Source organism: Chiroxiphia lanceolata, chromosome 16 (assembly GCF_009829145.1).
Source record: "Chiroxiphia lanceolata isolate bChiLan1 chromosome 16, bChiLan1.pri, whole genome shotgun sequence".
Lineage (NCBI taxonomy): Eukaryota > Metazoa > Chordata > Aves > Passeriformes > Pipridae > Chiroxiphia > Chiroxiphia lanceolata.
Genome location: NC_045652.1, coordinates 15,039,229 through 16,151,539, shown reverse-complemented (window position 1 = coordinate 16,151,539; position 1,112,311 = coordinate 15,039,229). Strand labels below are relative to the sequence as shown.

Genomic DNA, 1,112,311 nt, shown 5'->3' with positions numbered 1-1,112,311 from the left:
CCACAGCCTGTCACACACGTATGTGGCTGCTGACGGGCTGGGCATCCTTGCCCGTGTGGCTTTGCATGTTGGGCCGTGTCATTTGTGTCCAGGCTCTGCCACAAGGTGTCCCAGTGCATTCACACACGTGTCTGCAGAGCACTGAAGGGACTGTGCCCCTCCTCTGGGGGGTCAACCTCACCCAGCCTCAGGGGTCCCCATCTCGTCCCCTGAAAGGGGAAATTTAGGTTAGATATAAGGAAGAAATCCCTCCCTGGGAGGGTGGGGAGGCCCTGGCACAGGTTGCCCAAGGAAGCTGTGGCTGCCCCACTCCTGGAGGCGTCCAAGGCCAAGTTGGATGAGGCTTGAAGCAACCTGGGCTAGTGGAAGGTGTCCCTGCCAGTGGCATAGGGGTAGGACTAGATAATATTTAAATACTAAGGTCCCTTCCAACCCAGGCCATTCTAGGATTCTGTGATTCTCTGTGTGGTTCTGCCCTGAGGGTTTGCTCACGCCAGAGACAGGAGAACCTGCTTTTCCCAGGAGAGCTGCCAGTTTGATTTTCCTCTGTATCCCTGCACTCGGCTGCCACTGCAGAGCACGTGGCAGATGCTCATTGTGCTCTCCCAGCAAATCCAGCCTGGCTGGAGACTCTGGGAACAGGGACACCAGCACGAACAGGGCATGAATACAAACCCCTGTAGTGCTGCACCACAGACACACGGGGTCCCAGTTCCCTCTGGGGGACCCCAATAAGCTCAGGCCATGCAGCAGCTCTTGGGACTGGCCATGGGGACGGTGAGAGCCAGACAAATGTGCCACTGACACGTGGTCCTATTGGGTAACCTGAGGATCACTGCTGCTGCACGGGCAGCCAGGGGGGCTGTGACCCATCAGCCTTCTACCAGTAGGTTGGGGGGACCTGCTGGGGGACTGGGATGGGGGTGCCCTGCAGGGGGGGTTAGGGGGTGCCCAGGGAATGTGCACCGTGGGGAAGCAGAACTCACGGAGGAGATATTCGGCCGTGTCTTGCTCGTAGTCTGCATCCTCAGGGAAGTGGTCGATTTTCTTGCACACTCCTCGGAAGGTTCCTGGGAACACACAAGCCAGAAAACACTCAGACCTCCCTGCACTGGCTGGAGCTCTGCAGGATGTGCAGCAGCCCAGAGGCCTGAGTGTTTTAAACAGGGAAACTGAGGCACAGCCTGGGACTCCTCTGGAGGGGCAAGGTAAGAGGAACTGCAGCATCTCCCTAGAGAAAGGGGAGCCCTCTCATCACAGTGGCACTGGAGAACGTGGTCAGGTCATGCTGGCTCTGTCCCCTCTCCCATGGGAGCAGGATAAGACATGTCCCCAGGGGACAGGGCTCCAGGCAGGAGAAGCCCACCCTCACAGTGTCCTGCACACTCTCGGGCTGCACTCAGGGGAGCTGAGCGTCGTGACAGGCATCAATTAAAGCTTGGAGATGAAGCTCTGGAGGAGGCAAGCTGTCATCCAGAGGGAGACACGGCATCCGAGGGAGAACCGCCTGCTCCCGTTGCTTTGGGAACTCTGGGAGAAGGGGATGCACTGGGCACAGCAAGGACACACCAGCTGCACAGCACAGCCCCCAGCCTCCTCTTCCTCTCAGCTTTTGGTTTCCACCCACGTTCTCCCGGTATCCAGAGCCAGCAGGCTCTGCCCCACTCACCCCACAGTCACCCCCCATGTGTCCCTCTGCTCTCCAGCCATCAGGCACTGCCAGAGGGGGCTGCACCAACTGAGCCCTGCTCTGAGTGGGCACAGGCAGGGCAACGTGCCCGGCCGCCCAGGGGGAGGGGGTGGGCAGGGGGGCAGCCCCAGCTCCACTGCAACTATCTCACGCTCTGACATTTATTTTGGCTCCTTTATTCCCTCTGTTCATCAACTGATGCTCGTTGCCATGACAATGCTGAGCCACCTGACACACAACTTCAGCCTCCAAACACATACCACAACAAGGCTGAAATCCCAAAAAGCCCCCCCTGACCTCCAGAATGCTCCCTGAGGATAGAGTCCTGCCTCAGGGAGCTGTGGCTGGAAATGGCTCCGGGGATGGATGAAGCAGCTGCTCAGGGTCAGCTGGGCTACATGGCACATCCTCAGCCATCAGCTCCCCATCCCCTAGTGATGGCAAATGAAATTCCAGGTATTCCTCTCCCAGCTTTATAGCTGGGCCTGGGCTACAGCAGCAATACCACATCATGGACAGCAAAGAAGTGGATTTTGTCCAGGTCCTCAGCTTCTGGAGTCTCCTGCTCTGTCTACATTTCCTTAGCAAGAACTCGAGGCAGCAGTGATGCCAGATTACCTGCTCCTGGATCACTGCTCCTGGCTGCCTCTGACCCTGCCAGATCCAAGGCCACAGCTGTGAGCTCAGGCAGAGGATGTCCTGCTCCAGTGCTGGCCAGAGCAGGACTCATTGGGACACTGTCTCATCAGGATGGTGTCTCACTGGGATATGTCCTGGCTCAGGTATGGCTCAGCCACTTGCTCTGGGCACTTGCAGCCTCAGCCCCTACTCACACCTCGCCTGGGCACACCTCTCCAGCCCTGGGTGTGGATCCAGTGGTGGGCACAGCCCTGGGCACGGCACCAGTGTGGCTCATGCTGGTCCGGGGGGCTGCTACCTCCCACCCCAGACACCTCTCCCCATGCTGACATCAGTCAGACCCCCCTCTCAGCTGGGAGCACACCAGGCTGGTGGTTCCAGCACATCCTAACCTGCTCCCAAGTCCTTTCCCAGGCGCTGGCCGTGCCTGTGCTGCAGCCCCAGGCTGTGAGAGTGAATCACACCTCGGGGTTGGTTCGTCTGCCGGGCGAGCGCCAGTGCAGGCAGCGCTGCCGCCGGGACTCGCTCCCTGCTCGGCTGTCTCGGTGCTGGATCTGCCTAATTTCCTCTCCCTATTAGTATGAATCCCAATTAGGTAGCTTGGCTGATCTCCACAGTTCCCTGCCGGAGCCTGGCACGGCAGCAGCCGGCTCTGCCCCGAGCCCGGGGCTGTGCAGGGATCCCGACCTGCTGACTGCCCTGGCCCGCCCTGGCACCGGGCAGCACAGAGGAGCTACACCTGCCTGTCCCATCTTCCAGCTGGGTTCTGCTCCAGAACCCCCGAATGCATCCAGCAGGTTGACAAGCTTGGCTTGCTCATGCAAGGACACGTGCTGGGCTCCCCCAGACCCACAGACAGGCTGGGACGGTTCCTGGCCAACAGGCACCAGCAAGGAGACATAAGAACAATGTTCTGAATCAGCTGGAGACGTGCCAGCCCCAAAGCCTGCAACGTAATCCTTTGCCACATTCCACAGCTCTTCCATTTTACATCCCTGTTTTCTTTTCCAGAAAAGCATCTGCAGTTGCACAACCCACCACCGCCTCAGTGCTCTCCTGTGGCCAACATGGACACGTTGGCAGTGAGAAATGCTGCTGCCACGTCCAGGGAGAGAGGCACAGCCCTTGAGGTGGCACTTTGAGCCTGAACAAGTCAGCGAACAGATCAGCAACATCACCAGAGTAAGTGCCTGGGTGAGCCAGGCAGAGCGGGTGGGAAGAGGAGCACTGGGGATGAGCTGTGCTCTCTACCACCAGGACACTCATGGTGGCACAGGGACAAGCGTGTTCTTCAAACACTTGCTGTGTGCTGTGGCACTGCACGCCCTGCCCAGGCTACATTAGAACCTCCACCATGAAGCCAGAGCAGCTCCTGACTCCCCTGCAGCATCTTCCACATAAACAACTGAGCTGCTCCATAGAGGGGAGCAGCTGGAGGAGCTCGGTCAGGAGCTGAGACTACCAAGCCCCAGTTGGGGTCTCCTGCTCTGCCTCTCCCTGGCCCTCCTGCCTTTTGGGGTGCCAGGGGTACCTGGTCATGGCAGGGTTAGTGTGAGCAACCCCACCTCTGCCACCAGTTGGGTGCTTACCTCTCTCTTCACCCTTCACAGCAGCTACACACCCCTGGCCAGGAGCAGAGCACATCCACCCATGCTTTGCCCCACCTTCACTCAGCTGCAGGTCAAACTCTCCATGCAATGGTCTCACTTTAACCCAGGGGTGCCCTGAGAACCTGCAGGGATGGCAGGAAGCCCTCTCCAACTGGGAAATCTTCTAGGGCACGTTGTACGTGTCAGCAACAGGACCGTGGGCTGTGTGGTACCCATAACGTGTCCCTGCCCAGCACCTCCAGGCTCCCTGCAGTGAGCCCTGTCTTTAGGTGACACCAGATTCAATTTGGAAGCAATGGACTCGTCCAGCACACTTTGCAGTCACTGTTTTCTACGGGCATCCCTTCCTTTCCTGCCCCACCCCCGGGGCTGTTTGCATCCCATACTCCGCAGAATCCTTCGATCCTTTCATCCCCCCAGCTGGGAGCTCCACCAAGTGCACATTGGAATATGTGAGTGGTGGCTGCCCCCGGAGCCCCCGCTCCCCCCTGGAGCCCCCACTCCCCCCGGGGCCCAGGGCAGGGCGTTGTGGTTCCCCTGCTCTGCTCACTCGTGTTTCTCTGCACACACTGAGCTCCCGGCCCCGCGGTTATCGGCGCATGCAGAGGCAATTAATTGATTTGATCTCAGGTCGTTTTCCTCTCAGAGCCCTTTTCCCCAGAGAGGCCTGGGGGGAACAGGGAGGGGGTTGCAAGGGAAGTACGATGGTGTAAATATGGCCAAGAATATCGATCCCAGCCCGGCGAGCCAGAAGACTAAAGAGCTCCAGTTACGGTGTTAAAATCTCATTACTTTTCATCCAGTGGAACAGTTTTTCAGGGACCATTCTGGGTGTTACTAGTGTGTGCAAAGGAAGAGACAGGCTGGGAAGGATGAGCTAAGACCACTCTTAAATGAGAACAAAATTCCTTGCTTCCCTAATTCTGGCTCAGCTAGGAGGAGTCAAGGTCACATTCCAGCCCTCAGCTCTCTACTCCCAATAAATCCAAGTGAGTTATCTCCCAAGTTGTGGTTTCCAGTAATGGCCTTCCTAAAGACACTACATTACACCAAACCCATTTGGAGGCAATGGCAGTCATTGTGATCTAAGTTCTCTGAAAAATAGTATTTTGGAGAACCAGTGGTCGGAGTTGAGCTGGGAAGTGCTGGGGTAGGAGCCTGTGGCACATCCCAGGGATGCTCAGGCTCTGCATGCACTCCCTGAGTAACAAGAGCAAGATACCTAAATATCTCCAAGGAATTAAAACTTCAGGGCTCATCTTTTTTTACCTCCCACCCACCTCCCAGATGCTTGGAGAGATGGAAAGAAATTCATCTGTGTTCCTTCCCTTCCCCAGCTCCAGGCTCTGCGAGGAATCCTGAGGCTCTTTGCACAAGGTCCCTGGTGTGAGATTGCAGAGCCCTGGGGTTTTGAGTCTTTGTTAGCCATGGCCAGCACCCAGTGGCCACTGTGAAGGGCTCAGTGGGTGGCATTGAGCAGCTCCTGTCCCCTGGGAAGGGCTGTGGGGGTCCCAGCAACCCCCCCAGCACCTTGTTTGCCTCCTGCTGAATTTTCAACACAGCCCAATTTCAAAGACACACAGCAGCTTAGAAAAGCATCAGGGAAGGCTGGTGGGATGGCTACAGACCCCTGACCTACAGCTCAGAGCAACACAGCTGGAATTGTTGCTGGAGCCAAAGACAAGAGGTGCTTACCCCCCAGGGCAAAGAAGACTCGGGGAGCCAGGTGAGGGACCTGTCCTGGCCATTACCTGTGACTCCTCAGACTGTTACTGTCACCTGCCTCCTCACACAAGCATCTGCTGCCCTCAACTCTCCTGGAGAGTGGCTGAATTAAGGCAAAACCTGTGTGCTCATTCAACAAAAGCCCCAGTTCTGCACTACCCTCTAGCCAGGATCTCCCCATGTCGGGATGGGTGCTGGGCTCCCCAGCACCTGGCAGTGGGAGGAATCCTCCTCCTCAGGACCGAGTTCTCCTGCAGCACATCCCCATCGCCCCGGCAGCCCCACACCAGCTTCCCACCGCGGCACCGGCGTAATCTGGCTCCATCTCCACTTCACACCCTCTCCCCCTCTCTGCAGTGGTGGTTTGTGGCTGAGCAGAGGCACCTACACAGATATGCTTGTTCTGAAGGACTTTTTTCCTGTTTTTGTAAAAAAAAAAAAAATAACAGTGGAAAAAACCCAAGTCAGATGAAAGGAGCGCAAGAGCGAGGAGGCGGCAGAGGTGGCTCCGCTGTGCCGGTCGGACGCCAAGGCCGGTGAGAGCACACGCCTGAACACACACAGCGGGGAAGAACCGAGCCCCCCGTGCCTCCTGACAGCTCAGCAGGGGGTGGGGAGCAGCAAATGCCCCTGACGGGCATCCCCCCGGGGGACACCGAGGGCACAGCCTGGCACTCGCACCAGGGAGGGCTGGGAGCTCCCGCCAGCTCCAGCCCGCGAGGTGCCAGCGATCGGCGCGTGGCACAGGGACTTCACTCCCTCGGTGGTGCTAAAAGGGAAAAAAAAATAATAAAAAAAAAAAAAATCTACATTTTGACAGTGACTCATCATCTCCCATTCTGGAATCTGTGGGGTTGGTGCAACCTACACAAGGCAGTTCAGAAAAGCAAAACAATTCTGAATAACAGAGGAGGAGAAAAAAGTTTGCAGCTGATGGGTAATTTCCAGCCCTCCACTCTGAGGGTTTAGCTGGGTTTTCTCATTAGAAAAGTAGTCAGGTAACGCTCTGGAGCTGCTTCCAGGGGCTCCTCTCGTGCTCCCCGGGGGTTCCTTCTTCCCTCCATCTTGCCGCCTTCCTCTTTCCATCCTTCTACATTTCTGGAGCTCATGGCAGGGACACACCGCGCTCCTGGGAGATGCTGGGATCGGGTAGGAAGGTGCAGGGGGCTGAGGTGAGTGTGGGGTCCAGGGTGGCCCCTTCCCTGCTGTCCCCTCTGTGGCACAGCGATGGCAATGGGCAGCAGCTGCTGATGCCAGGAGCCCTCACATCGTGCTGGGGAGGAGAGCACTCATCAGCATGTCTAAGGAAATCATTTCATGTTTTATCTTTAACAGTGAATAAACATTGATTTTTATTTTAAAAAGTAATTGACATTCCTATGAGAGTGCAATGAGCACTGGAGCAGCCAGAATCAGCGTAAATAAGCCATGTGCTAGAAATTAATGAGCTTCACTGATTGAGTTTATCTGTTTAAATTAATACAATTTTAGCAATTAAAAAAAATAATGATCTTTTGTTTGTTTGCCTGCTTGGAGATGTTGATGGTAAGAGACGGGGCAGAGCAGGAGCCCTGGCCCCAGTTGAGCATCCCAGTGCCTGAGGCAGCAGGACCTCTGTCCGTGCAGCCAGAGCAGGATCCCCCTCTTCCTTGTTTAATGAACATTTTAGATTCACTCGGGTTAACTGATGAGCTTCTGGGAAGGGTTTGCCTTCCAGCCTCCTCCTTGGCTGTAACAGGGATGGCCAGCTCAACCCTGGAGATTCCTGGACCACACAGCTTTTTGCTAACAGGACTCGGGGAAAGTGGGTCCATCCTGCACCATAGGAGCTTGTGCCTGTTTGGGAAAGGGGACTTGGGCTCATCCCCATCCTCTCCTTCCCACCCCTCCTGAGAACTGGCTAGAGCTGGCAGAAGCTCACAGTCCACTACTGGTGTGAGTGCCTGGTCTTTAAGGTCCCTTCCAATCCAAACCATTCTGTGATTCCATGATTCTACCGTCCCAGCCACCAGCTGGACAATTAACAGAAGGATCCAGACTCATTCATTTGTAGGAGTGAGTATGACCCATGTGGTGTTTCATGGCCAGAACACTGAAAACTGATGATAAAAACTGCCCAGATGGGACCAGAGGGAAAAACAAGAGTCAAGAGTGTAAAACCTGAGATCCTCTGGTTAAATAAGCTGCCAGTAATCCAGACCAAGAGAGTCTGTGGGAGTGGGTGCTCCGGTGTCTGCTCACACCCCAAGCTGTGCCAGAGGCCGGATCAACCCCAGGCTGCTTAAGCACCTATTTATACTAAGGAGGAGAGAAGCTGCGTTATGATGGGGAGCTGGAGGTTTCACTTCACCAGTATTAAAATGTCCTCTGAATTTCTAAAAAACCTATAAATGACAATTTCATAGCTGTGAAGCGTGGCATCCAGCACAGGGGAGTGCTATTTTCGACTCTGTGTTGACAGCTGAAGGGGAATGGATCACAGAATTAAAAACTAGTTGCAGCTCAAGTCCAAGCAATCACGGCTTGATTACACTTCTTATGGGCACACAGAGGCAAGTCCAAGGCACCAGCACAGACTCCTGGTGCTTTGAGAGGTCAATTCACAGAGCAGAAAACAATTATAAGCCAAATCAGTTAGGAGAATGGATTTAAACATAAAAACATGACTGTGAATGGAGAATGATTTAAGAGTGTTTTGCCCCAAACTCCATCACCACGATGGGAGTTTGTATCAGTTTAGAAACTGCCTGGCTAATACGTAAACAGCTATAAAAATAAAAACAGGCCCAACAAAGAGAAGAAAGGAGATATTCATAACTCTGAATATAAATCAGAAGCACAGAATTGTAGAGCGCTGATAAAGGCGCAAACAAACAGCAGAAAACCAACCAAACGTCCTTCCCCGGTGCACTGGGCTGAGCAGCAGCAGCAGAAAGGAGCAGTGCCGGCGCCCGTCCCCCAACAACGGCAGCAGCGTTAGTCACAGGCCCCAGGAACGTTAAATAACCCATCACAGCCACAGCACTTCACATCCAGCACAGGCACATCCCGGAGCTTGGGGAGACGCGGGGAAGGAGCCGGCTGAGCAACGAACAGCTGCTGGAAACGCCGCGCCGGGAAGGGTGAGGAGGGAGACGCTCCACTGCCCGCCCTGCCCCTGCTCCAGCCCCCAGCTGTGCCACTGCATCCCTCTCGCTGCTCTGGGTGCCTGGGATGGCACCTGGTGGCACCAGTGAGGACTCAAACAAGGGGACAGGCCATGGACACAGAGTGACGAGATCGCTGGTCATGGTTGCTCCAAGCCCCGTCCAACCTGGCCTCGGACACTTCCAGGGATGGGGCAGCCACAGCTCAGGGCACCCTGTGCCAGGGCCTCCCCACCCTCAATGTTCCCTATTTCAAGCTGAAGCAGCTGCTCAGATTTGTGACCAACACTACAGCCCATGTTTGAAGGAAGGTGTTACTAAACTCAGAGGGGGCTCAGAGGCAGAGGTTCGGGAGGTGCCGGAGAAGCCCAGCAGGCAGTGAGCCCCTCCATGCCCTCAGCACAGCCTGACCTCAGCCCAGCACTGCAGTTTGAGGGCTGCTAAAAGCAAATCATTCTCCAAAGGAGCCCCACTGTGCGGAATATCAGGACTAAAAATATGTAAATCGTCATGGAAAGCACTGTCAGAGCTGCAGCGAGACGAGCCAGTTGCCAAAAGGCAATTTTGAATTTCCAAGCTCACTGCACGAGGCATTAAAAAGGTCACTATTTCTGAAATAAGGATCTTTACAAATAAACACATTTGCCGAGGCCTCGGTGAGTCATTCCAGAGCGGAGCAGAGAGCATTTCCACCCTAATGCTCCTGACAGGCCGGGAGCAGGGGAATCTTTTCATGTTTACAGTTCATCAATAGTTATTACAGCTGCACAGTCAATCTTTAAAGCACATTTAGCCTGGGAGGAGGCTCGGCAGGTTGTTTTCCCTGAAAAACTGATATTAAATTTATTACATTCTCCCTCTTTTATAGCATCGATTTGAAGGTAAGCATTTGAACTTCAAATACGTGACTGCCACTCCAGTACCTGCCTTTTTTTAAATATATCTATACTTCTGTCACATCTTCCTGGTATAAATATTTGAAGTTTTCGGCTGATGCGCTAAAAGGGCCTCGATCCATCACAGCCTATTTATTCCAGGGAATGCAGTGGGCATCGTGCTGCTGCTTTGCTGGTGCAGGAGGTGGGTGCTGGCATCCTGCAGCCGCAGCTCCCTGCTCCCCTCCCCGCCGGTGCCGGGCTCGCCCCGGGCCGGGGGTGCGGGTCCGGGCCGGCGCTGCCGCGGGTCCCGCGGGTCCCGGCACATCCAGCACCGCCGGATTTAGCTCTGCCTGCCGGGAGGCTGAGCCGCCTCCTCACCATCTGCGGGAGGGAAGCGAGCCCCGGGGAGCGGCTCCAACGGCCCAGATGGGGAAAGCGACATTCGGGAGTAGCACCATAGTTTCACTCTTGGCTTTTTTTGGAGAACAAGAAGGGACTCTCCTTCCAGACAGAGCATCAGGAGAGAACTTTGCTGGTGAACAAGTGAGTGACGCCAACCTCACCTTCTCCCTCTAAGAAATAAAAGCTGCCTTCCTGATCCGCCCAGAAATCCGGAGCCATTCCCATGGCACAGCACTCGCCCTGCCCTGTGCCTTTGGGAGAGCTCTGCCCTTGGGAACACCTGCACAGTACCAGACTAGCAGCAGCTCCCTGCCTAGGGCAGGGACAGGGGATGGTACATCTTGTCCATTACCCATCACTTTGGGATTTTACAGCACCAAGAGACCTCAACACATGACAACCAGCTGCCCTGGACATCTGAAACACTCCCCTGCCCCCGGGCAGCCCGTGGGACTCCTCTGTCTCCAGCTCTGCTGTTCCTGCCCACGCTGCAGCCCCAGCACTGCAGGCTCCACATCCAGCCACCCTCTGGGCAGGGAGCAGGACCCCCCTCCCAGCTACAAACCAGTTCCACTCCAACACGCGTCAGACCCAGGCAAACTGCTTCACAGTCCCTGAGCTGCTCACACCCTCACCTTGGCCATTAACCAGCCTCACCCTCCCCAGCTTCCCAAACCTGGCTCAAAGCACAAAGTACTCTGCTGGAAGAACTCTGGTCTGTGAAACAATCCCAGTTCCATGGTAGCCCTGCCATTCCAGGAGCAAAACAATTCCAGTTCCCTGTGCCTCTGCCCTTCCAGGAGCCAAACAGAGCTCTAAGGGGAAGAGGAGTAACATAGGAAAGCCCTTGAGATGATGGCACACAGAGCTTCACCACTCATACAATGCTTTCTATCTTCTGCCTCTTTTGCATTCAATCACAGAGACAGCCCATCCTGCTGCTGCTCAGCCAGCTCTGCCACCAGCTGTGAGGACAGTGAGACCATGCCAGGCTGCCTGCTCTGGTTCCACCAGCACCAGTCCCCCAGAACTTACCTGGGGCTGCCTCTGTGGATTCACTCCCCTATTTTCATCTCCAGCTTGTGCCTAGGATGTGGCTTTGCCCTCAGCATGGCTCTGCCCACAAAGCATGTTCCTGCGGGGAGACCTGTGCCTGCAGCAGCCCTTTAATAGCTCTGTCCCAGCTGCAGCCCAGCAGCTCCACCTGGTTAGTGCTGACAGCACCCACCTGCCCCACTCTGGATGATGCACCGGCAGTGTGGACCATGAGCTGGATGGGGAATGGATGGAGAACAACAGCTCTGAGGAGAGCTGGAGAGGGACTTTGGACAAGGGTATGGAATGATAGGACAAGGAGAATGGCTTCACACTGACAGAACAGGGTTAGATGGGATATTGGGAAGAAATTCTTCCCTGTGAGGGTGGTGAGATCCTGGCACAGAGAAGCTGTGGCTGCCCCATCCCTAGAAGTGTCCAAGGCCAGGTTGGATGGGTCTTGGAGTAATCTGGGCTAGTGCAAGGTGTCCCTGCCCATGGTAGAAGGATGAGTCTGAATGGTCTTTAAGGTGCCTTCCAACACAAATCATTCCATGGGTCTATGATTCTGTTATCCCCAGTTTACAGATGGGTAGTGGAGCACTGGAGAGATCACAAGCATCTGCTCATTTTGGTGCTCAGCTGGAGCTGTGCAGATTTCACAGCCTGTTCCAGGCTCTGCGCGGGAGGTGACGGCGCTGTCGCAGCCCAGGCAGCGCTGCCGAGCCTGTGCCACCAGCGGGGCTGAGCCCACACCCGGGAACCAACTTGGGAGCTCATGGGATGTTCTGCTTCTCCTATTTTCTGGAAGACTTCTCATCCTGGAGGGGAGATCTGTTCAAAGTGACATGGCAAGTAATTTCTGAAGGCTGGCTGAGCTTGTGTACCTTGCCCAGCCCCAGCCTAAGGCACGGGGCTGCCGCCGGGACCCTCCGGTGAGCGGCACGGGCAGTGTCACACGCACGGCACCAGTGCTGGGCCGCGGCGGTGGAGAGCAGCTCCCGCAGGGCCGATGTCACCGCAGCCGTCCCCTGCACGCTGCAGTGGCACAGGGGCCGTTCCGTGGGGCGGTCCCCCAGCCCGGGGTCCCCCAGCCCGGGGTGCCCCAGACGGGCCGTGCCGGGGCAGGATGGCTCAGGTGCGGGGGCGCCGGCACGTCTGTCTGTCTGTCTGTCTGTCACCTCAGCCGCGAGCGAGCCGCGATTCCCAGCGCAGCCAGACGGACTCGTCTGGGGGAGGCAGCGCGGCTCCGCCGGGGGGATCGAAGGGATCGGGGGATCGGCCCCGCAGGGGAGAGTGGGCGGTTCCTGCCCAGGAGCTGCTGCGGGCTGAGGGGGGGATGGCAGCGGTGGGACTTGGGGCAGGTTGGGGCAATATGCAGAGAAGATCCTATTTAATGTTATTATCTGTAATTATTTAAAACATGCACACCGCCTCCCCCGACTTCTCTGCGGTGCCCTCACAGGACCACACTTTGATGCCGGGTGAGAGAAGCAGAAGCCGCGGTTCCGGCTCCTCCCCAGCCGAGAGGTCTCACACCCCGCTGCAGCTTTCCTGCTTCCTATGCAAGGCGCGATCGCTCTGATCCTTCTCCAGCTTCTCACGTTGGAGAGAAGGCCAAAGACTGATGTACAGAGAACACTTTCATCCTCGGCTGGAGCGTGCTGAGGAGCGACAAGAGATTCTCCCGGCACGGGGAGAAGGAGTCGCGGGGCTGCGAGAGGCTCCCAGCCCCCGGCAGCAGCCCGGGCGGGCAGGGGGGAGCAGCACGTCCCCATCTGGAGGGGGCCCCGCTCGGCTGCACGTCGGGGTCCCGCTCCCAGCCCGCTCCGCCCGGCACAGCTGCTGCACCGCGATAAGGGCTGCGGGGCTGCTCAGGCAAATGGAGGATTTGGCAAGGATGCCCTGCATCCCGGCAGGAATGACTGCTCAGGTGGCCGGACACACAGCCGGGCTGCGGCAGGAACAGCCGCCGGGAGGTCACAGTCCGCCTCTCCAAGTGACAGTGACCTTTCCCAGCCAGGCAGCGGCCCTGGGCCGGGGTCGGACAGGAGGCTCCCGGGGAAGGCGGCCGATGACTCCCGCAGCCCCTTGCAATGTTCGTGCGGTGACGTTGTGTGATGCAATCGATGATGCTGATCCATCACATACTCTGACAGCTGCAAAAATAACCCTAAGCTGTTGTTTAACCTCCAGCTGAGCATCCCCAGCCTGGCCCGGGAGTTCCTGCTCTGTGCTGGGAGGGAGCCCAGCCCCACCAGGGGGACAGAAGTGCCATCCCTGGGACCAGGGGAAGTTCTGCAGGACATGAGCAGCTCACTGGTGCCAGCAACACAACCCAATGCTGATTTCAACAAATTAAAATCAGGAATACTTCAAATGGCTCATTGCTTGTTGATAACCTCTCTGGGGGTGCTCTCCCTTCCCCTTGTGATTCCAGGCACGAACTGAGAGTAAAGGTGTTATTAGGGGACAATTACCAAATCACCAGTGAAATTGGAAATGTGAGGGTTTGAGAGGCACAAACCAAAATGTCACCCTCAAATGCCACCTTCTGCCACTGCTCTCCAGTGCCTGAGTCCCACGGGGCACATCATCAATGCCAACACCCCTGAGGGTGCCCAGCAGCCCCCAGAAAGGCTGGGAGGTCACATGTCCCTCCCCTCTCTCTGTGCCCACCCTGGGGCTCCTGTCCAGGCCCAATTCTCCTCCTTCAACACGAAGTACTTGGCAATGAGCAAATACCCAGAGCCTTGTGGAGTGTGGCAGGATGGCACGAAGAGCTGCCCCACTCCCACACCTGCCCTGGCATTTCCTTATGGTTCTGCACAATAAAACACTACCATTGCCAAAGATCTGACGTGGGAATGGCTCAGCCCTCCTCTGCTGCCCACCAGCACGAGGTTTGTCTGCAGACTGTGGTGTCCAGAGATAAGAGAAAGGCAATATCTGAGAAAATCATCACGTGCTATAACCCATCCAGCAGCCACGATCCCTCCTCCTGCCTCTGCCCGCTAGGACTGTGAAAAACCCCACTATGTTCCAGCACAGTCACTCACCAGTGAGTGAGGGATTCCTGCAAGGGGCAGGGGATGAGTGAAGCCCAGCGGTCCTGACACGTCTCAAAAGGGACCAAAAGCCTGCTGTGAGAAGACCCTCCACTCCTTCTCCTCTGGGCAAGTGATCATAGAATCACAGAACCCCAGAATGTTTTGGGTTGGAAGGGACCAAAGGACATGGGACAGTTCCAAGCATGCAGCACACCCTGGCCTGGACTTTTCCTCTTGAAGACACTGTTAATTACCTGCTGCAGGTAGATGGCTGGAAGGTCACACCAGTGTAGAATCAGAACATTGCACAGCATCCCCGGTGTCCCGGGCTGACCCAGCGGCTGGGACACGAGGGGTGTTTCACAGCAGGGTTGTGTAACAGGTCTGGGAACGGGACGCAGCCCCTGCTCCTCCTCGGCTCCTCCCCGCGCCGCAGAGCTGTCAGCACACACACGCCGGGGGAGAAGGCACCCGTTGTCACCCCGGCACTGTCATTCTTTATCACAGCAGGTGTCTTCTTAATCAGAGCCTTTATCTCGAGCTGCCAGTGCCACACTCCCCGAGCGAGCCACGGCTCCTCACAGCCTGCGTGGGACTGAGCAGAGCTCCTGGGTCCTCACCCCAAGGAAAGCTACCCAAAACCTCTGGAGCTGAGCCTGAAGAGTCAGCCAAAGCAAACCCACCCAAGAACCCTCAGGAAGGACATGAAACCCCCCCCTCCACACCAAGCACTAACCCAAAATGCAGCCACCAGCTCCAGGAATCTGATTCCGAGGGTCATTTGAAAGACTGAAGCGGGTTGTAGATGTTGTAGCCCAGCAGCAGCCCTTCCTCACAGGAGCAGGGCAGTGGGCAGGAGCCCTCCTTTCCCAGTGGGGAGTGGAGCAGCAGGCAGGAGCCCACCCTTCCTGACAGGGAGTGGGGCAGTGGGCAGGAGCCTCCCCACCTCCTCCAACATCACAGACGTGTGGAGAAAGCCCTCGCTGAGCACACAACACTGCTCCCTCCTCACCTCCCCAAGGGCACTTCACAGGGACTCTGTACACAGGTGGGCACCTTGGATTAACCCACCCCCAGCTCGTGTCAGTGCCCTGTTAATGACAGTGGATACTGGGCAGCTGCATCCTGCCAATGCTGTGAGTCAGCCAGTGACACTCATCAGCAGGTGAGGCAAGGATGAACCCCCCACACAGGTGGGACCCCTTGGGCAGGGCAGCAGGTGAACCAACCCTCCCTCCCCCATACTTAGGGGTTAGTGCATTTATGTAATTTTAAGAGCATTTTTGATTTTCCCCAAAAAGGAGGTTAATGTCTATTTATGAAGTGCACACTGTGTTCATTAAAAATCCATGGTGAAACCCATGTGAACAGGAACCATGGAGACATGAGAAGCACTGAGGAAGCTTAATGCCTCAGCTGCCTCACCTCCCTCACCTCACCTCATCCCAAAAGGCTGAGCATCACAGGTCTCTACCCCTGGCCCTTCACCCTGAGTCACTGTGCCACAGCACAGCATGGCCCAGGGAGGCTGTGCCAGTGGGCACAGGAGGGTCTTCACCCTGTGGACCCATGGTCACACTGCTGGCAGACTTTTCCAGATCCATGTGAGATGAACGCTAATGAATCCACCTGGTCTCACCTTACAAAGGGCAAAATTCGTGCTGAGAGAAGGGATTTACCAAAGGCCAGGTAGCTTTCGGTAGCAGAACTGGGCATCTCTCCCTGCTCCCTGGCTGCTCCAGCAAACATCAGCACTGGCACCTCCCGGCCAGTCCCCTTCTCCCTGAGGACCAGAGGATCCAGCATCCATCCGTGGGCATCCTCCCCAAACCACAGCTATCCCCAGCCACCAGCCCCAGCACCAGGGCTCGCAGCCTTCATTAGCCAGCCCTAATTATTTACAGCCTGCGTGGAGCTGGTGACCTTGCATGGGAAAAAACCCACTTGAGCCTCATTCAAATTCAGCCTTCCACCTCTATTACACGGGAACAGCTCTGGAGATGACAGGCTCTGCACCACGCCTATGCAGCAGTAAAATGCCTCTTTCTGAGCTGTTCACAGCATACATTTTACTCATCACGTGCTGCTCGCAGGCAGTGAGGGAACCAGCTCTCTAACCCACCCCAGAAGTCGTGATTTTTGCCCAGAAAACACTGCAGCCTCCCAGGAGGGTGAATTTTGCACCCTGTGCACAAAGCAGAGCTGGTGGCAGCGAGCTGAAGCGCAGCTCCACCCCGGACACTCTCCAACCAGCCGTGGAGCCGAGGAACGGCTGCCTGGGGCCACGGTGCCAGCTGGCAGTGGCACGGGACCCTCGGAGTCCAGAAGGATTTTTATGGCTCGTGGCATTTGGCCACGTGCCACAAGGACGTGGGTCTGGAGCAGCCCGAGGGTCCAGCCAGCCTCATTTCCATCTCCATTAGAGGACAGTAATTCACGTTTATCCAGCACATCCTCCACCAAGGCAAGGCTCAGGGATTCCCCAAGTCTGAGCTGTGCCTGGATACCGTTCATACCCGACCCCTCGCAGAGCCCCGTGCCCAGGGCACGTGTCCAGTCCCATGTGAGTGCAGTGCCAGTGCCAGGCATGGGGGCTGTCCCTGCTCTGTGCTGTCTTGGCAGAAAGGCTCGCTGGGTGTCAAACCTGCAGCCTGGTGATTCCACCAGGGGGTCTCAAACAGGTAACTGGTCCCTCTCCACCTTCATCCATCACCTCACCTTTGGTGCCTCCATCACATCACACCCTCTGCTCCCATCACACAGGTTAACTCGACGCCTCCCAGCTCTCAGGTAACGAAGAGCGAATAACCCCTCTCCACCACCTCCCCAAACCTGCCTGGCTGTACAGACCAGCCCTCTATCACCTCCAGCCCACGCTGATGGTCCCCATCCGTGGATTCCTGCTGGCACAGCTGCCATCCCTGGGCTCTCCTTGCCGTGGTGCTGGAGCCAGCAGGCACCCCTGGGCAGAGCCATGGTGGCATCGGGGCAGGGGGCCATGCCAGGGGTGGTGGGCCAGTGGGCTGGGGCAGGGTGGTCAGTGTGGCCACAGAGGGCAGCCTGGCAGCCACAGCCACACCATCACCAGCGCTGGCACCGAGCTGGACCGAGCACTGTGGAGAAGGGCTCGATGGCTCGTTGGGGTGTTGATGAGAATCTATCACAGACACCGACCAGACAGAGGAACAGGATGAGCAGCTCCTTAAATACCTGCCTGTAATGAGTAGCGAGAAAAAGTGCTCCATCATGGGTGATTGCAATCTCAGGGACATTTGCTTGGCGCTTTTAAAAATTAAAGATAATAACTTTCTAACAGAAACAATCTTGCTGTCACCTTGGGGAAATTCTCTGCTTGGCCTCACTCAGAGGGCTGAAGAGCTGGAGGCGGGGGAAGAGCTGGTGGCTGGCCAGGGCAGCCGCTTCCAGCCCAACTTAATGCCTCCGCTCAGCAGAGCCAAAAACCAGCCAGACAAAACCAACAGGGGAAAATTCAGGAGCAAAGGCAGGTGCCTCCCTGCACCTCACGCCTCTGCTAGGCCTGCTGAATGGAAAACTGAACAAAAAATTAAAAATCAGGGATTTAGATATGGGAAGTAGCAGGACACTCACGTGGTCGATGGGAGAAGCTGATGGAGTCAGATAAAATAAACCTGTAACCAAAAGGTCAAGGAAAACAAGGAGGTCTCCTGAAGGTGTAAAATACCACCAGATCATGACAGGGCAACTGTCAGTCATGGAGCAGAAGTGACACATTATTATTTATTCATTAGATACTTCTGTTCTGTACTTGGAGACAAATAGGCTCCTGTATTCCAGCAGGAGCTGGGGGGATGCTGAACAGCGACTGCGATGTGTAAACATGGAACTGGGAGGACTAAAGAACTTCCTCCCAGGAGCATTCAGAGAATAGGCTGAGAAGGTTTCTGAAGATCTAAAATGGATTTTAATAAGCCTTGCAATTCTGTTGAATTTCTAGAAGATGAGAGAAGTTGGTTTAATGCCAGGAGCGGTGGGATGGGCAGTGGCAGGAGCTGTGTACCTGGCACTGCCCGTGGGTTAGCAGAGGTGGGAACTGTGGATGAGGAAAATGTCAAACAGCCTTGTGGAAAATAGATTAATCAAAGTTCATAAATTTTTCTTGATACGGTTACAAATTAAGTTGATAAAGGAAGTCGGTGACATAATACATTTAGAGTTCCACAGGGTATTTGATTTAGCTCTCCTGAAAAACTTAAAGACCTGTATTACACAGAATCAACAGTGCTTTATTAATGGGACTGGGAGCTCACAGAGACAGTCCCTGTCATCCGAGGGATGTTCCTGCACAGCATCACCTGTTACCAGAACAGTGTTGAACTATGACAACATCTTTGTTGACAGTACTGAAGAAAACATGAAATAATTGCGGGTGAAAGAGGGGAAAGGCAGAGGAAAGACTGATGGGGATATTAATGAAAAAGGGAGCCAAATTTGGGCAGCTCAGTACCACGGGATCATTCAGCAACAGCCATCTTTATACAGTCAACTCCAAGGATTAACAGCGAAGAACCAGGAGAGCAGGTTCCATTTTGCGGGGGGAGGTGATGCTCAACCACACAGGATGGGCCGGGCGCTGGGGTGGGAACTCCCTGTGAGGGGCTGCAGCCAAGGGGGCTCAGGTGACCTGCAGGTGAGCAGCCAGAGTCACAGCAGGCAGGATTAATGACAAACAGCTGCATGACTACGGGACAACTGGGTATCAGAGATCATTCCTTATGCTCAAAGAAGTTTGACGGACCCTCCACCCACCACACACCCTGAGCCACACAGGAGCTGCAGGGCAGGTGTAGAAATAACTGGGCAGGCTCCTGAGGGCTGTGGGGTCAGCTGATGACACCCACAGTATTATGTTTCAATCTAGACAGGATCCCTCCGAAAAGACCAGCCCCAAGCAAGGCTCTCCAGGCTTGGCAGGGAGGAACTGCCAGTTGGCAAAGGCCACGCTGGAGCTGCTGTGGGGGACACTGGAGGGGCCAGGATGGGTCCAAGGGGGACAGTTTGGCTGAGGAACAGCTCTGGGACATAAGATGTCTGTCTCCTGCAAACCAGCCTGCATCCCACCCCAGAAGGATGCAGGATGCTGAGCATCCTCCATGAGGGAGGCAGGCAGAGCAACGCTTGGCCTCCTCCAGAAATGACAGAGCACTTTATTCTGATGAGGGAAATGAGGGAGGAAAGAAAAAGTACCACATCGCCTTAAAATATGGTATTTTGAGAAGCCTCGGCCAAATCCTCCTGCTCCTTTTGCCTGTTTCAGCTCCGCATGATGCCATGGAGCCAGTCCCAATCTACACCACGCAGCAGGGAGGACACGGAGCCTCCCTGCATTTAATGATGCTGCATTTAATGATGCTGAATTTAATTAAGTTTGATGAAAACCAAAGTTCTTTTACTTTCTTAAAAAACACCACCAGCCTAAGCAGCTATTTCTCAACTTCAGCTCTCTCCTCAAAGTGCCATGTCCGTCCCTCCTTTCTGACAAAGCAGGAACAGAGGAAAACAAGTGACGCTGAAACAGCAGTGGGGACAGACACCGACCAGCGCTGGTCACGCCTGAGTGGGACACACGAGAGGACACCTGCTAAGGGTTTGCATATTGTAAAAGCAATAATTAGGATCCAAATGCTGCGAATCCAACCAGTCTATCCCAGCCCAGCAGTCTCGGAACACCTGCCTGGGCTCTACATATTGAGTCAACCGCTAATTTGCGTTTCCCAGTGTGGGTGTCTCTCCATGGGTCTGCAGCGGCTTCATTCAAGATTTATCTGCTCTCGCCGATGGGCTTGTGATGCTCACGTGGTGCAGCTCCCACGCAGGCGCTGCGCCGGGGCTGACACGGATGCACAGAGCCGGCACTCACGTCGGGCAGCTTCGGGATCTGCCCCGCGCCCAGCCGGGAGAGCCACTGGGGCTCCACACTTGATTCCTCCCTCCCTACACACACTAAACCCCTGTTAGCGGGGGAAAGTTCAAGGCTGAGGTGGTTCCCGACGGGCACAGAGCTCTGCTCAGTGCTAAGAGCATCTTCTGCACCGCAGAAGAACCGGTCCCTCCAATCGATCGAGCTCGGTCCTGGCACAGGGGGATGAAGCCTCTGTCCCTTTTTCAAACCTGGTACAGTGAGTGCACAGAAAACAGGAGGCAGCGAGGCCCTGCAGCAGGGATCACACAGGACCTGCTGCATGTATCAGGTACAGGGCTCAGCCCCCAGCGCTGCACTGACCATCCCCAGCTGGGGGGTTCTCAGGCCCTGCTGCTGCGCGGTCCTTCCCCCGTGCCAGCACGTGAGCTCTGCACAGCTCTGCTGGGCAAGTTTTCCCTTCCCAGCATTGCACCAGTTAACAGCCTGCGAGGCACCAGTTAACAGCCTGCGAGGCACCAGTTAACAGCCTGCGAGGCACCAGCGCGCTCCTCCCGCACAGCCCAGGAGGGTGACGAGCAGCCCTGTCACGTCCCCCCAGCACCATCACAGCCCCGTGTGTTCCCCCAGAGTGCAGGCTGGGACCCTCCCTGCCCTGCCACCGACTGTGTGCTGCAGCCCCCTGCAGCCCCACTGCCACCCACGCCCACACACAGGGGTTGACAGAGCCCATGTCCAGCGCGAGGCCTCGGCTGTGCCGCAGGGATGGCACCGCAGGGATGGCACCACAGGGATGGCACCGCAGGGCTCCCGCTCCCACTGCCACCACAGCAGCTGCCAGAGCACCAACACAGGGTAGGACGTGGAGCTGGGAGCACTGAACCCATGGTGAGCCCATGCCCTGCTGCTCTCAGCCCCACACCTGGGCTCAGGGTGACGGGCTGTGATCCAGCTCCAAGCTCTGCCATGGTGCTGCCAAGCCCTTTCCGAGTGAGCTGTGCCCAGGGGAGCGGGGCCTCTCTGGCTCCTTCCAAAGCAGTGATTGATCACAGTGAGGGAAACATAAAACATTGGCTGGAAAAAAAAATACAGCTAGCAAACCCAAGAATTTTGGAAATTACTCATGCCTCCAGCAATTCCATCTTTCACAGCCCTGGCTCCTGCCTCCTTGGCTCCCTCAGCCCAAGAGGGGAGACAGATTATCTCAAATTATTTATTACAGAATTAGAGCATGATCCAAACCCTCCTTGAATCAATAAGAAAGCTCCAACTGACTTCACCGGGTTTAGGACCAAGCACCAGGAAGAGACCGGGTATTTCTGCATCCATGGCCATGACTCACCGAGAACTTTCCAACGTGGAGGAGCAGTTTGGCGTCGTGGCTCGTCTGCCCCCACCATTGGAGGGGTCACTCCTGGGCTGGGGGAGCCTGATGCCCCTGGAGCCCCACAGGACAGTGGGGCAGGTCCCCTCGAGCACACAGCACACCCACTGCTGCCACTAATTTTAAAAGTTAGGGCCCAGAGTGATGCCATCAGCCATTTTTTTGCTGCGCAGGTACCAGCACCTGGCTCTGTTCAAGCTCATCTTTGAGCACAGCCCATGGGTGCTCAGAAACACCTCAACCAGCAGCTTTGGGGCAAAACTGCCCCAAAGTGTGGCCTGTGCTGCAGGAGGGCAGCAGCTGCCAGGGCCTTGCCAGCCAAGCACCGCTGTGGGAGGGAGGCAATGGGGCAAAGCAGTGAGGCCAGGCAGGCAAGACAACGTCCGTGAGGCAGCCGTGGTGGGGCAGCCCAGCCCTGAGGCAGCTGTGGTGGGGCAGCCTGGCCGTGGGGCAGCCCAGCCGTGGGACGGAGGGACGAGATGCAGCTGGGCAGCAGCAGCCCAGCTTGCCCCACTCTGCCGCTCGGAGGGGAAGGGCTGGTTCTGGTGCTGGGGCTCAGCGATGACACCGCCTGGTGCGGTGTGTTTTCCGGTGACAGGGACGCGGTGCCCGTGCAGCCTTGGAGAAAGACAGCGGCAGCGGGGCTTTGCTCGCTCCCACTCCCACAGCCCCAGTCGGGAGAGGGACCTGTGGCCCCTCAGTCCGAAGCTCCCCGAGAGCATCCCCGGGCAGACACAGCGCGGCTGCCGCCGCCAGTGCCAGTGCCCGGCACGGGGGCGACCCCGCAGCCCCACTGCCCCCGGCCCCGCCACCCGCGTGGAGGAGCCCCCGCGAGCTTCCACCGCGGAGCGACTGCAAGTGCCCGGGAAAGGGAGCGGAGGGCGGCAGCGGGGGGCGGCGGGGCCGCCGGGCAGGGGGGATGCTGGGGTGGCCGGAGGATGCTCCGCTCGCCGGGGATCCGGCTCTGGGGTGGGGGGCCCCGCGATGCACCCCCTCCCCCGAAGTTTTGGGGCCGAGGGGGTCGGTACCTTCCAGGCAGCACGTCCTCCAAAGCCCCGAGTGGGTCATCACCTCCTCGTTCTTGCGGCTCGTGTCGTTGTCGCTCGTGGACTTAGTCCTACACACGCCGCGCGAGTAGAGCCAGTAGTCAGTGCCCACGGCGATGGTCATCAGGCTGAAGGCTGCGAAGGCTCCCACCGTGGTGACGAGCATCTGGACGCCTCTGTCACACATCCTCATGCTGCTTCATCCTCCGGCGGCGGCTCGCAGGGGAAGGGCCGGCGCCGCCGCCCGCCGCCCGCCGCCTCATGCCCCCGCGGCCGGCGGAGCGCCGGGGCCCCGCGGCGGCGCGGAGCGGGGCGGCCCGGCCCCGGGGAGCCCGGCAGGCATGGCCCGAGCGGAGCCCGCGGAGCGCAGCACCGAGCCCGGCGGAGCGGCTCCGCCGTGCGCTCCCGCCGCCTCTCCCGGCGCCTCCCCCGCGCCGCCCGGCCAAGGCAGCGGCGGGGGGCGGCGGGGGCGGGACCCGCGGGGGGCTGCGCCGCCGGGACACCGCCCCCCGCCCGCACCGACCGGCCGGCGGCGGGGACAGCGCCGGGGACCGGGACGGGGAGGGGGACGAGGGGACCGGGACTGGGCACCCACCCCGGGGTGCCGGAACTGGGCGGGGACCGGGGCTGCTCCGGGAACCCCACTCCGGGATGCTGAGATCGGGACTGCCCCGGCGGATCGGGAGAGAGACCCTACCCCAGGACACTCGGGTCGGGCGGGGGAACCCCACCGCTGGGTGCCGGGACTGATCGGGGACAGTCACAGTGACTGCCCCGGGGACCCCGCCCCGGGGCTCTGGGACCGTACCGGGACTGTAACAAGGGACCGCGACTGGGTGGGAATGCCCACCCCAGGGTGCCAGTACCGCAGACAGTCCCGGCAGACACCCACTTGCCGCAGCCCCCTGGCAAGGGGCAACCCGCGCCTCCCCCCCCCCCCCCCAGTCCGCACAGCACTGGAACTGCTGCACCGGTACCGGGCACCGGGTGGCATCTGGTGCGAGGGGCTGGGGGCCACACACCCACAGAGCAGACCCAGGGAGGGCACAGCCCCTGCCCACACTGACACAGGACTGTCCGTGCCCCGGGGACACGATATTTAACCCCTGCCCAAGCACCAATTCATCCCGAACATCCCTGATACCCACAACCCGCTCCTGAACCATTCCTACCAGTCAATCCCCCTGTCCACTTCCTCTCCACTGTCTCCTCATCTCCCTCAAACATTCCTCAGTCGGTTGCATGAGCCCATGACTCATACGACCTTTCCAACAAGCCCTAGAACACACTTACCTCTTGAATTCACAGTCCTGTGAGGGCCACGGGTGAGACGGGAAAGCGAATGATTTACGCGACGGCGTGTGCTTCCCCAGCCCTCATCTGTATGCACTCGCATGGAATTACTAGTTATTTACTCCAAAAAGGCAAACAGAAAATTATGAAGGTACCGAGAAATTAAGAACGTGAAAATTAAGTAGCTCCTCAACCTGAAATCACCGTCTGTGCTACTCCCCAGGCAGGATACGCTGATTGCTGCCCCGCCGCGCTCCCTCCCCGGCTTCCCGCTGGCTCCCGGCCGTGGATCACCCTGGTTCATTCCCTGCTTCCCCACGGCCCCGTGCCTGGTTCCCAGCTCAGGCTGGAGGCGGTGCAGCTCTGCCCAGGCTCTCTGGGCGCACAGCACCAGCTCCTGATTCTCAGCATTTCCATCCGGAGAGTGGCAGTGCTCCGTGGGCTGGGGGAGGACACAGCCCTCTGAGGAGTGTGAGGATGGGGCCACAAGGGCTGGGGTCAGCAGCACCCACCCAACCATCTTTCCTGTGCATTTTTGAGGAGGGGTTATCCCTGAGCAGTTCCTGGGACTGGTGCTGAAGCAGCACACAATGGTCACAGGTCACACCTTGGTGTCACAGGAGGCTGGACACTGAAATGAGCCCTGCACGTGGCTGCACTGGGACACTGGTCATAGAATCATAGAATCCCAGAATGGTTTGGGTTGGAAGGAATCTTAAAGCCCATCCAGTCCCACCCCCTGCCACGGGCAGGGAAAACTTCCACCAGCCCAGGTTGCTCCAAGCCCCGTCCAACCTGGCCTTGGACACTTCCAGGGATCCAGGGGCAGCCACAGCTTCTCTGGGCAACCTGTGCCAGGGCCTCCCCACCCTCACAGGGGAGAATTTCTTCCTAATAACTAATCTAAACCTCTCTTCTTGTAACTTAAAACCATGCCCCCTTGTCCTGTCACTGTCTGCCCGTGTAAGAAGCCACTCTCCATCGTTTCCAGAAGCCCCCCAGTCCTAAACAATCCCACGGGTACCACAAAGGTGGTTTGGGGCACAGTACAGGAAGAGCCCAAGTTTCCCTGGGGCATCTGCCTGAGCCGTGCCCGACGCCCCCATCCTGCCACCCCCGGTGCTCCCCCGCTCACCCCGCAGCGCGTGGGGCAGCGCCTGACGCAGCACCCCCAGCCCGCGCAGAGGCAGCAAAGATATCTCCCACCCACAGCTGAGGGGCTGCAAATTGCGTTGCAAGTGGGGGATTTTGCAGCCTTAATTGTGTTATTTTAACACAGCGTGTGTAGGTGTGAGCAGAGTGCACATGTACCGTTTCCTAGGCTTTGAACAAAGCGAGCTCAAACAGAAGCAAAGTCCGTGGCAGATCGTGTTGGCCCTTGTAGGGTTGGTGGTGGGGGCACCCTTGCCAAGCCCTGCACCCCTCTCGCTGCTCCATGGATGGAGTGTCAGCCCCGGGAGCAAGCTCAGAGCTCTGGAGCAGTTGCCCCAGGGTAGATTTGTAATGAACAAGAATTTGGGGACCCTGGTGTCCTGCTCTGCAGCTCAGACGGTGGTAGGCAGGGTCTCAGCCTGGCACCCTGCCCTGGGCACTCCGGGCTCCTCCAGCTCCTGCTCCATCACCTCTTGCTGTTCCCTGCCCTATCCATCGGCACCTACCTGCTCCTGGTCCCGGACCCTTCTGCACTGGGCAAAGTAGAAACAAATAACAACATCCAGCCCACACTGCAAAGACTGTATGACTCTTGCGAGAAGAAGGCTGTCCTTGCAGGTAAAAATGTCCTAACACAAGATCTGTTAGGCTTTGTCCTCCCAAATCCAGCCATGAAAGCTCTGCTGCATTTAAACTGGCAAAGTGACAGGAAGTAAGTAGTCAGAAATAATCCCTAGCTGGATTAGGTTTTTCCTTGAAGGAAGAGAGGCTGATAGAAGGCTAGTTTGGGTCATTAGCAATGCAGAGAGATGCTCCAGCCTTGCCTAGTCTTCACTTCATTTCCCTGCTCCCAGGGGCTGTGAGGGTATAAGGGCTCCAGAGCCTTTGACACATGTGTTCGTCCTTCCCCACTCCTACGAGGGGATTATTTATATCTGCACACTCTTTGGAAGTGCTGGGTGCAATCCACTGGCTCCAACAGGACTCCAGTGGGGAGGCTGGTGTGCCCCTGTGTCATGTGCTGCTGAGCTCAGTGGCGTTCTAGGAGTGACAAAGGGCAGTGATGCCACATGTGCCACCAGCCCTGCTGCTGGTGGCACGAGCTGGTTCACTCAGTGCGTGCTGGTGCAGTTCCCTCCCTGCTCCACAGTCTCTGCTGGACTTCCGACAGTTGAGTAGCAACAAAAATAGCAGGGGAGGAACAGAAATCCATTCTGATTAAGCCTCTTTATTCTGAGATGCAGAGGGAGCAGGGGTGGCTGTGCGTGGGCCAGCAGCAGCAGCTTCCGGGGACTGGGCGACCACACTGGCAGCAGCTGCGTGCCTAAACCCAGGTTATTTTGCCCACACTTGTGACATTCCATCAGCTTTTTTTTCCTCTGTATCGATGCGTTTTCAACAACTCCCTGACAGGAGGGTGTAGCCAGGTGGGGTCAATCTCTTCTCCCAAGTAACAAGACAAGAGGAAACTGCCTCAAGTTGCACCAGGAGAGGTTTAGATGGAATATTAGGGAGAATCTATTCACCAGCAGGTTGTCAAGTGGTGGAGTCTCCGTCCTTGGAGGGATTTAAAAGTCATGTCAATGTGGCATTTGGGGACTGGGGTTAGTGGTGGCCTTGGCAGTGCTGAGGGAACAGTTGGACTCGATCGTCTTAGAAAGCTTTTCCAACCTGAATGATTCCATGGTTCTTTGATTCCCTGGCAGACAAAACAAGCTGAGGAGAGGGAAAGGGATGACACAGGAGAGCAACCATTATGGCAGTGCCCCAGGGTTCCTCCAGCTGCTCTGGGCAGGTCAGCAGCTCCCCATCATCCCCATCCCAGGCTCTGTGAGGGAAGCCAAGAGAATCCCTTCCCCAAGGTCATACAAAGATCAGGCTGTGCATGGAGAATGCCTGCATGGGATGGGTGGGAAGGACAGACTATTACCAAAGGGATCTGTGGGCAGTGGTACCCCAGAAGCAATAAAAGAACAAACAGCAGAAGATTAAACCCCTTCTGTAGCCGGGTCCGGCCGGACCACGCTGAGCCACAAGGAAAGGTTCACTGCTGCTCCAGCCGCCACAATTTAATTGATTTGATTTAAATCCTTTGAAGAAGAAGTGGATAAGGAATAATGAGGCAAACAGGATTGTAATGCAAATGAAAGAGATGAAAGATGGCTTCAGGGAGACGCTCTTGAAGGTCAGCGCCCAACGCAGAGCTGCTCCTGGTCACTCACTCCGACGTTAATGAGGCTGTGTTTCCCTGGGTGCTTTGATGGATGGACGGACGGAGCAGGAGGCAGCACTGGGATGTCTGGCCTTTAATCCCCTCACTCTGCTCCGGGTGGATCATCCTCGCAGCCGTGGGGAGGGTTTTACCTGGCTGTCACAGGGACCGGGTTCCTGCTGCCCGTGTCACGCTGGGGAAGCAGACTTCCTAATCGGGTTTTTCCAGATACTCCAATGGAGGCTTGAACTTCAGAATTAATTAACTTCACTATCAAAAGCTGAGTCATTTGTCACAATGGTTTTGTCATTAGCTCCCATAATTAAGGAAAGTGTCACAAAACCAAATGTTTCACTTACACAAGCCAAGAGAAGCAAAGCTCAGGAGCGTTTCTGATGTGCTGAGAAAGGGCATGGCAGTGAATCTGGGGAGGGGCTCAACCAGGCACCCTGAAACCCTGCACTGGGGCTGAGGGGCACCTTCCTGGCATGGCTGGGGGCTGAGAGCAGCAGCAGAGGCAGCAGGGACTGGGGCCTGGAGGGGGGCGGACAGAGCAGGGCTGCCCAGTGGGAGAAGGGATGCTGGGGTACGTGGGCAATGCTGGGGTACATGGGCAGTGCTGGGGTACGTGGGCAGTGCTGGGGTACGTGGGCAGTGCTGGGGTACGTGGGCAGTGCTGGGGTACCTGGGCAGTGCTGGGGCTGGTTGAGCGGGGCAGTTTTCCCACCCCCAGGTGAATTGGGGTGGTTCCCAGTGACCACCTGCCACACCAGGTGGAAGAGATGAGGACATCTTACTGAAAGCTTAGCTGAAGTCCTCAGAGATAGGAGGAGAAGCCCTTCCCAACGCACTCACCAGCTTTCACACGGACACTTCCTAAAAAAGCAAAGTTCCTCGATGGAGAAAGGCAGGTACAAGCTGTGGAGCTCTCCTGGGAGCGAGCAGAGTGTGATGGTGCACTTGGCCAGGAACCCCCACGGGCCCTGGAGCACGTGCAGGCTCTGGGGGATCCCAGAGGATTGAGATCAGCTCTGCAGAGCTCTGATCTGCCCTCGCCTGCTGCCCCCTGACCTCGCTGCCAGACATGGTGCCCACAGAGGGGCTGCTGGGCACCCAACCCCCCAGTGCCACCAGCTCAGCCCCACAGCCCTGCACCAGCTACACAGCCTGGGAACCAGTGCTCACAGGGTGGTGAGAAGAGCCTCTGCAGCAGCATTAACCCATTAACTAGCAATTAACTGAAGATGCAAACAACCTGCACCTTGCCCTGCTCCCCCTGGTCCATCTGTACCTTGAAGTGGCAGCTGAAGGTCTCCACTCCAGGACCTGCACTTGGGCAGCTTCATCAGCTGATACTCTCCAGCTGTTCAGATATGCAGCTTTTTGACCAAAACCCTACAACTTCTCAGCATGCCAGGGCTCTGTAGAGCTCCTCCTGGTGACCCCGAACCCAGAATCCCTGGCTAGGACCCCTGGGCATGCCCAGCCACTGGCTCGCCCCTGGAGGCTCATGGGGAAAGAAGCCAAGCTCTCAGGGTTTCTTTAAAATTATATATTTTATTTTCTCATACATGCAGCAAATCGAATCAAGAGTATATGCCCATCTAAAAGGAGATCTTAATGAGAACCGTTTGACAACACACAGCAGGTAGTCTAGGATGTAGAAAAGTCATCAAATACTTGCAGGTGAAATCAAATGCACAAACACAAACTGTTCAACAATAAACATTTTTCTTTTTTTCCCCTTGTTTTAATTGCCACTTTGAATGTGATCAGAAATAAACAGCTCGGGTGACACTTCCATGCACAGATCCAGAGGCGTGTGGTCAGACAGGCTCACCTGCTCCTGCCACCCTGGGCAAGTCACAGAACTCAGCAGTGGGAGAGAGTTCCACCCTCCAGGTGCAATCCTAACCTTTGGAACAGCATGATCCTTGTGTTCTGTGCTAGAACTCCCCTGGTTCTTCCCTTAGATCAGAGCTCTGGGATTCACAACCATCAGAGCACATTGACTGCCCTGTGCTTGCTCATCTTCCACCCTTGAGGCTCTCTGTCTACATGGGTTGGCCACTGTGCAAACTCGCACTTATTTATTAAATGGATTAAATCAATCGATAACTGCTTGGGTGATGGGACCCAGCATGAGAAGGCTGCTCAGGGCTCCAGCCAGGGGAGGCAAGTGCAGCAGCAGGTCCCCAGCCCCATGCAAACAGAGCTGCACTGGGAGCAGGAGTGGGGCAGGTTTTGTGCACGGAGCAGCCACCGGCCAAGGTGGAACTGTCTGATCCATCCTGTCCCAGGGAAACCACCTGAGAGCCTGAACCCCACTTACCTGCAGCACTAGGATGTAATCCAGCCTTGCACAAAGTCAGGACTTGCCATCTTTGCAGTGCATGTCCTGCCCCCTCAGCCCTCCCCCTCTGCCACTGGCAGGACCCTGCTGCCAGTCCCACTGCATCCAGGTGGGACACCAGACCTGCACCCACTCCCCCAGCAGCAGCAAATGGCCAGGGGCACCCAGCAAGCCCCCCCTGCATCAGCGGGCTGAGGTGCCACCTCTGTCCCCCTTGAGCATCCTTCTCCTGCCTCACACTGTGCCCTTGTCCCCAGCACTGCTCTGACACACACACAGCAGTGGGGACACCATGTGCTCCAGGTATGGATTTACTGGTATGGATTTACTGGGCTTTCTCCATCATTAGAGCACCTGGGGATTGGTGAATGGGGCTCTCCTGAAACTCAGCTCTGAGCATCCTCCTGCAGCTCTGCTCTCCCCATCCAATAGTGAAGAATAAATCATCAAATTACAGTAAACAGTGACTCAACCCCTGTCACCCTGCCCTTCCTTGGAGGAGTCCACACAGATCTGAGCGTCTGTGCAGGGCCAGGCACATCCCATTACACGTTTCTCCACAGAAGAAACAGGTCATCTGGAAATAAACCTTGAAATAAGAGTTTGGCAAGCAGCAGAATGGACAACATCAGGAATAATGAAGGTATGAGCCCTGTGAAGAGGACCCAGCCCTTGCCAAACTCTCCCCAGAACATGGATCTCAATCCCAAAGCTGCCACCCAGGCTGCCTGGTGCCAGCCCTGGCTTCCCCACAGGTCCCCTCCAGGGCCACCCAGTTTGTTCAGTGTCCAGCAACGCCTGCTCCACACACGAGTGTCACCCCAACACAGACACAGAAGTCCTAAACAGAAAAGATGTGACTCTCCCCGCAGCAGCCCCTGCACGTGCCCACAGCCCCGGGGTGCCCCTCAGCCCTGGAGACCTTCCAGCAGCATCCTGGGCAGACCTGGGAGCGCCTTCAGAGCCGAAGATACGGAGATTAAAAACATTCACCACTGAAGTAATACTAATTCTGCAGCAACAGGTTTGAAGGTCACAGTAACGCACATGCTCTGCCATCAGCTGTGGGCTGCAGAGGATGGTGGGACGTCCTCGGGAACAGCGCCGGGCCCACGGGAGCCCTCACCAGCCCCCAGCCCCCCGAGCCTGCCTGGGCCTCTCATAAACACCCTCCTCCATCTGGCACAATTTGCAGTTTTTCTGGGTTTGGTTTGGTTTCCTCCAGCCCAGGGCAGGACCCGGGGCCGCGGGCTCAGCTCACGCCCCAGCAGGCACAGGACAGTGCCCGTGGCTGGTAACAGAGAGGACACCTGTCCTGGCACCGGGACATCGGCTTCGCTGCCCGCAGCCTTTGTTCTCAAGGAATCATCAAAAGAAAAGAAAATTTCCAAAGGTATAGCTTGATGTTTATAAAAGATCTAGAAGGAACTCCTCCTGACTGATAAAATCCCACCCCAATTCCCCATGGCATGGAGGAATGGCTGTGCAGCAGAACCGCTGCTGGTTCAGCAAACACACATGTGGGGGTTCTGCAAACCAGCCAGACCGGGCTGGGACGGGAGTGGGGACGGGGATCCAGAGGCCTCTGTGTGCCCAACAGCCAGAGCCACTGCCCAGCTTCTGATGGGCAGCCCCTGCCTGCCCCTGTCCACATCTGTCTGTCCCTGACCACCCCTGCCCGCTCTTGCCCACACCTACCTGCTCCTTCCTACCTGCCCCTATCCACTCCTGCCCTCATCTGCCTGCCCTTGCCCCTGCCTGTCCATTCCTGACCTCCCCTGCCTGTCCATTCCTGACCTCATCTGCCTCCTTCTTTCTCCACCTGCCTGCCCTTGCTACTATCTGCCCCTGCCCACACCTGCCTGCTCCTACCTGCTCCTGCTTGCCCTTGTCCCCTCCTGCCTGCTCCTGCCTACCCCATCCTACATCTGCCTGCTCCTGCCTCCACCTTCCCACTCCTGACCACCTCTGCCTGCTCCTGCCTGTTGTTGTCCCCTCCTTCCAGCCCCTGCCCACCCCTGCCTCCTCCTGCCCACCCCTGCCCTCCCACACACCACGGCTCTGCCTCATGAACAGCTACAAAATTGTCTCTTCTCATTCATTTTTTTTTTTTTTTAAATGATGCAGAAGGTCCTGGATTACTGACTAAAACCCCCAGGAATTTTGGTGGAAATCAGGGAAATCAAGATGCTTGTGAAATCCATGGGTTTGGAGCCTGGAAGAGAATAGCAGAGGGTGTAAAGTAGAAAAGTTTCTGTTATAAATAGCCCTCAGTGCAGCCCTTTGGTCTTGGGCGTGTTTTCAGTTGGTAAATTGTAAACCGAGAATATAAATGTGTTCTGTTTTGGTAGAATATTAATATCCTTTACAGAGCTGTTACATCTCGACAGTGTCTGCGAAAGATTTACGCGAGTGCTGACAGAGCGTATCAAAACTGCAAACTGTTCCAGATGTTACAAAAAACCCCCCACCTTTCACTTAGAAAAAGATTTGCTCTGATTTACAAGAACTGGCATGGGATTGGTTTGGAGTCGTAATGCCCGAGCACGGGGAAGGCGGATGGTGGGGGAGGACACTCCAGAGAGCCGGGCTGACCCTATAGACAATGCATTGAAAAATATAGGTCTATAAGCAGATTTTTCCACACTGATCAAATGTATCCATGTCTTGAACAAAAGGCTCCTCTAAGACAAGCTCACACTCATTGCAAGCTTCAGCACAACGCTTTAAGCGATCAACCATGCTTAGCATTCCACAGCAACGCTTTGGGAGTAGCTGGGTCACTGGGATCTCAGCATTCCACTGCAAAAATTACAGAGACTGTAGCAATTTGGTATATTTCTGTTTGAAAACTCTATTAGTCACCACCAACTATAGTTCCTAGAAGTATCACTGATCGGTAACTGGCACCCCGGACACCTCCGGCTAGGGAAACCAAGCTAGCGAGTGGCACGGACATGGAGAGGCCTCCTAGGAGAAGCGGTCGGCGTGTGTGGCGGGAGGGAATGTGTGTCTGCACTGCTAATCCCGGAAGACTAGTGTCGGTATGTACAAGGCGACCTGGAGTTGGGACAGCGAGGAGAGGGCTGGCACCGCGACTACACGTTAATGACAAACTCGGGGTTAGTGTAGGAGAATCCAGCAAACTCGTTCTGGTCCAAGTTCATGATGAAGAGTTTATCCGTGGGCGTGAGCTCCACCGGCTGCCGGGTGAACTCTTTGTCGAAGTTGGAAGTGTCGCGCTTGTCTTTCTGTTAAACGGAAAGCACAGAGTTAAACTGGGAAAGGACTGAGCCAGCGAGCAAGAGAGCATGGCAGCACCCAGGGGTCGTGGCAGCACCCAGAGCTGCACAGCCATGGGAGCTGTGCTGTCCCCAGGGAAGCCGTGCTGTCCCCAGCACTCCACATTCCACACCAGTTTCTCAAGCTGCCACCGATGAGGAACTCACCGCCCTGTACAAAAGAAGCAGCCCCACACCACCAGCAAGAAGAGAAGAAAACCAGTTTAACAGGCCTGGAACACACAACCGGGACACAAAGGGACACACGAGAGCTGAGGGTGTTGGGGAGGGAGCACCCCTCCTCTCCTGTTCACTGTGAGAGAGAACACAGAGCAGTTCTTAGCATGCAGAACCCCCACTGCAACCAGAGCTTGGCACCGCACAGGAGGAAGGAGCCTGGAGGAAGCAACATGCCTCAAAACAATCGGTACAATGTTAAAATTTAAACAAAATAATCAGCTGTGAGAGCTCTTTCTGCTTTAAGCTCAGTTTTTGAATGATGTCATGATATGGTGTTAACCAACACTGGTTCATTGATGGAGGATGTGATTTGCTCCAGGGTTGTACAGGGAAAACACACAGCACTTCAAAACCTCCAAGAAGGAAAATTCCACATAGGCAACCTTTTCTCCTTTTAATTTCATAAGAAGAACCACTTTGCAGCTACACCCAAGCCAAAAAAGGGAAAAAAAAGGACGTTAGTGTCAGGATTAGCGCTGGGAACCTGCTATCAGCACTGCGGAGCCAGCGCTGGCAACGCGTGGGCTGGTTTTCTAAACCCGTGTGGATCAGAGACCGCCTGGCTCAGGGGTGTCCCACTGTGGGAGGTGACAGGGCCGTGGCTGAAGGGGTGACTGAGCACTGAAGGTACAGAACAAGCACCCAGGGTCCTTCATCCACAGCAATGGGAGGTGGGGGGACATCGGCAGCCGGGAAACTGGCTCTGCTTTGCCTCATTACTAAAGCCAACAGGGACAAAAGATCTTCTCCATCCCTTCTTCCATATCTCTGCATAAGAGAGACCCCAACACTGCGCTGGAGGTGACCTTCCCCTCCTATGACACCGGCAGGACCCTGTCACAAATTCAGTGCCTCGCAGAATCCTGCAATATATTTTTTTTCATTTTTCCCACAGTTTGCCTTTGAAGGGGGCCCTGCTCTGCTGCACCAGGATTTCCAACCCTGGGTTAATCTGTCAGCTCGAATGAGAAAAAGAACTGTGGGGGTCCTGCAGGTCCCACATCCCACCCTGCTCCCCCCACCTCCTGCTGCTGTCCTGGTGAAGGACCTGGCAGCCGAGATGCTGTGTTCTCCCTGCAGCCCCTCTCGTTCCAGCAGCTGCCACTGTCCCAGAACTCTGGGCAGAGCCATCGGCATCTTCCTGCCTCAAGCAGGAGCATGGCCAGGACACGGCACAGAGAGAGGTTCTCCTGCCAGCCCCAACAGGCAAGGAGCAGCACAGCACAGCTGCAGTCAGACCGAGCCTCGGGAGATGAGCCAGCAACGGAGCACGACCTACAAGGGTACTCAGAGACCCCACTCATCACAGGAGACATCCCATCAGGATGGCTTTAGCCTGGTGGGAGGAGGATCAGAGAGAGGCAAGGGTGATGCAGAGGAGACGAGGTGGGAAGAAAAACAGGGCTGGATGGAGCTCAATGAGCAAAGAGAGAAAAGCCAGGAGAAGAGCCGGGACGTGGCTGTGCCATCAGGACTCAAACACGTGGTGAAGCTCAGGGCAGGCACCGGTGTCTGTGGGTCCCAGACCGTCCTTGAGCCATCAGAGTCTCTCCAGGGCTCCACTCCCAGCACAGAGAAGGAAGAAGATGCAGATCTGGGGGCACAGAGCAGGAGCAGGGAAGGGCAGACAGGGTGAAGGAGCCGCCTTCAGGTGCAGAGTTCTGCAGGCAAAGGGTGAAGCAGTTGAAGCGCGAGGACAAGCCCACCTTGATGGCAGCAGGGTCCCCCCAGGGACGAGGGGCTGGGTGGTCCATGGCAGGTGCTGTCCTTCGCTGCAGAGGGGGTGGGCACGGGGTCCTTCCTGCACCCCAGCCTGTGTACAGGGAGCTGATGGTGGTACTGGGCTGCTGCTCCATTCCCAGAGGGATGCTGAACTGACCAAATGGTTCCTGAAGGCCACATCCATCCAAACCAACATGTGCCAGGACACCACCATCCTACCGAACCAGGAGCTTCTCCTGCAGAGGAACACTGTGGGATGCTGCAAAGGGGAATGACACATCTACACCTGCCACTGGTGCAAGTTGCCACCATGGACCCCAGCCCTCCAGAGTGCTCAGCCTGGGGGCCCTGGGGTGGGAAAAACGTCCTGCTGCTGCTTTTTGGCAGCAGAAAGCTCTGGAAAAGGCAGTGATGTGCCCTGGAGGGGGCTCAGTGCAGCCCACCCCCGTGTACTGCCCTCTCCAGCAGTCCCCCACTCCTTGGGGGCTCAGCTGGGAAGCTCTGAGTTCAGCAAAGTGGGGTTTGATGGTTTCTTACCTTGAATTTTGTCTGAATTGGTGGCAATTTGGCTTCTGTCAAGATGATGAACAGCCTGGGAACAGGCACAGAATGGCTGCATGGACCTGGTATGGAGAGAGAGGAGGGCAGGGGACACTCTGGGCTGAAAGTGCTTCCAGCAATGGGTGAATTGACTTTGGGAGGTGACGAGGAGCACAGTGGGACACCCTGGGCTCCCACTGTCCGGGCACAGCTGGCCCAGAGCAGTGTTTCTGCCTGGACCACAGGGATGGGAGTCCTCCCTATCCACTGCCCCTGAGCCCCTTCCCCATGGCAGAGCTCTGGGGCTGCCCGGGTGCAGGATTCTGGGGTCAGGCCCTGCCGGTGCTGTCGGTGCCGCCGTTCGGTGCTTTCGGAACAATCTCGAGTGTCCAGACCCGCAGAACTCGGCAGAAGCGGAATCCCAAAGGCAGGAGGGAGGTTCTGCCGGCACTCAGGAGGGAGGTTAACAGGAACCTGTAATCCCTCTTTAGCTGAAACTGCCAATTGCTTTGAACAACTGCTCCTGGGAGAGCGGGGCAGGGATGAGTCACCGGCACACGCCGGGCGCTCGCCTCTGCAGTCTCCAGAAATCCGAGGTGATGCCGCAGTCGGCTCCGCTTAAGGCGTTGGAAGACATTCCCAAGTGGCAGAGCTCTGCCATCCTCAACCCCAGATCGTCCTTCCTCCAAGGGTCATCCCAGAGAAGCTCCTTCCCTGTCCACGCTGGAGTCCACGAGCGAGCGGGGCCGTCGTTGTGCAGCGTGGGCTGTGCAGGGGACTGTGGGCAATCACCCCCTGCTTGGACGATGCTTCCAGCACATCCCACCTCCGTTTTTTTGGGACAAACGCTGTAGAGGAAGAACAGGCCATGGCTCCAGTGCTGCCTGTGCTGTCCCTGAGCCGGCATCCCCCTGTGTTCAGGGAACCTTCCAGCCCTCAGTGCGGTGCAGCCTCAACTCCTGGAATTGCCTCACTGAACTGCAGAAACTCATTATTGCCAAACACATGCAGGTTTCTTGGGCATAGTTTCTCACTTTTTATTTTATAATCAGTGTCAGAAAAAAAAATTGGCACATTACAAGTCAAAGCAGATTGATACAGTGACAGCCCACAAACATCTGCAAGGGCATAGCAGGAAGTGGTGTGATTGTTGTTGTTTCAAGAGAAATTCACCCTTCCCGAAATGTTTCCTTCAAGGCTAGAAACAAAACTCAGGCCAGTTAAATATCTAGTGGCAATTTTTAAGAGTAGGACTAATAGTTGAAACAAGTTTCTTTACAAGGCTCATATCAGAATTCACAATACTGGTCAGAGTTAAATAGGTCCCGTTTGGGTTAATACCATTTTTTGACACATTTAAAGCACAAGTAACAAACTTCATCAATTGCTTTGGCATTTGAAAAGAAGAGGAAGTTTCACTATAGAACTGGTGTTGGTGGTGTTTACTGGGGTGACCACGGATTCAAAAGCAGTTCTTCCAGATTTCTCACTTAGCACTGGATATTGTTTGTTTTGATTAAAAAAATGCCACTTAGGAACTGCACAATCAGGAGAAACCTTTGTCAACAGCAGCTCTGCCTTCCTGAATAACTTATGCCATTGCTGAGGACCCAGCACTGGGAACATGCCATCCCAAAGCATCTTTGGAGGGAAGGGGAGCTATGGTGGGGCTGGACAGACAGCAGGACACAGCTAAAAAGGAGCCAGAATCAGCATCTTGGCTCTCCAGAGGTTTTGGGAGGAGCCAAAAGGCTCTGGGGAAAGGTTCCATTAAAAACACTTACTTGCCACTAAGGCTAAGAAGGCAAAATACAAAATTTTCATGATTATATTAAAAGACTAGAAAAATGAAAGAGCAGGAATTAAAACACACAGTGAAGGGATTTCTCCCAGTTTTCCCTGTGTCTCTGTTTTCCTTCCATCATCCACTGAACTGGTCCTATTTTCTACCAAAAAAAACCATCACAAAAGCCCATTTGCAGCATTTCCTGCACATCACCTCCCCTCCAGGGACACCCCAAATCACAGGAAGACACTTCTGGCTTTGAAATATGGTCACTCTAGTAAGGGACTGAAGAAAATCCACGGATGCAAGTTTCGCAATGGAAAATGTCACCACAACGGCAGCTGGGACTGGATGATGGATGTGGGGATGAGATCTACACAGCTACTTAGCTCTTGGCTTCAGGCATAAAAAACTCAGAGTTAAAAAAGGAAAATCCTTCGAATTCTGACTGGTCAATGTTCCTGATGACTTCCTGGTCGGGAGGTGTTAGCACGGGTGGGTGGCGAGTGAAAAACCGGTCGAAGTTTTCAGCGCTGCGTCCGCACTATGAGAGGGAGAAAAGAATGGATGGTGGGTGGGGCAGGAAGTGGTGGGATGGGTTTGCACCAACCCCCTGTCATGGCACAGCCACGTCAGGACAGGAAAAGGTGCAAAACACACCTTGTTAGTCACAGGGTGCTGGCATGGCATGGCGTGGCACAGCCAGGGACTGGCACAGCCCCAGCGGTGCCACGGGAAGCGGCTGCAGCAGGAATGGGATGGGGTGCAATGAGAACAAGGGCCCTGGAACTGCCCAGGCTCTGGGTTGTGATTCACTGGACTAACAAGAGCAGTAGTTCACATCAGTGGGTGCCAGGTCACTGCACAGCTCCAGCCCAGGCTCAGTTCCTGCCTGTCACACGTCACATCCCCACAAACAGCCTCCTCTGCTCCAAGGGCTGGGGACTCTCCCTCCTGTCACACGCAGCCAATGCTCTCTGGGCCCTGTTTCCTCCAAGAAGCTGCTCAGCCAGCAAATCCCAGTCCCTCAGGTCTCTCTCCCATTGCCCCTGAGAGAACACACGCTCCAAGTGCTGCCACAATCTTTCCTGGTGTTTAACTTTCATTTGTTAAGTAAATAGATTTGCAATTTTAATAAACGTCAGACTAAATTTAATAAAATATTAACGACAAATACATGTAAACTTCAACATTTCCCATTCCCTCCTCTGCTCAGAGGTTTCAGGGAAGACAGTGTGAAAATCCATCAGCCCCCATCGCACGTTCCTTTGGCAGCTCTTATATGTCCTTATAGCACCAAGTGAGAACATTCTTCTCAAACCTCTAAAAACCAGCTCAATGGGTCATGCTTGAGTTGATTTAACTTCAGCCTGAGCCCATCCTTCCAATCCCATGGTTCCCCCTCAGGTTTGTATGGCCACATCTTCACATTTCTAGTCTGGCTTTGTTAAGCTTCTGCTCCCAAAAGTGTCTCCTGCCCACAGCCATGAGCTCAGCCCAGACACGAGTCCAGCCCTTCTCCCCTCCTGCACCTCTCCTGGGCTGTGGCATCCCATGTGCTGCAGCCCCAGCCCCGGGGACCCCGCAGGAGCCCTTGGTGGGGCTGTTGGGCAGCCTAACACCTTCCCAGAGCCATCTCATTAACATCAAACCAGCAATTAAACCCTCCAAATGGGAGCTGCCACTTCCACAAAGCCCGGGGGGCCAAAGGCAGGACACAAGGAGCCCAGCTGGGCTTTTCTGGGCCACCAGTTCCCCCCGAGCACTGGGATAACACAGACCCCCAGCAGGATCCCTGGGAAAGCTGCAGAGCTCCAGCCACCAGCCCAGGGACACCACACCTGGCAGGGGTTACCTGCCCCTGCCATCAACCCCAACACACCCTAGGAGCCTTCCAGAGCCTCCCAACCCCACTGTCATTCCCTATTAGCTTCAGAAGACCTCAGTGCAGACACTCAGGGCAGCTCATGTGCAATGTCTGACAGCACCAGATGCCTTTTGGCTACAAAGAAACGTGCTGTCTTAAAAAAAAAAAGTATTAAAAATAAAAAAAAAAAATCAAATGAGCAACCCCCTCGGGAAGATTTAAAAATTAATCCTGACGAGATGCTACCAGTTATTGTAAAGAAAGCACAAATATATTTTAATATGCATATTGGCAAGCAAGAATTTCTAGCTATCATGCAATAAGTTAAGTATATGTGGATGGAAAATCTGAAAAGTTGCATCTATCCATAGTATTTCCTGTCCTGCTGTGTGGAAATCGTGGACTTTCTATTTGGATATAGATAAAATGGATGGATAAAATCAATACTTTAAAGCTGAAAATTAGGTTTACAGAAGTCACATCCAAGCCCATCCCTGAGGTCTGAAGGTGGTGACCTTGCCCTGGCTGTTCTCACTCCATGTCCCGAGACAGCTGGGGGCTCTGGGAACGGAGCAGGGTTATTCCAGCCCAGCTGGAGTTCCAGACTCCAGGTTTGAGCCACCCCTGTGATAAGGGAGAGCAGGAAGGATCTGTGCCACTCTCGGCAGCAAATGGTCTCTATCTGCAGGAGCACCTTCTTTACAGCTTCCTAAATTAAGTTCCATGTTATTGGACAGGAGATGCCATGTGAATTTTTACATTTATCTAAAGCCACCTTGTGAAAAATCTGCCTCCTTTTAGTTTGATATTAATGTACAGGCATCACTCCATCCCGACTGGAGAAAGGGGGAGGGTGGGAATTTATCTTACATAAATCCCAGCGTGTCCTGTCTAATATTTATAGCCAGCACAGAATGGCTTTTCTTCCTGAGCTGCAGAAATAAACCTGTCAGCTCCGAAGATGGCCTTGTGTTTTATCACTTTCCTGCTTGATTTCAAATAGAGACAAAAGGCATAATAAAATATTTTCCATTGATCCCTGGGATGCAATCAAGGACCATAAGAAGCCAAGGATGCTGCTGCCACCGGCCCTCGTTCCCAGCACCAAGGAGAGGTACAGCCACAATCCCACTGGCCTTGCAGGCATCTCCTGGGCAAGTCTGACCTTCCTGGTGCTGCTCTGGGTCAGGAAAATTGGTTCCTTGTACCCCAGGGAGGATCAGGGCTTTTCTGGCAACCGTGTTTAGGGAGATTTGGGTCACAGCAGGAACTTGGGGCCAGGCTGAGCGCCCCTGTGCTCATCAGGAGGGATGATGGTGCTTTGGGATGCTCCAGCGCATCCCTTGATCCCTGTTGCTGGCAAAGGGAGCATCTGCTGCAGGGGCTCCTGATATAGGGCCCTGCCTTTCATCCAACTCCTATGGAAAAAGCCAAGTTTCTGCCTAATGTACCGAAAACAGTGGCTGATTAGTCTGGGGAATCTCAGAGAAAGTCTTTACAGGACCCTGGGAATCCCAGAGCAAATCCTGACTGGATTACCAGAGGAGATATTTAACCTTAGCACTTCCACCTGCCCACTGTCAGCCCCCCTGAATCCTTAAATCCCACCTAATTAGGAAATTACTTATGCAAACATTGGAACTCACCTCGTACAGACTGAACTAAGGCTACAAAACCCCACACGCAGGGAACCAGCCTTTTACACACCCAGGTCTATAAATGGCATTTCAATATTAATTAACTCAAGGCAGCCAGGGGAAAATTAATTTATGCAATTAAAAATTATTAGATTAAAAGCCGTTTTTTTAACCCCCTCATCCTGTTGTAAGTAATCCTGGGCTCTGCCATGTGATTTCAGTACTTTCAAAATGAGACTTTTCAAATCACTAGGCTTTATGTAAAGTAAAGGAGTAATTAGATACCAAAAACAATAATTATCTCAACGAGAGACAGGGAGAGCAGAGAAGTGTAAATACACTGCCAGGGTAACTGCAGACCCAGGGAAGGAATTGTTATGCACCAGCCAAAGCAGGGAGCAGCCAAGCACAGCCCCACGTCAGAAGCACCAAAGACAACCCAGCCCCTGATCTGTCTCGTTCCTGACTCTCTGATAAAGGTTAATCAAGCACAAAGCAACACAAGAGCTCTTGGGAATTCACTTCCAGCTCCGGGCACGGAACAGCCCAGCCAGGCAGGGGCTGCAGCCTCCATTTCCCTGTTGGGGTACAATGATTGAGGGTTTTGGGAGGGGTTTGATGCCCTTCCCAGAAGCAGGGCTGGGCAGGCACAGTGAGCCCTCCCCAGCAGCTCTCCGTGCCCTCCCAGTACCCCCCTCAAAACTGCAGGGATGCTACAACATCAGGGAAATGTGTGGAGACGGGGTGTGGATGAGGAACTGAGCCACCAGCTCAAATCAAACATGAATTAATGACACTTCTGATAAGCAAAATGATGCTACAGACAATTGGAATGGGTCTCTGCTCCTCTTGGCTGGTGTTCCTGGGGCTGAGCATGGGCTGGATCAGGGGATGGCTGGGGGCAGACACCCAGCCCTCATTTGTGTGCTATGCCTTATTTTGAGGCTCGGGATACAAACAATCCCTGCAGCCTGACCTTTATAGACATTAATTTATTTAAAAAAAAAAGAAAAGAAAATAGACTTAAGCCAAGGGGAAGAGCCAGGTTAGCAACAACTCCTCTGCAGCAGTGCTCAGCCCTGGTGTGACCCCTGAAGGTCACAAACACGCAGCAACATCTCCCCTTGTCACCCCCCACTCTGTCAGTGCTCCTGCTCCTGCTGCTCCGCTCTGCACTCACTGCTGGCACGGAAGAAACAGCTTTTTGCAGCACAGAGGCACTGCTGGAGAAATATCAGCTATCAGCAAGTACCTGAGTTGTCTTAATCCTCCCTAAATCCCAAATCAGCTGCTGTTAATCTCCCTGTCCTATCAAACGAGGAATTTTCCCGGCGCCAGCCGCTGGGTGAAGCGACAGCCGGCAGCTTAACCAGCCCCCTCCCCAGGCCGGTGTCAAAGGGATTTTTAAAGAAAGAAGACATTTAAAGCAGGACAAAATTTGCACATTTTAAAGCAGAAGAGCAGTAAGGAAGTACTTTTGATGGAATTCAGTTGTTTTTCACTGCAAAACACCAAACACCAATGTTGTGCCCCAGTCCAGGGCAGGTGACACTGGGGACCTGCTGGGGAGGAGAGGGACAAGGTAGAGAGGGGACACAGCAGCAGCAGCTTCACTGGAAAACAGACACAGAGAAAGGTGGGAAATGGCAGGAGCTATGGATTTACCTTTGTGCCTCAGCATCCCTGGCACAAAGGTCCGACCTCACCCCCAGAAAAATCACGGGGTGCACAAACAGCCCCAACCTCTTCACACTGTTACACTCTGGTATCAAAGTTAACGCTGTCCTGGTAACACTGTTCCTACACAGTCCAATGGCTTTAAGATCCCCTTCCTTCCCAAGGAAAGGCAAGCAGGCAGCTATCCAGACCCCTGGATAACCATCCCATCTGCTTCCCAGCACCTGGGTCTCCCCATTTCTGAGGCAGGCAGGGAGAACAGGAGATTATCCCTCTGCAGATGTGGGGACAGCCTGGGCCACCAGGCACAGAGTGGAAATGAGCAGCTCTGAGGACAGGACCCCGTGGAGCTCCCTGCAAAGGCATCATTGCCAGGAGTGAACTTGGTAAAAATATCTGCCTGAAACCAAGACAAGTAGCCCCAAATGTAGGCAGGGCATGGCTGGCAGCTGCCCAGGTCAGCACCCCTGCCCTACCTGTGCCACGTGCTGGAGGGAGATGGGGCTGTGGAGGCTCAGACACGGCCACCAAATGGGTGGATTGTTCCTATTTGATCAGTCAGAAAAGGAGCTGTAGGAGGGAGAGCTGCTGGAGCAAAGAGGCATTGAGAGGGAGCAGAGCTAAGGGTGCTGAGCACCCTGCACCAAATGGACTCCCACTCCATGTGTTCCCTGAAAGCAGAGCTTTTCCAAGCACCAAAATGAATAGAATAACTGTAAAGCAGAGGAAAAGCAGATGTGTATGAGGCAGTGGGACAGGGGAGGGTTCAGGTAAATACATGGAGCATCTCTGGACTCCCAGTTGTGACCCAGGACGACGGATTAAGGGAGCATGGAATGTCCCCACCCTCATCTCAAATATCAGCCATGGAGATCAGATTAACTGTGGATTCAGTTCTCTGTGAGACACCAGTGCCCAAGTAGGGTACAGCAGCCAAGAGGCACCTGGGGGGGAAGCACATGAATAATCCCAAGCCTTAAGGAACTGGAGCACCACAGAGAGCCTTGGACATGGCTGTGACCCTGCCAGTCCCACCAGTGACAAGGAGAAATAGAGAAAAACCAGGGAGAGGCATCCCTGTTCCTGAGCCTACACAGTCATTGCTTCCTGCATATCCTCTCTGGGGGAGGGCAGGGAGAGCACAGGGAGAGAGGGGGCCTCACAGAGTTTGGAGTCACAGAGCAGCCACAGCACTGCAGGCAGGAAGACCCACAGTGGGGTTCAGGCTGCACCCCTGCACTGGTGTTACATGGTCAGATGTTGCTGCAACGATGGCTGGACAAGGAGCAGTCAAGTATTCCCATCTTTTTCGACAAACAGGTTTCTGATTGCTCCTGCCTCCATCTCCCTTTGGTTCTGGCAGCTCATTCCCCCCAGGCTGCACTCCCAGCACCTCTCTCGGGCAGAGCCAGGCAGGACTGAGGGAGAGCAGCCAGGCAGGATCCCCTCACCACAGAGCTCCCTCCACCTGCGAGCCAGGCTCCAGCTTTCCACCTTGGAGAGACACTGTGGGGTCAAATTCAGCTCCACTGTCCTCTCAGGCAGGCTGAGCTGATCTGGTGCTAAAATAAAGTTGAGATTAAAGAAAAGAGAGACCTGGTCAGCTTGAGAAGAAGGAAGGAAAAACCCAACAGAGAGACTGAGCCAGGATGACAGACAGACAGTGCTGCAACACAAAGGGATCCAGGAGCTGAACATGTGGAGCTTCCATCCCTGCAAGCCAGAGTGGGACCAGGCATCCCCAAGTTCTCCTGCCACAGCAGAGCTCTGACACGTGCCAGACCCCAGGAGAACCGATCTTCCAGGCAGACAGAGAAATGGCACCTCCAGGACGAGCAGCACCCGCCCGTCTGCCCGTGTGTCCCCACGAGCGGGAGCAACCCTGGAGGAGAGCCCGGGCACACGGGAGGGCAGGACAGGGGGCACGGGACACTTACAGCCTTTGGCTTGAAGGGGGGCTGGATCTCCTTGCGCTCCAGCTTGTCCCAGTCGATGTAGCGGAAGAAGGCGTGTTCCTTGATGTCCCGCTCCCCCTCCGGGCCGCAGCCCAGGCGCTTGGCGGGGTGCTTGGTCATCAGCTGGGGGAGAGCAGGAGAAGACACGGTCACTCACAGGGTGTCCAACTGCTTCCCACGTCCCCAGGGAGCTGTGATGTCCAGCTGGACAGGCAGCACCGTGCGGCTGCTGCCCCGGGACACCCCAAGTCAGGGTCTGTACCCCAGAGGGGTCCTGTCTGCTCCACCTGCTTTTGGGGCTCCAAGCAGAGGATCGAGGGAGAAGCCAGAGCAGCTCCAGGGACAGGGAAGGTTGACAATGGCTTATGAAAGCAGGTGGCAGGTACACAAGCACTGGCAGGATGGGCACATCCCCTTTCCCTCTGGGAATGAAACTGGTTCACCAAGAAACAACCTCAGGGTGCTGGCAGAGCGCCCCACAGTGCTGCAGCCTCTCCTGCTGCAGTGGGGGGCAGGACGGGAGCAGAGCTGCCTCTACTTGGTACAAACTTCTCAGCATCTGCAGAATCAACTCTAAAACCCCCTGCCCATTCAGGATGAACAATCTGCCCTTCAAAATTTTCATCAGCCCTCCTCCAGTAGAACCTCCACTCCTCCAGAGCTGTGGTAGCACAAACATGAGGTGGATTTCTAACGAAAGAGTCAGTTTGGAGAAAAAAAGCAGAAACAGTCCATTAATGTTGTTTATCATCTAAACTTCTCCTCTTCACTGGCTCAGTAACAGAAAGGGGCCCCAGGAATTAAGGGCAGCTGTACAACATTAATATCCTGGGGCAGGGTTTGAGCCCCATTCAGAGATCAGATGGAGATTCCAGAGATTCACAGGACGTTGATAAGGATGGAGAATATGAGTTATATACCTGCAACAAAAGCACTGCTTTATTAAAAGCAAGGCAGTTCAAACTGGTCCCAGGGCTGTGCAGAGGTTGCAGGAAGTCTGACTCTGTGTCCCAGGGCTGGGGGAGCCTCTGGGAGGAAAAGGAGATGCCAATGCTCCAGCCAGAGAGCTGAGGAAAGAGTTTCAGAAGCAAGCAGAGAAGCTGTGGCTGCCCCATGCCTGGAAGTGTTCAAGGCCAGGTTGGATGGGGTTTGGAGAAACCTGGTCTAGTAGAAGGTGTCCCTGCCCATGGCAGGGGGTTTAAACAAGATAAGCTTTAATGTCCCAACCCAAACCATTCTAGGATTTGCAGACCAAAATAAGCCCATCAGCCCAGGCAGCCATTGGCAGCACCCACCACCCCATGGGGATCTCACAAGCCTCTGCCAGGTCTCCATCCAGGGAGAGCTCCTCTGCCTGGGGTGCAGGTGTTGGATACGAGTCAGTCCTGCCACCCCTGACGGTACAAAACAAACTTGCTCAGGGAAGTTGATCTTTAACAGCAGTGCTGCAACAGCGTGCTGAAAGCAAGGAAAACTCCAGGAAAAAAAACCCCAGAACCCTAAAAAGACAAACTCCAACAAATATGAGGCAAGAGCAGAGGCATCAACCACTCTGTGAGCAAACAGCTCTACATCCCTGTCCCCCAGCCGTGATGCCATCTGCAGCTGGGAGAGTGATGGAGCGTGGCTTCCCTGGATCAGCATCCCCCTGGAAAGCCCATCTGCAGACAGTGAGGGCCTGGCAGGCTACACAGGCTGGACCAGGGATTTTCCAGCCTCTGCTCAGGAAGAGGATGTGACTGGCATCAGCATCAGCTTTGCAGAGCCTGTCCCTGTTGGAGCAGCCACGCTGGAGCATGGCCAGTGGGCCCAGGAGGGAGGGCACAGGGGGCCAGGTGGCAGCAAAAACAAAAGCAAGGATTTTTTTCTAACTTGTTTTTTGTTAATAACCAAGTTTCCCTTGGCATTGCAGCACAGAGCCCTTTATAAAATAAAAACCCAACAACAAATCTCAGAGTAAGAAGCCTGAGAAGGTGGTAGAGGTAACATGTTTTGGCCTCTTGAACATGTGGGGCAGCAGCACGGACAGCAGCTGTGATGGGCTTTTCTCAGGCACCAGCACCAGGGGAAATGGTACCCAAAATACCTGTAAATATTCCCAAAATGCTGCAGAAAATGTGCCATTTCATGCCTTTGCTGCCAGGCAGAGATTAAAGAGGGAGCTGATAGTCACAGACAATCTGTTCCCCTGGAAAGGGCTGATTTGCTCAGGCACCATCAAACCCCTCCATATGGGATGGAAAAGGCTGAGGGTCTGTGCCGGTGCCCACGCGCTCCTGGGGCCAGGACAGGAGTCTGGCTCCTAATAACCAAACCTGAGCTACCTGCCCATGGAAACAGCAGCTCCAAGATCAGCCTTCAGAAACAAATCCGAGCTGACAGCACAGGAGGGAAATGCTCCGTTTGATCCACTAATTGCTGCTGACTGGAGAGTCCTGGAGCCACGTGCCAGTGAACTCTCCAGTTTCCTTCCCAGCCAAGGATCCCTGATTAATGCTTGTCTCTGGGCTCAGGCCGGTTCCAGGCTTTCAGGATCAAACACGTTTCATCTCTGAGTGGTGCAGGGATGACTGGCACCAGCACACTGGAGTGAAACCACGAGGGAACAAGGAAATGCGTTTGGAGAGCGCGGCAGTGCAACACCAAACCTCTCGCAGGTAAGGGCAAAGGCTTCTCCAGTGGCTTGTTCCCTGCACTAATGTAACACCAGGTTTGTGCCCTCCTGGCAGACCTACCACACACCAACACAACCAGTTCAGCCTCAGAGCAGCTCACCGAGATGTATTCCACTGTGTTCCAGGGCAAAACGTACATACTTAGTTCCCAGCTTACTAAAAAGTTCTTAAATCCTACACAGTTTTAATTCAACTTTCGGGTGTAGCAGTTTGGTGGTGGCAAAGAATGTCAGGAGGTTTTGAAACAACTGTAGTACAGAGGGAACCACCACTTTGGTACAAAAAAAATCTGGGAATTTATAGAGAATCAACCCTCGGTGCGTGGCCAAATATCCTCCCATGCAGCCAAATATCCTCCCATCTCCAGAGTGAGAAAAGCCATCGCAGCTACACCCAGCAGACGCTGCAGTCACGGTCCCTGCTCATCTATTTACAGCACCTACACTGTGACTGATGCAGCAGCAAACAAAGCTGACACTGAGCCTGGTCCCTGTTCCAGCCTCAGGGACAGCGATGCTCAGCAGCACCAGGCACCTCCCGCCTCCTGCCTGACCAGGAACACGCTGGATTCTCCCTTTACATCCCCAACATCACAGTAAGAGGATGAGAGACGGTGACAGGGTCAGTGGGAATCCCCCTCTGACCACCCGTGTGGTTTCTAAATTAAGGACTTGATTTTCCCACATTCTGCTGATGGTGGTGGGGCAGCACCCCTCCCTGTGCCCCATTCCAGGTGGGAACACCTGCTTTTCCCCACAGGACAAGCGAATATTCCTCTTTAACACCAGCTCAGAATCCTGGCAACGCCAGGAAGAGGCTTTGAAATGCCGCAGTGGGAGCGTGAAGCGCAGGATGTGTCATTTGTAGATAGAAACACTATTTTGAGAGAGAGAACATTCAGATATTTTCAATATTAACTATTATAAGCAAACATTTCTTAAATTCCTACACAAACACATATTTATAGCAGTGTGTGGCACTTGGGGGTGAGATGAGGCTCAGTCCCAAGCACAACAGAACAACATCAGGACCTCGCCAGCCTTTATCCATCACATCCCAAATTAACTCAGGCTGCATTTAAGTCATGACTAGGCCCAGTCCATGGGGAGGTCGGGATGCTGGGCAAGGCAGAGCTTCACTGCAGATTAAGAGACAGGATAATGAAAATACTGCCCTGACACCACAGAGATACCATCAGCACTGAGCTTCAGGTCATCTTGAAGGGTGACATCAGAGCTAAACAGAAGGATGAAAGTGTCTGATCTTAGAAAAACTATTTTGGGATCACGTTCACTTTCCCTGAGCATCATTTTTCACTTCAGGCAAAGATTTATAGAGCTGCCCTGTCCTCACCTGATGGGGCACAGGGTCTCTGGGGATGCCCTCCCTTCCCACCTCCCAGCCCACACCCCAATTCCCTCCTGAACTTCACCCAAGCCCTCAGAGCAGCCCCTGAGTCCCAGCTGTATCTCTGCTCAGTGTAACAGTACAGAGAGGATGTGGGTGTTATTTTTACCTGGTTTTAGTACACACACACACACAAATGACATAGGTTGTAGTTTTAGGAGTGGAGAACCCACCCAGGTGTCAGATCCCCTCGCGCTGGGGAGCAGGGGCTGAGCTGGGACCCCCAGGTGTGCAGGATCTCACTGCTCCCACTGCCCATACACCCCCCCAAGCCAGCAGAGGACCCAGCCCAGCCCTTACCCCTTTGCAGATGGCCACTGCCTCCTTGGACATGGACTTGGGGTAGGCGACGTTGTGCTCCATGATGGACTGGAAGAGCTCGTCTTCATCTTCTCCCTCAAAGGGGGCCTAGAGCAAAGCAGACACAGGTTCAGTGGCATTTCTGGGTCCCTAAGCTTCCATGTGCTGTTGTTGTCCTTGGTCATGGACCCAGCCCTGGCTGTGCCATGCAGGGATGTGAATCATCATCACAGTCCCTGGGGCTGCACCCAGAGTCGCCCCAAGCTCCTAAGAAAATGCCCCAGCTGTGTGCCAGCAGCATGGCAAATTCCACATCAGTGAATGCTCAGAATGGAATGTAACACAGCCCAGAGGAATCAATTAAACTCAATTACCTGGCCAGCCAACATCTCATAGAGCAGGACTCCAAACGCCCACCAATCCACAGACTTCCCATAGGGCTGGTAAGCAATTATCTGCAAACAAGAGAACAGCAGGATTACACTCCCAGGTCTGACCTGGTGGCACAAGGCAAAGTGACTCCAAGCTGCAGCCCAGGTGACAAGGACGAGGTTGTTCACTGGGACACGTTTCAGCACTGAAATCCCTCGACCGCGCACACTCGGAGTTCCTCCCACCTGCTCTTTACCAGCGCTCTGGGAAAGCCAGGTGTGAACTGTTCACATCATAAGGGCCTTTAAAAGGAAAGAGCACTTAGAAGAAATCCTCTGTCCTGTGAAGTCCCCACCTGCCCATTGGGGAAGGTCAAAGCCCAGCAGGTGAGGAACAGCTTTGTTCAGCGGGGATCGCACGCAGGGCTGTTCGCACGCAGGACCTGCCACCTTGGCATGCAGAGCTCTGGCTTGGAATAGGAAAAGTCCTAAAAATGGGTCAAGCAAATCACAGGACTGTTTTACCCCGAAGCCACGTTGGCCTGAGCACATTGCAGCTCCCTAAAGGAGGAGGCAGGGAGCAGCAGAAGGGCCTGGGCTGGAGCGTGGTCACCGTGCCACAACCTTATTGCTATTCCCAACGAGGAGGTGTGAGATCACTCCTCTGAGACCCACTGCCAGCAGGCTTTAATGCCATTCCTGGGTGCCACAGTGATCTGCATCCTAATTTCCTATTTTCTGTTTTTCTTTTGGAAAAAAAAGAATTAGAGCAAGGAGAAGAAAATAAGAGTTAAAGTGAAAACACTCAGGCAAATACTCAGAGAACTGGTCATCTGTCCTGCTTTGAAGGAGCATTAATCACCCACAGCAACCAGCTCTGCACCAACACCCCCAGTATTAATCCTGGTGGGATGAGGGGATGGAACACATATTTGATCCAGTAATTGGAAACCTCACTGGCTGCAGCAAACACAACATGGTTTAGCACACGAGTGCATCGATGTCCTAACAAAGAGAATCTCTTTCCCTAAAATATTTACATGCATAAATATTAATCTCATTATTTCAAATTCAGCAGTGACAAGATTTTAGAGGGATGTTTTTATGCGAAGGAAACAGACACTGGGAATAATTATGCCCCTGAATTTCACAATTGTGCCCATGCAGCACCTCATGGAAGTGTCATGTTTGACTCCATCCCATCAGTAATAACCAAATGCAAAGTCATTTTGGGGTGATCTAGGGCCACGGATGGGGAGTGTCTCCCCATCAGACACACGGCCTCTCACTGTGAACAGTGAGCTGGATAGATCTAAGGATTGCCACTTCACAGGGAAATATTATCCACTGGTAATTCCCTGTTTCCCACTGGTCATGTTGTGCTGGAGGTGTCACACACAATGAGGGACAAAGCTGAGCTCCTGAGCTCTCGTCTTTTCCAGGAGCAAGGGAGTAGCCCATGGTGGTCTGAGTGTGCCAAGGGTCAGACAGGCGTGGAGCTGCCAGCAGGACATGGGAAAAAACCAAGAGAGGGAAAACACACTGCAGGGAGAGCAGCATGAGGATTTGCTGCACTTTGAGGGGAAGCAGGGAACAGTCCAACAAAGACACAGATCCAGTATCCCTGCTTCCTTAAGGTCAGCAGGAGATGGACAGCGCTGAGGGGATGAACTTCCCAGGCTGATAGTGAATCCCTTAATGTCCCTGTTTCAACAAGCAACTGCCCAAAGCAAGGTTGTGCAGTGGGGAGGAGCAGCAGGGAGGCTGCCGGGCCGTGCCCGGAGCAGTGGCCGCCCTTCCCAGCTCACCTCGGGCGCGATGTAGTCCGGAGTGCCACAGAAGGTCTTGGTGGTCACCCCGTCCCAGATGTTCTCCTTGCACATGCCGAAGTCTGCGATCTTTATGTGCCCCTCGCTATCCAGCATCACGTTGTCCAGCTTCAGGTCTCTACAGAGTGAGAGCAAACCCATGACACAACGGACGACACGAGTCTCCCGACTCCTGGAGCTCTGCTGGACTGCTGAGCTCCAGCTTTGTCTCACACCCCAGACTCTTTGCAGGGGAAATGAGTAATAATAAGTCAGAGATCTGTCAGGATGGAGTGTTTATTTTACTTTTAACCCACAGGAACACCATGCTGGGCACAGCGCTTTGAAGTGTATGATGGAAACTACTCATCTGGCAGGGGATGGATTGAATTGATTTTGGTTTTTTGCTCCTATGAAAATCAAAGTGCACTTAAAGCTCCCAGTGATGAAGAAGCCCCTATTCAGCACAAGTCCCTGTCTCACCTGTGCTCTGCTCCCCATGAAATACAAATCAGCTGTGTTTCTCTCTGATCCTCACCCACAGAATACCTGTTTGTGGTACCCAACTTCCCAGAAGCTCTGCTCCTTAGAACAAGCTGCAGGGATGGATCCAGCTGCAGAGCCTCGGATCCAACTCCCAGCCCCAACTCGGAGGTGGGTGCTCCAGCCTCAAGGACACTTCTGTAGCAAACAGTATTTTGGTGCAATTTCTACACTCTTGCTGGTTTTAAGGCTGCTTTTCCCAATTATCATGTCAGTGCTTAGAACTCCGACAGGCCAAAGGCAGATGGACAGGAGCTGGGATTCAGACTTGGAGGAAGGAAGGAAGCAGGGACACTGGGGACTGACAAACCAAGAAATCTCTCTGCAGTAGAGGATGGCAAAAAACATCCCTTATGTCAAGTTTGCTCTACTTCTTTCATCTCCAGCATCTCCCTTTGCAGGGCACTTAATGGTATCTGACACTCATTAGGATGCTCTGCTCCACCCTGGGCTCTGGGAATTCTCCTGAGCAGGGAGGAGCAGTGAACACTGGTTTCAGAGCTAAACCAGCAGCCTCTGAGCCTGGTCTGGCACGTGGCAGCGACCCAGATCCTCTGGGTGCTGTAATCATACTGGGAATAGCAAAGGAGATGCAGTGGCTGAAGCAGAAGTGACACTCACACTGCAGAGCTCAGAACCAGCCACCGGCGAGCGCTTCCTCCAGTGTTAATGGTACGAGAGAGGTGCCCTGAGGGGCTGGGAGCTGCTCCAGGCTGCCAGCCAGCATTTGTGTTGTGTGGAGAGAAACACGTGGAACGGGGGTAAGAGAGAACCAGAGGTGCCTTCCTATAAACCGGGATAAAGCAGGAGCCTCCTCCAGGGGAGGGGAGGAAGGAGGAACCTGCTCACCTACCGATAAATGATGCCTTTGCTCTGCAGGAAGAAGAGGCCAATGGCTATTTCTGCTGCGTAGAACCTGAAATGGGAGAGTCAAAAGGAAGGCTGATAATGAAAGGAGATGAATCAAAATGAAAACCTTTCAAATCCGATCGCAGTGAATGAAGCATCTGAAGGTTTTCAGGAACACATCCTGCTCTGTCCAGCTCACAGGGGACAGGAGCCAAAAGGCACCAGTTAACACTCAGGCTGGCCATCCCAGCATAGACCCAACACCCAGTGTCCTTTTTGCCCCCCAGGGAGGGGGAGAAGCCTCCAAAACCTCCCTGCCTTGTGCTTTCATTTACATAAATTTATTTATTTAGCTCAGTTATTTACAAGTGCAATGTACCTCAAAGGTGAGGTGGAGGTACCAGCATCCTTGGCAAAGACTTCTCCTGCTTCTTCCCAGTCCTGTTGTTTCCCCTCCCTTTCTGCCCAGGAATTGCACCGCAAAGCCTGTGCCTTGGGCTCTATTTCCAGCCACATGACACAAATACATCCCATACCTACCCCAAAGGTGCCAAACTACTGCACTTACACTGCGTGGGGCTCCTTGAACCTCCCAACCTGCTGGATCTGGTACATCAAGTCCCCACCATTCACATATTCCATCACAAAATACAAGCGATCCTAAAGGAAAAAAGAGACAATTAACAACAGAATTATCAGAGCAGGGAACCTGCAGGGGCCAGAAACAAGGACTGAGGCGATGGGCAGCTCCAATCTGTATTTCCATGGCAATACAGTCATCATCCCTGTGCTCCCCACGAGGTGCAGGGGGCTCATGTTCATACAGAGCCCAGAAGTGCTGATTCCTTTGCAACACTCGGGGCTGAAGCTCTGTACCTCTGCAGACAGCTCTGCTGGAGAAGGCAAGTGGAGGAATCCCTAAACCAGAGGATTTTCACTTCCCAGGAATATGTTTGCCCTTCTTCACGGAATCTGTTTTCAGAGAGTTGGTCAGGCAGCTCCTCGCTGGCATTTCCCCACACACTGCATGGCTTCAATTAAGGGATGCACAGGAGACATGAGCACTTCCAGTGGGGACCAAACTCCACCCATGCCCACCATGACTTGGCAAAGCACCAGGAGGACGTGTGACATTGCCAGCCCTCTCCTGGGCCAGCAGTGCCGGGGCTGCACAGGTCTGCAGAGGATCCAGCTGCCCCTGATCAAGCTGGGGAGGCAGGAAGGAGCTGCACCCCTTTTCCTCACTCCTCCCAGCCTGGTCTGAGGGGCCACCTCATTTAACCACATATGGTTAGTTGAGTCCTGAGGAGTTCAGAGGTGCTCTGAGGGCTGGAGCCCCTCTGCTCTGGAGCCAGGCTGGCAGAGCTGGGGTATTCACCTGGAGAAGACAGGGCTCTGGGGAGACCTGAGAGCCCCTTCCAGTGCCTAAAGGGGCTCCAAGAGAGCTGGGGAGGGACTTTGGACAAGGGCACAGAGTGACGCATGCCCTTGACACACAGGAGCCAAAGGACACTCTGAGCTGGCCCCATCCCAGCTCACGGAAGGAAGGACAGAGGCTGGAGCACTGAGAGCTGCAGGTTGGCAGCTTTACATAACAGTTCATAATATTTCCTCATTTCCTCCCTAAATAAGCTTTGTCCTGCTTTTCAGACAGGAAGGACAAGGAGATCCGAAGAGATGCAGATGGAGCACTGCCATAAGAAGGGCCATGGAGGAACTGGGGTCATGAGCTCCAGCACTCCACAGGGCACAGCCCAGCCTGGCGGTGCCCAGCCGGAGGAACCGGAGTCATTGGCTCCTGCCTCCTGGCACAGCCCACCCAGACAGGGGGCCAGCACCAAAGGGAATTAAATAGAGCACCAAAGGGGCAATTGGGCCGTGTAAAACACGTGACACTGATGGGAGAGAAGGGCAAATTCAGTTTGGGGATTTTGGAGCCCCCCACTCTGTAAGGGACTGTCCTGCCAGCCCGCGGGGGAAGCACGTGCAGGCAATGTCACCTTGAGCAGGCAGAGCCACGGCAGCCAGGCTGTGACAGCCACGGGAGAGCAGAGCAACGCTGTGCTCGGCTGCAGCTGCTTCCTAAATATATCGATCGGCCTCAAGAAGGAAGAATATTAAAAAGACGGTCTCTTGAAACAGCCAGCTGAGCTCTAAAAGCAGGAGCTGAGCTTTCCTCATTTGGGAGGGGAAGGGAACGCTGGTGCTTCAGAGAAAAATGCCATGAGTAAAGCAGGCAGATGGCTGGGCAGCCCACGGGCTGGGAGGGAGGGATGGATGGGCACAGAACGCTGTCCTGGCTCCTGCTGGAGGCAGAAAGGACGGCGTCTGTCCAAGTCTGGAGCATCCAAACTCACTGAGCAACAGCACAGTTCGGAGATGTAAATCCCACTGCAGAGCCTGGCATGGAGCCAGTGACACCCCCCTTTGCTGGGCAGACAAGGTGCAGCTCCCAGGCTCCTTCCAGTGCCCTTCTCCTAATTAACCACTTATTAACCTAATTACCTGTTTAGTCCATCCCCTGTCCAACCCCACACTGGAAACAAGTGGCAGTGCCAGGACAGCACCCAACCCCTTATTAGACACTAGGGAGAAATCCATCCCTGTGAGGGTGGGGAGGCCCTGGCACAGGTTGCCCAGAGAAGCTGTAGCTGCCCCATCCCTGGAAGTGTTCAAGGCCAGGTTGGAGAGGGTCCCTGCCCATGGCAGGGAGTGGAACTAAGTGATTTTTGAGGTCCCTTCCAACCTAAACCATTCCAGGATTCTGTGCTCCTGTGATTTATCATCTCAATGTTGCTGCAGCTACTGTGCCCTTTGTGCTGTGCCCCAGAGGGAACTGAGGTCACCAGTGAAGGCACAGCTCACCTGGGGACACCCAGGGACCTCTGGCTCACACCCTTCCCTGGAGCCCAGGATCTCACCAGGATCTTTCAAAGCAGAGCACCCCAGGACACGCCAGCACAGGCATCTCTTGCCCTTCAGCCCCAGGCAGGAGCTCTCTCTCTCATTGCTCATCTTCACTCTTTCTTTAACACAGACTCAGGGCTCGTGTCTCTCCCGAAGCCGCTGAGCCAACAGCCTCGGCTGAGAACTGTGCTCTGGACTGTGCTCCCAGAAATCAAAGTGCTTTGTGCCAGCCTTTGATAATACACCCTGCTATACATTTTGATTACATTACAAATACGATTACTATTAAGCTACTATAGGTCTGCCAGGAATAATCCCGCGCTGACTCACTTCAGATGCCAGTGAGATGCTGTGTGAAATAGCTGCTCCTGCCACATTCTGATTACTGTGCTGCAAAGCCAGGCCGCAGGCTTTAAACACTCAATGTGTTTGGTAAATGAAATTTCTGGAATAATATTAAAATGTAATCCTCCTGGAAAGCATTGTCATCGTTCTAAAGGACTCTACTGATTCCCTCTCCCGGCTCCCACTGACACGGGCCTGGACATTCTCATTCACAGGTTGCTCGAGGGCTGGGCAGGAATTGTGTTAAAGGTCCCCTGTCCCCCTCTCCACTCCTGACTCATACAAACCCAATCACATGCCCGTTTCAAACTGGATTTCCTGTGGTTTGGATTAGGTTTCTCCCTTTACTCAGGGTTTTGATCACAGGGATGAGTTCTAGGAAAAACTGCAGCACTTGGCAATTGAATCATAAGGGACATTGTGGGCTGGGGGTGCCTGAGGGGCTGGGAAATCACTACTAACACCATGAACAGCTCCCTGATGAAAACATCTCAGGAGAGTGCAGCTATTGGACATTACACTCTCATTTCACACACCCACATTTTGTCATGGAGACACTTTTGCCAGAGAGGTGGACAAGCTGTGAGGTTGCCAAGGCAGAGAATACAGGGCTGCTTTGGCAAGAGCAGTGATGTACAGAGAATCAGGGAGTCCCAGAATGGTCTGGGTTGGAAGGGACCTTAAAAATCATCCAGTTCTACCTGTGCCATTGGCAGGGACACCTTCCACTAGCCCAGGTTGCTCCAAACCCCATCCAATCTGGCCTTGGACACTATTGCAATCCATTTGCCAAGGGTCAGGCTCCCAGGGCTCAGGGTCCACAGTCCCTCCTGCCCCTTGCCCAGGGACAAGCTGTGGCACCAGCACTTACCATGGTCTGGAAGCAGGAGTGGAGCTGGGTCAGGAACGGAGGCTTCCCGGAGAGAGCCAGGACGCGCTTTTCCACCATCGTGCACTCCACATCATCATCCTGGATAACAACGTCCTTCTTCAGGATCTTCACAGCATAGAGCTCGTCTGTGCCCTTCCTCTCCGCCAGCATCACCTACTCAGGGTGGAGGATAAGTGCAGGATCAAGGGAAATGTGGATTTTAAATGCCTTGACCTTAAATAGTTAAACTAACGGCTTGCTTATTATCCTGCGGCTCCTGTTACAACCCCGAGAAGAGCTTCAGGTGCCAAATGATGCAGAAAGCTATCAGGGGTATTGCCAAAAGCATTTAGGGACACCAAGTCTAATGAGTAACAAGTCTACTCTCTCACCACCTCATTGCCCAGAGGAGCCCATCCCAAGGGTTTGCCGATGTCTGAGCCCAGCTCACCCCCCAGCACCCCCAGCCCTGAGTCAGGGCCCAGGGCAGCACCCTCAGAGTGTCACCAGCAACAGGGGAGGCTGTCAAGAGTCTGAACACAGAATCCATCAAATTACAAAGTGGTAAAAATTTAAAGTGGAAAAGAGTCAGTCTATAGTGAATAGTAAGGAAAAAACCACACAATTTTCTCTGTTTCACCCTGCCCCTCAACAGTGACCAAACCCCACTGTGTGCGGGTCCATCCCCCAGCCAAAGCCCCTCCCAGCCAGAAGAATCCATCCAACCTCTCATTTCAAACCAGTCTCACCCATTTACAGGTTTATTTATTGCAGTAAATGGGATTCACTGCTTCTGATGGTGCAAATTCCCCGGGTTAATCCCATCAGCCCAGCGAGGGTCCCCATCCCGGCCCACCACGCTCCATCAGCCTAAGCTGCTCCTTGTGCTGCCAGCAACACAAACTGACTCTGAAACCACACTTTGCCTCCCATTTTCCCTCTTGCACTCTCTCATCACATTAGATTGGAGTGCTGGCTGGAAATGAATTGCTTTTCATTTGAAGGAGTCGGCAGAAATCCTCCAGTCACATTGGGAACAGCAGCTCGGGGGTTTTGGAAATAAATTATGTGAAGTCAACACCAATAGGGTGGAACTGAAATGCACTTCAGGCTGGGGCAGACTGGCAGAAGACACACAAGTGGGTCTCGGGATGACTTTTGAGACTCTAAGGACAACCGGATTAACCCTCTTGTGTTCCAGCCCTGGCACAGCTGCCTAGGGCAGGGGTGGAGTCCCCATCCCTGGAGGGATTTAACAGAGTGTGGATGTGGCACTTGGGGACATGAGTTAGTGGTGGCCTTGGCACTGCTATGGGAAAGGTTGGACTCGACGATCTTAGAAGGCTTTTCCAACCTCAGTGATTCTGTGATTCTGTTCTATGACACAGCCCAAGAACCAGGGATGACAAGGCAGGGACACAGCCCAAGGATTGAGGTCTTCATTGCCCACCCACTTGTTTGAGTGAAAGTACCAGCGGGAGAGGGAACAGCCCCTCCCGAGCACACACGGCTCCGGCTCGTTCCCGGTGCTTGGCCCTGGGGAGCTCGGCTGTCCCGGACACGCTGCCCGTCAGGATTAGCTGGGAATGGCGCTGGAGCTCCTCAGAGCCAAGTGCTCTGGAGAAGGTGCTGACATTTCCCTCTCATCAGCGGGGTGGGACTGCAGCGGCCACACACCGACTCATCCCTCACAGGGCTGGGCCGTGGGCTGGCGGCTCAGGGACCTCGGCAGAGCATTGATTCACTCGCTGGTGCTCGAAAAACACTGTGAGCCCAGAGCAGCTCGTTGTGCTGCTGGGACGGAACCCAGGAAGGCACAGGCACTGGGACCAGCTCTGGGCTTTGCCTTTTCCCGCTACCAGTTCCCTGAGATGTTTGCAACAGCCCTTTGCACCACACACAGGCACGGACAGACGGACACCCTGCCTGCAGCCACGGAACAGTAACGACAGGACAAGGGGGAATGGCTTCACACTGCCAGAGAGCAGGGTTAGATGGGATATTGGGAAGAAATTCCTCCCTGGGAGGGTGGGGAGGCCCTGGCACAGGTTGCCCAGAGAAGCTGTAGCTGCCCCTGGATCCCTGGAAGTGTCCAAGGCCAGGATGGATGGGGCTTGGAACAACGTGGGCTAGTGAAAAGTGACCCTGCCCATGGCAGGGGGTGGGACTGGATGAGCTTTAAGGTCCCTGCCAACCCAAACCATTACATGTTTCTCTGCCAGGGCAGCAGACACAGCTGTCTCACATGGAGTCTGCACCTCTGCCCTCCCTTCTGATTCTGCCCAAACTGAATTGTTTTGGTTCATCGCCTCCATTTATCACCATTTTTACACAAGTTGAGCTTTACAAGGTGCTGTACACAGGTGCTAAAACCAGGGCTGATTTCTAAGTGATAAAAGCAGACAGGCTTTGCTGTTCAAAATTGGCAGAAAAGAAGCAACTGCTCCAAGAATAGAGTTTGTGGGAAAATTAAACCTGTTACCTGGGAGTAAGGGCATTATATACAATATTAGTTATATACAGACCTGCCCTGCTATCCATAACCCTTTCAGAGGAAAGTTAACTAAACCAGGGAGTCTCTGAGCCTGGCATCTGCTGCTGCCCTGAAGGGACCTTGCTGGGGACGTGGCTCCCACCCCCCTGTGCAGCGAGGCAGAGGTTGGCTGGGGTACCACCACAAATGCAAAAAACTGCTCCAGGGCACACATGGGCTGTGAACACTTCGTGCAGCAGCTTCCCAATGACACAGCAACCCCCAGCACAGCTGAGCCAGCCCTGCTTCGCTGGGATGTGAAAGGCAAAAGGACCCTCCAAGCTGCTGAGAACCAGCGGGTGACACACGGGGGACCCCGGTGTGAAGTGTGTGCCCGGGAGTGCAGGGATGGTGGAAACCACCCACTGCTCTAGCCCTCAGTCACATCCGAGCTGTGTTCCCCTCTCCTGTGCTAAAGAATCACAGAATCATTGAGGTTGGAAAAGACCTCCAAGACCACAGAGTCCAACTTATGACTGATCCCCACCTTGTCCCCCAGCCCAGAGCACTGAGTGCCACATCCAGTTATACCTTGGACACCTCCAGGTGGACACCTCCAGGGGACTCCACCACCTCCCTGGGCAGCCCCTTCCAATGCCTGACCACTCTTTCCATAAAGAAATTCTTCCTGACGTCTTTCTGATGTCCTGATGTCTGGAGGTGTTCAAATACCAAGAGATGCAAACAGGCAAATGCCCCAGCACAGTCAGTGATGCCCTGACCAGAGCCATGCACAGATTGTGGTTGATTATCACAGCACATGAAAACTGTCTTCCATTGCTCTGGAATCCAGAACTGCAGCGGCCAAAGGCTCCACCCTGCTCAGCAAAACACCACAAAACCCCCCAAAAGCCTGACAGCTCGAGAGCACAACAGATTGATTAGCTGCAAAAATATGAGCAAGCCACGTAATTTCCTTTTCCTCTATTTATATTACAGCAAAGCAAACCCAGGGTGGGCTGTGCCAAGTGCTGCCTCCCTCCCTGGGAAGGTCTCCCTGCCCATGCCAGCCCATGGAGTGCTGCCATCAGCCACAGTCCTGGGGGCTTGGTGGGACTCATGACCAGGGGAGCCCCAGGGAGATCCCAGAGCACCCAGGAGCAAACAGGGCCACCCTGTGTCCTGGGGCTGAATGCACCAACCCAGGATTCTGCACACCCAAGCCCCTAATTTCCAAACCACATCCATTTTCCACCCCCTAAACTCTGCTGCCTGGCTCGGGGGACCTCCATCTGCCAGCACACTCGCTGGGAAGCAGATTGCATTCTTTTTTAATTTTTTTTTAGTGCAGAAAAAAGCTGATATTTAACTTGATTTATTCCTGTAATATAGACTATTGTTTGGGAATGCTTCAGCATAAAAACTGGAGATATTCTGAACATAGAGAAAGCAAGTTTGTTAAACTCCACCGAGGCCAACATATTGGTACTGCTGACCCGGACTGCCAGAGTGTGGAGAGAGGAAAATACCAAGCAGTAAATCTGAGATCCTGATGCCAAAGAGTTAACAGAGAGAGACAGAGACTCACTAAAACAGTGTGGTTATAGTCCAAGAGCTCTCACAGCCAGCAGGGACTGGGAAGAGAGAGGCTGGCAGCAGGCAGCCAGCAGAGGAGCAGGCAGTGCCAGCCCTAGGAGGGAAGGTCACAGTGCCAGCCCTGGAGAAGGACAGTGATGCCACGAGCACATTGTGGGCTGCTGGGCACACCAAGGGCTGCAGGGGGCTGAGCCCGGGGCTCCCTCCCCTCTGTGCCCCCTGCCTGGCTCTGGGCACACGCCCTCACTGTCCCTGACCAGGAGCAGGCACAGCCCCCTGTGCTGTGCCAGCCCGTGCCCCCGAGCAGGGGGATGCCGTGGGGAAGTGCAGGCACACGTGAGCGGGAGGCTCTGCCCGCAGAAACCAATGGTGCCGTTTTAATTAGCGCTAATTAGCATATTTATAACATGCTGTTCCAGGGAACAGTTTCTGTCACACATTCCCTTATATAAGCCACGGAGCCAACTGAAGAGTTTGCTAATGTTTCTCAAATTTAAGGAAAGAAGGCGGGGGGGCTACACGATGCACAGCCACAGTCTCCAGATGCCAGCGCTGAGTTTGAAAGGGATGAGGTGTTGGGAGGGAGGGAAAGGGGACATGGATATATTTCTGTGTGAGCAGCATGGGCACGAGGCTTTCCTGCTTCCCAGGATACCAACCCACAGCAAAGGGGTCCGACGGTGAGTTCTGGGCAGGAACCCCAGGCTGATGCTCTGGGTGCTGGGGACCATCAGGACCTCCCTGTTTTCCACCTGTCAAAGGTGTTTCCATGGATCTCTGAGCTCTCCATCTCCAGAGAGGGAGAAAACACCCAAACAGAGGCTGGGACCTCCCCAAGCTCCACGGCCACCAGGAGAAGGTTGAGGGAGGGAAGGGGTGTCCCTGCTGCACCCCTGTGCTCAGGTGATGGGGCAACATCACTCCTCTGCACACCCTCCTCATCTTCGCTACCTGCCCAAGGAATGAGTCTGTTGGCAGAGCAATATTTCCTGCAATTAAGGGGGAATTCACTAATGACACTGGTGTTGGGCCAGTCATCACACCAGCAGACACCAGGCCAGTGTCCAGTGAGAACCACCCACCTCCCGTAGAGCCCCAGCAGCCCCTGGAGCACTGGGATCCCAAATGGAAATCACGAGAGAGTTGGAAAGACCCCAAGAAAAATGAAGGCTCTGAGTCACATAATTATCACAAGAATGAAGTTCTGCTACCGCTCATATATCCCACATATTTGTAATTATTAGGAAAAAAAAAGGCCAAATAAAAAAGAGCTTTAAAGACACAGCTCAGCCCCTCACTTCCCAAAAGGGGCCAGATGGGTTTTGTGATGGTCTCATCAGCCATCTCAGGTGTTCCCCGCTGTGACCCAGAGGTCACAGCCCAGAGGGAGCCAAGCTGGGCTCCCAGCACCGTGACACCAGTGCTCCCAGTCAGAGCACGGACAGGTCACACTGGAGCAGCCGCACGAAACTTATGGGAAATATAGACAGTGTCAAGGAGAATTTGGTACCTCACCTTCCCAAAGCTTCCTTTTCCCAGCACCATCAGGAAGTTGAAGTCCGAAAGCTTCATCCGATCTCTGCTCCCGTTGTTGTCAAATTTGGAAATGGCATTTCTTGTCTTCTCATCCGCGGCCTTGGACCCAGTCCCGATCTTGGCTCTCTGCAAGGTGGACACGGGACAGGGAGAAAAGAAAACACATTACTGAAAACAGCAGGGAGAAAGGGTGTTACAAACCCAGTTTTACCCCCCCAAAATCCCACCTAATCAGCCCTTTCCCAGCTCAAACACCACCCTGAGCTTCAGGAACCTTTTCCATCACATCACCAAGAAGGGCACTGGAGGAGTTACCAGCACTGGCACATGGCACAGATCCATTGCTGCCCAGTCAACCTCTGCCAGAGCAACTGGGAACCACCTCTGCCCATTGTCACCCCTCTCCCCATGCCAGAAGGTAGCCTGCCACGCCGCCCCATGCTCCAGGTCATCCAAAGCATAGAACAGAGCCTTAAAGAAGCTTTTTTTCTCAAAACAAGCTTCTGTCTCTCACCTCCCCAGAAAAGGACGGGTGAATATCTCACAGAATATTTCACAGAATATTCTGAGTTGGAAGGGACCCACGAGGATCGAGTTCAGCTCTTAAGTGAATGGCCCATACAGGGACTGAACCCATAACCTTGGTGTATATAAATATATTAAGGCAAAACACAAGGTTTTTTATCCAGCTCCACCTCCATTACTCCCCTTATGGGTCCCTTCCAACTTGAGGTATTCCATGATTACATCTGATGCTGAAGAGAATCACACTCCTGTGCCAGTTCAAGTTGAACATAGGAAGCCCCAAATCTATTTGGAACAGCAGAGAACAGAGAGCCACCCTCTCACACCTCCAACCACCCTCACAACCACAGCTGCTCACTGAGGACCCCCATAACCCCCCATGTTTAAACACCAAACCCCACCAGCGTCCTGGCACCTCCTCCCCAGGCCAGGGGCTGTCTGATGTGCCGAACCACTGCTTGAAGAAGCTATCTCACAATTTATTCTCTTTTAATTTATAGAACTGTGTGGCAGTGTGAGGCCTGTGCCGAGCTCAGCCTAGCATGAAATTCCATTAACCCGATCCCGGCGGTTCAATTTGGCTGCTGCTGGCAGCCCCTCCAGATAGCACCTCACGGGTAATCTCAAGCCTTTGCTGCTGCTAATTGGTTCTCACAAGGTTCTCCCTGCTGCTGAATTCCCCACTCAAGGTCACCTGCAGCACCTACGAGCATCTGAAAAGCTCCTGCACTGAAAACCGAAGGACTGGTCTCTGGCATTTTCAAACACCATTGGTGGGACCACAGCTCTGCCCCGGGAAGAGGCTGGAACCCCAGGATGGGACCTGCTGCTGTCACTGGAGCCACACATATCCCGTCTGCTTCCCAATGGGAAAATATTCATACAGCGAAAAGGAAATAAAGTCACGTCTCCCAAAGCACAAGGTGTTTCCTCAGAGTCATCTTCAGGCTTTTCCAGCGTCCCCAAAGGACAGGGAGACCCAGGCAGGCGCTGTACTGACAACCAGCTCAGGTGACCAACAGCAGCTCTGACACAGCCCAACGTGTCTCATTGAGCCCAACCAAATCACAGAACCATGGAATGATTTGGGTTGGAGGGACCTTAAAGATCATCCAGAGAGGATGATCAAAGAGGGGGAAATAAGAGGATTTTCTTTTGCTCCATCCCAGCAAACCATCCAGCCTCAGGCCCAGCACCAGCAGACACGGGCTGAGCACCAGCACCCAGACATGGGGTGTCCTGGGCTCCCTCCTGAGGCTGTGTCTGAAGAGGGGCCAAGTCAAACCCAGTCAGTCCAGCACTTGACCTGATATGCAGCACCACAGTATGTTCAGGAAGATCAGATGAGGATATAAACATAACCAGGCCTCCCTGATAGAGCAGGCTCAGGGTGTGGCTTAGCCAGGAGGGTGAAGGTCTTCCCAGAAAAGAGCCCAAAATAAGAGCTGGGGCAATGTAACGACCAGCACTCCCAAGGGAAGGGTCTTGCTTCTGCTGTCAAGCATCTCTAAGGACCCTAAGTGAACACAAAAGTCCTGTAACCTCTTTTTAATGCACTCATAACACCTCCACAATCTCAAGACCTCTTTGAGGTTTACAACCAAAGCGTGCCAAGTATTGCTCACTGACTTTTTTTAAAAAAAAGCACTTGACCTTCGTTATCCAACTCCATTTGTCACAGTTAATTTACTACATCTGAATTTATGCAAGAGCAGCTGACAAACCCATCTCTCCAGCTGTCCCAGTGAGGGGCTGATAAAGAGTGAGCAGAGCTGGCAGGGATGTGGTGCTGGGATGTGGTCCTGGGATGTGGTGCTGGGATGCAGCACAAGGTTCCATGCTGGGCTCCTCTCAGATGGTCCTTGTCCAGCCCAGGACGTGCTGGCTGTGACATGGCTGCAGGGAGCACAGCAGCACCTTGCTCAGGCTGTGGAGAGGGGCATGGCTCTGGCAGCAGCTCCACAAGCTTCCAGGCAGCTCTGTGTCCCCCAGGCTGGCACTGTGTCCTCCCTGCCAGGCTCTAGCACACTCCACTCCTCCCTCCCAACACCAGCACCAGCCATGGCCCAGCTGGAAGGAGATCCCCTGCCTGTAACACTGACTTCCTCACAAGGGAGGAGGGGAGACACATCAAGGTCAGGGCACGGGTGTACTCTGGCACCTCTGGACAGTGTGTTTTCTGATCTGTAGAAAACTCATCATCTGACTTCCAATACACCATTTTAACACCACTGGAACATCATGAAATGCAACAGAAGACAGTTGTTAGTTCTTTATAGAGCCAACAACCATTGTTTGTAGCTAACTGTTGTATTAAAACTGTCTTTTCTTGTATACTCAGGAAAGTTGTACATAAATAAGATAAAAAAAGAAAGGAGAACTCCAGTCTCTGCTACAATTATGGAGTTCATGCTGACAACCATAAGGGCAATTCTTTTATGTATGGCTCATTGCATGTAAGTCTCCAGATGTACCATGCTCATTCCCAAGGTTCTGGGGAGATTTTAGCTACGCTGAGAAATGGCAAAGACCTGTTAATTCAGCAATGTCTGGATCAATCATTCAGCAAGATCTTCCACGGCTTATTAAGTAGTAAATAGACATTTCTCCTTGAAGCCAACTCCTCTCCTTGGGGAGTTGGACCCTACTCCATGTTCCCTGTGCTGCCAGGGAAAGAGCTAGCAGGGAAAGCCCCTTGCTGAGGGCACTGCAGGCAGGCAGCAAAGAAAACACCTGAGTACAAGAAAAATCAATTCACCTCAAATTTCTGCCTCAGTTCCTCGTTTCCTTCTTCTCCCTCGGGAGGCACTGGGACGTTGAAATACTCCCCCTCCTCCTGGCTCAGCAGCTTAAACCTGGAGGGAGAGTGAGAATGTCAGGTCAGGATGGCAGGTGGGGCTGCAGGTAGGCAGGACCACAGGCAGGACCTCCCCCCTGCTCCAAGCACGGCATCCAGGTGAACCTTCCCCAAGGTCAGAAGACGCCCCAGACCATGCCCCTCAGCAAGCCCCTGACTCTCAGCCAGGTGGAGGGATGTTTCTGGGTCCCTCGCTGTGCTGGGGACCCCCACAGCCCGGGGAGCACATCCACTGCCTGCTGTGGGGGGCACACAGAGCACTGACATCACTCTCAAATGAATCCTGACCCCAAAACCCACAGACAAAAGCATGTCTTTCTCATGACAGGCACAGGCACAGGCACAGGCATGGGCAAACCCCCTCTCCATCAGCTGCCCCCCAAGGACAGCACGTGGAATGTGCCAGTGCCAGGCTGGTGCTGCCAACCCTGAGAGCACAGACAAGATGCTCCTCAAAAGAAGGAAAAAAGCTTAAGCAGCAATTATCAGAAATCATGGAAATGCCACTCAGAAAAGAGGCATTCCACCCCATTAGGAGTGAAGCCCAGCTCTGGCAGCCAGGAGGGTTCTCAGCTGGGTGTTATCCCAGAGGCTGCTCCGAGCAACAAAGCCCTGTCCGCATAACACAGGGACAGGCTCTGCCTTTGAGCTTGTTTTCTCCATTAACTGCAGTTGTTTGGATATGAAATATAGATCAGAGCTCCTGCTCCTTCTCCAGTTTACTTCAACCAGAGCCGTGACAAGGAAAATTACTTAGATCTCCACTTACATGATTTTTAAAAGGCTGGAAAACGCTCAGGCTTCGGGCTGCGTCAGAAGCCAGCAGCACATGACACACATGCACCCTTACAGGTGACTGGGAATTTGGGGGGAAGTGACAGCTCCCTGCTGTTTTCCAGAAGAGGAGCCATGTCCCCATCAGGGTCTGGTTGGTGATGAGGAGGCTGAAACCCTGCCACGTGTCCCTGTGCTGTACCAGGTGCTGCCCACCTCATCGGGGGCAGGGAGGGGCTGGACAGTGACAGGAGCACCCCCAGCTCTGCCCTGGATGTGCCAGGGTGGGGAGCAGTGGGTGCCCCCTCCAGTCCCCTCCTGCACTTCCCAGCTCTCTCTGGGTACCCAGACTGCCTAATTCCTCCTCCTCCTCTCCATTCTCTGCTCAGAGGGAGACACATCCAGCTTCTATGGTGGGAAAATGCAGTCTGGGGCATTCACTCAGCTCATGAATGCAGATTAACAATATGCAGGAGTTGGTTTCCAAAAGACATCTAATATCTCTTTTCAATTATTACACTCGCCATGGACAGGTAACACAGCTCCCAGGCACCAGTGCCCGGGGAAAAAACAGGGAAATAAGGCACTGTGTGTCCTGCTGGGGGAGATAAAATGAAAATGGAGAGACCCACTGAGGGGTGTTCCAGCCCTGCTGTGTTCATCACTCGTGTGGTAACGAGCGTTGGCAATTACACACTTTGGTGGTTCCTCCTTGTACTGAGCTGTGCCCTCCACACCAGCACTGCAGCCCACGTGCTCCAGCCAGGAATCACAGCTCCAAGGTGTCCCCACCACCACCCCCTCACAGCCCTGCTCTCCCACATGCCTGAGGAAGCCACAGTGCCTGCCTGGTACAGAAACTGATGGGAATCCAAGCAGAAAATGCTGGAAAATGCTGCCTTGGCAGATGAGGGCAGGTGATGCTGGCTCCTCCCAAAGCCCACGCAGTGAGAGCCCCCGGGAGCACCAGCCCTTCAGGAAGAGCAACCCTGGGGCTGGGAGGGGAGTCTGGAGGAGGGAAAAGCCCCACACTCCCCCTGAGCAACCCTGCAAGGAGCAGGAGGACACGCAGAAGGTGATGCTAAGCCAGTCCATGCTGAGCACCCCTACACTGTCCTGACTCCACTGGGCACCCCATGGACACCCCACACAGCACCAGCCACCCTCTCCAGCCCGAGAGGTGGAGCAGCACCTTACACAGAGCCAGGCCAGGTGGGCCTGGAGCAGAAGGGAGCTGGTACAAGGGGCTGTCACGTCTCTCACCCCCACAGATGATCCGGGCTGCTTTCTGCCCATGGTATTTAGGAAACAATTACATCTTACCATCCATCCACTCCCGACTTCTGCAGCTCAGAGATCCCAAAGGACAAGGAGCCCATGAAATCATTCCTGCTGGTCAGATCCCAGTCCCAGATCTCCACAGACAACCGCCTGTCTTTGTCTGCCTCTTTCAGTTGGCTGGAAGAGAGGAAAAGGGACGGTTTTATCCTGGAAGATGTTGCCACACCACCCTGTCCCTCCATGCTCTGCAGGAATACGGATGCAAAGTGAAGGGATGCTCCTCGATGCCTGTTGAGGTCTCCAATATTTAATTGCCCAACCACATCTGACTCACATGGAGAGCACAGAGTTCGTGCCCAAACACTCAGCTTTGATCGGGGTCAGGGCAGAGGTTTGAGTGTTTCTGAGTCACTTACTGAATAAAAAGAATCATTTCTCAGTCGAATCAGTTCAGTGCCTCTGAATAATTAAATAAGAGCAAATACAATCACATTAATTCTTGGGGGTGAGAAAATTCAGCTTACAAATTTAAACATTTTCCTTGTACTTACAATTTAAATGTCTCGTTCCACTCAGGATTCAGGGAGCACTTGATAGTTTTGGTCTTCTGTTTGCTTTCATTTTTGGGGTCAGGGATTAGTTTAAGCTTCACGTAGGGATCTGACAAGCCATTAGGGTCCATAGGAACTAGGTTTTTAGCATCTCTTACTGGGGAAGAGAAACAGGATTAAATTCAGTATTCCAACTATAAAAATACCCGACAACTGACAACTTCCCTGCGTGCCAAGAGTAAGTGTGAAAATAGTGATTAAAAGCAGAATTAAACTGGATCTGTGCAGACATGGGCACTACATGAGGAACGACATAATTAACGCAGAGCAAACGCAGCTCTCGTGGACGGGGGAGGCTGAAGGTCGACTCAGGAGATTATTTTTATTTTCTGGTAGGATGGTTTTTTGTTTGCTCTCAGTTCTAAGCAATTTAAAGCCGGTTTGTTTCCTCTTGCCCCTTGGGAAGAAGCATTGCACTGATTTGGTGGGAGCACAGAGATGGAGCTTTCCTTGGAGAGTGGAAACAGCAACGTTAACGCCCCAGGAAGGGGAGAGCAGGGACCCAAAGGCACCAACCTCCCCACTGGGCCCTCCCAGGCTCAGCTGGGGCCCTGAGGGAGGATGCCCACAGGGCATCATCACCTGCCCACTTGGCAGCATCACCCCAGCTCTGGGAGCTGAAGTGTCTCCTCTGGGAAGCAGGAGGAGAGAGGGAAGAGCAAACCTGAGGTGACTCGGTTGCTTGTAATTGGATTGCAGCTTGGACAAATTAAATACAGCCAGGCTGAGCTGAGGCTCTTTGCCCAGATTAAGTCAAAAAGGGTCTGTCTGCCAGGAGAAGGGTCTTATCTTCCCTCCAGCCCAAATGGAGATATCAGAGATGGAAAGCCTGACGGCCACGATGGAGCTGAGCTGTAACCTGCAGAAAAGCTGTTTCAAGGAAGCCCAGAGCAGAGCTCCCCCCTCCCCAGGTCCAGTGCACACCCCAGGGATCAGGCACGGCGGGTTGTGCCATGTTGGGAACAGGAACTCAGTGCTGCCTGAAATTCCACCAGATGCCACCAGCAGCTCGCTGTGAAGGCACAGCTTCACCCTAAAATCCCAAGGAGGAGGAGAGAGGACTCTGGCTCTGTGTGTGGCACCACAGGACATCAGAAGATACTTTTAGAGTCAGAAGAGTAAAAACAATTGCCTACTTCCCAACTCACCAGTAAGGCACTTCTGATGAGGTTGGGAACCAGAGAGTTTTGAAAAGCAAATCAATGCCCCAAAATCTGCCCTCTAGTGCTGTCCTGCCAAAGCATTGCCCAATTTTCAGATCCATGGAATCAAACTTGCAGCCAAAATGCAAATCTGCATTTATAAACGAGCTCATTTATCAAACGTGACAGCCCTGCCAGTAGCTCGTGAGACGGGGAGAGGCGGGAGCCTGCTGGGAACCACCGCCTGCCACTGCAGGAGCCAGGCAGCCCCAGCCATCCTGCTGCTCTACGTGCTCCTCAGACTCCTGGGATGAGGCAGCTGCAGGAGACAGTCACCTCTGGCTCCTCTGGCAGAGGGGGAAGGATTGACTTCATCCCTGCCCGTGGTACACAGGGACCTTGCCGGGGATGCCGTCATAGAATAACCAAATCCCAGAATAGTTGGGGTTGGGAGGGACCTTACAGCTCATCCAGTGCCACCCCTGCCACGGGCAGGGACACCTTCCACTAGCCCAGGTTGCTCCAAGCCCCGTCCAACCTGGTCTTGGACACTTCCAGGGATCCAGGGGCAGCCACAGCTTCTCTGAGCAACCTGTGCCAGAGCATCACCACCCTCCCAAGGAAGAAATACCTTCCTAATTTCTATTCTAACCCTGCCCTCTGTCAGTTTAAAACCACCACCCCAGGGCTCCCTGCCTGCACCCCCCCACACTGCCAAGGCACGGGGAACAATGCCCCCAGTGCCCCACTGAGCCAGAGCCTCACCACACCCTCCCCCTGAGCTCTGACTGCTTTTTATTGCCTTCTTGGCCTTAGAATTATCACACAAATGTGTTTCAGTGCCCCTGCCCACCTGCAGCACTCAGGCCTGTGGGAGCCTCAGGGAAAGTGGGGGACAACCACTGCCACTCACAGAACCACTTACATTGGGATGTTGTGGCACCAGGCACCAAACAGTGCCCACCCTGACCCCAGAGCCCAGGGCAGGAGAGTGGGCACAGTCTTCGCTGGTGACCATCACCCCTCACCTGCCCTGGGGTCAGCAGAAACCACTGAGGACCCTTCAGATCTCCTGTGTGAGCAGCAGAACCAGCCCAGGGGCTGGAAGAAGCTGCTGGCTCTGGGGTCTCACACCAGCCAGTGTCCCCTCACTGACAGGAGATGCAAAATGATGTCACACAGAATCAGCTCCGGCTCTGCTCTGTGTTTCACCATCCCAACAGTCAACACAACATCCTCTGGAGACTAATGAACCACCCTCCATCGTTTATCAGGCCGTCCTTCGCTTCTTTAAGGAACAGGAGAAGTAATTCCTGACCCTCACAGTTAATCAGTTTATGCCCTGAAGCATGAGATTTGATTACCTCATGTTATTATCTCAGTGTGCAGACCTCACAATTTCATTAATGGGAATAATTTTATCTATTCATTTAAAAAAACAAAATGCTTCTGCTTGACCTCAAGAAACTTTCTAACTTTTCAAGCAGAAATCAACAATTAAGTGAAGGGAAAATAAAAACGTGAAGCAGCACAGCAGTGATACCTCCCAGCAGGAGAGTTGCGCTCCTTCCTCGCCAGTGTTTATGGAATTTATTTGACAGTTAAATTTGATGTAAAATAGTTTTACATCTGTCATACCCTGACAGTTTTGTGCATCATTAAGAAGTAGTAACATCATTATTAACGGTGATGAGTAAGAATATTACGATCCCATTTAAAGCAGGACTTAAATCACTGTGGGTACCAAGTGCGGCCAAGGAGCTGCCACTGTGGCCTCAGGCCATGGGCAGGATGAGGCATCCATAAGTCTTGGACATCCCCGGACTAGGAGGTTTGGGGGGGCAGTGGTGGCAGTGCCCACCTCCTCCACACCATTCCCATGGCAATGGGGACACTCCTCCACTGCCATAGGAAGGAGGCGTCACCTGCTCTGCCTTGCAGGGCCAGGGCAGGTAGAGCTGGGTGAATGATACCTGAATAATTTATTCTGCAAACAGCTTCCTAATAAATGATTCAGACAAGAACTTTTAACTACTCAGGCAGCTGTAACTGCAGGAACAGGCTTGGGAAGAGACACTCCCATTTCTGATGGCAAATGTGGGGAGAAGCCTCACTCTGCCACCTGTGCAAAGCAGGAGGGAGCAGGGCCTCTCCAGGCACTGCAGGCACTACAGAGGGCATGTCCAAAGCTCACTGTGGATATGGGAGCAGGGCAAGGCCCTTCCTCCTACTCCCAGGTCTCCAAGGGAGGGTAAGAGTAATATGGTGGATAAACAAGGACCAGAAAGTTCTTTGCTAAATATGCCACGGGGGGGTCACTTTTATGCTAAATAAAAAAAGCCTACAATAAATCAACTCCTACCCCACTCTCCAGATAGTTCCATGGGCTGTCACAACCTTTCTCCTCCTCTCTGAGCACGCAGGGCCATGGAACATGTTCAGTGCAGGGAATTCTGCTTCTTGCTGCCCTCCAAAGGGCACAGGTTGCCCAGAGTAGCTGTGGCTGCTCCATTCCTGGAAGTGTCCAAGGCCAGGTTGGACAGGGCTTGGAGCAACCTGAGCTAGTGGGAGGTGCCCCTGCCCATGGCAGGGGATGGAACTGGATGGTCTTTAAACCAAACCATTCCAGGATTCTATGGTTCTATGAAAAACCCTTCCAAAGCCCGGCTCAGTGCAAGGAGAGGTTAGAGCTCTGCCACCTCATGCCAGCCCATCACTTCTCCATGGCCGTGCCAGCAGCACCCCCAATTCCACAGCTCTTGGAGGGGATTTTGGAGAGGGGAAGGCTCTTGGGCTGGCCTGCAGCACTCATCTTCCTCCCTCCAGCAGCACACACCATCCCCAGCCAGGAGCAGCCCCATCCCAGTCAGTGCCCGGCACTCAGATGAACACCCTCGCGAGTTAAAACATTTAATTAATGCTCTGATAAGAATATATTTGCACATGCTCATACAATGAAAAAGGCACAGGACTCATTACAGCTGCATCTGCCTGGGCCGGTGATTATTAATTAACACACTTCCAGCTCGTTTATCTAATCACAGCATAATTGGTTTCAGTTTTGGTCAATGTTTTCTTTCAATCAGCTCAGTAAACAGCGAAGCTCTGTCCCAGCAGCCTCTGCCATGCTGCAGGAGCATCGGGGTGTTGGGCTCGGCTTCGCAGGAGCCACTGGGGGCCAGGGCACGGTACCAAGGCTCACAGGAGAGAAGAGGGAACCCAACATGGTCCCCACACTCAGCAGCCCTGGCACGAGGACAGGGTACACTCTCCTTCCCATGCACAGGGTCAAAGGGACCCGGACGCGCTGAAGAGTCTCCATCACTCAAACACACCCTGTCCTCGCAGCATAAACCCACCACAGCTTTTCTGCCTCCTCATCCCTGTTAGACTCTCTATCTTTTAGGTCTCTTTTTTACTCCAGCACTTCCCTGAGAGATGAACACATGCTGGGCTGCACTGGCACACGGCGGGACACACCTCCCACCTGCCTGGGGTGGCAGAGCCAGCTCCTGGCTGCTGGAGAGGAGCCACACACAGAGTCCTCAAAGCAACTTCCATCTTGGAGCAGCAACAGCTTTAATGGATTCCCAGCCCAGCCTTCACATTCTCCCACTCCTCCATTTCCCAGACTCAAATATTCATGTCCCTTAATACGACAGGCTCAGAATAATCTGCATTTGGAAGCTTTTCTGTTACGGAAGCCAAAATGCACAACGCCTTGATGACACTTCAATTTGCTGTGATTTCCCACTTTATTCCTTAGTCTTTTCCCACTAATAAGACACTTGATCAAAGCCCAGAGCAGAACATGGACTGTGAACATGCATTTGCTCCTGCCTCATTTCACATCTCCCTCCCACACTGGGGGTTCAGAGACACAGAACCCACATTCTAAATATTAGGAAGAAAGTCTTCCCTGTGAGGGTTGGGAGGCCCTGGCACAGGTTGCCCAGAGAAGCTGTGGCTGCCCCTGGATACCTGGAAGTGTCCAAGGCCAGGTTGGAGCAACCTGGGCTAGTAGAAGGTGTCCCTGCCCATGACAGCGGGGTGGAACAAGATGAGCTTTAGGGTCCCTTCCAACCCAAATCATTCCAGGATTCAATAATTCTATGAAAAACTGTGTCTTCCACTGGGAGGGGAAGATTAGCTTCACAAATAAAAGGAAAAAATTAGAGCAAGAGAAAAGAAACCCACAGAGCTGAACAGCAGCCAGCAAATTCCTGTTAAATTTGTCAAGCCAGGAAGAAATCAAAGCCCCGAGTGGGTCCGCGTTGGCCGTGCCCGTGCTGCCACCTGCAGGCACCGGCCCTGCCCTGCCAGCCCTGCCTGCTCCTGCCAGGGGCACCCGGGCACCCTTCACACTTCATAGCTGGGATCCTCTTTGCCATGGGAAAGCTTCCGGAATTCCCGGGCAAGGGTCTCCCCCCTGGTGGCACAGAGAGAAGGTCTTGCCCCACCGCCACTACCTGTTTTTCCCTGTGCAGCAGGACCAAAGGGGGGCTCAGCCTCCTACCCATGCCAGGCTCAGGGGGCTGCACCACCCCCCTGCCACCCACCACTGCACTGTCACTGCTGTTCTCGACAGAAATCCACCCCCTGCCCGCCCCAAACTGAAATTCCTGCAGAAAACGTGTAAAGGGCATTTTCCACCAGAAATCTGCTCAGAGGAATCCTGGCTGCTGCCTCCACCCACTGCCTCCCTGGGCTGGGCTGGGGCCCCAGTGGGGACACTCTCCAACTGTGCCCCCCTGGGATGGCCAAGGCAGGTCCTGCAGGAACTGTGTGGGTTGGAAAATCCCTCCAAGATCATTGAATCCAACTGTTCCCCCTGCTAAGGCCACCACTGAGCCATGTCCCCAAGTGCCAGACCTACACAGCTTTTAAACCCCTCCAGGGATGGGGACTCTGCCACTGCCCTGGGCAGCTGTGCCAGGGCTGGACAGCCCTTTCCATGAAGGAATTTTTCCAATATCCAACCTAAACCTCCCCTGGCACAACCTGAGGCCATTCCCTCTCTTCCTGTCCCTTGTTCCCTGGGAGCAGAGCCCGATATCCCCCCCAGCTCCCCCCTCCTGTCAGGGAGTTGCAGAGCCAGAAGGTCCCCCCGAGCCTCCTTTTCTCCAGGCTGAGCCCCCCCAGCTCCCTCAGCTGCTCCTGGTGCTCCAGCCCCTTCCCCAGCTCCCTTCCCTTCCCTGGACATGCTCCAGCCCCTCAATGTCCTTCTTGTTGTGACGGGCCCAAAACTGACCCCAGGATTCAGGGTGGCCTCCCCAGTGCCCAGCACAACATGAGGTGGTTCCATCTCCCAAGGGCTGGGTGCCCACCCATGCTTTGGGGGGCTGGCCAGGCTCCCCAGTGTCCAGCCTCTCCTCTCCCAAAGCATCCCATTCCTCCAGCAGCTCCACAGCAGAGCTGGAGAACTCAGCACGCTTCCCTGCCTTCTGGAAAAGCCAACAGCTGACATGTTTTCACCAACACCTCCATAAAGGGCCAGAAATAAAACAGCCTTTCAAAGCCAGTGGAAAAAATGAAAATCCAGCTGCACAGAATGGGGCCAAGGGAGCTCCTCCCCTGCCTCCAGAGAGGTGGGAACACAGTGCCAGGGAACTCATGGTGCCAGTGGGAGGGTGAGCTCTGTACCCCACTGGCATCTGATGGAGGCTGGGTACCAGTCCCATCTCACCCCCAGAGGGAATTACAGAATCATTAAGGTTGGAAAAGACCTCCAAGATCACCAAGTCCAACCTTCAGGAAGGTGCCTGGGAAGCAAGACTTCTGAGAAACATAGTTCTGCCTGGTTCACTGATGCTCTCCTTTAAGGACAAATCAAACAAAAAATAAATTAAAAAATCCTCCACAACTTCTTTCAATTTTTCATTAACATTTTCAGCAACTTGGTATTTTTCTTGAAAATACTCCCGATGGCTCTGTAGGCCAGAAGGATCCTGGCTCTCCTGCACACTCCTGGATCATACCTGAGTACCTCCTTCCATGTGGGTGAGGTGACCTGTGCCACCACTTGCCCAGGCTGGGGCACCTCCTGTGCTGTGCCCACCATGGACCAATGCTGCCCTCTGCCTCCCACCCCCCAGGGGGTTGGCTGGGCTCACCCTCCCTGGAGCAGAGCAGGGCTGGAGCCCTGCTGGGTCACAGCAGCCACCCCTGTGGGATGCGCTCGGCCGAGCCAGGAGCCAGCCTGGAGCAGCAGGACCTTGGCAGCCTCTGCTCTCCCCAGGGAACAGGTGCCCGTCAGAGTGACGAGGAGCACCACGGGATGCACGGAGACAACCCAGTCCCACAGAAACCAACCCTGGGGCTGTCACAGCACCTCCCGCTGCAACACGAAACCAGACTTCTCCATGGAGCCGGTGGGATGGTGGAGAAGGATCTGGTGTTGCCATGGATGTCCCAGCCCAGTGCCCCCTCAGGGGCACTGCAGGGGGCACTTCACAGCCCACGGCTTTAACTCATCCAGGAATAACCGCGACAGCTCGGCCGCCCCTGCGGAGACCGCGGCACCCGGAGTGTCTGGGCACCAGCGTGGGCAGGACCTCCCTCCCACACAGCACCGGATCAGCCCCGGCAGACAAGCCCCAGAGGGACTGACAGTGCCCACGGGGAGCAATCCCTGCCTCCAGCCCCCGCTCCATGAGACACCCGTGACCAGCATCCAACAGAGCCACAGCTCTGCTCTGATCTCCTTGTGCTGGGCACAGGAGGCTTCACAAGGACATGGCTTAATGTTTGGGGGGATGCTCAAAGGTCATGGGGGAAGCAATATCTTTTGGGAACTCAAAATCTGGGTGGCAAAAGTCCTTAAAGACGGGATAGTCCTGTTTCCTGCCACAAACTGGGAACAGAGGAGTTTCAGGACAGAGAAAACTGGCACTGGGAACAAGGTGTTTCCCCATGGATGGCCACCGGGCCCCTGGGACACTCCAGGCAGGGAAGGATCCTCTGCTGAGCCCGGCACCACCTGGCTCCCTGCAGGCTCCTCCAGCTCCATCTCCCACCACTGGGCACATCCCTGCAGGTGGATGCTGTGGGATGGCTCCTGCCCATCATGGCTGGTTGGATCCTCTCTGCTCCCCCTTCCCGGGGTCCCACGGATGCTGAAATTTTACAGCATTTAAAAAGCAGTTTGAAAAATCTGTAACTGCTGTTGATACATAGAACCCCTGGAGCCCCAGCCAGGCTTTGCCAGAGGGCAGGAGGGTGCCCAGAGAGGCTCAAAGCCTTGTCCTGCCCTGCCAGGCATCTGCTCCTGGGCGCTGACACCGGGCACGGCGCTGCCTGGCCCTGCAGGGCCACCAGGCTGTGGGTGTGCTGTCCCACACTGTCCCACACTGTCCCACAGTGTCCCACACTGTCAGTCACACACGTACCTACGACGGTGAGCACGTCCTTGTCGATGTCTGCCCGGATGTATATCCGCCCCCGGCGCTCCGTGTGGTCCGTCCCGCACAGGCTGGGCACGTTCATCACACAGCGCTTGTGCACGTTCATCATGCAGGCTGGGGACAGAGGGGACACACGTTCATCAGGCAGGGTGGGGACAGAGGGGACACACGTTCATCATGCAGGCTGGGGACAGAGGGGACACTCTGCACCCGCTGCCACGGCGCGCTCAGAGGGATGGGGAGCACCTGTCCTCCTCCTAATGGGATGCTGTGAGGGATTCTGGGATAAACATGCAGCAAATGGACCTCTGAACACAGCTGGAGACTCTGCAGAGCCCTGCCTGGACACGGGAGCCCACGGCAGCAGCTCTGGGTCCTGCCTAAGAAACCCCAGGGCTTTGAGCCCGTTCTCTGATCACTTGAGTTTTGCTGACTCATTAAACTTTTCTTCCATCACACCCAGGGTACAATGCTGGATTCACCAGGAGCCCAAGAAGGGGCATTAAAAATTTGATATATATAACATAGACAGATATAAATATTTATATTTCAAAGCAATCCATTTCCCCTTGGTAAGATTCCCAAGGAATACCCTGCTCCCACAACAGCCAAGCCTCTCTATTCCTGAGCAAGGACCAGCCGAGTTTGCTGCTCCTGCTGCCAGCACACACTGCACGTCCCAGTCCCTTTAAATGGAATGTACAGGATTAACTTGGAAAATTACTGATTCCATCCTCTCCCTCTGCTTCCAGTCCCCTGTTTTCTCCTCTCCACTGGCAGCGCCGAGCGCCGGGAGCGGCAGCGCATGGCACGGCCACACGGTGTCACTCGGAGCCAGCGGGAGCCGAGGGGATGTGCAGGGGGATCCTGCAAGGACGCTGCAGGGGGAATGTGGGGGCACGCAGGGCAGGATGTGGGGAGCGGGAATGCCGCAAGGATGCTGCGGGGGGTGCTTCCCGAGGGGATGTATGGGGGGATGCGGCTGCAGTGGGATGCAGGCAGGCTCCCCCCCAGCCCAACACCTTCCCTCTCCCTGCAGCCATGGTGGGGATGCCCCACACCGGGTGAGAAGGTGCCCACTCACGCCCCTCGTGCCCCCAGCAGCCCCACAGTAGCTCTGCACCACGGCCAGAGGGAACGGGCTCTTGCCTATAACTCAGGTGGGTCGGGAGCCCCTGCCCAGGACCTTGGGGTGCCACAGCCTCCCACGGGGTGCCAGAGCCCCCCACTGCTGCAGCCAGAGCCCCTGGTGCCATCACTTACTGTCACATTTCATGCCCTGGTGGATGAGCCCGTACAGCAACGACCCGCAGTGGTCGCAGAAGGTGGGGCTGGAGTACGTGTGGATTTTGAATTTGTGCTTGCTCCGGGGATCCTGGGAGGAAAACAAAGGATAAAGATTATAAACTTGCATCAAATATTGGCAAGACACCCCCGCTCTGCCCATTCCATGTGCCAGCTGGCTCTGGAGGTGCTGCTAATGGACTTCAGTCAACTGCCCCCGACTCGTGGGGACTTTTCCAGTAATCACCAGGATCCAGCTTTATTCCTCTTTCTATATGTTGCCATAACAATGAAAAAGCAATGCATTGGCTTGTCTGGGGATTTATTCTTTTTCAATAACTCGGTCTTAGCATGGAAAACACCAGGTGAAACTGGTAGGTACGAACCAACAGAAGGGCTGGACACTGCCCAACTTCCATGCAGAGCAGGACAAACCATCCATGATTCCATTTATATTAAGCCTGCCCAGGAAACATCTCTGTGCTCCAGTGCCAGCCCTCCCCAGCATGATCCCATGGATTCAAGCTGCTTGGGGGATACTTTAATATTTTGAGCTTTCTTAAAAGCAAGGGAAGATTTTTCTGCAGCAGAGTGTGCAGACCCAGAAGAGCCCAGTTTATCCCTTTATTCCTTGTGCAGGCACCAGGCAAACAGGGCTGCTGGGGCTCCAGCAAAGGCAGCAGGAGTTAAAGCCAAACAAACTCAAATCATAGAATCCTGGAAGGACATTGAAGATCACCTCATTCCACCCCCTGTCATGGGCAGGGACACCTTCCACTAGCCCAGGTTGCTTCAAGCCCTGTCCACCCTGCCCTTCCAGGGATGGGGCAGCCACAGCTTCTCTGGGCAACCTGTGCCAGTGAAATAACCTCCAGAAGAAACAACTTCTCAGCCAGGAGATAGGATGAAGCACTGAGGCATAGCAAGGATTTGGTATCTCTTGGTATCTTCCTTGCATGAAAAGACAATTCTGGAAGGCCAGGAGAGCCTAGAGCAGCTGGGCTGTGCAGAAGAGGGCTCTGGGGCTTCACACCTCTGGGAGCAGCACAAGCTGGCCAAGGGGAAGATTCCATCATGGAGCAGCTTGATTTCATCTCAGGTTAATTGTTTAAGGGTTAGGGATAAGGCACAGCTCCTGCTCTGTCATTTGAGCTGAGCAGCTTTTTAATGGCCTGGAAAGCTGCCCAGGTATTAGCAAAGACACCTTTTCAGGGCACTGAGAGCAGAGTAAATAAATAAAGAGTGGAATCAGAAGCGAGCTATAACATCACTGCCAATATACTCCTTCCCCCTGAAATTAATTTCCCAGCACTGTTGCATTGAAGCTTCCAGCTGCATTAATCACCAACATCCTGCTTTGTTACTCAGCACCACAGATAACCCCAGGACACCAGCCAGGAGCAAAACTAACGGAGCTTCCTCTAACTCGACCTGTGAAGTGCCAGGAATCAGGTACAGGCTTCAGCAAATTCGTTCTGAAATGGGAAATAACTCACCTTGTACCCCAAGCAAACCACTTCTAGACACAGAGCCCAGTGTAGCTCTGCCTGGCAGCTCACTCCTGTGCCAGCTGTGGCACAGAAAAGCCAAGGGGAAGAAGGGTCATGATCAACCTGCCTTCTGGACACCTCAAAGAGACAGTTCTTCAAGTGACACTATAGGTTTGAAAGCCTTTTGCGTTCCTCAGAAACATAAGAGAGCAGAGAAAACTTAAACCTGGATTTTTGGCTAGAACGGGAGGTGGGTGGGGAGTTCCCCCCAAAAAGCTTGGGGCAGGCAGCCTGGGCTCGACTTTACAGGATGGTCTGTAAGGTTCCTTCCAACCCAAACCATGCCAGGATCCTGTGATTCCCTTGCCACTGTCCCAGGAGAAAGGGGGTCTCTGGCTGGCTGGTCCTGCAGAGCCCTCCGGGCATCAGCCACAACTCCTGACCCTCTGTGGCAGCAGGACAGGGCGAGAGGGACACGGGGCAGGGTGAGGGGGACACGGGGCAGGGTGAGGGGGACACGGGGCAGGGTGAGGGGGACACGGGGCAGGGCAAGGGGGACACGGGGCAGGGCAAGCAGGAGCCCTGTACCGGCGTGTGACACAGGGAGGAATCGCCCCCAGGCGCTCCAGCTTCTGTGTTCCCTTCTAGAAATACATATTCCTGTTTAGGCAAATGAAAGCTTTAGTCATTCATAAAAAACACAAGCCTTATGCAAAAGGAGACAATTCCCACTTCATGCGAAGGATGTGAAATTCCCACTGGAACCCGGAGTTAAAGAAGGCAGAGCTGGAAAAGCAAAGTGTGTGTTGAAGCACACTGAGCTCCCCAAACTCAGCACCACAGCCCTGTGGGAAGGCAACCCCTGCTGGGAGGGGCTAAATCCCTTATGGGAACACTTCAGGCTTCACCTTCTGCTCCCATCTGCCCAAGGGGCTGTTCTGGAGAGACCCACGCACAGAGGGGCAGAGCCCAAAGGGTGTGAGGGTGATGGAGCAGTCAGGAGCAGGGAGGCAGAGCTGGTTTTCTGGCTGCTGGGATGTGTGGGGCCCGTGTCACCTTGACCAGTGCCTTAGAAAGTGCCAGAAACTGGCAATTCTGGATATCATTTTTGACCAAGGCTGAAGTCGCTGTACAAAGAGACTATTTTTGTACCACCGAGACAGGGATGACGAGAACACTGCGCATGCAGATGCTGAGACTTAAAACAAGAATGGTTAAAAAGAAGTTTGCCAAGAAAAGAAAAAGCACTTCTCCTCCCCCAGCAGCACAGAGCCGGCCTGAAGAACAGGGCAGGAACAGCTTTCTTTGGAGCAGAGCTGGAAAATGCCATTTGGAGAATGTCAGTGCACGGCAAGACTCTGCCCTTCCCAGGCAGCGCTGCCTCAGAGGGGTGTGAGCCCAGGGCAGGGAGCCAGGACGGGAGCCAGGGAAGAAGAGGAGCTGCTGCTGGCTTTGACCTGGTGCCCTGCAGGCATCGACCCTGCAGAGGTGGCAGAACCCATCCCTGGCCAGCTTGGATGAGGTTTGGGGCTAGTGGAAGGTGTCCCTGACCCTGGCAGGGCAGTGGAACTGAATAATCTTTAGAGTCCCATCCAACCCAAACCCGTCTATGATTCTATGAAATAACCCCCCAGGCCTCCACTTCTTCAGTGGAGCCCTGGGAAGGGGCAGCCAGACCCACACTGATGGCTTGTTTGAATCCTCTGTACTGACATTTGCTGGATTTGACAGAACACAGCTTTGCAACAAGATCACAGGTGGCTGCCTTCCCCGTCTCATTGCAGAGAAAGCTCTAAATTATCTCTCCCAAAGAAGAATTAACACAGTTCCCATGAAGAGACCATTTAAAAGTGAATTTCATAGCAATTTAAGCAGCATACTAGCAAATAGAACACAGCCAGAGCTTACTGCATGCACTCAGTAAGCCTGGGCAGGGGACAACCCAAAACCTCACACTTGGTTCCCATGATTCCCATGTGGAAAATCCCCCCGGCATGCAGGGAACAACTCACAGCAGGCAAAGGTGGCCTGTCATCCCTTCCAGGGAAAGACTGGATTACAAGAGGTCAGGGATGAGAACGTGACGGCTCCAGGTGGCATCCTGGCACTGTGCCAGCTGTTCTTTGGGATGCCAAGACGGGGCAGGGGAAGATGTAACAGAGACCACGGCACCCACCAGAGACAGGGAGCCCGGGCTCCAGCAGCACTGGTCCATCCTGTCTGGGAGCTGCTGCCCTGGGGATGCACCTCCTGCATCCCCCCACCTGCCTGCACAGGGCTGGAAAAACACCTTTGGTGAGAAATAGCTCGAGTCTCAGCAAAAAAACAAGCAAGGAAGTTCAGGAACAAGGGCACAAGAGCGCTGGGTCTTTGTTTCAATGAGAAGAGCCACAATAAACCAGAGACTCCATGGAAAGGAGGTTACAGGCAGGAGGAAAACACAGGTCCTATTCAAGGTGAGACAGCAAAGATTTGGGGCTCTATCAGGTGTCCTCACCCATGGCAGAGGGATGGTCCCTTCCAACCCAAACCAGTCTGTGATTCCAGGATTCTGGAGCATCTTTTCTACCACCACATCTCCTCGGAAGTTGCCTCAGTGTGCCACAGCTCAGAGGCAGGTGGACATTGCTGTGCCAGTAAGTGACACCAGAACTATTTTTCTGTATTTTACAGCATTCCAGCCACAGAGAAGCTCACAGAGCACAGGGCCTGGGGGCACAGCTGTGCAGGCAGCAGGATCCTGGCAGCAGGATGGAGGCAGCTCCTGGGGAAGAGCCAGCAGAGCAGCACGGACACGGCTGTGGGCACAGGCACCACAGCGGGGCTGCTTCCATGTCAAACAGAACCTGCCCCTGACAGCTTCCAGCCAGTAAATACATTTTTATTGACAAAAGATCTCATCCTCTCGTCACACAACTGCAGTGGGATATGGACGACAGTTGTTCTTCTCTTGCTGCTGACAACACTGAATAAAACGCTTTCTCTTGCCAAGCAGCAAAAAAAAAAAAGCCAAACTCAGCTTCTCTCCCAGAGCAGCACTTGCATCTCGACACCCTTTAGACATGTCTGGTATCTTGCACATACCTTGAGAGTCATTTTATTATACCTCCATGAGAGTGGGGCTTCCACAGCACTTTCCCTGCAGCCTCTGGGTGCTGGAACAGCACAGAGACCCCTGATCCACCTCCTGCCTGCAGGACCCCCAGCTGGTGCCACCTTGAGCACAGGCTGCACCACCCACCTCATTACCCACCTCAGACCCAGCCCTGGTACCCTGGAGCCACAGGGAGGGCACAGACCCAGCCATCTGCTCCAACCTCTCCTTTAACCAGCGGCCGTGTCTGACGTGAAGTAACCAGACACAAACACGCTGAGACAACGAGAGAAGAGCTTTCCAATGCCAGGGCTGAAGCCATGTGCAGGCTGGCAGGAGAAAGAGCCGGGCTGTGGCGGAGCCAGGGAAGCACCAGAAGGTGCTGGGAGGGAGCAAGGCAGATACATCTTCATCCCATGGGAACTGTCACCGGCTGCTGGAGCAGCGAGCAGGTGCCCGCCCTCGAGGGGCAGATGGCACAGCACGAGAGCTGGAGAAGTTAATTAGCAGCACAAAAGCAAGCAGAAAGTTGCAGGAAGGTTGTGAAGATTTGCCAGAGCACTGGACAGTAAATCCCAGAGGAATGTGAGATGTGAGGAGGGATCAGATCCTGTGCTCTGAGGCAGTGCATGGGCAAGAGGGTGCTTGGAGTCACCAGGAAGGTCCTGACTCAATGGGCACATCATGGAATGCTTTCCATGAAGAAATTCCTCCTGAAATCCTCTCCTCATGCTGCAAAAGGGGACAAACTACAAGCCAAACTGAAATGTAGCTACACTGGCCTGTTACCTTCCAAGAGCAACTCTGATATTCATTAATGCATCCTGATTAGATGACCTTTAACAGGATCATGCAAAGAAGGTCATTTTAATGATTATTTTGTCTACAATTTAAATAATTATGCATTCTACTAATAGCTCTGGCTATAATTAGGTTTCCCAATGGGAATACATTACACATGCCTGACTTCAGTTCCTGGAGACCTCGCTGTGGGTCAGAGTGGTCATGGCAGCTCTGCCTCCTGCCAAGAGGAGACACAGGAGTGCCAGAGCTGGGAATGAGGAACAGCAGAACTGGACAGGGGAGGCAGGGCTTTGGGCTGCCAGCCCCTCTGAAGCACCTCACCAGTTCTCACTTGGGAATGCTGGGGAGAGACCACAGCCTGGCAGCTCCTTAACGTGGAACAGAAGTCCTGCCCTGGCCAGTGTCGCATGAATGCAGCCTGATGTCTGCAGCACCAACATCTGCAGCTACAGCCTCATTCTCTGCTGCAAGAAGCAATTAATCTTTCATCTTTTTTCTACTTAGAGGCCCTATCATGTGTAATTAGTCCTCTCTCCTAGATGCAAGGCTCCTACTCAGCAGGCTTGGCAAGGTTAAACACACAACCACGCTCTCACTCTCTACAAGGAGGTTCAAACACAACCAGATCAAAAAGAAACACCCCAAAGCCTGTCCAGTCAACACTAGACAAACTCTGACATTTCAGTGGTCTCCAGGGATTCTGCTCTGCTCCCCAAGTGTGAAACACCAGCTCACCCCAGGTCACCTCTGCATGCATCAGCCTGCATCCCCCACAGCACTTCAGCACATCCTGAACTTCAGACTGAGGAGTTTTATTTCAGTAATTAGAATTACACAGGTGTTTAAATGTTCAGATAGAGGATAAGCACTGTACAGGGACAAAAGGGTTTTCTCCTTGATTCTCCTTGATTCTATGAAGACACAGAGATCAAGGAGCAAAGTTAGAAGATATTTTTTTAACATATTTTTTTCCCTGGGCTCCAGGACCAGGCCAGAGGAAAGAGCAACTCTGGGCTGCAAACCAGCAGGCAGCTGGCACCAGGAGCCCCAGCAGCCCTGCACTGCTGAGCTGTGGATGCCAGTTCACTGCCCAGCTCCCTTCCCTCTCCAGCTCAGCACAACCACGGGGCCCACTGTGAGGATGAACCCACTGCGAGGTTTAACACATGCAATAAATTAAGCTCCTTATTTCTGCTGGATTCTTTGGAGATTCATATCTGGGGAAAAGTTACCAGCTTGAAGCACCAACTGAAAAAACACATCACTGTAACCAGCACAGCCTGATGGCACCAGATCTGACACCAGCACAGGTGCCTCTGGATTCACATCATGGTTATCAGCAACCACAGGGCATGGGGAAAGTCCAGCTTTCCATCAGTTCAAAGCAAAGCCCCTGGCTCATTCTAAAGCTGACAGGGCATTGCTGTGTGTTGTAGTTCTCCCTCTCCTGATTCAAAGCTCCTTAAGGATTATATGATTATGTAATTATAAATATCATATATTATAAATATAATGATATTGCTGTAAGAGCATGACTGACTGTGCAGGAGGAAGGAATTTTGTCCTGCATTCATCCCCCAGTGACAGAGGGGCAAGGGTACAGACCAGAGGGGCTCTGGGGGGCTTTGCTAAATAGCAAAAAAAAAAAAAAAAAAAAAGCTGTGAAAGCACCATTTTCTCCCTGCTTTAGTCCCAAGCACCTGCATCCCTCTTCATTTTCAGAAATTTTGTAATAAGAGATTCACTAACAGCACTGGGCAGCTGTTACCTGTCTGAGGGCTGTGCCATGGTGGCAATACTCATCCAGGGATAACAGTAAGCAACAGGGAACGTGACCAAGGGTCTTTACATCTGCCCTGGTATTGTGGGGCCTCTTAAACTGTGACAACTTGGATTTAAATTAGACCGTTCCCTTCCCAGGCAGAGGCTGCCCACAGTCATCCAGAGCTGCTGGAGAGACCAGCTGGGACCTGGCTGCCCAAGGGTTCCTCCTGCTCCTTGTGTGCTCAGCCTGGGCAGGGCTGCTGGGGAGGGACAGCAAAGCATCGTGTCCCCCATCAGCCACAGCTCCACGGGGACAGGAGGAGCATCCCCATCCTGCTGCCCCTCCCGTGGGCTCACACTGCTCTCCAGCTGCCCAGGCAGTCAGTGCTGGGCAGTGCCAGCTGCCAGAGCTGCTCCAGAGGTGGCAGCTGGATCCCAGCCCTGCTCTCCACTGCCAAACCTCATCTTCCTTCAGCAAGGCTAAGTGCTTTCAGCCTTTCCGTCTCTCTTGGCATCAGAGTGCCCTGGGCACCCACCCAGCTGCTCTCAGGGCCCCTCACAGCTGCAGGGCTGGTGCCCCCCTCACCCACTGCTGTCACTCCCTGGGTGCCCACAGCTGGGGTGGGAGCCAGGGCTCTGCTCAGGCTCCAGCTCCTTCTCCATCACACTGCACCTAAAGCAGCCTGAGCAGCAAGATTCCATCTCAGCACACACAAATATCTAAGCACTGACCAGAGCAGATATTTTGCAGAGGTGCCATCCCCCCACAGCCCCAGGCAGGTCAGCAGGGTGTGAGATGGACTGTGGGTCTTGCTGCTGCTGCCTTGGTGTGTTTTACATGACAGGGAACAGAGAGAAAGTGTGAGTGTCAGAGCTGCAGCCACATGGCCAGAGGGAACTTCACAGTGTCACATCATGTCACAGCAAGGGTCTGCAAACCTCCAGCACTGCAGGCTCACTGGAGGGAGCCCAGCACACACCAGTGGCACCCACAGCCCAAGCACTGGCACTGCCCAGAGGACACAGACCCCTGTGCTGCCAGGGTGGCCAGGCTCAACTCTCAGGGAAGGGATCCCCCTCCACCACTCTCCCCTCATTTCTCCATGCCTTCTCCAGCTATCCTTGCCCTAGTTCAGTGGGCACCTGCTGCAGAGGGGCAGCAGCAGAGGCAGGGAGTGAACCTTCCCAGAAAAAAAAGCAGAGGCGGGAAGTTGAGCAGTCTAAGGGCATCACTTCCCTCTCCTGCAGCTCCATCCCCTCGAGTGACCTGCTCTGGGCCAGGGCTCTGGGACAAACACCGTGCAGGCACGCTGGGTATGCACACACACACACCCCAGTGCCCCCCTGTATGGACCCTGGCTGTGCCCGGGCACCCAGGGATGGGAGAGCAGGGCTTGTGTTCCAGCCAAGCCTCGCCCTTGGCCTCACTCCAAGCAGGCAGCAGCTCCTGCCCACACCTCCATTGGTAGGCACAGCTTGTCCCTGGCACAGCAAAGCCCTCAGGGGCTTTTGTCCTGTGGGTGCCAGCAGTGCCACTGTCACTCCTGGTGTGCTGTCCCGGCGCAGGAAGGGCCGTGGGTGCTGCGCGGGGCAGAGGCTGCCACGGCTCAGGCAGAGGGTTTGGCCTCACCCGGGCCCAGGACAAGCCCACCCACTGCTGATGGCCCCGGGAGCCTCACCCCTGCAGGCCCCCATCTCTGCCCACCATGGCACACAGCCCCAATTTGGGAGGGCGACCGACAACATGTGTTTAGCCTCCACCTTCCGCAGCCTGTTACACCTCCTGCTCCCACCACTTCTATTTTTAAGGGTGAGAGTTGTGGTGCTCTGTCGTTTCCCCAATTTGAGCTCTTTTCTCCCAGCAGTTCCCCAAATTAGCCAGTTTCCACGGTAAAGCACAAAACCTGCCAGACGGACCTGAACGGTGCTGGCAGAGCCCAGCTCTGCTGCCCCGGCTCCCACTCACCCCAAAAGATCCACTGGGAAAGAAAATCCTTGTGAAAATAAGGATGGGGACTTAGATAGCAGGCATTTGGGTGGTTTTGTGAAGCAAGAGATGAAAGGACACTGGGGCAAGGCTGTGGGGTCAGCCCCAAAGGGAACTCTCTGCATCCCCACACATTCTCCCTGCTCTGCTGAGAGCAAGTTATTGGGTGACTTAGGTGTTTTAAGTCCCAGAAACATGAGAGTCCCCATAACTAAGGAATCACTGTCCCTGGAGGGATTTAAAAGCTCTGTTGATGTGGCATTTGGGGACATGGGTTAGTGGTGGCCTTGGCAGTGCTGGGGGAACAGTTGGACTTGATCTTGGAGGCTGGATCCAACCTAAACTACTCCGTGAATCAGAGATGCCTGTGAAGTAATGGCACAGAAGTGCCCTCAAGCAAGGAGGAACATCTTCTCCAAAGGGCTGTGAACCACAGTGAGCCCCTGAGCACCATGCTGTGCCCACAGCCGGGGCATCAGAGCTGTACTTACATCAGAGGCAGGGCCTTTGTCGGCGCCAGGGCAGGAGAAGGTGACGAACTCATGGCACCGCTTGTGCACGACGAAGCAGCAAACTGGGAAGAGAAGACAGGGACGGGGTGAGGAGCATGTTACAGGATCAGCACCAGGAGAACCGAGAGTTAACAAAATAAAATGCGGCTACATCTGATTCACGAGCAGAGACCCCACAGCCTGAGCAGGTTTTTTAAGCCACGGCAGAGTTTCAACCCTTATTGAACATCACTGACCAGACCAGGCTATTAGTAAAAGTCAGTAGAACAAAGTGTTGAGCAAATGTCAGAGGAGGGCTGGGAACCCTTCTGTTCCTCTGAGCTCATTGTCACTCGTGGCACACGCTGAGGTCACCGCCGGGAATAAAAAGAGGGAGAATCTGGCGTTCGCGGGTATCTGAGCTGAAAAGTGCATGTGTCCAAAAATGGAAGATTGTACTGAGGGAACAGGTGGGCAATTTTCCTCCCACAGCTCTGCTTTTCTTCAGCATCTCCCCAGCCTCCGTTTGCCAGACCAGAAGACACGCAAGTCTTCCTCCCCTCACGCACGTCGACGACAGTCGCCCTTCTGGGAACAGCACAGGGAAATCAATCCCGACATGCCACTACCCAGACTTCCAAGCAGAAGTATCCAGAGCTAAGTCCCCATCCCCTAAACTACCAAACCCTTCCAGCACATGCCAAACCAAAGCTGCCAGTGCTATTTCTGTAGTTTTTGCAGTCAAAGCACCGTACTTCAAAGCTAATGTTTTCCCTAAGTGACAAATAAGCACACCACCTTCAGTAACAGACCTTGAAGAGCCATTTGGCACTGCAGGGAACCTCAGCTGGTGGCCCAGATCTTTTTCGAGGGTCTCAGCCCACCTCACCCTGCAGCTGGAGGTGGCAGCACTGCTTTGAGGAGCTGGGATGTCCCAGGTCTGGGGAACAGGCACCACCTCACACCCCACGTCACGTCCTCCTGAGTGCCAGCTCGTGCCTGGGTGCACCCACACTCTGCACCACATCCACACTGTGCCCCATCCCTAGGGATGGGACCTCAGCTCCCAGGGGCACCACTGTGTCCAAAGGGAGCCCAGGCAGGAATGGAGCAAAGGGAACAAGCACTGATTCTGAGGGGAAGCCTGGGCACCACTCTCTGCTCTGCCTCAGGGGTCTCACCTGCCACATCCTTTTCCAAAGAGCCATGGTTACACTAAATAAAAGGCTCTTTGGAAGATGAGCAGGCATAGAGGTTTGGAGACAGAGCTCAGGAACCAAACTGAGCCATGAACAAGAACAGAGCAGGTTTCAGTTGCAGCACTATGGGACATTTCCCAAGGAATAAGGAAAAGGTGAGTGACATGGGCCATGAACCTCACAATCCCCTTTGTGCTCTGCTACATCCAGCTGTAAATTCCTTTCCCTTTCCACATTTTTCATTGTGAAAGAACCAAACCCAGAAGCAAAGGCAAAACATCTGCCAAGAGCTCTCTCCTCGCAGGACCTCTCACTTGCTTTTCTGAGGCAAACAAACAAACATTTTCTTGAAAGCGTTGCTCACCATCTCTGTCATTTGTATATGGAGACAGAAGCATCTGGGAAGCAGGAAGGAAGAAATTAGAACCATATTAGCAAGGTTTTCTCCTGAAGTGTGTGCATAAACTCAATAACTGTGACACGCCGGAGCTCAGGCGCCGTCGGGAGGGTGCTCTGCTGCCAGAGCCTGGGCTGCAGCAGGAGCTTCCCAGCAGAGCAGGGGTAATTCCAGCTCAGCAAAAGAAACAAGATTGCTACTAGGCTGAATTTATCATGGAATGGTTTAGGTTGGAAAGGATCTTAAATATCATCCCTGGTAGTGTCCAAGGTCAGGTTGGACGGGGCTTGGAGTAACCTGGGCTAGTGGAAGGTGTCCCTGCCCATGGCAGGGGGTGGCACTGGATGGTCTTCAAAGTCCCTTCCAACTCAAACCATCCAGGATTCTCATACAGATTGTAAGAATAATATAGACTGTAAAGAGAATCCACTGGAGGACAGTGGAGCAGAACACTTCCCTTTGCATCCAAGCACAAACTGGAGCTCTCTGCTGATGGCACCAGGCTGGGCTTTGCCTCCAGTGCTTCAAAGGAAGCTCCACAAGCCTTGGAAAGATCCATTGGAACACTTCACACATGCTTAGGTGAATGCTCCATCCGTGCAAAAAACAAAAAGAGGGCCAATAGAATGAGTCAGGTACAGGGTCTCATGTCAGTAAACCCATCTCAGCTCCCAGACATGCATCCCACCCAACAGATGTGAGGAGTTTTGATAAATCTTTCCACTGCTGTACCCTCCTGCTGTCATCACACTTCAGCAGTTTAAGCCCATGTCTTTGTCAGTTTAGAAACCCCAGCACGAGCAGCAGCTTTCCCAGGTTGCTAATTAGACAGTTAATTTGTAAATCTTATTATTTGGATAATAAAGTTATCAAATCCCACTGGTGAGCTACAAACATCCCAAGTCATTTGTATACAACAAGAAGGAAAGTTTAACCTTTCCCATTCCCTACTGCATAATGCGAGAGTGTTTCCTGGTCCTAAATTATCCTTCAGAGCCAGCTCGAGCCAGCTCCACTGCAGGGGTCTCAGGAGTCATCTCTGTCCTGAGACAGGATCCAAACCCTATGGAATCCAAGAGGCAGAGACCCCCAGCTCAGCAACTCTCCACAACCTTATGAGACTTGCTGGAACACATACCAGCCCCAGCACAGTGTGTCACATCTGAAGAGATTTGCACCAAAGTATCAGGGCCAGATCACACACATCCCATTCCCTGGGATCCTGACACAATCCTGGGAAGAAAGGTCTTCTGTAAGGTTGGGTTTGAGGGCTAAGAAATCACAATAGGAACAGGGCATTTTCAAACCCCAGGAAATAATCTTATTGTGGAGGATGAAAAGAGAGAAAATGCTAGAAAATGCTAACACAGTATTGCTTAAAAAAATATATACACACACATACATGCTGAAAGGCTTCTTGGCTTAAACCACTGCTCAAAAACCCTCCAGAAAAACATAAAGCAATTTCCTAAACTGATCCCAGAACCTGCCAATCAGAAAAACCTCATCAAAATGTGTTCCAGGAGTTTGAAGTCTGCAAAGCAAATGTCTGGCATGGGAAGGGACTTCCTGGGGATGGGACACCCCGGGGAAGGGACCTGCCAAGGCAGCGAGGGTGAGCAGGGCAGCTCAGCAGAGCATCCGCCAGCTCCGGGCTGCCAATGGCCAGAGCAGCCCATTCCCCTGAACACAAGGGGACAGGCTGCAGAATCACAGCTCTATCTGGCAGCAGTTGGGGCTGGGAGCAGTTGGCTGCCTGCATGTTTTGGAAGGATGCTGCCTGTTCCTGCAGCAGCCAGAGGCAGCCGAGCAGCTGCTGCTCCCATGGGCAGCGCGGCCGCTGCTGCCCAGAGCCCACACGGGCACCTTCCTGCTGCAGAACGTTCCCCTTTCTCCTCTTTACAACATGTAAACAAACTCCAAAGTGTTTCCCTGCCATCTCTCACCTCACAGGCTCCTTCTCCCCTCAGTCAGGCACTTTGCCCAAAGACACAACAATGCCCAAAGATTTGCTCTTAGAATACAAAATCCTTCCCAGGCCAGTCGCTTCTGCCCAGGGAAAGCCCTTTAGCAAAGCTTTAAGCTCCTTATACTGGCATCAGGCTACCCAGGGAGCCAGCCCAACACAAGCATAAGCATTCCTGGGAATATCAAAGCCCAGGAAAGGCTCAGGTCAGCATATCATTTGCAGACCCCTGAGACTGCTGAGCCTGTCCCAGAGAGCAGCAGAGCAGCAGCCCCTGCCTGTGCTGCTACTGCCAGGACACACGGCATCAGAGAATCCTGGAATGCTCTGGGTAGGAAAGGACCTCAAAGCTCATCTCATTCCAACTCTCTGCCATGGGCAGGGACATCTTCCACTAGCCCAGGTTGCTCAGAGCCTTGTCCAACCTGGCCTTGACACAGTGGCCAGTCCTGCTCAGAGCAGGTCTTTTGTGGTATTTTGAGCACTATTTCTCCAGCCTACTTTGTCCTGGCTCTGGATCAGGTATTTGGGATGCTACAAACACACGAGAGAGGGAAAGCTGTCCTTGCCCATACCATGGCTGTGCTGTACAGATCTACTTGTGCAAAGAAAACAGATCATAGAATATCCTGAGCTGGAAGGGACCCACAGGGATCGAGTCTAACCCCTGGATGGGCACAGGACTCCCTAGGAATCCCACCATGTGCCTGAGAGCTGTCCAAACCCTCTCTGAGCTCTGGCAGCCTTGGGGCTGTGCCCAGTGCCCTGGGGAGCCTGGTCAGTGCCCGACCACCCTCTGGGGGAAGAACCTTTTCCCAATATCCAACCTAAATGACTGCAAAGGCTCACAGACAATGGAAGAAAAGCCGTGGCATTGGGCCACCCAAAGCCCCACATCTCCACAGAGCCCAGAAAAACCCAGGAGAGCCCCCAAACTGCCTCCAGCCCTTGTGGAAGCTCTTGGCCCTCTGCAGGGGGACCTGGCACCAGCCCACAGGGAGAGCACAGACCCACAGCATCCCTGGCACACAGAGCAGGGCTGGCCCGGGGTGATAAATCCTCTCCTGCCCCTGCTCCCAGCCTGCCACCCGAGCTGAGATCAGCCTCCTCTCCCACATGGAACATCCTGAGCTGCAGGAAGGTGTCCAGCCCTCCCCAGGGCCCAGCCACTGTGAGAAACTGCTCCCTGCAGGAGTGAACCCTGCCTGGCAACCCACGGAGCAGCCCTGCCTTCCATTTGATCTCCATTTGGTGCTCTAATTTCATTGCATGCACTCCTTCTCCTGATGTTCTGAAGAAGGGGATAATCAATTTTCCCTGAGTCCTTCACAAAATGAATAATTCAGTGAAGTCACCTCTGCTGCCTCCCCTGAGTTCATCCCTTCCCAGAACACACATTCCCACTGAAGGGAAGCCTTCGTCCCCCTCGTTAGGCCAGGGAGAGGTCTGGAAGCACCAGGAACAGTCTTGGATACAGCATGTCAAGTAAGGGAGACAGATGGAGAGTTAACAGAGACAGAAGAAGGTTCAAGTAAGATTCATCTAAAAATCAAAGCCAGGGAGGAGTTCAGCCCTCCCCAGGGAGCTGACGGAGCCGAGCTCTGGCAGATGGTTCCAGTATCACGAAGCTCAAAGATTATTTCGAGCATATCTCAGTGTGTAGCTGCTCCCTTCCAACCTGTGGATATTCTCATTTGGATAACGTCTCCACTTCCCAACTAACAACAGACTCAGGAAACAGCTTGGAATTCAGATTAGCAAAACTGAAGAAAACAAAAAACACCAGAAAAAAAAGATTTTTTTTTTTTAAAGAAGCTTTGTGTTGATCCACCTACAGTGGGCAAACCCCCGGGGTCAGAGGCACTGCCCTGGGCTGTGCCCCAACGAGGGACTGAAACGCTCCAAAGCCAGAGCTGCCCACGATTTTCCATTCCAGATCAAAAAAAAATAAATCAGACTCACGACATCAAACAGAGGCAGTGAAGCGTGGTAATCATAAAATAAGGGGAAATAAGGGCTCCAGGAGGGGAAGTCCTCAATTTCTGACAGCACTTTACAGCTTTTAATCACTTAGAGCACACAGAGAGAGAAGCTGAGCTAAAATTTGTGCTCTTTGGATTTAATCCCCAGCTTTGGTTAAAAGCTTTCTGGGGTTCTTACAGCACAACAAATGTCTTCAGCTCCTCAGACTTCAGTGGTTTTCCCACTGTCAGCTCCAGAGAGACACAGTAAAAACAACCATGATCCACAGGGATTTTCACATAGCACTGGGAACAGGGATGGGGATGTCAGGATCTGGGCTGATGCATCGGTTGCTTGGTGGTCGGAGGATGAAGAGAGTGACACAAAGGACCTTGCCCACCCTCCCTGGGTCTGTGCCTGCTCCACCACGGCCCAGCAACCACAAGGAATGATGAGAAACTTCTGTGCCCTGGAAGACACTGGAATTTTGCTGATTTGCCCCATTGGGCACACGGCCCAGGTACAGCAGCATCCTGGCACTGGGATGAGCAGAAAGGTTAAGGCAGAGGACAGAGACCATGGGGGACCAGGAAGAAGGGGAGAGGTCACTGATTCAAGTAAAAGATGAAGTGATGAAGTGAGGTGCAGGGGTAAGAAGTGTGAAAAGGCATTTCTGCCCAGTTTGGTCTTGTTACAGAAAAGGAAACAGCTGTTTTCCTTAAGGAAAAGGGGAAAAAATAGATAGCACAAGACATGAGGCTTCTCTTTCATGAAGTCTCCTGAGCCTGTTGCTCTAGAAGGTTCTGATTGCCTGGACAGCTACAAAGATTTCAACCCCAGGGAATGATTCTCCCCCAGACCTGTTAATCCTGCAGCAGTGGGACACAGAAACCTCTGTCACAGACCTGAGGAGGCCCAGCCTGGCAAACCAGCGCTGGGAGAGCTGCCATCGAGTGCCAGGCAGAGAAAACTGCATTTCCTGATATTTCTGAAGCAAAAGCAGCAGGATGTGTCTTTTTAAAGCTGTACAATCTCTCAGCCATTACAAAAGCAATTCTCACTGTCCCTTCTGCTCTCTGGGAGATTCTGGCAGCAGTGGCCGGAGTTGGGACCACTTAAGATCCTACATAACAGGTAGGGCTTTTGCCCACCACTACTCATCCCAGGCTGGCTTCTGGAGAGGGATGGAGCATGGACACAGACATGTGGGATCAGGGATCACACAAGGATATCCCCTTTTGCAGGGAGAGGAGGATGTTCAGGTTCCTCTTGGCCCCCCAAGGTCTTCCAGGTCAGGAGCTCAGCAATAGGGTCTATGTGCCCGAAGAGCTGGAATCCTCTTTTGTGCACATCCCTGTTAGGAAAAGGGCACACTGAAATACCCTAATTTATTTAGGCTCCTCATCTGCCCAAAAACCCAACTCCAGGCTTTTTTGCTCACATGTCCTATTGACTCTACAGGGAAAATTCCAAGAAAACTGCCCCCTCACTCTTCTGCCTATTTGCTCTTTGGGAGGGGAAGAGGAGCAATGTTGGCTCTTAAACAAGAAACCCAGGATGCTGCAGAAGAGCCTCGTCTCCCTCATCCCGCGATGCCACCGGCCAGCAGCCCGTCCATCCCAGGGCTGGCAGCTATTTCCACAGACACAGAGACATTAATTTTGCATTAGAGAGCCTGTCCTGGCTCTGAGAAAATCGGCTCAGAATTTAAATACTTCATCAGCATTTCTCCCGGACTGAGCTGTAACAGAGATTCACTTTCAGGCTGAATAATTTAGCCCCGCGTGTGCTCCCGGCCGGCGCGACACGCGGAGCAGCTCCTGCAGATCCACCGGCTGTGCTGGAACCACCCATGCTGACAGGAGTTCTGGGAGCCCACCAAGACCCCCCGCCCCAACAGCACGGGCAGGGCTCGAGATGGTTCTTGGCAGCAGCACCGGGCTCTGGCTCCAGCAGCAGGAACTGCCACAGCCTCCAAAACTGGGCAAGAGCCCAGAGCTCAGCTTTACCCCTTTCCTCTGTGCAGTAAAAGTTTTAGGGCTCCTCAGAAACATTTGTGTTATTGATACCCTGGGATGGGGAGGAAAACACTTCCAGTACCAAGGTCTGGGGGGCTCCTCACGTTGTCACAGGCTGAGAGCTCTGGGTGGCTCCTGCAGACCCATCACTGTCCACTGCTGAGCTCCAGCAGCATCCAGGGTCAGAGCTGGGCACAAGTGGCACCTGCTTCTCAGGGTAAGACCTTGTCAGCAGAACTCAGGTGAATCCAGTGCCTGCAGTGCCCAACACCTGAACCAACCCCAGCAGCTGCACTGAGGAGGGGGAGGAAGGTTCTCCTGAAAGGTGTATCTTTAACATTCCTCCTTTTCCATTGAAAGGGGTTGAGTATTTTGAGCCCAGCCACGTGCTTTCAGAAGGACTTGAGCCCACATGAACAAACACCCAGAACTGCCTGCAGCTTTTCCATGACATACCATAATGAATTGACAACATCCTCTGCATGACAATGAATGTGCTGGAGCCAGGCAGGATGAGGAGCATCAATCATTTCCAGCAGTGGAAGAGGAGTGGGTGGGGACAGGGACGATGACAGCATCAGAGCTGGGATGGGGAGAGAACTTCATTCTCCCACTGCATGTGCCAGAAGAACACCTAAAGCCACATCCAGGCTACCAGGGACAGGGTTGTCCAGGCAGAGGGTGGTCCAGGATGCCAGGGACAGGGTGGTCCAGGCCCCAAGGGACAGGGCTGTCCAGGTAGAGGGGTTGTTCCAGGAAACAAAGTCCAGCTGGCCTGGATTTTGTGACTCTTGCTGGTACAGAGTTCACTGGACGTGGCAGAGGGTGAATTCCTCCACCAAGCTTGGGCCAAAAAAGCTGCTTGGGAGCAGCAAGCAGAGCATCCCAGCATCCAAAGACACCCTATAGGAACTGTTCTTTCACCCCACCATGTGCCTGTTCCTGGACCATGCAGGTCCACAGCTGCGTCCCACCACAAAACAAGCTACTGAGAGCCCAACAAAAGCCCCTGGCAGAACCCTCACAGAGAGGCTGTTTGCAGCGTGGGGGTGACCACGGGGCACACAGACACTGAGCTGCAGCACCCGCCCACTCCCCAAACCCAGCTCCCCCAGGACACAGCCAAGGCCAGCAGGGACGCTGAAAGCCATGAGAATGAAGCCACCAATGTCTCCCCATGGACACCTTTCTCCTCTGCTCCGTTCCCTGTCCCAGGTGCCGCTGCACAGACCCACACAAGGGCAGGGGAACTCGCCGGGTTGTGCTGCCCACACACGGCCCCGACAGAGCCCTGAAGGAACGGGGGGGAACGTGCTGTTCCCCATCCTTAATTATAGCCCGGCCACACACTGCTGCTACACTAACAGGTAATTTCACAAGGTGGAATTTGGTTCTTCCCATGTTAACAGTCCCCTCTAACCTGTTTCTTAAAAGCCTGAATCACGAGCCTTGTGACACGGCATGGAGGGAAGGCTGGCACAGGGAGGATGGCCCCGAGGCAAGCAGGGACAGGGACATGGATGATTTGGGGATCACAGGCACTGGAGGAGGAGCAGCCAGGTGCTGGCCAAGGTCAGGCAGAGGAGACACTTCTCGAGATGCACAGCTGATGGACAGACTTGCTTTGTACTTGGACAATTGGGGACAGGCATCGAGGACACTGCTGCAGCCCCCACAGAGCCCTGTGCCTTTGCAAGGGGCTGGGGGCTGGGTCCCTGGGGACATCCCTGGTGCCTGCAGCCAACTCTGCTCACAAACACCCACACACCAGCTCCAGGACCAGTCCCAGCCCCCCAGCGACACCCTCAGCATCTCCACCAGTGAGAGATGAAAAATAAGCACTCTGTGATTAATCAAAGCCCCGAGGGAGCAGATTAAACAGTCTTGGCAATTAGTTCTGGATTTCTTACGAAGGCGCTGGAAGACAGTGGAAAGCTGCTGCAGTCCCTGAGGATGAGCACCGAGTCCTCCTAAAACCCTGCACCAGTTACACAACTCGCCGGCGCTGTGGCGATGTGTTAAATTACAGATGGTCTCAATTAAAAGTGCAGAGATGGAAAGGAGGCTCGGAAAAAAAAACCCCACATGAGAAGAAAGAGAAGATCATTAAAAACTTGGCAGCCTACTTTGACTCTGGTGACCTGGTAATTTAATATTGTAATTGAAACTCTGGGTCAGGCTCTTGAGAGGAGGGAGAAATATGGAAAGGTAGCCCAGCAGGATCAGTGCTGCCCAGAGAACAGGTCAGGCATTAAGAAGAGGGCAGTCCCAGTGGCAGATAACCCACCACCAGCCCAGTTATGACTCTTGTATCTCCCAGCCTGAGAAGATGCTGCCAGCCTGCTTTGAAGCCATTCCTTTTTGTCACAGTGTATTAATCCTGTTCAAGGCAGATAAAAACCCAGTCCCCAAAGTGCTAATAATGTAACTCAGTTAAAGCTGGATTTCGTTGCTTATCTTCAAGAAGAGAGGGGAACTTCACTTCCATTTTCTTTCTCGTGTCCCCCCTTGCCCTTAAATTTTAATATTCTGAGCACTGTCGTATTTCCAAAAGCAGAGACCAAGTCTCAATGCCCCAAGAACACTGCCTGCACCTCCAAACAGGCACTGAGCCACAGGGACACCAGGCTGGGGAAGGGCCTTTCAAACATCACCAACAACACCCCTTGTTACCAGTGCCATGTGCCCATGTCCCACCCTGTCCCAGTTCCACCTCTGCAGCCTGGAGTCCACCCAGTTCTCCCAGCACAGCCAGTGGCAGTGGGAACGAGCCCCATGCACTGCCCTCATCTATCCATTAGATAGGATACCAGGGAAAATTTGCACGGATCCATCTGGGAATGTTACGGTTTCATGTCCCTAAAAGAGCTGGTGTCACACACACCTCAGTGGTGCTCCAGAGCTACAGTGAGAAATCACAAGAGGTGGTTCCTGCCCAGGGACAGGGACACCTTACTAAGGAAAGGGGATTAGGGAGCCTTTCCTACAAGGGGCAGGTGTCAAACCAGTTTCCTGAATAAATCACAGAGCTGCATATGTTTGGAGCACCTCGGGATGATGGGATCAGAGGGTCAGCCAAAGACATCTCAGCAGAGACCCAAATCCCCCCTCTCTCACTGGTGCCCCCACCACACCAACTGCCCCAAGGCACTGTGGGGTGGGGTCCAGGTGTGCCCCAAACAGCCTGTGCCTCCTCCTGAACCTGGAGCACGCTGGAATCCATGGATTTCCGTGAGGATTTCATTGTGCTCATCCTAAGCCTCCTCTGGCCAAGAGGCTTCACAGTCCTGATAGGAGTATTGATTTTCCCTGGCACTGGAGATCCACAGACTGAGCTGCTTTTTGCCCCTGCAGAGCAGCAGGAGAAGTTTATGCTGAGTGCTCACAGTGAGATGCTGCACTCGTGTCCTACAGCTACTGAGGGTAGAGAGTGGAGCTCATACATGGGGGAAACCTCTCAAGTACCCCTGGCCAGAAGTGGTGGTTTTTTCCAGAGCACTCACCTTCCCTCCAGAAGCTCATCACCAGTGAGCCAAGGGCCTGGAGTTCAAAACCAGCCCTACAAATGTGAATAAATGAAGCTCTTTGACCAAGACACCATCGAGAGTAGACCAAGAACACAGAATTACCACACAGCAAAGGCTGGGAGGCATTTATACACTGCTAAAGAGATGGTATGGGCTGTACTCTTGCTCCTCTGTGTATTTCTAAAAAAAACCCAGAAAGCTGCATGGTCCCTTGGCTTTTCAGGAAGCACAAAAAACCAAAATAATCATGAATACAACAGGAACATATTTTTTTTTGTCTGATATGAAGAGTAATGACTTCCCTGCTGCTGCCTCAGGCTTATTTTGAGCTGGCAGCATCTTGGGAGGGTTTGTTCTCCACACACTGAATGATGTTTGAAGGGTTTCTTGAACACCCAGGAACGTGAACAGCTCAATTTAAGTACAAGTGAAAGCAGCAGTCAGCCAGGGTCCTGGTAAGGTGAAGCTGCCTACAGAGGATATATTTAGTGTTGCACAGCCCTGGGCTTCCGACACAAAACACTGACCGTGTCCCCTCTGCAGCTGCACCAGCAGCACGACACCTCCCTGGTGACCAAGCACAGCAACCCATGGCATGAACTTGAGGTTTTTAAGGTTCCTTCCAACCCAAACTTGCCCTGGCAGCGCTTTAAACACAGGCACAAACAGCTCCTGACATTAGCACACCTCCTGTCCATGCCACTGATCAAACCAAGCGTCCAAACAGCCTCAAGACATTTTTCCATCCATCTCTGGCCTCTCTCTCCTGTTGCACACCAGGTTTTGCCCCAGCTGGGCAGTCACCAGCTCGCTGCTGGGCACCTGTGCCCCAGTTTGAGGGTTGGAACCCAGTCCAGTGTGTCCTTCAGCACCTCCACTTCCCCCTGGTCAACATCCAACGGGCTGCCCAGAGGAGCTGTGGATGCCTCATCCCTGTTCAATGCCAGGCTGGATGGGGCTTGGAGCAACTTGATCTAGTGGAACGTGTCCCTGCCCATTGCAGGGCCATTAGAACTGGATGATCTTCAACAGTCCTTCCAATCCAAACCATTCCAGGATTCTGTGAACTAATCCAGACAAACATCAGCCAGCATGATTTGGAGCTTCCAAGCCCATGAGACACCTCAGGACCTGCCAGACAGCAGGAGATAAAGCTCTATCCCTGGTCCTGCATGGTGGGAAGCCAGAAAACACCCCCATGAGCCTGCTCTGCTTCCTCAGCATGGCCACCCATGGCAGGGACGTGGGACTGCAGTGCTGCCCCTGTGCCCCGGCAGAAGAGAGTGGTCAACTGGACTCCTTATTTCAACCACTTCCTCCAGCAGCACAACACAGGCTCAGTGCCACAGCTGAGACACAGAGCAGGGGTTCCCTTTGGGTTTGGACTCTCCCAGCCCCTCCAAGAGGAGCGTGTCCCCCAGACCTCAGCAGCTGGCAGCAGGGGGCTCAGAGGGACCCCGGGGCTGGAGCCCGAGCGCGGCAGCACCACCAGCCCCTGCTCCCGGCAGAGCTGTCGCAGCAGCTCCATCTGCACGGGCAGCTGCTGACTCACAGTGCCCACGCTCCACCCCGGCCCCCCACGCTCTGCACCCTCCCACAGCACCAGCACCCCCCGCAGAGGGGGGCCCAGGGGGCTGGGCACCCAGCAGCCACCATCTGTGAGCCACGGGCTCAGAGAGAAGCTGTCCCATGTGCATTAAGGCTATTTTAACATAGGGATAAAATTAAATCAAGCATTTTGTCCCCACTGTCTCTACTTTAAAAAGATCTGGCAGGACCATCAAATGCCGCAGGCAAGGAAAGGATGTTCTCCATCACCCGCTGTCACCGCAGGATGTCCCCAAAAAGCCACCAGCAGGTCTTCCCCCCCACCACAGTTCTCCAAACGCCCATCTGGCAGGACCAGGAGCCAGTCAGTCCCCAGGAAAGCAGCAGCAGCCCAGGGCACTGGACCCTGGCAAAGGGAGGGGACACCAGGCAGCCCTTGGGCAGCCCTTGGGCACCCCCAGCCCCCTGGGGAGAGGGCTCTGTGCTGATGTGACACTCGCTGCAGGGACAGGCGGGGGTGGTGGCACACGGGGCAGGTGACACACCACAGGGTGACACGTCAGGGTGCCCCCACTGAGGAGCCTCCTCAGACCCAGCAGACCGAAGCAGGGCACAGACTGCCAGCCCACAGCGGGGGATGCCCATCCCCAGTGTTCATGGTCTGAGTGGTGAAGGGCCCAGACGCTGCTCAACCAGCAATCACCTGATGAAGGCTAAAGCTCACCTGGAGCTGCTCCAGCTGCAGCAAGTGAGCACGAGCCACGCAGGGCATTGGGAGGGTACAGTAAGGGAAGAGCAAACCTTGAGCTGCAGCCTCACCTCGCTGTCAGGTCCCAGCAACACCACTAATTTGATGAGCTCCACTCTCCAAGGCCATTCTCAATCCCTCCCTCGTGCTGCAGTGGGGACACAGGGACAGCAAATTCCCTGTGATGGGGCTGGGCAAGGCAGCACAGGAATCCCTACCCATGTCCTCCTGGACACAGCCACATTCTGCAGCACCACACAGCCCTCCACATGCTTGGGACAGGATCCTATTTCCACTCCTCTCATGTTCTCTACACAGAGGGGATCAGACCTGCACCCAAGCCCCCCTCCCACCACCAGCCCCTCTGTGGGGCACCCCTATGGGTTGGGCAGCAGGTCAGGTTATCAGCAAACACAGCAGCAGAACAACAGCCAGAGACTCTAATGGGCATCAAGGCCCTGCCACACACACCCAGAGGATGTTTGTCTGTCCATCTGGAGCCAGGATTTGTCCTGAGCCACACACCAGGTCTGTGGCCAAGCAAAGGACAGAGCATGGCTGCCCCAGTGCTGTCCCAGCCTGAGCAGACACCCTGTGATGCCATGGAGAGCAGAGGCACAGAACCTGCTGGGGAATTGTTCTGCTGACGCTCCTTAGGAACAAGTTGCTCCTATTTTCCAAATCCTGTTCAAACCATCGGCAGCCAGGTCAGCCAAAGGTTTCTTCCAGTGATGCATCTGATGCACTGGGCAGGATCCAGCCCCTAAGCAGCACCCTGTGAGCAGCCTTGCACCCCGGGAGCCCTCTGCCAGCCTGGGCTCAGCTCCCAGCCCTGTCCCACAGCCATCACAGCAGGGACTGCAGGCAGCACCCACCAGTGCCCAGCAGGAGCACGGCCGAGCTTCAGGCTCTCCCAAGGCAGGGAGGAGCTCCAGCTTTACATAAAAAACTGGATGTTACCAGGGGAGGACTCGCTGGGGTAGGAGACACTGTGGATGAGGCTCCCATGGAAAGCCTCTGCTGGAGGCTCCCGAGGCAGCACCACAGTGTCCGTGCCAAACCCACTGGAGCCGCAGCACACAGGACTTGCCAGGGGACAGGACAGCAGCCCTGGCACTGTTTGCAGGGGCAATTTGCTATTTTGGCAACACATTGCCTGTGCCAGGTGCTCTGTTAACCCCATCACACAAGGCTGACCCTCCACTGCCAAAATGCCAGGGAACAGGAGTGAGGGGAAGCACAGGACTAACGCTGACAGTGTTAGCCCCCCAGACCTTGAGGGCCTTTGGGACCACCTGACCCTTCACTACAGCACATTGGGCACGAAGGAGAGAAGAAGGCAGGGAGGGAGGGAGGATGCTCGCCGTGGTGCTGAGCACTCTCCTGGACTCCAGCCAGGAGATGAATGTTCACTTCCCAGGAGAGGTTTGCCAGCAGCACCACAAACAGCAAAACCCCTCGGCGCTGACCCTCGCAAGACGAGCGCTCCCACACTGCAGCCCCCACATGCCGCAGGAAGGGGAGCAGATTACACGGGGTTCTGTTGTTTTTCCTCCCTTGAAAACAGGCCATTATCTCCTGACAGGCTGGAGCGCTGTGTGTTATTACACAGCAACATCGCTGCCTTGAAGACATTCAAAGGGCTGCAGCTGGCAAGAGCGCTCGTGTACTTGGCACCGCGTTTGATGCTCCACGGATAAGATATTAAAATAACATTTCCAACATGCAGAATTACTGTGTCTGCTCGCTCCTCATGCTCCAGCCGGAGCCGCTGAGAACAAGGTTTTATTGATGCTGCCAGACAGGCAGCGCCGAGCACGGCGCAGGCTGGAGGAGTCACCTTGCTGCAGGAGAGAGGGGGCAGCTCTGTCCCGGGGATCCGTCTGTCCCTGCCCCAGGGTTTCCTGGGGGAAGCTCCGGGATGCAGCACTGTGTAGGATGGACTCAAAAACCTGTTCAAGGTGATGGCCATGGAGAGGCGGAGCAGAGAGGCACCAGCCCTAGGCCAAGGTCAGCAGAGAAGGTGGGAATCAGACACTACCTGCAGTATCACCTTAAGAGAAGCATCTTAAAACACGGTGGAGAGGAAGAAAGCAAACCTGTTTGGTATTTTACCTTTTTTTTTTTTTAAAAAAAATAACATTTAGGTGAATTTTGTTTTAACAAAGCGGAGGAAACGCTTGGCTTCCGCTTCCCTAACAAAACTCCATCAACCCAGGAATTGAGTTTGCTCTTCTTGGACAACAGTCCTGTGCAATTACACACCACTGGGTTCAGTGAGAACATTATCTGGGCTGGCAGCTTTCGGAGGAGGAGAAGAGAAAAGAGAGGAGCCGTTTTATTTACACGGAGCTCTGCAAAGAGCTTTCCTGGCTCACTCTCCCCGTCCACGTCCCTGCCGGCCAATACGACTTTATTAATGTTTACGATATGCCCTACTTTTTAATGCGGCTCTGTCCCGGGGAAGGAATCCATTTGCATTTTTAATGAAATTTGGATAAGCAATTTAGCCAATCCCCTGCACACCAGGCTCCCAAACCCTCGCACAAAGAAAGCCCAGGTAGCAGCAGCCCCCCGGACACCCCTTGGACAGCCCCAGTGTCACCCCGAGCAGCCGGGGGTGACATCTCATCCCGAGCCGGTGCCGCTGCAGCTGGCACAGCACCCGCACCCTCCCTGCCATCACCACCTCGCCCAGAGGCAGCTTTACATCCAGTCTATTTTAATAAGGCAATAAAGGGGAAAGCTCCATACATAAGAGACTAAATGGGACAATAAAAATCTGTGAGCTCGCCCGAAATGTCTCCCAGCTGTTCTGCAGCACTTCAGAGAAACAAAATAGGGCAAATTTCAGAAATACTGAGTTTTGCTTGTGCATTCCCAGCAAGTCTCTCCAGTTCACATTGGCCTCTTCCCGTTTCCTCTCTGCTACACAGATAAAGAGAGGAACCTCTCTGCTGAGCCATGAGGAGCTGTCAGCAAGGCTGGGAGGAGAAGGAACAGAAGTTTCCAGTAACCCGCTAGTTGCAGCACCAGCCCCCAGCCGTGTGCTCACCCTCAGCCCCAGACAGACCACACTGGCTCCTCTACACCGAGATCTGCCGCGACATCCAGCTTGATTTTTGGAATAAAAACCTGATCTCCAGTAGAAGAGACACTTGCCCTTCACCTCTGCCTTACTACAGGTCCATGCCACCTCACCAGGGCAGGAAAACGAGCTGCAGCAGCTCAATCAAAAATTCCAGCCCACCTCCCAGCAATCTTTCCATGTGGTGTTTCCCCTTCCCCTTGGAGGGGAGCACGGTGCAGCATCCCCCCCAAGGCATCTCACTCACCCTGCAACACCTCCCAGCACATGCAGAGCCCAGGGAAAGACACAGGAATGTCCCCAAAACTGCTCTGCACAACCACCTCTTGCATATCCCTGAAGGAAGAATAATGTTCCTGGGAGCTTAAAGGCCACCCGGAACTGTTGGGGTTGAACGAGGAGGCACAAACCCATCACCACCGAGGGGATGTTCCCCCACAGACCAGGGCATGGCTCCCCCACTATGCTGCCTCCAAAGCTCCCACAAAGCCACCCAGTGCTCTTGCAAACACAAACTTGTATCTGTTTGAAGAGTTTGGGGTGATAAAACCCCTAAAAGAGGTGCCTGCCCAAGCAGATTTTGTTTAACCCCCCGTCACTCTGCCTTCCAGCCTGTCCTTTGCCCCAGCACCCCACTGACCATCCTGAAGGTCCCCCACCAGCCCACCCAGCCCTCAGCTGCCAGCTTCTGCCCTTCCACATCAACCACATCCCAGATCCAGCCTCATCCCAGATTGGCAGCTGCTCGGGGGCGGCTTTCCATTTCTGCACGCACGCACTCGCTCCTCAGCACATGATCGAGTAATAAATATTTGGAAAGATCTGTTATTTTTACATAAACAGCCACAACACGCTGTAGAGGCTGGGGAAGGAGCCTGCTCCTCACTGCCGAGCCCCAGGGTCACCTGCTGCCCCTTCCCCACCTGCCCCAGCACCCGGAGAGGGAGCTCTGAGGGATACTGGACACAGGACTCACTCATCCCAAGCTGCAGAGGCTCCTGGTGCTTCACTCTGGATGTCAAACAGCCCCTCTGAAGCCCCTCCAAAGTTTTGCCAGAGCACAACACATGCAAACACCTCCATCACCTCTCCCAGGTCCCTTTTCATAAAATCACGGAATGGCAGAGGTTGGAAGAGATTTCTGGAGGTCCTTCTGTGCAACCCCCTGCTCAAGCAGGGCCACCACGACCATGTCAGGGTGGTTTTTGAGTATTTCCAAGAAGGCAAACTCCACAAACTCTCTGTGCAACCTGTTCCAGCCCTCTCTTTGCCATGGGAGTGCTGTAACACGGAAAACCTCAGGCTCATCTCCCCTTCCTCCTGCTCCCATCTCCCAACACCGGCAGCCTGACAAATCTGCCAAAGAACCCAGTGCCCACATACAGCTCTGACCTGGAATGAATTCCATCTCTCTGTAAAGAATGGCCTGTCCCACAGGAATCCTGGGAATTATGGAGACTGGAACTACAGAAGAGGAAGCAGGTTCAGCCCAGGACTCAAACTCACTTGCCAGCCACCCCCAGGGAAGCACTTCTCTGCCTTTCAGACTCCAGGAACATCAAACACACCCACCAAAAGGTGCTTCCCAAAAATTCATGTTTTGCACCCTGCCAGGATAATTCACTGCAAAGTGGTTCTCAAATACAGTACATTTACACGGCTGCATCTCCTAGACTGCGGGTTTTCCTGCCTTACATCATCCTTCCTCCTTCAGCAGCTCCAGGACTTTCCTCCCCTCCCACCCTCACCGGGCACCACTGCTGGGCCGTGGCCCAACGTGACACCCACTGCCTGCGTCAGCCCCCTTCCCACCTCAGGGCCATTAATAACAATTACCTTATAATTCTATTTCATTATAAGGTTATTTTGGATGGCAAAGGCTGAGCCCAGCACATTCCCATCACTAATGGAATTACGGCTCCTTCCACAGCCTCGAGCGCTGGGGGAGCGGGAGATGCAGCCCCGGATGCTGGACCTGCTGTGTCTCCACCTCCACGAGCTGTGGGGATGAAGCTGCAGCTCTGGGGTTTTGTCTTTGCTCAGTGAGCAGCTATTCCCACCCACATCGACTCACTCTGGGCTCCAACTCCAACCTGCAGACACCTCCTGTGCCATGATCCCTCATGTGAGCATCCCTACAGCTCCTCCAGCAGACAGGCTCCAGCTTTAGAGAGCTACAGGCTCACACAGTGCCCAAAAGGGAGGAGGGGACGACTAAAGGAGGACATTGATGCTGCCTCAGCCTTTTTTTCCTCCAAGGTTAGTGTTTACAGACCCATAGCCCCTGCTCCTTACCAGCCCCTGGCTCTCCAAGTGCTGTCCCAGTTCACATCCTGGGATACAAGGAAAACATCAACACGCAGGACTGTCATTTCAGAGGAGTGCTTTTCTATCAAGTTATAACTCAACACAAATGCTTTTTGCTGCTCTTTTCAGTGAGCAGGTTACCAAAGGAGCAGGAGTGAGTGGCAGAGCCCTGGGGAGCACGGGGGGCTTGAGAAGGGCTGTGGAGCTGCAGTCCCAACACACGCACCCCGTCCTCATCCTCACCTAAACAAGCCACTGCCATGGGCCTTTGGAAAGCAAGAGAGGAAAGCAAGCTCCCTGAAGGAGAACACAACCTCCCACAGTGCTGTTCTGAAGCTGCAGTGCCCTTCAAGGGGGCCAAGGTCACCAAGAGCCCAGAGAGATTTCAGCTGGGCAAATGTGACTGAGGAACAACTCTGGAGCTGCTTGCCCTAAGTCCAGGATCTGGCCGACATAAAATCCTTTCGCTCCTCGAGAAGGCTGCTGACATCCCTCCAGTGAGGAAGGAACATTCTGGATGGTATCTTTTAGAAAAAACAACAAATGTAAAAGTGTAGCAAGAGCTTTGAGCATCACCTCCATCCTGCAAATTACAGGCTGGCTGAAGGCCTCCCCTCCTTCTGTACCTGCCACTCGTGCACCTGACAAAGGCAGCAGCCCCTGCAATGGTAGTTTTATAGAAAAATATCCCAAATATCAATTGATGCAATATTGGAAGGCAAATACTCTCTATGGCAACCTGAAAGGTCTTAATTATCCATGCAGGTGGCATAGAGAGCAGCCCCACACACACCGAGCTGGTAAACTGGGCTTTTGATAGTGGGTATTGAGGGGAAAAATCCCATTCAACTCCTTGAGAGTTCAGGCAGGTCCTTCATTAGGGAAAGATATTCTTGAACTCACTGCACCACCCCAAAAACTATTATATTTGCGACTTAAAACCCATCTGAGTGTTTTAACCAGGAGGGAGCTGGGAGGAGAAGGAATTAAATCAGGTTTCCAACCCAAGAACGCCCGTTCCCGTAGCAACAGCAGCACCGCGCTGGCGCGGACAGGCAGGAATGCTGCATCCAGAGCCTGCTCCAACCCACCATCCAGGGCCATGGGAACCCCAGGACAGGCAGGAATGCTGCATCCAGAGCCTGCTCCAACCCACCATCCAGGGCCATGGGAACCCCAGGACAGGCAGGAATGCTGCATCCAGAGCCTGCTCCAACCCACCATCCAGGGCCATGGGAACCCCAGGACAGGCAGGAATGCTGCATCCAGAGCCTGCTCCAACCCACCATCCAGGGCCATGGGAACCCCACGGCACAGTCAGTGCTGGACCCGGGGCAGGTCGGGTCGGGTGGCTGCAGAAGTCACAGAATCCCAGAATGGTTTAGGTTGGAAGGGACCTTAAACCCTATCCAGTGCCACCCCCTGCCATGGGCAGGGACATCTTCCACTAGCCCAGGTTGCTCCAAGCCCTGTCCAACCTGGCCTTGGACACTTCCAGGGATCCAGGGGTAGCCACAGCTTCTCTGGGCAACCTGTGCCAGGACCTCCCCACCCTCACAGGGAGGAATTTCTTCCCAACATCTAACCCAGATCTCCCCTCTGAGTTTAAAACTGTTCCCCCTTGTCCCATCACCATCTGTCCACGTAGAAGTCTCTGAGATAAGACATATCCTGGTCTTGCAGGAATCCCAGTGCACAAACTGGCTGGTTTTTAAAGACGTGCTCTGATGGCTCAGAACAAACAGAGGAGCACCTGCAGGAGGAGAAAGTGTTTAACCACCACTGAAACAGTAATTGCCTCCAGGGAAAAAGCATCCAGGCGGGGCACACATGAATTGAGAGTTCCTGTGTAGGAACATTTCCTTTGGGAATTTCCAACTCCCCAGTGAATTCCTGACCAGTTAGTAAGACAGTGCTTAGACATCATTATTTCTACAGACACACCAACCAGAAAAAAAGAACCAAACAGCTGTAATCTTCAGCAGAATCAGCCTGAAGTCAACTTCCAGGAGAAATTTGCTGAGTGACTCTGGAACAGAAAAAGCTCCTTTTTAATTCCTCCCTGTGAGGGTGGGGAGGTCCCGGCACAGGTTGCCCAGAGAAGCTGTGGCTGCCCCATCCCTGGAAGTGTCCAAGGCCAGGTTGGACGGGGCTTGGAGCAACCTGGGCTGGTGGAAGGTGTCCCTGCCCATGGCAGGGGCCTTGGAACTTGATGGTCTGTAAGGTCCCTTCTAACCTAAATCATTCCACAACTTGGCAGCTTTCCTTCCCCCAACACTCCTGTTCCTTGCAAACACTCTCCATGCAATTGTTGAAAATATCCAAAATTTGTGCCATGTAGGTTTGGGTACATCTGACTGCAAAGAGACAGGAACACAGTTCTGCTGAGCTCTGCAAAGACAAGACACCTGGGGGGACAACACCTCACCATCCACCTTCGGCTGCCAACAAGGCCACTGAAAACTGGTTGTGAGGAGCAGCTTTAGTAGATGCAGGACTCCAGGTTCTTACAGAAGCAGGCAAGTGCCAACCAGCCCAGCACACAGGGCAGGAAAGATGCAGCAGAATTTCAAAGCTCCAGGCAGGTTACAGTGATGCTGATTTGGAAAGGACAGACCCACTCCTGCATTCAACAGCATTACAGTAGCATTGGCACAGCCTTCACAGAACTGTTCCTTCTGCAGGAGCATGGCAAGAGACAGGTCCATGGAAAGCCCTGGGTCCACTCTGTCCATCCCTGATGTCTGACAAGTCTCAGCACTACCAGAGCACTCACACACTGACAAGCAGCTTCGTTACAGAACATCCCTGAACCGCTGTCTCTCTGAAATCTGGGTTTCCACCTCAAAGCCCAGCCCCAGGGCTGTTGCTTTATACAACCCCAGACCATGCTCAGCAGATCAAGGGAGCTCCTCCTGCACACCCCCAGACCTTCCATCAGCAAAACCTCCTACAAATTTTATTACCAGCTTCTAGTAACAAGTCTGGAGCAAGGAATTCTTCAGGCAAAGGCTGGGGAGCGAGCCCCGCTCCCACGCCATCCCGCTGCTCCTCAGCACCCATGGGAACCGTCCCGAGCGCTCCTCGCCCCCGCTCAGGAGCTTTCACCACAGCCCTTGCATCCTCCACCGTATCAAGAGGCAAATGGATCGTTCTCACGTCAAGGGAAAGACGGACCGAGTCAAAACAGAGAAGGATGGCTTTTAAACGGCCCCATTGCGGGGAGGGTGCCAGTGCAGCTGCTGGGGATGACAGAACCAGGCAGTGTCCCCAGGGACGCAGCTCAAGACAGCTCTTCGCTCACTCGAGTACAGAAGTGGGAGAGCAATTAGGAGGAACAGCAAGGAGCTTCTCCCCCTTCCAGCCTTCCCACTCGAACACCCTCCATGGTGCCGCAGTGCCGAGCGCGGCTCCCGCCGCAGCAGGGCCCCCCACGCCCCCCAGAGTGCAGCCCCAGCCCCCCAGCCAAGCCCAGCCAGGGGCCCTGATCCTTTGAGCAACAGGAGGTGACAGTCAGAGACGTCAGGAGGGTGCAGAAGGGCTGGGGATGGAGCTGCTGGTTGGTCTCACCAGCGGCCAGGGTGGGCTGTTGGAGAGCCATTGGTGCCAGGAGAGGACAGCTCAGTGACACTGCTAAAGCAGCTCCCCAGCCCCAGCTGCGAGCTGGGGGTCAGCACAACAACCAACATCTGGCTTTTAAACTGAGCAAGTGCAGAGCAAAGGCTGCACAGCAGCACAGTGAGGTGGCAAAGAGTGCAGGGGAGGGAAGGTGCAGAGCTCCTGGGGTACCAGCCATCACCACACCCCCACAGAGAGGCACAGCCTTGGCTTACAAATCCTGAACCATCCTCACAGGTGGATAGATCACAACAAGATCTATCTTGGCCATGATGCCCCAGTTCAGAAAGCAAAGGAGGTGAATCCCATGCTACTGACAGGGAGGATCCAGGAGAACAATGCTCCAGCACCAAAGGAAGAGGATGAACAGAGCCAGAAACCACACATAGCAGCAAGGAGATGCTGAGCACAGCACAGAGATCCTCTGTGAAGGGAAGGACTCTGAGTGCTTACCAGGGGAATACCCAGGGGCTTCAAACCTCAGTCACCCAAGAACAACCATGTGCCAGCCACTTCCCTTCTGCTGCAGGATTTCAAGGAGCAAGAGCAGAAAGCAGCTGGGTGTGGGGTGTCCAGGCTTCACCGTACTCCCCAACTGCAGCTGCTTGGCACCTTGTATGTGACCACCAGCACAGCCACTGCTCCTGCCCCAAAAACTGCTCCTTGGAGCAAGGACGAGCAGGACCCTGCACAGGACACACTGTCACACCATGGCAATTAGTGCTCAAGCCCTGCCAGACACAAAGCAAGACAAGTTCAGGCTGCTCAGTGAGAACCTCCAGGCTCCACAAATAGCTTTGGGGAAGTGATACTACAGACAGTGCTGCGGGGCACACACAGGGACTTCTTGGGGCACAGCTCCTGGCACTGCTCTGCTGCTGCAGCTTCCTGCTCTCCCACGGGCACCGGTGGGACCATGGACCCGGGACCAGCAGTGCCAGGGCTCGGTGGGCAGCTCAAATCCCAAAGCCCTCGCTGAGCAACTGTGCTGCAGGAAAACCGAGAGCAAGCTGAAGATGCCATTGCTGCTTCTCCTCCACCTCCAACCCAGTCCCCTTGTAGCTGCTCTGAGTGGAGCTTGACCTTGGGCTTCCCCCAAAACCAGGCCCCCAGCACAGCCTGGCTCACGCCAGTGCACTGCCACCCTCCCTCATTGGGATTTCTGCTCCTCTGCCTTGCCACAAAGTCATGTGTTGAAGTTATCAGAGCTGGAAGTGAGTCAGCACAGTAAACGACAGCCTAAGAATGCAACTAATTAAAACTATTCACTCAAGCCAGCCTGTTCCAACATACCCAGGACCCCACATGGAGCCAGTTGCACCAGTGGGACACAGGATGCCATCCCAGTACGTTGGTTCCTGTCTCCTGCAGCACATGCATGAAGAGTGAGTCCTTCCTCACGCAGAAGTCAGGGCCCGTGTTCCTCACCAGACATTGGAGATGGGCTCGGGGGAGCTTTACTTCAGCCTCATGACTGCAGAAGTCGTGCTTCAGTTGGTGGAACACCTGAAGCCACCAGCAAACCACCCAGGGGTGCTTGTACAAGACAGGACAAATTGGTGACTTGGAGGAAGCAAGTCAAACCAGCAACAGGAACGAGCTGGGACTCACCTGCAGGCCATGCAGGAGCAGCAGGCCAGCCAAACATCTCACTGACTTTAACATTTAACCCTCCCCTTCCCTTTTTCAGGAGTCAGAGTGCAGTTTGCTGATCAAGACTAAGAAACCTCAAGGTTACACAGGTGGCTTTACAGCAGAACAAGCATTTCCCAGATCCAAAAGCAGGGAAAATTAGGTCTGAGCAACTCCCAAGAACTGGGCAGGACCTTAACACTCCACTGTCACTGACTGGTGCTGCTGGTGTTATGGAAATGCTGTGCCAACAGATGCTGGTAGATCCATTTGCAGGATGATGCCCATGGGGACGGGACTGGAAAGCTGGGGAGAGGGGAGTGTGTTGCTGTGCCCATGGGCATCCCCCAGCACAGCAGCTGCAATAGGGCTGCCTCGGTCCTCCCCCCTCAGACACAAAACAGGGACCCCCCTCACTGTGAACAGAATCATTAAGGTTGGAAAAGTCCCCTGAGCCCATCAAGTCCAACCATTCCCCCAGCACTGCCAAGGCCACCACTGCCCCATGTCCCCAAGTGCCACATCCACAGGGCTTTTAAATCCCCCCAGGGATGGGGATTCCACCCCTGCCCTGGGCAGCTGTGCCAGGGCTGGACAGCCCTTCTGGGGAAGACATTGCTCCTAATGTCACCAGATGAGTGAGGAAGGCACCTTCCACACCCCACTGACATCCAGGCAGGCAGCTGGGCCAGTCCAGTGCCACCTCACAGCCCAAACCTGCCCATCCTGGAGCTCAGGAGCACGGCAGAGAGAGAGCACTTGAGTCACTAACTTACATGACTAGAAAGTATTTAGTTAAACCCTCTCTGCTGCCAAGAGTGTTTCCTTTATGCAGTTGAGATGGAAAATGAGCACGAAACCTAATCGGGTCAGTGCAGCAGGCAGGAGGGCAGCAGAGCCCAGCTGTGGGTACTGGCTGGGGCAGGTCCTGGGTGGACAGCGGTGCCCCCTGAACCCAGTGATGTGCCCACCACAGCGAGGGAGAAGACAGATTTACAAGAATTCTGTAGCATTTTTTTTGGCATTAAAACAGAAGAGATGCTGAACACTTTATCCCTCGTCACGCTCCCAACCAAGTAAGGCAAACCAGATCCAAACCCCTATAATGGATTTATTATTTAATGCCACTATGTAACAAGACCCAGCTCATGCTAACAAAGTTTGACAGAAGATAAGTAACCATCCAGCCACAAGAGCTGCAAGAATCACACCAGACAATTAAACAGCCCTTCCAAAAATAGCCTACCTGACCTGCTACCACTCCTGACTATCAATCCAGCTCTCCCTGCAGAGAAGCTGCTACAGTTGAGTCAAACCTCAAAATACTCCCTCAAAATAGAGCTGAACCGGTGCCGTGTCTGTAAGTGATCCTCCCCTTCCTCAATTTAGATCTCTCAGAAACCTTCACAGAGAGAAAAATCACTACGTGTCAAGGCAGAGCAGAGACAGATATTGATGGCAACAACGCCAGCAGTGGAGGGAAGGCTGCAGAACCCGGGAGCAGCGGGAGGGAGCTGACAGGGAAGGCACAGGCAGTGCCCAGGCATCATCAGCACAAGGTCACTGGGGAGCTCAGGAGGTTTGGTAAGAAATTAGGAGTTTGAAGTCTTCATAGTTCCTCTGTTGGTGCTTTCCAACACTTTTTATCTCCAATGCATGGGAATGCCAGGCAGCACAGACTGGCTGCCTGCGTGGGCACACAGGGCTCTGCCTGCACCCCATGGGGCTTCCAGCACCCACCGTGTTGCCTCCCCCACAATCTCCCCCTTGGCTCTGCTGATTCCCAGCTCCTTTCCAGAGTGCTGTTTCACACTGGAGCTGATCCTCAGCTGCTGAGGATGAGGTGGGCTCTGTGCCACAGGCTCCTCAGCTCAGGTTTGTAACCTCTGCACGCCTTGTTTCACCCCAAAGCCTGTACACAGCTCCTCCTGCCTTCCAGCTCTAATGGAAACAGTGGGAAGGTTGTGCCTGAGGAAGCACCCGTGCTCCTGGTTCCAGAACTGTAGACTGCTTTGGGTTGGAAGTGACCTTAAAGCTCATCCAGTTCCAGCCCCGCTGCCATAGCAGGGGCACCTTCCACTAGACCAGGTTGCTCAGAGCTCCACCCAACCTGCCTTGGACACTCCCAGGAAGGGCCATGCAGTGCCAGCTCCATGCTCATACTGGGCTGGCACAGCCTGCCACGAGCAGTGTTCCTGTGGGAAGGCAGGGCACAGTGACAGTGAGCTAAACCACGCAGGAAAAGGTTGTAACTGGGTATGGTGACACCAGAGAGACTGGGTGTCACCTCCCCCAGACACACAGATGAGTTACCCCGTGCCCCAACAGAGCAGGATCCTCCATCAGTCACATAGAGGCAAACAACCTTAAAAAATTGACCATTTCACACACATTACACAAAGACCTGAAACACATAATTTGATTCTTCATTTAATCCCTTAGATTTTTCAAAGGCTGTATAGTTTTCATTCCTCTGCCAGTGAAAGTCTCTTACAGGAAGTTACTCCACGGTTTCCGTGTTACTTCAGCACAGCCCTGCTTACAAGACCTGAGCCTGGGCCACAGAGCTCCACAGTGAGCCCCAGGAAGGGACCAGGGCCACTAGAACTGTCCTGCCAGGATGTGCCACCTCCTGTCCAGCTCACCAGCAGCAAGGGGGACACCACAGCTGGCAGTTCCCAAAGGACAGACAGCATGGCAGCAGCAGGGGAGCCCGAGGCTTTGGAGGAGACGAGGAGCACCCTGACCTGCAGTTCCACATGGAGCAGGGCAATTATCCCATCCATCCTTCCCCCTCCAGAAACAGCCACAAGGCAGCAGTGGAATGTTATTTGACAGCAGAGCTGAGCTCTGCTCCTTGGGAGGGAAGACATCAGGGAACAGCACACGAGCATCGCCAAGGAGCCCCAGTTTGACCACACAGAGGTCAGAGGTTCCTGCCAAAATGTGCTATTATCAAGTACAAACACGTGATTTGAGTGTCTGAGCAGACTCCACTGTTGGGTCTGACTGTCCTTGCAGAGCATCACCCCGCAGGCTGCCCCACTTCCACCCAGAGCTCATCCCCTCCAGCAGCTCCTTCCCCCCTCCGCCACAGAGGGGTTCACTGCACACCCCAACAAACACCAACAGCTTCAACAGCAGAGGAAATGTGGGGGTTTATCCCATTCATCACCAACTGCCACTTTCCTGAGCTGCTTCAGCACAGGTTTGTACAGTCTCAGCAGGCACAAGCCTGGATTGGCAGCAGCACCCCCAGTTCCACCAGAGGACCCCCACAGCTCCTGCTCCCACCCACAGCATCGACCAGGCACAAGCCCCTGCAATTAAGCTGCTCGTTTCAGTGTAATGGCTTGGTAGGACCTGGACAGCAAATAAAACCTGAGCAGGACAAGACCTGAATGTGCAATAACCCGATCAAAGGCACAGCTGTCCTGACAGGCAGCCACCTCCCACAGCCACTGCAGAGCAATTAAGAGCCCAACCATCTCCACAGCAGTGGAAGATGAGACACGAGCTCTTTGTTAGACATCCATTGGCCCTGGCTCATTAGAGGAAAAGCACATCAAAACCAATGGCCAATAAACTGGGATTTAAACATAAGCAGCAATATCCATGTACAGACACCTCTGGTACTAAAATACCAGGTGATTCCACAGCTCCAGCACTGCCAGCACACAGGCACGTGCCCATCAGCACTTCCACGCTTCAGGATCACACACCTGCCCCAGAAATTTTATGACTAAGAGAAACTGCCTGACCCCAGCTCTCCTGAAAGTCTCGTTTCAGCCTTGTAATAAATGGACGGGTGATAACAGATCCCCCAAATCTGTAGGATGTTCTAACAACAGAAGATCGTGGTCCTGAGAGTGCCCATCCCAACACAGGTGCCCTGTGGGACCAAGCCACAGGCACCTCCGGTCTGGCTCCAGCCCACCAGCATTTTTATTTCCTAAACTGTCTTCCCAAAGCCAAAAGCTTTAGCACCCTGTGCAAGTCAGCAGGGAGCTGACAGCTATTATTTTAGGAGTCTCCATATGGACCCATTGCAGCATCTTGCTGCTCTAATTTAGGGCACAGGCTGACGGGGAGGGGATGCTGCTTCCACCTCCAGAGGATGTTGATCTTGGAGCACCTGCCAAGAGGGGTTCCAAGAGAGATGGAGAGGGTCTTTGGCAGCTGCAGCTTCCCCATCCCTGGAAGTGTCCAAGGCCATGTTGGGTGGGCTTGGAGCAACCTGGAACAGTGGAAGGTGTCCCTGCCACGGGTGGGACTGATGGTCCCTTCCAACCCAGGCAGCACCACCATCCTACTGGTCCCACAGCATTTTCCTGAGTGTCCCAGCACAGGGCAAGGAGGGCAGCCCAGCCTGGGAGTCCTTTGCTTCTGCCTTCGGAAGGGACCAGATGGGCCACGTTATTTTGAACCCTCTCTAAGTGCTGACACACCACTGCTCCCTCACATGACTGTCCTCCTGCTTTTTAAAGAAGTTTTCTTGTTTCACTCTGACATGGTGGAAGCAAAATTACAGCCCAGGCAGCAGCGATAAGGGAGGAACTCGCTGCAGAGCCTGAGGCACCCGATTCAGGAATAAGATAAATCACCAGGCCTCGGAGCAAGGAAGGGGCCCCTGGGGCTGGGGGGATGCAGGGCAGCCCCTCCACCCACAGCAGAAAAGACTTGCTGCCCCCAAACCCCCAGGGAGCAGGAAGAGGTCCAGAAAAGGGTGACATGACCACAATTACAAGTTGGTTGTGTAGTGGAGCATCCAAAAGTCAGTCAGCAGGTACCTGCTGGAGTCGGTATTCCTTTACAAGAATCCCAGCCTTATAATTTCTGCAATTAAAAAGGGAGTTCTTCTACCGTGAGCTAAAATAGAAGTTTTTGTCACAAATTACCAGCTTTCACTCCTCTCATACCTGAGCTTAAACTGAAACTTAAATGGAAATTTACAGGAGAATGAGAAAGTGAGTCAGCCTGCCCTTCCCAACAGGCATTTATTTTCATCTTTTCGGACTCAGTTAATAGTAACAGCAAAGAAATTAAGTTTATTCCAAATTTACAAAGCCCAGAAGAGGGGAGGAGGTTTTGGAAGGAACTCTACCACACCAGGGACCATTGGCAGTACCAGGATTTGCTGTTGGCCAGGGATGCTGTGCTGTGGCTCCTGTCCCCATCCCAGCAGGCCCAGTGGGATGCAGGGAGGGCTCCCTGCTCTGTCCCACCCTGTGGGACCTGCCCCCACAGCAGGAGGTGCCACAGTGTGTTATGTCACCCATGTTATCCCACTTTTCCCACCCACACAAGCAAGTGACACTTCCACCAGCCTGGGGAAAGGGCTAAAGTGACCTAAAAGATAAATAACCCTCCTGCCTCATAACGAGCCAAAATGCAGTTGGGTGAAGGCAGGGGGACTCTGCCTCCAAAACGTGGCACAGAGGCCAAAATAGCCAGAGATTTCCAACTTCCATTTGGGAAAGGAACAACAGCCACTTGCAGGGAAACCTTTGATGGAAGAAAAGCAGATCCTCCCACGATGCAGAGCAGGACCCGGGCAGGGTGAGGAGCTGCTCCCCAGGAGGGCCAGCCCCAGGTTCTCCATAGCCCAGGTGAGCAGGGGGCCAGGGGCAGCTTGCAAGGCTGGAGAAATGGTCACTCCTGCCCAACACAAACCACAGAGCCACCGCCCTCAAACACCCAAGCACCACTGGTCTCACCTCTTGGGTGATGCCAGTGCAGAGTCTGGAGCAAGAGCCAGCCCAAGAGTATGGAGGCTTGCTCTCATTTTGCACTTGTGTAAGCTGACAATGCAGAAGAAACCAAAAAGAACGTCCAAAATACATTTCAAAGCACCTTATTCCCCCGTAGCAGCAGAGCTGAGGTTCAGGAGACACACTGCAAAGCTTCCTACCTTGCTACATGTCTCCTGGGTATTTAGGTCAACAGAGGGGCTGCTGGTAGAGCAGAAAAATCCTTTTAGGTGTATAATAAGGGAGAATTTAATTGTGCTCCAAGGTGGAGAGACACAAGCCATTTGTCATGCAGCATTTGCTGACAGGATATGTCCACAGCCCAGCCCTCGCCTCCTTCACTGCAGAGCCAGAGCTGCAAACAAAGGAATTCAAACCCAAAGTGTTTGGCACCAAAACAGATATTCCCCCAGCTGCAGAGAGAGAAGAAATCTGAACTATAGTTTAAAGTTATTTTCAAAAACTTCTCTACAAGGGTTCAGCACCCAACCAAAATGCAAATCACCAGCACGGCTTCCTGAGCAAATGAGCTATTGCTGCATTTTTTCCAGTCCGGCAGCATCTTGCTCTGAAGATCTAATAGCAGCCCTACTGAGCAGCAGCTAATTAAAGCCTTTCCTCCTGCCAAAACCCCAGATTCAGAGTCTCTAAGTGACCCAGTAAGTGAGACTTTTTCCACCTCAGAAGCCCTGGGAGACACCAGGTCAGCAGCTCTGTCCTTGTCGCTGCTGTGCCTGTACAATGGGCTGTGCCCTCCCCACTAATGGCACCTCGGGCAGAGGTACCATGGGCTGACCCCTGCTCCTCTTACACACCCACAAGCCTTCTTTCCAGAAGATTCTGGCCCTGAGGCACCTCTCCATCAAGACAAGCGGGTAAGACAAATTTGGAAGTTAATGGACTGAGCTACTGGAGACAGCCCTTAGATCCATGATCACACAAATGTGAATTAGTTCAGTTTTAGAGTTGTTCCTGGGGCAGGAAGCAGTAGAATCTCCTGTGACAGGTTTAGGGGAGCACAGACAGGTCCTGTTCAGCCTTTCTTCCCCTAATACACAGGGATGTCCCCTCTTGGCAGCTCTACCATCCTCAGAAACCCACTGCCAATGACAGCTGTTCCATGAGAGGGCTCCAATGAGACCCCCCCAAAGGCAAGTTATTCCATCAAACTCTTCAGAAACCAAGTGACCATGGAGATGTCAACCTCTCCCCCATCAGTGCTGGTTTCCCAAGGAGCCCATACAGAATCCAGAACAGGCAAAAGCAGAGCCTCTACCACAGCCCATCTCCAGAACCACGGCACAGCCGAGGTTCCTCCGCAGCAAAAACGGTGCCGAGCTCCAGACAGTCTATAAATAACCATTTGGGGGGATTATTTCAAGCTGTGCATGAATCTTCCAGGTGACAATGCACTGGCTGATCCTGAGCGACAGCTGGGCACGGAGGGGCTCCCGTGCTGTCCCCGCCACAGCCTGGCACAGCCTGGCACAGCTCCCCTCCACAGTGGGCACAGCCTGGCACAGCTCCCACTCCGTGGTGGGCACGGCCTGGCACAGTTCCCCTCCACAGTGGGCACAGTGCATCCGCCTCAGACAGCGGGGACACACACCCACCGGTTTGATCCCTCAGGCAGCCTTCCTCCTCTTGGTTACTCTCAGTTAAGGGCAGGTTATGGAGTATTGCCAAATATTTTTCCTAAGCCAAGTTAAAGTACTTAGTGTAACGAAAGCAAAGAATGAAAAGCTCTAAAAACAAATTACTCAGCCTCTTGGGGCAGGTACAATGCTAACAGCCTTGACAAGCACCATCATTTTGCTTACAAGGCAAGTGCTAACGGTCCCCACCAAGTAGAACAGGGAGCTGTAACCATTTCTGAATCAGCCTCTCCAAACCACCCTGCTGAGAGAGGCAACAGATCTGGAGACACAGTAAATAATGACTTTGCACTGCGTCAGGAGCTAATCCACTCAGTGATGCAAATGAAATTCGTGGGCCACTTCCCCCTCACTCCGGCTTCTCACTGATATTATAAAACAATCTTTGCACTGACTCCTGACTTCATTGCTATGTCACCACTGAAGCTGCATGAAGCCATTCAGAAGAGCCAGGACGACTTTCACTCCTCTTCACAACCTCACTCTCTCATTCTTCTGCTATAATTGGAAATCATGAAAATGCATTTGCTCATGTGCTTGGAGTGTCAGCTATTCAATGAGCTTCTTCTCTGTTCAGACCATCAGAATAAAGGTATTTAACTGTTCCCCCCCAAAGGTGAAGCTATTACTGCTGCATCCTTTCAGATGGCAACAAAGGACTGGGAGGAATCCACCGGCAGGATGGGCTGGAACGCACCCGCGTCACAGCGCGAGGAAGAGGAGGAGCAGCTGAAGGCTGAGATTTAGACATCAGAATCTTTTTTAGCTTCCCTGCTGCTGACTAAATACCAAATGTAGGAAGACGGGATCAGAACTACAAGAGACTGAAGATTTTAAACATAGAATCGTAGAATCCCAGAATAGTTTGGACTGGAAGGGACTTCAAAGCTCATCTCGTTCCAATTCCCTGCCATGGGCAGGGACACCTCCCACCAGCCCAGGTTGCTCCAAGCCCCATCCAACCTGGCCCTGGACATTTCCAGGGATGGGGCAGCCACCACTTCTCTGGGCAACCTGTGCCAGGCCCTCCCCACCCTCACAGCCAAGAATTTCTTCCCAATATCCCATCTAACCCTGCCCTCTGGCAGTGGGAAGCCATTCCCTGTGTCCTGTCTCTCCACCCCTTGTCTCCAGTCCCTCTCCAGCTCTCCTGGAGCCCCTTCAGGCACTGGAAGGGGCTCTCAGGTCTCCCTGGATCCTTCTCTTTTCCAGGTGAACCCCCCCAGCTCTCCCAGCCTGGTTCCAGAGCAGAGGGGCTCCAGCCCTGGCAGCATCTCCGTGGCCTCCTCTGGACTTGTTCCAACACATCCATGTCCACAAACACACGTCCTGACAGCAGAGGCAGAGCCACCCTGAGGAGGCAGCAACTGCTCCAGCCCAGCAGCTCCCAGGATCTCCCTGCAGAGACACCAGTTATCTCCTCATTTTCCCAACCATCCCCTAAAAATCATGCACCTCTTATCTCCTGCTTAGAGAGAGAAAGCTTCCCTTGTTTCAAAGATTGCTCTGGGGAGGCAGCTCCCACCCAAAGAGGAGAGCTCCAGTAGACTGAGTCTTTGGAAAAATCCAGATTTAAGTGGATGCAAAGAACCAATTTACAGAGAGCTCAGCCATAATGAGCCTCAGGTTTGCAAATCCAGTAATTTCCATGTACTGGAGCCTATTAATATTGGATCTTTTGGCAGGCACTGCCTTGTCCAGCTCAGATTAGCAGCGAGTATATTCTGCTTGTCAGATTTAAACGAGATGTATAAATCTGGCACAAAAGCAAGACCAAATATGGAAGCAAATTATTTAAACTGACAAGATGTAACTCAAAAGCGTCGGGCACTCAGCAGCCAGTGCCCATCAGCTGGGGCAGAAAGGCTCCTGCTCTGGGCACAAGAGTTAAACTCCAAAAGCAAGAGGTCACCTGTGTTCATTTCAAACACTCCCTGATTCTAGTATCAAGCTGGATTGGAATTTTTTTTTTTCCCCACGTGATGGGAAAAGCAGAATGTCTATAAACAGGTGAGGAAGTCAGCCCAAAATCCCTCAAAAGCAAACAGCTTGAGCAGAGCTGCAATAGTGCCTGAGGTCAGTGCCATGGCACAGAGCCTTGGCCAGGCAGCACATGGGCTGTGCCATCCCCCGAGCCAGCCCCTGTCCCCTCCCCACACCGGATACACTGGGCAGGCAGCTCAGGCAGGGAAAGAACCACAACTTTGTCTAAACAGCATTTATCAGCAGCCAGAGCCAGTGCCCAGCCTGGACAGCTTCCAGGAGAGAGGCATTCCATGAACACGGAGAGAAGAGACCTTGCTCCCAGGAACCTCTTTGCAGGAGGGTGACACGAGTCCTGTTCCCGTTTGTGCCCCGGGGTTGCAGGGGATGCTCCCCAGTGATTCCATGCTGAGAGCAGGACGTGCCCAGCACTCGGTGCCCAGCACTTGGTGCCCAGCACTCGGTGCCCAGCACTCGGTGCCCAGCAGCTGCCGAGTGAACAGCAGTGGGAGCAGCAGCTCCATCTGCACCGTGATGCTGCGGGAGCAGAGCTGTCATGTCTCATGAAATGCATTTCCTTTCCCAGGGAACTGGGATCAGCTGTCGGAAGCGATGGCAGGGGCTGACTTATGGCATCAAGAGGGACCCTGGGAGGGCTCGTGTGCCTCCTCCCCTATCAACGAACAGCAATAATCCTGAACAGGAGAAAAAGGAGTGTTGCAGGCAGGTTCTTAACTACACAGACTTCAGGTGCCTACCCATAAGAAAACATTTTAATTTATTTTTCCAGGGAGAACAGGATTCATGAACCCTTCCCAGCCTGCATCAAGGCAACCACAACAGACCAGGACTGACCACGGAAAAGCCACACAAGCCACTTCCAAGCAGGAGGAAGCTGCTTGGCTGGAGCCATCCCTTCAGCCACTCCAGCCAAGCCTCGGCCACACTCAGGGGAGGACACATTTGGGGTGCTCAGAGCAGGAGCTCCCAGGGCACAGTTCCCCGTTACCCCACACACTCTGGGAGCTGCAGCAGCCCCTCACCACAGTCAAAGCCATTTGCTGCCCCTCAGCTCCTTGGGATGAGATCTCGAGAGGGAACAGAGCATTGCCCGGGAGAGACCCTCCAGCTGCTGTTCTCATGGTGCCTGCAGGGATCCTGCTCACCCTGGGAACCCCAGCTCAGCACTGACTGCCCCTGCCCAGCTCCAGGTGCAGCTCAGCAGGAGCAGGTCGTGGCTGGGAATGCTGCCTGCCCTTCCCAGGAACAGCTACAGCCAGCACAGCTACTTCTGGGAATTGCCTCTGCTTGACACAAAGCCCTTGGCTGCTCCCGAGCACCACACCACTGGAGTTTCTTCCCATCTCCCCCACCCCTCCTGTGGCTTTTGTGGAAAAACTGACTTCTTGGTGCTGGCTGCTGTAGGCTGGCAGGGCAGGGCCAGCCAGGGTCACATCTCTCCCCTTCCCTGCTGGGGCAGCAGCCCCTGTGCCTGGGAAGCAGCCTCTGACAGGGCTGAAGAGCTCCAGGGAGATTGGCACCTTCATCCATTGGGTCAGTGTCTGGAAAACTCAGCCACTTACTGTGTCATTTTACATCCCTGGTGTTCCTATCACCTCTCTGCCTCCAGGGACTCCTGGCCAAGGCACAGAGGCCACCAAGACCAGCCCAGCCCTGGATGGATGAATGGTGGGTTGGCTCAGAGCGGGGGAGCAGCAGCCCACAGTTGTCCTTTCCCTGAGGAATGTGAAACCAAGGGACAGCCCCTGTCTCCTGTCACACTCAGGCCCAGATGTCCCAGCCCCACATCTCTGCTTAGGTCCCAGGTGTGTCACCCCAGGGAGCCCCTGAAGGATCCCGCTCCAAGGAGCACAGTGGCTTTGCTTTCTGGGTATGGGACAACAGCAACCCAGGGGATGAACGAGCCCTTGGCCAGGCTTCATTTCCTACAGCATCACCTGAAAAGCCTGGAGGGGCTCTGACCCCTCCCCTCACCCAGCTATGGGGACATCACACCTACCACCAGCATGGAGGGGGCTTGAGGGGCAGCACACAAAGCAGCCCCAGAACACAGCAGTGGCAACCCAGGGCTGCACCCGAGATCCCCATGCAAGGGCTCCTGCTTCCCTGATTTTGTTTTATTGTCTTTTCCAAAGGCAGCCTGCAGCCCTCGAAGAGCACAAGGAACACGCTGCCCAAAGACCTGCAATTACTCCTCCCCTACAGGGAGCTTCTTACTCACCTTTTCTAAATGGTTCTAATCTATGGACTTTTGGAATAATGATTCATGAAGCCATGAATCCCTTCTGCTGGAGGGATTAACTGCTCCCTCCACACACTCCGAGCTGCCCTTTGGGACTGAGCTGGACCACAGGCACACACAGGCACCAGCCCACGGTGGGGTCTGGCAGGTCCTCAGCTCTCTGCTAACACACAGCACTAATCCTCTCACAGCTGGCTTCTGCAGGAAAAATCCACCCAAACACTTCTCCTGAACAACGTCCCATCCCACCCACCATTATAAACATCCCCTCTCGTTACCACAAGCTCCAATCCAGACCAGGGGATGGCACTTCCACCTTCCCCTCCTGATTGCACACACATTACAAGGACGTGTTTCAAGCAGTTCTGCCCTCAGCTAAATTATGGGCACAGCTAGAAGTTAATTTCTGAGTCACTGTGATCCTGCAACTTATTTGCTGATAGATCCGACGGGGGCCTGGATGGCACTGAGGAGCCTCTCCAGCCTTTTTAGGTTTTTGCCTGTTGAGCTGCAGGCAGGAGGAGGAGCTGTGCTGGCCGGGAGGGAGGGCAGCAGCACACCACAAGGGCTTGTGCAACCCCTCTGCTCGAGTTCCTCCATAAAAACCCAGCAGTTAACAGAGTCCACAGCAAGTCTGAGAGGAGACTCAACCCCACCTCCTGTTCCACAGCAGATACCAAACCCTCAAGGTCTTGCTCTGTTTTGCAGCATCTTGGTCCCAAGACAGGTGAGCGCCTGCCCACCCCTCACTGCCAGTGATGGTGCCCTCTGCACCCTCCAGGAGCCCGTGTGCTGCAGGAATTTGCAGGATCACATGTGTGTGAGCGAGCAGGCGTGCAGAAATGCACTGTTTGCTGAGAAATCTCCTTAGAGACAGCCCAGGCATCAAATTCCCCAGGAAGACTCAATAGCTGGAGGATAATCGTGGCAGAGGCTCGTACACCGGGGTGATCCAACCTGTGCAGTGGAGCCAGAGCTCACAGGCACCAGGTAGACGTGCTGCAAACCCTCCTGCCACCCCCAAGGCACCCAAACCCTCGGGCAAGCTCTGAGCCCCTCTGCCCAGCTTCCCACTGCTGCCACGGGTCAGCAACGAACACCCCGGGGAGGAAAGAGTCCACCCCATTATCCGAGCCCCAGATCGCTGGAGGATGACAGCTATCTCTGCAGATAAGAAAGAAAAATCTACCCTGCTAACAGCAGAGGGGGAGGGAAAGAGAAACCACTTCCACTGAGAGACTCAAGCGAGCCCTTCTGCACTGCAAGGGGACACTGATGGGCCTGCACACAGAGTGGTCCTTGCTGAGCCCGACAGCTTTGGCCTCAGCAGGTCCAGATTTCCTCCAAAATCTCCTTCCAAAACAGATCTCCACCCCCTGCCCCTCCCCTGAGCCGCAGGTATCCAGCGCAGGAAAGAGCAGGATTAGGGAAGCCAGCTCAGGTGACAGGCTTTAAAACCAGCCTGGGAAGGGGCACATCTTCCCATTTTCCCTGTCAGCTCTGTTTGCACTCGGTTGTGCAGGACACAGACCATCTGTGCAGCGCAGGGCCCAGACCCACTTCCCCTTTCTATTTGTACCTGCTCCCGACACCGAGGACAGGGCTCCCACTGCCCCGGGGCTCCAGCACCAAGAACTGCCTTATCACCACGAGGCACACAAAAAAAACCTACCAAATCATGTTTCCAATTTCTGCAGCATTATATAATTAGCATCATTTGTGTTGCAAAAGTAATTGCAGTAACATTTTTAATTAGTCTATTTGAACACTAACATTTCTCCAGTGCGCATAATATGTTGACACGAAATTACTGGGTTTGAGGCAACTCTGAATGATTGGAGTTTGTTTTGCTTTTGTTTCTTACTTGCTTAATGCAGTCAATAAGAGCCGGCAGTGCACGGTGAGGAGCCCAGCCCGCAGCACACAGCGAAGTGTGATGGGTTTCACTTCCGTCTGGAGGGCAGAGAGGGGGAGGAAGGGTGGGTTGTGAAGGCTGAGAGCAAGAGAGAAACACTGCTCGAAAGGTAAGGCCTGGGTGACATTCTCCAGCTGCTCAGTTTTGGTCTCAGATGTTGAATTGTGAAAGCACAAAACAAGACGAGGGCGCTGGCCTTGGAGGACGGGGAGAGGAAAAGCTGGAGGGAGGAATTCTATCTGGTATGAAGTTTAGGAAGATTTAATCTGAAGTGTGTCTTTGCTTACCGAGTCATAACCAGGGACAAGAAGTACACATTCTCCCCAGAAAAGTCACTGCATGAAATCCAAGCACCCATTACCAAATGATGCTTCCCCCCCCTTCTCTTAAGGACACAAGATTTTCCTTTCCAAGATCTTTTCTACTTTGTACACATGAAAGCTGTAACAGATGCAGATTATTTTTTGCTCCCAAGTGTGAATCCCGTTACATGGCTCCTCACCTCTGCAGGGACACCTCTGCCCAGGCCCCCGGGGTGACAGCCCAGCCCAGCCCAGCCGCTGCCACAGAGACTCCAGCTCGAGCAAACAGCTCTTGGGGACCCGTCCCCCTCACCAAATCTCCAGCACAGCCAGTACCCCGATCCACAGAGGGACCAAGAGCTGCTTGGACAACAGGAGAAACAGACCCTGAGGATGCCAAGGGGGGAACACCAGCAGGAAAGACAAAGAGAAAGCTGCCAGTTCCCAGGAGCAGCACATTCCGAGAACGAGAGCAAGAACTTCGCTCAGCTGCTCTCAAGCCAGTTCCCTTTCCTTTACCATCCTCACAGCACTTCCTACATCAGGAGAACAGAGACAGAAAGCCACCAGCTGCGACTGGCCACACGTTCCCTCTCCAGGACAGCCTGCAGATCCGAGGGGCTGCTCTCTCCCTCTTCGTGCATTCCTTGGTAATGGAACTGGACAGATGGATCCCAAAGCCCAGGAAGGGAGAACACGTACACCCCCTTCTCTTTGTTACTGATGAGTTCATGCACCTTCCAGCTACAGCAGGTCCTTACAGCAGGGCCAGGAAGCCACTTTGTGCCAGGGGCTGACAGGCAGCCAGGGCACATGGAGCTCATCTTCCAGGCAGCTCCAGGCACATCCTCAGCACTCCAGCCTTCCAATGCCCACAACGTATTGATATTTTCTGTTAACCTGCAGCACCAGCCCTGTTCTGGGCTGCCTGTGCACAGACCTCTCCTGCCCACACTGAAAGGCTTTCTGGCTTGGGAGAGAGAAGTTGGCCCAGGAAGTCTTCAGATGCACACGAGGATAAGGAGGGGATTGCATACAAGGATAAGAAGCAGATTAGCAGGCAATTAAGTGGCATTTGTGGTATCCATTAGTATTTCAAGATACAAAGAGTCAGTTTCTGCTAACTTCCTGCCAAAAGTCACAAGTAATGAGCTAATTAACAATCTAATTATTGCAAATGCCCTAGAAAGAAATCAGGGCACAGGTGAAAACCTACTTAGAGTGAGCACAGCAGTAGGAACAGCTGAGAACCCAGACAGGCGTGTGCCTCAGCTGCATTTCCAGCCATCCCACGGAACAACAGGGTAAAATACTCAGGGAAGTTGTGAAAAAGTTGAATTAAAGCTGCATTCAGTAAGGGGAGAGCTAGACCCCAACATCAGAGCTTACTGCCAGCCCTGTGGGGCTGAAGAACTCCTAAACAAAAGCCAGCCCTGGGGTTTTCTGCTTCCATGTCAGCATTTACCGAGTCCAACAGCAGCTGCAGCACAACCTGTGGGGCACAACCCCAAAGCTGGTGGTACCCACATGACCCAGGGCACCCAGGGCTCTGGTGGAACAGTCTGACCCCCCGGCAGCGTGCCAACCCTGGCACCCCAAGTGCTGCCTCCCACCACAGGAGAGCTGCACCCCGGGGTGGCTGTGATCCCAGAGCAGATGGCAGGAGGGAGCGACTTCTCCTCGTGCTCGACTTCCAAACCCGGGAGTGTTCTGCAGGGAGACACAGTGTGTCCTCCACCAAGGGGCACCAGCTGCTCTGTGCCCCCACTGAGATGGGCATCACCCACACAGCTGCCACACCAACGGGAGCACTTTCACCTGGGCACCTCAGCACCTCGCAGAAGGGAGGTCTCTGAAAATCCACAGGTCACTGACTGTAGGAAAGGAAGGACTGGGCTGTTCTACAGACCCAAATCTGCAAAATCTCCTATTGCACAGTAAGGAGGTTTTCATGTCTGTAATACCAGAACCACCTGGAAAGTGGTTTCTTAAAGCAGAACGGGATGTCACAGACCAGCCACACACCCCTGGAGACATCACTGAGCGCTCCTGGAAATGCTACTGGTGTCACTGCAGCCTCACAAGGGCTCCTGCCCCACCACCCAGGGACAGGACTCTGCCCAACATCTACTGGTGGGGGGAAGACCCTTCACCTGTGCATTGGCAACTCTGAGACCACCTTCATGGACCCACCCACTGGCCTTGCACCGAGGACTGATTTGATACTGGTTACAAACACGTAAGGATAAACCTTGAAGCAAGAGCACAGCTCCAGGTTTGGATAATAGTTCCTGACAGCTGGATGAGACTTGGAAAGGCTCCAGCTATCCAGCCCTGGATGTTATAGGTAGAACTGAGCAAAGCTCTAGAAATAATGCAGGAAAACCCTGCCCTGCTAACACATGGTCCCCTCCAGCTTCTCCAGCACACTCCAAATTTCAGGGGCATTGTGTTTGCACCGTAAGGAAAGCCAGGGAATGAACAGCCAGGTAAGGCTGGGAAGAGCCACAACAGAGATACAAGCTGCACAAAACTCCTCTGAGTAATGTGACTGAACTGCCCATGTGTGAAACCTCAGGTACCAGGGGAAGCTGTGACCTTGAGAAACAGCCCTAGGACATGTTTTAGTCTCCATATCTGCTTTCCACTGCTTGCCAACACCTGCCCAGGCCTTCGGGTGGGGGGTTGGGAGGCAGCAGGGAGATGGTTTTGGTATTTTAAGGTTATACTCCTAGGGCAAGCGTTAAGGATGAGTACCAGTATCATTTAAATTGGATTAGACTTACACTGCTTGTACAAGCATCTGCAGAGATGCTCCTGAGAGCACCCAAGACAGAGCCCTCCTGCCTGCAGGTACAGCTGCCCTCGAGATCCAGACCCACCACAGCACCCCGAGCCTGGGCTCTGTGCCACACCACAACCCAGACAGCTGCCAGGAGGAGCAGTTCTGGAGATATTAGTGCTCTACAGCCAGTTTGTTTTCATGCCAAATACCTCCACCTGGGATTCAGCCACCCGCCAAAATAAAACTCTGTCCCAAATATTCACAAGAGCAAAATTTCAGTGCCAGCAGCTGCAAGTACCAGCCCCACCTGAACCCCACAGCCAGACCTGGACCCCACACAGGTGGGACCCACAGGGCAGGATGAGCTGCAGGCAGGAACAGCTCACAGCTGGGTTGGCAACGAGAGCAACCAGATAACGCCTGGCTAATTCATCCGAATTTCCCAAGAGGACATCACCAATCCCTAAAGAGCCCCTCCAGAATCCCAGCATTATCAGAACAAAGAATTCTGGTCGTAGTAACCCAGCTACTGCATCATATTTTGTTGTAAAGCCTCATTTCTTTCCCCAGCAACACAACTAAGCCATTCAAGTCCTTGCAGGCTGCGCAATTCCAGCCCTAGAGGAGCCCTCACCCAGCCCGTTTGCCAGCCAAACACATGTTTTCCTGTTAAGTTCATTAAAAACCAAGTCCCCTCTGCCTTTTTCGGGGGATTTCGCTGAAGTCCTGGGCGCTTATCTCTGGAAACGAAACCCGACCGGCTTAAAGGCAGCGACCAGTTGCTCGGTTGATTAAAAAAATGACTAAGCTGCTTCCCCGGCTCCGCGGGGATGCTCGGGGACGGTGCCGCGGAGATGCTGCTCGGGTGCCGCGGGGACATTCAGGGCCGGTCCCGGGGGACGGACACGGTGTGTGGATCCCCCCAGCCCCCCCGGCACGGCGACACTCACCTTGACACTGGAAGCCCTGCTTGCCGAAGCCCCTGCGGAGAGAGAGGCGGAGTGAGACACCGGCACCGCAACCACCCTGCCCGGAGCGGCCGGCGGGAGCAGGGAGCGGGCGGGACCGGGATGGGATGCGGGGGGATGAGGGGACACGGGACGGGAGCGGAAGGGGTGCCCGGAGGCGGGCGAGGATGAGCTCCAGCGGGCTGGGCGAGGACGGGCGTCCCGGAGCGGGATGGGGATCTCGGGGGGGGTGCGGGGAGGTCCCGGGGAGAGGGGGGGGGGGGGGGGTCTCACCAGATGAAGTCGGTGCAGTGGCTGCAGAAGGTGGGCTGCTTGAAGAACCGCGCCGTGAACTTGTGGTTCTTCACCTCGTGCACGTTCTTCTGCCGCAGGGCGCCCTTGCGGGCGAAGCGCACCGGGCCCTCCTCGCCCTCGCGGGCCGGCGCTGCCGGCGGCTCGGCCATGCTGTGCGGGGGCTGCCGGCCGCCGGCTCGGCTCGGTGGGGCTGTGCGGGGCTCGGTGCCCACCGGGCCCGCTGCCGCTCGGTGCCGCTCCCGCAGCCGGCGGGAGGCTCCGACACCCGCCCGGGCGGCCCCGCCCCCTCATCTACATCGGCTCCCGCCCCGCCCCTCATCTGCATCCCAGGCCACGCCCCTCAACGCTCTCCACACGAACAAGCCCCGCCCCCCCTCCGGCCGTGGCCCCGCCCCCCCGTGCTTTGCATGTCATTTGTATATCGCCCCTCGCGGGGCGCAGTGGGCGGGGCTTAGCCCGCCGTCTCATTTGCATACAGCATCTGCATCCCCGCGATGATGCTGCCCCGGCCCCGCGGGGACCGCGGCGGGACCACGGCCCCAGCCCGGCCGGGCAGGGACACCGTGAGCTCCCGCTGCCCGTGCAGACAGCGCTGGAGCCCGCAGAGCCGGCGGGAGACAGACGCGCGGTAATAACAATGGCGGTAATAACGACGGTAACAAGAACAGCAAAAACAACAATAAAGCCAGGGAAGTCCCGACTTCATACCAGTTGTGGTGGCACCTGCCCGACACCCACCGCAGATACCCACCCCTGTACCCACAGTGACAACGACAGGTGTTCCCCGACTCCCTCAGGAGTCCCAGACCTCCCACTGCTAAGGCCAGAATTATTTTTTTCTGCCTTGATTTTCTGCACAACACGAGTCAGCAGCAGGGGCAGCAAGTCTGGAGGGGATCCAGGCAGGAGCTCAGACACAGCAGAGGGGCATGGCTCCATGCCAGGCCGGGCACTGGAGTGACCATGGCTTGGGGCAGCAGGACTGTGGCCACGAGCAGCCCATGCAGGGCCACGCTCCCAGGGCTCACACACGGGCACAGGGACACAAACCTGACCAGCTCAGTGGTCCTCTCTGAATGATTTTTTAAACTTACAGTTGGAATAATGATCTTCTTTTACCCAACCCACTGCAAACACCTCAGCTGGCTGGCATGGAGGAATTTTCCAACCACATCCACCATTCGTCTCTCTCACTCCCTGCCAGCACTAACAGACATGGAAAATCAGATCCATCAGTCTCCTCTGACATCCAGGTTTCCCTGTGCCCACCTCGTGCTGCATCATCCTGGTCTGAGCACTGAGGAAATAAGAATTCAAATCAAAACAGGAGACACCTTCAATGGAAGCATAACCACAAAAATAATTCTGTGAACAACAGATCTTTCTAAAGTCTCATTTGTGGGATTTAATTCTGGCTCTGTGGCCACGTGATCCTCTTCCTTTGGGGCCCAAGACCATCCCTGCTCTGCTGGGATCCATCCTACGTGCTCTTTCTCTGAAGAAAGCCCCTCTCCCTTCGTGGAATTAAATGCCCAGGAGGCTTTCTCAAAATAGGCTCAGGGCTGTTATTATATTGCTGTTTCAAATGGTTCATTACAGTAATAACATGTGGCCGACCTGTCCTGCTGATGTCACCCTGCTAGAAACAGGCAGGCTGGTACCAGCTCCCAGCACCATCTGATTTTCCTGCTAAGAAGGAGAAACAAATTGCAGGCGTCCCTCCTCGTGCTGCGCTCGTGTCGGGAGGGAATGAAGGGAAGGTTCCTGGCGTGCCGAGAGCGTGGGGGCTGCAGGGGATGCTTTCTGTGCCCATCACAGTGCCAGCCCTGCTGCGGGGTCCCCACTGCCCCGGGAGCCCCGTTCCCTGCGGGCTCACACACAGAAACCTGCGCAGCAGAAACAACCTTCCTGCGTGGAAAGGAACCGGAGCAATAATGGAAATAATAACGGGGCATTTGGACTCCTGCCCCGTGTACTTTCACGAGGAGAGTGGTGTGTTACCCTCAGTGCTGCTGCACTGCTCGTGTAGCCACACCAGGCTGAATTCTACTCATTTTAATTGTAAACTCTGGGCTTTGCCTGTTTCTCCTTTGTTGTTCTTTTACTGTATGTTCCCATTTCCCTGCATAGCTGCTGTGTGTGGAACCCAGAGAATATGGCTTTAGTTTGCCCCTATGAGTATAAATAATCATGATAATAATGCACAAACTTTTGTCACTGCTGGGCCAAGGAGTACAAAAGCCAGATCCTGCTCTCAGGGGATTGCTTTCTTCTTTCCTTAGTTTACATCATATTACCTTACTTTACCCTTTTCATTACTTAGTGTACTCTGAATCATGTCATATTAAAGGCAGGATTTTCATGACTGTGTTAATTTTCGTGGAAGCTGAGGATCCAGATCCCCTCAGCACTTTGAAATGTTGGGATGAACATCCCAGCAGCTCCTTCCTCTAAGGAAACTGTTATATTTATTAATGCAAGTGAAGTCCCCACAGGTGTGACGAGGGACTAACACAAACAACCCTGAACCCTCACTCTCAGGGGAGCACAGTGGTGGAGCAGAGGGGAAATCAGCCCAGTTCATTCCCATTTCCATAAAAGTGCAGGTTCTGGTCCTGTTTTCCCCTCCATCTATAGAGGAGGGCACCAAAACCCAGCCGGTGGTGTGGGCAAGTGGTGACCCCATTCCTTGCCACGCAGGGCTCTCCACGGAGCTGTCAAATCCAAGCTCGCCTTTCCCGGCGGATCTGCAGCCTCCCTCCACTGCGGGGGGTGGGAGAGCAGCCCCACTCTGTGGGAGACAGCGGGTGCAGGAGCAGACTCCCAGAGAGACATGATTCACATCCTGAGGAAGGGACCTCATCCTCCCACCCGGCAGCGAGGAGCTGCTCTGGGGAAGGGAAGGTGCCGAGCGCCTCAGGGCTGGGCTGGGGAATGTGGGAGCAGAGCCCAGCGTGAGGCTGCAGGGCCGGGGGGGAGGAGACCGGTAACACAAGCCCTTTCCAGTCAAATCCCCCAGCCCCGGCTCACAATCCCCAGGGGTTCAGGTCAGGGACCCGCTGCCATTGCAGGATCCAGCTCCAGCCCCACAGCTTCGCTTCACGCTGGGTGAGAGCCCACACTGGTGAGAGTCAGCCAGCCCCAAAGCTCAGCAGAGAGACAGAATCCCCCAAATCCCCCAAACCGAGGCGAATTCTCCCCATTTCCTAGGCAAGCTCTGCCTCCACACGAGCAGGAACCCCTGCAGCGGCGGGTGTGGGAGCACAGCGAGCGCCTGCAGCCTCCAGCCTCCTGCTGATGTGGGGATGCTGCTTCCCTCATGCCCACACTGGCTTCCTCTAAAGAATTCAAAGAAGCTGGAGAACAGATTTGGCTCTTTTTTTTCAGCTTTCTTTTCTTTGGGACCTAAATCCACCACAGGAAACAGGTGGAGGAAGAGCCCGACTCTAATTAGATATCAAGGTGTCTCAGCAGCCTCCACATCCGTTTGTGGATGTCCTCTTGCCCCCACTCCACATGCCAGGAGGGCCAAGGCCAGGAGAGCGGTCCTGGAGCAGGAACAGGGATATTGGAATAGGAATGGGGACCCTGGATGTGGGACAGGGCACCGTGGAGCAGGAGTAGGGATCCTCTAAGGAGGAAAACCCTGGTTCCACCAAACTTTGGAGGAGCTTCTCACTGCCCACAGCAGGCAACTCTCAGAGGCTGCCCAGGGGGCCCTGGAGATCATGGGGCAAAGGGTCTGGGAGAAGAGACACAGCTGGAGCTGCAGTCTGGGACATCCTGGTTTGGGGCAGCACTGGCCCCACTGGGCACCCACTGGGGGAGGGGGTTCTGCCCTGGGTCCCATGGGGACACTGGGGACAGAAGGGGTGACAGGCAGCCCCCCCGCTGCAGGGTGACATCAGCTGTGCTGGTTTTTCCCTTTCTGCTTTCACAGTTTTCCATGTTCCACGGCCTCCGTGCAGCGAGGATGCAGCGGGAGAGAGACGCTGCACTCGTGTGAGGAGAGACCCAGCTCCCCACCCACCGGCGGCAGGAGATCCTCCACAGCAGCCGCTGGGGAGAGGAAGCCCAAGTGTTGGTGCCTGAGCTCACAGAGAGCTCAGGAGGGGCCGGGGAGCGCGGGAGGAGCCGCAGAGGCAGGGGCAGGGCACGGCTGGAGCAGCCCCTGCTCCACTCTTGGATGCAGAAATCCATCGTTTCCATTTCCCTCCTCCTGACTGTTCCAGCAGCCTTGTTTCCCCCGGCAGCAGGGATGAAGAACAGTTGGCAGCTCTGGGAAGCAGGGATGTGACGGAGAGGGATCAAACCGGGCTGTCACGGGGGCATCGGGATCACTGCCCGCGGTGGCAGAGCTGCCGTGGGGCACGGTGGGCTCCAGCTGGCCATGGCCCCCCAGACCACCTCTGCTCACCACGGGGGTCAAACTGAGGGAGCAGAGGCAGCCAGGTGTGTTGGGAAGAGAGGAGGAAACCTGGGCAAAGCAAACAAAGGAATGTCAGCCCTGATGGCCCCCTGGGAGCAGGTGATGCAGTGGTTGGCAGAGCTGGCACAGGCTGACCCTCCACCCAGGGGCAGGAGGGCACGAGCAGATGAAGGGGCTGCAGTAAGTGGTTAACAGGGCTCCATCTCCCCCAGCCCACCTGTGTGGGGCAGGGCAGGCAGGATGGCATCTCCCCTTTGCACCAGGGAACACCATTTCCTGCCGAAGCAGAGCTCATCTCCTGTTTCCAGGCTCCCAGACAGTCTGTGCTCCTTTGCCCAGCACTCATGGATACCCAGGAGCAAGCTGGGGAGCAAGGATGTCCTGGGGATGCAGTTCCCGGGCTGTGAGGGGCAGCAGGGCTGTGCCAAAGCAGTCAGCCTGTTCCCAGCTCAGCACACAGACCTGCAGTGCGTGGTGCTGGGGGCTTGTGTAAATACATCCCTGTTCTTCAGAGTCGACAGCATTCCTCCATCCTTCCTCAAGGCAGAGCTCGCTGCAGATGAATAAATGAGATGAGAAGCTTGTGTTGTTCACTGCCCAGTGGTTGTACACCCTCTGCCCCCTCTGGTGAGGGGCACAGGCACCAACCCTGCCCAAAAGCTGCAGACCCTGAATTTCCCACCCTGTGTGCTCAGGCAGCAGAGGTACATCGGGTGCCTGCATGGCTCGGCACATCCCAAACACGGTTAGGCTGTTTAAATATTTCATATTCCTGGCTGCTGGCTCTCAGGGAGAACAAATTAATTCTGTTTCATGTACCCAGAAACGGCCCACATCAAACTGCCTTCCTGCACAGTTGGTTAAGCAAAGTTTGTGGTAAAATCCTTGGGGTTTTGCTGCTTGGTTCCCAAACCATCTGATCAACAAGTGACTTCCATATCCTATGACTCTTGGGGAAGTGCTGTTGATCCCCCCTGCTATTGATCCCGTGCAGGGGGGATTTCCCGCTGCCGTCCAGGCTGGGTTGGTGCACGGTGAGGTCGGTGTGGTGGCAGGAGCACAGGGGCACTACCACCTTCACATGTGTCACCAGGGTGCAAAGGGGAGCTCCGGGCCCCAGGCAGCCAGGCAACAACTTGGAGATTTAAGGACAGCATTGCATTTCTGTGCTGGGTAAAGAAAGCAAGACCCAAACTGAACAGCAGCAACACCGAGTTGTGAGCGATGGGCTCGAGCTGATGCACGATGAAGAGAAGGCTCTGGGGAGAGCTCAGAGCCCCTTCCAGTGCCTGAAGGAGTTCCCACAGGGCTGGAGAGGGACATGGGACAATGGATGGAGAGACAGACCAAGGGAGCAGGGCTAGATGGGATACTGGGGAGGAATTCTTCCCTGTGAGGGTGAGGAGGCCCTGGCACAGGTTGCCCAGAGAAGCTGTGGCTGCCCCTGGATCCCTGGAAGTGTCCAAGGCCAGGTTGGAACAGCCTGGTAACACAGCCCAGCTCTGGAGGCAGAGCAAAGCCACCAACCCTCTCCCATCCCTGGGCTGAGGCTGCAGCACCTGCCTCTTCTGGGCTGCAAAATAATTCTGCTTGTGCCATGGCAAACTCCAGCTGCTCTCCCCCAGGAGCTGGATTTCTCTGCAGCCTCCTTCTCCCGAGGGATGGCTGGTTTTATATCCATCATTCATCACATCTCTCAGAAAAATCATCTGATGATGAATTCTTCACCCAGCCCTGCCAGGAGCCTCATTTAAATAACAACGAGGCTCATTAACAGCACAGAGCTGATCCCTGCACAATGATTTCTTCATTAAGCTTTGCCTGGGAGGGTTTTCCTCCCAGCCGAGCCAGCAACCCCTTCCCTTACAGCCACTCTCTGCTGCTCCACATCCACGAGTGCCAACGGGCCCAGCTGTGAGCAGGGGTGTACCCAGGGATGCTCCAGAGCCTGTTTTGTCAAGAATCCTCTCTCCTGGGTGCCTCAAATCCTGGGATACGGAAATTCTCTGATGGATGGATGGATGTTCCTGTGATGGCTTTGGCCTTTGTCCACTCCCAGCTTATCCTGGCACAGCCATTGGTCTGCCCTGGGCACGTAAATCCCTGCACACAGATGCTCCACAGAAAATCAGTTGGCTCTTCCCTGCTGGTTCCTCCAAGTGAGCACGGGGCTCATTTGGTTTGTGCTGCTGGGGCATCGTGCCCTGCTCCCTTTCCCCAGCAGCTCCACTCCTGGCTCTCTCCAGCTGCTCCAGTCTTTCCCCAGCACAAACAAGCCTGGGATGAAGCACTGGGTGGGGGTTGCTGTTTCTCACTGCATTTATCTCATGGGGTTTTTTCCAGTGGAGATTATTCCAGCTTGAGGGGGAGCAGGCAGGCAGGAGCTGTGGGCCAGACATGCCAAGGTCCTGCCTCTCTGGCCCCTGATGTCCCACTGGCCACCCTCCCCTGCCCCTCAGTGGGTGGGACTGTGCCTGGGCAGGGGGCTTGTGGAGGCTTTGCAGCCAGGGATGAGGGTTTCCCTCCTCCATTCTCCATTCTCCATTCCTCTCCTTCCTGCTGTTTCTGCCTTCTCAGTGGCCTCACCCTCGACAGCCTGAGCACACACACACACACTTGCCCTCAATGCCCCTACTCAGCTGGCACTCCCCCATTCCCCAGGCACTGAGCCCACCCCAGCTGACATGTCCCCCCACTGCTGGTGGCTGCCAGGCTGTGGATCCTTCCTTACACACAGATTTGTGTCACTGGAGCATCCCCAACACCCTGTGACAGCTGTGACATCCCCCTTCCTTCCAAGGAGAGGTGACCCTGGGAGCTCACCCCTGGCTTCACCACTGACACCACTGTGGCATCACATCCCTGAGGCTTGTCCCTACAGGTCGTCTCCAGGAGGAGAAGCAATGAAAAAAAAATTGCAGACAGAGGACAAGCTACCTGTTGATGAATTTCCAGAAATATTTGAAAAAGTTTCATTAAAAAAAAAAAAATCCCCCAGAAAGACCTGGTGCTTCACCAGTTAAGAAACCAAGAGAATTTTGGAATGGAAAACATTTGCATGAGGTTTTCCCTCCTCTCTAATGAAATGACTGGGGCTGGTTTGGGCCAGCAGTGCCTCAGCTGCTCTTGGGTTTCGTTGGCCCCAAGGGCATCCCTGGGGCAGCAGGTGGGAGGATGTGGATGCCCAGTGGCCCCAGGGTGTCCCCTGGGTGCCAGGGTCCTGCCCCAGCCCCTCACACTGCCCACCCCGGCGCAGGGGAGGGGAGGGAGCCAGCACTGGCCGAGTGGGAATTCTCTGCAGTAAATCACAGCAGGTTGTTTTACTCCATGAGCTCCGAGGTTTATTTATCCCTCCCTCACGCTTGCTCATCTGTGTTTGTCAGCCAGATCGCACCAGTTGCCATCTGCAGGAAGCTGTAAATTGTTTTCTGGCTTTTCCCTATCGACCGCAGCTCCTCCAGCTCCTTCCTGCTGCCCTCGGAGCTGGGAGCTCTGCAGCACCTGGGAACAGGCAGGGCACGTCTGGGTGGGCACAAAGCTCCTGTCTCCAGGTGGTTTTTCCTTGGACACCAGGCCGTGGCAAACACTCTGGCTGTGCCCAGCCCGGGGCCGCTGTGGTGTGCTCAGGTGAACATCTCACAGGGGTCACTCACAGGGGTCACACTACTCTCCTTCTCTATTCTTTTTTCCAACCTCCCCATGAAACTCAGTTGCTTCCCTACCCCCGGGGCAGAGGACAATCCTCAAGATGTCACCTTGTGCTTCCCAGGCATCCTCCCTGCTCCAGGGTGGTGAATTCTCCACAATCCCAACTCAGTCTGGATCACTTCCATCAGGTCCTGCGGGCTCCTTTATCACCGCACATTTGGATATTAAGGGCCATCCTGCCGTTCCCCCCGTCCCCCGTCCCCAGCCCGATTCGTTCCAGGCAGAATTTCCTCTCCTGAAAGGACTCGCTGGTCTGGCAGCAGGTACCTAAATGTAATTAAATTCCACTGCTCTTTTCGCTGGAAAGGGAATGCTTTAGGGGAGTTCCCTGCCCGTGGGACGCCCCCATTCGTGGGATCCCGCAGCCGTGGGACCCCCGCCCGTGTCCGGGGCGGCCCCGGGCATCCGCGCTCCCTCCGCTCCGCCCGGCTCGGGATGTCACCGTTCCCATGGCAACGGAAAGGCTGCAAAAAAAAAGTAGGAGACGGGAAAAGGAGCTGAGGGAAGAACCAGAATGGGGGGGGGGGGGGAAGAGGCGAAGGGGGGGAGCAGGGGGAAGAGCAGCCGTGGGGGGTTCGGTCCCCAGAGGCCACCCCCTCCCCACAGGGACATCCCCGCCACGCTGGGGGAGGCTCAGGGTGCGTGAACCACGGAGGGGACCCGGCACAACCCCTGCGCCCACCCACAGGTCCGGCACCCTCCGACCGGCAGGATCTCCGCTGCTGGGGCAGGGGACGGTCACCCCCCGGCACTGCACGGCGGCAGCCACGTCCACTGCTCAGAAACCAAACCCGCGCCGTGAGCGGCGCTGGGCAGCTCAGCAGCTCAGCAGCTCCTGCCCAGACCTCCCGGGTCCCCTTTTGGCTGCGCCTCACTCGGGCTGAGCTGCCAAACCCTGCTGGTCCTGTTCCCCCCCTTCAGCCCAGTGTGGGGACCCTGGTGCAGGAACCTCATCGCAGGGACCCTGATGCGGGGATCCCAGAGCAGGGCCCGCTGCTCCACCTCACCCGGCACTGCCGAGGCTCTTTGCCACCTCCCCACTGTGGTCGCACAGCAGAGGAGGCAGCACCGAGGTGCTAATTCCTCCTCGATTAGCAGCCCATGGATTCCTTTATCAGCCCTGTGCTTTACTGTATCGTGTTGATCATTTTGATGGAGCATTTGTTTTAATTTCCCAAATGAGGAAGCAATCTTGTAAATATTGTGCAGTAATTAAAATGGCTATTTATTGTGCAGCATTCTGGCTGTTGCCAGCACAGAACATGATTAGCATTCCCCTTCCGCCGAGCCTTTGCTCCAGCCGTCCGGCAGCTCCAGACGGCTCCGGCGCCCTCACGCCTCTGGCTCCAGTGTGGGAAGGGCTGGTGACACGTGCCTGGAGCACCTCCCCACCCTCAGGTCCTGCTGCTCGGGGTCCTCGCTGCTAAAAACAACTGGAGGTTTGATATCGCCCAGAAGCTGAGGAACACGGCAAGGAGAGAAAGGAACTCTCGTTGTTGAAGCAAAACCCACTCCTTGGGGTCCTGCTGGTGCAGTGGCTGTGAGCAAATCTCTGTGTTGGGGACAATAGAAGGGCTGGAAGGGGGGTCTCCTGGGGCAGTGATTCCTTGGCCAGCTTTGAGCTTGGGTGAGGGGGTTCCTGCCTGCTCTCTGCCCCCTGACCTGATCCATCCCCACTGGCATGGGAGAGGGGTGCACATCCAGACAGAGGAGCCTGGAGGGATCCATGGCCCCAGGAGCAGGATCACAGGCTGCTCACACACCTCCACCACTATCCTCACACTCAGCCGTCCCTCAGGGTTACCTGTCTGAGCCCAGACTGCCACTCTCACCACATTTGCATGAGCACAAGTGAGTTCTCCAATGCTTTGCCTGCTGTGGTTTCTGTCTGTTATTTCCTCTTCACAAACATTCAAAGTGGCAAATGCTGAAAAAAATAACACTTGGAAATAAATGTCCGCCCAAATCCATTTTAAACCCCCTTTAAAATGTAAATCCTTCAGCAATGCCGGGCACAGAAACACTTCAGAGCTGGGGAAAGAGAGGCTGGATGTCAGCGGGGGTGCAGGGAGGGGGTGCAGCCCCCGCTGCCTCCAGCGGCTCTCTTCCCTCTCCAGCCGAGGGAAGCAGGGCTCCGGGGGGAAGCAGGGCTCCAAGGGGAAGGGGGGCTCCGGGGGTCCCGGCTCCCACACTGCCCCGGTCCCAGGGGCACATCTCTGTGCCAGCTCCTCCCCAGGGAGCCCAAGTGGGTGGCCTATGCCAATAAGAAGTGAAAGATCGAGAGAATGAGGAGTAGAAACAGGAGCAGGGTGGGAAGGAGGAAATAATCCCCTCTTCCCACATTTCCTTTCCTTTCCGTGCTCCAGAGCCTCTCCTGCTCTGCTGCAGGAAACAGGACTGGGACCACTGGGGGAGGGGGAGCTGGAGATGTCCCTCCCTGACCCCGTGCAACAGCCCAGGTCTCTGGCAGGAGCCCCGGAGCTTTGCATGTGGTGGGGAGGCTCGTTAGTGCTCTTTGCATACCTGCTGATGGGCAGGGGGGGCTGCTCCAGCTCGGGGGCCTTGCTCGGGGCAGGAGAGCAGATGCAGCAGTGGAGGCTGGCACAGTGCTCCAGGACTGTATGGTGGCACAGTGGCGAGGGACATGGCACGGTGGTGGGGGACATGGCATGGTGCCAAGGGCCTTGGCATGGCAGCAAGGGACATGGCAAAGCAGCGAGGGACATGGCACTGTGATGAGAGACATAGCATAACAGTGAGGGACACGTCACAGTGTCAAGGGACATGGTACATCATCAGGGGACATGGTACATCATCAGGGGACATGGCACAGCGGTGAGGGACGTGGCAGAGCCATGAGGGATGATGCCCAGTCTGGGGGCACAGTCCTCATCCAAGGCCAGGAGGGCAGGAGCCCATCCCCATCCCTGTGCCCGCTGATGGCGTGGCTGTAAAAGCTTCCCCAGAATATGTCCCGACTCCCACTCCTCCATCCCTCGCTCCCGGCTCCTACATGCAGCTGCCAGCTCACGCGCAGCGCTGGCTCCGCACGTCAGCGCCCACCTCCGCTGTCCCCGCGCCCCCGGCCCTGCCCACGCAGCCACCCAGCACCCCGGCCCGGCTGAGCACCCCCGGGAGCTCCCCGTGGCACTCGGGCAGCGCCGAGGGCTGGCACAGACACTGGGGGATGAGCTCGGGGTCTGCCCTCCGCAGCCACTGCGGATCCGCCCGACGGGCAAAATGGGCTCAAAGGATTCATTCACCTTTCCTTTTCAGGCTGTGATTTCTCCAGCTGCAGAAAACCTTTAGAACCGAGCAACGGGAGAATTCCCAGATGCTCTCATGGGGCATGTTCTAAAAGCATTCATCCATCCTACCCTGCCACATTTGGGCACCTCAGTGTGCTGCCTCTGCTCAGGGGTGCTGCTCTTTTAAGACCAGGCTTTGGGGGAATACACTGGCAGCCCCCCTAATCCTGTTGGGAGAAGGATTTGGAAGGGAAAACTCTGGGAGCTCCTCCTTTCCCAGACTGCAGGAGAGGGCAGGCAGGCAGCGGGCACAGGAAACAGCTGGGTGTTGTTCTGCCCGGATGAAAAGCCTTTTGTGCGGGAACACGGCCGGTGAGGCCCCAGCACCGAGACAGCCCCACCACGGGGACAGCCTCGCCCAGCTCCCGGCCCTGTGGTTCCTCCTCGTTGCCTGATTGTTGCTGACACACAGTTATCCCTCCTTCAGCCCCTGGCTCCCCACTGTCCCTCCTGCAGGCGAGACCAGGGGTGCTCGGGCATCCAGCAACAGAGCTGGATCCTCCCAGCCAAGGGACTTGTGTGCCGGTGTCTGGGCTCGCCAGGAGCAGCCCCTGGCACAGGCTGAGCTGTGCTGCCCTGGGCGTGGGCACAGAGTGATTCCTGCCCAGCTCTGTGCCAGGGCAGGGGCACCCAGTGCTGCCCCTCGTTCCCCCCAGCTCCCCAGCCGGGAATTCCCTGTTCCGGGGGGGCTGCAGTGCAGCAGATCTGGGGAAGGGGGGAGGCTCAGCCGTTCATTCCCGCATTCCCGGGCTGCACATCAGCACTTGCAGTGCCAGGAGCTGCCAGCGGCCGTGTGCCCACGGCCACCAGCCGGGGACCAGGGACCGGCTGCGGGTGGGGGCACAGGGCAGGACATGAACCCCCCTCACAGGGGGGTGGGAGCCAGCTTGGACTGGGACCAGAAACCAAAGTCAGGGCCACAAGCCGAGTCGGGCTCAGCCAGTGCCAGCCGTGCTGTGGGCGAGCAGCTCAGAGCAGTGGCTGTGCCACGGACCCGGGGCTTTGGCAGGAGCCTCTGCCATGGCCAAGAACCTGAGCGTTCCTGTGGCTGGGCTGGCACCGGGAGCCCGACCACAGGGCGAGCACGCCTTTACTGCCCTGTTCCCTGTCTGTCCAGGGTGTTTATCCAGAGTGAAAGAGCTGCAGTGTGAGCGCAGGAAGGGCGGGGGCAGAGACAGGGGCACACAAACATCCTTCTGTGCTCCTGGAGCACACCCTGATTTTTTTCCCTGTGTCCCCAAAGCGCTGGTGCCAGACGTGGCTGGCAGTGCCCAGCCGAGCACGTGCCCAACGTCTGCAGAGCCTTTGGCATTCCTCTGAAGTGCCCTGGGCTCTCCCAGCTTTCCATCGTGAGGGGGGAGAGTGTTGGTGTCCTCAACAGCCCCACACCTCGGTGACAACCACTCCACTAGTGACTCCACTAGTGCCCACAGCATCAGGGCCCCGTGCCTGCCCTGCTCCCGAGCAGCATCTCCATCCCAACAGGAGCCATTTCCATCCCAACAGGCACCCAGAACCTGGAAAACACCAGGCAACATCCCAGGAGATCCGTGTGCCGAAAAAACATGGTGCAGACCCGTGTCCAGGCCTGATGCAAATTTAATTGAATGGGAATGAGATGTATTTTATGCCCTTAAAGCACATTAAGTGCTCGGAAGTTAATTGGTATTTGATTAGCATATATTAAGCACTTTAATAATACTCAAAGAAAAACAACGTGGCGCTACAGATGCTTTACCAAAAGTCACCCTGACAAACGAAAGATGAATGTGCTGAACACAGCAGCAGCCAAACAGGGGGGCACTCGGGGCTATGTCCCCTCCTGCCTCCCCTGCCTGGGGACCACAGGCAGCAGCATCACTGCCCCAGGGGGACCTGCTGAGCCCCCCTCTCCTGCACCCACTGGGAGAGGTGCCTTGGAACAGGGGTGCAGCAGGGAGATGGGGTGAGGGACAGAGCTGGGGTGCAGGAGGGAGCTGGGGTGCAGGAGGGATGGGAGTGCAGGAGGGATTGGGGTGCAGGAGGGATTAGTTCAGGAGGGATGGGGGTGCAGGAGAGAGCTGGGGTGCAGGAGGGATCAGAGTGCAGGAGGAATGGGGGTGCAGGAGGGATGGAGGTGCAGGAGGGATTAGTTCAGGAGGGATGGGGGTGCAGGAGGCCCCCCCGTGCAGAGGCAGCCGCAGCCAAGCACGTTTCCTGCGGGGCCGAGGGGCCGAGCATCCTCTCGAAAGGGGAAGGGGGGAACCCGTCACAGCCCAGTGACCTCAGCCCCGCTCCCACAGATCTGCACCCTGAGCAGGGGCAGGTGAGGTCCCCGTGGTGACTCCCCACAGCACCAGCTCCCACCAGTAGCTGCTCCCCCCAGGCCCCTTTTAGGGAAGAAACAGTGATTCTGGTCCATGTTTGGTTTGGCATTTTTTGTGGTGTTGCCATGACAACCATCCCAGTGACATCTTCATGCTGTTTGTCTCCATCTGAGGGTTGCATCATTTTCCTTCCTGAGTGAGCAGCTGCTGGTTCCCGGGCTCACCTGGGGCCCAGGGTGCCCCCGGGCCCATGGACCTCCCCAGCCCCCAGAGCCGCCCAGGGCAGGGGTGCAGCAACCCTCCAGCTCCCAGCCAGCAATGCTCCAATCCAGGCATTCCCTCACTCCAGCATCTCTACAGCATTGTCCTCTGTGAGCACATCTTTGTGTCTGTGTCCCTGTGTGGGTCACCTCCCGGGCTGGGAAGTAGAAAACAAGCTGAAAATAGAGAGGTGACATTGGCAGGGCTGTGCCAACCCCACGGGGACAGGGGAGAGCTGGGAACTGCCCTGCCACAGCAGCTGCGAGGAGCTGCCTGTGGAGAGAGGGACAAGCATCTGCCTCACGCCAGGGTTTCCTCCAGACTGCTGGGGAGGGGAACAGCCCGAGCCCAGCACGCAGCTCCTGCCCTGGGGAAGGTGCCATTGCCCCACTCAGGGCAGCTGGGCCCTCTCCTACTCCTGCCTCCTCCTGCCCTCCAGCCCCATTCGTGGGCAGGGTGGGGGGCACAGCTCTGCCAGCACAACCCCTGCCCAGGGCCAGCCCAGGGCACCTCTGAGCCGTGCTGGGAGGGGCTGGGAAAGCAACAGGCATTTCCAGGGTGAAAAATTTGCAAAATTCAGAGGGTCTAAATCCAGGGAAGAGAGGGGGTCCTGGCTGGGGCGGGGAGTACTCACAGTGACACCCTTGTGCCCGTTCACCACCCTACAAGCCCCTGGGGGGGGAAGCCAGTGAAGCCCCCGGGGGAGGCTGGGGAGGCCGCAGGATGAGTCAGGGCAGCTGCTGGAGGGGACGGATGCCCGGCTGACGCAGAGCTGCTGTGCTGGCTCCTCTCCCCCTGCCCACACAGCTCCAGTGCTTCCCTTCTGCTGCTGCTCCTGCCTGTGGCAGCACCCCCTCTGCCAAACAGCCCCCCCCTCGGCCCCTACCCCACTCTGGACAGGGGAGGGATGACCCGCCCTGAGCTCTGGGGGGGTGTTTAACTCCCCCTACCCCTGTCCTTCTGATGCCCAGAGGGGCAGAGATGAGACTGTCCCCAAAGCTCCCTTCTTATGTCCCCCTCTGTGGGATAGTCCATGAGGCAGGCCAGGGGCAAGAGCTGCTTGGAACATCCTGGACAACTTGAATGGGGGGCAGCAGTGCCCACCCAGAGGGCACAGGGCTCTCTGGCACCGCAGATGCCCAGGGACACCCCTGGGGGACAGACACTGTGCATGGTGATGCCGAGGGAGGCTGGGGCACCACAGGCACCATGGCTGCTCAGAGGGGGCTCACACTGAGCTGGTCTCATGGCAGAGCCCTGGCAACCACGGCTTGGCTGGGGGCTCCCATCCTCCCTCCAGCATCCAGGGAACCATTGCTGGGCCACAGGTGCCTGGGAGATGCGGAGGGGAGGCAGGAAGGTGAGGAGGGAGCAGGAGCAGGAGGTTTCACACGGGCTGTGCTGAGCCCCACTCATGGCAGGTCAGGGCCCGGTGCTCGGCATCACCACAGGAGCAGGCGCGTGCTCCGGTCACCCATCAGGAGCCTTTGGGGAGGCAAAAGAGAGAGGAATCCAAGGTCAGCCTTTCTGCCATTGCAAGGGAGCAACAGGGACACGGCAATGGCAGCAGCCCAGCACCAGTCGGAGCTGGATTCACCACACAAGACATGGATGGAGCAAACACAGGGATTTGGACACAGGTTGGAACTCTGCTGTCATCTGGTCCTCATGAGAAGGAAAAGGGAAAGGACTTTCCAGCCCTTGGACACCTTTCTGGAAAAGTGTCTGCTTGCAGTGTTGGTGTAGGGAGCAGAGCAGCAGCACAGGGGACACAGGGGGTCAATCTGCATGGCCCTGCTCCCCCCATCCTGCCACAGGCACCACGTACCTCACCAGCACAGCGACCAGCAGGGCAGCGACCATGGGCCCTACCCAGTAAACCCAGTGGTAGTCCCAGTAGTTTGCCACCAGAGCTGGTCCGAAGGCTCGGGCAGGGTTCATGCAGGCTCCGGACACGCCGCCCCTGGAATGCAAACAGAGCAGCTGTGTCACTGGGGGGGACATGGGACCAGCACCATCCCCTGGCTCAGACCACCCTGGTCCCATCCCAGCACGGCTGCTTGGTCGTAGGGATGGTTTTCCTTGGCAGCCCAGACTCGTGTGGCTGCTCAGCTGCCACACAGGGACCAGCCCTGGGAGCGGCCACTCACCAGCACCAGCCTTCACTCATGGCACTGGTAAGTTACTGGGGAAAACCCAGAGTGAGGTAAAAGCACCAGTGCTTTTATTTTGGGACATCCCAGGAGCCAGGCTGTCAAACAGGGAAGGCTCCATGTCATGCACAGGTTGTGGAGCAGGGGATGGGGATGGAATCAATTACAGGCTAAAGAAAACTGCAAGGGATAAATATTTGCCAAGAGGTTTGTGCTGTGTATAAACATGGGCTCGGGGTCCCACTAGAGCAGGTGGGCACTGCCTTAGCCCAACACCCCCTTACCATTCCTAATTGCATGTGCTCATTATCCCATCACAGTGGCACCGGAGCTGGGCTGCTCTCCCGACACATGGAGGAAGCTGCAAGCTTGGCAGCACTTCCAGCAGCCATGGGGACATGAAGGACATAAACCCTCTCCTGTTTGCTCAGGGCTTCCTACAGCAAACATGGCCCAGGAGGACCTGGGGTTTATCACCCACCACTGGTGCCCGTGATGGCTGCGCCAGCTCCGGTGCCACGTGCCAGGATGAGCTGACAGACACCCCTGTGCCTGGCCAGGCTGCACACCATGGCTCTCCCAAAACTGCCAGGGCACCCAGTGGGCCCATTTGACTCCTTCCTGGTGTGCCCAGCTTATCTCAGTTTCCCTGGACAGCAGGGCCTGTGTTGTGCTGCATGAGGGCATGTCCCACCCCACCCCACCCCAGGCACGGGCACTCTCCTCCCTGGGGCACAGTGCAGCTGGCTGAGCAGGGGAGCCCTGACTGCGGGTGTTCAGAGCTGCCCCTGGGGCTCCGAGCACCAGCTCCATCCCCACAGCCAGTGGTCCCACCCTGACCCCCTGCCTGGTGACTCAGCTGCTGGAGTGGTGGCACTGGATGGCACCGTCTGCCCGGCAGGAACGGGCACAGGGCTCAGGAGCTCACCCTGCCAGGATGTCGGCCGTGACGGTGAAGCCGATGCAGAACGGTGCCAGGGGGGTCTTGGTCTTCCCGTTGACGGTGCCCATGCAGACCACCAGGACCAGGAAGGTGGTCAGGACGAGCTCTCCCACGAGGACAGCCGGGACCTGCTCGTCGGCCGTGATGCCCCCGAAGGCTCCCCCGCTGGCGTTCCCGTAGCGCTCGCTCGGTGCCACGACCTGTGCAGGGGGAGCCCATCAGGGAGCCTGTCAGTGCCCTCCACGCTCCATTTGTGGCTTTACCGGGCATATGTGCTCACTGTCAGGGCAGCGTGGGCGGGCGGGTGGGTTAAAGAGGAGCTAAACTCAGCACTTGCCTCCTGAAAGCCAGCCTGGCAAACATCAACTCATCGGCAAGGGCTCTTAATGTCTCCTGGGATAACGAGCCAGGCACGGCTCTCCCGGCGGGATGAGCCTCACCCAGTCACCCAGGGGGTTGTGGTGGCCAGACCACTCGGTGCAGGTGGGTGCTGGCTGCCAGGGTGGTGGGCATGGGCAGCACCAAACCTAAACTGACCTTGGGTGCAGTGCCAGAGGTACAAGTGCAGGGAAACGCTGTGTGAGAACACGGCAGGGGCTGCAGGGGGACCATGTGTGTCCTTCTGTGCCTAATTAGTGTAGCACAGCAAACCTCTGGAGAACAGCTGCAGCTATTCATTAGTTAATTAGCCCGGCCTTAGAGCCCGGGGCTGTGGCAGGCTGGGGTGGTCAGGCCAGCTCTGTCAGAGCAGGGAGAGTCCCTGTGTCCCAGCCCTGGGTGGAGAGGACCCCGGTGTCCATACCTTTACCAGGCCAGCTCCTATCACCCCTCCACAGAGCTGGGAGAGCCAGTAAGGGATGAGCATCATCATGTTCAGCCCCCCCACCAGCCACACGCCCAGGGACACGGCGGGGTTGAAGTGGCCTCCGCTGCAGAGGAGAGAGGAGCATCAGCAGGGGTTCACTCCCAGCACAAGGTTCCCGCCCCGGGGCTCACCACGGGCTGGAGCCACAAGTGCTTTTCCAGTCCTGTCGTGGGAAGGTGCCACATGCTCCAGAAGAGCAGAATCCAGCTGTTTCCTCTCTCTGCAGTCACTGCTTCAAAGCAGCAGCATCGTCAGGCTGGACACCCAACCCATCCTGCAGTGCTGGCAGGGGAAGTTTCAGGGACAGGGTTTGGGGACGGGTCTCTGGAGACCCCCAGGAGCTTCCAGGAGCTCTGGCAGAGCAGGTGTGAGGAGAAGGGGTCTCTTCCAGAGCTGCAGGAATGCCCTGGGGGGGCTGGTACCCAGCCTGGGAGGTCACACATCTGCAGGGAGGCAGGGACAGAGCAGGGCTGTCGGGCTGGGCACCACAGTACAAGACCTAAATCATTCATCTTGAAGACCACAAGCAAGACAGACTGAGACTCTCTAATTAAAGCAGATTATCATGAGACACGCTAACGAACAGGTTTCATAACCAATCAGCCCCGATAATTGCTGGTGAGGGATGAGTCAGAGTGTCTGGGAGCGATAATCACACCTCATTCCTCAGCTGGAATAAAGACCCATCACGAGAGCAAGGCATTGTGCTGTTCAGGGCAGCAAATGCTTCAGCTGGATGGGGCCTGGGCTGTGAACACCCCAAGGACAGGAGGGAGCCTGGGGGCTGCAAACAAACCCCAGCCAGAGCTCCCACCTGCTGGCATGGCTGGCAGCCTGGCTAGGGACCCCCATCCTGAGCCAGGCCCCTCTCCAGCCTCTCTGGACACAATCCTTCCCTGGGAGGGTGGGGAGGCCCTGGCACAGGTTGCCCAGAGAAGCTGTGGCTGCCCCTGGATCCCTGGAAGTGTCCCAGGCCAGGTTGGATGGGGCTTGGAGCAACCTGGGACAGTGGAAGGTGTCCCTGCCCTTGGCAGGGGGTGGGACTGGGTGGGCTTTAAGGTCCCTTCCAACCCAAACCATTCTGGGATTCTGTGTGAACCTGATTTAAGATTAAAACATCTCCCTGTGCAGGACCCTGAGATGGCTCCTCTTTGTTTCAGAGCTGATGGGGGACCCCCAGGACTCTTCTGCAGCCCCTCACCATAAAGCTCCCCTGTCCTGCTCCCCTGGTTCAACCAGGCCCAGGGCTTGGGGTGCAGTGGGGTCTGGCTTGGCTCTGCCAGCACAGGCACCACGGGATCACTGAGTCCCCACTGCACAAACCTCACCTGGGGCGTTTTCCCTGCTGATCAGGCACTGCTAAATGATCAGTCAGCTTGCTCTGGACGCCAGGGCTCGCCCATGACCCCAGCCAGGACACCCAGGACAGCCTGGAGCCATCCCATGCCTGGGCTGTGCAGAGCTGACACCAGGGAAGGGAATAAAACTCCTCAAGGACTGTTTCAGCTCCTTCCTTGAGGATAAATCTATATCTTAGCACCAGACAACACTTTTTTCAATGAGCAGGTTTGTCTAAATGTTGCTTTTGGGGAATTGAAGCCACTTGTAAATGGGATCTAAATCTTTCACCTGCAGATACCCAGTGGAGTAGCACACTTGGGTCAAAATGTTTTGCTCTGACATCCCTGTGAAAGGAATTGCCTCAGCTTTCCAGAGAATCAGAGAATCATAGAATGGTTTGGGTTGGAAAGGACCTTAAATATCTTCTTGTTCCAACCCCCAGAAGAGGATGTTTCTATTTCAGCTTCGACAGTTTTTATTAAAAGGGGCTAAGAATTAAAATGGTCAATCCGAAGCCAGGTGAACCCCCTCCAAACCCACAGCATTATGGGTGCCACCACCAGTGCCACCACCACCACCAGTGCCACCACCCCCACCCCCCAGGCAGCCACGCCACTGACCAGGGGCTCTGTGGCAGGGCAGGGGTGCTCAGGCACCGAGATTTGGGCAGGGAGGGTCCTAAGGGTGGTGTGTGGGAGCCCCCAGCATCCCCCCTGCCCACGTGTGGGGCTGTGTGGGCACTGCAGCGGGGTGCGTGTGCCACCCCAGCCGGGGGGACGTGCAGCCCCAGTGCCAGCCCCCCTTACCTGATGTTCCCCAGGACGGCGACGGCGGTGCCCAGGGCCAGCCCGTGTGCCAGGGCGGGCTGCAGCCGCCCCGCGCCCCCCGTGTCCTCCACCACGGCCAGGCAGCCGATGAAGATGAAGAGGGCAGTGCCCAGCAGCTCGGCCACGCACGGCTGCACGTGGTGCTCGTACCAGGGTGGCTGCCAGGCCTTGGCCTTGACCTCCATGTCCAGCAGCTCCCGCCCCGTGCGGGCTCCGCGCTCGGCACCGGCCATGGGGGCACGGCAGGGGCAGTCCGGGGATGCTGCGGGGCAGGGAGTCAGTCCGGGGATGCTGCGGGGCAGGGAGTCAGTCCGGGGATGCTGCGGGGCAGGGAGTCAGTCCAGGGATGCTGCAGGGCAGGGACTCGGTCCGGGGATGCTGCAGGGTAGAGCCTCCAGACACCACACTCGCAGGACTGAGGTGCCTGGTGCAGGGCCAAGGATCCTGCCTGTCCTGCCACGAGGCTCCCCCCGGACCTCTGTGAACAGGCAGCGCAGGAGAGGCTCTAAAATATGGATTGGATTTGCATTGCTAAGAAAAAAAAAAAAAGGAGAGGGGCAATAAAAACTGTTGGGCCGGCCCCCAGGGATATAAAAACTGTTATCATTGCCAAGCCTTGGTTCAAGGCTTGGGGGGATTTTTCCTTGGACTTTATTTTTTTCTTCAGTTTTAGGTTTTTATGCCAAATTCAGGATGTGATTCCTTTCATGCAGAACCCCGTGTGCAGCCCAGCTGGCCTCCTCACCTGCTCGTGCTGCCAAGAGGCAGCACCTGCCAGAAGGGCCATGGCATCGGGCACACGGATCCAGCAGCACCCTGGGAAATGGCTGGTGCAGCTATCCCAGAATCACAGACTGGCTTGGGTGGAAAGGGACCTTTAAGAAACAGTTCCAACCCCCTGCCATGGGCAGGGATACCTTCCACTAGCCCAGGTTGCTCCAAGCCCTGTCCAACCTGGCCTTGGACACTTTCAGGGATGGCGCAGCCACAGCTTCTCTGGGCAACCTGTACCAGGGCCTCACCACCCTCTGAGTAACAACTGTCAGTCAAAGTTTCCCTAAAGCTCAGTCCATGTCCTGCCCAGAACTCCCAAAGCTGGGGGTCTGTATCCCTCTTGTACTGCTCTCAAATAAAAGATGCTGGCAAGGGACCCAAGGGATCCACCAGCAGCTCTGAAAATTGACATTGATCATAACACTTACACCCTCCCTAAATCCTCCTTACCCCAGCAGGGATCACTCCCTGGAACACCAGATTCAGCCAGGGCAGAGGGAATAAGGGGACGACTGAGAGCTGGAACCACTGTCCCACAACCCACAGCTCCCAGCACAACCAGTTCCATTGGGAGGGATTCTAACTTGGGCAGAAAGAATCCAGATTTAAATTATTTTTGGGGTATTAATTATAAGATTAATATAACCCATATCCAGTGATGGGCACAGCTGATGCTGCCCGAGCGATGCCAGTGCAGGTCCCTGCAGTGCAGCTCACCTGGAGCAGCAGGAATGTGCCCACTATCCAGGCAGGGATCAGTCCAGCCCCCCAGGGTGTCCCTGCCCTGTGTCACTGCCTTGAGCAATCGCCTGCAACGTCCCATGTTTGTGGTGGGTGATTAAGGATTGCCGTTTATAGGGATTTTTTTCTCTCGTAAGCAGGGTAAAGAACGCCAGGGATGGTTTATGATGTTGTCACAAGGCACTGGGGATGGGAAGGAAATTTCCACTTGCCTGTCTCTGTTGCTGACCTCACCACAGACAAGGGGCAGGCCAGAGAAGCCCAGTCCAGGCCCCTCTAAATGAGCCTCCATCAAACCATTTCCCCTCCCAAGAACTTGGTTCCTACAGACAAAAGCTCTCAGCATCAGGTGATAGAAACCACTGGGATGTGGAAGTGAGGGCCAACTTGGGCTGGTCTTGGGCTCCTGTGAACCCTCTGCATGGACCTGTGGAACATGGCTGGGACTCTGTCCATACTCTGTCTGCCAACAGAGTGGTGGCTTTGGAGCACTGGGAGGTCACAGCCCAAAAGCAAGGATTAACCCTGTGTCCTTGGCTTTTAAACATTTACCATTCTTGAGGGAGTGGGATGTTTGCCTGAGCCCTCCAGAGGAAACGCTCCACGTTCATGCAACAAAGGAATTAATTATTACTGAGCACAGGCCTGCAACAGGACAGAACAAAGGAGCAGTCCTGAGGGAATGTTTTCCCTGGTGTTGGGAGCTCCAGCCAAGTGGTTCTGCACCCAGAGCCAGCCAGTGCTGCCTGGGCATCCCGTGTCTGCCATGTGGGACTGAGGTAAAATCCTTGGAGAAAGCAGCCTGGGAAATTTCAGTGCTGTGCAAAGCCCTGACTGATTTGTTTTGGAAGATTAGGGAGAGGGAAGGTTTTTTTGCAGGGCCATGGCTGATGTGCCATGGCCCTGGGACTAACCCAAGAGCCCAGGGAACACTGCTCCTCCCTAACTACTGCTGGGCATGAGGATGGTTCCAAGGGAAACCAGCACTCCCTGCACACAGTTCCAGTTAACCCAAAAAACAGGGACAAAACCAAACCAATAAAAGTAGGATGATATTTTCAACACCTGCCAGCTCTGACTCCTTGAACACATAAATTCTCAGGGAATCTCCTGATGGATAAGCGAGGTCAGGTGATCACCTGGCTCCTACCAAACCCTCCCAGCACAGCCAGCAAAGGGGCAGGACCAGCCATGGAGGAATCACCAAAAGTGCCACACCAGGAGGTGCCAGGGGAGTGTGCAAGGAGAAGGGTGGTGGGGGTGCTCTGTGAGGTCACAAGTCACTGCCAGCGAGATGAGGGTGGGCAGAGCAGGGGACTGGAAGGGCACAGCATCCCCCCAGCACTGCCCTGCCCTCCCACAGCCAAAGGCTCACAGCAGCAGATACCTGGCCTGGATTTACCAGGGGGTGGAACAGGATAATCTTTGAGGTCCCTTCCAACCCAAACCATTCTGGGATTCCACACCTCAACCCAGCCATCCTCCTGTGTCCTCCTGAGCAGAGGCTGCCCCAGCATCTGCCTTGTGTTTAGAGGTGCCACAAACATGTAAAGACAACAGCCCTGCTCTGAGCAGCCTTTGCCCCTCACAGAGATGAAATCCTTGGCACTAGGGTTTGCTTGATAAGCTACATGGAAACTCTGCCCGTGGGAAAAGGCGTGGGGATGAGAACAGATAAATCTGTTCATATTAACAGACACTTATTTTTGTCCTTGTTTGGGCTTGCACCGATTTGTTAAACAAGTGACAACAGCAACTGTGTCAATGAGAACAGGAAACAGTGGGACCAAACGAACCACAGCTTCCAAAAACCCTTTTTAGGAATCACAGAGAACATTTCCTACATCCATCTACCCCAGCAGAAAAGTCAGAATACCCCTATTTTACCCACCCCCTGTTTTCCATTGTTTTCCTTTGCTTCATCATGCAGATCTGCCACCTTTCCTTTGTTTTTCCATACAATCCAAAGTACCCAAACTGGGGTTTGTATGGAAAAGCAGACTTGGGGATTGGAACTGGGTGATCCTTAAGGTGCCTTCCCATGCAAACCATCCTGGGGTTCTAAATCCAAACCACTAAAAATCCGAAAAGCACATAAGCAGACTCTTAGGGACATGATCAAGTACCATTAACAGCTAATTACAGAATCCCAGAATTATTTGGGTTGGAAGGGACCTTAAAGCCCATCCAGTCCCACCCCTGCCATGGGCAGGGACACCTTCCACTAGCCCAGGTTGCTCCAAGCCCTGTCCAACCTGGCCTGGGACACTTCCAGGGATGGGGCAGCCACAGCTTCTCTGGGCAACCTGTGCCAGGGCCCCACCACCCTCACAGGGAACAATTTCTTCACAATATCCAACCTAAACCTCCTCTTCCAGCTTGAAACCATTCCCCCATGTCCTGTCACTTCATGCTCTCCTAATGCTCAAGTGCTCTCTGTGGATCAGTGCTGGCACATTTCAAAGGCCCCAGTTCTGCCTGGATTGCTATGAAAAAGTTATCAGGAAGAATTTTGGTGCTGCAGGACGTGCTGCTGCAAGGAAAGACCCCAGCAGAGCCAGCATCAGGGTCAGCTCTTTCAAAGAGCCATAAAGAAGCAGAAGCAATTCCTTTGACACTGCCTTATCTTTCCATGTTTATCTTGGAGACGGATAATCCCCACGATTACTCAACTGGGGCTGAAGGAGAACTGGCAGAATGATTTGCAGCTGGGAGCTGTGGCACAGGTGAGGTGACCTCTGCCCCTCCTGAGAGCCCACGTTGGGTAAGAGTTTCCCTTCAAATCGCTACCGTAACGCTCCAGTGTGATGGAAATTTCCAAGGATTCCTAAGACAGACTTACCCCCGTCTGCTGGAAAACAGGGACAGATTTGGGTCAGTTCTGCATGCACAGACTGGTTTCTGAAGAGGGAAAATAACCAGTAGGATGAAGCCACACTTAGACCTTAATTCCGGTATTGAACATTCGTAGTTCTGGTGTTTAGCGTTAAAATCCCCCGAGCTCTCACAGAAAGGATGGATGCTCTGGTCCCACACACACCTGCACATCTCCCCTGCAATGACCTGGCCCCTGTTTCCCCTGCCTGTCCTGTCAGTCTGATGACAATGGAGCGTTTCCATCCTCACAACCACATTTCCTGTGCCCCGGCAGCACAGAGACCTGGAAACTCCTGTCAGCTCAAAACAAGGAGCTGTAACTCTGCAGAGGGGTTGAAATGCTGGGCACTGAGCTAACAAGTGCTTTTCATTCACTACTGGGCAATCCCAGTAAGGAACTAAATAATTTAATTTCCTAGAAGGTAACTTCTTTTATCCATCTTTTCAGAGTGAGCAGGTGATGCTCGGGCAGGTAACGTGGGTGGGACACACATACAGTGAAGTGTGATCATCCACAACGTGCCTGGGCCTTGGACAGAGCAAGGACCAACATCCAGGACTCAGCATGGACAGACAGGAGGATTCTGGGGTACCTGTGGGAACAATTTGTAACAGGCAGCTCACAGGCAGGGCCCACGTGCCACGACTCCCTCACTTTGCCATGGCAACTGGACTCAGCATCCTGCTGTGCAAAGCTTCCCAGCCACAGACTGGGGGAAGGAGAGAGGCCTGACAGCACCCAGGAACAGCCAGCTGGGCTGGAACAGGAGGGAGAGGCAGAGATCCAGGGACAGCTCCAGGGAGCCCCAGCAGCCACACCCGGCTCAGGAAGCAGCAGCAGAAGGCAGAGGCCACCTCTCCTGGCTGGAAAACCTTCCTCAGCCAGCAGCTCCCAGCAAAGCAGTACTGTTTCAGCAGCACCAGGCACCCTCCACATCCAAATATTCCCTGGAGAGTGGTGAAAGATTTACCTCTCTCAGTCAGTGGAACCCTGAGTGCTGGGCTGCCCACACCATCCTCCCCACACAGCTCCCAGGGAACCACACACTCCTTTGATCCTGCTGTAACCCTGAAGCACAAGGTGACCCACTTTCCTCACCACTGATGGCAACTGAGACAGGAGAGACTCTGGAATAGCTTTTGCAGGAATGATTTCCCTTCTCCTAGCTGGATGCTGTTCAGCTCAGCAGCTGCAAATGGAAAGTCAGACTCACCCAGTCAGAGGGTGATCAGGCCACCATTGTGTTCTCATCCCAGGGCACAGCTCTGCTCCTGTGCCACACTCTCCAGTGCTCCCCTTGGATGAACAAACAATACAGGGACTTAAAAGAGAAGTGATGAGCAGAAATTCCTCCAAGATCTAATCCAAACCCATCTTCTTTCAGTTCAAGGCTGTTTCCCCTTATCCTATCACTACACACCCCTTCTGTTTACTGCTTCTGTTCCTCTGAAATTGTGACTGTAACTTCCAAAAACTGTTTACTTTTCCTGATATCTCAGCAATATCCATCCCTTCATCTCCAGTCCAGGCCCACATCAATCTTTTCTTAAGTGCTCTCACACTACAGAAAGTCACACCCAGCACAGAAATGGTGGCCTGTCACAGAATCCCAGAATGGTTTGGGTTGGAAGGGGACCTTAAAGCTCACTCAGTCCCACCCCCTGCCATGGGCAGGGACACCTTCCATTAGCCCAGGTTGCTCCAAGCCCCATCCAACCTGGCCTTGGACACTTCCAGGGATGGGGCAGCCACAGCTGCTCTGGGCCTGCCTGCAACTACTTTAAAAAAATACTCTTGGTGAGGCATTTGGTGAGAAGAAACTTGTAATCGCTAAATCAGATATAAATAGGTAATTTCTAGTGAGTAAGACAGGAGACAAATTATAAATATTAAACATTTATTATTTTTCTTATAGGAAGGTTGCAAGATTCAATTTCAAATAACAGGACAAGGGCTTTCGTTACTCTTGGGATTTTGTTTTGCTTCTTTTAAGGGGAAAGAAGAAACTGGTGTAAAGATACTACCAGAAGCAGTGCAAATTGAGATTAATTTCTTTCTTTCTTTCATCATCCCAGTGCTGAACTGCCAAGCTAAGCCCTTCCCAGTTAAATAACATCTACTTTCCAGTTTCTTGTACACCACTGAACAAAATCAGGGCTCCCCTTCTCCTTTACCCTTCCCCTACAAGAACACCCAGCACAGTGACAGCCTTGTACAACAGTGAAGCCTGGAGAGGCCAACACGGTGACACTTCATCAAAATTAGACCTGAAGAGAATGAAAATGAACCAAATTGCACCTTCCTGATCAGCCATGCACAGTGCAGGTACCCAGTGCTGTAGCTCTCCAGCATTGCTCTTCCACCTTCCTGTCACAAACACATGTTACACATCCACAAAAAGACAAAGGAGGAAAACCAAAGAACCCAAGAACACTTTCAGCTTTAAACTATGGAAGGCAAGCTTTAGACAGGAATCACTGACACCTTGTGAAAGTCCATCATTAGACATCTGGGAATGGAAGGCAAGTCCTGCCTCATAACAACTGCTCACAAAGAATATTCCTCAAAACCACCCAAAGCCACCAGGACAGTTCCCAGCACCGTCACAGGGACACAGACTGGGGTTGGCACATGCAAAGTCCATATTTCTGGATCCTGGCCCAAGCCAAGGCAGTCACTGGGGCTCCTGGGCTCCCTTCCCTCCAGCCAGACCCTCAGAAGTCGATGTTTGCCAGACCTGTGTGAAGAGAAAGAGGGATCAGGGAGGAAAAACAAGTGTTTATTCTTATCCTACCAGTCCTTCACCACTATTAGGACAGTCAGGCACAGGAAGAAGGATGCTTTGAGAATTACTTAATTTTTTTAAACTTAAATGTAAAGGATTTGGTGGGAGGATTTTTGATTGTGATGAAGCAATTAATTTGAATAAGCTAATCTGCAGGAATTGTTCATGGCAGAAGGAACGACACAGAATGTTCATGAACCTCAGATTCTGCCCATGAAATTAAAAAGAGAAATCTGGGGAGAGTACCCTTACTGAGGGCAGTGAATTCACATGGATTTAAACCCCCTGCTTTAGATTAAGGCATATCCATGCCATGTCCAAATGCCCATTGGACATCTGATTATCTCCTTTGAGATTTGTCTTTTTTTAACTTTTGAGATACCCTGCACCACTCAACCTCAGTCCCCAAAACTGTTCTCAGTCTTTCTCTAATCACAGCAAAGAACAATGCTGAGATCCCAAAAGAGTGGTTACTATGAATATTTTGCCCTTAGCTCCCCTAGAAATATGTTGTGTATTACAGTCATCACTTTTTAGCCCTAAGAAATGAAATGGAAAACATGGATTTTTGAGCTCAGGACTATGGAGGCTGGAGGATTCAGGTGACCAACACCACAAGGCAGCAGCTCTGCTACAGCAGCAGCAACAGCGTGTTGAAGGTCTCCTTTCACCAGATGCTTGGCTGCTCAGAGATCACAACTATTCCCATTTGCTGGGCCTAGAACAGCGTGGTCTTCAATCTGGACAAGTACAGGCTGTAGCCATCTATCCCTCACCTAAACCACAGTTCTCCTGATTTTATTATTTGTTAAGCAGCAGCAACATAGAAATGCTACAGAAAGCATGAATCGAGTCCCTCCATTTCAAAGAAATCCCAGTCTAGGAGAAAGAGAGTTTTAAGACCAAAAAGAACATTTAAAAGAGTTAATTTGAGAGGGAATTTTTTTCCCTGGGAGAAAGTGGTGTGGAAAACTCCAGTGTCAGATGGCTGTAAATGGGGACAGTGCAGAAAAGCCTGGGATAAGTAATACAAATTTATTTTTGTGTTGTCAGGACACTGTGATTTCATATACCATGTGTCCATATGGCACTTCCCATGCATAGGATTTGTAAACCTTTCAATTAGCACTGATAGGATAAAGCAGGCAGTTATTTAAAGTAACCCATACGGCATCTTCTGGTGGAAAAATTCCAACTCTCCTCTACTGGACAGGCTTCCAACTTGGATGCCCATGAACCCTCCAAAGGCTGTGGAGAAGCAATCACCAGCTGGGAGGTGCTCCCAGCCCCAAGGACAGAGCAGCAGAGCCCATGCCCGGGACAGGGTGTCTCTATCCTGCACCCAGTGTAACATCCCAATCCCAGTCTTTCCACATAAAATTCCATGGGAAGGATCACTCCTGCGTGTTGGAGAACATTACCCAGGTTGCTGCTGTCCTTTGAAGCCCAGCAGATGCAGTAGTGCTGCATTAGTTGTTCGAACAGTTCCTTTTCATCCAGGAATTCAAGTGCTTCTATTCTGTAGGAACAAAGTAAAAATTGGGATTCGAGTTGGAGTCTCAGTAGAGTCTTTAATAAACTCTTCACTCCTCAGGAGTGAAAACTCTGGCCAGTAAGGCAGTTACCTTTCCAGTCAATCATACAGGAGTTTGTCCATGGTGCCCCCACCTCTCCCACCCTTGCTGTCCATGTATGAATCAAGTGACCCACGGGATGTTTTCAGCTTCTCATTCCTGGACTAATATTTCGTATTAGTCTGTACTTCACAGTTCATTTTCCAGGACTAACCTGTGTAGCTTCTCACAAATAGCAGCATTTGTCTTCCAACCCCTTTTCCTGCAGATATCTGGCCTTGCTGGCCCTGAGCAGCCACAGCAGTGCAGCCCAATGGAAGGAGATTTATCCTGACCAAGGGACGGCAGGGAACAGCTGAAGACTGTGTTTTCTCCAGAGAATCACAAGTCCATACCATGTCTTGGGAGAGTGATGAGTACAGCAGTGCAGCTCCCAACAGCTCTCCCACAGGAGCCCATGATGAAACACAAACTCAGTGGTACAAATAGAAGACCCAAGGAATTGTTTTCCCTAAAATGGTTCCCACCTTCCTAAAGGAAGGTCTTTAAATGTCTTCCCCCAAATGGGAGATTTTCTCCCGAGCTGTGCCTGCTCTACAAAGCTTAACCTGGCCCATTCCTCTCCCCCTCCAGACTACTTGAATATCAGTGTTTATTTTCCATGCTAAATATTTGGAAGAGCTGCTACTGAGGATCAAAAGAGGCTGAGGGGCAAAAGTTTCAAAATACACTCCCAGATGTAAGTGCTGCAGAAGAACACTTCTGTAAAGACTTTTATAAATAAAAAGCATTATTTGCCTCATTAATACTGAAGGACAGAGTTTACATAACCTATTTCCTGGCATTTGGAACAAGTGGAAGGAGCTGAACAGATCTAAGGTAGTCAAAAATGCTGCAAAGAAAGCACAGGCTCTGTGTCTCCACCAGTGCCATCTGGCACCACCACACACCACTGTTCCTATTTAAACCACCTCTGATTTCCACCCTCACCTGTTCAGTTCCAGGGTTGGAGAAAACCCCATATGTGAATATTTGGACCAAGGTAACTTGTTCAGCTAATTCAAACTATAGTTAATGACTCACAGCAATTCACATTTCATATTATATCCCTAAGTTACTCCTTAAAAAGTTTCATGTTTTTTAGTATTTCTTCAATGCAAAAAAATTAACAAAATCCACGCAAATTGTGTTAAAATTTGTTAAAGACTGTTAAAACAGCCTTTAGTTACCCCCTCTGTTCTCTAAGCTCTGCAGACCCAGCAGTTTCCCTCGTGAAGATGATTTCAACGTGTTGTGGTTTAACCCCAGCCAAAATGTGCACAAGCAACATCTCAGGGACTGCAAAAACTCAACACAGCACTTTTGGGGCATCTTTTGTCTGCAAATTCCTGTCATGAGATGCTTTATATTGCACCCAAATCAAACACTCCCATGGCCAGTGGATCATTAATGCTGCTCCAGGCACAGCTTCACACTCAGCCACGGCCAGCAGGTGCCTGCAGCCTCCTCTGTTAGAGCAGGGAATCCCACACTACACATGGATGTGAACAGCCTTGGAAATGGCACCTGAGGATGACTTTTGGTTCTGAAATGAATACCTTTTGACATCAGCCTGTGGCAGGAAGCTGTACACCTTCATCATGTCGATGGCCCGTGCGGTGTCCCAGCCGCTGGCCAGCAGCCGCTCCCTCTGCAAAACACAGCACAGCTTTGAGGGCCAGGAAAAAATACCAGAGGGCACTTGCTCCCCCCAAGGATTTCGTAGGGCAGCTGCTTGACCTGTTCTCTGAAGAGCTCAAAGTCTTTCCTAAGCATGTGCTGCTGATCTCTGTGCAGAGAGGGCAGGGGGCAGGCAGGGCTGGGCTCTGCTCTACTGCAGCTTTGGGACAACCACTGACAGTCAGTGGGATCAAAGAGAAGGCGCCAGGGTGACCCAACTGTGGCCTTCCAATACCTGAAGGAGCCAACAAGAAAGATGGAGAGACACTATTTACAAGGGCTTGGAGTGACAGGACAAGGGGGAATGGCTTCAAACTGACAGGGAATAGGTTTTAGATTGGATATTAGGAAGACATTCCTCCCTTGTGAGGGTGGGGAGGCCCTGGCACAGGTTGCCCAGAGAAGCTGTGGCTGCTCCTGGATCCCTGGAAGTGTCCAAGGTCAGGCTGGACGGGGCTTGGAGCAACCTGGGCCAGTGGAAGGTGTCCCTGCCCATGGCAGGGGGTGGCACTGCTCCAACAGGGCACACCCAGACAGAACGTGCAGACTAATTAATGTCGATATCCCAGCCCCCCAGAGCTCTGTGCCCCTCTCACCTGGGAGTCCAAGGACCTGCAGACCTCCACCCCAGCCAGGTTGCACTGTCTCCTCTGCAGGTTCTCGATCATGATCTGCCCGAACCGGTCCGTCATGTTCACCTCAGGTAGAGAAGGAGACAAAAGTGTTCCCCCTTCTGCACCCAACGTGACCGTGGGGAACAGCAGGGCCCTGCTTAAACTCTTGGATTGCCTATGCCATAAAATGTACAGGACAACAGCAAAGTGAGTGCACATCCTTACACTGGGCCTCATTCCCACTGCCACCACCTCCTCAGCTCCCCCCTGGTCACAGCCTCAGCGCCACGGTGACAGTGCCCTGCCCTGAGACACAGGGACTGACATGAAAACTGATCTGCTCTGAGCTCTCAGCAACTTGCTTCATCTCTCCAGCAGTGATTTACAGCTTGGAAGATCCTGTTACTAATTCCTGGAGCCACCTAGTTCCCCCGAGGCAGCGTTTAACTTCCACTGGGAGAAGCAGAGTTCGTGCTGATGTGATTTTTGCTCCACTTTGCCAAAGAACAGAGAGGTAATTATGTAATGTTATACACTCAGAGCCAGCACTCAGCATCATTTCTTTTTCCTCTGTCTTAGCTAAACCAATATTCTATGGTTTTCTCCACATATGGATTAAGTCTCAATTATTTTGCTTCAACATAGCCCAGAAATTGTCTTTCAGAATAGCTGTATATTCTTTCTAACAAGCTAAGCAAGCTACAAGTTAAAACACATTACTACAGAAATTCAGAAGAAACTGCTGTCTCTACAAAAGGACACAGCCCACTCCTATTTCACAACAACTCCCACCTTGGAAAGCAATTGTTATGACAACAATGCAGGTCTGAAAATGCCATTTTGGTTTTACCTGCTCATAATTGATAAACATGGCCACGGGAAAGGTGCCTGCTGCCCACTTGAGCAGGTTTGCAGACTGCTGGGGGGTCATGTAAACCAGCACACACTCTGCCACCAGCAGTGTTGGCAAACTGCAAAACAAAACCAAACCACAGAACTATTCACAGCAGAAGAACAAGACAAATCTGTAAAGAATTGTTAGTGAGCAGTCATTTCATGTCTTGAAAGAGCTACATTTTTTATGAACTAGACACTGAAGTTTGAATGAAATCTCTTCATCAAGTTGACTAGAACTAGGCTTTCTGGCAGCTCATGAATTAATTAACCACAGGAGACTTCTGTGGTTACAAACCAGAGATTTTGGGAAACAATCTCCTCTAAGCCAGCCCTGAACACAGAATAATGTGCATTCTCTAAGTCTTCTCTTACAGCAGGAACTGAGGAGTCTATTAAAATTCCCTTTGCAGAAGAACTGTACTCTGTATACACAATCCACACTCTTCTAGAGATCAGTAAAATCAGGAATAAATTAAAAAATGAAAAAAAAAAGTTTTTACGAAAGTTCTAAGAATTTTAATTAGTCAAATTTGTTCAGTATCTGTAAAATACTCTTCACATATTATTATCTAACGAAATGCAATCCATGGTTTGCACGTTGCCTCTTCCCCCTCCATCCACAAACCAACAAAAATAGACATCTACACGAGTGATTTTCTTCAGAATTATTGAGTTTGCTTTTAATTGCTAGAATGAAAGGGAAAAAAAAGTCACTAGAAGCAGGAGAAATTCCACAAGGAGCAGCAATGTAGGCAAGCAAGGCAACATTTCAGAAGATGGAAGTGTAAAGAATTAAATGGCAATTTGATGCATTCTGCTTCCCCATATGCTCTCTCCCACCCAGCCAGATCGCTGCTATTTATACAGCTCAGATTTGAAAGGTCTGTCCATCATCCACTCAGAAACTCAACTCCTGCCCCCTCCAAAGCCTCGTGTTGAACAATAAAACCCCACAGAGGAGCTTCCGGACTCAGGTCCACGGCAATCCCTCCACCAAAAGGTTTAGGGAACAACAGGGGTTCAAGTGGAGGCCACAGAAAATTACAAAGATAAAACTCTAAAGTCACAGAATGGCTTGTGATGGGTGGGAAGGGACCTTAAAGCCCATCCAGTTCCACCCCCTGCCATGGGCAGGGACACCTTCCACTAGCCCAGGTTGCTCCAAGCCCCGTCCAAGCAGGGCTTCCACAAGCCCTCATTAAAAAAGAAAAATCAATTAAAAAATATATAATCTTACTGCTTATCCAAGTTGTGTTTCTTTAGCTTTTCCTCCAGATCTGAGGAGAAACGGAGATCTGCTCCTACAATGGAATATCGACTGGAGTCAAGGCTGTGGGAATCTGCAAGGGGAATATTTGGAGAGACTAAGGTTACAAATAGGAGGGATGCTGAAATTATGAATTAAAAAAAAAAACAGCACAAGAATACGTGAATTGGAAGCCAAAGTTTGGTCTGTTATATCTAACTATGAACAGCAAACTCTTCTTTTTAAAACATTAATTTCCCTTATACTTGTGGTTTACAGTGATATATCACCACCAGACCCTGCAGCGAGCCCACTCTTTCCCTCTGAAGCCACTGTGATGCAGAGAGGTTATCCCAGCCGTTACCATGGCTCCCAGGAATGCAGAGAGAAGAAAAATGTGAAGATTAAAGACAGGATTTTCATTGCATTTGTAGAGTCTTTTTAGATGACCCAATGTATGTACACAGAACTACATAAAAGTACATCAATTTTTGAAAACTGGAGTTAAGAGTAACGTATTTCAAACATTAACAACAGATACAGCCATATAAAATATTTATTTTTATAGTTATAGAATGTATATGGGGATCAGGCACAGATTTGGGGCCAAAAAATGTTACCATTTATACTTTTGGTATGATTTAGTGATGGTATTCAAGCAAAGAGTCAAATTAGAGAAGGTATTCTGAGAAACAAATATTGCCCAGGGATACAACAGGCCTCACGAAGCAGGAACAAATCCCAGAGGCAAAGGACACTCTGCCATCCCAGCACAGCTGAGGAACCAGCAGAAACGGAGCCTCTTGCTGTCCATAACTCTGACACCCCTTTGCAATCAACCCACCCAGGGGACCCAGTGCCACAGACAGCACTTCACAAGGGCACCAGTAAACCCACTCGAGCCCTGCAGAACACACTGGGGGGCTCTGGCACCTCCAGCTTTCCTGGGGTGAAGGCCCTGAGACAGAGGAAGGCAGAATGTCCCCCCTGTACCGTGTGAGTACGTGTGAGATGGGCAAACAGTAAAAGAAGGAAAGCAGTGAAAAAAATCCCCAGAGTCAGAGTTTAAAGTGGCTTTGGAATGGCCAGTGTCCAACTGCAGGAGCAGCTCCCACAGCTCCACGTGGGACCTGCTGCAGACACAGCTCCTGAATGTCCCATGGGAGCAGATTCACAGAATCCCAGGATCACTGAGGCTGGAAGAGCCCTCCCAGCCCATGGATCCCCCCTGTGCCCCAGCCCCACCTTGTGCCCCAGCCCAGAGCACTGAGTGCCACAGCCAGGCCTTCCTGGGACACCTCCAGGGATGGGGACTCCAAACCTCCCTGGGCAGCCCCTTCCAAGGCCTGACCACCCTTTCCAGGGAGAAATTCCTCCTGATGTCCAACCTGAACCACCCCTGGTGCAGCTGGAGTGAGGCTGGCTGAAGAGGGAAAGGGAAGCCAAGTGGCTGAAGAGACAGGATGAAAGGGGATTCCAATTCCAGAAAGGGAAAAAAAAGTTTGGGGACCAGTGGGGTTTTTTCCAATTATTATATCATTTATTAGATCAAGCAGTGACCAAACATTCCAGAGAGTGCACCTCTGTTTAGCTTTCAAGTGACCAACTGTCTGAAAGTGGGGCTAGCAGGTGACAATAGCTGCCTTTCCTAGAACATTTCTGAGCAGCTCCAGGAACCAGAACAGTTCATAAAGAGAGTTACAGGGCAAAAAAAAAAGGGAAAAAAAGAAGTTGTGTGGCAAATGATTCAACATTTTGAGTCAAGGCTTTTTCCATGTGCATGTTCTGTAATAGCTTTACTACTTCCCACACCCTTCTATTTCAGTGATTACATCAAGGCCATGATAATGGCATCAAAAAAAGCCACCCAAAAACCCCACCACACACAGGGAAGTATTTAAATAGGGATTGGTTTCTGTCCATAGATAGGGCACAGCGAGCGTCAGCCACTACAATTAGCAGGGAATTATTGCCAGCTCCTTGTCCAGCTTTAGAGACTTGGATACAGAAATACATTAATGAAGAACAGAAATAAAAGCCAGAAATAAACTACAAAACTTTTTAAGTGATCCAATAAAAAAGGAGCACAAACACTCCGAGGTGGAAGTAAATGTCCCTTGCTCACACCACATTGACTCAAGCATTTTTACTCCAGAATCATAGAATGCCTGGCTTAATCCACTGAAAATCCCATATTCCAAGCACTAGTTCCTACCCAGGCACCAAGACTTCCAGCTGGTTTCCAGTAGGGTTGTTGGGTTGGGATATTCTCCTCCAGAGCACATTCTCTAGGCATTCTCTAGGGTATTCTCCTACCTTGTGGCTCTGTGTGTGATGCTCACACCCAGTCAGTCATGTACAAAGACTCTCTCTTGCACTTGAAATGAAGGTCTGAGAAATACCAGACTCAGATTTAATTTGAGGGATTCAAGGGAGGGGAGAGAGGAGGAGAGAAGGAAGAGCCCCACCATTCCAGCCCACCCCATCCACCCCACACAGGCTCTCCCAGCCCAGAAGCAGCACTCAGCTATCCATGGATATCAACAGAAAATGCTTTGCTCTGATCACACCACTTCAACGTTTATTTTTCATGACTTCTGGCACAGAAATAACAACACAAATGGCTCAAATTTCATAGACTCATAGAACAAGACATCCCTGCAGTAATGGAACAGTAGCAGGAGCTGCTTATAGTTGCCTTTTGACCTCACTGCAATACATGTTTTCTTCACATAAATGTTAGGAACGAGTAACTGCTGTGTTTGAGGATGGCCCCAGGCCCTCCCCTGGCTCCTGGAGCAGCGTTCCAGCCTCACAGGCTCAGAGAGCTCAGTGCTTCCTCTGCCACAAGAATTCAGTTTGCTTTTCCTACTCCCTTCTCACATTAGTGCAACAATTTCCTGGAGGTTTTCCAAGAGACAGAATGCAGGATACTATTGACTCAAACTGATTTCATTAGGATTTTCATCCTAAGGTATCTTTGGCAGCTTTACAACCCACCAGCCCATACAGCCTATTCCACAGGCGGGATATGGCTCTGCTTTCACTCAGCTCCTCGTTCACTACACCAGAGCAGGGCACGTGCCAAAACACAAATCTGGTTTGCCTTGGAAGCTCAGGATCATCCCCAACACAAGGCCTGCAAATCACCAGGACAGCAACACCCCTGACACCTGCATCAGGTCACAGGACAGTCTGGAAAGGGAGGGAAAAGGAAGCTGAACCAACCAGGTCCCAAAGCTGGAGTAGGCAGGGCAGAAGGTGTGAGAGGCACAGGAGGGCAACAGTTCCCTGAGTGTAACTGGCACTTGCAAAGGGAACAGAGGTGGGGCACTGACTTCCCAACACGAGCAACTGCATCACCCAGACAGTGGAAACAATTTACTGTGTGCTTGCCACAGCAATGTCAAACTGCTGCACAAATCACTGCTTTCCCTGGAGATCCAACATTCCCCAGGAAAGCACAGAGCTGTGCAGTGACAAGTGTCATCCTGCTGCATCCAAGGGCAGAGGCCACCAACATCTATATCTGAACTGCACACCATGCAGTCTCTGCCTTGTCCAAAGGGCAAGCACAGCAGATGCTGCCCTGAAGCCAATAAAGTTGTCTATTAGCTCCAGCTTCATGGAATGAGAACATTCAGGGTGAGCAGAAGAGCAGTGAGAGAACAAGAATCATGTCAATCCATATTACAACAACTCAAAAATTAAATTCCAAACAATCCAAACAAATTATTCCCGGTACACCAGAGACAGCAGAGTGGAACTTATGTGAGGGAGCAGGCACAGGATGGGAGAACCTCCTCCCCAAGATTCTAAAATCCTGGTCCATACCCCCACAAAAATGGGTAACATTTCCCTACCTGGCAATGCTGCTTCACTGCAGCCCACTACACTCCCTATGTCAGGTGGTACTCCCTGAATATTCCACAGTCTAAAAGCTGTACCAGGTCAGACCAGAGGTCCCCCTGGTGTGATATCCTGCCTCTCACAGAGCCAGCAGCAGCTACAAAGGGAAAAGTCAAAAAAAAGGGTAAACGCGTACTAACCAGCTGTTTTCTAGGTTTTTCCCAAGAATGCTTAAACTTGATTTGGATTTCTGGACCATTACTGAGCTCGTGCTTTCATACATCTATTTATTCTAATACCCAGATCCTGCAGGAAGGCAGCAATAATCATTTACATGTGAGGCACAAACTATTTTTTCCCCCCATGTGCATCACTTTCTATTAATCCACATTGAATTAATCATCAAGTCACTAATTTCACAAGATTCTTCTACAGTTCTTTGCCACTCTGAAGAGTTTGGATTTGCCAACAAGCTGCCATTTACTAATCACTGTATTTTCACAATTATTCCTTAGTGTTGAACAACAACATATCCTTAAGCACAGATCTCCATCTCCTCCATAATGAAAATTAACAACATATGCTCACCCTCCATCCCAGCTCCTCATCCATATGAGAACCATTCCTTCTCCACAACCACTGTGCCATTTCTTTGGCACACTTTGGTAAGGGACACTGTCAAAACACATTTTTGAAATCCAGGCACTATACTGATGTCCTTTTCCAACAGAACTGCTGACTCAGAGAACTCCAACAGGTTTGTGAGACATAACTCACCCTTCCAAAAGCCATGGTGAGTCTTTGTCAACACATTCTACAATTTCTCTTCTGCACTAAGTCTGTCTGTTAGAATTCCTATTAATTTGTCCAGTAGAGTCATCAGTCCTACTAGCTTGGGGTTCCCTGATTTCTCCATTTGAGTCAGAGCCACCACCTTCCAGTTGGAAGTAAGTTTTAAAATGAGAGGGTACAGACCAGTCAGTAGCTGAGCAAATACACTGTCAAGTTCCCTTAGACCTGTAAGAAATCTCTGCTCATCTGTTTGATTTACCAAGTTATTCCACCACCTCTTCTGGTGGCACTTCCACACGAAGCAGTTCCATTAATATATCCTTAAATGAGAGTTCCCACATGGATCTCACTCCAGCCAACCTGTGGTTGAGTGTCAGTTCAAACTGGGATTCCACAACATGCTTCCAGCATCTCCAGGTTATCCAGACATGATGCTACACCCCAGAGATGTCGGTGTAGCAGATCCTACACCAGCCTGGGTACAGTGAAATTGCTACTCTGAGGTTTTAAAACCCAGCACTGAGAAAGAACCAGAGAACCAGCTTTAGACAAACCAGTCACTCCACTCCACTCCCCCAGTGCCACAGTAATTGCTGATCACTGCTCCGAGTTGCTATTAATAGCTTTTGATCACAATACAGCCCTGCAAGCTGATAACTGCAGTTGTTGTGCTGTACCAGACACATTTACAGCTGTTCAGGAACACAAACAGACACAGCCCTTCCAAAGGCCCAGGATGCCTTTGGAACAGTGCTTATGCAGCAGATCCCACCGTGGGCAGGGGATGGCACAGGCAGGGGCCCGGCCAGAACCCAGGGCTCCTCAGGAGCCCTCCTCCTCAGGTGGGGCACTGGACTTTCATCTTCTGAGGCCTGAAGGTACAACAGAAACTCCTGACACCTGAAGGTAAGTTAAGACACTCTAATGTGCAGCGAGAAAATCTGCATAACTCTGCCCCAAGAAGGCAGAGTGTGGCAGTGTGGCAGCACTGGGATCCCAGGGGCAGCCCGGGGGTAAAACCTGCATTTTCCCACTGGAACACGAGCACACCTCCTCACTCTGCTCTTCCTCACCCTTTGAGCCCTGGGGGTCAGGAAGGCCAGTGGGATCCTGGAGGACATTGGGAAGAGCCTTCCCAGCAGATCAGCCCTGGGGAGGCACATCTGCAGTGCTGTGTCCAGTTCTGGGCTCCTCAGGACAGGAGGGACATGGAGCTCCTGGAGCAGGTCCAGAGGAGGTTGTGGAGATGCTGAAGGGATGGAGCATCTCCCTTATGAGGAAAGGCCAAGGGAGCTGGGGCTGTTCAGCCTCAAGAAGAGACACTGAGAGGGGACCTCCCCAATGTCTGTCAGTGCCTGCAGAGGGGGGGCAGAGGATGGACCAGGCTCTGCTCGGGGGTGCCCAGAAATGGGACAAAAGGAACGGGCAGGAATTGATGCCCAGGCAGTTCCACCCGGACAGGAGGAAGAACTTTGCTGTGCAGTGACAAGTGCTGAACAGGCTGCCCAGAGCGGGTGTGGAGTCTCCTCACGGGATATTCCAGACCCCTCTGGACACACTGTGTGCCACGTGCTCTGGGCTGGCCCTGCTGGAGCAGGGAGGTGGCACCAGTGACCCGCTGTGCTCCCTTCCAGCCTGACCCGGTCTGGGATTCAGTGAGGGCCCTTTTAAGCCCTCCAGACCCTGAGCTAGAGTTGTGCTTAATAAAAGCACCAGTCCAGGTGATCACTCAGGAAGCAGCAAACACGATGAGTTCTGCTTTAGGGTCACACCTGCTCACACAAAATAGTTGCTATCCTAGATGGAAGTAATTAGTGTTCCTCGGGATGGGGAGTCTACAACATCCTGTTCCAGAGTAAGGTTATAAGCCAAGGCAGTACAACCACATGACACCACCTGAATTTATTACCCTTTTAATACTAAAATATAACAAACAGCACTGGCTCCTGAGCTTGGACTTTGCAGCTGTGTTTCTACTGTGAAGACTCTGCTAAATGTAAAGACTTGTTCTCCTAATGAGACAGAAAGAAGATAAACACTCAATAGATATTTTAATCCTGTATCCATGCCTCTCAGTAGCACTTCTTCTTTTCCTGTGACAGAAAACTTAAGCTACATATGAGAGAAAAAGAAAAAAACCCAAAAACTTTCTGGCAGAATAAAACCACTTAAAGAGAAGACATTTCTAACATGACACAGAACGAATGGGCAGAAGTCTGTAAGAGAAGAAAAAAGCTTCTTTTCCCTCACAATTCTCTGTCCAAACAGCATTTCAAACATTAAAAGCCTGCCCACATAGCAGAACAAAATGATCAGAAAAGTTTTAAAAGTGCTGCAGTACATCACTGACTGAGTTTGAAGATGACTCACCTATTAGAAGAGAGTCCCCTGAATGGGATTCCATAATTGGTTTTGACAGGGGAGGTTTTGATCTGTGGGAAGAAGGAAGAAGCATCTCAGAGCAGCTAAGCCTGTTTAACAGTGTGCTTACATCTTTTTTTTTAACATATATATATATATCTATGTGTGTGTGTGTCTGTGATAAAAGCAGCCAAGAGAATATCTCTGCCCTCTACTGGAAATGAAAACCTTTGCAAGTTTGTGAAAGTTGCAGTTGCCTTTTATACCCGATTACTCCTAATTTCTGAGGTAATCTTTCAATAAAAATCCAGATACTCTGTATGTATCCTCAATAAGCCTTAATGGATTCATCCAAACAGAACATTCCCATATAGCACCAGCTATCCTACCTCTCTACCTGAACAGGCAAGTCTGGGAATTTACTGCTGTCTTCAACAGTAAGAAAAGACTTAATCACTTCTAATCATCACGAGACTTTCCCGGCCCCAGAATGAGGTCTGCTTGGCTCCCCACAGCTTCCACATTCCACCTTCTCCAGTTTGGAACAGTGGCTGCACAGTCACATGTAGGAACTTGCCTGCATAATGAACCTTTACTCTACACAGAATCCCAGAATGGTTTGGGTTGGAAAGACCTTAAAGCTCATCCAGTGCCACCCCCTGCCATGGGCAGGGACACCTTCCACTAGCCCAGGTTGCTCCAAGCCCCGTCCAACCTGGCCTTGGACACTCCCAGGGATGGGGCAGCCACAGCTTCTCTGGGCAACCTGTCAGTGCCTCACACCCTCACCACCCTCATAGCCCAGAGCATGAAATGTTTCTCAGCAGAGAGATGAAATAATGACACTGACTCACATCCAGGCTCACACAGACAAACACAGGCCTCAGACTTACTTGATATTATGTATTTTTCTTGCAACGATCATTGGAAAATCCACTTCAAAATATTTTCTAGGGAGAAGATTTTCATCCTGGGAATTGGAGGGAGACACTAGAATTAGGGAGACTCAGGTTTCACATACACACAAGAAGATATAACCTCAAGTCCTGAACAGTTCTGGCATTTCTAACAATGGTATAACAATGTCCTACAGCTTAAAACAACCTAAAACCCAACAAAAAGCAGTTCACAGACATCAGAATGTTCTCTAGGCATTAAGGAAATTATTTAACATTTTATGTAATCACAGAATCCCAGAATAGTTGGGGTTGGAAGGGACCTCTGGAGATTATCTAGTCCAACCTCCCTGGGGACTGGATGATATTCAAGGTCCCTTCCCACCTAAACCAGTCCGGGATTCTGTGATTTACATATATAAACTCACATTTATACAGTTCATTCAGAAACATGTACACAGAGCTGTACAATCCTGTGCTTTGGTACATTGTTCCTGTTTTCTTATAGGATAAAACAATGAAATCTAAAGGTTGAAAGAGGACAGCAAACCACGGTATTCCTGCTGCTCCTGGAAGCCCACTAGAGGTCAGTTCAGTGTCACACACTTCTGGGGAAGAGCCAGGGCAAACCACAGCCCCTTCCGAGCTCTGAGGTTTAAAGGCACCTGAACTGATTCTAAACAAGCAGAGAACTGAGGCAGAGCAGCCAGACATTGGGATCCTGGGGGGCATGGGAAGAGTGGCCAGTGGGTGAGGGAGTGATCCTGCCCCTCTGCTCAGCCCCAGAGAGGCACATCTGGAGTGCTGTGCCCACATCTGGGCTCCAAGAAAGACAAGGAGCTCCTGGAGAGGGCCCATCCACAAAGGTGTGAGGGGTCTGGAGCATTTCTCTGCTGAGGAGAGACTGCAGGAGCTGGGCCTGGTTAGTCTGGAGAAGGGAAGGCTGAGAGGGGATCCCATCAATCCAGACAAATATCTCCAGGGGTGTCACAGGATGGTGCCAGACTCTGCTCAGTGGTGCCAGTGACAGCACGAGGAGCAATGGCCATAAACTAAAACACGAGTTCCACCTCAGCACGAGGAAGAGCTTCTTTCCCTGGAGGGTGGCAGAGCCTGGAACAGCTGCCCAGGGGGGTCATGGAGTCTCTCCCTCTGCAGACATTCCAACCCAGCTGGACAGTCCCTGTGTCACCTGTTCCAGGTGACCCTGCCTGGGCAGGGGTTGGACTGGGTGGTCTCCAGAGGTCCCTTCCAACCCCAACTGTTCTGTGACTCTGTGACAGCCTGTGCAGTGCTGCCTCCCTGCCCACCTCCCCCTGGGTGACAGAACTCAGCACTGACAAGCACAGAAGGGCAGCTCAAACCTCCCCATGGACCTCAGTCCTCAGCCAGGCCTGTCACCTCAGCTCTCCTCACCTTCAGTCTCCAGAACAGGGTGTCCATGCCAGCCCCAAGGTTAACAATTTGACAGTTGCATTCTGTCTTCTTTAGAAAAGCTTTAATCAGATAACTGACTCCATGAACACGAGCATAATAACCTGTTAACACACACAAAAGCTTCGGTTTAATTATTATTTTTATGTAATACTTGATGTTTAACACTCATGAAGAATTTCAGGTAGCCTGTTTGAACAGTGGTGTTTCTTAGGAAGAATAATGCCCTCTTTTTGAGATACCTAAGGGCTTTTGTTTTTCTTTTTTAATTTCTAACAAAATCTGATGCACTGATAAAACAGAATTCATTGGGTAAATAGACATTCTAGTCAAGTTTCACCTCAAAAAGAGCAAAATAATTCTGGTTGGTGTCCACACTTGCAGAGACCAGAGCTGACATACCCAGCTGTCCTGGGAAAGAAACATTTCTGACTGCTTTGAGGAGATTTCTGCACACTGAGACACACAGTCACATCCCACTTAAAACAGAGAAAGCAAAGGATGAGAGCACTGATTTACTAAATAATATTTAAAAGATCAGCTGCAATATGGAATCATTTCTGTGAAGAAAACTTGTCTCACTCTTTCCTGTATTCCCTACCCCCCTAACACCCAGCGTACATGGGTTTTGTCAGCCTCAAGACCAGTTCAGTGTCTCCATCCCCATTCCAACTTGCCTCTATTGATCTCAGGTGCTTTCCTTTCCTTGGCTTGTCTCACAAAATACTGGATGTAAGGGTCCTTCCAGTAGCCAACACTGACAGCAAACCTGTCCAGGAGTGGGGAAAAGAAGGAAAGGATTAGGAAATAAGGCCACCAAGGGTACACCTTGGTGTACCCTAAAAGCCTGTGTACCCCAAAAGATACAGAGACTGGTAAGGTCCCTCTGCCCTGGGTGTGCACATGCAGACATAGACTAAAAATCTGTTCCATACGTGGAACCATTTCAATTAAGAGATTATATAAAGATTAGTTAGAAAATCTGGCTGTTGCCATACTAAAGAAGCAACTTTTTAATGGGCTCTGTGCTGTTGGGTAAAATTCTGTGGGCGAAGACCCGAATCTCAGGTGTTTCCTCCTGGAGGACCCAGCAGGGGAATTGTCTCCAGGTCCTCAGACAGGCACAAATCAGGCTTTACTTCCACCCTTTGTTATGCCACGAGCTGTTTGCACTTATTCCAGAGCTTAAACACAGCACTTTAACACAGACAAGTATTATTCTGTTCTAACAGAACCCACTGGTTTTCCAACCGATTCAAAAAGGGAAACTCTCAAGCCAAATTCAACCACCCAGCAACCTCCTGCTGCAAAAACCAAGAGCGACAACACAAGTTAAATTCACGCCCAGGCACAAGAGGGCAACCAACTCATCCCCTCGCCGCGCCCGTCCTACAGGGGGTAAAGAAAGAAACCTGAAATATATAGAGACAGTTTTTCCCAGAGATATCCAACACTACTGGAGTTTCTGACCCTGCTGTGAGGTGCTGGCTACCCCCGTACGCTGCTTTATCACCCTGAGCCGACCCCGCACAGGGCTCAGACACGACCAGGGGTCCGCGGCACCACTCGGGGCACACCCCGCCCTCACACGGGGAGTTCACCTCCGCACCCCGTGGCACCAGCTCTGCTCTCCCGGGGCACCGGCACCGCACGGGGCTGTTCCCGCTCCCCTCCAGCGCCGCTTCCCGGGAGCCGCCCGTGCTTCGCTCCCCGACCCAGCAGCGCCCCGGTGCGGCGCGGGGACAGAGCGGAGGTGCCCGTCCCGCCCGCCCCCCCGGCCGGTACCGTTTGCAGACAGACGCGTCCTCGCAGGTGCCGCGAACCGCCTCGTCCGCCTCGTCGGGGCCGCCGGCGGCCGCCATGGAGCGCGCGGGGCCCAGCCGCTGCCACCGCCCCTGCGGCCCGCCCCCCGCCGCCGCTCATTGGGCCGCCTCCGCCGGGGCTCGGCAGCGATTGGTCCGTGGGCTCGTCCGTCCCCACAACGCCCAATGAGAGCGCGTGGGTCGCAGCGCCCCGCCCGGGAAGCGGCGGGAAAACCGCAAGGCACGCCGGGAGCTGTAGTCCCGGGGACGTTCGGCTGTACCAGCGCGGGCGCGAGGCTGGGGCTGTCCCGGGACGGGCAGTCCGAGCAGCGATCCCGGCCCGGTCGCCCCGCAGAGAGCAGCAGCGCCCGAGACTTCCGAGAGAGCGCCGGAGGCACCGCCGTGGTGGAGAGGAGCTGCCACATCCGGTCCGCGGGCGGGACATCCGGTACGTGGGCGGGGCCGATGACGCGAGGCGGGCGGGGCCGGAAGGGGCGGGGCGGGGCCGGGCGGGCGGTGCTGGGGCGGCGGCGGGAGCGGCGGGGCCGGGGCAGCCCGGGGGGAGCAGCGGCGCCGGGGGAGCCCCGGCAGCGGCCGCCGCCATGAAGAAGCAGTTCAACCGCATGAAGCAGCTCGCCAACCAGACCGTGGGCAGGTGCGGGCCGGGCCGGGCCGGGCGCGGCGGGGGCTCCGCGCGGGGAACAGCCGCTGTGGGCTCGGGGCGAGCGGGAGGGGGCGGCTGCGGCCGCCCGGGGCTGAAGCAGCGACGGGACGCGCTGCCCTGGGCGGTGGGTCCGTCGGTCGCCGTGGGTCGGTCCGTCGGTCCCCGCCGGCCCCGGGCACTCCCCCTGTCCTGCCCCCGGTCACACCGGACCTGGCTCTCTCGGCGGGTTCGACAGAGCCCTGGGGGTCCCCGGGCCCCCCGTCGAGCCCCGCAGGGCCATTTGCATCGGGCTCTTCCTGTCTGGGTTTTGGCGAGTTTCGTTTCCTTTCTCTCCGCGTTAATATTGAGGTATTCGGTCTGTTTCTCGCTCTTTCTCACATTTAAGAAGTGCTTCCTGGGGAGTGCCTCCCCCAGGACTTAATTTTAACAAAAGTAACAGGAGCCCTGTAGGTACAATTGTCACCAATTTCCAGCTGTTGGAGTCTGGGAAGGACTTGAGTCTGTGGAAATAAATCTGTGCCCAGACACGTGAGCTGAACATGCAGATATCACTGCACTGGGTTTCTAGTAGAAGTCAGTATTTTCCCCCAGAAACTCTTCTCTGCTTTTAGTAGAGATTTAATCTGAAAGTTTGCACCTATACTGAAAGTGTAAACTGAAAGCCTGTGCTGATACCGAGAGTATAAATTCATTTATTATCTGAGTGTATTTTGGTGGCATCCTCTCCAGTAACTCCCTTAGCAGGGTGTTTGTTTTCCTCGGGGCCCACACAAACCAGGGCAGGTGTGTCAGCTAATAAAGCCCAAGGAGTAAATTTTTAATAGGTTTGTTTTGCTAGGAAAAGGGAACAACTTCCCAACCAACCTCCGTCCTCTCATTCCATATCAACTAATGGATTTTTTTACATTGTTGGAGGGATTACTGGCATTCCCTGTTTGCATGTGTCAGCCCCTCAGCTCCAAATCCTGAGTGGAATTTCGAGTAATCTGGGTTGTACTGAGTAGGATAAACAGCTCGGGGTGCTTTCTGCTTCCAGGGGAAAATGCAGCTGAGCTGTGGAGCAGTGTTTGGAGCAGGGTGTGTGGGGAGGTTGGGCACTGACCTTTGGCCATGGGCAGGTGAGGGCAGTGGCACCGTGGGGTGCTCGGGGTGTGGTGTCTGGGCAGGTTCTTGCTCACACAGCTGTGCCAGGGAGTCTGGGGTGCCCTGGCAGTCTGAGCATGTGGGATGGGGGGTTCCTGGTTTCATTAAAACACGGACAATGCTGTCATTGTTTTTCATTTTGAACTTTTTAAAATGATGCCGAGTCATGTGTTTTTATAAGCTTGATATTAATTGCAAATATTTCATATTACTCAGCTCCTTACATTTCATGTACTAGCCAAGCATTCCTGTACTCATCAGGGTTCTTGTAAAACCATGTAGTGGGGACAAATTTTAACTGGTTTCACTTGCAAATATCAGGGCTGAGGCTTTCAAATGTGGTTTGAGAAGTACTGCAGGGCTCTTGGAAGGCATTCAGTGGGATCTTGCAGGCAGTTTTATATGTTATATTGAGTTGGTTAACTCATATATTAGCTTTTTATGCTGGGGCAGGATGAGGAGACAGGCCCTGCATAGAGGGACCCGCTAGTTCTGGAGCTGCTTGAGGAGGTGATGGCTCAGTGTTTCAAGAGCCTGGATGCCCTTTGGGGAATCCTGTAGAGGAATAAGCTGCTCCACAAGAGGAGCAGTTTGGGATCTGTGCTGAGGGGTCACGTCCCCCCTCACTTGAGGTGCTCAGGGATGTTGGGGGAGCTGCCCCTTCCCACTTACCCTCCCTGGGATGTCCCCCTGGGTGTCACCTCTAGCTGGCTGTTGTGTTTCCTGGTGGTGTGTTTGGAAGGGGTGTCTCCTCCTGCTTTGCTTTTCCCCCATTTAGGGTTTTTTCCCCCATAACTGGGTGTGTGGAGAGCAGACACTCCCCCAGGAGGTCAGCAGAGCTCGGCCGTGCCTCAGCGATGCGGCTCTGCCTGGGTTTGTGCTCTTTAATGAAGGGGTGTTTGAAATAGTTCAGGGGTGAAGGTGGGAATGACACTGCCCTTCTCCCAGCCCACTTCCAAGGTTGGCATCCTTGGCCTTGGATCCCACATGTGTGATTTGGGATCAGGGAAGTAACACCTTAGTGTGGAAAATAAGAAAAGATGGGCAAGAGCTCCATCAAAGCCAAAGAATGGCATTTATGGGAAGCCTGTGAGTCCATGGATAGGATTATATGGAGTTGTAAAATACATGTAGGAAACTAATTAAAGAGGGGATTAGCTGAGTGGAACAGGATTCCACAATAATTAATGGATGTGTTAAATATTTTGCTGCAATTGTCTGGTGGATGTGGTTGGCTGCCTTAAGACAAGTGTTCAGTCTGCTGTTGAGGATATTTTATATATCTGCCAGATTTGTTGTCAGTGCTGCTGAGGGGAACAGCTCAAGCTCTGGGAAACCTGAAAAGTAAAATATCAGTCACTGTCAGAGTGTGGGCCAGGTGACTGAGACAGAACCTGTCACTGGAGGTGGCATCACAATTTTCTCAGGGCAGCCTTAGCTGGAGTAGTGAGTGAGTCTTGGGATGTGTTGGTGCTCATGCTATTGTGAAGGCTCTCTAATCCAGCCAGGATAATTCCCAAAAAGCAGGGCTGAGCGTGCAGGTGAGCAGAGGCAGGGCTTGCCAGGAAATCATTAGTTCCACACGAGCTGAATTAATGCATGGGAAAAAAGTGGCACCTTGCCCGTGACAGGCACACAGCTGATCACCCAGAGGAGCCAGCTCAGAGCTGGCTTTGTCTTGAGCTACATCCCAAATCCAGCTGGAAGCAGCTTGGAAGTTTTAGATAGGCTTCAAAACTAAATTGGGAAGGGAGGGGAGAAGAAAGGAATAACCTTAATTCTGATTGATGAATTTCAGGTGGTCTGTGATTCCTTAGAGGCCACGTGCCGGGATTGCTTTTAATGGGATTTATGTACTAATTCCTCTAAACCTTCCTCTCTCCTGAGGACCACGGCTCACATCCCCTGAGAACAGCTGTGTGTGTGCTTGGCCTGGGCACAGGGCCCTGTGACATGGAGCTGTGGGCTGTGTTTCAGTCCGTGCTGTCTCACAGATGTGGGGAGGGGAGGTTCCCCTGCTGTTTGTACCTTTGTGCCTGTCCTTGGGACGCTTCCGGAGCAGCTCCTCACTCCAGCAGAGCAGCTGAGTGTTAGGCTCAGAAATTAAAGTAATTATGTGATGTATGATGTCAGCAAGGTGATTCTTCAGATATCTGTGAGTGCTTGTCTTAGTTTTCATACCCTTTTATAAATTACAAAGGAGACAGATTTGATTAGAAGCTCGGGAATATTCTCCTTTAAGCTGCAGTCATCCCTAATGAAAATAAACCTTCAGAGCTATTGTCATCAAAGCTTTGCACTGATACACTAATAAGCATTTGGAGTACATAGCAGAGTAATTTCCATGAGGAATGAGCCCACGGAGGGTCTGGATCGTGCTGTTTGCTCACAGAACTGGGGCTGTAATTAATGGCATTGCAGGCTGTGACAGTCTCACACCAGTTGGGCTGCCCGGCCCCTGGGGACCAGCTGCTGCTCTTGTTGCCATCAGGTTCTTTTTCCATCTTTTATGTGCAGTCACCAGCGTACCATTCAGATTAAAATGATTCCAGACAACTGGTGTGGGAGGTTTAGGTCTGGTGAAGTCACCCAAGATCAGACAGGTGGATATTCTTACTGCCTTTACTGGGAGAGATACTCGATCTGCCCCGAGGCTCTTGCAGTAATTTAAACCAGGGACAGACAGCTCTGACTAATTAGAAATCTGGAAGAGACCACAAACTGCCTCAGAAAGCTCTGCTTTTATGCAAGAAGATGACTTACCATCACTTCTGTGCTTTTTTTCCCACTGTCCCAATGCAACTCCTTGTGTACAAATAGGTTTTTCCAGGGCCTGTACTCATGGCATTGCTGTGACTCACACGGGGCTTTGGAACACGGCTTTTAATAGCTCATGTCCTGCATGAAAGTTTCTGTGCTGAACTATATTTAGTGTTTCTTCAAGCCACTTGGCAATGTGTAAGTCTTGAGCTGGAACTGGAGTGGTTGTAACATAATTATTACATTAAAGTGAGTTATGTTAAAATGCCTGTTATTGGATTGTTGTACAGGAGGAGCTGCCTCCGTTTATCTGTACAGGGAAAACCTGCTGGAAAGCAATAACTTCTAGTAATACTTCATGGAAAAGGGGAATGGTCCAAGTTATTCTTTTTTTTTTTTCCTGCTGAAGCATTATCCACTGATTCTGGTCTTTCTCAGAAGCATTTTGTGAATTATTACTTGAGGAAGTTCTTTTACTTCTTCATTTTTTGTTGTTAGTACTTTGAAACTAGCTTTTTTAAAGCATCCAGAGTGATGAAACAAGAGTGCACTCATCTCTGTTAAGTCCAGAATACTTCCATCAATATAACATTAACCCTACAGTGCCATTTAATATCAAAGAAATTCTTCTTTAATGTTTTTCTAGTTCTTGTATGGAGAAAAAAAAGAAGGAGCATGACCCCAGTGTTTGAAAATTTCTGGCTCACCCAGACATCCTTTAAAAGAAGTTAACTTTGCTAAGTGTTATTTATTTGCAGTGCTTGTTGTCTTTGGCAAAGATATTTGAAAAAAAGTGGTAAACAGCACTGAAATATGAAATATTTATGGCCAGAGCAAAGTCCTCTTTGTGCTTGGGCTCTAGGTTGGCATTTGTCTCCATCTGAGTGCTCATGAAGAGAAAAATCTCATTTCAGTGTTTATAATCGTTATCTTAAGCATTTCCTGTTTATCTCCAAATGAAGTTCCAGGTCTCCTTAATTAGAAAATTGCATGAGATCTCTGGTTGGCAGCTGAATTCAGTGATGGGCTTAAAGTGCCCAGTGGATTGAATTAGGGCAGGTGTGTTCCTGAGCAGGGCAGGATTTGGGGCTGCAGGTAGGGCTCTGAGGGGAATGGAGGGTGTGTGAGTGCCAGAGTACTGGGAAAACAGCCCAGGAATCACTGTCTAAAGAAACCTCTGGGGGGTTTGGCTGTTGGACACCCAGCTGCAAAGGGCCGGTGCCCCCGGGCACTGCCAGGGTACTGTGGGCTCTGCAGAGGCACAAAACTTGGCAAAGTGGGGGTTCCATCCCAGAGGGAGCAAGGAAAGGGCTCAGCCACCCCATCAACACAGCTCAGCCTCGGCAGGGTCAACAAAGTCTCTCGGTATCAGTGTATTTGTCTGTTTCCTGCACCCCTTGGGGAGCTCTGACACAATGTAATGGGTTGTGCAGCTCAGGAATTGGGTTTTTCTACCAGGACAAACTGCCAATTACAGAAAAACGTGTAGCTATTTTGTGTTCAGTTTGGGGCTGCTGCTGGTGGGGAAACTTGGCACTGGCTGGGATGTTTGGAACTTTATTATCACAGTCACAAACAATATAAATCACAGATTACATAAATAATACCATAAATATAAATGTATAGATACAGATTGGGCCCAGGCTATGGTCTAGATCAAATTTTGTGGGGGTGTCTGTTAATCTCATTGATTAATGTCCCTTTCAAAGCAGATTGCTAAAGCCAAAGGAAAAATCACCTGAATTTGCCTGAGGTGAGGACTTTGGGGTGACTTTCTTCAGTTGTTCTGTCTTGGTGGAGGGTTGGGAGCTGGGTAGACCTGTGAGTCTGAGCTGCTGCTCCTGCTGAGCAGCTGCATTGCTGTGCTGGAACCCCTGGTAGGTGAGAGGTTCTGGCTGTGAACAGAAAACAAAGCACTGTGTTCTGGCCTAATTTTGGTGTTCCCTCTAAGTTTTGTGAAGGCAATCAGTTCATCAGGATCTCCTAATTCCTCAGGGACCAAGATGATCTCGTGTTTAAAGTCCGGGTCATTAAGAATCCTGAAGATTGGAAGCTTGAGAAATTACGTTGTGGTTTTAAGAAACTTTTTTCTCTGCAGAACTCGTAGCCTTACAAGGGCAGCAACAGGTTTTAAATCAATGAGTAAGGATTTGCTCAGCCCTCAGTTTAAAAGCTTGTGATCTTCTTCCAGACCACATGAAAACCTGGGAATGCCTTTCCTGGGCTGCCTCTGCCGTGCCCATGTCCAGGAGCGGTGACGTGGGCAGGGTGTGGGGCTCAGGTATCCCGTGGGTGGCATTTCCCACCTGTGTCCTCACAGACCCAGCTCTGAGCAAGGGGTGGCTGCTGAGAGCACCAGGGCTTCCCAATATCCCATCTAACCCTGCCCTCTGGCAGTGGGAAGCCATTCCCCCTTGTCCTGTCACTCCAGGCCCTTGTCCAAAGTCTCTCTCCATGTTTCTTATTGGCCCCTTCAGGTACTGGAAGGGATCCCTCCAGAGCCTTCTCTTCAGAGAAGACTAAACAACAAACTAAGTTCTGTTGGCTTGAGGATACCTTAATAAAGTGGTGTGAATTCCAGGGAACCAGCTAAAGCCTGTTGGTCAGAAGAAAAAAGTTATTATGTAACTTTGTGTCCCACTTATGTGTCAAGTGCTGAGTGGGCAGTGGGTAAAATAGTTGAGATTTTTGTGGCAGAGAAAGAAATTAAAAGATTCCAAACTCAGAGATTTGGGAAATATTAATCGTCCATTTGCTTATGTGTCCTCTTCTCCTTTGGCTCTGCTGCTGCTCGATGAAGCAGATGAGAGGACTGATAAAATATTCCCACACAGACACTGTGGGATCTGTTCTGCCTGGATCAGCTTGGCCTTCCTATTTTGCTGGGGGGTCAGGACAGCATGACAAGGATAAAGGGAGAGTCTGTCTCAGGAAAGCACCATCTTACCTTGCCTTCAAATGGTGAATGAAGTGTCACTCTCCTGTGCAGGTGTTTCTCAGGGGGTTTGGGGAGGTTTTGAGGGTCCAGGGCAGCAGGAAGGGTTGTGCCACCCCTGGCACGCTGAGCCTGTGGCACAGCACGTAACCAGAGCCAGAGTCACCACTCCTGGGCAGACCTGCCCCACTGCCAGGGGGAAGCACACAGGGAAGCACGGGGAGCTGGAAGGGTAGGAAGGGATATTGTCCAGGGGGGTTAGGTGTGTGCAATGTGGAGGTTTTGGTGTCTGACATAACAGCAGGATAGGGGAGGTAAAAATACACCTGAATGTACTTTAGTGGCAGCTGCTCAGCTGAAGGCTCGGAGGTGCTTTTTTTCCTCCTGATACTTATTCAAATAAACAAAATAATCCTCATCTCTGGGAATGAAGCTGTGATTCCTTGACTCTAACTTGATCGGATGGTGGATCTTCAGAACAAATAATTTTAATGTCAGGTTATGCCCACAGTCAAAATCTCGAAATAGTAATGATTTGATCAGCTAAAATAGCCAGAAGTGATGTAACAGGCTGTTTCAGCCTGATACTGTAATGGGATACACTTGGAATTGATGGAAGCAAATATATTTCTTAGACACTTGCGTGGTATTTTTAGGTAATGATAATGGATCTGTGGCCAGAGCTGCTTTTCAGAGATCATTAAATTAGCAATGATGAAATGCCAAAGAACAGGATCTTTTTAGGATGGGATTAAATAACAAGTGTCTTAGTGTGTTAGATATGTTTTCTAATATTGTGCACAGTTTCCAAAAAGAAAGGAGTTATAATTTAAATGGAATACCTCCATTATTTAGCATTTTAAAACTTTAAAACATCTTGTGGCCTTGAGCCTGACCTAAGGCAGCAGTTGGCCATGGCACAGCTCTGACCTGAAACCTGTGGGAGTTTAATTAAACACCAATTAAACTGAGGAAGGAAGTCTGATTTCAGTCATTCAGAACCGAGTGCCTTCGCAGCAGTTGGTGGTGACAAAGGGAGGGATTTTAACACATCACTCTGCTCGATTCCCTTGTTTTTTGGGGCTGTTGGATTGTTACAGGTACCAGTCTTGAAGGCTTAATTGGATCTTTGCTGACACTGTCGTGCCTCAAGCAGCACTGGGTGTCTGGACAAGGAAAAATAGGGAACTTTGGGATATTGTTTTTAGCTGCAATGTTGCTTTATTGGCTGAATTAGATCATTTTAATTAGATATTTCATCAGGAACTGCAGAGACGGGACAAGGAGTAATGGGTTCTAGCTGAAAGAGGGGAAATTTAGGTTGGATTTACAGAAGAAATTCTCCCCTGGGAGGGTGGTGAAACCCTGGCACAGGCTGCCCAGAGAAGCTGTGGCTGCCCCATCCCTGGGAGTGTCCAAGGCCAGGTTGGGCAGGGCTTGGAGCAACCTGGGATAGTGGAAGGTGTCCCTGCCTGTGGCAGGGAGATGAAACAGGATGAGCTTAAGGTTCCTTCCAACCCAAACTGTTCTGGGATTCTGTGATTTTTGTTTAAATTTATTCCTTAGACACCAAATAGCCCTAAAAGTTTTGGGTTTGCAGTCTCTGTTCCATGGCTGATCCATAGGATAGCAGAGTTAATCGTGTGTCTTCTGCTTAGCCAGTGCTGCCTCTCACCAGGAAACGACTCCACGGTCCTGGGCCAGCTGGGTGAGGTCACAAATGCCTCTCTCAGTGAGGTGGAGCCTTTTTTCCCTGACAGGGATTGTTTTCTGGTGAAGTTAATTGCATTGCAGTGTGACAGGAACATCCTGGAGTGACTGCAGCGGAGTGAATCAAAGGGCCAAGGGGTCTGCAGGCACTGAGAGTGAGAAGGAGCAAGAAAGGAGTTTTTTCCTTCTGTCTTGCAAGCTGTCCTGTGCTCAAGATAGCTGCACTGAGATTTTTGTGTGCATAACCTCACTGGCTGTTTCTCAAGGTCCCAATGACATTTCCATATGAAAATTAAAATTAATAAAAGGAAGAGTGGTAACTTGTACAGCTGAGTGTGGCACAGACAAGGCAGGGCAGTGCTGGGAGCTGTTAATTCTGTTGTACACACAGGTACACACATCCTGGGTGACACAGTGTTAAGGCTACAAAAAGCTACTTTAGCCAGTGACAGGAAAATGAAGTTCAAAGATCAGCCCTTTCTTAGAAGATAAATTGTCCCGTGGGCAGGTTTCAAAGTCACTGCTGGGACATGGCTGTGGAAAGTACAGCAGTTATTCAAATTCAGACTTTTGGCATCTATAATTTAATTAAAAAGCAGTTGTTAGGAAATGTCAATCCCCTGGTTAAAAGTTATGTTTTCTGTAGGAAATGGAGCTAGAAAGGTGGTGTTCTCACACGGAAAAATCAGTGTGTGAGCTGAACTTGCAGCTTGTGTTTGGGCCGAGCATTCAGCTGGGCTGCCCTGCTGCAAGGGGATTTAACACGCAGATTAAGTGTTCTGAGCTGCTGTTTTTTATACGAGTGGAACAGCAGGATAAAGTAATCCTGGGTTTGTACCAGCAGGTCCGAGCGTGTGTTGAAGTGCGGGGTAATAAACGTCGAGTAGTGCGAGGCTCGCGTTTCCCTCTCTGCAGTCCAGGGGCTGAGTTAACTTTCACTTTGGTGCTGAGCTGCAGGAGCCTCGTGGCAGGGTGGGAATGGCACAGTCTGTGTGTTGGACACGTTTGGTGCTCCTGTGTTTGCTGTGTCTAAGCAACCCAAAAACAGGCGGCGGAGGGCAGGCCGGGATCCCGGGAAGGGCTGAGCCGTGGGGATGCCGGGCTGGGTCACACGCTCACCTTCCTGTGGGTGAAACATAATCAGGGGCTCAGCCATTAATTGGTAATCATGGCCACGCTCAGGAAATCAGTGCAGAGGCTCTGTTGTGAAATTGTGGGCATAGGGAATAATCCCTGGTTTGTCACTAGCCTAGTAGTTGATTTTATGTAACTTCAGATCCCTGAATTCCCTTGTAGTCTTTTTACTGTTGTTTCAAAGCTTCCAGCTCGTTTTTGCAGCCTCACTTTCTATTCCTGCTTCATTGTTCTGCCTTTTCTGTGTTTCCTTGTTTTACTTCTTGTGCTGATTCAGTTTAGTTCCTTTTCCAAGGCTTTCTCTTGCCAGTTTTGTGAATCCCCAAATTTAAGAGACCTGGCTGGGCAGTACATTAAATAAGAGCAGCATTACCTTTGGTGAAATGGTAATTTCTGGACTGGAGATTTTTTGACTCTTGTGCAGGGTAACAACATGTGGCTGAAATCATTGAATCCCAGAGTGGTGTGGTTTGGTTTGGAAAGGACCTTAAAGCCCATCCAGTCCCACCCCCTGCCGTGGGCAGGGACACCTTCCACTAGCCCAGGTTGCTCCAAGCCCCGTCCAACCTGGCCTGGGACACTTGCAGGGATGGGGCAGCCACAGCTTCTCTGGGCAACCTGTGCCAGGGCCTCCCCACCCTCCCAGGGGAGAATTTCTTCCTAATACCTTATCTGTTCCTACCCTCTGTCAATTTGAAACCATTCCCCCCAGTCCTGTCAAAGTGCAAAAAAACAAACAAATGTGCAAAAGACAGCCACGACTTTTTTAGCAGTTCACTGAATTTTGTTCATTCTTGTAGTGCATATTTTTCGTATTCAGACATGTCTGTGCTGTAAAAAGTTTGTCTGTGCAAAAGGCAGTGCTGCTTCTTGGAGTCTTTTCCAGGGATTGACAATGCAGGACTTCTGGGTAAAGAAACCATAAAATTTAGAAATGTCCTGAGTTGGTGGCAATCCACCTGTTTTGTGGCTAAAGTGGAAAGTAAGGTCCTGTTTGGCAGTTCAGGAGATGTTTCAGGTGTTTTTCAGGGTGTTTTGGTGAGGTTTTTTATTCTCAACAGTGGAGGAGTTCTCATGTCAGCAGGTGGTTTGCAAGGGGACTGGACTTTGCTTAAATGTAAAAGCTGCCAAACCCACATGTAGAGGATCCATGAGCTGTCCTGTTTTATCCAGAGCCATCAGCTGCTGCCTTGGCTCTGGTCAGACCTACACCTGCATCAGGCTCTGCAGCACTGCTTGGATTTCTGCCCAGCTCTGACTCCTGAGCTGCCCTTCCACTTGTTCCCACTCCTTTGTGCTTGCACCTCTGGTCTCTGACTGGAAAATGGGGTTTATTCCAACCAGGTGAGTGTTGAGCCAGCTCAGTTTGAGCTGCTGACTGGTGGGGATGCTCGTGCTGGGCCCAGGAGATGGAGCAGGAGGAGGAAGGACACAGCCACTTCTGTCAGCAGCTCTGCCAGCTGGTGTCACCTCGTGGCAATGGAATGTTGGCCCCAGGCTGCAGTTTCCTGATCAGTTGAAGCTGATTTTGAGTAGCTGCTGTTGCTGAAAGGGACAGATTTCCCCTGTTCCTGCCCAGCCTGTGTTGATCCCACCTCCCCTGCCCTCGGGCTGGCCAAGGAGAGGGCCAAGACAACAGGGAACCAGTTTCTTTTGTTGCGTGATTCCAGTCTGAGCTGCTGCTGGTGCAGGAGAGGGATGTGAGGACCTGCACCTGAAGTTTGGGGAAGGACTGCTGCAGGCAGGGCTCCTGAGGGGAGAAAGGGTGTAGGGAATTGTGTGAGGGTGAATCCAACACTTGCTCCTCACTGTGGGTTTGACGTGGTGGTGCCTGGAGCTGGCCCAGATCTGGGCTGTGAGGGCCAAGGTGAGCAGCCCTGGAGGGGCAGCCTGGGAGGGAGGTGGCTGCAGGATGATTTGTGGCTGCTGCTGCCCAGGCTACATTTCACCACTTCCCCTTGAGCTGTGCCCTGAGTGCTGCCAGAGCACAAAGCGACTGTTCTGGCAGCACCTCTGGTTGTCTTGGCACACAGGGGTTGTAAAATTGCATCTGAGATTAAGGAATAATTCAGTAATTATTTAAGTTCCTTTCTGCTTGACTGTGTCCTCTGTCAAAATTGTACCCAGCTAATTTTAGGTGAAATGATTTTGCATAAGTAAAAAGTTGTTGCCTGCTTGTAAGGGAAAGACCTGGTGTGGAAAGAAACTCTTCAATGTGAATAAATACCAGGCAGTTCAATATTAAAACCAGTTACTTGCCAAGACATGGTGTGGGGGTCTCTGTATGCATTTTTTAAATAAATTATATTAATAAACTGACATGTTTGGAAAGTTCAAGTTCTGTAGTAGAGTGTAACATGAGAAATGTTTATTGTAATACTTAAGGGGGTAAAGCAAGGCATAGACAGTACATTATGATATGATAAGCTTAGAAAGTTTCCAGTGTAGCTTAGCTTTGACTCAGGTTCTTTAGGGTTTGTTATCACTAATTTATGACAGCTTGTCATAGGAGTTTTTACTTTGGGGAACAAAACACGAAACCACTGCTAGATTTCATCCTGCCTGGATTTGAGCAGTTAGAATGTTAATCCCCTGCAGCAGCACTTTGCCTTTCCTTCAGAAGTTATTAATACTTTCACAAATCAAATGTACTTTATTAAAGAAGCCACATTGTTATGTTGGCCTGCCAGACACTGGGAGAAGAGGTTTGGGGCTTTTCAAAGTCAAAAAGAATAAGAGGAGAGCTTTAACAGCTACAACTTTGCCCATGGTATGAAATAGCAGGTTAGCAATCAGGGTCTGATTTGCTGGGACAGTATTTCACTGAAAGCACCGAATTGTAAATCGGTATTTATACCCAGAAGTTTACAAGCTGCTGGACTGATCGAGCTGCTCTCTGAATCATCACATCCTCCCTCAAACCAAACTTTAAATGCGGTTCTACATTTAAACCACAGTTGTATTTTTGCCATATAGAAAGTTCAACTTAAATTAATCTCAAATTTTCAGTGCTGTGGCTCAAAATTATCTGCCTAGGTTTGAAACATAGACTTAACTGTGTGAACAGTGATTTTGTTAAACTGCCCCTTGTTTGGTGTAATACTCAGCTCTAACATTGCAAGCACTGCGATGTGTGTTTTACAAGAAGGCTGTGCAGGGCCTCGCTGCTGAGCCCTTCTCTGGGAGAGTGGCCCGAAAATAGGATTTGGCTTGAGCTGTGGTTGTTCTAAAGAGCTAAATTTACTGCCTCGCTCCAGAGAGGAGCCTTGGATCCATTTCACCAGGGCAGGAATTTCAGATCCACTAATGTGAACAGTCTGTCATGGGTTTCCCTGCACTGCCCAGGAACGTTCCGCCTTCCTTCCAAGGTGATTATCCCCCTAAAGCTGCTCTGCCTTTCATCAGAGCTCCGTGCTGCCACATCCACGGCTGACATTACAGGCAGGATCAAAGCTGCAGCTTTTACTTGGAGTGACCAAGCACAGTTTGATGGGGAACTCTGGAGAAAATGAAGGAGGAAGACAAAGGAGCAGAAATCTTTATCCATTTTTTGAGACCTGAACTGTAGTTTTGTAGCTCCAAGGTGTCTGGTGCCTTGGAGGTGATGCACCATTTTTAAAGCCATTCTAAAGGACTGGAAGCACAGAATTTGCAGCTGGTGGGTGAGCTCCAAAACAGCAGCCTTTGATGTGATTCTGAAGCATCTGTTGTCACCAGATTTACGATGAAATCACTTTTAATACTTGTACAGAAGTTTATATTGTTAATCTGGGTAAAAAATGGGGTAGGAGGCAAACCGAAAGTCATACTAGTGACTGGTTGTGTGTGGTGTTCCCTAAACACTAATACTGAAAGTAGTGACTGTCATCTGACAGTTTTCTCTGAGTTATTTTTAAACATTTTAAAGCCACTTCAAAATGTTGATACTTACTTTGGGTTGTGTTGGCTTCCTTTTGAAAATATTAGCACAAGGGCAAACGGGGAGGAGTGAGCTTGTGGTCCTGAAACACCTTGAAGCTGTATTTTCTATGAAGTTTTCTTGGTGAGTGTTAAAAAAGCAAACCTTTTTGAAGGGCAATTGCCATCATTAATTCTGGATTCCTTGTTTTGGAACAGAGTTGCTGATTCTTCCATTTTTCCTGGCAGCAAGTCCTGTCTATTGTATGTGGAAAGCAAGGCAGGATGTGCTGCCAGCCCCGCGAAGGTGCTCCCAGTGTTACCTCACCAGCGAGCTGAGCTGGTTACTCCTGGTAACAAACACAGGCTTTGTTTGAGGAAAAACCACCCAGCAGGGAAGGCTGGCTTTACTTCTGTCTCCTGTGTCGAGTGGATGTCTCCTGCTTCCACTGAAACCTTTCCAGAGTTCGGGATCGGGGCCTTGTCGCTGCCCTCCCCTGGCATCACCTCTGCCAGCGCCACTGCCCAGCCGAGCGTGAGTCAAGGGTTCTGTTTCCACAGTGACATTTCAACTGAGTCACTTGTTCTGCTGGGAATGGCCAAGGTTTTATGGCTCTTAGATCAGGTTTGCCCTTGTTCCTTCCTGGTTCGCCTTTCAGGAGTGTGGATTTCATGGAATCATGGAATGGCCCAGGTTTGAAGGGACCTTGAAGTTCATCCCGTTCCACCCCCTGCCATGGGCAGGGACACCTCCCACTGGCCCAGGTTGCTCCAAGCCCCGTCCAACCTGGCCTTGGACACTTCCAGGGGTGGGGCAGCCACAGCTTCTCTGGGCAACCTGTGCCAGGACCTCCCCACCCTCCCTGGGAAGAATTTCTTCCTAATATCCCATCTAACCCTGCCCTGTGGCAGTGGGAAGCCATTCCCCCTTAACCTGTCACTATGTGCCCTTGCCAAAGGTCCCTCTTGCAGTGGTTCTGTAGCTTTGACCTGCCTTGGAGATCAGGACTGATGCCCTGGTGATGGGTAGGACCAGTGATATCTCAGATATTGTTTAGCTGAAGATTTATTTTTTTAAAATCTCCGGTGTTGGTTTAGTGGAGCGCCTTCGTTTTATACGTGGAAATGTAAATTCTTTCCCCATGGAAGATAAACACTATTATCTGAGGAATTCCCATCTGCTGTTTCCAGATGTGGCCTGAAAATGTGAAGGAGCTGAAAAATGACCCAAGTGAGGAGACCAGTTTTAAACCCATGGGGTGGGAGCTGTTCTGCCCACCCTGCTCAGGGCTGAGCCAGGCCTTGAGCTGCAGCAGAGCCTGGCATACTGGGTTGGGCTTTGGGCTGGGCTGGGCTGGACCAGAAGGAAGGGAAAATAAAAAGAATTATACCATAGAATACTGAGAGGCTGACTGGTGGCACATGCAATACATTTTTAAAATGTCACAGCAGGCTAAGTTATTGTAATTAACATGTCTAGAACAAAAAAAAACAGTCTTTCCTCTGTAAAACCAATTGGTTTTTGTTTGGAGTGAGTAAAGGCAATTATTCTGGCCATGCCATCCCCAAACAGGAAATGGCTCCAGCTTTGATGTTCTGTATCATATTTCATGTCAAGTACGGCACTTGCTGTCCTGAAAAGAAAATTTGCTTGAAGAAACAAGGGTTTTATTAAAGATGACAGTTCTCAGTGTTGTGGTGTCCCAGAGTGCAAAGCCAGCTCTGCTCAGGGTTTGGGCTGTCCCTGAGGAACCTGCTGTTCACATGCTCAGAACCTGCCCTGCCCTTCGGTACCTTCCCACTCCGAGCTGTGGCAGGGAGGCTGTTTGCCTGAAGGGTGACCCTGGGGAGCTGATCTGGCTGAAAAGCAGCTGTTTCTGTGACATTATTGCAGTTATTATATCCCAGCTGAACCAGTGGTTGTATCCATGCAGGAGAGGAACAGTGCATGGACATAAGGAGCAGCTTGTGGAGCTCTGCACAGTGGGCAGGACTGTGGGAAAAGCAGTTTAAAAGTACTGGGTTTAAGGAATTCGGTAGTTTTATCCTCTTTGTTCATTAATGGGGTGATTATAACCATAACAAAATGATTGTTCAGTTTTGGTTTTGCAATCAGTCTTTTAAAATGTGCTGCTGACTTTTATTAAGACCTTGGTACCAGTTGATTCATGTCAAGGTTCTGGTGTTGTAGCAGAGAAACTTCAGTTCTCAGAAACCTTCTTTCCCGGGGGACCAGCTCTGTTCTGCTCCAGTGGAGCCCTGCCAGCCTGGCAGATATTTTGGCTGTGGGCAGCTGAAGGCCCATGTGCTGCTGCCGTGGTGGTTTGGGATGTGTGCCCGGTCCGGCATTCCCGGACTGCTGCTCGTGCTGTGCTCTGTCCCGTCTGCCAATACCACCTCTGACACCTCTGGGAATGCCACCTCTGTCACCAGAGGTGTTGGGAGGCTCTGGGCTGGCCAGGTCCCGGTTTTCCTGGGGATCCTGCCCTCCAGAGGCACAGGGCCAGCTGCTGACCATGGCGGTCACGGTCCAGGCGTTGGGGCCCGGGAGGGGCTGGGGCAGGGCGTGCTTTCCCCATTAGTAATGGCTTGGAGGGACCTCGTTTTGCAACCCAGAATTAACTGTTTGGGCTGTGTGGAGTTGAGCTCTGGGAATGTAAACAGCCCTGGCTGGAGTCTGGGCTTCAGAAGCTCAGCTTGGGTTAGGCTGGGCTGTGCTCAGGGTGTCTCCTGGGGGAAGCTCCAGTGGAGGGTCTCCAGGCTGATGGCCAGAAACCAGCACTGCTGGGCTTGGGAGAGCCCTGGGGAACACTCTGCTGCTCAGTCTTCCAGTTCTTAGTTCTTGAGTCCAGAAGGATTTCTGCATCGCTTCCATTAGATAAGATGCAAGTAAGCCCTGCCAAGGGCTGAGGACAGAAGTTTGGTAGTGAAAAAGAAATTCTGTTTTTTTTCTAGAAGTTTACTGATTCCCTGGTTAGCCAGCAGAAGGAATTAGCATCCCACAAAGCTGCAGTTGGGTGTAAACTTTAAACTGGTCATACCTGTAATTCCGAGGGAGACAGGTCCCTTTGATGGTTTGCTGCTTCCCCTGCTCAGAGAGGAGATGGGCTGTGCTGCTATCACAGGGTTGCATTTTTTCTTTCATGGTTGTGATCACCGAAAAACAATATTATTTAGTGGCTCTCTCTTGGCTTCCTCATTAAAGGTGGAATGTGGGCCTGCAGGAAGGGTGAGGTCTTCCCTTGCTTCACTTCCGAGCCTGACATCATCATCAGTGGCTGTTCTGACCCGCCTGGCCTGGCCATGCTCCTGCTGCCACCCAGGCCTGGGAGAGCATCCCTGATTCCAAGGACATCCAGGGTGTCCAGCTGGGACTTTAGATCCTTGACAGACTGGTTCAGTGTACAAAGAGTGCTAAAGATAAACATATAAAATTATCCATAGACTGTGGGTGGCCAGATTTAAAATGGGAACAAAGTTTTGCTAGCACAGTTCTGAGCTGTCATTGCTTTTCATTCCAATGGATATAATTTCCTAGGAAAAAGGAAGGGAAGGAGAAATCTATTCATGATTCTAAAGCTGAGTGGAAGCTCTGTTCTGTGTGGTGGGTTTTTCATTAATGTTGTGGCTAAAACCATTCAAAAACATCCAGTAACTTTATAGTAGTCTAATGGAAGGTTCTGTAGAACACAGATAAGGAATAATATTAATAGGAGCTCTTTAGAGTTACCTCTAAAGATAACTGATACAAAATGCATTTTGTGATTCCCAAGAGCTAAAAGTGAATTTCAAATCCTGTAGTGGTTTGCCTGTTGCTGCAGGGTGGGAGGAGTCCCAGGAGCTGTCAGTGCTCAGCAACTCTGTGGGTTAAGGATGTGCACGTACCCAGCTCTGAGGGCTCGGCCGGTTCTTAGAAGTTGTTTTGAATTGCACCACCCAGGGTGGCTGTTTAATTTCCCAAACTGCTGGTTGGGTTCAGGCTGAGCCTTCTGGTCTGTCAGATCTTGGCTCTGTGGTGCCTGTTCTGGAGCATGTCAGGGTAAGTGTGTCAGCACCGGGGGAACGACCTCCTGGAACGCCTCTAATCTGCCTTTCCCTGCTCCCAGCCCAGGGCTGGGGACAGACAGGGCAGTGGGAGCTTCAGATTTCTAAACAGATTTCTAGCTCATCTTGTTCCACCCCTTGCCATGGGCAGGGACACCTCCCACTATCCCAGGTCACTCCAAACCCCATCCAACCTGGCCTTGGACACTTCCAGGGATGGATCATCCACAAATGTATCTGTGTAGTGGAGATCCATGTACAGATGATGATCCAGATGTCTGTAACAATGGAGAAGGTGGCTGCTCTCCTGTTCCTTCTGCCCCAGTCTCAGACACACTTAATCCCTGTACTCCTCCGGAGGCACTGCCCTGTCTCGCTGCTTTTCCAGGTTACCTTGGGAGGGTCGAGCCCACTGGCAGTTGAGCTGCTGGGGCTCCAGCAAACTGCCTTGGTCACCTGCTGTTAAATGCTGGTTGTTTCAACTAGAAAATCTTAATACATTTGGAACTGGCACAGGGTGCCCAGAGAAGCTGTGGCTGCCCCATCCCTGGAAGTGTCCAAGGCCAGGTTGGACGGGGCTTGGAGCAACCTGGGATAGTGGGAGGTGTCCCTGCCCGTGGCAGGGGGTGGGATGAGATGATCTTCAAGGTCCCTTCCAACCCAAACCATTCCATGATTCTCCTATCAAACCAGTTAGCTGACTTGTGGGGTAGCTGCCACTTAAGGTGAGATCAAAATCTGTTTAAGAATGTGCTGCTCTAACTGGGGTGTTCTTACAGTGTAGTACTGCCATGTAATTTCTAGTAATTTTGCAGGGCTAAAAAAATAAAAATAAATAATTACTCTCTAACAGGATGTAATTTCCATCAGACAAAATATTTCCGTTTGGGTGAGAGAAAAGTTTATCAATCTGGTCTGTGTTTTCCTCAACAAATAAATATTCAAGTGCTGTCAGAGTATTTCAGGGTGTTTCGTTTGAGTCTGGTTGATGTTTTGAGCATTACTTTATTCTGGTATTTAATTATTAAACACCTTCTGTTTCACAACTAGTTCAAGCAGATAATGTGCCATGAAATTAAAGTCAAATGCCTTAAAAACACGAACCCAAACCTGAAGGAATCTTGTCCTTGGAGGTGTTCAGGGTGTTCAGCTGATGAAGCCTGATCAGGAAAATGAGCTTTCTGTACATGCCCAGGCTTGCAGTGGCTTATTAAACAGATTGAGGATCAGATAAAGTCTGTAGGAGCTGAGAGACTGACAGCAGGGAGGGGAAACTCTCTGAATAGGAGAAGGGAATCCCGGAGTCCCTCCAAGTGCTCCATGGTGTAAAGGTGTAGTAACAGTGAGCAGCCGAGTGGAAGAGATCAGGGAGAGCTGGGTTTGTCATTGTTGCAAAGGTGGGGTGGAACACTGTTAGAGCCAGTGAGCCAACAACAAATAAATCTGTGTCCACATTAAACAATTCAATGTTTATGTGTAAACTGGGATCAGAAGGAGGTGTGGAATTGTGTGTGTAAAGGTTGGAGTATGTTTGTAGCAAGTGAGAGTATTTTATCTGGAAGTGTGTGTAAGTATTCAGCATTTTTCTATCAAGGTTAGACCTTTTCTGTGATGAGCTTTTTAAGTACCAAATCTTTTCTATTGTTTTAGTGTTGTGGAATTCAGCAAAATGAGGCAGTGGGAGGTTTCTGGTGAAGGGGAGGTGTGTGTGAGGTTAAGGGAAGGCTCAGGCTGCCCTTTCCACTGGTTGCTGATGGACAAAGCTCTGCAGTGCTCAGATACAAAAAGATGAAGGTGCCTCTCCTGCTTTTCTCATGTCTTTATATTCCTTTTCATTCAAGTGTACTGATACAAGATGTTTTAAGGTGGATTACCAGCATGGAGTGAAGCTCCAGTTGCCTCAGTACTCCTGTGCACTCAGTGGAGTGACTCAGGGCTCTGCTTTGCTCTGGGTTCATCCATGTGAGGCTGGAAGGACCATGGAGAACTTGGTGCAGAGGATTTGTGCTGCAGGCTGGGATTCCAGGAATGTCAGGGCTTCCCAAGCTCCCTGTGCTGGGAGTAAGGGCTGTGTGTGACATGGTGGACATGGGGGCGTTTCCAGCAATGGTTGTAATGGGATTCTAATTTGGAACTGAGCAGGTTTTATTGGAATTGTTGAGGCAATCTTTGACCCTGAACTTGCCAGTTGTCTGACAATGTCTTTTTTCTTCCCCTAGGGCTGAGAAAACAGAGGTACTCAGTGAAGACCTCTTGCAGGTATTGTAACACACTTCTTATGTGTTCTTTAAGTGCTCCTTGTGAAGTTTGAGCCTTCTGAGGTTTGTGGAGTACCTAATGTGGGGATAAAATCCTGCACGTCAGGGATAGAAACCTGGATGTCTTTGACTTCTAAACACATGAAAAAACTGGGGATACATTTTGAATAAAAAACCTCAGTACTTCTATTTCTGAATCCAGTCACGTGGCCTGATACAGTGAAGGAGGGAGCATTTTCTTTTAATTAGATGAACGAGCTTGATAAGCTCACAAACCTCTGGTGCTGATACTTGCCAGTCTGTGGTGGAGGGTGAAGAAGCTCTGACTGGGCACGGCAAATTTCTGTCCTCACTTCTGTTTCTCTTGAACAGGCCTTAAGAGAAGTGGCAAAAAAACCATATCAACTGCTTGCTAGTAGAGAATGGCAATTTATTTCCTTAAAGTCTGTTATTGCTTATTGTTATAAGTGTACAAATCCTTCTTGTTTAGCTTCTGATGTTAAATAAATGTACAAATGCTTCTTGTTTAGCTTGTGATATTCGTTCTCAAATTTGTCACGCTGACAGTTGATTTGTTTGCAGACTTGTCATCTTTGTGAAAAGGATATCATTTCATCAAACATGACTTTCATGGTGGAATTTGAGTTGCAACTGTCAGATTAACAAGGGTGACTGACTACATAGAGCAAATTTAAATACAGTCTTGTCCTACATAGTTCTCTTCCTCTGGTTTCTTTATGAGAGACTTGTGAAAGGAACACAAATTGTGAGGGAAGGCTGCTGTGGCACCTCGAGTGTGCTGGTTCTTTCTAATGAATTCCAAAGCAGCTCAGGGTGCCTGAGGTCAGGACCTGTGCCTGGGACAGGAAGCCAAACAGATGATGCAAGTGCTTCTAGTTCAGATCTCTCCAGCTGCTCGGGTTCAAGGAGAAGATGAGGGAGCGTATCAGCCTTCAAACTTGAATTAGGCACATTAGAGGGGACTTTAAAGCTCATCCAGTGCCACCCCCTGCCATGGGCAGGGACACCTTCCACCAGACCAGGTGACTCCAGGCCCTGGCCAGCCTGGCCTTGGACACTTCCAGGGCTGGGGCAGCCACAGCTTCTCTGGGCAACCTGTGCCAGTGTAATGGTGGAATGAGCTGACCTGAAACGTTTCACCCCGTTTTCAGGGGACTGCTTTGGTTAAACTATAAACACCTGAACAGTTTGACAATCCTGTTCTTATTTTCTGAGCAGATGTACAATGAAATGACATAAAGGATGTTAAACACCTTGATAGCTTGCAAGGGCCCATCTGTTTTCTTGCTTAGCTGCAGAACAGTAAAAAGAAGTGAAAGCCAAAAGCCCTGCTGCTTGTTGCCAAAAAAATTTTGCAAGCAAGGCTTTCCCAGGCCCTGAGCAGCCTGGCTACACCCAAGTGGAAGAATTTACTCACTTGTTTGTTTGCTCTTGGGGGCTTGTAGAGGGGCAGGAGGCTCTTATCTAACCCAAGAGCTTGGAAACGTGGTGCTGCTTGCTTGATAAACATGGTTCACAGTTGGCCTCTTTTTATATTTAGCTCAAGCTTTGCCTCAGGATTGTCATGGCTTTTTTTGTTCTGTTTTCTGAAGGGTTGTGCTCCATCTGAAGTGTCTGTTAAATGTGTTCCTGTCTGAAGACAAGGGATATAATTCAGTACTGGAAGGGCTTGTACAATAGCCCCACTTTCTGGCATGGCTTTGTAGCAGATAATAAAGCAATTGTGTGATGTTCTGCGCTCTGCAGATGCCCTGAGGGGACAGACAGCGTGGCCTGTGGGTCACATTGTTGGTTCAAAGGTGGCTTGAAGGAGATTAATGTCCTTTATGGTTTTCCTGACATCTTTGAACTAAAAAGCAGATCAGAGAGGAGAGTGTATTATCATGAAGTTCTGGGGTCATGTTCCTCCTATCAGTCATCTGCCCTCTGAGTTTGGCATTTAGGGTGCCTGGAAAGAGCCTGTTAGGAATGTGTGTGCTCCAGAGTCTTTCTAAGGAACATGAGCCACCAGGCAGGGCTGCCCTGGGCTGCAGGGATCCCTGAGGTGCTGCAGGGACAGGGTGTCACCATGTGTCAGGGGTGGAAAAACCCTGTGCTCAGGATTTTAAGAAGTCTTAAAAAGAAATTAATTCTTTCATAACTAGTGGAAGGTTTAGAATGTGTTGGGGGTATTTCTTCCCTGTGAGGGTGGGGAGGCCCTGGCACAGGTTGCCCAGAGAAGCTGTGGCTGCCCCTGGATCCCTGGAAGTGTCCAAGGCCAGGATGGACGGGGCTTGGAGCAACCTGGGCTAGTGGAAGGTGTCCCTGCCCATGGCAGGGGGTGAGACTGGGTGGGCTTTAAGGTCCCTTCTCTAACCCAAACCATTCTAGAATTCAGGCATTTAATTTTGAAGATAGCACATCAGTATACCACAAACAAGATCTTCTTTTTCATGTATCTCCATATGGGCTGGTTTTTACCTGGACTTAATTTTGAAGTTGTTGCTCCATGCTCTGTAAATAAAAGATGAAGCCTTGTGCTTTCAGAGCAGTCCCTGAGCAGTTTCTCTGCACCTTATTTTACTCTTATGGATTTTTACTGAGCTTTTTGAGCACTTCAACTTGGATTCATCTTGCCTCCTGAAAATATAACTGAAGTAATTTTAGAGCTGTATCAAAAACTGGAGTCTGTTCAGATTATTTCTACAGATGAAATCTACTTCTTTTTCCTTGCTTTTTAAATAGAATCCATTCCAAAGGGCCTCCTGTTATTCTTGGTGAGTCATCAAAATGCAGATAAACAGCATTCTTTGGGTGCTGTGCACAGAGGCTCGGTGCCATGAGCAGTTCTGTCCCACTGCTCATCACTTTGTTTGCTTTTGATGTTCTTTGAAATAAAATAGTCCAAATTCTTTACTTAAAATCCCTTAAAAGAAGAGTTTACCATGTATATATTTGTCATATTCACTGTCTGTGTATTAAGCCATGTTTGAATTATATGTTGATAAATAGAACTCTTGTTTGTACTTTGACACTTATTATTTTAATTCCATATCCCTTTCGAATCCCATTAATCTCTCCCTGAAAATACTGTATTGCTCATCATGTAGGAGCTTTGTCCTTGTAGTTAACAGCCAGGGAAGGACATGCAGGGGGAAGCCTAGAGTACAGTTCACACTGTGAATGAGCTGTCAGACATGTCTTCGGCACCTCCTTTACAAGGTCACAGTGAAAAACCGAGTTTTCCCCCTAAATCAGTGTCTTAGATACCTGTGTGTGCCATTCATCTCAGATGGCAAGTGTCAGCCTGATTCCTTTGGCCGAGGTGACAAGCAGGGGCAATGTTTTCTCCCGCTCTGCAGTGCTGTGAGCTCTGACTGAGCTGCTGTGCCACTGAGGAAAAAAAACAATTTAAATCTCTGTCCAAGCATTTTTGCTGCCGGGCACTTCTGCTGAGCAGCTGAATTGTGAGCTGGAGAATTTGAGAAAAATGCAACCCGGAGCGGAGTGTGGTGCGGGGGGAAGGTTTTCTGCTGAGGCCAGGGAAATAACTTCTGTTTTCTGTTTGGTTTTCTCTTCCTCCTCCGTCCCCCTCGGGCCCACCAGATCGAGAGGCGCCTGGACGCCGTGAGGTCCGTGTGCCACCTGGCCCAGAAGCGCCTGATCGCGTGTCTGCAGGGCCAGCATGGCACAGACCCCGACAAGAGACACGTAAGTGCAGCTGCCAGGGCCTGTCTGCCCAGGGCCTGTCTGCCCAGGGCCTGTCTGCCCAGGGCCTGTCTGCCCAGGCTGGGCTGGCGAGGGCTGGCCCTGAGGTACAGCTCGGCTGCTCTGCCCCACATGAGCCAGGGGAGGAGAACTGTGCCCAGTCAGCTCACGTGTGGGCATTGGTGAAATACCAGCTGCAATGCCCCATCCAAGCAAAACAGCACAGCCTTGGAATACCTTGGCAGTGTCAGGACACTCACTTATCTCTGCAGTCCCCTGAGTGCTCAGAGCTTTCAGGAGACCCAGCTAAGAGCAGCTACTCTGCAGCTCTGATCAAACCCCTCATGTTTAGAATTGCCTTTTGGGCACTGACACCTCCAGTTGACTGTAAATGTTTTTCTGTACACATTTGACTTCTACCACTCTTTAGTAAAGCCATAGGTAGTTTTTCTTAAAGCATTAGAACCAGAAATAATTAACATTCAAGTTTTCTCCTTTTACTGAGTAACAGAGACCTGAAAGCAGGGGCACACAGAATCTCTGGGAGAGAGATGTGACAAGCTGGTTCCTTAAATCTCAAGTTAAAGCTGTTTATCTCTCATTGGCAGTAGTTGAGATAAGTTTTGGGCCAGTCATTCCAGCTAAGACTGAAAAGAAAGTGTTTTTCAGAGTATCAGAGAACAGGAGTCTTGAGGCTTGAAACTTTCTGTGACTTGGCATTTTCTTCAAGTCCAAGAATGAGCTGCGTGTGTGTGTAATAGAAACCATATGGAAGAGGAGAAAAGCTTAGAGGGGATGTACTGGGAAAGCTGGAAAGAGTGACTAGCACTAAGCTAAGCACTGTTCCTTCTGTTCCACAGAAAAAACTTCCTCTAACAGCTCTAGCTCAAAATATGCAAGAAGGATCAGTCCAACTGAGTGATGAAACTCTGCTGGGGTAAGTATTTGCCTTCCTTTGACTTGCAGTCTGACATTTTATTGCCTGCAGGGCTCTAATTAGAGACTCTGGGTGCACAAAGCCTGGTTTCAGTGTAATGAAACTTAATATTCCCAGATTCCTTCTCTAATCCAAAGGGAGAAACAGTGAGCAAGCAGTTTTTCTGGAATGATTTGGGGGCAAGTTTTAGGCTGAATTGCATTCCAGAGGATTCCGATTCTCTGCTATCATAAAAGCTTTTGAAAATGGCTTTTGTCCTGGTGGATTAGCTGAATTATTATCTCCATTTGAAGTTTAAAATGTAGTGTATTCTACAATGAAACTGCATTTTTATTATATTATGAACTGCATTCTCAGGTTTGATTTAATGACTTAATACCAATTTGTATTAATGGCTTCTAGTTTAAAATAATCCCAATTTAACTATCCTGGCAAAGTGGTTATTTGCAATTTACAGTAAAGTGGCTGAAACAAATGAACATCCCATATTCTGAATTCCTAGAGCAAGTGGGTTTCCTCATTGCTGTTGGTCATGGTAGAATGACCTTAAAAACCTTTGTGTATGTAATTGTGAGCCACTGCAGGAGATGTAAATGTGGATAAAACCCCTAGGGAATAGGGCTTTTCCTTAGAACAATCTTAAAATTAAGGTCAGATCATGGGTTTGGAGCCTAAGACTGTTGCATATGGGGTTGCTTGGCATTAGGGTGTTAAGACTTTCACATTAAAAGGGCTTAGGAGAAAATCAAATACTGCATTGAGCAGTTTTCCTGCATCTGGTGAGATGGAAGGATGGGCTTGGAAATAAATACTGACTTCTGTGCCTTTAGGGCTGGTATAATCACCTGGATGTCTTAAAGCCTCCAAAATGTTGTCATGGCTCAGGAATTTTAGAAGAGACAGGTTTAATCACACTCCTTGCCTGTCCCAGGTTTGTCCCTGACAGCACAGAGTGTTTGGGTTTATGCCAGTGAGTGATAATTTGCTCTGTACAGCACAAAGCTTCCCAGAAGGGCCCCCACTGCTCTGGTCTGAATCTTTCTTCTTCAGTCAATAGTAACTCACTTGACAATTTCCTGTAATTCTTAAAGGAAAATGCTGGATACCTGTGGGGATGCAGAGAATAAACTGGCAATGGAGCTCTCTCAGCATGAAGTACAGATTGAGAGAGAAGTTCTAGATCCACTGTGCCTGTTAACAGAGGTGAGTCACCTCAGCCTGACTGAAGAAATACATCTGGATTTGTGGATACCCTGAGCAAAAAGGGTTTCTCTCATTGCTAACAATAAAACTGGTTTAAGGAGCCCTGTGTGGTGGAAAGTGGATGTGAGGGCTACAACATGGAGTTTATTGCAATGCACAATTTAAAAATCTAAATTCTCATTTTAGACAGAGATCCCGAACATTCAGAAGCAGAGGAAGCAGCTTGCAAAGCTGGTGCTGGACTGGGATTCTGCAAGGGGAAGGTAAGAAAGAATTTTAATTACTGGGTGCTTTTCTAGTCATGTGAACTTCTTGTTGGCATCTCATGGCATCTGATCTGGTACTTGCTTTTGAAATGCTATTGTGTGCAAGGAATGCTTAGGTGAGAAAAGACAAACTTACATTTAAGTTGCACCTAAAAAGAACCCATGACTACTAGATCCAAACAGAATCAAGATCTTGGAGCTCTTAGATGCCTGTATATAGTTGGGAAAATGTCGGAAATTCTTTTTCTTTCCAGTTCACTTCAGTGTTCTGCTTTTCTTCCACAGATACAACCAAGCCCACAAGACTTCAGGAACAAATTTCCAAGTACATCCTTCGAAAATAGAATCTCTTAAGGAAGAGATGGATGAAGCTGGAAATAAAGTGGAGCAGTGCAAGGTATGGACAGGAGGAGTGTCCTTCCCACATCTCCCATTAGCAGGAGCAGCGATCGGAGCTGCTGCTTCAGCCTGGAACCGCCCGAGTGCTGCAGCTGCAAATCATGTGGCTGTTCAACTGATTGTCTTAAGGCTATTTTAGTGCCAGCTGATCTCTGAATTGCTTTAATTTAATGAGGAACTCTGGGGATTTTTTTAAGTTGGGTATTTTACACTGTTTTCTGTTTCAGTCTGAGGCAGTTCTGAGGAGGAACTGTGTCCCAGCCCTGATGAATGTCAGGGTGCTGGGTGCTCCGAGCCGTGGAGCAGCCGTGCAGTGGGAGCTTCCTGGATGAAATTCAAGCTGTGCCATCCAAGGAACACTGTGACTGTTACAGCTCCGAGCAGCTCACATTCAGTGTCACTTCTCAGTTGGCAAATACTTCATTATGCTGCAGCTGAGCTGGGGACCGAACCCGCTTTTATTAGTCCTTGTCTTTGAATGCCATAAATATCATATTGCCATTCAGTCCAGTTGTTGACTGAAGTGGGCAACTGCTTTGCTGTATAAAGCAGTTAAGCATTTTGAATTCGTTTTGCTTGAGGAATACATGTAGCAGAGCAGGTGCATTTCTGCTTCCTGTAGTGCTTGAATTGACAGTTCAAACTTACTGCAGGCAAAGTAAACACGGGGAAATCTGTCTGTCTGGGTAATTTGAAATGCTCCTCTAAATTTGATGTACTATTTTACATTCTTCTCTTTCCCAAAGGATCAGCTTGCAGCAGACATGTATAGCTTTGTGTCCAAAGAAGGGGAATATGCTCGATGTTTTGTTATGGTGAGTATTTTCAGTATGACTCTGACTCAGCACATCTGTGCACAGACACTCAGTTCTCAAAGATGACATTTTGAGTGCTAAACCTTCTAGTCTTGTCTTATGTGCTCATCAGAAGCTAATGCTCTTTTTGTTTTTAAAATGTGGCTTCTGTTCTCAGTTATTAGAAGCACAAGCAGATTACCATAGAAAAGCATTAGCAGTCATAGAAAAGGTCCTTCCCGAAATTCAAGCCCATCAAGGTAAAGTAACCTGTGCTCTGGCTGATGCTTCTCCTTGCCTGTGCCACCTATGCACAATATTCTCCTCCTTTATCTTGATTCTCTTGCATGCACACTGATTTAATAAGGCCATTTTGATCTACTTAACAATTTTACATTCCCAAGCATAATTCCATCTTCGTGTTCTCTGGAGTTCTCCAGCCATATTTAACACACTAATAAAATATGAAGGATCTCTCTGATACCTCTGATAGGAGGGTAAAGGAAGGATTTTTCTATTTGCTTACACTTCTTCCTTGTTATCATGTGCCCTTTTGCTGATTCATACCTGGCTTTTTAGGCCAATGAAAGTGTCGTTGTGATTTAGGAACATATTAGGGGTCCTTGGTTCTTGAATGATTACCAGGTGATTATCAGGAAAACTCCATGTATTTAAGGAGCTTGATTTTTTTTTTTTTTCCCCCCCCTCATTTTGTGCAATCCTCTTTCCTGGCATGCACTTTATGCTGGAAAATGGAGGGTTTAGGTTCTTGTGCTGATTATCAGCTGTTTAAAAAAGGGTATTATACAGCTTCACTTCTTCCCTAAGAAGAAATGGAACTGCTGCAAAGCTTCCTGCTGTCAGTAAGAGCTTAAGGTGTATCACTGATATCACTGAGGATTTGGGATGAAGATGCACCATGTGTTTTGGAAACTGCTCTCCTAAAAACTGGCTGTGCTGGCCCTGAATTTTCTGAGTGCCTTGGAGAAACAGGTGAACAAAGTCTAAGAAAAATATAATCTGAGCTGAACAAGGCTCAGTATCTTCAGTTGTGGGTCACAGGCAAGTTGTAAAAGCTGAACCATTTAATACATAAATAAAAGGGAGCATCATGCTGGAAGGTGGTACAGAATATCTGTACCCTGTCAGTTTGGAGATGAGAGAAAGCAAGCAGGTGATGTCTGTAGAGCAGCAGGGCTGCAGAAGGGCTCTACAGAAGGCTCTTCATCACTGCTTTAAATTTGTTATTGTATGAAAAGTTTGTACAAAGCAACTGAGGAAAAAGTGTTTCAGAACTGGCCTCCCTGGAAGGTGGGTTGGGAGCCATGGTGGGTGAGTGCTCCATCAGCCAGGGTAGGGAATTACCTCAGCTGTTTTTCTAGCTGCAGTGGAAATTGGAATCACAGAATCCTGGGATGTTTGGGGTTGGAAGGGACCTTAAACTCATCTCGTTCCACCCCCTGCCATGGGCAGGAACACCTTCCAGTACCCCAGGTTGCTCCAAGTCCTGTCCAGCCTGGGCTGGGACACTTCCAGGGATGGGGTCTGAGACTTACTGTGACTTTGAACAAGTACTGAGGTCTCTTTTCCTAATTTTTGCTGTAACTTGCAACTCTTGGGAAATGCCATGTGCATCTCATGGCGTGTTAATGAATGAGAAGGACTAAAGCCTTAGGAGGGAAGTGGGTGATGTGGTTTTATAAAGAAAAAGGGTGAATTAAATCTTTTGCAGAAACACTTTGTATCTTCAGAGCACTCTTTCAAGTCCTCTGAAGTTTTTGTCTTTCTTGGCCTTTTTTCCACGTAAAAGAAATAACGCATATATACTAACAATAACCTTTTACATCTGCATTTTTTTCAGTTAAAACAGTAGAAATGGGTGAAAAAGTAAATTATAGGAAAGAATAAACTCGTGTTCAATTTGGAGAAACTTATGTCAATTTGAGTTAAACAACAAGTAAGGAATTGAACTGAAAATTTGTACATTACAATGCTGGGCTGTCACCATGGTGGTTCTGATGTGAGGCACTGGGGCTGTTAATGTTCATTATAAGTTGCTGATTTCAGGAATCACATTTCAGGAATAAACTCTGTATTAACAGCTCAGTTTTTATTCACCTTTTATACAGTTAAAATGAAAATCAGCCCAGGTCATGCAATCTGGACAAAATTTTTCTCAGATTCTTGCAAACTGAAGCCAAATCAATGCAACTGGAAAGTGCAGCTGCGTGCTGGCACTTGTGTTGAGCTTTATTTATAATTCCAGTTACACACAGGATTTGCATGTGATATTCCACCCAGAAAGATGCAGAAGTATTTTTTTCTTGACCACCAGCAGCTTCATTTTCCCTTTCCTCATGATACAAGGGACTTTACCAATCAAGGGCTGTAAAACTCCTGCTCTAGTCTGAACTTTTCTCTGCTGTACTAGAGGCTTTCTTCTCTTCTTGCCTGGGGCTGTAATTCAAGGGTTTGGTAGATATTCTGCTCAGTGTTTTGATACTCTCCAACTAGACAAATGGACTGAAAAACCAGCTTTTGGAACTCCATTAGAAGAGCATCTCAAGCGCAGCGGGCGGGAAATCGCAGTCCCTATTGAAGCCTGTGTGATGATGCTTCTGGAAACGGGGATGAGAGAGGAGGTGGGTAATTCCAGGTGGCATGCCAGGAAGGATGGGAAAAAGAGTCCAGTCGAGCTCGTGGACTGATGTCTGTGCTTGTTAATACATAGCTGAAGTAATTTGTTCATTAATGTAAATGATAAATGTTTTGCAACAGAATAACCTTGAGCACTGGTTGAAGTATCTTTGAGATGAATTCACATACAGTGAAAATCAGGGATGAGCCAAGGGTGAGAGGGAACTAAAACATGGTCAGGTGACAGTGACGTGACACATTAGGGCTGTAACACTGTCAGGTGAAGACACCAAACCTGAAATGTTCTGAAAGAGGCTGTTACAAAACTTCTGCTGTTCTGTGCTTGTGCCAATGCGTTGTTACCAGTCAGTCAATTTTATTTTTATGATGCAGGGCTTATTCAGAATTGCTGCTGGAGCCTCCAAGTTAAAAAAGCTGAAAGCTGCCCTGGACTGTTCAACTTCCCAGCTGGACGAGTTCTACTCCGACCCCCACGCTGTTGCAGGTGTTGTGAATGTTCCGAGTCAAAACCAGCTGGAAACTGATACAACACAGCTTTGTGCTGTTAATTTAATTGCTGACCTGCTGCAGTGTGAGATGTCAGTCTCTGCAGATAAAATAGGAGGGAAAATAAATTGAAAGTTCCCTTTGTTGCACAGTTTGACACAGATAAATGTAGGGTGCCCATGCTCAGCACACCTGGGATATCCTGTCTGTGTGACACCTGTAAAATTCAGGTGATTGGCATAATCCAAGTGTCACATTTCCTTTCATGACAAGAGTGTTAATGTGATCAAGGGAGATTAGAGCCATGTGTACACCTTTGAGAAGGTCTTCAGAAGTTCTTTGCTCTGATGAGATGATTCAGAGTTTTAGAACACATGTTTCTGTTAAATTACAGTAATTACTGACAGACCTTTTGTGTTAGGATTTGAGCAGCTACACTGTGGAAGTGTTGGGTCTTCCCACTGTTTCCCTGCTACTTGGGACCTATTGCATAGATAAAACTGCAAATCCGAGGGCAGAATTTGAACTGAGGTCTGAAGGCAGTGGCTGAGGAGCCAACCTGTTCCTGTCTGCACTGCAGGTGCCTTGAAATCCTATTTGCGGGAGCTGCCAGAACCTCTGATGACCTACAGCTTGTACGAGGAATGGACACAGGCTGCAAGGTGAGCATGCTAAAAATAGCTGGAGAGGAAAACATGCTGCATGTTTTATCAAATTTGGTTCTTCATAGATGAATTCAAAAGAAACAACCAAGCTCACACAGTTACTTTTCCTATTTCTGCTTTAACAGGTGTTTTGTGTAACGAATTATTTTAAATTTTATGGTTCGTAATCCTAATTATACAAAATGTGGTGAAATATCTACTTTTTGTTTAACCATAAGGGCTGCTTCATACTGCTGGATGCACACTGTTGATACCCAAGCAGTTTTCTTTCGTTGCAGGTAGAGATAATTCAGGGATCTGACTGGCAGGTTACTGAGTCCAAAACAGTGCATTTATTTGGCATAAATGGAGGGTTACACCATCATCTCTTTGTCACTCCAGAAACAAGAAATTGCTGATCTGAAAATAAGATATAATGGAGTTTATTTTCCTTTCAGTATTCAGGACCAGGATAAGAAGCTCCAAGAGTTATGGAGAATTTGTAACAGGTTACCTGAGCATTATCGTGTTAACTTCAGGTATGTGTGAACATCTGTTGGCTCAGCTGCTTTGATGCTGAGTTACTGCTTCTCAAAGCTGATTAACCAAAACTCAGATGCAGGGATGCTTTCATGGCCAGATTCAGTGAGATTTATAAAAATACATCGTATTTTATCCAGCAGTCTGTATGCAGAGGTGATGGTAAATTTTTCAGTCAGGTTAATTCACTGTTGACTGTCAGGAAATAGTGATGCACGGAACCCGAATACTTAAGGGTCATGCTGTGCTCTTCTTTGTATTTGCCAGTCTTAGAAATCATGGGAATTTATCTTAACTCATTTTTCCTTATGGTTTTGCCTTTTCGGAATGAATTGGAATAAAACCAACTCTACTGATTCCCAGAAGCTTGGAAGTTCCATTACAGGACATGAAACTAGCTGAATCTAAATGTTTTTCTCAGAAAATATAATAGTTCTCTAGTTTCATTTTGCTAAGGTGGGAGCTGCTTTCATGGCTACCCAGTTCAGCTTTTATGATGGATGAGTAGAAGCTGAGGGCCAGGTGCCAAGCCCAAGGCTGCTCATCTCACTTCTGTGTTGTTGGGAGCTGTTGTTACAAGTTCTTGAGTTTTTATTTACTTGCTTTCGACAAGAAATGCTCTTAGTTTCTACTGTTTAATGATTTCTTTCCTTTTTGTAGGTATTTAATCAAATTTTTAGCCAAGCTTGCACAGAACAGCGACGTTAACAAAATGACTCCCAGCAACATCGCCATAGTCCTGGGCCCCAACTTGTTATGGGCAAAGAATGAAGGGTGAGTTCTTCAGGAAAGCTGCACAACAGAACTTCATCAAGCTTTCTTTTAAATCTTGTAGACTATTCACAACAACAGACTGCATACCTAAAAAATATTTCAGGTGTTCTTTCAGCCTGTGCCCCCAGGCTGTTTTAGGCACGAAGCACTTCGGGGGTGTTTTCAAAAGCTGTGGATGTTACTGGAGTTCAGCACAGTTGCTCTTTATATGGTACTGAGGAGTCAATCCATCATGCTAAGCATAAGTTGTCATTTAGGTAATATGAATTTTTAGTTTTCTTACTGTGATAGAACTCTGTATAAAGTGTTCTCCAAATCTCTCCTGCAGATCCCTTGCTGAAATGGCAGCAGCAACTTCAGTCCATGTGGTAGCAGTTATTGAGCCAATTATTCAGCATGCAGACTGGTTCTTCCCTGGAGGTAAATTCCTGCCATAGTTGAAAGAATTTTATATTACTCTGCACAGGTAAACCTCCAGTAGCTTTTGCAGTGAGGCACCATTTGGCATCTGTGTGTCTTAGGATGTATTGTCTGTCTCTCCTCTAGATGAAGATTTCAATGTGTCTGGGGCATTTGTGGCAGTTCCTGCTGTTAATTCCAATCACTTGTCACACACTGGGAATGACTATGAATGTGGGACACTGGAAAGGAAGAGGCCTCTCAGCATGACTGTGATGGAAGGGGATTTGCTGAAGAAGGAAAGGTAGGTGTGACTCACAGATTAGGTGTCAATTATTAGCCCTCTCCTGAGGAGGCTTTAATGACACACTTTTATTGGTCTCAGGAGAGGAATTTAACAGAAATACTGTAGATAACAATAGTGATTTATTTCATGTTGTTGCAGCCTGAGGATGGTTCAAAGGTAATGTACTGTTACTTCCATTACACTCCATGCATGGTAAATCCCAAGCAGATATTGCTGCTCCCAGTTACCATTTTCCCAGCACAGACTTGGGGGGTCTAAAATTCACTGCAACAGAAGTGTTTGTAGTAGCATCTCTCAGTCTCTAACGTCTGATATTCCATGGCTTCTCTTTCAAAGCCCATAAGCTGAGGTGGTGTTACCTGGTGCCTTCATGATAAGACTTCTGAGTTGATGATGGTACAGTATTGCCACAGCAAGCAGTAGAATGCTAAAAAATACCAGTAAAACGTGCTGTTTCCCATATAACATGTAGTGTAACGTTCATTATTATCACTCATCATGGATATTCAAATGATGTGCTGTTTTGTTTTTAGCTGTTGATGCAAATGTTAAGTTGTTACCTGTTAGCTATGGCCAGCCACATGCAAATTTGTCAGCACTCACAGAGGAAGAAGAAAATCAGTTCAAGATTCAGTCTTTAACACAAGAATAAAATTAAATTCTAGAATGAATGTGCTGTATGCATTCTAAAATCTGTTAGATTTGGGGTCTATTTATTTGTAGTTGTCCTTGAAACACAAATAGAATCATAGAATGATTTGGGTTGGAAGGGACCATAAAGATCATCTCAGTCCAACCCCCAAATCACAGCCTACATCCAGTAGCTTTTTTTGAATCTGTACTGCAACTTAGTGGGTAACAGAAACAAAATTCATGTGGCAGAATACATTCAGTGAGGAACTACTCTGGTGTGCGAGGAAATGTCTGTATTTACATGTGAAACTCTGAGTGCTTTGACTTCATTGTCATCAGTGTTTGTCTTCAAATGTAATGGAGTAGTTTGTTCACTTATGTTTAGCTTATCCCTCTGTGTGGATAAGCCAAATCCTGTTGCATGTCTTAACATTCCTGGTGTTCTGCAGCCCGTGGAAGCTTTAACATTGTGGTGTTCTGCAGCCAGTGGAGGCTTTCCTTGTTGCTGCTTTGCATGCGAGCGACGGGGGTTTGTCTGGGGGGTGTAACATCCCGTGTCCTGTTGCTGCAGAGCCTGGTGTTGGCTGCTTGGTGTGTTCACTCTCTCTTCTCTCTGTAGCTTTGGTGTGAAGGTTCTGGACTTCCCTGGGAACCCTCGGAGATGTGGCACTGTAAACAGAAAGCACACATCCCCGGCCTTCCAGCCCCCGCTGCCGCCCACCGAGCCGGCCGGGCCCGAGCAGCACCCGCCGGCTGCGGGGGCTGACTGCACCCCCGGGGGGGCTGGGCTTGCTCTCTCTGCTGCCTCAGCAGAATCCCAAGCTCAAGGCCCTGAGGATGGCAGGTAAGAGGCACAGCTTCTGCTGCAGTGGCTTGGCGGGCGGCTCCAGCAGCAAACCATGTGTCCCCTGTGTCTGCTCTGCCACCTCTTCCACCTGGGGTGTGCTTTGTCAGGGGTGAACCTTTCAGGCCTGGACAGCAACACTGCAGGAGCTCTCCTGCCATGCTTCCAGAATTGGTCTTTTGAAATAACATATGTAGTCCTGAATGTCCCTGAATTAATTTTCCAGGATAATGGAATTCTTGGGGGGAAAAAATTGTGATGAAATACACAAAAAAAGACTCTACTTCTGCTTCCCACATTGACCTTCCCTGGTTATACTCCAGAGGTGTGCACACAGGGTGATATCAGTTTACTGCTGAAAGAACAAAACCTACCCGTGGCAATACCCATTGGTCTTGTTTGTTGTTTCTTACACATGTTATCTGGATATTGTCTCTTGTTTTGTTTGTTTATTTGTCTGTAGCAAGTATTAGTGATAACCAGACTTCCTTGCTAGAAAACTGGAAGTCAGTCTGTCATATTTCAGTATTAGTTTCTTTAGGACAAGTATTGTAGCCAGGTTTTGTGCTATTTAATTACTATGGAAGCTCTGCAGTCGTGTCCCCAGGGTGAATATACCTGGACTCCAAGGCTAGTTGCAGTAACCTGAGCCTTCCTTCCATGAGAGGTGAAAGCAGCACTTTGCTTTCAGTACTTCTGTGGTCTGAGAGGTGCAACAAACCACGTGTAAAGCCTGTGGTGCTTCCAAATGTCCACCTCAGCACCTGGGGGTGAAGCCCCACTGTGGAGTTGGATGCAGCACTGACTTTTGCATAATAAAGCTTGTTCTCAGGTGACAAACTTACAGAAGCAGCTGGTGGAAATCCCCTGCAGACCATTACTTCCTCCACAGAGCTTTTGTGGCAGAGGCAGCTAAAACGAAACCTCGGGGGTAGTGCCTGAAAATTGCACTTAAGATCTGCACAGACTCTGTTCGAGTACTTTCACTTTATTGACAGCATCTGGAGAAATGAGGATTGAAAGGTGCCAGTAGATGTGACTGAAAGTTACTCCTTTTGAGGACTAAATTGCTACAGGTGACTAAATATAAAGAGATGAGTGACAATCAGCAAGTCCAACCATCAGCCAGCACCCACCACCATGTTCACCATTAAACCATGTCCTCAAGCTACATCCACACATTTTTTGAACACTTCCAGGGATGGGGACTCCACCACTGCCCTGAGCAGCCCCTTCCAGGGCTTTACAACCCTTTCTATGAAAACTGTTTGCTGATATCTGACCTGTAGCACAGATTGTGATGAAAACGGGACAGGTGCAGCTGAGCTGGACAAGGCATGTTATCATCATCTTCTAATGCAGGACTTTTAATTTTCAGTACCTCAAAATCCAAGGACAGCACGTCTGCAGCCACTCCTCCCCCGGTGAGGAACGGGGGGCACGCGGGCACTGCCCCGGGCCAGGCAGGGAGCAGCAGCAGCCAACTCTGTGTGACCCAGCCCCAGAACACGGCAGGGCCCAGTCCCCATGCGCTGAGGAGAGGTGGGTTCTTATTGCCTTTCAAGCCACTGTGTACCAGCTCTTGATGTACTGCAAAAATGCTACTAAAGTAACTTTATTAGTATCTCTGCCCTTATTACAGACAGCGGGTTGAGGCCTGGCCATAAAGCCTCTGCGACTTCTGCCCTCTTTGAATGCTGATAGGGGTGTCACCAGTGCTGTTTAACAAACTCTCTCAAAGGCTGTTGATTAGTAAATGTGTGCACACTTCTGTAGTTTCCTGCTGCACTTGATAATACACCATTGGTCTGATTACAGACCTTCTGTCTGGTAATGTCTTCCTTTGGGAGCTTGGTCTAGAATCACTGAATCCCAGAATGGTTCGGGTTGGAAGGGAACTTAAAGCCCATCCAGTCCCACCCCCTGCCATGGGCAGGGACACCTCCCACCAGCCCAGGTTGCTCCAAGCCCCGTCCAACCTGGCCTGGGACACTTCCAGGGATCCAGGGGCAGCCACAGCTTCTCTGGGCAACCTGTGCCAGGGCCTCCCCACCCTCACAGGGAAGAATTCCTTCCCAGTATCCCATCTCTCCCTGCCCTCTGGCACTGGGAAGCCATTCTCCCTTGTCCTGTCCCTACATGCCCCTGTAAGAAGTTCCACAGTCCATGATGTTGAAGTGTTCCCTCTTCTCTCCACAGCTGTGAAAAAGCCGGCACCAGCCCCCCCCAAACCAGCCAACCCCCCACCAGGGCAGCCAGGAAGCCAAAGCTCTTCCCCAGCTGCTCAGCCACCTTCTGTCTCTCCAAAACCACCTGCCAGAAGCTCTTCTCCTCCTGCGCAACATGCAAACCAAGGAGCAGCCCAGACCTCCGCCTCCCAGGTTTCTGCACCTCGGAGATACTCCAGCAGCCTCTCCCCAATCCAAGCTCCCAGCCACCCACCCCCTCAGCCCCCAACACAGGCAACTCCTCCCCTGCAGCCCAAAGCCAACAGCCAAGCATCTCCCGGCGCTGGCAGCGAGCACGGACCAGAGCAGCCCTGTTACACCCTGCCTCAGACCCCAACCCCACCTGACACCCCCCCGCTGGGGAAGCACCCCAGCAGCTCCCCATCGCCCCAGCCAGCGACTCCAGAGCCCTCCCAGGCTCCCTCCTTACCTCAGAGTGGCACCCTGCCCCGGCCACGGCCCGTGCCCAAACCCAGGAACAGACCCAGTGTGCCCCCTCCGCCTCACCCTCCCTCCCAGCTGCCTGGAGATGGGATTGTTGCAAATCCCACGCAAACAGCTTCCAAAATAGTCACAGGTGAGTGGATCCTTCCCTATTTGATGTCTCCTCGGGGAGTGGAAATAAAGAAAGTAGTGCCTATTGCTGGAAGTGAATATGGAGGGAAACCTGAAAAGCACAAATAACGGTTAAAATGCTAAATAGCTCATTTCCAGTTAAGTGCCCAGCCAGCTGCTCTGCACACGAGGGTTTGGGGCAGTTCCTCAGTGAGGGTTTCATTCCTGAGGCAGAAAGGTTTGGGGGCAAGTGGAGATGAGCTTGTTTTATTATTTTTTGTGTTGAACACAAAAGCTGAACACTGATAGCAGCTCACTGGGGCTGTCTCCAGGCTCAGATCTTGGCAGGCAGTTCTGCTTGTGCATCTGTTGCCAAAAAGCAAATATTTGGAGGAGGGAGAAGATGTAGCCAAGGATAGTGGATTTCAGCACATACTAAGATAAGAAAAGGGCAAAAGTGGTCACTGGCATGTGTTCTAATAGTCAAAACACACAGAGAATGTTTTAAAAACCTTAGGAGAACAGAGTCTTCTGATGCTCTTTTATGTTGAACATGCAGAAGCTGAAGATTCACTTACACTCAGCTGTATTTCTTAGGTCAGTACTTACAGAACTTCATATTGTAAATGCAGTCTTTCTGTTTTGAAAGAATTGTAAAGTAAAGAGGAATGTTGTCTTCTCACAAAAACTTCATGAAGCTACTAGTTGCTAGTTTGGTAGGGATAACGTTAATTTAAGTTAATAAAGTTAATTAATTAAGTTTATTTTTTTTAAATGTAATGCTGAGGCCATTCAAAACCAGCTGATTTTGAAATGTTCTCCTGCTGAGTTGCTGTTTATTCTGGGAAATTCTGAAGGAGGAGATAATGAATGTAGAGACTAATGCTTTTAAATCGACCTATAATTAATAGTGGTTAAAACTTTCCCATGACACTGCTGCTCTAGAACTAGACTAATGTATTGGAATGCAAAGTATCAATTCTGTTGCCTAACAGCTTTACCCCAATGCCTTCACAGGTGGGGATGGTTACTGCGAATAAGGTTTGTACTCACAGAAATGTGCAATATCAGCTAAACTGCTCCTGTTTGTAGCTTGAGTTTGGACATGCGCTTTGGAACATGTGCTCTGTCAACTCTGTGTATCTCATCCCTACATAGCATTCTGTCTGTGAGAGGGTTTGAGACCTCTGCTGCTTCATTTTAATAGTCCTGTGAACATTGTTACTCCACAAGTACCTGTCAAGAAGTAACAGTTCACGCCAAGTCCCCAGAACCAGTTCCCAAGTCAGGTGCGATGAGTGACCCGTTCCCAGCAGGTTTGTTCTCCTCAGTGCAGGCAGATACTGCAGCCCATGTTTTTCCTGCAGTTTGGTGGGTTATGGTTACGTTTTAATGTAGGTCTCACTTTAGGTTTGCACTTACTTTTAACCACTTGGAATTTATTTGGCAAAATCCACGTTGCTGTGACTAAACCCGTGGCAGAACAGCCCCAGCAGCACCTGCACTGTGACACGTTGGCATTTGCACGTGGCAGCCCCAGCCTCACTAATAGCACCCGTGCTCAGTCCCAGCCCCAAGCACACCTTCCTCAGGTGGAAGGCCTTGGGGGTGCTGCTGCTGCCCTGCTGAGGGAACAACTGCATGGCAGACTGGGAAAGGCAAGGCTGTGTTTGGAATCATCTTGAGACTTGGCTGTTTACAGCAAAGACACTGGAGTCAGTGCTGGATTGAGAAGTCACACTGGAAATAGTTTGGGTTTGTTTTTTTTTTTAGTTGGAGAAACAGGTTGCCCAGAGAAGCTGTGGCTGCCCCATCCCTGAAAGTGTCCAAGGCCAGGTTGGACGGGGCTTGGAACAACCTGGGCTAGTGGAAGGTGTCCCTGCCCGTGGCAGGGGGTGGCACTGGTGATCTTCAAGGTCACTTCCAACCCAAACCATTCTATGATGAAATTAGCAGTAAACAAGCTGCTTATGCAACTAAAAAGTAGCTTTGCTTCTTAAATAACTGACTTTTCCTGATTGTACTTCTGTTATTTTTGTCAGTATATTTAAGTACATTACAAATCCCAAGCTCAATTCAGAAATAAGGCTGGGCTCTGGATCTTCACAGCACTTCTACACACAGTTAAATAAAGAACAGCAGCTGTGCCAAGGAGTCAAACTTTAAGGAAAGACTTAACCTTTTTGTCTAAGTGTTTCATAGTTTGACTGTGTGTGTTTTCGTTTTGAGGTTTTCCTGGTTCTGAGGAAATTGCTTTAATGATGACAAACAGGGAGGGTTTGTTTTTCCCCAGTGTAACTGGAGGAATCCTTAACTTCTAAATCCCAGCCAGCTGGTGTGCAGGGGCTGCTTCATTAGTGGGGGAGTTGGAACTGGGCAAGGCAAGCACCTGCCAGGGGGGAGTGATGGGCACAACTTAATATCACTCCTTTCAAGTGCAAACCATAGCAAATTGGCCAAGTTGGGTACTGTAAACACAAAAAGAAGTTTCCAGGAAAGGAAAGCTGCTGAGGAAGGATTCTCTCCAAAACTGGCAAAGAGACCTAGAAAATACAGTCAGTTTTGCTAAAAACCCCTTGGGGAAGAGTTGAAGTGATACTCAGGCTCACCTCCAGCAGGACACTGTGCAGGAGCATCCACCTTTTCCAGATCAATCTGCTTTTAAAGGATTAGTATTCTGAATTAACACCACTGCCTGTCACGTAAGAGTATGTGCTCTAATATTTACACTTGCATATATAAGCACTTATAGACTCACCTAATTCACAATGTACAGTCGCTGTTTTTATTTTAACCTGAAAGAGCGAGGAAACAACAGAAGCCAAAATTTAGGTTGCCAGCAGACCTCATAATAATACCAGAACAGGAATTCTGAATTGTTCTCAGTATACTGTTGATTCCTTTGTCCACGTCCTGGGCATTAGCAATACCTCAAATTCTATTTATGGTGTTAAAGGAATAAGCCTTAGAATATTCTAATCAAGAATTTTATTAAATAATCCAGATGTTTGACCAGCATTCAGTAGGAACTGTATTGGCAAGTTCAATGGTAAGGAAAAGGCACCTGATTGGCCAGAGCTGTTGCTGACTGATAATCATGTGTGTGCTAACCCCAGTACTAACCCTGGCACAGGAGCTGCTTGCTCGTGTCCTGGGCAGGCATGGCCCAAATGTGGCTGCTGCTCTCACTAAACCTACTAAAGTGCTGCAGGCAGAGTGTGTGGCTTTGGTGTCTCACTGCCCACTGTCACTTGTGCTGTCTCATGTACACAGATCTAGACAGGGTGTGTTTGGTGCAGAGGCTCCTTCTGTACCAGATGTCACTGAACCCTGGGGTGTCACAAATGCTCCTTCCCTGTGCCACAGAACCACGGAATTGTTGGGGTTGGAAGAGAAGCTGTGGCTGCCCCATCCCTAGAAGTGTCCAAGGCCAGGTTGGACGGGACTGGGAGCACCCTGGGCTAGTGGAAGGTGTCCCTGCCCATGGCAGGGAGTGGGACTGGATGGGCTTTAAGGTACTTCCAACCCAAACTATTCTGGGATTCTGTGGTTTAACTGCCTGATCAGTGTCAGGCCAGAACATGATGGAATTCCAGCTGCTGTATTACAGTATCCTGGAATACAGATCCCTGCAGGCTGTGTGAGGCTGTGATGGGCTCAGAGGAGCAGGGGAGGCTGTGCTCCTGTGCTTGAAAATAAGGCCTTTATTTGGATTCTTTATTGATTTTAAGTGATCTAAATTACTTTCTCTTCGGAACAGCTGCTGGGTTGCAGTAAGGGATGTCGTGACATATTATAAATCAGCTTTTCCAAGCATCGACAATATTTTCAGTTATCTTTTTTGAACTCTTAGGGATTTTTCTGGTCTTATAATTCTAGCTATTAGGGCAGTCAGTCACCAGAAATGCAGCATTTTGGGGTCCTTCTTAGACACCTTGGCTTGAACAAAATTCTCCTCACCTTAGAAGTGGCAAAGACCATGATGTGCCCTGTTACACACAGGGGAGGGATACAGGGCTAAGCCAGGGTCTGTAGGAGAAGCAGCTCCAAGCTGTTTAGTCTGGCTCACCTTTTGTGCCCACCTGCACAGGGTGCCAGCCCTGTTGGAAGAGCCTTTGTTGATCTTTCCCTTCTGTGTCTAAGGAAATGCCCGGGAGTACCCGAGTGAATGAGCCAGCCCTGTCCTGGCTGCTAAACTTGCTGTTCCCTTTTTGTGCAGACTCTAATTGCAGTATTCCAGAACCACTTCCAAACCCTCCTTCAGAGCTTCCTCCGGAGCCAGCAAGCAGAGAGCTGCACAACCACCTCCTGCTGGACCTGGACACCGACACGGAGAGCACCGCGCTGTGACGGGAGCGCCGCGGCTTCCCGGCCTCCTCTCCTGGTGGGAAAACCCTCAGACCTAACAGGGAAAAGCTTCTTCTGACCACATGGCAGAACTGTGCACAGGTGGGACTGGGGCATCGTGGAGATGTGATTTACGGACTCATTTGGGTGGGAAAGGCCAACCTGTGGCCAGTCTCCGATTCAGCTGCTCAGAAGAAGTTTGATGATCTGTGTCTTGACAAGGGTTTTCAAACTCTTGGATGGAAGGAATGAATTCCTACAGGAACTCTCCTAGGAAGCGTAATCAGTGCTGATACAGGTGGTATTAGCAGAAATTCCAAAAGAATAAGCAAGCAAAACATTAGTTATTTAAAGTGCATGTATGTATTATGGAAATAATCCTTTTAATGTCACGGTTAGATTTTATTTGTAGTTCTTAGCCCGTACCAGGAGCTGCCTCGCAAGGGACATTCCCTCTGGGATTTGCTGCACATTCTTCTTAAACCATGAACCAACCCCCTGCCCGAGTGCTGGTGGTGACTGCTGGTTATCAGTCACCCTGTCAAACTGTGGATGTATCCAGTGCCTTGAAGGACTGTCGTGCTGTAGGAGGAACTTTCTGTCTCTTTAATAATTTCATTGCTACTTAGGATCAGTAGTTACCCTCATTTCATAGTTATTTGTATTAACCTGGTTTTATTCATGTGCAACTGGCAACTGTTCCATGAGGAAACTGTGGAAGTGGGGTTTGTGCTTTTATTGCAAACGGTTGAATTTCGGAAGAACTTTGAAGCAGCTGTTTGGATTCAGCAGTTGGGTGAACATGTATAAAATTAAAGATTGTCTTTTGTCAACTTAAGGCTTCTTTTTTCTAGTTTTGTTGCTTCCAGTGGGCCCTGAAGGTCACAGTGATCCCCTGGGCTTTGTTGCTCGGAGTCACTGGCTGCTCAGCTTGGTTTTCCGTGAGGACTGCAGTGGAAGCACCCTAGGAGTGCACATAGGTTGATTCCTTGATGTGTAGATTCATGTTAAACAGACTGCACCCAGCTGCACGTTAACCCAGCCCCAGAGGGGCCTGGGGCCACGCTGTGCCCCAGGCCTTGGCAGCCCCATCCCCACAGACTGAGGCAGGCAGGGAGCAGCTCTCACTCTTTATTAAGTTTATCTGCAGCTACACAAGGCCCCAGGGTGGGAGCAGGGCACTCATCCCCCTCCTGCCCAGGCTGCCCCGGACGAGGGGCCAGGACAGGCGTTGGTGCTCCTGACCCAGGGCTCTCTGTTGGATTGCTCCCAGAACAGCTGGGGGGGTCCAAGCAAGGAGGGGCTACTGCTGGGCACCCCTGCCCTGGCAGCACCTGCTGGGTTTGGGCTGGTCTAGGTCCTTCAGGTGCCCCTGGAGGCAGTTGTGGGGCAGTTTCCACGCTGGGTGCTGGTGTTGGTCGGTGTCACTGTCAGACCACGAGCAAAGGTAACTCAGCAGGAGCTCCCAGGACGGGCCCCTCAGCGCTCGGTGCACACAGAGAGGAGGCTGAACAGGCACAGCTGAGCCAGTGAGATACAACAGAGCGTGGACAAGGCCTTTGGCCTCTCCTCTGGGCACTCGGAGCTGCCACTCGCCCCTCAAGGCTGGAGAAGCTGAACCAAAGGGGACCCAAGTGCTTGTAGCTGGTTATAGAGGCATAAATAGGAAAAGAATCCAGACTTCCTGAATTCCAGGCACTGCTCTAATGCCAAAGAGCAAATTTAAATATTTAAAATAACCAAACCTTCCTCAGCTGTTTGGGGCCAATTGGGGTCTGACAGTGCTGGTGCCAAGCACTCAGCCCTGGTCAAAGCCAAGCCCTCATTACAAATAAGGAAGGGATTAGGAAGAAGGATCTGTCTTCTTAAATAAAGAAATAAAATTTAGAAAGCATTAAGAATTACATTAACCCTCTGCTAGTTATTAATATTTACACCAATTAAAATTAGTTGATGTCACTGGACTTGCATCCCCCTGGCTATGCGAAGTACGCCCAGAGGAAGACCCCAGCACACAGACAGATGAGCAGGTTGATGTTGAGGATGTGTTTCACCAGCGGCTTCTCCTCCAGGGAAGCCACGGGCAGGGGCTCAGGTTTGGGTGGTGCTGTGCTCTCGGTGCTCTCCTGCCTGTGCTCCATCCCACAGAGCCACAGGAAGGTGCTCATCAGCTTCGAGCTCCCTTTGGCCTCAGTCGCACCTGAAAAGAGAGTCAGGAGTGAGGGATGAATCTCATCAACAAAGCAAATCCCAGGAATGTCCCGTGTGCTCCTGTTCAAAGGGTTTTGATGCAGAAATGCACCAGTGGTGTCTAAGTGAAGACTCTCACTACACTGAGCTGTAGGAACCCCTTCAGTCATCATCTTTTGGGGCTGCAGTACCTGAACTCAGATTCTGCTGTTCCCAACAGTTTAAGCCGTGGGAACAGTAAACCAAACCTCAAAACTGAGCTGTGGCAGCGTCCCTGGGCAGGGCCCTGCTGTAGGCCAGGGGGGTTTTCTCCATGCCATACACATGTAAACTGAATTTGCCCAGCTCTGGTATGGGTTGGGACACAGGGCTAAGTGCTGGGAAGGCAAATGCTTGTGCACAGCAAACTCAAGACTTCCCAGCAGTGGGAGAGCTGTGCCCTAACTCATTAACTTACAACAGCTTTTATAGATCAAAGAAACACTCAGCAAAAGCTGCAATGTTACATAAACAGAGTCCCAAGCCTGGCAAAAACAGGGGATTCAGATCATCACTGGAGAATGCAGTGGGTCTGCACATGGTTGTACCTAATACCGACAAGTACAAGTTTTAAAAAATGCAAATCCTCCTTCACTGATCTGTCAAGAGCTCGGCCCAGGGCTCTGGGTTCTCCCTGCTGCTAGAGCCGATCAGAAAACACCGCTGAAAAACAGAAATGGAATTTCATCAACATAGCTGTGGTTTTCCTCCACCCTCCCCTTCTCCAACCAGTTCTCCTGGCAGCAGGTGCCACAGCACTGGTCACTGACGTGGGATAACGGGCATGGCTCTGTATCCCATCCAGCTCCTTGGTTTCAAGCTTAAGTAATGCCATCAAAAGATGGGAAAGAGATTAAACTCCTGCTTAGGTAAAATGTCAGGTAAAGCCTTTCTCCACCTGGACGAGACTGAGGTCAGACCTCACCAGGGTCTGCAGCTTTTTCCCGAGGGGCAGTGGAGGGGCAGCTCCAATCTCTGCTCTGGGTGAGCAGTGACAGGACCCGAGGGAACGGCTGGAGCCGTGTCAGGGAGGTTTAGGTTGGATCTCAGGAAAAGGTTCTTCCCCCAGAGAGTGGTGGGGCACTGACCAGGCTCCCCAGGGCAGTGGGCACAGCCCCAAGGCTGCCAGAGCTCCAGGAGGGTTTGGACAATGCTCTGAGAGACAGGGTGGGATTGTTGGGGTGTCCTGTGCGAGGCCAGGAGTTGGACTGGATGATGCTGATGGGTCCCTTCCAACTCAGGATATTCTGTGATTCTCTAATTCTACGATTCTTTCAGCACACCCTGAAGCTACGGAATTCCAGAGGAAGGAGTTTTAACGTCTCTCGTCTTCAAAGCCTCTACGAACGCCAAGGGTTGTTGGGTGTGGGGTTACTGAGCACGACGTTGGAGCACTTACATTTCTTCTCCTCTGCACTACTGCCAGAGGCAATGTTTAGCTCAAGCTGGAGAGCGGGGCGCTCGGCGTCGCTGGGGCAGGGGCCGACTGCCAGGTCTTGCTTGGGCGGTGGGTCCCCACGCGTGAACCAGGTGAGCCGACTTATCTGATGGCATGAAGAGGGGTGTTAAAGAAACTGCTGTCACGGCGCCCAAAGGAGCCCCAGGGCTGCCTGCAGGGAGAACACGTGGCTGGGCTGAAATCTGCCCTCCTGCTCTGAGGAGCAGGGGAACAGCCGAGCTCGGCTGTGCTGCGGGGTGACGGTCACCGTCAGAGGGGGTTTGGAACAGCACAGCTCCACCTCAGGAGGATGAGTCTTCACTCTGTACTGAGGGGACATTTCTCTGTGGGCCCATCCCTGGGTGCAGGCTGAGAGTGAGTCAAGAAGGAGCAAAAAGAATGGAAATTGTGGCCAGGGAGGGACGGCTCAAAGAACTGGGGTTGTTGAGAAGAGATGACAGGTAGGATTGTTTTCTTCAAATATCTAAAAGACTCATTAAAGAGGGATGTTCTCAGCAATAGTGTGGATAGAGAGGGATGAGCACAACATGAAGCTGGAAAGATTCACGTTGGAGATGAGGAAAAATTGCTACAGGGAGGGCAGGTGAGCTCTGGATTGATCACACACCTCTGGGGCATCTCCCTCTCTGGGGATTTCTGAGTTCACCAGGACTTTTGGGTTGGTCCTGTCTTGAAGCAAGAGGATGTGCTGCCACATGATCCCTCCAGCTCCCCTGCCCCTCCTCCTGTTTCTCTGTAGCCTCAGTACATCTACTGAAAATAGTCAAACTGGCACAAACCTGGTTCAGAGGAGTTGTGCTCTGTGCCCTGGGTTTCTCTTTCCTGCGAGTAAAAATGGTTCCTCACTAAGTTAGTAAGAGAGTTGGTAAAGATGACCCAGAAGCTGGAATTTCTTGGAAAATAGAGGGAAAAAGGCTAATTTGTCGTGGATTAAACACACATGCTTGAACAACAGCTCTTGGTAGCATCTACTGTTGAGCAGTTTCCAGGGTGGGATTTATGGGACCCAAATCAGAGGCGGCAGCAGAGGTGCTGGAGCAGAGCAGGGGTTGCTGCTACGAGTGTGGTCATAAATAAAGGACGAATGGAAACTTCCATCTCCAGGTTATTTCTCCCCACATTATTCCCACGGGTGGAACGTGGGGCATCCTGGCAACCACATAAGCAAAGAAAGCAGGAGGGGTGACGCACCATTTCGGGGGCGGGGGGCTCGGTGGCCACGCTGACGAGGAGCACGGTGAGCGTGGAGACGGCCGCCAGCACCATGGAGAAGTACAGGTAGTGCATGTACTTCACCACGCCGGGCCGGGCGTCGGCCTCGCCGCACCGGGGCTCGGGGAAGATGAAGTCCAGCACCAGCCGAACGACGCCCAGCAGCAGCCCCACCACCAACCCCCAGAAGGCGCCCTGCAAAGGAAGGGAATTCCGAGCTGGAGCGAGGAGCAGCACCCGCCCCGGACCCGGGGTGGCCAGGCTCCAGTGGAGAGGTTACCTTCTCGTTGGCTCTTCTCCAGAAGCAGCCCAGGATAAACACCATGGCCACGGGCGGCTGCAGGTAGGAGCTGATGGACTGGATGTAAATGAAGAGCTGCCCACCCTGGCCAGCCTGCACCAAGGGGATCCACAGGATGGAGATCACAGTGAGCAGCAGCACAAAGACCCTGGGCAAGACAAGGATGCCTTTACTGTGGGCATCTTTACTGTGGGATGTTCTTTTCCAGTTGCTCAGCGTGTGAGACTCTGACTGAGCTGCCTCACAGCCATAACTCATAACTCCACTCTGGTCCTCCCCCCAGCCTGTGCAGGGTGAAGGTGTTCCCTCAGCAGGCTGTGCCAAGGTGTCTCTGACACGTCCCAGTTGTCCGTACCTGCCGACGATCATGAGCTCCCACTCGGAGCAACGCGGACGGAAGTGTTTCCAGAGGTCCATGGTGAAAATGGTGCTGGCACTATTAAAGATGGAAGTCAGGGAGGACATGAGAGCTGCTATCATCACTGACATCATCAGGCCCCTGAGTCCTGGAAACAGAAGGAGAAGTAGAGCTGCCCTGAGGGACCCCCAGTAGCTCCACTGCAAGGTGACCTTGAGGTGACCTTCTATGAGCTAGAACAGACTTTTAAAAGTGGTTTTAGCTCCAATTTTAAAATAACAGTGATAGGGAATTTTTAGCCCTTGATTCTCATCATTAAACATCCGTGCTTTATCTCTTATCCAGATTTGACTGAATGAGGCTCTGGATAGGGGATCATCCCCTCTCTCTCCTGTTTCCTGCTGCCCTTTGCCACTCTGTCACCAAACCCAACACAAACCCCACTGAAATGAGTTTCAGGGTATTTTCCTCTCTGAACTTCTCTCACTCAACCTGTGGTTGGAGTGTACAGAACCCACCAGTGCCAGCACCAGCTCTTACCTACAGGCAGAAGCTCCAACACCAGCTTGGGATAAGCGATATCAGAACAGCCAGAGGGGTTGCCACAGATTTTTTGGCAATTTTCCGGATCTGCACAAGCCACCAGATCTGAAATAAGCAGTGGGGAGTGAGAGGCAGCATTCCCCAGCCACAATAAACCATGTGAATAAACAAGTTACTCTGCTGAATGCTGTAAACTGCTTTTTAAGGAAAATACTGGAGAGCTTGGGAAGCTTCCAGGAAATGGCAGAGGACCATCTCAACACAGAGATGTCTGGGGCTGCTGTAGCAGGATCTGCATTCTCCAGATTGTAACTGGAAGAAAATTTTTTCATACATTGGGCATTTGATGCATTGGAACCTCTCAACTTATTCAGTAAAGGTGCTCCAGCTCTGTGGAGGAGGCAGAGCCAGAGAGAGGGAACAGATCTCTCCCTCAGCACTTACCTGGGAAGAGAACCCTGCTGATCATGCCTGGCATTACCATCATAAAGAGGGGCAAAATCTTCAAGTAGGAGGTCATCAAGGAGCCTCCTTTGGCGTGGGAGAGGTTTTTGGCAGCAAGGGACCTCTGAACAATGACCTAGGAATGAAGAAATGGGTTGGTTGGCTGCCAGCAGCGAGGAGCTGGCTGGGATGGAGCGATCCCGACTTTGATCTCCACTGAGCTGTGGCAGTCCCAGACGGGTGATCACACGGCTTGGCTGTGGCTTTATGGTTGTTTTGGATCCCGAGCACCTTACAGGAACACAGACCTGAAAGGCACTGCTTGTGCCATCCCAGCTGAGCCTGGCAGGACACTGTGCTGCAGAACCTCATCCCCAGCTGACCACACTCAGAATTTTCTATTCTTCCTGCACTGGGGAATTCCCTGACCCTACGGATAAGCCTGGCCAAGGCAGCAGCAGGACAGAATCTGAAATGAGCAGAGTGAGTTAAATAAAAGAGCAAGAAAACACAATAGCAACATAAAAAGGTGACTTAGAGCTTCATCTTCCTGGCTCTGATGGTGTCACTAGGAGGGATGGGAGACAGACCCCTGGAAAGTTGAGAAGGGGAATTCACAGGTGGTTTGCAAGGAATGAAAGGTTCAAGTTAAAAAACAAACCAACCAAAAAAAATCTTTGTAGACTGAGGTTGACTCACAAACACATTCTCACCCCTTTTTATGTTGAGATGACTCCCAACATTCAGTTGTGCATATCAAGTTTTGCATTTTTAGTATTGAAGCAACCAGATTTTACTAAATCCCCATAAGAAACAGTAAATCAGTCCAGGTGATTTTGCAACCCCAAGGTTTGTAATCAGCTTCAAACAACCAACAGCATTTTCTTGAAACCAACCAAAGAAACAAACAGGGACCCACCTGGTCTGTGCACCAGTACCACAGGGATGGGATGGTCATTCCCACCAAAACTCCTGGCCAGGGAAGGTCAGAGTGAACAGGGTCTCTGAAGATGTGAAAAGCATCTTCTCTGGGCAAGCCACAGCTGCTGTTCTCCTTGCGGGTGCTGGGAATGGCACTGAAGTATTTTGTCTGCAAACCTTCCAGGCCACCGACTTCAATAAAGCCTAAAACGGGTCATGAGAAGCTGTTATTGCATCTTCCCAGGTCAGAACTCTGATTTCAGTGTCTAGTTGGCTGTGGGTAATGTTACACAAATGGTCATCCAGTCCCACCCCCTGCCATGGGCAGGGACACCTTCCACTGTCCCAGGTTGCTCCAAGCCCTGTCCAACCTGGCCTTGGACACTTCCAGGGATCCAGGGGCAGCCACAGCTTCTCTGGGCAACCTGTGCCAGGGCCTCCCCACCCTCACAGGGAGGGATTTCTTCCTATTATTTAACTTGATAAAGCTTTTATCATATTTTTAGTGATAAACCCCCAGGGAAACACTCACTGAAGACCATGAGAGTCACGGCCCCGATGAGCATGATGAGGGTCTGCAGAGCATCCGTGTAGATCACAGCTGCCAGGCCACCTGGGGGAGCAGAGAGGCACCACACTGGGGTAAACTGGGTTTGTTCTGTTGGAGCAGCTCACACTTTGCAGAAGTTCTTGCCCAGCAGCACAAGCTGAGCCCCCAGCCTGGCCAGGGGGTTCTCACTCTGCTGAGGGGCAGTTTGGCCAAAGACACTTTGGCTGGAATTTCCAGTGGTTTGAATCATCATGAGTCACCATTTGGTCGCTAAACATTGAAGTCCAGTAGAAATAATTCTACGGGAAATACATGGAAAAACTCCAAAACAAAGCCCAAGCTGCAAAAGGAGGAGAAGAAAGAAAGAAAGGAGGGGTGATTTTTCATCACTGGGGGTGAGCACTGGGAAAGCAATAACCTTTCTTTGTTTGGGATCTCTTCTTGCTCCGTGCGTGGCTGTTTTCCATTTGGCCACTCATAAGCCCTGAAAGGGCATCCAAGACTGGAGTCTTTCCACATTACACGGCTCATTGTCCTGTAAATCCCTCACACCTCCAGAGAGCCCGAGGAAAACGGATCCTGCAAATGCCTGGACTGGAGCAGAGCTGCTCCTTAAAGCAGGGCTGACATGATCCCACCTAGGGTGGCCTGTGAGGGAAGTTCACTTACTCTCACCTGGCAATTTTTTCTAAAAAGGGGAGTTTTCAATTGGTTCCCCCCCCCCATCCCAGTATCCATATTCATGGCAGAACCAGGCTGTAGGGGATGCAGGACTCCTACCCCAAGGACACAGTGCATGGCATGAATCACAGAATCCTGAAATGGTTTGGGTTGAAAGGGACCTTAAAAATCATCTTGTTCCACTCCCTGCCATGGGCAGGGACACCTTCCGCTATCCCATGTTGCTCCAAGCCCCATCCAGCCCGGCCTGGGACACTGGCAGGGTGTCTCCCTCCCTGGGCAGGCTGTGTGGTGGGCAGCCCTGGCACGTACCCGACACGGTGTAGATGGCAGTGATGGCCAGCAGCCCCACCACGGCGATGTACAGGTCCCAGTGCAGGGCCTGCTGGATGAACAGGGCCCCGGCGTACATGTCCACCTGCAGCAAAGGACAGTGGCACAGCTGCAGCCATGGCCTTACCAGGCCCTTCAAAGAGTGGACATTCAGCTGGCCAAGCCATCTCCTGTGCTGAGCCCAGCCTGGCTTGGAGCTGCTCGTGGCCCCCCAGCTCCCCTGGGCACAGCCCCTGCAGCCCCAGCCCCTGCCACCCTGCCCTCCACCAGCAGGGCCAGGCACAGGTCACTCTGTAGCCAGTTCATTGTTATTGCTGGTCACAGGGGTGACAGTGAGGGGAGGATGGGGCTGTCACAGGAAGGGGAGCGTGCACAGCTCTCTGTGAGAAAGGCATTTGGGTGGGGTGAGCTTATCTCTTCCCCGAGCACCAGTGAGCAGGGTGGGGAGCTGGGCTGGGCTGGGGGGGACTGGGGCACCTGGTGCAAACTCCCCAGGCACCTCAGCACCCATCTGTGGATTCCTCCCTGCTGCCGTGGGGACAGGGAGGTCACCAGGAAAAGTGTCCTCGGGGCTGGGCCCAGCCCTGACCAACCAGCTCTGCAGCTACGTGAAAATGCTGCGGTTTGGGAGAGTTTAGGACAGGCAAACTGCCAACCACAGGAGGACAGGCAGGTGTAAAATCATCCTGAACACAGGAATCGTATTATCAGACATTCCATCAAATAGTCAATCTTATCTAGAGGAGAACCTGAGCCTTCCTCCAGCTGCCCAACCTGGCCTTGGACACTCCCAGGGATGGGGCAGCCACAGCTTCTCTAGGCAACTGTGCCAGGGCCTCCCCACCTTCACAGGGAAGAATTGCTTCCCAGGATCTAATCTAAACCTACACCCTTTTAGTTTAAAGCCATTTCCCTTTGTTGAAAGTTTCAGGGGGGACAGAGGGAGGGTCACACACCGTGTCCCACTGTGGCCCCTCTGTGCAGGAGAAGCCCCAGCAGGATCTATTTTCACGGATCCGTGCCCTGCTGGGCTGTTAATGAACAGCCACCAAGGTGTTGTGCAAGAGTTGATTCAGTTATGTATTCAAACAGGTGCAAAAAATCACTGAACACTTTTCTCCTAACCCTAGACCAGTTCCTACGTCGTTCTCCATCCTAAAAAACAGCACCTGGTGTCTGCACAGGCAATAAATGGGCAAAAGGGGAAAAACTGGGTGAGCAAAATCTAACAACAACCTCATCCACACTCACAGCTCCACCTTTCCAGGAACTATTGTTCAGGACTGTGGAGGAGCAAGGGTTTCAGGCATTCAGGTGCTTAATGGGCAAAAAAAGAAATTGTTCTTTTTTGAGTCGGTTCTCAAAACAACTACAGTCTCTCTTCCTTGGGCATTTTGGTAATAAACCCTTCTCTGCTCACCCAGGGAAGTGCCACTGGTTGAATTTCTCAGCCTCACTGCTCAGCCCACGCTTCCAAAGTGAATCAAATTCAAGCCATTTCCCTTTTTTTCTACTTACCGATATTTTGGTGAAGATGTAGATGAACAAGTAGAGGATTGCCAGGAACATCTGAATCCTTTTGCCTCCGAAACGTTTCCTCAAGTACTCGGGCATGGTAGTGACCTGTGGAGAGACACAGCTCAGGGGAGGGGGGACGTGGTTGTTCCCAGAGCTGCCAAGGGCTCACCCAGGGAGCCATGTGGGTGTTTGCACTGGTAGGAGACCAGAAGGGCCCTGAGAGCTGCCCTGGGCTGGTATTTGACTCGCAGTTGCTGACTTAGGCCAGCACAGCAGCTTAGCAAGCACTGGCTTTGCTGTGATGCCTGGCACAGGGCTCACTATAAACCAGGATACGGGGGTGTCCATCCACCTCCTCAGGAGAAGGAGCAACTCTACCCATTGCCAGGGGCTACAGAGCAGTCTGACCCCCCAAACCCACTGTGCTGACCCCAGGGAGCAGCTCTGCTGCCTGTTAGCCTGGACAGTGGAGCAGCTGCAGGAGCAGCCACTGGAGCAGCCACTGGATCAGCCACAGGAGCAGCCACTGGAGCAGCCACTGGAGCAGGCAGGTGCCCCACAGCTCAGTCCAGGAGCCACAGGAGAGGTGCAGGAGAGGTGCAGCCCGAGGCACACCAGTGGTACAGATGAAGAGCAGAGGGACACAACACCCCCCGACCTACCCCCGATGCGATGTAGATGGGCAGGAACAGCCAGGCCAGCACCAGGACACAGAACATCCCCTGCAAACCAAGGGACAGGGAGGTCAGAGAGGCAGGTCCAGGCTCTGATCCCGTGGATCAGCAGGGACACAGGGACTCATCTCCCCCACAGCTGGTGACTTCAGGCTCGGGCAGCAGGATCTGGAGTGCCAGAGGTGCCAGGGCTCTGCCCTGCTCTGGTGACTCGTTGGGGCCCCCTGTCCAGCACGGGGAGGGCTCTCCAGCCCCGGGCACACTCACATTCCACTCATAGGCTGTTGCAGCAATTCCCGAGGCAGCTCCTGACCCAGCCAGGCCGATGAAGTGGCCACTTCCAACATTGCTGGCGAACAGGGATGCACCCACCTGGAGAAACACAGAAAATCAGGTCTGGCCCTGGCACAGGGCGTTGTTCTCAGCCTGGTGAGAGCACAGTGATGCTGTTCCCCACTCATGACCATGCAGGAAATTAAATCCTTGCCACCCTCTGCCACCTTCTTCTTTTGCCTACAGGTTCAGTGACTCTGGCACCTCTGTCCAGCTTCTTTCACTGTTCACTGCCTATTTGTGGGCATGTTCAGAATCATGCTCCTTCCAAAACAGCGTCTGAATCTCTTACAGGAGAGCAGAGCAGAAGGTGGAGGGAACAGGTAGAAATGTCAGGTCCTGTTATCAGCACATCCTCAGGGACCAGCCCAAAGGAGACACCCCAGCCAGCAGCCTGGCTCAACACAAAGCTGTGTTCACAATGGGGACCCCCCAGTTAATTGTGGAACTCTCCAGAGCAGCCAGGCCTTGTGAGGCATCGGGCTGGCCCTCTCCCTGCAAGTCTCCACTTCCCAAGTCTCAAATGCAGGGGCAAAAAGCCAGTGTGTAACTGGGTCTTTGCAAAACATGGGAGTGATGTTTATTTATTTACTTCTGTTTGGACAAACAAGCTCTGCTTGGGCAGAGATGCTGGTCAGTGTGGCTGCAGCCCAGGGACACGGGCAGGGTGACCACACAGATACTCACAGGCCACCAGACCATCTGTCCTCCTGCCAGGAAATAGCCTTTGACGGTGCTGCGCTGCGTCTTCCACATGGACTGGGGAGCAGAAAACAGGGACATGGATTCAGCCATCGTTTGGGGGCTGCTCAGGGCATCACCCAGAGATTTCCCCACAGGACACTGAACTGTCATCAGGTGGGAGTGAAGGGTTTCCTGAAGGACAGTTGCTGCTGGGAAACCCTGGGGGAGGAGGGATGGGACCAACCAGTGCCCTGAGTCACGCACAAACTTTTCCATCATCTCAGCATCCTGATTGAATGTGATAAGCAAAATAAGTCCCTCCAGATCAGAAAGGAAACCAAATACTTTTGGACAAGACCTGTGGAATCCACAGGTATTAGGTGCAACCAGGAGGAATGCTTGACATGGCAGGTATGACCCATGGACTCCTCTTCCTCAGACAGATTCATGCAATACCCTGAGAGTTATGCACCGCGTGTGAGGGGAGCAGCTATTCATCTCTGCCTCCTGACAGCCAGGTTGTGCTCTTGCTGTTACAAAAGCCATGCCAAAGGATGTCCTTCTGCCTTAATTATACACAGACAGCGTTTTTAATTTATGGAATCTGCTGTCGGGACCCCTGTGGACAAGCACAGGTGATTTATAGCACAGCAATTCCTTCCTGGATGAACAAAACATTATTATTAGCAATACTGTGTACTCAGACAGCCTCTTCCTCACAAGGGTTCTCAAAACCTTGGCAAACAGAGGGCTGACCAGCTCTGCAATGGAGCAGTCAGGACACTTCCCCAGGCCAAGGTCAGGGGAACAACCTGTAAACTCCCTCTTTGCATTTGTTCAGTTGAATCCAGCGAAGTGAAGCCTGACTCCAGCCAAAGTAAAATAATTTGAGGCCAAGCCAGCCATGTTTTTCAGCCTAACAAGGCACACAGGAAGGTTTTAACAGTGTTTGCTTACCCACAGCCCGACTGCGAGGACGAAGAGGAAGTAGAGCACGAGGACAGCGATGTCGACGGGCTCCAGCGTCTGCTGGGGGAACGCGTCCCACGAGGGGGTCACAGAGCCTGGGGGGACACTGGTGGGCTCCATGGCTTCCCAGGCAGGCTGAGCACTCCTTGGTCCTGGTGCATAAACCTGTTAAAGAACAGGTGACATGCTTAGAGGAGGATGTGGCAGCCCAGGGAAGGTGGTGACTGTTCCTTTAGGAGTTCAGGGTTCTCAGCTCTGGCTCCAGCTGCTCCTGCTGGAGCTGTGGGGAAGGGTCTTGTCTCTGCCACTTGACTTCACCCTTTCTGTGATGTGGAGATGCTGTCAGCAGTCAGGACAGCACAGCTTGGTGAGATTTCTTATGCAATTTTCTAACTGAGGAGAAACAGGTGCATTAGAGAGAAGGTAGAAATAGCTGAAATACGAGGAGGAAAGGAGCGGGATGTGGCAGAGCTGGTGATGAGAGCTTGAGGGTCCCACTGCTGCAGCGCTGCAGGACTGGCCTCAGGGAGCAGCTGCTGCCAGAACTGTGCCCATGGAGAGCCGTTGGTGTGAAGCCGTTGGTGACGAGCCGTGGGAGGTGAAGGCACATGAACTGCTCCAGCAATTTCCGCCTCCCCTCAGCTCAGCTCAGCCACACTTTGAGAGCAGGACAGGAGGTGAACGGCATCCAGGGCCACCTCAGACAGCCCCTGGCTTGGAAATGGCTGCTGTCGGTCCCCAGAGAACCCTCAGTGCCACACAGAGCAGGTTTGGGATTGTTCCTCTTACCCTGCTGAGCCAAGGAGATGATTCCTCCAAAGAGGAGCAGGACCAGCACTCACCAGCCCTGGCACTGCCTCTCCCCGGCTCAGCCCTGGCCCCAGCCCCAGTGTCACTGGGATGCCCGTGCTGGGTGTCTGCTGGTCCCTGCCTGTGCACCTGGCCGTGTCCTTAGGCCTCTCTTGCACTTGTAAGGAGACACTTATAAGCCTACCCCCTGCAAAAAGCTGAAGAAGGTGGGGCGGGGGGTGGCCTGCAGCAGCCCGGGGCGCTCGGCACTGGAGATGGGACGAGCAGCCAAACGAGTTCTGCCTCTGAGCCCCGGGAGTGCGGCACAGCCCGGACCAGGACCTGTCCCACAGCCACGTGTGTCACAACTGCCACTGGCTTCACCCGGTGCTGAGGTGCAGGGACTTGCAGCACCTTGACAGAGCCTTTTCTGTGCCTTACAAACCCCCTGGATCCCGCTCCCTTGGGAGCTTCTGCCTGGCAAGGATGCAGAGCACTGATGACTAGATCAGTGCTATCTTACCTCTTTAAGAGCCAATGTGTCTTGGCTGCTGCCGAGTTTTTACTGGCATGCTTATCCTCTAACTAGGAAAAGAAAAACAGGGTTTGGTATGTCAGCCTGGGGAAGTTGCTAACCCCACTCTGACACCTCCCACTTTCCCTCTGATACTGCTGTTTCGGGAGGCCATAGGATGACAGAATCATGGAAAGGACCCACAAGGGTCATTAAAGTCCCACCCTGGGTTGCACTGGAGGGGCAGCCAGTGCTGCAGCTCCACACGCTCACTCACACTCGGGATTCAGCCACACGGGTGAACAGGGTCATGTCTGCTCCCTCTGAAACACGTGTGGAGCAGGGCAGAGCTCTGCAGGCATCTTGTGCCTGTCAGTAAACATGGAGAGGTGGGATGAGCTCCAGGGGAGATTCCCAGAGCTGAGCACAGGTGCCTGCTGAGCTCCTCCTGCACTCCCGAGCCCGCACACAGGCTGGTGGTAGGAAAACAGCAGAGGCGGCTGCTCTGGTTCCAGGTCCCAACTCTGCCACGGCCCAGTGGAAATTTTGCCCGTTTTGTGAATTCAGCTCACAGCCTGCTCTCCCTCGGTGCCTGGCACAGGCGGCGGCGCTTTCCTCGCCAGAGATTGTGAGGAAGGAACATCCGTGGCATTGAAATGAAGCCGCTGAAGCTGCCCTTTATCGACGGTGCCGGGGGGACGCAGCCCACGTGGCTCTCGAGGAACCCGTCGGCACCGTGGCGCTCTAAATGCCTCCTCAACAGGTTTTTTTAAAGCGTTCCCAGGTCCATCCACCTCCTACAGACACCACTGCTCACCCAGGCCGAGAGCAGCCCAGCACCAGCCCCGAACCCGACCGGAGCTCCCCCACTCGAGGTAGAAGCCGAAAGGAAACTTACTGTGCTCAGCTGGGTCTTATTCTGCTCCCCGCGCCGGGCACCACCAGGGCTCTGCCAACTGACAGGCAGCTTAAATATTGCCAGAGAATCGGGGTTTGCCAGCGTAGCTGTTAACAGGGTCACAAGGAATGAGAAGGAATATTTATAGTCAAAGTTAAACTAATTGACCGAAGTTACTCTTTTGGTCTCCTGTGGTTCTGGTGAGAAGTGTATTATTTTCACTATCAGGGCTCCCGGGTCAAACTCCACAGAGTGCCATTCTCTTAAGCAATCTGTGCAGCTACAGAAGGGACACAGAACAATAAGAAATCCGTGCTGATGTTCTCTGGAGCTGACAGCCCGTGGTACAGGGAGGAGCTGACCACTGGTCCTGTCCCTGTGTTTATGCCTGAGCCTTACAAAGAGCAGGATCCATCTGGGCTGGGATTTGTAACACACTGCTGAGGCTGTAGGTTAATCCCAGAATCAAATCCCCCTCTGGGCCAGGCTGGAGATTTGTCTTCAGCATCATCTGTTTGAAGATCCTGATAAACCACTGGGGCCCAAACACACAGAAAGTGATGATGAAGAGGGACCTCTCAGCACAGAGACCACGGCAGGAGGCAGCTCACAGACCCCTGGATTGGGGTGTGTGGAGCCCGAGGCAGCATTGCTGAGAAGCCCCTTGCTGGGCAGGTAACCCCTGGGCTGGGGGGGCAGATGGAGCACGAGCACTGTCCTCACACAAACTTAATCCATGTCCCAACAGTGGAGTTACCAATGGGAATTTTACTGTAGGTGACCCCCTAAGGGCATGTTTTAACCTGAGAGTGGCAGGGTTAGATGGAATATTGGGAAGAAATTCTTCCCTGTGAGGGTGGGGAGCCCCTGGCACAGGTTGCCCAGAGAAGCTGTGGTTTCTCCATCCCTGGAAGTGTCCAAGGCCAGGTTGGACGGGGCTTGGAGCAACCTGGGCTAGTGGAAGGTGTCCCTGCCCATGGCAGGGGGTGGAACTGGATGAGCTTTAAGGTCCCTTCCAACCCAAACCATTTTGGGATTCAATGATTCCATGAAAAACCCAGTATCTGTATTTGATCTCATGTTTCCCACTCACAGTTCTGATGAACATAACAAGGCCTCTGAATCCTGCCATTGGAAATGCTTTAGTTTGATCTGCTACAATTTGGAAACCCCAGATTTTCCTAAGTCGTGTTAGAACAAGTTGGATCCTCAGGGGCTGCAAGTGCTGCCTCCCAGTCTGTGCCGCTTTTTCCTGACCCCCAACCCTTCCAGCCTGAAGCTGAGATCTCTGTTTGTCTCTTTGGCATTTTTCTTGGCACCTGGAAAATAATTAGAGATTGTGGCCATTCAAACCATTATCCAGATACTTGGAGGGAGGGTTCGAACGTGGTTCCACTTTGCCCAGAGGTGCCAGCCTGGAATCCCAGCTCTGATCCTCTTTTCACCGTGACTTACTCAAGTTTATCATTTCCTCTTTGAGGTCTTTTTCACCTTCCTTGCAGGAAAGAGTGAAAAGCCTCAAATAACCCAATGTTTGGGATTTCCAGGGTCACTGTTTCCCATCTGTGCCAGGGGATGGCAGTGGCACCCCTGGAGCAGGAGCAGCCACGGCCGCACTCCCGGTGCCGGCCCCGGCTGCTGCCCAAGTTGTTATTTCCTTTCCAAGGACAGGCTTTCCTGTGAGGACGATCCCGTGACAGGGCTGACGCAGGAATTCTGTTCAGGCTGGGCTGAGGCTCCAAGGAGAGTGCCTGGCCAGTGCCAGGGCCAGGGAGGAATTACCTCATGTCTGCAGTTACCAAACCCAGCAATGGGAGCGTGCAGGGAATGATGAGGCTGTTGTGTGGGACACAGTGCAACAGGGGCTCTGGGACATCACTCTGGGGGTGGTTTGTGGGCAGTGGGAGGTGTGACAGCCACACGGGGCAGCTCAGGCTCCTGGGGCTGCAGCAGAGCCAGGTGGGACCAGCCAGGAGGGCTGAGGAAACATCAGGAGGGCTTTGAGCACTTCAAACAGAATCAAAGGATGGTTCAGGCTGGAAGGGACCATGGGAGGTCACCTAATCCAACCTCCCTGCTCCCCTGGAACATGTCACTCAGGACTGCGTGCAGATGGGAAGGAGATGCACATGCTCAGCAGGGGCTATTTTGGATGACTCTGCACAGAGCCATGTTCCAGCCTCTGGGGAGCACCCAGGGATCGAGCAGGTGCTGTAAACCAGCTAATCTACAACCAGGACATCTGATATGGAGCTGCTCCCTATCTATCTTCCATTAGTGTCAGGGGAGATAAATGGCTCCTGGGACATAAACTCAACCTCAGCCAAGAATTCCTTTTCAGAGGGGAACAATTCACTGGCTCATATGCTCATTAAATGTTTTCTTCTGAAGGCTGGAGGAAAAAATCCATACTATTTTAAGAATTTGCTGCTCATATTGATCACACCAGCCTGGATGCTGAGGTCCTTTAGGCAGTGATTCTGCCCATACCAGCCCCAGCCCAGGCAGGTGAGACCCTGTATCTCTCTTCTGCAGGTGTAAAGGGCCAACATTAACAAGTGCAGTTGCACAAGTGCCAGATGCAGAATTCCTCACACCATCACGGCAGCAATTTTGGACAGAAGACAGAGGCCCATAAAGTCAGGAGGCAGAAGGCAGTAGCTTTATTTTAGGAGTAGCACATAGGCATTGGGTTGAGACTGAATTGTGAATATACAGAGTCCCATTATCAAATCATATAACCAGAAGTTCTGGTTCTTTGAAAATATCACATAAAAATACCAAAGGGGTTGGAGTTCTAACTATCTCGGAAAGTTACAACATGTAGCAAAATCTATGTACAGCAGTTACTGTCATGACAGCTTCAAAAGAACCTCCGGTGGTTTAAACAATGAATGTATTTAAAAAAAAAAAAAAAGAAAAGAGAAGAAAAAAATCAATGGAATGCAGTGTGCAACATCCAAGAGGGAAAATGGAGCAGAGGGAGCGTGGCCTTGTCACCTCCATCGGGGCAGGGACAGGTCTGGACCTCTGGGAACACAAGGCTACACACTACCTGGCACTTAAAGCTGTATAAACGGAGAACACTTGTGAAAATATACTTCACTTTCTACAGCAGGGTTTAAAAAAATACCAAAACCTGGAGATTGGATGGTCGTAAGGTCTCCCATAAATAATGCACCGGTTGGTGGTCGTGTCCTTGAGCGGAGCTGCAGGACGAGCCCTTGCTCTGGCAATGGGGGGGGGTCCCTACACTATGGTTTGCTGGGGCACTGCCATGGGGTGGGATGTGGGAGCGGGACAGGCTTGGAAGGCAACAGATGTGTTTTGCACAGGGTGATGTCTCACAGCAGCAGCGCACTGGGGGTCTGCTGCCAGCAGCTCTCGGGGCACCCTGTCCCTCTCAGGTGCATGCACTGGCCATGGGGTGCTGCTCCCCTTCCATCCCACATGGGAATTCAGTGACAGCCAGACTCGGTGAAAGATGGGCATGCACCTTGACAGAAGGACGTGGACACTGGAGGATGGATGTGCACAGCTCTGGAGCTCCCTGGGACGGTCACCATGAACAGTAAAGGGATTCAGGACTCTAGCTCTTGGAAGTGACTGGAGGAGGGCAGGGGATGCATTTCCTGCTGTCTCTGCTGTGCCTTGGAGAGGCACTTGGGGCTGCAGAGGACTCCCACTCATTTTCAGGCTACCAGGGGTTCTGTGCTTTCCAAGGAGGCACCAAAATGCTCAGGGATTTCTGGCTGCTGGTGAGTTCCAATAAGCCTTGTGCTGATGTGTTAAACTCTTGAGAAGTTTTCAAGATCCATCAGCCTCTGGCACAGCTTTAAGCAAAGCTGATGGGCGGGATGAAGCTGGGTAGGATTAGACCAGATCCATCCTTGGGACCACGTGGACATGTCAGAAGGGTTCTGCAAGGTCCTATTGCTTTCCATGGCCACTGGCTGGCAATGGCAGGGAATTAAAGCCTGCAGACCACCTCCAGTGATGTCTGTTCCACTGTTACAGTCTGTTCCACTGTTACAGTCTGTTCAGGTGGAGCTCCAGCCCCACATGCTCTGCTCCAGGGCAGACAGGACTGGGGAGGGACTGGAGAGCAGCTCAGCAGCATTGTTATGCAGGGTCCCGGGGGAGCAGGCACTGGTGGCCTCCCTTCTCCTCATCCCCCCACATCCCCTCCCCTGCCTGACCTGCTCGGGCTTCCCAGGGACTCTGTGGCTGGGCTTTAACCCCAGCCCCAAGGCTGGCAGGGTGAGTGGTGCCTGCCTGGGCAGAGCCCCCCGTGCTGGGCCCCCCGTGTGGGGAAGTTCTCTTGTTCTGGAAACTCGAGCGAGTGGAGTTTCACCAGATGGGTCTGAAATCCTTGACTCAGGAATCCACTGGAGATGGAGGGTGCTAGAAAAGCTGTCATCAAGCCCAGTGCAGTGTTTGCCTTCGTGTCCCTGTGCCTCACCCTCACACCACCCACTGTCACCCGCGGTGCCTGCTCAGTGCCCACCTGCCCCGGCCCCTCCGCCCGTGGCTCTGCTGGGTGGGAGCAGGTGGCAGCAGCGTATTTACAACCAAACTCGACAGGAGCAAATTGCACTTTGTTGGCAATGAACTGTGGCAGCTCGGGTCACCGCAGGCCCCTCACCAGGCGAGGGGAGAGGTCATCCTGGGGCTGCGCTGGCTCTCGCCCGCCTGCACGTCACTGAGAGCCCGCTGTGGGGAGAGAGGGAGAGGGTGAGTGTGGGACACGGGCTGGGGGGAGAGGTGGAAGGTGTCCCTGCCCATGGCACAGGGGTGGGGCTGGATGGGCTTTAAGGTCCATTTCAAACCAAACTGTTCTGGGATGCTGTGATCAACTTCATTACCCTCCCTGGGGCTGGTGCTTGGACCATCAGCCGTCCCTCAGCCTCCCATCCCTGCCAGCCAACTTGGATGTTAGAAAAATTGCACTTTATCAGTGTTATAAAAATTGCCCTTGCAGACACTTGGGTATAGGTGCTCACAAAACCCCATCTCATTCCCACCGCTCACACCCAAGTAAAACACCTCACTGACACTTCACAGGGGACCCCTGGCTGGCTTTGAAAGGTTCAGCTCACCTCAAACTTGCTCATGAATTCTGCAAAGATGCCAAAGAAAGCTTCAGAAGTTGTCATTTTTGAGTCTTCCCCAAAAAAGGACAACACCTTGCTGAACTCTTCCATGGCCTTGTGCTGCAGGTCATCCAGAGACCGCATGGCAGGCTGGGCACTCTCCAGGAAGGACTGAGGGAATTGGCTTAAGGACAAACAGCCGTTCTGTGGGTCTGGTACGGATCAGAATCACTTATCAATCTCTTATCAGTGGCTGGATTCCAGCTCAGGTGTCAGCACGGACCTGCTGCACACACACGTGTGGAGGTGCTGGCACGCTCAGCTGTCCCTGATGGTGCTTCTCTGAGGGACAGACAATCCAGCACATTCCCTGGCACCATGGCACATTCCCTGGCACTGGGGCTGTGCCATAGAGGGGCAGCTGAGCCGGTGGGCACCACAGAATCTGTTTCCCTGCTGGCTGAGAATGAGGGAGTTTTCCACAAGTACTGAGACCGTGCCAGACATGGCCCGGCTGCTTCCCAAGGAACCACAAAGACAACAGAATGGTTTCACTGGAGGGCACTGAGCCACCCTGGTGACCTGCCCCTCTGACAGAAGGATACAGTCATGACAATGGCGAATCTGTCCTCCGCGGTCGCTGGCATGTTGTGACAGGCCAGCTGGATGTCACTGACCGTGGTGTGCAGGTCCTTCAGGTCGGCTGTCAGTGTCCTCTGGTTCACTGCAGGAGAAGACAGGAGTCAGCAGTGTTGGGGGCACAGGTTGGGTTGATTCCCACGGCAGAGCACAGACAATGAGCATGGGCTGTCAGTCAGGGGGTCGGGCTGTGTGTCTGCAGGGCTCTGCACAACCTGTCCGTGCTGTCCAGGCACAACCAGACTGTCCTGATGGGATCAGCACATTGCCAGCAGCTGTTGGTGCTCAGACCAAGAATGTCAAACCTGGACCGTGCCAAGGACGAGGAGCACGTGGGACTCACCAGCATGAGGGCAGTGACGGACACACAGGGACTTGGAAGGGGACAGGGGGACACAGGACAAGGGGTGACACAGTGGCAGGAGCTGGGAGCCTCCAGTGACAGGAGTGTCATTTAACAGTTAGGCCAGATACAAACTCCAGCTGGGAAAGCTACAGGTACAGACCTTCCTCAATTGGAAATGTCCTGCTCCAGGCCTGAATTTGCTCCTCTATTTATCCACTGTAGCACTAATTCCCAAGGGAATTGCTCACAAACAGCAGGGAATGGTGTGCAACAAGAATGTAGCTTGTGCTTTGCAGAGATTCATAATATAATTTAAATTCACAGAATCGTGGAATCATTCAGTTTGGAAAAGCCCTCTAAGATCATCCAGTCCAACTGTTTCCCCAGCACTGCCAAGGCCACCACTAACCCATGTCCCCAAGTGCCACATCTACATAGTTTTTAAATCCCCCCAGGGATGGGGACTGCACCACTGCCCTGGGCAGCTGTGCCAGAGCTGGACAGCCCTTTCCATGAAGCAGGTCCCTACTCTGTCCTCTCACTCAGGACTATTCCTCACTTGTTTTGGCTCCCATCCTGCTCATGCCAACGCTGTGCAGCTCATGGCTGACCCCAGACCCAAACCAAACCACGAGGCAGTGCAAGGGGACACGGGGCTTGCAGGTGCTTCTCTTCCTTTACCTTTGGCAGCGAGCGGCACTGTCGGAAGATCCTTGGCAAAGCCCAGGAGCTCTGGGAAGTGTTGGCTAAGGGATTTGGCAAGAATGTGCAGGAAGGTGGATTTCCCATCAACAGTCTTGGTTGTGTTCAGCTGCAGCAAAGCAGAAGCAGTGAGGAGGTGCCCCTGCACAGGGGGTGGATCTCCCCACACGCTCGGGGTGTCCCTCCCTCGGGGTCCCGGCTCACCCCACTCACGTGCACGGCAGTGCCCGGCCACACCACGTGGTTAATGGTTAAATGGCACATTTAATGTTCACACAGCAGCGTGGAGATGCTCCCTCCCACAGGGCAGGGCTGCCCCCCTGTCCCCCATCCCTCAGGATTCCCACCAGAACCCACGTGGGATGAAAACCTCCTTCTCCCACCCCACAGCTGTGGGCTCTGACCAGCCTGAGGCTGGATTCCCCAACACACTGAAGCACCAAACCCCCATTAGGGTCTCTCTGAAGTCACCCCTATGGGTCAATCCAGCTGCCTCCCCCGTCCCCCCTCTGGCAGGCGCTGCACTCAGGGGTCTTTTAGGACAGGTTTGCTGCACGAGACACTCAGAGCTCCCAGTGGTGGTTCCTCCTGCCCAGGAGGAGCCTGCCCTGCCTCACCTCAGTGAGGAAGTTGATTTTAAAGCCCGTTGTTTTGCTGGTCTTGGGCTGCCCGTTGTTCAGGTAGTTTCCCATCGCCAGCACGAACTGCAAAGAGAAAACCAGGGAATGAGGGGCTGGTGACCTCCTGCACCTCTATCATCCCATTTCCCAGTTCCTGGGGCTCTGAATTCCTGTTCACCACCCATTAATGTGCAGACAGCCACTGCCCCCCAAGGATTTAAGGAATTGTTGGGGGGTTACTGGCCAGGAGCCACTAAGGAGATTCATCTCTCCTCTGGAAATGCATTTGGTCACATGGTGACCTCATTTATCCCACCTGCTTTTTTTAAAGGCAAAACCAAATGAATTACTTAATGACAGTAATTTGGGGCAGCTCGTCTCAGGAGGGTCAAGGACGAGCTACAGTGGGATATACTCTCTCTCTGCCAGGCACAGCCTGTCCCAGAATGCCAAAATCACCTGTGGGGACCCTGCCCACACCACAGCAGGGCTGGCACAAGCCCTGGCCATGCCCAGGGACCTGCCTGAAGTGCTGCCCAAGTGTGGGACACACACAGTGACTGCTGGGACAGACCCAAAACATCCTCCAGCCCCAGCACAGCCCAGGACAGCCTCGGTGGGCTCTGCTGTGTCCCTGCCTGGCAGGTTTCTGGCTCCTACAGTCTTCCCTGTGCTGCAGGTGGGTGTTTGGCCATCGGTGATTCTCCCTCCCACATCCTCCTGAGGCCAGGACCCCCACAAGCCAACACCAGGGGATGGACCCTGGCCCAGCTGGTCCTGGAGGGGCCCAAGGCTGGAGCTGCCCTGCAGCTGCCCAGGGGTGCTCCTGTGGGATGCTGAGGGCCCACGGTGACTGTTACAGGAAGGAAGGACTGCTCTGACCTCCAGGATTTTTGCCAGCTTCTTGCTGCTTTTCAGCTCTAGGGAGGCCTTGCAGATGCACTCGTAGCTGGCTTTGATCTCCTCTGTCTTCTCCTGCAGGGTGGTCTTGAAGTGCAGGCTGCGCAGGCGGATCTTGTACTCGGGTACTGACAGCATCTGGGAGCAAAAGGAGCAGAAAGGGATCGTCCCCATTAGCCACAATCCCTCCTACACGGTGCTTTTCCTGGCATGCTGCCCTGTACATGGGAGCAGGATGCACTTGCTTGGCACAGGTGACACGTGGAGCAGCTGGGCCAGTTTGCTGCCACGGGACGGGGAGTTTCACGCCCACGTCCACGAGTGACTTTGGCAACAGAAAGTAAATCAGAGCTGGGCGACGTCACTCTCACCACGGAGCAAACGTGGGGGTAACTCTTCCGTTCCAAACCAGCCCCCACGGGAGCTGCCAGACCCCTCAGGCATCACCCCGAGCACCTCTGCCCCGCGGTCACAGTGACCAGTGCCACCAGCTCCTCCCGTCCCCCCCGTGCCCGGTGTCCTGCTGACAGGGGACACGGCACACGCAGCCCCCCGCTCCCGCAGCACGTCCCTGCCCGCAGGTACCTGCAGCACAAACTGGTCGGGCTCGCTCAGCTTGCCGGGGTTCTCCTTGTAGCTCTGGAAGCGCTGCACCTCCTCCCCGTCCGGCGCGTAGAGCAGCAGCTGCTTGATGTGGGAGGGCTCCAGCCGGTCCGTCTCCATCGTCATCAGGATCTGGCGCAGCTCGATGTGGGACAGCTTGAGGTGGGCTATCAGGATGGCTGGGGGCAAGGGAGGCACGTCACTGGGGAGGGGAGGAGTGTGGGACCCCTGCCCCGGGCTGGCTGTGCCGGGGACAGACCGCCTGGCAGGACTGGGACAGGAGGTGAACTCGGTCCCTTCACCCTGTGCCCACTGGGACAGGAAGGGCTTTCTGCTGCCACAGCCCTGCAGAGGCTGCAAGGGGACCTTAAGAGCCACTCTGGTCCTGCAGGCCCCTCCAGGGCACTGCATCACCCACACAGTCAGGGTGGGCTGCACTGGAAACAACCCCCACTCCCACCTTCCCCGCAGCCAGGGGATCAGGGGATCAGGATCTTGTAGGTCCCACCCAGCACTCTCACCCTCCTTCCTACCAGAAGCACATCCTGGAGAAGCAGCACTGCCCCACTTCACCCCAGGGGGGCATGCAGGCTCTGCCCCCTCCCTCCCCAGCCAGTGAGTCACATCCCATCTCCAGCCTTTCCCATAAAAGTGACTTCTTCCCCTTAATGGGGTTGAACCCAGTCTGGAGGGGCTCTGGGCTGCAGGAAAAGTCCATCCCAGCCAAGCTGTGCTCGTGGGATTGTGCTCATGGGATCATGTCCATGGGATTGTGCCCATGGGACTGTGCTCATGTAGCCTCCTTCCCTTTACCTTTCCAGTTCTCTACATCCCTGGTCCCACCTGGCCTGTTTTGGGGGGTACCTTCCCTGTGGAGTTTACTTACATGTGTTGTAGGCCTTTTTGTGGGACAAAATTTCAACCACGTCTTTCTTTTTAAAGTTTTCAGGCAAGAGAGTTGGCTCTGGAAGAGAAACTGAAAGATTTAATCACAGGTAAGGACGGGCTCAGCCGGCTCCAGAGAGAAGAAAACTGTCCTGAAAGCAATGAAACCATGAATGAAAGAGGAGAACTGATGCTTTGCACACAGCAGTGGCTCCGGAATCCTTGAATTCTGTGATTCAAAGATCTCCTCAATGGAGGACTCAGTTGGAGCTGAAAAAGGTAAAACGAGAGGTGAAACACACAGAAAATCTCAGACTGCCCAGAAACATCCCCAAAAAGGTGTTCCCTGAGAAGAATCCCATTTTATCCCACCTCCACTGGCAGTTGGGCACAGTGTCCCTTGCAGGAGGGCTCAGACACCCCACCGGAATGTTACCCCAGCCACCACCACTCTGCACCTCCAGCCTGGACCCCCTCTCTGGGTTTGTGGTACCCAGAAACTCCGGTGGGTGGGATATCCCAGCTGGTGGGGCTTCAGGAGACCCCAGTGCCAGAGCAATGGGGGGCTGCCAGGCAGGGAGCTCCAGTGCCCATCGCAGCTCTTGGGGGAAATCATCAGCAGATGTGTGTAAAAAGAAAAGTGCTGCTTGTGATGATTTCTATGGACACAGGAATGTTTTCATGGCTTTTTCAGCTTTTTCAGGGTTCTCAAGCACCGGAGCTGCAGTTGGTGAAACCCTCCAGCTGAGTTTCACTGCCCAATGAAATGTGGAGAGAAAACAGGTCATGGCAGCAAAGACAATTAAGAGAGAGAGTGAAACCATCTCTTCCTTAATGATCCACTGTGCCACCAGCCACAAAATCCTGAGTATGAACAAATTCATGCCATGTGTGATGTCACAGACCAGGCATTGCCTTGCTGCCCATCAAGCCCCAGTTCCTCCCAGTTCTTCCCAGTTCCTCCCAGCTCCCCCCAGGACCTATTTTGGGGCTCAGGTACTTACTTGTGGGCTTCTGTGTCCCAAAGTGCAGCTCCAGGTCGAGGTATTTGACCATATCACTCAGCTTGTCATAATCTGAGTCTTCACCGAGCTGCAGGAGGAGGAAGAGTCAGGAGCTGTGCTGGCACAGGCAACAGCCTGACAGTGCCTGCCTGTGCTGGGCCTATTCCCTGTCCTCCAGACCAAGCTCTGCATCCCCAGAAAAAACCAGGACAGGGTGCTGGCATCATCCTGTGACTGAAGACTCGGCCACTGCCACGCAGATTGACTCCTGGCACAGCTGAAATCCTGCAGAGCATCTCTGCCTTCACTGCTACTTGGGCACTGGTGGATAAAATGGGAATTCCAGAAACTTCAGGAATTTTTTGCTTTAAAAAAAAAAAAATCACTGGGAAAAGCATCTTTCTCCCTGGAGTGACAGAGAGAGGGATCTGCAAGATTTCAAGTGCCTGTGGGACTGGAAGATGATCCCACAGCTTCCCCCTCACTGCTCAGGGCACAGAAAATACAGCATGTGCTGAACATCAGGACAGACACAGGCTGGGACTTAAAGCCCAGCAAGGTCAGTTCTGCACCACTTCAAGTCCACGGTGCCAAAGGATTGTCACGTTTTGTCTCACCCTTCATCTCTGCTTCCCCCCTCCAGTGTTCTCCCATCACTCTGCTCCAACCATCTTCATTGTTTCCCGCTGATAAAACCTCCCACAGCTGCAGAACCCCTCTGAAGGCAGCTCCTGACTCTGTCAGCCCCCGAGGGCAGGAAAGCACGTGCTCCCCAGGACACTGCAGCCTTCCCAGGGCCTCTTCCCAGTTCGGTTCAAACAATTCAAAGGATGAAAAGAAGGCCCGCACAGGTAACCAACCCCAGAGCACGGTGGGACCCCCACCCCCGCCCCGCCCCCGGGCCGTACCTGTCCCCAGATGGTCCCTTCCGAGTTCTCCACCTGCTCCCAGCGCAGCCTCTTGACGCTCATGTGGTTGGACTCGCTGCGGCGGTGCAGCAGCCCCCGGTGCAGGGGGGGGGCACAGGGCACCGGGGGGGGCGGCGGGGGGGGCGGCGGGGGCGGAATGGGGTGCAGGTGGCTGACGAGGGATTTGGGGGCGGGTGACGCGCTGGCCTTCGCGGCCTCCGCCTTGGTGGGGACGGTCTGGGGGTCGTGGAACTGCAGGGGGGGCGGCGGCGGCGGGGGGCTGAGCGGCGGGGGGGGGATGTGGTCCGAGAGCGTGGAGTAGGTCAGGGAGCTGCCCTCGTCACTGCTGCTGATGTACTCGCTGCTGCTGACGTCGTTGGTGACATAGCTGCCCTGGTCATCCTGGAAACTCATCTGGGCGAGGGAGAGAGGAGAGGCTGGAGGTGGCACCTCATCCTCCATCCACCCGGCCCGCGGGGTGTCCTGCCCCCCTCTGCCACCCGCAGAGCCCCAGAAGCTGCACGATCGAAGTCCACGCCCCGAACACCCCGTGCCGCGCTCACCTCCTCGTAGTCATTCTCGGGAGTGAGGAAATCATCCACGATGGTGACGCGGTGTCCCAGCTGCTCACTGAGGGCGTCCAGGAACCGATCCGTGTCGCGGCTGCGGGGGGGCCTGGAGAAGGTGAAGAGCTTCTTCCGTCGCGACAGAGGGCTGAGCGAGTAGTGGCGGTGCTTGGGGGACGGGGCCGGGCTGCTGTCGAGGCTCACGTAGGGGTTGGACTCGGTGCTGCACGGGGAGGCCACGCTGCTGTGCAGGCGGTAGTAGCACTGCTGGGAGCCCAGCGGCTCGCTCGGCCACGACAGCCCCATGCCCGGCCGGCGAGCTCCTGCGGGACAGAGCGCTGCCGAGGGTCCTGCACGGCGGCCCTGCAGCCCCCGGGTGCAACGAGCCCCTGCCCCGACGGAATGTGGGGAGAGGGAGAAGGAGAGGGAACCTCCGCGGGCAGTGCCCTGCGCTGCACAGCAGCACTCCGGAATCCCACAGGATTCACCACCCCACCCACCCCGCTGCCCTCCTGCAGCTGCAGCTCTGCAGGGGCGTCACACGTGGCACTGTCACTGCTCCATTAGGAAAGGGCACTGAGAGGTGCCAAGAGTTGTCTTCTCTTCCACGTGCCTGAAGAGCAGCACCCACCATCACCTCCCCAGAGCGCCCCTGTCCCGCCGTGGGCAGCCGGAGGTACCTGGGGCCGGTGCCCGCTCGGGGGCCGGGGGCGATGTCCTGTGCAGGGCAGCGTTCCCCACCTTGCCGGCAAAGCCACCGATGAGGCGGTTCTCCAGCTCTGCGTACACGGCCGACATCTGGGAAAGGGCAGAGAGCTGCTGCCGTGCCTGAATCGAGACAGGGCTTGTGGACCCCCGAGACCTGCAGTGTCCTGAGGACAGGACAGCCCCCACGGACCCACCAGTCCCCCTCTCTTACTCTTTCAAGGAGGATTTCAAGGGGCTTTTCTGAACACCGTCACTGTTCATTAATTAACTGTCTGTTGATAAGGCAGACACCAGCCTCATTAAAGGTGACTAATTGCCCAGGGAAGTGACCTCAGAGATGGGCTCCAAGGCAGTGACACTGTCAGCCAGTGGCAGGTATTTACCCACATCCTTCCCCATTCCCTTTTTCCTGCTTTCCTGTGTTAACAGTAGTGGAATCAAACTGCTGGCCCTCCCCGTGGATGCAATGGTCCCAACACACCAGCAAAGCTCTCCCCAGAGTCCCCCCCCCATCACACCATTTTGGGGTTGGGTGTCTCCGGGAGGGATGTGCCATCACCAGCCTGTCTCTCTCCAGGGATCAGGCGAACTGGGACCTCCACGGTGTCACTGCCTGGGGAAGGAAGAGGCAAACCAGTCACTCCTCTGCCTGTGCCCCCACCTCCCCATGGCTCTGGCCTATCAAAGTCCCCCTGTCTCCTGCTGGGACCCGGAGTGACCTCCCTGCCCCAGCTGCCGCCTCTGGGGGTCCCAAGGGACTGGCACGGGTGGGCCCGAGGTCAGCACAGCAGTTCCAACCTGCTCTGCTCTTCCCTCGGGGCAGCTGAGGACAGGGCTGCTCCCCACAGCTGGTGAACATCTGCCCAGCCAAGCAGCTTCCCTCCAGCACACACAGCTGTCGGATGCTCTCCGAGCTCTAATCCCAACCAGAAAGGCTCCTCAGGTTGGAATATCTCCTCTGGGAAATGTCTCAGACCCCCCTGACAGCTGAGGAACACCACATGGCCGGGAGGTCCTGGCAGGGAGGTCATGGGGAGGTCGTGGTGGGGAGGTCCTGGTCAGAAGCCGTGAGCACAGACCAAGGGCCCTTTGCCATCAGTCAAGAGAGATGGGGGATAGGCAGGATACCGTGTCCTCTGAAGGGAGGGAGGGTTTGTGTCCTGAATGTGGTTCATCAAGAGTCTCAAAGTGGCCCTGAACCATGATCTTATTCCTCACAGGGATTTCACAAATGCTGTTTTCCCTGTGAATTTGATGGGGTGTGAGAATATTCACAGGGAAGCTTTAAACTGTGTCCCCCAGAAGGGAGGGCTCAGACCAGCAGGACCAGTTCACATCCAAGCAATGGAAGGGACTGGAAACTGTTCAGCCTCAGACCAAGCACCATCTTATTCAATTGGTTATTTCAGGTTATTTCAGTGTGGAATCGCTGTCCCTGGAGGTGTTCAGGAAATGACTGGACGTGGTACTCAGAGCTCTGCTCTAGTTGACAAGGTGGTGATTGGTCAAAGGTTGGACTTGGTGATCTTGGAGCTCTTTTCCAACCTTAATTATTCTATGATTCTAACTGTTTCTGAAAACATGGATTTCCAGTCAAAGCCTCAGTGCTGGCTTTACTCTGACCTCAATCCTTTCCTCCATCTTTTCCCACTGTTCAAGCTTAGGAATAGTTCAGGCTTTTGGCTTGGGGCAGAGCAGAAAGACACCATAGGCACAATCCCCCCATCCCAGCCCCCTCCTCCCCACACCCCCATCACCCACCTGCTGCCCCCCCTTCCTCGGGGCGGGGGGTCCGGAGGCTGCCCCGGCACAGGGAGGCCCCTCGGACGGAGCTGCGGAACCGATCCTCCACCTCTGCCTCGGCTGCAGCAGGAGACACCTTTGTAAGGCAGGGCCAGACCCCACAGCTCCCCTGACCCTATCACCACAACACAGGGCCCCCCAGCCCCAAGGGACCGGGGGCTGCCATCTCCTGGTACCCACTCCCTCCATCCTACACCATCCCTGGGGAGCTGAGCAGGTTCCAGATGCTCCTGCCAGCACAGGGCAGGGATGGATGCCCAGAGATGGGACATCCAACTGCTTTTTCCAGCAGGATGGGCATCGACCAGCTCATGGGGTACATGAAACTCCAGCTGGTCCCAGCAAACTCCTTCCTGTCCTCACAGGGCAAGAGGGAAGTGGGGCCAGCACTGGAATGCTGCTGCACACTGTGTGTGCATTGTCCACATGCAGTTCAGGGTGGCAGCTTGGGGAGGCTCAGGCTTGCAGCAGGATGGAGGTACAGGAGCATGTCCGAGGGACCCGACAGAGCAGGGCTTGGACAGCCCGGCACAGACACCAGAGATCGCCGGAGTTTGGGAGCCCGGGAGAAGGACCAGCCCAAATTCAGAGATCTCTGGCAGTGCACTTCCAGGCACAGACACACAGAATGGACCAGAACAACCAGAACTTCTCATGGTCAGAGACTGCCCCGTTCACCTGAGAAACTGGGAGGAGCCAGGGACCAGCTGGGAACAATTGGGAACAATTCCAGCCTGAAACAGTCTGGGACAGAGAGACTTACTCCCGTGCTTCCCTCCTCCCCTGGCCGTGGATACCTGGCCTGTATTCCTGAAATACAGCTGCAAATTTCTTCATTTATACACTAATAAATCCTTGGGAATCTACAGCCCCTCATGCAGGCTGGGCCATGGTTCTGCACACACAAAGCAGAGGTGTCTGAGAGTGCAAACCCAGGGTGCAGGAGCACAGCATTCCATGCACAGCAGGATTGCACCAGGACTTGGAGGTAGGTGTTTATTGCTAAAATAACTGTGTTCCTCCAAAAGTCTCTCTTCAAGCAACATCTCTTTTAACTTTACTGAGTCTAAAATGAACACATCAATGTAAACAGCTGAGAGCAGAAGAATTTGGAAGCAATTAAGGGCCCAAATGCACAGATTAGACATTTCATTCCAAATTTGCCCTCAGCAAACAAACCACTGCCGAGTTTGTGCTGCCACAGAACCAGGTGATGGTGAGGGGACAGGAGGACCAGGGAGAAGGGGGATCACCAACTGCCCTCCATGTCTTTTTGGGAGAGCAGCACCTCGCTCCTCACCTCCTCCAACCACAGATGCCTGTGTGACTGCTGGGAACATCCCGAGGGACATTGTGCCACACTTACTTTACCTCTCTGATCTGAACACTGCCCTTAAACCAGATACTCCCTTCCTGGACTTCCTCACCTCTAACAACCTGAGCAGCTTCCAAAAGCCTTTGCTCCCAGAGACACCCTCTCAGGTGCCATCCCTCCTCTCCGTGCAGAGTTTCATTCCAACACCACACAGCTCCCAGTGCAACGGGACATGGGGGGACACGGCGTGTCCGTCTCGGAGCACAGGGACTTTCCTCTCACCTGCCAAGGACTTGTACCCAAGAAACCTGTCAATCTTTTGCTGGCAGTGCTCCTGCTCCTCGTACGTCAGCAGCTGGTAGATAAACTGCCAGATGACTTGCTTGGCTGGTGTGTCCAGCACCGGGTACACATCCACAATGAGAGTGTCAATGTTCCTGCAGAACGGGAGAGAGGGGGCTGGGCAGGGAGTGCATCCCCACAGCACAGTCCCCCCATGCTGCTTCCCGGGGCTCCGGCACCTCCCAGCCTGTCTCCACCGGGATCTGGGCTGCGGGATCACCTCGGAGCCTCCAGCACGAACCGATGGTTTCACAGCACAGGTGCAGGGGTTAAAAGCTGTGTGGATGTGGCACTTGGGGACATGGGTTAGTGGTGGCCATGGCAGTGCTGAGGGAATGGTTGGACTCGATGGTCTCAGAGGGCTTTTCCAGCCTAGGCAATTCCATTATCCTGAGTAAAAAGGGTGAGGAAGCACCAGAAAGCAGAGAGAAACCCTGGAAAGACCTGAATTTTGGCGAGCAGCAGGTAAGCAGGCTGAGGGGCAAATGCACCAGGGAGGGTGGCTGGGCTGGCAGCCTCCCACGACTGAAGATTTTCATCTCATTTTGGCTCTGTGGTGTGTAGAGATGGGGAAAGGGCTGTTGGGAATAGCAGGGCCGAGCACCTGATCCAGGGAGGAGGATAAAACAGCCTACGACAGGAAGAAATTCCTCCCCTGTGAGGGTGGGGAGGCCCTGGCACAGGTTGCCCAGAGAAGCTGTGGCTGCCCCATCCCTGCAAGTGTCCAAGGCCAGGTTGGACGGGGCTTGGAGCAACCTGGGAGAGTGGGAGGTGTTCCTGCCCATGGCAGGAGGTAAGACTGGAAGCCCTTTAAGATCCCCTCCAATCCAAATCATTCCATGATTTTGTGACAGGCCTCAGTAAAAGACTGCTGGAAGACCAAGCAAGGGCAGGAAACAAGGTCACTGTTGAAATCCAGAATGTGCCAGAGGACCAGTTTGGATCCCTGCAACAGGACAGGGGGCATGTGCTCCATGGCAGGACAAGGGCTCTGCAGCCACAGCCATTCACGTGCTGCTTCCAAGGGAATGCTGCAGCTGAGATGCTGAGAAGAGTGAGAAGACGAGGATGGAACATGGAGAGATTTACTGAAAGAGGTGGAACAGGATCTGCAGCTGTCAAGGACAGCTGGACAGCACGACAGCCTTCACTGGGGGGACCAAGGGATCAGGGGTGACCAAATTAACCTGAAAAGCTGAAGGGTCTGCCCTGCCCTCAGGTGGGACACTGGACAGAGACGGGCTCGTGCCCTGCGGATACACACCAGGGAACACCCAGCTGGGGACAGCAGAGCTCACTGTGACTGACCCCCAGCCCAGCTCTGCCTCTGCTGACACCAGCTCTGCCTCTGCTGACACCAGCTCTGGCCGGGCACTGCCACAGGCCGGGCACCAGCACGGGAGGAGTGGAGCTGCCATGGAGTTACCGGTGTTGGAAGAAGCCTTCCAGCGCCTTGCAGATGGTGTAACGCTCGGGTGGGGTCAGCAGGTGCTCCAGCTGCTGCGTGAAGGTCCTTCCTTGAATCTTGATGCTAGAGGGGAGAATCTCTGCAACCCACTGCAGGGAGGTGAGGGAGGAGGAGCTGCTCGGGGACTCAGGAGAGTCAGAGTCTGCAAAAAAAAATTCCGTCTTTTCTTGGTTTCTTTTGAGGGCAGTGGAGCAGTTTGAGTGCCACTGGCTCTGTACTCTGAAGGAGGTCAGATTGGATGGGGTTTGGAGCAAGCTGGTCTAGTGGAAGGTGTCCCTGCTCATGGCAGTGGGGTGGAATGAGATTATCCTTAAGGTCCCTTCCAATCTGAACCATTCTGGGATTCTGTGGTTATATGAAGCAGGGGGTTGCTGGGTTTTGTTTCTGGCACACATGCAAACGAGTTGGCATCCCAAGGCTCCTAATGTGGGATTAAGGGCAGCCCATTGCTGCTCCAGAGGGAAGAGCCAGTCCCTAATTCCTGGGTCTCTGCATTGTGGAGCAGCACCCCAACAACACACTGACCCTCCTGCCTCCACACGGCTCTGGAACCGCAGCAGCGCCCGCGCTGTGCCCTGGGCTGGGGTCCTGCTGACACCACCCCACTGCCCCACACACCCTCAGCTCCTGCTGACTCCTCACCAGCAGCGAGTAAATTATTGATCCCAGCAGCAGGATAATTATCCTGCAGAGCACAGCCCATCCACAGCCATGGGACTGCGCAGCCACCGTGGATGCACAGGGTTGGGTTACTGCGGCCAAGTACACGGCACAGACTGCACGGAGAGGACATTGCCAGGGGACACCAAGGACAATCACACAGCAGGATGAGCCCTCCTGGAGAGCAGCCAAGCCTGAGATCCAGCCTGATCCCAGAAAGCAAGGGCTGTGTGCCCCGGGGAGAGGAGCAGCCCCCAGGCAGCGCCTGAAACCTGCTGAGCCTGTGGAGGTGCTCAGCAATTCCCTCCTGCACCAGGAACTGAGGAGCTGCTGTGGGCTTTCTGCTGCTCCAGACCCTCCTCCCCACTCTTACCATTGGAGATGTTGACGATCCCCTCTTCCACCACCAAGGTGGGCATTGCCCCACTGCCCTGCAGCATCGACACCACCTTGTCGTGGGAGCAGTTCCTGCGGGCACAGCAGAGCCGGGTCAGTGCCGCCTGTCCCCGTGGGCAGCACTGTGGGCAGCACTCCCAGGAGAGCAGCAGGGAGAAGGAGCTTGCAGCTGCCTTCATTTCTCTTGGAAAAGCCTCCTCGTGCTGCTCAGAGCCGTGTTTGGGACCTGCTGTGATTCCCCTGGTTTCTCTCAGTCTTTGCTTGCTTTCACCTGAGCTGCACAGGAAGGAGCTTCCGAGAGAGAGAGCCTGGATCGTGCCCCAGGAGTGGTCTCCTCGCTCTACCTGCCCCAAGGAATAACCACAGGGATTCCTGTGGAGCTCATGGCACATGAAGCCAGTGTTCAGCTACATCCAGACCCAGAAAATGAATTTTCCTTTAAGTGACACAGTGCTGCGGGTCTCTCCTTGCCTGTCCTAATTCCACGCGATAAGAAAATGCAAGGTGAATATAAAGTGTAATTTTGTAGGCAGAAAAAAGAAAAATCTTGGTCTGCCCTTGGAGAAGGGTATGGGCTGGGCTGGGACAATGACTGCCAAAACAGGCTCAGAGGACAACCCTCAACTCATCTCCTCTATTTTCTGGCAATGCTGCATCAGCCAACAGTTTGCTGGATCAGCTGAAACGTGAGAACCTGAGCCCTGACAGAAGCAGCATCAGATGTTTAACCTTTAAATATTCATCACTCTCTCTTATCCTACAGCCTCCTCTAACCCTTTGCTCTTGGTTTTTGTGTAGAAAGACCAACCAAGGACACAGGGGCTGCTGCCCTGAGCTGGTGAGGGCCCCTCTGATTCCATTGCTTTGGTGCACAAATAATATACGGAAGAATAAACTTCTGGGTGGAAACGTGATTCCCATGTGGCTTTAAGCCTGTGATCCCACCCTGGAAGTGATTCATGGGCTGGATGGTGCTCTGCTGCTTTCTAAAGCAGGTGTTTAACATGCACAGATTAACTCAGAGAGGCTCAAATTGGGGTCTAGGGTTGGGCTGCAGTCGGGACCCCAGTCATATAGAGTGTCCTGCATTATACATCGTTATTTGCACAGAGAAATCAGAGGAGGAGCAGGGATGGAGAGAAATGCTACTCTTAGAGCAAAATTTTGTAAAAGAATATTAAAGGAAATGTCCCCACAGGGCAAAACCCCTCGTGCACCAGAGCAGACACCTCTCCAGGCCCAGCAGCTCTCATTTCTGGGGCACCAGAGTGACCCCACATGTGTGCTCAGCCCCTGCCAGCCCAGCCCCTCACACAGGGGTCCTGCAGAGCTCTCACCTCATGTCCAGACCGTTGAGGAACAGAATCCTGTCTCCAGCTTTGAGAGCAGCCTTCTCTGCCGGGCTCCCTAAACACACAGGGACAGGAGGGGCTTCAGCTGGTGGCACCTGCTTGGGAGGGGGTCCCAGCTCCCCAGCCATGCCCAGGACACCCCAGGCAGGGCACCCACTGCTGCTGGGTGTCCTGGGACCCTTCACCCAGCTGGGTGCCAGCACCCAGCCTGCACTGGGAACACTGGTGTCACGTCAGGACATTCACTGAACACACACTTTCCACTTTTCACAACAACGAGTGGATGAAGCCAAATAAATTGTATCAAAGATGCTCATTATTCCACTGGGAAAACTCCATCACAGAGCCTTGGAAAAGTCCTTTTTGCTCTTTTCTAGCAAACAGCACTTCACATTTCAAGTTCAGAGCTGAGATCAATAAATGACTTTGAATCTCATGGCTGGAGCTGTTCTTACCTGGCAGGACAGACTCGATCCACACTGGGGCATGGCCACGGAGTGTGAAGCCAAAGCTCCTGTTGCCTTTATAAACTCGCACAGTTCTGCAGGACAAAAAAGCAAATGGGATGTGAGAGTCCAAAATTTGGCCCTTGTTTCCTTCCCCAGCCCCTCCACAACCCTGTCAGCCCAGGTGTCTCCTGAGTGCTCAAGTCCCCAACACTCCCAGTGTCCCCACAAGGTCCCCTTTGATACCAAAGTCTTTCAAATGTTGTTTTAAAGTGAAATGTGGGCTAAATATACATATGTTTAAAGGAGATATATATGTATATATATATATATATCCAGTCTGTGATTCTTTATTATACAGAATTAGAGGGACAATGTGGTTTAGGGAGCAAAGGTCTCATAGGCTGAGGTGAGAGGAATTAAATTCTTCTAGGAAATTTTGGAAGGAGCACTGGGAAATCTCCCTGCTGGGAGGCTGATTGGAGCTGGGAGTTGTTCCCGCAGGGAGCTGGGGGAAGGCAGCATTACCAGCAAGATCCTGTGCTGGCAGGGAGGGAGACTGTGCTGGAAATGGGTTTTGGACAAGTCACATGGAAATTATCCTGGCAGGAAGGCAAGCTGAAGACAGACACCCTGGATTGCCCAGATCCTGCTCTCTTGTTGGTGAGACGGAGCTGGATCAGAGCAGGAGCCACGGCCAGGGCTCTGTGCCCTCCAAGGCTGCTGAGGTCTGGCCATATGGGCACGGGAAGTGGGTTAATCCCTGTGCTCCAGGGATTGTCTGTCCTTCCTCCCACGGCCTCACACCCAGACACTTGCTGGGGCAGGGCAGGACCAGCCATAGACTCACAGAATCATGGAATCGTTTAGGTTTGAAAAGACCTTTAAGATTAACAAATGCAACCATCAACCAGCACCACCACCACATTCACCACTAACCCATGTCCTCTAGTGCCACATCCACACGGTTTTTGAACCAGTGATGGGGACTCCACCACTGCCCCAGGCAGCCTGTGCCAGGGGTTGACAATCCTTTCTGTGAAGAAATTTTCCCTAATACCCAATCTAAACCTCCCCTAGCAACTTGAGACCATTTCTTCTCATTCCATCACTTGTTATCTGGGAAAACAGGCTGACTCCCACCTGGCTACACCCTCCTGTCAGCCTGCTGTCTGCTCAGGTACCCTGCATCCCACTGGCACAGCTGGGCACCCTGGATCCTGCTGGCACAGCTGGGCACCCTGGATCCTGCTGGCACAGCTGGGCACCCTGCAGCCCCCCCAGCAAGGAACCAGCACCTCCTCTCAGCCTGCTAGTGCCACCTCAGCTCACCCCAGCCAGCCCTGCAATGCTGAGGGGACCCAAAGCTGTCCCAGAGCCAGGGCGGGGCACAAACCTGCCCAGAATTTGAGAGGGAGGGGTGTTTGTTCATCCCGATCCCAGGAGGGTTTCACAGGGGACACATCCCCTTTCCTCGCGCCCCTCCCTTTCCCTGGCATCCCTCCCCCGTGCTGCCCTCCGCACCGCAGCAGGCGGTGCTGCCACGACCCGGGGGGCACCCAGGAGAGGTGTTACCTGCGGGCAGCCCCCGAGGCCACATTGCTGGTGACGAGCGAGGTGCTCTTGCGCAGGCTCTTGCTGAGCTCCTCGTGGCTGCGGGGCACGGAGCTGGCGCGGGTGGACACGAGCAGCCGCTCCTGGTGGTCCTCGCTGCGGCTGCGGCGCAGGCGGTTGCTGTGCTGCTCGCTCTTGGAGCGGCACAGTTTGCTGATCAGGCTCTGAGACACCACCTCGTCAAAGCGCTGCCGGTGCTTCTTGGGGATGAAAATCCTGGGGAAATGAGACGGGGAGTGAGGAGCGGGGCCGTGGCAGCTGTGGCACAGAGCTCCGGGTCCAGCCACGCCTGGAAAGGAAAGGCAGAACCCCTCATGTGCTCTTGACCCCAGTCCTTCAAGAGTTGTAAGTGCCAAGGCTGAGGACACCAGGGGTGCTAGGGACACCAGGGACACAAATGCACCTCTTCCCCCATCCCATGCACAGCTCCACTGGGGCAGTGATGTCAGACCCCTCCTTACAGACCTGCTTCTTCCCCAGCGCATTCTGGAACCCCCACAATGTTGTCCACCACCTCCTGCCCCAAACTCTCTGCTGGGAGCTCTGGACTTTGCTATCCTGGGCCCCTGCCATGCACATCCCCACATTCCAGCTCTCTCCACAGCCGGGCAGGAGCCTCGTGCCCTTTGGGAGATGTTGGTGCTGGAGGGGTGGGTACGGTGACGCTGCACTCAAGGGGACAGCACTGGGAACTCACTCTGTTTCAGGTCACCTCCCCTCTCCTCGCAGGAGCAGCCAAGTGGCCTTTGTGCCCCCACAGGGACCCCCAGGATGCTCAGGGGGTGCACAGGGGATGCAAAGCAGGACCCCAGGAGGGTGCAAGAAGGCCCCGTTGGCACAGCTCCCACCTTGGCCAGGGTGAACCCCCTGACCCCAGGAAGCACTTCTTTTCTTTTGCCTTCTGCCATCACAACAGCGAGATGCTGACACCTGCTCACCTACCCCTACCCTCTGTTTGCACATTTAGGGGCTTCAGGAGGAGCCCTTATCCCTGAGTGTTTCTATAGCAACCCCTCCGTGCACCTCGCAGCTGCGGTGGCTCGTTAGACAAAACCATCTCGTGGGGTTCATTAACGCTCCTCACCTCGAGCTCCCTGTGTTATCACAGCCTCACTGGGGTGTGAGCACATGTGAGCACACTCCTGGCTGCCTGGGGATCACGTCTCCCATGGGAGCAGGAACTGGGCCAAGCTGGTGTCAGAGGACCCAGAGGAATCTGCTCCGAGGGGCTGCACCAGCGGGACGCGGCTGGAGAGGCTGGGGCTGGTGGGGGGATCTCACAGGGCTCCCTTGGGCAGCTTCACCAGGGGAACACAAAAACCTGGGTGAAGCCAGAGGAGGAGGAAGGGGAGGCTTCAGATCCCAGATCTACCAGAACCAGGACATCTTTATTTCCCCCCAACAAAAGGCAGAACTCAAAACAAGAGCTGCTGCAGGAGGAGAAGACACATCACAAGCCACCCAAGGCTGGCAGATGCTCACATAGAGCATCTGGTAACAATTTAAAACAAGTAACATATTGGTGCAATTCCCAGGCGATGTGTGATTAAGCAGCAACTAGAAAAGAGTGAAACTGTGCTAACAAATAGTTCACCCAGATGTGAGCTGTGGGACAGGGCGGCCACAGCCCTGGGGCAGGGGAGGATGTGGGTCCCCCACACCTCTGCCCCAGGCTGGGCACCCACCAGGGAAAAGTCTGGGTTCCTCCCAGGCAAAATGAGCACAATCCCATTTAATTGGCCAAATTAAATCGGCCCTGCTCATTCCAGCAGAGCTGTCCCACTTTACACCAACCTCTGCTTCACCACGGGGCTGCCAGGCACCAGGATGGAGCACAGGTCCCTGCCCAGGCACGAGGACATGAGCTGCACCATCCACTGCCTTAGTGCTCCAGGTACAACGCTGCCTCAGCAAGGAGACAGCTGAGTGACTACAAATAATCCCACTAAACATGCAGAATAGTTCCCTTCTCCAAAACCTGGATGGCCCTGTGCTGCTCGGGGATCCCTGATTTCCCTGATCCCTGTGATTCAGCGGGTGCCAATGCCCAAAATGTGTGCCCAGGTCTGGTGCATCAAAGGGACCCATCAAAGACAGCATGTGGGGGGTCATTAGAGTGGATGCCTCAGGTCCAGCAGGATACCACCCATGAACCACACACTGACACTGACACCAGCACCGGCCCGGGGCAGGTGGTGCCTGGGGCTTTGCAGAATCCTGCTATCCCATGGGATAAACCTGGTTCTACCCATTGGCATGGCACAGAGGAGCAGCACCCAGCTGGGATGTCCCTCTTCCAGCCAATCCCACCGGGATTCATGGAGCAGGGATGCACCCACCTCATTTGAGGAGGTCAGCCTGGGAGCAGCAGCAGAGCCATAAAGCACTGACCTCATGCACCTCTTCCTCCTCCTGGGGTGCTCCAGGTCAGCCCTGGCTCTGTTTCCCGTTGGAGCAGGGATGGGAAAGGCATCCCCATCCCCGGGCACTGCAGCCCTTCGCCCGCTCTGGCCCGTGCAGGGTGTGCTGAGCCCCAGGGTACCAGCCCTCCTCTGCAGTGGTTTGGCACCCGCTCGGGAGGATTCCCTCTGCTCCAACACACAGATGTGAATTCAGGGCGTTTTCCAGGCCAGGAGAGGCCCCAGAGGCTCCAGCCTTCTTCACCTTCACCCCATCCCCAAAACAGCCAGGCCAGGACAGTGGCACAGTGCTGTGGGTTGGAAAAGCCTCTGCCAGTGCCCGGTGCCCATCCCCAGGGCTCAGCTCTGCTCAGGCCTCCCTTTGGCATGTTCAAACACATCTCAGTCTGTGTCACACTCGCTATTTTTCAGCTCCTGGGTGGGTCAGTGGCCGCCCACCCCCAGGCAGACAGTCCCACTCCTGCAGCCCACCCTTGCTGGGAGCTGGCTCCCCGATTTCCCAGCCCAGCACTCTGGAGAATCCCCTCTTCCACACGCACATGTCCTGTGATGGGTGCTGAGCTCACCTGGACGGCCCCACCCCAGGATGCTGAGCCTCACTGGAGCAGGATGTGTCCCCCTTGGGAGGGCAGCAGGGTCAGCTCCAGCCCTGGCTGGGGCAGGTGAAGATGCCCCAGGTTTGCTCAGAGCTCATGCTCAGCCAGGCTGGGGGCGAGGGGTCCCCGGGCCTCGCTCCATCACACCCAGCACCCCAAGACCCCTCCTCACCACCCATCCCTTGGCTGGCCTACAGCCACAGAGACAAAGCAGGCCCAGATGGGCTCTTCCTGCTGCTCCCCAGCATCCCCATCCCAATTTTTCATCTGAGCTTCGCTCGACTCCCCCCAGCAGCCTGTGCCACCACCACGGTGGGCACGGGGCAGTGGCAGGGCTGCCCCGGTGCCAGAGCAGGGTCCCCACAGCCCCGAAGGCAGCAGAGCCCTCGTGGGGATGCCCGTGGGGCACGAGGCTCTCCCAGCACCCCCCCATCCACGGAGCCCGCGCGGGGGAGCGGAGCAGGGACACGTACCGAAAATGCCGAGAGAAACTCCGGTCCTTCCCCATTTGTCAGGGTGCGTCGGGAACAAAAGGGAGATGCTTCAGATCCTCATGCAGCTGAGCCCCAGCCTCGGCTCACGCCCACGACGCGGCCGGATCCAACAACCCAACCCGCGCCAGCCGGTGCCGCCCTGGCGCGTGGCACCCCCGCGGTGCCGGGACCGCAGCCAGATGGGCCGGAGCGCCAGCGACCCACCTGGGCCCAGCCCTGCCTGCCCTCGCCTGGCTCCCGCCACCTCGCAGTGCCAGGTGGAGGTTTACCATCGACCGAGAGCCTCCGTCCGTACCCGCCGGCCCTCAGTGCCACTTCTGCCCTCCCTGCCCGGCTCTGCCCCGGCTCGCAGGCACCAGCCCTCTCCCTTTCCCTAAAAACTGCAGTCGCTGTGATTTCCAGCTGGAAGGATCTCGTAACAGAAAGGAGGGCACGGCTCGGCGCCGAACTCCGGGGGGATGCCTCCCTGGTGCTAATTAGTTGACTTCTAAAGTGCTTCTGTTTAAATTACGTGCTGCCGTAAGGGGTGAGAAACCTTAAAGGCAAACGGTGGTGGGTGTGTGGATGTGGGTGTGGAGGTGGAGCTGCCGGGCTGCACCGGGATCAGCATCAGGACCAGAGTCCTGGGCCCAAACCCCCCCAAGGAGCATCCTTTACCCCCAGGGTAGCACAGCAGTACTTTGCAGCAGGAATAAAAGATAAAACCTCATCTCTAATTTAAATAACGCCATCTTTAAGTGCAGCACTGGTGTTTGATGAAGAGGATGTGAAGCTTCCCAGAGCTGCCAACATCAGATATAATCTCCAGGTAGCAGCAAAGGAAGGAAAAATGAAAAATGTATGATTTAGCCTCAAAACAACTAGCAAAGACCTGACCTTGACTCTGTTAGTTGTGCAGAAAAACACGTCCCAGGGTGGATTAAAACACTGAGCTATGCTCGGATTATGTCTGAACTGTGCTATGGAATCAGCTACTGGTCTGGAAAAGCCCTTCTGCCCTGGCTAAATGCTAAAATTTGGCCTGTTGGCTTTACCCATGGAACAGGAATTCTGCTTGTGTACCTCAAATTCTGCTTCTCAAACCTCACGTGCACAGGAGGGGGTCACAGCCTTGCACTGGCCTCCAGCACCAGCAGCTCCCACAGCTCCCACAGCTCCCACAGCTCCGGGGGGATGTGGTGCCTCCAGACCCTCCCGCACGAGTGGGACTCGCTCCAGCCCAGCAGCAAGCACGGAGCTGTGATTTCCACGGGGGCTGCTATCCCATTATCCCGGTGCTGGGAGGCTCCATAATCACTCATCTGGCTGCAGGTGTTCTGCAGATGGGACTGTCATTATCATTAAAGAAGAATGAAGGTGCTTTTCCGCCCGGGAGTGCAGACAGGGTGGGATGCAGTGGCCATGCACTGGGGCTGGGAGCCCCTCCCAGCCCTTCCCTGGCCACCCAATTCATCCTTGGGGATAGCCCAAGACCCTCGACACCCCTCGGGGAGGTGACACCTCCCTGCACCAGCTCCAGTAGCGACTGATGGAAGATTCCCCCTGAAGCAGTGCCACAGCCCGTGCCTGGCTGGGGGTGCCCCCTCCCCATCAGCCCTGGCACCCTGCAGTGCTCTCAAACCCGGTGTCTCTGAGCCAAAACCACACTGTGCACCAGGAGCCAGTGGTTTTGTCCCTGTCCTGGCAGGGATGGGCAGCCCCACAGCTTCTGGGGACACACCAAACCGTCAAAGAAACCCCCAGAAAGACCTTTTCTGCAGCTTCCACCCTGCCTGGCATCACCCCACAGGTACTGGGGACAGCAGCCAGGTCAGTGGGTGCAGATGGGGCTCGAGGCCACCCCACCCTCATGGACAGGTCCCCAGACCCCCTGTGACACAATAGGGAAGACACAGGGCCATCTTCAGCCCATGTGCACCCTGTGTCCCACACCAGCACCCTGGGGTGCAGAGACCTGTGTCACCCCCACTTTTCAGACCACACCTGCTGCCCCCCCCACACTTTCTGCCTGGAACAGCAGCACAAAAGCAGCTTTTCCTGTTTTCTTCGAGACACTGGAAAACTTGGACCAAGCAACCACTTCCCCAAACAAAAGTTGTGACTCCAGCAGGGTGCAGGCGGGCCAGGCTGATCCCATCTGCATCCCAGCCAGACTTTGATTTGACAAAGGAAATTAATCTCCTATCAGGAGATTTTGCACTGAGGCATTTTGGTCATGACCTATTTGAACTCCACCAATAAAAAAGGAACTCACTCCCAATTGTCTCACTGGTAGCACGTTTTGTTCCCTGCTGCCCTAATTCCCTTTTTTTTGGGCAGTTGAGCATATGCTGGGCTATCAGATTAGGGATTGTTTTTAAATGGAAGAAAACAAGAGCTGCTTTTCCTCCATTACTGTCCTGCCAGTGGCTTTTCAGTGGGAGTGCTGGGGCCCTGGACAGCAGGACAGTGTCCCTGTCAGCAGCAGGGGCTCAGGGGGTCACACGTGCTGCATCAGCATCCCAGAGAGCCGGGAAGCTCCCCTCAGCCCTGCAGGAGTGGGTATGTGGAGGGGAGGGATGACAAGCAGGGAAGCAGCACAATCCATAATATATAAATCCTGATGGCTACAATGAAATTTCTTACCCAGGCACGGTCACAGATGGTTGGAGTAGTTTAATACGGGAACACGCCAAGTGATTTTATTGCCGTGCAAAACAAGCTGAGACAAATAGATTGGGAGTGTTATTAACAGGAACTCGGTGGAATTGCTCCCATAATGAGGGAACCCCTGATGGGCAGCAATTTCATCTGTGTCAGGGGGATCAGAAGTGGCTGCTCACCTTGGCCCATCATGGCACCCTCTGGCTTTCCTAAAGGAGAAAGGGGCAGGAGCAGGGGCTGCTCGGGAAGCAAACGGAGCACAACCTAAGCAGTGAAGTACAAACTACCCCCAACTATCCTCCCTGCAGCACTGAAGCACAACATGACTTGCAGGAGATCCAAGACAACGTCTCACAGTCCGAACAGCCCCAGAGTTATCCCCCAAGGATGTGGCCAGGGTGAGGGGCTGGATGTCACACACATCCCCCTGTTCCAATCCAGGTTACCAGGACAGTATCTGTGTAACCATCACTGCCGGTGGTTTATTCACCAGCAATGTGGGTTGGGGGGGAGGAGGGGATCTGGGTTTCCCACCAATCCTGCTGCAAACAGATGTTTTTCACCTAAACAGTGCTGCCAGAAGCTGGTGCATCTCTGGTACTGCCTGGAAAACGTGCTGTTCAATGGGAGACGGTGCCCAGGACAGCGGGGTGGGAAAGTACCACAGCCCTGGGAGATGCCAGAGGGGATCCTGCTGTCCCACTCAGCTTGGAGGGTCACTCTGAGCCCCAGAGCCCAGGGATGAACCCTGGGGTGGTTGTGCCAGCACTGCAGAGCACTGGGTGCAGAGCTGGTGCCACTGGAATCGCAGCTCTGCCCTGCTTTGAAACCAGCTCAGAAATAAGAGCAGCGCTGAGAGACGCACACCCCTGGGACCCCGACCTGCCCAAAATAACCCCCTCCCCTCCCCAGGTCGGTGTGGGGCACAGACAGGCCCTGCACACACATCCCCAGCACACACATCCCAGCACACACAGCCCTGGCACACACATCCTGGCACACACAGCCCCGGCATGGCTGAGGGGAGCAGAGGAGACAAACCCGGGGCCAGACCCAGCCTCTGGCATTGCAGGTGATGGAATAACCCAAATCAGAGCTTCCCTCTCCCGGCAGAGCCCCTGACCGGAGCAGCTCTGAGCCAACACGGATGCTAAGAGTTAATTAACTTCCAGCACCCCTTGTTTTTGTGGTGCCAGGAGTTGCTAGATTCCAGAATGGACCTGATTTAAACCCATTGCCCTCACTCCCAGGAACGGTGCGCTTGTTACTCACCCGAGACAGCTCATCTTCCCCCCTGGCAGCCGGATTTCAGCATCCTTGAGCAGAACTACAACTGTGCACTTTGCCTACACACATCAGCCATATGGGCAGGGGATGGGAGCGGGGAGGACCCGGCGCAGCACGTGCATTATCCCTGCTATCCACAACCAAGCAGATGAAAAAATGTCAGCAAATTAAAATCGGCAGGAGCTTAATTCTGGGCAAATGGGATGAAATCCATTTGAGATAAAAAGAAAGAAAGAAAAAAAAAATCCAGTACTGGAAAAGCCCAGCTCGAGGACGTGTCTGCAGCACCGGCTGGATCTGTGTGCTGAGTCGGGGGGTCTGGGGTTATGCTGAGCAGCAGCACTTTGCAGGGAGCACGTTAAAGCCTGGGGGGAGCCCAGGGAGGGGACAGCAGGGAGGGAGGACAGCCGGCAGCAGCAACAGCCCGAAAATAAATACAGCTGGTGCAGAGGGAAGATCCAATCAGGCCAGCGCGAGGGTCAGCGGGAGACGGGGACGTACCGGCCGCTGGCTCTGCATGGCAGGGGACACACGGACACCCGCGGCCACCACCGTGTGCCCACAGCGGGGCTCGGGCAGCTGCCCGGGGCCGGGGGATCGGGGGAACCCTTAGTGGCATCAGCCCAGCATTGCCCCCAGCATCGCCCCACCATCCCTGCCCGTCCCTGGCCGATGGCACTCCCATTACTGGATGGAAGTGGCTCACCCAGCCCTCCGAGGGCTCCTCTCCTCCAGGCTCTGCAGGGTGAGGCCACGGTCTGGGCTGTGTGGGACTGCCCCCCACATCCCGGGTGGAAAGAGCTCACGGAGAGCTGGGCACAGCCTCGCAGGGATGCCGATGGATACCCCCCTGATCCCAAGTCCTTCATGGGGTGTCCCACAGGACAAGCCCCAGGACACTCCCTGGGTCAGCTCTGATGGGCTCTGCTCACCTGAATGCACCCACACCCTGCCCGAGGGTGGCTGCCCTGTGCCCTGGGGACAGCACAACAGCCACACCAGCACCCCCACACTGGCACCCCACTCCTGGGCACGGCATCAGAGCTGGGACCCCCCTGCATGGACCCCCACGTGGCACAGACCCCAAACCCCCTCCTCAGTCACCAATGGACTGAACCCGTTTGAGCCATGTGGAAATCAAGGAATTTACAGCACCTCTAAATCCAGAGCACCCGGGAGCCCTCACCACCTTCAGTGAGAGTAAAACACGGAAAGCTCTTTCTGGGAAGCAAACTCGTCAGACAGACGGGAGAGCCCGGGATCAGCACCTGGGATCAGGCATGGCAGCACACACAGCACTGCCCCCCAGTACCCACAGCTGGGAAACCTGGTCTCCAAAGCACCTTTTTTTTATTTTCCTGACTTCATTTCATTAAGATTATATGGTAAATCTTTTCCCTGAGCTAAATATTTCATTTCCATTAAACCCAGATTAGCTGCCTGATCTGGGCGCCTTTTGCCCAGGCCCTGGCGTTAACATTTCACACGAGGGCATGGGCCAACCAGGGGGGTTGACCCCGTTTTTTGGGGTGCTGCCCTACAACATCCTGGGGTGGGTATGGGGCAAGCTCTGCTCCCCTCGGGGGGACAGCGGCACCAGCTCCAGCCACGCTCCCCTCACTGACATGGGGATTTCTGGCATGGGGACACCCTGGGGGGAACCTGCTGTGCCCCCCACAGAGGGGCTTGGGTCCAGAAGAAGATTTGGACACTTACTCAAATCCCCTCTGTGGGGGGAAGTAATCCCGTATAATTCCCTGAGGATGATGACAGAGGGGATAGTGAAGGCATTCGAGGCATTTCCATGGATCTTGCTGGGGAAAAGAATTTTCCTGAACTGTGGGGGTGGGTTTCTTTTTTGATTTAGTTCAGGGTGATGGCTCAGACCTGGCTCGGTGCCATCCACCCCTGCCCCCAGCCCCAGCTGTTTGCAGGCTGGGTCCCTCCAGGATGCCCAGTGGGGACAGGACAGCCTGGACCTGGGCGCCTGGACAAGGTGGATATGGGGAGATGATGGTCCCCTCTGCACCCTGGCTCTGCAGGGGTCTGTGCCATCATCCCCAGGTGTGGGGGGCTGTAGGGGACCCACATGCAGTCACAGCAGAGCAGTGGGACGCTGCGTGACAGGGCCACCGACCCGCTCCCCCCGTCCTCCCAGCGCCAGCCCGGTGGAGACCCCGGCACCGGGGCGTTGTTATGGAAACTGTAATATCTTACAATTCCACTGATTAAAGCAGGAATTGGAAAGCCGGGCCCGGAGCGGGGCCAGATGGAGACCTGATTCCCTAATGGCCATCGTCTCAGCCTGGCCATAATCCCACCACGTGTCCCTGTGCCAGCACCAGCTCTGTCCCCAGTGCCAGCCACGCTGCGGAAGAGCAGCAGATCGGCTGCACCGGCTGCACCCCCTTGGCACGGCTGCTGCTCCAGGGGCTCCAGAGGTTCTGGGGACCCGGAGCCCCAGGGGAGCATTGCCAGAGCACCCTGGGATGTGCAGCCCCTGCCCAGCAGAGCTCTCCCAGCTGCTCCTGCTGCTGGAGCTTCGGCAGCCCTGGCTGAGCCCTCGCCAGCCTCCAGCTCTCACCCTGCAGAACTCAGTTTATTTTTCGGCCACGCTCTTGGAGAATCTCCAGTGGTTCTGCAGCTAATCCCATCTCCCTTCCCAACAACAGCCAGGAATGGGAGCCCTGTCCCCTGCTGCAGGCAGGGGTGGTGGCTCTGTGGGGCCCGTGACCATGGCTCCTGGTAGGGGGGATGTCCACCCATCCGTCCTGGGCAGAACAGCCACCCAGGCTGGCAGGCACAGGGATGCCAGGCTGAGATGCCACCAAGCTCAGCTCAGCTGTCCCTTGATAAGGGAGCTGGCATCCTCCCTGCAGGATCCTCTCAACCCCTTCCCAACAGGAACCTCCCAACCCATGCGTGCACCGCTCAGCGCTGCTCACCCGTCACGGGGGGCAGAGGGATGGATGCCCATGGTTTGATGGCACCACGGCAGCAGGGAGGTGGCACCTCGTACCTGATGTTGTCAATGAGGTGCTGGTGGGACTCCTGGGTGAGGACCATGCAGAGGGCATAGGCCAGGCACTCCACCTTCCTCTCGGCCGCGTACTGCTTCAGCACGGTGAACACCCTCTCCTTGAGCTCTGGCTGGTCTCCGAGGATGTCGTCCACCTGCCACGTGGGAGCCAGGAGAGGAGAGGGAAGGGGCCCTGAGCAGTGGAACTGTATGCACGGAGGAACATGCCACGTATGCACGGAGGAACTGCCAACTCCCTGCACCACCTGCTCAGCACACGAGGAGGGAACCACGCAGGGAGGAGAGGGAACTTCGGACAGCAGCCCATCACACAGCACTGCTGGAGTCTCACACACAACCCTGGAACTGCTGTTCCAAACATTTCACCAGGACAGTGGCATGACCCCAAACCCCACACTTTCTGGGTCACAAGTGGCCCCACAGGAGTGGCTCTGGCAGAGCAGGGATGGGATCAGTCTGGAGTCTGCCTGGCAGAGGACACTGCAATGAGCTTTTGGAGCTATTTAAGCTTCATACTTCATCTATCACTCCCTGATGCCCTGCACTGTCCTGCCTTTAGTGCTGGGAAGCTGCTGGGAAATGGGGAGAGGGAGTGTGAAGGTGAGCATCAGCCCTGGAAACAGCACTGGCAGCTCCCACTTGCTCTCGTGTCCTCTCCACCTGCCACAGGCAGAGTAATTACCTAATTACTATCGAGCCAATTACCCTGCATGGGACCCTCCTTATGTACCTCTTCCCAGGCTGGGGGGCTGTCCCTTTTCCTTGGGCAGTGGGAGCTGGTCCCTCATCTGGAGCATGTGCCCAGAATGCAAGAACTCCCTGTGAGTGCCCCACCACACCTGTGTGTGTTTGATTTTCCTTCAAGGGGATGTTTTTGTGCTGACAGCAGGTGTAACTGCTGGGTTTAACAGTAGGAAGCAGAGAGGAGCCCCTCACCCTTGCCCAGGGCACTGGGGAGGGTGTGCAGGGCTCTGTGTGCACCCCTGTGGTGGTACTGCCAGGGAGCCAGCAGGCATCACCTGCCCGGGGAAGGGGGAGAGCCATTCCTTCCAGGTGCTTGTCCCACTTGGCAGCTCCCTGGGGAGGCCAACAGCAGCACCGTGACCCCAGCACAGCCCCCCCGGCTCTGCGCAGGCACCGCGGCAGCGCCGGCAGCAGCAGCACTTCAAGGTCACCAAATCTGGGGCAGCCACGGCAGCAGCATCCCCTGGGCAGGCTCGTGTGTTTCTCAGTTCCTGAGTCCAGCACAGGAACGACAGCCCGTGGTGTTCCTGGTGGGATGCATCCCAGAGGGCTGCTCTTAAATTTTTGCCTGGGCTGAGATTGCAGGGTGGGTGGGAATCACAGAATGATTAAGGTTGGAAAAGACCTCCCAGACCGTGGAGTCCAACCTGTGACCGATTCCCACCTTATCCCCCAGCCCAGAGCACTGAGTGCCACATCCAGTCATTCCTTGGACACCTCCAGGGATGGGGACTCCACCACTATGGGGGTGCTGACACCCTTCATGTGGCCCCCAGAGTGTCCCCGAGCATGCAGGGGACAAGAGGAGATGTAGACCTGGGACTGAGACCATGATCACCTCCATTGCCTCCTGGTGATGCCCTCAGGTTACTGGGACACTGGACCAGCCCAGCTCCAGCCCTGCCCCAACACTGCTGATGTGGCCACTGCTCCGTCTGCCAGGCAGGTGTGACTCAGCCCAGGGCTCCACAGAACGAAGGAGGCTGGGAAAAAGTGACCTGTGGGCAGTGCAGGTGTGAAACACGAGCCACCAGCACCCTCTGACCTTCCAGCCTGGTGCTGGCTGTCGGCAGCCCCTGCCAGAGCTGAGCTCCCAGGAAAGCAAGGGGGTCAGGCACCCCTCTGGGTTTGTTATTTTCTACCTCATATGAAACAAATGAAGCCACTTCAAACATCTGCCCTGTTCATTCCCTCTAGAGAGGCATTTGCCAGCTGAGCTGTGCTCCAGCACCCAGAAGCCAGTGGCACAATGCTCCGTTCTCTGCAGTCCTGTTTCTGTCCAGGTCCTCTGGGGTTGTCACAGGTAGCTTTGCTCAGCAGGGCAGGGAGGTGGCAGAGGTGTTGTGGGTGCTCATGCTCAGCAGTGAAGGGAGGAGACAGAGACTGATCAGGTATTTGCAGCACTATAACAAACTTGCTCTCCCGTGGTCACCCAGGAATCTTTTGCTTGGCTTAATGTGGCTTCATGAGATGGAGGTGGATGGAACAACCTCCCCTCCTCGATGATCTCCTGTAATCAGCAGGTATCTGTTTCCCGTGCCATGCTCAGCCCTATGAATCCAAACCTCAGCGTGTATTTGTAAATCTTTAATGTAGAAGCTGACTGAGGGGATTTGCCTGATACCCACAAATCTCTTTATGGATGTCTTGTTCCTTTATTAACTTGGGATCAAAAAAAAACCCCACCAGCCTGGTTATTTTCATAACTGCATTTTAAAAGGCTACTTTGAAATGGAAATTAGAAAGATTGAAAAAACAAGTGTGATCAAATTTATAATTAGCACGAGGCAATGTGTTTGGTAAAACACCCACTAGGAAACTTTCGGGAACACAATGAAGATGTAATCACATTGATGTTTTCTCTTTTGCAACAAAGTAAGAACTAAAATGTCTGCAGGGTGACAGGCTCAGACTTTGAAGGGACATCCAGACATGAAGCAGAGCAGGATCTGCCCCTGTGAGTTTCCCCAACACTTGTAATGCAAAGGAATGAGTACTTCGGGTCACCCCCAGGGGATCTCCAAGCTCTTCACACCATCCATCTGTTCTCCCAAGTAATTCTCTCTGGTGTTCATGCCCCAAATCCGCACCCCAGGTTGGTGACCCAGCCAGGAGCATCCCCCCATCCAAGCACACTGCTAAATGGAAGAATCTCCAGACCTCGGCTCAGAGGGTGCCCAGCGCCCCAGCCCTCTCCCCATACCCGGCCTTACCTTCCTGCTGAATTCCTGCGCTTTCTGCCTCCTGTCCCTGCGCACGGCATCGCCGCTGCCCGCGGGGTCCCTCGTGGTTGCCCCGCGCTGTGGCCGCAGCAGCCCGAGCCGCAGGGCCCGCCCGCCGCACGACCCCGCCAGGGCGGCCGCCGCCTCCGGCAGCATCACCGGCATCCCATCGACCTCCAGCACGTAATCCCCCGGCTCCATCCCGCAGGCCGCAGCGGGAGACTCCGGGCTGACGGTGGCCACTCGCGGGGGGCTGCCGCTCGCCAGCTCGAAGCCGAAGCATCCCCGCGGGCCGGGCGGGAGGCTGGCGCGCTGCAGCCGGGACACCACGCCGATGCTCGGGGGCACGTTGCCGCAGCTCCGGGCCAGCGCCAGCAGCGCCTCGCAGCCCAGCTCGGACACGGGCTGGCCCTCGATCTCCAGCACCTCGTCCCCCGGGCGCAGCCCCGCCCGCGCCGCAGCGCTGCCCTCCTGCACCCGCAGGATGTAGCACGGGCCGCAGCCGCCTATCTGGAAGCCGAAGGACTCGGGCCAGCCCTGGTTGGTTGCCGGCATGGCTGTGACTGGAAAAAAGAGGGAAAGAAAGGAGTTGTGGTGGTTTTCCCGCCCCTAAATCGTTCCTGTAGATGCCATGTGGATCCCATGGCACGGGGGGTTCTAGTCTGTGCTGTGCCCTCCTCACTGCGGGAAGAAATGCCCCAAGATACTGGATTTGCCCTAGATTTCCCTAAAATAACAGCCTTTATTCTTCTATCACTGGCTGCTGGCAGTGCCATTAGCAGTGAGGAGGCCACGTTGGCTGGAAAGGTTGGGGCTACACATGGCACCCAGACCACGGCCTGGCACAGCCTCTGTCTCTCCTGTCAGTGGCACCCACCTACCCCCTCTGCCCTGGAGGTGTATTTAGGCATCTGCTTGTGTTTATTTCTCTGGAAAAATGCTTATTTAATTTTCCTGGCAAAGCATATTAATGAACAGATGATCCAAGGACTTAAAACCACCTGATTTTAACCAGCTCTTCTCAACACTCAGTATTTTAGCTGTTTGCAACTATAAAATTACTGCAAATTCATTAGAATTTGCCAGATCCTCTCAGCTCTCCCCGGAGCATTTCTTTGTGCCTCCCTGTCCTGTGTATGGATTGTCCTGATCACAGCATCCTGAAATGGCAAGATGAGGATTTTCAGAAGGACTTGTTTGTGATTCATGAGAAGGACTCAGACAGGCTTCATGGATGCTCAAGGAGAAATCGGGCACATCAGCCCTGAACATCTGCAGGAGCTGTCTTTGCCCAAGGTAGATCTGACCAGCTGATGTGCACAGTGCACTTGGGTGCCCTTTCCATGCTGCTCATGCCCAGATGACCTCACTGTGGTCCCTTCCAACCCTCCCACTCTGTGACTCTGTGATGTGCTGACCCTCACTAAAATGATCCCATCTGTCTGTAAAAATGCTTTTTACTCCCATGTTTATTCCATCTGTGTTACTGAACACACATTAAGCTCTTTCAAAAATGAAACCAAGCTGTTTGACCTGGACAAATTGTCTTACAAGCTGTGAAGACTCAGCATCGCTCAAGAAAACATCCTCAGGAACACACGTTTGGTGCTCTTCAGATCAAAAAGCCTCAAAGAGGCACAGAGCCCAGCAGCAGCCTCAAGGCAGCTTTTGGGGTGTCCCCCCCCCACGCCTGGGCAGCCCAGGAGGTCCCAGTTTGCTCTGGTCTGTGCTACTGCCAGCACAACAAAGGCATCCCTTCACCCCTTCACCTCACCTCTGCTGGGGCAGGTGGCTCTCTGGGCTCTGATCTGAACGACCAAAGACATTTCTTCTGCTCTTTAGACCTGGAAAATCTTGCTCAAAATTCACTGCTGCTGAAAACACTGTTTAATACCCAATTGCAGACGAGGGAGAAGAAAGGAGCTCTTCTCATGCCCATATTCAGCAGAGAAATACGGCCCAGCTTGCTGGGAGAGCAGGATTGTGAGGATGAGCAGGGAATGAGGCATCACCACAGAAATCTGGGTTCACAACCTGAGTCTGCTCTGCTGTTTCAAACAGCTGCTTCAGGCTGTGTTAGAGGGCACTACAAGTGCCACGTTCATCAGAAGATATTAATAAGGACCAATACACTGTGACTAACATTGTAAGTGTAATAATCTCATCCTCCTTTGTGCAGCAGTGCTGGTCAAATACTACCTAAAAATTAGGGACTACGGTTATTATTTAAAGAGAAAACAAAGCTGTTTTCCACATTAACAGTGTGGATGTCAAGGACCAGAAGGGAAGAGCTGAGGGTGAAGCATGGGACAGCAGTGGGATGAAATCCATCTGCGACCAAACACCATCCCTGGGGCTGCTGAGCACAAGTTTTGACAGCTCCAGCAAGAGCCCAGTAAGCTCTGGGACAGCTCCAGCCCCACTGCTCCGGGCTGAGCTCCGGGGAAAAGCCCAGCAGAGCAGCGGGGAGCTGCACCCCCCTTCCACCTCTGCGCCCGTCGGCTCGAGCACTTACAGAAGTCTGCAGCCATCCGAGCGAGCCGGGGGCTCTCACCGGCAGCAGGTTTGTCCCACTAAGGGGTCGAAGCTTTCTCGATTCTCCTCCATCACCCCTAGAAGCCAGTCCCACCTACCCGCAGGGCTCCCGGGAGCATCTTCCCGGCTCCCCCGTCCTCGCTGTAGCCCTCGGAATTCGGGCCCAGCCCTCGCCGGTCTGGGGGTGGCAGAAACGGCTCCTGCACCAGGGCAGGGGGTGGCTGCCCCTTCCTGCACTTCTCACGGGAGCCCTGCGCCCTTCTGGCCGCTCCGGGTCAGCGCCAGACACGCACTAAGGTCTTTCTTGCCTTTTCCTTTCCTAATTAACCTTATTTCCATCGCAAAGAGAAGCCTGGACGGAGTAATTGCCGTGCTCGTCCTGGCTGAGCCTGTTGCTGACCTGAGCCTGCAGATCTGGGGGGAATTAGGAGCTGGAAGGAGGGAAAACAGATTAGCGCCCGTGGAGGGAAATCCTTTACCCACAGGGCAAATCTGAAGCGACAGCACTTTGCAAAGCAGCAGGGACACAGCGCCGGGGGGACCTGGGAGTGCTGGGACCTCGCTGGCAGTGCGAGTTGGACACCGGGATTTTGGGAGTACAACCAACACGCGGTTTGCTGCAGGGTTATGGGGGACTGGACCAACTTCGGGGCTCACCAGGAGAGCTGTCCCCATCCAGGCTGCTCCAGGCAGGACAGCAGGGGGCCCTCACAGCTGAGTATTTGGCCGCAGGGCCCCCCGTGCTGACACCGACTGTCCCTTAAGCTGCTATTTCTGATTTTCTCCTCGGCTTCCTCAGCACTCAGGAATCCCAGGGCTTAGCACACTAAGAGGTTTTAGGGAATTACACGTCCTGCTGTGGCACCATCTCTTCGTGGACCACACAGCAAGCCAGCCTTCCCTTGGCTCCAGCGTGGGCTGTGCAGTGTTGGGAAAGGTGGGAAACAACCTCCCCAGGGAAACCTGGGAGAGCTGACATGGGATCAGGTAAAGCCTTAGGATGGAGAGCTGCAGGGACCTGCTCTGCCCAGCCTGAGGGTGAGCAGGATGTGCTGGAGGGTCTTCCTCCCACTCGTGCCCTTCATGGTCACTGCTGCAGGGGATTGGAGCCCTCTTTCCTCCCACTCCTCCTCCTCCTCCTCCTGTCCTCTCCAGCTCCTTTCTGGCAGGTTCTCCTGCACAGATCTCCCTGAGCAGTGATCCCCAGGCGTAGGGGATCTGCCCTCCTGTGCTGACACAGACACACACACTCCTCCTACAAACCTCAGGGCATCTCCCACTATTCCCTGCCCAATAGACAAAACTGCAATGAATTCTTTTTTTCAGCCAGCAAAGTAATTGCTTCTTTCCCCCTCCCATCGCCCCATTTTTAAGTGACTTGAGCATTTTAAACACTGACAGTGAATTTTAATCCTTGCAAGAACAGAGTTCTGGGTTCCCAGGCTAGTGGAGATGGTTTCCTCGAAGATCTTCTGCCAGATTTTGACCAGCCAAGACTTTTTAAGTCATTTTCACAGTGTTTGGACTGAATGAGCTTCATCTCTCTGTGTCTCAACCTCTCTTAAGGTATTTGCTGGCAGGTTTGTCCTTGGGCACAGCCAGTGAGGGCACCAAGAGTGGACAAGCTCCTCAGAGGTGCCGGTGTCAGTGCCAGTGGTGCCCTCCCTGCAGCTCCTGCCCTGGCTGTGCCCAGGGGCCTTGGCACACAGACCCTGCCTGTCCACCCACAAATAACCCACCACGTGCCCACCCCCATCCCTTCTGTGCTGCCAGACTTGCCAGGTGACACCCAAGGTCCCAAACCAACCTGTTTCTGTACCTGCAGAAATTTTGATGCCTCAGTAGGATGGGAAAAAATGGCTTTTCCCCTCCAACCTCCATCAGGAACCGAGTGTCTCAGGCTGCACGCCGAGCGAGCTGTGCCCCAGGAATATTTTGGCTGAATTTCTCTCTCTCAGGGTCTGGTTTGGTGCATTGGGGGCCTCGAACTTATCGGGGGAAAAAAGTCCCTTCCTGAAACTTGCCCTCCTCTGCTGCCTCCAACCAAGCCCATTCATCTCCTCTGGGTGCCAAAGCCCCCGGAGCACCCCTGGAGCTCTTACCTCAGCTGCCCCAGCTCCAGCCAGCGGCACGGCAGGACCCGGAGCTGGGAAAACCATCCCAGCAGTTGGGGAGCCTTTGGGTCGCTGACGCGGCGGCCGCGACCGGCCGAGTTTCTCTGGCAAATTCCAGCCGGGCACCGTAACCCAATCGGCCCCTCGGCGGCTGCACGGGCGGTTTCAGTTGTCAGACACCACGGAGGGACGCGGCACAGGGCTGGATCCTGCGTTTTCCCACCTCATCCCGGCCCCAGGTGAGATCCAGCAGGTGCTGGAGCAAACCCACCTCACCTGCAACAGGGCAGGGTGAGGAGGCTCCGGGTGAGAAGGGAACGTAGTGCTCAGAGCTCTGATGAGGCACGAGGATTTTGCTTTAGACATTCCCACAAAGGCCACAAAACTGAAGGAATTACTGGAAATTCCTAAGGCATGGTGAAGGCTGGGCCAGGGCAGCGCCACGGACCCTCTGGGGAGAAGGAAGCAGCGCATCGGCTGCTCGGGCTCCCCCGGTAACTGCCCGGGGCTGCGAGAACGCGGCACGCGGCGCTGGGGTTATAAAGTCATTTAATTTACACTTTGGCGGCTTTAACCCTCCTCCCCCGCCGCCGCCCCGGCGCCCTCCGGAGCCGAGCGCTGGTTCCTCGCTGGGGCCGCTCCGGGAACGGTCCCTGCGGGGCCGCCGGGGCGCGGGAGGGCGCTGGAAGCCGCTGGAGAGGCTGGGAAGGGCCCTTCCGCAGGGCTGGACGGCGCGGACCGGGCGGCAGCTCCGCGGTCCCGGGATCCTGTGGGATCCCCCCGGATCCCCCCGGGGCTGGAGCGTGTGCGGGGAAGGGAGGGGAGCTGGGGAAGGGTCTGGAGCACCAGGAGCGGCTGAGGGAGCTGGGGGGGGCTCAGCCTGGAGAAAAGGAGGCTCAGGGGGGATGCCAAGGGAGACGGGAGGGGGGAGCCAGGCGGGGGTCGGGCTCTGCTCCCAGGGAGCAAGGGACAGGACAAGGAAACGGCCTCAAGCTGTGCCAGGGGAGGTTTAGGTTGGATATTGGGGGAAATTTCTTCATGGAAAGGGTTGTTAAACACTGGAAGGGGCTGCCCAGGGAGGTGGTGGAGTCCCCATCCCTGGAAGTGTCCAAGGAATGACAAGGTGGGGATCGGGAACAGGGGGGACTCCATGGGCTGGGAGGGCTTTTCCAACCTAAAGGATTCTGTGAATCTGTCTTGGCCCTCACAGAAATACTAAAAACCTTGACCTCAGTCCTGTGCACCGGTGGAGAGGACTGGGATGTGCTGGTGGAGGGGACTGGGATGTGCTGGTGGAGGGGACTGGGATGTGCTGGTGGAGGGGACTGGGATGTGCTGGTGGAGGGGTCCAGGGGGCCCTACCTGGGCTGGGGCTGCTTCATTCCCATGGTCAGTGAATCCCAGGCCCTGCTGCAGGGACTCAGCCCCGGGGGGCTCTCACAGCTGCTTCTCTTTCGTTCCAGGGCTCGGGATGGACTTCCTGACACTCTTCTTGGTTTACCTGTGCTTTGTGCTCCTTGTCACTGCTCTGCTCTGCCTCTGCTCGGGAAGGAAGGAGAGTTTCCTCACAAGGAGTGTCACCAGGGCAAGCCAGGTAAAGAACTGGCCTTCCAGGCAATGAATGAGCTGCCAGGTAAAGCACTGAGCTTCCAGAGGAACCATCATCTCCTGGTCTGGTGGTCTACCCTGCTTCATTGTGCTAAAATTAGTGCAGCTGCTTTATTTCTGCTCCCTAAGAAATGCCAGTGTATGTGGTTAGAGTGATAATATAGTGTATTTCATATTTCATCTTGTTTTGACAACTGCTCTCAAGGAAGTGGGGCTGGAAATAGAAATAAACTTCCTTTCAGCTGTTTAAATCCTGCCCAAGCAGGTAGTAAAAAACCATTTGAGTCTCACAGCTCCTGTCCCTGCCTGTGCCTGTCTGAGGTGGGGGTGAGGATGGAGCTCCTCAAAATGCTGGAAGCACCTTTTCTGTGACACCACAACATGTCAGCTTTGAGAAATTAAATAATAATCAGGCCCCGGGAATTTTCATTTTTATGTTATTTGTTGCTGTCATTGAGGGGAAAAAGATGGGGGAGGTTTAAGGATTAAAATAGAGAATTATAACTGGTGGCAAATATTTTAGGGGAAGCTCTTTAATGTGTGTACTAATGCTGCAGGCTGTTATATGCTAAGAAAGAGGGAGGAATGAAGAGTTTTAAAAGAGGATTAAGAATTGGCATTTTATTGTCAAAACGGAGAATTGGAAAAGCACCAGCTCATTTTTCTGTCTGTTGGGCTGTGTCTGAATGAAAAGGGAAAAAAAGCTGTAGTACTCCTGGAAGGGAAACGATGACAGAATTATCACTTCTCTTGTAAATTATATTTAATGCTGTTCACAGGAGTTCAGACAGACTTTGATTTTCATTACTAGTATTATACTCGATCTTGGTTTATGGACACACTGTGCAGAGAAATTGATTATTTTCCCCCATTTCTTAATAGAAATGTTTAACAAGCAGGAATTAAAATACTGCTGTGGAGCCACTGTCTGGAGGAAATTAATTGGTATTTGTACATATGAAGTAAATCCATGTGAATATAATCAATACTTTACCTGAACAGGCTCCCCAGGGCAGTGGGCACGGCCCCAAACCTGCCAGAGCTAAACAGGCATTTGGACAACGCTCTCAGGGGCAGGGTGGGATTGTTGGGGTGTCCTGTGTAGGGCCAGGAGTCGGATTTGGATGACCCTCCTGGGTCCCTTCCAACTCAGGACATTCCATGGTTCTGTGATTAAATAGTTTCTCAGGACAATATTTTAAATTCACTTCTAGCTGTAATTGATGAATGTAAATAATGTAAGTATGTAAATAACGAAGTGTATAAGCCTGGAAGGCTGCTGTGGTTGCACTCAGGGTGCTTTCCTGCTGGGTTGTGTCTCCTCTGGCAGCAGGCTTTGAAAAGTCTCTTCTCACAAACACTTGCCCCTTGAACCGCTGAGACGAGACGCGCCAGTTATCACCAAAATATTTAGCATCTTCTCAGCTCCACATATGCTTTTTGCCTCCTGGTCTTTCACATCCGAGGCAGGAAGCTCTCGCTGCATATTTTCTTTCCATGTCAGCCAGAAATAGGCTCAGCTGCTCTAATTCCTCCTCCAGGAGCTGTGTGTTGCTATAGAGATGTGTGGGCTCGGAGCAGAGTCAGGCACAGGCACAGGCCATGGCTGGGGATTCACCCCATGAGCACAGGCAGGTCCTCCCTCACAGGCAGGTCCTCCCTCACAGGCAGGTCCTCCCTCACAGGCAGGTCCTCCCTCACAGGCAGGTCCTCCCTCACAGGCAGGTCCTCCCTCAGCACGTTGGACTGTGCTTGAAGGGGCAATTAGACATGGAGCCATCGGGCTGGATCAGACGAGTTGAAGAAACCAGATTTTGGGGGGTTTGGTTGGGTTGTGGGGTTTTTTTTCTTTTTCTGGAGGCCAGCAGGCTTTATCCCTTTGCTTATCTTCACTTGATCTGTCAGATGGCCTGATGGAGCATATTGTAGCTGGGGAATTGCTCAGTTCTATCCCCTGCTTAACCAGTGCCCAGCCTACACCCACCCTAAGCTCCTTAGAACTTTCACACATTAACCCAGATACATTTGTTTGGGCTCCCAGGAATGTGGAACCCCAGCAGCATGCCTGCCTCTGCCCTTTCCTCATGGAAAGTGTGGAATTGGAGCTGCCCAGGGAGGTGGTGGAGTCCCCAGCCCTGGAGGTGTCCCAGGAAGGACTGGCCATGGCACTCAGTGCTCTGGGCTGGGGGACAAGGGGGGGATGAGGCACAGGGTGGACTCCATGGGCTGGGAGGGCTTTTCCAGCCTAAATGATTCTATGTGTGTTATGGTTGGGCTGGATGATCTTGAAGGTTTCTTCCAACCTTGATTCTGTGATGAGGAGCTCAGATGCTCCTGAAAATGAGCCTCCTCCCCGGTGCTGTGACAGTACAAACACAGAACTGAGGGGCTGGGGGCTTGTGTTTAAATTTGAGCTTCCCCAAGGCAGAGGTGATGTGCAGTTCAGGTAACACAGCCTCTCCATTTCCCTCAGGTGCTCTCGCTGGTGATCCCCACCCAGCTGCAGAGGGTGGCACACAGGGTGGCACACGGGGCACTGCACAGGCTCTTCCACACCAGGTATTGCCCTTTCCTGCCTTTGGGGTTATTTTTCACTAATATTTGTGGTTGCTGTTGGGCTCTCCTGCCACCACCAGAGCTTCCATTATTATCCTGAGATGTTCCCTCTTTGTTAGGGATGTTTGTCAGGGGTTACAGGTTCCCTTTAAGGTTTGCCACGCTGTTGTCTCTCTCTTCCTTGCTCGTTGTTTAGAAGGTGGTGCCCTGAAACGTTTGAGCATATTGACAAATGAAGATAATGTGGCTCAGTAACAGATGTTGCTCATCACACTGGTGGGAGCTGTGTCCCCACAGGAATTACCACGGCCTCTGTGGCAGCTGCAGATGGAGCCAGACAGACTCACAGGCTCCATCCTCTCCCTCAAATCCCATTAGTCCTAGTCCAGCAGCCTGGATGTCCAGGTGGCTCGAGGGAAGCTGCCCAGCTGCCAAAGTGCAGCCTGCTGGATTCAGGTGGATTTTGTAGGGTCTGTAAACTCCAGTGCTTCAGGAATCATTTAAATACCTTTCCCTGGGGACAGGAGCTCCAGTGTGACAGACACTTCAGGGTGTAACATCTCCAGCTGTGCTGTGAGTGCTGGGCTTGTTGTGCTGCCTGTTTTGCAGATCCTCTGCTGTAACCCAGCCTGGGACAGAGAGGTGACCCCCCATGCACTGAACTGCTGTCCACCCCTGCCAGCCTCCTGCCACTCTTACTTCATGCAGCAGCTCATATTACTACAGTGTTTTTAAGGTTATTTACTGGAGTTTTCTTTGCTGTCAGAGCAGCAAATGTCTTCTGGCAGAATGTTTTATGGCCTGTTACTGTGGCATGTTTTGTCAGCAGCAAAGTGATTATGAGACTTTGTACTGACAGGGAAGAAAAATCCAAAGGGCGTGGAAATAATGCAGTGAATTTAACTGGCATATTTAAAGGAGTGTATGTGGGAAGAAGAGAAAGAGAAGCCAGTGGATGGAGAAAACACTATTAATATGCAATCCATGCTGGCCTGAAAACCTAAAAGAGGTGTCTCCTTGCATTTGGAAAGTCTTTGATCACCTCTGAGTGTACTTGACCTGTTAATCAGGATGCTGAGTATTAAATAGACTGTCCCCTTTCTGTTCCAGGAGCTGTTTGTTTGTTGTCCTGCACATAGCCTTGCAGGCTGCAGTGTTTGGGGAATACACCTGGGAAGTGTTTGGGTACTGCTGGGAGCTGCAATTCCACCTCCTCCTCCTCCTCCTGCCCTACCTGCTGCTGGCTGGGAACATGGGCTGCTTCCTGCTCTGCTCCCGGGCCAATCCTGGTAAGCTCATGCTCGTGCTGGAGCTATTTGAAAACCAACCTTGGAAATTCTATGAAAACCTCTTTTTTTCACTGTTTTCCTTGTTTCTTTGACAGGTATAATAACAAAATCCAACCATGCATCCCTGGTTAAGGTTTATGCTTATGATGGTGTGATGTTCCAGAGAGGCACCGTGTGCCCCACGTGCACCATGGAGAAGCCAGCCAGGTCCAAGCACTGCAGTAAGGGCCTGAGCTTCCCTGAGAAGTGATCCTTTCCCAGAGGAATCCTGCACCAGGAGCTGCAGTTCACACTACAGCTGTTCTGTGATGAGCTCAGTGCACACAGGGCTGTGCTTGTTTTCCTGGGGTCCCAGCTCATAGCTGCATTTGCCCAGCCCTGGAGCTGCTCTGTTGCTCTTTCTTCTCACAGAAATTGCCAGTTCTGATGGTCTAATTCAGGGTCAGGAACAGCCAAGTTTGTGAGCAGCTGGAAGTTAAATGACAAATTATCACCTGTCAAGACATAAGTTCAGGATTTTGTGTTTCACAGAATCATAGAATCCTGGAATGGTGGGGGTTGGAAAGACTTTAAAGACCCTCTTGTTCCAACCCCCTGCCATGGGCAGGGACACCTTCTACTATCCCAGGTTGCTCCAAGCCCTGTCCAACCTGGCCTTGGACACTTCCAGGGAGGAGGAGTCCACCACCTCTTTTTCAGCCAGAGAGTTTGCTGTTATCTAAAATAAAGGTGGGAGCTACAATCTCTGCCTTTCAGGTGCTTTGCTGTGCAGTTCTGTCCGGGAAACCAAAGCCTTGGTGCTGCTGCCTCGGTGAATAAAAGAGGAGAGGGGACACATGATTTTTCTTACGATATGTATCTGTAATTAATTTCTTTGGCTCAGAAGCTGTCAGCTAAATCCCAACCATCATCCTCCCGTATTTTCGAGTTGAAAGCTATCCCAGAGCTTGTAAAAATCAAACTGGTTCCTTGGCAGCCCCGTGACCAGGCTGCTGTGGTGTCCCTGCCCCCAGGTGTGTGTGGGACGTGCGTGCATCGCTTCGACCACCACTGTGTGTGGCTCAACAACTGCGTGGGGGCCTCCAACGCCGCCTGGTTCCTGCTCTACCTGCTGTCCCTGACGGCCACGGCCACCGCCCTCGCTGCCATCACCCTGTCCTTCCTCAGCCACGTGGTGCAGCTCTCCAACCTCCTGCACAGCACTTACCTGGATGCCCAGGGCCAGGAGCACCCCGTGGAGATTCCCTTCCTCGTCCAGGTGAGTTGATGCTACGGAAAGTTTGGCCTCGCTCTTTGCTGTCAGGGATCTTTCCCCGCTCCCTGCAGTCTGTTCCCATCCTGAGAGTTTTAGCAGCTCTGCACAGCTGATTAGGTTTGGAAAGCTGCCATGGCAGAACACTTGAAAAATGTGGGGGTTTTCTCTCGGCACTTCCTTGTGCTCTCCCGTTCTTTGGGTTTCTGTCTCCAGTATCTGTCACTCAGCAGACCTGGTTCACAGAGAATGAATTTACATTCCATGGCCTCCCACTGCAGTAACATTTAGGAAACAGCTGACAATCCTTGACATCCTCATGGAGATGTTAAAGCAGGACCCGCTACCCTGGAATTTAGATACTGGGAATATTTTCTCTCACATGCAAGCAGAGGGTGACTGTGAGTCTCTCTAGCACTTGAGTGATTTTTATCTCAGTCCCCTCATCCCTGTAGTGTGGCAGTGAGGTGATAAGTACCAAATGCTTTATCTTTTCCTCATCCTAGACAGCAGATGTTTCAGCCTTGGACTCTTACAAAGGCATCCTGGTCAGGAAGTGTTTGAGCAATGCCATTACCACTCCCCAGGAGTGGGATTTGACTCAGAAAAGAGCTGCTTAAACTGTATCATGTCAGCAAAACCCAAAGTTGTACCAGATTGTTGCCCCTTCATTTGGCAGTTTGTTTTCAGATGATTTATGTTACTGTTTTGCGAAGTAAAACAACGACAAAAAACAAACAAGCAAAACTCCAAAACAAACAGTTGGAAATAGACGGGTGTAGAAAATCCTCCCACGTATTAGCAAGGCTTGGGAGAAAATACATGTCTGGAACTCTGCATGCTCTGCTCAGAGGTTCAGGTAGAATCATGGAATTGTTAAGATTGGGAAACACCTTTAAGGTCATCAAGTCCAACCATCAAGCAGCACCTCAGCTCTGTTCACCACTAACCCACGTCCCCAGGTGCCACATCCACACGGTTTTTGAACACTTCCAGGGATGGGGACTCCACCCCTGCCCTGGGCAGCTGTGATAATGCTTTGCAACCTTTTCTGTGAAGAAATTTTCCCTAATATCCAACCTAAACCTCTCCTGGTGCAACTTGAGGCCGTTTCTTGAGGGATGGAGCCTTGCTGAGCTGGGTGGGAGTCGGGGCTGGGACCTTGTTCCTGGGGCTCCCCCACAACTCCATGTGCACATGGATGTTCATTCCAGCTGGGGTTTTACAATGGCCATGTGATTTTAATCCTCCAGTTTTTTAACTAAGTTATTTTTCTCTTTCCTTGCAGCACCTTTTCTTGACTTTCCCTAGGATTGTCTTCATGCTGGGGTTTGTTATCCTGCTCACACTCGTCCTGGGTGGATACAGTGCTTTCAGTCTGTACTTGGCCTTCACCAACCAAACCACCAATGAATGGTGTAAATCCAGAAGATTTGGGGTGTCCCACCATCTCTCATCACAGCCCCCTGACAGACAAGTTGTCTACAAAAACATTTATTCTAAAGGAATCTGGAGGAATTTAAAGGAAATCTTTAGGCCTCCTACAGCATTGGAAAGGAAGAAGAAAACATGAAGATATTTGTGCATCTTTAAACTTTTTTGGTAAGATTTTTATTCCAGCAGTGGGTTTGGATGCCCCAAACAGCTTTTGGAACAAGATTACTGCAGAACTCGGGTTGATGGTGCCCCAGCAGAGCAAGGTTAAGATCCCTCCCTCTGTGAGGTGTCTGAGGTTCAGCTCAGTCCTGTCTGCAGGATACAGGGACCAGTAGGAATTTCCTGGGATGGAGAGGCTGGTTTGGTCCATCTTCCTGCAGTGAATGTTCCTCTCTGGGAAGGGCCAACACAGCTGCTGTGAATTTTGAGGAAGCTGCACCTTTTGTGAGTATCTTTGTGTGGGAAATGATTAACCCATTACTGTAACAGTACAACAGGTAGTATGTATTTAACTGGAAAAAAAATGGTTATTGACAGGATCTTAACCTACAGAGACCATGTTCTGCTGCAGATTTTGTACTAATGTGGAGCACCTTCATTTCAGGAAGGACAATTAAGTGCTGCATCCCCTTACCTGTCTCTTCCTTGATCCCTGTTTTCAGCTCCTTCACAATGAGATGCCATTTCAGCCTGAAAATTGTGAAAATGGGAAAGTCTGGACTGAATCCTCATACCCATCTCTGGACAGAGAAGGGTATCACAGATTTGATACCGAGCTCTGGACATACAGATTCCAGACTTAATCCTTCTGGCATTTCCCATCTTTATTCCATTGTTTGATTTTAGGCATTTCTCTGTATTTTGGGCACTTTGCTGCTGGGGAAGTTGGAGTTTCCAGGGCTGCCCCCCTGCAGTCACTGACCAGGCCACATAAAAGCACAGCAGTGACTAGTCCCCCACTTCTTAAGCATGATATAAATACCCCCATGTCTTTCTCCTTCCAGAAATTCTTCTGTTTGTGTGATAATAGAGCAGAAATTAGAAAAAAAAATATAGTAAGAACTTTAAATAATTTTATTTTCAAAAATGTATTTATTTACATGCTGAATCTGTACAATATGCAATTAAAAATCCATATATGGTTTAAAAAAAACCCCAAATTCCTATACAATATGGCTTTCCAGCCCCCAGACTGGCTCTCAGAGCAGCCTGGCTGGCAGTGCAGGGTACAAGGATGCACTCAGAGACCAGTACATAAGGCTACTTGTCCAGGATATCAAATAAAAGAGAAATACTGCAGTACCATGCCTTGGGAGGCCTGAAGGAGTGAGGTTAAAGGCATGAGAGTGTTTGAGTGGTGCTCAACACACCCCACAATTCCTTAGGTTTGGTTTTCTCCACTTGTTTTAAATGCATATGATTAAATAGTCTCTTGTGAGACCCCACACTTTCTGAATCCCTCTAAAAACCAGACCACTGCTGTCCTGGGGACAGTGGGAACTGATTCCCAAAGGCTCCTCCTTAATTTGAGGCTGCTGTACCCAACAGAGAGCATCCCCTGTGGCCTGTCAGTCCCTTCCCCATGTGACCATGCAGAGGGTTTATCCCCTGGTGCTTGTTTTAAACTGGGAGCACCTCGGGCCCGTCCCACCCTGTCCCAGGCCTGGCCTATCCTGCCAAGCCACCTCCCTCCAGCGCGTTCTCTCGCCAGGGACGGGTCAGGGCTGCCCCAATGCCCCGGGCTGGGCCCCCCAGCTGGCTCTGGGTGCCCTACACGATGACAGTCTGCACCTCCAGCTCCCCCTCCTGCGCGGCGATGACGAACTCGCCCGCGTGCTCCATGATCTCGATGTCCTCAGATGCCACCATGGTCACCGTGGCCTCCTGGGCGGCGACGGCGCCGTCGGCGGCGAGCACGGCCCCGTCCCCGATGGCCGAGGCCAAGGTCATGGCCACCTGCTCCGTCAGGCTCTCGGGGGTGGCGATGGTGATGGTGTCGGCGGCGTCCGCGGCGGCGCCGGCGCCCTCGGCCACGGTGACGTTCTGCACGATGATCTGGTGGCCCGAGCTCGCCTGGTTCACGATCTGCTGCACCACCTTCATGATGTGGCTGTCGACCTGCGCGGGAGCAGAGGCACAGGCGGGCTGTGTTCACCGGGAGCAGCGATGGTTGGTGCTGCACAACCAGCCAGCCTCCTCCTGCTGGGAGTTCTCATCACCCCAGCACTCTGCAACCCCTCACCCGCATGGCACTGGAGGTGGGTCACTAGTAAAGTGCTTCCTACAGAAAGTCAAACTACTGTTTGTAGAAAAGCCTCAACAGTCCACACCCAAACTTAAACTGATGGAATCAGTTCAGGAGCTGAGCCGGGTCTGACTCTGCAGCAGCCCTTGTCTCCAGCATTCAGGAATGCCTTAGAGGATCACTTCCCCAAGGGTAGAGTGTTACTGTACAATTTACCCAGCTGCAGCTCTGCTCTTGTGTCTGAAGCCCCCGAGTCACCATCCCTGAGAGGGTCTGGGGTTATCAAACCCACAATGAGCCACATTGTGTTTTCAGATCTGCAGAACTAAAGGTGTGGAGTCACAGAATCCCAGAGTGGTTTGGGGTGGAAGGGAACTTAAAGCCCATCCAGTCCCACCCCCTGCCGTGGGCAGGGACACCTCCCACTAGCCCAGGTTGCTCCAAGCCCCGTCCAACCTGGCCTTGGACACTTCCAGGGATGGGGCAGCCACAGCTTCTCTGGGCAACCTGTGCCAGGGCCTCACCATCCTCCCAAGGAAGGATTTCTTCCCAATATCCCATCCAGCTCTGCCCTCTGTTAGTAGGAATCCATTCCCCCTTTTCCTGTCACTCCAGGCCCTTGTCCAAAGTCCTCCTCCAGCTCTCTTCTAGGTAGGTAAATGAATGATTTGAAGTTGGGTTTACTTAACATGACTCTCAGCCACTAAAAGTGACTCATTTCATCTACATCAAGGCCCCAAAATCACAGTTTGTGTGGCTGCTTTACCTCATGTCTTGTTCCCTCTATTATTTCAGTAGCTTCACTGGTCTCCATGTCTTCAGTAGAAGTCTTGAAAGACAAAATGAGAGGATTCCCTTTTTAGGTTGTTCCAAAAAAATCCTTTGTTACCAAAATATAATTCACTAAGATCTTTCACACAAGTCTTTCTGTCCCCCCCCCATGATGCAGTAGCTACTCCAAGGAGACCTCCAGGACATTCCCTCCAAATCCCATTATCATGAGCTACTTAAAATTAATGCAAAATGGTCACACATAACTGGAAGAGAACCTCCTCTCTCAGCAGGATTTGGCCAAGCAGCAAATTTTTCTCCTATTGGAGAAAAACTATGGCAGCACTAAAGGAACTCAGTAACTGAGCTCTGTTATCCTGCTTGGATAAGAACTGGCTCTGTGTCATGAAGAGGGAGAAAGTGAAATACATAATTCATTGCTTTTGGCAGCCTCTGTTAGAAACAACAGAGACTATCTAGGACAAAACAAGCTTAACAGAAATGGGAGAAGAGAATAGGGAAAGCTGAAGTGAGTTTGTGAGGCCGTAAAATCCGGTGTGTCAGAAGTTTCCCGACTCAGCCTCCTGCTGAGGCACTGTCACCCTGCCCTGTGTTCTGCTTTTCCTGCCCATGTCACACACAGCACCTCTGGAGGGTGAGGAAAGCTCCAAGTGCTTTCCTTCCAAAGCAGGTTAATCCTACTGACTCCCAGGGCCCTGCAGGTAGGGGTGATCCTGTTTTACCTTCTCCCGAGAGCCCAGAGGAGGAACATGTACAGCTGCAGTTTTCCTGAGCAAATCCTGTGCTAAATTCCGCAGGAGCAGCCGTTTGCCCCCTCTCACCTCGATGATGTACTCCTGAGTGTCAGCCACCACTGAGGAGAACTCCACCAGCACAGTGTGGGGATCCTCCGAAATCACCGTGGCCGCCAAGTTGTCCGCTGACTGACTCTCCTCAGACACCATCACTTCTTCCACCTCTTTCATAGCAACGAGGCAGCCACCTGGAAAATTCCCAAAGTGCCAGAAAAACATCACTTTTCATGGCCATCTCACATAGTACCTGGAAGGTGCTACACAGCACCAACGAGGCCTCTTCATGGGATGCCAAGGACAAGTAAGCAGTGTCACACAAGAGGCTCTCAGCACACCAGGACAGGCCAAGGAACAGCCTAGGAAAGCCCTGTGTGACACCAGGCAGCTGAGCCTCAAGCAGAGCAGCTCTCCAGTGCAATACCAAAAAGTACACAGTTAAATTCAGATGATAAAACCACATAGGATTTCAAAAGCTGTCTGTGAAGAACCTACAGGAAGAGTTTGGGTATACTTTAAGTCACTGTTCTTTTCTGCTGATGCATTTCAGTATCTCCTAGGAAACTTCTTTTTCCCCTAAAGTAAGCTTGTAGTGTTCCTTGGAACCTAAATATATGGTCAGCACTACCTGAAGGAGTCTGGAAACCCATGCTTAGGAGCTAAAGGAGCAGCAGGTCCAGTGCAACTAATCCCATCAAAGAAGATCATCTGTGAGAACTTTACTCAAGACATTTTCCCCACAGAACTCGTAGGCCCCTTCAGATACCGGAAGGACTGTTGGGAGCTCTCCACACAACCTTCTCCAGGCTGATGTGACCATCTCCAGGCATCTCCTGATGCACACACGGGCACAGGGCACATCCACCCCAAGGATCATTCCCTCTCAGCCAAAGAGCAGCTTGTCCAAAGCCCAGCCCAGCCCCGGAGCTCACCTTTGGTGCGGAGGTGCCTGTTGAGCGTCCCGTGCTCGGCGAAGCCGCGCCCGCACTTGTAGCACTTGAAGGGCTTCTCTCCGGTGTGGTGGCGGATGTGGCGCACCAGGGAGCCCTTCTCCCGGAACCCCCGGCTGCAGAACTGGCACACGTACGGCTTGTCCTCCAGGTGCGTGCGGAAATGCACCTGCTGCGCGTTCTGCACACACAGGGAACAAGGGGAGGGTGCTGAGGGGCACGGCAAACTCACGGGGAGGGATTTCAGCTGCCGGGGGGAGGCTCAGTGTTTTGAGGAGCTCTCGCGCAGGACACAGGGATTGGTTTTGTGGTGGCGTGGTTTAGGGATGGCACTCCCCGATTTAGTGCTCCCACTGAGACTCTCCAAAGCGTGAGCCGCTCGCTCCCCCTCCCTCTGCAGTGGGATGGAGAGAGGGGGAGGCACAAAAGGGGAAGATCGTGGGTTGAGGTAAGAACAATTTACTGGAAACAGCAATGAGATAAGAAAATGAACAGTAACAGCAACAATACCAACAGCAGAGGGTGCAAGAAAGAAATGAACGATTCCCACAAAAACCTGCCAATAACAGACAACACTGGACAGCTCCATCCACCACTGTTTTCTCAGCCCAAAGGAACTCCTTCTGCCCAGGAGAGACTCCCTTCCACCGCCCCCAGCAATGACATGGGTGGTACAGAATAACCTCTGTCCTAGCCATGCCCCTCCTGGCTAGTGCAAAAATTAACCCTGTCCTGGCTGGAACCAGGACATACTGTTATTACATATTTGTTCCACACATGAAAGAAGAGTTTCTTCAGAAATGAGACAGTTTTATGAAGACTGTCCTTTTGCCCACTAAACCAAAACCTCCTTTTGGTGTTTCACATTATAGAATCCCAGAATGATTTGGGTTGGAAGAGACCTTAAAGCTCATCCAGTCCTACCCCTTGCCATGGGCAGGAACACCTTCCACTAGCCCAGGTTGCTCCAAGCCCTGTCCAACCTGGCCTCGGACACTTCCAGGGGTGGTGCAGCCACAGCTTCTCTGGGCATCACATAAGAGGCAGGTGGCACTTGTTCTTTCAGGAGCAAAGCCTCCTAAGCTCTCCCAAGCCCTGGCTCTGGGAAGGGCAGTCTGCTGCCAGGCTGCTGTGAGGGGGACACACCTTTGTCTTGTAGCGCTTGCCACACTTGGGGCAGGGGTAGGGCCGCTCGTCCGAGTGCACCCGCCGGTGCCCCTTCACGTGGGCGATGGTCTTGTAGAGCTTCCCGCACTCCCCGCAGCGGAACCGCCGCTCGTTCACGTGCACCTCCTGGTGCTTCTTCAGCAGGTAGGCCTTTGTGAACTCTTTGCCACACTCCTCACACTTGAAGGGTTTGTACTCTAGACAGAAAGAAAACGTGTGGTTGGGCCAGGACAACCAGCAGCAGCAGCAGCAGCAAGGATCCAGTACAGGCTGTAACCAAATTCTGACCAAAAACTAACCCAGACAAGGAGAGGAATTGTATTTCCATCTGCATATGTGGGCTTTCATAGAATCCCAGCTGGGTTGGAAGGGACCTCTGGAGATCATCCAGTCCAATTCCCTGCCCAGGCAGGGTTACCTGGAGCAGGTGACACAGGGACTGTCCAGCTGGGGTTGGAATTTCTCCAGAGAGGGAGACTCCACGACCCCCCTGGGCAGCTGTTCCAGTGCCCTGCCACCCTCAAGGGAAAAGTTCTGCCTCATGTGGAGGTGAAACTCCTTGTGTTTTAGTTTATGGCCGTTGTTCCTCATCCTGTCACTGGCACCACTGAGCAGAGTCTGGCACCATCCTGTGACACCCCTTGGAGATCCTTGTATGGATTGATGGGATGCCCTCTCAGCCTTCTCCAGACTAACCAGGCCCAGAACCTCATCAGAGAAATGCTCCAGACCCCTCATCACCTTTGTGGCCTCCACAGGACCCTCTGCAGCAGCTCCTTGTGTTTCTTGAACTTTATCTCAATCATACACGAATTCTGGTCAGAAGTGGCTCTGTGAGCCACGGCACGTGTCAGACAACTGCACCAGCACAGCTTTACCTGTGTGACTTTTGATGTGTGTCTCCAGGGCAGCAGTTTCACTGAAGGCTTCGTTACAGTGAGGGCAAATGTACCGTTTGTACCCGTTGGTTCTTTCTGCAGGTGCCTATTGGAGAGAAAATGGTAAAGCTTCACTTTGCTCGTACTGGTGTGCAGTGTAAGGATTGCTACCCAAATTCCCATTTAAATACTCCAGCTTTGACAAGAAAGAGATCTCTGTTGCTGAGAGACACTGCACTTAAATTACACGTGAAAAGTGTAACTATAATGATGGACACAAAGCCCCAGGCACCAGAGAGACACGTGAGGACAACACAGGGGAGTGAGGCCAACAGTGCTGCCCACAACCAAATACAGGCAAGGAAGATTAAAAAATAATCTATTTATGGAATACAAACATACAGACTCTGCTTCTTCTAATTTAACACACTGTTCTCCACACGGCTCCTCTTCTACTTCCACCACTTCTAGTTCTGGAGCAGCTCCAGCAGGTTCATCCGGCTTCTGCACCTCCTCCACAGCAACTCTCTCGATCACAATTCCCGAATTCCTCATGGCCTGCCTCAGCAGATTCTCACTGTTCACTTCCCCCTCACAGGGCAGCTCCTCAGGATGCGACTGCTGAGGGAACAAACAGGAAGTTTGGCACAGCAAATCAACAGTTTGCCCTTTCTCACAGCAACATTGCTGCGACAGTCACACTCTGTGGGGTGTCTAATGCTGTGCTACGGGGTTGAAAGATCAACCAGGGAATATCTTGGGCTGGGGAGGAACACGAGGTGGATCTGTACTCTGAAAAGCCAAGGGATGACAAGCCTTTGCTCCTACCACAGTCTTGTAGCAGGGAATGGTCAACAAAAACATCCCCTCATCCTCCACACCCCTGTAATCTACCCACTGCTCAGCTCAGCAGCAGAAGGGCTCAGGACAGAGAACAGTGCCTGCCCACGTGGAAAAGAACCTAATTAACCACTTAATTCCTACACTCAGATTTATTCTGAGCACCCATGAAGATTTTGTTCGTGAGGTGAAACATCCTTTGCACAAAACACACAAAGGGTGTTTAAGAGAGACGACACTCACGTCTGGGTCCAGGGGTTTTCCATCCACCACAGGAAGTTCCTGCATCTGGACATGGACTTCGTGGAGAACGTTTCCCTTTGCATCTGTCACGAGGTGGATGACGGGGGAGGCCTCGATGGACTCGCTCGCTATCGATGAGACCGTGTCTGTGTTGGAGCTGCACGAGCCTGCAGGGGAACAGCACAGTGAACCTCGTGGGGAACAGCCACCCCTCAGCTCCCTGGGCCCTACAAAACATCTGCCTCAGAACAGTGAGTGCTTGTTAACCAGCTTCTCACACATTCCTCAGTCAATGCCTGGCTACAAGCACTTCGGGGTAGTAGTTTTGCTCCATAAATTACTTTTTCCTGTATAAAGAATATAAAGTGAATACCATAGAATTTGGGGGTTTTTTTCATAAATGAGGTTCTGGGAACGGTTTGTGTTGGAAGGGGACCTTAAAGATCATCCCATTCCACTCCCTGCCATGGGCAGGGACACCTTCCACTAGCCCAGGTCACTCCAAGCCCCATCCAACCTGGCCTTGGACACTTCCAGGGATGGGGCAGCCATCTGGGCTGCTTCTCTGGGCAACCTGTGCCAAAAGGAATTTATATTCCAAGTGCAGGAGAGTTTGGCTTTATCAGACACAAGGTAGGTCCTGACAGCATCACTGACCTGATGGCAAATCCTCTTTGTTGACAACTATTTCTTTGGTCATGTTGAAGCGAATCTTTTCGGTGCAAGGTGTCAGAGATTTAAGGTGCCGAGTCAAAGCTCCTGATTCTCGGAAGCTTTTCCCACATTTCTTGCATTTGTAAGGTCTCTCATCTGGAAATGACAAGGATCAAAACAACAACATTATGCCCTGCCAGGATCAGCTCTGTGTGTCAGGCTGCTGGAAAAACATGTTCAGCTTCCTACAGCACACCGGCTGTGCTTATCCCAGAACCTTCCACTGCCTCCCAGCACCCCAAATACTGGGGAGCTCAATGGCCTCAGCTCAGCAGAAGGTGGAAAGCACAAGAAATTCCACTGGAAGGCAAACAGATAACCACACACAGCTCCAGCAACGAGGAACTCTTATTTGGAGAGCCCTTACCAGTGTGCCGCCGGTGGTGTCGGATCAGAGACCCCTTTGTCCTAAAGGAAGTTCCACAGAGTTTACACTCATAGTCCTTCCTGCTGCTGTGAGTGATCATGTGAGCTTTGAGGATGCTGGCCTAGGGAAAGAATTTCCTTTAAGACATTTTCCAAATGGTTTCAGGGTTCTATATTTCAACTACGGAGAACAACAACGCTCCTTGCGAAAGCAGAACTTCCCTGTGGGAAGAGTGTAGCAGGCAGCAGAGAAGCTCATTCTCATTCTTTTTGAGATCTCTTAGCTGACAACTCCCTGACTAAGTCCCATGAGCAGAGATGATACTCACAGTTTTGAATGTCTTCTGGCACAGCCCACACACGTATCGCCCCTCCTTGTTCACCTGCAGCTTCACCTTGACCAGCTCGCTGGGAACGTCCTGCTCCTGCTCCTCGGGGCTGCCCTGCTCCTCACCCACCTCCCCGTCCACGGGCCCGTCTGCATTCTCAAAGACATGGTCTCCTGCTACAATGACTTCTTTGATGTGCCCGCTGCCTGGGAAAAGGGTGGGGAGACACTTGGGTTCTTTACAGGATAGAGCTTTACCCAACAAACAAGTCACTGTTCCAGCATTTCGTGCAGAAAGAAGGGAAAAAGGCACTTTAGATCTGCAGCTCAAGTCTTTGCAACCCCCTAGTTATTGCAGTGTAAGTATTAAAGTGGGCACTCCTGGAATGGAGCTTTAAATCTAATTTGCATTAACTTATAACTCTAATTTCTGTGAATTGTTCGCACTAATTAAGCTGAAAGAAGTCAGATTTAGGTTGGATGTTAGAAGGAAGTTTTTCCCTGTGAGGGTGGGGAGGCCCTGGCACAGGTTGCCCAGAGCAGCTGTGGCTGCCCCATCCCTGGAAGTGTCCAAGGCCAGGCTGGACGGGGCTTGGAGCAACCTGGGCTAGTGGAAGGTGTCCCTGCCCGTGGTAAGGGGTGGGAGCTTTCCAACCCAAACCTGGGTTTGTATTCCCTGATCCTAAAGCAGAGAATGGCAGAGCTGACCTGGGGATGCCTCTCACAGCTCTGAGGGAACACCCAGCCCCAAATTCCAGTGCCACAGAAGTGCCACAGACCAACCACAACCCAAACCCACCAGAGGAGGACATGGACAAGGTATCAGGTTCCAAACTCCCTGAGGTGCAAAGGCAGCCCCTCCGAGCTCACCTACGATGGTCGAGGCACTGCTGATCTCCTCTGCTATGGAAGAGGCTTCAACAACAATGTGGGCGACAGTGATGGACTCCTCGACAGCAGGAACCCCCTGCTGGCACACGGACCGTCTCAGCAGGCAGGTTTTGCTTTCTTTAAACACAGGTACCCCCCTCCAACCCACCAGGCCGCTGCATCCCAGTTATCTGCAACCCCGGCGCGGAGCAGCCGCTGTCACCTTTTGTCCTTCCTGGCCGAGGAGCCCGGCGAGCGCGTCGGGAGGGCGCTGGCAGCCCTTCTGCAGCTTGTGCTGCACGAACTCCTGCAGGGAGCTGAACTCGGCCTGGCAGCGCCCGCACTTGTGCACGTCATCCTCGTCTGCGGGGGAAAGCTCCGTCAGCGGCGCCGGCACACGGAGCCACCGGGCCGGGCGGGACCGCAGCGGGTCACTGCTGTCCCCCCGCTCCGGCGGGGCCGTCCCAGATCACCCCCGGAGAGGGACACCCCACACCCGCCTGGGCAGCCTGACACACCGACAGCCGCCGCTCTGCCCGCCTCGGGAGGTGGGAGGAGAGCGGGGCGGCCTCGGGGGGGGCACACGGACCCCCGCCCCGCTGGCAGCACCGGCGCAGCCGGGCCGCCCCTCAGCCGGCGGGCGGGGGCGGTGCGCGGGCGGTACCTTGCTCGGCGAAGGGCGGCGGGAGGCCGAGGAGCGCGGCGGGACCCGCGGGGGCCGCGGCCCGACCCGGCCCGGCCGGTGCTGCCGTAAGCGCCGCCGGCCCCGCGCCCGTTGCCATCGCGGCCCCCGTGTCGCAACGCGCCGCAAGATGGCGGCTTTACGGCCGTGTCGTCATAACAACGGGACAGGGCTCGGCGGGGAACGCGTCCCGCGGCGCGGGGGTTCCGGGGCCCGTGCGTGTTGTCGGGGCACCGTCCCCGCGCGCCCTACGGCAACCTCTGAGCGCCGTGAGCCGGCGAAGCGGAGCCTGGCGAGCTACTGCCGGATTACCGGGGGGTTATCAACGAGTTACCACAGAGTTATCCCAGCGCGTTACCTAACGAGCCCCTCAGAGCCCGCCAGCACCGCGTGGCCCTGGCCAATGGCAGCGCGTGGGGGGCGGGCCCTCGGAGAGAGCGACCAATGGGAGCGTAGGACGCTGGGACGGGCGGGCGGGGCGGCGGGGACCGGCTCCGGCGGGGGGCGTGGCCGCCGGCACCGCCACCCAATGGGGACGCGGTCCGTGCGGGGCGCTGTCAATGGGGAGGCCGAGGGGGCGGGCCCGGGGCGCGGCGCGGCCAATGGGCGGCGCGGGGCGCTGAGAGCGGCGGGCGGTCATGGCGGGCACGGCGGGGCCGCGGCGCTGCCGGCGGCTCGAGGGCGAGGCGGCGCGGGCAGTGCTCGCCAACGCCGACACGCTGCTCTTCGACTGCGACGGCGTCCTGTGGCGGGGCGACACGGCCGTCAGCGGCGCGCCCGCCGCGCTGGGCCGGCTGGCGGCGGCGGGCAAGCGGCTGTGCTACGTGACCAACAACAGCGGGCGGACGCGCGTGGCCTACACCGAGAAGCTGCGGCGCCTCGGCTTCCCGCCCGCCGAGCCCCGCCACATCTTCGGCTCGGCCTTCTGCGCCGCCCGCTACCTGCGCCAGGCGCTGCCGCCCGGCGCCGCCGCCTACGTGCTGGGCGGGCCCGCGCTCGCCGCCGAGCTGGAGGCCGTGGGCATCCCGCACCTGGGCCCCGGGCCCGCCGCCCTGCCCGGCCCCGCGCCCGCTGACTGGGCAAAGGCGCCGCTCGACCCCGCCGTGCGCGCCGTGCTCGTGGGCTTCGACGAGCACTTCAGCTACGCGAAGCTGTGCCAGGCGCTGCGGTACCTGCTGCAGAACCCCGACTGTCTGCTCGTCGGCACCAACCGCGACCACCGGCTGCCGCTCGAGGGCGGCGCCGCCATCCCCGGTGCGCGGGGCGGGAGGGCGGAGAGGGTGGTCCCGGTCCCCCGGCTCTGCGGGGCTCCGTGCTCAGCTCTAAATCATCACATCTCAGTGCTGGCTTGATAAAATAGGAAGTTGCACCTCGACATGAGGAAGAACTTCTTTTCCTTGAGGGTGGCAGAGCACTGGAACAGCTGCCCAGAGGGTCATGGAGTCTCCCTCTCTGGAGACATTCCAACCCCACCTGGACAGTCCCTATGTCACCTGCTCCAGGTGACCCTGCCTGGGCAGGGGGTTGGACTGGATGATTTCCAGAGGGCCCTTCCAACCCCAGCTATTCTGGGGTTCTGTGTGGCAGCCCAGGTGTCTCAGAGCCTGGACTTTGTCTCACAGCACCCCTGCAAGAGGGATAATCCATGCTGAATCTTTACTCGGGGAATAGTGGTTCCTTTTTTGGCTGAGTGTGGGACAGAATTCCAGCCTCCCGAGAGGCCTCATGTGCCGCCTTTGCCGGGGCTGGCCCGTCCCTGTGGCTGTAAAGCCAAGCTGTTGTGTCCCCAGAGCCCTGGGCGGGTGTGGGTGCCGGGAGCCCTGTGCTGGCCCTGACTGTTCCTGCTGTCCCCAGGGACGGGCTGCCTGGTGAAGGCCGTGGAGACGGCGGCGCAGCGCGAGGCCTTCATCGTGGGCAAGCCCAACCGCTTCATGTTCGACTGCGTGGCCAGCGAGTTCCAGGTGGACCCCGCCCGCACCATCATGGTGGGGGACCGGCTGGACACGGACATCCTGATGGGGAACAGCTGCGGGCTCACCACGCTGCTCACCCTCACCGGTGTCACCGCGCTCGACGAGGTCCAGGCACACCTGGACAGCGACTGCCCCGCCAGGCACAGCCTCGTGCCCGACTACTATGTCGACAGCATCGCCGACCTGCTCCCGGCCCTGGGCGAGTAACGGGGCAGCTCTGCCCCAGGGACAGCCCCTGGGCTCGCCCTGTGGCAGTAACCTACTCACTAGGTACTCCCCGGAGTTAGCAACCCTTAGCTTCTCACCTCTCTGTCCTCTCGGTATGATTCTGTTTACATCTCACTCCTGAAATGCACTTTGGAACAAAGGGGGCATTACAGTGGCCCCCAGGGCTGGGGGCTTGGGGCTGGTTTTAATTATAAACACATCTCTCCAACATTAGTGATGCTCCACGGCACAGAGTCCTCTGGACTGGGCTGGGGAAGTGGAGCTGGTTGATGTGAGGAGAAGGGCTGTGTTCTGGCCAGACTGGGCCGTGGCTCAGCCTGGTTCGTTCAGGGAAATGACTCTGGGGATGTGCAGGACCTGTGGCTGTGTTTGGAAACACTTGTGGAGCGGGTGTTTGCCCTGGGGATGATTCTTTTTCCCCTGTGTTCCAGGGCACAGCCCCATGTCAGGTCACAGAAACAAATTTGTCTCCTTCATTTGACCCCTGCAAATTGCACCTGTGACACAGGTGGGGACAATCCCACACGAATCCAAACCATGGCTGCTGCACACTGTGTCTATCCGGGGTCAGGTGTGTGTACAGCACATACACACGGGCACTCCCTGAGCCTAAAAACAGAGCAAAATATATTTAAATTATAAATTTAAGCAGAGTCTATGATAATATATCTTGTTTCCCAGGAGGGAGGATGAGAGGAATGTATTTACTGATGACAGTAGCTATAATTCTCCTACATGCAGAGTCTGTAGCCATACAGGACTGTCCTTCCCTCCTGCTGCTTCCCAGGAATACCCAGATCGATCCGTACCGAGTTCTGTGCTTCCCTCAGCATCAACACAGCTGCTTGCTTTGGCTTTAGCTGCAGACCCCAGATCCTGCTCAGTCCCTGGATGGGTGTGGGGCCCAGGGCAGCTCTCCCCAGGGGCTCCTGTGTGTGACAATGGTACGTGCTTCCTTCCCACCCTGAGGTGCTGATCTTCCGCGGGGCCGGGCGCGGTGGGGCTGGAGGAGGGCTGGCTTGCTCAGGGATGATTTCAGTTTGGTCTCCAGGTGGGGTTGGGTGACAAAGGGCTCAGCCATGGGGTGGGATTCTGTGCTGGCTGAACCCACTGTATAAGCTTTTGCATTATAGAATTAACTGAAAATTATATATGCAAATAACACACTTCTATTCCATAGATTCCAGTATCTACAGTTCGATTTCAGCACTGGTTTTCCTTCCTGTCCTGCTGTCCAGCTGTGGCAGTGCTGATGCCATTTCCTGCTTGGTAACTTGTCACCTTGCTTGTACAGCAATAACTCTGTGGTCCAGAGGGTCTTGGGGTTCCCACTGTGTTGGCTGATCCTTTAGAAGGGTGTTTGTTTGTAATCTGGAGTTGTGGCAGGAACTGTGGATGATCTCTTCCCTGCTCCTGTCTCAGCTGGAAGGACTGTGTGAAGTCACCCAAGTAGAACTTGCCCTGGACCTGGATAATGTGGAAATGGACATTATGGATTCACTGCAGGTCGTGTCTGATGTAACCATGTGTCTTTGGATTCAGTCCCTGTATCTGGTGCTTTTGGTGTCAGGAAAAGGCCAGGAGAGGTCCAGCCTCCCTCTGGCAGCTCTGCCCTGCCGAGGGTTCTCTCTGGCCAAGGGAGCTGTTGCCTGGACTCAGGGATGCTGGAATGTGCTGATGGCGCTGTCAGTTGTGCTTCAAAACACTCTATCAACTTCCAAATGGTTTTTAATCCTCTACTTGAATTCCCATTAAACTCTCAAATGTGCTCTCCCTGGTACTGTCATTTTGTGGTCTCGTCTCCACAAGCTTTGGTGCAGCTGTGCAGTGGGAATCCTGGGACTTAGGGATGCGGTTTGGAAGGGACCCTGAAGATCACACAGTTCCACCCCCTGCCATGGGCAGGGACACCTCCCACCAGCCCAGGTTGCTCCAAGCCCCGTCCAGCCTGGCCTTGGACACTTCCAGGGATGGGGCAGGCACAGCTTCTCTGGGCAACCTGTGCCAGGGCCTCCCCACCCTCACAGGGAAGAGTTTCTTCCCAATATCCCATCTAACCCTGCCCTCTGGCAGTGGGAAGCCATTCTGCCCTGTCCTGTTGCTCCAGGCCCTTATCCAAAGTCCCTCTCCAGCTTTGTTGTGGGCTCTCTTCAGCCAGTTTGGTCAGCCCTGGGTCATGCTTGGTAGGAGAATGTCCCAAAGCTTCACTTTCCCTGGGTAGACACCACGTGAAGGAATTCTGAGCTTTTCCTTGCCTCCACACCTCGGTTGTGTCTGGCCGGCAGGTCTCAAACGCTCCGAGGGCTCCTGGACTGCGCAGGATCTGGTGATCTGGGAATGCTGTTCCCTGGGGTGTTTCCCAGGGCAGGACACGGGTGGTGAGGGTGACACTGTGCCAGGGCCCTGCCCGGGCTCTGAGCGAGGGCTGCAGGCGGGACAGGGGTGTCTGCGCGGGGCAGCGGCAGCGGCGCTCGGCGGAGCACAGAGTGCTGCTGGAACGTGGGAGCAGCCGCTGCCAAGGGCAGGCTGCCCCTGTCCCCTGCCATCCGATCCCTCAGTGAGCCCTCCCGGGCCCTGCCAGCCCCGGGGCCGCACAAAGCCCCCGATTGTGGTCCCGCAGGGGCAGCGGAAGGGCCGCGCCGGGCACTGACAGCAGCGCTGGGCTCCGCGCCGGGCACACCTGCGGCTCCCGTGGGGCCCTCTGGCTGCGAGGGACGGCTATTTATGTGTGGGGGATGCACGTTCTGGTTTCCCAGGTGTGCCTGGAGCCGGGATCATGCCCAGTCTGCGCGTGGGCAGGAGGCAGAGCGGCAGCAGCAGCCGGGTCCTCGCCTGAGGAGGAGGATGGAGGGTGGGGACAGCACCAGCCCTGCTGCCCCTGCAGTGAGTATCCCTGTTCCCGGCAAATCCCAGGCAAAGGCTGACTCTGTCCTTCCTCTGGGACTTGACTTTGGACAAGGGCGTGACAGGACAAGGGGGAATGGCTTCCCACTGCCAGAGGACAGGGTTAGATGGGATATTGGGAAGAAACTCTTCCCTGTGAGGGTGGGGAGGCCCTGGCACAGGTTGCCCAGAGAAGCTGTGGCTGCCCCATCCCTGCAAGTGTCCAAGGCCAGGCTGGATGGGGCTTGGAGCAATCTAGGCTAGTGGAAGGTGTCCCTGCCCATGGCAATGGGGTGGAACTGGTGGGCTTTAGGGTTCCTTCCAACCCAAATCATTCCAGGATTCCATGATTCTATCACAGACAGAGCCCCTGCTCTGTGCTTGCCTGATTCTGCTCTGAAGTGGCTGAGATCCCCCCATTCCTCTGGATCCTGGTAAGGTTTCGTTCGTTCCCCAGCACCCCCAGTTCAGCTCCTGTAAGGCTGTCAGCTGGATAGGTTGGAAGTGCCTGGACTTACAGGGGTTAAACCTGTTGGGTAACAGGTCAGAGGTGCCAAGGAAGCCTGGTCTGACGCTTGGGATGAGTGTGAGCCGTGACCTGCCGAGGGCTGGGAGCTGCTGGATTGCTCTATTTGCACCTTTCCCACCTGAGGGAATTCCATTAGCTATTGAAAACCTGCCAGTTACTGCAGGGCTGGGGCTCTACTCTGTTGGAATCAATAGGATTTCAGATATGTGCAGTTTTAACTCGCTGCTTTTCTGGGGAATAATCTGGAAGTTCCCTGTTTCCAATCAAGATCTGTAACTGCCCTGAAGCTGGATGAGCTTGTACAGTTGGAGCACATCTAACCCTGGGCATGGATTGAATTTCTCTGTCTCAGAGAACTGTGAAACATGTTAATTTTTTTAAGTGTGGCTTGTGTTTGAGATTATTGAAAGCACATTTTCTGCTTTGTGAAAATCCTGTTATGTACCATGAAGTTAAATTTAATTGCTTTAACATAAGAATTAAAGTAAATTAATAGAGCCAATGGAAGCGTCACAGGACTGCTGAGCTCTTTTGCTTGGTCTCATGGACAACAACTTAGCAAGAGAATTCAACACGACCAAACACAGGGAGGAGCATGGAAGCAGGATCATTCCACATGGGGTCTGATTCCAGTGCTGGTGGCTCCTCTGGGACTTCTGCTGTAAACCAAAATAATTTAATTTGTGGTTCCCTGTGTGTGGAAAGCTGCAGCTCCAGCCCTGCCCTGAGGGTGTTGCAGCTTCTCTGGCCATGGCAGTGCTGGTTACTGGGATGTGGGATCTGGAATTCCAGCACTGTGGGATGAAAGCTCCATTATTCCAGGTGCTGTGATGGTTTGGCTGTTCTGCGCTGCAACCAGTTTGCACAAGGATTTGTGTCATGAGCAGGAAGCGTGTTTGATGATGAAGAATTGGCAGAAGGGTCAATTTTAACTCCTGTTCCTCCTTCCTTTGCCCGGTTCCCAGGACAGGAGGGCCACAGCACGATTCCCAGCTCCCCCCAGGACCTTCTGGATCACCCTGTCCATTGCCTTGATATTTTTTGCAGTTGTTGGCATCAGTGTCGTGGGGGTCCTCAGCTTGTCCCCCAGCTCTGCCCAGGTAAGGGATCCCGATCCAGGCAGGAAGCCCCTCCTGCCCACAGCCCTGGATGGTGTGGGAAGCAGTTCCCAGGAGGGATAAGCGGGGTGAGATCAGGGCTGGGTTTGGCTGGATCCCATCCTGGAGGAGGCAGAAATGTGCCAGCAGGCTGCAGGCAGGGCTGTGGCAGTGGCTGGGAGTCCCCTGGCCCTGTCCTCCAGCACCTGGTGCCTTTGGCATGAGGGGCACTGGTGCCTCTCCCAAACCCTGCATGATGGAGAGCAGGCTATGACAGATCATCCTTCCTGTGGGTCAGAGCTTCCTTCTCTCCGTTCCTAAATCCTCCAGGCAAGCAGCAGGGACCAGCACAGGGCCCGAGGGGGGATGTTGGTGGGAGATGCTGTGCATGAGCAGCTGCTGGTGGGTGCTGCCTTTCTGCTCCTTGTGCCCAGGTTGGCTCCCAGCTCGTCCGACTGACCCTGCAGGGCCAGCAGGACCCTCTGAGGAATCAGACAGCCTTGGTGGACAAGTCCAGGAACACTGTCACCTACTACATCACCTCACAGAGCAACCTCAGCGCCGTGGTGCTGTACGACAGCAGGAATGTGAGTGCCTGGGGCTGGGGGGGGTGAGCAGAGCAGTGCCTGGGGCTGGGGGGGGTGAGCAGAGCAGTGCCTGGGGCTGGGGGGGTTAGCAGAGCAGTGCCTGGGACTGGGGGGGTGAGCAGAGCAGTGCCTGGGCTGGGGGGGTGAGCAGAGCAGTGCCTGGGGCTGGGGGGGTGAGCAGAGCAGTGCCTGGGGCTGGGGGGGTGAGCAGAGCAGTGCCTGGGGCTGGGGGGATGAGCAGAGCAGTGCCTGGGACTGGGGGGGTGAGCAGAGCAGCCCAGGCTGCTGGAGTGGGAGCAGGAGGTGTGAGCCAGCAAGAACACCCACCAGCTCCTGCTTGGTGCCTTTCTCTGCACCTTTAGTCAGAAAAGACAATGCAGGGGAGAGGAGGAATGTCCTGCCCACTCTGAGGGCTGTCTGTCTGTCTGGCAGGGCTACGTGTGCTACAAGCCCGTGGAGCAGAGCACGTGCTACCTGAGGAGGATGGACCCCTGGGACCTGCAAACCCTGCAGGCAGCTCTCAACGTGTCTGAGCAGAGGGTGAGCAGCTGCTGTGGCAGGGGCAGCTGTGGGGATGGGGGATGGACTGGCCTTTGAACAGGGTCCTGGCTCACTGAAGGCACTCTCCTGTGTGGATTTGCAGTGGTGACTCCCCACAACCAGCACCCCAGGCATGGCTGGAGGGCAGGGGCTCTCCCAGCTGAGGGGAGCAGTGTCAGCCCCCTGTTCTCTGCAATTCCTGCCGGGGGGGCTGGCACAGGAACAGGGCTGTGCCCACCAGGTTGGGCTCTGGGTAAGCTCAGAGCAGCAGCTCCCGGGTTTGTCCATATCCCAGGTTTGTTGTGGCACAAGGAGGCATTCCAGCTCCAGGCCTGGGGACAAACAGCCCAGCAAGGGGCCCAGGAGGAGCCACGTCCCCTGCCTCCAAAGCTGCAGGGATGTGGAGGGCTGGGGGCTGTCCCTGCTCCAGCCTCACTCCAGGAGGTGGGACAGGGCAGCTGGCAGGAGAAACATGCCCGGCTGCCAGGGTACAGACCACTGCCAGGGTGCCCTGGAGGGCAGAGCAGGTCTCTGGAGCTGGAAGGACAAAGTGCCTTGGGAGGATTTAACAGGGATGTTTCTTTCAGGCCGAGCAGCTGCTCCATCACAACAACCAGACCAAGTACTACCGGGAGTTCCTGGGCATCCTGCCGGGGGAGCAGGTGGAGCCCAAGGGCCTGGGGGAGGCTGTGCAGAGCCTGTGTGAGCACATGCCCATCTTCTGGGTCCGCAGAGGGCAGGGTAAGTGGGACAGTCCCCTTGGCAGGGGAAGCACAAGCTTTTCTCACACCTCTAAGAGGATCAGGCTCTGCTGCACAAAAGCTGATGCATCCCTGGACAGGCTGCCAAGGCCCAGGACAGGGACAGGTGACCTCTAGTGCAAAATCAAACCATTGTTCACCATCCCCCTGTGCTGGCTCGCACCCACACCCTGCCCTGGCTGGGATGGGCTCCAAGCCCCCACCTCAGGCAGCACAGCCCGACTGCACAACACAGCCAGCACACAGAGCTGTCCCCTGGGACACTGCTGCCTTCATCCTTCTCACCTTCATCCTCACCACAAGCAGCCTGCCGAGCTGTCAGTCTGCTCTTTCTTGCTCCAGCTTTAATGAGGAGGGTCATTCCCTGAGGCTTTCCACTTGCTTGGCTCCCCAGGGAGTCGCAGCTGCAGCATCCAAGCATTCCTCTCACCTGCTCCTGTCCTTGCTTGTTGGCAGGTCCTGGGAGGCAGCGGCTGATCTACCTGTGCATTGACATCTGCTTTCCAAGCAACATCTGTGTCTCTATCTGCTTCTATTACCTCCCTGAGTAAGTGCTGAGCCGTGGACACCCTCTTGCTGCCCTACATACTTGAACTGGATTCCTGAAAAGCCTCTGATTTCCACAAGGAAGGTAACACCCACACCATCCCCAGAGCCTCCTGCTGATTTCATGCTGCACCTCAGGAAGGTTTAGAGAAACAAGAGGCCTCTGCTCAGCACTGTCAGCACAGACAGTCCCTGCAGCTCTGCCCCAGGGCTGCCACATCCATAGGAATTAGGAGCCCCAGGCCTAGAGGAATCCCAGGGAGTAGCTGGTGTTCTGGGGCTCCATGCCCTGCCCAGCACAAGGTGGTTACATTTGTTGGGGTGGTTGGCTTTAGGAGAGCAGCTCTCCAAGTCACTTTGTGAGACACTTTGAATAAAGGGATTGCAAACCAAGACAAGAGCTGCCTTTCCTCTTTGCTCAGCCTCTTCCATTCCTTAGAAAGTCTCATTTTTATTTTTCTCCCACTTTGGGGTACAAGAACATACCAAGCTGTCAGCAGCTGATGCCACAGGGACTCCTCCAGCTCAACTGTACCTGTCTCCCTGCAGTGGGATCGTGTCTCCCTGTCCCATTCCCTCCCTCAGAGGCCACAGACATTTCAGCAATGTCCTGCTCAGAGCTGAAGCCTGGTCTCACCCCAGGCAGCTGCAGCTGCTTCTGCCAGAGCCCAAGCCCTCTCCATCAGGGAGGGGATGGGCACAGTGCGTGTCCTGGCTCTGCAGAGGGTCCTTGTCACTGCAAGGCAAGGGGAAACACAGAGCTCCTCTCCTTCCCACACGTGCCCATTATCCCAACACACTGTCGTTGAAGGCAAGGCAGACCACGGCTTTCTGGTGGCCACTGTACTCCCTCTTGATCTCTCCTGTCTCCACACACCACAGTCTGGCCAGGTTATCAGAGGAGGCTGAAACAAAGAGTGAAAAAAGGAGTGGGATGTATATCATTACATTTTAAACTTCTTCCTTTACTATTATTATTAGAAATAGTTTCCTCTTGCTTCATTCACCACCATCCTTAGGGCTGGTGATGAGCAGCAAGGCAGAGCAGCTCAGTGCATTTCTGTATTAACTGGGATTTTAATAAAGAGCAGTGACTGTGGAAATCACCACAGGTTTGTTTTGAAGGGACAACCACACTGCACACTGCAAGCAGCACTGATCCCAGGTGAGACCAACTGCAACCTGGAGCCCCCCTCTCTGGTTTAAACAGGTGTCTCTTGCAGCACAGGCAGAATGCTCCAGGGAGTTCAGCAGAATGTGCTGGGGGGGTGAGCCTGGGTGCTCCCACCCCACCCATGCCCAGGTCTGGCAATGTCTCAGCCACAGGAACTGGCTGACCCTGTGCAGGTGCAGGGCCCTGGCACGGCCCAGGTGCCTCACCTGTGACAATGTACTGGGAGTCCCCGGAGAAGGCACAGTCCCACATCCAGCCCCGAGACGTCTCCCCGGGGTTGTTGCTCTTAATGCTCAGCTCTGTCATCAGAGAGAAGTTTGAAGTCCTCCAGATCTTGCAAGTCTGATCTGCAGAACAGGTAGCCAAGAGCCTGCAAGGAGGAGCCATGTGAGAGTAACCTTGTCAGTCACACTGTGCACCTACAGGCCTCTGGTCACCATGGGCCTGGCCAGTGATGGCCTGGAGACCTGCCTTCACTGCACTCACTCACATCTCCTTACGCCTGTATTGTCTGATTTATGAGATTTCAGCTGAACAGACTCCAGGAAGGAGCCCACACTCTGCTCCTGGAGATCAGCAGTGGGATCCCAGCTGCAGGAACAGCTCGTGGCTGTAAACCTTGCCGAGCTCAGGGAGCACGAGTGGGACACGACTGAGAGCAACCCCGTGGTGACACATCCCCTGCCTCCTCCCTGGGGCCCTGCAGTGTGGAGCCAGCATCAGCCACAGCTGGGGGCACAGCTGGGCTCTGCCTGCCCGGGAAGGCCCGTGTTTCCCATGGGAGGGAGGAGAGGGCTGCCCACACTCACGTGGAGTCGGGGCTGAACTTGCACTGCAGGGCGTAGCGATTGTGCGCCGGGATCTTGGTCTTGGGGATCAGCTGCGTCACCTCCTCGCCGATGCCGCCCGTCAGGTTCCACACGTAGCAGTTTCCCTGCGGAGGGACAGTGGGATCTGTGCCCCCCAAAGCCAGCCTGGATTTCCCCGTCCCGCCCCTCGGTCCCCGAGCTCACCGAGCTGTTCACAGCCGCCATGTAGCTGGCGTCGGGGTCGATGTGCACAGAATTCACCGACACCTCGGGCTCCGGGATGAGCTGCTCGTTGTGGTCGGTCTTCAGGTCCCAGATGTGGATGGCACCGCTCTGGTCACCCACAATCAGCTCTGCCTGCAAGGGAACAGCCCCCCGTGAGCAGCAGCCCTGAGCTGACACCCTGATCGTGCCCATGCAGCACGATCTTCAAAGCTCTGCTTTGAAGCATCAGGGTCCTGTTCTGCCTCCTTTCTCCCCAGCACAGGGCTGTTCCACACAGTGGCTGCACGGAGAGCAAGCCAAGCCCTGACTCCTGTTACACTCTGCAAAAGGCTGTTTCCCTTCCCAGAAGTGTTTGTTAATTTTCTAAAGCCCAGAGCACACAGCAGCTGCCTGAATTCCAGAGCTGTTGCACACCTACAGCTCCAAACAAAATCTACAGGAGCCAAGTGATTTTCAGCACATCTGAGAGGAAGCATTTAGATGCAGATTGGCCAGTGAACAACTGAAGCACTCAAGAGTGCACAGATACCTGAAAAACACAACCTGGAGTGGTTTTTTTCTCTCTCTCACGCCTTCTCAGGGGAAGGACAAGAGCCAGCTGAAGGGCAGAGTCCTGGCTCTGATCCCACGCTCAGAGCAGAAGACAATGCTGGCATCCCTCCACTCAGGCAGGGCTTTATCAACGGCCCTGCACTGCCCACAACTCCAGCAGAATCCCTAGAGGAGATCAGGTCATCAGGCACAGCTAATCCTGGGCCTGGGAGCACAGCCTTGTTCTGAGGAAGACAAACACCACTGATATATTTACCTGACTGCACAGAAGCCTTTTCTGGGCACCTTAATCCTCAGCCCCTCTTAGCAGGTGTAAAGTGCAATTCCTAAAGCCATCATGATTTACCCAGGCCATGAGCAATGTGGGATAACTGGAGCAGCGTCTCTGCAGAGGGAATTGCAGAGCCATGGACCTATCTGAAGAAATGCTGCCACCTTCGGCCTAATTAACAACGTTCTGCTCACAAACCAACACTCTGCACCTCAGCAGCATTTTGGTCAGCGATTATTTCCCATCTGAGACCTATGTGCAGCAATACTTTTTTTTACCATAACGTATTTTCACAGCACTGACACTACAGGAGCATTTGGGTAAAGTCTGGTCCAAATAGCTGATCTCAAATCTGGTCTGAAATTCCCCATTTGCAAAATTAAACCTTTGCCAAATGAAATGCAAAGGAACACTTCCATTACTCAGCACTTTACAGAGGTCTGCACTGCCCTGTCTGCAGGCAAACCCACAGCCCTGCAGCCCAGCAGAGTCATTAGCACTGCAATGATCCTTATTGATTTCCCTGCTAATGCACCACATTCCCTTCAGTCTCATTCCAAGCCCCAGCCCTCCCTCTGCTCAGCAACAGCTGCTGAACCCACTGGTGGATCTCAACCAAACCTGATGGGAATTGTGGCTGTGGGCCCTGAGATGCTTTTTCTTGCCAGCAGTGCCACCCAAAGCTCCTGGCACCAGCAGCTTGGCCAGGCAGGGGGCAGATGGGGGGTGGGAAGGAGGCTGCTGCCCATCCTGCGGTGCCACCAAGAGCCCATGGGTCTGTGCCACCAGGAAGGTCACCCATCCCAGCCACCCTCCCAAAATCTTCTGCTGGGATACAACTCTGCAGCCTCTCAGATTTACCCAGAGGAGCTACATAACAACTTGTCCAGAGTAGCTGTGGCTGCTCCATCCTTGGAAGTGTCTGAGGCCAGGCAGGACAGGGCTTGAGCAACCTGGGATAGCAGAAGGTGTCCATGGCAGGGAATTGGGACGAGGTGAACTTGAAGATCCCTTCCACAGGATTCAGTGTGCTGGGAGCCCACAGAAGGAGCCAGTTTGCTCACCTGGTTGGGGTGCAGGCAGACACAGTTGATGGGAGCGTTCACCTGGAAAATGCGCTGGCACTGGAGGTTCCGGGACCTGCAACAGCCCGTGAGGAAGGGGCGTGTTTGGGAGCCTGGGATCAGCCCCGCAGCCCCAGGACACTGCTGGAGGAGGGGAGCCCCCCGTGCCCACCTGAGGTCCCAGATGCGGGCCATGCAGTCCTCGCCGCCCGTGTACATCCAGCGCCCGTCCTCGTGGAACCCCACCGACGTGATGTTCTTGCTCACGCCGTCGTAGTTGATGACGGGGTTGGGGTTGTTGGAGTTGAGGTCGTACATGCGGATGTGCTGGTACCCTGCAAGCACCGGGCAGGGCGTGGGCGCCGTCCCCGTGCCCGGTGTGCCCGGCGTGCCCGGCGGGACGGGCGTGCTCACCTGCGGCTGCGATCATGCTCCGGTCCGGCGTGATCTCCAGGGCGTTGACCTGCTGCGGGCGCCGTTAAGGTCGGTACGGAGCATCAGCCGGGCCCGCCCCGCGGCGCCCCGAGCCCCGGGAAGGATACGGAGTCCTGGTGCTGCACCGTGCGGGTGCAGATGCCGCTGTGCGCCTGCCAGAACCGCACGGTGTGGTCGTAGCCGGCCGTGGCCAGGATGACGGGGTCGCTGCCCACCGTGCCCTGGGCCGCGTTCATGCTGCCGCCGCGGGGCCCGCTCAGGCCCCCCGCACTCGCGATCCCGGTGCCGCCGCGCCGCTGGCACCGGCAGGGTGTCTCTGGCACCGGCAGGGTGTCTCTGGCACCGACGGGGTGTCTCTCACAGCGGTGGGGCTCCCCCCGCTCCCTTCCCTGCCCGCCCCCGCTCCACCCTTCCCGGTGCTCCCGGTGCTCCCGGATCCCTCCCGGCTCCCGGCTCTGCGCATGCGCGCGGAGCAGGCCCGGGCCGCCACTGGCGGGGCGCGCATGCGCGGGAGCGGGGCGGCGGGACATACCATGGGCGGGGTGGAGGGAGGGGGGTAAGGTGAGACCACGGAGCACGGGGAGGGGGGGGCAGCTTCCCGAGCCCGCGCCAGGGGGCGCAGTGATGGGGGGAGAGGGAACGGGATGTGGGATATAGGGGGTGGGATTTGGGATAGGGGATATGGGGTATGGGCTATGAGATAGGGGACATGTGATGTGGGATATGGGAGATGGGACACACACCGGGAACCGGGTACACATTGGGCATGGGACATGTACTGGGCGTGGGACGCACCGGGCATGGGGCACACACTGCACACGGGGTACCCAGTGGGCACGGAGCACAGACGGGACACACACCAGGCACACACGGAGAGCACACCGGGCACTGCGGGGCGAGGCGGGCACTGGACACGCAGCGGGCACCAAGCACCGGGCACCGGACGGGCAATGGGAGCCGGGCACGGGGCACGCACCGGGCACGCACCGGGCACACAGCGGGCACACAGCGGGCACACAGCGGGCACGCACCGGGCACACAGCGGGCACACGGCGGACACCGCGGAGCCGCCCGTTGTGCCGGTGCGGCCCCGGGCGGGGCGGGCGGCGGCTCCGCGCGCTGCCGGTGGTCCCCCCGTGCGGGGTCGTGGGCACGGTCCCCGCTGGGTGCGGCGGCTGCTGAGGCCCCGCCACCCCTCCTCTCCTGCCGCACCGGCGGGCACCGGGCCCTTTAAGAGCGGCGGCGGCCGTGCCCGTGCCCGTGCCCGTGCCCGTGCCCGTGCTCGCGCTCACACCCGCTCCCGGCGGTGCCCGCGGCCGCCCCGCACCTGCCGGTAAGAGCCGGGACAGCGCGGGATGCTCGGGGCCGCGGGGAGGCCGGGGGGATGCGGGGATGCCCGTGGCCGCGGCGGGGAGCGGTGACGGGAGGATGCGGGGATGTTCGGGAAGGATGCAGGGATAGCCGGGGGGATGCAGGGATGCTCGGGGCGATTGCAGGGATGCTTGGGGGGATTGCCAAGATGCCGAGCAGAGCTTGGAGGGTAACATAGGGCACGGGAATGCCCAATGGATACCCTTGGTGTGGGCATTGTGGGGTGCCCCAGGTTTGCAGGGTGCAGGTAGTGCCCCACGGCACAGAGGGCTGGGTGGGTGGTGGAAAGGCCCAGGGGGTGCCTCAGTGTCCTGGGGGGATACAGGATGGGACAAGGGCCAGCTCTGCCCGGGGACTGGGGGAACAGCCCCTCCTGCTGCCAAGGGGCTGTAGCCCCAAGGGATGTCCACAGCCTCTCCTCGCAGGAGCCCCGGGCTGTGGGGCTGCAGCACCGTGGCCTCTGGGGAGGGGCAGCTCATCCTGTGGGGTGGCACAGGCTGGGAATACAGAATGGCCTTGGCCAGGCTGGCCATGGAATGCTCTGGAAGCACCTGAGCATGTGCACATGTGAGTGTGCAGATGTGTGAGTGTGCACATGTGTGTGTGCCCATGTGAGTGTGCACATGTTTGAATGTGCATGTGTGTGTGTGCACACGTGTGAGTGTGCACGTGTGTGTGTGCACACAAGTGTACACGGAGCAGTGTCACTCCTCCCACAGCCGCACTGTCGTGTGTGCGGAGGGAGCGAGGGTTTGGCACGGAAACAGTGGGAACACTCAGTGCTAGGCAGCTGAGTGGCACCTGAAACCCTCACTGCTGGTCCGTGGGCTGCAGTGGCACCTGCAGGTACCCAATGGGCAGCAGTGGCACCTGCCACCCTGGGGCACTCGGCTCCATCCTCCCCATGGCCTGGCACTCTCCATGCGCAGGTTTGGGTTTGCTTCCATCTTCCTCGGGGCTTGGGGCTGAGGCAGGTAGGTGAGGAGCTGGGCTGGATTCGGGGAGCTGGAAGCAAAATCCACGTGGGCTGTGTGGAGGCAGGGAGGAGGGTGAGGGTCTGGCCCCTCCCATCACCATGAGGGCATTGAGTCAGACTGGCCGGTTGTGAGGGGCCGTGGGCTCTTCCGAGCCTCCCGGGGACTGTGGCAGTGCCATCCCCGAAGTGTTGGCAGCAGAAGATGTGACATTAATAAATATAGCGGGTGCTAGCGGCGAGATGGGTTAGAGGGGCAGCATCCATCAGCTGAGCCCTCACTGCCAAGGGATCTCCCGATGGCACAGGGATGTGGTGTCCTGGCTACCCCCATCACCCCTTTGTGCTGCCCCCCCCCCCCCCTCTGGCCAGCACCCATCCCACTCCCCTGGCTGCCTGGGAACTCAGACCCTGGGAACCTGCCCCATTTAAATAACATAATGTACATTAAAAACGCCGAATCCTGGCGAGCTGACAGCATCTGTCTAAATATTTATCCCTGTTCCGGTCAGGCGCTGTGTTCCCATGACAGCCCCATTAGCACTTGGCATATTTATGGCCTTCCTGGGTGCTGGGCTCCCCATACCATGCGCCACGGGGCCACTGACCCCCCTCTCATGTCCCCTCTGTGCCTTCCTGTGCGCTTGGGGTGACCCCCAGACTGGCAGCTGTCCCCAGCCTGGCACATCCCTGCTGGGCTGTGCTGGAGCTGCCAGGAGCATCCTGGACAGGGCAGGAAGTGGGTACCACACTTATCCCCTGGAGCACAGGAGGTGCAGTGTCCGTGCAGGGAAGGGAGTGCAGGGAACAACCTGCTCCCCAAAAGCAGGCTCCTGCCCCCTGTCCCTGCCTCAACAAATACAGCAGGACTGGAAAATAAAAGAGGGGGGGAAAGGGCGGAAATGATGCTTGTGTGCGGCTCCCGGGAGAATCTGTGCTGCCTCCTGCCTGTCGTGCTGCAGGGCCATGGGAGATGTGCTGCCCACAGGAGGGCAGCTCTGGGCTCCTGGGGTAGGAGCTGGCATCACCGAGGGTCCCCTGTCACCTGGGAGCAGGGCTGCGGGTGAGGAGGAGCCCGAGGGGACTGTTGGAGTGGAGGACACGGGGTGCTGTGGTGTTTTTCCAGGGTTTGTGTTGGGGCTGCAGAGGCTGGTGGCTCCTGGGGCTGGCGGGAGTGGTGCCCCAGTGACAGCAGTGTCCCCAGCGCTGCACTCACCAGGGTCTGGCCTGGCTGAGCATCTCCTGCTGCAGCCACAGTGCCCCTGTGTGGGACACTGTAGGCAGTCTGGGAATTGGGGCTGGTCATGTGCCACTGGATATGGAATTTTGTGCTGTCCCTCAAGCTGTGGCTGTGGGAGATAGGGATGAGGCAGCTGCCACCTCCTGCTCCATGGAGGCTGCTTTGATTTAGGCTCACTTTCATCTGAGTTGAACTCCTCATCTCAGGAGTTCTCAAAATTAGTTTACAAAGAAAATATGTCAAATGAAATTTATTCATCTTAATTGTGACACCTCTGTGACATGAGCTCATCCCTGCAGCCTGCATGGCCTGTCCTGTGTCCTGTCAGGGATTGAGCACTGCTTTAACTGGACACAGAAAGGTTTCTCACATGGCCCCTGTGGGTGCCAAGGGGGTCCAGGCTGCCACTCTCACCCCGCTAGTGCCCATGGCTGTGCCGGTGCTGTCCTTGGAGCAGCCCAGTGCTGACGTGTGCCCGGGTGGTCCCCAGTCACCTCTCCTCCATCAGCAGGGCTGTGCCGTGCCCACCCCCTGATGCCACCCCACCCCGCCGCCCTGTGACACAGCCCCCATCTAGGGGGTGACCCCGCAGCCGGAGGGGATCCCCGTGGAGGACCTGCCCTGCAGCACCGCCCTGTTTGCTCTGGCACTGGCCACGCCCTTGCAGGCAGAGGGAGAGGCTGATCCAGCCGCTGGCCCCACGCTGGGGCACACGAGGTAGGAGGGACACGGGGCACCGCTGTGCATGTCCCTGATGGGGGCCAGGGTGCCGGAGGGGTTGCCCCCATGTCGCCTTTCTCTGGGTCTCATGCTGCCCCAGTCAGGGGAGCAGGGCACGGTACGTGGGGCTGTGCAGGGTCACCTGTGCTTGGGGTCCCTCTGGCCACTGCTGGACCCTGTGTGTGTCCCCAGAGATGGCCTTCCAGCGGAGCCACCGCCTGAACCTGCTGCGCCTTGTCGTGCTGCTCCTCATCGCCTTGGCCGGCATCAAGTTCCTCTTCCGTGACAGGTGAGGTGACAGCAGGACCCCAGGGGGCTTGGGGGTCTGTGGGGAGCCCCTGGGTCATGCCCAGGTAGGTGCCTGGTGCTGGGGAGCAGCTGGTGCCCTGTGTCACCCCCATCCCTGCTCCACTCCCTGCAGCTTTACCCTGGAGCTGCACAAGCACGTCAGCAAGGACAGCGGGTTCTGGGGGGACACAGGTGACATCATCCAGGATGTCATCCCCCAGAGCCAGGTTCTGGAGCTCCCTGAGGCGAAGATAACGGCCCTGAGGCAAGAGCCTGGGCAGCAGGTCCCCAGGGATGTCAGTGCCACCGAGATGAGGCTGGTCCACTTGGACCTCAAGGGAGCTGCGCCCAGGGTCTCCTACCTGGAGCAGGTGAGAATGCCCAGCGGCAGGGAGAAGGTGCCAAGGAGGGATGTACTGGGGGTGCTCAACCTGCCGTGCTGTCCCCACTGCTGAGCCCACCCTGCCCACCCTGCAGGTGTTCCCCTTCCTGTCCCAGCTGGGAGCCAACGGCATCCTCATCGAGTACGAGGACATGTTCCCCTTCAAGGGGGAGCTGGAAGTCCTCAGGTCCCCGTACGCTTACAGGTGAGCAGGGCTGTGTGCTGAGCTGCCCAGCGGGGTGGCCCCGGCGGGTCCTGCTGTGACAGGGCTGGGTGTGACCCACCTGGCCCCGTGCCTGCGATAACCATGGTTGGAGTGCCAGGCTGTGCCGCCGGCAGACCGGCTTCCTGCCCTGCTGGGACAATATTTGTGCCCCTTAGTAAAGTCCACACATGTGTGGGGTGGCGGGGGCCGTATGGGCAGGGTGCCAGAGGAGGAGAGGAAGTTCCCCAAGCTCTGCCCTCTGCCCTGGCATCCCCCGGTGAGCCTGTCCCTGCCCTCCCAGTGAGGAGGACATCGAGCGGATCCAGCAGCTGGCGGAGCAACACAAGCTGGAGGTGGTTCCCCTGGTGCAGACCTTTGGCCATGTGGAGGTAGGGGGTCCCGGTCCTGCTCCCCATCCCAAATCACAGGGGGTTCCCCTGGAAACCCTCCTCATGGCTCCTTCCCGCAGTTCATCCTCAAGCACGAGAAGTACCAGCACCTGCGGGAGGTCGAGCGCTTCCCCAACAGCTTCAACCCCCACGTCCCCAACACCCTGGCCCTGCTCAGGAGCGTCCTGGCGCAGGTGATTGAGAAGCACAGACGCTCCACCTGGATCCACATCGGCGCAGATGAGGTGGGCAGTGGGCTGTGCAGGGACCCCAGCCCTCGCCCCAGGGGTGCTCCCAGGGGTGCTGAGCATCCCCCTTCCCCCAAGTCCAGGTTTTCCATCTCGGGGAGGGGATGGACTCCAAGAACTGGATGAGCCGCAACAAGGGCGATGTGGGGACCATGTTCCTGAAGCACATCAAGGAGGTGTTGGGCTTCCTCTCTGCGCAGTACTGGGGGCTGCGGGTGCTCATGTGGGACGACATGCTGAGGAAGATCAGCGTGGGAGCCCTGCGGGGTGAGGGGACAGGGACGGCAGTGGTGTCTGGGGTGTCAGCCGAGGTCTGTCCTGTGTCTCGGCAGTGCCAGTTCACGTGGCTGCCCTGGCACGTGTCATGCCTGGTGCTGGCAGGAGCCCATGCCTAGCCCTGTGGGAATGTGGGTCTTGGGCTGAGGAGTCCCAGGCATGCTCCTGCTGCTGGCACCAGTGCCAGTGTCCCCGTCTTGCTCTCCCTGCAGAGTCTGGGATAGCGAAGCACGTCTCACCCGTGGTGTGGTTCTACGCACCCGACTTCGAGGCTGAGCAGATCGGTAAGGTGACGTGCCAGGCTCCTGGGGATGCTGGGAGGATCTGCCCCCAGCTCCCCACAGCCTCCTGGGCGCAGTGGCACTGACGGCTCGTGCCTGTCCCACTGCAGGGCCGTTCCTCACCAAGTATGCAGAGAGTGGCTTCGAGGCAGTTTGGTTTGCCAGCGCCTTCAAGGGCACCACGGGGCCGGCACAGACCTGGACCCCCCTGAGCTACCACCTGAAAAACCACCTGAGCTGGCTGAAGGTGATGCAGGCCCTGCCACGGCTGGCCCCGCTGCGCTTCCAGGGCATCGTGCTCACCGGCTGGCAGAGGTGAGGGGCACCAGAACCCCCTCCCTGCCACCCCGGTGCCCACACACCATGCTGGCAGCAGTGCAGGAGGCGATGGCATGGCTGTCCCCACCCTGCAGGTACGATCACTACTCGGTGCTCTGTGAGCTGCTGCCCGTCGGCATCCCCTCGCTGGCCATCTGCCTGCAGACCCTGGTGAACGGTGAGCCAGCGACCCTGCCAGCACAGCCAGGCTCACCCCCACCTCCCACTGCCTGCCAGAGCCTGTCCTGCTGGGAAGGGGACAGGGGGGAGGTGGGAGGCAGGGGAGGAAGAGCTTCAGTCTCTCCAGTTTTGGGGGTGTGGTGAAGCCAGGGATGAGCCTGATTGTGGGGTGGCCCAAGCCTTTTTGTCCCTCTCCTCACCCTTCCCAGGGGGCTTCACGGAAGAGGCAAAGAGGAAGGTCCTGGATGTGCTGGGCTTGGAGAGTGTGCAGCTGGAGCAGAGCACCTGGTGCGTGACCACCCCAATTGCATCAGAAGGGATGCACTGGAGGGGACCAGGGAGTTGGTCACCCAAATTCCCCAGTACCAGACCCTTCTGGGCTGAGGGTGGGCACCCTGCAGCCATGCAGAGTGCTGGGGTTCACCCAGTCCAGTGCATCCCACATGCTGGGCTCTCACCTTGGCCTCCCCTTCCCCAGCGACGGCAGGGGAGCGTTCCCTGGTGTGGAGATCTACCATATGGTGGAGCAGGTTAATGGTCACCTGAGGGAGAGCATCCTGAAGGCTCTGGAGGAGGAGAGGTAACAGGCGGTGGGAGGCAGCGGGATTGGTGGCTTGGGCCACAGGGCTGGAGTACGAGAGTTTTTCCATGGGAGGGGACCTGCCTGACATGCAGCTCCCCATCCCTGGCCCCTGTGCCCCCCACTCCCTCGTACCTCCCCAGTGCCATCAAGGGCTGGTTCAGCCCCTACCATCGGAAGCACCACTTTGGGAACCCCCGCAACATGGAGAGCTTCGGCAGCAAGGTGCTGAAGTATGTGGTGCTGGGGGCTGGGAGCCCCCCCGGGTGCCTCTGCAGGGCTGGAAGGGGTCCCAGGCTCACAGAAGGGAGCTGGACCCCTGCTGTCCCCCCACCAGGCTCCATGAGGACTGGGAGAGTTTTGTCCGTGACCTGCGTGCCCAGCTGGAGAGGGTCTACTTCCCAGACACGGTGGAGGAGTGGATGGAGGAGAACGTCAACCCCTACCTGGACCAGCTGCGGGACCTGGTGCGGGACTACCGGGCCATCATCCGCCTCAACGGCCGGCCCAAGGCCACATAGGGGCTGCAGCCCCCCAGCTCTCACCGCCCCCCTGGCTGGTCTTTGGGGGCCAGCACCACGTGTCTGTTTGCTGGTGACGGCGCTGCCGCTCGTGCTGTACAGGGCCCTGCACACCCAGCTCCACAATAAAGTATTTTCATAGATGCTGCTGGTGCTGGAGGGGCCATGGCTCTGTGTCATGGCCCCCATGGAGGGAGGGGGAGCTGGGGCCGGTGTGGAAGGTTGAGGTCTGTCCTGGGCCCCTGCTCTGGCTCTGCTGGAGCTGGAGAGGTTGGCAAGCCTCAGGGCAGAGTGTGACAGAGCTCATGGGGACACCTCGTGCTGGCCTCCAGGGTGGCCATGCCCTCCCTGCAGGCGGGATCCAGCTCGGTGCTGGGGCTGGGTGCTGCATGGCACAGGGAGAGGGCTGGAACCCGGGATGGGGCAGTGACAGGGGGCTGTGCAGGGGCCCTGTCAGGCTCCCACCAGCACCCACTCCCCAACCCCATGTCTGCTTTCAGCCACCATGAATCCCTGGTCGCTGGGAGGGGGGTGAGCGTCCTGAGCCAAGCCATCCTCCAAACCCTGCCTTCATCTCTTCCCTCCTCTCCATTAATCCAGGGCCCAGGGCCCCATGTGTTCCCAGACCCCTGCTGCCTCCTGCACCCAGGCAGGGGCCTCAGTGCACTCCTTTCCCATCGGAAAGGCAGCTGGGGGGGATGCGTGGGGATCTCTGCGTGGGACGAGCCCTCCTGCTGCCGGTGGTGCCTCCGGCTCCCACAGTCGGGTTTCCACGTGCCTGTTCCCTGCAGTGCCCACCCCAAACCCACCGTGCCTGCGGCTCTGCCCGTTCCAGGCGCTGGTTTCTCTTGGCGTGTGCAAGGCAGGAACAGGGACATTTCACTGCACATTCTTCTGCTCTGCAAAGAGCAACCCGACTTGGCAAGAGCCCGAGGGAGCCGCAGGAACGCGAGGCTGGAGCTCCTCCTGCAAAGCCTGGCACAGCCAGAGAGGAGGGACAGCGTTGGTGCACCCCACTGGCCCCACAGAGCCCCGTGTCGTGTCCCGGTCACAGAGGTCCCAGTGCCCGGTGAGGCCACCGGGGCAGGGGCTGCCCCGTCCCGTGCCTGTGTTGGGTGACTGGGTGTGGGAGCCCAGCAGGAGGGAGCTGTGGGGCACAAAGGGACCTTTGTTGAGGAGCCTCGTTTGTTATCAGGTGGTGGCAGATGTGAAGGAAGCCCCTGACCCGGCGGGGCCCCCGGACGCGTGCGGAGCCCCGGCCCCAGCCCCCAGCCCGGGGAGCCCCGCGGCGGCTCAGGGCCCGTGCGGCCGCCCGGCTGCGGGATTAGAGGGTAGATTAGACGGCGTTCCGTGCTGGCAACCCAAATGTCCTGGATTGGAAAGTGGGGGTGGGGAGAGGAGACGACCCCGCCGATCCCGAGGCGGGGTCAGCCTGGAGGTGGGGACTGGGAGGGACTCAGGGGCTACAGAGGGAGCTGGGGGCTGCACAGGGAGTTGGGGGATGTGGAGGATCCTTGGGCTCTAGCTCAGGGGCATGGGCCAGCACGAGGCGGGCAGGGGGCATCAGGAATGATCTTAGTTCCCTCCTCCATCTTTCCCTCTGCCACGGGCACACACGCGGGGCTGCAGCCGCCCGTCCCCCTGCACCGCACACAGCCGTGCACCGCATACACCAGTGCACTGCACCCATCAGTGCCCAGCGCTGCGGTGGCCAGCTGGCTACCAGCCTTCTGGCTCAATTGCCTCAACGTCGCTTTGCTGGAGCCGGCACTCCACAAGGCTTTTATCCAGCTACTCGTCCGGGAGGGGAAAAATTTGGGCTGATTTTGCGTGGGTGATGACCGTGCTCTGCCCTGAGGGCACTGTGGGGACATTAATGACTTGTCCATCACTGGCCCTATTTCCCATCGCGTTCCTCAGCGTCCTCATTCCGGGAACACCACACCTGGAATGTCTCCGTCATTTCAGCCTTAAAAGTGAAAGGGACGAATGTCACCGGCCACTGTGTCAACAAAAGTGGAAAATGACGCGGTAATGAGGGCTTTATTTACAGAAATGGAACAGTTGCTCCTGCCCGGGTCCTTACCGGCACCGCAGGCTGCCGGCCGGTCCCTGCGATGTCCAGGCGGGACGGGGATAGGCAAAGGGCACCCTGGAGAGGGACTGGGGAGCACGGGGTGCCCTGGGTGGGGGTCTGCCGGACCCTCTTCAGGTCCTCCTCGAGGAGGAAGAGGCCCCGAGCAGCCGTGTTCCCTCTCCTCTCCTCCCGCCGAGACCCGCCAGCTCGTTACACGCCACGGCTGCGCGGCGGCGGCGGCGGCTCCCACCGGGGCGTCCCCCGGGCCCCGGCACCGGGGAGGGGGATCCCGCGCTCCGCCCGCAGCACCGGGAGGCCCCCGCCCCCTCCTCCTCCTCCTGCTCGTCCTCCTCCTCCTCTTCCTCCCCTCCCGCGCTGCCCCCCGCCCTCCCGGTGCGGCCCCCCCGTCCCGCCGCGCCCCGCCCCGGGCGCCCGCCGCCGCCGCCGCCCCCGCCCCCGCCTCCGGAGCGGGCGGGCTGGGCGGGGGGGCCGCACCGTGCCGAGCCGAGCCGTGCCGAGTCGCCCCGAGCCGCCCCCCGCCCCTCGCCGCGCCGCGGAGGATGCTCGGGCCGTGAGCCCGCAGCCGGCAGCCCCGGCGCGGCGCAGCCATGGGCAAGGACCAGGAGCTGGTGCAGGCGGTGAAGGCGGAGGACATCGCGGCCGTGCAGAAGCTGCTGCAGAGGCCCAAGCCCGGCAAAGCCAGTGAGTGCGGCGGCGGCGGTGGGGCCGGGGGGGGGGCGGTGGCGGGAGGGGGACCCGGGGGGGGACACACACGGACACCGGCGTCGCAACAGCAGGCGGGGCGGCTCGGGGCCGCATCCCAGCGCTGCTCCCGGGGCCCGGCCGCGTTGCCGCCCTGCCCGCCCCGGAGCATCCCCGGCCCCGGAGCATCCCCGGCCCTTCCCTGGTTGCGGCGCGTCGCAGGCGGGCGGGGGCCGTGGACGTGCCGGGGACCCCCGGTGGCGCCCCGGGAGGGGCGGGGAGAGGGCTGCCCGGTGGGGGTCTGAGCATCCCGGCGGGGCTCGGAACATCCTCGGGCGCTGCGCGGGTGCTGGGCGCTGCACAGGGTCCCCCGCCGGTCCCGGGGTAGCTCCCGGTGCGGCCGGTTCCCAGTCGGGCTGCCCTTGTCCCGCGGCCGGGACCAACTCCCGACCCCCCGGGAGCCGGGCCCGGTGCCCCCGGGATGTTTGGCCTGGGCAGGGGCTGCGGCCGGGCGGCGCCGGGCACATCTGCGTGTGCGTGGAGCGAGTGTGCCCGGCCCGCGTGTGAGCCCCGGGGCTCAGCGCCCGCACACCTCTGCGTGTGTCCGCGCTGCCGCGGGTGCGTGTGCGGCTGTGTTTGGGTGCGTGGGGTGTTTGCGTGGCGGTGTGTACCCTGGCATCTGTGTGTTTGGCTGGGCTGTTGGTGCCTCTCGGTGTGGGGGTGTTTGGATGTCGCTCCGCGGGTATCTCCCGGTGCGTCCCTGCGGCTGGCTGTGCACGGCTCCCGTGTGTGCACCGAGTGTGCGTGGCCAGGTGTGAGGCTGCGGGGGCGTGCGTGTGGCTGTACGTGTGTGTCTCCAGCTGTACGTGTGTAGCTCCATGAGTATCTACTCGCTGTAGGATATAACTGCTCTGTCGAGGCGTTCCGCCCCGGAGTGAATAATTCATGGTGCTGATGCAGCCGCAGGTTTCAGGCCTGGTGCATGGGATGAACTGGGGGGCTGGGGACTGTCACTGGGTATGGACAGGGACCTCATGTGGCATCTGGACACACAGCCCCTTCATGGCTGCACCCAGTGTCCCTCCCTACAGGGCCAAGCACTCCCCGAATGCTGTTTTCCTGGAATTGTGCAAGGCTGGTGTGGTGTCCCCCATCCCTGGTCATGCAGGGGTGTTCCTGGCCGAGCAGGGCCAGCGTGGTGTCCCCTGTGCTCTGGTGCTGGGCAGGCACCCCCCATGTCCCTGCTCTGGTGTGGCATCCCCCATGTCCCTGCTTTAGTGTGGCATCCACCATGTCCATAGTACCACTTGGGGCCAGTGTGTGTTTCCTTGTGCCATGCAGGGCCAACATGGTATCCCCCCATGTCCTGGTGCTGTGCAGGCCTGACATGGTGTTCCCTAGGGCCCAGTGCCATCATTGCTGTCATTGCTGAGGGACTGTACAGGACAAGAAGAGCCTCCAGCTCAGAGCCCCCTTCATTCTAACCTGCTCCAGGTGCTGCCACTGCAGTGGCCTCTCGGAGTGACACGTGGGGATGGAGACAACACTTGGCCTGTCCCCAGCACTGTCCCCCACACACCCCTCTCCAGTCCCTGCTGGCAACAGCCAGAGATGCCAGAGTGCCACCACCTCCTCCTGCATCTCTCTCCTTCCCTGTGCTCTGCTGCATCTCCCACTGCTGAGCCCTCCAGGTACCAGGTGGATTGGCCACGGGTGGCCAGTGGTGCTCCCCATGTCAGGATCGCAGGGTAGGGACAAGGGACACCCAGTGAGGCTGAGCCTGGTCTTGGGCAGATTCCCACTGTAGGCCTGGATGCTTGCCCCATTCCCTGGCTGGGCTGTCCATCTCCAGCTCTGCTGAGCCCTCCAGAGCCAGTGCTGGGCTGCTCTGGTGCCATTTCCCCCTGGACCCGGCTCTCTTGCCTGGCAGAGGGTGCCACGTGTGCGTCACAGGTGCTGTGCTCCCGGCCTGGGGTGCATGAGCACCTCTGACCATGGCAGTGAGGCTGGAGGAGCGGTACGAGGAGAGGGACAGCACTGAGCAGAGCTGTCCCCATGCCGCCCCATGTCCCCTCCAAGTACCAGTCCCACACATGCCTGTGGTGCTCCCCGCGCTGTGCGGCACCAGGAAGATTTGTAACTTAGCTCTGTTATCTGGATAATATCCTATTCATGTGGGGTTTAATAAATGAGATTTTAAAAATCCTTGCGTGAATTAGCGCGGGTTGCCATGGCGACATGGGGCCCGGTGTGGTGTGTGGAGTGCGGGGCCGGGGCCCGGGCCGGCCGCAGCGAGCACCGCGCCTGCTTCCCGGGCATCCATAATTGATGAGGTTGTCTGAAAGTTGCGCAAATCAGATGCAGGGATTTGGCAGCAAACTGTTTCCCTCCCTGTCCCCTCCTTCCCGGTGCTACCTCGAAGAATTGTAGTGACTTGGCGTTTTCCCCTTGGCTCCAGAACCATGGGATGGGATGGGATGGGATGGGATGGGGCCCTGGGGTGTCTCCAGTAGCACCCGTGCCCACTGTGCCATCCCTGTCCTGGGCACCCAGGGCTTCAGGCAGTGGGAGATGAGCCGTGCTGTGCTGTGCAGGGAATCCACAGCTCCTCGGCCATGGAGAGTTGGAGCGAGCTGGTTCCTTCCCCGTGGGGCCAGTGCTGCCAGTGGCTCATCCTCTTTGGAAATGGCTTCTGTGTGGTGCTGCCAGTGCTGTGTGAGGGACCTCGAGCCGAGGGTTGGATCCTCTGTCCTGGCTTCTCCTCCCACTGGGCTGGGGGGCTTTGTAAAGCACTTCCACACGTGGCAGCTTCATGTGGCCAAGGAGACGTCCCAGCACGTGGCCCTGTGGTGCCAGGATAAGCATCCAGCGTGTCAGGGGCTGGCTGTGCGGGCGGAACACAGGGCTGTGTCCTGGGGGGATGTGCTGCCCACCCCGTGCTTGGTCCTCAGGGCCATCCTGGTCCCCCAGGCTGCCATCAGGACCCGTGTTCTCATGTGCTGTTGGAGCTCTGGGTACCTCGCTCTGGGACACCCGGGGATGGGCAAGCCAGGCTGACTGGCTGGGATTGGGAACTGGGCATGGAACTCTGCAACCCTTGTGTCCTGCCATGCTGGGGTGACCCAGCCCAGGCTGGTCTCACTGCCCGGGGGTGCTGTGCTCCAGCCCGGGCAGCTCTCCGGGTAACCATTCCCACGCTGCCGCCTGTGCAGGGCTCTGCATCCTGCCCTGCATGTCACTGGCAGTACTGCTGGCATTTCAGGACTTAGCCCAGCCAGCCCTGGCCCTGCTGCCATGTGCCAGGAGCAGGTCCTGGCCTGCTTGGGCAGGGACCTCAAAGCTCAGCAAAAACTCCCAGGCTCATCACCCTCTGGGGTGCTGCTGTCCCGTGGTGAGACATCCCGGGATGTGAGTGGAGCTGCAGTGGCTGAGTGGGATCATTGCTTCTCCAGCGCTCCAGGGAGAGTGGGAAGCAGAGCCAGACCCCTTGAGAACATGGGCTTCTGGGCAGGGCCTCAACCAGCTGCCTCCTGCCCTCCAGAGCATCCTCTTGCACTATGGCCAGTTAATTCTGGGTTTTTTTGCCTGCATTTGATTGCATTAATAATCTCCTCTGATAACAGTATTTAATAAAACCGGGCTAATATGGCGCAGTTAGGAAATGTCTTTGACATTTTACAATTCAATTTCTATGCAGTAAAAGGCAGGGCAGCTGCAAATCCAATTGTGGTGCAGTGCCCAGGGCGTGTGTGGCCGGCAGCCACCGGAGCTGCCCAGTTCCCCCTCAGCCCTCTGGGAGAGCAGGAGCCTTTCCTGGGAGGCAGCCACCCCGATGGCTCCCCTCTGCTGCTCCCTGGTCACAGGCACTGGGCAGACCCTCCTTGCTGACAGAGAAGCCCGGGTAGAGGGGAGCAGACAGTGCTCACCCATGTGCCAGAGCCCCTGGATGCTGCCAGCCTCTGGAGCCATTGGTGCTGGTCAGGACATCTGGAGTTGAGAGGAAGGGGCTGTAGGACCAGATCCTGTGGCAGCTTGGCCAAAAGGGTGCTGGGCCCCCATGCATCCCCTGTCCTGTGGCCAGGAGCTGCTCCTATGCCTCTCCCAATCCCCTTGGCATGGATTAACGGGTGGAATGCCAAGGGGGTGGGCTGGGATGCAGGTGATGCCAGCGTCGGGTGATGCTGGTGCCTCCCAGCCGTGTCCCAGGCACGGGGCTGTGCTCTGAGTACCACTGGCAGGCAGGCTCCCGAGTCAGGGCCGAGCAGCTCCGGCTGCTGCCGTGCTCATCCACGTGTCAGCGGGTCCCTCATAAACTTCTTGGGGTTTCCAGCCCACGTGTGAAGCTTCGCTCCCAGCAGGACTTGGCAGGCGGATGCGGGCTGGAGCGTGCCAAGTTTCCTTCCAGAGGGGCACTATTGCTCAGCCTGGGGTGACTTCTCCTTATTTTATATTTCTTGCCTCTCTCTGTGGCTGGGCTAAGTTGTGGGTGCAAACCATCCTCTGCCACCCGCCCCCAGCACAGCCCCCATGTCCATGCTGGCTGCCGGGTCCCTGCCCACCGGGAATGCTGCAGGGCACCCGGGACTGTTGGCCACAGCCACCGAGGAGCAGCAGGGTTGCCGGCCAGCAGCTCTGTTCCCAGCTTCCTTACTGGCCTGGATTTTCTCTCAGCAGTCCCAAATTCACCTGGCTTGACACCAACCAGCCCTTTGCCAGCAGCGGGTGGCCCCTCGTGCTGGGGCTCTCTCACGGCCGCCGGCTCCGGCTCTTCCCCGCACCGGGACCTTGCTGCCGGTGCTGTGGTGCCCCTTGCTGCCCGTGCACTGTGGGGTGCTGCTGTGGGGGATGTGGCAGGGCCAGGCTCCACCCAGGGGTAATGGTGCTGGCAGTGAGCAGGGCTGGGTGCTGTGGGTGCTCCTAGCCCTTCTCTGCAGCCACCCCCATCCGTGCCAGCCCATCGTGGTTTCCAGTAGCCAGGCTGGCGCTTGGCTCCTATCCTCTGCTCTGCACTCCCTTTAACTCTTCCATCCACTTCCCAGCTGCTGGGAATGGCTGCAATCAGTCCCCTTCCCCTCTTGGTCTGCCTGGGTGCCCCCAGCCCCTTCCCATTCCCCATGTGCCTGCACCAGCCACAGCAGCAATGCCCATGGATAGCAGCTCTGTGGTGCTGTGCCAGGGCACTGGGTGTTCCAAAGCAGTGGTGAGAACTCAGGGAATGTATTCCTCAGGCACATGGCAGGCAGGAGCTGTGACATTGCTGGCAGGGTGAGCAGTGGACGGGAATGCCCAGCTCTGGCTGATGCCTGAGGTTGTGTTTGCCATGGTGCTCTCTTCTGCCCTGGTGCCGCTGAGAGAGTGGTGTGTGCTGGGAATGGTGCTCAGGCACCATTGGGAGAGTGTTGGAGAACAAATTTGCTGATATTTAATGACAGGTGCTGTTACTATCAGGCTCCTATGGGCAAGGGAGAGGCATTGGGAAGCAAAACTCAGGAGGGCCTGCACGGGCACTGTTGCTGTCACCGCTTTGTGTCCCATCCACAGCCAAGTGTGCTGTGCGGACAGGCCATGCTAGGGACATCATCAAGCCAGTGTGCAGTGCTGATGTCACCTCTGCCCCGGGTTACCATCCTGTCCCGCAGCTGGGGCACGTGGGACTCACCCTCCTGGTTCCCCTCTCCCCAGAGGAACATGGCCAGCGCAGCCCACCTGGCGCAGGAGCGATGCTACCAGTGGCCCGGCTCCTTGTGCCAGGCTGAGAAGGATCTTTAAGCTCTAATGAAATGTTAATAGTATTTTCCAACTCAATACGGGAGCAGAAAATGAGGTGTTTAACGCTAGGCTCTGCAGCGACAGGAGCAATCAGCCTGAGAAATGGGAAGCTGGGATGCAGTGCCGGCCTCAGCTCGGCCTGACAGTCCCGTGCTGCTGGGACCACTCTGGTGATGGATGGGTTCCAGTGCCGGCACAAGCCATCCGGTGGGGAAGCACGGTGCCGGGAGGGCGTGGGAGAGCGTCTGGCTGGGAGTGCCAGCTCTGCCTGGGTCTCCTTGGGTCTCCCCACCAAGGTCACTGCTGGCTGCCTGGAGAGCACCGAGCAGATGGAGGCAGCAGTGGGGCCGGGGTGCCCCAGGGTGCAGTGGGACACAGGCCCCCAGCACTGTGCCCTGCCACGGCCTGTGTCAGCTGGAGACAGAGTTGGCTGGAGATGGTGCCCGCAGCCACCACAGGCACGGCCGAGCTCTGCTTCTCCGAGCACCGGCAGCCAGGTGCTCTGCCGGTGTGCCTGCATGTGCCCCGCTGCATCCACGTCCTCCCTTGCATCCATGTGCACGCATGTACCCGTGTGAATGTGTGCATCCATGTGCACGCATGTACCCGTGTGAACGTGTGCATCCATGTGCACGCGTGTGCCTGCGTGAATGTGTGCATCCATGTGCACACATGTGCCCGTGTGAATATGTGCACCCATGTGCACGCGTGTGCCCGTGTGAATGTGTGCATCCATGTGCGCGCATCGGCCCCTCTGCATCCGTGTGCCGTGTGCCTCCGTGCACGCGTGTGCGCCCTGTGTCCATGTGCCCCTGCCCCGTGCGTCCGTGTGCCCGCGGCCGCCTCCGCTGCCCGCGTCGGCCCTGCCTCCTCCCCGGCCTGGCGTGGGGCTGGCGCCGGGGACGGCCGGCCCGCGGCGGCGGCAGCCGGCTGATCCCTTCCAGATGTGGCTGCCGGAGCCCGGCTCCGCGCCGCCTCCTCGGGAGGCCCCCGCAGGTTGTCGGTCCGCGGCCGCCGGAGCCGCTGGATCAGACAAAGCGCGGCTGCCCGGCTCCTGCATTGCAGCTGGGCTGTTTACGGCAGGCACGCTCCTCGCAGCCCTGCGGCTCCGCAGCAGCTCCGCTCCAGCGTCTGTCCCGGCCGGTCCTGCGCTGCCCCTGCCAGCCCCCTTCTGGGGGACACTGGGGACACTGGAACGGGTGCTGAGAGCCCTGCGCCTCCCCTGCAGCGGTGCCAGCCCGCTGGGAGCGGTGTGAGGCCTCTGGCCGCGCTCCCGGTGCTCCTGGATGATGCACGGCACCGCCTGGCCGCACATCCCCGCGCTGTCCACCCGCCCCGGCACAGACCGCGGCACCCCCGAGCTGCCAGCCCTGCAGAGCTGCCGTGACCGTGCCCGTCCTGCCCGCGGGGTCCCAGGCACACCACCGTGGTGCAGAGGGTGGGCACGGTGCACCCACACGCGTGGAGCCAGGCTGTTCCGTGCACGAGGACAAACGATGGCTCTAAAATAGACCCTCGGGCCTGTTTTGCCGGCGTGTGGTGGGGAGCTCAGAGCTGGTGCTGCGGCAGCACCTGGTGCCTCTGATGGATCTGGGCTGCCTGCACACACACACACACACACACACACACACATGTGCACACTTGTGCACATGATCTGTGTATGCCAGGAGCTCCTGCCAATCCCCAGCGCTGCTGGACTGCACTGGGTTCATGGGAGGCCAATGATGAAGACTGTGCGTTAGTTAATGATGCTTTGAGATGCTCAAAGCTCCTGATCCCTCCCTGCAGCCAGCGAGGCCAGCGCTGGTCCTCCCAGGGATCCCTGATGCTGCAGAGGGGGCAAGGATGGGGAGGAGGTGGGGAGGATGAGGATGAGGCAGGACAGGATGGTCTCTGCTCCCATGTCCCACAGGGGTGTGGTGCTAACCATGGTGAGATGGATGGATGGGCAAACACAGGTGACAGTGGCCCTGAGCAACCATGTCCCGTCCCTGCCGTGCCAGCCTTGCCGTGGCAGCAGTGACTGCTTCCAGCCAGGGTGATTAATGAAAATTACCTGTTTGCCACAGGCTGGCAATTAGGGCTCCCTGGCAGCAACACCAACACGCATTTCTGCACAGACGAGGGTGGGCGTGCAGCTGGCACCGGGCACGACGGGCAGGTGGGACGCTCGGTGCTGGTCCCATGGAGCTGAGCACAGCACCTCGTGTCCCACCTGTGGGGCAGAGCCAGCGCATCCCTGCGCTGCCCACACACCTGCCCATTCCTGTTGCTTCTTCCCTGCATCCCTGGGTGCACAAGGCCGAGTCACCAGCAGCCACTGCTCAGCAGAGCCCCGTGGCTTTGTGTGGTACTCGGGGGGATGGGGGGAATGGGGCTGCCCCAAGGGAGTCCGGCTGGTGCAGCGTGGCTTGGGTAGGCTCTGTGGCACCACACAGCAAAGGTTGGGTGAGGATACATCTTGGGAATACAGGGAGAGCAGGGATCCTCACAGTAGCTGCTGGTTCACCGTGGAGTGCTGGGTCCCACTCCAGCCCCAGTGGTTTGGTTCTGTCCTGGGTACACTTGTGTCCCCTGTCCCCGCCTGCCCTGGCAGCCCTCAAGGGCAGCCCCTCACCCTCCCTTGGGATCAAAAAGTTTCCTTTTTGTAAAAATAAAAGCATCACAGCGGAGTCCCCGCTGCCTCTTGAAAGCTGCATTTAAGCTGCTTCCTGTGGCCCCAGGGGACAGCCCTGTGCTGCCATGACTCAGGCTGCCAGAGCCCAGCCAGCCTCCAGTGCGGATTTCTCCACTCCCTGGGGAAGGCTTCGCAAGGGCTGGGCATCCAGAGTGTCCGCAGGTGTGCTGGGCACAGGGCCAGCGTCCCCCAGGAGTGCCTTGGGATTTGGGGAATGGCTGGTGATGGGCAGCAGGGCACCCAGCTGTGGGTGTGCACTGCGATGTCCAGATGTGATGGACAGTTGTTATCCTGCTGTGTTGGGCACTGGGGCGTCCAGTACTGATGAACTGTTGTTGTCTGGCTGTGATGGGCACTGGGGTGTCCAGTACTGATGGACAGTTGTTGTCTGGCTGTGATGGGCACTGGGGTGTCCAGTACTGATGTACAGTTGTTGTCTGGCTGTGATGGGCACTGGGGTCTCCAGTACTGATGGACAGTTGTTGTCCAGCTGTGATGGGCACTGGGGTGTCCAGCTGTGGTGAGTGGTGTGTGTCCAGCTGTGGTGGGCAGTAGCTACCAACTGTGTTGTGTACTGCTCTGCAATGGCTCCATCCCATCCCAGCTACCTCTTAGCCCCAGGCAATCCCTTTTCCTGTACAGCGGTGCATTATTTATACAGTCCAAATCGATCGGAAGATGATAACGGCTTCATTAGCATCTGAGCATCGCGCCGGCCTCAGCGCCTGACACGACCTTGGCTGCAGGAGTACAAGCTTTTCCCTGTCAGGACCAGCTCCCTGATGTCACCATCATCACTAGACCCAGCCAGGGGTGCTGTGCCCACTCGGTGGGGTCCCCACACTGTCACATGCTGCCATGGGGAATCAGACCCACCCATGCCAGGGCTCCTCGTGCAGCCCCGTTGTTTGCGTGGCGCTCGTCAGCAGGGATATAATTAAGAGCAGCTATTTTGGATGCTTCCTTTATCCGGCAGCTCCCAGCGATGCCACTGCAGGATCCTCCCTCTGTCTCTGAAACAGGCGCTTGCCTTGAATGTCTTCCCTGTGGATATTCACTGCCTGTGGGGTCCTGTTGTGTTTGCGGGAGGGCACACGCAGGGGTCCGGCTGCCCACGTCAGCTGGGGAGTAGGTTACAGCAGGGCTGGGGTTGGAGGGGAGGGGGATCACTGCAGAGGGATGATGGAAGGGATGGAGAGGAGCATTTGGGGGGGGTTCTCCTGGCTCATCCACTGCCACCATGCTTGGGGGGGGCAGCCATGCTTTCCCCTCATTAAGGAGATGTTGATTTAGCAGAGGCTGGAGCCATCTGCTTGGAGCAGCCGCCTGCTCCTTGCTCCCTGCTCCCTGCTCCCTGTTCCCTGCCGGGGGGAGCTGGGTGAGGATGTGCTTCGTCAGCGGAGGCTTGGCTGGGGGCCCCCAGCCCTGGCTGGGCATCGATCGCTGCTGGCGCTGCACTGGCCGCAGACACAGGGGCTGGTGTGTGAGCACGTGAAGGGGTGCTGGGAAGGGAGAAGAGTCCCCCCCAGGCACCGAGGAGTCCCACCATGGGGGGCCATGGCCTCGGACATGTGTGCAGGGATGGGGCTGGAGCAGCTGGGAATGGGATTCTCCCACCAACAGGTATTGGGGTGCCTGGAACTGTGGTTGGTCTCAGTCTCATCATGGCATACACCGGGGTGCCTGGAGCACCCTGGAGCTGTGCCTGGAGCTGGGCACAGGGGTCTCCATGCAACACGTGCTGGGATACCTGGAGAAGCAGGGGCCCAGGAGTCTCCCCACAGCATGCACTGGGATGTGTGGTGCAGCAGTTGGGTGTGGGGGTCTCCCTGTGGCCGTGCACTGGGATGCCCAGAGCTGTGGCTGGGCACAGGGGTCTCTCCCCAGCGTGCACCAGGGTGCCTGGAGCAGCTGCCAGGCCCGGTGTGAAGAGCCAGGGTGGCGCACGGCTGGGCCCTGGGGTCGGGCAGTGCTGCTCCCCCGTGCATGCCCGGCTCTGCACGTGCGGGTGGCTCGTGCGTGGCCCGTCGCGGTGCCCGTGGCCGCTGCGGGGCCGGCGCGTGGCGGGGGAGGCCGGGCCCGGCCAGGAGCTCGCAGCACACGGAGCGCCAGCCTGAATGCAAGCGTGCACTGAGCTCCCGAGCTCCCTGTGTTTAAGTGGAGGCATTTCTGGGAGTAGTGGCAGGGCTGCTCCCCGCGGCGGTGTTTACTCTGGCAGACGCTGTTTATAGCTGGTGTCGATGGCAGACGCTGCGGCTCCCGGTGCACGCAGGAGCCGCCGGCTGCAGCCACATCCGGAGGTGCTGGAGAGCGCTGGATGGATCCCGTGTTTCCCCCTTTCATGGGGCCAGTGATGTGGTCCTGCCCTGGGATGCTGCTGGGGTGCAAGGTGCTCTGAGAGCTTTGGGGAGCCGTGCCAGGAGAAGGAAGGGAGCCCTGTGCTCCCACATGGCAGAGTCATCACCTGAGCAGCCTGTGGGGAGCCAAGAGGGGACACTGTGGTGTCCCAGGGATGGAGGGGGGGCTTAGGAGGTCAGAGCAAAGAGCAAAGAGCCACCCCTCCCACAACACCTGCCTGATGGCATCTGCTTGTGTGTGGAGAGGGCAGGACGGTGGTTACAGGTGTTCAGTGGTCCCCGACACCCCTTCAGTAGTCTCAGCAGAGGGGACAGCCAGGAACACGCTGGGTGCCCACTGGCAGCATGGCTGTGCAGGAGCCCTGCTTTCCTCCCTGCTGTGCCTGTCTCCTTTTGTAGCTGATATTTTTAATTAGAAATGCTCAGGTCCCTTCTCTCTCCCTCGTTAGTGGAAGAGTTTTCCTTGTGCTTCCCAGCCATTAATGAGCTCTCACAGTTCTTGCTGCCCTCCGACAGGCTGCAAATCCCACTATGGGTCTGGTGATGTGTCAGGTCCCCATCCTGCTCCCCTGCTCTGGGAACTGGGGTTATTCTGAGACCCCAGCTGGGTTCCATGCTCCAGCTGCCTTCAGCATGCTGGCGGCCACTTCCAGAGCTTTAAGGAAAGTCAAACCACTGCATGGCTGGAAGTCACTGACTAAGCACTTGGCACGGGCAGTGATGGAAGTGCTAAACAGATTTTGGCAGCCGCAGCCTCTCCTGCAGGTGCAGGGAGGAAAAATTTGCCGCTATGGTGTGTTGGAGTGCCGGTGGTTTGGGTGATGCCGGGGTGGCACACGTGCCTGGGGATCGCCAAAGGCGTCACTGCCGCACCTGCCACCCCGATCCCCGGGCACTGCCCCGTCCCAGCCCCTTGCTGGGATCAACCCGTGGGAAAGGCCAGGCACCGCAGACCTGCTGACATCCGTCCGTCCATCTGCAAGGACCGATTAGCCGGAGCGGGGCCCGTCTCGGGGCTGGAGATCGGAGCCAGTGCCGGGCACGGTGCCGCTCCTGCGCCCACCGGCTCCCTTTGTCCGCTGGCCCTTTGCATCCCTGGGGGGCAGCCTGGCCCCCTTCTCCTGGGAGCTGGTTCTTGGCGTGGGGAGGCAGCGGAAGCGGCGCTGGGCTCCTCTCCACCGGAGCTGAATGGCACCTTTGTTGGGGACGCTGGCGGCAGCTCGGGGCTGGCGGGGACCCGCTCGACCCCGGCCACTGCCATCGGTCCCAGTGTTGGGTCAGCTCTGCCCACCAGTAATGTCCGATTCTTGCCAGAGGAGCATGGGGATGTTGGGGCAGGGGTGGCATTTGGGGCTTCTGTGGTGTTCCTGTCTCTTCCCGCACTCAGGACCCTGCAATGCCCCTGTCCCTCCCTGCGCCCTGGGGACCATGTGGTGTCCCTGTCCTCCATGCACCCTGGGCATCCCATATACCCTCATCCCTCCCTGCATTCTGGGTACCCCTTGGTGCCTCTGTCCATCCTTGCACCTTGAGACCCTGCAGTGGCCCCTTCCCTCCCCACATCCTGGGGACCTTGCAGTGCCCATCCCTCTTCACACCCTGGAGAACCAGTCATGAACCATCCCTCCCTGCACCCTGGGGACCCCACAGTGCCCCTTCTCATCCCACAGCCACCCCATGGCACTGCATGCCAGGAGGAGAGCCTGGGGACCCAGGGGCCAGAGGCTGGTCACCGTGGCTGATGGAGCCCATCCCCGGCAGCTCTCGCCTGTCACACTGGGCTGTCTCAGCGTTAGCAAATGTCCTGCAGCTCAGGCTGTTGGGCAGCCATGGAGGGAGGGAGGGAGGGAGGGAGCGTGGGCAGGGGGAAACCTCTGCCACTGTCCCAGCCGCTCCTGGGACCACGTGCACCATGTGGCACAGGCAGGGCTGGCTCAGCCCAGCACCGCTCCCCAGGCCTGAGGATCAGGGCTGGACACAGCCACCCTTCCTGCTGCTGCTGCTCTGTTTATCCATGTGGAGGCTTGTGCCCAAGAATTCAGTATCTCACAGGGATGCTGACAAGGGAACATGGTACAGGGAGCATGAGCAAGGCCATGGCTGTGGTGCACAGGGAGCATGTCTTTGGCCCCATATCCCTCTTCCCTGCCTGAAGTAGCCCCTTCCAGTTGGCTTCTCCTAACGAGAGCTTGTCCCTGGCATCCTGGTTCCTGGCATGCATGCTTCCAGCTGAGCTTCTGAAGTGAGGATTCAGGGGAGGAGGATGGCAGGGTGAGTGACTTTGGCTGCCCCTTCTCCTGGCCAGGCCATGCCACCTCTGGGTCATCTGCCACAGACTTATGGCTGTGCCGGTGCCATCTCACTGTGGGGGACACAGAGGCTGCTGTGTGGGCCCCCAGCCCGGGGCTCTGCCAGGCTGAATCCACCCTCCTCCTCCTCCTCCTCCGGCTCCCGCTGGGGGAAGAGCAGCTCACTGGAAAGCCTGAGTGGCATTTTTCGGGTAAATCTTATGTAAATCTGGCTCCATCCTTCCTCGTGCTGCTAATTGGATTGCCCCGACGGGGTTTAATTTCCCACGCAGGGAAGCGTGGGGTGGGCAGTGCCGGGCGGGGGCTGCAGGGCAGGGGCTGTGCTGGGGGGCAGGGGAGGGTGCTGAGCTCCTCCCTCTGCCAAAGCAGCCCAGTGTGAGCCCCATGGGGAGCCCCAGGCACGTGAAGCAGCCTGGGAGGGAACCCCAGGCAAACCAGGTGAATGGGGAGAACCTGGTGCCAGGAGGGGCCCTCAGGCTCTGCCACCTTGAGGGGGGACCTCCACCCTGAGCCCTCCTGCCTTCACCTGCCTGCAGCTTCGGGCAAGCCTCACGCAGCACCTGCGGAGCTGCAGGGAGCCCCAGCCTTGGTAGGGAGGGAGACCTGGAGCTGCCACCTCCCTGATGTGTTCCTGCCCTGGCCACCTCCTCTAACATGCTGTCCCCTTCCCTCCCAGAGCTCCTTGGATCGGCAAAGAAAGTCAACGTCAACTTCCAAGACACCGATGGGTGAGTGGGAGCCCTGTGCCCAGATGTGTGTGCTGTGGGGTGCACAAAATGGGGGGTGTGCTGTGGGGTGTACAAATGGGGGGTGTGCTGTGGGGTGCACGAAATGGGGGGTGTGCTGTGGGGTGCCATGAGCAGGTGTGTGTGTGCCATGGGAGCCTGGTCCATGCAAGAATGCCAGGCACTCTGAGCGGTGCAGCCGAGCTGCTGAGTCTGGTCCTGGGGCTCTCAGCCCCATTAGCCCACGTGGCCGAGCCCTGCCTGCACCCAGAGCCAGTGGACTGGCACGGAGCTGCCGCGGGACCCAGAGGAGGCAGGAGGTGAGGGCTGAAGGGCGGAGGAATGGCCATGCTCCACATCTCACCACCCCTTTCCCAGCCCTTTGGGGCCCTGTGGGCGCTGTGCAGGGATCAGCCCTGCAGGGTGCCGGGTGGGCGAGCCGTGACCCCGCCGGCTGTGCCACCGGCGCTCCGCAGCCGGCATCCAAGGGGCGGGAGCAGCGGGAAGGGACCGCGGGCTCACGTCCCGCTAATCACGCTAATGAGGCCGCCGGCACAGGGAGGCAGTCGGGGCCCCGCGCAGGAGGGGCTGCGATGGGAGCGATGCTTGTGGGGCTGGGCAGCAGCTGCCCCTGTGTCCTCGGGCTCCCCCCGCCCTGCGATCCCACCCCTTGAGCGGGCCAGCAGGACGATGCCACTTGGTCCCTGGGGATGGCTCTGCTGTGGCCGTGGAAATGGCAGTGAGCAGAGGGATCGGGAATGGGAGGCCATGCCCTGGGGAACATGCAGCCACAGCATCAGGGACTGTCCTCATCCCCATCACCGGGGCGGTGGCAGCGGCATCCCCTGGTACCTGTCAGTACATCAGCTGTGCCCGTGTGCACGTGTGTGCGGGCACACACAGGCAGCACATGTGCAGCCGAGCATGCCTGGCCACGGGAGCATGTCTGTGTGTGCCGTGGGTATGCACAGCGTGGGGCAGCAGTGGGGCGGGTGGGCACGACCGTGGGCAGGGTGAGAGGGGCATCACCCCAGGGGCCACCTCGTGCTCCGCAGCGCTGGCAGGGGGAGCTGCAGGCAGGGCCCTGCTCGTGTGCTGCTCATATCCTGCCTATGGATCCTGGATGGCTTGGGGCTGCAGGAGCAACAGGCAGCAGCCTCCAGCCTCCAGCACTGCTCCTGGGAAGGATTCCCCCGGGAAGACACAGGGCAGACCGAGGCTGCAGCCTGTGTGTGCTCTGCCCTGCCGCTGGCGTGGACTCAGCCTTGGTTTCCCCATCCCTGCTGTGCTGGCTGATTCCTGGCTGGCGGACACCGTGGGCAGGCACCGTGGGCAGGCACTGTGCTGCTGTCCCTGTGCCCGCCCCGGGGACGGTGCCCTGCGTGTGGAGACGTGGCCGGCTGGGCCGTGCAGTGCCCGGGGGAAGCCCCCAAGGCAGCCCCGGGGAGGGCTGCGATTTGCACCATCTTGAGCGGATTTGAGCAGGGCGCTGGAGCGGAAAATGTTGACATTTCCCAGGCAGACGTTGGGGATCGGCCTCCTGTGCAAGCTGTCTGCTCACATCGCCGCTCCCCGCCGGGGATCGCAGGCAGCAGCTCCGTGGGGATCGTGGTGGCCAGAACATGTTCCTCACGGGGGTGTGTCCCCCTCAGCTGGGGGCCTGGGGATGGGGGGCAGAGGAATTGTTATCCCACCCCCACCTCTCGGGCACCGGGCAGCCCTGGGGGCCCCACTGGGGTCCACAGCCCATTCCCATGCTCCAGTGACACCGGGGTGGCCCCAGGGATGTGATAAGGATACTGTGCATCACCGGGGCCCAGAGCAGTGGGGTGGTGGGTGCCAGCACAGCCACATGGAGGATGCCACTGCTGGGAGCAGCAAGTAGGTCAGCTCCTGGCCTGCTTCCCAGGCGTGAGCCTTGGGGCCGGGTGCTGTAAGAGCAGAGCAGGGTACAGCGCCAGGGCCTTCCCCCGCCCCGCTGCCCGGCTCAGCGCCCGACAAGGGCACCACTGCCATCTGTGCTCGTGGCCGTGCTGCCGGGGCCAGGCTGGGGGAAGTGGGTCAGTGGGGAGTGGGCTCTCTGGCACCGTCACCCTCCATGGGACACCCCTGTGCCTGCCCTGCCCACCACCTTCAGCCCTGTGTGGTCTCAGCATCCTCAGGGAGCTGGGTGTAAGCTCAAGGCCACGCTACCAGGTGGACAGGATGTGGACTTGGGTCCCTGACTCCACCCTGGTCCCCAGGTTCTCGGCCCTGCACCATGCGGCGCTCAATGGCAACACAGAGCTCATCTCACTGCTGCTGGAGGCACAGGCTGCTGTGGACATCAAGGACAACAAAGGCGAGTCCCCGGGTGTCCTGGCCATGCCCCCCCCGTGCCCCTCTGTGGGCTCTGCCCTGGTGTGTTGGCACACTGAGGGGCTCACGGCGTGCCCGTCCTGCCCCTGCAGGCATGCGGCCCCTGCACTACGCAGCCTGGCAGGGCAAGAAGGAGCCCATGAAAATGGTGCTGAAGGCAGGTTCCTCTGTGAACATCCCATCGGATGAGGGCCAGATCCCCCTGCACCTGGCGGCACAGCACGGGCACTACGATGTGGTACAGCAGGGCAAGGGGGTGGCGGGGAGGGGACGGTGCCACCCCCCTCCCCTGCCCTCACTGAGTCGGGGTCTCACTCCCCCACAGTCGGAGATGCTCCTGCAGCACCAGTCCAACCCCTGCATCATGGACAACTCGGGGAAGACACCCTTGGACCTGGCGTGCGAGTTTGGCCGGGTTGGGGTAAGTCCTTGCAGGGCTGGGACCCCCCCGAGGAGGATTGGAAGAGGACAGGGCATGGCAAGGTCCCTGGGGGTGCTAAACAGCTCAGGGGGAAGCACAGGGCAGCCCCAGAGGTGGCCAGCACTGGGGACCTGCGGTGCCACCACTGCAGGGGATCTCCTGCCACTGGCAAGAGGGCAGGTGGGGGCCGGGGGCATCGGGAGGGCCAGGGAGTCACCCACAGCCCCGGGGGGCGGCCGAGCCACCCTTGCAGCCCTGCTCCATCTGTGTTTGCTGAGCCAGGTGGTCCAACTGCTCCTGAACAGCAACATGTGCGCGGCACTGCTGGAGCCCAAACCGGGGGACACCACCGACCCCAATGGCACCAGCCCCCTGCACCTCGCCGCCAAGAACGGCCACATCGACATCATCCGGTGGGTGCTGTGGGCGGGGGGGCAGCGCCGGTGCCCCCCATGCCCTGCTGACCCCCTGCCCCCCCGCAGGCTCCTGCTGCAGGCTGGCATCGACATCAACCGGCAGACCAAGGCAGGCACGGCGCTGCACGAGGCTGCTCTCTGCGGCAAGACAGACGTGGTGCGGCTGCTGCTGGATGTAAGGGCCCCCTGGCATCCCCAGACACCCCCTACCCAGCCAGGGACTGCAGGAAGAAGGTGACCCTGCAACTGGGGGCTCAGAGCAGCTTGTGCAACTTCACCAGGGAGTGGGGCTGAGGGTCCTGGAGGGGATACACTGAGGCAGTGAAGGTCCTGGAGCGGGGGGACACCAAGGCAGTGAGCTGTGCCCTCCAGCTGCTGGTCTCCTGGTGGCCCACAGGGTCTAAGGGGGTGGCAGGACAGTGGGCAGCCTCCTCCCAATCCCTCTCGGTGCCGTTGCAGAGCGGGATCAACGCCCACGTCAGGAACACCTACAACCAGACAGCTCTGGATATCGTCAACCAGTTCACCACCAGCCAGGCCAGCAAGGAGATCAAGCAGATGCTGCGGGGTAGGGGGTTGGGGGACACATGAAGGCCGTGCTGGTGTGGGGGGGCATGGGCTGGGGGTGCCAACCCCTGTGGGGCGGGCAGGGGGTGACGCTCCCGCTCTGTCCTGCAGACGCCTCCGCCGCTCTGCAGGTCCGGGCCGTCAAGGACTATTGCAACAATTACGACCTGACCAGCCTCAACGTGAAGGCCGGGGACGTCATCACCGTGAGTGCAGTGGGGGGGCCGGGACACCCCGGTGTTGGTGCTGGCCCCTGACCTGGCCCCTGCCCGCAGGTGCTGGAGCAGCACGCGGACGGGCGCTGGAAGGGCTGCATCCACGACAACCGCACCGGCAACGACCGCGTGGGATACTTCCCCTCCAGCCTCGTCGAGGCCATAAGCAAACGAACAGGCAAATAATCCATCCCCGCCTGCCCCCACCCCAGGGAGCCCCGTGTTGGTCTGGTGGGGACCGGGGTGTTTGGGGGTTGCAGTGGTGCCAACAAATTGGGACAATGCCCCGCTGTGCATGTGGGGTCCGTGTCCCTGCTGTGTGCATGGGGACAGTGCCTTCGAGTGTGCAGGGTCAATGTCCCTGTTGTGCACGTGGGGCCAGTGCCCACCTGGTGCCTGTGGGAGTTGGTGCTAGCACCCCCAGGGTGTTCATGGGGCAGCCCCAGGCTGCCCTCAGAGGGAGGTACTTGTGGTGCTGGGAGCTTGGTGCATGAGGAGACCCAGGGGCATCACTGTGGTTTCGGGGGGCCAGCGCAGCAGTGGGGTCACAGAACCTGGTGCTTGGGATCTGCACAGGTGGCTGGGCACCAGTGCCAGGGACCTAATGCTGCTCCATGGAGACCTTCTCCCCAGCCAGGGGCCGTCCCAGGGGTCGGACCCTGCTCCTCTGTGCAGTGCTGTCTGTTCCTGTCCCCATTCCATCCCCATCCCTTTAGGGTCCTGGTGGGGTGCATGGCCCCCTTGGGATTGCCCATGGTTGTGCCCATTGCCAGGAGCATCGTAGTAGGCTTTGAAAGGCCCCATATCAACCATCTCATCCCCTCTCGGGCGTGTGGACCTTGGGGGCAGCCACATTGTGGGGACACAGGCAGAGAATGGTGGCAGTTGAACAAGATCTCAAGGGAACAGTGGCATGAGTACTGACTGGCTGCTGGGCACTCCACACCAGCTGCGGAGGTGCCAGGCGCTGGACAGGCGGGGACAGAGCCACCCTCCCGGTGTGGGTCACGTGCCAGTGCCACGGCATGCGGTCCGTGGCTCCTGGAATGCGATCTGGGCTGCAGTCCGTGGCTCCTGGGCTGCGGTCCGTGGCTCCTGGGCTGTGGCTGGCCCCCCAGCAGCATTAGCCAGGCTATGAGGTTCCATAGCCACCCCATCGGCTGCAGGGCTGGCAGAGCTGGGAGCGAGTGCTGAGCCAGGGCTCAGCCAGCTGGGCATGGGGGTGCCGGCACTGCAGCCTCCGGCCCAGCCGTGCCTGCAGCCCTGCTGCCCCGGGATGCCTCCATGGGGAACAGGACCCCCATGAGCCCCCACACTGCCCCATGTGTGGGGCTGTCCCGATGTCCGTGTCAGATCCACGGGATGTGCCCGTACCCTGCACCGGGCTGGCCGTGTCCTGAGCTCCCGCTGCTGCTCCTCGGCTCGGCTCTGCATCGGTTGGGTCTCAGTTCTGGCTTCTCCACATCCCTTTGGTTGCTTTTTTGATTTGCTGCTTTTTTTCCCCCTTTCTTTTATTTTCTTTTCTTTCCTTTCTTTTTTTTTTTTCTTGGCGGCACTGAGAGTGTCTCTATTATTTTGATTCTTTTCATTTTGTCTCTTGTTATGTTTTATTATCAGGTTCATGGGAGACTGTAACAATCCCCCAACACTTCCAAAAGATCCCGCTCCCGGCTTACGGGGCTGCTGTGCTAAACGGTGACGCCTCGTCCCATCCGTTCCATTCCCTGCCTCCACCTCCACCTCCACCACCACATTCCCATCAGACTCTTTTCAGTTCCTTTGGCTATCACAGGCTCTCCCCTAGCAGTGCCGACGAGCCGCATTATGGACAAGGTAGTTCACCGCTCGCTTCGTGCTCTCCATGGATTTTTCTTTCTTTTTCTTTGAAGCGTGTGTCGAGTCTTTTCTCTCTGCTCGGCCTCTCCCTCCTGGCCGGGGGGTTTGCACGCGGGTGTGCACAGGCGTGTGCACGGGTGTGCATGCAGCGTGTGCATGCGTGTGCGTGTGCATGTGTGCAGTGGGTGCAGTGGGTGCACACACGTGGCACGCGCATGCCATCGTCCCCCTGCCCTCATACCCGCGCCAGCGCCGCTCTCACACCGTGTGTCCCACGGCTCCGCTGCCAGCACATCCCACCCCCCCGCCCCGGCGTCCCCGTGCTCTGCCCATGGCCCTGCACTCCTGTCGGAGTGCGTAGGGACCCCAAACCACCCTCCCAGCTCTCTGCCAGGGGCAGGACTGGCAGCACAGTGCCCAGACGGGAGCCACGGGCACAGGCACCCTCTGCCCGCCTCAGCCTCCCTGCAGGGTGGTCGATTCCCAGCTGTGGCTGGGTTGGGACTGCACACTCGGAGTGGGAAGGGGCTGTGGCACCGGGGGGCTTTCCCAGGGAATGCTCCTGGGGCTGGCCCAGCGCTGGTAGAGCCCAGCGAAACCCTGGGGACCATCCCCGTGGCACAGGCAGGTGATGGATGCTGTGGATCTACGTGTCAGGAGCGCCCTGGAGCAGGGGGATTGCAGGGGTGCAGCCCGTGCTGTGCCCACAGGGCTGCCCCAGCTGCCTGGGGCCAGGATCTTTGCATGTTCCCTGGTGGCAGCGGCACAGGAGGTCGTGTTGGGGAGCACCGGGTGACGTGCTCGCAGGGGGGACAGGGCAGCACATCTTCTCCCGGGGCTTTCTCTCCCTGTGGGGTCACACGGAGCCACACGCCTGCCCAGGCTCCTCTCGGTGTGACCTGGCATGTGCAGCTCAGGGATGTCCCAGCCCAGTTTGTTGTGGACGTTTGTTCCCCCTGTTGCTCCTTCAGTGACTTTATCACCCTGTACCACCTGTCCCCTGCTATGCTTGGCGCTGACGGGGTGAGGGCTCCGTGAACAGAACCGGCCTGGGTGGCAGTGGGGTGGCAGTGGGGTGACAGTGTCCCACGGCTGGCAGGGTGGCAATGCCCCATGGCCAGTGGCAGGGTGGCAATGCCCTGTGGCTGGCAGGGGGCTGGCTGAGCTGTGGTGGGGCTGCAGCAGCACTGGCCTCGTAGGGCTGTTGTCCATGTCATCTGATGCTGTTTTAACCCCTGGGCTCAGATGGGTGTGCCTGGTGCGAGTGGGACCTGGCAGAGGTGGGCAGCATAGAGGGTGAGGAGCCATGGCCGCGGGTAACCCTCAAGCTGTGCCTTGCCAGGAGGATTGGATCCTCTTACCCACTGCTGTGTCCCCTGTGTGTTCCTGGGGTTTCACTGCTTGAGTTTGCCCAGCTTCCTTTGCTCCCTGCACCAAGTCATGCCCCCATCCTGCTCTGTGCAGGGACAACACTGTCATCATCCCCTGCCCGGGTTCAGCTGGGGCACTGGGACACCCCACCACATCTGTCCCTGGCTGACAGCAGGGAGGGGATGTCCTGCAGGATGGCATCCTAGGGCTGGTCATTGTCACCCTGTGACAGCTGCTTGGGAGGGGAGCAGCCAGGGGGACAGCTCTGGTGCCCTTGGGCACGGCCGCAGCCGGGATCCCCACGCCTTGCCTGTGGGGTTCTCCCTGCGTGGGGCAACACCAGGCCTGGGGTGGTGGGTCCTCCGCCCTGTGCCCACCCCAGTGCGAGCCAAGCGCTGAGCCACGCGTCTGATGGCCCTCTCTCTGCTCTGCCACCAAGGCTCTCGCGGGGCCGACATGAGCCCGTCCCACCTCTCGCCGTCGCAGGGCGGATCGGCCGCGCCAGCCCCCGCCGAGGAGATCTGGGTGCTGCGGAAACCCTTTGCAGGTACAGCGAGCGCGGCCGGGCCCCTCCCTGTCCCCGGGGAGCTGGGGTCAGGACGTGGTGGGGGCTCTGGGGGGGCATGGCCGCACCACAGCGTCCCCTGACCGTGGGGCTCAGCGCCCTGACAGCCCTTCCTCTCTCTGCAGGTGGTGACCGCAGCAGCCTGGGCAGCACGGGCAGCGTGGCCTCTGCCCGCAGCTCGGGGAGCGGGCAGAGCGCGGGCAGCGGGGCGCACGCCCTGCACGCCGGCTCCGAAGGCGTCAAGGTAAGGCAAGCCCTGAGGGGGCCATGCCAGCCGCTGTGGCACTCGGCTCTGGTCCTGGCAGTTTGCTGCCCGTGACCTCGGCTGGTATTGATGCTTGAGCGGGTGTTGTGCAGTCCCATCGGTGCCCAGCGGGCCGCCAGCCGCGCTGTCACTGGCAGTGGCCACCAGCGTGTTCCCTCTACCTGGCCCCTCACTGCTGCCCGGGCCTGGGCTCAGCCCCCGGCACGACATTCCACAGGTCCACCCGGAGCTGCCGCGCCTCTGCCGCCACTCGCAGGGGCCTCCGCACTGCGCTGCGCTGCCCACGCTGCTGCTCCCGGCACCGGGCACTGCCCCCGGACCCAGCCCTGCACGGCACAGCGCCCACCGCCCGCTGCGCTGCTGCCCCCGGCACGCACCGATGGCACACAGCCCCCTCCCTGCACCGCGTGTGCTCTGCCCCTGGGCTGTCCCATGCCCGGGCTGTGGCACAGCCCAGCTCCCCTGGCATCCCTCCTGCGCCATGCCCACGTGCCCCCGGGCCGCACCGCGCTGCCAGCCAGGGGGGCTCTGTTTCGTGGGCACGGAGGACCCCGCAGCCTGCACCAGCAGCCTGGGCTGGGCACATGCCAGGCTGGATTTGGGGTGCGGTGGTGCCGCGGTGCCGTGGGCTCCTGCCGCCGGCAAAGCACCATCTGCTGCTCCCGCGGCTCCATCTCTTCCCGCTGCAGCCGAAATCTGCTGCAACCCTCCCTTGCCCACCCTTGCCCGGGCTGGCGGCACCCGCAGCACCCACGGCACCCACGTCACCCGCGGCATCCGCAGCACCCGCGCCACGCGCCCCCCGCGCCCCCGGCCCCCGCCGCCACCTCACTCCTGCCTTGCTCTCCCCCCTTCCCGGGGTGTTTTTCAGCTGCTGGCAACGGTCCTTTCCCAGAAGGCTTCTGCGCAAGAGTCTGCCGTGGGCGATGGGCCGGCCAAGGCGCAGGACATCCCCGCAGGTGCGTGCTGCGGCCGCCCGGCTGCCGGAGCAGGAGGAGCCCTGGCCGTGCCGTGGATCCAGGGATTTGTCTTTTTTTTTATTGCCACGGCACCCATCGCCAGAAGAAAAACGTGTGGGTAAAAAATGACTCTCTCGCCTTTCGGCTGCTGCCAGGCCTTCTCCTGCCTCGGTTAGTGGGGGCCCGTGGGGGGCGGGGGGCGGCGTGGGCGGGCAGGGGGGGCACCGCTGCTCCCCGGCCCCTTCCCTTCCCTGGCCCCCCGCCAGCCCCGCCGGAGCCCGAGCCGGGGTCCCCCCCGCCACCGCCGTCTGGGGGGGCTGCGGGGAGCATGGCCACGCCGCGGGGGTGGCCACGGCACGGGGGTGGCACATGCCTGGGGAGGGGGATGCACACGTGGGGGTGTGTGCGGGGGAATGTGTGAGCTGTGGAGAGGGACAGGCAGCGGGGAGAGGAACCCGGGGAGGGGGATGCGCACACGGAGAGGGGATACACACATGGAGGGGATGCACACGCGGGGAGGGGGGTGCAGACGTTGCCAGGGAGGGGGGAAAACATGCTGGATCGATGCAGACACAAGTGGGATGCAGACGTGAGGGAGATGCACATGGCAGAGGGATGCACATGGGAGGAGGATGCCCACGCGAGTGGGAGGCCACCCCCCACACACAGCAGGGAGGTGCATACACACACACACAGAGCAGAGGGATGCACACACCCACACCCACAGAGCAGGGTGATGCACACACACACACACACACACACACACACACACACACACACACACACGGAGGATGCAGTTACTGGTGGGGGGAAGGATCTGCTCTTGCTCATCCTGATCAGAAATATGAGGCAGAAATTTCGGGGCAGCCCCCATCACACCCAACTGGAGGGTGGTACCATGGGGTGCCTGTGTGGGTGTCCCAAGTGGTGAGTAGCTCGTGCCAGCCTGCCTGGTTGGTGACGTGGCTGGAGGAGCAGGGCCAGAGGGTTTTGGGCAGTGGGACCCCTCTGGCCGCTACCTGGGGAAGAGGGGCGGCCAGGAACACCTGCTCTGAAGGAGAGGTCCAGCTGGAACCTGCTGCCCAGGGCTGGATGGAGGGCACAGCAGCCCCCCGACCAGGCTGGGGGTTCACCCACCCATCCCAGAGGAGCAGACCCCCTGTCCAGGGCACCCCAGGGTGCTCCGGGCTGCTGTGCCGGGGCAGGTGTCGCTCTCCTGTGCCTACCCTGGCCCTGCCAAGCTGGGGGCTGTGCCATGACATCCCGCCTGGGGTGGGGGCTCGGCTCCCCCCTCCGCGTGGCCGGAGCCCAGGGGTGGGAGCCCCCCCGCTGACCGCTGCCCCTCCGGCAGGTTCGTCGCGGTCGCAGAGCGTGGCCAGCTCCCCGTACGCCCCCCAGCCCCCTGCCGAGCCCCAGCTGAAGAAAATGGAGCCACCGTCAGAGGGGAAGGTGAGTGGGAACACTGGGGTGCCGTGGGGAGCACGGGCAGGGTTGGTGGGTCCCTGTCCCCAGAGCTGCCTCGACCCATCTGTCCCTCTCACCCCAGAGCTCGGAGGCCGTGTACCAGTGGCTCTGCAAGTTCCAGCTGCAGCTCTACGCGCCCAACTTCATCAACGCCGGCTACGACATCACCACCATCAGCCGGATGACGCCGGAGGTGAGGCCACGGGGCCGTGGGAGGGAGGCAGGGCTGGATCAGGGTGGCACTGACCCCCCTCTCTGCCCCAGGACCTCACGGCCATCGGCGTCACCAAGCCGGGGCACAGGAAGAAGATCGCGTCCGAGATCAACAACCTCAGCATCCCCGAGTGGCTACCAGAGTACAAACCGGTGAGGGCTGCGTGGGGCCGTGGGGCTGAAGCCACATCCAGGACAATTAATCCCCTCCAGGGAGGGGGTGGCACAGGGGGATGAGGGTGGGAGCTGGCTCACTGCTGCCGGATGATGCACACATCCTGGAGCTGCTCATATCCCTCCCCACAGCTCTGCAGGGACTGTCAGGCTGGTGCCAGCTGTCACCACGTGGATGTGACACTGGTGTCTCCTGACACCCCTCCTGCCCCATCATCTGTGCGCAGTGAGGGGCTTCCCATGGGAACAGGGCTGGGCATGGCCCTGGGTGCTTGTGGGGCACAGGGACAGCACAGGGACAAGGGAAGTGCCCTGGAGCTGATCCAGGAGCAAGATCGGATCTCCTGTGTGCCTCAGGTACTGGGGTGCCAGGGGTGTCGGGGTCAGACCGTGGTGCCAGCTGGTGCTGAGCCGTGCCCTGTGCCCCACCCCAGGCCAACCTGGCACTGTGGCTCTCCATGATTGGCCTGTCCCAGTACTACAAGGTGCTGGTGGAGAACGGCTATGAGAACATCGACTTCATCACCGACATCACCTGGGAGGACCTGCAGGAGATCGGCATCACCAAGCTGGGTAAGGCCCTGCGCACAGCGCTGGCTGTGGTGGCCTTGGCGGTGACACTGATGCCCTGTGTCACCCCCAGGCCACCAGAAGAAGCTGATGCTGGCGGTGAAGAAGCTGGCAGAGCTGCAGCGTGCTGAGTTGGGCAAGTACGAGCCGGGCACGCTGAAGAGGAAGGCGTCGGGGCCGTGCCCAGAGGTGCTGGCCATCGAGTCCCCCCCACCGGAGCCACCTGAGTGCCAGTCGCCCAAGATGACCACCTTCCAGGACAGTGAGCTCAGCAGTGAGCTGCAGGTGGCCATGACGGGCGAAGCCCCCGAGGAGCCCCCTGAGAAGGCGGTGAACCCCGCGGCCCCCGGTTACCGCTCACCGCCGGGCCTGGGTGGCCGTGCCAGGCTGATGAGCAGCTCCCAAGAGCTGCTGGGGGATGGCCCGCGGGGTCCTCCTGCCACTGCCATCTCCAAGAGCCAGGAATACCTGGCGGAGGGAGCCGGTGAGGGCCCCCCTGCGCCACCCAAGGAGGGGCGCCCGCCCCGGCACGGCCACCCCGTGAAGCGTGCCAGCGTGCCACCGGTGCCCGGCAAACCCCGGCAGCCCTTCCCGCCCTCCACTGGGCAGCTGACGCCACCACAGACCCCCGGCAAGGCGCGGCCCCCCTCCCCGCAAGGGCCAGCTGTGCCCCACGCCACCGCCAAGGTGAAGCCCACCCCGCAGCTGCTGCCGCCCGGCGAGCGCCCCGCGTCGCCCCGCTCCCTGCCCCAGTCACCCACCCACCGCGGCTTCGCCTACGTCCTGCCACAGCCCGCCGAGGGCGAGGGGGCACCCCCGGGGGTGCCCGTCCTGCCTGTCTCGGTGCCGGTGCTGTGCCTGCCTCCGGCAGGCGAGGGCGAGGAGGAACCGGGGAGGCCGAAGAAGCGGGCACACAGCCTGAACCGCTACGCCGCCTCCGACAGCGAGCAGGAGCGGGATGAGCTGCTGGTGCCGGATGCGGGGCCCTACGCCACCGTCCAGCGGCGCGTGGGCCGCAGCCACTCGGTGCGGGCAGCCGCCGGCGGCGACAAGAACGTCAACCGCAGCCAGTCCTTCGCCGTCCGCCCCAAGAAGAAGGGACCCCCCCCACCCCCTCCCAAGCGCTCCAGCTCTGCCATCTCCAGCGCTGGCATGGCTGAGGACTTCCCCAAGGAGGGTGAGGGCGAGGCGGCTGTCGGACCCCCGAGCGCTGAGGGGGAGAGCCGGCGGGAGCAGCGGCGGGCCAGTGACCTGGGCGGCAGCGTGGACACGGGCAGCGCCGGCAGCGTGCGCAGCATCGCGGCCATGCTGGAGATGTCCTCCATCGGCGGCGGAGCCCGCGCACTGGCCCTGCAGAAACCGCACGTGGCTGGTGGGCCTGGGCCAGCCAAGGCACCCGACGGCTACTACCTGCAGCCGGGGCCCCCCCCAGGCAGCCCTGACCGTGCCCGTGTGGCCACCGTCCTGGCCACCGTCAAGCACAAGGAGGCCATCGGGCTGGACGGGGAGGTGGTGAACCGGCGCCGGACCATCAGCGGCCCTGTCACCGGGCTGGTGGCAGCCGCCCGCCGCGAGCGCGCCGACAGCGTGCGGTCGGAGGCGGGTGCCGACAGCCCCGGCGAGCGGCTGCGGGTGGAGCGCGGCGGTTCCCCCGACGGCATCCCCTTCGCCGAGGAGGGCACCCTCACCATCAAGCAACGGCCACGGCCCCTGGGGCCGGCCCGGGGGGAGGCGGGCGAGGGGCTGTCCCCAGCCCACCGCCATGGGGAGCTGGCCAAGGTGGAGGCCAGTGCCACACTCAAGCGGCGGATCCGGGCCAGGCAGAGCCAGCAGGACGGCGTCCGCTTCGTCCTCACCGAGTCCGACACCGTCAAGCGCCGGCCCAAGGCCAAGGACAAGGAGCCGGCGCTGGAGCCGGCCACACTCGCTGTGTACCAGAACGGCACCGGCACCGTGAAGCGGCGGCCGGCCTCCGAGCTGAGTGGGGCTGAGCCACCCCCAACCCCGCCACCCACTGCCCGCCCCGACGGCCCTGACTACATCCCACCGCCTGCCGAGCCCAAGAAGCCCTTCAAGCCACCGGTGTCCCCCAAGCCTGTGCTGACGCAGCCACCTCAGAAGGTGCCTGGGCCACCAGTGCCCATCCCCAAAAAGGTGCCCATCCCGAGCCCTGGCAGCCCAGGTAGGTGCCCCACCAGATCCCTGGGACAGGCTCTCCCCAGGATGGAGGCCGGGGGTCCCAGCTGGCCCTGCCGCCCTCCTGCCCCTCTCTCTTTTCTCCGCAGAGGTGAAGCGGGTCCATGGCACGCCGCCCCCAGTGTCCCCCAAGCCCACGCCGCCTCCCACGGCACCCAAGCCCCCCAAGCCCCACGCTGCCATCCAGTCGGTGAGCGCCAGCTCCACGCCAGCCCCATCGCCCGCCCGACAGCTGGGCCCCGCGGGCACCAAGCCCTCCAGCACCCCGCCCTCGCTCTGCTCCAGCCCTGCCAAGCCCCTCTCGCCCGGCGCGCAGCCCCAGCAGGTGCCGGTGAAGCCGCCGCGCTCCACCATCGCCAGCCCCTCTGTGGACAGCGCCGGCCCCGAGCTGGCACAACAGAAGCTGGAGGAGACGAGCGCGTCCCTGGCTGCTGCGCTGCAGGCTGTGGAGGAGAAGATCAAGCAGGAGGACAGTCAGGCAGAGTAAGGGGGTGCAGGGGGTGGTTGTTCCATGGGGAGGATGCGGGACCGTGCGGTGCCACTGAGCACCAGAGGCCACAAGCACTGCAGTGATGGGAGTGGGATGGTGCCAGGAGGGATTCTGGGGGACACTGCTGGAGCATCAGGGGACCTTGGCTGGAGCTGCACTGGGGAGGTGACACTGGGGGACACCGTGGTGGAGCAGCATGGGCAGCGAGACCTGGGCATGGGGGTGCACTGGGGGCTGTCTTGGAGAGGGGACATTGGCACAGAGCACTGTGTAGCAGCCCTGGGGTCTGTATGGACAGTGACACTGGGGACATTGCTGAGCACGGAAGGGGGGCAGGAGGGCTGTGGCACGGGATGGTGGGGGCTGTGTGGTGTCCTCATCCCGCGCGTAGCCCTGACCCGTCCTGGTCACTCCCCAGCTCGGCCGTGGAGTCAAAGAGCACCGTGAGCATCCTGGACGACATCGGCAGCATGTTCGACGACCTGGCGGACCAGCTGGATGCCATGCTGGAGTGAGGGGCGCCAGGGCCCCGCGAACCTCAGGGCTTACGTGGGCACAAGGGCACAACGATCCACGACCCCCCGGCCCCGCCGCCCTCCCCCCGCTCCCTTTGTACAGCCGTCCCCTCCCGGACATCCCGTCCCTCGGGGTTTGCACAAAGAAGAAGATACCTCAGGATTGTGCTCACAGACTCGGCGCCGGCTCCGGCAGGACTCCCTTTTGCAGAAGCAAAAAAAAAAAAAAAACAAAACCCACAAAAATAAAACCCAACAGAAGAAACAAAGCAACACGTCCGGACCGAACCGCTGCCGGGGCTCTGGGAGGCTCCGGGGGGCTCTGGGGGCTCCCGACCTCCCTGTCTGGTGGCCGCCCGTGCCCTGCCAGCCCTGGCGCCGCGGGTCACCGCGACCCGAATGTAGCACAAGCCCTGCCCGGCGGCCCCGGCAGTGGCTCCGCCAGCCACGTGGCACCGATGGCGTTTGCAGGTGGCGGGGCCGGGTGGGCAAATGCACTTGGGTTTCTTTGCTCCGTTTTTAATTTTTATTTTTTAAACTTTGTTTTCTTTCTCGGTTGGGGTTGGCGGGGGTGGCCAGGGCAGCTCCGGGCTGGCGGCTCCCCGGGGGCAGCGGGACGTGCCCCTGCCCGGCCCCTCCCCGCCTGGGGACAGGACGGTGATAAGCTATAAAAGAAGTATTAATTTATTGGAGGGGAAGAAAAAAAAAATAAAAAAAAAAAGATATAAAGCAGATTTCCCCCACCCCCAAAATAATAAAAAGAAATAAACTTTAACAAATATATATTTAAAAGATTTTAAAATATTAGCAATTATATATAAAGCAGTTTAAAAGAAATCAAGAGAAAACTGGATTTTAGCTTGAGAAAAACTATTAGATTATACTAAGCTGTGTGTCTTGTGGCAAACTCATTCTACGAGTAGCACAATATTTACCTTTTCTCTGGGTGGAAGGTACGTGCGAGCGGTTCTGGTCGGGTTTTCCGTTGGGATTCAGTGTCGCGTCTTTCTTTTTTCCACCGTTACGAACTCAAAGGATGTGCCTTGTTTTATGGAGGTTTTTGTTAATTCTTACACCGGAGGTGTTTCATTTCTTTTGGAGTGTCTTCAGGGTTTGGTTTAGGTTTCTCCTGGTTCCTTTTGCTGTCGGTATTTGTTTGGGGTGTGTGTGGTGTGCGTGGGTGTGCACGCGGGGTGCGTGTGCTCGCGTGCGTCCTCCGGGATGCACCGCTGTATATTCCTGTATAAACTGGAGTTGGAGTCTGGTTCAGTCGCTTGAGTCCTGATGAATGCATTTTTTGCTTGTGGTTTCCAAACAAAAGTGTTGCTGTTCCTTTCTTTTCTTGAGACGTAGAGTGGTCTCTCCCCTCTTCTCTCTCCCCCCATCCCTCTCCCCTCTTCCCTCTCTCCCCGTCTCTCCCGTTGTGGTCGCTGATCCAGATGTGTTTGGCACAACTTTGAAATTTCTTTTAAAAAAACAAAAAATCAAAAACAAACAAACAAACAAAAAAAGACTTTAAAAATAATTAAAAAAAAAAATAAATCACCCGCCTGAAAATATCTGTTGAAAAGAAAAAAAAATATGTATCTTAAAAAAAAAAATCCATAAAGTTCTACATGATGGATATATACATATATATATTTTTTATGATTAAGTTATGGACTCTGTATTGTATCCCATCTGTCCAGCTCTGCATCTTGGTGCTGCTCCCTGCTCTTCTGTGCTTAGATTTCACCTCTACTCGTCCTTATTCTTCCTATTCTGAATAGTAGATGGCTCGTGGTGCTGTGAAGACGTTTGCTCCTATACCAAGTCTGGCAACAAATATTTAAAGAAAAATAAAAAAAATAAAACCCCTGCCAGGCTGCCACCACTGTTTGTGTCCCCAGAGCATCCTGAGTCCTCGTGGCGTGGTCGTGTCATGCCGGGTGTTCAGTGTTGTGGGGGGTTTGTGCTGCACGGTCTGGGGGCCCCCTTGGGTGCCTCTGTGGGGTGCTGGGGCCTGGCTGGCTGGGAGCTGCTGTCCCCAGCCAGGTGCCTGGTCCCTGCATCCCAATTTTCACCCCACAGGGCCAGTGCTGGTCCCTGCAATAACTCACGCTGGGCAGGAACAACTCTTTCTGCTTTTATTGTCAATGAAGAAATAATCAAATCTATATTACAATCTTAAAAACAGTAGAAAATGTGAGTAAAAATGCAACGGAGGCTTTTTGTCTTTAATGTGGAGACCATTATTACAGGGTGGTGAACAATGGGCTTGTGGAACTTGATTTGAGAACTAGCTGTGGCATAAAAATCGTACCTGGCTACTCAAGGAAATACCTCTTCCCGGATGGATCGGCCCGGCGCCTTGGCAGTAAAATTAAATACTAGAGACAGAAAGGGGTCAGGTGCCCACCTAGGGCAGGGCCTAATGCTCAGTCCTACCATGGCCAGGGGAGCAGCCTCTCAGTGTCACCACTGGGACACGCTGATCCATCCAGTCCCATCACTGGCCAAGGGCTGTGCTCGCCCAGCCCGGAGCCCTGGGGCCCAGAGTCACCCCAGCCCCGGCCCCAGGGGTGTCCCCAGCTGGGGGGACACAGGCAGAGGAAGGCACTGGCATTGGAACTGCTTCCTCTGCTTTTCCAATCATCTCGGGCAGATCTGGGGGAACATCTGGAGCATCCATGGGGCAGACCCATCGGGAGAGCCGCCAGCCGGGATCCCTGTGGGGGGGGCCGGCCCAGGGGCAGCAGCAGGCAGTGGTTGGTGCAGGAGGAGCTGCAGCAGTCATTTCGGAGGATGTGGTCACCCACAGGCCGATGGAGGGGAGAGTTTTTGGTCTTTCAGTGTGCAGGACTAGTGTGAAGCTCTCACTAGCACGTCCAGACCTGCGGAGACAACAGAACCCATGGCAGTGACTCCTGAGCAGCTCTGGGGGCTTCTCTTCATCCTCCCACAGCACCTCCTTTGGGCTGCCACCATCCACAACACCCTGGCCAGGAGTGGAGTCTCCCACCTGTTGACAACTACCCCCTCGTGTCACAGAACCACACAACCATTTAGGTTGGAAAAGACCTCCCAGCCCATGGAGTCCACCCTGTGCCCAATCCCCACCTTGTCCCCCAGCCCAGAGCACTGAGTGCCATGTCCTGCTGTTCCTTGGACACCTCCAGGGATGGGGACTCCACCACCTCCCTGGACAGCCCATTCCAGTGTTTAACAACCCTTTCAGTGAAGAAATTCTTCCTGATGTCCAACTTGAACCTCCTCTGGCACAGCTTCTTGTCCTGTCACTTGTTGCCTGGGAGAAAAGGCGGATCCCCCCACCTTGCTACAACCTCCTGTCAGTTTGTTTGAAGACAATTCCTAACTCATTTAATGCCCCGATTCCAGCACTGGAAGAGCACAGACCATGCTGGAGCAGGCTGGGGTGACCCACCTTTACAGTGCTGTCCACAGCGCCTGAGAAGAGGCGGCCGCGGGACACGGCGAGGGCGGTGACGCTGCCCTGGTGCCGCAGCAGCGTCTGGGTGCAGATCATGTTGTCCATGCTCCACACCTGCGGGGACACGGCAGGCGTGAGCCACAACCCGGGAAGGGGATCTCATGTCACAGGCCCCGAGGCAGGTGCCACACCGAGGGATGGGGATCCCCGTCCCCCTTCCCTCGTGGTCCCCCGTGTTGTCACAGATTGCTGGGGCAGCCGCCCCTGAGCACACGTACCCTGAGCGACCGGTCGTAGGACGCGCTGAAGACTTTGGTTTGATCTGGTGTGGAGATGACAGCGAGGGCATAGACCGTCCCCACGTGCCCTGTCAGCGTGCGGACCTGCTCCTTTGTCTCTATATCCCAGACCTGCGGGGGAAGAGCTGGGCTCGGAGCTGTGCTGGGATGAGGCCACCGCCCTCTCCTCCGAGAGGTGTTTCCACCTCCACGCACACTCCAAGGTGGGTGCTGTGCCCCTGCGCTCCACGTGTGCCAGGGGGGACAGCAGGGCCAGGTGCCCATCTCCATGCCCCTCTCCCCCAGGCTCACTGCCAGGAATGCATCCCAGCCCGTTCCTTACGTGGATGAGGTTCTCGTAGGTGCCGCACACGATGTGGTGGTTGGTCACGGCGATGGAGTACACGCTGCCCCCGGACGTCTGCAGCACGTGGACACACTCCAGGTTGCGGATGTCCCAGATCTGATGGAGACACCGGAGCAAAGGCAGGATGAGACCCCTGCAGGAACCCCTCTCCAGGGGCGAGATCCCTTGCAGCCATTCTGCCACGCACTGAGTCAGCCTGGCTCCATGTGTGCCCAGATCACACCTTCAAGGACAAATCTATCCAGCTGGGAATGTTCAGTACTGATGATGAGCAAAGCCCTGCTGTCTTAATTGGCTGCCCAGCTTTGAACATCTGGGCTGAAAACGTTGTGGAGGCTGCTCGCCCCGTGTGTGTGACTACACACACATGAGCACACACAACCCACTCCTTGATAGCACTACAACCTGATGCAGACAAACTAACAGGGATTTATTAGCACTGAGGAGGGCAACTTCCAGTTCTGTGTCCCCCAGATGCTGAGAGGTGAAGTATTCATCAAAACCTGAGCCAGCACAGAGTGTGGAGGGCACTGGGAACCCTCACAGATTTATGGTAACTCTGCAGCCAGCCAGTGACCTTGCCCTGTTATCAGCAGCAGTGGGAGCACAGATAAGGCTGTGGCAGCCGCAGAGGCGGCACGAGGTGCCAGGGCTGAGGCCCCAGTTTATCCCAGTGAGCCTCCCCAGCAGCCCCCAAGGCCCAGCCTGCAGAGATGCAATCAGCACGGGAGAATCCCGTGTGTCAGCAGTCATCTCACATCCCAGCAGCTGCCTCTGGTCCTGCTCCACAGGGGAGCAGAGTACAGGGGGGCACCGGGAGAGCCGCTGGGTCCCACCAGTGCCAGGGTCCCACCTTGATGGTCTGGTAGGATCCACTGTAGAGATAGTTCTGGGAAGCCACCAGCGCTCGCACCCAGTGATTGAGACCTGTCAGCTCCTTCTTCAGCTTGAGCTCGGTACCTACAATATCCCAGACCTGTGGAAAGCACATACAATACACAGAGATATGGAGGAGAATCCCAGTGGGGCTGGGCAGAACATGACCAGTGCTCCCCACCCATGCCCACCCCGCAAGAGGCCCTCACAGCTTCTGTGGGGATCCTTGTGCCAGCTCTGCTGCCTGCTGGGAATGGCCTGAACCCACTGACTTGCAGACAAAACACAATAACTGCTGAGTCAGCACGTTCCCTGAGGGAGCCAGCCTGGACACTGCATTACTGCTGGCAGAGACCCTTCCCTAGCACAGCCACGGGCTTGAAAACCTAAACCACAGCTGCAGTAAGGAACTGCCCTGAGCTTCCACTCCCAGCCTGTCTCCACAGAGCTCCATTCCCAGTCCCTGGCGTGCAGGGACTGGCAGATCTCACTCCCCCCACTCTGAGCAGCACTCCTGGCCTGCTCAGCTCATCTGGCAGGAAGTGGCTGGGGATGGCAAACCCAAAAGGCCCCATATTCTCCTTCTGCTCAGTCTGGCTGCTCCCCCAGCCCTGAGCTCTCCCCAGAGCCGAACCAGTCCAGGTCCTAGTTAAAGAAAAGAGCACACATCCCCTTACAGATGGACGGGCCCATAAGCTGTCTCACCAGGAGCTGGAAGCAGAACCATGGGAATCCAGCCAAGGCTTTAAAGGGCAGCTTGCAAAGCTGTTCTCTGATTTCTGCATGTTTTAGGTAGAGAATGCAGACTCAAGATTCATTGGAGGCGGTTTCAAAACAGGCAGCCTGAATCCCCAGCCAATTCTGGAGCCCAGACATGATTCCCAATGGTCTTAGCAGGTCTGTTGGGGGCCCAAGGACACACACACTTGGGACTTGCCAGGATACTCCACCTGCAGCCTCAGGTTTTCAGAGTTAGAAGAAATAAACTGTTTTTGGAGCCAGGTCCCAGAACACCTTTGACTTGAGTGCAGAGCATGGGCTAAACCTCTGCAGTGCTGGCTTCTCTGTGGCTCAGGAGAGCGTAGCAAGGTCACCCGCAGATCAAAATGCCACTTTCTTCCTGTTTGGACACTTCTGCCTGACAGTTTGTACCCTTGGTCCCACACCAGCCCCGGAGGAGGCCCCCTGAGCTGTACCTTGATGGCTTTGAGGGAGCCACTGAAGAGCATGTTGTGTGAGGAGACCAAAGTGCAAACAGGATTGTCGTGTGCTCGGATCGTGTTCACCTTCTGCAGGTTTTGAATATCCCAGACCTGCAAAGGAGAATCACAGAATCACGGAAGGGTTCAGATGGGAAAAGCCCTCTAAGATCATCGAGGCCAACTGTTCCCCCAGCACTGCCAAACCCACTAAGCAAGAGCACCCATGAGGGGCAGGGCAGGTCCCTTGTGCTGAGGCCCTTCTTCTCTGCCTCTGGAGGCAGGGAATGACGTACAGGTAGGACAGGGCACTCGCCCGAGCCACTGTCCTGGCTGATCAGGACCAACCACCCTGTCCCAGCTCACAGCACCAGTCTCCTGCTCCCCACACAGGAGCAGGGACTGGGAAATCCAGCCTGTAGGAAACCCCCTAATCCAACCCATGAGTGACTTGGCTGAGGCAGTGGGTACAGCACACACAGGTTATCAGTCCCACACCACTGGCAGCTGAAGAGCCTTCCAGAAGAAGGTCCCTGCTCCTGAGCAGCCTGTGGCTCTCCCAGCCCGGCTGCAGAGCAGGGTCAGGTACTCACAATGATGGTGCAGTCAGCAGAGCCACTGTACAGCTTGTTCCTGGAATGTCACCAGAAGACAAAGGGGGGTCAGGGGATGACAGCACCATGTGCAGGGTCCCAGCTTGTCCCCAGGCACTGTCTGGGCCAGGAGCTGCAGCCCCACGGCCTCACTGGGACAAGACTTCACACACCCACCCTGAGAGCGGGACTCCTGGCTCATGGGAGGTCAGGCTGGACTGGCCCTTGGAGCAGGAGGCCAAGCACCCTGCTGGTGACCAGGGACAAAGCCAGGACACAGGGGACACCACAAAGATGCCGCTTTGCCCATTTTTAAAAAGCAAAGAGGCAAGATGTGCCTCTGATGCACAATTTTGGCCTGTGCAGGCCAGAGGATGGGAATTGTCAGGGCATGCTCAGGAGCCCCCATGTTCTCCTCCGCTCTCCCCAGGGGCAGATGTCCCTCTCCACTCACCCCTGGATGCAGAGAGCCAGTACAATTCCATCATGACCCTCCAAGGTCTTTTGGCACTTGTATGTGGTACAGGTATCCCACACCTAACAGGAAACACAAGGCAAGGTTGGGGAGCGGGCAGGATGTCAGCAGCGGAAGGAGGAAACAGGCTGTCTGTCACCTGGGCACTGCCTGCCGAGCCCTGGGCACGGATACACTTGTCTGGGAAAGGAAATCTACTGCAAAGGGTCAGGCTGAAGTCAGTGAGACCCAGGACAGCAGCAGGTATCAGCCCTCTGCAGCTCTGTCCTCCTCAGCCCAGGCCAACACAACACACCAAAGCAGAGGAGCAGCTCTCAGGCTCCTGCTTCAGCAATTCCCACCCTGTCCCGGTGCTCCAATGGCACAGCACAGCCTCCTCTGCCACTGCAAAGCTTTCCCCCCAAGCACACTCTGCTCTCTCAAGAGGGAATGTGGTGCCCAGAGCAACCAGGACAGGGGAGTTTCTTTCCCTAAAGTACAGCAATACCCCTTTTCTTCCACGTGGCTCTAACCAAGGAAACTAAACCAAAGCTCTGCTCCTGGCAGGATTAGTCGTGGCAGCCCGTGGGGGTCCCCAGCCCAGCCAGCAGCCACCACAGTGACATTGGGAAGGGCTGTTTAAGCTGCACCAGAGCAGTGCTGTCAGTTTGAGTTACTGCAAACAGGACAAAGGAAAACAAACATGCCATAAAATGGGAAAAGGACACTTCGGACCAGGGACAAATGTTTTGTTCTAAGATGACTTTTTATAAGAAAGGAAAATAAAATCAGAAGCTGAAATAGGCTTGAATACCCTAAACACCACATAAAGCAAATCCAGCAGCAGCAGGAATGAGATTCTAATCTGAGCTTTGCAAAAATAACTCTTGACTCTCAATTTCGCTATCAAGTAATGTTTCCTCACAGAGAATTTTGCCCAACTATAATCACAAAGAATCATTTAAGATTCTTTGGGAGAAAGTTTAGGAAGTGACATCCCCCCACCCCACAAACTGAACTCAGCTTCTGTCCCACGTGACAGCGCAGAAGGTGCACGGAAGAGACAAGCTCTTACCTTAATGGTTTTGTCTGAGGATCCACTGAAGAGCAAGTCTCCTATGGAGTACACACACAGACACCACACAGGGCCCTGGTGGCCCACAAAGGTCCCCTTGCACTTGAAGATCTGCTGAGGATCATAGGCTGCAGAAAGGAGAGGGCAGGTGAGAGGTGGGAGGACAGTGCTGCTCCTTTGCACACCTGTAAACACCGCCCAAAAGGGCTCCCTGGGCCACCACCCACACCCAGCCCCAGGGGAGGAAGCCCACAGGGATACTCACATCCAAGGATGCCCATGTTGAGCCGAGCATTGATGTGGGAGAGCTCATCCTGAAAAACAGAACAAGCCGTGTGAGCTTTCCACAGGCAGGGTACAGTGTCCCTGGCAAGTGTAAAAGGCCCAGGCTTTGGAGCAGAGGGTTCTTGCTGCAGGGTTCCTTTCCTCTGTTAACACATTCCCAGAGCAACAACAGGCTGAGAAAAGGCAGCAGATCCAGTTCCAGCAGCAGCCCAGATGCAGTGACCAGCACGTGCTCCCCGGGCTGCCTCTGACTCAAACCCTTCCCCAGACCTTGACTGCAGTACAGGCAAACCAAACCTGGTGTGAGCAGAGCCAGCAAGCAGGGGGGACCCCGGAGCCCCTCCCACTGCAGGACAAGCCCAGCTAGGAGCTGAGCCAGCTAACACCATGCAATCCCTGCTCCATCCCAGGGCCCCTCCTCACATTCAGCATGGAGGCGTCCCTGCGGAATTCCATCAGGTCCTCGCTCAGCTTGCTCTGGTTCTCGTCCAGAACATCTACAAGAGAAGGTCAGGCCCACAGTCACTTCAGAGCCACTGAGGGCATCCCAGGGAACAGGCAGAGGACACCCAACTGCCACCCAACCTCTGAACATGGAGGGAGGACACACTGCTGCTATCGGCCGGGAAAGCAGGAGGGTGTCTGCTCCTCAAATGGAAGTTGTACCTGGATGCTAAGAACCAGCAAGTCTGGGAGCACAACAGGGCTGGCACAGCAGGGGTGTCCGAGAGCCCTGCTCACTCCATGAGAGCTGCACGATTTGACTGGCTGATTTTTACAGGGGCCTGTGCCCATGGACTGCACAGGAAAAAGCCACAGGAGAAAGGCGGCAGCTGCCTGCAGACATTTCTAGGACTTGCCACGTGACCAGTGACCGCGGGATTAGGTCCCAGGATGTTCTGGCAGCAAAGTCAATGGAACCCCTATTTGTCCCTCTGCAAGGAATATCTGAACCTCCTGAAACCTGCTCAGCACCAGTTTTAAACATGGAATGAGTCCTGTAATGCATCATCCAAACAAAGAGCTTCCCTGTCCCTACAGCTCTGACCAGAGAGCTCGTCCAGAGCAGACTCACCAAACTTCAGCTCCAGGTTCTTCTCCAGCTGGTCGATTTTCTCAGAGAGCTTCCCCAGCATGGAGCGCAGGAAGGCGATCTCCTGGTCCTTCTGGGCCATTGCCACCTGCATCTCATGGAAGCGATCGTCTGTCTGCTGCAGGAACTCCTTCAGACCCTCGAACTTGCACGTCTCCAGGTGGGTCTCATAAGTGTCTTGGTTTCCTATGAATGTACACCTGAAGGGAAGGCAGATGCTGGCTGGAGCAGGGCTCCCAGGGAGACTCCTTGCTCAGCTGGCTCCTCACTGGAGCTCCAAGGCCTGTGTGGCTCCCAAGCTGTCCTGCTCTTCCCACCAGCAGCAGGGCTACTGTGGTTCACTATCCTTCAAAGGATGGATTCAATAATTCTGGATGTCTTTTCCAATCTTAATGATCCCATGATCCTGCTGGGTGCAGGCAACTGCAGGGCAACATGGAGGCCAAGCAGCTCCTCTTCTTCCAGCCAGAGCATTGGCCCCAAACCAGACTGTCAGTCTGGGTAGTTGCAAGGAAAAGCAGATCTTGGGCAAGAGACAGTGTGGTGTCAGTTTATGTGCTCACCAGGAGCACCAAAATCAGTGGAAAAAACTGGAGCTGATCTCAGCAGATGCTGACTTGGGCCTGCAGCATGGCAGGGAGTCAGGGATGCTCTGCCAGGACTTGTCTTACCCTGCCTCTGCCAAGACATGTCTTAGGATCATACAATCACAGAGCTGTTGAGGTTGGAAAAGGCCTCTAAGACCATCGAGTCCAACCATTCCCCCAGCACTGCCAAGCCCATCAATAACCCATGTCCTCAAATGCAACATTGGCTTTTAAGTCCCTCCAGGGATGGTGACTCCACCACTGCCCTGGGTGGTGGGCTGGACAACCCTTTGTGTGAACCCTCCTCCTGCAGTAACCCCAAGCAAGGAACCCCCAGCCCGAGCTGTCCCCCTGCTCTGGTGACAGTGAACCCTCTGGGGCAGATCAGCACTTCCCTTGCCCTGCTTGGCGAGACACTGCCACGGTGCTCAAATTACTCTTGTAATCCTCCTCCCTTCATGCTCTGACTCTCCTCCAGCTGTTCTTCTGCCTCCTCACACCTCACCCTCCTCCTGGGCTCACACCTGGGAACCAGGACCTGCCTGTTCCCACCAGGAGAGGGGTTCAGGGGCTGCCTCCTGCAACCCCTGTAACCCTGAGCTCAGCCTCAGGCCAGTGTACAGCACTGGGGAGAGCTGCTCTGAGTCCTTGGGGCCACCCCAAGGCTGCAGTGACCAAAAAGCAGCTCAGAAGTTACCTCAGTGCACTTTCCCCACTCAAAAGCATCAGGTCCTTACCCGTACTTGGAGTGGGGACACTTGATGTGCTCGCACTCCTTGAGGTGTGCCTCCAGGTTCATTTTGAGCAGAGGAGGGCAGCTGGGGTTGTTGGGGCAGCGCACGGGCCGGTAATCACAGCTGCTCTCATGGTCCCTGCCCACGGAGAGAAGCAAAGGGAGGGAAAATCAGCAGTGAGCAAAAATTAATGGAAGCAACACAGGTTGTCAGGAAAGGAGCAAACCAGCCCTGTAAGGCTGTCAGGTCCAAAGCCTCCTGCTCTAAGGCTGCAATTCCAGCTTTTAATTCTCATTTGACCAGAAAATTGAGAGTAATAACAGGCCACGTTTACACAGGGTATATCTACTTCTGCAGCTGAAGGGCTGAGCCTCCAGGCACCCACAAACAACAGCTTTCCACAAGCAGGGAAAGCTTGTGGAAATCCCTCTCAGTCCAATCCCTATCAGCCAGGTGATAGGGAAAACAGGGAATGCATTTAGGAGGGAGAGGGAGACAGATTTCAGATTCTCAGGATATAACTAGGATAATTCCTCTCACAAAAAGAATCCCAAGGTCTCTGCTTGACCATATCACAGTGTTTCACCCCAGAAGTGAGGGGGCTGCTCTCACAGCGTCCCTGTCCCAGTGCTGGCACTCAGGTAAGCTGGGAGCAGAGAACAGCATCCTTCCCCTGAGCCAACCCATGTACCACCATCCCAAGACTGATTTACCCCTCCACCCCCCTGCCCACTCCCACTCCCGGCAGCGCTGGCAGGAGCGGCGCGGCCCCGGAGCCGCAGGGCAGCTCAGGTGTCGCAGGCTGGCACAGCCCTTTCCCTGAAGAGGCTGGAACAGGGCACTTACTTCCTGGCACTCAGCTTGATGGTGAAGGGGCACCCTCGGGGGTCCACCTCGAAGGCGGTGGGCTTGCTGCTGGCCGCGGCTCGGCACCCGTACTTGCAGTGGATGAAGAGCTCCCCGATCTGCTCGGCCACCGCGATGTTGTTCACCACCACGGTCAGTTTGGCATTGTCCACGGGGCACTTCTCTGCCAGGGAGGGACGGAAAACACAGTCAGCAAGGACTCAAGACAGTGCAGGAGCATTTCCAGGAGCCTCTGCATGGAGATTTTGTTCTTTTGCCTTCCCTGGCCAAGTCAGCCAAGTCCCAGGTGAGTGGCCGTGGAACGAGCCATGAATATTACACAAGGTCTGTGAGCCACTATCTTTAGCTAGTCTTGGGGCTTGGAAAAGTTACAGTCTTTGTTAAACCATGATAATTTGAGCAAGCTACCAATGAAGGATGGCCACACTGGGACAGGCTCCCCAAGGAAGTGGTCATAGCACCAAGCCTGAGTTCAAGGAGCATTAGGACGATGCCCTCAGGCACATGCTGGGATTGCTGGGGTGTCCTGTGCAGGGTCAGGAGCTGGACTCAACGATCCTGATGAGTCTCTTCCAGCTGACCATATTCTATAATTCCAATTCAGACTACCTTGTGCCTAGTGAGGTGTGAGTGTTCACAGGCAGAAGGCCCATCCATAATGTGCTCCCTCACCCAGGCCTGGGCTCAGCTCCTGCTCCCAGCAGCACCATGGGCCAGCAATCACAGAATCATTCAGGCTGGAAAAATCCTCCAAGACTAATGACTTCATGCTTTGACCGATGTCCACCTTGTCCCCCAGCCCAGAGCACTGAGTGCCACGTCCAGTCCTTCCTTGGACACCTCCAGGGGTGGTGACTCCATCACCTTCCTGGGCAGACCCTTCCAAGGCCTGACCACCCTTTCCAGCAAGAAATTCTTCCTGATGTCCAACCTGAACCTCCTCTGGCACAGCTTGAGGCCCTTTCCTCTTGTCCCATCCCTTGTTACTGGGGACAAGAGGCCGACTCGCATTTGGCTACGACAGAGGCAGAAACACGAGCTTGGAGGGCAGGAGCAAAGCTGAGCAAGTTGGGATTGCAACTGCAAAGCCTTCTGCTACAGAACATGTGGGTTGGGATATAGCAAAGCACAGTGAGGGGATTAGCATGCAAAGCAGAGGGACCCCTCACATGTGGAAGGTGAAAATTCTAAGGCAGAAAGAGCTGCTTTTCTGCAGAACTTGCCCCTCCTGGGCTCACTGTGCTGGTAATGCCAACAGCTTGGCTTTGTGCTGAACAACAACTTGCCAAGAGGGGCACAGGCTTGTGCCAAAAAAAGTCTTTTTTGCAGTGCAGAGTCCAATCCAAGTGGGAGCTGGTTATCCCAGGCCAGCAGCCAGAGGCTTGGGCTCCCTCAGGGTTCTGGAAGAGCTGGGTGAGCTAAAGCAGCTCTGTGGGGCACAACCAGGGGCCAGAGCGCTGGCACTGAGGGGCTGGGGGAGGAGGGGTTGATGGGGCTCTGCCAAACACAGCCCCCCTGTTCCTTAGCCAGGCAGCCACAGAAAGCTTTCTGTCTGAAATCAGTGGGTCAGCTCTGGACGAGACGTGTATTATCCTGGGATTATCCATGGCATACTCCATGATTTGAGAACATCCTGTGCCCAAGAGCTGGGCCCAGTCCTCTCTCCAGTGCCCAAGCTCCAGTGTGTTCCATGGGAGCTGCATGGCCCCCGAGCCCCAGCCCCTCACTGCTGCAGTGGCAGATCTGACTGACAGCTTGTTTTAAGCCCTTTGAACATTTTTCTGCAGGTTTCTTTTTAAGTGAAAGCAAACAAACCAGAAAATAACAGTGTTTTGGCTGCATCACACAAGAGCAGTTCTGTACTCACCAGATGTTAAGGCACATCTTCTACAAAACGTGTGCTGTGGAGACAGAGAGGAACAGCAGCGTCAGCGTAAAACGAGAGCAGGCTAATTATTCCCTGTGGACAATGATGGGAAAGGTGGAAGATACCCAAGCCTGTGGCTCAGGGGCCTCGGCAGCTGTTCTGCCTGCTTTAGCTCAGCACCACAGGGCAAAGCCCAGTTGCTTGCTCAGGGTGCAGCACAGGTCCTGCTCCTGAGAGTATTAAACTTTGATGTTCTGCCCCGTTCAGGATCAGGCCATGATTGTGGTGACAGCCAAAGCCACAGGCATGTTCTGCTACACTCTGATATTCACAGAATCACAGAATGGTTTGGGTTGGAAGGGACCTAAATATCATCCTGCTCCAACCCCCTGCCATGGGCAGGGACACCTTCCACTAGACCAGGTAGCTCAGGGCTCCGTCCTGCCTACTCTTGAACATGTCCAAGTCCTTCCTACCCTCCACATCTGCATGGGGTTTCCCTACTTTTCACCTTCCACTTTAGCCCATATCATCCCTCTTACAACCCTGAGAAGTCCTCCAGGGAAGGAGCAAGGGGAAGACTGGCCTCTCTCTGTCTTTGCCCAGTCAGCCCATTAAACATATGCCCCTGAAACTCTTCTAAGGCAGCTGGTGCTGCCCTGTCCTGCTGCCAGGAAGATGGAACAGCTGGTTTGTGAGTCCATTAAATGCTCTGCAAATTGCAGCACGTTAAATAGCTCCCTCTCTCTGTTCTTGTAGTTTAACTTGATGAAGTAACAAACACAATCTACCACACTCACGAATATAAAGGCTGCAGCATTTCACTGCTCCTGACCTTGCCCCATGGGCTCCCTGGAGCCTCCTCAGCCACATTCCCCTGCCACAGGGCCAGCGCCCGGCAGCGGCTGCGAGTCCCTCCCCAGAGCTGTTATCTGTTATCTGCTGCCCGGATCCTTTTCCTGCCCGGCACAGCTGCACAGAGCGCCCTCCAGAGCTGCCAGACCAGGACTGCACACCAAGCCAGGCTGCTTCCTGCAAGTGGGGTTTTTTCCATGTTATCCAGTGCATTTCAGCGTCTCTGTGAAGAGCTGCTTTCTGAAATGGTGCAGCGAAACTGCACCAATTTCCAGCTCTTTTGGGGAACAGCACCCTCACTGCAATAAACAATCCGGAGCTGTTGTTGCTACAGCCCCATCCTGGTAATCAGAAGCACATCACAAGCATTAGAGAGCCCATCTCGAAGCCATCTTTCTTCACAAGTAGCACAGAAGCAGGAATAATTTACAGCTTCTATTAAATCCCACTAAAATGGAATCCAGAAGAATATTCATAATGCTCTGTGCCTTTCATTTGAGGATCTCAAATCCCTTTGCAAGCATTAACTACATGAAGCTTCAAGCCATTTTTGTTTTATAAGCAACACTTCCCTCCCAGCTGAGGAGCAGCCGTTCCCGGGGTGCCCTGGAGCTCCCTGCAGAGCCCTTCAGGACAGACTGAACATGGCCAGGACAGGGCAGCTCTCCTGGGAAAAGCCATAGCCAGGATTGCTGGACAGTCAGTGGGGACAGGCAGGGCTTGGCACTGGCTCACACAGGACACGTGTGGAACCCACGCTGGTGATTTGAAGAGCTCTGCCTTACCCCACAGGTTGTGATGACTGGATCCTTAAACACACTGCAGCACAGCTGGCAGCACAGCTTCACAGAGGGCTGCTCAGCAAACACCAGGGGCTCCTGCAGGGACAGAAAGGGACAAAGACAGCACAAGGATTAGTCCAAACACAAGAGCCTTCCTCTGCAGAAGGAACAAAATACTCCTCAGTCTCGGGGAGCCTGGGGCACTGGGCACACTGGGGGGTTCACTATCTCAACCAAACAACCTGTCTGGATCTGCTGAGCTCCAGTAAGAGGCAGGGGAAGAACAAACTTGGGAATGGCTGGAGATCCTCAGCTCATCACAAACTGGGGGCCACCAGCATCTAGCAGGATCAGGACCTGACAGCAAACTGCTCAGACCAACTTCTCTGTCAGTGACTCAAGTCACCAGACCTGTGTGAGCTGCACTGGCTGAGACTTTGTGCTTGGTTGGACTGAACAGAGCGTTGTCAAAAATGTACTAAGCCTGGAGTTTGAAAGCAATTTTAGAGCAGCCTGCCCTTTTGTATTTTTGAAACATCCTGGAGGAAGGGCTCTTTCATTCCCTTATGAAGCAGAAACAACATTGTTTCTGCTGCAATGGGCCCATCTCTCCAGTTCTGTTTACCAACTACGACTGCCAGCACGGGGCTCTGAGCACGTCCTCCTGGAGCAGCCTGGCTCTCCAGGGCTCCCAGCACGTCCTCCTGGAGCAGCCTGGCTCTCCAGGACCCTGAGCATGATCTCCTGGAGCAGCACAGCTCTCCATGCCATACCAGAGCAGGGCTTCACATTTCAGAGCATTTCAAATCAATCTCTGCAGCTCAGTCTCTCTTTTCATCCCATACTGCTCTCAGAAACGCAAACACAACCCCCTGGGTTCCTAAATATGAAACACACTTTTATCCCAGATCAGTGGCAAAACGCCACCTGACCTTTCATTCATCCAGTCTGGGGTTAGTTACTGGGTCACAAGCTAAGCTCAGCTTAAAAGTGTCCTCTACTAACATGCAGACAACTCCTTGCACTCTCCAGGGGCTTACAACCAAGTCAGTGGGGTGCCACGCAGCCCTGAACGTGGGATAGGGCTCCAAATCTGTGGGGAATTGTATTTCTCTTGCTGCCTGGGGCCAGACCACCAGCCTGAGCCTTGCAACCCCCACTGCTCTGCAGCAGAGCCAGGGAATCACACAGGACTTTGCAAAGATTTATAGTTTATCTGGGAAGCAGAAAAGCCTCACCATTGTCCTTGCTCCACAGACAGGGAAATGGCTCAGAAGGAAGCAAAGCCAGTGGTGGAAACAAAGTTAAAGCCGGAGTCCTGACAGCCAGGCATCACAAAAAATCTGTCTGTGACAGCTCTGTGTTCTCACAAGAGTCCACTGAATTACTCTTCTGACACTGCACTTCCTAATACTGCTCCTTCAGACAATCCCAAATACCTACTGGCTCCTCCTCTTCCTCATGGAGTGAGAACGTCGAGCGCAAGGACATGTTGGACTCGGAGTGCAATGAACGGACGGAGATGGCCGAGTCAGAGCGGCGTGGGGTGCTGATCGGGGGCTTCAAAGAGATAAAACCAGCTCTGGTTAGTCCAAGTAATTCCCAAACTCTCTGTGAACACTTCAAGTTCAGTCCTATCCCTCCCAAAACTACGCTGCTCCACTCCAAGCTGCACTGAGTGGCCCTGCTGCTGTGTGCCCTTCCCTGCACTGTGCTCAGAGACAGGATTAAGGTTTAACTTCCTAAACCGGGCTGACATCTAAATTCCAGGCACGTCCCTTTCTCCAAGGTGCATTCGCTGTGCACTTACCGTGGGCACCCGCAGAGCAATGGTCTGGAAGAATTAATCCTTCATGGAAAGCTCTGTAAATCTCCCCCAGAGACTGCTCCAGCTCCTGCCCTGTCTCCAATCTCTGCAGCAGCACTTGTTGTTGCACTCGCTATCTAACTTCTGCCAAATTTCTTTGCGTAAGTGTGGAGACTTCCTTCTATTGAATTCCCTCACAGCCCGGCTCAGCCGCTTCCTGCTCAGGAGGGGAGAGCGGAGCGGACACCGCGCACCGACCAACGACAATCCCCCTGGCTGCAGCGGCCTTGGGATTGGCTTTGAGGGAATGCTGCCTCGGGAATATTAACCAGCACGGCACCTCTGAGGGGGGAATATCAACCAGCGGCACGCAGCCAAGATGAAACTTGGCGTCAAAGCAAAACTGGACACTCTTCAGATCATGAAGTGTCTGGATTTGGGGGTCCCAAATCCATCTGGGAGTGCAGCCAGGGCTGGGTTACTCGGGAAGAGATGCTCCTGGTAGACTGGGAAGGGTGCAGAGGGAAGGAATAAAGGTAGTCGTGGAGCAGAATGGATGTTTTGACAAAGAAATGGGAGAATGAAGCTGTAAGCTTCCGACACCCGGCACCAGGAGGTGACCGATGGCACCTGCACACGTCACCTCTACATGGCTTGGATGTAGCTATGTCAGCCACCAGCTCTGAGCAGTGCTGGCTGGAAGCAGCTCTGGAGACCACTGGCTGGAACTGAGACTCTCCCTGACCCTGGACCAGGCCAGCCCTGGCACTGCCCAGCTGGAACAGGAGAAGCTGCACGGACCAGACTCTGCTGCCCTGGGTTCCTGTGCAGCACCCTGGGAGCAAAACACTTTCATTTCCCTCATACTCTATCTGAACCTTGTGAGCTGCAATCTGTGTGTGTACCCTGGGTCAAAGGGGGCGACATCAGACTCAGGGACGGACAAAGGCAATGTAGGAGGGCAGTGGGGCAGTCAGGAAATCCAGCAATGAAAGCTGTAGGATGAGGTTCCGAGGCTGCAGCCTGAGTGCAGCCTGGCTGGGCTGCAGAAGAGGAGCAGACCAGGATCCTGCCGGTTCCTCTGCTGCTTCAGTTTTATGATCCTACGCTCCCAGGAGCTCAGAACTGCTGCATCTGCTCAGAAGCCAAAGCATAAAGCTTTTTCTTAAAGACAGCATATTTATTGGCTAAACAGGTAAACCTTGAGGAGGAAGGGTTATAATGAGTAAATCAATTTTATGTGTATCCATTCAGCTTATTATTTTCCTCCACTAGTAACAGAAGTTATTAAAATAACAAGAATGACTGCATAGTTCCCACTCTGGAGGTGACACGGAGTGGAGGGCAGCACAGGCAGGCTCTGCAGGGAGGCAGGTTTATCACGAGCAGCATCCTGGGTGGTCAGCAATGGAGAGGGGGGGCTGCTGCCCAAAAACATTTCCAGGAGAAAAGAGGTGTGAGACACAGACTTTCAAGGCTTCTGTAATGCTGTGGGCTCAGAGCCCTGTGTCCTGGTTGGGGTAATGCTGGTGTTAACTACACAGGGGACAAATCAATGTGCTGAGAAAGCTCCCTCATTCCCTCGGCTGCAGAGACAATGTGGAATGGCAGAGGATGTGCTGGCATTTACAGACCCTCTGGGTCTCTTCAGCCTTGGTTCTTGCCGAGCAAACAAGGACAAGACTTGAGAGACCTTATTTCTGCACTAAACATCAGGTGCATCTTCAAACAGCCCAAGGATGGAGCACCCAAATCTTCTAATGGAAGATGGACAGTTTTTGGCTGGTAACTCAGTCCAGCCTCCAGTTCTGAGGTGAAGATCCCTGTAAATAACAGACTTTGGGCAGCCAGGCAGCCTTCATCCACTAGTATCTATTTGTGCCAATGTTCAGCTGTAACCTTTAGCTGCAGTTCCCATCACCTCAGCTACAAGAGCAGGCTCCACGTGAAGGCTCCAGCAGAGTCCTCACAGGGACCTGTGGCACTATTTTCATGGAAAGCTGACAGCATCTGCTCAGTAATCCCTGCCTTGCACACAGAACACACTGCTCTGCTTCGGGTTTCATTAACAGAAGCTTTAAAAAGAAAGAAAAAGGGGTGGTGGAGGTCACAGAAGGGCTCTGACGCGTCTCCAGCTGTCTCACTGATGGCTGACAAGCCCTTGGCAGCTTCTGGAGGAGGGAAAACTCAGTGATGAGGAAGGGAAATCCCAGATTATTTCTTGACAAAGCAAATGAAGCTTCCTAAAAGGGTTAGTGAGTCTGTCTGGAGCAGCAGGCAGAGCAGGGCTGGGGTGGTTCCGGATTGCCAGCACCTCATGCTGTTTCCTGAACCACTCATTAATTCTCCTGCTATTTTTGCTTAAGAACATTTAGCACTCCGGGGAAGGTGGGCTGAGACTGTCCAAGAGGATTGGGGCTGGATCTCAGGAGAGATCTCCCCCATTTTTGGCTGCACACCTCAGTTCGTGACACTGGGGTTTTCAAAGGAGCTTTTCCACCAGACGTGGCTAAATGAAGTATCCCCAGCATCCCCTCCTCAGCAAAACTCCTCCCCTCTGCCCTGTGAGAACTGCCCAGCTCATGAGAAGGGCACAGTGAGCCCAGCACTGAGCCCACGGGGGTCGTGCTCACAGCCAAGGGTGGCCTGGAGCAGTGGCCCAGCTCCGTGGGGTCAGTGAGGGGATGGAGAGCTGCACTTGCCAAGGACACCAGGCAAATGTTCAAAGGACTTGTTAGGAAAAAAAACAAACAAAAAACCCCATAGGCTCACATAAAACACAGCAAGATGTCTGAGCAACAGAAGGAACTTTATAGGATGCTGACAATAAAGCTCTTTGCAATCTGGTGTCAAATTTATTTTCAGAAGTGTTGTAGCTCCATACTGTTGCTGACCCCAGTCTCTGTCAGGGCATAACTCCAGCAGCAGGGATCCCATTTACCTCTAGCTTGGAAGCTGGGTCTTGTAACCTGACTAAGTCTACAAGTACTTTATTTGAAGTTTACTATCAACATGCTTAAATCTAAACAGAGCTTGTGGTTGTGAGATGTGGTTGGAGCACCAGGGACAGGAGAAGGTCCAGGCCTCAGAGCTGCCCATCCTTTTCCTGAGGTTTGCTTTGCTGTTGCTGTTCCTGATTTAATTGATTTAGCTGATTTAATTTCTCTCTAAGCACCTAACCCTGAGGCCTGTTGAATCACTAAATTCCCCAAAACCAGCTTACTCAGAAGTGAGTAAGAAAGCTGGATGCAAAATTGGGAAGTGCTTTTCCGCAAAAATATTGGGAGACACGGGAATGGTTTGTGTGAGAAGCCCCCAGGAGCCCAGTACAGTCTGTAGTGTCCAACATCCCACTCTGCAGGTTCCAAACCCGCTCCCTGTGGCCAGAAGCCCCATCTGGAGGTGGGAATAGGAATGGATTCTACGGCCTCAACTGCAGAGCCAGCTGGGATCCATCCAACAGACTGCCTGGGCTCAGTCACAGCCCAGACATCCCTGGCTGTGCCTGTTTCCTCCCGAGCACCTGTTCCCCCAGAGACAGGTACACCTCACACACAGCTCTGTGGGATCTGTACTTCCCAGGCTTTGAAACCACATAACCATTTCAAGCAGTGTGAAAACGAGCACCAGCAGCACCAGCTTAAAACCCCAGGTCAGAATCAGCTGCTTCCCACGGCACCAACCACAGGAGCAGCCAGGAATGCTGAGGCTGGTCCTGCCCCCGGTGCAGGAATCTCCCTTGGATATAACAGGGCACGGGAATGATAAGGGAGGCAGAGGACTCCAGAGGAACACCAGACATCTCTCATCTCTCAGCTAAGCCAGTCAGGAAGGCCCTGGCAACACCTACCATGCCATCATCCTCATCCCGTGGGGAATAGGTGAGTGTGCTGGAGGAGGACGGGGTCCGGCGGTGCTGCTTAAAAGTGTTGGTCCCGTCAGCTTTGAAGGGAATCAAAGAAAGAAAAACAAGCATTTAGGCTCCTCAGAAACATTTCCAAACTATGAGTCAGCTTCTGTAGCTGTAAGTGTTCCTTAGAAAAGGAAAAGACTCGGGATTCTCCAACTCCTTCATGACTGGACATATCAGCACAGGTAGAACAACCCTATCTCTGAGAGCTTGCCCAGAAAAGAGCACAGGTCATATTCTGTCAGGTCCACAGGGTAAAAACACTATTAAAAGGAAACTTTATACTACCACATATCTCAGTCACCAACAAAAATTGCTTGGATCCAGGAAGGTCTGGATACTCTTGCAGCACAAGGGAAGCATGGTAAATTAAATATGAGTATTTGTATAGAGATTGCGTTACTGACTCATGTAAAAGTTTGAATGTAAATATTCAGGAGTCCAAAATCATCCAGAGTCCAAGACAAATGTAATCCAAACATCTTCCTCAGGCACATGTTAATTTTCTTACCTAAATCAGTGTCTTCTTGTTTCTACTAAAGGAAGGATATTTTTATTCCAAAATAAAAACAGACCTCTTCCTACATTCACCCCACGTGTCAGGCCTCAGGCTTCCCTCACCTGCCGAGCTTTGAGGAACAAGGCACAGGAATTCTAAATAAGTAGAGGCATTTGCATCCTCTCCTGCCTGAGCTAAAAACGGCCATGGGGGTTTCACCAAAGCTCCAGAGTGACTCACAGTCAGGCACAAGAGTGAAGATGGAATTTTCAGTGCTGGTGATGATTGTCACAGGGATCAGTAAGATTTGGTGCTGAAATCAGTATCAAACCCTGCTGTACTATCCCAATTTCAACAGGAGCTTCCCAGTGGTGCTGCTCAGTCTGCCTAAGGGGAGACAATTCCTGTGCCTTCTCATTTCCTTCATGTCTGGACACTGGGGCTGCAAAGCACTAAAACCAGCCCCTGGCTGATGAACACAGTGATTCTCCCAACAGCTTTATGGTTTGTAGAAAACAACAACAACCCTGGAATCACCCACAGTGCACTGGTGAGATGCTCCAAGCATGAGATACTCACGCTTTGTGATGGTGGTCACAGCAGAGTAGGCTGGTCCAAAAGTTGTTTCCATTCTCGTCTGAAATATTGAGGAAATGAAGGTCAGGGCACATAAAGGCTTCAGATCTTTCCCAAACCGGTGAAAAAATGTACATACATATTCCTAACTTTTATCTGTGAATGCTGAGAATTTTAAGAGGCAAGGAAATACCATATTTCAGAAGGCATCTAGTCCCTCTGCTCTGCCACCAGCAGTGACCTTACCCCGTTAGTGTTTTCTGAAGGAGTGATGTTTGTTGTGCCACTGGAGAATCGATTGTAGCGAGCGTTCTTGTTTGAGCTCATAATCTAGGCCAGCATCTGTTAGTCATGGGAAGCTTGCTCTGGGGAAGAAGGGAGACAGAAAGGGAATTAGGTTCATTGTACGTATTTTCCTGGGCTCAGAGAACACTCTCCTGCAGCACTAAGTCCAAGTGTTTACCTAAACTCACATAAACCTGGATTTTCAGGAGGAAGAGGCAAGGACAAAGTCAGATTCCTTTGAAACATTCCTGGATGAGAGTTCAGCATTTTCTAAAAATATTATCTTTTAAAAAGGGGCTCATTTCTCTTTTTCCACTGTTTACACAGACTTTCACTAAGCTCAAGTTTGCAAAGTCAAGAATTCCACAACAATAACCTGCATAAACACCTGGAGTTTGCTTTCTTTAACCTCAGCTGGAACCTGATGGTGCTTCAGGGCACAATCATGCTGTTATCCCAGTGGATCTGACAAGATGCTCTCAGTCTCCTTCGGAGCCAGGTACCCTTAAGAAGGAGTTGCACCTCCTCTGCCATCACACGGAGGCACTTCTGGCTCAAGCAGGAGTTTCCCTGAGAGAAGCCAAGGGCTCAGCTGGGCACTGAGCTCTCCTCCCAGGCTCCATCCCTGCAGCTAACAGGTTCTGCTTGCACTCCCAGGCTCTCCCAGCCTGCCCAAGGGGCCCTGTGCTCTGGGAATAAGCTGCTCCACAAGGATCCTGACTAAGAGACCCCCTTCTGTCCAAGGTGAGTCTTGGTATTTTCACTGCCAGCAGCAGAGTCCAGGGGCTAAACAGACACACACCTGCAGTGAGGACAGACAGGCCAAAAAGGGTTTACTGAGACAACAAAAATCCCTTTCTGCAGGACAAGAGTCTTGTAAGGAACATCCCACAGGTGTCCCCAATGCAGAGCTCCTGGTCCTGTGAGATGGCTCTGCCCCAGCCAGGCTTCCACACTCCTGCTGCTCCCACTGCCAGCTGTTGGGAGGTGAAATCTCTCAGGGGTTTCCAGCAGTTGGTTTTCCCTGGTCTGGAGGTGACAAGTCCTAAATCTTCAAGCTCCTTACAGAACCACCAATGGATTTCTCCACTTTACAGAAAGGGAAACTGAGGCTCAAAGAGAGACAGGGTCCCACCATGTAGCTGTGACTGGGGACTTGTCCAGGGATTCCCCTCCCTGGAGAGCCCTGGCACAAGGTTGCCTGCACATGGGGCTGGGCACATCCTGCACCTGCATTTTAAACACTGCAAAGGTGACACTCGAGCTGTCCTTGACCAAGGCTCTGCTCAGGGCCTGACACAGCACTTCCTGGTGCTCCCTGCAGCTCTGGATCCAACAGCTGTCAGGCAGCCAGAAACAGCAGCAGCAGAATCCAGGGAATTGCTGCTCAGGACTAAATTCTCAGAAAAAGCTACAGTCTAAAACAAAACAAAAAAATCCCACAGAAATTCCAATGAAAAACCAAACAAACAGAAACTCCGAAGCCAAACCCAAAACCATCTTAAAACCAGGGATCTGGATAATGTTTTCCACACATGTGACAGCACTGTCCTGGCTCTTTGCAAATGCCAGATCCCTGAGGAGATGCTGAGCAGAGTTGCTGGAGCTGTCTCAAAACCAGCAGGACTGAAGCAGTGTTGTGCTGCTGCATCAGGGAGACCTGCCGAGTTTAAAGCTGGGCTCCAGCAAGCCAAAGTTTGGCTGTGGCATCAGATCCTTTTATTCCTGTCAGTGTTCCTTAGGGCACAGAGATTAGAGGGAACTGGGAGGGTGGGTGGTGGGAGAGGGCAGGCAAAACTTTTGGGTAACACTGGCTGTGGCCCCATGAGGTCTGAACCCCACCCAGCCTCTCACACTCCTTGGACCAACCCCTGGAGCTCTCGGCTTCCTCCCAGCAAAAATTCACCTCTTCTGCACAGCATTTCTGGACTACAAAGCCTGAAGATCAAAGAGTCAAACAGGTCTCCAGCTGGGGTCTCCAGATGATGCAGTGCTCATAAATAAAGCAAAGCCAAGTACTTCCACGAGTGATGGCACAAACTGCCACATTTCCTGGGGTCTCACGTCTCAAGGCTGCATTATCTCATCCTTAATCATCGCCTGCATGTATCCCTAAATTTCCCCTCTCCCTAGGTTCCCTATGTGTAACAATGCAGCTAAGCTCTGGTCATTTCCACTAAGGCAGAAATAGAGGGACTCACTTTTCAGGGATATGAATCCATGATTCTTTCTTCAGAGAACCTCAGCAACATCTACCCAATGACCCTTTATCCTGCACTGCTCAAAGCCAAGAGCAGGGATATGCTCCCACCTCACCATTCGTGTCAGCGTTAAGGGAACCACGCATCTAAAATATTCCTATTGGGTTTTAGGGCAAACAATCATTCCCAGATGGAAAGGGAAGAAGCCCATCCTAATGGTGGATTTGGGGCTGTCTGGAGACTCATACAGAAGCTTCATTCCCTTCTCATTTTCAGGGTATGTATCACCTTCAGATGTAACAGATGGAGCGATGGGAAAGCACTCGGAGACAGGGAAAACCAAAAATGGGGACAACCAACAGCTTGAGGAGTTCTGGAATATCCTTAAACGTTGGATCAGACGTGCAACCAACAGTGACTGCAGGCACCTGAGCCACTACAATGACCCCTACAGCACCTGCCTGGGAACTTCCCAGGGATAACCCACAGGCCATGGAAAAGTGTCCTGGAGAGGCACTAAGGAAGCATGTCCAGTCTCACCCTGCCCCAAAATCCCACTGAAACAGATGCAACAGAGCTTGGATAAATCCGAAGTGAGAAAGAGAACGGGGATTTTCCACTCATTGTCTATAAGCACAACCTGTGCTCTAAGCTTGGCTGAGCAACCTACCTGCAAGCAGCAGCAGAGACCTGCTCTGTCTGCTCTGAACAGAGAGCAGAGGAACATGAGCAATGGGAAAAATGCTGAGTGGAATATCAGCCAGGCTGCAGAACACCAGCAGCCACAGGAATATCTGATTTCAGCCCAAATCTCTGCACCCACCATAGGCAGGAGCATTTCAGCAGAACAGACACCTCCCCAGAGCACTGTTGGGCAGCTCCTCCCATCTTCCCAGAGGTACTGAGAAAGGCCTTTTCCAACTGGTATCAAGCAAGTTAAAAGGAGGCAGAAAAGAGCTGATCCTGTCAATATTAATATCAGATTTCTACAGCACTTGCAAAAATCTCTGCCAGATTTCTGCACCTTTGCCTGGCATCTGAACCCTGCCTGCTACACTGTCCTGTGCTCCCAGGCCTGGAGGATGAGTGTCCCTCCTGGGGATCCCAGCCTGTGACCCAGATCTCCTTGCCTGGAGTTAATTTTTCTAATACTTTTTTTTTTTTTTTTTTTTAACATGCAACTTCAGTGTTTTTTACAGTAAACAAAGAGGGGAAAAAAAATCTACCCTGGAAAAGGAAGCAGTGGGGACCGGCTATCCAGTAAATCCCACGGCTGATCGTAAGCAGATGCGAGGGAGGGGAAGGGATGAGTTTCAGCATTTGCACACCACGGGGATCAACTCAGGCTTTTGAGACTCAGCGAGAAGAAAAGCCTTAAAATCCTTCTGTAGTAATCCAGGCAAGGAAAAACCCAACCACCAGTAGCTGCAGAGGCAGCTGGGGGAAGCAGTGCTCTTCCTACTGCTGAGTGGAGATCCAGTGGGATCAGCCACGGATCACACTGCTGCCAACCCTCCCACTGCACCTCAAAGCACTCAAAGTAGGGAGAAGAATCACCTCTGGGACCAGTGGCCTGGCTAATCATAGAATCCTGGAATGGTTTGGGTTGGAAGAGACCTTAAAGGTCTCCCAGTTCCAACCCCTGCCATGGGCAGAGAACCGCTGGCCATACTGAAGAGGGGTCTGGTGGCATCTGCCTTCTCTCCGCCCCCAGAGCAGTTATTCCCAGAAGATCCTTACAACCAAGCACAAAGGCCAAGGCTTTGAAGGGGGACATGGCACAAGGAGAAAGGACAGCAGAGTATCCCAACCTTCACAAACATCACATAACCTGCCTGGTCCTGATTGAGAGCCAGTTCCCAGTGCAGGAACCCCACCTTTGCAGGCACCAGGGCACTGCTGGGCTGTGTGCTCTGGCTCCTCTCCAGGTGAGCCACGGGCACGGCAGTGGGTCCTGCAGGTGACACATGCCACGACTGGCAGCTGCAGTGTCCCACAGTGTCTCCCTGCCAAGACACCAGCAAGAGTCTCCTTTGCCTTACGCAACCGCCAGCCCGTGACGCTCAGTGTGTCCTACATCTGCCGGTTCTTCTTTCCCCCCTCCTTCCTCTCTCCATTGAAGCCCTCTCCAAGGTTATTCACCCCCAAGGAAACCACTGGAGCAGCAAAATCATCCACAGCAGGAGTGTTTGCCAGCGGGAAAGACAGGCATGGGTTATCCTGCTCCGTCTGGAACAGCCCCTGGGTGATGTGAACTTCCTTATCTCACAGCCTGGGTATTTATGGCATAAGAGCTTCTGTTCCTCTTACAACACCACAGTGAGGACGAGCAGGGTTACACATCCTTGACAGTATTGGCACATCCCCACGGAAATACTCTAAGAAAAGCTCCCACAGCCCAACTCCACAGGACAAGGGGAAGGCACACGGGTGCCGAGAGCAGGGGGTGGCTTTGGGGGCTACCCCCACTTCCTTGTCCATATCCCAAGCTCTCACACATCCAGGGCTCCTCTGGGGGAGGTCACAGGGCCAGTATATCCAGCCCAGTCAGGGCAGGCTGTCTACCTTGTCCTTCTGCAGGACCAAGGTGTTGCCCACACGTTCTGTGAACTGGTTCTTAGTGGCCCACAGCGACCAGCAAGGGAACGTCTCAAATCCCAGGACAGCCCGGTGACAGTCACACTGGCTTCCCTGGTATCTGTGGTGGAAATAGCACCCAAAAGAGCTTGTGAGCTGCATTAACAGGGCTTTAAGAACATGGTTACCTGCTCTAGGTGACCCTGCCTTGGCAGGGAGTTGGACTAGATGGTCTCCAGAGGTCCCTTCCAACTCTAATTAACTATTCTGTGACTACCAGTATCTCATGGTGATGAGGACTATCAGCATCTGGTCTGACTTGTAAAACACAGGCCTCAGAATGCTGAGCTACCCCAGATCCCTCAGATAGACACCTCTCAAGTCAGTCACTAGACAGGAAGCAGAGGGTGGAGCCCAATGGTCCCTCCTCAGGTTAGGGTAAGGTCCTTCCAACATAAACCATTCCAGGATTCCCTGATTTTCACAGCTGCTGAAGACAGAACTGATGCTCTGACCCAGCAGGACATTTCTTACACTCTTTGGGAGGCCTCTTGAAGGCCAGGATCATATGCCAAGATGTGCAGTCAGTGCTAGAAGGACACAAAACAAGAACAGAAGTTCAGCCTTACTGACAGAACGTGGCACCTCCATCTGGTGGGCGTTGGGTTCTGGGGAACAGTCCTTGTATTGTTCAGAAGTTTCTCCTGTAAGTCATACAAACTTTCCCGAGACCAAAATTGTATTGAGCTGTCATCAATAAAAATAAAACTGATATTTTTAATTGCTGCTGCTTTTACCAGTGCTTCCACCAACTGCAGGGCTGTGAGAGCACATTCAACAGCTGCTTGAACGTGGCCATGCCTTTGAGCAAACGGGGTTCAGAATGGGAAATCATGTCATATGGTGCTTTTCCTAATGGATAATGACTCCTTGGGATAGAAGATTTTTTTTGTAATAGTTCATGTCAAAACCTGAAGCAGTAACTTTCAGATGTGCCCATAACTGGATCAAAAGTGATTGCTCTGGTGGAACAAAGTATCTCACTTTTCCCCTCCCCCCAAAAAAATGAAGTTAAAAGGAAGGACAGAGGCCAATGTTCAATACTGTCCCATGACACAAAAGCTACATTTGAAGCTTTACTTCCATTTTTGGTAACCTGGAAGCACCCACCTACTACACCATTTTTGTTTTGCAGACCAGGGCTCAGTAGTTCTGACCCCTCCAACCGAAATTGCCGTGTCTGGGCTCAGCAGCTGCACAGTCACTGCTGGGCAGCCAGGCTGGCAGGAACAGGCACGTCCAGAGCTCCTCCACACAAAGACTGGAATCAAAAGGTGCTTTAAAAGTTGGCCCTAACGCTGCAGCTTCGTGCTGTGCCTCTCACAGCCTGTGCTCTTCCACAGCCTCCCTCAAAGAACAGGCCCACTCAGACACCATCACATTGTTAAATTGGGGATTTGGTTAAGGAAAAAGAATAAAACCCCAACCAAGCCCCCAAACCAACAACATCCTACCCCTCCAAGGCAAAAATCTCAGTCCTGTTGCAGTTCCTTGGGAGGAAATGGCCACCCCTGTGTTGATAAGAATTATCAGGCTTTAAAAGCTGAGAATAGTCACTTACACCACTCACACCACAACTGGTGCTCACTGGTGCTCCTCAGCCTTGCTTGACAGAGAGACCAAATGGCTGCCAAGACCCCACAGGGACCTGTGGGCTGGCTCAGGCCCTGCTGCTGCCAATCTGGTTGAGAGAGGGGCTTGCAACTCATCTAAAAAGCCTCTAAGACATGGCAGGTCAGCAGCAAAGCCTGGGGTATGGAGAGATTCAGCCTCTGTTCTCCCAAGGGAGCCAGAGGAACATTTGTCTCACCTGGACCCTCCTCCTGGAGCCCTGCTAGACCCAAGGCAATCACAGCTCCTCCTCTCCTTCATTCCTCGAATCCTGTGCCACCACTAAGGCCTTTTCCAACTGCTTCGCCTTACTGGCTGCACTGCACTCCTCTGGAAAGCTGTAACCACCCCATCACATTATAGGATTCTTCCAGATTAAAGTCATAAGAAACCTGAGCCCATAAACATAAATCAAGAAGCACAAAGTATCACTTCCACCCCCTGCTCCCCCCCAACATCCTCCAAAGCTTTGAAACTTCATGACACACTCTTGCCCTCTGGGTGCAATTGGAGCACTTCAAAGATCAGGCTGAAACACATCAGTTCCTTCACAAAGAAAAATAACCCAGTAAATTCCAGTTACCTGCTCTTTTTTTTGTACAGTTGCCTTGGACTTTGCAGTAAGAATAAGCAGGAGGCACAACACAGACACCTACATTCATTGATCAAACTGTGACCCTCAGAGAAACAAATGCTGAATCTTGGATTCCAAAAGGAATCAGTGGCTGTGGACACTTGCACCATGGCAAATCTATGGACACCTTTGAGACAGCAGCACTGTTCAGCATCCCACAGCCCCCAGACACTCCCCCACGGTGACTCAGGATACAAAGGGGAGGCACCTGGACACAGCCTCTCCTCACAAACTTGGCTTCATGCTCACAACTCTGCCTAAGGAAAACCGAGGACTTCCCAGCCCTGAAACCACCAGGAACAGCCCCGGAACACACTTGCTGAGTGGCAGTCAAGAGTTCCACGTCCTCGCAAAGGTCACTCTGAAGGATCATAAAACCAGCACAGCAGGGCTCTGGCTGTTGGACAGGCCACAGGTACCCACTTCCAAACTGGTGCTGGATTCCAGGTCTCCACTAAGGGATGGAAACAGTTCCTCCCTCCTTGCTGTGGCAGTTGAAGCAGAGCAGCTTCCCAGGGAGCGCTGCCATGGGCTGACACCCAACACCCGGAGCAAACCCCTCTCCTGGGGGACACTCACCCTCGGCCATCCCGGCTGGCCCGGAGCGGCAGAGCCCGGCAAGGCGCCTCCATGCCCAATTCCTGAGCCGTGCACAGGCTCTTCCCGTGCACAGGCTCTTCCCGGCCAGGCCGTCCCTCCCGCTATCTGTGTGCGTGTGTGCATCGCTCCCCAGTGATGTAAACACAAAGGCATGCGGAGCAGTGGGCGAGATGTAAATCCAGCTGGAAAATCCCACAGCTCAGCCAATCTCCACGCTGCCTCCCAGCATTGCCCTGGCTGCTCCGGGAATGCTCCCTTCCCGGTTCAGCTTAGTGCAGGAAAAACAACCCTCTCTGAGCACACACGGATTTATTCCCCCGATCCAAGAAAGGGACTGCTCGCTTCATGGGAAGTTTGGATTTCTCTCCCTCTAAAGAGAGTTCCCAAACTGTTCAGAATTCTGAATATCAAACAGCAACACGGTCTTTGCTTGGAGAGACAATCCAGGGGAATCCAGTTAACTAAGAACCACCACAAAGGCTGAGCTGGGGAGCAGGATTCATCCAAAATACAGGCACTGACAGTGGGGGACTCCTACTGCCAGGACACCCACCCCCCCAACAGAGGGTTTCCCAAGAGCGGGACTGCCCCACTCCAGCCCAGGACACCTCATTAAAAGCTGATGAAACTCTGATGAAACTCTGAGCTTGGGCTGTGCTAAAGGCAGAGCAGGAGCAGCCTCAATATGTAATTTGGGGTGCTGCTGCCCTGGGCTCCAGGGGGACTTGCTGAGCTCCAAAGAAGGGTGACACGTACCCCTGTGAGCAACCAGCCACCTTCTTCCTTGTCCCAGCTGCCACTACGTCCCTCAATCCAATCCATGGATGAGGGGATGTGCCGGTGTGTCCCTCACCATGCCCATGGCAAAGGGTCACAGGCAGGGAAGGGCTGACAAAGGGAATACAAATCAGGAGGGATGAGTTCTGACAGGCTGAACCTGTCCACGGAACCCAAGTGCTGAGGTAGTGAAACCACGAAGAATTTTCTCTCCAGCACCTTTCTCCTGGTGCAGCTGGGCTTGGCTGAGACAACCTGTGAGACAGGTACAGTCACACTCCAGGAAATCCCACAGTGATGGCCAGCAGGGCCTGGAAGTTCCCATGGAAGAGGGGAACGCTCAGCCCACGAGTTGACCGATGGCTGAACCCCAACGGAGGCTACAGAGTGCTCAGCACCACCCAGGGCTACCCCCAGTGCTGCTCAGCAGCAGCTCCTGGCAGGGTAGAGCTGGCTCCAGCTCCAGCTCCAGCTCTCAGTGCTCAGCAACACCCCAGAGCCTGGGGGGGTCCCTGCGGCTCTGGCAGCGTCGGGATTGTGGAGCCCCGGGAAGGGAATGTTTGCCTGCACAAAGGTTCCAGCCAGCGGGCACAAACTTCCATGTGGTGCTTCACATGTGGCTTAAGGCCCTTGAAGGCTGTGCTGCCACAGGAACAGGCAGGTTTGGGCCCGCCCTGCAGAGCAGCCGGGATCCCCCAGGGATCCCTCGGATCAGGGAACCAAACTGCCTGGAAACTATGGATTGGGGATTTTTCCCCTTGGGTTCAATCAGTATCCTGAAAATTCATGTTGTGGTGTCAACCAGTGAAGGTACCAGTGTTTCTTGACAGGAAACTCCACTCTGGCTCAGGTTTCCCAGAGCCACTGGGTAAAACTGAACCTCCCTCAGGGTGAAACAAACGTTCCTTCCCTTGGGGAAGTCTCACCTGCACACAAATCAAACCCCAGCATCTGAGATTTCTGGCTGGACTCACCCTGTCCCTTCCCTGCTCGAGACAGCAGTGCCCTGGGGGGACCCCAGGACATGGAGGGGGACCCAGCAGAGTGTGGACAGCCCCCTGCTCCTACAGCTTCCTGCATGACCTTAGGAAATCCCAAATTTCTCTCACTGGGGGTAGGTTCAGGTTGGACATCAGGAGGAATTTCTTCATGGAAAGGGTGATCAGGCACTGGAAGGGGCTGCCCAGGGAGGTGGAGGTGTCCAAGGAATGACTGGCCATGGCACTCGGTGCTCTGGGCTGGGGAGACAAGGTGGGGATCGGGCACAGGGGGGACTCCATGGGCCTTTCCAGCCTCAGTGATTCTGGGATTCTGTGTTCTCACTACTTTTGCTCAGCCAGGGCTTTCTAGAATCATCCTTCAGTCCACAGTCCTCTCCTCACAAACCCTGTTGTGGCTGGAAGCTGAAACCCTGACAGACAAACACTCAGACCACAATGCAGCAGCTGCTTAGAGGAACACAACAGCTTTGTCCAGGCTGAGAACACATTTCTGGGAGGGAAATGCACAGAGAGGCAAAATTAGAGCACTGGGATTGAAACGAAGTCAAAGCAACTCTGTCAAAGTGGAAAAAATAACTGCCAGGCCACAGTTCTTAACACAGCCTGGCCCTGGCAGGGACAACAGCCCACACACCAAACCTGAGTAACTCCTGTCCCGGCTCCTCTCAAACTCAGAGCAGCACCTCAGCCCTCGTCTTTGACCCCACAGGGCTCTAAAGCATCTGAACACAAAGGGAACCCGCACCCTGGGCTGCCCTGCACAGCCCCGGCACAGCCCGGATCCAGCAGGAGCAGGGACAGTGCCTGTCACCGGGAGCAGGACCCAGAGCATCGCCGGCACGGGAACACAACAACGCCCGTGCCTGCCCCGGGACCCGCGGGACCCCAAACACCCCCATCCTGAACCTCGGGAGAGCAGGGCACGGGGAAACGAGGGCACCGCGAGGGCAGGGGAGGACAGGCAGCGACACGTGCCAGGGTCGGGCAAGGGACGGGGCAGAAAAAGGCAAAACTGGGCAGAGTCTGCGATGAGACCCGGGAAACACACCGGGAGGGCACGCGGGGCAGAGAGCAGGGCACGGGCGGGATCCACCGGCACCGAACAGCGCGGAGACGGCGCTCGAGCCCCTCTGAGCGCCCGCACGGCCCCGCCGGCACCTCCGAACACACTGCCCGGGGCCGGGACCGGGCGGTGGGCACGGGGCAGCGCCGGGAGCCCCCGCGGGCACTCCTCAGCCGTTCCCCCCAGCGGGACCCGTCCCGCCCGGCCCCCCCGTCCCGGCCGTACCTGGGAGCGGCGGCGGCGGCCGCAGCGCCGGTGCCCGGTGCCGGCACATCGCGGCCAGGCCTGCTCCCCGCTGCCGCCCGGCCCGGAACCGCCGCGCGCGCCGCTCCTCGGGACTTGTAGTCCCACGCACCGCTCGCCGCTCGCGCGGCCACGCCGCTCGCACTACAACTCCCGGTGGCCCTCGCGGCGCGGGCGCTTCGCCCTACAACCGCTGTCGCCACTGGCTCGGCCCGGCCTCCGGCGGTAGCCAATCAGACGGCGGCAACCACCGCCTCGGGCCACGCTGCGCAGCGCTCCGCCATTGGCGCGGGGGAGCGCGGCGGCCAATGAGCGCCGGGAGGGGCGGGGCGGCAATCACGCCAACCGCTAACGATTGGCTGCGCCCACGGCGGCCTGACCAATAGCGGAGTCGGGGAGGCTATAAAGCCCGCGGCGGGGAGGTGCCCGTTCTTTTTCCATGCGGAGGTGAGGGAGGGGACAGAGCGCGTTAGGGCGCGCTGGAAGGGAAGGGAAGGGAACGGGGCTGGTAAAGAGGGCGGGCCGCTGATGATCCATACTGACCTTTCTGACACCTCGTCTGAGGGCGGCGGGCGGCCGCGGCCCCTGCTGAGCAGCCACGGCTGAGGCCCGCGGGAGCCGCGGCGGGGCCGGGCCGGGCGCTCGGGCCCCCCCTCACGCGCTGCCTTCTCCCCTCAGGGCTCGGCGGGAACCGGCGGCGACGCGGGACGTCCGTGCCCGGACCCCGGCTGCTCCCGGGGCTCTGAGCAGGTCAAACGCCTGTGCCGGGTGTGCTCTGTGGTAAGTGGGGCTGAGCCCCTCTGCTGCTGCTGTACAACAGGGGGGTCAGGGCGGCTCTTAAAGCACAAAGATGCGGCCGCAGAATGGGCTGGAGTGCAAGAAATCATCGACTTTCACTCTCTCACGTGGGTTAGTTCCAGGTGAATGCCCTGAGTGCGATAGTGTGGGTAACTGAAAGCATTTACGCTCTACGGCGTGTAGATCGAGAATTTAAATCTTTATTCTGCTTAGTTGTGTGGAATATAACAAGTTATTCCAGCAGTGTTCTTGCCCCAGCCTCAGATCCAGCCTTGTCATTAAACTCTTTGCTGCTGTACCAATTTTTTAGCTTGCAGGTTAATAAAGTTTTCAACGACTTGTTTGGCTTTTGTCTCCGTTATTCAAAAAGCCCATGAGTGACATGTAAAACCACTGACTGACTTTATTTTTGGGCACCCAGCAGGACCAGGGTGTATTGAAATAAACTGCAGCTCAGCCCAGCTCCCTTTCATTGGAATCTTGGAGTCACTTAGGTTAGAAAAGACCTTTAAGATCAAGTCCACCTGATCCCCCAGCACTGCCTGGGCCACCACTGAGCCATGTTCCCAGGCGCCACATCCACACAGCTTTTAAACCCCTCGAGGGATGGGGACTCCACCACTGCCCTGGGCAGCTGTGCCAGGGCTGGACAGCCCTTTTTTGGGGGGAAATTTCCCCTAATATCCAACCCAAATGGGTCACATCCCCTGGTGGTTCAGCCATGTGGATCCAGATGGGTTCAAGGCAGGTGAACTATTTGAGCGCTCTGTGCTGCTGTGTTTAGACAATCAAAACACCGCTGTAGCCACAGAGATTATAAAAAATTTTATTAACAGGAACGAACCAAAAGCTGTAAACAAGAGCCAGCAGAAACGAGAGCTGAATGTACCGAGCAATTAACGCTGCATCAAACAATTAATGCTGCACTGAGCAATTCCTGCAGCATCGCGTGATGGCAGCAAAGGCCCGTGGAAAAATCCCAAATGGCCACGTGAGGAGGAGCTCTGGGGTCAGGCCACTGTGCAGGCACTGGGAGACCAGTCCTACATTGGGAACTGGTGACTGGGAGAGATGGGGCTGTCTGCTCAAAGCTTGGGTCTAATACCACAAATGTGGCTGTGAGGGCTCTGCTCTGGCAGAGTTTGCTCCCCACAGGTGGGTTGGAAATGCTCCAAAGGGAAGCATTTAGATCTTCTGAAATCCCACTCTTTTCCTCAGGCAGCAAGTGAATGCTGCAGAGCCCAGGGTGGGATTCTAAGAAGCATTGGGGACACCTCAGTACAGCAGCAGTGGGAGCAAAGTAAAGCTCACCCAGGCACCTGGAACAGCGAGTTCTACACATTCCTGCACAATTCCTTGTCTGAGCCTCTCTCAGAGCCTGCCCTGGGCTCTGCTACCTGCTAACAAATCTTGAGAGCACCTGCAGCAGGTATTGACACTTTTCAGGTGAAGAGAGTTGCTCCAGTTATTTTAGGGAGAGGCTCGCTGAGGAACGGACCAATGCTGCTGCTCCAGTGGGAGTGTTGGCCACTGTGCCAGTGCTGGCCATCCCTTGGATCTGTGGGATGCTGAGGGGGGACATGGGGGGCCCTGACAGCCATCCCTCACCTGCCTGCTCCTGAGGGACTGGCAGCAGGGTTTGCCAGGAATGCAAACATTCCTGCAGGAATGGGTTTTCTGCAGATTACTTTAAAATTTAAATCAGACAATTTTGAGACTTGTCTCTCCCTAAAAAAAAACTAGGAAAAAAAATGCTCTGTTCTCAGTAGGTTCATTTCAGGATCCTTTTTCATCCTGTGGAGCTGTAGCTGCTTGTGTTGTTGCAGCTCACAGAGGAGCTTGGAGGCTCCTTGTGCCCATCAGGAAGGGGGTGCTGGAGCCAAAATTCCGAGCAAAACAAGGGGCAGGGCTGTCTGAGCCAGCTGCTGGGGGGCTGGCAGTGGCTGGAGGGCAATGGATGGGTTACTTCCTTTCATGTGAAGTGGCCCAGGAGGCTCAGCACAGCAGGCACCTGCTGATGTGCGCGGGGAGTTTCCAAAGGAAAAAACTGCCAAAGGCCAAACACTTCATCCAGATTCAGATTTGTACTTAGAAGTGCAGCTTGACAAAAAAACAGCCAAAAGCCTGACACAGACCAAAGGGGTGAGGAGGCCCTTGAAGAGAGCTGGCAGGAGTCTGCAGCCTGTAAAATCACTGCCTGCAGCTTCCCCCCAGCTCTCTGCGGCGAAAAGAAAGAGCTGCCCAAGAGAACTTTGAAGATATCAAAGCGTTGTTGCATCTGAAAACGCCATCACACTTACAGGAAGGTATTTAGAATAAGCTGCAATACATTAGATTTCTTCTCAATTAAAGTACTAGAAACGGCGGAAGGAGGAGAACCAAAGCCTTTCCTGAAGGGATAAACATTCAGGAATCTCTGTACACAGCCAGGTATGCAGGAGCTCATCCAGACAGACAGCCAAGCTCTGTGTTTGCAGGGAACAGGAGAATCCCTCACCCTGGAGGGGTGTCCCACCTCACAGGGATGCACAGACAGGAGAAAGCAACTACAAAAATGTTTGCCTTCAAACACATCCTTCCCGCACGCCCCAGGCCGGGGGCTGAATTCCAGGGATGCAGGGAAAGAAAGGGGAATTCAGGTGGGGAGAAGGTGTTGGTTCCCCTGCGTCGTAGCACGACTCTCACTAAGGTAACAGCAGCCTCACAGAGTGGGCACAGCTGGCCCTGGGAGGAGAGCCCAGCCCAGCCCAGCCCCTTCCCAGACGGCCAAGCTCCCGGCCGGGAGCCAGGCGGGAACACCAGGGGACAGAGCCAAGTGCTCTCAGCGCCCATGGCTGTGCTGGGGCTCGGGCAGCAGCGCCCAGCACGCGGCTGCAGCATCCCAGAGAGCTCCTCCTGCTGCTGCTTCCATGGCCCACGGCACAGCTCACCTTGGGGGCAGACACAGACACGACAGACAGACATGCACACACTGCCCACGGGAGCACGGAGGGCACGGCCAGAGTCTCTGTACAAACAGCATTAGGACCTGCAGCAGCCCGAGCCTCGCACTTCCTTCTTCACGTAGTCGTGGAGCTTGAATTTGGGCTCGTTGGGCAACTTCATGGACCTGTGCTTCAGCTCCCTGTGGGAAGGGGGAACACGGTACTCCTATGCTGCCTGCTTCTGGGTTAAGGGATTTTGTCTGGAAGAAGCTGGGGAGGGACTTTGGACAAGGGCCTGGAGGGACAGGACAAGGGGGAATGGCTTCCCACTGCCAGAGGGCAGGGTTAGATGGGATATTGGGAAGGAATTCTTCCCTGGGAGGGGGGGGAGGTCCTGACACAGGTTGCCCAGAGAAGCTGTGGCTGCCCCATCCCTGGAAGTGTCCAAGGCCAGGTTGGGCAGGGCTTGGAGCAACCTGGGCTAGTGGGAGGTGTCCCTGCCCATGGCAGAGGGTGGGACTGGATGAACTTTAAGGTCCCTTCTAACCCAAACCATTCCAGGATTCTGATTCCAAGCTGGCCCAGCTCAGTAGAAGTCAACTTGGCCAGGACACTTCGCTAAAGCTCCCCCTGATGAGACATTTCATATCTCATGTGAGAGGGCAAGTTCTTGCCAGCACAAGAGCTGAAGGTGGGACCCAGGGCATGAAGAGGGGGTGACAGTGCCAGCCGTTATCCCAACGGCTGCTGTGTCCCTGCAGGAGAGGTGTCCAGCACAGCTGCTGCTCCAGGCACTTACTTTGCAATGGCTGTGAACGCTAATTCCACATTGAGGCCACTTTTCGCGCTGGTCTCCATGAAGGGCACCCCGTACTCCTGTGGGACGAGACACAGCAGCATCAGGAATGTCACCTGGGATGTTCCCAGGGGCTCCCAGGCTCTGGCCAGTACCTGCCTAGGGAGCTCATACCCTGCCATGGTGGGCAGGGAAAACTGAGCCAGGGATCACAGCTCAGGTAACTTTGAGAATAATTTTTGAGGACAAAGAAACAAGAAATGTTAGTGGAAGCTTAGAGAAAGAAGGTGAGGAGGAAGGGGAGAGCACAACGAGGAAAGAAAAGCAAAGTGGTCCCAGGCATATTTTGGGTCAGACTGGTCTCCAGGTGACCATTTCCTGGTGCACATCCTCAGGCACCTCACCTACCTTGGCAAGTTTCTCTCCATCTTCCCTTTTCACCACTCTGTCCTGGGCTGAATCCACCTGCAATGGGAACAGCAAATACCAATAGGTAACCTCCACATCCCCTCATGCCCTGCCAGGCTCCCCTGCCTGTGGCTCCACCGTGGGAGGAAGAGGAGGCTCTGGGAAGGTGGGGCCGGGCTCACCTTATTTCCCAGTAACATGAGGACCACGTCCTGCTGTGCGTATTCATGGATCTCTGTCAGCCAAGCCTGGAGGGAGACAGCCAGAGAGAGGGGTTGGCAACAGCCCCAGGGGGAGGAGGAGGAGAAGGGGGAGCTGCCCCAGTCCTGGGCATGGACACCCTCTGTGGGAGCCGCTGCCATCCCGAGCAGTGCTGGGGATATTCCGTGGATGAGCCCTGTAGACAAGTGGTGCCCTGGGGTGCCACTGAAGGGCCACTGTGCTGAGCAAGCCCAGCATCTGCTACCAGACCCCCATTTCCAAGGGTAACAGCAGCCTTTCGACCCTACTGCCTGCTCTGTCTGCCCACAGGTGCCTCTAAGAATTTAACCCCAATTTCCCCTTGGTTGGGACATTCAGACTAAGACTCCTTTTCGAGGGCAAGGCCAAGAACTGGCTTTGGGATGTGCACCGTGCCCATGTCCTGCACGTGCTGCCCCCATGCACAGCACACTCATCCCAGCAGGCCCCTGAACCTGCCTCCCTGAGCCATGGGGTGGCTTCTCTGCCTTCTAATCCAGCCTAATCTAATCAAACCTGCCCTAATTCCCTGTAATCCCTGACCCTGCAGTGTGAACAGCCGCTCGCTGCCTCCTGTGCCGACACTGCGCTCACAGCAAGTGCCAGCGATCCCCAGCGATCCCTGCTCCACCATCCCCAAATCCAGCAGCATCCTGCATCAGCACCCAGCCAGGGAAGCGAGGGATGATTCGGGATCAGGGTGTGTCACTGACAGTACGTGGGAGCCCAACACAGCAGCCCCGGGACCCCATCACACCCCGGGGGCTCAGGGTGCTCAGTTCCATGGGGGGCAGGTCCAAGGGATGCAGTCACTCCCGACTACACCCCTCAGCTCCCTTCTGACTCCACTCCTGCTCCACCCCTCATTGCCAGTGCTGGCACAGGTGGCCCCCAGCAGCCACAGGGGACTGGTGGGGTGAAGGGGAGAGACACTGAGTGCCTGGGTGCTCCTGACCCCCCCACAGTGATGTGCCCAGGGGCAGCATTTGCTCTTCCCCTCTGCCAGGTTTAAGAGCCCTCTGCTCCAACATCACTCCCCAGCACCCCTGGAGGACCTGCAGGGGGTCTCAGGGTCAGCTGGGGGGCTGGGGGTTTGGGCAGGGGGCAAACTTGGGCAGCACAAGGGACCCCCACAAATGCCATCAGTCAGGAGGGGCAGGTGGGCTGGGGATGGGCAGCAGGACGTGACCCTCTCCCTGCCAGGTCTGGCACTAAGGTGGAGGGCAATGAGGTCCCCAATCCCGACCGGTTGGGACCTGAAGGAGCAGAGGGGAATGAGGGAGCAGCTTGCTGGGGAAAGCTGCCCATGCTCAGCAACTGCAGCAGGTTCTGTGCCAGTGCTGTAATTACACAGGTTAATTGACCAGAGCAGTGAATCCATCACCCCTTTTATTTGCTGTGAGAGGGAAAACCTTCTCCACCTGTGCCCTACCTGTCCTTGTAAGTGCTCAGAATTCAAGGAAGCCCTTCTGTAAGTGCCCACTGCTCCTGCCTCCATCACACCCCTCCTCCAGGTACTCCCTTCCCTGGATCAACCTGCAACCAGCCCGGCAGGAGGGGCCAGGGGTGCTGCTGTACCTGGATGTTGTCAAAGGACGCTTTGTTGGTGACATCGTAGAGCAGGAGCAGAGCTGTGGAGAGAGGGACAGGGCATTAATGCTGGCTCTGCTCCGGTCCCCATGGCAGGTCACCCCTGGGGACGGCAGGTCCCTGCTGGGAAATGTAAAACAACTCTAAAATCCACCACAGCAACACCTCACGCTGCTGGTGTTTGCACCTCGAGCCTCCTCCATCCTGGGCGGCTGCTTCCCATGGGAAACTGCTCCGGTGATTCCCGACTCACCTGGCCTGGAGTGGCAGCTCCAGGGGCTCCCCCCAGAGCAGAGGTGGCCGTGCTTACCGTGGGCATCCCGGTAGTAGGCGTGGGTGACGCTGCGGAAGCGCTCCTGCCCAGCCGTGTCCCAGATCTGGAAAGCAGACGGGAGCAGAGGGGTCAGACGTGACCAAGACCCACCAAAACCAGCCCAAACAGCACGGTGCAACCCCAGGAAGCCTCTCCAGCTTTTGCTTCCAGGGACATCAACAGGAAAAACAACAAGAGCAATAAATATGGAAGCAGCACCTCCTCACTCCTCAGCACAGGGACACGACAATGAGTGGCCGAGGGCTCCTGACACGGCCCTTAATCAGAAAATCCATGGATCAGATGGATGCATGGGGTCTTGCTAATGTGATTTATCAGTCTTTAATGCAGCAGGAGGTTTGCAGAGTGCCACGCTGCTGCTGGGGAGGATCCATGCTAATGGTGTTACTGAGCTCCAGGCAAATGGTCAGGTCTTGGGGGGGCTGGAGCAGTTCTGGACACAAAATCTACATTTCCCAAGGGCTGGATGCTGGCTGAGCCAGGGAATGTGGATCCCTTCAAGGATCAACCATCCTTTGGCTCTACCAGAGCAGGAGGTGCCTGGAAAAGCTGAGCAAACCCCACAGGTGCTGCTCTGGTTTCACTGTCTCCAGCTGCAGTCACGGAGCAGCAGGGAGGCAGCGGGCTGGGACACGGATCACCGTGGCCAGAGCAGCCCCCAGCCCCGAGCAGGCTCCCACCAAAGGGGCAGAGCAGCCAAAAGGCCTGCAGGGCTGTCCTGTGGCAGGAGACACAACGGCAAAGGCTGGAGAAGGGGAACCTGTGTCAGGGGTGCTCCTCTGCTGAAGGGCTCTGCCCAGCGGGGCGAGGGAGCTGCTCCCAGGGCCACAGGACGTACCTGCAGCTTCACCTTCACCCCATCCACCGTCAGCACCTTGTTCTGAAAGAAAACAGAAAGGGCAGTGAGGGGTGAGTGTGGCTGTGGGACACCCAGGACCCCAGGGAGAAACAAACACCCGGCCCCCCATCCCAGACAGAGTTTCACCAAACCCTTGGGCTGATCCCTCTCCTGCTTTTTAAACTGGCACACATTGGTCCCAGTGCCTGCAGAGGCGTTTGCACCATGGCCCAGCCAGAGGATCCCTCCCTGTTTCACCACAAGCTGCATCTATTTGGGTACCTAAACCCTGATGGTACCACGAGTGGCTTGGGCTGGAGACCTCTGGCCATAAATTAATGAGCACCAGCATCCCACCTTAACAGCCTTCAAAAGACAGAGCCTACCACTCCATATAAAAATAACTCCTCCTCCTGCCTCTTGTACCTGTTTTTCTCCTAATTTCTCTCTCATTTCCCCCCCCCCCCCATTTTTCTTGGTTTTAGGAAAGGTGGAAAGGAGGAGGGGAAGGGGCACACTGGGTTTTCCCCAAAACAACGGGATACTTTCTGCAGAAGGATGCCCTGGCAGAGTTGGGAGCAGTGTGGGGAGCCCATTGGTGCCCCTCCAGGCAGCTGTGCTGGACAGTGAGGGCAGGGGACAGATCCTGACTGTGTCCCAGAGCAACCAGCAATCCAGTGAGCCTCACCAGGCTCTCCAAACACAAACCAAACACAACCCTACAGACCAGCAGTCCCAGGTGAAGGAGCAGAGATTAATTTGCCTGCCAGATGCATAGAAATTAGCACAGTAATCATTGGAACGTGCTGGAAATGCAGCCAAGGAACAGCGCACCAGGGGGATGAGGCAGCCGGTCGCTGCTCTGGTGATGATTTGAGTCCCATTTCCTCCAGAACTGGCATGGGGTGCTTCCCTCTCCGCAAGCACATGGCCATGGGATGGTCAAGGCTGCCCTGACCCTGGGCTGGGCTCCCCCAGCTCAGCTCTGGCTCACCCACCTCCAGCCCTGGACACGTCACCAGCTCCGGTGCCACCAAACCCCTCCAGGCACGGGCCAAGATCCGTCCCTGCACATCCCACACTGCTCAGCACCAAGGACCAGGCACCTCGTGCTGGTGCCCATCCTCACCCCACCAGGACAGTGCTGGTGAGGCTCTTCATTGATGGTTTTAATGAGGGCACAGGGAGCATCTCGCTTCCTGCACATCTACACTCGGATACAGGCAAGGAGGAGAGGGCAGGAGGAGCCGGAGTGCTGCATCCACCGTCTGCTCAGGCAGGCGCAGGGGAGACGGTCGAGGTTTATAAATACCTTCAAAGGCAGCGACTGAGACGGGGGAGCAAAGTGATTCACAGCCCAGGAGCGGTAAAAATAGGCAGCCAGGATGTGGGGAGGGGGAGCTGGAAAGTAGTTGGGGAGCAGCCGGGGGCTTGGGGAGCTGGCTGGGGGCTTGGGACTCACCAGACACGGAGCTGAGCCTTTCCCAGGATGGGAAGCCGAGGCTGCTGAAGGCTTGAAGTGCCTAAAACCCAGGGTTCCCACTGCCATGAGGTGCCTCCTGGACCCTGGTGCCTCTGCCCAGAGCTCCCAGGTGGGTACAGACCAGAGCCATCCCCAGGGTGGGACCGCGTGCCGTGGTGATGCTGCTGAGCGTGTCCGAGCTGCACCTTCACCCTCATCCCAGAGGGGGCACAACAGCTCTGCCCGGCCCCTGTTCTGCAGGTGAGACAGGGCAGGTTTACAATCTGCAGAAGATCCACTCTGAGCTCACCTTCCCCTCAGGTCACAGAATCACAGACTGTGCTGACTTGGAAGAGACCCACAAGGACCATCGAGTCCAACCCGTGGCTGGTGCCACAGGGAGGCACCGGCACATCCTGCAGGGTGCAGGGGCTGGGAGCCCCAGGCTCTGTGCTGGCACAGCGTTTGTCCAAATGCCATTCCCAGTTGGCAACAACCAGCTGCCAATACCACCTGCCAGGGACTGTGCCAGGGCCACCGTGCCAGGGGCTGCAGAGGAAGGAAAACACTCGGCACTTCCCCATTGGCCCTGGATCTCGGCACAAGCACCTTGCAGGGGAAAAGGACACTTGGTGTGATGGATGAGGACAAGGACACCAGGAGCTTCACGTTAAAACCAGCACCAAAGAGGTGCCCTTCCCCATGGCAACACCAGCACGTCCAGCTCAGAGCAGTGTGAGGCTGTGCCTGGGGACACAGCCATGTCCCCAGCGTGGCCGTGTTCCAGGGGTGACCGACCACCACGAGTGGGAGGGAGAACATGGCCCAAGCCCTGAGCATGGACCATCTGAGCCAAAGCCACCTTGAAGCATCTGGTGAGCAGCCGAAAAGGGTGAAGCTCCAAAGCTGCCCTTCATGCACTGACCTGCACTTCAGGAGTTAATTAACACAGAGCCGCAGCAGCAGGAGTGACACTAATTACGACTGACCTACATTTTAGGGGCGGAAATGCTTAGACCTAATTAAAGTCTGCACATGGATCCAGGTGCTGCTGGACCAGGCTGGGGAAAAAAATGGATTTCCTGGGGTTTGGGTGTGGAACAGAGCGGGTTTCCAGGGCAAGGAGCTACAGAAATGCTCCTGCAGGCAGGAGACACAGCCAGAGCCATCCAGAGCATCACTCCTGCTGGCACCCCTGCCTGCATCCCAGAGACATTTGCCAAGAGAAACTGTGGCTGCCCCACCCCTGCAAGTGTCCAAGGCCAGGCTGGACAGGGCTTGGAGCAACCTGGTCTAGTGGAAGGTGTCCCTGCCCATGGCAGGGGGGTGGATTAAGGTCTCTTCCAACCCAAACCATTCCAGGATTCTGAGACCCCTGGCTGCCCCCAGGCACAAGGTGGCTGCAAAACGTGGGTGAAGAAGGCAAGCAGAAGATAGGAGGAGCAGGATGGGAAAAGGCAGGATCTGGGGTGGGAAAGGGCAGGAGCTGAGGTGGAAAGAGGCAGGAGCTGCTGCCAGCAGCACAAACTGGTGTGGTTCAGATGAATCAGATGCTCAAGTCTCCCCCCATACCACGGCTAAAAGACTTTCCAGCTTCCAATTATTATTATTATTATTTTTTTAAGGAGCTGCCTCAATTCCCTCCTGACAGCCTTTCCAAGGCACAGCTGGGGGCTGAGCTACTAATAAGCATCCAAAGACAAAAGATGACGTGTGTCAATGCACTGAGACATGAAATGTGCTGCCAGCCCTGCGGGCAATGGGAGTGCTTATGGTGCTCAGGGCTCATTCCTCATCTCACACAGTTTGTTATAACAGAGGTAACACTCCCAGCAGCCTCCTGCCATGCAAATTCGGGCAGGAAAACCATCCCTGCGACTCAGCTCTGCTGTTGCCCTTCCCAATTTCAGATTTTAATGTGTCCTTTTTCCTGGGGCGATGACAGTGTTATTAAAATCTCGTCTAGCAGGGGCTGCAGTGGAACGCCTGGAGTGCCTGGGCTGGAGAACACGAGGCTCCAAAGTTAAATAATCCTCAGGATGTCAGATAAACAAAGTTGGAACCTTGCAGATGTAGGAAAAATCAAATTACCAAGTGCAGATGGTCCTCAATTAAGAGCAGCATTATCGACACGCCGAGGCTCCGCTGGCTGCAGCCCTGGCACGATCCCACCCCCTGCCCGGGAGCAGCCGTTCGGAAGCAGAAAGGATGGAGGAGAAGGTGATGGAGCAAAACCACATTCCCCAAAACATCCACCCTGCAGCAGATGCTCCCACCCAAATCAAGGTGCTGCTGCCCCGCTCTGCTCTCGGGGCAGCTGCAGGATGGGGAACTGCCATTCCCCTGGTCCACAGGGTCCCCACGGTCCTGGTGAAGCCCACTGGGAACGACCAGCACAGCCCAGCCTATCCCCAGGTCCCTGAGCCCACGCCAGGGAAGGCTGCAGCACCATCCAGGGTCAGAATCACAGACAACCCGGCCTCCCCCAGCTTTTCCACACATTAACTCATTAGGCAAAGCCTTAAAAGTTAAATTGGATACATGGATTAATTTGCTTCACAATTAAGTGGACTAATGGGAGCTGCTCACTGACACCACTAGGGCTCCAACCAGGGGAGCCCCTGCCCTGGCTCCCTGGAGCCTCTGGTGGGTGTTGGCTCCAGGAGCTGCCCAGGAGCACCCACCATCACCCACCCACCCAAGCACCCCCCTGTGCCGGGGGCTCCACTTTTACCATGTCATTACTGGGCCTTGGAGGCAGCTCCTGCGGCCAAGTGGGGGAGAATTCCTGCCAAAATGGGAACAAATGGCTTCAGTGACTATAGATCAAACCAGGCCCCGGGCAGCAGCTGAGTTAATTAGTGGCAGTAATGAGCTGTGGGACTGACAGTGCAGCCACCCAGAAATGTCATTAGGTTGTGGTGTCACCCGGGGCAGGTGGCTGCCAGGTCCCCATCGCTGCTCAGGGGTGGGTGGTAGGCTGGGTTATCCTTTCTTCTAGGAAGCCAGGAGGAACCCAGCAGCAGCAAACTAACTGGCTGAAGGGATGTCGGAGCACCCCAGCCCTGTGCCAAGGCAGGACCTGGATCCAAATTCCCCTGCGAGCACAAACACTCCTGTGCCAGGAGGAAATGGGATGAGTTGTGATGGGGCTGTAGCAGACACACAAATAACCACCACCTCCAACAGCGGCTGCAAAAATAGATTAAGGATCGATATGGAAACCTGCCCAAAACAGCAGGACACTGCATTAAATTTGCTCGTTAAAACCCTGAGGTTTTCCCACACATGCGCGTGCGGCTGCCAGGGAGTTGGTCCTTGTGGCTCAGCATCTCCCCGGGCACAGCACCGGGCTCAGGGACATCCCGGCCCTTTGCCAAGGCCAGGGATCAAGGAGCATCCCCCCCTTTGCCCCCTCAGTACAAACAGTGCTCCAATGTTGGTCCCTCCAAATTCAAGCCACACTCGTTCTGCCAGGCCATGGGGCAGCGGGTCTGGCACTGCCCGGCCATGCAGTGCCTCCATGGAAAACACAGCCAGCCCACCACTCCAGCCTGGGGAGAACCCTTTCAGGAGCACAATCCCTGCCAGAGAGCAAAGGGAACAGCCCGGAGCCTGCGGAAAGCTGCTGGGAACGGGAAGAGTGGGGCAGGGACATGGGCTGGATGCAGAGCTGTGCCACGGTGTGGCTGGACATGGTCCTGCCCCAGCCATGCTGAGTCCTGCTGGAAGATATCCCAGGTACTGGGAATCATATTCCTCCTCTCCTCAGCTATGCCACCACCAGAGACATTCCTGAGCATCCCTGTCACCCATCCCAGGGGACACCTGGGTGGCCAACACGCCCAGCAGGGTTCCCTCCACCTCATCCCGTAAGTCTTCCACTTAGAGAGAAATCCCAACCATTCATCTCTCAGGGCAGGTGATTAATTCCTCAGCAGCTCTGTGCATTTGCACTCTGCAGCTAAAAATAGAAACTTCTGCCTTGTTTTTTTCCTCCCCAGGCCTTGCACACTCCACACTCCCACCTGCAGCGGAGCTGCTCCAGAGCCAGCGCCGGTCCCCGGTGCCAAGATCCCTTCAGAGCCCACAACGTGTCAGCACTCACTGCTCAGTTCCTGAGCAGATCCCGTGAAAAGCAGATTAACACCACGTCACCTCCCAGCACACGGTGCTTCCAACCCGCTCTGCTGCCGGAGCCAGCCCCGTGTCCCCTCCACACCTCCTTCCAGGGGTCACCACACGTGTCCCCTCTGCCCCGCACACCGGGTCCCTGCCAGGAGAAGCCACAAGCCCTGTCCTACATAAATGACCCTACCTGTGGTCTCCAGGTGGGCATAGCCCCTTCCCTGCAGCACCCCAGGGATGTCAGAGCTCCAGCCTTTGTCAAGAGCCATGTTCACTACATTAAATCCCAATTAACATCTCCCTGGTTGCCAGCCCTGCAGAGATAAGAGCCGAGGCTCTTGTTGGAGCAGACACACTGAAGAATTAGTGACTTATCATCTTCTATTCACATCAGTCTGCAAATAAAAGGGTTTTCTGGCAAGAAGAGAATCCTGTCTTAGGGACAGATTAGAGGTAAGAGGATCTGCTCAGGATCCTGCATTTTAAAGTACAGCCATGCTCTGCTTCTCGGCATCGCCCGCGGCAGCCACGTCCTGCATTCCTTCCTCTGCCCGGCTGCTCCATGGAACCACCTCAGTCCTGGGATTATTGGAGGGTCAGTCCTTGAGGGAGGTACAGGCAGGTGATGCTTTCAAGCCCAACAGGGCTGCTCAGACTCATCCCAACAGGCAGAAGACACAGCCATGCAAGGCTTTGAGGTGTCTCTGCCCCATCAGAGCGAGCCTGTGCCCCAGTCCTGCAGGCAGCCAGGGAAACTGGGGTTTCCAGCCTTAAAATTCCATAGGACTGGATCTGTTACAGCCACCCTGGAGATCAGAGCCACCAAAACGCAACAGTCAGCAGGAAGGCTGCAGCCCATCCCTGCAGCTCCAACACATGGTCGGCTTCCAGGATGGGATGGAGCCCACGGCCACATCCCTCCTCCACACCCAGGGATGGTCTGTGTGGCTCCCCCAACACCCTGGGCTGCATTACTCACCCCTTACATCTCTTTTTTCCCTACTTTATGATAGAAGAGATATTTTTAAAAATATCCCTGCTTACTTCCAAAGCAGGCAGCCTTGGAGACAAAGGGGGCAGAGATGGCTCACGCAAATCGGTGCCAATACCGGGAATAAGTAACGTGGCACTCCACATATTTATCTTCATTTTCCTCATCAAGGACACGCCACACTGCACAGCGGAACAGGGATCTCCACAGAGCATTTGCTGTGGGATCATTTCTCATCTGCAGCAAACACGGCACCGTCAGTGCCGTGGGGATGAAAAATGGCTCATCAAGTCCTGTTAGACAGGGAGTCATTTATCTGAGGGGGGAACAAAGCCTTGCAGCACTTTTATAACCTTAAAGGTCTTTTCCAACCTAAACGATTATAGGATTCGCCTCAGTGACTGCAGCCAGCCCCAGGTTGTGCCCTGGGCTGAAAACTTGCCTAAAGTTTCTCAGAAGACTCTACAATCCAATTAAAAAAAAAATCAGGGCTGAACATCCAGCAGCAAACACCTCGGCAGCAGCATCTGCAGACAGCACTGCAAACAGCATTATTAAAGAGCGCTTCTCATCCCTAAAGAAAATAAAAACCCCAGAGACCTGACAAAGGAATCTGTAGCTTTTTATCCCAAGCACACCCATCCTTCACCTGCAGCCGAGGCAGACAGCTCCCGAGCGCCGCGCTCTCGCTGTGCAGCAAACCCCAGCCCAGACAGATCCTTCAAAGGATTCGAGGGAAAGGGAGAGACTCAACAACTATAATGAGATTTTCTGATGGCCGTAGGAGTCCAGTCAGCCCCCAGGACTGGCATCCATCAGGTCCCAGTGCTCCCTGACACCCATCAGGGGTCCCAGTGCTCCCTGACACCCAGCCCATCTCTGCACAGTGTGGTGGCAGCAGCGACAGCAAGGGCTGACGTCCAGTGGGCTCAGTGGGCACAGCCCCTGTCCCAGCACCTCTGTCAGCTCCGGGGTGGTCGCTCAGATCCACTCACTGGTGGCACAAGGAGGAAGCCACGGCACGAGGAGCCCTCCTGATGCTACCGGCACAGAGCTGCACCAGCCCAGGCACTGTGGAGTCAAAGCTTTGATCTTTGCAAAGCTTTTCCTTCTTTTCAGCAGCAGTCCCAGCTCTCCCATTTTCTGCTCTACTAGAGCAGGCTCTTCCCAAGGTTTGGGCTCCACTGAAAGCCCCGGGAGATGGAGAGGTGTAAGGAAGCACAGCACACTCGGCACATCACCGGCACTTCCACACCAAAACCATCCCAGTCAGTCAAACCAGTTTGTCTAATCCAACTCCACCATTTGCTCTCCCAGTGTGGGGCACTGGAGCAGGGCTGCAAGCCAGGACTGCGCTGGGAAATCACCCCAGGCGGGCAAAACATCCCAAATCCTGCCACTGTGGTCGCCAGGAGGTTCAGGCAGAAGCACCAGGACAGGAACACAGCGCAGACAGTGCTCCTGGACAGGCAGGTGCTCTTCCAAGACATTGCCAACCTTGTTACAAATAAAACTGGACCAAACCCCACACACAGTTGCCTTGTTGCACGCTTGGAAAGCCCATCTTCAGCCAAGAACTCCAGCTGGAGCAGCTGGGTCCTCAGGAGAGGATTTCCACCCCTGCACTGGGCTACGGGGCAGATCCCTGGAGAATCAACCCCCCAAAGCTGCTCTGCTCCTGCTGCTCTTCCCTGTTGGAATAATTTGACCTCACGTGTGTATTATTCAAGGGGGAAAAAACACATCTGCGAAGCATTAACGCTTGCTTGGGAACAAGGTTATTTTCGGCACTGCCGAGCACTTCTCCCGTTAATTCATGCACATTTATAAGTGCAGCTCGTTAACATGTTGAAGGAAGTTCGGGCTGAGCCACAGAGACACTCACTGAGCTCCAGCCCTGCCTGGAGCCACCTTGACAAGTTACCCCGGTGCAAAGGGGCCCGGGGAGCACCCCCACACAACAGGACCCGCTCCCCAAGTTCAGCTCCTCGACACTGACTGATTGAAGAGCTCTGGGTGCTGCTCTCCAGGGTCTGCAGCACCACAGCAACTCACTGGCACCACGCTCTGAGTCCTGTCAATGTCCCACACCCCAAAGCAAGGTGATGCTGTGGGAGCTGGTCTCCTCCTTTTATTGCCCCTCCTAACAACACAAACTCCTGCTGTCAGGCAGACAGCTGGGGTCACCCTCTCTCAGGGCTCTGGCTCCCCCAGTCCTCCAACTGCTTTTTGCTGCAGGGCTCCTGCCCCTGCACTGCTGCAAGGCAGAGATGCTCCATGGCAATACCCTGCAGGGATGCCCTGGAGATGCCCTGCAGTCAGCCCTTCTCCCAAACACAGGGCAGCAGAATTCACCGGGAAGAGATTCCCAGCCCCGCTCTGATCCCATCACATCAACCATGCTTCCCCAAGCCTCGCCAGCAAACCATGGTGGAGCTGAGGAACCCCAGCTGAGGAACTGGGGCAAGGAGCCGGGGAAGGAGCCAGGAAGGGAACTGCCTGTGGACAGGCTCCCTGAGCAGGACAGGGGACCCTCCAGGCTCAGGACTCAGCATCTTTCGAGGTCCTTGGCACTGGCTTCAGGCCACACGTGCCTCAGAACTCAGAGGAAGAAGAGAAATCACTCATCTGAAACCTGCAACGTGTGATCTCCCGGGAACATGGGAGCCCCAGGAAGCCCACACCTGCAGCACAAGGGCTTGAGAGGCTTCACAGCCCTGGCTCCGCTCCCTGCACACACCGTGAGCACACCATGACCACACAGCCCCCACGGCCCTACAGAAACACACAGGAGCAGTGGTTACAGCACACACCACACACCAGTGACAGGTGCCCAGGGCAGTGTGACACGGCTGTCACTGTGCCAGGGTCTCTGATGCCATGGGAAGGTGCCTGGATGCAGCACAGGGGGCTCACCCCTGCAAAGCCGCATCCCTGGTAGCCCAGCAGAGCTGCCAGCCCTTTGCCGAGGCTGGAGCTGCGTGGGCTGGCTGGCACTGCTGCCAAATCCGGGCTGAGCTCTAAAAATTGACACCGAGAGTAGCAACAATCCCCCGGCGCTTCCGCCGAGGCGCGCGGCACACGGGGCGATGGGAGCCATGACCCCGCAGAGACGGTGCTCCCCCACAGCCCCCGGGAGCAGGGAGTGCTCACCCACGAGCAAAGATACACCAGTGAAAGCCCAGACATCTGCCTGCACGGGAAGGGCTCCCTGTGCTCCCGGGAAAGGGTCTGTCCTGCCCCTGCTCTGCCCAGGGCACCGTTGTAAGACGGATGCTCATCCAGGGACCGTTCCATGCTGACAAAGAGGATGTCCCTGGACAGGGTCTTTGCTACGACCCCCCCAGCAGCAAGGCTGGGCTGAATTATTCATCCAGCCACGCAGTTGTGTTTTTCTTAGTCATCAGCTCGGAGGAAGCAGCGAGGCAGAGGCACCAGTGGGACCTGCTGCTGGTGAGCAGCACAGGGAGCAAATCCAACAATTCAGACCAAATTCAGCATCCAGCAGAGAGCAAGGTCCTCACCAGTGAGGTCTGCACTCCCCGGAAGGGCTGGGGCTCCCTGGATGCCTCCAGCAGCCTCCTGCACTTGGCTCTGGGGGGAAAAAGTCATTCCCAGGGAGTTGTTCCAAGGTTAAGAGCACAGGGCACAGGAGTGTCGGCACCGGCGGCTCTCCCAGGGAGGCAGTGCCAGGGGCTGGGGTCGGTCCAGGCTCAGCCCCAGTGAGGAGGAGCAGCAGCACCGGCGCTGGGGCAGGACCCCCCACCCCTCCTCACCTCCCTCCGTGCCCGGCACAGGTCACACTGTGGGGGCACACGGCCCGGGGGCTCTTCCCCGATAACGGCGTTAATGCCACAAACCGGTGCCGAGGAAGAGCGCTCGCCCCGGGCGGTTGCCGTGGTGATGCTGCGCAGGCAAAGCTGGAAAAGCCAAAGACTCCATTTCCCCAGTGTGTCACTGGGCCTGGGAACATCAAGGCTTGGCAGAGAGGAGGAAAAAGTCCCGAGATGTGGGCAGATGGCATGAGGGTTGGCAGTGTGGACACAGATGGATGGCTTTGTGGCATCCAACCCAAGCAGGCTCGGCTGCACTGATGCAGCTGGGCAAGGCTCCTCATCACTCCCCGACTTTCAATAAATTAAACAGAAAATCGCCACACAAAATGGAACTAAATCTGTCCAGGTGTTCCCTCCAGGACCAGTTGCATCCTCAGAGACATGCTGACCATGTTGCCTCCCCTACAATCTGACCTTCCCTGCCTGCTGACCTCCTGCAGACAGCAATGACCCCAATCTTGTCATACCAACATCTTCCTCAGGCTCTGAAGCATCACCGAGACCCCCAGACCCCTCTTTGACTCCTCCTCACCCGGGGACAACCACAGCCCAGGGCAATGGACATCACCCATTGAGGCTGAAGCAGCACAAGCTCCCAACACACGCTAGTTATGATCAGGGAGAAATATTTTTTCCCAGAGCAGGCATAAAGATGAATTCTTTGCTGTTGCTTCCGAGAGATTCTCCAATCCCTCAGGGCAATGACTCGGTGCTGAGCCAGGATTTAAAATGCTGTATGCCCCTGGTAGACAAGGCTGTGTGAGCTCCACTGCTCTGCTGGAGATTCCTTGCCAGGGGAGCTGGGCAGCTCCGGAGCCCTGGGATGAGCCAGGAAGCACACGGGCAGCGCGGTGCAGCCGGGCACCACCCGGCTCTGGCACACGAGGGCACAGCACTGAGCCAGCCCCTGCACTGAGCCAGTCCCTGCCCCAGGGCACGGGTGTCCCCGTGGTGCCAACAACAAAATATTTTGCTTCTGAAGGCTCTGCAGGTAAACAAGCCCTTGATCCCTAAATCCCCCATTGCCATCCAAGGACTAGGACAGCTGCTCGGGCACACACCACACTGTGGCTCCTTCCCCCATGGACACAGCTATAACCCACTGGATGGGGTTGTTTTTCCCATGTTTTTCCCTGAGGGGGATGATTTGCCAGCACTCACTGTTCCAGGCTCTGGAGTGGCTGATGTCTGCCCTGCCCCTCACCACAGGGATGCTCAGTGTCACCCTCACAGGATCTGGCAAAGCCCCACAGATGGGACTGACCTAACCCCTGTCCCCACGGCTCAGGTGACAAGGAAGTGGCTCTTTGGGGAAAGGACGAAGGGAAAGGTGGTTTTCAGGGAAGGACAACGCACAGTCAGTGCCCGGTGAGCTCGGCTGGAGCCACTGCTGAACCCGGGAGCAGCACCTCCCCCTTCCCCATGGAGATCATCAACATTTGCTCTGGGAATAACCCAAAGCCCGCTGGGGGCAAATAATTAATTAACAAAATGAGGCAGCAGCTCAGTGGAAAGGCAGTGAGGGCTCAGGGGATCACAGGGGCTGAGCAAGGCAGAACCATGGGACAGAGATGCCACTAATGGCCATCCCAAGGGTAGCCAGGGGGTTAGAGGCACCCCAAAACCCACCTGACCCCCTTTCCCAGCCACTCTCCATCTGCTTTCAAAGAACAACCCAGTTCTGCACAGCCGAATTCAATATTTTATCACAAATAAAAGATGAAAGTGAAATTAAGCCAAATGTATTCCATTAAATATTCAAACCATTTAGACTTACTCTGGGCCCATATAAATGTTTTATAGCCAATAAAACACTCCCTCACAGGTCCTGGCACCAGGAGCAGACCCAGCCTGGCTCAGCACCGTGGCAGTGGATGCTCCAGAGCCCAGACTGGCCTCACCAAGGCCAATTTCCCATCTGGCAGCACCCAGAGAGGCACTGGCACAACACAGCCGTGTGCCCACAGCCCTCCTGCAGCCCGACCTCCTCCTCACCCTGCTCCTGCACCAGGATCCTGCTGAGCTGGAAAGGGGCAGGGAGTGGGGGTCTGACCCACAGCCCTGGAGACACTGTGGGTGGGTGGGAATTGCATTTTCCAGCAGTTTCCATATGTCCATCCCCATCCTCTAGCTGGGTTTTGGGCTCCCACATAGTTGGGAGCCCACATAGGAGGATACAGAGGCAGGTTACGGTGAACATCTTGACAACCACCCTCCCTCCACCAGCAGCTCCCAAGTGTATTTTTTCCATGTTTGTGTCCTGGCTCTGCAGCACCTGAGCATCCCAGGCCTCCTGCTCCCCCTGAGCTAATGAAACCCAGTATTTCAACTACCTCAGACCAGGACAGACCCATGGGGACACCAGCTATCGGTGAGCACCAGGAAGCCACTGGGCACCAGCAGGGATGCAGGAGCCCAGGAGACACTGGTGCCCTTCCAGAAGCATCTCCCAAACTCCACATCCCCAGCACTCCCGTGTCAGATGAAACGGATGCAAAATTCCACACCCGAACTATTCCAAGTGGTATTTCCAACACTGAGGGGGTGGGAGAGTGGGGAAGGCATCTTCCCACCATCCTGTAAAGAGGATTAAACTGGTTAAGAGTTTTCTTAACCAGGCTCTGGGGCTTGCTGCCATTCCAGCAGTTCACTGAAAGAGCAGCTCGAGCACTTCTCTGCTTTGAAGACGTTCATCTTGTTTCTCTGCCTCACCCAAGGCAGGAATGGAGCTTCTTGTCCACTGGGATTACTGCCTGCACATGGGGGTTTGCATCTCCCTGGTGTGCTGCAGAGCTGGGGGTTATCATTTTTCAAATGCAGGAGGCAAAGAAAGATGAATAAAACACCAGCAGCTGTGAGAGGAGCGGGCGCAGCCGCCACGGGCACCGCTCGCAGCATCTCTTGGCAACTGAGCCCCTGCATGCAAATGACAGGCACCACCAACTGCAAAGCTGTGAGTGTCCCTCTGCAAGGGAGGAAGCAGCCACTGACAGCAAAGCGGGGTTCAGCTTCCCAGGAAAAATGAATATTTACTCCCCTGAGAGCCCGTCCTGGGAGTAGGGAACAGGCACCAGCAGCAGCTGGGGAGAAGGCGTCGCCCTCAGAGCCACACACGGCACAAACGGGGGAATCACGGCGTGTTCCAGCTGACAGGCACTGCCCTCCCTGTGTAGGGCACAGGGATCTGCCTCACTGCTGCTGTGTTCAGGCACACCTGGTCCTATGGCACCGGGGATGGCATCACATCCGACCCCTGAAACCAGACAGAAGGGGTGGAAGCACTGCAGGAATAATCAGGGAATCCTGGAATGGTTTGGGTTGGAAGAAACCTTAAAGACCATCCAGATTCACCCCCCTGCCATGGGCAGGGACACCTTCCACTAGAGCAAGTTGCTCTAAGCCCTGTCCAGCCTGGCCTTGGACACTTCGAGGGATGGGAAACTCCTCTGGGCAAATTGAGCCCAGCTCTCCATACAGTGAGAAATGCAAAAATATGAAATCAGCTCCTGGCTGCTGTGAAAATTCATCCATCAATGAGAGCTGCAGAACAAACCAATTTCAGACAAAGAGCTGCTGGAAATACACACAAATACGGAATAGTTTGTGTTGGAAGGGACCAACCTAAACCCACCCTGCTGCAGCAGATCCCCATCCTGACCCCACACACATCACAGTGCTCGTGGCAAAGGAGAGACTGAACACTCTGCCCAATGCCAGAGTCCCTTCCCTCCAACATCCAGGGCTAATTTAGTACAGAAAGACATGCTGAAATTAATTTATTTCTATTTCTTTCTTCTGGCCTAAGCAGCTCCCCTCCCACTTTTTCCAGATTGATCCATCAGAAAATGAGCCCTGCTAATGCTCCATGCCAACCACTGAGATAAAAGCCAGCCCTCGGCTTCCAGGAGCCTCGAGGCTGCTCCAGCCCTTCCAAGGGAGGCACCAGGCAAAGGCTGTGATGAAGCATCACTTAGAGGGCAGGGATGTGGGCACCTGCTGGGAACTGGAGCATCGCCCCAAGGACAGGGATTTGGGTGCCCACTGGGGACCAGCAGATGCTCAGGGCATCCACAGCCCCCTGCCCCGAACACATGGAGATCCAGGACCAGTCTTGGTGAATCCAAACCATGGTCACTGTTCCTCTGCACAGCTGGAGCACAGCTCCCATCCTCCTGCAAGAGCTCAGCTGGCTGCTCGAGGCACAGGCGGCCGCCGAGGGCCGGTGGAAGGTGCACACACAAACACAACAAAATCTCATGGAAAAAAAATATTACACACCGTTGATTCCACCCCCTGAGTAGCACAGGGCTGAGTGTAATCAAGAGTCCTTAGAGCTCAGGGCCACCGGTGGCAGGTTTTGTTTACAGCACAGCAGCTGTCCTGGAGGGCAGATTATCTGCGGCGCGGCCAAGGCTGGAGCCCGGAGCCTCCCGAGGGGACTGCGGCGGGGGCAGCAGCAGAAACCCCCCGGGCACACCGGTGTGAACCGGTGACATCAAAGCTGAACCTTCAAAGGAGGCAATGCCTGTGTCCACTGCCTGCTCGGGCAGCCCAGAGCTGTGTCGAGGCGTCAGGGCTCCCTCCTGCTCCTCCTCTTCCAGCAGCACCAAACCCGGTGCCAGGAGGACGCTGGTTTTCTCCCCCTCCTCGGGACAGCAAGTGAGGAGCGACACCACTACACACCTCGGAGAACGAGAGAAGCCACCCTGCTCTGAACTCCACCAAAAAGTGTTTCCCAATGGTTTCATCCCCCTGATTAACACAGAAACCATCCCCCCTGCTAATGCAAAGAAGCTCATTAGCACCTCTTCCCAGGGAGAAAAGGCTCATCCTTAATTTTATTTTTCTTTCATGTTCTTCTCTTTTCAGGTCCAATTAGTACAAAAATCCTCACCTGCCCGACCCTGCAAAGCTCGGGGCTGTGAGCCCCGGGCTGGGCAGCCCCAGGGAGCTGGGATGTCATCGGGGACAGGGACACGGTGGGCTCACGAGGCCCTGTGGCTTCTCTGCTCTGGCAAGACCTTCCTCCCGTTACTCAGCTGTCACGACAGGACAGAAGTCCCACTGGCTGCTCAGCTTGGGTTTCTGTCGAGGTTTCCGCAGAGTTGCCAAAATTACAGCAAGAGGCAGCTCCTTCCGTGGCACTGAGAAAAATGGGATTCACACCACTGAGGGCTAATCCTGCTCTTTTCCAGGAGCCCCTTCTCCCTGGAATCTGATCATATGAAGGCAGGAAAGCACACATGACCTGCCCAGAGACCTGCTCTGCCCTCATCAGTGGGGATCTGTGGGGAAAGACCTGCCAGGTCCCCAGGAGGAAGAAGACCTTGTGCCATGGCTTGGAATGAATTATTCCTTCATGGGAAGGAATAACTAAGCCCCTTGTTATCTAGTAATAGCTGGAAACCCTGAAGGTGACAACTGTAACCCAGACACCAGAGACAGAGAGGGGTTTGCCCCCCACCCCAGGGTTTTCTCCTCAGGGGGAAACAACACAGTAACTCCAACGATGTTTCTGCTGCTCCAAGTGACCCCCTGCTCAAGACCCCACACCCACAGCATGGAGGGGTCACCCCAGCAGAGCAGCCCCAGCCAAATCCTCGGCTGTGGATACCCTGGCATTGGTCTGGCTGAATGCTGAGGCTGGAATTTTCTCAAGGAGCTAAAGATGCTCCCCCTAGCAAGCCCAATTTTCACAGGAAGGAATGTCGAGGACTTGACACCTCCAAAGCTCGAAGCCAACAGGTGCCATTTTAATGCCTTTTTTAACAATACAATCATCTTTATTTCCCCAGCATCAATGGTTTGTTTTCCAAATACATTCAGATCAACATCCTTCTTTGTTTAAGAGATGATGATAAACAAACACGATGTGGGAGGCTCTCCCTCACATCAAACAGTAGGAGGGAACAAACCTTGGGGGCCATTAGGAATTGTACTGCCAGATTAATTTTAAATGGATTTCTATTCATTTACATTCACTCAGGCCTATGTAATCCATTAGCTTTGCGTGCATCTAATGGTTCAACATCCTTGAAAATGAGCAATGGATCCTGGACCCCCGAGACCAGTGGGTGGATTGGGAGAGGAGGCAGAGAGTGTCTGGGTGGGCACAGGGGCTGCTCATCCCATCCCAGGGAGCCTGCAGGGACCAAGTGGCAAAAAGAAGAGTGGAGATGGCCCCAAAAACAACGTCAGGAGTTGGGCAGCTCTGTCCCCGCGGTTTCCCCAGCTGGGATGGGATCCAGGGTCCTGGCAGGTCCCGGCTCCCACACCCAAACAAGGTCACACGTGCACAGGAGTGCACCTGCCACACGGGCTGGCCTTGGGGAGGTCCCTGCGGTCTCTGCTGCCAGCAAGGCTCAGAGACTGCCACAAACCCTGCCACAAACCCCCAAAGCACCGACATAAACACTCTGTGCTCGCTCAGCACCTCCAACACCAGGTCAAGAGAGCGCAGCAAACCCCAGTGACGTCCTCCCACCCCAGCCCGCCTCGCCTAAAACAGCCTCACTCCCTTCAGCCAGCAAACCCCAAGCAAATTCTGGAATTTTGGAGAGAAGGAGCTGCCATGTGACAGTTTTCTGATTAGAAAGACACAAATTAAAACCAGCAGAAGCCTCCAGCGTTGCCACCCCAGAGCATCATCTGCACCACGGTGCCAACGGCGAGAGGGACAATTACACAGCACCTGCAAAGAGGATTATCTCAATGGGAATGGAGATGCACATCAAAAAACTATTTCCATGTCCCCCAAAAATTATGAGTGCCTTAAAAGGATGATAATAATGAGTTTTAGGGCATACACATGATCTTCCCCACTGCATAATCTGCCCATTTCAGAGCAATGTAGCTCTAGCAGCTCTGTTAGAGAAGTAAATTAACCCTAATTTGATTGCTTCTCAGTAACAGTAGTTTCAGTGCTCTAATCAATAAGTCACAGGGTTTTACGACTGCCCTTGGTATATCAATCATTGCAATCGGTAATAAAATGCTTTTCATTTGAAGAACACCTGAAATACTGTGTAATTACCTTTGTATAAAATTACAGACTCCAATTTACCCATTTCACCTGCTGCAGCCAACAGCCTCACTCTGCACCAAACATCATTTCCTTCCTAAAGGCTTTCTGAGCCTTTCTGAGCCGTCCTTCATCCCTTCCCCATGTCACTGCAGCAGCAAGTCATTACTCACACCCCACAAAACAGCAGGTTACAAGAGACACCCATCTCCCAGGAATCCTTCAAGAAAGGGAGAGATCCAACCCTGGACCACAATGTCCCCAGGCAGCCACAAGGTACTGATGGAGAAACACGGCCAAGGGAAGGTTTCAAGACCCCTGGCTGGCACTGAGGTGTCCCTGCCTGGCAAAGGATGCTCTGGGCACACCAGGCCATTGCAGGGCATGACATGTCTCCCCTTCTGCCCCCTCAGCCAAGCAGATTCCTGCTGTCCTTGCTGGAGCCATACAGCTCCGACACACCGACTGCAGGACTCTCCCAGCACTGGGATGCTCCAATCATAGACAAAACAGACATCTCAGAGACCCCTCAGCACAACACACGCCCCCAAGCCAGAGGGAGCAGGGCCACCTGGCACCAGACCCCCATGTCGGCACCCCAAAGCTGTGCTCAGGAAATGTTTCCAGGGAATTCTGGTTCATGTCAGTTTTGGTTTTGTTTCAAGAAAGAAAAACAAACTACTCTTATAAACACTGAAAACGACTTAGGGAAATATTTTCACTGGCAGATGTCAGGCCTCAGCAGTTCTTACAGGAATTACCCCCAGGATCCTGAGCAGAGGACACGCTCCCCCATCCCTGTGCAAAGCTGTAACAAAGAGGCTGCTGTGCTGCCACCACTGCCATCAGCCCCCGAGGTGCCCCGGGGGGAGCTGAAACAGGTCAGGGTGACGAGGTTTAAGTCCTTGGAGCAACGTTTAGTAACTCCTCTGCAAAATCCATCTCTCACCTGCCAGACCCCCAGGCAGGGGCCAAGAAGTGCCCCGGGCACTCACCCTGAAGTCGATTCCCACCGTGGAGATGAAGCTGCCGGCGAGGAACGCGCCGTCTTTGAACCGCACCAGCAGGCAGGTCTTGCCGACCCCAGAGTCGCCCACCAGCATCACCTGGGAAGGAGGGAGGGAGGGTTAGACTCTGGGTTTTGGGAAGGAAGCCCCCTGCAGCCATTAGCCAGCTCCATCCCAAGAGCAGGTAGCAGATCCCATACGCTTGGGAGGAACAAAGCACATCCAAGAGCGATGGACCAAGGGGAGGGTGGGGGGGAAAAGGGGGACTCACAGCAAAATTATTCCCCATCCTGCACCACGTGTGTCCCTGAGCACTGGCTCAACTCGAGACACCCTACCCCAAGCTGTACTTAACAAGTCCTTCATGGGTGCACAAACCCCCCCTGAAAACCAAGAGGTGCCAGCTGGGTGCCACAAGCTGTAACCCGACGGCTGCAGGGTCCACGGGCTCCCCAACACACCCACAAAACACCCCACCACTGTGGGGCTTTCTGGGAGTGTGGCACCACCCATGGGGAGACTTCAGGAAGTCCCCAACCATAAGTGCCAGCTCCAGGGGTGCATCAGCCCTCTGCAAGCAACTGCCTTCAGTGGGACCCACACGTGCCCACAGCTGCCCTCCCGGTCCTCCGCAGATGCCAAGGGAGCAGCTCCCGGTGCCCCTGCTTCAGTTTCCCCACCCAGCAGCTGCCCTGGGTGCAGACAGGGCAGGCAGCCCACAGAGACCACGGCAGAGCTCAGCCTGCTCCCAGACACAGCTCCCCAAAACCTCAGCCCAAACCAACAGCCCCCCTGCCCCCTGGGGCACCCAGCCCTCTCCCCTCACTGGGATGACAACATCCCACCACTGAGAAATCTGGGACCATGGAGCCGGGCTGCGTGAGCTCCTTCTGCACCTGCCACGGCAGATTCCCTCTCTCCCAAGGTGCTCCCATCAGCCTTCCCAGAACCATTAGGCTGTGACAGGATTTAAATGGTTTTAAGGCAGGGACTGCCCTGGGTCACACCGAACCCTCCCAGGAGCCATCCAAGGTGGCAAACGCCACCACGGCTCTGCAGCTCAGCCCTGAGAGGTGGCAGCAGCCCCGGGTGCAGGTGTAGCTCGTTTTGGGGCTGGAGGGCTCTGCCCAGGAGGGCAGGATCCAGCCACAGTGCCCCAGCCCCCACGGTGCAGAGCCCCACACCAGCATCCCACAGGAGCCCCACACACTGAGCTCTGGCACGAGGGTTGAGGGCAGCCAGTGAACCACGGGTGTATTGGTGCAAAGCCAAGGGAAGGGGGGGAAGTCAATTTTAGCACAAAATATTGGGGTTCTTTAACTTTCCAGACCTCTCTCTGAAACAGGTGACCCTCAGCAGCGGCTTCTCCCCACTCAGCACCACCAATGCCTCACCAGTCATGCAAAGCGCCCGGGGCCAGGATGCAGCCCCGTACCCAAAACTTGCATTTGGCCACTGCCTCAGGCAGAGCTCAGGAGCCTCAGAAGAGGGGCAAGGGAAGGAGAAAGTTTAACAAACCAGGTTTTTACTGGATACAAAGCAATTTCTCTCTGCCACTGGTTCAAAATCAGCCAGACCATTAGCAGAGGTTTTGGCTAACTGGGGTATTTCGGCTTCTCTGAGACCCATTTGGCTCATCCCTGTGCCATGGGCAATTCCCAGGGAAAGCCACAGCCTGGGCAGGCAGAGGTGAGCTCCAGGAGCCAGGAACCAGCGCAAACACGGAGGTGGCTCCATTTTAGGGAAGCCGTTAAACCGTTACTGCAGCTGTATCAGGACCAACCGCCTACCAAAGCAACCAAATCCACTTCTGGAACACCCCTCACCTCCTACCCCACATCCCAAACCTTAACACGATGGCCACGCCAACTGCCACCGGCACCGAGCTCTCGACACCACACACCGCGGCAGGACCTGCCCCAGCAAAGCCCGTGTTCTCCCGGCTCAGTCCCCCACGCTCGGTTACAGAGATCCGTGTTAGAAACACAGCCAGAGCGTTGGCACTGAGTTGTAGCCTCAGCCAAAATCACTAAATGAGCCCCCATATCGCTAAGTGCACCCTAAAATCATCAAGTGAGCTTCAGGCTGGGCTTGCATCAGGTCGTATGATGAAGTGGGGGCAACGCAAATTAATTTGTTCTGTGACTCTCTCGGCAGGATCTGAAGCAGCGAGAAGAAGCCATCTGAGCCCAGAAAGCTGGAGACATCTCAGCAGCAGCCAGAGCAGACTCAATGCCACTCAAGGGGTGCCATCACCCTGCTCACAGCCCCGTTTTTTGCAGGTTAAAGAGGAGCCGGGAGGCCACAGCAGCTCCCCGGAGCAGCCTCTGGCCATCACTTGCACAAGTCCCGCAGCAGCAGCCCCGCTGCCGGGAGGGTCTGCGAGCGCAGCCCCCGCTGATCCCGACCCTGCCGCCCCGGGAGCCCCCGCGGAGACCCCGACCGGGCGGCTGCGGACGGACGGGATGCCGGGGCTGGGAGGGAGGGAAGCAGGGATGCAGGGACTCAGGCAAGCAGGGATGCAGGGATTCAGGCAAGCAGGGATGCAGGGATTCAGGCAAGCAGGGATGCAGGGATGCCCGCCCGGTCCTGACCCCGGGAACTTCGGGGACGCTACAGCCGACCCCGCATCCGACTGACCCCGCGCTCCCGGACCCCTCCCCGTAGCACCCCCGGCCCCGCACCTTGAAGGCGAGGTCGTAGAACTCTCCGCTGCTGCTCAGCGAGGGCCGCCCAGCCGCCGCGCCGCCGTTGCGGGGCAGCTCGGGGGCGGTGGCGGAGCTGCCCCGGGGCGCGGCGGTGGCGGCCCGGCCGGTGCCCTGCGCCGGGGGCAGCGCGGCCGAGGGCGCGGCTCCGCCGCCTTTGCCGCGAGCCGCCTTCTTGCGCGACATCGCGGGCCGGGGCCGCGGCCGCGCCGGGCGAGGGGGCGCGGGAGCCGCCGCCGCCCGGCCCCGCCCCCTGCAGCCCTGCAGCCAATGGCAGCGCCGAGCGGCCGGAGAGGGGGCGTGGTTTGAGCGCCGGCCACGCCCCTCCACGCCCCGCAGCGCCGGACCGGGGGCACCGGGGGGAACCGGAGGGTACCGGGAGGGAACCAGGGGGGCTGGGATTGGGGTGCGCGGGGTCTGCGGGAGCGAAGGGAGCCGCGAATGGGGGGGTTACACCCACCCATGGGGTGCCCGCACGCCGAGGACCAGCGCGGGGCCCCCCACGCCGCCCCCGCACGCTCCATCCCTGGTGCGGCTCCCCAGCGAGGTCTGGGGTCCGTCCTGTAGCGGGTCCCCTCTCCGGGTTTGCTACAGTGCAGGGGGGGCCACGCGAGGCAGACACGGACCCTCCGCTGCTGGCAGCATCCCTCGAGGAATGCGGTGTGAGGGGGTCGTGGAGCAAGGTCGAGGCCACCGCGGGGACACGGCGTGGGCTGCGGGGCATGGGGACGGGAGCCCAGGTTCCCCCCGGTCCGTCTCAGCAACTAGTTTCAACGAGCAACACTTGGCATCTCTCTCTGCTCATAAATGTCACCTGAGGCGCTGGCGGGTCTCTCGGCTGGAATAAACGTCTTCAGCTGTGTGACAGATTCCAGTAGCACAACCTCAGCCTGGCTGGGAACGGGGGCTTCAACAGCACGGCAGAGTAAGACTGGGAAATAAATCACTGTCGTGAGAAGCCAGACAGGCAAACGGTGAGGATGGAATAGGTGACAACACTGGCACAGGGAGGTGACAGCGGGATCAGCATCCCAGCGAGCCTGGGGGCAGCTCCAGAGCTCAGGTGACAGCTGTGAGAGGTCATTCTCACTGTGGCCATGGACGAGACTTTTCCCTTTGGGAGCATTTAAAATCTATAGTTAATCCCTTTTCAAGGGCTCTGAAGCACCCCGGGGGAGGAGCAGGGGCAGGCAGCAGGGCTCTCATGGATTTGGCCATGGACAGGGGAGGTGGGCCAGGAGCTTGTGTGCATGGCTCCTGGGTGGGATCCCCCTTCTCCCATCCTGAGTTTCGAGCATGGCCATGGCTGTCACAGGCTCCAGGGAATGCTGAGGAGCTCTGTGTCTGCAGCACTCCTCCGACACAGCTGAGGATGAAGGAAAAGCTGTCACAGTCGAGGTTCATCTTCCCACTTCCCTTCATGTGCTCTTAATCCCGACGATCGAGCTGGGAGATGGAAGACCTGCCTGGCAGAGCAGACTGGATGCCAGGGTTTTGCACTTTAATCTGATTTTCTGGGACAGCTGCAGTCAATAGAGGCTGAGGCCTCAGAGCAAAGTGCAATGCTGGAACTACGTATGGGGCTGCAGGTATTAACCAGCCCCTGTGCTGTGGCCAGGGTGCAGCTTTTCCCAGTGGAACGTGCCCAGAGGAAGGGGGTACCCAGCCCTGGCACCTCTGTGTGCCTTCAGGGCACACCCTCATAGGCTGACTTGCTGCTGCACAAGGATTTTCCCCTCTCCCATCCCCAGCTGATGATGATGGAAATCTCCATCAACAGCTCAGGAGCAAACAAAGCCAGCTGCTTATCGAGGCCGCATCAGGGCAACGCCGGAGGAGATGGCCCCTTATCAGCAGCAGCAGCCGGCAAGCGGGCCTGGAAAATTCTGCCTGTACCAAAGGTCATGTGCTCCAGTGGCTGCAGCAGGGCTGATCCCCATGGCCCTTGGCCACCCAAAATCAGCTTTGGTGGCAGCAGAGCTCAGAGCACCACGGCCGCGGTGAGAGGCACCTCCAGCAAGTTCCTCTCCTGTAGGAAAGGCGTGTGCAGAGACACAGCCTGCTCAGAATCGCAGTCACGCCTGGAGATGTTGCTCCTCATATAGTTACAGGAACTAATCAGATAACGGCAGCTGAACTAAGGGGGATATATTTGCTAAAAATAGCTTAATGGAACAACAGACGCCTGGAAATACGGCGTGCCTGGGGGAAGCGGGGCTGGCAGGGCTCTGAGCGGGGCTGGCCGTGCCAGTGGCTGCCTGGTGCTCACAGCCATCTACATATCTGTAAATTTGTTTTTAGGGGTAGAAAATCAGCTCATCCGCATCAGGTGGTCAAGCCAAGAGGGCAGTTGTGCTGCTGTATGGGGGGCTGTGAATACAAGCACAGACAGGCAGCTGGTGCCACCGTTGCCACCTGTGCCAACGGCCATGGGGACAGCACCTGCCCTTGGCTCAGCCACCCCCGCTGGGGGACAGAGCTCCACACAGGGCCAGAGACACAGCGAGCCCACCTGGGGCCGAGCACCATGCTCTGCCCAGCTGCTCTGCACAAACACTCTGCTTCAGGGGTTTAAATCTGGCTGTTTTCTTTGGCACGGAGCTCCGCAGGGTTCTGCGTGCCAGAAGTTCCGCGCCGTGCTCAGAGCCAAGTGAGATATTTCGGTGCGAGGCCATCTCTCCCTCCTCCTGCTGGTCCGGGTGGTTCCATCGCTGGCTCGTGCTGCAGCTGCCCCCGCGCTCCCTCAGCTGCTCCATCCCCTGCTCCTGGTCAGGATGGAGCCATTCCTCTCCCGGCAGCCCGGAGCCTGCCGAGCCTGCTCTCCTCCTGGTCCCAGCTCCTGGTGCCAGCTCAGACGGAGCAGAGCCGTCTCTCCAGCAGGCAAGGACGAGCTATTCCCATCAGACACGATGTCAGCTGCGCCAGCTTGGAAGATATTCATCTTCCTTGCCTGGTGGCTGCAAGAAAGATGGTGCAGGCTCTTCCCATGTGCTCCTCGTTGTGCCTCTGCTGTCACCTACTGCAATGCCACCAAGCCAAAGGTCAGGGGGCTTCTCTGTCCCCCTGTGCTGGGCACTGGTGAGGCTTAATCTTGAATCCTGGGGTCAGTTTTGGGCCTCTCACAAAAAGAAAGATATTGAGGGGTGGTAGCATGTCCAGGGAAGGGAACGGAGATGGGGAAGGGGCTGGAGCACCAGGAGCAGCTGAGGGAGCTGGGGGGGCTCAGCCTGGAGAAAAGGAGGCTCATGGGGGACCTTCTGGCTCTGCAACTCCCTGATAGGAGGGGGGAGCTGAGGGGGGTCGGGCTCTACTCTCAGGGAACAAGGGACAGGATGAGAGGAAACGGTCTCAGGTTTTGTGCCAGGGGAGCTTGAGGTTGGATATTGGGAAAATTCCTTCACAGAAAGGACTGTCCAGCCCTGGCACAGCTGCCCAGGGCAGTGGTGGAGTCCCCAACCCTGGAGGGGTTTAAAAGCCCTATGGATGTGGCACTTGGGGGCATGGGTTAGTGGTGGCCTTGGCAGTGCTGGGGGAATGGTTGGACTTGATGATCTTAGAGGGCTTTTCCAACCCGAACAATTCTGTGACTCCCCTAATCACATCTAACTCTGCCAGCTCTTCCCACTCTGTTCAGCTCCAGGTCCTTTGCCAAGGGCACACACAGCTCTGGCTCCAGAGTGGCTGAAGAGGAAGGGCCTGAGGGCAGTGGGCATCACCTGGATGGGAGGTGCAGGAGGGCAGCTGGGGACAAAGGTGACACCAAGCTCACAGGGCTGACTCAAGAATACAGAGAGCTTGATTTCATGTTGCAGATGAGCAGACACCCATCAGAGATATCAGGCAGAGGGGACAGCTCTGCTGCAGCCAGCAGCACCCCACAGAGCAGAGCCAGGGAGGCAGGGAAGGGTGCACAGGGCACGGGACACGGGCTGGAGTTGGACCCCAGCACCCTGCCAGGCGCAGCGGGCAACAGCTCTGCCACCTTGGGGAGGGCCCAGCCCACGCAGCGCTGAGCAGGCACCGTTCCCTCCCTCACCAGTTATTGTTCTTCCCTCCCCATCGCTCACTTACCTCCCAACACTTCAATCCCATCGCCTTTGTCAGTGTCGCTGGCTTTTAATTGAAATTCCTCAGACATCTCCTCATCAGCACAGCCCATCAACTAGTTTTGTGTGGGAAGTCATTGTTTTCTCTCTGCAGCTGGGAAAGTTAAATTCCAGCGTTTTGCTGGGAGACTGCTTTTGTCTCTTCTCTTTCTTACATTGCCAAGCCTGATCTTACATTGCAACCTCCTTCCTTTGTCTGGATATTTCATTTTCCATCTCTCCTCCACACAGTCCCTCTGGTTCCATCTCGGGCTCCTCCACTTCCCTGGTCCCTCCTTAGTGGGAGCTCCCACGTGCAGCTCCCTCCAGCCTCTCATTGCCAATGTTTTCCTGCAAAGCACCCCGGAGGTTTGGAGAGCCCAGCCTGTTACTAAGTCTTTGTTTCTTGGTGTTCAAATCCGTAGTAGCTCCACATGAGGGTTTGGGCACCACGGAGCTGGGCAGATACTGAGGTGTCAGCACATGCAGCCCAGGGACAGAGCTTGAGCACTCCTTCCCCCACCAAACTGCCCCCATTAGCCCATTCTTCAAAGGGCAAAGCCAAGTCAAGAAACCACCAGCACTCGCAACCTTGGAAGTGTTTGAGAGGAGGACCCAAGCCGGCAACAAAGCTGGGCCAAGACATCACTTCCATGGGCAGCAGGAGGATGGGATGGGGGGTCTGTCCCCAGTGCCAAGCCAAGGGGGCTCAGTCCCCTCCTCCAGAGCAGAGCAAGAGTCCTTTGCTGTAACACTGGTTGTGCTGGGCTCAAGCTGGTAAACGAGACATGGGGCACAGCTTCCCCCTCTGCCCTGCTCCAGGACTGGCACCCTGGGATTACCCAGGGCACAGCACAGCACTGGGAAGTGGCAGCAGCACCCGGGGCTGAGCAGGACACAGTGCAGCTGCTGACACTGTAAAATACAACAGACCCCAGCAGGTCGGTCCCACATCCCACTGGAAAACAGGACCTTGGCACGTCCTCCAGCACTGGCATGTCCCCACGGGCATCCCGAGGGAACCATGGTGCTGCCCTGGGCCCCCACCATCCCATGCACAACAGGGTGATCGTGCCAGGTCCTAATGAGGCTGCACTGGGCTGAGGCCAGGAAATTAATTTTCCTTGTGCCAAGACCAGCACGAGCCGAGGTTTCAGGAGCAAAAGGGCTGAGCACACAGTCACCCACAAGGGCTTTCGGATGGGATGAGGAGTTGGATGTTCAAAGGCTCTTTGAAACACATCCTACAGAGATAGAGGAAGGGCAGAGCACGTGCCTGGCCTTCCAAATATGAGATATTTGCGGGCTGTTTGGTATATTTTAGACGCTTTTCAAACATGCCTCAGCAGCATCAAATATTTTAGGAATATAATGTCAGCTTGAAAATATCTGAGGTATTTTGTAGCTGTATAGAGGCACGTCCTGAGGCAGGGAAGGGTTAGAGTGTGGTTGTGGTTTCAGAAGCAAGGGGATAAATGTCACAGGTGCCTCTGTTACCTGTGCACACTTGGCTGTTTCCATTCCAGAGAGTTTCACACCAGTCAGGCCACAGCTGGAGCACAATCCCAGCCAGTGGCCCCAAGCCTGGCACTGCCTCTGGAGCCACCACAGCAGAGCCCAAGGGACTGGAGCAAATAACTCCCCAAAAACCTTCATCTTTGGAAATTAGTTTGGCACTGCAGAGCTCGAGAGCTCCCACGGGCCAGCCCTGGGATGTGAGCAGTGCTCTGGGGCCTTGTAAAACAATAAACAGCGGTAATGAGTGAGCGTGGAAATGTGCAGAGGGCAGATCCCATGGGAGGACAGGGAAATCCACCCCCTGAGTGAGACAGAGGGCTAGGGAGCAGCAGGACTGCCTGTGTCAGGAACTGAGCTCCTGCTTGCCAGGGGAGCTGCAGATGTGCCCACAGCGTGCTCACAGCTCACCAGAGCTAATTTGAGGCAGGCGGCTGATGAGACACGAGTGGGACCCATCAGCCTGAGGATCAACAGCTGCTGTCTTTCTGCTCCTCCTCTGACACACCTGACGTGACATTCCCCATCTGAGCCATCAGCCAGTGGTGCTGCTCCAGGTAACTGACAATCCGGGGGATGATGACAATACAGCTTCGAGTTTTGATGCTCTTTGTTAATGTTTTCCATGGAAGGCTGGACATTTCCTCTTAGCGAGGCACTGGTAAGTTTGGGCAATTAGTTTTTATTTCAAGATGACAATGTGTGAGCAGCATGGCCAGCCTGGATCTGGCCAGGCACTTCCAGGCACTCTAATTCCTCCTAATTTCTAATCTAACCCTGCCCTCTGTCAGTGGGAAGCCATTCCCCCTTGTCCTTTAAAAGCCGTGTGAATGTGGCACTTGGGGACATGGGCTAATGGTGGCTTTGGCAGTGCTGGGGGAACGGTTGGACTCGATGGTCTTGGAGGGCTTTTCCAACCTAATGGATTCTATGATTCCATGATTTTAGGGCGCGTTGCATCCTTTTCGCGGGTTCTATCCCGGCGGCGGTGCTAGAGGGCGCCTGGAGTCCGCGAACCGGCACCGAGGGCCGGGCACAGCGGTGAGGGGCCGAGCCCGCCGGGTCCCGCACGGCTCGGGGGCCGGGGGGAGCCCCTGGGTCTGCCTGCGGCCATCTGGGTGGGCGATTAGAGCAGGGGAATGGGAATATGGGCGGGGAGCGGCAGCCAGGACTGGCGATGGAGATGGTCCTCGTGGGGGTCATTCCTCAAGTACCACAGCATCAATCCCAGGGCAGTGGCAGAGTCCCCGTCCCTGGAGGGATTTAAAAGCCGTGTGGACGTGGCACCTGGGGACATGGATTAGTGGTGGCCTTGGCGGTGCTGGGGGAATGGTTGGACTCAGTGGTCTTGGAGATCTTTTCCAGCCTAAAGAATTCATGATTCTATGATCATGAAAGCGAGAGGGACACAAAATGCAGCCACAGAGTAACACACTGCAGAGATAGGAACAGCCACTTCCTCCCAGGAGAAACAGAGATCATGACCTTCTCTGGGATACTTCTATTCCATACCTAGTGGGAGAGCTCTCTCCCCACAACATCAGCTGAGGACAAGCTGTGCTCCTTCCATCAGGTGAGAGTTCTCCTAAGCAGAGAAATAACAGCCATGCATGAATACAGCTGCAAGGGACCTCAGCTCGTGGCAAGGGAGCAGAGAGGTCAAGAGAGGCATTTTTCCTGCCTTTTTCAAGCTGCACACAAGGTACAGTGGACGCATGTGGCTGGAGGTAGAAGGATCCTGTCCTGGCTCAGCCATCCTGGCTGCAATCCCATCTCCATCTGCACAGAGCTTCCCCATGAACACGCCTGGGCGACAGGATGTCCCCAGCAGCTGCTCGTGGACCTGCACTGGGCACTGCAGGCGTGAGCCAAACAGTGTTCAGTGCACTGAAGAAGGGGTGCCTTGGGGTTTGGGGCACACAGTGGGGTTCCACGGCTGTCTGGGTACTGCTGAAACCATCTGTGGTGGTTCTGGGATCTGGCTGGAGGGCCTGGAGGCAGCAGTGACATTCCCAGCCAGCCACAGCTCCGTCACGTTCTGCTGACCACAGAGGATCTGCCCATGTGCTGGGTGCACTCGTGCAGGGCTGGAGGGCTGGGGGAATTAACACCCTCTTGGTTGGGGTTTGAATTCTGCTGCAAGTAAACAGTGTTGAGAAACTCTCCAGTTCCTTGCCAGTGGGAGGAACCAGCAGAATCCCTTCCCCACAACGAGCCATTCCCAGCCTCGCAGTGAGCAGCAGCCTCCCAGCCCCAGAGTACATTTTCCACTTCCATCATTTTCTGCAGTTACTGCTCTCAAAACCATCATAACTCAGCGAGAAGACCTTCCTCCGAGATCAAAAATCGTGACTCAATGTGACCAAATGATTCTGTTACTGCTGTGTCGAGGTTTGCTGTCTCCTTGCCCACTCACTCACATATTTCCTTGCTCGTTGCCCTCGTTACAGCTTGGCAGCCCTGGCTTTTCAGGGACAGCCCTTAACTTCATTCCATCGGCTGGATTCCATTAGCCAGCTAGTCTGCTGATTGCAATCCACACACAGGATATTTTCTCCTTGCTGTTATCTGAAAAAATATGGGCATCAGTACAGAAAAAAGGAAAAAAAGAAAAACCACCCAAAAAAAGCAATTCACATTTGAGGGAGCGGAAATAAATACATTGTAGTCACATGAGGAAATAGTAACTGCAGGGCTATTTTGGGCACAATACATCATGCAAAGGATGATGTGTCTTTCAAGCAGATTTCAAGCCTAAAAGGCACAAAATGTTTTTGGAAAGTAAATTCCCACACACATTAAGCACCATGCCAAGGAGTGGGATCAGATGCTGTCGGGCTTTGAATAAACCTGAAATATAGAGTTTGGATATGGGAAGCCGAGGCTCCAGTTAACATCACCCCTCGGGGTTCAGCAGGACAGTCACACACCTAAATCCACAAAGGTGCTTGTGGACTCTGTTGGATCAGGACCATCCTGGATCAAGCCAACCAGGTAGAGCTGGAGGTGATGAGCAGCTCTGGAGGAGTAACATGGTAGGAGTCACCTTCTTCAGGTAACTAGTGACAGGATGAGAGGAAATGGCCTCAAGCTGCACCAGGGGAGGTTTATGTTGGGCATTAGGAAGAATTTCTTCATGGAGAAGGTTGTTAAACACTGAAATGGACTGCCCAGGGAGGTGGTAGAGTCCCCAGCCCTGAAGGTGTTCAAGAAACAACTGATGTGGCACTCAGTGCTCTGGGCTGGGGGACAAGGTGAAGATTGATGAAAGATTGGACTTGGTGATCTTGGAGGTCCCTTCCAATCTTTTGTCTCTGAGGTAAAGGAACAATGCCTGTGTTTTGTTGCTCACAGGAGCTGAGTGTGCAGGACAATCACAGCCATCAAGTGGCACATGCTGAAACTCATGACCTGGCCCCAACATGAGTGTGTCCTCGTGGAATGACTCAGTGAGGGCATCCTACACAGACACAGAGACGAGGTTTAGGCAAGTCCAGCCCACTGAGAGAGGCAAACCTGCCCCCCAGGCCCTCCTCTCCCCAGGTCTGTTCTCAGCAGAGGAGAAGGGGGGGTAGCAGGCTCTGAGGCTCCAGTCCTTCCTCTGGTCCCACCCCAAACAATTGTTCTTGCTCCCTGCTGCTCTCACTCCTCGGATGCTTGCAGACAGTGAGCAGTCTCTCTCCCACCCCTTTTTGTTGTGGTTTCTCCCTTGAAAGCTGCCAGGCAGAGCTCCTGAGCCCAGTGATTGCCAAGGCCCTACTGCCACAGTCCCTTGCTGCAGTGTCAGGGTGGCAGCTCCTGGGCACACTCACCATCGGAGCACTGGGAATGCCGGGGAGCACACGTGGGAGCAGCAAAAGCTGGCAGAGGCACGGGGTGCAGCTCTGAGGGGAGGCTGGACAGAAGGCAGCCCTGCTTGGCTGTGCAAGCTGCTTCAGACCACTACCAAGCACCTCTCACCCTGGCACTGGGGCACGGGCTGTTCAAGGGGAGCAGCCTGTGATGGGTGACCCATCTTTTTGGGGAGGGACAGCCCTTCTCACAGGGGTGCTCTCCAGGCAGCGCTTCCAGAGGTTTTCCTATCAACAGTAATTGCTGGAACAGCCATGACTGAACAGAGTGTGGGCTCAGCTTTGCCCATGGGCAGTTCTGAGGCTCCAGTGGACACTGGCATTCCTGGTGCCAAGGCTGACCTGGGGAGATTTGCTGCACTAAACTTCAATGTTACATAGCAATGTTTTCAGGGTGTGAATGGCTGCAAGAATTAATGGAATTGCATAAATGAAGAGCAAGATTTTCCTGTCTCTATTTAGCAAAAAACCTGCTGGAAGTGTTGTCTGGATCAACAAATCTCAGGAGAACCAGTTCAAAAGCAGCTTCTCCCATGTTTTATTTCAGCTTTCTCATATCCCCCCCTCAGTGGAGGGCCAGGGCCATGTTCCATATGTCCCATCACACTGTAACAAGGCACATGTGAAAGACCAACAAATTAGGGTGGGAAATTATCAGCTGTCACACCTATCCACTGCTTCCAAATGGGCTGGGGATGGTTTTGGGGAGATGTCCTGTGTAATGATGCTTCCTTTCATTGTATGGAGATTTTATTTGAGTTATATCCTTCAATCACTTTAAACTAGAAGCAGTTCAGATCCCCGAGGAGCCACGGTGGAATGATGGGATTGACCTCACCAGGTGTGAGCCAGGACCACTGCCTGGGCCAGTGTGGGGTGTGAGTGGTACTGAAACCTGATGGATTTGCTGTTTAATGGTAAAAAAAATGCACTGAAAAGTACCTGACTTGTTCTTCCTCCATCTCCAAGGTACCTGCTGTACTGTAGGTGTGCAAAGCACCCCACAACCTGAGCTCTTACTGGATCCTACAGCCCTTGGGAATGGGCACCAGCCACGGGAACCGAGTGCCGAGGGCCTTCAGGAAGGGCTCAGGTGGGTGTGGGTGTCTGTCCACTGCCCTCTGTGCCCGGGGTGGGGAAGCCCCCCTGGCATTGTGAGACACCCCGCCTCCCCTGCCATCTCCAGCACAATTCCATCCTGCATCGTCTGCCCTGCCCAGTTTCTGAGATGCCCCTCATCGGGATAATCCTTGTTTCCTGGGATGTCCGTGTTCCCCGGGATGTCGCTGCTCCCCGGGATGCTCCTGTCCTCAGGACGCTCGTGTTCCCCGGGATGTTCCTGCCTTCTGGGACCTCCGTGTCCCACGGAATCCTCCTGCTTCGGAGACCCCCTTCTCCAGGGATCCCCCTGCCCCCGGGACACCCGTCCCCCACGGATGCCCCTGCTCCCGGGATGCCTCTGCCCCGTCAGGGACACTCATCCCCCGGGGCCTTCTGCTCCAGGAATCCCCCCGTTCCCGGGACACCTCTACCCCCCGAGACCCCCGTGCCCCTCGCGGCACCGCTTCCCCGCGGGATTCTCCCGCTCCCGGGACCGCCGTGCCCCCGGGACACCCCATCCCCGCGGGACTCTCCTGCCTCCGGGACCGCCTGCGCCCGGGACGTCCCTATCCCGCGGGACCCCCCTTGTCCCCCCCGGGCCGGCCGGCGCGGGAGCCCCGCGGTGCGGAGCGGATCGGAGCGGAGCGGGGGCGGCCCGGGCGGGCGCGGGGCTGGAGCGGCGCCGCGTTTCCGCCGGGCGGGAGGCGGAGCGGGGGCGGCCGCGGGCCGGGCGGAGCAGCAGAGCCGAGCGGCGCCGGGCCGGGCCGGGGCTGTCAGCGCGGCGAGCGGAGCCCCAGCGGGCCGGGCCATGGCGGGCGGGCGCTGAGCCGGCCGAGCCCGGCCGAGCCCCGGGGCAGCGGCGTGCCGGGGCCATGCCATGCCCGTAGGGAGAGATGCCTTTGGGAAATGGAGACACTGGATCACAGCGCAAACATGGCGCCCCCGCGGCGCGGCTGCCGCTGCCGGGCTGGTGCCTGCTCTGCTCGCTGCTGTGCGGGGGCATCGCGGCCGGCCCGGCCCCCGCCTGCCGGCCCTGCGCCCCGGGCTGTGCCTGCGCCGCGCCCGCCTGCGCCGTCAACTGCTCGGCCCGCGGCGTGGAGCGCCCGGGGCCCGCCGTGCCCGCCGCCGCCACCGCGCTGTGAGTACCGCGGGCACCGGGGCGGCACGGCCGGGGGACGGAGCGCGGCACCGGGACGGAAAGTGGGCACCGGGACGGAAAGCGGGCACCGGGACGGAAAGCGGGCACCGGGACGGAAAGCGGGCACCGGGATGGAAAGCGGGCACCGGGATGGAAAGCGGGCACCGGGATGGAAAGCGGGCACTGGCCCGGCCCCGCCGCCGCTCGGTGCCCGCGGAGCCCCCGCGGGGGATGCGCGGACCCGCAGCCCGAGCCGCCTCCCCGGGGTTCAGCCCAGACCCAGGGCGGGATAACCCCGCGTGTCCCGAAAGGGGCAGCCCAGCGGGGCCGTGGGGGGATGGAGCGGGAGGTTCTGTACGCGGAGTTTTGATTTCTGGGGGAATGCGGGAGGTTCTGTGCCCAGAGCTTTGATTTCTGGGGGAATGCGGGAGGTTCTGTGCCCGGAGTTTTGGTTTTGGAAGTTCTGGGGGAATGCAGGAAGTTCTGTGCCCGGAGTTTGAATTCAGAGTTTCTAGGGGATGGCAGGAGGTTTTCTGCACGGAGTTTGATGTCTGGGGGAATGCAGGAGGTTCTGTGCTCTGAGTTTTGGTTTCTGAGGTCCTTGGGGAGTGGCAGGAGGAGGGTGTTGAGGGAATGCGCAGTTGGATGTGGGTTAAATGCTGTTAACAGAAAATTCAAAGGACCCAACTAAAAAGTTCAAATAAACATTTGCCCATGGAAGCGCTGGGATGGGATGACAGATGTGTGTGTATTCAGATGCTGGTTTTGTTGTTTTGGGAAGATCAATCAGGCACGTGGAGGGGCACTGGAATGGTCCATGTGCACAGTCACTGAAGTAAAGTTACTGTATGACACAAAAACAGATATAAGGGAGAAGTTTGGGTTTGAACCTGAATTTGTGTTCTGTAGGAAGCAACTTTTCAGTTCTTGATGAGACAAAAGCATCAGGTGATTCATATAAGAGAGATGACGTGGGGCCCAGCGCAGTAGATAAATCTCACATGAACTTACTTCTGCTGGTATTTCACTACATTAAGGGTCTGCTTTTCTCTTTGCATATTCTTAACTAAGTTTCCACTTCTTAGTGTCAATACAGAGATACTGTAGAAGTTGTGGAGCACCACATTAAACATAAATTGTAGGTTTTGCAGGATGTGTCTGGACTAACCTCAGGAAAATGCACATCTCTAAATCCAACAGGCAAGGTATTTTCCAGCTCTTTTCTTACAAGATATATTTAGACTTTTCCAAACAAACCGGCCATTGTTTGTCGCAGAAAGTCCCTAACTGGGAAAGACTGGTTTTTATTAAGGAGTTTCTGGGTTTGTGTTATCTGTTGTTGGTTAGAGATGGGGAACTGCAGCTCCCGAGGCTGTGACAGAGGTGGAACGTGCCAGCCCATCGCTGGTCACTGTAGAGCAGCCTCCTGAAGGCTGTGGTGATCTGTCCTTCATTTGGCTTTTTGTTATTGCTGTTCAGAGACGCTGAGTTGTAAAAGCTCTCAAAACGTTTTGGATTAGATGCTGTTTGTGCAATGACAAATGGAAGCTGGACATAAAGCTCCTGCAAAAACATGGGACAGGGAAACCTCCTGAAGCAATGGATGGTGTTACTGATCTGCCTCTGATTCCGAGGGAGAAGTGTTTGTGTATGGCACTGTGGAGAGCACTGCGTGGAAGGGAGCAGCTGTGGGATGGGTGTCTTTGGAGTTAAGACCATAGGGTCATCTTTGTCAGGCAGCACATCATCTTGTGCGTACAGTCAGCTGAAAATGTGTGCTGGTACTGTTCTCGTGGCTGGTGGAAGATGTGCTGAAGTGGGTTTCCTTTAAATTTACTGCCCTGTTTGACCTCCTGTTGCTGGCAAAGAAGGCAGGTGTACTTACACCTTTGTTGTTACCATGAAGGATTTACAGTTTCCTTTCTGTTGGGGTGAGAGGGGCTCTGGCTCATGGCACAGTGAGATTACACAAGTAGCTTTGTCTATTAATTTCATGTTCCCTTTATTGAACACTGACAGATAAATAATATTTTTAATGATTGCTGCCTGTTCTCTCATTAGAGGAAAATTTTTCTTTTTTTAATATCTCAGCAAAACCTTTATTAAAAAAATTAATTATTCTGAAATGAAGGCAGCCTTTAAGAAGGAAAATTCAGAAAGTTCCCAGGGCCAAAGCTCCCGGACCGTGTGGTGTGTGCTCACACTCAGCAGTGCCATTCTGTTCCTCGAGCTGTAGAAGTAAGGCCTAGGCATGAATTCCCCCCGGGTCTGATGTTTTAGTTGTAGCAGCTTTGGGGAAATAAATGCCAACTGCAGCAGCCCCGTCACCAGGAGCCCAGAGAAATGCCCCGTCCAAAGAATCACTAAGGAAATCAGCTCTGCAGCCCACAGACACCACATACCTTGCTGGGAACAGTCTCCAGGCAGAGCCTGGGAATACTGGCCCCTTCCCATGGCCAGAGTGGGGTTCTTGAAGTGTAAGGCAAAGTCTGGCTGGAACCAGGAGCAAAGGCTGTTTTTTTCCAAGTAATCCGCAGTGCGCAACATAAAAAACTGAGCTTGAGGAGCAACACGCTCTGAGTGGCAGCATTTGCACTTCTGAGCTCCTCCGTCCCAGGAACGCTCTGATCCATCTCTTTTCAAGTGCTTTGCTCTCAGCGTTACCGGATTTTGTTCACGTTTATTTGAGCCTGAACTGTTCCATGAGCTTTCGTCGCTCCTGTCATTCCTCAACTGGAAATAAAGCTCATCGAGGTTTTCCGACTTTCCCTTGCAAATATTGATTCTTTCTGACACGTCTTTGGTGTCATGGTGGGTTTGAAGTGGAAATTAGAATCTTGATGTACAAAGACGAGAGTTGAGACTTCCTTAGTTTTCCTTCATTAACGTGGAATACTGTTTGTGGACGGGTGAGAAGGAGAAGCTGGGATCAGAGGAGCTCTGCTATCGCCAGGCTCTGGGTTTGGGGGTCAGAACTTTCATCCAAAACCCAGCGGGGTTTTTTGTGGATTTGGCAGTGAGCCCTGGGGCTGCACTGCCCAGCCGGTGACTTCACCCAAGCAAACCTTAAAATAAACAGATCTTATGATTCAGGAACCTGCAGTCTGTGATATTTTAAATTTCAAGAGTCAGCAACCATCAGTGGATTTTGGTATGATTACGTGATGCAGGAAAAGCCTTTTCAAGGCTTGAGGTGTCTTCAAAAGTTATCAGGGAAAAAACCAATCCAATTTAAATTAAAATCTTATTCAGGTAAACCCACAGGCAGTGGAGTATCTGTGCAGTAGTGTCCAGGCCACAGGCAAAATAGCTCTACTGCTGTTCCTAGAAAAAACCTGAGACAGCCTGGAATGTCATTCTTGTAGGAAGCCGTATCCCAGCAAAAACAAGGCTGCGTTTCTCTTTTGTATGAAATTCTGGAGGGGGGAAAAAGGCCCAAATGAGGTGCTAGATAAATATTTTGCCAATGAGATTCATTCAGCCTGTGGAAGGGACCAGTCCCATAAGCAACCTTAGCTATAGTTTGAGCATGAACAAGGAGGCAATTCTGTGGTGTTCTGTCAGCAAAATGGGCTCCGGTGTTAGAGAGGACTGGGTTGTTTATTGTCCTCCTCCCTAAAGCTTCAGGGAAGTCTGAGTGCTGTTCCCATGGCTGAGAAATTTACCTTTTTTTAAAATTAAAATGTTGGCTTTTTTTTTTTTTTGATGGTGTTTAAAAGTGTGTTAAGAAAAACGTCCTCCTTGTAAGAACAGGCATCCACCAGCGAGGAGGGTTCGAAGGTGTTTCTGCTCTGTGGCAAAAGTTGTAATTAGATAATCCTGAGCAGCATCAACGTGTGTCTGCTTTTGTGATTTGCAGTTCAGTGCAGCCAAATCTACAAACCCCGGTAGTGATAAAGAAACACACATTAAAGCACTGGAATTAAACATCTCGAAGCCCCAAGGGGCAGAAGGATGAGCTGCTGCCCTCACCTTTTGGGGCTCCTCTGACATCTGGTGTGGTTTTTCCTGTGTACTGTTTGAACTGATTTTTCCCTGTATTTCCTGCAATTTTTAAGCTTACTGGTGGTGTTTTTCTGCGTGTGGTTTTTTCCTTGTTGAAGTGAAAATGTGGGCTTGATCCTGCTCTTCTCCTGCTGGTGAGCCTCCGGCAGGTCTCTCTTGTGTTTCACCCAACTCGTTTCATCCTGCTCTCACAAAAAGTGGATTTAAAAGAAAATCACTCACTCAGAAGGTAGAACTCATATGGTTTGTTAATGCTTCTCTCCCTGTTTGCCATTTAATGGGATTCCTTGTTTTATCTCTTGTCATGCCACGTTTTCCACACTCTGGTTTCCATAATGTGTCTCTGCGTCATCCTTTCTGTTTCTTCAAGATTTGTTGTACTTTCATTGTTGTAGTTCAGCTTGATTTTGTATTTTATTTACTCCATATGTCCCCAAACATTTATCTGAGTTGTAGTAAACGAATAAGAAAATAAACAGGGGTGAAGAAGGATAGCTTGGGAGCAAAGCTGTGTATTTCAGTACCAGGGTGGAGCGGGCTGGGAGCTGCACGGACAGACGATCTTGCTCTTACTGTGAGGAGAGTGCACAGGAGAAGGTGGGGGACTGTGGGGGAAACAGCACTTGTGAATTAGTTCCTCCACGGCCAACACCACGATTTAGGCAGTCGCTGTCAGGCTCAAAGAGAAAATTTCTGTCTCTTCCGCAGTGGAAATTTGGCAGCTCCGCTACTGGGCTGCACTGAAGCACTATTGCTGTTCAGAGGAACGGCTGCTGCCCCTCATCAGCCCACCCCTCTCTCCCCTCCAAATTAGCCCACCCTCCTCTGACACCCCCCAGCCCACCCTCCTCTCCAGGCCTTGCTGGGATGTGGCTCAAAGGCTGGAAGCTGCAGTGGCTGCCGGGCTGTGGAGCTGCTGCCCCCACTCCCCTTCTCCTGCTGCCCCCACTCCCCTTCTCCTGCTGCCCCCTGCATGCACAAGCTCTGCCAGAGGTCAGTGCCTGTCCCAGAGGAGGATGAGGGTGCCACATCAGACCTGTGCAGCCCTTGTTTCTCAGCCTTCCTCTGCAGTAAAGAATTAGCTTGTTTTTCGCATCGTAGCACTGTTCTTTACTTAGGCACTAGAGCCAAGTTGGCATCTCTATTTGCCAAAACTAAAAACGTCAGTTGAAATATAACGTTAGTTTTTTGCTTTGCAAAGGGCACAAAAAACAAAACCCATGTGTGTGCAGCCATTCCCATGTTTTAAAGGATAGCTATCATTAGGAAGAGCATCTACAGTGTGCAGGCTGTAGCATTTGTGGTATATTACAGGAACCCTGACCAGTATGAAGAGATTCTGTCTTAGAATCCTGGAATGGTTTGAGCTGGGAGGGACCTTAAAGCCCATCCAGTCCCACCCCCTACCATGGGCAGGGACACCTCCCACTAGCCCAGGTTGTTCCCTGCCCCATCCAAGCCCCCCTGGACACTTGCAGGGATGGGGCAGCCACAGCTTCTCTGGGCAACCTGTGCCAGGGCCTCCCCACCCTCACAGGGAAGAATTTCTTCCATATATTGAACCTAAATGTCCCCTCTTTCAGTTTGAACTCGTTCCCATGTGTCCTGGCACCACAGTTCCAGATGCTGAGTCCCTCTCTGGTTTCCTCATAGGCCCCTTCAGATACTGGAAGGTGCTGTGAGCTCTCCACACAACCTTCTCTTCTTCAGGCTGAACTTTCTCAGCTTTCCAGCTCTTCCCTTTCCTTCAAAAGATCATATCCTTTCTGATGATGTGCAAAACACGGATAATTAAAGTGTGATAGTCCTCAGGGAGCTGTTTCTACCATTCTAACAGCAAAATTGCCCCCCCCCCCCCCCCCAGTTGGGAACAGGTACATCTCTTAGGCTTCCTGGCACTAGGTCTTGGAAAAAACTCAATAAGCTGAGCTCAGAGATGAAGTTTCAGATGTGGCATATGGTCTTGTGTGATTCTGTTTAACCTACTGTCATTTTGAATTTAATTAGCATCCCATGATGACAGTGTGATACTCTGGGTTGGTGACAGTACTTGATGTTCACTCTGTGGTAACGAGTCTCCCACCTGCGGCATTTTTGGGTGTTAACTGTGGTCCTGCTTTACCTCCAGGCTGGGGCTGTGGGTGCCCTCTGGCAGTGCAGGGCTGGGAGGTGATGGGACTCTCTGTCAGGAGAGGGCTGTGCTCGTCTGACAGCAGCCACAGCCCGTGGCAGCTCTGGCTCCTGACGAGCCTGTGGGACAGTCTGCAGTGACAGGGATTCTGGATCCGAGCCAGGACTCAGCCAACCTGTTCCTGCTCATCCGAAATCTGCCCTGGCCACCACACCAGGGCCTTTTCTCCCCTGGTGACAGCTGGGCAGCTTGTTCTCTGCCCGCCTCCATGGGCAGCTCCTTGGATCGGGAGCACGTTTGGCTCCGTGCAGTGCAATTTTGTGTGTCTGATGAAGTCACGGGGTCTAATCACTGGTTTGAAAGGGAGATTTCCAGGGTGGAGTTTGCAGCCTGTGCCCACCTCCTTGGACAGACCCTGGAGCACCTTCTGGTCCCTAAAGGGACAGCAGGAGAGCTGGAGAGGGACTTTGGACAAGGGCCTGGAGGGACAGGACAAGGGGGAATGGCTTCCCACTGCCAGCTGGCAGGGTTAGATGGGATATGGGGAAGAAATCCTTCCCTATGAGGGTGGGGAGGCCCTAGCACAGGTTGCCTGAAGAAGCTGCTCCATCCCTGGAAGTGTCCAGGGCCAGGTTGGACGGGGCTTGGAGCAACCTGGGCTAGTGGAAGGTGTCCCTGCCCCATGGCAGGGGGAGGAACTGGATGCTCTTTAAAGTCCTTTCCAACCCAAGCTGTTCTGTGATTCCACGGTTCTGTGGTACTTGCAGATCCCCAGCAATGGCCTCTCCACAGCTCCGTTGCAACATCCCCTGGCAGCACCTCAGCCCTGGCTCCCGCAGGGTCTGTGCTGCTCTGGGCTCCTCTGGCACGGAGCAGAGCCAGGAGCAAAGGAGCAGTTTTCCCTGCAGCTTTGGCTGGGACGGGCAATGACGCCTCTCCTTCCTCTCCCTGGCCTGGGGGCTTGCATGGGATTCTATAAACACCTTTCCCTGCCGGTCGGGGGGAATCAGGTCCTGCTGGGAATGGGTTAAATGGGTTCAGCAAACTCTCCCCGGTCCGGGAGCCGTGGGAGTGGTGCTCTAAAAAGAGGACCCAGGGTGTGGGTTGAGTCCTCTGGAGGGAGGAACCCGAGGAACAGCTAAGCCTGGGAAAGCAGAGCCCAGCCGGATTGTGTTGGCCAAAGCTGTTCGTTTCTCTCTCAAACCACGCCTCGGGAAGGGGGTGGAGTGAGGCCGGGCTGGAGCTGCGGGTTTTGGTTTAGGGCAGGTTGGTGGAAGCATCTGTGTCCTGGTGTGGGGCACTGTGTGTGAGTCTTGCACTGCAGACAGCCCCAGAGGGGAGCTGGGTACACTGTGACAGAGCTGGGAGTCTGGGGGATGCATCCTGAAACTCTGACGGGAGCACACGAGTCCCTCTGAGAGCTGGGAAAAAACCATGACCCTTCTTTTTTTGTGTGTTTTTGTAGTGCAAAAATGTTGCTTGAAGAAGGACTAGAGAAGTGTCTATTTTTGTACTTCTCTGTTCATCCTCTTGCCTCACAGCTGGCTGGTTGAATACAGCTCAGCCTTTCCACGTGTGGCTTGGAAAAAACAGATGTTCCGTTCCTGTCTCCACTGCCAGTGCTCCCAAATGCCACATTTCCAACAGCAGGACACCAGTGCTGGCACAGGGGCCATGGACTGAGCCTGGGGGGTACCTGTGGGGCTTTTTGGCTCCGTGGTGTCTGTGTGCTGTCAGTGGGGCTGTCAGGAGAGCTGCCCACACAAGCCTTACCTTCCAGGGGATATATGTGGCAGCCCGCCCCGTCATCCTGCTGGCAGCAGGAGTGGTGCCATCAGTGTGGGAATGTTCATGGATTGTCCCTCGTGGGTTGCTTCTGTGCTGGTCCTTAATGGCTTTCATGTGCAGGGGCTGTGTGGCTGTTTGTGGGCAGAGGGGACTGTCCAGCCACGCTCTGCAGCCCGTGCCAGGCAGTGTGTGGGGTGATAAGAACAATAACCACGGGCCCCATCCCACGCCGTGTGCCACATTTCCTCTCCTGGGGCTTGGAGAGCTGAGGGAACAGCTGGAAACCACAATGGGATGCGGAGTGGAGCCTCTAAGAAAAAGTGTTGCAGTCACATTCCCTGTGCTTGGTTATGCTTTGTACTCCCTCAGACACCTCTGCTTAGGCTGTGTTTCATCACAGGAAGAGGAGTGGGACAGGGTTTTGGGGATGGTTACTTGCCTGGTCACCCCCAGAGAGATCAAAGGGGCACAGGAGACTTGGAGAAAGGGTCTGTGCTCTCCCCGAGCCTGTGCAGACAGTGTTGTCCTACTGGGAGTGCAGAGCTGGCCCTCGGCAGAGCTGTGTTTCACCCCTCCCCAGATGAAAAAAAAAAGGGTTGGAAAGCTGTCTGGAAAGAGTGAGTTTGCAAAAGGAGGAGTTTGGATATGGAAAGAGCAGTCAACTGGCACCTTTCTTATTTTGTGTTGCTGTACCAGCTCTGGGATCTCATAGCTTGGGCACAGTGCAGGCACAGCAAAGGGGCAGCTCTTACCTGAGAGCTGCAGGTGGTCCAGGCAATCCTGAAAAAAAGCAGAGGTTTGGAATATGGGCACTTGCCACTGAGGTGTTGGCAGAGCTGCTGCTGTTCCGGTCTGTAAATGATTCCAGCAGGATGTACAGTGACCCCTCAGTGATTTGTGTCACAGAACTGCCCTTGCACCCAAGCATAGCACAATTAAAAAGAAATCTTCTCCTATTCCCTGAAACAAAACACGGCGCTCATCGGAAATAGGATGCAGAGTGATTCCCTGGGAGAAGAGTTTCCCTTGGAAAATATCCTGGCTTCTGACCAACCCTCTGTAAAGCAGTTGTGGAGGGCGGCTCGTTGTTGCTACCTGGGTGATTTTCTGCAGAAGGACTGTTAACATGAGCAGTGAGTTGGTGAATCCATTAGTCAGGACCCCATCTCAGCTCCTTCACTAAATGGTAAAAAGAAGATTCCCTGTCTTCCCAGGCTTGGGAGGCGACTGGAAGCAGAGAGCCATTGCCATGAGCAGGGTGGCGTTGGCCAGAGATTCATAAGTAATGAATTAAATCTGTGCAGAGCAAAGGTTTCCATCGGAGTGTGGGAGCGTTATTTTACTCCTACAGAGGGAAAACATGAAGTCAGTGGCTTTATAGACTCGGCTCTGCAGCCTCTGATTGCACGGATCGATGCAAAGTTTGGATCAGGAGTCTTAAAAAATTTAGTGTAGACAAAACTGAAGTGGGAAAACAAAAGCTAGAAGAGGCCAAGGGTTGGATTGTTTTAGTCTTTGAGTTGTGTTAAGAAAATTCGCTGTAGCTGATATCTGTGGTGGATTGTGTTTCTACAGCAGTAAGGAAGGGCTTTATTAAGGAAAGTTAAAGAGGAAAACTGCTGCCCCTGTGTGCAGGAAAGCTGTTGCAGGCATAGCACAGATCAGGCAACACCATGGAGACAAAGCTTAAACTGTCTGGGTGGCACTTGAGGTTCTGCTGGACTGACACAACACAATTCCCAAGTTTTAATTGAGAGGGAGGACACACCCTATTTTCTGCAGAGAGTGCCAGGAGCATCACTGGCTCCTGAATCTGTGCTTCACAGAACACAAAATAACAACTCCAGTAGCCCAACAGCCTGACCACGAACTCTGAGCCCCAAAGGCCTCGCTGCTTTCCCCCTTGTCACTCACTGCATCCAGCAATTAGCCATTTCTTGGAAAACTCTGCCTTGCCAACGCAGGAGAGTGAACTGTCAAGGTAGCAATGTCACTGGCCTTGGATAATTTAATTTCTGATGACATGCACAGATTGCATCTGGTACAGCCACAAGTTTAATTTGCATAAACTTGGATTTGCTTTGCATTGTGTACAGTGACCCATGTGCAGCCACTCAGATTGGAGTGTTACCCCCTGGCACAATTTAGTCTTTGCAGCAATTAAAGGGTTAACTACAGCTGGCCATCACCTCTCTAAAACAAGCCATCAGAGCCCACTGCTGCTCTGTCTTCCTGTGGATTAGCCGTGACACATCCAAGTCTGTAGCTTGATCCAGTAACTTCAGAGAGAATTGGGAGAGTTTGGAAATTCATCTCCAACAGTCCCGCTCCCACAGCACCCACAGCTTCCCCTGAAGTAGATCCACTGTAGCTTGGCAAACACATTTCATAAGTCGTGGGAGAGTCCTGGATCTTTTCACAAAATCATGGAATCATTTAGGTTGGGAAAGACCTCCAAGATCATCGAGTCCAGCCTTTGACAAATCCCCATTTTGAGGGCAAGCAGCCCTGCTGTGGATCCTCTCCTTTTGCAGGTGGGTGCTCTGGGGCACCTTTTCCTCCCTGTGCAGACTGACCACAATTCCTCTGTTCTCATAGAGTGGGGAAATGGCAATGGAGTTGGTGTTCCATTTCTTGGCTTGTTCTGCAGCTCCTGGAAGCTGCTGGGTTCTGCAGCAGCCATGGAGGCTGTGTACAAGGCCAGGGATTGCTTCCCTGTGCCCTTCTCTGCTCCACAATCGGGGAGTTGAAGTGCATACCTTGGTTTGGGAAGAAAGCCGAGCTACTGGGGGCAGTGTTGTCTAACAGCTGGAACACGGAGGGGGAAGCAGGACTCTGGGTTTTGTTTTCAGTTTGACCCTGGTGGTGTGGGCTGGGCTGTCAGTGATTCCTTTGCATCAGCTGCCCTGACTGAGCAATGGGGCTGGGAGTATTCTGCTTATTTATGGGAATTAAATGCTTGTGGAGGGCTTGAGTGCTTGGCTGCTGGATAAATGCCCTGGATTTCTAATTCCTGCTTACCTGGTGCTCTGCCATCCTTGTGAGAAGGCAGTAAAACATCCTATACCAGCTCTTGGAAGGACGAGTCTTCACTCTGAGCAAGGTGAACACCAGGGCAGCAGAACAGAGATGTGGGCTCACTTTGACAGGCTCACTGGTACCCTTGATCCTGCCTTCCCACCCCTGCTTTTACTTCAACTTCCTCATCCTCCAAACCAAACACACAGCCTTGTGCTTTGCAGATACATCCTGTGTGGCAGGTCTGGAGCCAGCAGGATCCCACTGTGCTCTCAGAGCTAGAGAACCATTCATTTTGCTTCTAAAGCATCTGAAAAAAAAGTTTTGTTTTCTACCCAACTTTATTTTTTGTTTCATGGCCGTGCCATCGGTTTCCCAAACAGACATCCCAACCCCAAGTGGGAAGTCAGGCATTGACTCCAGCCCAAGGAGAGGGACCGGTTCCTGAGAGGAACATGGCTGTTCCCTGTGGGCTCCTTGGGGTGGAAGGATGTGGGGCTGGGAGTGTTTTCCTCACAGGAACATCCTGGAGAAAGGCACCAGGCAGCAAACACAGGGATGGATGTGCAGAGTGCCTCGCAGTGAGCTTGGACTCAGCTCCAAGAGCCACCAAATGGCCTGGGCTGGGTGAGCTGCTGCTGTGCCTTGGGAATGCAGGGCTGGGCCTGCTGACTCTGGGTTTGGGATCAGGCAGCTGGGAATGCAGGGCTGGGCCTGCTGACTCTGGGTTTGGGATCAGGCAGTCAGTAGCTCTTGGCTGTAGCGTGTACGACAAGGTCCCCGCTGTGAGTTGTTTGTTTAGTGATGGCTGATTGGAGGGAGAGGGGACTGGCCCTTTCCCCCTCCTTAGGGGTGCATTTCACTATTCCAACTCGAGTTTGAGGATGTCTTGATCCTCTGCCTAATCAAACTGGGTGAAGGGCACGAGGAGCCGTGTCTCTGTGGTGCCGCTGCCCAGGCAGCCTGGAGCTCGGCTGTCAGGGGAGGGCCTTGGTCCTCAACAACATGAAACATGTTTCAGCAGCAGCAGTTTTTTCCTTTATTGACTCTAGAGCAGAAAATCCCTCAGCAGGAGCTTGAGCTTGCTGTTGGGATTAGACACAGGCTTGTGGCAGGGATGGGCCAGTCTTCCTTCTGGCTGCAAATCAACTTGTACACTTGTTTCTTTTAACTTCTTGGGGTCCTAATTCTTGCTGGCTCAGGGGCTGTCTGGCAGTAGAATCGTGGAATCATAAAGGTTGGAAAAGCCCTCTTAGACCATCTAGTCCAATCATTCCCCCAGCACCACTGTTTTCACCACTAAACTGCATGTCCAAGTGCCACATCCACGTTTCTGGAACACCTCCAGGGATGGGGACTTCACCACCTCCCTGAGCAGCCTGTTCCAATTCTTGACAACCAGAAGCAATTCTTCCTGATGTCCAGCCTGAACGTACCCTTCCTGTTTTTCAGCTGGGTAAGGCTGTAAGAGCTCAATGCATGGAGTAGGGGAGTTGCCTGAGGTCACACAGGGAGTTTGTGTCTGAGCCCAGCCCTGAGCCCTCCCAGTCTTCTGAGGTGCAGCTGAGCGTGGCAGGCACGTGGGATTGCACGTGGGGCCAATCCCATGTGAAGGTCTTGCAGTGTGATGACGTGCTGGGGGTGCACGTGCATCCAGCTGCTCCTGAAGCTTCTTCAGGCTGGCAGAGCTGCATGTGCTCTGTCCTAGTCCCAAAGGCAGCACAGCTGAGATTTGGGTTGTTTTGGAGTGCAGAGAGTAACATCTGGTCATTGCACCCCTTTGCCTCCTTGTGAAGAGCTGGCCTTGCCCTGGCCCTGCTCCTGGTGTCCGTGGAGGTCGTGCCTCAGCAGGTCTGTGACACAGAGACCGGTGACTTCCAGGCCACAGGACTCATTTAGGTACATTAGGTGTGACAAGAGGAGCAGCATTTCATCATGAATCTGTGCCAGGGCTCCGGATTAATCATTACTGCACTTAATGGGTTGTAACTCAAAGCAAGGACCGTCCACATCACCTGAGGACTCCCCAGGCCAAACCAGTGGGTATCAGATGCTGGCACGGCTCTGCTGCCGGGAACTGGGGCTCCTGTGGGGCGTGAGGGAATGGAGAGCCGTGGTTAATAGGTAGGATGGAGTTAATCATTCACTGAATTCCTCAGCTGCACACTCTCTCCTCAGTATTTTTTTTTGGTGCCTCGCTGGAAAGGAAATGGGGGTATGTGAAGCAAAACCATACTTAACAAGTCACAGTAGCCCTGGTGTGTGTAGGATTCCTTGCCTTGTGCTGAGGGTGGAGCTCCCCTGTGAGAGGAGACGCTTGAATGATCTGATAGAGCTGAGCAGGGCTGGGATATTTGATGTATCTGCACCTTTCACTTTGGATGCTTGGGCCAGGGACTGGAGAAGGAAGTGTCTGGCCTTTCACCTACCTGAGACCCAAAGCAGAGATGTGTATTTTTCTTGCAGCAGTCCATCACCAACAACTCAAACAGAAGTGGGAAAACTTATCTTAATTAATAAAATAGAAGGATGCAATTACTTACTAGAGTCCAACCCAGCCAGCCAAAACATGAGTCAGCTACCTCTCATAAATCTTGAGATTAAAAATAAACCAAAAAAGGCCAAATGTTGTTGCCTTCTATGTTTTGAACCTGAACTCCCATGTAGGAGACATCTGGAGGCATCTATACCTCTCAATAAGGAGATATAGAGGAATAAAAGACTTCAGCAAAATAAAAGGGAAGGAAAAGGTAGAGATTATGATTTAATGTTGTGATTCCAGGAGATGGCTTTCCACTTCTTTTAGGTCAAGGTTGAGTATATCTTCTAATTCTTTTTGGGGTAAAAGTGGGTTATCTAGAACCACATACCATGGGAGCAGATACAGGAGTTGGTTGGAATTCCAGTGAGGTTGATACAGGTCTTGAGGTTGCCAAAGAAACAGCTGAAATCTCGAGGGTCAATTTTAGAGGATTGATCATGTGATCAGATGGATTGTATGTCATCTCTGCTGTTTAGAGGTAAATATTTAATCTGTGGGTAACCCAAGGCTGATCTGAATTCTGTACCAGACAGAGTTTTCTGTCAATCCAGGAATCCGAGTGTGCCCTCCTCTCCCTCCCAGCCCCGATTCACCTCCCGGGCATCACTCAGACCTTGAGAAATTTTATCCCTGAGCTTGTTTATGCCTCTTCCTGAGGCAGAAGAGTGGTCGCAGAGTCAGCGATGGTGGTTACGGGGTGGCTGCAGAGTTGGGATGGTGGTTATGGGGTGGTTGAAGAGCTGGGGTGTGATGTGCCCAACTGGTGGCAGATTTACCCTCTTCCTTGGCAACAGATTCTTGCACGGTTTTTTTCTGAGACTGAGCTCCCAGGTAGGATGAGCCTGCTGGCTGTTTCCAGGATCCTCTGGGAGCAGTTGTTGTGCAGGGAGGGGCTCCTGGAACCAGCTTTGTGGTTGCATTTCTTGGGAAGTCTCTCCCAGTTGTTCTGTCCATGCCATTAGTGATGTTCCCAGCCCAGTTTGCCTCGTCCATTAAGATGAAACCACAGTCTGGCAAGGGGGGGGAGAGGTCCTGGAGGGAGGATTCTGAAGTCACCCAAATCCACAGTTGTGAAAGACTTTTCCTGGTAGTGAAAGTGTTGATTCCACAGGGTGTTCCATAAACCACTGCCCGTGTCCCGGGCCTGCCCCTGTCCCTGCTGCCAGGCTCTGGCCAGTTCAGTGCCCACAGTCAACCAGTGTCTGCTGGTCACTGCTCAGAAAAAAAGCGAGGGAGGAAGAAAATCCCCAATGTCCTGGAAGCACAGGGCCAAGGATTGATTCCAGGAGCGTTGCTGCAAGTGCAGAAGATCCTTGCTAGGTCAGGAGAGGCCCTGCAGCCTTTGCTGAGGGGCACCTTCCTACTTTAACTTCTGTTGCTCTTCACTGTTTTCCGTCTACCATTCCACAGTTGCAGTTGCCCTTTAGCTGAAGGAAAGCCATATTTACGCTCCCTTTTGCTCTCTGAACTGGGGAATGCAGCATCTTGTCCCTACACCTCTTCAGTGGCAGGTTTGCTGGGGAACTCCTGTCCCAGCTCTGTGCACACCCAGCACACTCTGTCACTCACCTACTACTCTGCTGCTCTCCTGTCTGCTGTGACAGGCAGATAGAGAGAAAAAATAGCCAAATGTGAGAGAAAAAATAGCCAAATGTGAGTGAAAAACAAGCCAGTTGGTGTTAGTCATGCTGCAAAATGTGTTAGCAGTTCAACAATGACCTTAAACATCGAGTGGGATCCAATTTAAACCCATAAAAGTGAGGAAGTCCGGACTTGGAGCCTGTTCCTCTACCTGTGTAAAGAGGTAGAGGAGTAGCTGTGACATAAACAGCCTAGGAAGGTGTTGGGATTTCTTTTTACTCGTTAAAAGTTTGTCATTTGTTTCCAAGGATTTGATTTTATTGCTCCTCCTGTTTCACACAGCAGGAAATTAAGAAAAAAACCCAACACACAAGACACAGATGCAAATTTTTATTTGCTCAAATGAGTCTGAATGTAGGAGCTGGGGCTCCAGGTCGCTTCACAAAAATGTCTTAATATTTGATGATTCTGAATGTGGTAAAAATATATGAAATCCATGCTCAGGCCTCTGAGACTCTGATCTTAGAGGTCTTTTCCAACTGTGGCGATTCTATGATGTGTCTTTGTGTGCTACAGGGGAACACCAGTCACAAGTACAAACCTCTTTCTGCAGTTACAGCCCAGGCTGAGCATGGACAAAGGGTGGTTATCTCACTTCTGGTGCCTTCCCTTCCCTCTTCCCACCCCTGGAATTGTTCAGGGCCAGGTTGGATGGAGCTGTGAGCAGCCTGATCTAGTGGAAGGCGTCCCTGCCCATGGCAGGGGGATGGAATGAGATGAACTTTAAGGTCCCTTCTAACCCCCAAACCATTCCATGATTCTGTGATTCGCTTCATCCACAGTCAGCCTCAGCATCATCCCTCTACCTTAGAAAGCTTCCAAACCCCGTGGGAGCTGGGGAGCTGCCCTCCCTATGGAACACCCAAAATGGCTGATGTACTTGAGAGACACCTCTCACTCTCCCTGAGTCCTTCCTGGGCTGTCAGAAGGGTCTGAGCCCCTCGGTGAGGAGCAAGGACAGGGCCCCATGGAGGTGGCTGGTGCGGTCCCTCCGTGCGGGTGTGCAGGCTGTGCTTGCTGGGAATACTCTGCACAGGGAGCTTTAGCCAGACATGGCAGGCAGCTCTCGGAGCTTTCTTGGCAGGAAGGGATGGAAAATGTTGGAAAGGAAAAAGGGAGCTCAGGCAGTCTGTAGGTCCGTGTGCCTCGGGCTCAGACGCGTGCGCGGGGCTGGGAGCTCTACACCACACACCCTCTGCACCCACTGCCCCACTCAGTCCTGCCTGCTCCTCATTGCTTTGTTTGGAGGGAAACAGGAGCCCTTTGATAGTCTGCCAAGGACCAAGATGGGACAGGCAGACTGCTTATTGGGAACAGTCTTGGGGTCTTTGTCTTCCTACCCCCCTGGCTAACACGGGGCACAGATCCTGTTTGTCCTGACAGGGTGAGCCAGCGTGGGCTGGTGCTGAGTGAACAGGCACGACTGGGCAGCGATCCCAGCATGACTGAGCTGAAAAGGGACCTGTTTTGTCTTTTAGGGCATGACCCAGGACCTTTTCTGCCCACAGGTGCCCGGGCCATGGCTCTCCATCTGCGGGAAAGCAGCATTCCCAGCAGCTCTGCCTGCCCACAGGGTCTGGGGGGGCTTAGTGGGGGAGAGCTGCTGCTGAAGAGGGGGAGCTCCAGCACTGGAGAGCTCACACCTTGAATGCTCTGTCCAGTTCTGGGCCCTCACTGCAAGTCATTGAGGGGCTGGAGCATGTCCAGAGAAGGGAACAGAGCTGGGGAAGGGTCTGGAGCACCAGGAGCAGTTGAGGGAGCTGGGGGGGCTCAGCCTGGAGAAAAGGAGGCTCAGGGGGGACCTTCTGGCTCTACAACTCCCTGACAAGAAGGGGGAGCCGGGGGGGATATCTGACTCTGCTCCCAGGGAACAAGGGACAGGAGGAGAGGGAATGGCCTCAAATTGTGCCAGAGGAGGTTCAGGTTGGACATAAGGAGGAATTTCTTCATGGAAAATGTGGTCAGACATTGGAAGGGGCTGCCCAGGGAGGTGGTGGAGTCCCCATCCCTGGAGGTGCCCAAGGAAGGACTGGCCGTGGCACTCAGTGCTCTGGGCTGGGGGACAAGGTGGGCATCGGGCACAGGGTGGACCCGATAATCTCGGAGGTCTTTTCCAACTTAAAGAATTCTGAGATTCTATGATTTGTCATTGTCCCAGAGAGATCTGGGTTTAGTCTTGTCAGCAGAAAACAGCAACTCTCACCTGGCAGATGTGCAGAGAGCACGCCATGGATCAGAGTCATCCTCACATCAGCAGTGCAATGAAGGATTCAGTTCTTGCTCCATGGCATCCCTTTCCTAGTGCACTGGTGATCCTTTCCATCTCAAACTCTGCTGCAATGCTGGATTACACCCCTAAGAGCAGTGGCTGTGATGGATTACATAATCCCTGTGCACAGAGCCTGCTACAGCAAGGCCAGTCAGTAATGTCCTTTTGGATCCGAGGGGAAGAGGGATGCTATGGAAACCTAACTTGTTGTTATTATATGGGAATGAAATTTATTATTTTGCTCTTCTGCCTCAGTTTGTGATTACAACATGGAGCAATTTTTAGCCTTGGCAAGAAGGTGATTTAACATGAGACCAAAGATGCAGCTTAACTCGGTGTCTGCCGTAAATCCTGAGGAGCGATGGTGCTGTCTGAGGCTCAATGGGCCTCGGGAACTGGGCAGATCCTCCTCCTGCCAGCAGAGCTGATGGAAGGGCTGATTTGTGGGTGTCATACTTCTCAGTGTTGCTGTGGTGTCCAGAGTTTACCAAGGATGTTTACTGAGACCGTCCAGAGTCTCCGTGTGGAGCCTGAGCAGGGATCAGACGTGTCCCGCTGTGCCAAACCTGCTCTTGGGAGCCTTCCAGTCTCACAGAGCTCAGAGCAGAGACTGTGGATGGTGCTGGCAGGGCACAGAGCACACTGCATGCCCTGGCTTGTTGGACCACTCTGTCTGTCCCATTTTATTTGTCTTGGCCTTGGCTTGGTGTTTTGTTGCTCTTCTTTCCCTGTTAAACAAAGCAGATTTGCTGGTGGTTTGTATGTACCACTAACACCCTCTGACACAATCGCCCTCGTGGGTTTTTATGTCCTGTTTATGAAGAATAGGAAAGAGTAATTTTGTGTTCAATCATTGAGCTGAGCCATAGTCCAAGACAGTTGCCCAAACCTGAAGTGAAGCATCAGCCTCCCCAGAGACTCCTCTCAGCACTGTCAGCGTTTGAGTCGCCTTGTGCCAGGGAGGGGGCTCGGCTTTGGGTGTCTGTTTTATTCAACATAAAGTTGAAATAACAACAACAAAATCAATCTGTTTACTGAGAAAAAAAACTCTGTGAGCTGAAAGGGGGGTGACTTTCTCTTTTGTAAGATGTCTGGCTGCTCTGGGAACATCTGTCCTGGTGGGTCTCTGATGGTTCATTTCTTTTTTGGTGTGTGATGCCTTTGGGTGTTCAGACTTAGCAGTCCCAGCAGTAAACACCTGCAGTTCAGGTGAATCATCACAGGACCTGTGCTTGGGAACTCTTGGGGAAATTGCAAATTGAGGAGGATTTGAGTAATCAGGGAAAGATTTCTGAGAGGAACAATGAGCTCAAGTGTTGGTCCCAGCGTGTGCTTGGGTAGGGAGTAGGTAATAATTTATTATATTTTATATATTTGGTATATTTAATAAGTTTGATGTGCCTGTACATATTGACCTGAGAAAGAAACGTCTCTTGGTTTTGGGTATGCAAAGAAAAAATAAAAGGCCATCGTATAGGCTGACTTGGGTGAGGTTCATCCTGGGGCACAGAGCCAGCACAAACATGGCCCCTGAAACCACCTCAGCCTTATTCTGAGGTCTTGAGGGGCACAGAGTGTTTCACAGGCTTTGTTTTGGTCTTGTACACTGTGGAATGGCCAGCCCTGGCTGGCTGAACCACAGTCTGGGGCATCTCACCGTTGATGCAGCGTCGTGGGCAGTCGGAGAAATCAAAGTGGGGACTCTGGGATGTGCCCTGTCCTTGTCAGTGTGATCAGGAAATCGGGGGAAAAAAACATCACAAAAACTGCAGGGAAGGGCTGCTTGCCAGAAAGATGGAATAATTAAAGAAAAAGAGTGGCTGTAGTGGAAGGAAAAATGCTGATTGTGAATCATGAACTGTCCGTGACTTTCCTGCTGTAAAAGGTTGAATGGTCCAGGCTGTGTATTTGTGCTGGCAGGGAGAGACCTCTACAATAACAGCCATACCCTGTTTAGCTTTGCTACTATTTGAGGGATCTGTGCCAGGACTTATTGGAATCCCCCAGGCAGACCTTTAGAAGATCTTTTAAAATTGGTGGGGCTGTGGGATCAGAAACCCCTACTCGGTCTCCAGAGAAATTGGCTTTGTTTAAAAACAAAATCCACAGTAGGATGCTGAGGTGTGGTGAGACGTTTCATACGGCAGCATTTAATGGGATCGGGAAAGCAATACCTCCCACTAGGATTTGCAGGTATTAAATCATTAGGAAGATTAGCAGAGTTGCAAGACCTTCTTTTTTTTTTTCCCCCCTAGAGTTTATTCCACATAATGATGTTCCAAAGAGCGGATTATAGTCGTTGGTCCTGTGAGAGAAGGGAACAGACACCGTAGTGATCATCCCTTTAACAGATCCCTGGCATGACCTGTAGTCTGAAGTGAATGGAATTATCCTTTCTCTGATTCCTCACAGAAAAAATCATAGAATCCTGGAATGGTTTGGGTTGGAAGGGACCTTAAAGACCATCTGATTCCAACCCCACTGATTCCACCCAGGGACACCTTCCACTATCCCAGGTTGCTCCAAGCCCCATCCAACCTGGCCTTGGACACTCTGACTGTGTCTCTGTTATGTGTTTAATTTGAGGAAGAGACATCCCTTTTCCAAAGCTGGTCAGAGGAAGGAATCTGCAGGAACAGGCAGCTCCTTGTGAGGAGAGGGATGTGGGCACTGCCAGTCTGTCACACCAGCTCTGTCCCTGCTGTGGTTCCCCTGGGAAGCAGACTGGGACTTCCAGGCCTCTTTCCTGCAGGCTATGGAATGGCTGCTGTGGTTTCCTCCTATTTTTCCCCCAGGCTGAGTTGAAACAGGTGCTCTGGAGATAATGTGTCCTTGACCTGAGACACGTGTGACCTACATACGTGTAGGGATGACACTTGTGCCAGGACGGGATGATGCCTGGCACAGAGCTGGGAAAGTTTTGGAGGATCAGAGCCTGCCTTGTCCTTCCCCAGGGAAGCATGGAAGCTCTCCCTGAAAAGCACACATCTGCATTCTCAGCCTGTGGTGGCTTTTTCCACAGCCCCATCTTGTCCCCTCAGCCTGGAGCATGAGGAGCTGGGAGCTGGAAGTTCTTCTGTTGCTGGAGGTCGTGTGGGCTGCAGTGAAGCAGCACAGAAGCTGTTTTACAGCCAGCAGAGACAAGCCCAGGAGGGTCTAACTGAGCCAGAGGTCAGAGGTGAATTGTTTTTGTTGCTCTGGACAGGTGGAGGTCGGTTCCTGTCAAGGGGGAGAGTTGAGCTGAGGGGAGCAGCATAAAGCAGGTTATCTCAGGGTCAGCTGCATCTGGTCAGGATAAGCCAGTGACTCGACTGAAGCATTCTTCCAAAGCTCTTTCCAGGGATCTGTCCTTTGGTCTCCACCCCATACCTCCAGATATGTTGCACAGTGGATTTATCAGCTCCTGATATTTGGCAGAAGTGTGGATAGTTATTTGTCTCAGGCAGATCATGTAAAAGCTTTGGCTCTCTCCTATCTGGAGTTCAAATTTTCAAAGGAGTGGGTAAGAGAATTAGATGTGCAAGTCCTGTTTAACCCATGAGGTCCAGAACCTTCCTTTCTGTGGTGTCAGGCTCGGGTTGTTCCAGCTGTCTCACTGCCAAGATGTCACCTGTGCCACCTGAACCCTTGGAATGCTGAGGGGCTGTTGGCATCTCATGATGTACAACTCGAGGAAGTGAGTGGATTCCTGGGGGTGTCTGTTGGTCTGGGTGGGTCCAGAGGAGGACACTGAGCAGGCTGCTGTGGGCAGTGGTCCAGAAAGAACCAGAAATGTACATCACCTGCACATGATCTGACTTGAAAGAACTCTGAAGAGTTGGGTTAGATTGGATATTGGGAAGAAATTCTTCCCTGGGAGGATGGGGAGGCCCTGGCACAGGTTGCCCAGAGAAGCTGTGGCTGCCCCTGGATCCCTGGAAGTGTCCAAGGCCGGGTTGGACGGGGCTTGGAGCAACCTGGGCTAGTGGAAGGTGTCCCTGCCCATGGCAGGGGGTGGAACGAGATGAGCTTTCAGGTCTCTTCCAACCCAAACCGTTCCAGGATTCCATGATCTTGTGCAGGGAACAAATGAGTTGCTGTTTCCCAAACCCATTCCCAAGGCCTTCTGGAGGGGCAGGTCTGGTGCCGTACTCGGGGTCCTGCCGGGGCCCCAACAAGCTGCTCACTTCCCTTTGTACCTACTTTGGGGCCTCTGAACATCAGCATTTTTTTTAAGCAGAAATATTCTGACTCCATCACAGAAGACTTTCTAATGCTAAAAGGAAGCAGCCCAACCACACACATTATTAATGCCAGAAACATGCAAATGCCTTTTGTACGGGAACCAGCAGGTCTATATTGGGTTCTAATTGGTTTTTGTTTTCAGAAGGAAGATGTTTAAGGTTCCATAGTAGAGAACACACTCCAAAAATATTGAGAGCAGAGCCCTCCAACCCAAACAACCACATTTGAAAAAATATGGGGGAGCTCGTATCGGTACCAGCCCCGGGAGAGGGGGATTAGGGGAAGGTCTGTCCTTTTGGAGTCCTTTGGCCTCTCACAGACCATTCCCTTTGCTCCATCTGTCCCGTTGCAGAGCAGCCTGGCTCTGGGTTTTACCTCTGATTTATGGCTCAGAACGTCAACCAGAGCTGCTGTTTAATGAATTCCTTGAGTGTTTCTGTTCCAGTAGGGATTCGTGGTCCTGACTTTGAATTATGGAGCCTTTGTGCTAAAGAGATGTTTACAACAGTGACTTGGAAGCCCTTTCTCCCAGGGAATCATGGAAATACTGTTATCTCAAGCTTCAGAAGGAACTTCTGCAGGGAGACCTCCCAGGACTCAGGCCTACCTGCCACCAGAGCACCTCTGCTCCTCCATGTGCCTGGGAGAGACAGAGAAATCTGGCACAGGCTGGGCTGAGTCCTCATCCCCTGGAAGGGCTGGATCCCCTGACAAGCAGAGATGGCGATGTCCCCATCAGTGTGGTTTCTTGCTAGGTTTATGGTATCTTCAGCCTGGTGGATAGCAGAGCTTTGCTCTTGTTTCTGCTGGGAGAATGTCCCTTCCTGAGGGCCTGCAGGCTTTTCCCTGGTTGCTGTACCACAGGGCTCGTTTCCCCTCCGTACTCGTGTCACTCCTTCTCCTGCTGCTGGCAGAGGCTGCCAAGCATTTCGTTTCTTCCTCCCCCGTAGCTGTCTGCATCCACTGCTGCTTGTGTTCCTGCTTTCCTTTAGAGGCTTTTTTTGGTTTTTTTGAACATCAGTTGCATTTTTATGATGTTTGGATCCTGCCAGTTAGTGATCACTGCGTGAGGGGGAGGACAATGTGTAGGCAATGTCCCTGTTCTGTCGCCTGCCCCAAGGCCATCCCAAACAGACCAGGTGGACTGAAGACCAGTGCCCACCAGCAAACCAGTTTAACCAGCAGATCTGTAGCTTCCCTGCCCTGCAGAGTATGATGGGAAGCAGTCAGGGCAGAGGGCTGGGAGAGGTGCTGCTTTTCAGAGGTGATGGAGAAACACCCCTTGTCCTTGTCTCTCCTGGGGTTTTCTTTAACACAAGGAAAAATTGGACACCTGGAAGTAATGCGGCCCCCAGGCCTGTCTGGAATCTCTTGAGAGAGACCTCACAGGAGGGGATGGCAGCCCCCAGGCCGTGGTGGGTGCGGGCAGTGGGTGCTGGGTCCCTGGCTCTGTCCTGGCTGAGGGCTGGGAGCGGGCACCGGGCTGGGGCCGGAGAGGAGCGGCTGCGGGCGGGAGCCGGGCGAGCGTTACATAACGCGCCGCTCCGCTCCAGAGACACGTTCGGGTGATTAATTTGAGGCCCTGGCAGCCGCTTCCCTGTAATAATATTTTAAACATTACTTTTCCACTGGCCCTTGCCAGCGATCGTTACTTTGCGCTGTGGAGGCTGTAAAATTTCACTTCAAGGATGGGTTTCACTCCCGTTACAAAATGTGTCTGGAATGTGCAGATGTTTCCTTCGGGGAATAGCGAGCCAATCCGCTCTAACACATCATCCCCGCGGGGAGGACTCAACGTGCTAAGCAGCCCTATTCACAAAATCCCAAACAAACACACACACAGAGCCCCGTGGAGCTGTACCCGGGCTGGGCATGTCGCTCCCAGCCCTGCTGATGTAAAACCCGGTGTCTGCTGGAGCTGCAGAGGGGTTGGGGCTGGGCTGCGGGGGCACACGGGCTGGGCACAGAGAGCTCTCACAGTTGGCTCTCACGGGGTGCCACATAGTCCTGGAAGAGGTTTTCTGGAAGAATTATGAAAAATTTGGCTTCTTGGGAGAAAATTAGGAGGGTTGGAACTAGGTGATCTTTAAAGCCCCTCCCAACCCAAAACATTCCAGTGTCTGTTGGTTTTAAACTGGAAGAGAGTGGGATTAGATGGAAGAAATTCTTAGCTGTGGGGGTGGGGAGGCCCTGGCACAGGTTGCCCAGAGAAGCTGTGGCTGCCCCTGGATCCCTGGAAGTGTCCAAGGCCAGGTTGGACGGGGCTTGGAACAACCTGGGACAGTGGGAGGTGTCCCTGCCCATGGCAGGGGGTGAGACTGGGTGGGCTTTAAGGTCCCTTCCAACCCAAACCATTCTTGGATTTGGGATTCTATGATTAACATCCTACAGGTATCCAAGGTTGTGCATGCCAAGGACAAAGCAGCTGTAGGTGTGCCAGAATTAGAGAAAATGGAAAGATGGGATTTAATTGCACAAAAAAATAGTTTGCTTGAAGAGCAGAGAACACTGAACGTTGCTTTTTACAGACCAGCTTCAAATTAAGGCTGTAACCATCCCTGAGGGATATCTGATGGGGCCGGTCCTCCTTTATAGGAGGATCCAGGAGATCACTAATTTTTTTACTCCTCTGATTTTCTCTTTTCTTATCACCTTTACTGCAAGGAATGGGAGAACAAAGCTGTTAGGGGCATCAGGTCCCTAAAGAGGACCCCTTAAAGGTGCTGTCTGTCATGGACACAGGGAAAGCTGGAGAGGGACTTTGGACAAGGGCCTGGAGTGACAGGACAAGGGGGAATGGCTTCCCACTGCCAGAGGGCAGAGTTAAGTGGGATATTGGGAAGAAATTCTTGGCTGTGAGGGTGGTGAGGCCCTGGCACAGAGAAGCTGTGGATGCTTGAAACTCTGCTTCTAGTGTTGTGGGAGCCTGAAGAAGAAACAGAGGCACTTATGGAAAATAAATATACAAGATAGAGCACTGGGAAAGAGAAATGGTGGTAGTGATGAGTGTGGGCTGAACTCGAGCCCATCAAACACTGATAAGCAAAAGAATCTAGGGAAAAGTCTGTGGCCAGCAAAGTTGAGAAGAGTAAAGAGTTTTTTGAGTATATTGGGAATTGAAGGAGTTAGATGATACTCGTCTGTTAATAGATGGACATGGTCAAATTATCAATGAAAATACAGAAAAGACAGGACTTCTAAGTAAATATTTCTGTTTTCTATTTGGAATAAAGCCACATGATGTATTTGTATCATATGAGGATGATGAAACACTTTCCACTCCAACAGTAACCGAGGAGGATGTTAAACAGCTGCTATTAATGTTAGACTTTTTTAAACCAGCAAGTTCAGGTATTTTGTATCCAAGAATTTTAAAAGATCTGGCTGAAGAGCCCTCTGGGCTATTAATGTTCACTTTTAATGGATTTTTGGGCATTAGGGAGATTCCCAAGGACTGGATCAAAATGAACACGGTGCCAGTGTTCACGGAAGGTAAATGTGTTCACGGAAGGTAAATCCCAGTGTCCTGATTTTCTATCCCAAGGAGAAACAATACACTGCATAGCATGGCATTAGCTAACAATTAAATGGGATAGTGTAATTAGTGGCAGCCTACATGGAAAACCCACTTATGGAAAATTGATCTCACGAACCTCTGCCTTTTAAGTAAGTTTACAGATGGAGGAGATGAAGATGCTGATGTTGATGTAATGCACATCTGACTTTGGTAAGAGGGCAGAATTTGAATTCTGAGTTAAATTTTTGAATTTGACTCAACATCACCTGCATTTGTCAGGAACTGGAATGAAAAAAATTAGCACTAATATTAAAGGAATTAAATACTGGCACCAGAGTATATCGTGAGACTTGCTGTCTGTTCTCACACTAGGTTGGATCCCGTGTACCCTCTGTGTGTGCGCTTGACCTGCCATGGGAGGTGACTTTTGCTGGCTACTGGTGTCACTCCTGAATCCTCAGTGCTTTGTGAGCTCGGGTTGGACAGGGCTTGGAGCAGCCTGGGCTAGTGGAAGGTGTCTCCATGGCAGGGGGTGGAAGAGTCCCTTCCAACCCAGCCCATCCCAGGGTTGTGTGAGCCCCCGTGAGGGCTGGGCTTTGCTGCCCCGTGGCTTTGTTTGCTGTTCATTGTGGTGCCAGTGGAACCCACTGCCTGTTCTCCCTGGGTGAGAAATGAGAGTATTAGTTCCCAGCTATTGGAAGAAATCACTTTTGATCTGATACTGCCTTTTCAGTCTCACTCTCTCTCAGCTCGTTTGCTCTCTGAATTCAGCTCAGAAGTGGCGTGAGGTTTTTTACAGGTCTCCCCAGGGTATTCTGGAGGGATCAGACAGTCCCTGGTTTGTGGCTCTTTTGCTGTATTGATGATGCCCAAGTTGTTCCTTTTGGGATACAAAACACAGATACCCCAGAGGGTTTCCCAGGAACAGGCCATGTAAATATTTTTTTGTACTGTATCAGTGTTTGCAACGTTTGATGTGTACTTTGGAGAAGCCCCTCTGGAGTTCTCTGTGTCCCTTGGCTCCAGTGTCAGGGACATATCAGTGCTATTGGTCCAGCAGCATCCCGAGCCTCCTGCATCCTGTGAACCTTGTCTGGGACTCTTGTTTCTTGTGTACTGCAGGATTTACGGTGCTGGGACAAAATAGCATTGGATTTTTATTATTGCTCACAGAGAAGTAACAACCCCAAAGGACAGTTGTCCAAGGAAAGGCCTCACATTAAAATAAATACAAATTGAGTAATAAAAAAAGATTATGTACTCCATCCCCTGTACCAGTGGTGAATTAGTATCAGCAATACCTAAACATTTATTGAAAACTCTTCACTTCTGTAAGGAAGATTAGGCACTAAGTAGCTCAGCTGTGTAATCCCTAAATTACAGCTTCCAGAGGGCTCACTTTTTGTGATAAAATCAAATATTCCTGGGCTCCCAACATACTGACTTGGAAACATGCAGGGTTTTCAGGAGAGCAGAGCTGGGCATTGGAAGAGCTGTGTGTTGGCATGCAGTGCCACAGGACCTGGGGGCAGGTGTGTTTTGGGGGAAGAAGTGGGGGCCTGCATGGAAAGTGGTTGGCTTTGGGCTGCAGGCACCTAACAGAGTCTGCTCGAGCCCTGCCACGTGTACTGGGAAGATGCTTGAATTTATCACATCTTCGGTTGCTTTAACGATTTTCCGTGAAACAAATGTGTGTTTGCAGGGCTGACATTTCCCTGGCTGGAGCTGCAGACAGCTCGTTTACGTGCGGCACTAATTATGGACATCAGCTTGACTTAAATATTTGGGTTGCTGCTTTCCCAAGCCGAAGGTTTTCCCCGTTCCCATCCTCTGGCGCGATGTTACAGGGGTGATGCCCGTTTCATCCTCGGTTTGTGCCACACGAGGCCACCTCTTGGCAGTGGGGGAAGGACCACGGCTCGTGCTGGCTCCTGGTCATTTGGGTGGCTCAGAAGGTGGGACGTGGCATGAAGAGCCTCTGTCATAGCAGTGGCCATCCCTGTATCCAGCCCCTTGTCCCAGAGTGCCCTCCTGACCTCCACAGGCACAGGAGGCTCCTGGTGACACCCCAGTGCCCCCCTTGCCCTTGGCTCCATTGCTTGGGTGTTGGGAATGAGGAGATGAAGTCAGTTCAGTGTAAGAATAACCCGTAAGAGGAGCTGCAGGTCCTGGGAGCCCCCCCGAGCCCCCCTGGCTGGGGAGAGGGATGGGGCTCCTGGTGCCATCAGGCCGGCCCTGCCAGCGCGGGATGTCGCTCCGTGAGGTAACACGGCCCCTCTGCTCCAGTGGCTTCACCCCTGCTCTGGCTTTGTAACCATATTTGGGAAAGTCTGCAGAGAGCTGCTGGCTGTGGGGATCTGAGGAGCCGCTCCTGGAGTCACAGCTGCACTGCAGACAGCTCCCACCTGGAGAGAGGGCTTGTCCTGACTGGCGTGGGGATGTGTGCCCATGGCTGGGGTGCCCTGGCTGTGGTGGGGGTGTTCTGGCTGTGGCAGGAGTGCCCTGGCCATGGAAGGAATGCCCTGGCCATGGTGGGGAGTGCCCTGGCTGTGGCAGGGATGCCTTGGCTGTGCTTGGGGTGTCCTGGTTGTGGTTGGGATTCTCTGACCATGATGGGGGTGCCCTGGCTGTGGCAGGGATGCCTTGGCCATGGCAGGGATGCTCTGCCCGTGGTGGGGATCCCCTGGTTGTGGCAGGAATGCTTGGGCTGTACATCCTGCAGGTGCAAGCAGCCTCACCTCCTCTGTTTGCTCCAGGGATAAGGCACAGGAGCAGGGGCAGTGTGGGCCAGCAGCACCTGGGAGGGACTGCTGTGTCACCTGGGGTACCCCGAGCTCTCAGCTCAGACTCATGCAGGGCTCAGTCTTTCCCTGCTTCTCGAAGCCCGGGCTCTCCCAGCCCCTTTTCCTGACCTGTGAAGAGCCTGTGGCCCCAAGCCAGCAAGATGAGTAGGATTTACTCCTACAGATCCAAGGGTTGTGTTGTTCTGGTGCTCGGGGAGAGGCTTGAGCAGGACAAGGCAAGGCAGGGAGGTGAGGAAGGAGTGTGGCTTCATCCCACTGCTCAGGGAGTCTGCAGTGATGGAGTGACCTGCTCATGGTCCTGCAGAAGCTGGGAGGGGCATCTGGGTCTGCTTGGTGTCAAACCCAACCCACCCCTGGCACAGCTGCCCTGCAAGGGCATATTGAGAGAGCTTTGTGGTTCTTCAGGAGGGCACAGAGTGTACAGAACATTGCAGAGATGCTCCTCTCTGTACCTTGTATTTTCCTATCAACAGTTAGGATTTTGCTGTGGGAAGAAAACCATTTTGGTTTTAGATTAATATTTGTGAAAATGTCTTTTGGGAAAAATTCCTCAGAGAGAGCCAGGACTTGGGTCAGCATTTGAAATTCATAAATTCAAAATGAGCTAATAAATTGTCATCGTGCTGTGTCGGCCTCGGGGAGATGAGGGTGCTCACAGCCGCCTGCCACCAGAGAAAGGCCCCTCCTGGTGCTGGGCTACAGCTCTTGGAGGTGGAGTGTGGTGGAACTGGTCTCCTTTTGCCTTGGAAAATCCCTGCTTCAGCATGATTGAAGCCAGTAGCTGGTGATGATCTCCATGTGCTGTTGCCCTCCTGTCTGTGCTGAAAGGCAGAGAGCTCAGGGTGCAGGAGAGCTGTGAGGCTGTTCCTACCAGCCAGGGTGTCTCTGTGCCTACTGAGACCACAGCATTGCTTCCCGTGCCCAGCACACAGAAAAATCCAGGTTTTTTCAGATTTCTGTAGCCACTGTAGAAATAATCTCTATCCCCACCTCTGCACACAAGCACTGTGACTTCTGCTGTGCTTTCTGGGAGAGGTGCAAGCCAAAAGACGAAGAAAAAAGGAATCAGATCAGCAAAAACCTCTAATTTTTCCTGGCTCTAGCATGCAAAAGCACATAGAGTTTTTCCTGCTCTTTTCTGGAAAGTCTGTTCTGTACGTCAGGCAGGATCAGCACCACGCTGCCTTTTCTTCCTGGAGACAGGGAAGTGTTTGCCATGGCAACATGGCAGGCAGCATTTGGGCTGTGCAGGGGATCTCCTGGGCATTTATGGCTCTGTGAGCTGATGGAAGGCTCTGGAAGCAGTGGGACCTCCTTGTGTCTCACCAGCCATCTCACCTGTCCCTCTCTCACTCGTCCTCGCTGCTTGCAGGGTGTGGGCAGTGCAACCTGGCTTTGCATAGAATCCTGGAATAGTTTGGGTTGGAAGGGACCTTAAAGACCATCTGGTACAACCCCCCTGCCATGGGCAGGGACACTTTCCACTGTCTCAGGCTGCTCCAAGTCCCGTCCAACCTGGCCTTGGACACTTGCAGGGCTGGGGCAGACACAACCTGGATGGTGGGGTGAGAAATGGGAGCAGTGCTGGGTTTTGCTGGGTGTCGTTGGGAGCTGTCTTTCCCTGGTGCCTCTGGAGCTTCACTGCCCCACAAAAATCTCAGCTTTGATCATGGCTTACAGACCTGGAGCTTCTTTCCTCCCGCCCCAGCCTGCACGGAGGCTCCTCTCTGCACTCTCCTCTCCATCTCTGGATGCTTTTCCCATTACTGTTCTGGCTGGGCTCCCTGCACCAAAAGGGCTGGGGAAGGCACAGACCAGCGCTGCCCCCTCCCCTCCCCTCCCTGTTTGTGAGATGGGGGCAGAGCGGGCCCACAGATGACATAATGAGAGCATGACATCAGGCTTGGCAGCGGGGCCGGCCCTCCTCTGCCGAACATTATATGTTCCGTGGAATTAAGAAGCAAACAGCAGTGCACCAAAAAAAGCCTGCCCACCACAGTGCTGCAGAAATAACCCTGAGCTGGGCTCTGCAGGGCCTGTCTGAGCATCCTGGAGGGACAGAGCGAGGCACTGAGCCCTCTTGCTCGCTTCCATCCTCGGTGCTCCTGTGTGAGGAGCTGGTGCTCGGTGCTCTGTACCCCCACAAGGTCCCCAAGCCCATCAGCAGGAGGTTGGGCTGGTGGTGTCCTCACAGATCCATCCTCTCCAGGGAGGTGGGCTGTGGTTATCCACAGATCTGGAGAGGTTCAGGGATGCACCCAGCATCACACAGGGACTTGGTAGCAGGGCTGGGATGGAGCTGAAGGCTCCCAAGGCTCAGGTTGATGCCCTCATTACTAAATGTTCCCGTAAGCAAAGTTTCACCTTCCTTGCACAACCAACTCCTTTTCCAGAAGGATTTTAAACCCTTCCTTTGCTAGGCTGGTCAGTGAAACGTGGCTGTGTTTGCTGGGGCGTTTGGGGAGCTGCAAGGGGAGCTCTGTAACATAGTTCTTGTCCTGTACCATAGTTGGTGGTGGGTTTTGGTGCCCCGTATCTCACAGAACATGAGAAGCCTTCCAACCTCCTCTGACACTGCATGACTCCAGTTTACAGGTGTGGAAACTGAGGCAAGCCCAAGAAATTGTGACTTGTAGCTGCCCTTTTCCAGGCAGCAGAGCCTATTTTCAAAATCCCCTGGAGCACAGGAAACTACATTTTTCTTTCTCCTCCTGGGGAGGGCGTCAGGCTGCATGTGCAGAGCATGTCAATGGAGAGCCTTGTTTGCTGCTGGCTTCAGCTCTGCTTTGAACCTGCTCCCAATTTCCTCCAGCCTGGCAGTGGGCTGGGAAAATACAGTCGTGGCAGTTTGTGGCACCGCCAGGCTCAGCTCTGTCCCACAGCCTTTGCCTTGGCTTTTATTGCTCAGTATTTCCTGGTTTATTTCTTTGCCGCAGCCCAGCTTGGTTCACAGCCACCTTTCCCATACCAGGAAGGCATGATATGATTTTCCATACAAGCAGGAGAGGGAGCAGTGGGAGAGGGCAGGCAGGCAGCTGGGAGCCCAGCTCCCTGACTGGTGGCTGGAGGTGGCAGGCACTGGATCCACCACCATTCCTCAGCTCTCCCTGTCCTGTCAACAGGAGCTCTGCTTCCCTTGCAGGCTCAGCACTAACGGGGTTGGGGAGGCCTCGAAAATTGGGTCCAGCCATTCCCCCAGCACTGCCAAGGCCACCACTAACCCATGTCCTCAGGTGCCAGATCTACACAGCTTTTAAACCCCTCCAGGGTTGAGGACTCCACCCCTGCCCTGGGCAGCTGTGCCAGGGCTGGACAGTCCTTTCTGTGAAGGAATTCTCCCTCCTATCCAACCTGACCCTCCCCTGGCACAGCTGGAGGCCGTTCCCTCTCCTCCTGTCCCTTGTTCCCTGGGAGCAGAGCCCGATATCCCCCCCAGCTCCCCCCTCCTGTCAGGGGGTTGCAGAGCCAGAAGGTCCCCCCTGAGCCTCCTTTTCTCCAGGCTGAGCCCCCCCAGCTCCCTCAGCTGCTCCTGGTGCTCCAGCCCCTTCCCCAGCTCCACTGTCCTTGCATTTCAGATAACTTTAACATTATTCAGTGAAGCTGACTGACCCTTGGGAGTCAAGGATTTGGGTCTTGGCTTCCCCTTATCTGAAGTTTAAGAGTTTCCTCTGAGATGGAATGGAAATAACAACAAAGGATGTTTGTAAAGGGCTGGGGACAGCGCTGGACCAACCCCTCCCGCCTGGCATCATGGCAGAGGGATGGAGAAGAGCAGATCTGCCCTGCTGGAATCCTTCCCTTCCCAGCTGGGAAGCAGCAGGATGGGAGAGATGCAGGGAGGGCTTGGGGCTGGGTGCCCCAAGGGTTTGGTGCCCATTGTGCCATCTGTGAGGGTGAGAGCCTCCCCCTGCCCCGTGCTCCCCCCTCCCTGCAGCCAAGCAGCACTTGGGAGAGACTCTTGGAAATGGCAGAGCCCTGTTTTTGTAGCAGCTGAATGGTTTGTTTTGGAGGTTTTGCTTGTCTGGGCGAGGAACAGGAAGGCATCTGAGCTGGAACACCATTTCCTTCAGTCGTGGACTTGAGGTGCTGCCTAAAACTAAATGGGCGATTTCCAGGTCTTTCAGAGGAGCAGAGGAATGTTTGTACTGCTCTCCCTGTCAGGTAACTGGTTGGTGGTCTGGTGCTTTCCAGGATGGGGCAAGTACTGCAGGAAGGTGCAGGGCCAGAGGAGTACGAGCTACAGGGAATGCTCAAGGAGAAGTGGAACCAAAGCTCCCTGAGGAGGGGTCTGTCCAGGCTGGCAGCAGCTGGGATTCCAGTCCGAGCTGTCTTGGGTGCTTGTCTTCCTAATGGGAGCTGGAAATGGGTTTGGGGGTGACTTTGGTGTCCCCTGTGCAGAATGTGACCCCCAGTGAGCTGTGTCACTTCAGCCAAGGGTGCTCTGTGCTCTTCCACTGCTGTCCCAGCTGCCCCGAGACAAAGATCGCTGGTGTGATCAGATATTTTTGCTAACATCCTTTTTTCAGTGGATTTGTTGAGCTTTTATTTTGCACATTTCTTGGACTTCTGTATTGGTGTTGCTGGTGAACTCTTCTGAATCCACTCTCAGCTTGGCAAAGAACTCCCAGACAGCAAAATCAGGGAAAATAAACCTTTTAGAGAGACATCCATCCCCATTACTTACCCCCAGAGTTTCCTGGAATCATACACAATTTTCCTGCCAGTTTGGCAGAATTATTTTCATTTGGATAAATGAAGTTTAAATGTCAGATCAGACCAAGGATTAATTGATTAAGGGGTAAAAATAAGCAGTGAGACAGCCAGGAGAAGTGAGGAGAGGTGCTTGTAGGGTAAAAGGTGAGAAAGGAGGAAGCAGGACACGGTGTGCCCAGCCCTGTCTGCTCCCTGGAGCTCTGCTGGAGATCCAGGAAGGATAAGGACCATCCCATGGGCTCAGAGTAAGTGTTTTGATGCTGCTAAAAGAAAGTTTGGGCCAAAGGAGATTTGTCTGAAACCAAAATGTGAAGTTTATTGGGAACAAGTGGAGACTGATCAGTGAAACTTTCACCTCTCTGAGTGACATTTAAAATTAGGAAAGAGGACGGGGGGTGAGGAGAGAGCTGGGCTGCACAGGCCAGTTTGGTTTGGATGAACTGGTGCTACTGGGAGGGAGTGGAGTTTTTTTTAAGCAGTGTTCCTTTTAGAAGGATAATCTGCCCTGATATCAAATGGAAAATATTCTTTGTTGCTTCTTCTTCCATTTTAAACTTTTCTAAAGAGACAAAAAGATGTTTAAAACGTAGAATTGACGCATCAATTGTGTAATTGCTTGATCAGGGCTTTGGCACGAGAAACACTCTTGGAAGTTCCTCTTAGATTTTTCTTAAACTTAATTACTACTTCAGTCTAAATTATTTCTTAATGACTTCTTTGAACATATATTTGACCTGACTGTTTTTTAAAAGGATGCATCACGCTTAGTGCCACGTTTATCATGGCTGTCATTGCTCCAGGTGGGGCACACAATGAGAGTCCTGATCTCTGTCTGCACATTACATGAGGAGCCAATGCTTTATGGTTGGGAAAGGTGTTTTCTTTGGCTGGGAAAAGTCTGGAGCCTGGTTGGAGTTCGGAGAGAGGCTCTTCTAAGGTCTGGTGATGGAGATGTGACAAAACGGGGTTGAACAAAGGCTGAAAATGGTGTTTTCTTTCCCTAGGGATCTTTCCAACAACAAGATCAGTGGTTTAGATGTTCAGCTATTCAGAAGCCTGACTTCGCTGGCAAAGCTGTGAGTACCCCTTGCCCCCCAGTCCTGCAGCCCCTCTGCAGGGCTGAGCTGGGCCCTGCCCATGTGCTGCTGTTTCACAAGTTGCTTTGTTCGTGTTTGGCCTCTTCTGCTGAGCCCCAGATAGTGGTGTCCACAGCTCCCTCCTCAAGGCCTTCAGCTGCTCAGTGCAGTGATTTGCTAAGTGGCATTGAGGGTTGGGCAGGATTTTGACCCTCTGTGCTGCTGGATGGAGAGGAGGTGGCGGCCAGAGAATGAGAATTGTCACAAGATGTGTGTTAGTGCATGGAAAATCACAGAATCCCGGGATGGGTTGGGCTGGGAGGGACCTTAAAGCCCATCCAGTGCCACCCCCTGCCACGGGCAGGGACACCTTCCACTAGCCCAGGTTGCTCCAAGCCCCGTCCAACCTGGCCTTGGACACTTCCAGGGATGGGGCAGCCACAGCTTCTCTGGGCAACCTGTACCAGGGCCTGCCCACCCTCCCAGGAAATGGTGACAAAGCTTCAGTGACCAGGAGGTGACTACAGACGTGATGAAGTTTCCTTTTCCTTTCCCCTCTTTTACAGAGATATAAGCCACAACCAGATTTCTACATTAGAAGATGGAATATTTGATAATTTATTTAATTTAAGTGAAATGTAAGTTCATTTGCTTTGTTTCCCAGTTCTTTTATTTAGGTCTTTTCTTGGAACAGCTCTTGCCTTCCTGGTGGGGTGGGATCTCTCAGGGAGATCTTGGGCATGTACCCAACCAAGGTGCTGCCTTTTGGGGTGTCTCCAGTCTCTTAGTCTGTGTCCTACTCCTGGGTCCTGTTGTTGTCCTTCAAGCCTGACCTCTTCCTAGATTTGCTTCTGTCTCCTGGATACCTCCAACCTCTGCCACTGCCTTTTGTCTTCCCTGCTTCTCTCCCACAGCAGCTCTGCTGAGGTTCTTGTCTCTGACCATGCTCTGGGTCACACTTACTGTCCTGTCTGTGTGGTCACGCCTTGGGACCAGGGATCTGATGATTCTGCAACATGGTAGGTCCTGACTGAGGTGTCCAAGGCACTTGAAGGCACTTGAAGGTGGTGTCCCTCAGTGAGTCAATTATTTTAGGTTCTGTTTTTTAATTGAAGTAAGAAAGCTTTTGTTGTTATGTGGAGGGAGGCAAGGGGAAGCCACGCATTTCCAGATAGATCCATGAAGTCACAGCAGTAGTGGCAGTTCTGTGTCTGAAGGAGCCAAAGGATTAACCCCTTGCAAGCCCTCTTGGCAAGCAAGAGAAAAGCTCAGACTCACCTTCTCCTCCAGGAGGGGACACAAAGGGCATTCTCAGCTCTGCATTTTTGCTCTCAGGTGGCTCTAAAAGACACAAAGGCCCCGGGCTGGGTCCCAGGGAGCCTGTCCCTGCTGGGGCTGGTGGCAAAGTGGTACTTTCAGCCCCAGAGTCATGGTTCAGCTCAGCCCTGATGGCATCAGCTCCACACACAGCTTCCAGCTCCGTCCTGCTCGCAGCTGAGTGCCAAAGGCTGTAATTTGGATCAAGCTTAGCTGCAATTAAAGTTTCCATCTTTTCATTAAACTGCCACATGGAAAGATTATCATTGACTTTGCATTTCTTTTTTTGACAGATCAATTTTATTCTCTTAGCTATTTTTTAATGGAGCTGTAAATAGTCTCCCAGAGCAGGAGAGGCTCCCTCACATCCAGGGGCTGTTGGATGTCAGATTATTTTAGATATAAGATTGTGTCTGTCATTTGCTTCTAATTGCGACAATTATTTGTAGAGTTAAAAAAGTACTTGGAGTACTTGCCTAATTCTAGCCTCTAGAAAAATCACGTTAATTATTGCTTGATTCCCTATTCATTAACTCCCCTCCCAGTTATTCCAAAGCCTTTCTAGTGGAGTGGCACAGATGGGAACAGGGAGGGCTCGGCACACTGCTGTAATTAACGCTCAGCACATGTCACACTAATCCCCAACTATTTCTGATCTCCCTCTGACAGAAACTTAAGTTGGAATCCATTTGTTTGTGACTGCAAACTGTCCTGGTTGCCCCGCTGGGTGGAAGACAGAAAAGTGAGAGTTCTTGAGGCGTCAGACACGAGATGTGCCCACCCCCCCGAGGTGGCAAACCTGTCCCTCTTCGACATCCCATTCCCCAATGCCACCTGTGGTAAGGAAACGCTGGGGGTGGAGATGGTTAAACCAGGGGCAGTGATGGGCCCTGGGGCAGCTGGGCTCACATCGGCCTCTTTAGACCTCAAGTCACCAGTTGTGATGTAATTAAGCAAATACTGGGCACACAGGCTGTACCCTGGTGCCTCAGGGATCCAGTTGGTCACATCAGGGCTGGGATTAACCTGATCACACACCAGGCATCAGGCAGCCACCACAGCACACTGGCTCAGTGACCTCCAGCCTCAGGCTTTCATTCTCCCAAGGTTTTAACAGTGTGACTTTAAGCAGTGGAATCTCATGGAAGCTGATGGGACCTGAGCACGTGCTGGGTCTTTGCAGGTAACAGGAGCGTTGAATGAGCACTGCCCCGATCCACAGCCCGTCACCTGCTCCTGGGGCATTTTTCTGACTGCTTGGCCAGCAGAAACATCAGGCAGTGATTAACTGGAGGTGGAAAGGGGGAACCCAAGGAAAACTAATGGTACCTGGATGCTCAGCTATCCCTGAGTGAGGGAGAGGGAAGGAGAGTGCTCCCCACAGCAGGGATCAGGCATCTCCTTTAATTCATGACAGGAGGATGCAGGGCTGGGGGACCTGGACCTATGTGACAGGAGAATGCAGGGATGAGGCTGAGGGATCCAGAGCTGGTGGGAGCCAGTTGAGCTGCCTGGTAAAGCACAGCCCTCCCCAGGAGCAAAATCTGCATTGTAGTTTCTCCTCTTTTCCCAGCAAAGCCACTCCAGCTTGCAGCATCTTGCAGGAATTATCAAAGGGAAAAACACTGGCACTGTTACTCCCCTTGATAATTAGTTATTCCCTCTTGAACTACTTTAAGCCAGGGTGGAAACAATAATGCGAGGCTGTCTTCTGGGTAGTTCAGTGTAATGGGAGTAGGCTGGGACAGCCTGCCAGCTACTGACAGTTGTTACTGACGGGCAGGGAGTGAAGAATGACCAGGCTGGTGGTAAAAACAGAGTAGTTCCCATGCCGTGGTCCTCCTCGTGGGACTGCTCTTAGGAGAAGTGGCTCAGCATTCACAGGGAGGCTGTGGAGGAAGCTGGACAGTTGGATGGATTCGATCTGGGAAGATCACACAGAGCTGTTGAGATGTTTGGGGGAGATGTTGTAGCAACCAGCAGGAAGAGGGAGCCAATGTGGCCGAGCTGCGTGGGCAGAGGCCGAGGGAGAGGCCCTGCCTGGGTGTTTGTGGCAGGGAAACGTCCCACCCTGTGCAAGCCAGAGAGGGGGAATTAAACTCAAGGGAATGGGCTGTCCCTCAGGGAATGGGGCTGTCTTGGCTGCCATTGCTCTCTGTGCTGTGTGTGCATGTGTGTATTGGGGCACGTGTTGTTTCCGTGCATGCTCCCAATGTTTATCCTTCCACAGCTCTGGGTGCAGGCTGTGCCTGGCATTGCCCTCATCTCTAGCACCACATTTTGTGGGTAGCTGGGAAGGTCTTGGCTCTCCCCAGGGAGGAAGGTGGCTGCAGGGTCTGCCCAATTCCAGCATGGGCCTGGTGGAGAATCCATCAATGTCTCCCCAAAGTCTCCGATGTGCCACTGCCCAAGGGTGTTTGATTATGGACTTGTTGCTGGCTGTCCCTGACAGCACTTGGTGAAACAGGCTGCACCAGACCTGGGTACCACCAAGGGACAACCTTTTGTCATGGTCTCACTTGGTGGTGAGTCCTTGGGGCTCCTCTGAGTGTCAGACACAGCGGCTCCGTGTCCCATGGGACTGTCAGGCTCTCCAAAGCCTCGTTTTATTTACTGGGTGTAGCTGCTCCATAAATCTGTGTGACTGGCTTGTTATTTCTGTCATCATTAATTAGCATAAAGAGTTTGGAAACTGTTGCTGAGGGATTAAAGACTTCCCAGGCAAGTCTCAGAAAGGAAATGCTCGGAGTAGGAGCTGCACGGGAGAATTCCATGCCCGGGAGCGTGGGGTGGTGTCTCTTGGAGGGTCTCACCAAACCATGGCTTCACAGTGTCAGTGTGCAAGAGGATCTTCTGTTCTGTCCTGCAGGAGCTCAGTACATCACGTGTCTGACAAGCAACCACACGGAAGGGGCTGAACTTGTCATCCTCTTCACGCCTGTGCACACCGGGAACCTCAGCGAGGAGACCTGCAGTGCCCTGTGCTACGCCCAAGACCAGGAGTACGGAGGTTTCAGCTCCCTGGGGCAGTGTCTGTGTGGAACTGCCCATGAAACAAACTCTTCCTCTGGCTGTTTGCCATTTTGCACTGAGCATTTGTCCGGGCAGGGCTGTGGTGGCCCGTCACTCGTCCCCTCGCCCTTCCAGGCACAGCTGCCTGTGTCTTTCACAGGACTCCAGCCCCGGTACGGCCTCCACCAGGCTGTGCTCTTCAATGTCAGTATTCCCATCGCTGTCAGCACTTTACTGTGGGAATTTGGGGACCAGACAGAGGTTCTCAACACCACTGGAAATGCAGCTGTGCACACGTATGCCTTACCTGGGCGGTACAATGTCACTGCCACCATCCTGGTGGGCACCAAGGTCTTGTACGAGCAGACAGAAGTTGAGGTGGTGGCTTCACCCCAACAGCTGGAACTGCAGTGTCCTTCCTTGGTCAAGACGAATGAGAGTCTGGACATCCGGATCCGCAACAGAGGCGGCACCGGCCTCGTGGTGCTGTACGGGATCACACAGGCTGGAGAGCTGGGCAGGGGTAAGCAGGGCTGGCTGGGGGTGCTGGGCAAGGGAGGGGTGGCACTGCATCCCGGGCCTTCCCTTTGCCTCCCTCCCCAGTGAGGGATGGGAGGGGATGACTCCTTTGGGGGCTCCCCTGGCTGGACAGGCAGTGTTCTGCACTTCATCAGCGAACGGGGTTTATTGGCTTCAGGACCAGGACGTTCCTGGAGCCTCTCTTTCCAGATTGGCTTGGGACATGTGGCCCAGAGAAAGGACACCACGTTTGTGTTCTTTATGCAGCAGTTCACCCCATGTGCCCCCCCGATGGCTTGGTGTTCCCGGGCAATAACCACTGCTACCAGCTGGTGGTGGAGAAGGCGGAGTGGCTGGAGGCCCAGCGGCACTGCCAGGAGCACGGCAACGGAGAACTGGCTTTTGTCAGCAGCCCCGAGATCCAGAGCTTCTTGGTTGCTCATGTCATCAGGTGAGTGAGGAGGGTAAGGGTCAGGATCACCTAGGGACAGATTTGGCGTTCCAGGGGTCACATCTGCACAGGGGTCCGGAGGGAGGGTCCTGCCGTGGTCCTGACTGAGTGTGGGAAGGTGATGAGAGTGAGGCTGCTGAACAAAGAGGAGGAGCCCTTTGAGCAGAGCAGAGCTTGAACCCTTACTGGCCTTGGCTACTTTCCTTAAAGGCTGTGGAGGGAAGAAGAGGAATGGGGACAGAACGACTGGAAGTCACAGTAGGGAATTGAGGGCACTTGTACCTTGTGTTTGTGCCTGTGGGTGCCTCTGAAATGGTGCAGAGAGGTGCAGGGCCAGGAGTACACGGGGCTGGGCTGAGCACACCTTCCACTTGGGAGTGGCTGTATACTGAAAGAGAGTAGGTTTGGATTGGATATTAGGAAGAAAGTCTTCCCTATGAGGGTGGGGAGGCCCTGGCACAGGTTGCCCAGAGAAGCTGTGGCTGCGCCATCCCTGGAAGTGTCCAAGGCCCTGTCCAAGGTTGGACAGGGCTTGGAGCAACCTGGGCTAGTGGGAGGTGTCCCTGCCCTTGGCAGGGGATGGAACTGGATGATCTGGAAGGTCTCTCCCAAACCAAACTGTTCTGTGATTCCATGATTCTGTGAGTGCAGCAAAATCTGCAGGCTCAGGCTGGACGGTGGAGAGGTCCAGGTGCTCGTGTCCTGAGGCTGACATGAGGGTGAGGATGACAGGAGGGCGAGGGTGACACAAGGGTGACATGAGGGTGAGTGTGACCAGCTCCCTCCCTCAGCAAAACTGCAACTGGATTGTCCCATGTTGACACCGTGGCATCGAGAGCTGCTGTAGCAAAGCCCAGGGCAGTGCTGCAGTCCTGCCTCCCAGACAGGATCCTGCACCCTTCCAGACACAGCTGCAGCCTGAAGCTCAGACCCTTTTTTCCTTTTGTTTCTCATCCTGTTGACTCCTCTCTGAGTTTCAGGCTCCAGCAGCATCTGTTCCACCTCAGGACTGAGCTTTATAAACAGAGAGCACTGCAAGTGTCAGCCTTTGATTAAATCCGCCCCTCTGAGTGCCCTTTCCCCAGCCAACCCTTTTGGGGGGAGGGAGGACAACCAGGAGAGCTCTCAGGGCCTGACAGCCCTTGTCAGCACTCCCAGCTGCAGATGTGGGAGATGGACTCTTCAAAAACACATCCCAGACAGCACAAGGAAGGGAACAGCTGCGTGTGACGTAGGCTTTGAACGGTCCTGCTCGAGGGCTGACAGCCCCTTCTTCCCAAACTGGTGTCCGAGCCCTGTTGCCTTCACACGGGGCTTTATCCTGAGATTGTAAACATGTGTTCCCTGCTCTGGGGCAGAGGAGGCTGTCCCTCTCCCGGGGTTAGGAGCTGGTCACTGGGTGCTCTGGTGTGTCAGGCGTTGCGTGCGGGGCTGACGGTGCACGGAAACCACGAGGGCTCTGAGCCGCCCAGGCTGTTCCCCAGCTGCTGCCCCACGCTGGTCTCCCCCTGGCCCCCTTTATTCCCTGTGTTTATTTTATTAATCCATTCAGATAAACATGCAGGAGGCAGTTCCAGGATGCAGTTTCCCTGATGATAAAAGGCAAAGCGGCCAAGCTGCGGGTTTTTGGAACATGCAGCTTCCATAGCTTCTGATGGGAAAATGGTAGAAGCAGGAAGCTGTTTTCCATTAGAGCAGCAGCACCACTGTCCTCTCCTTCTCTCCTGATGTGGGATGGCCTCCCCAGGAGCAGCATGTGCTGAGTTAGTCTCTCCCTACCTCCAGAAGCAGAGGATGGAACCTTCCAGGGAAACTCATTTTCCCCTCTGGGTAGCACAGGGAGCCCCTCTCCCATTCCAAGCCTCCCCAGGCTTGTTCTGCTCCTGCTCCCCCAGCAGGGTAGCTCGGTCCTTCCTCAGAGGCAGAGGGATTCTCACATCTTGCTTCAAAAAAGTGTGTTCAGAGTCCTCCTGTTCCTCTCTGCAAGGGAACGGGCCAGGCAGTGGGGCAGGATGGAAGCCAGCCAGCAGCTTCTCTTTTAGTTTCTCCCTTTTTTCTTCCCTTTTTTTTTTTTTCTTTTTGCAGTTAGGTCATAGCTGGAATTAGAAAAGGAAAATCTCCACTGAGTTTTCCTGATGGCAGCACGCAAGCAGTTTCCTACCCTGCTCTCCCTAATCCCCTGCCAGTGGTTTGGGAGCAAAACACAGCCCTTATTTACTTTTAAATCATATTTGCAGTGAAAACTACTGATTCACAGAACAGTTATTTTTGTCATCGTTTTTCAGCATGACCTCATGAATCATTTCATCTGGCGTGGGCCTGGGGGTGGAGAGACACCAGTTATCTCCCCAGCCTGCTTTGCAGAGCCGTGGTACCACCCCAGGAGCACACTGGGGCAGGCAAGGTCATGGCAGGATTGATTGCAACCTGCAGGAGGGAGTACGGAGAAGAAGCTGAGGGGTTGGAAGGGTGCAGGATGTTAATATGGAGAAGTTAATATGGAACAAGTGCCTCACTTTCTGCTGGGTGCGATTAGAAACAGTTGTCCAGGCTGTCTGTGGCTATGAAAGACCGCTCAGCACTTCCCACCAGAATCTCTGCTGGGATTCAGCCAGTTTCCAAATGGGGAAGGGACATTTCATATTCCTAAAACAAGCCTGGCAGTTTTGTGTGTATGTGGGGTTCAGCTGCCTGCAGTGCTTTGCCTCTGCTTATCCACCCTGGCTGCTCCTTGGTGGCTGAGGAGCCGGTTGGCTCCAGGAGCTGCATCCAAGAGAACAGGAGCTGCCAGACCTGGCACCACTGAGCTTTGATCCTGCCCTCGTGCCCATTGCACTTGCAGTGGAGAATTGGCAAATCCCCCAGGTCTGCACAGATGAAGCACAAGTTTTCTGGAGGATTCAGCTTTCTCGGACAGTTCTGTTTGACCATAACATTCCTCTTAGGTCAGGACTCAAAACAGGCTCAGAAGAGTCTGTGAGGGTCATTTAAGCTGCAGTGTGGGCAGGTCATGGTAACAGAGTGCTCTGTTCCGAGGGGAGTGAGGTTCAAGTTAACCTGTTCATTACAGAATCATAGAATCATAAAATCACAGAATGATTTGGGTTGGAAGGAACTTAAAGCTCATCCAGTCCCAGCCCCTGCCACAGGCAGGGACACCTTCCACTAGACCAGGTTGCTCCAAACCCTGTCTAACCTGGCCTTGGACACTTCCAGCTTCTCTGGGCAACCTGTGCCAGGGCCTCCCCACCCTCAGCAGGCTTGTGGGACAGAGGTGTGAGGGGCTGTTGGAGAGCAGTGGTGTGCTGTGCAGGGGCTGTTACTGAGGAGCCAGGTTCTGGTGGCAGAACAGAAAGTTACTGAAACCCTTTAGGAACTAAAAGGCTCCATTAAATGCAGCCTGTGACACCCCAATGAAGCTGTTATTATTTTTAGAGAGAACCATAGATGGCAGCTCTCCCAGCTCTTTCTAATACTCATGATTTCCTGAAATCCCCCCTCCCCCTTCATATTTTTTTTTGAAGGAGCCTCGATGTCTGGATTGGATTCAATGATTTTGCAAGCTCTGGAGCGCAGCAAAGAGGGGAAGGATTTAATCTGGAGAGCTGTCAGAACTGGCTGCCAGGAGAACCCCATCCCTCCAACGCTGACCACTGCGTCCGGATGGGCCCGACGGGCCAGTGCAACACCGACCTGTGCATGGCCAAGCACAGCTACGTCTGCGAGTACAAACCCAAAGGTGGGCTCTGCCTCCCCCCCTGGCACCGTGGGCAGGCAGGTCACTGGCACATCCTGCTCTCAGTGACACGTGGCAAGGAAAAGTAGGGCTTCATGGAGAGAGAGGGTCGTCTAGAGCATCACCACAGAACAAGTAGGACTTGTAACAATATTCCCAACAGAGGCTTGGCTGATAGCTTCCAGAAACCCAACTTTAGCCCAAAGGGAAGAATTTGGCCTGCTCCAGTCTTTCCCATCAGCAGAAGGAGGGAGAGGAGTGAAGCTTTGAGGCAGAGCTTTGGAAATAGCTTTTCCCTGTTATTTGAGCAACCTCTGCTGCTGGCAGGAGGCCAGTGGTGATGCCTTGGTGACTTGATGGCCCTCTGTGGCATCATGTACTTTGTGAGATGTTGGGGCCTGATGACTTAAAGGGTGTGAGGTGGTGTGTGCTGTGCAGGTCTGTGTTTATGCAGCTTCCCAAATATCCCAAAGCAGTGTAGGGAGGAATAAACAGCATTAGAAAGGTCATGAAATATGGGAGAAGATTTAGGCCAGAAGGAAGAGCCATTGCTAGGAAGAGGCCACTGGCCCTGGTCAGAGGGGCAGCATCAGTCCCCAGAGCCTGATCAGAGGTGTTTGCTGCTGGTGGAAACCAACTGGTCCTGGACACATTTCCCAGGAAGTCCGGGGGCACAGGGAATATGAGGGGTGTGCTTCGTGCTCTAAAATTCAAAGCAAATAATTAGTTGTTGGAAGGAAGAAGTGTTTGCAAAGTTCCTAGAAGTCAAAATTGCTGCAAACGTGACTTGTGCAGGATGAGAAAGAAATCAAAACACGTGTAAGAAGAAGAAAGGAGGGACAGAGTTACAGAGCTGCTTCTCCAGCACAGCTGGAGTGACAAATGGTCAGGTCCAAGCCCTGCTGCAGCTTTGCAGGGTGGAGGGAGTACCCCAGTCCTTGCTGGGTCTCATGGGCTTTGTTCAAATATCTCCTTTGTAAACAGGAGTTCTCCTAAATGCTGAAAACTTCTTTGAGGGCGATATTGTGTTTGACACACCCGAGGCCGTGAGGAACCTGACTGGAGCTGTGCTGTCAGAGCCATGGCAGGCTGAGGAGGTGAGAAGGGTTTGCTCATCCTGCCCGTGCCCGGGGAGCCCAGGGGGAGACAGGCAGGTGAGAGCTGTGTGTGTTTGGCAGGTGATGGAGTTCCCTGAGCTGGCATTCAGGCACGAGGGGTATCTGACTGCCCTGGAGTTTGTGACACAGGATCTGCATCAGCCCATCCAAGTGAGGTTCCAGGTGCACAGGCCGATGGATGGAGAAGGTGAGGCATCTCCTCAACACTTGTAGGGTTGTGGGAGGGGATGGCATCAGGGCCATGTCAAACTACGTGGCCTTGTGGCCCCTCTGGCTTCAAAGCTTTGACCTTAAAGGCTCAGAGATTTGATTCTGTTTTTTGAGGAGGTCAAAATGCAGGATCTGCGGGAAGGGTTGGACAGCCTGAGACTGCCTTGGAGAAGTGGTTATCCTAAAAAAAATAATAGAGGGAGAAGCCTCTCTCCATGCATGAAGAGAATGTGAGTGAAAGGAGCGTGTGTAGAAGTTAATTAATCTTCTGAGCTGTACTTTTTTGCTTTGGGAAGACACATGTCAAATGGGAATGTGTTCTGGTCCATCTGGCCCCACGGGTTAACAAGGAAGAACATTTTCCTGAGCCCATTTCTTCCTGATGGATGAGATAATCTAAAAAGCCTTTTATTCCTTGTACAACAGCTCAACAGTCACAGTTTTGGCAACAATTAATTCTGCAGCAGAATGTTTGTTGTAGCCGTAGGGTTGGCTGGTTACAAAAGGATCTTTTTTGACACTGACAAGCTGATACTTTGACATGGAAACATTAACTTCAGAAAAGTTGCTTAATGTGTTTTCAAAGTCAGAGCCAGCTCTGCTTTCTCTTGGACTTGCTTTTGCTCAAGCACAGATCTCTTTTAGAGTGCAAATTGGTGTGTTCTCACTGGAAAAGAGACAACTTTGGTTTTAATGATCTTTGTGAATTTTTCCAGTAAAACAAGGCACTTCAGTAGCACCAGCATGTGCTGCAGCTTCAGCTTTTACTAAGAGTGGAGCCATCATCCAAGCGGAAAAAACAGTGGATTTGGAGGAAAGAAGTGCAGCAGGAGTGTTACTTGTGAGAATGGTGATCTCTGCTTTCTTTTTCACTTCTTCCAGACTACCAGGAGGGAAGCAATGCTACGGAACCATTCCACCCTGCTCAGGATGACGGGAACTGGACGCTGCTGGAATGTCCTCCTGGTTTCCAGTGGTGTCATTTGACTGATTTGTGCTCGTCCCACAACAACTGCTGCAACGCAACCGAATGTGCCAACAACAGTTCCTTTGCCAGCAGCCCTGCCCCCGGGGCCCTGCAGCCCAATGACAGCCAACCCAGCTATGAACTCCACCAGGAATTTCTCTTTACAGTACCAGCTGGCCCCTCTTCCCGGTATCAGGTCAGTGTTTACACTAGCTGTTGTAACCAGTGGGTAGGTGGGGCAGTTTTCTCCGGAGGGCTTTGGGTAAATTTGAGTTGTGGCTGATGGAGACACTGAAGTCCACTGAAATGGAAGGATGTGCCCAGTGTCAGACATGCCATGACTCAGCTCTGAGCCAGGGCTCTCTGCAGTAACCTGTTGCCAAGCACAGTTGGTCAGAGAGGTCAAAAGAGGGTGGGGAGGCCCTGGCACAGGTTGCCCAGAGAAGCTGTGCCTGCCCCATCCCTGGAAGTGTCCAAGGCCAGGTTGGATGGGGCTTGGAGCAACCTGGGCTAGTGGGAGGTGTCCCTGCCCATGACAGGGGGTAGAATGAGATGAGCTTTCAGGTCCCTTCCAAGCCAAACCTTTCTGTGGTCCTATGAAAAGGCTGTGCAAATTCTCTGAGCTGTTCCCATGGCATTAACACAGTGGAGATGGAACATAAAGCTGATTTCAGCGTTGGCGCATTTTATTCAGTGTGACCAAGGAGAACAGAGTGGAGAAAGGTCTCCTTGTGCTGTGTTTGGATTAGCAGCTTTTCTATTGGTTTCTCCTTGGCAGGACATCCAGCATCATGCCCAGACAGGAGCTGGATGCTGTGTGCTCTTAACGTGATGCATTAATCCAAAAATGTCTCCACTCTTTGCAGGTCTCATTCAGAAAAGAAAATATCTTTGTCAGGGCTGGGGATGTCTTCAGCATCCAGCACAATGCAGGCTCGGGCTCCTTCCTGCAGTGCCAGCCCAGTGCCACATCCCCATCCAGAACCAACGTGCTCCGTGTGAACTCCTCCGAGTGGGTGCCAGGCCCGTCCGAGGGCTCCGTGGGCCCCCGCTGGGTGAACAGCACCGTGTGCTCGCTGCGTGTCCGCTATGCCGAGGAGCAGCTGGTCCCGGTGCTCAGCCCCCACAACGCGGGGCTGGACCAGCTCGGTCTCTACACGGTCAGAGCCAGCGTGGACAGCGGGGTCTTCAGCGCCAACCTGTCCTGCAGCTTCCGGGTGGCCTCACGGGTGTCGGGCCTGCGCGTCATCCACCCCGCTCCCCAGGGCAGCAGGGTCTACCTGCCCACCAACCACACCACCCTGGTGCTCAAACTGTCCTCGGGGGTGAACGCCACGGCCACCTGGCTGGGGGACAACCGCAGCGTGCCCTTCACGGGGGCCTGCCCGGCGGCCGTGGCACCGCTCACGGCGCAGTGTGCCAGGGACAACAACGACACCTGGTTCGCTGTGGTGCAGCTGAGCGGCCTCAGGGAGGGGCTCAGCACCCACGTGCTGGTGGCGGAGAACGCCGTGAGCTCCCAGAACATCACGGTCACGGTGAAGGTGGAGGAGCCGATCCGCGGGCTGAGGGCCACCCCGGACCCCGAGAGCAGGGTCCTGCTGAACACACGGGTGGTGAGTGGTGGCTGCCGCCCTTAATTTATCAGCTGGGTTTTTAGCCTTCCCCTTTAGCCCGTGGGTGTGTGTTTGGCTCTGGGGAGGCTGGGCTGGGGGGAGCACTGCTTGCTGCTAAGCTCCCAGGCCGTGCTGCCCGCGCTGCTGCAGACACAGGCATGTGGCACACGCACTGGTGCTCTCCAGCAGGAAGGCAGCTTGGCTGTACGTTCCCTTGAATCCCCTCAGAGGTAAGGCAGTACCTCCTGCGAGGGGGATACTGGCTTTCCACTTCCACAGGAAACCAGAGACGTTATGAGAGGCCAGTATTTACCTTCTTTTGACTTGTCAAGACGTTCAGATTTGCTCTACTAAATCCTTACATCAGCTGGCTGAAGCTGCAAAAAAGCTTCGTCCGTCCAAGTCTTGGGGTTCCTCTGGCGTTTCCAGTCTTTTTGTTTTCCAAGCCCCTGTCCCCAGAGCTGCAGCCCTGGGAACCTGTTCAGCAACTGCCCCAAATGCTCTGTTCAAGCTCTGGCTGCTTCCAGCAGATCCTGCACCTCCACCTCTTGGTCTCACCCTTCCTGGCTGCCACGGTCTGCTCAGGAGGCACTATTGGAGTGAGGACAGGGCAGGTCAAGCCCTTCAGCCTTTGGGTCAGGCACCATCCATGGGCGAGGGTCAGAGGCTCAGCTTACAGGTGTAGCTAAAGCTGAGTTGTTTATTTGCAGATATCAGAAGGTTTTTTAGACCTGATCCCAAGAGCAGAGTGCTGGGCTGTGGGAGCAGGGAGTGTGGGGTGTGCTCCCTGCTCTGCTGGTCAGGGTCTGCATTTCTCCATCAGCAGCAGAGCCTCAGACGATGTGTCACCTCTGTGTCATGCTCTGAGGGCACTGTCTGCAGGTGTGAGGTGCCTCCCAGTCTGACCCTGCTCCCTCTCCAGTTCAGCTGGAGATCTCCTGGGAAGTGCTGGGCATGCTTTTCTCTTGCACTAGTATGAAATGTTCTCATGCCTTTCAGAGCTACATCCCTGTGATGGAGGCTGGGTCAGATGTGACTTTCCGATGGACAGTAGATGATAAGCCATCTTTCACTTTTTACAATGTTGTCTTCAACGTTATCTACCAAAGCCCAGCCGTGTACAAGCTTTCGGTAAGCCAAGGCCTTTCCCATGATACCATTTCAGCCCTGGGTTTCCATCTCATCCCACAAACTCAGCGGGAAGAGCAGCAGGGAGAGGAGAAGGCAGAATTGAGCTGAGGTTTTCACTGTGCTCCCAACGAGCTCGTCTGCTATTTCTCATTGAGCTGCTCTTGCAAATGCAAATAGTTCCTTCTGTTCTTCCATTACTTTGCTTTATTCCTCATCTTTGCTTTCTCCTCTTTTCTCCTTGTTCTCCTTTCTGCTCACGGAGTGTCTGTGCTTCCTCCTCCCCAGCAGGAATGAGGCAGGGAGCCCCTATTCTGGGAGGCAGGAGATACGAATTCAGAACCAGGCAGAGGCAAGATGCAAACATAAGACTTCTGTAGGCAGGACAGACCTCCCACAAGCTCTTCTGCTCTCTGTCCTATTCTCCTTCTCCTGATGCAGACTGGAACTGGGTTTTGTCATGGCCCCAGAAGGATGGAGCAGAGAGTCTGGGCCAAGGGAGATGTGTGCTGTGGAGCAGGAGTTTATCTCTGGCCAGAACATCTCTCTGTGTCGTGCCCTGTACTGCCAGGTGGAGTCTGCTCTCATCCAGGGTGCTTGATCCTCTTGCAGGGTGACTTAGCTTCCTGAGGAGACACCAGGCCCAGCTCCAAGGCCACGCTAGCACTAATTTGCTTGGTGCAGCACTAATTTGCTGGGTGAAGCACTGTGCTGACAAGCCTGGGGTGCTTTCACTTACAGAGCTGACAAGGTGCCATTACCCCATGGGGGCACTGGGTTCAGTGTAGCAGAGTCACAGAAACCTAGACATGAACTTCCCTTACACGTTGGGGTGAGACGTCTCTACTCAACTGGGTTTCTGGGATCCCTCTGTCAGCAGCTCCTGCAGGTGAGGAGGTGGCAAGATGCTGTCACCAGCTGCCCTGTCAGTGTTTCATGCCTAAATAATCTTGAGGATCCTGCTCTGTTTCTGTTGTGTCTCTTACCTCTCTTTCCTCCTTGACCCAGCCTTGCTCTCTCTCTCTGTGCCCAACACACCAGGATCCTGGAGGTGCACTTCGTGTGCTTGATTTTATGAGCCTCTCTCATCCCTGCTCTCTGTGCTTGGAGCCACTCATCTGCCCCTGTCCCAAGGTGTCTGTTGTCCCCTTGGTGGCCTGTGCTCAGCAGCTAGAGACAGTGTACAGGGCATGTTGGAGCCAGCACAGGGGTAACTGGCAAGTTCAGAGCCAGAGGAGCCTCTGGATGAGAAGCTCCTCTCTTTCTCTCTTGCTGTAGCACCAGTCCTTCCTTGGACTGACTGTACTGGTGGTTCCAGCAAGAGGTGGCTTTGCCAGGTGGGTGACCTGCCAGCCTAGGCTGCTTTCCAATGCCATCCAGGCTCTTGCCCTGCCTCCCTGCCCCAGGAGCCACTCTCCTCTGCGCTGGCCTGCTCGCCTGCCTGGTGGGACATCTTGAGTGCAGTGAAGCCTCACGCTCAGAGGGCAGCACGATGAGGTGATCCCCAGCACAATCTCTGCCCCACTGTCCTTCCCAGCTCACCGCCTCCAACCACGTCAGCAACTTCACGGTTAATTACAACGTCACGGTGGAGATGATGAATAAGATGAAGAACCTGACGGTGGTGGGTGTCCTGCCAGTCCTGCCCCAGAACAGCACTGTGGAGCTCACGGCGAGGGTGCACGTTGATTCGGCTGTGGAGGCTCTGTTCCTGTGAGTCCTTTGCTACTTCCCCAAACTTAGGACCTTTCTGTGCATATCTTACCTTGCCTGCACTGTTTCTCTACCCAGGGCCAACTGGTCCATCTCTCAGATGCTGCCTAGTTAATTTGAAATCCCTGTGGGTCAGTCAGACTGGCTGGGACCTGTAGTTCAGTTCACTCTTTTAAAGTATTGCAACACTGCTCTAATATTGGGTTCCTCCTCCTCTTACCAGTGCTGTGCTCCTCTCAGCATCAGGCACAGCTACTGCTTTGATACTTGTCGTGCTGCTTCCTATGTTTCTTTTGGAAAACCCAGCCCTGACGTTAAAGACAGGCCAGGATTCCTCTGGGATTTCCATGATTTTCCTGTTGTGCAGTGTAACACTGTTTACCTGTTTTTCCAGGTGGGATTTTGGAGATGGTGTCCAGGAGACATACCTGTTCAAACCTCCCTACAACAAGTCTTTCCTTGTTCCTGATCCCAGTGTCCATGAGGTTGTCATTGAGCACAATGTTTCACACATCTACCAAGACCCAGGTATGGTCAGGAAGGTTCTTTGGGGAAGAAGGGGCTCGGGTGTTTTTGTTGTGAGGGGACTACAAGACACCATCCAATAAAACCAAGGCATGGGAGTCATTACCTTGTTCCTGAGCGAATGGCCAGTGACTGGAAGTCTCCAGTTGCCATCCTCTGTAACTCTGTTTCTTGGAGAGGTTTGGCCACGCTGTAAGAAGCAGGTCCACCACACACAGTCCATTTTTGGGCAGCCTCAGTGGATAGATAGATGAGGGGCAGGGTGAGTGCTGTGCTGGTGGGGAGGGTGGGCAACATGAAGGGTCTGTTCTGTGGGAAAATAGAAAGAAAATCTTTTCTCTGTACCTGTTGGACTGGCTCCTTACTTGGTGTTTGGTCCTCATGCACATGTCCTGGTGTAATTCCTGCTGGTCCTGGGCTGGAGCAGGGAAAGCCCAGGGTGTGCATGGCACAGGGACAGACAGGCATGTCCTCACCCTGGTCTTGCTCTGCTCTCTTCCAATGCAGGAGAATATGCCCTGATGGTTGTCGTGTCCAACCAGTTCGAGAACCTCACACACTTGACCCCAGTTCACGTCCACAGTTACCTGGTTGACGTGAAGGTGGAAGCAGAGGAGGAAGTTTTAGTCGTGAGCCGCCCGGTGACCTTCCGAGCCCATCCCCTGCCATCCCCCTATGGCGTCGTGTACACCTGGGACTTCGGGGACAGGTCCCCCCTGCTCACAGACATCCAGCCTACAGTGACCCACAGCTACGCCCAGAGAGGGGTGTACAACGTCACCGTGACAGCCAACAACACCGTGAGCAGTGTGGAGACAGTGGAGTGCTACCAGGTGTTTGAGGAGATCACCGGGCTCCGTGTTTCCGCGGGCGAGGCAGCAGAGCTGGGAGCGTCTGTCACCATCAACGCCTCCGTGCAGACCGGGGACAGCATCACCTGGGTGTTCGACCTGGGGGACGGGACGGTGCTGAGGAGTCAGGAGCCAGTGGTGGAACACGTGTACATAAAGGACATCAACTGCACTGTGAATGTGACTGCTGTGAATCCCGTGAACTCCATCTCCCAGACTGTTCCTGTTCGGATATTTGTCCTGGAAGTGCTCAAAATAGAGCCAGCTTCTTGCATCCTGGAGCACCCGGACGTGCAGCTCACCGCGTACGTGACGGGGAATCCTGAGGAGTACATCTTTGACTGGACTTTCGGAGATGGCTCCTCCAATGTCACAGTCAGGGGGGACCCTGGGGTGAGGCACAACTTCACCCGAAGCGGGACGTTCCTGCTCTCCCTGACTCTCTCCAGCAGGTTTAACAAGGCTCACTATTTCACCAGCGTCTGTGTGGAGCCAGAGATAGTCAACGTCACCCTTCTCCCTTCCAAGCACTTTGTGAGGCTTGGGGAAGAGAGCACCTTCCAGGTCAGTGCCGTGCCTCCCTACCAGTACCGCTACCGCTGGGATTTCGGGAACAATGAGTCTGCCAGATCGAGTGGGACTGAGGTGACCTACACCTACAAGAACACAGGGGTCTTCCTGGTCACAGTGACCGTCTCCAACAATGTCTCTTTCAACAACGACACAGCATTTGTGGAAGTCCAGGAACCAGTTGGGGTAGCAAAGATTGAGTATAACGGGACAGATGTTTTGGAGCTGAACCAGATCTACCTATTCTCTGCCAGCATGAATGGAACCAAAGTGAGTTACTGCTGGGACTTTGGAGATGGCACTACCCAGCCTGGGCAAGTAGCCACCCACTCCTACAACAGCACGGGCCATTACAGCATTACTGTGATGGGCCAGAACGACGTGAGCTCTAACGAGACCACCATCGACGTCACCGTGAAACGTCGGCTCTTTGGCCTGACCATCAATGCCAGCAGGACAGTGGTGCCACTGAATGGGTCGGTGAGTTTTGTAGCCACCCTCGTGGCTGGCACTGCCATCCGCTACTCGTGGATCCTCTGCGATCGGTGCACTCCTATCCAAGGCTCCTCCACAATTTCCTACACCTTCCGGTCCGTGGGCACGTTCAACGTCATTGTGACAGCAGAGAACAAGATCAGCTCGTTGCAGGACAGCATCTACGTCTACGTCCTAGAGCAGATTGAGGGCCTGCAGGTGGCCAGCGGTGACCTGGTGGAGGACATGTATTTCCCAACAAACAAAACACTCCATTTGCAGGCGGTGGTGAGAGAGGGAACAAACATCTCCTACAGCTGGGTAGTCCAGCGGGATGGCAATGCTGTGCAGACCTCCACTGGGAAAACCTTCTCCTTTAGCGTCCCCGAAGCTGGGAACTACACTGTCTATCTGAAGGCCACCAATATGCTGGGATGTGCCACTGTTAACAGGACACTGGAGTTTGTTGAAAGCCTTGGTCTCCTAAAGCCCTATGCCTTCCCCAACCCAGCTGCTATTAATGCCTCTGTTAACATAAGTGCCACCATAACCAGTGGCACTGGCATCACGTACGTGTGGTACCTCGAGGATGGCTCCTCTCCTGTTACTTCTGAACCCTTCATTATACACTCCTTCCAAAGCCCTGGGGTGATCGAGGTCGTCGTCGGAGCAGAAAACAAGCTGAATTCAACCAATTCAACAATTTCTATCTGTGTAGAGGAGGTTATAGAGGGGCTGAGTATAGGGACAGCAGAGCTGGACTGTAGGTACGTCTCATCAGGCTCCACGGTGGTCTTTGAGGGGGAGCTGCAGAAAGGGACTGAAGTGACCTGGCTTTGGGAGGTGCCCAATGGCACCTTGACTGGCCAGTCTGTGGCAGTCACATTCCCTACGGCAGGGCTTTATACAGTCCATCTGAATGCATCCAATGACATCAGCTGGGCTCTGGCCAGCAGGAATATCTCAGTACTGGACAGGATCCAAGGTCTGGAAGTTCTCGCCAGCAAGAAGGTGGTGGAGCCAGGGGAGCAGGTCACCTTTGTGATCAGGATGTTGTCAGGTACCTCTGTGAGTTACCTGGTGAGCATAAGCGGGGACTACTCTGTGGTGCTCAACGGGTCCAGGTACACCCATGAGTTCACCAAGAGCGGCGATTACCTGGTGACCGTGACCGTGCAGAACCAGATCAGCATCGCACACGCCCAGGTGCTCATCTCTGTCCTGGAGGCCATCCGGGATGTCAGGCTCCTGAACTGCTGCGAGGAGGGCATCCCCACGGGCACGGAGAAGAGCCTCAGTGCCCGTGTGGGGAGCGGCTCCCGTGTGTCCTTCTCCTGGCGGTTCTCCCTGTGGAAAGAGCAAGGTCAGTCCGTGGTCACTGTGTCAGGAGAGAGCGTTTCCTACACTCCAGAAGCTGCAGGGCTGCTTGAGATTCACCTCAGTGCCTTCAATGACTTGGGAAGTGTCAATATCACCAGAACCATCCAGGTCCAAGACCCGATAGTCCAGGTCTCCCTCTCTGCCTCCAATGCCTTTGTCAACAGGACAGCACTGTTCGAAGCCACAGTGGTGCCCAGCAGCAGGAGCGTTGAGTTCTTGTGGAGCTTTGGGGATGGTTCTTCCACTCAAACAACCAGGGTTACAGTGGCCAACTATTCCTACCTGAGCCCTGGGGATTACCTGGTGGAGGTGAATGCCACCAATCTCATCAGCTTCTTCATAGCCCAGCTCACTGTCACCGTCAAAGTCCTGGAGTGCGAGGAGCCGGAGGTGGAGTTGGCCTTGCCCCCCCAGGTGGTCATGAAGCGATCCCAGAGGAACTACCTGGAGGCACAGATTGACCTCCGAGGGTGCATCAAGTACCAGACAGAGCACCTGTGGGAGATCTACCGAGCACCCAGCTGCATGGACCTGGATGACTCCAGCAGGATCCGGCTGCCGAACGTTGACGTGAACAGGCCCCAGCTGGTTATCCCGAAGCTTGCCCTGCAAGTTGGGAACTATTGCTTCATGTTTATTGTCTCCTTTGGAGATACCCCACTGTCCAAAAGCATCTTTGCCAATGTGACTGTGATCCCAAGTAAGCTGGTCCCAATCATTGATGGGGGATCATACCGTGTATGGTCCAACACTCAGGATTTAGTCTTGGACGGGGAGAAGTCCTACGACCCGAACTTGGATGACGGCGAACAGACCCCGCTGTCGTACGAGTGGTCCTGTACGTACTCCTCCAAGGTAAGAGCAGTCTTGCACAGCCAGGGTGACTGCTGGGGAGCTCCAGCTGCACGTCAGCTCCACTACAAACATGTCTGGCCTGAAATAGCTGCTGACTGCAGTTCTGGGGGCTGAGGGCTCTGGTCCCTGTCCCATTAACAGTTAAATGTCTCTAATGCCATCAGGGGACAGAGTTAGACTTCATAGAGGTCAAGTGACCACAAGTTGTGGTCACAAGCAGGTCACTGTCCTCACATGCTGAAGTGGTCTGACCCTGCACTGATGGAGGGGCAAGAGAGAACTGCCCTGCAGATCCTGATGGGAGATCCACCTCAGGAGCACTTTTTGATTGAATGTGGGATTCTTTTGCTTGTAAAATGTCATGTTTTCTATATTTGCCTCAAAATAGCAAGATATGAAGTGTCTGTGGATTAGACCTTTTGAGTTAATGTGAGCTTGTGATTCTTGGCAACGTTTATAAGCTATTTAATGAAGAATTAATTGCTATAAAATAAGAATCTGAAGCTCAGATGAAACACAGGAGTATTCCAAGTACTGTTTACTAACCTGAAGAGTAGGATGATGTGTTTTGTTGTCCACACACGCCCTGTTTCTCCCACCCCAGTGGTGGCACTGCACAGCGAGGTCTGTGGCAGTGACTGTGTGGACCTGAATGTTTTGGCTGTGGACTAACCCGACTTGCACCCGTACCAAGGAGGGTTTGAAAGTTCTTTTCTCCTTGCAAGCAGAGCTCGGCTGCAGGGTGCTCTCTGAATTTCAGTGCCAGTGAAGGAATTGTCACAATTCCCAAAGCTGAATTAGAAGCAGATGTGGCGTACACGTTCGACCTCACCGTCAGGAAGGGGGACATGAGTCCTGAGGCCACCAACCAAACCGTACGTACCACAGACAGCTGTCACTGCTCTCCTTGGGTGCCTGTTGCTGGACACAGCCAAACTGGGAGTCACAGAATTATAGAATGGTTGGGTTGGAAGGACCTTCCACCCCCTGCCATGGGCAGGGGCACCTTCCACTAGCCCAGGTTGCTACAAGCCTTGTCCAACCTGGCCTTGGACACTTCCAGGGATGGGGCAGCCACAGCTTCTCTGGGCAACCTGTGCCAGGGCCTCCCCACCTTCTCAGGGAAGAATTAGTCCCCAGATTTTAGGGCATCTCTGGGGCTCTGTAACTGATCTCATCCAGGTCATTGGCAGGAGGAGACATCGGTATTTCTGTGAGAGAGCCATTTTACAGTCATCTTCCTTGGGCAGCACTTTTTGCTTCTCCTACCAAGTTCTTTTAGTTTCTGTATAGAATCATACAGGTTGGAAAAGACCTTTAAGATCATCGAGTCCCACCGTGGGCCAGCGAAGGAGCCCGGCCGTGGTCGGTGGCTCTCCCAGCACTTTTTGCAGTCTTGGCTCTTCACATGCCACAGCAGCAGGGTCTTCCCTGGTTTTTACCCAGAGAGAGCTTCCTTAGACCTGGTGCTTAATTCTACTGTCAACAGTTCCTCTCTTCTCTCCTTCCAAATTTTTTGAAGGGAGGATTTTCTTAAGTGCATGTTGTTTATGACACATTAAGCCCAAGGCCAAGTGCACCCGCAGCCCGACGGTTCATATCAGGAACGTTCATCTGGTGCACTTGGCAATTAGAGGTGTAGTTACTCTGAAAGTGGAAACTCTTACTGCCGGGGTTTGAAACCAGAGCTGGAGGATGAAAAGAAAAAAATGAAATTGATAGTCTTTCAAGGACATTCCGTACTATCTGGTTTCCATGCGCGAGCGCAAAACAATGATCCCAGTGTCGCAGGAAATTTGCAAATACTGGAGGAATGAATGGAGCTTCAATGCTCTCAGGCTTAATGCTGGGGAATATTTATCCTCCTTTAAGAGTCTGCCATGTTAAACAATGTCTTCATTACTGTCTTTGAATTCCTAATGCTCGTTATGCCAGGACAGAGGGCTCTGTCCAAGACTGGACAGGCCTGTTTCCTTGGGGATTAAAGGAATTTAGACAAAGTACAGGGGTCAGAGCTCAAAAGCTGTTGTGTCTGAGCCACCGGTGCCTCTGCTCTCTCTGGGTGCTCTGCCAGGAAGGTGTGGTAGATATCTTGAGAAGTGCAGTTAGATTCCAGCTAAAACCCTGGAACAACATGCTGCTCTCTGGAAAAGGTGGTTCTTCCATCCCTAACCTACAGCCAAAACAGGGTTTGCTGGGAATTTGGCACAGGGGGCCAGAGGGACATTTTGAAAGCAATTTATGTTGTTAAAGTATAGATAAAGTAAATCCAGAATGACCTAGATTGGCCCAGTTTGGCATTGAGTGGCTCTTGAAAACCAGTGACAGAACTGGGCAGTGTGAGAGCAGTGATGAAGCTTAAATCTGACTGGAAATCCTTTGGGAATCCCTTCTGTTTCCTTAGCATAGGCTGGGCTGGTGCACATCAATTCCCCCTTTCAGAACCGGGTGCTGGGATGTGTCCTTACATTTTAGTTGTCTGTATTTTGGTGTCAGATCTTCTGATGGAGCCTCTTGCTTTCCCAGGTGTTCATCAAGAGGGGAGGAGTCCCTATCGTGTCCCTGGAATGTGTTTCCTGCAAGGCTCAGTCTGTCTACGAAGTCAGCAAGAGCTCCTACGTCTACCTGGAGGGGACCTGCCAGAACTGTCACAACGACTCCAAGCTTGGGGTAAAGTCATTGGTCTTTGCTTCACCTTTGGTAAAGTATTTTTTCTCCATGCTGGTTGGCATTTTGTCTGTTATTCTGGTGGCTCAAGCAGAGGTGGTTTAGTCTCTCCTGATCCCCCGAGTACCTCCTGCCCTCCTCTGATTCCTGATTCCACTCCACAGCATCCCTGCAGCCTGTGGAGTGAAGCAGGTCTCAGAACAGGCAGTCCTGTTGCTCCCAGCAAGCCCAGCATGTCCTTGCCTGGCATTTTCTGCCTGGTTATCTCACTGTTTCTCTTGTTATCACAATTGTACTTTTGTGCTATTAACAGTAACCACCCAGGCCATGTTCAGCTTGAAGCATATAAAACATGGTATCCCGTGGAGACTCCACCAGTCCTTCATTTATTTCCTGTGTTTTGTACTCTGTATTATGAAATATTCTGTCGGAGGGTGATGTAATCCCAGAAACTAAAGTAGATCTCACAGTGGAAATATTCCCACCAGACATTTTGGAAAGGTTCCAGTTCTTGTTGCTGTAGCACACAAGACTAAAGCTGAATTATCAACTGCAAATTTGGCAGACGCTCCCACTAGAAATCTGTTACTTTTTATAAGAGACTCAATCTGAAAACATTTTAAGGACATAACTACAGGTTTAAACAAAACTTCTCCTGTCTTTCCATCCCTGCAGAGATGGGCAGCACACAGCTTTAAGAACAGGTCTCTCATCCTGGACAAAACAACGACCTCCACTGGGGACACGGGGATGAACCTGGTGCTGAGGCCGGGGGCACTGAAGGATGGCGAGGGCTACACCTTCACCCTGCACATCACAGACCTCACCACGGGGGAGGAGGGCTTTGCCTCCATCGACCTGCTCCCCAACCAGCCCCCTACGGGGGGAGAGTGCTTCCTGTCTCCCCAAGGACCCCTCAGGGCGCTCATGACCAAGGTGCACTTTGAGTGTGCAGGTGAGAGCGTTGGGTGGGCACCTGCCAGTTCTCCCTGCCCCTCACAGGCAAAGCCTTCCCACGGCCAGTGTTACCAGATGCTCTTCCCACAGAGGTTTCTTTTGCCCCAAACTCCTACCCCAGGACATTGTTGGCCAGGGCTGAGCTTGGAAGCGGCTTGGCCCATGAGCAGCTTTGTGTCCCCAAATTATGGAGCTCTAAAACTCATGGTAGCAGGCAGGCAATTTTATAAATCTTAATTCCTGTAGATGAATGGTGACATCCAGGCCAGGCCAGCTCTTGGGGAAGAAACTGGTACTTCGATGCAGGAAAAAGAAGATGGTGCCCAAAACTGAGTCACATTTATGTGGGAAGAATCAAAAGACAAATCACTGGGGCCAACTCTGCCATGTGGGCTGGATGTTCCCGCCGGCAGTTACCTTCCCAACCAGCTGCAGAGACAGCAACAACAAGCCCAGCTTTGGAAAAGTGGCCTGGCTGATGTCCCGTAGCCTTGGGCCAAGGACTAAGTGCCTCTGGAAACCAGATTTCCCCAAATGATTAGTGTTAGAGATTAGAGCTGTTTGTGCACAGTGCTGGGAAGCCACGCGGAGAGGGGATGGATGCTACTGCTTCCAGGGGGCTGGTCACCAAGGCTGGGGGAGCAGCAGAGTGTGTTCAGCGTGATGGGGTTGTAACTTCGGGATGTTTTGAGCTATCCAGAATAATGCTGAAATCCATTCCTCTTTGGAACAGTGGGAATTTTAGCTCTTAGATTGTTTTTAAGCTGAAGCGATAGACCAGGACACAGACCTACTGGTGGATGTCCAGCTCAGTGAGCCCTGGCAGAGCCAACACCTTCACTGGGGCTCACTGGCAAACATACAGTGCATTTTCCAGCCCCCATGAAACTCCCCATAATTCCTAGGATCTCCAAGGAAACCTTTCTGCGGGTTTTATCCTTGACTCAGTTGTTCCTGAGATGCTGAACTGCCTGAGGGCTGAGCCTCTGTCTAATGTCAGGCTTTGCAGGGCTTGTACAGAAGCCATGGCCTTGGTCAGTGCTGTTCCCAGTCCCAGCAGAGTTATTCCCATTTTTATTTTGATCATGGATTTTTCATAATCCTTTTAAACGTTACAGGACCCAAACACTCCCTCTCACCAGAGCAAGGTGACCCTTGCTGGGGACAGCAGCAAGGGCAGATCTGTAGAATCATCAGAGAATCCTGGAATGGTTTGGGTTAGAAGGGACCTTAAAGCCCATCCAGTCCCACCCTCTGCCGTGGGCAGGGACACCTTCCACTATCCCAGGTTGCTCCAAGCCCCGTCCATGCTGAAGGGCTGAGCGGGGTGGGACACCCCGGGGGAGGGAAGGGGCGCAGCCCAGAGGGGTGGCCCAGGCTTTGGGAAGGTGTGTGCAGCCCCCCCATGCCCTGGCCCCCCTCAGCCCCCCCGTGTGGGTTTGCCTTGCAGGCTGGCGGGACACGGAGGACGCGGAGGGCCCGCTGGTGTACATCCTGCTGGCCTCGCGCCGCCGCCGCGGCCACTTCCACGAGTTCTGCCTCTACAAGGGCAGCCGGGCCGAGCACGGCGCCTTCCTGCCCCCCGGCTTCCACGAGAGCGGCTTCCAGGTGTCCGTGTCCGTCCTCGTGCAGGACCAGCTGGGAGCCACCGTGGTGGCCATTAACAGGTAAGGGTCACCGAAAGCATCAGTGTCCAGCTTGGGCTCCCTGTCCTGAAGGGCCTGGTGGATCCTGGGTGAAAGGTTTGCCTCCTGGAAGAGGCTGTTAGTAGGAAGGGGAGGGGAGGCTCAGCAGAAGTGCAGTACAGAGAATTCCAGTCTTTGTGGGTCATCGCTCAAGGGGAAGATTTTCCCAGAAGTTGCTGTTTTCGTAGAATCTTGGAATCATGGAAATGTTAAGGCTTGAAAAGGCTTCTAAGATCATCAGGTCCCAGAGCTGGGCTGATGAGGAGCCAGATCTCAGGTCCATAGTGGTTTTCCATACAGCTCCTGCAAAGTGGGTGCCAGGGCATCAGCAGTGCTGTCTTTGTGGTTCACCCACCTGCTTCCCTGTTCTCTCCCTTCCCAGCCCTGGTGACAGTCTGCTCTTAACCCAAATCCCTCTTTCCCTTGCAGCTCCATGGAAATTGGCTTACCTGAGGGCTTTCCCAGCCTTTCCCACTGGCTCTACAACCAAACTGACACTGTGCTCCAGGGATTGGTGAAACAGGGGGACCCTCAGCAGGTCATTGAGTACTCCCTGGCCCTCATCACCATCTTAAATGAGGTAACGCAGCTCTTTCTGCCCAAGAGAGGCCTCCAGAAGTCCTTGTAGTCACCAGTAAAGTTCTTGGGCCAGATTTTGTACAATAATGTAGGGAAATTACTAATTCTACAGCATCACCCTCCTGGCAGAATTCCCTTTCACTCCCACCTGAAGTGGGTCCCATCGCTATAGGCAAGGCAGGAATTTTGGGCTATACTTGTGTTTTCCTGCCTGGTAAGGGCCTGCTGCACTCCTGGAAGCCAGGCAGGGATGATCCCCCTGAGCACAGGACTCTGCTTAGCTGGGTGAGGACTACACTGGGCACTACTTAGCTGTCAAGTGCAAGGCTGTTCAGATAATTGCTTGGAAAGCACAAGCAAAATTGAGAAAGTTCTGCTGGGAAACCAGCTCATTAGATCCCTCTGGGGAGAAGCAGAGTCGGGGAGGTACAGAGAGCATGGAAGAGGAGACAAACTCAGCTCATCATCCTCTGAAACAATCTCCTAGATTTCCTCACTCTAAGAGTTTTTCTCCCCGCAGTATGAGAGATCCGTGCTTCTGGAACCTGAGGCTGGGAATGAATTTGAACTCCGGACCTGGACTCGCAACAACATCACGGAGACCCTGAACTCTCTGAAGGTGAACACTGTTGATGACATCCAGCAGATCTCGGCGGCCCTGGCGCAGTGCACGGTACGTTCCCGTCACCACCTCCCGCCTCTGGCCATCCAGCTGCAGCTTAGGTGCTCTCCAATCCTTGTTGTGCTTCCCTGGCTCCCTCCCCGACACAGGGAGGCTCCAGAAATACTGGAATAAAATGCTGAGGGAGTCGCAGAATCTCCGAGGACAGACTGGGCTCCCATCAGGAGTAGCACGAGTAGAGCTGGACCTGCCTTGGGCCAGGGGCCAGCACCAAGGCCTGATGTTCCTCCCAGCCCTGTTTCTACCCTACAAGATGAGAAACCCTCCTTTGCTCTGCTCTGCTGCTGACTGGAAGCGCCTTGTTCCCCAGCCAGTTCCCAGTGCTGGGGCTGCTGCCTGGTGGATTGAGGAGGGAAGAGAGCCCAGTTATATAATGCACTTGGGGTTTGGTGGTCAGCCAGGCTGCTCTGGCACGATCCTCCTCCCTGCCCTTCTAAATCCTTGCTCTGGGGACTGGAGTCTTGGCTGTGCTTCGCCTCCAGCCAGGTCAGGGCCTTGCGCAGCGGGAACAGGCGTCGGAATGATGGACAGACTACTGCATGCCACCCACAGAGTGCCTGTCCTGGGCTCCCTTCTCTGCTTCAGAGCCTGCAGACCTCAGAAATCCCATCTTTATGTTCATCTTTGTCCGGGGTTGGGGCTCAGCACATCCCTTTCCATGCTGGATCGGTTTGTTTCTGTCTCTCCCACCTCCTCCTGCCTCGTGACTCGGTCTTGCTGTGGAAGCTTAGATCTAGAAATAGAATTTTTATTCTACGAGAAAAGCTGACATTCCAGGATTAGTTTGTGCTCTGGATCAGAATGAAAAGCTTAGGAAAACAGTAATCTAGAATTTCCCAAGGGGTTGAGACAAGTGGAGTTCACACATTCCTTTCCTGTAGAAAGGTCCATCAGGGCTGTTACAGTTCTGATTTTACCTACAGGGGAGGGGAAGAATCAGAATTAGTTTATCCTGGAGGGAAAAAAAAAGAATCTCAGTCTTTTCTCCTCCCTAAGTAGGAGCTGCCCTTGGGTGGTTCCTCCCCACAACCCAGTTTCTTCCCCACCTCCCTGATTCCTGACTTGTGGACTCCGATTCACGCACTATGTCCTGGCTTCTCAGAGCTTACAAATAAAAGCAGAAAAGGGGGAATTCGAGACCTGCAGATGCTGTTTTGATTCTTCACCAAAACATGTGGTGAATCACGTCTGAATCCTGTGATGATTAAAAGAAAAAAAGATGAATAAGAGCGAGGAACGGGGTTGTGGTAACAGCTTCCATGTGTTGCCTCAGTCCCTCCCATCCAGCCTCGAGAGTGCGGGAAGCTCCAGGCCATGGCTAGAACATTCTGTTTCTTGGACACATCTGGGAGCAAAGGGAGGACATCCATCATGCTGAGTGGCAGGGTCCCTCCCACAGCTTTCAGGAGTATTTGGACACTGAAACGGATTCAGTTAGGGCTAAACCCTGCTTCCATTGGTGGGAGCGGAGTGGATGGAGGAATCCTATCCAGCCTTTTCTGGTTGGGTTCTTTGGGAATAGCGTGTAGCCCCAGAGGGAAGATGTGCATGGTCCTTACAAGTGAACTCCAGGGAACAGGAATATAGACTCATAGAATTCTGGAATGGCTTCGGTTGGAAGGGACCTTAAAGCTTATCCAGTCCCATCCCCTGCCATGGGCAGGGACACCTTCCACTATGCCAGGTTGTTCCAAGCCCTGTCCATCCTGGCCTTGAACTCTTCCAGGGATGGGGCAGCCACAGCTGCTCTGGGCAATAATATGCTCCCTTTATTCCTCTTTCCAACCCAAAAGCATCCCCTGTCAGTCTCTGCCATGCCTGCCTGTGTGCTGGCACATTGGAATGTCATGAGAGGTGGATGGAAGAGTCTTGGAGACGCCGTAACTTGTTGGCCCCTCTCAGTGTGGGCAGGGCAGCCATGGTGTCTGCTGTCCCCTCCCCAGGAAGAGCAGGGGTGACTTTCAGAATAGAAAGATCTTTGCAGGACTGAGCCAGCTGGACTTGCCCGCACCTGCCTCCTCTTTTTCTGGGGATGTTCCTGCTCCATCAGACCCTGTTTCCCTTTGCAGGTGGCGAGCAAGGAGCTTGTGTGCAAGTCGTGCCTGACAAGGACCTTGAACAAGCTGGAGACCATGATGACCATTCTGCAGGGGGAAACAACCCAGGGCACTGTGACTCCGACCGGCATCGCTGACAACATCCTCAACATCACAGGTGAGCTCTGTCCTGCAGCGTGGGGACATGTGACCAGGGCACAGGGCTCCTGCTGAGGGGAGCTTTGGAGGCCTCCTCCTCTGCCATTTGGGGTTTGGCCTTCTCAAGCTGTTAGGAAATTGCATCTGACACGTGATTTGGAGTGTGGCATCCCAGTATTCTCTTCCCCCTCATGTTTCCCAGGGTTGTCCTGGCTTTGGCAGCTTCTCTGCGGACATTTAAATATGACAGTTGTTAATAAACTCCCTTAATACTCCTAAGAAACTCACTAATTCTCCAGGGATTTCTCTTTTCAGTAAACAATGAGTAACAGCTATGGCTTCCAGATGCTTGTCTTCTGGTTGGAGTCTGAGGAGGCTTTCAGACTTCACTGGGGCATCTGTGAACACTGTGTGGAAATTCCCACCTGGTTGACCTGGGAGGAAGCAGAGGCACATTCTCTGCAGTCCTTTCTGAGTGTTCTCCACTTTATAGTGCAAAGAGTTAGTAACATATGTTTGTTTTATCCTTTCCTTCCCTATTTTCTGATCTGTGGTTCTAGTCACTACACAGGAGGAAAATAAAACCAGTTGTGATTAAGTATTTCTCACCAAACTTTGTAGATTAGAGAGGCTGCAGGAATTTCTGGCAGCTCTGTTTTTAGCTCTGGGCTACAAATACTTCCAGTGGGGAAGGTCATGTGCAGAGTGTGGAGTAACAGTGAGAAGACAGTAAGGGAAGCCTTGTCTAATTGTTTTGGGAAGGTGTCAGGTGTTATCTGGACTCTAGAGTTATCCAGGCAATTTACCACTTCCTCTGTTTGCACCTTTGTTTCTCTCCTGGCAGGTGACCTAATCCACCTTGTCAATACGGTTTCACAAGAATCCAATCCCCAGGAGCTGCTTGCTGATTCCCACAGCTTGCTGCTGGCTCCCAAAGCCTACAACCTGTCTTCCAGCCTGATGCGCATCCTCATGAAGTCCCGAGTGCTGAACGAAGAGCCCCTTGAGCTGGTGGGAGGAGAAATTAAGGCCACAGGCAAGAGGTCTGACCCCTTTAACTTGCTTTGCTACGAAAACACACCAAACTGCCAGTTCTCCATCCCCCAGGCCTTCAACTCCACCCTTTCCAACCTGACGGATGTCATTCAAGTCATGTTCCAAGTGGACTCCAATCCTTTCCCTTTTGGTTACATCAGCAACTACACTGTGTCCACCAAGGTGGCCTCCATGGAGTTCCAGACACACAACGGGGTGCAGATCCCCATCGGGAGCCTGGACTCGGAGAAAGCCATCACTGTGATGGTGTCAAACAACACAGATCCCGACAACCTCGCTGCTGGCACGGAAGTCATCGAGCCAAGGACGTCTGTGAACCTGATTGTGAACATGGAGAGCAACAACAGAGAAGCAGGACTGCATTTCCAGCTCACCTACAGAGTCCTCAATGGTAGCACAGACAAATGCATTTCTTCTCGCTCTTTGTTCTTCCCGTGGGAGAGGAGGGCTGGGTGCTGCTGCAAAGGAGAGCTGTGTCAAGGGAAAACTGGGGTGAGAGAGGATACCAGGGGTAGCCTGCAGGTTCCACACTGCATGGTTGAGGTTCTGGCTGTCTCAGGCATTATCCAGTGCCCAGAGTCATCCTTGTTTGTGGATTCTGGCACTGAGAAGCCTTTTGCTGTTCTCAGCCCTTCTGTTGAGCCACATTAGCACTGGAGGGAGTTGGTCCAGTCCCAATCCTGGGCAGGTACGATGGTATCCAGTGCTCAGGGTTCCTCTGAGCTGCAGACTGAAGGTGCAGTCTGGAAAAGTATCTCTCCTGACTTTCTGCATTCCTGATTCTCCTCCCTGAGCACCCAGTGCTGGCAGCAGGCTTGTGGTCGAGTCTCCCAGGTGTTTCTGAAGCCCCCTGTGTCTGTCCCCCCTCCCCACACAGATCACTACCTTGCCAGCGAGCCCGAGCCGTTCATCATGGCCTATCTCCATCACGAGCCCCAGCCCAACGAGCACAACTGCACTGCCTCCAAGAAAATCGGCCTGGATGCCCTGGCTGGAAGTGACCACAAACTCTACACCTTCTTCACCTCACCCAGGTAAGAGAAATCTCCCTGGTGGTCCCTGTCACCCAGGGGTACCTGATACCTGCTGGAGTCTGGCTGCAGCTTGTCCAGGCTTCCATCCTCTGTGCACCGTGATCCCAGAGCTGCCCAGCTTTAGCAGGACTCTTCCCAAGGGACTCACACTGACCTTGGTGGGTTCAGGGTTTGCTTTATGCAGCTCATGAAACCCTTTCCCAGAGCAAATCTTGTTCTTGTTCTGTGGTGAAACCTTCAGAGATCACCTCTGTCCTCCCAGCTCCCCTTCCCAGTGGGTGAGAGGAGAACACCACATCCCTTGTGGGCTCCCAAAAGCTCCTTTCTTCTTATCAGAGCAGTCATTCCTGCAACTCCAGTTGCTACCTTGCCCTGGAGCACGTGTTCATGCCTTGGATTATTTAGGAGCCATTCCTAGGCATTATCTGAGGAGAAAAGATGGGCAGCTTGGCAATAGGTGGGGCAAGAGTGGAGCCACTGTTATGCAAGGTGGCACAGCTTCCATGGCTTTTGGGAACAGGATGCTCAAAGAGGAATAAATCATCCTAATCAAATCTCCTCTCAGCCAAGATTCATGGAAGTGTCGTGGGAGTCAGTGGGACACAGGGAAGGGCGAGTGGGAGAGCTGGGCAGGGAGGATGTGCAGTAGTGCTCCAGGTGCTGAAATAATACAAAATGAAGGATTCAGGTGGTCTGAGTATCTGCACTGCCAAAGAGTGTAAATCATACCATTTTCACTGAGCTTCTCCTCTTCACTGTGTGCTCCCCTGCCCCTGCAGCTGGATGCTTTCCATGGGCACACATCCATCGGAACAGGCTTTGTGTCCCTTCAGAAGGTGGGTTAGTCATCTCCTTGCTCTTTCCCTTCTCCAGAACGGATGATCCCATCCAGAGATACTACCTGAACATCACCAACCACTTCAGCTGGTCTCCGGTGGAGGTGACGCTGGGGCTCTACACGTCCCTGTGCCAGTACTTCAGCGAGCGGGAGAAGCGCTGGAAAACAGAAGGAATTGTCCCCCTGGAGGAGACCAGGCCAGACCAGGCTGTGTGCTTAACCCAGCACCTCACTGCCTTTGGGGCCAGCCTGTTTGTGCCCCCAAACTCTGTCCAGTTCATCTTCCCTGTGAGTACCCCCACGCAGAGGCTGAGCAGTGTTGTCACATGCTGAGCAGTTGTCACATGTTGTCACCTCGCAAAGCCTGGGGTTCCTGTCGCCTTCCTGTTCGAGCTGGGTCGGGCTGCCCTGTGCCCACCTGGCACCAGCACAGGCACCTGGGAGCCTTTTGGAGGTGCAGATGGGCACAGCTCACAGAGGGTTGTGTCCTCTGGTTGGGAATCCTGGCTGCTGCTGAAAACAGACCTTTGGCAGATGGCTTTAGTCCCCGATCTGGACACCTCGCAGCCTGTTCACCTCTTAGGGAGATGCCAAACTCTCCTTCCAGCTGTCACCCACCACTGTTTTATCCCAGGGAATTGCACCTGCCAGCTGCTCCCTGCTTCCCAAGGGTATCCAAGCCCTTCCTCGCTCTGTCCCTGTGACGTGAGCGGGAGCAGAGAGCTCCTGGCAGCTGCTGCTGTGGTCCGTGGGATCACGTCTGAGCGGTGATGAGAGCCAGGAAGGAGGCAGGGAATGGGAAGAGAGGTCCTCCCGGGGAAGGAGAGTTGCCTTTCAACGTTTTTCTTTCCTCCCAGGCCCCAGGCCCAGGCCTGAACTACATCGTCCTGCTGACGTGTGCCGTGTGCTTTGTGACCTACTCGGTGGCTGCGCTGATCGTGCACAAGCTGGACATGATCGACCTGCACCGGGTGGGAGTGATTCCCTTCTGCGGGAAGAACGGGATGTACAAATACGAGATCCTGGTGAAGACGGGCTGGGGCAGAGGATCAGGTGAGCCCACAGGCTGCTCCCATGTGTGGTGCCTCAGGTGACATCTGTGTAGTTCACCTGGTCTGACCTCAGCACGTCACCCACTGAATGTCCCCTGCAGGGCCCAGAGCTGAGCTGGTGCTTGAAGCAGCTCTGAGCAGTCAGTCCAGAGCTTCCCAGAGTGTTCCCAGTTCTTATTGGGTGATGATGGGACAGGTCAAAAACCATGGAGTCACAGACTGCTTTGGGTTGGAAGGTTCCTTAGAGGTCATCTCACTCCAGCCCCACTGGTGCAGGTCCCTGGCCGGACAGCGGGGCTGGAACGGCCACACCTCAGGTGGGCTTCAGTCAGTGAGCCCCTTCCCTGCAGGTACCACGGCCCACGTGGGGATCGCCCTGTACGGGGTGGACAACAGGAGTGGTCACAGACACCTGGATGGGGACAACGCCTTCCACCGCAACAGCCTGGACGTGTTCCAGATCGCCACGGAGCGCAGCCTCGGCAGCATCTGGCGCATCCGCATCTGGCACGACAACAAAGGTGGGACAGCAGCAGCTGTGTGGGCTGGGGCACGTGGATGGTTTGGGCCAGAACCAGGCTCTGATCCACCCGATACCTGGACCAGGAGAGAGGGACGAGAGCCTACAGTGGCTCCTGGTGACCTGCTGGCTTGGGGGGACATTGCTGGGGAGGGATGTGGAGTCTCCATCATGGGGAATTCCACAGGCTGGCCACATGTCATCCCAGACACATATGATGCCATGTGCTCTGTGCTGTGACAGTATCTGTAAATGTCACCTCAGGGGTGAGCTGGCTGTGCCAAGCTTTTCTGGGTACTATGCCTTTTCCCATTGGAGATGATTATGGTGTCACAGGGAACTGCTGCTGTCCCACTGACAGGTCCTTGTGTGGCCCTCTCAGCTTTGCAGGGAATATCTGCCATGAAATATTTCTCCATCTCTTCCCTTTTAGGACTCAGCCCCTCCTGGTACCTGCAGCATGTCATCGTGCGGGACCTGCAGAGCAGCAAGAGCTACTTCTTCCTGGTGAACGACTGGCTGTCGGTGGAGAGCGAGGACAACGATGGCATGGTGGAGAAGGAGGTGTTTGCTGCCAGTGAGTGCTCACCCCGGGTGTGGGTTTGGGGTGCTGAGCGGTTCTCGTGGCACAGGAGAGCAGGGAGACCCTGGAGCCTCCACACTGGCTCTTCCTCATGGCAGTGATGCCAAGTGCTCTGCTGGGTCTTTTGTGCTGGAGGACAGGGCACGGCAAAGACCCGTGCAGGAGAGAATCACAGAACCATGGAGTTGTTGAAGTTGTCTGTGGGGAGGGGTGTGGTGTGCCCAGCCAGGTCCCCTCTGCAGCGCAGCCACCCTCAGTGTCCCTCTCTTGTCCCCAGGTGAGACGGAGCTGAGGAGCTTCTCGCGGATCTTCGTGGCGGAGCTGCAGCGAGGCTTCTTTGAGAAGCACGTGTGGCTGTCGCTGTGGGACCGCCCGCCCCGCAGCCGCTTCACCCGCGTCCAGAGGGCCACCTGCTGCTCCCTCCTCATCTTCCTCTTCCTCTGCGCCAACGCCGTGTGGTACGGCGTGGTGGGCAACGTCCACCTCAGGTGCGCTGGGCCCTCGGTGCCCTGGCCAGCCCCCACCCTCCTCAGGGCCCCTCCTGCCCGTCCCATTGGGGCAGGACAGACCTTAAACCCGCGGGAAACAGCTACCTTGGTTGTGGCCTTGAGCCTGTCCTCATTCTAAAGAACTGGGAGCGGGGCATGGATGAGGGATGGCCAAGGACAGTCAGATTTTGGGTTTGCTGTGCCATCTGTTAGCACTGCCCAGGCCTGTTTCTTTCTCTGCCCATCTGAAATACCTGGTTGTGCACTTTTGTCTCCTACTTTCTTACCTGGCAACCCCAAATGCTCCTGCTGACACCTGCCTCTGGTCTCTCTTGATTCTCTGCAGCAACGTGGCCGTTTCCAACCTGATCCCTGTGAGTGTGGACACAGTGGCTGTTGGTCTGGTGTCCAGTGTGGTGGTTTATCCCCTCTACCTGGTCATTTTATTTCTCTTCCGGATGGCTCGTGGCAAGGTAAGGAGGAGGAATGGTTGCAGGCTGCTCTGATGGGTGGGATGCCACCAGCTTTGCTAATCTGAGGCTAAATTTTGCCCTTGCTGGGACCTCACCCCTCCAGCACTCACCACTCCACACCATTCCAAGTGGTCTCTGCACTTGTGCTCCAGTTGTGCTGCACCATGGCCAGACCCTTCCCTTAGCGAGTCTCTGCCTCCCTCCCTGACCTCAGATCACTGCCTGGACTCTGACAATGCCCAGAGACCAAAAGGGCAAGTTTTAGAAGCTGTTCAGGCACCTCCTCCCTCTTGATTTCAGTGTGTGACAGGCACTCAAATGCCATGCAAAGGCACAGCCCTTTGCTGCACTGGCAGGAGCCCTGGAGGTGCTCAGTGGAGTCTCTCTAATGGAATGTCTGCCCTGGGTACAGCTCAGCTGGCTGAGCAGAGCTGTGGTTAAGCAGCTGGGAAGGGATTAGCTGGGGATTTAATGACTAGTTAGGCACAATTAACAGCCCCATTAAGTATTGCAGCCAGCTGCTCAGGGACTGATGAGCAGCAAATGTGTCTGATGTTCCTTGTTCCTGTAAGCACACAGGAACAAACTTTCAAACTTATGGGGCTTCCTGGGAGCTTGTCCCTGGGGAAGCCTGGGTGGCACTGGGCTGTGGTGTATGTGGGTACAGGTGTCCAGGGGGCCTGGAAGGCAGTGCAGGATGGGTCTGTGTCTGTTCTCAGCCCCCCTGGGCAGGTCTGGGCTCCCCAGCAGAGCAGGGAGCTGGAGGGATCCTCAGCAGCACTGACAATGTCACGTCCATCCCTCCTTCCTGTCCCCTGCAGGTCTCCATCAGCCACACAGTGACTCACTCAGACCAGCAGTCCTTGGAGATTGACAACTACCTGGACTCCTCAATCCTCGACAGCTCCTTCCCCACCTTCCCCGGGCTCCAAGCAGAGGTAACCTGCTTCCTTCCCCACAGCTGGACAGGCTGCACAGGTCTGTGTGCTCCCTGCAGGGACACAGTGCCCACCCCAGCTGTCAGGGGGAGAGCTCAGGCACTCAGGTGCCTCTGGAAAATGCCAGTGCTGGGGGAGAACACTTCATCCCTTCATCCCTCACCTGCCCAGGCCAATCCCAGATCCAGTAGCTGTCTCCAGCTGTCTGTGGACATGGATCTTCCCAGGGTGCCTGTGGGTTATCTCTGGAGGGGAGCAGGCTCCTGGAGGTGTGGGCCCAGAGCTAACAGCACCTTCAGCTTCCCAGTGACCGCTGGTGTTCACAACCTGCTGCTTTAACCAGGCACAGACCAGTGTCACGTGCCTGAAGTGCCTCTGTTTCCTCTACAGGCTTTCTCTGAGCAAACCAAAACAGATCTGTTCTTGGAGGACTCCAAAAGGTGAGGAGGTTTCTGGGGATGGAGTGAGCAGGAGTCTAGTTTCTGCTTTGCTGGGCTGGGGTTGTGCTGTTTCCCTGCAGACGTTCCTACCCACTTCCTTTTCTCCTGCTTCCCCACATGGACCTGACGCCCCCATTCCTGTTTTCCTGCAGCCTGGTGCGATGGCCCTCCAGTGAGGCCCTGCTCAGCTGGCCAGACCTCCTCAGTGACCCCTCCATCATGGGCAACACCATCCAGAAGCTGAAGAGAGGCCGGGCCAGCCGCCACCTCGGGCTCGAGGCCCCGCTGGCCACCGAGGAGGACAGTTTGTCCCTTGGCATTCACCAGGGACAGCCTCGGTACTTCTCTGCCTCAGGTTAGAGAGGCAGAGGTGCAGAGCTGCTGCCATCACCACTGGCTTCACTTTGAAGGGCAGAGGAGGAGGGTTGGGTCTGCTTAACAAGGGTTTTAGTCTGGGAAAGCAGAAATCCTGGTAGGGATCAGTCTGAAGTGAGCGGTCCCACACTGCCAGCAGACTGGGAGCAAGGAGGGGTGTGTTTCCATGGGAGCACTGCAAGCAACCAGTTCTTTCTCACTGGTTGCAAAGCCACAGTGTGTCCCTGAGCCTCTGTAAGTGGCTGGAGAAGGAGAACTTGGCTCCCTGAACCAGCAGTTTCCTGCCTGGCTCTGCAGGAGCTGGGGCTGGACAGGAGCTGGGGGACAGGGAGCAGGGGAGGGCTGTCCATGGAGAAGGACATCACCCTGGCCCTCCTCCTCCTCCCCAGGGTGCAGAGCCATGCCCTGGTGTGGTGCTGGGCGCTGTGCTTGTGCCAAATGCTCTTTGTGCTCTGTCCCTTTCCCAGACGAGGATCTGATCCGGCAGATCCTGGCGGATGGAGCCAGCGGCATCTCCCACTCCCAGGACCTGGGGCCGTACATGAGGGCTGAAACAGATCTGATCTCAGGCCTGTAAGTGTTTGGGGGGCAGAGTCCCCACTGAGCCCGAGCCTCCTGCCCCTTGTCCTCCCTCGCAGCCCCAGTGTCACCCCAGCTGAGCCGAGCTGGATTCGGGACATTTCCATGGGTCACTGTGTTCCTGCTGGCCATGATTCCCACAGCCCCCACAGCCAGCGCTCCAGGAGGGCATGGCTATCCTTCCAGGAGCCACCTGGAATATCCCTTAAAGCCTCAACTGTGCCTCCAGCACTTCTGGGCTGCTGGCAAAGTGCTGGGATTCGGGTTCACTTCATGGCACTGAAGGAAGGGAGAAGGAGTTGAATCTTTGTTATAACATGCCCAGAGCACCCTGCTGGGCACCCTGACCACCACCCAGCCAGGCTGGCAGCCCACCAGTGGTAGCCACTGCAGAGTGGCAGATCAAAGGAGGGAAAAGACTTTCAGCCCTTGCCCATGAGATGCAGAGCAGTGTCTGTGTCCCTTGTGTGTGTGTCTGTCCCAGGACTGGTCACTGGTGCTGACACTGGAGTTCAGCCCCTCTCAGTGCCAGCAGTGACACAGCTCACCTTTGCTCTCAGTGCCAGCAGTGACACAGCTGTCACCCCTTTGCCCTCTCAGTGCCAGCAGTGACACAGCTGTCACCCCTTTGCCCTCTCAGTGCCAGCAGTGACACAGCTGTCACCCTTTGCCTCGGCAGGTCCAGTGTGTTTGGGGAGAAGGTGGAGACTGTCATGATGCAGAAGCTGAACGACAAAGGGCAGAGCATGGCAGCTCCTCCCAGGGAAGTGAGCAGATCAGCCAAGTCCACATGGACAGGTACCAGGGCTGTGCCCATCAGGGCAGGGTGGGGGGGTGCAGGGACAGGGGCCATCCCACACAGCAGCACTTGGGGGAGCAGAATGGAAATAGAAAAGGAGTCTTAGGGAAGGCAGCTCCCTGCTTGGGTTATATCTGCTGTTTCCTACCAACTTCTTCTGGAGCTTGGATCTCTTCATGTGCTGTTTAGTGGGAAATGTTTGGGATAATCCCTCCAAACTCACCCAGGATGGGTGATGAGCTCAGCCCTTCCTGTGCCCACTGGGACCCTTTGGCAGGAATGTTCACATTTGCTTTCCCTCCTCCTCCCAGTTGCAGACCAAACGTTCAGGAAGCGCTTGCTCCCACCCTGGTGCTCCTACCTGGCTCATGGCATCAGCCTCCTGCTCTTCGCCACCTCCACGGGGGTCTCCGTGTGGATCGGGGTGGGCTTTTCCTCCAGCGTGGCCCTCATGTGGCTCATCTCAGGGATATTCAGCTTTCTGGCATCCTTCCTGGTCTGGGAGCCCCTGAAGGTGAGGATACCATGGCACACCTGTACTTGTGTGTGTGTGTCAGCTGTAATTCATGTCTTGTCCAGCTACTGATCACAGAATCACTGAATGGGGGGGGTTGGAAAAGCCCTTAAGGTTGTCGAGTCCAACCATCAGCCAACCACCATGTTCACCACTGACCCATGTCCTCAAGTGCCACCCCCACACGGTTTTTGAGCATTTCCAGGGATGATGAGTCCACCACTGCCCTGGGCAGCCTGTGCCAGGGCTGGACAGCCTTTTCCATGAAGAAATTGAGTCAGGCTGGACCTGATGTTAACTGAATGGTCTCTGTGTCCCTCAGAAAGGGAAGGATGTGGATGAAGGATGGGGAGGCAGGGCTGGTGGCAGGACTGGTGGCAGGGAGGAGCTGTGCTGTGCCGGCTGTGCTCGAGGGCCCTCAGGAGCTGCTGCTGGAATGTCCAGGTGACACAGCTCTCTGCAGGCTCAGGACTCTACAACTCTCTACAACTACCTGAAAGGAGGTTGTAGCCAGGTGGGGGTTGGTCTCTTTTCCCAGGCAACTATCAGCAAGACAAGAGGGCATGGGTCTCAAGTTGTGCCAGGGGAAGTTTAGGTTAGATATTAGAAAGAATTTCTTTACAGAGCGAGTAATCAGCCATTGGAATGGGCTGCCCAGGGAAGTGGTGGATTCTCTGTCCCTGGAGGTTTTTAAGAAGAGACTGGATGTGGCATCAGTGCCATGGTCTGGAGCTGCAGCGGTAGTGGATCCAGGGTTGGACTTGATGATCTCGGAGGTCCCTTCCAACCCAGCTGATTCTGTGACTCTCCCTGCCCCCCAGGTGCTGCTGGAAGCCCTGTATTTCTCCCTGGTTGCCAAGCGCCTGCACCCCGAGGGGACGACACGCTGGTGGAGCAGCCCTGCGTGGAACACGTGTCGGAGAAGATCAGCAAAGTGCGGCCCCGCAGGGCTTCGCCCTCTTCCAGGCCAAGGAGGAGGCCAGGAAGGTCAAACTGCTGCACAGGATGCTGAAGGTGGGACATCTCCTGCTGCCTGGTGCCCAGGGCAGAGGGCTGAGATACATCCTGGCGTGGGTCCTCCCAGTCCAGCTGGGATCCCCTCAGCTAGTGGGTACATGTTTTCAGCTTCTGCCTCAGTTTCCCCATCTGTAAAAGTCTGGCAGTGATTTCATCTTCTCTTTGGAGCTCTGAGGGGGCTGGAAAGCAGAACCATGAGGGGGTTGATTTGGAGCAGCTGGTGTTTGGCTCCATAACTCGGGTGTTTGAGGTTAGGGCAAGGTTTGAGTGTGGAGCAGACACCAACTTGCATGGGAAAATCCATTAGTTGAGTCTTTTGAAATGCAACTTCTTGTCTGGGAGCAGAAAATTCAGCCTTTGTAGTTCATTCAGTACTGATCCTCCACTTGTGCTGGGAATACACAGCTGCTTTGATGGAATCAGGTTATTTTTAACTGAGTGATTCCCCTTTAAAGATGGAACTCCCCATAACCATTGGCTAAGCTGAACTGACAGCACATAGGAGCTCTTTCAACAAAGAATCTTGTTATGAGCCTGTGATCTGGGTTTCATTTTAAACTGCTCCCCATATGAAAAAAAAGAGAACAGCCTGCTCAGAGTCCTGATCCTGCTGCACAGCAGTGGAAGGCACTGCTCTGCTGCAGGATTGGGATCCAGCTCCTCCATGCAATCCCTTTCTACTCTCTTTTTCCCAGAATTTCCTCATCTACATGATGTTCTTGCTGGTGATCCTGCTCCCAACTACGGGGACACGTCCCGCACCAGCCGGGCCTTCCTCCTGCAGAGCTCCATCAAGCAGCAGCTGGGCAGCAGTGAATTCTCCTCATCAAGAGGTATGCCCAGGCCCTGGGATGGGGGATGAGTGCTGGTGTGTCAGGGAAGCTGGATGTGGGGTCGTGCTCCACCAGTCTCTCCCATAAAAGGTTCCCGACTGCACTGGGAGCACTGGTGTGGAGCTGGGACTCGCACACGAGCCTGGCTTGGCAGTGAGCAGGTCCCCTTTGTGCCTTTGGTTTCTTCTCTCTTGGAGAACAGAGGGGTCTCTGGAGGTGGAGAGGTTTAATTTCTCTGTGGGAAGGGGCTGTGTGAGTTACTGACATTGAACTTACTGGAGCTGTTCTAAAGGACGCAAGTTTCTCTATGTCCAAAATTTACAACAGTAAGGTTTAACATGAAACAGGGTCATGAACCAGAAATGACACCTCGTGGAGTCCTGCCCTTCCTTCCTCTGCACTTTTGGTTTAACTGGGTGAAATTTTCCCAGCTGAGTTTTCACACCACTGGGAATTCCACAAGTCCAGCCTGACCCTGGAACACTGCCTGGGGTTGAGGGTGTCTCCTCCAGAGCCCTTGGTTCTGTGCACATCAGCGTGGCTTGGCTGAGCCAAAGTCACTGGAGCTTTGATTTCACCACAGTGTGGCAGGAGTTATTCCAGTGAGTTTGGTAGAGTTTTTGGGGTGAAAGTGGTGTAAAGGGGGATAATCTGGTCCTAAGTAGCTGTCTTCCCACTGCTGCCACATACCCCCTGCTCTGATCCTCATCCAGGTGCCAAGTGGATTCAGTCACTTTTAGGTCTGTCAAATAATCCCTTTTCTGACTCATCCCAGCCCCTGGAATGGGTGGGAATGTGCCTGCTGGCTGGGAGGAGAGCAGCCAGCTTGGCTCAGTGCCTCATCCAGGTGACCCCCCCAGGATGGGTGGGACTGCAGAGCTGACCTGGCGAGCTGACATGGGACTCTGCTCCCTCACACACCGTGTCCCCTCGAGCAAGCGGTCGAGACACGGGTGTCGGGGAGCTGCACAACAAGGGCGGGAGCAGGAGAGCACGCACACGCTGGGCACCGGCCGGCTGAGCGCCAGCTCCGCGCAGCAGGGTACGTGGGCAGGGAGCTCTGCTCCCACAGCGGGCTGGGGACAGTCCTGGAGGACCAAATGGGCAGGTATGGGTGCAGCTGGGGCTGAGGAAGGCAGCAGAGGTTACACAGCGAGTTTTGGTTTGTAGTTGTGGCTTCAGTGAGTCCCGGTTCTGCTCCAGAGATGAAGGGGCAGATGGTCATGGAATACTGGAATGGTTTGGGTTGGGATCGCGAACACGCCAAAGGGTAACACACACAGCCAGGAGGTCTAATCCAAGCCACAGAACAGTCGCCAACTGGCCTGGACACTTCCAGGATGGGGCAGCCACAGCTTCTACTGGGAAACCTGTGCCAGGGCCTCCATCCTCACAGGGAAGAATTTCTCCCCAGTATCCCATTAACCCAGTTAGTTTAAAGCCAGTGGTGTATTCCAGGAGCAGAGTGGTGGTCATAGTTACCCCAAGGCTGATTGGGATGCCGTGTTTCCACTTGTACCCAGCAAATCCACTCTGAGATGGCGGTGTGGATATATCATGACTCCTAACATTTCCTTATTAGATCCCTTCTTTTCTTAATCCCTAATTCTGCATGCCTTTCCCCTCACCCTGGTGAAATCATGAGAGAAAGGTGGGTTGATGTCTGGAGGGTGGCTGAGGTGGAGGTGGAGGGTTTGGGGAGGAGGCGAGTACTGGGGGTGTGAGCTCAGCTGTACCCAGCACTGGCTGTGGACTGCCTGGGGGTGACAGTGTGGTCTACATTCCAGCCGAGTGCCATGCCAGGACATCCTGCCTGGCGTGGGCAGGGCCCAGAGAAGCTGCACTGACCAGCACAGCTTTGCCACCGTGACTATGGCACAGGCTCGGAGAGGGCAGCGGGGAATGTGACGGCGGGCGTGGCCCATCCCCACCGGACATGGCAGGGTAAGGGGCTGCCCAGCCTGCTCCCACCCCTGCTCCATCCCCTGTCCTGCAGAGATGGGGCAGCTGGTCCTTGCAGACCTTTACAAGGTCTTTACTGTGGGTTTTGTGCCCTGGGTGGTTCCCAGCCCTTCCTCAGCGAGGCCAACTCCAGCCCCTGAGCCTGGCAAAGGGCAAACAGACACAAATGCCAAGAGGCTTCCCATGGGCACAGCCACACTGGCGTGGGAGGAGTGGTGGGGGGCACCCAGCTTCCCTGGGGATGTGAATGTCACCCCGAACTGTGAACCGCACAGTGTTGGCTGCTCGGGGGGCCCAGAGGCAGAGAGTTCAACTCTCCACCTTCCAGGGTAGAGACAGGGGGGTAACCCAGCACCCACAGAGCAGCACTCGATGTCTGTCAGGGGGTGATGAGAGGTTGTCTGCACACTGGACATAAATCACTGTTGGTTTCTGCTCTAGTTGGACCCTGGAGGCATCTTCTGGGCCACCACAGGGCCTGGGGCTGTCCTGAGGTTGGAACACTGGGGTGGATCAATGCACTACTATGATTGTCTTGGGAAATAAATGCTGAGGCAGCTCTCGAGGGGCAGGATCTGCATCTGCACACGTGCTCTGGCCTGCCACGAAGGAGAGCAGCCAGTGCCCTTCAGCCTCACACCGTGGCTCCTCTTCCTCTGCAGGATCTGGTACTGGGGTTACATCTCCTTCTACGACAGCAGCGGGTACGTGCAGGAGCTGGGCCCTTCATGGAGGAGAGCCGGGCCAGCTGGACTTCCTGCAGCAGCACACGTGGATCGACAACATGTGAGTGTGGCAGGGACAGAGGACGGTGTCCTGCTGCAGCCAGGGTTTTCAGGGATTCTGATGGGGTGTCACAGGGAACAGGATCAATGATCCCACCCAGCAGTGGCCCTGGAGCTGGTGTTGTCCCAGTCCCTGAGACTGCTCTAACCCCACAGGAGCCGGCAGTGTTTTGTGGAGCTGCTGCAGTACAACCAAGCGGGACCTGCACGTGGCCATCACCCTGCGCCTGGAATTCCGGGATCTGGCCAGGCCATCGCGCCGCTCACCATCAGACCCTTCCCGCTGCTGCGGGGGGGTCACCCTGCAGCTCTCATGATGGTCAGTGTGGTACCTCCCCTGCACCCCTCTGCCCTTGGGGTCACTGCAGGGGTGGCTCTGAGGACCCTCACCCGGGCTGGTCACTGTGCACTCAAGCTCCCCTGCTGAATCCTCTTGTCCCATGCCTCTCTATTCCTGCTCTCCTGGTGACCTCTCTGTTCCTCCTTCCCTGGTGACCTCTCATCCCTCCCCCAGGTCTTCCTCATGATGTTTGTGGTTTACTTCGTGTGTCGGAGTCACTGTCCATCAAGAAGGAAGGCAGAGCCTATTCACCCAGTGGCAACTACGGCCAGTGGCTCTTCATCCTGCTCACCACGAGCACTGTGGTGGTTCACCTCAGCCAGGCCACCCTCGTGACCAGCAGTGGCTCAAGTACCTCAACAACCGCAGGGGCTTCACCAACTTCTACCAGGTGGCCTTTCTCAGCTCCGTTCAGCAGCCTGGCCGCCCCGCTCTTCCTCCTGACTGTGCAGGTATGGGAGCTTGGGGGGGAGCAGCACATGGGCATTGGGTGCTTCGGTCCTCCCGTGCCAGCCTGTCATCTCTGTGTGGTCCCTGGCAGGGCCAGCAAAGGGCTCTGAAGGAAAACATGCAGGATGAGGTCTGATCAGGCATGGTTGGATGCTGCTGCCACATCAGACCCTGCTGCAGGGCAGAGGGGTGGCAGCGAGGCCACGTGTGTCTCTGCTGTAGCACTTTGGGTCTCTACAGCCTCTGGGCCCCCAATTCCCTTGGCAGATCCAGCCAAGTATGGCTGATGGGATGAGTTTGTCTGCAGGGAACCTGTGGCCTGGGATGGTCTGTGCTCTGCCAGGGTTTGCATTTCTCGGACGTGTGTGAGAGACCCTCCCCGTGCTGGAGGGGTCCGTGCTGTAACACCCCTCTGCTCCCCAGGCTGCCCAGCAGCTGCGCTTCGTCAGGCAGTGGCAGTGTTTGGGAAGACCTTCCAGAAGTCGGCCAAGGAGCTCATGTCTGCAGGGGTGGCCTTCACCCTCCTCCTCCTGGCCTACGCCCAGCTCGGCTTCCTGGTAACAATCCCTGTCCCGTTCCCTCACAGGGGGGCTGGTTCTGGTCCTGTTGTCTCTCATCCCTCACTATGACACGACATGAGCAAAGCCCACGGGTCCCCTGGGTGCTCCGTGCCCACCCTGCCACAGGCAGCTTTGGCCAGGGCTGTCCCTGTCACAGCTGATTCACAGGCCACCCCTCAGGGCCCATGTAAGAGGGGATATCTTGGCTTAGGGGAACACTTTGCCAGTGATCCCTTCTCATCACATCTCCGATGTCCCCTTTGCAGCTCTTCTCCTCCTCCACCGAGTCGTTCCGCAGCGTGGGCAGCAGCCTCCTGCTGCTGGCCCTGCTGGGGCAGCGGGAGCCTCCGGCCCTGCCTGCCCGAGGGGGCCTCTGCTGCCTGTTCTGCACCAGCTACATCGTCCTGGAGGTGTGGATCGTGCTGAGGCTGCTCACGGTGGTGCTGATCCACAGCTACCGCGAGTGCACTTCGAGCTGTACCGACCTGCCTTCGAGCCCCAGGACTACGAGATGGTGGAGCTGTTCGTGCGCAGGCTCAAGATGTGGATGGGCTTCAGCAAAGCCAAGGAGGTGAGAGCAGCCTGAGGGCTCCATGGAGAAGGGGCCAGGTGGCAAAGAGCAATGTCCACCATCCTTAGCCTCCTTTGCCTCTGCTACGTCTCACTGCTGCTCACAGCCAGGTTCCTCTGGCAGGCGAGGCTGGAGCAGTCGCTGCCCGAGGGCCCCGGGGCTGGGTTAGTGATGGGGCACTGCAGGGACATCGGCTGCCAGTCCTCAGCCCCACAGTTCCATGTGGTTTTAACTGGGATCTCCACAAGGTCCACGGTTTGTCACACAAGGATAGCTGGGAGCAGCCCCAAGGTGTTTGGAGTGTTCCCACTGAGAGCTCTGAACTAACCCTGCCCCTGCTCCCCTGTTCCCTCCAGTTCCGGCACAAGGTGAGGTTCGAAGGGATGGAGCCGCTGCCCTCCCGCGACTCCAGTGACTCCAAGTCCTTCCGAGGCCCCACTCCCAGCGCTGCCTCCGACAGCTCCAGGGCCTCCACGTCCTCCAGCCAGCTGGACGGCTGAGCCTCGTGCTGAGCACCCGGGACAGCCTGGAAGTGGACGCCGAATCCAGCGCCTCCTTTCCCTCTTCGAGATGCTGCTGGCCCAGTTCGACCGCGTCAACCAGGTGACGGAGGACGTGTCCCGCATCGAGCTGCTCCTGGAGGGCTCCCGGGGCCGCCGCTCCCGGAGGAGGCTCCGCGGCCCGAGGGGGCTGGGCAGGGGCTGTGCGGGGGGACCCTCCCCCGAGGTGTCGGACACGGACGTGCAGCCCCCGCGGTCCCCGCGCGGTGCCGGGCCGTGCCGGGCGGCCGGGGCTCGGTGCCCAGCCGGCTCCTGCGGGCGACCGGGGCGTCAGCGCGGTGGCCCCGGGCAAACCCTTGCTGTGGCCGCGCCGGCCGTGAGGAAGAAGCGGCCCCTCCGTGCCAAGAACAGGGTGCACCCCACGGTCAAGTAACCGTGGGGGGTTATGGGTGCGGGAGCGATGCCCTGGCAGGGCACAGGGAGGGTTCGCCAAGGGGGGCTGTGCCCGCCCTGCAGCCTCAGGAGCTGCCCCGCGGCTGGGCCGGCCGGGGCACACGGGGCGCTCCCCCACGCCGCTGGCACGGCCACCAGCCTTCCCGGCCCCCCGGGGCATTCCAGTTACAGAGCGGGGAGAAGGCCGAGCCTTTCCCTGGGGCCGGGCAGGTGCAGGAGATCCCGTTGGAGAGGGGACTGGGGTGGGTGTTAAGTGGCCCCAGCTGCGGGTGGTGACGGGGGTGGGCATTGGGTGAGGGGGGCAAAGCTCAGCCCCTTCCCTGCTGGCTGGCCGGATGGGAAAGGACAGGAGAGCCCCAGGCCTCGAAGGTTTGAACCAAGTCTTGGATTTTTGTCGACCAGACGCACTGTGGAGGAAAGCGACAGCTTTCGAGAAGGTATTTAACCCACCTTGTTTTTTAAGCGTAAATAGATTATAGATAAATGCTATCTACGCCCAGATCAGTTAATTTCCAGTATTGGCTACTTTTATCCTCCAGAAATTGGTACTATTATTTGTATTTAAAGAAATCCAATATTTAAAACAAAGGACATTGCAAGCTCCAGCGAGCCTGGCCAGGCTGGGGGGGACAGGGAGCAGCAGCTCAGCCCGAGGGCTTTGAGACCCCGGGGCTGCTCCAGCCTCCTCCAATTTGGGGTTCCCAAGGTGCTGGTGTCACCGTGGTCCCCACCCGTCCCTGTCCCCCCGCCGTGGCCCCGGGCACTGCTGGCTGCTTGGCTTCTCTAACCAAGGAATGTATTGCCCTAAGTATATGTATTTTTTGGTTTACTTGTTCCTATGTACTGCCCAGCACTTTAAACAAGGCTTTCCTCGGCTACAGTGACACGTGCGAGCTAAGAACGGGATAATATATCACAAAAGCAGTATTTTGTTTGTTTAAATCATAAACTGAAATGGGCAGGAGGCGAGTGCAGCCCCTGCTCAGGCAGCACCTTCCCTACAGCACAAAGGAGCTCCTGAGGGAGGTTTTTTCGGGGTCCCTGCAGCCCTGCCCCCTGGGACTGGCCGTGTGCTGGGCTACAGCTGCTGGGCTACAGCTGGGCTGTGCCACGGGGCACCCCCAGCTCACAGCATGGGGGTGCAGAGCAGGGCCTGGGCCCCCCCCGGGGTCTGCATTCCCCTCCTCAGCCCCATTTCACCTTATGGCTATTGTAAGTAATTTATATGGGGTGTTTGGTTTTTAAATGTTATATTTTGTATGTTTGCTATTATTGCATAGCATCGGTACCGGTTTGAAAAATGTAGATAGGAGACAGAATACTATTGTCAGAGTTATTTAAAGGATGTATTAAGTGCTTCTTCCTGGGAATGTCCCATGTATATAAGGATTGGGTGTCTGTGTGTGTGTGGTGCGTGTGCTCCCCTGGCTGAGGGTCGGCCAGGCTGGCTCGGGGCAAGGGGGGAAGCCCCCAGGGGGTTCCTCCGTGTGTTCCAGAACCTGCTCCAGGCTTTGGACAGGCCAGAGGGTGGAGGGGAAGCTCAGGTGGGCAGTGCTGCAGGGGAGGTGCCTCGGGTCAGCTGCACTGTGCCTCTGATGCTCCTGGAAGCACCTTCCTATGGCAGGGGAGACCTTTCCAGGCAGAGAGAGGGGTCTCCTATGGCACTTCCATCGCTCCATCACCTGCTGAGCCTCCCAGCCCAGCTGTGCTGGATACTTTTTAAGATTTCATTCCATGATCCATGTGCTTCCTTGGCTACATCCCATCTGGGTGGCTGCAGGAGGACAGTGAGTACTCTTGGCTTTAGACAGGTTAAGTTACCTCTGGAAAACTCGGCTGCTGTGCAGGATAGATGCTGTGGAAAGGTTGCAGAGGGATGAGGGGGGAGAAGAGAAAGAGGATCAGTTAAAGTGAGCTGGTGGTTGGTCAGTGTGGAGGTGTTGGAAGAGCAGATGGCACAGAAAGTGGAGTGTAGAGGGGAAATCCAATCCTGGTAACCAGGACACGTTGGTAATGGCAGGAAGGCAGGTGGGAGATGACAGAGAAGGTCAGAGGCCCCTCCTGCTCAGGGGCAGGAGATTACTGGAGCAGGCAGAACCAGCACTTAGTGGCTGAGCCCAGGGCTGGGGCCAGGCATTGGTCAGCTTTGTGCTCTGTGCTCCAAAAAAACTCTGGTTTTCAAGCCAGAGATGTAAAACTGTTGGCCTTGGATTTTTTTGTCCCTTTAGCTTCCCAGGCAGCACAGCACCAGGCTCTGCTCTGGCAGATGTCTGTGACTTATTTGGTGACAATTCCAGTGCAAGCCCTGTCCCCAAATCCCCAAGGCAGTAACAGGAGCAGTGGTGAGGTGTCCCAGGGACCTGGAATGTGTCCCTGCAGCTGATCATGGCACAGGGCTGGAGTCACATCCAGCTCCTAAGCTCCTTGCTCCACTCACAACTGCTCTGGCACAGCCACGTGGGTGTAGATCCAGGATCCAGCCACCCCGAGGGCCCTGGGGGAATGTTTAGTGATTGAAATGAACCAAATGAACCAAGCAGGTCTTGGAAATCTCTTGAAGAGCCAAAAATTTCAGTTCACGACCCAGAGTTTAGTTCTCAGCTTGAGTATCCTCATTAAAAGAGGTCGGTGGTGAAGTGCAGGAAGGAGAGATGGAGGCAAGAGGGGTGAGCAGGGCCCCAACTGCCTGGAGCAGCCCTTCCTAAGCTAAAGGGGAAGCTGTAACAAGGACACTCCCCAAATCCATCAGGAGTTTTGTTCCCAAGTGCCTGTTCCTTACTAAGCTTGCCCTGTGTGTATGTGTGTGTGTGACTTGATGTGTGTGACTTACCAAGTGTCTTCTAATCAAAGAGGAGCAGAAATGGGATCAGACAACTGCCCTCCCTCTGTCCTCCCCTGGAAGAATGGAGAGCAGCTCTGCCCCCCCCCCCCAGGTGTTTCCTGAAGAGCCCAACCCCTCTGTGGTGGGCAGCACCCACAGCTTCCAGCACTCACAGTTCTCAGAGCAGCAGTTATTTGTTCAAGCATCCCAGGGTCCCCTCAGTGTCCCAGCTAAGGCACAGCTGCAGCCACAGGGACTCAAGTCAGGAGTTACACCCTCACAGCAATAAACTTGACTTGCAGCCCTTGCCAGTGAATCCCCCTGAATGTATATTTCTGTGTCTGTAGTCACCAAGAGATGGTTTCTTATTTATTGTCATAAATCTCACAACGCTGCATCAGGATCAAGCTGCTTAAATGAAAAGCAAACCCCGATCCATTAGTTCCAAGGGAGAGGGAGGGACTTCTCTAAGTGCCTTTTTTCTTTTTTTTTAAAGAACAGTGATTGTGAACAAAATGCCAGTGGTTCCTGTCGGGTCAGCATTTCACTGCAAACAAAAATGGTGTTTTGTAACTGTGGGGATGTTTCTTAAAAACTGACAAGGTCAAATAAACACTGACTGCTACAACCTGGCTTGGGTGGTTTTGCCTCAGTCCCTGCAGCCTCTCATTGGGGGGGAAAGCAGCTCCAGCCAGGGCTGCTTCCCCACCCCATACTCATGCTCTTGTGTCCAGAATGTTAATTAAGGTCTCCTGCACAACACAAGATGCTTCCTTAAATCCTCCAGCCTCTTAGGGCAGCTCTGGGCTGGCATTAGTGACATCAGCTCCTGATGTCACCTAAAGGAGACTGGGCCAAGGCAGAGTGTGGCTCCAGGGCTCACACAAAGCTGCCCTGGCTCACAGGTGGTGGGCAATGCCCACAGAAAAGCCCCCTCCCCACTGCAGAGGTTACCTGAAGCTGAACCACAAGGAATATCCCAGTAGAGGGGCTGGAACACAGCCAGGAATCCCCCGTGTCCAGCACTGGGAGGGTGGGGGGTGGTTACAGGAGCAACACAGATCAGGAAGCTGAAAGGGGGGAGGAGGAAGGATTTACATGATTAGGAAACAGTTGGAACCTTCCCAGGCCAGCAAGAACCACTGACCAGACAAATACTTTATTTCCTTTACGACTCAAACACTCAAACACAACAGACACTTGGTTCCCAAACACCCTGCACGGGCCAGGGGGGCCTTTCTGTCCCCTCCCCTGGCACTTCACAGTCCCACGTGCACATTGCACTTGTCTTCACCTCACTGCTGTCAGCCATTCCCAAATCCAGCTTCCCAGGCAGGGCCAAAGCAGGAGATAAAGTACTCACAGTATAGTCCAGCTTACGTGGTGTCTCCCATTTGGGTAGTGTAGTGTCTGGTGCCCATCTCAGCTCAAGGTGGGCTACAGAATCCCATTCCAGCTGTGCACAGCTGGGCTGGAAGGGCCTGAACCTTTGAGGAGTCCCAGGAGAGACTGTCACTGTTAGTGCAACAGGCAAAACTCAGGCAGAGATGATGCCCCAAGACATGACAACAGTCTCCCAAAGGGGTTACAGGTGCATGGAGAAGGCTGGGATACCCCAGCATTCCTGCAACCAGTGGAAGTTCTGCAGATGGACCTGGAAGTCGGGTCTGGCCTTGGGGTGAACACCTGGAGTCAGCCCCCTGGGTCAGACTGTTCATCCCCAGGGATTCCTGGCCCAGCTCTGCCATTCTGCTGCTCCACCTCCCTGTTTGCTGTTACTTCTGGTGGCAAAATAATTTCTGCTGTGAATCTCTCAAAATGCAGAAAAACTCTTGGGAATTTAAGCAGCATTTTGGGCAGGAGAGAACCCAAATTAACTCTTTCCAGAGCTGGTAGCAGAAAGAGTCGGAGCATGGAGAGTCCAAGTGCTGAGAGACTCCAGGTCCAGGTAGGAGCTGGGATTCCAAGGTGCTCAAAAATAGCAACTGGATTTTCAATACTTCATATTTCCTTCCCAATGAAGTAATCAAAAATCCCACAATTCCTGCACCTTCATGTAAGGATCTGCAGAATATCATCCTTTGTCTGCTTCCCCCAGGAGCTGGTGTGGAAGGAGTCCAAAGGAAGGTTCTGCAGGGAAGTTCCCAACAGAGACAGAAGCCTTGAAATACACCAAATAAAACCAAACACGGTGGGTTGGTCCTCTCAGAGCTCTGCTGGGAATACAGTGTGTCCTCCTCGGGGAAGGCCGAGGCAGGAACATCCAAACCTGGCAGGGTTCAATGCCAAGTCCACATGCAAGGAGCACATCCAGGCCTCCCAAACCCTGTGTCCACACAGGTGCCAGGATCTACACGAACTCGGTGAAGTCGTCCACGGAGGAGATGAGCCGCTTCCGCTGCCCCGTCTCGTAGGTGGGCGGCGGGTCCTGGGGCGCCTGGGGAGGGGGCTTGCTGGGGGCAGAGGGGTGCAGCTGCAGGGGAAGGCCAGGGCTCTGGTACTGCGTTTCCTCCCGGAGCTGGAAGGCAAAGGAGAGAGGCGGCAGCTGACTTTACCTGCCTTGCTGGCGCTGAGCAGGTTCCAAAGCCCCGGAGTGGCCGCGCTCACCCGGTGCCGCAGCCTCTTGATGTGCCGCAGCCTCGCGATCCACTTGGAGGGGTAGGTGTCAGTGGGGTTTGAGCGGCTGTGGTGGACCTGGGAAGCCATCTGATTTGGGAAGAGAGGAGCCACATCAGCATAACCATGACAACAAAATTAACAGAATTTTCAGTGCAGTTTGACAGCAACCGAAACACAGCTCTGAGTTGCGACTGTTCGTGTGCCAGCTCTGACTTCAAGGTCAAGTAGAAAACTTAATTCTTTGCCTTAGCAAGCCCAGCTTCTTTCCTTGGCAGGTGGTGATGGCCCAAGACACCAGCTGGGAGCCAGGAGGTCTCGGGAAGCTCAGGGTACTCACGTTGGCGTGCAGGGCCATCTGACGGGCCACGAAGGGCAGGTTCTTGTCCGAGATGATCTTGGCAACGCTCGTGTCCACGAGACCCTCCATGTCTTTCATTTAAAGGAGTAAGAAAAAAAATATTTTCGCACCCTTAAGAACAAGCCAAAGGTTGCCAGTAACTAAATAAGTGATAGAAACCTGAGGAACTGTATCACAGAAGTTCCCACTGAGCTCCACGGCTCCCACTGCAACAGAACTTGTACTGTTAAAAACAGCCTGCTGGGCTCTCACATGAACCAAACATGAGCCAGAAACACCCACAAGTGCCCCCCTGGTACGAGGAAAACACCAGCACCAGCACTGTTGAACTCACATGGAGCCATGGCTGGGTCCTGCAGTGCCAGGAGGGACAGCAGAGGCCAAAGCCACAGGGAGCTGCACCTCCCCTCTCCTCCAGCATTCCCAAGTATTGCTGGAGGGATTTACTCTACTGTTGGCATTTTGTCTTAACCTTGAGTATGTGGTACAATGGGAAGATACCTCTTATCTTGGGGAAGATACAGGAATAGGACAAACCCACATGCAACTGGGCAAACTGGTTCCAGAGAGTTTCTCCTGGAAGTTTTCACTTTTGAAACACAAACCCACTGCGCAGTGAAGGCAGTTACTGACCCCCAACATGGGAAAGGCTGAGGGATCCCACCTTTCCGACACTGCAGCGTCACCAGGTTACAATCATAGTCCAGGGGGGTGATGATCACGTGCACAAAATTGAACTGGCCCTAAGGAGGAAGGGATAAAACAGTCAGAAACATTTTCCTGGCAGCATCGTGGCCTGTGAATGCCATGAACACACATGTGAACCCACCAAGGCCAACAACCCATGCTCTCCACACTGTCTGCTAAGGTACCACACCTGATGGAGATTTACAACACACCCACCAGGAAAACCTTGTACCTTTATTGTTCCCAGTTTAAAGTCCTCTCCTGAATCATTGTAAACGATGGAAACAAAATCATTCCCCAGGTGCCTCTTCTTGTCACAGCGATATTTATCCAGATCCTTGGTGGGCATCAGAGTGGCAATGTGGAAAATGGCTGGAGAGGGAAACAAAAGTCCTTAGGTTGGGCTGGGAGAGCAGCAACAGTCACACGGCAGAGAAAGCAGTACCAGCACCAAAATAATAAAAATACAAGTTGTGCTCCCTCAATAAGTTTGTCCCTGTGTGTGACAGCTGAATACAGTCCCACGGGCTGCTCCGACAGTCCCTGGAGCACGGAATGCAAGTGGTCAGTGGGAAGGAGCAGAGCACTGTGAGGAGCAGAACTGGCCTTAAGGAGGAAAGAGTTAAAATAGCTTAAATCAGGACTTGCCCTAACTGAGCACCAGGACCTGCAGCATGGAACTGGACTTGTGATGAGCAGAGTTGTGTGGAAAAATCGGGGAAGTTCACCATGGCCTGTTGGATCACCGCTGATTTCTGCACTGTGGGTGCTGCAGGGTGACACTGCAGTGCAATGAGCAATGGCCACAGCAGTGACACCCCCTGCTCAAAACCGCTCTTCAGAGAAAGAGAGCAGAGCTTTGACACCACCTTCAGTAAACAGTCTTCAGAGTAGCTCAGGAACAACCAGCTTATTCTGCAAACCTCCACACCAAACCCTACCGACCCTTAGAGAGCAGGCCACTTTAAAAGTGCAGTGATTTTTCTTTTCTTAAATAAGGCAGGTCTCTTTAACACGTGGCTTGCAGAGATATCAGAAAGAACAAGAGCCCCAGGTCACCTTCCCTCCACCCCAGAAAGGAAACAGTGTGCAGAGGGCAGGTCAGTCAAGGTGAGAAGAGACAGACCCTCCTTCCAACTCTGGAGTCACCTCACCTTGCATGATGTCATCGTGCCAGCAGTAGGTAACGGCCATCCTCCCCACACACGTCCAGGCCCCCAAGGTAGATCTGTCTGGCTGACAGTCTTTGAGCTCAATGAGCTTCCCCAGCCCCGTGAGGAACTCGGTGTAGCGATAGGAGCCGTGCTCGTTGGACAGGATCGCGATCTCGTTGTTGCTCTGGGACACAGGAACGTGGCAGAGTCACTGAGTGCCGAGGGCACCAAGAGCACCAGTGACCAGGTTATCACCTTCCTGGGATTAGGTCACTGCCCTCCTAGAAGGGCTTCATGCAGGCACTGATTTTTTACTGCAAGAAACTAAGGAAAGTAAGGCCTGCAGGAGCACGACAAACCCTTCAGCTGCAGGGGTGCCTGGCCCTGTGCAGGGCCTGAAGACCCTGCTCACACTCACCTGGCCCTCCCCAACGTACAGCACTGCAATCCTGGGTGTGTCACACTCACCTGGCCCTCCCCAACGTACAGCACTGCAATCCTGGGTGTGTCACACTCACCTGGCCCTCCCCAACGTACAGCACTGCAATCTGGGTGTGTCACACTCACCTGGCCCTCCCCAACGTACAGCACTGCAATCTTGTGTGTGTCGTACGACGGGATCTGGTCCAGGAGCTGCACCGACCTTTCAAACGTCTGCAACCAAAGCACTGGTCACACCTGAGCAGCCTGGGCCAGGGCTGGGTCTGGGGGGGCTTTAAGGTCCCTTCCAACCCAAGCCATTCCAGGATTCTGTGATCTTTAAAAAATTACCTCCACACATTCAGTGCCTGCGCTAAAACCCCTTCGGGACAGAGCAAGCACAGATTCCTGACCTTCCCTAGTGTTTTCCCTGCTGGATGCTGCCCTGCACGGGCACAGTGCCCATCAGCCCAGGGACAGGGCAGTGCTCTGTAGCATCTGGCAGCAGCTCTCCCAGGTTTACACTCCAGGTGACACTGAGCTGCCCAAGTGCATGGGTTGGGTGCATTTGTCACGACAAATCACATCCTCTCTTCACTTCAGCTCCAGGCATGGAAAATGGTTGTGTCTCTTGCTCTGAAGAACATTTCTGGCCTCATCACACCTGGGCTCCCTCCTGCCTGACCACCCACACCCAAAGCGAGGGGGGAATCTGTCAGCAGGAGCCTGTGTGGGGCTCAGCACTCCAAAACCCCACTCCAGCCACTCTACTTCTCCAGGAATTTATGACCAATATCCCATAGAACCACAAAATGCTTCTTGCCCATCCCCAATTACACGGACGGCTGACAGGTCACCTAATGCTCAGTTCTCATCCTACCAGCAAACCCCCAACTCCTCAACTGTCCCTGCCTTCTGTCCAGGATTCTGAAACACCACCAGTAACATCTCCCAGCACCCCAAATCCAATCCAGAGCCATAAAGCAGGAGCCACCAGGATTGGGGCACAGAGAATCTCCCATCTGTGCCACTGCTGGTAGGAAACGCCTTTAAACTGCACCCCTGAGCTGGACTTTTGCAATTATCATTTAAAGTCAAAGAAAGTAATGAGGTTAAAAAGTAACTACGAGAATTTACAAGAATTCCTTGCCTACCTCATTTGGCAACAAGAGGGGCTTGTTGTTTTCATCACCAAAGAATGGGGAGTGGTACAACTGTAAAAACACAAAGCTAAGGGAGAGAGGGAGGAAAAAATTCCATTACCATAAAAATTAAGTCAATTTTGATCTGTTGGATGCAAAGAACATTATGTACAGCAGAAAAACAGGAGCAATGAAAATGCTAACAGGGTATTACTCATCTTTCAGACACTTCAGGTGCCTGGGCTACCTGCAGTTTGTAATAGACCCCTGTCAGAAAAACAATGATGTGTCAAACAGCAGCAGCCACACAAATTCCCTGTCAAAGGCACAGAATGCCCTCCTGCCTCACAGCTCCAGGGGTATTTCTGGGCTATCAGACACATGACTGCACAGACATTTCCATTCTATCTGCCCTCAGTAAGATGAAAATGGTCTCATCATGCAATTTTGGGCAATTACCGTTATCTCAAGTTCAGAAAGTAACAATTATAACCCTTCTATTTTTCTTAGGATTTTACACATTATATTTCTTGAAATACAAAACTAGCAATTCATCCTGCTCCCAGCAAAATTAACTCCAGGTGACCTGCAGTTGAGCCACACACCTAAATTAGCATAGATTAAGAACATGAGGAAGCTATTCATCTACTTCTTTCACAGTTTAGAAGTTCTGTTTCCTAAATCATAAATCTAATTCAGTAGTGGGTTCAATATTTCTGTATTGGCTCCTTAATAAAGCAGGTAATTAACCTTTCCAATCAGGTACTGCTTTGCAGACCCCATGACAGCTCTGGATGAGCCCAGCAATGACGCAGCAATTCCGAGCTCCCATTCTGGCCCAGAGAGCCCCTCCACCCACCTGGGGTTTATCCCGGGGACTTTCTCAGCGTTGGAAGCTGCTGTCCTGCCCTTGAAGGCGTCTCTCTCGATCCTCTTCCCCCTCCTGGACGGGGCAGAGTCAGAGATGGTGTATCCCCGGGGCCGGTGCCCCGAGGGGGAGCGGGGAGAGGTGGCGGCTCCGGTGCCATCCAAGCCTGAGCCGGTGCCCCTGGAGTCCTCCCCCCTGCCCAGCCAGCTGCCCAGCCCTTCCCCTTCCAGGTTCCCAGACTGGGATTTGGATTTCACTTCTGTGCTCAGCCTCCTCGTCACTTCTCTGCCATTTGCATCCTTGAGGACCTCCTGCAGCGTCTGGAGCTCAGGGGAGGAGCTGGACTTGCTGAGTGGCTGGGATGGCTGGAAGGAGAGTTCCTCCAGCGTCCGGCCGTCCTCTCTCCCGATGGGAATTCCACCCTCCACCAGGTCTTCCGACTTCATTGATTTGTCTTCTTGGCTGGAGGTGGAGGAGGACTTAAAGAGAGAGAAACAAAGATGAACAGTTTTCATGGAATCATAGAATCCCAGAATGGTTTGGATTAAACCCCATCGCATCCCACCCACTGCCATGGGCAGGGACACCTCCCACTAGCCCAGGTTGCTCCAAGCCCCGTCCAACCTGGCCTTGGACACTTCCAGGGATGGGGCAGCCACAGCTTCTCTGGGCAACCTGTGCCAGGGCCTCCCCACCCTTATAGTAATTAAATTCTTCCTTTTCCTGAGAGCCAAAATAAAAGCTGGCAACAGCAACGCTCGAGGCACCCCGACACTTCCAGGGGAAGGTGAGCAGGGAGGTGCCAAGCACAAAGTAATGTGGATCAAGGACCCTGATAAAACAGGGTTTTCCCCTGCAGTCTCCCAGGCCATCCACACTCTCAGTGATGGCTCCACTTGGATGCCATTAGTGAGTTGTTCCCAGGGTGCCAAGAGGGAAGTCACGGGCAATTCTGCCGTGGCTCTCACCCAGGACACGCTGCTCCCCCTGGTTCTCCTTACCCTGCTGTAGGACTCCTGGCCTTTACCAAACCTTTCCTCGCTCAGGACGTGCTCCGAACACGACGTCTCCATGTCCTCGCTCTCCGGAGACTCCACGGGGGACTCGGTTTCCTTGAGCTCCATCTCGCCCGCGCTCCCCTCCTCCAGCACCACGGCGGATTCTACGGAGACACAGGGCAGGGCAGCTGAGGCGTGGGGAGGGCCCAGAGGGGCAGGCCCCCATCCTCTCCTCTGAAGTACCAGCCTTTTCCCTAGGGGATCTCAATGGAAGGCCATGTGGAATGAGTGCTCTTTGATTTCTTGGCATGTCAGACTCGCTCCAGGTTCCCCTTTGGCACCGGAATAAATCCCCCTCACAGCAAAGGGCTGCCTCGGGCAAAGGAAGTGCAGTTGTTTCCAATTGTTACTGATGAACGAGGAGGGGACAGAATGAGGAAATGGGACCTTGGACATTGGTTACCAGGACAGACAGGAACTACAGAGATGTAGGAAAGCACAAGACTAGTGCTAAAAGTTCACTGAGACATCAGTTCTGTGCAAGTCTGCAACACAGGGAGTTTTTCTTGTACTGAAATGCAACACTCCTGTGCCTTGAGGCCTGGAAGGAGATAAGAAATTTTCCTAGGAGCCATTTCCTTGCAGTTTGGCAGTTTTCCTGGTATATCTCAGGAGAAGCAAAACAATTCAGCCCTGAACATGTGGAAGGACAGGAGCAGGAGTGACACGGGCACTGCAGCAAAGCTGCACTGGCACCTGCTCAGACAAACAGGGAATGGAACCACACTGACAAGAAAACTCCTTGGAATCCCTGCCTACATGGAGGATTTAATGTGGGATCTGCTCCAGGCACTGACCACAGGGATGAGTCTGACCAAAGGCTCCTCTTGGCCTTGCTTTTTGTCCTGAGGAAAAGGCTGGAGAACAGGAGGCTTCCCATTATGCACACAAGGGACTGGAAGACCAATCTGAAAGGCCAAGATTTGTTTTCCAAAATAATAATAATAAAACCAAAAATTAGCACACACACACAGAAAAAAAGAAAATCAGCAAAATTAAAAAAAAAATACAAAGAAAAATCACTAAAGCAGCTTTTCCTGGATTGATTTCAGCTCGCAGGACCAAAGTTATTTCAAAGAAGCAATTAAGAGTTAGCATTGCACACACAAACCTTCTAAAAAATACAAAACAAACCAAAAGGAACCAAAACAACGTGCTGATCTGGTTAGCTGTCCAAGCCAGAACACACTTGCACATAGCCAGTCCTTCCAAGCTTCCCTCTTACACCTCTGCCAAGATTGCTGGTGCTTTGAAATAATCCAAGCACTAATTATTCTTTAGGTGGGAAGAGAATAACAGGAGCAGAGAGAAGTGCAGAAAAATATTTAACTGCAGCAGCTTTGTGTTGCTTTGAGAGGCCTCTGACAACACCCACCAGCAGCTCAGAACACCCCAGTGCTCTACAGGGAGTTTTCCAGTGAAGGAAAGAGGCAGAAAGACATTTGAACCCCCTAATTAAAATCACAAAGCACTGTAGGTTATCAAAGCAATGCAGGTGTTGTGCTCATAAGGTGTGTAATTTGATCTCCACTTCATTTAATTACAAAATCAATTTTACTGAAGTGGAGAGAGATTTTACACTGTTATAGAGCCTCTAAAAGGTAGAATTTAGCAGGTTTTCTGCTGATATATTTTTTATTTATAATACTCTTAACCACCATCCATGCTAGTGTCAAACTTTACATATACTTCAAAAATACATATATTTTTCTTTCATATCTTTGTTTTCTGTGTCCAATTCTGGCAGATTCCTGTGGGCTGAGCAGCCAAGGACTCCATTTCAGGGGACCTTGTCCTGCAGCACATGCTGCTCTTCTCACAAGTGGGAGCTTTTACACTGAGCAGAACACAATGCCAATTGTAAACTGAAGCTGAAAATGAAGAATTCAATTAATCAAGGCACCCAGACAGGTCGTTTAACACTCTGCCTCAGGACTCACAAGCCACCCCAGCTAAAACCAAAGTTTCTTTAGGAAATTGTCTGCACTTGCAAATGTTGGATCTGGCTTGGACTTCTTCATGCTAGTCAAGATCCCATTTGTTGAGAGTGATGAGACTGGGGACAGACAGGAGACATGGAAAGGGAAAATGAGGGATGAGGGATACATTTTCTATGAATCAGAGGTGTTCTTCTATGGCAATACTGTTTGTTGGTTTGGTTTTTTTTTTTTTCCTTAAAGATATATAAATATACCTGCCCAGGATATGCTCCTGTGCAACTTCCCTTGACAACTGGACTGGTACATGGAAGAGAAAGAGGCCACTGCAAAGGGAAATCAAGTGAGCAGCTACATCAAAAGGAAGGAGAGACTATATGAAAATAAAAAATATAAAAAAATTAAAAAGCACAGAGTTCAAAATGTAACCAAGAGCCTATTTTAAAACAAATAAATAAATAAATGAAACAAAGGAAAGAACAAGCTGGGATAAGCTCACTAGATGCCAAAGGGGTATTTTAGGGGTACAAGGTCTCAACACAAATAAGGGAGGCATAAACACATCCAACAGTGCAGGCTCCAACTGCTCCCTTTGCAGAACACATTTGGTGAGGTTTAGACACAGAAAATTCCTTCCTGCTATCCCAGCACTCACAGGAAACCAGGCTGAGCCCCTCCTGACCTACACACTCTTGGCACAAGATCATTTTTAAACCCACAGAAGAGCAGAAACACAGGTAAAGACTCACAAAGGTTTAACCTCTGAAGAGGCAGAACAACAGGCACGTGACAGTCTGACAGCAAAACTTCTTCCAGTCATTCCCAGCCAGCTCCTGCAAGTCTACTGGAGATGTTAACAAGGATGTGGCCAAAATGACTCAGATTGGCACAGGAGTGGCATTCGGATGGTGCTTTCAGCTCATCACTTAGCTCCTATACACCTCAAATTTGAAGGTTCACAGATAAGTGTTCACAGACAAGAATTTAAATTTTTTTGGTTTTAAGAAAGGATAATTTGATTTTTACTCCAATTCTGTTTGCACTTTCTGAAATCCTAAAATCATACCCTGTCCTGTTTAAAACAAACCTCAAAACTGGCATTTTTACCAGATTTCCAGGCAATCCATCTCCCTGCTCCCCAGCAAAGCCTTCTCTGCTGGTACCACTGCCAGCAGTGCTCAGAGCCTCAGTGTGGGCATCATTGATAAAATAATGAGCAGGGATTACAGAAAGCTTTAAAAGCTGTGGGTCAACACTAATCTCCCAACATTAACAGCTTTTTAGAAGCTGAACTAGCATCAAAACAAATTGAGTGAAAATCCTTGGCCACTGTGTTAAAAGAAAGGCAGCAAATGAAACTCAAGTGGTTCAACTAAAGGCTGAACAGTCCTTTTCAGAGGTGGATAAATCCAACAGGATTTGCATTCTGGTTATCTCCTGCTGTCAAGGCCAGTGGCATCTACCTGATCCTGGCTGGCCAGGTTGGGAACAGGCCCTTCCCCCAGGAACCTACAGCTCTGAGTGCCTGACACAGACTCCCATACTGAAGACAAATGGAAATGGAAACACTGCATGGAAAGATCCATCCACAAGTGGGATGCCCAGATCAGCCCCAAGCAGGTGGAAGAGGGAACAGATCCATGACTTTGCTCATTTTCATTTGGAAACACACGGAACACAGGACTCCTCTCGGGAAGCTCCGGGACTCCTCTTCCTCCTCCTTAACAGAGAGGTGCTTTTCCCACGGAGCAGCAGAGGCAAGGAGGAAGGGAGTTTTTCACTGAAAACTCCCAGGGACAAGAACTGATTCCCCTCATGCTCCCAGCTGTGCTGCCCTAGAAACCCTGCAGCCTCACAGTTCCCCCCCGGGCCAGGCTCCCTGCCCGGAGCTCTCACCTGTGTTGGAGCGCTGCAGGAGCGAGGGTTTGGCTGTTCCCGTGGCCAGGCTGGAGGAGGGCACCGACAGGGATTTGTAAAGAGCCGTTTCCCGGTGCTCCTTGAAGCGCTCTGCAGCCATGAGGGCATTGGAGAGCTCCTGCAGGGGCATGTTGTTGATGTCTGAGGAGAACGGGCTGAGAGGGTTCTCCAGACTCATCAGCCAGCTGGTGTTACCTGGGAGGGAAAATCGGGGAAGGGTATTGAGTATTCCCAGCTCAGGCTGAAAAAGCACAAGTTGTTTTGCAGTTTGCAAATCAAAATCAAACTGGACCAAGCTCTCGGTTCTTCTGCAGAATCACTTGATTCATTTCCTCCTCCCGGTGCTCTGCACCTCAACCCAAGCTCTTCAAAACCCATCCCTGGTAACTCATTACTAAAGCAGATTCCCCAAAGTCATCCAAAACACTCAGGTATTTTAATTAATGATATCAAGTCAGTTGTTTTCTCGTGAACCAGATTTCAGCTGAAAGAGACAATTCCTGTTATGTTGTGGAACATATCAGTGTTCAAGAATTTTGACCTTGAACATGTCGTTGTTCCTTCCCCAAGAGCAAACATCACTGTGCAGCTGCTCAGAGCTGTAGATGCCCCATCCCTGAAAGTGTCCAAGGCCAGGCTGGACAGGGCTTGGAGCAACCTGGGCTAGTGGAAGGTGTCCCTGCAAATGGCAGGGGGTGGAACTGGATGGCCTTTAAGGTCCCTTCGCACCCAAATCATTCCATGGTTCTACAGTTTCAAAAGGCAGCAAGCAATGAAGAGCAATCCATACACAACTAAATATGGGTTGTTCTTCCCCCATGCTCTGGTTTCTCCCCAGGTCCAGGATCTCACTTCACACTCAGGGTTGTACCTGTGGGTCTGCGCACCAGGATTTCTGCCCAGCCCTGGGTCAGCAGTGGGACATAGGCAGCCAAGTTTGCTTTTTCCTTCTGCAGGGGTGTCTGTGGAGCAGGATTAGCCTTCTCTGAGCGAGCTGCAGGAGCAGGAGGGCCCTGTGCCCCTTGGGGGGTGGAGCCACTGGCAAAATGGGAGCCTGAGCTGTCTAAGGCACCAACACGTAAGGCATGACCACCTGGTAGGACAGACACAAACCAAGGGAGAGTTAGCCCCCAAAACAGTTCAGGAATAAGGCTTTTAAGATCCTCCAGCAGCTGCATGCACAATATTGGGAACTGACCCAGTTTTTATTTTCCTTTTCATTACAATTATTACTGTTACTATTATCTTATTTCCATTATTAAACCGTTCTTCTCTCAACCCACAAGTTTTCTTACTTTTCTCCTTCCAATTCTCTCCCCATCCCACCACAGGGGACTGAGGGAGCATCTGGGTGGGGCTTAGCTGTCAAATGGTGTTAAACCACGACAAGAACCCAAGGGAATTTTACCTTCCCCGTGTTTCCTCTAAACCAACTTCTGTGATCACCAAGGCTCTCCTGCAAGGAGAGGGAAGCAGGGGAAGCCCCACCCGCCCATTATTAAACACCAGACAGGTCCAGAGCCTCAAAACAGCTCAGCCACAGGAGGCACTTGGACATTCAGATCTGTGACATGAATGCAGGGATGGCAGAGAGACTCCAGGACAGGAACTCACCCGACATGGATCGGACTCTGTTGCGAGAGCTTCTGCAAACCTGCTGCCCAGCCTGAGATTCCAGTTTGGCTGGAGCTTCTTTAGTCTGTCTCACTTGCAAAACAGGGTCTGAGCTGTGGGAAAAGAAGATACTGGAGATGTTGAGACGAATCAGTCATGCTGGAAAAATAAGACATCCCTCGTCTAACAGGAGGAAAAACTAAAAAGATACACTGTAACAGTGGGTTAGGTTAAAGTTAGGTGGAAACTTCTAGAAATAGGAGCAAAAATTACCTTGATTCTGTGGGGCTTTGGAACTCTCCAGAGTCCAGGCCAAGCAGGGACCTTGTCCCTGTTCCAACACTTGTAGTGATGGTCACCAGCTTGTTACCAACCAGCCACGTCTTCGTCCTCCCTCCAGCCAAGAGAAACTCGCCCACGGGAGACCTGGGAACACACTTGTGATGAAGACCTTCCTCAGGAGGCAGGGAACAGAGCAGATTTCATTAACCATGCAGGAGAACCTGCCTGCTTTCCTTCTTTATACAGCATTTGTAGCATTCCCCTTGGCTGTCAACATACACATTATCCATCAGGATAACGCATGACCTTCTGTAGCAGAGACTGTGACCATCCAACAAGGACATGAAACAAAGCACTGCTCCCAGAGCCTTCAAGGCATCTCCTTCAGACAGTTCCAGGCTGAGACAAAGGCTGATTGTCTCCAATGGACTTCACAGAATCATGGAATAGTTTTGGTTGGAAGGGACCTTAAAGCCCATCCAGTTCCACCCCCTGCCATGGGCAGGGACACCTTCCACTGGCCCACATTGCTCCAAGCCTCGTCCAACTTGGCCTTAGACACTTCCAGGATGGGGCAGCCACAGCTTCTCTGGGCAACCTGTGCCAGGGCCTCCCCACCCTCACAGGGAAGAATTCTAACCCTGCACTCTGGCAGTGGGAAGCCATTCCCCCCATCCTGTCACTCCATCCCTTGTCCAAAGTCCCTCTCCAGCTCTCCTGGAGCCCCTTTAGGCACTGGAAGGGGCTTTAAGGTCTCCTTGGAGCCTTCTCTTCTCTGTCTTCTTTCATTGTAACCTCCTCTTTATCCAAGCCAGATTTTATCAGTCAGGAAAGGCTTCAGAGCCTGGGCCTGCCAGAATCCCAACATGTCACAGGAATTTTCCACTAATGAGGTGAAATCTGATCCCCAACCCAACCCCTCTCTCCCGTGGTCAGTGACTGGCCCTGTCACCTCTTTGGCACCGCAGTGAAGTTGGAGAAGACATATCGAGCCATCATATCCAGGCAGGTCTCTGTGAGCTCCAGGTGGAGGTTTTTCAAGTTGTCATCAGCCTGAGCCATAGAATTTTCATCTGCAGAGCCCAGGCTCGAGCTGGTGATGGACGTTTGGATCCGACTGGAAGAGAATGTTTCCGACTGACAGATCACACTGCAGGATGCTGGTCCCTGTCACCCGACAGACAGCGGGACACAGACCCTGCCACACATGCACGTGCCAGATCAGAGAGGTGGCCAGGCACCAAACCCAGGGCATAGCAACGTATTTTTGGATCAGCCTCACGTTGTGCTTCGCTGCCTGCCCTTGCAGAAAGCGTATTTTATCTGGAGAGACTGAGCACACTTCAATGTCAGTCAGCTGGCCAGTGCTCTCTGAGATTGGTGGCCCATGGGCAAGTGCCCCAAGCGAGGAGTGAGTGGCAGCATCATGCTCTGAGTTCACTAATCTATGCTGAGGGCAAGCATCCCCTGAACCAGCACCAGCTTCCCAGGCAGAACGTTGCCCATGAGCCAGAAATTGGGGCACTCCAGATTTAATCCTGTGGTTTGCTTTTTTCTCTGTTGCATCTCTTCCATATATTGCTTTTTCCCCTCCAAATTCAACAGCTATGTAAAACCTAATTTAACTTGAAATAGAAAAAAAATTGCACTCTGAACAGGAAATTGGCCTTCAAATCAGCCAAGTTAACAAGGCAGCTTAAACCAGTTTCTGTGGCAGCCTGGACTGCAGTATTTTACAAAGAAACTCCTTATGCCATTATAATACAAACTAAGCTGAAGTACAGCCAAATTTTTTTATGACATGACAACTTCTTTGGTATCATTAATGGTAATTATCTGAATTTTTAGTTGCTACTACTTATACATAAATACAAGAGAAAAAAATCACCCAGTGATTAATGGGGATGTCAGAGAATCACAGAATCCTGGAATGGTTTGGGTTGGAAGGGAACTTAAAGCCCATCCTGTCCCACCCCTGCCATGGGCAGGGACACCTCCCACTAGCCCAGGTTGCTCCAAGCCCCATCCAACCTGGCCTTGGACACTTCCAGGGATCCAGAGGCAGCCACAGCTTCTCTGGGCAACCTGTGCCAGGGCCTGAGCACCCTCACAAGGAGGAATTTCTACCATTAAATGAAGTGTCAGAATTATATTTATATCTGCAACTCAGTCACTTCGGTCTCTTCTCCCCACATATCATATATAGGCAAAAATAAAAAAAAAAACAAACCAGAAAATCAAGTTCCACTGAGAGCAATCCTACAGATTAAGGCACAAATCTTCAGGTTCAGAATTAAAACCAACAGTAGTTTAACTCTCGAGGGAAGTGATCCAGAAATACGTTTTAAAAACTGGCATCAACTGTTTCATCTTTCATGGGAGCAGATCAATGTCTGCAATCAAATCTTGTCAATCAATCAGATCAGTGCCTGAAATCAAATCTTGTTTTCTTTAGTTGTGAAAGCAACAGCTTCCCATGGGCTGAGCACACCCTTCACTGCTCTGGTATTCATAGTATCTTACTGGAGACCTGAATATTTCCATCAGCTCCTTTACCTCAACCAACAAATCCTAAACTGAGGCCAGGACTGTTCCTTCTAGGCTGGGAGGAAGGTCTCTATATAACTTTGCAGAGCTTCTGAAGTGTCTCCAAAGTGGGGCAAGTCACTGTTTAGAAGGCTCAGGTTTTAGTCAGTTGTAACCAGATCTCTCATTTGCACAGAATGCAACCTTTTTCCTCTTTTTTTGGTGGTTTTTTTGGGGTGTTTTTTGGTTTTTTTCCCCCCCCTTCACCATCTTTACTTTGAAACCACAATTTTTCATCGCTATAGCACCAGAGAACGCGGCAAAGTAACCACACACCCACACACAGGGTGTGATGGGACAGCCCAACATCCCACCTTGGGAAGCCACAGGACACCCGAAACCTTCCGCTGGGGCCAAGGCCAGATTTTGGTTGGGTACCAGAGTCATGCAAGCATCCCACATGCAAATCCCCCCTGCTACCACCCACCCCTGCAGGAAAACCTCCAAGGGCTGAGTTGCTCTTGGATTGTCCCCATTCAAAGTGCCTCTACCTGCGGACCACATGTTCAGACACACTGATGCTGCGGGACCGGAAGGCATCAACTGCAGAGGGTTCTTTCAGCTCTTTCACTGGAGGAGAGTTATTCAAGCCTTGCTTTGCATTTTTGGCTAGTCTTAAACTACTATGTGGAGAAGCACCAAGCCCCCAAAAGAGGTCACAGGAAGGGAGGAAATCATTGTAGGGATGTAGGTTGAAAGGTCACAGTCACGGGGTCAATATTGGGGGATCCCGGCAGGGTGATGGAAAATAAAAACAAATGCCAAAAAAAAAAAAAAAAAAGGGAAAAAAAAAAAAGGGAAACAGAAAAAAAATTAAAACGTACAAACAAGCAGAGCCGAAAGCATTAAAAAGACAAACCACATTTTGAAAACAAGATTTTTAAATGTGCTACAAAACAAATGAAATTAGTACAAGTTAAAAGAAAAAAACTGGTTGAAATGAGAGTTGGAATACTGAGCTGTTCACCAAAGGCACCTGAGGGCTCACGGGGCACAAACTTCTCAAGGATGAGAGGTTTTGTGCAGTTCAACCACGTCTTGTGTTGCCCCAGCTCATCACCTCAGCACAACTAAACACCTGAGGACTTCCACAGATCCTGAAGTGCTTTACCTACAACGGGCAGGAGCAGGTTTTTCTAAGAGACACAGGAACACATCACCCATCTCTGTCTCTGCCAGGCCTGGCTCAAATCTCAGCTTTCACCCCAGTCACGACACACCCAGGGCCTCTCAGAGGTGCTCCCCAGCTCAGCTCGAGGCACTGGGGACACTCAGCCCACCCACACGAGACCCTTCCCACACTGCACAGCCAGCAAACACCCCCTTGGCTGCTGTGGACTCTGTGATGCTTCTTTGCCAAACCAGCTGCTTAATTCCAGGGGCTCCGGGTAACCCACTTGACTTTCAACTGGAACAGAGAGGAAATTAGTGTTCACACTGTCAAGTGCCAACCACATGTGGGAGATGACAGCAATTAAGATCTAAGAGGCACTTTAATTAGTCACCGAGATGCTCACCAGGCTTGACACTAATTTGGACAGAACAGTTGGTCCAGCAGTTCCCACTCCCGTGTGTAAAATACAGACACTGACTTAACCCCTCTGGCTCTTCTAACCACAGTTTATTTGCCATCCTCCTTTCAGTGAGTTAGTACATCTCAGTTTGCCACCTGCAGGGAGTAGAATTTATCTGTCCTTCTCCCAACAACCTGTCTCAGATCACTTTTGGCCACCACTGGGGATGTGCTGCAGAGAGCACAGGCTCACACTGGGAAACCATCACCTCCACCAGCACCAGGACATCCAGAAGCCCTGGGAACCACTGGGATTGTGATCTCTTGGAACACCCAGTACCTCAACTAAGGCCTGGGAATGCTCATTCTTTGGGCTTAAGGAGACAAAACCAAGCACAGAAGCTTTTCAAGCAAGGAAATATATCTGCTCCAAGCCATTTCCTCTCTCCCCTGGTCAGAATCCAAGCTCAGCCAGACCCAGAGGCAGTGGCATCCTGCCATTCCAGTGCTTCAGGTCACTGCCTGAGTACAGCCCACACTCCTCAGCAGAGACTCCTGTGCAAAGTCATCCAGCAAAAGCCTTTAGATACAGTAGTATTCCAACCTGGTAGAATTTAACAGGGTTTTTTTGGGGGGAAAAAAAGGAAAAAAAAGATTAGTTGAAATTCTAATTGGAGAGATGAGTGTCAAAAGGCTTCTCTTCCAAGTTTCTGGATGAAAGAGGAGGAGGTGGGAGAGACAAAACACAACACAGGGTTTACAGCTGCAGCATTAGGGCAGGGATGGTGTTTCTTCAGTGCAAGACTCTCCTTGAGCCTTGCAGGTAAAGTAGAGGCACTTTCCAGGGTTCAGATGCCACCGTGTGCTCACTGCTCAGAACACTGAAGCAAGTTAAGTGAACCAATTTAGGTAATCCCTGCAGGTAAAAGGATGTTGGAGAAACCCTGAATGCCTTCCAAGGAATATGCAAAAGGCTGCTCTGAAAGATTGCTGGAGAGATACACTCTGACTTCTAATTAGAGGCTTTGCCAAAACTGACATGAGGGCTTCAAAATTAAAAAATAAAAAGGAATCAGGACATCCAGACAGACAGAAGGCAGCTCTGTGCCAGCCAGTGCACTGATCCAACAGGGAACATCATGGAAAAACACAGCACTGGCTCTCTAATTTATCCAGGTTGCTGATCACAACCAATTCTCTGGCAATCATTTAAAAATCAGTCGTTACAGATCAGTTATGAAAGGAGTTCACACAATCCATATGAACATGGGATTCTGTTCCTTCTGGTACCACCCTACCCTGTTATTTCTGGTAACACTGTATTGACACACATCAACCTGAAAGAACTGCTGATTTTCAAAAATTAGCACCACAAAGCCCCACACCTCACTGCAAAGGCTTCCAGGCCTGGTTTGATCCCAACTTCCCACCAACCTGTTTGTCTTGGCCCAATCCCCTGACCTAAAGAGGTTTACTTTCCTTGCTTACTGCACTGACACATTTTGGATAACCAGACCCAGCCTCCACAGAAACACAGGGAGGGGTGTGAGCAGAGAGCAGGGAACACAGGCCCTGCTGGGCTCCAAGGGAATTTACCTCTTTGGCCTCTCGTTGAGGCTCGTGCTGCGAGCCCTGAAGCTGTCCTTCTCAGGGGTGTCATCGAAGGAGAGGAGCACGTTGGAGCGCAAACCCTGCCCATGGGGACAAGAGGGAACAGTGTCAGTGGCCACAACAGGCAGCTCCAAGTCTGCAACCTCCAGCCGGCACACGAGAGCTCACGGGCAGTTTTAAAAGAGATGTCGAGAAAAAAAGTAGATTTTTTTCTTGCTTCAAACAGAACCTTTAAAGTCCTCAATCACTTTGTAAGCCATCCCTTTTACTCTGTGCTGCTGGACTGAGCTGTGCCCGTTACCTTGGTGATGTAGGGGACGAAGTCCTTCCGGAAGGGGAGGCGGCAGCGGATGAACCACATGGCGATCACATGGTGGGCCAGGCAAACGATGTACTGGTTAAACCTGGAACAGCAGAAACACCTCCAGAGCTTAATGCTGCATGTTTCAATCTGAGAAACAGACCTCATCCTTCCCCTACTCTAAATATAAAGAAAAAAAAAAACCTCAAAAGTTCTGTTCAAGAAAAACAGGTATTTTGTCCAAGGTGACCACGTCATAGAATCGTATCACGGAACCCTGGAATGGTTTGGGTTGGAAGGGACCTTAAAAATCATCTCATTCCACCCCCCTGCCATGGGTAGGGACATCTTCCACTAGCCCAGGTTGCTCCAAGCCCCGTCCAACCTGGCCTGGGACACTTCCAGGGATGGGGCAGCCACAGCTTCTCTGGGCAACCTGTGCCAGGGCCTCCCCACCCTCACAGGGAAGAAATGTCCCTTCTTCAGGACAAGCCTGGAGACACCAGAATGAGCAATATCCTATAAATAACCTTGAGCCAAGTACTACAAGAAAGGCATCTCCATACTGTTAATTTTAGAGAGGAGGAAGCAGCACATTTGCTGTGGCCTTACTTGGAGGGGTTTGTGTAGGGCAGGGAGATGGCGAACACGCTGGCATACTGCTCTGCTGCAAAGTTCCTGTACAGGTGAGGCAGCCTGGCCAGAGCTGGAACAGTTCAACAAGAAAATCAACACAGGTGAGGACTGAACACAAACCATTCAACATCACAACTCAGTTTAATTTGAATTATTTTGTTTCTTCTGAATGATTGGCTGACATGGAAGTAGCACGATGGCATAATGTCACGCAAGGAGGAGAAAGCACAGTTGTGTTTTCCAGCACTATGGCTGCACTATGCAGAGCATGTCTCTCTCTTCAGTGCAAGTGCTTTAAATAGAAAACCAGTAACAAAAAAGAGTTGATCAAACATTTATGTCTTGAGGATGGAGCAAGGGCATCACTGAAACCCTTACAATGCATTCCATATGACCAAGACAATCAAAATACCCTCATTCAGCACAAACAACACAACCACAGAAGACCAAAAGGAGAAGAACATCACAACTTACTTGACAGGAATTCTAGGAGAGGGATTGCCATGTTGGCTGTGGCAGAAATGTGGGTTAATTTGACTATGAGGACAGGGAGTGCCTTGATGATGATGTCGGGCATCTCCACACTGCAGACTGACAGTGCCACCACACACTGGTTGGCACAGCGATAGATCAGCCCGTGCTCCAGGCAATACACGATCTCACGCTGCAGGAGGGGACAGGAAACAAAGCCTTAACACAGGAAAACAGAAAATCCCTGCTGCACCATCTCCTGACTCCAGTCAGCATTCCAGAACAGCCTGCAAGGCCTGTCTGACACACTGGAATTCTAACACAGAGCCTTACATAGTGCTCACATATTATAGGCCAAAATCTTAATGTGGGACTTTAATCAAGCAGACAGTTTAGACATTAATATTTAAGCTTCTGATTCAGCAGAATTTTGGGGTCCTAAAGGTCTTACTGCAGAGAATAAAGTGCAAGGGGGAACAGGTGAGCAGTGAATCCATCCGACCAGGCAGCTAGTCCTGCATGGAGTTAGCAAAGTACTTTTTCCCCCTGATCCCACCCCAAATTCAGCAGATGCAGCTTTTCCTAACAGCAAAGGGCAGTGCTACCTTCCTCTCTGTCTCCCAATAAGCTCATGCAGAAAGTGCTCTCTCTATAGGCTCAGGCCCCAACCTCTTACACCCTCCTACCTCCCCCATACCTGCTTAGCTTTGTCCAGGTAGTTATGGTAAGATATTAATGCTGTCAGCACTGGGACCACAGCCAGGTGCAAATCAGTGCGGGAAAAGCCTTCTGGGGTTCCGTGGAGCCGGTCCGTGGTCTTCTTGTCTGTGAGCTGACACATCACAGCCACTCAGGACACTGCACACTAAAAACACTCTCTAAAAGGCAGCAGACAGGCACTGCCATAGCTCCCTTTTCACACACATGCATATATATATAAAGAACACTCATTATTACCTACTCTGTACCTAAAACGACCCTCACAAAAGAGAAGGTGAGTGAGGATTGACAAACAGCCTGCTCATCTTTAAAATATCAGACTGCAGACAGAAAAACATCCTAAAAACAAACCCCAGCCAACTCCCAAGCAAACCAAGGCCATGGTGACTGTGCATAAGTGGCATTACCATGTAGCTCAGCGCAGAAGCCAGGAGGTCAATGTTACAAGGAGAGGTTAAAAACAGCACTTTATAGCGGAGAGATTCGGGTAATTTGTTGAGAACCAACTTCAACACCTTCCAGTCTGTCTCCTGCGAAGAAAGAAAACGCTAAAGTTGAAATTTTTGTGTGAGTTCAGTTTGAAAGTAAGATCAATCAAATTCCAGACAACGTGCCATTTCCTAGGCAGATGTGGGTCTTGTCATGGCAGGTCCAGAAAAAGAAGTAGCTGTCACAAGTTTCTCCCTGTCTGTCACCCAGCTCTAGGTGCAACATTGGCACCACAAACTGGAAGAGAAATTGTATCCAGATCTGGCAGAGCTCGACAAGACAGAGCCAGAATTCAATTCTCTTAAGCACCAGCACAAATTAGCTTCCAGAGCCAGCCAACCCCTCACACAGAACCGTGTCCAATTCCACCCTCAGGAGCAATTTATATTCACAGCTCATTAGTGACCGAAACATCCATCAATTCTAAAAACACCTCAAAAACCTCCAGTAGGATGGAACTTTCAAATGCCCTTTCAGAAACAGGATGACTTGTTTAATCTTGTTTAACAAGCACATTTTTTTGCCCCTGTCTGCTCTGAAGCAGTGAAATGAAAGGTGTGCTTATTTTCTGAAGAGCTGAACTGCTGCTCCCACTGGTGGTTGTGAAGCTTCACAGTTACACTCAGATTCTGGCCAAGGAGGAGAAGAAATCGCTTTTCAGGCTTTAATTAGATATTTTGGGATAGAATTCCCCAGCCAGCTGGTTTAAGGGGACACAAAGATGACAAGGGTGGACGTACCTGCTTCAAGCACTGCAGGAGGACACCGAAGACCATGGAGTAGGGAAGATGCCCAATCCGGATGGTGGCATTTTGGGAAGGCACACTGGGGCTGCCTGAAGGTGGAGAGAGTGTGCCAGGGGGCTTTTTGTCAGCAGCCCTCTTCTCTGCCTCTCTACAACATGGAAAGGGAGAAAAATACATGTAATGTAATGTAAAATCAAGCTCAGAACAGGTTACTATTCATGTAAACTACAGTGCTGCCCTATTTGGTAGCCAGTTTAAAGACCAAACAATAATATAAATTGCATTTTCAATTTAAAAAACAAACAGGATTGCTCAGTAGAACACAGCAATGAGTTTGTCTGGTCAGGTGAAGGATTTTTCTATCCAGGTCTGTAGCAAGTTTAGAAAGGTATATTTTGGGGTGTGTTACACAGAGAACTTTAGACAAGCTATAAAATTAAAAATTATCAGATTTGTACAAATCATCAGATTGAAACTGAATGTGAAAACTGGCTTAAGGCAGGAAATTGCAAATAGTTTTGTGAAGTTTTGTGAAGTTTTGTGAGCAGGACCATAGATTTCATGTCTGAGATTGAGAGCCCTGCAGGCAAGTGATTTGTAAGAACAATTTATCAGAGTTATTGGCTCAGACAATCCTAAATTGTAACTTTAGAAGATAAAGAAAACCTACAGATTGCTACTGATGGGCCATTAAGCCCATCAGTAGCAAACATTAAGCTCATGCAAAAAACCCCAAATAGTTTGAAAAACAGGGCTTCTTTTTAAATAAACAAGTCAATTAAGATGTGTTCAAGGCCAGGCTGGATGGGGCTTGGTCTAGTGGAAGGTGTCCCAGCCCACAGCAGGGGGTAGGAAAGAGATGAGCTTTAAAGGTCCCTTCCAACCTAAACCATGTTGGGATTCTTTTGCTTAACACAATGAGGAACCTACACAAAATCACACAGGCAGTAGGGGCTGAACCTCACTGCTCCATCCTTGTTGGAAAGGCCAAGGCGGTGGAGGGAGTCAGCTCGGAGCATCAGCAGGAAATCAAATACCTGGAATAGGGAGGACATTGGAGTCAATCAAACCCCAAGCAAGGGGAATACTCTCCCACCTCCCCACATGACCTTTTTACAAGTACACAGGGATTTTTAAGAGATGCCACGGCTACAGTACATTTACACACTTCTTTGAGCCAAGAAACATTTCATTCTACATCTGGCAAGGTCTAGAACACACCTACCCCACCTGCCAGCCAGGAATTCCCCAGACAGCACACTGCTCTGGCCCTGAGAGCACGGGGGACTGTTCCTACCTGCAGCCTGATGCTGCTGGCCACAGGCAGGCTGTAGGAGTAGATGTAGTGGCGCTGGACGTGCTGGATCAGCATCTCGTACACCCGCATGGCGTGGCTGGAGGGCAAACTGTACAGCTTGGTCTGACAGGGACACAGACACACAGCAGAAGGACACTTGTTACCCAGTCAGAAATGTGTGTCTGCACCGAGAATCCCAAGAGGCATGCAGCAAAAACTTGATCCTGAATGCGAGATGAACAGATGGCTCTGGAAAGAACCTCTGCAGGCTCCAGAGCAACCCTGCCTGCTCCAGAGGGGCACTGGCAGGAACAACCTGCTCTTCACAACTGCTCAACCACAGCTCAGAACACCCCAACCAAACACAATGAATCCATTCAAGGTTATGAACTCCTCTTTTCTGCTAATTTACAAACACATCTGCTCTCCACATGAAAATGTGCTCATAATCCTTATATAATGGAAATTAAGAAAGTAAAACATTTAGCAAACAGTCCTACAGCATCCAAAAGCAAAAGGAATGACCAAAACAACAGTTAACATATTATATAGTTTAAAAAAAAGTCATAATATTTAACGGTGGAGGAACAGTTATCTAAAAAGCCATGTCCAGCAGAAGACTATTATAAACAATATGTTTAATGCTCTGGAGCATTTACCTGAAGAATTATCAGGAGCCCAAGAACTGCTGTTTTGACATCCTCCAGAGAAGCTGAATATGACAGCAAGTCCCTCTCTTCCAGTTCAGAAGGAGATGAGAGAGAATGTGCAGCCACCTTTCAAAAAGAAAAGTAACACATAGTTTAAATCTGGAACACACCTTTCCTTTCTGTCCATCCTGGAAGGTCAGGAAAGCCCACAGCAGGTCATCCCTGCTGGCAGTGCTGCCAGCCCTGGCAGGGAGCTCACCTTCTCTATGATATCCAGCAGGCTGTTGAAGTGATGAGTGTTGCAGCCCTCAGCCAGGTCCACGAGCAGCTGAGTGGCCAGTTTTCGGACCTGGTGGTCCTTATCCTCTGGAATGTGAGCCAGCTGAGAGATCACCACCAGGTTTATCAGCTCCTCCTGCAAGAGGACAGACCTTCATAAGCCCTGACATGTTGCTGTCAGCTGTGTGTGCAAGATTTCAAGCACAGTTTTGTGCATCCTCTCCCCAGCAGAGAGGACCTGGAGCCCACCTGGAAATGTGCCCCTTCCCACCCACCTGACATAACACGTGATCATCAGAAACAGGTAAACACACACCTCATAGAACTGTCTGTTAATGCTCAGCACAAAGGACAGGACATCCAGAACCTTAATTCGAACAGCACTACGACTCTCATTCCTAAAATGGGAAGAGCAAATTCAGAATGAGTAAAATAAGGTTGTTGATACTTAGGGAAGAGGGAAAAGGAAAGTAAACTTAAAGTAAAATAAGAAACTTCAGAGTAGGAACAAATAACTGTGAGAGACCAGCTGAGCCTTCAGCTGATGTCCCTACATACAAAATCAGATTCAAAAACTACTGGAAATTCAGATCCCAGTTCAGCTTTTACTACTTCTGGAGACCTGTAATTGCAGTTTACCCATTTCCAATCCAAACTAGGAAGCACATGTCAGAAGAACAAGTGCTCTGGTGAGCAAATTTAAAACCAAACACATGGCACTGAGGAAGAGCTGCTCTTTGGCAGCATTTCACAGAGGAGACACAAGTTTGTTATTGCTGCATGTTGATGTTTTAGAGCACAGAACCCTTTTAGGAGCTCCAATTCAAAACCAGATAACTGGAATACTGAATAACCATATGCAATCCTGATGCTTAACAGGAAAATCTTGTTTGGTGTCAGGACTACAAAGTGCTGTGGAGTGGAACACAACTGCCTAACCTAATTGGAGTAGTATCCAATGGAAATAAAGGGGGGGAAAAGCACCATAAATAACTTAGTGGAAAGCTTTTATCCTGTTAAATAAATCCTTTCATGTACTGTGCCCTGGGACTACAACACTTCTAAGCTGTCATTTACCAACTTGGAACTTCAGAACGTTAGAACTTCAGAAAACAAAATTCTCTAACATGAAAAGGTGGCAAGAAACACTTCAAAGTGCTTCTTAAAAAGAAGTTCACAAAGTTATGATTTCCTACCTGAAGAATCTCTCCATTAACAGCTGCAGGTTGTGAATCCAGCCATCTTTGGCAGGATGGATGGACTGAGCTCTGTATGTTATCAGGTTTAATACAGAAGATTCCTTTCATGGAAAGATCAAGAATTATTCTTTTACTGTATAAGCAAACACAATTATTCATTCTCCCAACCCCACCCCGAGAAAAGGCTCATGGAAGTCCTTGCTGGGATTTTCTGACCATCTGCTATTTTAGGACTCCCAAATTTTAAGCTGTGACAGAATAGATTCAACTGGCAACAAAGGAGGACATTAATAAAGCCTTACTGGTCTCTGATCAGCACATTTTTCCACCAGCTCAAAAAATCTCTCTTCAGAACCATGGAAATCATTCTGGTCACAGAGTTCTTCCACTGTAGTCAAAAGATCATGTACAATGGACTTAAGTTCTTGGCTCTCCAGACCCTGAAACAGAGATAACACCATCCCTGAAAGAGTTCTACCTTACTGGAAAGTGTTAATGTTAAATACAAACAGAAAGCTCAGTTGAGAAGCACAGCAGTGAGAACTGGGCTAAAGCTTCCTCAGCTCCCAAGTTCACTGGAGTGTAGAAACAGGAGAGTAACTTGCAAAAAAATCTATGGCAAAGCCTTTGGAATGAGAGCCCACCAAGGCAGGCTCAACACCCACCTGCAGCTGCTGCAGCAGTCGCTCCATGATGTCCAAAAGGATATCCCAGGTCACAGCTTGCAGCTCCTTCCCATATTTCTTTATCAGGCGTGTTATGGACAGAACTATCTCGTAAGACACAACTGCATTGGGACACGTCATGGCCTGGGACACAAAGCATTTCAGTCACTGAACAGCTGGAAAGTAGTGCTCAGAAAGCCTCTTAATTCAAATGAAACACGCCTTATTAATTAGGAAATTAGCCTGGAGGCCTGAGATAAATATATTCAAGTCCCTACACACAAAGGACACAGCAAAGAACGGTTTTCTCAAGAGGATTTCTGCACTCCTGCATTCAGCTGTAGCTCAGATGTCAAACACAGCCTCATCCTACACGCAGACACAGGAGTTCAAGCCGGTAATTCCTGCTTGAGGCACCTGGATGAGGAAGTTTTGAGAGCTCTGAGGCTGTACCTGAAGACACTGCCCCTCACTTTTTGTACCACACACTGGAAAGAGTGAAAGTTGTTGCTTTGTTTTTATTTTTTTAAGCTGAAATACTCACAATGTAGATATTTGCTAAAAAGAATTCAGACTTTGCTTTTCCCGCCAAAAAAGATATTCCAGGAGGATGCCTCAGCTCCAAGACCTAAACCCTCTTGTTTCACTGTTTCTCCCTGCTTCCCCCTGCACCCAATTTCTCCTTCTCATCTTCCGGGCCTACAAAGATCTCTGGTGTAGTGGACCATATTTTTTGTTCTAAATTTGTACAACTGACTTAAAAGTTCCCCCAGCATCCCATCCTACCTTGAGGAAGGAAGGCAGCACCGAAGTTGGGGAGTTCTTGAGGGAATTGAGGCGATGAGCTCCCCACAGAGCCATCCCCACAAAGAACACGGCCCCTCTCAGCAGCGCTGCGTCTGCCATGTAGGCTCTGAGAACACAGGGAAGGCAAGTTTCAGACCATACTGCAATTATTTGGGCTCACAAAGTCAACAGGAACACACACTGCCCCGACAGGAATTCCCAGCTCTTACACATCAGGGCCTTGCACAGTGGTTGACAAACACGAAAAGCCCAAAATCCTCCACCACAACTTTAAACAGAGGAAAATTAAATTCAGGAAGGCCCAAAAATGAGCACTTCAGCAGCATAACTGCTGGGAATTAATTAATTAACTAGGAAGGGAATAAATTTCTAAGCACCAGAACCTTCAGCTTCTTCTACTGAGGTCACTGACTCCCCACCCATCTCAACAGGACCTCTACTGAACTCCTCGGGTTTGTGAGGAGTTTTTCCTCCTTTACCTGTCTTCCATGATCCTGCACATGTTGTAGATGGCACTGTGTCCCAGATGAGTTCCCAAGAGGTTGCGCATGAGCTGCAAATTCAAAGAGAACACCTGAATATCCACTTGTTAAAACACTCAGAGCCTAAATATGCATTTAGCTGGCCAGTTGTGCTGTGTTTGGTAAATAAATGTGTCCAGCCTTTTCCATGCCACGACAGAAACCTGGCACATCAGCTGAGAGGAACCCAGGGGAGAACTCCGTGGATGTGGCAGGACTCACACTAACAACATGCTGATCCATTAATACTTTAGCAATTCTTAATTTACCCTTAAAACCAAACTGAAGTTGATAGCAGATGTGCACAGGCACGACTGATGCTTTATCCATGAGGCCAAACCAGTGAATCCATCAAAAACCAAACCAGGCAGGGGGTTCTGACCTTCCAGCAGGGCTCACAGAGCTCCTTCACGTTGATGGTACGGCACAGAGTGATGATGAACACGGGCAGGTTCTCTGAGGGCAGACAGTTGTAGCAAACAACTGCGTCGAGGACTTGCAAGGAAATCTTTGAGAAAGGGAAGGACAAAATGGTTACACATTTCTCTACCAACAAAGCAGGTCAAATGCTCATTGGCAGACCCACAAAATCCTCTGGAAGTCAAAAAGGATGAAGGTATTTTTGGGGTTTTTTCTCTCTAAAAAGCTCTGTTGAAAAATTGATTCACTTATCGAATTGATCAGTGCTCTGTTTGGTTTAAAATAAATAAAATTATTATTGGTGTGTGAGATCCAATGGCTTACAAATAGTAAAATCTTGTATCAGCTCTCTTGAAAGATGAGAATAAACCAAGAGTCTGATGATCTGATTTTGTTTGTAGAAGCCACAAAGAATTTCAAAGAATTCTGAAGTACAAAAGGAGACACAAACCACTGACCTCTATGTCCACAGATGATGAAGTCTGAATGCACAAGAGGCAGATCTTGCTGTTAGGAAAGAACATTTAATTTTAATTGCTTGCTTCATATGATTTTAGGCAAATTACAAAGAGCCAAAACAGACAGGTTAATTGCCATGTTATTTAACTCATCATTCCCTTTCCTGTGGCAATGGTGGTAACACTGAGACACTGAGCACTATAACCTCTTTATAAAGTTAAAGTGGCATTTAAAGGCAACTCAGCAGGTCTGTACTAATGCAACAGCACGAGCCCTTTGTGAGACTAAGCAATGCAACCAGGTCTGCCCCATGAAATAGGAAAAGCACATTTAGTTAAACTAAAACAGATCTGGACACTGGAAGAACTGAAAAATCAAATATTCGTCAGAAATGTCAGGTATGGCCTGGAATGAAACAAATCCAGACGGGATTAAAAAAATTCTTTATATTGATCTACAACTTTCTCCTCTAATTTACCAAGAATAAGCACATATGAGTTAAAAAACCAACTTACTGGACCATGTCAGCTACATAGCCTTCCAGATAGCAGCTATTGAATTTCACCAGGTTCACTAAAACCAGGAGGAACTCAGAAGTCAAGCCAACATCCATCCACTGTAGGACAAAATCAGCTAAAGGAAAAAAAAAAAAAAGCCTGTTACAACATGCTTTCTACCCAGAAATGATATCACTGCCTTTCTGTCTTATCACTGGATGTCTGTCCCTTGACTTATTCCCACCAAAGTGAGGAGGGGGAGGGACAATGCTCACCCAACTCTTCTTCTAGGTAGGTGATGTATCGCCCGTTCTCCGTCAGAGCCTTGAACACTTCGAGCCGCTCGTGCAAGTCTTCATTGGAGGGATAGTCCTTAATAACCTTAAAAAAATGGGCTCTGAGGATCCCTAATCTCTCACCCTTCAAAGGAAAAAAGGGAGGAGGTTAAGGCCTGGATATTATCAAGGTTTATATCAGCAATCTTCATGCTTGAAATTATATTTTTTTATTGAACCAATGCCTACTCTTTTCATAAGCATCCACCCCTGCTTTTCCAGAACACTGAAAACTACAATTTTGAGCTAATCCAGCCTCATGTTTGTGCAGCACATTGTGAAATCTGAAGAATTCACAGTATGCTGAACTTGGCCAGGCTAGAAAAGTGTCTCACCCAGAACCTCTTGGATACCTAACATGCTGAAACATCAAAACCAGCTGCAGGCTGGGACTAGAAGGTCTGGGCAAAGACCATGCAAAATTTGCTGAATTATGCTGAACTTAACGCAAATTATTTCCTCTTTTTCAAGAATGTTGCCCCAAACCAGAAAAGCTTTCTACGAGTTGTATGACAAGTTCTGCTATGAGGTCAAACCAAGACTTAAACTAAAACACTTCCTCTTCCCATTTACGAAGCACAACCAAAACAAGAAATACAAAAACCCGTAGAAAAGAGACACCCAGTATTTTTTACGTTCCTCCCCTGCACAAACCCCAGCTTAAGTCAGTGTTTCTTCCCCAGGTTGGTTGTTTTCACCTGTCCTTGAACGATCGACTTGAGCAGGTGAAGCACAGCGTGTCTGGCCTCGGCCGGACGCTCCGGCTGCAGCATGTCAGCCACCACCTTCCAGATGGCTTCCACGGCGTGCTGGGAACACAGGACACAGCAGGAAAGCTCAGCTTTTCCTGGCATCTTTAGCCAGTAGGTCAGTCATTAATTATGGCAATGAATGAACCCAGGGATGAACCCCATGAGACACCAAATCCCGTCCTACGTGACAAGTTGCACCCCAGGAACTGAAGTTCCTCGTTCACTCACTTCAGTGGGAAGATTTGTGCAGAAACCTTCACCCATCTACCAGATGAGTTCAAAAACAATTTGAGGCTTCTTATTAGCAGCCAGAAGAAGACAGAAAACCCCTCTTAACATCATCTTCCATGAACTGCCCTGAATATTCACAGCATTGTCCCTCCAGTCAGTCCAGGAAGCCCATCAGCTCCATCCTCTCTGCTCCAGAGCTGGTAGGTTGGACAAGACTCGTTTCCTTTTACAGCTCTGGACAGCACAAACCAGCCCCTGGGACTGTCAATTTTAAAAGGCAGTCTAAACTACAGGAGCCTCTTATGATACGTTAAAAGCTGCTGCTTAAATTTCCTTCTTTCCAGTACTCTTGGAACTTACCTCTTCAGTTACTTACTCTGGAATTCAGCTCTTACTCTGGAACTTACCTCTTCAATTTTTTTGGTTTTTGCCACTTCACAAATCTGACCGATTGCTCGTATCCTGTTACTCAATCCACATTCTATGCTCAGTTCCTGGAAAGAAATGGAGAAATAAGCTAACAATTTATCCTACTAGAAACACCCCTTTCTCCAAGGGGAGAAGGAATTCTGGTCTCCTTCTTCCTTTTTTGTGTTTTCCTCCTTGTGTGCCAACTATTCTACTTACAGACTTGCTCTACCAATTACTGGAATCAATTATTTTATTTTATTTTTACTTTCCACAGAACTGTAAGGTTTTTATAAAACAGAAAGAGTTCCCAGCTTGTTCAGAATGCTACCACAGAGACTTCATTGGGCACAGAGTATAGAAAAGAGGGGAACAGGGAAACACCTTGTAACCTGATATGAGACACCACCATCCTATCAAGTATCTCCAAAATATTCCAACACTGGATAACTAAAATGCTGGAGCTGCAAAGCAGGTGATTTTTACATCCATTTCACTAGAGACTGAGTTGAGAGATCAGGAGAGGGAATGATCCAAGAGAGACTGTGAGCCAAAAGAGCAAGGAGGAGGAGCAGGCCCTCCTGATCTCTCAGCTCAGGTGACCCAGGCACTCTCCCCACCTTTACTCTGCTCACTTCTCACACCTTGAGTATTTCTGCAGTGATGATAAACTCTGTCTGCTTGCCCTCCGATGACTTGGAACTTCCCCGGGATGTCCCCAGCCCCAGGAGGTTCCTGAATTTCTCCTTCAGTCCGGAATCCTTGCTCTGAGGCTTTGCCATTGCTGCCGAGCACTGAGGCCCTGCAAACACAGAACGGGGTTCTTGTAAGGGAGGCACAAGGAGAACGTTTAAGCAAGAAAACACCAACAACAGCATCACACCATGGCTTTTCCAAACAGCTCTGGTGTTGTCTGAAGCCTTTTCAAACTTGGGAGAAGCCCAACACTGAGAAAACAGTGAGGAGCCTGTGCTGCTCCTGCTTTCAGCATCTGCATCCTGCAGCTCCCTGGTGAATGTGGAGCTCTGGGGTGCCATTTCTGGGAGCTCTGAATGCCCAGCCCCACCCCACAAGCTCACCTGTGAAGTATAACCAAACACACACACACTTTTTGGAGGGTGTGAGCTGGATGTTTGTTCCCAGCCCAAACTGGCCAAGCACACAGTGCTGCACAGTACATGCGAGGAAGGACTTACAGATCTGAGCGTTGGAACATCCAAGTGCTGCCATGGCAAGAGGAAGAGGAGGGCAAGAACAAGCACAGCCATTACAGTGATATCCTCCAGAAACTGTCTCCCCCCAGCCTGCTGCCCCTTGGGGACCCCAGAACCCCACTCGGAGCAGGACCCCTGCTCCTGGCACAGTCCCAGCCCCCTGCCCTGGGCACAGGCCCCCACACAGCCCCGGCTCTGCCCCACAGCCTCCCCCACACCCTGGGCACAGCAATCACTGGTGCTCCCGGGATGCACCGCAGAGCCCATCCCAGCATCCCAGGGGACACGCCCTGGAGCTCTGCCCAGCATCACCAGGGGACAAAACACAGCCCCCTTGGGGGGGGGGCACTGCGGCCCCAGCCCACCGTCCCAAGGGACACACCATATTCCCTAGCCTGCTGTCCTCGGGGTCACACTGCAGCTCCCAGCCCAGTGTCACCAGTGTTACTGCAGCCCCCTGCCCAGTGTCACCAGGGGTCACACTGCAGCCCCCAGCCCACCTCCCCGAGGGACACACCATGACTCCCAGCCCACCGTCCCTGGGGACACACACAGCCCCCAGCCCATCACCCTGGGGCACACTGGGGTCCCACGCCCACCACCCCCGGGGACACATCACCATCCCCAGCCTCGGGGGGTCACACCGCAGCCTCAGCCCGGGGGACCCCCCCCAGCCCCTCATACACCCCTGACCACGGCACACTGTAGCACCATGCTCCCAAACAAGCCCGCACACGCCACATCCCCCTCCCACCACCCCGGGACACGGCACAACCCCTTAGGGACACGCACCGGGGGTCACCGCGGCCCCCCCACCCCAACACACAGCGGGGGTCACACCACAGCCCCCCCACCCCAACACACACCGGGGGTCTCTCACAGGGGACACCGGGGACACCCCGGCCGGGGGCTGCCCCACACTCCCCCTAAGCCCCGACAGACTCCCGCGCCCCCCGGCCCGGGCAGCGCCCCCGGCCCCGCCGCTCACCCCCGGCCCCGGCCCGGCCCCGCCGCCCCCGGCCCGCTCCGCTCCGGCCCCCGGCCCCGGCCCCGCCCCCGCGGAAGTCCCGCCCGTTCCGGCGGCCCCGGAGCGCTCCGGGCCCGGTAGTTCGCGGGGCCGCCATGTGTGCGGGCAGGGCCGGGCTGAGGCGGCTCGGCCCGGCCGGGGGGAGCGCGGGTACGGACTGGGCACAGGGACAGGGCAGAGGGGGTACGGGAGGGGGATCGGGGGTACGGACAGAGGGATCGGGGTACGGGAGGGGGGATCAGAGGTGAGGGGGAGGGAGGATCGGGGTGCGGGAGGGGGGATCGGGGTTATGGGAGAAGGGGATCGAGGGTAGGGAGAGGGGGAGATCGGGGCTTCTCGGGGGTACGGGAGAGGGGAGGATCGGGGCTGATGGGCACCCGTGCTGGGTACGGGGCTTGGGGCTGCACCAGGGGCAGTGAGGGTCCCGCTGGGACAGGGGCTGGGTGTCCTTGTCACATCCCTCTCGCAGCCCGGGATGTGGCAGTGCCCGGTGGCTGGTCCTGGTAGAGGCCCTGGGATGCTTCTTCAGCAGCCTCACCTGTGTTAGTGTCCCCATAGTGTGACATGTGACCCCACCGTTGTCACCTGTTGTCACCTGTCTCCCAGGTCCTTCCAGCCCTCCCTCGCCCCGTGCTGGCTCTGGACAGGACTGGGGAGGTGTGAGGTGTTGCTACTGGGTTGGGACTATGGGGAGGGTGAGTTCAGCCCAGGTCAGGGTCCCCTGGGTGGTTGGTGGCACATTGGGGCCATCACTGGGCTCTGTGGGAGACAAAGGTGCCTTTCCTCAAGCCTGGAGTCTCTCTCATCCCTTGCAGCGAGCCAGACCCATGGCACCCCCAGCACCCCGAGGCGCAGCAGGAGGAGGAAGAGCATCACCATTGCCTATGAACCTGAGCAGGGGGATGGTGTTGAGCCCCAGAGACCACGCTGGGAGCCCAGGGACTGGCAGGAGCAGCTGGAGCGTATCCGGGAGATGAGGAGGAACAGAGATGCTCCTGTGGATGAGATGGGAGTGCAGAAGTGCTATGACAGCACCGCACCTCCACAGGTAACAGCACCTCCGCAGGGAACAGCACCTCCAAGGGGAACAGCACTTCCACGAGGAACAGCACTTCCACAAGGAACAGCACTTCCACAGGGAACAGCATCCTGCTGCCTGCTCCATCAGGCACAGGAAGACACGACCCCAACCTCCCTGATCCTCGTGTTGCCCCTGGATGTTGTCCCACTTGGGATATTTCCAGAGCAGAAAAATAAACATGGGGTGGATCAGGACTCTGGGCTGGGGTTGGTCCCACAGGAGGTCATGGATGTGAGGGACAGTGCTGTCTTCTGGAGCAGTCTGGCAAGGCATGAAGCCATGTCCCTTTTTCCCTTAAAAACCTCTGTAGGATGGCCTCCTTCCCTCTCATGATCCACTGTTAAGGGATACTTTTTGTAAGGAAGGGCGGTGATGCTTCCCAAGCCCAGGAACACAATCAAAGGACATGCAGATGTCACCTCCCTCCAAGGGGACCATTGGCATCAGTACAAAAAACAAAGGCACGGTGGGACCTGGGGCTGCAGGGCTGCACTCCATGCTTGGCACTGGAGTGGGAATGGGGGGATCTCCCATGGGCAGGCTCGGAGGAGCAGTGGGAGTCCCTGGAGTGGGAATGTGGGGATCACCCATGGGCAGGCTCGGAGGAGCAGCGGGACCTGCTGGGCTCTGAAGGAGGGGTCTGGAAGACACAGCTGCACAGGCTCAGCACATGGAATGCTGTCCTTGCTGCTGGCATCATGCCGTGGGCTTGGATCCCTGGGGAGAACGATGAGCTCTGACCCCGGATCCGGACAGTGTCACACACTCCACAGCCATGTGGGCTGGCAGCTGCGGGGCCAAGGGAACGGTGCAGCACACGGAAATAACTCCTCTTCCCTAGGGAAGCAGGGTTGTTGCTTCCAAGAAAAAGTGGATGCTTTAACCCTCAGCTCCACACACCATTTCCTGGTACTCAGAGATCATCCTACTTCCATGCACTCAGGGAATTTTCCTGAAGCACCTGTGGTTTTATAAACTTTGTACGAGAGCTGGAGAAAGGATTGTGTCCCATTTTATCCTGGGTCATTCCAGGTTAGTTGCATCATCTGCCTAGTTCTGGTGGGGACAGAATCACATCTGGAGAAAAATAATTGGGAAATAGGAGGTGAATGGCCCGGCTAAATCTTGTGGGGCAGCAGCAGAGGAACTTCTGGGTTTGTCCTTCATCTCCCAGTCTCTGTCATCACAGACCTGCAGATTTGGTTCCATAAGGAGCTCACTGGAGCCAGATACCCAGTTCCTCCTGAAGCCTAGTGGGAAAGGAATGGGATTCTCAGAAGCTGCTTAGAGCAGAAGTTGCATAAAAAGTCATTGGGCATTTGTACTTGTGCATCCTGTGCATTCTGAGAATCCCATCCTCAGGAAAAGCTTTGGCCCTTTATGGCTCAGTACTGGTGTCTTTGGATGTGAGATCCCAGCAGACAGAGCTGCTCCCTGCTGACAGCTGAGATGGAAGGTGTTTCTTTTCTCCTTGAATTGTGTGATGGAATTATCCAGGCTCTGGATTATTCCTGTTGCACCCTTCCAGTCTCTTGTAGGTGGATACAGCTGAACCTGGGCAGGAGCATATCCTGCACTGGACTGCAGATGGTGCTGGATGGGAGAGCCGAGCCCTGGAGGTGGCTCTGGAGATCTCAGGGGGTCTCACAGCCTCCTTTCCCCCAGGTCATGCGCTACCAGGTGCTGCTGTCGCTGATGTTGTCCAGCCAGACCAAGGACCAGGTGACATCGGCTGCGATGCTGCGCCTGCGCCAGCGCGGCCTCACCGTCGACAGCGTCCTGCAGATGGACGATGCCACGCTGGGCCAGATCATCTATCCCGTGGGGTTCTGGAGGGTGAGTGCGGGATCACGAGGCAGAGGAGCCCCCCACGCTGGGACTCGGCCTGTGTGCCCTTCCCTGGGGGGATCTTCCCCCTGGAGTCAGGCTGCAGGCTGGATTTTACACCAGTTTTGGCACTTTGCATTCCCAGCGAGATGAGATTGTTGGCTGCAGAGCCTGCAGCGTGCAGGGAGGTTGGAGCTACCAGCTCTCAGCGTTTTAATTCCAAGGAGAAATCAAGGATCTGTCTCCCCTCCACAACTCCCATGTGTGGCCTTACCTGTTGAACACACTCAGGAATGGTTCATTTTCTTGTCTCTTTGCCCTGTATGGGAGGGCAGCTTGAATTTTGGGCCTTTCCCCTTGGTTTTCCAGAACAAGGTGAAGTACATAAAGCAGACAACAGCCATCCTGAAGCAGAAATACGGAGGTGACATCCCGAGCACTGTGGAGGAGCTGGTGCAGCTGCCAGGGGTTGGGCCCAAAATGGCCCACTTGGCCATGAACATTGCCTGGGACAGTGTGTCTGGAATAGGTAGGTTGGACTGTGTTTTTCCCATTCCTCTCCTAAATCCTGCCTGATCCATTCCTTGGGCAGAGGGGAAGCATTGCAGCTCCTGCCCCAGGACCCTGGTAGCATTCCTTCAGTTCATCAGGTGGGGTGGGAATGTCTCTAGAAACCCTCCCTGGGCAGCTGTTCTGCCACCCTCCATGCAGAGTTCTTCCTCATGTTGAGATGGAACTTGTTGTGGTTTAGTTTGTGGCCATTGCTTCTTGTCCTGTCACTGGTACCACTGAGCAGAGTCTGGCACCATCCTCTGACACCCCTTGGAGATATTTGTATGGATTGATGGGATCCCCTCTCAGCCTTCTCTTCTCCAGACTAGCCAGGCCCAGCTCCTGCAGTCTCCCTCAGCACAGGGATGCTCCAGACTTACCCTGTCTGTCGAGCAGCGAGTGCAGGAGGAGCAGAGCTGTGCCCCGGGAGCTGTTGGCAGATCACCTGCAGGTCCCAGCCTGGGGTTCCTGGGGACAGATTAATATCCAGACTGATTTGCTGCTTCACGGAAGAGCCCTGGGAAAGCCAGGAGTGGTGTGACCCGATGAGTGAGTGCTGGAGGCTGGCGTGGGCAGGAGCTGGATCCTGCAGCCCCACCGGGGACCGTCAGCTGGACAAACCGTGGCTCCTGCTCTACATTTGACAGCCCTTGGGGTCTGTTGTTCTCCCTGCTGTGGGGGAGGGAAGTTCAGAAGCAGCCAAACTAGCCAAGTGTTTTCCAAATAATTGTGTGCTCAGTTTTGATTTAGGAAGCAAGGCTTAGTCTTCCTGTTTACAGCAGTTTCCTGAGTTTTGCCCAATTAGCCCTAGAGACAGGTTTATCACTGCTGATCTAACAATAATACACTTTGCATTCAGAGCTTTTTAGCTCAAAGCACTTTATAAACACTCGTTTAAGCCTCCCAAACCCTCCTGTGCTGGTGGGTATTATGAAATGTGTTTTCCGTCTGGGTAAGTAAACGAAGGGGCAGAGATTGCAATTTGCGTAACATCAGCTGAAACACCGGGAGGATGAGGACGGAGGGAGGAAGGGAATGGGGGACAGGCTGCCCTGTGCCTGCTCCATTGGAGCAGGGGAACCTTTGGAGGGAGGCTGGCTCGGATTGCGTGAGCGTGGGGAGAGATATCCATCCCAAATGCTTTTGGCTCTGGGCCTGGGAGGAAAACAACACATTTGTTCTTCGAGTGAGTCTCCCCTCCCCTCCTCTCCCATTCCACCTGCCTGTTCCTGCTGCCTGCAGGGGAAGCCCTGCAGGGCCCTGGTCTGGTGGGCTGTGACAGGCAGCTCTTGGCTGTGCTCTCTCCGTTCAGGTGTCTCTGTCCCACCTAAACTCTGGGCTCTCCCTTCCCAGCTGTGGACACCCACGTGCACAGGATCGCCAACAGGCTGAAGTGGGTGCAGAAGGAGACCAAGTATCCCGAGGAGACTCGGGTGGCACTGGAGGACTGGCTGCCCAGGTGAGGCTGCAGGAGCCATGGCTGCACACAATCCTGCTTCCAGCATTTTGGGACTAGTTGCACGTCTTTCTCCTCTCCCAGAGAGCTGCAGCAGCAGCAGCATCTCAGCTGCTTGGGTGTGTCCTGGCTGTCAGATGTATCAGTCACCATTAGTGCATCTGGAGTCCTTGATCCCTGATTTTTGTCCTGACAAGTTTACCGTGTGCTTTTCCACCCTAATGGCCACAGCAGTATCAGCCCAGGGCTGAATTCTGGCCTTCAGTGATGTTTAATTTTCAGTATCAAATGCCAGCTGACAGGTACACAGGGACATCTCCACACCTGGCACATGCCTTGGCACAAGGGAATGACCACAGGCACTTGGTGTCATTGTCCTTTGCTCCCACTCAGACCAGCAGGATCTGGAAAGACTGGGAGGGCTGTTCCTAGCAGGGATCAGGAAAGGCTGGGAGTCGCCTCCAGGCTCCTGGGGAAGCCAGGAAGGACAGGCAGTAGGGGAAAGGGATCCTCAAACAGCACAGGCTGCTCTCTAACCCCTCTGAGCAGCTGTATAGGAATGCTCATGTTTCTCCTCTCACTGCAGGGATCTCTGGAGGGAGATCAACTGGCTCCTGGTGGGCTTTGGCCAGCAGACCTGCCTGCCTGTGAACCCTCGCTGCAGCCAGTGCCTCAATCAGGACATTTGCCCAGCTGCCAAGAAACACTGAGGGATCATCCAGCCTTTGGAGAGCCACAAAGCTGCTTGGGCTGAGCAGCAGCTGAGCTGGGCCCTGGTAAAGCTGGGCCTTGCACAGGGCTGGCTGTGTGACTGCAGGGAACAGGAGCTGCTGGAGCCAGCTCAGCACCTCGGGAGGGAGCAGCTGCTGGCTCAGCTCTCGAGGGGAAAAAGGGGCTTGGAGAGTGCAGCAATCCTGCTGTGCCAGTGCTGGAGGCTCCAGCCTGTGTGAATGCCTCAGCAGGGCCCAGCTGTGCCACACTGAGTCATTGTGGAGAAAAGCTTTGTCCTCAGGGACTTGCTGCTGCTTGTAAATACACATTTAATAAAGGTGGTGGGAGCTTTTTTGCACCCACAGGATTTGCTGGCGTCTGTGTGACACAGGGCAGGGAGAGGAGGGCGTGGGTGACCTCAGCAAAGCTGAGACCATGGCAACCAGCCCTGCCAGCTGGGAGCAGGCAACACACCCCTGCTAGCCACCTGCCAGCCCGGGTTGCCAGGGGCTCTGCCACAACAAGGTGTGGTGGCAACAGGACAACGAGGAAACAGCCTCAAGCAGAGGGTTCAGGTTGGACATCAGGAGGAATTTCTTCACAGAAAGGGTGGTCAGGCCTTGGAAGGGGCTGCCCAGGGAGGTTTGGAGTCCCCATCCCTGGAGGTGTCCAAGGAAGGCCTGGCTGTGGCACTCAGTGCTCTGGGCTGGGGGACAAGGTGGGGATGGGGCACAGGGGGGATCCATGGGCTGGGAGGGCTTTTCCTACCTCAGTGATTCTGTGATTTTAAGGCACAGCTGAAGCCTTCCCAAGCCAGCATCAGAGGTGATCACTGCCTGGACAAGCCTTTGGGTCCTGGCAGCAGAAGAGCAGGGGGTCACACAGGAACAGATGAGCCAATGTGCCAGCAAGGGTTACAGTGGCCACAGGACCCAGGCTTGTGTTCTCAGGAGCTGCCAGGAGGGACACCACCACCCCTGTTTTGTTCTTCAAAGAAAGGGCAGTGCTGACTTCATTGTGGAGCTTCAAAGGAATAATTTCAGCTCCTCTTTAAGCGGGCCAGGGAGGAAGCAAAGTTTATAATGTGCTAAAGGCGGCTACAATTCCGCTCTGAAGTTCCCTGCAGCAGCTGAGGAACGAGCAGATAAGTCCTGGGTACATGGGAGACCAAGTTTATTACTGACATTACAGTGTACATTATGGTTTTGCAATGCAGCTGACAGCCTTATACTTTTATTGAATTTTTTTTTTCCAAGTTAAATGTACAGGAACTGAATAATTACTACTGAGCTACAAGATGTCAGGAATATGGTAACGCTTCAACCAGGAGCAGTTTCCATGGACTAAGCAGAGATTAAGATTTTAAATCTTATCAGTACGGGTTTGCACACCTGATTTCTTTTGATCTGCATTCAAAACTACATGTTCTTTTTTTTTCCCCCCACCTCAACTACAGCAGTCTTGGATGAGAAATGGGGTATTTACAACAGGTCTTTGCTCTCTGAGCTGTATCAGGGTGTCCTGGGAACGCTCTGCCCTGTGCAGCCCGGGCACTGCCGGGGTTTGGCGATGCGGGCACAGGAAGCAACGTGCACACCATGAAAAAGAGCTCCTTCCAAACATTACCCACTGATAGAAGATCCTATTTTGGGGGCCCAAAAGAGAGCAGGTAACTTGAGGAGGGGTAGGGAAGGGGTGTCTTAATGGCAGAGCCCTGAGGGGAGGCAACCTCTCCACATGCCCCCTGATCCTGCTGCCTGCCTGTCACTGATAGCCAAACACCTGTACCAGTTCCTCTCCAAAGTCATCATATGCAACCTGTTCAGCCCATCCACAACCCTGAAAGATAACTTTCCTAAAGAGAACTCATCTCCTGCACCCCTGAGGCTCTCCACGCTCTCCTGCCAGCAGCAAAGAGCCACAGACATCAGCTGCTCCCCATGGGGAAGCCAAACATCCCGTGCTGAGCCCCAGCCTGCTGCTGAGGAGAGCAGAGAATGGTATAAGGCACCTTTTAGCTCCATATTTTGGAAATACCTTAGGAAATACACACAGAGCCGTTCCCATGTCCGTAGCACGCTGACTAACCCAAGGGCTTTTATCTCGGCAGTGCTGGAGTGAGGCAGGGCACAATCACAGCTCTGTTTGTGAGTCACTGATAGCCAGCTGATTGCTGCTGTTTGCTTTCAGCTGGGAAAAGGGGGTTTGTGCTCCACTGTCCTGCTGTGCCCAGTCCCTTCCCAGCCCGGGCTGGAATTGCTGCTGGAGCACGGGAGGGAGCGGGACAGCCCTGTCACAGCCCGACACTGCCCCGGTAACACACCTCTGCTACCTGTGAGTGGTGCAGTTCAGCTGAGGCACCTTCCCTCACACAGCCAAAGGCAAGTCATAAAGAGCAGAAATGGGCTTAATCTGTAATGCTTTAAAGATACACGTGGGAGGCTCGGATGCCGTGAGCAGGGGCTTGGAGGAGGCCACAGAACGCCAAAGCAACTGCCCGTTCCATTGCACCACTGCCAGCTTCTTCTCCAGCCCCACGGACCCACAGCTTTGGAGGATGCCCTTCCAATGGCAAGACACACTCACGGGCTGGAGGCACCAAACTCCAGCCCAGGTGGGAACCAGACACGCTCCAGCTCCAGCCCAGCCCCGCTTCCCAACGCCGAGCCCACAGCTCGAGCCACAGCCCCACCTTCCCCCCTGGAAGCAGAGCTGGTTTGTCCTCACTTCCAGGCCTGTCCAAAGAGGTTTTTGTAGCATCTTGTGTCTCTGGTCTCCGTGCGCCGCAGGGCAGGACCGGCCCCCTCCCTGCCTTCCACGGCTGCAGGTGGTGAGGGCTGTGCTGGAGTTGGGTTTTAAATCCTGCCCTCTCCCCTCTGCAGAGCTGTCGAGGATGAAAAAGGGGCTTTTACTGCCGGGGCAGGAGCTGCTGGTGGGAGGGAAGTTCCTAAACTAACTGGAAACATATGGGACTCGATTAAAAAAAAAAACCAACAAAAACAACAAAACAAACGTTTTCGCTTCAATAGCAAAGCCAACAGGAGCCATTTCCAGCCACAGTCCATTTTCCCATCGTGGGATCAGCTAATGCTGGACACGGGGTGCCAGGGGAGGGGGTGCCAGGTACACCCCACCCTGTGGGCACCCACCACGAGCTGTGAGATGTTTGCACAGGGGCACAGAGCATCCCATGGGGCTCACTCTGGGATACCCACAAAAAACCAAAACAAACACCCCTAAATAAAAAAATAAAAAAAAAGAAGTAACAGAAGCCTAAATGATTCAGGAAACAAGAGTTAAAATTCTTCCAGTCCTTTCTCATAGGAACGGGGGACGGCGGGCAGCCAGAGCTGGGCTCAAGAGCAAGCAAGAAAAGGAGCTTTGGTCACATTTGTCTTATGAGAATCGCTGGTGAGTAACAACAACAATAATAATAATAACAATAATAATAATAATAATAATAAAAAACAAAAATAAAAAGGGCTTTAAAATATGCCTTGTAAAAGCAACCAGTGAAGAGCAGAGCACAAAGCATCTCACGTGGACACTGAAGGACAGGGCGTAGGCACCTCAGAAACGTCCGGGCTGGGCGGGAGGAGGGCGGTGGTGGCACCACCAGCCAGGCTCAGAAATTGCTGAAAATCTCCCGTTTCTTGTTCCAGTCCATCTGCGGCGCTCGCTTCTTCACCCGCTTGGCCCTCACCTTCTCCTTGGCCTCGGCGGCCGTGGGGCTCAGGCTCAGCCCGCTCTCCTCAAACGGGTCCTTCTTGTCCCCGTCTCCGTCCTGGGGGGAGAATGGAGAGGAGGAGTCACTCCAGGCAGGCCCCCAAAAGGACGTGGTGTCCCACAGTGTTCCACCCCAGAGAGGCATCTCACAGAATCCCAGAGTCACTGAGGTTGGAAAAGAGCTCCAAGACCACCGAGCCCAACCTGTGACCAATCCCCACATTTAACTCTTCTTTCTAAAGCCACTGCAGCAACGTGTCCCCAGGCAGAAACCCCATGTGCCAGACACTCCAATCCACCAATCCTGACCCTCATGGTGCTGCAGCACCACATCCCCACATCCCTCAGGGTGCAGTTAGTGTCCTGATCAAAACACTTTTACTCCCCTGTTGGGGTCTCTGAGCCTCTCAAACCACCAGCAGCTCCATCATGGGCACAATCCAAAGCTCCTGCTTGCTGCCTGGAGCCAGGCAGGGGGGAAGTGCCCAGGGGGGTTTGGGGCAGGGGCTGCACCCGGAGCTGCAGGGCTGCACTCGTGTCAGGAGTGGGCAGACACACAGAGTGGAGACCTTCAGTTTCCAGGAAACATTTTAAAGTTTTCCTGCTGGCACTGCTGCCCCACCACACATGCCCAGCTCCAAAATAATGATTGCACAAACCCTGCTGATAACCATGGGCAGGGCCTTCCACCAGCACAGAGAGATAACAGCTCTGGCTGTTTAGCTGTGGCTTAACAAAAGCAAACTGACCCAAACTGAGCTCAGACAACCCCCCCAGCAGCCCCAGGACTCTGGCTTCTAACGCAGGGGTGGGACAGCAAGCCCTGAAACAGCCCAACAGTGACTGTGGGAGGAACCCCTGTGCTCCAGCACTGTGACCAGTTTTCCAGTTTTTCCACCCCAGGGACTCTGACTTCTCGTGCAGTGACCCCTGAAACAGCCCAAAGGTGACTCCAGGGGGGGAATGGCTGTGCTCACCACTGGGACACAGCCTGGTTTTCTAGTGGCAGCAGCCATTGGAGCAGGACATGTATTATTTAATGCTCAGAGAGAAATGGAGATGCCAGACTGCAGGCGTTTGGCCACAGCTGGTGTCCCACAGAGGCTGTGGGTGCTCAGAGAGACCCTGTGAGCACTTGTTGCTGTCAGATTCCTGCTCCCAAATGTCCTGGGGCAGGGGACAGCACAGCAGAGACCCCACAGAGCACCTGCAGGGAGACATTCCTCTATTTCTAGCAGAACCTCGTGCTAAAGATAATTTTTTGAGCACTTTACAAATCCCCTACTTCTTATTTTAAGAGAAGAAAACCTGCTAAATCAATAATACCTGAGAATACCAATCTATGCCTTGTGTTGACTTCTGGTTGCCCCTTCACCTTGTCTAGCAAGTTGTGCCCCTTCACTGAGGTGTTGGGCCAGGCTCCTCCAGAGAAACCCCCCCAGCCCTGCCAGTCACCAAACCCAGCTCCTCCCATCCTGAGCAGCTCCTTTAAAAACCGTGACAAATTCATTGTGCTCCAAACTAAAAGTAATTTGGCTTTTTCAAATTTTTGCCTGTCTTGGTCCTGGCAGCAGCACTGGAGACTCCCAGCCCTGCCACCCTCAGCTTCCCAGCCTCCAGTCCTGGAGCTTGCCAGTGTAACTACACTTAAGATCCCAAACTCTGCAGACATCCTTTCATCTCACACCTCCTTTCAGTCTCCTCAGGCAGGAGTCACTGCCCAGCAAGGGGCCAATTAACTCTTGCTGCCCTTAACCCTGGACATCTGGGGCAGAGCCACCTCCTCCCTGAGGTCATGATGCCCCAAGGGACAAGAGTCCTCCCAGAGCCAGGACACAACCACACCCTTCCAAAACTCATTCCCTCGTGGAGCATCTGCTGCTGATGGGAGAGGCCACGTGACCCCCATGAGCTGTTCTGTCCCCAGGACAAAGAGGGGAAGAAACATCACCCCGAGAGTCCTGAGCCCTCAATCAGTCACATGAAGGAGTTATCCTCCCACACTCATCCACAGTGCAGGGGATGAGAGAAAACTCTGGATTTTGGCTGCTGGGTGGATACAAGTGAACCCAAGTCTGGGAAACAAGCTGAAAATATGTCAGTACACAGCTCCATAAGGCAGGTTTGTACCTACACCAGGGTGTAAAAGGGAGGGGGAGTGTTTGGGGTTTTACCTCTGATTCCTTCCCAGGACTCTGCAGGTCACTGTGAGATGAAGATGTGGATCCTCCGTTCAGCTGGGGGAAATGAAAATGTTAGTCTGGTTTGTGCAAAGACAGATTTAGACAAAAGCAAAAAGCCAGGTGGAAAAATGCTCCAGCCTGGTGGGGACAGACATCCCACTACTCTGGGTCCCTCCAGGGATGGGAATGGAGCCTGGAGGGGATGGTCCAGCACACACAGGATCTCCCCGGATTTCTCAGCAGAGCTGCTGCTCTCCCACATCCCCCACACCAAGGAGAGCATCCTGCCAGTACCAGGATGTCACTCACCTCCTCCCTCTGTCATGGGGCTGAAACCAGCTTTGTTTGACCCCTGAATTAAAGCTGTAGTGGGGAGCAGTTAAAACCAGCCAGCAGCAGCAAAGTTAAGCTAAATGAGCCTTGGGGGCGTTTTGAGCATCACCCCTGCTCTCCAGGCTGGACAGTCATCCCACCAGGCTCACCTGGCACAGGTGGGAGCCAAGGAAAGACCCCTGATCCCCTCTGATCACTCCAACACACTCCCAGCCAGCCCAGCTCCCCCTGGCCATGGGCACATCCCGGGGCAGGGCAGCACCCACCTGAGTCTGTGCGGATCCGTTTGTCATGGGCTGAGGCACCACCCCTGCACAACACAGGAGAAACACAGTGAACACCCTCAGCTGGGATCCCCGGGATCCTCAGGGCCCAGGGAAGCACCCCCTCAGCATCACCCACCTGCCATCCCACACCTGCCTCCTCCCCTGCCCACCCCACCAGCTCATCCTGTCTCTTGACTTTGTCCTGGGCTGGTTCCCTGCCCACACAGAAGCCTCCCCACTCTCCCTCACCCCTTGGGAGCCACATTGTTGCAGATTTCCCCGAATTCCCCCAATTTCACCCTGTTTTCACCAGAAGAAAACACCTTTTAGGAAGGGGACCAAGTAACCTTCTACAAGCCTTAACTGCAGCACACTCCCATTTTTTTGACCACTATTAATTTGTCTTCAGAACTTGCTTAATTAAAAACCTTAAAAAAACAGCTCAAAATTCTGCACCACAATCAGCATCTTGGTGGTGTCACAACAGTGTGTGGCAAACAACCCACTCCCCAGGCACCCTGGACTTTTTCTTGCTCCCTTCCAATGATTTACACTAATAATATCCCACACTACGGCACATTTAATGCATTTAAGCTGCCAGTCACAATGATCAAGCCATTGCCCCAGGCATTATCATGCCTCATCTGTCCCAGACTAACAGATGTGTTAATTATGATGAGATTAATAACTGAATTATGTTGAGCATGGATGCTTCCCTACAGACCAATCTGGAGGCCACATTCACTGCAGGGGTTCCTGGGGCAAAGCAGTGTTTAGAAAAAGAAACCTAAATCTTCATTTTGAGAGCATGCTGGTGCAAAAACCTCAGTTGTGGCATTTGGGTAGTTAAATATTTAAGCATATTGAACGCTGGACTCGCGTTCAGAGTACAACAAGCTCTGAGCAATGGGCATTAGGAGAGTCAGCTCATAGCAGAAGTGATGTTAAGGCCTCTGGTATCATAAGAAGATAAATTTTAAATAATTTAAAAGGAAGCAAGCTTCAAATCACAAGGGATATTAAAGTGGAACTGGACTTGAAGAAAAAAAGTAATTTCAAAATGAGCTATGTCTAGAAATACTTTCATATTTCCTTAATCCTGAGAGGTCTTAAAATCCACTCATTGGCTTAAAGGTTGAGGTGCTCAGGATCAGCTGTAAGGCTTGGAAATGGTCAGTTTGAGGTCAAAGCAGTTTGAATAAAGAGTGCAATTATTATTTCCTCTTACCCTGCAAACAACAGAATCTACCAGAGCACTTTGTCACCGGCTCAGGTGCCGTCACTGCGCAGACAGACCCAAGCCCCGGGCTCTGCTGAATGCACCGAGGCAGCAGCGAGTGCTGCAGGGCCAAGGCAGGGGCTGGAGCACCCACCCACCCACCCTCCCGATGGATCCGTGGCTCCAGCTCCATCCCCACCCTGGGAACAAGGGCTCCTTTATGGCTGGTGCCAGCAGACGGCCCCGGCTCCTCCTGGGACCCCGCGGAGCATCTGACACCGCGCTCGCCCCGCGCGCTCCCAGCACCGTCTGACCCACTTCTGGGGACAAATCTGCCCATTGAGCACCCCGGGAGCAGATAAGGAACAGCTGTCCTGGGAACAGAGCTCCCTGCTGAGCCGGGGTGGGGGCAGGTCAGCCTGGGAGTGCTCCCCCCAGCCAGGACTCAGCAGGTTGGGAGCGGCCGGGCAGCTTTCCCTGCCAGGTTTCAGCAGCGAGGAAAAGGTTTCCTGCAGCAGCCAGGCCGTGATCGCCCGGCGTGAAACCCTTCCCCCTGCTCACAGCGGCTTTGCTCCGTGGCTGTCCAAGCACCCTCGGGTTCCTTCGCTGGAGCAAAGACCAACAGTTCATAGAACCATGCAAAATCCTGGAATGGTTTGGATTGGAAGGGATCTTAAAGTCCATCTCGTTCCAACCCCCTGCCGTGGGCAGAGACACCTTCCACTAGACCAGGTTGCTCCGAGCCCCGTCCAACCTGGCTTTGAAGGCTCCCCTCAAATCCCACCACGCCTCAGTCACTTCATGGCAGCGAGTTCCTAAGTTAATTATTCACAATGTAAAAGTAACAAACTGTTTTTTGCCTGGATTAGGGTGTATTCTCACTATTTATAAATAGCTGGGTGGTGCTCAGGAAACCACTGAGGGATGAGACAGAAGGGAAACGTGACTCTCCCTCACTCCTGAGATCCCACCCATGGCACGGTGAGTCATGGGAACGCCACAGGGCCACCCTGGGAAAGGAAAGCCTCACCTTTGGTGTGCTCCTCCGTGGGGGTCACCCCCAGCTTCTTGAAGTATTCATCTGTTTCGGGGTCCACCACCAGGAGCCTGGCTTCGTTCTCCCTGGATTTGATGTGGGACACCACCTCCGAGTGCCGCAGGCCCTCCACGTTTATGCCGTTCACCTGCAAAGCCACAGCATCAGAACCCAGACCTGTGCCCCTGCAGCAGAGATGCTGCTCCTGGTCCACAGACCCCCAGAACAGCCCCCTCTTTCCCTAAGGGATGGGATTTTCCTTTTTCAATTTCTGTTGGGATGATGGAAGGCTTTGAGCTTTTTTCCTTCCCCCTCTCAAGCCAGCCATGGCCTCCTAGACCCCCCAGTGCCTCTCCCAGAGCATCCTCCGTGTTACTGCAGGTCTCTGCCTCTGTCCCAAACACATCCATTGGGAATCACAGACCACAGGCTCCACCACCACCTCACCCACCCAGTCCCACCAAAACGCTCTCCCTGCCCTCTTTAGTGATGTCAAACCCAGCCTTCCCCTGGATGTGCCCCAGGAATCTCAGGCTGCCTGTGGGGTGCAACCAAGCATGGGCACAGGCTAGGTGCCACTGGTGTGTCCTGTGGCATCACTGAGCCATCCTTCATCTCTTTCTGATGGAAATCCATGGATTTTCTGTGTCCCTGATGGGTGAATCCCTGTGCCTGCCACACGGATTCATCTCTCCCTTCCCTGCGTGCAGAGTCTGGACCTACAGGGAACATGATCCTCTGCTCCCAATTGTTCCCCACAGCGAGGGGACAATTGTGATTCAGGGGCATTGTTTGGTGGGAATGAATCACCCTTTGTCCCGACAGGAAGGGCCCCAACAGCCTCGGCAGGACCCAGAGCCATGGCTGCAGCTCCTGGATGCCAAGGGACAAGGCAGGAGGACATTGCAGAGCCTGAGCTGGGCCAGCTCCGAACTTTGGGCTCCCCTTTGCGGACAGTCAGGTTCCCCCTGGTCCTGAGGGCACAGCTGCAAGGGCTGGGATCAAAAGGAACCCCATTCCCAGGCTTTGCACCTTGCTCCAGGTGCTGCCAACCTCAGCTGCTGGCTCATAACCCCACTCCATCCCTGGCAGCACGATCCTGCCACTGCAGGTCACCCCGATTCATGCCCAGTGCTCACCCCTGGTTGGGCTGGGCCAGGAGGCTCAGGGCTGCTCTCCCCCCCTCCCTGGCACTCAGCTGGTGGGGGCATCAAATATTTATCCAAGCCCCAAAGAGCAGGCAGGGAGGGGATTGGGTTTCCAAGCTCTCCAGCTCACCCCACGCTGCTTTGTGTGTGCCAGGCACTGGGCCAAGCCCATCAATAAATAACACGACCCCTCGCCAGGAGCCGCTGCCACCGGTGCCCTGCTCCCGGCCCCGGCCCCACGCTGCTCCCAGCATTAAACTTTCAGGTGCTGGGAAGAGGCAGCAGCTCCCACTGGCTGGGGAATAATTATTCACGGGGCTGGAAAGCAGGGAAGTGCTTTGGTCTGGGTGTTTTCCCAACTCACACTCCTCCAGGAGTGCTAATCCCATTCCATCTCTGAACCAGCAGCGAGGGCCATGGCTCAGTCCCCACGATGGCACAGCATCCTGGGGATGGCACAGCATCCTGGGGATGGCACAGCATCCTGGGGACATGGGGCAGTGGTGGCCTTGGCAGTGCTGGAGAACAGTAGGACTTGATGGTTTTAGAGGACTTTTCCAGCCTAAACAATCCCATGATTCTATTCTGTGATTCCACCTACACTTCAGTGCTCACAAATGCCCACTCGGCACGAGAGGAAGGAGCACAAAGTCCCTGCCAGGGCACCCCCACCCTACAGCTCGGAATTACAGAGGAATATTGGGGGGGATCTGGCGGAAAAGATCACGAGATGGGGTCTGTTTCAGCTTCAGGCTTCCCGAGGGTCCCATCACTGCTGCTGTCCCTCCTCCCACCCACGTGTGTCCCACCCCGTTACCTCCACCAGCCGGTCCTGGGGCCGCAGCCCCGCTCGGGAAGCCGGAGAGTCGGGATCGACCGAGCGGATGAACTGCCCCGGCCGGGACTTCTCGCTGTGCAGGTTGAAGCCGTAGCCATTGGGGCCTTTCTTCAGGTGGCAGAGACGTGGGCACAGCTCCTTCTGTCCGTTTAAATCCTGATTAACAGAGGAGGGGGCGGGGGGGACAAGACACGGGGGTCAACTGATGGGTTTGATTCGCTCCAAGGCAGAGGTGACCATAAATAAAGGAGGAAGCGCCCTATCTGCCTCCCGTCCTCTGCACAGGGACAGGTTAACAAATGAATTTCCTCTCATTGAGCCTATTTTAGAAAACCAATTGTCCAAAACCACTCCAGAAAAATTAAAACAAAACAAAAAATGCATTTCCTTCACCAGGAGCAGCCCAGATAAACCCACCCGCACGCCGGGACCCCCCCGGCAGCGGCCGAGCCCCAGGCAGGGAGGATCCAAGGCCGAGTTCTGCTTCGCCCAGGCTCACCCAGACCTGGGATTAACCTCAGTTATTTATTTAAGGCAGCACCACGCCCTTGATCCTGGTGACACTGGCATTGCCCGTGGGTGCCATCACCTCCCAGCGGGGGGGTCTGGGGTGACGAACCCCAAAGTCCAACAGGTCCCCCAGCACAGGATGGCTGAGCTTGTGCAGAATGCCATGGCTCAGCCACTTCAGGGCTGATCCCAACTCCTTCATCCCCTCAAGGAGGGATTTTACAAAGGAGGTCAAAGTGGGGGCACACAGAGTGGTCACCCCTGGGGATGTCCCGTGCTGGGGGATGGAATTTTCATAGAAACACAGAATGGCTTGAGTTGGAAGGGACCTTAAAGATCATTTCATTCCATGGGCATGGGCAGGGATACCTTAAAGATCATTTCATTCCTGCCATGGGCAGGGATACCTTCCACTAGCCCAGGTTGCTCCAAGCCCTGTCCAGCCTGGCCTTGGACACTTCCAGGGATGGGGCAGCCACTTCTGTGGGCAATTTTGGCCATAGCTTCAATGCCCAGGAGGGACAGTGGTGCATCAGGGTTCAGTACCAGCCTGACCAGCTCAATCCCAGCATCCAGGAAGAAATAGGGATGCAAGATGATCAACCCTAACACACAGAATGGTTCAGGTTGAAAGGGGCCATTGGAGGTTATCTAAGCTCAACCTCCCTGCTCAGGCAGAGGTCCCTAGAGCACATCACTCAGGATTGCACCCAGAAAGCTTTGCTCTAACACAGGAGGGGCACCTTGACCATCTGAGGGTGCTGAGCACCAAATTCCCCAAAATCTGCTCACACACGAGGGTCACCACCAGCAACATCCACCCCGGGCATCGGGGCACACTCAGACCCACTGCAAACTGCTCTGGAACTTTACAGAGACTCACTTGGCAAGAGTTTTTTATTAAAAACCAGCTCTTGGTGTTAGCACCTCAATCCCAGATCAGTTCTTAAAGAGGAAAAATTACCAGTGCAAAAACCCAGACCAGGACGGGGCTCCCAAGCACCTCAGCCCCACAAACCAGGGGCAGCCCCGCACCCTCATCCTCTCCCTCCGCACGTTTAACACCCCTGGACTTTTCCCATGGCCCCAGAGCAGCGGGTTCACCCTATCTGCAAACATTTCCAGCCTGCCTCCGAGTTCTTCAAAAACTGAAGAAAACAGGAAATGATTCAATTGGCCCAAGAGGGTCGGATTCGCGCGACCTTAAAGGACACTCGGGGCTCTGTGCGGCAGGACAAGGGGGCATGTGCCACAAGCCGAGGGGGACGTGGCTGGGATCACCAAAATGAACCTGAGGTCACCTAATCAGGTTTAAAAAGGACCCTTTCAAACCGTTTTCCTCTTGCTCTGTTTTCACAGGGTCAGAGCTCCGGCAGCAGAGTGAAAACACCGAGAGAAATCACTGAGAAAATCACCCCAAAAATGCTGCACTGTGGGTGCTGCCCCAGCGTGGGGATCCCCCGGGGACACACCAGGGTCAGTCCCTCCACCTCTGGGGATCCCCTGGGATCACCAGTGAAATCAAGTTACTCAATAATTAAACCACACAGGGAAAAGCTCCACTGCAGGATTCCTTTGGCGAGGGTGGTGACCGGTGCTGTGTCCTATGTGGGCTTTCACCCCAAAATCATGAATTTAAGATCCTTAACTGGGTTGAATTCAAGATATTTATTTTTAAGTATATATATATATAAAATAATCCCAATTCAGCATCTGTTCTGAGTAGAAATCCTCAGGCAAAACTGCTTATCGTCCTGCAGAGATGATCCAGGGCTTTCACCGGGCTCTTAAACCTCCTGACTAACGCAATCCTTGGCTGCTGGAAAAAACAGGTCTTGGAGTTGAGCTCTGCAAAGCCCCTCTCTGGGATTAAGCAAACGCTGACACTCCCCTCGCTTCCCCCCTGCTCAGACCCCCCCACTGACACGGAGTCGCTGCCTCTCCTGCCAGCTCTGCTCTCTATTTTCTTTTTCACCCGTGCCAACGTTTCCCTGGTTGTGTTCTGGGAAGATATTTCCTAAGCTCCCAGGGGGAATTTGGCCTTTGTGAAATCCAAACCCTGCCACAAAGCTGTTCCCTGGAACAGCAGCACGTTATCTGGGCTTCCCAGGAACCCGCCTGCAGAAACACTCCGGTCCTGCTCCGGAGGAGGCTTCGCTGCCTTTCACACGCCAAGGACTTGAAAGCCAATTTGGATTAAGTTACATTCACATGGATACTATAAAGCAACAAAAACGAACTCTATTTTTTTGTCTATTTGCCTGCCAAAAAAAAAAAAAATTGCAAAGTGAAGCATTTTTTTTTTTTCTAGGAATTCGGATTCTACCAGTGGCCATTAATTTAACAAACTGGATTAAGGAGGAATGGCAAGGCACACTCCACCTGCAAGCGTCCCTGTCTGTACCATCCAAGGGGTGTGTGTAGATAAACACTGCCTGGACAAGCTGCACTGCCACCCCATCCCTGGAGCTGCTGCTTGAGACAAACCATCGGTATTTTAAAAGGAAAATGGTTTCGGAAGTGCAGTTCAAGCTGGTCCATTTAAAAATGCACAAACAAGACATTAAATAACAATGAAACACTTCCAATAAAATAAAAAAAAAAGAAAACCACTAGTTGGGTGTTGCCAGCTCTCACAATCTCATGGCAACTCTTGCAGCATTTGATTTTTTATTTCCCTTAGAGTTTCCAGCACTGCTGTTGGGAATTGGGGTCCCCTGGGGACACCCCTTGGCTTACTGGGGATCTTCCAGGGACAACCTCCAGTTCATTGGGGTCCCTCAGAGACACCCCTGACCAGAGTCCTCCAGGGACACCCCCAGGCTCACCAGAATGCCACAGCACTGGCTTTGTGCCACCTTGTGCAGGTCCCTGCAGTGACCAGGACCATTCCCATTTCGGACACCTGGAGCTGGCACCACAAATGTCACCAGCTCTGATTCACGAGGGGTTTCCACGCCAGTAATTAGCTGTGCCAGCCTCCATGCAAGCAGAATCCACTCCCAGCAGCACCAAAAGGAAACAAACCCACCTCCTGGGTTTTGAGGGGCAGCAGAGCAGCCCCCCAAGCTCTGTTACCCAACCAAACCCACCTGCCCCTACAAAAGTCCCAACACACCACCACAAGGTCACTGGTGACAGAGACCTGCTCACTGCCACGGCTGACCCTGAGCCCCAGTTTTGGGACAGGGACATCCACTCGCTCCCCCTGTCCTGATCCCACAGCTTTCACAAAGGTGACCGACCCACAAAACCAACCTGCACCTTCACACCATCCCTCCACAGCCCGACTGTGAGCAGGAATGGGAACGAAAAGGGCTTTTCAAAGACCAGCCCAAAAAGCTGCAGGAACAGCCACAGGTCTCTGCACACCCAGGATGCTCAGAGACAGCACTGGCCAAGTCCCAGGACCACTTCCAGCCCCTCTGCCCCACAAACACGTGCCCACAATGGGCTAAAATGCCTTGAAAAGCCATGTTTTAGGGTTTTACTCTGGGAATAAAAAATCAGTGCCAGTGTGGACACCTGGTTTGGTTCTCCTGGGTCCTCCAGGAGAGGAGGGGGACAAGGAGGACAACACACACACACACACACACACACACACAGAGAGAGACACAGAGCTAATCTAGTGGCCGAGGCCAGGTCGGTACCATCCTCCCTGGGATCCTGCTGGGTCCTGCAGGTCCACGCACCAAGGCCACGATGCTGCCGAGCCCCTCAGCACAGGGGGTCACCCCAAACCTCCTCCAAGTCTCAAGGGACACTTGGCACAGCCGGGAAGCGCGCGGTGTCCCAGGGAATCGGGGATTTGCTCAAACTCAGCCGAGCTCACGTGCTGGGAGTGACGGTCACCCTGTTACAGCGTCATCCCCAGAGATCAGGGCTCAGCCCTAATCGGCTCAGTCCTGCCTGGGACCACCTCACCCTGCTCCTGGCACCAGCCCATCCCTCCATGCCCATCCCAGGGGCTTTGCCATTTCCTGGGGGCAGCCAAACAGGCTCCAGTTGCCACTGTCGGGAACTGCACCTGGATGCACTCCAGGCTCTGGATCGGCGACATGTCAAACCTTTCCGCCTCTGCTCAGCAGAGCTGGAGAAAACCCAGGCAGGAGCATTCCTGCCTAATTCACATTGCTAACATATTTTCTTTCAAGTCAGCTCCCGTGGCGTTTCCTCTCCTTTTCCATGTGGTTTCGGACAGAAAATGGCTCCTTCACTCCCTGAAAAATCAAACCTCTGCAGCAGAACCCACCAGGGCTGGGGGACACCAGGGTCCTGTCCTGCCCTGGGGCCACCTCAGGACACTGAGATGTCCTGGGGGGACAGGGGACACTGCTCAGAGCCTCAGAGTCCATTCCCACTGTCTTGCCTCCAGCTGGGGCCTCTCCATCCCCTGCACTTTGGATTCTCCACTGCAGGCAGTGGCCACCAAGGGATGGGAGGAGATGCACAGCCACCTTTAGGGGTTGTGGAGGAGAAGTGCAGGATCCTGACCCAAATCCAAACCCCAGCAGGCAGAGGAGCGAGGGGCAACTCTGGGAGTCTGGAATGAGCCAGGAAAGGGGGCCCAGGGGCCACAGCACCACCAGAACAAGAGGTCCATTTACACCCCTCTGACAGGGGCACCCTCCCTTGGCAGTACTGGTTATGCTGGGAGCTGAGCCGAGCCTTGGGCAAGCTTTAACTGCCAGCATTATTACCACAGTTTTGTTGGAACCTCAAAGGCTGCTGCCTTTGCTCGGATTTAGGGATGCACTTAACTTCAAGCAGATGTTTGTCACCCTCATCCGGGGAGGGGAGAGGTGAAAACCCGCTGTCTTCCACATTGCAAAGGTGAGGAAAGCTGGGAGAAGCAGGAGCCCCCACCATGGCTGCCAGCAGCACCCACAACCCTGCTTGCCATGAGAACCAGGCAGCTTTGGGATCGTGCCACGGCTGGAGCAGGATTGTTGCCTCCATTCACTGCCTGCTCCAGCAGGGCTGGGTTTCATTCCCCTTCCCCCAGGAATGACTCAAGTTTTCCCATTAAAGCAGCACCAGAAAGGGGGCTATTGTAGCCCTGCATCCCCTGGGGCCAGAGGCCCTCGGTGACACTTTGGGGTGGGGGGGGACACACAGCTGACAGCAAATATCAAAGGAGCCTCGAAACCCATCTGGAGAGTGGGACCAAGGGCTGGCAGCGCTGCGAGGGGCAGGCACAGCACCCCCAGGTCTGCACTGTGGGGCGAGGACACGGCAGCTCTCCCACCATCCCCACTGCTGGGAAAAGCAGAGCAAGGATGCTCCCGGGGCTCCCCAACCCCCACACAGTCCTCAGCTCCTCCCCGGGATGCTGGGTTGCGGCCCCCCCCCCCCCCCCCGGCTGCTGGGAAGGGCTCGGGACTCGTTCCCTCCCTCCCTCCCTCCCTCCCTCCCCCCGTGTCCCTCTGGCCGCACACGTCTCCCCCGGCTCCATCCCCCGGCTCCATCCCCCGGCTCCATCCCCCGGCTCCATCCCCCGGCTCCATCCCCCGGCTCCATCCCCCGGCTCCATCCCCCGGCTCGGAGTCAGCCAGCGTCAGGGCGGCTCAAACTCCAGATGTTGGTGAAGTGCTATAAATAACGGAGGGGGAGGGGGAGACGGGGCTGGGGGGACGCCAGACCCACCGAACCACAAGCAGATGTTCCCCTTCCCTGCGGGGCCAGAGCCGGGACTGGGGAGAAAGGTGGCAGTTCCAGCACCCAGAGACCCCCTGGCACTGGCAAAAGTGGGTAATTCACAGGTTTTCCGCCAGCCAGGTCAGGAATAAATCCTCGGGCAGGACCAGTAAACAACCTGCTTCCATTTTTATACAGCCACAACTCTAATTAGCACCCACCCCATTCCCGAGGTGTTTCGGCTCCGACACCAGCGGTCAAAGGAGGAAAATCCCACATCATTCCTCCAATGCAGACCTGACAGCCCAGAGACACTCACTGTAAACTCCTTCCCAGCATCTCCCAAGCAGGAGTGCAGCCACCTCCACATCCCTACAGCCAGGAGAAAGTTTTGGGTGCTCCCAGGGACAAACGGGGACTGCAGAGTGTCCAAAGTCATCGCTGTCCCGAGAGAAGAGGATGGGCACAAACACAGCTGAGCTGCCTCCAAATAGCTTTTTCCAGAGTCTAAAGCCAGCAGAGTTACCTTAACTATCACGAGGAGGAGAGGGGGGTGTTGCAGGGTCCTGATGGTGATGGCACAAACTGTGCCACCGTGTCACAGCTCTGTGCCAGCACCAGGCACTTTGCCTGCCCATCCCCAACACAGCTCTGGGCTGTTGTAGCTTATTAATATCTCTTCCATTATTCAAATTGCTCCAATTATTTGAATTGTTCCAGCTGGGTCTGAGTGATAGAAACATCAAAAGAAAAAAATCGTGTATTTTTTTTAAGGGCAGCAGACACAGATTTGTGCCGTTTTCCCAGCAGTGCTCCCCCAGCACCCTCCCACCAGCCTGGGGGGCTCTGCCAGGCACTGGAGCTGTGCCTGGGGGGCTGTACCAGCACATACACCCAACACCCTTTGGATGCATCCCAGCCTTTGGGCCCTGCTGCTTTCTCTGCCAACAGGCAGCACAAAGGGAGCGAGCGGGAATGGCAGGAGGGCAATTCCAGTTAGCAGCAGAACATGCCCAGTCACGGGTCCCTGCAGGACCCATGGCCAAGCTGCAGCTGAGGGGACAACTTGGATATTTCAGGGAGTCTCCAGTCCCTGCTGGGGCTGCTGTGATGGATGGAAGCACCAAGTCAGGCTGGTCAGGGTGACACCAGGTCCCTGCTCTGCCCCTAGTCGAGCCCGACAACAGTCACTCTGAGGAGGAGAAGAGGGATCCACCATTCCATGGAAACCCCATGCCTGCAGTATGGCTCCTTCCAGCCCTGGAGGGGAAGGATGATGCCCACAGTGGGTCCTGAGCCTCAGTAGGGACCCAACTGAACCCAAGGACACCCACCCTGAGCCCTGCAGCCCTTTTGGACACAGCAGAGGGGACAGCCCCTTCCAGGGTGGTGCAAAATCAGTCACACAAAATTACTGAGATCTTTCACCACACCCTGGCAGTGCAGCAGCAGCAAGAAGGGGTTTGCACCTCCCTGTGCCCTGCACCAGAGCATCCAGGTCATCCCAATCCCACGTGCCCCAGTCCTTTCCAGGTGCTGTGGGATAAAAATCCCTCAGGTACCTGCACCCTGCCAGAGCTGTGCCCCAGGCACAACCAAAGGGCTGTTATCCCAGCAAACTGCCAGGCAGAAGAAAACAAGAGCAGGAAGGATGTGGAGGGTGGGGAGGATGCCCGATGTCCAGCCCAGGGTGACAGTGCCTGCCAGGCTGGGTGGCCCCACTCCCACTCTGGTACCCACAGGGTGATGGGAACAGCAGCTCCCTCACAGCTCCCATCAGGGCTTCACCTCCAAACAATCCCCTGCCAAAGAAACCAGAGCTTGACCTTTGCTGCTGCCGCTGCCCTAAGGCGAGGGGTAAGCCTGGATTTGCCCCTCTCCCAAATCCCGGGCACTGAACCGGAGCATTACAGAAATCCCTGAGCACAAAGGGGCCTCTCAGGAGAGGGGCTGTGGCCAGGCCATGTCCTGCTCAGGCCCACGTGTCCCCAGTGGGGACAACCCCAGGTGAGACCCCGATGGGTACATCCCCACTGTGGGAACACCAGCCCAGTCCAGCTCCGTGGGGTCCAGCTGATCCCCCCAGCAGCACTGACTCCAACTGAGCTGTCCTGGCCATTCCCTGGCAATCCCACAGCTGGGGAATTTCTCAGCCACAAGCTGCGGGAAGCAGCATTTTTTCCCCTCTTTGCTGGCGTTTGAGCAGACTCAGACAGCGAAGGCACCCACGCTCTTCCCCCCGGGCAGGGCTGGAGCCAGGAACAGCAGCACAGGCTTGGCTGGAGCAGGGAGCAGCTGGCCCAGCCCAGGGAGAGACTGGGAGGAGGGAAGGAGGCTGGAGGAGACCGAAACCGCCACGTGCACGTGTTTTTGTTGAGAGAGACAACTTTTCCAGCCCAATCTGCCAAGGGGACAAGCAGCTGGGATACCAGCAAGCTCCCCTGCTCCAGAGGGATCAGCTCCAGCACAATGTGGAGCAGCAGCATGGGTCCTGGTAGGCTGGCATTTGTCCAGGAGGAGAAACATGGGATCTCCATTCTAGATTCCAAGGGATCTCATCAGATCCAGAGGGACCTGTTTCCTAGTGGGTGGGAAAGGAGCATCAGTCACTGTGCAGAGTTCAAGCTGCTGGAACAGGGGGAAAAGTCCTTCCCACGCTCACCATGAACCCCCAGGCGAGAAGAGGGATTGCTATGGACAATGGGAAGGCAGAGGGAGATGCTGGGAATGAGCTTCCCTGATCCCACAGAGCTCCCTCCCTCCACAGGGAGCTCACATGCCCTGTCCAGCTCCACAACACCCCAAAACACAGACACAACAGCACATCTCCATGTCCTCAGCACTGCTCCAAGGACAGGTGATGGATCCCAGACAGAGCCTCCAGGTCAGGGCAGACCCCACACCCGAGTTCCCCATCGCTCCCAGCCGGGGGCTGTGCCAGAGCTGGGCACCACCACCTGCCCTTTGGACTCCCCTGCTGCCTCCAGGCCAAGCCTTGAGCAATCACCAAACACTCGTCCGTGCTGGCCCCATTCCTTGCCTTCAGTGACCCCGGTCACGAGCAGGAATCCAGTCCTACAGCTTTGTGCTCCCACGGCACTCGCTGGGCACCGGGGATGCCGAGGGAAATCCCCCCGGAGGTGGTGGGGGCTCGTGCCATGCACTGGGCACCGTGGGGAGCACCCTCCCACCCCTGAGAACACTCTGCACCCTGTTACAGGTGGGGCTCACAGGGAAAGGTATTTTCCCCAAGGGCTGAGGCTGCTCAGGCTCTGAAGTCCTGGCTTTCACCTGTGCCAAGGTTGTGGGACTTGGGGGCACCATCACAGGACCATGTACCCAACCCCAGAGCCCACCAGGACCAGCACCAACTGCTCAGACCCACAGAGAACCTGCCCTGAAAGCCTGAATTTTGGGGATGGGGTGCAATCTCACTGCCCTGCAGGAAGCTGGCTGTTAGTCAAGACATTGAACACAGAATGGGGAAAACCTCTGCACCACGGGCCAGCGAGGACACGGTTCCTGGTCCCCTCCACCCTGGAGGAAGAGGTCATGGGTGCTACACTCAGCCTTGCAGAGCCCAATAAGGCACATGCAGGGTGGGAAGGATGGCACAAGCCATTGCACTGTCCCTTTGGGGCTGGTTCTCTCTTCCTGCTCTGCCACCGAGCCCACCTTGGAGCGAGGGGCGCAGTGGACATGGGGCAGGAGCAGGACACATCTGCACCCCCTCAGCCCGGCCCCTGCCCAGGAAGGGGGAGAACAGGCACTGCTCTGTGAGTGCTGGGACCAGGGAAGTTCAATAGTTTACTCCCAATATTTGTCTTGGCCGGGCAGCACAGCTCGCTGGAGGAAATGGGGCAGGGGGAGGGCTCCAAACATCCTCTGCATTCCTTGTACTGAAAGCAAAGCCAGAGCTGTGGCACCCGTGCTCGGGGTCAACCAAATGTAAGGCCTTTTGTCTTTAGAAATCCTGCAATAAAACATCCAGGGGTGCAATTTTCCAAAAAAGCAGGAGGGACGAGGAGCCTTGGTCCCAGCCCTCAGCCTGACACACAAACTACTCCCTTCTCCCAAAAACCCACAAGCCAAAGCCTTTGCACAAAATCTGCTGACCTGGACACAGCACCCAAAGCCTCTGGCTCTGCTGGGGCTCTCCTCGACCTCCCCCTCCAAAACTCAATCCTGCTGCCACAGCCCCATTACACAACGCTGGCACCTGCTCCATCCCACGACACTGCCGGGAAACACGGGACCAAACCGAGGCCTGACGCAATCAGGGAACACCAGGGCTCATCCCACTGGGATGCTCAGCTCCTAAAACGACACATTTCAAACCCAGCTCCTTAAAAAAATGAGGTGGCCACAGAAGATGCCCCTTGCCTGGGAGCCGAGCACACTCCAGCTGCTGCTCCCAGGAGAGGGGCTGGTGCTTATCTCCAGCCCAGGAGGGCTGGGGCAGATAAGGGGGTTTGGGGGACACGGTGTGTCCCCAGGGCAGCACGGGAGGATCTCCTGTGATAACCCCGGAGGCAGCGCCGGGCTCCGCCTGCTCCGGCTGATAAACCTGGGATGGGTGTGTGGTGCCAGGCACAGCCCAGTGCCAGCTGTGAGCTCGGGGCAATCCATGCCCACGGGAAGGGCTGACGGGGAGCAGAAAGCCATGGGAAAGCAGGAACAGCCCCAGAACGGTGCTTGCAAAACCAAAAGACAGGTTTGGGCGCTTGGCAAAACCCCGTCACACTCTTCAAGGTGATTTTTATGCCCACATTCCAGCATGATACAGGGTCTCCCACGTACCCCATTCCAGCCCCCAATGCCAGCAGAGCCCTGTGCTTGTTCACAGTTGCCAGACAAGAGCAGGGAACTCTTCCAGGCAAAGCCGACTGACTACTCACCCGCTTAGAACTAATTAGGGCTTGTCTTAATTAAATCCTGCTAACCATGAACAACCCCAAGGCCAGAATTAACTGATTTACCTGGGGTGGCCTCTGGCTGCTCATGAGGGACTGCAAGCCCAGCATGAGTGAGAGCTAGTCCTGTGCTGGCCATGGTGAGGCAGGAGCTGCCAGGAACTGGGAAGAGCCCCTGGAGCCCTGTCCCAGGGCAGAGCACCATTCCCCAGGGAATGCCGGTCCAGCCGGAGGTACGGCCGCATTCCCAGGGCGGGAGCTCAGCCCGCCAAGGCTGGAGCAGAGGGATTAGCCCTCCCACCACCTTTTGTGCTGCTCGTGTCTTTAACGGGATTAGTCCCTGTAATTCCATAAGAGGGTTCAATCACACAGTGCCGGGTGAGCAGCGGGGCTCTGGCTGTGGAGGCAGCGACCCCACATCCAGCAGATGGTGATGGAGGGACCCAGGATGGCATTGGGACACCCACTCACTGCTGATCCCTGTCCTACGCCTTCCTCAAACATCCCTGGCAGCACATGGGACAGCTGGAGACTCTCCCAAGGGAAAACCCACTGCCAGGCAGTCAAACTTGTGCAGCCTGGAGAAGAGAAGGCTCCAGGGAGACCTTAGAGCCCCTTCCAGTGCCTAAAGGGGCTCCAGGAGAGCTGGAGAGGGACATGGGACAAGGGATGGAGGGACAGGACACAGGGAATGGCTTCCCACTGCCAGAGGACAGGGTTAGATGGGATACTGGAAAAAAATTCTTCCCTGTGAGAGTGGGGAGGCCCTGGCACAGGTTGCCCAGAGAAGCTGTGGCTGCTCCATCCCTGGAAGTGTCCAAGGCCAGGTTGGATGGGGCTTGGAGCAACCTGGGCTAGTGAAAGGTGTCCCTGCCCATGGCAGGGGTGGGACTGGATGGGCTTTAAGGTCCCTTCCAACCCAAACCATTCCAGGATTCTGTGTCCACAGAGCATCCCTTCACACTTCTTCAGCACCAGCACATACAGGGAACTATCTTTCTTACCTTCCCCTTGCTCATAAAACTACTTTTCACTTTGGCTTTCACACACTCATCACTACCAAACATCCACCAGCAGCTTATTGTACCTGGAAACAAATTCTTGCAAAACTTTAGCGGGAAAAGAGAGACACTGAGCCAACAAAATCCAGCCCCAGGTCTGGATATGGCCTGAACGCAGCAACGGAACCAAAACACTCAGGGGGGCCAGGCAAAAGCTGTAATGAAATTAAATTACAATATGTATCTTGCCAGAAATAATTATGTCAACAACTTGGGGTTTAATTCCTTATTTAAAGGAATAAACCTGTGGATTTGGAGAAACCCTTTACTGATTACGAGTTTGACTTTTTCTCTCTCATATCCTAACCTGGGGTCTCCCAACACCACTGCCTGTAAAAATCTCCATATCTAGAGACAAAACCAGCTCAAAACAGACCTTCGTTTCCACTCTGATCTCTTCACAGTGGTCACATCCTTCCACCTCACAGCCTTGGTCTCCCAGAGGGCAGGAACAAAGCTCACAAAGGTGATGCCACACATCAGGGCTGTGGGCAGATGGTGGTTCATGGATTAAAAGGAGCTCTTTCAAACCTTGTTTGGAAGTCAGGTGTACCTGGGCAGCAGCTGGAAGCCCTGATCCCCTCCAGCACACTTTACTCCCATTCTCCACAAGCAATACTGAAACTCCAGCACCTTTTATCCAGGTGGGAGCAGCCCCACATCCAGGGGCCGGGCAGGAGGAGGTGGGATTCACCCTGACCTGCGGCACCACCAGGGCTAGGATCAAACTCCTGGAGATGATTTATCCAGCCACACTGCACAGCAGCACTGGGACAGCCCTGGCTAAACAGCTGGGAATGTGCAGCGTGTCCCCTCCTCCACAACTCACTTGGGTCTTGGGAATAAAGAGGGAATCCAAAAAGAAAACCCAAACCCAATATTGTTTTAAGGTTTCCTCCACCACGACAAGACCACGAGCCCGACCAGGCTGGAGAAGCTCCAAGGGATGGAGGGGAGGCACAGCAGGGGCTCTGTGCAGCTGCCAGGGCACACGAGGAAGGCCCTGGTGCTGCCAGAAGATTTTTAATTTATTTGAAACCATTTAATAGTCCTTCTATTGAACAGAACCATCAGCAGCTGGCAAGGAGCCCACTCGTGAGCGGGGCTGTTATTGAACAAGGCTGCTGGAGCCAGTCCCTGCGGGCAGAGGGGGCCGGAGCGAGCTGCACTTCCAACAGCTCCCACTTAATATCAGTTTTCCAATCGTTTTGAGGGAAAGTTTTTGATTACTCGGGGATGCAGAAGGGATCAGCACCGGCTGGACCACACACAGCATCTCTCAGTGTCAGCAGCATCCCCTCCTGCAGCCGGGCACTGGGCTGGGATCAACACCCCACCTGCTCCTGCCCCCTCCCAGGGATGAGGGGGTCCCGGGGGTGACCCCACTGCCCCCTCAAAGGACCGGGTGTCCCTTGGGAGCGCGTGGCTCCGGGAACAAAGGCTCTTGGCAGGGCACAGCTCCTCCCGATGCTAATCTGCCTCTTGCCTCCCACCCGCTTTGTGTTTCACTAAAAATATCCCGGTGGAGGAAGTTTCTGCCGCGGGGTGGATGCTCTCCTCCCCGGGAGGGGCTTCCTGCGCTGCCCCGGCACGAAAATAACCCCCCAGAGCAGCCCCTTCCCCGGACCCACTGCCCTCACTGAGCCTGCACGGGCGAGCTGTGGCTGGGGACGCCTGCTCAGCCCCATCCCATCCCCACAGCCCACCCACGGCTCCAGAGCGTTTGGGGGATGGGACACAGCCACAGTCCACACAAAAGGAAGTGCTTTGCATCCAAAACCCCTTCCCACAGCACCGGGAGGATGCGAGCGTGCAGGACCTGCGGGGTGGGAAGCCAGGGCTGACCCTGCCAAGCAACACACTGGTTTATCCACCTCACAACCCCGTGGGTGAGTGTCTCGTCTTGAACCCGGATTGTATCCAGCAGGACAAGGCTCAGATCCCTGCCAGCACCTCCTCCAAGTGCTGTGGTGATGCCCAGCACACGCTGCTCATCCCAAGCCAAAGCTTCTCCGGCTGCCACATGCCCCAAGCTCCATTCCCGAGGTGCTGAGCTGGAGCTGCTCCAGAGCCCAGCCCCAGCCCAGCCCCGTGACACACGATGCCAGAGCCCGGCACCATCAATAATGCAGCAGGGTCAGCGCCGGCTTCCCCAGGCTCAGCCCAGCTGCTGCCCTGTGTTTGGGATTGAAGCACAACCCCAGATCCAAGGGATCCCTCTGCTGCTCCTTAGCTGAGCTCCCATATAAAACACCCCTCCACGAGTGCCCACTGCAGTGCCATTCCTTGGGGGAAGGCAGGGGGTCTCCAGCCCCACTGTCCTGCCCCCAGCTCCCCACAGGCATCTTCCCTTCCACACCCATCCCACCCCATGTTCTCAGCTGGGAACAGCACCCGGAGCAGCTCCACACCACGGGTGCAGAAACAGTTTGCAGAGTTCCTTTTCAAGCAGAGAAAGGCAGAGCTCACAGTGACACATCCCTGCCCTGACGGGCACACACAGCTTCCCTTCAGCTCTGCCCATCCAGACCCTCAGATTCCACAGGAATAGCTGCTGTGGGAAGGGCAGGGAACGCCACAGGGACACAGCCACAGAGCCCTGGGCTCCATGCCGGAGGGTTTCCCCACAGCAGGAACCTCACCCAGGCTGTGCCAGGGATAAGCTTTGCCATCCTCCCTGTCACCCCCTCCCGCAGGTCTGAGCCTGCCATGGGGAGTACAGGATGCTGCAGGGAAGTGCTTTAATTCAAACCATCCCCTCACTTATTTATTTTTTTTTTTAAATTGCATAATTGCTGCAGACATTTCTGCTCATGTTTGGTTTTATTACATCTTTGTGGTTATTCTACAAGCCCTAAATTTTGGGCCTCAACTGAGCTGGCAAAGCACTCCAAAAACATCTGTCCCGAGTTACTCCCCTTCCAGCGCTCCGGCAGGAGACATCACAACACCAGGGGTTTATTTGCATCAGAGAAAAGTTCTTATTCCTGACCCAAAGAAAAGAGTAAATATTTACGGCCCCAACGTCAGTGCTGGCCCCACACCTGGTCCCAACAGGCACCTGGCCACCGTCCTGCAGAGAGCAACACATCAGTCCCCAGGCACATCAGGCCAGGGCACACAGGAGCTGCCACAACCCCGTGGCACCTGAGGGACACCCATTCCTGCCAGCAGCAATCCCAAGGTGACACCGTCCCTCCCTGAGCAGGGGACAATCAACAACCAGCCGTTAATTCCCCTCCATTAAAATTCCCAGACTCAACAGGCTTAAATCCAGCAGCTACAAGACGTGGGCTTGTTCTCCAAAGGATAAACTCTGGAGAAGTTTATCCTTTGTAAAGGTTGTGAAGGTCCCTCTGCACACCCACCCCCCGCAGCCCAATTTGGCGAGACTGGAGCAGCAATGGAGGGAATTGCATGACCCCAAGTGCCTTTTGGTGGCTTTGCTGTTGTTCTTATTTCTCCTGTAAACACACCTGGAGAAAGCAGCAAGGCAAGTCCCAAGGACACCCCAAATGCGTCTCACACAGCCCGTGGGCCCTAATGGGGGTGCCAGTGATGGCACATCCCTCCCAGTGCACAGTGGGAATGGGACAGAGGAGCCACAGCTGCCTGTGAAAGTGCTGCCAGCCCTGGGCCATGACCCCTGCCCACCACGGGCACCTCTGGAGTGAGCAGCAGCACCCAGGTGAGCGCTGGCAGCACTGCCCAGTGCCACCCCTGCAGCTCACCTGCCTTGTACATTTAGCATTTCATTAACAGCCACCACTGCCCAAAGGCACCTTTGCCATTAAAGCAGCTCACACCAGGCACCCAAAGCAGCCCCTGCCATTCTGGGACCCCCCTGCTCCCCAACCCTGGACCTGCCAGGGGTGCTGGAGCCCGTCAGGGCTCCTGGAAAGCAGGAAACAGCCCAGTGGATACGAGAACACGTTGGGGACAGGGGAGTACATGGCATGGGGACATGTGCCCTGCCAGGGGACACAGCATGGGGCAGACAGCAAGCAAGCAAACCCCAAACCCCTCCCAGCCCAGCAGACACGGGTATGGGTACAGCAGGGACAGGGCAAGGCAGCCCCAGCTCCCTGTGCCACCACGGTCACACAGGGCACAAGTGGTGCTGGGGACAGCAGAGCTGTGACAGGGGCAGCCACTGGCTGCCAGCCCTGCCAACCTGTGCCCGCCCAGGGCAGGCAGCAGGATTGGAAATAGGTGCTGAATTATTCATGGCATCACCGGGTTCCTGGAGCACGAGGTCCTGGGCACCAGGTCCCTGCTGGGGTGCACAGTGACCTCCCCACCCACAGCAGAGCTTGGGGGGTCACCTCTCTTAGGAAATCAGTCTGGGACAGCATGGGGGGGCTGGCAGGGCTGTGCCCACCCCCTCCCTGCTCCATCACCCCCTGCTGCCCACCCTGCCAGCCATCCTGGGTGCCAGACTTCCCTCCTCTTTTTGTTTCAGTTGCTCCTTGCTTCAGGCTGCCCTGAACAACCCGGCCCCAAATCCAGGAAAACTCCAGCCTTTATATAAACAAATGTGCTCACAAAAATGCAGCTCCCTGGGAGCAGCCTGGAGCACCGGCCCATGTTCCCACAGGGGCAGGCTGGGGCCACAGGTCTGCAGGGGGGAGGGAGCTGCATTTTCTCCTCCTTCACTAAACGCCTCCAGGGCAGCTCACAAAAGCCCTAAATCTGGCTGGGGACAAATTCCAGTTGCCACAGCCCCACTGCAGGGGCTGAAATCTCCTCAAGTCCTCCCACACTTGGGAGCTGCACATCCCAGTGCCTGTGATCTGCAGGAGTAGGATGGGGCTCAAACTGCCCCATGGATGGACAGCACTGGGGGGACGAGCACGGCAGAAACTGGGGTCAGCCACCCTATGTCCACCACCCCCTGGCCTCCAGCTGCTTTAGGACACAGAAAGAGGGACATGTCCCCCAGACCAAGAGCCTGGAGCAGGTTTTACCACCTTGAAGCGAGCAGGACTGCACGGCACGGGAGCAGGGTCAGCTCCTGCTGCTCCCCTGACCTCACACCGGGGTCACACACTCCAGCACGGACAAGTGACCTTGGCCAGGGGAGCTGGCAGGGCTCAGCTCTCAAGGGCTGCCAAGGCAGGAGCAAACCAGCTGCTGACCCAAGGCTCTGTGAGTGCCCGACATGCTCAGCAGCCCGTCCCCAACCCCACACAGGGGACGTCATTCCTGGAGTCAGTTCCTTTTGTCCAGCTCAGGCTACACCAAAATCAGCTCTGTCTCTGGCACATCAAGCACTGAATGCCCAGGCAAAGCCCCCACCAAGCCCCTAGTCCCTCTGATGGGGACATGGGGGTTTTTCCCCACTCACACCCAGCCCTGCTCAGCTCTCCCTGTCCCACCCTCTCCTTGGAGGAGCCGAAACCCAAAGGCCGGAAGGGACCGTCCTGTTCCCCTGGCCTGACTTCCCGTCAGAACACACTCTTGGATCCCGACCAGCACAAGAAACAGAGACAGGAGAGGAAATCCCCAGTTTGGAAAGCCACCCCCAACCATGCACAGCAAACCCCCACCTTGGGAATGTCAGCCATCCCAGGGGTGCACCAACCCCCCGCAGAAACACACCCATCGTCGTCACACAGACCTTCCAACAGCTTCAAATGATGCAATAAATACAAAAAAATCAAATACTGCCTCCAATCCTGCCCTGTCAGGGAAGGGCAACCCTCCTCTGCAAGTTCCCAAACAGCTCCAGAGGGAAGAACCATGGGGTGAGAGCCCCTCATTATCACTGGGATGCTCACACCTCACACCAGCATCACCCCTTATCTGCACAGGGGGATTTCTCCATGGAGGGCTCCCAAGGACATGACGCTTTTGACTTTCCCACTGATCTCCTCCCAGCAGCCCAATGGGGCCAGCACTCAGCCCCCAGCCCCACTCTGAGGGAACAGAGACCAGACAGCCCCTGCAAGGCCCCCAGGGAGGAGGAGGAAGATGATGAGGAGGAGTGGGGGGACACCCATGGCAGCTCCGTGCTGGAGGAGGTCATTGAGCACCAGTGGCAGCACAGAGCAGTGAGCACAGGAGGGGACAGCGCAGGGACATGGAAGAGAAGGGGACAGATGGCTGTGGAGCAGTGCCAGAGTCACTGGCTTGGCTGTGCAACGCCCACATGGCTCCTGTCACATTCCCACCTGGAGCAGGGGCAGCCTGGAGCAAGCCCTGCTATCTGCAGAGCACAACCCTGCGCCGTCCCCGCCAGCCCCAGCAGCCGTGGAAACTCGACATTTTCCATCCCGAATTCTTTCCCCTTTGGAAAGGAGTTTACCAATAAAAGGCACAGTCCAGACCCAGGCCACTTAAAAAGAGCTAAATTTCCTTCCTATTTCAGCAAAAAGCTGAGAATATGCTTGTCCCAGATGTTCCCTCCCTCCTGCAAATAATGGAGGGGAGAGAAGCTCATTCAGAGCTGCAGCTTTGCCATGTCCCTGCTCCGAGCCGCCTGTCCCGGGGCCAGGAAAGGTCCAGGCTGGGACACCGACCACGGCTGAGGCACTGTGGGGTCACTGATCCCCAGGGCTGACAACCCAGGGACACCCTCGGGGGGCACTCAAGGGGAGGGAGCCGTGCAGCCCCCAGCAGCCAACACTGCCTGGAGCAAGAGCAAAGGAGTCCAAAGTGCAGCTCGGGACACAGCGGGGTCCCCGAGCCTACAGCCACACACAGGAGGTTTTACTCCAACAGGACAAGCCGTGCTCACAGAGGAAGGTGCTCCCAGGGGGGCTCACACCCCGCTCCCCACCCCTGCCCCACCCCGCCCTCACCTTCCTGCTGCCATGCGAGGAGAAGCTGTGGGAATGCCGCTGGAGGCTGCCCCCGCTCAGATCCAGCTGCGGCTTCCAGACCTCCCCGTTGTCGCTGCCCAGGGCCTTGGAGGGCGAGACGTTGGAGCTGAGCAGGATCCCGTTGTGCACCATGTCCTCGGTGCAGGTCAGGCGCAGGCTGCACAGGTACTCGTCCGTCTCCTTGTCCACCACCAGCAGGCGCGTCTCCGTCTCCACGGCTTTGATGCGCTGCACGACCTGGGAAGGACAGGGACAGCTGAGCAGGAACACAGGGAACTCTCAGGGGTGGCAGGAGCTGGACCCAAGGGCCATCAGCTCTCCCCCACTCTCCTGCAGCTCCGGTCTGGGTGAAGGTTTGCTGTCACTTCCAGCCATCACCGATGGGGGAGAAGGGCCGAGCAGGGCTTTGGGAGATGCCCAGGACGGAGCCTGCAGCCCTGGGTGATGATGATGGTGGCTCTTTCAGCCCGTTCCCTGCAGCCACACAGCAGCAGAGATCACCCACCCCGACCCTGGGTGGTTTTAGGAAGGAAACAGCCCAATCCATGCATCCATCCCCCATCTGTGCTACGGACCAGCAGAGATAAGGGAAGACAGTGCTCTGGGAGCAGGACATGGGCCCATCCCCACCAGGATCCAGCTCCAGGCATATTGAATGGGGACACTGTCCTGCTCTGCCTGGCTCCTTCGAACAGATCAGTGACTGGCAGAAGCTCCAACAGGCACTTGTGGTGCCAGCATGGTGGGGAGAGCCAGGAGGAGCTGATCCCACAGCCAGGCAGGGGGTTAGATCCCACCAGCATGGGCTGAGATGGAAACAGGGCAAATCCAGGACATCCACAGGAGCAGGGCAAAGGGAAACCACTTCCAAACTCTCTGCTGGCAGCCACTGAGGGCACCCCCTCCCTGCACAGGCCTTCATCCGAGGAGGAGGAGGGGTGGTATTGCTGGCAGTGCTGTTTGGCCACCACCCGCAGCCATGGGGTGGCCCTGAACACCTCACACATGCTGGGCACCCCCCAAAAGCAACACTGGGCTCTTTGCAGGGCCCCTGCTCTGATCTAGGTCACACCAGCCAGACACACCGCAACCGCCAAGGTTAGAGCGACAAACGAGCCTAATGCGCAATTAGCCGGCGTTTATTTACTCCCTGCGAGCGCCACTCAAGGTCAACAGAGCCCGGATCTGCAAAGGAGGAAAAGAAACCAACCCCCAAGAAATTTATAGGCTGCAGACAAGGCTGCTTGTCCTGAACCAAGCCACCCACTGCAGCTCCATCTCCGTGTGCCGTGCCGGGTGGTTGTGACTGCAGCTCCCACCCGTAACCAGCCCGAACCGTGCTGATCCGTCAGGCCCCAGAAAATCCATCTGCTCCCGTTCAGATCCATTTACACCTGACATCAGATGGTGCTGCTGACACCGGCAATGCCTGTGCAGGGACACTTCTCCCAGAGGGGACCTGGCAGCAGCAGCCAACACGCGGCAGCAGGGACACAGATGGGGAACGCACTGGTCCTGCACAGTGATGATCTCCAGACCCCACAGTTTGGATGCGCCAGGCAGGGAATCACAGTTGCCCCATAGACCCCAACGACACTCAGAGGCACCACAGAAGGGTCCCAACCCAGCGGGGAGCTGTGCCAGGATCACCCAGCACCGAGTTCCCCAACAAGCCACGGCGAGAGCAGCGCTGGAGCAGATGGAGCAAGCGTTTCCCGAGTCCCCCTGAGCCAGGCAGGGATGGAGAGCGGCACAGAGCAGCCCCTCGCCATGAGCAGAAGGGGCTTTCTGTGACAAGCCCCCCAAGGCAGCAAGTCTCTCTGGGGACAGAGCAGTGAGGTGGGAGGCAAAGCAGCAGCGGGGCCCCGACAAGGTCCTGCCCAGCACCGTACCCGCTTCCGAGCCATGCTCACAGCCCCGAGCCCACGGCGCTTCTGGAGACACCACAGCCTCCCCTGAGCATCTGGTGCCTCGGGACCTTCTCAGCACCGGTCCCAGCCCCATGATTTCCGCAGCTCCACCCAAACAGACTTTCACCCCTGGCGACACCAGAACCAGCCCGGCAGAGCCGGCCGGGGCCCTTCCACCCTTGCCAAACAACAGCCGCCCAGGAAGGGGACTCACGATGCCACTGGGAGCAGCTCCAAAAGGGGTGCCTGTGCCCTGTTCCATGGTGCCAGGCTCCGCAGGGACCGGGAGGCCTTCCTTGCTCCGGGCACAGCAGGAGGGCAGGAGCCACAGCTCTGCCCCGTGCCCGCACTGCCAACAGAGCGAGGAACCCGGGAGCCAGGATGCAATTTTGCATCCAAGACATGAAATGCCCTGAGAACACGTTCTGCCTTCGCTCCTTGGGTAAGGCCAGGAAAAAACAGAGAACAAAGACACAAATGCTGCCAGCTTCAGCTGGAAACACAGTTACACCCAAACAGCAAGGCCTTGTTTGCTGCAGGCTCCGTCCCGATGCACACGGAGAAGTGTTACTTGTTCAAGGTTGGGGAAGGAGCAGCGCAAGGAGAAGCCACGGTGAACCAGCTGCTCCAACCCATCGGCAGGACCTGGTGTGTGACCCAGCACAGCATCACCCTTCCCATGGTCCATCAGTGCTGGGTAGTTTTGGGGGAAGGAAGAGGTTCTTGTGGTATTGAGGCAGCAGAAAGAGATTCCCAGAGCAGGCAGGGCTGCTCCTGCTCCCACCACTTGCATGCTCATAGGTCCCAATGCTATAGCAGCAGGAGCACAGCACAGCATCAAGCTCTTCAACACCCTGGATGGGACAACCCATCCCAATCACTGCTCTGCAGTGGGGAGTGAGTGCCAGAGCTCCATCCTGCATTCACAAGCACCAGGGCTCCCTCCTGCCTCTGCAAGCGCCAGGGCTCCATCCGGCCTCCAGCAGCAAAAAAATGGAAGAAAGACATTTCTCCCATTTCACTCAACCTACTGGGCAGCCCCAGCACGTTTCAAAGGCACAGCTGCTGTCCCTGCTATCACCCATCCCCAGCAGCCCAGCTCCAGCAGGGAGTTCCGATGGCTTCCAAGGCACCACAGGAACACAGCTCTCCTTCCTGCCCAGCCAGATCAAAGATGGGGATCCTCCTTCAAGGGGTTTGAAATCACATTCAGGACAAACATTAACTTTCACACAGCTGGCTCAGATCATCAAAACAAGCTCAATTAGCCACCAAACCCCACCAAGCTCACAGAAAGGAGTCCATGAGGCTTTACTGGAGGCTCAGCCTCACCTTCAGCACATCAACATCCACACCTGGTGGGTGAAGCCTGGGAAGCCACAACCCCCCAAAGCTCTGCAGTGCCGAGGCACATCCCTGCTCTGCCCCAGTGCAGCGCTGGCAGCAGGGCTCACCATGTGTTTTGAGTTACTAAAGCACTAAACCCCGCAGAGTCCCATGAGCCACGAGGCAAACTGTGCCCCTGCCAGGCTCCGAGTGTCCCCGGGACTGGAGCTGCTTGAACCTCATTGCTTGTTTGTTTAGATGAAACTGTTTGACAAATACAAGCTTCGGTTTTGTAAGCAGAAAATGACACGGCCTGAAACAGCTTCTGTTGGAGAGCTAAGAAACAGCTCCCTTGGACCCCCCCAGCCACGGCCGTGGGCAGGAACAGCCATGGCTCCCCTCCGAGCCCTATCACACTCCGGCCAGCAAAACTGCTCAACATCTGCAGAGCTTTATCAGGAGATTTTAAGGCATCCTCGTACACTCCGGGCTGCACAAGCAGGAGCAGCTCGCCAAAAGCAGCCAAGAAAACCCACAGCAGAGCCGGAAATAAAGCCCGGGTCTCCCCATTCCTTTCCACCACAGATTGCATAACGCGGCGGAGCCCTGCCCAGCCCCAAACACCTTCGGCTTTCCCACCTTGACACGATTACAGCAGCCTGTCCCCCGCAGGGAGACACCGCACCGCCCACTGTCCGCACGGGAACCGACCGTCCCGGGGCACACAAAGCCCCGGAACCCTGGACGGGATCCAGGGGGTCACCCACCCCATCTCTGCACCCACCAGCATTGCCCGGACCAGGGGTGCTCCGGCAGAGATATTTTGGGTGAAAACACCCCTTTAGCCCGCTGCAGGGAGGCTGGAGCCGGGCAGAGCCGAGCCGCCGGGGCGGCCGGAGCCCGGGCGCTCAGCCCGGGGTGCCGCGGTGGCTGCCCCCGTTGTCCCCCCCCGCCCGTCCCCGCTGTCCTCCCGCCCGTCCCGGGCCCTGCCCTCACCTGGTGATGTGTCTCCTGCTCCACGTTGAGCCCGTTCACCTCCACGACGCGGTCCCCGGCGCGCAGCCCCGCGGCCTCGGCGGGCGAGCCGGGCTCCACTTTGCGGATGAACTGGCCGCTCTTGCCCTTCTCGCCGTGCAGGTGGAAGCCGTAGCCGCTCTCCCCCTTCAGCATTCGGCACAGCCGCGGCTTCAGCTGGTCCTTGGCCATGGCCGGCGGCGGAGCGGCGGTGGCGGGAGGGCGGGCGGGCGCGGGGCCGCTTTTATGGGCGGCCCGGGGCGGGCGCGGAGGGGCGGGTCGGGGTCGGGGCCGGGGACGGGGCCGGGGCTGGGGCCGGGGCTGGAGCTGCGGCTGCGGCCGGCGCTGGGAGCGGGGCAGGAGCCGGGGCAGGAGCCGGGGCCGGGGCGATGCGCAGCTCGGCCATGCTGCGCTGCCCCGCGGCACCGGGAGCGCGGCGGGCGGGGATGGGGCCGGGCCGGGAGGGGACGGGGCGGAGCCGCAGCGAGGGACGGGACGGGGCGGGCGAAGTCGGGACCGGGACCGGGACCGGGACTGGGACAGGCATCGGCACCGACATCAGCATCGGCGTCAGCATCGGCACCAGAACTGGCACCGGCACCGACACCAATGTGGCTGATGGAACCCCGGGGCCAAAATCCTTCCAGCAAATGAGCCATATGGTTGGATCCCGTGGTCAGGTTACCCAGAGCAGCTGTGGCTGCCCCATCCCTGCAAGTGTCCAAGGCCAGGCTGGACGGGGCTTGGAGCAACCTGGGATAGTGGAAGGTGTCCCTGCCCATGGCAGGGGGTGAGACTGCATGGTTTGAAGGTTTCTTCCAATCCAAACCATTCCAGGATTTGATGATTCCTGGTGGGAAAGGGTTCACACTACATCCCAGGTGCCCCTTGGAGAGGCCATCCAGGTTTCACCCAGATTGAGCTTGTTTTGGTGAAACATGGAGATCCTCATCTCCACCTTTTTGCATTCCTGGTCTTCATTTCTTTGAAATCTGTTACAAGGAGGACATGAGGCAGATTGCCTATCACAGTGTTGGCATTGCACGTCAAATTCCTTTGCCACAGGTTTCCTGGCCTTCCTCTGCGGTGTTTCTCCTTCCTCAACAGCTTTCCTACCAGATTTTATAGAGCTGAAGCAAACACTGCAGCCAGCTGGAGGCTGTAAATAAAAGACTCCAGAAAAGAATATTGATTCACTTTTAATCTGTGGTTTGCTTAAAAAAACTCTGCCTCCACTGCAGTCATACATAAAGTCACTCTTCAAAAGAAAGACTCTTGAACCAAAAAGATGGTTGGAGAGTCTATGCTGGAAAATCATGACGTTAGTTATCTCTGTCAGCTCTTCCCACCTCATTCCCTGGAGGCAATGTGGCCATTTGGGTGCTGCAGACAAGGAGAGAGCCCAGTGTGGCTCTGGCTGGGTGGGGGGCACGGGCCCCTGTGGGGACAGGGTGTTGTCCCTTCAGGTGTCTGTCACCCTCAGCCAAGGGGGGGCTCAGCCGCAGGCTCAGCTCCGGCTCCAGGTGCAGTTTGTGCTATGAGGTCCCACCAGACAGGACGCTCTGGTCCCACCAGGGAGGATGTGATGTCTCACCAAAGGAGGATGTTTTAAGAGCAGGTCCCACCAGGGAGGATGTGATGCCTCACCAAGGAGGATGCTTTGGTCCCACCATGACGATGTTCTGGTCCCACAGAGGCTCCTTCGCTCCCTGTGGTGCCACAGAAAATCTTGGGTGACAGGAGAAGAGGCTGGAGAGCTGAGAAGCTCAGAGCCTGCTTTATTTGCTGTACAACACAAGTGCTCCCTTGAGCCTCTTTGTGGAGTCCTGAAGCTTTTTATCGGGCTAGAGGAGTGCGAATAATTGATTTTTCCACTCACTGGCTAAACCAAAAAACTGGAGGGAGCGGGGGAGGAGAAGGAATTGTTTCAAGTTTATTTGAACTAAAAAGTTTTTCTTTTGATTCGGTGCAATAAAAACACGGTGGAGAAAATCTTTTGGGTGGTCAGACTGAATCTTTTAACCCTTTTGAATGTCTTTTAAAAAGCACTGGGAGGTTGCAAAACAAAATAAAAAGGAGAAAACGTTTCAAAAAGGAAGAAAAGGGTTGTTTGAATTTTTAAAAAATGCTCTTTTTTTTGGGGCACAAAAATTTTTTCAAGCATGACTTGGATTTATTGATTTTTTTTCAACCTCAGTGTTCCCAAAAGGCATTTTTTCCCCAAAAAGCCATCGATTTCTTGTAGGGAATGTAGGGAACTTGGTAGAGCCCTGACTCAGCACTGGATTTTTGCCTGCTCATAGTCACACACCTTGTGAGCCTAAAATGGAGCATTTATTTCATGATCCCTCTCCTTTGGGGACTGTGGTTGTGCCTCTGGTGCCCAGCTGGGCTGTCCTGCCTGTCCTGGGTGCATCCTTTGGCATGGACATGGTTCCAGGGAAATGCTGCATTTTTTCACTGCAGCTGATGGAGAAGGAACTGGAAATTACATGAAAACATGTTGTGCAAAGGTGTATCCTCAGATGGTACAAAATCCCTTTAGTTCTTACCATCCTGCCATTTCCCATCCGTGTCTTGTAGGAAAGAAAAAAGGAGAGAGCACAGAGAGCTCTGGAATAACAGAGCCCTGGTTAAATCCAGCAGGTACTGCACAGGCAACATTTTCCAATTTACATTTCTGTGGGTTTTGATTTGAGCACATATTTAAGCCTGAGTTGGGCTGGCCTGGAGGTGGAGGAAGTTCAGGGCCCTGTGAGCTCACTGGCTTGGAAGGGTTTGAAGCTCTTTTTGGTTGACATCTGCTTCCAGTTCCTTCCCTGCACTTGGCTGAGCAGTGGCAGAGAATTGCACCTGTGGCCCAACGGTTCTTTGGTTCAAGAGTCTTTCTTTTGAAGAGTGACTTTATGGATGACTGCAGTGCAGGTAATGTTTTTTTCAGTTGCACCTGTTTGCTTTAGGCTTGATCCTGTGGCATCACTAATGCAAAATGCAGATGCTGTGAGGACTTTCACAGTTACAGAAATCAGAGTCACCCTTCAGGCTCCCTGGTGTGTCAGAGTGGGGATTTTGGGAGCCCACAAAGTCCATCTTGATTCAGAAACCAGGAAAACCTCGGCTGGTCTCCCAGGTCTGCTCAGTCTGGCTTGTTCCTGAGGCAGTGGACAGGTGAGGAGCTCTCTGAGGAGGAGGATGGTCCATCATGGAGTTGCTGGGCTGTGCTGCTGCTTCCAAAGGAATGGGAGGTTTCACACCTGCCTTTGGGCCTCTTCTGCCAGAGAGGACACATGTTTCCAAGACTCCAGGGGCTCTGTGTCCCACTCGTGGCCCCACACTGTGCCTGTTGGATGGTTTGGGGCAGATCCTGTGCCTTCTCCTTTCCCCTTCTCCCAGATCCACTCCTGCAATGTGGGTCGCTCCCTTGTGCTCACCCTGCTCTGGGATGGGAGCTCTGCCAAGGGTGAGGAACAGGCTGGGCCCTTCCTCCCTCCCAGCCTCCTCCTCCCCATCAGTGCTGGTGTTTATCCACCCCTGCTCCACACCCAGCTTTGCACATGGAGCAGGAGCTCACCGGGCTGGTTCCAGCCAGGCCCCAATTCCCAGCAGAGCTTGGCCACCCACAGACCTTCTGCCTGGGTGTGGAGGGAGGTCTGGTCCCTCTGCTCGAGCTCAGGGATGCACCTTATGTTGGATGATATCCACTGGGAGCTGCAGAGCTGTTGCCACTGCAGTAATTCGCTCTTACTATGAATAAATGAAGTCTTGGGCTTTCCCACTGGCACAGATGCTGTTGTGTTCATTTCTCCCCTGTTTCACCATCACTCAGTGTGGGGCTGCTGTGTCCTGGCTGCTCTCAGGGGATGATTTCGAAGGGGATGATTTATTTGTGCTGCTGAAGGAACCAGGAATGAGAGGAGAGCTCGTAAAAAGCACGGTCTCATTTTCCCTGAGCCTCTGTGTGTGGCACTATTGAGCTGTAAACATTCCCCAGGTTAGATTGATGGGGATAGAAGGAGAACTGATCATTAGGAGGATTAATTACATGTTTTGTGGATTGTGAAAGTCCAGAAAGTTCAGTTATTCTGCTGAGGGCCAGGAGATCCCTCTTGCACAACCTGGGCCTTTATCACCTGCAGGAGAGAGCAGAGCTGTGGGTGCTGCCCCGGGGGGGCTGGTGGTGCTGGGGCTGTGCAGGGGTGGAGCTGGTGACCAGCCAGGCCGGGCACACCCGAGAATTCCACGTGCCAGCACACCCACGGCCAGGTGAGCAGGCAGGGGTGCTGCTCCCACAGCCCATGTGAGCCCTCCTGCTCTGCCCCTGCAGATGGGCACCCACTGCCTCTGCCAGGCAGCCCCCTGTCCCCCCTGGAAGAGCTGAGGTAGGATTCCTAGAGGAAAATCCCATGGATAATCTGACTCCAGAGGGACTTGCTTGTGGAGAGGTTGGTACTGGCACAGATGCAAGTGGTGCTGGTGCCAGTGCCACCCCAGTGTGTCACCCCAGCAAGGAGAGGGGTGTAAGAGCAGCACTGAGCCCCCCAGATGGGGCCCCCTGTCCCTGGGAGTACTCATCCTCAGGAGCACCCATTCCTGGAGTCACCCATCTCCAGGGGCATGTTTTAGCATGGCTATGTCTGGGTTTAATCTTTCTGTGCCATGAAAGTTGAGGGTGAGGCTAAAAGGTTTGGGGGCATCAGCTCTTCTGGCATGTCCAGCTCTGGGTGCCACCCCAGCACCCAGGGGATCCTGTGAGGGCTGGGACCACTCCTGCAGCATCTCCCTGCCATGGACAGGAGGGCAGGACATCCCCAGGAACCTTCATGGCCCCCTGAGGTGTCTGCAGCTCTTGACAGAGCTCTGGAGGGGACCCTGAGGGACATTTTAGTGTTGCTGCCACACCAGCCACTCCTGTGCCAACCCCAGCATCCTCAGGAGTGAGGCAGGGGTCTGGCAGGATGCCCGGGGAGCAGGCAGAGTGGGCAGTGCTGGCACAGGTCACCCTCCCTCCCAGTGTCACGAGTCACATCCCCTCCCAGTGGCATGTGCCCATAGCAGGTGAGTGCCCAAAGCAGAGTGGGCACTCCCCAAATACAGCCCTGTGTACAGTCAACACCAGGATGGCACCTCCAGGCTGGTGCCATCTGGGGACATCTGAGGGACATTCCTGGGTGGGAGAGTGGGGTCCATGGGAGGGTCCCAACCCGGTGTTTCCCCTTGGGCTCCCCAGGAATGGCTCCGGGCAGCTGCAGCTTGGCCAGGAACATCCCTGGCGGTGTCTCTAAGCCACTGTCACCTTATCAGTTCTCTGGATATCTTGGAAATAGGCAAAAGGGTGGGCACAGAGAGACCATCACCTCCTGATCTCTGCAGCTCCTGCCCCTTGTCTCCAGTCCCCATCAATTCCCTGGCTGGTGTCAGGGTGAAGGTGGGAACAGGAGGGAGTGGCAGGGATGGGATCCCTGGTAGAGCCCAGCTCAGCACCAGGTCCTGCAGTCCAGGCTCCCCACAGGGATATTTGGGACCGTCACAGGGACCACCTGGGATGTCCAGCTCTTTCCAAGGGATTTCCATCCTCAGTCACCACCACAGCTGGAGGGGGGCTCAGTCCTGGCCTGGCTCAGCCGCCTGCATCCCTGAGGAACAGCTTCCGAGCAGAGGCGATGATGGAGAAAATTCCTTGGGGAGTTTTCTTCCTCCTGGTACACGCAGGGCCCTGCAGCCACTGTGAGTGTGCCCAGGCCAGCCCTGGGGTGAGCTCACAGCAGCTCCTCTACCCGGCTGGTTCCTATCCCAGCCACTGCCCTTCCCACAGCCCCCGGCCCCCGTGGATGCTGCTGTTCCCCCGGGAGAGGCCGAGAGCCGGGAAGGAAAGGGAGCTGCCCCGGGTTGGGGTGGGACGTCTTCCTGCCCACCACGGGCCCTGGATTCGCCCTCCTCTTGGGCTGGAACAAAATGCATCCGCTGGCACCGCGGGCTGGGTGACGGCTGCTCCGTCCGGGAAAGCCTGGCATGGGAAAGCCTGGCATGGGAAAGCCTGGCACGGGAAAGCCTGGCACGTCAGCCAGCCCTGGCCTCGGCACTGCTGGAGCTGCACAACTCCCAGGTGGCACCTCAGGGATAGACCTGGGCCAGATCCACCTCCAAACCCCACTTGTGCTGCGTGTGGACCCTGGGCAGCCCCACACTTGGGCTCCCCAAATCCATGCAGGGAGCAGCGGGACAGGCGTTAACCTGGAGCTCCCGTCCCCTGCTGACCCCTGGCCTCAGCTGGGGCCACGTGGGCAGAGGGGCACCCATGGGGCAATGCCCCACTTTGTGACGATGCAGGGATGGGGACATGGTGGAAGGGCTCATCCCCACCCACGTGGCAGCTCCCAGCACTTCCCAGCACTTCCCAGCCTCTGGAATCGGCGTGGCCACAAGAGGGCATGGCAAAGCCACCTGGGTGCCACCGCATTCCCGGCACCCCTGGCACCCCTAGGCCACCACCCCACAGGCTCTGGGAAGTGGGAGGAGGGAAGGGATGACTTGTCCCACTGTCTCCTGGGGGTTTCTGAGCCCTCCCAAAGCCCAGAGAGGTGCCAGGAATCGACCTCCTCAGCCGCAGTTATCCCTGCAAAGCTGCTGGGGTGGGGGGAGCAGGGGGCACTGGGACCCTGAATGGGGCCAGGAGCCAACGTGCTGCTGCAGCTCTGGGCCTGTCCAGCCTCCCTCAAAAAGCTTTTGTCCCCCCCAGTCTGCTTCCAGCTGCAAATCCAGGATCCTCCTCGAGCATCCCTGGGGCTGCGTTTCATCCTGGGGCATCCCCAGGGAGCAGGACAGGGTGTCCCTGTGGTCCAAGTCATGGGGTCCCCGTGGTCTGGACACACAGCCCCCCAGAGTGAGAGGGACAGGAGGCAGAGCATGGGGATTGTGGCATCTCCCTCAGAATGATCCTTTTAGAAAGGATCAGATTAACATCCATCAGGGATAGCTGGGTCCTGCCCCGGGGCAGGAGGGCAGTTAAACACCTCTTTAAGCTCTCTTGCATTTTGTTGGGCTTGTTGACCCCCAGGGAAGGCCCAGATGTCTCTGGAGAGCAGGCAGCACATAGGAAATTACTTTACAGCCCCAAGTGGGAAATCAGCTCACACTCAACAGCAAAAACCATTTTCCAAGGTGAGAAGTGAAGGGTTTGTGGTTAACTGAGTGTCTCGCTGGCTTTACCCCAGCAATTGGCATGGTCAAGTGTTCCTTTCCAACAGATGAGGGTCTCTCAGCACATGGTCCTTCATCCCCAGTGCACCCTCCTATTCAAAGCTGGCCTTTCCCTGTCCTGCCTCATTTTAACCTTTCCCTCCCTGGTGGGAGGGCTCAGCACACACCCTGCTCCCCCAACAAGGGGTTTTTCCTTCCAGATCCAAACCAAAGGCAGCACAAACCATGGCAGGAGCAGGGAGTTCATCTAAGAGGGGTGCAAATGGCTCTTTTTGTCCAATTTCCTGCAACAGCCACCAGTGCCAGGGCATTAAAACTCAGCAGTACTGGACTCAGCCCCCCAAACCTCAGTTTTCTCTAGATCCCAGATCCCACTCACTCCAACACCCCTTTACCGTGTGCTCCTGCCCACCTCCAAGGCTCCTCCCTGTTTTAATGAGGATTAACATTTATTTTCATCAGTGGGGACATACGTAAATTAAGCCCTGAGCAGGCAAAACACAGTCAGAGCACTGAGGACTCACAGAGCTTCTGTGCAGCCCAGTTGAGGAAACATTCCTAAATGTTGTCATCTGAATTGACACTTGGCCTGGCAGTAACTCCCTGACAGGCAGTAAAAGAGATTTACTGTAAAGCTGCAGAAAAAATTGTGTCAAGGAGTTAAATCATGTTAGAAAAATCTGGGAGTGACCCGACTGCTGAAGTGTCTGCCCCGTGCAGGGCTGGATCAGGCTTTGCTCTTAAAAATCCCCACCAAAACCCCACAACAGCACCAGGAAGCCCGAGTTTCCTTTGATCACATCTCATTTTAATGAGGGCAGGTCCCGAGGAAGCGAACAGTACATGTTTGTATCATATTGCAAACAAGCTAGTACAGAAATGTAAAAAAAATAAACAAAAATAAATATCTCCCCTGTTTATTTCTCCCCGAGTTTGTAGCACTAGGTTGACCTGAAAAACAAGATGAATTTACCCTGTGCCTGGGCAGGGCCATGAAAACTCAGATTTTTTGGGATGTAATTGTCTGTGTGGTTTCAGAGAGGTCAGAGTACCCGGAGATGCCCTGAGGAGACCCTTCCTCGCCAGCCAGGTGAGCAGCTCCCACCTCGGGCAGTCCTTGCTCCTCCAGCACGTGAAGCATCTCCACAGGTCCGTCAGCGGGTCAGAGCCAGGTCTTCGAGTGGGAAGAGCTGGAAGGAGAAGAGGGGCTGGGTTATTTTGGAGCATCACCTGAGCCTCCAGCTCTGCCATCACCTCCCTCTCCATGTGGGATCCCGTTTCCCCTCAGTGCAGTGTTTAAACCACAGCTGCATTCATCATTTTCATTCAACTTTCTTTGTCTCAGGCTCAGATCCGACCTGCAGATTCCCTTCCTGCCACTGTGCCCGCAGATAAACCCCATCAGACACCCAAATATCGGGCTTGGACCTGCCTGCGGGGCTCCCAGTGGGAATTTGAGTGGGGAATCCAAGGGATGCACGTGTGTGCACGGATCCAGAGCGTGTGGTACCGGGACGTGCACAGCCAGGCAACGGCACAGCACAGACGTAACACAGCGCTGGGCTTTCCCAAAATGATTCTAATCCCAGATTTCCTCACAGAAATGAGGTGGGGGAGGAAAACAGCTACATGTTTCAGGGGCTGATCCAACAGCCAAAAGCCTCTGTGGATTTCAGCTGGATGTTGGCTCCAGCTCTACATAAGAGGAAAGAAATGTAATGTCTGGAGCCAGCCCTGAGCCAGTCCCACACAGCCTGGCTGAGCCCTGAGCGGGCAGCAGAGGGGGCCTGAGGAGAGCCACGCTGGGAGAATCCCAGTATGACCCAGCTGCTGGCTACAGTGACACCCCTCTGACCCCAGGGACACCCCTCTGCCCCCAGGGACACCCCTCCAGCACAAGCAGCTCAGTCCCACAGGTTTGTGATGCACCAAATGGGAGGGCAGGGAAATCCTGGAATCCAGGAATGGTTTGAGTTGCAAAAGGACCTCGAAGATCATCTCTTTCCACCCCCTGCCATGGGCGGGGACACCTCCCACTAGACCAGATTGCTCCAAGCCCCGTCCAGCCTGGCTTTGGACACATCATTCAGCTCCTTTTTCAGCCCCCTTGTTGGCTCCGTGCACCCCAGTTTCCTGGTGAACCCCCCCGAGGCTCCATGCACCCCGTTACCTGGTGACCCCCCAGCACCCCGGGGGCCGCAGCAGGACCCTCGTATCCCAGACACGGATCACACCCCTCGAGCATCCCGGGGCTCTGCGAACCAACCGTGCCCCCTCCCGGCCCCCGGGATCCCCCCGGCCCCCCCAGCCCTCCGCCCGCCCGTCGGGGCCGCGCGTTACCTGAGGCTGGCGGGGGCCGGGCGGGGGTCGTGCGGGGGCCGGGCGGGGGCCGCCCCAGCCCCGCCGGAGCAGGAGCTGCAGGAGGCGGCCGGGGCCGGGCGGCGGCGGGGCCGGGGCGGCGGGCGGGGGGCTGAGCCCGGCGGGGCGGCCCGGGCGCGGGGGGCTGTCCCCGGGGGGCGGCTCGGGGTGCCGGGGGGGCTCGGCCGGCAGCTCCCGCCGCCAGAGGTAGGGGGAGCGGCGGACCCCCATCAGCAGCCCCGAGGCGCGACCCACCGTGTGGTACCGGGGGCTGGCGACGTGCTTGTACCAGGCGCCCGCCGGGGCGGCCGGCAGGATCAGCCCCAGCAGCACCAGGGCCCCCCAGGCGCCCCCCGACAGCTGCCCCCTCCCCATGGCCCGGGCAGGGGTGCGGGTAAGGTGCGGGCAGGGGTGCGGGCAGGGTGCGCCCCGGCCCCGGGCACCCCAGCGACGGCTGCCCCGCGCCCGCGCCCCGCCGGTTTATAGCGCCGTCGGGAGGGGCCCCCGCAGCTCCGCCCCGGCAGCCCCCGGCCGCCCTCCCCCGGCAGCCTCCCCCTGGGATGCCGGCATCCTCCCCATGGCCCCCAGCATCCTCTGAGCATCCCTGAGCGTCCCCTGCATCACAGAGCATCCCGAGCATCCCTGAGCATCCTCCTTGCTACCGGCGGGATCCTCCCCGTGGCCTTGAGCATCCTCTGAGCATCCCTGAGCGTCCCCCGCAACCCGGAGCATCCCGAGCATCCTCCTTGGTCCCTGCGGCAAAGCATTCCAGACCATTTGCCGTGGATCTGCCGGGCTGCTTCCATTCCTCTTCTGCCACTCAGTTCTTTAAGACCATGAATTTTGCCATCCCAGTCAGGTGACCTTCCCCCCCCCAGATTCCTTAATAAAACCAAGCAGGTCAAGTTTATGGTCACCAAGGAGCAATTCCAGCTCCTCCTGTCTATTAGCTGAGTTCTTGTCTTTATACATTGAACCAGGACTAAATAATCTCTGGGGTTTTTTCAGTAACTTGATTAATTTTATTCTCAGCATCTTCCTTGCTCCTGTGTGCCCATTTAAAATCACAGAATGGTTTGGGTTGTAAGTGACCCTGAAGGCCATCTATTCCACCCCCTGCCATGGGCAGGGACACCTTCCACTAGCCCAGGTTGCTCCAAGCCCTGTCCAACCTGGCCTTGGACACTACTAGGGATGGGGCAGCCACAGCTTCTCTTGGCAGAGGTTGATATTTCTCCTCATTGATAATATTTTAACACGTTCCAAGGGAATCAGGCCAGGCTCCTTTTCATCACTGGGATTTCCAGCCCTTCACCATCCAGCCCCATCTTCTCCCACCCAACAAGCACAAGTTCCCAGTGGAAGTTCTCTCCACAGCCCAGCTTGCAGACGTTGGTGTTCTGTGACCCTCCACTCCTGAAGATGTGTTTCCAGGCTCATGTCGGGGACAGAGCCTTGCTGGATACCCCTCGGAGAGAGGGATCCCAGCCAAGCAACATCTTCCTCCTGCAGGAACCAGCCCCTTGGCCAGGCAGGGATCAGAGAGTGCGGGGCTGGCAGATGAAGAAGAGAAGGAGAACAATACAAAGCAACTATGGGGAGGTGTCGGATGGTCAGTGAGGATACTCATGATTTTCCTCTTCCAGGAAGGCTGGGAGTGAGTGCAATTCCCAGCTGGTAAAACAGGGACCTAGAATTTCTGGAGTGGATGCTGGAAGTTACGTCTATGCAGAACACAACTCATTCCTGTAATGAACCAGACCAGAGAGTCCAACTCATCCATAGCCCAAGTTCTTGGAAGCACCCAGGTTTACAGTAAGGACACGTCTCATTCTGAGCCAATCCCTGCTGAATGGGCTATTTTTGTCACCCTCTGAGTGCTCAGGGCATTAGAACAGCCTCACCACTCTCCTATTTAGTAGAGCCATTAACGAATGGCAGTGGTACAGCACACGGACCATCCCATCCCATCGTCCCCAACAATGGGACACGCGCTGCCAGGTTTGTTCACTCCATAAAAGCCATAACACACCCTTCTCCTCATCAGAGACGGATCGATTGGGAAGCACCTGGAATCGATTGGGAGTGCTCATCTTGGCTTGTTCCTGTCTCCTGTGCTCAAGGACACAGTCAGGTTTGTTTCACCGCAGCCACACTCCAACACCGGCTCAGCCTTCCCTCCCAGGAATGGAAGATTTTCCCATTCCCAGAGATCTGCATGAAGTGTCCCTTACACGTGTTTTTGGCATAACTTGAATAACTCATCACGCTGATAAACTCTCCATGAACTGAACTCTTTCCTCCCAGTGCACGGATTGATCCCCACGGTTGTGTCCTCAAGGCACCGAGATCCTTTGGGTACAGCGTGGCTCCGGATCTCCACCGGAGTGCAAGTTTCCTCTCCCAAGTATTTTTAAATATCTTTCAAATGAAACAGCTGATAAGCAATTTGAATTCTATTTATACTCTAAGTAACTAAAGGATAATTTTAGGATTCTTGTTCCCCTCGCAGAAGCCGATGCTGCCGCAGATTCCGTAGCACGTCAGCGGACACATGGCACCGTGCTGCTCCCAGGAGGTCTTGTGCCAGGAACTCCCCCAGAGGAACAAAATCCTGGTTATTTTTGGGAGATAAAAAACTTTTGAACAAGTTCTGGCTCCTATGGAAATCTACAGACTTTCCAGGACATTGAAGTTTCAGCCCTATGGGTCGTTTCTATAAACTGCAAGTGCTTATCAACCCCGAGCAGGGGCCAGCTGACCCTAAGCCCTTTTAAAAACCCTATTTTAATGTTTTCACTTAAACCCAAAAAATTTTGGCCCCAAGATCAGATTTATCAACTACACAAACACTGAGACAAAATTTTGTTCAGCCACCCCAGTGCTCAGACAAACACTTAATGATGTTATTCCACACTTGTTGAGGTGAAGGGGAATGGGATGGATTAGGTTGGAAGGAACCTTGAAGTTCATCCAGTTCCTCCTCCTGCCATGGGCAGGGACACCTCCCACTATCCCAGCTTGCTCCAAGCCCTGTCCAACCCGGTCTTGGACACTTCCAGGGATGGAGCAGCCACAGCTTCTCTGGAAAACCTAGCCATAGGGATTTAATTCTATGCTTCTGCTGCTGAAAGGATTTAAGGTTTTATTCTTTTCTGTTGGAACAAAATCTATCTTTTTGTAAGAGGGAGGCTCTGCTGCAGCTCCCCATCCCTCTGGATGCTCCAAGCTGAGGTATCAGAGCATGAACTGGGGTTTCTGGAGAACATCCCAAGGGACTTTAGGGCTGAGGGGTCAGAGGGGTGACCAGCTGGAGGCATCACATCTTCCCCCCCTGCAACAAACCCCACCGAGCTCTGTGAAGAGCCCTCTCCACCCAATTTAATTCCCGTGGTGCTCTCACCTCCCACCACACACATTACTGCAGCCACTTAGGGTTTGTGGCTTTGGAGAATGATATAAATGAATTTGATGTCCCAGAAAGAGGCACTTGAAAACTAAACCAGTGGGGTTTAATGACAGCATTTTCCCCAGTTTTATGATAATGACTCTGGTGTTTATTGGAAGGTTAGCGACTCAGCCGAGCAGGAAAACAAAGCAATCCAGAGGCCAGTGCTGGGATGGGGCCTCTGCACCCTTGGGCATTAATGCTTGTTCTATACATGACATTCTCTGGCCATTTGGGATCTACAGCATGTCCTGTGGGAGTATGAGAGGATGGGGGTGACATCAGTGGACATGAGGAGGTCCAGACCCTGCCCTCCTCCTCTGGGGTGCAGCACTGCAAACTCATCCAGCTTTGCTGATTGGGATCATCCTGTTCTCCAGGCTGAGAAACTGAGGCACGGAGTGTTCAGAGAGTTGCCAAAGACCACACAAGGTAATGGAAGGTTTGGCCAAGGAACGGAGCCTTCTGCTCCAAGGTCCTTCTCCCGGACACTGCCTGGCTCTGCCATCCTGTGCAGATTGGAGAGACAGACACAGATCAGCCAAAAGAGGCTCCACCACCAGGAAATCAGCTGGAGGCACAGACCTGAAGTTGGAAGCTGGAGCAGGGATGAGTTTTGCTCCCATCCTATCCCAAGCAGTGCCATGTGCACCCCGAGCCAGAGCAAAGCCGGTGCTGCTGTGGGCAGTTGACTTGGAGACAAGGTTGGAAGTCCAGATCCCACCTGGAAAGGTGACGTGATGAAGCTCCTGCCTGGCTCCAGGAGGTCATTGGACAGGTTTCCCACTGCTCCATCTCTGCCCACACGCCAGATTCCTGCACTTCCCCTCCTTTTCTGGGTTCACATCCCTGCTCCCTCCTGCATTACTTCAACCTGGGAGTGAGTGAAGTCTTAACGGCAAGAAAAAGATCTTCCCACATGTGTGGCTCTGCAAACCCTGATGTTTTGCAACACTCATCCCACTGCTGAGCCCCTGGGGAATCAAGAAGAGTGTTTTCATGGAGTGGGGATGAGGCACTCGGGGAGCAGGACCCAAACAGGCTCAGTCCCTTGGGTGCTGCAGTGACAGCATCCCAGAAAATCCAAGGAATAACAACCTTTGCAATTTTCTTGCATCTAGAGAGTGTAATAAACTCATATCAGGGAGTGATTTCTTCCCCCAGTGATTCAGAACCTGATTAAATGCTGTTTCTCCTTTCTCCTGAAATAAAGGAGCTGTAACTGATACAAACAAATTACAGTTTCAAGCTGTGAGGCAGAAACACTTCGACTCCACAGATATTGGTGGCTCTGAAGAGAAAGAGGAAACAGTAAGTGGTGTTTCCTAGAGCTGAAGATCTTCATATTAAAGTGCACTAAATTAATTATTTCACTCCTAAGAAACTACTAATTCCTCACTATTTTTAGCCTCATGCACTATTTTAAGAGATTTTTTTTCTAGGGTCCAGTGACGTGGAAGTTAAACAGCAGGCAGTGAAGTCTCCAAAGGATAATAAACTATCTCAAATTACTTTGCTAATGGAACAAAGAGTACTGTAAATGTCACACAGGATAGAACAAGAGCGGGAGAAACCTTTACATGAAACAATGGATCCATTAGCACTAAGTTGAGGGAAAAAAAGCCACAGACTCGTGATACTTGTGCAGAGTTTCATGGAGTTGCTTCTCCAAGCCAAGGGAACTTGTTTCCTCACTTGAATTCTGTGCTGAGCTCACACCACAATCACCCACACTCCCAAGGCATCGACCCTTTAGGATTTCAAAGCCCTTTACAGACAATAATTAAGGTAAAAATTAAACCCCAGATGAGTCAGTGGAATTATTTCTGCTTCCAACCAAGGAACAGATTGGGAATCACTGAATCACTGATGGGAGACCAAAACCAAACTGAGGTCCAGACCCACCAAACCCACGAAGGGCTCCTCACCTCTCCAGCTTAATGAAGTCGTCCATCATCCTGCAAGCTACAGGAATGACCCTTCACCTCGGGTGTGACTCATCAGCTGGAGAACCCAACAGTGGGGCCTGTTGGGTGAGAGGATGAACTGGGAGGCACCATTGCTTGTCCACCCCACCCTGTGTTTTGCCTGTCCTGTGGTTGGCAGAATATTAAAAGTCTCTAAACATCTCAAGGGCTGCGGCAACGACGTCACAGACTGATTTGGACGTGACATAACACCACCAAGGAATCATGATGAAACATTCCTGGTGATGTGGGATGACAGCACTGCCTTAGGAAAGCAGAAGAGATAAAAATTTGAAAGGCAGGGAAAAGAACAGGGAAAAAAGATGCCATGGGCTGGCATCTGTAATGCAAGCAGATCCCTCAGCCCCCTCCAGTCCATGAGTCATTTTTTCTCCTGGAAGTAATTTCCAACCCCAGCCAGTTAATACCCAGATGTGTGAAGTGCAGAGTAAATTTGGCTCTGCTCTGAGGTGTTTACTCTGAGGAGCAAGAGTTGTGAGAGGAATCTTTCATTTGACAGCCCCGAGATCCCTCAAGTGAAGCCCACACAGCCCCCAGGTGCTCTCCTGTTTTCCTGAGATTTAATTAGGTGAGGCTCTCCAGCACATACTGCTGTACATGTGTGAGATGATTGGAGGCTCAGAGGGGTGTAGGTGAGAACAAAATCTGTCTTCAAGTGAATCTGCACAGGTCAAGGTTGGAAAAACCCTCAAAGATCCTCAAGTCCAACCATCGACCAGCACCACTATTGTCACCACTCACCCAAGTCCTCAAGTGCCACATCCACGTGTTTTCTGAACACTTCCAGGGATGGTGACTCCACCCCTGCCCTGGGCAGCCTGTTCCAATGCTTGACAACCTTTTCCATGAAGAAATTTCCCCTAATTCCAATTTAAACCTCTCCTGGAGCAACTTGAGGCCATTTCCTCTTGTCCTGTCAGTTGTTACCAGGGAGAAAGAAGCCCAGTGTTACAATAAGTCCCACATTCCACAGGCAATTCCTGCTGCTGCCTGTGATGTCCCTGTAGGTGGGAGATGACACCTCCCTAAAGCCTGGCAGCAGACAAATAAAATGGAATTATTCAGAGCAGAGTGGTCGGGTTGGCAGGGCACCAGCCAGGGAGTTGAGAGCTCTGAGCTACATTCCCAACACTGTCAGTTCTCTGCTCTCTGACCTCTCCAAATTCCCAACTCTTGGCATTGCTGGGTAGGGAAAGAGCAATGAAAATACATCATGGCACAGCTGGATCACCAGACACTGTTTGCTGAGTCTTACACTGGGATGGCTGGATTAAATATGGCTAAAGTTCAGTCAGAGCTCAGCTCCACAGACTCTCCTGAGGCTCCCACCCTGCCCAGAGCATCCAAAGTGTCCAGCACAAGCTCTGGTCCCCATAGGAAACCTGGGGCAGGAGCAGCCCATCAACATGAGCTCCCGGAATGAGATGTGAAAATGGAGCTCTGTTCCTCATCCTGTTCTGGGAATCTGAAAGCCTAAATCTGCTCCTTTCCTCTGAATTCCCACCCAGGGACTGTATTTTCTGTCAGCTGCACTTACCCTGCTCTCATCCCCCAACAAGCTGCTGCTAAACTCCATCCCCAGAAAAATATTTATGGATGCCTTAAAATACAGCTCTGCTTTCCAGCATGTGTCTCTGCAAGGATCCTGCTCCTCCCTGATCATCCTCCCCCTCTTTAAGGAATCACTGCTTTCCAGGGAAGCTTGTATCACCAAATTATGTATTTTAGCAAATAAAGCTCTTGGAGGAAAATTCCCTCTTCAAATCCAAAGCTGTGCATTGTGTCTGAGGAGAAATCAAAGAACTGGGGTGTGTGTATGTCCCTCCATGACTCAACTTTTAAATAGAAAAACATGTTTTTGGTTAAAAAACTGGTGGACAAATAATGTGGTTAATAATGACAGGCTGGGATGTTTCTGAAATGCAGGTTGACTTCCTATTAATCCCTCAGGTAGGGTTGTGGGTATATTTGATCCAAAATCTCATGTGTCTGGGACAAACCCCACTGACCTCACAGCAACCCAAAATGCTGCTTTGAGCCTTCAAATCTGAGCCATAAAATCTGGTTGGGGCTGGGAATTCAAACCCGACTTCCAGTATCCAAAGAGAGCCCTCAACAAAGATGGGGAGGGACTTTGGACAAGGGCCTGGAGGGACAGGACAAGGTGGAATGGCTTCCCACTGCCAGAGGGCAGGGTTAGATGGGATATCAGGAATAAATCCTTCCCTGTGAGGGTGGGGAGGCCCTGGCACAGGTTGCCCAGAGAAGCTGTGGCTGCCCCATCCCTGGAAGTGTCCAAGGCCAGGCTGGACAGGGCTTGGAGCAACCTGGGCTGGTGGAAGGTGTCCCTGCCCATGGCAGGGGGTGGAATGGGATAGGGTTTAAGGTCCCTTCCAACCCAAACCATTCCAGGATTCCACGCAGTGAGGTACCTGTGAGAAGCCACTGCTCAGGGACTGTCTGAGACTTATTTTCCTTAAAAAGAAACCCTAAAAAAATCATCACTTTTAGCAGCAACTTTATCAAAGGAAGACAGATTTCCCTGTGACACCCCGAGTGCCTCAGCTGTCAATGAGCCACATCGGCACCAAGCTGGGAATGGGAAATTAATCCAAGGCCTAACCTTTAGTTCTGCACTTGGACAATATTTCAGTGCTGAACTATAAATATTTGATCTGTTGCTTTTGTGAGTGGAATGGGCTTGTTGTGCTCATCTGCAGAGTTATCAATTATTCCAAAGTGTATTTATTGCTGATTAAATGGCTTGAAAATGCCTTTCCCTGCAGTTATTATGTGATATTTAGCGAGTAAACATGGAAATTAACTATCCCAGAGTCAATATTAACCCTTTTTCTTGAGAAGGAAACCTTCCCTGCTTGACAACACATAGCACTAAGCACCAACTAAGATATTTGGAGACCAGTTAATTCTATATAATTATATTTCTTTATGTTTTGGGGTCACAGTCCGTGCTAAGATCTGGTTTCCATTTGCAATCACTGGAGAAATAAACCAGCATCTTTAAATCATCAGCAAAGAATGATTCAATGGCTTGAAAGGGGGTTATAAAAACCTCTCTGCACCACAAAATAAATTAATCTGCACCCATGACTCACAGGCACCAGCAGGATGGTTCTCCAGAAGGATGAGGAGCTGGAAACAGGCTTTGGTGAAGTTTGTTTGAATATTGGCTTTACAGCAATTCTTTGTGCTGTTTGTTAAAGGTGGGGACACCAGGAGAGTGGGAATATCTTGTGTGATGATGTTGACGTGGAATAGAGGAGGTTTTTTGGCATTTTACAGCTGTGGAAAGATGTGTCCCACCACTGGAAAAGTCATGGGATCAACAGAGATGCATTTGAGGACATGGAATCACAGAATCACTTAGGTTGGAATAGACCTCCAAGACCACCAGTCCCAGCACTGCCAAGGCCACCACTAACCTATGTCCCCAAGTGCCACATCCATGTGGCTTTTAAATCTCTCCAGGGATGGGGACTCCACCCCTGCCCTGGGCAGCTGTGCCAGGGCTGGACGATCCTTTCCATGTAAAAATATTCCCAGTATCTGATCTAAACTTCCCCTGGCACAACCTGATGCCAGGCCATGGAAGGGCTGCTCTGACCTGCTGCCTGGTGCCGTGGGGGAAGGACAGGAGGCAGGAGTTTTAAAGGCAGGACCTTTGCCAGAGGCTGGGATTGGGGTTGGGTTGGGTCATCCCACGGTGGATGCAGAGGACAGGCCTGGATCTGGCCTCCAGCTGGCACTGGGAGGAACAAAAAGATTTTGAAGGTTCCCTCCAGCCCAGGCCATTCTATGATATCCTTACATGGGTTTTGATCCACAAAACTTCCTGGCTCTAGCTGTATATGGAGGATGAGACTGGCATGAGTTTCTGGTGCTGCTGGAAGTTCACCTGGACTGTGAAGGGACACAGAACCTTCAGTGGCTTCCCCCTCAGACACCGATTATTGCAAATATCATCTGAGGGGCAGAAAAAGCCCCAGCTGAGGAGCTGCCAGTGCTGCTACCTGCCTGAAAAACAGTGCTTCCTTTTGCCAGGAACATCACACCCTCACAGCAGGAAAAACACACTGCTATGCACACACTTTGCAGGATCAGTCTTTGAGTCAGGTCCTTGGTGCTCCTGGACTGTCTGGAAGCAACATCACCGACCAGAGCCGAAATCTGAACGGTCCCAACTCCCTCCCTGCCAAGCCTCTGTGTCCCCAGAGTCCTGTGATGAGTAATGTCCCTTCCCATCCCAATTCCTCAGGTGTGTTTATGATCCTGTGCCCAGCCACGGTGTCATTTCACAGCCAAGTGACACTTAAGGCAGCACATCCCTGCCAGCAGCCTCCAGCTCATTTCATGCTAATTGCTCTCCAAAATTGGGTGATGCAGTTTGGACATAAAAACATTTTCAACAGTATCATTAATTCGGGGAACATTTCCTGGAGTAATTACAGCCATCATCCTCAGTCATTCCTAATTATTCCATGCAGCCCCACCCAAACACACTTCAGGGTTGATTAGCGAGACGTGTGTTCCCCCACTCCACGCTCAAGTGGGATAAATGGGGCTCTTTAGGAAAAAGTAAATATTACCTGTTGCATCCAATGATCCAAAACGTTGAAATCCTTCATTATCTGCTCCCAAACACTTAGCAAACCTATTACTTAATTTATTTGATGGCACAGATGTTGTTAACTGGGGCTGGTGTGGGATGACAAAACGTCATAGGATCTTTTAATGATCTATTCGATGTGCTGCTTTGTCCTAAAATGATTGTTCATGGCTCAAAGAAAAGGAAAAAACAGTTTTAACTCAAATGACAAGGAATTCAGGGAAAAGACAGCAGGTCTAAATGATAAAGATGCTCATCCAATCTTCCAGCCACAGGAAGATCTCAGGAATTTACTAGGAATTTCATCAGGAAGTGGAGTGACAGGCCAAGGGAGAATGGCTTCCCAGTGCCAGAGGGCAGGGAGAGATGGGATATTGGGAAGCAATTCTTCCCTGTGAGGGTGAGGAGGCCCTGGCACAGGTTGCCCAGAGAAGCTGTGGCTGCCCCATCCCTGCAAGTGTCCAAGGCCAGGTTGGACGGGGCTTGGAGCAACCTGGGCTAGTGGAAGGTGTCCCTGCCCATGGCAGGGGGTGGGATTGGATGAGATTTAAGGTTCCTCCAACCCAAACCATTCCAGGATTCTATGACAGTGACCTCATCTGGGTCACTTAGTGGGAATCTGGGAGAAAAACAGGTGGTAGATCCTAAAGTCTGAAAACCTCTGTCTGTTCCTCTGTGCTGTGTGGCCAAGCAAGCTTTTATCCTTGTGTGGGTTTCTTTTTCCCTTCTAGAGGAACTTGGCTGCTCTTCATGCATTTTTTCCACGCTCCTGGAGCACCCTCTCCTGTCCAAGGAGCTGCAATTCCCATCTCTGTGTCCCAGCGACACAGAGACCTTTAAACCACAGGCTCAGCCCACAGGGCAGGAGCAGGAACCTGGACAAGTTTCCTCAGGTGTGTCAGTGTTAACTCAGCTCACCTGAACTCGCCCTGCACAGCTGGAACCTGGATACCGAGTGTGTGAGTCACAACCTGGAGCAAATAAAGGATTATTTACATTAGACTGAGCTCTCAACACCCTGTCAGAGCCCTTTTGTAGTCCCCCTCCAATGGATCCAAAATCCTAATTTCGATAGTGTTTCAAGTGCATTTTTCACCCTTTTTTTTTCTCCCAGTCACACCCCGTGTACCTGAGGAAACAAACACCTGAGTTATGACATTAAATCGAGGGGCAGAGCTGCAGGTCTGATGAATCCGTGGAGGGGCTCTTTGCACCCCAGGGGAGGTGTTTGGCCTGGAAAAAATTCCACAGGAATCAGCAGCCCACAGTCTCCACTGTCCCCACAGTGCCAGCCCTAGGGGACACCGACCCCCCCTCAGGGGTGGGCAGAACATCTGGGCCAGGGACACAGGGACGTGTGAAGGTTCAGGGCAGCACCCAGGGGGACAGCAATGGGGCTGGGATCCCTCGTGTTCCCACATCCAGGGGGCACAGGAATGAGCTTGGGATCCCTTGTGTTCCCACCTCCAAGGGTGCAGGGCATGGGGTGCCCATGCCCCCATGGCCAGGGGGGCCAGGAATGGGCTGGGGTCTTCCATGTCCCCACAAGTATGGGGGCTGCGATTTGAGGTCCCCCATGTCCCCACAAGCAGGGGTGACAGGAATGGCCCTGAAGTCCCTCATCTTCCAACAGCCAAGGGTGCTGGAGCAGGATCTGGGGTCTCCCCATGTCCCCAGAGCCAGGGGTGCTGGGTTTGGGATCCCCGATGTCCTCACATCCAGAGGTAACAGGAATGGACCTGGGATCCCCGATATCCTCACATCCAGAGGTAACAGGAATGGACCTGGGATCCCCCACGTCCCCGGAGCCAGGGGGTCAGAAGCTCAAAGTTCCCCATGTCCTCACAGCCAGGGGTGACAGGAATGGACCCGAGGTCCGTGTCTCCACAACCAGGTGTGTTCAGGCAGGACCTGTGGACCCCAAATGGCCCCGAGATCCTCCTCCCCCTCAGAGAAACCATCGAGAGGGAGCCAGACCGGCCCTGCCAGGGGCGCTCCGGCCAGCGCATCTCTATGGTCACCGCGCCGCGTCTCTATGGCCGGGCGCTGGAGGCCCGAGCGGTGACGTCAGCGGCGTGGCGCTGCCGCCGCTGGGGGGCGGTTCTGGCAGCGCAGCTCTATGTCCCGGCCGCGCTGTGCGAGCGTGCCTCTCTATGGTGGTGCGGCGCTCTGGCCCGCGCTCGGTGGTGTGGGCGGGGCGGCGCGGGGCCGAGGCCGCCATGGCCGCCATGGCCGGCGCGGGGCCGGGCCCGGCCGAGGGGCCGTGTGTGCTGTGCTGCGGGGAGCTGGACGTGCTGGCGCTCGGCCGCTGCGAGCACCCCATCTGCTACCGCTGCTCCGTGCGGATGCGGGCGCTCTGCGGCGTCCGCTACTGCGCCGTGTGCCGGGAGGAGCTGCGGCAGGTGAGGCCGGGGCTGAGAGGGGAGCGGGGGGGCCTCGGCCGGGCCGGGCAGCGCTTCGGGCACGGGGCGGTCGGGAAAGGGCTGGGTGGGACCGACGGGGACGGAGCCCCGGGTTATCCGCCCTCCGCGCCGCTCCCGGGGCGCCGCCGCCGGTCGGGCGGGTGGGAGGCGAAATAATGAGAAAATGGAGTTTAAAGTGGATATTTTTTGGTTTTAAGTCAGCAGGGCTCGCTCTGCCGGCGCAGGATGGAGCCTCTGCTCCCTGTCCCAGGAAGCGTCTGCTCTTAGGAGGGCTCATGGAATCCTGGAATGGTTTGGGTTGGCAGGGACCTTAAAGGCCATCCAGTCCCACCCCCTCCAAGGGCAGGGACACCTCCCACTAGCCCAGGTTGCTCCAAGCCCCGTCCAACCTGGCCTTGGACACTTGCAGGGATGGGGCAGCCACAGCTTCTCTGGGCTACCCGTTTCTGGATTTGTAACGTAGTTTTTACTGTAAGAACTGAAACTTTTCTTGTATTTTTGTGTCTCAGCCTCTCTGGGCTGGGACAGGTAACTCCAGCTGTTCCCCAAGTGTTGCTGTGTCCCCTCTAATTCCCAGACTGGGAATGAGTGCTGGAGCAGTGGTAGGTGGCTCCTGAAGGATTTATACCTTGAACAGCTGCAGCCTCCAGAGTCCAACGAGAGCAGGGAGGATCCCGGGCACGTGGCACAGATAATTCGGGAATTGTTGTGGTGTTTTGTTCCTTGCCTTCCCAGGAGTTAAGAAAATAAGAGACAGTGGTTTCCCAGTCGGACCCTGTGTAATTGAGTCCCTTGGAGACTCCAGGTTTCCCTGTGATCCCACAGGAAATGGGGAGGAGCCGAGTGCAGGGCTCCTGGCAGGCATTCCCTGTGGGAAGGCTTCGGTTGGTTGAGGGTATTTACTCTCGGTGCAGCTGTTGGAGCAAAACAGACCAGAAACGTTTCCTGATCTCGTTCAAAATCCAAAGGCCAGGCTGGTCCAATCCACGTTTCCCGGGCAGCTGATAAGGACAAGTCCTGTTGGCTTTGGGGACAATGCCTGGGGATGGTGACAGCTGAGACTGGCACAGGGCAGATCCCAGAGTTTGCCTGGAATCCCAGAGCCCCTGCAGGCTCCCTGGAATCCCAGATCCCAGAGTTTGCCTGCAATGCCAGAGCCCCTGCAGGCTCCTTGGGATCCCAGAGCTCCCCCTGATCCCGGTGTTGTGTCCCACAGGTGGTTTTTGGGAGGAAGCTCCCGTCCTTCTCCTCCATAGCCCTTCACCAGCTGCAGCATGAGAAGAAATACGACATTTATTTCATGGATGGGGAGGTCTATGCCCTGTACAGGTGAGCTCTGGCCCCTCTCTGGGACGTGGCAGGAAGTGTTTGGGAGGGCAGGGTGCTGTGGTTTCCTGGGAATGGAGGTGCTGGGTACATGAGTCACCTGCTGGGCACATGTTTGGGCAGGTGAGAGGCTGGAGCAGGGCAGTGGAGGGGGCACTCATGGCCTCTCAAGGCTGGAGTGCTGCAGCACAGCAGCTTTGCTCTGTCAGTAAAAGTCATTTTTTGCACCTTCAGCAGCACCAAACTTGCTGAAAACCTTTCCATTCCTTACATGGCTGCTGTGGAAATTGGTGAAGATATAATTACTATTAATTGTATATTAATATCTGCAGGTGCCAATAAAATTAGTCTTGTATTTATTGCTGGGCTGATTAAGGACTTACCCAGCCCAGTTGTGCCAAATATTATATGAAGAGCACTCTTGGCTTTTACAAAGATCTTAATTCTGAATGAGAGAGAAAAAGGCTGAAGTGAAAAACCAATGGAGAGTAAAACCGTGGCATGAGCATCGTGTTCCACAAGTATTTTTCATAATATGCTTAGTTAGGAGGGTTTAAGATAATTAAAAGCACCTAAAAGGAAAGTGTGAAAAAGATGAAGCCATACAGGCATTGGAACCTTTTTCTTGGAGAATTGAGCATTATATCCACCCTGGTTTGTGCTAAGGATGTAACTTTGATACATTTACAGTTTTACATGGTGTCATATTTATGGAAATGAGGGAGTGGGAGTCTCCCACTGAGACCAGTGCTCTGGCAGAGTTGGAAACCCCTGTGGGGTGGACGTTTTTGTGGTGTTTTTTTCCCCCTCCTTTTCTATTACAATTCTTTATCCCTTCCCACTGTATTCCTCAGTTTCTGACAGTGGAAAGTGTAATGAAACTGGGTGTGAATGTTGCAGGAACCAGCTGGATCTCCAGTAAGCACAGGGGTTGTTACAGTCCCCTCAGTTTTAGGGACAATGTTGTTCTTACACTGCTCAGCTCCTCTCCTGCAGTTGAACCATCAGTGTAATTTGGTTCCATCCCACTCCTGACATAGGACAAAATTCTTGGAATAAGCAGAACTCAAACCTCATTACAGATACTGGAAGACCCATAAAGCTGGAGCCTTCTGCCAGGGACAGAATGCTTGTGTTTTGATGGAGGTCTCGGGGTGCTGGGAGGGAAGTGGCACATTTTTGGGAACTCTCTCCTCCCTTAGGAAGCTGCTGCAGCACGAGTGCTCCTTGTGCCCCGATGCCAAGCCCTTCAACACCTTTGCAGACCTGGAGCAGCACATGAGGAAGCAGCACGAGCTCTTCTGCTGCAAACTCTGTGTCAAACACCTAAAGGTGAGCTGGGCCTCTGCTGGGATGTGTGGGGAGGAGGAGGCTTTCCCTCCATGACTTCCCAGAGTACCTGGGGAGCTGGGAAGAAGGAGGTGGCTGAACAGCAGTTATTTTAGTTTCCTCTGCCTGCCTGCAGCGAGGCCAGTTGCTTTATTTGAAGTCTTTCAGCTTCCACAAACTGATTAATGAAGGAGGGCTGGAGGTTCTCCAGATTTTAAATTAAACCCCACGGTGGTGGTGCCACAGTTGGTGTGTGCCAGGTGAGCTGGAGTTTGCTGCCAGAAGGGATGGGATCCAGAAGGGAGCAGGTTGACCTGAGTGAACCCTATAAGACTGGGAACAGATTTGACTCTTTCCTGTGGTCGTGCAATCCCCGGAGCTGATTGAAGGGAGGGAGGGCAGGACCCCAGGGAGGTATTTCATGGTCAGTGTAGCCAGCACTGAGAGAACTTGTTTGTCATTTTCTCTCCTAGAGAATTCACAAACAATATTAAAACTTTTGCTTTTTGATTTCAGAATACTGTAGAGATTTTTATTTCGCTGAAAAAAATTCCACTGTTCCAAAGAGTTACTTGTACCCACTGAAAAGAAGCTCTTAAACTTGCAGAAGCTTCAGTCCATCAGCCCTGGCAAAACCTTTTCCCAGAGCAAGTTCCCAGGCCTTGTCTAGGCCAGAAATAAAGGATATTCTGTTGTCAAGGCTGGGTTGATCCTTCTGGCGTCTCCAGAACCTTCCTACCAAAATAGCTCACGTGTTAGTGGGGACAGAGGGTTGGCTTGTGATGCAGAATTTGTTCATCCAAGTGTCTACTCTGTAGCTATTTTGGGTGGTTGCTGTCTGAGGAAAGTAAAACAGCTCACTGGGGGTTTATGAGGCCTTTTAATTTGAGTATGCAAAATACTGTGTGCTCATAAATGCATACTTAGGATTTTCCTCCCCCAGAGATGATAATTTAGAGTTTGTTGCTGTATCAAAAAAAAAAGTGAAAGGGGAAAAAAAGTTAATTAGATCTGTTTCCAGTGTACAAACTGAGAGAAATTCAAGTTGGATTTCATTTGGATCCATCACTTGAATTGAAATCACCAAACACTGTAGGTGTTGGTGGTCAAACTGCATCTTTTTGAAGCGAGTCTTTGACTCCTCCAGACGGACGAGTTGGGCACAACCCCGGCTCCTTCCTGTTCTCAGTCCCCAAGAGGTGATGCGTTATATCTGTCTGTCCATCCCTGCAGATTTTCACCTCTGAAAGGAAGTGGTATTCCAGGAAGGACCTGGCCCGGCACCGGATCCATGGGGACCCCGACGACACGTCCCACCGGGGGCACCCCCTGTGCAAGTTCTGCGACGAGCGGTACCTGGACAACGACGAGCTGCTCAAACACCTGCGCAGGGATCACTACTTCTGCCACTTCTGCGACTCCGACGGCGCTCAGGAGTACTACAGGTTGGGCTGAGCACGTGCTTTATACGAGCTCTTTCCGTGCCTTAAACTGGGGGGGGGGGGAAGAAATTGCCTGGGTCTGCTTTGAGTTTCAGTGAAAGTGGTGTTTGATGGCAGAGTGGAAGAATGGGAGCAGGTTGGCTGCAGTCTCTTGTTCCTCAGACAAACAGCCAAAATATTCACTTCGTGTCTAGTTCATGCCTTAAGGTTTTCTTCATTAATGTTAAGCATGGAAGGTTGTGCTCTGCAGCCCGACAGCAGCTGTCTGGTGTGGTACCTCCAGAGTGGGACAGGGCAAGAGGAAACGGCCTCAAATTGCACCAGGGAGGTGTAGACTGGACATTAGGAATGTTTCTTCATGGAAGGGGTTAACAAGCATTGGAACAGGCTGCCCAGAGCAGTGGTGGAGTCCCCATCCCTGGAAGTGTTCAAAAAACATGTGGGTGTGGCAGTTGGGGCCATGGTGGTGGTGCTGGTTGATGGTTGGACTCAGGGATCTTAGAGGTCTTTTCCAACTTTAACAATTCTGTAATTCCATGATTCTAATGCTCCAAAGTTCACGTGCAAAGGGGACAGAAGTAATTTTTTGTGTGAAATACAAAATACAATACCCTAAGCACAGCTGGGTGTGATGAGCATCCACCAGTGGGTTTGGTTGGACAGCTGGGCTGTGCCCTGTGGTCTGTGTTGGCCGTACAGAAGGGATTTCACTGGAAGGCTTCCCTGGGGATATAACAAAAACCAACCACCCGCATTTGTCATCAGAAGAGTGGCCGTGTGCCACGAGAAGGAGGTGCTGGAGGGGTGTGAGCTCTGCGTTTTCCCCGCAGTGACTACGAGTACCTGCGGGAGCACTTCCGCGAGAAGCACTTCCTGTGCGAGGAGGGCCGGTGCAGCACGGAGCAGTTCACGCACGCCTTCCGCACCGAGATCGACTACAAGGCCCACAAGACAGCCTGTCACAGCAAGAGCAGGGCCGAGGCCCGGCAGAACCGCCACATCGACCTCCAGTTCACCTACACCCCCCGGCACCCCCGCAGGAACGAGGGTGAGCGGGGCACAGATGGAGCTGTTCCAGGGACTGGGAAGGAATTCTTCCCTGGGGGAGCATGGCACAGGTTGCCCAGAGAAGCTGTGGCTGCCCCATCCCTGGAGTGTCCAAGGCCAGGTTGGACAGGGTTTGGAGCAACCTGGGCTAGTGGAAGGTGTCCCTGCCCATGGCAGGGGCTGCAACTGGTTGATCCTTAAGTTCCCTTCCAACCCAAACCATTCCACTGCTCTGAGGGTTTTCAAGAACATCTGGTGAACATTTCGTAGCCATGAAGAAATTCTTCCTGTTCATCCTGGAACAGGACCTGACAGGTTGTAGAGGTTGAAGGTGACCAGAACTTAACCAGACCAGGCCCTGGGCAACCTGATGTGCTTTTGGGTTGGCCTTGCTTTGAGTGAGGGGCTGGAGCAGGTGATATCCAGAGGTCCCTTTCTACCTGAATTGTAGGATTTTTCCCCCCATGCATGGATTTAACAATGACACATAATTTTAGGGAAAGCTGCTGACTTAGTCATCAGAAGAAATGAAGATAATTTCTTTGTACGAGTGTATTTTTGCATTTTTCAGGCAGAGTGTGATGGCCAGATTAGAGAAATAACTGAGAGTGATCAACCCTCCCTCCTGTTCAGGTGTTGTAGGTGCAGAGGACTATGAAGAGGTTGACAGGTACAACAGGCAAGGGAGGACGGGCAGGTTGAATGGCCGGGGGAGCCAACAGAACAGGAGAGGCAGCTGGAGGTACAAGAGGTGAGTAGCACAACATTGGGTGGAGTTTTACTCCTATTCAGTGTTGTTTTTCACTTGCCAATTCACAATATTTTGGTGGATCTGTAGGAAGTGGGTACAAAATTTGGAGGCCTCTGTGATGAATCCTCAGCTGGGAGTAGAATGAGCTTGAAATCCAAGTCCGTGTGCTGGCTACAAGCTTGGTCAACATGGAATTACTTTGTGTGAAGTTTCAGCTCAGGAAGCAAACAATGTGATCCTCAGCTTGTTAAATAATTTAGGGTTAAATAAACTCAGAACCCTAAATTAATTTCAGCAGCTGTTTTTATGCAAACTTCTCCAAGTAGGGTTTTCTGAAGTAGGTGATGAGTCTCTGCAGGTTTAATGGAGTTTTTGGTCTGGGTAGTCATGAAATTCCTGTTCTAAGGACCATGCTTTTCATTGAACTAACACATCTCTGTGTGGCCAGACAGTGCTTGGGAAAAGGAAGAGGGTGAAATATTGAAATGAAATTTTGCATTTCTGTGTCTCTTCATCCACACCAGACCTGGGTGCTTTATACATCCTGCACATCTTATTTTCTTCTTTTTCTCGCTGGATGGGCATTACTGGTGATTCCAGTGAGGAAAAAGTCCATCCCAAAACACTCCTATGTTGGTGTTGCATGTAGATCATGCATGTGTTGGGAGTTCATGACCAGCTGTGTCTCCAAGAGTTCCCATGGCCTCCAAAAATGATTCCATATGTTTGAAAATGAACGGGAGAGACAGGTGCCCCATTCGTCCTTGGTGCTGTCTCTCCCTGTTCATACCAATTCTGGCCTGGATTGTTATTCCCACTCGGAGAACTTGGAAATGCAGGGGGGAATGTTGCCTGGCTGGGGTGGACTGGAGTGGTGGGGCTGGTTCAGCAGGTGGCAGCATGAGGTCAGGGATGTCACCAGAGCTGGCACTGGAGAGGTGAGAGCTGGAGCGAGGCAGCTGCTCCGTGCTCCTTGCTGTTTGACCAAGGAGATGTGCCCTGTCCTGCAGGGAAGAAGAAGACAGGGATGTTGCAGCAGCAGTCAGGGCATCTGTGGCAGCCAAACGGCAGGAAGAGAAGAAAAGGGTGGAGGACAAAGAGGACGGCGGCGGCAGCAGAGGGAAGAAGGAGGATTTGAGGGATCCCGACGTGCTCGGCTCCAAACGTGTGCCAAAGGCTCCGAACGATGTGGCAGGTGAGTGTGGAAGAGGTGCTGCAGCTGCAGGGAGCAGGGATGGGGCTCACATCAGCCTGGCACAAGTGGGAATCGCTGTGCCTTGCTCCCAAGAGCTGCTGGATGTGGATGGAGCTCTGCAGAGCCTTAAGTCAGCCACAGGGATTTGCAGTGGGACGTGTCCCAGCGGGCTGGGATCCTGCAGCAGGTTGGACCAGAGGTGGAGCTGGGTAGAAATGTCAAATGCAGGTAACATACAACAGGAGGTGATGGTACATCCAAAGCAAGATAACCCAAGAACGTTACATTTCCCACTCAAGCAGGAAGAACTGATTTTTGGGATACTTGAGTTTCCCCTTTTTTGAGAGCAAGTTATTCCCAGTAGAAGTTTGTAACTGGTGAAAGCAAACCTGACCCAGGTCCGTTATGGGGCACATAAACACAGTGCAGTACTGTTTTGATATTACTGTTCCTCCAAATCCATTTTCCACTGTTTTACTGCTCCTGCAACAAGATTTTCACTTAAAGATTTTATGGAACTTCCTTAGGAGCTGGGAGCTGCTGAGAGCTCTGTGTGGTTGATGAGTACAGCTCATCTAGGGGGTCGGGCGGGGTTATCCCTTCCACCTTTTGCTGTTTGTGTGTCACAGCCATTGCCAATCTGTCCCTGCACTCTGCAGCACAGAACTGGGATTTTAAGGCACATTAAACTGGGAATGAGCTGTGTTTCAGTGTAAAACCACTGCCCAGGAACTAATTGCTGAGCAGTTTGGGCAGAGGTGCGAGGGGCTGCTCAGGGGAGCAGCTTTCCGGGTGAAGAGGCTTTGGCATAAATCAGTTGGAACATGGAGGCTCTGCTGAACATCCTGACCCTGTGCAGGCAGCTGAGTGGCAACCTCGGGGCAACACTGGGGGCATTGGCATCTCAGTTTCTAGAAGGTTCCCTCGCTAAGTACTTCCCCCCCATGTTTTACTCACTTTAAGTATCATGAATTTCCTGTACGCCATGACATAATGGTGAATGCATTTAATTGAAGGAAACAGTGATGCATGGATTTAAATCGTTCTGGAATGTCAGTTAATGGCATCATCAGCTGCTGAAAATAGGACTTGGTAATGCTGCTGTTGTGTTCATTGGTAGCCCCCACTCTGCAATGAATGGGCTTGAGTTGAAAACATTTCTTTGCTCTTTTTGTCACTCTTCCAAAAGAAGCAGCTGCTAACGGTGCTCTCAGCCAAGATGACTTTCCAGCAATTGGCTCGCCAGCAGGACCTCTCCAAGGGTAAGTTTGTGCAGGGCTGCAGCAGTGAGAAAGCAGATTTAGAAGTTTATTTATGGCCTGCATTTCTGTGGAAAATAATATTGGGAGATTGATCTCTCAGTGCCTCCCCTGCCCATCCCCTCCTGCATCGAGATGTCTCTGTGCCGCTCACCTGTGGCACCAGCTGTTGCTGCAGCTCATGGCTTGGTCTTGGAATCATAGAATCATGGAATATCCTGAGCTGGAAGGGACCCAAAAGGATCATCAAGTCCAGCTCCTGGCTCTGCCCAGGACAGCCCAACAATCCCACCATGTCCCCGAGAGCATTGCCTTTGCAGGATGTGGCAGCTCGAATGTGCCTGTACCAGCTCTGGTCAAGGTGAGGGGTGCTGATACAGTGCTGATAATACAGCAAGGCTGTGGTGGCACTTCTTGAGGAGACCCGTTGCAGGTGCAGTTGGTAACCCTGAGTGCATTTGTGTCCTGTTAAAGCTGGGTCACTTGTGCCACCCTTAGTAACAGTTTGAGGAAGGGTGTGGAGAGTTGTGGGGCTCGTGTTGCCCGTTGGGGCTGTGCTGCCGTAACAGGGTAACCCCAACCTCTCCCTTCCTCACAGCTCTGCCCAGCCAGCACTGGTTAAGCTTAAAGAAGAAGATTTCCCAAGCCTGTCATCCTCTGCAGCTCCCACCATCTCGTCTGGGATGTCTCTGACATACACAGCGACTGCAAAGAAAGCGGCCTTCCAAGAGGAGGACTTCCCAGCCCTGGTGTCCAAAATGAAGCCCAACAATAAGACAGTAACCAACATCACATCTGCATGGAACAACGGTTCCAGCAAAAACGTGGTCAAAGCCATCACCAACCCCTGTGTCAGCCAGCCAGCCAAAAAACCATCCTTGAACACCTCGAAGGGAAGTAAGAAGAGCAATAAACTCTGTGAGTCGGACGACGAAGACGGCGGCGGTGGCTTGACCACCCAGGAGATCCGGAACACGCCGACCATGTTCGACGTCTCGTCCTTGCTGGCAGCTTCTACCTCACAGACTTTTACGAAAGTGGGCAAGAAAAAGAAGGTGGGGGTTGAGAAGCAGAGACCGTCGTCCCCGCGCCCGTCCCCGGACACGGCGTTCCCCAGGCCATCCACGGAAAAGCCCCCGGAAGCAGAGCAGCCCTCCAGGGTGTTCCCTGCTCCCCACGGCCCCGACAGACCCACAGCTGTCATGAATGGTCACTCGGAAAAGTCCTCAGCGGTCTGTGGTACACCCAAAGAGCCCCCCGGCCTTAAAAAGCCCACAGTGACTAACAAATGCCCTTTACCTCAGGAAGACTTCCCAGCTCTTGGGAGCTCAGGATCAGCCAGGATGCCCCCGCCACCAGGTAAGCGCAGAGGGAGTCACAGAATCCTGGAATGGTTTGGTTTGAGAAGGGTCTTAAGGATCATCTCATTTCACCTCCCTTCCATGGGCAGGGACACCTTCCACTAGCCCAGGTTGCTCCAAGCCCTGTCCAACCTGGCCTTGGACACTTCCAGGGATGGGGAAGCACAGCCAGCTTTGCTTGGAAGTGGCTTAGAGAAACATGGCCCGTGGATGGACTGTATAAGTCTCCTTCTGGCTCTCGTGTGAGGTTCTGCCACCAGGTGCCAGGTTGGGCTCTGGAGGTAAAGCAGCCTGGGTGACACAGGGGGGCTGGAATGTCCTCTGAGAATCCTGGCTAAAGCAGTGGCAGTGTTGGGGACACCTCTGTCCCACACAGCTGGAGGTGTCTGGTCGCTGGGGTGGCTCATGGATGAGCAGCTGGTTTTCACCTGTCCCTGCTCTTCTTCTTGGAGCTGTTGTGCTCCAGGATCTGCTTGGGAGGCCACTGTGGGTGAAGGGAATCTGGCAGTGTCCTGTGCCTGCTGACACTCCTCAGTCGGCTTCCTTGGCTGCTTCCTCCCGTGTTTGCAGAGGTTTCCTGCCCTGCTTTTAGCCATGACCTTGTAAAAGTGGAGAGACAGCAACAAGCATGACTTGGAGTGGTTTTAATGGAGGTGGCACCGCTGTTCGTGCTGCTCTGCAGCTCCTGCTGGGGGAGAGGCCAGGCCTGATGCTGCTGTGCCTCCTCAGGTGATTTCTGTTCACTTTAATAATGCAAAAGTGTTTTTCATTGTGACTTTGAGTGGGTTTTAAAAACTATTTTCCATTGAAAAAGTAGATGAATAATTAAAGCGCTTTCTGCGTAGAGGAACATCAGCCACCCTGAAGTGCTTCTTGAAGATTTCCGCCTCTGATTTTTAGGTTTTCTCCAATAGAGTCATGTCTGCACTGCAGCTTCTTCTTGGTGCTTCTGCAGAGTGTGGCAGACACTGGTGTGAGTTTTAGCTGGAGGGGGGGTTGTGTGTTCTAACTCCTGCCCCTTCCCTGTTCCCCCCAGGCTTTAACTCCGTGGTGCTGTTGAAGAACCCTCCTCCGCCTCCGGGCCTGTCGGTGCCTGTCAGCAAACCCCCCCCGGGCTTCGCTGTCATTCCATCCACCAACATCTCTGAACCTGTCACTACAGCTCTGAAAGAGTGAGTAAATAACTCCTGGGAGTGAGTTATGTCCCACAGTGCCCCTCAGTTCTGTCAGGTGGGCTTCAAACAGAGCAGGGAACACTCGGGGTTACTCTGAGTGGGGCCAGCTGGGTGAAGATTCCCATTGGGAAGTCCTGGGGTGTTTGTGGGCTGGATTCAGGAGAGTTGTGTAAAAGAAAACAGCCCTGTGTAGCTGCAGCTGAAGAAGTGAAAACCTGTGCAGTGTGGCTGCTCAGACTTTGGTCTGTTTTAGATTTATTTGGGAATCTGCAGCTTCAACATATTCCTTCACCTTCCCATCGATTCTGTCGGAGTCCCAGCAGCAAAGTGCTGAGGTGTGTTCTCCTTGGTGACCTTCACTGCCCTGATCTTCCCAGTAGCTGCTCTCTGATCTTTCTGGGATAGAAAGAGGAGTTTGTGAGAAAAGGGGAGGGGAAACTGTGCCAGTTTAATACAGGACCTGCATTATCTGTCAGTTTATTCGTGGTGTGGTGTTTGCCCACATCTTTTTAGTGAACTCCCCTTACAAAGCAGCTCGTCAGGACCGTGTTAAATTTGGATTTTACATATTCTGTCTATGTAAAGCTGGAATCTGATACAGAAATCCCATATTTTATCCTGGCAAGACAGGTGTGTGCAGCTCACAGTAATGCACGTGGACCTGGGTGGAGGAAGGACGTGCAGCCTGTAAACCAGAACGGCCTCGGGATTTATGTCCCAGGGCACTTTGCTGTGACACAAACCAACGTCAGAGTCACTTTTGGTGTTTCCCAATGCAGGCCAAAACCCTGTCACGGATCATACTTGATACCTGAGAACTTCCAGCAGAGGAACATCCAGCTCATACAATCCATTAAAGAATTTCTTCAAAGCGACGAGTCCAAGTTCAATAAATTTAAAACTCATTCTGGGCAGTTCAGGCAGGTGAGTGGGTTCCCAAAACCTCCCTCTCTGGGAGACCTGAATCCCAGTGGGATTTTTGAAGAGATCTGTGTATTTCTAATCCTCCCCCTGTGCTGTTGCCTGCAGGGTGTGATCTCTGCAGCACAGTACTACAAGAGCTGCCGGGAGCTGCTGGGGGAGAACTTCAAGAAGATTTTTAAAGAGTTGTTGGTGCTGCTGCCGGACACGGTGAAGCAGCAGGAACTGCTCTCTGCTCACAACGACTTCCGAGTCAAGGAGAAACAAAGCTCCAACAGGCCCAAAAAGAACAAAAAGAATGTTTGGCAGGTGGACTCCCCCGCAGACCTCGACTGCTACATCTGCCCCACGTGTAAGCAAGTGCTGACTCAGCAGGACGTGGTCACCCACAAAGCTTTGCATATTGAGGATGAGGAGTTCCCTTCCTTGCAGGCAATCAGCAGGATCATCAGTTAGCTTTCCTGAGGGCCCACACACCAGGCTCTGGCTCTGGAGATGCACTTTTGGAATGAGGTTTGGCAGCGTAGAGTGGCTGAGGGCCGGTGCCGGTTGAGTCAGTGAGGAGCAGGTAATTTGGGGAGCCCTCTCGGGGCAAAGGGATCATGGGAATGTGCTGGAGCTCATCCCTCCCACAGTCTGAGCTCCCAAAATCTGGGGTAGGGTTAGGCTGAGCCACAGGGTGGGCAGGCAGGGGCTCCTTCCTCCTGGAACATGCAATAGCTGGGAATCCTTTCTGATCTGCAGACTGACAGGGGACACAATAGGGGAATAAGCGTCTGGTTTGGGGGTTTCTTTCTGGTTTTGGGGTGGGGGAAGATTAGGGAGTCACTGAAATGAACAGAAGTGGCTTCCCTTATAACATTCTGATTTTTTTGTGCTATTTCAGTGAAGATCACACTAGTCAGGGGTACAAAGGTGCAGGAAAGATGCTGCTCACTGGTGTGACCAGGAGCGCTGCAAACACTGGGCTGCAGAGTTTCCTGTCTGCAAACAGAGTCCATTCTGCTGCTTGAAGAATTGGGCTGGTCTGTGCAAGATTTGAAGTTGCCTCTGACCTTTTCTGTAACATGTTCTTTCAAGAAACTGATTTTGTAGCCCTGCATGTACAGTAACAGCATTAAGGCTTTACTCTGTGTAAAGCACACGGGAATTTTATTTAATGACTGCCATGTTTCTAATTTCTTGGTTGTATTACTGGTGGGAGCCCCCAACAGCATCCTGGGACATTAAATGCTGCTGATCACTGACCATGTTTTCTGCAGTGCCTTTAAGTGCATTTCTCTGACACCTGCACCTCCCTCGGTGACACCAGGCTGATGTAGCTTTGCTCATGTTTTTTGGCATCCCCAAATTCCACCTCCTCAGAGGAAGAGGGGGAATCTCTTCATCCTGTGAGGTGACTCCTCCAGCAGCAGCTCTGAGGTGCTGGAGTGCCAAGAGCCCTCCCTGCCGTGCACTTCCATGGCTGTAGTTCAGTGTCCGACCCCTCCCGTCTCCAGGTTTAGTTATTTTTAACATGTAGGAATAAAGCTGAAATTAATTTATGTAATTTTCAGTGACAAAACACAGCTTTTCTAGAGGCATCATTTCCATAAAATCAAGCTCAGAGTTAGTCCTGCTACAGCCACTTTTCCTTGCCTTACAAGTTATTTTTGCTTGCTCAGGCTGCAAAGTGCTTTGGGTTTCTTTTCTGGGTATTTAAGACTGTTTTGAACACCTGAACGTGTTGTATTTGGCCCCAAACGGGGCTGGGGAGGATGATTTGCCTGCATGGCTGTTCACACACTGCATGAGCACGGGAGGAGTCGGGACATGTCCCTGTTGCTGCCTCAGGTGGGGCCCTGGATCCGAGGGGGACGCGATGCCCGAGGCAGGGCCACCACCCAGGGATGGGGGGATGTGGGGGATGCCAGCTGCCCCCACCACTTCAGTCAGCTCCTCTCCCCATCTTTGGTTTGTAAAGTTCAGGGGGCTGAGATGCATCTTCCCTGCAGCAGGATCTTCCCTCTTCCCTTGGTTTTCACTTTCTCTGTCAGCAGCTCCCTGGTTCCCTGGGCTGGTGCTGCTGGGAGTTCCCTCGAGGCTCTGGATCTCCAGGGCCTGCTCTTGCAGTTTCCTTGTTCCTTGTGCTCACCTGTTTAAATAAAGTTATTACCAAATTTTCTTTTTCTATTCATTTTTAACTCTTTATTGAAAATAAGTTGCAGTTGGTTACACGGACACCGAAAATACAGAATCACAGATTGTTCTCTCAAAAGATATTTTTATATATATAATATATACAAAATTGTAAACATTTTAAACTTATTTCCATACACAGTCCACTTTATACTACACTGCACAGAGGTTAAGTGACAACTGCAACTCCTGGAAGCGTCTGCTCGGACAGAGGTATCTGCAAAGAAACTGAACTTCCCAAACCACAGTTGGGATCTGTTGGAGATTAAAACTCTTAAAGGATCTGAGGTTTAAATGTGTATTGCAACAAAATCCAGGCAGCTGAACTTGGGTTTCAAGTCGAGACAGTGAAGGCTGTTTCTGAGCCTCACTGGGGTGGGAGAGGCTCTTGTGACACACAGAGGGTCAAAATGTAGCTGAGAATGGGACAAGGGGGGACCAGAGCGGGACCAGAGCCACCTGCTTGGGGACAGCACGGGCTGAGAGGAGTCTATGAATATGTACAGCAGCTTTCACTGAGAGAAATGGCCTTTCCACAAAATAATGATGGGATTTGCTATGGAATAGACGGTGAGCAGGGTTAGTGGGAGCTCAGAGCAGCTCAGGAGCAGCACTGTGCCATTCTGAGGGGCTGGTGATGGGCAGGGGAGGGTACAGAGTACCCTGTAAGGAACTGATGGACAGCAGAAAAGAAATGCTGGGGGTGTCACTTGCTGTTGTGGCAGGAACTGATGGGAAACTCATCCCACAGTGTCCAGGCACAGCTGGTTGGTGAGGCATAAAGGGAGGGATCTGCTCTTGGGGTCTACTCCAGCCCCCTGAGACACAGAAGCAGGTAATGGGGGGGATATTTTTACTAAATATCACTTAAGCAAAGCTTCCACCTTGATAGGAGCAGCTTAAAATGTTAACAGAAACTCCAATTCTTTCAAATCTTTTAATATGCTTTAAATAAATTGCAAACCCCACGACGTGGTTACCCCAGTGCTGGGAAACACCCGCGTTGTCCTGGCAGAGCCTCCTGGAGCAAGGGGTCGGGCAGAAACCAGCATGGGATTGCTGGAATTCTGCTCTTTACACCCAAATTCAGTGCTAACAGAAGGTTTTGGGCTGAGCTGAGCACAGCAGAGTCCTGCCCTCTGCGAGCTTGAGGTGCTGGGGGGTCCCGAGCTCTGAGAACAGAGGGTCATAAATGGCTTGTGAGGATGGCACAGCCCTGGCATGCTCAGGACAGTCCTGGCGTGGTTTTGGGACAGCCTTGGCATGCTCAGGACAGTCCTGGCACGTTTTTAGGATGTGGTCTGGGTAGTTATGAGGGAACAAGTGTACCACATCAAATGGGCTGGGAGAAAAAACTGGGGAGAAAGAAGATGGAAATGGATGTTACAAATACCTGACCCCCCAATACAGCAGTTCCTGCTCCCATGGCTCCAGTTCTCTAACCATGGGCCCTTTGGGCTGTATTTATTCCAGCCCCACCTGTACACTCTGGTCTGCCCAAGGGGTCATGGACACACTGAGGTGTGGCAGCACCTCGGGCACTGCAGGGTGACACCGAGCAGCTTGTGGGGACACTGGGGGGGCTCATAGAGGATTCCAGGCAGGATTCCAGGCACAGGGTGTCAGTGGCCAGGCTGTGGGGTTGTCTCACCCTGCCTCTGAGCATGTTTGGATTCAGCTGGGTGGAGGCTGCTGTGGGGCTGGGGAGCTGCACGTGGGGCCTTTGGCAACAGCCCCCCCGCCAACCCAAAACCAGGGGTGTTTGAGTCAGGCTGAGGTGGGTCAATGCTCCTTTCAAGGCCGGTGTATCCTGGCTGCTATGGAGCCACCTGACTTTTGGGTTGTCCCCTCCTGCCTCAGCGTGGCCACATCCTACAGAAACCCATCACTGTTCCCTGGGAAAACACCCCAGCTGTGGGTGTCCTGCCCATCTGAGCTGCCCATCCCAGTGCCACCCCAGCAGGGACAGGCTCCCCTCCCTGACAGGGACTGGCATTTTGGGTGCAGAGGGATCAGGGTTAACCTCCCCTGAGGTGCCTCTTGATGTGGCTGGACACGTTATTCCCCGCTCTGGTTTAATCAAGGAACAATCTGTCCTGCCTTCCTGCTGCCAGGAAGCCTCTCGGGTGCCCAAGCCCTTCCTCCTCCTCCTCCTCCTCTTCTGCCCAGCAGAGCAGCCAAGTGCTGCCTGCAAGGTGAAGGTAACACTGATTTTAGGAGCTGGAACAAGCTGCTGACCTCGGGAAGAACCAGGTGCCTCAGCTGGGGGCTGGAGCTGTGCCGGCGGCATTCCCATGTCATTCCCTGACTCCCGAGGTCAGTCCTGGCACCGAGCGTGGTGGGATGTGCGTGTGGGGCAAAGAAAGGCAATGCAGGCCTCGGGGGGGACATTCAGAGCGTGTAATATTCAGCACGGGGGGTACAGGGGGCAGGACACGTCCCGCAGGCAGACACAGCTTTAGCTCTTCACGGATACAAGGAAACTCTGGAACAGTTATATTATAGTTAGAAAAAATACACTGTACCGAACGAACATTATCTCACATACAATCAATTTAAACATTTAAATTGATTATAATTTTGCTAAAATATTAACACGAGTACTGGTTGTGCTGCTAAAGTTTCAGTGTTCCCTCTAAGGAAAATATTGCTACAGTTCTACCGGACCCTGTATTAAAATCCTTGGGGTTTTTTCCTTTCCCAGCAAGACTGGCTCCACAAAACCACAAAGATCCTGGAATTCATTTAGCCTACCCTGGGGTTTGGGTGTCCCTGGTCAGGCAGCTGTGAGGAGCTCAGCACTGGCACAGCCAGGGAATGCTCATGGAACCCGGCCTGGATGGAGGGAGGCAGGGAATGCACTTTGTCACGGCTCGGGAGGATTTGCTGCTGATTACTTGGTTTAAATGCCATTCAGCAGCAGGAATGAGCTGTGGTGGTGGTGACCAGGACCTGCTCCAAGGGGAGGGGCAGGCTCTGACTGTTGCTCCTCACGAGGGCGAAGGCAGCAGCGGCTTTGCCAGAGGGAACTGGCAAGGCAAGACCCCGGAGTGCCGGAGAGCCGGGAGAGTCGGGGGTCTCCAAGGATGGAGCTGCCACCAAGGGGGTCAAGAATTCAAGTTTCAGCTCCTCTGCTCAGTCCTCAGTGACACATGGCCTGGATCAGCTGCTGCACAGGCAGGGAAAGTCATCAGGAAAAGCCAGCAGGGAAAGCCAGCAGGGAAAGCTGGAAGGGAAAGCCGGCAGGTGGCTGACAAGGACCCACTGGATTTTACACATTTTGTTTTTACAAGGCAGGAGTTTCGCAGCTGAAACTCCAAACTGAGGCTCTTTCCTGGGTGCTTTTCACTGACTCTCTCCCCCCACCATTTCCAAACACGTGAGCCCACTCGGGAGGGACTTGAGTGGCCTGTGAAGCCTTTCCAGTTCCCTGCCTGAATTCCTCATTTCTGGAGACTGCAGGGTGACACACATGTCCCCACCTGGGGTTCTGCTGCAGCTGACAGATGGTGGCTGCTCCCAGTATGAAAACACAAGTCCAGTATTGCTCCTAATGGCCTTGGACTTTGCATCTGAGCCCTCCATCCCTGGTGCCAGGGCTGAGTGGGAGGACGTGGCAGCGCTGCCAACCAGAAACTTCCCAACTCCCTGGTGAACAAACAGAACCACAACGTGCCATATCCTGCTGATCACAGGCTATTCCCAGTTAGCAGCCAGCTACTGCTGAACTGGTTTCCAGTTTCAAACAGTAATTTTTACACCCTTGACCAGAACCCATTGAAGCACAGAATTAACCTGGATATTGACCCTGACCCCAACCCACTGTGACCCCCCCCCCGTGCCTCTAAGCCAAGTTTGAAACACCTGTTTGGATATTTGTTTTGTACAGTAAATATATACAAAGAAAAGTAACACAGACACCACTTAACTTCTTTGTGAATTTGGCACTTTCCATGGAACATGGACTGGAAAGCTCCTCAGCAGGAGCCCAACCCTCCCCACCACCCACCCACCCTCGACGGATTCTGTGTTAGCTCTGGAAGAACGAGAGAAATAACTCCTCAGAACGAGAGAAATAACTCCTCAGAACGAGAGAAATAACTCCTCAGCTACTGTTTTCTAAGAGGAAAAGGTGTCCTGGGCTTTCCCAGCAGAGCCAGCACCCGGCACCAAGGCTTAGAGAGGGCATTTATTCATCTTCCCCACGTGTAGGTAATGTGGTAACAACCTTCCTTCCTTCTGGCTTAGAGGGAACACTGCTTTTAGAAACCCTGGGACAGGTAAGACAAGAACCAATACCACTGTACAGAATTCACTGCACAACGAGCTAATAAAGGGACCCAGCACTGACTGGCCACGGCAAGGAAATGGGACTGAATACATTTGGGATCGGCCGGATCCGGTGCTGCACCGTGGGACGCGGCCCCGGGGACACCCCGGGCCCTCAGTACGCTGGCACTTGGTAACCTTTGGGGTTGGCCTCTAAGGTCTCGGTGAAGGGGGGGCTCTGGTAGGTCTCCGTGCTCTCGGTGCCGCTGCCCACGGGGTACCCGGGGTACGGCGCGCTCGGGTCGGCGGGGAACTGGTCGGTGGCAAAGAGCGACATGTCCGTGCCCAGGCGGTACCTCTGCAGGGCCCTCACTGCCAGCACCACCTGCGGGAGGAGCAGGAGGTCAGGGGGGGCAACCTGCATGGCCCCAGCATCCCACAACCCCCCCAGGACCCTGCATGGCCCCAGGACCCCGTGACTCCTCAGGACCTCATGTCCTCCCAGGACCGTGCACTCCCCCAGGACCCCACTTCCCTCCAGGATTCCACAGTCCCCTCAGGATCTCACATTCCCCCAGGATCCCACAGTGCCCTCAGGATCTCGCATTCCCCCATGATCCTGTGTCCCTTTAGGACCCTGCCCTCAGGGTCGCCCAGGACCCCGAGTTCCCCCAGGACCCTGAGTTCCCCCACAACCCCGAGTTCCCCCAGGACCCCGAGTTCCCCCACAACCCCGAGTTCCCCTAGGACCCCGAGTTCCCCCAGGACCCCAAGTTCCCCCAGGACCCCGAGTTCCCCCAGGACCCCACGTCCCCAGCACCGAGCACGTGGCAGCATCCCAGGAAGCTGCTGCCCCGCTCTGTTAAAACCATGAGCTAATCCAACCCAAAGCCCACCCTGTAACACTGAAGAGGCCATTTCTGTGTGACAGGTTGACCCCAAAGCTGTGTCGGGGGTGGGGGTTGCAGCCTGGGCTCGAGACCCCTGGCTGTGCAGAGTTGGCACTGCTGGCACCAATGAACCCCTGTGCTGTGGGGAGGGAAAACTGATGAGTGCCAGGACAGGAAAATAGGTCAGTTCTGCCAAGACTCCTTCACCCTCTTCCAGGTTGCCAGAATTGAGGTCACAAAGGGTGGGAAATGTGGGCGTCAGAGCCACGAGTGCTCGCTCTGATTTCAGGAGGTTTCATTAACAATTTCCATTAGTTTATACATGACAGGGTCAGGAGGGGAAAAAAAAAATGCCTGTAGACACCAAGAATGGCTTCCCAACCATCCTGGCCATCCTCTGGGATGGTAACAGGGGAGTGGTGTCCCCGCTGCCCACCTGGGGTGGGAGCAGATGCTGAGGGGATGAGGGACATCCCTCCGCCTTGGGGGCTGCACTCAACGGGCACTCAGGCAACACAGGGATGGAGAAGAGCTGTGGGGAGCTGGGATTAAAAGAGATTTATTTGGATAATCATAAATCAGAGAGCAGTTGAATTGGTGAGGAACTGGAGCCAGGCTGCTGCTGGAAAACCTCAGGCTGGCTTTTGCCCCAATTCCCTTAAGGTAATATGGAATTAGGGCACATCCTGGGGCTCTCTGCCCAGGAAAAACTGGAGGAGTGGAGGTGACATGGAGCTGTCCTGGCTCCTCCACACACAGCCTGTGGAGTAGGAGCCCCCTGAGTGGCACAGGCCCCCAGGACATGTGGGGTCCAGCAGCTGTAGGAAAGGGGCTCTGGGAGACGTTCCCCTGCCCCTGTGGGCCCTGGGGATGCACAAAGCCAAAAATAGGGAGCACAGTGGGTTTCTACAAGCCCCTGCCTCTGGGTGGACAGCAGAGGGGCCAGCCTGGCTTGTCCCAGGGAGCTGATGAGCCTGAGAGCTCCCAAAATCCCCCTGCCATCCCATGAAACCAGCTCAGAGCAGTGACCTGCTCCTGGGGACTCGTTTGCTCCCAGCTGAGCCGCCCCTGGGGCTCTAACGAGGCCCCGAAATCAGGGCGGCTCATGGCTGGTGACACGTTCTCAACGGGAACACAACTTCCCAGGTGCAGGAGAAGGGGAAGCCTGGAATTCCCCGGTGAGAGGGGACTGAGCTGACGCTTCCTGGGTAAGAAACCACCAGCTTCTTCTGTGGAGGGCCCACAGTTCCCTCAGTGCAGCCCCTCAGTGCCCACCAGGATTCACTTCTCCAAACCCTCCCCAGATTCCTCCTCCAGCCCAGTGCTGGGCTCCGAGGAGGTTTTGTGTCTGCCCTGAGGAGGTTTTGTGTCTGCCCTGCCCAGCTCAGCTCGGGCTGCACTCACCCAGATGATGATGGAGAAGAAGGAGAAGGTGATCGCTGCCCGCGCGGCGTCGGCCCCCTGCGCAAAGCCCCTGGTCAGCGTCGTCCGCTGCCACTGGTTGGCCAGGAAGCAGAAGGCCACAAACCACAGGAAGGCCAGGAAACCTGGAAGAGAACAGAGCTGGTCAGTGCTGTCACCTCCTCTCCTGCAAGGACCCCGCCTGCTGCTGCAAAGGGTACATTTAATGGGATATTGGGAAGAAATCCCTCCCTGTGAGGGTGGGGAGACCCTGGCACAGGTTGCCCAGAGAAGCTGTGGCTGCCCCATCCCTGCAAGTGTCCCAGGCCAGGTTGGAAGGGGCTTGGAGCAACCTGGGATAGTGGGAGGTGTCCCTGTCCATGGCAGGGTGTGGAACTGGATGAGCTTTAAGGTCTCTTTTAACCCAAACCATTCCATAATCCTGTGATCTGTGACACACGTGACAGCTCTGCTCCTCCCTGCAGAGAATCCCTCTGGGGCTGTGGAACTGAGCAAAAATACTCTGGTGATTATTCCTTACTGGAACCAAAGCTGGCTGAGCAAGATATGGCTGCAGCTCCCCTAATTCAATCACCAGCCAACAGCTCTGCCAGATGCCAAGGAGCTCAGCAAACGGTCAAGAAATAAGCCAAGAGCCCACAGCCTAAGAAGCAGGGATGCTTTCCAGAGCCGGGAGGAGGAGCTGCATAACCTGGAGCCTCCCATGATGCTGTTTTAAGGGTCTCCAGCTTTCCTGAGGTCCCCCCACTCTCCAATTTGGATGTCAGTGCATGTGTGGATGCCGGGGATTCTGATCTGATGCTATTCCTGGTGCTGATTCCACCCAGCACCTTCCCAAGGATCATCAGCACATCAATATGAGCAGCCACACTGCCAGTCCCCTGGGGCTGCTGGCTGTCTGACTGCAGGGAGAGGAAGAACCTTCCTTTATTCCCCTTTATTTCCCTTTATTCCCTTTTATCTTGCCAGTTGTCCCTAAGTAAGATATAAAATGCACGTGAGCATCCCCACCCAGTGCTGGAGTCACAGGGCCCACTGCCTTTAACTCACAGTTTGCTCCTAATTGCAGTTTAAGAAGCCACATTCTTTGTCTCTTTCTCCTGCACAGCTGGGCCTGGGGCTTCTCAACCATCCACACATTCATCAGCCTGGCCAGGAAACTGCCCTCACAGCAAGGATCAGCCAGGCTTTCCCTTTCCAAAGTACAGACATTTCACCAGAAATGTCCTGGCACCAAACTACCAAAGCTCTGCCTCTGCACTTTCACTTCCCCTTAGGATGATGGCTTGTTGTCAGTGACCTCTGGGATTTATTCCTTAAAGGTCCTCAGGGTCAGAGATGTTTTCTGTTCCCCAGCTCTGTTACAACAGGGCTTTACCAGCAGCTGTTCCCTGCTATGGGAAGCAGATCCAACCCCTAAATTTGGACACAAGGAGATGCACACCCCAGAGATGGTGCTGGCTGGTGTGAGATGAGTCTGGGTCCCCAGTGCCATCACAGCCCATCTGTCCCTGGTGTCACCCGAGGGCTTTCAGGAGTTACACTGACATCATGCACGTTCCGGGCCGTGCACCGGCTGTGCCGGGTACTGCAGCTGCCAAATTCCTCCGCAGCACCGAGGTGTGGGAGACCCGACCCTCCTCATCCTGAAACCACCAGCCAGCGTCGTGTCCCTGGGATTGCTTCTCCTGCCACCCGTGTGGACTTCCCAGAGGTTTGGTGATGCAGAGACGAGCCTTTCCCCTCCACATCAGCTCTGCCTGCAGCCCTGAGAGGAGGAGGATTCCCTGCAGTGCCACGGGAAGGTAGGAATTGCTGCCGATGGAGGAGATGGGGTCAGGCATGGAGAGTATCTCCAGAAACACAAGCCAGCCGTGGTTCAAAGTTTGGAGGACTGACACAGATTTTAAAACCCCCCAAGGAGGGTTGAGCTGGCAGCGACGTGGCGAGGCTGCATGTGCCAGTCCCAGCTCCAGCTGCTCCAGCAGCAGCTCCACAACCTCCAGCACACAGGGGGAAATGGAAAATGCCAGGAGGCACCACAAAAGTCAGGAGATAATTATCATTTTAGGATCTGCAGACAACAGAGTGCAAACACCAGGAAAGACGTGTTACTACCCTACTCCCAGCCCGGTCCCAAGCAAACCCCTGTCTACAGGAGCTGCTGGAAGAGCAGCTGGAAGAGAAAGTTGCAAATGCTGTTTGCAGTGTGGTGGCCCTGCCTGAACCCCTGTCTGTGTTCCAGTACTACCACCCAGTTACTTCTCAGGTGCATTTTAGGAAGAAATTCTTCCCTGTGGGGTTGGTGAGGCCCTGGCACAGGTTGCCCAGAGAAGCTGTGGCTGCCCCTGGATCCCTGGAAGTGTCCAAGGCCAGGTTGGATGGGGCTTGGAGCAACCTGGGCTAGTAGAAGGTGTCCCTGCCCATGGCAGGGAGGTGGGACTGGATGGGCTTTAAGATCCCTTCCAACCCAAACCATTCCAGGCTTCCATGATACTCTCATTCCCTCAGCCAGTGGATGCATGACAAGGACCAAGGAGAAATGAGGCAGAGATGGAGAGCAGTGCCAGTTCCCACATCCCTGGCAGGGAGCAAAGGGCTGCCAGGAGGTGGAAGGTAGGGAGGGAGGATTGTAGCCTCGCTCTGCCACACGCAGCAGCAGCCAGGAGATGGATGTGATGTTCCCCTTCTGCTTGAATCCAAGGGTTTCAGGCACGGAGCCCCACGGAAGGGGCTGTAAATATTCCCTAACAAGGGCTGGACACCGGTGCTCCAGCTCCACAGAAATGAGCTTTCCAGCAAGGAGAGAACACCCTCAGTGACAGGCCAGCACAGGGAGGTGATGATGGATGTTCTCATCTGGGACAGAGAGCCACCAGCAACGCCTGTGCTGGATAAATCACCTTCAGACTTTGCTGACACGAGAGCCTGGGAATGGGGAACATCAGCTGCCAGCAGAGCCAGGCAGCTCCCGCAGCAGCCGAGCAGAGGATGTTCTCTCCCAGCTCAAGGTATCCTGCCTGCTCCTGTTTGCACAGATCAGCCTCAGGTCCAGGGGCTCCAGAGGGCACAGAAGATCCGTGCCAGCCCTGGGGGTCCCAGCCCCCCTGCCCACAGCGAGAGGGGCCAGAGGGGTGCAGAAACTGCTTCTGCTCCGCTCCAAACACATGCACAGAGTGAAACCAGACTCAGCACGACTGATGAAACCACCTTTTCATGAGCCAGAAGTTGATGTGGGAGGGTAAAACACCCCATTTGGTCTCTGACATGTGACCACCAAGCCTCACTTCTCTGTGTGGCCTCACCAAAGCCAGCTCAGCAAACGTCTCCAGCTGCAGCAGTGGCACAGACAAGTGGGGCTGCCCCCAAGCCACCACATGCAGCTTCCCCACCCATGGCTGGGTGGGACAATGCCCCTGCCACCCCCGTTCTCCCTGAACGAGGCACTCAAGTCGTGTCAGCCCGTGGGGGGGAGAGGGGAGGACTCTGGAGTGGAGCTGCAGGGCCCAGCTCCGACTCCGTGGAGCCAGAGCCGCCCCTCCCTCGGCCCGCAGAGGTACCTGAGAAGCCGAGGTCCAGCAGCACGGCCCGTTTGCGGTCCTTGACGCTGCTGATCTGCTGGAAGTACAGGTCCACGATGAAGAAGAAGATGCAGCCGAAGAAGGCGATGATGCCGACGGCGATGCCGTAGCTGCAGGCGCTCTCATTCTCGTTGAAGATGCAGAGCAGCTCGGGGTTCTGGCTGTCCTTGTTCACGTAGCACTCGTTCACAATGGAGCCAAACACCACGATGGAGAAGATCTGCAGAAGGAAGGAGGAAACACAGCTTGCTGCTGTTTACATTTACCTCCCTTTTCCAACAGCAACATAACTGGATTCAATCCTGTCCTTGACTCCATGGCAACATGGCATTTGTGAGACACATCCTGACTCCCGTCTGGTTGGTGGCTCCAGCCAGAGGGCTGGTGGATGGTACTTGGTGGTCCTCCCCTGCGAGCCTGCTTGCCTTTCAGTGCCCTGCTTTGCAGAGTATTTTAAGGATGTTTCCTCCAGACAGCCTGAGGAGGGTAAAAATAAACAGACAGGGCAGGTCTCTGCACAGTCCTTGTGCTCATGCTGCTCTCCATCATCAGGCTGTTCTGGATAAACTCCCTGTGTCCCTGTGGAGCCAGGAGGAATGAAGTGCCAGAGGATAACTGAGCTGCTGAAGGCTGAGCCAGGGAAGGGTTGGATGCCTGGTGGAGGGGGGATGGGAGGTGGGGAGCAGCTCACCTGGGCACAGGGGACAGGCTGCCCTGGGAATGACTGGGCAATTTTCCACCTGGCTTAGCAGGGGCTGGAGGGTGCAGGACCTGCCCCCATTATCCAGTGACCCGGTTTGGGCCCTGAGAGGGAGAGAAGGGCAGGGGGGCTGCTGGTGGCTGGGACAGGAGAGTGTCTCATCCCTGCAGGCAGGGAAGGAGCAGACTGGCAGCAGCAGCCTGCACTAATACCATTCACCACGCTGCAGGCTGAAGTAAATCCCTTATCTCCCAACACCAAAGGCAGGAGCGGAAGCTGCAGGACCAGCTGCATCCCAATCCGCTCTGGATCCCGCTCCCTCAGAGCCTGGGAAGCGCTGCCCCACGTCTGGATCTCGGGCTGTGAGCAGGAGGGGAGGGAGGCACCATCCATCCCACTGTGAGCCTCTGATCTCAGCCCTGGTTGTCTGCATCCCTGCCCACACCCCTGCCTGCACCCCTGCCTGCATCCCTGCCCAGCTCCCAGCTCCCCAGGCGCTGCTGGAGGCCAGGGATGCGGGAGGGGAGATAAGAGGCTGCCAGGGAGCTGCTGGGGACGGACACGGGGTATGATCAGCTCCTGCTGCACCTGCAGGAACAGCACGAGACAGGGATGGGAGACACGGGGGCAGCAGCCCAGGAGCCACAGCTGGTGGCATTCACAGAGTCACCCGTGTCCCAGTGCTGCTGCCCTGCTGTGGGTCACCTCCAGCAGCCCCCAGGGAGCCACATCACAGAGGGGGGAAATGGAGCAAACCACCCCCAAAGACCCAAACACTCTTTAACACAACATCGTGATAGACATTTTCTCCTAAGCATGGGCCAAATGTCTCACCCCGACTTCCCCAAAGGACTTAATTTGTATTTACCTCCTCCAAACTCCTTCCAGTGCTGGGGTGAAGCTGGGCCAGAGCTTCTTCACATGAGAGTACACAGTCTTAGGCTGTGCAAGGGGAGGTTCAGGTTGGACATCAGAAAGGGTGGTCAGGTACTGGAAGGGGCTGCCCAGGGAGGTTTGGAGTCCCCACCCCTGGAGGTGTCCAAGGAAGGCCTGGCCGTGGCACTCAGTGCTCTGGGCTGGGGGACAAGGTGGGGATGGGGACAGGGTGGACTCCATGGGCTGGGAGGGCTTTTCCAACCTCAGTGACTCTGGGATTCTTCTGCCTGAAGCTACTTACAAATGCAAGTGTCCCATTAGCAAACACATCTCTGACCATCTCCACTGAGTCTCCTCCAAACTGGAGGACAAAGAATTGGATCTGCAAGAGTCTGACCTACTAAAATGAGATGGGATTTGTGAGGGACCTGTTTTGGATCTGTAGGGTGTCATGTGAAATAAATGATGAGCAGAAGCAGCAGAGTCTGTGGAGTACATCCCATCTCAGGTGTGCAGGAGCTCCTGCAAGCAGCTACCTCTGGAACAGGGAGGTAATCAGACCTTCCTGCTCTTGGAATTTAACCACGACCTGGGGTCCTGCCCTCCATCCATCCCCAGCTCAGCTCAGCTCAGCTCTGAGCACCAGCCACAAGCTCAGTGGCCACCCAAGTCACTCATTGGCATCTGCACCCTGTTCCTCACCAGTGCCAGCTTAGCTCATCATCACCATCACCATCATCATCATCACCATGCACACAAGGGCACTGGGTGTAAGGAAGAAACAACAACAAACAGCAATAATGATTTTCCCAGTGCTCTGGCAGCAGCTGTAACATCAGCAGTTGTAAAAAATCTGTTCATAAATAATGTAAAATTGTTATTTACCATCAGAAATAGCAACAGCATTAGTAAAACAGGCCCTGGAAGAAATAATGTGATTCTGGAAATCATGAATAATTGAGAACCTCTGATTCACACGATTACTTCTCTGGCAGGGCAGCAAACTTGTACTCAGCTCCTCTGAGAAGAGTTTCACTCCGTTCTCCCAGCAGTAACAACCTTCCCCGTGCCTTTGGGAGCCTGGTGGGAGCCCAGGATTTTGGTGGGTGAGGCAGAGCTCCTGAAAATACAATTGAGGATGTCACAGAGCAGGGGTCTGGTGCCTGCACCAGGTTTGCACACCCGGGGCTGTTGATGGAGGATGCCCAGAAAAGATGTTTTACCACTTATCTTCCAGCTCCAGGGGGCTTTGGGAAGCAAGGCACCTCCTCTTGCTGCCAGACAACCTGAGTGGCTCATCCCATAAGACCCCCACGACCACGTTTTGATGTACATTGGGAATATTTTCATGGGAAATGTTTTGTACATCAAAATCTTGAGTGGTCAAAATAGTAACAAATTGCAAGTGCACATGTTTGATAGATGAGCTCAAAACATCAGCTCTGGCTGAAATACTCCTGTCAAAACATGCCTCTGCCAAAACATGGGTTTTCTCTCCCTTGTCCCGTGTTTGAAATGTTAGTTTTTCTTAAAAAAAACCCCAACTGGTGCTGGTAAAACATTTTAGTGAGAATAGATTTGGTGTTGTCATTCTAAGTATAGACGAAAAAATGCCCTTTTTTTTTTTTCTGAGAAAATGTGGGTAGATGGGGGAAAATAAACCCCGTGTTTTTTAAAGTTCATGCAAAACAAGTGCCATTTTCTAATCACCTCTACAAATCACAGCAGCCCAAACCCCCCCAACCAGAGACTTGAAAGTAAAAATACAAGGTCAGATTTTGCACTGAGTGAGATTTCATAGGCCTGAGAGATATCTCACAGGATTTGCCAAGGAGCCTTCACAGGACACTCCATTCTCCAGCTGAACAACCCAACACAACCAGCAGTAAATCTTGCTCTTGATGGATGAACCAGTGCAAGATATGGGTAAGAAAAATAAATTTTCTCCAGCCACTCCAGTATGGAATTGCATCCTCCATGCCAAAGTTTCCCCAGGAATGTGCTGGGGCTCCTGGTGGGGGGTTCCTGGTGTGGGGCTCCTCAGCCCTGAGCGATGGGAGCCCCGGCTCCGGCAGCTCCAGCAGCACAGACCACCATGGGGAGGGTGGGGAGGAGGAAAGCTCCCTTCTCCCAGCCTGTCCATTCAGGGTTGCACTTCAGGCACACAGAGGAGCTCCAGTGCCCCAGACACATCCTGGGAGGGAGCACAAGGCTGGTCAGGAGGTGTGGGAAGTGCTCTGACCCACGGGGACACCCGTGTGAGGGCAAAGGGAGCTCGTGCTCCAGCAAACCAGGGAGAAACTGGGACCTCACTCTGCAGTGAAAGCCAGATGCCCAGTTCCCCCAGTTTAAAGTTTGCTTCCAAGCAAGAGAGGAGACCTCTCCAGGCCAGCCAGCATTTCTGGAACACAGGACAACAGGAAAGGTCTTCTTCCCTGTGAGGGTGGGGAGGCCCTGGCACAGGTTGCCCAGAGAAGCTGTGGCTGCCCCATCCCTGGAAGTGTCCAAGGGGAGACTGGATGGGGCTTGGAGCAACCTGGGCTGGTGGAAGGTGTCCCTGCCCGTGACAGGGGGTGGAAAGAGATGAGCTTTAAGGTTCCTTCCAACCCAAACCATTACAGGATTCTGTGATTCTGCAGGACCCAGAGCTGCCATCTCAGGAGCCCAGGGCACTGGGACACCTGTGTGCCCACGATGGAGAGAGACACTTTTTAGGTGTGGATAAAGCTGGAGCCATGTGTCTGCCTTCTCTGCACCGGGTTTTTACCATCTGGAGGCTGGTGGCTGGTCAGGCTGCCTGACTCCCTTCTGGAGTTATACTCTGCAGCTCCCTGTTCCCTCCTGGGGCTTGAACTGGCTGCACCCCAGCACACACACATTTTTCACCCCCCTTGCTTTCAGCCTTCTGCAGCCCAACGCTTAAAACGTGCTCCAGGAGACCTCGTGGTCTGAGCACAGCCAGTGCAAGGAAAATAAAAAGCAAATAACACAAGAGAGCACGAGCTGAAAGCTTCGGCGTGTGAACTGTCAGCCATTTTAAGGTGAGATGTTCCCACTGCTGATGCGCTGTACTGATTTGGGACCTATAAAAAACATCACCAGAAGGTGTGGGGTTGTAGGAGACTGCAAAGCCCTGCTTTGATTACACACGCAAGCAACCATTAAAGTCAGCATCAAGGAAATGCAGCGCATGAAGACAAATAACCCCGAGCTCATTTCCTCTGCTGCGGCTCCTGATCGATGGTGCTGGGCACAAACCACACCAGGGAGTCAGCACCAACCTCTGGGTCACCCCTCACCACTCCAGTGTGGTCACCCCTCACCACTCCAGTGTGGGCACCAGCGAGCCAAATGCCACCCTGCTCAGCCCTCCTCGAGCCTAGCAAGTGAAGGAGGGACCATCAAACGAGAAGGGAAAACAATTAAGGTCAAATTAGCACAGACTAAATCCTGCTTAGCATTGAGTGTTTCCCTAAGCCCTGGATAAGCCCTCATGCCGAGCCACACACATCCCTCGGGCACATTCCCCACTCAGGGACGAGTTGGACCCTTGGCAGAGGACCAGCCTCCCTCAACATCCACCCAGCTCAGACCCAGGGGAAATCAGGGCCCGGGTCCCTCCCCAGTTTATCTTTGCAGTTGTCAGTCACAGGGAAGTTTCCAGCACAGATCTGCATAATTCACTGGAGGGTGTGAAGACTAAAGAACTGCTTTGGGCACTGCCAGATCTCCCATGGGACTACGGCTACAACCACAGAGGGAAGACCTGACGTGGTTCCTGGCACAGAGAGAGGTGGTCTGATGCTGGCTGTAACAGGTTTATGGACGTGTCCACCAGGCTAATCAGCTTGGGAGGATGCATGTTGATGACCACATGACTAATTTTTACTGAATTACTTTTTCTAATGTGGCAAGAGGTGCTGGAACACAGCACCCATTCAAAGTTCCTAATCTAGTACTGCAATCTGAGCACATGGCACACCAGCAGTGCTTGAGACCAGTGATGACAGAAAACGATAAGTTAGAACCATTTTCAGCTCAGATCCAGTGAAACTTCCCCATAATTCCATTACCAAAAATGTTAAACTTAAGTTCTGTCTTCAACCTACTGCCCATGGAAAGAGAGAATTAAGGCAGAAATCTGGTGACCCCGCTGAAAAGTGGGCAAGACCAAAGTCTGAAGCAGTTAAGATCATGGTAATGACTCTCAGAATCACCACGGGTTCCTTAAGTGCCAGAGCAGCCCTGGAGCTCTTCTCTAAGAGCCCCAAGTGCTCAAGAGCCAGCAAACCCCCTCAAGAGCTGCCCAGAGCTTACTCCTTGTATTTCTCGTTGATGTCTCCTGGGGAGTTCTCCCAGCTATGCCAAGCAGCAACTTCCATCTGCATCTGTAGGATGCCTGGAGCGGGCAAGGTCTGCTCCCAAAAGGGAGCTTCCCAGGCTCCAACTCCAAACCTTCACAGGAGCTGTGTGTTGTATCCCAGCAAACCCACACTTCCACCCCACAGCACCTCAAACCAGCCCTCCCACAGCTGCACACACACACTGTGGGTCATGTTGAGCTTCTCATCCACCAACACCCTCAAGTGTTTCTCCTCAGGGCTGCTCCCAATCCATTATCCCAAACAAGCCTGTATTTGGGCTTAGGATTGCCCGAACCCACATGAAAGACCTTGCACTTGGCTGTGTTGGACCTCAACAAGTTCACACAGTCCCACCTCTCCAGCCTATCCCAGTCCCTCTGGATGCTCCATCCCTTCTCTCCAGTGTGTCAACCACACCACACAGCTTGGGGTCATCTGACCAGGTGGTGAACTACAAAATTATTCAACTTTAAGAAACTAGAGGCAGCAGATCAGGTCAGGCAGCTGCCAGTGTTGCAGGAAAGGGTTTTTCAGCTGTGTAGGCACCACACTTCTAGTGCTGCTCTGACTGAAATCATGGGGATTACTGGAAACATTTCTTAGTATATTTTCCAAAACTGCCTTTAAAAGACAAACCTAAATGTACGTCAAGAGAACAATTCCCCTGCAAAGCTGAGTGGCCACTTGAAAGCCTGGCTGGCACGGGCAGTGACAGTGAAAGGAACTCATGACTCTGTGGGCATCCTTCGTGAATATCCAGTCTGTTTTGCTGTGCAAAAAATGTCTCAAAAGGAAACCACAAGAGCGATCACATCTTCATCTGACAAACTGCATCAGACGGAGAGGGAAGAGATGAATGAGGAACTGTTAAATGGTTCTTTCCAGCTTTTGATTTTGCAGCTCAAGCCAGGAGTGGTTTTTTCCCCCTTCAGATACTCAGAATTACTCTTTGAGGGGGAGGTTGTGGTGTGAGGTGGAACCAGGAATCCCCTGTGGCCATCACTGACATTTGGGGCTTTCTGTGTTGAAGTCACCATTCACCTGCCAGTCCCACAGATGTTTGCCAGCACAGGGTCTGAACGCACGGCCTTGAAGCTGCTGCTGGAGTCACAAAGAGGAACTGGACCCTCCTTCGGTGGTGGCTCGTTGGGAAGCCCCAGCAATGGTCACCAGCACTGAGTTGCTCGCTTCAGGCACATGAGACTTGTCCCAAATCCTCGTGGTGGTTCTCCATCACCACCCCACTCAAACCAGCACATCTTGGACAGATCTCTTTTCCCCAAGGAATGTCACAAACACAGCAAGGGTGATGCCTCCAATGTGAGATCCGACTGCCCAGGGTAACCACGTTTACAAGGATGCACCAACAAAGCACAGGAAGGAAAACCGTGTGAAGAAAGCCCACCCCAATACCTAAACTCAGGGCTTTTTGAATAACCATCCAGGGCATGGGCAGCCTGGATCTCCCAGGATGGCAGGCAGGGAAGCCTGGGAAGGGCTGTGTTTGCTTTGTGCATCCGGGAGCAGCACGGTGGGTGTTGGTCCATGCTCCGGCTGCCACCACAGATGTCACCAGGTGCCACGGCACTGCCACGCTCACCCAGGGCAGCAGTTACAAATGAACAGAACTGAAAGGCAGCAGAGACCTCAGCAAAGCCTTTGGCTGCCTCCTCCATCCAAGATCTCCCGCTGGACATGGCTTTTGTCTGGCAAGAGCAGCAGAGCAACCGCTCGGAAGGAGCCCGGACACGCTCCGCTCTACCAAACCTGCAAGAAACAGCAGGTGGGAAGGGAACCCCCACTCACACCTCCCACCCAGCTGCAGTCCCAGCTCTCACTGGAAAAGAGTTTTAAGTCAGAAGTGGCTTAAGGAACAGGTGACTGGGCTGCAACAGCCAAGCAAAAGCCAAACAAGGCTCCCCCAAAGTGGAGCAGCAATGGAGAAGGGTGCCAGACAGATCTACCAGCAAATCTGAGACCTGGGAAAAGAGCTCCAAAGGGCTTTACTGTGGAACTTCCACAGCCAAATCCCCAGCCCACTGAGAAGAGCAGAACCTCCCATTTTGCTTACTGGGCTTTGGAGCTGACTCCCAGTATTGCAAATATAGATGGGACAGCACCACACACATCCCATGTTTGGCCACATCAGTGGTTCCTGCACTTGTTTCGAGTTAAGTTGATGTGTTTCTGCAATTGTAAGCACTTGGCTTTCACCAATTCCCTGTGAACACAGAGCCACAAGACCAGGGACTTTACCACTGAATAAGCCAGCCAGCAAATACAAGACTATTTTCTAAGCTGGGACCCTTATTTTATCTCCATATTCCACATCCTGGTCCTGCTTCCCAGCAGTGTCCAATCCCCGAAGGGATCTCTGGGAGCTCTCTGGATGTGACATGACAGATTTATCTCACACAGGCCCAACTCACCAACAGTGGGTCATATTTATCCAACCATTCCCCAAACCAACACCACTGTCAACAGTTTGCCACTGCACTCAAGGAGGATCCAGGAGCATCCAGGTGGATTCAGACCAAGTTTTCTAGACTGAGGCAATGCCTCTAGGACACAACTGCTGCCAAGTGTCTGAACCCTGCTCAAAATGCCCCGTCCACATCAAGCTGGATGCCCCAGATCCATTCCTGGCCCAGCTCTGCTCACCCACAGCCTCCAGCCAAGCACCAGAGCTGGGCAGACCCTTCCCAGTGGGGGCTTTTGGGAAGGACCTGGCATTCCCGAGGCCATGCATACCTGCAGACCTCAGCAGAAAAGCCAGGCTGGGGAGGCAAATTAGGGGCTGCTCTCAGCCCTGGGCATCCGGGCCCCCGGAGTTCCAGAGCTCAGCTCCCTGTGCTGCCTGTTCGTGGACCACCAAAGCCTTCCCCGAGCGGCTGCACAGCCCATTCCACCGCCTGCTCTCCGCTCCGCGGCAGGAATTCATGGATGGGAAATGGCCAAAGCCCATGCCATCCCTCCAGCAGAACGGGGAGCTGGGCAGGGCTGGCTCCCGGATTTCTGTCACACACGCATGCACGGAGCGTGGAAGGCTGGAAAATGTCCTCTGCCTCCCGCTCCGCACCCCATCCTCCAGCAGCGAACGGGGTACGGGCAGCGGCACATTCCCCCGCCGCTCCCTGCCCCATTCCCGAGGGAATTCCCTGCCGGCTCCCCCGGGAGCCAGCACGGCCCGGGCGCCGGGCACCCCCCGTCGCAGCGACCCCGCACCGGGCACGATGTAACGGGCACGGGCGCGACGCACCCGCCCCGCACCGCGCACCGGCCCTGCACGGGCACCGACCCTGCACGGGCACCGACCCCGCACGGGCACCGCACCCCGCGCGGGCACTGCCCCCGCCCCGCACCGCCCGGGGCACCGGGCGCTGCCCCCGCACCGCCGCGCCGGCCCCGCCGCGCCGCCTTACCCAGGTGGTCACCCGGAGCAGGGTCTGCGGCTGCTTCAGGAAATCCACGGGGTCGATGGCCCCCCCCGCCCGGCCCGCTCCGAAGGACGCTCCTTCCATCTTCCCCCGCCGCCCGCTCCGAGCCGAGCCCCGCGCGCGCGCCCCGCGCCGGCCGCGCGCCTGCCCACCCGCGCCCCCCCCCCCCCCCCGCGCCCCTCCCGCGTGGGCTCGTCCGCAGCGCCGCGTGCGGGCGGCGGGAGGAACCACCCGCCGGCTGAGGGGGGGCGGGGGGGCACCGGCAGGTGCGCGCGGCCGGCGCGGGGCGCGCTCCCTCCGCAACGGGCCCGGGCTGTGGGCACGGACAGTGGGACAGTGGGACACTGTGACAGTGTCGCCGGGCTGTGGGCACGGGCACTGTGACACTGTGACACTGTGACAGTGTCGCCGGCAGGTGGGTATGGGCACCATGGACAGCCAGTGTCACTGTGCTGTGGCTATGGACTCCATGCTATGGCCGTGGTCACCGTGCCACAGCTGGGGACAGTGTGCTGTGCTTGGGGACACCATGGTACTGCCAGGGCGCCTTGCCACTGCCAGGGTCACTGTGCTATTCCAAGAATTACTGTCCTGCGGTCACTGTGCTGCTTCTGGGGATAACATGGCATAGGCAGGGACAGGGTGTTGTCACCAGTGTCACTGCACAATGGCAGGGGCTACCTGTGCTATGGCCAGGGCAGCCCCACGCCCTGCCAGTGCCCAGGCTGTTGGCAGGAGGGAGATGCCATGCCTGGAGCACGGGGAGGTCACTGCGCTGCTCAGCTCAGCTCTGCTGCAGACACTGACCCTCAGACAACACCTTGTCTGTGTCCAGCCCCCCAGAAAGGGTGGCTGTCACCCCTTGGGGGACCCTCAGAGGCTCAGCTATAGTAGAAGAGACTCAATGGCCGATCACAGGGACCTCCCTGAGAGCAGAGAGGAGGGTTTGGCGGCCGCTCATCGCTGTTCCACACCCACAGCTGGTGCAAGAAAAGGGAAGTGAAGATGGACAGGGCCAAAGCTCTTGCTTTCCTCATGCAGGATAGGGGGCACCCAGATCTGCCAGGGGACTGCAGGAGGCCAAGCCCCCATCCTGCTCCCTCCCCATGGACAGTGGGAAGGAGGAAAAAGAAGAGCTTTAGAGGGAAACCCTCAATTACTGGGAAGGGAGTTCCCCCCGCGGCTCCAGGACCATCTCCTGAGTTAGTTTTCCTAGCACCGTGATGATGATCCTGGTTCCATAGATACCGATGCCATGACAACTCTGACATCACCCGTGCTTGGGACGGGAGCTGCAGGAACGTCGCAGGGAGGAGCATGCGGAGCTGTGGGGCCGGGGGCTTCTCCAGGCTCCTCGGCCAGCTCTTCTCCCACCTGCCGTCCCTGCGGCTCCATCTCCCCTCGCAGGGACCAGCGTCGCTGCCACACCACAGGGGGTACCTGTGTCCAGGTGTGCCCAGCCCCTCACACACACAGCCGAGGATTCCCGTGCGCTCGGCCCCGTTTCCAGCTCATTCTGGCCCGTGGCAGCTCTGCCAGCCTGTTCCCTCTGGCAGGTGGGATCAGGATTTAACTGTTAAAGCTCATGGTGATGCCACGCACTTTTTCTCAATTACAGGTGAGTCATCATCTCTCTGGGCCTATTTCTGAGTTCCAGCAGGAAAAGCAGAACCCAGCCTTTCATTCCTCAGTGCCACCAGCTCAGCAGACATCACGCTGTACTATGCAAAAACGAAATGGCCACGGAGACAATGGTGGGTTGGTCCCTCCTGCTTTCCTCTGGCACGATGTCTCACAGAGCTGGCCAGGCACTGCACCCCAGTGCCAGGAGCATCATTGCCAGCTCATCCCTGAATTGCAGGTCAGGAACAAAGGCCAAATTAACTGGAAGGGATTACCCCAGGTGGGATTTTCAATCAGCTTCGGCAGTTTAGAAGCAGCTGCTCCGGCGTCCTCGAAAATCAGTTTCATGCTTTGAGAACAAACCATCCCGAATCCATCAGCCCAGAGTCACGATGGCAAGGGCTGCCCTGCTCCCTGAGGGTGCCCAGTGCCAGGGAAGCAGCATGTTCCCGGGGCTACTGCACAGGGAATCATCTGGACCTCTGGGATCTGCTCCTGGTTTTCTCATGATGTTGGGGAAGACACTTCAATTCTCCCCCTTTCTAAAATGTCTTGCCCAGCCCACCTGTCCCAGCTGGGACAGGGATATTTCAGACAATGCAAAGCACAAAGCACCAGGATCCTGCCTGAACTTTTCAGATGTTACTGTAGAAGAAATCATCACCATTTCCAGACAAAAACATGGCTTATACACTTCCAGGCACGACCATGGCGCATCAGGCAAAGTCCCTACTGATATCCCTGCTCCTAAACTTCTCCCCTTTCTTCATCCCTGCAACCTGTGCTGTGTGCAGTGTTTGTACAATCATTTCTCACGTCATGGGGTGCCAGTTTTCTTCCCCTGCTACAGCACAGATAAAGCTCAGGAGGTATCTCCAGCCCACACACAAACTGCTTTTTCTGTTTCACTTCCCGTTGCTGCAAATCAACGGATACACAGAGCCAGCCAATAACAGGGACGGATATTGCACCTTCAACATTTTCCCCATCAAATGGAGAACAGCAGCAGTTGGAAATGGCACTTTCCAGAGCATCAGTTCAGTTTGAACAAGTTCTGGCTGCATTTACCACTCCCCCTGGATTTCAGTGACAGGACACAAACAGCAGCACACAGACAAGCACCTGAGATCTGTCCGTGTTCCGATTTTACAGGAGTTTAATTAAAGGTATGGATTTGCCTCCTGCTTCTTGTAGTCATGCTGACTTCTTAACCTTCGTTTTCATCACAAAAAAGCAATCAGGTTTTACTCAGGGGTAATTACATGGACATGACAACCCGGAGGAGACAAGGTGGGGGGCTTTCTCCTTCTTCAAAACCTGTTCAGGTCAGCCCTACCCACTCAGCCAAGGGCCAGGATTGGGATCTGGCCCATAAGAAGCTGAATAATGGACAAGACCAGTTAATATGTTTTCTTTAGCAGGACCAAAGGAATTTTCTCTGTGGCAGTGGGATGCTCCTGATTTGGCAGGCAAAACAATACATTTTCTACTTAACAGCTCTGAAATAAAATAGTTGTAGAATCTGGAATGGTTTGGGTTGGAAGGGACCTTGAAGACCATCTCGTTCCAACCCCTATTCCATGGGCAGAGACACCTTCCTCTAGCCCAGGTTGCTCCGAGTCCTCTCCAACCTGGCCTGAGACACTTCCAGGGATGGGGCAGCCACAGCTTCTCTGGGCAACCTGTGCCAGGGCCTCACCACCCTCACAGGGAAGAATTTCTTCACAATATCCCATCTAACCCTGCCCTCTGTCAGTGGGAAGCCATTCCCCTTGTCCTATCACTCCAGGCTCTTGTCCCAAGTCCCTCTTCAGCTCTCCTGGAGCCCCTTTAGGCACTGGACTGGGCTCTGAGGTCTCCTTGGAGCCTTCTCTTCTCCAGGTGAACATGCCCAGCTCAGCAGAGGGGCACCAGCAACTGATCAACTCAGTGGCCTCCTCTGGACTCATCCAACAGGTCCACAACTCCCCGTGGTGGGGACCCCAGAGGTGCTCCAGGTGGGAATAGTGATGTGCAACTGCCTTGTTCTCAGAGCAGCTCTGACAGTGTGCTTGGAGTGCAGCTGCTCTGGCTCAGCAATCCCGGTGTGCAGGACCCAGTGCCAGCCCCAGGGAGCTGCCCAGGCTCCGGCCACGTTCCCAGCCACCAACTCCAGCAGCTCCCCGAGGTCTGACCCGGCTCTGGCACAGGTGTGGGTGGGAAAACAGCTTGTCCTTCCCATTCCCTGGGCAGCAGGCCTGAAGTAGCACTTTGAGATATGTTCATTTAGTTGTTGCTCTGAAGTGCTTTGCTTGCCATTCATTAGAGCTCGGCTGGTGCTGCTTTCAGCCCTTAGAAAAACAAGAGCTCATGGAAGTGTTGAGAGCTTAGAAATCCGCAGTGCCCAATGGCAGAGAGAATGGACTTCCTGGTGAGCAACACCTTACCTCACTATCACTAGAAAGCTCTAGAAGCCTTCCACCCTAAGAGATCCAAAAATATTTGGAAGATCATTTCTGAGCTGGTTACTCATCCACTTGTGAAAGGCAGCCGTTTCTCAGGTGGGATCCAGCAGTCACTGTGCAAGGATAAACCCAGGAGAAGTGTGCCAGAAAAACACGTGGAAAGCTTTACTGACTGAACTTCGGGGTAACAGAACTCAGCAGATTGAGGGAGCACTGGCTTTGAACAGGAGAGCTGATATCTCAGTGTTTGCATAAAACCCAAACTGAACAAAACCCCAGAGGGTTTCAAAATGCCTCTCAGTGGTGCAACTGTGACACTGGTGACAACACCGTGCCCCTGCCCATGCGCTCAACAGCTCATCAACTTGGTATTTGCTGCTTCTCCAAATATTCCACAGCGTCAAACGGTTGGGGGGTTTTGGCAAACCAGTAATCTAATCTGATTCAGTCACTGCTCACCACTCTGCTGGAAAAGGGGAATAGGATCCCTTGGGGTTTTCCAGACTGGCCTCCTTGGGACCACACCATTCCCCTCGTGCAGGGTCTGACCACCCAGATGGCTTTGGTGCTTGTCCCCTGCTCCCTGCAGGTGAGGCACCAGCAGAGCTGGCAGGTCCAAGGGCACAGGGCAGCTCAAGCCATGCCCAGACATGAAGAGCTTCCACAATTCTCATTTGAGCTCTCGTTCTGCTGCCAGGAGAGCTCTCCCAGCTCAGCCCTTTTGTCAGTGCCATTTCTGCTCGTGTTACACCAAAAAACAAAATTTTCCTGGGGGAAATAAGGGCCACAGTGTTTGTGCAATGAATGAGGTGTTTGCAGTGTTATACTGAAAACAAGAAAAGCTTAATTTCTTAACTGAACATAACACTAATGGGTCCTCAGACTCACAAGAAGGATGTAACCTGATGTAAAGGAGATTTGTGGGATGGATGGAGCTGAGTTATTTTATAACTGTGAATACTCTCAGGCCCAGGGCTGTGCAGCACAAGCACATTAAAAGAGATTTTCATCTAAATATGGAACACAGGCAAAGGCTGTCGAAACTCTATTTTTATCCCCATTTTGCAGAAGTGGAAGTGTGGCTACAGAAGATGAAGTGACTTACCTGTGTCTAGCAAGAAGCTTGTGACCAAGAACTGAATTTTGATCTCTGAAGTCTCCAGCCACGTGCCTTGTCTCACACTTTGCATATCTTTTACCCCATCTAAGCAGCAGGACAAGAGGCACAGTCACTGAATCCACTTTTTTGCACTCCTGGTGGCTTGGGCCAGATGTTAGGGGTGGAAGAAGCAGGGAAAGCCCAGCTTTGCCTGACCACTCTTGTAACTCAAAAGGCAAGTGCCCATCCAGCACCATCCAGAACTGGGACACCTGACACTGGTGCACAGGGAAACATGGAAGCTTTGAAATAGCTGCCTGGTGGGACAGACATTAAATTAACTCAGCTGTTTTCTTTCTCACAGATCTCCTAATCCAAAGCAAAGCTCCACAAAACTCTGTGGGTTTTCTTCCTACCTTTTCCATGTAGCAGGGCTGGGCTGCATCCCTCAACCTCCAAAGGAGCAGCTTTGCTGGAGTCATGACTGCCTTGTGATCTTCCTTTTGCCTCTATAAAGCATCCAGAGCAGGTGACAACCATTCCAAGGAAGTCTGATCCCTTCTCTGACTGGAAACAATCCTGTTTCATGACTACTGTGTATTGTTCCTGTACCCATGTCTGGTCTGTGCACACGCTCCTATTAAGAAAGTCACTGTCACAGAATTATCCAGTGAAGTTAATTCACCCTTTCCAATCTTTTAATGGTCAAAAAGTGCCAGAACTTCTCCATATCTGACAACTATGGGCTGAAGATCAGGTAGGAAACGTGCTGGAAACAGAATCCAGTGTTTTATTATTCTTCCAAGAACAGATTTCAGCTGCAGGCAGAGAAATAACATCCCTCACTTAGGTAATTTTACAAGAGGTTTGCACAGTAGTTTCGAAAAGTAACCGAAAAGTACCAAAATCTCCTCCCAACATCACAGGAAAGGGATTAGGATGAGGTAAAACGTGGTATCTGCAGCAGCCTGTTCCAGAGAGGAGTAAGAGATGGGGAAGTCAAGGAAATACAAGGAAATAACGGAAATGCAATGAAATCCATCCTCTGTGGCCCTCTGCTGTTGGCTTGGTGAACTGTAAAGCAGATTTTCCCTGTGAAGCACATTGCAGTGACACAGAAGCCACCTGAACTGAGTGACAGCCAGCCTGGCATCAGCAAAAATGTTCATGAACACTTCCCTGTGGGATGTGCCAATCCAGGGCAGTGTCCCAGCTGATCCCAACGCTGACCCTCGTCCCCTTGGACAGTTCTGCGTTCTAACTGCTGATTTCCCTCCCTCCATTAGCTTTCTTTTGTTTTCCTTAGCCTTCCAAGGTTTGCTTTCCCTGTTTTATTAAATTCTCTATTAGTCTACAAAGTCAAGAGTTGACTCCACACCACCCTGTTGGCTGTTTCTACTGAAGGGCTTAATCCTGACTACACAAAATACTCCACTGCTCCTCTCCATCATTCAGACATAAACCCTGAACAGCCAGGAATGGAAAACCAAATCAATAATGATGGGAAGGGGCAAAAAAACCCAACCCAAAATTTAAACCCTCCCCTCTCCAAGCCTGTGAAACTCCAACAGGAAGAATATCACACACTGCCTGGAACAGGCTGAGGCAAAAGACACAGAAGCAAAGCAATTCTTGTGAATCTTACTGTAAACAGGACACTGTGTACACCCAGCACACTGCAGAGGAACAGCTAATCCCTGGAAAAATGTCAAAGGCACAGTGGTGCTTCTACCAACATCTGCACTGTTACTTGCTTAGCAACTCTGCCTGCCATCCGTGGAGGGGACGAGTCCCTCGTGGCTCCCTGCTCTTTGCTTTCTGAGAAAACACAAGAAGGAAAAAATAAAAATGAACTCCAGCTGTGAATGCAAACCATGGAAACAGCGAGGAATTTGGGAAGCTGCAAGGTTAGTCAGGTACCTGTTACACAGGAGCAGCTCCCAAGCAAGGCCCCACGAGCTCCCTGGGCAGCACCTGCTCCTGGCCCTGCTCCTCCTCACAAGGGCTCCTGGTATGGAAAGGAAGCAGCTTCCCTTTCCTGGGAAATGGGATGGGATGTGCATGCTCGTGTGGTGGAGATGACATTACAAATGTCCTGAGCCACCCTGCTCCAAATCAGCAAGATCTGAGCTGCTCCCAACGCCAACACTGCCCTTAATGCTGTCAGCAAGTAAAAAAATCCTGAGATCCCATCAAAATTCTTGCTAGTCCCCACATAAAACCAAACTCTGACCTGACAGGACCCGGTGCACAAAATCCCTGAATTTTTGTAGCTCCTTGGCCTGCAGAGAATTCCATCAGTTCAGCAGCACAACAGAAAAGGACCAGGAGCAGCCCCACCTTGTCTGATCAATCCACACAGAATCCCAGAACCTCACCTGAGCCATCAAGCTAAAATACAACAGTATATATCTATACATATAAATATACAGAGATATAACTGGAATATGTTGGCATGCAGAGGTTAGACACACCAGCACAGTATAATCCCTTTTCCTACCATCCCATTCAGTAGGAACTAGGAATGAACTCAGTTGTTTTATTATTTTTACATCAACGGGAAATATAATTTGAATACAGAGATTTTTAAAACTAGATTTAATCAAGTGCATTTAGAGAACTCACTATCTTCTGTACATGAGTACAAGTATCTCCAGAGGAAATTCCTTACCTAAAATTAAAACTTGTGGTACAAATGAGCAGCAAAACAAATCCTCCCTCTCCTCACACAGTCAAGTCCACAGAGTTGAGGATATGCCTGAGAAATGTTTAAGTCAAAGCTCTTCTGCCAAGCTAAAAACATGAGAGAACAGAGTGCAAGCACAGATTTTACCAAATGGCCACTTAGCAAAGATAGAATCTGCCCTAAAAACATCCTGGCAGCCACAGCTGGTGGCCTCATTTTTGGGAAGCATTTGCTAGAGATGCCAACTTCAGTTTTAAGGCTCTTCCCTACCCCTGCCAGGACAGGACACACTTTTCCTCCCGCTCACCTCCCCCACCTCCCTGAACCACACAAGGTGACCAAAACTGTGGGTTGCCACTGCTGCTCCCCCTGATTTAGAGCAGGATTCACACTCCTTTTCCTCCCTACACTCCTAGTAAATGCTTTTTTGTTGGTCCCCTCCTCACTAGTGGATACCATTGTGTTTCATTTTGGGGACTGAATTTATTACCAAAAACACAAAAATCTTGGCTGGGATTTATTTGTTCCAAAAACCTCAACATGCTGAGAGGAAAATGTTCTGAGCACTTCTAATAAACTGAGTGATACCTTCTTTCATAAGACAGATCTCACACTTCCTGCAGTACCTTATCATCACTTTGGCTGGGGTTGTGTTTAGGGACATTTATAAAGAGTTCAGGAGTCACCAGTCCACAAAATGTCCCATCTTGTTTTAACAGGTCTGACTTGAAAGGACTTGCCTGTGCCATAAAACCACTACAATGTGTTTCCAAAGTTACTGGTTTTCTAACCACTGAGGAGCCCCACACACAGGTGTGAGGAGCAAAGTCTCAGACAAGAGCTGTCATCGCTCCAATTACAGCAGCACCATTAACATTTCCAGTTAATGCTCACTAGGAAAGCAAGGGTAAAGTTACAGGTGTGCTGGGGGCATGAAATAAGGAAGCTTCACTAAAACATGCAACAAAACCTCAGCAGGAAGCACAGGAGGAAAAAAACCTGCTGTTGTCAGGGTTTGTGCAAACTTCTCCCAGCCAGAAGTGCAGGAAGGGATGAGATCATGACCTACGTGAGGAACTTGAAATGATTTGGACTCTGTAGGTGTCTCCTTTTATACAGGCCTGTGTCTCCTTTTATACAGGCCTGTGTTTTGTGCATTGTGGGGTAACTGATTTGTAGTGTTACTGCTCTGGACTCTGACATTCCCACTTACCAATACAGTGATGCAGCACAGCTGACTCAGGGAAATACAGAGGGTTTGGGTTCTGACCAGTTCCCACCGAGGAACCCACCTGAGGGGCTCCTGTGAGTCCCCTCTGCAATAAAGATGACATAAAGCTGACATCACAGTCCTCAGCAGGACTCAGGTACTTCCAGGGCCTTGTAAAGCCCTTTTCTGGAGAGTTTTTTAGCTGGGGATTACACCAGAGTATGCGCCAGGCCAGCAAGTACCAATCAAGAATTTAACCTCAGAATAATTAAAGCTGACTATGCTTCATCACAGTCATCAGTCTCGAGCTATTTTCATGCCAGACAAAGGTCCACAGCAGAAACAGAGAGGTTATTTGCTTTAAGAATAAGTAGTTCAGTTGAACTTATCACCAAATCACTTCTGGATCCAAAGAAAATTAGCAATTCACTTAAAACATCTGAATTTCACCCTGTTGATACTTTGTTCCATTTCTCAAATGAGGAGATGCTTTTAGTTTCCCTTTCTGCAATGGCCTCTTACATGATAAATTGAAACACAAAACCAAAATGAGAAATCTAGGCTCCGTGATTTTAGTATTTAAATTAAATGTACCTGCCCTCAGGCCTTTTATCAAAGGAGCTGGATGCAAGATTAACAAGAAACACTGGAATTTCTGGAAAGAGAGATCTGAGGGTACAGACTTGGCACTAAACCCAGCCATGAGTTTTCTCTATCAGAACAGAAATGAAAATTACAATTAATCGGATGCATTTTCTAAAACATCAGGGTAGTGCCTGCAGAGAACACAACTGTGTTCAGGGAAAATGAATTCTAAAGAAATGCCCCTAAAATCAGGAAATGTCATCATGAAAAGGTCTCCCCGAGTTTCTCAGTGACTCAATCTCACAGGGTTCTGGCAATTCCTGTGCCAAACATAAGGCCTCAGTCCCTCAGGTAACACATTAGTGTAATCACGTATCAAAATATCATTAGGATAAGGTTTTCCAATCTCCCTTCACCTTTCAGTCTGTCACACACACACACAAACACAGTCACTGACTCTCATGTCTCCCTGCAGTGCCCTGACAAGGGTTGGATTGGTGTGTTGGGCTCCCAAGGCAGCCCCTCCGGGTTAATCACAGCTCCCATCCTTCCAGCCATCCCGCCAGCGCTCATCCACACGGGAGCAGTCAAATTCAGCTTTCCCCAGTTTCCTGTTCACTTCGTTGTGAAGAAGACACAGCCACTGGGAGAAGTTACTCCTGGTGCTCGTGTCTGGTTGATTTGTCCGTAATCTGCAAGCAGGGAAGGGGAAACGAATGTTACTTCTTTATAGTCACCAAATTCAGTACCCACAGCAGGCACAGAGTCCCAGAGAAAACCCAGGGAGAGCACAGTAATTATCACTAAATATCTATAGAATACTGACAGCTGCAGCTTGGCTTCATTCACTGCCTGGTCCTGGCAACTGGAAATGACACAGACAACCCAACAGCATGGGGACAGGTGTTTGTTTTTTGACTAAGTGTACCTGTGATTGATGCAATAATGGAAGAAACCAGTTCAGGTAGCTACAAACCCCAAACCCAGGAAGAGCTGCTGATACGCAAAATAGCTGGGGCAGCCCAGCATGTCTGGCAAGCCCCTCCAGCACCAAAACCTGCTGAGGACACTCACCTCTCCCTCAGGTACCCAAAAAACCCACTGAGGACAACCACCTCTCCCTCAGATGCTCAAAAATGCTCTGAGGGCACTCGTTTCTCCCTCAGATCTTCAAAAACTCGCTGAGGGCACTCACCTCTCCCTCAGGTCCTCAGCGCAGTGCTCGCAGGGGTAGAACTTGGAGAAGAGGTTGATGAAGTCCCTCATCTCCCTCTGCTGGGTCCCGGAGGGCCGGTCGGGGTAGTATGCGGCCATGGTGTGCAGGAAGGCCCAGGTGCTGCGGCCCAGCTGCTCACTGTCCAGGGGACAGTCTGGCGGGGGCTCCTTCTCCTCCGCGACCCCCAGCTCCTGGAGCGGGAGAGAGGGTTGTGAGGGGACACCGGGGTTTGGTGGGGAAACAGCCCCTTTGCGCTAGGTGGGAAGGTGAGATGGGGGAACAGGTCCTTCACGCCCTCACTGGGGACACGGCAGAGCCCCCCTCAAACTCTCAGAGAAGCTCAAACTCTCATTTGAGCCCCCTTCACGCCCTCTGAGGGGGGTTAACACGGCAGAGCCCCCTCACACCCTCATTGGGGACATGGTAGATCCCCCCTCACACTCTTACTGGGGACAAGAGCAGAGCTCCCGTCACACCCAAGGAGAAGATGGACATCCCCTTCACACTCCCACTGAGGAGAACCCCGTGCCCGGCTCCTTCACGCAGCTCCACACTTGAGGGGGCAGGATGAAAGACTGAGAGGACTCTGCAGGGGCTGGGGGGTCGCCAGCCGCCCGCGCGGTGCCCCGGGAGGCTCCCACCGCCCCTCCCGCGGGGAAGCCGCTCCTCACCGCGCCGCCCGGGGCCGCCTGTTTCCTCTGCTCGCGGAGCCAGCTCTTGAAATCCGTGCAGGCTCGGCACGGCTTCTTGGGCGGCTCCCCCGCCGCGCTGCCCGCCGCGCCGTGCGGGGCGGCGAAGGGGAAGGGGAAGGAGCCGCTGTCGGTACCCGGGAACGCCGCGGAGCCCCGGCCCGCGCGGCCCTCACCGGGCGCCGCCATGTTGGCGCGCGGTGCAGCACGGGCCGGGGCGGCGCCATTGGCGCCCGGGCGCTGTGAGGGGGCCCGGCCCGGCCCTGCCCGGCGAGCGCCCGAGTGCCAGTTTGTGGTTTTTTGGGGTTTTTTTTGATTATTTTTTTTTTAACCAAAACAGGAGCAAACTTTGTGTTTAAATATTGTGTTTGAGGAGAACACAGCGGGGGGTTTCTTTCATATGAGCCTCCCGCCTCTAGTTGTCCGCTTTTCACCTCCCGTCGCCCCTCAGGTGTGGCGGGGCTTCATGTCCCCCTCAGGGTGTGCAGAGGGCTCTGCCATGGCCCCGCCGACGGTGTGGGGGGGGCCTCAGCCATTGTCGTCCCCTCAGGGTGGAAGGAGATGGGGACAGGGAAGTGTGAAAGGGGTCTCCATCTTCTCCCCCGCAGCGTGGCAGAGGTCTGCCCTTGTCCCCACTGAGGGTGTGAAGGGAGGTCTACCATGTCCCTGCTGAAGGTGTCAAGGACTGGTTCCTCCCAGAGAAACTGAGCACAAATATATATATATATATATATATGTATGTATGTATGTATGTATATGTATATATGTGGTCTGGAGCATCTTATGAGAAGAGACTGCAGGATCTGGGCCTGGCTAGTCTGGAGAAGGGAAGGCTGAGAGGGGATCCCATCAATCCAGACAAACATCTCCAGGGGTGTCACAGGATGGTGCCAGACTCTGCTCAGTGGTGCCAGTGACAGCACGAGGAGCAATGGCCATAAACTAAAACACGAGTTCCACCTCAGCACGAGGAAGAGCTTCTTTCCCTGGAGGGTGGCAGAGCCTGGAACAGCTGCCCAGGGGGGTCATGGAGTCTCCCTCTCTGCAGACATTCCAACCCAGCTGGACAGTCCCTGTGTCACCTGCTCCAGGTGACCCTGCCTGGGCAGGGGGTTGGACTGGGTGGTCTCCAGAGGTCCCTTCCAACCCCAACTATTCTGGGATTCTTGGATTCTGTAGTATGTACATACTGTGCGTGGCAGAGCTCTCCTACGTGCCAGTGGCACCTCAGCATTATCTCCAGCACAGTCATACAATCAACAGTGCGATTTAATGAGCAAACAAGTGGATAACTCGATTCTGAGTCGTGCATCTCTATCGGAACACGCCCATATGAAATCCTACATGTTTTTAACACCTGTCACATGCTTGTAAATCTGTATTAAGGAAAGATTTTCCTCCTTTCGAGAGCACTGGCACGTGTCACCCCAGGGCAGGCACGTCGAGCCCTTGCCTGCGGCTGGGAGGGGTTGGGCTGCTCAGGGTGAAGGAGAGCCCAGTCCTGGCCCCAGACCTTTAGTCTAGAGTGGACATTTGGCAGTTTTCCTTCTATTCCCAGAGAGCCACAGGCTTGTGAACACATGGGGATGGTGACCCAGCTCCTGGGAGATGGTCTGGCACCCATCAAGCTCCAGAACTGGGTCTTTCCAGTTGGAAAGGTTAATTAGCTGTGGCTTGGCACTATGTTAAAAGCACTTTGATTTTTCTTTATCCTGTGGTCTGGCAGATGTGACCACCTGCAGCACATCCTGTATCCAGCCTCTGAGACAAGTGGCCTTAGAGAGTTCTTGATGGGAGTCAGAGGATGAAAACTTGGAGACCAGCACAGACTTCCTCTCTTCCTTCTTTTTGGCTTGCCATTAGAGTTTTGGGGACCACAAGATAAGTCTCCCACTGTGGGAAATGTGCTCCAGAATGTGAATTTTGTAGCCACTCCCACTTTTCTCCTCTTCAGGTCAAGTGAAAAATATGATTATTTTATTTAACACAAACAAATGTATGTCCAGGATGGAGGTGGACCAAAATATCATCTTATATATAAATAAATGTGTGTATATATGATACATTCAACACAGCGTGGTGTAAATGTTTAGTAGGAAAAGCATCATTTTAGAGAAACCCCTCAAGGACTTGCCTTCAAAAAGATTTCAACACTTGGTGTGCTTCACGTGGAAATGGCTGAGCTGTTTCCTGCTCTGGGGAGCACCGAGCTGATGGTCTGGATCTCCATCCTGTTTACCAGTGCTCCTTTTTAAAATTTATTTGCAGTTTTATGAGAACATTTCTTTGCTGATATCCGTGAGGGAGGGAGAAGCCACGTGAGTGACTGACAGGAACTGCTGGAATGGCTTTGTCTACAGTTCTAGACAACTATAAAGCTGAATTTCACACATGAAGGAAAGGTCAAGCGGGGATAACATTTTTATATCTGTTTTCCTTAAGCGCCAATAAATGTTTTAAATGATTCTATTGACCTCATTTGTTTTGTAAAATCAGGAAAAAAGATAGAGACCCAGGGAATTTCCTACAGAGCTTTATTGTTTGGTCTTCAAGCAATTAAATAGTTGCAGAAATGTTTTCAAATCGCAGCAATCTCCTGGTTTGGCAGTTCACAGACTTTGCTTCCTCAATAGTGATTTATTTTATGAAGTTAGTTAAAATAGAAGCATTTTTATTAGAAAAGGAAAAGCTCATAACCTGGAAAGAAGCTGTTGGTTACAGAGATCCCTGCTCAGTGTTACTCCCCTTGCTCCTTTCCTGGTCAGCCGTAGGAGCAGAGCTGAATCTTTAGGGAGAGGTGCTCCCAATTTTCTCTGTTTGCCCTCAGGTCCAGCCTCATCTTGGATTTCAAAGGGAAAAAAGGAGAGATGCTCAGATTCAAATCAGAGCAAGGAAATTCACTTTACTGTCTCTAATTGAATCCGAGCTCAGAGCCAAATTAATTCCATCCAAAGGAAGGAATGTGGTGCAGAGCAGAAGGATATGGCAGCATTCCTTCCTGCTCCCCCCTGGACATCCCTAACCCACCTGACCTTCTGCTTCCAGCACTGATTTAGGAGCTGGAATGTGGTAGGGCCTGTTACTAAACAAATTCCTGACACAGACGGGATATTAGGGAGAAATTCCTTCCTGTGAGGGTGGTGAGGCCCTGGCACAGGTTGCCCAGAGCAGCTGTGGCTGCCCCATCCCTGGAAGCGTCCAAGGCCAGGTTGGACGGGGCTTGGAGCAACCTGGGCTAGTGGAAGGTGTCCCTGCCCATGGCAGGGGGTGGGAATTGGATGGTCTTTGATGTCCCTTCCAACCCAAACCATTCTATGATTCCATGATCCCTCCTAGGAGCTGGTGCTTCCCAGGCAGGGAGCAAAGGCTCCATCCTGCCCTGCCAGACGAGGTTTCCTCGGCCCAGGCACCTGCTGAGAGCGGCTCCTTGCAGGGCTCCTGCTGCAGGTGCTGCCAACAGAGCCCCTGTTTTTCAGTCACTGAGGTCTGTGAGACCGGGCTCACTGCAGCTTCCTGAGTATGTGCCTCATTCCTAAGAGCTGCTGAATCCGTGCCTGGAGTGGAATTACACAGAGGCCAATGACAGTAACTACCAGGAAGCACCAGTAAAACCGAGGCTGGAGAAAATGAAAGGGTGTGTTTGCCTTTCTCAGGGAAAGAGCTGTTTGATCTGCTGCTCTTATCTTTGCAAGGGCTAAGCAAAAGCTTGGAAACAGGCAGCTTACAGTGGGGGCTTGGGGAAGGAAGAAGGAATGGGGCTGGACACCCTCCCTGTCCCTCTGAGCCCTGCAAAAGCCATAGCACAGGGATCTCCATAGTGGGTTTCAGCAAAGCAAAGGTTCCAGCTTAAATACAGCCCCTGAGCAAAGCAGGGGTGACCTCAAGGAGGGCTGGCTCCAAGGAGAGGAGACACAAGGAGGGATGATCCCAAGGAGGCCTCACACAGCCCTTTTCTCAGCAGTGACCCCAGAATGTTCATTTGTGGGTTGGGAAAAGGACTAATATTCTCACAGCCTTCATCATTTGGGAACCTAAACACCACTGACTATTCAGTAACTTCTTTAAAGTTTTAAATAAAGGCCCTGGCACAGGTTGCCCAGAGGGGTTCTGGATGCCCCGTCCCTGGAAGTGTCCAAGGCCAGGTTGGATGGAGCTTGGAGCAGCCTGGGCTAGTGGAAGGGGGTGGGACTGGATGGGCTTTAAGTTCCCTTCCAACCCAAACCATTCCATGATTCTGTGATATTTTGAGGGGAAAATTTTACCCTGTACCTCTCAGGATTCTTCGCAAGTTTTTTTGTGACGGTTTTTAGGTAGTTCCACTTGAATGTAACTGTTTCCCTCTCCAGGGGAATACACCAGCAGGAAGCTGAGTTGTATTTACATGTAAGGAGTTGAGCCTAAAGTCCAACCAGTGACAAGCCAGCACCAGGAATTAGTCACACAGTTGTCTGAGAAATTACCGCCAACTAGGAAACAGCAGCAGAAAAAAATGACAAATATTTCCAGGTAAGTGAATCACAGTGATCAGTTCTGCTGGGGTACAAGAAATACATCACCTGCAAACTTTCTCAAAAGCATGAATTGATGTCCCAATCATGAGGAAGGAACCTCACTGCCAGCGGGTGGGATGTTGGTCTCTGTTCAGATCCATCCAGAACTACTGAAATGTGTTCAGAGCTGTCTGAGGTGTACGACTGAGCACGGGTTAAACCAAGGCCCTGGTCTATACCCAGGGATGCAGTTCATCATTTTAAAATCTGTGCTGTTTTCATGTGTGGATCCTCCTGCTGATTAAAATGAGAACCCAGGAGTAGTGGCGTATATATTGGCAATGGCAGGGATAGGGAGAAACCCAAATTATTTCTGCAGGTTGGTTCAGCCAATCCTACTTGTGTCGTGCTCCTGTCTGTCTCCTCCTTCCCAGACTCCCTCTGAGCATCCCTGGAATCAGTTCATGCATTTTGAGCACAAAACTACAAAATTGGGGATTTCTTTTTGTGCTCCTGATAAATAAACCACAAAATCTCCGGCGGTGGCAGAACCCTTTGCTTTAGGAAGGAGATGCTATTTGAAATCCATTAAAAATGTTGTAGCTGTTTCCCGTGTGGATTTTGAGGGTCTTTCCTTATCTTACTCCTGTTTTTGCCTCTTAAAAATGAATGACCCTGTTGTTATGAGGGCTGAGCTTTTAAAATCACTTGTCCCATACAGGACAGGTACATCTGGTGTCTCCTTTTCCTTATCTCCCTGATTAGGGGTGATTCCTTTTTCCAGAAGTAAGTCAAAGCAATTGAACGGGAAGTCTCAGTCAATGGAACAGATTTTTCTCAGATAACAGGTGCTATGTTGACTTGATAAGAATTAATCATTAATGAACTTAGTTCTCCTTCCACATTACTCTTTTCCCCACCAGGCTTTTGAGAGAAGATTAAATATTGCTTTCCCTGTTTTCTGAAGGAGGCAAGGAACACAAAGGTCTTGCCTTTGCCCTGAAATACAGTGAACTTCTAACTGGAGCCACTGCTGGTGGAATCCCTGGGAGAGATGAGGCACTTTGCATGCTCTGCTCATCGATGGCGTGGGGAATGAGGAAAGGGGAGGAGTGGGATGAGCACTTCTCTGACTAATCTGGAAGGAACACAGTGATCTTGTCTCTGATCACTTTACTATATTTATCATGAAGTAAGAACAGATTTTTCCCGAGTTCCACGTTCCCTGGTACTTGCTCCACTTGCTGTTGGCTGTACTGGCGGTGCTGGGGTTTTCCCCCACTGGGTTTGGGAACACACAGGGCAGGCCTTGAGCCCCCTTGGAAACTCCACCCTGCCTTTCACATCCCATGGCTGAGTCCCAGCACGTTCACACACTGTGCTGACCTTGGACCACACACTCATCAAACACCTTTTTTTTTTTTTTTTTTTTTTAGAAAATGATGCAATGAAAGGAAACTTTCTCCTGCAGTGGTTTAAGTTACATTCTTACCCTTTCTGGAAGATTCTCTCTTGAATCACGATTTTGTCCTCTGCATGACCTCAGGAAAACATGCCACTTTTACAAAGGAGCTGTGAAATTATTGCAACAAGCGCTTGGTAAACAAGAGCCCATCTGACACACCCCAGGCAGCAAACAAACCTCCCACAACAGGCAGAGCTCCCCCTGGGCTGGGCAGCTGCATCCCAAGGGCTTTTCATGGAAAATAAGCCCTCTGGTGCCCCATTTCAGGCAGTTTGATGTGATGCAGCGATTTTATATCAGCTGTCAGTGATCCGGAGCAGGGACTGAGTCCTGGTGGGCAATAACCAGGGATGCCCCAGGAATGATCCATCCCAGGATACTGCAGATTAAAGGGAGTGGGATTTGTGCTGAGGTGGGAGCGTGGCAGAGGAAAGCAGAGACAGGCTTGGAACAGAGAGGAGAATTAAAGTGTCCAAAGAACCATCCCCTCTCCATGTGCTGGCTGCTCATGGAAAGGGCAGAATAAGGGTTTGTAGAAAACAAGCACAGTCATGGAATCATAGGATCTCTGAGGATTGCTGAACCAGATCCCACTGGCCACAGAAAAATGCTTTAAAGCCTGCAGCAGCTGCTGAAATTAGGATGAAATAAAATACATTCTTGTTTAGATACTACAAAATCTCTCATCCCAGCCTGTGTGAAAGTTCAACTGCTTCCTTTGTTCATGAGGTGAAGGAGACTTTTGTCAACTCCAGTGTCTGGGGTTTCATTATTCTTTTTAAATAAGGGTCTGTTTCTCAATTTATTAAAAGTCTAAACCCTCTTTGTACTCTTAAGATCGGCTTTTAGCAGCTGGGGTTTTCATTAAAGGTGCTGATAGGTTGTGTGTCATCACAGATGACCTTCAAGAACAGTAAAGGGCAGGTTTTGATCCTGAAAGTGAGGGAGGGGAAGATGGAGCTTTTCTACAGGCCCTGTTCCAGCCAAGGGCCCCCCTTGGCTGTGCCTTCTCATATCTCTTCCTTGCAGCCAGTGTCCTGAGGGTGGTTTGAGGCCTTTCCCTCCCTTTGCCTTTCCTACAGTGGGCATAGAAAGAGAAATCCCTGATGTAGAGTCCCACACATTGTCAGCTGTGAGGGTACAGGTCACTCACCAGCCTAGATGTGACTTCTATATGTGCTAAAGGCTGTTCATAACACAGCTCCTCCTCTTCTCCACGTGTGGGCATTTGGGATGAGGCCGTTGCTTGTTAGACTTGGAAAATGGCTGTGGAGGGGCTGGTGAGGAGCTGCCTTTGGTCACCCTTTGGTCACCCTTATCACTCAAACTCTACTCTGGCTCCTGTTGGATGCAGGGAAGGATTGCTGCAGGCACTTGTCCCACCAGGGCTGCTGTACTCTGGTTAAACCCACCAGATTAGGTTATTCCTGATCCACACTGGAATGCAAAGAAAAGCAGACCCTCAGTGTTTATTTGTCGTGGAAGGGAAGCTGCTCTTGTGAAGGGAATAGCAGGGGGGACAGCCCCGGTGACCGTGGGTGTTCCTGGAGCCGTTGGGTGACCCACCCCGTGTTCCCAACCATGGGCAACCCGGGGGAGGGAGTCTGGTGTGACTCCCCATGACAACACCTGAGTCACCTGCCGTGACACAAACATGTTCCTATACCCAGAGCAGTTTATGGCCACAGTGATGCTCCTCGAGGAGCAGGAGGCAGAACTCCACCTCGGCAGGGCTCTCTTGGAGCAGGATGAAAAATCACGGAAGTTATGGAGGAAAACTTGCGTTTCCTCCATCTCGGCAAAGCCAGGCAGTGCACTCCCACATGTTACCTGTTAATTTATGATCTGTTTGGTACCTTGTAAAACATATAAAGACGAAAGTAACTGTTGCCCTCAAAGCTGTGTAAATTGATGAGGAAACAGCAGCGATCAGCAATACTTGAGGAGTGTCACAGTTTCTGGGCAGACCACTCCTACCCTTCTGTTAATAATTACCCATGAGGAGGTCCTGATTTATGGCAGGATAATCTGGAAGTAGTAGAAGTCAAAAAGTAAACTTAATAATGCCTAAAAAAAAATGTTTTGTCTTGGTTTTGTATAAGTTCAAATGTATCCAGCAGAGAAGTGGAATTAATGGCCTATTCCAGTTGGTTATCCATCCTTCCCAACAGAAATGGCCCTGGCATGGCCAGATGTTGTGGAGGACGTGTTGAGGAGCACTTGAGGATTCCAGAGGGAATCTGGCCATCCCTCCCTCTGGTTTCATGGGTAGTGTCACTCCAGACTAATCTGACCTGACTCATGAGGTCGTTCTCCAAGGAACAGTTTCGTGACATCAGCCTTGACAAGGATGGGGCACTGATACTGCTGTGACATCTGCAGAGCCTGGAGCTGAACCCTCTGGGATGACACTGGAGGGGTTGGTGTCCCTGAGCAGTGCCAGGCTGTTCTCCTCCCTCCCCACACCCCTGCTCTGCTCCTGCAGAACATTTTCTCAGGAACCACTTCCTGAGTTTGGAGTGGTTTTGCTCATATTTCCTTGATCTGAGATCCCCTGTGACCACCAGTCTCCCAGTGAACCCAATTTCCCCCATAAACTGACCCTCCAAACTGCATGGCTGGTTCTCCAGCCTTGGGTGATTGCAAACCCCTGTGTAACCTTCCCTTATGTAACGTTCCATTATGTTTTCCACCCCTCCCTTTCTGCTTGAATTTCCTGAGAATGGTGAAACACAGCAAAGCCTTTGACCAAGGCTGTTTCCTGCTCTTGTTTTCAGGACATCCACATATCTTCCAATGCAGAGCAACGTGCTCTCTGAACCTCCCTGCCCATCTCCTCTTCCTGCAGCTCCTCCAAGGTTTTCCTTGTCTTTGGCTTTTCCCAGTCAGAGTAAACATGTTTAAGCCTTTACACTCTTGGAAATACACTGTGGTTTGCATCTGCTCTGAGACAGGTAACCAATCCAAGGTGCTTTGTTGGTAGTCTTGGTCCTGGATATTTCCAAGAGCCATGTGAAGGTGAGCTTGGCCCTCTTGGCCACCTCGGAGACTGGGACTTTCTAATCAAACTCCCTGGATGAAGTGATTTCTTGTCTCTCCATTAAATCCTCACCCTTTGAGCTGGGTGTCTTTGCTGGACCCTTTGTGAACAGAGGGATGGAGGGTCAAATTCCAAGGCTAGGGAGAGCAGGGAGCTGCTTCCCATCACCATTCCACAGAGCAGATCCTGTCTGGCTTCCTGAGCCGGGAAGTGCCCTGGAGGTGCTGTTGAAGGGGTTTTCCCACCGAATTACACACAGAACCAAAGTTCTCTCTGGATGACTTTCCCTTTCTAATGGAGGACAGATATCCAGCAGCAATAGATAGAACTGCAACAAAATACCTCCCTTTGCCCCCAGGAGCTGCCATCCTGCTGTGTGGGAGCAGCCTCACGTGCTCATGGAACACAAAGCAAGGCCCTCCTCACTCTACTGCCTGATATCCAGAAGGAATGATAATGATAATGATAATGATAATGATAATGATAATGATAAAATGGTTCAATTTAGGCTTTATCAAAGAGGAGGGAAAGGGAGGACAGAGAAGGCCGTTTGATCACTCGGTGCCCATCAGCCAAGTCATAACCTGAGGCAGGCACATGCTGGTTCAGGGAGAGGACAGGCTGTCCAGGGCTGGAATTACCTGTCTTTCTGTGCCTCTGAGCAGTGGAGCTGGTCCTTGGGAAGAGCTGGGAGGGTATGGACACCTGGCTGGATGCAGGACAGTGCTCAGGGCGCTCAGAGCTGAGTCTCCATCCCATATTTACATCTGAGGAGCTTTTGGCCCTGGGACGTGTTTGTTCATGTAGGACAAGGGTCCAACTGACAGAGAGTAGGTTTAGGAAAGATATTGGGAAGAAAATCTTCCCTGTGAGGATGGGAGGCCCTGGCACAGGTTGCCCAGAGAAGCTGTGGCTGCCCCCGGATCCCTGGAAGTGTCCAAGGCCAGGTTGGACGGGACGTGGAGCAACCTGGGCTAGTGGGAGGTGTCCCTGCCCATGGCAGGGGGTGGGAATTGGATGGTCTTTGATGTCCCTTCCAATGCAAACCATTCTGTGATGCTATGACAACACTGGCATTGGCACCTCCCATAATTTCTGAGAGCATTCAAATATTGATAAAGCTGCCAGAAATCCATTTAAAGTATCTCAGAAGGCGGGACAAAACCGTAAAGAAAAAATATTTGTGACAATTATTACACGTATCAAGTGGTGCCTGATTTGTGCTTTACGACAACCCACGTTGTAAATCAGCTTTTGGGACTGGGGTGAGCTCATCCCGGGCTGCAGGTAACTCTCTGCAATACAGCCATAAAAACTCTGCGTGTGTCCCCGGAAATCTCTCGGGGCAGGAGCTGCTGCCCCAGTGACCTCCCGCACGCCCAGGGCACGGCTCGCTTCCCAGCACGGGCTGGGATGTGATAAAACACGCTGGATCTGCTCTCCGGCTCCCTGAACTCTGTCCCTGCCGCCACAGCCGGGACTATTTGCATATTAAAAGCAGGGGGAAAGATAAAAGTTAAAAGGCACCCGGTAGTTTGCCAAACTACGGAATTTCTGCGGGGCGGGGCGGAGGAGGAGGAGCAGGAACGCCTGTGCCCTGCCTCCTGCTCCAGGGTATTTAACCTGGGGAGTCCTGGCTGGAGCCACAGCTCTGCAATCTTCAGCAGAGCACACATCTCTCCGGGGCACATCCCTCCAGGGCACAACACTCCAGGACATTCCTCCAGCTCCCATCCCTCCAGGATATCCCTGAAGGACACATCTCTCCAGGGCAGATCCCTCCAGCTGCCATCCCTCCAGCTGCCATCCCTCCAGCTGCCATCCCTCCAGCTGCCATCCCTCCAGCTCCATCCCTCCAGCTCCCATCCCTCCAGGACACATCCCTCCAGCTGCCAGTGAGGGAGAAGCAGGCGTGGGGAAGATGAGCTGCAGCAGGTACCCCGTGGATGTGAAGGCTGTTGGCTTCATGCAATGCAGAAAGCAGAAGGTATGTTAATTTTTATAATTTTTGGCCTTTTTTTCCTCCTGAAATATATTATAACTTAGGAAACTAGAGGGCTTTGGACTTACTCTTCCAGGGGTGTGTTTGCTCATTCCCCACAGCACTGGGATTAGGAGCCTTGGGATCTAGGACAAAGGGATTTTTGTAATGGGCTTAATACCATAAGAAAATTGTTATCTTGGATTTTGCTCTCTTTCTGTCACAGCACCATAAAATCCTCCTGATTTCATTTATGATACCCATTTGGAGCCCTAAAATTAAGGAAATATTTTTGTAGGTTTAATATTTAATTGATTTTTTTAATGTGATACTCAGCCTGAAGCCAGAACTAACCCACAGCTCGTGGCAAATGCTGATTACCTGGAAGCATCTCAGATGGAACACTGTGATTAAATTGCACTTCTTTTCCCTTTTCTTTTCCCAGAACTACATGATGTTTGTGACTTGGTCAGACCAGAACAACATTCTCATCTACCGGACATTTGAAGACTTTAAGAAATTCCATGTAAGTGAGTTTTCAGTTCCTGAAATGTCAGGATTCCCATCCTGGGGAGGGAAAGGAGCCCAGCCGTGTGTCAGGGCTGTGAGGAATCACTGTTCTCTCCTTCTCCTCTCTTTTAGAAAGAGCTGAAGAGAAAATTCCCCGTGGAGAGTGGTTCCCTCAGGAGTTTACCCAGGTTTAAAGGTAAGAATAAATCTCTGATGGACCAACAAACATGTGAGTGGACAGGACAGGCATAACTGGGGACACAAACTGAAGTCTCCGAGTCTGACCTTCCTCTGGAATAGGTTAAGAGCTCTCTCCTGCTCCTGGCACAGCACTACTGGGTTATATCAACATGCTTGGGTCTAGTACAGACTTAGAATAACCCAGAAAGGCTTTTTTATTAGATAATTGCACTTGGGAAATTAGTATCACACTTTAAATATTTTCACAGACTTTCTTGAAATATTTACATGTGAAAAAAAGATGAATTTTAGATGTTAAAAAAATTGCATCAGGAGCTATTAGAAAGGACAGGGAGGCAGAGACAGTGACTTTGTACAGTTTGGGACGGGGCAGGAAGGGTGGGGGGGGAGGACACCCCGTGTTCAGGCAAAAGATGCTGCTCCCAAAGACATCCAGACCCACTATTGTCTTACACCAACTGTGCCCTTGTTCTTTTAAAGGTGTGATTATGCAGCACAGGAAGGGTGGGAAGCTGAACAGGTGCCTGGAGATCCTGAAACTTCTGGAAACCTACTCCCAGGAGCTGCTGCAAATGGACGCGAGGATCTCCCAGGGGGGAGACGTGAATCAGTTTTTCAAGGCACAGACCCAGGACCTCGACCCCTCCTTCCCTGAAAACAGGTGTGAAATCTGAGTTGTCCTTTTTGTTTGTTCACGAAGCAGAAATGCTATAGAATGTGGGTAGAAGAGAAACACCAGTTACAGGAGGGCAGCAGAGCAGGGAAGCTCTGCTGGGTGCTCTGGTCTGGGTTTATGTCGTCTCTAGTGCCTAAAGCTACTGTATAAGTGATTTTACCAAAATTAAGGCTAAACTCAACCTTCCACCTGAGTTTTTGATGAGAAACTTTGCTTTGCAGTGTTGTGATCATGCCATCAGAATTTAGAAGGGAAAAGAAGCACCAGCCCATCTCCATCACCCTTCCCCAGGCGTCCCAGAGCTACCGCTGCATCGAGAGCTTTGAAACCAAGGACACCAAGAACAGGACGTTCACAGTGGCTCAGAAGGAAATTGTTGAAGTGTTGATCAAGGACATGACTGGTATGTTTGAGGGGATTCTTCAGTGTCAGGGCTGAAGGGGCAGGTTGATTCATAGCCCGGCAAATGCCAGGGTAGTGTCAGGAGTGCAGGTGTTTGTACTTGTGTGCCTACCTGGGGGGACAGTGAATGTCCCTCCTGTCTCTTGTGTCCCTTATCCAGGGATTATGGTCATCTCTCAACTTGCAGGCTGTTAAAAACTGGGTGTTTTGCTCTTTGTAGGGTGGTGGCTGGTGGAAAATGCAGACAAGCAGATTGCCTGGTTCCCAGCCTCGTACCTGGAAGAGCTTGATGTCCACGAGGACATCCAGAGCAACTATAGCTCAAATGAGGAGGGTAAGTCTGCTCCTGGCTCTCTGGGACACCTTCAAAAAATGAGTTCTGCAAAACCTCACCACTTTAACCACTGCTTGGAGTCCCCACCTGGATCTCTGGAGCTCTGACTCTTCTGGTCAGCTCTGCCATGGAATCACAGAATGGTTTGGGTTGGAAGGGACCTTTCAAGGTCATCCAGTCCCACCACCTGCCATGGGCAGGGACACTTTCCACTAGCCCACATTGCTTGCCAGGGCCTCCCCACCCTCATTGTACAAAAAACATCTTCCTCGTGTCCAACCTAAATCACTCAGTCTGGGGTCCCTGAGCAGCCAGTCCCTCTCATGGACACTGCCCCACAGCTGAGCTGCTCTGTCACAGGGTAGGGGCACTTTCTCCATGGGGCAGATCCAACCTCCTCCCCCTCCCCCAGGCAGCCTGTACTTCGTGGTGCAGCCCTACGAGGCGCAGAAGGCGGATGAGCTCTCTCTGCACAGCGGGGTGGTCGTGGAGGTGCTCAGGAGCTCTGACAACGGCTGGTGGCTCATCCGGTAAGGAGGCTTTTCCAAAGTCCTGCCTCCCCAGGGAGCTGGTTACCTGCTGCAGCTGCTGCTTGCCCTCTCCTCGCCATGTGAGGTGCATCCCTGAGCTGAATGTCCTTGGCCAGGGATGGTTTCCCAGTCCTCACACCCCACATACAGCAACGGGGCTGGGCCCTGCCCTGCTCTGCTCCCTCCCTCCTCTGGTCTGAACTGGCCAAAGGGCTCCTCTCAGTATTCCTTCCATCCCTGCCCTCAGGTACAATGGGAGCACAGGCTACATGCCCTCCATGTGCCTCCGGCCCTACAAGAATCCTCACCACAAGCTGCAGACCATCATCAACTCTGGCCTCAACATCTCCACCCCGAACCTCTGCTCCTCCCTGTCGGCCCCCCAGCCCCGGGGACAGGCCCTGGCACAGCCCAGGGCACAGCCTGGCTCTTCCTTCAACCTGAATGAAGAAGATGGGAGCTCTCAGAGGAGCAGATCCAGGTCTCTGCCCAGGGCCAGCTCCACCTCGGACCTGGAGTCAGAGAGCTCATCCCTGAACTTGGGCAGCAGCAGCGAGCAGAGCACCCGGCTGAGCTGGAAGCCTGACCTGTCCCGCTCTCTGCCCGAAGTGGAGCAGAACAGGAGCTCCCCTGGCCTGGCCACGCACAGCACCAAGTCCCCACGCCTCACCCCCAGGGACAGGAACGACTCTGGCTTCGTGGAGTCATCTGCAGCCGACCTGAGCTCACCCCTGCCCGACCCCGACTTGGCCACGAGTGTCCCCAAGGTGCCAGCACGGCCCTCGGCCCACGAGATCCTGCAGAGGTGCAGCACTGTCACCAAACGGGCCCTGCAGGGACACAGCCCCCGGCCAGGCCTGCAGCCACTGCTGCCCAGCCTGCACTAGAGCAGGGACAGGGGACAATGACACAGCCCAGCCACTGCTGCCCAGCCTGCACTAGAGCAGGGACAGGGGACAGGACACAGCCCAGGCAGAGCCAGGCACCCCTCACCAGAGCCCCGTGGAAACATCAGCCCTTGGACTGTGGCTTCCCAAGGACACCACTGGATCCCAAGGAATACACCCACTGACATCCATCCCCTCCTTGGGCAGCACCAATTCCTGCTGCAGCGTCACAGGGAGACTGGGAGCCAGAAGGGAGTTACTGGGAAAGGATTTAGTGGTTTAACTCCTCAGGGGAGGGAGTCAGGGCAGCTGCGGATCCAGCAGCTCCTAAGTTAGAGGTCACCTGGAATTCAGTAAGTTCTCCCTCAGGCAGCTGTTCATCCTGCCATGCAGGATGTGAATAGTTGAACATTTCACAGTCACTGTTTCATTATTCCCCACACCAGGTGAGCTGCAGCCACCCCAGAGGGCAGAGAAGTGGCACCAGAATGACTCAGAGTCACCAATGGCAGCCCAAGCTACAGTTACAGGACTGTGGGAGGGATGGGATGATGCAGCTGTGATGTCATTTACCTGAACTCCATATTTAATGTATATACATATATTTAAACTGTTTAGGTTTTGGTGTTGGTGTGGGGTTTGTTTTTTTACAGCTTAGATCAATTTAGGTAGTGGAGAGGCCATCAGAGGGATTGGCTGCATCTGCTGACTGGCTGTGACAACAAAAAACCTATTGAGGAGGAACCTCATCCCTGGCTGTTCCCTCCAGCCGTGGCTGTGCAGACACAGGAGCACAAACAGGGGTGGCACAGCTTGTGTCCCACCTGGGGACAGGGACAGAGGTCACTTTTATGGACAAAACATTCCCCTTCCAAGGGAGTCTGGCAGTTAGCAAAACTCCCAGCAATTCTCATCCTAAACTCGTTGCTAGATTTGTTAGGTGAATAGTTGTAGGAAAACTAAAGCTTTTCTATACATTGCTGGCTTTGATTGTAGTTATTCTCCCTGTTAATGTTTTTTAGAAACAACTTGTGAGATGTTTGTGTCGTTCTGAATTTTATACATTTTTGTCTTTGGAATAAAATACATGTAAACATGTCTGAAGTCTGAGTTTTACACCTTAAAAATGTGCTACCTGGGGAATTAAAATCGTGCTTCTCTCCCTCTCAGGTGCTAAATTTGGGGTGGGCATGGGTGAGAGACCTGCCTTGGTCCAGGCTGCACTTTGCTCAAGCAAAGAAAATATTGACAGTGATCGACACCCAGGGCCCAGCTGGGCTTGGGGACATGATATGACATTGCCAGGAGTGCCTCCCAGCTCCATAAAGGTTTTAAATCCCAGTAAAGCCCAACTACTTGTTGAGATTCTGCCTTTCCTCCAAACTAAATGATGTTCGAGTGTCTGAGCCTGAAAATTCAGGGTGTGAAAATACAAACCAGAGCTTGGCCAAAGAAACGACCCTTTCCTCTCATTGGGCCCCGAGGAGATTGGATGCTGGGCTTCTTTTACAAATTAACATTAAAAAATTTATTATAAAACACAGGAACTAAAAATACAGTTACCATCCTGGTGGGAAGGAGCTCAGGCTCCCCCCCTTTGGAAAGAGGAACTGGTGGGAGAAGGGTCACGGGGTCCCGTTGTCCTGCTGGGCCGTGTCCCCCAACCTCATGTGCTGCCACATGAAGTCGATGAACATGGAGGCCTGGAGCAGCCGGCTGAGCCTCTGGAAGTGCCTCTCTGCAGGGACAGGAGTGATCAGGGCAGTGGGAAAGAGCTCCCTGGAACAGGGTGCAAATGTTTCCCACGTCCACAGACTGTGGAGCCAGGCTGGGAGAGCTGTGGGGGTTCACCTGGAGAAGAGAAGGCTCCAGGGAGAGCTGAGAGCCCCTTCCAGGGCCTAAAGGGGCTCCAGGAGAGCAGGAGAGGGACTGGGGACAAGGGATGGAGGGACAGGACAAGGGGGAATGGCTTCACACTGCCAGAGGGCAGGGAGAGATGGGATATTGGGAAGGAATTCTTGGCTGTGAGGGTGGGGAGGCCCTGGCACAGGTCGCCCAGAGAAGCTGTGGCTGCCCCTGGATCCCTGGAAGTGTCCCAGGCCAGGCTGGACATGGCTTGGAGCAACCTGGGCTGGTGGGAGGTGTCCCTGTCCATGGCTGAGCTTTAAGGTCCTTTCCAAGCCAAACCATCCCAGGATTCTGTGCTCCAGGCCACAGAAGGACACCCCAGGCCCAGCCCCACAGCGACTCACCCGTGTAGGGCAGCAGGGACTCCACAGCAGGTTTAATGCCCGAGAACTGCAGGAGACTGTCGGGTGCCTCGTGCTTCAGGAGGATTTCCAGGACAGCCTGGGCCTCGTGGCAGTTCCGGGAGTTGGTGTTCCAGGTGACCAGGAACGCCAGCACGGCCTCTGTGGGGGAGGGACACCCGTGTCTTGGGTCTTACAGAGGTTCAGCTCCCACAGACAGTGACTGACGAGCCCAGAGGGGCAAAATAATTCCAGACAGAACCATTCCTTGAGCCATCCCACCCTAAATGTGTGGGATGATGAGGCCTAATGTCCCTGAATGTCCCACGGCAGGGGATGGAGCTGGATGAGCTTTAAGGTCCTTCCAACCCAAACCATCCCATGGTTCTATTTTATAATTCTTAATTTCAGTTGAGAAAACAAGCCCCTGACCTGGAAGCTTTCAACACTCAAACCACATTGTGCCAAACCTTTCTGATCCTTCCGGAGCCGAACAATGTTCTCTTCCAAGTGTTTTCTCCCCTCAGGTTCCTTAAGGATGGCTGCAGAGAGAGAAGGGAGAGTCCAGGCTGAGAGCAGGGAGACCACTGGTTATCTGGGGTGACTGCACTCAGGAACACGGGAAAGAGAGAGGGAACACTGAGGCTTTCAGGCTAATAATTAGACCTTGGAGCCTGGAAAGAGTGTTCTGGAAAGCAGAGGGCAGGAAAATGCCTTTGGAGCACGAAATGGACTCACCCTTGACCACCGTCAACACGGTGTGAGGCCGATCCAGGGAAATGGCCAAGCCCAGGGCTCGGAGGTACCTGTGCTCATGGAGCAGGTTAGAAAGCTCTTGCTCTCTGAAAAACAAATCAGGGTCGAGAGTGAGACCAGTGTTTGAGTGGTGGAAACAAACACTGCACAGAAAGCAGCAGATTTGGCAGTAACAGCGTGCAGGGGGGTCACACCAACGAGTCAGTGGTGCTTGTCAATAAATGCCTTGGTGCTCCCACTAAATACTGGGATTAGATGGAGCTGGATGGCTCCAGGTGTGGGCAGTTCCACTGGACAGTTTGCCTTTCGCAGCTCTTAATTGCACAAGACCAACTCACTTCATAATCTGCTCCTCCTGTTTAGCTTGTGCTTCTTTCTCCTCAATTTCAGTGACATCCTATAAAAACACAGGATAAAACTTTATCAAATCTTGCTTTAATACACACGGATTTTTATTGAGCCATCGAGTGCTTAGGAGATCAGGTTCTGCAGCAAGATCTCTAGGCCAAGTATCTTAAGGGTTAAATCCAGCAACTCCCTCCAAGCCACCAGTGCCTGAGGCTGTGGGGCCCATCTGCTGCTGGGGAAAAACAGTCTGGCCAAAAAATAACCCCAAACCCCAAGATAAGCCTTACTGACCCAATTCCAAAGTGCAGAAAATGGGAACACATGAGGAACAAGCCACTGGCATCCCAAGTTCTCCATTTATCCTGATTATTAACCCCAAGAGGAGTCAGGACCCCCGTACTGTACCTGCCAGAGTGTGATGCAGGAGTCACTGGAGGCTGTCACCACCATGTCATCTTGTTTGTTGGAGTGAAGACCCCAGATTTTATCTTCATGACCATCTAATGTCTTCACACACTCGTTTGTTTTAATTGTCCAGAGTTTTAAGAGACCATCAGATCCACTTTTGGAAGAGAAACACAAAACCAAAAAAAAATAATCACTGGACAGATCCATTCTTGCTCTGCCCCCACCTCAAATATCAGATAAACTTGTCCCATTCCAGTGCCTTCCAAACAGGAGCAGAATTAAAGAAAATGTGCAGGGCAAGATGCACCCTTAGCTCTGCCTCCTGTGCGTGTCCCCAGCCCAGCAATGCACAGCAGATAAACAGAATTCATGGAATAACTGGAGGATTCATTCAGCTCCTGCAGAAAGCTTGGCCTAAATATGGCACCTTCCTATCAGTCTTTCCAAGGACTCCCTGGACTCAAGACTCTTCCCTCTTGCTGCTGCTGCTCAGCCAAGAGATTCCCTCCTGACCAGCTGTGGATCTCCCCCAGACCCCCGGACAGGCACAAACCTGCTGAGCAGTTGGGCCCCTCGGCTCACAAAGATGATCTTCAGCACTGAGGCATCGTGGCCTTCAAAGGTCTGGGAAGGGGAAAGGAAGCTCAGTTTCCAAAGGATCAACCCCAGGGCTTTGCCTGGAGCAGGGGCAGGAGCTCTCCTCACCTTCAGGCAGCTGAAGTCCCGAAGGCCCCAGAGCTTCAGGGTCCCATCTGCCGAGGAGGTGGCCAGGACCTGGTCCACGGGGGAGAACTGCACGCACCAGATGCCCCGTCTGTGCCCCGAGAACACCCCCAGCAAGGAGCAGTCGGAGCAGGACCACAGCTTGGCCAGCCTGTCCTGTGAGCCCGTGGCCAGCAGCTTGTCATTGGGGGACACTGCCACACTGTTGATGTCCTGGGGGAACAGGAGCACAGAGCACTTCAGCCTTTGCTCCGGGAATGACCAGAAGGGGAACACAGGAGAGGGAGATTTAAGTGCCAGAGGCACGTTCTGAGCTCAGGGGGAGCCTGACCTTGTTGTGGCCCTTCTCAGTCACTCTGGCATGGAGGATTTCTGGGCTGGAGATCGAGGCTGCTTTTGCTTTGGAAGTGAGGGATTCCGGGATATTCCAGATCTTGATAGTGCAGTCCTGGCTGCTGGTTACTACAAAGCTTTCCTTCATTCTGAGAGGAACAAAAACATCGAGGAGGCAAATCAGTGGCTTCCCCTGCACAGGAGAAAAGGTCCTTCCCCTCCATGAGCAGGAGGACACAAAGGGACAGCCTGACCCTGTCTGTGTTACCTGGAGCAGGCGACAGTGCCCACGCCGTGGGCATGGCCCAGCCCCTGTGCCACACAGACCACCCTGCCAGCCTTGCCCATCCTCCAGACACGGATGCTCCTGTCCTGTGGGGGAGAGCACAGCAAATGCTTGATTTTCTGACAAGAGATCAGCCCCCTGGGCTCTCACCACATCCCCAGCCTCACTGGTCCCGAATTCTGCAGTTTGAACCTTTGCCTGCCTTTGTCAGAGCAGGTGAGGATGCACAGCCAGACAGGATAAACCTCCAGCCTGGGGTTCCAGAGCGGAGATTTATTCTAGGGTCTATCAGACATTTATTTTTGGGTGTATCAGGGCAGTTAGCACCTTTTCTTCCAACACAAGAAGCTCCCATCAGTCCCACACTAACAACTTCTCTGATCTCTAATTCCAGACCCAGATGCCTGGAGAAGGAACCATCTCCTTCAGGCTAATAAATACAATTGATTTCCCAGTGACAACATTAAAAAGAGATAGTGAAGAACCTTATCTTTGGGGGATGCAGCAGATAGAAATTGAATAAATAAAAGGCCCTTTCTGGAGTGCTAAAAGCGGTACAATATTGCCCATAAAGATCAGTAAAGTGAAGAGCTGCATTAAATGAAGAGCAGTGACACACCTTGGCACAGGTGACAAACATCAGGCCTTTTCTGAAGACATCCAAAGCCATAATTGTTTCTAAACAGAAGGAGACAAAACAGGTGGATGCACAGAAATACTGCAATGGGACAACAGGAATGTGTGAGTTCATGAGCCCACTGCCCTGGGGACAGGTCTGGGACACTGGGACAGGACATTCACAATCCCTGCAGAGTGAGTGGCACTCACACCTCTTCAGCTCCAAATTAAACTGATGTCACTGCCAGTGACAAGGACAATGGGATATGTCCTTTCTCCACACAACTCCCAAACCTGTTGTGATGCTGCTCAAGGGTTCCAGCCTCCACAGGAGCTCCAAGAGAAGCTGGACAAGGGAACCCCTGCCCCTCTCCCAGCCGGGTCAGTGCTGGCACTCACCTGTGTGGCCGTAGAGAATCTGGCAGTGGGATGTTGCCAACTCAAACACTTTCAGCTGGGGGCTGTTGGTGGCCACAACAATGTGAGAGTCACCAGGGCCCAGGAACTTCACATCCAGAACCTCCTCGTTGTACCCAGCGAGCTGGAATGGGAACAGTTCAGCAGGGAAAAGCTGCAGTGCTGTGATCTCGCATTTAACGCTGTGTGTAAGGATCTCTTTTACACATAAGCTGGAGCACAGGAGGGATTTCTGCCTGGGCAGAAATCTGCTTTCTGGTTCTTATGTTGGTCTCTGTGTAAAATTCCCCCCCAAACAGCCCCAAACAGTGAAATTTCTGGTTTGGAACCAGAACAGGCCGGAGATAGGAACAATCCCAGAACAGGCCGAGGACAAGGGACAGAGCTTTTACCAGGAGCAGAGCTGATCCCAAACCATGGATAAAGGCAAAAGAAGGCTGGGGCTGTCACCTGCTTGCGGAGCTGGAGGGTTTGTGCCTCGTAGAACATGACGTTGTGCTCCAGGGACACGGTGACGAGCTCTCCCCGCGCGGGCACCCACAGGCACTGGCACAGGCTGCGCTCGCTCGGCTCCTCCCGCGGCGCGAAGGGCACGGGCTGGGCGTACACACAGCCTGCACTGGCCACCTCCCACACCCTCAGGATGCCTGCAACAGCCACGGGATACATCCTCTGTCACAGCCAGCCTCACACAGTGACTGCCCCAGGGGTGTTATCCGAACCCCGGCACTGCCCACGGGAAAAGCCGCGCAGCTCCAGGGCAGGACCGGGCAGAGATCCAACTGCAGTGGCATGAGAAGCCACAGTGCTTCTGCAGTCTAAATCAAACCTCGTTGCAGTTTGGGAATATGTTTATATGTATTTATGGGTTTGAAAGTGTATTTTTATGTAGATAAATGTATCTGAGTATTTAATGTTTCAGAGCACATCTGACCTGTCCTGCTCATCCCCAGCTGCCCGAGGAACTCGGGAGCAGGCTCTGCTCTCCAGCCCAAGCTTCTGCCATGCAAACAACTCCCATCCCAGGAGTAACAGCAATCACAGCCCCCAAACGTGGCAGTGGCACTGCCTCACCTTTGCTGCCAGCTGTGACAAAGTGCAGCCCTTGTTTCTTCACACCCAGCTGAGAGAAATCCCCCTTCTCGGGCAACAACACAGCGGCTTCCACGGTCTGCAAGAGTCAGAGAGTCACAGAACCAGAGCTGGCCAAAAGCTCTGGGAGGGCAGAGAAACCTCATTTCATAACACACAGAACCTGAAGAGGGAGAGCTACTGTGGGACCATGACCTGGGAACTACAAAAGAATCCCAAAGGAATAAATGACCCCCAGTTTCACCTCGTAGACGGGGACGGTTCGTTTGCTCTCCCTGCTCTCCAGGTCCCACACCATGCAGATTTTATCACGGCCAGAGCTGCAAAGGAAAAGGTGTTTCAGTGCCAAATCCATGTGCAAATCTGGCACTGTGGGAGTTCAACACCTCTCTGGAGAGGCCATGGGAAGGAGCACCAGCATTCCCTGTGCCAGCAGAGTGTAATGCCAGAAACACAGACCAGGCTGGACGGGGCTTGGAGCAACCTGGGCTAGTGGCAGGTGTCCCTGCCCATGGCAGGGTGTGGGACTGGATGGGTTTTAAGGTCACTTTCAACCCAAACCATTCCAGGATTCCATTCTACAGGTGCCAATACCCTCAGCCACCTTCTCCCAGACCCTCTGGAATCACCCAGCCCTGGCAGGAGGTAAACAGGACAGAGGTCAAACCCCTGTACCCAGGTGGTACCTCAGGAGGGTGTTTCCATCTGCAAATGCCAGCGAGGTGACAGCACTGAAGTGCCCATCCAGCACAGCCACACATTTGCTGGAATTCAGGTCCCAGATGCGGATTTTGTAGTCCATGGAGGAGGAGAAGAGCTGCAGGCGGGAGATGTCCGGGTGGAACTCGACCAGGCTGGGCAGGGGGAGAGGAACAGGACAGGAATGAACCACCTGCAGTGCTGGCCTTGGCCCAGCATCTAAATAAGGACACATTAACACAGGTCAACAGGCCAGGCTGGATGGGCTTGGAGCAATCTGGGATAGTGGAAGGTGTCCCTGCCCATGGCAGGGGGTGGAATGAGATGAGCTTTAAGGTCCCTTCCAACCCAGACCATTCCAGGATTCCATGAGAGATCAACTGACATGGATTTATAAGAGACTTTCTTTGTGGGGTCTCATTCCTCTGCCATCCACCAGAAGACTTTACTGTTTGTCTTTGCCAGTGTTTCCATGCTCTTGGAGCACACCAGCCAGCAAGCACAGGGATTCCATTTGGATCCCAACGAATCTGAGGACACTGGTTAGTGGTGAACATGGTGCTGCTGGTTCATGGTTGGACTCAATGATCTGAAAGGCCTTTTCCAATCTCAACAATTCTCTGGTTGTATGAAAACTCTTGACCAAACTGGGCTAGATATAATCATAGCCCTGCTCCCAAAAACCAAGAAGAAGAGCCCAGAATCTGCTTGGAGTGGGCCTTCCTATTCCATTAACTCAAGATATTCCAGGTCAATCCCAGCACCCCACGAATGGCAGGGACTGACAGACACAACTCCTCCTTACTGTACCACTCCAGAGGATCCTTTCAGGTTGTGTGTGCAGTAGTGTTTGACCATATCCCAGACCTTAATGGTGCTGTCACAGCCACCTGGGGAAAGAAGGACATAGGGAATGAACCATGGAAGAGAGGGAGGCAGGAGTCCAACACATCTGCAAAACTTCAGGGGTTGCAAAGGCACAAGAAAGGAAAATGAACCCAGTAAGAACAACCCACGGCAAGAGAAGCCCCTGGAGCACCTCACACTCAGTCAGACTGTGGAACAGGGAGGTTACAGGTCATGCCTGAGCTCCTCCATCTCCAAACATCCCTGTGCCACACCAGGAAAGCTACACTGCTCTGCCTCAGAGGTGCCTGATGTTTATCAGCACTTTAGTATGTGTATTGTGGACAGAACACTGAAAGGATCCCTTGTCACAATATCACTAGCGAGTAAAACAGGATCCCAGGATAGCTGGGGTTGGAAGAGCCCTCTGGGGACCACCCAGTCCAACCCCCTGCCCAGGCAGGGGCAGCTGGAGCAGGTGACACAGGGACTGTCCAGGTGGGGTTGGAATGTCTCCAGAGGGAGACTCCATGACCCCCCTGGGCAGCTGTTCCAGGCTCTGCCACCCTCCAGGGAAAGAAGCTCTTCCTCGTGCTGAGGTGGAACTTGTGTTTTAGTTTATGGCCATTGCTCCTCGTGCTGTCACTGGCACCACTGAGTAGAGTCTGGCACCATCCTGTGACACCCCTGGAGATGTTTGTCTGGATTGATGGGATCCCCTCTCAGCCTTCCCTTCTCCAGACTAACCAGGCATTAACCATCTCCCCATGAGAGATGCTCCAGACCACAAATCACCTTTGTGGCTCCTGCTGGACCCTCTCCAGCAGCTCCTGGTCCTGCCCTGAGCTGGAGCCAGCGCGGGACACTGACCCTGTGCTGTGCCCAGCTCCGGTCGCTGTGTCCAGCTGAGGGAGGTTATTCCAGAGCCGAAGGGCCCCCCAGAATCCCCCCAGTGCCCCGTACCTGTGGCCAGCAGGGTGGCCGTGGGGTCGCAGGCCATGGTGGCCACGGGCAGGGGGTGCAGGGCCCGCCAGGCGCGGGCACAGCGCGGCTCCCGCCAGTGCCACTGCCGCAGGAGCAGCGCCCGGGAGCTCGTCAGCAGCACCTGGAACGGGCACAGGGACACGGTCAGGCTGGGATCGGGGCTGGAATTCCATCGGTGCACACACACAGGGCACAGGGACACGGTCAGGGATGGATTGGGTTGGAATTCCTGCCAGGGCCCATGCACAGGGCACAGGGACATGGTCAGTCACAGATTAGGTTGGAATTCCTGCCAGGGCACAGGGACATGGTCAGTCATGGATTAGACTGGAATTCCTGCCAGGGCCCACGCACAGGGCACAGACAGGGCAGGTGCCACAGCTCAGGCTCCTGGCACGTCCCAGTCACACCCAGGAGGGGACACAGGGAAGGGCCTGAGGAGCCTCCGTGGGGATCTCTGGAAGCACAGAGGTCATGGAATAGAATCAGGGAATCTCCTGTGCTGGAAGGGACCCACAGGGATCATCGAGGCCAATCCCGGCACAGGGCTCCCCAAAGTTCCCCCACGTTCCTGGAGTGTTGTCCCAACACCCCCTGCAGCAGCCCAGCCCAGCCCCCTGATCCACCCAAAATAAACCTCTGATCCAAACACACCTCATCATCGGGGCTGAGCACAAAGGCAGTGACATCCTCCTCCTCCTCCTGGGAAGGGAAATCCCACAGTTAAACCATCCCTGGAGGGATCTCAGAGCTCCCTTCTGACACTGAGCACAGCTTGGGGACAAACCCAAACCCACCCATCTGTGTTCGGGACCGTTCCCACTCTCCTCATTCCCGGGAACGTCACATCCACAGTGGGAAAACCCCTCCCAGCAGTGGCCGTGCCCCTCACCTGCTGCAGGCTGTGCAGGAGCGCTCCCGTTTCCACATCGAGCACGTTCACTTTGCTCCCGCAGGGGCAGAACATGAACTTCCCATCGCGGCTTATCTGGGCAAGAGGGAGTGAGAAGCAGGAACGTTACAGAGCCGGGAGACGCGGCACTCCCAAACCCTCCGGAGCCGGGATTACCTGGACTCGCCCTCCCTTGTAGAACGGCTCGATCTTCCGCGACACAGTGTAGCTGGAAGGGAAAGAGACGGGAACGGAGCGGCCCCGTTAAACCGGAACGGCGGCGGCCGCGCAGCCTCATCCCGGCGGCCCCTCGGTCGCCCTTTCACTCTCATCCCGGCCCTCAGCCCCAGCCCGGCCCTCACTTGCTCTTGAAGCGCACGGGTTCTGCAGCGGCCGCGTCCGTGTCCGCCATGGCCGCGCTCCACGTGCTTCCGGGTACCACGGGAGTCACTTCCGGCGCGCCAGTGATGCAACGGAGGGGACGCCGCCAGCGCCACGTTTAGTGCGGGCACGGGGCGGCGGGACCGGAGCTCCCGATCCCTCCGGGACGGCGGGAACAGCCCGGCCCCACCCCCGCGCCGCTTCCCAGCCATCCCGACAGTCCTGCAGCACAGCATCCCCTCCCCGCCCCAAGGAAGCCACTTCCCGTGTGCACCCTCAGGTGAAAAGGGGATTTTGGAACGGTGGGAGAAAAAATGCAGACTTGACGCTGTCTTTTAGGCAATTCATCTTTTATTGAGCATAAAAGTCCGTAAGTGAACCCTTTCCAGCTGCGACCCCTGTGTCGCCGTCCATTGCGGCCTCCCTGTGCTTCGCACGAACGCCATGGGGAAGGGACCGCCCTGGTCGCGCTCCGCACCTGTGAAAGAGAGGAAAAGCGCTCAAACAGCCGTTCCAACGCCGGCCCTCCCGGGGCACCCCAGCACGGGGCTTATAGGAACATGGGTTTTACTCCCCACACACAGCCGTGGAGAATAAGCTTAATGTTCCCGATGCTGTGGGCGCCGTTATCTCACTCGGGGCCACGGCAGACCCCGAGTGACTTTCAGACCGCGCCGGGCGCTACCGCGGACCCCAGAGCGCCTTCCTGGGCCGCTCTGCACATCCCACCCGGTCTGACCCAACCCCGGCTCAGGCGACGCCACGAACAGCACCCAGCGGTGTGGTTTAAAGGCCAAAGGAACCCATCAGGCGCACTAGCCCTACTCCCAGCCTCACCCGCCCAGGTCTGCCGCGCAATGAGTGCGACAAGCGTGCGCACCCTTATATATGGGGAGCTGCGCACGCGCTGTCCCCGCACCCTGTATAACCAGCCGTAAGCCGCTTATTTACCGCGTGGTGTGTTCTTTATTCAGCTCGCAGGGCTCGCACGGTAGGGCTGTGCTCTCGCGAGACTCTGCGCACTATAAATAGCGGGCGGCGCAGCGGCGCGGCCTTCTACATTGAGACAACACGTAAGTGCGGGAGGGACCGATGGCGGCGGGAGCGGCCCGGCCCCCCATCCGGGGCCATCCGCGCCCCCCGGGACCCGCCAGGGCCCGCCTGATGTCTCGCTCTCTTCCAGCAAATGGCGGACGACGCCGGTGCTGCGGGAGGACCAGGAGCGGCCCGCGGGGGCTTCCGCGGTGGATTCGGGACGGGGCTGCGGGGCCGCGGGCGCGGCCGCGGGAGGGGCCGGGGCCGAGGCCGTGGGGCCCGCGGGGGCAAAGCTGAGGACAAGGAGGTGAGTCCCGGGGCCGTCCCGGTGCTGCCGCCCCCGAGGATGGGGCAGCAGAGGCAGGGTCCGGCGGGTGATGGCAGCTGGTGATTCATTGTCCGTGGATTTCTTTGGCAGTGGATTCCTGTCACCAAACTTGGCCGCCTGGTTAAGGATATGAAGATCAAGTCTCTTGAGGAGATTTATCTCTTCTCACTTCCCATCAAGGTGAGTTGCTGTGGATGTGGAAGTGATGGGTCATGGAGATGCTCTGAGGGCTGGAGCCAGGCTGGGAGAGCTGAGGGTGTTCACCTGGAGAAGAGAAGGCTCCAGGGAGACCTGAGAGCCCATTCCAGTGCCTAAGGGACTCTAGAAGAGCTGGAGAGGGACTGGGGACACGGGATGGAGGGACAGGACACAGGGAATGGCTAACCCAGAGGGTGGGGTTAGATGGGATACTGGGAAGGAATTATCCCCTGTGAGGGTGGTGGGGCCCTGGCACAGGTTGCCCAGAGAAGCTGTGGCTGCCCCATCCCTGGAAGTGTCCAAGGCCAGGTTGGACATGGCTTAGAGCAGCCCAGGATAGTCAAGGTGTCCCTGCCCATGGGAGGGGTAGAATGAGATGAACTTTTCAGGTTCTTCCCAACCCAAACCATTCAGGATTCCATGATTCCCATGTGCTCAGTGCCTGACTCTTGCAGGAGTCGGAGATCATCGATTTTTTCCTGGGCTCATCCCTGAAGGATGAGGTGCTCAAGATCATGCCTGTGCAGAAACAGACCCGTGCTGGGCAGCGCACCCGCTTCAAGGTAACCCTGCTCCTCTGCTTCCTCACGGTGAAACCTCCCCTCTGCTCTCTCCTGCATTATATTAGTGTCATTTTACTTGCTCCAAATCCCACTTTTTGTAGTAACCAGTAAATATTTGGTTATAAGAGCTGTTAGTAACTTACTAACACGAAGTGTGTTAACTTCACAAACTCAGGGATATGTGCAGATATTCCTCGAAGCAGCACTGTCCCAAAAGTGGGACTGTAACACCTTTTAAAGCCCTTTCAACAAACTACTCTGAGCCTACAAAATTAGGTTATGCTTGCACAGCAGTGTTGGGTTTTCAGGAGAAGTTTTGGGTGTAAAGAGGGAACGCTGTTTGTAAATCATTAGGATTTCTGCCCAGTATGAGGCTGCAACAGGGAATTGAATCCCAGTTCTTTCATCTTGGCTGGTTTTGACTGAAGGATGAGCTCACAGGGGAAAACAGCTTTCAGGAATGTGAGCTCTGGTGATCAGGGTTTGGGAGCGAGCTGTGAGTTCCTGCTGAGCACACCCCTGGATTATCCTTGAGAATCCCAGTGGACTGTGCTGTGCTGAGGGAGCTCCCGCACAGCTGCCATCAAACCTTCTCTTCCAACACAGGCATTTGTGGCTATCGGGGACTACAACGGGCACGTGGGGCTGGGCGTGAAGTGCTCCAAGGAGGTGGCCACGGCCATCCGGGGGGCCATCATCCTGGCCAAGCTGTCCATCGTGCCTGTGCGCCGCGGCTACTGGGGCAACAAGATCGGGAAGCCGCACACTGTGCCCTGCAAGGTGAGGGTCCCACGGGGCTGCAGTTCCTGGGGGCTGTGCCGGGGGGTGTCCAGGAGCCTGACCCGCTGTGTCCGTGCAGGTCACCGGGCGCTGCGGCTCCGTCCTCGTGCGCCTGATCCCGGCTCCGCGCGGCACCGGCATCGTGTCCGCCCCCGTGCCCAAGAAGCTGCTGATGATGGCTGGGATTGACGACTGCTACACCTCGGCACGGGGCTGCACCGCCACCCTTGGCAACTTCGGTGAGCGTGAGGTCACTCAGAACTTGGGGCCGTTCTTGTCCCTGATGGGGACTGAAAACCCACCTTTCCACATTATTTTTAATCTGCTGAATAAAAACTGCCAGCAGGGGAGCACAAGCCAAGGCTTCTGCTGACAGGGCAGGTTCATCCTGTTGCAGGTGATCCTCGAGTTCTGTACAATTACAGAAAACTGGGGTTTATCCTGTGCTGGTCCTGAATCATCTCCCAATCTGCGCGATTGCACTTGTGTCCCGTAGTGTAATTGTCGTAACTGGAGAGAGAGAGAAACCTGAGTTTTGTGTGTTCACCAGAGAGACCTCGGCCGTGGTCTCCCTGTCCTTGCAAAATCTTACACTTTTGTAGCTGTGGGGTGTTTTTGGGGCTGTGGGTGGGACTGGTGAGCAGGGTCTGCAGCAGTGACGGGCCGTATGTGACACCTCTCCACAGCCAAAGCCACCTTCGATGCCATCTCCAAAACCTACAGTTACCTGACTCCCGACCTCTGGAAAGAGACTGTCTTCACCAAGTCTCCTTACCAGGTAACAGCATTTTGGCAACTTGCTCAAATCTTACCCTTCCTGCCCCTAAAATTCAGGTTCTTGTACCCAAAAAATGGGTGGTTATAGTGAGACAGGTAACTGTTTAAGTCTGAGCCGACTGCCAGGTAAAGTGTGATTTTTAAGCATCTTAGTTTTGAGTAATAATTGAAAGTGGGATTCCATGGACAAAGAAGAGTAAAGCTGTGGAATGCTAAATAAGTTAAACTACCCCAGTCCCACATACACACCTGGTGCAGGGGTTTAAGGGGTGGGAAGTGGTGCTGAGAAACCTCTGAGAGTGGATTAAGGAAATAAAGCACTGTTCATGTACTTTTTGCAGGAGTTCACTGATCATCTGGCCAAGACCCACACGAGAGTGTCGGTGCAGAGGACCCAGGCAGCTGCTGTGGCCACGACTTAAGTGGGTTTTGTACAAGAATAAAGTGATCAGTGAACATGAATTGTGATTGGTGTGATAAGGGGTCGGTGCACGGGGCAGGTGTGGTAAACCATGGAATGGTTTGGGGTGGGAAGGACCTGAAAGCTCATCCCGTTCCACCCCCTGCCATGGGCAGGGACACCTTCCACTGTCCCAGGTTGCTCCAAGCCCCATCCAACCTGGCCTTGGACACTTCCAGGGGCACATCACCTTTACCCAGACTGGGGGAATTCTCAGTCAGGGCTGTGCAGAGCAGCGCAGTGTTTCTGGTGGCTTATGGAGGAGAAGGAGAGGTCCAGAGGGCAAATCCCAGTTCTGACAGCCTGGGGTGCCTAAGTTTAGGGCTTTGCAAGAGCTCTTCAAAGAATGAATCCAGATCCCAGTTGTACAGATGCCTGGGCTGCACGTTTATTGTGGAGGCACCAGAGGTCAAGGATGCCACATGCACTTGGGTTCCAGCACCATGGAGCGAGGGGGAACCGTTTCAGCTCTACTCAGACGCCTTTGCTTGTGCTGCTTTCCTCTCCTCCATCATCCTGTGCTTCTGCTTCATCAGGCATGTCCGTGCATTTCCATGGTAACCCAGATCACCGTCTAGAAAGACAGGAAAGGTCTATAAGCAGTGCATCCCATAAGCCTGTGTTCTATGTGAAGTCTAGGATGTGTGAAACCCCCCTTTCCTGGGTTTGAGACTCCTTTCCCTGAGTTTCAGACCCCCCTTTCCTGTGTGCTGTTCCCATACTCACATCTGTCCTGGTAGGCCTTGGTGACCTGTTTCAGCAGCTCCACCTCCTTGGCACAGTTCTGGAACTGGTTGGGTCCTTCCCTCTGCTTGCACGCACCCAGCCTCTCCCGGACTATCTCCACGATTTCCTGATCAACCATCCTGCAGGAAAGGTGGCAATGAGTGTAACAGCAGCCAAGAGATGACAGAAAAGCTGAACTAAGAGGTGAGGATACCCTGTGGAATGTCAGCACTGGGTTTTTAAGGATCCTGGTCCCTTATGCCACCCTGCCTAGGGACAGCAGGATTGTGAGGTGTGTAATGGGGTGGGCAGGAGATGCTGCAGCTCCCAGGGCTGAGTGCCCAGAGCTGTGACCTCGCCTGGGGACAGCGCAGGGACAGCCATACCTGTCCCTCCTCCACTGACACTCAGCCTCGAAGAAGCACAGGTAGTCGCCCTCCAGGCACTCGCTCACGTCAGGCACGCGGCGGAACTTCTGGTGGTAGTAATAGGTCTTGTTCTTGGCTTGCTGCCGCTCGATCCACTCTGGGGGGACAGCCTAGTCAGACACTCCAGCCCCAGATTCTGAGGGGCACCACAGCCCCAGCACCTGCCCCAGCCTGGTGTTGCCTTTTTGGGCAGCAGCAGGTCCATGTCTGCATCCAGCTCATGTGCCCACCTGTGTGTCCCTCTGTCTGTGCCGTGTCCCACGTCCCTGTGTCTGTCCTGTCCATGCTGTGGTCTCGTCTGTGTCCCTGTGTCCCCACGTCCCTGCACTTCTCCCAGTGTCCGTACTGTGTCCTATGCCCCTGTGTCCCAGTGTCCGTGCTGTCCCCGGTGCTGCCCCTTCCCTCTGCCCGTGCTGTGTTACTGTCTGTGCCAGTGTCCCTGTGCCCTTGCGGGTCCCATCTCCCTGTCCCTGGGCCCGTGCCCTCACGCCTGTGCCCCGGTGTGCCCGTCCCGGTGTCCCCGTCCCCACGTCGCAGCCCAGCTCCCGCGGGAGGCTGTCCCGGCCCGCCGGTACCTCGGACGAAGGTGACGGGCGCGTCAATGACATAGGTGAAGAAGGACTGCACGAAGGTGAGGGGGTTGGGCGCCGATGTGGTCCTATCGGCGACGGGGGTGCGGGTCGGCGGCACCTTGTACGCCTCCCAGTCGTGGTCCTCCGGCATCGCGGCGGCGGCAGCGGGGGCAGCGAGGACGGGAGAAAATGGCGGCGGCCCCTAAGGCGGCGGGATCGGCGGCGGGAGGGGGGGGGCAGGAAAATGGTAGCAGCCTCAGAGGGGGCGGGAGCCCGGGAAGATGGCGGCGGCCCCGGGGCACGCTGGGAGCTGTAGTCCGCGTGTCCCTCCTGCCTCACGGGATCCCAGAATCCCGGGATAGGCCGGTTTGGAAGGGACCGCAGTGTGTCCCGTCTGGTCTCACCTCCCTGCTCCGGCAGGGTCACCCCAGAGCACAAGGCACAGCATTGTGTCCAAGCGGTTCTGGAATATCTCTGGAATGCACCCCAGGATTGTCCACACAGCACAGCCAGACCACCCTCTGTGGGACTCCTGATGACCCCAGGGTGCATGGCAGGGATATTGGGAAGAAACTCTTCCTCGTGAGGGTGGGGAGGCCCTGGCAGAGGTTGCCCAGAGAAGCTGTAGCTGCCCCTGGATCCCTGGAAGTGTCCAAGGCCGGGTTGGACGGAGCTTGGAGCAACCTGAGTTAGTGGAAGGTGTCCCTACCCATGGCACGGGGTGGAATGAGATGATCTTTAAGATCCCTTCCAACTCAAACCATTCTGTGATTCCAAGTTCTATTGCCTCAATCTCTTTTCCAGTCAGAATCACAAAGCCTTTTTTGCCTGGGCTGGTGGAGGGATTTTCAGTCTGACCTGGGGGCGCCTGGAGCAGATGTTCCCAGCTGTGGGTGTCCCGGTACCCAGGAGGAAACTGGCCTAATTCCTGCCATTCACATTCAAGTTGTTCAGGAGGGAGAAGTGTAAACTGAGACAGCGGCAATTGACCTTTATCACTCCACAACTGTCATGTCCAACCTGCCAGCTTGGCCAGGAATGAAATGAATATCGCAGCGGGTGAAGCGAGCGGCTAAATTTGTGTCTTCAGACCGATAACCATCTTAAGTATTAATCTGGGGAGGCACTTACTGACAGCCTCTTTCTGCTGCTACCCCGGGCTGAAGACGTCCCATGGTCGGTACAGCTCTGCTGCTGTCGCTTGTGTGCAGAGCAGGGCTGGGTTATGGTCATGGAAGTGCTGCTGGAATGGGGTCAAACTCCTGGTAGTTCCACTTAGGCTGGAAAATAAGCTTGGTAGAAAGCGCAGCCAGGTGCTGGGACTGATCTTAGCAAGGAGGGAGCTGCAGTGGGCGCAGGACTAACCTTTTGCTGCTTGGGCTGACCCCCAATTCCCTACCCTGAAACCAGTTGTGTGAGAACTTGTCCGTGCTGCTTTCTCTCTGCATGACCTTGTGATTGGGGTTTATAGATTTGTCTCTTCTAATTTGTTTTTCAAGGTGCATTTTGAACCTGTACATGTTCCTGTCACCAATTCCTTTGGGCATCCTTTCCCATTTTTTTCTAATCCTTGGTTGTGCTTGTTTGGTGCCATTTGCCTTCATGACATGATGCCCAGGAATGCTAGGCAGGCCCTTTTGGTGCTGCAGGATACAAAATAAGTCGTTATAATTAAGAGCACAGAAGGACAGGCCTAATAAGGAATATATTTCTCCTTCAAAGTCCTCAAGCAAAGCAGAAGGAGAGAGATCGTGGTTTTTTATTTAATTGGCAGAATTTGTCCAGAAACTTAGTAAATTCAAACTGAGTAAGTTTAGATTAGATATTGGGAAGAAATTCTTCCCTGTGAGAGTGGTGAGGCCCTGGTACAGGTTGCCCAGAGAAGCTGTGGCTGCCCCTGGATCCCTGGAAGTGTCCAAGGCCAGGTTGGACAGGGCTTGGAGCAGCCTGGTCCCGTGGAAGGAGTCAGGGTTGGAACTGGATTAGCTTTAGTGTCCCTTTCAACCCAAACCATTCCACGACCGTACAAAATTCTTCCATGCACGTGATGGAAGCTTGAGCAAAACCCCATCCTGTTATGAGTTTTCAGAATGGGAAAATGCTGGAATCAAAGAAGAGCTCAGAATCCCTGCAGCATTCCCATGTTAAAGGGGAGGGTTTTTGTTGTTTTTCCCATTGTCCCATTTTCTGGGACCCGAGGGTGAAGCCGACCTTTGCTGTTCCTCCCCGCAGTCCCACCGCAAGTTCTCTGCTCCCAGGCACGGCCACCTGGGCTTCCTCCCCCACAAGAGGAGCCGCCGGCACCGCGGGAAGGTGAAGGCATGGCCCAAGGATGATCCCAGCAAACCCGTCCACCTGACTGCTTTCCTGGGCTACAAGGCTGGAATGACACACACTGTGCGGGAGGTGCACCGGCCTGGGCTCAGTAAGGCTTGGCTGGAGGAGGCAGGAGCCACATCCAGGAGGGAATAGAGGGAACCTTTGTTGGTGGGAATCTGCTGGGAAAGGGGTGGTGGAGAACACACCCTTCCGGGGTATGTCCAGGACCACCATCCAAATCTTGGGTGGTCAAAAGCCACCTCAGCGTGAGCTGAGTGGTGGTGGGGGAGTCCTGGAAATGCCCTCACTGGGATGGTGAGGGGTGGTTTGGGAGATGGGAAGGCTGGGACTGGCTGTGAGACCAAGCATCACCTTGCCCCCCGTGCTTGCTGTGACAGCCTGCCCACGAATCCCCAAGGGAATGCCCTGATCCCAGATGGTGCTGAGCACCACTTCCCTCTGCTGCCTTGCAGAGGTCTCCAAGCGGGAGGAGGTGGAGGCCGTGACCATCATCGAGACCCCCCCGATGGTGGTGGTGGGGGTCGTGGGCTACATCGAAACACCCAAGGGCCTGAGGAACTTCAAGACTGTCTTTGCTGAGCACATCAGCGACGAGTGTCGGCGGCGCTTCTACAAGAACTGGTACCTGCTCCCAGCAAGGGTCATCAACACGGGAAGGGGCTGCCCAGGGAGGTGGGGGAGTCCTCACCCGTGGAGGTGTCCAAGGAACAAGTGGATGTGCCACTCGGTGCTCTGGGCTGGGGGACAAGGTGGGGGTCGGTCACAGGTTGGACTCGATGGTCTCGGAGGGCTTTTCCAACCTCAGTGATTCTGGGATTCCCAGACTTGGGGTGTTCCTGGGGGCCTGCATGTGAGGGGTCCCTTTCAGGATTTCCACAGACTCGGCTCCTGGAACTGCTGCTTATTTAGTCATGCACAGAGACACTGCAAACAGCTTGGTGCTGGGGATCAGCATATGTGTATGTAAATTTATTCTAATAGTCAGACGAAGTTAGCTCTCTCCACAATATCATGTGGCAGGTTCCTTTTCCCTCGGGTAGGTTGGGCTCATCTCCTCTCCAGTTAACTGGGATGCTTGAGCTGAGGCAGCAAATGGAGCAAAACCAGATTTGTCAGAGGGGGAAGTCAAGGCAGAATGTAGCCCCTGGGCCTCATAAACACCACCACCCCAAATCACCTCCAGCAGAGAGAAAAATGGAAACACGAATTTTCTTGCTGTGGGAATTGTGTCTCCTACAAGGGTGCCATGGAGACCCACCCACCACATGCTTCTGATCCCTGTTTTCTCCTGTCAGCCCTTTTCACGACCTGTTAATTTTCCTCTTCCCACCCCAAAGCCCCTCACAGTCAGGTGGGGTTCAGGTACTCACAGGTACCTTGTGCCTCCAGGGAAGTGCCTGGCCTGTTTTGTGATTTCCTAGCTGTAGAATCTCCTGTAACAGTGCCATGGAGACCCACCCACCACAAGCCCCTGATCCCTGTTTCCTCCTGTCTCTGATTTTGTGCCTGTACTCTGATGGCACTGAGCCAGTCAGTGGGAGACAACTGAGTTCCTCATGCAGAAAGGTTTCAGTTCCCCTTGGATGAGCCCTTTTCACAGCTCATTAGCCACTTTCTTCTTCCCACCTCGAGGCCCTGCCAGTCAGGTGAGGTTCAGGGACCCACAGGTACCCTGTGGCTCTGAGGAGGTGCCTGGCAAGGTGAGCTGTCCCCCCTCGGTGCTGTCTCGGGGTGCACGAGCCCTTCATCAGCTCTGCTGGATGTTAAAACACTTCTGTCGTAGGCACAAGAGCAAGAAGAAGGCGTTCACCAAGTATTGCAAGAAATGGCAGGATGAGGCTGGGAAAAGGCAGCTGGAGAAGGATTTTGCAGCGATGAAGAAGTACTGCAAGGTCATCCGTGTCATTATGCACACACAGGTCAGGGTCTTCCCCTGGAGTGGGCAAGGGGGGCTCAGGGTCTTCCTCAGCTCCAGAGAGTGGTGAGGGCCTGGAGATGGGATCGGAGGGGGGGTTTGGTGGGGTCACAGGAGACTGAGTGGGCAGAGGGTGTGGGATGGGATGTGCAGGTGATGGGAGGTGCTGGCTGAGCTTTCCAGCTGCCTCCTGACCTCCCTGTCCCCTTGAGCTGGGCTCAGCAGAGCTCCCTGCTCCAGGTTTGCTTCAGGAGCTGTGGTTTGGGCACTCTGGGGACCCCACACATCCATGGAGGAGGGCAGAGCCCGGGCAGGTGCTGAGCCCTGTGTCAGCAAGGGACTTCAGGCCCCATGATCACCTCAAATTAGCAACTGGTGTCAAATGTTTTGGGCAAAAATAACCCCACGGACAGGCACAGCTTTGCCAGATGCTGATTGCTGGATACACAGGGTCCCATTTTCACGCTGATCCCTGGAGTTAAGGGCTGCTTTGGAGTCTAGGGGAGAGCTAAGCTGGCTCAAGGCTTCACTTGAGGCTGGCACAGACCCTCAGTGTCCCACTGGGGTTGTTTGGCAGAGGGGTTTGTACGGGGAGCTGGGACTGGGAGAGAATGGAGGCAGCTCTTGGTGGGAACTAGAAATAACTGCCCAGTCTGGAAGCAGAGGGGGAGCAGGACCAAAGGAGAGGTGCTGCTCAGACTTGGAGCACAGAGCTGCTTCCAGGCTGGTCACAGTGTCCAGCCTCAGGCCCTGCTCTGCTGATGAGCTCCTTTCCCGTGGCTGTTACTCCTGTGCTTAACTCCTGTAGCAGGATGGTGTTGACCTCTCCCTGTGCTCCTAGGAGAGAGGGTGTGCCCCAGCTCCTGCCTGGCCTGGCGCTGGGAGATGGGGTGGTTGGGCTCAAGGACCAGGAGTTGGCTCTGAGGCATCCCAGATCTAAAGGCCTGCTGACCCAGGGCTCTGGCTGCTGTGAAAGGGGGTGAAGGGGCGGCTCTGCTCCCCCCTGTGCCCCTCACAGGCCGTGAGTGACTCAGCCCTGCCTGTATGTTCATGCCTGGGGGGCGAGGGGAAGGTTTCTCCCTAAATGCCGGTGTGGTGCAGATGAAGCTGCTCCCGCTGCGGCAGAAGAAGGCCCACGTGATGGAGATCCAGCTGAACGGGGGCACGGTGGCCGAGAAGGTCGACTGGGTGCGTGAGAGGCTGGAGAAGCAGATCTCTGTGCACAGTGTCTTCAGCCAGAACGAGATGATCGATGTCATTGGCGTGACCAAGGGCCACGGCATGAAAGGTACAGAGCAAGGAGAGCCTTGCCAGGGGTTTGGGTCTGTCCTTCTCACGTGACACTGCCCCTGGGGCATTTTTGGGGGGAGGAGAGTGTTAACCACACTGAGAACTCCCCAAGTTGTTGCACAGGGAGCAGCAAAGAGCCTCTGGATCTCAAGCCTGACATCCAGTTCTGTTGTAGCAGAACCTGATTTCCTTAATCTCAGGGATTCCAGTGAGGGCAAAGTGCAACAGGGGCTGTAGATATAAAGGAGCTGACCAGGTAACATCTGATGGAAAGATTTTCTCTGAGATTAAGGCCATTAAAGGCTGTGTTGTCTGCTCTGCTCAGAGTCCTTTCAGGAGGCTCAAAGGCACCATCAGTACATAAATGAACCTGGGTTAGTGGAAGGTGGCCCTGCCCATGGCAGGGGGCTGGAATCGTGTGATCTCTAAGGCCCCTTCCAACCCAAACCATTTCAGGATTCTCTGGCTCTCTGAACTCCTCCCCAGCCCCAAGTGTGCAGAGGTGTGGGCGTTCCTGTGTGTGTGCATGGAACACATCCCAGTCTGACCAGAGCCCTGGGAAGTGAGAGCAGAGCTGTGCTCCGGCCTGTCCCGCTGCTGAGAGCTCTTGGTCTCCCCCCAGCACTGTCTCTGCAGGATGATGAGTGTCTCCCTCCCTCACATTCCCAGGGGTGACGAGCCGCTGGCACACCAAGAAGCTCCCCAGGAAGACACACAAGGGGCTGAGGAAGGTGGCCTGTATTGGGGCCTGGCACCCTGCCCGCGTGGGCTACTCCATCGCCCGCGCCGGCCAGAAGGGCTACCACCACCGCACCGAGATCAACAAGAAGGTATGGCCCGGGGGGAGCTCCCTCCGACCACCACCCGCCTTCCTGCCTCCCATCCTGCCTCCATCCTTCTTTGCAAGGTGCCCTCAGTTCCCCCCCGGCTCCCCAGATGTTTCCCGAGAGATCTCCATGTCTTTCCTGGTGCTTTTTCCCTGCTCGAGGGCACATCTTGGTGAACACCAGGTTGTCCCGTGATTCTCTGTGTGTGATTCTGTCAGGGGCAGGAATGTCCCCACCTCTGTTGCCTCTCTGTTCCCAGATTTACCGCATTGGCCATGGGATCCACGTGGAGGATGGCAAAGTGGTGAGGAACAATGCCTCCACCCACTATGATATCACGGAGAAGACCATCACACCTATGGTAAGGGCTGAGGGTTAACGGGGCTGTGACTGGCTCTGGCTCAGGAATCTGAGCCAGGGAAGTAATTCCTTGTTTGGAGACAGCTGTGTAGGAAATGATTTGAAGGGAAATTCACTGTAAGAAATGCAGTGATTCCTTTCCTTATGTTTTGGACACGGGAAATCATCCATGTGTGGTGTCTTTTCAGGCCCATTGGTAGATCCTTGTGGCTGGTAACTTGGGTGGGAAATGAGAATTTGCTTTAAAAGAAAAAGAAGAATAAAACACGTTAAAAATCTGACAGTTAACAGAAAAATGTTTGTTACTTGGTCTAAAAATTTACGTTTGTGTATTAAAAGCTGTTCACTTTTGAGTCTGGCCAGCTCTGCTCTCAGTTCACTCACACCCTACAGTGAAGGAAGCAGGTTCTGGTTGCCCAGCTCTTATTTGGTGGATCCAGCTGGGATAACTCAGTGTGGCTGACATGGTTCTAATGGTCTAGTGGAAGGTGTCTGAAACTGGGTGATCTTTAAGGTCCCTCCAACCCAAACCATTCCAGGATTCTGTGACTCCCAGCAGGCAACTTGAAGGGTGCAGAGTGCTGTCAGCTGGAAGGACTGTCAGGCACCGCCTTCTCCTTCCCTAGAAAATGCCTCCTGTGGACAGGTGTGCTCCCACCCTGCTCTCCTGCCCTCCAACCTCTCTGCCTCTCCCCACAGGGTGGTTTCCCTCACTACGGGGAGGTCAACAACGACTTCCTCATGCTGAAGGGCTGCGTCGTGGGCACCAGGAAGCGCGTGCTCACCCTGAGGAAGGTGAGGGTGCCACAGTGCCAGGCAGGGATGGGCTGCAGCTCTCCAGGAACACATTCCCCACGAGGAGAATCCTCCAAATGCTGGGCAGGGGGATTGGTCAGATCCCTGGTACTGTGTTGCAGAGGGCAACGTGGCACATGAGTGTGGTGCTCAGACCACGGGCAGGCAGATGGTTTGTGGGGTGTGCAGGTGGGTGGAGTCTCTCTGGAGACAGAAGCCTCAAATCCCCGAGGGGCCCAGAAATGAAACCTTGGGCTGTGAGGAAACGAAAGAGCAGCTTTCACCTGCCACCTGAGCACCAGGGTGCTGCTCTGAGAGCACAGATTTTCGTGGAGATATTTGTTTAAGGGCTATTCCAACCCTGTTCCAGCAGAGCAGAAGTCCTGATTTTCTGTAACGATAATCCTGATGTCTTGTGACTCTCCTTCCCCAGTCCCTCCTGGTGCACACAAGCCGCCGGGCTCACGAAGCCATCGAGCTCAAATTCATTGACACCACTTCCAAATTTGGCCACGGCCGCTTCCAGACAGCCCAGGAGAAGAGGGCTTTCATGGTGAGTTCCCTCTGGGCTGCCTCCAGCTCCTCGTGGGGCTAAAGCAACTGACTGTCTCCAACCAAGCACCTTCTAGTGGAAGGTGTCCATGCCCATGGCAGGGAGGTGGAACTGCAGGAGTTTGAAGGTCCCTTCCAACCTAAACCATTCCAGGATTCTCTGATTCCATGATCTGCTTCTCTGTATAACAACAGGCAAATGAATGATTGAGGCTCTCTTGCATAAAGACAGCCATGAATTCAGTTCACACAGCAGAAATTATGCGAAGGAAGAACATGAGTGTTGTGTGAGTGATCCAAGACAACCCAACTAGCAAATAATAGACCATATGGTCAACCAGTTCCCATTCACCTCGGGAAGTTTTAAACAAGCAGTTAACTTGGCAGGCACTGCCTTGGCCATATGGTCCCTTTCACTTGGAATTGTGCACTGCTTTGATTTTTTTGGAATGATTTATAGCTTTAATGTTCTTAAGAGGAAAAAAGTTTGGGTCATATTCAGGCACAAATTTGTGATTCTTCTGTCAGAAGCTTTCAAGAAGGCCAAGCAGTGTATTTTTCTTAAATACAGGGCAAAAAAGAAAAAAGATTAAATAATCCAAACCAAGCAGTTTCTTGAATAGCTTTGCAGCCTACACCAGAGTGCTGCAAGTCTGAACTGAAATGGAGGAAGCATTGAGTAAGCCAGGAGAGAGAGAAGGAGAAAGGAAAAGAAACAACTGCCTGGATCCCATGCAGATGTAAACTGGGTCTGGATCTGGCCTGTCAGCCAGAAATGCCATGTGAAGCTGGCTAAGCCTCCTTAGTGCTGGGAGGGGGATTGGTTTGACAGTGCCTTTGCAGAGCTCTTTAGAGGTTAAGCTGATTTCCTTCAGCTCAGTGTCAGGAGCCTGGTGTGTGTCACGGCAAGCCCTGAGCTGCTGTGGTGAGGATCTCAGGGGCAGCAGGAGGTTTCACCTGGGTGCAGCTCTTTTCTTTGCCATTTCCCCCTGTATATTGTGTGGTAAAACATCACATTTGGCTGGAATTTGAGGCACATAAGTAATCCCTGCTGTCTGCTCCTATAGGATTGATTTGTTCTGGGACAACTCCATTTTTTAGCCTCAGGCTCTGTTGAGTTGGATGCTGAGTAGCTATGCCTTGAGCTGAGAGAGGTCTTGCCTCCTCCAAGGCTCAGGCAGCAGTTCAGCAGCTTTCCTACCATGGAAATACTGGAACACCTCCTGGAAACACTCATCAGCCCAGTTCCTGGTCCCCTCCATGTTCCCTGAGAGAGATCAGCCCCCTGGCTCAGGGCAAGTCACTCCTTGTGCTCTTTGGCTGCTCTGGTGCTGTCCAGAGAAACAAACCCTCTCTGTAAGGGCAGTGATGCTCCTTTCCCAATTCCTGGAGTGTGCTGGAGGCTCGGGGGGGCTGGTGGATGGTAGCACCGAGCCCCCAGCTGGGGAGCAGGGACCAGGAGCAGCCTGGCCCAGTAGAGCTGCATTTCTGCTCCCCACAGCCCAGATGCAGCTCTTCAGGCCAGGTTTGTCTGTCCCTAACTCCAAACTCTCCTCTCTGCTCCCTTCCAGGGCCCTCAGAAGAAACACCTGGTGAAGGAGAAGCCAAGTGTGCAGGAAGAGCTGTAAGGATGGATACGAGGCTGCCTGACTGGGCACTTCCAATAAAGGGGCTCTAAGCTGTGCTTGCTCCCTGTCTTCCCTCTGGAGGGATGTCTTGCCTGTTTTCAGCAGGCAGGGATGGGAAAAGTGGCCCTTGGGATTGGCCCATATGGACAGTCACTAACTGGGACAGCCAAGTGTCTGCTCTGGCCTCTATGTCCTTCCTTTCCTTTCCCCAGTGATTTTTTTCTCACTCACCCAAACTACCATGAAGATTCCCCTTCCTTCCAGAGGAGAGCAGAACAGGTACCTGCACTCCTACACTTCTGCCCCAGTTTCCACTGGGAATACTGGGCCTTCTGACTTGCCTGTGCCCAATGTCCCTGACAGTCTCTCTCCTCACTGCCTCTCACACCATCACCCAGACACTGTTTTGCTGAGCTGAAGGTTTGACCCGTGGGACTTTCCCTGTTCAAATCCCCCCTGATCCCAGCCGGAATCCTCGGCAGATGTGGGGATTTGTGCACAACAAGATGGCTGCTAGGCAGGGCTGGGCAGCGATGGATTTATTGAGTTTGGACTCACTTCCCACCCATGCTTTCCTTGCAGTCCAGCTGCCTGTGGGGAGGGTGGGATGCTTGGAGCTGTGATGTTTGAGTCAGTGATGATCCCAACTCCTTTGGTGCAGAACCGGTCTGGGCGGCCTGCACCCTCTTTGGGAACCAGACAGTGGGAAGCCCAGCCTTCCACTGGTCCAGAGCTGCCTCCTTGACCAGGAGTCCTGGGAATGTCAGGCATGAAGTTCCTGGCTCTGCAGAAGCTCCTTGTGCTGTGCCTGGTTCTGCCCTGAACATGTGCTTGCAGGATTTGAGGAGGAGGCTCATCTGCACAAGCAGAGGATGAGGATGAATCCAGGCCCAGCCAGGCCCTGGCTGTCCCCGTGTCCCAGCGAGGTCCCCGAGCTCCATGCAGTGTCCCTGCCCCCGGGAATGTGCTTCAGAGCCTCTTGTCCCCCTTGGCTGGCAGGTCCCGGGGCAGTCCCGCAGCGAGCGGCCAAGGATCCAGGCCGGAGCGCATGATGGGAATGATGAGATCATCCATGTTTGGCATCACCAGAATCTTCTGAAAGAGGGACCCAGAGGAACAAGTCAGTGGGTTTGAACAGCACTCCTCTGCCTGGGGACACTGCCTGGAGGTGGCTTGGCAGGAGCCACGCTCAGGTCAGAGCTCAGGGCTATGAACAGGTCCTGGGCTCCCACTCCCTCAGCAGCAGCCCCAGGGGGTTCCCAGCTCTGGATACTGGGGTAAGGACAAGCAGGAACAGTTTTTCTTGGCCCTGCCCACCCCTATGGCTTCATGGGTGTTCACAGCAAAGGGCAGGGACCAGCACTTTGAAATCATCCAAATGGGCAGCTCTTTGGGGGGCCCTAAATATCTGTGGGGATACTTCTGCTCTTTGACCAGAGGTCTCAAAGGTGAGAGGCTGAAAACAAACCTTTGTGATGGCAAATCTCCAAAGCATCCCCAAATCAGAGCATATGGGTGGATTCAGCCCTTCTGTGGGGTGCATGCCTGGGACTGGCTGACAGCCTGAGTCCCCCCTGCTTGTGACAGGGCTGCAAAAGGGAGGAAATCACTTTTCCTCAAGCACTGTCGTGCTCAGAGCACCAGCCCTGGAGCTGCTTATCTGGTTTCTCTCTCTTGACTGTCCAAAGCTGGACAGTGCAGACCAGATGCTGGCTTTTTGTAGAGACAACTGGCCCAAACTGAGGTTGATCATCCCCGATGGCAGGGTTTGCCAAGCCCTTCAGCAGCCCAGGCACCTGAAACTCGTGCTGCAGCTTCTTCTCAATCCACTCGGTGACGTGCAGGAACGTCACCTCCCGCTCACCCAGCTTGGGACGCACCTTCAGCTCCAGCTGGGGCGGCACTCGGAAGCTGTACCTGTGGGGGGAAAGGAGAGAGGCAGAAAGCACCACGCCCCGAAGATGTGGCACAGCCCAGGTGGTCCCACTGTTGGGTTTTAGGGAGGAGGTGGCAGCTCACTGTCCCCAGATCCTGCCTTGGCCTGGGTGCAGACTCAGAGAAATGAGCCTGAGGTCAGTGAGTCCCCTTGGGAGAACAATCCCGGGCTGCTGTTGCCCCAAGTGATCCCAAAGCCCTGGAGCTGGCTCCTTGGAGCCACAGGGAGCAAGGGGAGCTGGAAGGGGGGAAGGAGAGCTGGTACCAGACTCGGTCTGTCGGTGGCGGGGGGATGTTCACAGCCAAGGTTCCTGCCAGCTCCTGCACCTCCACCGTCAGCAGCAGCGGCGTGTTGGAAACCTCTTCGATCTTCTTCTTGATGAACTCATTTTCTGTGGCCTTCTGGAAGTACTTGGACTTGGCAATCTTATCCACGAAGCGCAGGATCTTCCGGCTCGTGCTGTTGCCGCTGACGTGGCTGAAGTGAGGGGAGCCCCAGCTCAGCACAGAGTGAGACCCAGGGCCCTGCTGGGTTTTGGAGTCCCCCATCCCTCTGCCAGGGCATCCCACAGGGATAGGGTCCCCTCTGAAGGGCTGCCACCATGTGCTGTGTGCCCTCCCAGGGACATCGTCCCCATGCCCCCGTGCTGGTGAAGCACTTCTCCAGCACCTCCCCGTGCCCCCCGTGGCACAGACCTCAACACCCCCTTACCCCTCGGTGCCCGGCGGGGGGACCCGCTCCCCCGGGGCTCCCACGGGCTCTGCAGCAGCGACATCTTCCTCCTCGGAGGAGCCGGCGCTGGAGGACTCGGCGTCGCTGTCTGCCAGCAGGATCAGCCGGGGCCTGGCCCTGCGAGCCCCGGGGAGCATCACGGGGGTGCCCTGGGCCAGCAGCCCCTCGGCTCGCTCAGGCAGGAGGAGGAGGAGGATGAAGCCAGCCATGCACAGCCTCCTTACCCCTCCGTGCCTGCCTCTGCTGGGCCGCTCTCCTCTGCAGTGCTCTCCTTCCCCAGCTTGCTGAGGTTCATCTTTGTCTCCAGTGTCATCTGCAATGAGCCGCTGTAGGTGACCTCCATGTCCACCCAGAGCCCTGCCAGGGAGAGGGACAGGGTGAGACCAGGTCAGCACCACAGGGGCAGAGCTGCTTGTGCACCCGCCAAAACTTCTGTGCTTCAGGTACCAGGCTGGCACCTCAGTGAAGCTGCAGTGGAGCCAGCCCTGGGGTCCCTGTGGGGATCTTACCTCGCTCATTTACGGTGGGGTTGGAGGCACTGAGGACCAAGGGGATGGATGTGCCCATGTCCAGCTCTGTCAGCGCCAGCTCATTCATGAAATACGGGAGCTGATGGAGGGAAACCCCGCGGGGACGGTCACTGCAGCCTGGCACCTGCCGTGGGGCCTTGGGGACGGGGCTCCCCCGGCTGCTGGGATGCTCCTGCCTCTCACCTTGATCTTGCTCAGCTTCTTCTGGATCTTGTTGGACACTTGCTCTGCCCAGTACTGCTCCCGGAGGAAGTCCCAGAAGATGCGCCCCACCAGTGCGTTCATCCAGGCCATGCCAGCCTCGCCGTGCCCGCCCGTGTCCTCGCCGAGCTGTGGGGGGACAGGAGCCACGGGCCCCTGCAGGGAGGTGGCCCTCTGAGCAGTGGGACCTGCTGCCCAGGTGTTCCCCTGCCCCAGGGCTTGGCTGCTCTGACAGCAGTGCTGGGAGGGAGGGGATGAAGCACAGCCTGGCAGTGGCTCCACGCAGGGCCCACCAGTCCCACTCCCAGTGCCAGGTTTGTCCCACTCACCTTGGTGGGTGTGGGGCTGCCCAGAGCTCCGTGAGAGGGGCTCCGGTCTGGGCTGGGTGCTCCCTGTGCTGGCACGAATCGGGCCATGTAGGTATTGTAATCCAGGTAAATCTCTTCCACACTTCCCAACAGATCCTTGGGTGGGACAGCAGAGGAAATGTCCTCGGTGCTCCCACTGCTGCTGCTGCCACTGCTCTGCAGAGCTGGTCCCACGCCTGGGGACATGGAATCCAAGGGTCACTGAGGTTGGAAAAGCCCTCTCATATCATCAAGTCCAGCCATTCCCCCAGCACTGCCAAGACCACCAGCAGACCATGTCCCCAAGTGCCACAACCACATGGCTTTTAAATCCCCCCATGCCCACTGCTGCCCACAAGGGCACATGTGCATCTCCCACCCGGATGGGTCCTGGCGCAGAGCAGAGGCCACGATGGCCACATCTCACCTGCCCTGGTGTCACTGTGGCTGCCGGGTGTCCCACGGGAGGCTTGCACGAGGTGCTGGTACCACTCCTCCTTCTCCCGCCCCGTCCTCCCAAACAGGTACAGGCACCTCTCCCTGCAGTCCCCTGGGATGTCCTGCCCGGACAGTGGCACCTTCTTTGTCCCCTCTTCCCCCTGCAGCTCCATGTCATGCTCCTCGCTGCTCCTGCCCTCCTCAGGGAGGAGGACACAGATGGGGTATTTCTTGTTCCACGTCCGCTTTCGGGCCAGGCTGGGGGGGCACAGGAAGACCTGCGGCACCGAGAGCGGGGGTGAGGCCGGGCCAGGTGGGGGTGAGTGGCAGAGTCTCCCGTGGGAGAGTCCTGGGCCCCGCCAGACTCACCTTGGCGTTGGTCAGGTCGTAGCAGCGGTGGCTGACGAAGGCGGTGTCGAGGATTTCCTCCTCGAAGGTGGCTCTGCGCGGGATGTTGCTCTTGGGGTAGGACAGCTTGAGGGTGGCCCCGTCCAGCACGGCAAGCACCGAGTGCGTGAGCGAGGGGTGGAAAAGCTCGGGGTCGTAGACGTGCAGCTGGTTCATCCAGCCCTGGGGAAGGGAGAGGGAGCCGGAGCTTCCCACTGTGCCCTGGGGGCAGCAGCCTGTACCCACCACGGGCACCTCCAACCCTGGGATCCCCTCCAGCCCCCCACCGCAGGACACCCCCCTCCTACCTGGAGGTGGAGGGTTTCCCGGGGCTCCCCCGGGAGCAGCCTGGGGCGCAGGCGGCCCCAGGATCCTCGTGTGGCCGGCGGAGCCTTTGGCATGAGGAGGAGGATGGCGAGGAAGCCCAGCAGCAGCCCGCAGAGCAGCCCCACGCAGAGGCCGGCGGCGTAGGGCGGCAGGGGCAGGACCAAGTAGCCGTAGGCGAGGAGGGCGATGGAGGCGAGGGCTCTGCCCGGCACTGCGCCCCCGGAACGTGCCGGTGGCGGCTCCTCGGGGGGTGGGAGCGGGGGCTCCACATCCCGTTGTGCCACCTCCACCACCTGGATCACGTCCCCGTAGGAGCAGATCTCGTAGCGGCAGTTCAGGGTGGGCTCCCAGGGGGTCCAGTCTCGCACCCGGCGTCCCCCGGCCCCGCGGCCCCCCGGTGTCCCGGGGCTGCCCCCCGGCTCCTTCGCCCGGGACGGGGGGCTGCTCTCCTCGGCCATGAGGCGGCTGAGCCGGCTCAGGGGCTCCTGCACGGCCTCCGACAGCCGCCTCCGCGTGTCCTCCAGCCTGGCCTCGCGCAGCCGAAGCAGGGCGGCCCGGCTCTCCGACGGGGAGATGCTGGGCGAGGACGGAGCCGTGCGGGACTTGGCGGGGCTCAGCCGGGGCTGGGGGGCCCGCGGGAGGTCGGCCAGGAGCATCCCCCCGGGCTGGGGCGAGGGGGGACGCTTTGTGTCCCCGTCCGTGGTGGGGAGGAGCCCGCCAGCGTCCTCCCTGGTGCCGGCAGGATGGGGTGCGAGTCCATCGGTGTCCCCACGCCGAGGTGAGCCCGGGGACGGTGCCAGGGCTGGAGAGGCGTCGGCCGCCGCCGCAGCCTGGTCTGCCATCGCTCGCATCGCCGACGGCGCTGCGGGGGAACAGAGGGGTCGGCTCAGCCCCGGGAGAGCTCAGGGCCTGCCCCAGCCCTGCCTTCCCCACCAGCACTGCCTGGAGCCCCGAGCAGAAGCGGGCTGACCCCGGGGACCCCGTTGCTACGGACTGGGTGCCTTCCAGCCTATCTCGGGATGCACTTGGGGCACACAGTGGCTCTCCCTGGGCTTCCCGGCAGGGATGGGATGGAGGAGGCGCCGTGGTAAGATGAGCTCAGTGATGGGGTGTGGGGAACCGCTTGTCTAAGGAGGATAAACCTCAGGCAGGCAATTAGCAACGGGGCTTTTGAGAACCCAAAACCACCAGCCAGGTCTGCAGCCCAGCGAGGGGGATTTTCCTGCACCAGGACACTCTGTTGGTCCCAGTGCAAATGCTGGGGCTGCAAGGAGGGATGCCAGGCCAGCAGGCAGGACTCCCTGACTCCTCTGAAGGTTTCTGGCATAACCAACAGTGGTTTGGCTCCCTCTTCATGCACTGCACAAACCCGAAATGGAGCCAGTCCGAGCTCTGGTCCCAGTGCAGTGTGGGGATGCTCTGCAGGTCGGGAATCTCTGGTTTTACTGGAGGGGCACAAAAGTTTCCCTGACAAAGTTTCTGTAGCCTTGAGGGTGTCCTTGGCTGTGGCAAAGTCCTGTCCTGTCCCCAGCAGCCACCATGATCCCTCACTGCTGTGCTCCTGCCAAAGCCAAGGGCTGACCCATTCCCAAGCTGTGCCCCCTCCGTGATTCTGGGAAGGAGGATGGACCTGCAGGTTGGGCTCTGCAGAGCCAGCTCCCAGCAGGTCCGTGGGGTACTCAGCCTCTTCCCCTCGTGGCATCCCTGCTGCAGGAGCAGGGATGCCATCCCAGGAACCCTGGGGCTGCCTCACACCCGCTGCCCTGGATCTTCAAAGCTCCTCAATGCCAGGAATTAATTACAGGCTGTGCCGCAGCTGCCTCCAGCCCCCTTTATATAATCTCACGTTCCTCGGCTCTCGCTTTGCTTCTGATTTACAGGAGCCACTTGTTAACCCCAGATCATCCATGGGTGATTGCCCCTGTGCTCCCAGCACCCGGCAGAGACCCTGGCTGGGGGGCTGGTGCCATCCAGCCTGTGGGCAGGGCTGTGGCAGCACTGGCACCACCAGCAGTCCAGGGCATCCAGCAAAGCACCACAGCAGCCAAACAAGGAGAGAGCAGAAGAAAATGAGTGATGGAGCTGGGCCTGAGAGGGGAGTTAGTCTAGTGGCAAGTGTCTCTGCCCATGGCAGGGTTTGAACTGGATGGCCTTTAAGGTCACTTCCAACCCAAACCATTCCATGATTCTATGATTTCAAGGGATCCCTTCCCTGATCCTGCAGGGCCTTGTTCACCTCCCACCCAAGCACAGAAGCCAGGACACCCCTTGCCCCTCATCATGCAGGTTTCCCAGTGGCCCCGTGCCACAGCCACCCCCAGTATCCCCAGTTCTGCCCATCACCCTTGGCTGTTCCTACCAGAACGCCCCGGGGCTGGTCCTTGGCGGGTCCTGCCTGGCCACTGCTCCCTGTCCCTGCTGGGTCAGGGGGACACCAGCTCCCCTGCTCTGGGCTCGGAGCTCCCCTCTGCCGTTCCCGTCTCTCTGCTCCCACTGCTCCCCTACTCGTGGGTTTTAAAAGCTAAAAAAAAAAAAAAAAAAAGAGAAAAAAAAAAAAGAAGAAGTCTGTTTCCTGAGAGACCATTAGTACGGTGGAAGACAGAGATAATAATAGCCTGGGTTTGTATGGGAATTCTCCTCTGGCAGGGATGGTGAGTACTGCAGGGGCTACGCTGCTGCAACAGCCACCTCTGGGGAGGGGGGTGCTGGGGATGGACCCCACTGGGTGCCATGGCTGGACCACCAGCACCCCGAGATGGAGGGTCCATGCTGTACAGCCCTGGGGGAGGATTTGCTGCTGGCTCAGGCTTCAGAGGGCAAATGCTGAGTGCAGAGGTGTCCCAGCACAAACCCACCTCCCAGCCCGGAGCTCATCCCCAGCCTGTGCCTGCACAGGATAGGGGGAATCTTTTTGCTCTTTACAGGATAAACTGGATAGTAGGGTCCTGGCAAGTGCTTTTGTCAAGTGCTGGGGGCACCTGGATGGGCTCAGCTGGGTGGTGGGGTGATGAGGATGATGGTGGCTTTGGAGGCTCCAGCAAACAGCTCTCGGGGGTGTCCCCCCAGCCCTGGTGGTACCTGGAAGGAACCAGTGCTGTGTTGGATGTTCCATTGAGGAGCAGTTCGTGGGACACCCAGTCCAGGGCTTCTCTGCAGGGCAGGGACACGAGACCCCCAGTGACTGGGTCCCCCCTCGCTGCAGTTGGAAACACCAAAGCCATAACCATCAGCGTCTCCACTGGATTCCAGCTCCAAATTTCTGCTCTTTGCTCCCAGATCTGATTCATGTTCAGGGCTTGGATTTGACAGAGAAAAGCTGTGGCCCAGCTTGGGCTGGTGTCTCGGAGTGTCTACCCCTGGAATACTCCCTTCATGTGCCCAAGGAGCAGGAGCTGGCCCAGCATGGCATGGGGGGATGCTCCCTGTAACTTGCTCCCAAGCAGGCACTGCCTGGCTGGCGTTTGCCGTTTGTCAAATCAGGGAGAGTTAATTGAAACATTAACTTCCCTCAGCCCTCAGGTTAATTAGGTGATGGTAGCACTGCTCTGCTGGGCTTTCCTCACCCAGACAAAGGAGCTGGAAATCCCTCTCCAATTATCTCCACAAAGCACGGCACAGAACCCAGCTGTGACACTGCCCCTGGAGTGCTCCGTGTTATCCAGAGATCAAGGAGCGCTGGGCTCTCACTGCAGCCTCGGGTTGTCACTTCAGGCAATGGCTCAGGCAGTGCAGGATCCCAGCTCTGTCCTCGCCTCCCACTTCCACCTTATGTTGCTCTTTCTCAGGGGTTTTACTGGTGGATACTGGAGTGGATTTCATGCTGCCGGGGGAGTGAGGAGCCAGGCAGGCTTTGGCACCACTGGAATGGCTCCAGTGGGATTCTGAGACCAAGCCAGCCCCAGGACCCACTCCCAAAGCCTCTCCACCACTCTGTGTGTCCCAGAGCTTGAGCCCAGCTCTACCTCTCCATAGACTTTGCTTCACTCCCATGTCTCAGCCATTCCCATCCTCTGCTCATGGTTCTTGAGACCTTCACATCCTTCATGGGAACACCCAGCCCTGGGGAAGGATCCAGCCAGTTCCCACATCCATCACATTCGCACCGGCAGAGCTTCTCCATGGGAATTTGGGTGAGCAGCAGATATTGGATGGACGATGCTGCCCAGACCCAGGGCCTGGCGGCTGCTGCAGCTCCTTCCACCGGCTGGAAATCCACGCCCTGAAGGTGTGCAGGGCCCTGGAGTCTATTTGGAGCTTTTCCTGACATCCTGCTCCTCTGATCTCGGTGGATCTTACGGAGGTGCTTTCAGCACATCACATCGCCCTCTCTCCGTGCAGTGGCACGGCGCATTCCTGGCTCCCTGTGCCCCACGGGGCAGCGGCAGAGCCCCTTCCTCCCCCTGCCCGGGCTCCTGCCACGAGTCATCAATCCCTGGGGCTGGAGCGGGAGCTCAGCCGGCCCGAGATGGAGCCTGACCTAATTCAAAGCGGCAGCACCCAGCGGGCAGGAGCCCCGCCGGCGCCGGCCCCTCGCGGGGGTCCCGCAGCCCCCGGGGGAGCTCCCGGCCCAGGGACACGTCCGTTGGCATCAGGGAATGGGGATCCGTCCGAGCGCGTCGCTGCGGCCGCAGGGCAGCAGGGACAGACCTCGGCTCGTGCCCAAAGGGCGCCAAAATTTTTCCTCTTGCGCCAAGAAGGTGCCATTTCCATGAGAGCCCAAGCCCGGGGACTCATCCGAGGGTCCTTGGATAAACTAGGGAAGAAGGGACTTGTAGTGCTGGTTTTTGGAAGGAGAAAGGAGCTGCAGCAGCTCATCCTCTCCAGAACCTGCCAAGGTTCACCTTCAAAGCCCTCACCTTGCCACACGCCGGGCTGCTGCCTCCGCCTCTCCGGGACCCCCAGTGCCCGCAGGGACCTCGGTCAGTCCCCGCATCCCCCTGTGGGAGGGTCCCCACGGGTCACCCCGGCTCTGTGCTCCCAGCGTGGCGGGACTGGGGGTCCCCGCTGAGCCTGCGCCAGCATCCATCCCCCGAGCCTCGGGGGTGCCTGAGGGGACCCCCAGTCCCGACCACCGCCAACCCACCATCCTGCTGAGGAAACTGGGGCTGCCCCGGCCCCGCCGCCCGCCCCGGCCCCGCAGCGCCGGTACCTGCGGCAGGAGGGGGGGCCGGGGGGCCCCGGGGGAGGGTCGGTCGGTCCCGGTGATGGAGAAGGACGAGCAATGCCGGGGAGTCGGACCGGTCCCAGTGCCGGGGGAGGATAACGGAGGGGGGTCAATCCCGGTGCCGGAGGGGGACGGGACCTGGTGCCGGGGAAGAAGAGCCGGTGCCAGCGACAGTGACGGTGCCGGCGGCGGTGCCGGCGCTGATGGAGGCCGGCCAGTCCCGATGCCGGGATCCAAGGACTGATGTCGGTGTCGGGATAGCAGGGCCGGAGCTGGAGCCGGTGCGGGTGCCGGTATCGGGGGTGAAGAGCCGGTGCCGCTGCCGGGTGCGGGCACCCAAGGCGGGGTGCAGGTGCTCAGTGCGGGGTGCGGGTGCCCGGTACCCAGTGCGGGTGCCCGGTACGGGGCTGACGCCCGCCCCGCTCCCTCCGGCGGGGCCGGAGCATCCGCAGCACCGTGTGCCGGCTCCGCGCCCCGCCCCGCGCCCCCCGCCCCGCCCCGCGCCCCCCGCCCGCGCCCCCGGGGCTCCCCCTGCGCGTCCCCCCCCGCACCAGCGGGGGCTGCGGGGCCCGGGCCAGGGGTCCCCGAGGTGGGGGGTGCGAGAGGAGCCCCCCCGGTACCAGGACCCCCCCGGTGCCGGCGGCCCCAGCGCCCCCCGCGGGGTCGGGGCGGGCCCGGGGCGGGGCCCGGCGGAAGGGGCGCGGCCGGGCGGGCGGAACGGGCCGGGGGAGCGGGCGCAGCCATGTCCTTCTGCTCCTTCCTGGGGGGAGAGGTGTTCAAGGACCACTTCCAGCCGGGTGAGCGGCCCCCGGGGATGGGGTCGGGGGGATCCCCCCGCGGGGAGGGCGGGGGGTGTCGCTCGGGGAGGCGGAACCCCCCGGGGTGAGGGTTTTTGGGAGGGGGGTTGGGGATGGGGGTGTCCTTTAGCGGAGCATCCTCCGCTCGTGCGGACCGCGCTGGGGGTCCCCGTTCTGGGGTTATTGCTGGGGGATCCCTCCGGTGGGGAGGGGGGGTCCCGATAGGGGCTGGGAGTGGTGTCGATCCCTGCAGAGGCTCCCTGGGGGGATCCTGTCCTGCGGGGACCCCCATGGGGAAACCGGACGCCCCTGCCTTGCCCTGGGGGGTCTCTGGGGGTCCGGCGGCAGCAGCAGCTGGCACCGACCCACGCGGGCAAAGTCCCACGCGGGTGTCCCGTGTCACCGCGCTCACGTGTCGCTCCCGCTGTCCCCCGCACTGACCACTCTCCTGCCCCCTCCCCAGGCATCTACGTGTGTGCCAAGTGTGGCCATGAGCTGTTCTCCAGCCGGGCCAAGTACGAGCACTCCTCGCCCTGGCCGGCCTTCACCGAGACCCTGCGCGGGGACAGCGTGGCCAAGCGGGAGGAGCGCCCGGGGGCTCTCAAGGTGCCCGTCCCCAAACCCTCGCGGTGCAGCGACAGAACAGCCGCGGGCTCGTCTCCCGTGAGCCCGGGCTGAGAGAGCCCGACTGCTGCCAACCCTCTCCTTGCTCTTCCAGGTCACTTGTGGCAAGTGCGGCAACGGACTGGGCCACGAATTCCTCAATGATGGGCCCAAGCGGGGCCAGTCCCGCTTCTGAATATTCAGCAGCTCGCTGAAGTTCGTCCCAAAAGGTACCAGCGGTGGCTTGGAAGCTGCTCACACCCGTGCAGTGATTTTTGGGGAGCTGCTGATAGCCCGGGCAGGGTGTGCACTGCACTGCTTTCGGCAGGGCAGCTCTGGCTGTGCTGATAAGCCAAGGAGCTGCTTAGGAGCCCTGAATCAATCTCAGGCTGCTCAGCTGGAGGCTCCCCGGCCTCCCCCTGGAGGAGCTGGGTGTGACTGGAGCTCCTGGATGTGACCACGGATCTCTGTGGGTCTGAGGGGCAGCTAAATGTTGGGGGGTTTCTGCTGGGGGAGCAAAGTGAGGGCAGGGAGCTCCTGTGGTGGAGCTGGGGAGGTTTGCTGTCACTTCTTAGGGAAGTTATAGAATCCTGGAATGGTGAGGATTGCAAGGGAGCTGAAAGTTCATCTCATTCCAACCCCCTGCCATGGGCAGAGACACCTCCCACCAGCCCAGGTTGCTCCAAGTCCCGTCCAACCTGGCCTTGGACACTTCCAGGGATGGGGCAGCCACAGCTTCTCTGGGCAACCTGTGCCACGGCCTCCCCACCCTCACAGGGAAGAATTTCTTTGTAATATCTAATCTAAATTTCCCCTCTGTCAGTTTGAACCCACTCCCTCATGTCCTGTCACTCCATGCCCTTATGGAAAGTCCCTCTGCAGCCTCTTGTAGGCCCTTTAGGTACCAGAAGGAAGTTGGGTGGGAGTTGTGAATATTGCAGCCCTGTGGGTAGGGAGCAGGGCTGTGGGAAGGGCAGACCTTCCCATTGCTGATTGTGCTGTTTGCTTCCTCCAAGGCAGAAAAAGGCCTCAGGAGGCCAAATTTTGAGCAGCACCCTGGGCACGAGCTGCTGTGCTGCTTGTTGGACTGGCATGGTTGTAAGATGCTGTGCAGCAAAACACCCCTATAAAAAGGGCTGGTGGTTCTGGAGGCAGAAACACGAGCCCTGATTGTTCATCCCCCTCTTTTAGGTAAAGCTGACAATGACCTGAAGGAGAAGTAAGCGAGCTGCTCCGCCTGGCACTCTGTCCTGGGCTGATCCTGCCTTCACACCATCCCAGCAAGGGGCACTGTGGCAAGAGGAACCCTAAGGAAGTTCCTGGTTTCCCTGACTCAGTTCCCCACTGGTTGTCACGGTTCACCCCTCATTTCCCTGTCACGGTTCCCTCCTGGTTTCCCTGTCACTGTTCCCTCCTGGTTTCCCTGTCACTGTTCCCTCCTGTTTTCCCTGTCACTGTTCCCTCCTGGTTTCCCTGTCACTGTTCCCTCCTGGTTTCCCTGTCACTGTTCCCTCCTGGTTTCCCTGTCACTGTTCCCTCCTGGTTTTCCTGGTCCAGTTCCCCCTCGGGGCTGTTCTGTCTTGGGATCTCAGGAGGCCCCTGGGGGAGGTGAGGGGAAAATGGGGTTGCTGAAGCTCTGTGCTGCTGGGTGGAGGGTTGTATGACCTGAGGGTGTTTCACAGGAATTGGGGAGATGCAAACCCCACAGCTCTTCATTTTCCCCACCCTTCCCCCCTCCAGCCCTGTCTGTGCTCCCCAGTATCCTCCCCTCTGCCAGGAGCAGAGTCCTTTGGGTTTTGCCCATCCAAGGAGCGGCTGTGCCTGTGCTCCTGCCTCTGCTGAGCTCTGGGGAGGGTTTGCTGCTGACTCCAGCCGAGCCAGGACACTCTGCAGAGCAGAGCCAGGCACTGATGCAATCCAGAGTCGCTGTGCTGGCCCTGCCAGGGAGTCACGCTGGATTAGCCGGGGTCAGAGTCTGAGTTAATCCCTGGTGCTATTCTGGGCTGGGATCATGGTATGAATTGCCCTATATAAACCCTCCCAGGGTGCTGGGGCAGCGATGTTTTGTGATCCCACTGGGCAGCATCCAGGTGTTTTCCCCCTCTGCCCACCTTGCACACAGTAGAGACGGCTCTAGATCCGTGTCCTCGGATCTGCCTTGGCCTTACACCAGATTTATCACTGTGCAATAAACTCCAGTGGCACTCAGGTTCCTCCTGGCTGTGCCCTGTTGGGAGGGAGGCTGGGGTTGGGCTCTCTTGGCACAGCTCAGGCTTCAGGAACCACATCTGTGCTGCCTCAGTGCTCCCAAGGGCTGTCACACTGAGCTCTCCTTAACTCAGCACCTGATTCGTGGCCTTCCCTCCCTGTCCCGGAAACCAAATCCTCCTCTGGAATCAATGCACAAGGATTTTTGAAGATGGCAAAAGCTCTGACCTGTGGGGGGGGGTTTTGGGGCTGCGCTGCCGGCGCCGTTCCGGTGCAGCTGCACTCAGGGACACGCTGGGGGGGTTCCTCTCCGTGTGTTTTACCTCAATCCCACGGTTCTGAGGGCACCAGTAAAAGTTTGACACACCAGTTAAATACCTGGAGCTCACTGCTGGTCTCATACCTCTCTCCATGCTGAAAATAAAGCACTGATTCACTGTGTTGGAGTGTTCAACACCCTGGGAGTGGCAGCCTGGTGCTTCTGCTCGGGGGTTGCAGGGATGGGGAGGCTGAGGGGGTGTGGTGGCTTTACCCTGAGTTTGTTCCCGTTACCCCAGGTATTGCAATGGGAAAGGGGGATGCTGATGCATTGGGGGTCTCTGGGCGTTCCCAGGGTCAAAGCTTTACTGGGGAATGTTTCCTTTTCACTCCTCTTAGCACTTTTGCCCAAATGAAGCTGGTTTTAGCTCATTTCACAGTGTTCTTGGCTCCTCCTGGGCTGGCAGGATCATATGGGCAGAGGGAGCTGAGCTTTAGCAGCATCTCACCAGAATTTCCCCACACAAAGCTGTCTGGGAGATCCCTCTCTGCCTTGCAAAGGGCTCTTCACCCCATTAGAGCTGGAAACCAGGTTCCTGGAGCCTGGATTCTTGAGCTGGGCTTTGCCAGACTGCAGTTCCCTCCTCCAAGGGGGTGAAGTCTTCCCTGGAACATGAGAACCAGCTCCACATCCCCCTCCACTGCCCTCATCTCGAGTTGATCTCTGATTGCTCACCAGGCTCCAGTCTGAGGGTTCAAGCTGCTTTTTGACCAATTGATTCTTGGATCTTTAGAATACTGGGGAGAAACTCTTCCCTGTGAGGGTGGCGAGGCCCTGGCACAGGTTGCCCAGAGAAGCTGTGGCTGCCCCTGGATCCCTGGAAGTGTCCAAGGCCAGGTTGGACGGGACTTGGAGCAACCTGGGCTAGTGGAAGGTGTCCCTGCCCATGGCAGGGGTGGGACTGGATGGGCTTTAAGTTCCCTTCCAACCCAAACCATTCCAGGATTGCCCTGGACTGGTGACCTCCAGGTGAGCCCTGGAGCACAGAGGTGTGTGGAAGGAAGGGATTTTTGGGGTGGTTTCCCGTGAGGTGCTGCAGCGATGAGGCAGCAGATGTTCTTCCCACTCCTGCTCTGTCCAGCAGCTCGTGCCGCGGGGGATCCAGCCGGGATTCCACACTGCCTTGCAGTTCATGGATGCAGGCACGGGAGGGTGCCAGCGCCTTTCCTAACCCTGCTCCAGGCGCTGCAGGGAGGGAAGGAGGACGCTGGTGAGGGATCCTGTGCATCCACCCGTGCAGCAACGAGAAGGAAAATTATCCGGAGTCAAAACCCCTCAGGACGGTTTCAGTAGAGATGGGACATTTTCCTGGAAATCTGGCTGGAGGTGGGATTTTAGCAGCGATATTAAAGACCTGAGGCTGGAGGGCTTCAGGCAGCTCCTGGTGCTGAGGACGAAGGAGATGATCCAGCAGGGAATATTCCACCCCATCCCGTTTTGGCAGGGATATTAGAGACCTGAGAGTGGACAGTTCCAGGCAGCACCTGGTGCTGAGGATTCAGGGTGCAATCCTGCAGGACAGATCCCATCCCAGCTCCCTGAGCACCCTCAGCCACTCCGTGCACCCACAGGGTCCTTCACCCTCCCCAGACCACTGTGGGTGCCCAGGGCACTCGGAAACCTGCTCTTCCCTCCCTCCATGGCCCAGGCATTCCCTCTGCCATCTCCATCCTCATTCAATTATTACACTAATGACAATTCTGCCTTTAACGAGAGGATTTTGCTTAGCTGGGAGCAGCTCAGCTCCAACACGCAAATTGAATTACGTTTCCAGGCCGACATAAACTTCCCTGGTTGTTTGGAAAATCATTAATTTCCTCCCCCGTAGCCTCCAGCTGACCTTCCCTTTTGGGTTTTGCCATTTTTTTATCCACAAGCCACGCAGGGGACCTGCCCCTGACCCTCCTCGGGATGGCTCCAGCCCCTGGCACGGCAGCCAGAGCCCGCCAGCAGTTAGATTAATGCTCCTCATAAAGAGGACAAGCCCCACAGAAATTATGTTATGCAAGGGAAAAGCAAATGGCCCGGAGGCGCTCGGAAGCTCTAATTACTGCTATTCCTTGGAGCCAGTGCCCGGCTGCTCCTGCTCCTGCTTTCACCTGGAATTCTCACTCCTGTTTCCTGGCCTCACAGGGGTGGCTCCTTCTTTGATATTTGTGTAATTTTATTTCATTTTACCCTTTGATCCATAGTTTTTCCTGCTCCAGCTGTGCCCAGTGACACACCAAGTGCAGGAGGAGGCACCTGGCTGTGAACACTCCAGGTGACCCCAAAGCCCAAGCCCCAAAAGCCCAAGACCCCAAAGCAGCGTTTTGGGGGGTTATACATTGGGATATCCCTTGGGACAGGGAGCACAGCCTGATTTGGGGTGCTCTGGAACAGTCAGTCCTGGTAAATGGGTGTTTTCATCCCAAGCTCTGCTGGGTCCCATCCCAGTCACGGGCTCTGGAGCATCAGTTTGCTTAAAAGGGGTTATTTGGGTTTCTTTGGGGGCTGTGAAAATGCAAGTTTTGTGTTAATTACAGAAAATAAAGTGATGGCAATTAGAAAGAAAATCTCACCCCCCATGATTTCCCAGCAGTGTGGGGGCTGGTAGGAGGAGAGGGGACTCTCCATCGCCTCTCCCGCTCCATCCCGGTGACCTCACCTGTCCCAGAGCATTTCCAGCAAAAGCTGGAGAAAATTAAAGGCTTATTACACTTCATTCACCAACAATAACTTCATCTCTCCCTATCCCAGCTCCCACTCTGAGCTGCCACTCACTGGGCACTCGCTGATCCCGTTCCCGAGGTTTGGTTGATCCCACTGAACCTCCCCGAGCCACGAGGTGGGGAAATTTGGTTTTGGTTTGTGGTGTGTGTTAATTAGGGAGATAATGACTGGAAACATCCAGAGCGAGTCTGAGCACGCCGGAAAAATATTTAGCCCAAGGAAAATTTTAATCTTTTTTTTTTTTTCTTCCCCGGCTGTTGAGCTCCGACTTTTTAAGGCAATTAGTGAGGGTTTAGTTGTTAATCAGTCAGACTTAGACGCTCGCTTTGGGGTCTTATCTCACGCTCCCAAGTGAGCATCGCTTCTAATCAGGAGCTTCATTTTTGAGGTGGGAAATACCTGTCCCAGCCTGGCGCAGGCGTGTCCCTGTGCTGCACCAGCACCTGGCAGGGGAGCTTTACATGGGATAGTAGGAATATTTGTTAGTGGAAAGGGTTGTAAAGCATTAGAGCAGGCTGCCCAGGGCAGTGGTGGAGTCCCTGTAAAAGTTCAAAGAATGTGTGGATGTGGCACTTGAGGATGTGCTTTAGTGGTGCTGGTGGATGGTTGGACTCGATGATTTTAAAGGTCCTGTGGGGATGCCACAGCACTCCTGCCCTCCCCATGCTCCAGTGAGGAGCTGGGTGAACCATCCCAAAACACACCACCCTGGGGAAAGGGGCCACCAGGGAAGGATGCTCCGGGCTGTGCCACCATCATTCCAGTCCAGTGCCAACATCAGACCAGCACTGGCCTGGCCCTGTGAACATCGGTCCAGCCTCATGCCAGCACCACCCCAGCCCTGCCAGCACCATCCCAGCCCTGTCAGGATCATCCCAGCCCTGCCAGCACCATCCCAGCCCTGTCAGGATCATCCCAGCCCTGCCAGCACCATCCCAGCCCTGTCAGGATCATCCCAGCCCTGCCATCACTGGTCCAGCCCCGCGAGCATCAGTCCAGTCCTGTGTCAGCATCAATGCAGACCTGAGAGCACTGGTCCAGCCCTGTGCCAGCATCAGCCCAACCCTGGACCATTATTCCATCCCTCCCAGCATCCACCTGGCCCAGTGGCTGCTCCTGTGGGCATCCCAACGTGCCATGGCCCCAAACCCCCCATGGTGAAGGGTGGTGCCCGGCCGGGGCTCTCTCCCCACCATCCTCCTGCCGTGTGCTTTAGAACAATACACTTCACTGTCTGCAATAATGATTTGTTGCTTGTAAAACCACCGTGATTAACTACAGTTTAGCCTCCTGGTTTCATGTCTTATCATGTTTCATCTCACACAAAAGACATTTACAGTCTATTTTCAACTTCAAAGCAAATGCTTCTTGCGTGAGCATTAAGGCAGAGGCAAATATTTAAGCAGAACCTGTATGGAATTAGTGTCTCTTGATGTTCCCTGCTGAGTGAGGATGGATGGCTGCCCCAAAAGGCAGGTTTTTCCTATTGTTTTATGCACCAGTGATTAATATTTCATGTTCCCACTGTAATAGATTTGCTGGCTGGCACTGGCCTGCCCCGACAGTGCTTTCTTCATGTCTTACATGTCCAGCTTTTGTGCACTTGGATATAGGGAGTGTGACTCTTGGCAGGGTCCTCTGGGCTTATTGAAGCCTCCTGCCTGGGGTTTTGAATTAACTTCATCTTGATGGGTGGAATGTTCTCCTTCCCCACTGAAACCTCTGTCCTGACACTTCACGGTGCTCTGCCCCAGCCTGGCCCCCTTTGCTGCCCCAGCTTTTGGGTGGGTGCTGTTCCCTCCCTCCCTGGCTGTGCTCCCACTGGAACGGGGATAGAGAGGATGGCACTGCAGGGACTGGATCCTGCAGGAGATGAGGCTGGATCCTGCCCTACAGAGATGAGGGATATGAACTGAGGAGAGAAGCTGCTCCCACCCCTGGTACCACCCTCTGCCATCACCACCCAGCACTGCCCGTGGGTTTCTGCTTCCCAGCTCTGGAGGAGGAACCACAGCATTTGCACTGGACTCACCAGCACTTCCACATCACAAATCCCAAAAAACCCACCAAATTCCCATCCAGCCTTGTCAGGGCAGGATGAAAACAGCCCAGGACCAAATTCCAGTGCTTTGAAGCCGAGAACACTCTGGTGAGCGTTTGCCTGAACATTAAATATAATAAAGCCAGGAACTGTAAGGGACTGCTCTGCTTATCATCCAGCCTGGAGTTAACCTGATTCAATTAGCATGAACAGTAAATACAGCTCATTTGAATTCAGATGGAGGGGCTGTTGTGGCTCGATCCTTTAATTTCAGGAGTAGGGAAGCTGTGGGAAGGCTGCCAAGGATTTCTGCAGAGCCCACATTCCCTCCAGGACTGGGTGCTCAGAGGCCACCTCCGAGGAGCTGGTGTGTTTGGAGTGAGCTGAGGGGCTTCCTGGAGCACCCGGGGGGATCCAAGGATTTTGAACTGCACCGTTATTAGATGGAAAACGAAGACTGGAAAGTGGTGGAGTCTATTTAAAGAGGAAAAGCTCAGCTCGGGAGCGATGCTGGGGCCATGTGTCTGCAGGGCTGTGCTCATTCCTCCCAGATTATTTTAAATTCGAGCATCTTTCCTGCATCACAGTCTATCTTTGTTCCCCTCTGACGTCTTGAGTAGGGGCTGGGATTTTATGGCCGGGGCTGTTCCTGCCAGCAGCGCCACAGCTCTGCTGGAAATCAACTTCTCTGAGCTTTCAGACCAATCTCACAGGCATCAGATCCAAAGTAAGGGTTCAAACTAGTTAATCTCAGATTCATTTAAGCTGCTGGCTCTGGTGGGTGAAGCACCAAGGCTCTGGCAGGGAGGTAACACAGGCAGGAGGTGGTGCCTCTCCCAGCCACATCCCACGTCCATCCGTCCATCCATCTGTCCAGGTGGGGGGACATGGATCCACACAGCTCCCTGTCACCTGTCTGGACAAGCTAACCCTGGATAATGGGACTAAAATAGGGTGATATGCTCTTTTCCTGGGAATTCTGGCTCGAAGGGAGTGGGATCTGTGGGTTCAAGTTTGCCCAAGGGTGTGGGGCTGGGTCAGTGATGGGTCAGGGGCTGAGGAAGCCCATGAAATGTTTTCCATCATCTCTCCTGACATTCCCATATAACTTAGATTGCACTTAATTAAAACAGCTCGTTTAAGGGACGGCTCCTAAGATGCAAGACTGGAGACTGCCCACCTTTCCTGCCCAGCCCACACACAGCAGGATGTGGGGGGACCAGCGGGACCAGCTGCCTGTGCTGCTCCGGTGGGAAGGGCACAGAGGGATTGTGGATTCGGCACTCAAAGAGCTTTTGAACCCTCTGGATCGCTCAGTCCCCAGTGAATGTGACCCTCCTCATCCTCCAGTCCCTCCATGAAGTGAGGTACAGAGTAGTAGCCCCCACAGAGCTGATCCAGGCTGTCCCATCACCCTGTGGTGCTGTGGGATGGGAGTGGGAGGCAATGAGCAGGGATAACCCTGGAGTGTTCCTTGTTTCGGAGGGATTCACTGGGAGCTGGGCTCCCTGTGAGGGCCAACACCAGGCCAATGCCTCCACCTCGATGGGGGTTAAAGGGGGAATGAGGAGAAGCTGTAATTTGTCAATACACCTGAAGGGAGGATCATCCCTTCAGTTGTAGCTGCTCATGTGTGTGAGTCACCCAAATATGTGAGCTATTTGTTTAATTTCTCCATTTGGGGCCAGCACCCCTGTCCTGATGCTTATCAAAGTGTCCTGATGCTTATCAAACCTGTGGCTTGGATGTGGGCTCCAGGGAGGAATTGTGCTCCTGTGTTAATTGAGGAACTGCTTAAATCTTCAAAACTGGGCCCAAAAGGAGCCTCTGCGTGGGCTTGTGCCAGTCACTGCTGGAGCAGGGCTGGTTGTACCCAGTGCAGGATCGGAGTTTCAGCTTTGCATGACAGTGGGATGGGGGGTATTTTGGATCCTGACATCCCAGGGAGGTGGGAGCACCCAAAGGGAGCTGTGACCACCCTGAGCTCAGCCTCAGCCAGGCTGGGAGTGCCTCCTGATGCTTCCCAGGCTGCTCCAAGCATCCTGGGGACCTGCTTGGCTGGCGCCGGGGTCCTGCTCTGCTGCTGTCCCCTCTCCCCAGGGACCCGCTGCTGAGCCACGCTGGTGCTTCCCTGGAGAGCTCTGCCTGCGGGGCTCCAGCCCATGAGGAGGATTAAATGACTGCAAACCATAAAGGAGTCTGTAAAATTAGCGACTAATTAGCAGCGACTGCAGGGCACATCACACCGCGGGGGCTCCCCAGCCCCAGACATTTGCATTCGCTCGTAGCCCAGAGCTACCAACGTGTAATTGCAAAATTAGGGCAAAACAAGTGATTTGTTGCTACAAACGATAAGAGGAAATGGAAACACCTCCCGGCAGAGCTCTGGCGAGGCGGACAGCAGACTCCTGGCACAACGGTCTGCGCCTCCTGGGCACCACTGGCAGGACTTGATCCAGCCACTGGCAAAGGCGGGGCACGGGACTGACAGATGTGGGCTGGAACAGGGAATGGTGTCCCCTGCCACCAAATCTATTGTCCCCTGCTGCTGCACGGAGGGACAGGCTGGCAGAACAGGGAGGGGGATGGACCAACAAATGACCAACCAACCCAAAACAGATAATAACAATCCCATGGATCAACAAATAGCCCCCGGGCATGGGTTATTGTTGGTGAATTTGCAGGGTTGGGATTTTCCCTTCCCTCTGCTCTGGTTGCAGCAGCCCTGAGCTGGGCAGCCGCCGAGGGGGAGGACTGCAAAGCATTTGCTGTAGAATCTAAAGAATTTGGAGTGAAACCCCCAAAGAAATTAAGGACAGATGGGTTAGAGGGGAAAAAAGAAACCCAAATTCCTTCTGCTGCTTGGTGCCTGCCTCCAGGGCACGGCCTCATCCCTGCCCTGGCTCTGTGCTGCCCGGGGGAGGGATGGGTGTCACCCTGTGTGCTAGGTAAGCCGGCAGAACCTCTGCCCTGGGCATGATGCTCCTGCAGCACCCAAGGTCATCCCCACTCTGCCCATGGCTGACCCTGATGGCCCTGGGGGACTCGGGGCTCCTCGGGAGAGCCCCTTGTTCCCAACCCCCGGCGACGCATCAGCTCCTCGAGCGGAGCAGGAGGCACGTGGGGAGAATGAACCTCCTCTCCCCAGCCAACAGCTCCCGGTGAGGCTCTGGGGCTGAGATGAACCCAGGGGCTGCCCGGGGTGTGAGTCCATCCCCACACCCGTGTTTATGTGCTGTAATCACGGGGATTAGGAGCTTTCTGCTTGGGCTGGCGCTGGAATGCTGCCGGCACCGCGCCGGCCCCAACACCTGCGTGCTGACTTCAGCACCTCAAATATTTCTGATGCAATTCCCTTTTTTCCCCCCCCACCCTCCCAAAGTAAACTCGACGTGTTAATGGGTAGAAATGAAGCATAATTGTTCCTTTGTGTGAAATCAGTCGGTAAAATAGCAGCAGCTTGGCTGCAAAACTGGAGCTGCAAACAGGTTGGGGTGGGATCCACCTGGGCTTCGCTCCGGGATCGCCGGGAGAGCAAAACCTTCTCCTGTGGAGCTGCTGGTGGGAGGGAAATCAGTGGGCAGGGGTGGGAAATGGTGCATCTTCTCCTCTCTGAGCGTGCTGTGGATAATTGCTGTTGGATAGCACTGATTTTACCTGGGGGTATTTGTTATGTTCCTGTGTGCCAAGCTGAGGTAAACGACATCCAGACGAAGCCAACACTGGCACTGCCGTGGCCAGGGAGGAGGAGGAGGCAGAGTGTGTGCGGATGCAGCACTCCAGATGCAAACAATAAGGCCAAGGGATCTTGATTTCATCTGTCAAGTAATTGGGCTGGAAGTCTGTGATGCTAATGACTCCACATCAAGCGGCTCAGCACTCAGATGTGACCCATCCCATGCCGGGGGGGTGGGTGGGGGCTGCAGCCCGTGGTGGCCGTGATGAATATCCCCCAGATGTGATCCCACAGGGGAGCCCCGACCCACATGTGTGTTATTAATGACGCCGAAGATTTGAGGTTAAAAATGACCACGGGGTGTCCACGTGAGCCCTGGGGTGGTGGGTCCTGTGGGCTGGTCCTGCTGTGGGGGGTGGTGAGAGAGGGGCTGGGGGGTGGGTCTGGCAGCCCTGGGTGTTCTGGGAAGTCAGAGGATGCTCCAAGAAGCTGCAGCAGTTGAGAGAGGTAAGGGTGGGGATGACAGGAGGGAGAGGGATGCAGGAATGCCCTGGGAGGCACATCGGGGCAGAGCCAGCAGGCTCGTCCCAGTTGTCCCTGTTCAGGGGGTGATGGGCAGCTGGTCCCTGCACCTAAGGCTCTGACAACCTTTGGCCTCCTGTCTCCAAAGCTCTCCAGCCTCATCCTGGCAGCTGGGATGCAAAAGCCTGGCTGTGGCTATATGACACCCCCAGCATGAGGAGGTGCCTGGAAAACTCACTGGTCCCCTGTGCTGGGCTGCTCCAGTCCCCTCTGACACTGCCCTGGGGACTCCAACCCTGCTGCAGGAGGGAACTGTGGCACAGACAGGGGTCTATCTGGGCTCCATCCCCAAGGTAAAATCCTAAAACCTGTTCCCAGCATTTTGGATTCATGGGGCCTCTTGTTTTTGTCTGTGCTCCCAAGCTGGGTCTGGTGATGGGTGAGACCCAAGGTGGGGACATCCATCCATCCCCACAGCCCTGTACCCCCCTCCACGGTCCTGTGCTCCCTCCAGTGAGGGCTGTTGGGCTCTTCCCTTCTCCAGGGGGCTCTGGGGGTGTAGCCATGAAGATCCCACGGGAGCAGGGGCTGCTGCTGTTGGGATGTGTTTGGCAGGAGCTGGAGGAACAGGCAGAGGGTCCCACGTGGATGAACCAGGGCTGGTGTTGGGGGCTTCTGCTCCAGCTGACTCCACTGGGAAGTGACAGGAGAGTCTTGGAGCACCAGCACCCGAGTGTTTGGATGATCAGAGGCGTGGGATACACCAGGAGGCCGTGCTGGTCTGAGGTCCCTGGGGTGGCTCTCCCGGGCTGAGGAGCCTCAGGTTACGGGCGGCTCCTCTCCCGTCTCGTCTGCCCCGGCTGTGGCAGAGCCCTGGTGATGAGCCTGAAAGCTCCTGTCATCAGCCCCGCTCCAGACAATCCCTGGCTCCTTCCCGCAGCCCCAGCAAGCACTGACCTGCCTTCTGGGGAGGGGCTGGGGCCCGGGGGTCACACAGCACATGTGGGGCCTCTGCTATGGGAACCAGATGCCAACATCCCCGGGAAAGGGGATCCTCGGCACCAGGAGGCTTTTGCCTCTAAATGGGGCTTTTCCCCCCGGAGCTTTCCCTGTGGATGTGAGCTGGGAGGGGTCTGGGCACCGGGAGGCAGATCCCAAAGCTCCAAGGTGCTGGGCAAGTGCTCACAGCCCCCGGCACCTGCGGTTTGTTGGTACACGAGGTACGGCAGCCCCGGGGCCGTGGGGAGCCATGTGTACCCCACACCCTCTCCCACTTTGGAGCCCTTCCAGCCTTTCCCTGCTGATTGCTTCAGCATGTGCATCACACACGATGAGAGATGAGTGGGATCAGCCCTGGCCTGCTGGGTGAGGCTCAGCAGCTGGACCCTGCCCTGCCCTTGCTCCAGAGGCAGCGGTGCTCCCGTTCCGCTCAGTGCTCCTTGATCCAGGGGGACACCCAAGGGCTTCCTGGAAAAGGGGTGTCTTTCACCTGGGCAGTGGGGTTGTGGCTCCAGCATGACCTGCTGCCCACCAGGCTTTGGTTTCAGCAGCTGAGTATCCACGATGCGTCCACTGCTTGGGGAAATGGGTGCCATGGAATCCTGGAATGATTTGGGTTGGAAGGGACCTTAAAGCCCATCTCATTCCACCCCCTGCCATGGGCAGAGACACCTTCCACTGTCCCAGTTTGCTCCAAGCCCTGTCCAACCTGGCCTTGGACATATCCAGGGATGAGAGCTCCAGGCTGGCCCAGGGAGTGGGACCCTCCCTGTCTGGTCAGGTGGAAAGTCAGGATTCTGACCCAAAGTTGGAGCCTGATCCTGCTGCTGCTACTGAAAAACTTGTGACATTCAGGTTTTAGCACATCAGTCTTTGGAGGCTGCATTGCCACAGTGGAGGTTTTGCTGGGGGTGCAGCTGGCCAGGGTTTGATCCTGTGGTTGGATTTGCCTCCCTCTTTGACACCACATTATTTTCCTGTTTCCAAACCCATCCAACAGCTGACAGAAGGACATTGGGAGCTGCCTCCCTCCTGGCTGGCCCCAGAGAACCCTTTGAACCCCCCTTTTTACCCTCAATGCATTTGAGACGTTTTCTTCCAAATTCACATTTCATTAATTGCTTGGCTCCACTCCAGATGTTCCAATCCTCGATCCCACACCTTCCTCTCCCTTTGGCCACTGGATATTTGGCTGAACCAGAGCCAAATGAAAGCTACCCCCCACCTGTGCATGGAATTAGCAGTGGGCATGCCAGAGCTCCACAGACTCGTAAACGTGGCCATCTGCACCTGGCGACAGGGTTTTTTTAGAGGAAAACAAGGAAAACACCCCCCTACTCTCCCACATGGGTTGAGTTTGGGTTTTTTGTTCCCCTGGAAAGAACAAAAAAAGAAAAAAAGAGAGTAAAGTTGTAAAGGGTTTGCTTGGAAGAAGCCATTTCCCACAGAGATTGGGCACGGCCACGCAGAGCTCGTGGCTGTGACTCAGGGAAGGAGGATGTGTCCCAGCTGGATTGGGAACAGCTCTGCGTGCTTCCCAGCTGATCTGGGGAGAGTTTAGGATGTAATTCTCCAGCTGTGCCCTTCAAGGTGAAGAGCTGAGCCTGTTTTATGGCACGGAGCTGGCCCTGCCTGCCCAGGGAATGGGGAACTCGGCTCCAGCCTTTCTCCAGTGGGTCTGGTACCATGGTCCCACCCTCGGGGCTGCCCTCCCTCCTTTGCCACCCTCACTTCATGGGGTGCTGCTGCACCTTGTAGGTTCCCCAGTCCCACACCAGTGCTGTCCCAGTGCCTTTGGTGCAGCCCCCAGCCGAGCAGCAGGGCACAATGCAACAGGGGTATGACATAATGGAGTCAGGCCTGGTTTTAGGCTAAAAAAGTGGGATTAAACCTTGCAGTGACCCTGTTGGTAACATGTTGTAGATGCATTTTAAAATAGAAATCAGAGAATCATTGAATCCCAGAATGGTTTGGTTTGGAAGGGACCTTAAAGCTCATCCAGTTTCACCCCCTGTCATGGGCAGGGACGCCTTCCACTAGCCCAGGTTGCTCCAAGCCCCATCCAGCCTGGCCTTGGATCTCACCTGCTGTGGCCAGCAGAGGTTCCCTCATGTTCTCCTCCTCCCCCAGAGCTGAACTGATGCCTCACCTTCCCCCACTCCAAGTGGGATGACACTATTGATTTAGACCTGCAAGTGAGCAGTGGGTGTTGAAACGCCAGCAGGATGAATTCCTGCACTCCCAGGCTATTGATGGGCTGCTCCCAGCCCTTACTGGGAAGCTTCCAAGCTCATTAGAGAGATGTCTATTTGCCATGTAATTAACTCCAAATGAGATCAGCAATGAACACACCATTATGGTTCCAGGGAGTTACTGAGCTTGTAAAGAGCAGGTAAACAGCTGCCAGGATCCCCCTGGCTGGACAGGCAGCGGCCTGTGGAGCAGATGGATGAGCAGGGATAACGGGAATAAAGGACTTGAGGAGTGCTGGAGAGGCTGATAGAGAAGGGCTGAAGGTGGGGCTGGAGACCTCCCTCCCTCCCTTCCTGGGAGGGACAGAGATGGCTCCAACAGACCCTCAAGGGCTTTGCCGGCTCCCCAGCACTGCATGCACCTCCATCCTCAGGTTTTTGGGCTGAAGATCCCCTGAAACATCCACCAGGGAGCCAAGAACCTCACTGAAAATCCCAGTCCATCTGTGGGCTGAGCTGGATGGGCTCCACACTGTCAGCTTTGGCTGCATCCATCATCCACTGCACAGTGTTGTTTCACCATCCCAGTGCTTGGTATTCCCTGGCTCCTTCCAAAGGGGACTTTCTCTACTGGAAATGCCCTTGCTGCTCCATACATCCAACCAGGATAAGGAAATTCCTCTTCTTCCACAGACCTGTGTGACCAGTCACTGGGTAACAGCAAATTAAACACAAAAAAAGCACCTTTGTGCCTTCTCCCATCCCTGTCACTTTATCACTCCCAGGATGATGTGAAACTGGTGTCACTCCTGTACCTTCACCCAGGAGGGCACCAGGAAGGGAACAGCTGCCCCCAGTTAGTGTGAGCATGGGAAATGAGGAGGGAATTGGGGTCAGGGCAGGGCTGGGAAGCTGCACAGAGGATGTTGGAGTCCTGGGGATGGGGTTTGCTCAGCGATGGGCTCTCTCTGATGCCCCGTGGCTCTGCCTGCCCTAATGAAAATCTCACATTTCACATGTATTATTTTTTAAATTGAAGTTTTTTTTTAAAAAAAAAAGACAACAAAAAATCAGGGGTTTGGCTGCTTTATCCCCTTATTGGGATTATTTAAATCAAAAGCAGAAATGGGGGGGGAGGCTCCTTTTGTGATTCCAGCTGGCTGAGAGCCAGCTGTGGCTGTGCTCCCCGGGCTGCTGTGGAGGCAGAGGGTGGCTGGGGGTCCCCGTGCTCCAGGAGGTCACTGTCCCAAAGTGCCACCAGGAGAATAACAAGGAGCTGGTGAACCCACGGCCCTCCCAGGCTGGTGGAGGGAGCAAGGTCACACCCTGCCAGAACCCTCCCTCCCGGGATGCCTCTCCCTTCCCGGGGGAGCGGTTTGTCCTGGGCCACGCTGCCTCCACGTGGCTCAGCCCCCAAATCCCAGCGGAGACGGGGCTGGAGCGGGGAGCTGAGGTGACCGAAGGTCCTGGTGGTGACAGGGACAGCAGCTTGTTGGAGCTGGTGGGTGTTTTTGCTGCAGGAAGCCCTCTCCTTCTCCCGACCCGGGGCCATCTCCTGCTCCCCGGCATCGCTGTAGCTACGGGTGATTTTCTGCGCTCGAGTTTTGCAAAGCCATATTAAGAAAAATCTCGCCCTGGTGCTGCTGGCTCTGCTCCAGGCTGGAAATTGCATTCCCCTGCTTGAAATTCCTCCCGGAGTTTCAGATGGAGAATGTACAACTTCACTTTCCATCTTGAGCTGCTGTCACACATTTTAATAACAGGGGCTGGGCTCCGCCCCAGCGGTGGCCCCGTGCCAGGATTCTGGAGCGAACCCGTTGGAGTGGTTGTGGTGAGGGTTGGGATGGCTCTGGTGCTGCTGGAGATGTGGCTCAGCCCTGGCCCCTCTGGCCCCCCCCAGCTCAGCTCAGCTCCTTGGAGAGAGGGTTTGTGGGTTGGTTTTCCATCCTTGGTGATGAGTTTTGGTGTCTCCTTTGCCCCAGGTGATGGGGAACCCGGAGCAGACAGAATCAGCTCTGTGTGCTGCACCAAGCACTCCTGATCCTAATCAGAAGGAGACAGGATCCATTCCTCCTCCTTGCTCATATCCTAAGATATTCTATGATCTGCCCTGGCTTTGCTGGCCCTGGTGAGCTCTGGCAGAGATCCCACCTGGGTTTCTCCCTCCGTAAAACCTGCCACTCCCCCCTGCAGGATCAGGATAAATCCCTCTGCAATGTGACATTGATGATGATGGTTTTTTTCCAATACCCCATGGGCAAACCCCAAAGCTTGACAGGTCTCTGGGGAAAGGCCAGCTGAGCTGGGTGACAAGGGTTGACCTTTTCTCAGCTCTGAGGTGTGGCACTGCCAAAGATCCTGGTGATATCCCTTCTGGATGACTCAAGGGACAGCTCATGGTGGGGACCACAGCGGAGAGTGACCTTGCCTCCTTGTCTGGAGGGGCTGAGCTGCTCTAGGGACGGTCACAGGGCTGCTCTTCCAGTCAGACTTGGGCACCCTCCATCCCTGGGGATAGGGCCACCTGCATCCCTAGGGATGGGGTTTGCCTCCCAGGCTGCTGGTGCTGCTTTGCCTCTCTCCGAGCTCCTTTTTATGGGCTGCTCTTTGAACCCGAGGAGTTGAGCTGTATTTGTACAACACACCACCATAATCAGGGAAACAGCCTTCCTAATTGGATTGGAAGGGCCCGGAGTAATTGGCTGTTTGGAGCAGCCGTTTCGAATCAAGCTGTGAGCGCCTTAATAAGTTTGCTCGCCTTTATCAGCCTGGCAAACCCTGCCGTGGAGGTGACCTGCTACATGATCTCCTGTGTTCCCAAAGCATTTTTCATCCCTGCTGATCCCTTGAGCCCTTTTCTTTCTCTCATTGTAATAACAAACTTTGGGAAATCCCAGAGCGCCCGCGCTGCGGCTCCCGCCTGCCTGAGGCAGAGGGGGGGCTCTGGAGGAGGGTCGTGGTGCTGAGAGGGCTGGTTGGGATACAGGGGTCCCATCCTGATGGATTTGGGGTGGGGGAGAAGGTGGGCAAGGGGGGCATTGAGCTCACGTGGTGCTGTGCTGATATTGCTGTGTTTGGGCCTCAGGGCTCGTCACTGGGCTGCTCCTGATGACCCTCTCCTGCTTTGGGACCAGGATTTCAGCTCACAGTGGGAACAGCTGACTCCAGGTGAGCCCGGGATGGGACACAGGGGGATTTGGGGATGGCTGTCCTCAGAGCTTGCCCTGTCCCAGTGTCTCTTTCCTTTAGGGCTGAGCTTGCACAGAGAAGAGGGAATACACCTGGCTGAAGGAAACCCACCCCAAAAAAACCCAATGCAACCCACATTTATGTGCACAACTACTGCTGGTATCAGCTCTCATGGCCTTTTGAAAGCACCACTGGACACTCCCAGCTGAGGCAAACTGCAGATCTGGTGCTGGGTCTGTACGGATGGAGTGACACCAACCCTGAGCCTCCCACGGGCTGGGACACCTCTGGCACCCCCTGCAAGCCTGGCAGCCCAGGAATCACTGCTGTGGGAGCTCCCAGCCAGCTTGGACCTTTGACCATGCTCCAGACCCTCCATGGATTGTCCCAAGCTGGGATGTCAGGACACAGGGCATGGCAGTGCCTGTCCCTGCTCGTCCCAGGGGTGAGGATGAATCCTCCCAGAGCCATTCCCAAGGCATGGTTGGCTGTGACAGCTCCACACTGTGCTGCTCCCATGGTCCATGCCCTGCACAGCCACCCTGGGTGGCCACTGCCAGCTGAGGGCACCGAGTAGGGGGAGCAGCAGAGCTGCTCGTTGCAGAACTCCTTTATTTCAACCAAAACATCCTGATTTTGCTAAAAAATTGCACCTGAGCGGGTTGTCCTCAATTGCCTGAGCTGCAGGCAAGGCAGGGAGCTGGTCCCTGTCCAATGGGGTCTGAGCTGAATCCAAGGACCCTCCTGCAGCTCATCCAGCTCATCCAGCACAGGACTGGGGCAGCCCTGGGCACAGCACAGGCCCCCGGAGCGCTCCGTGCCTCCTGCCCTCACTGTGGTGCCTGGAGTGAGCCCCCAGCTCCTGTTTTAAGCCTTTTCCCTCAATTTTGGAGGTGAGAGTGGAAGAGATGCTCCTCCTCCGACCGCCCCGGGGGGGAGCTGGCAGTGCCAAGAGGCCCCGCGGCATCAGCTCTGTGCCCTGTACTGAGGATGAGGAGGGTGGGAATGCTCTGCTCCCCCTTCCCGCCTTTCCAGGGTCTCCCTGGCTCTGCTTGGACACAAGTGTGTCAGAATGGATAGATTCTTGCCAAACGTTTCCATTTTCACAAATTGGCGTTTTCCAACAACAACATCCCCCCCCCCAACCCAAACAGGGAGCTGGAGCCGTTCCCGACGCTCCCGCCCGGCGTGGAACAGTTCCTATTTCCAATCCTTACGTAAACCCAACAAGAGCTGGCAAGTGCCACGCCACGGATTCTGGACGCGTTTGTATTTATCAAACTGCTCTCGAGAACAGATTCGCTTCCTGCGTGTAATCTTTCCAGCTCGGTTTTCCCCGGGGAACCTTCGCCTTGGGAGCTGGAAGGGATCTCCCGTTCTTTCCTCCCGCTGAGAAGCTCCAGCGCGGGACGGGCCGGCCACGAGAGGGCACAAAGCCCTGCGGCCAGGCAGCCCTGTCACCGTGTCACCCTGTCACCGTGTCACCCTGCAGCTCTGCAGTCCTGTCACCCTCCAACCATGTCACGCTGTCACTGTGTCACCCTGCAGCTGTCACCCTGCAGTTCTGTCACCCTGCAGCCCTGTCGCTGTCACCCTCCAGCCCTGCAAGTGGGTGACCCTGCAGCCATGTCACCGTGTGTCATCCTTTCAGTCCTTTCACCCTGCAGCCCTGTCACCCTGCAGCTACACCCTCAGCCCTGTCACTGTGTCACCCTGCAGCCCTTTCACCCTGAAGTTCTGTCACCCTGCAGCCACAGTCATGCAGCTGTGTCACCCTGCAGCTGTGTCACCCTGCAGCTGTGTCACCCTGCAGCCCTGTCACTGCACAAGCTTAATAAGTTAATTAAGACAGTGCTGATTTCAGACAGAGAGGAGGAAGGCTTTGCACAGGGCTGGGAACCATCCCAGGGAACCATCCCAATCCATCGTCCATCAGCCGTGGATTTTCACCCACACCACCTCAGCTGCTGCCCTGGGGCTGGTTTGGGAATGTGTCGGGGAACGGGTGGAAATCCAGGACAGGCCTTCCCCTCCCAAACAATAACCACGGGCACGTGGGGGCTGTTTTTTCTGCCCTAGGAGCTGCATTTCCAGGGTACTGGGGTTTGTGCCCACCTATTTCCAGCCTGGTGCCTGCCTGGGATCCCACAGCACTGTGGAGCTGGAGCTGCAGCCTCCCTGGTGGGGCCCTTTCCATGATGCCAACGGCCACGAACACCCACTGGAGCCCCGGGAATTATAAGGAAAGGGGGAAAATATAAAAGAAGAAAATTTGATGGGAAAATGTGGGGAATCATGGGAAAATGTGTGAAAACACAGGCAAATGTGTGGAAATACGGGGAAATGGTGGGGAAATGTGGGGAAATGTGGGGAAACATGGAGAAACATGGGAAAACGTGGAAAACCAAGTGAAGATATGGAAAAACCTGGGAAAACGTGGGGAAATATGGGAAATGGTGGGAAAATGTGGGGAAACATGGAAAAATACGGAAAAACGTGGGGAAATGTGGAAAACCAAGCGAAAATACGGAAAAACCTGGGAAAACCTGGGGAAATGTGGGAAAATGTGGGAAAATGTGGGGAAATGTGGGGAAATGTGGGGAAATGTGGGGAAACATGAAAAACCAAGGGAAAATACAGAAAAAAGTGGGAAAACCTGGGGAAATATTGGAAAGCATGTCCCCCAGCATGGTGGGGCCGGCAGTGCTTTCCCTTGGTGGGGGCTCTCCTGTCAGGGTGACCCCCACGCGTGGGGTGCCCCTGTCCCCGGGGGGACCCCGGATGTGCCCCCTGCGTGTGCCGCCCCCCCCCCCCCCCCAGTCCCCTCCCTCCCTCCTTTCCTTCCCTCCCTCTTTTCCTTCCCCTCCCTTCCCCTCCTCGGGGCGTCGCCGCCCCCACGCGCGTGTCTTCGCCCTCCCCCGCCCCGCGGGTGGGCGTGGGGGCGGCGCGGGAGGGGAAGGGGTGTGGGGGGGAGGTTGGTCCGGGGGGCCCGGGGCCGGGCCGGGGCGCGGGGGAGCGCGGAGGGGGCGCGGGGGGCGCGGCGGCGGGTGCGGGATGCGCGGCCCCCGATGGGATGTAGCGGGCGGCTGCTGGGACCCGCCGGGGGCCGCCGCGCCTCGCTGCTCCTCACCATGATCCTCTTCTTCACCTACTTCTTCTCCTGCCTGCCCGGGCCCTGCGAGCCGCTGCCGCCCGCGCTGCTGCTGCCCGCGCCCGCGCGCTGCCCGCGGGGCCGGGGGGCTCGGGGGGCTCGGGGGGCTCGGGGGGCTCGGGGGGCGCGGGGGGCGGCAGCCGCCGGTTCCCCCAGGCCATCATCGTGGGCGTGAAGAAGGGCGGGACGCGGGCGCTGCTCGAGTTCCTGCGGGCGCACCCCGGGGTGCGGGCGGTGGGCGCGGAGCCCCATTTCTTCGACAGGTGCTACGAGAAGGGGCTGCGCTGGTACAGGTAAGGGGCGCGGCGCGGGGGGCTCCCGGCAGCGGGTAATTAAGCGCCGAGCGGTGTTAATTGTCGCCAGGGACGGGACGGGGCGGCTCCGCAACAGGCTGGTCCGAGCGCGGCGGGTCCCGGGAGAGAAAGGGGGTCCGAAGGGGCGGGGAGGGGGATGTGGGTCCCGGGCGGGACGAGAAGGGGGGCGGCAGCTCCGACCCTCGCCTGGCCTGGGGAAGGGGCTGGGGGCTGGTTTTGCGGGGCTGCGGCTGAAGTCGGGAGCGGTGCGAGTGTGAGAACCGATCCCGTGTCACTTCTGTCCTCGTATCCCTCCGTGTCCCTCCTATCCCCGTGTCCCCCCTGTCCCTATATCCTCCTTTTCCTCCCTATCCCCGCGCCTCCCATCTCGCATCCCATCCGGCCAGGGACGAAACCGCCAGCAAAAATTTGCTCTCTTAACTCTCCAGCCCTTGCGATTTTAACCTTTATCACTTCACCCTCAGCCGTCCCACCGGGTTTCTTTGGGAATTATTTTATTCGCGTGGTTTATAAAAATAAAGGGAGCTGGGAGCTCGGGCTTGATCCTGGCTGTGCTCGGAACGGGGACCGGGAGAAGGGTAAATCGCTGTCGGTGGGTTTGTGGCAAAGGGCAGAGCCGGAGTGATCCGAGGGAGTTTGTTCTAGGAGGATTTCAGTGGAATTGAACTCTTCAGGCGATAAAGCCTTCGGAAGAGCAGCTACTGTGCATGTGGTGTCTATTAAAGTGCCGTCTCCCGGCCAACTCCGGAGCGGCCGGGCCAAGCGGAGTCGGAGCGATAAGTCCCTTGAAGTCGGTGGTGGAATCTGGTCCGTTATTTTGAAGAGAGTCCAAATGTGTCGATGTATAAAAGCGCTGCGGTGTTCTCGGGGAAACATCTGAAAATAATAAAAGGAGTAGCTCTCCCTGTCCTTCCTGCCTCTCCATCCCCTGCTCCCCGAGCCCCGCGGGAATACCGTGTTTCTTAACGTGCTCTCAGTGTTTCCCTGTGTTTTGGGGGCGGCTGCAGCTTCCCCATCCTCGCCAGAATAATAACCTGTGAAAAATCAGCGTGCTTAATGGAAAGGATAATTTTAGTGGTAATTTTACCCGCAGAGTTTCAGCTCTGTGAGCCCACATCTGGGCTGTAAAGTTAGGGCTTAACACACCTTCAAACCCAGTAAGTAGCGGCGCTCATTTTTACGGCTGCGTTAATATCCCCGTGATTTATTAGCTCGTTCCTCAGCACCGTTTGTGTCTGTGCTGCTCCAGAAACAAATAATGACGATAACTAATCTTTTGGGGTGAGGATTACAAGATAGATCTCACTTGGCAGAATGGGAGTTTGATGACTGCGAGCACATAATTAAAGCGGGGAAGATCGAACGCTTTCATATCTCTCGCCGTAGCCCAGCGAGGCGTCCGCAGGATGGACCACAGAGAGGAGGAGAAATAAATCTCAGCTCGGGTGGCTGTGCCGGGAGTTTTCAGTGCTGTAAGTGCTTGCAGGGAGCCTGGCCTGGTACCAACGAGATGTTTTAAGATGATTCTGCATATGGCTGTGGTAAATTCGGAGAAATGGAGCGGGGAAGGTTTTGGGAGCGGGGGAAGCGGCCGCTGGGCTGGGGAGAAGCTGCATCCTTTGGAGGGAGGAAAAAATCAGTAGATGTTTTGCTTTAACTCTGCATAGAGTAAGTGTGTTTTCAATCACACTCACAACTATTTCCCTTCGCTTCCTCTCCTCTTTGCCTCTTGTTTTGTCTTCTCCCAAGACCTTGCCTATAGTGAGGGATTTCTTTCCCTGGGAAAGCCAGACAGAGCTAAGTGTTTAAAGCTGGGGTGTGCTGGAGTGGAGCAAAAGAGAAGTTGGACAGAAATTCAGGTTTTTCCAATGAATATCTCAAAAGTGGTGTAAACATTTTTAAGATATTTGAACTTGCTAGGAAACCAAAATTACACCAACTGCCTCTCGCGCCAAGATATTTGGCCCGAAGGCACCTGTAGGTTGCTGCTTGTCTTGAGAAAATGTGGAAAAACAATTCTCTTGGAAATATTGCTCCAGAATTATTTTGTTCTTACTTGGAAGCTCAGTCCTGTAGCTATTTTGCTGCTGTGTCAGGAGTATCTGCTTGTGGGTGATGAGTAGTTTACACTATAAGCTACTGACTGAAATAATTTTTTCTTACTGATTGTTTTTATTTAATTTAAATTTGAAATAGCCCAAAGTCCCTTTTTTTGGAGTAACAGTGAAAAGAAAATGTTCTGCAAAAGCATCTCATTCAGAATCCCTTGAGTTACTACAGGTTGAGCTAATTCTAAGAAGATTAAACACCTTTTCTAGGCTGCAGCATAAATTACCTAATGGCTAATCCAAGCATTATGGGATGTTTTATCCTCGAAAAAACCCACTGGTTTAATTTTTTTGGCACTCAGTGCTGCTTGAAGGAAACCTGAATGAAAAGAAGAGGTGATGCTGGTGTGTCTGCCCCAGTTTGGGGTGTGTGAGGGTCCTGTTTTGCACTGTCTGTCTGTCTCTGCTTTATGGGAATGTAGGTGCAGGGAAATGGTAAGAACTGAATGGAATCCCAGGTGTTTGCTGTGATATTTAGAAATTCATTGCAAAACTTTGAGGAGCTGCTCGGCTTGAGGGACCGGGGCCAGATCCTGCCCTGGCCTGTGGGAATTGAGGAAAATGGTGCTTGTGGGCTGAGTGGCTGCGGGGTGAAGGGATTTGAGGGGTGGAACCCCCTGGGTGTGTGTGGGACAGCACCTGCTCCCAGCCCAGAGACCCCCCGAGCAGATTTGGGCTCACAGGTGGCGTTTGGGGCGCTCGGGGTGTTCACACCTCGTACGACCCCTGTGCAGGGGCTCCCCTGGGCTCTCCAGCAGACACTGCTCTGCTCCACTGGTGACATTTCGGGGGTGTAGTGGAATCTTTGCATGGGTTGTTCCCTCTTTGGTTGCCAGAGCCGGTTTGTTTCCCACGCAGAGGTTCCGGCCGCTCCATTGGCCTTGCCCTGGGATTCGGCACAACCTCGGGAATTCTGGGGCTGTGGGGAAAGGGGCAGGAGAAACGGGGGTAACAGCAGCTTTGGGGTACATGGCAGTGCTGGGACAGGGGCTTTGCAGAGGCTGGTTTGCATGAAAGGGAGTCTGAGGGAATTCAAGTTTAAGGGAATTCGTGTGGAGAGCGCTCAGCTTGTCCAAAGAAGTCTCCTCATCTCCATCTGCCAAAACTTTGCGGCAACATCAGCCCAATATGACGCTTTTCCTCTGTCTTGTGTTTCCTCACATGATCTATTATCCCAGGCCCTCTTTTCCATCTTGTCTTCCTGCTTTTTTCCAATAGCCAAAGAAAGAGTTAGGCAGGAGTGGGGCTGGGCCCAGCTCCCACCGCCGTGTGTGTCCGTCAGGGTTGTGCTGTGTGAGCTGTGCCCTGGATGATGGCACGCACTGCATTTCATAGGAATTGTAAAGAATTCCATGTTTTCTTACAGTTTGGGCCACAAGTATTAAAAAGTACTATGGGATGGCTAGTGAGTGGCCAGGCTGGAGCTCCTCAGCCGGGTGTGGTGGGACACAAGGAGCTGGAATCCTCGCCGTGCGTCCTCTGGCCCTGCAGAGCCAACCTGGAGCTCCAAGTCTCCCAGAGACCAAGTTTAGCTTTTTGTTATCATTTTCCCTTCTGATCTGTGCAGGTTTGCAAGAGGGGTGAGGAACTTATCGTGGGGTTCCTCATCCATCTGTGCTCTTGTGCCGGGATGTCCCAGCCCCGGCACATCTCCCTGTGCCCGGGGAGATGGACGGGGAGCAGAGAGCTGCTCCATGGGATATGTGGGGTTTTCCCCCCCCTCCCTTTCTTCAGACCCATTCATAGGAGCCAATAACGCTCTTGAAAGGCATCCAGGATTTCTTGAGCCAGACTTTGTTATCTCGGAACCTCGCAACCCCGAAGCCTTTGAGCGGCAGGGAAAGGACGCGGCTCCGGCGCTGCTCTTTTGACTTTTGCTGTGAGTGTTATTGGCAGTTGAAAAGTGGAGCTAAGTAGATGCCTTGAGGGGTTTTTGTGTGTGTTGTGATTGTACAGACAGATCAAGACACTCTATAGCGCTGAGCTGTTGAATAAAATCAGCTCCTCTGGAGTCGCCAGGCTGCGTTTTGGCACCGGGCTTGGATCGCCTTGCAGGGAGAGCTTTTCACAGGCGCATTTAAGAAACACATAGGTGGGAAGGGACAAAGGAATCCTGCAGGAGTCAGATGGCGATGCACTGAGACCTGCTCCGGGACATTATCTTTATTCATTGACACCGGCTAATCTGCTCTCCTGATGGACTCGGTTTCAGCGCTGAGAGTGGCCCTTGTTTTCCTGGTGCCTTTGCAGACACTCAGCCCTGCAGCTTCTTGGCTTCATTACTTTGCAATCTCTTCTCTTTTTTTAACTTCCATTCAAAAATGAGACCTTTCTGTCTCAGCTTCCCTTATTCGCACCCCCGTGTTTGGAAAATAAAAACCTAAAATACAAAGAGAACATGCAGGAAACCTGAGAAAAAGCTAATTTTAACGAAGAACCAGATACTTTAAAGCTTTTATTTAAGGCATAGTATTTTTGATTGGCTTTTATGCAGTGTTTTAGTCCAAGCTCTACGCTTGAGACGGGGGTTAAGTGCTGGGTGCATCCGGTCTCCCTGATGATGTGCCCCTGTTTTCTGCTCCCTAACACACATCCAGCTCTGCCCTGGACTTGGGAGGCAATCCATAATACGTGCAAAGTTTGGGTTTCTGCAAACTGCTTTCACGTGGGATTAAAAATAGCTTTTACTGCCACGATGAGGAATTAACATTTGAAACCATTTAAAGGGCTCCTTGACAGAGATTACTGTGGGCAGGGGGAGAGAGGGGCTGTGCCTGTCCTGTTTTAGGGGGTCTTCCCCCCGGACACAGAGTAGGGGATGGGTGAGGGTTTGGAGCCTGACTCAACTTCTGCTCCCCACTTTCACACTGACATTACTCCCTTGTTTCCATGTGGCCGCTCCCAAGTTTTGTTCCCAAATCCCACGAAGTGCTTCTTGCTGATACAAGCAGGTCTGTGAGCCTGAATTTGAGCCTGGCTCAGCCTCAAGGCAAAATGAAGTCGGGTTGTTCCATGTGCTGCTGCACAGATAGTGTCAGGCTCAAGTGATTAAAGCAGCGTGTTAGTGTTGGCTGCGATTTTGGGGATAAAAGCTGTGACTTGCAGAGTGGAACGAGCCGTGGCCTTCCCAACTGAGGAATGCTTTCCCTGGCTGAGGAATGCTTTCCCTGTCTCTGTCTCTGTTAAATAAATGCTGGGTTTATATCCAGGCTGGGCAGGGGGTGTGCAGGAGTAACCTGAGTTTCTAAAGGATTTCAGGTCTGTCAGCGTTGCTACCCCAGACTGCTTAAATATATATATAGAGCTGCACACCTAGAAATCAGGGAGCTAGTTAAAAAAAATTAATATCGTGTGAATTAATACCTTTGGAAAAGGCTTCTTCACTCATGTCCTTTACTCTTGTGCTCTCCTGGTTTCTCTCTTGTAACCTCATTAGAAATTTAAATATTGAAACCACCTACATGTAACTCCACAGAACTTTGGAAAATGTGTTCATTATCACAAAAAGTTCACAAACAGCCAGGAAAGCTGTAGAGTTTCTGTCAGTTAATTATTGAGGGGTTGGAGAAATCATCATTGCAGAGTAAAGGGAGAGTTTCAGAGTTTCTTAAAGTATTATGGGGTTTTTTTTTCCCCCAGATTATTTTTAGATGCAGTGACAGAAGGTAGAAAAGGCCAGTGGATTTACAAGGTGCTTTCATGCAAGGAGAGACTATTACTTACATGAGTTCAAAGCTTATTTATAAAACAGTAATTACCGTCCCCGGGGATGGAGGCGGCAGCTCCTGTCGAGGAGGGGAGGGGGCTACAACAGTTAATTGGCAATCTGCTTAAAAGCTTCTTCCTGACCTTTAAAAAACTTTTTGCTGCAACAGGCTCGGGCAGAGATTGAAAACCTGCCTAAGGAAAGGGCCACCTTTAATACCAAGACTTAGCTCTGAATGGCTTTCAAAGGGCTGTGGAAATCCTCCTGCTTAGGGAGCCGGCAGAGAAGGGATGGATGCTCCGTGTGGGAGGGATGGATGCTCCATATCTGCAGGATGGGTGCTGACAGGGCTCCAGGAGTGGGTGGGACCTGAGCCTGGCAGCTCCCTTCCCACACCCCAGTTCTTGGGATGGCTGGAGTATTAAAGTGGGGAGCAGAGGGAGGTTCTGAGAGGCTTCTGTGGGACCTGGTGGAAGCCTGGTCTGGGGGTGGAGGCACCAGGGCTGGTCCAGCCTGGGCACCGCTGGGACAGTGGTTTAAGAGGAATCTTTCCTTGCAGGAGGATGCACAGTCTGGATGTGGGAGTTGATAGAATCCTGGAATGGCTGGGTTGAGGTTTTACACACTCACCTTTTGTGGTGATGGTCCTGGGTGGAGAATTCACAGTGACTCCTTGGATTTCTCCTTCTTCTCCCTCTGCCCAGAGACAGCTCAGGGAGATCATGAGGATCTAAATGTCTGCAAATTGCTCAGGGCACCTCTTAAGTGAGTCCTTCTTGTTCTGGAGAGTCGTTTAAAAGGCAGATGGGGAACAGGGCAGTCAGGGCACTGGGGTGGTGACCAGGGCACAGCCAGGTGGAGGGTGAACCTGCAGTTCATCCCAGGGCATGGGGGTCATGCCCAACCCCCTGTGATTCCAAGGCTTGCAGAGAGCAGGGATGAGCCAGGCTTTGTCTGGCTCAGATGGTTGAGAGCCATGGACCAAAAAAATAATCCCTGTTCCAGCACGTGCTGCTGGTGACACCAACTGCTGTGACCTGGGGCAGGTGGAGTGCTGGGACCAGCACACCTTGAGACTGAAATAGGGGGTGAAATGGTTGAAAGTGCCTTCAGTTGCAGAAAATGTTCACTATTTGGGCTATTAAAACACCAGCACTGAATGGTTTAGGCTGCCCTGGGGAACAGCAGCACTTTGGGAGGGGGATGAGCTGCTGGGCTCCTCCTGGGTGTGATTTGTGTGCTCTACCAAGGAAACCTCAGGGCAGGGACACGAGGGGGATAAAACCCCTCTCTCACAGTCCAGCAGCTCCACAGTGAGGAGGTGGCAGGAGCATCCCAGGTGACCAGGGTCACTCTGCATCTTAACACACAAAATTGATTACGAACAGGAGAGAATTACATTAATATAGTCACTTGTCACTGAGGTCTTATTAGTAATCTCCACTCATTAGTCGGGAGAGAATAAGGATGTGACCTTGTTAATGTCCTTGGGCAGGGAAAGGCTGAGTGACCACTTGGAATTGATTTATTCCTTAGCCCCTGAGCCATGTGTGTGTGGCTGTGGGCACACCAGGCTGTGGGCACACATGGAGGTGTTTCTGTAGCTGGAATGAAGAATTGGCATCTCCTCCCCTGCTCCATCAGCACCCTTTGGGCTGGTTCAGCCACGAATGAGCAGCTGTATTGTGCAAATAATAAAAAAAAAAAAATAAAAGGAGCTGCTGGTGATTGATGGGAAGGGACGAGAAAAGTGACAGATCCCGTCCCCGGAGGCCACATCCCGCCCCTGCCTCTTTCCTGGCACTGTGTGGTGCTGCTGGGTGGGGATCTCCCAGCTTCCAGCTGCTCTGGAGCCGCAGCATCCAAACCCCGGCGCTGGGAGGGGTGGGCTGCTGCCAGCCCCCCTCTGCTCCCACAGCAGCACTCAGCTGAGGGCAGGGTGGCTCTGCTGTGGGGGCAGAGCCTCAGAGCTTTGGGGTCCTCATCACAAGGAGGACATTGAGGGGCTGGAGCGTGTCCAGGGAAGGGAACGGAGCTGGGGAAGGGTCTGGAGCACCAGGAGCAGCTGAGGGAGCTGGGGGGGCTCAGCCTGGAGAAAAGGAGGCTCAGGGGGGACCTTCTTGCTCTCTGCAACTCCCTGACAGGAGGAGGGAGCCAGAGGGGGGTGGTCAGGCTCTGCTCTCAGGAAACAGGGGATAGGGCAAGAGGAAACAGCCTCAAGTTGTGCCTAGAGAGGTTTAGGTTGGATATTAGGGAAGAATTTCTTCATGGAAAGGGTTGTCCAGCCCTGGCACAGCTGCCCAGGGCAGGGGTGGAGCCTCCATCCCTGAAAGGATTTAAAAGCTGTGTGGACTTGGGGACATGGATTAGTGGTGGCCTTGGCAATGCTGGGGGAATGGACTCGATGATCTCGGAGGTATTTTCCAACCATAATGATTCCATGACTCTGTAATTCTCTCTGTGGGTGAAATCAAACCCCAGAGCAAAGCACAGCAGGGTCCTGCCTCCTGCTGCAGCCCCGGGCAGAGCCACCTCTCCCCACCGTCGGGGCAGGATCCCAAAGTGCCTCTGCCACCTCAGCAGCCCTGCATCGGGTGATCTGATTTTCTCTTTCCCTCTCTGGAGGCTCCCGTGGGTGCCGATCGTGCCCTGAGGGTTCCTCCGCCTCCACCTGCCAGCTGCCCGCGGCCGTTGTTCCCCATCCCGCCGAGCTCCCCCGTAATTCCAAGTGACAACCCCCCCTTCCCCCAGGACCCCCTGCCAGGGAGGAAACGTCGATAAGGGTGGAAGCGAAAGAAACGCTCCAATTGCCGGGAGCGCGGAGGGGCTCGATAAGTGCCATTGATCAGGAGCCTGTCAGCGCCATCGCTCAGCGCTGCCTCTGGCGAGAGCGGCGCCGGGGGGGGGCTGCCGGACCCCCCTCCGCTCCCCGGGGGCTCTCGGGGGCCGGGGGTGGTTCTGATGGCCAGGAAGGGCTTTTCCCAGCCGCTCGGACCCGCCCGGCAGCTCCATCCCTGCGAGCGACAGCCCGGCGGGACGCGCAGCCGGGGGCGCGGCGGCTTCTTCTTCATCGGCCGCTTCCTCCGGCTGCTCCTCTGTCTCTCAAAGTCGCGTTCCGAAGCCACACAAGCCTGAGAAAAATTTCAGGGGGCCGCTGCCAAGTACTTTCGGCTGAGAATTTGGGTTTTGTTGAGGGAAGGGATCGTTTGTCTCCGTGAAAAGCCCGTTTTGGGGGGGGGGGGGGGCGGGACGAGCTGGCCGTCCCCCCGCGGTGTCGGAGCCCCAAGCGTGACAACCCGCATCCGCTCCGCTGCCACCCGGCCGGCCCCGGAGCCGCCGCCGCACAAAGGGGCCGGCGGGCAGGGCTGGGCTGCTGCCAGCGGGAGAAGGGAGAGAGGCAGCCCAGAGGGGCCGGTCCTGCCCCGCGGGGATGGAGGAGGCAGATCGCGGGTGAGGGTCTGATGGTGGAGCATCCCAGCGCCCCCATCCAGGGGGCTGTGCTTGGGCACAATCCTGCCCTTGTCCCCCAGGTTTTCCTGGGGTCCTGGCTGCCTCTGACAGACTCCTTCATGCTTTGACGCTTGTATTGAGCAGGGGTGAGGAAGGAGGTTTGCTGGACGGATGGCTGGGCTGTGTGTCCACCTCAGGTTGGAGCTCAGAGCTTGTCTTAGGTGGGAGGATGGTGGGGTTTGGTTCTGTTACAGTTCTGTGCTGGTGTTGCCTCTGCCAGATGGCTCCATGTCTCTCGTGTCCCCAGTGCTGTGATCGTGTCTCTCCAGGTTCACCACATCCCTCACTTCCTTCCAGCTGGTGACAAAGGGTGTCCTCAACCCTCCCCCCCCAGCTCTACTGTAGATCTCTGGGCAGTTTTAGGCACTGCCACGATCACCCAAACCTTCCCCAGACTCTGGGGCATCATGGCATGGGGTGCACAGAGCCTGTGGAGCTCACAGAAACACAGAATATCTCAAGCTGGGAGGGATCATTGAGTCCAGCTCATCCCTGGTGCTTCAGTCCATCCCACAGGGGAGCAGAGGTGGCCTCAGAGCCACCAGCCTCAGAGAGGGGATGAGTCCCAGTGGGCCAGCATTGTTATCCTGGGTGTGACACGCTGGTTAATTCCCCTCTGTGCTGAAGGAGGGACGTTTGGTGCTGGTGCCACCCACCCACCGTGTGGTTTGAGCCTCTCAGTTTGATCCTCACCTCTTTACAAGGCAGATAACGAGGGATGGCCTTGTCCAGGTCTGATCTGGGTGTGTGTATTAAAAATCAATGTTCCTCTGCTTTGAGGAGCATCAGGGAGCGTGTGAGGACGTGCTGCATCCACAGGGCTGAGCAGGGATCACAGCAAGGCCTCTGTCATCTTAGAGATTCATAAAACTTGAATTACTGAGCAGGAACTGGGAATGAGCGACTCCTTTCAGCATTAATCACTGATGGGCCAGACCTTTTCTAAACAATTTTTCTAGGCAAACTTTCTTTAAATAAAGGCAAATTCAGGCTTAAAGATTTAGCAACCACCTAACTCCAGCTGTGTCCAGCTGTGGGAACCTCATGTCAGCATCACAGCACAAGTTGCCTGTAAGTGTGTGTTAACACAAACCTTGTTGTTAGTGGGTTTCTGGTTCATGGCATCGTGGGCAAATGACTTGGACCATTAGTTGTGTGTGTGATGTACCCAGCCCTGACTGACAAACAGCCCCCAACCCCACACTTCTGCTTGGGTGAAGTTGAGCCAAGTTGATGGACGAAGAGGAAGGGTGACCAGTGACCTTTGGAAAGAAATCTGGCTGTGAAACCCTCCCCAGCTCAGCTGGGAAGCTCCCAGTGACAGATCCCACTCTTTGCATGCAGCTGAACATAAACTTTTAAAGTGTGATCTGGGTGGAGGGCAGGATGGGAACTCTCCTGATTTTGTTGGGAATCTGAAGAGATTTGATGATTTTTTTGAGCTGTAGCTCCTGGAGTCATGGGACAGGGAGCGTTTCAGTTCTTGTGTGAAGCCAGTATGTCCTGAAGACAAGAAAACTGCCTCAGGAACCAGAGGAAGCTTTGGAGAACCACAGCCCATATGTATCTGCACAGCTGGGTTTGGAAACAATCCCAGTTTGAACTGGAATTTGGCTGAAGGTGGTTAATGTTCTTCTCACCTGCAGCAAAACCTCAGCATTCATTTCTTGCAGAGTTGTGAAACCATTTGGAGATGCAAACCAGCTCCCAAACCAGCTCCCGAACCAGCTCAGCCCCAAGTGAGTGCTGACAGCCCGGTGAAGGTGGTGGCTCCACCACAGTTTGAAGGTCTCAGCGGATCAGAGGAGAGCAGGTGGGAGCAGCAGGAAGAGGAAGGATGCTGGGGCAGCGTCTGGGCGTCCCCACCACAGACAGGCAGGTTTGTCCTGTGCCACCTGGGTCACCTCACGAGCACGAGGCACTGCACGTGCTGCATGTCAGCCCCTGGAGTGCCCGTGCAGGACGTAGAACAACTTTAAAGAACAGGGGAAACTGTTGCCACTTCAAAACCCGTCTCAGAATTGACGCCAGGACTCCAGCAGACTGATGCTCCTTTCTTCTCCCGTTAATTAATTCCTTTGCCTCCAGTGAATTTCCATCTCTTTCGGTTGTGCTGCAATCAAAGGGCTGCGAGCAGCAAGGCTCACATTAGGAACAGACCCATCCAACCTTTTTTTAATCTTCCTGTATCAGTTACTCGCCTTTTCCTCGTGCTGCCACACGGCAGCTGAAGCACAGATGCCAGGAGATGACTGTCTGAAGGAGAGCTGGGGCACGCAAGCCCCCGGAGTTTGCTCCCAGCAGGTCTCCTTCCCTGCAGCCCAGAGGAAGAGTCCGGATACGTTTTGCTCGGAGACACAAACGGGCAATTACGTGGTCACCTGAGAAGTGCCTGATGATTTATGGTGTTATTAAAAGGTGATGGTAAGAGTAGAGAAGATTTGTAGCATCTGCATGGAAACCCCCGTCCCTGACCCTCACACCCCAGATCCCAACGTATTAAATATCCAGGGAGGCACTGAAGCCTGCGGATCGCTTTGAGGGAGAGCCCTGCACATCTGGGAACACTTGGCCGGATACCCAAGGCCCTGGACAGTGTGTAATTAAATGTAATTCACTCCTTGCCCCGTTTGTGGACTCGCAGAGGCCGTTCCTCCTGGAAGGGAGGTCGTGGCCGTGGCCTTGTGGCAGAGGAACGTGCAGCCAGAGCTGACGGGAAGGTGAAGACGGGCTTTGCTGGGGGGGATGAGGGTCGGATTGTGGGAAAGCAAGTCATCTCCAGGTGCTGAAAGAGCCAGGGCTGGAGTCTTCATGCCTGGTGGGAGCTCAGCCTGACCCCAACCAACAGCTCTGTTCTCCACAGCGATGGCAGCTCCCAAACAGCCTCCATGGCTCACAGGTCTCTTCCAGCACTCTGTGACACCTTGGCTGTCCTTGGGCAGACTGTTGGATCTCCTCCTTCTCTTGCCCTCAGAAGTCTGTAGAGGCCCAGGGTGATGCAGTTGGCTCAGGTGGTGGGAGCCTGTGCTGCTGGAGCAGTGCAACATTCCTCCCCCTCCCTTCCTATCCCATTATTTGCAGCTCTGGTTTCTGGCCCCCTGGTCCGAGGTGCTGCTTGTTAGAGGGAAGGAATCATAACTGGAAGTGAAAGGTGCAAAGAGTGGGCTGATGGGAGAGGGGTTGAGGTCCCACCTTGACTGGGATGGCCTGGATGTGTTATCCCACGTGTTATCCCACGTGTCAGTGTCCAGAAGACCCTGTGTGTTATATGGCTGAAGAGCAGTGTGGGATCTGAGGGAAAACCCTCTTTTTGGGGGCTCTGATCCTCCATGGCTTCCCAGCTGGAAGAGATCTCCCCTTCCAGCCCCTGCCTGGCAGGATTTGTTAGGATCCTCTTGGCTTTGCAGCAGAGGGGTTCCCAAGTTGGAATCACATCTCACTCTGCCTTATTTTGGGCAAAGAGTGATTTTTAGGTACAAGTGGGAGATGGAAGAGGCTCTGCTGGGCATGTTCACCTGCTGGAAGCCTTCACAGTGCTGAACTGGCAGCCTCTGCTTTGAGCTGAGCTGGAAATGAGCAGAGTGGAGGATGCACATGTTTTCAGGGAACAGGGGAGAGCTGGCAGGGGTAGGGATAAAAGCAACATATGTCTGATTGAGCAAATGGAGAAATGCAGGCCAGATGGCTGGAAACACTAAGAACTCTGTAATAATTTCTAAAGTCTTTGCTCTCTGGAGCAAGATTAGGGCACTTGCAATCTTTTCCTCCCTGCTCAATTTGCCTCCTGTGCTGGCCACGTTACTCGTGGCTTTGGGCAGAGCTCTTAATGCTGTTTGTGACCTTCAGGGATTTGTGGAGTTGTTATCTGGGCTATAAATGTTGAGTATCATTCAGGGAGCAGCTGATGATTCGAAAGGGTGACCCTCTATGCCAGGGAGGTGGGGCTTTGGAAGTGCCTGTCCCCATCCCATGTATGTTATAGGGTCTGAACAGCCTGGAGGAGTTGGGATAGGTCCTGGGGGAGGTCCTGGTCATAGAACTGTAGATTGGTTTGGGTTGGAAGGGACCTCAAACAGCATCCAGTCCCACCCCTGCCATGGGCAGGGACACCTTCCACTAGCCCAGGTTGCTCCAAGCCCCATCCAGCCTGGCCTGGGACACTTCCAGGGATCCAGGGGCAGCCACAGCTTCTCTGGGCAACCTGTGCCAGGGCCTCCCCACCCTCCCAGGGAGGAATTTCTTCCCAATAAGCCATCTAACCCTGCCCTCTGGCAGTGGGAAGCCATTCCCCCTTGTCCTGTCCCTCCATCCCTTGTCCCAGGTCCCTCCCAGCCCTCCTGGAGCCCCTTTAGGCACTGGAAGGGGCTCTAGGATCTCTCTGGAGCCTTCTCTTCTCCAGGCAGAGATATTTGTGGTTTAGGAGAAAGGCTGATCTTTGTGCTGCTCCAGAATCTCATGATCAGCTGTCCAGTGTCTCTGTGGACGGTTGTAAAAACAGATATTGTTGTATTTTCTCTAAAATATGTTGTTTTGCACTCAGGAAGGGTGTGTGGTCTCTTTGGAGACAGATCCTGCTGACCCTGTGCAGGTACCATGGATTTGGGAGCTGATCCCTCGGGGGTTGTCTGTGCTGCTGGAAGAGCTGATGGGCTCCTCCCAAGGTGGGGACACTCTTAACATTGAATAATTGTACTGTTTAGGTGATCTTCATGTAAAAACCCCAACCAACCAAAGTTCCTGGTGTCCTTTGAGGGGAAGGGCATGGTAGGGGCAAAAATTGCAGCTACATCAAGCTGGAAATCCTAAATAATCCCAAAATAACGCAGGCTGCAGTTTTTGAAGTGCTTTCTTTCCTTGCACAAAGCGAGGGAGAAAAAATAAATCTGTGTGTAAACCCTGTTTCAAGGAAATGAATTGCAAATAAGAAAAACAAATTCGAGTTAATTCTTCTTTTCCAAGCACAGCTCCATGCAGTGTTTTGGAAGTCAAGGGATTTAGGGATGGAGCGATAGCGTCGATGTTTTCTGGTAACAAGTACAAACTGTAGCGGCTTTTAAGGCTTCAGAAGCTGTTTCTGATTAGGATCTTTCTTTTGACAACTTTTTTTTTCTTTCAGGAAAAAAAAAAAAAAAGAAAGGAGGGGGGGAAAGGGCTTTTTGTAACACAGTCGGGCTAAAGATGGGGGGAAATCTGTTTGAAATATGCAGGGACCTGAAAGCAAATCTTGAGTGAATAATAAGTTTAACTGACCTTAAAATATCCCATTGCCATGAGGGATTTGAGAGTAATACTTCAAATGGATTTTTGATGAGGCTCTGCAGGCTGTGGGGAATTGAATATTTTTACCCAACACGTTTTCTGATCTAAATTTCCACAATAACCAGGAAAAAAAAACCCCTATTCGGGAATGCCTAAAGAAGGGTTTGTTTTGGGGTTTGTGTTTTACTTTAAAGCTGCTGCTGTGCAGGGAAAAAACCAATTTACTGGAAAGTCAAAATTACCTTTTCCCCCCCAACATCAAATTTAATCCTGAATTCGTCCTGATCCCCAAATCACAGGACAGACCATCCCTGTGGTCACTTCTCCCTAAAGGAGAAGCAACCAGCACTTTCTGGACTGTCTGTCCATCTGTCCATCCATCTGAGGGGACAATTCAATCATTAACAGACAGGGATGCCCGGTGTCCTCAGAGGTGGGGGGGCTCTGCCAAGGGCCCCACTCCTGCCCCCCATCCTGGAAAACAGAGCACAAAGTGGCTTTATGTCAGTCCCTTGTACCAAGTAACAAGCCAAGGAACAGCCTCAAGTGGTGCCAAGAGAGGTTTAGGCTGGATATCAGGAAAAATTTCCTCATGGAAAGGGCTGCCCAGCCCTGGCACAGCTGCCCAGGGCAGGGGTGGAGTCCCCATCCCTGGAGGGATTGAAAAGCCACGTGGATGTGGCACCTGGGGACCTGGGTTAGCAGTGGCCTTGGCAGTGCTGGGGGAATGGTTGGACTCGATGATTTTGGAGGCTTTTCCACCCTAAACTATTCTGTGGTTCTGATTGATGCCCCTGCACCGGCCCCTCTGATCCCGAGGCTTTCCCGGATCAGTCCCTTTGGAGCCACATTGCTCCTGAGGCAGCTCCCCAGTTTCCAGCCTCTCTTTCCTTTGCAGTCACCACCCTGGCATGAGGGTGGGCAGAGCCCAGCCCAGGGCTCAAAGCTGGGGGGATTGAGGGATCATCCCAAGAAGTGCCTTCTCCCCCTCACCGGCCGCAGGGATGAGGACAAGGACACTGCAGGAAGGTGTCCCACGGGTGGGGGGGCCGTGCTGGCACCCCAGAGCCTGTCACCAGTGGGGGGGGTGGAATCTGGGCAACTCTCCTGCCAGCTCCTGCCATCCCACCCTGCGTGAGTCCGGCAGCAAACAAGCTCCCAGTGTCCTCCCGCTCTCCGGAGCAGCCGGAGGTGCCGGTGGCAGGAACGCCTCCTGGCCTCCCGCCGCTCCCCATGCTCCACACAGCCCCAGATTTTCCCTCCACTGCATTCAAAAAGGGGAAAAAAGAGAAAATTGTGGTCCTGCAGCAGCTACCGGGGCCATGGGCTGGGGAGATCCCCCCCTCTCACATCCCAGGGCCACACAGAGAGCCCTGTTTGGTCGCTGCCTCGGCTCCCTGGGTCCTGCCAAGTGGGTGATCCCACTGAACTGTGGGATCATGGCCTTGCTCCTGGCTGGGGTGGGCTTGGCTCTGGGATCTGGCCCTTACTCTGCCCTACTCTGCCCCTGTTTATCAGAGATGCTGTCGGGTGTGGCTGTGCCAGGGATAAGGGACCCATCGGTGGCTGGGACCTGGCCAAGGGACACTGGTGAGCTGAGCTGGTTATTTTGGCCCAGTATCCCTCTCCGTGCTGCTCCAGTAGCAGGTCCTGGCTGCAGAAACAGCCATGGAGAGCCCAGGCTGTGTCCTGCCCAGCCCACAGCAGGAGCACACCAGAGAATCACAGAATCATGGAATGCTTTGGGTTGGAAGGGACCTTAAAACCCATCTCATTCCACCCCCTGCCAGGGGCAGGGACACCTTCCACTAGCCCAGGTTGTTCCAAGCCCTGTCCAGCCTGGCTTTGGACACTGCCAGGGATGGGGCTGCTGCTTGTTGATGTTTTTTTGGGGGGGTGGTTATCAGGCAACAGCCCAAATTGTGCTGCTGGTTCCTGTGTCCGTGGCTGTGGCCCCGGTGCTGCTCCTCAGCAGCAGCTGCTCCCAAAGCTGTTGCACAGCAGGAGCATCCACTGCTGCAGCCTTGATGTTTCCAGGGCTTTAAATAAGAGAACCATTGAGGTTGGAAAAGCCCTCCAAGATCATCAAGTCCAACCATCCCCCAGCACTGCCAAGGCCACCACTAACCCATGTCCCCAAGTGTCACATCCACAGGGCTTTTAAATCCCTCCAGGGTGGTGACTCCCTCACTGCCCTGGGCAGCTGTGCCAGGGCTGGACAGCCCTTTTGGGGAAGAAATTTTCCTATTACAGCCTTTCATGCTGGTCACAGCCCTGCTCTGAGCTTGGCTCCCTGAGTCCCAGGTTGCCTGTCCAGGGATCCAGGGATCGATCTGCCTGTCAGGCTGCAGGTCCCATCCATCATCCCTCTGCTCATCCATCACCACTCAGGTATTGATGTGTCTGGGTAAGGATGGGAATGGGGTGATGCTGTAAGAGATGGGAAATGGATTCAAACTCCAGGCTGCTGCAATTGCTGGTTTCCCTCTCCCCCAGGAACACCAAACTGCTCCCAGTGCTGCCTGAGCGGGTCAGTGAGTGTCCATGTGGTCCTGTGCTGGGCTCAGGGGTAGTGAGGAGCCCATGGGAATGTGGATTTGCCCAATCCCAGAGTATCTTTTCCATCAGGAAGAGCAGCTGTGTCAGTGAGACACACTAACACCAGGAAGCTGGGATGTACTCATTTTTTTCCTTATGAAAAAGACAGTTTGGAGACAAACCAGCAGGGCTGTCCCTGGAGACTGGCACTCCCCTGGGATGTGGGGTCAGCACTGTGACCCTTCTGATGGATGTCTGATGCCCAAGGCCTGGCAGAGTCCAGCCCCTGGCTCCAGGGAGGATTATCCTGCTTGGCAGAACAGCTCTGCCTGGGATGGGGGACAGGGACACCCCCAAATGGGGGCTGCCTGGGGGGCTGCTTCGTGAGAAGGGTATTGAAGTCTTTACAGCTTCTCCAAAGGAGATGGAGGTGCAAAGGGTGTGTTGTTTCTCTTCCCTCCGTATCTCCTCCCACCCAGATCCCTGGCTCTGAGCAGGAGCTGGGGAGCCTGAAGCCCAGCAAAGGAACTCCTGGTGGGACTGGGGTGGATGGGGCTGGGGTGGGGGGGGCTGCTGGTTCTGGGCTGTGCTGGAGTTGGCTTCCCCTGAGCTGTGGATGGTGCTTGGGTCCTGCCCACCACTCAGCTGCAGCTTTTCGTGGAAATGAGCAAACTTCCTATTTTGGATCCTCGTCCTCCCTCAAATCCGGCTGGAATGGGCCAGTGGGATCAGCCTGGCTGGGGGAAGACGGGCAGACAGACCGTGTGATTACTTAAGCCACATTTCCTTAGGAAACCAGGCTAAAAATAGTCAAAATCCAGTTCTTTCCCACAAACAGCTCCAATTGCCACAAACCAATGCTTTTCCAGTGAAGAAATGTTTTGTTAGAGAATTCCCAGTTGTTCCTGCTGGAGAGAGGGAGGGAGGAAATGAGCAATAACGCCGGGGTGAGAGACCCTGGGTGGATGGAGCCTCCATCTCCATCCCCTGAGGCTCACCCAGTGCTGGTTGCAGGGAGCTGGGAACTGCCCATGGCTCAGGAAGCTGGAGAAATCTCCATATCATGGAATCCCAGACTGGTCTGGGTTGAAATGGACCTTGAAGAGCATCTAGTCCAACCCTTTGTCACGGGCAGGGACATTTTCCACTAGCTCCAGGTTGCTCCAAGCCTCATCCAACCTGGCCTGGGACATTTCTGAACCTTCCCAACGTCTCCACAGTCCCTTTCCGAGGGGCTGGAGAAACAGCTCTCATTTTTTCTTCAGCAAAGAGCATAATCCACCCCTGTCCCCCTCCTCAGTGGGGGATTTCCTTCGCCTGGGGACCAGCTGAGGCTCAGTGTAAGGGGAGGAGGCTGAGCTGCCACCCCACTGGGCTCCCAGCAGCATTCCCAGCATCCCTGAACCTTCCTGGCTGAGCCTGGCTGGATTTCTGAGGCTTCTCCCTCATCTGTGGAGGAAACAGTGATGAGGTCCCATGTGATGGGCTGCAGGCTGGGCAGGGGAGCCCCTCACACAGATGGGAGTGGCTGAGCAGGTTGTTGGGGAGAAGAACCATTTGGCAGCCGCTCCGTGTCAGGGCTCCTCTCCCACTTCCCCCTCACCCATCTCCTGCCGGTGTCCCGGTGGGTGCCACGGGATGGGATGGCACAGGCAGCCTGGGCTGTGCAAGGGATGGTGGCTCCCATCCCTTCCACGCTCCAGGGCAAAGCTCCTCGCCAGGAAATGAGGCTTTTGCTGATAGGAAAAAAAAAAAAAAAGAGCTAAATTTGTTTCCCATCTTCCCCCAGGCTGGATCACAAATTTGACACAGATGGGGAATCTTCGTTGTTTCTGTGGAAAACTGGATGTATTTTTCATCCCAACAAGAGCAGCATGGCAGCATCTGACCCGAGACAAACACCAAACAAACCCTTTCCTGGGTTTTTGTGGGTGGTGGAGGGACAGATGAGCTGCTCCAGCTCGGAGCCATCGTGAGCTGGGACACACGGAGGGCGTGTTTGTGGAGAGCCTCAACCTGCTTGGTGGGACACAACAGCCAGGGGAGGAGATGGGGACCAGGACAAGGGGGTTTTAGGCTGAACTCTTCCCTGGGAGGCCCCAAAACTGAGGAGGAGGCTATGACCTGTGGCACGGGGATGCAGGGATCTGGCTGATGGATCTGTTGTAACCTCCACTCTGGGAGGGAGGACAAGGAAATGGTTTTGGGCACCTTCCAGGCTTTACTCTCCCACCACAGGGTGAAACCTCTCTCCTTTGAGGTGCAGTTATGGCTCCTTTGCCCTGCTCAGCCTGGGAAGGTGGTGATGAGGAGGGCTGGGCAGGCCTGGCTCCATCCCTCATCCCTGCAGGTGACCTCTCAAGGGGTCGGGAGTAACTGTCACCTTCAGATGGATCAACCCGGGGGCAACCTGGGGCTCTGCAGAGCTGTTGGCTGTGCCAGGCCATCAGGTTCTTGCCAGGGCCAGGCAGCAGCAGCTCTGCCATCACCTGCCCGAGCTGTCAAAGGCATTATTGGGAAAGTGGGAATGCATGGATCCTCCCTGGCTGGGGACCAGGGCTCTGCTATCGTGGTGTTGCTGCCTCAGCACATTTCTGCCCCTCCTGCCCATGGGCAGCTGTGGAATCACTGCTCCCCGTCCTCCCTCCTGTCCTCTCCCTGCCTCCATCCTCCCTCCTGTCCTCTCCCTGCCTCCATCCTCCCTCCTGTCCTCCCTCTGCCTCCATCCTCCCTCCTGTCCTCCCCCTGCCTCCATCCTCCCTCCTGTCCTCCCCCTGCCTCCATCCTCCCTCCTGTCCTCCCCCTGCCCCACATCTGCTCCCTGCCCCAGCCCACCGAGGGTGCCAGTGCTCCAGCCAAGAGCTGGTGCTGCAGATGCTGCTGCTCCTCTGCCAACCCCTGAGCCCGGCCCAGGCACCCGTGGAGGTTTGTCTAAACTCAGGTAATTGCACCAATATGGTGCTTTTCCTCCCTGGGGCCAAACCCTGCAGCTCTGGCCCTGCTTTGGGCTCATTCCTGAAGCTGCTGCTGGCTCAGACAGAGCTGGGCTGGTCCAGCACCACGTGGAGAGGGCAGAAGGTGCACTGCTGGCTCTGTCCCCCCTCCTGTCCCCTCCAGGGCACCTCCTGCCCACACCCTGCTGCTGGGATGGGTGTCCAGTGCTGGAGGGGTTTGGTGCTGGGGGCATGAGGTGTCCCCTAACAAAGGGATGCTCCCGGTAGGATGGGATGGAGGCTGGAGGAGGAGAGGAGTGAGGCACCAGCTCAGTTCTCCTCCCTCAGGGGGCTGGGGCGGTGAGGGGGATCCCCTCCACAGGGGCATTGAGGATTGCAGTCACCAGCGATCTTGGTGAGCTTTATGATCCCAAATTCCTTTGTGGATCTGGCCAAGAGAGCTTAAAACCATCACTGGAAACGGTGCTGGTGGATCCCCACGGCCCCACTGCTGACCTCAGCCCTGGCTCCAGCTCATGAGCAGGGACTGATTTATGTTTTCTTAGGTAGAGATGAGACACTTCTGGACATGTTTCAGAACCACTCGTGGCTGGTTTGAGGCTGAAGCTTCGAGCAGGACTCGGTGCTTGTTCAGCAGGGGAGAGCCAGGCTGGGAAAGCATTTTTGCAGAAGCCTCCATGAGATGTAGGCAGTGGATCCCCCCTGGATCAGCACTTGGAGAGATGTTGCTCTGATGGCAGGGGATGGGCTCTCCCCACACTCGGAGAGTCTTTGATTTCTAAGTCATTACATCCAACCTTTCCAACCTCCATCTGAGCCTTGGTGATTCCAGCAGGACCTGGTGGCCCTGGCACACATCTTTGAACCCCAGCTCTGACCCAGGAACCAGGGAGTTCAAAGTACCCATTTTTGCCCGGTTAAAAGAGAAGAAACTGTGGCTTGAAAATGTTGGAATGAGTTACGTTAAAAATCATGAGGCTGGGGGGACCTTCTCTATTCCCTGAAAGCTGTTGGGGGGCCCCATCACCCCCTTACCTGGAGGGATGGCTGTGCAGGAGGAGGGTGAGGAGTGGGATGAAGGGCACAGACTGGAAGGGACAGCCAGCCCTGCCCATGGTGGCCTTGGAATGGCCATCTGGAGAGCCCGGCAGCCCCTTCCCCAGCACTCTGTGAGGGTCTGGGCCGGGCTGGGCCAGCCCCATACTGAGATCAAATAAACACAAATACCCTGAAATTATTCATGGCTCTGGGGACTTGTCTCGATGCCTCGTCAGCATCTGTTAATCAAATCAAAGCAGCTGCCAGTCCCCGGCCAGCGGGAAGGTCTCGCTCTGGCAGACATGTGTGGATTCCTCCTTTCTTCCTCCCTCGCTCCTGCTGCTCCTGCACCTGCGGCAGGACCGGGACCGGGGTGTCCAACGTGGGATCCTGTCCCGGTGCCTTCCCTGGGGCCGGCAGTGCTGGCAGGGTGGGCAGGGCTGGCAGGGTGGGCAGGGCTGCTGGAGATGCCCCTCTCCTGCACCCCGGGATCGGGACAGGGAGCGCTCCCAGGGACCCGGCACTGCGGAGGGTGGGGCGGGTCCTGCCACCTGCACCGTGCCCTCGTTAATTGGTCTGAGCTAATTAGCTGAGAGCTGGCGGCTCAGGCCAGCACTGCTCCTGGGCTGGGGCTGCCTGCAGCCACTGTCCCCCAGGACGTGGCAGCGAGGGGATGGATGCACTTGGAATGGTAGTGACAGCACAAGGGGGAATGGCTTCCCACTGCCAGAGGGCAGGGTGAGATGGGATATTGGGAAGAAATTCTTCCCTGGGAGGGTGGGGAGGCCCTGGCACAGGTTGCCCAGAGAAGCTGTGGCTGCCCCTGGATCCCTGGAAGTGTTTAAGGCCAGGTTGGACGGGGCTTGGAGCAACCTGGGCTAGTGGGAGGTGTCCCTGCCCATGGCAGGGGGTGGAACTGGGTGAGTTTTTAAGTCCCTTCCTTTTCCTTTTGCTCAATCAAGCATCAGGAAGTGGAAGAATTCCCATTTTTTCTACCCATGTAACTTTGAAGCTGCAAAAAAAAAAGTGATTTTTGTGACCTTTTTATGCCCTTCCTGTGCTCTCCTCCATCTAGGTGGGAAACAGGGAACAACCAGCCCATTGCTGCAGGGGAATAATTTAGTGAAAACCAATATGTGTGGGGTTTTATTTGTAATTGAAAACAAAGACTTTAGACATACTTAAGAGTGGTCTCAGGGATTTTTTTTTCTATATTTATTTAGCAGCAAAAGATTTTGCATCTGAACAGCTTGCTTGGAGCACTGAGACTGGGGACAACTGGTCCGTAAAAAAATAGCTGGAATTGTCTTAAATGCGTGTTCATTGTGTCACACCCATCAGATCAGGGTTGTGGGGTCCCCTCCCCAGTCTGAGCTGCACAGCCCCCAAGAGCAATTTTTCCTTATTTATTGGAGCGCCGAAGGATCCCAGTTACCAGGGGGATAAAATCTGTCCCCCGTGTGTGGGTGCGGGAGAGGGTGATTTGTGTTTGCCCGCGCTCAGACAGCAGGTCAGGTCAGAAAGCACAAGATGCCTGGGGAGGGCAGAGCGTTGTTTAAAGGCTGGTGGTGCTGAAAGGTGCAATAATCCGCCGGATTACTTTCCGGGGGAGCTGCAGGAAAATTTACTGCCTTGGAAAGGGATTATCACAGCGCCGCTGCCAGCCGATTCCTTCCCTTTCTTTTCCGAAGAGGAAGGAAGCTTTTCATTGAATTCCTGCTGCGAGCACCGATCCCCCCTCCCTCCCCTCCCAACCACCACACTTCCCACAGCTTGGAAGGGGAGAAAATAATCGGGATGATGGCAGGTTTTATCCTTATCTCCCCTCTCAGGTGTGAGAGGGAAATCCAAGGCTGTCTTTGAGTCCTGCTGGTGTGAGGTCACAGGTGACCCTTCCCGGCTCCAAGCCTGGAGGTGCTGAGCTGTGGAGGGGGTGGGAGGAAGGATAACCAGGAGAAGGGAGAGGGTCCAGGAGCGTTTCTCCAAGCCCCAGCTGCAGGAACAGGCTTTGCACCGACGCCATGGCAGCAAAGAGGACTCCAGCCCCGAGCACCCCTTCCTGCGAGTGGGGACCGACTCGAGTGCCTGCATCCCCCATCCCAGGCAGAGCCGAGCTGTTCCCTGTCAGAGAATGGAGCTGGAGCAGCTTCCCAGGCTGGAACCCAGGGCCACTCCTGCACCGAGTTCACAAGTCCTTCAACAGTTCCAGCCCCCCGGGGCCGGGGCTTGGCGGGGGGGGCTGGTTTTGTTTGATTTCCTTCCCCTGGAAGGCAGGAGGGCGGGGGCCGGGGCAGCAAACCCCTTTAATTGTGTGCAATGAAGGCTGACAGTGCCGAGGCGCAGCCTTTAAAAGGGGTACTGAACCTTTAATTCCTGAATAAATCATCTCCAGTCTGTTGCTCCTTCATCTGCAAGCTGTTTGAGCGCGGCTACACAGGCACTGCTGGGAAGGGTCATTTGGAGATCAGAGCCCTCGATTGACCCGGGTCACAGGCAAGACACCTGCCACAGGCTGTCCCCTCGCCCCCGGGACGGGGAATCAAAGGGACACTGGGGAGCCAGCCGAGAGAAGAGGATTTCTAATTGCTGCCACGCAGCCCGTGCTTCATTCCAGGGGGATGGAGAGGCCGTGTGTGCCCACGGCATCCCTGCCCTGGCTGTGCACCAGCCCAGTCCAGTGTCCCAGCAGAGCTGGGCATGTGCCAGCCCCTGCTTCCTGAAGGGCTTCTGGGGATTCAGTGCCCCACCACGCCTGGGCAGCCCCCATTTTCTGAAGGGTTTTTGGGGGTTCGTGGATTCTGTTCCCCACCTGTTTCAAGCCAAGCAGTGGGTTCAGCTGGTTTGTTGCTAATGGTTATTAAGTCCATGCTTGTTGCAAGGGAAATGCTGCTGAACACGGGGGTGGATTTGCTTCACATCCCCCTTCAGCCACTCAGGCAGCACCATCCTGCTGTGGTTCCATCTCTGGGAGAGCTCCAGAGGTAGGAAATATCCCCATGGACTGTGGGGTCCCCAGTGCTCATTTCTGTAGCTGTGGGTGGTGACTCCATCAGGGAGCAGGAGTCCCAGGGTGCTCTTTATGGACCCCATCAGGGAGCAGGAGTCCCAGGGCTTTGTGCCATGGTCCAGGGTCACCCCTTTTGGCACAAGCATGGAAGGATCCAAGTGGTGCAGACTGTGAGGGGTCCCTGTCAGAGTCAGTGGGGAGTTCAGCTGCTCAGATTTTTGGGGTGACCCCATATATCAGCTCCACGTTGGAGAGGAGTGAGGAGGGACCCCATGTCTCGAACCCCATGGTTGCTGAGGCCAAACAGCTGTAGCTCCAGAGCAGGGAAGGAGCTGTGTCCTTGTTAAGGCTGATTCCTACTCTCCATAATCCCTGGTTGTGATGTGCATTCACCAGAGCCTTTGGAATAACCATGCAAGGAAAAAACCTTCAGGGCCTGGAGCTGCCCCTAATTGCAGCCTCTGGCCATACAGGTTGGCAGGATGGGGATGGAAGTGTGGGGTGGCCGAGGGGAGCGGGTTGGGGGGTGTGTGGGAGCCGAGGTTGGTGTGGGGACTGTGGGGCTGGGGGGGGGCACAGCCTTTTTTGTCCCTTCCTGTCAGGGAATTGGGGTACACGGAAGTCTGGGGGACTCTGTAGGTGGGAAAAGCAGACGTGTTTTCCCTCATGGCCCTGGTCCTTGTGGGGGTTCATAGCTGGGTGTCAGGTGACCGGTGAAAGCAGCCACTCCATTAGAAATGCAAATGTTGGCTCCAGCTTCTCTCCTCTTTCCTTTGCTCCTCATCTCCCAGATCTTGATGCCACGTCAAAACCAAAACTCCCCAGCTCCTGGCCCTTCCCAGAGCCCCCAACACCCCCCACTGCTGCTGTCCTCCTGCCCTCCAGCCCAACCAGTGAGGGAACCCCTCGGGAAGGGTTTGTGGGGGCTTGGACCCTGTGGGACACAGCCCTGGCTGGGAGCAGCACCCAGTCCATCGCATCTTCCTCCTCCTCTGAGACTCTTTATCCTCTGAATCCCAACCCAGGGCCCCTGTCCCCGTGGTCTGCTGGTGGGAGAGCTCTGGGGTCCTCTGGAGACCCCCCAGTCGTGGTCCTGGGCTACAGCTTAATGGGGACAGGGGCTTCTTGGGGGGCAGGAGGAGGCTCTGGGGGCTGCCCGGGGATGCTCCAGCTGGGAGCAGGACCCGGCAAACCTCCTCGATGTTTCATGTATCAAACTGTAATTAGGAGCAAAAGGCAGGGGGGTGCAAAGGAGCATTAATAAATTATCTTCCTTGTTGTTAATTGACGTGTCTCAGTCAGCCCGTGGTGGAGCCCAGGGCTTGGCTCCCCTTCCAGGCGCATCACGGGCTTGTTACTGCCGTCATTAGCATATTCAGGTTTCCCTGCTTAAAGCCAATTAGCTCCCGGCCAGGCCTGATTGGGAAGCCGCGGCCTCATTTGCACATTTTTGAATTGGCGAAAGAATCAAAAATAATGGAGGCGGCTCGGGGGTGGGGGACGTCGGGGGGGCTCCGCGGGCTGGGGGACACTGGCACGACCCGCTGCCCCTTCGGAGGAGAGGGGGAATATCACAGTAATGAGGAGGAAAAAGGAACGGGGGCTAATTTGCTCCCGGGCGGCTTGGTGAGTTCCGCCTTCCCAGCTCAGCCTCCCCAGCTCAGCCTCCCCAGTTCAGCCTTCCCAGTACAGCCTTCCCAGTGCATCCTTCCCAGTACAGCCTTCCCAGTGCATCCTTCCCAGTACAGCCTTCCCAGTGCATCCTTCCCAGTGCATCCTTCCCAGTACAGCCTTCCCAGTACAGCCTTCCCAGTGCATCCTTCCCAGTGCATCCTTCCCAGTGCATCCTTCCCAGTGCATCCTTCCCAGTACAGCCTTCCCAGCTCAGCCCTCCAAGCTCTGCAGAGGTTCAACAGATGCCCTGGAGCATCCTCTGGGAAGAGAAGGTCATGGAGTGGCCTGGGATGGGGGTAAGCACGGCTGCCCACACATAGCCCCGCTGTTTTTGGGGAATGGGGGGGTCTGGGATGTCCCCCAGCAACCGGGAGCAGGGATCTGGGGCTGGGTCTGTCCCTCCCGACATCGGATCCCCCTCCCTGCTCTCTCACACCTTTCTTCCCAGCAAAGGTGCTGCAATTGGAGCTGCCTGGAAGGAAGAGGCCGATATCTCCGAGTTTCCATAACTGGTTCCAGTTTAACAACTTCATAGCTGCCGTGGGGCCACAAAGGCAGCCTTGTCCCTGGGGCTGAGATAAGCCTGGGGCTGATTCATATGCAGATCCGGGTGGTACCGGGTGTCTGCTGGGAGAGGATAAATCTGTCCCAAGCCTTGTCCCCCCCTCTCCCGGTTCCAAACTGTTTTACATTTACACAAAAACGGTTCTGTCCCCCACCGAGCCCCTGTCACCCTGCCCAGGAGGGAGGGGGTCCCCTGGAAGTGTGGGGTGTCCCCTGCCCGGGGGTTTTGTCCCCCACGTCATCCCATGGCCCATCTTAGTGCCTTGAAAGAGTCACTTTCTTTGCCCTGCAGAAAGCTCTCAACCATGTCCCACCCGGGAGAAATCCCCTCCTTTCACTCCTTTTGTCTGGGCTTTTTGGTCAATGCTCATTTTTTTAAAAAAATAATAATAGAGAAGGGTTCCCCCCCCCCCCTTATCTCTTTTTGGTGGTAATATAGAACCTGTAAGCCCTGAGCCCACAGTACCCATCCCCCTGATCTGATGGCCCCCATCACCCCTGGGGGTTGATCTGGGGTTTGGGGTCTCCCAGCACAGGCTGGACCTGTATCCCTGCTAAGGTTCTGCCTGGTGTTTCAGTGGGGATGAATTGTAGGCAGGGCCTGTCCTGCTCTCCTGGTTTTGGCTGGGATAGAGTTAATTTTCCCTGTGAAGCTGCCCTGGGTGATAACTGAGGGATGCTTTGGGCTGCAGAGTTATTTATCAGCGAGGCTGAGCTCCTGAGGGTGCATCCCTTGGGCTCTCAGCTCCGTGCTGGGAGGAGTTCTCCTTCCTGTGCACCAAAATCATCCCAGAGTCGAGGAATCACAAACCAATTAACTCTGGAAAGTTATGTCGGCCCAGTTTTTGAAGTCTGCTTTGATTCCCTGCCTGCCACGGCTGTTAGTCAGTATTTAATGCATTTCTGCATTTTTATCATCATTTTATCTGCTGTAACTTCCTGCATGTTACCTCAGCAGGGGAAACATTTCATGTGTTGAATATCCCCGTGTAGGAAATCCCATCTCTGATGCCTCTCAAATGCCAGTTGTTTTATTAATTAAAAATCACAATTTATCAGCTTAATAGAAAGGTTGAAAGGGTTGTGTCCCTCCTCCTGGGCACAGTCTCCTCTTGAAATCCCAACTCCTTCCAGGGCTGCCCAGGGTTTCCCCACTGCAGTGTCAGGTACCTGTAGGCACTGCCTGGCGTTCCCAGGGTGTTCTCTTAAGGTCAATAAGAATTAACTGCAAATTTAATTAAAGTTTCCAATGTTTGCATTAAAGTGGGGCATAACAAAGCCCGCTCTGCTCTTTGCCAGTTTAAGCCAGATCTGGAGGGAGAGCAGGGTTATCAATAATTAACTGGGGTAATTTAGGGGAAAGTATTAGGGAGTTAATGATAATGTGAAATTGCATAATTATCTCCCAAGTAGCTGGGGGTGATTGAGCTGCTCAGGAAGAGGAGGTGCTGCACAATTAAGTGCTTGGAGGCTGCTGTTCCCGACAGGATCCCGGGATGTTGGGACCCAGCTGTCCCTGCTGGGGGGCAGTTTGGGGGGTGAAGGTCTCTGCACCCCAGCACAGGCACAGGGGCTGCTGCTTTGGGGGTGCCTGTGCAAACAGAGCTGCCCTGATGTGGGTTTTTATTAAATGTTCTCTGTTAATTACGTGGTGATTAAGCCTTGGATGGTGTGGTTGGTGTTAATTAAAGTAGGTGCAGCTCCCGGGAGCTGAGGAGCCCTGGGTCAGGAGGATGGGGGCAGGGAAAGTGCTGGTGCTGCTGGGTATGGGTGAGTGGGATCCTGGGGGGCTCTGGGGGTCCCTCTGCCCCACAGGCCCCTTAGGGATGGCCTTGGCACTGTGGGATCAGCTTGACCCTTGTTGTCCCTCTGCAAGAAGGAAGAGGGGGGTAGGAGAGGCTTTCCAGCTGTGGCTGCCCCATCCCTGGAAGTGTTCAAGGCCAGGTTGGACAGGGCTTGGAGCAACCTGGGCTAGTGGAAGGTGGAGGGTTTGGAGCACGGGCTGAGGAAAAGCGCTGCTCTGGCTTAGTGTGGACTCGCCAGGATCTCCCATCACCTCATCCCGAGTGTCTGCTGCTGAGAATAAACATGTTATTGCCCACTGAGGAGAGGGACTGGTTTAGGTCCTAAGCCTGTGTTTGCTACGAGGGTTTGGGGTGGGTGAGCAGGAGGAAGGAGTTGTGCTGTGCAGAAATCCCAGTGCCCTCCAGGGAAGCACTGTAGAGATGCCTCAGCAAGTTGCCCAGAGAAGCTGCAGGAAGCAGCCTGGAAAACCCTGTGACTCTTTCAGAATGAAACTGAGGATGCTTGGCTGGCAGGGGAGCCAGGCAGCAGGGAGGAGGAGGTGTGCTCCCAGGAAAGGTGGAGGTGTGCTCCCAGTGGGTCTGGGGCTGTGCTGTTGGGTTTTCCTTGGCTATGGGCACAGCAGGGAGGGGACAGGTGTGGGTGTGAGGGTCTGATCCTGGTTTGGGAAGATGCTTCCCAGCAGGAACTCTGTCAGTCAGCCTCTCTGGTAAGTGCTGTTATTTGGGGTGATGGGGAAAAGCTGCTGGAAAGGATGGGGACCCACGGCTGCCCCAGGATTTAGGGACCTCTGGAAGGGCATCCCACTGGTGCTAATGGAGTGCTGCCAGGAGAGGACACCGGGAACAAGAAGTGGCTCTAAAAACGCTGGCACTGTGCAAAAAATTACAAAATAAAAGGGGGGGGGGGAAGAAGCCACAAGTGGCTTTGCCTCTTGTCTGGGGGAGGGAGCTGTGCAGGGCCCAGCATCGCTCACAAGTGCTTTTAATCAAGTGTTCTTTCCTGAGTCCAGGGGAAAAAATCCCAGAAACCTCAAGCTTTTCCCATTACATAAGGAACAGATGCTGCTGGGCAGAGCCCTGACTTCCCCCCAGCACAGCCTTGGCTGCTGCATGGCCTGTCCCTGTCCCCAACTGCTGTGGGGACCCAGCTCCCTGCTGGGCACAACCCTCCGAGCAGCAGGATGGAGATCCCAGGGAAGCTGTGGCTGCCTCATCCCTGGAAGTGTCCAAGGCCAGGTTGGACAGGGCTTGGAGCAACCTGGGCTAGTGGGAGGTGTCCCTGCCCATGGCAGGGGGGGGCACTGGATGGTCTTTAAGGTCCCTTCCCAAAGCATTCCAGAATTCTGTGATTTTTCTTGGGAGTGGAGGAGGGGGATGTGGAGAGCTCTGGGGCAGGTGCCTGTGCTGGTGGCAGGGAGGACCCGTTCTGTCACACAGGGTGACATGGCTGGGTAATTTCTCTGGTAATTAATGCCTCATTAAAGTGCACGAGGGAACAATCAGGGCAGTGAATTTCCCCCAGCACAATGGCTGGGCCCTCCGAGATTTCCTGCCTTTCTTTTTAGAAGGAAACTGTCTTTTTCTGGGTTTAACTGCTCGTTGGGGCAGAGGAGGAGGGAGCCCTGGGGGCATCTCCATCCCCAGCTACTGCTTGGGCATCAGCCCTGTGATGGGATTTTGTTCTTTCCAGCCCCACGTGGTGGGTCAGCACCTCCAGGACATGAAATTTGCCTGGAGGCTGGGGATGAAAACGAGCCCTGCCCCAAAACGTGTGTAGCGGGTCCTAGAGTGTCCTGGGAAGGGATTTTTGGATTGGGAAGGAGGTTGTGGGGAACCTCCAAGGCGGACCAACAGCCTGGATGTGCTGCTGGTGGGGCAGAGTGACAGGGAGTCCCTTCCCAGGGACAGACTCGGGAGGGGACAAAGGGGACACTCTGTCCCTGAGCAGAATGGAGAGACCAGGACATGGGGACTCCTGGGAAGGAGTTTGAAGATGAGGAGGTGACCCGAGGGGTGTGACAAGGTGGTGTCCCTGGCTGGTAGGACAGAGGAAGGAGAGAGGGGGTTGTTGTTGGGAGGCCCCTGAGCATTTCTGGGCAGGTTTTGGGGCTTGTTCCTGCTCATTGTGGCACATCAGAGCAGCTGTGCTTTGAGCCCTGACTGTGCCCCTCTGTCTCCCCAGGAGCCTGATGCCAAGGACTCTGGAGGGGCAGATCACCATGGAGAAGACCCCCAGCTACTTTGTCACCAAGGAGGCCCCTCGGCGCATCTACAACATGTCCCGGGACACGAAGCTGATCGTGGTGGTGCGGAACCCGGTCACCAGGGCCATCTCAGACTACACACAGACCCTCTCCAAAAACCCCTCCATCCCCTCCTTCCAGGCCCTGGCCTTCAAAAACACCAGCACGGGACTGATCGACACGAGCTGGAGCGCGGTGAGGATCGGGATCTACGCCAAGCACCTGGACAACTGGCTGCAGTACTTCCCCCTCTCCAAATTCCTCTTCGTCAGCGGGGAGAGGCTCGTCAGCGACCCGGCGGGGGAGATGGGCCGTGTCCAGGACTTCCTGGGCCTGCAGAGGGTGGTCACGGACAAACATTTCTATTTCAATGAGACCAAGGGCTTCCCCTGCCTGAAGAAGCCCGAGGGCAGCAAACCCCGCTGCCTGGGCAAGTCCAAGGGGCGGCCCCACCCCAGGATCGACCCGCAGGTGGTGCAGCGTCTGCGCGACTTCTACAGACCCTTCAACATGAAGTTCTACCAGATGACAGGGCAGGACTTTGGGTGGGACTGAGCCACCCCTGGGGCACTCCACCACGCTGGGACCTGCTCTGCCCGGCACAGTTTGGAGCCAGGACTGCAACCCAGGGGTGCTCTGGGCTGCCGGGGTCCAGGGATGCTCGTGGTCATTGTGGTCCAGGGATGCTCGTGGTCATTGTGGTCCAGGGATGCTTGTGGCTGCTACAATCCAGGAATGCTCATGGTCATAGCCCAGGGATGCTCGTGGTCATCGTGGTCCAGGGATGCTCATGGTCATCGTGGTCCAGAGAGGCTCGTGGCCGCCCCACCAGCAACCTCCTCCCTTCATTCTAATTTATATCGGACCTTTTCTGGCAAGAAATGGACTTTTCTGGAGTAGAGAGAAATATTTAAGAAATAAAACCACAGATGGCCCCTCTCCCCGCCCTGACCAGATTAAATATTCTTCCATATAAATCTTGCTGATCTGTATTGACCGGGACTGTTCCGGGTGGTGAGAAGGACGTGTGGGTGTGTGGATGGGGCTGTGTGTGTGGGGGGGGTGGATGATGGATCCACCATCCATAATAAAACCTTTGGAAACCAGCTGGACTCCGGGGTGGGTGACCAGTGGGTTTTTGCTAAACCAAATTCCCGTGCTGACACAGGCACTGAGGGCCCAGGGGTGGTGGGTGAGGCCCTCGAGCAGCAGCCCCTGAGCACGGGAGGTGTTTTGCAGATGGAATATAATCTGTAGGAACTGCCTAGTTAAGAAAACAATTAACAGCAGTAGTTTTGAATAAATGCCAGGTCCGGGTTCGGGAGAGGGAGTTGTGTATCACATCCCTTCCTATGTCCCTTGAGTAACCCAGTTGAGAGAGCAGAGCATTTCTGACCCTTAGGATGAAAATTCCTGCTTCCCCCTAAATCCCAAGCAAAGCAGACAAAATCCCCAAACTCTGCCCTGTCAGCTCAATAATCTCAATAGATTTCCAAATCTGCAGCCATCGAGGGTCATCACAGGAGGCTCCAGAAATTAGTTGAATCTGTACTAACTAGTTTTCCCTTAATTAAAGATGGGAAAAACATTTAATTAACCTCTAATATCTTATTAGTGACTTGTATTTGTCTCTTTAATGAGCTAATTACGTGTTTTGAAGGGCCCTCAGGCCCTGCATTGTTTGCAAATATGCTTTGGCTGTGGTTCCTTCCATTGTGCAGCATACCAAAGCTGCCCATCCTGCCAAGGTGCCTCCCCTCCTCGCTGCTGCTGCTGCCCGGGGTGATGGAGGCAGCAGGTACCACTTCTCCTGGGATGCACAACCACCCCCACCCCCTTCTTCCCACCTCCGAGGTGGTGTTACACCCCCATATAGTGCTCTATTCCTCACAGCTCCCATTTCCCAGCTGGCACCTCCGTTGTGCCCGTGGAGGTGACAGTATTTTCTGTCCCGGTGTTCCGGGCTGGAGCTGAGGATGGACATGTTGCTGTTGAGCCCCAGGAGGAGTGACACATGCAGAAACGGGCTTAATGGAATGTCGGAGTTAAATGCAAACAGTGGCCTGTTTGTGGGGAATTGGGCATGGTGGTGACAACCCCTGAAGGTGTCCGGGGCACCAGGGACCAAGACAGGTGCCACCAGTGTTGTGCCAGAGCCTGGAGGGGCTTTATGACCGGTGTAAACTGGGATATCGTCAGAGGAACAGCGGGAAGAGATGAAGCCGGGACTGGTTTTGTGCTGGTTGATGGCCCAGAGCCCTCTGAGCGGTGCTGGGGTGGGCTCAGCACCCGTGGCCAGCGCAGGGACCCCTGGCCGTGTCCCCCCAGGACGGCGGTGGCCCGGCCCCCGCCCCGCCGGGGGTGGGATGTCGGAGCGGCTGGAGCCCCTTGTCAGCCGCGCTGGCAGCTCCCCGTGATGGACTGCGCTCTGCTTGTTTAGGTTTTGTTTCCAGCCACGACATTCGACCAAATTATTCTCCGCCAAGGGCTTTAAAGTTTCCCAAGTGCCTGTGAAAGCCTGGAAACGCTGATAGTGATCCTATTTCTCAGCTCAGTGACTGCATTCAGCCCCAGCCATATTGATATGCAAAACGTTAAGGGTCCCGGCTCGAAAGATGGTTTCTGTCTGCCCTGTGAAAGGGAGCCATACTTTTTTAAAGCCCGGCCCTTTCTAAAGCCGCACAATACCATATAGACTATGCCATTTAAAGCATCTGAAGCGACCCAAAATGTATTGAAAGCTTGCTTTGCAGACTCATTAAGACTACTCAATAGGTTCTGGCAAATACCGTGCCAGGGCTGACCGCACGGATTAAGACTTTTGAAGTGTTACACAAACCCCCTGCTTAAACTAATTGCTGCCCTGCAGCTCATGAGGTCAAGTATTTTTATTCATTGCCTCCGAGAGGAGCCACTTATGGGTCTGTCCAGGTGAAGTCTGCACTTCATTAGATCAAGACAATAAAAGCAGCTTTGGCAGGAAGGGGATGAAATCTCCCAGCTCTGAAGAGCCAAGTACAGGCTTGTGTCCACCTCAGGTTTGTGTCCACCTCAGGTTTGTGTCCACCTCAGGCTTATGTTCACCTCAGGCTTGTGTCCACCTCAGTTTTGGGGTGTTTCTGTTGCTTTCAAGAGCTCCAGCAGAGTGATGTGTGTCCAGCCACAGTGGTTCAGTGCAGGCTGGTCACAACACCCATGTCCCACTCGTGCTGTCCTTGGTGTGGGTCCACCCAGTGTCACGGGGGTTTCAAGGAGTCAGTGCTCTCCACTGGGATGCTTCATTCCCCAGGGTTGCAGAATTCTGGAGTGGTTTGGGTCAGAAGAGACCTTAAAGGTCATCCCATTCAATCCCCTGGATCTTCCTGCTCTAAACCTCTGGAAATAAAATTGTAACAAGGTGATGCTGAGCTGTGCTGCTTCCTGGGGCAGAAGAGAGTCTGGGCAGTGGTGTCCCCACATCTGCTTGCTCAGGGGTTGATGGCAAGCCCCCCTGTGCTCATGGAGCTGGAAAAACGCCTCTGGAGCACCAGGTTAAATGGGGGAAATGTCAGAGCAAGAGGGTGATGGAGATCCAGCTTTGCAGCCAAGTATGAAATGAGGCTTTCATCCCCATCTCAGTTAACCAAAGTTTCCATTTCTAACCCCACTTTTGTTTTGAAAATCCAGCTATCCAAAGCGTTGTGGTTCCTGTGCTCTGGGCCTCCCCCTCCGTTCCAACTGCTCCATAAGCCAGGAAGACCAGGGCTGAAAGAGCTTTCCAAAATTTTTATTTACTCCTTTTTCTTTCATACCGAATTTAGGAGGACAGAAGGGAAAGAACAAAAATAGGCAGGAAAAAAAAAAAAAGCTCCACAAGGAAGAAGTTAAAACTTCCCTGCTTTTGCGTGGGTCTGGAGATGAGGAGCAGCAGGGCTGATTTGTAATTACACATTTCATCTTGATGTGCTCTGGGAATGTTTATAACCTGCAACAGGGAAAGCCATGCTCTTCCCTCAAAGTGCCCATCTGTCCCCATTCCCATTCCCTGCTCCCTGTATGGCTGCACCCATCCCACCCCACAGTCCCCAGGTGAGGCTCATGCTGCTGGGGCTGTGGGGCACCTGGGGGCTATAAAAGCTGGGAGGGAGGTAAATCCTGGAGGGATTGTGAAGCTCTGGAGGATGTAGAGGTTGTCCTGGCTCAGGGAGCAAGAGCTGGCACTGCCTGGTAAGGGGGGGCCACTGTCAGGGGTGTGGGGCATCCTTCCTGCTGGTTTTGGGGGCTGCAGGGCCAGTGTGGTGTTTGGGATGGAGCAGTGTGGTTGTGCTCAGCTGTCACGAGAGAATGCCAAATTTTTTCTTTGATTAGAAACAGTAACATGTTGCCTTGTTTAATTAATTTATATCATTAGGAAGAATAAGTTGATGTCTTTCTGGCCATACTCCCCTGGCAGGAGATGAGCCCCAGGCCCTAATCTTGTAGCCCCTACTGGTGTTGGGTAGAGGGAGATATGTGCTGCTGTTGCTCCTTTTCCAGGGGCCATGGACACATGGAGCGGGCAGGAGGAAGGGGGTGGCTGGAGCCTTTGGGGCTGGTGAGTGGTGGGGCACTGAGGGATACCACAGCTCATTACATGAGGGGCAGTGTTAGAGGGGAGAAATACATCTGGTGGGGGGCTGATCCAGCCCTGTTTCTCCCAGTTTCCCGTGGCTGGTCAGTGGTGGTGCAGATGATTAAACCAATGCTCCCACTGCCAGGCTGGCATAGCCGTGCCAGCTCTGCCCCACCACTGCCATCCATGCAGGCAGCTGCTGCTCTAGCTGTGCCTGAAGGGCAACAGGGAGGGAGTTTTCCCCTTTTTTTCCCTTTTGCTGTGAGTTCAAACTTCCATGTGACAGCAGGGGCTGATTGCTGGAGGACACCCCTCAGCACGCTGCCAGCGGGAAAGAAAGTGTGAGGGATGGAGGGCAGGAAACTGGGAAAGGCTTCTGGTGGGGATGGGAAAGGGGCTTGTGCAACAGCCAGCCTTTAATTAAGGGTCTTTAAAGAGCTTTCCCAGCTGGTTAACATTGCCTTGCCATATTGGAGTGGTTTAGAAGCAATGTTCCTCGGGAATGACTCCCTTCCTGCCAGCCCTGTGCGCGGGTGACGGGTCCCCCACCCCTCCTGGAAAACAGGGCAGAGAAAAATGGGGTGGAGGGCACAGGGAGCCCTCTGCCCTCACAGGGAAAAGGCTCCTTTCTCTGGCCTGCTTGCAACACCCAAATGTCTTCAACACAGCACCCAGAACAGCTGGTGGGGGAAATGCACTGGTGGCATCACCAGGTGCTGGAGGAGACAGTGTGGTCTCACACCCAAATGCTGGATTGGGAGTGCCTGCTCCAGCCCTGGGGGGATATTGGTGCCTGGAACCAGCCCTGGGGCTGTGGCTGGGTTATGGGGAGGTCTGGAGACAAATATGGGAGGTGGAAGCTCCCAAAGTAAGGAGCTCCTGTCTGGCAGCCGTGGGACCCTGGGGCAGAGGTGATGGAGGTGCCGTGGGGCACCCAGGTATCCCTTGGAGCTGATGGACCTGCCCCGTTTCTCCTACTGCAATAAACCTGCAGGAATGAGCTCCAGAGTGACAGCATTTCCCCCCTGCCAGCTGGGGACAGACTTTGCTGTGCACATAAACCTGCACTGAGCTGTTTATACTGAAACTACTTGTTCCATCTTTTTAAGCTTTATCTGCTCACCCCAAATCCTCCTGGAACCTTTCCTTCCTCCATCCCACGCAGCACTGTCAGAATTGCCCTGTACAAAATCCCCCTTGGAGGTAAGAGCAGAGCTGCCCATGGCTGTGGGAGTGGGATGGGGGCTGCGGGGTCCTGTCCCTGTTTCACCGGGGGATTTATTGATGCCTGAGACTTCCTGACAAGGTTTTGTTTCCTGATGAGCTTCATTTGCACAAAAGAAGGTGATGCAAACCTGGCTGAGAGTGTTTTGCTCCAAAGGAAAAATCCCCCTTTCCCAGAAAAGCATCCCCTGACCAGCAGAGCAGATACCATCAGTGCAGTCTGCTCTCCTGGTGCCTTCAGAGTTGGAGCTGAGTGATGCATGACTGAGCACCATCCTCCTCCTTCTCCTCTTCCTCTCTGTGCCCTGGGCTTGCCACAGTGCTCCCAGCTCGAGGCTCCTCACTGTCAGCTCCAGTGACATGGTCGGTGCTGGGGCTCCCTCTGCTCCTACAGTGCTCTTTTATCTCTGGAAAAAATCATAATAAAAGCCAAAAGGCAACTTTAATAGTGGAATATTGGAGAGGGCTGGGAGAGGAGCACTGGGAGAGAAATGTTCCTGCCTGTGGCCATGGCACAGCTGGGGGCCCAAGCACGGATCCACAGCTGCCACTCAGGGGTAAATTGGGGGAAAAAACCCCCTAAACTCTGTGTTTTCTGGGCTTGGCTGAAGGGTGCTGATGTGCTCAGGCAGGGGAGGGACAGGCTCACCCCAAGGCTGGCATGGCAGAGATTCCTGTTACCTTTAGGACAGGCAATTAAACCTGTCTGAGTAATAACCTGGGGTTAATTAGACCTGTCTGAGTACAGCCCAGTGGTGAACCTGCCTGTGCAGGATGGGACCCTGGTGCAGCCTGCCCAGGGACCAGCACCCTTTGGCGTGTGGGATGGGGCACAACCAGGCACAAAATACTGAAGGCACGGGCTGAAGCGCTGCCTGGATCCGGCAGAAAACGTTCCAAGTCCGGAGAGGCTTCGCAATAATTTCCACATTCCATAGTTTTTCTCAAGAGGGGAAGAGAGGCAAGCCTGGAATAATTACCCATACAAGCAGTCATTGAAATGTTCTTTGCTGCGAGTACTGATCACTTACTGTATTTAACAAGACAATTTTGGCTCTCGGAGCATAAAAGCAAGCAATGATTAAAGCTCTTGTTTTCAGGGTCCATGAGCCAAAGCACAAAAGTCTGTTGCTAGATCCAAGTCTGGACTTGGCAACCAGCTCCTACATGGGGAGTGAGCCAAGGTGAAGTGGCTCCACTCAGTGTCTGTAGGGTTTGGGGTGCTTTGGAGCACAGAGGGTGCTGATGCCCCCACTCTGCTCATTCCAGGTGCAGGGGGGCATCTCCAGCAATGGCAACTTGTGCCTCCAGCCCTGGAAGTGAGTTGGGGTGTTCTGCAGGAGGTGGAAGATGTGGCAGCTCCTTGGGGCTGGGAAAGGTTCCTTGGTGGTGGGAAGGAGCAGGTGCTGAGCTGGAGGACAGTGTGGGAGATGGGGTGTCTGCTGCCTTTTCCCCTTGTGCCTGTGGAGAGAGAGGATATTTGGGGGGACCCTGGGAAGGCAAAAGACCTCAGTGTGTGCAGGCAGTGGTGCAAATCTGGGGCTTGGCTGGAGGCAGAGCTATCTGAGACCTTCTGCTGCCTGGATTTGGGGATCCCAGGTTGGGAATTCTGGGTTTCCAGAGTGTCTGACTCTGAAGGAGCTGTTCCCTGGTGAGAGGCCATTGGGATACCATGATTGCCCAAGGGTAAAACTGAGCAGGGCTGCTGAAAGCACCCTTTGTGCTTGGCTGGCACCACCCTGCTTGGAAACCCTGCCCTGAGCTGAGCTGGGCTCAGCAGGGCTGGGGCTCTCAGCATCACTGAGGGTGTTACTGCAGCACTCCCATCACTGCTGTTGTGCCTCAGTGGGTGTCCCTGACTGCAGACCTCCTCCCAGACTGGTTTTATGGCAGAGATGTTTGATGCAAGATTATCCTCTCTGGGAAGTGGTATTTTGGCAGCAAAGCTCAGAGGAGTTGCCTGTGAGTTCCCCTTGGGACAGTCCCATAGGTACTGTGTGGTGCTGAGGTCTCTCCTAAAACCAGGCACAGCATCCTGCAGGGATGGGCAGCCCTGGGAACCCCAGAGGAGGGTCTGTGTTTTACTCTGAGGCTCCTCAGGCTGCCGTGTCAGTGGTGCAGTCTCTTGGTGTGCGTGTCCCATGGTGGAATCTGACTGTTGATGTCCCACCCTGGCTCTGCCCTGGGCTGCTGGGAGAGCTGTGTTGGTGGGATGAGCTCTGCCTGCCGTGGACAGGCAGCTCCTGCAATGCTGGTGCCAGAGGGCACAAATCTGAGCAGAGATTGGCTTCTTGCTGACATAAATCAACGTTGTTTGGTTCAGCACAGCTGTGTGGTTGAGATCAGGTCAAGATCTGCTTCAGATCTTCCTACTCTGCTTGTTAAGCTCCCGTCCTTGAGGACGGTGTGGGCTCACCCCTGAGCAAAGATAAATGAGTCCCAGTGTAGCAACACTAAATCTATCCAGCCTTGTGCTTGGCTTTCCCAGGTCTCTATTTGCTGCAGGACAAGGAGGGCTTCCAGGGAAATACCAGTTCTGTATGGACAGCATCATGTAGAGCCCCCTGTGTCTTTTTCCCTGGAAAAAATGCAAGAATTCAGGCATTCCACAGACATTACCGATGCTAATTGAGAAACTGCTTAGATAGGGCTGTTAGTATTGCTGCCACCTCCTCAGCCATGGTCAAATCAAACCAGAAAAGGTCCCTGCAGAAAGCTTTTATTCCAAGCACTGGCTCTTTGGCTGTCCTGGAGTGTGGTGCTGTGGGGATCCAGTTCCCAGTGTGGCTGTGTCTCTTGGGTGCCTCTGCTCCAGCTTGGCTGCAGTCGAGCAGTTGCTTTTTGGTGGTCACTGCCCTTCAGGCATGAACTGGGAGCATCCCCAAGGTGGGCACAGGGCTGCATCCCATGTCCCCAGGGATGTCCCTGCAGCACTGGCCATCCTGGCTGGGAACCTTGTGCCAGCTCAGGGCACAGCTGCCACCAGGACCCACCTGGGAGCTGTACTGGCTCTCTTGGCTTCATTTCAGATGGAAAAGAGCATTTCAGGAGTGACTCTGTCAGCCCTGTGCAGCCCTGGCAGCCCTGGGAGGGCCCTGGCAGATGGGCAGCCTTCGTCCAGGTCCCCTGCTCTCTCGGTGAGTTGTGCTTGCTGGAATTATTTACTGCACTGATCGATAAGCACCGTGGGCAGGGGGCTGTATTTCATGAACACAACACCACACACGTGCTACTGCTATATTTCAAAAACATAAATAACCCTGGGACATGAGCAGAAATTAAAACCAAACATGAAAATTTACACCCAGGATTTTTCAACTCGGGGAGGAAGCAAACAAGGCTCCTGGGCTGTGCCCCTCACTGAATCGAGCCCTGCCCCTGCCTCTCCCAGGGTGCCGGTTTGGCTGCCCGTGGCTCTGGCTCTGCTCCTGCCTCCAGCTGAGGTGTTATGGGCTGTGTCCCACCAGCACAGGCAAGCCACCTGCTTTCCCCCTGTCCCCTCACACGTGGGGACACGGTCCCAGGTTGGCAGGAGCAGTTCAAGAGCCCCCCTTGGCACACCCTGCCTGCCATCGGCCGGCCCCGGCGGTGCCGCTCTGGGGTTTATTTTCCTAGTGAGCAAATCATCCAGCAGCGTGTGCTGCACTCTCCAGGTTGTTTGTTTTCCTTCAAAATGCAATATAGACCTAATGATATGAAAACAAACTCTCGTAAGAGCAGGGCTGTTCAGCACAGGCAGCGAGGGCTCTGTCCCTTCCCCCTGGCAGCGTTGAAGCGTTTCCCCCATCGCTGATGCAGCCGTTCCTCATAAATCAGAGGAGGTAGGAGCACATTTGCTCCCCCGGCTTTGAAGAGGCGTCAGATCTCTGAACAGAGGCTTCTTGCTGGGTGATCCTCCGGGGCTGGTTCTCATTTCCTTGTAGGAGGTGGGTCTGGAGCCCATTTTGCGCATTTGGGAAGGCTTGCAGGGGGGAGGGGGAGGAAAATGAATGACTTTGCTTCGTTTGAAAAAAAAAAAAAAGGGGAAAAAAAGCCTTGACACCACGAGCACTGTGCACCATTAACATCCCACTGACACAATTACTTACCAGGAAGACACAGCTATTGATTTGGTAGGAAGTGCATGTGCCATGGCAGGGCTGAGGCTGCAGGAGGCTGAAGGGCTCCATAAGCCTGAACTGGGCTCCCTGCAAACCTGGGCTGAGTCTGGTCCTGCCAGGGTTAAGCCCACATCACTTCAGGTGCTGCTGTGGCTTTCACCCCTCTGGTGTCACTGCTGGCATTGCCACATGCCCAGGCCCTGCAAGGAGGGTGATGGCACTGAGGGCTCTGCTGGAGATGGTGGGAACAGCTGGTGGTGGTGAGGGATGGGATGGCCACACTCCCCATCAACTCCTGCCTGTCCTTGGGCAGATACATCTTCTAAGTGCTCTGCTTGGCCTTTGGGGACCTTTGCAAAGTGTCAGCTCTGTCAGTAATTGCATGTGGGACCCCTTGGAAGAGGGGATGGGGAAGGATGGAGAGAACATGAGATGTCTGTGGGTGCCTGGGTGGGCAGTTACTGCTTCTGCTGCAGGATCCCTGTGGTGCTGAGGGGCTCAGGCAGGGTCTCTGGAGAGTCCTTATGGTTGGCATAGCTGGCACTAGGGCTGGTAGGGATCCTGCAGAGTGTCTCTGCTGTAGCAAGGGTTTGCTTGCTGTGGTTGCTGCTGTCAGCCCTTGGGAAGAGCTTCTGGGTGCACCCACCCTTTGGTGGCACCAGTCGTGCGTGGGTGGGGATGAATGGTGGCACTGGGAAGGGCAGCCCCTGTGACTGAGGGATTGCATCTTGCCTTGTGCATTTTAATGGAAGAAAAACTACTGAGGTGAGGAATCAAGAGCCCTGAGAAGGGAGGTTTCCTGTTCAGCTCTGCCCAATTTTCACTGTTTTGAAGAGAGGCTGTTAATGCACAACAGCTGCACAGTGGCACAAGGCATCCATTGCTGTCCCAACCACCCTTACACCCTTCCTAAATCTGTCCCGTGGCAGCATTATCTGGGAAGGGTTCAGGGATGTGTCCCTGCACAAGCTTAAGCTCTGTGTTAGGGCCAGGTTGCCTGAAGAGGAGCATAAGAGGCTTTTCCTGCTACTCCTTTACCTCTGTGGCAGCCTTGGGATGTGCCAGTGCTCTGAGAAGTTGGACACTAAGGCTGGACACCCTTTAGGAGACACCTTCACCTGAGAATGGCTTGGGTGCTGCCCCGGGGGAGCTTTGCTGCTGCAGCCAGGACCACCCCAGTCAGACAGGCAGCAAGAAACTCCCGGGAAGAATTTTCAGGAATTTCTCTGGCAGTTTTTTCAAGGTAATTGCAGCACGAAGGTTGAGCTGGAACATTTCTGCTGCGCGGGGCCGTTTCCACCGCGGAGCTGGCAGCGGGAAAGCTGCTGAGTGAGGAGCCGGCGCTGCCATATGGAGCTGTGCTCTGGCTGCTCGCTCACGAAAACTCCTCCGGGGCCAGGGCTTGGCAGCCCCTCTGCAGAGCCCGCGGCTGTGAATAAATGTTACTCAGTGACGGGGCTCGGTGCTACAGGATCCGGCCCGCACTCAGAGAGAGCTGCACTTGGCCTGGGTTCAGCACAGCCCTGCACATGTGCTCGGGGAGAAGCACACGAGCCGTCCCGGTGACTCCCGGGGAGAAATTCTGTGCTTACCCACCCTTTTTGCTGGAGCTGTGCTTTCATCTGACTTGACTTTTGTGCCTCGAGTTTCCCTTTGGCTTTCCCTCTGTGCTCCTTCCCTGTTTCCACTGAGTCTGGCTGAGACTGGAGCCTTCAAAAGGGGACCTGGGGATTTGCTGGAGAAGGTGGCAGTGGGGAGACTGAAACAGGCTATGTCTTATTTCTAGTGTTAAGAGCAGGGAAGGGGGAGGAACAAACTCACAGAAATTGGAAGACTTTATCGTTTTAAGAGTGATAAAGCTAAAAATCTCAATCAAAGACTGTTTTGTGTTGTGCATAAATACTCAGTGGGAATTTGTAGCGAGATCCTCCAGAGTCTGAGTGTGGAAGATGCAGTGAGGAAAGTGTGAGGTGCAGGTAACAAAGTCACCCTGTTGCTCTTAGCTGGGAGACACTTTGGAAGGGAATCAGTTTTAAAGGCTGGAAGTCACAAACCCATCACTTGCATCCCAGCCCAGTTCCCTGCCGCCTCTTTGAACCCGTGGATTTGTGGCTGCCCCATCCCTGGAAGTGTCCAAGGCCAGGTTTGATGGGTAGAAAGTTGGTCTAGGATTGGTCTAGTAGAAGGTTTCCCTGAGAGGTTTGTAACTGGATGATCTTTAAGATCCCTTCCAACCCAAACCATTCCATGATTTGTCCACGAGATATGGGATCCTGAGCTGGATGGGTTTCCATCTGCTCCTCTGCTCCTGCCCTCAATGGAACCCTTAATGGAACTGTCCTGGCTGCAGCAGAGCTCCAGCAGGGGCACATTTGGCCTCCAGCACATGCAGATGCCCATTTCCCCTTTCATTCCATAACTGGGTAGTTCAGTGCACGAGTGAGCCCCGTGGATCAGGACAGCGATCACATGGACAAGCTCCAGAAAGGAAATACTAATGTGGAGCAAGACAAGAACAAATTCCAAAAAATAGAAGAAACCCTTGTTAGACACGAAGCACATTGCCAAGCCCATGGGTCTGGATGTAGTTAGAGGTGTACAGTGTGCAGAGGTCTGTAATATTTTATTCCAGGGATATGTATTTCCGGGACAAGTTGCTAGATAGACCTCTAGTGTTCATTTTCTTAAGGGAAAATGTCATGATCGAGTCCCATTGTGCTCGGGTCTCGTACCTTTGCACTTTGAACAGGCTTTGGGGGGAGGTTTTGTTTTTCTAAGGGATAAGAACTCCAAATGTCAGTGTGGGTCTGCAGCGTTCCCTAACGAGCTGCCTGACAGGCGGGCTCTGGGAATGTTGACACGTGGTTTCCTTGGAAGGGCTGGATGTGGGCCTGGCTCTCGGAGCAGCGGGAGCTTCGCCACCGCCACGCCAGGGCCAAACACTCAGCACGAGATCAGAGGTGTGTTTGTGCTGGGAAGTTTGGCTTGGACGGGCTCTTTAGACTCCACTGGTGCTCAGCTCACTGGATTCTGCGGTGGAGGAATGATTGTATTCACTTTAAGATCCCAGTTTTCTTTTACAGCCATCCCCATGGGTCTTTAGGAATGATATCCCAAGTTTTCCTCCTTATGAACTGCTCATGCAGAGGTCAAGTTTTAGACGTGGTTGGAAACTGGAGCAACTGAAGGCTGGAAGGGTTTTTCCCAACTTTGTCACTGGAAGACACTTATCCTGTGTGTCCTGATTGGTGCTGCTCAGTATCATGTGTCCCAAACTGAAATCCAGATATAATTTGGGTTTGGTTTCATTGACTTGAAAAGCAGGAAATGTCTGAATGGCAGCCAACAATGCTAAATATCTTCTTTTTTCCCCCCTCAAAGCATTATTCCTCAGTGTCATGGAGCTGTCACTAAAACTGTTTTTAATTGTTGCATGTTTTAATTCATGATGTTTTGTTGGAAAATATTCATCACTTGTTTGCTCAGAGAGGGAGGAGGAAATTCTGGTCTTGGGGAAAGTGATGAAAATCCAAGTGACTTCACTGATGTCACTTAAATTAGTTTGAAATTATGTGCAGGAAAAGTTATTCTCTGCAGCCTGAAGGCTCCAAAAAGAAGCACTTTCTATCTCTGTAGTTTCAGGCAAGTTAAACAGCAGATTTAAAATCTTGGGAAATCAAAGCCTGAGCTGCAAAAAAGCAAGAGAATTGAAGAAAAAAGCCTTGTGTCAGTGTTTTCAAGCAGTGAGTTCTCCTATATGGGCACCTTATTCTGAATTTTTGCTATGAAAATTACGCAGGAGGGTTAGTTCTGGGATATGTTTATTTACTAATTTTTCACTGCTAATTATTGTCTGCTTAGTGACGATCCAAAAGATTTTAGATTTCAGTTTTGGTGATTATTTCCTGAAGTAATTCTGCAATGACCACCTGAGGGGGCCTGATTTTGGTGTAGGGGCTCCTGTTGCTCCCCAGGTTGTGGGGAAGGCCAGGTCTGGTTTTAAGCAGCTCCACCTGAATTCATCAGAGAGAGCAGGGAGATTTTGTTGTCTTGAGAGCAGCTGTTGTTTCAAAATGCTGTCCTTCCTGGGCAGCTGGAAAGAGCAGGGCTGACACGGCCAACATAGATTTACACCTTTAAAAAAGTGTTGGTTTGTTTTTTTTTTTTTTGGTCTTTGCCAGGAGTGGGGCTTTTCTTGTGCAGAGAGAGCCCTTGGCACATGGTCCTGTTGGCTCACACACATGTTTGGGGGCTGAGCTCTCTGTGGGCTCATGTGGATACACCAGCCTCGGGTCTTGGCACCTCCCCTGGCCCAGAGCAGTCAGAATTAGCCCAGATGGGGTGGGAACCAGCCACAGTTCACCTTAATTTTAAATTAAAGCTCTGGGTTGTGTTTTTCCATGCTGCAGGAGGTCATGGAGCTGCTCGGAGTGAGGAAATCCCACTGGAACAGTGTTGGGATGAATCCAGTGCTGGGACCAGGATGGGGGAAGTGAGAGCTGAACAAACACTCACTGAGGTGACAGGGAGAAATTGAGCTTCAATGTCCCTGACCACACTGAGCACCTGTTGGCTGCATCAGCACCTGCACTGCTGCTCCTGAGGATGTCCATCATTACTCCATCAGCGCTCCCGAGGCTTGGCCAGTTCAGGTATCAGCCAAAGCCACTAACACTGAATACCTTCAACAATTTGCTGCCTTTAATGCATTCAGTCAAGCCAATTACATAAAATTACAGGTCTGCCCTTTCCATTTTACCAATTCTCTGGGTCCTAAGAATGTATAAATATTCAATGAGCCCTCTCAGTAAACGCTGCGGGCAGCAGAAAACTTGCAGAGCAAATATTTTTATATTGCTCTGGTTTTGAAGATCCTTTAGAAAATGATTTCTGAAATGTCTCTGCTAGTGCAGGACTCTCTTCCCCTGAATGCAAACCCTGATGGTCACATAACAAATTGCTAAAGTGAATTACAAAATGGCATTTGACCATGCCAGTGAGTGTAATTTAAATAAATCTATTCATGAAGGCCTAATTAGCAGGGACTGGGCAATTTGCAGCAGTGGATGGGAAGTCTCTGCCAATCACAGATTGAATCCAACAGAGTGGTAAGTGCTGCTGAAGTGCTGGAGAGTTAAAATCACTCAGAGCTTTCAGGGATCAAGCACTAGATCAGAAAAATACTGAATTTATACTGTTGCTCTCCCATGGGGGACTGTGCTTGAGAGGGGAGCAGGACCTGTGTGGTACATGGACCTCAGGAAACTGCTTGTGGCCTTTCTCTTGCCTCTGTTTTTCCAGTTGTCAAAGGGAGATAACGATGCTGATTTCTTTGAGAGATCACTTTGAGGTCATTTGAGGAGGAAAACTTGAGTAAAGCTGAGTACAAATTGAGTAACATTTGTTTTTGCAGGCGCTCTTCAGTGTTTGTGCTAAAAGTTCCTAACAGGGAGAATCAGTTGACACTGTAAATCAGTGGGATAAAGTCAGGTTACACATTTGTTTGTTGCCAGCACCAAAAAAAGATGTTATTTTTTTACAGTAACCCAAAGGAATCCAAATCCCTGACCATGCCCCAAAGTGCCATGTGTGAATGGCAGAATTCACAGCGACACCTGAGACAGGTAGGTCCATCAGATGAGTTCTTGGCTCAGTATCTGCAAGTTAGAAATGGAGCATCTGATCACGTCTCGGAGGGAAAGAGCTCTGGTCTCACATCCACTGCCTTTGTGCATCCTGTCACGATGGCCCTGATAACGTCTCCCCAGCAGGAGCTATCATGGGAAAGGAGAGAGCAGCTTTTTCTTCAAAATGTACATTGAAAACAGGAGTGGAGCTAACCCACAAAGCAAACCCCCTCGATCATTAGCTGTCTAGTGAGGCCGTGGGGACACACAACAGGATTCTTGTTCTGGTGGCTTTGAAATGGAACAAAGCCCGCGGCCCTGGACGGGACACGGCGGCGTCGGGTTTCACCTGCCCTTTGTGCCTGTGGGAGAAAAGCAGCTCAACCTGGACAAAACCTAATGGAAGTGCTGACCATGGTGGCAGCACAAGATCCCAGCTCGGTTCTGCAGAGCCTCGCTGGAGCAGGTGCTCATGTCCCACCAAAACCTTGCTGAGATGCTGGACAAGCTCAAAACCTGCAAGTCCGTGGGCCGTGATCCTGATTTATCACCTTCTGCAGCAGTGGACACCCTACAGGTCTCATTTCAGGTTTGTTTTCCTGGTTTGCTGTGCAGTCGTGGCTGGAAGAACAAGACTTGTACCTTTGCCAGCATTTTCCAGCCAGTGCACACGTTCTCCTTCCTACTGGATTAGGAGTGCATCACCATGGTCATTATATTCTGCTTGTCCATCAGACTGAGATAACTAAAACAACATAACTAACAAAAAATACCATATTCTGTTTACTGGAGACTTCAGACTTATGGAACAGAGTTAGATCCATGGATGATACTGTATAAAAGGTGAGCTAACCCCCCCCTTCACCCCAGGCTGTCAGTTCCCTGGCATGACGTTTGTCATCAGCACAGGATAATTATCACGGACTTTAGAGACACAATAAATATGAGAGCACAGGTGGTGTCCGTTTTCAGCTGTTTAATTGAAGAAATGAAAGGTCCTGTAATACAGAGTCAACACAGAGAATTTGTCAGGCTACACTAAAAACTTCAATAGCCACGACCTTGAGGTTATAAAATTACTCATCAGGAGTAAAGTTTTTCATGATGCAGAAGTGAAGGGTATTGATTTCATAAAAAAATGATTTTATATGCAATATAAATTGACAAAATGGCTCGATCCAGCTCCTTTCAGGGCCTGAAAACTCATGGATTGCTGGGTGCAAATCAATACAAATAATATCTTAAACGATGAATTTTAACTCATTTATAAAATACAGGCTGCAATTTTTTTTCCCTTAGAGCTAGTGGAAAAAAAAAAAAGGGAAAAAGAAAGTAGGGAATGGTTTCTCCAAAGATTTCTGGAATTTGCTTTGTCTTGCAGGTGCGCATTTATGATTGTAGAACAGATCGGACTTCAGACTCCTGGACTGGTGCTTTGTTGGCTTTGAGCTGTGGAATCACAGAATGGTTTGGGTTGGAAGGGACCTTAAAGGTCAGTTAATCCACCCCCTGCCATGGGCAGGGACACCTCCCACCAGCCCAGGTTGCTCCAAGCCCCGTCCAACCTGGCCTTGGACACTTCCAGGGATTCAGGGGCAGCCCCAGCTTCTCTGGGCAACCTGTGCCAGGGCCTCCCCACCCTCCCAGGGAAGGATTCCTTCCCAATCTCCCATCTAACCCTGCTGTTACCTCCTTGAGATCCACTGGTGATCCTGCTGAGTGCAGGAATGCCATCGGTGGTTTGGGAAACCTCTCCCCTCGTGCCGTGCTGGCCCTGGGGATGCTCCCACACAGCCAGGGCTGCGGAACCCTTTTCCCGCCACTGCGCTGGCGCCATTTTGTCTCCGTCACGTACCTGAGGGGTTCGCGAGGGGCACTGAGGGTCCGTGAGGGGCTTGAGGGGGTATAGGAAGAAATTCTGTACAGAAAAGGTAATCAGGCATTGGAATGGGCTGCCCAGGGAAGTGGTGGATTCTCCATCCCTGGAGGTTTTTAAGATGAGACTAAATGTGGCATCAGTGCCATGGGCTGGGAACCACGACAGTAGTGGATCAAGGGTTGGACTTGATGATCTCAGAAGTCCCTTCCAAGCCAGCTGATTCTATGATGGACTGAGGGGTCCACGAGTGGTCTGTGAGGGACTGTGGGGTAACTGAGGGGGTATGTGATGGGCTGAGGGGTCCATGAGGTAGCTGAGGGATCTGTGAGGGGGTACATGATGTGCTGAGGGGTCCCTGAGGGGTTTGTGAGGGGGGCAGCTCCTGCTGTAGGGTCCCCTGTAGGGGCCTAGGGCATTTTAAGTCCTAAATGACCTTTTTAATTTTCTTCCTATCTGTGTGTTCCCAGTGCTGGTTCCTCTGACCCAACTCAGCTGGTGTGAGGTGTGGCCACTGAACAATATTTAACTTCTTCGGAGGTAAGGATATTGCCATGCCTTGGGGGGATGCTGAGGTTTCTGCAGAAGAAAATGTAAATCTTTCCATCTAATGGTGTGGGAACAGGTTTAAGGGACCTACTGTTCAGTGGTTTCTCTAAGGCAAATTTGGGCTGTCTCTCTGTGAGAGTGTAGTTTGAAATTCTCTCTTAGAGAAATCACTTTGTTCTCAGATCACAGCTGACTTTTTTGAAAAATGTAGACTATTTCTTCTCTAGTTCAACAGACCTTTACCCTATTGCCTGATGAAATGGTTAACAATTCTCACACAAGGTGCCAGGTGTAAGGACTGCAAAAGCCCCTCAGGACTTTGTTATAAACATTGAACAAGCATCCAGCAGTTCTCCCCTATTAAATGTTATTAAGATTTGGACAACGGGATGGTTCCTTTTACAAAGAAAAGTAGAATCTGAAAACTATTTGTTAAATATCTAAAAGTCTCTGAGGTACCCATGAGATAATAAGAGGCATTCAGAGGGGCTAACAAAGCCCTACTTTGGCATCACTAGAGAGGACCTGAGTGCTCACAGGACTGGGTGACATGGAAAGAACTAATTTTCACAAATTTTATTTTAATAAATTCAGAACTTTTTTTACTTTAAGGAAGGAATAAACTCACATTTTAAAGTAGTTTAATATTAAGTCCAAAACCTCAATTAAGGTGCTTTGCAATCCAGTGCTTTTGTTTCCTCACATATAAATTGCCTTTTTTATATGAGCTGCCTCATTAAATTCAGTTGGACTTCCCAGAGAGAAGGAGGGTAAATATTTTTCAGAGACTGGTGCTAATGGAGTCATTTAATGATGAATAATAAATAAAAATCACAGACTTTTATTTGAGAAGCATAGGTAGAGTAGTCACAGTAAAATTCATAAGTTCCATCGCCAAATCCAAACAATAAAGACTTGTCTACTTCAGATGGCTTGAAATGCCTTTTATTGAAAACAGATGCTATTAGGTCAAAACATTTGTGATAAAAAATAACTTTTTATTCTCGCTGTGAATAGTCTGAAGTGATTTGTTTAGATTTTTAAAAAATCTAAATTAGTTTTCTCCAGTTTCAGATAAAGAATGGCTTATTCTAGTTCAGCACGGGACTTTGTTGCACTTTCAGATCTGCATCCAAACCTTGCTCGTCCTGTAAGTCTCATAGACATGGTCCTTTTGTTCTGAGATGAAACAGTATCTGACTGTATTATATTACTGCAAAATTATGTAATTGCCATGGATTTAGGTACTAAGAGCATTAGTGTAATTGTCAGACAGAAAGGACCTTCCCTTCTTTGTGTGCAAAACCAGCAAAATGAAAATTGATGCTGCTGTTGTCCACAGTCTGCGGGTACCACAACTACAGATACTGACTGGGCAGTTCAATGTCTGAGCATCAGAGGCTTCTTTGTAGCACTTTAAATGGATGCTGAGTTAGTGAAGACATTAGTAAAGGCATCACAGCTTCCTGCAGCCACAATGTATCTGGGACCCTCAACAGTCCTTCACCACACCTAGGAACCTAGGGCCCACTCCTGGTGTACTCAGTCCCTCTGAGCTCATAAAACAAGAGTTTTATTCACACAAAATTCTTGGTGAGAGGTGTTTCACCTGGATAAGTGTCTCCCAGTTGCATGACAGATAGGATTGTTTCTGTTTCTTTCCAATAAAAAGGAGGTTTGGCTTGGAAGGGACACAAAATCACAGTCAGCTTGGAAGGGACCTTAAAGCTTATCTCGTTCCACTGCCCTGCCATGGGCAGGAAAACCTTCCACTAGACCAGGTTGCTCCTGAGGAGAGTGAAAACAGGTTTTCCTGTTGCCACAACTTTTTATTTGGGAGGGGCAAAATTTAACTTTTATTAAATTATTATTGTTATTTTATTTTAAACAACTGAAAGAGAAATCACAGAAAAGGGATGATCTGAGAGAAGCAGTTCTATATCCCAGTGATACTGTATATTTTTTTCCATCTTTTCATAAACTCCTGTTCTCCAGCAAAGCTGATTTATTGTCATTGACAGTTACTCTCAAATAACGATCCACTAGCTCAGTTAAAAGCTTTTATTTATAAATAAAACTCATCTTGAGTATTCCAGTTAGTAACATACAGTAATGGAAGTATTTTTATAAAACAGCAATTCACGACAGAACCATCAGTGTGTGTTTAGGATGTTAAAACATAACTTAAAGCATCAAAATGTTTATTAGTTTGCTGCTTATTTTTAAAAGTGAAATAGATTAAAGTATAAACACTTGCAGTGTGTCCGTGGTGTGGCTCAGGATTTGGTTGAGCAGCCCCAAGCAATGCTCTGTCAAAAGAGGCAGCACGACTCGCTTCCAAAGGTCTGTGTTCTGCTCCTCCTCCCTTGGTGAAATTAGTGCTTGGCTTGTTGCACAATAAGCTGATCAAGGAAATGATCTCTGGAAGTTTTCCTTCCCCCTCCCTCCAAAATAGTTTCCAGCCAGATCACTTCCCTCTGCCAGCTCACTGTGCAGGCCTGGTGTCAGAGACAGAGAGGGGAATGAATTTCCAGCAGGGACAGGAAGATTTCCTTTGGAAACTGCAGATTTACATCAGCTTAATTCCTGTGGGGAGCCATCCTAAATGTCACTTCTTTTGATTGGTGATGAGATACCGGGAATGCACTCTGATTTAACTGATAAGCATTTTTTAAAGAAGCAAAATCAAAAATAGAAAAATAAAATTGTGACCTAAATCACTGCAGGCTGTGGACAGAAAGTCTTCCATCAGAAGATGCACTGACTCGGGTACTGCACTGCTGTACACGGTGTCCTCTCCCTGAGTGCCCGTCACTGCAGGATAAGGCAGTTCCCTTGCTCCATCTAGTGATTCCAAGGGAACCGGGAACTGCATGGCTGAGTTTTGAGGGTCAATACTGTTGCAGTGAAGTCAGGCAGGTCACATTGCTTTGTGAGTAGGTATAAAATTAATCCTGGGTGGGATTATTAAATTGTTCTCCTGCCCTTGCTGGCTGACTCTGGGATTCTGCTGGAATGACACAGGCAGTACTGAGAGAAGGGCTCGAGTGGAGAGGCTGTGGCTGCCCCACCCGTGGAAGTGTCCAAGGCCAGGCTGGATGGGGCTTGGAGCAACCTGGGACAGTGGAAGGTGTCCTTGCCCATGGCAGGGGGGTGGAACAAAATGGTCCTGAGGGTCCCTCCATCCCAAACCATTCCAGGTTTCCATGTGAAGTGGAAGTCACAGGGGGTGCTTCACGTTTTGAAGGACCCTGGCAGTGCTGCACTGTCAGTCTCTCCTTCCTGTCCTTATTCCGTTCCAATTTTCATTGCTCACCTCTTAAATCCCAAACTAGCACTGCAACACTTCTCACTGAGGACTGCCTCCTTTAAAAAACCTAAAACCCACCACACAGCTCTATATTATTAATATATATCTCTATATATCTTCATGGGTGTGTTTGCTCCCAGTAGCTTTGTTTGATAATTAAGACCAGGGTGCTTTTACACAATAAACACAGGTTTAGCAAAGCAGAACAAGACTGATTTTGGTTTCAGTCACCAAGACAGTTCCTTGCCTCAGCTGCCTTTGAGTGAGTTGAAAGACAGGCGGAAGGAGGCACCTGTAGAAATTGGGGTTGCTTACAGGAGGAGGGGAACTGCCCTCCCCGTGGGTGCACACGTGTGTCTCGTGGTGCTGACAGCCAGGGAAACCTTGGATGCTTAACTGGAAAATAAATCCTGTCCAGACTTTTCATGGTGCATTTAAGGAGATCTGAGACCTGTGCAGAGAGCATGAAACAACAACATTGCTGCCTACCTGAGGAGAGGTTGCTGTAGAACAGCCAAAATTGTGACTGCTTGAGGTGAACTTTTGTCCTCCCATTGTCTTTGCAAACAGAAACAGATGTATTTCTTTTAATATTTTTATTAGTGGCTATTTTTTCTTAAAGTAAACTCGTCTGTTTATGTTTTAGTTTTCATATGGTACTGTGGAATAAATAGATTAAAATGATTACCAGTCAGAAATATGTTTATTATCATCAGTGGAGTATAATTCCATGAAATCTAATTCATCATATACATCTGTCTTTAATCCTTGTATTCTATAATCTCTTTATTTTTCAGAATGTAATCGGTGTGGTTATCGGGAAAACAGATGTCAGAAGCTTTCCAGACCGAAAAAGTACAGTCCCTTTTAACTCTTTTTACTTCGTTTGCTTAAATGGTATAATTTGGCATAGATGGCTGAAATCAATATTTAAATGATAAACAGACTCCTCAGTGTAAAATGTACAGAACAAAAATGCACACACAAAAAAATGGCGTGTGTTTGAGAACCAAGATGAAAGAGCAGCACTAGTTTGGCTAAACCTTATCAATTAGAAATTGGAAAAGCTCCATCGTGGAAGTGTTTCAGGCTCTGAAGTTGGCACCACTATGAACCCATCCTTCCATAAATGCTGCTGGAAGGGATCAGGTGGATGGGGTGGTGTAGCCCATTCCCGAACACCAGGGTGTTCCTGCACAGCCTGCTGACCTCTAGCGGGAGGAAACTCACGGCAAAACCCCGGAGAGCATCGAAACAGTAGTTTTTACACCTCTATTCCAGTTACAAAAGAAGCTGTGCTAAGAATTGTAACAGTGCTGTTTGGTTTTGCAGACATTGGGTCGGAAAGATACACCTTCAATTTTACCATCCGTGATTCACCAACTTATTTCATAAACGTGCAGTCCTGGGGCAGAGAGGAGTACATCAGATCCCTCTCAGAAAGCTTCAGGGTTGGGGACTGTGGTAAGTCAGAGTTTATTCTTGCCGCGTTTCTGTTTGCATGTAAACCAGTGTTTTGTGTTGGTGGCTTTGCTGTATTTTTCTCTGAGGACTCAGAAAACAGTCTAATTGGAAACAAATTGTTCAGTTATGTAAAGTATAAAGAGGAAAGGAACAAGATTCCGAGGATTTAAACTCAAAACCAGTAAATATGTCAACAAAAAGACCAGACACAAACCCACTGAGTGCAGCCACTCAGAACTGGCTGCAGTGAACTGTAGCTAACCAATCTAAAGTCTTACATTATATTGACTTCCTATAAATGATTAAAAACAAACTCTTTAAAGTAGTTTGGTGTTTGTCCTCCCTTGGTTACAGATATGACTACGATTGTTCATAAAACCACCACAAAAATCTTGTCTTTATTTACAGGATGTGCTTTTATCTCGTTAAATTAATAGAAAGCCTTTGCTGCCCACTGTTGTTTGGGTAAAACTCGAGACCCTGCAGAGCACACACACGAAAACTCAGGGCTGTGGTGTTTCCACTGCGTGTCTTGAGGACTCCTGGGGGACTTGGGCCATAACTTGAGCTGTCTGGACAGATGTGGGTTTTCAGCATGAAAACATTTGGCAGTAGTTCTTTCACACACCTTTTCCTTTCCAAACCAACCTTGAAAACAACAATTTTTAGAGTAATCTCTCTTTCTCTGTATCTATAAGCAATTTTCCACCATTACTAACATTGCTTATCAATGTTTTCTTTTAGTTACAATCGAAAACCCTTTAATTCAGTTAAAGGAAGCAGAAAGGGAAGAAAAATTCAACCCTGCAACTCCTAGGTAAATTTAAAGTGGTAGTTTTTTCCAGAAAGACCAAAGTTAACCCTTGTTTAGTTGCCAGCCAGTGGCAGCAATTGGTAGAAATATTTGGGGTTAGTCTTCTTGTGTAGCTGTGCCTTCCTCCCTGTGTTCATGTCTGGCCAAATAATCTCAAAGGGGAATGTATTTCTCAGTACATGGTGATAAAGTAATTATGCTCTTTGTAACTAAACAGAGTAAATTTCATTCTTAGAGAAAATCAGAGTAGACTTATTCTCGAGAGAAAACAAGAAAGGAATGAAGTTCTTTTCTCACAAGAATTAACATTTTGCTCTGTTGATCCACTGGTGAGTGCAATGCTGCTGATGGGATTTGTTCTGTGCACGCTCTCCAGTTGCTACAAGTTACTGCTCAGTGAAAATCACTCAGTGGTCAAAACCTCTCTGTGTTACGAAAGGGACACCAGGCTCCTTCCTCTGCTGCACCTGCCTGTCAAGGACCCTCAGGATTATTATTCCCTGGGGGATATCGTTGCAAATGGACAAAGCCTCAATGGAAGGATCCTCAACGTGCTCGCAGCTGTGATGTCAGTAAGTCAAGGAGCCCCAACAGAGCAGTAATTCTCTACTGTACCAGGAGTAACTTCACTGCTAATATGGATTTTGGGCCTCGGAGCAGACAGGACTCAGTGGGGTGGTTTGTTCAGGCTGGAGCCACTTCAGCTGAGTGACAATAACCACACACACCCTTTGGGATTTTTACCAACAACACGAGGGGGGAAATTTAGTGGTCTCATTTTTTAGTAGCCTACAGAGGGGCTTTTTTCCCATTTTTCTAACTCTTCTATTTTCCAGGTTATTACTGTTATTCTCCTAAATGCTTAGTAGAGGAGAAGTGACTGCTTCTTTTTCTTTTTAAAGGTTGGGGAGCCAAAGCACTTTATGACTGCAGACAAAAGGAAAGGCCAGAGGTGTGAAGTGAAGCTGTATGATGAAACAGAGAGGTCTTTTCCAATAGTATGGTAAAATGGTTTTTCATTCACTAAAAGACACAAATTAATGCAAGAGTAGGTACATAAATTGACTGTAACACACACCTGCTATAACACTGGTTTTTAATTTAAATGCACTGTTATTTGGGAGGCAACTGTGATGAGGCAGCAATGTAGACTGAAAAGAGACTTAAAAAAGAGATGCATTAGAGTGGCCTTACATATATTGTGTAGTTTTATGGCTTGCTGACAGCCTGCTGGCTCACGAATGGCAAAATGAAGCTTAGCTCCAAATAGTTCTTTTTTTTAATGTGGACATTTGAACTAATTCAGGAAATGGCCTTTAAAACCAGCTGCAAAGGATGGATGTTCCTTCCACGATCTGGGGAGGGGAAAGAGGAACGTGCTTGGTGTTTAAAGGCGAGCAGAATTAACAAGTGGAATGGAAATAGGTTGGAACAGTTTTTAAATGTTTAAAATAATGCAGAAACATTTTGATACAACTTTGGCCATATTTTCAAGCTCTGTCCCGTTTACAAACACAACTATATCCATACCATTTATGCATGTAATCAGTAACTTATTTAAGAGGAACATTTGTATTTTGCCCATAGTCTGTTCAATAAACTTGTGCCTTATCTATGTGCAAGGACATATGGGGGTGTGGGGATTCACTGGCACTGGGTTTGCTGTTTGCTGGTTGAAAAATGACCTAAATGACCTTTGTTCCCCCGAGAGAAGGAGAAAGACAGCACTGCCCTGTGTGAGCTAGGAGCTGTATTGCCACCAGTGGGATGTTTCACACAGTTTGTGCTCACAAACACAAAATAAACATCTACAGTGTGAAGTCTTCCAGCCCTTGGGCTGCCACCAGTGTTCGTTTGGAGCAGCACCTCCAACAGCCTTGTTTCAGAGCTGGTACTTGAGCAACAGTGTTGTAGAGAAGGGATTTCAGAGCCCATCAGTGAAGAGCTGGCTGAGCAATGTTAGATGGAAATAAAGTATCTTAAATCTCTTTCCAAGGATTAAGCAAAAAACCCACCAGAACAAATCCGTGCTTTGGCAGCGTCTTTGCCAGCCAAATTTAGGAGGAACTGAATGAGATTTTATCAAGGGACCTAAGCATGAAATTACCATTTTGAGGGACACCACTGACCTCACTCCAGTCTCATCACACGCAGCTACAAAGATTCTAGTGTTGGAAAGTGGTTGAACATCTGGCCAAGGGCTCTGAGCAATCAGCCTGGCCCCCAGCACAGGCTCAGCTGACAAACGTGTCAGCTGGGACTTGCTTTAGTGAGAAATTACTTTTATCACAGCTCTGAAACACACACAGCATTTTTCCAGGTATATTTTGCATTTCATCATTTATTTTATCCTGCTTGGCATGAGATAAAATAGGGCCCAGGTCAGACTGTACAGAAAAGTTACTTGCCCAGAAAACATCCTGCCTGGCTGTGGATACACATGGAATTTCATTGGCATGTGTGTGTAACAAAGGAGTCACATCCCCTTTGACTAATTTCATTTTAACTATATTATTTAGTAGTTAAGTACTAAACAGTTTGAGTGCTCCTTCAAAAATGTTTTGATACATTCACTTTTGTTTAATTTAGTTGGGATAACGAATCCATCCAGCTGGCACAGAGTTGGATCCCTCAAGAAACAGGTATAACAGTCTGGTTTTTGTGTTTACTGTAGTTCTAAATGTCATACTTATTCTACAGTAACAGTTTTTTTGGTGTGGTTTTTTTTTTTTTTTTTTTTGTGCACAGTTATATTTGCATCAGATGTGAGAATAAATTTTGACAAGTTCAGGAACTGTATGACTGCAACTGTGATATCCAAAACCATCATTACAACTAACCCAGGTAAGAGCTGCTGAAGTATTGCTTTGGTATTAATAACAATTATAGGTTATAATGCACAAATTATTCTATTGGAAAGTCTAATTTCTTCTGCTTGTTTGTCTCACAAAGATCTCTGCTTTTTGTCTGATATGTAATGACCAATGCCTTTGGCTTCCACCCTGATTTATTTTATTTATTTTATTGTATTTAATTTATCTAAGCAGTCTTCATATATTCAATGCAGAACTAACAGTTAAAATCAAAAAGAGAAAAGTAACTCTTGTCTGATTCCAAGAGACAATGTGTTGGTGCTACCAGAACACAAAGTTGTAAAATATAATGCTGCTGTTATTTTTCCATGCACCACATCCTAATAATTTTTAAAAATGCATCTTCAGAGACAGCAGAAGCAAATGTTCTCTTCAGCTTCATCAAGGACAGTGCCCAGTCAGGAGCTCTGCATGACAGACTGAAGGAGCAGGCAAATGAACCCATTAACTGTAAGTATAGGTGCAGACACTGATTTTATTTAACTATATCCTGTGGTTTCAGAGTGCAGCTGCAAGAATTCTTGCTCTGTGTGTTCAGAGAAACAAAGCTCAGGTACAGCCTGGCTCAGTATTTAAATCTGGAATGTTATTATTGGGGCTTATTTTATTAATTAGGTACCTTCAGTTGACTGTGCCAACTGCAGCCTGTCTGGTGTGTTCTTTCTGTCCTGAATAAATATGAAAAATGGAGAGGGAGAGTTTTTTGTCAAAAGCTCATTTTGAGGGATACAAAGATTAAACAGTAGATAGTTTCCTGAATTTAGTTCCCTGACTTTAGTTCCCTTTTGTTTGACTTTTTCAACAGGAAGGTGTGGGGGGCTTTTCTGATGCTTTAGATCAAATCCTCTCCTTTTTATTACCTTCAGATCCTTTGTTGCTGTTGCTCTTCTGAATTATTTCTTGCTCAGACCCATTTAACGTGTCTTTTATTTTAGTGGAGACTATAGTTGATGTTTATACAGTGGAACAGCTGAAGGAAAAAGCTCTCCAGGGTGATGGGAAACCCGACCCTGTCTATGGCATTATTTATGGCTACATTTCCACCCTGGACATTGATGATAATGTATCCAAAGTTATGCGCAACAGATGGTGAGCAACTGCCTCAAACTGTATTAAAAACTGCTTGTCCTCCTTCCCTGACCCAAATGAGGTGGAACACTGTTTTAGTCCATTTCTGGAAAAGAAATAAAGCTCCTCTGGAGGATGCCATGTGGATTTCTGCTGTGTAGACTTCCACAAGTAGCAAGGAAGAGGAGTTGGCTCCGTGAAGGACTTACTCTTCCTGGTCCTGGAGCCAAGAAAAAAAGAGGCCACTTTGTCCCAGACAGACTTGAAAGTTTAAAAGATGAGACATTTTTGTTAGGGACAAAGTCTCTTGGGAAATCTCAGTCTCGAAAAACGTTCCAAGCAAGGAGGAATTGCATATGTGCATTAATTATCTTCTTCTGCTTCAGCTCGATCTGCCGGTTCGTGGTGAACGAAATGTCAAACTCTTGCACTTTCTGCAGCGACGTCTCTCCAGAGGCAAAGTCAACCTTTGCAAGCTTTGACATCCTCGTGGATGTGACAGATCACACAGGAACTCTCCATTCCTGTTACCTGTCTGACTGTGTGGCTGAGGAGACGTTGGGCTGCACGGTAAGCAGGGAGGAATGAGGTCGTTATTTGAGCTGTGCTGTGAAGCCTGATAACAATTACAAATGTATGTAAATGTTCTTTGTACGTGTGTACAACAGTTTAAAAAATTGCATGTAGGTAGAGACATACACAGAGCTTTTTAACAAGTCCAAAGTGAGAAGTCAGCAGCTGCTAATAAGAATTGTGTTAAATGTAAGAGTGAACACCCAATTCAAAATATTGCTTTGTTTTAATTCACACTTTTCTGAGAATGTGGTTGGAAATCCCTAACTTTGATTCTCGATTTATTCTGGCTAATTTGGCTGCCTTGGTACATTATCACACCAAACACTATGTTAAAATAGAAAAATACAGCCTAGAAGTGTATAAAAATGTGTAAGATGCTCTTCTCAACTTCATTTTGTTGTGGAGATGTTGTAACCACATGCTGAAGTTTCTGGGGTGTCCTGTTAACAGGTCCATGAATTCCTCATGCTGGAAGATGACCAGAAGACTGCACTGAAATGGCAACTTCTTTTGGAACGAAGCAAGATTTATTTCAAAGTTAGTATTTAGTCTTAATTTAAAACAGGGGCTCTTTTTCACTTTTAAACTTGTCCTTCTTAGCAAAACTGTTCTTACTCTCCAATCTCCCCCTCCTCTGTCCCTGTTTCCAGGACAAAACAAATGTTTTTCTTCAGCAGTGACAGGTATGTAGCATAAATGTGCACTCACACAGGAAATAGTGTAAAATACAGACCCATCTGTCAATTGTGCTGTGTGACATCTGAAAATAATCTGTGCCAAGGTGCTGTTCAGCAGTGAAAACAAAGACCCCTAATTATTTTTCCAGGTTACTTTGTCACCCAACTGGAGAACCGGAATGAAAGTGAATCTTCTTTCCTGCAAACTGGCAGATCCTGTAGAGGCGAGTCAGAGCTTGTTGGGAAGAGACTGGAAGTAAGAGATTATGCTATTAACAATGTCTAGGAAAAAGTCTTCCTTCCCTGTGTTATTAGAGGTGAAATTCTTTGGTTGTCAGGTTTTGCCAAGTCTGTTCTGACAGTAAAGAAGGAATCTGCATTACTAATACCTGTAAATGGGCTTCTGGGTTGATCTTCTTCAGGTGATTGTACTTCAGAAAGTAACTTGGGCCTCAGCTTAAAAGTTAGTTCTCCCAAAGTCAACCCCTTCCGAGGAGGGTGAAGAGTTTCTTCACTCAGTTCAGATCTCTGAAAACATCAGAGATGACAAATAGGTCAAGACAGATCTGCTGACTTCTGTGTTTTAATTGCCTTGCTACTTTTGTGTTAGTTTAAATAAATAAAGACCCGCTTTGAAACACTGCCTGGGTTTGTGGTGCACCTTGGTGAGTCCAAACACGGAACTTGTGGCAACAGAAGAGGTGACTCTCTTTGGGGCAGAATAAGGCTTATTTATTAGAACAGTCATCAACTAGCAGTGCCCTCTGACAAGCAATCAGCTGAGACTGTGAGCAGCAGAGAGGAAAGGACTCTTCTTCACCGAAGTAGCTGTCCTTCACTGGACATAAAGAACCCAGGTAGGTATACTTTGCCTTTCTCATGTATTTTTTCTCTATTTTCAATCTATTTCTGTCCTTAGCTTCCCCTGCCATTGGTGTATTTGCTGCATTCTCCGGTCCTCACCTGAGCACGTTGGGACTCAGCCTGTTCCAAACAGTGGGAGATCCCACAGCCCTCCTCTTGCAAGGGATTTGTTATGCCAGGACACCCTGAGCAACTCAGGTCACCCTCGTGCCCCACCTGCCCTTAAAGCAACGTGGCACAGAGAAAACAGGCACAGAAACAGTGAATTCCGACAAGAATCCACCAGGACTGCATCCCCTTCTCCCACAGGTGGGAACAAGGGATTAAACACCCCAAAAAACGCCTCCAGTGCTGGGTCACTGCACCCCTGTTGTAGCAATAAATGATTCAACATTTTCCAGCCATAACAGCTCAGATTCTGAAGTGAATGTTTCCAATAATTTATTCCCAGCTTGGCTCTGCTGTCAATGCAGGGCTGGAGACCAAACTGCTCATGATGCATTGCTGCTGTCACCATAAACGGGAATGTTTGACAGGCACAAGGAAATGGAAACAGAAACTTAATTCCCTCCTTCCTCTTCCAGAATTGTTCACCCTGATGTCTATTTTAATTCTGCAACGTTCTGCCCTCTTTTCACAGTGTGATGTGCAGCACCCTGGACCATGCAGCTCTCACAGAGGTGCTTGACTTTGGGAGACAGGAATTTTCTCTGTAAAACTCCCCACTTTTAAAAACAAACCTTTTCCTAGCAGTTATTAAGATGTGACTCCGGTAAATGGAAGCGTTTAACTGTGGTGCTTGCATGTATGTAAAAAACTTTTATCCCATCTGTTTCTGTTAGAAACGAGTCAGTTCTGTGCAACCTTTGAAAATGGTAAGTTTTGATGTTTGTGTGGGGAGGATTTTTTTAATTATATTTTACAACTTACTCTGTCGCTCCATGGAATTGAAAGGGAACTCGCTGTCATGCAAACCGGTGGGGAGTGTTGGATCAGCTGGAGTTTGGAACTGGGGAAAGTTCCACAGTGTGGCTTTGAGCAGCTGGAAATACTTAAAACCTCCAACTGCTGCACTGCATTGTCTAAGTAAAAGCAATTGCTGCAGTTACATTTTTATTAAAATTGGATTTAAATCAGTAAAAGCAAAGACAAGTTTACTGGTGATCTTTACCCAGGAGCCTCTTTATTCTCGATCTTTTGTGTTATTTCACTTTTAGAACATATTTAAAGATCAGCTTAGGACAAAATCAATCTGCCAAGCATCTGGCACACTTCCTGCTGCATTCTCTCCTTGGAGTGGGAGGAAAAGCCATCCTCATTTAATCATTGGAAAATGCAGGAGGAATTGTAAAACTGATCAAAAAATCAAAACATCTTTCTTTTGCAGAACATCCCAAGAAACTTCTTGTGAAGCTGCAGTTCTTGATTTACTGTTACACATGTACCTCCTCCATCACCACTTCGTTTGATCAAGAATTTTTATTTTTAGGCAGTACATTGGCAAAGCTCAAATCATCACGGGAGAGAAGCACACAGAGCACTTGGGCCATGGAAGTGTTTGTTCACCAGACGTTTCCCAAGGAGCCTCGTCCCAGGCAGGCTCCTGGTTTAGGATCCCCGCGTTTGCTGGGCCACCTTGAACCGCATGGAGAGCACATCCTTGATCCCAGCCTCTATCTCATCGTTGGCCTCCACGGACCCAACTCCTTTGGGAGACCCCGTCAGAATCAAGTCCCCTTCTTCCAGGGGGAATACTTGACTGATGTAGCTGACGAGATAAGGGACGGAGAAGATCATGGAGGAGGTGTCCCCCTCCTGCCTCAGCTTTCCGTTCACCTTGAGCCAGATCTGCAGCTTGTGAGGGTCTGGGATCTTCTCCTTGGGCACAAAGTCACTGACCGGGCAGGAGGAGCCGAAGCCCTTGGCCAAGGTCCAGGGCAGCCCCTTCTTTTTGCACTCCTCCTGCGTGTCCCTGGCCGTCATGTCCAGGCACAGGGCATATCCCGCCACGTGCTCCATGGCAGCCTCCTGGGACACGGCCTGGGCCCTCTTGCCGATGACCACCCCCAGCTCCACCTCGTGGTGCAGGTTGCGGCAGTAGTAGGGCCGGAGGATGGGCGACCCTTCGCGCACGTAGGCCGAGGAGGGCTTGAGGAAGAAGAGGGGCTCCGTGGGCAGGGCGCTGCCCATCTCCTTGGCGTGCTCCGCGTAGTTGCGCCCCACGCACACGATGTTCCTGCCCCACTCCCAGAAGCGGGACAGGGGCCTGGAGGAGGCCATGGCCGCGGCGCGTCTCCTTCCCGGAGCAAGGCGGCCGCCCTTGGGCTGTCCTTGCCGGGCCGCTCCTCCGCCTCCTCGGCCGGGTCGGCGAACGAGCGGCGGCGGGCGGGCCGGGGGGGCCGGGCGGGCACAGCACCGCCCCCGCCGCTCTGCGGGCCGGGCCGGGCCGGGCCGGCTCTGCCGCCGCCTCCCGGCGCCGGGCGGGCAGCGAAGGTAACCGGGCCGGGCGGGGCGCGGCGCACGATGCTCCGCGGGGGCTGGCGGGGGCTCGGAGCCGCCCTGGCAGCCGGGGCCGTCCTGGGGGCCGCGCTCCGAGCGGGTACGTGGGGCGGGGGCAGCCCCGGCAGGGCCGCGCGGGGCGAGCGCTGCCCCGGGGCCGCTCCGGGCGGCTCCGCTCGCGGTTCCCGGCGCGGGCGGTGCTCGGGCGGTGCTCGGGGTGTGCCGGGTTTGCGCTGACTCACAGCCCCAAGCAGGGCAGGTCCTGCTCGGCCGCAGCCGGCGCTGCCGCGGCTGTTCCCGTCCGTGCCCGTGGCGGAGGCCCCGCGGAGGTGCCGGGCCCCGCAGCGCCGGTCAGTGCTCGGGGAGGAGGGCGGGGGGCCAGGGCTGGCCTCTGAACCGGGCTCGGGGGGTGACAGGTTGTGTTGGCGACACTGTCCGAGCTTCGCGTTTCCATTCCGGGCCTAAATTCTGAGAGTGTCTCCCTGACGCAGAGCCTGGGCTTTGGCTTCAGAGCCTCTCGGGGAAGATTTGCCAGAGGCCTTTTGCATCGCTGCGGTTGTAAGGGCTGGAGAAATGAGCGAGAATCCATCGGGGTTCGCTGCAGGCACGGAACCCCTGCTGCTGTCCTGGGAGCTGTCACACGAGTGCCTGGCAGCTCTGGCAGCTCCCGAGCTCCCCGGGCCGCAGGGTGGGAGCGGGAGCTGCCCTGGGTCTGGGGCCCAGCTCACCTGGTATTGTGAGGAGCCACAAACCCACAGGGTATCCAAAAAATACCTGCGTGCAGAGTGTGCAAAGAGCGAGTGTGGTGTCTCTTGTGAGGCAGTGCAGGGGTGTGCAGCTGGGTTTGGGCGTGCAGTCATGTCTTGAGTGACAGCCTCGTCTGACACAGGAATTTTCCACTCTTTTATGTAATAAAACGAGTAACCCAAAATGCTCTGGAGGAAGTGCACGAAGCAGCCCCGTTCTGAGGGAACCTGCTCTGTCAGTCTGCAGCACGTCTGCGTTTCTGTGATGACATTAACACTTCCAGCTGCAAAGCCTTTCATCTTGGCCACTCCAGCTGTGCTGAGGAGCTGTTCTAGGAAGGCCAAGTGTGTGATTCAGAGGCTGCTGACTCTGCCCTCCCCACTGCTCCACTGCTCTACTCCAGGCCTGAAGTCGGGAGGGACGTGGTACAAAAGTGAGCGAAAATGAAGTCACTGGGTGTTAATTTTGGAGCAGAGCTGTGTGTGTGACAGGGAGTTAGTGCTCAGCTGGGGAGCAGCTTTGAGCTGAACCAGCTCTTAGAACATGCCCTTCTCAGAGCAGGACACTCCTGGTCTGCTCCAACTGGGCAGGCTGGAAAGGGGCAGCTGAGCTGCAGATGGCAATTCACAAGGAGTGAGTTTCTTTCTTGGTGGATGTTTTCTCATTCCTTTGTTGAAATTACATGTTAGAAAACATCTCCTTATGTGGTGTAGCTTGTTTGTTTGTTTTGTAAGAGTTGTGAATTAAACATGCAAAGAGGCTTTGGGATCCTGGCCAAGGTTAGAGGTGGTTCACAGGAAAGAAGCATTTTAAGTATGTGAATAATTCCTTTGAGTTGAAGTTAAGGTTGTGTTTTCTTTTGTTTGGTTGTGTTTTTTTCCCCAGTTAGTGTCTGGCATGCAAACAAACACCCAGTATATACAGCTCTGGTGACTGACAGCAGCCAGAAGTGCTCTGTGTTAGGGAGCAGTTGTTTTTTTGGGAATTTTTTTTCCTACCAAGGAATAGTAAGGGCTTTTTCGTGTTGTTCTTTTTTTTTTGAAAGGAGTCTTCTGCTCCAGAGGAGCACTTGGCAGGTATGGATGCTTTCCTGAATACTTCACCATCAATACCCAGTGCATGCCTGTTCCATGCTGGCTTGAGGTTTTCTTGAGCACAGTGTTTAATTTTACTGCCATCTGCCCTCCTGATTTCCCTTCCCTCATAAGCAGGTAGGGTGGTGGAGGTAGAAGGGGGAGAAGTTCTGGGCAGTTGCAGCAGAGAGGCCTGACAGCTCCAGGCTGGGTTTGCAGCAGGAGCAGCTCTGGCTCCTGTCAGGGCTGGATCTCACTTTCCCAGCCCCATCAGCCCACGGAGCTGCAGGTCTGTGGGGCTCTTCTCCCTGGAGCAGCTCTTATCAGGGCTGGGCAGGCCTGAGCTGCTTTGGGAGAGAGGGGCAGGGTGATGGCAGCATGGAGACCCCTCCCTTTGGCACCGAGGGAGGTGGCCAAGCACGGAGTGTTGGGAGCCTCAGGGGGAGTCCGTGATGCAGTGAAATGAAGCTGTGCCAGCCCAGCTTGGCCCAGCTTGGCACCTCTGGGGGTGAGCAAACACCTTGATGGTGTTCAGACAGTGATTCCTGACCTGCAGGGTCTGACACCTCTTTCCCTGCACGTGTGTGGTGGACCCAGGTCTGAACTGCAGGGCCCCAGCAATGGAAGACCTTGTTCTCTTCCTTTCCCTTCCTTTATTTTTTGTGGCAGAGCCTCTTAGGGCTTGGTTGTTTCTTTAAGTGCTGCTAATCTGTGCCTTGAACAGTGGAGCCCAGGTTATTTGCCTCTGGAACTTGCTTCTTGTATCTGATTAAACATTTAACCAAAAGCAAATATTTCCATGTTCCACTGCTGTTGCATCAGGGGAGCCCGTGACAAGAGCCCTGTTTGTGCCTCTTACCTGGCCAGGCAGGGAGCCCTCATTCCATGGAGAGCTTGACTTCTCTCCATAGATTGTGCAGGATGTCACTTCCTCAAGTAACAAACCAGATATTTCTGTTGTAGCAGGGTCTGTATTTCTGTATTTCTCCTTCTCCCCCACCCCTTTTTGTCTTTTAGCTGTAATTGGCTGTCTTTTGTGTGATTTTTTTTTTTTTGCAAAGTCACTGTTTAGGTTGACCTTTGTCCAGCTGTTCTGTCTCTGTTCTGCTTTCCTGCCCCTTGAAACCTCCTCCCTGATCCAAGCACAGTGTTTTCCTTGCATGAGCAAAGTGTCCCGTCCCCCTTGGGGCAGCTGAGGGGCACAAGGTGACACTGCCAGGCTCCAAGGCTTTGTCCTGTGGTGGCCTTGCTCCTCTTCCTCTGGAGAAGGCAGGTTGGGCTGTCCATACCCTCCCTTCTCTGGGATCATGGATTGGGGGTCTGGCTGTGCTCTGTCCCACTTTTCCCCCTGCCTGGGCTGAGGTGTGGCTGTTTTTGGGGTGCCCAGGTCCAGCCCAGCTGCGAGCTTTCTTCCTGCACACGGAGCACGAGCGGAGGGAGCCGAAGACGGTCCCACAGGCCGACATGAAGGTGGAAATCCTGCCAGCCCTCACAGACAACTACATGTACCTCCTCATCGATGAGGAAACCAAGGAGGCTGCCATCGTGGACCCCGTGAACCCCCAGAAGGTAACACTGCCCTGGGAGCAGAGTGCTCCCCGTGGCTCTGGGACATCCTTCCAGGTTGCTGCATCCATGAGGGAATTGCTGACGCGCAGACTCGGGCGTGGGGGAAAGGCAGGAAATACTGGCTGTGCAGAGGTGCAGGCAGGGCTCACAGCCACGCTGCCTGCCCAGCCAGCCTGGCCCTGGCTCCAGGGCTCCCTGACCTCATTTGGGGTTTGCCCTTGGTTTGATGTAGAGCAGAAAGCAGGCAATGGGACTGAGGGCTCAGTCACTGGCTGGGTCAGAGCCCTCGTGCCCTGCTCTGGAGCCCCCTGGGGAGGGATGAGCTCCCTGCAGAGCTGCTGCTGTGTCCAGGTGACACCAGGTGTGCTGGCAGCTCATTCCAGGGGAGGTGTAACTGCCCTTGTGTGCCCTGTGCCCACAGGTTTTGGATGCAGTGAAGAAGCACGGCGTGAGGCTGACCACTGTCCTGACCACCCACCACCACTGGTAACCACCCCCAGCCTGGGGTCCCTGGGCACAAACACAGGCAGCCAGGAGCTGCTGCTGTTCTGGAGCAAGGTGATCTCTCAGCAGCAGCTGAGCTGTGAGGAGGAGGGTCAGAGCTCATTCCCTGGGCTTGCCTGAGCAGATGCACTGTCCAGGCCGTGGGCTCTGTGTGTCAGTGCCTTTAACCTTTAAAATGCTGATTCCTCCCAGGTGGCCAGTGCAGTAGTTGTGGATGTGGAGGGAGCACACTGCACTGAGGTGCCAGGGCATGCCTGTGAGGTGTCCTGCTCACAGCCGGCAGCTGTGGGAGGATCCCCTGAGGTGCAGATTAACTCTGCCAGGGATGTAAGGAGGAATGTTTTGCTGTAACAGTGCTGAACATGAGCAACCTCTCCTGTGGGTCAGAGTGGAGCCACCTCTGTGGCTGGAGAGCCAAAGGACCAGTCCTGATCTGGACAAACCAGCAGCACAGATGAATGCTGAGCTGTTGGATACCTGTGTGCCTGCTCCATGGTGTCTTGTGGGATGCTGGATTGCATATCCCACTTATCCCATTCTCTCCCTGCCCTAGTAACTGGAGAGTTGACTGTGAGCCCCTAAGGCTGATGTTTCCCAACTAGGCAGGAACTTGTTCAGAGATTGTTCCTCTCTCTCACTGCCCTAATTACTGGAGAAATTATCTCCTCTCATGTTGGCATGGCTTATTCTTTAATATGAGGAGTGTTACATGCTGGGAGAGTGATTGATCAGAGGTGATCACTGCAGGTTACTGTTGCAATATAAGTCACCTTAAATTTCTCTTCATTCCTTCCCAAATCCATTTCTCTGATGTTGCAGGGACCATGCTGGAGGAAATGAGAAGCTTGTAAAGATGGAGTCGGGGCTGCACGTGTACGGGGGAGACAACAGAGTGGGAGCTCTGACCCAGAAGGTGTCCCACCTGACAGCACTCCAGGTAAAGGGAGGGAGCTGCAGGACGTGGTGGGGCAGCTCCTGTTGTGTCACAGTTGGGCAGATGTGGTCTGCCTCGAGTTACTGTTGTGCTCACAGCTCTCTAACCTTTCAACACCTCCTGGATGGAGTAGTTGAAGTGCAGCTTTCACCCTTTTCCAGCCCCGTGCACTGTGACCCCCTTGTCTTGTTTTGGCCAGTGCTCCTTTGCTGCTGAGAGTATTGGCATGGCCCAGGCACCTGGGACATGCTGGGTGTCCTGTGCTCCTGGGGGGGTCAGAACAGCCGTGTGACAGGACAGGGCTCGTGCTCTGCACTGAACAAATGTGAGTGTTCCTGTGGGAATGACGGCTGGAACACGGGCTGAGGGGACAGGGGGCCAGCAGTGCCAGTTGAAGCAGCAGGCCTGGCTGGAACCAGGCTGTTTGTTTACAGGAGAGCTGGCAGATGACACAAACTGGCACGAATGTCACCTCTGGCCTTGGGTGCACCTTTGGGGGGCAGCAGCTCAGGAGGGAGCACAGGAGTACACGGGAAGGTGTGGGGATGAGGCTGTGTTTAATCCTTCCCTTTTCCTGAGTGTCATCCACTTCTTCCCTTCAGCTTTATTGTTGTTTGCAGCTTTTTTCACGCCTGATCAGCTTTGTTTAGGATTTTGTGTTGCTCTGGATCTGTTGGCTCTTGCTGCCAACCGGGCATTGAGTCTCTCTGCATGGAAATGAAAGGATCTGGCAGTTCTTTGTCCCAGCACCTGCTCGAAGGAAACAGCTCCCTCCCGAGTCCCTGCCATAGCCCTCCCTCACTGGCCTCCCCAGGAGCAGAGCTGATGCTTCCTGGCCAGCTTTGTGCCACTTTGGGCCTGTAGGAGCACTAGACCACTGTAATAGTTGCAATTCTTTTCTAACCATACGATTGGTAGCAAACAGAAGCTTAAGCTCCAGTCTTCTGCCTTCTTCTCAGGTGGGATCTCTTAATGTGAAATGCCTCAGTACGCCGTGTCACACTTCGGGACACATCTGTTATTATGTGACTAAGCCAAATAGCTCCGAGCCACCTGCAGTTTTTACAGGTGAGGAGTTGGGAGGTTCCCTTGCAAAGACAGAAGCCCCCCCTCTGCCTCTGACTCTGGCTGTGCATCCGGCCCTTCCCGCCAGTGCAGCTGCTCGAACATCCACGTCTTGCCCCTTGCCAAGTAGGAATTGTAGGTGGAACTGGTGAAACCCCTCTGGGTTTGTAAACCAGTGCTGGACACCCTGCAAACGACATCAGGAGCGAGCCCTGGATGAGTCCTACATCCAGCATTTTCTTCCTTGAAACAAGAGCTGTTGGTTTCCTGTCCCAGGCCAAACTGGCTGATCCCAGAACCTGTTGCTTTTCCATATATCTGTGCTCATGTCTGTAACAAAACTGAGAGAGGAGCAAATAGAGAAGCAAGGAGGGCTGCTGCTGCACTGCTGGTAGCCAGGGTCTAGATCCTGGTGTGGGGAGCAGGGTCCCCCCTTCCTTGAGGCTGTGCCCAGTCTCCCCAGACTCCAGGTCATCCCTGTCCTGTTGGGTGTTATCCAGAGCTTGTACCAGCTGCTGCATGGAAGACATAGTGGTTTAAGCAAGATTTTAGGGAGCACTGGGGAGAAATGCAGAGGTGACTCATCTTTGTTCAACTTCATAGCAAAGAGCAAGTTCCTTGTCCACTCCAGGAGGGACAGGAAGGGACAGCGGGCTGCCCACAGGTAGGGAGGTGCTGGCAGGGTGTGCCTGGCCAGGCTGTGGGGTTTTGTGCCATAGAAACCACATTTGCCACGTGGGTTTATGTTGTGGCACCGAGCCCGTGCGGGGCAGCCTGGCTGTGCCTGTGCCTTCTGCTGCTGTGGTGGGGACAGCAATGGCAGGGCTGAGCCCTGGGGAACCCTGTGCCCAGGCTGTGCTGTGAGGAGCCTCATGTGGGTCTGATGCCACGTCACCCCTCCCTGGCAGGTGACACTCTGTTCGTGGCTGGCTGTGGGAAGTTCTTCGAGGGAACCCCGGAGGAGATGTACAAGGCACTGATCGAGATTCTGGGCAGCTTGGACCCCAGAACGGTAGGAACCTCTCCTTTTGTGTGAGTTCACCAGCCAGAAACCACCACAGGCATCAAAGAAACTGCCTTCCCAATAGTACTGTTATTCAGAGGGAGGTTTTCTCATGTGTAGCAGAAATGACATGGGGATTTGTCTTTGATGGATAGCTGGAGTCCTCTGGGAAGGAAATGCCTGCCCCAAATGTGGGGAAAGAGCAGGGGCTGCTTATTAGAGGCTCTTGAGCTGAGACACAGGGCTCTTTCATCTGTTGAATTGGCAGGTAGTCCTGGCTGGCACCTCCTGGCACTTGTCCCATGCACGTCTCCATGGAAAGTGTCACGTGCCCTCAGGTTGACTTTGTTGTTCCTGCTGCCCCATAACTCTGGTGGTGGCACCTGGCACTGCCCCTTTGTAGCTTCAGAGTTACCCAGTGTCACTCTTCCTTCCCTTCCCAGAGGGTTTACTGTGGTCACGAATACACGATCAACAACCTCAAGTTTGCTCGGCACGTTGAACCCAATAATACCAATATCCAGGAAAAGCTGGCGTGGGCCAAGGTAAGCTGGGTCATCCTTTCCCCAGACCTGATGGGTTCATGGAGGCAGAGCCTTGCTGAGGAGGTGGGGGAGATGAGACAACGCTGGGGAGAAAGAGAGGCTGAGGGATGGGAGTTGAGAGCCAGGAGCTGCAGGATGTTGTGTCCAGAGGGTAGGGTCTGGGGCTGGTGGAGACGTGACCCTCCTCGAAAACATCCTGCTATGTACAGGACATTCCTTGTTCACCAAAAATTCCTTGTTCCAGGCACAGTACGACAGTGGAGAGCCCACCATCCCCTCCACCATCGCAGAGGAGTTCACCTACAACCCCTTCATGAGAGTGAGGTATGGAGGAGGCGTGGGGGTGGGAATGTCCTTGTGCTGGGAACGGGGATGCAGGAAGGAGGAGGTCTCCAAAGAAAGAGCCATAAGTGGAAATTGCTCTCCTGCCTCTCATATTCCTGTTTGGATGCCTCCAAGACCCTCCTTAGAACACACTGGCTGTCCTGGCAGAAGCTGGCTGGATTTGAGGGCTGTGGTGAGCATCCATCCCTGACTCAGGAGACAGAACAGGCTCTGCTGTGTCCTCATGTTCCTTCAGCAAGCCGAGTTTGGCAGAGGGACACAGCAGAAGATGCTGTTGGAGGCAGGAGAATGTTTGCAATTCCCTGCTGCCCATGAGCCTTCAGACGGGGGGAGCTGCTCAGAGCTGCTCTGCCAAAGCCCCGGGTCTTTGATCTCTGAGCGCAGCTTTTCCCCCGATGCAGCGAAACGTGACGGTTGTGACCTCCCAGCTGAGATTTTTCTCCCGTCCTGCTCTTCCCTCCTTCCTGGCAGGGAGAAGACAGTCCAGCAGCACGCGGGGGAGACCGACCCCGTGCGCACCATGGGGGCCATCAGGAAGGAGAAGGACAACTTCCGAGTGCCGCGGGACTGAGCACCGCCCGCCGCCGAGCGTCAGCCCCGGCCTCCTTCAGACTATTCACCTGTTCTAGGAGTCAGACCTTCTGTTGTGGTTGAGACAGTCCTGTCTAGGTCTTTATTTTGTTTTGATTAAGGAGAAGAAAAGCACTTTGCCCTTGTTGAGATGTTCTACAGCATATTTATATTACGATGAAGAATATTTATCCCTCTATTGCTGTCTCTCGAGCTGTCACGTGTCGCGTGCAGATCATTGTACCAGTGTTGGTGTGAGGCTCAGAGGTTGGGCTGGGAAGGATCAGACCTGGAGGTTTAGGAAGAAGCTCCTGTTAGTTTTATAGGAGCCTGATGTGGATGCAGACAGTGGGACTGGGCCTGAGGTGCCTTTGTGTAAAGCAGAGACCAAACACAGTAGTTGAAGAGTTCAGTGTTTCTGCCATGCTGCTGCTGCAACGCTCTGAGTGTCGCTTTTGGCTCCACTAAAACCAGTTCCCAGTGGCAGACCTGCTCTGCCAGAGCCAGTTCAGGGTGTAATTTGGGAACTGTGTGGGGCAGCCTGGCTCTGGGAATGGCACGTGGGGACATCCAGCTTCTCCCTTCTCCCTGACCTTCCCTGGCATGGATGGCAGTGACTTTTCCCAGGTACTGCACTGCTTACACCCTTCCAGTCTTGAGCCTGTTTGCATGGACCTGCTCACTGCTCTTACCTGTGACCTGAGAGTTACCTGTGTCAGTGCTGCACCAACGGAGCAGGACTTTGCCTGATGGCTCCAAATCCCAGGAAGCAGCCACTCCTGGTGAGTGAGAGTGTCCCAGCTGGGCAGTGGTGAGAGCCCTGAGCAGATCTTGGTGCCACAGCAGCTCCTGGTGCCTGGCTGTGAGGAACAGGGCAGGGGAGCAGTTGTCAGCTGTGCCCAGCCAGGGCAGCTGCCCTGGGGAGCAGTTCTGGGGACAGGAGCTGTGCTGGGCCATGTGCTGCTGGGGTCCATCCCCTGCCCTCAGCCCCTGCCTGGCCCAGCCTCTGGGAAGGCCATGGAGGTGAGCTTATAATTGGTGAAGGTGCCAACGTGTTGCTGGTTAAACGGGGCTCAGAAGCCACATTAGAGTGGCACATTTCTGTTTCTTGGTGTCCACGGGGTTAAAAGCCATCCCTGCCCACAGCAGGGTGTTGGGACTGGGTTATGTTTATGGTTTCTTCCACCCTAAACCACTCCAGGGTTGTATGACTAGAGCTGTGACCCAAGCCTGCAGCCAGCTTGGAAGCTGCAGGGAGGGAGCTCCCCTTGGGCTGCTTTTCCAACAGGGAAAAGTGTGTCCAAGTGGATGAATGGGGTGGATTTTGGAGGGAAATAAATGCAGATTTGTGGTGATTGGGTCACCCCCTCCAGCATTCCCATCCTCCAGCTCGGGGTCTTTAAACAAGGGATGTGAGTGACAGGGTGGGACCAGCCCCACATGGCATCTGCATCTTTAATCCATCTTCCTCCTCATATTCTTTTCTTCCTGGTTCCTTGGTCTCCTCCTTACCACAGACCTGCTCCAGGACCAGAGATTGTTTCAAAAAATATTTTGCAGATGAAACTTTGAAAATATTCAAATGATTTTGGTTCCTGCTTCTCCCCCTCTCCCTGGCACACGTTGGTAGGTGATGCCACAATGGAGCCTGGAACCACCTGGGTGTCACTCACCTGTGTCCCTGTGTCTGCTGTTCCAACACCACCTGCATGGCATTGTATGAGCACCAGGTCTTTGTTTGCTTTAAAATGCTAAATTTTATGTAATTCAGAATGAAAAGCGGTACCTAAAGCTTTGTTGTTGCCTCCTGAACTGGAATGTTGTGCTGCTACACTGGAGTGGCTGTGACAGAGGAAAAATAAAGAACGGCTGTAAATGGAGCTGTTTGGGGGTTCTTTAGCTCCCAAGTTTATGAATTTATTTATTTTGTACAAGTGACTGAAGCCAAACAACTGGAAGCGTCTTTCTGCCTAATCCTGGGATGAGCAGGTGGCATGTTGGGATCCTCTGGGGCTTTATTCAAGGTCTTGTGACAAGTGTATTTTCTTGTGAAAGGAGAAGGGAGCAGGTTCAGCACTAGTTTGCTGCCTGTGAGCGAGTTCCCTCCTGCACAAGTGGCAATTGGGATAGGAAGGACATTTGAGGGGCTGGAAGGACAGTGGAGCTGGGGAAGGGGCTGGAGCAGCAGGAGCAGCTGAGGGAGCTGGGGGGGCTCAGCCTGGAGAAAAGGAGGCTCAGGGGGGACCTTCTGGCTCTGCAACTCCCTGACAGGAGGGAGGAGCCAGGGAGGGTTGGGCTCTGCTCCCAGGGAACAAGGGACAGGAGAGGAAACAGCCTCAGGTTGTGCCAGGGGAGGGTCAGGTTGGATATTGGGAAAATTCCTTCAGGGAAAGCACTGTCCAGCCCTGGCACAGCTGCCCAGGGCAGGCGTGGAGTCCCCAACTCTGGAGGGGTTTAAAAGCCCCGTGGATGTGGCACTTGGGGACATGGGTTAGTGGTGGCCTTGGCAGTGCTGGGGGAATGGTTGGACTCGATCTCAGTGGGCCTTTCCAACCTAAATGATTCTATTTGTGGGACCACGGTCAACCCTGAACCAGGATTTGCGTCCAGCTGGGACAGGCACTGGAGCAGGGCTCTGCCCCTGCCCTTCCTGTGCCTTTGGTGCTTTCTGGGCTCGGTGGGCTCCTGACCCCGGAGCTCTGCCTTGGCGGGGCACCAGCCCCTCCCAGCCCCCCCGAACCGGTGACCAGGACCACTCTCACCATGTCCCCGCCCCGGTGCTTCCATCACCTACTGGGCACTGCAGGGAGCCCCCCACCCCTGTCCTTGTCCCCTGTTTGCAGTGGGAGCGACACTGCTGGGCTGGGGGGGACCCCGCGTGTCCCCAACCTGCCTCCTCCCTCCCGTCCGGCCCCTCAGCCTGCTGGGACCCGCTGGGTGCCAGGACGGTCCGTGGGTGATGCACGGGGGGTGATGCACGGGGGGGGGTGTCACCGTGGGAAGTTCCCTTTTTCCCCTCCTTTCCCAGCGCGGCACTGCGGGACCCGCATCGCCCGCGTGTGTGTGTGTGTGTGTGTGCGCGGGGTCTGTGTGTGTGCGGGGTCTGTGTGTGTGTGGGTGTGTGCGGGGTGTGCGTGGAAGGGCCGTGCGGGCTCTCCCCGCCCCACGCTGCGTGATCCGCCCCGCACCGCACCGGAGGGCGGGACGCGCCGCCCGCCCCGCCCGCAGGTACCGCCGCGTCCCGCGGGGACTCGGGGGGGTCCGTGGGGGCCGGGCGGGGGTCCCGCATCCCCCTTTTGTTGCGTGTCCACCCCCCCGCTTTGCTGCCGCGGCCGGCGCCGGTGCGGGACCATGAAGGTGAAGGTGATCTCGGTGCTGGAGGACAACTACATGTACCTGGTGATCGAGGAGAGCACCCGCGACGCCGTCGCCGTGGACGCCGCGGTCCCCAAAAGGGTGAGAGACGCTCGGACCCCCCCCTGCCCCCCGGGTGGGCTGCGGGTCCCACGCGGGGGATGTGCCCGTGGGACAGCGGGGTGTATCCACGGGCATCCCACCGGCGGGACCGGCCCCCTTCATCCCTGGTGGAATGCGGGGGGTGCTGGACCCCTCTCCCACCCACCCCTGGGCTGCGGGGCGATTCCGTGTTGCCTTGACCGTGCGGAGCCTTGCGGACCCCGCAGCGAGTGAGAATAAGCCGGAATAAACCTTTGGAGCAGTTCTCCCGTGCCCAGTCCCGCGTCCCAGGAGCTGCGGGGAGGGCAGTGCCCGGGGTCGCCGTGACCCCCCGTGCCCCCGCCTGGGCTGTTGCGCATCGTGCAAAGGCTGTCGCGGTTTTTAAGCGTTTGGTGCTGACTCGGACGTTTCCTTCCTCTCTGAGGAGCGTAATCGGGAGCTGCCGGAGGGCTTGTTCCTGGCCCTGAATGTTAAGTTGGCATTAGGAGCCTGCTGGCGGCTGGGCCGGGCTTGGCAGCCCCACGTGGCCGCTCGCCCTGCCAGGGTGGGTTGCGAGGCCACCATTTCCCTGCACGGCTCCTCTCTGGTGTCGCTGGCCATAAAATGCCACCACTCCCACGGGAGCAGCGTGTTCCCATCCCCCTGCTCCACTCTGGGTCGAGCCTTCATCCCACCCCTCAGCCCGTGGCTGCTCAGCAGGTGGTTTGGGTGATTCCCGTGCCCTGGTCAGGCGGGTCCCTCGCCCACAGAGTGGTGCCACAGGGGACAGGTCCTACAGTGGCTGTCCCAGCCATGGGTGGGTCACCCCCCCTGCCCGCTCACGTCCCGCTGCGCTGGCTCCCTTTCAGCTGCTGGAGATCATCAGGAAGGAGGACGTGGTGCTCAGGGCCATCCTCACCACCCACCACCACTGGTAAGTGTGGCCAGGTCGGGGTGGCCGTGGCCTTTCCCATTCCCTTTCCCGAGTGCCCATTCCCTCCTCTGCTGGCACAGGGACCACGCGAGGGGCAACGAGGAGCTGGCGCGGCTGTGCCCGGGGCTGAGGGTGTTCGGGGCCGACCAGCGCATCGGGGCCCTCACGGACACGGTGACACACGGCCAGGAGCTCACGGTGCGTGGCCACGGGGCCACGGGAGCGTCCGGGGCTCGGACCCCACACACAGCTCCTGCCTGGTGGGGCGGCTGGGGCTGGCACGGTGTGATGGGGGGTGGAGAGGGCGATGGCAGGACCCCCTGTGGGGTGGCACCGTGGTCCCTGGTGGGGTGGCACCGTGCTGGGGGCTGGGTTGGTGCTGCTGGGCTGTGCTCAGCTCCCCGTGCCCTGGGGCAGTGGCAGATGTGGCACCGTGGATTTGAGGCTGGGATGGAAGGGAAATCTCCTCCCCGTTCCCAGCCCATTTGGGGTTGTGCTGGAGGATCCAACCCTCTCCTGGGGCCCTGCTGCTCAATGCCATGGTCCAGGCATGTGCCACCTGAGCCTTATCCAGACCACCACTGTCACCTCTGTGACCCGCTGAGCCTGGGCGGGTGTTGCCAAGGGGTGTGGGGGCGTCTGTTTGTCCCCTCAGTGGGATCCTGACCCTCTCTCCCTGCAGTTCGGGGCCATCCGGGTGAGGTGCCTCTTCACCCCCTGCCACACCTCAGGCCACATGTGCTACTTCATGTGGGAGGACGATTCCCCGGATGCTCCCGCCCTCTTCTCAGGTATCCCACCCTGCCCACGTGCCCCCCGTGGGTCCCGGGGACACGGGACACGCTCCCCGTGTGCTCCTGTCCCCCCACACCCCGCGCTCCCGGGGTGAATCCACAGTGTGGGGGCACCCCTGGCACCCACCCCTGGCACCCACCCCTGGGCACGGGGCCGGGGGCCCCTCCGTGCCCAGAGCCCTTTCCCGCAGGTGACACCCTGTTCGTGGGAGGCTGTGGGCAGTTCTTCGAGGGGACAGCGGAGCAGATGTACACGAACCTCACCCAGATCCTGGGGGCTCTGCCCAAGGACACGGTGAGTCCCACAGCACCCACCCCTGGGAGGGACCCCGCAGTCAGGAGGGGGCTGGAGGCTGGCACAGCCTGTCCCATGGTGGGGATGGGTTGGATCCAGCCCTTGGAGCAGGTCTGATGCCGGGTCCTTCCCGCTGGATCCACAGAAGGTGTTCTGTGGCCACGAATGCACCGTCCGGAACCTCAAATTCGCCCTGAAAGTGGAGCCAGAGAATGAAATGGTGAAGGAGAAACTTGCCTGGGCCAGGGTAAGTGGCTGTGCCCCCTGGGGTGGGGCCCAGGGGCGTTGGATGCCAGCGGGATCCTGGATGTCTCTGGTCCCTCGGCAGCAGCGGGATGACGAGGACCTGCCCACGGTGCCCTCGACGCTGCAGGAGGAGTTTCTCTACAACCCTTTCCTGAGGGTCATGTAAGCAGTGCCGGCGCCTGGGGGGGTGAAGGGCCCCCAAAATCCACTCCCCTGTTCCCTCCAGCAACATCTCCTCTCCCAGTAGCTTCAGTGACCGGTGGGAATCCCAAGCCCTGAGGGAGGGGAGGGTGCCGGGCCATGGGGTCCCACCTGCCCAGCACAAGGCCCGTGTGCCCCAGCAGTGCCCGGCACCAGGGTGGGACTCTGTGGTGTCCGTGGTGGTGTGGGGGGGGCAGGGGTCCCATCCTGCCCCCCATGGCACAGCAGAGCTGCTCTCCCCGCAGGGAGGAGCCCGTGCAGAGGTTCACGGGCCAGACGGACCCTGTGGAGGTGCTGAGGACGCTCCGCACCGAGAGGGACAACTTCAAGAAGCCCAAGGAGAGGCCCAACCCCCCGGCCATGCTGGCCTTCGACTGGGGGCTCTTCAGCCCCTTCCTGGAGAAGCAGTGACATCCCTGCCGTGCTGGGGGTCCCTCCTGGCTGTGCCCAGCCTGGACTCGCTCCCAGTTGGGAACTGGTGTTTGTCCTTAACCTGCTCGTCCGAGGCCACTCCGCTCTGCTCTGCTCTGCTCTCCCTCCGGCTCCGTGTCCGGCTCCCAGGGCAGTCCCAGGGGAGCAGGAGCACGTGGGTGCCTTGGGAGAGCCCAGGCTGTGGTGACCCCCCTGCTGCGCTGGGGCTGCTGCTGGCGGAGGGCCTGGAGATGTTTTTGGAGATAGGAGATTCCCACTCTCCCAGTGCTGGGATCAGGGTGGGAGCTGCCGCCAGTCCCGCAGCCCCATTCCCACGGAAGGGAGCTAAGGAAAAGCACGAAAAGGGGGGGATGCTCAGGGACTGTGGTGCTGTAACCCACCAGGCTGTCAGGCTCTCCTGCCTGTCCTGCCAGCCCTGGGGGCTGCACCCCATTCCCAGGGGATTCTCTGAAGCAGCCACGTGGCTCCGGAGCCCCTGGGCCCCTCCCAGGCCCGGGATGGGCAGGATGAGGCACAGACACTTGGAGACCCAAGGGAAGCTGGGAGGTGTCTGGTGTCACTGGTGTCCATGGTACCCACCCAGCTCCACCCTGCACTGACAGACACCCTCAGCACAGCGGGGTTTTGGTGGGGTTTTCCCGTTTTTCCCTATTTTTCTAGTGGATAACACTGTGTAGGGCTTTGTAACAGTTGCTGCCTTCAGGAGCCATTGGAACCCCTCAGCCCACGTGGGGTGTGCTCAGTGGAGCCCAGGAATGCCCCAACCCACTGGCTTTGGGAGATGCTTTCCAAGGTGTGACAGATTTTAGGCTGCCACACATCCATTGCTTTTTTCTTCCAAGATAAAAACCTGTAAAACACTCGGCTGCAACCACACGGACATTGCCTTGCCTTCACACCAGGGGCCAGGGGACAGCTCCCAGGCCTCCTCAGCCTCCCTTTGTGCAACATCAGGGCGGTATTTGAGCTTCTTTTTTAGGTCTGAGAAATGTGCAGAGTTTTATTTGCAGCTGGGGGGAGGCACATTGGACTAGTAAAGCAATTTTTGTGGAGAAAACTGGGCTTTGATGGCAGCTCCCAGCGCTGCAATACAGTTGATTTCAGGGTCTTTCATGTGTGGACTGTGAACTGGAGTTTGGGTTGTGGTTGTTCCTTCCCCGGCTGCAAACTAGGCTGAGGTTTTATTTTTTGCCTTTTATTAATAGTTTAGATTTACTCTCCCTTGTGGGAGGGGAAGGATTAATCTGCTGCTTGAGCTGCCTCAGTACTGCTGCCTGAGTTCCTCAGTTCACGGGGAATGGTGGAGTTGTAGATGTACCCGGGTGTTCCTCGGGAATTTGGTTTGTCCTGGGAGCAGGGATGCACCCGTGTGTGCTCAGGGAGGGTCTCTGAGCTGTCCCTGAGCTCACGGGGCCACAGCTCAAGGGCTGGGAGAAATTCCAGCTGCTCCTGGTGCCATGGCAGGAACACCCCCCTGGAACACCCCCCTGGAACACTCAGGAACAGGAACCTGGGGGTGTTCTGGGTGACTTTTGTGATCTGTGTGTTGGCAACCTGGGAACTGGAGAGGAGACAAAGTGTAGAGCCCTGATTACTTAATTTACAGCTAATTGTGCTTAATTTATTGTGCATTTCTGGCCTGATGTGCATGTGCTCAGCAGACACAGTTTCCTCTGCACTCCCAGCACTCCAGGCTGGCTCTGTGGGAGCACTGGCACCTCTCCCTGGCCATGGAATTTTATGGTTTAGCCAAACCCTGGGTGTTATGAATCCCTGAAACCACCAACTTGCTCGTCAGGAGGGTGGGGAGGGGGAGGCAGTGGGAGATTCTTGCCTTAGAACACTGTGAACTCACTGACTGATCAACACCTGAAAAATGTAAAGCTTTTAATTAAAACCATTAAAAATGTAATTTCCACTGTTGGTTTGCTTTGAACAAGCAGCTCTGAGGAGACAAAGGCAGGTGAAGGTGTGGCAGCTTCGGTTCCTGCCAGCCCCAAGGTCAAGGTCTGTAACTGAGGGAGGGTCAGTGCTGATTTTGGGAGGAGTTTCCTCATGGAAGGGGTTTGGACTCAGGGAGGTGGTGGAGTCCCCAGCCCTGGAGGTGTCCCAGGAAGGCCTGGCTGTGGCACTCAGTGCTCTGGGCTGGGGGACAAGGTGGGGATGGGGCACAGGGGGATCCATGGGCTGGGAGGGCTTTTCCAACCTTAATGATTCTGGAATTCTGTGCCCAGGGTATGGACACAGGTCAGCCTGGGCTGGACACAGAGAGAGATGCAATTGCCCACAGTACAGATAATTATTATAATTAAAGGAAATCCCAAGGTTTCAACATTCATTCCAGACTCATTCCATCAGGACCCAAAGCAGCTCCAGAGCTGCTCCCAGGCTGCCGGAACCCTCCTGAGGCCACAGAACCTGCAGCTGCCTCCAGGGGCAGTGAAATAGAGAACCCCAAGGCCTAATTAGACCATTTCTAATTAAATGAGGATGTTCCAGCAGAGGCAGCCATAAAAGTGGATAAACTGATCCCAGAGAGGCCAAATCCTGCCCTGAGCCAGATCCCCTGGCACCTTAAATTCATCACTTGTGGTAGGAATAGGGTGGCAAAGGGAGGGCAGATTCAGCCCATAGAGACTGTGCAGAGGCTGGGATGGATTTCTGCTTCTTTAAACACGTGTTTTAAGTTAGTGTTTGGGTTTTATTTACATCTCTTCAATAGTTATTAAGCTGAAGGAATTACTAGTGCTGGGCTCTATGACCATTCCCATCTTCTTTCCAGAGGCAGGAATTCCACAGAACTTCAGCTGTCCTTTGAGAATCATAAATAGAGCTGGGTTAAAAAGGCACTGAGGATGTGTCTCTGGGCTTGTCAGTGTTCACCACTTGATGTTGAAGCTCGTGTTTGCTTTCTCCACGGGGTGATATTCCGTGTGCAGCGTTCCCACAGCCTTCTCCGAGTCCCTGCCTCCCAGCCAGTGCTCGTACAGCTCAGCCACAGCCTGGTTCTCCTCTGGAATCTCAGCCTTTGGAGACTCATACAACCTCTCCACGTGCTGCAGCTCGTCCTTGGATCCCCCCTCCAGCTTGATCTGCCCTCCTCCGTTCAAACAACCTGCGGCAACAACGGAGAAAACCCAGTGGAGAAGAAAATTGAGCTTCAGCAGGAAAAATCCAACAAAAAACTACAGTTACTCTGCACCTGCAAACACTTATAGAACTGAAAACACCCTCAGAATGGAGGTTTACTCCCATTTATCTCCCTGCAGCAGGGCCACAGGGCAGGGAGATCCTGGCTGTGCCTGCGGCCAGCTGGGAATGTGCCAGGAGCTCCAGCCCTTATCTCCCGCCTCCAGAAGAGGGTCAGAGCACACTCCAGGTGAATCCAGGCTTGGAGCCACAACTGAGGGCAAAGGAAACATGGGGTGCTGGGAGCTGAGCTCTGCAGTGAGAGGTTGCCCAGAGCAGTGTCAGGCGCTGGAGCTGTGCAGACCCTCGGGAGGGAGCAGTGGCTCCCAAGTGCCAGAAGTGGCCCCTCAGCATCAGCCCAGGCTGGGATCAAGCTGCCCCTGCTTCCTGCTGGCTGATTCCAAGAGAGCCAGGAGGGAGGAAAAGGAAACTAAGTGGAAAATGGAATAAAATATTTAGGAAGAGACTTTCCCCACCAGTGTTTTCTGAAAGTGTAATGGCCAGTTTTGTGCAATTTTAGGGGAAAAATCCCCTCAGGTAACGAAGAGCTCAGAAAATCAGGAAACCCTCCTTAAAAGCACTAAGTGTGCAAATTTTGTGTGATGGAATTTAACAGCAGTTACTTAAATCCTGAGGCATTACTGGCTTAGAGGCAGGAAAATCCACAACCAGCCCTGAGATTGTGACGCTGGGACTGTCACACCTCCAGAGGTCACGGCTGTGCCACAACACTCAGGGTGTGAAATCACCTATTGTCTTGTATTTAGGCTCAATTTCATAGAGCATCTCCCAGCTCTGGATTTGCAGCAGCCCCACCTGAGGGACAGGCCATGACCTCCACGTAGTGATATGGAGACTTCCCCCGTTTCAGCTTCTGCACCAGGTTCTGGATGTTCCGAAATCCATAAGCCAGGGCAAACTGGAGCAGGACCTCTCCATCCCTCTGCAGAGTCACCTCCTGGAAGTCCTTGTTTCTGAGGAACGAGAGCAGAGGAAATGTCTTACCCAAATGAGCTTCTATTTTAAACTTCAAAGGGCCCTGAGCTAAACCCAAGTTCTCTGTGAATCTTATTTGAGAGCTGTCCTAGTTCTTTGCCATCGAAACAAAATATGAAGGAACTGCTTCCAGATCCTTCTCCAGGCTCGTTTGAGGAGCTGCCACCTGAGCAGAGTTTGCTGAAGGACACCTGTGCTGAATAAATCCTTAAAAGCTCAGCAAATGGAGCCTTTCACTGTGACAGACCTGAAGCCACTGAGGGAATTTTTAACTTGCAATGGGCCATAAAACCAGGGAGCAAACCAAGACTGAAGGATTCCAGACTCCAAAGGTCAGTGGGAATACTTGTTCCTGATAAAAAAATGTAAGTAATTTGGTTTTTATCACGTATTTCATATCAGGACTGTTTCTTCTGCTTCCTGGACCAGGGAATCCTAAACATAAATGTTGCTCATTGGGGATATAATTAATTACAAATGATACATTAAGTTATAGCTGGGAAGGTAGAAGGAATCTCAGGTGAATGAGCCTCAATGTCTAAACTCATGTGACCTGTTTATAGTTTAAACAGAGCCCTAAAGCCCTCGCACAAGGTTTTTTTCTGTGATCAATAATTAGTGATAAATCTACTTTATTGGTGTGATCAAAGGTGAGGAAGCCCAGATCCATGGGAGCTCTGCTTTCTAAATTATTCTAAAAATTGCCTGCAACTTGACACTGGGAAAATCCACCAAACTAAAGTGTGTGGGTGGAGAAGGGGCTGGAAATCTCCAGGGGAAAGGCAGCCAAGAGTGGCTGATTTATTGCTCAGCAACTGGGGGAGTGAGAAGCCAACTCTCAAGCCTGGAAGTAAAATGTTGAACATTGCAAAGAAAATCTCAGCCCATCAGCAAGATAACAGCATGGAGAGAATTCCAAAAAACCAGTGCTTTCTGTAGGATTTCCATTCCAGCTTCTTACTTTAGAGGTTTGTACTCAATGGCATCCACTTGAATCCCAAAGAGCTCCTTGGCTGCGTGCCTGTAAATGTGCTCCAGGTATCCCCCCGAGCCCCCTCCAGGGTGGGTGCTGAGCTCCTCTGCTGCACTGCTGAGCCTGGGGAGGGAGAGAGTGGCACCTTTAGGGGGATCTTTGGTCAAACAAAGAGCCAACATGAACACAGAGGGCCAGGGGACTGAGGAACAGCAGAAGAAGCCACAAACCAGCTCCCTTTGAGCTCCAGCTTTTCCCTTTCTCTGGGAACCAATTTACAGCCCCAGAGACCATCAGGTTTGACCCTGTGCTGCTCACTGGGAATAGTGTCACGTGCCACAGGTTGTGGCTGCCCCATCCCTGAGGTGTCCAAGGCCAGGCTGGACAGGGCTTGGAGCAACCTGGGACAGTGGAAGGTGTCCCTGCCCACGGCAGGGGGTGGCACTGGATGAGCTTTAAGGTCCTTGTAACCCAAACCATCCCAGGGTTCCAGCAGTGCCAGGACTTTTGCTCCCTCCATGGCTGTTTCAGCAGGATCCTGGTTCAAGTTCACCACGTTTTTTGTGTTGAACAACTCTGTTACCACCAGTCCTGGAACTCCAGCTCTGCACAGCCAATCCCATCTCCCTGCCATCCCAGAACTCCACCAGCTCTGCAGAATTGTGGCAGTGTTCCTGGGGAACAGCTCCACACACGGAAGCCACAACAATAGCTTTTGTTAGGAGAGGAGAAGGAGCTGAGGGATCTCTCTGCAGCCCTGCTCAGGCAGTGACACTTGGATTCTCCCACTGACAGCTGCGGAGGGGAAAACACTTGAACCGGGGCCAAAGCTTCAAGTCCAATGGAAGCTGTTGCCTCTGGCAGATAAAATCTTCGCTGTGGAAGAGCTGCTGAAGCCCCAGCTGAGGCTGCAGGAACTATTTTTAATTTGCTGTTGTTTACAGGAACTGAGCCCCATCCCACCCCCTGTGTGTCTGCCCTCACGTACAGCTCCTCTCCCAAGCTGCCAGGAAGCTCCGGCGCTGGCCCGGAGCAAACGGTTATCCCAGCAAAACTCCTGGGATTTCTGGCACTTCAGCCCATCCTTGCTGCCAAATGTAATAACCTTAATGGGCTTTTGCACGTGCTGGGGGATAAAGCAGAACAACAGGCCTTGGGCTGCTTGTGGGCAGGCTCCAGTTCCCAAGGAATACGTGCTGTTTGGAGCCAGACGATCCCCGAGGACGTGGGAGCCCTGGGAGGCTGTGGAGGCACTTGCTCATCCCCAGCACGAGGCCTGGTGCTCACAATGTTCTCCTGAGCAGCTGCCCAGAGATCTTTATCAGGTAATTAGATGTTCAGTTCCCTGTTATAACTGACACTTCCAGATGGTCATTCCCTAAGGGAAGGCAAACACTTGAGGATCGTTTTTTCCCCTCTCGTGGTGTAACAAAAAGCAGGTGGAAGACAAGGGTGTGTTGACATGGGCACTGTCTGAAAATGTGCTTTTGGGACTCCAGTGTCTGAAGGGGCTACAGGGAAAGTGGGGAGGGACCCTCATCAGGAATTGGAGTGACAGGACAAGGGGAATGGCTTCCCACTGCCAGAGGGCAGGGTTAGATGGGATACTGGAGAGAAATCCTTCCCTGTGAGGGTGTGAGGCCCTGGCACAGGTTGTCCAGAGAAGCTGTGGCTGCTCCTGGATCCCTGGAAGTGTCCAAGGCCAGGCTGGACGGGGCTTGGAGCAACCTGGGCTAGTGGGAGGTGTCCCTGCCCGTGGCAGGGGTTGAAATGAGATGAGCTTCAAGGTCCCTTCCAACCCAAACCATTCCAGGATTCTGTGATTCTACACTTAACCACCTTCTAGAATTCTGAAAGGTGCTGCACGTGTCATTCTCTGTTCATTAATGTGCAAAGAGCGCTGTGGAGACATTTCTTTTACCCTGGAGAAAAGGCAGCTGGGGGTCTGTGCTCAGTGCAGACCCACCCCTGATGGCAGCTCAGGGTCTGACAGTCACCCAGGTCTGGGCAGTTGTCACTCAACCAGATGTTGCTCTTCAGTTTGAAACAACTTCATTCTCATCTGGTTTGCACGTGTTTTATATCTCATTTTTCTTTACAAATGGGCTTCTAGAGATGAGCTGTGGGGCCCTAGATATTTCTTCTTTATGCTTTAATTTTGGGATCCTCACAGTAGCTCTGACAATTAGGAAAAAAGGGTAGTACCAGCTTTGTTTCACTGACACTGAGCCAGATTCTTTCCCTTTTCAAGGCTTGCAGGGAGGTTTTTGTGGGATTGCACTAGCAACCTGTGAGTAACAGGAGCTGGAGGAAGTGAATCCAGTGGGAATTCATCCTATTCTGTACATTATTTTAACTCCCAATTGTGCTGGTTCAAGTGACACAAGAAGACAGAGCAAACCCACACACACTGCGTAGAACAGTGGTGGAAAGGGGAATCCAGTGAAGAATTCTGTCAACACTGGATGACAGAGAACAGGACTGGGATGAGATTTTGTTCTTACATGGTATCCAAGGGACCAGGATCTACATCTGAGAGAGATACTCCTTCTTGTTCCAACAGCTTTAGCACTTCTCCTGAAACAGAACCAGCCAGAAATAGTTCTTATTTTGGGGATAAAGGAAAACAAACAAATCCAGTACCTAAGGCTGCACCTACATTTTTAGCAGGGCATGATTTGCACTATTAAAGTGTAAATACACATCAATACAGCCTCTATCAGAGACAAAGGGTCAGTAAAACCAGGAAACCCTTGGCTCTGAGGCTTCCAGAATGAGTTGACTCCCTGTGGCTCTTACCTGTGGTGATCACACAGTCCACATCCCTGGTTTGGTACTGCTGGTTGAAAAAGTCTGGCCTGGAGGCCTCGAGCTTTTTGTCATAACAGGGCATCACTGTGACGTGGTAAATCTGGTCAGGGGTCAGGTGCTGCAAGAAAGACAAAGCTGGGCAGTTGGATCAGCCAAAATCCCACCTGTCCTGAGGGAGGTGTTTTCCAGGTACAAATGGGAATGGTGAAATTAATGCCACCATGCCCCTGGAAATAACCCCCATTCTTACTGAATACTTATATTTATTTATTTATATATACATTATTTCTCTCCTAGAAGCCAATTTCAGTTTGTAGCAAGTGTGAGCAGTTTGGTCCTTTACAGGTTTCATGGAATCCTGGAATGGTTTGGGTTGGAAGGGACCTTAAAGCCCATCCAGTGCCACCCCTTGCCATGGGCAGGGACACCTTCCACTAGCCCAGGTTGCTCCAAGCCCCGTCCAACCTGGCCTTGGACACTTCCAGGGATGGGGCAGCCACAGCTTCTCTGGACAACCTGTGCCAGAGCCTCAAGACCCCCCCAGGGAAGGATTTCTCTCCAATATCCCATCTAACCCTGCCCTCTGGCAGTGGGAAGCCATTCCCTGTGTCCTGTCTCTCCAGGCTCTTGTAAATAGTCTGGGTCCATCTTTCCTGTCAGCTCCCTTCAGGCACTGGAGGCTTCCCCCCATCCTGGTGCAGATGATCCCAAGTCAGGCAGAGAGGTGAATCCCTGATGAAGCACTTAGGGAATATGTTTCTTCCATGCTCTTAAAACTCAGCCCCTGATCAGCAGCTGGAACATGATCTGGAGTCAGACAAAAACCTCAGGATCATCCAAGAACTAAACACAGGCCGAGGAAACAAGTCATTGACTCCAGGCCATTGTTTGAGTCCCTTGTGCCAAATATTCTCAGTAGCTGCCAATTTTTGTAACAAATATGCAATGTCAGCACCTCCTTAATGCAAGTGTTAAACCACTGCTCGTTAGAGGACAATTAATCACAGAGCCAGAAGTGGTGCTTAAGTTCCTTACAGGACAAATCTGGGCTATTTGCATAACTCCAGGCTGTGAACATCAAACTCACTCTTGGAAGGATTCCAGAGGTTACAGACTGAGGACAGAACTAAGTCCAGCTGCAACAGAACATCAAGTTGGGAATGAGGGAGTTGTTTTTAGACAAGACATGATCTGCACGTAAGCACTGACTGAGGCCTTGGCTGAGGGGAGCTGATGTGAAGTTACTCCCCAGCATGAAAAACCAGACCCAGACAGGATGGGAGCAGAAAGGCACCCATAAAGAAGCTTCCCCAGCCTTCCCAAATAACACCCAGAGGCTTTAATTAGCCCCTGCAGCATGTGCTTAGTGTTGTGCCCTAGTTATGAACTTCTCATTAGATAAAACAGAAGTGAGGAAGATTCTGGCTTTGTAACCTTCTGCAGGGTAGTTTTTACCTTTAAACGTGGATAACATGTAGCAAAAGGGAAAAAAAAAATCAGCCTGAAGTGTTCATTTTAGGTGGTTTTCCATCAGGAATAGCATTTTTAGACCCTTACCTGCTGTTCTGCAAAATAACCCTTGACCAAGGAGCCCATGACCTGCTGGGGAGACTTGGTGGTGCTGATGTAGGGGATGATGAAGCTGCCGTGGGTTTTCTCTGCGTAGCAGATCCAACCTAGAGGGAATGGAATTAGCAAATTAAACTTAAAAACAACAAGCAGGCCTTTACCTTGCCCGTTCTCCCCCCAGCCTCAGGCTTAGGACTCATTAATAACCATTCTGAGCTTCACTCCAGCACAGAAAGCAAAGGATTCTCTGAGATCCTCAGGCAGCTGTTAACACCAAGCTCTCTTTGTACTGAAGAGAGCAACCCTCCAGGTAAATGCAGCCATTTAAACCTTTCTGCCCAGCTTTGGGATTCTTAGTTCCAGCTCTAACTCCCTGCATACCTGGGCAGGCAGAGGCCAGCATTGGCAGAGCCCTTCTGTCCTTGGTTTGCCTGCGGAAGCGTCTCACGAACTCCCGCTGACTCTCCAACAGGCTGAAGTTTCTGGAGAAAGTTGTGTCAAAAACATAGTGCACACCTAGGCAGGACAGCATCTGGTGTTAAAATCCACAGCAGAGATGCAGCAAACTGCAGCAAAAAGCCTCCAGTTAAGCCAGTTTCCAATTTATTTACAAGCACCAAACCCTGCAAGCTGAGAGGGAGCCTTTTTCCCCAAGACACCAGCACAGAAGAGGAGCAAAAGTGACAGGAGAGCTGTAAATCGAAAATGGAAAGTTCCTGTAAATGTTCCTTAACAGGTTTCATAGAATCATGGAATGGTTTGGGTCAGAAGGGACCTTGGAGGTCAGTTAATCCACCCCCTGCCATGGGCAGGGACACCTTCCACTCTCCCAGGTTGCTCCAAGCCCCGTCCAACCTGGCCTTGGACACTTCCAGGGATGGGGCAGCCACAGCTTCTCTGGGCAACCTGTGCCAGGGTCTCCCCACCCTCCCAGGGAACAATTTCTTCCCAATATCCCATCTAACCCTGCCCTCTGGCAGTTTAAATCCATTCCCCCTTGTCCTGGCACTATCTGCCCCTATAAAAAGTTTATTCTGTGACTGAAGTTGGGGACAATTTGGGGGTTAAATCCCCTCAACCCTGTGCTCTCAAACAGTCCTGTTTCACAGCCACCCCACAGCCCCTCTGGGATAACACAACAACCCCACACTTGCCTAAACTCTTCAGGAACGTTGTCAGCTTCTTGGCTGTTTCCAGAACACCCATTTTACACTTTGCAGCCAGGGAAGCTCTGGATTGAGGGGAAACAGAGACCACCACCAATTTCTGTTCATTGGGAGCAGCAGCCTTGGATAAAACCAAACAGAACCACTGTCAGACAACATGGCACAGGCACAATTCCAGGACTGGAGCATCAGAAGGTACCTCACACATTAACTCTTCAGTCAGTAACTCACACAGAGGCCCTTGAAAACTTTTTAAAAATGGGAACAACCCACGAGGGTGCACTAAAAACACTAAAAACACCCTCAGGGCTCTGAAAGTCCGTTTTGCTGTGTGGTTTCCCCCCCTGTTTGTGCAGATGCCACAACCTGTGGCTCACCTTGTTGCCAGCCAGCACTTTGCAGAGCTCCTCGTGGCTCTGCTGGGTGATGAGGACACTCTCTGCTGAAGTGATGCAGCCACTGCAGGCCAGGCAGTCATTCAGGGTGATTTTGGCCTTTTCCAGCTTCTGTGCTCCCCCATCCTGCAAGGAAAGAGGGCACAATCAGCTCTGGGCTCAGGAGCTGCTTTGCCACCTTCACCACAAACAGGACCAAAGATGTTGCTCTTTTCCTGCTCTTGGTTCATCATTAGAGAAAGGAGATTTGTTTTCAGTCAGATGGGGTGGAAGACACCTGAACTTGCTGGTTTTAATAGGATTGTTTGGCACAGGGATGGAAAGATTCATCCCAGGCAGTGTGTGGCTTGTCACTGGAAGGAAACAGTTTCCATGATATCTGACCTGAATAAGTTGGTTTTCCCCTGAGAGTCTCCTCTAATTATATTCCTGGAAAAAGTCAGGAACAGGCAGAGCAATTAGGTGCTATTAAAACTATAAAATAAGAAACCAGACCCCTCTGGAAGTGCTGTATCCTCCTTTCTTTAGGTCAAAAGGTCACTATCTGCCTAAAATTAAATGTATCATTCCCAGATGAATTCCCAGCTTGGTTAACTAAGTAATGCCAAAATTCTCTGTGAAAACAGGGAAACTGTTCTGCAAAACTCAATGGGAATTTTGGAAGGAGACTTATGAATTCAGCAGGATATTTGAGAAATAATTTGAAATATTGTCAAAAAAAAATCAGAGCAAGATTTACTAAAAATATCCAATTGAATCTCATTATGAGTGAGCACAAAAGGCATTGTCCCAAATAACCTGGAATTGCTGATCCTTAAGGACTGATGGCAAAATAAACTTCTCAGCTTTACTGCTCTAACACTGAAAATCACTGATTAATGTCAGTATTTTAGAGCATAAAACTGACACAAAATTGGAATCACTGCTTATAAGTTAATTTCTAATTTAAAATGCTCACAAATTAATAAATTGCTAATAGATAAAATGAAAATCATCACTGATTAATGTCAATGTTTCAGAGCATAAAACTGACACAAAATTGAAATTACTGCTTAGAAATTAAAAAGTCAGACTTGGGGAAAAAAAAGTCCAAGAATGCTGCCAGCAGCAGCAACACTTTTCTATCATCTTGGTTGTCTTTGAGGCATTAACTGTTCAAGCAGTTGAAATACACTCCTTTTTCTGGGTGTTTTACACAATAATGATCAAATTCCCACCTACCTGATCAATCTGGAAGTAGCTCCCATCTGCCTCAATCCTGATCTTTGCTGCTGCTTTTCCAGCCTGTTTTTCCACCTTGACAGGTTTGATACATTCCTGAAAGAGCAATAAAGCCCCCAAGTGAGGAGATGAGCACCCAAGAGGTTGGTTTCACAGAAGTGCAATGACCAGGCACCAGTTCTGGATGGATCCGACTCCTCTCCCTTAAAACAGTGCTGTAAGAAAACATCCAAGGACAGGCTCCTTACCCCTTTTGTACAGAAAGAACACCTTTCCAGCATCATTCCAGGAGCAGGGGATGCCTTTGCTGCCCTTTCTGAAGGATCTCAGCTCTGCTTTAGGGTTTTGACAGCGCAGCCCGTGGCCAGACCCTCCTCCCCAACCTCAGCCCATCCTCTCCTCCTGCGCTGGGGAGGAGTGGTCCGAGGACACGCGTTCTGCTGCCAGGGAAGTTTAATTCCATTGCAAATTGGCTCCCTGGGCCAATTCCCATTCCCTGTGCTGTTCAGGGTGGAGTCCCTTTTTTTTTTTTTTTTTTTTTTTCATTTTGTGCCGTTTTTATTGTTCAGGCACCGCCTGACTCCTCATCCTGCTGCTCCAGCCCCGGCTCCTCTGCCTTGCACACCCTGCTCTGCCTCCGGGGCCCCCAAACTCATCCACCTCTCCTGCATTCCCTACACTTCCCGCAGGGTTCAGAGAACTCCTCGGTTCTACAGCGATCCCTCCCTGAAAGGCAAATCGTGGAGGATTCCCTTGGAAACCCAAGAACTTCAGGGAGAGCGAGCAGGGTTTGTTATTCCCCATCCCACTGATCTCATTTCTGAATGGTTTTCCCGCGGTACCTGTCAGCAAATACATCCAGGGTTAATATTTTGCATACTCCGGGATGAGTATTTTGCACCCCAGGATGAATATTTTGCACTCTAGGGTCAACATTTTGCACTCCAGCGTCAATATTTTGCACTTTTCCAGCGCCTGGAGCTTCTGGAAGCAGCCGAGCTGCCCCTCCTCGCTCGTCCCCCTGGCACAGCATCTGTGCGGGTGACTCGTGTGACAGAAACCTTCTTCAGGCTTAAGATTTTACTGGGAAGGGCCCAAACGAACATCCCATGGAGCGGGGTGGGGATCACTTGGCTGATCCCAGATTCCTGCCTGTCCCCAGCGGCTCGCACTGCCCTCGCTGTTCCCTGCGCTGGGGCTGGGAGGGACAGCGAGGAATGTTCATTTTTCCCCCTTTTCCCATCTCCCCCAGCAGCAGGCAGTGTCTGAGGGGGGAGGGCAGGTCCCTGTGTAGCGACAGGACAGGAGGTAACTGTCACATCCTCACCGCCGCCCCAACCCCCTGAGGGCCGTGTTCGCGCCCTCCCTGCGGGTGCCGAGGCAGTGCCTGGCATCTCCCGGCCCCGACAGCCCCCCGGCAGCCCCCGGCCGCTCAGCCTGGCCCCACCTGTGAGGGGCCGATGAAATCGTCGAGGTCGGTGAGCTGCAGGACGCCGCTGAACCGCGCCGCCATGGCCGCCACGCCGCCGCAAAGCGGCGGGGCCAACTGTCGTGAAACCCCGCCACACCGCCGCAAAGCGCGACGCCACGTTGTCGTAAAGCGAAGGAGAGGGCTACCGCAAAACGACGCGCCTCGCTGTCGTAAACCGCAAGACCTCACTGCTGCAAAACTATGCCACACTGCCGTAAAGCACAGCGAGGAGTTGTGGGTTTTTTTGTTTGTTTGTTTTGTTTTTCTTTGTTTTGTTTTGTTTGTTTGGGTTTTTTTGTTTGTTTGGGGTTTTTTGTTTGTTTTTTGGGGGGATTTTTTTGTTTGGTTTGGTTTTTTTTGTTTTGTTTTTTTTGTGGGGGTTTTGGGTTTTTTTGTTTTGTTTTGGGGTTTTTTTGTGGTTGTTTGTTTTTATGGTGTTGGGGGTTTTTTGTATTTTTTTTTTTAAAGAAATAATTTAATTTATGCCATTTCCAGCAGGGAAAGTGGTGTAATGATCATTCAAGGGTTCTCGTGGTGCTCTCTGGGTGAGAATTGGGTGTTTTCTGGTTCACAGAGGGTTCCCCGTGTTTCCAGGAGTGCCTTGGGAATTCGAGGACTTGCAGAATTGCGACACAATGTGTATTAACAGGGGCTTTATTTAATAAAATATCTCATTGTACTGTTCGTAGGAGCACCCTGAGGTACCTGGGTGGGAGGTGCTGGTTGCAGGGTGCTCTTGATAATCCCAGAACGGGAGGATCTGCTGAGCTGGGAGGGACCACCAGGGACCATCCATCCAACTCTAAAGGAATCAGCCCAGACAGGGATCAAACCACAACCTGGGCATCATCAGGATCATCCAGTCCAGCTCCTGGCCTCGCACAGGACACCCCAACAGCCCCACCCTGTACCTGGACCATGTTTGTTCTCCATCAGACAGAGCCTGGGAGCAGTGAGGGGTTAGAGGGTCAAACCTCCCTGTTCTGACCCTACAAACAGGTCACAGGGAGGGGTTAAAGGGTCAAACCTGACCCTACAAACAGGTCAGGAGGCTGAGCTGGAGCAACTCCTGCAGGTGCTTGGCACAAGGTGCTAAGTGGGCACTCAGGGGGAGGATTTAGGGCTGGCAGCCTTGGGAGTTTGGGGAGAGTGAGAGAGAGGGTTTAGAGAGACAAGCTGGAGGTTAAGCCTGGCTTTCCAGTTCGTGAGCTGGAACTCTGACTTCCATAACTGAGCTCTGTCTTCTCCCCTCCTTCTTTCCTAGGGCTGTGCATGTCCTGTTACCAGTGACTCTGCACATACACGTGTATCTCTATATTTATATATTTATGTATCTATATGTTTCTATATTTCTGTATGGGTTAAACGGCTCTGTCCCATCACCAGGTGTCAGCCTCGCAGCGAGAAGCACTCGAGAACACATAGAGTCCCTCAGCAGGGTCTGACTCACAGGGCATCATTTTCCTGAAGCTCCATGAGCCAGAACTTCTTGGGAATGAGGAATCCTGTTACCTCTCGCTGTGTTTTGGGTGCTTCAGTGTGTGGCAGAGCTGCCCAGGTGCTACTGATCGTCCCAACGGAGCCAGGAGGAGCTGGAGCATTTCTGGGTGCCCACAACACTTCCCCTTTCCTGCCTGGCCCTCTGGAAGGTGAGTGTGTGCTTTGGGAGGAGCCAAGTGCTGCTGGAAACATCAGGATAAGTCAAACGCTCCATCACTGCTTTTTTAGCATTAGAAAGCAGGGATTACTTTACTCACAGTGCCAGGTGCACCTGGGGTCTCTCCCCCAAACATGCAATACCCACTTTCTAAACTTTTCACTGATTAATTTATGTTCACTGGCTATAAATTACAAAATTCTCTTCATTAATTACTATTCTATCTTCTATTGGTTATTGCTTTCTCCCTTCTCGTGCTAATTATCCCCCATTTTCAGTGGTTTTGTTATCTTTTTTTTTCCTCAGATAGACAGAATTGCAGTGCAAATGCTGAGTTGTGTGGGTTAGTTTCTTTTTTATCTCTGGTTTCTGCCACGTGTCCTTGTGGGCTATAAACCCTGCATTCCTGGTACCCAGTTCTCAGCAATATTTCTCTCCCCCAGGCTTTGCTCGCTGAAAGCACATCAAGGCTGGTTTAGCAAAAACTTCAAGTTTCAGTGATTTTGCTGAACTGGGTTCATGAAAAACCTTGCTCCAGTGGGAAATTACACTGGCTAATTAAAACAATTAATTAGGAAATTTATATAATTTCCAACACGAGAACATGGCACAGCAGCCCACATCAGTAGCCCCATTCCTGGATTTTTAATCCTGTGGGATCAAACCTGTGGTGCAGCCAGAGCTGATGGTTGAGGGGTCCCCCTGATGTGATAATGAGGTTCTTCTTGAGCAGCCTTTCGAGGTTAGGCTGGTTTTCCAGGAGCATTTGGCAGCTCTGAGCCTCCTCCTGATGAAAACTGGCCTCCCAGTAATGTGGGTGACCTCCAAACTGGCCCTGTTGCTCCTCCTGGCTGCTGGTGTGGCTGGAGTGTGTCCAAGGGGCCTCATTCCTGCCCTGCTGAGTGGCCAAATGGGTCAGGCTGGGCATTGCTGGTCACCCTCCTGCCCTCTGGAGCAGCTGCTTGGTCACCAAACCCTGGTGAGGGAGGAACATCAGACGTCAGAGAATCACCTTTCCTTTTTTAGCTTGTTTGCATTTCTAGTTCAGGACATGATTTAGGTGTTACATGTCGGTGTTTTTTGACTTTGTGCAATGCAAAGGTCACAGAGGAGGTTGCAGAGGACAGGGAGAGGCAGTAACCAACCAAAATCCCTTGTGTAAACTTCCAGGAAGGTGCAACATGGTGGTTGGGTTTTACTTCCAGCTATAAACTGATATTTGATGCTATTTGGCCTTTTTGTCCTGTCTCTGTTGTCCCTGGAACACTTCCTTTAGCAGGGGCAGGAACAGCTGGGGAGTGTTGTGTGGCCAGAGCGGGGTTTGCTCTGGGGTTACTCCAACAGGGATAAACCAGGACTGGGTTTTAGTACTGAGGTGAGTGAGAGTTTGGTGGCAGGAAGGTCTCTGACACCCTTGGCTTTCCTCTCTCCTCCTCTGCAACTTAGAACTACCCTTGTTAACACCAGCATGTGAGGATGGAATCATGGAATCATTAAGGTTCAAAAAGACCTTTGAGAGTCCAACCATCCCCCAGCACTGCCCAGGCCACCACTAACCCCTGTCCCCAAGTGCCACATCCACATGGCTTTTAGATCCCTCCAGGACTGTGACTCCACCTCTACCCTGGGCAGCTGTGCCAGGGCTGGACAACATTTTCTGGGATGAAATTTTTATTAACATCCACCCTAAACCTCCCCTGGCGCAACTTGAGGCTGTTCCCTCTTGTTCTGTCCCTCGTTCCCTGGGCCAGACGGTCTTGCATGAGCTGTAAAACACAAACCCTCAGTGTCAGCCTCTGCTGACCCCTCTGGCATTTGGAGGTGTGGGCTCAGGAGCAATCTGAAGCCAATAATGTTTCTTTTCCCATATTCCCTGCTCGTACCTGAACCCTTGGGCAAACAGGGTGCGACAAGCTGCTTATTGAACCAAATATTGCCTTGTTTATCAAACTCTCCTGGTGACATTTACCAGGCAGTCACATTTACCAAACAGCACAGTCACAGAGCTGCTGGCACCTGGGCACTGACACATATTTTCACAGATCTATGCCAAGATAAGGATGGGTGGGTTTGGAACTGGCCCAAACACCCCAGTTCCCCATTCCTGACGAGGCTCCTCTTCCCAGCGCTGCCCACAGCAGGATGTTCAACCCCAGTGGTGGGGTTTACCCGCAGGATGAGGCTTCCCAAGAATGCATCTTCTGCTTTCAAACAGAACCTTTCAGGCTGCCAGCACAGGATGTTGCCCCAGGCAAAGTGGTTGTTGGACTGATCCACCCTTAAGCCGGTGATGAGAACCTGGAGAGCTCTCCTGACTTTCTCCTCTGGGCTTCTGCAGTTGGTGACAGAGGGTTTGGTGCAGAGCAGCAGGATCTGCTCTGCTGTGACCACAGGGCAGTGCTGGGTGGGTCCCTGCCACTCAAATCTCTTCTCATGTGGGCAGTCTTTAGCAGAGTTCCCTTGTTTGGAGAGATAAGGAGAGAAGTTTCACATAGACTCTCAGTTACTGGGGCTCTTCCTTTGTGTGCTGAGTCCCATCACACCTGAGATCTGTGGCAGTGGGACAGGAAGAGCTGAGTGCAAGTGCTGACCTATCATAAAAAGCTCATTGTTGTGGGCTTGGAGCTGCTTATACCTTAAACCACAGGTTTTGCATCACTGGTGTCCCTTTATCCCTTCTGTCAGCTCTGGACCCCACCCAGCTCACCTGACTGGGCAGCAAACCTGCTCCTGCTCACCAAAGAAAGGAGCTTTGCTCCAGGCTGGGACTTGACCTTCATGGCTCTTTCTCCTTCTGGTTCTCCATCCAGCCTGCTTTGGAGAACCTTCTCCAGGCTGCTGTTGTGTCCCCTGGTCCAAGGAGTTGGACAGTGCAGCTGGGTTATATTGTGCTTCTCCTGGACTCTCCAAGGCTGTTTTACTTTGGGCATTTTGTTGTGTCTACGTGGGACATCCATTGTGGGATGTGCTCATGTTGTGAAGGGATTTAATGGGATGGACGTGATACAAAGAATTAATTCAGTTTCCCTTTTACCCCTGAATGTCTCTAAATCCTCTTTTTACACCTGGGCCATGTTGTCCCAGCAGGGTCCTCACAGATTCCTTCTTCAAGAAACAACTAATGAAGAAAGAGAAAAATAATTTCAAGTTTTTGAAAGAAAGTTTGTGCTTCCAGGAGCCTCCTTTGCCTCTGTGTTCCACCAGGACAGTTGGATTTTCTTTGTTTGCTTTGAGCCTTCAGTATGACTTGGTATAATTTCCGCAGCACTTGTAATGTTTTAATCTTTTATCTGCCCCTTTTAACTTTTATTCTTTACTTTGTGCTCTGTTATTGCTGGTTTTAAACCTCTCCAGATTCTGGGTCATGTTTGGGGGCAGTGAGAGGAGAGCACTGGTGAGGTGTCTGGGCCCTGCAAGGTCCCAGAGGAACTGGCTGTGGTCTGGCTGGTTTAACGAAAAGCCTGAGCCTTGCAGGACATGAAGCTGCTCTCCTGAGTTCAGGGGAGACCTGGCTTTGCTGGGAGAGCACAAAGCCCCTTTGTGCAGGATGAATGCCACAGGGCAGAGCTCAGCTGGGGCCAGCAGGGTGTGTGCCCTGCCTGCTGGAGATGGGACTGAGGAGGATTGATTTCCTCTGGTCACACCTGGCTCAGCACAGCAGGAACAGCTATTGTGCAGTGTGGTGTGACTGGAGGACACTTGAGACACACTTGGGGCTGCTCCTGCTCGGCCAGGCTGGGTGGGAAGGCTCTGACTCACTTTGCCACGGGACAAGCCACGTCCCAGGGCTGTCCCACCCACTGCAGGTTCCGTGGCCCCCCTTCCCACCCCACCTTGGGGGGTGTGTTGGTGATCCTGGGGCAGAGGTGGGCTTCAGTTCAGGGAACAAGGAAGTTGTAGAGGAAGGGGAGGCAGAGAGAGGTCTCCTGTGTAATTATATTGAGCTGAAGGTGACTTGTTACAGGTGAGCTCCAAAATCTCCCTCACAGACCTATTAAGGGCAGCCTGGGCACAGCCACGGAGCAGGGTGTGGGCTGGGCAGCCTTGGACACCTCTCCCAGCTCTGTTCTGCCTGGACAAGAGCAGATCTCCAGTTGTCTCCCACTGAGAGCAGGTTTTACCAACATTCCTGCTCTCTGTTCCCGTTTTCCTGCAGCTGAGAAGCCCCAGATCCAGGACCTGAAGGGTCCTACAGGGAAGCTGGAAAGGGACTCTTTGTCAGGAACTGTGGTGACAGGATGAGGGGGAATGGGTACAAATTGAAAGAGGGGAAATTCAGATTAGATTTTCGGAAGGAATCCTTCCCTGTGAGGGTGGTGAGGCCCTGGCACAGGTTACCCAGAGAAGCTGTGGCTGCCCCATCCCTGGAAGTGTCCAAGGCCAGGTTGGATGGAGCTTGGAACAACCAGGTGGCAGAGCCCTTTGCTGCTCTCCTGGTTGACTCTTCCATGGACCCACACTTTGTCCAGCAGCTCCACAGCAACTTTCCCACCTGACCCTCTGTCATGGACAACTCTCTTCCAACCCTGATCCCAAAGGTGCAGGACACTGAGGGCTTTGGTGTTCGAAAGCTGATGGAAAGATCCCCTCTCCAGCTCCAGGACACCTGCTTTGGGAATCCTGGAGAAGAGGCTCCTTGCTTTGAACTCAGAGTCTGTGAGTTGGTCCAATCCCAAGATGGTTTGTGCTGGTGAAAGCACTTTCACATGCTGTGAGTCACACAGACTGCATTCGTGGCTTGCTGTTGCACCAGTTCCAAAATAGCTGATGGACACGTGAAGTGGGGTGGGAGGACTGGGAGTGTGGAGGGAGCCAGGTTTGGGTGGGTGGGGATGGTGAGTCAACACTGGCACAAACATGAGCTGTAGGTGGGCATGATGGGGCATGTCTGAGCCTGGCACAGGACTGCTCCTGCAAACCATCAATAAAGTGACCAAACACAAACTTTTTCAAATCTGAGGTGTAAAATTACCCCACTGTGTCCGGAGAGATTCAAAGTTACTCTGGGTTTCTTAGTAACCTGGGGGATCAGATCCAAAGGTCAGCAAAAAGAAACCTGAAGTGGGGGGAGTCTAATTTAATATCCATCCCTTGTTAGACTCTGCAGCAGCTCTCATTTTATTCATGCAGACTGTGTTTGCCAAGTCTGTTTTGCTGAAGTGTTGATGGGCTGAGAGCTTGAGGAGATCACAGGATCACTCAAAACCAGGAGATCCCTCTGACTGCTGCTCCACAGGCCTGGGAGATCCTGGGGAACATCACCAGGTGGGATTTGGATGAAGGAACAGGGCAAAGTCATTCCTCAGCTCCTATATAAAGACGCCTTCAAACTAAAGGTGAGCTCTTTAATAGCACCAACATTATTTAGTTTTTAAAACAGAGCAGCCTGCAGGAGCTGGAAAAGCCCTGAAGTTCCATCCCGGGATTTGCAGCAAGGAAATGAAAGTTTGAGGAGGGAAAGGTGGATTCTGGTGATAGGGAGACATGGATCTCTGGACTGTGATTCTGGAGCCATTGGATAACAACATTCCTGCTCAGGGGGCTCCTTGGTGTGAGTTCATGAGCTGCTGCAGTGGGTGCTGGAGCCCACGGGCCACTTGGGTGCAGGTTGTGGGCACCTTGGCACGAGCCCAGCGTGTGCCACGGGCCCCCCAAGCCCCTCAGCAAGGAAAGGTTCTTCAAAGAATTAGGGCAGCTGGTTGTGCCCTGGGTTTGCCTGTGCCAGTCCCATCCTTGCCCTGTTGGATTTTGGGTTCAGCCCCTCCAGCTGCTCTCCCTGAGTGGGGAGCTCTGTGTCTGAGGGACTGACCCGGCTCAGCCTGGGGCAGTTCCCCCAGTCCAGCAGCCCTAGGGTCTGAAATCTCAGGATCACAGAATATCCTGAGCTGGAAGGGACCCACAAGGATCATCCATCCAACTCCTGGCCCTCCTGGGACACCCCAACAATCCCACCCTGTCCCTGAGAGTGTTGTCCAAACCCTCCTGGAGCTCTGGCAGCCTTGGGGCTGTGCCCACTGCCCTGTGGAGCCTGGTCAGTGCCAACCACCCTCTGGGGGAAGAACCTTTCTCTGAGATCCTCCTCAACCTCCCTGACACAGCTTCATCCCATTCCATGCCCTGACTGGCCAGCAGAGCAACTTCCACGTGTTTCTCTTCAGGACAACTGGAAGAAGCAGAAATTTTCCAGAGGTTTCAACCATTTCAAGCTCCACCAAAGCAAAATTTCCTGATTGCAAAGATTCCCTCAGTAACTGGAGGAAGGTGGTCCTGGAGGAGCTCTGTCCTGGGAGCACAGGTTCAGTTTTGTTCATGTCCCATGCAGGGCAGGGGGGGGAAATTCACCTCTTCAGGGCTCTCATCCTGCCTCCGCTTCCTCCTGTTTCCCAGGAATGACAGGCATTAACAAACAGCACCCAGTGACTTGTGCTACGAAACATTTGTGTTCTCAGGAGCTGAGAGGTGTGTCCAGGGCTCCAAATCCATCCTGCAGTGGGAGATGTAGGTCTGAGGAGCCGGGGACACGCCCCAGTTTGCTCAGTGAAAAGGAGCCCGCTATGACCATGCCCTGCACTCCGGGAGATCCCAGGTGAGTGTCCAGGGGCTGGGCCACCTCTCCCCCTCTGCCACAGGGAACCCGGTTCAGGACACAGATAACAATGACCTGGATTAACTAACTCCAAACTCTCCACTGGCTTTCCCAGGCAGAGCAGACCCCCAGTAGTTTTTTGTGTGCTCTGGGTCTGATTTGGAGTTTTGTGGAGGGTGTTGGTGTGTCTAAATTTCCATGTGAGACATCACCTTTTAACTTCCCTCCTCTGAGTTTGGTTTTGCAATTAATTTGATTTTTTTTTTTTTTTTTTTTTTGGCTGAAATAAGGTGATTCCTCACACTTGTGGGTGTTCTGAAGACCTTTCCAGAAATGCCTCCTTTACTCTCAGGGCTGGGATTTCTCCTTCTGCTTGGTGAGTAGGACCATGGAGTGGTGGGTGTTCCAGGAGGATTTTCCATATCAGAGATAATCCTCAAAAGGGAGAATTGTGCTGACAGACCATTGAACATTCCTTTGGTGGCTGCTCCAAACCCTCAGCTTTTAGTTATTCTTGTTTGCTATTGGATCAGGGAAGTGAAATATTTTAGGCTTGGTAATAAACAGTGTGGAAAGGCACAATTGGAATTGATTCTCCTCCTGTGATTTCAGAGCTGTCTGCTCCCTGCTCCTGTTGTTGGAGTATCCAAGTGTCTCTGGGAATGCACTAAGGAATAATCAGAGCTGAACCTGATTAACTGTTAATACAATCAGAGAATCCTGGAGTGGTTTGGGTGGGAAGGGACCTTAAAGATCACCCAGTTCTACCCCCTGCCATGGGCAGGGACACCTTCCACTGTCCCAGGTTGCTCCAACCTGGCCTTGGACACTTCCAGGGATGGGGCAGCCACAGCTTCTCTGGGAATTACGGCATTCCATTGTGTGTTACAAGTTCCATGGAATTGCCACAGCCTGGGTTCCTGTGCCCTGGCAAGCCCAGGAGTGAAGGCAGAGTTGGGAAGGGCATTGCTGCCACAGGGGGGGATTTGGATCTCAGGGGGTTCATGACACAAGATGAGCCCGTGGCCTTGGTTGGGATGTTGTGAGATGAAGGATTTATTGCCATACGTGAGGATTTTTGGGATATTGATTGGGATAGTGGCTCCTCTGTGATATTGCCCTTCCTCCTTTTCCTCCTCCTGTGTGGGTGTTTCTGATGCTCTCTCGGGGATGATTTTCATAATTACATATATTCATAAAAGCTTTCCAAGTGGGGGCCAAAAGGATGGATATTCCCAAGGCCCCATCCTGGGGGAAGCAGGAAGGGATTGTCAGGTGGAAACAGCCCAACTTTGTCCACTGGCAGGGAAGAATGGAATCAGGGCCAGGGAAGAATGGAATCAGGGCCAGGGAAGAATGGAATCAGGGCCAGGGAAGAATGGAATCAGGGCCAGTGGATCCCTGGGCTGATCCCTGCTGTGGTGCACAGGGGATGCAAGGCAAGGAAGTCCTGGAGAGAAGGACTGTCCCCAGAGGGTTGGTTTTGCCCCTTTCCCTGCCTTTTCCTCTTTGGGGATAGAGATGCAAGACATCCCTCATGTCATCTAAGACACAGCCAGACTGGCCTGGGTGAGTAGAGGAGGATCTTGTGTCTGTTCACCCCTCAGAGGTGACAGCAGGAATGAAAATATATGAAATACTGGGTCAAAAGTGAGAAATAAAATACTGCAGGGAGCTGAGGGATGATCAGGGTTGGTTGACTCAGACAGGGGCTGGGCTGTGGGAATGAGCCTTATCCTGGATTTGCTCTAAAATCACTGCACATTGCCTTCCAGGGTGGCAGGGAACTGCTGGAGCTTCTGCTGGGACATACCTGGTAATGTAGATTTGTGTGTTTAAAATATCATAGAGTCCCAGAATGGTTGGGGTTGGAGGGACCTTAAAGCTCATCCAGTGCCACCCCCTGCCATGGGCAGGGACACCTTCCACTGGAACCACCCTGCTCAAATCATCAGACAGTCCATCCATTGGGCCTTGCACCTGAGGGGTGGGAGTGCCCCCAAACCTGGGACTTTCCAGCTGTTGGAGGCACAGAGCCAGTAAAACATGGGAATTTTGCAGATGGCAAAACAGGAACACTCTAGATATGGGCATTTTCAGGGCACACCCCAGTCCAGATGGTTGCAACTCACCCGTTTGTCTGTGCAATGATCACAATTCCATGATAACATCACAATTCCATGGTAACACCCCCTCTTCTCTCCCTCTCTCCCTGTGCAGTGCTCCAGCTCCACTGTCAACGGTGAGTTTCTTCCCAAGTGACCTCCAGAAGGAACATTCCCACACGGTTCTGTGTTCGTATTCCTCTCACAATTCCTTTGTCTTTGTTTTTCTCTCTTTTTTGGGGATCAGAGTCTGCCCTGTGTGCCTCAGTGGAAAGGTATGTTACCCACCAGCAAACTGTCTTGGCAGCATTTCCCTTGGGAGTGATCCTGGTTTCCTGGGGAAGCAGGATCCCTCTGAAACCAGGGGTAGGACCTTTCTCCCCCCACAGTCCCAGGGTGGGCAGGGAGGGCTGTAGTTGCACTTGTTTAAACAGTGAAGGGAAAATACCTTCCTGGGGTTTTGTGTCTGTACAGGACAAAGAAAGGCAGGGCAAGTCCCTGGAGTGTGAGCCAAGAACCTTGGCATTGGTGCTGAGCTTATCTTGGCTCCTGGTGGGGCTTAAGGCTCAAACAGCTCTGCTTCAGGCTTAGATTGAACTTGACTTACACCTGAGGGTCAACAATTCATCTGTACCCTGTCCCTGCTCCCAGATGGTGGCAGCAGCTCATTCTCATTCTCTGTCAGTTTGTTCTGCTGTGTTTGCTGCCAGGGGTGATTGGTGGGGCTGCCTGACACTGCTCCTGCTCCGGGATGGGGACAGGGAAGGGGTGTCCCTGCTGAGGGGGACAGGGAATGGCTGTCCTTGCTGAGGGGGGACAGGCAGGGAGCAAACCCTGGTGCTCAGAGGGGTTCGGGTGCCTTTCACTGACTCTCTGGGCTTGGCAGGGTTGCCCTGTGCTGTGTTTGCAGCTCTAGGGCTGATGGGGTGCCAGTGCCCTGCTGGTTCTGCTCCCAGTTCCCCTCCAGTCCTGCCCCCATCCAGTCCTTACCCATCTCCCCATCCAGCCCTGCCCCAGCTCCCCTCCAGTCCTGCCCCAATCCAGTTCTGCCCCAGCTCCAAGAAAATTCTGCCCCATCTCCCCATTCAGTCCTGCCCTGGCTCCTGGCACAGCTGGCCCAGTGATGTCTTTGTTTCCCCCCAGTGCCAGCCAGGAGAAGTTTCTGGAAGCAGCCCGTGGCCAAAGCTCCCCGTGCAGCCTCTCGTTTGCTCAATACGCCTGTGCCCAGGTAATGGCAGTGCCCTGCTGCCCGTGCTGCTGGGGTTGTTTGCCTTGGGAATTCTGTCCCTTAGAACAGTCCCAGGCTTGGCTGTGAGTGGAGCAGCCAAAGCCTTGCCCAGGTTTTCCTCCCAGGATGAAGAGAAAGGCTGGGATCAAACACACAGGGAGCACCCAGAGCACTGAGCTGTGGCTGTGTCACCTCCCACGTGGGGCTCAACCACCCTGGAGCCCTCTCTGGGCTGGCTGTGGAAGTGGGGATTCTCTTTTCCAAACCTCTCAGATGAGAAAGTGGGACAAAGAAGTTTTCCAAAAGAAACTGGCTCTTAAAAACTGGCATCACAGCACTGAAACAGATCTCTGTGTGACAGTCACCCTGGTCCATTGGGGTAAACCCCAACAAAGGGTGGGAAAAGCACGACTGAAAGTGGGAAAAGCACAATTAAAAGCGTGGAAAATATAATCTGGAACATTCCAGGTTTACTTTCTTTCCTGCTTTTGTCATCATCTCTCAGTTTCTGTGCTGCCAGAAATTGCAATTGAATTGACAATGATTTGTATTTGTCTGTAAATATTTCTATTAAAGAGATGACATTTCTCCAAATATTTTGGTGGGGGTTTAGGTTTGTTCTTTTCCCTCTATTTGTTTGACTTTTTTTATTGAAGAATGTTTGGGAAGGAGAAATTTCCCTATGGATGTTTACACTTCGATCAAATGGCAATATTTGGGCTTTTTTTTTTTTTTTCTAATGGGAAACCATTTGAATAAAGCTGCCTGGGGGAAGCACAGAGTAGGTACCAGAAGGATCCAGCATTTGGAACTGGGTGAGCTTAGACTTGTTCCAAGTCAGTGTGGGTTGGACTTTCTTCTGACTCCTCTGCCCACAGATTTGATCATCTCACAGTGCTGAGTCGTGGAGTTCTGGAATGGGTTTGGGTTGGAAGGCACCTTAAAGCCCATCCAGTTCCACCCCCTGCCATGGGCAGGGACACCTTCCACTAGCCCAGGTTGCTCCAAGCCCCGTCCAACCTGGCCTTGGACACTTGCAGGGATGGGGCAGCCACAGCTTCTCTGGGCAACCTGTGCCAGGGCCTCACCACCCTCTCAGGGAAGGATTTCTTCCCAAATGCACACATGAGCCACCTGAAGGCCATTCCAGACAACAGCACCTCTAAACATGACCCACCTTTTATCACATTTATTTGCATTTCCCTTTTCTCTTTCAGAGAACTTGGCTCCAGGACCTCCAGGATGATTTCCTCATATCCTTATATTCTTGCCTTGCCTCCAAACCTGCCACTGCTGTGGATCCAGAATACTCTGTTCTGTTCTTTTCCAAATATGGTGCTGAGAAGCTTTTGGCCTCCCTGACCACGTTCAGCCAACGGGTGGGTACCACAGAGCCAACTCTTTGCTCACCACTGGAAGGATTTGGTTAAAATTACCTTAGTTTTTACCGTATCTTAAAAAGAACATCATTTCAACCAACAGATTCTGTTCATAACGTTCAGATTCACGTGGATTTATGCTGATGTTTGATTATTCACTGGAATTCCTGTGTTTCTCCTCTCCTCTTGCTCTCAGTTTTCCCACGTGCCTCTGTCTCTGGAGTGGAGCCTGATCTTCATCAATGGGCTGTGGGAGAAGATGCTGCAAGTGCCAGACATTGAGAGCCCTCCTGTTCTGTCTCAGTGGGTCCATGGGGGACTTCAGCCCTTCCTGGAGGAGCCCAAGGTCTTTGGTTGCCTCCATGGCAAAAATGTGTCCTGTGAGACCTTTCAGCTGCTGTAAGTGCTCATGTCCCTGATGGCCCCGTGACCAGGGCAGTGTCACAGCACCGGGGCTCTTGGGAGGGGAAACCACATTGGGAGCTCTGATAAACCTTTTTGATTGATAAAATCAGTTCTCAGTAACAGCCTTCCTGTGAGAACCCAACCCTGACTGCATCAGTGTCTGAGATGTCTGCCTTCCTTGTCCATCTCTAGAGTGGCTGCCCTGGATGGACTATACCCTGAGCTTCCAGAGGAAGAGCAGAGGAATCTCTACAGTGGGATCAAATATTATCTCACCCAGAATGGTAAATGACTTCATTTTCTCTAAGAAACCAGAGATACTTTAAGCCCCCAGTGTGGCCTCTGCCATGGGCTGAGTTCTGTTACAGGGTTGAGGCTTCCCAGGGCTTTTTGTGGAAATCCAAGAGAAACAGGCTGGGACTGTGACAGTGATAAGTGCTTCCAGGAATCATTTCCCTGCCTGAAGGCTTTATTAATCCAGGACTTTTATAAATCAGCACAGTCTGACTTGTGTCCCTCATGAATGGCATTTCCTGCTTTTGCTGGGACAGAACAGGGCAGGGTTTGGTTCTGAGAGCTGAAGAACTGAGCTCAGGAAGGGACCCAGGGAGGACACCCCTGGCCCAGGCAGTAGCTTAACATGTCCAAATTTAATGTCCTGCAAAAACCTTCTGGCAGATTTGTGGGGAGGAAGAAAGAGGCAGGTGCTGAAATGTGTGGAGGGCTGTGAAAGAATGAGGCACCTGTCCTGTCCCATGGGCACTTGGAATCTGAACATGAGGATTTGAGTGGAATGTGTGACCGGAGGCACTAAGGGAGCTCTGCTGAGTCCTCTGATGGACTGAAGGCTGTTCCACGCTCAGAATCTCCCAAATCCACCCATTTCCTGACTTGGTGTCTGTTTTTCTGCCTGTCTGACTGCAGAATCCAACCAGAAATGCTACAGTGAAGCCATTCCAGGTCTGAATTCCACTGCTTGGTTTAAAAACTACCTTGGATCCTTTATGGAGGATGCCACAGCTGAGGATCTGCAGCTTTTTGCTGATGAACCGACTGTAAGTGCAGCCTCCTGGTGCTGAGGAACCTCCAGTGGGCAAAACATGCCTGGGAGGGTCATAATCCTGCCCTGGGCAAAATTAGAATCCCAGAATGGTTTGGGTTGGAAGGATCTTAGAGCTCCTCCCATTCCATCCCCTGCCATGGGCAGGGACACCTTTCACTAGCCCAGGTTGCTCCTGGCCCTGTCCAACCTGGCCTTGGAATTCCTGGAAATGCTGCTGGCAGGAATATTTCTCTTATTTATTTGTGCTGAACAGTCACTTCAGTTATGTTCCCCCCCACGGTGATCTCTTGTGATGAGAGGCACTTGCACAGAAGTTGGTTTCATGTGGGTAATTCTGCACAAAACAAACTGGAGTCAGTAAGAGGAACAACCCCAAACATGATCAAGGTCCCAGTGTATTACTTGAAAACAAAAATTAAACTTCCTCACAACACTAAAATCAGGTGAAAAAAACACATATTGCTTGAAGTGAGGTTGGTTCAAACTGTCAGGATTAAAGTATCCGTCTAAATTATTTTCCCAGCTTCAAAAATTTGCCAGGGATCCAGTCAATATGGAGATGATCAGCAACCTCACCTTGCTCCAGGAGACAGCTCAGTACTACACCTTCCTGCTGACCTCTGCTCCTGCTTTTCCATTGTCAAGGTACAGGATCTGACAGGATCTGATCTCCTACATCATGGGAAATCAGATCCAGTAGCACCCAGTTGTGGTGCTGTGATTTAGCAAGATTTTGGGTGGTGGTTCTGATGGCTGCTTTCATTAAACCTTTAAAGCATTTTTCTCTTCCTCCAATAATTCCATTGCCCTTGCTCTTGGGGAGGGCCAGATCCCCAGTTCTAAACCTCGGGAAATGATCTCCATGCAGTGTCCTTGCAGGTTTGTCAGGAACATCCTCAGTTAAAACGAGGCAGGGGAAAGGTGCCCCAGGAAGGAGCATCCTCTGGAAAAAGGGGATGACCGAGCCCCTGTCTCTGGGAATTGCAGCCTCTCCCCCTTGTGTCCCCCCTGCAGCCTCCCCGACAGGTTTCTTTGCTCCCTGAGCCCCTCAGCAGTGACCAACCTGAGCAGGGACGACGCGCTGAGCTTGGCCCAGAGGATCGGGAAGAGCTGCCCCTGGATCCCGGTACGCAGAGGAATTCCTGGAGAGAGAGCTCCCTCCTCCCTACCGGCACAGGAGCTGCAGGTAACCCATCCCCTGCCCGGCCCCGGGGCTTCATTCACCTGCACAAACCCGGCAGGGCTGAGGGTCAGTTCCTGTGCCTCCTCTGCCACCTCCTCCAGGGCATTTTGCTTTTTTTGTCCTGGTGTCTGGCTGGGGTTTCATCATCTCACAATGTCAGTGGGTGGAGATGGTCCATCAACAGCCTTCAGCATAAAAATTGGAGGCAGAAGTGCAGTGATTTAAGACATCCAAAGGCTGGAGGTTGCCCTCACTGCTCCCCTGACTCTCCTTTCTGTCCCTGTTTGACCTCTGCAGGTCACGTCCTCCCTGCTGAGGAAGGTTGAGGATTTCTCTCCCGAAATCCTGCGTGCCCTGGGCCAGGCTGCAGTTGGACTGTCTGTGTCCAGCATCCAGAACAGCACCAGTGAGCAGGACCTTGAAGCAGCTCTTCCTGCCCTGGGGAAAGTTCGTGGCTGGAGTGCTGAGCAGTCCAGTGCTATTGTGGACAAACTGCTCCGCTCTGGCTATCAGGTACCAGGATCAGGGCCACGAATTCAGGAGGGATTTCTCCATGGAAAGGGTGGTCAGGCATTGGAAGGGGCTGCCCAGGGAGGTTTGGAATCTCCATCCCTGGAGGTGTCAAAGGAAGGATTGGCTGTGGCACTCAGTGCTCTGGGCTGGGGGACAAGGAGGGCATCAGGCACAGGGGGGATCCTGGAGGGCTTTTCCAACCTCAGTGATTTGGGGATTCTGTGAGGTGCAGCTCACACCTGGTGCTACCAGCAGGTGATGTCTGGCCCTCATGTCCTTGTGCATTCCCTTGCAGCTCTGGGATGGGCAGAGCCTGGCACAGCTGGGCAGTTTGGTGGGAGGCCTCAACAGCAGCACGGTCTGGAGTCTGTCCCCAGAGGTGCTCCTGGAGGCCATCAAGGTGCCTGAGTTTGCCCAGCAAATGGAGCCTCTTCCCCCTGCTCTGAAAAGGACCTTTGTGGAAAAGGTGATGTGGTTTTTCCTCTTCAGGTGTCACGAATGAGTAAAGCTCCAGGGAGTCCCAGCTGGGAGCAATGCTTACCTGGGGCCAGGTGGGACACAGCCCTGCCCCCCCAGGCAGCATTCCCTGGGGGTGTCACTGCCAAACAGGATCAAATCCCTGTCACTCTGGCTGTGGAGATGTCCTGGGCCACCAGCCAGGGTGTCCTGCTGAGCCTCTTGGGGACAAGGGCACAAGAGACTTGTTTTATGGGGTGGTCCCAGCAACTCCTCCCCAGAGACTTGAAAAGATGCTCTCAGGGAAAGAATGTAAAGGGAGCAGAATTCATTAAAGACTGTACTTGATCTTGGAGGTCTTTTCCAACCTAAATGATTCTATGATTCTAATACTGACATAATTTGGAGTAAGACTGTGTGAGAAGTGAGGGTGACTTCAAAAGTCCCTTTTTAGGGTTGACTGATCCCTCAGCAATTCACTATTTCATTCCTTCACGTGACTGTGTAGGATTTGGACACCTCCTTGCCTTTTTTCTTGCTGTATTTTGAGCCTTCCAGTTGTACATGTAGTTTTTAAGTTTGTTTTCCATCCTCCTCCTGGTAGGAAAGACTCTGATTTGTGTTTGGGACCAGAGGCTCTGCCTCTGCTTCTCTGTTCCGGAGCAGCTCCATTATTGGAAGGAATGTTATTAGGGAAATGTTAGATGTTATAAGAACTATAATGTCTCATCCACCACAGGATCTGCAACATTCCTTCAGCATCCTGGGACACTGTGTCAGCAGAGAGGGAAGAGATGTCCCTCCTTCATGACCTGTTCAATATTTTTAGGGCACAAAGCCAGGAGGTGGGCAGCTGATAGGAGACAGAATCGTTCCCATTCATCAGGATCCCAGGAATTACCTCCAAGCAGCTCTTCTAGTTTAACAGAATGTGTCCAAGAGGGAATATTTCAGTGTTAGGCCTCTGTGAGCTGCCCAGATGCTCAGCAGGGGTACTGGTCTGGCTTTCTCAGTTCTCTTTTAGCCACAGGGTTTGATTGATATGTTTTGTTGGGTAATTTTTAAAGATTTCCTCCAGTGTTGCCCACCCTGCTGACCTGGTGAAATACATCCCTGATGCTCTGGCCAGTTACATCCCCAAATCCTTGCTTGTTTTTGAGGAAGAGAAGCCCAGTGTGCAGGATCTCAACAGTAAGCCGTGGACCCCAGAGCAGGTACTGGGGGGCTGTGTCCCCTCACCCCTCCCTGATCTGGCATGAGTCTGCTCTGCAAATCTGCCCAAAAATAGAGATGTTTCTGCTGCAAAACCTTTGACCCTCTGGCTTTGCTCCCCAGGCTGCCATGTTTTTCAGTGATGTGGTAAAGGCAGAGCCTGACTTCAGCAGGTACCAATTTCCTTCTCTCCTTCCCTTTTCCATGTTTGTTTTGATGGCAATTTCCATGTTTCCATGGGGGCTTGTGGCACATCCACCGTATTGAATGTGTAGGAACAGATGGGGATATAATGCAAACCCAAACACAGACATGGAGCATTGGGATTTCCTGGGGTCTCAGCTGCAAAACGTAACCATGAGCCACAATTTCTTTCTAAAGTTACGCCTCTGGCTCAGGCTGCACCTGGAATCTTGCTCCAGATGGCCCCTGTGGAAGGCATTTCTAACCAGGGAATGTGCCAGCCTTCCACAGTGCAATTCCAGGGATTCATTAGTGGGGCTGATGTGGCTTTTGTCATATCTGAGACAAAAAATTATGAAAAGTTATTTCTAGCTGGAAAAGCCATGGAGTCAGCATCAGTGTCCTGCTCTGAACTCACCTCCCCTGAAGTCCTTGCCCTTCTGGTTTCTCTCCTGTCCATGTCCAGGCTCTCCCAGTCTGTGCTCCAAGGTTTCACCTGTGCAGCTGCCAAAGATGTGGAAGCAGGAAGATTTCAGGAGCTAGCCAAAGTCATGAGGAGCAAGAATGTCAGGCTGGGAGAAGACCAGGTAGTTCCCATATTTCCAAGTGCCGTGTTTGATGTTGTCCTGAAGGTACAATGAGGATTGTTCATCCCTTTGAGCTTAAGGGACTAGAACAGAGATGTGTCAGGGGAGGTTTAGGTTGGATGTCAGAAAAAGACTCATCCCTATTTTCTTTCTTTGGAGCAGGATAAAAATCTTGCTTTTGTTTTATTTTTTCTTATGTTCCATGCTGGTTCTTTCTCTGATGCCATCTCTGGTGTTCTCCCAGTTGAGTTGCTTACTGAGGATGGTGACACTGCATGGGATTCCTGAGGATTTGGACAGTTATCCTAAAGACCTGTTGCTGTTTTTAAGGTAACTGTGATACAGTTTTCATGTGGTTGCCTTAGTGGGAAATAGAGGGATTGCTTTATAACCAGGATGGTTTGATTAGTTTGATTTATATTTCAGACTTTTCAAGTCTCTTTATGGGGAATCAAAAATCGGATTGCAGAAAGCTGAAGGAGGGCAGGGTTAGATGGGATATTGGGAAGAAGTTCCCTCCTGTGAGGGTGGGGAGGCCCTGGCACAGGTTGCCCAGAGAAGCTGTGGCTGCCCCTGGATCCATGGAAGGCCAGGTTGGATGGGGCTTGGAGCAACCTGGGCTGGTGGAAGGTGTCCCTGCCCATGGCAGGGGGTGGGATGGGCTTCAAGGTCCCTTCCAACCCAAACCTTTTCAGGATTCTATGAAAGCTTTCAAAAGGGTTTTAAGGTCTGTCAGATTCAACCATCCAGCATATTAACATAAACACCTTGAAGCAATTTCTAGCTATGAAACCACATGGATATATCTGGCTATGAAACCAGTATCAAATCTTAGCACTGTCAGGCCTCCCTGAATGTGCTTCTCCCTCCCAACAGCAAAGAAAACAGGCACTAGAGTGGATTTCCTTGTCTCAGTATCTTCCCACTGTGCTTCTGTATCCAGATCTGGAACAGTTTTAGGCTGTGTCCCAAAATAGATTCCTTAAGGTGAACATTAATTTGTAAAGAACATGGACTAGGAGTTTTCAAAGAACAACTGCAGGGAGTTTAGTCTGCAGATGTGGAAGATGTTTGGTTGAGAACCATCAAACCTGACCAGCTGCTCCACATCATTCCCTAGAATTTATGGAGTGTTTGTCTTTCCAGTCCTTCAGACTATGCAGCCACTGGAAGCTGCAGCCAATACTTCAATAATGTCGGGGAAGCAAATCTTGATGTTCTGCCAAGAGAGTCCCCTCAGAGGAAACAGCTTCTCCTGGAGGCTCTGGCATGTCTGGTACGTGGGCAGGGACAGGTCTGCAGGAGGGTTGGGGTCCAGGAATGCCCCTCCCCTGTGCCAGCCAGGCCTGGACGTGCCTCTGTCTTGTGTTATTCCAGAAAATCCCTGGCACACAAATAAATGAGGAAGATGCCGAGATCCTGGGCCACCTGGTCTGTGACCTGGGGGGGGAATACATCAGGAATTCGGGGGAGATTTTACTGAAGGACCTAAGCCAGTGTGAATCTTTCCTGCCTGACCAAGAAGAGGCCATTAGGGATGTCATCAGCAGTGGGAACACCACATTCGGGTATGAGATGTTCTTCTGGATGTCAATAAACAATTCCCTTAATCAAACCCAATTTTCTGTTAAGACCTGAGTGAGCTCCGGCCAACAAGCCTGATCCAAAACCCGAATAATTTATTGCTTTTGAGCCTTTTACTTTAATTTATTTGAACTTCTTTCAGCTGAAAGGCTTGGGTGAAATTCTACGGAAAAATAAGTTTGTCGCTTCTGTGTCTCTCTTGCTCTGGTTATAAAAGCTTTTCCTCTGGTCTATTTTTCATTAACCAAACTTCTCTGACTGTCCTGGTGAACACAGGTGAGTTCAAGCTGTTTGTCAGCCCCAGACTTTCAGGAAACATTCTGCTTCTACCTGCTTGATAAATCCCTGGCTGATTTCAACAGAGGGAGGCAAATATTTCCCTCCCTCTTATCAGGTGCCCTGAGATTTTGGCACTGAGATGGGTGATATGAGCAATAGAAATTCTTTGGGTCTCATGCCTGTGAAAAGCAGGTATCAGTTAAATGCCATTTGCCCTGATTCATGTCACTGTCACCTGTCCTGCTCTGCTGGAAGGAAGTTTGGTGTAACAGGAAGGGATCAAGGTGTTTTAGGATTTAAATCTTGTGCTTTCTTGACGTCAGGTGTTACAAGGACATAATCCTGGCAGCTTTTAAGGTGTTGTTTTTTTTTTTTTTGTTCTGCTCTTCCTTGAAAGCTGATCCCAGCTTGTTTTTGTCTGCAGGCCTCCTGCAGCCTGGTCAGCCTTCACCCTGAGGGACCTCTCGGGGCTCATCCCTGTTTTTGATCACAACATCTTGCAGGAGATCCCCAAGGTGGGTTTTCAGACAGGGGTGGGGAGTTTGAGAAGCACTCCTGGCTCTTGGAGTGTGGGAGGAATATGCTGGGGGTTGTTCAGCCGTGTGCTTTTCAGCAGTTTCCTCTTTTAAAAGAGGTCTGATGCCAAAGGGGATGATGGTCTGTGGGAAATGAGGGCTGATGGAGTTGACAGCCTGGAACTGCAGATCCAGCTCTCTGTCAACCCCTTCCTGTCACTGCAGGGAGAGCACCAGAGAGGGAAAAGAGCAGTAAAATACAGCCAGTACCTCGTAAGGAGGTAAAATCACTAGTGGGGGGTGGGATATGTGGAGTGCAAGCTTTAAAGATTTGCCTTTTTTGCTCACCAAGGAGGGATCTGCAGGTGTGCTGCCCAGAGCACCTCGACAGGGACCTCTCAGGGTGTGAGGGGCAGGGAGGGTGTTGTGCTGGAGGTGCCCCCAGGGCTGCACCATCCCCCTGATGGAATGTTTTCCTTGCAGAATTCTCTGACCCTCTGGCTGAAGAACTTTGCCCGGGATTCCCCCCTGTCCAGGGAGGAGCTGGCCAACGTCGTGGGGGAGCTCCTGCCCACCCGGCACAGGAGGGCCGATGGTATGGGAGCTCCCTGGGTCCAGAAGGGCAGCATTCCCACCGGGATCAGGGTTGTCCTGGTGTTGTGGGTGTCCCTAAATGTGTGTGGAGCACTTGGGGGGCAGGTCACCCATGAGGAGGGTGGGACCCTGGTTGCACACCTGTCCATCTCCAGCAAGGGGGCATCTCCATGAAGAATTTCTCCATGGAAAGGGCTGTCAGGCATTGGAAGGGGCTGCCCAGGGAGGTGGTGGAGTCCCCACCCCTGGAGGTGTCCCGGGAAGGCCTGGCCGTGGCACTCAGTGCTCTGGGCTGGGGGACAAGGTGGGGATGGGGCACAGGGTGGACTCCATGGGCTGGGAGAGCTTTTCCAACCTTAATGATTCTTGGATTCAAAGCTTGAAGCCAAAGGATTCAAGCTAGAGCTGCTTGCTCCAGCAGGTTGTGACATGGAGATAACGGAGGAGATGCTGAACACTGACCTGATGCCCACCTACTACATCCCTGCGGAGAAGCTCCGGACCTGCCTCAGGAACATGTCCCTGGAGAACCAGGTCTTCCTGGAGAACCATCTCTCCCAGGTCCTCAGCTACCCCTTCAGTGTGGAGCAACTGCAAGCGCTGAAGGACTACTTGGATGAGGTAATGCCAGCCCAAAGAATGGTAAATATCACTTACAGATGAGATTGCTCAGGGACTTGTCCAGTTAAACTTAGTACCTCCAAGGACTGGGGCTCCATCGTCTCTTGGGGCTCCTCTCCCAGTGTTTGACCACTTCACTGTGAAAATATCTATTTCTTAATATCTAACCAGAGTTTTCTTTGCCTGTTGGGCCTTGGCCTTCCCTGTGCACCTCTGAGAGGAACGTGGCTCCACCCTCCCTATCTCCTATTAAATAGTTGACGACAGCAATAAAATCCTCATCTAATCTTCTCTTCTTCAGACTAAAAATCCAGCCCCACTTTGTAGCAATAACAGTGGTGTTTCCACAGAGGTATCCTGATGGTTATCCCGAAAGCCTCCTCTCCGAGCTGGGTCCCCTCACCTCTCTCATCACCCCTGAGGAGATTTCCACATGGAAGATGAGCTCAGCTGATGCCCTGGCTGCCTTCCTGAAAACTCAGCCCCCAGATCTCCAGGTAGGGACTCGGCTTTGCTTTCCTACTTATGTTATGTTTCCTTCCTGGTTTGGGAGCTGCTGGTTTAGGATTAGGGCTTGAAGATGGTTGAACCACCTTCAATCCTTGGTCCCCTGGGGTTGGGTGGCCCATCTTTGAGGGCCAAACGGGCAGAGTTGAAACGATCCCGGTTTGTTTTTGCAATTATTGCATGTTCTCCTTTGGGGGGTGAAAACACGAATCCTGATTCGATCCCATTAATCAAATTAAACGTGTTTCCAGGCCTCAGCAGTGATCAAAAGCTATGTTGAGCTGGGCAATGCCCTGAATGCCACTGCCCTGGATGCCATCGGGACCAGATACGTGTGCCTGCTGAACACCACGAAGTTGCAGGCCATAGAGCCCAGCACCCTCAAGTGAGTCACAAATTGGGATGTTCTTGGCTTCTTGGAAAAGCACTTTCCCATCAGCAACTGCAATTTCCTTTTTTTTTTTTTTTCCCTCTACTCAGTGAAAGGAAATTTAGGAAGGAAATCAGTATCTGCTCTCTGTCCAGGTTTAACACCTGCTGGTCTCCATCCTGCTGGTCTCTGTCCTGCCAGGAAGGGCTCAGATTTGCAGTCAAACCCTCTTTATGGCAGCTCAGCTGGCAGCAGATTGCTCTGCTTTTATCTGGGGGCAAAAGATAATTAGTTAAGTTTAATTTCATAGAATCACTGAATCATTAAGTTTGGAAAAGTCCTTTAAGATCATCAAGTCCAACCATCAACCAGCACCACCATGTTCACCACTAAACCATGTCCTCAAGTGCCACACCTGTGGCACTTTATTGGACATTTCCAGTTTAAATTCCTTTGAAAGACTGGTAAATGAAATTAATTAATTACAGCTTTGCAAACACAGAAACTTACTGTTCACCATCAGAACCTTCCTAACTTTGAAGACAAATCCTTCTGAGCAGGAAACTGAGCCATTATTTTCCCCTCTCAGCTTCTCTCCACGCATCTTCTGTCTGCTGGGAAGAGAGGGTCACCTGTGCTGTGTAGAGAATCCCAGAGAGATACTCAGGAGAGGTGAAAATTTATACAGGTTGAGGATAATAAAAGCTTTTTTCACCCTAAGTCTTTGTTTTTCTGCAGACTGGTGTCTCTGAATCCTTCAGCCTGTTCACAACAGACCAAAGACCTCTTGTATGAGAAAGCCAAAGAAGCTTTCTATCCCCAGCACGTCTTTCCTGCTTACTATGAGCTGATTTTACCTTATCTGGGTATGTAAAAACCAGTATGTTATGGGGGAATAGGGGTCTCAGCCATGAGCTGAATGGGTATCAAGATCCATCAGAGTTCTGGGAATTTTCAAAGCCAAGTTGTTCAAAGTTTGCCTTTTCAACCTGTAGGTGGCATAAAATACTGTCGAAAGATTCTGTACCTGACTTAAAGTTGCCCAAATCAATTGTCAGACTATCACAGGGAAAATCAGACTTTCTCCCAGCCCTTCTCCATGGCACAAACCAGACTTTCCTTTTTCCCTGTCAAGCCAAGAATTTATTCCCAGCCTGACCAAACTCTTCCCATCCCTCTGTCTGTTGTCTGGCATTGCCACAGATTGGTTTAATTCCCAACACATCAGTAAGTCCCAACAAAAAAGGAGTAGCATCCACATATTTTGCAGCTGGGACTCTGGTAGAAGCACCATTCCTAATAAATTTTGGAGCCATCCTTGTAGCTCCAGCTTGTGCAGATACAAGCACAGCTCACTTGGGGGCTTCCACGCTCTGATCTTCTTCTTCTTTTTGGTCCCAGGGGGGGCTCCTGGTGAAGATCTCAAGGCTCTGAGCCAGGCCAATGTGAACATGAACATGAGCACTTTTGTGAGTTTAAGAAGAGATGCTTTGATGGTGAGTAGGAGTTGGACCTTGAAATTGTTGGATTCCTGGTGTTTGTTCCTTGGGTTTGGTCACCTTGTCCACTGATGGAAATCAGGAGTCATTCCATCAAATTCAGAATTATGCTGGACCAGTAGAAAGTGGGGAACTGGCCTGAAGCTTCTTCAAAAGTCTCATTTGGAGTCCTAGATGGCAGCTGAGCCAGCTGAGTTCCTCCAGAGCAGGCTCATAGCACTGGTGACAGGAGCAGGGGACAGTGTCCACTAGACCACGGTCACAGCTGTGTGACAGATCTTCTAACCAGACTCTTGGCAGTAATGCCATCAATTTTGGGAGAAATCCCAGTGATTTGGGCAGGGACTGGGACCCCCAGTTGAGTTCAGGAGACTTGTCATCAGAGGACAACAGAAATAGCCTTTGAGGAGCCATTGTGTCCATTCCCTGACCCTGAGGGAAGACTGTCCTGAGGGGAACCACAGCAGGAATTTGTCTTCCTTGCTCTTCCCTCTTCTGCCAATAGGAACCTCACCATTTCCTTGGCCAGAGGTGTCATTTTCTTGGCCAGATGTGTAACTTCCATTCCTACATTTCCACCCCTAACTCCTGCTCTGGGATTCCTCCTAGAGCCTGACGCTCCGTGAGGTTCAGGGCTTGCTGGGGATCAACCTCCCAGACCTGGCCAAGTGGCAGTACAGGTCTCCTGTCCGGGAGTGGATCCAGGTACAGCAACAATCCCAGCTGGACCAGCTGCACATCGGGCTCACGGGGGGAACACAGGAAGGCTACATCAACCTCGTCACTCCCAAATTCCCAGGTGAGTGTTTTCAGGACCCCTGAAGGCTGGGTTGGGTTTTAAATACTCGTTTTGGGGTTACAACAAGGAGAAAAACTGGGGCAGCAAGTTCAGCTCTGCTGAGGAGCCTGAAGCCCTGTAATCCCACTGGGAGCATCCTCACTGGCTGAACATCCCAGCTGAGTGAGCGCTTCCAGGGCCTCCTCCTCTGTGGTGTGTTGGATTTGGGCTTAAAATCATGGAATCACAGAATGGTTTGGGTAGGAAGGGACCTTCTAGTTCCAAACCCCCAAACTTGACTCGGTGGGGCTGTGAGAAAAGCCAAGGTAATCCCTGGATGGGGCATGAGGAGAGGTTTTCCCCACGGAGTAGCAGCTCAGTCGCTGGTTCCTTTGCACTAATGCCCCTCTTTGTCCTCCAGCACCATCCTCAGCCCCTCTGGGTGCCATGGCCATGGCACTGCACCTCCTGCCTGCCCTGCTCCTCACTTTCCTCATGATGTCCATCCTGTCCTGACCATCTTCTCTCCAGAGGAAGCAAGACCAGGGGTTGGTTCCATCCTGTGACCTGCTCTGAGGCCTGTGGGCACCTCCAGCCTGGGGCTGAGGGGTGCCCAGAGCACCAGGCAACTGGGATCAGCCCAGGAATCACTTCTAGGTACTTTTGTCTTTCAAATCACTTGGAAAAACCCAGTTGTATCTGAAGGGAAGATTCCAGACTCTTCAGAGCAGGACCTTTGCCTTTGGTAGAGCCCAAGTCCAGGTCAGCCCCAACCATAACACTGCAACCCAAACCACCTGCATGTTTTACTGGGGGGTTAAGGTGTTCTGCAGGTTAAAAATGACATTTCCCAGAGCCTGATCTCGTGACACTGCCAAGACCTCAGTGTGGAAGGGAAGTTTTCTGGCTGATTGTAAATAAATCATGGAATTAAGTAAAAAAATGCTAAAGCAAAGTTGCTGTTGTCTGCTCTTCCTTCAGGCTGCCCAAATTGAGTGGGCAGAGCCCCCAGACCAGTCTGTTACTTTTCCTTGGTGTTGATTATTCAACACTTAAGAGCTGAGGGTGTTCTCAGCTTCCTCAAGGGGAGGGGAAAAAACTTTATAGAAGGTTTTAGACAATTTGTTCCCCCACTTATTGGGAATTTCTGTCCAAAAAATGCCTCAATACAATCTGTATCCAGCCCCTGACAATCCCCTTTCCCCCAGGGAGGAGAACCTGGAGGAGAAAGAGGGATATAGATATATAAAATAATCTTTGCTGTCATTGCTTTACAGAATGAGAGCAGGAGAGCCTGGTCTGCCCTTCAGTGCAGACTTTAGATCTAAACTAGAAAAAGTGCAATACCAAGCACTAAACACCTCAAAGATTAGGAAAACACTAGTTGATTGATGGTTTATTGTATAGCATTGCACCAGTAATCAAGATAAATTATCTTCAGTGAATCATCCCATCAGAGTCTTCGTGGAGTTTGAACAGATCTGGATCAAAAAGCAGTTCATGAAATGAGTAAATGCAATTTTGGGGATCTCTCAGCTGCATTGCTGGGCCGTGTTCTGCTTCTTTTGCAGTGTCCAGTGACTCAAATCCCTGAGTTGTCCCACTGTTTCACAGATCCCAGTGGGATTCCTTAGAAGGAAAGCCCCTGGTAGAAGTGGGCCTGGTGTTATTGCCCTGTCAGAGCACTCAGCACTGCTGGTACTACATGGAGTAAGCTGCTAGTAAGTACCTGTGGGGCTTCTTTGGGCTGAAAAATACCAGTTCTCCGTTCACTGCCCAGCCTCAAAAATAATAATCCTGCTCTGTGCTGGTACCAAATGGAGGAGTTCTCTTCCTTTCCCGGGTTTCTGCTTTTCCAGCAGGGAATTTCCCAGCACCATTGTGCTGCAGGGTGGTGGAGATGAAGGAGGGATGGGGTGGGTGTGGTGCTGAGGGGGGGGCTCAGAGCAGCCCCTGCAGCAGCAAGGTCCCCACGGTGACAGCCAGCACGTGGATGAGGCAGGAGGACAGTCTGGGTCCTGAATCTGGGGGGAGAACACAAATAATGGGATTATCCAGGTGCAGGACAGGTGTGAGCTGAGAGGGCAGTGGAATTCAGGTATCTCAGGGGATCCCATGTGTCAGGACAGCACTTCTCAGCCCCCTGTGCCATTGCCTGTAGCTGCTCCTCCGGCACTGGCCTGCCCCAGGTGTGACTGTCCCCAGGCTGAGCCTTCCTGACTCACCAGCACAAGGCAGGACTGAATCCCCAGGGTCACTAAAGCTACAGGGGCAGCTCTGCCAGAGCAAAGGAGCTCAGACTTTAGTGCTTGCACTCAGGAGCACCACGTGCAGCTAAAACAGGGAAGGCCAAACCCAGGTGGAGAACAGCCCAGGCATTGGCAGGAGCAGGATTCCTCCAGGATTATTCCAACTTTCTGCAGTGCTGGGGACTCAGGGGGCTTGGAGACACCTCAGGGTGCTCCTGGGCAGACCTGAGAGCTCGCAGGACCTGAGGCAGCTCCGGAGGCTGCACAGACACGTCACTGCCCATGAAGCCAGGACTGAATCCAGCAGGAACAAGATGGATCATCTGCTTACTGCTGAAGACCTCAGCCTTGCCAGCATTCCTAAGCTTCTCCCGCCTTGGAACATTCCCACCTTACCAGGCTTGGGCTGCAGGTTGATGTGTCCATTGGATGTTGGTCGTGGTGACTCCGGCACAGCTCCAGGGGTTGGTTTGGTGACCTCACTGCTGGTGGTGGTGGAGGAAGGGCTGGGGAATCCTGGGGGGCCACTGGTCGGGCAGGGCACTGGGGTGGTCTCGGTTGTGGAGGAGATGATGCTCTTTTGGGTGGAGATGGTGGAGCTGGGAATTGGGGTGGGTTTGTGGGGAGGGGGGCTTGTGGCTGGGACAGTGGGAGCAGAGCTGGAGAGAGGGACAGGGCGGGCAGTGGTGTGGGTGGCAGTGGGTGCAGAGGGGGAGTGAGGGACAGGGGGGGCAGTGGTGTGGATGGCAGTGGGAACAGAGGTGGGATTAGGGACAGGAGTGCTGGGAGCACTGGGGGTGCTCAAGGTGATGGTGGTGTGGGTGGCAGTGGCTGCAGAGGTGGGATTAGGGACAGGGGTGGCAGTGCTGTGGGTGCTGGGGATGACAGTGCTGTGGGTGGCAGTGGGAGCAGAGGTGGAGTGAGGGACAGGGGTGAGGGTGTGATGGGTGGCAGTGGGTGCAGAGGTGGGATTAGGGATGGAGGTGACAGTGCTGTGGGTGGCAGTGGGAGCAGAGGTGGGATTAGGGACAGGGGTGGCAGTGGGAGCAGAGGTGGGATTAGGGACAGGGGTACTGGCAGCACTGTGGGTGCCAGGGATGACAGTGCTGTGGGTGGCAGGAGCAGGGTGGGTGGTCCCCACGGGTGCTGGGGTGTTCACGGGCACCAGAGGGGAGCTGGTGCTGTGGGTGGTACCAGCCGGGTCAGTGCCAACACTGGTGCTGGTGGTGGCCCTGGAGGTGACAGCAGGGACTGGGGCAGAGCTGGGAGAGGTGGTGTTGGGGTTGACAGGGGCCAGGGTGGTGGGGAGGAGTGGGACAGGAGATGGGGTGGCCTTATTTGTGGTGGGAGACTGGTGGGTGGAACATGGGGGGGCAATGGAGGTGGTGGTCAGAGTAGGATGGGCAGTGGAGGTGGCAGTGGGGGTGGCAGGGGGACTCTCAGTGGAGGGGGGACTGTTGTTTAGGGGGGTTGGGCTGATAGCACTCGGGGTGGGGGTCTGGAGGGGGACTGTACTTGACTGGGTGGTCAGGGGGGTGGTAGTGGCAACAGGGGTGGGGACAGTGGGGAGGGTGGTGGGCACAGGGCCAGTGCCAGTGGAGGTGGCACCGGCTGGAGTGGTGGGATGAGGAGGGGTGGAGACAGCAGGGAGGGTGATGGAAGTGGGGACAGTGGCTCTGGAGGTGACACTGTCTGGGGTAGTGGAGTAAGGAGGGGTGGGGACAGTGGCTGTAGGGGTGAAAATGTCTGGGGTGGTGGGGCAAGGACAGGTGGGGACAGTTGGGAGGGTGGTGGGCACAGGGCTGGTGGCAGTGGAGGTGACACTGGCTGTGGTGGGGGCAGCAGGGGTGGTTGTCCCCGTGGGGTCCTCCATCCCTCCCTGCAGGCCGATTCCCAGGACACGGTCCAGCTCCCTCTGGAACTGTCTCTCCACCCAGCCCATCACCAAGGGCTCGTTCTCAGCTTTCTTCAGCTCAGGGAGGTTTTCCCCGAGCAAATTTTTCACGTCCATGACACTGAGTTTCTGCAACACACACATACACAACACCCCCTTTGTTCATCCTCACCGCCGGCATCACCCCGAAATGCTTTTCTAGTGGGGCTGCAGAGCAAGGAAAAACTTCCAAAGGAAACTTTACACAGGTAAAAAAGTGGAGAATTGGTGATTTGATGGGATTCAGGCCTCGGACCCCCTGCCCAGCCCTGGGCCAACCCTACCCTGCAGAGGGGAGAGGGGCAGGGGCTGTACCTGCAGTTCCTCAGGATTTAGGGACAGGAAGGTGTCCATATCCATGTCTATGGCCACACCAGAATTGGCCAAGTCTTTCAGGTCCTCTGCTGGAGCTCCACCTTAAAGAGAGGTGGTACCTGGACATGTACAAACCATCCCAACTCCTCTGGGGAGCCTTTGGAGGCTGCCAGACCTGTCCTAGCATGGCCAAACCTCCCTGGATGAGGAAAAGACACCAATCCTCGTGGTGGGAGGGAGGGGGAAGGAGGAAGCCCCTACCCAGGTATGGCCGGAGCCGGCAGTAATACACGCTGGGGGTGTCGGCCAGGTCAGCAAAGGCCTCCCGAGCCTTCCTGTAGAGCAGCTCCTTCTTGGCTTGGGAGCAGGCAGAAATGTTTAACTGCCCAGCAGTCCTGGAAGGGGGGGTCACAGCTCAGAGAGGGGCAGCACCCCAACCCACAGCCCAAGTGTTCTGTTGGCTGGGGGAGCTGTGTGGGGCACCCCCACTCACAGTGTCTGGGCTCTGGCAGGAGCTGGGAGTGGGAGCAGCGATCCCGCCCTGCTGCCTGGGAGTGGGCAGAGCCAACCAAAACAGAGCTGAGGGGCTTCCATCCCAGCACCCCCTTCCCCACGGTCCCAGAGGACTTGCAGGACTGCCCAGTGCCCCTCAGAAGAGCCTCACCCGATTGCTTGGGCGGGGATTTGCTCCATCTGCTCCTCCCGCAGGTTGCACAGGCGGCTGCCCCCAAAGGCCTGGAGCAGGGGCCCGGTCAAGGTGCCCCCCAGGGTCAGGTACCTGCTGAGCAGCTGCTGCACCTGCGGAGCACAGGGCATGTGGTGGGGACACAGGGCGGGCAGGAAGATGCTCCTGTTAAAGGTGTGCTGCCAAACACCTTCGCCCCAAGCTGGGCTGGGGCACAGGCTGGGCCAGCCTCATCTCCTGCTGCTGCCATGGATTTACCTGGGAATCATCCCAGCACCCTCCCGAGGAGCTGAGCAGGGCTGCCAGTGTGTCATTGGATGTCACTGACCACTGACTGATCTCCTCCTCCGAGTACCAGCAGGCCAGCAGTCCCAGGCGCCTCAGCTGCTCCTCCGGGATCCCTGACGGGTAAACCTGTGGGGCCAGGCCAGGGGGCAGAAACCAGGGTGAGGGAAGGGAAAATAGGGTGGGGATGGGTGCAGAGGACTCGCTCGGACACCTTCATCCCCACATCCACTGATGCCCTTCATCCCCACATCCACTGATGCCCTTCATCCCCACATCCACTGATGCCCTTCATCCCCACATCCACTGATGCCCTTCATCCCCACATCCACTGATGCCCTTCATCCCCACATCCATTGATGCCCTTCATCCCCACATCCATTGATGCCTGTTCCTGCAGTGAGTCCTGCCAATCCCAGGCTGTGCCCATCCTGCTGAGGGGCTGCTGGGAGCTCCTGCCCTGTGTCACCCCTTACCTGGTCCACCTTTTCTTTCATGACCTTGTAGTAGTCCACGGTGAATGGCATGTCCAGCAGAGCCTCCAGGTTTTCAATTAAGACATCATTGCTCAGGCACAGGTTGAACTCCTCAGGGCTGTAATCCAGGAATAACAGGGGGTTCGTGGCGATGGTGGTGGTGGTGATGGGCTTGGAGAGGCAGCCTGTGGGTGAGGAGTTGTGTCAGGCAGATGGTGTGTCCCCCCTTCCCACCTGGCCCTGGTCCTGCCATGGGGCTCAGAGCCCCTTGGAAGAGCCCTGGGCATGAACAGGGAATTGCAATAACGTGGTTCGAGCCACTGTGGATCCTCCTCCCATCCCCTGGGTCCCCAGCCCACGAAGCCTGATTTGCTTTCATTCCTTAAAGTTCACGGGGATGTTTTTGCAGCCCACTTGAACTTTGTCCTGTTAAAGGCAACTACAAACTCTCCAGGTCACCTACATGAGCATCCTCTGATCTTGCAGCATCCTCCACTTGGTGCTGACCCTGCCTGGGGAATATCCCACCCTGTCCCACTCCTTCCCAGCTGCTGCTGCCATACTCCTGCTCCCAGGTAAGAGCAACCCCCCCAGTGTTCTGTAAGGTCCTTTCCCCACCTCTCCAGTTACTTTATGGGAATCCCACAGCTTTCTGCCCGGTCCTGTGTCTCCCCACTCCTGGGAGCACCCAGATGCCCCAGCACAGGGGCATTTCCCCCCCACCCCGAGAGCTCTGAACTGGTCTGGACTGGGCAACACTCACGGTCCGTGCTCCGCTTCAGCCTGGGATGAGATGAAGCTGCTCGGGGGAGGCTCCTGCTCCACCTGCATCAGCCCCGTAAAGGAAAGGGAATTCTTGGTGTGTTTGTGCTCCAGGAGGAGCCAAAGCAACCGGAATCCCTGCCCGGGCACAGGCACGGAACCGGCTGCGCGAGGCTGTAAATCCTCCCCAGCCCAGGGACCCGTCACAGCAGCTGGGTGTGGATGTGGGGAGCAATCAAACACACACCGGCCCCACTGCCCAGACCCCCCCAAACCCAGAGCCCCAGCCGGGGCTGTGCTTACCCAGGGTGCTGCTCTGCAGTGGACAGGACAGCTCCAATGACCAGGGCAGCCTGGGGACAGGATGGGGGATGCTCAGCCCAGGCAAGGAGTGGGAAGAAGGGATTTTAGATGCAGGGAATGAGATCTGACCTGGCTGAAGGCTGCCCTGGTGACATGTGGGGACAAAAGCCACCACAGCCACTCTCAGGAGTGGGGACCCTTCAGTGGGTCTGTCCCTGTTTCCCCAGATCTGAAGGGGGGGGGGAGCCCACCAGGGTGCCAGCCCTTGGTTTGGGAGCAGGGCAGGGAAGCTGCTGGGCAGTGGGTGAGCAAGGGATGGGAGGGGACAGGGACAGGCCATGGGCTGCCCAGGGGGACAGCGGGCAGACGATGGCTGTGCCTCCCTGCAGCTGAGGGATGGAGGAACCACGGCAGCTCCGGCACCTCCAGCACCAGCTGAGAAGTTTGGGAAGCCCCTGGAGCGTTGGGAGCCAGCGGAGCCGGGGGAGACTCACCACTGCAGCTTTCACCAGGTTTGTGGAGACACCTGCAAGGAAGCAGGAGCAGGTTAGGAACCATCCATGGATGTATGTACAGGTGGTCAGGGGATGTTCCACAGCTGCTCCAGGTTTAAAGTCTGGGAAGAGCCTTTTCTTTGACAATTTAATGATGTTCACTTAAACCTCTATGCAGAGAGCAGCTCTCAGCCCAGGCAACCCGGGATCCCTCTGGGTGGATTTGGAAGGCAAAAAGGGAGAAATCTGTCCCTGGAAATCTGTCTCTGTCCTTGGAAAAATCTCCCACTGCCTGTGGATGCTGAGGGGAGCAGGAGGCAGGGGGCAGGGAGTGCTGAAGCCGAGCAGGATGGGGATGAGGAGCAGCACGGGTTGGAGCATCCCTGGCGCTGGGGGTGGCTGGGGGTCCCAAAGCAGCTTTAGGGACACGAGGTGTCACTCACGGAGGCAGAGGGCGATGGCAGCCGGGGCTGAGGCTGCCCACACCATGGTGCTGGTGCTGGGGCTCCGCCCTCGGAGCGGGTCCGGAGGGTCGTGTCCGACACTCGGGGTTGTTGGACGGTGCTGGGGGTCCTGCAGCCAATTCTCTCGCCCAGCACTGGGGCTGGAGCCGTGTCCCACACTCAGGGTCAGTGCCTGGGGATGGTGCTCAGAATCCTGCAGCTGATTCTCTCACCCCACACGAGGCTGGAGCCGTGTCCCACCCCTGGGGTTCTTCTCCCTGCAGCCGATTCTCTCACCCAGTGCTGAGGTTGGAGCTGTGGGATCAGGGTGGGTCAGTGTGCCCACCTGTGCTGCCTGCACAGATTCCCCACAACCAAGGGAGAGATTTTAAATCCTATACAACGAAAACCAGGATTTAATACTCCACTCGTCATTAAAAGAAACTCCACAATAACTTGTCCCCCCCTGACACCCAGTGCCCTGCTCCTGCCTGTGCCCTGCAGGGACGGGGTCCCCCTCCATCCCCCACATCCACATGGGACTGGGAGAAACCCAGTGTAGCCCAGGGGAGGAGCCCCAGCAGGTGTTTCCCTCCCTCTGTTCCCCACTCCACACCTCTCACCTGGATCACCCCCGATGGAAAATCCATCCCTGCTCCCAAAATCCCCCCGCTGAGCCCAGTGCTGCCCACAGTTATCTCCGTTCGAACTCAACGCAAGTTCAACGCAAGGAATTTTTCCCCTGAGGGCTCATTTTGTTCCCCAAATCCCACCGTGGCCGTGCCGAGCCGTTCTCCTCCTCTCCGTCCGGGGGGATCTGGCTCCGTGGCGAGGTCTCAGCCGGGCAGGTCCTCTCCCCCCGCGGGGCCGGGGATGGGCAGCGCCGGCAGCGCTCGGCACTTATCTGTGCGGGGTGGGGATGTTGCTCCCGACAGGGGTGTGACGGGGCAGTTTCTCAACAGTGTTTTGTCAGGCTCCTTCCCTTCTCCCTGGTTTTGGTTTTGTTTCCTTTTTTTTTTTTTTTTCCCCCCCTGTAAAGGAAACTTTGAACTTCTGGTTCAGCTGAAGCCAAAATATATCCAGAGGGAGTTAAATCCTCCATGCTGGTGATTTCTGTGCTCCTGAGGGAGATAAAGGTGCTCCCAGGGAGTGGAAAACCTTTTGAGCTGTTCAGGGGTTTATTTTACAGGGCAACTGAGGTGCAGAACAGACAAGTGCTCAGTGATGGGCTCAGCACCCTCTGGGAGCTGCTTCCCTCCCGTCCATCCTTTTTCCATCAACCATGGACAATCCCATTCCCTCTTTTACAGCTTTCTCCCTGATCATGCTCCGAAATGCCATCCAGCACGTGCCATGAAGGAGACCAAAAAGAAAGGAAACACATCCTTGCTGAGGCTGTGGGATGACAGCCTGGAGGAGCCTGATGCCGTGAGCACAAACGTTATCTGAGCGTTTATCCCGGGAAAAGGGAAGGGCCAGGGTGGTTGGAGTGGGTGGCTGGGCTGGCAGCAAGGCTGCACCCCCTTCTCAGAGAGATTTGGGGGAGCCAGACTTCCCCGAGGGTCCCTGGAGCTGCTGGCACAGTGCCAAGGGGAGGTTGTCACACTCCCCCCCTCCCCCAGTGCTCCCAGCTGTGTCCTGTCCCCAACCCCGTCCCCCAACCGGTCCTGCAGCCCCGGGGCTTGGCCGCCGCCCGCGGGTGTTGCTGGTTTCTATTTTGGAAGGATTTACTGTAAAAATAGCTCCTGTTGCAGTGGTAAAATTACAGAAACTTGTTTGCTATGAGGATGCTGGTGGGACACGGCCCCTGCCCCGGGCTGGCTGGGCAGGGGTGGCTGGAGCAGGAGGGCAGGGACACACTGGAGCCCCTTTGCAGGTCACCAAGTCCACTGTGTCCCCACAGAGCTTAAAACTGACCCTGAAACACCCTCAGGAGCTGACACAGGAGGGTCCACCCCGAACTTGAATGTGCCAAGGAACATCTGCCCAAGTCCCTTCCTTGGGACCTTAGCAGGTCGGTTGTGGGCTCTGACTGCAGGATGAGTGAGGAGCATTGACAGAGTCCCAGAATGGTTTGGGTTGGAAGGCACCTTAAGCCCATCCAGTGCCACCCCCTGCCATGGGCAGGGACACCTTCTACTCTCCCAGGTTGCTCCAAGCACCGTCCAACCTGGCCTTGGACACTTGCAGGGATGGGGCAGCCACAGCTTCTCTGGGCAACCTGTGCCAGGGCCTCCCCACCCTCACAGGGAAGAATTACTTCCCAATATCCCATCTAACTCTAACTTTGGCAGTGGAAAGCCATTCCCCCTTGTTCTGTCCCTCCATTCCTTGTCCCCAGTCCCTCTCCAACTCTCCTGGATCCCCTTTAGGCCCTGCAAGGGGCTCTCAGGTCTCCCTGGACCCTTCTCTTCTCCAGGTGAACACCCCCAGCTCTCCCAGCCTGGCTCCAGAGCAGAGGGGCTCCAGCCCTGGGAGAATCCAATCATCAGGAGTGACAGAAGCTTTCCTTGTGCACCCCCTAAAACCTACCAGCCCCGGGGCTGCTCCCCACCTCCTTGCCAGGGAAAGACATAGTGTTCCCAAATTAGGAGCTTTTCTCATCTGCTTGGGACAATCCCAGCTGGCAGGGACGGGCAGGGGACAGGATGTGGCACCGACATCTGCCTCAGCTGCCTCCACCATCCTCGGTCACCTCTGTTCCTAAACCCGGGAGGGCTCTGGGGTCGCTCATCCCGGTGGTTTCGGCCGGGAATTCCAGCAGGGGGAGGATGGACCCCGCGGTGCGGTGCTCGCACAGCAGGCTGGCCGGGCTGGAGCCCCGGGGCCGGTCCCGCCGGGCCGGTCCGGGCTCATTCCTGGAAGCCCCCGGAGCCGCGTTGGATTGAGACACAGGGGGCGAAGGGCAGAGACTCGTTTAATACAGTGAGAGGCAACGACACGGGTACTGCCAAGTGCACAGAACATCACAACACACACCCCAGCACCGGGGGATTCGCAGCCAACGCCCCGTGGCAGTGCCGGCAGAGAGGAGGGAGCAGGACGGGATGCCGGGAAGGGCACCTGGAAAACACTCTCTGCAGGGTAAGGAAAACACCTATTTATCTCTGGTCTCTGTGGTGTTGGGTATAAGTGCAGCACACGAAGGCTGATGGGTGCTGGGGAGGGGGCTCCTCCACACAGCCCCCAGCAGGGATGGTCCATCAGTGTCCCCACGTCCCACCCCAGTGATCCACCCCATCCCGGATGTTCCCAGTGGGAAGGGCAGGCTGTGTCCCACCTGTGACATGCAAATCTCCCCTGGCACTTTTCAGCACCTCCCGTGCACGTCACCCCCCTTCATTCTTTGGCAAACAGGTTCACGACAGTAATTTACAGCTCCGGGACCTGCCCGCGGCTGCCTCTCCCTTCCCGGCCACTCCTGGGACATGGGATGGGCAGGGAGGGGGCTTGGGAGGAAGGAGATGGGTCTCCTGCTCCTCCAACCCACCCCGAGCCCTCTGCCACCAGCTCAGGAGCCCAGGGCTGGCACCTCAGAGCCATCCCCACCAAGACACAAAAGCACAGTGAACTTGCACCCAGGGACACAAAGGGTGGGTGATGCAATTCCCCCCGGGGTTTCAGTGACCTTGCAGGGTGTGTTCACCACGGGGAGAGAGCTGTGACATTTTATTCCCCCTCAGAGTGGGAATCTCAGTTGTGTGAAACCCCTGTCAGATGCATTTTCCGTGGGTTGGGGCTGGTGGGGTGACAACAGCTCTGGGCACGCGCTGATGGTCCGACGCCCCCGGGATGGGGATGTGTGTGCAGTGGGCTCCAGCCCCTCTGTCCCTCCCCAGCTGTCCTGTTCTCCTCATTTCCAAATGTCCTCCAAAGGCTGGAGAGGACGAGCAGGGTCGGAAAGGGAAAGCAAAGCAGGATGACCAGCAAAGCAAGGGCACTTCCAGAGAAACTCTTCTTGGAATCTTGCAAAGCTGAGCGCCAGCGGAGCTGAGCCACCACATCAGTCTTTCTTTCAGCTTCATCCATTTTTCCTACTGCTCCAGAGCCTTCCCAAACTGTCCACCCAAAGGACCTGCCTCTGGCACCCTCTGGAAACCTGACAGCCAGGAGCCACACCATGGGACCAGGAGCCACACCATGGGACCAGGAGCCACACCATGGGATCAAGCCAGGACTTGTCCAGGTGAGCAGCAAGGGGCTCATGTCCTCTGACCTGTCTCAGCAGGGGTTACACCCACCCCCAGGATAAAAGCAGGAAAGGCAATGCCAGTAGAAGGAATAATAAAATCCATTAAAAAAGCTTTGGGCTGCTGGCTCTCCGACCACAGAAATACTAAAAATACCTCATTTCTGAGACCACCCGTATTTTACAACCCCTAAAAGACTAGATTCTTCCCCTAGAAAATTGAAAAAGGTTTAAAATCTGTTTGTATCAACTCTCTCACCTTCACCAAACCTTTAAAAACCCCATGGGAGGGCTGAGGGAGGAAGGGAGTGCGGGGCAGGGATGGGCAGCACTTTGGTGCCAGGCAGGGACCTCTCCTGTGCCCATCCCAGCACATTTCCATGGGCCAAACACCTGGAGTACCCCAAAACTGGGGGGCTGTTGGTGCCCCCAGCCTCTGCTCCAGCCCCCCAATGTCCCACCTCCCACACGTGTGCCAGTGAGTGCAGCAGCTGGAGTGAAGGGAATGGGAATGGGGGACACGGACACCGAAGCTGCTCGTGGCATGTCCTCCCCTCCCTGGGCTGGGCTGCACGTCAGCATCCAAGCACGGAGGGTTTGTGGGAATGTCATGGCAAAGGCAGTGCCTGTGCTGCCCTGGCTGGGCCCGAGCCCCAGGACAGGGATGGGAAGCTTTGGGGTCACTCTAAGCTGGTGTGTGACACTGACTCTGCTGCTGAGGCCTGGAACTGGGGAAGGGGCATCCCGTGGCCAGCTGGATGATGGACATTAAAAACCAACCCCGCCCTAACTGCTGATCAATGTGCCTAATCCAGCCCCGTGAGCGAGGGAAGCCTTGGCATACAGGAGGTGCAGGCGTGGAGTCAGCGCTGGGCTCCGAGGGGACCCACTGGGACAAAGATGGAGCCGGAAACGCTGGGACGTGGCTCGTGCTCACTCCAGAGCCCACTCTGCCAACCACTGCTGGCACCGCGCCCGCTGCTCCTCCGGCTCCGCGCTCCCGGCTTCGCTCCGGGGCTGCTCCTCCTCCGCGCCACCACCCACGGCCTCCTGGCCCTGCTGCTCCTGCTCCTCCTGCGTCACCTTGTCCTTGAGCTCCTGGATGGTGTCCTCCAGCCGGCGGGTGATGTGCTGGGGCTCCCAGTTGCCGTCCATGGCGGGGACGAAGGGGTCGGGCGCGCACACCTCAATGAGCTCCCCGCGCGCGGGGATGCGCAGGTAGTAGGCGTGGAGCATCATCCTGTAGGGGCTGCTGTCCTGGCCCAGGCTGTACGTGAAGTCCCCCACGATGGGGTGACCAACGGCACTGCAGTGAACCCGCAGCTGGTGAGTCCGCCCTGGGGAGAGCAGGAGTGGAGGGATCACGGACAGGTTATCCCTGAATCCCTCCTTCAGCGCGCGAGGTGACAACGCACCAGGTAACACCTGCCCCCCCTGAGCCCGGCGGTTCTCAGCTTCCCTCATCCCTTTGCAGGCTCTGCTTCCACGTCAGAGCCCCCCAGAGCTGCAGCCCCGACCCCAACCCCCACCTGTCAGGGGCTGCAGCAGCACTTTGGTCACGGGGTCTCCGCTGTAGGATCCGTGCTCCAGCACGATCAGCTCCGACTGGCAAGGCTTGGGATTTTCACAGCCTGCAACGAGATCCAAAGGGGGTTTGTCATCCCCCACCGAGGCTGAAGGGGTCTGGGCAGTGCAGGGAAGGGGGGCTCACCCTCTGTCCCGTCGATGCACATCATGTGGGTCCTGCCCTCCGTGGTGTTCTTCCCGATAGCATAGCGGATCATCATCCGGCTCTGGCTGACGTGGCCCCTCACCTGGGGGCAGAAAGGGGGTTTAAACTGAGCCCTGGCACGTGCTCCTCACCAACCCCACAGTGCCAGGAATCATGGAATCACAGAACGGGAAAGGTTGGGAGAGTCCACAGTGGGGACGCCCAGTCCAACCTCCCTGCTCCAGCAGGGTTTTCCTAGAGCACGTGGCACAGAATCGTGTCCAGATGGATGCAAGAAGCAAACCAAGCTGCAATTCATAGAATCACAGAGTCCTGGAATGGTTTGGATTGGAAGGGACCTTAAAGCTCATCCAGTTCCAGTTCCAACCCATTAGCAGGAACATCTTCCACTAGCCCAGGTTGCTCCAAGCCCCGTCCAACCTGGCCTTGGACAATTCCAGGGGCAGCCGCAACCTGTGCCAGAACCTCACCACCCTCACAGGGGGAAATTCCTTCCCAATATCCCATCTAACCCTGCCCCCTTGTTCTGTTTCTCCATCCCTTGTCCCAAGTCCCTCTCCAGCTCTCCTGGAGTCCCTTTAAAGCACTGGAAGGGGCTCTGAGGTCTCCTTGGAGCATTCCCTTCTCCAGGCTGAACCCCAGCTCCCTCAGCCTCCCAGCAGAGATGCTCAGCCCACCCAGAAGGGCGGCCCCGAGCAGGCCCAGGCTCACCAGGGCGAGGTAGGCTTTGGTCACCAGCCGCTCCTTGAAACACTTGTAGGCGCTTCCCGCCGCCGCCTTGTTGAGAGCGACACACAGGGCCCCGCTGGTGGAGAAATCCAGCTGGTGGCAGAACCTGGGGAGGAGACGGGGCACAGGAACATCCTGGGGAACTTGTGGGTGTCCCCAGCCGAGGGCACAGCCCGGGTGGGTGCCCGGTCACTCACCTGAAGCCGTAGTAGGTGTCGGGGTCGGCGAGCTCGGGGAAGCGGTGCCGGAGCTGGCTCTGCAGGGTCAGTGTCTCGTACCACATCTTGCTGTCGATGCGGATGTCCCAGTGCTTGTTGACCACGATGAAGTCGGAGCTCTGGTACAGGATGGACAGGTTGTCGATGGTGCCTGGCTCCATGGCCAGCGCCCTGCGGGAGTGACATGGGAATGGGGGTGAGAGGGGTGGGTATCACAGGGGCGGGACAGCACCCTGGGCAGTGACAGGACCCAGGCAGGGCGGGCTGGGAGCAGGGCAGGGAGTGGGGCACCCCATAGGACTGGAGAGGTACTGGTGCTGTGTGGTACCAGAATCACCCTGCACAGGACCAGAGCAACACCACTGTCACCCTGCTCGGCCCAGACGGACACCAGTGTCACCCAGCATGGGTCCCTCAGCCTCATCAGTGTCGGGCTGTGTGAGTCCCAGAGCAACACCGCTGTGACCCTGCTGGGCCTAGAGGGACACCAGTGTCACCCCGCATGTCCTGCTGTCACACTGATGTCACCCTGCATGTCCCGCAGCCTCACCGGTGTCACACCGATGTCACCCTCCATGTGTCCCGCAGCCCCCCTGGTGTCACCCCGAGCTGGTGCGGGTCCCACAGCGGTCCCGGTGACACAGCCCCCGCCGTGGCGGTCCCGCAGCCGCGCCGCTGTCACACCGCACAGCTCCGCCGCCGTCCCCGCGCCCCGGGACACGCCCATGCCCGTCCCGGTGTCACGCGTGGCCTCCCCGCGCTCCCCGCTGGAGCCGAGCCGCGATCCCGGCGGCTCCGGTTGGGTGCACGGGGCGCTGGGGAGGGGACATGGGACGCGACGGCGGGGACACGGCGGAAGGGACACGGACACTGGGGAGGGGACACTGGGAAGGGGACCCGGGAGAGGGGACCCGCGCCGCTCTGAGACCTCAGCCCCGCTCCCACCCCCGCCCCACCTGCGGCGCCGTCCCGGGCGCTCCCGGGGCGGCCGCGGCTACATCGCCTCCATCGGCCCGGGCCGCGCGTCGCGTCCAATCAGCGCCGCCCCCGCCGGCCCGGGCCGAGCGTCGCGTCCAATCAGCGCCGCCCCCGCCGGTCCGGGCCGAGCGTCGCGTCCAATCGGCGCCGCCCCCGCCGGCCCGGGACGCACGCCGCATCCAATCAGCGGCGCGGACGCCCCCGCCCGGCGCGGCCGTGGCCAATGAGCGGCGGCGGCGGGGGGCGGGGCGAGGCGGGGCGGGGCGTGCGCGGCCCATGGCGGGCGCTGAGAGCGCGGAGGGCGCTGCCGACGATGAGTTCTACGAGCGCTTCGCCGCCGAGCTGGAGGTGCTGGCAGAGCTCGGAGGTGGGCGCTGCTGCCGGGCCGGGCCCGCCACCGGGGGGCCGGGGGGAGGAGGGCAGGGCCGCCCGTGGCCGCTCACCGGAGCTCTGACCCCTATTGCAGATGACCCGTCCCCGCCCGCCGGCCCCAAAGTCTCGCAGTTCCGGGGCAGGAAGCAGCCGCCGGAGGAGCCCGACCCCACCGGGGACTCCCACTCCAGGAAGAGGGAGCGGGGCTGTGCCCCCGCCGGGTCCCCAGCACCGGCCGGACCCCGCAGTAGGTTTGACTCGGTCCCCGGCGCTGCCGGGCCCTGTCCCCCCTCCCCGAGCGATGCCGGGCGCGGAGCATCCCCGGTACCGCCCTCCTTCAGCCATGGTGCTCCTCTTCCCCCCTCCCCGGCGTCTCTCCCAGCCCCGAAGCCGAAGCGGCAGCGCCTGGAGGCTGTGAAGAAGCTCGATTTTGGTGCAGACGATGAGTTGGCTGCTGATGTCTCCTGGGATGGGGGCTCAGAGGCACCTCTTGCTCCTCAGAATACCAGGTTGGCCACTTTGAACCCCATTTCTAGCAGGGACGAGGGAAAGGGCCCTTGGCCCCCACCTTCAAGGGGTTCAAGGGCCCTTTTCCTCACCCCTGCTAAAGGAATTTGGTGTTTTCCAGCTCGAACCAGCTGGAGATGAGCGGCATGACCCCCCTGCAGACCACACCACCCTCTGAAAAGAAGTGGGTCCTCAAGAGACCCCCCATCCTGGAGGATTATATCAATGTGACCTCCACCCAGGGCACCAGGGTCTTCCTGGTGCTGAGGGATGATCCCTGCAGGACAGGGGTGGAGGTGAGGAGGGCTCTCGAGGTTGGGTTTGCTTCTCTGTGTTCTCCAGCTGGTTCAGGAGGGGGTTGTTTGTGCTGTGTCCCTACAGCTCCCGGATTCCCTGGGCTGGAATGCACGGAGGCCACTCCACCTGCTGGGGGTGCCTTTCTCCTACCTGAAGGAACAAGTGGACCAAGAGGTACCACATCTCACACTGACCTTCCCATCTTTCCCTGCCATTCCTGATGCCACAGGACTGGCTCCCAAATCCCTGTTTCCCCCAGCCATGGGTTACTGGAGTATCCCTGACCCTGCTCTCCCTCTCTCTGTGCTCCAGCGTCTCAGGCATGTTCAGAAGGTGTCACAGCAGCTGACAGAGATCATAAACAGGTGAGATGTTGGGATGAAATCCCATCCTATCCCTGCCATGCTGCCTGATGTGCCTCCCAAGATACTCCACGGGGTCCAGATTTTTGGGACCTACGAGCAGAGGATCCTCTTTGCCTTTGTCATGCTCAGCGTGGGAAATCTGGGTGTAACTCCCAGCCCTTCCCTGGGTGGTTTGGGGCAAGTTAATTCTTTCTTGCAGTTGCCTTGAGAGTGAGCCCAGCACGGAGAGCCTGGATCCTGGTGGGGACATGGATCCTGAGGAGGAATCTGCCTCCCATTGCCTCTGGGTGGACAAGTTCACCCCCCGGCGCTACATGGAGCTGCTCAGTGATGATGTGAGGTGCTGGGAGAAGGGGAGGCCTGGGCTTGGGGGGTTTAGCACCTCTGTAACTTTTCCTTTATGCTGTGGGATCATGGTGTTGCCTTTGGAAGTGTTGGTCCTTCCTGGGAGCAGTCCTGAGTCCTGGAGAGCTTGGGATGGCAGTGTTTCAGCTGGAGGCTGTGGGCTCTCTAACAAAAGAGATTGGGAAACTTGACCAGAACAAGACAAAAAAGACTGGGAGAACTTTAGCCAGGAATTGTGGCCTAGTTTGGGGGGTTTTTTTGGAATATCAGAAGTTTTTTAGGGAGTTGCAAATGATGGAAGAGGCTGAGAAGTGCTGAGTTGAGCCAGGACAGAGGGGGGACAGCAGGGATGGGGCCGATGTGACTTGTCCTGGGTTCCCCTGTGGGGTGGTGGTTGAGCTGGAAAGGGAAACACCATTCCCATGCTGTCCCAGGAGATGCCAGGTGGAACCCTGAGCAGCCTGTCCCATGGAGGAGAGCCTTCCTCTGTCCTCAGCCTGATCCTTCTGAGGTTCCATGGATTTTTCCCACTTTCCCCCCACCTGCAGTACACAAACCGCTGCCTTCTGAAGTGGCTCAAGCTCTGGGACACAGTGGTGTTTGGGAAGGAGAAGGCTGTGAAGAAGGGCAAGCCCAGCACTGCAGCTCACCCCCCGTTCAGCCATCCCAAGGAGCACCCAAATAAGTGGAAAACGAAGGTCCAGCTCACAGAGGAGATTCTGGAGGCTGAGTTGGACCAGCACAAGAGACCCAAATACAAGGTGAGCAGGACAGGACCGTGCTGGGGCGTCCCCTCATCCTGCCAGCAGGGTGAGGAGCAGGGCATTCCCTCCTTGGTGGGAGCTAGAGGAAGCCCTGCCAGGCTGACCTGCCCTCTGTGCCACAGGTAGCCCTGCTCTGTGGCCCTCCTGGCTTGGGAAAGACCACGCTGGCCCACGTCATTGCCCGGCACGCGGGGTACAACGCCGTGGAGATGAACGCCAGGTGAGGCCCTGCCAGCCCAGCACTGCTGCAGGTGCTGCCAGGCCAGAGGGGACGCTGGGGGTGACACTGTCCTGGGGGTGACAGGAGTGATGCTGGAGGTGATGCTGTCCCAGGGGTGGTGGTGTCCTGGGGTTGATGGTGTCCCAGGGGTGATGCTGTCCCAGCAATGATGCTGGAGGTGATGCTGTCCCAAAAGTGATGGTGTCCCAGGGGTGATGCTGGAGGTGATGCTGTCCCAAAAGTGATGGTGTCCCAGGGTTGATGGTGTCCTGTGGGTGATGCTGGAGATGATCCCGTGCTGGAGGTGATCCTGTGCCAGAGCCAACCCCATGCCACAGTAACCTGGCACACCTTCCCTGCAGCGATGACCGCAGCCCCGAGGTGTTCAAGACCCGCATCGAAGCTGCCACCCAGATGAGGTCTGTGCTGGGGGCCGGCGAGAAGCCCAACTGCCTCATCATCGACGAGATCGACGGCGCGCCCGCGGTGAGCCCCGGCCACCTTTGGCATTAACCCCTTCATTGCTCCCCCATTAGCAGCTCACCCCCTGCTCCACGAGCTGTTTCTTGCCTCTCAGTGGTAAGAATTCATCCCTTCTGCCCTTGTTTTTTTTCCCCAAGGCATCCATCAATGTGCTGCTGAACATCATCCACCGTAAGGACGTGCAGGGAGAGGGAGAGGCCGGCGTGGGCCGGAGGCGGCAACGTGAGGGTGGGTTGTTGCTCAGGCCCATCATCTGCATCTGCAACGACCAGTGAGTGTCACCTGTGGGTGTGGGGGGATGGAGAGCTGAGACCCTGCCCTGAGTGAGGAGGTGGTGGCTGTTGGTGTCTCCCTTTGAGTGGAGCACCTCAAATCCTGGGGGCAGTTTTGGGCTCCTCATGACAAGAAAGACTTTGAGGGGCTGGAGCGTGTCCAGGGAAGAGAATGGAGCTGGGGAAGGGTCTGGAGCACCAGGAGCAGCTGAGGGAGCTGGGGGGACTCAGCCTGGAGAAAAGGAGGCTCAGGGGGGACCTTCACGCTCTGCAACTCCCTGACAGGAGGGGGGAGCCGGGGGGGGGGTCGGGCTCTGCTGCCAGGGAACAAGGGACAGGATGGGAGGGGATGGCCTCCAGCTGTGCCAGGAGAGGGTCAGGTTGGATATGAGGGAGAATTCCTTCACAGAAAAGACTGTCCAGCCCTGGCACAGCTGCCCAGGGCAGGGGTGGAGTCCTCAACCCTGGAGAGATTTAAAAGCCCTGTGGATGTGGCACATGGGGACGTGGGTTAGTGGTGGCCTTGGCAGCGCTGGGGAACGGTGGGACTGGGTGGTGTTAGAGGGCTTTTCCAGCCTGAATGATTCCATGGCTAGTAGCTGTCCTCCTTGCCCTGCTGTGGCCACTCAGAGCCCTGTGCTCCCTCCCCAGGTACGTGCCCGCGCTGCGCCCGCTCCGGCAGCAATCCTTCCTGCTCCACTTCCCCCGCACGGCTCCCTCCCGGCTCACCCAGCGGCTCAGCGAGGTGGGGCACAGCTGAGGGCCCCCCTGACCCCCCTGGCTGGCCATCCCTCCCTGCTGACCCCCCTCTCCTGCTCCCACAGATCGCCCTCCAGCAGGGAATGCGGGCAGACATGGGGGCACTGCTGGCCCTGTGCGAGAAGACGGAGAATGACATCCGCTCCTGCATCAACACCCTGCAGGTACCAGGGTCATGGGGGGGCCTGGGGGACACAGACAGCTCTGGACTCAGATGGGGATGGAGGGGAAAGAACTCTGTCCTAGGCAGATCGCGAAAATATCCCCCCTGTCCCCTGTGCTATTTTAACCCTGCACATGGAGGAAGAGGGAGGCGCTGCTGTGTCCAGGATCCCCAGAGTTGTGGGGATCCCCCCTCCCTCTGTGCCCGTCCCCCCAGCCCCTCACTCCCATTGCAGTTCCTGCACGGCCGAGGGCAGAAGGAGCTGAACATGCAGATGGTGCAGACGATGAAGATTGGCCTGAAGGACCAAAACAAGGGGCTCTTCTCCATCTGGCAGGAGATCTTCCAGCTCCCGAGGGTGCAGAGGTAAAAGGAGTGATTTGTTAGGTCTGGCTGGGTGCTTGGGGTGTGCTGCTTCCTGGTTATTTTGGTTGCCCAGAGAAACTGTGGCTGCTCCAGCCCTGGAAGTGTTCAAGGCCAGGTTGGATGGGGTTTGGAGCAAGATTCTGTGATTTTTGTGATTCCATCATCTCCTTGCAAGACCTGGGGTGGAGAAACCTGAAGGGTCCTGGAGCTGCTTCTTCAGCAGATTTGTATCAGTCATAGAATCCTGGAATGGTTTGGTTTGGAAAGGACCTCAAAGATCATCTGGTTCCCATGCCACTCCATGCCATGGGCAGGGACATCTTCCACTAGCCCAGGTTGCTCCAAGCCCCGTCCAACCTGGCCTTGGGACACTTGCAGGGATGGGGCAGCCACAGCTTCTCTGGGCAACCTGTGCCAGGACCTCACCACCCTTCCAGGGAAGAATTTCTTCCTAATACCCAAACCAAACCCACCCTCTGTCAGTTTAAAGCCATTCTGGATAGTTTTTGTCCATTCCATTTAGCTGCCAATAATTTGACATTGGCATTGCCTTCAGTTTACAAAGATCCAAATATTCCTTGCTGATCCCTTCAGCACTGGGAGACCCTCAACTCTTCCCTTTGGGCTCCCCCCAGGCACAGGATAGGAATGGACCCCTCTTTGCCAGCCCAGCTCCTGGGGGGTGATGAGGACCTGTCACACTTTGGGGGTTCCTCTGGCTTCAGTTCCTCCTCCCAGCGCTTCCACCACATCCTGCACCTCGCCGTCTCCTCAGGGGAGCAGGAGAAGCTCGCCCAGGTAAGAGCAGCCAGGGGGAGAGCCAGGCCCTTTCCTGTGTTGTGCTGGAGCTCAGTGGGAAGCTCAGAATGCCAGTGACTTGCTCTGGTGGGACCATCCACTGACCTCCAGCCCTGTAATCCCACATCCCCTTCCAGGGCCTGCACGAGAATTTCCTGTCCATGAGGGTGCGGGACTCCAGCCTGGGCTCCGTGTGCCTGGCCCTGGAGTGGCTCTGCTTCTCCGACCTGCTGGGCCGGGCCGTGCTGCACGGGCAGAGCTTCCAACTGCTGCGCTACCTGCCCTTCCTGCCCGTGACCTTCCACCTGCTCTTCGCGGGCTCCGCCATCCCCCGCCTGGCCTACCCCAGCAGCCAGCACGAGGCAAGGCCCGGGGGGCACGGGGGCAGCCCTGTGCCCCGTGGGACACGGTGGCTGAGCTGTCCCTGCCCCGTCCCCAGGCCCTGGCCAAGCTGACCCACATGCAGAACCTGGTGGTGTCCATGGTGTCGGGGATCGCGCCCGGCGCCCGGAGCCGCGCGGGGCAGCGGGTGCTGGTGTTGGAGGTGCTGTGCCTGCTACTGGACATCATCGCCCCCAAACTGCGGCCTGTGAGTGCCCCTGACCCCTCCTCACTGCCTGGGTGATGTGTTCCCCCTGCAAACCTCACCCTGAGCGCTGGGGGACAGACATCTCCTGGGCTGCATCGCCCAGGCTGAGCTATCCCAAATTTCTGTCCCAGATTCGGGGCTGAGTTGATGTTGCAGGTGATGCAGAAGTTGGAGGGAAGCTGAGCACGTGATTCTGAGATACCTGACTGTGTGGAGGGGTCTTGGACCCCACCTGGGGTGGGTTTGGCTGAGCAGGGCTTTGGGGAGCTGTCACAGTCCCCTTCCAGCACCTGAGTCGCTGCACCCTGCTCTGGGAAGGATGTGTGTCCCTAGGAGGGAACTAAACCTGTGTGAATACCCTGGGTATTGACTGTCCCTCCTCACACAGACAAACTCTGTGCTGAGGGCTGTTTGTGTGTTCAGAAGTGACTGTGGGTCAGTGATGCTCTGCCCTCCCTGCCAGGTGAACACTCAGCTCTACAGCCAGAAGGAGAAGCAGCAGCTGGCAGAGCTGATCAGCACCATGCTGGCCTACAACCTCACCTACCACCAGGAGCGCCTGCCCGAGGGCCAGTACGTCTACAAACTGGATCCGTGAGTGCTGAGGGGAAGGGGAGGGGTGGGGCTCAAAACCCTTCCCTGGGAGAGTGGGGAGGCCCTGGCACAGGTTGCCCAGAGAAACTGTGGCTGCCCCATCCCTGCAAGTGTCCAAGGCCAGGTTGGATGGGGCTTGGAGCAACCTGGGCTAGTGGAAGGTGTCCCTGCCCATGGCAGGGGGTGGGACTGGATGGGCTTTAAGGTCCCTTCCAACCCAAACCATTCCAGGATTCCATGATGATTCTGGGATAATAAGAGCAGAGAGCTCAGGAAGGAGGTGGAACTCCTGGCTTTGCTCCATCCCCAGCATGGTCCAGCAGCCCCACCACTCCCTTGGGCTGAGGCTGGAGCAGAACTGGTTTAGATTTAATGGGATTAAAGGAAAGGAAGCAGCTGCCTCTGGCTCTCCCTGGAGCTGGCAGAGGGACTGAAGCCACCAGAGGACAGAGCTGGTGCACCTGAGCTCATCACACAGAGGAGGTCACTGTCACCATGGTTCATTTATAAATTACCAACTTGGCCACTGCCTGACCTGGCTGTGGCTCTGCTCTGAGCACACCCAGAGCCAGAAACTCTGGGGAGCCTTTGGAGAGGCAGCACAGACGTGGCCCCAGCGAGGCCCAACGTTAATGCCTTCCTGGGCAGAGTTAATTACAGTAATGAGCCTCTGTTAATCAAGCAGCTCTGTCGAATTACAGTGAACTGCTTTAGTATGGTTTGTTCCTCATGGAAAGGCTGGTGGGGGCTGTAGGGATCCATCCTCTGCTGTCCCCCCCATGCCACCCCCACATGGCCATGGGGATACCGTGGGACATCGGGAGCCACTTTTTGGCTTTACTTTGCTTTACTCTGCCTGTTTTGTGAGTTCTGAGCCTATTCCCTGGCTGTGCACAGAATCACAGAATCAAAACTGGCAAAGACCTTCAAGATCATCGAGTCCAGCCATAAAATGATGGGGACTATGGGGGCGTCACATCCCAGTGGCATCTGGAAATTGCATCCCAGCATCTCTCTGGCAAACAAAGCTGTTGTCAACAGCAAAACCTGTGTTTTCTCTTTATAACTTCTTAAAACATTGATTTGACAGCTAATTTCTAAATGACTGCAGAACCAGCTGACAGGAGACTTTGCTCCCTTTATTTTAAGGGCGAGAATATTGAATAAATATGAAATATTTAGAGCTGGCAGAGGGACTGGCTCAACTGGGGATGATGCTGTACTGAAACAGGCCTAACTCCAGAGCTGGTGCCCCAGCCCTGTTCAGGACCCAAGTGCTCTGATGCTCCAGAGTTACTGTTCCTGGCTGTGTTTCCATTACCCAGCTCCCCGGGGGAGGGTCGTGGTGCCACTCGTACCCGGGCTGTGCTGTGCCCGTGGTGTTTTCAGGGCAATCTGTTCAGCACAGCCCCGCTGCTCTTTCCTCTTGTTGCCTTAAAACCAAGATTAAAACTCCCTAATCCCTCCTGCATTCCTGTTCAGCCCCTGGCTCCACCCAGGAGAGGGCAGCCCTGGGGAAACTGAGGCAGGATCACGGTCAGAGGTGGACGGGGCCGTGCCAGGGGGTGACTGGGCTCCCTGTGCCCTGCCAGGTTGCATAATGCAGGTTATTTTTAGTATTGATTTGTGCTCCCTGCTCCCCCCTGTCCATGCTGCAGGAATGTGGAGGACGTGTGTCGCTTCCCAGAGCTGCCGGCCCGGAGGCAGCTCAGCTACCAGGCCAAGCAGCTCATTGCCAGGGAGATCGAGCTGGAGAAGATGAGGAGGACGGAGGCTGTGCTGCAGGCACGGAACCCGGTAGGGAGGGGGGACCTCTGGGGGGGTGGCAGGGCCGTGGATGTGGATAAAATCCTTAGGGATGGCGTGGGGACGTGGGTTTTCCAAAGCAGCCGGTGGCTTTCGCTCTGCGAATGGAAATCCGGGATTAACCCCCCCTCGCAGCTCCTGGCCTGCACATCTGCCTCTGGGCAGCACAGCTGTGCTGGGGGGCTGAGCCCCAGTCTCTGCAGGAGTTCTGGAAGGAAATGCTCGTTGTGAGTTGAAGCTTTGGACCCTCCAGCTCTCTGAGGAGGGTTGTGAGGAGGTGGGAATTTTAGGAGGGAATTTGGGTCCGTTTGGCTGCGGTTTGTGTGTGTCTGCTCTTCCCTGCCTGCACCTGTCCTTCCCACTTCACTTCCATAGGTCCCAAAGGCCCCAGGAGGAGCAGAGTTAACTCTGCCCACTGCCAAAACCCTCCTGGAGGCAGGAGGAGGTGGAAAAGGCTGAGAAACGTCTCGGATGTAGCTGATGCCTGCCCCGGTGCCATGGGGATAATTAATCCCTGAGAGCCCCTTGCTGCAGGAGCAGAGCTCCCGGGGGATGTGTGGGGCAAAGAGATACTGCAAAAACAACTCTGAAGGCTCCTTGTTTACTGCCAAGTCCCAAGGAAAGGGACCTCAGCTGGGGCTGATCCCACGAGCTGCTGCGAGGCAGAAAATGGTGGAAAAATCCTGTCCGAGCCCTCGGGATGTTGCAAACCCAGCAGCAAATAGAGGGGGTGGCTGGGATGAGTGACAACTGGGTGGCAGGTGCTTCATACCCAAACCTTAAGCTCAGACACTGCGAGGGGTCCCTTGCTGAGGTCTCTCCTCCCCACAGGATCCCAGGAATGGCCTCGGTGAGGAGCGAGGGGACACGAGGCCGTCGGGGACTCCCAACCACCGGCAGCGCCTGGAGCACATCGTGCAGAGGGCGACGGTGGAGGACAAGGTGAGGGGCTGCAGGTCCTGTCCCACTTCCCACCAGCGCTTCCCTGGGCTGCCAAACACTCACTGGCTCCACTGGAGTCTAATTTTTTTAGCCCACTTTCTTTTAATAGCCCAGCTGAGCACCGTGTGTCCCGCAAAGGCATCGCTGGGATTGCGGCTTTGGGACCGAGTGGATCTGGGTGACGTTATGGACTTGCCCTGTGAAGCTTTCAGGGCTGGGGGAGGAAAGAGATCTGGGTATTTGGGTTGAAATAGCTGAATTTGGGCTCTGTGGAAGCTGCAGGGTAGGAGGGCTACTCGGGAGCTGTGGAGAGGTGCATCCACTGATGCCATGATGAGAGGTCCACTGATGCCACCCCGGGCATCCCAACAGCGGCCAAGGGGAGCAGAGGTGGTTCCCTGCCACTGCCCCTCTCCAGGGCTCAGCTTCCAGCCCTTGGCTGGCTGTAAAACCCGACTTTAGCATGATCACCCTGAAATTTTGCCTTCCCCCCCCGGATTTGAATCTGTTTGCATCCTCCCGAGCCCACTGGCCCTTCCTGTGGGATTTGCATGTGGCTCCTGCTCTACCTGGAACCGCCCTGGGGTGACTGAGCCTTGCCCAGACAGGAACTTCCCTTCTTTTTGGCCATCTCCAAAGGGGAGCTGGAAGTGCAGGTGCTGCAGAGCCAACTCACCTCCTGCTCTTTGCCTTTCACAGCCCGAGGTGGATTTTTTCGGGCGGCCGCTCCAGCGCAAACAGGCAGCCCCAGCCCCGGGTGGGTGACAGGGATGAGGGGGCCATGGGTAGTCCCAGCCCTGGGAGGGTGACAGAGGGGACAGGGGGTGGCACAGGTGGGTGGCAGAGGGATGGGGTGGTCGTGGCTGCTGCTGGAGGGAGTCCTTTCATTCCCAATGCCCACCCCAAAAAGGGGTTCTGTCCCTCAGCTCCATCCCCGGGGACATCAGTGGGGTGAGGAGGGGGAGTTGGGTGAACAGACCCCACAACAACGGGCAGGGGGGGGGTCCTGTGGGCAAGTCCATGGGTTCTGGCACCATCCAAATGGAATTCTGGGTGCTGAAGGGTTTGCAGGACATGGGAGCATCAGCTCTGCCCTTCCCAACCCCCCCGTTCCTGGCAGCAGCTCCCTGATTTCCCCCTCTCCCTCCAGCCTGGGCACGGGTTGTGACTTTAAGGTTTTCTGCAAGTTTTTGAGGTGGATTTTCCCCCCCTGCAGCCCCTCAGGCCTCCAAGGAGGAGTCCCTGGAGAAGCAGATGGGAAAGGCCGTGGGGAAGAGCGACGTGTGGTTCCGCTTCAACGAGGGGGTTTCCAACGCTGTCAGGAGGAACATCTACATCAGGGACCTGCTCTAGCTGGAGCCAGGAAATCAGGGTTGGAACTCAAGGGAGCAGCTGGATTTTGGCTCTCTAACCCCTGTGTCCATGATCTTCGTTTAGGTTTTTTTTTTTTATCACCGACTTATTTTGTTTAAAAAAAATAAGGAAATAAAATGTATCTAAAAAAATGAATAATGAAGTATTTTTCTGTTTATTAATAAACCTTTAGTTGTCATATTATGCCTGTTTTGCTGCAAAATGAGATATCCTACAGTATACAAAAGTATTTAAAATCACTGAAAATGAGGGTTTCTTTATAAAAATTTTCTTTACAAGTTGCAAAATGTTGCTGTTTGGTGGCAGAGCTGGGTGAGGTCTGAGATGAAGCTGCAGCAAAACCCCAGAGAAACCTTTGCTGCTCCTGTCCCTCCCACTCTGCCCCCCTCGTGTCCCCCCCAAATATAAAACCACTTCTACTACTAAAAAGAAGGAGACAGGTGAGGGTTGTGAGGGTTTTGTTCAGGTTCTCATATTGGAACTAACTAATAAAAAAAGTACATTCAGCAGGGGCAGCACAGGGGGGACCCCTCAGAGGATGGTGCATTTGCCTTTCTCCACCCAGGGGTTGTTTTTCATCAGCTCCGGGTTCAAGAAGGGATCCTCGGGAATGCCGTCCTCGATCCACTTCACAAACCTGTGGAGAGGGACAGGAGGGGTGGGCACAGCCCCTGCTCAAAGCTTTAAGGGGTGTAGGGTGGGGGCTGTGTGGCAGCCAAATGGGAATTAGGGGGGGCTCAGTGTCCGGGGTAAATCCTGCTCTGGTGGCAGCGATCCCGGGGTGCACCCTGATCCATTGGGAATGATGCTGAGGGAGCAGAGAGGGGCAAACCAGGAGGGAAAATCTCCACCCATGGCTTGGTTTTACAGGTTGAAGTCTTTTGGAAAGAGGGGATCTGCACATTAGGGGCTCCCGGGGTGCCAGGGGGTCCTGTGGCTCCCCTGGAGCTTGGGTGGCTGGAAAGGGGTTGGCACAGGGGGGTTTTGTGGAGAGGAACAGAGAGAGGGGCTTTGGGGACACTGGTGGGTTTCTGCTGCTGGGGTTTGAAGGGTTTGAAGAGCCACAAAGGAGAAAATCTCATTTGGGGCCCCCCAGGGGATTTGAGGGGGGACGTTTGGGGTGGAGAAGAGCCGGACTTTGCTCCCGAGGGCACAGGGATGGGAAGGAGGATGGGATGGAGGGGGGGAGGTGGGCACCCACTCACTCAGGTATTGTCTTGGAGGACATCTCCCTCTTGTAGGCCAGCTGGTACTTGAGGCTTTCCACCTCCTTCTTCCACTGTGGGAGGTCCCACTCATCCATGGCTGGATCCAGGGGCCCTGTGGGGCTGGGAATGGGCACAGTGGGGCTGGGTCCTGCCCTGACCTCCCCAACTCTGCACCCCCAAAGAGGGGTCCCCCAGGATGGGGACAGATGTCACCACGCTCCCGGGGGAGGTTTCCAACCTCACTGGTGGCTCCAGGAGATTTTGGGGTTGTTCTGGCGAGGCAGAGGCTGCTCTTACCTGTGGGTATGAGGCTGGCACGGGGCAGGTGCCCAGTGCCCCCCTCTCTTGTAGCCCAGGGGCACATGCAAAACCCAGGGAACCAGCCAGATTTGACTGAAATTTGGATGGTGGCATCGCTCGGGGTGGGGAGTGTCAAACAGCCCCCGGAGGCTGCTTGGGGAGGGGAGGGGGGTGTTTGTCCTTTTCCTGCCTGATCACAGATCCCAGCGGCCCAGGAGGGATTTTGGGTGCGAACAGCCCTGGAAATGGCTCACAGGGATGGGGAGCACTGATTTGGGGAGCGAGGCAAACCCCCCTGGCCCCCCTTTCCCACAGCAGTGGCCCTGGGGGGGCACTGGTGGGGACAGTGAGGCACAGCAGCCGATGGGGCACAGGCAGCAGGACAGGCACTGTGAGACCCTCTGCGAGCACCTGTGTCCCTGTGCCACCCCAAAAATCGGTGGCAGGAGGGGACCCTCCCCTGTCCACGGCCCCAGACCCTCTGGACCCTCCCCGAGTGACGATGCCCAAGGATGCCCACACGCCCCGTCCTGCACCTCTGGACAGGCTGCAGCCCTCGGGAGAAGGTCAGGGAAGGGCTGGGGGTGCTGGAGGGGGACGAAATCCACCCTCCCCGCGGCACAGCTCAATGCCAGCCCTGCTCCAGCACAGCCTGGCAGCCGCCCGGGCTGCCCCAGCTCTGCTTCTCTGCAGAGCATCCCCCGAAAATCAGCCGGGAGAGGGATGAGCCCCACGCTCCGGCCTCCCCGGGCTCTGATCCCTGGAGACAGATGGGGACCAGGGTCCCCAGCCCTGCTCCAGCCATCCCGGCAGCATCCCAGCGCCAGGAGCGAGCCCTGTACCTACCTGTGCCGGGGAAGGAGTCAGCGGGATGGGAGCGGGGCCGTGTCCGTCGCCGCGGGCTCGGGAAGCCGCCCTGGCCTTGCCCGAGTCCCTCCCGAGAGCGCTTCCCTGGATGTTGGCGAGTCCAAATCCTCTGTGTAATCTATTAATGCACGGCTGGTCCAGCTGCCTCCGCCACGGCAGGAGCCGGATAATGGGAGCGTCCTCCCCCCGCTGCTCCCGGGGGATTTGGCTCCGCGGAACGTGAGCGCCCGGGATGGAAGCACAGCCCTGGTACCCGGCGGCCGAGCTGCCAAATTGGGGTTATCGCTGCCCTCCCCCACCCCTGAGGGACAGAAGGGCCCCGAGGAGGGAGGGGATGTGTGGTGGGACACAGCGGAACCCCCGGGAGGCCCTGCATCCCTCCCCCTGTCCCTGCCTGCATCCCCGGCAGCATCCCTGCCAAAGCCGGCCCTCCGAGGCTTTCCCGCTCTGCTGCCTCTGGATGTTGTGGTTCTTCCCGCTTTCCTGGTGCTGGAGGGGCAGGAGAGGCTGGGGGGCACCTGGGGAGGGGGTGGGTAAAAAAAGAGGGACTATAGAAGAGGGGTAAGTGGCCCAAGTGAGCAGTTGGGACAGAACATATGGCAGGTGAAAGGGCAGGGGCAGCACAAGGGGAAAAGGGCAACGTTCAGAAAATATCGATGTGGGATTTATAGGGAGGGACAAAACCCTGGAACAGTTGGGAACTGATTAAAAACAAGATAATTGATGTGAAACCACAAAGAAGTGACGCCCCTCTCCCACCCCCCCCCCTTCTTTAAACAACACGTTAAAACTAAACTTAAGGTAAACTTTGCTGCTTAAAAAAAAAACAAACCAAAAAACCAACAAAACAAAACAAGGTTTCCACAATGCAAATTGTCCAAATACAGTCCCTAAAGCTCCTTTTTCCTGGACCTGTGGCCTTACAGGAGTTTGTCCCCTCTGCAACATACACATACACACACATATATATATATATATGTATATGAAATAATAGAATTATGGGTTGAGTTGGAAGGGACATTAAATGCCATCTCATTCCATGATACAATATATTATATTATACTGTATTATATTATACTGTATTATATTATATGTGCATATACATATATAAAGTCGAGTGTATATATATATATATATACACACATACATACACACACAAATATATGTATATAAAATATGCATAGCAGTGGAAAATATATATTCCTATTCCATGTATTTGTGTATGCAGATATGATCAAATGTATACCATATATCAGATTTATTATTTCTTATATGTCATAGACAATATATAATGCACAGAAATACATGTATACACACATATACATGCCTACATTTATGTGTGTTCATTTATATGTGAACACATATATAAAATGATGCTATATATTATAATATATCATAGAATCATGGAATGGGTTGGAAGGGATCTTAAAGATGATCTAATTCCATCATATATTATATTGTATTACATTATTTATTATATTTGCATTATATATAAAATAATATATATTTCAGGAAGTTTCTATAAGTGTATATATATATATATATATATATATATATAGGCTTACTGAAAGAGGTATCTTCTCTATATAGGTCAGATATAGTAAATACATATATTTAAAAAAAAATAAAAAAATATATAAAAATATGTTTGATTTCTCAGCCCAGTGTGCAGGGGCCAGGAGGAGGCTGGTGCTGATCCAGCCTCCCTTCCACCCTCATCCCTCCTGGATAATCGATGGAAGAGCCTCCCTGCAGCCTCCTGGAGCCACCAGTGCTCCGGGAGAGGAGGCAGGAGCTGGGGCTGGGCCAGGATCGATGGAGCCGTTCGGGGCCAAACCCGGAGCTTTGCTCTGCTGGAAACAACCCCCCAACACCGCGGGGGGCCCGTGGGGGTCCCCTCGCCCCCCGTGCCCATGCGGGAGGTCGGTGATGCCGGCCCGGAGTCGGGATTATCCACCCATTGACATCAGCCCTAAATCTCCCTGCGCTGCCTCCCCAGCGCCGGGAAAGGCTCGGCTTTGATGGTAAAACAACACCGGCCGCGGGTTATTGGATTTCCCTGGATTTGCCGCAATCTGATGGCACTGGGGGGGGAATTCAGGAGCCCCCAGAGACCCTAAAACGAGCCCCGGGGGGTTCAGGTCCGTCCCTCCTGCCGGAGCTCGGCCCGGGAGCAGCTCCACGGCCAGGGTTTGTCTGGGCAGGTGGGACCAGGAGCACGTGTGCCCAAATTTGGGGGGTCGGGGTGGCCCCAACCCTGGTGGATGGTGGGGGGCAGCCCCTGGCACAGCAGATTGCAGGGCCTGCACTCCCCACCCCCCCCGGGCTGGGTAGATTAAAGAATTATGAACTCCTGAAGTTTTGCAATATTAATGATCGGGGCCATCTGTTAATCTGGCAGCAGCAGCAACGAGCTGGGCTTTGACTTTGCGTAGTGCTGTTATTAAAACAGAGTATTTTTGGCTGGGTGGGCAGCTGGAGACTCCTGTGCATGGCAGGGGCTCCCAGCCTGCTCCCACTGCTGCCCACACCTGATTGAATCCAAGGACAGGGACAGAGGAGCATCCTGGGCATGGAACCTGCCCCTCTCTGAGTGCAGCACCACAAATCCTGGGGGGAGTTTTGGCCTTCCCATGACAGGAAGGACTTTGAGGGGCTGGAGTGTGTCCAGGGAAGGGAACAGAGTTGGGGAAGGGGCTGGAACACCAGGAATCACAGAATATGCTGAGTTGGAAGGGACCCACGGGGATCATTGAGTCCAAGCCATAGCCCTGCCCAGGACACCCCAGGAGTCACACCCTGTGCCTGAGGGAGCTGGGGGGGCTCAGCCTGGAGAAAAGGAGGTTCAGGGGGGACCTTCTCACTCGAGAATTCCCTAGAGGGAGGGTGGAGCCAGGGGGTTGTCGGGCTCTGCTCCCAGAGAACAAGGGAGAGAGGAAATGGCCTCAGGCTGTGCCACGGGAGGCTCAGGTTGGACATGAGGAGGAATTTCTCCATGGAAAGGGTGGTCAGGCATTGGCAGAGGCTGTCCAGGGAGGTGGTGGAGTCCCCACCCCTGGAGGTGCCCAAGGAAGGCCTGGCTGTGGCACTCAGTGCTCTGGGCTGGGGGACAAGGTGGGGATGGGGCACAGGGGGGACTCAGTGACCTTGGAGAGTTTCTTTCCCTCTGACAGCTCCCCCCACCCTGCAGAGCCCCCGTGGGAGCTGGGGGAGGGTCTGCCCTCAGTCCCAGCTGCTAATTAGGGCTCTCTGGGGGGTGTTTTCCATACCTCAGCTCTCCAGGGCACACTCCAAAGGGATCCACTCAGTCAGCAGGTCCATGAATGCCCTTGGCAGGAATGGTCCGAGCACAGGAGGGTGGGAAGTGCAGCTGAGGCAGAGTTGGGTGGGGGCAAATCCTCCCCCTGACACTTCACTGTACAGATCCCACCTCGGGGAAGGGGTAAAGTCGCCCCCCCTCTCCCCTTTTCTGCTCAGTTCCCAAAGGATCTCAGCCTCCTTGCCCAGGATTCCACTGCTGGGATGTGGATCCCATTCCTCCCTGAGCAGGGCTGGGAAGGACACAGGGGTGTAGCAGCAGCTCCAGGGCTTGTTGCTCCTTGAATATAGTGAGGGGATTCATACAGAGCACACTGAGAGCAATCCAAGCAATATTAAGCAATTAAGAAATGTCCTTAAGACCCTGTTTGTGCTCCAAGGGCTGCACAGACCCAGCACAGGAACTGCTGCCCCCCAGCCAAGGCAGGTACATTCCTCCCTGGACTAGGGGATGGCATTCCCACATTCCCACTCTAGACTTGTAGGACATGGGATAAATTCCTTATTTTCAGCTGAAATTTCCTTTTTGCTACAGGCCCTTCCTTGCAGCTCTTGCACTTAGAGCTTGGCAGCCTCAGCTGAGCTGAAGCAGCTGAGCTGTGTTTGCTGAAAAACAGCATTTGGAGGGAGCAGCTCCAGGTGCCCATTTCCTTCTCCAGTTATTTTGGAGACTTTTTGGAGACACTTTTCCATTTTTAATGAGCTGCTTCATCTCAATTATACCTGGAGCTTCACCTTTGGGTTTTCCACTGTGATGGCAATTCCTGCCCCCAGCGAAGTGCAGAGCTCCACACAAAGTCCTTTTCCTCATCCATAAAAGATTAAATCATTATGTATGGGATCTATAGGGCTGCTATAGGTCATTAAAATTCAGAAGGGGATAAATAATGAATAGATGTGCTGTTTACTTACAGTAAAGGAGCAGTTCCCAGCCTTTCCCTGCCATGGGAAATCCAGGTTTGGAGGAGAAAAAAGTACCTGCCCCCTCACCTGATCCCTCTCCCTGGGCTTGGAATGGGGTGATACAGAGGAATATGGACTCCTATCTCAGTCCAACCCAAAGCCAGAAAAGCCCAGACAAAACAAAACTGAAAAAAGCCCAAAAGCCACAACCCCCAAAAAAAGCCCCCCCACCAAAAACCCCTACAAACAAAAAAAAAAAACCCCTAACCAAAAATCCAAAGTCCAAAAATCCCCAAACAGAAGCCAACCCTCCCAAAAAAATCAAGTCAAAAGACCCCCCAAACCCCAAAACTCCAAAACCTCCCAACGCCCCCCAAAAAATCCAAACAGGACCCAACTGCCATTAAAGAGCCAAAAAATCCCAACCCCAAGCAAAAACCCCTCAAAAAACTCTCCAACAAACAAAAAAACTCCCAAACAAAAACAAAAAAACTCCCAAACAAAACCAAAAAAACTCCCAAACAAAAACAAAAAAACTCCCAAACAAAAACAAAAACCACCTCTCAAGCAAACAAAACAATCCAAGTGACAATATTTAATTGATGTGCTGTTGATTTCAATACACTCTCTGTAGAAAACTCAAGTAACTGCAGCTTCTTTGGGATAACAAGAGCCACAAACCCCTCCAAAACCCTTAAATGTGCAAAGTGCAGTTTGGCACATGGGAACACTTGTCTTCCTTTGCTGCCAGACTGGTAGCACTGGAGTTCCAGTCCATCTTTCAGCCTCCAGTGGCTCGTGGTTTCATGGAAAGCAGGAATTTCCCTGGTTTAAGCTTTTCCCCTCTCAGCAGTTTTGTCTTGTCCTGTCACCACAGCAGTGAAAACTCGCTCTGCTCCAGCTCCATCCGTGTCCCTCTCCCAGAATCGCTGGGGATCAGCTCTTTAAAAACAACTTAAACCTCTTCCAACAGGTGGAACTGCAAGAAAGGAAATTCCCAAACCACAGCTCTGTCCCTCTCCCAGCTCAGGGTCTCGGCCTGAAGTTGGTTTTTAGCTGAATGTTTCTGGAGATGAAAACCAAAGGAAAACCAAGGGGCTCCAGGAAGACATTGCTCACAAAAACTGAAGATTTGAAGTCGAATCACAGTTGTTCAAAAATTTTTATGAACTTTGAGACTTCGTGGTGAGCTGCTGTGCCGAGGGGGAGGTGCCTCAATCCCTGGGCAGAGAAATGGAGTTAATTCCTTGGGGAATTTTCAGGGTGGTGCAATGAAGGACTCTGACATATTTGATACACGAGAGACAAAATTATTATGTTTAAATATCTGTGTTTAAATATCTAACTGGCAAGTAATGCAGTTGTCATTGATCTGCTTGGTTGGTAAATAATGTTTGTCTTATTTAAATATTTTACTGTAAGAATAAATATATATTAGAAATATGGTCTGTCTAAGATATTAGAAATATGGTCTGTCTAAGATATTAGAAATAATATAATATAATATAATATTATAGAATGTATATTAAATAATATTATATCATATATTATAATATACGATATAATAATAATATAATATAACAAACATATATAAATATAAAAACATTGAGGTACTCACTGAATTGTGGAAAAAGCTGCTGAGATGCTTTGCCCACGGACACCTGAAATACAGAGAGACATTCTGAGCCCTGCTCTGAGGCAGCCCCAGGATCTTCCCTGTGGCTCTGGGGCAGTTCCCACTCACATGTGCAGGTTCTCTGTGATGATGTTCAGGGTGAAGAGGCCAATGTTCTGCATCTCCTGGTGCCTGCAGGTCAGGAACAGGCACAGGAACTCGCCCACGTACTGGGCACCGAGGTTCTGCCACCTGCAAACAGAGGGGCTGCTGAGACAACTCACCTGGGCTCTTCCTGGGGTTGGCATCCTTGCCTTCTCCAAAGCTCTGGCTGCTTTCCAAGAGCCGAGGATTATCTCTGCTGCTATTTCCATACACAAACAGAGCTCAGGAGTGTTTACTCACAGTTTTAGGACTGTTGCTTTCTGACGACTGAGGTCTCTCAAAATCAGGGAGACAGTGCCATGGAGAACGTGTTTTTCGTAGGAGAGGTGCTCCAGTAACAGCCTCAGAGCCCAGAAATTATTCTAGGGTGAGATAAAGTAGGATCAGTGATTTAACTGAGGTAGCAACAATTTCTTAAAAAAAAAAAACAAAAACCTAAAAAAAAACAAACCAAAAAACCAGCTGAAAGACTAAAAGAGCAAAGCTGAAACAAGTTAAATGTATCTAAAACCTCCAGGAGGGTGTTGCAGAGATTTTAAATGCCATTTGATTTAATCTCTTAGAGCAGGAATCAGTATCCAGCACTCACCCCAAAGGCCAGGGCTATCTCCAAGAAGGAAGTCAGGTATGGAAGGTCACAAAAGAGCATCCGTTGCACTGCTTTTACTGCCATGATGAGACAAGCCTCGTGGTGCAGCTACAGGAGGGACACCAACAGCAAGAGAAAGAGGTTTAAAAGCCCATTTTCCCACTATTTTATATTGTATCCAGTCAAATCAGTTCCTCCCATTTCAGCCAGAGGTTGGAGGTCAGACAACACATCCACAAGAATCCCATGAGGAGCAAAAAAGGGGGGAATAAATAGGTATTTTATTCATGCAGCTTGTTCACCTGGTGCTCTCCAAGTGCTCACAGAGACATGAAGCCACATAAGCAGAAATAGAGAATTAAAGGGAAAAAAAATTTCAGCTCAAGAGTCACATATCTGGAGAATAAACTGAATTTCCTCAAAAGAAGTAAAAAAAAAAAAAAAAAAAGATAAGACAGCTCCTCAGATGTAGTGACTGCATTGAATATAGAATATTTTCCCAGTCACCTTCAAACATGTTCCTCTATATCTGAAATCCTAATTTAAGGGAAATTTAGAAATTCTGGGCTATTCTGAGTGTTGAGACAAGCAGTGACAAGCTTTTAAAGGACAGTCTCCTGTCTGAACCAAATAACACAAGATCACCCTGGGAGACACTAAACCAGAATCAATTCTTACCAGCCCTCCCACTTTATAAATGCATAAATTTGGACAGTTAGGAAGTAAAACTTGTCCTAGACTGAAGATGTGTCAGACCAGAACAGACCCTCACAGTTTTCTTACCTTCAGATCTCTGCTCCAGCCTTTAAGCTCTGCTAAGAACAGTTTTAAGCTGTTTCCCCCTCAAAAAAACCTCTTCCAGCCCCTCTTAAAAGCTTGTTATAAGCAACCCCCCTGTTTTCAGCAGTGCTGTATCTCAGACACAATAACTCAGATGGGAAATTCCCCTATTGCCACGAGCACACCCACCTGAGGAGAGAAAATAGAAGGTGGCAAAGAAACATTAACTTTGGCCTTCAGCTCCTCCAAGAGGCTCCCACTGGCAGCCAGGACTCCCTGCAAGGGAAGGAGGGAGGCACAGGTCAGGGATGGACAGACACTGCCCACACCCCAGACAGCACCAGGAGGCCTCTTCAATGATCTCTGGTAGAATCAGGGTGGTTTGGGTGGGAAGGGACCTTAAAGATCAACTGATTCCACCCCCTGCCATGGGCAGAGACACCTTCCACCAACCCAGGCTGCTCCAAGCCCCGTCCAACCTGGCCTTGGACACTTGCAGGGATGGGGCAGCCACAGCTTCTCTGGGCAACCTGTGCCAGGGCCTCCCCACCCTCATAGGGAAGAATTTCTTCCCAATATCCCATCTAAACCTGCTTCAGTGTGAAGCCATTCCCCCTTGTCCTGTCACTCCAGGCCCTTTGTTATCTGATCCATGTCCACATGAACAGGCATAGAACCAACACCAGGCACTGAGCTGGGAGCAGAATTAACCTGTTTCCAGCTGCCTTTAACACTCCTGAATCCCAGCATTCTGCAGAGTGTTACACTTGGCACATAAAACGGAGCACTGGATGAGGCCCTGGAAAGTTACCCCTGGCATTGAGGAGAACCAGTCAATGCCCACATCAAAAAATCTTGTATAAAAAACCAAGATAACAGATTCTCCCTCTTCCCAGCACTGTTCCACTTACCTCCTGGAAGTCAAGTGGTGGCTCTTTCAGGGATAAGGGATTTAGGTGCCCACTTTTTGCCAGCAATTTGCTACTACCCAAAACCATGATGAGGGAACTCCAGCATTTGGGCTGAAACACAACAGGACATTGATATTATCGAGTGAAATCTGCCCACAGAGGTATGAATTATTCAGAGAAAAAAAAAGTTCTGCTGGTAAATCCTTGCCTTGGAGAAGTAACAGGACAGAAGAGGTAATTTAGAGAAAGAGTTTTAATGACTCACATTCCTGTACAGTGACTCGTTGCTGTAAAGCAGTTTGAGTGCCTGTTTAATTAGCACACCATCCCTGAGGGGAGACCCTGCAAGAGGAGAGAAAAAATAAATCCAAAACATGTCTTAGATTCCCTGGAAAAATATAGAATGGCACAAACAAGATACTAACTTAGTTACAGACATGTTTCTACAGAAACCAAACAGAGCCACACAAGGATCTACAGCTATTTTACAATATTTTGGAGGTAGAATGGAAAACCATCAGCTGTAAAACACAGTTCTGGAAAGCTGCAAAGGTCTGCACCAGGACAGATCATCCCAGGCAGCAGTGGCTGAACTAATGACAGAATGGAATACACAGGTTATGGAACATTTTCCATCCAGAAGTTTAATTCTCAAGGTCAAGGCTATGATATACTATAATTCCAAGTCCCACACTGCCACTGGCAGTGCTGGGATGTAAGAAAGAGTTTTAGGTTTTTTTTTTTTAATAGGTTGTTTTCAACCAAACAACTTCTCAGGTGATAAAACTGATAAAATTAGGTTTTGAGTGAAGTGAACTGAACAAGCTCATGTGTAAGTAGCAAGACATCCTTCCTGCCTGTGTGTTCATGGAATCAGAGACTGGGTTGGGTTGGAAGGAACCTTAAAGCCCATCCAGTTCCACCCCCTGCCATGGGCAGGGACACCTTCCACTAGCCCAGGTTGCTCCAAGCCCTGTCCAACCCTTCCTTGGACACTTGCAGGGATGGGGCAGCCACAGCTTCTCTGGGCAACCTGTGCCAGGGCCTCCCCACCCTCACAGGGAAGAGTTTCTTCCCAATATCCCATCTATCCCTGCCCTCTGGCAGTTTAAAGCCATTCCCCCCCTGTCCTGTGACTCCAAGCCCTTGTAAACAGTCTCTCCCCATGTTTCTTGTAGCTCCTTCAGGTCCTGGAAGGCCACAGTCAGGTCACCCCAAAGCTTGTCCTCTCCAGGCTGAACAATCCCAATTCTCTCCTCCCAGCAGAGCTGCTCCAGCCCTCTGATCATCCCCATGGCATCCTCTGCATTTGTTCCAACAGCTCCAGGTCCTTCCAGTGCTGGGAAGCCCAGAGCTGTGGGATCAGCCCAGGACACTGTGCTGGAGTCCAGACAATCCCTAGTCGGGCTCAGAGTCCCTCAGAACGTTCCTCATTTTAATGAAAAAGTCAAAATTCTAAGCACACATAAGCAAGAGGTGACACTTGCCAACTGTGAGCCAGGGCCCAGTCTGCAGCATGTCATTGCCAGGGGGAACACTGCCCGTCCTGAACATCTTGAGGTAGGCCCCAAACTGGCAGGGGGTGATCCTGCAGGCAGAGCAGCAGGCCAGGCTGTTCACTGGGAACAGCAGGGAATGGGCAGCATCCAGGAAATCCCCAGTTTTGCACAGGTAGAAGGGGATCTTATCCCGGAGGTCTCTCAACCTGGGCAGGAGAGATGGAGATGGGGTGGATGTCAGCAGGAATTTTTTACAATGTGTATGTAGAGATCTGGTTGTGCTTGGGGAGGGGAAAAAAAAGGGGGGAAGGGGAAAAAAAAAAGGGGGGAAGGGGAAAAAAAAAAGGGGGGAAGGGGAAAAAAAAAAGGGGGGAAGGGGAAAAAAAAAGGGGGAAGGGGGGAAAAAAAAAGGGGGGAAGGGGGGGAAAAAAAAAGGGGGGAAGGAGGAAAAAGCCATTTACCCTTTGGTGTCATTGCATTTCACAGCTCTCAGGTAACGAACAACTTCTCTGTAGCTGGGGAGAGAAAAAAGAGGGTGAGTAGGAAAAGGAAGGAAGTGCAAAGCTACAGACAGGTCAATCAAATATTTACTGTAATTAATGAAGCAAAACAAGAGATCTTCCCTCACAAGAGGGTGGAAATAAAATGAAAAGTAGGAGACAGTTGGAAATAAATTCCAAGAAGTTATTCACTGATTATTTCTACTCTGGCAAAAATCAACCAAGAGGTTGCCTTTCAATTTAATTCTTTAATGGACTGTATTCTTTTGAACACTGCATTCATTTCAACACAGACCTCTGAAGACCCAGAACACATTTTTTCTGACTGTTTTCCACCAGTCAGCCTTTGATGAACAGAAATTGCTTTAAAAATCAACATCTAAAAACCTACAGGGTTTATGGAAACACAGAAATCATCCCCTTCAACATTGTTTTTCTGGTTCTGAGCATTCAAAGGGCTTTGAAAAACTTCAGAAAGCTCCTGGCCTTGTTGATAAGGAATAAGGGGCATGAACAGCTTCAAAGGGGTCTTTGTTTTTTGTCTCCCCATGCTGCTGAAATGTAGAGGTTTGGAAAACACTCCACTGCAGTCAAAACGTTAAGAGCTGAGTTTCCAAAACAAAAAACCCCCACCAATCTTACTTCTTTTTGTCTACCAGTTTCTCCACTCGAGCCTCGATGACAGGGAGTGTTTCCCAGAGGAATATTTTCCTGCCTTTCTGGGTCCTCTGCCCGGTGATGTTCTGGCCTTTCAGGACCGTGGTCAGCAACACGTGATCCCAGGGCACCACGTTCAGGCTGGGAGGGCAGAAACAAAGGCATTTGAGCTGTGTTTTGAGATTAAATCCCAATTTTTTTGATCTTAAATCCCTTTAAGTATCATGCAGATTTCCTAATAAACCATTTTGGGGGTTTACAGGTGGGAAAAAGAAAATTAAAAGCTGTATGGAGAACAATTTAGAGCATCAAACAACTTTCCCTGTAAGGATGGGACAAATAAAAGCAGTTAACACCAAAATATTCCTGTAAAATGCTCCCACTTTTACTATCAAGGAAAGAACCAACCCCTAGAGCTGTTTTCAAATCAGGCAGCTGTATAAAATATATCCTGTGGACAAAAAAGGCAAAGAACATACCTGTTTGAGAAGCCAAAGCAGTGACAGGGAAGGGAGATGGACTGAAAAAAATTAATGAGCTTTTCATACAGAGTTTTTGGAAAGTCACACAACACCAGCATCCTCTGAAGTTGGGTTGTGATCCTATGATTTGAAAAGAAAAAAAGTAATATCTTAAAATTAGATTATTTGCTATTAAGATGTGTCTTTTTTTTAATCATAGGGGAAACTGCAGAAGTTTGGGGGTTTTTTTTAGTTAAATATCAGACAGTTTGCATCTATATTTAAATTTCTGCTTTAAGATTTGTAGTGAATAATGATATTAATCTTTTGCTGTTATTTTTAATACCAGTGAAACCAAGGTTTTGTGGTTTTAAGCTTTAAAACAAAGATCTCCTGGGAAAATGTACAAGAAACACTGCAAACTATGCTGGACTTAATAATCCACCTGAGCTCCTGCACCCTCCCTGCTCCTGGAACCATCTCTGGATTGACTGGAGATAACAAAGAAGAGTTTACTCCTTTAAGCTTTGGGGAGGGAGGTAAAATAATCCTAAGAAATTAAAAACTTCAAGAACAGTAATTTCAAATGCAAACTGCTCAAGGATTTGGGTTATACCTGTCATTAGTTTCAGATAAAATGAGAATATGGAATTGGGTTTGAGTGTTCCTGAAAGAAGTCAAGAATTAACTCAATAACCTTCTGTGGCAAGTGAATTTGGGGTGAAAGGGGAAAGCTGAAGCTAAAATGAGAACTGAATTAAGCCAAGGGAGCTGGATGCCCTCATTCCCCAGCCTCTGGGGGAGCTTTACTATGTTACATCCCTGGCTACTCCATCCCAGTGGAATATTCCAAGGCTGCTGTTTTGATCTCTAACAGACACTATTTGCTCTTTGGTTTAACAACCACCACCTGACACCTCCTGCTCTGCCCTTCCAGAGCACCCCACCTGCCTCTGCACAGAGGAATTGTCATTGGAAATTTGCATTTTTAAAAGCAAACAGAGAATTCTGTAGCCAGGAAGAAAACAAATCTCACCTTTGGAACAGACATGGGACAGCAATCTTTAGTGAAGCAGTATGGCCAAGGTTCTGCCAGCTTCTAAGAGGGGAGGGAAAAAAGCACTAGTTAATGTTTGCCTGGTTTTCCTGCCTTTTCCCCTTCTCTGTGCACCACCCTTTTCCTTAAAAAGCACTGGAAATTGTGATGCTAACAAAACCCACTGCAAACAGGTAAAACAAATGCTCAAAGTGCAAACCACGTTGCAGAATTTACAGTGCTTTACAGCAGTGCCTAATCCCAGGAAGTGTATAAAGACCTTCCCAAAGGATGCATCCAGCCTGCTCCTGGTAAACCTGGACAGCCCCTCAGAGGGAACTGCAGAGGAGCTGCTGTTTCTGGCCTGTCAAACCAACCCAGACCCCACTTACTTCTCCTTTGTGAAAACCCTTGAATTTAAGCCCTGAAATATTGAAGTTTTGCAAAGCAAAGCTCTGCACTGCTCATGCTCAGTGAGGAAGAATGGAACAGCCATGACACAGACAATAAAACTGCTCAGGCAGCAAAGACTGAAGGTTTAATATTAATATATTTAATAATAACTTAATATATTAAACTCTGGTTTAATATATTTATTGTGCAGCCCCCCAGCTGACAGCTCAGCCTGGGAAGCATCTAAAACCTATCACCCAAGGAACATCCCATACTCCCTTCCTTCCAGGTCAGAGGTTTCTTCACTCAAAGCAGCTTCTCAGGAAAGATTCCATGTCCCTGTACTTTCTCCAGGGGAATTAACCCCACCTGCCTCCATCTGTTGTCTGTCACCCTCCCTCCTCCCAGTTCCCTTCTCAAATTCCTTCCCCTTGCTGGAGATCATCTCCTTTCCTCATGACTTAATCCCACTTAACTTCTTCCCTTCAAGCTTTAACCTCTTTTCCCCCAAATCCCTGCTGTAACCAATCCCACTTCTCCCTTGGGTGGGTTCATCTTCCTCTTGTGCTGCAGCCCGGGCTGGGATTCTGACACTTCCTTACCCTTCATAAATGGAACCCTGGAATTCCCTCCCCAATTCCTCTCCCCTGGAGAAGCAAAGGTCCCACCTGGATGTGGCCCTGGGTACTTACAGGGCAGGGTCTTTGTGCATTGCAATCTCTTTAGCTGCTCCCAGCAGCATCACAGCAGCAGCTTTAGGACTTTCTTGCTCTGCCTGATTTAAAAATCTTGTTACCAGGGCAAAAACGTCAGAATACCTGAGAAAGTTAAGGGGTCTATAAGAGAAAGGGTCTGCAACCATGAACTTCACAAACAAATGGTAATTGTGACCATTCTACAGTTTGAGAACAAGCTGCCTTGCCTTGAAAGGATTTATGACATGATGAAAAGGTGCTTGCACAACCATTAATTTCAGTATTTTTTTAAAAGCTTGCTACATCCGTTAAAAGGTGAAACCCACTCTAAAAAAAAATTAGTAAAAATCACAGAATCCTGGAATGGTTTGGGTTGAAAGGGACCTTAAAAACCATCCAGTGCCACCCCCTGTCAAGGGCAGGGACACCTTCCACTAGCCCAAGTTGCTCCAACCTGGCCTTGAGCACTTCCAGGGATGGGGCAGCCACAGCTTCCCTGGAAAACCTGTGCCAGGGCCTCCCCACCCTCACAGCCAAGAATTCCTTCCCAATATCCCATCTAACCCTATCCTAAAATACAGGTCTCATTTTCATGCTTTCACAGGTTATAATAACAAGATATTATCAGGTATCTTGTATGGCACAACAGATGTATTTAAAGATGTATTTAAGAGGGTGTTTAAACTCCATTCAAGTGTTATTTAACTTGCTGGCCCTCTCAACTCCATTTCTGCTGCATCAGGTGCCACAATTCTGATTGTGGAACTCAAACCTGCCCTGCCCAAACAGTCTCTGCTGTCACTTACTTGTACACAACCTCCATGTTCCGTGACCTGCAGGCATTGCACTGCCCAGGGGGCAATTTTGGCAAGCAAAAGCATTCGTGTCGTGTGGGAGGCATCCTTTCTCCAGTCAGGTACTTATTGTATTCCACATAAAGTTCCTGAATAAATTTGATTAGAAGATTTCCTAAGAGACAAGACAAAAAGAAAAAAAAAAAAAGTTGCACTGAGAGTTTTGCATCTCTTTTTTTCCAAGTCAAAAGAAAGACAACCACAAGTTCACTGTGTAAAGATTATTTAGCCAGTTGCTTGCACCCAGTTTTATTGGTGAAAGTTTGCTGCTTCTTCAAACTGAAAGAGGTGAAATTTAGGTTGGATATTGGGAAGAAGGATGGTGAGGCCCTGGCTCAGGGTGCCCAGAGAAGCTCCACTTTCCAGCCTGAAGTTAATTATTGTCTGTATCCCACTTGATTTTGAGGTGGCCAGAGGCAAGAACACAGCAGTCTGTGCTGTGAGGGATGGGAAAGGTATTATTGTCGTGCTGAACAGGATCAGGAGGATCTGTTTGTGTTTCCAGGTGTGTTTTGAGACATTTCTGGTACTTCCCTGGGAGGGTGGGGAGGCCCTGGCACAGGTTGCCCAGAGAAGCTGCGGCTGCCCCTGGATCCCTGGAAGTGTCCAAGGCCAGGCTGGACAGGGCTTGGAGCAACCTGGGCTAGTGGAAGGTGTCCTTGCCCATGGCAGGGGTGGGAATGAGATGGGCTTGAAGGTCCCTTCCAACCCAAACCACTCTGTGACTCTTCCAGAGGGAGGCAAACAGGAAGCTGGACCCACGGACCGGAGTCTGGTGCAAGTCTGACCCAGATAAAGAGCAGCAACAGCAACTTGCCACCCCAAAAATCCACTGAGCCCTGGGCCAGGCAGAGCTGTGGCCCAGCCAAGCTGCTGCCCAGGCTGCCAGGGTGCTGTGGGAGCAGAGCACCCACCCCCGTGGCGCAGCTCGGCGTCGATGTCCGACAGCTCCAGGTTGAACATGACCAGGACCCCGGCCAGGGCAAAGTCCCGCTGCTCCTTCCAGAACCTGCTCTTGTTGTGGGCGTTGCAGTGGCACAGGGAGGGGGTTGTCCAGTTCTGGCACTGTTGTAGAAAACAGGAAAGACAGGGAAAGGTTTTTTTTAGTGTGATTTTCCTCCCCCTTCCAGTTAAGCAACTCAAAAAAACCCCAGTTGCTCTGAGTGAAGGGCTACAAATCATTTCACCCTTTACACACCTGAGCAAAGGCACGGGGAAGTACTCAATGTGACAATAACTCAGTATCATGGCAAACAAGAACAAAAAACCCCCCCTCATATTATTTACTGTCACTCCTGAACACTTCACAGAGGCCCTCAGGGCTGGCACCCTCTGGAAGTTGGGAACAGAGCCTTGTCTTTGCATGTTCACCCCAAGTTTGTTCACAGCTCAGTTTTCTGAACTCTAACAAATTCTAAGAAACCCCCAAACCGATGGCAAAAAGGCACAAAAAAAAAGAATTAACAAATGTTTCAGCTGGCATACCTTGTCCTGTTTGCTCTACCTGTTTTGCTAGAAGAACATTTTAGGAGCACTGGTTAATATTATGTTCTGTTCTGCTTACTGGACCAAAGGCCTTATTATAGAAAGAATAGGAGTAGTACACACAAGGTAATAAATTAGGTAAACTGGACATTTGAATGAGGTATAGAAGGTCCAGAGCCAGGATTTTGCAAGCTTGAAGAATTCAGGTCACCTAACAAAGAATCCCCAACTCCCCCACTCCAAGTTAGGACAGTCTAAAAGTCTGACATCTCTCTAGTTCACTGAGAAACAGTTTGATGCAGGAATTTGATTTTATGAAATGCACTGTTTGCCCAAAGCAAACAGGAGGTAAGTTTGCTTCTACCTATTAAATGTTTACTCCAACAACTATTAGAAAGAAACCCTGACCGAACCACACTTTTAGCAGCTATGAAGCAGACAGGGATCAACCCTGAGGAGAGGAACTGTTAAAATAATCAAGTTTCATGTATCACTTATTGGTTTTGTGCCCTTCAACTCTTCCCTGTGAGGGTGGGGAGGCCCTGGCACAGGTTGCCCAAACAAGCTGTGGCTGCCCCATCTCTGCAAGTGTCCCAGGCCAGGTTGGACAGGCTTGGAGCAAGTTGGGATAGTGGAAGGTGTCCCTGCCCATGGCAGGGGGTGGCACTGGATGGGCTTTAAGGTCCCTTTCAACCCAAACCATTCCAGGATTCTTTTTATTGATGATTAATCTATTTACTCCCAGTTGTCCTCTCACCTCAGAAGCCAGTTTGTCACAGATGTAGCAGTAGCACTGGTCACAAATCTCAGCATTTTTGCCCAGGGGTGAGCAAGTGTCACATTCTGTTCTCCTACAAGAGAAGGTTGTTCAGGAAACAAGTTACATCCTTATCCAGCTCCACTTCTGCTTCCAGCTCTTACAAAGCTCATGAGGTTTTGTGACCAAAAGGACTAAATGTGGACAATGAACCCCCAAATCACCCTCCCCAGCCCTGAACATACTCGAAGGGGTGTGTGGTGCAGTCGTATCTCGCGTGAGGCATCACATTGGCTTGTTTACAGAAAGTCACCATTAATTCACATTCCTCATCCACAACCTCAGGTTTCTCCTCTCCCAGGGCAGATTTCTCTGTAGGGAAGAGCACAGGAAGTGTAAATCAGTGTAAATCAGGGAACTACAAACTTCCTTGCAAATTACTGACGTTTTCTTTTTAAACGCTTCCAGGCCCAAATTTCCTCGTGATTTCATTTGGTGCCACGAAGAATGGTACAAAAAACTACCATCAACTATCAGAACAGAGAATGTGGAATCAAAAAGGAGCCAACTGACATTGAAAAGGCCCGGTTTTAGCTCAGTTGGTAATATTTTGAAACTACACAGCACCATCTTTCATGTTAAGAAGTGCTGCCAAAGAAATCCCTAAAAATTACTAAATCACAGCATTTCTTCCTGGTTTAATTAACTTTTGAAGCACTTTGATTTTCCAGCAGCAGAAAGACAGATTTCAGGCACACCAGACAATAATTTAATTCAGTTTATTCCAAAAGTCTTTTAGGGAACTTCATCAGAAGCAGCTCTTACCCTGGGGGTCTACAAACAGGACAGAATTCCCAAGAGTGTCCTCGGCTTCATCATCACTGATCAGGATTATGCTCTGCACTTCCTCCTCTCCTGATGGCCCCATGGTTCCTGAAATCCAAAGGGAAGGAACTACCTGGCAACAGACAAAACACAGAGACAGTTCCCACTTTCAAGGTCCTTTCCTCAAGAAGGCAAGAAAAAGACCCCTCAAGAACCCAAATTCTTCATCTCTGTTGGGTAAGTTACACCAGGGACTGAAGTGTTTGATCCTCAGCAGCTCAAAAACACTGGAATTCCATCCAGTGCTGAGAGAACCCTAAAAACAAGGAGATGGGGGTCAAAGAAAGAAAACAGACCCCAAATGTGAGCGGTGCTGTTCTTCAGGTGGGTTTAGAGGGACCAGCTTTGGAAGAACTGTAATAACAAGGGGGAATGGCTTCCCACTGCCAGAGAGCAGGGTCAGATGGGATATTGGGAAGGAATTCTTGGCTGAGAGAGAGGGGAGGCTCTGGCACAGGTTGCCCAGAGAAGCTGTGGTTGCCCCTGGATCCCTGGAAGTGTCCAAGGCCAGGCTGGACGGGGCTTGGAGCAACCTGGGCCAGTGGAAGGTGTCCCTGCCCGTGGCAGGGGGTGGCACTGGACGGGCTTTAAGGTCCCTTCCCGCCCAAACCATTCCAGGATTCCATCCTGACCATGACCCCCCCAGCCTCCCCTCAGCCCTCGCACAAGCCCCCCCAGCCCCCTCCCCGCCCTCGTGGCTCCCAAACCCCCCCGACTCCCCTTCCTCCTCACCCCGAGCCCTGCACAGACCCCCCCAACCGCCTCCTCCTAACGGCCACAACCCCCCCCCCCCGCTGCGACCAATCCCCCGCAAACCCGCTCCCCTCGCAGCCCCCTCCCGCCGTGCCCAGCCCCACAGTTCCCCTTTTCCTCCCCCAACCTCGTCGTTTTCCCCCCGTTTCCCCCTCACCGTCCGACCCCGGCCCCGAGCCCGCCACTCTTTGAAGGCCCGAGCACTTCCGGGGCGGTGGCGACGCCTGCGCGTCACTTCCGCCCTCAGCAAAGATGGCGGGGCGGGGCCGCCGCCATCTTTGCTGAGGGAAATTCTTTTTTGTGGGGGTTTAAATAAACCTCTTTAAATAACCCGTTTAAATAAACTGTTTAAATAAATCCCTCGCCCTACGCGTCTGTGCAGCGCCCTGCGGGGCTTTTTTGTGCGTGAGGCGCCGCCAGAGGGCACGAGGGAGGTGGTGAAGCGTCTCGCGCGCCCTGTTCGGGGGCATCGTGGTGGCCCCGTCCCCTCAGGTGACACTCGCGCGCACACCCCCACACCTGTGTGGGCCCAGGCGCCTCCCCAGAGGTCAGAGAGTTGCTTCTCTTCCAGTCCTGCTGTATCTGCTCACCCCAAGCCACGGCTGGTGGCGGAGGACAGACACGCTGTCACTGCGTATTGTCACTCCTAATCGCCACCTCCTGTCGCGACAGGCGACCCCTCCTGTCGCGACAGGTGACCTCTCCTGCGAGCCCAGCTCGACATCAGCGAGGAAAAGCCACATCCAGCAGCCGAGGCTTCGCCAGTAACACTAGATGGTACCAGAGCTCCACACAGGACTCCAAAAAACCTTGGAATTCTGAACCCGGGAAAGCTGGAGATGCGAAGCCACATCTCTTGGTGTGCTGCTGGCCCAGGGAACGGCGGGGAAAAAGCCGCCAGGGGAGTTGCGAATAAAACAAGGACATTTTTTTCTGATGTTCAGGGCGACAAGTGTAACGTGTGGTCAAAAGTGATCAGCAGGGTGATGGTGTTGCAGCACTGGGAGGGAAAGTTTGAACGGAGACTCTCAGGGAGTTTTTCAGTAATAATAATTAGGTAAGGAAAATCTAGGAAGGATTTTAACTTGATCAGAAACTGCACACGGCAGGTTGGAACTGGATGAGCTGCAAGGTCTCTTCCCACGCAAACCCTTCCACGATTCTATTCCATGATTAAATCTTAAAAAGAAGGTATCCTGGTATCTTTAATCCTTGATATCTTTAGTGTTAGGAACTATTCAAACAGCACTCAGAATATGATCACCTTTTTCTGGAAGCGCCTGCACGCATTGCCTGAAATATTCATGCGTGAGAAAAAACACCCTCTTCCTGCAAATGAATATTTATTCCATGAATAATCTTTAATGTCTTCGTGGCTTTCAACATATTTGGGCAAAATGTTTCAAGTTTCTGTGCTTACAATGACAAAACCTGAACCTGACACCTAAATAGGTGGCCTGATTTCAGCTGTGTGGGGCATTCTGGGGAGACAGAATTTCCTCCCTGTAGCTCCCTCCGTAGCATGGCAGCGTTTTAGAAACCTTGGGGAACTCAACGCAGCAATTTAGGGGGTGAAATGAAGTCTGGAGATAACAGGGGAAAATAATAAAAGGCAGAGCTGGCACTGGGCCAGAATAATTTTCTCTAAAGCTCCGCTCTCCTGCAGAATTCCTGGTTTCCTGCCCATGGCAGGGGGTTGGAGCTGGATGAGCTTTAAGGTCCCTCCCAACCCAAACCAGTCTGTGATCCCATGATTCTGTGAAGTCCTGTGAGATGATCTTATGGCTAAATATGGTCAGGGCTTGAGTGCTGAGCCTCATCCAAGACACAGTGACACCGGTGGTTCCTCTCCCCAGATGAAGAGTTGGCGTCGGTGTCTTATTTTTAGTGGTGTGGGTGTAAAATATGTTGGTTGAATTCCACGTCGCCTGAGCTCGGTCTGCTCTGCCACGGTGGGGTTTGTGCCCAGACACAGCCAAGCTCAAGGTCCCAGACTGACATCATGGAATCATAGAATCATGGAATGGTTTGGGTTGGGAGGGATCTTAAAGCCCATCTCATTCACACCCCTCTGCCATGGGCAGGGACACCTTCCACTAGCCCAGGTTGCTCCAAGCCCCGTCCAACCTGGCCTTGGACACTTGCAGGGATGGGGCAGCCACAGCTTCTCTGGGCAACCTGTGCCAGGGCCTCCCCACCCTCACAGGGAAGCACCAGAAACATCTCAAAACACACCTGGAAAGGCAAAAAAATCCTTCTGCTCCTGTTTCAGCAGGAGAACAACACCTTTCCCATCCCCTCAGCACAAACTGCCGTGTTCTTGCCTCTGGCCACCTCAAAATCAAGTGGAATGTAGACAATAATTAGCTGCAGGCTGGGAGGTGGAACATCAAGGAGGGAATACACAATTCCAGGTGTCATTAAAGCTTCAGGCTGTTCTCCACAGGGCCCTGCCCTGCTCTTGGTTTATTTTACAGGTAATTCCCACATCTGTGCTTCCAGGAGCACTCAGGACCAGGCTGGGGCATTAACTGGAGGCACAGAAGACTTCTGCTCCCTGGGAATGATCAGATGAGGGGCAGAGGAGTGGATTTCTCCCCACCTGCTCCTGAGCTCGAAGGGAATTTCTCTCCGACCGCAACAGCGAACAGACCATTAAAATGTCTGTTCCAAACACTTTCCATGTCCCATTTATATTTACTGCTGCTTCATCCTGCTGGAAGGCAAAGGCCTGTTTGTACCTGCTGAAAGGTTTGGGATGGATCAGTTGACTGAAAAAGGCTGTGAGGATTGAAACCTGCAGTCCCACACGGACATGGGCTAATCCATCAGCTGAGCCCAGCCGAGGTGCCAGAGCTGACTCATGTCATGGCCCTTGGGCACGTTTGGCCCCAAAAACGATGTTCAGAGCTGCAAATGTAAAAGAGATTCGTATAACTGAGCTTTTGGAAAAGGGTTGTGGTGTTTCCTCGCTTCCCTCAGCGTCTCTGCAGATTTGTTGCCTCCATTCACGGACAGACTTTCCATGGGGAGGTGAGGGCAGGTTCCCCCTTTTCCACCTTTGAAGAGCCCCTCGGTGCATTGCAATGGGCTTTGTGGAACCAGCTCTGCTCAGGTTTCAGAAGGAAACGGGACTTAGGTGATTATAACGTGCCTGTGAGGGAATGACGGGCCCTGTTTGTACCTGGTGTTGCTGAGATGGGAGGAAATCAGCCTTGCTGTCCAAAAAAAGCTGGATTGAGGAGGAGGGGTTGGGACAAAAACTCACCTCCCTGTGCAGGAGGAAAATGGTAGCAGAGCAGGGAAAATGGGTTAAGCTCAGGGCCCGCATTAGTGGTTTATTCCATCTAAATTAGCGACAGGGTTTTCCTTGAACCCTGATTTTGTGAGGCAATATTCTGTGGTAATATCCCATGGGTGAGGGAATGTTCCCCTCACAGCCCCATCCCCATGGAATTACTGAATTCTGGTGCCAAGTTCAACCAAATGGACAACAGGTAGAAATCCTAAAGTTAACACACCCCTATAAAGGTTGTTACAAAAGATTTGTGTGTGTATGTGAGAGAAACCACAACCAGAAAGCTTCAAATCCTGGAAGAAAAGGGACAAAAATTCCCAAACCGTGGAAAAGTCTTGATAGCATTCATACCTATGAGATACTAGAAAGTCCACACGGGAAAACACCCAAAAAGAAGACTCTGGGTGGCTGACCAGGCAAGAATTGCTCTGGTGAGGTATTAATCATGTCTTTTCCCCCCCCACACTTTTCTGGTGTGTAAAAAGGGGTGAAATCCTGCCATAGCCACAGTTTAGTTTGGTTTAAAGGTCCATCAGCCCTGAGGCACAAATCCATTGGAAACCAGGCTCCATCATTCCAGCACTAACAGGACTGAGGTGGTTCCTTTACTCTTTTCCTTTGTAATTTCTTCCCTTCCCCAAGACCACATAAAGTAGAATTGGGATGCCGTGAGAAAGAGGGTTCTCAGGGTAGTTCAGGCCCTCTAAAAAGCTCTTTTTTTTTTGTTTTTTCAGGGGGACAAGAGCCAGGCCAGAGCAGGAGCACCCTGAGGAGCCACCAGTGCTGATTCCCTGTGGGCTGTGGGGAGCAGTGGAGATGCTCCTACCCCGGCACAGCAGCAGCCAAGGGCTCCGGATTTAAGAACCAGACGAGTATGAACCACATTGGAATCCCTTCAAAAATCTGCTATCACTCCCCTCCCCACAGAAGGCTGAATAAATCCCCTCCGTATTTCAGGCTCCGAGCGTGGCCCTGAAATATTATCAGTGCTCTTTGACGCTCTACCTGCCCCTCATCCCACCTGGCTCCCCACAGAGCGCATTTCCGCTGCTTTCAGGGGAAAAAAAAATCAGATTCCTTCAAAGCCTGACACTCCTCGAGGACGAGGGCGATCAAGTCTCCTCCATTGTATATTTGGTATTTTAACAGGGTTTTCTTTCAGCCCTTTAATGAGTTTTTATTCCCTTTTGTGTATCAGACGCTTCAGTCCGACCGACAGTTTTACTCACCCCGCATGGAGTAATATGAACAGGCAGGACAACCTTTTATCCCTGTGGCAAGGTTTGCTCTGCCAACATTCTTCTCCTCCTGCAGTTGGGGGGATGTGTTTTGACCCTTTCCTCAACCACCTTCCAGCCTCGGAGCGAGGCAGGAACAACCCGGCCGCGCTGCCCGTGCTCTCAGATCTCACAGCCCTGCATCGAGGAAAGGGGAAGGAAAACAATCAAAAGAAAAGCAAATGTGGGGTTTGGTTCGTCTGAACAGCCAAGTTTTGTTACTTCAGCCTCAGCCCAGGCTTGGAGGACGTTCTGTTACAGTTTGCAGGGGGTGGGTCAGGCCGGGATTGTCCTCACACCTCTGGGGAGCTGCATTTATAGAATCATGGAATCACATGGGTTGGAAGGGACCTTAAAACTCATTCAGTGTCACCCCCTGCCATGGGCAGGGACACCTCCCACTTGCCCAGGCTGCTCCAAGCCCCGTCCAGCCTGGCCTTGGACACTTGCAGGGATGGGGCAGCCACAGCTTCTCTGGGCAACCTGTGCCAGGGCCTCCCCACCCTCCCAGGGAGGGATTCCTTCCCAATATCCCATCCAAACCTCCTCTCTGTCAGTTTGAGCCCATTCCCCCTTATCCTGTCACTACATATGTTATTTCTAACACATCCCAAGCCAAGCATGGAGAGAGAGCAGATCTCATCCTGGATGCAGGAGGTGCCCAATCTCGTGGTGATGCAACCAGGCCGGTGGGAAAAATCCATGCCTGAACTGCTGGGGGACAAGGCCATTCCCACCAATCCTGGCCTGAGCAGGAGGTGCCCAGATCCCATTTTTTAGCCACAGAGACGGCAGCAGTCACTGACCCCACAGAGGAGGGTTGCTGCAGGACAGCTGGCTGGAATTCCAAAGGATTACACCCCCCAGGCTGAGGGCTGCACAAATGAATAGGTGCCAGTCCTGCCCCCCAAATCCTGCTGGACAAAAGGACACAGTGGGTGACGTTGGATGGGTGACGTGGGAAGGAGAAGGAAAAAGGCAGAGCCAGCCAAGGAATTGAGAACCCACATGGGCAGACAGCACCTGCTCCCAGTGATCTCAGGCTATTGGAGTTCTCCAGCACAGGAATTCATGGAAAAATTTTAGAAAGGTGAATTCTGGGGTAAAAAAGACCAGTGTGCAAACCTCTGAACCCTTTTTTTTTGGATGTTTTTTACCTGCTTTTGGGAACAGGGAACTCTGCAGGCTCCTCCTGTCTGCAGGCAGAGCACTTTCAGGCCTGTCTTGTCCTTAATTACTCAGATCCAACGGAGTCCTATGATTGGAAATCATCTGCCATGAGAGGTCACACATTCCACGGGGTCTTGGTTTTTTGATGTTGCACGAGGCTGGGGCTCATCTGCTGAGAATTAGGAGGTTATTATTCTGCGGAAGCTGATCCAAATTGCCTCTTATCCATAGGCAGAAAATTAAAGGAATATTTAAGCCCATTCCACAGATTACAAACTTGGTGGCATAGCTCTGCAACCAGTAGTATTAGAACCATGTATTTGATAGTTGCCAATAATTCAAGTCAACTCTTTAACATCTGGCATTACTATATAATGTCTGGCTGAAGCTGTAACCTTTTTTCCCCCCCCTGCTTTTAGAAAAAGCCTTTTCTGCTTTGAGAGAATTTTGATTACTAAAGCCCTTCCCGGGACAGATTTATCCTGTGATTTAATATTTTGTGATGGAGTCTCCTTTTGAATCAGTTGAATAATTGGCAGTGACTTTGGTATTAAACTGATTCATGATGTACATCCAGGCCCTTCAATAATTTAACATTATTGTCTTTATAATCGAAGCCCCTCTTTTGACCATTAAAAACTATTGGAAACAGTCTGGTGATCTGCTTGGATTAAAAATAAAGTGCAGAGGATTGGGAATGATTAGGGATGGTCAACCTTACCTTGGGGTCAGGCTGAGAGGCAATTTGTGGCTCTCTGCAGCTCCAAGATGGGCTGAGGTGTCCGAAGTTTGAACCTGGTCTGGTGGAAGGTGTCCCTGCCCATGGAATGGGATGATCTTCAAAGTCCTTTCCAACCCAACCCATTCCATGATTCTCTGATGAAATAGGTTCACTCTCTGCTTTTTGGAAAGCTCCTAACTGTGATCACTAAATCTGGGCAAGAAACCTGGAGAGGAGGGGAGAAGAGAGGAGATCAACTACTCTCATCACTGCAGAGGATCTTTGGAGGAAAAATAAATGTAAATGGGCCAAGTCTTGTCTCTTTGAAATCCCCCAGTGAGCTGATCCTGGTGGAGCCATCCCAGGAGTGCTGCTGCCACCCAGGAGAGGAAGGCTGGGCCCTGCAGAGCCCCGGCACATGGAATTAAAAGCTGTCCTTTCACACTCCACTCTTCCCGGCCCTTGGCAGGGCTCTGATCTAACAGGTTTTGCATAGCTGCTAGACATCTTCCTAATAGTATCCCCTGGGAATTCTAAATTTCACTCACAGCCTCTAAATTTTCATTAAGAGCAGTCACACACGGAGAATGATGGATTAGATTTTATTGTTGGAAAATCTCCAGATAAAATTAAAGTGCTTCTTTCTTTTCTGAAACCTTTACCTTTCCCCTGTGGTGCCCTATAAATAAGGTATCAAATAATGTTTATCCTTTTGAATTCTGCAATCTTACATGTTTCATGCTTACTCCTGGCCACTTTCCTGCCTCTGAAGAGATGTCACTCTTCAGTTAAATCCTGGGAACAGACACTCTACCTCGTGGATTTTATTCCAAAGCAGCCTGACTGTGTCCCAGCAGCTTTTAGGAGCCTTCACTTAAGCCCAGGTACATATTTATAAATACAGTGTTGTCTCCTTCCCTTTTCTGGAAGTCTTGCTTTCATTTCCTTCCTCCTTCCACCGAATTCCCCGTGTCCTTTCTTTTATCCCTACTTCTCCATCCTCTCTGTGTACATCTAATCTGTCCAGCTTGCAGACAGATGAGACACCACTCTGGGATCATGGGGCCCGGGGCTGAGGCACTTTCCAACCCCTGATAAGTGGTATCCGCTCCCACTGCCCCTGGCCAGCAGATTTTTATAGCAGATGTTGTTTCTTCCTCAGTGAAAATGAAAAAAAAAAAAAACCCCAACAACTATTATTGTAAGACTTTTGGGTCTTAAGCAGTTTTAGATGCTTTTAGTCTTCAGTTGAAAAAGCAAGAGCCCTGCAGGCAGTTGGTAGGAAGTGCTGGCATGATTCATACTGGTGTCAGCTCGTTTAAATGAAATTCCATGGGGATTTACCCAGCAAAGGCTCTGAACAAGTTTTAGACAGCATCTCCCACCCCCACAGCTCTCACTTCACAGCATCTTAAATTAATACAGAGCACAAAGGCCAGGGCTGTACCAAGACAAAAGGTTGGCCGAGACTGGGGATCTTTCTGGCTCCCCAGTGGAGGGAAGGGTCCCTGATTCCTGCAAGCAGGACAAGGAAGCCAAAGAGAGAGGAAAGCAGTTTTTCTGCTGATTTAACACATCATTGTTGATGGGGGTCCCCATGTCTTGAACTGGAGTTGGGGTCCCAGCCCTGGGGGTTTTGTGACTTACCAGAGTTGACCCCAAATGACGTCGCTTGTCCTGGGCAGGGCACAGCCAGCAGGGATTCCCCCATGCCAGGAGGTTGCTCCTGGAGCTCATGCAAACCTGCAGGGTCACAGAATCCCAGAATAACAGGATAGTGCATTCCCAGGCTGGCCAGCGCCTCTGAGCAGGGTCAAATCTCCCTTTCCAGCCCCCCAGGACCTCTCCTGCTGCTGTTTCCCCACGGTACAGGCTGTTCTGCTGCCCTGATGGCTCATTCCCACCACGTCAGTACATTTTCCTCCTGATTTACCCTACTTGGATAGGGAGATAATCCTATTCCCTAATACCACCACAGAGCCAAGCCAGATCCTTGTCTCAAAGTTCCTCCAACCCACAGAGACCATCCAGAGCTCAGCTTCCCTGATATCTTTCCTCTCTGCATAAAGAAGGTGAAAGGATTTCCAAGAGGAACAACTTGCCCTTCTTCTTCTTACAATGCCTCTCCCCAGGAGCATGCAAGGGAATTACCAGCACAGGCGATTTCAGTTGTCAAACTCATTAAAATCTTAACAATTTGACTAATTTGCACCAGCTGGGCACCAGACCCTTGGTTTCCCCCCCCAGTTTGGATTACCCACCACTGACCAAAGGGCTGGTTCCCAGAGCAAGGAGCCCAGGCTGAGCCCTCCAGCCCCCGTGGCCGTTGTCTCTGTGTTTTCCTTTGTAAAAAAGAATTCTCAGAACCTTTTTTTTGCACCAGTGGAAAAATCCTCCACAAACAGAGCAGGACCCAGGTCTCATCCTCTGCTGCATTTTAATGCCCTCCCAAAGGAAGCAGAGCAAGGAAGGAAAACTCCCTGAATTCCCTGGTGGTTTTCTGGCTTTGTCTGTGCCACATTTCGCTGCGGCTTCCCGGGGACGAGGCCTCTGGGAGGCAGAGGTGAGCCCAGAAGGAGGGAAAGCTGGAGAGAGAGAGGAACCCTGGAAATCTGGGAGCAGTGAGGAGGGAGAGGTGCCAGAGGTGAGCGAAATCAGCCCCAAAACTAGCACAAGCACAGCCTTTGCCCTCCCTGAGCAGGAGTCACGACGGCCGCGCTGGGACGGGTGCCAGGGTTGTTGTTGGGCAAGGGTTGTGCAAGCTCCAAGCAGAGTCTCAGAGAAAGGGAAACCAGGGGGAGAGATGGAGGTTTCTTTTTAACAGGGATGCTGGAAACATGTGGGAGTTACGAGGGAAGAGTTGGAGCACCTACTCCAAGGGTGAACACCTCTGGACTGGGCAGACTGGGAATTGCAGGATCATGGAGTATGCTGAGTTGGATCACTGAGTCCAACTCCTGGCCTTGTACAGGACCATCCCAAGGGTCACACCATGGCCCCCAGAGTACTGTCCAAATGCTTCTTGAACTCTGGCAGGCTTGGTGCTGTGGCCACGGACCAAACTCAACTGTCCCCCAGTAGCTCCTGAGCTGTTGTGACAAATCCAGGGAACAGCTAAACCAGGCTCCCCACCAGACCTGTCCCCACGTCCCACTGCACTCACTGGGTGCAGGATCACAAGGCCACAGTCCTAAATTGCAAATACAGTTCAGTGGAGCAGAGGAGGCTTCCTAAAAGGCCAATCCCCACATCCCTGCTGTGGGAGAGCAAGGGGCACAGGGAAGCACAGGACCTTTGACTCCCTTTTCATTTGGGAGGGAAGTGTTGATGTTTTAAATGCTGTGAAGGAGGGATAGTTGGCAGTGTCTTGGATTTGTGAAGTCACTGAAAAGCAAAAAAAACTCTTTTTTGATGCCAGTGGTAACAACTCAGTATTGGGTTAGAAGTGACTCAGGCGAGGACGCCGCGATGGCAGGACACGGAGCTGGGCACAGTTCCCACAGCCAGCACGCTCCAGAGGGTGTTTCGCAAGGATCAGCTGGACACCATCCTATCCTTGTGCTGCTGGTGAAGTCATTGTGGCTTTGCACCCCCTCCTTTGTCCCCGTCCCAGGAGGATGGGGCAGAACAGCTGGAGATCTGCTCATCAGACAAAACATCGGCGCCTTCCCGCCTGCTGCCTCTCTGGCCTTGGAGGATCTGCTGCATCTCAGGCCTTGGAGGACAGGTTTGCTCTGCCTGGGCTGAGCTCTTCACCTCCTGCCTCGTGCCAACGAGGAGCTGTGTCAGAGCAGTTTCTCCCTGGAGGATTTTGCTCATGGATGAACATGTGTGAGAAGGTCCTTCTGGTGTTGAAACACCAGCTGTGTGCTGAGAAGGGGGATTGGCTTAGGATAAGAGGGAAGCACTTTCTTTTTATCACCTGCTCATCCCCGGTGTTTTCCATCTGTTAGGCACATCACCTCTGAAAAGGAGGTGGTTCTCCCAGGAAATCATTACTGGAGCCCTCATGGGCACCTCTGCACCCACATGGCCCTGCACATCAAACTGCCCCATGCACAGCCTCAGTTACTCTGGACCACCCCGTGCTTATGGAAGGAGACCCAAATCCAACAGTTTTGGGGGCTGTGTCCACTGATCCTACAGCTGGGCCCTCAGGATGGCAGCTGAGCACGGTGGAGATTCACTGACATCAATAAACTGTCTCCACTGTTGACTCCGTCGTTGCAGTGCTGGATCCAACAGCCCCAGGGACCCCGTGGGCCCCATCCATCATCAGCTTGGGCCCATCCACCCACCACCATGGCCAGGAGACACTGGGAAAACACCATCATCCACTGGGAGGTGCTGGGAGCTGCAGGAGCCTGCTGGTGCCTTCTGGGAGCCAAAACTCCCGAGAAGTTCAAACCTTGGGGATTATGGAGGGACCTGTAGTTTTGACAAAACACCCCGATTTTCTCTTTCTCTGGCAAACTCTGATCTCAGGCACACTCAGATAAACCTCAAGACGTTGCACTGAAAGAAACAGGCTCAGAGGGCACGTGTGGCCTTATCTCCTCCACACATTCCGTGGGATAAATCTGTTCCAAAGGTACTTTACATAAACACGCTGAAGGACAGAGCTGGGCTCACCTCGAGGGAGTTTCTCTTATCAGTGAGTCTACAGGAGGCTTTTAAGTGACTCATGTCTTAGGAAAAGGCTCTGAAAGTGGAAACCCTAGGATGCTCTTCCACCAAACCATCCCTCCTCCTGTGCTCAGTTTTCCTGTTCACAAAAGCAAAGTGATTAATATAAAGTGATTTTACAGGGCTCAGGGAACAATCTGTTATTTACTGAGATGGGGAAGTTTAACTTGGAGAACACTGTGAGCACAAAGCTGCAAAGCTTTAAGACCATTTTTATCAAACTGAAAATAAATTGCAGCGATAAGGAAGTTTTCTTCAGGAAAACCCACCAAATTGAAGTTATTCCCAGGCTATTAGCTGGAGTAGAGATGTTGTTTTAGCATGGAGACGTGGGTGAACAAAAACCAAAACTCAACCACGGGTCCATATATCAGTAAGAACAAAGATATTTGCTGAGGAACCCAGTGTGGAATTTTAGAAAGAAGCTTTGGAGGAAAACCATCCCAAAAATGTACTTCTAATTTTTTTTTCCCCCTTCATCAAAAATAAGGTTCTGATTTTTTTTACCAACAACAATAACGTTCAAAAAGAACCGGATTAACTCGAAAGCCCCTTCACTTTCACTCCATTTCTTTTGCCCCTCCACTGGGAAATGCTCAATGCACAGCTCCCAGATGTTAATGAACAACAGCCCTTTCTTGGTACCTTTTAGGGCCTGATTCACCGGGATCATCCATAAATATTCCTTTAAAAACCTTCCCGAGGAGCTCCCGGGGGCCGTGCGAGCAGCCAATGGCCGGAAATGTTGGTTATTCCTCCCTCTCCTCCTTGGAACACTGGTAGCCAGCCTGGAAAAGACCAGATGCGTTAAATGGTGGGAGATTTACAGCCCCCCCCCCCTCACCTGGGAGCCATAAACCGACAATTTGTTCCCTTTCAAAGGCAGCCCCTGCCCGGTGCGGGACCTTTCAGCACGGTTTAGAAAGCTGGGCTTAAAAAGCCCGGGATCTTTGAGGAGAACATGGACATAAAGTTCATTTTTCAAGCACTGCAACGCCTCAAAGATGAAGACTGGGGAAGGAAGGCACGATGGGGCACTTGCAGAAGCCCCTCACTGCCCAAATCCTGCCCTGGGCTTGCTCCTGTCTCTCCTGTCTCTCCTGTATCTCCTGGCATGGAGATATCCCATTCAGGGAATATTTAATGTGACAGGGATGGGAGGGGTTGGGAGCCCCCCCGACACACAAGGTCTGCTCCCAGATGGGAACTTCAGGTGGCCACTGATGGACCTGTTCCTGACCTCCAGTGGGCACTGGGAGGATAAAACTCCACCATGGCCAAGAGCTGGTGTCAAAACACTGCAGTGCCAGTGCAGCCTGTCAGAACCTGGCCTTGGCAGAGGGGTTTGTGCAAACACCTGAGGACCAAAAATCACCATCTGCCTCTTGTTCTTGACCTACTTCCCCCATCACTTCTGTATCCCAAGGTCAGGTAGCCGGGATGCAACACCTCTTCCACATCACCAGCCACGGGGTAAAAGGAGATTTTGGCATTTGGCTCAGGTGGTTTAGAATCATGGAATCATGGAATGGTTTGGGTGGAAGGGACCTTAAAGTTCCAGCCCCTGCCATGGGCAGGGACATCTTCCACTAGCCCAGGTTGCTCCAAGCCCTGTCCAACCTGGCCTTGGACACTTGCAGGGATGGGGCAGCCCCAGCTTCTCTGGGCAACCTGTGCCAGGGCCTCCCCACCCTCACGGGGAAGATTTCTTTCCCATATGTCCAACCTAAATTTTCCCTCTTCCAGTGGGAACCCATTCCCCCTTGTCCTGTCACCACAGTTCCTGCTGAAGGGTCCCTCTCTGGCTTCCATGTGGGCCCCTTCAGATCCTGGAAGGTGCTGTGAGGTCTCCACGCAACCTTCTCTTCTCCAGGCTGAACAGCCCCATCTCTCTCAGCTTGTCCCCATACAGGAGTTTCTTCACCTCCACAGAGCCCACGAGGGCTTCGTTTCAGCCTCAGACTCCAAGTGACCTCACACTGAAGCCCTGGATCACCCCACCCCCAGCACAGCCCCGTGACCTCCACAGTGTCTCCTTGGCTCCAGTGGCTGAGCTGGATCCTGCTCTGGCATCCCAGCCCTGGAAACCAAGCGGGGAGCGCAGCAACATTCCCAAGTCACGGCTGAACGAGAGCAGAGTCCTGCATTTATTGCTTAAGTAGTTGGAAGTGATTGTAATGCAGCCAGATTTATTTCTTATATCCAGTGGTGGACTTATTAAACTTCCAGAGGAGCTCTTTAAGCTGTCAGTGGGGCTTTAATTGCTGACTAGAACTACCTGCTTCTAAAAGGCTGCCGTGGAACAGCCCTCCTTCCACCTACCGTCCTCTTCTGCTCAGCAGAAGATCCCCCAAAGCACAAAGGGTTAAAGCTTTGGGCTGCCCAGCCCAGCCCAGTATCCCCCCTCCTCCCCCAGTTTGGAAAAAGTAGAATGGAAAGGATTAGAGGGGAGAGATTTATGGGCCAGCCCATCACGGAGCCTCAGTCGCACTTTGGTGGTGGGGGAACAGCCCCCTCCAACAGAGGGGCTGGAAAGCACTGCCCACCAGTAAACTGCCTACTGGGGGGAGCCAAATCCCTCCTCAGATTATTCCAGGCTCTGTGAGCCCTTGGAAAGAGAGGCTGCTCCTTTTTATTGCTGCATTATTGATAAAGAGCTGGGGAAATCCTCACAGCTGCTCCAGAAATCTTCCCAGGGCAGGAGGAGCCTGCACAGAGGTTTGGGCTGCAGGGGCCAGGGGGCTTGACCTAAATCCCCCATCCCAGCTCTGGTGTCTCTGGAGCAGGGAGAGGAGTCCACACCCTGAAGTCCCTCGGGATGCCCCTGGGAGCTGCAGCAGGAGCTGTGCAGGGAGAGGTGCCCAGTCACAGCTGGGATGGGTGGGGTGGCTCCCCTCAACCCAGGGGTCTTTGAATCTCTCCCAAGGGCTGGAGAGCAACACAGGATGCAGGGATGGATCCTGGAGATGCAAAGCTGCCTTGCCAAAGTCCCAAAAGAAGCCAATACTGTAACTCTTCTAATATTGCAACTCTTCTTTAACATCTTCAGATAAGGTAACCTATCGGAGTTCCTGTAACTCACCCAACAAGGAAGGAACAAATGACCTTTTAGGACTTTTTTTTTCTCCCTTCCATAGCTTCTTTTTTAGCAGAGGAGGGAGGAATTAATGGAAAAACAGATGTACTACATTTAAAGTGAGAAATGGCAACTGAAGTCTGCTGGCATTACCCAGCCAGCAAACAGCTGGTGTTGAATATGGGCTCAAACCAAGCTGTGATCCATCCAATCTGGATTTTTAGAGGGTGAGGGGAGGGAACAGGTCCCACTTTTGCACAGTTACTTTGCTCACAACACAACACAACACAACACACAACACAACACAACACAACACAACACACCACACCACACCACACAACACAACACAACACAACACAACACTGTTCCAGGCTGGACATCCAGGGACTGTGTCCCGTGCAATGAAACACATTTGCTCTCCCACACATCCCTCCCGCTCTGGAACAGTCGTGGAACTCTGTTTGCTCCAAGGTGAGTAGCAGAAGGAGGGCATCACCCACCTCCTTCCTCTGTCCAGAGCTCAGCTTCCCAACATCAGCACCTGTTTGGAACGAGCATCCCCCAAAAAAGCCTGGAGTGCTCAGCCCTGGAGGAGTTGGCTGTGCTTTAGAAAAAGCAACACTAAACAAACCTTCCTGACTACCAACAAAATCCAACCCAAGACAACAACAACAACAAAAAAAGGGTCCTTCCTAATTTCAGCTTCTGGTCATAAAATTTTACTTTCATGTAACAGCATGAAATCTGCACAACCCGAGCAGGGCTTTTTAATAAAAGGCAGAATTGGTGTAATATCTGAGCCAAGGTGTTTTTATAAGCCAGAAGAAGAGAGACAGAAACACAGAAGGAAAATAATTTTCTTGAATTCCTTCCAGAAAGGAATTTTATTTCGATTTCCTTTAACCAGGCTGAAATTCTCCTTCCTATTTTAAGGGTTTTCCCCCTTAATAGCCATCCCTGTGTCTTAATGCACTAATCCAAACCACTCATTTCTTTTTGCATCTGAGCCCCAGTGCATTTCAAATGTTTGAATTTTGAGAAACAGAGCAATTTTCGTTGTGAATTTGGCTCCACTTTACCCCAAAACCCCTGGAAAGGCCCTACCCTTGGAAGGTGCACTCCTACCCCCAGGATAACTCTCCTCTTCCAACACCCACCAGGACAGAGGGAAAACACTTCCCCGTGTCCCAGTCTGTGAGGTTTGAGAAGAGAATAATCTCTGCTAAAAGGCCAGAAACAGCTCTGAGCTTGGTGAAAAATGACTTCCAAATGCCCCCTGCCCTGGGGATTTCATAAGGGAAGATGGATCTTTCCATCCTTTTCCTTTCTTCTTCATTTTTCAACTCCTGACCTCGGCTGTGAACAGAAACCTCCCGGGCGAGAGCCCTCGGCAGAGGAAACGCTTCCTCCAGGCCGTTTGTCTTCGCTGGTCTGAGCAGCTGAAGAGACTCACGTGGCCAAGAGATGCTGCTCCCACCCCTGCCCATCCTGCCCCCTCCTCCGGGGTGCCAGAGGGTGGGATTTGGAGCTCCATTGGCAGGGATGGTTCTGGCCATCCCTCACCCAGCCCTTTGGCACTGGGAAAAACACTCAGGGCAGCTTTGACGCCGCTTTTGGGCAGATTTGCAGCCCGAGACACAGAGAGGATGATCTGTTTAAAAAATAAGATGTGATGGTATTCACCTGGGCATGAAGGACCAGCTGGGAAGGATGTTGTTGGGCACTGCCTCCCAGCTGCCTCAGGTCCCAGGAGAGCTGCTCTGGATAACTCATGGACACTCCAGTTCGAAGCTCTCAGGTCAGAGCGTGGCACCAGCCACAAATTCCAGCCACGGATTTCAAATCCCTTCAAACCCCGTGATTCCCAACTCCAGGTTCAAGGGCAGCACATTGCCACAAGATGTTCTTGCTTCCAGCATAGAATCTTAGAATCCCAGAATGGTTTGGGTTGGAAAGGACCTTAAAAATCATCTTGTTCCAACCCCCCTGCCATGAGAAGGGTCACCTGCCACTAGAGCAGGTTACTGAGCATCCCCTCATGGTCACTGGAAACCACCACAGCAATGGACCCCACAGGGAAAGGATGGTGGGGTTTGAAGCATCCAAATTTTTAGGAGATAATCCAGGCTGGAGGATTGAGAACCAATCCTAAAGGTTTCAGGATGAAGAAATTTTTGCTTACCACACTATTTATAAATTGTGTGGAAGTAGCTAAAATGGGAGGATCTGTATCGTTCTGACCTACGGGAGGATCTTTGTGGCATCTCAGAGAGCCCCAAACACACATTTTCCTGCATGTTGTCCCCCTGCAGGCACAGAGCAAGGCTGGAGTGGGAATGAAAGGGAGGATTGAAAAGGGGGATGCCCAGGTGTGTCCCTCCCAGCCTTTCCCCTCTCTTGGTCTGAACACGGGGCCCTTGTTCCTGTTTTCAGAGTGTCTCAAACCCGACCACGGACAGGGACCTCTCCCTGGTGTCTGCCAGAGCCATTCCATTCAGGCAGCCCAGGCATTTCACATGGCAAATGGGAAGTGACTGATCTCCAGGAGAGTCTTTTATCAGCAGCTGGTGACCCGTGGAGGGACATCCCGGCTGCACTTGTTCCGTAGCCGTGCCCCGGAGCTGATGGGATACGCAGGGGGAAGCCCAGGTGTGAGCACAGCCCTGCCATCAAGATGGATCACACCTGGGGACAGGGCTCAGGCACCTTTGGCTCTTGGGAACACACAGAGCGTGACTTCCAGGCTGGATGTGCAGAGGAAGAGGCTGGAGGCAGCACTTCCCATCCTCACCCCAAATTACCTTCCTGGGAAGAGGGAGGGGGTGAGGCTGGACCACATCCTTCAGTCTGGCACTGGGGCCAACAGCTCCTGTCCCTCCTCACCTGCAAGAGAAGCTGAAATGTCCTCGCAAGGTTTTCTTCCTCCGCAGCCAGAAAAAGAGGCTTCAGATGCAGATTTAGGGAAGGAGAGAGGCAGAACCTGAAGACCCCGCTGGATTTCAGGGCCACAGCTTCTATCTTGGACTTTGCCGTCCATTTAAGGGGGAGATTTAAGTCCCAAGTTCCCAAGTTGGGCCTGTCTCCTTAGAAAAATAAAATTCAAGGCAAGAATTTTTATAGGACAATTTGTTGCTCACCATGAAGGCCTGAGAAAGCCAAACAGCCCAGGCTGCAGCTCTGCTGGGGAGAAGGATCCAGCGGCGTCCCACCGGCCCTCTCCCTCTTCCAGCAACGTTTCCCTTCGGTTTCCAGCAGCCCGTGATCCAGGGAAAACACAACACCGGCCGCTGTTATTCTTCATGGAGGCAGCAAGAGGGCTGGAGAGAGGAGGCTGCATCCAAAGCACAATATGAGCTGCAAAAGCCATCCAAGCTCCGTGGCGCTGGATGAAACAAAGCCCACACAAAGGGAGTCCAAGGCTGAAATATGGATTTCTCGGGGTAGGAACAGAACTGTCTGTGTTTGCCTTGGAGACGGGGGGAGGAGGCCAGAGGGTTTCATCTCAGCAGGTTTTGCTTTCCAGCACACAGACATGGAGCAATTGAAAGGCCTCCTGCCAGGAGGTGTCGGCAGCCGGAGCCGCTCTCTCTCCGAGCTGCTGGAAGGGTCCCCTCCAACCCCCTGCCCATGAGCAGGTGGGTGCTCACACACCTCCTGCCCTTCCACACACGTTTGCAGGAGGAAAAGGCCACCAAGTTCAAGGCAGCAAATCAGCCATCCCATGAGCTTTATCCAGTCTTTGCCCCCCTGTCCTCACCCTGGCTCCCATCCCTGGGCCGTGCCAAACCTTCTGGCTTGTCCTCAGCATTCTGAGCTCTGGGGTTTGCACTGGAGGGCATTGGTGGGATTTGTTCTGGTGAGCTGGAAAGCACAAGAGCTGGGGAGCAAAGAGCCATTGGAGCACACTGACATCTCCTGGAGTGATCCTTGGGCCAGAAGTTGATCCTGGCAGGTCCCTTCCCACTCAGCATATTCCAGGATTCTGTGAACCAAGGTCTGCTGATTTATGTCTTCATAGAGCCACAAAACAAACACAACAAAAAGAGCTGGGCCTTCACTCATGATGGAAGTTGGCATGGACATGATAAAAAAGATTAAATGTGCCTATTTAAAAAAACAAAAACAAAAAATCAGTTTTTTTCCAAATGATTTCCAGGTTGGAAATGTGGTGATGCTCCCCCATGCCAGCATGGCCATGAGGTCACACGTCTGCTGAAGAGGTCGTGGACTCCCCATCCCTGCAAGTGTCCAAGGCCAGGTTGGACGGGGCTTGGAGCAACCTGGGCTAGTGGGAGGTGTCCCTGCCCATGGCAGGGGGTGAGACTGGATGGGCTTTAAGGTCCCTTCCCACCCAAACCGTTCCAGGATTCCACAAAGAGGCAGGAGGGACCCACCCAGCCCATTGTGGCAGGTGCAGGGGAGCAGGGCCAGGTCCCCGAGGGGATGAGTGAGCGCAGGGATCCTTCAAACCCTGAAGGCAGAAGGTCTCCAGGTGTGAGGAGGGGGGGAGCAGGTGCTCTGCACATGTTTTCCATGTATTCCCCTGGGAACTGTGCTGAGCTCATGTGAGCAGAGCCCTGCAGAGCCTGAGCTCACCCGGCCGCTCTCCGGCAGGTCGGGAATGTCAGTCATTCCAATGTGCTGCACAGTGGGATCAACCCACCATCCTTGGCATCTGCCTCCCTCCCCCCAGCCCATGTGACCATCTCCCCTGGGCAGAAATTCAGTGTCTGACAGTCATGGAGGGCACAAACAGCCAAGGAATTGAGCCAAATGCAGGAGGAGGTGGGAGATGTTTCCCAGCTGATCTGTTCCTCCTGAGGGAGGACAGACCTGCTCCAGCATCTGCTCTCTGGTGCTTTGGAGCAGCATGTTGCCCACCTTTGTTGCTGTTCATCTCCCTTGAGAAGCCAGGTGGTCTGAGGAGCACCCCCCTCCTCCCTGGGCACGTTGCCTCCAGTACCACCCAGTGGTTCCCTCGTGCTCCAAGGCTGGAAATATGGTTTTAATAACGTGTCCATAAATCATTTTGTACAGAGCAGCTGGGAATAGGCCCAAAATTCCCAGGTACAGGAAAGCCTACACAGTGCTGGTGCCTTCAGCTCACCTCATGAAGGGGGGGGGGGCTACCAAAGGGCATTGCCACCACTGGGCACAACCCACCTTCCAGGGAAGCAAGGATGGGATTCAGGGCCCTAAACTGAGATATCTGGTGCTGTGTGAGATACTCCGGGGTCTCCATGGGGCTGCCAGGAACTACAGGATGGCTGAGCCTGCTGGAAGAGCAGCTGGAGCCCTGCTCTGATGGCATCTGCACCTTGGACACATCTTCCCTCTGTGAGGAAGACCAGGGGACAACCCTTGCTGCTCCTCAGGAGCAGGGGGAGCCACGAAGGCGATGCTGCTGGGCAGAGGTGACACGTGTGACCTGCAGTGGCAGCAGAAATCACCTAAAGCTGCCTAAAAAGAAATGTCATGTCAAAACAACCACATCAACGTGCATTTTTACAGCCCTCCCCAGATTTTTGTCATGGATTCCCCCACTGGAGTCACGCTGGGCTCTGACAGACACAGGATACGGCTCATGACAGATTGGTTGTTTAAAAGGTATCCTGTTCTCCAGCTCCAGTAATTTGGGAAGCTCATTCACAGCCGTGAGGGCTGTTAGCCAGCAATTCTCTGAGTCTGCAGGGTCTGCAGCCAGTTGGGGTTCCCTGTCCCTGAACATCCATCACTGTCACACCTCCCTCCTGCTCTGACTCCCAAATAACAAGTGATGGCACACTGGAGCAAAGCAAGTCCTCCCAGCTGTACGTCAGGACAGATGCCCAGCAAAGAAACTGGTTGGGATCACTTTTTTTTTCCTGGTTTCACAATGGATTTTAGATTTTGAGCATGGGTTGGCTTCAGGGCAAGAGCTCCATGAAGAACAACACCCCATCCCTGCTGCCCAGGCTTCCCCATTCACCCTGTTCTTCCCATCATCTCCATGTGCTCCGCAGCAACAAGATTTTCTAGCAAGAAAAGCAGAAAAAATATTAAAAATCACAGAGAAGAATCACCTGTGGCACAGTTTGGGAGCACAAAGCCCTTTTGCTGCCCATATCATGGAATCATAGAACCACATGTGTTGGAAGGGACCTTAGAGCTCATCCAGTCCCACCCCCTGCCATGGGCAGGGACACCTTCCACTAGCCCAGGTTGCTCCAAGCCCTGTCCAACCTGGCCTTGGACACTTGCAGGGATGGGGCAGCCACAGCTTCTCTGGGCAACCTGTGGCCTCCCCACTCTCCCAGGGAACAATTCCTTCCTAAAATCCAGCCTAAACCTGCCCTCTGCCTGTGTGAATCCATTCCTCCTTGTCCTGTCACTCCGTGCCCTTGTAACCAGTCTCTCTCCATCTTTCTCGCAGGCTCCCTTCATCTGGACATTTGAAGGGGAAAAAAAAATATTCCCCAGCTGAAGGCTTTGCCTCTTCCCAGGGTGTTCCTTCGTCTCTGGCGCTCGGAGCAGTGACGGGAAAAGCAGCTGCTCGGCCGCGGGGTCTTCGCGGAGGGACCTCGCCCCGACAACGAGAGGAGTTTTCACCTGGGTGCTGGAAACAATGCCATCCACAGAAGGCCACATTGTTACCTTGCCATTTGGAAGCAATTACCTGCATGTTACGTAAAACTTTTATTAAAGGACCGGAGAAATCCAGTAATGTGTTAATCACCGGGTGAGTGACATCTGCTCGGTGCCAGGCGTCCTGGAGGGGCGGGAGGAGGGTTCAGCAGTTCAGAGTGATTACCAAAACATATTGCTCCTTTTCTCGTCCTCCTACGTGTTAATTTTTCAGATTTATTATCTCAGGCTCCTGCCTCTCGTATTTTCCCTGCGTGTCAACATCTGTTACATCTCTGCCTTTCACAGCTCTTCAGGCTTTGCCCCCCCTGAGCCTTCGGTGCTCGGAGGAGAGACCCGGCCAGCGCTCACCCAGGGCTTGGGCAATTTTCTAAACTAATCCAAAGCACAATTACCAGGGAAATTTGGCTCGTGGAGGCGTTCCTGGCATCAAAAAGGGAGCGGTGGATGGGCTCAGACCTAAGGAAACCAGGCAGGTTTAGAGCCAGACTTGGCTGTCAGGACAAGACTTGGTAAGTCTGGGGTGCTGTGAGGCTGCAGCTCTTTGAGAAACATGTGGTGGGTGGAAATGTGTCATGGAGAGATATTTGGTTCATTCCCACTCCTTCAGTTTGCTCATGCAAGCCTGAAGTAACTCCAATCAAACAACAAGCCATAAAATCCTCTGGGGATGCTCATCTTCAAAATCACAGAATCCTGGAATGGTTTGGGTTGGAATGGACACTTTCCACTGGCCCAGGTTGCTCCAAGCCCCATCCAGGCTGGCCTTGGACACTTGCAGGGATGGGGCAGCCACAGCTTCTCTGGGCAACCTGTGCCAGAGCCTTTCCACCCTCATAGGGAAGAATTTCTTCCATATATCAAACCTAAATTCCTCCTCTTTCAGTTAAAAGCAATTCCCCCTTATCATGTTACTCCAGACCCTTGTCCCAAGTCTCTCTCTAGCTCTCCTGGAGCCCCTTTAGGCACTGGAAGTTGCTCTAAGGTCTCCCTGGAGCCTTCTGGAGCAATGCAGACAAGGAAAAATGGGATGTTCTGCCCAAGCCATTGCAGTCAAGGGGCTCTGCTCGTGTGTCTGATGTAGAAACATCCCTGGGGATCCCAGACCAGACTGGGACCTCGGGCAAAGCTGGGTGATTGGGCACTTCCCAAAATAAACTCACCAGTTGTTTGGGGTAGGATTCATCCCACTGGCTCCTCCTCCACCGGGGGCAGGCTGGGGTTCCCTTGGCTTCTGAGGAGAATGTGCTGAGCTTGGGGCTGCAGGGAGGGAACATCCTCGGAGTGCTGGGAGCCCTCTGGCTCTGCAGGTGGGTGTTCCCACACTCTCCCCACGATGGAGATTCCTGTAGAAATGCTTCCCTTTGTGGGGGAAAGCCACGGCCCTGAGCTCATTGCCCCACATCCCAGGGATCAGCCCGAATCCCAGGGATCAGCACTGGTGCTGCCAGATGGGCACAGACAGGCAGCTGCCCACCAGCCATCAAAACCTGTCCTAAAGCCATTGGGAGAATCCCTCTGCCTTAAATCATGCACTGGCCTGAATATATTAAATACTCTGTGTATATTAAATACCCTGCATTTATTATATCCCCTGTATATTCTGAATACTCTGCATATATTAAATACCCTGTGTATATTGAATACCCTGTGTATATTGAATAGCCTGTGTATATTAAATACCCTGTATATATTGAATACCCTGTGTATATTGTATACCCTGTATAATCAAATAACCTCTATATATTACATCCCCTGTATATACTGAATACCCTGTGTATATTAAATACACTATATATATTACAACCCCTATATATATTAAACACCCTGTATATATTAAATACCCTGTATATATTAAATACCCTGTATATATTAAATACCCTGTATATATTACATCTCCATATATATTACACACCCTGTGTATATTAAATACCCTGTATATATTACACCCCCTGTATATACTGAATATCCTGTGTATATTAAATACACTATATATATTACAACCCCTGTGTATATTAAACACCCTGTATCTATTAAATACCCTGTATATATTACATCCCTGTATATATTAAATACCCAGTATATATTACATCCCCTGTATATACTGAATACCCTGCATACATCCAGTATCTGGTTCAGTGGGACACTGGCTGTGGGTGGTGGCTGCAGGATGTGTTTGGGAGCAGTGGGAAGCACAGCCATGACACAGAATCTCACCCCAACACGACTCACTAGAAAAGCCTTTTGCAGGTAACTTCCAGGTGCTTCCCTGGATCACGTTCCAGACAAATTCCTGTTATATCCAAGCCAAAGGCTTTCTGCTCCCAACCCTCAAACCCCACTCCTAATTTATGCTTTTTTTATTATTTTCTTCCCTCACCCGTGGTCTGCTCCCCTTCCCTGATAAAAATTACAGCTTCCATGTATCATTTTTCCAAGGGTTGCTATAAATCCAGCTTGTCCCATCCTTCCCACTTCACCTACACAAACTCTCTGCCCGTCTCCCTCTGCAGGTCGTGTTACTGCTGTGCCCTCACACATCCCCTTCCCACAGCCTTTTTGGAGAGGGAGGAAAAAGTGAACAATCAAATAATCCCCAGATCCTGAAATCTTTCCAGGCCATCTCCAAAGCTGCAGCGTGGCTGGTATTCCACACGAATAAAACTTGTGGGTTTTAATGGTGGAACTTCCTGATTTATTTCCTTTTTTTTTTTTTTTTTTTCCCAAATAAAATGCTTTCATTTTAATTGCAAACAAATTATTTGAAAGTAATTAGCAGCAGCTTGGAGAGGCAGGAGTGACACTCCCTGTCCTCAGAGCCCACAGGACCAGGGGTCACTTCAGGATGCTCCTGCCTGTTTTCTCCCAAGCCATTTCCAGATTTAACTTCCCGAATGTTTGAGCTATTGAACCATTCCTGCTCTCCAAAAACAGCTGATGGAAACAAAAGACTTTCCTGCTTGTTGTATTCTGTCAGTAAATCCTCCTTTTTCTCCATCTGGGAGCACAACTTCCCAATTTTTTCCACGAACAGAAGAAAAAAGTCAAGTATAGAGTGGTCAGTACCTGGCATGGGAGTTTGCAGAACCGGTTTCAGGAGGAAAAAAGAGGAATTTTTGCTGAATCCTGGAATGGTTTGGGTTGGGAGGGACCTTAAAGCTCATCTCATTCCACCCCTCTGCCATGGGCAGGGACACTGGACCAAGTTGCTCATGGGGAGCTTCTTCCAAGCCTGAACACAAGGAGAGAAGACAGTTAATGCCAACATGAAAATGTGACCAATGGAGAGGAATTTTTGGGAGACCCTACTTTAGCCTTTCTTTTTAAATCCAGCACTTAAAGATGCTGCTCTGTCTTAAACATGATTTTAAAGCACTAAGCTCTGGCAGTTCTACCCCACAAATGCGTGACCTTGGATGACACCGATCTGCCAAAAAAGGAGGGGGGGGGAAAAAAAAAGGTGTTGCTGATATTTATTTATTTTATGCTCCCATTCCTCATCCATCATCGGGTAAATTCGCTCTTGGCAGCACCAGCAACTTCCTCAAAGGCAGCCAAGGTGACCACTAAAATTAGCATCAAATCCCCAGAACGCTTTACATCATGTACACGTTATTTTTCACTGGACATAAATTGTGAGGTGCTTGGCTTTTGTTTGGAGTCCCCACGGGGTGGGGTTACCCCGGGCATCGCTCCGCGCCGGGGACGGAACCGGCCGAGGCGACCGACTCCAAATGTGGAAGGGAAACGTTTTTATTTCGCTGGAGAAACGTTCTCAGTCCTCCCCGAGATGACAAAAACGTCTGCAGAACCAGCACTGCCCGAGACCTCAGACAGTAAAACTCAATTTTCATCCTCTCTCATAAATTTTTTTCTGCTTAATGAGAAGTCCTGGAGGAGCCCATTTCCCTGTCAGAGCCAAGGAAAATAGACGTGTGCGTGGTTAAACGGGAACGGGAATGACCCTTCCCTGTCCTGGAGCTGTTAAACAGCTGCATCCACAGCCCTGCTGGATCCTCCTGCCTCCCTCAGCCCCAGCTGGGGGAGCACAGGATGCTCTGGCAAAGGGGGATTTTTCATCACAGGATCACTGAGGTTGGAAAAGCTCTCCAGGATCACCGAGCCCCCCCTGTGCCCCATTCCTACCTTGTCCCCCAGCCCAGAGCACTGAGTGCCATGGCCAAGCCTTCCTTGGGCACCTCCAGGGATGGGGACTCCAACCTAAGCTGGATGGGCTTTTCCAACCTAAATGATTCTGGAATTCTCATCCCAAGGCAAGGCTTGGAGCAGAGAAGTGAAGCCAGGCAGGTAGTGCTGCTGGGAGGAGTAATTAGTGAAATGCTCATGGAGAAGCAGCATCATCCAGGGATTTCCCAGCTCACCTGGGCAGTGTCCGAGGAGCCACGAGGTTGGAGAGATGGAGAACAGGGAATGAGGCACCTGATTGTACCTGAGCCTGGAGAAGGGCACTCAGGACTTGCTCCATGACAGGATCCAACGTCCACAGACCTCGTCCTTCTCATCCTCCTTGTCCTCCGAGGGAGCTGCAAAAACAAAAGTGGGGGAAAAAAAACCCCATCAGCAATGGGGAGGTGGAAATTCCCTGCAGGGATAACACTGACTGTCCCAACATCCCTGGGATTGCCCAGAACGGTGGGTCCAGGTAGAAACACAGAGTCATCACGGCTTGAAGAGACCTCTGAGATCATCGAGTCCAACCATAAACCTTAAAAATGTCAGAGTGCTAATTAGCTAATGAGCCAGGGGCTTGTTAATTATTGCTAAAGGGGGCTGGGGAGGGGGTGCACTAGAGGGCACTGTCGCCTGCAGATCCTCACAGGGAGGACACAGGATTTTTAAAGATGTTGTGATAACTCCCCTCGGCATCCTGACCTTTAGGCTGAGTGACTGGGCCACTGCTTTGTAAAAAAATTATATATATATATATATATATATATATATATTTGAAATATATATATTTAACCCCCCATATATATATATCACATAATATCATATATTTTATATATATCCCTTACCTATATATTTATATATTAAATATAAGGATATTTAATATCATATCATAATATAATATATTTAAAAAATAATCTGCTCAGGCTGCTGAGAGAGGATGTGGGAGATCTGTGGGTGCAACATTCAAACCTTTGCTCCCTGAATGTTGCAATAACATGTTTTTTTTAGCATGTTTCAACCCACTCAGTCTTGTGCAGGGTCCAAAAGTAGCCAAGGAATTTCCTGGGCTGGAGAGGGTCAGCCCTTTGGAGGGTGCAGCAGAGCTGTGTGTCTGGATTCCTCCTTTACAGGTGGGATTTGTTTGGGATTGTGCATCAGAGGGACAGTGAGAGGGGAGGGAGGCAGAGGGGCTGCACGTGGAAAAGTCATGGAGCGTGTGCTCACAGGCAAAAAAATCGCTTGTTAAAGAAAATAAATGAAGAAAAAGGCAATTTTCCCCCTGCAGCACATCCTGCCTGGGCTGGGAGCGGGGGCTGTGGTGGGAGCAGCCAGGACTGAAGGGAGCAGCTCCGATTTCCAGGGATGAAGCTGCAGGGACACAGACAGGACAGAAATTCCCCGTCTGGAGTTCAGCCAGGACCGGCTCCGGCTGCCACCAGGCTCCGAGCAGGGGCTGGTCGGGATCTGGGGTCACACCAGCCCTGTTTGCAGAGGGAAAGATTAAAGGCCTTGTGGACTCCTTGGAAATCCCTGGTAGCAGCAGCTCTGGGGACTGGAGTCAAATCAACCCCAGACTGACACCAACCATTAGCGGAGACATTCAGGGGAAAAAAGGGGGAATATTTCATTTGCCTCCTGGAAATGGCGATTCCCGAGTTCCCAGTGAGGCTGGAGAGGGTCTGTGGGCTGGGACATTCCTGAGTGACCTCGCTGCTCTCTCCCACCCCCACCCCCAGAATTAGCCATAAAGGCCAAAGGGACAGAAAAATTCCTGATTTGGATCACGAGACATTCCATCTTACCTGAGCTGCACCTCTGGAGTGTGGGGACACTGGGAAGAGCTACAGCTCAGCCTGCTCCGGATCCGAGGTCTCCCGGGAGAGCTCATGCTGCAGGTGAGGAGCTGCTCCCACACGGACCCTGTGGTGGAGCATCCCTCAGGAGACCACAGCTATCCACACACTGCACACCCCCACTGCTGGAGCCAATCCCAAACTTCCCAGTGTTTGCTCTGATTAAATGACCACAGGAAATGAACTTCCCACCCACCTGGAGATTCCTTCAGGAATGCTTTCGTCGGGGTGTGGAGGGTGATTTTACAGGACGAGTGCAGGCAGAAGAAGGTATAAGGTTTCCATGGAAGCCACATGTTCCTGTTACTGGTTTGAGACCCAGCAAAACTGGGAGAAACAGGTTTTTGGGGAGGGGACCCCCAAGATGGCCCCCTCAGCCTGGTGCACCTCCCCACCCCCAGCCAGCAGATCTTATCTCCCCGAGATTTATTTCCAGTCCTCTTTTCAAGACATGATGTCAGGATTCTAATAACCTGACTAAGGCAAGCCCTGGATGGAATTACCATTGTGTTTATCAATTTCCTTCTTCTTTTTCTTTTCTTGTCTCGATTAATCATGGAACAGCCCGATGGAAAAGTCCTGTTAGCCCGAGCTGCCTCCCAGCCAAGGCAGGCCTGGTCCCTCATCCCCCGTCTTCTGTTTCATCCAGGGCTATTTTTAAAAACTCCCCGGTGACGAGACTTCTTGAATCACAGGAGCGAGAAATGGAAAAGACCTATTAGCTCATGCAGTCTGTCTGCTGGCCAGAGCAGCCCGGGCCCTGCAGCCCAGTTTTTCGTGGTTTAGCTTCCACCTTTGGTTCCCTTGGGAGATTTTCCTGCTGGCAAACACGGCCCACGCTCAGGTTTGTGCCTGATGTCATGTTGGAAAGGGAAAATGCCCAGCACTGGCCTCAGCTGGCTGAGGGGTTTAAGGCTGGTCTGTGGGATGGGTCAGGGCGAGTGGGTGGGCACTGCCCTGCTCAGACCCCGGGGTGCTGCTCCGTGGGCATCCCTGGGAAGGGACCTGTCCTGCTCCAAATCCCGCAGCTTTCCCTGAGCTGATTCCGTGCTGGCTCTGGGGCTCATGAACAAGATGGACAGACCAGCTTTGGACAGGCTAATTAGCCCTGCAGCACCACCGCTAATTGGTTTTTAGGCAGAAATGGCACTGATCTGCCTGCAAACATCCCTTCATCCCGAGAGCCTCCTGCACCTCCACGTGGTGCCCACCTGCAGCCCCCCAGCTGTGCTTCCCCCAGGGATGATCCCTGAGCACCATGGGGGGAGCTTGGATGGTGCTGGGGGTTCCCATGGGTGCCAGGGGCTCCCATGGGTGCTGGGTGCCCATGACCTGCCCACCTAAAACACCCAAACCACGAGGTGCCCTCGATCCCTCGCGGTTCTGGGGTCTGCCCCAGCCTTATCTGCCTCGAGTAATCACAAATAATTGGTGGCTCCCCAGTGCACTGATCTAATAGCAGCACGAATAAAGTTATTTTGAACAGTTGTTCATGAGTTCATCTCCTGGAAAGCCTCAGCCCCAGCTGTTGCTGTGCTTTTGATTAAAAAAAAAAAAATAAAATAATATATTAAACTCAACCCGGGGATTATCGGGGCTAAGCACGTCTCAGCCCTCCCTCCTCCCCGTGTCAGGTGCCCGGCCGGGCTATAAACCCCTCTTTGTGTGCGGCTCCCTCGCCCCTTTCTCCCGGAGCTGGCAGCGGCCCCGCCGGGATTTGGCAGCTCTCCGGGATGCCAGCGCGGGGTGCTGGCAGTGCCGCCGGCTCGCGGGTGCCCGGGCCCGCCTGGCAGCAGCTTCAGCATCCAAATGGTCGCCCAGGCCTCCGGCCAAGTCCATTTGTTAATGGTCAAGCTATGGGGAGCTGTTCGGGGAGCAGCAAATTGAATTAGGCACGAGCAGGGAAAAGGGAGGCAGCGAGGGAGGGAGGGAGGGAGTGCGGGTGGGATGGGGAGGAACCGTGCGGGTCTCCAGCCCGGAGAAGCGGGGGTGGCACTGAGGGAGCTCGGGGACAGTGTGACGGCGAGGGACCTGCAGCAAACACGGGCACAGACGTGTCCCCAAAGTGGGGGTGTCACATCTGGGGCAGCCGAGCCCCGGCACCCACCCAGAGCCCGCAGCCTGTGGAGCAGCCGGGCAGTGGGATGGCCCTGGAATCAGGGACCCACAGCCCGTCCCTGCAATAATCCCCTCCCAGGGACGTGCCTGTCACCCCGCGCAGGTGCCCGGGGACCCTCCCAGGACACCTTCCCGGTGTCCAGCTCCAGCTCCTGCTCCCAGCCGGCCCCATCTGGTTGCTGCCACAGCAGACTCGCATCAGCCTTGTCACTCCAGCTCCCAAGCTCTGCAGGCTCCAGGCTCTGCTTTTCAACCACCCCAATCTCTGTCCCGATCTCTCCGAGAAGGCAGGAGAGCGTAGGATGGGAATGTCCCCTCTCCCCTCTGCAGAGGTGGCCGCAGGACCCCGGGCCGAGCGCGGGGCCAGGCGTGGGAGCTCAGCTCCAAGGAATCAGCGCCGGAGCAGCTCGTCTGGCTCCTCTGCCAGAGCAGGGATGAGTTCAGCTCCCACCTCCTGCTCCAGGCCTTGGCCAGGACAACCTGTGCTCTGGCAGCAGTGGGTTCAGGATGGGTGGGAGATGGTGCCTTGCCCCCCTCTCCCCAACACCCCTGTGCCCAGGGCAGCTGTCGGGATGGGGGGACAGCGGTGCCACAGCCTCCTCCCCCACCAACATCTGGGTGCACTCGGTCTGATCCCAGCACAAAATCCAGCTGGACACACGTCCCAGCAGCTGGACAGACACAGACACAGGATGGGAGGGGGTGGGGGTCACCCCCTTCCCACATCAGCTCGGCTCTGTCTGACTGCAAAATCCCGCGCCCAGACCCCTCTGGAAGGGCTGGATTAGCAGCCTGGACGTTTGGAGAAATTCCTGCTGAGGCAGAACAAGCAGAGAGGGCCTGTCCTGCACACTTGGGATGTTCTTGCCGAGCTGGGATAATTAGAGAGAGGACACGGACAATAAGGAGGAGTTTCACACTTAACTTCCCTTGTCCAATCAATTAGGTAAGAACAGAGTTATTCCACACAGCCACCCGAGGAGGTCCCTCCTCCTCCTCCTGGATAATGACAATTTTAAAAGCAGAGCAATAAACCCACACCAATAATTGTCCAAGGACTGGGAAAACTTGGGAGCAATGCAGTGAAAAAGGGAAAATGGGATCAAAAACCAGAAAAAATGCTTGATAGCACCAAATCCTCAACATATTTAAGGCTGAACACGCAGAACATTGTCTTAAAATTAAACTATAGGGTTGAAGATAAGGAGATGGGCAGTTGGTCATCACTGTACCAATTAAGATATTAATTCACAATCTCTGAGTCTTCTTCTCTAATTCTCTTCCCTGTTTCTAAACTAAAGACACTGTACCAAAGCAGTGCAGGTTTCTGGAAGCCAGTTCCACCCAGATCCCCCCCTCTCCTGGCTTTCTCCCCATGGCTCTTATTTTCCTTTTCAGCATCAGCATCTAAACATCTGGGTCGTGGTGGAGCTTAGAGCTGGAAGCAACACAATATAGTGAGAAAGGATGTTTTTGTGCTATTTCCAACCTTCCCAGAACAGAGACCTTCAGAAAGCCCCTCACAAAGGCTGCTTTCTTCCTCCAGCTACTTTGAAAAGCTGGGTGAGATCCTCGGTTATCTGCCTAGACCAGGGTAGTACAAGACAGAGACGATCAAAAAGGAGGGGGAAGGGGCGACAAAAACCACGGCCAAGTGTTTTTTTTGGTGGTTTTGTTTGTTTCTTTTTAGCTTCTTTTGGTTAAAACTGGAGTTTTGGAGCAGCTCCAGCCTCCTCTGTGCTGGGGGATGATGGGGGATCTGACTGATTTACTAAAGATCCTCACTGATGTTAGAATTCTGCTTTTTCCCCATATTAAAATTTCTCTTTTTTTTTTGATAAAATGGTGAATCAGAGTAAATTCGGGGAGGTTAAAGAAGCTTCACTGCTCAGCACACCCTGGGCTCAGCTGAGCCCTCTGAGCATCCCTTCCCAGCAGCCAAAATCCTTGGGCGAGCTCAGTGGGCACCAAGGCTGGTTTGGGAATGGGGCAGACTGTCCCAGTTTCCCTCCTCCATCCTGAAATGCCCTCTGAAGAGAGGAAGGGCCGTGATTTGGGTCTCCTTGAACTCTGCCTCAGGGGTGAGGGTGATGCTCAGCTCAGTCCCTTCTCCCACCCGCTCGGGTGCTCCTGTGCCTGCAGGACAGACCCAACGCCCACACCGAAAATGATGGGGGTCCTGCTCCTTCCTCTTGTCCCATCCTGGGTCCAGAGGTTCCTCTGGCTGCTCCGAGGAGCTCACTTGGAGCCAGTTGGAGGGGCTGCCAGCGGGAGCGGCGCTGCCAAGCGCGACGCGCTGCGGTTCTTTCAGAGGTGGAGTCTGTCTGCCCAGCCTGGCTGGGGCTCAACTATGTCCCTGTGATCTCCACCGACGCTTCACCTCCTTCCACACATCCCCCCAGCTAATCCCCAGCTGCCCAGGGCCAGGCCTCCATTTTCCAGTTTAGGAACCGGACCCTCTTTGCCTCCCCCCAGCCCGCGGGCGAACGTTTGTGCAGGGCAGGTTGTCCCCATGGGGAAAGTTCCTGTCCTGATCTCTTCCCCCCCTTTTTCTTCCTGCTTTGCACACCAGAACCAGAGCAGAGCTGAACAGCAAAGTCCTCTCCTTCCACCTCCAGCCCTCATCCATTCCCACTGGACTCGGGCTCACTCCCTCAGTCCTTGGAGACTGAGCTCCACGTTCTCCCACAGCACTGGGAAGGCCCCCGGCTGCATCCCCTCTGCTCCCTCTCCCACCTCATTCTCCCTTTTGAGGTATAATCCCCTGTCAGGAATGCTTGGAAACGCCAGGTTTTGTTGCCATACAAAGCTGCACCCCAGAGCTGCTCGAAGCATCACCCAAACAGCAGGAGCAGGGACAAAGAGAAAGGGACAACATGGATAAAGTCCCTCTGGAGGAGCTTCTTATGGTCCCACGGATCCTCACAGTGGAACCCACATGTAGAACCAGCCAAGCCTCCCCATGGCACCCCAACCCCTGCCAGAGCCATGGGCCAGTCCCTGAGGGTGCAGGACCCCCAGGAGGGCACAGCACCTCCAGCACATCCCTGGAGAAGAGCACAGGGATTCAGGGAACACGAGTGGGGCAGTTCTAACCCTATTTGGCAGAAGAAAGCACCCCCCCCCCCTCCCTGCCAGGGGTCCCTGCCCACAGCAAGCCCAGGTACCAAGTGGGCAGGGACGTGGAGAAGCCCTAACCCAGCCCCACAGTCGCCTCAGCACCCGAGGTTCCCACTTCCCAGGTACTGGAAAACCAGGCGCCGTGGCTTTTGTAGCACATCCCTTCCTGCAGGCAGCCCCAGAACATATTTGATCACACACATAATCTCACAGGAAAAAAAAAATAAAAAAATCCCCTCGTCTCTGAGATTCCCAGACAGTACACTCAGCATCCTCACGCTACTGATGTCATCCTGCAGGAAGGTCCCTTGGGCCTGGCCTTGCTAAGCCGGAGCTGCTCTGAGCCCTCACCCACACACAGAGGTGGGCAGCCCCCACGAGCCCCTCAGTGCTGCCCCCCTGGAATGGCCCAGACACGTTTTATGGACCCCCTTTATACACTTGTTGAGTGTCTAAATTCCCTCTGCGCCCATGGGGAACATTAATAGCTCAGCAAAGCTCTGCTAATGCTGTTTTCTGTCCTCTGTGTTCAGCTGCAATAAAAATTAGCCAGGAATAAAAAATGACATCATAATAAATAGGAATAAACCCGACCCAGCAGATTCCTGAGGTGGCTCTGAGTGAGCAGGTGCCACCTCCAAGCCCAAAAACTTCATCTCAAAGCAACTGCAAGGCAGAGGCTGAGCTGAGGTAGAGCAAGGGAAAGGCAAGATAAGGTGGTGGCCAGGGGCCAGCGTGAATGTTTGACCCAAATGGCTTCAGCTCCAGCTGGTTGAGTGATTCAGTGCATCCAGCCCCATCCTGGCCTGGCCTGGCTCCGTGTTTGGGACGTGTCTCCGGAGAGACGGAGCTCCTTTGTTTTGTTTGTGTGAGTGCCTTGGATATCCAGGGAAGCGTGACACACCAGGGAATGTGACACACCAGGGAACGTGACACACCAGGGAACGTTGGCTGCTGCTCCTGGAGGAGATGCACATGCTGGAGCTGTGCTGGGGCTGGGCTGCCGGGCTCCCCTGGGACCCTCCTGCTCTCCCTTGACCCCAGGAGCATCCCTGACGCCTCTGTGGGACCCACAACTCTGTCCTGCCCCCAGCCCACCCGGCCCCCGGCCAGGAGAGCTCTGTGGGATGAGGGGGTGTAGGTGGAGAACAGGAGGGTTTGGCTGGATCCTGAGCATCCCATTAGTCCAGTGGTTTTGGTGGACATATAACCACCAACAGGTGGGGATGGAGGAGAAACCCAAGATGGAGCTGGGTTTTCAAGCTGAGTTGACAAATTGAATTTCACCCCGTCCACAAGTGGCCAGAGTAAGGTTTTAGGAATCACGAATTATAGAATCATGGGATCATTTAGGGTGGAAAAGACCTCTGGGATCATCAAGCCCAACCATTCCCCCAGCACTGCCAAGGCCACCACTAACCCATCTCCCCAAGTGCCACATACACATGGCTTTTAAATCCCCCCAGGGATGGGGACTCCACCCCTGCCCTGGGCAGCTGTTCCAGGGCTGGACAGCCCTTTCCATGAAGAAATCTTCCCTAATATCCAACCTAAACTTCTCCTGGTGCAACTGGAGGCCAGTGGGGCTGTGGGTTGAGCAGAGAAGCTGATGGGGAGGTGGGCACAGAGGTGACCCTCAACATCCCTGTGGGAACACCATCCTGACCCCAACTCCATCTCAGTTATTTTTTGGGATACACACACGAATCCTGCAGGGCTCAGCCACCCCTGGCAGGGCACAGCTGGCAAAGTGACATGAAGAAATGCTGAAAATGAAACCACAACAAAATTCTACACAGTTGCCTGTCCCTTCCCATTGGGTTCTTGGTCAACTAAATTGTTATTGAATAAGGCAAACTGTGTCAAAAATGTGCTTTAATGAAGTGCAGCAGGGGCTCTGGCATCGCTTCCCAAGCTCCAGGAAGGTTTAATCCCCCAGCTCCCTAAGCCACTGCATGACATGTGCTTTAAAGAGGAGCTGTTTTACTCCTGGCATTTCATGCATGTTATATTTTAAAGGCCCCTGCCAGTTTAGTTTAGACCCAAAATGTTGGTGTCACTGGGGGCTGGAGGAGGGGAGGGGCCTCACCAAAGGGATTAAAAATAAACCCAGAGGGTGACCCACAGCCTTGTGTTCTGACAGAAAGTCTGGAGGTGTCCAAAAAAATTTGGGAAGGGTCTGAAAACATCACGGGAGTGATGGGCAACCTCAACATCAGCCTCAGCCTCCAGCCCAGCACTGCTCCAGCCACCAGGGATAACCCCAGGGGACTCCACAGGCACCAAGAAAACGGGCTTTGCTAATTAGTCCTGGCTTAACTCAAGCAAAACTTTCTGCTCTGTTTGGTTAAGACCAGCCTGGAGTGAGTAAAATCTGCAGCAGGGAGGGAAAACCCTGCTGGCATCTCTCTCCTTTGCCTGGGAGAGCCCCACTCCGGGGGATATTAAAAGCTTTTGTTTCCAGGAGCTGTCAAACCCCTCACCTTTCACAAGCACTAAAACGGCCGAGGGAGAAAAGAGATCTGTGAGTGCAAGAATAATTTTGAACTCGTAAATTTGAGCCTGTAAATCAAGGGCTGACAGAGCGGTCGCTGCAACGGCTCCTGAGGTAACATTGAGGTTTTCTTTCACCTGAGGAAAAGGGAAAAAAATGCCCAAGTCTCTGCCCTTCCACTCCTGGGATGCTGTAAATCACCTTAATGTTACACCCTGGCTCTTAAAACAGCCTGAAAAGGAGCGTGGGGAGCAGACTGGGAAGCTGGGAGAGTTAAAAAGTACAGGGAGAAAGCTTTGTTTTTATAAAAATAACCCCAAACCATTCCCTCTCTGCTTTTAAAAGCACAGGGCAAATCCTGCACTCCCTGGGGACTGAGGCCAAGCCTTGGTCCTGGTCCTGCCCTAGTGATGAGCTTGGTGAGGGCACGGGGACAGTTTGGCTGCCACTGGAAAACCATGGGATGGGCCTGTCTGTCTCTGTGGGTTTGGATTTGGGATTGAGGAAACCAGAGAAAACAGAGGTGAGAGGAGAGAGGTGTCACACGTGTGTAAGGAGGGATGGGGGGTGGTGCTTGGAGGATCTGGCCACTCAATCATGGAATCACAGAACCATGGAAAAAACCTCCAAGATCGTCAAGTCCAACTTTTGGCCAAATACCACCAGCCCACTAAACCACAGAGCAGAGAATGACCCTACGATGTCCCCATCCATCACCCACTGAGCTGGGAACATCAATCCATCACCCACTGAGCTGGGAACATCAATCCATCACCCACTGAGCTGGGAACATCAATCCATCACCCACTGAGCCAGGAGTATCATCCCAACCTACGTCGTGATGGCAGACGGAGGCACCCACATGTCACAGCCACCCACCACGAGCCACACTCTGCTGTCACCACCAAAGGGACAGCACAGAACAGTGTCTACCCAAACTGGGGACACCCTTCCCAAACTGGGGACACCCTTCCCAAACTGGGGACACCCTTCCCAAACTGGGGGCACCCTTCCCAAACTGGGAGACCCACCACACCTCAACTGGAGATGCAAAAGCTCCAGAAGACAGGAGGTAACATAGGTAAGAGGAGCTCACACTGGTCACCCCACAGAAGGGACATCTGCCAAGCTGAGGGTGTCACCCACCTGCTAACCATGTCCCACCATCCCAGCTCCTCTCCTGGGAGGGCTACAGTGGGAATTAGGGAACATGGTGGGAAAAGTGGGAAAAACCCCTGCAGTTGGGCTCTGGGCTGTGTCCACATGCAGATTCTGGCTCTCCCAAAGTTAAAAATGTTGGATTCTCTTCCCCCCTGGGATTTCCTATGATTTCACCTATTTATTTTCCTATGGCTTTACCTGTTTTGGATAAAAAGGATATAAAGCTCAGCAGACCTTCATCTGGTGTCCCAGGGGCCGAAGGTGCTTTGACCCTCACCCAGAGGTCATTCCCACCTCCATCCCTGCTGTGCCTGGTGCAGCCCAGAGCAGTTAGGTCAGGAAGGCTGCGGGGCTGGTGGAGTACCAGGAGAAGGAGGAGGAGGAGAAGGAGGAGGAGGAAGGCCCTGGCACGTGGAGCACAAGTGCTCTCATGGCCCTCTCTGCTGCCTAATCCAGCGGGTTCAAAGCAGGCGCAGCTGCAGCGTCTGAGCTCTGACAGGTGATGGCTCAGCTGTCCCTCCCCAAGGGGCTGGGGGCTCAGGGGGGGCTGCTGTGGGGTCATCCAGCTCCATCCTGCCCTCGGGAAACCGCCTGCACCCCCTTAGTGGTCTCAGATAGCTCCTGCCCCTCTGCTCCCAAGGGATGGCACGTGACAGTGGGATGGGGCACAGTCAGCAAAGACATCCCAAAAAATCCTCCTGAAAGTGCTCTGGCTTGCTGGGAAAGGTGGGACCGACATGCTCAGCATGGAGACAGCACCAAGACCTTGCAGGCAGCACGTGCAGTGTCTGCCCTGTGCTGGCACCCCCTTCCCTGCCAGCCCATGGATCCCTCCAGCCCTTGACCTCTTGCAGGGAGACCAGCCAGGGTTGTGGGTGGGAGCAGTTCTTCCCACCCCTGGCCCTGGGCAAATTCCTGTGGGAATGCCCTCTGCTGCAGGAGGGGCTGGACAGCCCCTCTCTGGGAAATATTTTATCCCATCTTTTTCTGAAAACCCGCTTGCAAAGATCATCCCTTGGTGCACCTGACCCTGCTCCCAGTGCATCCAGCAGCAGGACCTGGAGAGGCTTTTTGGGCAATCCCAGCCACATCCAGAAAATCCAGCAGCCAGTGAAGCTGGAGGGACTTTTATTTCTGCTCCCAGCTGGGTGGGTGGTTCCCCACCAGCAGAAGGGACCATCTTCCACCAGCCAGGCAAAGCACAGCCATGGGCAGATGGCACAAACACATCCCTGCCTGGAGCATCCCGGCCAAAATCCACATCCACCAGGCTCAGGCTGGGACAGTGCCACAGGCTGAGAAGGTCCAAGTCCATCCTTGGCCTCCTGAGAGCCGCAGCATCCCACAACAATCCCAACCCCACTGCGGAGGGGTGCCCGGATTTCCTACATTCCTACATTTTGTTGTATAAATACAACAAAACACGACCTGAAATATTTCCCCACCAGCTGCAGCTCAGCACGACCAGACAGACAAACAGCTCCCTCACCTCCACTGCCCCCAGAAGTATCTATCAGACCCTGGGAAGTGCAGGTGTGGGGGGCAGATCCGAGCCCCCCGTCCCGCAGAGCCGGTGGCATCGCCGCAGCTCGAGCGCTCATTAAGCCCCTCGAGCCGCCGACGTCTGAGCAGCCCCATTATCCACAGAGCCCCCCTTCCCCACTGGTAATTTCTACTTATCTGCATATTTTATTGAAAATTAAAATCCTTTTGCAGGGTTTTTCCCAGGGCTCTGTCGGGAGCGATCTTTTCTCGCAGCCCTACTTGACTCCAATTAGTTGGGATAACAAAGCTGCCGCTGTCGGAGGATTATTGACAAATGCTCCAGGAGAAAAAAGGGCAAGAGAATGGTCCTCTAAAATGACAGCTTTTAGGGCTGGAAACAAAACCTCTGGGCGATTAACAGCGCCGGGGAGGCACGGAAAATAGCAATTCCCAGTTTTTTGATGGCATTTCGATTGATCGGCCCCCTGGAGCCAAGACTCTGTGTCTTGCTCCTGCTGGGTCACCACCAGCATCCCTCACCGTGGACAACACAGCTCATTCCACCCCCGGGACATCGGCACCAGCCACGGCTCCGTGGCAGGAGCCGGGGGAAGCCGGGAGTGTGGAAATCCATCCCGCTTCCCAGGCCTGGCGCTCCCGGATCCCGTTCCCATGGGCGCCCGTCGGCGCCGGGATCCTGCCCCCAAAAACCTGCTCGGTGCAGCTGCGCCCGCGGCACAAAAGGACTGAGGAGCATTGAGAGCAGCACAACTCCTTCACTGATCGCTCCTTAATGGTTCTTCATATTTTTCTCCCTGACTTTTTTTTTTTTTTTTCTTAATTTCAAATAAAAGATTCGGGGGGTTTAAAAATGAAGCGCGCTCCATAAAGGGCGGCGAGTGTTATCCCTAAAAGAAAAAAATTAAATAAATAAAAAACCTCACAGAGCTTTTTTTCTTTCCTAGGTGGCTCGGACAGCTGGCTCTTTAAATATTAATCAGGGGCTCATTGATATGCAAATATGGTAAGAGGGAATAATGCTCCCGCAGCTGCGCAGCCCCGGCCGAGTGTTGGCCTCCTCTCCACCATGAATGGGAATATCTGAGGACACAGGTGCAGGAGCCACCAGGAGCAAGATCCTGCTTAATAAGGTAATTTGTGAGCGATGCTCTATAGAGCCCAACCGGAGCAATCTTTTACCACTTGACAGTGTGTGACCACCAAACAAGGTGTTAATCTTATAATTGTGGCGGTGCCTGTTCCCCTGCCCGGCGTTCCTGGCCTTTTGCCCTGACACTTGGCCAGGGAAAATCAACTCCACTGACAGGTCGGCCCCGCGCCAACCGATCGGCGATAAATTATTTATTGTTCTATTCCCAGCAGGACAAGTAAACAGGAAAGACGGGGCATCCCACAGGGAGAACCACTCGGGATGTGCGTGGTGGGACCGGGCCGGGTGACTCCGAGTGGGCACCGCTGTCCCCCGTCCCCCACGGCTCTCACCTCTCTCTGCTGGGCAGGTGACCGTGTCTGATCGTGCAGGAGCAAAGCTGTCCCCACTGATGGTTCTGGTGGTGGCATCCGTGCCCAGGGACCCGTGGGTGGGGTGTTGGGGTGGTCACTCTCTGTTCCTCATGCCTGATTCCCTCGCTCCAAGGCCATTCTGTGGTGACCATGGTGGGGACCTTCAGCTGCTGCAGGACAGACAAGGGGGACAGCAGGTCAGAGCCCTCAGCAGGACTTCATGGAACCAGAGTCAGTGGAATTGGACACCCTGAAGTACCCAAAGGGCTCAACTCCCACAGTTTGGTCTCTCCTGTCATTTGCCTTTAGCCCAGATCATGGAATTATAGAATCAGAGAACACCCTGAGTTGGAAGGGACCCATGGGGATCATCGAGTCCAGCTCCTCCACGGGTCTACAGACCAGGGGAAGGCAGTAAGGAAAGGCCTCCCTCCACGAGGGCACCGAGAATTCCCCCTCCCTCACCCCCTACCGTGACCCATCGCTGATTTAAACGCTCACTCCCCTTCCCCACTCTCCTGGGAAGGCACGTCCTTGTCACCTCCCCACCCCTGGGGTCAGAGCTGGCCCTGGAGCCCGGCTCATTCCTCCTGCTCAGCGCAGGCACCTTGGCACGGCTCCATCCATCCCCCACGGGACCCCAGGGGCACATCCTGCCCGGAGCCTGCGGATACGACCCCGCTGGCGCAGGGGACTTTCGAGACCTGCCTCCCGTGGCTCCCCATCCTCCTTTTCCCTGCCAAGCTTCCTCACCCGGGCTCCCGGTGATGAATGCCCCGGGCCGGGGGTGCCGGTACCAGGCGCCGCAGCTGCGCGGGCGCAGATGGGCAGCTCCACGAGCCACAGCTGCACACTGCGGGCACCCCCGCAGCTGGCACGGAAACCCCCATTAATTACAGCTAACGAGCGGCGGGAGGGATGCCGGGACGGCAGGGATGCTGCGGTGGATCAAGCTTGCCCTGGGACCAGCGTGTCCGGCCGGATCCGGCCTCGGCATCTCCTCGGTGAGGAGAGCGCGGGGATCGGCTCGCTGGGCTCGGGGCGAGGGTTGTCCGCGCGGTGGGTCATTCCCGGAGGAGGTGATGGCCTTCCCGCAGACAGGAAAAAGCCCAACTTCTCATCCTTGTCGTCTCTGACTCGCCTGGTGTCAGCTCTTGGCCTCCGTGTCCAACTCCAGGGGCAAAGAGATGAGAACAACTCCACCGAGCATGGGGGACTGGCCTTTTGTTTCCAAAGTCCATTCAACTGCCTCAGTATCTCAGCATTTCCATTATTATTAATTATAAATAACTTTTTACTAATGATAAATTTCTCCTAATAATTACAGTTAATTTAAACACCAGGGATTTGCCTCTTTCCACACTTTAAGGGGAGCAAAACTGGATCTACAACCCGGAGTGCTGAGATCCCACCTTCCCACTTAGACCCCACTCCAGGGCAGCAGCTGGCCCTGGAATTTGGCCCACGAGACAGGGATTAACGAGCCAATTAAATGCACCAGCCCTGGGGCAGCACCCGGGGTTACACCCCCCGTGCCAGAGCCACCCTGCTCCTGCCTTGCACCGGCTGCCAGAGCTCATCCCTCGGATACAACTCCCATCCCTCCGATGTTTCTTAAAAGCATAAATCCCTTATCCATGTTTAGATCGTGCTCCTTGGCTGCAATAATCCCGAAAGGGCCGAGCCCGGGGCCACTCCGGGAGGATGGATGTGATCCCTAGGGGAGGATGGATGTGATCCCTGGGGGAGGATGCGGCCGTGCTGACACCGAGCTGCCGCAGGGGGATCTGCTCACCCCGGCCCTAATTAGGGAACAAAAGCCTCGGGAGCGTGGGCGGCGCGGCCAGACGGGGAATAAACAGGGGATTAGCGGCACGCAGCCCCCGAGCCCGGACTGGGTTCCTTCCCCTGCCCTTGAAGCCCAGCTCCTCGCTCCGGAGCGTTCTGTCCCCTCCCTGCCATCCCTGGGCAAAGTCAGCTTTTGCAAGAGGTTTTACAGCTAAACCTCAGGCTTTTGGTTTTTGTCCTGTATTTCTGTGCCTGTGGAAGAGCAGAGGGGCTGTGGTGCATCCCTGCCCCATCCTGTCAGCATCAAATTGTGGAAAATCCCCGGAATGGTTGGCATTGGAAGAGACGTTAAAGCTCATCCAGTCCCACCCCCTGCCGTGAGCAGGGACACCTTCCACTAGACTGGGTGGCTCCAAGCCCTGTCCAACCTGGCCTTGAAAAGACCTCCAAGATCACCAAGTCCAACCAGTGGGCGATGCTCCTCAAATTAAGGACCAAAAAATGCCCGTTCAGCCCTAAACCGTGGGGTGTCTCCACATTTGTCAGCCCACCACCAGAATTTCCTTCCTTATAAAGCTGGGAAAATACCCAGCTCGGGTCGTTCCATGCTCTACAACGAGCAATTATTCCTTTCCAAAGTGAAATGAAATAAGAACCATTCCCATAATCACCTACTGGATTTTATCAGCGTGTTTGGGTTACGCTTTGGCCCCTTTGGCTAATTCCTAATTGATTCTTTAATCTTGACAAGTTTTTTATTGACTGATACAAGAGGTATTTTAGCCCAGGAGCGGCAGCAAAGCTGCCTGGAAACCCTGGGAGACCCAGGACGTGGTGCAGGGATGACCTCATGCGAAGCCAAGGCTTTATTTGATAATCTATCACTTATTTATTATTGTAACTAACCGCTTGCAGGTGCTGGGATTGTGGTGGGGTTGTCCCAGCACCCGGCACACACAGGGAAAAGCTCAGCCATGAGCAATCTTATCCAGGGCTGCTACTGCAGAGGAAGCTGGATCCCAGCCTGTGCCAGGGAAAGTGGGGCAAACACGGTGTTTCGGTGGCAAAATCCCACTGACTGTGGAAAAACAGGGGCAGGGCTTTGTCCTGACCACCAGCTTGCTGGGGGGATCATAGAATTCCAGAATGGTTTGGGTGGGAAGGGACATTAAAGCTCATCTCATCCCACCCCCTGCCATGGGCAGGGACACCTTCCACCAGCCCAGGTTGCTCCAACCTGGCCTTGGACACTTGCAGGGATGGGGCAGCCACAGCTTCTCTGGGCAACCTGTGCCAGGGCCTCCCCACCCTCACAGGGAGGAATTTCTCCCTAATCTCTAATCTAAACCTAAATAAGGGGACAGAGCAGGATGGAAACCCCTGATGCCATGGGGTGGGACACACAACTGGCACAGGGATGATCCCACAGCTCAGCCTCCTCCTCCTCACCTGCCAGCAGCTCCTGAGCAAACTGAGGAGTTTGGGCAGTGACAAGTTACCATGATGTGGATGTCCCTGCAGCCCAGGCTGGCACGGTCCACATCCCCAGGATCTCAGAATCCCTGAGGCTGGAAAAGCCCTCCCAGCCCATGGATCCCCCCTGTCCCCATCCCCACCTTGTCCCCCAGCCCAGAGCACTGAGTGCCACAGCCAGGCCCTGGGACACCTCCAGGGATGGGGACTCCAAACCTCCCTGGGCAGCTCCTTCCAATGCCTGACCACCCTTTCCAGGGAGAAATTCCTCCTGTTGTCCACCCTGACCCTCCCCTGACTCTCAGTGGCACCACTCACCAGAGCAGCACTGATGGCCCCTGGGCTCCAGAAGGTTCAGGCCAGCACATCCCGTGGAAAATCCTGCACAAATAAAGAAGATGGGGATTATTTCTAGATGTTTCTCTATTTTTTTTTTCCCTCCACATCCCTGGGGTGAGGCAGGCTGCACATCCCAGGGAGGTGCCTTCAGCTCAGCACCAGGAAGCCCAAAGCCACCCTGTGCCACCAAGCTGCCACTCCTGCACCAGCCAGACCTGAGCAGGGTGTCTCCCCAGCACAGAACGTGGGATTTACTGCCTTCCCAGCCCCGGGGGGGTGGGGGGGCTGCTCCCACCAGGATTCACTGCATTCCCAGCCCCGGGGGGGGGTCTGCTCCCACCAGGACCCCCCTGTGGTGCTTCCAGGGCTGGAAGCTGAGAGCAGGTAACACACAGAAACCAGCCCGTGAAGTGACACAACAGCAACGGGCTCTAAAGATCAATTAGTCCTGCATCAGCCTCCAAGGCTTTGGAGCCAGGAATCCCCCCAGGATTGAAGCCAGTTCAGTGTTTTCCCAGCGAGGGATGGGTTGGGTACCAGGCAGCATCACTGGAGTGCAGAAGGTGCCTTCCCAAATTATCTGCCCCCTCACTGTCTGCCCAAGCTCCTCCAACCAAGCCAACACTCTCAGCAAAGCAGGAAAATGGGATTTTGAGTGGCAAGACCCCATTGTGGCTTCAATTTTAACCCCAACTGAGGGGGGAACAAAAAAAAGCAGGGAGTTGGGAGAATCATTTTTTTCATTAAAATTGATCCATAATGAAAATAGACTTTGAATGGGAAAAGTTGAGTGCAAATGGAAGCTTTTAAAGATTCTTTTGACTGACAATAACCTGAAGACCCTCCAGGAACTCCAGCCCAGAATAATCAGATTAAATGGAAAGTAATATAGGATCCTGAAATTCATCCCATGCTGGTCTAAACTTGTAGCAGCTGGATAATTTAGCCTACAGGTTTATGCCTCATGCCCAGCAGTTCACACTGAATTGTTTGGCCAAACTTAATCTACTGGGAAGGCAAAAAACCCTTTTCCTTTAATATGTGTTAAAGTAAAGCCAGCTTTCTCCAAGCAGCTGGGAGCAGGGAATGTATATGGCTACAGGGATTTCCCAAGGGAACTCCCAGACTGGAGTTTGGCTACTTTAAAATAAATAACTCCAATTCAGAAATGATCCAGGACTAAGGAAATCTCGGGGTTGGTGCATTGTGGATAATGCCTGGTGATTCCTGCACCAGGACCTGCCACAGGCACAAGTTCCTGTTCTCCAACAGCTCCTCACTGAGGGGGCCACATTCCCAAAACACAAACCAAATCCATGCTTTTAGCCAAAGGAATGTCTGGAAAGGTGACCTGGGTGGATTCAGTGAGGCCCTGGCACAGGTTGCCCAGAGAAGCTGTGGCTGCCCCATCCCTGGAAGTGTCCAAGGCCAGGTTGGAGCAACCTGGGCTAGTGGAAGGTGTCCCTGCCCATGGCAGGGGGTTTGAAACAAGATGATTTTTAAGGTCCCTTCCAACCCAAACCATTCCAGGATTGTATAATTCTAAACCAAAGGGAAGGAATGACTTTCCCTCTCCAAATGTTAAGGGTTTTACACCAACCCTAGAGGGTTTTATAAAGGAAGGTTGTTGGTTGGAGGGGGTTTGGCCAGGGGCAGATGCCCCACAACCAACCTGGTAATGATGGAGTTGGAGCAGAAATAAACTCCAGTGGGAAAACCAAACTCCCAAACAGAAATCCATCATTAAGGACTTCCCAGCTGAACAGTCAGTTCCTGTGGGACAGTAAAGCCGTGGCACAGTAACACACAGGACAGGTTTCCACCTCACCACCAGAAGACACCTCTCCTGCAGGGCCTGGAGGTGGGCAGATGGTTTCAAGGGAACACCTTGAAAGTCCTTCCACTTGACATCCAATGAAGTTTGTGCTAAAACTCAGAGTCTAGGAAGGGTAATAAGGGTAATAAGGTGACCAAAGTATCCAGACCCTCTGGGAATCCCTGGATGGCCCCATCCCACCCCACCACCCCATTAACATGGGCATCATCCCTTCCAGTCCCACTGCTGGGGCTTCCCAAATGATGCACACGTGGATCACTTACCCATTCCCTGGATGGACGAGGGATGAGCTAAACCCCATCTGTCTGTACACACTCACTTTGTGTTCCCTGGCAGCAACCACAGGAAGAGACACTTAGATGTGGGATTCAGAAAAAAACCTGGGGAGGCTCCGTTTTTTGGGGGAAGAGCAGCCAGGATGAGCTTGGCCAAGGCTGCGGGATCCAACCCCCCCCAGCCGGTGGGAACGTGGGGAAACACAAACCCAGCTGGGCTTGCGAGGGGGTCTCGTGCCTCCAAAAACCTGTAATCTCAGAAAAAAGGGAAAAAAAATCACTTTGATACAAAGTATATATGCTTGGAATACCCCAAGGGTCAATAACCTCCACCTAGGAAAAGAAAATCAAAACTAAACCTGATCCAGGAATGTCCCGAGGTGCTCCCGGGAATGGTGGAGCCTGAGCTGCCCAGGGTGGGTGTGGGGGGAGCAGCCCAGCCATGGCTCAGCCCTGGCACCTCCTTGGACCTCACAGACAAACAGTAGGAGGGAGTGAGATCAGATCAGGCTCCGGGTCAGGGGATGAGCCGGGAAAACACAGCCAAGACAAGAACATTGTCCCAGAGGATTCAGCCCATCCTGGTTTTGACTGATGGACCCAAACCCTGCACCCCAGAGCTGGTGGGGATGTTGTCAGGACCCTCATCTCCTGGTGGGTGTCCCCGTGTCCCACCCCCTCTTCAAAGACACCAGAGATGCGGAGCTGGGCGGGAGCAGCCCCAGCCAGAGTCATCCTTCCCCTGGATTTATGGCGCTGCCTTGGGAATGCCACAGCCTTTTCCCTCCAGTGCACAGCTCAGGGAGAAAAAAAAACCCTCTCCACAGAACCTTCCAGTCAACAGATAACACAATGTGGTTCCGATTTCCTCACACCCCCCCCTCAGCTCCGAAGAATTGTTTTTCTTTTCAAAAATCTTGTCCCAGGGAAACGTTTCCAATTTAATCCCCTGCCTGCATCTTCCCTCTGCCTTTGAATGGGTATTATCTTCCAGGAGCAGAGCGGGGAGTTTTGGTTTAAAAAAAAAAAAAATAAAAAAAGGGGGGAAGAAAAAAAAAAAAAGCTTAACAAGCAGCAAAGAGGAATGGGAATGCTGGTCTGGGATCCATTATCCCTGACCCAGAGGTTGGGAAGCAAAAGAAATTAATTAAATTGGGGAGGGGGGAGGCCAGCACTGTTTGCTGCTGGTGTCCAGCCCATGAGGGATGTCCAGGGGGTGTCTATCACCCATTACCCATCCAGGGGGGCATCCCTGAGGCTGCTACAGAGACCTTGGGGCTGCCCAGTTGGTTCCCATTAGAGTTGAAGGATGGATGGCCAGGATGGGGCACAGGCACCACAGCTGAGGGGCAGACTCACTTCTTAAAATCCCATAAATCCCCCAAATTTGCCTGGAGGATCCCAAGGCAGAGACCCCTGGCAGAGGGAGAGGTGCCACCATGGAGGTGGGATCCTAAAAGGGGCTTTTTCCCATGGCCAGGAGATGGGATGTCTGATCCCCCCAGCTCCCTCAAGCATCTTCCAGAGCCTCACCACTGGTCCCACAGGACCTCAAACCCTCCCAGCTCCCCAGGCATGAGGCCACATGAGGGTCCTCCTGCTGCCTCCATCCATCCCGAGCTGCATCCACTGGAGCAGCTTGGCAGGAAAAATCAACCTCAAACAAGAGGGAGCCCTGTGGAAATGTGCACTGGAGAAGGGAAGAAACTGTCCACTCACAGCCCTGGGTCACCAGGACAGGGATCAAACACTGGGACACGACACCAGATTCTCCCTTAAAACCCAAAGAAATGCCACAACCCCCAGGACTCACCTTATTTCTCACCTGTCACCCCGTTCCCATGGGAGCTGGCATGTCCCAGTGAGCCACACCAGGATGGCAGCAGGGGCTGCCCCAGGGCTGGGCTGTCCTCCCAGGGCTCCTTCTTCTATTCCTTCTTAACACTTTCAGGAAAAATACCCCTGCCTTGAAGCTCCTGCTGGTTGTTCAAGAGCTGTTTGCTTTCATCCCTTTCCAGGAACACACTCTGGGTGGTGCCCATTTGGTAAATGGGGGCAAAAAGGTGGGAAGAAACACGGCAAATGGCACTTCTGTGCCCACACCCACAGCCCACAGTGCCCTGTGCCGGTGCCAGGGTCACCTCCTGGTTCACTTTCCCCAGTTTAGACCCGTTTTCCTCTGGAAACCACATTCAGCTGGTTCTGGTAGTGGGAGGGGATGGGCTCAGCCCCAGGCATGGAGGCAGAGATGTGGCCACCACCTCTGTCTGCCATGGTGGCCACTGGTCCTTTCCAGGTTGGTGGCCCTGGGGAGGGCCTTTGCCTCCCACAGTGGCCACTGGTCCCTTCAGGCTGGTGGCCCAGGGCAGGGTGGTTCTGCCCCAGCCCCGACCCGCTCCGAGCCTGGCACACAGCAACACCCTTCTCCTTCCACGGGGCTTGGGCTGGATCTGCCCTGGAAGGGTGAAATCCTTACTGCAGCTTTCTGCCCACTGGAATTCCTTCCTGGAGGGGAAGAGTTGAATGTCACTCCAAAAACTCGGAGGGAGAGGCCTGGAAAGCCCCTTTCTGGGCTTGTCCCTGCTCTTCTCCCTCTTGGCTGCGTGGCCGTGGTGCTGGCGGTGCTGGATCGTGCCCAGGGGATGCTCAGCTCCCCCTGGAGCAAACACCTCTGGCACGACCTCCAGCAGGTCCCCAGACAGGCAGATCTCAGCCCTGGGAATGCTGACAAAACCCCTCAGTTATAAATCCCAGGTTTAAGCAAACAGGAGGTTTAAGCAGCCCAGGGAACACAGGAGCTGTTTGACGCCGGAGGGGCCGGTGCAGACCCGGCGGCTCCGGCTGCTCTGGCAGTGATGGGACAGGGATGGAGCAGCCACACAGGGCTGTGCTTGTCCTCGGGGTGAGTCACAGAGCCCACACAGCCGCTCCAGCACGGAGCTATTTGGGGTTTTTCAGCAAACATGTGGTTTCTGCAGGCAGCCCAGAACAGGGGCTCGTGTGTTGCTTTGATCTCGTTTCTCCCCGCAGAAGGACCTCGTGCAGAACAGGCTGAGAAGCCATCAGGTGGGACAAACTGCCTGGCCAGATGCTGTTTCAGATGTGTCCACGTTCCTGTTCTCACTCCCACCACAGATTTGGGCTCACCCAGCAAAACCCACGTGGTGGGACAATCTGGGGTGATTTTAAGCCCAAAAAGAGAAGAGGGGAGACTCGAACGCAAACAGAAACTCAGGGTGAGGCCCCAGCGTTGTTCTCCCCAGCTTGGGGGTATTAATTACCCAGCCTGGCTTTCCATGCTGCCCAAGGGACGAACTGTGGGACAGCTGGACCGTGCCAGGCAGGCAGGACACACGGTCATGGACCTGCAGTGAGAAGGTGGTGACCAGACCCTCCCCAGTGACAGCGAGGGCAGCGTGGGGACAGTGTGCTGGGAATAAAGAAACTGTGTTGTCTTAGTGCTGGTGGTGCACATGGGGGTGGGATGGGATGGATGGATGGAGGAGCAGTGCCCTGTGCCAGGCCAACTCACCTCCACACGAGCTGTCTGAGCAGCAGGACCCGACAGCCCTGCCCAATGCCCAGCCCCAGGGAAGGGACACTTGCTGAGTCAGGAGACCTCCCCAAAATCTCCCCCTGCACCTCTACAGCCATCACCCAATGCAGTGGTCAAAGCAACCCCAACACCTGCCCAAAACCCGTCGTGGTATTTGTTCACCTCTTTCCCAAATTCTGGAGCTGACGACTTCCAAGAGCCTGGCAAAAGAAATCAACCACTGAGATGAGGAAAAAACCAGATCAGACCAGCAGGTGGACAGGTTGGCTGGGAATCTTCCACAACAGGTGTGTAAACAAGGATATGGACAAAAAATACAGAGAGGCAAGACATGTTTGGAAGGGGAGCTGCCTCCTCCCCTCTCCCCAGCTGGTCCCTTGTGCCCCTCTGTCCTCCTCCGTCAGTCCCTCACGGGGAATGGCCAATTCCTGTCCTCATAGAACTTCTTCAGGCCCTGCAGGTTGACAGGGGGGAAGTAGGGCCCGATCCTCTTCCGAATCCACCACCTGCCCTCGCTGGCGTGCTTCCCCCCGGGCCGGCTGAACTTGTACTTGAAGTGTTCCCCACGGATCCACCTGCAGGAACAAAGCACAGGAGCTCAGGGTTTGGGAGGAGGCACAAAGCCCTCAGATCCCATTTTTGTTCCCCTGGATTTGGGAGTTTTTGAGCCTTTCCGTAGCCGGATGGAGAAATCAGCTCGAAGGTGTCCAGCCTGGATGGCTCTATATCCCGGTGCTCCATCCATCCATCCATCCTCAGGATGCCCACGGCTGGCAGCACCAACACAGCCATCCCTGCTGGAGCAAGACATTGGGGAGCTCCTGGGCCCCTCTTGATGCCACTTAGGAATGCTGGCATCCAAATGGGAATGATGCCCGAGGCAGAGGAGCTCCGCGCGCTCCCCACGCACCTCTCCACAGCCAAGCTGAAAAGAATAATAATAAAAGCAGGAATAATATAATTTTTTCTTTTCTCAGGCAACTCTGGGAGTATTTCTGAGGCAACTCTGGAGTATTTCTGCCCGGGATATTTTAGGGAGAGGGTTTCACTGCCACCCCAGCTGCCCCACCATCCCTCTGGCCCAGCTCCGTGGTTTCTGAGCGCGGCTCCGAGCGCCTGTTCCGTGGCTGCTCCGGGAGGTGACAGCGGAGCAGGGCTGAAGGCAGTGCAGAAAGCAGCATTCAGCAGTGTCGGGCAACACTCTGGGAGCTGCCCACGCCGTGGGCCGGGGGGTTGGGTCCCCCTTGATGTCGGGGTGCTGACAAGGCCCGCGGTAACACCCCCCGCCGCTCCCTCCTCCGAGCGCGTCGCCGCCGTCGCGGGGCGAGTTCATAAAACACCCCACAAAATAAAAATGTCAAAGTCGTGTCAGTGCTCATTTAGACCCGCTTTGCTCCACTACTCAAATACAAACCCTGCTACTGAGCGGGGCGCGGCGCTCCCGCAGCTGCGGGATCCCGGGGCGGCGCCTCGGCCAGCCGGGAACTTCCTTCCCACTGCTAAAATAATCAGGGACCACTCCGATGGATTTGCCGTTAGTGCTCGCCTTCGGAACGCCGAGGGGAGCGGGGCAGAGGGCAGGGCATGGATAAGGCTGTGCCCAATTAAAGGTTTGCTGCCAGCCCATCCCAACAGCTCAGTTCCAATCCTGCTGGTGCCCAGCTGGGCACGACAGGAAGGATTCTCCTGCCATGGGAACGTGGACTGCCCAGGGAGGTTTGGAGTCCCCATCCCTGGAGGTGTCCAAGGAAGGACTGGCTGTGGCACTCAGTGCTCTGGGCTGGGGGACAAGGTGGGGATGGGGCACAGGATGGACTCCATGGTCTCAGAGGTCTTTTCCAACAAAAAGGGCTCTGGAATTCTGTGTTCATCACACCCATCACGTTTTCCACAGAAGCTGTGGCTGCCCCATCCCTGCAAGTGTCCAAGGCCAGGTTGGACGGGGCTTGGAGCAACCTGGGCTAGTGGAAGGTGTCCCTGCCCATGGCAGGGCGTGGGACTGGATGAGCTTTAAGGTTTCTGTCAACCCAAACCACTCCAGGATTTTATGATTCTACAATTTCCATGTTTCCCCCTCCTCTGAGGAGGAAGGAAGGTAAATGGGAATAGGGGACAATGCCACAGCCCTGGCTGGGGTTTGGGATGCACAAACCTGCATCTCCCCCTAGAAATGCTGCCCTGCAGCTGCAGGCTCTTTTACAGCCAGGGCCATTCCTACATCCCTCTTTTCTGAGGCTGAGAAAGGCCAAACTGGGCTGAAATGTTACTCCCACAGGGTTTCCTTTGCAGGAGCACGAAAGTTTCCTGTTAATAATTAGAGCGCTACTGAGCAGCCACATCCCCAGGTCCAGGTACCCCACGGCTCCTCTCTGGGACAGTCAGAGATTCCCAAGCTGTGCTGCTTGATTGCTTTCTTGAATTCCAAAACCATATCCACCTCAAAAAACAGATCCATCTCCCCAAGAAGCTCCAGAGGTTGATTTTATGCCAATCCCTCTCCTGCTCCCCTCACTGTCACCAAGCTTTGGGGTTTTTCCTTTAAGTGACTGCAGAGCATCTCCCAAGCTGGACCCACCTCCATGTGCCCCCCAAAGGAACTATCTGCAAATCCCACCTGGCAAAATTCCCATTTTCTAGGGATGCAGGGCACAGTTGCCTTATCTGAGCTCTGGGGCAGACCCAGACATGAGGAGATGTCTCTGCTCAGCCACAGGCACCTTCTCCCCAACCTCAAGGACTGTCCCACAAGCCCTCTGGAATGAAAATTTCCTCGTCCTTTCCAATGGCCTTGCCTGCCCAGATTAACTCCTATCTATCATCTGATTTGGGATGATTTCTCCCATCTGTTCCCTGCCCATTAAAATGTTTGCCATCAAAGGCCCCGGCGTGTAAAACTAGAACCGTGTGAGCATCAAAGCGACCACGGCCCACTGAGGAGGCATTTTTGTGGCACAAACTTTGCCTTTCTATCCAACCAAAGTTCTGCTCAGAGCCCAAACCAATCTGAGAGTCCCCCCAACCCTCCCCAACCTCTAAATTCAGCCACCACTTGTCCCAGCCCTGGGGGGGCTTCCCCCAGTCTGTTCCACCAGGAATACTGGGATGCACGGTCCACCCCAGGATAAGATCCATGGAGACAGAGCTGCACAGCTCTGTGGGCTGTGGAATTTGTAAGCTCCATGGAGATGAGCTCTTCCAGGAGCTGAACCACTCGCCCAGGGATGAGCTGTAAAGCCCAGAGCTCTTCTCCTTTCCTGCACCCCCAACTTCTCTGGGATACAAGACTTGGAGCTTTCCATTGTGATAACAGAGGAACCAAAGAGCCTTCCCATGGCTGCAGCAGGAAAAACTGCAGTGGGAATGCCTCTGGACACCAACATCCCTCTGAGCATCCAAATACAGCAGCAGCATCCACACCCTGAGCTATCCATCCTCTCCATCCTTCCCGGGGTTAGGGACTGTGGGAGAGAGGCAGAAAACCTGGAACCCGTGGGAATATTTTCTTGCAGGGCTCATGATGTAAAAGCTGCAGAGTTTAATACTCACTGGAGCCCCTCATTTCAGGGCTCACAGAGTTTACAAGCTCTCCCAGTATTTATAACCTACCTGGGTGCCTCAATCCTGGAATTATGGGATTTCCCAACTCCTCCAGCGCTGCCTCACTGCTCCCGCTCCCTCCTCCTGGGATTCAGGGAGTGAACATCCTCCTGCACTCACAGGGAGAGCATTAACACCCCAGAGTCCATCATTTTGGGGTGTACAAGCCCCACCTGGAGCCCAGGAGAGGTTGTAACCGAGGTGAGACACCCGTGTGCAGAGCAGGACACCACGGCAGGTCACCTGAGCAGCAAGTGCTGGTGTTTTGTGCAAGTCTGGGGCTCCCACAAAGACCTTCCAGCTGGTGGAACGGACCCACAGGCCTTGGAGCCCACCTGAGGCAGGAGACTGAACCTGCAGAAACCTGGAGAAATGGGAACATCTTCAAGAAGGCCAGGAAGGAGCTGTGGGACCTCACCTGCATCACAAGGAGTCTGAGGCCCCAGGTGGTCACTGACTCGTGGGTCAGAGGAGACAGACAGGTCAGGAAGGATGATCCTGGCTGCAAGCAGTTTCCTGGGATTTACTGAGTAAACACAGCTCCTTCTGGCTCCTTGGGAAGCAACAGGCACCAGCTACCATTTAAAAATGGTTTTAAACTGAAAGAAGGTGGGTTTAGATGGGATACTGGGAAGAAATTGTTCCCTGTGAGGGTGGGGAGGTCCTGGCACAGGTTGCCCAGAGAAGCTGTGGCTGCCCCTGGATCCCTGGAAGTGTCCAAGGCCAGGTTGGAGCAACCTGGGCTAGTGGGAGGTGTCCCTGCCCATGGCAGGGGGTGGGACCAGATGGCATTCAAAGGAGATGGCAAGCCCTCTCTGCTATGACAACAACAAGGCACACAAAGGCCCCTTGGGCAACTTCTGAGCCCAACAGTGGTGCCAGGAGAGCGACGGAGCCGACGGAAGGTGGAGGATCACCCGGCGCCCAGGAGGACCCACCACCCTTCTGGGCAAGCACCCACCCTCCATCCCCACCCAGACTGGGCAAGGCCACGGCCTCGGGGAGGGCAGAAAGGCTAAAAATAATCAGCCTGATGTTTGGAAGCAGGGCCTGCAGCCCCGCAGATGCCCGGGAGCAGCTGTGCCGTGGCCGCCGGGGCGTCGCTCGTATATCAGCCCCTTATGACATCGCCCAACTGGACGTGTTAAAAATTAGCAGCAATATTGGAGTTGTTGGGATGGAGGGTAAATCTCCCAGACAGCTGTAATTAGTTCCAGAGGGTGCAGCTGTCTCCCTGCAACAGCTGAGGGGTTCCAGGGAAAACACCCGAGCCGGTGCTTTCTGGTGGAATTAATGGCCTGACAGGGCTGGGAGGGGGAAGAAAGAAACCAAAACACGGGGGCATCTTTGGGGTTTGGGAGGGGTGGTTTGTTTTTTTTTTTTGGTTGTTTTTCTTTTATCTCAGGGTTTCCCACTCTGCTGTAAATCAGGGAGCAAGTGGTGGTGGTGGAAAGCACAAATCCATCACGGTAACAGAGCCTCCATCATCGCTCTCCCGCCTGTTCTTGCCCTGGTAGTGGGAGGGATCATAAATCCAGCTGGGCCCAAGTCTGCAGAGTAGGGGCAGTTTTATGGGTTGCTTTTCAATGCCACTGACCCCCGAGGCTCCTGCAAGGTCTGGTAAGAGTATCCCATGGGCACTTTATCCTCAAAACTCCCTTGGGGGAGGTGGCATAGTGGGTTTTTTCCCCCATGGAACAGTTAGAAAGGGAGGCTCGGAGTCTGTGACTGTACCAAAGGCTGAGCAACCCCTGGGGGAAGGAAACCTTCCAGCTTTGGTTGACATCACCAAGGAAGAGAGATCCCATGGCCACAGGACACGTGGTGCTGTCCTGACCATGGGGAAGCTGCCCCACAGCCACCAGAGGTGACTGGAAATCAGATTTCCCACCCTGGGGGAAATCCTGGTGTTTTGGGATGAGCTCTGCCCTCCCTCATGTTGAAATACTGAGGTTGTTCTTACCAAAAGAAAATCCCTTAAACTCTCCTTCAGGACCATGGAATCATTTCATTCTGATAACATCTGACATTGTAACATTGATGATGAATTCAAGATTTTCTTTTCAATTATAATGCACAAGGAAAGAGGAAACAAACTGCAGTAAAACATCTCCCTGGTGAAACCCTGTGAGAAAGACAAACTCCCCCATATTTATACTTTTTCACCTCAGAGGATCCTGTCACCTCCCAGATGCCCATGAGCACCACTCCTGTCTCCTCCAAAAACATTTTGGGAGAGACCTTGCACCCAGATTTTCCAGGAAATCCCAGTGCCTGCCTGCCTCCAACAGCTCCAGAACTCCCTTTAACCATTTTTGGGGGGGTCCAAGCCCCACATTGGCTTCTACAATGTCCAAATATGACCAAGCCCTTCCCATGGCTTGGGATGTCTCCACAGATCCCATGGAAAAGCACCTCCACACCTTCCACCAAGGTCCACAGTGACTTCCATGGCCTGGGAATCCAGCCCAATGTGCCCCAAGTACAAAGTCCTGTAACTTTGGCACAACTGGGAAATAAATGGGCCATCAAATAAAAAAAAAAGAATCCCAAATGCCACATTCTTCCCGTGTTCCTGCAGCCAGGCAGCATCCAAAGGGAAGCACCACCTCCCTCACTAACACCACCACTACAAATCCAGGGCTTCACACACATGTTGGGGCTTTTTCAACAAAGTGCTACTATAATTGGAATAAAAGTCCTAAAGTGAACATGATTTAATATCAGAGACACCGAACACTTCAGGTCAAACCCAAAAACCCGTTGCTTTTTTTTCCCCCCTCCTGTAGGCAAATCTGATTTTTGTTTTCTTTTATTGTTGCAGCCTGTTTCCATGACGGTGTGTTAAACACTTATTAATTTCTCAGCCAAAGCCCTCCTGTTCAGATTTATGAGGGCTGGTGTTTTATGAACTATCCGCTGCACCAGAATATTTTGTAAATCCACACTCCCCCAAACATCCCCGGGATTCGAGTCCAGCTTCACGCTCAGCCAGGCTGGGCTCAACAATACCCTCATTTTTAATCAGTCACCTGTTTCTCATTTTCAAGTTTATCACACTTGAAAAAATACTATAATTTCTTGAGTTGTAAAGGAACCTACAAACTTTGGTCTCCGAAATTTCATTTCGAAGGCATTAACTCATTTTGAAAGTCCCTTGGCTATTTAAGGTGTAGAGTTTCCATTAACAGAACAAACTCCGTGGAGGATGGAGCGCAAGGTTCTTATGGAAAACAGTCCCTTCCCCTAATTATTTAGTCTAGCAGGGAATGAAAATAATTAAGTCTCAAAATTCCCTTTAGAGTGGAGGGAGGGGGGGAATATGGGAGGAAAATTAGGGTTTTTTTTTCCACCCAGCTACTGCAGGGAGCAGGGCCATGGTGGGAATGAAGGCTGGCAGCAGCCACAGGTGGGCTCTGGATCCTGGGTGAGGGCACAGGGATGGCCTTTGGAAACCTCTGGAGCTACAGCCACATGGAACTGTCTTTTCTTTCCAGGTGTTACTGCTAAGGGTTGAATTTAAGGTTTTTGTTCACAGCTGAAATGAAATTATAACAGGAATGTGATTGTTGCTGTCAGCGCTGAGGGTGCTGCTCGCAGGGAAACGTTGCTAAGGGGTCTGGATTGAAAAAGTAGGTATCCTGCCAAGGATATGGAATCATTTAGGTTGGGAAAAACCCTTTAAGACCATCCAGTCCAACTGTTCCCTCAGCACTGCCAAGGCCACCACTAACCCACATCCCCAAGTGCCACATCCACAGGGCTTTTAAATCCCTCCAGGGTTGGGGACTCCACCCCTGCCCTGGGCAGCTGTGCCAGGGCTGGACAACCACTTCCATGAAGGAATTCCTTCCTTATATCCAATCTAACCTTCTCACTCCCAGGCTGGATGGTGCAGACCATGGTTCTCCCAGGGCTGTGCTGTGGGTGCAGGGGCTCGTCAGCCCCTCTGGGAGCTTCAGTGTGCAACAAGGGGATGTTTAAAATTAAAGAAAGAAATAATATATTTTATTTATTTCTATACATATTATACCACCATCCCAGGTGTGAGCACCCACCTGTGCCCACAACCCTCACCCTCAACTTGGATAAAAATCTGGATCATAGGATCAGAGAATCCTGGAATGGTTTGGGTTGGAAGGGATCTTCAAGATCACCCAGTTCCACCCCCTGTCATGGGCAGGGACACCTTCTACTAGCCCAGGTTGCTCAGGGCCCACCCTGGTGCTTGGATTTGGCTCTCCAAGACCCAAAATATGACCCACACCTGGGATTCTGAGTGAAAAACATCCATGGGGTTCCAGGGGAAGTTCATTCCACACAGTGCTCTGGACCTCCATCCCTGTTTGCAGTGCATCCCCAGAGCCTCAAATGGAAAATATTAGCAAGAGCATAATATTACTTGAGTTGATCCAAAATGCCCCAAAAATGTTTTCTCAGCTAAAAATAACCTCATCAACAAAACAGACCCTTCTGTGAAAAACTTCCCTTTGTGTAAAACCTTGGAGTTTTCATCTGTGCCTTTCCCTGCCTGATGTTTGCTTTGTCTCTTCCTTGAAAACAAAAACAATTCCAAGACGAGCGTCCACAAAAACAACCAGTTCTGCAGGGCTGTTTTTTGTCTTTGAAACACCTCAGGAGGTCCCCTAGAAACGGTGGGTTTTGAACTGAGCTCACGAAGCAGAAAATCTAAAGCTGATGGGCAGGAAACCATCTCAGAAATCACCAAGTTCTGGCCAAGAGAAGCAACGCTGGGCCCTCCACGGACCCACCCGGGAATGGGCTCATCCAAAGGGTCCCCACCAGGGAGGCATCACGGTGCTGGCAGCACCTTGGTGTCCTCAGCAAACCCACCCCTATCTGAGACCACCTGAGTGCCACAAAACACAAACCCAACCATGAACAGAAACCACCCAGGCACGTCCAAGGTGGGGATGACGCGGAGCCCGAGTGAGTTCCTGCTCCCTTGGGATAACTCCAGACTCACCGGGGGGGTTCTCTGCCTGCAAAGGGGTTCGTGGCCATCAAGGACAAGGCCTCCTCTTCCTGGGCCAGCAGCTTCCCAGCCAAGTGGATGATCCATTCATTCTGCTCGTAGGTCTGGGGGAAGAAAGAAGAAATATAAATGTTAGGCACTGCTGGGCTTGTCGTGGAGTGTCACCGGCGTTAAAGGCTCCTGTGTGGTCTTTGGGGAGAGGTTTCAACTCATTTGGGTGGTAAACAACGGATTTCCCACTGTTTCAGCAAACATTCCATGGGATCCAACACCTCGAGGTCCAGAGGGAGACTCTGGCACCTGTGGGGAGCAGGGAGAGCTCCACTGAGTTTGTCTCATCTCTGCCACAGTTGGAGTGTTCTTGCCTATTCTGCCTCCAATGCTTCATTTAAATAATTCATTTGAGCAGCAAACTCCCCAGGGGAACAGTTTGAAAGGACAATCCATCCCTCACTTTAAACCAGGTTGTCTTCCCCTGTTGTGTTATCCACAGGAAAACAGAACAAAGTGACTCCTCTATTCCCAACTCCTGTCTCCTCTTTATTCCTTCCATGGGATCCATCCTCTTTACATTCCTTCCTCCTGGAGCCACTGACAGGGAGCAGCTCTGGGACCAGCAGCCCAGGCTGCAGTGGCAGAGCTGGACCCTCTCCCTGAGAGAAGCAGGGAATTGGACTCCATGATCCCTCTGGGATCCCTTCCAACTCCAGATATTCTCTGATCCTATGATTTACCTCCCCACAGCAATCCACACATTCCTGCTCTTCACAGGGATTCTTGCTGAGGCTCCATAAAAACCATTTCTCCTTCTGGGTGACTTTCTGCACCTTGTACTTCCCTAAGATTTCTTTTTTTCCTCCTTTTTCAGCGTGTTCCTAACTGGAATTTGGACTCCAAGCAGTAGGGGACACTGTGGGAAAGCGAAACCCGGGAGCTGTACCTGCGGGGCTGTGACTGACACAGAGCATGGAGGCAAAGCTGCTCCCCCTTGGAAAGGCAAAGTTTGTTATTTCCGTTGCTACGGGAAACGGGAGAGAAAGGAGATGGAAAACACGGAGCGCCGCTGGGACGGCCCGGGCAGGGCAGCTCTGCCTCGTGGGGTTCCTGCCCCGGGCTCATCACAGTTGAGAGGAAAACCACAGTTATTAAAGCCAACAACGTTTAAAAAATGCTCATTGTCCCCATTCCCCTGGTTCTGTCCCATCCCATCACCCGGCTCCTTCCACCCGCTGTCTCCTGCACGGATGGAGTTGGGGATGACTCCCACCAGGAGCAGCCCCATGCTGTGCTCTGCCACCCCCATGGCCAACCTCCAGCACATCCCTCTCTCCACCAGCATTCCTGACACCAAGGGGGTGGTGAGGGTGGATCTCAAGGAGGGACAGGACAAGTTCAACCCCCACGGACCAAAGCAGAGGGGGTGCAGAGATCTGGGAGTGAGGAGCTTGGCATCACGTGGGAAGTTACACACAAGCCTTGCAAATCTCACAAAACCTGCAGGGAAGGTTGGCACCATCCCTGCCAAAGGCCCCACCATTGTCACCACAGTCTCCCTGTCCCTCAGCAGCTCTGCCACGCTGGAGATGCTCGGCTCAGGCTGGGATTTGGGAGGGCAGGGGACACTCTGGGACCTGCAGCGTGGGGAATCCACGGTTGTGGAGCTCCCCAGAGGTGTGACAGCAATGGCAGAGATCAAAGATCCTGAGTCAGATCTTCAGCACCCCATGCCTCTCTGGATATTCTGTTTTCAAGGATGATTTTAAGTGTTATTTCTAGGAGAGTTTGGGAGATTTGAGGGTTCCTGTGTGCAAGCTGGGAAGGAATAGGAGAATAGAAACAGGGATCACCAGCCTCTCCAAGTTAAAGCTCGATGGAGGCTCCCAAACCTTCCAAAGCTGATTCAGAACCAGGAGGCTCTGTGAGGGTGGGATCAGCTCCCTGGCTCCCATGGCCTCCAAATTGTTAATTAGCAGCTCCCTGCACACGAGAGTTGGACTTCTGGTTTGTAAAGTGTTTTTCTTGTAAAATTTACAACACGTCTGGCCCCAGCGAAGTCTGCGGTGAGAAATTTCCACCCGGTGCAGCTCCACCCCCTGCCCCGGGTTTGGATCCTGCCCCTGCCCAGGGTTTGGATCCTGCCCCTGCCCAGGGTTTGGATCCTGCCCCTGCCCAGGGTTTGGATCCTGCCCCTGCCCCGGGTTTGGATCCTGCCCCTGCCCAGGGTTTGGATCCTGCCCCTACCCAGAGTTTGGATCCCATGGGAGCCGGGAGCAGCCCTAAGGACCCCGCTGGTTAACTCATTACTCTGCAAAGTGAGAAGGTGGCAAAGGGAGGGGAAGAAAGGAGTCCAGCAGATCTGAGCTGCATCCAGGGAAGCATCATCCCCCGAGGTGGGAAAGTGATGGTTCCTCTGTGGATCCAGAGACCCAGAACAGGGTGTGTGCATGGTCAGGATGGGGGGTTTGGTGATGGTGCCAGCTCTGAGTGTGCAAAACAGAGCCTGAACCACCCAGTGGATTAGTGATAATAATAAAAAATCCAGGATAGGTGCACATGTTGCTGTAAGGTGGGCAGGTGTGTTTTGGGGTCACCTTTAGGGTTTGGATCTTCACCAAGCAGAGAGAGAAGCAGCAGAGACTGACCCTGCACAGAGATGGCTCCTGGGGCTGCTCCATTCCCATCCACACATGGACACGGATCAAGGCTCCCACACCTGCCCCTGCCCTCCAAACACTGGGGCTGCAGCTCCTGCCATGCCAGGCTGGGACTACTGGGGAACCCGTGACCCACACAGCCTGGGCAACTGGGGAACCAGTGACCCCCAAAGGAGGCACATGCCACAGTCCTTTTATCTTTGGAGAGTTTTCTTTCTGTTTTAGCACAGAAAGCGATTAAGGGACCTAAACATGGAAAAAACCCCATCAACTCAATGAACTGAGAAAGGCAGGGCAGAGGGGAAGGTTCCCAAAGCGACATGACCCTCCCCACAGAGCTGAAGCCTTTTGTGTTCACGGACACTCCATGCAGACCCACAGGATGTGAGGGGCAGCTCTCCAGCCAGCTCATCCTTATCTGTCCTCACAGCTGGCACCAGCCCTCAGAACCTCCAAAAATCAGGTTTTAGGGATAATAGGGTGGACTAACAAGACCTGGCTCTAAGTGCTAAGACCCCACAAGTTTTCATTTCCTGATGGGTTCCACCCTCATGCCATGCTCATGCAGACACTTCCCCCCATCTTTCTGTGCCAGTCTTGCCCCAAATGATCCTCTGGGACAGGGATTTGCTCCTTCTCCCACCCACACGTGGCCCAGCACGGGGTCACCGGGTACCTGCACCTCCTGAGCAACACTGAGATGTCTCTCCAACCTGCCCTCTCCACTCAGCCACTTTTCCAACAGTGTTCTCACCTTGAACAGATTAACTTGTGTACAGGAGTGTTTAATAACTTTACAGAACCTAAAACCAAATCACTGCTAAGTCAGGAACAGCGAGGAGCCGGGCGAAGGAGCCACAGCAGCAACCGAACTGTGCAGATAACAGAGCAAAGGGAACGTTATCATCCCAAAAAACACACATAACCCCCCCCCAGCACCACAGGGAACATGTTCCCAACTGAAATAATAATAATAAGAGCCCTTTTCCTCTGGCTTTAATTGGTCATTTAATGAAAAAGGACTGTGGATTAGTGCGGCGGTTTATTGAATCTCGGGGCTGGCACAGGCGCTCGGGAGGAGGGAACGCCGGGATGCACATGTGGGAACAGCTGGAAACTTGGCACAGGAGCCCGGGGTTATTATTTCCCGGGGTTGGGAGCCCTGTACGGTCTCACATTGGAGCTGGTGGCTGACACAGGGGCAGGGGAGGGTCACACTTCCCGCGTTTTTTGTGTCACGGCTGAGGGAATTCCACCATCCTGGATATCTGCACTCAATACTCACACTGCTCTGTCCTCTGCTGTTTCCCCCTCCTTAGCTAAGCACCTTCAACTGTCACTGTTTAGGGAACGTGGGTTCTCAGGGGACATTGTCTGTGTCCCATAGAAAACAGGGCACAACAAACACATCCCTTTGTTATTTCGTATTATTCCAGCCCCTGCTGTTTGCTGCCACTCCACCCCACTAATGACTCACTCACATCATTTCTCATTATCTCAAATAACCACACAGAATCCCTGAATGGTTTGGGTTGGAAGGGACCTTAAAGCCCATCTCATTCCATCCCCTGCCATGGGCAGGGACACCTTCCACTAGCCCAGGTTGCTCCAACCTGGCCTTGGACACTTCCAGGGATGGGGCAGCCACAGTTTCCCTGGACAACCTGTGCCAGGGCCTCACCAGCCTCACAGGGAAGAATTTCTTCCAACTTCATCTCTTCCCTTGTATTAGATTCCCAAAGAGACAAGCTGTGTCTCCACAGGTCTGGCCTAAGGTACAGGATCTCAGCAGGGGCAGTTACTCACTGAAATCCATCCCTTCCTCCATCCTACCAGAAAATCCTTGGGAAAGCAGCTGCTCCCTGAAGGAGGCAGGAATAAAAGGCTGCATGAAAGAGCAGAGCAAGACTTTGGGAACCAGCTCTTAGATCCCACCTATCCAGGGAAACAGTGCAGCTGGCACAGCTCCCGTATCACCTCTGCATCGGGAAAGAAAAGTCACTTTGTTCCAGAACAGAGTCTAGACAGGCAGGTACAAGGGCCACTGTAGACAACAATCATTCCCTGCACGGACAAGGTCTGACTCTATTTATACAGCCCATGGCACGATAGGATATGGGGCTGGTTTGGGATCCTGGGCTCTTCCATGGCAATGGTGCTGCTGGAGGTGAGTCCTCCCCTGAGCCAACCGGGAGCTCGGGGCTTGGGAATTGTTCACGTTCACAGGGAGACAACTAAACACAGGTGAAAGGAGAAAATAAAATCCTTCCAAGCTGAACACGGACCAAAATGCTGCAATGGAAAATGGAAGTGAGCTGAGGCCTGTGTTTGTAGAAGGGGGAAGAAAGGAAATGTAAAAGGCTGAGCTTGGTACAGCGAGCACGAGGCTGAGGTTTTATTGCTCTACAAACACCTCCTCCTCCATTCTGCTGCCGTGCAGCTTTTTCCTGAAGCACCTCCTGGCTGGGAGAGCGAGATAACAGAGGCCTGAATAAAACATTTCACAAAGACATTAATCTGCCTCCTCTGTAAGTGGTGTTACCTCTCCTCGGCTCTTCCAGCTCGTGCGTGATAACGTGAAGTCTCCAGCACGACTCCCTGACCCAGGGGAGAACCTCAGAGCATCAATCCTGCTGCTGGAGGTTCCCTCTCCTCTCAGGAAGGCAGCTGAAGAGTATTTATAAATAACATCATATCTGGAAAACACACATTGCTTCTCAGAGCATCCCAAAAGACTTTTGGAGCAGCCTCAAGGTACAATCCAGCAAGACCCTGAGCTTTAAAACCAATATGAAGACAGCAACAGCTTTGTTATTCTTGAGCAGTTATTATTTGGGAAGCAGCAAGAGGGTGCCTCTGCACTGGCCAAATGCAGTCCCCAAACAGAATAAATACCCTTCATGCCATAGTAAGGAGAGAAAAAGCCTTCCCTTTGATTTTTCCTTACTCAGAGCACTGAAGGCTTTTCCACTTCTGCCACTGGTGGAGAGCAAGCCCTTGGGATGATAAACAACTGGCTTTTGTGAAGTCCCAGACTTCCCACTACCAGCAAAACTGACCAACTTGAAGCCCCAAAACTATGAGCAGCATTTTGTTTTCTGGTTTGTTATTTATCAACGATCTGATTCCACCCACAGCCTGCCAGAAATTGTATTTCTGTGCCAGCAGCACAGCCCCACTCAGTGCTGGGTTGTGATGGCTGAGCTCCTTCTAAAATGCCACCATAAAGGAGAAGTCAAATAATTACAGAAGGGTGGGCACCAGTAGCTGGACGACAGATAAAGCTTTAACAGTTTGTCTCCAGCTTCTGTAAAAACAGGATGTCTTTGCACTTACACAGGGAACTGTCAAGTGGGGAAAGTTATTCCTAGTGCTTAACCTGAATTTTGTGAGATTAAATCAGATTCTGCCATTTCAGCCATTATTTACTCCCTGTGAGGGTGGGGAGGTCCTGGCACAGGCTGCCCCTGGATCTCTGGAAGTGTCTGGATGGGGCTTGGAGCAACCTGGGCTAGTGGAAGGTGTCCCTGCCCATGGCAGGGCTGGGACTGGATGGGCTTTAAGGTCCCTTCCAACCCAAACCATTCAGGGATTTGATGATTCTCCACAGGGCTCAGATGCCTGGTGGCATCTGCAAATGTGCCATTCCTTTCAATTAAAATCACAATATCCCAGAATGGTTTGGGTTGGAAGAGACCTTAAAGCCCATCCAGTCCCACCCCCTGCCACGGGCAGTGGTTCCTCTTAAAAATATGCATTAAGTTGACTCAGCCCTTGGTTTAAATTGCTTTGATGGAGGTGAGTGGTCCTGGGTGACCAACAAGCCCCTGAACATCAGCTCCTGGCTGATGGACACGTTAGTTTTGCTGGGAGCCCCCCCAGCCCCCTCTGCCCCCAGTGCCCGGGGGATCAGCAGGCACAGCTTGAGGCAGCACTGAGAAACAACTGAAAAGGGTCCCACAGATCTCCACACATTCCTGGGGGGTTTTCCCCTTCTGCAGACGGGAAGAAGCAACTCAGACATGTTTCTGGATGGGTTCTATCCCTGCCAGAACTAAATGAAGGGCTTCAGTTCAGAGCTGCAGCACCCTCGGGATGGCGAGACACACGGAACAAAGAGGGGATTTAGAAAACAAGTGAAAAGGCACATTATATTTAGATAATAAAATTAACATCATGAAAATTGTTTCCTGGAAAATAATGCCGTGTAATACATGTAATTATGGCACTGCTGGCACGGTGATTAAGAGGCAGCAAGTAATAAATTGTGATTCAGAGGTGGAGCAGCACCACCGGTCCCCACCAGGGCTGTGCTGGTGGTCACCCCCTCCTTGTGCCAAGGGCCTGGCTCCCCCTCCTTGTGCCAAGGGCCTGGCTCCCTGTGCTCCAGAGCTTCAAAGTGAATCCCACAGCTACAGCCAAGGTGGAAAGTTTTGCAGGAAACCCCGAGCGCGGGACGGCGTCGTATGTCAAGCGGTGATGAGGTGCAAAGAGGAACCTGTCAGGAGCAGCACAAAGGGATGGTAAATATCCTTCCCCCAAGTCCTTGGCTTTTCCACAGCCTGTCAGAGCTGGATATGTCAGCTCCTTACCTGGCCACTGCCAACGAACTGCAAAACCAGCCCCGGGGCCGCCCTCTTGGAGTGACGGGGCAGACGGCGAGCAGTGGTGGAGAAACAGTCCAGAGCTTCTGCAAACAAATTAAATCTAATCCAGAGGCTGAAGTAACTCGGTTTTATGGACTCTGTAAACTACCACGCGGGTTTTGAAAAACTGGTCTGGCTGCACAAACTTCTGGGCTTTCAGCTTCTGGTCCCCCATCCTTTCCACAGCCCTGCAGGACTCGAGGCAAAACAACGCTCCAAGGACAGGGACTTTTCTGGCTGCCCAAGGAGGAGCTGGCACCAAATATACAGCTCCCAGTGTTCAAACTCGGCCATTCCAAATGGGATTTACTTCCATGCTTAAGCAGGTATTTACATGCCTGAACACCCAGAGCTGAAAACACTCACTGCCATGCCCAGGTGCCTTCCCACTGTTTTCCACAAGTCATCTCCATTTTCCAGAAGGTTTTTTTCTCCTTTCTGCACCTTTTGTTAATGCTCCTTCTCAGCAGGGTCTGAAACTGCTTCACAGAGACCTGTGTGCACTGAGGGCCCCCGGGAAAGTCCCCAGGGGCAAGAGAGACATGGGAGCTCTGCAGGAAGCACACGCTGGGATGGCTGGGAAGGGGCAACACACCCATTTCCAGATAGTGTTGCCATAGTGGGAGGTGGGCTGACAGACCCACCCTAAGGGAGGGATGCCCTCTCCTCCTGCCAGTGCAAGGAGACCCACAACGCTAATTGCTGCTAATTAGCTGCTGTGGACACACTTCAACAGGCTCCAGCAACCCCTGGTGTCCAGGTGAACAGAAACACCCAGGGGAACCTTTCAGTGAATCAAACACTAATAATAAGGAACTAAACACTAATAAGGAATTAAACACTAATAATAAAGATGTGAAGAGGCTGAGTTATTTCCTCTTCCTCCTCTTTCCTGGGTGGAACACCTGGCCTGGCCCTGTGGAGAGATGGAACTGGGATGCAGCAGCATCCCTCGGCATCCCTGAGCAGGACTCACACCCAGCCCTCCTTCAGCTTTAAACCTCAGATCTCTTTCTATTCTAAAACCTTGAGGACATTCCTACCCCAGAAACAGCCTTTCTCTCACCTCAGAAACAACCTTTGCAGGGATGAGTTGATTTCTTCTCTGCTCAGAGCCCTCCCAAAACACAGGTTTAAACCACCAGCTCCCACCCGCCCTCTGCACCTTTCCGGAATGCCAGGCTGGACTTGGAAGCTTGGCTGTGGTTTTCCTGAGGGATAAGCCATACCTAATGCAGATTAAATGAAATTCCAGCACACTCAAACCAGCGGGGTAAATATCCAAGCATGGCCAGAGCACCAGAGTTATGTCATCGCCCAGGAATCCCAACGGCGCCGAAACGAAAATACCACAAAGGAAGCAAACAGAGGAGTTTGGGGCAGAGGGAAGAGGATATTCCAGGAGAGGATGCAGGAACAAAGAGATAATCTCAGATGGGTTTGCTTCATGCCACTCAAGCCTCAGTTTTGTAAAACCCAGTCCAAGCTCTCGTGTCACGCGGGCAAGATTTGCAAAATAAGCTCGAAGAGACATGAGAATTAATATTACAAGTTTCCCCCCCCCTTATTTAATTTATGGCTGTCACCTGTTTGCTGATACCATGTGGGGAAACCATTTTGAGGGACCTTTTACCCACGTGTAGGCAGGTGGGCAGTGGGGGCTGGTGTCCCCAGGGGTGTCCCCGACACCGATCCTCGCTCTTGCCGAGAAACAATTAAAAAACCTCCCAGAAAACTGCCAAGAGTTTCACTAGACCAGTAGCAGACATCCCTTAGGAATACAACTAACTCAGCTGAGGCTTCCAGCGTTCCCAACACAGAGTAAATCCATGTTCATTGTTTTTCCTGGTCAAGGAAGACCCAGGTCTCGGAGCACCCAAGGGCAGGTACCTGGAAGGCAGCGAACCACATGAGCCAGTCCAAGCGGTAGTGGTAGGGGGAGATGAAGCACGGCCTCCTCTTCAAGTCCCCAGGCTTGCACTTGAAGTCAAACTCCTCCCACACAGCAGTGGGGTCATTGGGATCCAGGCTGGATGTCCCCTGAAGGATGACTTCTGTCCTCTCCTTGGTAATGCTGTGGAATTCAACAGGATATTGTTATTTGTCTGAAGTTGTGTAAAATCAGAGGATCATGGGATGGTGTGGGTTGGAAGGGATCTTAAAGCTCATCTTGCTCCCTTAGGGACACTTTCCACTAGCCCAGGTTGCTCCAAGCCCTGTCCAACCTGGTTTTAGGCACTTCCAGGGATGGGGCAGCCACAGCTTCTCTGGGCAACCTGTGCCAGGGCCTCAGCACCCTCACAGGGAAGAATTTCTCCCTAATATCAAATTTACAAACACTGGTTCATGAGAGTCACTGTGGGACACGAGTCACTGGCCTGGTGGTACAGTTGGATCCTGATGGGTCAAGTCCCAGAGAATCTCTGGGCCCAGCAGCCTTTTCCCTGTGCAGCAGCAAAGCACAGGGAAAGCTTCAAATTCCACGTCCTTCCCTCCATCACCTGCAGCTGGGCCAGTCCCAGGAGGGACCATAGTCCAAACAGATGATTCCCACAGAAATGGGTGAGTCTGGTTCTGGATCAGAGGCAGGTCATGTGCACTCCCTCTGTGACAGAGCAGCAGGGATGGCAAACTCCAGGCCATGGAGAGTCCCCCTGAACACACCATCACCAAGTCCTCCAGGAGCTGCCAGTGACACTCCCTGCCCCCAAGAGCTGCTTCCCACAAGGAACACAGAACCACCTAAATCTGCCCATCAAAGCTGTCCAGCTCCCAACACCCTTTTAAATTTTTCAAACTTTGGTCTCTCTTCCTCCAACCCAAAAAACTGAAAGTTTGGAAACATGCAGCCTCCACCTTCTCCCCTGATGCTCCCAGGGACAGATGCTCCAAACCCAAGGAATTCTGTGCTTATAATTGTTACCTACATTTAATAGATTTCTGGATTCTCCAGCCAAATCCCATATTATGCACTGGGCTGAGTTATGAGCCATGGCCAGCTGCCCAATGGTTGGAAACACACTGTAAATCAGGGACACCAAATTACTAATAAAAGTATGTTCCTACTGTGTGATTCAAAATATGTCAAGTTTCACATAATCGTATATTCATTATAAGCTGCAATCCTCTTTTTATTGGTTTACATAGGCTGGAATTACAAACATATTACAGCAGCATTTCATCACATGCTCTTTAGGTCCTGGTAACTGTTGAAACAGAAACCATAGACTGAAGAAGAAAAAGAACAACAACCCAAAGAAAACAATCTCCCGTAGCTTCCCCACTCCAGCCTTCAAAGAGGTTCAGGGGCTATTTCTCCCACTCTCAAAAAAAGAGGAGAGATTTTCACATTTTCAACAATTAGTGTTGGTATTTTTAATAATTTTTTTCCTAGCTTTTTTTCCTTCCACAGAAATTTCTGCTATTTGAAAAATCAGGGAAGACATCACATTCCTTTGATGTGTCCTCTGCACCTCCAGTGCTCGTGGTGAGACCTGCTCCTCCCCTTCAGCTGCTTGGCCAGACCTTTAACAGCCAAACTGCTTCACCTTCTATAAAATATACTGATTTACTGTTGGCTTCTCCTGTGGGACCTTGTCCAGAGACCACTAACCAAGAGCTGCCCATCCCTCATCTCATCTCAGGCCTCTGGGGAACATCCCGTGGCCACCATGACCAGGTGGTGGAAAAGCCAGAGGTCCATGGAGAGGGGTCTGGCCCTCTGGAACAACCTGATGATGCAGCCCTGTTCCTCATCATCTTCCCAGCTGGAAGAGGCTGGGAGGGACAGCACATAAGAAGGGTTATGCTGAGCCCAGCTGTGGCTCACCTAAGCTTAAGTCCCCAGAAAACCCAGACTCAGATACTTAAAAACCAGCCCAAACCAGTCTGGTTCCAAACACAGCTGGAGATTCTTCCCTTGTCCACCCCACCTTGCAGCCCTGACTGGGATTTCCTGAGCTGGAGGCAGCAGCCAGGCTGCTGTTGGCCTTGTCCTCTCAAATCTTCTTTTTTGAGGCCATTTATACTTTTGTCTCCACAGTTTCCTGTAGCAACGAATTCCCCAAGTCACTCGTTGGGAAAAGCACTTCCTTTTGTTGGCCCAAAATCTGCTACCCAAGAACTGCTGTGAATATTTACATGAGGGAGAGCAGAAGTGCACAGGGGAAGAGAGGTTCCCCATAAATAAAGAGGGCTGGTGATGGTGAAGAGTATCCACTGGATGAACTCTCTTGTGGAGATTTTCATCCTGCTGTTCCATTTGCTGCCTCGACAGAACGAGCCAATTAAAAGCAGCTCAAAGAAAATAAATTGTGACTCAGTGGGAAAGAAACCTGCTCCTTTTCTCCTTCCTTCTCACAAACAGATATTCCATAAAATGTAGTTCAGTGGGAAAGAAACCTGGTCCTTTTCTCCTTCCTTCTCACAAACAGATATTCCATAAAACGTAGCTCAGTGGGAAAGAAACCTGCTCCTTTTCTCCCTCTCTCTCACAAACAGATATTCCAAGTCTACTGGCTCCCGGCAGGATTTCTGTTCAGATTCAAGGCACACAGACTGTGTGGCTTTGGAATATCCTGGGGAAGAGGAGCAGAGCCATAGGAAGTGCCATTAAACAAGGTGTACCTCCCAAAAGCTCCGTAGGTGTTGACTATCCTGAGGGGGTTGAAGGAGGTGTTCATGACCTGTCTGGAGTTGAGCAGGTTCAGCACCACGGGCACGCTGAGGTAGGCGAGGAGGAGGCCGAAGGAGATGTTCACCACCCTGCGGATGTGGCAGCCTGTGTGGGACACACAACCAGGCCAGAGGAAGGTGATTTCCCTCCCAGTGATGGGCTCTGCTTCCCCCAAGCCCCCCTCCCCGTGGGACCCCCCCGTGCTGGCCCAGCCACCGGCCACCACCCCCCGGCCTCGCTATCGCTGCCCGGATCTGCCTGTCTCTAAATAGTCTGAGAAGGGGCTAAAAGGAAAAATGTCTGAAATGTAACATTAATCACTGCTTTCATCCGGGGGGAAAAACCACAGCTGGCACTTGCACCTTGCTCAGAATCTCCCTCCTGGTTCGGGAGCCGTGCGTGGAGTTCCTCCAGCGCCCGCGGCCCCGTTCCTGCCTCCTCCTGCTGCCCCAGGCTCTCACCATCCTGGCTCATGGTCCTGCTCCAAAATCTCTGTCCCTTATCGTTTCTGGATGAGATGTGTGCTGCTTTGCCAGCCCTTTGGAACAGGGTTTGCAGGGGCAGCACAGGATCCCAGTCTGGACAGACACTGCCACAATGAGACAAATAAGCAGAGGTGACCCCCCCAGGGGCTCCTTCCCTCATGGCCCTTTTGAATTTATTTAACATTAACAGCCAAAGGATCAGATTCAAAGCAATTGTGTGGAGCTTTCCCCTTATCTCTGCAGGAGAGGGATGTTTATTTGAACCTCTCTCAGAAGCTCTTAATAATTGTTTAGTCTGAGAACATTTCTGGAGAATCGTTTGAATGGGGAAGGAGATGCCTCCCCTCGCTCCCTGAGCTGCTGGGGATGAGGCTGTCGGGCATTTTTTCCTATTTTAGATGGGCTGAACTTCCTACCCTGTAATTAAAGAGCAGGTAGAGACACAGAGCCCCCCACCTGGCTCCTCAGCTCAGTCCATGGCTGTGCATGGGCTGTTTGTCCTTCAGCAGGTGGTGACCATCATTGCCATCATTCCCTTGGGGTCACAGCTGCTCAGCCGGAGAGAAAGAGGGGTTAACACAAGGAAAAAAATAATCCAGATGGCAAGGATGGAGAAAAACCTGGGGAAGGAGCACGGGACATGAGCCAATGGGATCTGGCTGGGAATTGGGGATCTCAGCAGGAATCACACAGACCCTTCAAGGATGTGTGATTTGTAAAATCAGGTCATGAGCAGGGGATGCCTGGGCACCCTCCTGTTCTGCTCTGGTGACTCAGAGTGAGGGCTCCTCTAGACCTCTTGGCACACAGCTCAACAACCTCTGCCTCCTCAGCAGAAAAAAACACACAGAAACCCAAATTCCCAGAATATTACAGATATCCTACCCCTGTGGATTTCCTTTTTTGAACAGGGACACATCAACCCTCCAGAGCAGTGGCATGTAGGGATGGTTCTCCTTGCTTGGATGCCCTGGCTTAGTCAGGTTTTCTGGAGAACATGACAAAAAAGGAGCAAGATCCTCGAAACCAGGATCTTCCTTCCCCTCATGGTGACTCACAGCAAAGAGGAGCCCTTTGGCTTCTCCTCCTGAAAGGAAGGTGCAACCTGAGTGTTGTTTGGGACTGGAGGCATAAAGAGAGTTGGTAGGAAAGCTTGAGGCTCTCCCAGCCCCTAAAGCAAAGCTACGGGAGGGGAAAAGCTGATACAGATTTATTCCAGCAAAATCTGTAAAATAAGAGACACAGGAAGTTTAATGAAGCTGCATTAGCTGCTGGAACCAACATTTTTGGTTCCTAAGCTGCTTCTTGGTGGGTGACAAAGGACTAAAGACAGATGCTAGCTCTTGTTGACATTTTTCATTCTTCTGACAGATGTTCAGGGTATTTAAAGAGGAGCATCTGTGATTGCTGTTGATATTACAGGCAATTTGTTGCTTATATGTGGTTTAGAAAAATGCTACAAACACAACTCTACATCTGTTACACAGCACCACAGAAACACCCCAGTGTTGCCTCTTCTGGAGCAGAGCTGCTTGAAAACTGCCTTGGGAAGGGAACATCCATCCCCTTCTTCCAGTTCAACCCTCCTTGTATTTGGTTTTCTGTATTCAGGGTCTGAACATGAGTTCACCTCTTTCCTGCTTTGGGGAACTCACTCCCTGCTGTGACAGTGCCCATGTCAGCAAGTGGTGGCCACAGGCAGCTGCTCCTTCCATTATCCCAAGTGTTCCAAGCCCTGTCCAACCTGGCCTTGGACACTCCCAGGGATCCAGGGGCAGCCACAGCTTCTCTAGGCAACCTGTGTCAGGGCCTCCCCACCCTCCCAGGGAAGGATTCCTTCCCAATATCCCATCTAACTCTGCCCTCTGGCAGTGGGAAGCCATTTCCCCTTGTCCTGTCCCTCCAGGTCCTTGTCCCAAGTCCCTCTCCAGTTCTCTTGGAGCCCCTCTAGGCCCTGGAAGGGGTTCTCAGGTCTCCCTGGAGCCTTTTCTTCACCAACGTGCCATGGAGGAGAGAGCAAGAGAGGACATGGCTGCTTCTGCACCCAGCTCCTGACCCCACCTCAAACCACTCTGGGTGTTCCATCCTTAACTTCAAATAGTCCAAATTAAAAGAAAAAAAAAAAAAAGACAAAAAATAATAATCACAAGATAAATTGTGCAACTCCACCTCCTTATTTTGGGCTGGAATCTGATGCTCACTGGGGTGAGAGCAAAGAGCACACTGACTTTCAAGAGCTGCAGCTGCCTGGACTCTCTGTGGACACCAGCCCTGCATGGAGGATGTGTCCTGGTAGCAGTGTCTCCATGGGAATCTCCCCCTGGCAATGTCCCCGTGGAAATCTCCCCCTGGCAGTGTCCCCACAGTCCCCCTTGAACCAACCACCAGCTTCACGTCCCCGTCAGCACCACGAGGTCCAGGCAGCCTCCACCCCAAGAGAGCCCTCCCTGCCCACCCAGCTGTGCTCCAAAGGAGGTGAGAGCTTTGGAGCCAAGCACACCAGACACGCCTCTGCCTGACTTTTCCCCCTCTGGCAAGAACTCACCCAGGGGAAGCTTCTCTGCCTGTTCCTCCCGGAGCTGCATCCGCGCCGCCCGTTCCCTCACGGCCCCGCGCCGGGAGCTGAACAGGAATGCCAGGCTGGCATCGTCGAAGCAGGCGATGCTGGGCACCATGGTCAGCCAGTTCAGGAAACTCAGGTTCCCACTGATGATCAGGAGCACCTAAAACGGAAAGAAGGCACCAGAAGGTGTTTAACCTCCTCAAATTCCACCAGAAAAGCGCGGCGGTGGATTTTAGCGCCCTAACGGAGACTTTGTGGATCTTCCAGGATGGCAAACCTTTCCTCCCTGCCCAGATGTATTCCTGAGCTCACAGTGTGAGCTTTTCCCTTGCTTTTAGCAGGAGAGGGATCAGCCAGGGGTATAGAGTGACTTGATTTCCATGGTGCTTCTGGCCCCACGGGAATTCCCCGCTTCCCGCTGCTGCCCAGGGCTCTGGGACAGCAACACTCCTGGAACCCTCTGGGAGGGAAATAATGCCTTAAATGCAGAAGTGTGCATTAGAGAAGCTTTTTTGGTTTTTGTTTGTTTGGTTTTTTTTTTAATTTTAGCTTCTGTGAACCTGGAACAGGACCCAAATCTCCCAATTACAAACCCAATGTCTCAATTACAAGTCCTCCCCGACATATCTGCGTGACCTGGAATTCCCCTATGGTTTATTCCAGGGTGACTCCCTTCAGCAAGTCCTGAAACAGGCTCAGTGTGGAGGCTGGTGTCCCAAATTAAGAGCTGGCCTCCCAGGATATTATTCCACGTACAAACACCAATAACAGATGGACAATTTTGCTCTGAGGACTCTCAGCCAGCGTTCTGTTAAAAAGAGCCATGTTTTCCCATTAAAAACGACAACAAATAAATGTTAAAACCATGTAATTCTGTATATTTTATGTGATTGGCACCATGTTTCTTGATATGGTGATTTGCAAGTCACAATTTTTAAAAGCCCAGCAGGACTCTTCAGAAAGTCACAGAATCTTACAAAAATGAAAGATCTGACCAATCACAGCCAGGAACAAAAATCCTAACTATTATTTAGTTAGAAAGAAAAAAAAAATTATGCAGAGTTGGATAATTATCCAGAATTATGAGGGGAGAAAAAACTATTTAAACCTGAGTTACACACAGATGTTGGGTCCTTGAGGAGAACACGTTCCACTCAAGGTTTGGGGCTCCCCCTTTGACCCAGATGTGGTTTAGTTCCGTGCATATTAATCAGCCTGGATTCATTAAGACACTTCTCACTCGGCCACCTCGTTAGGGAACTCTGCTCCTTCTCGGGAGGGTTTTGCCTCCTCGTGCAATCTCAGCCGTGTTAAGAAAATAGTTCTGCACTTTGCCACTTGTGGCTCCCAGCCCTGAGGAGCTGGGTGGTCCACGGGAGGTGTTTGCAGCAGCGATTCACCTCTTTATTGCTCAGAAGTCAGAAGCGAGAGATCTTATTTCCAGCAGCCCTGAAAAATCAGGGGGATTCAAAAATAATACGAGTTTGGCGTTTTCTGGGTCTGTGGGTGGAATCGTGAACGGACACGTTTTAATTTGGTTCCTCTGGAATTACAGCTCCTGCCGATTCAGAGGGGGGCTCGTGGTGCTCCCTGCCCGAGGGGGGCTGAGCCCCACAGACCCCTGGGATTTGCACAGACAAACCTCTAAGGGACTCCTGCTTCAAAGGCAATTAACAGGAAAACAGGGGTTCTCAGCCCTGTTCGTGGAGGGGTCCCAGAAAACGACCTCGTGGCTGCAGGAGTTTTATCTTATTTCATCATCATCATCATCACTGAAGGGGTTGGGCTGGGAGGGACCTTAAAGCTCATCCAGTCCCACCCCCTGCCATGGGCAGGGACACCTTCCACTGGCCCAGGTTGCTCCAAGCCCTGTCCAACCTGGCCTTGGACACTTGCAGGGATGGGGCAGCCACAGCTTCTCTGGGCAACCTGTGCCAGGGCCTCCCCACCCTCACAGGGAACAATTCCTTCCCAATATCCCATCTAACTTTGGCACTGGGAAGCCATTCCCCCTTGTCCTGTCCTTCCATCCCTTGTCCCAAGTCCCTCTCCAGCTCTCCTGGAGCCCCTTTAGGCACTGGAAAGGGCTCTAAGGTCTCCCTGGAACCTTCTCTTCTCCAGGCTGGACATTCCCAGGCTGCTCCTTCCCCATCAGCTGCAGGAAGAAGGACAGTTTGTCACACACATCTCTCAGTAATTTCAGCCTTTAGCACATGCCAGGTTTGGCTCTTCCATGCTCCTGCCCCATCCCAACCCAGCTGTACCTCCCTATCTCCACCCTTGGCATCTCTGCTGCCTTGGATGGGCTGTGCCCTCCCCACCTCGCTCCTGATCTGTGTTTACAGTGTCTTTCTCTTGCTGGACAATATTTAAATGCACAATTATAACAAACAGATGGGATCAACCCCTGTGGTGATTTTGAGAAATTTTTTATTAAAGCACAGTATTAATCATGGTAATTGGGTAGGAACTTTAAGGTTATAAAACTACAGCATGTCTAATGAGCGAGCTCCTTCTAGGAGGAACTGAGGTTTTTAATCTAATAATGTCAGTTTTATGGATTATGACTGGAGTTTTATGAAGTGTGATATGAAATACTGTGGATTCATGGCTCTCACTGGATTAATTTGGAAAAGTAGTTTTCCTGGTTCTAGGCCCAAAAACAATTATTCCTTACATTTCTGTCCCCTGCACTGTTCCCAAACCCCTCTGTCAGAAAACGGGCACCTACACCCATAACTTTTTTACAGGTTGCACTCCTTTGTTTGGCTGGGGTTTATTTTTTTTTTTTGGAAATCACAGATTGTTATAAACATACAGTAGGTAGAGGAAGCTCATATTCTGTGTCCCAGACTGTATATTTGTCCAGAAGGAACAACAATGGGCTGTAAACTCTTAAACAAGGCCCAGGGCTCCGTCTGAGCACAAGGACAAAGTCACCTCACAGCACTGGGGCTTGCTGGGATTAAGCCATTGGAGCAGAAGAGCCAAAACTGGGATGTCTGGAAGGACTTTAATTCATTTAAAGAGGAAAAAATTACCAAAAGGCTGGAGGAGACCTCAAGACCCATCCAGTCCTTCCTGCTGCCCCAAAGTAGAGTCAACTCTCCCTGCACTACAGTGTGTTTGTTAAACTCTTCCTAGAAATTTTATTTGTGTAGTTTTTCCCACAAGTTAGCATAGGCATGGGCAAAAAAATTCCCATTAAATGGCAACAGCAAAAATATTTAATTTTCCCCTATTTGTAATTTCCCCCTATTTTTAATTTCCCCCCTATTTTTAATTCCCCTGAAGTCAATTCTTGTTAACTTCTGGATTGGGTATTTGCATGAGGGTTTAATCTCTGCTTTGCAGAGGTGTTTGGTGCAGAGAAATACCCAGGGAAATACTTCTCTCCGTCCAAGAGCACCTTCCCAACTCACTGGGAATATTAGGGAGCGAGGACACAGCCCAACTTTGGTATCCAAACAAGGCAAAGGCTCCGTGTTTCCTTCCCACAAGATAATAGGAGGGAACCCACATATTATTACCACAATTAATACAGAAATAAGGATATAATAAACCTCAAGACACATGTCGCACAGTTGCCCACACACCTCTCATTGGGCTGAAGAACAGTAGTTTAGAGCCAGAGGAATTATTTAGAATACAAAGCATTTTATAATTCACATGTCATATAGAGATTTTTCTTTTCCTGACTAACTCTGACTGGGGTTTGAACAAATATGTTAAAAAATACCCACATCTATCCCTGAAAAGCACAGGTCGGTATTAATAATATTTATAAATTTATAAAATTTATAAATATATATTAACAAATACTTAATGGCATGTTATATTTATACATATTTATACTTATACCTTTAAAATATTTAGAAATACTTACGTAGATGGCGATTTCTCTGAACTTATAAATGTATAGTGGAAATACTGAGGAACAAAACAACTTCAGACACACAAATGGAATCGTGCACAACCTTCACTAAAACCTGCCCTTCACCTGGGTCAGATTTTGACACATTACAAGCTGCACTGTCAGGTTTTTGTAATTCCAGGTCTAAATCTCCAAACAGAACTGCTAAAGCAGGAGGGACCCAAACCCTTTCCATTCCTGTCCTGCACCCCCCATTTGTTCTCCATCCAAACGTGCAGCAACAGAACTGTCTCGCTCCCTCCAACCACTGGAGTTCCCACAGATTGCAGGATTTGACTGCAGAGCATTTCCAGGGATAAGCACCACTTCCAGATTTTCAGTGGAAAAAATGTTAAAGAGAAGCAAGAGAGTGAAAGTGGAGTGATTATGGCTTTATATATATATATCTCCAAATCTCACACTTCAGCACTCCACCTGACCTCCAGGTCAGGCCCTCCTGACCTCCTCCTTTCCTCTCAGGAAGAATTTCTCCATGGAAAGGGTGGTCAGGCACTGGAAGGGTCTGGCCAGGGAGGTTTGGAGTCCCCATCCCTGGAGGTGTCCCAGGAAGGCCTGGATGTGGCACTCAGTGCTCTGGGCTGGGGGACAAGGTGGGCATGGGGCACAGGGGGGATCCATGGGCTGGGAGGGCTTTTCCAACCTAAAGGATTCTGTGATCCCAGTGCTGAGGGGTCAGGGGGATGGACAGACAGCCAGTGGCTCAGTGCCCTTCTAAACTACTCAGGATTGGGGTTGGGATACCGGGATAAGCTACAAACCCAGAGCCCAAGGAGTTAAACCCAAGACCTCGCAGGGAGTATTTCCATGCTCCGAAACTGTATCTGTTCCACTCCATTACCGAGGTCTGGAGCTGGATTTAGGACAGGTTGCTCACTTTGGGTCTGAAACACAACCAGGCTCCTCCTGTCCTGCTGCTACAGGGCCCAGATGTTTCTCTGGGTTACTGGCATTGACACATTTATCCTGCTCTGCAGCTTTGTTATGTAAAATACCTCTCAGCCTTGCTTGATCCCTTGACTCTTTGCTAGAGGCAACAGTTCCACGTTTAATCCATGACAGGCTGAAGAGCTGCCCAAAGACTGTTTATGGAAGTGTGGGACCACTATAAAATGAAAGAATAATTTTACAGAAGGAAGGAATTCTTTGCTACTCTGCTCTGAATTATCGACATCTTTCCAACCCTGATGGCAAAGCTCCTTCCTAAAGGGGGAAGCTGCCATAAAGACACACAATCTTTCAACACCTTATTTGTATTTTTACTAAAGGCCAAAAGGCGTTTCCATGGACCAGTGAATCTCAACGAGCTTTTCAGCAGCATCCTGCACCAGAGGGGCAATTTCAGAGAACTTCTTCCTGATTTTACTCCAATTTGCTCCAAGAAACTGATTTTAGTGGCAGGCCTCTTAGTTGGTTCAGATTGGGTATTAGGGAAGAATTTCTTCACAGAAAGGGCTGGCACAGCTGCCCAAGGCAGGGAGGGGACTCCCCATCCTTGGAGGGATTTAAAAGCCATGTGGATGTGGCACTGGGGGACATGGTGGCCTTGGGATGGTTGGACTTGAAGGTCTTCGAGGGTTTTTCCAACTTCAATCCCTCCAGCACACAGCAAGGAACGGTGACATCCCACCATCAGCACAGAGCTCCACATGTGAGCTCCACAAGCTCCCTGCTTGAAAAACACCTCAGGATCCATCCAGAGGACAAGAGAGCCGTGGAAAAGCAGCACATTGTTCCCTCAGAACACGCCTGGGTTTCCTCACCCGGCGCGCGAGCAGCGCTCGTTCCGATGAGCTCATTCCGTCAATAAAGTCAAACAGCACGTTAAAAACCTCCACATCCATTAACGGTCCGAGGGTTTCACTAACCAGCTCCATCCCGCTCATTAAAAGCGCTTTTATGGCAGATGGAAAGCTGAAGTCCAGCAGAAGTGCTCTGCTCCAGTGGTATCTCCAGATGGGAATGCTGGAAGGAGCCCCACGCCGTGCGCTCCGGGGGGACGTCACGCTCTGCCCTCCCTCTGCCTCCTCCACGGGGAGAGCAGGTTGGAAGGGATTCATTCCAATCAGAACTTGTGGATTCATCCAAATATTAAATGGGCCGGGCCCAGCTCTGGGAAAGGTGCTCAGAGACCATTAATTTGTGGGACACCTTCCACTAGGACCAGGTTGCTCCAAGCCCTATCCGGCCTGGCCTCGAGCACTTCCAGGGATGGGGCAAGATAAGGCAAAATCAATGGCAGGTAAGCTGAAAGCACTAATTTGACTCTTAAAAAATGACAGAATTTCTTTTTTTTTCTTGATGACACAACTTTTAAGGTCTTTCCAAAGTGCAACAGCGGCAGAGCTTTGGTTAAATTTAGCCTGTTTTGGTTAACAGTTGGTTTGCTACACCAAAAGCAACTCCCTTACTGAAAAGTGAAGAATGAACCCATGAAAATTTTTTTGCACTGGTTCCTTTCAAACTAGTTTCAAATTTGAGCTGGACATCCAAAAACCCAGTATTACAGTTTAAAAAAGTAATCCTAAATATACCGGTGTCTTTTGGATGGCACTGGCAGGACCGGGCAGTTCTTGCCTATCAAGTTGTTCTGGGAGCATTTCACTGCAGGTTTTTATTTTCCTCTCTGCCAAGCTCTGCTCCACGCTCGGATATTAAGACATCATAAGAAAAATTCCAGCAGGGCAATTAATCATTAACTGTCACGGTTTTCCATAAGGTGCAAATTTAAGGTTATAAAACTGTCAAAACTCTGAGCAGTTACACGGGCTGTGCCGTTGGCTTGGGATGTGCCTCTGGAAGGGGGTGCAGACAAATGCCTGTGGTGCTGTGGGATGCAGGACCTCGGGAGCAGCCACGGCACATCCAGCAGAGACCATCCCACGGGAAACCACGTGCTGCCAACAGGGGGTGGTGGGGTGGCCCAGCTGCTGGGTTATCCCTGCAACCCCCTCTGGGGTGGTTGTTATTTGTAATCATAAAACCATGGAATAGTTTAGGTTGGAAAAGACCTCTAAGACCAACAAGTCTTTCCCCCAGCGCTGCCAAGGCCATCACTAAACCTGTCCCCAAGTGCCACATCCACACAGCTTTTAAATCTCTCCAGGGATGGGAACTCCACCCCTCTCCTGGGGAGCTGTGCCAGGGCTGGGTAGCCCTTTCCATAAAGAAATTATTCCCTAATATCCAACTGTGTGCAAACAAAAAACCAAAGCAGGAGGTCACTTACTCAAGTGGTGAAATGACGGCCCGTTGGTTCCACACAGCAGCAAGGATGGGGAATGTCACAGCAGACATTCCCAGCACCTTGGTCTTTCCCAAAAGGTTTCAGGCATGCAGGTTGAAGAGGATGGAGACCATCCTACAGCTCCACAGGCCCCTTCCCACCAGCTTCAACAGGACCCAGAATCCCACAAACCAGTCGGTGCTCTGACTCTTGAGTTGGTCAAACCACAAACACCGTTTCATTTGCCATCTGTGCTGCAGAGCCAGGATTATCTCCTGATATCAACATCCAGGAAAAGAAGGATTCAGCAAAAGCATTTTCCAGCCCAGTAGAAACAATCCTCATTTGAGGTCTCTCCTGGTTTAACTGCAGCCTGGAATGGGCTGCCAATGGGTGATCAATAACTCCCTCCTAAATTACACAGCAAAGCACAGAACTCCCCTGGAATAAATGCCGGATGATTGTTGGATGATCAATAATAGAACAGCATCAAGACTAAAAAGTAAAAGCCCTTCTTCCAGAATATCCCTTTTCTCTACTAATTAGGACATTTCTTCACCGAGAGACGTGTGGGTTCAAAACTCCCTCTGTGAGAAATGATGTGAACTAAACCCTGCTCTCAAATCCTGGATCAGCCTGAAGTCACATGGAACTGTTTATAATCCTTGACTGAAGGAATGCTAAAATACTTCTGGCAAAAATACTTCCATTCCCTTTCCCCATCCAGTCACTGCTCCTCTGAAATCCACTTTTCCTACAATATTTAGACATATCTAACAATTGCCAAAACAAGAGTAAACCCCATTGTTTGGGGAGAAGAGGAAGAGAACACATCAGGAAAAATCTATTCTGATAGCACACATTTCCCCTAGTCTGTCGGGGTCTTGGTAAAATTTGGATTAAATTGGTGGGGAAAACAAGGTTCTTTGGAATAAACATAGATGGGAAGGCTGAGTATCTCCAACCTCAGACAGCCCTGGCACAGCAAATGGGATCTGTGCACAAATTCCTTTCAAAACAATTCAAATCCACGGTTTGGGTTCAACCGGTTGTGGAGACATCTGCAAAAGCTGGATTGGGACCGTGCTCCCCAAATTCACTGGCATCTCAAGCCCGACACAGATTCAAATCTTTGCCTTTTCAAGCTAAAAGAAAAGGACGCGACCAAATCCGCAGGCACGGGGGAAACCCAAGGAAAAAGTGAGGGATGTCACATCTGATCAGCCTGACACCAGTGTGGAACACATTGGTGGCTTCTCTGATTCAGATCTTTCTGCAGCTCCTCCCCTGGCCTCGTTCAAATCCATAATTTTGGTGACTTTAAGCTCTCGGCAACATCTGCACTGAAATGTTTACCTTGGGCTGGCGGCTTGGCGGCACCAAAAGCCAAGGCTGGGGGCGCATTTCAAGCTCCAGGATGACCTGGATTTTTCCACCAAACCAACCTCTTGCAGCACGTTGGAAGCAAATGCAGGGACCTGATCCCTGAGCCACCATCCAGGGGCTTCGGCAGCTCCGGAGAAACGGGAAACAGTCACGGCGGGAAAACACAGCGAGGAAAACTCACCCGGTGCCTTAGTCAGGGCTGGGTACATTTGATTTCAATAAAGCAAAGCTGCAAAAGCCTCAGGGAGAAAAAAAAATTGAAGTACTGGATGTAAAAGTTTTATAGAAATGCTATGTTTAATAAAAAAAAAAAAAGAAGAAAGCAAAGAGCTGGTGCCTCTCTGCAGCACCTCCCCAAATCCTTCCCTCCACTGCTGGAAAAGGGGTTAAATATATCACAGAATCACAGCATATTGTGAGTTGGAAGGGACCCACCTGCATCATCGAAGTCCTTGGGGAGGCCCTGGCACAGGTTGCCCAGAGAAGCTGTGGCTGTTCCATCCCTGGAAGTGTCTCAGGCCAGGCTGGACGGGGCTTGGAGCAACCTGGGCTAGTGGGAGGTGTCCCTGCCCATGGCACGGAGTGGTACTGGGTGGTCTTCAAGGTCTCTTCCAACCCAAACCATTCCAGGATTCCATGGTTCTAAGTCCAGCTCCCTGACATTTAAAATACAAAATGCCCAACCACTGTGCATCAAACCTTCGTTAAATTTTCCAAGGTCAAAAGAAGAAAAAGGGGGGAAAAGTGCCTTTTCCTTCCATCCCAGATGGCAGCTGAGCAATCCCTGAGCTGTCAGTGGTGGGGACTAAATAAATAGCAAATGAAATGTATGTTGGGCAAAACCAGATATGCTTAAGAAAACACAAAAGGTGTTAAAAATCACATTTTTATGCTGCCATCTGCAGCAGTTTCTTTTCAGCCTTGCTTGTAATTTAGGTTACAATGGGAGCAAGGTGTAAATCACAAAATGATAACCAAAAAAAAGGGAGATTTTTCAGCTCTTTCCCTCCCTGAGCAGTTCCTTGCACATGGGATGAAATGATGCTGAGGGTGGCTGAGCCAGGGGAGGTCGTATGGAACCCTGGAGGACTGGGAAGCTCATTGCTCCAGTCTCACTGGGAGGGCTTTTATTTCATTTATATGCATTTATTTGCCTGTAGAAATCTGAACTAAACCTCCAACACAGGAACTGATTGAGCCTGTTCAACACTAGATGGGAATGGAAGCATTTAAAAGAAGCCAAAGCCCTGCATTTCGCTCTGCAGAGGAAGACAAGGTGCTCCAAAGGGATGGAGGGAATATAACAATCTTGGAGCCATTTATCTAAGAGGCACACACGGCAGATCAGGGTTTCAGAGCTGCCTGAGGAGCCTTGTCTCCTCCTGGGAGCTTTGGAGGTCTCGGCCATCCAGGGATGAGGGCAGTGGGTATTTCCTGGTAGTCCCATCCTCCTTTTCCCAGCCCAAACTTGGCCTGTGTCCGATGGGATCACATGAGCTGTGGATCTCGGAGGAGGCTGGAGAGGAAGCAGAAAATGCCACCCACTTTCAAGGTCACAGCTGTGAGGAGATCCCTGCTCATGCTGCTGCACTGATCGCTTACATATGAGATGGACCTCGGAAGAGGAACGAAAACACACGGAGAGCTGAATATTCCAGAGCTGTCCCCACAGCCCTGCTGCACAGCCAAAATCCCAGGGGAGCCATGCTGTTATCAGGAAGAGATGCTCTCTTGGAAAAAAAAAAGCTGCACAGGGCTTGAGGTTTTCCAGCTCCAAAGGATCTGCAGCAGAGGATGAAGCACAGCTGCCTGTCCGGGAGGAAGTTCCTCCTCTCCACGGTGACTCATCCAAGAAAACCCAAGGGCAGCCGCAGCAGCCACGGGGCTCATTTGAAAAGGATCCTCATTATTCACTCCCAAATTGGGTTTGTCAACAGAGGGAAAGAGCAAAACTCCAGGATTGCCTCATTCTGTGATTCCAAGAGCCTCATCCAGCAAAGGGGGAATGAGCTGCTCTGAGCCAGGTGACAGCAGTGACGTGGGGACAGAGAGGGGACGAGACACAGGGGCAGCAGAACGTGCCAGGCACTGCCTGGTGCTGCTGGAGGAGCACTGGAAAGGGATGGAGGAGAAGGAGCAGGATCTGAATGATCCCAGGCTGCTGCATTCAGCACACAGCTGGGAAAAGATGCAGAGAGCTGGGGGGGAAATGCAGGGAGTTGGGAAAAGATGCTGAGAGTTGGGGGAAAAATTCAGGGAGTTGGGAAAAGATGCAGAGAACCAGGAAAAAACAATGCAGGGAGTCAGGAAAAGATGCAGAGAACTTGGGAAAAAGTGCAGGGAGTTGGGAAAAGATGCAAAGAAATGGTAAAAAACAATGGCAGGGAGTTGGGAAAAGATGCAAAGAATTGGGGAAAAACAATGCAGGGAGCCAGGAAAAGATGCAGAGAGCTGGGGGAGAAATGCAGGGAGTTGGGAAAAAATGCAGGGAACTGGGGGAAAAATGCAGGGAGCTGGGGGAAAAATGCAGGGAGCTGGGGGAAAACAATGCAGGGAGCTGGGAAAAGATGCAAAGAACTGAGGAAAAACAATACAGGGAGTTGGGCAAAAATGTAGGGAGCTGGGAAAAGGCACAGAAATCTTTGTTCTTCCAGGTTTTCTGCATCATCGGAGCTCTGGCAACGCGGCTGCACGTGCACAGGCAGTGCCAGGGCAGGATATGGGACCATGGACAGGCACCTGGAGGGGTGGGAGCAGCAGGAGCTGCTCAGGTGTGCTGGATGGGTCTGCCAGGAGCCAATCTGCTCTGCAGCCCTGGAAGGTCCTGCCTTGGGTGGACACCCACACCCCGGACCTTCAGGCTCCAGACTCCGAGGCTGTTACGGAGAGTTTATGTTTGGCTTTGCAGCTTAATTTCTTGTGACAGTGAGAAGGAACCCTGAAGGTTTCTGTAAACCAAAGTGTTTACAAGGCAGTGCCAAAGCCAGAGCTGGGTGCAGTGTGGGCTGTGAGCAGCAGCCCCAGCGCTCCAGAACTGCCCTCCGGAGCACAGGACGTGCCACAAGGAATTAACCTCCCAACACACAACTCGAGCCTTGAAATCTCTGCGTGACAGAGACATGAGCAGCTCAGCCAGGCCTGGGGGAAGTGAAATGAAGCAGCAAATTACAGCTCTGCCCAGGATTTTCCACCCGGGATCCCACATAGGTATTTCCCAGCACTCCCTCCCCGGCCCTTGTGGTCGGAGCTGCTCCTTTCTGGCGTCTTGTGGTGGCCCTGCTGCTGCTGCTCAGGGGTCCCCTGGGCCACATCAGGGCACTGTCACCACAAAACACACGAGTGGTGCCAGCCCAACACAGCAAAGGGTGTTGGAATGGACCCAGCGAGCTCCCAAGGGCCCTCTGGAACCTGCCCAGAGGTGCCTGGTGGGTGAGCCTGGTCCTGGAGACCCTCAGGGCTCCCTGTTTTGACCTCACCCCAGGCAAGGAGTGGTCTGTGAGCTCATCAGCGCTCAGGATGGAACCAGGAACATCTGGGACTTCTCCAGTGCTTTGCTTTCAGGATCTCCATGCACTTTCCAAACTAGGATGGCAAGAGAGGGACAGGAAGAGGAGCAGTGGGACACAGCACCTACGGAGAGCAGGGAGCACAGCCCACCTGAGCCCCACCCAGGGATGGCCCAACCACTGCCCTGCAGTGACCTCAGCTCTGGAAGACAACTAAGAAACATCAGATCCAGCCCTGGCCTGATCCAGTCACAGAAATCCCTCCACATCCCCAAACACAATCACTTTTCCCAACTTACTGATACTTTAAATAAAAGTACAGCTTGTTTTGGCTGTCAGGGCTGATACTGCAGGGGAGAAGAAGCACCAGAACCACCAAGAACATCCCAGAAGCATCTTCCAAACAGGACCCCTCCACCAGAGATGTCCAAGGGCACCGACAGCCCGGGCAGCCCAGGGAAACCACCACGAGGACTCTTATCACAGCACTGGATGCATGTGCAGTGTTTCATTTGGCACCCCTGGAGCTCTCATAATCTTTTCCTTTATGATTAATATTGAACAAGTCATATTCCTTATGGAATTTCCTAACTGTGCCTGTTTATATTTTTCTCTACATCAGAGTTAATATTTCGAGATCGCCTCTCTCTTTTTTTTCTCCTTTATTTCATATTCATCTGTTTTTCCTCATTTTATAAACCAGGTTTCTTGTTTAGTAGTCATGACAACATCTGCCTGTGGTGGTTACACCACAGCCTGGGGCTTTCTATTTGCTTTTCTCCCCCCCCTGCCCCCAAGCTGCCTTAAAAAAAAAATACCCTTTAAATAAATAAAAGCATGAAATGAAAGGGGCAAGTTCGGTACCGACTCCTCCTTCCCCTCCAATGAGCCACTTCAACAAGACTTCCCAGCATGGTGGGTGAGGACTCATTTGGCTTTAATCCTGCAAAGTCTTATCCACTTAGTGAACTTCAGTGGGAATACTCGGAGCACACCAAGTGAAACACATATGTAAGTCTTTAAAACCTTGAGGTCTGGGCCTGAAAGGCAGAAAAGCAAAAAGCTGGAGCTGCATTTTCCTTCTGGGCGTTGATCTCTTGCACAACAGCTCACGGGGTGGGATGGGGGGGAGATGGAGATGTGCTGCTGCTCCCCAGGTGAGGATGGAGCGACTTCCATCCCTCCTGACGGACCACCGGGATGTGGCACCTCTCCCTTGCTCTGCATTCCCAACAAAACCCAGCGGCTGGAGGCAGCAGGACCCACCCTTCCACTCTCATTTCAATTAGAAGGACGTGGTGATCAAACCCTGTCAGGGCAACCCGGAGATCAGGCAAAGGAATCTCAAAGCAAAGGAGCATCACTCCACCAATCCCATGACTATGACCTAGGGAATATTAAGAAATAGCTTTTTTTCCCCCTAACTTAACATTAAATTTCAGTCTTTTAGGATGTTGGTCACCAGTAGCTTAGAGGGAATTTAAGCTCTTGAAAAAATGAGTGTATTTTATGAGAGACCTCTCCCCCGAGCACAGTAAGCGGTCCCGGGCTACGGATCTACGTTTACCCATGGAAAGACACAACTCAAATTCCATGGTGTGTTTTACACAGGGAACATAAAACACCAATTACAGGATGGCCAGGCACACTGAGAGCAACCCTGAATCCAGAGGAGGCAACGAGGATGGGAAAAGGCCGGGAACTGAACAAAGGCAAATGAACCTTTAATGCAGCAGAACCTCTGGGAGCCCAGAGACACTGTGTCCAGATGTTCAGAGGTCGATGTAACCTGACTCCAAGAAGGAAGAGGATGTATTCCTTAAAATTCCCTGTTGTGCTTTAATTTACTGCAGTCCTGCAGAGGAGCATGTGGTGATCACAGGTGGAGTTTAAGATTGACCATAAACATGAAGTTGGGGGCAAAAGACTCGAATCGTTTCGGATTTGGCTGCCAAGACGGTTGAGGTACAGATTTCCATGAAAACATCTCCCTTTCCCTGTGCTCCAATAAAACCAGAGGAAAACCCTCCAGCAGAGACTCTGCAGCACCAACAAACCCTTCACTGATGGAACCAAGGCCTGGGACAGGCGACCACCCGAACTGGGGCTCTCCAGCTGATCCCTTCTTTGCCGGGTGGAGAAGGGGAAGGGAGAAGGAACAGAGGATGGATGGCAATATTTTGAAGCTCCAGTTTCTTATCTGTGCTCACATTTCCTCTAAATAACCCTAGGAAAATGATCTCTCTACATCTTCAGGACCTCCCTGTCTGCCCCTGAACACTCTGAGGGGAGGGAAGAACAGTGCTGGTCCCGCAGTGCCTCCAGCACCATCCCATCTGCCCAGGAATCAGAGACAGAGCTGATTTGGCTGCACTGGGTTTCAGAGTGGCCCCCCCACCAGATCCTGACCCTTTTACCTTGGCTCTGCTCCCTCTGAGGTTTCTGGCCACGGCAACGATCCGTGTTTGATGAGCAGAACTGGCAGATTGGCCGTTGTTGCTCCAGAGGGATTTGCGTGGGGATTACAAGTGGTTTTCAAGGGCTGGCTATGGAATAAATGACATTACTGATGCAATAAAAGCAATCCCTGCCTCTTTCCTACTCCCCGCTCCTGCCATTCCCAAACAATGCAATCTGATTTGGTTTTCCCGAGGAAAATGATAAATGTATGTTGACTGTGTCCTGAGTCTTCTCCTGCTCCTGTATTTTGGCATCTCAGAGGAGCTGGTAGGTGTTCTAAGGCAGAGCATCACGTAGACACCAGGTCTAGTGGAAGGTGGCCCTGCCCATGGCAGGGGGTTGAAACTAGCTGAGCTTTAAGGTCCCTTCCAACCCAAACCATTCCATGATTCCATGTAATACCCATCCCTGTCTGCTTGTTCACTGGCAAGCTGCAGGAAATCAATCCGTGTGCACTCCCAGGCCTCACTGCCATGCCACACAAGCCATAATCCGGGACCAAACATTCCCAAACTGCTCATTTTGTGAGCTTTTCTGCTGGATTTCCTCCCTGCTCCCACTGCACCCCCTTGTATCCATGATTTGTGCGAGGAGGGAGTCCTGTGCTATCCCACGTTTCCCCTAACACTACTGAGTTCACTAATGATACGTTTTCTAGAAGGGGAACCAGCTTTTGGAGCTTTTAGAGGTTCAGATCCTTGGATCTTTCTTAGCTGGAGGAACCAGCTGCATGGCTACCAGAAAGCCTCTGGGATTTCCCTTTTCATCCCTCCTCCCAGCAGCACAAGGCACCAGCAGTGCCGATGTGATGAGTCGGGAACATTGTTTTGGGACTCGCCTTCTCAGCCTCTGCAAAACTGGCACCAGCCTGAGGTTTCTCACTCCTTGCAAGTTTTTCTAATTAGGGCAGGGTGTAAATTTAAAGTGCCAGTTCTCTTCCTGAACAGCTCCACATGTGGACACCAAGCCCGGCCCAAACCTGTGCTGTTCCTGTTTAGCTTGACCCGTCTCCAAAGGGGGTTTCACACGTGTGAAAGGAGCAGTTAATCAGGAACATGGAGGGTCAGACCCTCACTGTGCTCCTGGCAGAGCTGAAATTAAAGCTCAGGAGTCCCTCAGAGGGAAGCAGGAGAGGTGAGACCTCGTGCTACAAACACCCTCCTGGATGGAGAGATTTTAGGGCTTGAGGCTCAGCTGAGCTGGGTTTAGAGCAGCAAGAAAAATCCTCACCCTCTATACAATGCCACCATAGAATCATAAAAGCCTGGAATGGTTTGGTTTGGAAGGGACCTTAAGGATCATCTTATTCCACCTCCTGCCATGGGCCACGGGCAGGGACACCTTCCCCTAGACCAGGCTGCTCCTGGCCTTGAACGCCTCCAGGGACGGGGAGTCCACAACTTACTGGGAATGTTGGAATGTTGCAAACGTTCCTCCCCCAAAAAAGGAAAGGTGAGACTTGCGGTTTGCAAACAATTCTCCAGGCAAGGACCACCCCCAAGCAGGGCACAGTGTGCCCATCCCACGTGGGGGTGGGAGCCTGTCCAGGCAGAGCCGGGCACTGCTGCCCGTCCCAGCACCATCTCAGCAAACACATCCCAGCTGCTCCAGGAGCATCCTGCACTGATCAGCAATTTCTCTGAGTCACCAGCTCCCCAAAGCCCCAGTTTTCCTCGGCAGATGAAAGCACAGTGACACAGGTTTCCTGCAATTCCTGGCAGTGTCATCACCAAAGAGATAAAGCCTCTGGTGGAGCCGGGGGGATGGGACGGTCCAGCTGTGTAAACTGCGTGTGGGCTAAAGCATCCCGGGGCAGCATCCTCATCCCAACACTTCCAAAGCAAAATAAAACCTCTCTGGAGGCAGCAGCATCACACAGAAACATTAAACCAGCAACTTGGCCCAGAACAAGCAAATGAGTTATTTTCATCAAAGCAGGAAAATATAAAATCCGTCTTCACCTCTGTCACCAAACAGCCCAGACAGCAAGTTCCACGGTTTTGTCTTTACTCTGGGATGACATGGGGTTCATTTTAATGGATTTAATTAAAGCTCTCCAAAATTTGAGTGAGGAATAGTGGGAAAATTTGCACCTCTGATCTGTGGGAAGTTCTACAGATGCACATCCAGCTGACACAGGCTGTGCTTAAATCCAACCATCCACGTGCATAAAGCACACACTCACTGAACTTGAGAGAACATCACTTACTGGAATATGCAAATTAATTAAACATCACTTACTGAAATATGCAAATTAATTTAAAAACCCTAAGTTGACCATCTGGGAGGACAGAAGGTGCCACCTGGGTGGGGAGGCCCTGGCACAGGTTGCCCAGAGAAGCTGTGGCTGCCCCATCCCTGCAAGTGTCCAAGGCCAGGTTGGATGGGACTTGGAGCAACCTGGGCTAGTGGAAGGTGTCCCTGCTCATGGCAGGGGGTGGGACTGGATGGGCTTCAAGGTCCCTTCCAACCCAAACCATTCCAGGCAAACCATCCCAGGAATCCAAGCATAAATCAACTGCTCCAACAGCCAGGGATACCAGAGGAAAGACTACAAAGCAGGAATGGGAAGAAGTCTCCTTTCAGCCAGGAGATCTCACTGTAGCCAGGAACTGCAACAAAATCCTGCCCTTGACCCAAAAACACCACACCAAAGGCATAAACCCACTCCAGCCCCTTTCATCCCTGAAATGGGCACATTCTGTCTTCACACATCCATATCTGACACCATGAAATGATTCTCTTCATAATGCACGTATTAAAAATTCCCTTTAAGAGAAGTTCATAATCTGCCATCTGTTTCAAGTTAGGCTGAGCTGATTTTGGCTTTTTTTTTTTTTTTAATGGAATAGAAAACATTATTTAAAGGTCCTGTAATCTAGATGGTGGGAGGAGAGAAACCAAATTCCAAATACCACCACCACTGTCACCCTGCAGCAAAGACTTGGAGACAGCCAAGGGCTGGGGAGATGCAATGGGACCAGTTCAAATCAGGACCAAGGGACAGAAAACACGACTAAACTTGGAAGAACTTCACCATCCCTTCAAACCATTGCACTGAAACAGGATAAATTCACAACAATCTGAAGATGTTTGACACAGATTAGTGGGTGAGACCCTTGGCTTGGGCAACGTCACTGGGTCCTAATGGTTTTAGTGAGGCTTAGTAGCTACATCTAAACATAAATAACACTGGAAATATGGTAACAGTGCATGGTCGAGATCATGTCATGGACATCAGCAACATCTCTGGCTTATGGCTGGTCTGGCTCTCGTCAGGCAGAACGTTTTACACACACACTTACACGTCCCTGCAATCACATGTGCAGCACATACTTTATCTCCCACCCTGGTCTGGACCCGAACGCCGCGGCATCGAGCGAATCCCATCTGGAAAGCACAGCTGGTTTGAAGCCCTCGCAGCCCGGCCAGCTCAGCTCGTTTCACTGACAACATCCTTGTAATTGATTCTTCTCAGCGAGCCCGAGCACCTGGAAACTCTGCTGGAGGACTCCAGACACGAAGGTTCTTCTGGAGCGCGGAGGAATCTCGAAAACCAAACGCAAAATTCAAACGGGGGTAAAAAACACCAGCCTCAGCCCTGCCCCAGAGCCCGAGGAACCCGAGTGCTCCCCAGCTCTTGCCTGGGCAGGGGAAGGAGCACATGTGGTGGATGTCAGCCATGTCATTCAATCCAGCCCTGGAAGGGGTTCAGGTGGTGTGAAGAGTGAGAGCGGTGTGAGGCCGACCCGGAGCAGCACAGAAAATGAGCCCTGAGAGCAGCCTGGAAGGCTGTCACATGGCAGCCATGCCGAGGGCAGCCAGGACTGGTTGTGTTTTCATTACACTTCAGCAAATCTTGCTGGTGTGACCTCTGAATGTCAGTCCTTACCAATATTCCCAAAGACAAGGGGCCACTGGAGCCCACCCAGTCCCTGGGTCTCCCTGGCTTGGTTGTCATGGCACAGATGCGACACCAATGGCACCAAACTGGGCCACCAGCCCTGGGACAGCCCCACACGTGGCACCTTCCACCACGAACCCGAAACCCAGCTGGAGCTCATCCCTCTGGCACAGCCCCAGGCTCCCTCCCCTCCCTGCCACCGCAGCCCTTTGCCACGGGAGCAAAGAGATGCTGCTCTAAAACAAAACAGTGCTCTTGGATGGCCCAACTCACTCCAGCTCTTCCTGGCCCTGAACCCAAGAGCCCCAGTCAGCAGTGAAAGCTAATCCGGCCCTTCCTGCTGCACTTTTACGGCCATGGCAGCGCTTCCCATCCTGGGGGCCTCCCATGCAAATCTCATTTCATGGCTGGGCGTAAAACCTCGCTCTCAGGTTTAATGAGCAAAACCACCACCAGTAGCAAAGGTGAGCTGACAGGGAGCTCAGCCCACGGCGCCTCCGAGCCCCCCCCCGAGCCCTCCTCGTGGAAAACCCGCCCGTTTCCAGCCGGACACCCCGATGCAGAGACACCCCAAACCCTGGGCTGCCCGTGCCCCGAGGAGCCACGTTTGATTTTCAAGCTAAAAATCCCCCCCCCCCCGAGCCTCAGGGCAGGGGCTGTGGGATCCCTCCCAGGCTCCCCTCGCGTGCCAGCAGGACGAGTGATGGGAAATCACACCAGCTCCAGGCTCCGGCTGCTGCCAGGCGGCTCCGCCTGTTGGAGTCACTGACGGCCCCCTTTCCAATTAATCAAGTTCCCATACTGATTAACAGCATGATTCATGTCCCTCGTTAGGCACATTCCCCAACAAACAAGGCTGTATTTCAAGGCCACTGGCTTAATGGTTAAAATAAATACCTTCCAAATTTCTATTTTCAAGTAGCTGAACCTTTTCCACCTTTACAACTAATTCAGACTTCCTTCAAATTATTTTTCTAAGTAATATAACAATTTGTTTTTCATTAGAGCTTGTCAAAGCCGGACTTTGGTTTACTTTGAGAGAAACCAGCGCTCTCCAGAAACTGTTTAGTACAATTTGAATGACGCCCAAAGGGGTTATTGCAGCCACAATCAAAATAGAGTTTACAGCACTGGCTTGGGGTGACACTTTATTTAACGACGTAAAAAAAAAAGAAGGGAAAAAAAAAAAAACCCAGCGCCCCTGAATCAGAAGCTAATTAAATGCACTCCTATGGTTCACAGTAAGTGTTTCTCAGTCACTCTGACTACTGCAGAATGCAAGGACTTAACTTGTTGCTAACTAATCCCAGACCCCATTACAGAGCAGCCTTATTTACTGGGTTGGGGTGGTATGTGCTGGTATTCTCGTGTCTGGTAGAGCAGCCCTGCAACAGATACCATCGAGCTGGAAGTGAAATCAAATCTAGCAGTGATTAAATAGTTTGGGTTCTGCCTGCTTAAGTTTTTTTTTTTTTTAGGGGGGGGGAGGTAGTATAGCTTGGTATTTAATTTAAGGTGGCTTAAATGTAACAGAAAATCTGCCCTGTAACTGCTTTGATTTCACATTCCTCTTGTTTTGCTGTGGAGAAAAGCTGAGCTGGAGCAGTGCCAGGCTGAGGGAGGGAAGGCTGGGGGGTCCATGGGGACAGGGAGTGAGGGGCACGGGGACCCCTGCACCCCTCACCCAGGGGACTGGGATGATGATTAACCTCCCTAATCCCAGTCCAAAGCCTCAGGGTTCCCAAAAAACCCTTTAATCGCTCTCCCTCCATCCTCCCTCTCGAGTCCAAAGCAGGTTTTTAAACAACTGAGCTGCAAAACTGTTTTCCATGGGCCCATTCCTGCCCCAGCAGATCCCCTCACGTTCTGCACTTCATTTTCCTGGGATCCTCCGTTTGTTGTTTCTTTCTAAGCCACAACAAAATCAACAATATTTGGACTTTTGTGAAGGCTGAATTTCCTCTGTTTTCGCAGGGGAGCCACTGCCCAGCCCCAGCAGTGCCACCCACCCACTCACACCCTACCACTGATGCTGGGCCAGGTTCCTCAGCACCCTGAGGGGCTACAAAAAAACAGGAGAGGGACTTTTTAGTGATAGAACAAGGGGGGATGGATTTAAACTGAAAGAGAGGAGGTTTAGATTGGATATTGGGAAGGAATTTTTGGCTGAGAGGGTGGGGAGGCCCTGGCACAGGTTGCCCAGAGAAGCTGTGGCTGCCCCATCCCTGCAAGTGTCCAAGGCCAGGTTGGAGGGGGCTTGCAGCAACCTGGGCTAGTGGAAGGTGTCCCTTCTCACAGCAGAGGGTAGCACTGGATTGGCTTTAAGGTCTTTTTCAACCCAAAACAGTCTGGGATTCAATGAACTGCAGAACGATGCCTGAATTTTCCAGCTGCTCCCTCCTCCAGCAAACTGGGCAGTGGCTTTACCCTCACAAACATCTTCATACACAAAAGCAACCCCTTGACCAGTGCACATGTGCTGGAGGTGCAGAATTAAAGCCCTAACGAAGGGCCTGATCCTTCTGCCACGAGCCTGGCACTTGTGCAGCCCCACTAATCCTCCCGGAGACACTCCTGATTTACACCAGCGCCGGAAAGGGAACGAACCCCAGCTCGGATCTGACAAGTGAAAACAAACACTGGCTTCAGACACTTTCTGCAGGGAAGGGGGGGGCTGTTTAATTTTTGTTCCCTCTCTCCAGGCTGCTGCTGTGACCTCTGCTACCTCCTAAGTCAGCAACACAATATGTTGCAGCTGTGGCACAGCCACAGCCTGATTCAATTTGTGCGTGTGTGGCTGCGAGGGCAGTTCATCCCTCCAACGTCTTGTGGCGTGGCAGAGGTGGGGGAAGAGGGGGCTTGGTCCTCCCTTCCCAAAAGAAACAAGGGGAAAACCCTGCTTTGCCTCCCCTGCACAGCACTGGAGAGATGGGAACAAAATCAACTGGAGGAAAACGTCCATTCCCATCCCAGTTTTTAGGAGGTTGGGGTTTGGCCAAGCCAAGGCAGAAAATATCTGTTCAACAACTGTTTTCTGCCTAGAAAGAAAAAAAAATAAGGAGGAAAATGACTTTGCTGCCCACTCTCCTGCACATTCCCAGCTCCCAGGAGAGCAGGGGTTGTGTGTCCCTGGTGCAGTGCCCAGCTGGGCAAGGGTAGAGCTCGGAGCTTGTTTTCTGAGGGAACAGAGCCAGAGGCTTCTGCCACATTCCCACTCAGGGGTCCCTCTCAGCAGGTCCCCCCTGGAGCTGCCTCAGGGGGGTTCTTTGCTGGGGCTCTGACTTTGGGGGCTGGGGGTTTGGCTGTGGGGGATTTAATCTCTGCCTTCTCCAAGGCTGGAATTCAGTCTCGCTCTTGGCATTGTCATCCCTCCGCTTCACACACAAGGCTCCTGCTGAAAACCACCCTGGGATTGCCCAAATGTCAGCCCACTGCCAAGCCTGCAGGGAAGCAGGAATGGTGGCAGGGAAGAACTGGCAGCACCAAGGCTTCTCCCCTCTGGCTCCTTTGGGTAACTTCTGCCCTGTCATGGGGGCTGAGCTCATCCAGGCACCAAGGGCCCCTCCAGGAATTCCCCAGCCACGAGGATGCTCCATGCTGGAGCACGTGCCAGGAGTTTTCAGGGGCCACATAAAGGAGTCAGAATCTCCAAATTCATTCAAATCCAAAGGGATTTGAAAGCCCAAAACTCTCCCCACGTCCCCTAACTGCGCCTTTATGACCGTGACCCAGAGCAGTGTGGAAGCAAAGGAATGACCCTGCCTTTCCAACAGCACCAGCCTTATACTTTCCATTCTATTTACTTATTTATGGCTTTTACCTTTGTGATACTGAGGCTCCTTCCCATCTGGCACAGCCAAAACCACCCCCCAGCTGTAAAAAAGCCTCAGCCCCCCTCCCTCGTGGGAGCTGCAGCCTCCTCTCTGCGCTCCAACCCGGCACTACCTGCCAGCTCCGAGGGGCAAGGTGGCTTTTTCCTGGCTTTCTTGGCTTTCCTCTCGCTTCCCCTCATCAACTCCTTTGCCAAGCAGTGTAATTTTACTGCCTGGCTTAGAAGGAGCCAAGAAATACGTTTGCTGGTGTAAGCTGTGCATTAGACGGCGTGAAAAACATGCAGCTTCAGGGTTTTTAGGAGCCAGATCCGGGGAACAGCAGAGCACCCGCCGAGCAGCAGGACTTGCCTTCCCCACACAGCACTTCCAGCCTCCCTCCTCCTTCCAACCACAAGCTCCTCAGGGTATGGGCAGGCTCTGCCCCGATGCTTCCACAGAACCAAGAATAACAGAGTCCAGACCTCACCTGGGGTCTCCAAGACCCTCCAAGATCTCTCCTTCCCTGCTCCAGATACCGAAAGCCACATTTTGGACTTGATTTCCCCTGAACATTGGGGGTGCTTCAGATCTAAATGAGTATTTCTGAGGCTCAGACCCCTCCACTACTACAGAAATCAGCCAATCATGGATTCACAGAATTGTCAAGGTTGGAAGAGCCCTTTAACATCATCAAATCCAATCATCAACCAGCACCACCCCCACGTTCACCACTAAATCAGGTCCTCAAATGTCACATCCACAGGTTTTCTGAACACTTCCAGGGGTGGTGACTCCACCACTGCCCAGGGCAGCCCATTCCAATGCTAGATAACCCTCCTGGTGAAGAAATTCCTCCTGATGTCCAACTTGTCACCATCACCCAGATCTCCCACATGGAGGTGGCCCAGGATGCTCCAGCAGTCTGGAACCAGCACAATCCCACAGGAATCCAAGGGTGGACAGACCCCCATCCTCCAGCACGGTCTCCACTGCCCAGCCCCTCCCCTCTGATGTTTCCAAACTCACTAAGCCTTTTCCCTTATAAATGTGAACTAAGCAAGAAGAATAAGTTCACACTTGGAAAAAAACCCACTTTTTTTTCTTTAAAGCCCAACTTTTTTTGGGTTCCTGACAAAGCAATATTCTCCAGGCCAGTTGGAATCTGGAAAAATACACTCACTCAACCTAGCCACCATGACTCCAATAACAATTATAAAATGTCCAATAAAACTTGCATGTAATGTCAATTCAAATCTTGAAAAGCAGAATTAAGTGGTATATCAACATTAAACTTTATTGCTTCCTTTGCAGAGCAGAAGTATTGTCAATAAAAGTCATTCTGAATGAAGAAAAGGGCAGTAAATATTAAATAAACAGGTTTTTGTTGAAATGCTATAAAGGCACCAGAGCTGCATTTTACACTGGGACCCTTTTTGCCTTTGCAGACTCCCCTCGTGATAGAAATAAGGCAGTAATTGCCAACTATCAATAAAGTGCCAATTAAAGGGTGGTTGATGCCTGCATTTACTCCGTGTCGTTAGGAGCCTTTATTGCATGGAGTTGGCTTTTCCAGGTCCCCCTGGCTCTGTCTGACACCCCCCAGCACACCCAGGGTCGTGCTGCTCGTTAGGAGCCCCTGAAGGAGCCGGGAGGGCAACGGAGGTGACACCGGCCATGAGTCCTGGCTGGGGGCTGGGCAGGGATGGAGCACCCCAGGGCGAGTGAGGAGCATTGACAGAGTCCCAGGATGGTTTGGGTTGCAAGGCACCTTAAGCTCATCCAGTTCCACTCCCCTGCCATGGGCAGGGACACCTTCCACCCATCCAACCTGGCCTTGGACACTTCCAGGGATGGGGCAGCCACAGCTTCTCTGGGCAACCTGTGCCAGGGCCTCCCCACCTTCACAGCGAAGGATTCCTTCCCAATATCCAACCTAAACCTGTTCTCCTTCAGCTTAAGAAGGTTGGGTTGGCTGGTGATGAAGTTTCTTCTGGCAGGGATGTGAAGAAGCAGCATCACCCCCTGAGCTCCCTGCACTGGTGTTTCTGGGAACACGGAACCAAGTGGAGCAGGACAGCCCTGCCCTGAGACACGGCTCTGTGCCAAAGCCTGGCACTGGGCGACGTGGTTTGCTCTCTGCTGGGCCACTCACCCTCATGTATTCTGCTCCTTCCCAGCTCTACTCACCTTAGGAAGAGCCCTCCCTGCCCTTCCTTACACACACAACAGTTCCTACTCACAATTCCAGCCTCCTGAGCCGATCTCTGCTGTGTCCCAACACCTGCCTGCTTCTGCAACAAGCAGCCGCCAGAGATGGCAGGTTTTACTTTGCCCACGAGCCAAAATAAGAGTTTTTTAGGGTTGGGCTGAATAAAATCCTCCCAGTGACACCAAAAACCTCAGGTGTGATGCCCGTCACAAACACCCTGAGACCTCCCTTGGTCAGGCCTGGCCTGTTCCACTGCCGGGACCTCCAGCTGCCCAAGTTCCACCCCAACACAACCAAAGTGACCCCAAAAGCTGTGCAGAGGTACAAGCTGATGCCCAGTGGCACCCAGACACAACAGGAAGCGTTTGGGAAGCAGAAGGAGCAGGAACCTCCGCGAGGGCACAAAACCCCGCGGCTTTTATGTCAGACCTTTAAAACCTGACCAGCATTTTTGTGGCTTACCAAGGGAGTTTATAAGCTGTTCTCCAGTTTAATCATCACATGAGTTCACAGGAAGCAGGAACAGCTACTGAGTATGAATTTCATGATGCTGAAATGATGCTGAACAAACCCAGGCGGCGAGGGCTGGGGATTAACGAGCTCTTTGAGCTCTGCCAGGGACAGGGATGAGAGAAATCAGGTGGGGTCTGGGAAATACGTAGGCAGGAGCTTCTGTCCTCTTGAGTTTTACACACATACAAGAAAACCCAACTGGAATGTGAACACCATCCATTTTTCAAGGTATTATTTTCGCTACAAACCTCAGCTCAATGAATCTGGGGGTTGTGAAAAGCAGCTCAAACCTTTTCAGAGCTAAAGAACAGCCCCTGAATGGTAAATACAGGAAGAAGAATCTCTTGAAAACGTGAAAGATGCCCATAAAAATTAGCTTTTGGAGAAACTGCAGGTACTCCTGAGCTGCAGGATACGCCAGTCCTGGGCTGACACTTCTCTGCCACCCAGAAATCAAACCAGCAGCACGGGAAACAAACCTCCAGCGAAGCAGAAAGAGCAGCCAGAGTGGTGTGACCCACCCGAGAGCCAACAGGTCACGGCTCTGAGTCATCCTGAGTCACTTCCTCTGGAGTCAGTTCCTCTGGATGCTGCTTCAGGGAATCCCATCCCTGCTCCTGCCATCCCTGCCCATGTCCTGGCAGAGCCAGCACGAGGAGTGTGTGTCTGCACCTTGCCCAGCCCACCCACAGCTCCAGGGGCAGTGGGGCTGGTTTGACACCCCTCAAAGACCCTCTGCTCCATCTTGGGAGCTGATGTTCCCCCTCGGAAGCGAAACAGGAGCACCTCACCTGGAAGAGGATCTGCAGGAGGCCATGCAGGATGCACATCCGCCGTCCCAGGAAGAGGAAGAAGGGCACCAGCAGCTCGATGAAGTGGTTGACCAGGGTCTCCAGGCGGTGGAACCACCAGGGCGAGCGGTGCATGAAGTAGGCGATGGGGTTGGGCACCGGCTGCGTCTGAAAGAGGGCAGGAAAAAGGGATCAATCCTCTCTCCAAGGCTCATTACTGAGGAGAGTTACAGAGTTTTGGCCTCTTTCCTTATTTCTTCCCCCAAGTCTCCTCTCAGGAGAACCATCCTTTGCCTCTGGGAACTCATTTCTTTGTGGAGAAAATGGCTTCACCCGAGTGTTTTTCACACGAGCCCAACACTTTTTTAAACCAACCCATCTTCTGAAAACCCAGAGTTTTACTTTTCCCTGTTTTCATCGCAACCAAAACCCATCTTAAATTAAACCAGCTATTATTCAATACCGAAATATTACACACAGCTTGACACTGGGTGATGTTAGACTGCCCTGCACGAGTGAAGATCATCAAAGCAACTGAGCAGATACAGAAACCGAGACAAAGATTTTCTCGGGGTCACACAGCAGGGCAAACAGAGCCAGGAATGGAAACCAGATTACAAAACCTTGGAGATCTTCTTTCAAAATGTTTAAATTTGAAATAAATGTGGCGGTAGAGCTGCTTTCCAAAACTGTAATTTGGGAGAGGAAAGTGTAATTCCTCCAAACATGTTAGACTGGTTAAGGTATTTACACACTGGCCTTGGGACAATATTATTCTTTTATCAGCCTGAATTTTTTGACACTGGGAGATTTTTCCATCCAGTACAATAAAGCTGCAAATTTTACAAAGGAAGCAAACCCAAAACCTGATATGTTAATAAGTGCCACCCTAAGAAAATCGTGCAATTTTAGTGAAAATAAATGTTAATTTATCTCTAGCGTATCTGACAGGCTCAAATTCATTGGTATTGTTTGAAAATTGCAACAACAAAAAAATAGAGAGGTTGAAAACACGAATGTTAATTAAAGGAGACAAAACACATCTTTAAATTATTTGTAGTTAAATCAAAAATACAAACAAACCAGGGAAAATCCTGTAGGATGCATGGCAAGCGAGAGTGCTCCCACTGCCAAATCCCACAACTATTGTAATCCCTTATTAGCAAAGCTGGGATTAATAAAGTTGTTGCTTTCCATGGGTTGGAGCTGCTGGAGCCCCTCAGGACAGGAGACCGCATCCTTCCTTCCTCGGACACGGCGCCGGATGGAGCCGTGCCGGGGTCAGGGAGCTCTGCCAAGTCCACTCCAGCCAGGGCTGGAGGTCAGGGCAGCCCCGGGTGCCACCCAGGGTCCTTCCCCCCCCCCCCCAGGACCTGGTTTGAGTTACTCTGCTTGTTGGACTGTTCTCCAGCATTCCCAGAACGCCGGGGAGGCTCACAAAGAGATTTTTTTTTTCTTTTTTTTTACCTTGATCCCAAATTGCTGAGAAATGCTTTTATCCTCCCCAAAAGGCAGGTTGGTTTCTTGGCTCTTTTTATTATTTTTTTTTTTTTTTTTTAAAGTGCTTTAACCAAAATTGACCCAGTCCTAGAGGCTGGAATGTTTAGCACCTGAGGCCGAGGAGCACAGAGAGCTGACAGTGCTACATGAGTAATTACACACCTACTTACAACTGTAATTAGCACATTAATATGTATTAATGTTGCTGCTTGGTTGGGCTGGGACTCACAAAATCATCCCCCTGACCTGCTCAAGAGCAGAAAGAGAAAATTCCAGCCTCAAGTTCCACCGGACTGGGACAAGAAGCAGAAGGAAGTTCAAGGCCAGGTTGGAGCGACCTGCTCCAATGGAAGCTGAGCTTTAAGGTCCCTTCCAACCCAAACCACTCCATGGTTCTATGCTTGCACATGTAAAGTAGAACACAGCGATAGGGAAGTGATTCACAGGTCCCAGATACTCTTGAAAAGCTGCTGGGAGAGGAGATCTGTGTGTCAATGTGTGTGTTCCTCCTGATGCCTTCCAGATGCTGTGATTCCGGGTGCGGGATTCCCGGGGAGAAAGCCGTGTTTGCTCGGGATGGGGTGTTGAGGCAAAGACCCAGAGCAGTGTGTGAATCACCTTGGTGAACGCCTGGGATGCTGGAAAACTTCCTGCTTTCCTTTTGGGCCTGAGTTTGTCGCTGCCCAGGGGTGCTGGGAGCAGCTGGCACCCCGACTGCTGGGTCCTGTTGGGCGAAAGCACCTTGCTGGGATCAGAGAGGGAATTTCCTCCCCATGTGGTATCCCAGAGTAATCATATCCTATGGAAGCATCGCAGCGGTGTTGGAGGCAGCGGTGTCAGAGCCCAGGAGGAGGGAAAAGCTTTCCAGGATCACCTCACCCAGCTCAGTTGTGGGATTTTGAGCTTTGCGCTTTGCTCCGTGGCTGCTCTGCAAGGAGAATCATGGGATGGTTTGGGTTGGAAGGGACCGTAAAGATTATCTAGTTCCAAACCTCTGCTATGGGCAGGGACACTTGCACTATCCCAAGTTGCTCCAAGCCCCATCCAACCTGTCCTTGGACACTTCCAGGGATGGGGTAGCCACAGATTCTCTGGGCAACCCCTGGGCCTCCCCTGGCACAGCCAAGAATTTCTTCCAACATCTAATATTAAACCAACTCCTTCAGTTGGAAGCCATTCCCCCTTGTCCTGTCACTCCAGTTCCTGGTGAAGATTCCCCCTCCATCTCTTCATCCTAAGAAGCATCCTAGAAGCAGCCAAGAATTCCCCTCCATCCACAGCTGTGACCTGCTGACACACAGACAGAAAAACGCAGCTCCAAGCTCCGATGCAACTCAGTGAACGATCCCAAGGCAGCGTGAGGGAGCGAGGGGAGCCCCGGGCTCTGAGCAGCCCCTTTTCTGGGCACTCTGCGAGACAGAAAATGTTCTTAAATAAAAAAACAACGATTAGCAAAGCCTGGCTTTCCGTGTCAGCACAAGGTGCAACCTAATAACCCTCCTGCCTCCCTCACACCTCCAGCAGCCAGGGAAAAACTGCTGCTGTGAATGCCTTTGGAAAGGGGACGGGGGAAAATGAATCCCATAACTCCTGGATGGGGCAGATTTGTAAGGTGTGAGCGGGGCCGGCGCTCGGCGGGGGCTGCCCCAGGAATTCTGAGTCCCCAGCCCGGGCCTGTTCCCCGCCTCTGATCGACCAGGTTTTACAAGGGCTGGGAAGAGATTCTAAAAATATGCACAATAAACTGTTTTTTCTCCCTAAGGGGTCTATGGTTTAATTATGTTCTTAGTGAGAACCATTAAAGTGCTAAGTACCTGAAGACTCCTAATTTACTAAACTACAGGCTACTAAAGCCCAACAGAAGGCCATTATACACCAGAGGGAAGGCTCTTCTCGGGGCCTGTAAATGCACAGGGTCTCTCCTCCAGCCTCCCTATTGCTGTGGTGTTCCATAAACTCCGACGGAGTATTTAATCCCAGGGTTAGACAGCCCAGCTCAGCCTAAGGAAACCTCCAGGCTCTCCTACACGTGGGCAGGAAAACAAGTCCCACATTGTCCTCAAACAACCCACTGCTCACACAGGGCTGGGGCTCACAGCAACCTGGGCTGGTGGAAGGTGTCCCTGCCCAGGGCAGGGGCTGGGATTGGATCATCTTTAAGGTCCCTTCCAACCCAAACCATTTTGGGATTCTTTACTGGTCTCACAGCACAGCTCCCACACAAGTAACTGTGCAGCATGGGAGGGTGAAGTTGGAGGGGGAGGGAATCGTGGACTCATGGAATAGTTTAAGTTGGAAAAGACCTCTAAGATCAACGAGTCCAACCAAGTGCAAGGAATGGCAGAAAAATCTTGAAAAATAGAAGGAAATGGAACAACAGGAAATATGAACAAATAGTGAGAGGAAGCAACTACTGGGTCAAAAGAAACAGGATCACAGAATGGTTTGGGTTGGAAGAGACCTTAAGGTTCCACCCCCTGCCACGGGCAGGGACACCTTCCACTAGCCCAGTTTGCTTCAAGCCCCTTCCAACCTGGCCTTGGACACTTCCAGGGATGGGGCAGCCACAGCTTCTCCAGGCAACCTGTGCCAGGGCCTCCCTACCCTCACAGGGAACAATTTCTTCCTCATATCCAGTGTAAATCTATTTTCAGTTTCAATTCATCCCCCTTGTCCTATGCAATCATAGAATACAGTCCCACCTCACCCCCAGAACAGGCGCAGGGAACGTGTCAGGAACAGCTCAGGGGCTCCCACAGTCAGGAGAGAGGGAAAGCCTTTGGCAAACACAGCAGAGTGTGAGGAGCAGCAGCACCCTGGAAAACTAGGATAAGAGGTATTACTAAATGTTTTCTTGAGTGCTTGTGGAAGGTTTAGACGAACTGCAAAGCTCAACTCTCCAGCTTCCCAGGCACTGAGGCATGAACTCATCTTCTTGGCTTCAAAGGAAAGCTCTTAGTTCTCTTGCACTTTGGACCAAAAAATGAAAAGGATTCTCCAGGATATTTCGATCACCGTGATCCAACAGGCTGTTTCTCTGCCAGCCTATTCTGCTTCAGAACTTGACCCTTCCTCCTGATGCATCTGCAGATCAAAGCTCCACCTTCCCAAGCCTGGGCAGGAACGTCTTCCCAGCCCCACGTGAAGAGGCAGCGAGCAGAGAGGAGCTAAACGGGGTCACTCCCAGCTGCTGGCAAGTGTGGGAAGATGAGTGTCTTGACTGAAGTCTTCCCCTCTCGTGCTGTACAAGGACTCCTGCAAAACACCCTTCTTGGGAGAGGGAGATCCCGGAGAGCCGCAGCTTCTTTGCTCTAGAAGGGGCTCTGCACGGGCAGCGACCTTGACTGATGAGTAACACAGTGATTCTGCACAGAGACACGTGTAGGGAAGGACTTGGAAAGGCAGTTGAGCAGGGAACTGCTCAGCCTCTCTTGTAACCCCAGCAGGACCTTGAGCTGTGGGTATTTTATCCGCCCGTTCACGTGCACGAGGCTCCACGTCCACGCTACCAAAACACCCGAGGTTAAAAATAGGCCCTTCGAAACGTTCCAGTTATTAATAAGATTCCAATCAAAATAAAATCATAAGGGGAAAAAAAAAATTTAAAAAACCGTATCTGGAATAAAACCCAAACGGCTCCAAGGTCCAGCGGGGTCACAGGGGTTCGGCTCTTCAGCAACGCGGCATCAAAATAATTAAGTCTCCGTAGAACTATTAAAAAGAAAAGTTACCTACACGTTCTTGCTGGGCAGAGCTTCCCTCGCCCAGTCAATAGCAATATTCAGTTCATAGAAAAACACGCTGGAATCTGCCTGTTTAAGACAGCAACCCAAGCCAAGGAGATGTGTGTTTGACTCGGTGCCAGCACGACCATAAAATGTTGGCAATTTAGTAGAGACGTAGTGCCGCGCCACTCTCCCAAAGGACCTAAATAAACTTCAGATGGAGAACATATATTTTTACTTTTTATATATATAAATCTGCTGTTTCATTTTTAACTCCTTTCCCCAGCCGTCCCTCCGGCGGAGGGTTTGTTCCAAGCTCAAACAGGTCCCCGGCTCTCCCCCAGCTGAGCGAAGCCTCGGCGAGGAGGAGAAGTTAAAAGCATGAAAAATCAGAGCAATGATTCCCGGCTGGGCGTTGGGTTTCCCGGGAAATCGTGGCTGCAGCCGCCGGAGGGGAAAAGGGGCTGGGGAGAAAACTCTGCCGTGCAATTTCATGCCTCGGCATCGTGAAATATCCCCCGGAATTTTTCTGTTTTCCTGTTTACGAAGTCGCACTCGGGAAGTCACCGGTGTAGGTGAAGCCTCCCTACCACACCCGTGATGTTTAACAGCAAAGCCAGGCTTTGCTCACGATGACTCAGCCAGATTTAAACCAGCACGAGCGAGGATGGACCGGGGGGACACCGGAACGAGGGGTTTGGAATTCCAACAAGTTGGGTGGGGGCAGAAGGATCTGTAGCTGCACTGTTTGCTTTTCCAGACTGCAGCCACCTCCTGGTCCGAGCTATCCTTCTCCAATAACAAATCCCACATTTGCAAGGCCCGCAGCATCCCTGTTTATTGACGCTGTGCCTCGGAGCTGCTCCCTGAATATCAAGTTAATTGGGGAGGGGTTACAGATTCACCTATTTATTCTGTACATTCTTGGAGAGGTCCAGAGCTAAAATTACACAAGGAACCAATGAACTGTTCAGGCTATTATTTGTTCAAAATCCCTTTAAAATAATTAGTAGGGGCTGGAACAGACATCTTGGCTCTGGTGGGGCCAGAAGAAGCTGGTGGAACCAACTGCAGGTCGTTACTGCCTTTGGGGAGAAGGTTTGTTTAAGAGCACCAGAGATGGGTCACGTTGGGTTTAGGGAGTGGAACAGGCCGGAAGGTACATCCCTAAGAATCACAGAGTTGGAAAAGGCCTCCAAGATCACCAAGTCCAACCTCTGAGCGAACACCACGTCAACCAAACCATACAGTGAAGAAGAAAACCAGGAGCTAAGGGCAACACACGCTCACCAAGCAGGTCCCATCCCAAAGGCAACCAGGGGACTGCAGCAATCCTCCTCCAGGTTTGCTGGTTTCCATCAGATGGTGCTGATGTGTCTCATACTCTGAGATTTTCCAACAGGAATGCTCTCCCTGGCCCGGCGCTCTCGCCTTCCCCGCCGGATCACTCACCAGGCCCCTCACCAATATTTTAAATTGCCAGTTAAGAGCATATTGCAAACGTGATCCCTTAATTGGTCACTGTTATGACTCTCTATTAGAGAAGACAAGTTTTTCCACACAAGGTAAGCCCTTGCAAAAGCACTGAAAATGTTTCAAAACAACCCAGACCTGATGTATTTATTATACGCTTCTCTATATATAAATAATTTCATGAAAAGGAACGTACTGAGTGGAAACTCCATTTAAAATGTGATCCCAGATGGTGGCAAAGCTCTAAAATTGCAAGGCAACATGTAAAGAAAGATTAACGACCTCAAACAGGCACAAATTTATGAGGTGAAAGCCCCTGTAATCCTGGAGAAAAATGATACCAAACCTTAGACCAGACAGCTAGAAAATACCTCTGCTTAGTTCATGTGCCCTCTGCCATTTTCCATTTTCTTGCAACACACATTATTTTGGGTTCATTTGCTCTTTCCTCCTGCAGGGCAGAAGTATCACTTCGGTCCACGAGCACGGGGGTGGATTTGCCAGCTCCCACCAGGTACCAGGAGCAACAGTCAAATCAGACAACAGGCAACAGCAAAGGGAATAAGCAGCTGAAAGGAGGGAAAAGGGAGCCAGGACACCACGGGAAGCCCTTCCCATCACTGCAAGACCCAAAGCTCCACTGAGTGGGTTGAGGTGATGCCCAACATTTCCAACTGAAGTTCAAGCACTTTCCTATTCTGCCTGTGTGTGAAACGTTCTGAAGGGAAGGATGTCAACCTTTCATCCCAAAGAATGTGGGTCACCCCAGCCAGCAGCATCTTCCCTGCTCTTAACTCTAGCTGGGATCAAACGGGACCTCTGGGTCCCACAGCCCCTTCCCCTGAGATCTCTGGCACCTCAAACACCCCCCTGACAATCCTCCTGCTCACCCCCCTGACAACTCCCACCTCAGCAAGGCCACTCGGACTATTTTACTATAATGATTTTACATGAACTGGGATTTTCCAGCCTTTCCAGCAGAGTTCCTTGCACACTCTAGTGAAGGGCAAACCCTCTGCTTCAGAAGGAGGGTGGAAGAACATCTTTCTGAACATCTCTCCAACAGCTCAGGGGATCCAGGGCTTTTCCCTACCACAGCTCCGAAAACACCCCACAGCTGCTCTCCCGCAGCCCCTCATTCCTCCACTTCTATCCTTTTTAACAGCCTGTGCTAAAACCAGGACCTATCTCCCTCAGAGAGCTTTTTTTTTTTTTTGGCATGTGCTCCTAAACATGACGCTCAGCACCAGGCCAAGGAACACAGGGGCAAACCCACGAGCGCCGGCGCAGCCCCGGCTCGTGCCCGTGTTTGGATTAGGCCGTTTCGTGGCCTGGGCATTTACAGTCGGGTTAGTTGGTTGTTTTTTTTTCCCCCCCTTACAACAGTGGGATCTTTCATAAAACGCGCTCACAAAGGGTAAATTGTGCCATTAGGAACCGACTACCTGGTTGGTCACTGGAGTTCTCCGAACTGGAACGGCACCGCGCTCGTGCCAAACCCAGCGCCGGGGGCTGCTTGTTTAACTCTCCAACTGCCCGAGAGACAGAGCAAGGCCGGCACAGAAATATTTATCATTTAGGTTGGAAAAGAGCTCCAAAGTCACCCTGTCCAACCGTTCCCCCAGCTCTGCCAAACCCACCACTAACCCACGTCCCCAAGTGCCACATCCACGCAGCTTTTAGATCCCCCCAGGCATCAGCTCCACAGTGAGGGATTCAGCAGAATTCTGGTCTCAAGCTCCTGTTCATCTAAGAGCACTTACAGAGCAGGATGGAATAAAAATAAGACATCAGGAAAAGCCAGGTTGCTGTCCCAAAGATGGAGCCAAAAGCTCAGCAGAGTTTGCTTCTGTTTTAAGCTTTCTCCCGAGTAACAAAGGATGCAGCCTGAAAGAATTTAAGACAAGGAAAACAAGTCACAAGAAAACTCTTGGCCATGAGGAGGTGATGTACAAAATCCAGAAACCAATTCTCTCTCTCACCAATGAACAAGGCCACAGAGTGACAGAACAAAGGGGAATGGCTTCCCAATGACAGAGGGCAGGGTTAGGTGGGATACTGGGAAGAAATTGTTCCCACTGAGGGTGGGGAGGCCCTGGCACAGGTTGCCCAGAGAAGCTGTGGCTGCCCCATCCCTGCAAGTGTCCAAGGTAGGTTGGATGTGGCTTGGAGCAACCTGAGCTAGTGGAAGCTGTCCCTGCCCATGGCAGGGAGTGAGACTGGATGGTCTTTAGGCTCCCTTCCAACCCAAACCAGTCTATGACTCCATGATTCTCTGAACTGAACCTCTCCAGCCAGTGCCACAGCACTGCCTCTCCTGGCACGGGCATCATTCCAATAACTCTTTTTTAAGCAATTAAAGGGTTAAACCAGTGACTTTTTACAGAAAACATGACAATTCTCTTTGTAATACCCACACACAGTGACAGAGACAGAAATGCTAAATCCTGCTAATGCCAGGAACAGGCCTGGGCATCTTTGGACACCTGGATACAAAAGCGCGCTTGTTATAAACGTCCTCGTCCTGCTCAAGGCCTTCCGTGGGTAAAAATAACAGTTACCTCTATTTTAAAGGACAATTTCAGGATGGGAAGTTCTACAGCACACGTTTGTGGTTCACCCCGTGGCACGAAAACGTGACGGATCTGGAGCAGCACGTGCCGGAGCAGCGTGTGATCCATGAGGGATGTTCCGTCACCCACCAGCACCAACCAACACCCATCCACGAGCGTCCAAATCCTTTTGCCTCGAGGCCCACCAAGTATCACACTTGTGTAATCACCTCGCTGTTTTGTAAGTGTTGCTTGCTTCTACGCTTTTCTAAAAAAAAAAAATAAAATGAAATAAACTCCCCAGACAGATAAATTCCACCCAATAAATGTGTCACCCCGCTCTCCCCGCGGATATAATAACACCCTCACTCTTGTCCCGAGCTGGGAGCGCTCCCAAATCACCATTACAAACAAATCTGCCACCCAGAGCCAAACCTCTCGTTTTTAATAAAGCCTTTGACCTCCTTTCCTAACGCCAAACAACGTCCCCGGAGCGGCTCAGAGCGCCCGAGGGACAGCGAATCCCAAATCCCATCCTCCAGCTCTGCCTCCCCATGGTGGCCGCGTTTCCCGGGGTGGGTTTTGGGTGGGTTTCTCGCATATTCACATCCCCCCCCACCCCGGGAGCAGCCCCAACACTGCGCCCATTGAGGCGGCGGGGCCGGGGCGATGCCGGGGCGCAGGGGGGTGTTTTCCTGGGATGGGTGTTTAATATTCCCCGTCATGCCGGGGCTGTTTCTCCTCGCGCCGGGCTGTCAGTTAAGCCCGGGGATGTTTATTTTCACGGCCACTTGTGGTCAAGGCTGGTGCCAGTTGTACGGCATCGGTTACGCACGTTCAGCACTGGGGACCCGGCCCAGGACTGCCCGGCCTAATGTGAAACAACTGAACTCTTCCAGCAGTCCCTGCTCCAGCTTTAACCCTTGCCGGGCAGGAGCCGGCTGATCCTGTGGCTCAGCCTTCCCACCAGCCACGGGCATTGTCCCCATGTCTGTCCCCCCGGCCCTTGGCTTCTCTGCTGCTCCCCAAACCCCGCCAGCATCTCGTTGGGGTGATGATCTGACACTGCACGAAGGAACAGGAGATGTCTTCAGCTGCTTAAGGAAGCAGCTTTTGGGAAGGATGGGGTTTTTACTGCTCAGCCTGGAGAGGAGGAGACTGAAGAGAGACCTTGTTGCAGTTCCAGCTTCCTCAGGAGGGGCAGAGGAGGGGCAGGGACTGAGCTTTGCTCTGGGGGGACCAGGGACAGCACCCAGGGAATGGCTGGAGCTGTGTCAGGGCAGGGTCAGGTTGGATCTCAGGAAAAGGTTCCTCCCTCAGTTGGGCACTGACCAGGCTCCCCAGGCAGTGGGCACAGCCCCAAGGCTGCCCGAGCTCCAGGAGGGTTTGGATGATCCTCTGGGGCACAGGGAGTGACTCTTGAGGATGGGCCTGTGCAGGGCCAGGAGTTGGACTTGATGATCCCTGTGGGTCCCTTCCAGCTTGGCATGTTCTGTGATTTATCATTACTTCAAAGGACACTGCTGGGAATGATCACAGAATCATTGAGGCTGGAAAACACCTCCAAGATCATCCAGTCTAACCTGTGACCGACTCCCACCTTGTCAACCAGACCAGAGCACCGAGTGCCACGTGATGCTCCGGGGAGAGCACGGGATGCTCTGCATCTCTGCCTGGTGGAGCCCCGGCCACCGACACACCCTGGTGACACAAAGCCAGCTCACACCCTGCTCCCCAAGACAGGACCTTGCCCTCAGCACACCCTCCCTCCCAAAACCCAAGCCTCATGGAGAGTGAACACACATCGCCGGGTGAGCCCCTGTTGCTGTACTAGAGCCGGGAGGACGCTAAAACGTTCAATAAACTGCACCCTGCGGCAAAATTATGCATCATTTTTGATCGTCTGGCCAGCCTCCAAGATGCTAATCAGCCCCAGATTAAGTCATCAACCAAACTGATGAGCAATCACATTCTGTCAGTACAGCTGGACATCATTACTTGGGAGCTGAGCTCCCACCGGAGAGGAAAGGCGGCTTTTTGCCGTTGATCAAACTGGGAGAGAGAGGGAGGATTTCAGAGGACCTGAGCTGAGCTGCCATGGGCTCTGCACACCAGCAGCTCCAGCTCTTGGCCCTGTGTGTGCTCACAAAAATTGCCTCTCGCTACCCCGAGATGTGGTGGAGACAGACCCAAGTTGACACCGTGGTGCCCGTCCCCATCCATCAGCAGCCAGCTGCTCCTGCCCTCAGAACATCCCCGGGGGGAAGTGTTTTCCTGAATTACCAGGTTGGTTTTCCATGGAGAAACATCAGCCTGTGGAATTGCTTTAACTGGACCGTCACAGATGCTGTTAATAACTGGGCAGGACAACAATTAACAGGAACCTGTTAATGGGGAAGTACAGAGAAAATTGATGCTCAAATCCCAAGTTCACTTGGTGAGAATTTGTGAATGGGAACAGATTCCAGGCTTGTTCTCAATGTAACCCCACTGGGTTCACAGAGTTCTCACCTAGGCCAGAGCTAAAACCTGCCCAAGAAATAAGTTAAAGCTGGAGAAGAAGCCTAAATGTCTAATTAGGAGACACAAAATATGCCTGGAAGAATCAGTACAAAATAATCATCCTGAATTTCTGGCTCTAAAAATAAATACGAAAAAACCAGATGAATGCTGGCAATATTATTAATTAAGAGAAGGATTTTTTCATGTATTTTAATACAATTTAAGAGGAAATAAATGAACTAGGGTTGCTATCAAAGAGTTTACTCTTTCCACAGACCTCAGACATGGATAACACAGCACCATGTCTCCAACAATCCCTTCCTTGGGGTTTTCTCAGCACCTTCCTCAGAGCTCATTACCTGTGATAAACAGGCCATTTCTAACCCCTACATCTCCATCCCCCCACTGCTTTTGCAACATATTTATCAGCTTCTGGAAGCAGATATAAAATTATATAGAAATATGAGCACATAACCCAAAATAAAGCACCACAAAAAAGCCCAACTCCACCATCTCACCCAACAAACCCTCCTCCTGCCTCTCACATGTGCTTTCATTTAAATGAGAGATAAAGTTCTGTTATAGCCCCACAAATTTATTCCATTTTGCCTTTAATCTTGGGAGTAAAATGCCCATATAGAGCAATCTCTGCAAAGTCAGTGTCTGGAGCTTCTACAACAACCTAAGAATAAAATATTCTTAAAATACTCTTAAAATATCCTTGAAATATTCCCTGCATTCCCAGCTGGCTGAGGTCACGTGTGAGCAGGGCTTGGACCAGGTGATGGCCCAGGTCTCACCTCCACACTCTGCTCTGCTGCCCCTACATTTTCAATCAGCCTGTTCCATGCAATAACCTGATAAAAACCTATTTTAAGCCCAGCCTGGCTCCTCCTCTTCCTCCCTCCTGCTCCAAGGCAGAGTGCAGCATCTCCTTGGGAAAAAACAGGCAAATTCTGTAAATCAGGAGAGGTTTGGAGCTCCCCTCCCAAGACAATGGGATGTGAACACTTGGAAAGTCACAGAATCCCAGAATGGGTCAGGTCAGAAGAAACCACTGTGGGTCACCTGGTCCCACCTCCCTGCTCCAGCAGGGCCATCCCAGAGCACAGGATTGTGTCCAGACAGCTCTGGAACATCTCTAACGAGGGAGATTCCAAAACCTCTCTGCAGCCACAAAGAGAAGGGGACAATGACATCAAAGCCAGGACAACGACCCACAGCCTCCTTTTAATTCCTGCCTCTAAAAATAAAAAACAAAGAGAAGAGAAGAAAAACTGCATTTCTGAGCAGGTGAGCAAAGCCACGGAGACGAAACCAGCCTCAGCCTCGGATGCTTCCCAACAAATCGCCGGGAACACGGAGGCGAAGCTGCGGCGTGTTAAAATTCAAGGCTAATTTGAAATCTTGTTCCTCTCAGTGCAAAAGCTGGAAAGGCGCCCGAGCGAACGGAGGAGGGAAAAAATAACAACCAAGCCAATTGTATATTTCTCCTAGAAATTCCATGTCCGAAGGTACCTCGGGCTCGGCTCGTGGCTCCAGTTTCAATAAATCAACGCAGCGGGCGGGGGAACAGTAGCACAAAGTCTTTCTCTTTTTCCCAGAATACACCCAGGTAAAAACCACCGTGCAGCCAGGAACAAAATGCCCATTCTTTCTGCTCCTTGGCAAGGGGACAAATTACTTTCTGCACCCCTGTGTGTTGAAGGAGTAGTTATTAAATACGGTCGGAGCTGCCTTTGCAGCTGAACTTAAATCGAGGACAACGCCGAGCCCAGCGCGACCGTCCGCGAGAAATTCTGAGAGCGAGGAGCAGTGTTGGGGTGAGGCCACCCCCCCGTGCCTCTCTGCCTGCCCGAGGGTCTGAATAATTCAGATTTTGGATGCAGAGTGAAGCCCTGCAGAGCCCTGCCCGGCCACAATTTTTGCCAATAATTTCTGGATTATTCCAACTGTCTCAGCCCAGTCCTGAGCACCTCACTGCCAGGAGAGAGCAAACAAGGAGGTGAGAGGAGCCTGGAGCTGTCTCCTTCGCTCACCCCAAACTGTGTTTGCATATGAAAAACCCGGTATTTTTGTTTGGACAGCAGCTTGTCTGCGACACAGTTACACCAATGCCATGGAAATGGCAAGGAAGGGATCCTTGCTCTGATCCTTTACTGGGATCAGAGCCCAGGAAAGACACGGCAGAACTTCAGGGAGGGAAGTAGCACAAAAAAAGGTGATGTAACTAAAGCCCAAGATTTACTCAACGCTGTACTGAAGAGGGGTCTCCCCACCCTGTGATCCCCCACTGGCACTGTCCCCCCCCCCGAATGACATTTCACACCCCTTCTGCTGCAAATCACTGCACATCTCCTTAATAATCAGGCCCTCTCCTCTGCCAGGAGTCAATTCATTTACTAGATGGCACCAGGAGCTCCCACTCCAGCCATTATCTCCAAGGATGGAGGGCAGTGTCCCAAGGGAAAAGCCAGGATTTGCAGCCAGCCTGTTCCCTTCCAGCTCAGTGCTGAGAAGGAGACAGTTGGTGAGAACTAAAAATGTCAGTAGAGATTTTTATAGCATCAGGTTTACTTCCCCCCCCCCCGAAATCTGAATTTTCACCAAGTCTTCTGGCACTCGGGCTTTTGGAAAGCTCTTATCTAGAGAAATGTGGTTTATTCCCATCACAACTGGAATGTGTGAGTGGTCACTGGGTTCAACCACCCCTGGAAGCCACGTACCAGTGGAAGCATTGGAAGATGTCCCACAGCTGGTGACCCTGGGTGCTCCAGAAACCCAGCAGGGAAAAGCAAAGCCTTGGGGATCAGACTCTTCCATGGAAAGTGCAGTCAAACCAAATAAAGCCACGGGCTCATCCTTCAAGGAACGACTGGACGTGGCACTCGGTGCTCTGGGCTGGCTGACAAGGAGGGAATTTTACAGGTTGGACTCAAGCTTGGAGGTCTTCTCCAACCTCAATGACCCTGTGATTCCCTGTGCCCCACACAGTGCCCCACACATAGGAAATCTAGATTTTCTATGACATTCTGCACGGTTTCTGCCCAGACACAAGCTCTCCCCAAATAACCCCTCAGCTATTTGTTGTTATTAAATTACATCTTTAGCTTGCCACATAAAACACCTTGGAGACTTTGTGCCTTCCATAAAATATTTTAAAAATAAGCTTCTCGCCCACACAAGCAGCTGAAAGAATTCACCAACCCAAAAAGAGAGTTGCCAGAACCTATGTATTAGTGATTAGCACATTTCCAAGTCAATGCATTAATTAAAATAAAATTAACAAGCCAGGAAATAAACCTCTTGAACAGAACTGGCCATTAAATCATCTACAGTTCAGCAAAGCAATAATTTCCTCCTGTATTTAGGGGGAAAACAGAGATAGAGTTAAGTTGGTGCCACTGTTAATAACCTCATTCCCAAGGACTGGGAAATATGGGAAGAACTGGCAAGTCTGGAAAGCACCAAGAGCCCTTTTGGGTTGGATGTACCAGAGAGGCTGTGGCATCTCTCTGGACGTAGGAACTGGTAGAGAAAAACATGGATAGGGATAACTGGAATCATATTTACACACTGGGACCACTTCAGGTCAGTGGTGATGTTTTCCAGTCTGCCATCATCTTCCAGCAGATGGGAAGGAGCAGTAAAGAAATGAACCAGAACTTCCCAGATAAAAAAAATAAAACCAGAAAAGACCCAATAGTCTTACCCCAGAGCAGGAATTCTCAGTATGTGGCACAGATGAAACTCATTCCTGATATTCCCAACCACCAAAACTCCTCAGAGAACCACAGAATCCCAGAATCTGATGAGTTGGAAGGGACCCACAAGGATTGAGTCCAAGTGCTGGCCCTGCACAGGCCCCTGGGCTGAGGGGACCCCAGCTCTGATCCATTGCAGAAGATTTTTTACACACACACAAGGGCTGTTCCAAAGCACAGGTTCATGTGCAACACTGGCATTCCCATGGAAAAATCCGTATTTAACACCTGACTAATGGTCTTGACCCCACAGACCAAAGCTGATAAAAATACACATTTAAAACCTGATTAATGGTGTTGACCCCACAGAGTGAAGTTCTCAAGTGTCCTACAGTGGCACACTGATTTCCTCCCATCTTTTTGGAAGTCTGCATCTCTCCCAGATGATCCAGTGGATATCTGGAGCAGGCAGAGCAACGTCTTGGTCCTGCTTTTGTTCCAAAGTGCTGAAGGCTAAAGAAAAGCTGCATAAACTTCTTACCCAGCAGCACATCATGACTTAAGAAGGACTGAGGTCCAAAACGTGATTCCAACACCCCATTTACCTGCAGCACAAGCAAACATCCCCCTGGTTCCCACAACGACCCAGCTGCGAAGAGGGAAGAACAGGCCCCGAGCAGAAGCACCAGTTTATGAGGCTGTTACACAGGATGGGAAGGAAAACACCATGATACGTGGAGGGAGGAGGCCAAGAGCTTTGAACATCAATAAATGTCCCATTCCTCCCCCTAAGGACAGAGATCCCAGCAAGGCTCTGGCACAGCACTCACGTAGCAGAATTATCATCCTTTGTTCCCTGGAGAGAGCAGGTCTTGGGCACTCTGGGAAACGACACCAAACAGATTTTACAGAATCCCAGACTGGTTTGGGTTGGAAGGGAACTTAAGGCCCATCCAGTCCCACCCGCTGCCATGGGCAGGGACATCTTCCACTATCCCAGGTTGCTCCAAGCCCCATCCAACCTGGCCTTGGACACTTCCAGGGATGGGGCAGCCACAGCTTCTCTGGGCAACCTGTGCCAGGGCCTCCTCACCCTCACAGGGAAGGATTTCTTCCTAATCTCTCATCTCAATCTCCCCCACTCCAGTTTGAAGCCATTTGCAGAGGCTCAGGAGATGGAAGTACCAGCAAATCAAATTCAGGAGGAGCTGGTTCTAAACCTCAGATTTGTACAAATTAGTTCTCAGCGCTTTGGTTTCCACAGCCAGCAAACACACCGAGAGAGACTCACTAAAAATTCACTGTCCTTCTCTCCTAAGCTTGGAGGGGAAAAGCAAAGAGCAACTGACTCTCCAAAGTATTTTAAGACTTGGATGAATTAATACCTACAGATAAACAAGCCCAGGGCAGGGGGGAGCAGGGGCAAAGCGGCGCCTGAAGGGCTCCTGTCCCGGGCTCCCCAGATCGGTCACAAAGAAATTAATGGGAACATGAAAATTCCGCTTTTGCTCTTATTCTGGTTACATTTCAGAGAATGTTCTTCAATTCTTCGGGCCCTCTCTCTGTGCAGATGGTGCCAAGAGGTGTCAGTTTGCAGCGAGGAGACCGGGAGCAGGTCGGTGCCGTCGGCAGCCGCCGCTCCCTCAATGGGTCAATGTTCTCCGGCACCTCCGTGGAAGGAACTGGATCCCTCCCCCCTCCTGCTCTGCCACAGCTTTAATGAGGAGTGTGGCTCCTGATGGAGATGGAAAAACTAACACTGGCGGCTGCTGGGAGGAAAAAGGACTCCTTGGAAAAGAAAAACCTGTGTCACCGTGTTCGGGGGGTTTGGGGCTGCTGGAGGCTCCTGCTGTTGCTTATCCCTGTGCTGGAGCGTGTCCAGGGAAGGGAAGGGAGCTGGGAAGGGGCTGGAGCACCAGGAGCAGCTGAGGGAGCTGGGGGGGCTCAGCCTGGAGCAAAGGAGGCTCAGGGGGGACCTTCTGGCTCTGCAACTCCCTGACAGGAGGGGGGAGCCGGGGGGGGGTCGGGCTCTGCTCCCAGGGAACAAGGGACAGGAGGAGAGGGAACGGCCTCCAGCTGTGCCAGGGGAAGGTTCAGATTGGATACTGGGGAAAATTTCTTCACAGAAAGGGTTATCAAGCATTGAAACAGGCTGCCCAGGGCAGTGGTGGAGTCACCATTCCTGGAAGTGTTCAAAGAACGTGTGGATGTGGCAGTTGAGGAGGCAGTTCAGTGCTGAACACGGTGGTGGTGGTGGTTGATGGCTGGATTTGATCTTAGAGGGCTTTTCCAATCCTGTGATTCTATGAAATGGAATTCTGCAGATCCCAAAAGCTCCATCTGCCTTTTCAGCTTCAATGCTCCTATTTTTCCTGACTTTTCCTGGCGTTTCACCCCCTGAGTGCAGGGGTGGCCCTGCACAAAGGCTGCTGCTCCCTTGGCTCTTGCACTCTGGCTGGACTGGGGGAGAAGTGTGATGGAACCCCACCCTAGAAGAAGAGGAGAAGGAACTGAAAAGGCTGGGAACTGAGCTGGAAGAGCTCTGCCCCAGCTAGAAGGGCCAGCAGGGAGGGTGGCTCTCCCAAGTCTGGCTGGAGGGGGGTGAAGAGACTGTAAGACCCTCCTGCTCATTCCAAGCAAGGCCTGTATGACGTGGTTGAGTGGGATAACACAAGAGGAGCAAGTGGGAGCAGCCCCAGAGCAGTGGGAAGCACAGGAAGGGGTCTGGCCCAAGCCAAAGGGAGCAGGAGGTAACGTGGTCCTGGGTCTTGGGCCAGTGGGTCAGAATGGGATTCACAGATGAGGCAGAGAGGGATGAGGGATCAGATCCAGCTCCAGGAGAAGGAACCAAGGACCAAGCAAGCAGCGGGTTGCCCAAAGCCAGCTGGATGGAGATCAGAGACAAGGCAGAGCCTCCATGGCAGCCCAGCTCCTCTGGTGCAAATCTCCCACCTCATGGATGCGATCCAGGGCCTGCAGAGCTAATGGAGCAATAACTTCTTCCAAAAACAAGGAAGGCTGAGAAGGCTGGTGCACGGGGCTGCTGGAGAGCAAGGCCAGAGGCAGGGAAACAGCAGCTCCTCCACAGGGTTTGCTCTGTCCCCCAGGAATACCTGAACTTCATCTCTCACAGCTTCTCCAGAAAATGCTGCTTGCAGGGAAAACAGCAACTGCTGAATTGGAGGAGGAACGACTGAGAGGAATTCAGGATAACTTGCCATAGTCAGTGGAGAGGACAGTGCTCAAGGGATTTACTGGTCTGTAATAAATTAAAAAATATCTCACAATGATTCTATGTCACATTATACCAAAATACATTTTTCTAATATCCCCAGTGCCAAATCATCAACTGTAAGTTTTAGGCTGAAATCATCAAAATCATCACGGTCAGCGCTGAGTTCTAAAAATGCCAACTTAGGTTATTTTTGAGGTTTTTTTACAAAAATTTTCTGCTGTGTTTTCCTCAAGGAATATTTTAGATTCAGTGAAAGAAAAAAAGATAATCACACACGGATCAGTCCCATGAATAAAAGAGAGACACCAGTGCACAAGTATTGATAAATCACTTACTGCCAAGTCCCAGCTGGCAGGGAAAGGGTTAAATTCTTGCAACGTTGGAGCCTTATTGTGTGCACAGGCAGAATTAACTTCCACTCCAAAATGAAACACCGTGAAACCTGTCCTGCATTAAGGGTGGTGGAACTACATAATAATTTATGAACTGGACTATGGTTTACACCACAGACAAACAATGGCCAGGCAGGAGGTCCGGGGAAGCTGAGGGTTAAAGGTGATTGTGTATTACCTGAACTTCCCTTCAATAACTCAACACATGACTATTAGCCTGGTTTATCTGCCTCTATTAAGAAGAGCTGATGAAAACTTTTAATCTGCTTCCAAATGGCTCCAGGCCCGGGGAGATATGAGCTTGTTTTGGTGGGAGCACGGAAAGAAAACAAAAAGTGGGGAGTTGGGCTGCCCAGCCCTCGTCAGGGGTTTCAGGGCTGTGTCCTCACCATGGGCACCTGGTTGGGGGTGATCCAGCCCTGCCTGGCAGGAATCCTCCCATGGATATATCCCTGCTCAGGGTCAAACCGAACAAAAGCCGCTCCTGGCACCAGGAACGTTCCTCAGCTCTAATTATACTGTGGGTTTATTAAGCTTATAAATGTTATTGCGAGTGGTTTCCTTTCTGGAATTAACTGTCCTGCCACCAGACATCTCTGACTGCACCCCAAGGAGCCCTTGGAAAGATGCTCCTTGGAGAGAGACTATTTACAAGAGCATTCCCCAGGACAAGGGGGAACGGCGTTAAACTGAAAGAGGAGAGATTTGGATGGAATATTGGGAAGGAATCCTTCCCTGGGAGGGTGGGGAGGCCCTGGTACAGGCACAGAGAAGCTGTGGCTGCCCCATCCTGTCAGGGACTTGGAGAGAGCGAGAAGGTTCCCCCTGAACCTCCTTTTTTTTGTTTCAGATGATCATTCAAGTGGATTGTACTGGAGGTGGGAGACAGGAATGATCTGGAGAATCCGAGTGGCATCACCCTGGGAGAAGGCAAAGGGATCTCCCGAACTTCTAACTCAGGCTTCACATGGGGATCCATCAACTCTCTGGCTTTGCCTTACCCAAAATCTGTCTACACTTCTCCAGAAGCCACAGCAATGTCCACCTCTGCTCTGGCAGCACATTTCCAACAGCTTTTCTCCACCTCCAGGACACTGTGGTGCATCACTCCTAAACAAGGATGGGATTATCCCAGTGTATCACCGAGCTCCTGGATCCAGCTACTCTGTGTGTGTGTGTGCATTACAAGAAAACAAACAGAATTAAACTGGAAATCCTGAAAGCAGATTATTTATTTGCAAAGCAAAGCCAGAGGCATCTCCTGCCTTAAAGCCCCTACAAACCGAGCAACCGGTTAAGAAGGACAAATTGGGGATGTTTAAGTAACTTGTAACAGAAATAAACAGTGCGGGTCCAAAGCAGAGGGAAAATACTGAGCAATCCCCAGAATCTGTCAAATCAAATGTAACAAATGAAAGGCCTTCAAGATACCAACTGCACATTCTCAGGGTTGCTTGGGCTACGCTTCACCCCGGCAGAGTATTTACCTTTCCAGCCAAATCCATCATCCCGCTGACATTCCCAGCAAACACAAACAAGGAAACTCGCCTTTGTTGCTGAGTTTGAGGGAGAGCAATCACAGGGCTGGCTCACTTCAGAGGGAGATGGATAACCCTGGGCTCTACCTGCCCTGGGAACTCCTCTGCACGTGACTCTTGCTAAACAGCGCCGGAAAACGGGAATCAAGACACAGGGACAAAATCCTCCGGAGCCTCCAGTCACAGGTGACAGAACACAGCCCTCCCTTGTCCTCGGGACAGGAAACACCCTTTGATCAGGGCAGGTGCCCCCCAGGACACCTGCCAGTGCCCAGGGCCTCGGTGCCCCAGTGAGCAGGGGAGATGTGGGACAGGACCACCAGGAAACGCTCGGGGCTCTCCAATTCCCCGGAGCTTTTCTGGGACAGGATGGTACAGACAGGGCAGGAACAACAGGAGGGGTTATTTCCTTCATCCCAGACCCCTCTGCCCCATCCCACAATGAAGAGAGACAGCACCAACACCACCTTCCTGTTCCAAGGGTGGGACCCCAGCTAAACTGGGATTAAACCCTGCTGCTGGGTGGTAGGAACTTTATTTCCTTGGATTGCAGGCAAGGAAGGTGAGGACAAGGGGATCAGCAGCCCCAGGTGACCTGCACCTGGGATGATGAAAGTCCCAGGGATGTGCAACTTCCACAGCCTGGGAATTCCATGGGCTCCTCCATGTCCATCACCAGCACCACTGAACCCCTGGGGAGCACCAAGGAGGAATGGGGGGATGACAGACAGGGAGGCAACAAGGCCCAGGGTCAGAGCACCCCCATTGCTGAGGGCACAGACCACAGAAGCTCTAAAATACAAACCCTAGTGCTTCAAACAGACTGAAACCCAAAGGGCACCTGTATTTTAAATTTCATAACTAGTCTTGCAGGCACAAACCAGGTGGAAAAGGCAAGGGAGGCCTTCAGCTGCCTTTCCTGACAAACAACTCTGGGAGGCTCAAAACATTCCCCACCCCGTGCTGTTGACAAAATATTCTTTCTATTTATTTGTGTGTGTTGGAGCTCAGTGGAAGAGCTGAGGGTTTGGGGGAGCAGTGGTCAGAGCACTTCCCTGAGGATGCAAAGCCGCTGTTTTTAGAGAAAGGTCACAAAATCATGGAATCACTGAGGTTGGAAAAGCCCTCCCAGCCCATGGAGTCCCCCCTGTGCCCCATCCCCACCTTGTCCCCCAGCCCAGAGCACTGAGTGCCACAGCCAGGCCTTCCTTGGACACCTCCAGGGGTGGGGACTCCAAACCTCCCTGGGCAGCCCCTTCTAATCCTAAGAATCACATTCTCTTGTCCTTCAGCTCTGTGGCTGAAATAATGAATTCCTCCTCCAAAACACAGGATAACCAAGGTGAAAGGGATGGATGCATCCAAAGCCAGGGGAGCACAATCCTGCCCTGACACCAGGTCCTGGTGCCTCCCTTGTTCGTGTGAGCCTTTATTTTGTGCTAAAATAATCAAAAGTTACTAAAGCCCACAGATGCTGCTGCCCACAGACTGATGGGATCATTCCTAATTTTGCCTGTCTGTCTCCACTTGTCTACCTGCTCATAGAAATCCTGGAGTGGTTTGGGTTGGAAGGGACCTTAAGGATCACCCAGTTCCAGGCTCTGCCCTGGGCAGAGACACCTTCCACTATCCCAGGTTGCTCCAAACCCCATCATTTACTCCACCAACCCTTTGCTCCCTACATGAACAGCACTAGGCACAACTTCCCCAGGATGGGGCTCTGTGGCTCCTCCACGCTCGGAATCTCAAGGAACAACATCCTCCTGCCACAGATCTGAAACCCTCACCCCAAAGCTGTGGGACCACCGAGGGTCTGTCCCAGGCAGACATGGGGGGTTTGCTGTGGTTTTCAGCTGTGGCCAAGACAGAAACCCACACCACAGAGCCTGAGGAGAGGAAGGAAAGAGAGGGAGAAAGGAGGAAAGGCAAGTTACGGATTTCACACCTGGAATATGTTTAGGAAATGTAGTTAAAACAACGTTTGATCCCCGTTACTAAACTGATACAGTAGTTTAAAACTCCTGCCTCTCTCTCTCTCTCGCCACACTCTCCTCTTGCAGCAATTTTCCAAGCAAAGCAGCAACAAGCAGCATGAGAGTGGCCTGGGAATGCTGAAGGAGCCGGATGGATCATGCCCAGGCACTGGTAGCTGCCCAAGGGGCAGCTGAAGCAGCATTTCAAACCAAGGATGCTCCTCTGATGCCATGTCACATTCCTATGAACAATTCTCTCCTAACCTGTATTCCAAACCCTTGCTCAACATCCTCCAAGGAAAATCTGACGAGACAGCACTGCCACACCTCATCACCAAACACCAACACCTCTGCTGGGGACAGAACGAGCCCAAAATCACCAGCAGCACCTCCAGACACCAAACTTGCCATTTCAGAAGGAGAAAATATAAAGGAAACCAGACAGGAGTCAAAAAGCTTTTTCAGGCCATTTTGTAGCCCCAGATCTTTCCTGAGAGCTCTGACTCCTGTTTGCTTTTGGGAAGGGGTCGTGCCACGCCGGCGGAACCGTCACCGTGGGCTGCTCCGACCTCACAAAGCTTCCATTTGAGGCCTGGCTTTTATTTAAACTGCAAAGCTCAGGGGATTCTCCAGCACCACAGAAAATTATTTTGAGAAAGCCCACTGAAGTCATGCTGGTGGAAAAGCAGGGAAGCAGAGCCCAGAGCTTCCAGCAGCGAGCGGACAAGGGCTGACTGTGGTCCAGCAGCGCTGGCCAGAGACTTCACCTGGGCTCCCGAGGTGTTTGCTCCAGTTTAATGGGAACTTCATGGCACTGGCACCGTTTAACAGGGCCCTTTCCAAAGCAATTACTCCTTTAAAAGGGCTGTAATGTTTTATTCCCTATGTTTTGGCCTTGGACCTCCGGCAGGAACGCTCCCAACACGGGGGCTAAGGGGCTCCAGTGAGGGTCTGCTGACATCCCCATGGATCTTCTCCCTGTGGAGCTCCAGGGTAACTCCATCACTGCCTACATTTTAGTTCTCCCGTTCTATGATTTCAAAATGGGGTAAGATTGGAATTTTTCCACCATCAGTTATTGTGTGCAATTAAATTATTGAATTATTTCAGGTCAGGGACACGAGTCTGCACCAACTCCCCAAGAGGCTGTGCTGGAACCCACAGAGGGAAAAAGGTAAATATGGCAAAACTCCAAGCACAAAGCAGTGATGGGACAAGGGGGAATGCTGAAAGAGGGGAGATGTAGATGGGATACTGGGAGGAAATTCTATCCTAGCAGTGGTGAGGCCCTGGCACAGGTTGCCCAGAGAAGCTGTGGCTGCCCCTGGAAGTGTCCAAGGCCAGGCTGGATGGGGCTTGGAGCAACCTGGGATAGTGGGAGGTGTCCCTGCCCATGGCAGGGGATAAACTGAATGGGCTTTAAGGTCCCTTCCAACCCAAACCATTCCAGGATTCCATGATTTGACCTGAAATGGGAGTATAAATGGAGGCAATCAATATCCAGTGACCCTGGGATTCAGCCAGATCTGTTAATACTAACAGAGACTGCACACTGTGATATTTTTAGGGATTTTAGATTAAGGAAAGAGTCACAAAAATCATCTCCTGAGGTGAGTTTGATCAAGTTCTAAACCAACTGACTGCCCTGCAGAGATCCCAAAACACGTGCATTCCCACTCCATGAGCCCTGTCCCACCAAGGCTGGACTTGATGATCTCGGAGGGCTTTTCCAACCTAAGTGATCCTGGAATTCTGGCCCTGCCTCTGTCACCGAGGACAGTACTTTGGAAAGGTTCATCCACACAAAGCAACAGACATACAGAAACCCACTTATTTAACACCCTCTGGATGAGCTCTGCTCCTTGTTAGCAATGAAAGGAAAGAACATAACAGTAAAAATACATGAATTACCCTGCAACTTCACTCTGGTGGTGACCAGGGCAGTTCCTGTCACTTTATGAATTCCTCCTCCTGCGGTTGATCCATCTGCACACGCCGCTAATCAGGTCAGCCCTCCCTCCTCCCTCTGCCCCTCTGCCCCAAACTGCATTTAAAACACAAATAATAACAATAAAACATAATAAAAACGTCACCAGACAAAGCAAACAAACCATAACTGCAGCCCCGCTCGCTGATATTTTGTACCAGCTCCTATAAAATTAACTTTTACAACTTTTACTGGCAACTTCAACCCGGGTTGAAATTATTCTCTGATTACTGTGCCCATATATCTCAGGGCAGCCAGTGACCCTCAGCCAATTACGTTGAGAAACAGTTTGCACACATCCAGGCTCCACAATTAAACCTGGGATTAAATGTAGACCCAGTTCCCAGGGCGGAAACGTCTCCCCTCTGATTTCTCCTGTATGATTTGGAATGTGGTAAAAAAAAGAAAAGAAAAAAAAAGAAAAAAAAGAAAAGATTTGCTCTTTTAATCCACCCACTAAAAATCAATCATGCACTAACTTTAACAGCCAGGGAGGGAGGGAGGGTGTCAGGAGGGGGGGAATTTTTGTTTTTCAAACGCAAAAAAACAAACAAGAAAACCTCGGCGTGCACGTTGCTGGCTTTAATTTCCTTGAGTAAACAGGGTGTTGTTGAGGGAAGAGGACGCAGGGCTGGAATTTGGGCTCGTTACTGCTCTATGAAATATGTCTCCAGTGTCAGGCCTGGCTGGGGGGTTTAAACCTGACTTACTCCAGTTGCTCTACCCAGTGGCAGAGGGGAGTTTAATTAGCCTGCCCTGCTGGCAGCAGCCTTGCCTTGAACAGTAAAATAAGATTATGCTCACGCTGAGCAGATTGAGCTCAAACAGCCCCAAAAGGATTAAAAGGGACAGAGGGCCAGGACTGGTTGTAAGTTTACAACTGGAACAGATTCCAGGCAGGCTCCCAGGCTGCACTGGGAGGGTGGCTCTGGGGGAATGGGTTTTCCCTGGATTTATCCCTCTTAAAGGTTATCTATAAGGAATGGGTTTTCCCTGGATTTATCCCTCTTTAAGGTTATCTATAAGGAATGGGTTTTCCCTGGATTTATCCCTCTTTAAGGTTATCTATAGGGAATGGGTTTTCCCTGGATTTATCCCTCTTTAAGGTTATCCACCAACACAGCAGCGGCTGGAGGAGCTCCAGAGGACGGGTCTGACAGCACAGATCCATTGGAATTTCCAGAGGGCTCTGCTCCTAGAGGATGCTGAGCCATTGGGAATGCTCCACAGGAGCCTGGCTCAACACCTCCTCTTCCAGGAAACGGGCACAACCTGGGCTGTGCCTGTGGAACAACATCCCGGGTTTATTCCATCGGGTTAATTCCCGAGCCATCGGTGGCAGCCTGGGGGAACAGCTGCTGGATTAGTGCCCCTGACACACTTCCCATCCTGATTTATTTCAGGGCTGATGGACACATTCCTCATCCAGCAGCAGCTCAGCTCCTCAGCTGCAGATCCCCCTGGAAAAGGGGGTGCTGGAGGGGAAAAGCTCATGGACACATTGGGAGGGCAGAGCCCAGTCCTGCACCTTAAATGTGAAACCTAAAAAAAAGGCCTGGAATCTGCTGCTGATTACTTATTTTAAATTGTGGTTTTAAACTACAAATTGTAAAATAAATTATATAAAATATAATTATATGCAATACAACTGTGTTTTCTAAGAGACATTGCCTAGAAGCTTGAATTTGCTGTGCAGGGCTCACTGGAAAAAAACTGAAGAGGCTGAATAATAAAAAGGCAGAAAATCTCAACACTACACTCTCAAAAGCAAACAGATGAAGAGCAAACCAGCGTTAATTATCCCAAATTAATTATCCCAAACCAGGATGGAACTGACTACAAAAAGCAAATCTAAAGAGAAACCAGTAAGTTCCAAATTAGGATGCACAGCAGAGGAGCACAAACAGCATCACAAAGGATCACAGAATCCCCTGAGCTGGAAGGGACCCACGAGGATCATCGAGTCCAACTCCTGGCCCTGCCCAGGACAATGCCAAGAATCCCAACATGTCCCTGAGAGCAACCAGCCCATGGAAGTCTGGACATCCATGGTGTTAAAAATCAAACAAGAGGATGTCAGAGGCACTTGTGAGGGAGCCAAAGAGGAAGCAACACTGAAAAGAGATGTCAGGAAACCCTCCCATCCAAAGAATTTGAAAGGACAGGCAGGGAATGGGGAAGAGAAGTGTGAAAACAGGAGAGGGAGGAGAAGGTCCCGTGATGCCCTCAGGTATTCCATGTGCTGGGATGCACAAAGGGGTCCTTCTTCAGAGCAGAGGGAAAGCCAAGCAGAACATTCACCATGGCTAATTAATTTCGGCCCCTCAATTACAAGAGGGGTCTTGTGACACCGCTTGATTTGTAGCCTCTTTTCTTTTTTGTTTCTAATAAACCAGAAGCAGATAAGAAGCATGACACCTTTAATGGCTTTACAATGGCTTTACAATGGCTTTCCTGCCAGAGAGCATCCCATGTGTAAACCCTTGTCCTGCCTTTGAGGGTCCCTGTATCCACCACTCGCCCCTGATTGGATCAACACCGTGCAGCTACCCAAGAACATCATGGAATGATTTGGGTTGGAAGGGACCTTAAAGATCATCTCATTCTAACCCCCTGCCGTGGGCAGGGACACCTTCCACTAGAAGATCCATCCAAACCCTCCAGACAAGCACTAGAAATGGAATTACTTGAAACACCAAAGCAGACAAACTCCTGTTTGGTTTTCCAGTGGATTTGCTTTCTCGGTCACCGCACTGGGGCAGGAGGTGCCCAGCGTTCCTGGACAAAAACCAGAGGAGTAGGTAATGCTGAGGGGGTTTTTGAACTGCAGAGGGGAAAGGCTGTTGTTTATCCACCACAATACAGGCAGATTTACACACTCACAGCCACAGTAAAACAACACAGCCCGGGCCCAGTCCCCGGAGCGCAACGCGAGTCGGAGCTGCCATGAATGTGCTGCTGGGGAGTTGGGGACCTTCACTCCAGAGCCAAACCCACCCAAGGCAAACGTGACAACATCTTGATAACCTTTGGGGTGAAGCCCTTTGGGGTAAACCCAACCTGCTGCCCCCTCCTCCCCCTGCCAAGGGGATCAGCCCGCAGCCCCCGCGGCGACCACGTGTGCGCGGGGAATAATGGGAACATTCTTCCACCCACCTCAGCCCTCCCACGAGAGGGCCCAGGGCACCAAGCCTTCCATGGAAACTGCCCAATTTTAAAGGAACAAAGGCCATTCTCCGAGTGCAGGGACTGGAAATAAGCCTTAAAGCCAAGAGTTTCACCCCATGGTGAAATGGCAAGGGGGGAATTCCATCATAAAGACCAGGATCAACCACGTGGGCTAACACAGAGCATGTCCATGGTTTGACAGTCATCAGACCATCTCTGCAGTCCAGAAATCCATGCCAAGGAGAAGACAAACATCAAGCCCCCAAAGAACCTTAGAACAGAAGGACCTAGTTTTCCACAACAAAACAAGCCAAAAGAGGCCTTACCTTGTCCAAAAGGGTTTGGGATGCTCCAGTACTGGGGGGAGGCACTAGATGGCACTCCTAGAGACAGCCTAAGCCAGTAGCTCCAAGGTAGGCAGCGGCTCCATCTCTGGATCTGGGCCATGGTCCCACCAGGATGGAGCTCCTGGGTGCACCTGCTGAAGGCTCCAACAGTTTTCACCTCCTTCCCACTTCCCTCTCCTGCACACGCTGCCAAAAGCCACGAGAGCTGTGCCACCAGCAGCTGAAGCTCCTGGATCCCTCCAGCTCTGCTGCTCCTCTGGCACCACATCCCACATCACCATCCCTGACCCATCCACACCGTGGTACCTCAGCATTCCCCAGGCTCCAGCCATGCCCAAAAACACCCTCTAAACCCTCTTCCCCTTCCACTTGTGTGCCAGGTTTTCCTTCTCCAGCAATGCTACTCACACACTAAGCAGCTGGTGGATGCCTTTAAAATTCCTGCAGGAGAGGTCAGGGATGGCTCACTGTGCCAAGGCTTGCAGGCTTCAGAGCCCTGGGAACACCATGGAGAGCATCTCCAGCAGGCTCTAAAAAGGAGCTGGACTAAAAATCTCCAGGGAATACATGAGTGTCATGGATATACAGTGGTTTTATGCCACTTACTCCAAGAATGTCCAAGCACACCCTACCCAGGGCTCCCCTGCCACCACCAGGATAAGAGGAGGGGCTCCATGTGCTGCAGCCATTGGAGGGGATGGGACCAAAAAAGCAGGAAAAGGTTCTGTACATGCCAAGGAGCACCTAGGACAACTCAGGGGAAGGTAAAAACTAATGTTCTCCATGAAGATCTCATTAAATGACTGATGTTGATTCCAAAAGGAAGCAATCTCACCCCATTTTGCCCATCACCTTCAACCACAGCACCAGGGCAGCCCCTCAGCAGCACTAAAAAAACACAAATCTGGGAGAAAGATGCAAATTAAGATCAGCATCGAGAGACTCCATGGAGAAATCCATGCAGCCTCTGGAGGAGGGCAGAGCTTTTTCACAGGCCCCGACACAGCCCAAGGGCAGCAGTGACCCCCCTGACCCTGCTGCCCCCTCAGCTGGCAGGATCCAGCCTTCCCAAACCCCAGCAGCCTTCCACAGCATCCCTGCAGACAACTCCCTGGGCTTTAATCATCCCTTTTATTTCTGTATTTCCAGTATTTTAGGTGCTGTTTGTGTCTTGTTTTATTGCTTAAATGTGAAATACATCCCCAAAATCCCGTCTGCAGCATCACCTCCCAACGTATTCCTGTGCTGGCCGGAACAGACAGCCCTTTGTTCTTCCAGGGAGGAGAGTCTGTAACCCACCCCAACCTAAAGGGAACTATTCCTTCAGTGTACAGTGTAAATTGAACTGAAGTGCCAGAGAAACAGTCAGAAATTCCTGAGTGCCCTCCCAGAAACCCCCCCCAAAACGGCTCCTGGATAGGTGACACATAAGATTTCGGAGGAGAGGAAACATTAGACAGCCAGGAGAAGTCAGGAACATCTTAACCAGCAAATTAAACCCACACCATGTCTGATGTCAAGGCAGCCCTGCTAAAAGCCTGGATTATTGCCCAAAAAAGTGCTCTCAGAGGGGACATGCTGCAGCCTGGCACGAGCTCCGCTCAGATTTGCCAGAGGCAAATCCCATCAAATGAAACCTGGACTCATCCTTGTCAGATAAAATGGGAGATGGTGCTGAGCAAGGAGAGCAGTAAATACCTGCTCCTGGGCTTCAGCTTCTCCCTTGTGTCCTTGAAGCCCCGTGGGGGTCCCACTCCTGCCTCTGGACCCTCTGTGCTGGATCCCTCTGCAGTTATTCCAGGAAGGAGAGTGAGTCCTAATAATTCCTACAGGCTGCAGATAAAAAGACACTACACAGGGCAAAGCCATGCACAAATGGCTTTAAAGTGACAGAGGGCAGGGTTAGATGGGATATTGGGAAGGAATTCTTCCCTGGGAGGGTGGGGAGGCCCTGGCACAGGTTGCCCAGAGAAGCTGTGGCTGCCCCATCCCTGGGAGTGTCCCAGGCCACGTTGGAAGGGGCTTGAAGCAACCTGGGCTGGTGGAAGGTGTCCCTGCCTGTGGCAGGGGGGGTGGAATGTGATGATCCTTAAGATCCCTTCCCACTCAAACCATTCCAGGACTCTAGGAGATCCTCAGAAGACCCAAGCTGCTGAACTGCCACCTTTGGAGAACCTTTGATTTCAGAAATATTGAAAAACTCACCAACTCCCCTCCCTACAGTGAGCTTTTCCAGCAGCTCTGACAGCACCTTTTCCTGATCCCTCCAACCACCAAATCACACCAATTCCCAAACTCACAAGTATTTTGTAGCTGAGGAAGTTTTGCCTTCAGTTACCTAACACAAGACGTGGGGCTTTCACATCTGGGCATCATCCCGCTCCTTCATCCCTGGAATTCCCCTCCCACCCTCACCCACCAGTTTAACAAACTCATTACAGGAATGAGGAGAGCGATGGGTTTGATGTTAACGAACCTGGTGAGACTCAGAGGAGCAATAAAACAATAGAAAGCAAATCTCCAGTATTTAAGCAGCGTTAACTCCCTTCCTTCCCCCCAAGGTAATCAGCTCTGCCCGTAGCACAGGGGGGGTCACGTGTGTTGCTGCTGCATATTTGGCACAGAAAACTGCAAAAGGGAGTTATAAAAAGCTCTCTTAGATCCTGATCAAGGTTAGGAAAACGTCCAGCAGGAGCAACTTGAAGAGAATTGCACCCAAACATTCACAGAGGGATAACTGATGCAACCTCCTGCCGAGGGAAACGTCTCGATGGAGAAAGAGGGATTTTCAAAGCTGTATTTCTGGTTGTGTTTCTCATAAACCTTCCAAAGGAAATTCTCAACGACAACAAATTCACGGAGCGTGGTGAAATTCAGACTAGAAGCTTAAAGAATTAAAGGATTGGCCTTCTACAAGTTTGTGTGTGCAGGTTTCTGGGAAACGAAGGGATCAACCTGCTGGAAACGCTCAGCACCTCTCCCAGGAGGCATCCCAGTAGGATTTGGGCAAGAAATGAAGCTCCCCAGCTCCTCACAAATGCCCTGCATGGCTACCACATGAGGACCACAAGAGGAAAATGTTTAGCAGGAGAACATTCCTTGAGGAGCCCAGGGAGGGAAATGGGGCACCCCTGGCATGGAGAAGGGGCAGCTGCCTCCCCTTGGAGGTTTTCCAGGTGTTGCTCCTCCCCTGCCACCCTCAGCCTCTCTGACAATCTCTGCAGGGCAGGTTGCCCAGAGAAGCTGTGGCTGCCCCTGGATCCCTGGAAGTGTCCCAGGCCAGGTTGGACGGGTCTTGGAGCAACCTGGGCTGGTGGAAGGTGTCCCTGCCCATGGCAGGGGATGGGACTGGATGGGCTTTAAGGTCCCTTCCAACCCAAACATTCTAGGATTCTAAGGTTGCTGCAAGACCCTTGAGCTCCCAACAAACCCACACGTTCTCTGTGCCCAGTGACACAGTGGGACAATGAGAAGTAAGAGAAAATTGGGTTGAAAAGGGACGTTGGTCACAACTCCCCAGCACGGTGGAAGGGGGAGCCCGGGGAAGGGTGGGAGCAGCAGCAGGACTCTGGGTGTTGGCAGGTTCCTTGAGGAAGAGAAAAAACCTTTTCCCTGCTTGTCCCACCAAACTTTTGTTGGGAGCCTTCAGCAGCTGAAGGGAAAGCCCAGCCCTGGCTGAGGAGGAAGGTGGGCACTCCTTCAACCTCATCCCAGGATTGTTAAATCCATGGATGGGTGGCAGAGGCCGACCAGCTTGTGTTCCATTCAAAGGGATCCAACGTGACAGTTCAAAACTCAATCCTGTCCCAGGCTCACTGGACAGGATCCAGCTCAATCCTGTCAAATGTCTTGATTAATGTTAAAGCAATAAAACCCCTTTCAGGCACCGAGGCTGAAAGGGAAGAGGAAGAATATGATCCCTGGAAAATACAGATAAGTGAAGTCATGGGTATGCGTAAGACAAATGCCATTCTTAATACAGACGTTTCCAAAACGTTGGCAGGGGCAGAAAATCACAATCCCACTTTTCCATGTAAAGTGGTCAAGGAAAAAGCCTCCAGAGAGCTCCTGGAGGAGTCAAAGCTCTTACCCTGGAATGGGGAATGACAGTACGGGTAGGAAAAAGTTGAATTTCTTTGACTTGAGTTACTTTGAGACAGACTAGAACACTTGGTTACAAAATTCCATGAGGAGAAATCCCAAGAAGTGGGAAAAAACGGGTCTGAACTGCAGATGGGAACTCTCCTAACCCTGGGAAGAGAAGCCAGTGTCCCACATCTGACTCCACAAGGGAATTTCATAGCTTAAATCTAATTAAAGAAAAAAATAGGAATGGGTGTCTTGTTTTAAGCTGGTGGGAGAAAGCTCTGCTTTTATCCAAATTTCCCCCCAGAAGGGGCTGTTTCTTCCTTTCAGCACAAATGATGTCACCCCACAGACAGTGAGACGGTTCCGTCCGTGATTTTCCCGATCCAGTGAGGTTTTTAGGGTTGAAGGAGCTAATCCACACCGAGTCCCCCTCCCAGCTCTCGTGTCGAACACATTCCAAAAATGATAAGCAAATTATCTTACATTATCTGTAATTACAGAAGCTCCTAATTACACCCCACCATTTCTAGGCTGCCCAGCCAACGCCGCGCTTCCCAGAGCGGCGATTCCTGAAGGGAACAGTAAATCAGCCTGTGCTTGCCACTGATTTGAAACTTTAACCTATAAATTAAATTAATAAGAGACAAAGGCTTCTTTTGTGCATTCGCAAGCCTGTAGGATTTTAGAAATAATAGGACTGGAAAGTGATTTATATTCCAAGATTAAAGGTCAGTTTGGCGCACACGACTTCGGAGCAAAACACCACGGCAGAGACTTGATATTAACTCGTTCATGCCCCACCCCAACTCTGTATTCTCAGTTTTTTACAGTTACCAGGGATTACTGTGAGCTCTGTCATAGCTCTAAGTGAGAAAAATCCACATTGGAGAAATACATGGAATTCTTCCTGCTCTCTGGTACGGAGGGAAATGTCTGTGGGAATCGTCTCGGGCCATCAGCCCCTGATCCCTGAAGTGACACGACCTGTGTGCTGCAATTCAAATCAACTGTATGTTCAACATGGAAAGTGTAAAACCACAGGGAATTGTACGGAAAGGGCACAAATTCAATGTAAATTGGAGATATGCAAATAATTCCAACTTTCAAAGGGAAGGGCTCAAGTGTTTCTGCCAATGGCGGACAGACCAACATTTCTATGGAATTCAAGCTTCAAGTTGAACTTAAAACCTTTGGTGTGTGTAATAATTATTATCACAGGACCCTGGAATGGTTTGGGTTGGAAGGGACCTTAAAGCTCATCCAGTTTATCCCCCTGCCATGGGCAGGGACACCTTCCACTAGCCCAGGTTGCTCCAAGCCCCATCCAACCTGGCCTTGGACACTTCCAGGGATGGGGCAGCCACAGCTTCCCTGGGAAACCTGTGCCAGTAGTGTTAAGCTGAGCCCTGGAATTGGTTATTATGTTTATTCCTGTAAGAAAAACCCAGTAAGAGACCAGGGGAGGAGCGGAGATGCACAAACACACACCCACCCCACTGGTAATGCAGCTTCTTCAGCAGAACTTTCTGGTGTGTCTGCTGTTCTGCAGGCAACAAATTCAGTAATTTACACGTTAAATGAAGACAGACATCTCCATTGTGTGAAAATTCATTAAACAATTTAACACATTTAACAGTCAAAGAAAGAGATGAAACTGTAACACGTCTCATAATCTGACGAAAATGTCAGCACCAGCAACTCCACGTGCAATTAAAAACATGTTAGTTTGGTCCCTTCCAACCCAAACCATTCCAGGATTTTATGAAGAGAATATTCTCTAGAGAGCAAACACTATGGAAAAAGAAGAGCACTAAATTTTGGCAGATGCCAAACATTTGCATCATCCCAACCTGGGCTAGTGGAAGGTGTCCCTGCCCATGGCAGGGGGTGGGACTGGATGAGCTTTCAGGTCTCTTCCAACCCAAACCATTCTCTGTTACTCTCAAAGACTAGAAAGCTCTTCGATTTTCTTCTCATTTCATTCTTCCAGAAAGCACCAAAATTTGTCATCTTTCTCTTTGCACGTTTCTTAAAAACACACCATTAACCAGCTCATAAATCCCCAATTTAAATAATTATCAGAGCACTGCCTCTGTTCTCTCCCACCTGACAAACCTCCTGGGCCCTGCACGTTTCAGGAGCAGCAGATTATTCCCCACAGCCCCTGGTAGGCAGAGGGATGTGATGGGATCCAACATTCCTGCCCACAGGAGAGGCTGGCCAGCAGGGTAAGGGCCATGGCCAGGGGCAGAGCATGGAGAGCTGATTAAGTGGCTGCAAAGTGGATTGTAAAGATTAATCTGATTAGGATAGAAAAAGACAAAAAAGGGTGAAGGGGGGAGGAAAAGGGAATATTTAAGGCAAGTGCTGAGGGTCCTGGGTGGTCTGTAAAGGAGTTTGAAACAGTGGGAGAGTGTAACAAAGAGATGAAATCCAATAGGTGTACAGGAAGCTTTCACCAGGCTTAAAACAAATCCTCAAGAAAAACAGAAAAGAATCCAGGAAGAGGAATTGTGTTACTGCTGCAAACGGCATTGGCACATTCCCAATGCATTTCCAGCATGTGAGTGACAGCTCCAGGCTTATCCCGGGCCTGGGGAGGGATCAGGGCTTCCCACACCTCAAAACCCTCCCCAGGCTCCCAACAGAAACCTCCCTGGGGGCATTTCCACCACAGTTTGGCTGGTTTAGCCCACTTTGGTTGGATGTTCCTGGAAGCAGAGGGTGACCCAGCAGCAGGTGGGCTGATCCCAAAGGGAGGATCCCAGAGGTTGCTCTCTGCATTTCTGATGGTGTGAATGCAGGTACTGTTGGGGAAGGAACAGAGAGGGAAAAGCAGATTTGAACTGAAGCAAAAAGAGAGAAGGAAAATGCTGCAGCAAAGCCGGTGCTCCAGCCCTGTGGGAGCTGCTGTCCAGAAGGGAGCATGGACTGGGGGCTTATCCCATCCTCCCAGTTCAGAGAATCCTGGAATGGTTTGGATTGGAAGGGAACCTAAAGCTCATCCAGTCCCACCCCATGCCATGGGCAAGGACACCTCCCACTAGCCCAGGTTGCTCCAAACCCCATCCAACCTGACCTTGGACACCTGCAGGGATCCAGGGGCAGCCACAGTTTCTCTGCCCAACCTGTGCCAGGGCCTCATCACCCTCACAGGGAAGGATTCCTTCCCAATATCCCATCTATCCCTGCCCTCTGGCAGTGGGAAGCCATTCCCCCTTGTGCTGTCACTCCATACCCTTGTAAAAAGTTCCTACATGATTTTCCTGTCAAAGCTATTCCAAAGTTTCTCTCTCAGCATCTGCCCAAGTCCAATTTACTCCAGCAGTGTGGGGTTTCCTGAGCCTGGGCCAAAGATGCTGGGACTGCTTTATGATGCTGATTTGCTTTTATTTTGACAGTTCTCTGAGCAGACAGTCCTTCCCCTTCTCCTAAATTCCCTGCCAGGATCCTGGTGCCAGTGAACTGCACTGACACTGGGGTGCTTGGGAATCCACCTCCCCTTTGTCTGCTGTGATGGTTGCTCAGGGAACACATTTCCCACTCCTGCTCCAACACTGACTGACAGCAAACCTACACTCTCCTGAGTGCCTGACTCTGGGAAGCTGCTTCCCTGTCTGCTCTGCTTGGAATAAAATATCACCCACCACGTCCCTGCATTAATCTGCTTTTGCCCCACTCAGAGTCCAACGTTATGAATCCCCCTCGTTCCTCCCAAGCACCCCCTGACTGCCCAAGCCCTGCATCCCTGTTCACTTTTTAAAACCAGCACCACTGGACACAAATGTCAATATTGATGACATTTCTCCTGAAACTCCCCAAGGACAGTGACACTGCTGGGAATTCACTGCTGAGAGCTCAGCCCTCACCTTCCGAAGCACCGACCATCTGCAGCAGGACTTCCAAACTCTGGCAAACCAGGACCCCTCCTGAGCAGTGCTCAGCTGGAAGTCATAGCCCTGAATCCCTGTTTGTGCTTCTGCCAGCAAACCCGACCTGTGCAAGCCCAGCAACCCTGATCCTCCCGAGCCAAGCCCAAATCCCGCCTTTCCAGCATTTGCTCCCGCTTTTTTTAAGCCAGGAGCACATTCAGACCAGCAGAGCCCTGCCTGAACTTGGGAATAACAAACTCCTCCAGCAAATTGCATTCAAAGATCCCTTGTATCCGACACAGAGACCTGGGATTCATCTGAAAACCTGCCTCAGATCAAGCCCTTCTTTGCAGCAGCCTGATCCAAACTCCAGATCCAGCACAATAAGCTTTTGATGTCCTGCTGACATTTATCTGCCAATATTATTGCTCCAAGCACTTGCCTTATGATGGATCTTGTTACCTAATTGATCACAGGCAAGGTCAGGCCTTGGCCCTTCCTCCACTGACATCATGCAGCTCCCCAAAACCCAGCAGAAAGCCCCTAATCCTCAGCTTCAAATCCCCCCTGAGCAGCCCTTTGAGACGTGTCAATGAGGACAAGTGGTTTTGCAATTATGCCCCTGAAAAGGTCATTTCTCCAACCCTATGACCAAATGGAAAGGACAAAAACAGCAGCTGAACACGAGCATGTCCTTCCCTGTGGTATCAGTCACCTCGACTCAAAGAACAGTTTGGTTTTGCACTGGGAGATGAAAATAAAGCACATTTTTATTGCCCTCAATAATTCATGATTGTGACCATCAGCCCTGCCAGGATTCACCTTTAATGTCTTCAGACTGGACAAAATTCCATAAAGGGCCAAGGATTGTACACTTAGGATGCTCCATAAATATTTTATAATGTTATTATTAACGTTATTAACAAGAAGATCCCCAAAATGCTCTGCATGGTTACTCCTTTTAATTATTCCTGTTTTCTGTGTAATTCAGCACCACTTCCCTTGTATCATTTGTAACTTTAAAATTTTCAGCACAAAATCCGAGCACCTGCTTCCCTGTTAGGAACACTTTTCCCTTCCAGCAATGCAAACTCTTGGAATAAAGCCCATCCTGAGCCTCAGGGCTCATGAAAGCAGCTCATTTTCTGATTTATCGAAACGAATTGCTGGATATTATTTACTCTTTGTGTCATAATGGGTTGGGAAAAGCTGGATGAAAAGTCTAATGAGGTCTAAACAGGGGAAGAGAAAGGGAAAAAAAGAACTGAAGAGGCAGTTAAGGAGCAGTTTGAGCTCCCTCCTCCTCCTTATCAGCACAGTTATCAGTCAGCAAACCCATAATTAGGCACAAAAGATACTGTGCTCTGGAGAGCTTCTCCGGGAAGAGGGGATCTGCTCCAGGAGCTGGAGCACTGACTGACAGCCCCTCCCTGGGAAGAACAGTCACACAATAATTAGTGACAATTTGTCCAAGTCAGGAGTGACCCCTGTGACTGTGCAGAGCCTTAGGACAGAGCAAAGCTTTTCTCAGCAGCACCGACACATCTGGGGCCAAAACAGGGCTCAGATTAAGCAGAAACTGGTTCAGCAAAGTCCTTCAAACTTTCCTGCTTCCATCCTGAGCACCTGCAGACGACTCCAGAGCTGGGAAGCAAATCCTGGGTCTTACTTCCAACACTGACAAAGATTTTGTTGCCTCAGGAGCAGGGTTTGGTTTTCCTTTCTCTTTATCCCTTTGCCTCACAGAATCATTAAAGTTGGAAAAGCCCTTTAAGATCATCGAGTCCAACCATCACCATGTTCACCACTAACCAGTGTCCCCAAGTGCCACATCCACACACCCTTTGAACACTTCCAGGGATGGGGACTCCACCACTGCCCTGGGCAGCTGGGCTAGGGCTGGACAACCCCTTCCAGGAAGAAATTGGTCTTAATATCCAACCTGACCCTCCCCTGGCACAGCTGGAGGCTGTTCCCTCTCCTCCTGTCCCTTGTTCCCTGGGAGCAGAACCTGAATCCCCCCGGCTCCCCCCTCCTGTCAGGGAGTTGCAGAGCCAGAAGGTCCCCCCTGAGCCTCCTTTGCTCCAGGCTGAGCCCCCCCAGCTCCCTCAGCTGCTCCTGCTGCTCCAGCCCCTTCCCCAGCTCCATTCCCTTCCCTGGACACACTCCAGCCCCTCAGTGTTTGTCCTGAATTGAGGGGCCTGGAACTGGACTTGAGGTGTCTCTCACTAGCACCCAGGACATTCCACCAGGCTCCAGCCCCTCCATGTCTTTCCTTTCCTCAGGGACAGGCCATGGATGTCCCTCAGGAGGGACCCCTGGATGTGTCCAGCAGCCCTGGCGTGGTTTTGGGGCAGAGCTGGCAGAGCAGTCCCTGCCCAGCGGGGCTCCTGCCCCAGCAGCTGCTCCTGCAGCTGTCCTGACCAGTTGGTGGCTGAGTTTTACAAGATATCTGTCTGTAATTAAAAAGCAACAGCGCTCTGGCAGCCATTAGAAAAATGTATCCCTGGATTGCATCCCACCAGGAGCATTTCTGGGGGGGGAACACGGCGGGACAGGATGGATGTGACCACGCAGGACCTTCCCAGCCACTCTGATTATCTGCTGAACTGCTCTGCCAAAAACACCACCGGGATCCAAGAACCCACTGGCTCCCTTTGGGCTGGCTGAGGGTCCAAACTGCTCCTCTCCTCCTGCCTGTGCCACTCAAACCTGCCCCGTGCCAAGACATCTGCTCTCAAGGTGCTCCAAAGGGTCTGGGATCCACAGGGCTGGGGAGGGGGGTTAAAACACGAGAGGATTTTCTCCATTTGGAGCACGTTAAGACATCGTGCCTGTGCCAGCCAAGCAGCACTCCCAGAATTAGCAAAGCTGGGGCCAGACAAAGCCTGGCACAGGAGGGAGCCAGGTGGTGCTCCCTGATCCCATCCCTGGCTCACAGACCTGGGACCTGTTAACAGGAGGTGTCCTGCAACCTGTGCAGGCTCCAGAAAGGGCCTGGAGTGGCTCAAAACCTTCCCTGGTAGACTTTTCCCTGGTGCACGGAGCTGATGGGCTCTGGGAATGATCCCTCTGGAGCAGGCAGGGACAGGGGACACGCTCAGCCACAGCCCCCTGCTTGCATGAGCAGGGAACCAAGGCTGCCTGCCTTCCCTGGCAGGTGCCATGCTCCAAACACTCTGGGATCCATCCCATATGCTCCAGTGGAAGCAGAATTCCAGCCTGCAAACCCTGCACACGGATTTGTAAACCTGTGTGTGCACAGTAATCAAAATGCTTAATAATCCTGATGGCAAACAGACCTGAAACCCCAAAGCAGCTTCTCTCTGCATCAACTGCACCAGGAACAGGTTCCACTGAGGAAAAAACCTCCCTTTTACTGGGATTTCTTGTAGGGCAAAGAGCCATCTAACCACAGCCAGCAAACACAGAGAGGGATAAATAAAACCCCTGGCATGGAAAACCCCAGCACTTCACCTGCCAGGCAGCACCCAGGCATGTCCATTTTGACATGTTAACATGGACACAGGATCAGGACACCACAGGGGATCAGGACCCCCAGGGCACAAACCTACACACCCACCGTGGAGCCTCTGACCAGGTTAGCAAAGAAATCAATGCAGGAGGAGGAGAAATTCCCTGTTCATGGGGCATTGCCAAGCTGGGATTGCAGTTTGGGACTCCTGGCACCCACAGCCATGATTAATCCAGCCAGTGTTCTCTCCTCATCCCTCATCCCAGCCTCCAGGATGTTTTCACATGCCAAGTTGCGTCTGGTGGTGCAGCAAAGTCTTCTCCATCCCCACCAGAGTTTGCTTTTCTCTTCCACACCTACTGGAGCCCATCTAATCCCCAGGGATCGGAGGAGGCTGGTAGGAAAACACCCCTCCCGTGCAAACCACGTGTTCTGCCATTCCCCTCTCCAACTCACACAGTGCCAGGGGCCAGAGGACAGAGCAGCTCCCAGCCAGGCTGGGATTAAGGTCCTACTACACAACAGAGGGAAAAGAGGCAGGAAAAATCCGCTCTGCTTAATTACCCAAACCACCCCAGCACTGGACTGTTCGAGCCACCCCTCCTGACAAAGGTGGGAATGTTCTTTTCCACGAGCAGAGGTGCTCCTGGTTCTCCTGCAAACAAACAGAGCTGGGCGCTCCCCACGCAGGGAGGGGGCCGTGGCTTTGCATTAATGCTCTTGGCAGAGGAGCCCATGTAGGTTTTGGACTCCAGCTCAGGGCTGGAACAGCAGAGCTGGGGTGGCCAACATACATCACAGCACTCACTTGGCCCGAGTCCACTTCGAGCCAGTCCAATACCCGGTTTTATCATCCTAATTACGAGCAGATTCCCAACTCCTTTCCTCCCTCCCAGAGGAATCTTCAGCTTTACCCTTTTCTTCCTCCCTCTGGCTGGTTGAAATCAGCAGGTGAATCACAGCCCTTTGTTATTTTTGTTATATTATTGCTGGTAGACAAAGTTTGGCCTCTTTCATTTTCCTTTTATTGCAGCTTCTTTTGTGCGGATTAAAATAATTGATATTGATAACATGCTCTGCCCCCTGCCCCTGTTCCCAATTATTTGCACAGGCTGGGGATCCTGCCTTATGGATAGGACAGGAATGGTCTTAATTAGCCTTCTGGGCTCCAGAACTGGTTCTGGTTTTGATTTGAGAGGTTTGGGATTGTGCAGCCTGATTGTTGTGGGTTGGGGTCAGCAGGGGCTGCCGGGGGCTGGCTTTGAGCTGCATTTTCCCAGAGTGCTGCCAGGTGCCCAGCAAAAATGGGGAATTTGCTGCAGCCACCTTCATGTCCAGGATTAAGAACTACAGCACTGAAGGGTCTTTCCATCCACAGTTTTACCAGGAATGAAGTTGGACCACTGGTGTCCTGCAAGAGCCAAGGGAGCAGCAGCCTTTGCACAAGGTCAGCCCTGCACTGAGTGGGGGAAACCCCAGGAAAGTCACTGATGGGAACAACAAAAAAAGGAGCATTAAAGATGGAAAGGTAGATGGAACTTTTGGGATCTGCAGAATTTCATTTCATAGAATCATGGAATGGTTAAAGCTGGAAAAGCCCTCTAAGAGTCCAACCATCCACCAGCACCACATTACCTGGGCACAGGATCAGGACACCACAGGGATCAGGTACCATGGTCACTACCAACCATGTCCTCCAGCTGCCCTGGGCAGCCCCTGCCAATGCTTGACAACCCTTTTCATGAAGAAATTTCTCTTGATATCCCATCTAAACCTCCCCTGGCACAGCTGGAGGCCGTTCCCTCTCCTCCTGTCCCTTGTTCCCTGGGAGCAGAGCCCGACCCCTCCCAGCTCCCCCCTCCTGTCAGGGAGTTGCAGAGCCAGAAGGTCCCCCCTGAGCCTCCTTTTCTCCAGGCTGAGCCCCCCCAGCTCCCTCAGCCACTCCCAATAGGAATTATGCTCCAAAATGTCAGATGGACTTGGATTAGAGACCAGAGGTGCTATAACATCCTGGGCCACTCCCAGTGGCTGTGATGTGAAGCCAGAGAAGGGAATATTGTTTCAGGACTGTTTCCTTCACCAAACCAGGGCTCCTCACCTCTGGAGCATCCCCATACACAGCATTTTCTATCTTAACCCCATTTCTATAAAACACAAATGCAAAACCACAGGTGAAGAGAGAGGGGAAGCTGAAGCTGAGCTTCTCTGGAACCAGAGAGGAGACGAGACTCAGAGCCAGAAAACAACCCACAGTCTCTAATCAGAACACACCATAATCACTGAAACAGATGCCAAAAAGATAAAACCATGGAATTCTGAACTGCCATTCAGATTATGCTCTGCATGTTGGACAGCAGCAGGATGCTCTGTCTATGTTCACATTTTGGGAGTGGAAGCAGGAAGGTCTCAGGACAACACCACAGAAAGCTCCTTTCTGTCCCTCCCCTGCAGCATTTTTTACAGGGAAGTTCTCAGTGAGGTTCAGGTTTGTTCCTGAATCCGTGATGGGGAGGGGAGGGAAGGGGAGAAATTGGTCTTTTAGGACTGTGGTTGGGAAAAATAGCATCACCCAGCTGGCACATGGACACTGCCTGAACTGCCAGAAGGCTGGGATAGAGTAAGAAAACATGGAGAAATGCCTGGCAGGAGAGGAAAGGTCTGGGAAAATTAATTTACCAAAGGAAAGCAGACAAGAGAAATGAGGTTTTATGCACAGAGCACTCACCTCGTAGTGATAATCCATGCATGTTAACTCTCTCCAGCAGCCATCCCCTCGGATTTTAATCAGCCCCTGGGGAAAAAAGACAAGCATACAGTCATAAATATTTTATTTTATCTTGTATCTCAAGATGCCAAATGCTCTGGTTAAACACACAGCCTGTAATGGCAGAGGCTGAAGGAGACCCAGGGCACATCCACATGCTGGGTCCAGCTGTTGTTCCCAAGGGAATGTTGTGCATATGACTCATTCCACTGCCATTTTACTGAAAATCTGATCCAAAATCCTTATGGAATGGGCCACATCACTTCAAGGGTGCTGGAAGATGCTTTGCCCACACCTGAGCCTTTGCAGAGTAGGTATGAGCAGCCCAGGGCTCCCAGGATCAGCAGAATCCCTGGATACCAGCAATAGGAAAATCCAGGCTCTGCCACTGGGCCCCTCTGTGTAACAGATAAATGTTCCCTGCAGCCCTAAACACAGCCATAGTCACTATTTTAAAATCCAAACCCAACGGTTTCCCTCTGGCAGAGCCACTTCTGCTGCCTGTGGAAAAGGGAACAGCGACAGAGCGGGATGGGGACCCACAGCCTGCCCTGAGCTGGCCACAGAGATGCAATCAAAGTAATTAGAGAAACAAAAGAGGAGCAGGGGAAGGAAGCTGACAGATCCAAACACAGATGGATGCACTAATGACAGCTCTGCTCCACCTCAGGTTAGAGGTTGGCAAGGAAACGAGCAGGTATCCGAGCCGGCCGTGCACTGATATCTCAGGGCAACAAGAGGGGAAATTTCCAAACCACTGGGTCCATTCCAGGCCTGGCAGTAATATTGGGATTAAATTTCTTTGCCTCAGAGATGAAGAGCAGAAAGGAATCAGTGGTCCAGAGCAGGAAGGACACCTGGGCAGGGATGAGCAGGAAGCCCTGCAATCAAGCCCTGCCAGCCCCAAGGGATGCGGGCTCAGCTTTGATGTGGGGAAAGGTCCCTGATTAGGATCACAATATCCCAAATTGAGGAAAGCTTCACTAGTCAAAAGGTTGAACGAGCTCTATCATCTGCATACAATTAGGGGGTATTTACCTACCTCTGACATTGCCCCTAATTATGATGTTCCTGCCTCCCTTAGGAGAAAAACAGAGGGAGTTCCTGGAAGGACCCGTTGCTGCTGCACCGGGAGCATCCTGAAGCTTCTTTACATTTACAGCAGGGAAGGTTTTCAAGCAGAGATCAGTGACTTTTCGTGGCTAAAATCTGAGAGCTCAGAGGAGGAAATTGCAGCACTATGGCCCACCCTGGCCTGGTGGTTTCATCCAAATTTACAGAATCATAGAGGGGATCACAGGGGCTCATCTGGTCCCACCTCCCTGCTCATGCTACAACAAGTCTTCACCTGCAGCATAAAACTAAGTTTAGCAGGTTTAGGGCTCAAGAAAAAAAAATCCAAATCTAAGACTCCCCTAAAACAGTCCAGACCTCTTGAATATCCTGAAATACCCAGTTCCCAAGGCTGTATTTGGGCTGTATGTCTGTCTGTCTGATCTGAGAGCAAAGGGCTTCTGAGTGTGGAAAAGAGAGGACAGAGCCAAGTTTAATAACTCCTCGCAGGTAGGAGAGGGATGCAGTGATATCACACAGGAACTGGGGTGGGAAAGCAGGGTGGTGGGGAGCTCCTGAGCAGATCCCATCACTCTGCAGGGCTGGAGCAGGAGGGGCCAGGACAAGACACATTCACTGTCAACACTCCCGGCTTCATCTTCCCCTCCCGAATCATCCCCGGCTCATCCTGCCCTCCAACCTTGTCTAAAATTACAGGATCCACTGATAGCATCTCACAGGATGTGCCTCAGCTGGCAGCCCTGGCAGGGGCAGGACAGAGCTAAGGAAGGCTCTGTGCAGGAATGCTGGAATATTAAAACAGGCCAGTTATCTCGATGACCTTCCCTCCTGCCTGCCCAGACTGTTCTCGAGCTCTAGGATTCCACACAGATAATTAAATCAAGTATCTGAGAGAAAAGCACCACACTGACAATCCAAATCTTCCCTGCAATGAGTCACGAAGGCAGTTCATCACATTTTGTTTACTATGAAGCTTTCAGGCAGGAAAGTCACTTAAAACCCTTATCATCAAAGCTGATTTTCAGCACAGAAAACTCCCACTCTCATAATTAGGGGGTGTTTCAAGTCATCGTTCCCCTGCTGCTGTCTTGGGTCCACTTCCACACTGGCAAGGGAGTTTTCCAGTTTTCCAAAGAGTTTGGACCAAGAAACAAGAGCATGAAGTGCACAGAAAATCTCTGTGTTCTGTGGCTTCAGCTGTGCTGAGGAGGAACCACGAAAGGAGAACGTGGTGGGTCACTCCATGATCCTGCCGTGAAGAATCATGGAAGCACTGAGGCTGGGAAAGATCTCCAAGATCATCAAGTCCAACAATCACCAGCACCACGAAACCACGTCTTCAAGTGCCACATCCACCCCCCCAGAGATGGTGACTCTACCCCTGCCTTGGGCAGCTGTGCCAGGGCTGGACAACCCTTTCCACAGGGAATTTCCTCCTAACATCCAGCTAAACCCACCTTGGTGCTATTTCAGGCCATCTCCTCTCGTCCTGGTGCTGTGGGTCCCTGGGTATGGTCCCACCAGGATGGGGCCTGACAAACCTTGATGCTCCACACTTGGATGGACTCGGTTTTTACCCAATTATTTGCCTCCTGCTGCCGTTTTTCTTGGAAGTCAGCTCCCATTCTCTGGGAGATGCAAAGTTTGAGACGTGGTCTCTGGGTCCAAGTGAGCACAGGAGGGTGGGAGGAGGAAGGGAGGAGCTGGGAATCCCCACGTCTGCCGGGGTTTCGCATTCCCGGGGTTTCTCTCAGCCTGCTGACAATTCCCAACCCATTTCCATGATTTCTGTGTGCCCACTGAACCAGCCTGGACTCTGCAGCTGCTGCCAGATCAAAGCCCAGGAAAACTCCCCACTCCCTGATCCCAGACAGGCTGGGGTACCTCTGATGGACCCCAATCCTCCTCCCTCTGGATGAGGAGAGGACATGGGAGGGATTAGAAGGAAAAGGAGCCAGAGGATGTGAGGATGGGACAACCCCAGGAGACTCCAGCAGACCAGGAGGACTCTCCTCTCATTTGGGCATAAGACACCAACATCTTGCAAGGAATATTTGGTGAGAATATATTAAGCAGAGTTCAAGGAGCGAATGATAAGGACAAATTAAATGGAAAACAAAGAAAGGAGAGAAACAATTGGATATTATTCCACCTTGGCATAATGCTCCTAATATTGTCATGTAGCAATGGGATCATTCAGGAAACATGGAAAAGATGTGCTGTGGCAAACTGCACACTAACTTGTTTCTCCTTTTCTAAATTCTCAAATTGCTTAAAAAGATGCTTTCCTCCTTTTTTTTTTTTAAGTTTAAAAAAATTTGGGAAGTTTCTTCCTAGTTCTGAGCTGGCAGAGCAGTAGCTGAAAACTTGAATTCTGCATCTATTTTGGAGGCTAAAGGGCAGGAGATGGGGAGTTTTGAAAACATTTTTGCACTTTCCCCTTTTTATGATCAGCTCTAATAGACAAAACTAAAAAGGGGGGGCGGGAAAATGGCTTTTAAAGTTTATTTTCCCTTTCCAATGATAAAGGCAAATGAATATTTACACACTTACAACCCCAGGAAAAACCAGGCACCCCAAAACCACCAGCTCTGTTTGCACCAGGGGGTGGCCGAGGGGACTTTCAGGATATCAGAAGGGGAAGGAATTCAGCAACACAAATTAAATATGAGCCAAAGGGAAGGAAACAGGTGGCCAAGTGAACCAGCAATTGCCCTTTCACCTCCCTGGCCTTGCTTTGAATCCCGCTCCAACCAGGATTATTAAATCCATCCTGATGGGAAGGAGGTTGCAAAGACTCTGGGGGTTGATGGTTTAGTTCAAGCTTTTGGCAGCCAGAAGGTGCCCCCCCAGTTCCTTGGAGCAGCAAGCAATCCTGGCCTGGGGAAGGGGAAGGTTGGGATCTCTATCCTGGGAATGTCCAGCGGCTCTGGGGGTTCCGCACACTCGGACATCCCCTGTGCTTCTCTCCACGTGGACACTTCAGAATGTTCCCCCTGGGCTGAATTAACTCCACAGTGAAATATGGGCTCAATATCTCCTTCCTTCCTTCCTTCCCACATCTGCTCCCTCGAGGGCACGGCCCAGGGGGAGGATGGAGATGCAGCACCTGCCTGGACCTGGGAAACACCAACCTCCAGGCTCCCAGAATGAAGGTGCATTAAATCCACCAGCATTTTTCACAGGAGAAGGAAAATTACATTTTGGGCTTTTTTTTTTTTTTTAATTTATTTTAATGCTGTTCAATAAAATCCCTGGGTTTAATCACTGCTGGCCTTGCTCAGCCCCCACAAACTCTCCATCCACCAGCCCTGCTCTGCATCCAGGAGTTCAGGGTCATGGATAAAGAGCATTTCCCACACTCTGGATACACTACGGGTGACTTTTGTCACCATACTTTTATTTTAGATAAGCTAGAGAAGATAAATAAGACACAGACAGATAAGATACCAGCTACATGGACAAGACCCCATTTTCCTCCAGCATCACTCCCAGCTTTGCTGTCTCACTACAGCACTCAAGGCAAAGTGACCATGCAGTCACTTGAGCAAGATCCACAAGCAACCAAAGGAAAAAAAAAAAAAATCTATTTCCCAGCAAATTCTTCGGAAAAATTCATCAAATCAAAATTGATCAAGCTCTGCTGCAGGGCTGGACCCAGCTCCTGAGGCATCAACCCAGTCTGGTTGATAAAACTCCCTCAGCCTGCTCAAAACTTGCTATTTATGACTAATAAATTCTCCTTCACACATGGGACATTGATGAATCCATTTGCCAACTGGCGGCCAAGGGACTTTTGGGGTGGAAATCAAAATCCCCCCTTCACTCCCACTGAACCAATTCCAGTCCTGCTCCACTGAGTCACCTCACGTGCCCCCTCTCTCTCCCCAGCATTGAAAATATCCAACAAAAGGGATTTCAGAGGACATTAAGCCGCAGAGAGGAAGTTTAGGAACAGCTTTTGTTTCCTACGTTTCGTGAGCTTGATGAAGTCGTGGCAGAAATCCCAAAGCCGAGGCCACGGCACACAGGGAATGTGATGTGGGACTGGGAAGCAGAACCTGAAGGATGGGAGCTGTGCCACTGCCTCCACAGACACGTCCCTCCTGGGTTCAGGGCACTGAAATCTGCCTTTGCCCTGTGAATCCTGGGATTCACCTTCCTGAGGCACAGCAGGATGAGCTCCTGAGGAGGATGGGCCCTCACTTTCCAGGAGCACACCTGGACACTGCTCCTTGGATTGTATCAGCCCCTGCTCCTGATGCTAGGATTAAGGTGAACACTGAGTGGGGAAGAGCTCCTGGTTCACTGGCAGATGTTCCATAAGGGAAAACCCCCCTGGATCCCCAGGACCTGCCCCTCCTTGGAGCATGGGATCTGCGTGTGCCCAGCCAGGAGCCCTTCACTGCACCCACATCCCAGCCACGGGGAATGGGAATCGCAGAAACCCCTCTCCAACCTCATCTCCCTGCTCCAAGGATTCTCCCTGCTCACCCAAGGCTGTCCCATCGGGATGCAGCTCAGCCACCCAACAGAGATGAGGGGGAGCATCCTCCTGGGAAGGTCCCTGTGGGTCAAACCTCCAGCACCCCCAGTCCTCCCACCCCATCCCTGCCCCACCCAGACTGGCCAGTCTCTGCTCCTCAGACCTCTCCTTCTCTCCTTCCTTTTTTGTTTGCTTTAATTAGTTTCTAATTACCCGATTCCCTTCTAATTAAACCTGCCCAAAGCAGACCCACAGCATCACCCTTGCTCCCTTCTCCATCATCTCCCTCGCTTCCATCCCTGACCCCCTTCCCCAAGGATCACACCCAGGCACAAGCACCAGTTTGAGATGCACCATCAGACAACTCCATGAGGATTTTACACTTCACACAAGGAGAAAAACCTCTCCAAAGAAGATGAATTGCTCCCTTATTTTCCTGATGCCAGCACTGGTGATTCACGGATCCAGGGGTGATCCCTCACGGACTCCGGGGTGATCCACCACAGATCCAGCAGTGATCCCTCATGGACTTGGGAGTGATCCACCACAGACCCAGGGGTGATCCATCCCGGATCTGGGATGATCCAGCCCCGTGGCTGTGGGTGCAGCCCCCAGCTCTGCCCACCAAGCCCCGCAGCTCCCGCTCCGACCCCGCGCAGAGGGAGGGAAGAGCTCGACTCCCACTCCCCAAATCCTGCCTTTCCCCTGCTCTCGGATGGCTCTGCCCAGCTGTGCCCCTTCCCAGCTCTGCACTTGGGTGATTCAAACTGAAAAAAAGCCGAAATAATTAAAATGTCATTCAAGCTCTGAGCCGATATGAGTCACTGTTACAAAAAATATCTGCAAAATTCTTTCAGGAGTGGGGGATAATTATATTCCTCCCTATCTATTGATTTTTCTCTACAATGCAGATGTCAGATTTTCCACGGTTTTTTCCCCTTTTTCTTTTTTTTTTTTTCCCTCCCTGGAGTGAGTGTCAAGGAGGAACAAAGCACTCTTTGAGACTTTTTCAGCCCAAAATTAATTCTGAAAAAAATGGTACAGACAGGCCAATAGCACGGGAAGCCGAGCAAAAGGCTGGTGACTCAAGCTATGTCTGCAAAACCCCCATTGATCCCAGCTCCAGAGGGAAGGGTGGGGAACGGGGCACCGGTGGCAGAAACTCAGAGTCAATTTAAAGACCTCTCTGTGTCTTCACTATGATAAAGATGGGTGAAAACCCACCAAAAAATCTCCATGATGGGCAATACTAAATTCCAGCGTTTCATCTTTCTCATCATATAAATAAGAAACACTCCCAGAGAAAATCCCAAATCCGTGCCCTTCCCACAGCACCTCTGCCGCCCGCGGAAAAAGGGGTTTCGGCATCTCTTTGAAAGCCAAACATTCACCAGCGTGCTCTGAAACAAACTGGCTGTAATTTAGAGCCCAATTCATGGAAGAGGAAGGAGCTTGACAAGGGTCAAATTTAAAAATAAAATTGTTTAAGGACTACATGGCAAAGCTGGAAGGGGCTCCCAGAGCCTGGCACCTGGAGCACGTAAATCCGAGGAACCCAGCAAGACCTTCCTTCTGCTGGGTGTCTAAAACTCCCTCTGAGCTGCTCCAAGACAGCACTTTATGATGTTTTCTTATTTATATACCTCCTAAAGGACACCAAGTTTGATTCCCGAGCCCAGCAAAGGCTGGAGCAATTTGAAAATTCAATGCATTTTCTACAGTCCGTTAATGCCTCAAGGGTCACGTTATGGCTGTGGAAATTGTTTGCATGCTTTTAAATATTTGCATAATTGATGAGTCCAAATCTTTGCCGTGAACTGTGGCTGGTGGCAGAGTCTGGATTTAGGCCAGACTTACCCCTGCTCTCCGTGGCTCCCACTCTGCTGGATGGATTAAGCTCTGTGGTGCAGGAAGGATGAGCTGGATCCCGTGTCCTGTACACGGTGTTTCATTCCTTTCTTCAGCAAGTGCCACCCAGGGAACACATGACACAGGTCTCAGGCTTCATGGAAATGTTTTCCTACAGCTCTGACAGCAGCAAACTCAAGGCTTTAGCAAGAGCCAAGCCTGATGTTCACACCAACCCCACTGAACCAACGGCTGGGAATTCAACTCCCTGCTGCTTCTTCCATGGAAAGAGAGAAATAACAGGATGCTCCATCCCTGGAAGAGTTCAGGGCCAGGTGGGATGGGGCTTGGAGCAACCTGGGATAGTAGGAGGTGTCCCTGCCCTTGGCAGGGGGTTGGAACTGGATGGGCTTTAAAGTCCCTGCCAACCCAAACCCCTCCATATCTTCTGATCCTTCAGCCAGACAATGGCAGGTTGATGCTGCTCAGCTGACACTGCTGATGGAACACCTTTGTTCTGTACCTTGCACATCACTTCCAAGCCCACAGCCAAGAGCAGATCCAAGCTCTTGTTCAGATCCAAGCCTGCACAGGATGGCACTTCCCATCATCTGGAGAACATTAGTTCTAGTCCAACATTAGCACACTATAGATCAGGTCCCAGACTCCCTGGAACAATTCCCATCCCTGGAAGCATTCAAGGATGGGTTGGACGGGGCTTGGAGCAACCTGGTCTGGTGGAAGGTGTTCCTGCCCATGGCAGGGGGTGGGACTGGATGGGCTTTAAGGTCCCTTCCAACCCAAACCATTCCAGGATTTGATGATGATTCAGGTGAACAGACCCTCCACCTGCCTGGGACCCCCTGCACAGATGATGGCCCCAGGACAGGTCCCACCTGCAGAAGGTCAGGTGAACATCCAGATCCTCCTAAAACAGGCAGGGGTTGGTCCAGCACAGAAGCCAAACCAGAGTCACCACAAACACGACCACAAACCCCCACAAGCGGAGGGACTGGAAACCGCTCTCCTGGAAGAGAAGTCACCGCTGTTGACTTTGTTGTTGTTTGATTTGCTGGTTTTCCCCCTTCAACTCCCCAAAAAGACCCTTTGAGAAGCCACCACGACTGCACCAGCATCTGGGTGACTTTGAAGGCAGCGCTGCAAGGAGTGGGTGAAAGGGATTTTGAAAAGTCCTTGGCATTAGCGGCTCCTGCCTTTTACAGCCACCGAAGGAACAACAAGTCTTCCTGCCAAGGGCTATTACCAGACAAATGGAGAGAGATCAGAGGCACAAAGGAGGTTGCTAAGGAGTCAAGTGTGGGATCCCTGCAGAGAGGAGGAGGGCTGCAGCTGGGACGGCAAAGGTCAGAACATTGCAGACATCATTTTCCAAAAATTCCCATGAAGCCCCGGCGCGGGAGCCGGGAGCCGGGCCCCGCCGCGCTGCCCATGAATAATGAGAAAGCCAGGGAAGAAAGCTCCCTTTCTTCCCTCCTACCCACGCTAATGTAATAAAACAAATTAGAATAATTATTCTCAATTTCAGAGCCATAATGCCCAGGATCAGGGCACGCTTGTCACCGAGATGACAACTACATCCGTTGGATTCCTTTTCTCCTCCTCCTTTTACATTTAGGGATGGCCTTAAATTCCCACTTTTATTTCATTACATCTAATGCGATTTTACTCCAGGCATCCAGATTCTGTTTGCTTCAAAGTCTTGGGTATTTTTGCCAGAAAGTTCATCTCCCTTATTAGCTAATCACATCCCCACCCTTTCCAGTAACCTTTCAAATGCCACCCACGTTATGACACTTTTAACAGGATCCAAGAGAAAACAAAACAAGAAACACGAAGAGTTTAACACGAACCACAAGTTTCTAAAAGGATTTGCTGCAGTTGGTTAAATGAAGTGGGTTTTTTTTAAATGGTAAAGAAAATTCAAAATCACTTCAGAATGTATCAAATATCAAGTGATATACAAATAATCTGGAAATAATTGATCCTTTCTCTGTGAAAACACATCTCTGGGAAAGATGGGCAACATTTACTAGGAAAAATTTTTGACAATTTAAGGGGGAAAATTATTGCTTATTATTATTATTATTATTTCCCAAAACTATCACTTTAAATGATCTTTTTTCCTCCTGTAAAAGGGGAAAATATCTTTTGTGCAGACTTGAAACGCCAGAGGATTTAAATCATTTTCTAAGTCTCTGCCTGCCAAGAACTGCTCCAAACTCCTCTGTTCTGCAGCGGCTTCTGAGGATGTACTTGAACAGCTCAGAGAGGCTGAGTTTGGATTTGGGAAGGGGGGGTCAGTCTGGAGTTACTGTCAGAAAGGGAAATCCGGGAAGTGGGAGAGAAAAAAACTAAAGAGAAATTTTGTTTACAGGAAGCAAAGCAAGGGGAGGGAGCGCCAAGTCACAAATCCCAGCTGGAAAAGATGCACTTGAGTTTCCCTAAATTCCCCCTGTGCTCCTCAGGACCTTGTGTGTGACACACCCTGGGTAAGGAGGGATTGATCCTGGAAAGGGCTTTCCAGGATAAAGGGGAGAAGAAAACCCTTTCCCTAAGGGATCCCATCCCAGCTCCTGGGGTTCCACCAGCCCGGCGAGCCAGGAGCTGCCCTGGAACAGTTTAAGGGCATCACACAAGGAAGGTGTCCAGGATGCTGCACAGAGCAGATGAGTACATAAAAACACATTTATATTCTAAATACTGATATTATATATTATTGCATAACACACAGATTAAAGGATCTAATTCCTGGGGCAAACTTGAGGCTCGGGCTCGTGGTCCCGGCTGGAAGCGGAGCCCACAGGGCACAGACCCATCTGGACACAGACCCCGGAGTCCTCCCAACCCCAACACCTGCAGCAGCCAGGGGGAGATTGGCAGCTCTAAATCTGAATTTCCTTGCTTTGGGCACTTTTAAATTAAAGTGGTAATGTGCTTTAAATCCCGTTTCCCTGCTTTTTCACTCCGCTCTTCAATCCCTTCCTCCAGAAACTAATCAAGATGTCTCAGACTCACTCACAGCCTCTGCTCCAGCCACTTTCCCTGGTAACTTATTCCATATGGCTGTGATCCTTTGCAGGACAGCTCCACTTTAATTCTCTATTTACTCCCCGTTTCCCAAAGTGCTGTTACACCCCCAGTGCTCAAACCTCCCCCACCTCCTCCTTCCATCCCAGTGATAATTCTTCTCCGTTACTCAGAGAAGCTGTGGCTGCTCCATCCCTGGAAATTCAAGGCCAGGTTGGATGGACTTGGAGCAACCTGGTCTAGTGGAAGGTGTCCCTGCCCATGGGGGGGAACTGGATGAGTTTTAAGATCTGTTCCAACCCAAATCATTCCATGATTCTGTGATATGTACAGAACATCACCAAGTGGGCAAACATTACCTACAAGTCCTTTTGGTAGTGAGTGGACACATCCCAGCAGTGCTGCTGCAAAGGAAAATGCTGACTAGAAACCCTTGGGAAACAACCACCTCTCAGGACTGAGCTCAATGCACACCAAGATGCAGCCTCAGCTCCCACCCCACAAGTCAGATGGGGAATGTTGATCAAAAACCACCTCATTACCACCAAGGAAAGTGCCCTACTGGCAACAGGGCTGCCCCTCTTGGCAAGTCACCGTAGTTTGGGTGATGTCCTTGGATAAGACAGAATCACAGAACCAAGGCTGGAAGACCTTCAAGATCATCTAGTCCAACAGTCACCTCAGCACCACCATGATCACCCCTAAAACCACATCCCCAAGTGCCACATCCAGGCACCTCCTGGACACTTCCAGACATGGTGACTCCACCTCCTCCCTGGGCAACTTATTCCAATGCCTGACCATTCTGCCAGTGAACAGTTTTTTCCTAATCTCTGATCTGAACCGCCCTGGTGCAACTTGAGGCCATTTCCTCTCACCCTTTCACTTGGAGGGGTGGCACAAGTCTGGGCACACACCTTTGCTCCCCCACCCCGTGATTCTGGTGGCGACACAAACCAACGTTTTGCACCTTCCGAAATTTCAAGGAACCCAAGTGACAGAGATTATCACGAGCAGAACGAGGGAGGCATCAAGGCACTGAGCTCTTCTGAGCAAATCAGCCCCACAAATGTCTGTTTGCATCACTTATTTCCCAACAAGCGCTCGCTCGCACAAAGAGCCGCTGTTCTGTCGCCTCTGTGTGTTCCCAGGAAGCATCATCCGGCTTTACATCCCGCGCTAATGGATCGTTAGGAACATCAAACATATAGATTGAATCACGTAATTACGCCTCTGAAGAAGTCAGCAATATTTGAGCTCAGCCCAGCACTCGCTGCCAATCAAACCCCGGCGGCAGCGCCAGCCCCGCGCTCCTCGGCTCCTGCCACACACAGCCAGGATTATTCCACTTCCCATTGCTCCCTGAGCAAGCCCAGCCAGCCCCAGGGAAGACATGGACAATGAAGCAAGATCTGGACATGATTTTTTGGGGGAAGATTAGCCAGAAAACAGCAAAACTCCCTCATCACAGAATCACAGAACGGTTTGGGTCAGAAGAGACCTTAAAGATCATCTCGTTCCAACCCTTCCTCCAACACCTTCCACTAGAGCAGGTTTGCTAAGTGCAAAGTCTCTGGTTGCTAGAGCTCCACATGGAAAAAGAGCCCAAATAGGATACACTGAATGGAGAGAAAAAAAAAAAAGGACTGACAAGTGAAATCAGCCCCATGATACAGGAACCAACCACAGAGAACAGGAGGAGAACGTGGAGTCCTCACTGGGAGCCACCACATCGCAGAAGAGAGACCTCCTTGCCCACCTGAGGTGTATTTCAAACATGGCACTGCTCACCTAACACTCAGCACAAGGTGAGAAAACACAGCTGAGCCGAGGGAATGCCGTTTGCTTGGAGGATTTTCCAAGGAAAGCCTTTCCCCAACCACCCAGAAGAGTCCTCGGAGAACTGCCCGGGAAAGCCGAACGTCCTTTCTGTGTAAAATACAATCCCTGCCAATCCCACCCCTGGGAAAAGCTGCCTCCAGCACACACTTGTGCACAAGCTTCAGCTCCTGCCCAGATTAGGAGGAAACCAAAGATGCCCCGGGAGCAGAAGCACCTGCTTTCCAGGAGGATCCTTCGCTGTCACGCGTTAAACTCCCTTCCCGCTGCCTGCGAGCGTCGTTACCCGGCCCCAGAGGAGAAGGACATGTGTTTGGGCCCCAGAACATTAAAGATCCCATCAATCACCCGTTTCCACTGCCTTGTGTAGACCCCCATTTAATGACCTTTCCATGCTTTCCGCTCCTGTGCCTGTTCCTGATGTATCAGTATCCCAGACACTCTGGGATGTGGCGGGAGCCAATTCCTCTGCAAAGGCTCTCCTGACAATAACAGGAGAGTTATAACTCTCCAGCTAAAGAAGAGAAGCAGCACAGAGATAACAGTAACAAAGATGTTTGGGGAGCATGGTTTCCCTTTGTATCCAGCCTGTCCCATAATTCAGAATATATCACACATTAGCAGGAGCAAAGCTCAGTCAGACTCCGAGTTTAGGAGGAAAGCAGGGGGGAAACTTGGTGATCATATAATTTTTTAAGGAAATTAGCTGGGTTTCCCTACACTTGGTGTCATGGACAATCAGTTCATTCTATAATCAGCATCACAACTGAGAATCACCAAATCCCAGAATCATTTAGGTTGGAAAAGACCTCCAAGATCGAGGCCAATCTTTGATTCATCACCCACTGAGTGCCACATCCAGGCCTTTCTTGCAGCATTTAGAAGGTGAGAAGTACCAAGCCCACAGGATCCAGCCTCCATCCACAGAGGATGAAGGGCCTATGCTGACATTTGGGAAGATTCCATTGGTGACAAATGCCCCAAAATAATACATTTACCATGAGATTCCCCAAAAAAAAAAACCAACCAACAAAAAAAAGCACCCAGCCACCCCTCCTACAGTGATGATCCTTAAAGTTCTGGGATATTTTAAAGTGTCCAAGCAGATGGAGATGTCAGGATGTGCCCCTGCCACACCTTTATTGCAACAGAGATGGGGCAGTTCCTGATGGATTCTCTTACAAGCTACTTGGGAATTTCCACTGGCACTGGGACAGTAAGGCAGCAATTGTTCTCTTTGATACCACGGAGCAGAGAGTGACACTTCAGGAGAGCACAGACAAACAAAAAATAACTGGGTAAAGCTGCTGCTTCCTGGGAATTACCCACTGGATTCCTCACAGCCTTATGAAAAAGCCACAATGCCCAAGGCTCCACTTCCAATCCTTTGCAAGGGCCAATCCCAGGGGCAGCACCAACACGGACATTCTTACTCCTGCTTTATCCTTAAAATAACCACTCCGAGCGAGGGCAAGGATTGCAGGAAGCATTTCTCTCTACACATTTCTTCTCCACTAGGAAAAATTCCCAACCCACAGGATTCTGATGGACCAGGGGCAGGTCTTGTGCTGGGGTGAGACCTCAAAGGACCAAAGCACCACTCACCGCTCCGAGCATGATCCTGAAAATCAGCCAGCGGAAGCCCCAGATGACGATGCTGGAAGGAGGAGTGTGCTGGGGAAGGCGGGACAAGGTCCACAGAGGGCACAGGAATATCCCCAGGAATCCTGTTTCCAGGAGCTGCGACTCCCATCCTGCGGTGCCAACGTGTGAGAAAGGAAAGAAAGAGAATAGTTATGGTGCTGTAAGTTATCCTCTCGCTAATTTTAAACACTGGAGAAGGAAAAAAAAAAACCCCCACCCTTAATGCTTTTTAGGTTTAATTTGGGGGAAATTAGGTACCCAACTGTCCCAATACATCACACACAGTTGGTTCAGGTGTTTGAAGCTACAGAGTGAACGACATGCATTGGGTTGTGCTGTTCTTCTCCAAGTACACACTGCATAAAAATGGGTATTTTATGCAGTGTGAAGTGAGAGAAAAATTAATAACTTCTGTGAAGCAAAGAAAAACGTGATTTAAGTGCCCTGAGCAGTGCCACTGATTCCTCCAGTCACGGAGCCAACAGTCCTTCTGACCGAGCTGGATTTGTGCCAAAACGGGGCAGTTTTATCTTCAAAAGACATTGATTAAGATCTCATTAAGTCTTACTTATCACCAACATATTAAGTGCAATTGGAATTTTTTATCATAAAGAAAAATCATAAGGGTAACAAGTCCAAATTGTCCATTGGGCCAGTTTTACCCATTGTTGGATTTTACACATGGCTGGATTTAACAAAATTACCCTGGATTGAACCAGCAGAGCTGAGATCAAAGCAGAGCCTTGGGATCACACCATGAACCTGCTCCCTGTGCTATGGGATACTTTGGAGAAGCCAGACTTTCCTTAATTCATGCAAATCTGCATTTTGCACTTTTTTGTCCCAGCCCAGAGTATAAATATTGAAATGACTGTTCTGGAAGAGGCAGAACACTCAGCCCTGTTGTGACAGGTGAAGTCCAACCCCCACCACGTTTTGAATTAACAATATATTGCTGCCAAAACCAAATTACTCAAGCTCTGTCCCACCTCCAATTATTCTTATCCTCAAATATTTCTGTGTGATACAACTGTGCTTTAAAACCATTAAAAAAGCACCTTGGTGAGGATAATTCTTGAAAATTCAGTACCATTGTTGGAGCCATTTAAGACACTTGTTGGGCAAGTTTAAGACACATTCCCACCTACATGCCTACACAAATTAAACCAGGTAGTGTCCTTGGCTCACGTGTAGCCATGTTCCTTCCCAAGGGTTCTCCAGGCACTTTAACCAGTGTGATCCACAACACCTCCCTTCGCCCAGCCCAAACAGGCAGCAAACATTCCAAACCCATCCATTCCTTCCAGCTCCAGCCTGAGCCACCTGATCCCCCACCAGAAGAGTTTTCAAACCCGTGATTCGATGCTGTCACACAAGCAAAACTACTTTGGATTTGCTTTAAAATATTTTCAGCAGCAGTCAGGAAAACTCGGGTTTTTTACCTTAATGCACACAAAATCCCTTAAATAAAAATGGATTTTTTTTTTTTCCCCCCTCAGATCATTATACACCACACAGCTATTAAAAACTCCCAATTCTCCCTCCATACATCCTGTGGTTTCCAGCAAACACACCCCAACTGCCTAAATTAGCGCTTCAGAGAGGAGAAGTGAAGAATATTGTACTAAAAGCAGCTGCACCAGGAAAGCACCAGCTAATTCCAAATGGGAGAGGTTGGTTGTGCCCAAAGAGCAGCTCTGAGGCCGACTGGCACCAAAAGGGTCGTCCATCTCCTTCATCCCTGCCTGCACAAGAATCCCACTGTTAGCCACGTTTTCATATGTTAATCACTGGGTTAGCCTTGCAGATCCATAGGATGGATGTTGAAGCGGGATCCAAACAGCCTCTGCATCCCTGCCCATCCCTTCCCCTCGGAGAGCAGCCTCTCCCGAGGACACAGCAGCACCTTCTCCTACTTTCAAAAAGTCATTTTAATCCAAACCCCAATCCCCAGGGAGGTGTCTGTGTGTGCAGAGGGAAGGGGCACAGAGGGATCTCGTGGTCCTGCCTGACCCCATTCCCACGGGTCAAACAGGTCATCGGAGGATGCTCCCGGCACACACGTCCCGAGTGCGTCCCGAGCCTTCCCGGGAAGTGCTGGCTGCCTGGAGCAGGAGCCCGGCCCTGCACCTGTGCTCCTTGTTCCAAAGAGACAACTTGGAATCCTGGCACCGGCCCCACGCGGCTGCGGGACCAACGGCATAATCCGCCTGGGCCGTGCCAGGAAGGGGCCGGCTCGGCCAGCCCAGGGTAAACAGAGCTGCCAGCTGTTGGGAGCCACTGCTCCAAGGCCCTGCTGCTCACCGAGGGCGCAGCTAAGCCGGCACCAAGCCGGGTTTAACTGCAAGTGCAGCCAAGGACAAACCGCGGGTGCAGCGCCGGGTCACGAGTCCGCGCCTAAACCTCCTCGGCTCGTGGCCGAATCCTGCCCCTCCAGCTGAAGGGTGGTGCTGCACCCCTGAACTGCAGAGCACATCCCACCAAGGCCCTGCTAAAACCCAAGGCTAGGTGTAGATAAGCTGGGAGAGGCTCTGATTTATTCCCAGCCCTTCCTGAGGGATGGAGTGTCCACAGCTGGTAGTGGGGTCGTGCAGATCAGCTTTCCACACCCTGCACTCAGCTCCTCTCCAGACTCTATCCATCTTCTTTCCACCCCAATAAGCTCCTCATCTTGGATCTTTTCTGCTCCCAACCCACTGACAAAGGTCTCACTGCTTTCCCTTCCCCAGTTAGCACGGACTCATCCTGACCACAGCCTGTCATTCCCAGAAAATCATTAAGGCTGGAAAAGATCTCTAAGGTCACCGAGTCCATTCCTCTTTCAGGCCTCATGTTGAGCAAACAAAGAGCTTGAGCTGGGTACTACTCCCTCAGCAATGGAAGTGCCTGTGATGGTGAGATTATCTGAGATGCCCCACATGACATGGCTTCTACTAAAATTACAGCTAAATCAGGAGGATTCCCGAGGACGTGAACATGTTCAACACCACAAGTGCATCCACAGCTCCAGGTACAAGGGGGGAGCTCTGCTCCATCTCACATTGGGGCTTGATTGTAAATTGATATCAGAATCAGGATTACAAGATCCATCACCAGGAACCTCCCGTTTGCAGCCACTGACTCACCAACAGTTGTTCACATCTGCCCTCACAAGCCTCAGACTCCAAATCCATCATGATCTCAGACAGCTCCCAGGCCATAACTGTGTCTCTGCTGAAGTCTGAGTGTTGCCACCTTTGAAATGGTTGCCACCACTGCAGGGGTTTCCAAAGCCCAAACAGACTGTGACACCTCCAAGGAATCAACCAGGTCACCACAGCTGGGCAGGGAAGGGCTGAGGAACAAGTGGTTCTTTGCTGACCCACACATCTGATTATCAACAGTGGTTTTCTCCCTAATCTTACCCTCCTCTTACCATCAGGTGGGCAGCACTGATGAAGGTGATGAAGTGGAAGGTGTCCCTGCCCATGGCAGGAGGTTGAAACAAGATGAGCTTTGAGGTCCCTTCCAACTCAAACCATTCCAGGATTCCATGATGAGGTGGATTTGCTGATGTGGCAGTGCCAGGGAAAGGAGCACAACACAACCACATCCTCCATTGCCACCAAACACCCCAGGAACCACGGACCAAACCCTCCTCCAAGCTGCAGGAATTCCCACCCTTGGCATTTTCCAGGACCGCACTAGCACAGCAAAAACATGGACGTGCAGGAAGTCATCTCCATGACCTGGGGGGACTCAGAGGGGAAATCGTGATAGAATCATGGAATCACAGACTGGTTTGGGTTGGAAGGGACCTTAAAGCTCATCCCATTCCACCCCCTGCCATGGGCAGGGACACCTTCCACTATTCCCAGGTTGCTCCAAGCCCTGTCCAACCTGGCCTTGGACACTTCCAGGGATGGGGCAGCCATATCTGGGACAGCCCCACTTTGGGGCTGGGAGAGGGGAGGGCAGGCCTTGGCCATTGGGAACTTCAGGAGCATCCATGTGGAAGCCACGGAGCACCACAAAACCCAACAAACCAGTGACAATCTGGGAACCAAAGCCCCGGTACCGGAGCAAAGATCTCCTGCGTGGAGCGAAGCCGCTTCATCCCCTACAGCAACACTGCCCAGCCCTGGAATTTTTGGGGTGAAACCCATTGGATAAACAGCAGCAAACCTCTCTGCAAAGGGCACTTCCCATCCTCAAGGCACCATCCTCATTTCCTGGGCTCTGTCCCGGGGCTCCCGCTGATCCTGCTGGGAACGAAAGGGTCACGTTGTTGACCCACCTGCTCCTGTTTTCTTCACTTGGATCTCGTCAAATTTCAGCAGCTGCAGAGCGGCACAAAGCGCCCCATTGTTATCCCAGCACAGCCGGAGAGGGAGCCACGGGCTGGGCTTTTTTTGGGGGGGGAAAAAAAAAAAATTTAAAAAAAAATAAAGGTGGAAATAAAATAAACTGCCAATGGCGGCTGCACTTGCCCCACACGCGTTGGGAATGTTTGGGACATGCTCCGAGCCTGATGCAGCCAAATCCGTGGCTTTGGCATTTTCTGGAGGTCTCTGCTGGGGCAGGGGAGGAGGAGGAAAACAAGGGGGATGTGCCAGAGGGAAGGAAGGAAGGAAAAACAACGCAGAAAAAAAGGCTTTCCCATGTTCCTTTTAGGGTTTTCGAATGTTTTTCTTCTTTAAAATGATATAATCCCTCACGAAACGCAGGGTTTGTAACATTAAGTGATCTCTGGAGTCCAAACCCACGTGCTGCTGGACAGAGGAGCTGCAGGAGCCGGGACCACACGGCCCCACCTCATCCTTCAGCAGAGACTCCACGCCTTGGAAGGGCTGCAGGAACCTGCACTGGGGCTGAATACGCTAAAACAAGTTTTAGAAAATTGGCATGAATGGCCTCCAAAAAAAGTCCAAGGCAGCCCCATTATGGTTCCCTATAGAGGGTATTATTTCCTAATGGAGCACAGATTAAACAGGATTATATCGTTATATCATAATTTTCATCTTTATGACTTCCCATCAAATAAATTTCCCATCAGAACAGCCAAGTTATCACATGTCCATGGCTACAGAGGGAAGTCAGCTCAGCTCTTTCCTCCCAGTCTCCACATCCCAGTTTGCTGTTGACATGGACAATCAGGGAGAGAAGCAATGAGGCAGAGAAGGGCTGAAAGCCTCCAGAAGAAGACAAAAAACAGGTCTGAAGTTTCCTACTTTCAATTAATCTATTTTTCTGACTAAAAAAACTCATCTGGCCAAAAAACAACCCTCGTACCTACCCTCGTAAGAAAAGCTCACAGAAGTTTATATTTATTAATTCCCCTTCCTAAAATACGGGATAAGGTGAGGCAGCAAGTTGTTTCTGTCTGAATGTAAATGTCTACATGTCAAACTTCAAGAGAGCAGGTTTGCATGGCACACACAGAAGCTTCTCCAGCGTGGATACATGGATTTTCCAGCTCCCAGCAGCAGGCAGTGCAGCTGTCTCCCTATGGATATTGTGTGTCAGACACCCTGGCAGCCAAGGAGAGGGAGACATCTAATACAGACTGACTTACCCTGGAATTAGACCTGCTCCTGAGCCTCTCCTCCCTCCCGCCCTGAAAACCAGGATTGCAGCCCTGGGGTGAAAACACCTGGTGAAAACAGCCTGGGTTCTGCTGATGAGCACGGGATGGTCTGATCCGTGGCTGGAGCTGGGTCAGGGCAGGGTCAGGCTGGATTTCAGGGAAAGGTTCTTCCCCCAGAGGGTGGTTGGCACTGCCCAGGCTCCCCAGGGCAGTGGGCACAGCCCCAAGGCTGCCAGAGCTCCAGGAGGGTTTGGACAATGCTCTCTGAGGGACAGGGTGGGATTGTTGGGGTGTCTGTGCAGGGCCAGGAGTTGGATGGATGGTCCTTGTGGGTCCCTCCCAACTCAGGATATTCTATGACTCTGCAAATACTCATTTACCCCCCTCACCCTCCTTCCCCTGCCCTCCATCCTCAGCTCCCACCCACAGAAACACAGATCAAATCAGAAAAAGCCCAAAACAGAACACTTCTATCAATACAGAGACACAGCAACACAGACAGAAGCAACACTTCTTTTCAAAATTACATATTGCCTCCAAAGGGAATAGTCAGGTCAGACTTAATCTTCTAGGAAGATAATCAGGAAAGATAAATGTCAACTAGGAAGGATAAGTCTCACAAGAGCCCACCCCTCAACTCATGGAAAATACATGTTCCTGCTTCTTCCTTGCTTTTTTAAAATACAAAATAACACTGCAAATCATCCCCACTTTGGTACTGTAAATCATCACAACTCATCAGTCCCGGCAACAACTTCCTCCAAGGAAAGCAAAGCTCCTGACTGTGCCTAAAAGAGCTGCATTGCTCTGAAGGTCTTTGCTAACAAGTTAAAATAACAGAAAAAAACCCAGAAAATCCTGCTCCAGGTAACTACAAACACCTTTTTTTATCTCCAGTGTGAAACACTGGTCACACTAAAACCCAGGGCAAAGTTACCACCACTTACAGCTGGGATTGGCTCTCACCTGTCCCAGTTACCCCCCTGCAGCTGGTTTTCCCTTTCTCCTGCAGCCCAGAGCATCAGCCCCCTCCCTTTTTGCCTTTTTTTCCAGTCATTTCCCCTTTTTCAGAAGGACAACAAACCTGTTAGAGAGTCAGAGACTCTCTCCTTCGCTCTCCAGCTTCCCAATTATCAGTAAAAACAGAGGCACAAAGAGCACTTACAAGAAACACTCAAGTTTGTGTTGAGTTTTACAAGTTTCCCTCCCTGGCTGGACAGGATTTCTGGTGATTCCTGGTGGAAAGGTCAAGTCTCTCCACAATCACACAGACTTTGAACATGAAAACCCTGTCAATAATGTCCAAGAGCAGTTCGGAATCTCCTCCATCCACAGGGCAAGACAAGGTTGAAATAATTTAAGTCTTTCAATGAGGTGGAAAGCAAAGCCCAGAGACTGGCACTGCACACCAAAACTCTCTTTCCAATGGGTATAACGCAGAAAGTTGCAACTTTAAGACTTAAAAACACTTCAGAACCACAAGAATGCTTCATTTTGAAGCGTTCAAGCAAAAAAAAAATCCCCCCAAGTTCTGAGATGCTGATCTGAGCTGGGAGAGAGAGAGAGAAAGGAGATTAAAAAAGGAAGAAATCATCCACCACAGCTCTGAGGGAAAGGCAAGGAGGCAAGGCTGTGATTTATGGCTTCTCAGCTCGTGGTGCCTTTCCCTTGCAGACCCCAGAACAAAGGGATGTGTCTCACAAGCCACCAGCCCTGCAGGACCTGGAGCCTTTTCAGAGCTCTGAGAGCCAAAACTCAGAGGCTGAAGGTCAGAATTCCCTTTGGCTCCATGTCCTGGGCAAGAGCTGATAACCCCAGTCCTCCACTGCCAGCCCAGGCCACTCTGCTGCCCCAAAAACCACCAAACCCAAGGTGTGACCCAGCTTCCCACTGCCCAACCCTGCCAAACCCCTCGCCCCAAAAACACCACAACCAACAAACACTCCCCACTTCTCCTCCTCAGCCTTGGGATACTTCACATTTCACAGGCAAAAGAAAAGTTCTCCGTGTTGTTGGAAGATTTGGGAAAACGTTATCCATAACTTTTGTTCTTTAAAGTATAAACTACCCAGAATTTAAAAAAAAAAAAAAAAAAAAAAAGATTTAGCATGAAAAACTTTTAAAAGCTTCCAAGTGCTCTCCAGGGTAGTCATTAGAAACTACTTAGGTAACAGGAGGGTGATAACAGTGAGTTAATGCAGCATTAAATTAGCCCTCCTTCCATGCAGAACTCTAAGTGACAGAGGAATCAGTTGGGAGGATTTTTATTTTATTTTTTAAATAATGAAGTTAATGGATTTCCTGTTTTTAGCTCTGTGGGCGGCTGTCATTTTGAGGGATCTGTACATACTGTATTTAATTACTCTGTCTTAAAGGAATGAAAATAAGTTCATCCCTGTTCCTCTGAACTCAGGGGCACCAGCACCTCTCCAGCTTGGCCATCAAGGTGAGGAGAACCCACAGGGAGGGTGGGATGGCTCTGCAGATGGGTGACAGCAGCTCACTCTCTGCACTCCTGTTGACCAAAGAGGCTGTGACTGCCCCATCCCTGGAAGTGCCCAAGGCCAGGTTGGATGGGGCTTGGAGCAACCTGGGCCAGTGGAAGGTGTCCCTGCCCATGGCAGGGGGTAGGACTGGATGGGCTTTAAGGTCCCTTCCAACCCAAACCATTCCAGGATTCCCAACGTCCGAAGTCATCCCTTAAAATCCTCACAGGTCACAAGACTGGTGCTTCACATCCCAGTGAGCTGAGGGGAACAAGCCCCAGGAATGTTCCCAGCTCAGAGAGGGCAGTGGCTTCCCAGGGTTGCCCATAACAGACCATGAGGAGCAGGGTCAGTGATGTCCCTCAGTGAACTTGGACAGAGATGAGCAGGGCTGAGGCTGATCACAGACTCCCAGGATCACTGAGGTTGGAAAAGCCCTCCCAGCCCATCAGTTCCACCCTGTGCCCCATCCCCACCTTGTCCCCCAGCCCAGAGCACTGAGTGCCATGTCCAGTCCTTCCTTGGACACCTCCAGGTATGGAGACTCCAAACCTCCCTGGGCAGCCCCTTCCAAGGCCTGACCACCCTTTCCATGGAGAAATTCCTCCTGATGTCCAACCTGAACAAAGCTGCCTGAGCATCCTGCAATGGTCCCCAGCCCACGTGTCACACAGAGACCTTTGTCCACGGGATGGGACTGGCTGTGAGATGAGATGTCAGAGCTGGCACAGAATGAAATGAAAGGCCAAGGCCAAGGGATGTTACCACAGCCAGGAGATCTGAGCCCTTCAGTGCTGGGGCTACACATCACCCCGGGGCACGACCTCGCCTTCCCACTCAATCCACAGCAATTCCCACCTTTTCAAGCAACCTGCTGAACACATTCCATCTGCTCCTTCTGGCCAGGCCCCCTGCAGCCCCATGCCATGTGCCTGAGGAGCTAAACTGCTAAGAACAGGTGCCTGTTGGGTGTTAAATCTTTCTTCAGGCTGCTCTGGCAGCTTAAGAAACCCTCAGCAGCTGTTCCCATGGTTCTCCCAAAGCTCCCCCAGCCCGCTCCCCTCGCCACCTCCCAGCCATCCCTCCCCACTTGTGCACTTCAGGCAAGAGCAAATTAAAACCAACACCATGAAGGCACCTGGCGAGCTGCTGTGCCAGCAGACAGCGAGAGCAAACCTCCAAATAAAAAGCACATTAGACAAGTTTTTCCTGCTGTGTCACGTGGGATTCCCATTGCCCCAGAGAGATGGAGCTTCAGCCTCGTGCCAGCACACGTTTCAACACCAGTGTTTGCAGGAGATGGCAAAACACAGAGCAGGGGAGGGTTAATTCAGGTTTCACCCAGGTTTGAACTGAATCTCTCATTTAATATTTTCTCTGAATCCCTGATTTTTTTTTCCCTGGGCATGGTGCTTTTCAAGTACAGCTCGTAGATGGAACAAGGAAAAAAAATATGCTGGATAATTTATCAACCTCGAGGCAGAAATCCCCATCCAACACCCCAACAGGCACAGGATCACAGGAGCAACTCCAAAGGGTAGTCTCAAAGGTGAGACTTACAGAATCATGGAATTGTTAAGGTTGGGAAAGATCTCTTGGATCATCAAGTCCAGCACCACCATGCTCACCACTAAACCCTGGACTCAGGTGCCCCATCCACGTGTTTTCTGAACACTTCCAGGGGTGGTGACTCCACCACTGCCCTGGGCAGCCTCTGCCAGGACTCCACAACCCTTTCCATGGAGAAATTTTTCCTAAATTCTATCAAAAGACCATGAACAGGTTATGGTCACCTTTTAGGTGGGACATGAAAGGCTGTCCCGGTGCAGGAGAAGAAATGCAGGTTCTGGTAGTAAAAGGATGTCCCAGAGAAGGAGAGCACAACTTAACAGTTGTGCTTATGGAGGGAACAGGGCACTGTGGTTTCTGGTGGGCTGAACTTACCAGTGCAGGAGGAATTTCTCCATGGAAGGGGTGGTCAGGCATTGGAAGGGGCTGCCCAGGGAGGTGGTGGAGTCCCTATCCCTGGAGGTGTCCAAGGAAGGAATGGATGTGGCACTCAGTGCTCTGGGCTGGGGGACAAGGTGGGACTCCATGGGCTGGGAGGTCTTTTCCAACCTCAATGATTCTTGAATTCCATCTTTTACACTAAAAACCTTAAAAAACTCAATAAACCCTCAACCAGCCAAGAAAAAAAAAAAAAAGCAGATACCATTAACACAAGACAGCAGCACAAAACCACTACAGCACCTATAATTTGATTTTTCTGATTCTAGGAGGGGATTTGCTCTGTCCAGAGCAACAATTTTTTTCCAGTGTCCCAATTTGGGGGGGATTACAGTTAAAGAAGAAAATTGATATGGCCACATCCTTTAGGACATGCCTCCAACAAGACTCTCCACTCAGCTCCATCCCTCACACTGCTGCACCAAAGCCCTGGTGATGTCACTCTGCTGGGATCCAGGGCTGCTTTAATCCAGGCCCTTTTTTCAGCAGGATGAGCTCAGAAGGGACCAAAATGAGTAACGGGACCTCAACACCCACAGTTTTAACCCCCAGGAACAGAGGAAGAAAGAGGGAGCAGGAGGAAGGAAGAGCAAACAACGATCTCAGGAAATCAAAAAGCCCATCTGACTGAAGGAGATCTGATGGGATGGAGGAGGAAGCAGCAGCTTTTTGGCAATCACAGGACAAATGCCAAAAAGTCAACTGCTTTAGGGGGTTGTTCTCACCCTGCACAGCACAAAGGGGTGAGCAAACAAAAACAGGCAGAAAAGCTGATGGTCAGAGACCTGAGCCAAGGCTTCCAAGTCCTGAAATCTCCCTTTTCATCTAAAGACAGAGATCAACCAGTTCAGCAATCACCTCATGGAGTGATACACAGCGCATTGAAAATTATAAATCATAGAATCCTGGAGTGGTTTGGGTTGGAAAGGAGCTTTAAGATCATCTTGTTCCACCCCCTGCTATGGGCAGGGACACCTTCCACCAGCCCAGGTTGCTCCAAGTTTCATCCAACCTGCCTTGGACACTTCCAGGGATGGGGCAGCCACAGCTTCTCTGGGCAACCTGTGCCAGGGCCTCACCTCCCTCACAGGGAACAATTTCTTCCTAATATCTCATCTAAATCTAATCTCTTTCTGTTTTAAATCCCTTCCCCCTTGTCCTGTCTGCAGGAAACATTAAATCTCCATGGGACCAACCTGCCTAGGGAATCTGCTGCCACACATCAAGGACAAGTTACCAAAGCAGCAAGACCAAGACCCAGAGTGTGGTGTTCTTCCCATCTCTCACTTGGGGAAAAAAAAAAAAAAAAAAAGCCAGAAGTGTCCTTTGGACACCTTTAAAGCCACTCTGTCAAGGGGTTCCAGAAGCAGAGAGGGAAGGAGGATGCAGGACATGGAGCCCCTGAGCCACCTCCCACCAAAATCTGCAACCAGAAAAGCTCACTGCAACGCTGCAGCCCTGATGGCAAAGATTTCACATGATGACCCCTTCAGCCCCTCCCCCAGGAACAGCCACAATTATTAAAAGCAGAATGTCAAACCAGAAAGTTTTATCTAGTTTGTTGGGGTTTTTTTTGCCAGAAGGCAGCTCCAAATATCACCCTAATTTCATCTTTTCTCTTCCCTCCCCCCCAGAAATTCCTCCCCACCATCGAGTTACCAGTCACTCTTCACCAGGCCACAGAGAGAGGAGAGAAAAATAATTGCAAGCCTTAAGATCTCAGGTCATTTCTTTAAGCTCTTTTTCTCAGCCTGTCCTAATATTTTACTCCCTCGATGAAAAGCGGAGGCGCAAAACAACTCCCACCCCTGTCAGCCCGAGGATACAGAAACTCAAATCATCACCTCCCAAACAACAGGAGTCAATACCCAATTAGAATATGCATTTAAGCACAAACTTAGACTTAGCTCATTAAAAAAAAAGTAAATATAAATCAGGTCTACGTGAAGAAACAGCCAGATGTGGCACTCATTCAGTTTTCTGCCTTTATTAAATAAATAAATTGCTTTTATTAACGTGCCATTCACAATGTTTTCTCACCACACGTGGATATTCCTCATTAAATTTGAAAATCTCAGGCACTGGCAGGAGAAGCAGAGAAAGTCACCCTTATTAATCTGAGCCAGCAGCTGGAGAATTATGGTGGATTCTGTTTTTAGGAATAAGCAACTTCCAGAGTGGTAAGAAAACAGAAAGATAAAGCCCTACAAAACAGGGTTATTTATTTTGACAGCTGTGGTTTAGTTGCTTTAACTGTTTATGGCCGTTTCTAAAGCAACTCTGAAATCTGCTCTGTGAAAATAAAGGAGACCCAGGAACAGCAGTTTTGGTGCAAGTCTGGAGAAGAGACACAGTGGAACGACCTGTTTTGGGGCTGGGATAGGGTGGGGAACAGGTGGGACATCAGCAAAGGGTCTGGGGACCACCAGACTGCTCAGAGAGGTTACAGATGCTACTGCAGCCACACATTCCACTGTCACAGAATCCCAGAGTCACTGAGGCTGGAAAAGCCCTCCCAGCCCATGGATCCCCCCTGTGCCCCATCCCCACCTTGTCCCCCAGCCCAGAGCACTGAGTGCCACAGCCAGTCCTTCTTTGGGCACCTCCAGGGATGGGGACTCCAAACCTCCCTGGGCAGCCCCTGCCAATGCCTGACCACCCTTTCCATGAGGAAATTCCTCCTGATGTCCAACCTGACCCTCCCCTGGCACAGCTGGAGGCCGTTCCCTCTCCTCCTGTCCCTTGTTCCCTGAGAGTAGAGCCCGACCCCCCCCAGCTCCCCCCTCCTGTCAGGGAGTTGCAGAACCAGAAGGTCCCCCCTGAGCCTCCTTTTCTCCAGGTTGAGCCCCCCCAGCTCCCTCAGCTGCTCCAGCCCCTTCCCAGCTCCATTCCCTTCCCTGGACATGCTTCATCCCCTCCCACAGGCACAGCCCTGGGTGGGTGTGGGGTGGGCATGACCCCAAGCTCTTCCCAGTTTAGGTGTTGGTGCTGGTACTGGTGCAATGGGGCATCCCAATCCCAGCTGGCTCCCACTGCTCCCACCTGCACAGGTGTCACCTGTCCCCCTCTGCCACAGCCCAGGTTTGCTCCGTTGGTTCCAAATCCACAGGGATGTTGCTTCCCCTCGGCGGAAATCAGATCAAACACGGGCTGCTGGGCATTACCATATTCTGAATATTTAACTCCCGTTTGCCCAAAGGGCACATTAAATCCCCCTTTATAGATCCCTTATTTCCTGTGCCTGGAACAGGTCATACCTTGATCCACCTTGGGATGTTCCTGCCAAAGCTCAGGGAGGGTGATGGGAGCCCACGGGGAGGCTGTGGCTGCCCCATCCCTGGAAGTGTCCAAGGCCAGGCTGGACAGGGCTTGGAGCAACCTGGGCTAGTGGAAGGTGTCCCTGCCTGTGGCAGGGGGGGGAACTGGATGAACTTTAAGGTCCCTTCCAACCCAAACCATTCCATGATTCTATGAATTCCTCAGTAACCTTTTCTTTTTCCTTGAAATCGTTGAAACTAAAGGAAAACAGATAAATTTATGTGTATTTTGACATCCAGTTTCTCATCAGGAAGATCTGTATCTTAGCTCTGATATCCATCAGAGGTTCTGCAGATACCCCAGGACTTCATTAAATAAAATTAACACCTCCTCCATCAAGTGTGTTGTCAGTGACACAGCCACACTTAAGTGACATTAACTGCACATCTTCCATGGGATTGATCCCTGCTAATGCTGCCTGAAGAAAAACAAGGTTCTAATTCCTGGAAGCTCTGAGCCACACTAGTTTTTGGAAAACACCAGGCACTCGTTTCAGGCTGAGAACACCAGCTGGGATAAATTACTTTTACTTCTCCTGATCTTCCTCAAGAACACATATTTTCTTATTTTCTGGCTGCTTTGCAGAGTTGTTGCCCACTATTGGATAGCATTATGTGCTAACAAACGTAAAAATAAAAGAATTATTGCTCCAAAGCCCTTTTCCTGAAAGGAAACTCCCTGAGGAGCCACTCCCAGCCCCCAAGGAGGCAGAACTCAACCACAAACTGCTGCTCTGCTCTGTCCTCACCTGTCCCCTGTGCCAAATTCACCTGGGACAGACCTGAGCTGTCACACCCAACTGCCAAGAGAATTGTTTGATGGGAGGAGTATCAAGAGAGTAATCAAGAAAATCCTGGAAAGGGAATTAAAACATATCTGTGTTCCCAAAATGACAACATCTCCTTCACAGTCACGCCCGCTCCGACCCACACTCACCCAAGGCAGAGGAACAACAGAAGTGACTCTGTAAGACTAAACCCACTCCAGGGGAAGTCTCTGGTCTTCCAGGATCTGCTCCAGGCCATCCCACTGCCTCAGCTTCCCAACTTCCTTTGGTGGCTTTGTCCCATAACTCGGGTACCACCACACCAGGTGCCGGTAGGACACGGACCTGCTCCTGAGGCACCTGCACATCCAGACCTTATTCCTGCCCCATCCATCACCCCAATTTCCCTTCCCAGGGAATCACACATCAATTATTTCTGTCCCAGAGCAGGGTCTGGGCAATCTTTGCTGCATCTACAGAGCCGGGGAGAGCGATGGAGGAATCCTGAGGCTCCCGACACGGCCACGTTAGGAAGCAACAACTAATATTTTAAGCCTCATAATTCCATTTTTGTTCATGTCTACATCCCACAGTCAGGAAGAAAACAGCAATAAAAAGACAATCCTAAATCCTGTATTTCCTCTCCTCTAGCCAGGAGATCATTAAAAAAAAACCCAAAACACAGTAACAACAATAACAAAGGAGAAACCCCACACACGCTCACAGGACTCAATCTTTCATTTTAAATTATCCAGGAGTTTCCTTGGTAAGACTTTTTTTGTTTGTTTGTTTCCAGGAACGCATTTTTAAAAATCATTATCCCTTTCCCTACTTCCTCAAGCTCTTAACTAACATTTACCACCTACTGCTTGTGCTACGAAATTCAGACCGATTGTAAATTAATTCCTGGAGAAGCTCAGAGCAGGAATTCTGCTGTTTGCCACCACGGATATTCTGTATGGATTTCCAAGGATGTGGCAGCACGAAGGCTGCTCACCCAAACTTTGTCAGGAAGAGAAGGCTGGGTGACCAAGGCTTGGCCATGCTGCCAGGCTGGTGGGGTTGGCACAGCCCGTGACCTTGGTGTCAAACCCAGCTGACCTGAGCTGAGCTCTGCACACCCAGTTGATCAGCCAAGATGCCCTGATGCTCCTGAAGCCTCTGGCACACTCCTGATTCAGAAGTAACTCACTTGTCCCTCCAGACCCTCCACAGAAGCACAGAATTTTGGAATGGTTTGGGTGGGAAAGGACCTTAAAGCTCATCCAGTTCCACCTGGATGATACACCTTCCACTAGCCCAGGTTGCTCCAAGCCCTGTCCAGCCTGGCCTTGGACACTTCCAGGGATCCCGGGGCAGCTACAGCTTCTCTGGGTAACCTGTGCCAGGGCCTGACCACCCTCAGAGCCAAGGTTTTCCTAGTTTTCTGAAGACAGGCACGAGGTTGGACGCCCAGACCACATCTCCCTACGGCAACTCCCAGTGATCCCCTTCTCCAGCCCCGCTGCAAACGCTGGGGAGCCTTCCTGGTAAAGCAAGGAGGGGAGAAGCAAAGCAGCATGTTTTCCCACAAATATTACCATTCCCTGAGTTCTGCTGCCAGTTGGAAGGATTCAGCAGTTTAATGATAACATAACACAGCACAGAGCAAGATTTTCCTCTGCTCCTCGCCACCGGCAACCTGGGTGGTGGCTTTCCCATGCGTGTGACATCAAATTCACTTGCAGGCACGTTCCCTACCATATAATTAAGAATTTTTGCTTCTAATTTGAAGAAGTGGCTTTTTATGTTTTTACATAAACTGCTGAAATCAACCACATTTAACAAAAATAAAAACCAATCACCCAGGATAGTGACAACTGATATTAAACAGCTCCTCGCATGTGTCCCGACACCACAAGACTCGAACACCCGCTGTAAGAAATCCAAATGACTTCAGTGCATAAAATGAACCAGATGAATTAATCATGGGGCTTTTCTGTCCTCACTCTACGGTGTTATTAACTCAGGCTGAAAATCATGGAATGGTTGGGGTTGGAAGGAACCTCAGAGATCATGTATGTGCCCCAGAACAGAGAGATCCAGCATGCTCGTTAAGTGTTCAGCAACGTGCAGCCAATCTGGAAATGCAAGATAGCAGGTACATTTCAGGGGTTTTCCATACAAATGGTTATCAGCACCCCAAAGCAGGGGAAAACATCCTGCCACTGCTTCAATCCTGGAATTTCAAGTGGATGGCAACACCTCCAAAGCAGTTGCTCGAAGAACGAATTCGTTTTATCGACAGAAATCACCGCCCAGGCTTTGATGTGAACTTTCAATCATTAATGGGAAACTTGTCAGTGGAGCTGAGGGCTGGAATTCCATAACTGGAACCATGTGGGAAGGCAGCTTGAACACCAGCACTGCTTACCCTGGTGATTTATCAAACACCTGAGGCCACGTGTGCTCACACCAATAACACCCTGGGTGGAAGAGGGGAAAAAAATGTCCTGCTGAAAAATCATCTGGAACACGGGGAAGGAAACCCAGAGCAAGGCTAAAAGAGCTGTTACTTGTTAAAATCATTACAAACCAGCCAATTTTTATATGTTAACACAGTAAATTTTAAACGAAAAAAATACTCTAATGCAATCACAGAATGGTTTGGGTTGGAAGGGACGTTAAAGATGACCCAGTTCCAAACAGGGTGTTGCTCAGATGGTCTAGAAAGCCATTTAAAAGAGATCAACACTTTTTGGTGTGACACAGTGTCCCACTCTTAGTGACAACATGGCAGGGTAGAGCACAGAAACTAAGATAAAACATCTTTTGAAGTATCTGGAAATGCAGAAATAAAGAGAACTGAGCACAGCAAAGCCCTGGACTGAAAGGAGGGAAAACTGCTGCAGCATTTCAAAACAGGAGCCCAGATCCTTCTCCAACTGATCCACCTGCAGAGAGGGGAGTTTTCAGCAATTATCTGGAATTTCTGGAGGTGATGTTGGTCTAGGAGTTATTGCCATTGCAGAGGACTCCCCAGAGGGTGACATGTGTGACAAATCCACACAGACACCTCCAGCTCCCGCCAGCCTCGGCTGCCCCCGAGCAAGGCAGTGGGATCAGCAGCCTGAGAGAGTTCTTGGCAATCTCATGAACCTCCTACTTCACAATTCTCTACTATATATATATATATAATATTTAGCCTCCTACGTTTGCGCAGCCAAAACTGACCACATTCTTCCACAGAATCCCAGAAGAATCACTGAGGTTGGAAAAGCCCTCCCAGCCCATCATCCAGTCCCCCCTGTGCCCGATGCCCACCTTGTCCCCCAGCCCAGGGCACTGAGTGCCACCTCCACTCCTTCCTTGGACACCTCCAGGGATGGGGACTCCAAACCTCCCTGGGCAGCCCCTTCCAATGCCTGACCACCCTTTCCAGGGAGAAATTCCTCTTCATGTCCAACCTGACCCTCCCCTGGCACAGCTTGGGGCCGTTCCCTCTCCTCCTGTCCCTTATTCCCTGGGAGCAGAGCCTGACCCCCCCCGGCTCCCCCCTCCTGTCAGGGAGTTGCAGAGCCAGAAGGTCCCCCCTGAGCCTCCTTTTCTCCAGGCTGAGCCCCCCCAGCTCCCTCAGTTGCTCCAGCCCCTTCTCCAGCTCCATTCCCTTCCCTGGACACGCTCCAGCCCTTCAGTGTCTGTCCTGCAGCCCAGGCTCAGAACTGGACACAGGATTGAGGTGTCTCAGCAGTGCCCAGGACACACAACCCAAGCAAGAACAGAAGCTGCTGGTGACCCAGGATTTAAAAATGAAATAAAACACAAAGCTATTCACATGCAGGATAATTTTCCAAGGAGAAAGTGGTGACCCTTGAAGGGTGGCACGTGCTAGGAGTTTTTAAATTTCATTTTACTTTAAACTCACAAAGGAGAAGTTCAAAATGCTGTTTGTACCCGTAAGTCAGAGTTAAAAGGTATTTGATAAAAACCTACACCAATTTCTCCTGGCCATAAATCCAAAAGGTAAGGTTGTGCAACATCAGTACTTCATATTTAATAATAACAAACAGATGGGAAAATATTATAATAAATCATTCTAACTGCCCAAGCTGTGTGCCAGAAACTCTTGGCCAAATTCCCCTGCTTAACTATCTCTGTACCATTTTCAGACCTCCAAGCTCTCCATATTCCTGGAGGTGGGAATATCAGCATTGAGTGACTTTCTTTCAAAATAAAGAAATGAAGAGATGAAATCACCACCTGAGCTGCCACCACAGGGCTGACACAACACTGCAGAAGGTGCACAATGATGAGCTGTGCTTTACCACCAGAGCTGCATTTCCTGGAGTTCAATTTAAAGTGTACATTCTGAAGCACTACATCATGGCTCTAAGGTGTTCTCATCCTCCTGGCCACTGCCTGTTTGAAAAGCTCAATAAACCAGAAAAATATCATTAAGAATATAAAGAAGCCATGTAAGTCCGAGGGTAATATATTTATATTATATATGGCAATACAGAGGACAAAAAGTGGTATTTTAAAGCTTAGCAAAGGGCAGAAGAGACGGGAAGAGCCACAGCTCTGTGTCATCCCCTCAGACACCTCCCTGGCATCTCCCTTCCCCATCCCTGGGGGGATTTTTCCCTGTCTCCAAGCTCTGTGCTGCGTTTTCCTCTGGCTGAGATACCCAGCACAGCTGGGCAGATCCAACTGCACTGACACCATTCCAGATTTAACCCGGAATTTGGCTGTTGTGCTTCCCAACCTGTGTTTAACTAAACAGAAGATCCTGGCAGCCTCTGCCCCAGTGACAGTTGGTGGTGACAAGTGGCTGTGCCACAGCTCCATCCCCAACGGCCTCCTCAGGCAGCTGGGAGGCCCAGCAGAGCTCCCCATCCCAAAATAACAACAAAATGACCTCAGCAACCCAAAACCAGGGACAAGAACCATTTTCCTGTCCATTTCTACCCCTTATCCTTCACCCTTCCCAATGTCTCTTCCCCACTCTGCTCCCGGATTGCTTGTGGATTTTTGGTCCCCCCAACCTTGCTGTTTTTTGGGGGATCATCTCTGTTCCCTCCTTTCACAGAAGCACCACCCTATTTTCTGGGGACCTGCAGGAGGACTTTTTCCCCCCGGGGACCTGCAGGAGGACTTTTTCCCCCCGGGGACCTGCAGGAGGACTTTTTCCCCCCGGGGACCTGCAGGAGGACTTTTTCCCCCCTGGGGACCTGCAGGAGGACTTTTTCCCCCCTGGGGACCTGCAGGAGGACTTTTTCCCCCTGGGGACCTGCAGGAGGACTTTTTCCCCCCTGGGGACCTGCAGGAGGACTTTTTCCCCCCTGGGGACCTGCAGGAGGACTTTTTCCCCCCTGGGGACCTGCAGGAGGACTTTTTCCCCCCTGGGGACCTGCAGGAGGACTTTTTCCCCCCTGGGGACCTGCAGGAGGACTTTTTCCCCCCTGGGGACCTGCAGGAGGACTTTTTCCCCCCTGGGGACCTGCAGGAGGACTTTTTCCCCCCTGGGGACCTGCAGGAGGACTTTTTCCCCCCTGGGGACCTGCAGGAGGACTTTTTCCCCCCTGGGGACCTGCAGGAGGACTTTTTCCCCCCTGGGGACCTGCAGGAGGACTTTTTCCCCCCTGGGGACCTGCAGGAGGACTTTTTCCCCCCTGGGGACCTGCAGGAGGACTTTTTCCCCCCTGGGGACCTGCAGGAGGACTTTTTCCCCCCTGGGGACCTGCAGGAGGACTTTTTCCCCCCTGGGGACCTGCAGGAGGACTTTTTCCCCCCTGGGGAGTACTGCCTGGTTCCCAGGCAGGTCTCTGTCATCCTGCCCCAACATGGCTTTTCCAGAAGGAAAAGCAGAAGGCTGGGTGGTGACATCTGACCAGACTGGAGCTCCAGGATCTATTCCTGCCTTTGCTCTTTCCCAGCCATCCCTGGAAGCCAGCCCTGCATGGGCTTGGGCAGGTCAGAGCCCAGGCTGCCCACGCAGAGTCCGGCCGGCCCCGAGCCAGCTCCAGGGAGGTTGGGAGGTTGAGCAATCCATGTGGAGAGGGCTCAGGCTGCAGGAGAAAACCACAGCCCGATCGGGATTCCTCGTCCTTCCTACTCACTCCATCCCCACTCCCAGCCCAGCTCCAGGGCAGCTGCTGAATCGGACACAGCTCAAACAAACCGAAAATAATCTTGTATCTCCTCCTCTGATAAATGTCCATAAGAAGTGGTAAATCCAGAAGTGACCTCATAAACCTCCACACCTCAATACCTGCTCCCTGAAACCTTGAGCTCTTTAGTCTGGGCTTAATGGTTTAATCACCTTAGAGCCTGAAAGCAGAGGATAGAAATCAAAATCCTGCTACTAAAACACTGTTATTTTAGGCAGCGTGCCTAAACCTCTTGCTCCTATGGAGGAGCTTTATAAAAAGGTCTGGAAGCTCCTTGGGGAAAGCCTGATCCCCGTGTGACATCCAGGGACACAGGACATGGAGGATGCAGTCACTGCTCACCAGGCAGTGGGACCTCATCCACAGGCTCATCCCCCTCCACATGGATCACACAGCCCCCCACCCTCAACAGGCACATCCCCTGGGAACAGACCACGTCCTTCAGGCCTCAAACCTTCAGCTGAGCAAGGACAGGAGTGACTTTTGCTCTTTTCAAAGGGATAAAGCACAGCATCACTCACCTTCCTCCTCCCCTCCTGGTCAACACCCTCTCCAGCTTTGCTACTTGCAGTTTTCCCACTATTCCAGGGTTTTCCTAGAGTGATTATCATAGAATGTTGTGAGTTGGAAGGGACCTTAAAGCCCATCCAGTCCCATCCTCTGTCATGGGCAGGGACACCTCCCACCAGCCCAGGCTGCTCCAAGCCCCGTCCAGCCTGGCCTTGGACACTTGCAGGGATCCAGGGGCAGCCACAGCTTCTCTGGGCAACCTGTGCCAGGGCCTCCCCACCCTCACAGCCAGGAATTCCTTCCCAGCATCCCATCTAACCCTGCCCTCTGGCAGTGGGAAGCAATTCCCACTTTTCCTGTCCCTCCAAGCCTTTGTAAATAGTCCGAGTCCCTCTTTCTCATCAGCTCCTTCAGGAGCTGCAAGGCCACAATTCAGTCACTCCAAAACCTTCTCTTCTCCAGGCTATAACAGGGACAGGTAATTTTGGGATGCACCCAGGCACAACCCCCCCTGGAAAAGAACAGGAAAACACAAGAGAGTTGCAATAAAAGCCCCAACTGTTCCCAACCGGGGCACAAGAGCCGAGGGCCGGCGGAGATTTCAGCGCTGGAAATCGCGGCGCGGAATTCGCTTTGAAATCCTGACACTTATCTCTTCTGACTAACATAAAATATGTACCTTGGCTCCCTCTCACTTCCTATGACCGACTGGGAAGAGCAGGGCTTAACACTGCGGTTTCACCCGGCTCAGGAACGGAAAAGAAACCCATGAGAAAATTATTTCGCTCGACTAAAAATAAATAAATGGAGCGAAATTTTTTTCAAAGAGTCGAAGGGGAACGCGGTGGATGCGCCGAGGAGGAGGGTGAGGAACGTTTGGCGAGGTAACATTCTCCTTAAATCAAAAATTCTGAGGTGAAACTCTAACACCCAAGTGCTGGGAGAGGATTTCAGAAAATCAGGGTGTCCCGCACGGGGCTCAGTAAGAAGCGGACGCAGTAGCCTCGAGTTTTGCACCAAGATGCCACAAATCACATAAAAACACAAAATATTTCAACTCCCCATTGCCACAGTGAATTCCTTTCAGTCAAACTCTGGGGACAGTAAGAAAACTGGCAGCTCCACAGCCTGAGCTCCCTGATCCGATGTCTCTGAGACACGGCCCAAGCCCAGCACACTCTTTGTGCTGCTCTTTTGCTCTTGGAATAATTTCACCCCAAATCTGAAGTTCAGATGATGGTGAAAAATGCAGTCCAACCCCATTAAATTCACAAAGATACAGATTTTTAGTGGTGCTCAGTCACTAATCATCCCCTTCACACAAATCCATTTGCTCACATTTAAATGGGGAAACACAGAATATCTGGTTGCCAATAACCACGTTTTTCCCTGGCACAAACACACCAACACATGCATTTTTTTAATATAACAAGTGCAGCTGATGCCTAAATTTCTGTTCACCAAATCTCTGACCTGTGACACATTTTCTCCCCAGTTTAGAGATGGTAAGACAAAAAGAATCACAATAACTCCAAAAGCGCTGATTTCGTTTCTCCGATCCAGAAACCTGCTCGACCTGGTTCATTCCCATAAATAATAACAAGGAAACATTTCTGGACAAAGAAGAAATGCACAGACAGCTCCATTCATGGAGTTTGTTCCCTGCTCCGGGGGGGGTTCAAGGAGTTTGGCACTTAGAGGGAGATCAAACTTGACCTCTGGCTCTCCCTCCGCTGCCCAACGCCAACACTTCCACCAGGCTTTACATGGGGAGCGAACACAGAAAATGCAATAAACTTCAAAATAGAGCCTTGTGAAGAACCACAGAGGCTTCAAAAGGGACTCTGCCAGCACAAACACACTGAACAATATTTAGCCTCAGTAGCATTGAGCAGTCCAATAAATACCCTTCAGAAGACAACTTAAAAGGGGAAAAAAATCAACCCCACACATCCCTGCACCTCCTTCCAGCACAAAAAGAGACAGCAAGAGTTCATGAGAGCACAATAGGAGACATGGTTTGTAATCAAACCTTTTTTTTACTGGTCCAGTCAATGGATTTTTAATATATGGTCAAAAAAAAAAGAAGCGAGTACCAGAGAGAAATGGGCAGGAAGACTAAATAAAGTGTTCTTCCATTTCCATGGAGCAGCTGGGATTGTGCACGGAGATGCTGCAGGTCTGCTCATGGTTCTCCAGACAAGGAGCTTTTTTCCCCAATCCTCTGACTGATTAAAAAAAGACAACAGATCAAGGCCTTCTAACATGACCCAAACTGCAGAGAATTCCTGCTCAAAACATTCCTGATGGAAAGCACCCAAAAATGAGGGACTTCTACTCAAAACTCCACACACCAGAGCAAATAAAAGAAGGATGAGGACTATCCCAAGAGCTGGATTCACCAGCCTTCCTCAGAGCTCCACACACGACCTCCAGCTGCCCAGAGATGGCCAATGCCAAGACCTCAAGCCTTTAATTTTTAATTCTTCCATATACCTTGGGAACACCCAACAAGACTCACCATCTCCAAGAAAAATGGTGCTCCAAAACTCTACATGCAGAGTTGTAATTATCCTCATAAATTACTGCCATAAAACTCTTATAGTGATGTAGATCAGGTCAGAAAAAGGGCATTTGAGTGGTTAATGAGCCACAGATAAATCAGATGCAGGTCAGAAATGACAGTGTGGTTAATGGAAAATAAAACCTCCAGCAGTTCCTTGGATGCCCTTCCGTTTACTGGATTATTCAGGGGTTATTCTGCACATCAAGGTTTATTTAAACTTCAGAAAAATAGAAAAATAAAAATAAAACTTGCTTTCCCGGGTCAAACCTGAACTTTTGATGGAAGCAAGCCTTGGAGACAGCTCTGCCCATCTCCCATCCTCCTCCCATCCAAAGCCTGGTGGTGTCACAGGGAATTTAAACAGCCCCACGCTGGGAAGTGTCAGCCTGTGGAGGCCAACACTGTCATGGAGCTGATCCATTGTTTTCACTGGATTCTCCCCAGCTTGTCTTTCTCACTAAAAATCAGAAAAAAACTTGACTCCCTCCCACTTTTGAGGTGGATTCTGCTTTTAAGTTGGGTTTTGGGCTTACTCCCTCGAACTGACTGTTTTCCAAGCAGGTGGATTATCCCTGGGCTGTCCCAGTTCTTGGAGTTTATGACAACTGGCAAATACTTCAGGGACAACAAGTGCCACTATTCCTGCTCTGCAGCATGTCCAAGATACTTCAAGCTCGAAGGTTTGTGTTTGAAGCAGAAAATCCATCAGTAATCCAGGACTGAGGTGAAGACCAGGTTGGACGGGGCTTGGAGCAACCTGGGCTAGTGGAAGGTGTCCCTGCCCATGGCAGGGGGTTGGAATGGGATGAGCTTTAAAGTCCCTTCCAACCCAAACCATTCCATGATTCCATGACATAAAATAACACCAATGTCCTCTGCAATTGATTAAACACTTGGAAAAAAAATCCAATTTCAAACAGTTGTCTGAGTTTGGGTTTTTAAAAATAGAGCAAAAGGAAAAAATAATCACTTGTACAATATTTACAGGAACACTTTCTGTGGCTGCTGTCCGAGGTCAGCCTGGCTGAGAGACTTTGCTCCAGTTTTCCAGAGGCAAAAAAAACTCATCCTTTCGTGCAATGAAATAGGAACAACCAAAAGAGGGAGAAGCAACAACTCCCAACAGCCACAACAACTGCTGTGGCCTCTCCCCAGCCACAGCCTGGGTGAGGTCAAGGCTGCTCCCACCTGCCTGGCTGCCTTTCCAAACCCATCTGTGCTCCAGGACACAGGTGAGGACCCTGCAGGTGACCCTCTGCCCACACCACACCTCCCATCCCTCCTCCCTGCCAAACCAATCCCAAATCCAAGCACACCCGGTGCCACAGCCAGAGCTCAGCTTTTCCAAAGGATGCACCAAACTCAGGATCTTATCACTGGGTCATTAAAACTCCCACTCCTTGAAGGAGCAGGGGAATTAATCACCCTCTCCTGGTCACGTTCCAGCTGGGGAATGACATTTGATCTCCTTAATCCCCCAAAGAAGTGGGTGCTGTGTTCAGCTCACCCCAGCCCTGTGTGGGATCAGATGATGCTGAACCTCAGCCCAAGGTGGTGGCAGATTCTGGTGCTGGGCAGCACTTCCCTTGCCCAGACTGAATTTTGCACCAGCTTTTTTTCCCCCTACCAGAAAGGAAAAACAAAACAAAACAAAAGCCTTCTTTTTCAGCACAAACAAGTCCAAGCTGGGATGCTTGGACATAAATCCTCCTCAGCAGTGGGAGCCTGACCAGCACCAGCGCCGTCGCTCAGACCCTCCTTGGTATGAAAATGTTACTATAAAAGGTTTTTATATTTTTTAAAGAACTGAGGTGGCACTTTTATTAACCCCAGTCTTGTTTCTGCTCTTGCACAGGAAGCTGCAACTGAGAACAAGCAGAAAGCCACGAGTTTAACGGAAAAGCTTAACACAAATCCAGCCTAAGCTCAGGATAGCAGATAAGGGAGAGGCTCAGGCAAGAGAGGGAGAACAAGTGCTGGCTTTAAAACGTACCCAAGAGAAGTCAGTGCCAGGACCAAACTGCTCAGGTGCATCTGTGAACAGGTTCACTTTTACACACTTGAAACTTAACGGAACTAATTGTCTTTCTCCCAGTAAAGAATCATGGAAGGGTTTAGGTTGAAAAGGACTTTTAAAGCTCATCCAGTCCCACCCCCTGTCATGGGCAGGGACACCTCCCACTAGCCCAGGTTGCTCCAAGACCTGTCCAACCTGGCCTTGGACACTTCCAGGGATGGGGCAGCCACAGCTTCTCTGGGCAACCTGTGCCAGGGCCTCCCCACCCTCACAGCCAAGAATTTCTCCCCAATATCCCACCTAACTCTGTCCCTCTCTTTTTAAAACCATCACCCCTTATCCAGTCACTCTCTGACCATCCCTCTCCCTCTTTTTTGAGCCAGTCCAGAGCCAAGGCACTGAGTGCATCGACACCTTGAGTGAACAATTTGGGCTGACACAGTGACCCCCCACACTGGTGCCACCCATGACAAAGCTCAGCAGATCTGCTCCACCAGCAGCTAAACCTGAGCTGAAGTACCACAGACTAAACCAGGAGATCCATGTCCGAGCCACATCAACAACAGATGCTTCCTTCTAACTGTGGTCAACGTTTTTCCAAATTCTGGGAAACAGCTCCTGTGCTTTAAAACTAACAGTGGAGAAAATGTCAGTTATTTTAATTTCAATTAACTTTGGCAGTGCTTTAATCTGAGAGACTTAACGGAGGAGAGGTCCACTCTTGCCAGTCCAATTCACCTTTTCTGATGAAACTCAAAGAATCCCAGAATCACTAAGATTGGAAAAGCCCTCCAAGATCATGGAGTTCAAGCTGTGATCAATCCCCACCTTGTCCCCCAGCCCAGAGCACTCAGTGCCACATCCAGCTGTTCCTTGGACAACTCCAGGGATGGGGACTCCACCACCTCCCTGGGCAGCCCCTTCCAATGCCTGAGCACCCTTTTCCACGCAGAAATTCCTCCTGACTCCTCCGAAGGACGAAACCTCTGCCTGCAAAAAGCATTTCTGTTTGTTTCCTTTTCTTAAGGCGAGGACAAAAGTCAAGTCACAAGACTGTGGAGAAACAATTTGCTTAGGGAAAGGGTTTCCCAGTTTCTGCAAGACCAGCGTTCCCATTCCACCCACTTACATTCCTGTATTAAGGGAAAATAATAAAAAAAAAAAAAAAATCACATCCGCAGGCCGGTCATGGGCTCCACAGGTCGAGATCCAGGCAAAGGGCTGCAAGAAAATTCCTTGCACGGAAAGATGTTGTTTGAAGGAGTTCCTGCTCTCATTCCAGCACCACCATTTCCATCAGTCCTCGTTAGAGAAGTATTTCATCCCTTCCAATCATTTGCATAATTGCCGCAATCAAAGGCACCGCTGCGCCGTAATAACTTTAATGGCAGATTTTTCCTCAAACATTCTTTTTAAAAGGCACCTCCCGAGGTTGGTGCATCCACATGCCAGCAAAAATAAAGGAAGCGACACTCAGGGAACGTGTGGCATGGAGAGGGACCGGTTGGTTTTTGTTTTGTGATTATTTTCTGCTTTATGATGCTCAAAATGTATTCCAGAACCTAAATTTCTGTCACTTAAACAGCAGCCTGGCCAGGATATTGGCACCTCCTCAATTTTTTTTTCCTATTAATTTTGAAATGTATTAGGAGGGAATCTGGCTCATTTCTGGGCTAAAAGCAAGTGAGATTCCAACCCTCAATCTTCAGTTTGCCTTCACGGAATCCTGGAATGGTTTGGGTTGGGAGGGACCTTAAAGACCATCCAGTTCCAACCCCTGCCATGGGCAGGGACACCTTCCAGTGGACCAGGCTTTTCTTAACAAGTAGGAGCTCTGACCCATGTTTCTCAGCTCCACAGGGACATGACCAAGGAGATAATGGCACAGGGCTTCAGCTGCCCTGTAAGGTTTATTTTTAAGATAGGCAAGAACCACTGGCCCAGTTTTTAACATAAAACACAGCAAACAAGTTAAGATCCAACTGGAAGTTCACAACAGAAGCCAGCGGTCTGTGTCCTCCAGGAATGTCAAACCCTGGGGTGTTCCACCAGTGCAGCTGCACCACCAACTCATGGAGAGCCTAACCAGGAGCATCATGGCTTTGCCACCCCATCCATGGGGAAGCACCAACCAAAGGTTTTGAGGGAACACCTCCACTCAGCCGAGGTTCCCCAACCAGCCAGGCCCGACCCAAAGGCAACGCTGCCCTTTAGTGCAACCCTAATCACATTAAAACAAAACGCTCTCGTGAACACGGGGAGAGGCTGGGGAGGGAATCAGACAAGCCATAAATTAAAGCAGAGGATATGAATTCCATGCAGGCTGCAGTGTTGGGGTTAACGTGGGTCTGGAAGCAGTTTAGGGAAAACCTGGCGTGGCTAAGGGCCAGCTCCGAGCCGAGCTGCTTTGGGCTAATCGTTTCCTTCAGGCAGGCTACTCCAGCACACTAATAGGTTTTAATAAAAACTTCCAATTGGGCCAGTAAACCCCTCATTAAGCTGTTTTTAAAGCATGAATTTAAGAGCGGCGAGGGTAAAAGGTCAGGAGGAGGATTTAATTCAGACCGGCTGGCAAAAGGTGCTGTTGTGATTGAAAACACCAGAGTTCAAGTGTCCAGGGCCACATAAACATCCGACTCTGTCACTAGACCTGGTTAAGTGACAGCTTGAAAAATAGATTTAATAAGACAGAGAGAAAAGTTTCCCACTCTTACACGAGAAACAGGAACAGCAGATCCCAATATTAGCCAGGAACAGGAAGGGTTGGGAAGCTGCCCCGTCCCTCCCATCTCAGTGTGGGGGAGGAGGAATAAGAAGCAGCATCTGGGTGTTCAACCCCAGCCATTCCCAGGGGCTCACTGGGACACTCAGCTCCAGGCTCTCCTGCTGGGAAGGCAGCAAAGTTCTCCAGGAATAACAACACAGCCCAACTCATCCTCCAGGTCCCACTGCCAGTGTCACTCCCACACACTGTCTGTACAACGAGCTCACAAGTGCCATGGGGTGCCAGCACAAGAATTCCCTGTGCCACGTGAGAAATCATGGAGTCACAGGCTGGTTTGGGTTGCAGACCACAAAGTTCATCTTATTCCAACCCACCATCCCAGGCTGCTCCTGGTCCAGTCCAGCCTGGCCTTGGACACTTCCAGGGATGTTCAGCCACAGCTTCTGAGGGCAAAAAACCTCTGCCAGGGAATTTTCTTGGGCAACCTCCCCCACTGCAGGTGGATCTGCAGGAACCAAGGGCACAGCTCAGCTCAGACACATCCCCATCTCAGCACACTCAAACCAAGCTTTGGGCCTGCACTAGTGAAGTCTGACCTCAGCTATTCCATTCTCCTCTCATTTTCCTCAGTGCTGTTCCCTGGGATAGTGCAACTACCAGGGAAACTTCAGCCCTTCCTTGGGAACACACTCACAAAGGAGAAACGTCTCAATCTCACACAGCAAAAGCCAGAACCCCAGCTGTGCACTCTAACATTGAATTTTATGTCAATGCACATCTAAAATTCAAGATCCCTGAAGACCTTTTAAAAGAAAATCCTCCTTGGAACAATTTGCATTGAAGCAAAGAGTGAGGATTTAACAAGTAATGGAGAATTACCATTACTCTGCTCTTAACTTTTTATTCTACTTCTAATCAAAACACACTTCAGTTTAAATTCTGAGATAATAAATGCAATATAAAATTTGGGGGCATTTTGGGTATGAGCTGAGTTATTTGCTCATTCCATGTTTACAGATAATGGAATAAAACTCAGGGTTTAATTCAATTGTCTTCTCTCCACACCAAGATGAGCAAGAAAATTTACTGGGGGGGGCGGGGGGGGGGAAGAAAAAAAAAGAAAGCTCTTATTTTTAAAATGTGCTTCTAATTCTGGCCATACAGTTGGCCTGCAAGGAGTGCAGGAGCAAGGCTCCCTGGAACAATCCCTAAGGAAACATTTGCTTTGGCTCCAAATAGGACACTTTTGTGCATCAGGAGTCAAATAAGATCAGCTGCTTCTCCATCCTTTCTGTTTAATGATCCCATTGATAGCATGAGGTAAAGGGATGCCATTCCTGTCTTTTCCTTGTGCTCCTTGCTGGGAATATGGATTGATGGCCCAAGAGGTATCCAATGGCCACAAAGGTGACCATGTGGAGTCAGAATCTCTCTGGACAGTGACAACATTTTCCCACATCACACCCACAATTTTACTCTGCACAGAGACATTCCCATCCATCACAACTCAATCCTTGCAGTTTTCCTGCTTAGCTCCCACTCCCACCTTATTTAACATCTCAGGACACACTCAGGACCATCCAAGTGTCTTACGAATATCTGGGGCTGCTTAAAGTAATAAGGCAGAACAGAAGAAAGAGGACAAGGAACTTGTAAAAGAGCATCACCTTTTCCAAGCCCCTGTCAGAGACAATAAATCATTACATTAAATCAGATTTCCACGGGGAAAAGAAGAATTGATCCTGCAGCTGTGCCCCACCAAGGACAGGCAGCACCTCCATCCATCCATCCATCCCAGAATATCCTGGGCTGGAAGGGACCCACAAGGACCATCCAGTCCAACTCCTGGCCCTGCACAGGACACCCCAAGAGTCCCATCACGTGCCTGAGAGTATTGTCCAAACAACATGCTAACAGCTGGAGCCAGATGGCCACCAAAAGACCACCAGAACTCCCACAGCTCTCCATCCATTCAATGCTGACTGTAGTGTGATCATTTCCCTTGGGATACAATGGGAATATCCACATAGATGTGACCCCTGAGCATCTGATGGACATAAACACCACATGGAATTTTAGGCAGGATGTGACTGGTGGCCTCTCAGACAGATCACTCATATCAAAGTCATTTTACTCCCATTCCCACAATTTGTTTTACAACCAATACAAAATATTCTGCTTTCCAGAATCCAGAATTCTACAGAATCCAACTCAGCTAGGAAGGACCAAAGCAAGCCAGTGTACTCCAGTCCCACCAGAACAGTCCACCCTGAGCAAGCAGAGCACTGCCAATCCCAGGGATGTGCCAGCAGGGAAGCTCCATCCTCGTGCCCATCCACAGGGAAGGACCTGAAGTAACACCACCACACTCACTGAAACACAGCCCTAAAGCCACGTTTATAACCTGAATCACAAGAAATAAAACCTGAAGTTATGAGAGCTCAGCCAATTTGAGGGCAGCACCAAGCCCAGGTCGACACCTTCTCCAGGATTTTCATCCCAGAGCATCTCTCCACCTTCCAGAGATAAACACCCAACGTGGAAGTTCTTGCCTGGCTCTTTCCCACCTCATTCCCTCAAAGAGAGGAGTGTTTTTAATCACTCTCCCCTGACAGGAGTAAGGGCAAAGAGCAAAACCTGTGGCAATACCAGTTGGTCTGAGAGCTTGTTGTTATTTCCAGGCTCTGGAGTTCTTTAAAATTCATAGGGACAGCCTGGAGTTTTAATAGAGGCTACCAAAATCCAGCCTAAGATGTATCAAAAAAAAGCACATTTCCTGGAGGGGGGATAGGAAACAGTCAGCATTTACAAAGAACTCTCCAGGAATTTTTTTTAATTTTTTTTTTTTAAGGATCTTGCTTTGAAGTAGATGCTCCCAAAGAATAAGGCTTCCAGAGCTCAGCAATATTTAATGTACTTCTCCAGCAATGGCTGACAATGTTGTTGTTTCAGCTATATTATAACAAAAATATTGTGGTTTTCCTGTATTCTGACAAAAGTAACTCAAGATTTACATCTCATTCATCTTATTCCCCTTAAGCCAAAAACAAGGAAGGGAGAGATCCTACTGCGTACAAAGGACTTCAGTAATCCTTGAAGGGTGGCTCTCCACTTAGGACATAAAGAAAGGCCAAAAAAAGATGAAACACCATTTGAAAAAAGCAATTTTTTTTTTTTCTACACCATCAGTGAGGGTGGAAAACATCCAGGAGATGAGTAACTTGAGTCCAGGCTGAGTGTCCTCAACAGGAGTCTGAGTCTGTCCTGGCCAGCTGGTTCAAACACCCACATCCAACACCAAATGTGCTCTGAGGTACCTGCTGGACACCATGGCAAGGATTCTCCATCCTCCTCTGCTTCTCCACTGGATGAATCTCAATATTCCCACCTGCACTCAAACAGTTCATTCACTTATCCCTGATTAAAACCATCCACTGGGAACAAGGACACAGGTGCAATTCCCTGGGGGAGAGGGGGTCAAACCCCCCCACAATACAAATGGATTTGAACTATCCTTGTGCCTTCCTGTAGAATATTTTCCATTAGTAACTGCCTTGTGACAACTTGGGAATGCTTTGGGAATCCCCTTTCCATCCACACCATGACCCAGGATCCTTCTCCACCCACAAATCCCACAGCAGGGAGAAGACACATCCAAACAGGCTGTTCCAAGACATTATGCCATGGCAGCACTTCCCAGAAAATCAGCAGCACACTGGCAGTTTTCCTAGTATTTCCACAGACAGGAATGTTTTCCACCAGGATTTCTACCTTTCCATGTAGAAATAGGTTGGAGAACTTAATGCTGGGAAAAAACCCAACCTGGCAAAGCAGGGAATGAACCTTCCCAACCTCCAAGGAAGCAAAACTGCCCCTCACCCAAGGGGAAAAGCCCAGGATGTGAGTAAGAGGTTCTTGACATTCACTTGTGGAAAGCAAACTGGAACTTGGGAGGAACAGGGACGTCCTCGGGTCTATTTAAATATTCATCTTAACCATAACCCTCCAAATGATTCTCTTGGTCTTTAACCCTTCCACTAAGTCTCCTTCAATCCTCATTTACAGAATTCCCTTACTTTAAGGGCTTAGAGACAGGAAGAAACACAGTGAAAGATAATCAAAAACTTCATTTAAAAACAAACAAAAAAAAGATAATCAAAACTTAAACATTTCACAGAGAAAGACCAAGCAAACAAGCTGGAGTAATGTAAAAGCTACATACCCACAAATGCATCAATAAATTATTACTGCAGGTTTTCTCATTTTTAGTCACTTACCAAAGGAATACCTGAAAAACAAAACGAAGAAGAGGCAAAACAATTAATGTTTTGGCTGATAATTCAAGGGAACTATGTCTTGTATCAGTTTTATTTCTCATTTCACGTGTTTTGAGTTTCAAAACATCACTGAAGAGCACAGAAACGTGTCTGAACCACCTGACATGCAACTGAAATGGTAAACTGCTGCTACCTGGAAATGGAAGAAGAGCAAATTCCCTAATTTCTGGGCAGTAAGGTGGTATTCAGCACTCCAAGCAATTGGCCACCTCCTTCTGATGAAGATGTTAAAGCAGCAGACCCAGAAGGGACACCACAATCCCAAATCCCAGGAGGTTCCCACAGGGTTGCTCCTGGTCTTCTCTGGAATTACTGGAATTACCTTTAGCCTTAGCCACAGCAGTGACTTTCTGTAAGATTATCAGTTCCTACCACAAGTGAACCCCAAAGTTCAACAAGTTTTAAGATGCTGTTCCTCAGTAATTTGTGTTTGCTCCCATTACAGCTTCAATGCCACATCAGGGCTTTGTTATCTGTATCTTTTACATTTGTATTATTATTTGTGTAGTGCATCTCACACCAACCCAAAAGCCAAACAAGAAGAACCCTAAAACTGAGAGACACCCCAGGTTTTAAAGATTTTCCAGCAGGATTTGCTGCTACTGAAAACACCCCGAATAGCTGCGTTAATTTGACACTCGCCAGTTCAATCAGTTCTAAAATCCATCAACCTGAACATCTTACAGCAGATTGAACGACCAATTCACACAGAGTTACTGATGCACAAAGAAACAACTCTAAAATGCACAGGAATGTTTAAATGTATTAATAAGAGCAGCTCTTTATGAAGACATCTGTCATTAAGGGGACCTCACTTTGCTGTTCTCCACCACGCTCGTGGTGCTGCTCACAACAGAAACTTGTAGGAATTAAGGCTTATTTCTTGGCAGAAGTTAAGAACCCCCCGAGGCTCATTTAAAACACACACACACAGAGGCACACACACACACACAGAATGAGGAATTAATAAAATATTGTATTCTCCTGAACCACATGAAGTTCTCTGACGTGTGTCTGTTGCCGATTACATCAATCCGGGCTCCGGAGTTTGTCATGTGATGACAGGCCAACACTTGTGAATTTATTTCTCTGAAGAAGCCTGGGATACAAATGCCAAGGAAACCAAACCAAATGGCCCACTCCAAATACATAAAAGCAGCAGGAATTCTTGCAGGGATTTTTTTTTTTTTTTAATAGGTACAAACAGGCAGGTACCCAAATCCCACAGATTTCAGGTTGGAGTTTGGGACTTAATTACCTTTTATTTTTTTCCTTTTCAAGCTCCTCTATAAGGAGTTAAGAGAGTGTTTATTAAAAAAAATGGGGGTTTTCACTACTGCCTGTCTTGGCATTTGCAACATTCCCGACAGATAATGACAAGTAAAAACATGGATGTAATTTTGCAGCCTTTGGGGTGGGAGGGAGGCTGGGACAAATTTCAGAGGAACTTTTGATCTGCACTTTTTCAAAGCCAGAAATTCAAAGTATATCCCACCATTTGGATTGCCTAAATCACATTAAAACAGGATGTCATTTCTGTTTTCTGGAGGGAGAAACAATGTCATTATCCATGACTTGTCATTGGAGGCAAAATTCATGTCACACTCAGGCTGTGAATATCAGCTGGGAATCATAAACATCATCAAATATTTGGGTTAAATGCTTTTCACCATGTTGTCATGCTGATTAACTCTAGCTCAAGTACATTCCTGGAAAGCAAAAATTGTTATTAGAGCACAGTTTAAACTATGTTATTCCTGATGAAAATCCTTCCTGCTGCCAGTACAGCAGAGTCAGGCTAGGTTTGAGGACACAGCCCCACAAGAACTTCCCATGTCCCCAAAATCACATACAGGCAAAGGACCAGGATGGTCCCAAATCCACCTGGCAGAAAACATCACCTTTTCCATATAACATCTTTTTTCCTGCATGCAAAGCCTGTGGGATGATGGTTTCTATTTGCTCCAGGAGGAGGAAAAGCACATGGGCCAGACTTGCCCCATAAATTTCCATTCTCTTTCTGCTCAGTTACCCCAGAGCTACACAGATTATTGAATGCAAGGGCTGTTTGGGACAGGGATTCCTCTTAGAAGTCTGTAAAACATTCCAAAACCAAAACAGAATTCCAAAACAGAGTCTATTAAAAATCGTATAAAACACAGACAGGAACTTTTACCTTTACATCTCTTGATGTTTACGAGGAAAATACATCTGTATTTGTAATAAAAAATAGAGTAAAACCAGTCCTACCCACCACTCCCATCCCTGCAGTGCCCAACACCACAAGATCCTTCCGACTGAACTGATTTCCACAGGCAGGATAATTCCATTTCCACAGGCAGGATAATTCCCTGCTGCATCCCTAAATCCACAGCTGGTGTTAACAGCTTCTCTCCCTGCTCTCCATGGAGAACATCCTCAATGGAAAGTGAACCCAGATGGCAACTTTCATCTCCATTATGAATCTCTCTCCTTCCCTGGGCTGGAGAGCTCGGGATGAGGGAAGAGGTCTTTGGGTACAGACATGTTTTCTATTCTCCATCAGGATTCAGCTCCCAAAGGTGCTGCCAGGAGGTTTCCACAGCAGCACCTCTCCACAATGAAAGCAGGTAGGAGCTCCTCCAGGAGGTATCCCAGCCCTGGGAAGGCTGGGAATGGGACATGTTGACTCTCCTGATCCTCCCTCCAACCCCAGGAAACTGCAGCAGCCTCAGGCCACAGGGAGGACACACAACTGGCAGAGTGAGGAGCTTCCTTCCCAAATTCCAGTACCAGGGAGAGCTGGATGAGCTGCCTGCCAGAAACCCCACGTTGTGTTAGGGGTAAAAAAAAAAAAAAAAAAAAAAAAAAAAGGGTTAAGCCACAGAAGTAGAGGAAGTGTGGAAAATCCAGCTGCCCCAGGAGAGGGTTTTTCTGTGTGAGAATCACCTCTGACAGAGGCCTGGAGACTTCACCTCCCTCCCTGTCCAGGTGTTCAGCCTGGTGTTCTCCCATTTACACATTCCAAAGGCTTTCCCTTTACACCACGTAAACCAACAGCTTCCTGTCCTGACCACATGGAGACAGACATGGCAAACAACTAATTCCCATAGAATCATGGATTTAAGTTGGAAGGGACCTTAAAGTCCCTCCAGTGCCACCCCCTGCCATGGACACCTTCCACTGTCCCAGGTTACTCCAAGCCCTGTCCAACCTGGCCTTGGACACTTCCAGGGATGGAGAGCCCACAACCTGCCTGCACAACTTGGGCCAGTGTTCCATCCCTTTCCAGCTTTCCCACACTTGAAGATCTTTGTCTCCTTTTCCCACTTTTCCTTTCCCTCAACTAATCACACTCAGCTCCTTCAGCTTTTCACCACAACAGGACAATTTCTTCCCCCACTGCTAAAGTTTGTGCCTCTCCTGTGCCCAGGGTGGGGCTGGAGCCACTTCCAGAGCAAAGTGACAACCAGAGACACTGGAGTGGAAAAACTCATCCACTGCTGTCTAAAAGCTCCTGTTGATGTACCCGAAAGCTTGTTGGAGAACCACAATATCCCAACCAAATTAAAGCTGTAAAATATATATATATATATATATATGTATATGTAGAGTCCCTGGCACCTGGGGATCCACTTCCTCAGCACTCTGCCTCCAAACAAATCAGCCAGCTGGAAACATCACTTGCAAGAGACAGTGAGTCCATCAAAATGAGATGACAGGATTAGTCTGGTGCACCATTAATTTCAGAACATCATTAACTTAAAAGTGTGGGGGTAAGAAACAGTTTTTGACAGCTGGTTTTGGTGGCTGCCAAGCCTTGAGCACTGCACAGCCGTGCTGGGGGAGGAAATCAGCTGCAGTGGCAGCAAATGAAACCACTCTGGTGTCTGGATTCACTTTATTGTGGTCACAGATCTCTAAAAACTGGGATTCTGTGCTCTGTAATTACAACATCCACATTTAAATGGGAGGAACGGGGAGAACATTAAAAAAAAAAACAAACAGTGCTCAAGGGTGAGGTTTACTCAGTGCTGGGAAAGGTGCCTGAGCAGGGATGGAGCAAAGCAGGGGATGAGGAATGGGGCTGTCCTGGAGCGAGGCCGGGTGGTGACATGTACGTCCCATCCCACACATCCATCCCACAGGCTCTGCCCGTGGCCAACAGCAAAGCACCACGTTGTTTTCCCTTTCTGAGGCAAAAAAATAAATCAAGCCTGGGTAGGAGAGCAAATCTGAATGACCCAACTAAGCCCTTGCAACACTCCCCAACTGTTCTGTCCGTGCTCGTTTCCAAAGACAAAAATCATTCCAAACCCTGCAGAATCTGCCAAACTCAAGTGGAGTTTGCTTTGGTTAAATCCTTCCAGTGCCAAAAGCAGATGCTGAAATGGTAGCCCTGGGAATCCTCAGGCTGGATGGGGAATGCAAGGAAAGGTGAGGATGGGGCAGCAGGAAGGGGAGGCAGCTCCTCCACCCCTGCCCAAACCAGCCCAGGTCTCCAGGCTGGAATGGACTCCAAAAGCAGGTGCACAACAAGTGTACCTGGACACTGAGGGACAACAAAGGGATCAGAGACAGCTTGGACATGATCAGGGCCTGGAGCAAGAGGGTCAGAGCCCCAGTGCTGTGATCCTGCTTTTACCAGCAGGAAGGTCCTGCAGGTGAAAACCCAGGAAAACTGAATTGCACTAATTCCATTTCCTGATTTAAAAAAAAAAAAAAAAGAGACATTTAATTGCATTAATTAATCTCTGAAGGCTGGCCCTCACTGCCTGCCCATTTCCCCCACACCAAATCCATAAAGACAGGAGTTATTCCAATGCCAGTTGCCCCCTGCTTTCTACTCCAGCCCCTTCCTGCAAGAGAACTCGCTGATTTTTGCACTCTCCTGCCTCCCCTTCTCCAGGACAGAGCTGCTGTTTATCCAGGCAGACCTGGAATGTTTCTCCAGGAGAAACATCCAGCTCAGCCTGCAAATGGAATCATGGAATCACTAAGGTTGGAAAAGACCTGTAAGATCAAGTCCAACCATCAACCAGCAGCACCACCACGTTCACCACTAAAACCACGTCCTCAAGTACCACATCCACAGGGTTTCTGAACACTTCCAGGGATGGGGATTCCACTCCTGTCCTGGGCAGCTGTGACAATGCCTGACCACCCTTCCAGTGAAGAAATTGTTCCTAATATCCAACCAATCCTCCCCTGGTGCAACTTGAGACAGTTCCTGGTTGTGCAGGAGCCCCAGCCCAGCGATGCTCCAGCACCACTGCAAGTGACCACTGTTGTCAGCAATAAATCTTTGGATTAAGAAAATTTGTAAACACGGTTTACAAGTTGGTAAACACAGATTAAGGAAGTTTGTAAACACAGATCGCACCAGGGCTTGGATCCTTCCCTAACCCAGAGCGCTGTCAGGCTGCACCAATCCCTGGATTAACATCCTTCCCAACCACAGCTGTTTGAGAAGCTCCCTGAGTTGAACAACATAAACACGTGCTGGACCAAACTGGGTGCATCAAGCTGCTTGGCAAGTTATTGTTTAAAAAAAAAAAAAATTAAAAAAACCCCCCATCATTCCTTCTTTTTCTAAGTTTTTCAGCTGTGGGATGGATCCCCGAGTCTATTCAGTGGATGCAGCTGGTAATTGGATGTGCCAGAAAATAAGCAATTAAAAGATATTTGTCTGGGTCTCTGGCAAAGCCCTGTGTACATCAGTCACTGCAAAGCCACACACTGACCACACCATCATCTCATCATTTCTTTGCTCTTATTTTAATTTTACAGGCCCTCGATTAAATAAAAATAGACCTCAGATTTAAATCAAAAATAAAAATCCTCCAGAGGTGCTACTGATTAAGTGAAGCCAAGCCAGCAATAAGGCAAAACAACAGTAAAAGCAATCAGTGCAAAATATTTAAATCCCTCTTAACCCAGTTCATCTCCACCTGCCTTTCCAGCCTGCTCTGCTCTCCCACACTAATGCCCAGGTTTGGGATGTGGGCAGGGACACACTCAAACCCTTGGATATCCCCTGGCACCTGCACTCTTTGCTCCTGCTTGGAGATGTGACACTTGGGGACGTGGTTTAGTGGGGCACTCCATGATCTCAGAGGTCCTTCCCAACCTAAATAACTGTGAGATTCCACTTGCACCTTTGAAGAGCCCCAAATTAAAGGCACGAACCCCACTGTCACCTGTATTGAACTTGAGAGGAGACCAAGAGGAGAAACCTCACACGTTTTCAGGTCCTGAGGACTAATCCAGCCACAGCATCACCCTCCTCCTGCCCAGCCACACTCCATTCCAGGTGAGCAGATGGAGAGGGACTGGTCCCTCTCAAGGACTGCAGCTAAACCAACACCCAGCCTGGGGCAGGGAGGGGAAACCTTCCACACGCTGGGGAGAAAAAAAAAAAAACCAAACAAAAAAAAAAAATCACGCTAAATGATTCATTTCTGACATCAGCTCTGATTAAATTTTAATCTCTCAACCCAAAATGTGGTTCTCATTAGCCTCATTAGTTCCCAGTTGTACTGCAAGGCAACGGTGTCACATGGTATTAATCTTTGTTTTCATTAATGTGTCATATCAAGAGCTCGGGGCTGCTCTCAGCATCCTTTGAAACCGATCCCTCCCTCTCTCCTGTGCGGGGTAGGAAGTGCCAAAAAGCAGCTTCCTGGACAGGAAGGATGACCCCCTGAGATCCTGCAACTCTTGGTTTACGTTTCCAGAGATAATCTTTTCTTTCTGGGCAGAGAGGGAGGGCAGCTCGGAGCTCCGATCCACAATAACAAAGGAATTCCTGGGGTTTATTGCCAAGGCCAGATAAAGGACTTAGATAGTCTAAGTTTTGTTGTTGTTGTCGTTGGGATATTTTGGAGAGCTGGAAAAAAAAAAAATACAGCCAGGTTGCAAAAAAAAAAAAGGGTTATTTGCAAAGCCCTAAAAAAACCCCTCCAGATTACCCCAGTTTGGCCCATGCATCAAGGTGAGATTTGTTAATGTGATTTATCTAAAAATCTCAGCTACTTATGTTTTTTACTACACAAAATTGTATGCTGGATTCAGGCACGATATTAATTTCTCCTTCCACTTCAGACTTTAATATCTGCAAAGCTGGTATCAGTTAAGTCTTGCAGTCCCTCAGTACAAGCCTGTATTACTTCCAGACAGGCCTATAAAGCAGGATAGAGACTGATGGAAAGACCTGGCCAAGGTCACCTGGTTAAGCACAGCTGACACATCCCTTCCTGCCTGCACAGAGAACTTCCCAGGTGAACCAAGGGTGCTGATAAAAGCCAGGACACCCAGGTTCCTACTCCCTGCTTGCACAGCTCCTGATCTTTCAGTGGCTGCTAGCTCAGGGCCAGGCAAAAAAGTCTTCCTGAATTACCCAAACTGCTTCACAAAACCCACCCCAGCTCAAGTGGCCCCATGTGGATCCCTCATTCATCCTCAGCTGGATCTGGGCTGCTGGAAGCTCCAAGGGGAGTTCTTCCAGCTCTGTTTTGTGTGTCAGAGCAGGACTACTCCAGTCCAGGATGATCAGAGGGATGGAGTAGCTCTGCTGGGAGGAAAGGTTGAGAGAATTGGGATTCTTCAGCCTGGAGAAGAAAAGCCTCAGGGTGACATAACTGTGACCTTCCAGTGCCTGAAGGGGCTCCAAGAGAGCTGGAGAGGGACTTTGGACAAGGGATGGAAGGACAGGACAAGTGGGAATGGCTTCCCACTGCCAGAGGGCAGGGCTAGATGGGATATTGGGAAGGAATTCTTCCTGAGAGGGTGGGGAGGCCCTGGCACAGGTTGCCCAGAGAAGCTGGGGCTGCCCCATCCCTAGAAGTGTCCAAGGCCAGGCTGGACGGGGCTTGGAGCAACCTGGGCTAGTGGAAGGTGTCCCTGCCCATGGCAGGGGGTGGGATTAGATGGTCCTTAAGGTCCCTTCCAACCCAAACCATTCCATGAGGATTCTTTTCACACTCTGAGTGCTGTGCTCTCACTACAAAAGGGTCACAAACCAACATGCTTCAAAATGGGAAGGAACTTGTGCCAAATCCAGCCCCCAGTTCCCACCCTGGAGTCAGAAACTGAGGACAGATCTGGCTCTAACCTTCACTTGGATCACACCAGACAAACCCCCAAGTGCTTCAATCTCAAAATCCAAAGCTGTAGAGTAAGGGAGGAAAGAAAACAGGGAAGAGGTTCATTTAATGGCTGCTAATGCCCTCCTGGAGAGGGAAAACACAGCCCTGAGCATCTCCTGAGCCCCCCAGCAGCGAGTGGAGCTCAGCCTGACCCACCCACCAGCACAGTGATTAAAGTCCAGCACAGGTCAAATGCTTTTTAATGAGACATAAACCACAAACCCTCCACAACACACAAGCCTTTCTTCTTCCTCTGTTGCAAATGAACTTCTGAGGACAGTAATTTAATTGCAATTAAATTACAAGCCTCACAGACAAGCTTCCACGACCTGCAGCGTGCTTGTCCCTCCAATAAGTCCTTTAATACGAAAGTTTCAAGCTATTATTCAATCAGCTAAATATAAGAAAAACCCCAGGTATTTGGGGGCAGAGAGACAGAGGCATCAACTCCCCTCTGTGCTCTAGAAAAGTGTTGCAGCACCAGCAACTTTTTGGGAGCCAGCTGGGCACAGAGGCTTTGATGGGCACACAGGCACAGCTCTGTTTCATATTCCCTGCAGGAAAAAAGGTGCTGCTTGGTCTTATTTTACCCTAAATACCTGCTAGCAGCAGCTCCACCACTGTTTTCCACAAGGGAAGAACACACTGAAAAGAAAGTTGTAGCCACCTTGTGCTCTAACATTTTATTTATTGGCTTGTTCAACCCATTCCCTTGAGCTCTTGTAACTCGACCAGAATCTTAGTCATGAAAGAGGGGAAAAAAAAAAAAAAAGGCAATAGGATTTAAAACCCCACAATTCCAGCTTTTGTATGGAGTGTCTCACAAACTGTGCTCCCCAACACTGGGCAAGGAGCTCTACAAAAAATGAAATTACACAATAACCAAGGCAAAGGAAGGGTTTTCAGATGCCATTTGGAAGTGCTGGGGGAGGAGGAAACAACAGAAGAAGAAACAGGAGATCAGTGGCAAGAGTAGCTGAAAAGTTTGTTTATGCAAGAAAATGTAATAGCTCTCTGGAGACACCTTACTGTGGGATAAAAGTGAGTTTATTCCAGAATTACCAACTCACTTTGGAAGTGCATTAGTTATTCTGGTACAAAAATGATTTAAGTTCTGCTGGAAGGCCTCTCCCAAAGAGCTTGTCCTGCCACAGGACCTGCAAGGCCAATGTCCCAGCAGAAACCACAGGGAACAAACCCACACATGGAGGTTTCATGGGTTCAGCTGCAACAAGGATTTTTACTTTTACACAAAGGGCAGGTTTTCCCATCCTTGTTTAAATAGATGACAATCCAAGATAATAATCAGGAGGGAGGAAGTTGGGGAGAAAGACAAAGCCATTTGTACTGGACCCATGGAGCTGCAGTATGGACTGAACCCAGCCAGGCAGGATTTGCAGGCTGCAAAAGGGATGTTGATTTATGAGGAATTCCCACAAAAAAAGAAAAAATCTTTTAAAGCATTCTTATCTTCATTTAACAGCTTCTGCTCTACTCAAACTGGCACCACTTCTTACTACCATCACTTTATTGCATGGTTTACAGAAATTACAAGGAAAATCAAGGTTAAAATTAATGTAATGATTCAGCACTTCACCCAGTGGGTCAGACATTAAATATTCTCTTGCACTGGCAGACTTTTAAGTTCTTGACAGTCTCCTCTGACTTCAAAAGGAAGAAGCCAAAGTGGCAGATGGGAAAAAAAACCCAAATCAGTATTTTAAGACAGACACACTGAGCTCCTGATCAAAGTGTGACACCACTACAAGTGCAGCCCATGGCCCAGAGAACACATCCAGGTTTAGGCTGAGCAGACCCACAGCTGTTTTGGGAACACTGTGCCCAGGATTACAAACAAAACTTCCCAGTGCTTTCCACTTTCCAACTTGGCAATCCTGGCCCCACATCTCACAGGTACCAGAACTGACACCTTGCTCTCTGAAAGCTCAGCTGAGAACCACCAAAGTGCATCTGAATTCACACAGTTCAGAGCCAACAACAAACTGGCAAATCAAGAATTCAGGGCCAGGACAACACCAGTTCTCAGGATTTCAGGTTGCCAAAGTAATCCTTACCCTGCAAACCCCCTCACAAAGAGCTCCCATCAGCCTCTCCCAGGAGCAGCTTTCCTGAGGGTTGTGAGACCCTCCGAGCCCTTCAGCTGTGCTGTCCCAGCAGGATCAGCTGTCCCCTGGCTCCCAGAGTATTCCCCAGCTCCCAGGTGGTCCCAGGACAGACAGGGAGCGTGTCCTGCCCTTCAAAGGAGACAGTTTGCTCTTCTAAAGCTTCCCCTGACTGAGCCCAAGCCAGCTGGACAGCAGTTGAAAGAGTCTCTCCTCCAGCAGCACCCGGTATCTGGAGACTCCAGCCCAAAACAAATAGGAACATTTAAAATTAAAATAGAAAAAAAAAAAAAAAAGAGCAAAAGCGATAAAAGGAATAAATTGTTCCTCACTGGCCTAAAGAAGAGAGAGCTCTATTCCTCCTTATCATTCCATATCTTCCTGGAATTGGCTGCCCATGCACCTACAGCAGAGGATTCTGCTGGGAGGGGGGTGCTGGGTCACAGGAGCCCAGCCTGGCCAGAGCAACAGGAACACCAGGACTGGACAACAACTCCAACCAACGTGGCCACAGCAGGAATTTCTTCCTCCTTTCAGCTGCCTCTTTGCTGAGCTGTCTCATAACTTGGCCAGGAATGGCCTGACAGCCCTGTCCTTCCCCACAGGGTGAGATCTGTGGTCTTCTACCCCGGGGAAGCATCAGAACTCATCCAAACCTCTCAATCTGCCCCAAACTGACAGTAAGACACTTAAAGGACCATCTAAACCTGTGGACAAACCAGTGTGAGAAGGGAGATTTAAACCCAGCCTTAGTTTAAGGCCAATGCTGCTGCCCACCCACCAGATCAGATTTTGGGTGCTCTCAGCTCACCCCTCCTGCCACCACAATTCCCTGGGAGAACTTCAGCTAATCCCTGCTTTGCTCTTTCCCTGTGTTTACTTGCACTGGAAGCACCCAGCATCCCTTTCTCCAGGGAATTCCAGGTCACACTCTGTGCACAATAATAATATGGTTTTGACCACCCAGTGACCCATTTCAGAGGATCTAATGAAAAATGTAACCACAGCTGAATGAACTGTGCTGCTGGGCTGCTTTGATTCCTTTCCCCCACTCCTTAACAAGAACCACCTCATTTCCTGTTTCATATGTAATATTAAGAAGAGAAGAAGTTGAGGCAACATCATCTAACCCCCCTTCTCTCTCACCCCTTTCCCAGAAGAACCCAACCCAATCCCTTGGTGCGTTTTTGCTGCACACCAGGAGCACCTGCCTGTGCCAGACTAAATTTTAAACCCCAAATCTGATGAGTCAAAGGAGTAAAAAAATTAAAATAAAAAAATAAATAAAATACAGCTTTATCTCAAATATCAAGAGCCAATTCCTTTCAACCACAGCACCCACAAAAGGCAAACTCCAGGCTCTGTGTGAATTCCTGCTGGGCAGGGCATTGTCTTGGCAAACAGCATCAGATATTAGAGAAAAACAAAGCAGAGAGGCTGAGAACCTACCAGATCTGTCCAACGTTGACCAAGGAGAGGTAGAGGAGCCACAGGATGGACATGAGGACCATGTTGGCACATCCAGCCACCAACACAAAGGCTGATATTGCCAGGCCAGCCAGGGCAAGGCAGTCCAAGGTGCTGTCCATGTCAGACCAATCCAGAAACCAGATGATGGTCGGGGCATAGCTCAAGGCATCCAGGTTTATCTTCCCTTTGAAGTACCTCTTGATGTTCTGCAGGTACAGCTTGCAGGGCAGCAGCCCCTTCTCTCCTATCAGCTGCTTGTTCTGATGATATGCCACCAAGAAGGCCACAACTAGGAAAACAAGGAGGGGGAAAAACTGTGTTAAAATCCCTCAGCCTGGATGATTCTGAGTCATGAGTTACAGAAGTACATTAATGTCTCAGAAGGAATTTATTCAAGTCTTCATCTCTGTTAAAACCCAACAGTCATTACAGTGCTCAAGCACAAGGTTCCCTGCCCATGGCAGGGGTTGGAACTGGATGAGTTTTAAGGTCCCTCCCAACCCCAACCACTCCATGATCCTGTGATCTCTGCTAACCACAATGCAGAGGAATTCTATAAATCCTGTCTCTCCCTTCACACCAGGAAGCAGCACAGAACCTGTTTGGGAATCATCTTCTCCTCAGCAGCTGTGAGGGACACACCACCTGCTGCAGGCAAACTGCTCCAGGCACTGCTGGGAAAAGCTCCCTGGGACCCAGTGACCTGATCCAGGGCAGGAGCAGGAAGCTCATCCCAGCTCTGTGACATCCAGAGGGACCCAAGGTGAGTCCCACACTGTCCATCTCCTGAAACAACTCCCTGGCACTGCAGAGGAGCAGGGAATGTGATGCACTGATTTCAAGACTTTCAGTCAGAATTTCCTTTCTGCAATAACCCTTCAGAGAGGGGACACTGAGGAACACACACAGATTCCAGGGAGCCCAGTGGAAGCATCCAGAAGAGCACACCCAGCTCCTGCCAGCTCTGTAGCAGGAAAGATCCACCTGTACCTTCCAACCCTCCTATTTCAGTTCCATTAAACACAGACACCCTCACAGGGAAGGATTCCTTCCCAATATCCCATCTAATTCTGCCCTCTGGCAGTGGGAAGCCATTCCCTGTGTCCTGTCCATCCATTCCTTGTCCCAAGTCCCTCTCCTGCTCTCCTGGAGCCCCTTTGGGCACCGGAAGGGATCTAAGGTCTCCCTGGAGCCTCCTCTTCTCCAAGTGAACACCCCCAGCTCTCCCAGCCTGGCTCCCAGCCCCTGGAGCATCTCCATGGCCTCATTCCAGCAGATCCATGTCCTTCCCACCCTGAGAACCCCAGAGCTGTTCAAACCACCCCTCAATCCTTCTGGCAGTGCAGTGGTTAACAGTTCTCCATCCCAATTGCCAAAGACAGTAGCTCTGCTGTGGACTGACTTTCTGGATCCTCTCACATGCTGAAAATACGAAGTCTTAATATTTTCCCTGTCCTCTAAATTGCTACTTTTCCCATGTCCCTACAGTTCTCCCATTTATAGTGTCTGTGCTCCTGCACTGGACCATCTTAGAACAACCAGCTGCTTTTTTTAACAGCACAGAAGCAATTTAATTACAGATTATAGACCTAGAATTTGATGTTCTACAGAGAAAGCTGGTCAGTTCGTAGGGATTAGCTCATATTTTAAGAATCTCCTCCAGTAACCAATTTGCAGTTTGTAACTGTAGCAATCTCCATTTCTCAGGGAAAAAAAAAAAACACAAAAAAAACAAAAAAAAAAACCTAGTGGAGGCCAACATTCCCTGATTAGGCTCCATCCACTAACTTACCCATCCTTCAAACATTATCAAACCCCAGCCATGTCAAGCACAGCAATCCCAAAGGTCTTGCAAAAGGCCAATTTGTTTCCCCCCAAACCTCCCTGGTTAATGATCACATTTGTTGCCTTCCTTATCTGAACAGGGTCACTCTGCAAACAACAATCCTGGTGTTCCTCTGCTCCCTGCCCCTCGCTTGGAACACTGACATCAAACCCCCAGTTCAGGCCTGGATTCCCATTCCTTTGAAGTCTGAGGAGCAACCCAAAGTCTGCAGCCCCAGGGAATAAAACTGAACATCCCCAGACACACACAAAGGTCCCCAGTGGGGCTCAGTTAATCCACTTAACACTTTCTCCAGCGCTCTCTCTGCACAAACCACATATTTTGTTCTCATTTGGAAAACCACCACGAGTCACAACCCACAGCAGAGGTCACTGGGAGGGTTCCCTTTGATTCCAGCAGCTCCTGAATCACAGCGATGACGCAACAAAGCTGGGAATTAAGTGGCTGCATCTCTTCCCATCTTTCTTTTATACCAACTATTTATCATTTTACCAACTATTAAAAGACACACTGAATATTTTGCCCAGTTATGGGCAGTGAGGCACAAGAGAAAAACTGATCACAACCCTACGGGATCAGTTCTTGACTGCAAATATTCACATTATTCAATATTATTCATATTTTTCTCCCAACACTCAGTACAGCACAAATGCTTAAACAGAAACCCTGATATGTGAAACCAGCAAAAATATGATGCTTTTGAGCTTCAGACAACTTAATATCTTCATTTTTGGCTTAAAAAAAAAAAACCAACAAAAAACAACACAACTAAAGACCAGCTCTGCCTTAAAATTCGATTGCCCGTGATTAGCACTGCAATTTGCTGCACAGTTTTCCAAAAGTGCTAATCAAATTCACCTCTAAACGCTCCAGAATTGCTGCCCCAACCCATAACTGCCAAGCACATTTTTGTCTAAAAAAGTCTAAATTAGACCCCTGCACCGTATGCAAGGCAAAGAAGGAAAGGGTAAATTAGGAAAAACAAACTATAGCAATTGCAGAAAAGTACACATTGTATGGACAGTCCTGCACAGCCTTTTTGAGTCTGAAAGCAGCAGAGACTGAGTTAGAGTTGACATGAAATGCACATTTTAGGGTTGCCCAGTTTGGGCTCCAAAGTGGCTTTTTCCTCTCCCAGAACATGGATTTTTCACTGGTGTTTCACACGTCAACATTCACAACTGAACACCACCAGCAACAGCACTCATTCAGCTGGAATTCACCTCCCCCAAACCAAATCCCGACCATTCCCGAGTGTTTGGATCCATCACCTCCCAGGCCATCGGCCCACGAACTGCTCACAGAGCAGCGTTCCCAGACGTGCTGCTCCATCCCTGCTGCTCCATCCCGGATCCAGCTCCCTCTCCTGGACACTCCCCAGGCTGAGCCGACACCTTGATGACTCTGTGCTCCCTCCCCCCTCATCTCCAGCATCTTTTGGAGCACATCCCTCAGGAAGCTCCCACTTCCACTCAATCCTCTCTCCCCTGCTCTTCCCAAGGCACCAGCTCCATCTCCAAGAGCAGTTCCCGTGTTACTGGACACAGGGAACAGCTGAAACTAAAGACTGATTCTCCAAAGGATTTCAGCAACACAGGAGAAGCACAGATCCAGTGGGGGGGAAAAAGGAAGTTATTTATCAGTTTGTCGTTGCTTCCTCTCTCCCAAACCCCTGGAGAAACTGTATCCTTAAACTGAGCGTAACAGACCCCACTCCCTTCTCCACAGGAACCTTCCCTTTGACCTTGGCTCAGTCAGGGGGGGAAAAAAGTCCCTTTTCCCCCAAAGCCTGTGCTTCTTCCTCTTCCCCAACTCCTCCTCTGAAACCTCTCTCCCCGTGGCCTTGTGTTTGGGGATTTTCCACTCTCCATCTTCCCACTCCCTCCAGGTCAAACAAGTTTGCTTCCACCTTGGGCATGGGCTGCCACACCCACCAGGGGATGTTCAACCACTTCTTCTTTGTTCTGGAGCTTCTTCCTGGGATTCTGCACCCCTTTAAGTCTCCAGCCCCAGCATAAACCCCATTGCATTCCCATCTTCCCTGTGGCTGCTCACTGCCAGGACTTTTCCCTGACATTTTCTGACAGATTTGGGTGTTTTCAGCCCATCCCAGTCTCCATGTCCCACCTGGAGCACTGTCATTCTCCAGACTATCCATCCTTTGCAGATTGAAGGAGCTCAGTGGCTCTGAGCTCCCTCCCACTCCAGGCAGCCAGAGCCTTTGACAGCTCACATGGGAACCTTCCTCTCCCTGCTGGAGCTGAGCTTTACATAAAGTGATCCATGTAAATTGGAATTGCTGCTAATAGACCTCCACTACTTACTCTCACCTCAGAAGCTGCTTTAACTGTACTTTTCCATTAACTCCCTCCTTCCACCTTCTCTTTCCCCCTCCAGGCTCCTCTTTCCCCCCAAACCCAGCACTGCTCAAACCCCTGTTCTCCCAACAAACACAACCCAAGTGTGCAGCAAAGAGCCCCCCACCCAAAATGATTCCCTCTACCCATATTCCCCTGTCACCTCAGCTCCTTTCCCCCAGCCCAGGCTCAGCCTGTCATGGCAGGAGAAGGAGAGAATCCCATTCTCCATGCTCAGTAAAGATTTAAAGATGTGAAATACAAAACTTTCCGGTCACGTGGCTTTTTCTCTCTCTCCCCCCCCCCATTAGAAGAAGTCTTAGCTTTTACTTAATGCCCAAACCACAAGAAGAAATGAAGCAAGAGCACAGAGCTTTGCATGAAAACCAAACTACAGTTTGCACCCCCCCAAAAAGTCTGCCTGGAGCCACAGCCCAAGTGCCCCTCTGACCCAACGAGGCATCAAACAGGCCCTGTGCTGGATGCTGCAGGCTGAGGTCATACTAACAGAAAGAAGAAAGAGGAGAATATTCCTGGCATTTGCTTTATTATCAGAGAAATTAAAATCAAATAAGCTTTCAATTGATAAATTCCCCTGCAAAGTTTTGCAGTGGAGCAGTAACAACACCACAGCACTGAGCAAGGAGCTGAGCCAAGTACCCCCCTTCTCACGGTGCTACCCCACAGCCACACAGAAACACACAACAAAGTCCTCTGTTCTTAACACCTTTTTGTTTTCTTGCCATTCATGGCAGAGCTGAAGACTTTGGGGTGGTTGCTTTGGGGGTTTTTGAGTCCTTATCTCCCCGTTGCCTCCTTGTTTTGGAAGCAAACAGAGCAGGCTGGGCTGTGGCACTGCTCAAAAGCTTCCCTGGGGCACTCAGGCTGTTCCAACCACACCAGTGCAGCCCAGTCTGCAGCTGGAAGATGTCCCTCTGCTCCAGAGTAGCTCTGGGCAAGGAGCAGACAGGGAGATAAATCCTCTTCTCCGTTCTTGTTCTCGTTTTCCCATTTCAGGGGGATCAGCTGCTCAAAGCACCCGGTGCTGACACGCTGCTGTCCTTGGACAGACTTGCTAACAAGCTCTGAGCCGAAATAAAACCTTCCAGGGGAGAAAAAGCATCAGAAGATGCTCTCTAGTCCTGACCAGGCAAGCTGGAAGCTACTGGGAGCCTTTTAATATAACTGAGGGAAGGGAAAGCAGGGGAGATGGCAGAGAAAGAGAGGAGGAAGGACACTGGGGAGAGCCAGGAACCTACAGGAAGCCAAATCCCCCTGAGAAGGCTTTAGATTTCAAAATTAGGAAGAAGGAGCACAAGCCTCCCGTAGCTCCAGCTCTGGGGAAAGAAAATACTATGAAACAATACATAAGGAGCAGAAATATAAACCAGATTTAAATAATAGCTTTTATTTCAAAGCACTCCACAGAGCCTGGCTGAGATTGGGGAGGGTGGTATCTAATTACTTAAACTTCTACATCTGGCATCTGATGATAGTAACCACCCAAAAAGGGTACCTAACAATGATTTAGGAGGAGGGTGAAGGGAGCAAATAATGCACATTTGTTGTCAAGAGCTTTGGGACCAGCTCTTTACCTGTAACAGCACTTCCAACAAGACCTCAAAGAATTTCTGTATTGCCAAAACATCAATCCCTGCCACAAAGAACCAACACACACTGCAAGGCCAGGATGGAAAACCTTTGGATCTCAAAAGGGCATTTCTTCAAACCTCTGCCCAGCTCAGGTGAGACACCCCCCCCCCTCTGCAGAGCTGCCTCCAGCCCTGGGGTCCCTGGCACTGGAAGGATCTGGAGCTGTTGGAGAGAGTCCAGAGGAGGCACCAGGATGATCAGAGGGCTGGAGCAGCTCTGCTGGGAGGAAAGGCTGGAGAATTGGGATTGTTCAGCCTGGAGAAGACAAGCTTTGGGGTGACCTAGTTGCCCCTTCCAGTACCTGAAGGGAACTACAGAAAAGTCAGAGAGACTATTTATAAGAGCCTGAAGTGATAGGACAAGGGGAAAGGGCTTCAAACTCTCCAAGAGTAGTTTCAGATATTAGGAAAAAATTGTTCCCTGTGAGGGTGGGGAGGCCCTGGCACAGGTTGCCCAGAGAAGCTGTGGCTGCCCCTGGATCCCTGGAAGTGTCCAAGGCCAGGCTGGACAGGGCTTGGAGTAACCTGGGCTAGTGGAAGGTGTCCCTGCCCATGGCAGGGGGTGGAATTGGATGAGCTTTAAGGTCCCTTCCAACCCAAACCATTCCAGGATTCTCTGAGTTACTCCACAGCCTCCTCCTCCAGAAGGGTGCTACCTCTTGGTCTGCCCACACTTGTGAAGTGAAAGAGGTCCCAGACCTGAAAACACCTCTGAGGGCTGTCAACTGTAAGAACTCAGGTGTCACTGAATTTACCAGCACCCAGTGCCAGCTCCTCCTAAAAAGGGAATTGCACAGACAGGTGTTTCATTTACCTCCCTGCTCTGCTGAGGCCCCCCCCAGCACAGCCCTGCTGCAAAGAGAAACCTCAGGGAGCACTTTCAGCTGAATCCACTTCCCTTCCTTCCCCCTCCTGCAAGCAGCAGGTGGGTTTGGTCACTGACCTCCCCAAATCATCAGATCCCTTCCCCTCTTTAACCTGCCTCTCAGACAGCAGCTGCTTTGCCAGGGACTTCCCAGGCTCTGGCTGCTGCTGGAAACCCCCTTCAAGAAAAGAAGAGGAGAGTTGTTAAAAGCAAAGGGAGTGGGGGAGAAGGGAGGGCACACAGGACACTTCCCACCTGCCTTGCTCTGCCTGTCCTCCTTCCACAGGGGGAGATCCTCAGGGAAAGCATCTCCCTTGCTTGCACCAGGCACCACCCTCACCTCAGCACCACTGCACACCCCAAATCATGTTCCTCTCCAGCCCATCCACAGGGTCCTTCACTCTCCCACCCCTCCCTTTCTACCCAGGAGGGGAACAAGCCCTCAGCTCACAGGGCTGCACTGAGGCAGGAGCCACAGCCAGGGAGTGACCACTCCCCTGACACCTCAGGACAAGGTCCCTGCCAAAGGATTTGTTGCTTAACCCAGCAGGAGTGAAAGGGTTACGAGTAAAAGGGTGAAATACATCCCACGACCGAGGAATGTCAAGGAATGTCAAACTGTCACAACGGCATCAGCCGTTTCCTCAGCGAGTCTGAGCCTCGGAATCGCCACGTCTGGGAACAGAAATCATCTGTCACAGTAAATGGTTCCATCTTCAGAAAAGAGCCTGGAAGAGCAGCTTGGCACAGAGGCACTAAATTGTTTTCTGCTGTTTCTAAACTCAGGCTCTCAGAAGGGATCAAAAGGCAGCCCACCTTCCCTCGGGAGCACCTCAGCCCACCAGCTGGGTCACAGGGGAATCTGCCTGCTCACAACCAACCTCTCTGTCTCAGACACACCAAGCAGCCTCCACCCCTCTAGGGCTGGGGACTTTGTGGCATCTCCCCCATGCTGGGACTGGAGTTGGAGCCCCAACACTGCTGCCAGCAACAGCCCAAGTAGGAATTCAAGCTGTCCCAAACCAGGCCCAGGTTGCTTGACTGTGCCCCAAGCAAAAGCAAAGCAGAAATCCCTGTGGCCTGACTGCAGCCAAGCAGAAGTTGCATAATGAGCAGTTAAACTTTTCCTCTCCTGCATCTCTTCCATCACAAAGGGCACAACCATCCTCCTGCCCTGTTCCTTCCAGCTCCAGTACTCAAACCCTTTTGGGTACCTCTCTCCAAAAGGTTTCCTCACTCTGCACTGCAGAAGCATTTTAGGGGGGGGTCTCACCCCTCCTTCAGCCACTCCCAGGAGTTCCCCCTCCCTTCTCCCTTGGGAAAAGTGCCGCATACAGCTCTACTCACCAGTCTGCAAGCTCAGCCTCCTCCTCTGATCCCAGCATTCCCACCCTCCCTTTATCCTGCAGCCAATCAGCCTCAATCATTTCCACCTGTAACTCACCCCACCCTTAACTGGATACTCATCTCACCTGTTACTGCTCCTGTTGCCTCAGATTGGATCTCCCACTCACCAGAAGGTCCCATACATTTGTTTTCTACCAATTCCCACCCCTCCAGCCACCACCTGCTCCCTCCCCACTGCCCCCTCCAGCCCCATGCCACCACCCCTGGGGACAGCACTTGGTCCCTGATGTGGCCTGTTTATAACCCCAAATCCAGGATCAGAGAGCAGCAGCCTCCCCCCAAAGAGAACACTAATCAGTTTTTCATAAGGAAACTGCAAAGTGAGCCATGGGAAACTCAGCAGTCTGGATTTACACACGGGGGAATATCGGAATCGCTTTCATTTTGACTGAAAGAGTCATAACCTCGCATTTCACCGAGAGCTGAAACCAAACTAGAAACAGAGCACGTGTCAAAACCATACAAAACTACAACTTCTGCATGGTTTTGATGCAAAATAATCTAAGCAGGCTGGCAGGCTACAAATTCTAACGATTCTGTGGACAAATCTGGGGCAAGTTTAGAATTTGTACCGTAGTGTGTTACATGTCAGTTTTGGTTTCACTGTAAATATTTTTTAAGTGGAGCACCAGTGGGCTCTGAGGAGGGCTTTCTGTGTTCTCAGTGCCAGAGTCAAATGAGTGGAGGCTAGAAACTGCTTCTGCTGTTAAACATTTTAAAGTCATGTCGACTCCAGGTCCTGACTGGCAGTGTTGGCACCCAAGGATGTCATCTCTCCCTCCAGTCCTGCTTCTGCATAAGGCAAAGAGTTCCTCCCTTGAATAGCTGAGCTCACAAGCTCACCAGAAAAAGAATGAGCAGCTCCAACCAGCTCTGCTGAGAGGTACCAACCTTGTGGTGTGAGCAAACCCTCCTTCCAGCTCCACCAGCACCGGAGCTCCAACATCACCAACACCATCCAGCCATCAGCAGCAGGGTCCCACCAGTAAAGTAGGAGTGGAAAACAAGAAAATCATGGAATATCCTGAGCTGGAAGGGACCCACAAGGATCATCAAATCATCAAATACCCTGAGTTCAAAGGGACCCATAAGGATCACAGAATCACAGAATATCCTGAGCTGGAAGGGACCCACAAGGATCATCAAAGTCCAACTCCTGGCCATGCACAGGACACCTCAAGAGTCCCACCACGTGCCTGAGAGCACTTTCCAAACAACATCCTGACAGCTGGAGCCAGATGGCCAACAAAACACCACCAGAATTCCTACAGCTCCCAATCCATTCAATGGTGACTGTAGTGTGATCATTTCCCTTGGGATACAACGGGAATATCCACATAGATGTGACCACTGAAGCATCTGACAGACATAAACACTACATGGAATTTTAGGCAGGATGTAACTGGTGGCCTCTCAGACAGGCTCAGAGTGGTTGGATCACTGATATATTGAAGTCAGTTCACTCCTGGAGACCCGGTCCCATTCCCACAATTTATTCCACAACCAATGTGTAACATTCTGCTTTCCAGAATCCAGAACTCCACAGAACCCACAGGACCATCGAACCCAGCTCCTGGCCCTGCACAGGACACCCCAACAACCCCACCACGAGCCTGAGCCTCCTCGAGCTCCGGCAGCCTTGGCTCTCCCCACTGTCACACCTCGCCCATCCCCGAAGCTGTGCACACACAGGTACCCGAGACCCCAAACCGAGCAGTGACGGGGTGACAGGCGGGGCTCCCCCCGTGCCATCCATCCATCCATCCATCCATCCATCCATCCGTCCATCCATCCATCCATCCGTCCATCCCTGCATCCCTTCCCGGCGGGACGGGGGGCGGGCCCGGGGCGGGGTCACAGCGCTCGGGGGTCCGCGCCGGCACCCACGTGGAGCACGGACCCATGTGGAGCACGGAGAGCCCCCAAGGGCTCAGCCCCGCCCCGGCACGGGGGGTTCCCGCTGTCCCCGGCACCCATCGAGGATGGGACACAACCCTGGGATGGGGACAACCCCGGAATTCCATCGCGGCGCCCCCCGCCCGCCCCGGGGGCACTCACGGTACAGGAGGGCGATGCAGCGCAGCAGCACGATGCGGGTCAGCCAGAAGGTGCCCGGAGGTGGCGGGGGCGGCCCGGCCGCGGTACCCGGACCGGGGGGCTCGGGGGTGTCCCCGGGAATGTCCCCGGGAATGTCCCCCCGCGCCGCCCCGGGTCCCCCCGGCCGCCGCCGCCGCGGCCCCGCGCCGGGCGCCGCCATGTCGGAGGCAGCGAGCATGTGCGGGCGGGCGGGGCCGTGCTGAGGGCAGCGGGGAGCGGGAGGTCGGTGCGAGAGCCCGGAGAGAGGTTGCGGATTTAATAAAAATAAAAACGGGGACAAAGCGGCCGGCGGAGGGGCTGGAGCGTCCCTCCGTCAGCGCGGAGAGGGGAAGGCTCGGGCGGGATCCCGTCGGTCCACGCAAGTGTCTCCGAGCGGGCTCAGAGGATGGTGCTGAACTGTGCTCGGCGGTGCCCGGTGACGGGACGAGGAGCGATGGCCACAAATTAAAACACAAGGATTTTCACCCCCGCCTAAGGAAGGACTTCTTTCCATGGAGCGCTGGAACAGCTGCCCGGGGGGGTCGTGGAGTCTCTCTGTCCGGAGACATTCCAACCCCACCTGGACAGTCCCTGTGTCACCTGCTCCAGGTGACCCTGCCTGGGTGATCTCCAGAGATTCCTTCCAACCCCAGCTGTTCTGGGACTATGTGGCTCCAGAGCCTTGTGCCAACCCTCTGTCAGGGGCTCAGGATGCTCCATCCCATGGATGCTGCCCTGGCTGCAGCCCCTCAGCTCACCCGGCTCATCCCCGAGGAACATCTTGAGCTGAATTCCTCAGGCTTTCCTCATGGGATCACAGAATGGTTTCGGTTGGGAGGGACCTTAAAAACAACTCATTTCAACCCCCTGCCATGGGCAGGGACACCTTCCACTAGCCCAGGTTGCTCCAAGCCCTGTCCAACTTGGCCTTGGACACTTGCAGGGATGGGGCAGCCACAGCTTCTCTGGGCAACCTGTGCCAGGGCCTCCCCACCCTCACAGAGAACAATTTCTCCCTAATATGTCATCTAAATTCTCTACTTCTGCTGCTGCCATGATTTTTACTTCAAATAATCTATAGCTGTCAAACACTTGACTGCATTGAGTTCATAAATGGTATTTTTTATCAAAACTGGTTCAATAAAATGTCCTCATCAGTGACTGATGAGCACGGGCATGTAAACACCACCGTGCTAACCCATCCAGTGGCCACTGAGAAAGTATCTGCTATCAGGTGTAACATTATTCAACCCTTCTCAGCCTCTAGAACGGTCCCTTCTAAATGCCCCTTTTGTTTTTCCAGTTTCCCATCACTGCTGCTCGCATTGTTCTCCTTAGAAAAAAACCCCACATAATGGTGCATTGTATAGGGAAGGAAAAATCAGCTATTTGTTAAAGGCCTCTGGTAAACTGCAGTTTCACTCTCCCGTTGGATTAGCCACGAGGCTTGGGGAGGAGAAACTTAAATAGATGTAAGCTAATGGTTTCCTCTGTGGGGTCTTTTACAGCAAATTCCACGTTAAATGGAAATGTCTGTAAAACAAACTGGATAATTGAGGAAATTACTGAGGAAGAGCGGAGGGTTTAGGCTAAAGATTTAGCAAAAAAAAGAAGGAATGATGGGAGCTGGGAAGGGAACACTGGGCTGGGTGGGTTTTCATCCCTGAGGAGATCTGCCAGATGCCCAGGTTGGTGGCAGGAACAAACACCAAACTTGGGGGACATCATGTGTCAGCAGCACCTTTCAACAAGACGTGCTGCAAATCTTGAGCCTAAAACCAGCAGAAATGTGTTGTTACCAAAAGGGACCGATCCAGTTCTCGTAAGAGGCAATGGAAGCCTTTCCTGGCTTTACTGGAAGATGATTCAAGCTATAAAAGAAAACACGTGACAAACCAGTTGACTGGGACATCAAACGACCTCTCTGTCCCAAATCCCCGCTGGGCCCCAGCTCTGGGAGGACCATCCTCTGCGGGGGGTTTCTGCTCCCTCATCTCTTTACCGTTGACTTTTATTCTCAGGTTGCCGCTTTCCCTCTTTTCCAAGCGAGGCACCAGCGAAGGAAACAGTGTAAACCCCAAGCAAATAAGGCAAAGAAGATACTGAAGAGCCTGGGAGGCTCCAAGGGAGGGCGATTCATGAATGCCAGGCGGGCAGGGGCATCATTGATGCTCATCCTCATTCAACGACCGGCGGCCGCCGCGTCCCCCCGCCCAACCCTATTTTGCTGTGTGTTCCAAACAGCTGCAAAAAGGGCCAGGGAAACAAGCCCTCACTGTGCCAGCCCCCAGCAGCTGTCCCCACCAGCACCTCAACCCTGCTGTCCCTGGCACCCTAAATTGCTCTGTGTTCATTCAGGTCTGGCCTTTCGCCCCTCTGGCTGCCAGGAACCGGGTTTAAAGAAAAACAGAGAAAGGGAATTTTGAGCAGAAATAACTTGTTTGTTAAAGCAGCATTAACGTTTGGGGGGCTCCTCCGAAGAGAACATACATTCAGTTATGGATAATGCAGTTATACACCATCCCACTGAGCCCTTCAGCTGCGTCTGCTAAATGAGAGAGGGGAATCTCACAAAGAATTTGGGAGCTTCCTTCCAGTAGTTAAAGATTTTTCCAGCGGTAATAATTTTTTCCTTTAAAATCACCGCCCTTTCCCTGTGGAACTCTGATCCTTAACTCCAGGGTTAGCAGGATTAAGGCTGAAAAGGATTTTCAGAGGAAGAATTACCTTTTTTTTTTTTCTCCTGTATTTGTACAGGATAATGAGGAGGTGCTGATTCAGAAGAGGGATTCCTAGGCAGTACCACAGGACAAACAATTAATAATCACAGGAATCATAATTAATCCTAATAATCTCCATTATTTTGAAAAGATGCCATCCAGGCTGTGCTGTGCAGGAGGAAAGAGGAGATCCTTTGCCAGCAGCTCACCTGGTCTTGCTGTGTAACTTGTACATGTGTGAGGTTTGATCCTGCAAAAGCATTTTCTTTTCTTGCTGCTATTTTAGAATATTTGAATAAAAATAACATAATGACATTGAATGTCCTATTTCTCTGATATCTGCTGCCATGATGAAACCTAGAAAGGGGCTTAGGAATCCTGTGCATCTCCACTTGCATTTAAATCACTGCCAAGTCCACCACTCACCCAAGTGACACGTCCAGACGGGCTTTGGATGAGACAAAGCTCATTTTATGTGAACAGAAGACAAATTTTGGACCTAAACTGACCTGCAAGCAACAGAGCCATATAAATTTAGCCTTAAAATTCCATGAGCAGACACTGGTTGTGTGCTGGAGCCTTCACAAGCACACAGTACAGGATGGGACCCACCACTATTGTCCACCTGGAGGGCAAAGTTCTTCAGTTCTTCTGCTGCTGTTTTAATTGAAGTGAGTAGAAAGTTACCACAGGTCTTTTTTTTTTAATATCTTCTTTTCAGATACCTGGAGTTTTCCTGAAAGGGCTTGAACATTGTTTCACAGCAACCTCTGAGCTGCCACGTTCTCTGGGCAGAGCATTAATCCTGCACATGTCAGAGGCTTATTTTAACACCATGCACAGGTTTTACTCTTATCTGATCAGGGCTCGTTTTTTTCTCCCCCTGTAAAGACTCTTTCTATTTGCTCTTTGGAATTCCCATGTAAAATCTGCTGGCAGTTCAAAGGAGGCCAATTTTTGATAAATGAGAACTTTACCTCTTGTTCAGATTAAGGATAAAGCCCAGCTTTGGGCTGGACCTACACCCAGCCAAGGGAGGAGCGTGGTCTGTGTGTCCATCACAGAGCACATCCATCGTGTCCAGTCGTTCCCACGTGCTCTCATGCTCCAAAAATGCCTTCCCAGTCTTCCACTGAGGAGGAAATTTCCCTTCCCTGGCACCTCCAGGGCTCTGCCTGCTCTGAAGCCAGTGCACTCACACTCTTATACCTGGGTAAGGAATGGGTATGGAAGAGAGGAACTGGGATGGGAGGTCAGGCCACCTCCATCCCAGAGGGATTCTGAGGGTTCCCAAGTGACATGGTGATGGGGCCAAGCAAGCAGAGCTCATATTGAGTGCCTGATTCCCAGAAACACTGGTGTGAGCCGGCCAGGAACTTTATTGGAGGCCACAGCAAACTCTAAAGAAAATGAAGGAATATTCCAAATATCAACCTCTGCTGTGCCCACCCTGCCAGGAACAGCTGGCTCTGCTCCACAAAATCCTCTCTAAACGTATCCCACCTCTGTTCCACCAAATCCTCTCCAGACATCCCCCACCTGGGTGCACTCTGAAGGCTCCCCGGGCAACAGGAACCTCGGCTCTTCCCTCCCAGATCTGCACCCTCTCCCTGGGAATCCTGCTGTCAGGGCCTGCCCTGCAGCATCCTGGGGCAGGACAGGTGACCCATCCCGTGGGATCACTGCTGGACCTGCCCTGCAGCTCCAGCCTTGGCCCATCCCTGGGCAAACATCGCTGGGCCTCTGTCACACAAAAATCAAATGCGAGACCCCACAAGACAAACAGCCCCACTTGAACCCACTTGTTCTCCCAGCATTCTCCCACTCCATGTCATGGATCAGGGAACTTCCCAGGAAGTTTCCTGGGTGCTCCAGCTGCCCCCTGTCCCCGGTGTGTGAGGCAGGACAAGGCTTCTCCCTGCACCAGCTCAGCTGAGAACGGACACAGAGAGACACCAAAGGGTTTGGGCAGCATCTCAAAGCCAGACGTGCAGCAGGACACGTTCCCTGCTCCGCTCCCAGGCACGGCCTCTTCCCTGTGCCCATCTCTGCAGCAAGAGGAAGCAACTCCCAAAAGTTGTCCTCCTTCTACCTGCGCTGGACAAAGAGGAATTGAAGTGTGTGGGCTGGGAAATGCAATTCCCCTCCTCGGGCAGAGCTGGAGAGCCCTGAAAGGCAGCAGCAAGCGGGGAGAAAACCAAAGGCTCTAATTCCTGCTGTCCTTGGGGGCTTCTTTTGCAGGAATTTGACTGGGAGCTGAAGGCAGGGAGCAGAAAACAGGGGCTCTTGTTTTCATTCCTACCTCCGTGGGTTTGCCCCAGCGCTCCGAGGATCCCACAAATCCCTTTCCAAGGATCCCACAAATCCCTTCCCAGCCTCAGTCACGCAGCGAGGGCCAGATCTTCCGAGGAAGGTGCTCCAGGAGGAGAGGCTGGCTTGGAAAAGCTGGACTAAAAATAGGGATTATTGCTTGCCTCAGCCACCACTAGAACACTGAAATTCTGTGAGTCAGGTAAATCGTAAGGTAAAGTTATTAAAGAGCTGTGAGAGCCCAACGAGTCAGGATTTATAGGAATATACATTAATTATATGTCACATGAGGGGGGAAAAAGGTTTTGCCAAGTGTCCAACAGCCCTGCAAAGCCACTGGGCTGAAGCCCAGGGAAACAAACTCTTCTCCAATCTTATTAAGCTTTGGAAGAAAATTTAAATTATTCCTCATTTGCAAGTTCAACTTATTTATTTCCCCTTGAGCCTCAAAATAATATTTTTTAAGAGACATTTTGTAAAGTTATACTTAAAATAACTTTGTCAGGAGGTAACTCACTTTGTGACTCTGCAAACCGAAAGCTGAAATCTGGAGAAACTACTAAACAAGGAAAATAGAAATTCTCTAAATAAAATAAAATCTTTCTTTGCACTTTAACAGATTATATGAATTTTCACATAGAAAGCAGATGGATGTTCAGGCACATTTCAACACACTGAAATTCAAAGCATACGCTTTATTTATTATTATACATTGCAGTAATGAAACAAAACACCCTGAAATCATCACACTCTTGTTACTTTTTAAATGCTGGAATACTTAAAGCCCAAATTCTACGTTTTCTCCTACCAATCTTGTACGTGCACCCTCTTTTTTCCGGGGGGGGGGGGGGAAGCAGCGGATAAAACTGGAATTTGGGGAGTTGCTTTTTTTTTTTTTTTCCTCTCCAGAGTCGCAATTAGAAGGCTGAATTCCGCGGATAATTAGAATCAAATGCTCCAAATAAACGCTGCAAAACCAGGGCTCGCTTGGAGAGGAGCAGCTTAAGGCGATGGGGGAGATTTTTGGGGTAACCCCCCCTTCCCCCGCACCCGAAGGCTCACCCCGAGGTGCCGCATCCTCCTCCGGCTGGGACCTCCCGGGGGGTCCCCGATCCCGCCGCGGGAACGCTGCGGGGAGGGAGCAGAGGAGAGTCGGGCGAGGGGACACGGAGGGTCTCGTGTCGCTTTTTCCCAGCAGTTCCCGATTTCCTCCGTTGTTCGCCCGTCGGAGGCAGCGGGGGAGGGAAGCGACGCGCTCGGGGCTGCGAGGAGCGCACGGCGGCCCGGGGGACACGCGGGCGGCTCTGCCCCCCCTGCCACGCACCGACCTCCCCAAAAACCCCTGGAAAAGGGGCTCCGGGAGTAACCGGCTGTCCCAGGGCCCGCACCGCAGCTGCTGCCGCTCCGCCCCTCCTCGCAGAGGGACCCCGCGGTCCCCTCCCGCACCCGCTGCCCGCTGCCCCCCCCAAACCGGGCGGTGCCGGTAATTCAACACAATCTACTGGAGCGCAAAACGCATCCCGCCGTCGGGGGGTCCCCGCCGGTCCCGCGGCGCGGTGAAGCCCCCGGGCAGTTCGCAGCGGAAAAAAAAACCCCACAGAGGAGCCGAAGGAGGGATGCGAAACGGGGAGCCGGAGCAGGGCCGGGCCGTGTCCAGCCGCCTCTCGCCCCCCGGGCCGGTGCGGGGAGCGCCGGGCGGGACCCCCGTGCGGGGCCGGCGGCGCGCGGGCTGTGAGGGGCGGGCGGGCGGCGACCCCCGCGGGCGGCGGGCCCCGCCCCTTATGCAAATCACCCCGCGCTCTGCACCAATGGCGAGCGGCAGCGGGGGCGGAGCCTCCGGCCCTCTCCTTAAAGTAACTTGTTGCCAGGGGCCCCGCTCCGCACTGGACGTGGAGCGCGGGGCAGCGCGGGGGCCCCGGCGGCGGCAGCAGGACGGCGTTGGGGGTGCTGCGGGTTTGGGGCTGAAGTTTGAGCTTTTTGCGTCTCTTTTTTTTTCCTCGAATTTATCGTTTGGGGTTTTTTTTTTTGTCGCCCTACCGAGGAGCGCGCGCGGCCGCCGCCCCCCTCCCTCCCTCCCTCCGCTCCGCCGGGCTCAGCGCGCTCGCCCCCGGCCCGGCCGCGCCGCTCGCGCCGCTTCTTCTTCCTTCCCCCCCCCCCCCCCCCCGCCCCTTTCCCCCCTTTCCCCGATGCTCAACATGACCGAGGAGCACGACAAAGCCCTGGAGCCGCCGTGCAGCCCCGCGGGCACCACCAGCTCCATGTCGCACGTGGACTCGGACTCGGACTCGCCGCTGTCCCCGGCCGGCTCCGAGGGGCTGGGCTGCGCCCCCGCGCCCGCCCCGCGCCCGCCGGGCCCCGCCGCGCTGGGCGCCAAGGTGGACGCGGCCGAGGTGGACGAGCGCTTCCCCGCCTGCATCCGCGACGCCGTCTCGCAGGTGCTCAAGGGCTACGACTGGAGCCTGGTGCCGATGCCCGTCCGCGGCAACGGATCGCTCAAGGCCAAGCCGCACGTCAAGCGGCCCATGAACGCCTTCATGGTGTGGGCGCAGGCCGCCCGCAGGAAGCTGGCGGACCAGTACCCGCATCTGCACAACGCCGAGCTCAGCAAGACCCTGGGCAAGCTCTGGCGGTGAGTCCCGAGCCCGCATCCCCCCCGGACGGCTCTGCCTCCTGCGTGCCTGGATCCCCCCTCCCGCCGCTTCTTTAAAACCCTTCTCCTGCGGTGGTTTTATTAATCCTTCTTTTCTTGCGGCGTTTTTATTAATCTTCGTTTTTTCCTGCCCGCGGGAAGCGCTTCAAACTGAATTATAACCCTACCTCTCTACCCCCCGAGCATCCCCGCGCGCTGCGAAGGACGCGCCGGTCCTTGCTCCGAAAAATGCCCCCCGAGCAGCGGCTTGGACACCCTCGGTCCTGCCCCGGCGCTGTGCCACACGTGGATTTTCCCTGCTCCATCACGGAGACTCAGAGCTAGGGCCCTTCCCTTGCCTGGCTGGGATTTCCCCCATCCCCAGGCAATGAGACTTTTTTTTTTAATTACTTATTTTATGGCTTTTTCTAATTATTTTTTTCCTCTTGGCTTGCTTGGTGCTTAACGAGCTATAAACGCAAATAACCGATTTTTAGCAGTTATTTTAATGAGCTTCCTGATTTCCCTTCTTATCTGCTCAGTGCTTCCCACCGATGCAAACTTTTATTTGCTGGGTTACATCCCAGCTCTGCCTTCCAAGGCTCTGCCCCGAGCCACGTTTTCCCGCGTGCTGTATCCCATCGTGTCTGTCCCTAACTCCCATCTTTCCTGCGATGCTCCTGCTGCTGTTTGAGCCTCTCCAAGAGTTTGCAAAGAGAGATCTGGGCAGGGGGGAGAACTTGGAAAGCAATAATCCCATCGCTGGTGCCTTCGGGGTTTCTTTGTAAGCACCAAACAAAGCTGGAGATGTTTGTCGTGGTGAGGGGGGTGGCATTTGTAGGACAAACATGGGAATTATAGTTGGGAAAGGCGTTGAAAATGGGGAAGGGGGATTTTGTTTTGCCCAGTTAACACTATCTATAGTGGCAAGGGTTTTCATGCCTCTATAGTTGGTATTTTAATCTATTTTTTTGCTGTGGATTTTAGCTCTTTTTTTGCCACAGCAAATTCATTTTGTAATTAACTTGCTGATTCCTCAAATCAGTGCATGGGAAGTGGGGATGTGCGAGTCTGAAAACAGGCTGAAAACTCTTACGGAAAAGATACTAATTTTGGATTTTTTTTTTTTCCCCCCTCTCTCTCTCTTTATTAAAAAAAAAAAAAAAAAAATAAAAATCCACACCAAACCAGTTTGTTGAGCGAAAACGAGAAACGTCCCTTTGTGGAAGAAGCCGAGCGGCTCAGGGTGCAGCACAAAAAGGATCACCCGGATTATAAATACCAGCCCCGGAGGAGGAAAAGCGTGAAAGCCGGGCAGAGCGACTCCGACTCCGGGGCCGAGCTCAGCCACCACGGCGGGACACAGATCTACAAGGGGGACAGCGGGCTGGGGGGCATGGCCGACCCCCACCACCACGGGGACCACACAGGTAAAGGGCCCTGAGGGCGAAATATCCGCCCACCCCGCGCGTGTCGGTTTGGGATGTGAACCCGCTGGCGGGCACGGGCTCATCTGCCTCCCTGCTGGGGTGTTGGTGGGATTGGGACCATCCCAAAGCAGGAGTTGAGGTGTTGCGCCAGTTTTCTGTAGGAAGCGCTCCCAGAGCCCGCTGTGCCGTAGGAAACCCCGAAGCGCGCGGTCCCGTTTCCCCCGGCTGGTCCCGGAGCGGGGAGAATTAATTGCGAGCTAATAAGGGTTAATAATCAGGGTGCCTGGGGAGCGGTCCCGGGGCTGAGCTGCCCCCGCAGCCCCGAGTTCCCCCCGGAGCGGTGCGTTGGCTCCGGGCGCGTGTTGACAGATTCCAGGAGGATTGCGAACGTCCTGCAGCCTCAGACGCGTCTGTGCTCTCGCCCAGCCTGGCTGGGGATCCCGGCCCCGGGGCTGCTCTGCCTCTGGCACAGCCGGGCTGGCTTCAGGCTGCCCACGGGGAGAGCGTGAGCAGGGCCATCGCAATCCTCCCCCGGTTCTGCTTCCCGGGAGCAGGGCGGTTCGTGCAGCCAGGGTGTCCTGCTGTGTCCCAAAATGATGCTGATGGGCACAGAGCATTCCCTGGCTTCTCCTTCCCGCTGTGAGCCATCACCTGTTTTTTACCATCATGCCACGTTTTACCCCAGGGAGGACACGGTCCCTGGCGTGGCTGCAGGGGGACATCACCCACCTCTGACACGGGGCTGTAGGTTTAGATCCCCCTTGCAATAAGAGGTGGGAGAAACGCCTTTTTTCTTAACGGTCCTTGAAAGAATTGTGTGTCTCGTGGTCACTCTTTAAACCTTGCTGTCCCTCCATCCCCAGGCCAGACCCACGGGCCGCCCACCCCACCCACCACCCCCAAGACCGACCTCCACCACGGCAGCAAGCAGGAGCTGAAGCACGAGGGCCGGCGCCTCGTGGAGAGCGGCCGCCAGAACATCGACTTCAGCAACGTGGACATCTCGGAGCTGAGCAGCGAGGTCATCAACAACATGGAGACCTTCGACGTGCATGAGTTCGACCAGTACCTGCCGCTCAACGGCCACGCGGCCCTGCCGGCCGAGCACGGCCCCGGCGCCGCCGGCTCCTACGGCGCGTCCTACTCGCACTCGGCCGCGGGCGCCGGCGGGGCCGCCCAGGTGTGGACTCACAAAAGCCCGGCCTCGGCGTCGCCGCCGGCGGCAGAGCCGGGCCAGCAAAGGCCCCACATCAAGACGGAGCAGCTGAGCCCCAGCCACTACAGCGACCAGTCCCACGGCTCCCCCGCGCACTCCGACTACGGCTCCTACAGCGCCCAGGCCTGCGCCACCACCGCCGCCACCGCCACGGCCGCCGCCTCCTTCTCCAGCTCCCAGTGCGACTACACGGACCTGCAGAGCTCCAACTACTACAACCCCTACCCCGGTTACCCCTCCAGCATTTACCAGTATCCCTATTTCCACTCGTCCCGCCGGCCCTACGCGACGCCCATCCTCAACGGCCTGTCCATCCCGCCGGCGCACAGCCCCACCGCTAACTGGGACCAGCCGGTCTATACGACCCTGACGAGGCCTTAAAGGATGTGTGGGGCCCCTCCAGGGCTTCCCAGAAATGTGCACTAATGAAGGAATGAAGAGGAAGAGCGTGGAGTGCCGCGATAGTTTCCAAAGTGCCTCCTGAGCCACTGGGAACTCTGCTCGTTGCGACTGGACGTCCCCTTGCTTCGAAACTCTCCAAAAGGACAGAGCTCTATTTTTTTCTTTGATGAATATGATTTAAAGTAAAAAAAAAAAAAAAAAAGGACGAAAATGATTCCCCCCCAAAAAAATAAAAAAAGCAAAAACAACCAAGAGGGGGGGAAAAAAAAAAAAAAACAAACAAAAGCAAAGGACCGGCGATGCCTTTTGAATAAATGAAGGACCGTTCGACTCCTCTGTGAGGGCTGAACTGAACTTCCTCGGAGGGGAAGGTGACAAGTGCAAAAGTGGAGCAGGGGGGTGGGGAAAAGGGGGAGAGAAAACAACGGGAAAAGCTGTTTTGAGACTTTAAGGGTCTATTGCAATGTGAGGAACGGACCAACCTTGAGGGGCAAGAACTCACTGGGACCAACAGGGATGAACCCCGAGAACCCGGCTATTCCATGGAACACTCCCGTGGGAACAAACCAGTCTGGTGGGACCAACCAATTAAATGTCTGAAGTGTTGTTTTGTTTTTTTGGTTTTGTTTTTTTTTTTTTTTTAGTAAGGAGTTCTTCTAAGCAAGGTTTGGCTGTAATTAACATTTTGTTTTGGTTTTTTGGAAGCTTAATTTTTTTTTTTTCTGATTTGTTGGGTTTTTTTTAAAATCTGTTAAATATGTATTTATGTTCTGTATTATTTTGTCGTTTAATTAATGAAGTAATTTTGTGCAAGAAAAAAAAAAGTAGAATTTTAAAAGATTTTAAAGATGGGGGAGGGAGCATAAAAAAAAAATAGTGGAGATGATACAATAAAATGGTGTTATGAGTCTATAGATTTCCGTTGGTTTTTGGGTTTTTTTCGCATTTGGAACCGCTGCAACAGTCGTGTTGGAGAGAGGGACTGAAGGAATCTGCCCATTCCAGGCAGACCTGGGATCTCAAATGGGAACATGAAATAACGAGGGGGGGGGGAAATTACTAATTCAATTGGGAGGCTAAAACAGTGGCTAAATGGGGCAGGTGATTTTTCTGGTTACCTGCTTTGGGGTGTTAAAATTGGATTTTTAAGGCATTGCGGAGTCTTCGAAGGCTTTCAGCACCAGGACTACTTTATAGGAAGGTGTAATTTAATGAGAAATTATCAACTTCTGCTTTAATTTTGGCTTTCTAGGGACCAGATATCATCCATCAAGCTGTGAAACTAAAATCTCCTCCACTAAAAAATGTTTAGGTACTTAGTTTTTTAGACTAATATTTCATTGATATATCTCTACTTCTTCCATTGTATGCTGAGCATATAATAACCGTCTATTTTATGGTAACTTGTGCCTTTAAAAACCTTTGTAAATCTAAACCCACGTTTCAGAGGTTATTCATCTTTTTACCTTTTCTACGTTTCCTACTCTTTTTTTCTAAAAAATATTTTTTTGCATATTTCCTTTTAGGGGGGTCGTGGGGGTGGGGGAAAAAAAGACAAAAAAAGCTCATTTTTATGCAATCTATTTTTCTGTATAAAGTTTGAAAGACTTTGCCTGTTACTGATCTGTTCTCTTCACTCGCTTCTGACTAAGCAATGCTAACTTTTGTACAGATCCATTTGATAAAATTAAAAATTGCTTTTTATCAAGGACGTGTTCTGTTTTCTTTCTGCTTGAGCCTCTTTCTGTGCTGAGACAAAATGGGGAGAACAGCCCGGAAAGAGACGGATTATTCGGAATAAAATATTTTGGATAAGGATTTCTTTTCCTTTCAGTCTGTTGTTTTTTGGTTTTTTTTTCATTGCTCCTTTTCCCTCTGCTTTAAAAATGTCTTAGTATGATTTTTTTTTAATATATATATTTATTTCATTTTTTCCTTCAAGAAGGATATTTCCATGCCTGTAATCCCAAGGATTTCTTAGGATTTCAGTGAGACTGCTCACATGAGGATGGGTTTGCAAGGTCAGCCTGCGTGGTTTTGGTCCAAGTTGATTTTCTTCTGTAGAGCACGTAGGAATTTTACAGTCAGAAATTCAGCTCTCTGGTTGGTGAGCCCTTGTAAATACCTCTGAATTATGAGAGCAACAAAATTACATGTTGCATGTCACGGTTGGTTGGGTTTTTTCTTTTTAAAATACAGCCATTGAAACAGTTATATTTGCGACTTTTATTTTGTTTTCTTCAAGTTGCAGTTCGGTTTCACCAGTTCGGGGAGAAAAGGAGACTGGGACTGTGAGGAAAAGGTCGGGATTTTAGGGAATTTCATCCCTCTGTGCCTGAGAAAAGCGCCCGGGCCGTGGGTGTAGGGCAGCGCCGTGCAAAGGGCTTTAACGTGGGGGGGAAATGTGCTGACAATTAATGAAGCTCCAGCCCATTAACAAAGTCTGGAGGGCAGAATCCCACGGCAAATGTGCCGTTTGCAGGCTCTGCCAGGAGGGGCTGTAAGGGGACACCATTTTCTCCGTGCTGGTTCACAGAACTCCTGGCAAAACGACTTTATTTCCAGCCGAAGCCAAAGCTGCAGCGTAACTCCCTTCCCTCCCTTCCCCTCCTTCCAGTGACACTGCAGCTTTCAAGGCTTGATCCTGATTTATGCTTGAAAAATAGCTGTGTTTTGGCTCTGCCCGCTCTGCGTGTCGAGGTGGGGTTTCAGCTCCAAACTGGCACACTTTGGGGTTGGGGGGGGAGAAAGGAGCCAAAAGGTGGGATGGGAACGTGAGGATTTATCTTTGCTTTTGGCTTGACGGTCGATAGCGAAACTTGGAGTGACTTTGCTGGGACCTGGTAAAGCAGAGTTAAAATATCTGCATGTGATGGACTTATAAATCACCCCAAATAATGATATTAACAATTGCAAATCACCCAAAATGCTGAAGTTAGAGATTACACTGAAGCATCCCTGGCTCGTGGGAGAGCAGCACCCAGCAGGATGGATCCCAGTCACGGGCTTGGGGAACATCACTGAGCTCTTCCCTCCCTCCTTTTCCTCCTCCCAGTGTTTCCAGCAGCCCTGACTTCCCAGTGTGGGTTAACATCCAGTCCCTGTCCCATCCAGGAGCTGCAGGGTGTGTGTGGAGCTGTGCTCTCCTCCCTTGGGATCCTGGCACCAGCCTGGCCACGGCACCAAGGAATTGCACGTCCCAAATAGGCAGCTTTTAATTCCGTTTGCCTTCAGCCACACTTAGTTTTAGCTTTCTGTAAGCTCTGCAAAAATAAAGTTAGCTTTCACTAATATTTGAAGAAACTAATTAATATACAATACAGATGTATGTTATAATATATAGTATAGATTTATCACAGAATTGGAGTTGGAAGGGACCTTCAAGAATCATCAAAATGCATCTCCTGGTTATAGATATCATAGATTATATTGTGTGGTATGGTGACATAAGCCTTGGAATCACAGAATCCTGGAATGGTTTGGGTTGGAAGGGACCTTAAAGCCCATCCAGTCCCATCCCCTGCCATGGGCAGGGACACCTTCCACTAGCCCAGGTTGCTCCAAGTCCCATCCAGCCTGGCCTTGGACACTTCCAGGGATGAAGTGTTGGAGACCCCTTTGCAGCACCTGAAAGCAATTCCAGTTTGGGTAGGGAATGCTGACTGGTGATTTTTATTGCCCTCCGAGCTCTGGATACTCACTGTGTGTTTTTGGGGTCCTCACTGTGTGTTTTTGGGACATTCACTGTGTGGTTTTGGGGTCCTCACTGTGTATTTTTGGGACATTTACTGTGTGGTTTTGGGGTCCTCACTGTGTATTTTTGGGACATTTACTGTGTGTTTTTGGGGTCCTCACTGTGTATTTTTGGGATACTCACTGTGTTTTTGGGGTACTCACTGTGTATTTTTGGGATACTGTGTATTTTTGGGGTACTCACTGTCCATTTGTTGGTGAGTAAAATCCAAAGCTGCTGCAAAATGGATGTTCAGGAAGGTGCCAGGCAGATAAAATGCTCCGACCTGGATAAACCAGTGCTAAACCCCAGGGATTTGGGTGAACTGGACATTCCCAAGAGCCCCAGCAGTTCATTCCCTACACCCCAATTTCCCCTTAACAAGTCTCCCATTTCCCGGGGAGAAAAACCCCGGATGCGTTTCTGCCCAAAGAAGAGCATTTCGATCAGAAATGAATGCTGGGTGCACAGATGCATTTCCCTGCCCCGTCCTTCCCTTCCATTTTCCATGCCTGCAGCACGAGGAGTGCTTTTCCATGCTTTTCCTGGGCTCCTCCTGCCGTCAATGGCACCATTGTGTGCCCGGGGCCCGGCGCTGGTGGCTCTTGTGTTGGCGTGAATCTGGAATGTCTCTGCAAAGTCAATGAGATCAGGTGAAACCAAGGCCACCTTTTGACCCCTGGCTGTCAACAAAAAAGGCTTCTCAAGATAATTGCAGGAATACACCAGCGATAAAAAAGTTCCCCTATTTCAGTTTTGGAGCGGGGAATAATGGACGTCGCTGTTTCGCTGGATTGCTCAGACACTGGTGGTTGGGGAGAAAGAGGAAATTAATTTTATAGACCGTATCCACATTGTTTCTGCGTGGTGGAAAAAAAAAAAAAATGTCCCCTCCCATCCTCCTTATTTTAATTTTTCCTGGAGTGATATCAAGTTTTGCTGCGAGTTTTTTTTACAGTCCGGTTGTAAGTTTGTGGCAAAGAAATCATTAAGTGGGATTTCTAGGGCGGTGCTGGGCTTTAATAAACTTCCATGTGGGGATGTCCCTGATCCCTGCCTGTGGATTGACCTCTTCCCTCTGCCACCTTTATCCTCCTGGTGCCAGGGCTGGATGCTCCCAGCCCCTGCCTACCTGTGGCCTGGGATTTGGAGGCAAAAAAAATAAATCTTAAATTAATGTGACTAGAGATGTAAGTGCCATTTGGAATACAGGGTGTGGAGGTGCCAGGAGGGCAGGAAAAGCTGTTTCAGGGGAGCAGATGTTCAGTCCCTGGTAGGGCAGAGCTATGCCAGAGAGGTTTTGGGAGCAGGAGCACCACGTGTGAGCCCATGGGAAGGCTTGGTGGCCACGGGAAGGTCTTGGTGGCCACAGGAGCTGCTGAGTGACTCGAGGAGGTGCCCCTGCAGTGAACACAGCCTGGCACAGCCCTGGTCCCCACGGAGCCTGGATGAACCAGCCCCTTGGGAATGCTTTGAGGAAACTCCAATACTGCCTTATTTCCAGCCTCTGGGAGTGGGAGTTTGGATCCAACTGATTTAGGGTTCTGAAGGCAAATTCTTAAGCACAAGTTGACCAAAGGCTGCAAGCTCCTTTTTTGGGAATGAGGGCAGGGAGTTTCCCATCAACTCCTGACTGCTCCATGAGGGACACAGGGAGAAACCCCAGCTCCCAAGTGACACGGCCTCACCACTGCCCTGCTCCTCCCTGGAGACCCTGCAGAGCCTCCGCGGGGTTTTTTGGGAGTTCATCACATGACAGCTTAATTAACACAGTTAGGGAAGCTGCTCAGGACTGTGGGAGCCAGGGAGACCCAATCCAGCCCTGTTCCATCCCCTCTCCCTGCCCAGCTGAGCCGGGGCAGTGTCGTTTTAAGTTCACTTTATGCGTGTTACAGGCAGGAATTCGGGATGGCACCAGGCAGGAATTCGGGATGGCAGAGGCAGCAAAGGCTGAGGCTTGGGGAGGGGAAGCCATTTCCCAAATGAGTCAGCAGGAGCTAAAAATAGTCACCCCGGAGCCCAAACCACAGAAAATGGTGCTTATCCCAAATTGCCTCGTTCCCCTGCCATCCTGCCAGGCCGGCCCACGCCGGCGGAGCCGGGAGCTGCAGGGCAATCCCTGCCAGTGGGATGCAGTGGGATGCAGGGGCTGCTGCCTGATGGGAAGCACGGGAATGACAGCCCTTCAGGCAGCCCAGGTGGCTCCTGATGGATGCCAGGCCATGGGGGGTCCTGTCACAGAGTGTTTGCAGATTCCAGCCCCAGGGATGTGGCCGGAGCAGCGACTGGTTCTGTGGATGAAGTGGGAAGTGAGTTTATTCTTCTGCAGAACCTTTCTGCAGAACCTTTCTGCAGGAGGAGGGGGATTCCAGGCATCATTTTTCCAGAAAACCACGTTGTCTCTACTGAAAAACTCAGTTTTAACAGAGCTGAGAAAGCAAACCTATTCCTGGCTGCTACTGCAGCCGGGCACCGGGACACACCGCCGTGGGGTGGGACACACGTGGATGCCACCAGCCCAGGGACTGTCACCCAGAAGTAGTTTGTCACTTGGATAAACAAGGTGGGTGCTGCCAAAATCGTGGCTCTGCCCTCCCTGGGCTTGGAAGAGCCTCTGGTGTTGCTGCTGACCCCCATTAAGCCAGTCCCATATGGCCCCGGAGCTGAGCCATGCACAGCGTGTCCCTGGCTTAACTGCAGGGCTGGCTTTGACCTGGTTTAGGGAAGCCCATGCTTCAAAAAACGCCAGTTGGACACACTTATTCTGGTTTAAAAGCCTCTTCTTTCGGTTTATCTTAAACCAATTAGGGATGAAAACCAAGCCACTCCTAATCCAAACTAAGAGGGTGTCCCCTCAGCGCCTCGTCACGGCTCCCGGGGCCGTGTTGGTTTAGGGAAAGCAATGCAGAGACGTTGGTGTGGGTGGAAAGGGATGCCCAGGGAGAGATGTGGAGCTGCACAGCTGTCCTGCCATGGCACCTCACCCCATCCCACCACGGCACCATAAACCCATCCCACCAGGGCACCTCATCCCATCCCACCCCTCTCCACAGCCTGGCATCGGCTCCTGCTCCCCATATTTGTTTGTGGCTGTGTGCTCAGGCAATATTGTGACTGCCAGAGACGTGATATTAAAACATTTACCCAAAATACCTCTGCCTGCCTCTCCCCTCCCCTCTCTCGTCCCCCTCCTCCTCTTTTTCTCTCTTTTTTTTTCGACACGGTGCGTGTCGAAATTCCCAGCGCAGGGATGGAGGGTCTTCACCCAGGAAAGGGTTAAGCATTTTGAAAGGTCTTGTTTGAGGTAGAGTGAATTTTAACCACCACACACATAACGAATGCGAAACAGCCTGAATTGCTGGTGAGGAGCCAAGAGCACAAGAGAGGAGCTGCTGAATTTTAATGATTCATTATTGCATGGAAGGCCTTTGTCTTCCTTTATCCGGTGCACAATAAAAGAATTAATTGGACAGAAAATGGCAGGGCAAAGAACTGACAAGTCATTAAGGGGCTCTGAATGGCTGATTAGGTGCACATTGGGGGTGGAATTTCAACTGCACTGTTTCAGCAAGGGCTCCGGAATAATAATGGCATGGCACAGTTTATATTTTGTATGCAGTACCAGAAAGGCCTTTATGTCGGCATTGTGGTGCTATTTATTATGCTGTCTATTTAGCCATTGTTGGCATTGTGCTTCCAATAAGAATGCACAAACAAAGTTGGGATTTTTTTTTTTTTATTTTTTTTATTTTAACTTCACCGAGGCAAAATAATTGGGAATCAGAATCCCGCTGCACGGATAGTTTTATTAAGTTTTTGAGCAGGGCGTGTGTGTCTCTCTCCCTCTCTCTCTGTGTGTGTGTGTGTGTGTGTGTGTGTTCAGGAAAGGCAGTAAATATTTAGACTTGCCCGGAGTAACCTCATTTAGCAGAAGGAAAAAGAACTAATAAACTTCTCCCGCTTTTTCCCCCCCAACCCCGTTCCCGAGGAGGGAGCGGCGGGGCCGGGGAAGCCTCGTGCAGCTGGAGGAGCCCCCGTGGTGGTGAAGCCCCCCGGGAACGTCGGAGGGGGGCTCTGGCCACTTCCCCAGCCCGACGGCGGGAGGATGCAGCCCCAGGAAAAGCAGCCAACTGGAATTATTGGTCGCTAGGAAGTTCCTGGAACGTCTCGCACACGCATCCTTTGAGGCGGCTCCTGCCAAAGCTGCCTTGTTGCTGTTGTTGTTGTCGTTGATGTCAAGCAGTTGCCTGTTGGTTATAATACAAACCACACACACAGGAGGGGAAGGAGGAACAGCTGAAAAGCCCAGGACACCCATAGGTGTGATTTGGAGGAGGACTGGGCTGGTTTTCCCTGTAAAAGGATAACAAACAGGAAGAGCCGTTTGCTGTCAGGTCCCTGCGCAGCTGCTTGAAAGTTTCAGGGAGGGAGAAAAGGGAACTTTAATGAAGATACAGGGGTTTTTTTGCCTTGCCAGTGATTCATTGCAGCCTGGTGGAAATAGAAAGCTGTCCCCCTCCAGGAACCAGGGATTCTCACACCAGGCATTGCATTTTTAACTCTGCTCTGAGCTCACCGAGGGTGACGTCACTTCTGACAAGCTCCGTCCTGTCCTCAGGCTGCCTCTGATTCCAGAGGGAAGGTGCCTCCTCCTCCTCCCAAATCAGAGCTGTGAACATCCCTCTGCCTGCCCAGGGACCAGGAGCTGTGGGTGAACCTCTTATTTCCACGGACTAGAGGAGCAAAAGCTGCTGAGAACGGATGCACCTCATCCAGCAAAACCTGCAGCCGCTGGAGTCCTCCTGCTGATGAGCTGGGATGGACTGGGAGGGACTGGTCCTGGCTCACACGGACTTCCCAGCTCTGCCTCCACATCCCAAGCCATATCCCATCCCCATCGTTCCCCTCCTGCCCTGAAAACCCAAATCAGGGAGTTTTTAGCAGGATGAGCTCCCACACTCACATCCTTCAGCAAATGACCTCTCCTGTCCTGGCTGGAGGGAACAGGCGGGAGAGCTCGGTTTTCTCCTCCTCCACAGTCTTTGGTCCCTAATTTTCCTGTCTGGAATGTAAGGGGACAGAGGGAGTCTCATTCCAACATGATGTCACTGGGGAGATGGCTTTAAACAATTTAGATCAGATCTAAGGAATAATGATTTGGTAACAAGAGTGGGGAGGCCCTGGCACAGGTTGCCCAGAGAAGCTGTGGCTGCCCCATCCCTGCAAGTGTCCAAGGCCAGGTTGGATGAAGCTTGGAGCAACCTGGGAGAGTGGAAGGTGTCCCTGGCCCTTTCCCACACTTCTCTTGTTTTTTAATTTTCTCCTAGAAATGGGCTAATAACTGGTTAACAGTGTACATATATATATATATATATAAATTTGAAAATGCGAGAGGGGATTTGGGTGTCAGAGAGATGGATGAACTGCAACCTGAAACTCTTTAGTTAAGGAAAAGTGAAAAGCAAAATGGGGTTGTTGCAAAAAAATGCCATTGTCAGTAGAATACAGCCCTTCTGCAGTCAGATTTTAAGAGGTAGTTGGTGGCACTCTTCGTTCAGAGAGTAAAGGCTGGGGTGTCAAACACAAATAAAATCAAAGAATAAAAAAACAGGGGTGGGGAGGGAGCTGGTTCCACTGGAGATTGTCATGTTCCTCCTGAGATCTCAGCTTCTGAACAGTGTGAAAGGAGAAAAAATATTATATATATATACATATATATATATATATATTTGTGCTCCTCTGCTTGTGCTGCAGCTGGGAATGAGCAGATGGAAAAGGTGTTATGAGGGATGAGGGGCCCATCCACTGGTGCTGCTGAGCTGGGAAATGCCACCACCTCTTGCTCTGCAACTGGAGGAGACTCTCACTGCCATCCCTGTGGCATCTTGTCCCTGGAGCTGAACCAGGAGTCACCCACAAACAGCCCCTTTTCCCAACCAGAGGATTTGATGCCACACCCGATGGGACCCTCTGTGGGTGGACAACGAGGTCCCAGGTGGTCAAGGGCTCTTGGAAGATCCCAGTGCTCCAGGGATACCTGAGCCCCAGCAGGTCTGCGGGCTTTGAGAGCCCATCCTGGTCACCAGATGGAGATGGGAATAAAGCTGGGCCCAAACAGCCGAAATTCAGGCAGGAATCCAGATGTTCTCAACATTTGGGAGAAATCAGCTCTGTGGAGGAGGAGCTGGGAGGGATGTCCATCGGAGCAGAGTCAGGTGAGGGCTCCAGAGCCAGATTCCAGCCACCCCTGAAGAGCTGTGAGCTCGAGCCCTGGAACACTTGGCTGAAATCCACGCCGGGTGATGGGATACAGAGAAGTTAAAAAACTTATCTAAAGCACTTAACAAAATTCCCAGTCGGAAGCAAGTTTATTATTTCAGTGAAAATAACTTAACAAAACATCCGAGTGGGAGATGTTTGTGTTCTATTTCTGGGAATGCAGGAAAGACCCTGTGAACCCCACCCCTCCCCTCCCCCCCAAAAAAAATGTTTAAACAATCAGCCCCAAACCACGTAGATGTTCCAATCTGCTTGGAGGAAAGAGGGAAAATGGAAATATCTGCACTGGAAGAGAGCAAAGGTCTGTCTCAAGAGTGTCCTGCAAAGGCACGTGTAGGTTTGCCAGCCAGGATTAAGCAAAATTGCCTCAAATTAGGGGGAAAAAACAGGTTTTATATAAAATAGTCCTTTCCCAAGTCTCTGCCAGCCTCTGGCAATCAGCAATCACTGAGAGACCCTTCTGTTGCCTCACTGTGATGCCTGAAAGTTGTATGTTTTCCATGGATTTGTTAAGCCTCCTTTGAGCCCAGCTCTGCTCTTGGCCCTGTGGCAGAGCTCTGAGACTGGACTGATCACTCTGAAAAAAAACAAAAAGTCTTTCTTTTTCTCTAATTTCTGCCTTCTGTTCAGTTACTGTATCACGAGACACACCAAGGGATGGCAAAAATAATCCCTCTCCTTTCCCTTCTCCTTTTCCTATTTGGTTCTTCACTGCCTACCCCAAAACTCCTCAGTCCAGGCTGGAAAGAGCCTTCCAGAAGCAAAATAAAATATTTCAGCTCCAAATCTAAAAGATCCACTTTGGGCAGAATTTTGTCCCCATCTCTGACTCCTCACTGGGGCTCGACATGTTCCTGGACCTGGTGCTGGTGGCACTCGTCTGTGGGGAAAAATGGACTTTAAATATGTTTGGAAAATCAGGGTTTCCTGCTTTCTGAGCAATAAATCCTGGTTTTAGGCTGGAAGCTGAGCCCTGGGCTGCAGGAGGGGCTCCCCCATCCCCACCACCCACCTCCCGTGGGCTCACGGGGTGTCCTGAGGTCTCAGGGCCACCCAGCCCAAACCCCAGGATATATATTTGAGCCCTAAATGGGCTCAAATGGCATCTTTTGGATTTTTCCCTTTTACCTAATTACAGGGATTTATTTTTATTACCACTATGGGCTCATTCCAAAACCCAGTCGGCTCAGCAGAAATCTCGCACGGGCTCCTGGATCAGGCCGAGGCACTCGGGGTAGCTTTTCCTATAACAAATTATCCCTTATTTGCTGGGTCTCATTTAATAATTAACCAGAAGCTGCAGATATTTCCCTTCCAGGTGAAATCAAGGCCAAGCCCCCCCACTGCCCTCAGGAGGATTTCCCTGCAGCTCCCGAGCTCACAGACTGGGACGGTCGGATCTGTGTTGTCACACCACAGGTCCAGTCCCTGTTGTTTGGAGCCAAAGGGTTGTAACATCACACTGAGGTGGATTTTGGCCAAGGTTTCTCCAGCCCAGCCCCCTCTGTGAGCTCAGTGCCCCTCTGTGTGCAACATCTGCTCCACCTTTGTGGGAATGATGCTCCTGCCCCTGGAATCACCTCAAGCCTCATCGCTGAGCACGGGGATTAGGAGGAATTGGAGGCATCTGCTGCCCTGGGAGCTGGGCTTCAGCTCCCTTGGGCTGTTTTACAAAGGTGACTCTTTTATAAAACTGATTCTTTCACCCCCTTGAAGTGGGTAGGAAATGAAGGTGTTACTTGTCCCATTTTTCTAGCCTGGGATGTGTCCCGTGTGGCACCTCATGGGAGAGCAGGAGGACCCCTGGAGAATGCAAGGATGAGTTTAGGAAGCAGAAACCTTTTAATTCCTTTTATGCCAGTGGGGTTTGTCATGGATTCCATTGGAGACCACGTGACCTTTGGAAATGGCCTTTGCCTCTACCTTAACCTCTCAAAAAGTTGCTCTTTGGGTGTCTCATCCTACACATTTATCACCCCCTGGGCTCACCTGAGCCCAGTCCTAGAGCAGAGCACACAGGGGTGGTTTCTCCACGGGTTCCCTTTTGCAGTGGAGTGCTTGGAGAGAAAAATTCCCACAGCTCTGCCTTCCTCATGGTTTATCTGGGGGTGCTGGACTCAGGAGGACTCTGATTTGAGCCACAATATCAGAGGTGGGCTGTGAGCTGCTGCTGCACAGGCTGATGGTAACTGAATGCAACAGATTTTCCCACACTGAAAATAAGGAATTTAAGTGCTGACTTGCTGCTTGAATCGAATGCTTGACTATTCCCTGTAGGAAGAAGGTTTTACATAAAGGGATTTCAGAAGTAAGCAAGTCCTGGAGTAGAATCTTCACCCTCAGGACACCTGTCCCTCCCTTGGAAATGTAATTCAGTGCCATTTCTGTAGGTGTAAAGCTCTATAGCAGCAGTTAATATATGCATACTTCTGGGTTCTCTCATTACCATTTCAGTTGGCTCGTTTACATAATAACACAGAACAGAAGATCATTTGCATAAAATTAAAAAAAAAAAAATCAAATAACCCGAACGTTGCTTTTATTTTGAAAGGCGCGGGGAAGGAGCCTGTGAAGTTATTTATATCCCCGAAAGTCCCGAGGAGGCTGCTCGGCAGGGAACCGTGCTTTCCTCACAAAATGGGACCTGACCACTTCAATTTATTCATGAAATATTAGCTCACTTAGCGCAGGAGTTTTTTAGGCAGCCGGGCTGGAGCTGACGGGAAATCCCCTCCCGGCAGCGGCGGGATCGGGATCGGGATCGGCACCGCTCGGAGCCAGACAAAAGTCACCTCCCCCGGCTCAGCTCCGCACCTGAGGGGCTGGGAGTGAGGGCTGTGCTCCCTGGAGACCGCTGGTGGGATGGAAAAATGCCTTTCTCTCCCAGCACTCCTGCCCCATGGACATTTAACTAAATCTGGGGGGTTCACACCTCCCTGGCACGCGCACCCTCGTGGCAGTGGGTCAGCAAAGCTCCTCGGGGGCTCTCTGGGTTTCCTCCTGTGGCCTGGTGGAAAAGGTTGGAAAAGACCTCCAAGATTATTGAGTCCAACCTTTGATGGATACCAAGCTCTTAGAGAGAGTCCAAAGGAGGGACATGAAGGTGGGGAAGGGCCTTGAGGAGCAGCTGAGGGCACTTGGTGTGTTCAGCTGGAGAAGAGGAGACTGAGGGGAGACCTCACCGCAGTTCCAGCTTCCTCAGGAGGGGCAGAGGAGGGGCAGGGACTGAGCTCTGCTCTGGGGGGACCAGGGACAGCACCCAGGGAATGGCTGGAGCTGTGTCAGGGCAGGGTCAGGTTGGATCTCAGGGAAAGGTTCTTCCCCCAGAGGGTGGTTGGCACTGCCCAGGCTCCCCAGGGCAGTGGGCACAGCACCAAGGCTGCCAGAGTTCCAGGAGGGTTTGGATGATCCTCTGGGGCACAGGGTGTGACTCTTGGGGATGGTCCCTGTGCAGGGCTGAGGGTTGGACTGGATGGTCCTTGTGGGTCCCTTCCAACTCAGCATTTCTGTGATTCTGTGAACTAAACCACAGCACTGAGAGCCACGTGCCAGAGGAAATCCTCCCAGTTTCCTTGGCCAAATATTCCCAGATGAGCAGCCCTTGGCCATCCCATGTGGTGGGCCAACCCCATCTGGGGTTTGGAGCGAGCAGAGTGCCCCCAGTAGGATACAGAGGGAGGGCCCTGGGCCTGTTCCCAGCATGGCCAGACGTGGAACTGTGGGATCCGTGGGGGAAACGTGAGGCTGAGCAGTGAAACTCGGGCTGATTTGGTATTCAAGGCGAGTGCAAAATGGCCAGATTTGCATGAGAAAGGTTTGTTGGGAGAAATCTCAGGCCAAATCCTCTTTTCATTTCTAAGTCTCCAAACCTGCAGCATCTTTCCCGACGCCGGGAACGTTTCCTCACGTCGGGTTTGCACGAGGGTCGTGAGAGCTGAGCCTGGCCCAGGAGTACCCAAAGCTCATGGAGCACTGAGAGATTTGTTACAGCAATTCCTGGCAAAACCATCGCCAAAATTAAACTACAACCCCCTGTAATGAGCTGGGCTCTACATTCTCACACTGGTGCAAATCCTCCTGTCGATTATTGGGTTGGCAAGTTCTTGCAGCACAAATGGTCTCAAGGTTGGGAAACATGACCCTGAGCTGCCTCCTCTCTCTGCTCTTTGGGGAGCAGTGCTGGACTGTGGGAGCACAGGGGCAGAGGGACAATGGGACAATGTCTGTGCTGGGACTTCCCTGTCCCTCAGCAGGATACTCCCAAACAGAGTCCACATGTGGGGGGGCTGCCCTGTCCCCCCAGCACACACCAGGGAGGTGCATTGTTGGCTGTGGGTGTGGTGGGTCCCAGCACTCTGGGCCTGCCAGACTTGGACTCGTGCCCCAAATCTTCACATGGCCTCAATAATGTTTTTCCCTCTTTCTCCCCCTTCTCCGTGTCCTCAGCAGGGCTGTGGTGGCTCCTCCGCTGCAGGTCCTTCACCAGAAGCATTTGGGAGGGCAAGATCTCCTCTGCAGAATTCCTCATCCCAAAAGCCATCCCCAAACCAGGAACCTCAACTCAGAGATCCTTCCTCCTCTGTGCACAGGGGTGGATCACACCAAGGGGTGACACCTTGGCATCCTTCT

General features: G+C 53.3%; 45 protein-coding genes, 5 long non-coding RNA genes and 2 other non-coding genes across 103 annotated transcripts in view; 23 read left to right on the top strand and 29 right to left on the bottom strand.

Moving 5' to 3' along the window:
• The window catches only part of CACNG3 (calcium voltage-gated channel auxiliary subunit gamma 3), a 28,275-nt gene extending 4,149 nt beyond the window's left edge, over positions 1 to 24,126 (bottom strand). The window contains exons 1-3 of one of the 2 annotated variants that reach the window (XM_032704428.1): positions 23,798 to 24,126; positions 22,487 to 22,680; positions 987 to 1,070 (exon numbers count right to left, since the gene is read on the bottom strand). In XM_032704428.1, coding sequence (XP_032560319.1) covers positions 987 to 1,070; positions 22,487 to 22,670 — 268 coding nt within the window. In that variant the 5' untranslated portion in view covers positions 22,671 to 22,680; positions 23,798 to 24,126. Of the gene's footprint in view, positions 1 to 986; positions 1,071 to 22,486; positions 22,790 to 23,797 lie in introns of those variants that run through there. The other variant, XM_032704427.1, reaches the window with a different exon arrangement.
• Positions 24,127 to 28,702: 4,576 nt separating this feature from the next.
• Positions 28,703 to 129,574, bottom strand: PRKCB (protein kinase C beta). 2 transcript variants are annotated; one of them, XM_032704047.1, is made up of 17 exons: positions 129,312 to 129,571; positions 129,021 to 129,052; positions 87,408 to 87,490; positions 77,757 to 77,868; positions 76,479 to 76,607; positions 67,889 to 68,045; positions 67,380 to 67,514; positions 65,184 to 65,280; positions 61,880 to 62,026; positions 56,296 to 56,469; positions 52,741 to 52,832; positions 52,177 to 52,239; positions 50,781 to 50,919; positions 48,976 to 49,056; positions 48,602 to 48,709; positions 44,202 to 44,342; positions 28,703 to 32,765 (listed from the first exon to the last, which is right to left on the bottom strand). In XM_032704047.1, the coding sequence occupies exons 1-17, from the start codon at positions 129,479 to 129,481 to the stop codon at positions 32,613 to 32,615; spliced, it is 2,013 nt and encodes a 670-aa protein (XP_032559938.1). In that variant the 5' UTR covers positions 129,482 to 129,571; the 3' UTR covers positions 28,703 to 32,612. The 2 variants fall into 2 exon arrangements, with proteins under 2 accessions (XP_032559938.1, XP_032559937.1); XM_032704046.1 differs by lacking the exon at positions 28,703 to 32,765 and adding an exon at positions 36,147 to 37,627 and having other exon boundaries at positions 129,312 to 129,574.
• Positions 129,575 to 138,740: 9,166 nt separating this feature from the next.
• LOC116795094 lies at positions 138,741 to 140,109 on the bottom strand. The gene is made up of 3 exons (XR_004359963.1): positions 139,993 to 140,109; positions 139,274 to 139,396; positions 138,741 to 138,927 (listed from the first exon to the last, which is right to left on the bottom strand). It is a non-coding gene; the product is annotated as an uncharacterized LOC116795094 (long non-coding RNA).
• Positions 140,110 to 140,496: 387 nt separating this feature from the next.
• Positions 140,497 to 149,706, bottom strand: AQP8 (aquaporin 8). The gene is made up of 7 exons (XM_032704362.1): positions 149,453 to 149,706; positions 147,243 to 147,369; positions 146,426 to 146,640; positions 145,173 to 145,307; positions 144,791 to 144,829; positions 141,119 to 141,227; positions 140,497 to 140,685 (listed from the first exon to the last, which is right to left on the bottom strand). Exons 1-7 carry the CDS (start codon positions 149,704 to 149,706, stop codon positions 140,497 to 140,499), a joined length of 1,068 nt encoding a protein of 355 aa, XP_032560253.1.
• A 6,040-nt stretch (positions 149,707 to 155,746) lies between these two features.
• LCMT1 (leucine carboxyl methyltransferase 1) lies at positions 155,747 to 173,931 on the bottom strand. Of its 2 annotated transcripts, none has more exons than XM_032704394.1 (11): positions 173,819 to 173,931; positions 172,711 to 172,802; positions 172,016 to 172,137; positions 170,597 to 170,673; positions 169,713 to 169,774; positions 162,693 to 162,795; positions 161,409 to 161,529; positions 160,541 to 160,642; positions 159,824 to 159,915; positions 158,073 to 158,170; positions 155,747 to 156,603 (listed from the first exon to the last, which is right to left on the bottom strand). In XM_032704394.1, exons 1-11 carry the CDS (start codon positions 173,893 to 173,895, stop codon positions 156,581 to 156,583), a joined length of 969 nt encoding a protein of 322 aa, XP_032560285.1. In that variant the 5' UTR covers positions 173,896 to 173,931; the 3' UTR covers positions 155,747 to 156,580. The 2 variants fall into 2 exon arrangements, 1 of the variants encoding a protein (XP_032560285.1); XR_004359956.1 differs by lacking the exon at positions 155,747 to 156,603 and adding an exon at positions 160,005 to 160,179 and having other exon boundaries at positions 158,147 to 158,170; positions 173,819 to 173,924.
• A 456-nt stretch (positions 173,932 to 174,387) lies between these two features.
• On the top strand, positions 174,388 to 216,940 carry ARHGAP17 (Rho GTPase activating protein 17). Of its 7 annotated transcripts, none has more exons than XM_032703793.1 (21): positions 174,388 to 174,490; positions 194,342 to 194,381; positions 197,987 to 198,091; positions 198,949 to 199,025; positions 200,117 to 200,228; positions 200,415 to 200,491; positions 200,780 to 200,891; positions 201,640 to 201,708; positions 201,866 to 201,947; positions 204,202 to 204,329; positions 204,718 to 204,829; positions 205,412 to 205,493; positions 205,934 to 206,014; positions 206,676 to 206,789; positions 207,118 to 207,209; positions 207,336 to 207,492; positions 208,748 to 208,972; positions 210,351 to 210,514; positions 211,172 to 211,777; positions 214,760 to 214,804; positions 215,975 to 216,084. In XM_032703793.1, the coding sequence occupies exons 1-20, from the start codon at positions 174,438 to 174,440 to the stop codon at positions 214,765 to 214,767; spliced, it is 2,496 nt and encodes an 831-aa protein (XP_032559684.1). In that variant the 5' UTR covers positions 174,388 to 174,437; the 3' UTR covers positions 214,768 to 214,804; positions 215,975 to 216,084. The 7 variants fall into 7 exon arrangements, with proteins under 7 accessions (XP_032559684.1, XP_032559681.1, XP_032559679.1 ...); XM_032703790.1 differs by lacking the exon at positions 214,760 to 214,804 and adding an exon at positions 212,773 to 212,796; XM_032703788.1 differs by lacking the exon at positions 214,760 to 214,804 and having other exon boundaries at positions 215,975 to 216,940.
• A 278-nt stretch (positions 216,941 to 217,218) lies between these two features.
• SLC5A11 (solute carrier family 5 member 11) lies at positions 217,219 to 231,725 on the bottom strand. Of its 2 annotated transcripts, XM_032703796.1 has the most exons (17): positions 231,513 to 231,725; positions 230,624 to 230,685; positions 229,300 to 229,476; positions 228,346 to 228,417; positions 227,593 to 227,697; positions 227,314 to 227,373; positions 226,652 to 226,756; positions 225,113 to 225,218; positions 224,102 to 224,182; positions 223,568 to 223,773; positions 222,649 to 222,784; positions 222,202 to 222,309; positions 221,659 to 221,809; positions 221,283 to 221,451; positions 220,982 to 221,197; positions 219,731 to 219,875; positions 217,219 to 218,302 (listed from the first exon to the last, which is right to left on the bottom strand). In XM_032703796.1, the coding sequence occupies exons 3-17, from the start codon at positions 229,429 to 229,431 to the stop codon at positions 218,082 to 218,084; spliced, it is 2,013 nt and encodes a 670-aa protein (XP_032559687.1). In that variant the 5' UTR covers positions 229,432 to 229,476; positions 230,624 to 230,685; positions 231,513 to 231,725; the 3' UTR covers positions 217,219 to 218,081. The 2 variants fall into 2 exon arrangements, with proteins under 2 accessions (XP_032559687.1, XP_032559688.1); XM_032703797.1 differs by lacking the exon at positions 219,731 to 219,875 and having other exon boundaries at positions 218,157 to 218,302; positions 231,513 to 231,720.
• Positions 231,726 to 234,152: 2,427 nt separating this feature from the next.
• GRID2IP (Grid2 interacting protein) lies at positions 234,153 to 271,782 on the bottom strand. Of its 5 annotated transcripts, XM_032703786.1 has the most exons (23): positions 271,683 to 271,782; positions 267,320 to 267,891; positions 264,342 to 264,496; positions 253,844 to 254,098; positions 252,278 to 252,363; positions 251,808 to 251,877; positions 250,448 to 250,542; positions 249,373 to 249,556; positions 247,887 to 248,041; positions 246,248 to 246,349; positions 245,005 to 245,099; positions 244,459 to 244,576; positions 243,776 to 244,101; positions 243,213 to 243,626; positions 242,305 to 242,392; positions 241,302 to 241,379; positions 240,398 to 240,594; positions 239,795 to 239,950; positions 238,910 to 238,996; positions 238,272 to 238,401; positions 237,211 to 237,329; positions 236,612 to 236,776; positions 234,153 to 236,225 (listed from the first exon to the last, which is right to left on the bottom strand). In XM_032703786.1, exons 2-23 carry the CDS (start codon positions 267,881 to 267,883, stop codon positions 236,154 to 236,156), a joined length of 3,711 nt encoding a protein of 1,236 aa, XP_032559677.1. In that variant the 5' UTR covers positions 267,884 to 267,891; positions 271,683 to 271,782; the 3' UTR covers positions 234,153 to 236,153. The 5 variants fall into 5 exon arrangements, with proteins under 5 accessions (XP_032559677.1, XP_032559676.1, XP_032559678.1 ...); XM_032703785.1 differs by lacking the exons at positions 264,342 to 264,496; positions 267,320 to 267,891; positions 271,683 to 271,782 and adding an exon at positions 261,308 to 261,719 and having other exon boundaries at positions 241,302 to 241,391; XM_032703787.1 differs by lacking the exons at positions 264,342 to 264,496; positions 267,320 to 267,891; positions 271,683 to 271,782 and adding an exon at positions 261,308 to 261,719.
• Positions 271,783 to 272,125: 343 nt separating this feature from the next.
• Positions 272,126 to 280,752, top strand: ZDHHC4 (zinc finger DHHC-type palmitoyltransferase 4). 5 transcript variants are annotated; one of them, XM_032704106.1, is made up of 7 exons: positions 272,126 to 272,216; positions 273,441 to 273,571; positions 276,059 to 276,144; positions 277,252 to 277,430; positions 277,526 to 277,651; positions 278,444 to 278,688; positions 279,971 to 280,752. In XM_032704106.1, exons 2-7 carry the CDS (start codon positions 273,449 to 273,451, stop codon positions 280,253 to 280,255), a joined length of 1,044 nt encoding a protein of 347 aa, XP_032559997.1. In that variant the 5' UTR covers positions 272,126 to 272,216; positions 273,441 to 273,448; the 3' UTR covers positions 280,256 to 280,752. The 5 variants fall into 5 exon arrangements, with proteins under 5 accessions (XP_032559997.1, XP_032559999.1, XP_032559998.1 ...); XM_032704108.1 differs by lacking the exon at positions 272,126 to 272,216 and adding an exon at positions 272,698 to 272,780; XM_032704107.1 differs by lacking the exon at positions 272,126 to 272,216 and adding an exon at positions 272,706 to 272,812.
• A 439-nt stretch (positions 280,753 to 281,191) lies between these two features.
• On the bottom strand, positions 281,192 to 291,625 carry E4F1 (E4F transcription factor 1). The gene is made up of 15 exons (XM_032704361.1): positions 291,387 to 291,625; positions 290,968 to 291,122; positions 290,527 to 290,666; positions 290,304 to 290,400; positions 289,435 to 289,640; positions 289,107 to 289,227; positions 288,683 to 288,835; positions 288,026 to 288,192; positions 287,345 to 287,563; positions 286,943 to 287,048; positions 286,044 to 286,261; positions 284,880 to 285,078; positions 283,978 to 284,138; positions 283,131 to 283,193; positions 281,192 to 282,237 (listed from the first exon to the last, which is right to left on the bottom strand). The coding sequence occupies exons 1-15, from the start codon at positions 291,623 to 291,625 to the stop codon at positions 281,890 to 281,892; spliced, it is 2,592 nt and encodes an 863-aa protein (XP_032560252.1). The 3' UTR covers positions 281,192 to 281,889.
• PGP (phosphoglycolate phosphatase) lies at positions 291,572 to 294,963 on the top strand. Its single transcript, XM_032704111.1, has 2 exons — positions 291,572 to 292,239; positions 292,840 to 294,963. Exons 1-2 carry the CDS (start codon positions 291,624 to 291,626, stop codon positions 293,163 to 293,165), a joined length of 942 nt encoding a protein of 313 aa, XP_032560002.1. The 5' UTR covers positions 291,572 to 291,623; the 3' UTR covers positions 293,166 to 294,963.
• A 2,567-nt stretch (positions 294,964 to 297,530) lies between these two features.
• On the top strand, positions 297,531 to 300,560 carry BRICD5 (BRICHOS domain containing 5; the record flags this gene model as incomplete). The annotated part of the gene is made up of 5 exons (XM_032704117.1): positions 297,531 to 297,698; positions 298,130 to 298,282; positions 298,715 to 298,822; positions 299,410 to 299,563; positions 300,040 to 300,560. Coding segments are annotated over 5 exons (678 nt in total), but the record flags the coding sequence as incomplete, so codon positions are not given.
• Positions 300,532 to 305,042, bottom strand: MLST8 (MTOR associated protein, LST8 homolog). The gene is made up of 8 exons (XM_032704110.1): positions 304,767 to 305,042; positions 304,639 to 304,690; positions 304,397 to 304,559; positions 304,225 to 304,300; positions 302,317 to 302,469; positions 302,113 to 302,237; positions 301,510 to 301,673; positions 300,532 to 301,034 (listed from the first exon to the last, which is right to left on the bottom strand). Exons 1-8 carry the CDS (start codon positions 304,893 to 304,895, stop codon positions 300,916 to 300,918), a joined length of 981 nt encoding a protein of 326 aa, XP_032560001.1. The 5' UTR covers positions 304,896 to 305,042; the 3' UTR covers positions 300,532 to 300,915.
• Positions 305,043 to 305,941: 899 nt separating this feature from the next.
• Positions 305,942 to 312,775, top strand: LOC116794909 (hexosaminidase D-like). Of its 6 annotated transcripts, none has more exons than XM_032704099.1 (15): positions 305,942 to 305,992; positions 308,752 to 308,960; positions 309,100 to 309,252; positions 309,385 to 309,622; positions 309,729 to 309,838; positions 310,140 to 310,227; positions 310,308 to 310,472; positions 310,559 to 310,742; positions 310,964 to 311,035; positions 311,143 to 311,347; positions 311,446 to 311,528; positions 311,740 to 311,818; positions 312,009 to 312,110; positions 312,254 to 312,343; positions 312,448 to 312,775. In XM_032704099.1, exons 3-15 carry the CDS (start codon positions 309,158 to 309,160, stop codon positions 312,629 to 312,631), a joined length of 1,695 nt encoding a protein of 564 aa, XP_032559990.1. In that variant the 5' UTR covers positions 305,942 to 305,992; positions 308,752 to 308,960; positions 309,100 to 309,157; the 3' UTR covers positions 312,632 to 312,775. The 6 variants fall into 6 exon arrangements, with proteins under 6 accessions (XP_032559990.1, XP_032559993.1, XP_032559992.1 ...); XM_032704101.1 differs by lacking the exon at positions 305,942 to 305,992 and adding an exon at positions 309,070 to 309,081 and having other exon boundaries at positions 307,869 to 308,960; positions 309,156 to 309,252; XM_032704102.1 differs by lacking the exon at positions 308,752 to 308,960 and having other exon boundaries at positions 305,969 to 305,992; positions 309,156 to 309,252.
• A 2,461-nt stretch (positions 312,776 to 315,236) lies between these two features.
• Positions 315,237 to 345,699, top strand: CASKIN1 (CASK interacting protein 1). Of its 2 annotated transcripts, XM_032704093.1 has the most exons (21): positions 315,237 to 315,410; positions 329,199 to 329,250; positions 331,491 to 331,588; positions 331,698 to 331,843; positions 331,931 to 332,026; positions 332,309 to 332,439; positions 332,509 to 332,617; positions 332,902 to 333,010; positions 333,121 to 333,215; positions 333,285 to 333,402; positions 334,842 to 335,057; positions 336,871 to 336,978; positions 337,122 to 337,240; positions 338,133 to 338,220; positions 339,572 to 339,669; positions 339,767 to 339,877; positions 339,949 to 340,050; positions 340,506 to 340,644; positions 340,715 to 342,823; positions 342,927 to 343,320; positions 343,746 to 345,699. In XM_032704093.1, exons 1-21 carry the CDS (start codon positions 315,317 to 315,319, stop codon positions 343,840 to 343,842), a joined length of 4,629 nt encoding a protein of 1,542 aa, XP_032559984.1. In that variant the 5' UTR covers positions 315,237 to 315,316; the 3' UTR covers positions 343,843 to 345,699. The 2 variants fall into 2 exon arrangements, with proteins under 2 accessions (XP_032559984.1, XP_032559985.1); XM_032704094.1 differs by lacking the exon at positions 334,842 to 335,057 and having other exon boundaries at positions 315,317 to 315,410.
• A 254-nt stretch (positions 345,700 to 345,953) lies between these two features.
• Positions 345,954 to 377,100, bottom strand: TRAF7 (TNF receptor associated factor 7). Of its 4 annotated transcripts, none has more exons than XM_032704095.1 (21): positions 377,011 to 377,100; positions 366,223 to 366,341; positions 365,980 to 366,037; positions 364,842 to 364,933; positions 360,628 to 360,744; positions 359,188 to 359,280; positions 357,548 to 357,581; positions 355,660 to 355,843; positions 354,817 to 354,951; positions 353,475 to 353,692; positions 352,823 to 352,896; positions 352,380 to 352,428; positions 352,115 to 352,242; positions 351,040 to 351,122; positions 350,586 to 350,625; positions 349,990 to 350,106; positions 348,771 to 348,893; positions 347,894 to 348,013; positions 347,551 to 347,682; positions 347,267 to 347,386; positions 345,954 to 346,715 (listed from the first exon to the last, which is right to left on the bottom strand). In XM_032704095.1, exons 2-21 carry the CDS (start codon positions 366,301 to 366,303, stop codon positions 346,701 to 346,703), a joined length of 2,013 nt encoding a protein of 670 aa, XP_032559986.1. In that variant the 5' UTR covers positions 366,304 to 366,341; positions 377,011 to 377,100; the 3' UTR covers positions 345,954 to 346,700. The 4 variants fall into 4 exon arrangements, with proteins under 4 accessions (XP_032559986.1, XP_032559988.1, XP_032559987.1 ...); XM_032704097.1 differs by lacking the exon at positions 377,011 to 377,100 and adding an exon at positions 376,771 to 376,788; XM_032704096.1 differs by lacking the exon at positions 377,011 to 377,100 and adding an exon at positions 373,924 to 374,255.
• A 908-nt stretch (positions 377,101 to 378,008) lies between these two features.
• RAB26 (RAB26, member RAS oncogene family) lies at positions 378,009 to 406,309 on the bottom strand. 4 transcript variants are annotated; one of them, XM_032704113.1, is made up of 9 exons: positions 406,086 to 406,309; positions 403,390 to 403,500; positions 384,957 to 384,998; positions 384,095 to 384,161; positions 383,773 to 383,825; positions 382,137 to 382,202; positions 381,955 to 382,011; positions 381,550 to 381,626; positions 378,009 to 380,950 (listed from the first exon to the last, which is right to left on the bottom strand). In XM_032704113.1, the coding sequence occupies exons 1-9, from the start codon at positions 406,290 to 406,292 to the stop codon at positions 380,848 to 380,850; spliced, it is 783 nt and encodes a 260-aa protein (XP_032560004.1). In that variant the 5' UTR covers positions 406,293 to 406,309; the 3' UTR covers positions 378,009 to 380,847. The 4 variants fall into 4 exon arrangements, with proteins under 4 accessions (XP_032560004.1, XP_032560003.1, XP_032560006.1 ...); XM_032704112.1 differs by lacking the exon at positions 406,086 to 406,309 and adding an exon at positions 404,920 to 405,151; XM_032704115.1 differs by lacking the exon at positions 406,086 to 406,309 and adding an exon at positions 404,732 to 404,857.
• LOC116794917 lies at positions 405,199 to 405,711 on the top strand. Its single transcript, XR_004359921.1, has 2 exons — positions 405,199 to 405,474; positions 405,559 to 405,711. It is a non-coding gene; the product is annotated as an uncharacterized LOC116794917 (long non-coding RNA).
• Positions 406,310 to 417,478: 11,169 nt separating the features above from the next.
• On the top strand, positions 417,479 to 501,343 carry PKD1 (polycystin 1, transient receptor potential channel interacting). The gene is given in 61 exon segments (XM_032704337.1): positions 417,479 to 417,796; positions 451,453 to 451,524; positions 452,091 to 452,162; positions 453,511 to 453,680; positions 455,711 to 456,376; positions 456,640 to 456,823; positions 460,348 to 460,562; positions 461,544 to 461,656; positions 461,738 to 461,864; positions 462,770 to 463,050; positions 463,721 to 464,470; positions 465,470 to 465,601; positions 467,136 to 467,311; positions 467,706 to 467,839; positions 468,344 to 471,966; positions 472,692 to 472,841; positions 474,493 to 474,636; positions 475,309 to 475,588; positions 477,041 to 477,257; positions 477,705 to 477,855; positions 478,375 to 478,527; positions 480,606 to 480,750; positions 481,576 to 482,178; positions 482,665 to 482,821; positions 483,695 to 483,947; positions 484,517 to 484,712; positions 485,062 to 485,232; positions 485,665 to 485,808; positions 486,092 to 486,302; positions 486,649 to 486,775; positions 487,597 to 487,713; positions 488,104 to 488,153; positions 488,306 to 488,508; positions 488,996 to 489,101; positions 489,787 to 489,905; positions 490,218 to 490,420; positions 491,242 to 491,293; positions 491,296 to 491,358; positions 491,361 to 491,434; positions 492,133 to 492,172; positions 492,175 to 492,270; positions 493,210 to 493,378; positions 494,058 to 494,134; positions 494,137 to 494,190; positions 494,193 to 494,214; positions 494,895 to 494,972; positions 494,974 to 495,018; positions 495,174 to 495,215; positions 495,217 to 495,251; positions 495,254 to 495,345; positions 495,532 to 495,559; positions 495,562 to 495,687; positions 495,690 to 495,765; positions 495,767 to 495,809; positions 496,231 to 496,261; positions 496,264 to 496,364; positions 496,634 to 496,829; positions 496,832 to 496,938; positions 497,295 to 497,433; positions 497,436 to 497,477; positions 497,480 to 501,343. Coding segments are annotated over 61 exon segments (13,080 nt in total). The 5' UTR covers positions 417,479 to 417,551; the 3' UTR covers positions 497,872 to 501,343.
• Positions 501,344 to 501,828: 485 nt separating this feature from the next.
• On the bottom strand, positions 501,829 to 533,678 carry TSC2 (TSC complex subunit 2). Its single transcript, XM_032703463.1, is given in 44 exon segments — positions 501,829 to 503,230; positions 503,320 to 503,418; positions 503,669 to 503,760; positions 504,354 to 504,432; positions 504,609 to 504,748; positions 505,531 to 505,562; positions 505,564 to 505,606; positions 505,609 to 505,714; positions 506,098 to 506,184; positions 507,105 to 507,180; positions 507,952 to 508,439; positions 508,962 to 509,122; positions 511,213 to 511,281; positions 512,852 to 513,067; positions 513,744 to 513,965; positions 514,487 to 514,599; positions 514,760 to 514,912; positions 515,721 to 515,885; positions 517,846 to 517,974; positions 520,464 to 520,558; positions 520,780 to 520,882; positions 521,392 to 521,485; positions 521,890 to 522,079; positions 522,584 to 522,718; positions 523,014 to 523,136; positions 523,836 to 523,989; positions 524,772 to 524,878; positions 525,139 to 525,261; positions 525,798 to 525,914; positions 526,048 to 526,203; positions 526,384 to 526,465; positions 527,264 to 527,367; positions 527,569 to 527,706; positions 527,932 to 528,075; positions 528,718 to 528,844; positions 529,218 to 529,291; positions 529,642 to 529,767; positions 530,138 to 530,186; positions 530,654 to 530,771; positions 530,911 to 531,055; positions 531,669 to 531,779; positions 532,361 to 532,447; positions 533,006 to 533,163; positions 533,558 to 533,678. Coding segments are annotated over 44 exon segments (5,532 nt in total). The 5' UTR covers positions 533,592 to 533,678; the 3' UTR covers positions 501,829 to 503,062.
• Positions 533,679 to 534,668: 990 nt separating this feature from the next.
• Positions 534,669 to 540,596, top strand: NTHL1 (nth like DNA glycosylase 1). Of its 2 annotated transcripts, none has more exons than XM_032703465.1 (6): positions 534,669 to 534,752; positions 535,418 to 535,650; positions 537,349 to 537,519; positions 537,880 to 538,039; positions 539,416 to 539,521; positions 540,105 to 540,596. In XM_032703465.1, the coding sequence occupies exons 1-6, from the start codon at positions 534,698 to 534,700 to the stop codon at positions 540,226 to 540,228; spliced, it is 849 nt and encodes a 282-aa protein (XP_032559356.1). In that variant the 5' UTR covers positions 534,669 to 534,697; the 3' UTR covers positions 540,229 to 540,596. The 2 variants fall into 2 exon arrangements, 1 of the variants encoding a protein (XP_032559356.1); XR_004359841.1 differs by having other exon boundaries at positions 534,675 to 534,752; positions 539,375 to 539,521; positions 540,105 to 540,216.
• A 789-nt stretch (positions 540,597 to 541,385) lies between these two features.
• On the bottom strand, positions 541,386 to 574,436 carry SLC9A3R2 (SLC9A3 regulator 2). The gene is made up of 7 exons (XM_032703464.1): positions 574,156 to 574,436; positions 569,903 to 570,160; positions 550,958 to 551,134; positions 548,987 to 549,140; positions 546,738 to 546,781; positions 546,130 to 546,192; positions 541,386 to 544,013 (listed from the first exon to the last, which is right to left on the bottom strand). Exons 1-7 carry the CDS (start codon positions 574,363 to 574,365, stop codon positions 543,855 to 543,857), a joined length of 1,065 nt encoding a protein of 354 aa, XP_032559355.1. The 5' UTR covers positions 574,366 to 574,436; the 3' UTR covers positions 541,386 to 543,854.
• Positions 574,437 to 582,156: 7,720 nt separating this feature from the next.
• NPW (neuropeptide W) lies at positions 582,157 to 595,799 on the bottom strand. 3 transcript variants are annotated; one of them, XR_004359966.1, is made up of 3 exons: positions 595,638 to 595,799; positions 594,710 to 594,762; positions 582,157 to 582,560 (listed from the first exon to the last, which is right to left on the bottom strand). XR_004359966.1 is itself a non-coding variant. In XM_032704460.1 (2 exons), the coding sequence occupies exons 1-2, from the start codon at positions 584,101 to 584,103 to the stop codon at positions 582,525 to 582,527; spliced, it is 429 nt and encodes a 142-aa protein (XP_032560351.1). In that variant the 5' UTR covers positions 584,104 to 584,144; the 3' UTR covers positions 582,157 to 582,524. The 3 variants fall into 3 exon arrangements, 1 of the variants encoding a protein (XP_032560351.1); XR_004359965.1 differs by lacking the exon at positions 582,157 to 582,560 and adding an exon at positions 587,240 to 587,685; XM_032704460.1 differs by lacking the exons at positions 594,710 to 594,762; positions 595,638 to 595,799 and adding an exon at positions 583,711 to 584,144.
• Positions 595,800 to 595,979: 180 nt separating this feature from the next.
• Positions 595,980 to 610,179, top strand: ZNF598 (zinc finger protein 598). 2 transcript variants are annotated; one of them, XM_032703844.1, is made up of 12 exons: positions 595,980 to 596,193; positions 597,431 to 597,543; positions 598,743 to 598,872; positions 600,103 to 600,314; positions 601,142 to 601,359; positions 601,992 to 602,109; positions 603,120 to 603,304; positions 604,497 to 604,566; positions 605,162 to 605,922; positions 606,961 to 607,096; positions 607,879 to 608,023; positions 608,129 to 610,179. In XM_032703844.1, exons 1-12 carry the CDS (start codon positions 596,011 to 596,013, stop codon positions 608,474 to 608,476), a joined length of 2,619 nt encoding a protein of 872 aa, XP_032559735.1. In that variant the 5' UTR covers positions 595,980 to 596,010; the 3' UTR covers positions 608,477 to 610,179. The 2 variants fall into 2 exon arrangements, with proteins under 2 accessions (XP_032559735.1, XP_032559734.1); XM_032703843.1 differs by having other exon boundaries at positions 604,494 to 604,566.
• Positions 610,180 to 610,196: 17 nt separating this feature from the next.
• Positions 610,197 to 629,870, bottom strand: SYNGR3 (synaptogyrin 3). The gene is made up of 4 exons (XM_032703845.1): positions 629,723 to 629,870; positions 620,340 to 620,580; positions 616,762 to 616,904; positions 610,197 to 614,852 (listed from the first exon to the last, which is right to left on the bottom strand). The coding sequence occupies exons 1-4, from the start codon at positions 629,819 to 629,821 to the stop codon at positions 614,643 to 614,645; spliced, it is 693 nt and encodes a 230-aa protein (XP_032559736.1). The 5' UTR covers positions 629,822 to 629,870; the 3' UTR covers positions 610,197 to 614,642.
• A 144-nt stretch (positions 629,871 to 630,014) lies between these two features.
• LOC116794985 lies at positions 630,015 to 632,544 on the top strand. 2 transcript variants are annotated; one of them, XR_004359934.1, is made up of 3 exons: positions 630,020 to 630,152; positions 631,356 to 631,491; positions 631,599 to 632,544. It is a non-coding gene; the product is annotated as an uncharacterized LOC116794985 (long non-coding RNA). The 2 variants fall into 2 exon arrangements; XR_004359933.1 differs by having other exon boundaries at positions 630,015 to 630,152; positions 631,356 to 632,544.
• Positions 632,545 to 637,423: 4,879 nt separating this feature from the next.
• Positions 637,424 to 641,483, bottom strand: GFER (growth factor, augmenter of liver regeneration). The gene is made up of 3 exons (XM_032704267.1): positions 641,272 to 641,483; positions 640,580 to 640,791; positions 637,424 to 640,076 (listed from the first exon to the last, which is right to left on the bottom strand). Exons 1-3 carry the CDS (start codon positions 641,476 to 641,478, stop codon positions 639,914 to 639,916), a joined length of 582 nt encoding a protein of 193 aa, XP_032560158.1. The 5' UTR covers positions 641,479 to 641,483; the 3' UTR covers positions 637,424 to 639,913.
• Positions 641,484 to 652,125: 10,642 nt separating this feature from the next.
• On the top strand, positions 652,126 to 655,815 carry NOXO1 (NADPH oxidase organizer 1). The gene is made up of 8 exons (XM_032704418.1): positions 652,126 to 652,271; positions 652,711 to 652,791; positions 652,908 to 652,971; positions 653,457 to 653,637; positions 653,874 to 654,055; positions 654,275 to 654,388; positions 654,801 to 654,918; positions 655,166 to 655,815. Exons 1-8 carry the CDS (start codon positions 652,206 to 652,208, stop codon positions 655,803 to 655,805), a joined length of 1,446 nt encoding a protein of 481 aa, XP_032560309.1. The 5' UTR covers positions 652,126 to 652,205; the 3' UTR covers positions 655,806 to 655,815.
• A 1,494-nt stretch (positions 655,816 to 657,309) lies between these two features.
• TBL3 (transducin beta like 3) lies at positions 657,310 to 666,886 on the bottom strand. Of its 2 annotated transcripts, XM_032704416.1 has the most exons (22): positions 666,819 to 666,886; positions 666,634 to 666,685; positions 666,457 to 666,552; positions 666,219 to 666,266; positions 665,544 to 665,685; positions 664,540 to 664,624; positions 663,722 to 663,889; positions 663,280 to 663,355; positions 663,018 to 663,114; positions 662,394 to 662,590; positions 661,926 to 662,067; positions 661,528 to 661,586; positions 660,891 to 660,994; positions 660,621 to 660,771; positions 660,272 to 660,502; positions 660,120 to 660,190; positions 659,564 to 659,720; positions 659,149 to 659,207; positions 658,793 to 658,896; positions 658,525 to 658,596; positions 658,058 to 658,216; positions 657,310 to 657,543 (listed from the first exon to the last, which is right to left on the bottom strand). In XM_032704416.1, the coding sequence occupies exons 1-22, from the start codon at positions 666,866 to 666,868 to the stop codon at positions 657,431 to 657,433; spliced, it is 2,433 nt and encodes an 810-aa protein (XP_032560307.1). In that variant the 5' UTR covers positions 666,869 to 666,886; the 3' UTR covers positions 657,310 to 657,430. The 2 variants fall into 2 exon arrangements, with proteins under 2 accessions (XP_032560307.1, XP_032560308.1); XM_032704417.1 differs by lacking the exons at positions 665,544 to 665,685; positions 666,457 to 666,552; positions 666,634 to 666,685; positions 666,819 to 666,886 and having other exon boundaries at positions 666,219 to 666,262.
• Positions 666,887 to 667,385: 499 nt separating this feature from the next.
• LOC116795140 lies at positions 667,386 to 667,510 on the bottom strand. Its single transcript, XR_004359976.1, has one exon. It is a non-coding gene; the product is annotated as a small nucleolar RNA ACA64 (small nucleolar RNA).
• Positions 667,511 to 668,020: 510 nt separating this feature from the next.
• On the top strand, positions 668,021 to 670,976 carry RPS2 (ribosomal protein S2). Its single transcript, XM_032703964.1, has 7 exons — positions 668,021 to 668,179; positions 668,291 to 668,380; positions 668,854 to 668,961; positions 669,568 to 669,741; positions 669,821 to 669,980; positions 670,428 to 670,519; positions 670,860 to 670,976. Exons 1-7 carry the CDS (start codon positions 668,024 to 668,026, stop codon positions 670,938 to 670,940), a joined length of 861 nt encoding a protein of 286 aa, XP_032559855.1. The 5' UTR covers positions 668,021 to 668,023; the 3' UTR covers positions 670,941 to 670,976.
• On the top strand, positions 670,200 to 670,337 carry LOC116795139. Its single transcript, XR_004359975.1, has one exon. It is a non-coding gene; the product is annotated as a small nucleolar RNA SNORA64/SNORA10 family (small nucleolar RNA).
• A 365-nt stretch (positions 670,977 to 671,341) lies between the features above and the next one.
• On the bottom strand, positions 671,342 to 672,926 carry NDUFB10 (NADH:ubiquinone oxidoreductase subunit B10). Its single transcript, XM_032703965.1, has 4 exons — positions 672,708 to 672,926; positions 672,091 to 672,229; positions 671,705 to 671,844; positions 671,342 to 671,552 (listed from the first exon to the last, which is right to left on the bottom strand). Exons 1-4 carry the CDS (start codon positions 672,853 to 672,855, stop codon positions 671,449 to 671,451), a joined length of 531 nt encoding a protein of 176 aa, XP_032559856.1. The 5' UTR covers positions 672,856 to 672,926; the 3' UTR covers positions 671,342 to 671,448.
• On the top strand, positions 671,743 to 682,467 carry RPL3L (ribosomal protein L3 like). Of its 3 annotated transcripts, none has more exons than XM_032703963.1 (10): positions 671,743 to 671,908; positions 674,937 to 675,129; positions 675,497 to 675,665; positions 676,828 to 676,963; positions 678,061 to 678,247; positions 678,919 to 679,079; positions 679,336 to 679,437; positions 680,136 to 680,231; positions 680,665 to 680,784; positions 682,355 to 682,467. In XM_032703963.1, the coding sequence occupies exons 2-10, from the start codon at positions 675,090 to 675,092 to the stop codon at positions 682,409 to 682,411; spliced, it is 1,068 nt and encodes a 355-aa protein (XP_032559854.1). In that variant the 5' UTR covers positions 671,743 to 671,908; positions 674,937 to 675,089; the 3' UTR covers positions 682,412 to 682,467. The 3 variants fall into 3 exon arrangements, with proteins under 3 accessions (XP_032559854.1, XP_032559853.1, XP_032559852.1); XM_032703962.1 differs by lacking the exon at positions 671,743 to 671,908 and adding an exon at positions 672,661 to 672,763; XM_032703961.1 differs by lacking the exon at positions 671,743 to 671,908 and adding an exon at positions 673,776 to 673,880.
• Positions 682,468 to 682,933: 466 nt separating this feature from the next.
• On the bottom strand, positions 682,934 to 692,823 carry LOC116794836 (testis-expressed protein 2-like). Its single transcript, XM_032703959.1, is given in 14 exon segments — positions 682,934 to 683,506; positions 684,208 to 684,328; positions 684,612 to 684,824; positions 685,059 to 685,196; positions 685,304 to 685,436; positions 685,589 to 685,688; positions 685,793 to 686,005; positions 686,007 to 686,046; positions 686,048 to 686,354; positions 686,585 to 686,873; positions 686,965 to 687,165; positions 687,291 to 688,171; positions 689,669 to 689,830; positions 692,459 to 692,823. Coding segments are annotated over 12 exon segments (2,751 nt in total). The 5' UTR covers positions 688,161 to 688,171; positions 689,669 to 689,830; positions 692,459 to 692,823; the 3' UTR covers positions 682,934 to 683,380.
• Positions 692,824 to 693,168: 345 nt separating this feature from the next.
• Positions 693,169 to 696,537, top strand: MSRB1 (methionine sulfoxide reductase B1). The gene is made up of 4 exons (XM_032704439.1): positions 693,169 to 693,270; positions 693,734 to 693,876; positions 693,989 to 694,103; positions 695,065 to 696,537. Exons 1-4 carry the CDS (start codon positions 693,216 to 693,218, stop codon positions 695,094 to 695,096), a joined length of 345 nt encoding a protein of 114 aa, XP_032560330.1. The 5' UTR covers positions 693,169 to 693,215; the 3' UTR covers positions 695,097 to 696,537.
• An 18,262-nt stretch (positions 696,538 to 714,799) lies between these two features.
• HS3ST6 (heparan sulfate-glucosamine 3-sulfotransferase 6) lies at positions 714,800 to 746,350 on the top strand. Its single transcript, XM_032704120.1, is given in 3 exon segments — positions 714,800 to 714,944; positions 714,947 to 715,175; positions 745,542 to 746,350. Coding segments are annotated over 3 exon segments (990 nt in total). The 3' UTR covers positions 746,158 to 746,350.
• Positions 746,351 to 762,943: 16,593 nt separating this feature from the next.
• Positions 762,944 to 774,994, top strand: MEIOB (meiosis specific with OB-fold). Of its 4 annotated transcripts, none has more exons than XM_032704450.1 (15): positions 762,944 to 763,075; positions 763,491 to 763,560; positions 764,644 to 764,719; positions 767,677 to 767,734; positions 768,212 to 768,343; positions 769,088 to 769,160; positions 769,534 to 769,729; positions 770,060 to 770,160; positions 771,747 to 771,799; positions 771,906 to 772,001; positions 772,379 to 772,480; positions 772,966 to 773,119; positions 773,485 to 773,668; positions 774,125 to 774,211; positions 774,501 to 774,994. In XM_032704450.1, the coding sequence occupies exons 3-15, from the start codon at positions 764,651 to 764,653 to the stop codon at positions 774,609 to 774,611; spliced, it is 1,416 nt and encodes a 471-aa protein (XP_032560341.1). In that variant the 5' UTR covers positions 762,944 to 763,075; positions 763,491 to 763,560; positions 764,644 to 764,650; the 3' UTR covers positions 774,612 to 774,994. The 4 variants fall into 4 exon arrangements, with proteins under 4 accessions (XP_032560341.1, XP_032560338.1, XP_032560340.1 ...); XM_032704447.1 differs by having other exon boundaries at positions 764,638 to 764,719; XM_032704449.1 differs by having other exon boundaries at positions 764,628 to 764,719.
• Positions 774,995 to 776,368: 1,374 nt separating this feature from the next.
• Positions 776,369 to 777,590, bottom strand: FAHD1 (fumarylacetoacetate hydrolase domain containing 1). Its single transcript, XM_032704458.1, has one exon. The coding sequence runs from the start codon at positions 777,493 to 777,495 to the stop codon at positions 776,824 to 776,826; it is 672 nt and encodes a 223-aa protein (XP_032560349.1). The 5' UTR covers positions 777,496 to 777,590; the 3' UTR covers positions 776,369 to 776,823.
• Positions 777,591 to 777,627: 37 nt separating this feature from the next.
• Positions 777,628 to 787,949, top strand: HAGH (hydroxyacylglutathione hydrolase). Of its 4 annotated transcripts, XM_032704454.1 has the most exons (10): positions 777,656 to 777,708; positions 779,507 to 779,537; positions 780,922 to 781,103; positions 781,525 to 781,589; positions 782,427 to 782,544; positions 783,501 to 783,609; positions 784,515 to 784,618; positions 785,053 to 785,154; positions 785,399 to 785,478; positions 785,971 to 787,949. In XM_032704454.1, exons 3-10 carry the CDS (start codon positions 780,999 to 781,001, stop codon positions 786,068 to 786,070), a joined length of 783 nt encoding a protein of 260 aa, XP_032560345.1. In that variant the 5' UTR covers positions 777,656 to 777,708; positions 779,507 to 779,537; positions 780,922 to 780,998; the 3' UTR covers positions 786,071 to 787,949. The 4 variants fall into 4 exon arrangements, with proteins under 4 accessions (XP_032560343.1, XP_032560345.1, XP_032560342.1 ...); XM_032704452.1 differs by lacking the exon at positions 779,507 to 779,537 and having other exon boundaries at positions 777,628 to 777,708; XM_032704451.1 differs by lacking the exon at positions 779,507 to 779,537 and having other exon boundaries at positions 777,704 to 777,814.
• Positions 787,950 to 789,294: 1,345 nt separating this feature from the next.
• HAGHL (hydroxyacylglutathione hydrolase like) lies at positions 789,295 to 794,318 on the top strand. Of its 2 annotated transcripts, none has more exons than XM_032704456.1 (8): positions 789,295 to 789,525; positions 790,374 to 790,438; positions 790,519 to 790,636; positions 791,121 to 791,229; positions 791,424 to 791,527; positions 791,673 to 791,774; positions 791,859 to 791,935; positions 792,220 to 794,318. In XM_032704456.1, exons 1-8 carry the CDS (start codon positions 789,421 to 789,423, stop codon positions 792,383 to 792,385), a joined length of 846 nt encoding a protein of 281 aa, XP_032560347.1. In that variant the 5' UTR covers positions 789,295 to 789,420; the 3' UTR covers positions 792,386 to 794,318. The 2 variants fall into 2 exon arrangements, with proteins under 2 accessions (XP_032560347.1, XP_032560346.1); XM_032704455.1 differs by having other exon boundaries at positions 789,298 to 789,525; positions 791,856 to 791,935.
• A 415-nt stretch (positions 794,319 to 794,733) lies between these two features.
• Positions 794,734 to 806,304, bottom strand: CIAO3 (cytosolic iron-sulfur assembly component 3). Its single transcript, XM_032704446.1, has 11 exons — positions 806,174 to 806,304; positions 804,727 to 804,822; positions 803,488 to 803,631; positions 803,099 to 803,231; positions 802,326 to 802,460; positions 801,933 to 802,051; positions 800,364 to 800,493; positions 800,069 to 800,141; positions 797,553 to 797,687; positions 796,412 to 796,569; positions 794,734 to 795,521 (listed from the first exon to the last, which is right to left on the bottom strand). The coding sequence occupies exons 1-11, from the start codon at positions 806,237 to 806,239 to the stop codon at positions 795,286 to 795,288; spliced, it is 1,425 nt and encodes a 474-aa protein (XP_032560337.1). The 5' UTR covers positions 806,240 to 806,304; the 3' UTR covers positions 794,734 to 795,285.
• On the top strand, positions 794,940 to 832,447 carry LOC116795099 (mesothelin-like). The gene is made up of 33 exons (XM_032704445.1): positions 794,940 to 796,923; positions 805,296 to 805,514; positions 812,985 to 813,190; positions 813,953 to 814,149; positions 814,242 to 814,440; positions 814,731 to 814,816; positions 816,216 to 816,256; positions 816,661 to 816,682; positions 816,793 to 816,820; positions 817,689 to 817,773; positions 818,991 to 819,152; positions 819,349 to 819,551; positions 819,750 to 819,841; positions 820,482 to 820,612; positions 821,144 to 821,265; positions 821,635 to 821,806; positions 822,101 to 822,316; positions 822,612 to 822,782; positions 823,840 to 823,986; positions 824,108 to 824,157; positions 824,634 to 824,754; positions 824,999 to 825,084; positions 825,901 to 826,030; positions 826,132 to 826,322; positions 827,042 to 827,132; positions 827,616 to 827,727; positions 828,145 to 828,347; positions 828,698 to 828,844; positions 829,106 to 829,239; positions 829,963 to 830,090; positions 830,626 to 830,720; positions 831,333 to 831,522; positions 831,923 to 832,447. The coding sequence occupies exons 6-33, from the start codon at positions 814,774 to 814,776 to the stop codon at positions 832,015 to 832,017; spliced, it is 3,408 nt and encodes a 1,135-aa protein (XP_032560336.1). The 5' UTR covers positions 794,940 to 796,923; positions 805,296 to 805,514; positions 812,985 to 813,190; positions 813,953 to 814,149; positions 814,242 to 814,440; positions 814,731 to 814,773; the 3' UTR covers positions 832,018 to 832,447.
• A 995-nt stretch (positions 832,448 to 833,442) lies between these two features.
• LOC116795034 lies at positions 833,443 to 839,492 on the bottom strand. Its single transcript, XM_032704336.1, is given in 12 exon segments — positions 833,443 to 833,525; positions 834,147 to 834,266; positions 834,825 to 835,773; positions 835,999 to 836,099; positions 836,260 to 836,393; positions 836,663 to 836,796; positions 836,942 to 837,097; positions 837,445 to 837,670; positions 838,204 to 838,269; positions 838,510 to 838,559; positions 839,004 to 839,035; positions 839,447 to 839,492. Coding segments are annotated over 12 exon segments (2,097 nt in total).
• A 2,852-nt stretch (positions 839,493 to 842,344) lies between these two features.
• Positions 842,345 to 847,357, bottom strand: RPUSD1 (RNA pseudouridine synthase domain containing 1). 2 transcript variants are annotated; one of them, XM_032704422.1, is made up of 7 exons: positions 847,271 to 847,355; positions 846,294 to 846,485; positions 846,079 to 846,202; positions 845,347 to 845,449; positions 845,165 to 845,266; positions 844,719 to 844,972; positions 842,345 to 843,662 (listed from the first exon to the last, which is right to left on the bottom strand). In XM_032704422.1, the coding sequence occupies exons 2-7, from the start codon at positions 846,473 to 846,475 to the stop codon at positions 843,468 to 843,470; spliced, it is 960 nt and encodes a 319-aa protein (XP_032560313.1). In that variant the 5' UTR covers positions 846,476 to 846,485; positions 847,271 to 847,355; the 3' UTR covers positions 842,345 to 843,467. The 2 variants fall into 2 exon arrangements, with proteins under 2 accessions (XP_032560313.1, XP_032560314.1); XM_032704423.1 differs by having other exon boundaries at positions 842,345 to 844,972; positions 847,271 to 847,357.
• Positions 847,358 to 847,544: 187 nt separating this feature from the next.
• On the top strand, positions 847,545 to 858,404 carry CHTF18 (chromosome transmission fidelity factor 18). Of its 3 annotated transcripts, none has more exons than XM_032704431.1 (22): positions 847,545 to 847,659; positions 847,759 to 847,911; positions 848,047 to 848,173; positions 848,293 to 848,467; positions 848,553 to 848,642; positions 848,781 to 848,833; positions 849,033 to 849,168; positions 849,727 to 849,939; positions 850,065 to 850,162; positions 850,525 to 850,648; positions 850,783 to 850,916; positions 851,569 to 851,662; positions 851,742 to 851,840; positions 852,075 to 852,205; positions 852,841 to 853,003; positions 853,141 to 853,365; positions 853,443 to 853,592; positions 854,056 to 854,186; positions 855,845 to 855,983; positions 856,824 to 856,934; positions 857,634 to 857,691; positions 858,151 to 858,404. In XM_032704431.1, exons 1-22 carry the CDS (start codon positions 847,569 to 847,571, stop codon positions 858,285 to 858,287), a joined length of 2,832 nt encoding a protein of 943 aa, XP_032560322.1. In that variant the 5' UTR covers positions 847,545 to 847,568; the 3' UTR covers positions 858,288 to 858,404. The 3 variants fall into 3 exon arrangements, with proteins under 3 accessions (XP_032560322.1, XP_032560320.1, XP_032560321.1); XM_032704429.1 differs by having other exon boundaries at positions 847,558 to 847,659; positions 848,523 to 848,642; XM_032704430.1 differs by lacking the exon at positions 857,634 to 857,691 and having other exon boundaries at positions 847,558 to 847,659; positions 848,523 to 848,642.
• A 39-nt stretch (positions 858,405 to 858,443) lies between these two features.
• On the bottom strand, positions 858,444 to 861,058 carry GNG13 (G protein subunit gamma 13). Of its 3 annotated transcripts, none has more exons than XM_032704432.1 (3): positions 860,663 to 861,058; positions 859,514 to 859,636; positions 858,444 to 858,945 (listed from the first exon to the last, which is right to left on the bottom strand). In XM_032704432.1, the coding sequence occupies exons 2-3, from the start codon at positions 859,609 to 859,611 to the stop codon at positions 858,840 to 858,842; spliced, it is 204 nt and encodes a 67-aa protein (XP_032560323.1). In that variant the 5' UTR covers positions 859,612 to 859,636; positions 860,663 to 861,058; the 3' UTR covers positions 858,444 to 858,839. The 3 variants fall into 3 exon arrangements, with proteins under 3 accessions (XP_032560323.1, XP_032560324.1, XP_032560325.1); XM_032704433.1 differs by having other exon boundaries at positions 859,514 to 859,628; XM_032704434.1 differs by lacking the exon at positions 860,663 to 861,058 and adding an exon at positions 859,814 to 859,866.
• A 4,428-nt stretch (positions 861,059 to 865,486) lies between these two features.
• LOC116794993 lies at positions 865,487 to 879,218 on the bottom strand. The gene is made up of 20 exons (XM_032704277.1): positions 879,097 to 879,218; positions 878,127 to 878,234; positions 877,547 to 877,673; positions 877,302 to 877,395; positions 875,974 to 876,124; positions 875,012 to 875,174; positions 874,203 to 874,328; positions 873,118 to 873,180; positions 872,100 to 872,222; positions 871,606 to 871,761; positions 870,925 to 870,978; positions 870,452 to 870,669; positions 869,230 to 869,306; positions 868,965 to 869,075; positions 868,243 to 868,329; positions 867,274 to 867,381; positions 866,925 to 867,046; positions 866,649 to 866,771; positions 866,523 to 866,565; positions 865,487 to 866,125 (listed from the first exon to the last, which is right to left on the bottom strand). The coding sequence occupies exons 2-20, from the start codon at positions 878,227 to 878,229 to the stop codon at positions 866,048 to 866,050; spliced, it is 2,127 nt and encodes a 708-aa protein (XP_032560168.1). The 5' UTR covers positions 878,230 to 878,234; positions 879,097 to 879,218; the 3' UTR covers positions 865,487 to 866,047.
• Positions 879,219 to 889,885: 10,667 nt separating this feature from the next.
• LOC116794995 lies at positions 889,886 to 897,267 on the bottom strand. Its single transcript, XR_004359939.1, has 3 exons — positions 896,051 to 897,267; positions 890,737 to 890,879; positions 889,886 to 890,170 (listed from the first exon to the last, which is right to left on the bottom strand). It is a non-coding gene; the product is annotated as an uncharacterized LOC116794995 (long non-coding RNA).
• Positions 897,268 to 900,626: 3,359 nt separating this feature from the next.
• On the bottom strand, positions 900,627 to 917,898 carry LOC116794996. Its single transcript, XR_004359940.1, has 4 exons — positions 917,717 to 917,898; positions 904,174 to 904,335; positions 902,858 to 903,023; positions 900,627 to 901,153 (listed from the first exon to the last, which is right to left on the bottom strand). It is a non-coding gene; the product is annotated as an uncharacterized LOC116794996 (long non-coding RNA).
• Positions 917,899 to 927,260: 9,362 nt separating this feature from the next.
• On the bottom strand, positions 927,261 to 1,087,162 carry LMF1 (lipase maturation factor 1). Of its 2 annotated transcripts, none has more exons than XM_032704435.1 (11): positions 1,086,946 to 1,087,162; positions 1,076,740 to 1,077,049; positions 1,064,982 to 1,064,992; positions 1,032,556 to 1,032,704; positions 1,018,617 to 1,018,682; positions 976,360 to 976,527; positions 950,604 to 950,781; positions 947,525 to 947,678; positions 944,789 to 944,972; positions 935,590 to 935,702; positions 927,261 to 927,580 (listed from the first exon to the last, which is right to left on the bottom strand). In XM_032704435.1, the coding sequence occupies exons 1-11, from the start codon at positions 1,087,160 to 1,087,162 to the stop codon at positions 927,406 to 927,408; spliced, it is 1,725 nt and encodes a 574-aa protein (XP_032560326.1). In that variant the 3' UTR covers positions 927,261 to 927,405. The 2 variants fall into 2 exon arrangements, with proteins under 2 accessions (XP_032560326.1, XP_032560327.1); XM_032704436.1 differs by lacking the exon at positions 1,086,946 to 1,087,162 and adding an exon at positions 1,078,553 to 1,078,603.
• A 6,725-nt stretch (positions 1,087,163 to 1,093,887) lies between these two features.
• Positions 1,093,888 to 1,099,378, top strand: SOX8 (SRY-box transcription factor 8). The gene is made up of 3 exons (XM_032704421.1): positions 1,093,888 to 1,094,622; positions 1,095,814 to 1,096,052; positions 1,096,916 to 1,099,378. Exons 1-3 carry the CDS (start codon positions 1,094,180 to 1,094,182, stop codon positions 1,097,647 to 1,097,649), a joined length of 1,416 nt encoding a protein of 471 aa, XP_032560312.1. The 5' UTR covers positions 1,093,888 to 1,094,179; the 3' UTR covers positions 1,097,650 to 1,099,378.
• The last annotated feature ends 12,933 nt before the right edge of the window (positions 1,099,379 to 1,112,311 follow it).

Bases quoted from the DNA above. Each gene is read 5' to 3' on its own strand.
- PRKCB (XM_032704046.1), bottom strand. From the start codon at position 129,481: ATGGCCGAGCCGCCGGCAGCGCCGGCCCGCGAGGGCGAGGAGGGCCCG. The intron at 67,515-67,888 runs GTAAGTACAAGG...CCTCTCTTCCAG, and splicing joins TGGAACGAGACATTTAAATT to CCAACTGAAAGAGGCAGACA. The intron at 65,281-67,379 runs GTAAGATGTAAT...CTCTCCCTCCAG, and splicing joins AAGTCGGGAGTGGATGGATG to GTTTAAGCTGCTGAGCCAGG.
- AQP8 (XM_032704362.1), bottom strand. From the start codon at position 149,706: ATGGCCGGTGCCGAGCGCGGAGCCCGCACGGGGCGGGAGCTGCTGGAC. The intron at 146,641-147,242 runs GTATGGACACCG...CCCCCTGCACAG, and splicing joins TAGGAGCTGGCCTGGTAAAG to GTCGTGGCACCGAGCGAGCG. The intron at 144,830-145,172 runs GTACGTGGTGCC...GCCTCCCCAAAG, and splicing joins CTGGTCGCTGTGCTGGTGAG to GCTCCTGATGGGTGACCGGA.
- LCMT1 (XM_032704394.1), bottom strand. From the start codon at position 173,895: ATGGCGGCCGCCGGCGGCCCCGACGAGGCGGACGAGGCGGTTCGCGGC. The intron at 172,138-172,710 runs GCAAGTTGGAAT...GTGTGTTAACAG, and splicing joins AGCACCTGAGATCAATAGAG to GTTATTATGCTCGTGTTCAT. The intron at 162,796-169,712 runs GTGAGTCATCTT...TTCCCCTTGCAG, and splicing joins AGGGGACTCTCTTCTAATAG to ATTCCCACAGCCTTGACTCC.
- ARHGAP17 (XM_032703788.1), top strand. From the start codon at position 174,438: ATGAAGAAGCAGTTCAACCGCATGAAGCAGCTCGCCAACCAGACCGTG. The intron at 201,709-201,865 runs GTGAGTATTTTC...TTCTGTTCTCAG, and splicing joins ATGCTCGATGTTTTGTTATG to TTATTAGAAGCACAAGCAGA. The intron at 204,830-205,411 runs GTGTTGTGAATG...TCTGCACTGCAG, and splicing joins CGACCCCCACGCTGTTGCAG to GTGCCTTGAAATCCTATTTG.
- SLC5A11 (XM_032703796.1), bottom strand. From the start codon at position 229,431: ATGGAGCCCACCAGTGTCCCCCCAGGCTCTGTGACCCCCTCGTGGGAC. The intron at 226,757-227,313 runs GTAGGTCGGGGG...GTCTCTCCACAG, and splicing joins CCATCTACATCGCATCGGGG to GTCACTACCATGCCCGAGTA. The intron at 218,303-219,730 runs GTAAGTGCTCCA...CTCTCTTTTCAG, and splicing joins TAGTGCAGAGGAGAAGAAAT to GTGCGACTGAGGCCAAAGGG.
- GRID2IP (XM_032703786.1), bottom strand. From the start codon at position 267,883: ATGCCGGCAACCAACCAGGGCTGGCCCGAGTCCTTCGGCTTCCAGATA. The intron at 252,364-253,843 runs GTAACACCTCTC...TTTGTCCTGCAG, and splicing joins GCCTCGGGGGCTGCCCGCAG to AACTGTGCGAGTTTATAAAG. The intron at 245,100-246,247 runs GTGGGTGATGGG...TTCCTTCCCCAG, and splicing joins CGAGGAAGGGGGGGCAGCAG to GCAGTGACACCGTGGAGGTC.
- ZDHHC4 (XM_032704105.1), top strand. From the start codon at position 273,239: ATGTGCTGGTGGAGGGGACTGGGATGTGCTGGTGGAGGGGACTGGGAT. The intron at 273,572-276,058 runs GTAAAGAACTGG...CATTTCCCTCAG, and splicing joins GTGTCACCAGGGCAAGCCAG to GTGCTCTCGCTGGTGATCCC. The intron at 276,145-277,251 runs GTATTGCCCTTT...TTTCTGTTCCAG, and splicing joins CACAGGCTCTTCCACACCAG to GAGCTGTTTGTTTGTTGTCC.
- PGP (XM_032704111.1), top strand. From the start codon at position 291,624: ATGGCGGGCACGGCGGGGCCGCGGCGCTGCCGGCGGCTCGAGGGCGAG. The intron at 292,240-292,839 runs GTGCGCGGGGCG...TGCTGTCCCCAG, and splicing joins GGGCGGCGCCGCCATCCCCG to GGACGGGCTGCCTGGTGAAG.
- E4F1 (XM_032704361.1), bottom strand. From the start codon at position 291,625: ATGACCGCCCGCCGCTCTCAGCGCCCCGCGCCGCCCATTGGCCGCGCC. The intron at 291,123-291,386 runs GCCAGGGCCACG...ACGGCCGTAAAG, and splicing joins CCCCCCACGCGCTGCCATTG to CCGCCATCTTGCGGCGCGTT. The intron at 287,564-288,025 runs GTGAGTGTCGTC...TTGTTCCCTCAG, and splicing joins GAAAACCCCTGGACCCAGAC to CAGTCGCATCCTGAGGAGCT.
- MLST8 (XM_032704110.1), bottom strand. From the start codon at position 304,895: ATGAACGCGGCCCAGGGCACGGTGGGCAGCGACCCCGTCATCCTGGCC. The intron at 302,238-302,316 runs GTGAGCTCGGGG...GTCCCTCCGCAG, and splicing joins TGGCGGCTGTGAACAGCTCG to GGAAACTGCTACGTGTGGAA. The intron at 301,035-301,509 runs GTGAGGCACCTG...TCTTTGTTTCAG, and splicing joins CTCCCAGTACATTGTCACAG to CCTCCTCTGATAACCTGGCC.
- LOC116794909 (XM_032704099.1), top strand. From the start codon at position 309,158: ATGGCCTTCCAGCGGAGCCACCGCCTGAACCTGCTGCGCCTTGTCGTG. The intron at 311,036-311,142 runs GTAAGGTGACGT...GTCCCACTGCAG, and splicing joins CTTCGAGGCTGAGCAGATCG to GGCCGTTCCTCACCAAGTAT. The intron at 311,529-311,739 runs GTGAGCCAGCGA...CACCCTTCCCAG, and splicing joins CCTGCAGACCCTGGTGAACG to GGGGCTTCACGGAAGAGGCA.
- CASKIN1 (XM_032704093.1), top strand. From the start codon at position 315,317: ATGGGCAAGGACCAGGAGCTGGTGCAGGCGGTGAAGGCGGAGGACATC. The intron at 332,440-332,508 runs GTGGGTGCTGTG...GCCCCCCCGCAG, and splicing joins GGCCACATCGACATCATCCG to GCTCCTGCTGCAGGCTGGCA. The intron at 339,670-339,766 runs GTGAGTGGGAAC...CTCTCACCCCAG, and splicing joins AGCCACCGTCAGAGGGGAAG to AGCTCGGAGGCCGTGTACCA.
- TRAF7 (XM_032704095.1), bottom strand. From the start codon at position 366,303: ATGAGCTCAAACAAGAACGCTCGCTACAATCGATTCTCCAGTGGCACA. The intron at 357,582-359,187 runs GTAAGGCAGAGC...CTGTCTCCACAG, and splicing joins CAGTCATCACAACCTGTGGG to CACACGTTTTGTAGAAGATG. The intron at 348,014-348,770 runs GTGGGACCCTGG...TGTCTCCATCAG, and splicing joins GATCCTACCAGACCATCAAG to ATCTGGGACATCCGCAACCT.
- RAB26 (XM_032704112.1), bottom strand. From the start codon at position 405,138: ATGGAGCCACCTCCGTGTTTGCGCTGGTTCCTGGCTCCTGGAGCTCAC. The intron at 382,012-382,136 runs GTGAGCCCGGCC...TTCCCATTGCAG, and splicing joins TCATGTTACTGGGAAATAAG to GTGGATTCAGCCCAGGACAG. The intron at 380,951-381,549 runs GTAAGTGCCTGG...CCCTTCCCACAG, and splicing joins GCGTTCACAGCCATTGCAAA to GGAGCTGAAGCACAGGTCCA.
- NTHL1 (XM_032703465.1), top strand. From the start codon at position 534,698: ATGTGTGCGGGCAGGGCCGGGCTGAGGCGGCTCGGCCCGGCCGGGGGG. The intron at 538,040-539,415 runs GTAGGTTGGACT...CTCCCTTCCCAG, and splicing joins GGACAGTGTGTCTGGAATAG to CTGTGGACACCCACGTGCAC. The intron at 539,522-540,104 runs GTGAGGCTGCAG...CTCTCACTGCAG, and splicing joins CTGGAGGACTGGCTGCCCAG to GGATCTCTGGAGGGAGATCA.
- SLC9A3R2 (XM_032703464.1), bottom strand. From the start codon at position 574,365: ATGGCCAAGGACCAGCTGAAGCCGCGGCTGTGCCGAATGCTGAAGGGG. The intron at 570,161-574,155 runs GTGAGGGCAGGG...TGTCCTTCCCAG, and splicing joins AGCAGGAGACACATCACCAG to GTCGTGCAGCGCATCAAAGC. The intron at 549,141-550,957 runs GTAACGGGGTGG...GTGGCTTTGCAG, and splicing joins CCCAGGACCGGCTGGTGGAG to GTGAACGGCATAAACGTGGA.
- NPW (XM_032704460.1), bottom strand. From the start codon at position 584,103: ATGGGGAGGGGGCAGCTGTCGGGGGGCGCCTGGGGGGCCCTGGTGCTG. The intron at 582,561-583,710 runs GTAACGCGCGGC...TTCTCCTTCCAG, and splicing joins CCGGCCCCCGCCAGCCTCAG to CTCTTCCCACTCGAAGACCT.
- ZNF598 (XM_032703843.1), top strand. From the start codon at position 596,011: ATGGCCGCCATGGCCGGCGCGGGGCCGGGCCCGGCCGAGGGGCCGTGT. The intron at 596,194-597,430 runs GTGAGGCCGGGG...TGTGTCCCACAG, and splicing joins GCCGGGAGGAGCTGCGGCAG to GTGGTTTTTGGGAGGAAGCT. The intron at 605,923-606,960 runs GTAAGCGCAGAG...TGTTCCCCCCAG, and splicing joins CAGGATGCCCCCGCCACCAG to GCTTTAACTCCGTGGTGCTG.
- SYNGR3 (XM_032703845.1), bottom strand. From the start codon at position 629,821: ATGGAAGGAGCGTCCTTCGGAGCGGGCCGGGCGGGGGGGGCCATCGAC. The intron at 620,581-629,722 runs GTAAGGCGGCGC...TTCCTTCTGCAG, and splicing joins TGCTCCGGGTGACCACCTGG to ATCTTCTCCATCGTGGTGTT. The intron at 614,853-616,761 runs GTGAGTGCAGCC...CTCCTCCCGCAG, and splicing joins TCTTCTCCATCATCATCTGG to GTGGTGCTGGCAGTGAGGGC.
- GFER (XM_032704267.1), bottom strand. From the start codon at position 641,478: ATGGCGGCGCCCGGTGAGGGCCGCGCGGGCCGGGGCTCCGCGGCGTTC. The intron at 640,792-641,271 runs GTGAGGAGCGGC...CTCCCGCTCCAG, and splicing joins AGGCGGCCCCGGGCGGCGCG to GAGCTGGGGGTCGCGGAGGA. The intron at 640,077-640,579 runs GTGAGTGCCCTC...CCCTGCTTGCAG, and splicing joins GCTGAGGACCTGAGGGAGAG to ATTACGGACAAATCAACCAG.
- NOXO1 (XM_032704418.1), top strand. From the start codon at position 652,206: ATGAGCTGCAGCAGGTACCCCGTGGATGTGAAGGCTGTTGGCTTCATG. The intron at 652,792-652,907 runs GTAAGTGAGTTT...CCTCTCTTTTAG, and splicing joins AAGACTTTAAGAAATTCCAT to AAAGAGCTGAAGAGAAAATT. The intron at 653,638-653,873 runs GTGTGAAATCTG...TTTGCTTTGCAG, and splicing joins CCCTCCTTCCCTGAAAACAG to TGTTGTGATCATGCCATCAG.
- TBL3 (XM_032704416.1), bottom strand. From the start codon at position 666,868: ATGGCGGACACGGACGCGGCCGCTGCAGAACCCGTGCGCTTCAAGAGC. The intron at 662,591-663,017 runs GTGAGGCAGTGC...TGGCTGTTGCAG, and splicing joins TGTCACAGCTGGCAGCAAAG to GCATCCTGAGGGTGTGGGAG. The intron at 662,068-662,393 runs GTGACAGCCCCA...TTCCCATTCCAG, and splicing joins CCCTCCAGCTCCGCAAGCAG to CTCGCTGGGTACAACGAGGA.
- RPS2 (XM_032703964.1), top strand. From the start codon at position 668,024: ATGGCGGACGACGCCGGTGCTGCGGGAGGACCAGGAGCGGCCCGCGGG. The intron at 668,381-668,853 runs GTGAGTTGCTGT...TGACTCTTGCAG, and splicing joins TCTTCTCACTTCCCATCAAG to GAGTCGGAGATCATCGATTT. The intron at 669,742-669,820 runs GTGAGGGTCCCA...GTGTCCGTGCAG, and splicing joins CGCACACTGTGCCCTGCAAG to GTCACCGGGCGCTGCGGCTC.
- NDUFB10 (XM_032703965.1), bottom strand. From the start codon at position 672,855: ATGCCGGAGGACCACGACTGGGAGGCGTACAAGGTGCCGCCGACCCGC. The intron at 672,230-672,707 runs GTACCGGCGGGC...CTGTCCCCCCAG, and splicing joins GCCCGTCACCTTCGTCCGAG to AGTGGATCGAGCGGCAGCAA. The intron at 671,553-671,704 runs GTGAGTATGGGA...CTGTCTTTCTAG, and splicing joins CAAGGCCTACCAGGACAGAT to ACGGTGATCTGGGTTACCAT.
- RPL3L (XM_032703961.1), top strand. The intron at 678,248-678,918 runs GTACAGAGCAAG...TCACATTCCCAG, and splicing joins CAAGGGCCACGGCATGAAAG to GGGTGACGAGCCGCTGGCAC. The intron at 679,080-679,335 runs GTATGGCCCGGG...CTCTGTTCCCAG, and splicing joins GCACCGAGATCAACAAGAAG to ATTTACCGCATTGGCCATGG.
- MEIOB (XM_032704450.1), top strand. From the start codon at position 764,651: ATGGCTTATTCTAGTTCAGCACGGGACTTTGTTGCACTTTCAGATCTG. The intron at 767,735-768,211 runs GTACAGTCCCTT...TTGGTTTTGCAG, and splicing joins AAGCTTTCCAGACCGAAAAA to ACATTGGGTCGGAAAGATAC. The intron at 770,161-771,746 runs GTAAAATGGTTT...TGTTTAATTTAG, and splicing joins AGGTCTTTTCCAATAGTATG to TTGGGATAACGAATCCATCC.
- FAHD1 (XM_032704458.1), bottom strand. From the start codon at position 777,495: ATGGCCTCCTCCAGGCCCCTGTCCCGCTTCTGGGAGTGGGGCAGGAAC.
- HAGH (XM_032704451.1), top strand. From the start codon at position 777,739: ATGCTCCGCGGGGGCTGGCGGGGGCTCGGAGCCGCCCTGGCAGCCGGG. The intron at 782,545-783,500 runs GTAAAGGGAGGG...CCTTCTTCTCAG, and splicing joins CCCACCTGACAGCACTCCAG to GTGGGATCTCTTAATGTGAA. The intron at 785,155-785,398 runs GTAAGCTGGGTC...TCCTTGTTCCAG, and splicing joins AAAAGCTGGCGTGGGCCAAG to GCACAGTACGACAGTGGAGA.
- HAGHL (XM_032704455.1), top strand. From the start codon at position 789,421: ATGAAGGTGAAGGTGATCTCGGTGCTGGAGGACAACTACATGTACCTG. The intron at 789,526-790,373 runs GTGAGAGACGCT...GCTCCCTTTCAG, and splicing joins ACGCCGCGGTCCCCAAAAGG to CTGCTGGAGATCATCAGGAA. The intron at 790,637-791,120 runs GTGCGTGGCCAC...CTCTCCCTGCAG, and splicing joins CACACGGCCAGGAGCTCACG to TTCGGGGCCATCCGGGTGAG.
- CIAO3 (XM_032704446.1), bottom strand. From the start codon at position 806,239: ATGGCGGCGCGGTTCAGCGGCGTCCTGCAGCTCACCGACCTCGACGAT. The intron at 804,823-806,173 runs GTGGGGCCAGGC...TTGCTCTTTCAG, and splicing joins ATTTCATCGGCCCCTCACAG to GAATGTATCAAACCTGTCAA. The intron at 802,461-803,098 runs GCAAGTGTGGGG...TGTCCTGCCTAG, and splicing joins AACGTTCCTGAAGAGTTTAG to GTGTGCACTATGTTTTTGAC.
- LOC116795099 (XM_032704445.1), top strand. From the start codon at position 814,774: ATGCCTCCTTTACTCTCAGGGCTGGGATTTCTCCTTCTGCTTG. The intron at 820,613-821,143 runs GTAAGTGCAGCC...TTATTTTCCCAG, and splicing joins TTTTTGCTGATGAACCGACT to CTTCAAAAATTTGCCAGGGA. The intron at 822,317-822,611 runs GTACCAGGATCA...ATTCCCTTGCAG, and splicing joins TGCTCCGCTCTGGCTATCAG to CTCTGGGATGGGCAGAGCCT.
- RPUSD1 (XM_032704422.1), bottom strand. From the start codon at position 846,475: ATGGAGCCAGGCACCATCGACAACCTGTCCATCCTGTACCAGAGCTCC. The intron at 844,973-845,164 runs GTGGGGGTTGGG...TGCTCTCCCCAG, and splicing joins GCTGCTGCAGCCCCTGACAG to GGCGGACTCACCAGCTGCGG. The intron at 843,663-844,718 runs GTGACGCAGGAG...CTGCTGAGACAG, and splicing joins TCCAGGAGCTCAAGGACAAG to GTCAGAGGACATGAGCCCCT.
- CHTF18 (XM_032704430.1), top strand. From the start codon at position 847,569: ATGGCGGGCGCTGAGAGCGCGGAGGGCGCTGCCGACGATGAGTTCTAC. The intron at 847,912-848,046 runs GTAGGTTTGACT...CGTCTCTCCCAG, and splicing joins AGCACCGGCCGGACCCCGCA to CCCCGAAGCCGAAGCGGCAG. The intron at 856,935-858,150 runs GTGAGGGGCTGC...CCCCCCCTGCAG, and splicing joins GGGCGACGGTGGAGGACAAG to CCCCTCAGGCCTCCAAGGAG.
- GNG13 (XM_032704432.1), bottom strand. From the start codon at position 859,611: ATGGATGAGTGGGACCTCCCACAGTGGAAGAAGGAGGTGGAAAGCCTC. The intron at 858,946-859,513 runs GTGAGTGGGTGC...CCCTCTCCACAG, and splicing joins TCCTCCAAGACAATACCTGA to GTTTGTGAAGTGGATCGAGG.
- LOC116794993 (XM_032704277.1), bottom strand. From the start codon at position 878,229: ATGGGGCCATCAGGAGAGGAGGAAGTGCAGAGCATAATCCTGATCAGT. The intron at 872,223-873,117 runs GTGAGATTTGTT...TTCAAATCATAG, and splicing joins GTCCCATGTCTGTTCCAAAG to GATCACAACCCAACTTCAGA. The intron at 869,076-869,229 runs GTGAGTCATTAA...GTTGTGTTTCAG, and splicing joins ACGAGTCACTGTACAGGAAT to CCCAAATGCTGGAGTTCCCT.
- LMF1 (XM_032704435.1), bottom strand. From the start codon at position 1,087,162: ATGCTCGCTGCCTCCGACATGGCGGCGCCCGGCGCGGGGCCGCGGCGG. The intron at 950,782-976,359 runs GTGAGGTGCTCC...TTTCCGTTTTAG, and splicing joins TCCTGCAGATCCTCTTCCAG to GTGCTCCTGATCATCAGTGG. The intron at 947,679-950,603 runs GTGAGTTCTTGC...TGTCCCACACAG, and splicing joins GGCAGAGAAGCTTCCCCTGG to GCTGCCACATCCGCAGGGTG.
- SOX8 (XM_032704421.1), top strand. From the start codon at position 1,094,180: ATGCTCAACATGACCGAGGAGCACGACAAAGCCCTGGAGCCGCCGTGC. The intron at 1,094,623-1,095,813 runs GTGAGTCCCGAG...ACACCAAACCAG, and splicing joins ACCCTGGGCAAGCTCTGGCG to TTTGTTGAGCGAAAACGAGA. The intron at 1,096,053-1,096,915 runs GTAAAGGGCCCT...CTCCATCCCCAG, and splicing joins CCACCACGGGGACCACACAG to GCCAGACCCACGGGCCGCCC.